This window comes from Pleurodeles waltl, chromosome 3_1 (assembly GCF_031143425.1).
Source record: "Pleurodeles waltl isolate 20211129_DDA chromosome 3_1, aPleWal1.hap1.20221129, whole genome shotgun sequence".
Lineage (NCBI taxonomy): Eukaryota > Metazoa > Chordata > Amphibia > Caudata > Salamandridae > Pleurodeles > Pleurodeles waltl.
Window position 1 is genome coordinate 1,676,954,294 of NC_090440.1, and position 1,153,433 is coordinate 1,678,107,726.

General features: G+C 43.7%; 4 protein-coding genes and 1 long non-coding RNA gene across 7 annotated transcripts; 2 read left to right on the forward strand and 3 right to left on the reverse strand.

Moving 5' to 3' along the window:
* The first annotated feature begins 1,025 nt into the window (after nt 1-1,025).
* On the forward strand, nt 1,026-567,830 carry OSBPL6 (oxysterol binding protein like 6). Of its 2 annotated transcripts, XM_069225425.1 has the most exons (23): nt 1,204-1,345; nt 155,819-156,090; nt 174,336-174,458; nt 229,522-229,575; nt 253,345-253,458; nt 253,551-253,721; nt 284,884-285,016; nt 292,007-292,110; nt 313,812-313,904; nt 337,832-337,997; nt 370,221-370,351; nt 390,000-390,107; nt 392,696-392,833; nt 398,366-398,453; nt 405,203-405,456; nt 408,112-408,249; nt 426,083-426,146; nt 458,703-458,781; nt 461,611-461,755; nt 480,977-481,121; nt 492,190-492,316; nt 520,700-520,822; nt 563,751-567,830. In XM_069225425.1, the coding sequence occupies exons 2-23, from the start codon at nt 155,986-155,988 to the stop codon at nt 563,857-563,859; spliced, it is 2,712 nt and encodes a 903-aa protein (XP_069081526.1). In that variant the 5' UTR covers nt 1,204-1,345; nt 155,819-155,985; the 3' UTR covers nt 563,860-567,830. The 2 variants fall into 2 exon arrangements, with proteins under 2 accessions (XP_069081528.1, XP_069081526.1); XM_069225427.1 differs by lacking the exon at nt 313,812-313,904 and having other exon boundaries at nt 1,026-1,345.
* Nucleotides 567,831-611,021: 43,191 nt separating this feature from the next.
* On the reverse strand, nt 611,022-775,633 carry PRKRA (protein activator of interferon induced protein kinase EIF2AK2). Its single transcript, XM_069225428.1, has 8 exons — nt 775,449-775,633; nt 758,367-758,536; nt 751,550-751,631; nt 735,535-735,613; nt 701,211-701,328; nt 663,720-663,817; nt 633,412-633,586; nt 611,022-611,776 (listed from the first exon to the last, which is right to left on the reverse strand). Exons 1-8 carry the CDS (start codon nt 775,511-775,513, stop codon nt 611,619-611,621), a joined length of 945 nt encoding a protein of 314 aa, XP_069081529.1. The 5' UTR covers nt 775,514-775,633; the 3' UTR covers nt 611,022-611,618.
* LOC138285474 (uncharacterized) lies at nt 723,626-730,379 on the reverse strand. Its single transcript, XR_011201598.1, has 2 exons — nt 730,305-730,379; nt 723,626-723,721 (listed from the first exon to the last, which is right to left on the reverse strand). It is a non-coding gene; the product is annotated as an uncharacterized lncRNA (long non-coding RNA).
* Nucleotides 775,634-798,399: 22,766 nt separating the features above from the next.
* Nucleotides 798,400-922,519, forward strand: PJVK (pejvakin). 2 transcript variants are annotated; one of them, XM_069221368.1, is made up of 6 exons: nt 798,400-798,684; nt 812,193-812,388; nt 838,782-838,923; nt 885,211-885,328; nt 901,981-902,046; nt 921,947-922,519. In XM_069221368.1, exons 1-6 carry the CDS (start codon nt 798,474-798,476, stop codon nt 922,285-922,287), a joined length of 1,074 nt encoding a protein of 357 aa, XP_069077469.1. In that variant the 5' UTR covers nt 798,400-798,473; the 3' UTR covers nt 922,288-922,519. The 2 variants fall into 2 exon arrangements, with proteins under 2 accessions (XP_069077469.1, XP_069077470.1); XM_069221369.1 differs by lacking the exon at nt 901,981-902,046 and having other exon boundaries at nt 921,986-922,519.
* A 97,149-nt stretch (nt 922,520-1,019,668) lies between these two features.
* On the reverse strand, nt 1,019,669-1,132,938 carry FKBP7 (FKBP prolyl isomerase 7). Its single transcript, XM_069225429.1, has 4 exons — nt 1,132,629-1,132,938; nt 1,081,422-1,081,573; nt 1,021,886-1,022,013; nt 1,019,669-1,019,952 (listed from the first exon to the last, which is right to left on the reverse strand). The coding sequence occupies exons 1-4, from the start codon at nt 1,132,844-1,132,846 to the stop codon at nt 1,019,791-1,019,793; spliced, it is 660 nt and encodes a 219-aa protein (XP_069081530.1). The 5' UTR covers nt 1,132,847-1,132,938; the 3' UTR covers nt 1,019,669-1,019,790.
* Nucleotides 1,132,939-1,153,433: the final 20,495 nt, after the last annotated feature.

Genomic DNA, 1,153,433 nt, shown 5'->3' on the forward strand with positions numbered 1-1,153,433 from the left:
CCCAATTAATGGATGGGAAATTTAGAAGAACAAACTGGATTGTAATGATCAATGTGTACCTGTCTGATTTCTCCTGTACGGAATGTATGTTAATATTGCAGTGGGCGGCTATTGCTCTTTAGATATTCTGCTCTGCAGGGACTGTTGTTCTACTTTTATATATTTGATATGATAAAATCAATAAAAAATAAAATAAAAAAAAATTGGCGTGGGTAGCTTATGTGAACAAAAAGTTATGAGGGCCTAAGCGCGAACTGCACCAAATAGCCAAAAAAAGGCTCGGCACAGGAGGGGGAAAAGGCCTGTCAGCGAAGGGGTTAAAGTAATGTTATAGTTTGGTGTTGAGATAAGATCTCATTTTTAAAAACAAAAAACACTGAAATTTGCCAGTTATAGTTTTGTAAACTAATTGTAACTTGTGCCCCCTGTCAAGCACTTCTCATGATATCACATATTACATCATTTATGACGTCATGGATGACAACTCAAATGACTTAGTTGATCTCGTCACTGGCTGGAGGCCAGCCCCTGCTCCCAACTCCCTGTGGACAGGCAATGCCCCCTTCCCCCAACCCCACCCCCCCAATAATCGCTTAAGATTCTGCATGTGAGGACATACTGATCTATATGCTGGCTTGTCACCTTTACATTTAAACCAAGTCTCCCGGTGTAGGAAAGAGACTTACTGTTTCTGTTGGCAAAAAAAAATGTATTTTACCTTTTCTCATTTTCAGCTGCCCTGCCCTAGGCCAAGCAAGTTAGTGGGGGAAAGAAATCCCACGATTTATCTTTCTTGCTCTCCTTCGCTGGTTCTGAATGTACTGAAGTACAACATGTGGGTCCTGGGTAATGGAAAGGCTGCTTGGTTTAACGGGAGCGAACTGAAACAGGAGGTCCCTGTTTAAAAGTAGCTCTGTTTTGCTTCGACCGTCCCTGCTGAGACGCAGCTCACCAGTAGGGGCGGGGCAGGGATAGATCTCTCTACGACTAACCAGCGCACAAAGCCAATAGTGCGTGACGAGGGTGGAGTTCCGAAGAGAGCCAGTGAACGGGGGATACATACATTCGGTAGGCTACCAAATATTATACAATACCGGCCTCTAGCGGATTGTACAGGCTTCTTTTTGCTCACTGCGAGAAAGGGGGACCGAAGCCTGTGAGGCGCGCTGTGGCAAAGCCTGCAGAGGGAACCCCGAGACCTTCGTTGCTCGAGGAAATCCCTCCAGAGAAGGAGCGGCGCTTGCCTTCTACCGGGAGGCCGAAGCCGACATCAGCGCCGGAGGAGAGGGCTGCGGGGATCTCAACACAACCTTCTGGCGCATCGTTCGCCTGGCTGTTAATTCTGGTAGGTGCGCACCCCCTCTCTGCATTACAGCAGCCGCACTGCACATGTCCCCGCAGTCCACCTTTTCCACACCAGGATATATAAACTGTGCGCACCACTGGAGGGGGTGGGGAGCTTTCACTGCAGTATTCTTGCCTCCCCCCTCCTTCCATTCTGTTGCACCACAAGCTGTTTCAGTAAAAATGGAACTTGATAGCTTAAGCGACCTTCTGAATTGACAGCATGTTTTCATGGCCAGCCTTAAGTTCTGGGCCTTATAGGGATCCGTGTCACGCTCCATCACATGTACACATCGGTGTAGCTAGCATATGTCCCAGAGTATATCATGCATTTCATGCACACGGCTTTGCTGTTCCTTGTTTGCGTGTGCGCAATGCGTTGCGCGTGCAGGACCGTGCTTGCATTCCAAAGGGCCACATGCAGCATTTCTGTTACCGGTGGCTGCACATGCTGCATTTAATTTACATGACCTGTACCAATCCATGATTTGATGAATTTCATGGCCAGGGCTGTGCTCGGTTCCACGGCACTGTATATTTCACGTTCAGGGCTGGCCGTGCATAGCCCAGAGCACGGTGCGGCATCCCATGTGTTAAAATGTGGATTGTACTGGCCTAGGGCAATGTGCTTTCAACGTACAAGGCATTGAACGAGTGAAGTGCCTCTTCAAATAGCCTCCCTCCGGGGGAAAATGGCATTCCGATTTTTATTAAGGATTCGTTTTTTGCATTTAGAAAATGCAGTTTTCAGTTAAATTTACACATGTAGTTGAAGGTTGTGCCGTATGAGCCATGCCCTTCTTTCTAGGTTTTTGACGTAAGTACCCTAGGGGTCAGCAGTTTGCTGAAGATGTGTGCAGGGTGGGAGCCCGTGACATTGCACCGTCTATACTGCAGTCAGACACTAGCGTGTTTCCAGCTGCCTGCCAGCCCACCACACTGTCACGGTGCCCGAGCTCCAGGGCGACCAGCAGCGGGGCACGAAGGACCTAACCCACAACTAACAACGAGATACGTAAGAAGGGGAAAACATGTTAATTTGTCGTTTCCCTGTTGTAAATCTGCCAACATTTATAGTTGGTCGGATTGCGCTAAACCTTTAGACGGTGGCAAACGGAGAGTTTACATTTGAATAGGTTCTTGAGAGGGAGCGTACTTCCAGAACTGGTAGAGTTGGCGCGTGAGCTAGGGACAGGGGCACGGCTGTGCTGGCCTGGGCGCCCTGGTGTCTGTCTAGGAAGCCACCAGCTGATGCGCCAGCATCCCAGAGCAGTGGCCATGCTGACGTCACCTGCTGAGCGATGAGAAGACCCAGACCTCGGTGCGGCTCGTTCACGTGTAGCAGCCGGGAGTGACATTAACTCAAGTAAGAAGGGCAATGTGAATTTACTGACTGCACGCGCATGCCAGATCTTGTCTGAACAATAACCCACCTCCCACTGCCCCTCCAACCTAATTATCATATTCATTTTCTGAGCTGCATTTAGATTTTGAGTTTGCAACTTTTTAGATTGTGCCTCGCGTGGGTGTTGCTGTGGCGGAGTGCAGCAATGCAGACACGCTCTTTTTCAGCCCCAGGCAGGAGAAACAATGCTCCCAAGGTCGAACAGAAATCTGCAGTGAGAAAGGACAATGAGATGACCCTTAAATGATGTCCAAGAGACACAATGCAGGGAACGGAAAGTCATAATGTACAGCTTGCATTTTCATCTGGCAAATTACACCGAAATGGAACCAGTACTGAGTAGTGTGCATTTTTATCTAAGCCTCCCAATCGATGGAATCGATTTAACATTCAAGACCATGACACACAATAACTTTAGCTTTTTTCATTCAAAGTTTTTTAAAAACATTATTTTATTGTAGAATAACAACATACTACAATACACTTAAGCAAAATTCTCAACATATTAAATGTTCAGGTCTGTAATAACGTAGAAAGCATGGCCTGTGATGTAATTGGGTGCTGCACTAGCATATCAATATTTAAGTACAATGTTTTTCTTCTCACTTGATTACGTTTGGTCTGCACTGCTTAGCAACCATTTCATTGTTATACGTCTTATAATTATATGTGAGTAAATCACAGCTACACGTTATTGTTCAATTACTGCACTTTTATTAGTCAAACATGCTTATTTGGTTGCACGTTTCTTCAACCAGAGAGGTCACACCCGCATGAATTTGAACGTTTTTGGCAAAATATTAGCAATTCGTGATGCTAAGTCCTTCCAATTAGATTAATGCTTTATTGGGGCGTCCCCGGGATGCTGAAATAGCAGTGCATGTATGGTTTTATTGGGATTCATAGCAGCATTGACTTTCATCATGCAAAGGTTTGGGTGAGTAGAGGCGCAGTAGACTGCTGCCTTGCAGTAGACTTTTTTCGGGTCTTAAGTATCTTGTAATGAGTTTTGAATTTGTTTTGGCCTTTGACGTAAGCCAGCAGGTTAGTTGGTTTCCATGGATCAGTTGAGGCGATCCTTATGAGCCCTGATCTCGTGCCTAACCCATGGAACAGAGTCGTTTTCTTGATCGCTTGCACTTTTCAAAACTTGTCCTTGTTCACTCCTCAGCAGATCTTCTGTTACATCATGATTGAGGATGCGATCGTTGACAACCACCATGTGCACCAGCCTCTCTCTCTCACTGTAGAGGAAGAGGCTCACGTTTTAAACGTACAAAACAATAGAAATTCAGCTATTATAGTTAGTTATTTCAAACAACTATAACTCGTGCCCCAAGGAACTACAACTCGCACCCTCATTATGCTCAGTTATTTAATCAACAATTGTACTACAAATGCTACAGTAACATTATCAATGGTGTTCTAAAAGATACCAGGAGTGCAGTAATATATGGGGTAATTAGCAGTTCATGGCGAGAGTTATAGTTACCTTAGGGCACGAGTTACACTTACTTGAAATAACTATGACAGGTGTATTTCTATGGTTTTCTTAGTTTAAAATGTAAGTCTAACTATAACGTCCCTGTAACCTTTGTTTTTTCACCGAATTTTTATGTTTTAATGTAAAGTATTTTTCAATTACTATATGTTAATCCAGCTACCTCCCATACCCACACTAAAACACTTTACCACCCAAAAACCCATACTCACCATAAACCCCAAAAACTCATACGCTCTGTAAACCATAAAAATTCCCTTGCCATCCAAAATCCTATACCCACTCTAAACCCTAAACATTCCCTTGCCTCCCTAAACCTGCACCCATCTTATAAATTCCATTCTCAACCAAAATACATACCCACCCTAAACTTTAAAATTGCTCTTTCTACCCACCCTAAACCCTAAAAATTCCCTTGCATCCAGAAATCCATACGCACCCTAAAACCTACATGTGTCCTTACAAACCAAAAACCCATGCCCACCATAAACACTTATATTGCACTTGCCGCTCAAAAATCCATATCCACCCTAAACCCAAAGTTACCCTTGCCACCCAAAAACCCATACCCACCCTAAACCCTAAAATTACCCTTGCCATCCAAAAACCCATACCCACCGTAAACCCTAAAAATTCCCTTGCCACCCAGAAACCGATACCCACCTTAAAATTACCCTTACCTTCCATAAACCTATACCCACCCTAAACCTTAATAGTTCCTTGCTGACTAAAAAAACCATATCCACCCTAAACCCTAAAATTACCCTTGCCACCCAAGAACCTATACCCACCCTAAACACTAAAAAGCCACTTACCACGCTGACACCCATGACCCCCCCCCCCAAGGTAACCATACCTTGCACCTTCACCATGCACAGCTAATTACTCCACATATTATATCCTTGGTGACATCTTCTTTGGCATTTTTGATATCATCACTGCAACATTTGCAATAACATCATTGATAATAAAACAGTGCATGGTGTAGGGCTCTAGTTATAGTTACTTGAAATAACTCTATAACTGCTACATTTTTATGGTTTTGTATGAGTAAATTGAGAACCCAACCTTAACGTCCCCTGTAACCTTTGTTTTTTTCAGTGTGTGTATATGTGTGTATATATATATATATATATACATATATATATGTTACACAAACATAATACTTACCTGTAAAACCTTTACAATGAATATGTTCTTACTATTCATTCCTTTACAACGAACTTCGTTGTAATGTTATTCACTGTAAAGGCATGCTTGGTAATGGCATGCATGGTTAAGCCTGTGTGGTAATGGCATGCAGGGTTCAACCTTTGTTGTAAAGGCTGTTTCCCCTACAGCACTGACCATAATTTCTATGCCAAATAAACCCCTAATTTTGTTCCTTCCTAAATTAAATGTTTTAAGTTTGACCAGTTTGACTTAGTCAAGATGGCTTCAGGTGTGCCATACTTTTGTCATAAGGTAGACTGTTAGCACTCTAGTAGTTCTTTAGAACACTCTGTGAGGCTGCAGTAGTACAAGGCAATCAACTGACAGTCTGCTCCTGTTGGAAGTGTCAGACTTCATTCTCATATGACTGAGAAAGATAGTGTGGATTTACAGAAAAAATGCACTCATTTTAGCTTCCGGAGCACCTTCCATAACCTCTAGGAAAATCATGAGAAAACAGTTTTCTCTCAAATATAATGCATGAAATTACAGCAGAGTAAAATCACCTTAGAACACACCACAATTACAACAAATGATTTATATTGTAAGTAACATTTGTTATCACCCTTTATACGTTTTCCTTTTTATGACTTTCAAACCCTGCCATTCATTACAATGCATTTCAATGGAGTGCCATCATGTATATTGGTCCCAAGATGGCTGTCAGCAATTTAACCATGAGAAATCAGTGCTTAGGCTATACAAATTTGGATTTCCTTTAATTTCTCCTAACCTACTAAACAGATTTACACTAAATAAAAAAGCACAGTCTTTGGTACAAAATTTCTGTCCAGCAGTCCAGGCTGTAGTCCTGTTCAAAAGTCCTGTGTGAACTAACATGGGCTATTTTAACCCCCCTTGTTTTTCTCGGCCCGCTTGACAAATCGCCCCAAAACTTTCCATGCCCAACAACAATCACTAGCACTTTTGTGGATACATTTTGTGAAGCTTCATCAAACGATTCCCAAGATATAGGCAAATCTTTTCCTATGGAATCATGGTCCTAACTATAACTACCTACTGGCATCCACCAGTGATTAACATTTGTAGTAAGGCATAAGGCAATACTTACCTGCGTGGTAACGGCATCATTGTGAAGGCTGTTTCCCTTGTACACTTGATTGGCTTTTCTGTGTGGCAGAACCTGTGTACCACTTCCTACACTGTCTTCTATTGTTTCTCCTTAATTCCAGCATGAATAAATTCCCCAGTTGCCATGGTGATCAAGCCTGTCATTTTGGAACAGTCCTCCCTTAGTCTGCCCTTCTCTAGAGCTGCTAAGGCTGATGGGAGATTTTGTGTGCTACAATTTCAGGTGGGGCTGCATTCATCAACCACTCTTTAAGGAATGGTCCCAGTGAACAATGTTTCGTCCTTCATGATTTCATATGGAGGTTTTCTTCCTAGGATCATTCCATGCCGTCTGCATACGTGATTCTACATGAGCATGGCTTTGCGTCTCTGACTCAAGGCATACGAAATGGATAAAGTGCACTCCTGGGCTCACTAGGTTCACTCTCCACATACAATGACGAGTTGCACAGCCCACAAAGGTATAAGGGCAGGTTCTAAACTAGACTACCAAGTTACTGATGGACCAAAAGCATATATACAGTTGCATTCCTATGGGGTTCCTGTTAACTTCTCCATTCTGAGATGGAGAGATGCTAAGGTTTTTGTCAGCGCTTTTAGAGATAGCTTACAAAACCATTCATTCTTGAGGACTTCGTTCTTTAGTGGGCTATTATTATGTAGAATGTGGGAACACCTGATTTCACTATTAATCACACTGGCCTCGTCACCTCTGACTCCTGGGCAGCCAAAATGACAAGGTTTTCTTCCAGCATCTTTTGGAGGGATATGACACCTAAACCACACGCATATTCAACAGAGTACACTGAAATATGAGAAGAAGGCAGATATATACACATAGTGACGCTTCTGCACACTCCACTGCCCCTTAAGCTTGTTCACTAAAGTAAAAAAAAAATGGAGCAGTGTTGATTGGAGCTTACTGGGGCAACATCTCAGCAATCCTTTGGAATCGTTGGACTTTATCTGTAAATAGAGAAGGAAGAAGTTCATGGATCGGGAGCCTGAGCTGTGGTACATGCATCACCGTCGCAGCCCTGCCTCCTCCACTACAGTAGTTGTCATAACCTTTATCCAACATGAAATATATTTGTCTAATACCAAGCTGGCTAATGGTTGCCACTTCCTTGGCCCAAAATGTGGGCAGTGGGCTGATGTTTGAGCTCTAGTAGATACTGTCAGTATGATCCACATTTAATTCATGTGAATATGCATGTTGCTGCACCATTTGTGTACTGGAAGACTTTGTTTAGGACTTTAGTGCAACTCTGCTTAACGTTGCTGTTGTGACACACTTTTGTGCTTTATCCATACTGTGTGGTTTATGTTGGCACCTAAAAACGACTTCTTTCGGAACGCACCCCGTCACCTGATGCCTTTGCATTTTTTAAGTCAGTTTCAGTAGCACTTTACACTCTCGGAGTCACACAGCCCCGAGCTGCCTTTGTGTACTCCCCACCTCTGCCTCGTCATTTTAGGACTGCGGTATTTGATTGGCTGGAATCAGATAGATATAATAAGGCCACAGTATAGTTACATGCAGATTTCTCCGCTTATTCCAGCCCATTCAGACACAAATACATTTACCACAGGGACTACAGCTACTCTTCATCTGCTAGTCAAGATAACGTTCAACAATAACAATTTCAATTGTATATTATTTTCCTTATTTCCTGTTTTTACTTTCTTACAATGGAATGTGGGGTTTGCAATGGAATTCGCACATTGTTTTATGGTTGTAGACAAAACGCATTGATAGCAGTTAACTTTTCAACACTGTCAGTACTTCTCTAAATTTATCTAAGTGTGGTAGACTTCTAGAGTCAAACAGTGTGCCATAAATCCATTCGATTTCCATTGCTCACCGATGGACTGCACATTCTCTGTGTAGGGTACACACTTGAAGGCGGAAATGTTTGTCAGCTCACAATTCCTTTTGCTTGCAGAGACTGATCACACTGATGACAAAGCGCAGAATGGCTATTTCTTTTAGCTATAATAAGGATGTATGGGCAGATGTGAGAGTTCAGACAGTAAACATATACTCAGTACCAAGCAGAACTCTCAGTTGTCTCGTCTTGTAAACATATTACATTTCCATGTCTGACTATACTTCTGTGGACGACGGGCATGTTGCAAGCAATCCTTTCATGTCTGCTTCCCACATTTACTTTATCTAAAATGAACTCCAAAAATGGACACAAGAAAATTAAACACTTTATGTTTTTTTCCCTTGAAAAATATATTTATCTTTTTCACAAACAAGTAAATGCATACTGAAAGAAAGTATATTGGTGCTCAAACATTATAATAAATTTGTAATGGTGCATGATTAAATACACTACATGCTCTCTCTAAATATTTACATACTTTAGGTCTTGGTGCCAAGCACATGAGACAGGGCATTGGTGAATGTGGAGGTGAGTGATTGTACTGGCCCATTGTGAACCTTTGGAGCAGTGTGATCCATTATGCACTATAAGATATGGTTAGTAGTGAGAGATCTTCGTTGCCATTGGAAGTCTTCCAGTGGTACTTATGCTAGTGATACGCAACATGCTTTACAGACCCATAGTAGGTGCAAGGGGTGCAGCCAGGCACCATCTTTTGCAAAGCCATACTCCACCGACACACTCTTTGCAAGGTGCAACACAATATAGCCTAAGCTGGGTAGTAGGTCCATACCTCAGTTCCTGTGCAGTGGCTCACAGTGATATTCAAGCAAGCTTCAGAGACACGCAACATGCCAGTGACATTGCCACATGTTTTTCTAGCAGAGTCAGATCCTCCTTTGCACAGTCTGATTCAGTCTTAGCATCCATTGGTGTATTATTTGTCCATCCACACAATTACTTAAGAAAGCCAACATCTCCCATGCTGATGTAGGGTTAGAGGGTCTCTGTCCTTGTAGGATCTTGTATGCAGTAAGAAAAATGTAGCATTCAAAACAGTGTAGCAGGCTTTTTCCCCACCGACCAATAAAACTTACTAGCACCATTTGTTATCTCTAAAATTATTTAAACCACGGAGCTATCGTGAAAATATACAGTAATTTATTTTATATTTCCTCAGTGGGGGAATACTCATAAGTCTCAAATAAAAAATGAAGGCATTAGTAACAATGTGTGACTTTCCCTGAGCCGAGTGCAGACACACCACCAATCTAATAGATACTCCTCCTGTGCAAGTGATGCATCTTGACACATTCATGGCATGGCTTGAAGCATTCTGTGCATGTTTGTAGCATTTGCTGTCCAGCTGAAGAGCTGGCCAGGTCTTCCCTGCTTTGAGTCAAGAGCAGTTTTGCAGGCAAGTGGTACTGATCTTAAGAGTTTGTGGCTTTGAAATGGTAGTAAAACCACTTTATTTCTTACTTCACTCAACTGTTACTACTTTTTTACTAATACCAACATTTTAAAACACCAAATACCATCAATCTTTGAAAAAATGTTTTTCTCTAATACTGACTAAAATTAGTGCAAAGCGTAGCCACAGTAAACCATCAAAATCCAATCCTCCTAAAGTCTGTAAGCCATTCTGGACTTTTATAGAAAGTCATATAAAACTGAAGACATTTAAACTGATATTATCTTTATGAGACACCCTAATTGTTTGAAAGCTCAGAAAATACACTTAAACAAATACTAACTGGAAGAGTTATCCTGTCACCCAGTAGGGGAGAGTGCTAACGTTTTTGTACTTCCATGTCGGCTAAATAACTACTTTTAGTGAGGTGCTAGGGGTGTGAAGTAAGGAGAAACACTTCAGAAAGCAGTATTTTAAAAGGTTAAACAACGCACAGTCCAACGCAAGTTCAGGAAATGTAAACGAAAAAAACCGTTACCTAACTACTAAAAATGTTAACAAAGATTGATATAAGGAATAGGTAGATATCTATAGAAACCATTGTGTGATATGGCTTAGGGGTTTTCCCCAGCTAACAAAATAGACCAACCCCGCCAATGATGAATGTATCTGAACTGTTTCTGAAAAAAGCTCCAAAAAACAGATATGATGTGCAGTAACATCTGATGTAAAGGGCTTGCGAAGAAGAAGAACGCTTCCATGGCAATAAAACACTATGAAGGAAGAGGAGATTGTTTTACTTCCGCAATAGAGCTGTAACTTTATCTTCATATTCTGAGTGGTCTTCTGACAATTGTCTAATTTCCTGTGCAAAAAGGTTGTACCACTGGCAGAAATGTTTAGGCGACTGCCGTCTGACAAGCCCCCTGCACAATAGTTGGTCAGTCTTTGCCAATATATCTCTCACCTAGTCTAACCTACTCTTTTTCTAAAATGACATAGCTATCTCTTTGCTACACTTTGGATTGTTTACAATTTCTCAGAATTTGGTTTGAGGCTGGTATTTAAATTTCAGTTACATGACACAGGATATGTACTTCTAAACCCTGCACCAAATGCAGTAGGGGTACATGAAGGACAATAAATACCTCTCCCCAAACTTACATTGAGTAGCACTGTGTTTTACAGTTTCATCAACCCACATGCCCAAGGAACACTTTTATTGAAGCCATTATCTCCTTGCATTTTCGAGCAGGCATTAAGGGGGGCACTGTAAGTGAGAAGTGGATGTAAGTGACACCTTTTGTGAGCCATGGGCAATGTGACACTGACTATAGTTGCACCATTTGTAAGCAGGCAGAGGCCTCAAAGAGGCCATTGACAGGGTGGGTGTAAGGAATTGGGTTAGCTGAAAGGGGTAAGAACCCATCTCAAATATTAATCACAGTTCTTGCCAGGGAGAACCGCTAAAGTCAATAAGTAAACCTGAAGTCAACCCTCTGGTAGCATTGGCACCATACAGGCAGGCTTAACTTGGTGGCAATGTGTACAATATTTATGCAGTATTAAAACAATAATAAAGCTGAAATGCAAACAATTTCCCAAAATGATTTAGATAAATAGAACAAAATTTTGTAAACAAAATGGCACCACAATGGCAAAAATCTAACGAGGGGATATGATTTTTTAAAGCCCACAAACACTAGATGCCAATTATAGTCAATGTTCACTGGAGAACAGGGCCTACGTGTAATTTGACACTGACCGTGATGGAACATGGATTGGATACACTAACTTGGTTTGTCCTGGTCAAAGATTTTACCAATGCACCACAGGACCTCAGGAGAGGAATTTAGGGACTCCCAGTGTGTCAGACAGAGGCCAGTAGGAGGTTACAGCACAGGTCAGTTTGCCACTCGTCAGTTGGGCACTTGCAAGAAAAGCCCACTTGTAGCTTGTTGTGTCTCCATAGTTTTAACAAGAGGCCAGCCTTATGACCCTTGAAATCCATGTCCTTGCCCTGAGTACAAGAGAGAAAGCACATCCAATCTTCTAGGCTTGTCTCAGACAGCAGGTTCAGTCCTTTCTGAGGCATATTTTTAGAACTGCTGTGAAGTGGTTTCCTGGAGATGCCATATTTATGCTTGGCACAAGCTAGTGGGTGGAAGTGCCCATTGGGGACAACCTAACCAATGAGGTAAAGGTTTCCGGAGACAACCCTACCCACTTTGGGCATTTTTGTGAAGGCAGAACTCTTCAGTCACAGTAAACCTGGGCTCTTGGTGCTGGGGGGTATGCTTAGGGAATGTACTATGGTAATCCTAGTGTCCTTCCACATCTAATGCCAAAATCCAGTTTGATGCTGTCCCTGTACCCACAACAGCCCCAGAGACACAAATCTGCTAGAAAAAAACATAGTTTTCAGCAATTAGACATGGGATACACAAGAACTGTTTTGACCTTTGGCCTTTGCCTTTGAAGTGCACCCCAAATGTTATATGTAAACCAGCAGGACAGTTAAACAGGCCGTGGCACTGTAATTTCAAAAAGAGGCCTACTGTATTTTGGGCAAAACTAGCTAGGGGTGAGGGGCCAAACGAAGGCCCCGGCTCAAGTGTCAGCTAATATTTGCCTGTGACAGAGGAGGCCTCTGAAGTACACCCCAAATGTCAAAACAGCAGCAGACCTGTCAAGCAGGATGTGACAGTCAAACTGAACTTGACACTTCCATGTCAAAAAAGATCCTCCCAGCCCCCTTCATATTCTGTCAGGTAAGATGGGTAATTTCTGCCCATTCAGTTCAGCCTTTTTGCTCCTGGGAACAAGTTTCCACCTTCTTCACGCTCATTTAAATGCTAATTACTGGCTGGCCAAAGGGGGCAAGCAAAATGTAGATTTAGCTTCTAGTGCCTTTAGGTGGGACAAAGTTAGGGTGACCAGATTTTGAGGAGCAAAAACCGGGAGAGGTCAGACATAAAAGAAGGACTAACGACTTTACACTCACTTTTATATCTGGCCTGTCTCGTTTTTTTTGCATAGCTTTGTGAATTTGTGTCTATACATGCATGTGTTTATATATATATATATATATATATAATTCAACAAAAGTATTCACTGCACTCCATGAAGTTCCAATAGTGCCTATTTATTAATGCCAATATAACAACCACCTACGCGTTTCAACTCCACCAGGAGTCTTGTTCACAGTGAATGAGTCCCTTTTCCCTTTTGCTATTTATACCCCATAGTGCTTCCTTATTTACAATGCATTCTGGAAGGTGTAGTTTTCAAATAAAAAAAAAACACATTTATATACTTTTCCTAATCTTGAATACATTTACTAAAATACAAAAAGAATAATATAAAAATACACATAAACATAAAAATTGATGCTGATGAAAAATAACCTTCCTCATAATATAACATAATACTTATAGCAAATTCTCTCCTCTAATGTGTCATCTCATACAATTTCTAATTCATAACATAATAACATACTTACATATGTGTGCCACTGTTCTTTTGCTATATTGTATTGCGCAAGCGAGCTATATATAAATGACACAAATTTCCTTAGAATAATTCTACAATTTTCTCATATATATGTTCAAATATAGTGTCGCTCTAGCGTGCAACCACTTCTAGCTGAGACATATTACTAAATTATTGATAACCTAGAGAGATATCAAAATGTATCTATTGTCTATTGAATTTCTTTCTCTCTCATACTCGTAAGTGGACAGATGTCTATTTACTCTAATATGACATCTGTCATTATTAAACTATGATATTTATGTCTCATGATACTTTGTCAGTGGCTAGTCCATATGGATGCCATTATTGTCATCTGTTTGGACCATATTAGCAGAATCACAGATGTACATGTAATTCTTCATCCATATTCAAATCGTAAGGCATCTTTGTACGAAGCTGGATAATGAATTTACTCTCCATTTGTCTAAGTTTTCGGATTCTGTCTCCTCCTTTCTCATTTCTTTTCATTTGTGCTATTCCTATGAATTGTAATGATCTCCAATCATTAGTGTGTGAATTTGCAAAGTGTTTAGCCATTGTGTAGCTCATGTCTTTGTTGGTGATAGCTCTAGTGTGTTCTAAGATCTTTTTCTTTAATGGACAGATTGTACTGCCAATATATCTCAAACCACATTCGCATTCCAGCATATAGACTACATATTGGCTATCACAGGTGATTCTTTGTGAAATGTTCGTAGTCTTACCATTGTAGTCCGTATAGGTTTTGGTGTTTCTTGCAATTTGACACACTTTGCATTTATTACATTTGTAAAAGCCCATTGTCTCATTTTTCAGCCAGTTTCTTGTGAATGGTAAGACTACGAATCTGTCCATTAAAGAAAAGGATCTTAGAACACACTAGAGCTATCACCAACAAAGACATGAGCTACACAATGGCTAAACACTTTGCAAATTCACACACTAATGATTGGAGATCATTACAATTCATAGGAATAGCACAAATGAAAAGAAATGAGAGAGGAGGAGACAGAATCCGAAAACTTAGACAAATGGATAGTAAATTCATTATCCAGCTTCGTACAAAGATGCCTTATGGATTGAATATGGACGAAGAATTACATGTACATCTGTGATTCTGCTAACATGGTCCAAACAGATGACAATAATGGCATCCATATGGACTAGCCACTGACAAAATATCATGAGACATAAATATCATAGTTTAATAATGACAGATATCATATTAGAGTAAATAGACATCTGTCCACTTACGAGTATGAGAGAGAAAGAAATTCAATAGACAATAGATACATTTTGATATCTCTCTAGGTTATCAATAATTTAGTAATATGTCTCAGCTAGAAGTGGTTGCACGCTAGAGCGACACTATATTTGAACATATATATGAGAAAATTGTAGAATTATTCTAAGGAAATTTGTGTCATTTATATATAGCTCGCTTGCGCAATACAATATAGCAAAAGAACAGTGGCACACATATGTAAGTATGTTATTATGTTATGAATTAGAAATTGTATGAGATGACACATTAGAGGAGAGAATTTGCTATAAGTATTATGTTATATTATGAGGAAGGTTATTTTTCATCAGCATCAATTTTTTATGTTTATGTGTATTTTTATATTATTCTTTTTGTATTTTAGTAAATGTATTGAAGATTAGGAAAAGTATATAAATGTTTTTTTTTTTTAATTTGAAAACTACACCTTCCAGAATGCATTGTAAATAAGGAAGCACTATGGGGTATAAATAGCAAAAGGGAAAAGGGACTCATTCACTGTGAACAAGACTCCTGGTGGAGTTGAAACGCGTAGGTGGTTGTTATATTGGCATTAATAAATAGGCACTATTGGAACTTCATGGAGTGCAGTGAATACTTTTGTTGAATTATATTCCTCGAGATTGGTCCTCTCCGTCACTGGCACCGGCAGTGGAGTGCGCCACCCAGCAACCTTTAGACCATTTTTGTTTTGAAGAATATATATATATATGTATATATACATACACACACACACACACACACACACATTTACAAGACTATACATATAAAATTAGCTATGACTTGACTTCCCACCCTGCAACCACAGCCCGTCCCCCACCCACCTCTCTCTGCCCCCCACTCCATCTCTGCTGGGAGCAGACAGGGGACCGTGTTGCCTGACAGTAACAGATAAATTACTTAATGATTGCATACTTTGTAGGCGTCTGTTAAAGGAGAGCATACCTTTAATTTATGCTTCCCGGGATAATCTGACCTTTGTCCCAAAAACCGGGAAATTTATGTAATAATTTGACCTTTGTCCCAAAAACCAGGACATTTGTTTAAAATTTAGAGAAGCGTCGGGACACCGGGACAGTCCCCTAAAAACCGGGGCTGTCCGGGGAAATCCGGGACATCTGGTCACCCTAGACAAAGTCAACTTCCTAAAAATTACCTTTCCGTGTTATTTAGCCATTTGTCAATATTGGGGGTGAAGGCACTGGCCTCCACACCATGGGTTTGCAAGATGAAGGATAATCCACACAGATCATGGGTTTTTCAGGATACAAGGAGAGCACTGGGAGCAAACGGGACATATGCAGTGCTAGCTGCAACTGGGATTGGAAGTGTATGCAAATTGAGATAGAACTAAGACTATAGGATACCATACTTTTTAAGTGGTGACAGGATTAAGGCAAGTTATAATCTTCTTTAAAAATGAACCTGAAATGTAAGCATCAGCAGGGCTGGTATAGTGTCCTACGTTTAGAGTCCTTGGACCAATGTAGCGGCAGAGAGGGTAATGAAAAAATGATAGGATTGTGCTTAAAAGAAGCCAAAATTCAGACACCCCAAAGTTATCTAAGCTCCCTCTTTATGATGTATAGTCTGTGTATCCTAATACTGACACAGAGCCTACACTGCTTGAAGTGCCATACAGAAATATAACTACCTTAACTATGATCCTCTAAGAGGATTGGTGTGACCCCACCCAGGCGTTTCTCATATGGAAGGAAACAGTGCTTGGCCACAAGTTGTGATAGAGATCACACACACATGGCTACAGGGCCTCCTGTTTTTTCAGACTTTGTGGTGAGTCACACTGCATAATTATGATAGGAGATTGTTGAGCTTGGAGTCTGGGTGCCCAGTCATTTTTCATGACTAATTTGATTGCTTTTCCCTTTGTTCCTAATTGATGTGTGCTTGTTGTTGTGACCATCATTAAGATACGTTTTGTAGAAGGACACTATTGATAATGGTACTTAATATTGTATCCAGCGTAGAAGTGGCTTGCATCTTACCTTTCCCAGTCCTGTAGATTGCAAGTTAGCTTGCTGCGCTAGGCTATCAGGAGCATCCTCTCGAACATGCCGCGTAAGTTTAGTAAGGTGCTCTCTAGACTTTTGCAAACCTATTTGTTTGCTCAGCACCCTACAGCTGAGACTGTGAAATTCTCATACTTTGAGCTGTCCCAGCCTGTTTTTTCACAAACTCGCATTGACTCTTTCCCCACCTACATACTCTGAAATGTTCCGTTTTTTTTCCTAAAAATTATTTTTTTTGTAGGATGTTATCGCTGATTTTCTTTTTAACCTTTAAGTATAGTAAAGTTGACTGACTGAAACAATGAAATTGTCGATGGCCTAACCATTAACATATCCTGCCTTCATGAGATTCTTAAACGGGGAACAAACAGTATATCCTTGTTAAGCAATGTTGTTAGCAGAGAACAGTAGAACAAAGGAGAATTGCAACATATATGCGTCTTTCCCCATAGGATGTCTGAGGCAATGCGCCCTTGTACGACGAAGAGCGTTGGTAAAAGCGGTGACTGTTCCTGTTTTGCACCCTGGTTAACTGTGGAGGGTGAACGGCACCAGTGTTAAGTAAGATCTTGCGCCTGTTGAGAAGGACTTGAGAACCCAAGCATGCTAAACCTGGCATCTGGCCGGAAGTAGTAACCTCAAAGTAGCCGCAGTGTTCCCCTCAAAAGCTCCAGCTTCTGGAAAAGGATTGAAATATGCGTGTGAAAGATGAGACGCTTAATCCCCCGTCTCGGCACTAGTTTCTGATGTGAGACATGGAATCGCAGAATGGGCGTGTCAGTTGCCCTAGCCATTGACTCCGAGTGCACCGTCACTCAGTCGTGCGTACTGCAGCAGCAATTCCCCCCCCTTGCCATCAGCACACTGACATTCACTGTGAACAGGGTAATACAAACATTTGTGCGCCTACACTTAACATTCCCAACTATTTCAGCGCTTGGAGAGGGGAAGTCGAGAGGGCATCTCGCCCCCCTTCCCTGAATCCACCTGCTTCATTGCCTTCGACACTGTGAATTTTGAACAATGCATGTTTAGAAACTCTTAGGGCAGTGTAAAGTCTAAACAGTAATAGATCTTAACGTCTTTCCCCTCAGTCCACTCACTAACTTCTACGAAGGAATATCACCAATCTGTATTTAGGGTGGGACACATGCCACCTAAGGCTGAGTAACATTGGGATTGTGGACGATGTAGGGTCCAAGTGGGGCTGCCCCGGTTCAGTCACAACTTCCTACACCATAATTGAAATATATAAGTATGCAAATTGTACATCCCCGTGAATTGCATGGTCCTGGGACCCTCTCTACAAATAGATTAAAAGCAGGGATCCGTGTGGCAGTGGGTCTTTATTGTTGCAAATGCTTCCCTGAGGTGGAGGGCGGTAACAGAGGACATCTCGCTGGCTATAACGGGTGAATTAATCGGCAGTTTCTATAAATGAAACAATGCTATTACTATTTTGGTCAACGATCAGCCACTCAGGGGACTCGTTCTCCCCTCACATTTTCATCTGCCCCCAACATCTTTACTTCATCTCATAATAGAAGTGTTTAATCAATGTGATATATAGTCTAAGAGTCAAGTACAGGGGCACCCTTTCTCTCCCACGCAGACTCCTGTGGTATCTCTCTTCCGCTCACCTTAGTGGTGCAAAAGCCGGTGACTGAGTAGGTGCAAAGACGTGACCCTTCTTTTTTCCCCTGAAGAACCACACGTTTTTTTGTGAAATGACTGTTCTGCAATGTGTGGATCAGGCCTTTTCCCGCCAAGGGCTATGAATCTATTCAAGTCCTATAATGCACTGGTTGGTAGGAGTAATAGTGACATGATCTGCGCCTTTCACTTACTGCTGTATCAGGATTCATTTTAGTTCCTCTCCAGTCGTCATCTCTTGCCTCCAGTGGCTCTGGACTAGTCTAGTACTGACAAGTCCACCCTTTCGGCGCCCGAGGATCCCGTCACACGCAAAGTCCAAAATTTCACTTGAACATTAAGTACACACAAACAAAACCATGGTGGCGCAAACCTGATCTGGTGCCCACAGACTCAGTGGACTCCAAACATGCGATCTTCCTGCAGTACACGCATATTGTACTCCACTTGTGACATAGGAACCCCAAAAGTAGTCTCATGGTTTGTAAGCCTGGTAAGGCAAACATAATATAATATAGTAGAGAAGTCTTATTTAACAAAAGTTTTGAACGCGGCTTGTAAAGCGTCACTGATCAGGAACGTAATGAATAATTTGATTGTCCAAAATAAGATGTGTATTTTTTTTTGGTGAGAACACTAGGTAGATCGTGAGTATGATGTGGCATTTCAAATACTTGTTTGTATTTGTAAAGTATTTATTGATCATTTTGTGAGTGTATTTTGTAGTGTAAAAGGTGTTATTGTAAACTGACCGAAAATGTTTGACTCAAGATGTATTGCAGGCTCTTAAACACTGACAACGTGTTATACAAATGTGCTTCGTAGTCCAAGCAAAGGCTGATGTGTTTAGTTGTGACATGCTTTATGCTTAAACTACATTCAGCAACTGGGTAAACTGCGAAAATGTATCAGAATATGTCAAGGCTGGCACGATTGCTGGTGAAGTGCCCCAGAGATATTAGTGTCTGTGGTGCAGCTTAAATATTCACGTGGTAGGACAGAGCCACACACATAGTTTCACCACATTTCCCTCTTCAACAAAATAGTGTTGTGGTTTTTGAAGCATATTAATCACAGCAGTTGAGATCCGAAAGAATAGAGTAATGAAAGGCCTGCAATCCTGTGGGTCACCAAAGGATGGGATGGGGGTCAGTTACAAATTGCCATATCAATTAAACATATGTTAGAATTGTTGTTCCTAATGTTGGGAGTGGCGTCATACAACTGGGAGTCCTTGGTTGCTAAAAGAAACTAGAGGTATATCAGTAAACACATGTTCTCATGCCAATACACAGGCCCTGGCTGGTAGGTTTACAGGCACAGACTATTCATTTACCTGGGAATCATTTTTGATGTTAATCTTGCCTTTTCTGACCAGATCAGCAAGCTCATCTCCTGCTTCCTTTTATTAAAATCATTGAGAAAGATTGTCCAGTGTATTCCTTTTTAACTGCAGAAGCTGGTAACCATTACTCTGGTGATATCCAGACTTGATTACTGTATTTGCACTTTTTATGTGTGCCTGTCTTATCCAGGTGGATGGTTGACACCTGTTCGGTATAAGCCAATAAGGACGCTCAATGAAGGACCACACGCCAATAATAAATACAATTTAGCTTTACTAGAATTGCAGGTAAATGTAGGCATTTAGCACATTAACAATAGTAGAATAAGAATAGCAATGAAAAGCATCTATTTATTTATATATAAGTACACTACAAAGAGCATCTATGCATATATATATATATATATATATATATATATATATATATATATATATAGAGATATATATATATATATATATAGAGATATATATATATATACACGTATATATAAGCAAAGAGTTCATTGACAGATATAAGTTTTGATTAACTGTATACCAAAATGCATCACACTACGATGTTCAGGAAGCAGAATATAAATGAGTTGAATACTTCAGATAAGCTTTGATTTACTGCACACCAAAATGCATGTTTCAATTACTGCAGCAGGCTCTCACTACGATGTTCAGGAAGCAGAATATAAATGAGTTGAATACTTCAGATAAGCTTTGATTTACTGCACACCAAAATGCATGTTTCAATTACTGCAGCAGGCTCTCACTACGATGTTCAGGAGGCAAAATATAAACAAACTGAATACTTCAGATAAGCTTTGATTTACTGCACACCAAAATGCATGATTCAGTTACTGTAGCAGGTTCATACTACGAGGTTTAGAAAGCAAAATATAAATGAGCTGAATACTTCAGGTTATAAACACAGTGCAAGCATAAATAATCAGTCATAATAATAGAGCAGAGAAACAAAGGCCTTTCATCCCTGTGTGGAACTTAACTTAGTCCACAAAATGCTGGGAAGCCCTCTACCGCCTGCTTGGACCTCTCTCCCCCTCAAGCATCACGGTCAGCACAACAGGGAGGCAGCGCTGGGCCATGGCAGCTTTCACAACTCCATCTGCGAGCTTCAAATCCCTCACCCACACTCCAGTGCTTAAATAACTCGAAGCTTGGATTCTATCTCATTCTGGCATTTTCTAGCTATGTTATCAGTACTTGGCTGCTCTGCCCTTCTCCAGCCGTTGTTTTCATTCCATCTTCTCCCTGTACTCTCGTTCTCAAGGTTGAGACAGAGTCTTCTACACAAACAAGCTTGAAAATAATATCATGAGCTTTTCCACGTTATTAGGGGGGGGGGGATTTCAACAGGCATCACACTCATCTACACTGCTCAAGCTAATTAACCCTTCGCGTCACAATGTCTTCCGCACCTTTCCCTATACTGATCAGTGCCCAACAACAGATTTTGGATAAATTGCAGATTCTCCAAAATGCAGCTGTCTGGCTTTTAATGAAACTCCCGAAGTTTAAATGAGCCTCAGAAGCCCTGTTGCAGCTGCATTGGCTTCCCATAAGGAATCAAATTGTCTTTAAGGCACTGAGCCCTGCTCATAATTCACTCTATAACATAGGCCCTGAGTACCTTAAAACTAAATTCAAATGGTACAGCCCCAGTCGAGCCCTCTGTTCAGCTTCATCAAGAACAGTTGTAATCCCCCACTGTAATAAAGTATCTTGGGGTGGTCAAAGGTTTAATATTACCACCGGTAAACTCTGGAATAAAATGCCCTGGCATCTCAGAAATCAAACTAATCTCTGCTTCAGAAAAAAACTCAACACCTGGTTTTATACATCTCCACTAGTCAACTAGCTGAACATTTGATGACCATCTGGCAGACTTTAGTGCCAAGACACCTGTAGGCAATTGTGAGCTCTATAAATATTATCAATATCAATATCCGAGTTGCGGAAACCTTTCTCTCTCGCTTGCCACTGAATCTTGTCCGGTACTCCTGCTTGATGTCAGAGGTATTTTTCCATGTCTGCCCTAGATCTCTTGCCTCTGGTATTTAATATGTATCTCCACCTTGCTTCTGACCCCATGCCAACAAAAACAGGGCAAACGTGGCAATTCTCAGTAAGAGTTCACAGGGACATGAAAAGAACAGCGAGCAGCTCATGCTACATGCAAGGCATAAGCTAATGCAATAGGTTATCACAAAACACTCCTATTAAGAGAGCAAAGCAGTTGACATATAAGGGACAAAAATGACATGCCATGGGAGGCCTGTTGTGACAGTCCCCCACATGAATCCACAGCCAGACATATAGATATATAGTTCATTAGAAATCCGCACCATGAAAAATTAGATGTCAAAGTTTTAATTTAGAAAAATAGAATTCACTGAGATATGCTTGACCTATAGAAATTGAACTACAATTACTTACTTGATAGCTATCCTTAAACCGTAAAAGAAAGACAAATATACTATGTCAGGCTCCTAGAATAAACTTTCGTTATTTGAAATATGGACTGGGTTCACAAGCCTCCCTACAGGAACTCTCACCATTAATAGCAACAAACTAAAAGGTGAATGGAAACCAAAGACTATGACATCTGTTTTAAAGTGAAAATGGAAACGTGGACCATGGTTGGACTTACCACTTTGCCACTGATGTGCTGCAGCTGACTTTTGGGCATGTTTCCAAGTTTTTTTTGTTTAAAGAGTTAGAGCCCAAAGGCTGAAAAGTTTTTTTTAAAGCGTTTTTACTGGGAATCTTCACTATTAGTTATTTACGGTTGATGGGGCCCACATATTATGCCCGATTTCCCTGCGTGTCTCAGTGCTGTAGATTTGACAAGGGTCTCCAACTCTGTCTTTGCACTTGTATGTTGTGGGTCTCATTATAAAATTTTGCGACCATTGAAATTAGAAAATCTGTTTAATAACACACATTCTTCTGTTCATTGTATGTTGTACACACATTTGTATGGGTTGTTACTTGCAGTTTGTACACAATCATAATCCTACTCAAACAGAACAGTTCGTGTATAGACCATCATTCAGTGACATAGCAAGGTTGCCGCTTACCTTAATGCAAGCAAGGAAAATGTACTCCTCAGATGATTTCTCAACCACACAGACTTCCCTTCCCTATCATTCCTTACCCTAATACAACATCAGTACCAGGGGCGGCTCCTCCACAGTGGCAAAGGGGCCCCAACTGAGCCAGCAGATGAAAAATAAAGCGATAGCTTGCGATCATTTTATTTTTCATAATTTTTCATCTGCTGGCTCAGTCAGCAGAGTGTACAGGGAGGGGCGGGGCTGGGCCACGGGAGTTGGGAGGGGTTGGGGGATAGGGTGCACCTAAGTGCACATGTGTTAGGTTTGCTGTCTGAGGCCGGCCAAACACACGTGCACTTAGGTTTCTCCAACCCAGCTGCATTAACAGCGGGACTGGAGAAACAGCACAGACCCCAGGCTTGTGTCTGAGTGGCACGCCGAGCCGCACAGCCCAATCCTGATGCTGCTTATATGCTATGTTTAGCATGTAAGCAGCGCCAGGATTGCTGGGAAGCCTGTGCTGGTGTCCCAGTAAAAGCTGGGACACCACAAGTGCAAAGAGGCAGCTGGAGGCGCTGGGAGATGGGCGGTGCAAGGTAAATGACTGGTGTTTTCTTTAAAAAAAATAAAAAATGTTGTTTTCCCTGTTGACCTCCCGCCCTCCCTTGACACATGCGGCGGCCGCCGCTGATCAGTACCAGCTATCTGATCAACCATCACCACTCAAAACCACAGACTATATTGCGTTTTCCCCTCACTGCAGTGCAGTTGTAAAAGAGTAACACTTCATAGAAGAGAAATGGAGGTCAAGACACAACCCATCTGTTAACATTATACATATAGGAACCAATCCGTGTATCACAGTATTATCTTCATGAACATTGGTTCTGATGATCAAAGTCCTTGTTGATGGCCAGGTACACTATGTGTCCAGCTTCTACACTTGCTAACAGTTTGCACGAAGTTAACTGAACAACTAGTTGTATTAGTTCCATTTTTTATCAGCAGCATTAACCTGTGTGTGGAAACACATCCTCAGCCAAACTCTCTGTCCCCCGTTAAAAGTGAATTTTAGCCTAATTCAGTTTAATCGAAAAATAAAGCTGGAGGTAGATGGGAGTAAATTTGTGAGAATGAGTATACTGCTTTTTTAAACTATAAACTGTGGCAATATATTTGCCTAGCCTTTTTACACTACCAAAAAAGTAAAAATATTTTTTCTGTTCTCGTACTTCTTATCAGCCATTTTTGTGGATATTAATCTTTTTGGTTGTAACTTAAAAAGACACTGAAGCACCCCAGCAGTTGGCTCAAGTTCTTGCCACTGACAGCCCTGACAATCTTCAAGCCACATGGTGAAAATCCAGAAGAGAATATAAATTACCCTGTGATGTTTTGCATATATCTTCATATTTTTGCATTGAATAGTGCCCATTCAGTTATTAATCTGTGCCTCTTGTGTGTACTAACTCAAGACCTGGGCGTCACACACATGACAATGAATTGCTATTAAAGTGTCTTATATAACTAGATAATTTGCGTTGTTTTCCACTGGCAGCAGCACAGATGAGAGGAGGGGAGTCATTAACTTACATGGCTTTTTAGGTCTGACTTGAGTGCAACTGCCACCTGACCTTTTAACCACATTAATATTTTCCTACAGTTTTTAGATTCCACACAAGTACATATCCATTCCCATGCTATGTTCTTGTAATTCTTCACATTACAACATTCTAATAAAGCCTGACGTATTTGCATTGCCAATGGTTGTTTTAAAGTGCTACCCACATTCATGTTGCCGCACTGTCTGCCTGCTATCTTCTACAGTCTCACGGACAGTTCCCTATCATTGTCCTTTGATATCCATCAACTCTCGGTAATGAGCCTGTTCTGAAAAAAATATAGAAAGCTAGTTATATTTGCTTTGTCCTTTGGGTGCCTGTTAATTTTTATAGTTCACAGGGGATTCTAAGAGCACTCCTGGGGATCTGCAAAGGCCTCAGCTTTCCAAATTATGTCTGGAAAACTTGAATACATTGCTGTTTACGTTTATGTGTATACAGCAGCTGCGTGTCAACAACTTTTTCTTCTAAAGGAAAAGGATTTCTCGCTGCGAAACCTCCACAACCTTAGGGGTGTCTATTCCCACCATGTAAATGCCCATTGACAGGAATAAACCTAACGTTTTGGAAGATGGGAATTGACCAAGAAAATAACTGTGTATATTGAGAAACAAGAATGTTTGTTTATGCTGTCCAGCATTCTGGACATTCCCACCCTGTAACACCTCCTCCCTACCTGTGGTGGTAGAGTAAATTGTTTTTCTCTTTATTTATTTGATTAATAACATGTCAGCGTGTCACCAAGGCCACCTCGTTACTCATGCAGGGATTGGGAGAAACACATGGATGTCATCAGGCTTTAAGATGGTACAAGATTTTAGGTTCATTGTTTTCATTCAATATAGTCATGTTTAGAATCTTAAGTGTGAGCGGAGATGGACCCCATTCCAAAAAAAAGGTGAGGCATGTGCCAGTCCTGACACAATCATCTTTTGATTTATAGATTTCTTTGTCTTAATTGTTTTTTTGAATAACAGTTTAGGAAAGTGGATTATTATTTGGGCTGTACAGGTGTCAACCTCAAAAGATAAGGCCACCACCACCTAGATGTCACACAAATTTAATAAAATAAATCTGTGCCCAATCCCTGGTAACGGGGCGCAAAGCAGCAGTCAGTCTTAAATCAAAAGTGTTAAGTATTTAAACAGTGCATAAAAATGCATACACTGTAGAAAAAGTTACACAACAACAATACACTTTAACAACCAATTTTTAAAATAAAGAGGTGCGGGGGCAGGAGGGGACAACTAGAAAGTCCTATGAAGCAATGCAGAGGCCACAAGAAAAGTCCGATCCAAGTTCCAGCAATTGCCCCTAGTCAGCTGGGATTTGTAGAGAAAAGGTCTTTCACAGGTTTTTGTGTTCCTGTAGGCACAAATGAGGTCTGCCAGTGGACCACTGGAGTCCGCTTCTTTGTCTTGAATAAGAGGAACAGGTTCAGTCCTTCAAAGCTCCTTGCATGTCACAGAAAGCAGGTCCAGTCCTCTCCTGTTCTTTCGTAGGTCCAGAAAATGTTCTTAAAAAGGCACCTGGGGATGCCAAGTTTGTGTCTGTTCTTAGCTATTGGATGCCAGTGACTCCTGGGTATTTCCTGAGCATTGCAGAACATTTCCCTGGGGCTTCCTTATCCACTTTTTTCCATAGTTCTTATTTGTGTACTGAAAACATGCCCAAAATGCAATGTGCCAGGGCATTTTCAAGATGATAAAAGTCATCAGGCGCACTGAACTTGGGCTCTGAGGGTTCCGCATGTGTAGGGAGTGCACTATGGTAATTACCATTGTCCTCCCACATCTGACACCAAACTCCTGTATGAACTAGGCCTTGTGCCCTCCGCAAACTAGAAGACAAATGTCTAGTAGGGCAAAGGCAGGGTCTTAACACACCCAGACTGGGGATACCCATGAGTTGCAAATATAAAGTGGTACACTGTTCCGAATAAGAGGAAAGAAAAGGAGTCCTGAAATTCAGGAGCAATGGTCCTCACACACCTTAGTTGGTGTCATGCTTCATCATCGGACAGCTCCTCGTCAGACCGGCGCTGCAATGTCTGACGGGCACCCCCCGAAGGGGGGCTCTTTGCCGGAGATCTTTTTATATATTCGATGATGCCGTGGGACCTAATATGGATCTGAGAAAAGGACAAATCCACAAGAGAGAGAAAGATAAGGATAAAATTGGCTCAAATCCCTCACTCAATGATTTATTGCTTGCTATTGGGAGATGGTCAAGATTAAAAAAATTTAGGGAGTGGAAACAGAGGTAATGCTCGGACACTCACACAAAACATTTAAGAAAAGAGGATGGTGGAAATAATCCACTCCTCATTAGTATGCGGTCGACATGTTTCGCGTCTATGATGGTCCCACAGGATCCAGTGACGCTTCTTCAGGACCTACTAAATCAAGAAATCACTCTCAAAATATCAATATACCTATACTCCTGCTGACTATCATACACAGTCAAGGCGTCATCAGTCACTTACTGAGGTCAAACCGGACTGGCTTCTCTTTCCTACTACTCACCCTAAATCAGGGGAAAAAAAGGGGCTCAAATTAGCTTTGTAAAAAATCACTCCATCAGTACTAGAGAGTGATAGATTTGTGATGAAGAAAACAAATTGTGACAAACTGTGCAACACTCAGTGACCAGGTGGGCGCAAAGCAAGCCATGCTAATAACACATAGGGAGGCTTACCCTCTTTACTGAAAGAACAGGTTCCATGGGATCACGCTGGCCTCTTGCCTGGCTTACAGAAAATCTGATTGGTAAGAAAACATATACCGAATGGGGGACCACATGTTATAGTCCAACATTAGTCTAAGGGATATTCCGCAAAGTAGCTGGGTATCAGTAAACCATAGCGTGGAAACAAAATTCAAAAGTAATACTTCACAACTGTGTGTAAGTATCTCATAAACACACACAAATAACAATATCCACACAGCAGAAAAAGATAATGCATAGTTTATTACTGGTACGTCACCCTTAGAAACGAATATGAAGTAGGGTGTTCAGTACAACCATATTTAGGTAGAAAAAAATGATCGTTTACTCTAATAGGTAATGCGATGTGGCACACATCACAAAGTAATTCGCCCATGCGAGGAAAATGAAGTTACGGCACCGATACATCTAAGAATGGTATACACATTCTGAAATTCACCTCTTGAAAGTAAGGCGTCTCATTTGGCCAAAAATAGAGTACATAACAGAACCGGGTACGAGGAAAACAAATTGCTCTTTTTTATATATCACTCGCCCAGAAAGAAAACGTCCCATAGACTTGTGGATACAGGCACCGTCTATCAAGATTGAGTACGTCTTCAAAGACACTCGAAAGAATCTATCAAGAGAGGCTGGGTCAGGGCACTTACTTTTCAAGTAGCCGAGGTCCTCCGTAACACCTACCCTGGGGTTCGCGGTCCCGGATGTGATCGTAGCCCAGGGACCGGCGAGTTTAAATATAACGCGTGATAGGCGCGTATGTCTTAATTAGGGGAATCGGTATCCTAGCAACCTCCTAGTGAGTTGCAACCATATCTGAAAATAGACGATGGACTATAAAAACGAGGTGGTGAGAACCCCTCGTTCGTGTCGGCCATCTTAAAATGGTAAATGGCCACAAATAGTGAGCCTAGTCTGCAGTGATTGACCAGACATAGGACAGGTCATTTAGAAATGCCAATGATATCGATCGTGGCATTCATCAAATCACACAGTCTGATAATTTTGTACATCGTATGGTGAAAAACGGGGGTGACAAAGTTGAAGACTGACATGAAAGGTGTCGTCATAGGGAATCTATCCAAACAAAAAAGGGTATATATAGGGGGGTTACGTAGTCAGAATGAACATACTGTCTATTTGGATAGGTGGAACCAAGGGATGTCATCATTGAGTCCCTGACGGTGGGTATTCAAACGATACACCCAGCGTTGTTCCAATTCAAAAAGTGAATGTGTGCCTGTCGAGTTACAAGTCTGTAGCACCACCCACCACATGTCATCTGGTGTATGTTTAAGTTCAATGAAATGGATGCTGAGTTTGGTAGTGGCGCGTCCACATCGGATATTACTCCGATGTTCATTTATCCTGATTTTCACAGGTCGTGTAGTCATCCCTACGTATCGTAGCTCACACGGGCAAGTAATCAAATACACACAATTCCGAGTGTTGCAGTTAGTGTGTTTCCTCAATTGCCAAGTGAGGAAGGGTTCAAGGTCTAGTGTGTCTGTACGTTTGGTGAGTGAACAGATGTTGCAATTTCCACACGGAAAATGCCCACGACTGGGGGAAGGTCCCATAAAGTCCTCTGTCTAGGAGGGGTGATGGTAGGTTTTGGTCGAGTATGTACCAACATGTCTTTAATGTTGGTGGTCCTCTTAAACGCAAACACAGGTTTGGGAATGTCTTCACCACCACTGCAGAGGACTGACCATCTCTTATTGATTATCTTCTTCACCGTATTTGAGAAGGGGGTGAACGTTGATACACAGGTGAGTTTATGGTCCTTCTCAAATACGGTGAAGAAGATAATCGGCCCAGTCGTGGGCCATTTTCCGTGTGGAAATTGCAACATCTGTTCACTCACCAAACGTACAGACACACTAGACCTTGAACCCTTCCTCACTTGGCAATTGAGGAAACACACTAACTGCAACACTCGGAATTGTGTGTATTTGATTACTTGCCCGTGTGAGCTACGATACGTAGGGATGACTACACGACCTGTGAAAATCAGGATAAATGAACATCGGAGTAATATCCGATGTGGACGCGCCACTACCAAACTCAGCATCCATTTCATTGAACTTAAACATACACCAGATGACACCAGATGACATGTGGTGGGTGGTGCTACAGACTTGTAACTCGACAGGCACACATTCACTTTTTGAATTGGAACAACGCTGAGTGTATCGTTTGAATACCCACCGTCAGGGACTCAATGATGACATCCCTTGGTTCCACCTATCCAAATAGACAGTATGTTCATTCTGACTACGTAACCCCCCTATATATACCCTTTTTTGTTTGGATAGATTCCCTATGACGACACCTTTCATGTCAGTCTTCAACTTTGTCACCCCCGTTTTTCACCATACGATGTACAAAATTATCAGACTGTGAGATTTGATGAATGCCACGATCGATATCATTGGCATTTCTAAATGACCTGTCCTATGTCTGGTCAATCACTGCAGACTAGGCTCACTATTTGTGGCCATTTACCATTTTAAGATGGCCGACACGAACGAGGGGTTCTCACCACCTCGTTTTGATAGTCCATCGTCTATTTTCAGATATGGTTGCAACTCACTAGGAGGTTGCTAGGATACCGATTCCCCTAATTAAGACATACGCTCCTATCACGCATTATATTTAAACTCGCCGGTCCCTGGGCTACGATCACATCCGGGACCGCGAACCCCAGGGTAGGTGTTACGGAGGACCTCGGCTACTTGAAAAGTAAGTGCCCTGACCCAGCCTCTCTTGATAGATTCTTTCGAGTGTCTTTGAAGACGTACTCAATCTTGATAGACAGTGCCTGTATCCACAAGTCTATGGGACGTTTTCTTTCTGGGCGAGTGATATATAAAAAAGAGCAATTTGTTTTCCTCGTACCCGGTTCTGTTATGTACTCTATTTTTGGCCAAATGAGACGCCTTACTTTCAAGAGGTGAATTTCAGAATGTGTATACCATTCTTAGATGTATCGGTGCCGTAACTTCATTTTCCTCGCATGGGCGAATTACTTTGTGATGTGTGCCACATCGCATTACCTATTAGAGTAAACGATCATTTTTTTCTACCTAAATATGGTTGTACTGAACACCCTACTTCATATTCGTTTCTAAGGGTGACGTACCAGTAATAAACTATGCATTATCTTTTTCTGCTGTGTGGATATTGTTATTTGTGTGTGTTTATGAGATACTTACACACAGTTGTGAAGTTTTACTTTTGAATTTTGTTTCCACGCTATGGTTTACTGATACCCAGCTACTTTGCGGAATATCCCTTAGACTAATGTTGGACTATAATATGTGGTCCCCCATTCGGTATATGTTTTCTTACCAATCAGATTTTCGGTAAGCCAGGCAAGAGGCCAGCGTGATCCCATGGAACCTGTTCTTTCAGTAAAGAGGGTAAGCCTCCCTATGTGTTATTAGCATGGCTTGCTTTGCACCCACCTGGTCACTGAGTGTTGCACAGTTTGTCACAATTTGTTTTCTTCATCACAAATCTATCACTCTCTAGTACTGATGGAGTGATTTTTTACAGAGCTAATTTGAGCCCCTTTTTTTCCCCTGATTTAGGGTGACTAGTAGGAAAGAGAAGCCAGTCCGGTTTGACCTCAGTAAGTGACTGATGACGCCTTGACTGTGTATGATAGTCAGCAGGAGTATAGGTATATTGATATTTTGAGAGTGATTTCTTGATTTAGTAGGTCCTGAAGAAGCGTCACTGGATCCTGTGGGACCATCATAGACGCGAAACATGTCGACCGCATACTAATGAGGAGTGGATTATTTCCACCATCCTCTTTTCTTAAATGTTTTGTGTGAGTGTCCGAGCATTACCTCTGTTTCCACTCCCTACATTTTTTTAATCTTGACCATCTCCCAATAGCAAGCAATAAATCATTGAGTGAGGGATTTGAGCCAATTTTATCCTTATCTTTCTCTCTCTTGTGGATTTGTCCTTTTCTCAGATCCATATTAGGTCCCACGGCATCATCGAATATATAAAAAGATCTCCGGCAAAGAGCCCCCCTTCGGGGGGTGCCCGTCAGACATTGCAGCGCCGGTCTGACGAGGAGCTGTCCGATGATGAAGCATGACACCAACTAAGGTGTGTGAGGACCATTGCTCCTGAATTTCAGGACTCCTTTTCTTTCCTCTTATTCGGAACAGTGTACCACTTTATATTTGCATATTATTGGGAGAACGTACACTGGACCGCCCAATTCTCCTTTCCCCCCCCTTGTGTTTTGAAGGAGATACCCATGAGTTGTCTTGCCATCCTGTTCTGTCCTTTTCAAGTGCACCAAAGTACTACTTGTGGATTAAACAGACCTACCAGCTGGGGTTTGAAACTGTGGTGTCAAAAGGCTGCCCACATCCCCCAACCTCCATATTCTGCTGAACTCTGCCCATTTAGGTCAGTCTACTATGTAGTTTTTGGTTGGAATCTAACACCTCTTTCACATATCATTTAAACCAAGTAATAGGCTGAGCAGCTTCTGCAGCACTAATACAAATTAGCCATGAATATATTTAGATAGGGAAAAGGCAGGTTTCTAAAAGTTGCATTTCCCATATATTCAATAAAAATCTGTCTATAACATTCGATTGGCTTTTTATTAAATATGTAAATACATCTTTGAATAGAGTCTGTAGCTGGTACATGTCACAAGTTATAGACTGAAGTATATACTCTATACTTTGATACTCCTGTGTACCAGCTACAGCCTTACCAGTGACATTATCGTTTTGGGCCTAGTCACTGGGGCAACATACCATGTCTAGTGTCACACATGTTCCACTCTTAAATATTATGCTTCCTATCTTGTGGAAAACAAGGTGTGCTTAGTGGTGACTTGTTTGTTATTTAAAATCAGGATTCTACTTTGAAAAAGGTGATTTTGTCAGGTCTAGGCAGTAAGTTCAATCTGCAGCCTTCAAGACTTTTCACTGCTGCTGTAGTGGATGACACAGTAGTCAACAAATGGCATGTCCACTTTCCATGCCTTATGTGTATTTCTGCCCCATATACGATGACCTTGTGAGGATATTAAATGTGCCAATCAGGTATTGAGACAATTTCAACATATTTTAAGGTCAGGGTACATACCCTAGGCAGTAGACAGCAGTGTCCTTGTGTTAAAGTTCGAGATTACTGGCAGGTGCATCAAAAAACTGAAAACCTGGGGGGACCACCCATAATGGGGTCACTTTGCAACAATGGCATTTTAGGAAGGGCTGTCTGGATAAGGACCTAAGAATGCCAAAGAAGTGTTCCACGAGTGTCCTCATGCTTCTTTCTCCAGTATTTGAGAATGATGATCAGAAAAGATCTATTAGATCTGATGTTGCATATCGTAACTTGGCAGGGAGAGGAATATAAATTCATGGATTCAGACAGGATCATCTCTTTGAAGGATTTAGTGCAGTACACAACACTTCAAATTTAATTATCTGTTCACCTGGGAGCCATTGATGTTCTTTAAAGGCAGAAGATGTGTTGTTGTATGTCTTTAGATTTATACATAATCTCGTTATTTGATTCCAGATCATCAGGGCTATATGAATGGCCTACTTTGTTATACTGATGTAGACCATTAAACAGTAGTTCAGGCTCCACAATATTAGGGCTCTTGTGAGCTTGATCTTCTGATTCCAATGAAGGGAGTACCAATCACAGCCTATAAATGTGGGTGTTAGTATAGTATTCTCAACAACAGAAGTAATGTGTTGTCTGAAATATATTACAGTTTCAAATCGAATACACTTAATTTTTGCTCTTTGTATTGATTCAGGCTCTATACCCAGGTCCAGAGGCCTGTCAGATGAAATTGTAGATTTTTCGGGGTTGATTCTGACATCTGTTTTGAAACCATTTAGAACCACATTTTATGAATTCAAAGTGGGTTTACAGCCGTAAAAAGTGGTATTTACATGTACAAGTTATACTTAGCTGTGAGTAGGTTTGAAAATGGGGTCTCTAGTACCTGATATCAATTTTATTTTAATGATATAGGCTTTGGCAGAGCAGAGTGTAGTTCTAGAAACTCTTGAGTGCTTCTTGCATCTATATTATTGGTGGCCGAACTGGAAATGCTGGGCCACTGTAAGAAAAGAGATCCTCAGTATCTAGTTACTAGGTAAAGTGAACATGGGGATTGTCTTTGCTTTCAACCTACGGTATAAACCTAAAAGGAAAACTTCTCAAGTGTATAGGCCTTGATGTTCGGTGCACTCAGACGGTGAGGATGTCACCATGCCAATAGGTTTGTAACCGTGGACACTGCAGCTTTGGGAGCAAGTCTGTGTCTATATGTTGACAGTGGGGCAGGCAGCGTCTGTCCAGTGGAAATAAGGATTAACTTTGGCCAGGGTGAGGTACACCTTATGTATGAAATAGAACAATATCAATTTAAAACAGGCATTATGGGATACATGCGTCAGGCCCTCTATCAGTGCAGCCCATTCCTTATCTGAGCATGGCCTGGTTAGATTAGTTTCCCATCCTTGACGTAGAGTTACTAGTGGCGGGGCAGTCTGTATACACAGTGAGTCCACAAGCCAGCGTATGAGATGATGACCTACACCCATCACGTGCATGTATTGAATTAGGAGATGTGTTGTGGGTTCAGTCCTCATGCCACACCAGTGTTCACTCATTGAAGTTGTTAATGAGTTATGTAGTAGGAATTGCCCAGGGGGGAGTCCATCTTTTGTCACAAGTGATGCAAATCAGGGTAAGTACACCGTCGTGGTACAGGCCGCCTAGGGTTTGAATCCCAGCAGCATGCCACGTGGTTAGTTCTGCTGTGGTTATTGAGGTGGCTCCCCTGGGGGTACCAAGGAGAGTCAATGCTGGTGCATAAGGGTTTAATGGTCACATGATTTAAGGGCATCAACAGTAGCAGCAGTCAGCAAAAGAGGGTCAGGGGCCTTTCACTTTACTGCACAGGTGGAATAGGTGGAGGAGGGCCGCCCTTTTCCATGCTGGGAGGGTTGTGGCTGTATTTGTCAATTGACGATTATCAAACCATCTGGCCACCCTCTGGATTTGGGAGGCGCGGTAATAATGTTCCAGGTGTGGAAATGCAAGCCCACCCTGGCTAATGGGAGCATACAGGTTCTTCTTCTTTAGTAGAGGTATGCCAAATAACCTCCCCTGTGTACTGTTCAGAGGAGCATAAAAATGATACCGGAGTATATATGGGTAAGTTAACAAAGTAGTATAGAAAGCGAGGTAATGCTACCATTTTCAGGAGTGCTTCATGCACCGATATTGTTAATGGTAGCGTGCGCCAAAAGGTATTTTGAGATCGCAGGGATGTGACAACCTGTGTAATGTTACCATCAAACAGGTCGGTCAGAGAGTGATATACTTGTATACCTAAGTATCCGAACGTCGTGGTTCGCCAAGGGATATTAGCGTTACCATGGATAAGATGTGGATCAGGTGAGTCCGGTGTGAAGGAAGCAGGCATGACTTTGACGTATTAACCTGTAGCCCTGAGAGGGACGCAAAGTGTTCTAGGGTTGGCACTAAGGTGGCAGGGATGGCATGTGTATCACGCATATGTCATCAGCATAGAGTGAAATGATGTGGTTGCCATCCCCTTGAGGTATGCCCCAGTGTTTACCTGGGTTCCAGAGCTTCACCGCAAGTGGTTCAATGGCCAGAGAGAACAGAAGAGGGGACAGTGGGCAGCCTTGCACAGTGCCTTGATAGATCGTGATGGGGTCTGATATCAGTGAACCCATCATGATGCGTAGCGGCAGCTGGGCATATAACAATTGTATTAAACGTAGGAAACATCCTTAATGCCGTAGTGCTTGAGTGTATAAAACAAGAAGAGTCACTCCAGTGAGTCAAAAGCCTTTTCGAGGTCTAAGACCAGACAGCCAGCATGAGGCCATCACGGTCGTGAGTAAGTCATGATGCGAAAGAAGCGTTGCAGATGTAACAAGGTGCTTCGGGCAAGAACAAAACTGTTCTGGTTGAATGCACAAAGGACAGGACCAGAAGGGCCAGGTGATCAGCAAGTATTTTGGGCAGTATTTTATAGTCTGTATTGAGAAGTGCAAGTGGTCTATAGGATCCCATTAATGTGCCGTCTTTATCAGGTTTCGGAAGCAAAATGAGAAGTGCTTCACTTTGGGAGGTGGCTGGCAGATAGTGCCTCTGTGTATAATTTTAGTAGCCATGAGGTCAAGAGAGGTGCATAAGCTTTCTAAAATTCAGTGGGGAGTCCATCTAGACCAGACTGGAAACAAGTGCCCATATTGCTTCCTGAATTTCATATTGTGTGATAGGGCCGTCACATTCGGCACATTATTCTGGCGTAATGTGGGGTAATGTAATCTTGGAGAAGTAGTGATGGAAGTCAAAGGGATCCGGGGTAGAGTATGAGTGGTATAAATGTCTATAGTAAGCAGTCAACTCTTTGTGTCTTTCAAGCTGGGTGTGAACTAGCAGATCGTAGCACCGCTATTGGGAGAAGGGGTGCATCTTGCCTAATTAGTTATGCAAATAAGTGGCCAGACGTGTCTACAGTTGCATGTCTGTGGGCCAAGTGTGCAGCGTAGTTTAAGCAGCGCACCCAGTCTAGTAGGAAGGAGTGTTCTCGTCTACACAGGGGTGACTTATGGACTGGTGCTCAAGAGGCATAAGTGTGTACTCAAGTTTCAATATGTATCTTTGGATTTCTTAGGGCATGAACCATTGTGTACCCAGGCAGTGTCCCCTTATTGTTACTTTAAAGGCATCCCATTCTATTGATGCAGTGGTTGCAGTATCAGTATCTGTGTTAGTGTCAAAGTAGGTGGAAATTGCTGTTTGAAGTGAGGCTTTAAATTGCCAGGTACCCAGTAATGAGGATTGTAGGTGCCATTGGGGGATATGAGAAGGGTATACATCCAAGGTTAAATGCAAGAGTTGGGGGTTATGGTCTGAATGGGTGTCTTATCCAGGTGACTGGTTGACACCTGTTCGGTATAAGTCAATAAGGACGCTCAATGAAGGACCACACGCCAATTATTAATACAATTTAGCTTTACTAGAATTTCAGGTAAATGCAGGCATTTAGCACATTAACAATAGTGGAATAAGAATAGCAATGAAAAGCATCTATTCATATATAAGTACACTACAAAGAGCATCTATGTATACGTATGAGCAAAGAGTTCATTGACAGAATAAGAATAGCAATGAAAAAGCATCTATTTATATATAAGTACACTACAAAAAGCATCTATGTATACATCTGAGCAAAGAGTTCATTGACAGATATAAACTTGGAATAACTGTATACCAAAATGTGATACACTACGATGTTCAGGAAGCATAATATAAACGAGTTGAATACTTCAGATAAGCTTTGATTTACTGCACACTAAAATGCATGTTTCAATTACTGCAGCAGGCTCACACTACGATGTTCAGTAAGAAAAAAATATAAACCAGCTGAATTCTTCAGATTATAAACACAGTGCAAGTATAATAATCAATCATAATAATAGAGCAGAGAAACAAAAGCCTTTCATCCCTGGGTGGAACTTAACTTAGTCCACGAAATGGTGGGAGGCCCTCTACTGCCCGCTTGGACCTCTCTCCCCCTCGAGAGTCACGGTCTTTGAACAGCACAGCAGGGAGGCAGCTCTGGGTCTGAAGATGAGTTTTCACAACTCCATCTGCGAGCTTCAATTCCCTCACCCGCCTTTCAGTGTTTAAGTAACCTGAAGCTTGGATTCTATCCCCTTCCAGTATTTTCTAGCTATGTTATCAGTACATGTCTCTTGGCTGCCTTGCCATTCCCTGGCCATTGTTTTCATTCCATCTTTTACTGTGGTCTCTTTCTCAAGGTTGAGACTGAATCTCCTTCACAGCCTGTTTCTCACACATGCAGCTGCGAATAAGTTTATCTACGGAGTGTCAAAAGAAAACAAGCTTGAAAGCGAACATTGTGAATTTCTTACACGTTGCTCTGGCTTCGGCAGGCATCACGCTCATCTACACTGTTCAAGCTAATTAACCCTTTGCGTCACAATGTCTTCTGCACATTTCCCTATACTGATCACTCCACCCCTTAGATGAGCGCGATGCTTGCGAAACAAGAATTATTTATTGTAACACTTCGCTAGCTAGATTGCTACGAATACTTGTTAGCATTATTCTAAGCGCCTGCATTTTAGTATAAAGCTGGTTTGTGCGTACATATAGTCTACATAGTATAATCATTAGCGTGACCCAGACAATCAATAACCAGATTAGCGGATGTAATACTATATTTAGCGTCTTCGTAGCTCCTGGTGCCCAACCTAAGAAGATGTCATACCAATGGTGCTCAGTTACTTGATGGATGTGTGAAGCAGTGTGCATAAGCTGTTTGGCGTCTGTGGTCATCTGTATGGCGGTATCCTTGGTATATTTAGCCGCCATGTCGAATTTAGCAAATGTGATTTGTGCGTAGCGCCTGATTGCCTCTAGCCTAGGTGGCTTCACAACAAGCGGGATGTTCCATTCTAACTGTGCTTGCATTTGCGTCTGTAATGTGGTTGTGGTGAACTTAGTCGGTCGGTATAGGATGTGAGTACTTATGTCAATAATGCTGGTAATATTGCACATACACATTACCTGCTCTCCAGTGGTTTGTACAAATCCGTTAATAAGTAAGGGATGATTAGGAGCGTAACATATACTCTCTGTTCCTACCTGATATAAGTCTGTGCCATTAATAGCATAAGGTAACCATTTACATTCTCCTGGTATTGGGTGAAGGCATTGATCTAGCACCCGTCCACTGTGGGTACATACCCACCCCTTAGACCAATCTGCACATCTAGTGGGATCTACGGTGTGATTTGTTTGATCAATCCATTTTTTGTCAGTGTGAGGTATCCACCATTCTTCACCTATTACTACAGGGAGCAATATAAAGGGGCACCATATTTCAAGAGGAAGATCACTTCTAGCTATATCAAAATGAGCATAACACATCTCTCCCTCACAATTAAATTGTATGGGCTTTACCCATATTTCCTCAGGCAAATGCAATTGTTGTCTCCAATATTCACCTTGAAGCTGTCCCCATTCCGCTTTGAAGTCTACCTACTGTTGATTAACAATGCTTTGCCATAGTATGCACTGAATTCCTTTGGGCACTGTTTGTGTGCTTTGAAAGCTTTTTCCAAATTGTTCATAAGTGAAATTATGCCATTGCCAATCACTATACAACCCACGCAGAACCTTCCATACTTCCTGTGAGTGTGTGGGCCCCCATTGTGAAATTACTTTTATGGCCTCCCCTGTACTATAGCCTGCAAAAGATAGCTTATTCCTGATGGCTTCAATATCAAAAGCGTTCAGGGCCCCTACCCCAATTCCGGTGGCCCCGGCTATCATGGATCCTAGATCTCTTCTGATGCGTAACTTCGGCAAGGGCCATAACTGTAGTGTCCATGGTGTGCATAATGGATCATACTTAGAAACATTCCCCTTGGCAATAGTTATCTGTAACACAATATGGGTAACTATGCTTGCATGCAAAGCTTGCTTACATCCTATTCTATATCGAACTATGGAAACGTTGCCTAAATTGCTGACCATCTGTCTTTCGGCTACATAAAACATAAAGGCGGGCGGTTTGGAGTATCGAACTTCTTTGGTTCTATTAATCATTGTAACAATCACCATATGTCCTGGTAAAATATCTCATTTGTGAGAACAATCATAAGACTGGTGTAAAACGTACAATGGTATCACAATATTTACATATCATGTTTAGCGTATAATTCAAAGCCTGTACTGTTGCTGGCATTCCCTGTAACTCGTTCAGTCCGTTGGCATGTCGGATTTGCTGTCCAGTTACCTTCCAGGTTACAGCTTTGGCAGCCATCCACTTGCCTCCAGGTACCTTCACGTTGCAAAGTGAAACATTTCCCTGGTCATCAGTTACATTAGCGGCTTGAGGTGCACAAGTGACATGAAGGTCCGTAATGACATTCTCTGCTATATTCGGTCAGACCCATATACTTTCTCCGGTTATAATCATGACCGCAAACAGGAACCACCTCATCGATGCAGATGTCATCATTTACGACCGTGGGGTAAGTCTCACTGCAGGTACAAATACAGGTACATTAGAATTCTTTAAAAGTACAATATACGTACTCCCCACCCCTGGACTCAATATCTCTCCTGCCTCTGGCTTTTTCCCTGGATGATGCACCCATACTCTTCTTCCTGTGCTTCCAAATCCTGCTTCACCTCTCTGGGTGTTATCGGTGGGGCAGATCTTTCTTCAATGTGGGGGTTATACGCTTGTTCACAAATCAATCGAGCAAGTCTGTCATGTGCTTGATACGATACAGTAGCATCTCCTTGGTTCAGTAATACTACTTTAACCTCTCCTCTAAAATCTGGGTCTATGACTCCCCCTAGCACCGACACTCCCTTGATGGCTAGACTGGATCGAGGGGCATTTCTACCATATGTTTTCACCTGTCCTACGGGTATTTCTCCATCCTCTGGAGCAAACTGGTCCAGTCCTATACTGCCAGAAGTAGCCTGTAAAGGTAATCGAGCTCGAGGGTCTGTTTTCCAGACAATCATTGTGTGGGTGATTTCTTTATCATGCCCTGTCATCCGAATGAAAGGAGTCTGCTACCCAACTGGTCTATTGTTCAGTTCGAACAAGGCTTTGTCTAAATTACTACTCCATCCTTTTAGAGTCTGATGTGCTGATAACTTTTTTTAGCTGTTCTTTCAACAGTCCGTTATATCTCTCAATCATGCCTGCAGCTTGTGGATAATAACTAAGGTGTAAAATCCACCGAATTCCCTGTTCCTGCGCCCAATCCTGCACTGTTTTCCCTGAAAAGTGTGTGCCCCTATCTGTTTGGATTTCATCAGGTACCCCATAATGTTTTATCAGGTAGTTTAGCCCTCGCAAGGTGGACTTTTGGTCTGCAGACTTACAGGGCATACCCAACATAAGGCCAGAGTAGGTGTCCACCATGGTCAATACGTAGCTTTTTCCTCCTTCCTTTGGTAGCGGCCCGATATAGTCCAGTTGCCACACTGCAGCAGCTGCGGTTCCTCTTCTGATATGGTCGCTAGGCTTCTTTTGCAGGGGTATTTGTCTTATCTGGTTGCATGTGGGGCACTTTTTTACTGTTTGTTGCACCTGCTCTTTAGTAACTGGAATCTGTCGTTGCTGTGTCCATGCATAAGTGCCATTCTCTCCTAGATGTCCAGATGTTGCATGGGCCCAGTTTGCTAGAGCAGCTTCAGCCTCCTCATTGATGACCACTGTTCGTGTTTTGGCCATCTGATCTGCGGTGTTGTTGAATAGAGATGCAAGTGAGGTGTCCGATGGGCAATGGATTGACATTTTTGCCCTTTCTCCCACATCTCTTCCCATAGCTGCTCGCCTCCCCAAATGGGGGTGCCTTTGATTTTCCATCCATCCTTGCGCCAAGTCGGGCCCAGCTTACTGGTCCTTGGTAGGTGGCCCAGCTGTCAGTGTACACAAACGTTTTCTCTCCGATGGGTGCCTGTTCGATCACTGCTGCTACCCCCTGCAGTTCTGCAAGCTGGCTTGATCCATTATTTCCTCCTCGCAGCAACAGCGTTTCTGTAGCAGGCTGGAATGTGACTTTTGCCATTGTCTTTTTCCTTGATGGTGCCGGGCGGTACCATCTGTGAACCATGCATTTTGTTGTTCTTCTTCTGTGAGCTGTTCAAAAGGTGGGGCTGTTTTAAATGGTGAGGACTCCATCTCAGATAGCTCTGGCGAGAGGACCATTGCCTGTAAGTCCACTGCCCCCAGCATATCTTCTTGTAACTTCGATACTCCTGCTGGCCCCGGTTTTGCCCTCTGCTGCAGATACCATTTCCACTTTACGATGGTAGACTCCTGCGCCCTGCCTACTTTAGTGCCAACCCCTTCTTCTCTTATCCAGCCTAGTAAGGGGACCTGTGTTCTTAAGGTAACCGGCCGGTCACCAGTTATGCGCTCTGTTTCTACTAACGCCCAATATGCTCCTGCTAGTTCTTTTTCTAACGGGTTGTAATTGCTCATGGATGGAGTTAATCTCTTTGACCAGAATCCTTGTGGCACTCTCTTTTTTCTTTGCCTCTGCCATAAACTCCACATCACTACATCATCCTGTACTATCATTTCCAGCTCAAACGGGTCTTCTTCTGTGATGGGACCTGACGCAAAATAATTCTGCAATGCATCTTTTGCTCCCTCAAAGGCCTCTTGCTGTTCAGGTCCCCATTGGAAAGGGTGCTTTTTTCGTGTAACTTGATATAATGGTCTCAATATTAATCCTAAATGAGGGATATGTTGTCTCCAGAATCCCATCAAACCAATAAATCGTTGTGCTTCTGCCTTAGTGGAAGGAATCTTTAGCTGCTGTACCGTATCAATCACTTCCTGTGGTATTCTTTTTACTGGTCCTGACCAAATAGCGCCCAGGAATTTCACCTCTTGTGCCGGGCCTTGGACCTTTTTGGGTTAATAGCCCATCCCCTCTGCTGTAAGTACTCAATTAATCTTTCCAGCGTGTCTGAGACTTGCTCTTTAGTGTCCCCAGTGATCATGATGTCATCAATGTAAAGTGCAAGTCGGGTGTTTCCAGCCGAGAAGTTGGCTAAATCTCTGGCTATTAGCCCATGACACAATGTGGGACTATGGACGTACCCCTGGGCCAACTTCCTGAATGTGAATTGTCTGTCCTGCCAGCTTATTGCAAATTGGTCTTGACTAGCCTCATCAATATCAATTGAAAACAAGGCGTTTGGTAGATCAATCACGGCATGCCATTCCCCCACATCTTTACTCAACTGTTCCACCAGTGTGATGATGTCTGAGACTGTGGCTGCCAAGGGTTGAGCCACTTTATTCAGTTGTCGATAGTCGACAGTCATTCGATAGGTATCATCTGGTTTCTTCACGGGCCATATGGGAGAGTTAAATGGGCTCACAGCCGGCCTTAACACACCTGCATCTAGCAACCCCAGTATGGTTTCTGAAATCTCTTTATGACCTCCCGGTATGCGGCACTGTTTAATGCACACCGGCTCCTTTGGAGGAGGCACATGTAATGGACTCCACTTTGCATGCCCAGCCAGAACTGTCCTAGATTTCTTTATGTGTACACTCCTCACACCAAAAGTAAATGTTCCCCATTGCGTATCAATAGTTTTGCCTAGTAACAAATCCATGCCAATAATGTATTCTGTTACTTTAGCTATTAATACTCCTGCCGTGAACGGGGGTCCTTTACCGATTGACAATTTAAGCTTAACAGGTTTGGCCTCTGTCTCTGCACCCCCGTAACCATTAAGGATCACACCCTTCCCTGGCAGCCTCTTAGGGTTTCCATTTATCAAAGTTACTTCCGCACCTGTATCGAGCAGTGCCATAACATGTTGTGTTCCTTTGTGCCAATAAATGATGAGAGGTACATAAGGCAGCCTGTCCCCGGGGCTTACCTCTTGCACTGATCTGACCCCCAGGGTTTGGCCTGACCTTCATAATAAGGGGTCTGGGACTTCCCAGCCATTGCTGGACAAGTCGGGATATAGAGTTGAGACAGGCACCTTCCTATTTTTCCCTGATTCAGTTTTTTCCTTCTTTCATGGGTGGTGCTGAGGGCTGTTTCTCATCAAATGCCTCCTTCTCTTTCTGTCTACGCTGCAATGCTTTCCATTTGTTAAGCAGATAAGGGGTAGGCTTTCCATCTATCTCCTCTTTCTTCACCCCAGCATTCAACAAATCTATCCACATTTGTCATATGGTCACTTTTATTGTAGATTCACCTCCCTTATACTTATTGTCCTGCCCCACTGCTCTTACTGATTTTTGTCTGTCAAGCCCTTCTAATTGTGCCATTAATAATACCACATCCCCCACTGGTCTTCCCTAAGCGGGTCCTAGAAGGGCCAACAAGGCACCTTTCATACGTGGAGGGGCATTTCTGATTAACCGTGCCCTGATCCCTGCTGTCACAGGTTCAACATCAGGTTCTAAAAACTGTTGGGAATACACTGCGTTCTGCATCCCCATTTTTCGCAGTTGTTCATTTGCCTCTGAAATCGTATGCCAAGGGCCCCAACTCTCCTCCACATCTATAGCAGTTGGGTACAATTGCTTCACTCAACCAACCCATTAGAGAGAAAGCTTGGTGCCCCTGTGCACCTCGTAACCGTTGCCCTAACATAGCATGTGTAGTTACTGATCCCATTTTCAAAAGTTCGGTTGGCGACAAATATGTACCATCTGCTCCAGTGTCCCACAATCTCACCAACCATTTAAACTAGGGCTCTGCAGGCATCTGCCTAAACATACAAATTATCTCCAACAACTCACTCTGTGTATAATCTCTTACTAAACGTGAATTCTGTATTTGCCCACCATTCACTCCCTTTGATTTATTCTGCACGAGTGGGCGAACCTCCATTTAAACAAGGGCTCTGCAGGCATCTGCCTAAACATACAAATTATCTCCAACAACTCACTCTGTGTATAAATCTCTTACCAAACGTGAATTCTGTATTTGCCCACCATTCACTCCCTTTGATTTATTCTGCACGAGTGGGCGAACCTCCATTACACTTCCCCTTTTACCTTCAATTTCACCTACACGTCCTTCTCCACTTTCAACTCCACCTAGTTCTGCTACACGTACTTCCACCTCATCCTCCCAATTCCAGTCATCATCATTATCCGAGACTGTTCCATCCCAAAGTATAAGGATCCCAGTTTTCTTTGCGTACCAATGCCCTCACTTGCACAGCTGAGGGTATTTTAGGCTTCTGCCTACTCTTCTGTTTTGCTACTCGTACTGCTAATGCGATGCACCTTGCCTCCATTTGATCACCCCTAGTCACTGCACTTTCTATAGTTTCTTTCATAAGTAACTGCCTTTCCTGCAAGGCTGCAAACTCATCCCGCAGTTTTCTTATCTCTGCATCTTGTGTTAATGTTTTCCTGTATACCGTATGGAGCGCAGAAAGGAAAAGCCATCCCACTTGCCCTGCTGCTTTCAGCTCCAGCTTCGCCCCTCTTAGCTTCACACTCTCAACCTCATCTTCCACTAAGAGAGGAGTCACTTTCTCATCTAATGCCTCCCATAACACCGGCGCTGCCCACCAGTTCAGGAGTCCTGCCACACCAGAGAACGGGTCAGTTGCTAACCACCTGGGAATGGATCTATCTTCTGCCCAATGCTGCCTTCCGCTCTCTGCCTCACTTTTCTTACGTCCCCAAATAGGCATTATTGACTTATACCCCTCTCCTGGTACCAAAATGTCTTATCCAGGTGACTGGTTGACACCTGTTCGGTATAAGTCAATAAGGACGCTCAATGAAGGACCACACGCCAATTATGAATACAATTTAGCTTTACTAGAATTTCAGGTAAATGCAGACATTTAGCACATTAACAATAGTGGGCTAAGAATAGCAATGAAAAGCATCTATTCATATATAAGTACACTACAAAGAGCATCTATGTATACGTATGAGCAAAGAGTTCATTGACAGAATAAGAATAGCAATGAAAAAGCATCTATTTATATATAAGTACACCACAAAGAGCATCTATGTATACATCTGAGCAAAGAGTTCATTGACAGATATAAACTTGGAATAACTGTATACCAAAATGTGATACACTACAATGTTCAGGAAGCATAATATAAACGAGTTGAATACTTCAGATAAGCTTTGATTTACTGCACACTAAAATGCATGTTTCAATTACTGCAGCAGGCTCACACTACGATGTTCAGTAAGAAAAAAATATAAACCAGCTGAATTCTTCAGATTATAAACACAGTGCAAGCATAATAATCAATCATAATAATAGAGCAGAGAAACAAAAGCCTTTCATCCCTGGGTGGAACTTAACTTAGTCCACGAAATGCTGGGAAGCCCTCTACCGCCCGCTTGGACCTCTCTCCCCCTCGAGCGTCACGGTCTTTGAACAGCACAACAGGGAGGCAGCTCTGGGTCTCAAGATGACAGTTTTCACAACTCCATCTGCGAGCTTCAATTCCCTCACCCGCCTTTCAGTGTTTAAGTAACCTGAAGCTTGGATTCTATCCTCTTCAAGTATTTTCTAGCTATGTTATCAGTACATGTCTCTTGGCTGCCTTGCCATTCCCTGGCCATTGTTTTCATTCCATCTTTTACTGTGGTCTCATTCTCAAGGTTGAGACTGAATCTCCTTCACAGCCTGTTTCTCACACATGCAGCTGCGAATAAGTTTATCTACGGAATGTCAAAAGAAAACAAGCTTGAAAGCGAACATCGTGAATTTCTTCCACGTTGCTCTGGCTTCGGCAGGCATCACGCTCACCTACACTGTTCAAGCTAATTGACCCTTCGCGTCACAATGTCTTCTGCACCTTTCCCTATACTGATCAATGGGTATGGCCTAGGTATTCTACATCAGAGACAGTTGGGAGTAAGGAGTGGAAGCCAACCAATCTTATCGATCCACACATGTCGTTGATGCAGAGAAAAGTAGAGGGAATATACCTCCATGTTTGGGTTGCGATGTCACCAGATGTCAGCTAGCTGCCAATGTTGGAGCCAGTTGCGTAATGTGAATGCGTTGAAGGTGGCGGGTGTTTTTGGCAAGGGGGAAAGAGCGGTCCAGAGGGGTGTCTAGTACACTGTTGAAATCTCCTCTAATCAGTCTGGGAAGTTACCCCTACTGAGATAGTACTCCTGATAGAGTATGAATGAGAGTGGCCTGGTCAGAATTAGGGGCATATATCGAACCCAGGAGGACGTGACAGCCATCCTAGTCAGTCGCAGACAAATAGATAGTGTCCCTCCCCTGTCCGCTTCAAGGGAAGTTCCTGGCCTAACACATAGCAACACACCCCTAGCATAAGAGGAGAAGTTGGTAGCAAACACTTGGCCTCGCCATTGTCTCTGTAGTCTAGAGGTCTCAGTTTGTGACAGGTGCATTTCTTGTAATAAGGCTATGTTAACAGAATGGCGCTTGAGATACGAGTACACTAAGTAGCGTCTTGATGGGGGTATTCATGCCCCTCACGTTCCATGCAAGTATACTACCGGGTCATAGTTGCGGTGTGTAGAAGCCCTATGAGGGGCCATCACATAATGGGTAATCCAGGCACTGATGGGTAGGCTTAAGCGTGTCGGGGGTGTAGGAGTTAATGGCATATGTATCATGTGAAAGGAAGCATAGCATATCATAGACATCAAACCATGATTATCAAAATAGCATATAGACAACAGGTATCCGCCCAAACAGCCAAGCAACATATTTGGCGAAATTTGTATAGTTTATCTAAAGGAAAATTTAGGGGGGGAGAAAGCATGACAGCCAGAGGAGTCTATCCCAGAGCAGAAGGTGGATCGGGTGCAGGCTTATGTAGGAAGGGCTGCATATGCAGTTCTGTGAGGGTCTATACAGACCATGCAGTCAAGTGTGTAAGATACAGAACTGCAATGTGTAGCCCCCCACAGGGAGGGAAGCAGGTTAGTAAAGCAAGCCCATATGTTAGTATGAACAACGTCAGGACTAGTTGGTCACATTCATATGGTGTCTTCTGCTGTTTGTGGTGTCACTTCAGTGGGGGCAGTGATTCCACGCAAATGGCAAGGTGGTAGATAAATTATCGTCACTCAATGACTTGGTGGATCCCATTTCATGGTCCAAGATCTGCGCGGCCTGACTCATTTTGGCAGCTATTTGTAAGGTCCACTGTCTCTCTTGTGTGACTTGTTCTAGGTCGTGTGAAGCCTGCAGGTGTGACGATTGATTAGGGTGGGAGTGACGCACTCTGCGTCGGGACGCAAATGAGTCAGTTGGTGACTGCAGCCGGAGCCTGTGGTGTGTCAGAGATGCATGGCCATTGGACTCCAGCCATTCCCAAGCGGCTTCTGGGGAGTCAAAAAATGGGTTTTCCTATTAATGACGAGTCTCATCCGTGCTGGGAAGAGGAGGGAATAGCTGATGTCCAAGATGCAGAGATGTCACTTGACTGCCATAAAGGAATTTTGCTGTTTTTGCACTGACACAGTGTAGTCTGGAAAAAAACATAACTAGGGAGTTCTCCACCTCCGCCTCTGAGTTTCTGATTTTCGCATAAAATGGAGTCTCTGCCGCAGTAGTCCAGTAAGCAGAAGAGGAATGGGCGAGGGGAGGGCTTCCACGCCTGGATACGAGGGGCATATTCGTCCGAAAAGAACTGGGATAATGTCTCTGGTGGAATAAGTTCACATATCCACTTTTCAACAGATGTCACTGCATCTGTGCCCTTAGTCCCCTCTGGGAGGCCGACCACCTGCACATTGTTTCTTCTTGATTGGTCCGCTGCGTTTTTGGCACAGCACTCCAGGACATGAACACGGTCTGTCAGGGAGATCAGTGATACATGCAGCTCCTTTGTTTTCGGTTGCTGTTCAGAAAGATGATGCTCAGCATTCTTTTTTATTTTTTAAACTTTGAACAGTTTGTTAAACTTGAACATACGGCAATTCCTTCAACATTGCATTACAAGACCATTACATACGGGCAATGTGCGTAATCTGCTGTGGATACCATAAGCCAACATGGTCTTAAACTTTTACTACAGTATCTCGGCGACTTGCTTGGGTGTTGCCCTTAACTATTATTGCTTTGCATCCTCACATCCTATTTTGTGTCTCAGCTTTCCTCCTCTAGCCCAGCCTTGAGGGGATAGTATGCCTTCCAGGGTCCCCGAATCCTACTGAACGTTTTCGGGTATCCCCTCACACTTTATGTCACTTTCTCTGCCATCATATTTAGGTCCATACTTACCCTCCATTCTTCAGTGGTTGGTGGTTCCAGGGCCCCCCCAGTACTTGGCCACATCCTTCTTGACCACCACTAGCCCCATAAGGGCCAATAGAAGTTTAGGGCGTGGAAGGTCTACATCAGTGGGTATCCCAGCAAAATACATTTGGGGACTAGGGGAATATTTTCCCCCACTACTGCCTCTTACTCTTATTGTATCTTTATCCAGTATCTCTGTACAAAGTGGCATTCCCAGAATCTGTGTAGGAAGGTACCCGGTGTTGTCTTACATCGCAGGCAGTGAGGGATGAGGCTGTTCCAAATTTGTGCAAGCGGAACCTATCATAATATATTCGATGGAAGATTTTAAATTGAATAAGTCTCAGTCTGGTTTAATCTGGTTTAATGGCCACTTCCCTATGATGCATCAGGGCCGCTTCCCACTCAGTGTCATCCATCTCGCCCAGGTCTCCCTCCCACCTTGCCTGTCTTTTTTTTAGGGAGTCAGGTATATTGTTGTTGATTGTTCTGTACGTCCACAAGAGTGCTTTCCCCACTCTCTCAGCAGTCTACCTTTGAGTAGGGCGTATTCAGGGATGTTCGCTGGTTCTAATTTCTCTGTTTGCCAGGTATGCCGCACCCTAATGTAGTTCTATTGTTGGGTACAGTCCAACTGATATTTCCCTTGCAGGGTCTTCCAGGTCTTTAACTGGCTCCAAATCCTCTCAGCTTCTCAAATTCCCTAAGCCGAGCTCCCTCCCAGATTGGTGTGGCTCTCACGATTGTCTTGTTCCATCCTGTGTACTTCTCAGCCACTTTCCAGGCCTCTGTAGTACGTTTTGTGGCTGTCAACAGTTTCTGCACCCCTTTCCCTCTGTGTAGATAGTGGAGATTTGTTTTGGAATTGGCTTCTTTCTGATAAATATGTGGGGTTACCTCCCTGAACATGCCCCCAGTAGTTTATCGCAATGAGATGCACTATCCAATAGTACGCCCTCCATTATATTGATTGCATTGGAGTGTATGAAGTTCAATGCATGGGTGTTTAATGTTCCAAAGTAAAGTGCCCAGTTCTCCCTCTATCTTGAGGAATATGGCCTCTGGGATCTGCCCGTACATGTTTTGAAGACTGTATGTGAGCTTTGGCAGGGTGACCATCTTAAGCAAGGCTGCCCTGCCCATCAATGTTAAGGGAAGCAACCTCCATCTCTCCGCATCTTCCTGAAAGTCTCCCAACTCCCTACCAATGTTTCGGTAAGGCTATACTCCTTAGTTTGAGTTACAAAATTGCCCAGGTACTTGAACCCGTCTCTAGCTAATTGGAAGTGTTCCAGGAGTGTAAGTTGTGGCGTGTGTCCTCCCCCTAGGTATAAGCTAGATCTATTCCAGTTTATCACATAACCAGAATGTTCCCCATATTGTTCAAATGTTTGAAATACAGAAGGCAACGTGATGTGCAGCTTGGTGATGTACAACAAAATGTAATCTGCGTATAACAAGATCTTCTCGTCTTCTCCCCATGCCCCTCTCCCTGAATCCTGTAATTACCTCTTGGTTGCGCAGCATGCATGCCAGCGGCTTCAGCACCAGGCAAAAAGTAGTGGGAAAAGAGGGCAACCCTGCCTGCCCCCCCTCTCTATTTGGATGTCACTCCATTAACTTGCACGGCTGCCATGAGGCCCTGATAGAATAGCACTATCTATTGTAGGAATTTGGGTCAGAACGTCTGCAAAGCCACAAACATAGTGGGCTAATGTACAGTGTCAAATGCCGTTTCGTCATCTGAGTTAGCAGCAAGTGGGGTTCTCCCTGTCCTTTATGGCGTCCAACCAGTTGGGTAATCTACAGAGATTAGATTTTGTCAATCTCTTGGGCATAGAACCTGATTGATCATTGTGGATCAACTGGGTTACCGCTCTGATCCACCTTGTGGCCAGGATGGTGGCCAGTATTTTGGTTTCAACGTTGAGAAGGAAGATTGGGCGGTATGAACCACAATCCTCCCTGGGTTTGTCAGTTTTTGGGATTACCACTATAGTGGCCCTGCGGAGGTCTGGTGGGAGGCTTCCTTTTCCCCTGGCCTCAATGAACATGCGCAGTAGATGTGTGCCTAAAAAGTTTCTTAAATGTCTTCTTCCAGGCTGTCCCGGTCTGCTCCCCTCAGGGTGGAGACATGGATTCCCACCAGGTACTCCTCTATCTGGGGTTCAGTTGCCAGTGGCCTCTTTTTGTAGAATTCCCTCTAGCATTGAGCAAATTCCCTGGCTATATCTTGGTCTGTGTCATAGCAATCATTCTTTGGGCCCCTTATGCTATGTGCCTCCATTTCTATCTGACCCAGCACGCCAGCAGCCTACCAGCCTTATCCCCTGTTTCGTATAACTGGTGTTGCACGGCTAACGCCTGAGATTTTGGGGTATTATGAACTAGTGCCTGGTACTCCTGGCATAGAACTGCCATGGCATGCATGACGTTGGAGTCAGACGTCGCTCCTCGTTGGCTTTCCAGGTCTAGGAGTTGCTTTTCTATTTCATCTATCTCTCGGACCTCTTTTTGCCTATTGTGGGCTATTAAGTTGATGTTCAGCTTCTTGACTTTGATAGTTTTCGATGGTCAGCATGCTGCAGTGTGAGATCAGCTGTAACGTGATTTAGTTTTCTCTCCAAGGGACATACGCCTATTTAGAAATGAGGTGTCAAATTTTTCCACTGCTGCTAGTATTGAGTCTATTTTCTCTCAATAGAAATACCAGATTCTGGGTTGTCCGATGCGTCGTGGACCTCTCTTTGCTGGACACAAGAGGGGCGCGCCATGTGTTCCAGTGCAAAGGCGTCCCATCACAACGATGCGTTGCACTGATGAGTTACAACAGGCCGGTGCAATCAGCAGTATGTCAGCACTTGGGTGCAGAGAGAAGAAGGTGGCAGGCCTTGACCTAGCAGGGACATCGTAGAGCTGGTGGTCCTGGGAGGGAGAATGTTTTGAAGAATGTATGATACTTGAGTGCAACAGTGGCACAATTTAACAAGTGTCACAGTAGGTTCTGACATGGAGTCTGAGCTTATAAGAAAGGAGCCGAGCACAGTCCTATAAAGATGTAAAAGCTGCACACTTACTGCGTTGTTCTTTACTTTGTACAGAATTCAAACATACACCCACCCAGAAGTAGGAGCGTACTTGGTGAAGAGGACCACAGAAGGAAGGCCTCTTCTTGCAATGTGAGTTATGTGGGTGTGTCTCATGGGGCCCAGTTGCAGGAGAACCCAGTTCCGCTCCTCTGTTCAGGGCGTGCAGGCTTGGAGGGCTTTGTGCGCTCCCTGCGTGGCCCTTTCAGCTCCGCACAGTTCAGTGGACAGTAGGAGGGGGAGGAGAGGCTCTGTCCTGCTCAGCCTGCTGCAGGGCCGCCAGCAATCCCCAGGCGCTGATTCGCCTTCAACGCAGGCCGTAGCAGCGGGTGCGCTCCACAGGTGGCAAGGACATCGAGTCAGGCATGCTGGAGTGTCACAGTCCTCACATTGAAGTGGGCAGGCTCCCCGTGCTCAAGGTACAGTGCGGGTCTCCACAGTCGAGTGCCTCTGGGTGCGGCCTCTTGAGGTGCACGTAGTGTGTACCCGATGCACGTAGGTTACATCCAAGTAGTAGGCCACGTCAGGCCGGACCGTTCCTCTACGTTCGCCGTTTCACCATCAGGTTACAAAAACATCTGTTTTGCCGGTGCTCAGTGTGAATTGCTCGGATTGCTGCCTGGATGAGAAGGATGCCCAGTGCAGAGCAGTATAATTAACTGTTTGGCAAGGATAGGTGGTAGACCTCTTTCAGGGCGTGTCTGCCATCTTGGCTATGCAAGCCACGCCCCCAACCATGAATGTTTTGATGTTATATATAAGTAGACATGTTCCTCTACAACAGATTATGGGGAAGGTGGAAAAGGATATATAAATCTTTCAGTAACTTAAGAAACTCATTTGAGTGGCATAGAATGAGGAATGATAAATTTAGATTGACAAAATGAATCCTTAAATTAACAGGTCCACCAACAGTACATGCCACTTCACAGTGACGTGCAGTTATCTTATTCAGTGATCCATTAATTCTCAGTTTCTTCTTCTAACAGTTTAATATTCCTTGAACCTAAGCTCTTGCTGTCCCTCCTTTAACAGCATTCAGAGGTGTGACTTTATAGTATGGTATCTATATATTTTGCATTCTTCAGGTCCATTTGTGACACTCCAGCCTTGGGCTTGTACAGTGTTAGAAATTCTTCTCTCATTATTGACAATAGGTTTGTACAACAAAATCCTGCTTGGCAGACCCATAAACTGGAATTAATTTGCAAGTTTGTTGTTGGCACCCTTCCTGGTAGTCTGGGTCTTTCTGAGCAGGGGCAGTGGTCCACCTTTCACTTCTATGCCCTGATGCCATTGCATTGAATCCATCACAACTATGCCCCTCTTGTCATTGCTACAGTAAATATGTTCCATATAAAAACAAAGCTTGAACAGTTGAATCTATCAGTGATTGCTGTTATTACTTTTTTTGTAACGAAAATGGTGGGACATAGCATTTTTGGGTATATACAAACTCTTTTGAATTAACTTACTGTATTTTCTTGCACGACAAACCGGTAATCATTATTCACACTGAAGGCTGCAGGCAAAAAGCATATACTGTTTGAAAAAACATTACAGTAAACTCCCTTTTGGGTCCATCAGTCATCAAAATTGACTGAAGAGAGGTGGACTGGGCGGAGGAGCCTCCTGTCCCCCAAGCAGACATGTTAGATACATCTGGTGTGTGGCTAAATTTTTAGGCCAGCACATTGGATCCATAGGCAGTTATAAGACTAGTTTGAGTACAGTCTCAAAGAAGATGAATGGTGCAATAGGGTTCACCTCCGACCAGCTTTAGTTCACTGGTGAGTACTGATTGATAGTGCTCTCATTCTCCCTGCACCTAACACAGCATTCTAAAATGGAGCTGAATTCGGCTTAAATGGAGGAAACTTGGTCCTTCTCGTTTGGAACCCTGGTGTCACCTCACTGCCAGGTGCTCAGTTAAATGGCTAGTGCCTTTATATACTTTTATCCCATGTGAGCCAGAGTCTGTGAGTGATCTCATGATTGTTTAAGCAAGATACCACCAACAAGGCCAAGCCAACACTGCAGGATCACGAGGGGGGCTGACATGCACACTTCATTTGAATAGACCTATCAGGGAACTATATTGCACTTGAAGAAAGACGGGGATTTGGCAGACAAAGAATTGCAAATGATTTGCTCTTCTCGATTACAAACTGATATTCTTTGTAAATCTCATGTTGGTTTAGGTGGACCTAAGTCAGGAGGAACTGCACATGGTACCCTAAAGTCTGAAAAGAATTTGAGTAGCCTTAATTCTGACTCTGAGAGCTAGGCAGCACTTTGTTGATTTGAAAAGGGTAAATGTAATCCCTTTTTAAAAGCTGCATGGAAAGCTGGACCAATCATTAGAGATCAAGTTTCATGTGGTGCTGGAATCATGTAAACGAGGTTAATAAAATAGTTGGATCCAACCACACTGACCCTAAAACATCTCTATGATCCTTTGATACCTTTCTTTAGGGACTTGGCTCAGACCAGAAGCCCTTTCCTTGCCACAAGAATATCCCAAATCTTCCTACACCACTAAAGTCACTCTATGATTCTGCCTTCTCCCCGGTGGTTAGTTGCTAATTTAGTTAGAAGTGGCTTTAATGCTTTATTAAGGATTGTTGTTTTTTGTTCATACGGGGTTAAAAGTCTTCTTTGCCTGACGTTATGACCTACTACAAGCTCCTGCACGTAGACAGAGATATGTTTAGCCTTGAAGTGAATACAACTAAGAAAAATATTTGAAATATAAAAGTGATCATTCTGCTGTCTTGGCAAGCTTTCACTGTTCCATCTGTTATCACTATTATTGTGTGAATAAACACATTAGAGCAGCGCACTGCCAGTGTTTGTGTTTTATAACAATACATTTACGGTAATCTTCTTCAAAAAGACAAGTTTACATTGGGTTGTCGTTGAACTTCTGTTTTAAAGGAAAACCACATTTTGGAAACATTCTACGAGCTCCGATTTCCGGAAATAGTTGCACCACACAGTATTTCAATATTGAAGAGGCACCACAATGAACAGTGGGTTAGTAAGTTGAAACTATTTTAGTCAACTATTACCTCTTCTTGATGCACACACTTGTATTTTTAGAAGTTTGTAGAATCATTTCTTAAGACGATAAACAGCAGTGCTTGACACTCCGTCTTTCTAATAATTTGGTTGTGTTTTATAGCCTTTGTGTGCCTCCCTGCCCACCTCAAGTGCTGTGAAGGTCATTGGCCTAGGTGTAGTCTTCTGTCCCCATGACGGAGACAAGAATTGACATGAGGTGTGAAGCTGGAGTTACTGCGGTGATCGGTGACACTATACCCCGAAGGGCTGCAGTGCACAGCTTCCTATATGTACATTTTTAGTGCCTCCTCTTGGGGTGTCTCTCAGATCCAGAAATGTATAGGAATGTATGCCTGCTTCTTTGCACATGGATGTGGACTGCACTCGTATGAGCTACGCTCAATAGGAGGCATCTCTTTTGGAGGAATGAGGTATATTTACACATTTTGGAAGGGTCTAAGATTTGCATAGTAAACACTCATTTGAGGAACACCCTTACATCAGTACAGCCTTAAGAGTCTTTCCTGCACGAAGGGATTACGGTAAATGGACGCCTGCCAACAACGTTTCCCTAGATTATATATTTAATCAGGTAGCTTGTCCTAAAAAAATGCTTAAACAGGACGCTTTTTTTCACTCCCAAGGCAAAGAAGACTGCATGTTGTTTACCGATAGGTAGTTCAGTAGAACAATTCTCCCTCCTTTAATTCTTGCTGGTAAATCTTTGCATTTATTTGAAATGTTTGTGCCTCCAGCATCATAAAAAGTCTAAACAAGAACTAGCATTCTATATACACCTAGAGCACCCAGCCAAGACATGCTGAGAGCACTATCTAGATTACCATACTGGCTGTCAGTTTACTTACCTGAAAATCTATGAGCTCTGTCATCAGGCGATGCAGATCACTCACTATCCATCAGATTATCTGGGGGACAAGACCCATTTCCTACCTCCCATAATCTTGGGTGGCCTTCCTTCTGTTATCTCCTTGGGGTACGCCATTCGGAGGTTGCTTGCGGAGATGAAGAGGACCATCCTTCAAAGAATTATGCTTACTGCTGCCCTCCAGAGCCCTCACCTCACAGAACATTCAGACCCAGACAGATGTCTCTCCTCCACATACCTGTTATTCGATTGCTGCATTAACCTACTGATAATTTTTTTGTGATTTCAGAGACTAATCGAACAGCTGCATTCTGCACTAACTGCAGCTCTTCCGACCGAGGTTACCAATGTTGAACATAATCACAGTGATTTACACATTCTAGTTAAGCAGGAAAATGTCCATTGAGCCTGCTGGATATTTGGTTGTATTAAAGACAGGAGGGATGTTCATTTCCATAACAAGTAGTCAGAATACCATAACTCGTCTTTGTTGCAGGCCATCCATTCGCTGCCTGTGAGGAAAAGGATTATTTGTACAGCCATGACAATAATTCCGAAGTCTGTACCAATATTTAAAAAGTTTCATGGCTGCTAAATTTAGTTGGTACTTGTTCGTCATCCGCTCAGGTCTGCATACCATGGTGCTAACAACTTGGGCAGTAAACATGAGCAAGACCGCATTCCTGGTGGCACCAGAAAAACTCTGAAACTTCCTTCCTCAATATTCTTGTGTTGAATCCCTCATGCAAAGGTTCAGGAGAAAGCCTTGAAGGCCTCGCTATTTTCAATGTAACCCTGTGTTCACTTACTTATCATTGGCTCAACACCAAGAAGCGCAGTGTCAGTGTGCTATGGAGATAGAACTAAAGTAACAACATAACATGAGAAGACTTCCTCCTTAGAGATGTGTTACGTATACAAATATATAAGTACTGCATTTGCTGTTCCATTTCGGGAAAGTTTTCAAAGTTGTGCTTTAGTTTATTAAGTAGAAAAAAAGAACGAGACAGAAAGACCGATTCTTCAGCTAAACAAATCTTGTGAACCATACTGGAACAATGTTACATGTGCAATCTAGAATCAGCAGGGTTGAGCTTTCGCTATTATAGTGAACTCCCATAAAAAGCTCCACTAATATTGCTAGTCAGACTATTATGGTAACCTTTCGTTGTGAGATGTGAAAAACAAAACAAAAACCACAGTTGTTTTTTAACTCATGTTTGCTTGCCTGCTCTGTTTTCCAGGCTTTAGAAACAGATGGAGGTGTGTGGAGAAACTTTGCACTTAAAAATGCATCGCTTTATGGTGGTGCTGCTGTGTCACCTGGTGAGGAGGAGTCCGTGTGGAGATAGATCAGAATTTAGGTCTTCAGTGTGAGTGAAATAATATAGACAAGATGCTTCAAATCTTAGTGAGGCCTGAAATGATATAAAAGAGAGTGTGAGTTGTGCTGTGAAGACCTGAATGTAATACGCACAGTGATGTGAGTACTGTGCTATATCTTCTTTAAAGCAGTCAGTTAATTAGAAGAAACATTTATTATACAAGTGAATAAGGGTATTCAGTACTGAATGAGTTTTTTTTGGTTTGTCTGGCAATGGAGAAGAATATTCCGAAAGGATTATACTGGCTAGGTGATAAATTCAGATCTCTGACAGCTGACACTCTTATTGCATGGTATAAAGCATACATTAGAAAGATAAACCCTTTGGACGTTCCTCTGCCACTATGGTGTGCCAGATAAACCGGTAAGAATCATCAGGAACTCTTATGAGGGAAAGACGTGCAAGACAGTCAATGGAGGATAACTCACAGAAGCCTTCCTAGTGAGGACATAAGGCCGCCGGGTTTGTTTGCTCTCACCTTTACTTTTCCCGTTGGTCATAGACTTGTCCATGAAGACGTCCATAGCTGGGAGAAGAAATGGGATCCAGTGGGCATTTCAGATGTAGCTCAACGACCTGGACTTTGCAGGTGACTTGACCCTACTTTTCCATACCCATCAGCAGATGCAAGAGAAGCCTGATGATGTGGCAGCCACATCAGCACAACTTGGCTTTAACATCCACAGGGGAAACACCAAGACCTTGAAGGCTAACACAACCAGCACAGCTACAGTCACTCTTGGAGATGCACTGGAAGAGGTTGATGCCTTCACCTACCTGGGCAGTGTCATCCATGTCTTATCACTATTATTACAAATGTGAATAAACACATTAGAATGGCGCACTGCCAGTGTGACAAGCAGGACAACACAGATGCTGACGTCAAGGCAAGAATCAGCAAAGCAAGGGCTGCCTTCATTCAGTTAGAGAAGATCTGGTGCTCCAAGGACCCAACGTGACAAACCAAAATAAGGCTTTTTAGCACCAACGTAAAATTGGTCCTTCTGTATAAACCTGGAGGACAGCAGTGTCCACCACCACCAACAAAGTCCAGACCTTCATCAACAAATGTCTGTGGAAAATCCTTCAGATCCGCTTGTTAAACACCATCAGCAACAACGACCCATGGCAGCAGACTTCTCAACTCCCTGCCCATGAAGAAACACTGGATAGATGCAAGCCTGCATCAAACTCCACCTGTAAAACATTGACTTGGAACCCTTAAGGCAGAAGGAAAAGAAGAAGGCCAAGAAGCACCTGGCCTCGAGGCTGACTGGAAGGAGCCGGGCTACACCTGGAGTACATTGAAAGAAAAGCCCAGGACAGAGATGGCTGGAGAGTCCTGATTGATGGCCCATACCCCAGGAGGGGTAGTAGGAATAAGCAAGTAATAAAGCACAAAGGAATGATTATTTTTTAGGCCTTCTTCAGTGTCTATTGAAATAGAAAATAAGGACTAGTGTGACACCTAAAAAGTTAAGCATTCAGTCAGTAAAGGATTCTAAATCCCTATATCACGTTCATTTACAAGGTTCATCCCTCTTCCATTCTGTATCTTCCTGTATGCCCACTCTACCTGCAGATACCTGTTAGTATGCATGCAGGAAGCTTTGTGACTGGTGCATGTACTCTGTTCGACTGAGAATGAGGCATGGCATGTGTGACAACAGAGGCACGTGCCTTGTTTGACTGTCTGAGTAAATGTCAGAGGGCACAAAAGATTGTAACTTTATAGCACTTTTGAGAGCATGCTTACCCAGGCTAGTGTGATAATGAACAGTATCTACTATTGTGGGTGATGTCCTGGTAGTGCAGATTCTCCACCCAAGTGAAAGGACCAGAACTGAGGAGACAGTGGATGGCTAGGCACGGGATGTTTGAAATGTAACAAATCAGCAGTAGGGAATAGTAAACATGTGAGTGAGTTCAGGGCACTGGTTGGGGACCTTAATTTTCAGCAAGAAGTAACAGAACTTTTCCCAACAGACTTCAGCCCATGAGCAGAAGCCTTAAATTAACATGTATATTGCACACAGCCCAGCTTACTTGAATAATTGGCATGGGGGAAAGTAGTGGAAGGGACCCTCACACCTAAATTAGCAGTGTTTTCTAAATAAAATCTTGTACGCATTGGTTAAAATCTTCTTTGTCAAACTAAATACTTTATTTTTGTCAGTTTTTATTTTCTCTTTCTGGCCTGATTTTATACAAGTCGCTCTTTAAACAAACATTGACAAAGACAGTAGGTTTGACGCTGGCCACCAGCCATCAGCAATTCTTGTTTTGTCATGGTTTTTGCAAAACCTTATTGCTTGGTAATAGGCCGGGTCCTCATCAGTCTAAAGGAAAATCATTTGCTACAGGCAAAAAAGTTTTTGGGTCTTAAAAAAAGCACACATTACCATAGTAATTCCTGACACAGAAGAGAACAACTTTGTGTGTGGATGTGTTCCCTGAGAAAGGGTGTGATGCCATAACTCATAGTCAAGTCAACCAATGGCTGAAGTGGACTGATACAGTGCCCCTCAATGCATGCCATTGTAGGTGGAAGAAAAATGTGAATGACACCAACCACAGACTAATGGATGAAGTCTGGCTGAAACCCAAATAAGTAACTATGTTACATACATAATTTATGTAAAATCAAAAGATCTTGGCTAACACAGACCTAAAAAAGTCAATATGGCATTCGCTGCAATCCTATCGCTTTCAGAAAGAAAGAAGGCAAGAAAAAGGGAAAGAGGAAAAAAAGAAAGAAATAGGACAAGAAAGATAGCAAGAAAAACGGCCACAGACTAATGGGTGAAATCTGGCTTAAATCCCTACAAATAACTATGTGATATACAAAAATAAATAAAATCAGAAGGTCTTGGCTGACACAGACCTATAAGCATCAGTAAGTCTGGCTTTGGCAGCAAGCCTCTTGCCTTTAAGAAAGAAAGAACGCAGGCAAGAAAGAGGGAACGAGAAAGAAATAAGGCAAAAAAGGAAGGAAAGAAAGAAAAAGATGAAAAGCATGAAAGAAAGCAAGAAAGAAAAAGAAGGAAACAAGAAAGAAGGAAATAAATAAAAAGGAAAGAGAAAGCAAGAAAATAAGAGAGAAAGAAGGACAAAAAGAAAGAAAGGAAAGAAGGTCCCCAGGAACGAAGGAAGGAAAGAATCAATGTAAGAAGGAAGAATATGTAAGGAGAGATAGAAGGAAAGAAATTAGGAAAGAGAAAAGGAAAGTAAGCCAAAACAGTGCAAAGAGGATAACAGTACAGGACTGTTTCAAAGGGACACAATCTGGTATGCTGTGACATAGCAGCAGTCAGAAGAGCAAAACACCCAAAAGGGAATTTACAACAGTATTGGCAGGAGATGGGATCTGATAACGTTGGAATGTGTATCAGCAGCATCCCGCTATCACATCAGGCTCTAAACGCAAAGGCAGCACTAAAATACTTGTAAAATAAAAACAATAGACTGGCATAGAAGGGAACTAGCCGATGTTCTTCTTGTGAGAGGGCCAAATGCAGTCACTCAAAGTGAAGTTAACCAGTAGCTTAAGTAGGCTGACCCACTCCCCCTTGCTGTATGCTGTGTTAGATGTGAATGACAGAACAACAGACCAATGGATGAAAAGAAGTGGATGAATGGCCCTATGTGTATGTATATTATACATATTTTACCAAAATCAAAAGGTCTTGGGTAGCACCAGACCTAAAAATGGTGGAAGTTTTCTGAGGCTTTGGTCCTGAGAGCTATTTATCAGCTTGTTACAGTGATTGTGGTAATTACGTTCTGTGTACATTTTTTATTAATTTTGATTAATGTTAGGTATCAGTCCAGGTGTCGCTCTGCTTTGATTCAGTTTGCACAGTTCTGTGTCCAAATCTGCACTGGTCTGCTTCTTTCACCCTCTTTTGAAGATGACAAAAGACAGTGGTTCTTATGGCAGAGCCTTTGTTGACTCTCCCATCATAAACACCCATTTGTCAGCCAACAGGAGGCCAGTTGAAACGTCTGACAATCTACCAATTTCAGGGCATCCAGATCATCACCATTTCCACTCTCATTTTTTCTCTACAAGACCACTAAGGTAATGCTGACAGTCTCACACAGAAATATCAGCAAACGTCCTTGAGGCAGTAGGGGCATTTTGGGTGTAGGTTCTAGAACTGTACTTCTGTTTCGGGGGCATGTTTCCACGACCCGCATTGGTCAGGTGTTCATGGCAGGCAGAACAGAGATAGTCATGTTGCAGGTTTCTGCATTGAAGGGTTGACACCATCCTGAAGAATTGACTATTCAGTAAAGCCAAACCCTTATGTTAACCTGGTGCTGTGAAGTTAGAGGCCCATCCTGTGATCAGAGGTAAGCCATCAGCATCTCAAATTAAGAAACATTGATAGGTGTGTATCTCCACAATGCGTTGTTTGCTTGTTGGTGAGTCAGTAGGTAAGACTAAATGCTTGGGAGCATCAGTGATGGTGAGCGCTGTCATGCCAGTAAGCTGAGATGGTACACCTATCACCTCCTCCCATTATGCTTCGGCTTCAGTTCTATGTGGGTGCTCCATCGAACACCTGATAAGTACCATGGAAGTGTCCCTTTGTTGTGTGATATGATCCTGTACAGTTTCAACAAGAGAGGGAATCGCGCTATGATTGGTGACCTGAGCTCTATTGAAATGACGTGAAATATGCTTTTCATTATAATTTGAATTCAGGGATAACCACGCATGTGAACACTGGTATGCCTTCATGATATAATTGGTTTACAGATCCTGCCTCCGCTCTTGTTACGCTCTGCAATGCACATTTGAGAGGTACACATACACCCCGTCTTTAAAACATTTAGATTCACTTATAAGACCCCACTGGCCGCCTAAAAACGTAATAAATTACCCAGTGTACAAAAATAATGCTGTCTGGTATTAGAGATTCAAGAAACCTACATTGAGTCAATTTTGTTCCTTTTGAATTTATTTTTTCCTTTGTCTACAGCATTGCACATTTATTAGTATTTTTATCCACCAGCGACTTTTTTTCTCTGTATGTTAACATCTCACAGTTTAACAAGAACTCTGCCACAGCGTTCACAGTGGTGCTGGACCATTTTTCTGAGTGAGGTGCTCTCCATCGACTTAAGTGACTGGTTTGTACTTCCCATTCTGCTGATATACAGCGTTGGCGTTATTTCTAGTTTACTTTGTAAAGCAAGCATGTGTTTTTATTTATGTGCTGGAAATCCTCTGGAATACTGCCACATTTTTATCACGGTATCGGCAAGTGTGCCAATAGTCAGAATTGCTGCCGGAGAAAGGAACAGTCAACAAGCCCTCCATGTGAAAAGAATTAGAAACGCTTTGTAAAATGAAATTGCATTTCCTGTGACCATTTGTAATCGAATGCACAGTATCTGCACCAAGACGTATAAATATTATCTCCAGTATTGTTAATTCTCCACCTGAACTTTATCAAGGATATCTCGGGGTGCTGCAGCAACCCCACCCCACTTACTTCCAACACCACTAACTATCAGAATATAACAAGTGAGGCGAATTAACTAGTATATTTAAACAGATAATCCCCTAAACTCCATGAACGTCGTGTATGCTCTTAACCACTCACTACTTCTGTTGGTCATGGGGAAATTACCCCAATAACTATTTTAGTAAGAAACTGTTTTTCTAGATTACAGTGAAAAGCATCGTAAATCTGTAGATTTTTTGTACTCCTTATGTAGTTAGACAAAAGCTATAATGTTTCTGTATCTTTCATACATTCTGAGCTACTGCAGTTTTTTTAATTAAAAATACTAACTGTAGTGCATGATTTAGAACGAAACATTTCTGGCTCCCTGAGGACTATGTATCACTAGAGTGGAATGTATTGAAAGCTTGGTTTGGAATGTTGGAGTTCACAGGTACATGAAGGGGAATAAAGATGCATGATTTACAGCTGTGGGTGTGGCCTAGTCATTCAGTGGGTGCCAGGCTGGGAAGGACGTCACACTGACTTGTATTGAACTGTTTCTAATATCTGTTTGCAACAAATGTCTGACAGGTTATTGAGGTGTTTAATTTCACAATATAGGTTTTATTTTTATTCTTCATGTTTGCAAACACGCTTGCTCTTTCATATAAAAGAGCTATGTACCAAGGGTTTAAGTGGTGTGTGGGAAAGGTGATGACATAACCATGTATTATATGGGATAAAGTACCCCCTGGTGTTCATGATAAGGATATTTTAAGCCACCTCTGAGTTCCATAACCTCATAGAGGAACTCAACTTTTGGCCTCGTTCCTCTACATGGATCTGGAACTGTGCAGTGACTTGCAATATCCCTTTAATGTACGGCATGGGGTACTTAATCCCCTATATAACTGTAATGTACTTTGTCAGGGGTTGATCTTCTAAATAAACAAAAGAATATGACAGTCCCAGCATTCTTTTCATCCTGACTCCAAAACAGAGTGACAGTAGCTTTGGTACTTAGAGAGTAGAGAAACAGAATGACAGCAGCAGCACTCACTGTGCATGGTTTACAGAAACAGTGACAGCAACAGCATTGTTCCACCCGGTGAACAGACACAGGGTGATAGTAATACTAATAATCGAGAAAGCTTTGCAAAATGTGTGACAGAAGCAGTACTGGTCACACATGGCATTCAGAACCAATGTCCCTTAAGGAGTAGTACCTTTGCGTAAGTACAGTAACATTGTGACATAACCACAGCCACTTGTACTAGTCATACAGAAATATTGTGAAATCTATATTACATTAACCCCTCAGGAGCCCCTGGACGAGCTGGTCTCGCCCTCGGCACGGTTGCCGTGTGCCGTGGATGAGACCAGCTCATCCTGCACCCGGCCCACAGGTGGAGCGGTAGCCTTTCCTTTCTTTTCATGTCTCTTTGAGCATTTCTGGAGCCCAATCATGAAGCGATCGGGCTGCAAAAATGCCCACTAGACACCAGGGAGGTTTTGTTTTATTATATTTACTTATAAGGGGAGCAACCCCTTGAGCAAGGGTTGCTCCCCAGGGGGGCAATTGTTTTAAGGCCTTTTCTGCCCCCACGCCCCGGGGGCTGATTGGCATATTATAATTAGACCGATCGGCCCCCAGGGGGAGCAGAAACCTCTTTTTAGGCCCACCTTGGGGGCAGATTGGCCTATTTCTATTAGACCAATCTGCCCCTAAGGGAGGCAGAAACCACTAGACACCAGGGATCTTTTTTTCAGGTCAATTTCACACAAGGGGAGCGACCCCTTATGCAAAGGTTGCTCCCCAGGGGGCACAATTATTTTGGGCCATTTTTAGACCCTATTGGGGACAGAAACCACTAGGCACCAGGGATTTTATTTTTTTATTTTTTTACAGATCGGCCTATTTTTATTAGACCAATCTGCCCCTAAGGGAGGCAGAAACCACTAGACACCAGGGATCTTTTTTCCAGGCCAATTTCACACAAGGGGAGCGACCCCTTACGCAAAGGTTGCTCCCCGGGGGCACATTTATTTTAGGCCATTTTTAGGCCCTACTGGGGGCAGAAACCACTAGGCACCAGGGATTTTTTATTTTTATTTTTTTACAGATGGGGAGCGACCCCTTAGGGAAGAGTCGCTCCCCTGGGAAGCAAATGCACCTTGGGGGCAGATCAGCCTATTTCTATTAGGTCGATCTACCCCCAGGGGGGCAGACACCTCTTAGGCACCAGGGATTGGTGTGTGTGTGTGTTTTGTTTGGGGGGCAGCTCTTGGGCAAGAGTTGCTCCCCATGGGGGCACATTACTGTTGCCCGTTTCTGCCCCCCTTGGGGCAGATCAGCCTATTTTTGTAAGGCCCATCTGCAGAAAACCCACCAGAGACCAGGGAAGATGTTCTTTCAAAAAAAGATGCTGGCAGTATGACCATACTCCCACCCCAAGTAAATGGGGACAAAGTTGTTCTGCCCACCGGTGGACACATGGGGCAATTACCCCCAATCCACTCCCCGGGGGGGGGGGGCAGAAAGCCTACAAGATGCCAGGAAATAAAAAAAAAATAGTGGGGAGGTGGCTACCAACCAGTATGGGCATGGCTATGCCCCCACCCCAACTGAAGGGGGTAACAGTCTTTCAGCTTTAACCCTGCACACTAAAACATCTTATCCCATGGCAAGCAAGAGGACATTTGATTTTTTGGGGTTTTGGTTTTATATTTGGGCCATTAGAGCTTGTCTAACTCTCAAAGTCGTCCCACTTGGAATAGTGAGGGCTGCACTTTTTGGACTTTGGGATGCTGCCATTTGGAAAAATCTACGAGACCAAGACACATCTGAAAACTAAACATCTGGGTAAGTCCAGGGTGGTGTGCTTCACATGCACCATTTTCTTACCCATGTGCCCTGCAAACCTCCAACTTTGCTTGAAATCAGACATTTTTCCCACATTTTTCTGATGGAACTATCCAGAATCTGCAGGAATCCACAAAATTCCTACCACCCAGCATTGTTGCATCAATACCAATAAAAATTTGACCCCACTTGTCAGCCTAAAAACCTTTTTTTTTTACAAACTGCCCTTTTAGACCCACTTTGGTTCCCCCTCAGTTTGACATGTTTTTGGCTCTTCCCTGTCACTGGCACTAGGCCCACCTACACAAGTGAGGTATCATTTTTACATGGAGACTGAAGGGAATATTGGGTGGTAGGAAATTTGTGCCGGTGCAGTGATCCCACTCACAAATGTGGATTTTTTTTTTTCTTTTTTTTTAGCTAAATTTGAGGATTGCTGAGGATGTTGGGTAAGAAATAACTGGGTGAACCAAATAATTCACACCTCCCTGGACTCCCTCGGGTGTCTAGGTTTCAGAAATGCCTGGGTTTGGTAGGTTTCCCTAGATGGCTGCTGAGTCCAGGACCAAAAATGCAGGTTCCCCCCCATTCAAAAACAGGTAGTTTTGTATTTGATCATTTTGATGTGTCTACGTTGTGTTTTGGGGCATTCCCTGTCGTGGGCACTAGGCCTACCCACACAAGTGAGGTACGATTTTTATCGAGAGACTTGGGGGAATGCTGGGTAGAAAATAATTTCTGGCTCCTCTTAGATTCCAGAACTTTCTATCACCGAAATGTGAAGAAAACGTGTTTTTTGCCAAATTGTGAGGTTTGCAAATAATAATGAGTAACAGAACCTGGTGAGAGTGCCACAAGTTACCCCCATCCTGGGTTCCCCTAGGTGTCTAGTTTTCAAAAATGCAGAGGTTTGGTAGGTTTTTCCTAGGTGCCAGCTGAGCTAGAGACCAAAATCCACAGCTAAGCACTTTCCAAAAAACACGTCAGTTGTCAATGTAAAAATGTGATGTGTCCATGTTGCGGGCACTAGGCCTACCCATACAAATGAGGTATCATTGTTATCAGGAGACTTGGGGGAATGCTGGGGGAGGAAATTTGTGGCTCCTCTCATATTCCAGAACTTTCTATCACCGAAATGTGAGGAAAAGGTGTTTTTCTTTTGCCAAATTTTAAGGTTTGCAAAGGATTCTGGGTAACAGAACCTGGTGAGAGCTCCACAAGTCACCCCATCCTGGATACCATAGGTGTCTGGTTTTCAAAAAAATCCACAGGTTTGGTAGGTTTCCCTAGGTGCCGGCTGAGCTAGAGGCCAAAATCCACAGCTAGGCACTTTAGAAAAAAACAAGTCAGATTTCAATGTAAAAATGTGATGTGTTCATGTTGCGTTTCCTGTTGCGGGCATTAGGCCTACCCACGCAAGTGAGGTACCATTTTAATTGAGAGACTTGGGGGAACACAGAATAAAAGTGTTATTGTCAATTGTCTTTCTCTACATTTTTTCCTTCCAAATGTAAGACAGTGCTTAAAAAAGACATCTATTTGATAAATGCCCTGTAATTTACATGCTATTATGGGGACCCTGGAATTCAGAGATGTGCAAATAACCACTGCGTCTCAACAGCTTATCTTGTGCCCATTTTGGAAATACAAAGGTTTCCTTGAGACCTATTTTTCACTCCTAATATTTCACCAAATGAGTTGCTGTGTGCCCGGTGTACAATGAAAACCAATTGCAAGGTGCAACTCTTTTATTGGCTCTGAGTACCTAGGGTTCTTGATGAACCTACACGCACTATATATCCCTGCAACCAGAAGAGTCCAGCAGACTTAACAAAAATCTGACATCACAGGAAAAAGTTACAGAGTAAAACATGGAGAGAAATTACTTGTTTTTCACCTCAATTTCAATATTGTTTTTATTTTAGCTGTTATTGTCTGTAGGAAAACCTTGTAGGATCTACACAATGAGCCCTTGCTGAATTCAGAAGTTTGTCTACTTTTCAGAAATGTTTAGCTGTCTGAGATCCAGCATTGGTTTCACACCCATTTCTGTCACTAACTGGAAGGAGACGAGAAGCACAAAAAATAGTAAAAATGGGGTATGTCCCAGTAAAATGCCAAAATTGTGCTGAAAAATATGGATTTCTGATTCAAGTCTGCCTGTTACTGAAAACTGGGAAGATGGTGATTTTAGCACCGCAGACCCATTGTGGATGCCATTTTCAGGGGAAAAAAACCACAAGTCTTCTTCTGCAGCCCTTTTTCCCCATTTAAAAAAAGAAATTGCTGTATTTTGGCTAATTTCTTGGTCTCCTCCTGGGGAACCCACAAACTCTGGATTCCCCTCGAATTCCTAGGATTTTGGGAAAAAAGGACGCACGTTTGGTGTGGGTTGCTTATGTGGACAAAAAGTTATAATGGCCTAAGTGCGAACTGCCCCAAATAGCCAAAAGAAGGCATGGCACCTGAGTGGGAAAAGGCCTGGTAGCAAAGGGGTTAAGAGGGTTTCAAAAACAACAGCACATCGACAATGCTACCCAAACCAAGCACATGCATGCAGTGTGAAATCGGCTGTTAGCTACTAGTATCAGTTCTGCAGAAACACAGAAAGACGGTAGCAGTGCTAGCCGTACAGGGTGAATAAATACCATTTGTTAGTGTAAGTGGTACAAGAACCAGTCACAGAGAAATACCTGGACCTCAGACTGTCTAGATCATGTGTAGAGCGCAGTGGGAAAACCATACTGGTGCCTTTACTAAATGTCTGCACGAGTGGAACAGCATCATTGCAACAGCAGCAGTAAAATCGGTGCAGTGTACCTACTATTATCTACAGTACTTCATTTGTAAAAGAATAAGTGCTGGTCCCAAGGTTTTGCTCAGAAATCCCATGCCAGCGCTATCAGATATCAGGGTGCACAACACTAACTTAGTGTAGTCTTAATTCCACCTCCTGCCTTTCACCTACCAACATACACTTCCTACCTCTTTAATCACTCTTGCAGACTCTTTTTCATCTCTGCCTTCTTTGTCACTGTTTTCTTTCTTTTTCTTCATCCTTCTTTTTCCCTGAATTTGATTGCCTGTGGGTCCCATTTGCAACCACCAGCTCAAATTAGGTGCTGACTATCTACTTGCATCAGGTTTACAAAAACATTGAAAGAGTACTGGTACTTTCTTCACAAGGTATCGAGGAGCAACATGATAACTGAAGTGCTGTCTGCAAAAGTGTTCAAGTATAGTGTGGCCATAGCCCTCTTACAAGCATAAGGCATGTAGGAACAGTTTAGAAGGCAGCAGTACTGTGTGGTAACATTAGTACTAATCATATGAGGTGAATGAGAGTGTATGAATTCAGCAGCTGATTTCAAGTACATTTTGTGGTAACAATAGGTGTCCACCTCTTACTATCTATTTAAAGTTTGTGTGGAAATGTATCGTTGTCAGTGCTCATTTCCTACTTCTTAACTTATGACACTGCTTATTCCATTTACCATTATAAAATGCTGTCTTTAAAAAAAAATCTTTTTGAAACTTAAAGGATATGTTGCTTCTAATGTGTTTAAGACTCTACAGAGGCCTCAAAGTGAATGGTGAGATTGACCTGACTCTGTTAGGAACACCTTGCTGAAAAATATGTGTTGTTGACCTCAAGTTGAGAAGCAGGGTTCATTTTCCAGCTTTATAAAAATATTATCTTTCTGAACCCCGGAATGAAACCAATCATTATTAATGCAACTTTAAGGCTAGAAAAAATCTATTTTTTTTCCCACTTTTTTTCTTTATTGTTTTTGAGAATTGCTTGAACTTATTGAAAAAATAGGAACCTTTTCAATATTTTCTGTTTGATGAGCAGAGTGTCCACCCCAGATGTTTCCTTCCCATTATCTATCAGTGGCTACTCCTTCCATTTGGACTGGAAACTGTAGCGTCTTCCCCAGGATGGTTCCCGCTGAGTGACTAGGCCACAGACAGAGCTGTAAAGCACACATCTTTATTTCTCTATGTACCTGTGAACTCTAAAGTAAGCTTTCATAAATTCCGATCTAGCCCTTATGTCATACACTGATATGGAGTCCTCGGGGAGACAGAAAGGTTCTGTTCTAAGTCATGCAAGACACTACATCTAGCCCTCTGTTAAATGAAACATTGCAAATTTTTAGAACACTATGAGACAGACACAAATATCTAAATATATAAAAACACGTACAATTAAATCTCTTCAATTAATCATCTTGGCGCTTTGATCTGTCGACCCAATAAGGTTACTGGAAGTTGTAAACGGTTGTCTTCAATTTCGGAAATTGCCATTGATGGTGAGGAATCAGCAATAATTATTGAGTTTTCAAACTCAGTCTCTCTTTGACCAACTCAAGTTGAAAACCGAAGGCTTGAAGTGAGAAGTGTCTCTGGCAAAGAACTTCCCAGGTCGATGGGAAGTCACCATGTGTACTTTGGTAGACACTACTTGAAAAGGTTCAGCACTGTAAGGAGCATCAGCTTTTCTTTTCCGTAGCTGTTGAGCGATCACCAAGCCTCCTTTTCTGAATGACAGGTCTTTTGCATGTTGCCTCTTGTCTGCATACTATAGTAATTGGCTGGACACCTTAGGGTTCCGCCGATGTATCTTTATTCCATCAAGACAAACCCCTCTCACATCGAGCAACTGCCTAGGCACATTTCAAACTTCCCAAGAGCCAGTGATGCAGCAAAGGCCCCCCAACATTCTACTAGTCAACCCTTCACATAAGATACCCTGCACAGGAGTCCATGCATTATAACACATATCCCCTTCCCTTCACTAATACCAATATAAAGACAAAAACAATGACCAACGACATATGCATTACATGACCATTACAGACGTGACACCTGACAAACAAACATATATAAACTGTCAAAAAATCAGAAACTGTTCCCAAAACAGGTTAATTATCCCTATACTCCCCTATAAGAGGAAACCTTTTCACCAGTTACTTGCAAATATAATCACCCAAATAGCTAGGTATTCTTCTTGATCTGACTGCCCGTGCATTAGCCTGAACAAGGTGACCAGCCTCTCCATCCTCACTAGCAGGTTGCATGTCAATGTCATCTCTCAGAAAATCAGAGTCCTTCATCATCAACCAACCAGAACACTTGTCTGACCCTTCAACTGTTGACTTAACAATACCACCCTTTTGGTACAATGCAACTCTTCTCAAATTCTATGTCTGGCCATTCCTCAGTTTAATCAAATTACTATCAACCTCTGCCAGCTTGTATGGGCCGCGAAAACGAGGTAAACCTCCTGTCACACCACCTGGCTTGACCTTCACCCATTCACCTTTTTGAATAATGCAACGTGGTCCACTTTCTGACCCTTCCGCATCTGACCTTTTGTTATTGGATATCCTCATCCAAGAGGGCACTAATTTCTTACCCGCTTTCCTTCATCTCATCATCTCAAATGATTTTTTTACCTGTGCTGCCATAGACTGTAGTGCGGTGAACTCACAACATGCCTTTAAAAGCTCCCTGAATAGAAAAATTGCACTGTACGCCATTTCCACAGTTCCTTTGACCAACCTATTTATCCTTTTTACTAAATCATTGCTTTGTGGATTGTACGGTGATATACAAATGTGCTTAATGCCTAAACTGTCCAAAACCCCCTCATTTCGATGGAAGTAAGCTTCGTACCATTGTCAGTAAGTGAGATAGAGGGAATGCTTCCCTCCTGAAGCCTTCACCTAAGACCGCTATGGTGGATCTAGTGCATATAGATCTCATGAATACTACCTCTATCCATCTTGATTCTACCAGCACTGCAGCAAATGTCTCTTGATCATGTAAGAAAAGGAATGAACCAATAAAATCTAGAATACTTTCTCCCACACTTCTTCTGCATCGATAATATGTTATCCCTCCTTAATGGCTCCCAAGCCAACTGTCAATCGTTTTTCTGACTCCTTACACAACACGCAGTCCTGGACCCATTTCTTCACTTGTACATCCAAACACAGCCACCAAAACCTTTCCCTTATCCTCTTGAGGGTACCAGATTGCCCCACATGACCCTCATGCACCAACTGTATTAATCTGGGTCTAATTAAGTCTGGTGGCACAAGTTGACTCCTTCTTATAAGGACTCCTTCACCTTGCACAACTTTATGAAAAGGTCTGATGGCTGAAGGTTATGTACTATCCCTCTTCACAACTCCTCTAATCAGTTCCACCACTGCCTTAAGAATATTGTCCCTTTCCATAGATTCCAGCCACTTCACCTTTGAAACTCATATCCCTAATCCTTCCGTTGCATCACCCACACTGGCTACAACCTCCTCCGCATACAAATCATTGCTAGCATCGGCCCTGTCCGGCAACCTTGATAATCAGTCTGTGAGTGTGTTTTTCCATCCTGGAACATATTCCACTATGCAGTCAAATCTTGTAATTTCCCTGTCAACCTGGCCAACCTCCCAGAACAATTTCCTGTCCCTCCTGGACCAAGAAACCTTAGTAAAGGTTTGTGGTTAGTCCTTAAAATTATATGGCCTCCCCATATGAAAGTGTGAAATAGGTTGTGGCCCAAGCTGAAGCCTCCCCTTCTATTCCAGAAGAATTCCTTTCCGCAGTCGACAAAGAACGCAAGGGAAATGGCCCAGTCTTTTCCTTTCGCTCACGTATTTGGGACAATACTGCCCCTATTGCAACTGCAGTGGCGTCTACCATGATAACAGTTTTCAATCCCTGCTGGAATGGAACTTAGACTTCTGCATTTGCAATCTCTTCCTTTATCATTGTAAAAGTACTTTGCTGTTCTTCCCCCCACACAAATGTTTTTCCTTCCCTCAACAGGATTCTCAAATTCTCAGTCTTATGGGCAAAATCACATACAAACTTAGAGTAGTACTCCGCTAAACCCATAAACGATCTCAGTTTGTCTCTATCATTGGGTGCAACCGCATTTACAATAGTGCTCGCCAAGTCAACTTTCGGTTTCACCCCTTCTCTGGATAGTATCCCAAGTACTCCACTTCCAGCAAGAGAAGCTTACATTTTTACCTTCTTAATGTTAATTCAGCATTAACAAGTCTTGATAACACTTCAATCAACACTTTGTTGTGTACATCAGTAGCCTCCCAAAAAACCTAAATATCATCTTGGAAGAATACCACATTCGAAACTCCTGTCAGTATGTTCAAAATCAGTCTTTGAAAGACGCTTGCTGCAAAACATAATCCAAATGGCAGTCTTTCAAACTGAAACGTGCATTCTATTGCTATAAATGCAGTATATTGCCTGGAATCCGGATGTAGCTGATGATAAGCTCTCCTCAAGTCCAGTTTAAAGAAGTATCTACCTCCAGCCAATGACAAGATCAACTCTTTGATGTTGGGAAGAGGAAACAAATCCATCACCTCATTATTATTAATGCTTCATAAGTACACACAGAATTGCAAAGAATCATGAGTTTTCCTTGTGATGACCACTGGTGAAAGCCATTAGGTCACCTCCACTACCTCAATCACATCATCTTTGATTATCTGCTCCAGTATCCCTTTCACTTTATGCCTCACTGTAACTGGCACCTTCCTTGCTACATGCTCAACAGGTTCGTTTTCAACAGTTTCTTCTAAATGAAATGCAACTCGTCTGTTTCTTAGCAGCAGGATGAACATCTCCATTAATATGCAGTTTTACTTTCATAGTCTTTAACTTTCCTAGACCCATGAAATAGTAAAGGGAATTGACTTACTATTTCATGATGAGCATTCATGTTGTAATTCACTGAAATCAGTCCAATGAAGGCACTTGATGCTGTACCTTGAAGGGCATGAATTGGTGCTTGTACTTTTGTTTTCTTACGTTTCAATGTCGTCATAAATTAAACTTTACTCTTCATGGGTGTCAATGCAGCCCGTCGATGCAGCCCAAGTGTATATTTTGGTCTTTGATGGCGTGAGCAGTGCTAACTGAAACAGTTCATTGAACTTTTCTTCAGACGTTATATTTAACAAAGCACCACTATTGATAATGAAAGGTTTCAAATATCCATTTATTTTCAACATAATCTTTGGGCAGTGTTTGTATGATTTTGTTATTTTGACATGTCGATTTTTGTTTGACAGACTTTTTTCCTCACAGGCAACCAGTCCAATGTGTGTTTTCTGAGGTAGGCACTGACATGTCACAATCACTTTATTCACTTTCACTTATTATTGAGGCTGAAGAACTGTTTGACGATGATTTAGATGAGGATCGACTTCGTTTAGTATCTGTTTGCCTCAACTGCTTGCAGGATGCACGCCCAACGTTGCTTCTGGAACGTTCTAGTGGCCATTGTGTCTTTGCGACGTTTTTTCTTTTCAGTTTGCTCTGCACATCATCACAGAATGGTTCTCTTTACCACAGCATCTACATATCTGACCAATGACGGACAATGCCAATCCACATCAGAAACACAACTTCTTTTTGCATATAGACAAATTTGTGTCTTTCAGTCTCTTGTTTCAAATTACTTTTCACACTCATGGCTGACTGGCTCGGGCCCCTCCTCCAGCCTCCATGTCAGATGACACTCAGCACGTTCCTTAGCTCTTGCAGCCATCAACACCGCCAGTCCGCCACAGCATTGGTCCCAAAGTGCTCCGTGGACTCAACAGTCTTTCGCCTGCCGTATTTAGATGTCACAGCTGGCCCAGCGGCGGTGTTTGTGCTGGCAGGGGACCTGCACAGATAGCAGTCAGCACTTCAAGGAATATTTTTCATACCTGTTGATGCAGTTGTGTATATTTTGACTAAATAAGTCTAAAAGGTACACCTATGCATGACACGTGAAAAAAATACCTTGCTGCAGTTGCGCTTTGACTCCACATATGCAAACTGTCGACTAAGCTCATCGACGAAGGCACACATGGCCACGTGGCACACACAAGCAGTTTGCTTGGGCCATGGCAAACTCTCCAAGAGAGCACTTTCTTCTTCGGGTTACTTATCCTCTACTCGTTGCTAGATGCAGTGTCTTCCCCAGCCTGGTACCCGTTGAATGACTAAGCCACAGCCGGAGCAGTAAATCACACATCTTTATTTCTCTGTGTGTACCTGTGAACCCTAACATTCTATAGCAAGCTTTCATACATTCTGATGTAGTGATTACGCCATACACAGATACGGAGTCCTCGGAAAGCCAGAAAGGTACCATTCTAAATCTTGCAAAATATTACAAACATTACTTTTACAGCTGCTTAAAAGAGACCTTTGAGCTACATGTAACTTGATTGTATGTGAATGTCATGAGGAGCACATACCCACCAACCCACCATCCCAGCCCATAAGTGGTTTCTTTATTTTCTTTTAAAAAGTAGCCAGTTCGGGAGGGGGGGAAGGGGCACGCGCAGATGATTGATGAAAAGATGTTGATAATGGGAAGGAGCCTCTGACTTAAGAGTCACCTTAAAGTTAAAATGATCCTACTCTTAAAGTTCTTTCCCAGTCTTAACCATTCGGTAGACTAAGCAGCAATTGAGAAAAAATAAATGAAGATCTGAGCATCTTACACCTAGGCAAACAGTTTGTGGAGAAGCCCCGGGCTAATGTTTGTGTTGCTCTGGCTGGAAGTATCAGAAGCATAGCATCAGCAGAATTTGTGCAGCAAGGTTAGCCCTGGTGCAGTATGCCATGACACTGGATGGAGTTTGGGCTTCATGCAGAGTAACACATAAGGGTAACACATTTTTTATCGATCTGCACATGTGGCTTTAGCAGCACTTGGGAGGCAGAATGGTCCTCAACGTTCACACAAAGCTTGTAAAGTATACACCTATTGTTTGTTGATTAAAATTCAGAAAATGTGTAGATGTGGATAAACCACCCTTTTCAGGAGGCCAGGTGCAAGAAGCTGGCTTTTTGTGCTTCTTGTTTATGCTTTATTTCTGATGTATTTTATGTTGTACATAATTGCTGTTTTGGAAAATGTCACTTGTAGTGTTCTGCTATCTTCACTTTCTGCCTCATAGGAGAGAAATTAACTCCGGAATAGCTCAGGAATTTGTATGGATTATTTTCAGTAGGCAAAACAGAAAATGGTTGCAGCTTATTCTGTGAGGTGTCTCATTCAAACGTCCGAGTATGTATTTTTTGCTTGAGCTGTCTGTTGATCAGACCTGTGTTTTCTATTATACACACAAGGTACTTGGATCAGCACCCTTCTGATGACAGATGGCTTTGTTGAATATCTCGCTTACGTGTTCCTGAATCAATTACTTTCATCCCTATTCTTGTGTTTGTCCAGCAGACTAGCATTTCAATTTCAAATTGTACTGACTGGATGAATTTTATCCTTACACTGCATATCTGAGGTTACTGTTTTTTAATTCTGTGTGGAGCGCTCCATGTGGGTGCATGTGCTTCCTTTCTCTTTTCTCCATTTCCTTCCTTTGGCTTTACACAATGGGGGTTGGCTGCAGGGCCTGAGATGCAGCCGGGCCCTGCGCCTATCCTGTCGCGGGCAGCCAACTTCCAAGGGCAGAACCCTCGCTACTTATGGCCTTTGGCACTCCAGCTCGCTGTCATTTTTTCACTGGATCTCTTGTTCGCTCTAGCTCACTACCTCACACACCTTCATTCTTCTTATGTTTTTTAACACTCCGAAAGTGGCAAAATAAATGTTGAGTTACAAATCGTGTGCAGTTTTCTACATTTTTTGCCTGCCTGGTTACTCGAGTTTTTTATGCCCCTGCACCCACCCTATGAATTCAAAGTTGTACTCTGTAGTGCACAGTTGTGTATACAGTAGTTGAATGTAGTATTATAAAGGTTTGTACAGAAACCCAACTGTCTAAACTTACACTGTTGTGCAGCGTGCTACTAGATAACATTCCGTGAGAATTTGTGAAAGTTGTTAAATCAAACGGAATTAGGGTAGTGAATGTAATTACAGCAACATGTGGTACTTCTGTTCTCCAAAATGAGGCAACAAGTTGCTGCTAGAGTAGTGACAGAAAGCTATAAATATGCCCATGCTTCTCCAATCCTCACAAAATTCCATTGGCTAATGTTGAGTTAAAGATCAAGCTTTAAATTACAGCCTCAATACAAAGAATCATGGGTGGTAACAGTACACTATCACTTAGATTGGTCAATTTTGTGAAGATGTGTCAAACGGTGCCAAAGAAAACATAGTACTACTTGGTAATGTGTGAAGAGTTACCACAGTCTTGTCACTGGCCAGGCTCCATTTGATGCTATGCAGGGTTGATGTACATGTACCAAACTGAATCAAGGTTGGGTGGCGAAGGACAAAGATTTGGCAAGGAGTATGAAAAGGGAGAGGAGATTATGGCTAAGAGAAGAAAATTAAAAATGAGTGAGAGTGAGAGCATTGAGGTAGGTGGCAGGGTTTCCGCTACTATTCCAAATAATTGGCTGTAGTGAGGTACGGTGTCACAAATGTGGGGAATAAATCAAAGGTGGTCGGTTTGCATGTATGAGTGAAAAAGCATTATAAAATAGTTTGGAAAGAAATTACCATGTTCTGAAGCAGTGGAGGATGAATGCATGACATGAAAGGGCGATCATATATGGAGATGAAGAGAGGTAGGGTAGTCAGCATTTGGTGCCGATCAGTTAGGGTCTGTGGTTACGTTAGGAGTTAAAGGTTAAGTTGGAAGAGTAAGGGTTAGATTGAGGGAGAGAGGAAGAAAGGGTGTGTATGTGTGCAGTGTGTGCCCTTAGCATTGTTCAGAGACGAGGATTTTAAAGTGTTACGGTAATTAACATTGTGGTGTAATAGTGATGGAGTTCTATGTCCTATAGAATGAAAATGCAGGAGAGGCCTTGACAGTTGCTGCCCAATCACTGTCCCATTTGGCCATGTCCTCTTTTTCTGGAAATAGCCTTGTTAAACACGACTTGGTCCCCATCATTCTTGTAACAAGTGTGTAACCTAAATGTGTTTGCACTAATGCAAATTTGCTTGGTGATGCAAAATCTTGTAATACTGAAGGAAGTATGTAAGCAAGGCAACATCTGTGCTGCACGTCAGTATAACCTAAGCACCATGGAAAAGTAAAGGTTAAATAAAATACACACGCACTATATAAACAATTGAAACTAAACACAGCTTCAAGATTTAGGAGCATAGAAAACGATAACAAAGGAGTTTATATTCTTAGCCCCTAAAGAGCCCCCTTAAAATGTCATTTCACTCAGGGATTGCTTCTATTTTTAACCATTTTGCTTTAGGATCAAATTATTTTGCATCCCATAGATTTGAAATAAAAGACTCTGACTGAATACCTAGGTTCCGATTTTTTCCAAAGGTGAAACTGGAGCTTTATGGTAACTGCAGAGGAGAATAACTTGCCAAGCAGCTAGATATCAATCAGCGTGTAAACCAAATTACCAATCTGATCTCTCAAATCATGCAAAAAGATTAGGAGATGAATCCCCCATTTAGACTGCTAATTGTCCTGTGGCATCTGAATATAGATCTGGATAGTCTCTGTAAACCTACTTCAGCCCTTTCTTCTGCCACACTTTTAAGCAACATATCCAAAGATAGACTCACTTTCTTGTAAAGACAGTAACGAAGGAGCTGCTGGAGGTGAGGGCCATGAAACTTGTACATTTATTTCCACTCAAACAGTCTTTGGACAGCGACAGCACATAGAGGCCCAAGTTGCAACTAGGAGCATCTGGCAACAGTGAAACAGGTGCTATGTACATATACGTCAAGTACAGCAATATCGCGCACTGTGTCAGTGCAAATGATAATAACAATATAAACAACAAGAGAGTGTTAACATGGGGGAGGGGAAGTAAGGAGAAAGTAGCATATTAATTTTGAATAGGTAACAACCTGTTGTGAAATATTAAATGGTGTTTTTTAGCCTGCAAAAGTGGAATGTGGTAAAAGATAAAAGTAAACTAATATGTATTTTATGAGACCACAAATCATTATAGTAAGCCTTACTTGATTGAAAAGAGCATCATCATTCTGTTGTCTTGGTGAAGTAAACATTTGCCATGGTTCTGTAGTAATTGTTATGCAGTGACTAGAATATCACAGTTCTGCAGTTTTAGTTCCACAAGCAGAATGCTCACAGTGGCTGTCATACAGCTTTCCTTCTGGAAGTCAGAATGCCTGAATTTTCCAACGTGGGGCAAATAATCAATCACTTGGAGTACCTTTTCATCTGCTTTCCATCTTCTTAATGTAAATATGGCTTATTTTCCTATAATCCTTGCACTGATATTTGCCAGATAGTAGTAGACACATGCTTTAGTGTATTAGTTGAGATGTTTCCTTCGTTTACACCAGTGATAGTGATATATTTGGCACTTATACATTGTTGAAGCTGAATTTTTAAAATTCAATATATTGCAAAGTGTATTCATATTATTCAGAAAAGGATCAGATTAGTCAACGTAGGTTTCAAGATAGTTTCATTTTATATTTTTGTACAGAGGGCTTAGAAACAAGACATGGTCGAAGAGTTTTTCTACAGTATAACAAACAGCACATATATTTATCTGATGGCCCAAGTGGTGTGTTAACAAATCCATAGGGACTAACACTAAGTGGAATATAAGATATAATCGTTTCACATAATTACTTTTAGTTTGATCTAAATACTGCTTGAAACCCCCATGTCACTTACTTTTCGTGTATGTGTTTGCTATCTAGCTGATTTCGGCTGACATCAGCTGCCTATCCCACATTCAGCCCTTATACTTTCCTTTAATAATAGAATGGTTTGCTTTTAAGTTTTATCAAATCTGTATACAAATGGAAACATTATGAACTATAATTACCAATATATCTTGACCAGCACATTGGTACTGCCCTAGCTCTTTTGTTAATAGGTCCTACTTTAGTGCAACTCAGATTTCAGCTGGGCCGCTGAGGGATACTCTTTATCCATAAATTAAACTATTGGAGTGTCTTAGAGGTACCTTTCAACAGACTCGATAATGCTTCCTAAAATTAATTTGCCATCACTTTAAGTTTACTATCATTTTTATTCCCCATATCTTTGCTATATCCAATGCAGCAGAAATCATCTGAGCATTATAAATCTTCATGGATAACAAAATGTCTTGCAACATAGGACTGGCTAGATTTTAGGATTTCTGTTGCTATATGTTCTTGTGCCATTCACTATTGCAACTTATCATCCTCTGATAGTCACAGACTTGGTTAGTCAAACCATGGGACTTACTCTAAAAACACCCCAAGCAGCACTGTATTTCATTAAAATGTTCATGGTGTCTAGCTGCTGTAAATATGTAAGTTCACACCAATGTATGAGAATGACTCTTTATTCCTGTAAAGACCCCAGCCAAGGGTAGCAGGAGAAACTGCCTCCACACTACTCCTTCAACCCGTTCCTTTTGCCTCCCGCCTCATCCTCACATTCTCAGAATGTAGCTGAGAATATGATGATAAATGAATGCAATAGACGTAACATATCTCCGCCCTTAACAATATATAACTCCCCACCTTAACAATAAATAATTTCAAAACATATAAGAGCAATAACTGGTACACACAAAGCAACAGGATAAATATATGTCTTACAATAAATGATTTACATGCAGGACTCCATGGTACAACTAAGGTCAACCTACAACTTAATCCTTCCATTAGTGAGGAGTACGTACCAGATGACCCCCCTCTTGTGGAACAAGACATTTCTCTCCTACCCACATAAGTACTGGAACGAGAAGTCTCTTACATTTCTTCTTCAGGGGCATTTTTTTCTTCAGGTATCAATCACATACCCATCTGTGTTCTCAACAACTACATCTATCAACCGTCTTCAACGCATACCATCGTATGTTACACTGCTTCCAGTCCTCTTAATTCCAACACACTTCTGGCACTTGGCATGTTCACTAAAATGCCATACCTTTCCATCTCGCAATTTAGCTGAGTAATTAAACTGCCCCATACTTCAAAAGAACCCAAAAATTACTGCAACCTTTTCCCCTTTTCTTTGAATCCATTACTTTGATGTATTCACCAAAGTTCAGCATTACCTCCTTCAGACTATGTTATTGATCATAATACTTTTAATAATTTTACTTAGATTTGTTTATATTCTCTTTAACAAGAGCCATAGAGACTGCATGCTGCATCTACTGCCTCTCCCATTCTTCATTATCTTTGGTAAATTGATCGTTCCCTATCAGGATTCTAAAGGGCAAGTACCCTTTCACAGCAGGGGTTGTGCGATAAGCCTACACATGTTTGTTTAATTCCAGTTGCTAGCTCTCCCAACCTCTAGCTGCCATATTTATATTGCCAACCAAGACTTTTTTAAAATGTTCCACTGCACCATTGCCCACAGGATGATAATCAGAGGTTTGTTTCCATGAAATGTGGTTCCTCAGTAAGTAATCCTGGAGCACACTTCACACAAACTGAGGACCATTACCACTGAGTAAGGGCTTGGGGATGCCCTCACACTGGAACACTTCATCTGTGAACCTTACAACCTCGATGGAATCTGCTTTATCCAAAACACTCACCTCAGGTCACTTTGAAAGCTAATCAAATAACACAACTACATATTGACTAACACCTTACTGATATTCTATAGGCCCCAAGAATGTCAACAGCTAATGTTTCCCAAGGCCCATCTGGACAAGTGGAAAGCGAAAAAGGCAGTCTTAAAAGTTATTAGGCTCCTATCTGTATTCAAGCACTTTACTCACTCACGGACAAACCTTTCCATCTTCATATCAGTTCCAGGCCACCAATAATGCAGTTTTACTTTCGTCTTACACTTAATGATTTCAATATGCCCCTCATGATATATTTCTAGAATCTTGTTCCTTAGCAGTGAAGGTGGAATCACTCTAAATAGGAATCCATCATCACCCCATAACAGCTCATTTTGATCTCCCAAAATGGTCTAACATGCTACATTCATCATCTTTGTATCTGGGCATCCCTTTTTCATGTACCCTTTGGCTTTACTCAACATGGTATCAGACTCATAACATCCAACCTTTTTTCCTTAGAGATGTCATTAGTATCCAGATGATTCATGAGTGTAACACACATATCACTCCACTTGCTATTCACCCAAATGTCCTGCTAGGGTGCTCTGCTTAAATGATCAGCCAGCCTATTTTTGACCCCTGGCAAATATCTGTCTTCTATTTGTAATCTAGCAGTTTCAGAGTTCACCATTCGAGGGGTTGGCTTATTCATTAAAGTAATAGTAAAAATTATGGTTAGTGGTCTGTGCAGATCGAAAATTCTGACCCACAAACATAGGCCCTCATTCCAACCCTGGCGGTCATAGACCGCCAGGGTGGATGTCCACGGAAGCACCGCCAACAGGCTGGCGGTGCTTCATGTGGAGTTTCGCTTCGGCTGTAAAGCCGCGGTTGCCCAGCCAGGTCCGGTGGTTTCCCGCCGGATTTCCCCCGGCTGGGAGAATCCTCCATGGCGGCGCTATAGGGATTCCGACCCCCTTCCCGCTAGAAACAGGATGGCGGGAACAGGTGTCGTGGGGCCCATGGGGCCCCCTGCACTGCCCATGCCACTGGCATGGGCAGTGCAGGGGCCCCCTAACAGGGCCCCAGCATGATTTTCACTGTCTGCTATGCAGACAGTGAAAATCGCGACGGGTGCAACTGCACCCGTCGCACCCCTGCAACACCGCCGGCTCCATTCGGAGCCGGCTTCTGTGTTGCAGGGCCTTTCCCGCTGGGCCGGCGGGCGCTCCCTTGGCGGGCGCCCGCCGGCCCAGCGGGAAAGTCTGAATGGCCCGCGGTCTTTTGACCGCGGAGCGGCCAATTGGCGGGGTAAGTTTGGCGGCCGGCGACCGCCGCCCGCCAAACTTGGAATGACCCCCATAGTGCCTAAATTTACCTATACCCCACATTCATGCTAGCATCTCTGTTTCAGTCATAGAGAACTTCTCTACTGGAAAAAGTGAATGTCATGAACAAGAGATGGTGACTTCGGGAGCCCTTGCATCTATGTATGGCAACATTATTCCCAAACTTTTCTCAGTGGCATCAGTGGTAATCACAGTGTTGGCACAAGGATCAAATCAATGCAAAGGAATGGGATCGGAAATGTCATCCTTGATACGTTTAAAGCATTTTTGATTAACATTATTCCACTCAAATGTACTTGAATTCTTTAACAGTGAATTATTTAACAGTTGTCTTATTTCAAATGTCTTTGAGGCAAAGTCTTTCACAAACTTCGCATAAAACTCTGCTAAACCCAAGAAGGATCTAACAGTGTCCTTTGAATTCAGAGTTGGTTCATTCTTAATAGTTCCACCAACTCTTGTTTTGGCAAAATGCCATACTAAGAAATGTTGTGGCTCAAACATGTAAATGAACTAACTGCACATGTACATTTCTTTAACTCTGCACTGAGACCATTATCATTCAGGACTGATAACAAATTCCTTAATTATATCATGCTCATTTCGGTCTTCACCTATAATGAGGATGTCGCCCTGAAATAAAAAAACTCCTTCGAGACCTTTGAACAGTAATGAAGGCAGTTAGACTCCTAGGATGCAATACAATCTGATGATATGCCGAAGTTTTGTGTGTGACAGGGGTATGATTCTCCCTCACAATAATCCTGGAAAACGTTTAGTCCCTCAACGTTACCAGAAAAAAACATTTGGGATTTCATTGTGCTTTTGTTGGGAGAAAAATCCTCTTCATGTAAACAACTCCTGTACAGGGCTATCGGGATTCAGCATGATTCCTAAGTTCCTGTGATCTAACCACTTCAAAACTGATGGCCTTTTCTGAGCAACATACAGTTTGTTTTCATCCTCTCTACCTCTTAATTCAAACTTGACCACCCAAAACCCCACCATTAGTTTTGGTTCACCTGTAATACTCTAGAGTACACATCTTTTAGAAGTAGGTCGTCTCCTACAGAGTCCACTGACTTTTCTATCCACGCCGATGTATTTAAGATAGTAAATGATGAGCCAGAATCAACCATGATGTCAACTAACACCCCACCTAGTGCAATAGAACATATTGGTTTGGGTCGTTTATGTGCAACCAAACCTATGACATCCGAGTATAACTTTAAAACACACTGTGACTCATACTCTCCATCATTATCTGATGAAGATTCTGAAAAAAATCACTATAGTTTAATCTGTGACACACTTTTGTGAAGGGCCTAATGACTCCACAAAAATTGCATTTCTGTTTCCAAACAGGACAGCATTTATCATTTGCCAAATGCTCATTGTTGCCGCATCTATAGCATCTCTTCCATTTGGTATGGGAATTGTCTCAAGGTATGTAGGCTTTTCATGAATTCCCTTTCTCTCAGTCACACCACTAGAACAAGCATTCCCTTGTGCTTTAATTTTGCAAATGCGTTCTTTTTTCCATATTAGCTAGGGCTGCTTTGGCACAACATTTTGAAAGTTCTGCTTTCTTCGCTAGGGCATTGATCAAGGCAGTCTCTCCTTTCCTGAACATTAGAGTCGTTGTGCATTACAATCTGATCTCTTTATGAGTTCACCACGAAGACTGCCAGATTACATGGCACAGCATGTTTTTTTTAGTTAAGCTATGTAATCCTCAACTGATTCTTCTGCACATTGTTTGCACTGAAAAAATTGAAGTGATCAATAGAAATACAAACAGAGTGTAAAGTAATTATATAAATGTTCGAGAGCATTTGAAAACCATTGTTTCCATTTCAGACCATGTTTTTTTTCATCTGCTCATATATTTGTAGGTCCTCCAGGCTCAAGGTATGTACGAGAATTGTTTTTCTCTAAGTAGCTGTCAGTTCCTCCCCTAAGTCTTCCTCAATAGTAGATAAGTAATTGGGAAAGTACACCTTCCCTTGAGACCACTTTATAACAGGCTCGCCTAGGGCTGGTAAAAATGTCTGAGGTGATGTTAGTGTAAAGGTTTGGACACATGTCCAAGGCGAAGTATAACACCTTCCCAAAAGAAAATAACAGTACTCACAGATGAATGAGCAGAATAGTGGCTTATGCCAAATACTGTGGTGAAACAGTGTTGTTGAAACGATGTGCACCAATGCAGAAGATTTTGTTTAAAAAACAATATATTGATGCCAGCCGCAAGCAACAATACCTCAACAAAGATGGTGGCACGTAGGGGTCACATATCTTGACCTTGTGAAGTGTATTGCATAATGGATTCACACGTTGAAGGATTCAGATCATAGGGAAGAAGAACAGCCCCGCTGAAAGACTGAGCATATGCACATCCATAATATGTTTTGATGGTTTTTAAAAGATAGGTGCAGGCATAGTAACAGCTAATGGCTGGGGTCTGACTAACCATGCAATAAGGGTTAAAATCCCCTTACGCCACACAGGCGGCAGCTCACACTACTCACGGAAGGGCATTAATAGAGACCATTCTCTCCCAATCAATACTAGTAAAATTGTCTCTGCACGTAAAATCCAAGTACATGTAGAGGCGTGTGTGGTTCATTTTCGGCCTCAGTTTTCGGCCTCCTCGTCACCCTTCTGTGAAGATGCAGTCCACAAAAGGGCAGAAAAATGGCTCTTTAGTCTTGTAAAGACCACAGCCAAGGGCAGCAAAAGAAATGGCCTCCACGCTCCTCCTTTAACCTATTCCAACTGCCTTCCACCTCATCACATTCTCAATGTGTAGCTCAGCCCCCGGTGCAAAAACGAGGCAGGGTTCTAAGCATTATAAGTACCAGCAAGCTCATCCACAGCGCAGGGAATGTCATGCATCAAGGACCAGCCTTCAGTGGGTCTCTCCCAGCCCACTGTGTGAAAAGGAGGTGGGCCCTAGGCACTATAAGTACCATCACACTCTCCTGCAGCACTGGTAACGTCTTCCATCAAGGACCCCTTGGACCAACCTGCAGTGGGTCTCTCCCAGCCCCCTTTGTGCAGAGGAGACAGGCTCTAGGCACTACAAGTACCAGTGCACTCTCTTGCAGCACAGGACATTACCGGACAGTGTCCAGGCAAAAACAAGGCCAAGACTGGGCTGGGCAATCCCTCTCTCATCTTACTATGGATAACACTATGGTCATCAATCTGATTTAATTTGCAACTATGAGCAAGAGGTAATTGACTTCCAATGGAGCCAGTAAGGAGAGCTGCATAGTTAATTGTATATCAAACTTCTTAAATGTAGCGATGGTTGTGATTGATAATTGACGTGAATCGGTAGTAGAGAGAATTGGGTCTGTCAAAACAGCAGAGGAGGCTTGTAGCTCGCCATCAGCATTCCTGCTAAACCACACATCTGATGGGCCAGTCCACAGCAGGGTAAACATCACAAGCATAACCCCTGCTATAAAGATGGCTACAACTAATAAACCTTGTGTTGTTCACAAACCACTTAGTGACATTAGTCACTACCACCTCCCCTCCTGCAAAGAAGAAAAAAGAGAAAGGCCACACAAAGAATACAGGATCAAAGATGAAACATATGTGGTCTGTTAACAAGGACTTTGGCCATAAGACTGATGTGGTAATGCCTAATTTGGACTCTAACTTAGACATTACATTGCTAATAAATGAATTAAATAAGAAAATGGTGGACATGGGGGTCTATATAAAATCTTCAGTAGAGATGGTCCAAAATATTAGCAGCGTTATAGTCAGCTGTATCTGTGCTAACGACCACTGTGAGTGGCTTGAATAATATTCTCCCTTTGGGTAACAATGGACATTTGGGGGCGGGGGGAGGGAGTTCTCAGCTAGCTATGTAGAGGGAAGTATAATGATCTGGGAGTGTTCCAAGATTACACCCATTAGAGATGGGGAACTAATTGAGGCAAATAAGCAAGATCCGACCTGCAGTGTTATCACCAATTCAAGTTCCAGGGGCCAGCCCGGTGTAGAGAGTTGCTCTGCCACTTTAGTAAACAGAGGTATTTCACCTCCTTCTTGAGATACTAGCCCCTACTCACCCTCCAATTACCACAAGAAGCTGCACCCTGTCTTATCATCTTAAATGATGTCCTATCCCGAAACCTTGCCCAATTTGAGATATAGCAAGATTTGAAAAAAAAAAACATTGCATTGGTTCTCTCAAAGAGATGGGGACATATTACATATATATAATGGGATCCGCGCTGTTAGGAGGGAGTACTGGATTCAAATCAAGCAAATCATACAAAGGAGATTGCATGGTAGTGAACCTTAAAGGCCCAAATTTTGTGTTGTTACTTCTAAGTAGCTATACTACCATTCAAAGTTCCAAAGATAGAATTATAGCTCTGCTGCTGGGGTTTTTTATAAGTCACACTACTACAAACTAGACAAGGGGCCAAACACAAGTGATGTGAGATATACCCCAAGTGACTGTGTTTCTGAGTGTTTTTCTTTGGCCCATTTTCTCTTCACCTTGTGCATTAACGAAATTGACTATATTTTACAAGCTAAAGGATTAGACCGCCACAGAGTAGGTACCAGTCCAACTCCTGTCTTATTTTAGGAAGATAATGCAGTATGGCAAAAACAGCTTACAAACTGCAGAAACATATTGATGCATTTATAGTGTTCATGGAAACTGTAAGTTTGAAGGTCAATCCAAGCAAATCGTTCACCATGATCTGAGGATCGGATACGGCAAAAGCTCATACACAAAATAAAAGGAGTGCATAATAATAGTGTATTTAACTATTCCTACCTTGGTGTACAATCTGATTCACTTTGCAGTTGGAAAACCTTCTGATTATTAGAAGTAAGCAGCTCACTCAACTAGTGGAAGGGATTTTCAGATCTGCAACGAACAGAGGTGGGCCTCAAACCCATTAGGGAAATGTGTGTAATCTTTAAAACTGAACGCCTTGAGACACTACCGGGTGAGTAGCGTGCTTAATAAATTTGATTGATTTATTGAATGTTTGACAGCAACAATGTACAGAGCATTCATTTTTGGTTACAGAATGAATAATTCCCTTCAAAGGATGGAGAACCATTTCTCAAAGAAGGCTCTTATCAGTCCCTCAGCCCACTTTGTGCCTTTTGTAAAGCATAGAGAGTTAGGGTTATTATAGATAGAAAACATCTTGAAAATACAGCTCTTCTGGCGTTCCACCTGGGCCAAAATCAAAACTACTTTTATCAAGGCCATTATAAAAGATTGTCTTGCTTTCGAACATGCTCTAAAGATTCCCTGGATTGATTATATTAAAACAATGCTATGGCATTCTCAAAAATAGTGTTACATTGAAGAACCAGAATCAATACTATGTTTATTTGACAAATGAACTTAAGAAGGCCGTGTTGTAATGTTGTCCTTTGAATGTGGTCTCTGATGGCAGCCATTAATCCAGCAAAGATAACTAAACTAACTTATTATAGGATGGAAAGTCTTCTGCATGGTTCTGATGAAAGTGCCCTCCCCTCCTATGTTGGTTTATCTCTTCAGCCCATATGTTTGTTTGCCATAGTCAGCCCAGCAATTATGCCAGCTCACTGAGGGCTAACCTGGTAAAATGAGCTGAGAGCCTAGACCAGTGCCCTGAGAGATCTAGAGGGCAGGCAAAGTGCACCCCTCTTTAAGAGAGTGACTGTTGTCTTCTCTAACCACTCTTTATGGGAGTGGGGTAGTTGCAGCATGATCCTAACAAAGGTACGGACGTTTTTACTATCTATTGCAGTGGAAGCTGTCCTTTGTCCCTATGTAAAAGTTTCAGCCAGTCTCCATTAACCAGATCTTTCTCTTCCCTAGTTGTGAGATATGTCTTGTTCAGCAGCGGCTCCTCTGTAATGGCAGAGGAGTGACGCCCCACTGCTTAGTGCCAGCAAATGAACAATAAAATGATAATAAAACAATTTTATTTTCATTTTATTTTTCATTTCTTGACTGAGCAATGTGGTCTAGGGAGGGTTGTGGCCTGGCCATGGCAAGGAGGAGTGCGGGCACTGCAGGTGCCCATGTTGGTTTGGCCGGCTGTATTAGGACAGCCAAACTGACATGCCCATATACATTTCTCCAAGCCAGCTGAGTTGTATAGCCGGGTGGAGAAAAGGCATAGGCTCCCTGTTCCGGTGCAAGTGTTAGTTAAATCAGCCCGCTTAGGCCAATCCTGGCACTGCTCTCATGCTGGGTAATAGCACAAGCTCAGTGTCTGGATTGGCTGGAGAGTCTGGGGAGCCTGTGTTGTGTGGCTGCCGGGAGCAGAGGAGCACTGAGGTGGCTGGCAGCTCTAGAAAAGTGTTTTTTTTTTAATTATTACCTCCTCAAATGCACTGCCCCACCACTTTTTCTTTTGCAAGCAGCTGCCACTGGCCTGAGTTGAGGGTAAGGACTTTGGCCCTCATTATGACTTTGACGGTCTCTGTGCGAGACCTCCAATGCCCCGGGCGCCAGAAGCCATATAATGGGTACTGCTGGATTTCTAACACACTTTGGGTGGATATATGGCAGTAGCCATGCTGGCTGGCGGGCGGTGGTGCACTGGCGTTGCTACCTCCTGCTCTGCCAGAAGGACGCCGCCACCCGTATTAAGACCATTAATATGGCCTGGCAGTGTCCTGATGGCGGGGCGCTGCCGGCAGTAACAGCACCCCCCTTTCCTGTTCCCTGCCGAACGACCTCCTCGCTGGACAAGGTAAGTCTAGTGTCGTACAGGGGAGGGGGTGTTGTGTGTGCGTGTCTTAGTGTTTGGTGTCTGCGTGTGTGTATGCATGTGTGTGAATGCAACTGTGTGTGTTGTGGTGTATGCGTGTGAGTGAATGCGTGTATGTATGAATGTTGAAGTGAGTGTGTGTCCGCATGTCAATGTGTATGTGAGGATGCATATTTGGATGTTTGTATGGGTGCCTAAATGCGTATGAGTATGTGTAAGTGAATGTGTGTCTGGAAGTGTAGGTGAGTGGGTGTTTGTGTGGTGCATGTGAGTGTCATTGTGGATGTATGCGGGGAGGAAGGTGGGGGTTTTGACTGTAGGGAGGTAGGGGACAATGTGAATGTAGGAGGGCTTGTGGGGTGCTGTGACTGTAGGAGGGTGAAGGGGTCAGGTGCTTGCTGGGGGGGGGGGGCGTCTACCGTTGACAGGGAAGGAATTCCCTGTCACCGGTAGCCCTACCGCCATGGTTTTCATCACAGTGCTACCTCCGCGGAAACCATGGTGGTGGGCCGGCTCCTAATACAGCTGGCGGTCCTCTGTGGACCGCTGGGTCAGAGATGAACATCTCCAGCCTGGTGGTTCATACTGCCATGGCAGTATGGGTGGAGATGTGGCGGGTTGGCAGCGGCCAACCCGCCACACTCATAATGTGGAGATCCTCACCACCAGCCTGTTGGTTAGGCTGTAGAGAGTTAGTGTTGCTGTGGGTGGGGGTACTGACACTTTTCCTTTGAAGCTTGCAGCCAGGTATCTGCTGGAGGACTGCCAGCTCCGTTCCCTTTATGGCTCATTTGCGACTGAAAGAGATATGGGTGCTGTCTGGGCCCGATCACTGACAGAACATTGAGGATATTCTTCACACGCTATTTTGTCCAAACAGTATTTTGGACTGGACATTTTCTCCATATTTGCCTAGGCCCAATAACCATCTTTACCACGGTTGACTTTAATCAGCTCAGGAGAGACTACTGTTGTCCGTTGCACTGAAATTAGCTAATCATGTCCTGGCTTCGCTGCCTTTGATTGAACTCAGTCTTCAGGGTTTGAATATTGCAGACTAGCCCATTAATTGATCAGTTCAGATTGTAAGTTCTAGTGTGCCTAACCAGTCAATTATTTCAGGATTTCTCTTCAGTTCAAGGCAAAATTGCACAGCAGTATGGCAGAGAGACGTGTGCTAAATTAGCAGTAATTTGTCAGTGTATGACCTCGTTCGTCAGACTGAGTGGGTTTGGATCCTGCACCAATATATAATAGCTCCCTGTAGCGAAAAGGAGCAGTGCTGCAGTGCTCAGCTGGAGAGCTTTCTTGCCAGAGAATCAGAGCCTGGGTGAAGCGATGTGACCTCTGTGATTCGTCATTGGAATGAGTCAACTCAGGAGCACATGTTTTCCCAGACCACTTGGTTGAGGACACTGTCAACCTTTATGTACCTGCATCACCTCAAGGTCCAAGGGAAGAGACATCACCTAATGTGTCTGTTGGTGAAAACATTGCTGTACCAACATGTTTTGCGATGTGTGTGTATGTACAATGGAGAAGCCGGCAAATACATTTTGAGCTAGTTATACCAAGAGGAGTCCATTGATGGAGCTACTCAAAGTGAGTAGTTCAGGAACTTTGTCAACACCGAAGAACGGATTACATAAATTAGCAGCTGTGCTGGGTAGCTTTTGCACTGATTCACCAGTGTTAAAAAGGCAGTTGTTTCTGTTAAAAAATGAACAATTTGAGATGAGTAAAGCCCCCAAGGTCTGGGGCACTTTGGAAAGGCCATGGGAGGACTGCTAGTTGAAATCACCCTTCTTAGAAGGCTTAGAGTTTTATCCAATTAAGGCATCACCTACAGATGAGATAACATATACTGTCTGTTTACCCAGATCTGCGGTGAGGCAGGAGACTAGTTTTCTCATAGAATAGACAGATTTCAAAATATATAGCAAAATATTATATTCCCAGTCTCACAAACACATTAAGACTAGGCATAGTAATTAAACCGTCCATATACGATTGCCAACAATAATACGATGTGGTGAGTCTTCTGAAAGGTTTTCCAGGTGAATGTAAGAATGCGGACGCTATACTTTAGGTTGGCAACATATTTTTGTATATCTGCATTAAAGCTCCAGTGACTGGTAGATAATGCCAGGGAACAAATGTAAAGTAACTTTCTGTCACAGAGAGTGCTTGACAAAACAACTAAATAAAGAAGATATTTATGTAGAAGCATTTTCCATGTGGCATTTTCATACAAGCACATTGACAGTCTTGCATGAGTGATTAAAGGGTGAAGTGAGAGATGGGGTACACGCTGCTTTGTTATATATTAACCATACATACAAGTAGCACATCCTCTACCCCACTTGCTCACAGATACCCTTACATACTTGAAATAAGTAATTAGTATTACTGTGCAGGAACTAAAAATATTATATGCACAATAATAGTATTAACTTGTTCCAAGTCAGCATGTTCACTTGTCATCAAGGCAGATAGAGGCTCTGATACTGTTGTACATCTTTCCAGTTTTAGATTTATCTACATTCTGCTTTAAACAGACAACTTTAGCTGGCTATTAGCAGATATTTTGTACTTGTATCTTTAAAAATAGGTTTAGCAATCCACAAAATAAGGAGTATTTCCATTGCAATGCACAAGAGACAATTACACATGTCGAATTTGTGCTCAATAATCACATCTTCAGTTCTTTATCTTATAGATGCACTGTATGTAGAGAGCCATAATTTAGTTGTTACTTCAGTGGGTGTCAAGAGTTGAGTGCAAACATGACATTAAGGATGAATTTTTACTTTTCACACATCAGGATTGCCTGCCCCCAAAACGCCCATCTTGCCTCACTACTTTCCGGCTCCTGCTCAACCTTCCCCTCCTTGTTAAATGAGATTGCTTTTGTTCAATCGGGCTGCTGCATACACTTCCAGTGGGCCCGGCATCTCCTCTGATGCACTGTGCCCCTGCCATTATAGAAGTAAGCAAGCTGAACACTATTTGAGTATTCCTCTGTTTGGGGCCAGCGACTCCATTTTTGCTTATGCTTTCACCAGGCACTTGTGTACAGATCAGAGTGCCAGGTCTGACAGATCTTCTGCCAGTTCTGTCTGGCAGTTGCGTCTCCTTGGCAGCTCTTCTCTAACTTGTACCTATCTTGCTGCTAGTCACTCGTTTTTCTTCTCTGGCACCCCCCTCTCGCTCAGTCCTCCACCCATAACACAACCACTACCAACCTTACCATTACTACCACCACTACTACAGGCTCTACCACCAGCAGTATCATTACGACCACCACCGTTACTATCTTTAGAATGGTATCCATCACCATTAATAAAACCACCATCACTACCACGGTTAACACCACCAGAATTAACAGCACCAACATTACCAGCGCCACCATTACTCCTATTATTTCCACCACCACTATCATCGCCACAGGGTTAACAGCACCATCATTACCATCCCCAATATTACCACTATCATTGTCACCAAAGCCAATAGGTCTGACTTTAATGAGCTAACACAATCAAATATATGGATTGACAAATGCCAAAGGTTGTTTTTCTTAAGATACCAGCTTTGGCTTTCCAAGAGGAAGTAGTGCTGTCGGCTATAAATCAGTGATGTCAGCAGCGCTTGCATCATAGTCAGATGGTGTGTTATTGAGTACTTCAATTGTGCTAAATGGCCACTTAGAATTACCTAACTATGTAATGCTTTTGTTTCCCTTCTACTTTCTTAAAAACCAAAACCACATTAATTTAAATTGTTCCAGTTGCAGCAACATTAGCAAACAAACGTTCATAAATTTAGGTGTATGGTATACCCCACATGCACAAAACTCAGTGATTGATCAGACTGCCATTCAGACAAACCATTATCCAAAATAACTCTTCACAGAAACTCCAAGCAAATATTTGTGTTATGAGAGTCATTTCAGGCAAATTATCATGTTTATTAGCAATTGCCTCAACCATACTCAGGGCCGGCTTTAGGACTGGTGGCGCCCTGTGCGATAGTTTATTTTGGTGCCCCCCCCCCCCCACCCTCCCCATGACCTCCTCGGTTTCACTCACTACCACCCGGCAAATGTGCCCCCATCTCTTCATCGCTCCCCTTTCACATACGTTCATGTGTTTTAAAGCACTTGTGAAGGCTGGCTTTACTAATCCACTCACCTATTCACATAAAATATAGGGGCATATTTAAGAACCCCTGGTGCCATTCTAATGCCATACTAGAGTCATTTTTTTTAATGTGCCGTTAAAAGGCCAAAAATGCTGCACCATATTTCCAAAGTGGCGCAAAGCATGCATTGTGCCACCTTGTAACCCTTTGCACTACGTTATGCCTGCGCCAGGCACAACGGATGCAAAGGGGGAATCCCCTGTTTGGGGGGGGGGGCAAAAAAATGGCGCAAAGAAATCTGACAGATTTCTTTGAGTCAGCAGGCATTACAAGGAAGTTTCCATTAGTTACAATGGGCCTCTGGGTACATTTTATATGCTAATCCTGCAAAGCGCCGGACTAACATGAAAAATTCTGACGCTAGTCCCTTAACTACCGCCTTGGTGTGCCGTATTTTAAATATGACGCACACATGGTGGCATTATGGGGGCGCTGAGGGGTGCAAGAAAAGTGGCGCAGCCCTTGTGCAGCACTACTTTTTTAAAATATCCATTAGGGAGGCCAAAAAAATGATGCAAAGAAATCTGTCAGATTTCTTTGCATCATTTTTTTCCAGCACTTTTAACGTGTGCTCAGAGCAGGCATTAAAAGGAGGCTTCCATTGGTTACAATGGGCCTCTGGGTGCTTGGCAAGATTAGAGTCAACATTTTTCACGCTAATCCTGCAAAGCGGCGGACTACTTAAAAAAATTCTGATGCTAGTCTCCTAACTACCGCCATGGTGCGCTGGATTTTAAATATGACGCACATATGGTGGTGTTAGGGGGGCACTAAGGGTGCAAGAAAAGTGGCGCTGCATTGTGTGCAGCGCCACTTTTCTTAAATATGCCCCATAGATCTGTTTTCTGCAGCAGGCATATTAACCCTCTATGGTACTTAATGTTGAGTCAAAGCTGCCACTAGGCAAAACTCCCATCTCTCTCCCTTGCAGAAACATTAATCACAAGAAGTATCTTGAAATTTTAATTGTTTCCTCACGTCTGGACGCACAAGGAACTTTCCAGCATGTGCTTTTAAATTGCAAGTTTCGGAAGTTATTGCTAAACACAGCACCCCCCTGAGGTCAACGCCCAGAGTGGCCGCACCGCTCGTACCGTCCAAAAGCCAGCCCTGACCATACTTCTCAGTTTTGATAGTATGTTTATATTTCTTGTTAATATGTGACTTCTACAAAAAATCAAGTGTTTTGCGTTGTCACATTTCATAGGTGTAGTGCCAAAGGTGATTATAGGAGGGAGCTCACGTCTTTCCGAGTGACTGACCGCCTCTTTCCATTGTGGAGTCGCAGTCTAGATTCCAGGCAGAAAGAGTCAACTCACAGCAGACATCCTGTGCAAGTACCCCATAGACAGTTCCTTAATTGGGCAGATACTGTGCAACACTGAGTACCCAGACATCTTTAATTTGAAAGGAAGAATATCTGCACATTTCTGCCCTGATGAAGGACATTTAATGGGAGAGTACCAGCACTTCTCTGGAGCAAACAAGTGTTCCAACTAGTGAGTACCAGTACTTCTCTATTTCATTGAAGGCACTGCCCATAGAGATCTTTCACATTGCAAAATGATGTGGTATATAAACATTTTATGCTGTATTGTAGCATTTGTATATCTTCTCAACCTCCGGGGGAGGAGCCAAGATGGCGACCGGGAAGGACGCTTCGTAAAGCGCTCCGTCTCGGGCTCGCCTCCAAAACGATTGCGGGGCACCCCGGGGTCGCCAATATCCTCATACAGAGGAGTAACCCGCTCTAGGAGCCTCTCTCCCCTTGCTGACGGCCACGGGGGCGCTGGGGCGGCTGAGTGGAGGAGCCACCGAGGGACAACATCGCCTCAGGACTGCGGCCGCCATTTTGCCTCGGCGCGAGGCTCGGAGCTCCGTCCCGGAGCCCCTGAGGTGAGGTGGGGGTGCGGCGGTGGGGGGATCCCGTTGCGGGAGGGCGGCGGACCTGCCTCGGGGCTCTCCCCCCCCTCTACCGCTGGACAACCCTCTCCACTGCCGTGGTGGGGAGGGGCGGAGGGACGGTGAAGCCGTGATTGGGGACCTTGGGCGGTTCCCCCCCCCTTGGCCTGCGTTCTGGCTGCAAGGCGTGGCCCCCCCTTCGATTTAGGGGGGTCGCGCAGTAAAAGTCACAGGGCTGAACGGAGGAGCCGCCGAGGGACGACATCGCCTCAGGACTGCGGCCGCCATTTTGCCTCTGGGCGAGGCTCGGAGCTCCGTCCCGGAGCCCCTGAGGTGAGGTGGGGGTGCGGCGGTGGGGGGATCCCGCTGCGGAAGGGCAGCGGACCTGCCTCGGGGCTCTCCCCCCCCCCCCCTCTACCGCTGAACAACCCTCTCCACTGCCGTGGTGGGGAGGGGCGGAGGGGCAGTGAAGCCGCGATTGAGGACCTTTGGCGGTTCCCCCCCCCCCTTGGCCTGCGTTCCGGCTGCAAGGCGTGCCCCCCCCCTTCGACTTAGGGGGGTCGCGCAGTAAAAGTCACGGTGCGCATCTGGAGCCTTGCGGTTTGCTCTACACGCCCCCCTGGACACTCCTAGTGGCTCCTGCAATTCATGAACGTCTGCGGGCTACGAGTGGGGCCCCCCCCGAAGTATATTATGACTCCACCATTCCCCCGGTAAGAGGAGCAGAACCCTGCATGGAAGCCCAATTGGAAGGGAGTGCACATGGCAATTGACCTTGTGAGGGTGGGGGACCCACGCCCAGGCCCTGAATCGTTGGAGCCGACATGATGGGCATATTGGATTGACTTCGGAGATCATCCCGCTATCCGTCGCCCCCCCGCTGGTGCCGGGTGAGGGACCTGGAAACGGGCAACCAAGCAGGAACTCATTTCGTGGAATACTAGGCAGTTTGTAATCCAAAAAACTTAAAGCGCATGACGGTGGGGATCCGTGAGTACACTCAGCCCTCCATATCCGTCCAACCTGGGGCTCGAGGAGCTCATGTAAGCGCAGTAGAAACAGAGACCCATAAATCGAGTCAAAATGGCCGGGAGATCAAAATCAGCGAGGAATCAGGACCGGGGCACGCAGGGACCAGCGCTTGGGGACCAACAACCTACTCCTACCTTTCAATCACTGGAATCTACACTTTTGGCCCATTCTACACAATTCGAGAGAGTACTCTAAGCAATTATGGACACTAAAATTTCATTAGAAAATAGAATAGATACGGTATCGCAAGATCTAAATATTCTTAGAGCGGACCACCGCAAATTATCCGAAAAAGTGAAGTCAACGGAAGAGACGCTAAATGACATGTGCCCCAAAGTAACGGACAACCAAAAACAAATTCTCCGCCTGGACCTAGAGGTAAAAATACTGCTGAGGAGAGCAGAAGAGGCGGAGGGAAGATCACGCCGCAACAACATACGGTTTCTTGGTCTCCCGGAAAAATCAATAGAACAAAACACAGAGATTCAACTGGAACAGTGGTTAGCCAAAGAGGTCCTGAACGGAGCCCCGTCGAAATTCTTCTCAGTAGAAAGAGCACACAGGACTCCCGGGCGCCCCCCAGTACCGGGCCAGTCCCCAAGACCGCTGATAGCCAGGTTCCTGAACTTTAGAGACCGAGATGCGATACTGCAACAATTCCGCAGCAAAGGTCCATTTCAATATGAGGACTCAACTGTTCACGCTTACCCAGACTTCACTCAGGAAGTGCAAAGACAACGCAACTCCTTTGCTCAAATTAAGCAACGTCTCCGTGAACATGACATAAAGTATGCTCTGCTATTTCCCGCTAAATTAAGAGTACTAACAGATGAACGCACCCACGTGTTCACATCTCCGGAAGACGCTTGGACATGGCTACATGCCAAGGGGTTTGCCCAACCCCGAGAAGAAACCGGTATTAACGACAACTGGTCCACAGCATCCAATCGGAAACGCCCCAAAAGACGACCCGGGGGTCAATCTACGGAGAAACAGGCTGCGGAAGAGAGAGCCAGGGTCCTGAAGGAAACTCCCCTGCTGACACAAAATGCTTTTGAGACACTCAGAACCCATCCGGAGGAGGGTTCGGAATCGGATTCAATAAGCTCGGATTCCACACTGACGGGGTCGCTGAAAGGCCCGGAGATTACTCCCCGGACCGCGGACATACTCTGAACAACTGATGCTGACCCACCACCAGGGCGGGACCCGCTGCCACAGAAGGAGAACAGGATTGAATATTGTGTGTCCCGCCGACAGCGGCTGGATATATCGCTTGAAATTATGTATCCTTGTTTCTCTGCTTTCAGAGTCAACTCCTGTATTTAGCCTGCGTGTAATTGGAGGTGACGCGCGGCAGGGGAGGGTTGGTTTGCTGCGCCCCGGGGATGCCCCACACAACTTGCAGGCTGAATCTGCAGAAGGATGCGAGCCCCTATAATGAGCTGCATCCGGATAGTATTATAGCTCCCCCGCAGACATCCACACGGACACTGCCTAGGTCGCACCTCTCTGGGGTGTGCGTTTGTTTTTTTGTTGGTTCACAGTTGGGGTTGGGATCCAGTTGGGGGAGGGAGGGAGGGTAATTACCAGTTTGTACACCGCGGGTCTGCGTATAACACAAGACACATAGATGGAGGTTGGGGAACGGGCTGTAGTGGCGATGGGGAGGGGGAGGACTGCTTGGACCCCATCAGGGACCAGACTGTTAGATGCACCACTACGAAACAAACATGGCCCAGCAAACAGCCCACAACGTAAGCAAATATATCATAGTCACCTGGAATGTCAGGGGCCTAGGGAACCATAGAAAAAGGTCCAGGGTGCATGCAAGACTCAAACGCCAGGGCACACACATTGCAATTTTACAAGAAACCCACCTACTGGACCCAGACTTACAAGAACTGCGGAACAGATGGGGAGGTCAGATCGTAGGCACATCTTATTCAACCTTTGCGAGGGGGGTCCTGATATGGATGGCAGGGAGTGTTCCATTTCTTCTAACATCATACAGGATAGACCAGGGAGGTAGGTACGTGGTGGTGGAGGGTAAATTAGACGGAAAACAATTGTCACTCATAGGAATATACGCCCCGAACACTGCGTTGCCTGTGTTCCTGAACACGCTCACCCCAGCTCTATTGACTAACCCTACAGCACCTGCAATATGGGGTGGTGATTTCAATAATACGCCGGACCTGACATTGGATAGGTCAAGCCCCCCCACACATTCAGCGGCCAACAGACGCCCCGGGTACCCACTGGTGACATGGGCCAGTGACATGGGTCTCTGCGATTTGTGGCGCATGAAGCGCCCGCAGCGCAGAGAATACTCATTTTACTCAGTACCACACAAAGTATACACTAGGATAGATCTGCTATGGGGTACCCGGGACATTTGCACAGTAACCAACGGGATTGAATACTTAGCTAAGTCACTATCAGACCACTCACCGCTTAAAATAACTTTAGATTGGGGCAGGAGGCGACAAGCGATCCCAACCTGGAGATTACAAGTGGAAGCGTTGCAGGACCCTGCATTTAAAGACGCTTTGAGTACAGCGCTTAAGCAGTACTGGGAATTGAATGCTGGCACTACAAGCTTAAGAGCAGTAGAGTGGGACGCACATAAAGCAGTGACCCGCGGGCACTGCATTTCCACTACATGGGGGGTAAGACGCACACTCCATGCAGAGGTTACCAAACTGGAAAAACTAAGAGCACTAGAAAACGCAGTGGCCCGCAGCGAAACACCATATACGTCATTAAAAGATGCGCGCGCAGAATACGCAGCTGCAGACGCCACACTACGCCTACATGACTACAAATATCACTTGACCAGATTACAAGCGGAAGGCGACAGATCGGGTAGGCTGCTCGCATGGCTCCTGCGGGAGGAACGGCAATGCCCCCCAATAGGGGCAATAGTGTTAGGCGTAGGCGCAATAGCAACCACACAGGATGAAATTAATGATGCGTTCAGGAAATACTACACACAGCTATACAGCACACGCACATCATGCACCCCCCAACAACTCGAGTCCTTTTTGGTGGAATCCTCTCTGCCCCAACTCACACAAAATGACAGGGAGACATTAGAGGCCCCCATTACACTAGGAGAACTAAATAAGGCTCTTGAACAACTACCTAGAAATAAAGCTCCAGGGGCAGACGGCCTGCCATCAGAATACTACTCCACTTTTGCAACACACCTGGTCGCACATCTCCTAAAAGTCATGGAAGAAGCAGAGATCAAGGGAAGTCTCCCCCCCACAATGAGAGAGGCAATGATAGTGGTCCTCCCGAAACAGGGGCGAGACCCCACTGACGTTAGGTCCTATAGACCCCTGTCTCTACTAAATCTAGATTGCAAACTACTTGGCAAAATACTAGCCAACAGGCTAGCTCCTCATATGCACACTTTAGTACACGAAGACCAGAATGGATTTATCCCAAAACGCAACACCTTTCTCAACATTCGTAGGCTACTAAGCGTAATGGGCGATACCCCCCCGAGTGCATCTGAGGAAGCGGTGATCTCGCTAGACATCGAAAAAGCATTCGACACACTAGAATGGGACTTCCTGTTTGCCACCATGCAGCGAATGGGCATAGGCCCAAAATTTATAAGATGGGTACGCATACTGTACACCAACCCGCAGGCCAGGGTGAAGACAGGAGGAGTCATATCAGAGAGCTTCCCAATTAGCAGGGGAACAAGGCAGGGCTGTCCCCTTTCCCCCCTGGCGATGGAACCACTGGCCGCGCGTGCCCGTGCAAAAACAGAAGAATGGGGGGTGGTAAGGAACGGCACATCCCACGTCATATCATTGTATGCAGATGATGCTTTGATCTATATACGCAGTGTTGGGGAGGCACTGCCCCCGGTGATGTCATTGCTACGCGAGTTTGGAGAGATATCGGGCTTGATAGTTAATTGGGGGAAATCCTGTATATTCCCACTGGTTGGCCGGTCCCCAGCGAGACGAGAGAACACTTCACCAGGCCCATTAAAATGGTGCTTCGACACATTCAAATATCTCGGGGTTAACGTCTATCACAGTGCTGAAGACCTCAGGGATGGCAACCTGGGGAGAGCGGTGACATCTATAAAGAGCTCATTGCGTTTCTGGAATAAATTACCGCTCTCACCATTGGGAAAAGTTGCCATAGCCAACATGCTAGTGCTGCCCAGGCTGCTATATCACTTCGCTGCCCTGCCGATCATAATTCCTAAAAGTTTCTTCAACAGTTTAAATTCTGCATTGGTTCAGCTGGTATGGGGTGATGGCAGAAGGCGAGTCGCACTCAACACACTATATCACCCAGTGGCGGCGGGTGGACTGGGAGCCCCTAACTTTGAGCTCTACTCTGCGGCAGCACAGCTGCAGTGGATCTCAAATTGGATTCATAACTCGGGGTCGGCGGAAGCTGCCTGGCTGGTAACCCGACTCCGGGGAGTCCCCCTGCTTGAGTGGCTCTCGAGCAAGCAAACTAAAAGCACATGCGCAAACCCATTGATGGCAGCAGCACATGCATACTGGAAGAAGTATATTAAAAAAGATGCCAAAAAAATTCCCTACTCACCTCTCATACCACTAGAACGAATCCCTGGATGGGTGACAACTGGATCTCACCTATCCGCAACCTGGATAGAAGCGGGCATAAGCACGGTAGGAGAATGCTTCGAGGAAGGAAAACTAATGTCCTTCGAAGATATACAGGCCCTCACAGAGATCAGCCCAGGGCAATTTCTGACATACCACGCTATATGTCATGCAATTAGAGGTACATGGGGGCCCGGGGACGCTGAGCCAGACATCTCAATGAACCTACACCATATGCTGAGCTACGACACACGTGAAAAAGTAGTCTCAAATACATACAAACTACTAAATAAGCCCCCGGAGTCTAATCTGCAGAAAGCCCGAGAAAGGTGGAATGCCGTACTGCCTGACCCGATCACAGAGACAGAATGGCCAAAAGCCCTGAGCCACACACGCGAGGTCTCAAGGAACCCCAGATTCCGATACACACAATTTAATTACTTACATCAGACTTATTTAGCGCCAGCCAGAATTAAACGTATGTTCCCTGGATCGGACCCAACTTGCCCTAGATGTAAAACCCCAGCAGCACAGTTTTATCATATGGTCTGGGAGTGCCCGCAGGTAAGGGGGGAGTGGACCGCGCTGACCACTGCACTGTCGGAAATGACTGGCCTGGGCTTGGACGCGAATCCCAAATCCTGTCTACTTGGCCTCAGGACCAGAACAAAAAGGAGCAAATTTATGCACAGATTCGTAGACCTGGCTTATGCAATGTACAAAAGACTAATAGCCATGAACTGGAAGGCCTCTAAGGCCCCTGACCATGGAGCTTGGCTCGCCCTTACGCTTCGCTGGACACGTGCTGAATATCAGGTACTAACGAAACTGGCGCGAGGTGGTCCTCGACACTCGGGCTGTGAAACCTGGGGCACATTGGTCTCCAAACTAGAAACAAAGAATGACGAAAAACCTCCCTGAATAGCAGTCAGACGCGATAACATAGACAATTGTAGGTTTCACCCCGGTTGCAATACCACAGTAATCATGAGTAGCGCACACACCTGCCAATGGCGCCTAAGCACAGATATAAATACACTGCACCCCCAAATACACACTAGCCAATTAATACACACAGCCCATCGTCCCCAACTAGTAAACTCAGGGTCTTCAGAAGTTAAGTTGCCCCTTCCCCCGCCCCCCGCTCTCTCCCGTCCATCTTAGGGTTCGCCCTGAACTAGAACTCTTGCTGGCATCGAAACCTCCGCACGAAAGATAGTATCAAATGCGCGAACTAGCAATGCCTGTAAGTACAGACATAATAGCGCGGATCTAGCGGTGTACGAAAGTTATTGGTTGTTTGTTAAATCTAATAAATAAGCGCCCAGCAAACTATTGTAACTGTAAACATCCTATCACTGCTGCTAAATGGATGCATCGTAATGTTTGATTTTATTGAAAATTTAATAAAAATATGTTTAAAAAAAAAAATCTTCTCAACCTCCCGAGGAGGCATTAAAACTTTTAACACTGTTTTTTGTGCTTGGTTGTTATACTCTGGGTGCATAGGGTGCCCTGTGATGCCAGATGTTTGGTGCTGTGCATGCGATTCGAAGGGGTGCTCCAAATGTATTGTGACAAACCTGTACCTATGCATTGAGTGAATTGAGGCGATGTACGAGAGACAGTTTCACTTCTATTTATCAAGTTTTCTATGTGGTTATCTGTACATTTTGGATGGTTTGCAATGATGCATGCATACAATTATCTACATGGAAAAGATTGTCTCAGTGCTTAAGTGTATAGTAATACAGAGAGTTTTGTGGCGATCTTGAGAAGTGCTTAAACTGTGTTGCAGCATACCTGTTGCTGCACTTAAGCACAGAACAATGCAGAGAATATTCATAGAGCTCAGGTAACTAGTTGAGTGTGATTACCTTTTCCTCTTCTGTAGGTCGTTCATCAGTGGGAAGTGGATTTGTTGACTAGAGGGATGGTGTGAGGTAGGGGTTCGAGTCTAGCGTGAAGTTAGTGTACTCCAGTTGAGAGGTGCAAACCTTTAGGCATGTCAGTTGGTGGGAAGTTCCTGGATAGAAAAGCATTCCAGGACTTTGTCAGAATCAACTCAGGATGTCATTGGCCCATCTCCTTTAGCTAAACATAAATCAAAAGGGAGGTATTTAACAAGAAATCTTTGTTAGATTTGTTTGTTTCGTAGCACATTGAGGGAAAAATATGTAGATCCCCGTCTCTTAAAACACAGTTTATAGTCACTGCCACCATACATTTTAAATCACATTTCTGCTTTCCTAGCTTGCACATTTGTCTTCATGAATGCCTCTGCAATGCGTGGGCTGTTCTAATGACTGTTGCCTTTAATGTGCTTTTTAATTTTTGCTTGCGCAGTGCATGCGCTGGGCTTGCAAAATCTCTTGTAATGAAAAAGAAATCTTAAAAGGGGCTTAGAGCCTGTCCTTTACTTACCATTGGTTGGGTCTCATGTCGCTATCATTTCCTGTCTTCTGATTGGTCAGCGGCTCCTTCCAGCCTCTGACTTCCTCCTGGGCTTCGGAGTCTTGGTCCTACCATGGAGCATGTAGCAAGTACTGCTTCCTGTGGCCGATGTCCATCCACTGGCTGCAGGTACTGTTTTTTTTTTTTTTAATTTTCCACATGCACTCTCAGAGAGTGCATGCATCCGCAGTCCTCTCCTTCTACCCTGCCTGCTCCCATGGTTTCACTCGAATCCTCCCTCCTGCTCTACTCAGTTTCGACAGAGCAATTTATATGAGTACTAGTTACATTACACAAAGGCATATTCGTTGTTTGTTTTGTTTGTGTAGGCATGGGAGAGATGTGATTTGCCCAGAATCACAGTATGTTGAGTTGATGCCAAGACTCAAACCTGGTTCATCAGTTTCAGCAGCTCTGGCGTTAGGCGACAGCCTCTCCGAGGGAGAAACATCTCTTACACCCTCATATGCAAGCCAGTCGCTGGTCTTTTGTGGCAATGTTGGTGCCTTTTAGGCTGTGGATAGGAAGTGTACGTCTACCATCACCTGTTGTGTTCCTGTTAATGTCAAACATGTATGGTTCACTGTGAGCCGAGACACCCAAGGTGCTTATTGCAGCTGCACAGGAGGCTAAAGATAAGGTGTGGGGGACATTATCATGGGTTCTGAGAGGGTGCCTGCACCGAACATTTTTGTAAGCATGGGGAGGTTTCCACGATATGTCTGAATGGGTGGTGAGAGCATTATCTGCACAGTCTTTTCCCTGCACATCAAGACCGGAGTCACTGTCCATATCAAGTCAAGAACTATTCTTCTCACGTAGCACATAGAGGAGGTTTGTTCAGCCTAAAGCACTAAAAAAAGTAAAAAAGTAAAGCTGCTCTTTTCCCTGCATTCTTTCTTTATTGTTTGCTTTTTTATTGGTCACCCAAACACCTGCATATTTTGTATTCTTCAATAAAACTAAAAGAAAATGACTAGAATCTTTACCTTTACTGCCCAGTTTTGTTGTATTGTTTGTTGTGATGCAGTAATTGTTTGTGTGTGTGTACTGTAGGTTGAACAAGCATTTTCAAAGCAACTAGGTTTCCCCTCTGCCAAATCAGTTGGCTTTGTCAAGGTTTTTTTATTATATTGCACAGCCACATGGGCTGCTGTGCAACATGGCTTAAAGTAAAAAAAAAAAAAAAAGTACTTAATATGGAAGTTACTGATTGACCATTCACCCTAGTTTTGTGATGCAGCAGAAGCCTTCCTTGTGATTGATTGCTTCATTAGTCTGTAACTACTTTGTTTCCCTTACCAATCCCTTCCTGTTCTCCCCTCTCATTTCCTGTTCTTTCTTCTTTTCTCTGCCACGGCTTTGCGACAATCTTAGTCGTGGTTAAAATGCCACTTTTGAAAGATTCGTTCACCCACAAATTCTGTAATTCAGATTTGTTGTTTTTTGTCAAGGCAAAAGTGAATTCTTAAGGTCAGAATAACACTTCTAGCTTCACTTGTATTCTGTTATTCACAGAGACTGCTGGAGCTATGTGGATTCCTCATAACAGCAAGACTCTGCATACTGCTTCTTTTTTAATTGAATAGGCTGAAATCCTTCTTTTACTCAGCATTTTTTTGTGGATCTAAAGATGATTAATCACCCTTCCCTACTACCATCTGTCTGTTTTGGTCTTTGGCATGTCTGTTTTTCTCTAAGTAATGATTAAATGGGATGGCAGGATATGATGAACAAAAAGAGGGTCAGTATTAGTAAATATAAAGTTTTCATTTACGTAAACGTAATTAATGTCAATGCCTCAGCTTGTGAAAACAATACACACATCTCCCTATGAGTACTTATAATGTACAACTATCTTCAGTGTACTTTCAACTTGCTAAAGTGTAATGTTTGTGTTAAGGTGTGTAACTAGGTATACCTTTTGCCCACATATTATAATGTGGCTATATGTTGGACTTGGTATTCTCTTCAGGATCACCCCATATTTTTTACATTCACCACTCCTGTTTTCTGAATTTCGTTTTTGTTGGCATTAGGTCTCTGTGCACTTTACCACTGCTAACCAGTGCTAATGTTCTTGTGCTCACGCCCTTAAACATGGTAAAATTGGCTTACACCTAGTTGTCACATTTAATTTCCTTGTAATTTCCTTGTAAGTGGTACTACACTTACCCAGGGCCTGTAATTTAAATGATACTAGGGAGCCTGCAGCGCTCATTGTGCCACCGCCTGAAGTAGCACTTTAAAAAATGGCTCAGGCCTGTCATTGCAGACTGGTCAGCAGGTTTAAACTGCCAGTTCATCCTGGCAAATATACCTTTTGCCAGGCCTAAATCTTCCTTTTTAATACATACAACTCACCTGGAAGGTATGCTCTGAACAACCCATAGGACAAGGAGCGCTATATTTACAAAGTAGGACATGTGTTTTTAGGTTTTACCTGTCCTGATAGTGAAAAACTCCTATATTCGTTTTTTACTAATGTAAGACCTGTCTCTCGGTTTGGATAACATTGGGTTACCTTATTACATTAAGTAGGTACTAACTTTTGATTGGGAGCAGATGAGGATGTCAGGTTTGGGCTCAAATTAATTGTAATTTGAAATCTTTTTTATTGGTAAAGAAGGCTTTTAGGCAGGGCCACTAGAATTATATGATTGTGCAGCTGTGATGTTTTTTCTTATAATTATAGAATTGACTCATTTGCCACATAATCCACCATCTGCTGCATAATCTGTAGATTTTAACAAAAATAAATATTCTAGCTCCAACGGTTCAAAAGTTACTAAAAACACTGTGACAATTGCTTCAGCGCAGTGGATGGCCCTTTCCAAAGTGTGAATGATCACCTTTCTGATGTTTATTGCTACGCTTGGGTGTTAAACAGGTACTAATGAAGTGCAACCAATGCCCAGACAGTGCTGAGATGTGTGAACATGGCAAAATAATGAATTAATACTATCATAAAATGTGGAACATTATGCTTCATAACTTGCCTTTTCTTGCCACATAATTTACTCAACACTGCTGCATAATATGGCGCTCCCCTGCCACATATTTCTGGTGGCCCTGATCTTACATCACAATTCTGGAAAAGCCACTTTTAGAATGTTGGCATTTTCTTGTCCTGATTATTTGGTGCATTCTTCCTGTGTCCTGGGTCACGTGACCGTGAATGGCTCTGCCGTTGGGATTTGTGTATTCCTCACAGACATGGAGACAAAGGTGACTAGGTGTTGGCAGGTTGGTTGGGATGGAGCTATACCCTTCCACACTTACATTTCATAGGACTGCCTCCAACACACAGGTAGACAAAGGAACCTTGCACTAGGCTTTTGTCGCCCCCAGGCTTCTGGAGACTTGGTCGGGGAAGGGAAGAACTTTTCAGAACCAGATGTAGGGCTAGCTCTGTAGTACACTCTTAAACCTGTGGACATTACAGAGGAAGGACTGCCTTGTTCACCAGAGGACTGCCATTCTGCTTGAGGCCTGCCTTGTTCCTCAAAGGACTGGCCTGGTGCTACCAGAAGACTACTCTGATGCTTGAGGCATACCTTGTTCTTCAGAGGCCTGCCTTGCTGATTGAGGCCTGTCCTGCTCCTTGAGAAGGAAGACTGGATCTACTCCCTTCATCCCAGGCTAACCTGAGTGACTCCACATATCAGTTGGCTGACTTTCTGCTCTGCCCTACTGGACAAAACAAGTTCCAGAGGTATCCCTGCAACTGCCCAGCTGACCTGCTGCACTGGGCCTGCCTGAGCCCTCCTGGCCTCTGCTAGAATGAGTCCCTCATTCCCCAGAGGTGCCTCCCAGGGTCCTGGACCCTGGGCTGCCATGAGAGTGCACTCCTCTGTGAAGAAAGGAAAAATCCTGCAGTTTTGGGCTCTTTGTGACAGTGATCGGGCCCTTTCGCTCCGCGACTTACCTGCCTTTGACGACTGCCAACAAAAAGCTCCGATTTAACCTGACTCCTCTTGCTACAGTGACCGCCAATGATGATTTGCAACACAAAATCTGTGCTTCGTGATACAGCAACACAGTTCACGGTGACTACCAAAGCGAAGCTCCAGCAACAACTGTCTGCGACCCCTCACCAGATTTTTGCACTATAGCCACAACTGTTAGGAACGCCAGGCCTGCTCTTTGCGTTACAGCGATAACCAGCCGCGAAGCTCTCCCTGCTGCTCAAAGGCTCCTCCACAGCAAACGGAACTCTTTGCACCAGACTTTGGGAATGTAACTGTTTCAGCAGGACTATTCTTGTCCCTGTATCCCTCCCACTCTCTGTCGCAGTGAGCCTGAACTTCTGACTTTCCCCTAGTCTGGCACAAGCAGGTGACTGTGAGTGGTGCTTTTGGGCTCTAGACTTCCCTAAAACTTTGAAATTACATATCTCCGGTTCTGTTGATTGAGTTTTTGTATTTGTTGTTCTGGTTTCATTTTATTTGTTAAGGTGTACTCAATTTTTCCAAATTGGTGTGGGATATTTCTTGTTTGGTGTTTTCACTTTATTACTGTTTGTGTGTTGAATAAATACTTAAACACAGTGCCTCTAAGTTCAGCCTGACTGCTTTTGTGTCCAGCTACTGAAGGGTTGAGCACAAGTTAATTTAGTTACTTTTCTAATTCACCATGACAAGGATTGTGGTTGTTGGTTGGTTTGGGTTTTCACCTCCCTCGACCAATAACCCATTTCCTAACACAATATTTATATATATTGTATTGTATTGTAATCGTATTTATATAGCGCTTACTACCCCTGACGAGGCGTCGAAGCGCTTTTCGGTGAGTAGCACGCTACTCTGGAACCCAACAAGAATTAATGATGGATTAGTATTGGGAAATAATGAGTACAGTTTTAGTATTATTATGAGTTAATTTGAGCCGCAGATATGAGAGTTTGTTAGTTGGATTAACTTGAGTAATGGAGGGGTGGAGGAGGAAAGAAATCCAGAAGTGTTAATTGGGAGTATATCCTTAATTTACTCAACCCAAAGGCTTGGGATGAGTAAAGGGTGATGGAGGAGGGAAGAGTATGTGGAAGGGTTAGGGAGAGCATAGTAGCAGGGTGAGATAAATGCGGGAGAATTTAGTAGGGTTGTGTGGGAGGTCACGGTAGTAGAGTGAGGTTTGGTGAGTTAGATGTGAAAGCGGAGGGAAGAGCTTAGGCAGAGTTACTTAGGAGATGAAAGTAGTGGAAAGGATTTGGGATGAGTCAGAGTGAGAATGGAGGATAGTTTGATAGAGACATGACATATGATGATGGGTAGATAAGTGTGATAAGATGAGAGCAGGAATTCATAGATATCTAGTATAACAACCCATCCAGGACCATGCAATGACCCAGGAACATGCCAAGCACAGAAACAGTATACACACATACATACATACATACATATATATATATACATACACACACACATACAAACACATACAAACAAACATGAATACACACACATATGCACATACAATACATAATTAGAACCATGGGTAAAATATACTTAGTCAAACAGGTTTAAAGAGAGTGTGTGTATTTTATTGTTATGACATAGTAGCGATACATATTTTCCAAAGAAACTACACATAACTAGAAATATACACATAATCTGAAAAAAATATTTATCAACATAGGCATATGCAGTCCATAGTTATTTGAATATGGTGGTTATGAAGGAAAGAGACAACTCTTGAGTAGTTTTCTGAAGACAAGAAAGTTATCTGTGGCTCTTATAGTTGGGGGTAATGAATTCCATAGTTTGGCTGCTTGAACGGAGAAGGATGTACCACCTATAGTCTTTTTCTTGTATGGTGGTGTTCTAAGGCGGGGTGCCAATCTTGAGCAGAGGTTTCTTTGTTGGATGCATTTGGTTATTTTGTTTCTGATAAAAAGCAGTCCTGTTCCATGTATAGCTTTGTGGGTGATACAAAGCAGCTTGAAAGTGCATCTTCTGGTAACGGGTAACCAGTGTAGTGCTCTCAAGGCAGGGGAGATGTGGGCTTGCGGCTTTACATGTAAATAGTAGCCTGGCTGCGGAATTCTGGATACGTTGTAGTTTTTTCATAATAGATCGAAATGATCCATGGTAGAGGCCATTGGCATAATCCAGTTTGGATAGTACAAGCAAGATAGTAGCTTGCACCTTGTGTGGAAATCCGAGGTGGGGGAAGATGCGTCGTAAAGCCTTCAAGGTGATGAAGCTTGTTTGTGCTAATTTGTCCACTTGTGCATTCATAGTTAACTTGGAATCCATGGTGATTCCTAGTTTTTATTAGGATAATTGAGGAGGTGGTCCGAGATCATCAGGCCAGACGCACAGAGGGTCATAATTTTTTTCCAGTCACCACATATGAGTATTTCTGTTTTGGAGGTATTTAGTTTGAGATGGCTCCAGGTCATCCACTGATCAACGGCTTTGAGGCAACTGAAGATTTGTGAGTTTTCAGTGTTTTTGGGGCATTCTAATTTAACTAGTATTTGTGTGTCATCTGCATAGTTGTAGCATGTGAGATGGAAATCATTGATCAGTTCTGGTAAAGATATCATGTAGATGTTGAAAAGCAAAGGTGTGATGATTGATCCTTGGGGGACCCCTGCTTTTGTGAGATAGGGTTCGGACGAGAAGGGGGGCGAGTGGATGATATTAGATCTTTTTTGAAGATAGGAAGTAATCCAGTCGAGAGCAATCCCTTGTATGCCGGCTTCGTGGAGTCTTTGAATTAGGGTGACATATATATATATATATATATATATATATATATATATATATATATATATATATATATATATTATATACTTACTAGACATAAAAATCATAAATAAACAACAAATAATAACGTTTATTATATGTATATGTTTAACTTTATCCTTATATCCATATGTAAGTAGATCACTGTATCAATAACACAGGGTGATATATGTGTGCTTATTGGTTTATTTTTCTGTAATAATATATCTGTCAAAATGTGTAAATATGAATATAGGAAATGTATCTCTAAGTGCTTCACTGTTGAAATATTGGGGAACAATTGTAAACTTTGATTTATAAATATCAAAAAATGTAATGCCTGACTATGTAAATATTTATCCATGCATGCACATGAGTCTTTATATAGTACAGTTCCATACTTCTAGATTATTTTTGCAAATGTGTAATATATTAATATCTCTAACAGTGTATATCTTTTATGTGTGGATATATATCTATATATATATATATATGTTACACCTACTGCAGAGGAACTCCCCCCAAAGCACTATTGCATTACTCATGCTAAACCACTTTCAAAGTGTCCCCTACCTCAACGCTGAGTCATTCTCAAAGCTCTCAAACTACGATATACTCCCAAATAACCCTTTACAACCTATTCCTTCCTCTACCCTCTTCATCCAATGGACAGGCTCTCATGTCCACCACTCCAATAACAATTTATATTTCCCCTCTACTAATCGACCACTAATCAATCCTCCTTGGGTTTCGTGGTAGTATGAGATGCACCGAAAAGCACTTCAATGCTTCATCAGGTTAGCAAGCACCATATAAATACAATTCACAATTACAATTCCAGTGAAGTTGCAGGCACATAAAATTGTGCCATTTCCAAACGCATAATACCAACTCAGAGGCAACCTACGGACAGCAATACCTCGTTTTTAGAAGGGCAGGACTCCTGTTTTTAGCAGACTCTCTCACACACATTTCTGTGGGGCATGCTTCATCGTCAAGTCCTCACCTGGTCTCCCCCCCCACTTGGGGTCACCTGTAGTTACAGTCTATGGATCACGGTACAGCCTGTCAAGGCATCCTGCTTTCATCAGGGCCAACCGAGTCGAGTCCCACAAGACTCAATAGTATATTCTACCTAAATTACCAATACTGAAGATTGGTGTAATGCACGCACACCACATTTTCAATGGTCGCAAGCCCAATTTTGCTGGGTCATTTTCACCGGGCAACCACTATTAAAAAAAATAGACATTTTTAGTGAATGAGGAGAGCAAGAACAGAGACATTTAGCACCACTCACTCTGCCATAACTGATCCAGTCTATCAGTGTAATTTAAGTTACCCGGCCCCGCTGCCAGGTGTTATTCTTAAACGTCAAAGCAAGTGGCACCAGAAATAATTCACTTTTAAAAATCATTAGAGTAGAACAGATCATATTTTGAGCAGTGAAGACAAACCGTAGAGGAAGGCATATATAAATACTACATCGCGCCATAGCACGTTGTGGTCTTTGTTAACGTTTCTTTTTCTTTATAAGTCTGTGTTTTCGTTTGTTTTGTAAATATGGAGATGACTCATGCCCGCCAACAGAAAAGAGAAAACTGTACGTAGAAACATGTCCAGTTAAGGAAATGCAGTCTCCGGCGTGCAGTGTTAAATCCGGACTGCTGCCAAGATGGCGCTTCCGAGTGACTGGCTGGCCTCTGGCAGATGTCTGTGTTGATCCCGAGGCACCCTGATTGCGAAGAGACGCTGAATCCGCAGAATGACCTCATGTGCTGCATCCTAGCGCTCGCAGGTCATGACATGGACACAGAAAGCTAGGCAATCCATTAATTGCGGTATCAAGCGTCCTAGAAATAGAAAGCATACCTTTATTCTTAATGCTAGCATGTCTTACTGTTTTATTTTATGGAATTAAATTTGTGTTTACATTCGTTCTAAGCCTAACTAGTTACATCTGTTCTGTAATGCTATGAAGTGCGTAATACCCATAGGCTTTGAGCTGCCTTGGAACCGAGCTTGGGACTCCCGGGCTGAAGCACTTCATTAAATACTGTAACGTTGTCATTTAGCTTTCTTTACCGCAGCTTTTTGTCAAACAAATGAAGCTTTTTTTTATTTTTATTTAGAGACATTATAAATTGGTTTCCGTTTTCACTCCATACAAAGCAAAGAGAATATTGTTAGAATTTCAGCAATTTGAAATTGATTAGGGTTATGTTTTCTGCAGGCGCTATGTGCTTTTATTTACACACAGTTGCAACTGGTGATCTCTGATTTGCCTAAAAGAGAGAACTCGAATTCTGTGTTTTAACTGTTCCCCTGTTGCGAGCTTAACGCATGTATACAGTTAGTTGCAGCATTCTTTACTTCGTAATATAACAACTCAAACTAGGGGTGAAAAGTACTCCAAGTCCCACAGCACTCGAGTTAGGGTAAAATATATATGGAGTTAAGAATAGTAAGTATATACGAACCTTCCCGATGTAGTGAATGCAATACTATTGTAAATCAATATTATCAACCTCAGTGTAGGGCCATAAGCCCATACAGCAATGGTGATTGTTACATAAAAATCAGCTTGACTGACATAGGTATTTGGAAATGCAATAATTTTGTTCCGAGTTATGAGCTCTTTGTGGGAACGTGTACTTTTTTGCTGTCAAATGCATTTATTTTTCTGGAAAAAAACACAACTTGTCCTGGATTAGAAGCTTTTAATTATTCTGTATATATATATATTTAGTGCCCAAACATCAATTTGTCATTCCCATCAATTATTCACCTCTAGTACTTCCAGGCAGTAGTGCTTACATTCCCTGTCACATGTTACTGATGGTCATAAAAGGCTAAGAATTTTAATTGGTGTTGAAATTGTGATGTCATGATTGTCTATATCCAGCCAGTAATCACCACAATTATCCTGTGTCTGCATTATTTCAGGGGCAGGCACTTCATGCTACAGATGCCCACCGTATGCCACACATTATATAATATTAGATATTACACCATTATGCAAGTGCTTACTTTACTAGGGAATGCCTCCGCTTTGCCAAATCCAAAGTACCACCGTTATGACAAGGCCACCACTTTACAAGGGTGGACACCATCATGCCATGTATGTCCGCAATATGCAAATAATTGCTATCATTATGCCTAGTGCACTTGTAGAGTGATGCACTGGTAGAGCCTAGCAGATGCTCAGTACAGCCACAGCTAAGGTCGCAGTGGTGGCTTTGGCGGAATAATTCCCTTCTTGGTCAAGGCTTAGGAAAAAATGAACGGAACATTCCATCCTGAAATGGTCCATATCATTACTGTCTTTGCACCGGTGAAACTGAGAAAGAGTTGGCTGTCCACCTGGTATTCCTCAGTCTGTCCAAACTAAGACCTCTCGGGTGATCCAACCAATGAAGGCTCTTTCTTGTGAGAGGGATATGGCGCAGAGAGAAAAGTGTGATGTGTGATGGACTGTACCACATGGAAGGGACACACCACTTTCGGGAGAAAGTGTACTTGAATTCAAAGCACCAACTTGTGCCAGAAGAAGGTGGTGTACAGAGGTATGCTGGGGCTAGCCTATTACTCGGGATGGGATCATGCCATAGATGCCCACAATATTCCAGAAATTACCATTATGATGCAGGGCCAACATTTTCACAAAGGTGAGCTCCGTTATAGATAGTTTCTCATAATATACTAAGAACTACAAACATTCTGCCCGGCCAGCATTTTCACAGGGATTGGCATCATCCTGTCATGGATGGCCCCAATGTACTGAGAAAAACTGCAGTCAAACTAGGAGCTGCATTAAGAATGATGTCTACAACTCCTTAACACACTCACATTCATATGCACATATATGCACAGAGCAGCATTCAAACATTTTACTGCTGATGTTGCACTGGCCAGCTGAGCACATCCTATTAAATCTGACACAAAGCTGCCCCTTGATACTGAGCTCCTTGTTCCTATGCAATGACAGTTAATGCATGATGCATATAGTGTGATTACACCACAGGGCCTCATCAGACCCTGTGCAGTCAATCACACAAAGCAGGTCCTGCTGTTTGGTTCTATGTTTTTGCGACAGCTGTTTGGCAGAAACCTGTGTACAACAATTTTTATCTTAATCTATCCGAACACTGAATGTCAGTGCACATATGAGCATGGCACTCCAACATGATCATTTCTGAAGGCTACTTCTACCTTCAGATACCTCACTTCTAGAATTTTCTGAGGCACCATATTGAATTCAGAAACTTTTTCCAATTGCTCCCACGTGCTCATATATGGTGCTTTCAGACTCTACTATGACTTCATTTTGCCTTCAAAAGTGACAGCACAGAGGCATCATCCCTGCATGCTGATGTTGATTCCTTTTTTCTGCACACTTCTGCACTGAAAAGAAGCTCTGCTCCTGAATTTGTATCAGGTTTTTCACTGACTTCCAAAGTGATTTTTCAATTACAGTGTACTAGGAAAATCTCTTCCTAAAAAACTAAAGGTTTCATGACGTGTCACACCTGCAGGAACTAGAAGACAGTTACAGACCCACATGCTTTTGGTGTCTTGTATCCAAGCACGACTGGAAATCATGTGACAAATGCTCCCTGAAGCACCAGAAGCCCATCAGGGAGTGGGAGGCGAATTCATTTTGTCTCCAGAAATAAAAGCACAGAGGCATCACCCCTGCATGCTGATGTTGATTCCTTTCTTCTGCACTGACAGGAAGCTCTGCTTCTTCGTAATGCTCCATTTGTATCAGGTTTTCACCGACTTCCAAAATGATTTTTCAATGACAGTGTACTAGGGAAATCTGTTCCTCAAAAACTAAAGGCTTCATGATGTATTGCACCTGCAGGAACCAGATGACAGTTACAGACCCACATGCTTTTGGTGTCTTGCACCCAACCCCACCTGGAAATCACATGACAAATGCTTCCTGAAGCACTAGAAGGCCATCAGGGAGTGGGAGGCGAATTTGTAAATCATTGAGCATAAAAAATAGAACAGTCATGCTCCAAATTGAGGGCCCAGTCCAAGGCTGAGCCAAAGAGCGAATCTTGGTGCAAGCTAGGAAATGATCATGTACATTTTATGGGCCAATGTTGACACCACACGCTCTACGGGATAAGCTAAAGGCACTAATGTGACCATTTCCCTGTAATGCCTGGATGTGTGCCATGTTTCTCCAGGGACGTGCGCACATCTCTCATGAATATGCCTTTTGATGGATTTGGAACATCTTTCGTCATGCAATCACATCTGCTTATAGCATTTGTGAGCTGCAGATGCTCTCTGGGCAAACTCTGTGTACCACCTTCTTCTGGTACAAGTTGGTTCTTTAAATTCAAGTAAGCTTTCTTCCAAAAGCAGTGTCTTCCTTCCATGTGGGACAGTCCATCACACATCACACTTTCCTCTCTGCGCCATATCACTGTCATGAGAAAGAGAGCCTTCTGTGGTTGGATCCCCTGAGAGGTCTTAGTTTTTATATGGCCGGACTAAGGAATACCAGGTGGACAGCTAACTCTTTCCCAGTTTCACTGGTGCACAGAAGGCAAAGGCAGTGCTGATACGATCATTTCAAGATGGAATGTTCTGTTAAATTTTCCTAAGGCTGGACCAAGAAGGACCTCCTCAGAGCCTTCAGGAATCATTCCGCCAAAGCCACCACTGCGGCCTTAGCTATGGCTGTACTGGGCATCTGCTAGGCTGCTACCAGTGCATCACTCTACATGTGCACTAGGCACTACTGTATAGCCTTTCAGATCTATAGGGAGGGTCATTTTGCCTGGCCAGTCTTGATAGTCTTCAGTGTGTAAACTCCACTCCTCAAATCCACCACCTTGGAGAGAACTGCATTGGTATCTATTCTTAAGGTCAGAAATCTACAGTTAGAAGTATCCATCAGAAGAAAAATTACTAACCTGTGGTAATGCTCTTTCTGGTGGATTCTCTAACTACAGATACCTTAACTTTTAAATTCCCCCAAGGGCCAGACTAGATCCGGAAATATTTTAGCAGTTATTCCCATGTGCTGATAGGTGGCGGCTTCTGACTGGGAACCAAGATTGGTAGGTGCCTGTGTTGTTAAGTGTGAAGCAGACCTGCCGCCGATCCCGAGCCTTCATTGACAGATCCTAGTTACAACACATTTTGGCATAGTTTCTAATGCTCTTCATATAAAAAGGAAATAAAAACACCAACTTATTTTCAGTTTTGGAAAGAGGAAGCTTTTGCTCTTCCCTATAGATTCTGGTTCACAAAAAGTAGAGTTTTTAAAAAGCAGTTGCAAAGCTTTTTTGTGTGCTTCTTGTTGAGAAATGTATCTTGTAGGTTCATTGAATGGTGCCCTGTTTCCTAATGATCATTTGTTGTGTGTACATTCCATTGGCAAAATAATGCAGTAAGCTGAGGGATAGTGACTCCTTTGAGGAGCAGTAGGACATGAGCTGGATTCTGGGATGATTGTTAGCATAGCTGAAGATTAGAGGCACAGTTTACAAGCCATATGGAGTAGACCTAGAATATTAAACCTCAGTCTGTCTGGTGCTGCCGATTATCCTCACTATTCTTGCAGGCCTCAACTTATATATTTAGGAATTGGTTTGCCCCACAGTAAGGTGACCCAATATACTTGTGTTTCGTGGCTTGCTGTGATTCAGTCATGGCACCCAAGTGACTCCATTCACGATGTCAGGATACATATTTACCTACATTTTTACACTGATAAGGTTGGTGGGATTAAGCTGCCATGAGTTTCCTGAAACCTGGTAATATTGTTTTTATTGGTAACTAAAAATAGCATGCTTATTGGGTCATGTCCGAGAAAATACAAGATGTGCTTATAGAGAACTTACAATATTTACTTATTGTAGAAGGGTCAAATGTCCTTCTTGGTCACTGGACGGTAAACCTACTAGTGAGTGACATTGATGAGCTTAATTGGAAATGGCAATAATGTGCCTGTTGGATTATGGCAATGGCTTGGTTGTTGATAACTGCCACTACTGAACTAACTGGAAAATGTCATTAATGTGCTTTCTGTAAAAAAGGCAATATTGCAATTGTTAGGAACTAGCAGTGATGTGCTTATTGGAAAAACACGAAGTTATGCTTACTGAAATTGACAGTAATGATTTTGCTTGAATCTGTCAGTAATGCATGCTCCATAAATTGGCAGTCATTTGCTTAGCTGTAAAATTCAATGGTGTTCTTATTATGGACCGATAATACGGTGTGCTTAGTGGGAAATGGTAATAATATTATTTAGTAAAGGGCAATTATCTGTTTACTTGAAAATTATGTTATGGTCTCATTTGGGACTAACAGCAGTACATGTCTATTCATAATCTTTCAGTAGAACAATTAGTTGGAACTGGATGATGTTCTACAATGGAAATAACAAGATGTGCTTACTGGAAAATGACAATAGTGAACCTAATGGTAAACTGTGTTTACATGCTTATGTGTTTTCTAGAAAATGAGAATGATGTGCTGAAGTATTCGCAAGTGGGTTCCTGGAGATGCCACATATCCAGGAGATCTAACCAATGTGGTAAAAGTTTCCATAGCCAACCCTACCTAATTAGAGCATTTTAAAGATGCCAAAAGCTCAAAGGCCTAGAGGTGTATATGGGGAGTCTACTAGTCTTCTCCTATACCTAACACTAAAATTCAAGTTGAGGCAACCACTGTACCTACAATAAACCCAGAAACAGAAGCCTGGTAGAACAAAAGCAAAGTCTTTTAGCAACCAGACAGCAGATCCAGGAGAATTGTCTTGGGATCCTGTTCTGTTCAAATGCCCCCCAAGTGTTGTATATGAATCCAGCAGACCTGTCAAACAGGATTTGGCACTCAAGCAGCTTTTGGTACTGTAGCGTCAAATATGATACCCACAGCCCACTCTGCATATTCTGTGGTATTGTAGATTATCTCTGCCCATTTAGGTCAGTGTGTTGGTTGCTCCAGGGAGAAATTTCACACCTATTCAACAAAGGGCGTAGCTTGGTCTGTAAGACAAGGGGGGGGGGGTGAGCTTCACATTTCTCAACAATTACGCTGGCCTCTAATGTTTAAATACATTATACGACAAGCTGGCGCACAAGAGGGGCTTAGGGGTAGCGGAAAGGGCAAAGAATGCAGATTGGTAGGGGCAGTAAGTGAGAGACAGCACATTATTTCGTGAAATAGTCAACATTTTTGAAGTATTCCAAAACAGATTGAGGGAGAGATTATGTATGCGTTTTTGTTTGTGTTTAAAATTCCTGGTGAAATCCAACATGACAACTCACCAGACCCGACTAAAAGTCCCTATTCCCAACTAGTTAACACAAGATACATTTGTTAGGGGGGTGTAACACCCTTCACACACCCCCGAAACTACACCCCTGCTATTCAAGGCTAATTACTAATTATGAGAAGCTGGAGATCCAATACAAATTTGCCCATAGGCACTTCAGGCACAGAAAATATAACTCTCTAAAGGTTACTTTTCATTAATATTTATGAAAAATACGATTTCACTATCACTAGATACAGTATTAGTATTTTAATCTGTGCACTGGTTTTCCACACAGGGCAGCCTAGCCTGTCACAGTAAAAAATAGCTTTAGGGTGCTGGTCACTGTTATCATTACATTTCAACAAGTCCTACTTTTAAAAGCCATGCCCCCGGCCTTGTAGGCTACAAGGCCTACATAGATGTGACTTACTAATATTTAAAAGGGAAGGGACTTTTTACCTGTTAAGAGTGTTTATTTTGACAGTCTGTTTTGCATTTGTAACACTGCTACAGTAAGGCAACAGTGGTAGGTTTGAAACCATGTTTGCACTCCCTCTGTAGTGGATGGTGCAGTACATGCTCAAGTCAACTAGTGACATTTAAGTTCCAGGCACTGGGCACAATTTGTGCCACATACTAGTGACGTATACTTAGGCATGTTAAATAAGGACTATGCCAATTCAACCCTTTTAAAAGGGGGAGCACAAGCACTTTACTTCTCGATAGTAGGGGTACAAAGCATACAGGGAGTGCAGAATTATTAGGCAAATGAGTATTTTGACCACATCATCCTCTTTATGCATGTTGTCTTACTCCAAGCTGTATAGGCTCGAAAGCCTACTACCAATTAAGCATATTAGGTGATGTGCATCTCTGTAATGAGAAGGGGTGTGGTCTAATGACATCAACACCCTATATCAGGTGTGCATAATTATTAGGCAACTTCCTTTCCTTTGGCAAAATGGGTCAAAAGAAGGACTTGACAGGCTCAGAAAAGTCAAAAATAGTGAGATATCTTGCAGAGGGATGCAGCACTCTTAAAATTGCAAAGCTTCTGAAGCGTGATCATCGAACAATCAAGCGTTTCATTCAAAATAGTCAACAGGGTCGCAAGAAGCGTGTGGAAAAACCAAGGCGCAAAATAACTGCCCATGAACTGAGAAAAGTCAAGCGTGCAGCTGCCACGATGCCACTTGCCACCAGTTTGGCCATATTTCAGAGCTGCAACATCACTGGAGTGCCCAAAAGCACAAGGTGTGCAATACTCAGAGACATGGCCAAGGTAAGAAAGGCTGAAAGACGACCACCACTGAACAAGACACACAAGCTGAAACGTCAAGACTGGGCCAAGAAATATCTCACGACTGATTTTTCTAAGGTTTTATGGACTGATGAAATGAGAGTGAGTCTTGATGGGCCAGATGGATGGGCCCGTGGCTGGATTGGTAAAGGGCAGAGAGCTCCAGTCCGACTCAGACGCCAGCAAGGTGGAGGTGGAGTACTGGTTTGGGCTGGTATCATCAAAGATGAGCTTGTGGGGCCTTTTCGGGTTGAGGATGGAGTCAAGCTCAAGTCCCAGTCCTACTGCCAGTTCCTGTAAGACACCTTCTTCAAGCAGTGGTACAGGAAGAAGTCTGCATCCTTCAAGAAAAACATGGTTTTCATGCAGGACAATGCTCCATCACACGCGTCCAAGTACTCCACAGCGTGGCTGGCAAGAAAGGGTATAAAAGAAGGAAATCTAATGACATGGCCTCCTTGTTCACCTGATCTGAACCCCATTGAGAACCTGTGGTCCATCATCAAATGTGAGATTTACAAGGAGGGAAAACAGTACACCTCTCTGAACAGTGTCTGGGAGGCTGTGGTTGCTGCTGCACGCAATGTTGATGGTGAACAGATCAAAACACTGACAGAATCCATGGATGGCAGGCTTTTGAGTGTCCTTGCAAAGAAAGGTGGCTATATTGGTCACTGATTTGTTTTTGTTTTGTTTTTGAATGTCAGAAATGTATATTTGTGAATGTTGAGATGTTATATTGGTTTCACTGGTAATAATAAATAATTGAAATGGGTATATATTTTTTTTTGTTAAGTTGCCTAATAATTATGCACAGTAATAGTCACCTGCACACACAGATATCCCCCTAACATAGCTAAAACTAAAAACAAACTAAAAACTACTTCCAAAAATATTCAGCTTTGATATTAATGAGTTTTTTGGGTTCATTGAGAACATGGTTGTTGTTCAATAATAAAATTAATCCTCAAAAATACAACTTGCCTAATAATTCTGCACTCCCTGTAGAGTTCTATACCAGCAAAAAAAATAGGGTCCAGTAAAAGGCAAAACATCAGGGATGACAATGCAGAAAAGTCTAATTTCCCACAGTCATCATCTTTCTTTATTTATGAATGGAATACTGAATTATGGTTCACCAAATTCTTGAATGTTCAAGTCCATTTTGTTCCTTGTTTGTTCCTTATTCATTTAAAAACTGAGATTCTAATTACCTAGTATTATATTGTTACATCCTTCTACATAAACCTACCCATGACAAAAAGGCATTCAACAATATTTCTTTCTAAAGATGGCAGTTGATTGATATAGAAGAAAAGCTTACTTGTATTAACGAAGGCACCCAAATATGGTCAAAAGGAGTCAAAATATTTTTTTCAAAAGAACTTACTCATGTCTCAGTTGTTTGCCCTATTTCTCACAGTCACATATAATATGCCTCAGACCACCCCCCTTATTTCCACCATGCAACATTTATAAAATTCCAGCTGCCCAGTTTTATGCATTTGTAAATTTATCTCTAAAATAAGACTTGAGACTAGATTATACCAAGGAAGCTTTCCATGACTTAATGTATATGACTTTTTGGACCTTTTTAAGCAAATCTTAAGTAAATGTTTCCGGACCCCGCCACTCAATCCTACATTGTCTCAGTAAACATAAGAAAGAGTTCACCATTATATGTATGGTCTACCTGAATAGTGGGAGCATTAAAATTGTTGCTACCAAAAACTAATCTAGCTTAGAGGCCTGCTGTGCCCCAGGTGCTTGCAAATCCTAGTTCTTGCATGAACTGAACTATACTGTTTTTAGTCCTCTACATCTTCTATTATGTTTAATAATAACGGTATCAAGGCTCAGGCATATCATACAAATGAAGTCACCAGAAACGATTAGTGGCTTGGTCCATGTTGACAATTCTACTTTTCATCTCTAAATAAAAACATGAAACTCAAAATGTAGTAGTCGGTCCCTAAACAGAATGCGAAGAACTGGAAGGTATTCTGCAGCCTCTTCGAGACCAATGGAAATACTGTGAAAATAAAAAACAAATCACTCAAGCGGGTACTACTACTAAAAGACATTACAATACTAAAGAAAATAGCAAGCCATCAGTTGAGAAAAATAAAAGTCGACAAACCTGTAATTGAAGAACAACTTAATCAAGGAGTAGTAGAAAAAAACAATCCTGCACAAATCTCTTCAAGTTCATGTCAAAACGAAAAATACACAGAAACGTAAGCACTAGTAACAGAATACTGACGTCCTTAATGATTAATATAGGACCAGAAAATATACAAGATACATCAACGCAGTTTACAGAAAAGAAACCTGACATACCTACCTCATATATTTGGAAAGAGATCACTTGGAACAAAATAGGCAAAGAACTTCTAGACTGTTTCAAATTGACAAGTGTATAGAGATCAACCGAAGAGAGAGTCAGGATACGCTCCCTGTGAGTTGTGCACTGTACAAATACAAATAACATAACAAACACTAAAATACTAAAAGGATATGTAGCAATACTTAAGGAATAAAGGCCTGATTTAGATCTTGGTGGTGTTCTCGCCAGCTGCTCTGGTGGTTGGCCCAAGAAGATCATCAAGGCAGTGGTGTTCCGCCCACTATATTTAGATGTTATAGTCCTGTAGATGATGTGCTGGTGGCGGTTCTCTGACGGCGGGAGATGGTGGCGGGACTCAATTGAGTTCATACAATGGCAGCGGCTATGGAAGGGAGGTAAGTGATTCACGCACAAGACCCCTTAGCCACAGCTACAGCCACGCCCCTTTCCCCCCAATCTGACAACTAAGGCGTGGAAATCGGACCGCCACTTTTTCCTTAGTAGTAAGGCACATCTAAATCTGCACAGCAGAAAGGCTGGCTGTTGTCCTGCCTGTATCTCCTTTTCTCTCTTCCGCCGTCAATGCGGCCATTGCTTCTTGTAGATGGCGGTTTGAATGCATTCTTTCATCTATGAGACTGCCAACATCTAAATAAGGTGGGCTGACCGTCACAGCGGCAGGCGGGTTTACAGCTGAAAAGTTGAGGGCGGGACCGTTATCACCAACGTCTAAATCAGGCCTAAGTCAATGGAATAAGGACAACTGAGGGAGGTGGATGCAAGATGGCAGTCGCTTGAGGGCGCTGAGTGGTTCTCCCCCTGATCAAGCCTAAAAGTTAAAAGATCCCTGGCTCCCACTACCACTCCCCTGATTGGAATGAGGATGCTGACATTAGTAGCTAGCAGGCCACTAGCTGCCTGTCTGCATGCCGGCGGAGGAGAATGAGGAGGTTCCCCCGGGGTGTGTGTCTAAGTGCAAGTCCAGGCATTGGGGCTCATGGGTGATTGGACGGCTTAAGGGCTGACTTTCCTGTGGAATCTGAGACACAGCGATAGCCATGGACCTCACAGCACACTGACGATGGCTCAAAAGGTGGTGAATGGCTCCAAAACACGTACTGGCAGCTTGCGGTTAGTTGGGAAAGAGCCTGGGCCGCAGAATCCAGACGTGCCAACGTGAAGGAAACCTGGGTTCAGGCGGGGTCCTGAGACTGTCTGTAGCGCCCCATGATCAGCTGTATCTGGGGGATGAGTGACGGGGTCGGAAGCAGCTTAGAAGAGGCTGAAGTCAGAACTGTTTCAGCATCGATCAATGACAGGCCCTGGTGGAGTGGCTACTGTTGTGGCAGATACCATGGCTTCTACAGGTACCTCAGCTGTTAGAATTGTTTCAGCTGCTACAATTGCTACAGTTACCCTGGTGGAATTGGCAGCTGCTGCTATAGTTGCTACATGTACTGTTTCTGCTTCAACTGAGGGTGTGCAGCATGTAAAGGGCATGTTGGGCTCTGAAGAGCCTGCAAGTATAATGTGCATGAATGAGCTTGTTGATGTTACTCTAAAAGATACTGCGACTGGGGCAGTAACGCCAAGAAAGGAGCCTTCAGATGTCATGATGAGGGGGTCAATAGTAAACGCCGTACAGGGGTCGGGAGAGGAGGCTTTTCATGGCTTTATAGGGCCTGGATGGTAAATCAGAAGCAAAATTGTTATATGTAAAGACCCCCGCAGTTTCACATATAAAGCTAGTTATGGAAATGGACCCAGGAGAGCACTTTTTCTCCCTCTCAAATCAATTGGAGTGGCATGATGAGGATGTAAAGTCACCTGGTAGGTGCCATAGAGAGAATTCGATAGGCAGCACTTACAGTGATCTGAGTAGTACGGAGGAGAGTTGTGCTTTCTCACCCCCTGAGACACACTCGGATGTAATGGCACGGTGAAAGAGAGGAGCTTCTTCGCAACAGAGCAGAAAAGAGGCTGTACAAACTATGGGACTACTCAGTACCACCCCGCCTAGGGCAAGATGTTTTGGGAGGGGTTTGGGGAGGCCCTTCAACCTACAGTTATCCAGATTCAGTTTCATTGCATGCAATCTACCAAAGCATATGGCTCACTGAGAAGAGACACGGGCTGATAGTTGGAAAACACAATCTGCCTATCGGAAACTGCATTGTGCTATACACTTGGTGGTTAGGACTTGCTCAGAGTTTTCTGAGAGGATGTTGGTGGTGTAGAGTCAGATTGTAACCCTTGAGAGTGACAGACACTCAAAGAATAACGGCAGAGTCACTCAAAACTCAAATGCTGGATACTCAGTGGAAGCGTGAAGATTTCGAGAACAGACTTTAACGTAAAAATCTCAGAGTCCTGGATATACCTGACGGGATGGAAGGAGGGAACACTCGCAGGTACATTGTTTTACTCTTTAAGGGGGCTTTTCTGGAGCTGTCTGAGTAGAACTGGGATGAAGCGGTTTAGCAAGCCCACAGGTTCCCTTTTGAGCAGAATTTCCCAATTGTGCAGGATGGAGGGAAATGAAGCAGAGGGCAGGTTTAATATATCTTGGTAACCTTTTGCTGCATCACGTGCTTTTCGACCTTGTTCACCCGGATTGGAAGCGAACATTTGAAGGTTGTACTTTTTTCGTCAGTCCTGACTTCTGCCACTTCACTGTTAAAAGAAAGTGTTGTCTTAGACAAATGATCCAACCAATTCATGAGAAGGAAGCTCAAGCTTGCTTAGTGAACCCTGATAAATTGAAAGTTATTTTTAATGATTGAACCTATTTTTCAGAAGTTAAGGCAAAAGAGCTGCTCGACAGCTTGGGTCCCGGCCCTGGATCTGGCTAGCTTGTGAATGGTCAATTTATTGTTATTATATCTTGCTGACCCTTTAATTGATGTTAATGTTTCAAGAGGGTTTTATTGAGTTTGCTTGATATGTTTGTTGGGGGAGGTTGAGGGCTCACAACGACACTAGCCTGCCCTGGGTTTAGTGTTGCTGATGGGTGATATATTTATCAGCTGTAAGTGCAGGCTGGCAAGCCTTGTGTATTAAGTAGACTGAATTTTTGAGAGGCTGGATGAATCCTATTAGGAAAGAGATGGATTGATTGGAGTATGATAAAAAAGGTCTACGGTCAACATGTTTTATTATGTAATTTGTATAATATGGTAGGGGATGGAGCAGTAAGATCTAAGTGTGCGTTTCTATAGGTTCTATGTAGGGAGCAATATGGTCTGTTTCTGGTTTTCTTAGGTTGGCTCGGATGGGGGGTGGGGGCAGTCCCCATCAACGCACCTGGGTGGTCCAACTGCTTCTAGTCAGTGGTGGGGGGGGGCAAGGAAAGGTGGGGTCATGTGGGTAAGATGGAGGGGTGGGTGAGGAAGGGTTGGGGGGCGGAGGGGTTAGGAAGGTAGGGGTTAGGGAGGCAGGGGTAAAATGGTGCAGGTTCATTGGTATATGCCACAGCAGATGCGTACAGTTGATTAGGATGGGAGGTAAAAAAAAGGGAAAGTCGGGCTAGGGGAGAGCGGCGGGCATAAGCTTGCAGGTTTCTGGATTGGCAGGGGCAGACCTACTTGGTATATTTCTTTCTTTGGCCTCTAATTCTTTTTTTTTAGGTGGTATGTTTCTTCTTTAGATTTTTCAAGGGTGGGTGAAGGCTTGCTGGTGAAGGTGGGGGAAATAACTTTCTCTATGTGGCAAGATGGCAGGGCATAAGCTGTAAGCTGAATATCTGTGGTCTCAATGATAAAACTGAGAGGGGAAGGGTTGCATTGAGATTAAGGGTCATGAGGCCAGATATTGTGTGCATGTAGGAGACCCACATCCCTTGGAATAAACAGGAATGTTTGCAAGCAGCAAAGCTTCACTTCTAGGGGAGTGATGATTCTTGCTAATAAGTCTATATGTTTAACCAAGCGTACAGCTGCGGACAAGATGGGTCGATGGGCTATTGTAGAGTACTGTGTGGGAGACGCACGGTTTACGCTATGTTCGGTATATGCTCCTAATATGGATGAGGCTGATGTTTTCGATCTGTTGAATGTGTATTGGCCTTATGGCCCTCCCCCCTTATTCTCTGTGGAGACTTAAATGTTCGTCTTGGTGTTAAAAGTGACCAAGCTGTGAGTCAGGAGTACTTAGGGCGGAAGCTGGGGGTATATAAGGCTTTGCAATGTTTGGTGAAGGCTCACGGCCTTACAGATGGATAAGATAAGTGCAAGGCTCTGGACCCAGGTTTCACATTTTATACTGCACCTCATGGCAAGTTGGTCCGGTTAGACTATTTTTTTGTTTGTAGCACTTTGGTCAACCAAGCTAACTTTGAAATATTTCCTAGGGTTTTTTCAGATCATAGTCCACTGGCCCTTGTGGTCCCAGTGATGGGTATTTTGAGACCACAGACATCTTGGACATTTGACAGGAAGCTGTTACTAAATGTGCTATATGTGGACCATATGTGTGATTAAATAAGGCGATTTTTGGAAAACAGTGGGGAGACTGCCTCGATTGGCCATGCCTGGGAAGCCTTAAAGGCAGGGATTAAGGGGGAGACCTTTACATCAGCAGAAGTTAAGACAGACTGAGATACATGGGCTATATTTAAGGAGCTTTCTTTAGCGGAGTAGAAACTAATATTGAGGTGGTTAACTAAGTAGTTGGCTCTCCAAGAGACCCAGCAGGAAATAGCCATTTTAAAGTTGAAGATTAACCAGTACTTTAGTAAGCAGATGGCTTCAAAATGTCATCAGTGGAGAGTAGTATAGCAGCTACATCTGATCAATACAGGTTAATTTTTAATCTCCGTCTGATATCATTAGGGTTTTTAGGGATTTTTATCAAGCCCTGTACACGGAGGCACCTGAAAGCTTAGCCGGTGGCCGTGAGGACTTTCTGAGGGGTATGCACACGGCTAGATTAGGTGAAGAAGATCAAAGGATGTTAGATGCCCCAATAACACTAGATGAGAGCTCTGCAGCGATAAATTCCTGAGCCGCAGAGAAAGCTACAGGACCTCCCACTAAAATTCTACAAAACATTTTTGGAGACCTCTGACAGGATGTGCTCCAGATCTTTTTGCAGGCGCAGACTGGACCACCTTTATGGGACCAGACGAATATAATATATATATATATATATATATATATATATATATATATATATATATATATATATATATATATATGTGTATTTTTAAAGTAAGCCGCCTTTCATCCCCAGATCATGTAGGCCAATCTCCTTAACTATATATATATATATATATATATATATATATATATATATATATATATATATATATATATATATATATATATATATAATATGTATATGTGTGTATTTTTAAAGTAAGCCACCTTTCCTCCCCAGATCATGTAGGCCAATCTCCTTAAAAAATGCTGATGGGAAGATTTATGCTAAGGTGCTGGCAAATCAGTTAGGCAGGATCATCTCGACAATAGTATCACTCAGACAGCACAGCTTTATTACTGGGTGGGGCACAGTAGATCACGTATTTTGATATGGCTGAAGAACTAAAGGCACCATTGGGGCTAGTTTTCCTGGATGACAAAAAGGCTTTTGACTGGGCGTCTTGGAAGTTTCTATGGGCATTGGAATGGAAGGGGTTCAGTAGAAGCTTTATCAAGATTCTTAAGGCTTTGTATAAGGCCCCAATAGTTGTAATATGAATAACTGGGATAGAATAGGATCGTATCCAGATTTTTAGGGGTACTTGGCAAGGCTGTCCATGTTTGCCTTTATTATTTGCTTTATTTATAGACCCCTTTATAGTAAAGCTGGAGAACAACCCATGTATCAAACTGGTTATAGTCAGTCAAGTTGAGCATAAAGCTTTGCTTATGCAGATGATATTGCAGTAGTCACCACAGATCCTTCTGTGGCGCTACCTAAAATAGAAGTTCAAGCTAGGCAGTTCGGGGCATTCTGAGCATATAGACTGAATGAGGGTAAGACCCAGGTGTTATGCACTGAAATCACCAGCATCAGGGGTCAAATTATTGTGACAGATGCATATACCTAGGAGTTAGAGTTACTCCAGGGTGTGGCACTTTATTACATAACATCAAACAAGATCTTGAGAGAACTGACCATCTTCACCTTTCTTTAGTCGAGAGATGTAATGTATTGAAGATGACTATTCTCCCAAAGGTGTTGTATTTTTTTCAAGACAATTCTGCTTGAAATCAGGAAATTTTGGCTGGCCAAACTGGAGAGTGCTTGTCTCAGCTGCTTTTGGGGGTATCGGAAACACAGGAGGGTGGCTAAATATATGACCTTGCCGTGGGGGTTGTGGTCGTCAGTCTCAAACTTTACTTCTTATTATTGGGCATGTATGCTGCAATAAATGGGAATTCTGATTGTGGATGGGCCAACTTTTATGAATGTAGCAGAGTCTTCATCTATGTATGAGCAGATTTTTGGAGCTGAAGCTAAGGCAAGCTTGATTACCTATAGAGAACCAAGTTATTACAAGAAGACTAGGTTTCAGATCTTAAGAGCAGGGTAAAAGGTCTGGAACCAGATCAGGCGGCAAGTAGGTATTTTTAAGGTCAATTTTTATATACCTTTATCTTTGTCATCAATTTTTCCACCTGTTTTTCAGGGTCTGATTAAGGGTAGATGGACATGAAAAGGGCTCACAGCTCTAGGAGATTTATCCTACAATGGCCAACACTATTCTTTTACAAAACTACAGGAGGGCTTTGGTTTGGCTAGGAATGATTTCTTTAAATTTCTTCAGTTTCAGGACTTTATTCTCAAAAGGAAAATAGAATTAAACTCAGTGGTGAGGATCCCCCTGATTGAGGCACTAGGGCGGCGGGATAGGATCGGCTCAGTTTATGAATTACTGGTACAGAGTCATCAAGATGATGTGGAAATGCAAAATTCTAGGCGGGAGGGGGAAGTTTAGGTCAGAGGTGGGCTATATCTTCAGGAATCACTGGAGCTGGTATTATTAATGGCTGGTCTGAGAATCCAACATTGTAAGGCATTATATAACCTTCACCACATGCCTGCCAGGGTAGCTAAGTGGGGCGGGAGATTGGTGGCATGAGAAATAGATTTAATAGATGCGGTTTAGAGCAGGCTGACATAATTCATATGGTTTATTCATGCCCCAACTAGAAACATTGAAACAGGATATTGAGAAGTTTTGGGGTTTGATTATTGGCAGGCAGGTTTGGATTTCTCCGGCTATGATGCTTCTGTGTGTGATCGACAGATCATAAGACTGTGAGGCTTCAAGGAGGGAGACATATTATGAGAGGTTGCCTGCTTGTGTATTGCATCAGAATGGATAAATGCTGATTCCCCAACCTTGGCAATGTGGAGATCAAGACTATTAATGGTGTACCTCATGGAAATTAACCTGTATAAATGTAAGGGGCAAAATAAGCAGAATTGGTGGGGGGGCAGAATTTGGGCTGCAGTTACTAACTTGGTACAAGGGCTGTTGCCCCAGGAATAGCTCGGGGGATGGTAATGAAGATTGTAAACTATGTTAGCTACAGTATGGGTAGCTTTCTCCTTTTTCAGGTAGTCATCTGAATGATTATGCATTTGCACTTTATGGACTAAGGGGAGCAATGGGGGTTCAATATGCCTCTGTTTTGGAAATATCTTAATTGTTATTATTTTGCTGAAATCCCCGCCTTATGTGCTTTTTTTTGAGGGGCAAAGCCTGCTAGCTTCAGTGTATATATTGGTTTGTTTGATTGCGGTATCTCTCCTTTACCTTTTTGTTTTTGCTTATATTAACAAACAATTCTCTGTCTTTATTTGGAGGGATCACTTTGTCTGCTGTGCATAATAATGTAACAGCTGGGTAAATGTATTAAAAATATTTAAAAAATATTAAGCAATCACTTGATTTTTCAAAATGTCACTGTAAATAAATCAAGATTATGTCTACGGTCCAGTGCCAAGATTCCCAACTAAAGGTCAACAAGGCTTCTCACATTCTGTCCTTCTCCACTTGAACACATTGTGTAATTCTTAAACAGATCACTTTGTCTCACTGTGCCTCAGTTCCCTTGTTTGCCTTAAATGTGAGCATATGCCAAGTCTTAGATTCATAACTCGTTTTCATTTTACAACTAAATGAACACTGCAAGGTCTTCTCAGAATACAATTGTTATAAGCCCCATTTCACGATGATATTTATACATGAAGGTGTGACTTACATGTGCAAAAGTTGGTTTTGTACTCATAAAAAGGATTTAATCTCATGAAGACTTTTGTGGATACAAATTTACTCACAAAGCATGGAAATGCGTGGGAAGTGGTAGTTCCAGGGCTGAAATGGCCTGGGAGTATGTGCACGCTCACAAGCCTACAGGTTTAAAAGTTTACATCAGCTCATCAACAACCCATCCACATCCTAAAAAAGTCGGAAATTGTACTCCTGTCAAAGGCACAAGTAAAACGTTTTTCGGGGTGGGAAGAGACCACCCATCCCAAAAATTAGGTGGAGGTGTAGGGGAAGGAGTATCTCCAACAGGGAAAATATTTTCCTGCTGGAGAAAAAAAAAGTTTTAGCAAGTACATTTTCACACACACACAGTGGCACGTACCAAAATGAAATTCACAAAAGTGAGCTAGGGGTACGACTGTCATGCCTCTTTTAAATTCCTGCAAGGCATGAATGTGCACCAGGAAAGGAAATAGAATTGCGTGTGCACGTTTGTGACTTTCATTAATAATGATGCCCCTAATCGTTTTGTTTCACGCTTTCACACTCATTTTTTTTAATTACGGCATGCATTAAACCTGTTAAATGAATGGATACCTTAGAGAAATGGTATTTAAAGTTGTCCTTTTGAAATTGCACTATGGTTTAGTAAACTCAACTCAAGTGATAGGAATGTCTCATCCCAGTAGGAAGCAGCAATAATTATGTAAACAGTTTTCCAATGTATTGTCCATCACAAATGTGGAAAAACAGCATTTTACAGGGCAAGACTGAACACACAGAGTACCAAATTGGATGTAACCTTCAGCATTAAAGATTGGAAGACAAGGGAGTGCATAAGTAGCTTAAGGTATAGCAGCCATACTCAAAACTTAGAGAAAAAAATTATGCCAAGAATATTACAGGAGTAAAACTAATGCTGAGGTGTTATTACCAGTGCATTACAAAATACAAGCCATACATTATCTATATATTTCTGTCTCTATATTACTTCAACTCACAGACTATTGGAAAGGTCTGGAGGTCCATAAATTGCTTCCAGCCCTAATTAACAACATCAGAAAATCCAAATGCTTCTAAATCCACATTGCTATTTGAGAAATGGAGGATTAACCCTACTTCCATCTTCCGATTTCCACATGTATCCTGTAAAATGAGAATCATAACAGCCACTCTTTCATTTCTACAAGAAACAGAGATTGTGGTGTTCCAAACATTGGACCAATAGAAAATAAAATCAACACACAAAGTGGAAAATACTAGGAAATTATAGAGTAGTTCCATGATGAATAGGAGCGGACAGAGGAAGTGGTCTACAACATATCCAGATTAGGAACACCACTGGATAGTGCCAAGAAAGTGACCTCTTGGTGGAATGGGCCCTGATGCCCTCAGGCATATTATTTTCTGAGGGTGTATTTGTTTCTTTTTTATGCACACCTCTATAATAGTTGAAGGTTTACTTTCAGAATCGCCTTGTCATTCCTGGAACCAGCACAGGCGATTAAAAGTGGATCATCATTCTATTAAGGGCCCTTTCAGTACAAAAACTGAGGGCCTTGCGAGGTTCCAAGGCAGTGCAGTCTATTCTTCTGTTGGCTGCGGTGAAGAAATGAGTACAATGTTGGCCGAGTGATGCTCTGACTTGTATCCCATTATGTCACAAACTTCAGCAAGAAAAGGCCTTAAACCTAAGTACCAGTTTGTTTAAAAAAAATGTTTTTGTGAAAGTGAGTGAACATACACAGCTTGCAGCTTGCAGCTTGCTAACAGACATGCTGCGGTAATGGTGAACAGAACACAGTCCTTATCTCAAGCACTCACGAAAGCAACTGTGCATAGGCTCAAAGGGTGAACCCATCAAGAATATGAGTACTAAATTAAGATCCCACTGAGGCTTAAAAAAGCGAGAAGACGGAAACAAATTGATCCCCCCCCTTCAGAAACCATATACCTACTACAGACTTGAACAGTGATATCTGAGCTCCTTAACAAAAGAAAACTGAAAGGTCCAAAGCATAGCCTTTCCTGGCCAATGGAAGCACAAATGGCAAAACATGGGTTAACCTCCGCCTCAGTGCATCAAGAGACTAAACAGGACCCAGAATAAATATACTTGGTGGAGGTGACAAGCTGACAAAATCACGTCCACCACCTCAGGAGGCAGGTTTTATATAATAACTTTGTGCCATTCTTATCATTATTACTATTCCTATGTTTTAGTTACGCCCAGATGTCTCCTCATTGCCTTTCCTGATGATGAGCCTACCAGATTGTATATGATGGAAAAGTTGTTGACATAAGAACAAGTAGACTGTTTTTATTTTTTAGACAAATACATTTATTTGTGCCTTCATATTTGTGTTTTTGGATATAATGCTTCTTCTGCCACTTGTATATAATTCTATGTGTTGACATGTTTTGCTCACTGTACTGCGCAAACACCTTTTGGATCACTGTGCTGATTTCCCATGGTCCTTCTTTGCCATTGCATACTTTATTTTTTATAATTCAGTACAAATATGAGAATTATTTGAACTGAACTGTGAATGGTGCAATGTGTGGGTGTTTTAAATAAGTCAATCATCAGTTTTTAAAAAGTTGTACAGGGATACTAAAGTGAAATTGGTTGTAACTTTTCTTTTTTGAGCAATTATCAGATTGGTTTAACCAGTTTTTTGATGGATAATGCGCTTTGTCCGAAATGACCAAAGTAGTATCTAGGGTAGAGTGTTTAGAAGATTGCTGGGTGGAACGTGGAAGTGGAGTGCTTAGAAGGTTGCAGATTGGAATGTGAAAATTAGAATCCATAAAGGTTCTATGAAAGGTGGTTGGATGAGAGAGAGCTGCTGAGGAGCCAGAGCAGTTAGGTGGCTGAGGCGTTCTATATCATGAACCTGAATAAATGTGTTGAAGACATTTGGATTTTCAGACACTTTTTCATATTGGCAACGGTCAATGGTTGATAGATTTTATTTCATTGGTTGATTTTACAGGTTGTCGACGTGGTTGATTTCTTCACCTCTTCAGTATTAGAGGAAAAGCCTTTGTGAAAACAATTTCTTTAGTCTTTTGGAGTTAGAGAAAAAACCTAAGGGAACAGTCAGGGCTTTTCAGTTGATCTAACCCAAAATTCTGTAAATTTGCAAGGAACACATGATAACTCGGGCGCCAACTCGGGTGCCAGGTCAGGTACCGGTGTGGGATTGTGACTGGTGCTCACTAAACTCTATCCTTGATTAGTGCATTCTATAGTGTAATCCTTAAGTCTTAGGATGCAGAATATAGCTCTCCTTCCATTTTTTTTTTGTCAAAAGGGGAACCTGTGTTGAAGTGAGTCAAATGGAATAAGTGTTTTCACATTATGCTAGAGTATGTGGGACAACATTGAGCGAGGAAAGAAAGACCTTCCTGCTTCTTCATTGTTTGGGTCTGGATAGGGAAGAAGTAATTGAGCTTCTTCTGTAGTTAAGCGATGGGGATTAACTGCATTTGAGGTGTGCATAAAAAGTTTGCCAAAAGTCAGCACAATATTAGATTATGGGGGTCATTATGACCCTGGCGGTATTTTGACGCCAGGGCCAAAACGACGGTAGCACCGCCAACGGGGCCGGCGGTATACCGCCATTTTAGCCCCTGCGGTGATAATCCGCCAGGGCAGCGCTGCAAGCAGCGCTGCCCTGGGGATTATGACTCCCCTACCACCAGCCTGTTTCTGGCGGTTTGCACCGCCAGGAAGAGGCTGGTGGTAAGGGGACTCAGGGGGCCCCTGGGGGCCCCTGCACTGCCCATGCACTTGGCATGGGCAGTGCAGGGGCCCCAGGCAGAGCCCCGTCGCGCATTTCACTGCCCGAATTTCGGTCAGTGAAATGCGCGAAGGGTGCTACTGCACCCGCTGCACATCAGCATTGTCGCCGGCTCTGTTACCGTCCGCTGGCCCAGCGGAAATGTCAAAATAGGGAGCCAGCCATACCACCAGCAATGGCAGTATTCTGGCGCCGCAACCTCAGCGGTCAGACCGCCGAGGTTGTAATGACCCCCTATATCTTTTTGGGAGGAGGGTTAATCATGCCGAAGAGTCATTGGAGAATTATGTCGCACATTTGCAGAAGTTAGCGTTATTGTGCAAATTTGGAGGAAGAGTGGAGGAGCAAATTAGGGACCAATTTATTGCCCTCATTATGTGTTTGGCGGTATTCGGGCAAGACCGCCGTGCAAAATGGCGGCACCTTACCGGCAGCTGTGGTGAAATAGCGACCGTCGGATTACAAGTCACAAAACACAAACTGCCAAAATACAGACACAAAACCAACACCGCCAGGCCAACCCACGGCAAATGAGTGACTGATGAACTGCCGGCCCGCCACGCCGAGACCATTCTGACCATCATATTATGGATCAAACTCCAGTTCAGCGGAACATGCACGGCGGACACGGTAGGCGGTTTGCCTCGTGGCGAAACAAATAGGCACGACGGAAGGAAACTATCACCACTTTGGCTAGTTCAAATATCCCACATCTGATAACCATACACACACCACGCATACCTGACCACGCCACCATATAACCCCCCCAACAAGCTGTTGTGACAAATACGAGCAGCCACAGCCACACCGAGTCTAAGCACATACTAAACACAGCAAACAAAGATCACACAGCACACATTGCACAAAGCAACACCGCAGCTCACCAGCGCACACAGCCAAACACCCCACATCACCACACACCCCGTACGCCACCTGAGACGCACAACACATTCCCACCCCACAACATGTAACGCCAGAAGCACCCATGGTTCACCAACAATGAGTTGCAAGTCATGGTGGACAAGATCATCAGAGTCGAGCCTGAGCTCATGGGTGTCCAGGTACAACAAACATCAATAGCCAGAAAGACAGAGGATCGTTGGCAGGGTCAATGCAGTTGGCACATACCCACGCACAAGGCAGGACATCAGAAAGAGGTGGAACGACCTCAGGGGGAAGGTCCATTCCATGGCGTCCAGGCAGAGGATAGCCAGTATTAAGACCGGCAGTGGTCCCCCACCACATCCCCTCGAGCTGACAACCTGGGAGGAGAAGGTCCTGGACATCATGTATCCCTAGGGTCCGACTGGCATTAGCGGTGGACTCGACACTGGTAAGTCAACAATACCCCCAAGCACCAACCACCCATGCCCAGCATGCCACCCCACCACTCTCCAACCCACTGCAACCCACCCCACTGACCCTGTCCCAAACACGTCCCTCCTCTGCATGCCACACCACCACTCCCACCATCCCTATTCACACACCCCGAATGCACGGATGTCAACCCTTAATGTGAAGAACCACAGCTCCCACAGTCCAATCCAAACCAATGTCTGCAGTGCAGCAGCTGTCATTGCTATCACTGGGAAACAAGTCGAGCCACTGCATGCTTTCACAACAGGGACACAACAACAACAGTCACACAACTAACATCTCCCGTATTCATCCACAGGTACCCCTGCCACCGACACCCTGCAGAGGATTCCAGGATGAAGGCCCCACTGGATGTCTGGACAATCTGGGGCCACTGGGCAATCCACCAAAGGCACACCTACCCTGGACACACCGTAGACCCTATCCATGAGGAAACAACACCACAGCCAGACCCAGAACCCCAAGCCTGTGCCCCAAGGACTCATCAATCAGAGTTGTGCCCCATAGTACAGCAGCCAGAGTCGTGGGCACCCACCCCAGACAATGATGGCCCTGCTGCTACTGGGAGTGGGCACACTGTGCCAGGGGCACAGGGAGCCAGGGGTAGTGGGAGGGTATCCATGATCCAAGAGTCAGGACAGCCACACCAACTGACTGCCCAGGAGGGCCTCAACCAAGTCCTGGGTGTGTACCAGCACACCCAGGACACAGTGACCAAGATCCTCGCCACCGTGCAGGAGACACAGTGACTGCAGGTGCAGTACCATCAGGAGGCCATGCAACAGTGACAGGCCCGCAATGCCAACATGGCCTTCATTGTAGGGGTGCTCAATGACCTGACCACTGTCATGTGTGAGTCCACCACCCACCAGCACGCCCCTACCACTGACCACATCCCATCACAGCCATCCACGTCAGCGGCAGCCAGTGGCATAGAGGCCCCGCCACAGGTCTTGCAGGACACCAGCACCTCTAACCCTGTAGCTGAGGAACCCCCAGGCAAGCGAGGACGTCCAAGTAGACATCCAGCCGGACATGATGCCCAGACCACGACTACCGCCAAGAAGTGACCCTCTCCTGAACATTCTCCCTTGTGTGTGACACCCTGTCGACTGTCCACTCCCATACCTCCATCTACCCATGGCCAGCAGACTGGACCTGGACTACCTACAGCTGGCCTTAACACTCTGATGATCTCCGCTGCCATGACCCCAGCCATCACCCCTCACACTTTACATTACATTAAAACTACTTCCGAGCACAGTCCATGTCTACGTGTTTATTTGCCATGAGTATGTATGGAACTGCCAATAAGTGTACAAGTGGCAACCCATCGCCCAGCACATTCATGGGAGGGTGACAGCGGGGGGAGTAGGGAGGTCCATCGTGTAGCAGACAGTGGCTGGACATATGTGTCAATGGAGGCTGCAGCCGAGGCAGGGAGAACAGAACACCACAACATTTCCTGAAAGGAGAGCAAGACAGGGACAATAATCACTGTAGGAGTCAATGCACTGGAGGAACAGGTATCCAGAGCAGATATGCCAGGCAGGTCCACAACCATATGACCAGTACCAACACACACATACAACAGATACCAACCCAATGGTCCCACCCTCACATCGCCCAGCACCACACCTGGCCTCATACCCACTGCCACTAACAACAATGTTGCACTGCCACTCAATGTCGACTCCCAGGATGGATGCTGCACAGATGTAACAACCCTGTGTGGCACACACATAGCACCTGCAGTGGCAACTCAGGCAACATTCCACATACACATTGATGACACTAGTGCACTAGCACAACACCTGCCTGACCATAGGCCTGACCTGTACACTGTGACTACCTCAGTCATGGGCACATATGACACCCCACCCAGGCTCAGGTCTGCAACCATTACCGTCAATGGTCATAAACAATAGGTGGCATCAGGGACAAGGAAAACAGTTGTAGAGGACACGTACCACACAGTTTGCACATACTTGCATCTCAGCCGAAGTAATGTTGAATCAGCTCCGCCCTGGAGTCAGCTGCATCCTCATCATCCTCCTCTTGATCACTCCCCTTGTCCCCTTCATAAGCCACTGGCACAGCTGCCCCCTCCTTTGCATCCAGCAATTGGATATGACGCCTCAGGGGCAGATTGTGCAGCATGCAGCAGGCCACAATGATCTGGCACACCTTCTGTGGGGTGTAGAGCAGGGCACCCCCGTAGATATACAAACACAGGAACCTGGCCTTCAGCAGACCAAAGCATCTCTCCATGACCCATCTGGTACGACCGTGGGCCTCATTGTAACGGTCCTCTGCAGCTGAGGTTGGATGCCTCACAGGTGTCAGGAGCCAGGGCAGGTTGGGATAGCCAGAGTCACCTGTGTGCATAGAGGGAAGAGACATATCAGGACCGGGAGGGCAATATGACAAGGACACAAGGGTTCAGTGAGCTGAGGGGCACACATATGCAGGGGTACATACCGATGAGCCAGGCCCGGTCCCTCTGGATTGGTGCCATCATGTGTGGGACGCTGCTGTTCCGCAGGATGTAGTCATGCACAGGGCATGGGTACTTTGCCGTAACCTTGGAGATGTACTGGTCCGCGAGACAAACCACCTGCACATTGACCGTATGTACGTTTTTGCGGTTACTGTACACCTGTTAATTCCTCCTGGGTGGCACCAGGGGAATGTGGGTGCCGTCAGCGGCACCTATGACATGTGGGATGTGTGCCACAGCATAGAACGAAGCCTTGACAGTGGGCAAATCTGCACTTCGGGGAACCAAATGTAGCTGGCCATATGTTTAATCAGGACACCCAGTACATCCCTCAGGAAGTTGCTGAACATGGGCTGCGACATCCCACTTGCGAGGCCCACTGTGACCTGAAAGGAGCCTAAGGCAAGGTAGTGGAGGGATGACAACACCTGCACTGTGGGAGGGATGGCATTGAGATTGCAGATGGCAGGCAACAGATCTGGCTCCAACTGGGCCACACGGTTCAGGCGATAGGTCTGGATGATGTGACGCTCTTCCAGTGTGGCAAGGTCTACTAGGGGCCTGTACACCGGTGCAACCCTCATCCTCAACCGTGCGTAGTACCTGGGAACAGGGGAGAGATGTTAACATGTCGTGCAGCATAGGCATATGATGCACTAAATTTCACACACGTCACACATTCTAAATTTGAAATGGTTGCTGCCTGTCTGCATGCATGGGACAGGTGGAAGTGAGACCATCCCGCCGACGTAACACGTCATGGCGGTAGGCGGTCACGACCGCCGTGCTACTCACCATTAGCTCACACTGTTGCCAATGGGAGGCAGGAGCCAATTGTGATCGCTGCCGGCGGTGACGATGATGTTGCGGTGGCCGTGACCGCCATTTCATGTGCTCATGCTCACTTGACTCCTGAACCTCGTGCACTGAAGACCTCCACTGCATGTGCTGCTGTGTACTGACTCTGGTAGCCAAGATGCAGCGTCCAGCAGGAGACAGAGCCCCAGCCTTCACCCAGGAGGAGTTGGAAAGGCTTGTGGACGGGGTCCTGCCCCTGTATGGACAATTGTATGGGGCACCAGAGCAGCAGGTGAGTCCATTGACATTGTCCTGTATGTGAGTTGTGCACATGGGGATCGGGGCCTTAATAGGTGGCAGTGTAAATGGAGCATGGACATGGGTGAGGGGCTGAGGGCTACGTTAGCCAATGGCACATACACGTACACACCTCACAACCATACCCACTCCCTCCACTCCCAAACGTCTTTCCAGTGACCTCCTATGTGTTCCCAAAAACGATTCCTACAAGAGTTTTCCCTGTTGCCCACCACTGACCCAATCCTTGTTCCGCCAAGTGCCCTGCTACCCTTCCTCTGCCCCAGCCTTCCAATCTGCCACTGCTCCTGCCCCTCCACCACCTGCCACTTCTGCCCCTGTCACGTCCACTGCTGCTGCTGCCTCTTCCCAGGCCAAGCCCATACCCATCCCCCTTGCTAAGCCACCCAGCCAATGGCAAGCCCAACCCGTGCTAAACCCCTGCATCCAAGGGCAAGCCCAGGGACCTCCATCTGAGGGCAGCCCTTAGGAGCCCCCCTCCTGGCCCAGACAGAAGGACCCCCCCATACAAGCCCAAGGTGTGTGTGTGTTGGTATGGGTGTTTGTTTGAGTGTGTGTGTGGGCATGGCTTCCTGTGTCATGTGTGTGTTGTGTGTGTGTATGAACGTCGTTCCCTCCAGTGTGTTCTAGGCTGGTGTACTTACGGTTGGTGTCGTGGTCGCTGCCGCTGGTCCAGGAGTTGCAGGGCCAGGTAGAGGTTTGGAACGAGTTTCAATTTGGTGCCATGGCGCCTACGGACCTGCCTGTGTTCATAAAGGTGGGTGTTGCCTTTATATTGTTCGTTTCCGCCAGGCTTTTGGTGGCAGTGGTTCCGCCCCGGAAATCCCGGCTGTGTGCAACCTCGTAATATGGTTGTGGGGTGCTGCCTGACCGCCAGGCTGGAGGTGGCTGCTGCCTGGTGCTCCAGCACTTCCGCTGTGGCGGGCCAATGGTGACTTGACTGTATTCTGCAGGTACCTCTCCTGGACTTGTAATATGGCAGTCTTCATCGCCAGGTCTGCGGTGGTGCAGCTTCCAACTCCACAGTGGCAGTACGCTGACTGCCAAACCCAAAATGAGAGCCTATGTTTGGATGCGACACCGAGAGAGTAAGGAATTAAATATGGCAAAAAAATATCCCAAATTATAAGAGGTACTTTGGATAGCCAAAAGTATAGCTCATTCACTAGCATGTCTGGAAGTAATTAAGAAGGAGAACCACAAAGGGAATGGGCACTCTGGAAGAGGACAGGTGCCCAGTGTATGGGTGGCTAAGAGTGACAGCAGTCAAAAGAAGTTCACAGGAAAGGTGCTTTAGATGGGGTGTGGTGGGCCATGTGGCAAATGATAAAAAATAATCTGCCTAGGTAGTTGTCTGTAAGTCTTGCAGAGCTAAAGACCACTATGCCAAGTGTTGCAAATCGAAGAATATGAGCAACAGAGTGAAAAAAATGTTAATTGCTGGAAAAGATACAGATTAATGTGTTTATAATGATTTGCAGGTGAGGGATTCTGTCCTTTAGGTGTGCGGACAAGAAAATGGGCATAAACCTGGAGGACAGAGTACAAGTAAACTAACCTAGTGTGAAAATGTAGTTTGACTCGGGAGCGAAAAATAACTTTAGTACCCAAAGAATTTTACAGTGAAAAACTGTCTGGGAGCATGAAGTTATTCAAGCCAGGTATTAGGCCATAAACTTATGGAGGTCAAGCCATCAAATTGATGTGCTACTTTGTTGAACTTGAATACAAAGGACAGCTTACAGCAGGTAAAAGTATGTGTCTTGCAGGCGAGACAGTATAATTAGCCAGAATCAGCAGGCTGACTTGGAGGTGATACTGGACCCAAATTCTTCACCTCCAATTCTTCTAAGAAGTAAAGAGGTTGGAGAAAATATGGCCAGATGGAAGGTTGGTAAGGGTTCTGAACTGTATGCATTGGGGTTGACATCAGAGTGTGCTCAGTGTGAACCAAGGAGTAGTTGGCAAAAATAATTCCTTTAAGTATTCTTTGATTGTTATGGCTGTCTTACTGAGTATACACATGAGATTATTTTTAAAAAATGCTGTACCAGTTACCGGTAAATTACTGGGTGTTCCTCTTAGCATGAGACAGCCTATGAAAGATGAATTGAAAAAATTAAGACAAGAAGGAATAATCGAAGAGGTGGAGGTGTCTGAGTGGGTGTCGCTGGAAGTGTTGGCTCCAAAAGCTTCTGATTATATTAGATTGTATGTGGACCTGAGAGGGTTGGACAGGGACTAGATGTATTTTCCTTACCAGATATCACGGATATGCTCATGCAGTTGGATGGTGAAGAACTATTTTCCACCTTCAAACAGCATACCATGAGATTATATTGGCAGGTAGCTGCCTTCACCACACTCTTTGGGGGTTTAGATTCATATGAATGCTCTCTGGGTTGATTTCTGCTGCCTCGTCATTTCAAGGGACAATGGAGAGTGTGTTGGAAAGACTTGTTGGGATAAAGGTCTGCCAAGATGATGCACTTGTCTATGGTAGAATGCAGGGAGAGCATGACCTTCGGTTGAGAGACTCTTGAGAGGTTTTATCACCGGGGTTTCTCTTTGAAAGAGAGTAAGTGCAGACTTGGATGCAAGAAAATAGTATCTTGGACGTAAAGTGACAGAAGGGTGTGTGTTCCCTAACAAAGAATTGGTGGACACCATCAAGAAATTGGCTATCCCTGAGAACAAGGAAGACTTAGTCAAGATCCTGGGTATGGCTGAATATTATCATAAGTTAATTCCACATTTTGTGGCAAGAGCCTACAGTATGAGAAAAGTTATTAAGGTGAAGCATGAGATATGAATGGTCAGCATGGTGTGATGAGAAGTTTAATGATCTCAAAGAGGCATTGTCAAAAGTGCCTTCATTAGGTAGTTTCAAAACTCAAGATATGTCTGTGTGTTGATTACAGAAGCCAGTGCCAAGGGCCTGGGTGCGGTGTTAAAGCAAGGAGAGGAGTTTGATGAATGCACCACTATGTTTATATCAAGAAGCTTGCGGGGTCCTGAGAATCCATATTCAGTGATTGAAAAAGGGACCCTGTGCAGAAGTTGAACAATGGCTTATGGGGAAATGAGTTCATTGTAAGGACAGACTGCAAACCTCTTAGAGAAATATTTTGAAAAAAAGTTTTAGATACAGTTTCAAGCAGGATCTGTAAGTGGGTGATTTCACTGTAAGTCTTTAATTTCAAGGTGGAAAACATTCTGGGGTGGTCAAGAACAAAGTAGCCAACTGTCTGTCAGGTTTGGTAAAGACAAAGATAGAAGCATCGGATGAATTACTTAGAGGAACAACATAGGGAAATGGATGAGTTTATGCTATGTGAAATCAAAGATTGAATCTTGAGTAAGAAGGGGGGGGAAGTTCAGGTGACAAAGGATGAGGAATTAATGCAAGTGAGCAAGCTCATCAAGGAGGGATGGGGTGTATGTAAGAGTGTAGCTCCATCCTTCCTGGGGTACTGGAGGTGGGAAATGAGTTGTCTGAGTGCCATGCCTTGTAGTGTAGAGGTTGAAAATGTATTCCTTCTGTTAAGCTGAGGAGTAGGTTGATTGAACTGGCTCAACAAGCACATTTGGCTATTAGTAAAACAAAAGAAAGAATAAGGCTACACTTTTGGTGGCCAGGCTTAGATACCAAGGGGGAACGTGTTGTTAGAGAATGTATAGATTGCCATAACAGTCACAAAGTCTGCAAGGCAAGATGCAGCCCATGACAGTAAGAGAACAACTGATTAAGCCACGGGAACAGATAGCCTTGGATGTTTCAGATCCAGTCGCCAACAAAACAGGACTTATACTCCAGGTGGCCCGAAATTAAGAAATGTCTCAAAGACACATTTGCCAGGGAAGGGATCCCAGAACCCATCTTGACATATAATGGAGTACAGTTTGTTTCATAGGAAATGGAAATGTTTGTTTCACAAAGAGGTATTCAGCACAAGAAGTGTGCTCTCTATCACCAAATCTAATCTTGTGGTGGATAGATTCAATAAAGTACTTAAAGAGGCCATGTAGATAGCTAAGCAAGAGGCAAGAGACTGGATGGAGGACATTCAAAGAAGAGTTGAAGTATATCGACTTACACAATACATGGTCACCTGGGAGGGTTCCTTTTCAACTATTTAGAAAGCGGGAACCCAATTCACTGATGTGTTTGGATCAGTCACTTTAAACAAATGTTGCAGATGGGGAGGAAGGACTGGAGAGATAAACAGCAGGAAAAGTTACTTCAAAGAAAAGAATGGGGTGATGTCAAACATTCAGTAAGGGGAACAAAAGTCTCAGTGGGGGCTTGGTTCAGAGTGAAACTACCCTAGGGTTGGTCAAATTCTCAGCATTTGGAAATCCTCAAAGAGTGGTCAAATTATTTAAAAATGCTGTTAGACTGGATGGTAATCGAATCTCGAACTGAAGTAGAGTGGTGTTGGTACCTTAACTGGGGTTGCAAAAGCAAGAAAAATGTGACAGCAAGTTAACTGGAGAGGGGTCATGATGTAGCAGCAGGAGGTTAAGCCTGCCGACAAATTTTAAAGGTTATGTGATGTGGTAGTCTTTTAAGCATTTTTTTTTAACATTTGGAATTTGCTTTTTGTCATTCTCCCATTGTGTATTATACTTTTAGCCCCTTGAACCTGTAATTCTTTTACCATATCTATTAATTTGAACTAGCTTTCTCATGACCGTATTTCTCAGTTATTTGAATCGTTTAACTATATATATATCTATCTATCTATCTCTCTCTCTCTCCATATATATATATATATATATATATACATATATATATATATATATATATATATATATATATATATATATAACTTTCTCTCTCCTCTTTCTCTCTCTCTCTGTGTATGTATATATATATATATATATATATATATTTTTATTTTTTTATTTTTTTAGAGAACACTTCAATATATTTAGACCATTTCTTATGCCCATGTGTATTCAGTCTGGCCTCTTATTGTAGAAATACTATGGATTTCATAAATAAGATACAAGACATCCCATGGAAATCCCATTACGTCATGGTGACCGTAGATGTAGTGTCACTGCATACATGCATCCCACATGACTTAGGCATCCGGGCATGCAAACATTTCTTTAGGGACAAACCTATTAGATTATATGAACACTCTGAATTGCTTCTAAAAATGTTAAGGTTTTGTCTGGAAAATACGTTTTTCTTATTTGAGGATCAATGGTACAGGCAAACGACAATGACTGCAATGGGAAATTCCTTCACTTCAAGTTATGCCTGCCTCTTCATGGGGTGGTGGGAAACACAGCATGTAATGGTGGATGACAATGAGAAATGGTCCAAACATATCATCTTTTGGACGAGGTATATCAATGACATTTTTGCAATTTGGGATGGTCCTGAGGCAGTGTTACTTGATTTTTTTGACTGGTTCCCGATTAATGATTTTAACTTGAAATTCACACATAAAATACATGGACACATTATGGAATTCCTGGATGTTGAGGTTACAGTTGAAGCAGATACCCTCCAGACTAAACTTTTTAGGAAAAGTACGGCGGGGAATAGTATTTTACATGCTCAGAGTCATCACCCGGAGTATACCTTATGGGGAATTACTCAGAGCAAAAAGGAACTGTAGTACTTCTCAGAGTTTTCAAAATTAACAAGCAAATATGATTGTGAGGTTCAAATTGAGGGGCTATCCGATGAAAGTAATTAAGAACGCATGTCAAAAGATAGCGAAAGTTCAAAGAGATGGTTTGTTAATTCCAGAAAATAGGAAAGAAAATACAAATACCCTGAAATTTATAACTACCTTTAATGCCTACTCTTCTGAAGTGAGGAGAATTATGATCAAGTATTGGCATTTGATAAAAGCGGATAAGGTGATTGGCCAGAAAGTCAGCCCCCAGCTAATAAATAACTTATAGAAAAAGTAGCTCCTTACAGGATATGTTAGTACATAGTTATCAGTTCAGAAGGAGGGATACCTTCTTAGACAAGCAACAAGGCTTCTATAAATGTGCGAAATGTAAGTCCTGTAGAAATAGTGTGAATCGCAATGGGTTTTTGCTACCAACAGGAAGAAAAAATCAAAAATTCCTTAACTGTAACTCAGATTTTGCTATCTATGTTATTACTTGTCCATGTGGACTACAATATGCTGGAAGTACAATTTTTCCGATGAAAAAATGGATTTTAGAACATTGATGTGCCATCAAGAATAATGATGTGACATATCCGGTGGCCCGTCATTGTAATTTGGTGCATGCAGGTAGGGTTGACAAAATGTCATTCTTTGGAATAGACAGGGTGTTACCAACCCCAAGGTGGGGCGACAGGGAGTGGAGACTCAGAAAGTTGGAATCTGAATATATAATCCGCCTAAATAGTCGACACCGCTGGGGTTTAAATAAGGATGAGGAACTTTTTGTACACATTGGATAAATTACGTTGTATGGTTTAAATTATAATTGAAGACTGAGCCGTTTGGGATTTGCTAAATTGACTTGCCTTGCATTATTGGCCCACTCTCCAGAAAGCTTATATAGGTATGATGTTAGTTAGATTAAATTAGAGCAGGAAATGTGGACTTATTATCTGATAGTCATTACCTGGTGGGACAGTTTGATTATAGTGTATGGAATTTAATATTTCTTTGTTCCTTTCTAGGAAGATAAATTTAAATATATACCAATTGGTATAAGTTACTGTGGTCCCACATGTGTTTTTTGATTTATTTATATTTTGATATAGGATTTATTTAGGATTTTTTCTATGTCCATGATGATTAATGGTATAAATTTTGTGGGGAGGAGGGGCCTCTGTAATGACTTGGGCTAATAAAGAAGACCGTAATGGTTGAAACGCATTGCTATGCTACTGCAAGTTGTTTTTGTAAAGGATCTTATGGTTTGAAATAAACATCACAGTTGTGAATGCCTATTGTGCAGAGTTTATACTGTTTATTGTATTTGAAAGAGGGTAGATATGTAGTATCTGGGTACAGTGCTTAGAAGGTTGTATAGTGGAATGTGGAAGTAGCGTGCTTAGAATGTGAGGGCCAGATCAGTTGGGTGGCTGAGGCGTTCCATATCATGAACCTAAATAAACATGTTTGAAGCCATTTGTATTTCCAGATACTTTTTCACACCAAACAGATAGAATCAATAAATGAATTGCAAGTATTATTATAATTTGAATTAGACTGTTTACTGATGAGGTCTCCCCATAGGGAAGAACCTCACTGCCAAACTTGTTATTCCAAAAGTTGCTTCTACTTTCGGATGAATACAAATCACTTTAAAAATTCTTAGGGCCTAATTTAGATGTCGGCAGAGGGAATACTTTGTTATAAACGTGACGGATATCTCACCTGGCGTATTATGATCCCAATAGGATAGAATGGGATCGTAATACAGTGGACGTTATTTCTGTCATGTTTGTGACAAAGTGCTCCCCTCCGCCAACATCTAAATCAGGCTCTTAGTCCACAGATCTTTCTAAGCAAAAAGTATTGTTTTGTAGTAGAGGCTACCATTCTTGAACTACAAACTATTTTTACCATTACAAAGCCAAATCGGTTTCCAAACATAGAGTTTCCCACTTTTATGAAATAATTCATTTCCTGACAAAGAACTTAATGCAGTTGTACTGCAAGAAAAAGTTTTTTTTTTTTTTTTTTTGCACTGTCTTTTCGTATATCAGTTTTTTTCTGTTCTGGCTTTTCTGCTTAACTATTTACCTGATTCTGCTTACCTTCTGTGCATTATCCTGTCATGGAAACACATCTGTGCTAGGATTTGTTTCAAATTTTATCTACTACTTTCTTTCAATGTATAGCCCATTTTCTACATAATGCATACAGGCAACCTTTATATAGTAGCTTTTGATATGCCACCAACATGTACTTGTCAGACATAAAAAGAAATTAGATTTTTTTCATTTTTTGTCATTATACCGCAAAGTCTTTTTGAATTAATCACACAAAGTGTAATTTTGTCCTGAGTATTCATTGTGAATATTGAAAGATATTTATGTTTTCATATAGTATGTGTTCTTCACAGGTGCAAGTGTAATATATGCACGTTAGAGAACAGTATGGCAAACTAACTGGTTGTAGTGCATTGGTCATTGAGAGAAATAACCCTATTTGACGTCCAAATCTATCTGTATTTTGATTTTGCACGAGCTAAGACATTTACAAAATGAAGCTGCTCGCTGAATGGCGTCAAAAGTAAGTATACTGTAATTGTGTGATAGGAGAGGTAGCTTGGTTCTGGGGTATCTATGAAAGTCTTGATCTCATGCAAGCATGCAAAACGGACATAGTTTGTAGATATCTCTACCCCAAGATCTCATGATAGCGGGGATAGCATATATTTGTTGGATTAAAATATAATTGGTGTGTCCAGAGATACTAAATCAGGAGGAGCACATGACTTACAACATTTTGGGTAATTTCACCTTCTGTATGTATAATTGTTTATGGAGGTCAGGGCTGGTATATTTAAAAAAAATAGCTCATACCCCACACACAATCACAAACATACACATATTTCTTTTCACTTGCCACTTGTTGCCACATGGGTGGCCGTGACACAATGGTCCAGATTCTCAAAGGTTTAGCCTAGGTTTAGGGTTACAAAAATAATGCTAAACACACTTTTTTTTTAGATTCACAAACCAACGCATACTGGTATTTGCATTGGTTTGTATGGCAAAGTAACGCAAAGCAGAGTGAAACGCTGCTCTGCATTACTTTGCATCAAGGGGTCGTTACATGGGTGGTAGGTACGCAGGCGTAACTCTGCTACCACCCATGCTTTTTGATGGTAAACCTTATTCTCAAACAACAGTAGAAAGAGTTTAGCACCAAAAATTAATGTAGCTGAAAAGCAGGCGTTAAATGGAGAAATGTTTCATTTCTCCATGCTTTTCAGAATTTGCATGTGTGCTTCACTGTACAACACACCATTTCCACTTGTCTAGGCTTAGTATTTGTACAGGAATGATGCCCTTCATGTACAAAACCTGTGCTAGAATCACGCACACAGCCTGGCACTATGGCACTAAGGTGTGTGCGTGGTGCACAGCAGCTGAAATCGGCGCCGGTGCTAGGGAGAGGGGAGTAGAGTGCCATTTCTATGTGAATATGGTGCTCTTATGCTCCCTCCCTGTCATGCAATGCAGCAGAGCACATTTGGATGCTTCTCTGCGTTGCCTGTCGCCTACCAGAATCTGGGCCAATGTATTTCTCCAATGGAAGGCATGCCATTGCATGTATGTTTGGAAGAGAAGAAGTTAGTAGGTGAGGCATCTTTGTAAGAGGTGTTCCATATATTCCGGAGTAGGATCCAGTTGTATTTTGTAGAAGTTATAGTGTGGCAGCTGCATTTGGGCAATAAAAGGTATGCAGCATCCGTTTGTGTTGTGGCACACGGCCTCTATTGCAGTTATGAAGCAGGTGATCTGTGTGTGTGTGTATGTAAAGTAATGATTGGTGAGCTACATGTGCATGTAGGTGACTGCAGCAGTAGCCTATCTGTGAGTCTTGTCTACAGTGTTTAGAGAAGCGCCAGAGTTTTTAGATAATACCGGGAGGTAAAATCATACATGCTAATCATTACTGCAAGTCTTCTTGATTATAAAAATATTTCCAGACACAGATCATTTTTTGTAAAATGGGTGACACTTATTGTGCACCTTCCGCTTTTATCACATCCTCTCATGGAAATGTTAGTATGCTCTGGAGGGGGTGTATCATTACACTATTTAAAATACAGATTGCAGTGTTGATGTCAGATTTTGCTGAGCTCCCGAATAATAAAAAAAATCCTAACAAGCTGGCAGGTTTCTGTGGGGAAGCCCTACCTTAACTTTGGAAGTTTGGACATGCACCAGGATCTTCCTCAGAGAATGTTACACATGAAAAATAACTTAACTGTCAAGAAACAAAAAGGTTAAAGTTCCCAAACCAACCAATTTACTGAAAAGAGTATAGTTGGTTCATGAAAATGACACCAAAGTGATGAATAACTTATAAAAGAACCAGAAGATATTGAAAAAAACAAACAATAGTACATAGGAAAGAATAGGAACAAACATTCTATCCAGTCTGGTTGTGTTTAGTTGAGTGGTTGCTGGGTAGCCTCCATTGTCAACCTGTTGTGGAGCTAGATCAGATACAGGCTGTGGGTTCACGATGGTCAGATTCTATGGAGTACTGGTACTTCAGCATCCTCTGTGGCTTACTGGTGATGGAGTTATATCAAGCAAGAATTTGTAGTTTATCCCCGCCAAAACATTTAGCGATGGGAAATCTTCAGTGGGGCAAGGATGGAAGCTGTTGCCCAGCAGGTCTCCATTAGGTTGGTTACTTTTGTTTTCACAGTCCTGTGATACCCTTGTACTTGTTCTGTATCTTCTTCGAGGTGTTTCAAAAGCTCCCAAACTTTCAGTAAAGTTTTCATTAACAGTAGGCCACAGGTTCAAGTTGTGAAAAGGCTTTCCACAACTTCCGGTCAGGTGTACAGCCAAGTACTCAGTCACCACTAGTTTGCTGGTTTTTTTCTTGAAGGATGCAGCTCGACCTCAATAGTTTCTCTGTTCTGCTGCACTCAGGAGAAGAGGGTCCTGTGGAAGATATGTGCCCAAGGTCATGGTCTGGACTACCTTGTCACTGTGGGTCGGCGGGCGGCTAGCTTCCCTATACCACTAGAGCAGCTTCCAGTTGCAGAGATTTAGGTTAAAGCTGGAGACATATTATTAGTCTGTCACAAGGCATATAAGAATTATTTGGGCAACTTTAGGACATCGTTTCACTTTCAGCTAATCTTCTCTTCTGTACTGTTCATCACTCACCTCAAAATGAGACTGCAACAGGTTTAAAGTTTGAACTCGGGTGTGATGGCAGAATTCTCTGCCTAACCTTTACTGTATTGTGTCCTGGCTCCAGTACCACAAAACAACCCACAGTGCCTTGAGATGCAGTTTTACAAAACTAAACATCAGCTTTTTTCCTTCCTTTTTTTACTCTTTCTCTCTGTCTCTCCCAACACCTCATAAAACAAATCCACTCTAGCATAAAAGGATCAGAGAAAATGTTCACCTCTTATTGACACAGCTGCCTGCATCCTAAGGACATTACAACTCTTCGAGTCCGGCAATAACCTTTTTTCAATGGAAATATGTTATAAGGACTGATCACAAGAAGGTATGAGTGGGCTGCCTTAAAAGGGAGATTTTGTTCCGAAAAGGCTTTGAAGTCAGCCCCCAGTTCTATATATGAGGTGTGAAAAGCAGCATTTATCTCTGCACCACAAACGTTTTAACACAAAGTAAATGATTAAACACAATTGAAACTGGTCAAACTTTTTGGCAGGTAATACGGTAACCATGAAGTAGTTACTGTGCCACAAAGCTATCACAAATTCGGTGTGCCTAATAATTCAATTTTCCCAAGTCATCACTGACATGTAGATCGGAATATTGCTGTGGGAATGACATAGAACCCACCTATCTCCTTACCAGTCAGTAGAGCAAAAATATCCAAGACTGCACTCGGTACTAATGGTGAACAGGGGTCAGGAGAGGTATGGATATGAGAGAAAGCACACAAGAGTCGTCATCTGTTTGTAGTCGCACTGCTCATCTCGTCAGACGGAGGTTCCTCTCTGATTTTCTGCAGTTTAACTATTAAAGGCTTTCTTTTAATAAACAGAACATAAGACCACTGCTAGACTACTGGTACTCTATGCTCTTAGATCGAAGTGAAATACATATTGTTTGTTTATCCTTGCTTCTTTTTTATTTATATGAATGGTAACATTCTACAGGAAATGATACATACACAAGATTTACTCTGAAACTGATGCTCTCAGGTGAACATATCAGTGACACATCATCTTTATCTCGCTAGAGCCAAAATAATCTTCATGAGACTGATCTTGTTCCGATGTCCTTTAGCAGTTGTTAATGCTCCACACCTTGAGACACCAATCAGAAACAAAGGTTCACATAAAGCACCTACATATAACACTGCAGAGGCCCAAGAAACAGTTGCTACAATACAACGTTGCTGACATGACTGAATCCAAGTACTTAGGTGCAAATGACAATACAGGGGCCCAAGAGGAGTCCCATATTACACACACATAATATCTAATGGTGAATAATCGCAAGGAGAGTCTTTCACGTGAAACTGCGGACGGAATTTCGAGGGGCACCACAAACAGAAAACCTCTGAGATGTTCTCGACATCTGGCTTAAAGATCACCTCGACTGGGAAGCTAGGAACACATTCAGAGTCCAAGCAGAGGCTTCCTCTCATCAGCAGGAAGGCAAGCCAAGTCCCTAGCTAGGTCCTGGGTGTGGCTTTCATGGATTGTTGGATCCTTGAATTCTCCAGTCGATCCTCAAATCCAGGAATAATCGAATCCTATATTAGATTCTCGAATCATTCTGTAACCTTCCACTCAGATGAGGCATACGGTCAAGTTTCTTTAGGGTGCCTGCTTGGTGGGGGGTGCTGGTAATAGGAGGTGGTGGGGTGTAAGAAATTGGGATGTTGGTGGGCTGGGGTGTGAGCCCTGGTCAAGCAGCGACCACAATCCTTGTCGGGGTAAGGCACATGCCAACCCTAAATTAACCTATGCTCAACCCCCTCGTGGCTTGGCACAAAGCAGTTAGCCTTAACCTGGAGGAAATGCGTAAAGTATTTGTGCAACACTTCAAAGAGTAATAAAGTGAAAAACACAATACAAAAAGGATCTAGAAAGATAGAGTACTTATTAATAAATGAAGCAAGGCCAAACAACAAAAAAATTAAGTCGGTAGAACCAGAGATATGTAATTTTAAAGGTTTTAGTAAAAATATCGCCAAAAGGCATAAAGCGCCAACTGTGGATATCTGGTCTGCCAGACCAAGACAAAGTCACAAGTTCAGACTGACCGCAATGGAGTGCAAGCTGGCCACAGGGACCCAGTTAGGACTGCTGAACAGAGTACCTTAAATCCTGGGTTGCGCAGTTGTGAGAATCAAAGCGATAAGTTAATTCCAAGATGTGGCGAGGCTGTGATGCGAAGTCCTGCGTCGTTGTCAGGGATTCTGTTGACTGGGCTTGCGATTTGAAGGCCAGCATTGAGGAAGCAGTGTACAGTCAGGCAGTGATTCAGTTCTGAGGAGCTGCAAAGCTACGATGTGGAATTCAATGTTGAGGCCGCCATTCACAAGGGACGCGATTGCCTACAACAAGGATGCAACGCGCAGCAGCGGTTTCGATGGAGCTGAAAAGGTGATGCGGGTCTTTGCAGTGGGTCCAATCCACACAGCAATGGTGATGCATTGGTTCTGCTCTTGTTTGGGCCTTGCAACAGAAGAAATGCGTCTGTTCTGCTGGATCCACAGCGTTTGGATCATTTGATTTACAGGCCCTGGGCATTGGTAGTGCCACTTTACTAGGGATTTACAAGTAAGTTAAATATGCTAATTAGGTATAAGCCAATCTTACCATGTTTTAAGAAGAGAGCACAACCACTTTAGCACTGGTTATCAATGTTAAAGTGTGCAGAGTCTTAAAGTCAGCAAAAGCGAAGTCAGCAAAACAGGAGGATTGAAGGCACAAGGTTAGGAGGGAAACTAAACCAAGGATACCACGTTTAACAGGAGTTAATCAGCTTGACAGCACACATGTGACAGCCATAATCCTGAGCAACATGACTCCTGTTACACTAGCGTGGGTAACATCCTGACTTGTACTGCCCCCAGCATGTGGTGGCCCGGGTGACCAATAATGTCAAGGACCAAAGGTGAATGAGAATGGAGGTGAGCACCTATTACATGTACTGTTTTTATGGCTATTTCCTAATATAGAATGAAAAAAATAGATTTCATGGTCAAAATATTACATTGACATTCCTTTTTACACCAACATGACTCCAAGCCCAGATCAGCTTTTAGGTTGCACCTAGGATAAACATTTTGGGGTATATTTACAAGTCCCTACCACTGCCTTGTATCTCCCTAACACAGTGGTCTCCAAACTTTTTAATTCTGCGCCCCCCCAGTTGAAAAATAAAAATCATTGCCCCCCCTCAGAATTTTTCACAATCATTTTATAAAGATGGCAATGTTTAAATATGTCTAGACGTATTTGAACATTGCAGTTAAGTAATTTACCTTTTTAAAAGTGCAATTACAGGTTTCTGCTTAAAATAGAACACTGTTATCTGTGTAATGCTTCCTTTGGCCTGAGCCTGGCACCCCCCCTGGGACCCTTCAGGCCCCACTAGGGGGGCCCGCCCCCCAGTTTGAAGACCCCTGCCCTAACATAATTTTTTTATGCTAAGGCAGTGTTTAGGAGTCCATTCCTGCGTGCCATATTTACACAGTGGGGCAAAGCATGCATTGCGCCACTTTGGAACCGCTTGCGTCACATTAGGACTGCGCTAGGCATAATACATGCAAGGAGGGGCCGCTCCTCCACAGGGAGGCCTGAAAAAATGGCACTGCGCCATTTTTCCGTCATTTTTAACACCTGTCAGTGTTTCTTGACAGAGACGGTAGTTCGAATGCGGGTTTTCGCCTATTGGACCACCAACATCTAAATGCAACGGGCGGACCATCATGGCGGCAGGCGGGTTTTCAGTCAAAAACTTGATGGCGGTCCGTTTCCACCAAGTTCAAAATCAGGCCCTTAGCATGCTTTCTCAGTGGGGACAGTGCTAATGAGTGAAGAAGAACTAGGGCCATGGGCTAAGGGGCCATAAGAGGTTCTTCCTCTCCATTGACAAAATAACACTTAAGAAGCAAAAACAGTTTGAACCAACTTTGTATTGAAAAAACAAGTGAATGGAAACAAGAAACAGAGAACATATTTTTAAAATTACTGCAGAAAGAACACACTCATCCTTGCTGCACCTAGGGTTACCTTAAGGTGGTATTTTAGATTTTAGCCCTTCCTAGGACAAAAGGAGAAAGAAGAAATGGTGTGGAGGACAGAGATAGAAAGAAAAAGGGAGGAGGGAGAGGGGGTGTGAAGGGAAGAGAGAGAGACAAAATAAGAAGATGGAAAGATGAAAAAATGGGTGAGAGGGGGAGAAGAGAAAGATAGAGGGAGAATTAAATGACTACTAAAGATGAAGAGAGCGAGAGAAGGGAAAGAGATTGATTGTACTAGAGTTAAAGGAGAAGACGGTGTGAGTGGGGAGGGGTAAAAAAAGAGACTGCTAAAAGGAGAGAGGAACAGTGGGCAGGGTAAGGAAAAGTGGAGATGAGAGAGCCAACCAGCAAGAAAAAGAGTGAATGATTAAGAAAATGATGGAGGAAAAAGAGGAAGCAGAGATGTTTCCTGCTATTTAAGAACATAGAAAGAAAGGATAGTGCCTCACATGCTCTCCATAGTTTCCTTGAGGTCTAGCAGTGTAAGGGGCCTGATTTAGTGACAGGTGATATTAGAGAATCCTGCAATTTTCTGAATGAAGTGCTAGATCAGGAGAAGAATCCATAAATGGAATTCCTTTTGCAATAGAAAAACTGTGATGTAAGAAATACCACCACTGGACTCTCATCTGCTTTTAGTGCTTCCTCCACAAGTAGAACTTAACGTTACTTCCCAAAGCCAAATAGGGCTATTGATCTACCACTGCCAGTACAGCAGACATAACAAGGCACCTTCACTTTCGTGGCCCAACTTTGATGATGCAAAACAATAACTGGGACATCATGGAATATAACATTAGGTATAGATACATTTTGCAGCAGATAATGGGTTATGTGCAAATCTATAATTATGAAGAAAACGCTGCAGACACAGAATCGCATAAGTATGGAACACTTAGTATTTCAAGGGGTGAAGGGAAGTAAATGGGACTGATATAAGAAAACTGTATTGGAGAAATTTGGAGACTTTACAAAACAGAACTGAAATAAAACTCTTATAAGACACCGAAAATGAGAGACCAGGGGAGAAACAGAATGTGAAAAACAAAAAGTCCACAGAGTGTTGGAGATTGCTTGGACAGCTTCATGTTTTCCACACAATGTTAAAAAAAGAATTGTGCCTCATTGTTATGGATATGGCTGCAGTATTATGGCTCAGTTCGCACACACTGAATCGTACGAACCTTAGGTATTTCTGAAAGCTAGAAACCCCCTGAATCCATAGTGGCATGGCTTGCAGGGATACATCGTCTCATTCTGAATGCACTATGAACATAAACACTATACCGAAAAGACCCAAACACTGTGAATTGGTGTTGGCTGCAGCATTCAGTCTGGTGTCAGCCAGCACTAGGAGCCACAGCAACCCTCCCTTTTCGGGAAAAGAAAATAGAGACTCCGGAGAGATAATGGTGTTGTTGTTTACTTAGATCTTAGCACCTTTTTATACCCCCAAAAACTGTACAAACATGACAACTATACCTAACCCAATCCCCCAATTTCCATGGTGGTTGGCTGTAGTATTCGGGGTCATTGTCTACTGACAGCGTAGGAACCTTACCTGCCTTGGGAGTGGACAACTAGAGACTCAGTGGCACTCCGGGTTGTGTGGCTTTCTTGGATACCGTTTTTTATTTAGAATGTCCTGTAAATCCAAAAACTATGCTTAAAATCATTAAGTTTCTCACTTTTGTGGGGGATTCCAGATCGGAGTGAGCTGACACCCATGGAACTCTAACAGCCCTGGGTGTTTTTGACAACTAGGGTCCAAAGAGAACCCAGGGTGGTGTGCCTTGATTGGATCTAGACATGTTATCTCCATGACGAATTTGGAACTTTCCCTCATATCTGTGAGGAAAATGTGTGGTTTCACCCAGTGTTTGACATTTGTAGGATATTTTGGATGAGAAAACCTGCTGGAATCCATGCAGACCATGGCACCCTGGTCTCCCCTACATGTCAGGTTTTCATTAATATCTGTGGTTGGTATGTTTCCCTGGATGGGGCCAACATGGGGAGCAAATACCGCACCTACCCACATCCCAAGAATCAAAATACATTCAAAGCAAAATTGTGTTATGTTGTGTTATTTTATGTCCCAGGTGGTAGGCCCACACACACACACACAAGTGGGGTTTTTACCTAGAGAAGTGTGTGAATGCTAGATGATTTCATATTTGGGATTCCCTGCAGATTCTACAGCTTTCCCTCACAGAAATCTGAGGAAATTCTGTGATTCCACCCAAAATTTGATGTTTGCAAAAAGAAAAAAAAGGCAAACTAGGAACTATGGACAACCATTTACAAAACTGGACAAAACAGCAGGTAAAAAACAATACTTTTTTAACACTGTGCCTGTTTCTGAAATTTGTTAAATTTTTTTGCCTATTTTGTCTATTTACTCATGTCCCTCAAATATAAAGCACTAACTTTGGCCAAATTTACAATCCACACCATGGATAACAAATGTTGAAAGATTGTCTTAGACATCTGTTGTATGAAAAAGTTAGGCAGTATTAATTGTAAAAAATGTCAAAACAATGGAGGCCGAAAACTGTGAACACCTAAAGGGTTAATTTTAAGGTGTTTTTGTAAATCCACACTATATATCATATATCATCTAGCTTCTGCAGGTTTTACATTTATTGCACCTTTTAATTTTGCACTGTTGTCTTTTCCTCGCAGGTGTAACTGTGAATGCTTCCCATCAAGCTTCCATTTTCGAGTGAAGGATGCAAAGTCTGAAGTGGAATAATGTTTAAATTTAAATATTCGACTTTCTTTGTGTGAAGCCTTGAAATATTTGCTATGGTCTTAAAAGAGTGCTGTGACCAGTAGAATCTCCAGGAGTCATGACTTCAGAAGAGAAATGTGTTACTTCTCCAACCCATAAACTATCCACTCCAACTCATAAAAATGGCTCTTTCTCATCATCTTCTCAAAGGGATAGCAGGCAGGTACGTTGACCTTCGTTTGGAAAACAGTTGATGTTTTCATGCATGTCTGTGCTTAAATTTTCCTCTTACCGGAATTGGGAATACAGTAATATTTACGTGAATTTAATTTCTGAATATGATCCTAAGTAATTTAAGGCCAGATGTAGCAAAATACCAAATTGCGACTTGCAATTTGCGAGTCCCTGCGACTCGCAAATTGCAAGTCGCAATTTGGTATGCAGAAAGGTGTCTCAGACACCTTCTGCAACTCGCAATGGGGTCGTAAAAGACCCACCTCATTAATATTAATGAGGTGGGTCTTTGCGACCCCATTGCGAGCATGGGCACTCACGGGGATGGTGGCCTGCTGGAGACAGCAGACCACCATGTCCGTGACTGCTTTTGAATAAAGCAGTTTTTTTTTTCCAAAGTGCAGCTCGTTTTACTTAAAGGAAAACGAGCTGCACTTTGAAAAAAAAACAGAAACCTTTTGTTTCGGATTTTTTCAGGGCAGGTAGTGGTCCATTGGACCACTGCCTGCTCTGAAAAAATATTTTTTATTCCAGTCACAAAGGGGAAGGGGTCCCATAGGGACCCCTTCCCGTTTGCGTCTGGGTTACCATCCACTTCAAGTGGATGGTAACTGCGATTCCATTTGCGACCGCTTTCGCGGTGGCAAATGGAATTGAATCGCATTGCGAGTCGCAAATAGGAAGGGAACACCCCTTCCTATTTGCGAGTCGGAAATGCATTTTGCGAGTCGGATCCGACTCGCAAAATGCATTTCTGCATACCGGTGAGGCTTTTGCGCCTCGTAAACGGTGTTTTTTGCCGTTTGCGACTCGCAAACGCTTTGCTACATCTGGCCCTTAATCCCTAATGTTGACATCCTGGCCATATGAGAACATTTTTGATGAACTTACATTGCCGGTAATAGAAATATCAATAAATCTTTTTTTAATGTGGTTTTGTGCCGAGAACCATATCATTGTGTGATTTGGAAGAGTTGGAGTTATATCTGTTCCATCACGCGCTGACTGTGCTATTCAATATGAAACCCTTTTTGGGGAGTCAGGGGTAGCGTTTATTGATCAGCCTTTCTAATTGAGAAGCATTGTAAACAAATTAAATATTTTCCTATAAATCCAGTGAGGTCGTGTGTTGTTTTTGATGTCATAAAACAAGAATGTGCCTTTAGAGTTCCACATGTTTAGAAGAAATTCTTAACATATATTATTGACAATTGCATGGGAGGCCTGTAAGCTTTCCTCTTCATTGCCACAAAATAAGTTTCAAAATTAAATTCACTGCCACCTGCTGACTGTTGTCCTCTGTGGAGGGAACTCGAAAAACTAAAAGCAGAATGCTAATGACCGAAATGGAACACTAAGCAGCCAAATGGTGCAAATGACAGTATTAAAAGGTGCACGTTTTAAAGAAAATCCCCAACAGTTTAGGCCAGGAAGATACACTGTGCATGCATTTTACGAAAAAAGGAAAAATATAGCCGGATGTGGGCTTAGCTATCTGGAGTAACAAGCAATGGGCCTACACAATTGGTGGCTTCATCTTGTCTCTTGCAAACGCAGATAGCTGCCAGGTTAAAGGACCCGTTCTCAGATTTGTGCTGCAGAGAGATTACAGAAACTGCTTCTTTGACTCTCCTATGATGCTGGTGCCGGGTGGCTCGCGGGTCCCCTAGTGAGTGGAGGCTCGTGCTGGTGGCAACGGGGAGCGCGGACACAGGCAGCGCGGTCCTGCTGCAAAAGCGTGCTAGGCATGGGAGGTGTGCACGGATCCTGCACGGGTCCTCTGCGGCGCCGTGAAAAGTGTACCTCTCCATGGCGGCGCTTGGAGGTGCCGTGTTGAGCTGACCCTGCTACTGCGGCTTGCCCTGCTGGCCCACTGTGCTCTGTGCTCCTGTGCTGTCCCTGCTGGCTTGAGGGGGGGCCCGGCTGCTCCTTGCTGTTCCTTGCTGCCCTCCCCATTCCCCTCCCCCATTTTAGCTGTTGCCATTCCCTGGGAGGGTACCTTGCCAAACCAGGCACGCCCTCAAGGTGGGGAGTGGAGAGGAGAGGAGAGGAGTGAAGTCGCCAGACGCCAAACAGACGCAAGTAAGCGAGTAAGCAACTCGACGATCTGCTTTGACTGCTGTGACTGCTTGATAATAACCCTTAACGACCTGTAATAACCCATTGACAATCGAGCTGCGAGTGAGCAGCTGCTAAGGGGAGAAGAGAGGAGACAGATAAGGACATATGAGGAGAGGAGAGGAGTGGAGTAGACGCTACCGACGCCTGAGGGACAGTTATATCACACATACTAACCGCTGGAAGACTGTGTTAGAAGGCAATAGCCCAACAATAACAACAAACAGAACAACAAAAAGTCACTTAAGGATCTTAAAGCTTTAGTAAGTAACTAAAAGCGAAGTCACGTACCTCCAGGATGTTTGGAACAAGGGGAAAAACAAAGAGGGCTAAGGAGACCAACGAAGGACCAGCCCGCCCAACGAAGCTCCCAAATTTAAGGCAGGAGCTCAACCATCCACAAGATCCCGGGCCAGATCAGGACCTCAGAACCTCTCAACCAACTCAAGGGAAACGCGCAAGGCAAGCAGAGGCCTCAGCTGGGGGTGCTCAACAAGGCCCTGGCGATGAAAATGAATCAGAAGAGAGGACGGGTGGGGTGCCTGATCTGGGCTTAGAACTTTGCGCTGGCCCTGACGATATGGAGGATAAGAGACCCAGTGGGGGGGGGGGCAGCTGGAGCCTGACCCACGACATCGGGTATGTAAAATCGAAAGTAGGAGAAACTGAGAGAGGCCCCACAAGTCCCCCAAACAGGAAACAACAGAACATATCGACGCACATGGGATTAGCTGGGAACAAGTGGACAAGTAGAGCCAAATCAAAGGCAGACACCATAACCAACTATTACAACTATCTTAACTCGACAACTGACTGGCTGCAGATGCAAAGCTCCATGATTAGTGACTCCATAGTACAGCCACTGGGGGAAAAAGATGACGCCAAGGTGAGGGGAGTTGAACTGGAGCAATTGGAGATTTGGCAGCCGGATACTCCTTTACCTTTGCTGCGATCATCAAAATCAATGAACGACTCCCCGAAGGGTGATGAAGCAGAAGTAAATAATCTACCATAGCGGGGCCATTCCTTAGGGAAGCAAAGAACAACCAAGGAATTACACAGGAATGATTCATGCGCCCAAACAGGGTTATCCAACCCTGGGAGCACCTCACAAACAATCCCCGTAGAATGCGTTCAAGCGGAGCCAATAGTACATCAGAATATAAATGGGCCTGAAATGGAACAACCATCAACAAAGCAGATCCATAAGCTTTCAATTCCGCAGTACTATTGTGGAAGCCAAGTAGGAAAAATCAATTCAACACTACATAGACACAAAATTAGTTAATTTAGTCTAGAGCTCTCCTCACTCGACACCTCTGTAATTGGCAATATAGAGCCCCAATTAAACAGCATAACATCGAAGACCTAAACCTCCTGGATGGCGATCTAGTAAAAGGCCTTGGGGACAAGGATGACAAGATCTCAGAAGGTCAAACAACTAATAAGCATAGCGGGCAAGCTTGTTAAAAGAGAGATGATTTCTCACTAGATCAACCAATTCTTAGTACTATGAAAGTTATATATACAACCTTGGACTCAATTGCAACAATGATCATGGCCCAGTCCCTTAAACTCGACCATCAACTGAAGCTGACCAAACAATTTACAGCCTCAATAAAGACCATAGATTATAGGATGGCCCTGGCAGAGGGCGCTGTTAGGGAAAATCTGCGACATCAGGCCATGGTTGACAAGGTGGATAGGCAAGCCTGTGGACCACTGCTGGAAAAATTACTGGAAGTCCCAATGGTAATAAAAAACATAATTAAAGATTGGAAATACAGCCTCAAAAGCTCCTATTTGTGCAACCGCGAGCCCACTGAAAAAGAGTCTACAACTCCAGGAATGCCAACAGACAGAGAAGGGCTGTCAATCCTAGGTCGAGAAGACTGCCCAGACGGGAACATTGGCATAGACAAGTCAGAGGGAAATAACGGAAATCCTTTTATCAGGAACTGAAGCTTCAAATATAGCAGGAAAGAGGGCCCAGAGCAAAAGGCCTCAACAAAGAGGGAAATGGAAAAACAAATGGAAAAAAGTAGGAGGGATTAAAAAAAGTTACAACAAAAAAGGCATCAAATCTGTTGTGGCAGTCAAGCCCAGCAGGGGAAATCAGAAAAAACGTCCGTCAGCCCGCCCAACAAAAGCACATAGATCAAAATATCAAGACAGAGAGCCCTCGGAACGCAACGGATAAAGATAGTAACTTCACAAATAAAAACCCAGGGTTATTGTGCGACAAAAGTTGCACTTACCATTCTCACATAAATCGCATACCCACAGGACTTAGGGGAAGCCAAGCACTTACCCGTGGGACAGGCAACATAAAGAGGCCGGAAGTAGATCTAGTAGCAAATCCAGGGTTAAGTGAGGTAAGTGGCGCCTTAGCCAATGGAACACACAAATGGAGTCCAGAGATATTAAAATCAAAGTCAAGCAACAGTAAAGACAAGAATCCCAGAGTTACAAAATCAGAACATCTAGTCCAAGTACATTATCCAAATGTAGTGGGGAATCATAATGGAAACTGCCAGCGATTCTTAAACTCCGCTATCGAGGGGACACAACAAGCAAATAATAAAAGCGAAATCAGGAGGGCAAAGAGCCCTGAGCCAACAGGAAGCAAACCAGGTACAAGAATAATTACATGTGTGGAACCCAATAACCATTCATTAGTTCCGGCCCCTGTACCTCGGACAAAAACAACTTATTGTTCTCAGGTCAGTCTAGAAAATCACAGTAGCCAGCTTGGGCGGGTCACCGCCCTGCCAGCCTTTTCGCACCCAGCACTTGACCTGGAAAATAAAGTAAAAATGGAAAATTGGCAGTCAAAAAGGGAAATACACGAAGGATGTAAAGATACAGAGATGTATCATGGAAGGATAAAAGATCAGGAAGAGCCAGCACCTACAGGATCAGTAGCTAATATCAATAGCAATGAAATGGAAGATAATCGATCACAAGGAAGTTGGTCGCAGAGAGGTGGTGAGTACACCGAGAGCCACACTGAAAGAAGTTAAGGGCACGAAGACGCGATCATGTTTACCTCCGAATATTCTTCAAGAGGGAGCCAAGACATTCTAAACAGGTGTAATATTCTACAACTGGTTAATTCCCTGCCAGCCTTGCAGAATGTAAGAACTAAAGACCTGCTTTCAGTAAGATTCATACAAAGAAAAGGGTTAGAAAGTGGGGAATCAACAGAAACAGTCTGGGCTTCGTCATGGATAGTAAAGCAGATCCTAAAATGCTCCAGTCTGCTGAAGAGCTGGGTAATATCCACTGTCGTCCCGCAAAAGGAACTGTATCCATCAATATTTCTCGAAAAAGTTCAAAAGCAAAACGTACCAAGCAGGTACGAGGCAAAAGGCAACTCTGGCTCGATATTGCAGGGAGCAATGAGCTACAAACAACAATTACCCGAGCGAACAAACCTGAGCAACATGAGGTTCCGCTTGTTGGTTAATTCATCAAGAAACATCATGGGTAACACCTTACTGCCACAGACATATGACGAACAGTCACTTAGAAGCCTGTAGCAAAAACTGGATTGCCCGAGTACAAAAGATAGAACTAGTCAACCACTAAAAATTCAAAGTTGGAATATTGTAGGCCTAAAAGCAAAAATGGAGGGCAAGGACTGGGTAGAATGCATTAAAGAACAAGATATCAGTTGGTTCCAGGAAACCTGGTCTATTAACGCCATCGATCTAGATGGGTTCTCCACCCTTCATCTACCCGCAACTAAACATAAAAAAGGAAGAGCAACAGGAGGCTTGATTATCTGGATTAGAACTTCACTGCTGGAAAATTCCGCAGTAACTCATGTTGTATTAAGCAAGGAAATTCATACGCTAACAGTAAAATACAAGGAGTGGTCACTCGAAATAGTGAATGTGTATTTCCCTCCTATCAACTGGGTTCAAGTCAAGCCAGGAGTGCGGCTGCTCAAGGAATACATCTTTAATAAAAGATCTAAAGGCCAGTGGAATCCAGCATTTCGCTATATGCATGACCACCCCCTCAGTTCTGGAAAGGCATCCTACTAATATGTGGCGATTTTAACACCAGACCCCATTCTGTTCCCCGGGATGAACAAGTAATAGAGGAAGATCATGCATAGAACATTCCGATCCCCCCTACCCAACGTTGCCAAGACTCCAAGAAAGGAGAACTAATCTTTGAAGCGCTAATAGAAGGAGGGATCCATATATATTAAACGGCAGAACAAACTCAGACAGAGCTTTCAAATCTACTTTCCGTATTGGGAAAAGGCAAAGTATTATTGACTACATGGCAATAAACATCGAAGCATGGCATTATGTTATTGACATGGAAATAAGGGACAGGATAGAGAGTGACCACGACCCGTTGCTAATGGAGATGGCCCACCCGGATATGAGACCTGGGAAATCTGAACCCCCATATAAAAGAAATAGTCTAGCAATAGCTCTGAGACCAAACAGGAAAAACATTGTAAGGACAGATGTGGTTGAATCTTTTATGGGTGCACCTAATCAGACCCGGTTGTCATCACTCTCCACGTTCCTTAACCTACCAGATAATGAGGCCTCATTCCTTTTGCATAACTTTAACAATTTGCTATTACAAACATCAAAGGAAGGAACTAGGCATTTCAAAACCAACCCAAAAATGACTGAGGGCTGGTTCGACGGCAATTGTTTAAAATTAAAAAATATACTATCACAAGCACTAAAGAACCGGCACCGGAATAATTTAAATGAGCAATATTTTTTCGAGTGCAGGCAACAATATAGGAAATTAGTTCGATTTAAGAAGAAGACTTTTCTACACAAGCTTTGGAAAGACCTCTTGCATGCAATCTCGCCTGGAAACTCTAAAAATGTCTGGGGGATTATTAGGTGGGGATGTGAAGGCCCCCCCAAAAATCTAGAGTTGAACATCAACCCACAACCCTGGGTAAACCACTTTACCGTCCTGTATCAGGAAGAGGACAAGACGGTACCTGGGAGCATCAATAATCCATGTATTCTCAGTCAAGGGTCAGATGGCAGTAACCACAAATCAAGCAAGGCATTGCCATTCCAAGAAACCTATGTGGTATCATCAAAGCGGCCCATTGTATTAGAATACGAAACACAGGACGAATCAGTCCTCAGCAGTTTCTCCGGTGCAAACCCTATGCAAAAAACTCATGCTGTTCCAGGCGGCATGGAACGAGCATTTAAATTCAGTGAGAAAGAAATAAAACATGTTATCCATCTTCAAAAGCCATATAAGGCTGCAGGTCCAGATGGCATTCCCTTAGACGTCAATCGTAACCAACTAACGTTATGGTTACCTACTCTAGCTCGCCTTTTTAACAGCGTTTGGTACTTTGAGGTAATTCCGTCTTCATGGAGGAAATCAATAATTGTTCAAATCCACAAAAAAGGGCCAAGGGACATGGTGTGTAACTACAGGCCAATCTCATTGCTTGACAGTGTTGGGAAAATTTTCACCAAATTGATCCAGTCGCGCCTAGACCAGTGGTTGGAGCATGGAGATTTATGATTGTTACATCAAGCTGGTTTCAGGAGGGGCCAAATCACAACAGATCAACTCTTCAAGCTGAACATGATTTGTGCAAAGTATGTCGCCCTAAAGGACTCCCCATTATACCTGGTCTTTGTGGATCTTCAAACAGCATTTGATAGTGTGAATCGCCAAACATTATGGCAGCTACTGTCAAAAATGGGAATACCAGGAAAAATCTTAAGGCTGTTAATCTCACTGCATACAGGAAATACTGCCAGGGTCAGATACAGTGTGAGAAACGACTATACAGCAGAGATTCCAATCCAGCGAGGTGTTAAGCAAGGCTGTGTCTTGGCCCCAGCCCTATTTAATTGCTATGTAAATGAATTAGGTCAAAACCTGAGGAACTTAACCTTGGACTTGTCAAAATTAGCTAACAAAAGCATACCTATCCTGCTCTTCTCAGATGACGCGGTACTATTGACAAGAGCAGAGATAGCAATGCACTGTCTACTGAAGGGCTTTGAATCATTTTGTGCCTCGAGGAACATGGCGATCAATGAGGGCAAAACTACGTTTATGATTCTCAATCAAAAAGAGAAGATGCGAGTGACCTTCAGGGTAAATAAAAAGCCCCTGACCCAAGTGGCGACCTATGATTACCTGGGCTGCATGCTGGATGATAAATTGACATGGAAACCGCAAGTCTATAAAAGTAACATCTCCCTGGCCCAACAAGCTGGAGCCGTACTTAGGTTTGCAAAAGCCACAGGTAATCACTCCGTAAGTTCTGCACTGCTTGCATACAAAACAAAAGCAATGGCCGCAGTACTATATGGCGCAGAGATTTGGGGATTCACAAAGACCACACCAATACAAGTAACTGAAAATAAATTCATACGTCGATTACTCTGTCTAGGCAATGCCACACCGATTAATGCAATAAGAATAGATCTAAAACAAAGGAAAATTGAGGATTATATTGCATTGGCCCCAATAAGATACTGGACTCGCATTTGGGCAAAAGAGTAACTTAAATCATATAAAGCTGTATTGATCGACATCATGAATCTACAAAACCATCAGAAACTTCCTTGGTTTAAACACATCTCAACCACCCTGGCTTCAATAGGCCTGGAAGAATTCTGGCTTCATCCAGAAAAAATCAGAAGGCCCAGTTTACTTGCTATAAAAAAGGCATTTTGGGACCAAAAGACACGGAACATGTGTGAGACACTTAGGGCCAGATGTATCAAAGCTTTTTGCATTCGCAAACGGTGCGAATGCCCATTCGCGAATGCAAAAAGCCCTTTCAGAATGTATCAAAGGCATTCTGAATGCAATTTTAAGGAATCGCTAAAATAACAATTCCTTAAAATTGCGACCCTGTTTCGAGAGTCGCTAATTGCGACTCTCTAAATAAGAAATCGCAAATAAGGAACCCTTATTTGCAATTTCTAAAGCACATGTATGAAGCAATTCCTTAATGCGAATTGGGCATTAAGGAATCACTATTACCACCAGGTTCAATTTGGTGGTAACAATGTGCAAATTTTTAAAATGCATTTAAAATGCATTTTTAAAATTTACATGTAAAGCACACATGCCCTTTTAGCATGTGTGCACCTTACTGTTAAAAAATGTTTTGGGGTGCAGCAGAGGGGGCCTTAGGCCCCCAGCACCCTGGACTTTGCATTTCCCAAAATTGCGAATTCCAGTAAGGAATTTGCAATTTGGGACATGCAAAATAATCGCAAATATTGGCCGACAGGCCCATAGATGCGAATGGGGGCTGTATCGCAATTTGCGATTCGGTAATAGCATTTGCGTTTTTTTAGAAATCGCTATTACCGAATCGCAAATTTGATACATTGCATTTTGCGACTCAGAAATAGCGATTTCTTAAAAATCGCTATTTCCGATTCGCAACATGCATTCTTGATACATCTGGCCCTTAGACCTTTATTTAAGCGCTACATTTTATTTAATCAAGAACTCAAACCTGCTGTTTTCATAGAAAGTATCTACCCAGAGGAAAAAAGAGCTCTTTATTTGAAATTTCGTATGGGCACACTACCAGTGACCTTGGTGACCAATAAATGGCAGCCTGTCCCCCCGGGTAGATCAGACTGCTGCCCATGCCTTCATGGCAGCCAAGAAACATTATCCCATTTCCTTTTATTATGCCACTTTAAGCTCAAACTTCATAAACTGTACTTACGTCCACTCTTCAGAATGCACGGAGTCAGGAAGTGAAAAGAAGCGGAAGTGCTATGTATGCAATCAGACGAAAAACACATTGTGATGATGGTTTTGACATACATCCTGGAGGCATGGAAGCTACGTTCATCAATGTACCTGCAGCTGGCACAAGACTAACTGCTTGCGGCATCGCGCTGGTGTCACCAGCCTGGGGAAATTGGGGCAGGATGAGGAAAAACAGGGATAATTCTTGGGACGTCATCAAACTGGAGGTTTGTTCTGAAAGGTCCCAAATGACAAACGGCAAGTTAAATTATTGAATCTTTAGATCCATAACGCCGTTACAGAACAGTCTAGTCTGTTATGTAAATAAACTATGGCGCGATTGGTTAGCCGCAGTTAAAAATAATTTACATGATAATGATGGGTACATTAGGCGCAGTATTGTGGCGCATGTCCAACACCAATGTTAAGTGTAGCTTTTACTGACATGTTTTTATTTTACATGATTTTTAAAATGTTATGTTGGATTGATATTTGTAAATGTGTAATTGTTATGGCCAGATAGGCTGACAACAATAAATGGTAGATGGTGATGTTAAATGGATAGCCCCCAGGAACCCATGGTAGTGAGCAATTTTGCCATCATGTCAGGAGTGTGGGGCATTTTAATATTAAAACCTCCCTTTGTTGTTCTTAATTTGGGTAGGTTTTCTACCCTTCTGAGTTAGGAGGTAAATAGGGGGGGGACAGGGCACTGCACTGCCATTCTACTCAATGCAATATTTCAGGTAATTGTCCCTCAGGGCAATAAGCAGGCGGTTTTACTACCTGGTCAAATGGGATAGTTATTTATTTCTGTAATCTTACCACCTGAGTGGGCTGATATTTTTTCTGTCATGCGGCCACGTGTGTTTCAGTAGACGTATGCTCACAGAAATTAAGCAATTGAGACGAGAGATAATGTTTCATCCTACTGCGACTGGCTACTCTTCTCAGTGTGTCAGTTGGAGGATGCATCGGCTACAGAGAGCTTTTAGTCTTATTCACTGGCCACTAATCCGATTGGGCATTGGCTGTCATTTTTTAGTTGAAGTCGACCTTGAGACCTTTGACTTTGGGGGTGATTGCGTACACAAGGTGGTCGAATAGTGGGTAAATTGCCTGTGGCTTGGAGAACTGTGAGCCACCTGCTTGCCAAAGGTGTGTGCCAGAAACAAACATGTTACTAAGTACCTTTTTTGAATTGCCGAGAAAGCACGCATCTCTTAAGATTCTGACTTGAACCAGTGGAAGATGCTACAACGTAGACCATTGTAAGGCCAACGCCATCAATATGCTTGCAGCCTTGTGTACTTAATCCTTAGAACAGTGGTTTGTTTTAGCTATTCACTGAACGTTGAAATACATTTACCTTTAGGTACATAAGTGCACAATCTTTTGTATGTGTCTATCGTTCTGAATGATGAAAATGACTTAATCACACACTGAATAGGTACACTGTTCCATAAATCTAGGGGAACATTAATGTTCAGGAGCAAGAGCCCTCACACACCCAAATGAATGTCATGCTTCATCATTGGGTTGCTCCTCGTCAGACTGGCAGTGCAATATCTGACGGGCTCCCGTTCGAGGGCCCGTTGCCGGAGATCTTTCTATCAGTGGCTGCCGTAATAATCATGAAGGTCAGACACTAACTGCGGCAGGAGAGTGAAAAGATTAAAATTGGTTCTCAACCCCACAAGAGTCTGCTCTATTTAATTTGTCAATTAGCGAGGCTGAGACCAAGATTAAAAACACAGAGAAAGTCACTTTATAACAGAGCCTAGAGGTTGGGGAAATTATCACCTGACCCCTAAAGTATGGTCAACATGTTTCGCGTATGGTGGTCTATACAGATCCTATAACGCTTCTTCCGGACCAATAATCAGATAAACTTCTCCTGACTCATAATAAGTTAAGGGAAAAATGAAATACAAAACTACTTAGTATATATATGAAAAAATACAGTCACTTACATTTTGGTAAACTGTTTGTCAAAAATGGAAACAAAAAAGTCGCCCTAGAAAACAATATGTACAATATATATAATCAGTATACACGGTTCGATAAACAAAACACCTGTGGTAAACCAGTGTAAAAAAAAAAGAGGTGGTAGCCCCTAGTGTGGAAAACAAGTTGAATCAATTGCTTACCCTCCCTCATCATTAGGGGGGCTTCTTGGGAAATAGCCTGCCAACAAACTGTCACTACTGGTAAAAATTGAATCATAACATTTTGCATCAAATGACTTCATCAGTATTTGTTATCATCCAACCAGTACAGTACAATATAACAATCTGCCATGCTACATTTCATTGTATGTTGATATGCCCATATGTCTGGAATGCTCACTCAGGTTAGAAAGGGTTAAGCATTCCCTAAAGGTAGGAATCGTGAAGTATCAATATCTAAAATGCCTTATATGCTGTGTGGCATATACTTAGATACAGCTTAAAAAGCAGTAGACAAGATAGTCAGAAATAAAAATAAAAACAAAAATGAAAATTGGGGCCCCCATTCACAGGGAGGTCTTTAATTAACACCAGGTGTGCCCGCCGTCCCATCTCGTAAAGAAAGGCAGTAATTTACTTGAAAGGGATTCCCAGAATGTGGGGAGTCCTAAAGCCGTGAGGATCGCACAATAGTGCAAAAACCAAAGTAATGCCGAGGAGGCAAGCGAGCCACTTACTTGTATAGTTGAGGTCACGGTCCGTTTAACCTACCCTCGGTGTGCTCTCCCGAAATAATATTATTCGGGAGTGCACGGTTTGTATTTAAAGTCAACGCGACGCAGAGACAACGTTCTTCCGCGTCACGTGATACTTTTTGGTGTAGACATAAACGACGGACTGACCCTAATTGTGGTCAGTCATAGAAATTGATAAAGGGCATCCAGGTAGACATTTATAGCGGCCATATTGGAGTGTGTAACTCGGTTCTCACCTGTTGGTACTGAGAAAATGTTAAAAAAGAAAGAAAGAAAACAACCGACTGGTAGTCGGGAAGAGGAAGATACTGACCATAACTAATGGTCAGTAGTCTGTCGCTGTGATAAGACTGATCGAGGAGGATAAAGAGAGGGAAAAAGATAGCAATCAGATAAGAATAACTTAATTATTGCTAGTACAATCAATAAATAGCCCTGTAAGTAGTAGGCTGGAGAGATCCATAGAGAACTCTAAATACCTCTATAACAATGGGGCCCATTGTGTAATAGGTCTACAAAGGCCTAGAACTTCAGGATGGTGACATATGCCCCTAAAAATCACGGGACTCAGTATAACTAGTCAGATGGTAAAAACAGTAATTAGTGTGGAGTTAAATGAATTCAGTTCACGTGAGAAATATTCACAAGGCCCATCCTCTATGTCACGGAGGAACTAGCGGGACAGTGTGACCCATGGTATGTCATCGTTCAAACCATTGGTATTGGTATGCACTTTGAATACCCAGCTTTGTTCGAGTCTAAACAGCGAGTATGAGGAGTCATTGATGAATCTGGGGGATTCCAAGACCACCCACCGTAAATCGTCAGGACTGTGAGGTGTCTCTAGGAAATGGGCACATAATTTTGTGGTGACACGTCCGCACCTAATGTTGCTCCTATGTTCGTTGATCCGTATTTTAACGGGTCTGGAAGTCATCCCAACATATCGTAGACCACAAGGACATGTAATCATGTACACACAATTCTTTGTGTTGCAATTAGTGTGTTTGGTCAGGTGCCATTGGCCTATTGGTTCCAATTCAAGGGTCTTAATGTGACTGGTCAGAGGAAAAACATTACAGTGTCCACAAGGATAATGGCCCGTCACAGGGGGGAGATTCCAAAGAGTCGACTGTGATTGTACAGTGCCCTTAGGACGGGTATTGATTATCAAGTCCTTAATATTTCGTGATCGTTTAAATGCAAATACAGGTCTGGGAATAGAATTACCCCCACTTGTGAGAATCGGCCATCTCTTATTGATCAGTTTTTTTATCTGATTTGATATGGGGGTAAATGTGGACACACAATTCAACACCCTATTAGGGTCCCTAGTGCTAGGTTGGAGTGAGGCTTCTTAATTGTTGTTTCTAGCTCTCTTGCGAGCATGGTTGACAAAATACTGGGGGTAGTGACATGATAATAGTTTGGTTTGTAGGTCATCAGCTTGAGTGTTGTACACCTGTGCTGTGCTGCAGTTGCGTCGTAATCTTAAAAATTGCCCTAACGGCAGGTTATCACGTAAAGATTTTGGGTGATGGCTGTCATATGCCAAAAGACTGTTACGATCGGTTGGTTTATGGTATGTACAGGTCGATAACTTGCACTTGTGGATTGTGATCAGTAAATCCAGGAAATTAATTTCCTTGGTTGACACCGTGGATGTAAATTTAAAAAAGGGGTTGAGTGTATTAACCCAATATGTGAAAGCATCAGCTGTAGTTAAAGAACCATGCCACACTACCAAGATGTCGTCGATAAAACGATGCCATAGTTTTATATTGGCAGAACAAGGATTGGTGGCAGGTAGAATAAAGTGTTTTTCGAAGTTATACATGTAGAGACAAGCCAAGCTTGGAGCGAAAGTGCTTCCCATACAAGTGCCCCTAATCTGATGGTAAAATTGGTCTTCAAATTGGAAGAAATTCTCTGTCATTGCCAATGTAGCACACTGCATTATAAATTGAACAGGTGACGTGAAGTTGTCAATACCATCCTGTAGTGTTGACTCTACTACCTGTAGTGTCGCGTCCTGTGGTATGTTTGTATACAGAGCCTCGACATCCAGGGTAATCAGACCATGGACAAAAACTGTGTCGTTAATAGACTCAATCAAATTCAATACATCCTTGGTATCTTGTAAGTAAGTGGAAGATTCCTTTACAAGTGGCTGCAAGAAGTGGTCGCAGAAAATAGACAATGGTTCTAGGATAGAACCAATTCCAGATACAATAGGGCGTCCCGGAGGCGGTAATATGCCTTTATGAATCTTAGGAAGGCAATAAAAGTAAGGGACTTTGGGGTTGGTTGTGTCCAGAAAAGCCGTCTCTTCAAGGGAGATCCAAGCGTTGTTAGATGCTTCTGCGATCATAGCCCTAATCTGAGATTGTAATCTCGGTGTAGGGTCATACGTGATTTTAGCGTAATAGGTGCTGTCACTCATCAAACGTAAGCATTCTTGCCGATAGTCCTCAGTGTTCATTAAAACAATTGCCCCACCCTTATCTGCCTGCTTAATAACAATGGAGGTGTTGTTAGCAAGAATCCCTAAGGCTCTCCTTTCAATTGTCGGGATGTTGGTAAAGGGGCGTTTGGGGTGTATTGCAGCAAGGTCAGTCAGGACCGCTTTCTCAAATGCTAGAACTTTGCACGGGATAGCTGTTGAAGGGGGAACGAAAGTATACTTAAGTCTCAGTCCAGAATCAGACTGTGTATTGTCAGATGGTTTGTCTTGAAAATAGAATTGTAACCAAATTTGTCCGAAAAATTGTGAAAGTTCGCAATTAAGTCTAAAGAAATCCTCGGTAGGTGTGGGAACAAATCCAAGTCCTCGATTGAGCACTGTGGTTTCAGTCTCAGTGAGGTGTCTTGTAGACAAATTTACCACTAGGTTCTCGGAGGTTGGTTCTTGCCCTGACTCCTGGTGATCATATGTGGTTCCTCCCTGGCCCATTGCATGCGTCTGCCTCTGCCTCTCCTTCTGCCTCTTCCTCTGCCCCTGCCTCGGCATAAAAAAGGCATGAAGGGCATCATAGGGCGGGGTTGGTAAAAGGGGTTTGGTGGCTGCCAGGGCATTTGGTGGCTGACGGGAAATTGGGGGTAGTTGTAAAACGGTTGCGTAGGCTCTCATTATCCTGATGAGACTACAGGATTTTTTGGGCAGCAAGATCGTTCACAGTGTGGGGGACTAAGTCTAACCCACGATGAAGGACCCTTGTCACCTCAAATCCGGGTTATGCTCCGGCTAACTAGCAGTGCCTCATCTCTCCCAAAGGGAAGAGACAATTGGGCAGACGAGCGCATGACATCTTAGTACTTCCCAGGGAAGTCGTGGTCACTCAGGTCCCAACTAGTCCTCTCATACAAACTGCGGTCTCATATATAAATGACAAAGGCAGTTTGAGTTTTAAAGATTAGTTTAATAAAACGACTGCATTTTAGATAACAAGGCGTGAGCCGCAATAACCAGAACCATACAACACAGTAAGATGGAAATAGTAACGAGGAGAGTGAAACAAAAAAATAAGGCTATCATATTGTAACTAAATTATGCTCTCTCTAAGTTATATTTCGAGCACAGCATGTGAAGCTCTAAACCTGCCTTTCTGTGTTCCCCGGGAGGACATCAACTCTCATACCTGAGCAAAGGCCTGTAATCTGGATCAGCATCTGCAACAGGGCAGTCAGAATCTAGTTGTGGGTTCCTGGTCGGAATCTCCCTCTTACGTGTACTGGGACTAGAAAGTGTTTTTATACTATTGATGTGAACTAACACCCCGATGTTCCTGCGTAAGAATGTGTACTGTCTACGAACCATAAAGACTAAACTTCTACCACATCTATTGGCATTGTACCAGACTGTATCCTTGACTGAAGCACAGAGTGAGCAAGAATGTATTGTTTGCGAACACAGCACTGAAGTAAGCTAAACAGTGTGATAGAAGGAAATAAAACAAGACTGTGAAACTGGTTATTGTAAAATAACAGTGCGAGGCTAAAATAAAATGCATCTAGGGCAAAGTGCACAGAGGCCTAATACGTTAAGCTAACGTGCATAAAGCTACAATAAAAATGGCCACACTACATTATCATCCGTGCTCCATCCATCTGAGGATGAGCTGTTGCTATTATTCCGAGATTTCTTAAAAGAGGACTGCGACTCATCTGACGAACGGGAATGTACATCTGGCTCGAATTCTTCTTGGATATATGGATATACCTTTTCTCTACTAAATCTGATAATATCCTTCTGAAGTTTCGAGATTTTCTGTTTGGTGAGGAAGTCTTTGGTTTCATTTAATTCAGAGTTAATCTCTGCCAACCGAGTTTTAAACACAGCCAAGGTAACTGGTTTTCAAGGTACCCTCTAAAAGATTGATTTGGACAGTAATGGAATCTGCCAGACATCTGGAGGTGTTAATAATCAGGACTAGCCAGTTTCTGGTACACTTCCACGCGATCTGGGCCCAGTCTTTCCTGAATGCTAGATCATGTAGGAAAATCCTGGGCATATTCGAGACTAGTAGGCCATTGGGAGCGATGTTTGCTCTTAGGTATTCAGTCATTATGGTACTGTGCATAATAGTTTTGATAAGGTCGCGTTTCAGGGTGGACAGTTTGTCCCAGTCTTCTTTAAGACTGCCCGCTGGAGCTGACCCATCGTTGCTCAAAATTGACGGTGTTTGCAGAATTGCTGCTACCATATCGTCATCATAACTCAAACCTTGGAAAGTTTCCATGGACATATTGTTTTCTAGGGCGACTTTTTTGTTTCCATTTTTGACAGTTTACCAAAATGTAAGTGACTGTATTTTTTCATATATATACTAAGTAGTTTTGTATTTCATTTTTCCCTTAACTTATTATGAGTCAGGAGAAGTTTATCTGATTATTGGTCCTGAAGAAGCGTTATAGGATCTGTATAGACCACAATACGCGAAACATGTTGACCATACTTTAGGGGTCAGGTGATAATTTCCCCAACCTCTAGGCTCTGTTATAAAGTGGTTGAGCATGAATCCTCGTTTTCCACTTTCTCTGTGTTTTTAATCTTGGTCTCAGCCTCGCTCATTGACACATTAAATAGAGCAGACTCTTGTGGGGTTGAGAACCAATTTTAATCTTTTCACTCTCCTGCCGCAGTTAGTGTCTGACCTTCACGATTATTACAGCAGCCACTGATAAAAAGGTCTCCGGCAAAGAGCCCCGAACGGGGAGCCCGTCAGATATTGCACTGCCAGTCTGACGAGGAGCAACCCGATGATGAAGCATGACATCCATTTGAGTGTGTGAGGGCTCTTGCTCCTGAACATTAATGTTCCCCTAGATTTATGGAACAGTGTACCTATTCAGTGTGTGATTAGTCAATTTGGGAGACCGTACACTGGACCAACAAACTCCCCATCCCTCCCTTTGTTGATATGAAAACGACTTAATGCCAGTACTCCTACAGAATTATTCACAGTCATTATTAATTCTGCTGCATTCAATGCCAATGTCACAAATATACGGTTGTGTTGGATTTTCTTTTAGGGATAATCCCAGAGGAGGTAAAGCAACTCATTCTGATATTCAATGATGTGTAGCATACTGTGTTTATTGAGTTATAAAACATGATGTATTCAAAACGTTTCCATTTATAATCTCGAATGCTCTTTTTGTAGGAAGCAGACAGCTGGGAAATTATAGAAGGGTTGAAAATAGGACAAACTAATGTCCAGAAGCCAGACAAATATGAAGGATTTATGCTGAAAAAAAGGAAATGGCCTTTAAAAGGCTGGCACAAGGTACGTTTAACTATGATGAAGGGCAGAGAACACTGTATGTCAATTCCTGTAGGATGCTTATTACAATTCGTTCTGTTTGGGTGATAGTCCAATAGCACAGTGGCGGCAGCCACAAATCTCAAGAGGAGGGGTGGGGGTGGGGGAGCGGAGACGGAGTGGGGATACAAAAAAAAATTAAAAAGCTTACCTTACCCCCGTCTCCTGCCGCCTTGCGCTCCTCTTCTCTCCATGTGGTGTCCCAGCATTCACTGGAACACCAGCACAGGCTCCCCAGCAATCCTGGCGCTGCCTTCATGCTACACATAGCATGAAAGCAGTGTCAGGATTGGTCTGAGCGGTAGTGACTGCCGCTCAGATACAGCCCTGTGGCCTGTGCAGTTTCTCCACCCCCATCGGCCAAACACACATGCGTACTTACGTGCACTCACTCCTCATCCCACCACCTGTGGCCCAGCCCTGCCCCTCCCTGTACTGCTGGCTGCACCAGCAGATATAAAATGGAACGATAGTGGAACTATCATTTCATTTTTCATCTCCTGGCTCTTGGCCAAGGGGGCGATGGAGAAGGAGCCGCCCTTACAATAGCAAAAGTGTATTTTCAGATTGAGAACTGAGAGCGTTGTCTATGAAAACAACTAAGGAGCTCTGCTCCCAATGTAGATGCGTTTCAGTACTACATGGATGTGCAGCCTTGCTTCCTTATGGCACAGTCAAACTTGCCCTATGACAGGGTGTAAATTATCCATACCTCTTAAAAATCGATCTGAACAACATAATCAGCCAAGCTTCCAAAATAAAAACTCGAAGAAGCATTATGTAGTGCACAGTTTATACACGTCTTCCACATCCAAGTGCAAATGACTTATCTTAGCCCGCTACGCGATACAGCTGTCTGCTACAGCTAGGACCCAATACCACAACCCAATATCGAATTTTGATTATTCTTCCAGAATATCATGACAAAAACTAACATAAAACTATTGTAATAACATGAAAGTAAGTTTTTATAGGTAAGTAAATAATTACTATACATAACTTCACATATGTACCTTGTTTCTATACGTATCTTCAAAGTAAGGTGATTTTGAGATAACAGTAGTATATCTATACTTATCTTCAAGTTGTTATGCAATTCGATATTTAGGTCAACCTGTTCTGACAAAACAATATTTTGTCACTCAATACTGTCACATACACACAATTTAATGTTTGAAATTACACTATCTGGTAAAGAACTGAAGGCTTGCTATTTTTAAACTTTTTTGCCAAAGTGACCGGTGTCTGAGCACGACTGCCCTTTCCTATGTGCGTCCCAGTGGGTATCACTGCTTTACCTACATTTATATCACATTAGCATGCCTATTTCTCCTTAAATTTCCAGTCATATTTTCTCATTGTCTTGTTTTTTTTGGTCTCATTTCAAATGAGTGGCCTCTGGTGCCTGGTATTCGTGCCAGTTTTTCAAGAGTGCATCAGATGTGAACATCAATTTGGTGTTCCTAACTCTTACCATGGTTTCCTTTATTTGTAAAAACATGACGTTCTCAAGACAATACTCGTAATACTTTGGAGGGACATATCTATCCAAGACCTTGCAAATACTGTGGGTAAACAGATTCCTGACAATGCCTAAGACAGAATGACTCCCTTCTTCCTCTTTAACCTCTTCGCTGCCAGGCCTTTTCCCCCTCAGGTGCCAGTCCTTTTTTTGGCTATTTGGGACAGTTCGCACTTAGACCCTCATAACTTTTTGCCCACATAAGCTACCCACAAGAAATTTGCGTCCTTTTTTCCAACATCCTAGGGATTCTAGAAGTATCCAGAGTTTGTGAGTTCCCCTGAAGGAGACCAGGAAATTTGCCAAAATACAGCGAAAAGGGAAAAAGGACTGCAGAATAAGGCTTGTGTTTTTTCCCCTGAAAATGGCATCAACAAAGGGTTTGCAGTGCTAAAATCACCAGCTTTCAGGAACAGGCAGACTTGAATCAGAAAACCCAATTTTTCAACACAATTTTGGCATTTTACTGGGACATACCCCATTTATACGATTTTTTGTGCTTTCAGCCTCCTTCCAGTTAGTGACAGAAATGGGTGTGAAACCAATGCTGGATCTCAGACAGCTAAACATTTCTGAAAAGTAGACAAAATTCTGAATTCAGCAAAGGGTAATTCGTGTAGACCCTACAAGTGTTTCTTACAGAAAATAACAGCTGAAATAAAAGCATATTGAAATTGAGGTGAAAAGGGCAGCCATTTTTCTCCAAGTTTTACTCTGTAACTTTTTCCTGCGATGTCAGATTTTTGAAAGCAATATACTGTTACGTCTGCTGGACTCTTCTGGTTGCGGGGATATATAGGGCTTGTAGGTTCATCAAGAACCCTAGGTACTGAGAGCCAATAAATGAGCTGCACCTTGCAATGGGTTTTAATTCTCTACCGGATATACAGCAATTCATTTTCTGAAATATAAAGAGTGAAAAATAGGTATCAAGAAAACCTTTGTATTTCCAAAATGGGCACAAGATAAGGTGTTGAGAAGCAGTGGTTATTTGCACATCTCTGAATTCCGGGGTGCCCATACTAGCATGTGAATTACAGGGCATTTCTCAAATAGATGACTTTTTTACACACTATCTTACATTTTAAGGAAAAATGTAGAGAAAGACAAGGGGCAATAACACTTGTTTTGCTATTCTGTGTTCTCCCAAGTCTCCCGATAAAAATGGTACTTCACTTGTGTGGGTAGGCCTAATGCTTATGACAGGAAACACAACATGGACACATCACATTTTCCCAAAGAAAGCAGAGGTGTTTTTGCGAAGTGCCTACCTGTGGATTTTGGCCTCTAGCTCAGCCGGCACCTAGGGAAACCTACCAAACCTGTGGATTTTTTTAAAACTAGACACCTAGGGGAATCCAAGATGGGGTGACTTGTGGGGCTTTCACCAGGTTCTGTTGCCCAGAATCCTTTGCAAACCTCAAAATTTGGCTAAAAAAAAATTTTTCCTTACATTTCGGTGACAGAAAGTTCTGGAATCTGAGAGGAGCCACAAATGTCCTTCCACCCAGCGTTCCCCCAAGTCTCCCGATAAAAATGATACCCCACTTGTGTGGGTAGGCCTAGTGTCCGCAACAGGAAATGCCCCAAAACACAACGTGGACACATCACATTTTCCCAAAGAAAACAGAGGTGTTTTTGCAAAGTGCCTACCTGTGGATTTTGGCCTCCAGCTCAGCCGGCACCTAGGGAAAGCTACCAAACCTGTGCATTTTGTAAAACTAGACACCTAGGGGAATCCAAGATAAGGGTGACTTGTGGGGCTCTCACCTGGTTCTGTTTCCCAGAATCCTTTGCAAACCTCAAAATTTGGTAAAAAAAAACACTTTTTCCTCACATTTCGGTGGCAGAAAGTCCTGGAATCTGAGAGGAGCCACAAATTTCCTTCCACCCAGCGTTTCCCAAAGTCTCCTGATAAAAATGGTACGTCACTTGTGTGGAGAGGCCTAGTGCACGCAATAGGAAATGCCCCAAAACACTATCTGGACACATCGTAATTATCAAATACAAAACTAACTGTTTTTGCGGCGGGTGGGGAGCACCTGTGTTTTTGGTCCTGGGCTCAGCAGCCATCTAGGGAAACCTACCAAACCCAGACATTTCTGAAAACTAGACGCCCGAAGGAGTCCAGGGAGGTGTGACTTACGTGGATCCCCCAATGTTTTCTTACCCAGAATCCTCAGCAAACCTCAAATTTAGCTGAAAAATCAAAAATTTCCAACATTTCTGTGCGGGATCACCGCACCGGGACAAATTTCCTACCACCGAACGTTCCCCTCCATCTCCTGGTAAAAATGATACCTCACTTGTGTAGGTGGGCCATGTGCTTGTGACAGGGAAGAGCCAAAAACATGTCGAAATTAAGGGGGCACCAAAGCGGGTCCAGAAGGGCAGTTTGAAAAAAAAACATTTTTAGGCTGAAAAGTGAAGCAGAATTTTTATCGGTATAGATGAGACAATGCTGGGTGGTAGGAAATTTGTGGATTCCTGCAGATTCCGGAAGGTTCCATCACAAAGATGTGGGAAAAATGTGTGATTTCCAGCAAAGTTGGAGGTTTGCAGGGCATTGTGGGTAAGGAAATAGTGCAGGGTGCATGTGAAGCACACCACCCTAGAATCAACCAGATGTTTATTTTTCAGATGTGTGTAGGTCTTCTGGATTTTTCTACATGGCAGCATTCCAAAGTAAAAAAAAAGTGCAGCCCTCACCATTCCAAGTGGGACGATTTTGAGAGTTAACGTGCTACCATACATAAAAACATAAAGTAAATAAATATATATATATAGCCCTGGTGTCCAGAGGTTTCTGCCCCCCCTGGGGGCAGATACGCCTAATTACATTCGCTGCCCTTCTGCGTTAGTATAAAAAAATACAAATTCCCTGGTGTCTTGTGTTTTCTGCCCCCCCCCCCCATAATTATATTAGGCCAATCTACCCCCAGGGTGGGCACAAGTGACCTAAAACATAATTTGGCTCGCTGGGAGCGACCCTTGCCTAAGGGGTCGCTCCCCACACATAAAAAAATAAAAATTAACAAAAAAAAATTACCCCTGGTGTCTAGTGGTTTTGTGGCCTAAAAATAATTTGGCCCCCTGGGGAGCGGCCCTTGCCCAAGGGGCTGCTCCCCTTATGCGCAAGTATGAATAAAAATAAATAATCCCTGGTGTCTAGTGGTTTCTGTCCCCGAGGGGCAAAAAAGGCCTACAATTTGGCCCCCCGGGAGTGGCCCTTGCCTAAGGGTTCGCTACCCACACATACAAAAAATAAAAATAAACAAAAAACATTTATCCCTGGTGTCTAGTGGTTTTCTGGCCCCCACCCCCACGGGGCAGATCGGCCTAATTATATTATATTAAATAATTTGGGCCCCTGGGGAGTGGCCCTTGCCCAAGGGGCCACTCCCCTTATGCGCAAGCATGAATAAAAATAAATAATCCCTGGTGTCTAGTGGGCAGTTCTGCTGTGAGAGACAAGAAAGGAAAGGAAAGGTCTCTCCCGCTCCACCTCCCGGTTGGAAGAGAAATGCAAAAGCACGCTTCCAGCGCGATCAGAGGTGACCTCTGATGAGGTCAGCGCATGATTTGCGCGCTTATGTCATCAGACATCACTGGGGGTGTTGGGGGTGTCGGGGATGGAGGGGAATCTCTTCCCCTTCCACCCCAACACCCCCAACACCCCCAGTGATGTCTGGGGTGTGTGGGCCGGGTGCAGGACAAGCTGGTTTCGTCCCAGGCACCTTGGGGGTTAAAAAAAATGCAGTAAGAAAAGGTAACTATGAGACAAAAGATGGACTTTGCAAGACCAGACCTTGTGTCTCTTGCCCAAATGTTACCCAGCTCTCACTGTGTCTGGCTGAATGACCAAGCATTTATTGGTCTTCTACTGTCTTCAGAGTTCAAAGGCTAGGCACTCCTTCTTCAGAACCAGTCGCCGTTAGCTTAGGGACTCACAGCGGCTGATTTTGAGAGTTTTCAATCTCTCCTTTACTTTCATCTCACTGCTGTAGTGCTCCTTTACATTTCTTCTGTGATTGCCTGTCACATATTTTTCAGTTTTTGGCTATTGCTTCTTCAGATCTAAAATATCCTTGATTTTGTCCTTCAGATCTTACTTTGTTGCCAACTCTTATTCAAGCTCTTTTTCTGAGCCTTGGGTACATCTAATGCTATATTTAAAGCAGTGGCTTCCACATCTACCCTTTCTCCTACAGTCTAGGATTGCTTTCCTTGTCTTTGTTGTTGGTCATAGCTGCTTGATTTAAGTGTTCCATTGAAGAATTATCAGAGCAACTCGGATGGTCAAGAGAAGGAATCATTTGGCATACTACTCAGATTACGACAGCCCGCCATTTCTGCTTCTGAGAGTACTACATCTCCTACATCAGGAGTCTCTGTTTTTCCTGCAGTACCATTACAACCACCCAAGTATTGTTTTTTTTAGATGGTCAAGGCTTTGACTGAGACTGGGCCAGAAAATACACTGAAAGTTATGTTATTAATGGCAGCATTTTTCTGGCACATTAGGTCCAGGCCGATGAAACTTAGCTGCTGATGGATACTTCTAATCACAGGTTCCTCACCTTTAGAATGTACAGAGGCATCAGACAGGGCCATGAATCTTTGCTCCCACGCACTGGTAGGTGGCGTCTTGTTGTGCCACATTGACTTTGTAACACTCTGGAAGTGACAAATTGAGCTGCATATAAGCGTCACCCCCACACATCATTGTCAGTTCCTTTCTTTTGGTGCTTTTGAATCCAGAGGTCCAATCCTACCCTTTTCTCCTTTGTCTTCTTATAAACATTTTTTAACTAAAACTAACTAGAGTGCAAGGGAACTATGTCCTCTGCAAAAATGTTTTGGTTTAAAACATGTAGGATCTGTTGCATACAGTTATCTATGACGCACGCCACCGGGGTACACCTTTCATGTTTAGGTTTGGAGCACAACTTCAAGTCATGCAAAGTATTTGCTCTTTTGAACCGAAAAGCGATCTGGGATCATGAAGTGAAGATGTAAGTCGACAAACATTGGAAGATGAAACTGTGGAAGTCCCACTGAAAGTTGAGGCCACAGACCAGTCCTGCTCTCGAAGAGCACAAGAAGGCCAAGCAGAACTCATTCCCATCCCACCAATCTCCATCAGAGACGATGTGAGAGCACTCTGTCTTGCTCCAAAACTCCTTGTGAGGGGCCAATACCGCACTTGACCCTGCTGCACCATGAGTTCCACGAGTCACCAGAGATGTTGCAACAGTGAGGCTGTGTTACTAATTTTTGGCACTCTTCCAGCTCCCTTTGGCATGTCTTCAGATCCAAAGGATCCACAGAGGACTCCACTTGAATTACCGCTGTAACCATCCTCTGACACTGGGATGCAAGTCAGCTTCAAAGCCCAGACAGTGCAAAGTTCACTCTGGTTCCTTAGATATAAATGCAGGTCCCAGCGCCACTGGCGCTGGAGGAGGCTTCGCTCCTGATTTGGGTGACTGACTCTAAGGCAAACTCATCTCGACCGAAGTCGCTTCTCGAATTTTCGGTGATGCACCCAGTTCCTTTACACTGAGATTCAGACATAACACTGCCTTAACAAGGGAGCAACCTGCAGTGCTCCACCACTTTTTTTGGCTCTGACTGATTCAAGTTAGACACCTTCAAAGATCACTGTGGGGATGACTTTCCCCAATATTATGATGGCAACAATTTAGATATGGATTAACAAGAGGCCGGTGGGTTGGACTCTTTCCCTGATACTGGGTTATCTTCTCACCCGGGCCAGCAATAGAAGACACAGTTTCTTTTTCAATGGTGATAAGACATGCAGCAGAGGTGTTAGACTTACAACTCTCTTCAGTGGACATTAAGACAGATGTGCTAACAGAGGTATTGCAGCCCAGGCAGGCTTCCTCTAAGCTTTTACTGCCACCTCATCTAAGCCTTGTTCTTGCCCACAGGTGAACAGGTAGGTAACTAGGCGCTACAGCCTGGCACCAGGTGCCTCTCATTTTTTGACACAACATCCTAAACCAGAAAGGCAGCTAGTATGTGCTTTCACCAGTAAGATGAACCTTAATTCATTACCTACGACCCCCTGTACCCAGACAGAGAGTAAAATAGACTAGAGGCATTCCGAAAACAGATATTCTCGGTCAATGCCAGCTGTCTGCCTGGGCGATATACAAAAGTACTTGCACTTTGAGACATGGTCAGCAAAATGTTGCTGGAAGTCCTTGAAGAACTTTGATCCACCTTGCTTAAACCATTGCAAATGGTCAGGATTCAGCAAAATATATCATTTGATACAATTGATTTCTTGGGCCGACAAGTTGGCACTAGCGTGGTGCTTCACCACCACACATTAATGAGATCCATAGGATTTTTGGGGATGTTCAGAAGTAGGACATCGCACATTCCTTGGTCATCCCAACCCCCGCTGGTTCCTCTGCAGGTTTGTCCCTTTTAGTGACTTGATGTACAGACAATACCAGTGCACCCTGTCTTAGCAGCAGTCATCCTAGTAATTTTGAGGCTGAGCACAAGGATATAACATCTGACAGATGAATCCTCTTCAGATTAATAAATGGGTCTATGCTCTGCCATTGCTTACCAAACCACTGCATGTTCCTCCCACATCATAGCGGCTTTCAAAGGAGCACTTGGCTATCTTGTTGCAAGAAGTGCAGGCTCGCTTGACCAACGGGCAATAGAGAGGGTATTAGGGACTTGTTGTTACTCCTGCTATTTCCTTGTGCCCACAAAAAGTTTGGAGTCCTTCGTCCTAGTTAGATCGTCCCCCACTGAACGCCTTTCTGTGAAAGGACAGATTCAAGATGTTCACAGTGCCCCATGTTCTATCTGCCTTGGATTCAGGTGACAGTTTTAACAAATTCCATCCAGTCAGGAGAGCTTTCAGTACAGTTGTTGCAACTATCAATATAAAAGTCAAGAGCTGAAGAAGTAGAGACCTACATGCTTAAAAACAACCTGAGGAACAGTTACAGCTGTTGCCATCATCTAGTCTCTTTATTCCCTGCTCTGCTTACATTCTCCTCTTTAGTTTGTATTAGCAATTCTAGAAATCCTTCCATGCAGTTGCACGTGCAAGAGAATTTCTCAAGAAAAATATTTGCTCATGCCTAAACATGCACAGCTTCCATTTTGTCCACAAACTGTTAAGCACATAAAAAATATGTAACTAACTAAAATGCGTATGAAGATATAAGAAAGAAGGTGTACTGTTTTGCATGACACAAAAATTATGAGTTTACTTTTGAAATGATAATACATTTTACAAAACAAGTATACACAGAAAATGTTGCAGTAACAATATGAGGTGGTCTACCACTTTCAAGCACATGAGATTAAAAATGCCAGTAAACTGAGTTCATTGTTTTTGGACAGATTAATTTTGTTCCAGCAGTGCTGTGGGGCACAGATTGAGTCTGAAATTGCCAAACAATGTAACACCTTGAAATAAAGTTGGCACAGCAAAAATAATTTAGAGTATTGGCAAACCGTTGAACCAAAATGCAAAGGAAAATATGTACCACAAAGCAGGCCTTGACGAGTGGAGTGAAGTACCCGCTTTATGGTAAGAAATTAGAGTTAATTTTCTCACTAGTCTAGTTCTTCTGCAGAAAATCTATTGGTGCTCACAGTGCTGAGGTCCCTGAATAGATCAGAAGGCAGGAAAAAGTATTACAGTGCTCAGGAACCAGGGCCTTTTCACACAGGATTAGTTTATGAAAAACCCTCAGGTTTGCAATGTAAACAGTGGTATAACAGTTGGTTCTCTGGAAAACTACTGATTACGGGATCACTTGATGCTAGTTATGCCTTGCATGCCATAAGAGCATTAGTGGTGTTATGGTTATCTTCCGGGCAAATGTTGCTAATGGGCAAATAGAGCAGTCACAAAACTATGGGGTGTGGATCCTGTTTGGTCTTCACTGTTCAGTTCATGAATTCAGCGCAGGAAATAAATTATTCCAGGGTGGTGTTGTCTTACTAGGCTTGGACTGACCATTCTGGCATTACTTCCCCATCTGGCTTCCTCCTTCCAGTCCTGACTGGTATGAGGCGGTAAGCCTCCTAGAGGCATGCTCTCCTAGCCAACAAAATTGGAAGATTAAACTTTTTTTCCCATTCCTCCTTTCCCACTAAAAGACCCCGAGTTTGCCTTCCACATATCTTTTAGGATGTCTCCAACAGAGACATGTTTTTTTAACGTAAAATCTGTTTTTGTGCATTTAAACAATATATATTTTAATTTACTTTAGAAGCCTTTCTGCCTAAGCAAGTTGAAGCAAGACTCAATGTGACAAAAACAGGTATTCTCACCAGTCTCCCTCAGAGCCGCTGCAACCGCGGTTGGCTTGTGGTAATGTGAGGACAGTGGTGCCGCCTCATGGAGTCACATGTTAATGCTTCCTGCATTCCCACCTATTGCAGGAAAGGTCACAAGTTTGTAGACCTGTTACTTGGAGGTGGGGGCTTCATATAAGAATGAAGGTAAGCACCTTAAGCCTTTTGTACTCACAGATATCTCCATTACCTGGAGTTCAACGGGTAGGAGTTTGCTGAGCAGCCCTTTTATCCACTAGTAGAAATAAAATAAAATTTTAAAAAACAGTGAAATTCACTTAATAATACACAGGCTACAGGGATGTTATAGTTAGGCTCACATTTTACCATACAAAACCATAGAAATTTACCTGTTATAGTTAGTTATCTCAAGTAACTAGAACTCATGCCCTAAGGTAACTATACCACGCGTCCCTGCAATGCACTTTTTTACATGACAAAATTTTACTGCAAATATTACATTATCAATGATGTTATCAAAGATGTCATGAGTGCTATAATTAGCAGGGCATGGTGAGGGTGTGAGTTATAGTTACCTTTGAAAGTTACTTTACCTTTAAATAAAATGCTTTTTAGGGGACCTGTGCACCAAGGCTGGTGGGGTGTGGTAAAGGCACCCTACCCCCTTTTCCTATTTTTTTTTACATTTATTTTTGAGACTTGTGTGATGCTGAGTCTCGAAATGACTGCCAACACTTCCTTATTGAAGTGTTGGCAGCCAGTCAAACCTCAGCATGAGATTGTCAGTATTCAAAAAGTTGTCGCAACCCTAGATATCTAAATTAGCATTTCCTTTAATTTCTCCTAATCTACTGAACAGATTTACACCAAATAAGACAAAGGCTATTCTGCAGACCAAGAGCCAAATTTGGTGTAATTCCGTCCAGCGGTTCAGGGCTGCAGGCATGTCTAAAGAGTCTATAGGAAATAACATGGGAAACGCACATTTTTTGCCCCCCCATTTTCTTGGCCCCCACTTGACGGATCACCCTGAAACCTTCCATGCACAACAAGATTTCAGGGAGCACTTTATTTGGAAAACTTTGTGAAGATTTGTCAAGCGGTGCCAAAGATATAAGAAAGTCAAAAAAACGCTTTATCAGTGGAAACTAGGTCCTAACTATAACTACCTACTGGTGACCATCAGTAGGTAATATGTATATATGTGGTTATATGTATATATATGTGTATATATATTTATGTGAAAAAACCAAAGGTTACACTGAGGTTATAGTGAGGTTCACGTTTATCCCACACAAAACCATACAAGTTCAGCAGTTATAGTTACACTTATATTTATACTATATAGTTAAGAAACTATAACTGATAGCCTAAAGCAGTGGTCTCCAAACTTTTTAATGCCGCACCACCCCAGTTTAAAAATAAAAATCATTGGTCGCTGTAACCTTTGTTTTTTTCAATTAATTTCTATGTTTTTTTAAACATAAATTAATATAGAAATACTGCACATTATTACAACTATAGCTGCACACGGACTCTGGCAGTGCGTGGCGGGGGTTGGCTTCAGGCCCTACTGCCAACCCGCTCCACATGCACCCAACTCCACACTGTGCACACCTTGAAACTTTGCAGACATCAGCAAAACAAAAACCGCTTTGTCTATGGGAAAGTTGGTCCTAGCTATAACTAGTAAAAAAATGCTATAACTAGAAAAAAACATATATATAGAAATATATATAGATAGTTATAGTTAGGACCACGTTTCCATTAAAATAAGCATTTTTGACTTACCTATATCTTTGGCACCGTTTGACGAATCTTCACAAAATTTCCCCAAAAAAGTGATGCGTTGATTCTTGTTGCGCACAGAAAGTTACATGGTGATCCAGTAAGCGGGGGCTGAGAAAAAGGGAGCTCATAAACCGTTGCGCTTCCCATGTTAATTGCCATAGGATTCTTTAGACACTTCTACAGCTCAAACCACTCAACAGAATTGCACCAAATTTGGCAGAAACCTAGCAGTCGGTATGCAGATTACGTTTTCATTTATTTGGAGTAAATCCATTCAGTAGTTTTTGAGAAATTTAGGGAAATTCAAATTTGTATATCTCTGGGCACAAAGTATTCGCGAACAGAGGTTAGCTCATGCAAGGAAATGCACAGCTCTGATTGGCTCCCAACACTTCAAACCAGGAACATTTTTTTAACATTTTTTGCCGCAAATTCACAAGATTCACAAATTTGCAGCAATTTTTTTTTCAAAAACAAGCGGGCCACCCCTCTTTTTATTTTTTATAGGCCCCCCAGGTGGGCCAGGTACCAGGGGCATTAAAAATCCCAGGGACAACCACCCCCCGGGGCTTCTTTTAAACTATATGCGGGGGCGCGGCCTCCCACGACCCAGCTACCACCACCCCCAAGACTTCGTTTAAAATATATGCAACGAGAAAAAAGAGTGAAGAGGGTCGGTTTTGGACCACTGTTAGTCCCTGGGACCACCAACCCCCAGGGCTATGTAAATGTTGGAGGGGGAACGGCCAACCGCCCTCAAGGAGCCTCTAATGGCCTGGGCCGGGTCCTGCTACGTCCTGGGGTGCCCAACCCTGTACATAACTGTTTGTTGTGGCTTGGCTGCAGTGCTTCAGCTGCAGCCAAGCCACAGCAAACACTTCAGGTTTGGACAGCAGGACCTTTAAAGCAGGTCCCACTGTCAGAACCCGAAGTTTCATCTCTATCCCCTGCACACGTGCAGGGGAAAGAGATGAAATGCTTCAGCAAGGACGGAGCTGCTGTCAAAGCAGCTCCGTCCTTGCTGAAGCATTGGCACTGCGAGGGAAGCCTTAAGGCTACCCCGCAGTGCCAGGTAGTCCATAGAGGACTTTTTGTAAAAAAAATAAATATATATATTAAAAATAAACAAATAAACAAAAAAATAAATAGGGACGGTGGGGGAGCCCTTGCGGTCCCAGATAGCCCATAAAGGGCTAAAAAAATGTTTAAAAATTAAAACACCATAGCTCAGTGTGAAGGTTGCTCTGTCTCTCTTTCAATCAATTCTCCCACTCACACACCCACTCATGCACTTACATCCCCACTCACAGTCCCACTCAGACACTAATGCACCCACTCACAGACCCACTCAAGTCACTCACGCACCCCGTCACAGACCCACTCAGACCCTCATGCACTCACTCACAGCCCCAGTCAGACCCTCACGCACCCACTTACAGAGTTACGCATCCACTCATACATCCACTCAGACCATCACACACCCACTCACAGACCCACTGATGCCTTGATCCAGCCACTCACAGACCTGCACACATACTGACATACCCACTAAAACAATGATGTACTCACTCTCACACCCAAACAGACACTGACAGCCACTCTTACCCCCAGATACAGCCTTTCACACCTATTCTCACACCTAGAGAGGCTGCGGTCAACTTCTGTTGTGCATGCGCAAGGGCCGTGCACAGCATTGAGTTGGTTGGTTACGGGGGTAGGCTGAGGGACTGGCTGTGGGACTGGCTACAGTTCAGCCCTTGCAGGCAACCCCTACTGCGCACGGGATAAGGCCGTGCATGGTGCAAGGTTGGGTGCTTATAGGGGGTTGACCTCAGGGCTTGTGGCTAACCGGCACTCTGTACGGCCAAAGGCCGTGCACGGTGGTGGTTGGATCCATGTATAGCAAAGAAAATTACTATACTTTAAAAAAAACATAGAAATTCACTGAAAAAACCATAGGTTACAGGGACGCTATACTTAGGTTTCTGAATTTACTCGTACGAAACCATAGAAATTCAGCAGTTATAGTTAGAGTTCTTTCAAGTGACTATAGGTAACTATAACTAGCGCGTTCGCCATGCACAACTAATTACTCCGCATAGTATATCATTGATGCCATATTCTATGCCATCTTTCATATTGTCACTGCAACATTTGCAATAAAATTATTGATGAAACAGCTGTGCATGGCGAGGGCGAGAGTTTTCATTACTTGAAAGAACTCTGACTATAACTGCTGTATTTCTAGGGTTTTGTACAAGTAAATTCAGAACCTAACTATTATATGTATTCGAGTTACAGGAGCCCTTATGAGCAGGGTAGAGTGTAAATGTTTTTTCTCTGCAAAAGCAGGAATGGCGAATATTACCCAACATAATCTTGAACAGATGCCCAGAAAAACAGGGTAAGGGATTTCCAAAGGCACATAAACAGTACAAATGAAAATAATACCAGCAAAGTACCCGTACAACTGTTGAGCCCAAAGAGTGTCTGCAATTAAGATTAAGGGTCTGATTTAGATTTCAGCGGATGGGTTACTCCATCACAATGGTGATGGGTATCCCGTCTGCCAAAATATAAATCCCATTATTTCCTACAGGTTTTATATTTCGGCGGACGGAATATCCGTAACTGTTTTAACTGAGTAACCCATCCGCCAAAATCTAAATCAGGCTCCAAGTCTTTTGGAGTCTTTGGATGGATCTTATATCATGGAATTTCCCTCAGGTGCAAACCATATAAAGAGGTAGTAGCACTTGCAGTACAGGTTTTGACCATTGAAAAAAAGATAGTGTTTCAAAGAAAAAGCATTATATGGAGCAGGATGATGAAGAGATTACGTCCCTTCCGTAAGTCAGTTTACAGTCCAAGATTGCAGAGGCCGTATATTCAGCTCTGAAGAGTACATATCCTCCTGACGGAAGTATTCCAAAATCCCACTGCTGCAGTTGTGTAAGATGATTAAGATCCCTTACCTAAACAGAAGTGTGCCTAGAATACCAGGTACAAGAACCTTTTTAACACATCAGAGAGCTACTGGGGTTCCAAAAGCCAGCTTTGGTGTCCACTGCTCATTTTCATGCCCATTATGAAACTGTGACGACAGATTCTCCCGCTTCACAGATTTATCAAGGGAATTCTGTTAGAAGAATGGAAAGATGTGGATAAATCAAGGATCCCAATACTTCTGCAAAGAGCTACAAGATTACTGAATTTGAAGAAGAATTTCCACACACTCCAAGGATAAATTCTCTTTTAGTGAGTATGCCCTTTTCACCTTCCTTGGCATTGGAAGAAGCTTCATTGCCCAAATCATTGGACAAAAAATGTGAATACACATTAAAGAGATCATGCGCTACATCAAACTGTTCAGTCAGAGCGGGCTCAGATGCAGCATATGCAGCTCAGTGAAAGACTTTCAAATGTTGTTGCAAGTAATACAGAAAGGTGAACCCCTAATAGGTTACTGGACTAGACTGAACTGATGAACTGGTTTATATTGTATATAACATTTGAACTCTTATGAGCGTCAGCAACCGCTGCTGTAGAATGTGCAGTAAACAAATGTGGCTCAAATTATGGAAGTTGGAAGGAGGACATTGGTCTGTTGTGAATTATTAACCATGTTGGGGCAAAACCTATTTGGGCCTGAACTTAAAAATCGAATCCAAAAGGTGGTAGGTGAAAGAAAGATATTAGCTCTTTCTAGGTCTTTTCAAAGTAAAAAAAGATCACTCATTCATAGAAACTTCCAGATGAGGGTCATAAATTTGAATTTCCCTTTTGTGGTCAGGTTTAGATCACAGGACTGCACAACCAGGAAAATCATGGCCTTCTTCACAGTAAAATGCACAGACCTAAAAGTCCTGACTATTCAAGTGCTTCAACAGTAGGTGGAAGGATTCAGCTCTTTCACATAATGTTGACACAGATCATAATGGACAAATGGGTTCTAGACATAGTGAAAGATGGATCAACAGAGTTTTGAAACCCTACGAAAGTTCCACAGTAGAGAAATACACCTATTCCAACAGATCAGGCAAAGTCACAAGCATGCTACAAAGTATTTAGGCTCTTCTAATCAAACTGACAATAGTCCAAGTACCTCATAATCAGAGAAGTGAGGATTTAACTCAGTGCTGTTTCTCATTCCCCAGCAAGTTGGTTCCTTTTGACCTATTCTAGATCTCAGTTGACTGAACAAGTACATAAAAAAAATATAATTCAAACTAATGTCACTTCATACTGTGATCCAGTATGTATACTCAGGAGATCTCTTAACAGTTGATCTCCTGGGTGCATACTTTCATATTCCCATATGCCCACAATATTGATGGTTCTTGAAATTCTCAGTAAGGGAGGATCATTACAAGTTCTGGTTCTACTGTTTGGTCTGTCATCTACTCTGAGCATCTTCACAAAGGTACTACCTCCCGTGATTGTGTCTTTACATCTGGAAGTTATACATATTTTTCCATATCTGGATAATGGTTAATATTTGCTTCCTCTATTTCAAAGGCAGAATTCGATTCTTGGAGGGTGTGCTCCAGACTACAGGAACTGGAGTTTATTCTGAATATCAAGAAGGCAGTTCTAGAGCCATCGAAGGAAAGGCAATTTTTTGGGGCCCAGTTTAGACCTAAGTGGACTACATTTTTCTTACTGAGGACAGACGTTTATATTTTCAGGGACAGCTAACACATGTAATAGCATGTCCGTGTGCCATAGCAAAGTAGTTGTTACAAATACAAGGTTTAATGCAGCCACCACTGTTGTAGTACCTTGGACCAGATTCCATCTGAAACAGTTTGTAACTCATCTGGTACATCAGTGGACCTCTGTGTCATAGGATTAAGAGACACTTATCCCAGGAACTCCAGAGATATGCAGAGCTCTGAATTGATGGTTAGTTTCAGAGAACCTCCAGAAGGGCAGTTCTCTTGCTCCCCAATCCCAAATATTCTAACGGCAGATGCCAGCAGGATGGGGAGGGGCCCTTTTTTCCTAGACAAGGAAGTACTGTGGAAATGGTATCAGTCTCAGTTAATGAGATAATCTAATTGGAGGGAATTATCAACATTTATTTTTCCTCTAAAAGACGTTGCTCCCATGTTAATAGGAAAGAAGGTTCTTTTGATAAGACACGTGGTGTAGGCATATATAAACCGTCAAGGAAGCACAAAATGAGAAAGCTTAGTTCAGACAAGACAATTTGTGCCTGGGCAGACTCAAGTGGATTCCCAGCAGCCAGCATATGTTCCAGTTGTGGAGGACAACTCTCCAGATCATGTTAGCAGAATCTTTCCTTCGTCACTATCCTTCCACTTATAACAGAAGACGTTGAAGATGATAGAGTTGACTGTAGGTCATACATGGTTAGACCTCTTTGTAACCAAAGCACCCACTCTGCTTCTCCAATTTCCTTGAGAGAGATGGTGCATAGGAAACCTGAGGAGAGGATGCACTGCCTTTCCAGTGGTCCAACATTCTCCTTTATGCTTTCCTTCCAATTCTCCCCCCCACCCACTGAGTGTGCAAGGGAATATTCAGAAGAAGAAGGCAATTATAATATTAAATGCATATTATTGGCCACAGTGTCATTGGTTCCCCTACCTTCCGCAGATGGCAGATCGACCTTGATTTCATTTATCCCTTGATACATCTCCTCTACAGTATCCTCATCTGTCTCAACTGGCATTTGCCTGTCTTCACCTCACAGCCTGGAAGCTTAAAGGGTAGATTTTAAAAGCAAGGGTGTTCAAAAAAGGTAGCAGTAGGCATTCAAAGTTTCAAAGCAATCAACTATTATTAGTTATTTTGAACACTGGAACCATTTTGAATCATAGTCTACTGAGAAAGTATACAGAATTCAAAATTGTGCACTCTTTTCTCAATTTAGGATTTTCTTAGAGATGGTTTTCAGTTAGGATTGGCTGCATCCATTCTAGAAGCTCAGTGGGCAGCTATAAGAGGTTTTAGAGGGTCTCTAAGTGAGATAAGGAACTAGTTTCTAGTTTTAGGTGTTTTAAAAACAAAGGAACAATTATCCATTCTCCTTTAGAACCTTGGAATTTTCACACAGTTTATGGGGATCACAGAAACATCCCTTTAACCCTTACTCATCCGTTGATTTGCAGTGTCTAACAGTGATGTTGCCTTTCTTGTAGCAGTCACTTCCACGTGCAGTTCTTAGACCAGGCTCAGGTCTTCTTCCAAAGATTCAATTCCATGTAGATTAGGAATTGATTCTTCCAGAAGTTTGGCCAGAGGAATGACCTGTAGATCAAAACCTCCTAGATGAGGGTTCTTAAGAGAGATATTTCAATATATTCAGAATGAAGAACAAACTTCCGTTTATCAGAATCCTTGTTTATTACATTTGCAGGTCTTTTGAAGAGTAATCAGCCCAAAATAGCTATAATTAGTAAATTGGTAGCGTTAACCCTCTCCCAAACTTATACATATATGGGTAAACTAATTCCAAAAGTAACCCAGGAAAATCAACAAGACGTGTAGCTTCATCAGGGTTAGAAGCAAAAGGGGTTCCTTTGGAAGACTTTTGTAGAGCTGCAACATGGGCTACTTCAAAAACGTTTTTTGAACCATTGTCACCTAAATGTATCCCACACCTGAGAAAATGTATTTTGTTCTACAGTTCTGGAAACAGGTTCTGTTTAAATTCTTGTTAAAGTAAATAAAAGAGAGGTACTTCTGTTTAAGCATCCCGTGTTGTAAGTTTTCTACTGTAAGCTTAGGTTCATCCTCATAACCGTCAACACTGGGATGAGGAAGATGGACAGAGAGATAATTCCTAGATTCCTTTTTTTGCAACGTATTTTATTGATATTTAAGGCACATTCAGGGTACAAAGCTGGAATAAGCTAATAAGTAACATATTCTGCCCTCTCACCCAGAAAGGAGGGGTACACTTATCATATAAACCACTATAGTGAGTGAATATACCCATCAACACATTCAGTAGAACAACCAAATACCATAATCTACCAACGCCCAACCCAATCACCCCCCCTCGACAATGCTAGGTCTGTGTGGAAGAATCCCATGAGTGCTCATGGAGTATGGGGTGTGGTTCCCCACGTGTTCGGCCCCTTCAGAGGCAGTGTAAACAAAAAATGGGAGTCTGAGGAAGAGGCCGGCGTGGTGTTTTTGTCATCCACCCTTTGGGTGTTTGGAACAGAAGCTGCTTTCGAGACCCTCAGTGTCAGCGTGCAGCTCCTTCACTGGTACAGCCCATGGATGGGCCACCTCTGTGGAGCATTGCCCTCACTCACCTTTCGGAACAGGCTCGCCTCCTCATAGTCAGCCCATTTTTGCAGTTCCTGCTTCCACCTAGATATTTGTAGACCATTTGTGTGTTTCCAGTTAATAGTAATCTGTTGTTCCGCCAGTATAAGCGCCAGTTCCATGAACTTTGTTGTGACCTTATACTTAGGGGGCATTGGGAACAATCCCAGGAGAGACTGCTGGTTTTGTGGGCAATGTGCATTCTGTGACTTCCAAGATCAGTTTCGCCACTCCCCTCCAAAAAAACCCTAAATGAGGACAGCTCCAGACCATATGAAACATATCCATGTCCCAGCCTGCACCTAGGACACAAGGAATCAGCCCCTGGATAGTACTTATTAATCCTGGCAGGTGTAAGGTATGCCCTGTGCAAATAGTAACAGTTAGTCAGTTTAAACCTCGCATTGTGTGAAACCCAGGTTGTTCCTACAAGTATCCTACCCCAGTTTGTGTTCGTCATAGAAGTGCCCATTTCTGTAGCCCATATGTCCTTGGGGGCAGTGTATCCACTCGGAATGCCTTACAGAGGGTTGTGATCGCTTTGTGTGTACCTGAAGTTATGCACAGCATCTGTCGCCCTAGAGAGTTGCAGGTTCCTCCCGTCCCTGTCACCGTCTCATGAGCGCAGTAGTTGTGCCGTGTAGTAGACAATGGCCCTGGTAGGTCACATGTCAGCTGTAGGACCTCAAAGGGGGAGCAGATTTCCTGAATTGTATAAATCCCAGATTATCAGTAGGCTTTGGTCTGCCCAGGTCCCCACTCACTGATCCGCGCCTTATGGCAGATAGCATGCCATCCAGCCAATGGGTGTCGTAGAGGCATATGGAGCAGTCACCCCGTACTGTGCAGGTATCGCATTGGCAATGTCTAGCCACCATCTGCGGGGTGCCAGATGCTGGCTTGAGTCCCTGAGGCTCCAGCAGGAGCTGCTTCAACCAGGGCAGTGGGGGCTCGGCCCCTTCCGCAGAAGAGCCACCAGGCAGCACAGTATCCAACCATCTGGTCACCCACTGCAACTGGGCTGCTATATAGTAAGTCTCAACATCAGGGCTGCCAATCCACTATCCCGCAACCCTGCAGCAGCCCGCTTCCCAGATGAGATCCACAAACAAGGAGTGTATTTCCTTGAACTCAGAACAAGGGATCTCCACGGGCAGCCTGGCAAAGTAGTACAAAAGGAGAGACAGAGCGAGCATCTTTGTGATTGTGATACGTCCCGTTACCGAGATGGGAAGAGTGTTCCAGAACCTAACCATTCCCTGAAGCTCTGATATACCCTTGCCCAGATTGCCCATCAGCAGTGCGGCATCAGTTCAATACAGGTGTACCCCAAGTATCTGAATGTGTCGTTTTCCCATGCAGGTCTCCCTCCAACAGGGGCTCTACAAGAGTCACCCACAAGGGATACAAACTGTTTTTTAGCTAGTTTACACAGAGGCCCAACAAGTCCCTGAACTCCTCGTGACACTGGGGACATCCTTCTCGTAGTCTCAAAGGAAAAACAGCATATCATCTACGAATAGCACTATGTGATGCAGCATGCCCTGGTGTGATATCCCACAATAATATTCCCCGTTCTTACTGTACTTGCCAGTGGTTGCACTACAATGGCAAACAATAGAGAGGTGAATGGCAGCCCTGATGGCTATCCCGCTCCTCAGCATATGAGTAAGATGCCATGGGTGCTGCTTACAGTCATCGCACCAATGCCAGGAACCCCCCTCCCAAGCCCATGCAGTCCAACACTGCATTAAGATAGTCCTAGCCGCAGCTATCAAATGCGTTCTCAGTGTCCACCGTCAGGACTGCTGCTTGAGCTGTGTATCTTTCCGGGATGAACCCCATCTGGTTGGCATGGATGAGGTTTGTCATGTGAGGTAAGAGGCGTGTCTCTAGTACCTGGGTTAGAACCTTGTAATCCACAGTGAGCATGGAGAGGGGCTGGTATGAAGTCAGGTCCTGTGTGGACTGGCCATGTTTGAGCAGGGGAACGATTAAGGCCTCCCTCGTGGGGGCAACGTCTGGGCACAGCGCACTGCCTTGCATACCTTGGCCAGCCTTGGGGCAAGCTGCAGTGAATAGGCAGCAGAAAACTCAATTGGAAAGCCATCCAAGCCAAGCACTTTACCTCTCACCATGGCCCAAATTGCAGCTGTGATCTCCGTTGAGATATCTATGCAAAATTCCTCCCTCATTCTAGGCTCCACCACTGATAGCGGTAACTGACTCAGGTATGAGTCAGGAGGCTTTGGAGGGGGCCAGTGTACAGTGTTGTGTAATACCTGCAGAATATATTCTTAATGCAGACTGGATCAAAGATCTGTAGCTCCTCATCAGATATTATATCGGGTAGGTGTGAGCCCAGCTTATGGGGGTTGGCCAACCAGGTGAGCAATGCTTCAACCTTGTCTTGCTTGGAGTGGGCCCAGACCATACATTCCTTATAGTCAAAGCAACAATGCATTTGTGTGTGCACACTCAGGGAACAGAGAAACATATCCAGTCAAACATGCAGGTCGTGCACGGGGAATAAAAAGAGTAGTCCTGTTCCCCAGGGTGCCTCCCACACCTGGTATCCACCAGTCCCCACTTTTGTACTCAATCCACTAGTTTATGCACAGTCTGCTTAGTTGGTGAGTCCCTCGGGGGCAGGTGTGACCTGTCTAGAAAAGGGCCTGTTATGCAATTAAAATCACCCCCTATGAGTATGTAGTTAGTGCTCTATGGTGCCAGCACACTCGACAACCCATCTTTGAATTTTGGTTGGTCAGTGTTAGGTGCATAGATAATGTGCACGTTTATGTATGTACCCCGCATGTGTCCCCAAGCACCACATAGTGCCTCTCTTTGTCCACCTTTTCCTCCAGGACCTGGAATGATACACCCATATGAGCACACAACTCGTACAAAAGCCGAATATGTGGTGTATGTTAGGTGGCCCCGCCCCTCCACACCCATTAGGTGCATCTCTTGCAGGAGTGCAACGGGAACACCCTTCCGTTTAAGGTAAGTCTGCACCTTGTATCTCTTGGTCATGATGTTAATCCCCCGAACATTCTCAGATGATTTCCTTGCAATCAGCCAGTGTATCAGCCACAGTGTACTGCAGACGCAGGCAACATGCCCCAAACACAGGGCCTCACACAGCTACCTATCTCACACTCAGTTTACACTGAACCAACCCAGGCACAAAAGAACCCCCCTCCAACACAGGACAGCCAGGAAACACTCCTACCAGCCAACCTCCAACAGCCCGAAAAATAGAGCAAATTATACCAAAGCTGTGTGCTAATCACACAGCAAAAAGGTGTGGGGTTGTGGCGGTCTTTGATGCTCAGTAGCTCCTCGGTCCACCAACGCCAGCCCAGCCATGAAAGGATAGTCTTTGCCCATCAAAAAAACAAGAGTTTCATCAAGCCCAAATCTACCATGCAGTGTTTCTCAGTGATGAGGAAAGAAACAGTACTTAGAATAAAGCAAGGCCAAGGAACAACTACCTACCTCTCCCCTACACAACAACAATCCTCAAGGTCTGTATTGCCATTGAGGACTCTAACCCAGCTCATCTGCCTCTTATGGGGTACTTCTCGGCAGATCGATGTCAGAGACCGGGTGTGTCATGGAAGAGGAAAGTGCCTCAAAGTCCAACCACTGTTTTCCCGCTCCATCATCCATGGAGCTCAAGTCAGAGCTGAGCCTCCAAAGATTTGCCACTGTTGCCACTGCTTTCAAACGACCCTCTAGAACCTGCTTCTGGGTCTGGCCGCTGGGAGGTTTCAGGCTTTGCCGGGAACATCTCAGTCTATCTTCCGTCCTGTCCAGATGGCTCAGGCACTGTCTAGTGTTTTCGGTGCGCTTCAAACCATAACCAGGCCTTCTTGTGATCTGAGAAAAAGTGCACTCCATCGCCCCACAGGATCTTTAGCTTGGCGGGGAACAGCATTGAATAATTGACCCCCAACTGCTGGAGTCTGGCCTTAGCAGACAGAAATGAAGAGCACTGCTACTGAACTGACAATGCGAAGTCCAGGAACACCATCACCCTATGGTTGTCCATGAATATGTTCCCGTTGCTATTTTGAGGATATTATCACGATCCCTGTAATGTAAAAGTTGGGAAACTGTTTTTGTTTTCGGGGAACTGCAGGAGGTAGCATGGATGGCACCCTATGCACACGTTCAAGTACAAAAAAGGGGGAGAGGCCGTCCAGCGGCAATTCTGAGCGGAGCCAGTCTTCCAGGAAGGAGACCATATCCTGTACTTCAATGCCCTCTGGGAGCCCTATGAGTCTTATATTTTTGCAGGGTTTTCTACCCTCCGCAGCTTCAGTTCTGTGTTCCAAAACATGGATCCTCTCTAGTACATCTGACATCTTCTTCGTGAGGCCCTGCACTTCAGGTGGGACAGCCACCACAGCCTGCGCAGTAGTGGTTAGGTGCTTTGACAACTTGTGATGGTTATCTCTAAGTATTTCCATACCTTTGACCACTGTGTCCAACTTCAGCTCCAGTGCGTCTCTGGAGTCCTTAATGGCAGTCAGAATGGAATCCAACATGGTCGCAAAGTTCTGTGATTCATTGGCCAGTGTGTTATTATCTCTGATGGTCGTGGAGGAGCTCATTGAAGGTCCACTCAGCCCCTCTCGACTCTTTTGTTTGGTAGTGCGGCTCATGTTGTGCTCAGGACAATGCAGGAACCAAGAGATGATCCTTTACAACCAGCAGCAGGGGACAGGGGACAGGGCAATAGGTGGGGCCTGATGTATCCCACCTGCTCACACATCAGGAGTTTGCCTTCAGGGCGTCTTGTAGAGAAAGGGCCAGGGGGGCTCTGGGGGTGGCTGCAGTTACCAGAGTTATCAGACAGTAGCCTAAGCAACCCACTGCACTAACCAGCTGATAACAGATGCTCAGTTAAGATAGTCCACTTGTCCCAGTCCAGCATGTGGGAGCCAAGCATGGATGGTCAATTCCTGCAGTTTCTGCCCCACCTCTGCTGGTAGTTCCCCTCAGCACCCTTCTCTCCTCATGATCAGTGCTTCCTCATGCTGGGGGCTCATGAGTCATGCCCGGTGACCATGTTCCAATGGCCACTGCCATCTTGTGTTGCAGTCTCAGCCTGTGGAGGTCAACATGTGCCCTGCAGGCCATGGGGGGTGGGGGGGGGGGGGGGTGCGGGGGTTTTGGGGAAGAGGTGCCACGGAGTTGCTGCTCCTCTGTCCCTGGGAGCACCATGCTTCCCTACATTCGTGGCAACTTGGTCCCCGCACTCGCCCCCATCGCAGCGGCAATCACTGCTCTTAACATGTGATCGGGCCACGTGCGGTAAAGTGCAGATGACGTGCACCAGCCAGCACTCCGACGAGAGCAAGACAGTGTCAGGGGAGTGAGTCTGCATCATCAGGGCCTCCCTTGTCCATTGGGTCGGCACTTTGAGCCTCTGTTCTTGCGGAGCATACCTCAAGCAAACGCAGCTGATGCCGCCATCTTAGATCACTGATCAGTCGCAACAGTTACCTCCTCTTCAGGTGGTGCTGTATGCTTTCTGCCTTGCCTCTCCTGTGTCCTCGTGCCTGGTGGCGGTGTGCTGGGGTCCCTCACTCATTTGAGGGGTCCCCTCGGGCCGCTAATATGGCAGATGAAGCCTGATAGTAGCACGGCATTGGGAGCTCACTAATGGTGCATTCTACGCTATCAGCTCCCAGGCCATGCCCTCTAATTCTAGGATTCCTTAACAGTAATCTTCGTCATTACGCTACCAAAGTTCCTTGTCTCAGTCTACTTCCCTCCCTCCCAAACACTAAAGCTGTTATGCTTATTCCGAGATCTAGAAAAGGATGTGTAGAAGACAAAAGGTGGGGATTTTAGAGGGAAGAGAAGAGCGGAAGGGAGACTAAAAGTTTAGTGTTTCTTTAAATGTTGGCTTGGAAAAGTCTCCTTGCCTGATAACATTTAGGGCCAGAATGAGGAAGACTTGGGCGAAGACAAATTAGGATTACTGGTAAGTGATTGAGGCATTACTGTGGCAGGATCCAGGGCTGCTTTCTGAAATAAATGGGCTGCTGTGACCCAGGCATGGCCCTGTGGCCCCATTCTAGTTGCAGCTTCTTGAGGTTTTGGACAGGTTAAAGGAGTTTTGCCAGGGCTGAATTTTTTGGGGGATTTAGGAACTTCCACAGAACCTCAGCCCTGGAATAGGAAAGTGCAAGCTTCCACATGATTGATTTAAAATTCTTTGCGGATTAAGGACATGAAAGCAGTAATTAGCTTCGCATGGGGCAAATGATGTATTTCTCCAGGGTAGACTTCAACATGTACAACAGCAAGGCCCAGCTGTGTATTAACTTACACTCGTCTGTAAGAGAAAGGAGGGTATCTGGATTTTATGTTTAGAATGTTGAATTTGCGCTTGCACGCAGATAAATAAAGGCATGTAAGACCAAGTTCCATGTGTAACGTGTTAATTAAAGAGTACCCAGGCTGGGGAGGATGCTACAACATACAAGATAGGGGATACGTAACCCGAAGAACCGACAGTGCCCTCCCAGAGAGTTTGCCCTGGTCAACTGCTTATGCATGTCACATGCGCCTCAGTCAAAGTGAAGAGCGGCGCTTGCCATATGTGGAGTCAAAGCACCTCTCCAGCCAATGCCGAGCTTTCGAAGAAGACAAAGGCCTCACAGAAAAATGTGTGTGTTACTGACGAGGAACCTGCTGGTGAGCCTGTGAAAGAGGTGCTGCGGCACAATGCAACACAGAGCTATAAGATATAGGGAACAATAAAGCTAAAGGCAGCAATCACCAGGTACAGAGAAACGCTAGAGGCAAAGAAACGATAAAGGCAGTAACAAACATATGGAAAACATAATAAGCAGCAAAAGTTAGGTGCATGAGAACGTTGTGAGAGGAAGCAGATAAATGCAGAGAAATATTGGATGTGGTGATAAGCAGAGACATAGAAAATATGATTACGGTTACTAGAACCTGAGTAAAGAGAGCCATCTGAACTCAGCACCAGGTAGTGCAACCCAGGTAAAAACACAGGGGTTTGCTTACAGAGCGGTTGATCCATCGAGAGACAATACCAAACTTGCTGGGTGGGGCTCAGCAGAACTCAAAAAGTCTCCAATGGCCGCTAAGAAAGAGCCCACCAGATTTCAGATTGTCAGCGATGACACTGATACTAGCACATTGCAGGGCCTTGCTGATGGTATGAATAAAACACGTCTTGTTGGACAGCAGGTGATGCTGGAAAGAACTCAGCTATAAACATAATTAAGGTCCACAAATGTTTATAATGCTGCTTCTTTCTTAAAACCACCACTTCCATTTGATACTGCCACAAAGCAAAATATTGGTGATAGATGGACTGCTGATTCCATTGATGCACTGGAAGAAACAGATGACAAAAGGATTATTAAATATCTTAAGAACCTTGCAGGTGAAGGAGTATAAGAAGTATTAAAGAAAATACACCAGGGTGATGAAGCCTCAAACTATCAAATCAAAGAAGCGCTGAATATCAAATTCTATCCAATGCTGAATATTGATTATGAAAGATATATTTTCAGTCAGGAAAGACAAAGAGCTGGTGAAATAATTGTCAAAATTATTGAGAGACCTGACACGCTTATCAAACGCTGTAAGTTCAGTTAATTCAATGATGAAGAAGCCATACATCTCAGAGTTATAGATAGATGTTTGTCAGATTAATTCAGACGATGGATGCTGACAGAAACAATCTATCTGAGTACTCATGACTGCCAAAACTGAGGAACATGCAGTATACAAAGTATACAAGCTGATGACATGGGGACCGGGGGTACCCAAAGTGAGTCATCATGAACATGAAAAGTAACCAAAAGCAGAAGGCTGAAGGATACAAGGTGGTGTCTCCAAAGAAAAAGAAGCTATGATACTGATATTTATTTCTTTTTCCACATGAAGGTAAATGTCCTGCAATTAGACAAATATGCAAGGGATGTGGGAAAGAGAACCGTTTTTTAACAGTTTTGTAACCAATTTGTAACAGTTTGCAAGGCATAGGAAAAACTGTGTGTGTGTATCATGCATAGAAAACAAAATGGACGTCTGAACATTCCATAAACAATGTTCCATGCTCTCCCACAAGGCCAAGCGGCAACATCAGCTGAGGTCGATCGTTACCTAAATCTTCCTCCACGAGTACTTCAGTTTCAATGTCAAGTTCAGTGTAGAAGATCGGTGTGCAATGTTGATGTCTACTTCAGAAAAACGCATGCAGATCAGGCTGGCCACATGCAAAGAAAAATACGAGTGAAAGAAAAGTCGCCGAGGAAAATCACAAAGGTCATTCAAAAATTGTCCAAAAATCACACGAAAGATAAATGGCTTTTCCATGCCTTTTAATATTGACGGTGGTGCTTCGATAAACATTATCGGGGTCATTACGACCCTGGCGGTCGGGGGAGAAGCGGCGGTCTTACCGCCAACAGGCTGGCGGTAAAAAATTTGAAATTATGACCATGGCGGTTACCGCCATGGTCATCCGGCACTTCTCCGTTCCGCCCGCCAGGGCGGAGACGACCGCTGGGCTGGAGACCTGGGTCTCCAGCCCGGCGGTCGTCACAATACCGCCGGTGGTATTATGACCCGGCTGACCGCCATGGATTTCATGGGGTTTGGAACCGCCATGAAATCCATGGCGGTAAGCACTATCAGTGCCAGGGAATTCCTTCCCTGGCACTGATAGGGGTCTCCCCCACCCGAGTCCTTCCCCTACACCCCCCACCACCCCTGCCACCCCCCAAAGGTGGCAGGACCATCCTCCCACCCCACCGCCAACATTACCTTACACATACACACCCGACAAGCACGCAGGCACCACGAACACACATACCCGCACACACATCAACATACATGCCAACAGCCACACACACAGTCATACACGCACACCCACATTCAGACATATACGCACACAGACATACAAACAGACATACGCGCACTCATTTCCAAACACACATCCCCGCATGCATACACGCACTCACACACCCCCTCTACATACACACACACACACCCCCATGCACCCACACATCACACAACACCCCCCCACCCCCCTCCCCTAACGGACGATCAACTTACCTGGTCCGTTGATCCTCCGGGAGGGGACGGGATCCATGGGGCCTGCTCCGCCGCCACCACACCGTCAACAGAACACTGCCACGCCGAATCACAGGAAGTGATTCGGTGGGCGGTGTTCTGTTGGCGTGGCGGTGGAGCAACCTCCACTTCCCCGCCGCCCGCCAGTATGGCTGCTGGCGGCTCTGCGTCCGAAAAAGGACGGAGGGCTGCCAGCAGTCATAATACGCCGAGCGGAAAACCGCCACCACTGCCGGTCTTCAGCACGGCGGTCCCTCTGGGGTCTTGTCAAAAGACCGCTGAGGTCAAAATGACCCCCTATGTCTGAGGAGAAATACAATAAACTGTCTCTAATGCCCCATCGAAAACTAAAGTGCCTGCATTCATGCCATTAAAGAGTCATTGGTAGCAACACTGAAACTCAAAAAGACAAATGTACAAGCACCCATTCATATACTTCAAGATACTGCATTTAGTGCCTGTGTGCTCAGTTTCAGTACTGCTGCCGACATGGGACTGATATCGGGGAATTACAACATGAATGCTGATCATGAAATAGTAAGTCAGTTCCCCTTGTTGTTTCATGGATTAGTAAAACTGAAGACTATGAAAGAGAAACTTTATATAAATGACAACATGTGCCCTGTTACTCAAAAACATACACAAATTGCATTTCATTTACAAGAAGCTGTTGAGTAAAAGCTTGAGACATTACTAAAGCATGGTATCTTTGAGTGATCTACTGGTCCACCTTGTGGGTTTCGCCCATAGGGGTAGCACCCAACAAAGACTGTGAAGAAGCTGTACACATCTGGCATGTGTCATGTGTCAAGCTAACAAAGCAATTGAAAGCTAATGGTTTCCTGGTCCACACATTACCAACATGATCACACAATTAAATGGTGCCAAAGTCTTCTCTCACCTTGATTTGAGCAAAATATATCATCATTTGGAACTTGAACAAAATTGCAGGTACATTATTGGTTTGTTCCAATATAAATTATAAAGTTTTGGTGTATCATCAGCTTCAGAACTGTTTCAAGACGTCATCCAATGTATAATACAGCCTATCACAAAGGCTTTCAATTACAGTGACGACATATTGGTTTTTGGGGCCACACGAAAGGAACATGATAAAGTTCTTTCACAAGTTTGTCGACTGCTTGCTGACACAGGCTTAACCTTGAATGCAGAGAAGTGTGAGTTCTACAAAACTAAACTAAAATTCTTTGGCCCCATCTTTTCTGATGGGTGTATGATGCCAGATGCAGCTAAATTGCAAGCTTTGTCAGCCACCAATCTCCCACAAGATGTTACCATGTTATGTTCATTCCTTGGCATGGCCTGTTACTGTTCTCGATACATATGTGATTTTGTCACGGTAAGTGCTCCCTTGAAAGACTTAACAAAAAAGAATGTTCCATTTTACTGGTCACATGAATGTGAACAGAACTTTAAAAAAATCAAGCATGCTATTCAAAACCCACTGAAATGGCCTACTTTGGTACAAAGCTGCATACAGAGGTTGTTGTTGACGCAAGCCCAGTCGGTTTGGGAGCAAACCTTGGCCAACACAATGGACACCCAAATGCTCGTTGGTATATTGTGGCATCTGTAAGCAGATCTGAAACTGAACTTGCCTATTCACAACACGAGAAAGAAAGTTTAGTAGTAGTATGAACTTGTGAATATTGTCACATATTCTTATATGTAAAACCTTTCACTCTTGTAACTGATCATCAAGCATTGCTTACAATCTCTGGACAATCCAAAAGCAACCTCCCAAAATTGAATGTTGGGATTTGTAACTACAGGAATATGACTACAATATTGCGCATCCACCAGGGAAGGGTCAGAACCCTGCTGTCTACTTTTCATGAGTGCTGTTACAGTGTCATGGTACCCCTTCCAAAGCAGCTGGTGCCCACATTAACTTCATTGTAAAGTCAAATACCCCTACCGATATTTCTCTAGATCAAATTTATTACTTGACGTGTTGAAACTAAAGCACGTCAATCCTGGATACAGCACACTCGAACTGTCATGCATGACAGAAAATATGAGAAGTTCAAAAATGTAAAAGATGAACTCTCAGTTACTCCAGAAGGTATTGTTTTATGAGGCCTCAAAAATTGTCATACCAGAGAGTCTGCAACAACAAGTAATTGTAGTGGCTCATGAAGGACCTTGTGGAATTGTTGCTACTAAAGAGCTCTTCGAGACCAAGTTTGGTTTTCCCATCTTGATGAGAGAGTCGAGCAAGAATTTAAAGCCTTTGCTTTGTTTGCAATTGCTTATCTCCCAAATTCACTCCACATCCCTTGAATATGTCAGACTTGCTGAAAAACGTATGGGAGAAAATTGCTGTGGACTTCTTTGGTCCTCTTGACGATGGACATCACCTGATGGTGATTATTGATGAATATGCTCATTTTCCACTTGTTGGAAGATCTTTTTTATTGATCATTCAAGGTCATTGAAAGATTAGATGGAATCTTTCCATTCTGGGGTGTTCCCTCAATTTTAAAGTCTAAGAATGGTCCACCTTTCAATAGTCTAGAATTCAAAGACTTTCTTAATCAACTCAGTGTGAAACACCTAAAAATCACATCTCATTGGCCACAAGCAAATGGCTTTGTGGAACACTTTCTGAGCTCTCTTAAAAAAGACTGGACAGCATGCAAAATTGGATCAGCTTCATCTGAAATCAGCTCTCCATACTACTCTCAGAGCTTACCAATTGACTCCTTATTAGACTTCAGGTGAAAGTCCTGCCACACTGATGTTTGGGAGAGCCATGACAACCGAGTTACCACAGTGGGCTAACAGGAGATCTACTACAGATGGTGAACTTCGTCAGAAAGACTTGTGTCATAAACATACTATGAAAGTGCGTGCTGACAAGTGTGGATGCGCCAAGAACATCACTTACCTTGAAGACAATTGAGTACTGGTGCTAAACCATTTAACGTTTCGACTAGGAAGTGACACATGATGACTGCTCACCATCCTGGGAAGTCCATCACGTGAGATTCTTTGCACTTCAGACATCTGCCTCAACATTCGCCAGATCCTAATGTCAGAAATAAAATTGGTTTGAGTGAGACTGCAGAGCAACCCCTGATTGCATCTGTCTATGCATCACCCGTGTCAGTCTTCGTTGCTTCTTGTCTCTCCTCCCAGTTTCAGCGGACACAGTCTGGGCATTTGGTCAAAGCTCCAAGGAGACTTATTAAGGAGTTGTGACATTTGTTTATATGTCTGTAAAGATTGTATTTTTTGCTTAACAAGGGTGGAGATGTAGTGTCATGTGAGTAGCTGTGACAGAACTTTTTGGTTTCTGATGGACTGTAGAACTGTGATGTAAGTGTTTGGGTGTGATGACTGGATTTCAGGTTTCGAATGTTGAGTTTGCACTTGCACGCAGAAGAAAAAACACATGTAAGACCAAGCTCTTTGCGTGGCGTGTTTATTAAAGAGTAGCCAGGCTGGGAGGATACTACGCTCAATGGCTACATCATCCTGCCTTGCCCTGCTGGAGGAGTCCCACACCCAGGAAAAACAGACTTACATCTCAAGGCAAAACTATTGACTGGTGTTACCTGCAAGGTTTACCTGTCCCCTGCTTCAGAACACCCTGCTTGAAATCACACCTATGTCTGGGTGTACTGTCCACACTGACTTTCTGTGGCACTGTGCCATTCTTTGGAGCTTTTTGCCATAAAACTTTTAAAAGTCCATTTCTTCTTTTAATCTTTTCTCACTATATTTTTTACTCCATTTTTGGATCTGGCGTTAGCTAAGACCTTTAAATTTGAGCAAAATTATATGTGTAATATACTTGCTTATAGTGTTTGTTTTCAAGCTTCACATCTTGCTCAGTTGTCTTTCACATTTTCTTCTGCCCCTAAAATATAAAGCATATGGAAGTGAGTGAGCCCACTTAAGCCATTGTCCAATCTTCACTGTGAGTGATGCACATTCACAAGGAGCACTTCCACACACAAAGTAGCTCTTTTTATTGCCAGGGAATACAAATACAGTGGAAAAAAAGTGACTGACAAAAAGTTGTCAAAAATATCATCTACAAAAAAATAGAATGAAACAAATTATCTAAAAATATGCTTTATATGGCAAATGTAGTCTACAGTTTAAAAGTCAGTGTTATTTCATACTACCCTTTTTGAAGAAAACAATTTTTTTTTAGTTAATATTGGTGATTGCCTGGCAGCTTCCCCAACAAAGTTCAACAAAGACAATGACAAAGCAACCCAGCATTGACAAAAATATGTAGCTGGCAACTAGTGCCATACCTATTGGCTTTGCAAATGCTTGGTCTGAATTAGTTTAGGAATTTTATTGTGTTGAGCTCTTAGCTTAGATGCTGTTTGGTACTGCTTGAACCCATCATGCATTGTGGTAAAGGAAGATTGGAGGCAATTTCTTAGTGGTATACCCTTGCCCCTCCCCAATACACTCTAAAAGGTTAGTACTCTTGTTGGAAACAATGAATGTTCAAATTGGGGATGGCCACAATCCTCAGGTGTTTTTGAAGATTTCTGCCAGATATATTGCCCTGATGTGGTTTTTGTTTTAACACAAAAATGTGAAATCTACAATAAAGAATTAGTTCAAACAACAGAAACATTTAAAGTTTAGAAAGATCATAAATAATGACTTAATTGCCAAACGTTCCGGTGTTCCATTGGTTGAAGCTCCCCATATTTTGAACCCCTATTTGCTCAGGTGACGTGTATAATGATATACACGCGTACTGAAATGTGTCTCAGGAAACCTGTATTTTGCAGTGAGAGAGGCTTGTATATAACTTCACTAAATTAACCTCAGCCTTGGGCATTAGTGTATTTTGATAATGGGACACATGTTTTAATGCTGGAATGCACAGGGGTTATACAAATAAAGAAAATGAAACAGCAGTGAGGAGCAAGACTGCTAAACAGAAATAAATGATACTACAGTGAAATAAACGATGATTGTCTTCCCAGCTTTCTCTTTAACAGGTCTTTCAGACTTGCTGTATGAGAGGTTTTTCTTTATGTTGTAGAGTTTTTTTAACTTTCCGTGGCTTGCTACTTCCTGGGTTTCTGTGGCAAGACCATTGATGTATCTTCGCTTGTGTGCTCCTAAGCTTCGATTTGCTTCCTTGTTGGTGTTGGTGTACTCACCCTGAGCTTTCGTTTTTTTTTTTTTTTGCTCCTGAGCCTGGCTGTGAAAAGAGGACCTCAGCATTTAAAAAAAATACTACATACAGGAGCATTTACCAAAAGACATCCCAGCTGCTGGGAGAGAGGAATCTCCTTCAATGAGATCTATGATACCTTATGGTGAAAGTCTGAAATCCCTGGAAGCCACAAAGCTGATCCATCTGACCTTGACCAAGACCTTCCCCATTGGGGCATGGAACGTGAGGACCCTGTACAAGTCAAGCTGGACAGCCCAAATGGCATTGGAGATAAAATAATACAACCATACCTTTCTTGGTATCAGCAAGACCAGATGGACAAAGTCCAGACAGAAACTGCTGGCTCCGAGAAGAATGCTGCTATATTTTAGACAAGAGGAAGGAAACGCCCCCCACACTCAGGGAGGAGCACGGATGTTAACACCAGCAGCCAACAGAGCTCTGATTGGATGGGAAGCCCACGGTCTCAGAATCATCACAGTGACCTTATGCACAAAGAAAAAAAGGGATCAACATGAATGTTTTCCAGTGCTGCGCAGCTACAAATGACAGTGATAAAGTGGAAAAAGAACAGTTTTACAACAGACACCAGTACATACTGGAGAAATGCCCAGAGAGAGACATCACCATACTGATGTAGGACCCCAGTGCCGAGAAATGAAGCAACAACACTTGGTACAAAGATGTCATGGGCAACTATGGCCTTAGCAACATGAATGAGAATGGGGAAATGCTCGCAGATCTCTGTACTCTGAGATGTTTGGTGATAGGTAGCAGTATATTCCCACACAAAAGAATACACAAGGCAACATGAGTGTCACCAGACCATTTAACAAAGAATCATATCAGTCATGTCTGCATTGCCAAGAAATTCCAGAGCTCCCTGCAGGAATGTGAGATATATGAGAGGAGTGGATGTGACAAAAATATCATAAATATGTAAATTAAAGTGATTTTAAAAAAATCAACCATACAAACCTTACACACCACCCAGCAATAATAAACTAATACATATTAACTAATTATTATGTATAATTCCCATTCCAAACTACACTATATTGGGGAAGATGTGGGAGATTAAAGGGATTACATTTAATCTCCCCCTCCAATCTAAACTATATTAGGATAATGCAAGGGGTAGATTCACCTTTCCCATTACAATCTAAGCTACTTTGGGGAAAGTGACACATTAAATGGACTAGATTTACTATTACCACTCCAGTGTATGATATGTAAGATGTTGGAGATAAAAGGGGTTACATTTACTGTTCCTACGTCAGTGTAAATTAAACTGGGGACGGTGCTGGCCATTCAAGGGTTTAGGTTTATATTCCCACATCAATCTAAGCTACGTTGGAGAAGGTGATGAATATTAAAGGGTTACTTATGCTATTCCCACTCAAATCTAAATTTGAATATGTAAAACTTTCAATATTAAATTACATTTCATACCGAGGCCAATGTAACTACATGTATAACAACATAACACTTTAATAGTTCTGTTGCATATGAACTAATTATTAAAAGAAATACAATATGAAAATGATTAATATAGATACATTTTTGTTAATATTTACATTTTTAATTTTCTACATTTCCCCATAAATATAGCTTAAAATGCAATAAAATATTGCAATTACATAAATTAAACAATTACAAATAACTGCTTACTGATATCTACATTTCCTGAGTGTAGAAAATAAAAAATAATCTTATCCAAAATATTTTATTTTTTATTTTTAACCAATAATAAATTTAAACATACAACTTTACTTTACTAAATCTAAAAAATATATTTAACAAAATTAAATTGTAAAACAAAAAGAAAACATACCACAAACATACATTACACAAAAAAACAACACAACATATTACAAAATACAAATGAAAGAAACACTTTTTTTATAAATTGCACTAAACAGTAGTACATTAATTTCAGTTTTTTATGTTCAAAATCCATTTTATTCTATTTTACCAAACTATCCACAGTTATCTAAATAAAAAATACATTAATTAAATCAGCGACAAACATACAAAAATAATTAAAACACAATTAATTGATAAGTATAAAAAATGAACCACAAATTATTTTACCAATTAAAAAGAATTTTATGTACATAACTAGTTTCAATAAATCTTTCACATTTCCATATAAAACAATAAAATATGTTTAACACTTGTACCACAACAGTAATATCGACAAAATGTTATAACATGCTACAGTATTTTTAACACCAATGTTTTTAACAATGAGAATAAAAACAGTTGTAAGAACTATATTTTTATCTGCGATATTCCCGATGGTGACATTTTTGATAGGACCATATTATTGTGATATTACGGTACGTTAATATTTTTAACTCAATATTATGGTCAAACAGACGTACTAGACCAAGTTATTCAGTGAAGTAGGGATGTATGATTGAAAATGCTTTGCGTTTTTTTAATGTTCATTTTGTTGTATTTAATGTTTCCTGTGATTGCCTTTTATAACTTGCCTACAAGTCCCTAGAATTCGGTGTAGTACACATACCCAAGGCCTGGCAGTTAAATTCCACCTGTGTGCGGAAGCAACTAATTTACCATCCACAGTGTGAGCCTGGAAAATATGACTTCAGACAAACCGTGTGTAGCCTGACTGCAGCAGCCTAAATCCTTGCTGTAAAACCTGTCAAAATAGCACTCTGTGACATAGAGAAACCATTCCTTTAAATGTTAATGCCACCCCTAAGTCCGGACGCGCAGCACAGGATCTTCTTGCTGTACTATAAAACCTCTTCTATCCTAGTGTATGAAATGTGACAGTGAAATGCATTTGCAGATTTGATGTGGGGCAAGCACCAGTTATAATTGGTATCTATAATGTTCTCTGGTTCGTATAAGATTATGTTTGATGACTCACATGGTCCTACTATTGATTCATGCTTCTAATTTGTGCTCTAGAGGATGTATGTAGATTGCTTAGGAAACCGAATTGATCACATAGTCCCCTTATCTTGTCTCGAGGGAAAAAAATGTAGGGAATTTCTTAATATGATTTATTGCACATTACTCTATTTGGTCCTGAAGAAGCGGCATAATATGCTGTGAAACACGTTAGCTGAAAATTATCAAGCAATTTGTTTGAATACAATGATGTTTAGTTGGTTCTTTGCTTTATATCAACGTGATCGCATGGAAATATTCAAGACTATCGCTGGATTGTATATGTGAAAATATTTGCACTATGATATGTTAGAAATAAAAGGAAAAATTTAAATAAAAAATGTTTGACTTTATTGTTTATGCGCCCAACTAATTTAGTCTTTCACCCCTAAAAACAACTTGCTGCCCATAAGGTAGGGTACCTAATAATTAAAATTGGAACATGTGAAAATAATTATGACTTGGTCCTCCAGTGACTAGTCCCCAACAGCTATTTTCACTGGTAAGGCTGTGGCTGGATGCTTGAAAATATCTAAGCACATACTGTAAACTTCATTGTGTAACCTTTGACAGGAAACTCTTTCAAGAACTATTTTTCAGAGTTATGAAAGTCCATTTTATTAGTGAAGTTAGAGTTTTAATAAATATTTCTGAAAAGCAACTTTTAGAACTTTCCACGTCCCTGTCTGAAATTCCTGAAGGTAAGTTTCTTGACTGACAGTTGGTATACCACTGCTGCATTGCCATAGGACCATCTAGACAATGACAGTTTATTTAAAATCCAGCTTATTATGGAGAATTTAGCAGCCAGGGCTCCAGACAATAATATACTTCTGGAAAGGATATAGCCATTGAGGAGTCCTTGATCTTGTACTAGGGGTGGCTGCTGTTCAGAAAGTAAATACCAAGCAAAATAGTTTATGACATGATGATAGACATGCTATATGAGAGCACTACTTGAGAGTGTATGCAGTTAAGGACCCCACTGCAAATCTTACGCACAAGGAATCATGGCAAAGATTTATAGAAGCTTTTCCAATCATTTCTTTGTAAAGGTCATAACCTTTAGTTAGGTAAATTCTATACGGAGTAGAGATATTCAGTGAATTATATAAAGTGGCACTGGGGCATGCAGTACAGTTCAGTCTCACCACAAAGTATTCTCGCAGGAGCTTGTTTGTAAACAAAACACACTCCAGAAATACCAGAGCACTGCGTTGTATTCCATTGAACAGCTTAAGTTCAAATGCTGTAATAGTTGAGATGTGTATATGCACACTACAAGCCATGATGAGAACTCTTCCCCAGTCACCGTTGAGGCCAGTTGGCTCCTTTTCGCAAGCCCATCTGTATACTTGATTACAAGTACATAGGCAGAGTGTATAAGAATTACCAGGAACCAAAACTTGCACATGGTAAAGAAACTGTTTACTCACCTGATCCAGATGGCAACATTCAGGGCGTTATTACAACCCTGGCGGTCATGACACCGCCAGGGCCACGGTGGAGGTCAGAACCCCGTCAATGCAGGGGTCCGGACCCCACATTTTGACCATGGCGAAAGCGCCACGGTCTGACCACCATCACTGCCAGGTTGCCGCCGGTCGACAGCTTGGCGGTCCAGCAGTTTTAACCTGGGGATTATGACCCCCGTGTCCGGCAAACTTTGCATGGCGGTTCCACCGCCATGCAAAGGCTGGTGGAGACGGGGTGCCGGGGGCCCCTGCACTGCCCATGCGCTTGGCATGGGCAGTGCATGGAGCCCCATGGACAGCCCTATCGTGCTTTTCACTACCTGCAAAGCTTTTGCACCCGACGCACCTCAGCATTGCCGCCGGCTCGATTATGAGCCGATGTCAATGTTGCAGTGAGTTTCCCACTGGGACAGCGGGCGGTCTTACGCCCTAAGGAGTTTGGCGGGCAGCCAGGCCAATGTTTTCCAACTTCCTTTATGTTTTGTCATACAAAAGAGAATTATTTGGGAAATTGACTGAGGTGGAGCTTCCCTAGCATACTTTTGAGTAGTTGTGTTTGGATACATACCTTCCTTGGGTCACTGCTTCACCAAGCAAGCAGCCTTTCAAATTGTTCCTAGATGAGAAAATCTTCAACTGGCTTATGTCCTTCTTGACACCTTTATTTGTCTTTAGCATTTGGTAGATGCTCTGTCTTTCAGATAATGGTGGATTGGACAGCTGCCATTTTGCCATATAGTACCCTGTGAGGAAACAATTAACATCCTTAGTAGTTTTGGATGTGCTCTTTAGGGAACTTAGGGCAATCTTCCCAAACATTTTTACCTTAGTTTCAGAGGTAGATATGCTGACTCAATTCGAGGAATGTAGGGAGAGAGGCATCCTTGGAAAACCTCCCAAAATTACATCCACAAAATAGAAGGATTTAGCACATCAAGGCGGTCATTCTGACCTTGGCGTACGGCGGAGGCCGTCCGCCAAGGTACCACCGTCAGAACACCGCACCGCGGTCGAAAGACCGCGGCGGTGATTCTGACATTTGCCCTGGGCTGGCGGGCGGCCGCCAAAAGGCCGCCCGCCAGCCCAGGGCAAATCAACCTTCCCACTAGGATGCCGGCTCAGAATTGAGCCGGCGGAGTGGGAAGGTGCGACGGGTGCAGTTGCACCCGTCGCGTTTTTCAGTGTCTGCTGGGCAGACACTGAAATACTTTTTGGGGCCCTCTTACGGGGGCCCCTGCCGTGCCCATGTCATTGGCATGGGCACGGCAGAGGCCCCCAGGGGCCCCGCGGCACCCCCTACCGCCATCCTGTTCATGGCGGGAGAGCCGCCATGAACAGGATGGCGGTAGGGGGTGTCTGAATCCCCCCGCCGCCATGGAGGATTCAGACGGGCAGCGGAAAGTCGGCAGTAGCCCGCCGGCTTTCCGCTTCTGGCCGTGGCTGTACCGCCGCGGTCAGAATGCCCGGCGGAGCACCGCCAGCCTGTTGGCGGTGCTATCGCCGACCTCCGCCCTGGCGGTAATTACCGCCAGGGTGAGAATGAGGCCCCAAGTCTGCTAAGTACATGAAAAACCTTTTTCTTGCACCTCCTGTCACTGTCATGTGATCCGGTAGTAAAGGTTCACCTGGTACATGTTCGGTATCATCAGAACATCAAGGGAGGTAGATTCTTAATAGGTATTAAACACTTAACCAATGTTTTGTTTCATTTGTGGTGATGTATAGCTTGCTGAGGCACCAAATCAGCAACATGTCTAGCCATATATGTGTGAGGTTTTCTTGTGGTGTGTTTGCATGCAAGTTAGTCAACGACTGCGTGAGAGGTGGTGTGATTGTTGATTTCGTCCTGTGGTGTAAGAATGTGGTAGGCCTTTGAATGGTGGCTGCATGTTGATGTGAGTGCTCTTCTATTTTGGATCATGCCCATGGATGGCGTTATGAAAACCACTGTGTGCGGTGTGTGAAAGGTGTGTAAATGGCCCTTAAAGTGGTCGGTACCTTGATGTGGATTTACGACTCACCTTCAGTGGTCATGGTTTCAAAATTCTGATACTGTTATTAGCATTTGTTCTTTGAAGCTAGATCTTTTGGAAGGGTCAAACCCAATTGGTGTAAGTCTGTATTTCGGTAGCAGATGAACTTCGAAGGAACAGTAACAACCCTTCACATTATTGAGAAGTGAACCCCCACAGGTGTCCTGGATGGTGTAACTTGTATTGATCCCAATCATTTTCCCACAATTCCACGAAAACTTCAAGCTTTGCATAAATGGCTAAGATCACACATTCTGTGAAGAAAATATCTAGTAACAATGGTGATTCAGAAATTTACAACCTCTCAACAATCCCAAATGTCTCCTCATAAACATGGAACCCAATTTGTGTGGGTGGGCCTAGTGCCTGCGTTGGGAAAGGACATAAAACACACTTTGGACACCATTTGTTTTATAGTGTGGGTACCTGTGTATTTTGAGCCAATGACTTTGTGGGTGAGGATAATTCATGGTATCCATACAAGGCAAACCACCCTGGAATCCTGTGGGTATCTAGGTTTCAAAAACATCAGTGGTTGGAATGTTTACATTGGTGGCATCTGAGCTGGACCCCGGGTGCCACAGCTACACCTATTGCTGATCTTTCCACATCGCGTTTTAGGGCCTTTTGTGTCACAGTCTGAGGAAGATGTGTGGGTACAGCCGTAGATTGAGGTTTATTTGCTTCTGGGTAAGAAAGAAAGAAATGCAAGCCATTCCACCCTGGATTGCCTTGATTATCTAGTTTTCTGAAATCGGTTGGTTTGGTAGGTTTCTTTGAGTGGCAGCTGAGACAAATCCCAAATCTACAGCCAACCACATTGCGCAAAAAGGATTGGTTTCTGTGGAAAATGTGATCTGTCCATGTTGTGATTTCTGCCCTTTTCTTTCAAAGCTGCAAGGCTTGCACACAAAAGTGAGGCATAATTTTTATCAGAAGATGTGGAAGAATGTTGGGGGGTAGGAAACATTGGGGTTCCCTGCAAATTTTAGAACTGACCCTCAAAAAAGGTTAGGAAATGTATATTTTTAGCAAAAACTTTCGCAGGGCAGGTGCCTAGTTTTCAGAAACGGCTGGGTTTGGTAGGTTTCCCCAAGTGGCAACCCAGCCTGGGCCCAAATACCATAGCTATCCACATTCCCAAGTCAGATAATATTTTTGACAGGAAATGTTAATGTCTACTTGTTGTGTTTTGATCCTTTCGCTCACCCACACAAGTGAGGTAATTATTTTATCAGAAGACTTGGATAAACGCTGGGTGGTAGGAAATGAATGTCTCTCCGCTGATTCCACAACTTTCTCTCACAAAAATGTGAGGATAAAATTTGTTGTTAGCCATAGTTTGAGGTTTGCAGGACATTGCAGGAAAGAATATGTCATGAGATCAATTTGAGGAACATCACCCTGGACTCCCCAGGGTGTCTAGTTTTCAGATGCATGTGGTTTTGTCAATATCCCTGGATGTCGAATGAGTCTTGGCCTAAATTCCACAGCCACCAACATTGCAAAAAAGGATGGGTTTTTCAGTGGAACATTTTGATCTATCCATGTTGCGTTTTGGACCGTACGCTGTTGCGGGCGCAAGGCCCACTCACAGAAGTGAGATACAGTTTTTATCTGGATATCTGGGGGAATGCTGGTTGGTAGGAAATTTTTGGCTCTCCACAGATTCCAGAACTATCCCTTAAAGAAATGTGTGAAAAAATTTTTTTAGGTATTGTTTGAGGTTTGCAAGGGCTTCTGGGTACGAAAACCTTGTTAGAACCACACAAGCCACACCACCTTGACACCCCCGGGTGCCTAGTTGTCCGAAATGCCTGATTATGGTATGTTTTCCTGTGTAGGGAAGGAAATCCCCAGCTTCCCATATTTAAAAAAAAAAAAGAATTTTTCTGCTCTGTGAAGTAGCATGTCACCAGGTCACATTTTGGCGTGTTTTGTGTCATAAATGCTAGGGCAAGCCACACAGGTGGGGGTACTATTTTTATCAGATGGCGTGTGTAGAACATTTGCTATTACATATTCAGTTTCTCTGCATGGTGTATTTCAAATGTGAGCTAGAGTGCAAACTACCCTCTAAATCACATGCTTGTATGTGTACCCACAAATTCAGAGATGTACAAATACCCACTGCTCCTTAACTCAGTGTACATTTCAGAAATAGATAGGTTTTGTTATACCCGTTTTTCACTCTTTATATTTGACAATGTGCATTTCTCTATAATCTGTACACAATGAAAAATAATTGTATGGTGCCGCTCAGTTGTTGGCTCTGGGTACCTCAGGTTCTAACAGAACCCTATACATCTTCCTGACCAGAAAGGTCTAGCTAATGTAACAGTACATTGCTTTTGTAAATTGTCTTTAGTGTTACGAAGTTACAGACAACCATTTTGTCATGGATAGCAGTTTTTTCCTGCTCATTTAGAGTTAGTCTTTTGGGAAAACCATGAGGGATCTACACAAATCACCCCTTGCTGAATTCAGACTTTTGCCTACTTTTCATAAATGTATAGGTTTCTGGCATCACCCATGGGTTTCACACTTGTTTCCACCACAAACTGTAGGTATGTAGATAGAACATCATTTGGGAAAAATGTGCTACCTCTTAGAGAAATGCCAAAACTGTGGTAAAAAATGTTTTGATAAACCTCTGTTTTTTTTAGAAAGCTGGGGAGATGGTGATTTTAGCACACCAAACCTTTTTTTGAAGTAGGAATACATGTTAGCTTTTTCCTCAATCTCCTCACTGGGAATTCACAAAACCTGAGCACCTTTAGAATTGCCATGATGTAGGGAAAAAGGGTACATATTTGGAGTGGATAATGTTCATGGAAAAAGTTATGAAGGTGCAAGTGCAGAGTACCCAAAACAGAAAAAAAGACTCAGCACTAGGATAAAAAACTCTCTCCAGTTCAGGAAATTATTACGAAAAAATGTTTTCATTATGTAGTAGATAATTTTTTTTTTAATTTATTCATTGTGAGTGTTGGTTTTGTAGGTATATAATTAAATTTGTAAATTATTTAATTAGTTTTCAGAATTCTATTTTATATTAATTATTTCTATTATGTTTTAGTTTTTTCACTAGATAATTAATGTTCTAGTTTTATTTTTTATTTTTCAAAATAATGTGTATTGTTTTTGATGAATTTCATTTGTTTTTGTGATGGTTGGAATTTTGCACTTGTAATTTTTTTTTTATCAAAAAAAGGTTAACGTATTTTTGTGATTTAATTTTAAAAGTTACTTTAACATATTTATTGTGTCTTGGAGTAAAATTTTATTAAACTATGTTTATTTAACTATTTCATTCTATTTTTTTATAACTAGCATCTCAGGTGTGTAATTACAATTAATTATGACTATTTTATATTTTCTTTGTGTTTATTTAATAGTTTAACTTATTTAAATATTTTGTCATTTCTTTGCGTGTGCTTTACAGTATATATTTTTATTGTGTTATAATTTATTATATTGATTATTGTATGTATTTTTTAATGTAATATTGGTTTTAAAGTTAATACAATATTAAATAGCTAAAATCAATATACTTGCCTGTGTTATGATGATGTTGTTTTCTATAATGTTATACTCAATACTTGTGTAGTTTAGGGGGGCGCGGCTTGGCGCTGGAAAAAATCGCCGCAACATAAGCCTGCTCCAACACCATGACTGGAATCATCTCTCATCCGCTGCAATATCCATGTCTAGTAGCACTGACAGGCGGCTCCTGATATCAGTGGGCCTTAAAGGTACTTTGGGGGTCCTTCGAGCCCAAGTGATCCTGACAAGTCAGGTGCGGCCTGTTCGGCCCCGAGACACGCACAGCTGTGTGCTGGCACTGGTACAGCAGAAACCAACGTTAGTGGGCCTGAGATGACCCTAGAGTGGTGCTGCCAGACAGAGGCGAGGCCGGGAATTCTGAAACGGGCAAGCAGCACTTGCGAAACAGTTATTTCTCTGGGGCAGCTGGGGCAAAGCCAGTTCTGGCTGCTCCCCGCGGCTTCAAGCTCCAAGTTGGCCTAGTAGAAGGGCCCTCCACCTATGGTCTTGTCTCTCCTTCGGCAATCCGCTTCACCTGCATGGCGAAGGGGGGCTGGGGCCCTGAAGTTCTCCATGAATCCAGGCCTAGGGGTGGTGAAAAGCTAGGCCCACAACAGAGGCCTATGGACGGGGTCCTGAAGATATGAAAGGGCAGCGTTTGCCCTGGGGCCCAGGCCACATGAAGGCCGCGCCACTGCACACTGTTGGAGGAGGGGAAAGATGGCAATGTACATGTGAGTGCAATTGTGAATCCTGTGTGATGCAGCCTCAGGAGGTTCTGAGGAGGAAGAGACATGCATACCAGATAAGTTAGTGGTGGGCCTTGGGAACTGTAAATACTGGTGACTGAGACAAGCTTTATACATTTGGGGCAGGGGCTGCCACTACCTGACACCCAAACCATTATAAGACTGACCCGGTGGAGGGAAAAGCTCTCCTAGAGAAAACTGAAGGGTTGTTATTGTGGACGTAACTGGGGTTCCAGGAATGGGCACATCTGGCCTGACTACAACTAGATGATTTTTGGCTGCCTTGGGCGCAGGATTGACTTTCTGGAGGCTAGTGATCCCTAGGCCACTGACAGACCATTGCGGTGGTGTAAGGTGGCTTGAAGCAGTATTGCACCAGATTGCACTACTTGCACTGAAAGTAGTGAGGAGAGGCATCTGTGCACAGCTCCTTCTGTCATGGTGGGGGGCCATTATACACATCCTATGCAACTCAACAAAATGACGAAATTTACTCTGGCGCTCCCTGCCCCATCAACTGAGGTGGGAGTGGGATGGACCATGGATAGTCTGCAGGAGAAAAGGGAGGCACCCGCCAGCGAGCCCTTTTTGAGAGAAAGAATGGCTGCTATAAAGGGCTTGAAAGGTACAATAGAACTAAAACTTGACCCTGTCACAATAGACGTTGCTCTCCTCCAGGCGGACTGTCAGGAATTGTCTGAGAAAGTGTTGACAGCAGAAACAAACATTGCCTCCCTATAGGTAGTCACAAAGGGGTTTATTTACAAGTGCCCGTGGCGCAGGGCGGCGCAGCAAGTGTCTTGCTACGCTACCTTTCACCACCGGGAAAGGGCAGAAATGCGCTGTATCTACAAGATACGGCAAATTTCTGTCCTCTCCCCCGGTGCTAAAATTAGCTGCCTATTGCCAATGCAGGCACGCATGCACCTTACTGCAAGGGGGCCTGTGTTGCAAGGAATGATTGTTTATGTGCAGGAAGGTGTTCCTTCCTCCACATAAAAAACTGATAACGGCAATTTGTTACTTCTATGTGTGTTGCAGAATGCAGCACACATAGATGTAGCAAATCATCATTATTTAATGATTGTTTATATGCGGGAAGGGACACCTTCCTGCACATAAACAATCATTAAAGGCGTTTTGCTCTTTCTATGTGTGCTGCAGAATGCAGCATGCATGGGAAAAGCAAAAAAGAGGAGAAATAAATGTATTTCTCCTCGTTGCGCCACTCTAACTCCACCCCTTGGGTTGGGATTTTGGCAGTGCCTCCGGTTTACGATTTCTCGTAAACCTGGGGCAGTGTAAAAGTGGGTGTTGCATGGAAACGCCCATAGCAACACCCATTGCATGCCCCTCTACCGCAAAAAAACACTTCGGAGGGGCCCATATTTACAAGGCGGCATTAAGCCATGCAAAGTAGCTTAGTGCTGCCTTGTAAATGTGGAAACGAGCACAGCGCCACCGCTCCCGTGGCACTAGGGGCTTGTAAGAGGGGCCAATGCCTGGAGAAAGAACATGGACCGATGGCAGCCAAGTTGGAGGATCAGGACTGGAGGGCCAGATGCAATAACATCGCAGTGGTGGAGGTACTGGAGAAAGCGAAGGGACCAAGCGTTGAGCTGTTTTTGGAGGAGCTTATAACCAAACAAATCAAACTGAAGAGGCTCTCCCACTTCTTTTCAGTAGAACGAGCACATAGCTCAACCGTACCCCCCCAACACCCTGGCAAAAGCTGGGCGAACCACTAACAGCCATCATCGCAAGGGTTTTTAACCACAAGGATCGCAATTCAATTCTGCAGGCAGGTTCAATGGAGATGTACTGTTTGAAAATGCAACAGTCTGTTTTTTCCTGGATTTTATGCTGCAGTTGCAGTGGCACTGACACAGTTTCATGAAAGTCAAGAAAGCCCTTCTCGAAGCATGGGTGAAGTACATGAGGCTTTTCCCAGCCAGACTCCGAGTCATTGCTAATGACATGGCCTGGCACTTTGGGACGCCGGAGGAGTCATAGGACTGGATGGAGGGCTGGCACGCCTCGAAGAACCAGAATCAGGGCACCACAAAAGAGAAAAGACACTTAGATGGCCAGTGCTCCTTACGGGTGGACCACCATGTGGGAGATGCTGGCTTTGAGTAACTGTGAGGTGGTGGGCTCTGAGTAACGTATGGTACGCCCGGTCTGCGGGATGGGACCGTAGAACAGTCACAATATTTGATTTCAAGTGATGACATACAATTACTCTCTGCTGCTGCGTGGCAATGACACTATTTGTTTCAGCGGCATGATGATACAGAACTGGAGTAGTGCTCAATGTGAGATCCAGCTATGGGGTCCAAACACTGGACTTTACTTCTTATGGGGTAGATACAGCATGTAGGGACTGTCCACCTGATACCCCTTTAACGACTCATCGCCCCAAAACACTTCAAAGGTGATAACCTGGAATGTAAATGGACTGGGGAGTAAGATTAAGAGAACCATGGTACTACAATGTTTGAAAAGACATTCCTTGGACATAGTATTGTTGCAAGAGACACATCTGAAGGGCAACTGATACCAAGCATTGGGGTTTACCCTAACAGCACATGCGGGCTTTAGGATCACCTCCAGAGAGGTGAGGATATTGGTCAGAAAATCGCTCCCATATATTCCACAACACATGTGGTACAACCACTCCGGGAGGTTTGGGACACAGACCGGTACTTGGCAGGGGTATACCTTAAACCTTTGTTCCACCTGCATCCTGCCGAGGATGCACGCACTGACTTTACCTGACCTGAGCTCCACAACAGAGGGAATGCCACCAGGCGTCCTCATTTATAGGGGGTGACATGAACGCAGTAATGATCCCAAAAACTGACAAGTGGGGGGATGGTAGAGCCTCCCCTCTGCTGGCATTCATAGACCCATTCAGCCAGATTGACCTGTGGCGGGTGCGCAACCCTATTCGGCACCAGTATACTTTCTACTCAGCGGCACACTCCAGTAACTCCCGACTAGATTATCTCTTCACACAACACATGCATGCACATAGATTTAGACAGACCCATCACATTGCCTGGGGCATCTCCGACCACTCCCTGTTGAGGTTACATTTAGTGGTCATATGCCTAGACAAGCTGCAATGCCACAAATTGATTCTGGTATTTCAAAGACAGGGCCAAGATGGTACAACTCAATGGGTTGTCACCCCATTATTTCTGGGACAATGTGGGAACGGTCAATTCCTCCAGCGATCTGTGGGGGGCATTTAAGACAGTTGTACAGGGACAGGTGATATCTATGATTGTGGGAATAAGGAAGGATCAACGGGCTGACTTAGATGATTTGGAAAGGAAGAGCTAAGAACTAGAACGCAGAATCCTTGAACAGGCTGATGGGCAGATGGGCCACAGGCTTCGTCTCGAGCAAAGCAAGCTCTATGCAGTCTCGGAGGGGGTGGCTAGAACGCATGCCCTGGCTACCCAGCGTTGGCTACATGAAGTTGGAAATAAGGCTGGCAGACTGCTGGTGTGGCTGGAGAAGAGGGATCAGGGTAGGAGCTGGGTGCTTAAAATATGAGATAGTGCAGGTGAACTCCAGGTCAGCATCCGAGATTGCAGAAACCTTCGCTTCTTTTTATGAGGCAATCTATACACCCATCAATGGGGTAATGCAAGAGAACTGCGTTGATTTCCTCAAGGACATTAAGATCCAACCATGTTCCAGCTCCTTTCGGATTAAAACAGAAGGTTCTAGAGGAAGATATTACAGAGAGTGAGCTCCTAAGTACCCTGAAGACTTTACACTCCGGGAAGGCAGTGGGTCGAATTGCCCTCCCAGTCGAGTTATACAAATAGATGGCCACTAAAGTATCAAAATATATGTTGGCAATGTTTCAAGAGGTGATGAGGGAGGGGGAACTGCCACGTGGTCAGCGCATGGCAACTATAGTATTACTCCCCAAGAAACACAAATCCCTGACTGAGTGCTTGACATATCGACCCATATCTTTAATAAATGTTGAGGCTATGTTTCTGGCCAAGGTGCTGGCACTCAGGCTTCGCAAAGTAATTACCATGATAATCAACCTGTAACAGTCCGGTTTTATGCCCCATAGAGGAACGTGGGTCAATCTGAGTCTGCCTCTATGGCGCGTTGCATATGACGTGGGAATCCCATACAGATTTGGTCGTGCTACTCTTCCTTGACGCGAGAATGGCGTTTAATAGTATTGAGTGAAGCTACCTTTTTGCTATTCTACACTACCTAAGTTTTGGCCTTAAATTCTGTGCCTGGGTCTGACTTCTTTGTACGAAATCAGTGGTGAGGGTCAGAGTCAATGGTGTGATGTCACGGGCATTCAGCCTGGGCTAAGATACCAGGTAGAAGTGTCCACTATTCCCAATTATTTTTGCGTGCGCACTGGAGCCACTGGCTGCCTAGGCTTGTGGTGACCAGCTCATTTAGGGAATTAGCGGTACGGGTGATTGGGAGGAATGTATATCTCTTTATGCAGACAATGTCCTACTACACCTCACCAATCCACGCATTTCATTTGATAGAGTGCTACAGGTGTTTCATATTTTTGGAGACCACTCCAGATACCGTATCAGTTGAGACAAATCACGCCTGGTGGGTAGGGTGCCAGACTTATCATGGGGGACCAGGATACCGATGGAGCTAGACAGATTCACCTATTTAGGCATCTATGTTACGTGAGATGCCATAGAGTTTTTGAGAAGAAATTCATATGAACTGGCAGATGCTGCTCTTTCCCTGATGGGTAAGGCGGTTCTTTTTAAAATGATGGCCCTACCTCTGTTTTTATATGTCCTGTAAAATACACCTTTCCCTGAACCTCAGGAAATCTGCCTTCTTCCTTGGGATGTGCCAGAAGAGCTCTGCACAAGCTCCATAGGGGAGTGTATGACAGTGGCCTGGCTGTTCCAGACATCCTTAAATATCATTGGGCCTCTCAACTAATGGTCATAAAAGAGTGGGTGTATGCCGACCGTCAGGAGATGGAGAGGCAATGAGCCCCAGGAACTACCCTGCGCTATTTTGTAAGAAATATGTACCATACGGCTCACACTATATTCAGAACAAATGATGTCCTATGGTAATTACACGGAATGGCATGGCCACAGATGCCCAGGGTAGACCCCATACACATCACAAATACCTCCTGCCCATGACCCAGGCCTGGAAAGGTGAACAGACACTGGCATTCCTTACATGAAATGTACGTGGTCTGGACAATCCCAGTAAGAAACAGCAGGTACTGGCATATTTGCAGCAACAGCTAGTGGATGTTGTCTTTCTGCAACAGACCCATCTACTGAGTTAGAAAGATACACAGCTATACACTCAGTGGTCTGGACAAAGGTACATGACCTCATACTTAGCTTGTGCTAAGGGTTTGGCAATACTTACTAGACGACGCATCACATTTCAAATGTTACCCTCATTCGCAGATGTAGATGGCCGCTGCCTCTTCCAGGCTACTCTATGGGAAGCATGTTTATGTACGGTCCCAACAAATATCATCCCGATTTCTTCAATGAACTGTGGTCTGAAATATAGGAGCTAGGACCCAAGGTTATCCTATGGGGGTTATTTCAACACCCCTGGACTCCTATTTTGACTGATCACACGCGAGGACTAGAGGGTACTCGCATTCCCAAAGAACACTAAACAGTATAATTGAAGATAGCGATCGAGTGGACAGTTCGGCATCCAACTCACTGGTAAGGAGCATACTACTCAGCACACAGTAACATGTGGTCTTGGCTAGATTACTGGCTTACCACATGGGAAGATAGGTCGCGGACTGACCAGGTCATCCACCCGGTGCGTGCACTGTCTGACCATGCTCCATGTTGCTAATGTCTGGAATCCCGGACACCTGGGTGACGCAAGGGCTATGGCGGCTATCCCTCAGTGCTCTCCTACGCAACATGTTTCGAGAAGAAATAAAAGCGGACATAGCTCTGTATTTTGAAGGCCAATCCGGGGGTCAGTGGAGACACATGCCATCATATGGGAGGCATTCAAGGTAATGGCATGTGGTCACTGTATTGCCAGGTAATTCAGTATCCTAAAAGCTGTGCGTGATCATTTCCGAAGGTTGAAAAGGGAAATCAAACAACATGAAGCTGAGTTCATTGGGGGTGGGGGGGTGACTACACGAGAGAGCTCAGAAGGCAGAAGAGATCAGAATACAACACTGCCGGGAGAGAAACCAAATTTCATACAAAGAAGGGGAAAGGCCAGGGAAAAAGCTAGCCACTATGGTTAAGAAAGCAAGGCAGGCATGTGGAATCACTTCTTTACTACAAAGAGGAGCTGATCATGAATGATGGTCAGGAGATCACCAAAGCATTTACGCAATACTACAGGGAGCTATACAGTTCTCACTGCTGCACCACCTAAGCTGACACGCATAGGTATCTAGAGAACACTGTCATTACCTGGTTAGGAAATGCACAGTGAGAATCTCTGGCACAGCCCATGACCCTAGGAGAGACCTACAAAATGCGAAGGCCTAGCCCAGAATGCCTTCCACCAGACTTCTATAATGCATGTATTGATCTACTGGCTGTATTACAAGATCTCTGCCCCCCCCCCCCCCCCAATGCAAGAGGCCCTCACAATAACTATATTGAAACCCTCTAAGCCCACAAATATCTGTGATTCATACTGTCACTTATTAATTGCCACACAAAGATCTTAGCCAAGGACATTGCAATCCTGCTCCTACCTGTCATGCCAATGCTGGTATTGCCCGGCCAGGGTGGATTAATTCTAGGAAATTCTAAGGCCCACAATCTACAGGCACTTTTGGCAGAAGTACACTAGATAGACTATGGCCAAAGCGGCGGCGGTGTTTCTAGATACTAAAAAAGCATTTTATTTGCTTGAGGGTCCAAATATGTTTACAATCATGTCCAAGATGGGCGTCACCACTTCCTTTCTAGCCTGGATATGACAGTTCTGTGGTGGACCGAAAGCAAAACTGCATATTAACAGGCATCTCTCAGACACTGTCCCTATTGCCCGCGGTTCAAGACCAGGATCCCCCCTCTCACCATTGTTATTTGTGATAGAGCCCCTCTTGGCCAGAGTCAGGCAAGATTATGCCGAGCATGCCCTAGCATTTCGAGACAGGCCCTTGCTCATGTTGCTGTACACTGATGATATCATGATCTACAGCAAGGATCCACAAACTAGCCTCAACCCATCCTAAGGTAGTTTATAAAATTTCAGGGCCTGTCCAGCATTGTAATACACTGGACCAAATTGTCAATATTCCCACTGACCGGGTGAAAACCTAGCATGAACCTTGACATCCCTCTGGAGTGGTGTGTGGGCCCCATTAAATACCTGGGGGTATGGGTAGATGCTAATGTGGAGGAAGTCATTAAGCTCAACTACTGCAGTGTCATCATTCAATTTGAAGACCAGATTAATCACTGGGTCAAACTGCCCCTCACCATGGGGGGAAAGATAGGGCTTATTAAAATGGTAATCTTGCCCATATTTCTGTACAACTATGTTAAAACCCCCCATTTCTCATTGCCAGAGCTCCTGTCAGCTGCTCCATTTGCTCTGCACCAGACTTATATGAGGAGGGAAATGACCTAGGATTTTGTTGGATATCATGACACAAACCTACAAGCGAGGCAGATATGCAGTTCCTCATATGGAACTGTACTTCCTATGCACTTAAGCACACTTTGTGCTGTACTGGCTTGACCAATGGAAATATATTGCCCACCTCACGGTTGAGCAGGATGTTATGCAGCCTGCACTGGTAGAAGCAGCACTACTGATGAGACAACCCCGGATCATTTCTCAGATTAACACAGTGTAATGCACTGCAGAACCCTCTGACAGGCTTCAGATGATGACTGGGACCCCACTCATATACTCATCAGACATGCCCCTGACCATGCACATGCAATTTCCCATGATATAGGAGTCTACGGTGGCTTTCCATCTGCGAAAGCTGGGCATCATGAGATGAGGGATCTATACAACAATGGTCAATACTTAACCCTAGTTATGTTGGCAAAGAGAGCACACTGGACTTCCTTCAGAAGCCTGCACTATTTACATCATTGCAGACACTCATAGAGTCCCCCCCCCCCCAAACAGCTCTTAACTAAACTGTACCGGGAGGAACAGGCGCCGAGTCCCTTATGTGTGGCCCAGCTATAGAGGTATGGGAAGGAGATTTTGGAGCTCAGTTTTCAGATGTGATATGGGAATACTGCTGCGCAGAAACGGGGAAGCTGTTACCTAGCAGTCGCCTTAACCTAATCCATTACAGATTAATGCACCGGGTAAACAATACACCAGCGCTACAGTGCAAGTGGGAACTCAGGGCACGGATCAGTGCGAATGGTGCCGAACACCTGCAGCAGGGTTTCCACTTAGCATGGGAATGTGTTGCGTTCAGAGGTTTTGGGCTGATGTAACAATTACACTTCAGCTAATTCTAGCTATGTCCATAGATAAAGCAATTGCAAATTGCATCGATGGGATGGGACGAAGACATAGCGGCAGCTAGCACAAAATGTGTGGCACTGGCACCAGTCGCGGCAATTCCTGGGGGTGGGGCGGCGCACGGTGGTTGGTGGGTGTGTTTATGGGGGGAATTAATAACATTTAAAAATAAAAAAAAATAGAAAAAACGTACCTCCCCTCCTGTGCAGCTCCTCTCTCCCTCGTCATGTCAGCGGCAGGCACAGGCTCCCAGTCTGCCCTGCGGCCAATGCTGACGCTGCTCAAAGCAGCATCATGATTGGATGGGAGCACCCAGCCAGGGTGCTCCCAGGCAGACTGGGAGCCCGTGTAGGCTCTCTCCAGCCCAGCAACTGTGTTGCTGGGCTGGAGAGAGCCCTGTGCGCATGTGTGTTTGGCCGGCCCGAGACGGCCGGCCAAACACACATGCGCTCTAAGGAGTGCTTGTCACCCCCAATGCGTCCCTTTGAGAAGGATTTGCAGCAGTTGCTGCTGGCGAGGGGCCCCTTATGGGGGAGCCGCCCCCAGCTGGCACTACTGCTGGCCAAGAGACTCATGGCAAAGCAGTGGGGAAAAGGACACATCCAAAGGAAACTTACTGAATCACTGAACTGACCTATTGCTATGAACAATTGGAACTATATGCTGAGCTCCTACTTCCCACCACACAAATTCAAGATATATGGGCACCCTTCCGGAACTTCTTACTGATAGAGGATGTGGGTGGGCTGAGCCCGGAGAACCGTGAACTGCCCACATCACCTGACTTCGTACACAAGGATGGGGGGAGTTGATCATTGAGTGGGAATAATTGTGCTGGATGTGCAAGATGAGAACGGATGGGGCACGATGTTTCTTTGTTTATTTTTGCCACCACCATGGTGGAAAATTGGAAGAAATAAAGCAAAAACAAAATCTTCAGTTAGTTTAAATACATTAAATTTAACAAAAACAAATTTTCTAAACTTAAGAAATGATTTCCTACCTAAGGTAATTTTTATTATGCCTTAATAAGTATGGTGGAGTGTAGAATTAATTACAATTAATGTAAAGGTTATTAAAATATTTTATAATGAATAAATATATACTAATTTTAGATTTAGTTTTCAAATAGAATTATGTTTTTTTTTTATATATTTTAACTATTTTAAGTAATGTAATTTAACTCTTTATTTCCTATTGGGTTTTATTTATTTTTTCTACTGGTATTGTTTTCTTTGTAGAGTGCTGCAATATCAGTGGTTGGTCATGTGCGATGCTAGTCTTACTGGTGTTTCTTTTTTGACAGTTGTAACTTACAATTACTTTTGGCTCCACCCCCTTCTTCAGGAGGCATAGACTTGTAACTCTACACTTTTGAGTAACTTTACTGTTAGATTTTGTGACTAGCCAAAAGTATTAAAGTGTCTCAAAGTGTTCAGAGTTATTTACACATGTAAATTAATCACAAGTATAATTTACCTGTGTAGATAGCCCCGTAAGTGCAAAGTCAGCAGCTATGGCTATTTTGGCCACATCTCTTCTGATCTTTAAACAGCGCTTCATAGTGTGCTTACGCTGTTTCGAAGGGCTTTTGAAAAGAGTTTTCTGCTACCCAATGTAATGGTACTCAATTTAGCGACCTTGGAGGGATTAAAGACTGGTTGTGCCCTACTGCGATCAAATTTGCCCGCATGTTACGTCGTATTCTATTGACAAGTGCACGGCTATCCTGCTGCACAAAAAAAAAATGTTCCCCATTTTAAATAATACTTTAACCCGGGGGTTCATCAGAACACCAGTTTCCTTTCACTGGAGCAATTTTCACATTTCCACACTGAAAAGATGCACTCACATTTATGGGTCTCTGGTGTGCTTTAAGTGTGCGCAGTGGAGTTTAAAGGATAGCTTATAGCAACATTTCGGTGTGAAAAATTCCACTATCCCAAAATTATTTCTAAGAAACAAATAAGCATAAACATAGCATGATACTGTAATTCTCTGTGCCTCTCCACGCCTTTCCTTAAGAACAGTTTTGGGGACGCATAAAAAGACGCGTAGGCACCAACAGACGGGATGTAGCAGTATTTCTAGCTTCGCCTCCACTTCCGGGAGCCATGAACAGACGGTGGCGTTTATACGCTTATAACACTAGCTTTGTCTTGTCCGCTCTTAGCTACTGGAGAACCTTTAGATGCCTGAACGAGTACACAAGAGTGGTTTGGGCGTTTTGTTTTACGCTGGCGCCACCTTATTGAACGGTGCTAAAAACTGAAGTGGAAAAGTACTCAGTAAAGGGAAAAAACTTAAAAGATCCGACAGAGGGTCAAAGGAGCTGGATGTGGTTAAGGAAAACGGCATCGCCATGATCACACCGAGTTATTAAAAACACTCAGCAGCTGCCAGTTACCTCGCTTTCATCGCAAAAAAGCTCGAGCATATTTGGTTTATTTGTCATGCACGTAGAAAACCCTGTAAATAACATGGTGAAAGCGCTTTAATTCTTCTTTTTCCCCTAATGACTAATACATCTGTTCCTTTTACAGCGTTTTTTCGTTCTGGATAATGGGATCTTGAAGTACTCAAAGTCTCCGATTGATGTAAGTACAACGTGACCAGTGTTAGTCAGAAAATCGAACAAGCCTGGGCTGCGTGATTCACGCGCGTGGCCGCACTCACCCCACCTCGGCAGCGGCTCTCAAGGCTTCTCTTCCCCCACAGCTCGCGTGGGCTTTTCAGAGGCGCCCCCCGCCTTCAGAGGGAATTACTGAAACTGTGATTGATGGGCTGAAATGTTTGTGAATTGGGTGAGGCAGTGGCCAGATTTACAGTGAAGAGTAATTTGTTTACAGGCTTAGAATATTAAAGTCAGTGGGATTGCAAGTATGTCATCTGTTTAATGCTTTTTGGTGTACTTAATCATGCACGTAATAATGACGTGATATCAATAAATACTTCATTTATGGTTTTTAATATGTTACTTCCACCACGACGGAAAATACTAATGGCAATTACCTCCTCTTCTCCCGAGTCCTTATCCTGTGAGTGCGACAGATGTTTACTACCCCAGTAAAATACCCACCTTTGAAGAAGAACATAGGCCCTCATTACGAATTTGGCGGGCGGCCTCTCGTACTGCCATCAGGCCGCCTGTGCGGCCAGAACACCGCTGGCCCTGCAGTGAACAGGGCCTTAACATTGACGCCGGCTCGTAAACGAGCCGGGTGTCAATGTGGCGGTGCGGCAGGTGCAGCAGCACCCATCGTCCTTTCCACTGCCCGTAATTTGGGCAGTGGAAAGCGCAACGGGGCTGTCCATAAGGGCCCCTGACACCCCCTTTCTGCCAGCCTTTGCATGGCGGGGCTACCGCCATGCAAAGGCTGGTGGAAAGGGGACTCATAATACCCAGTGCAGCGCTGCCCTCGCGGATTTCAACCGCCAGCCTCTCGACTGGCGGCAACCTGGCGGTGCCGGCAGTCTGACCTTGGTGCTTTCACCACAGTCGTAATGTCGTGGTCGGACCACCACTTTGGCAGTGGTCTGACAGTGACCCTGGCGGTCTGGTGGCTGCCAGGGTCATAATGAGGCCCATAATTTGTGTAAGGTGCCTAGAAAATGACTCCAGCCCTTGTCCAACTGAATAAAAAATGGTTGTTCAAAACTCCTTTCTGTTCTTTCTTCTCTTGTGTCTGACAGGTTTGTGGCCTACCCGGCAAGCGACTTTTATAAGAATATCTTTTATTAATTATTATGCTCTAACGGTCTCATTTGCTCAATCTACAGCATTTTTGCTCGGGCAACCACATTATAGGCGGCCCCTGATAAGACTACTAGTGCATAGCAAGAGGACTAGGTCCGGTTCCCCTTTCAGAGGTCCTGGCTCCTGATACCATGTTATAATCCTAGTATTCGGGCCAGCTGAACCTCGCTAAGTGGAGGTAATAATGCTGAAGGAGTGTGAGTTCATGTGCCACTAAAGTTTATTAATTTTGCTTGACTATTATGACAGTGCTGCTGCGGAGTCATCTATAACTGGTTGCTTTACAAGTAACCTGAAAAGAGGACATTGCTTATATATCCACAAGGAGTCAGCACCCTGCTGTACAAGTGGTACCCAAAAGTGCATGAGTGATTCAAATCCTGCAGGATTCTCTTTATATCCACTTTAGAAGAGATGATCAACAAGGCAATTGCTGCACCACTGCAGACAAGAAAAGCTGTTCCTTCCTGAGCCTCATAGGCATGTCAGTGAAAAATAGCAAGATTTAATTTTTCCTTTCCAGAGACGGTTTCTCAGGATATGGAAGAGGGTTTATTCCAACAATATCAGTGCAAAGAACAACACTGTTTGGAAATTGTTTCCAGAAAGTGGGGGAGCTGGAAACGCCAAGCTTTATATTTTACAAGGCTTCATTGAGGCGTTCCCCCTGTCATCACAGTGGATTCTTTGATGGCTGGCGTGTCTTCAGAGGCCCCTGTAATTTTGGAGAAAACTCCACCTTCAGATTTGATCAATAAGAAGCAGTAAAAATGTCTTATGCTGCTTCCAACTTTTCTGTTCGGTCCGACATCTACCACCACATGTTTTGCTTTTGCTGCTAAGAGATTTTCAGACTATTCTCAGAATCTGTGTAGCGGGTTGAAGATTGTATATCCGTTCTTTTTTGGAGCAGCAGATAAGGTTCTTGACAGATACAGCCTTTGACTCATTGTGCACGTCACCGCCATTTTCTGCGGTATCTGCCTGTAGACATTTGTAGATCCATTTGTGTAGGGCAAACGCTTCACAAAAACCAAACAAATGTGTCTTCCCTTCCAAGGCACCAAATATTGTGGAGTACAGTTGGAAGAGATTGTTTAGAGATCAACAGAGGACCAAAAACAAATGACCCTTGTGGACACTTCTTCTGAAGCGGCTTTTGTTCCATAGGGTTTTTGGTTCTTTCACATTTGCTTTAACTCAGAACCAACCTTTTACAGGGAGGGGTCGAGGCCAGAGTCCTCCTTGGAAAAAAGACCAGTCTTTAGTCTGCCCCTACTCCCACTTCCTTTTTCAGAATTTTGACTATCTGCCTTTAGAGTGGTCAGAAGAAGATCTGGTGGGCGGCTGGCTTTCTCAGCCTGGAACAAGACAGTGTAAGATGTATGAGCTCTTTAAGTGGTTGCTCAAGAGTGCAAGATTACATTCTCAGAGCATCTTCCTGATGTAGTTCAAAGGATTCCTCTTTCACTTTGTACCAATGGCAAATTCAGAAATTGGAATGGGTTGTTATTTTATGCTACTTTTATTTCAAAAACAGTAATACAACTTTAGACCCATTCTAGATTTGAATTATGTCAATCTTTTCATCCTCATCTCACTTTCAAAATTACTACTGTTCAGATCATTCTTCTGATGATCAATTCAAGAGATTGTCTAGCTTCTTTGGATTTAAGTATGCCTATTTGATTATTCCGATGCACCCAAAGTTCCAGAGGTATAAACGGTTTTGCATAATTGGCTAGCATTTCCAAATTGATGCACTAGGTTTGGTTAAGCGTCAACTCCAAGAGTATTTACAAAGGTGTTAGCCCCAGTTATGGGACTTTTACATCCTAAGTGAATTAATATCTTTCCATATCTCGTTGATCAATTACTCATTGTATCCTCTTTTTTAAAGGGTCTCCAGGATGTCCAGGAGGTTTGCCAGCCAGATAGTCCACTCATTGGGATGGATAATCAACTGGGAAAAATCTTAGTTTCTCATAGTTTAAAATCTCCAGTTCCTCAACATGCCCTTCCAAACAGACCTGGGTGTTGTGTTGCTTCCCCAGAAGAAAAGGGAGAAATTAACTGCCTGGTTGAGGCGTCTTCTATCCAAGGACCAGGCTTCTACCAGGAAATAGCTAGTAGAATGGAGGGTGTTGACAGGATCACTGGTGGTGGTCCTCATTGTCAGTGTCTCCTCCTGTCGTTACTATGGTACCACCTATCACATTAGCCTCCTGCTTTTGGCCAACTAGAAGACTCTTGTACCTGTATTTCCTTACATTTGTCAGGAGTTGAGCTAGTAACTCGTCTAGAAAGTCTGAGTAGAGGCATATTTCTATCACTTCCACATCCTATGATCATGATGAAAGATGCTTGTCTCCATGGTTGGGGAGGAACTCCAGAGAAACACTGCACGTGGACTTTGGTTTCCAAGAGAGGGGGAAACAATGTTCCAATCGGAAGGAACTGTCTGCCATTCCATTGTCCCTTCTTCACTTTCAGGGCCAGATTCAAGGAAGGTCTGTTTGTGTTCAAACAGAAAATCAAGTTGAATGTTGTTATATCAATTGGCAGGACTGCCATAGATCCCCAGTTTTAGCTTCCAAGACTCAGGACGAATTTCAGGGTGGAGAGCCCAGTGTTCACCTCACAACTGTTTATCTCTTAAGGAGGGATAATGGGTCTGCCGACCACTAGAGTCAGGTGTTTCCAAATTCTTTGTCATTGAACCGTAGTCCAAGAGTATTTTAAGACATCCTGAGACAATTTGGCTAGCCATGACTAGATCTATTTGCCATGGAGTCCATTGTTCACTGTGCAAAATGTTGTTCTCTGGTTCTGTCTCAGAAGGTGTGGGGAGGACCATGTCTCTAGTTTGCCCCCCCCTGTTCTGCTTTAAACCTTTCCTCCATTTCCATTAGGCCAAAGGGTCCAGCGAAAGATCCTAGATGAACAGAGTTAATGTTTTACTGGTGGTACTTATCGGACCAGGTGTCCTTGGTTTCTCTTTTAAGTTAGTATAGCAGTCAAGAATCCACAGATCTTCCCCTTAGATTCCTCTCCTCATCAATCCCCACCAATACCCTAAATGTTCCCTCAAGAGTTGAAGTTATGGTCTAGGAATTGAGAGGTAGGGCACGGAAGAGTTGGGTTGTCCTAAGCTTGTGACAGTAGGTATTCAACATTCCTGCAGACCCAAGACATTGAACATCCATATTAGACATTGCAGGAATATTATGGCATGGTGTTCTTCCAAAGATTTTACGAAGTCCTCATGTAATCCAATACAATATTGGATTTTCTTATTGATGGCTTCCTACTAGGACTAGCAGTCTCTACCTTAAGAATCCAATAGCTGGCAGGTACACCTTTCAGAGGTGAAAAAGTTTATTTTATCTCTGACCTCGCCACTAGGCTTCTTAAGAGCTTTTCGTAATGCGACCGGTTGTTTATTCATCAGTTTCTTCTTGATATCTGGTTATAGTTCTCTAGTCCCTACAGAATCTTTCTTTTGAGCCCTGGGAGTATGTTGACTTAAAACTCTTATCAGCCACAGTGCTATTTCTTGTGGCAATTTCTCCATATTAGAGTTTTGGTGAACTGCAGCATTACATTTTACATAATTTCTTCTTAGGTTTTTCCAGATAAATTGGTTGTTCATCCTTCTCTAATTTTCTTCCATAAATTCCTTTTTCATTTTATTGTCTACAGGACATTTTTCTTCCTGTTTTGTTTCCCATAATCAGATGACGGCTTTTACATCTTCTTAATGCCTCTACAGCCTTATCCATCTATTTTGACCTTTTCCTTTCAAAAGACTACATTTTTGTCACCTTTGAATTATTGGGCCAGGGCAAGTGTCCCTCTTCTTATGAACAAATAGATTTCTTTGAGTAGTTCCACAGGTTACGAAAACTCTGGGGCTCCCTTTGCCAGAGACAGTGGAAAGTCATTCAACAAGAGGAACCTCAACTTCTTCTTAGGATTCTTTTAAGCTTGCTTCATTTGGGAAAATCTTTTGTACTGCCACTTGGTCTTCTGCACACACTTGTGTTTCATTATCATTTACAGTTGGGAGCCATTTTTCGATTGACTTTACTTCACATGTGGTGAATGTTGACTCATAATGCTCATCTTTTAATGCACATTTTGTTTTATCAAACATTTTGGTGTAAGTCACTGTAAGAAGCTACTTTTATGAACCTTAAGTGTATCTTTATTGGGTAAGGAGTGGGAGGAGGAAGATGGACGAGGAGGTAATGATCAAGTTACACATTGGTAATCTTAATTACTTCAAGTTTACAACTTTTTCTTCAAAGTTCTAAAGTTTTCCTTCATCCTCTCCTGCTGTAAGTGTGTCTTAGGCCACATAATGTCTTAGGCCACATAATGTATTTGGAAGAACAGGAAGGAATTTTGAATGATGTTTCTTTTATTCCAGTGGGAAATGGGTGGGGACAGGGTCATTGTTAGGCACCTTAAACAAATGTTTATTTTATTTGATTTTGAGTGTGCATTTTACTAGGTTAGGTAAATATCTGTGTCCGAGGGTGGGACTCCATTGGGTTAGGTCTATGCCTAGGAAGGCTTGCAGTCAGAGTGATCAAGAGTACTGGCAAGTAACCAAGTCATTTGTTAAGTATTATTCCAGCAAATAGGAAAATGATTTTATAATGGACTCTTTTGACTGTGTGATTTTATATGTAAAACTGATGTCTATTTTGGCATACTGGGTCACTCTTCTGTACTGACCCCTGTGATTGATTTCAACTGTATTGCAATGCCTGTGCTCTTTGTAAGCCCTCTCTGTGAATTTCAAGTCTCCGAACTGTCTCATCTAACAGAAGCCACAGAATCACAGCATCGCTTTTCTAAAAGGTAAAATTCCTGCTGTAAGAGTAGCATGCATGCTGTGCCGTTGAATGCACACACTATTCTGTTACTCTTTTCTGATGGCTATAAAGCATTTTAAAACACTTTCTATGTTCTCTGAGGGATTTGGGAGTAAAACATATTCTCTTTCTCCTTCTGATAAGATTTCAGTTCACTCTAAAGTTGTTGAAATAGAGCACCGTGAAGGCACCCTCTTTTCTTGAATGTTTATATTCTCTTGGATTGGTCAAGTTTTGGGGCTTTTGTACTGGTATGGTGGCTGAGGAACAGGACTGTCAGAAGGATAGAGCAGCCAGAGATCCTTGCCCCAGGCCTCAAACGTAATAGGAGCCCCTCGTTTTTAGGTCTTGCCTGTGTCAGAACAAGTACTAGCATATGCGCTCTCGCTTGCAAATTAAATTGTGTTCTTCAAGGGAACTGGAGCCTGCCCATTGCTTACCATTTGTGAGCTTCATTGCCACTCTCATTCTCTGCCTAGCACCACCTGGCTTCACTTCCTCTTTTTTCAGCTGAAGTATGGACCCATTACTGGTTACTTCATATGGGTTATAGTTCTTCCACTGCTGGTGCTGTGATTAAGGTACTATTTTTTATTTTCTTGCTTCTTCCCCTCCCACCCTTCTGTCCTTGTTCCTTCATCCCCTTCCAAAACCTGTCAGTCAGTGTAGCCTCTTCCCCTCCCACCCTGGTCCGTTCTGCTTCTCCTCATTCCACTACCATCTGTTTTGCCTTTTTCCCTTCTACCACCTATCCTTGTGGCTTCTTCCCCCAACCCTGTGGCTTCTTCCGCTCCAACCCCAGTCCGTGTGGCATCTTTCTTTCCCATCCCCCATCTATATGGCTTCTTCTCCTTCTACCCCGCCTGTTTTTCTCCATTTGTGTTGCTTCTTCTCCTCCCGCCCCCATCCATAATGCTTATTCCCTCCACCCTGTCATTGTTTCTGTTGTTTATTCCCACCCCTCCCCCAACTGCTATAAGGAAGCAAAAGAACTCACATGGCCATCTCTGGCCGCTTCATAGCACTTTAAGAAAAATAAAATACCGTCCTGGTGACTGTTGTGTGAGATCTATTGATGTTTGCCAGTGGTTGTTTTGTTATAACACCTATCTACTTAATATAAAACAGGTCTAACCTGTTCCTTTGTGAAGCATCCAACACAACAGCGTGAGTAGGTGGCACCAAATACTGTGTTTTCTATTTCCCCAGAAAACTTGTTTCCTTAATTAAGAGCAGCAAATTATGGGAAACCAGTTAGGGCCTTTAAGGTCTTGTTGGTCCCCCAGTTCCACAGCTTCTGCTATGGTTGTTTCTTGTTATATGTGCCACAGGCCATTGCAACCTAAGTCATTACAACACAAATAATTTGGGAGTCACTACTTCAGATGTACTTTTACGTAGCAACATCACATGTTGAAGTAGGACCACATTTCCACAGGAAAAGCATTTTTTGGTTTGTTATAACTTTGGCACCATTTGACAAATCTGGACAAAACTTTCCAAAAAAAGTCTCATCCACCTCAGTACCTTCCTGGAAAATTTCAGGTGATCCAGCAAGAAAAAGGGGTAAGTCTCAAGACGTGTTTTTCCAATTCATTTTTCCATAGGAAAATTAGACACAGCTACAGTCTAAACAGCTGGACAGAATTGCACTAAATTAGGCAGAAAGTTAGCTCTTGCTCCAGAAAGTGTTCTTTTTGTGATTTGGTGTATATCTAGTCAGTAGTTCTGGAGAAATTGAGGCTTAAAATCATTGTATATTTCACACTGCGGAGGATCAGCAGAGCCAAAAGATCTCAAGCTTATTATTATTATTATTAGTTCACTTGTAAAGCGCAGTCTATTACCTATAAAGACACCTTGGTGCTCTCTACCACAGACCAAACTGACATAAATCAAGATTTAAAGGTTATAGAACCAAGTTTTCCAAGATTTCTTGAAAGCACAAAATATGTCAGTAGAGCGAAGTACAGAAGGCAAGCTGTTCCAGAGACCAGCCGCCTGCACAGAAAATACTCTGCCGCCAGATTGAGCTTTTTCAAAATTTGGGGACCTTCAGAAGATTGCCATTGGCAGAGTGCAGCAATCTGAATGGTGTATAATGTTGAAGATTGTGACCAAGCAGTGCTGGGACACTGAACTGAAAGACTCTATTCATAGTAATTTAAATTTAATTAGCTTGGCTACTGGAAGCCAATGAAGAGAATCCAACACCCAACAAGTAGAAGAATATTGAGGCAGAGAAAGTGCAAGTTTTGCTGCAGCAGTCTGTATGCGATCCAGAAGGAGAAGAAGATATGTTGGTGACCCCAAAAACAGAGCATTGCCATAATCAATTCTACTCAAAATGGTTCTCTGCAGTATACATTGGCGAAGGTGCGGGGGTAGTGTGGTAATATTGTAGAAGTGCTTTATTGGTCTGAAGAAGGTGGAAGATAATTCATTGACATGGGTAGAAAGAAATAAACCATTGTCCAAATAAACTCCCAAGTTTCTAACAGATGTTGCAGTTATAGGAGTTGAATTATCCTCTGAGGCCAAAAATCCTTCAGCAAAGATCGCAGAGAAGAACATGAAAAAAAGCTTATTACCTCTGTCTTGTCTCTGCTGAATTTGAGAGAGGTAGCTTGAAGCCACTTAGAAATGTCTCTCATACAGTCATGAAAAAGTTTTATGCCATGTGATCTGATAAGTTAATCTGTCTCAAATGTATGTTAAACACTGTAGGGCTGAGCCTTAAGGTACTCTGTGCACCATTGCTTTGAAAGAGGATCAAAAAGGTAGCAAACTGATCCCTTGCGATCTTCCTTCTAAATATGAAACCAGCCAACACAGAGCTCCTCCCATCATCCCCAGCTCAGCCAACCTGGTAATCAGAATATCAGGATTAACAGTGTCATGTGTAGTGGACAAGTCAAGTAGTAAAAGAACTACTTCATGCCCCTTGTCTGCTCTCATATGAATATCATCCAGTGCAGTGACCAGTGGCCCTTCCGTTCCATGATGAGGGCAAAACCAAATTGAACTATTTAGTGAGTGTTAAAAACGGACTGTTGGTTGACTGGGGTATATGAGCCCTGGTCAGGCAACAGCCATAATCCCTTGCTGGGTGAACCACAAAAAATCACTAAATTAAATTGTGTTTAACTCTGGGTAGCTTGCAACAAAAAGCAGTAAGGCTTAACTCAGAGGCAATGTGTAAAGTATTTATGCAGCACACAAACAGTAATAAAGTGAATATACAACACAAGAAAAACCCCAAACCAATTTAGAAAAATAGAGTAAATTGTAATAAATTATTTGACACCAAAACAAATAAAATCCAGTCAGTAGAATGGAGTTATTAATTTTTGAAGTTTTTAGTGAAAACTAGTACCTAAAAGATCAAAGCGCCAACGTGGACATATAGGCCCTCATTACAACCCTGGCGGTCAAAGACCACCAGGGCTGTTTTGACGGAAGCACCGCCAACAGGCTGGCGGTGCTGGTCGCACCACCGGGACCAGCGGTTTCCCTTCACATTGGTCCTGGCGGTTGTAATCCCCCAGAGCAGCGCTGCTTGCAGCGCTGCCCAGGGGATTATGAGTCCCCCTCCTGCCAGCCTTTTCATGGCGGTCGGTACCGCCATGAAAAGGCTGGCGGATAGGGGAGTCGCTGGGTCCCCTGCCACGGCCCCATGGAGCTTTTCACTGTCTGCATGGCAGACAGTGAAAAGCGTGACGGTGCAACTGCACCCGTCACACCGCCGCAACACCGCTCGCTCCATTTGGAGCCGGCTCCCATGTTGCAGCCGAGATCCCCGCTGGGCCAGTGGGCGGAAACTCCAAATGGCCACCGCGGGAGTTTCAACTGGGGCGGATTCAACTGAAATGAGGGCCATAGTCTCACGAGACTGGGTCAAAGTTCAAAATTATGTTTGTCCACGATGGAGCGCGGTTCAGATACAAGAAGTGGATTGGGCCTGGTCAGTGCATACCTTCGACTTAAAAAAATTATTGAGAAATATGTTCTGAGAAGGTAAAGTTCTGTGGTACAAGGTGGGAGCAGGTGTCCGAAGAGGGAGCATCGTTGCTGGATAGCCTCGGGTTGAAGCTGCAGTGAAGATTTCTACGTTTGCACTTAGGCCCTCATTATGACTTTGGTGGTCTTTTTGAAAGACCGCCAAAGCCGTGGGCGCCAGAAGACCTCCAGTGTTGGTGGTCTTCCGCCCACCTTATTACGTGTACTGCAGGATTTCCGCCACATTTTGGGCACAAATCCTGCAGTAGTACCGTGCTGGTGGGCAGAGGCGCATGGGTGGTTCCACCACCGGCCCGCCCCACCAGAAGGACTCCACCAGCAGTATTAGGACCTGTAATACGGCCTGGCGGTGTCCTGATGGCAGAGCGCTGCTGGAGGTAGAAGTCCCTGCCAGACAATCTTTTTGCCGGATAAGGTAAGTTGTGTGTCTGACAGGGGAGGAGGGTGGGGGTGTTGTGTGTGCGTATGTGAGTGGGTGTTTCTCTGCGTGTGTGTATGCGTGTGTGCATGCGTGTTTGTCTCCACGTGTGTCTGCATGTGTGCATGCGTGGTTGAATGTGAGTATGAATGTTGAAGTGAATGTATGAGTGCTGAAGTGAATGCGTGTATGAGTGTTGCAGTGAATGCGTGTATAGATGCATGTGAGTGAATGCATGTATGTCAGTGCTGGTGAATGAGTGTATGGGTTGTGCATGTGGGTGTCTATGTGCATGTATACGGGGAGGGGGCGCTGTACCTGAAAGGGGTGGAGGGGCACTGTACCTGAAGAGGGGATTTTTCTTTTGGTATGGATGGGGTTTGTGGGGGGTATTGTGAGGGGGGTAAGAAATTACCTGCCACTGGTAGCCTTCCCGCCAGGGTTTTCGTGGCAGTGCTACCGCCGTAAAAACCCTGGTGGAAAGCCGGCTCAGAATACCACCAGCAGTCTTCATTGGCCTGCCAAGTCAGAGATGCTCATCTCCCGCCCGGCGGGTCCAACCACCCTGGCGGTCACACTCATAATGAGACTGTCAGTAGACCACCAGGGTCATATGAGGGCCTTAATTGGAAGTCTAAAATCTCCAGCCGGACCTGGCAAAGGACTGAAGCTGAAGACATTTCTACAAGGTCAAATACCCCTTTGGCAAACAACTGCTAAAACAGATTTGCTACTGTGGAGAAGAACATAGTCACAAAAGACGCAAAGTAAATCTGACTAGTGATGCACTTCAGGCAGATAGGCGAGCAGTGTGGTCCCAGTCGCTTCCTGGTTCTCGGAGCAGTTTTTAGCCAGTCTCCAATTTTTGGAGTTTGTTTTTCTGGGCACATTTAACACCATTTCCAAGGGTTCAGAACTGGACGGGCACCACTTGAAGGGTCAGGACTCACTCAGGCTGGGTCCTGGTGCAGGTTCAAAATGGAGGAAACCCTTTGTGTCCCTGTGGTTCTGACGGAGGCCAGGAAAATAGCCCTTGTGAGTCACTCTGGAGGTCCTGGGAAGCCCTGGAACAGTTGAATATCTATTCCTTGTTCCCTGGCAGAAGGTAGCAAAGTAGCAGGACAAACAGGGCAGCAATTCAGCAGGACAACAGTCCTCCAGAGTGGCAGTCCATCAGAGTACCACTCCTTCCAACAGCACAGCAGTCCTTCCTGGCAGAGTCTCCTCAGGTCCAAAAGTGTTCTAAAGAGCTGGTGTCTGAGGTCCTCTTTTAAAAAAAAAGTAAATTAAATATTGCAATTGGGTATAAGCCAATGTACCCATGTTTTGGGGAGATAGCTCAAGTACTTTGGCACGGTTTAGCAGTGGTAAAGTACATAGGGCCTGATTCTAACTTTGGAGGACTTTGTTAAACCGTCCCAAAAGTGGCGGATATACCACCTACCGTATTACGAGTTCCATAGGATATAATGGACTCGTAATACGGTAGGTGGTATATCCGCCACTTTTGGGACGGTTTAACACCGTCCTCCAAAGTTAGAATCAGGCCCATAGAGTCCTAAGGCCAACAAAAACGAATTTAGCAAAAAGTAGACGGAAAAAAACAAAACGATTGTGGGTGACCCTGCAGAGAGGGCCACGTCCAACAGTGAGTTTTTTATTAACAAAATTGTACACGATTTTGCTAGGGAATGGCAAAAGATAGATAGTTTTGAAATTGCTAGGCACTGACAGTTCTGCTTAAGACTTCTTTAAAACAGGCAGCGCCAACGCCTTTTTTCCACTCATGGGGCACAGTGGCTGTCTCCAGTGACTTGCTACAAGGGTAGGTCGCTCCCCCTGCCGCTGCAGCTCCTCCAAGTTCCCGAGTTCCTGTGTTCCTGAGACCCACCTAACTGTAAGTACCCCCCTCCTCCCAGCCCCTCGCCCTGCCCCGCGCCACTCACCTTCTCTCCTGCTCCTGCTTCTTTTCCTCCTCTCTGTCTCTTCCTCCTCGCTCCCCCTCTGCAATCTTCTTCTGTGTTCTTCTGTTCTTCCCTTCTGTTCTTCTGTTCTTCCCTTCTGTTCTTCTGTGTTCTTCCGGTCTTCTGTGTTCTTCTTCTCTGTTCTTCTCTGTGCTTCTGTGTTCTTCTTCTCGGTTCTTCTGTGTTCTTCTGTGTTCTTCTGTGTTCTTCTCTGTTCTTCTCTGTTCTTCTGCTCTTCCGATCTTCTGTTCTTCTGTCTTCTGCTCTTCCGGTCTTCTGCTCTTCCGGTCTTCTGTTCTTCTGTCTTCTGTTCTTCTGTCTTCTGTTCTTCTGTCTTCTGTTCTTCTGTCTTCTGTTCTCCTGTCTTCGGCTCTTCTACCTCCTCCGTCTTCTTCCCCCGAGCCTGCCCTCCTGCTCCTTCCTCATCCCCCTCCCTCACTCGCCTCCCCCTCTCTCACCCCTAGCTAACCCGTTCGCTATCTACCTCCCTCACTCCTCCTATCTTCCTATCTCTCTAGCTCCCTATCTCACTATCTAACTCCCCCACTCTCCACCTCCTCCTACCTACCTATCTGTCTATCTATCTATTTCCCTATCTATCGACTTCTCTATCTATTTTCTCTATCTATTTCTCTATCTCTCCCCCCCTCCCGCCACCCCCTCTACTACCTATCTCCCTATCCTCTCACTCTACCTCTCTCCCTCACCCACCTCTACAACCCCCCCTCCCCTATCTTCACAACCCTACTCCTATCTCTCTCCCTAATCTCCAAACCTCCTAACACTCACCCTCCTCCACCCTAAACCCCCTCCCCCAGCTCCTCTCACTCTACCTGTCCCCCCCCCTCCCTCGCGCTTTCCCGCCGCGACCTCCTGCACGCCCCCGCCCCCCAGCTCCCATTCGCCCCCAGCTGACCCCTCCCCCCCCCTCCTACCTCTTATGGCGGCCGCTGCGCGACAGTGGTAGCGACCCTTGACCCAAGGGTAGGTCGCTCCCCCTGCCGCTGCAGCTCCTCCAAGTTCCCGAGTTCCTGTGTTCCTGAGACCCACCTAACTGTAAGTACCCACCTCCTCCCAGCCCCTCGCCCTGCCCCGCGCCACTCACCTTCTCTCCTGCTCCTGCTTCTTTTCCTCCTCTCTGTCTCTTCCTCCTCGCTCCCCCTCTGCAATCTTCTTCTGTGTTCTTCTGTTCTTCCCTTCTGTTCTTCTGTTCTTCCCTTCTGTTCTTCTGTGTTCTTCCGGTCTTCTGTGTTCTTCTTCTCTGTTCTTCTCTGTGCTTCTGTGTTCTTCTTCTCGGTTCTTCTGTGTTCTTCTGTGTTCTTCTGTGTTCTTCTGTGTTCTTCTCTGTTCTTCTCTGTTCTTCTGCTCTTCCGATCTTCTGTTCTTCTGTCTTCTGCTCTTCCGGTCTTCTGCTCTTCCGGTCTTCTGTTCTTCTGTCTTCTGTTCTTCTGTCTTCTGTTCTTCTGTCTTCTGTTCTTCTGTCTTCTGTTCTCCTGTCTTCGGCTCTTCTACCTCCTCCGTCTTCTTCCCCCGAGCCTGCCCTCCTGCTCCTTCCTCATCCCCCTCCCTCACTCGCCTCCCCCTCTCTCACCCCTAGCTAACCCGTTCGCTATCTACCTCCCTCACTCCTCCTATCTTCCTATCTCTCTAGCTCCCTATCTCACTATCTAACTCCCCCACTCTCCACCTCCTCCTACCTACCTATCTGTCTATCTATCTATTTCCCTATCTATCGACTTCTCTATCTATTTTCTCTATCTATTTCTCTATCTCTCCCCCCCTCCCGCCACCCCCTCTACTACCTATCTCCCTATCCTCTCACTCTACCTCTCTCCCTCACCCACCTCTACAACCCCCCCTCCCCTATCTTCACAACCCTACTCCTATCTCTCTCCCTAATCTCCAAACCTCCTAACACTCACCCTCCTCCACCCTAAACCCCCTCCCCCAGCTCCTCTCACTCTACCTGTCCCCCCCCTCCCTCGCGCTTTCCCGCCGCGACCTCCTGCACGCCCCCGCCCCCCAGCTCCCATTCGCCCCCAGCTGACCCCTTCCCCCCCCTCCTACCTCTTATGGCGGCCGCTGCGCGACAGTGGTAGCGACCCTTGACCCAAGGGTAGGTCGCTCCCCCTGCCGCTGCAGCTCCTCCAAGTTCCCGAGTTCCTGTGTTCCTGAGACCCACCTAACTGTAAGTACCCCCCTCCTCCCAGCCCCTCGCCCTGCCCCGCGCCACTCACCTTCTCTCCTGCTCCTGCTTCTTTTCCTCCTCTCTGTCTCTTCCTCCTCGCTCCCCCTCTGCAATCTTCTTCTGTGTTCTTCTGTTCTTCCCTTCTGTTCTTCTGTTCTTCCCTTCTGTTCTTCTGTGTTCTTCCGGTCTTCTGTGTTCTTCTTCTCTGTTCTTCTCTGTGCTTCTGTGTTCTTCTTCTCGGTTCTTCTGTGTTCTTCTGTGTTCTTCTGTGTTCTTCTGTGTTCTTCTCTGTTCTTCTCTGTTCTTCTGCTCTTCCGATCTTCTGTTCTTCTGTCTTCTGCTCTTCCGGTCTTCTGCTCTTCCGGTCTTCTGTTCTTCTGTCTTCTGTTCTTCTGTCTTCTGTTCTTCTGTCTTCTGTTCTTCTGTCTTCTGTTCTCCTGTCTTCGGCTCTTCTACCTCCTCCGTCTTCTTCCCCCGAGCCTGCCCTCCTGCTCCTTCCTCATCCCCCTCCCTCACTCGCCTCCCCCTCTCTCACCCCTAGCTAACCCGTTCGCTATCTACCTCCCTCACTCCTCCTATCTTCCTATCTCTCTAGCTCCCTATCTCACTATCTAACTCCCCCACTCTCCACCTCCTCCTACCTACCTATCTGTCTATCTATCTATTTCCCTATCTATCGACTTCTCTATCTATTTTCTCTATCTATTTCTCTATCTCTCCCCCCCTCCCGCCACCCCCTCTACTACCTATCTCCCTATCCTCTCACTCTACCTCTCTCCCTCACCCACCTCTACAACCCCCCTCCCCTATCTTCACAACCCTACTCCTATCTCTCTCCCTAATCTCCAAACCTCCTAACACTCACCCTCCTCCACCCTAAACCCCCTCCCCCAGCTCCTCTCACTCTACCTGTCCCCCCCCTCCCTCGCGCTTTCCCGCCGCGACCTCCTGCACGACCCCTGGTCCCCAGCTCCCCCAAGCCCCGCTGATCCGCTACGACCCCACCACCCTCCACGCCCTCAACCCAGGGCGCTCCAAAACCTGCTTCCTAGCTCACCCCAAACGCACCCATGGACCCTTCGCCTGCAACTCCTGCAAACGCATCTTCCACCACGCAACTACCACGACCACAAGCCCACGCGCCATCAACCACCTCAAGTGCATCCTGGTCAATGCTCGTTCCGTCCACAAGCACGCCGTTGAACTTTGGGACCTCCTGGACTCCACAGCCCCGGACGTCGCCTTCATCACGGAGACATGGATGAACGCCTCCTCTGCTCCAGACATCGCTACCCGCCATCCCCGAAGGCTACAAGATCTCCAGAAAAGACCGCACCAACCAAGTAGGAGGAGGTGTCGCCATCATCTTCAAAGACTCCATCAGCGTCACCACCTCCACCGAAGACCCCCCCCTCGCCGCTGAACACCTGCATTTTCAGATTCGCACCGACCCAAGGACCACCCTCAGAGGATCCCTCGTCTACCGTCCTCCCGGACCTCGCGCCTCTTTCAGCGACGCCATCGCCGACTTCATCTCCCCGCACGCCCTCGCCTCACCGGACTACATCCTCCTAGGCGACCTCAACTTCCATCTGGAACAAAACAACGACCCCAACACCACCACCCTGCTCGACAACCTCGCCAACCTCGGCCTCAAACAACTGGTGAACACCGCCACCCACATCGCCGGACACACGCTCGACCCTATCTTCTCCGCCAGCAAACACGTCTTCTTCAGCCACACCTCTGCCCTACACTGGACCGACCACAGCTGCGTCCACTTCACATTCCGACGCGAGACCTCCCACCTCCGCACTCAACCCATCCCTCGTCGACAGTGGAACAAGATCCCTGAAGAGCAACTCTTCTCCGCTCTCGCCGCCAACCAACCCACCCTCACCACCGACCCCAACGACGCAGCTCTCAACCTCACAAACTGGATCTCCAACTGCGCTGACAACCTTGCTCCCCTCAAACGCACGCATCGACAGACCAACACCAAAAAACCTCTCTGGTTCTCTGACACCCTCAAAGAATCAAAGAAAACTTGTCGTGCCCTTGAGAAGGCCTGGCGCAAGGACCACACCGCTGACAACATGACCGCCCTCAAGAACGCTACACGCGAACACCACCACCTGATCCGCACTGCCAAAAGGAACTTTTTCACCGACAGACTAGACAAAAACAGCCACAACAGCAGAGAACTCTTCAGCATCGTCAAAGAGTTCTCCAACCCCAGCGCCAGCGCCAACGCCGTCACGCCCTCACAGGATTTGTGCGAATCCCTCGCCACTTTCTTCCATCGCAAGATCAGCGACCTCCACGACAGCTTCGGACACCAGACCCAACCATACACCACTGAACCCGCTTCCCCGGACATCACCCTCAACAACTGGACCCACATCAACACGGAAGAAACCAAATCCATCATGAACTCTATCCACTCCGGCGCCCCTTCGGACCCCTGCCCGCACTTCATCTTTAACAAAGCCGACGACATCATCGCCCCGCACCTCCAGACCGTCATCAACTCTTCTTTTTCTTCTGCTACCTTCCCCGAATGCTGGAAGCACGCTGAAGTCAACGCCCTACTAAAGAAACCTACGGCTGACCCAAGCGACCTGAAAAACTTCCGCCCCATCTCTCTTCTACCTTTCCCAGCCAAGGTAATAGAAAAGACCGTCAACAAACAGCTGACCACCTTCCTGGAAGACAACAACCTGCTCGACCCTTCACAAACCGGATTCCGAACCAACCACAGCACGGAAACCGCCCTCATCTCAGTCACAGACGACATCAGAACCCTGATGGACAACGGTGAAACAGTCGCCCTCATTCTCCTCGACCTCTCGGCTGCCTTTGACACCGTCTGTCACCGAACCCTAATCACCCGCCTACGCTCCACCGGGATCCAAGGCCAGGCCCTGGACTGGATCGCCTCCTTCCTCGCTAACCGCTCCCAAAGAGTTTACCTCCCTCCGTTTCGCTCAGAACCCACCAAGATCATCTGCGGCGTACCTCAAGGCTCATCGCTCAGCCCGACACTCTTCAATGTCTACATGAGCCCCCTCGCCAACATTGTACGCAAGCACGACATCATCATCACCTCCTACGCCGACGACACCCAACTTGTACTCTCCCTCACCAAGGACCCCGCCAGCGCCAAGACCAACCTACAAGAGGGTATGAAGGAAGTCGCAGATTGGATGAGGCTCAGCCGCCTAAAGCTGAACTCTGAAAAAACGGAAGTCCTCATCCTCGGCAACACCCCGTCCGCCTGGGACGACTCCTGGTGGCCCACGGCCCTCGGCACCGCACCGACCCCCGCAGACCACGCCCGCAACCTCGGCTTCATCTTGGACCCTCTTCTCACCATGACCAAGCAAGTCAACGCCGTGTCCTCCGCCTGCTTCCTCACTCTCCGCATGCTCCGCAAGATCTTCCGCTGGATCCCCGCCGACACCAGAAAAACCGTGACCCACGCCCTTGTCACGAGTCGCCTGGACTACGGCAATACCCTCTACGCCGGGACCACCGCCAAACTCCAAAACCGCCTGCAACGCATCCAAAACGCCTCGGCCCGCCTCATCCTCGACGTACCCCGCAACAGCCACATCTCCGCACACCTGAGACACCTGCATTGGCTCCCAGTCAGCAAAAGGATCACCTTCCGTCTTCTCACCCACGCACACAAAGCCCTCCACAACAAGGGACCGGAATACCTCAACAGACGCCTCAGCTTCTACGTCCCCACCCGCCCCCTCCGCTCCGCTGGCCTCGCACTTGCTGCCGTCCCTCGCACCCGCCGCTCCACGGCGGGTGGGAGATCTTTCTCCTTCCTGGCGGCCAAGACCTGGAACTCCCTCCCCACCAGCCTCAGGACCACCCAGGACCACTCCGCTTTCCGGAGACTCCTAAAGACTTGGCTGTTCGAGCAGCGATAACCCCCCCTTTCCCCCCTAGCGCCTTGAGACCCGCACGGGTGAGTAGCGCGCTTTATAAATGTTAATGATTTGATTTGATTTGACATATAGCTGTTAAAGGACCAGCATGATGTTCAGACAGCCACTTCCAGACTATAGAGAGTAAATGATCTAACAGCTGTAATAGAATTTGCAATATCAGTAAATTCACTTCCTGATAGAAGACCAAAGTCATTCAACATTATTAAGGAAGAGCCTATAATTGAAGAGGCCAGTCCTGTATCCAATAGTGGGAAAGAAATAGTTAAACCATTAGGATCGAAAGTGAGAGATGTAAGAATATCATTGATTCTTTTTTCTTTAAAAAAAACTGCCTGCTTATCAAAAAAGTAATTAAGTAGGGGTAACCAAAAGAAATGTGGCAGCTGCCATCTTAGTACTCTGGGGCTTATGATCGGATTTTGAATTTGGCAGGCAGGTTACTCTGCCACAATTGCTGTGGATATTCCTTCTGCTGTATTACATGTTCCATAGGATATAAGGGAACTGCAATATGGCAAACGGGATATCTGTCAAGATTCTGACAGAGTAATCTCGTTGGGCCCCACTCCCCCAACCATACACTAGCTCCAGGGACCTCATCACCTGGAGCTTGGTCCAGGACTATCCCAGGGACCCCATCCCCCCGGACACTGCAGTTCCTTGTCCTGAAGAGTGCAAACATACCCTGCCCACACTATCCCTGGCAGGGAACAAAACTTTGCTTTCGCCCAGGCGGGGGTGAAAAAAGCTGCTCTCACCAGAACAAGAGCAAAGTAATGGAGTCAGCTCCCGCCAGCACCCATTGTGGTGCTGGCCAGTGAGCTGGCAGGGGCCATGGGTCTTGAGTCTTCCTCATATCCCCAAATGAAAGTGGCATTGTTAGAGCCCTAGGTGGGCACCCACTTCACTTAAAAAAATTAAAAAGCTAGCTCCCTCACGTAGATGGCTGGGGAGCTGGAAGGGGCTGTGGGGCAGTCAAAGTGCAGTGGTATTAAATCCCATGTTGTATAGGTACCTGTAAAATGAAGAACATATTTCACATCTTTGTGCATTATTACAAAGTGTCACCAGTCCCTGTGAAATATGGGTTTCATCATCCTAATGACAGCCCAAACCACTCTGTACTGCTTTACCACTGTCCACTGTTTAATTACCATTCTATTCATAAATGGTAAATAAAACCTGAACATCTTATTATAATCAGTGTTCGTTGGTAGCTGCTCCTTGTGTAGAGCAGCTTCAACATTCTTGACCTTGTACAGACAAAAAGGGTTATTTGTGTAATATGTTCCTATATACCCATCTCAGGGTTCTGGTGGCATTTACAAACCACTCAACCTTCTGACTGCATTTTCAATGTTTTGAAAGTGAGGTCTTAGAGCAGCGAGACAGACGGTGTGGTTGTAAATTGATCTTATTGAGTGATGCATTGGAAGGGATGTTACCAGTTGGGAGAAACGAAATTTTGGGAGCGCACTAGCTAGGTTGATAATATCAAAATCTGAAAATCAGATGAGTTACGAGTGTGGACTGGGTTATGTACCACGAAAAACCATCACCCTTTTGTACCAAGTGGAAGAGGAATGTGGGAAACTATAATTGGAAGGTGGGTGTGGGTCATTCCACCCTGGAGGGTGGGTACTTCGAAACTGCTCCTTGGTGGAAAATTAACTGTCTGTCACATCTGTGGATGTGCAACAAATGTAAACAGTTTATTGAATGCACATTGAGAAGTTATCCTAGTATTTTGAGGACAGCACCAAGAAGTAACTTTGAAACCTAGGCTGATTGCTTATTGATTCCACACTTCATTAAAATATGCTGATTAGATATATCCTTGCTTTACACATTTTACAAGCTGCAGGTGCAGGGATACAAATGCACGAGATGCTTCTGATGAAGCAGAAGAAGGGCAGAGTGCAGGCATGCAGTGTGGAAATATACTTTCATTTTGACACTTTGGTTTATGTGTTAGCAAGATTAAAGACTGATTTAGCATAAGTAGAGAGTGCTGGTCAGAGTTCAGAAAAAGTGAAGCCTCACAGCACTGTTTTGATCTCCAGCATCATCCATCTTTGTACCAAAACCACAGACAAGTTTACCTAACGATCATCAATAGAGTTAAACTGTTTCCGGCGTTAGGAAAATACGTGTATGCTCTCACACCCGCAGTGCACACCCTCAAGCCATGGAGGGTGCTTCCAAACCTCCAAGTGCTTGGGGAATCTGCACCTCTTTCAGGCATGCAGAGCATTCTCACCCCTATTCACCAGCTGAATACTTGTACACTCTTGAAACCAATTAGGTAATAGGGCAATCTGTTTAAGTTATGAGATTAAAAAGTCTTCTCTGAGTGGATAAAAGTATATTTCAGTTTGAGGTTCCTTATCTGGTGTTTAACCTGACAGCCTTAGGGTGGTCACCCTCCCAAATGTCTTCCCTGCTTTGCCTCATTTGTTGCTGATCTGTTTTTATTGGTGTTAGAACTCTGGGCACTTTGCCACTGCTAACCAGTGCTAAAGTGCATATGCTTATTGCTCTAAAACATGGTAAGATTGGTGTATTTAATTGACTTGTAAATCCCTAGTGAAGTGCACTATATGTGGACAGGACCTGTAAATTAAATGCAACCAGTGGGCCTGCAGCACTGATTGTGCCATCCACTTAAGTAACTCTTTAAACATATCTCAGGCCTGCCACTGCAGACCCTGCGTGTGCAGTTGCACTGCCATGTTGACTTGACATTTCAAACCGATTGCCAAGCCTTAAACTCTCCTTGAAGTCCTGGAAGTGAAAAACTCCCACATTTATTTTACACTACTGTGAGACCAACCCCTCTCATAGGAGAGCATTGGGGATTCCTTAATACCTGATTGAGAAAGGAGTAGGACAGTCATGTTTGGTATCTATGGCCTTGTAATAATAAATCCTCTTTAATGGTAAAGTTGGAGTTATGATTACAACTTTAAAAATGCCACTTTTGTGTGCCTGCTGCCTACAATACACGTCTGGTTTGGGTGACAGCTGGGCTTTATGTGTTTCCTCTAGACAGTCACACACAGAACTGAGGTGTGCCATTAACATCCTGATGGCCCATCACCAGGCTGATGGGCCTTTCTGAGCTAGATGGAAGGGAGGAGCTGACACTTGCACCTGAATAAGGCTGTGCCTGTCCCCACACAGAGAGCTGCATACCCCCCTGTAGTGTGCCTGGAGCCAGGGCAGGGAAGGGTGTGCACTTCAAAGCTCTTCTTTGAAGTCACCCCCACTTCAAAGGCACCACTATGTATAGGAACTGCACTTCTGACCCTACAAAATCAGTACATTTCTGGACCTTAGGATACTCTGCCAGGAAGAAGGACTGTTGTGCAGCTGAAAAGACTACTATGCTGCAACACTGCTGGACTTTGCTGGGCTCCTGCTTTGCTGTGCCTGCCCTGCTGCCCTCCTTTTTTGGGAGTGAGGAGGACTGCACCTCTCCATCCCCAGAACCAAGTGACTCCAAGGGCTTGCTTTCCTACTGTTGTGGAAGTCTCAGGGCCATCAAAGACTTCCCTCAACTCTGCTTCAGCTGCTGGACTCTGCACACTTTGTCCTGCTCTGCCAAGAGGTGTCAGTCCTGTCCTGGACCTTGAGATTGGGCTCCACAGCTATTTTTCTCCAGAAATTGACACATCGAGGCCGTTGCGCCGCTCGGAACCGATGCAGTGCCCTTCGACGCAGTGCCTGACTGCAAGTTTCGATGATGATGCAGCGCTGACCTAAAGTCATCCCTGGGCGGATTGATGATGCCCCATTGTCTGCATAAAAAGGGTTTTGATGCCAACGCGGGCCAGACTGCGGAGCTCGACAATGACGCATCTACTTGACTTCACGAATGTGAATAGATCTGAATAAATGCATTGACTCTTCGACTCTGGTGCTTGCTCCATCCAACTTACTTTTTCAGCAGGCCCTGCGTGGGTCCTGTAGCTGGCCTCCCCTCCATTGTGGTTGGCATGAACTTTGGATTTATCTGGGTGTAGCTCAATGTAGTGCAACATCAAGTAACCTTTTAACGCTATTGTCTTTTAAGCACTACATTGCAATTTATTCTTTAAAAGTTCATATCTAGAGTTCTACTTATGTCGACTTTTGTCATTTTGGTCTAATTTTACTCAGATAAGTATCATCTATTTTTCTGTGGAGTCGTTTTGTGGTGTCTTTCACTGTGTTACTGTAATTTAAGTGCTGCACAAATACTTTACACATTGCCACTTAAGTTATTCCTGACTGCTCTTTCCCGAGCTAAGGGGTGAGCACAGGTTAGTTTAAGGAGTGTAACTGATTTTAAAGAAACATAATGCTGAAGGACACAACATTTAAATATCTTTGTTACCATCCTAATTGAAGTCCTTTTATGTATCTATTAATACACCACAGTCAGTGCTACATTTGAGTTATTGTAATAGTACCTCTACAGGCATTCCTGTATGTGGTATATATCCCTTTACTAGAACCCAAAAATACAGGAAAATTTCACACCATATACTTATTATGAATTCCATTATTTGTCCGTATTCGGATTATAAATACAATTATTTGATGAATGTGTTGATGTTGCTTTTTAAAATATAAACACAGTTATTTTGGTGAAAGTACATAGATGTGTGGTAGATGAGCCCTCCTGAAAAGGCTCAGCCAACACATGTTTCTTCCTTAAGAGGACTTCCTCAAGACTGATCCTTTTGAGATATTCTCCAAGATAAAATCAATGTATGTTTAGAGACAATAGGATCACACTTTTCTTCGGTGAATGGGATAGGTCTTATATTGTGTTTCCCACGATTTTTTTAGTTCAACACGATATATTTTTACTTCTTTGGACATTTATAAATAAAGTATGTATCTTAATGTTTTGTATATATATATATATATATTAGTTTTCTTATGTATTATTGTGATCAGCCTTGAGGAAGTCCTTCTGCTTGTGTGCGTGTTGTATGAGAAGATTAGGCCTATTGGCTCGGGCAGTGTTTGTTTATTTAAAGCAGCTTTCACATTTCACTGCAGACAATTTTATAATCTCCAAATACCGGCAATGTGCAAAGGAAATGTTCGATAATAACAAATAAATAAAAACTCCCTCGTTATCTGGCATTATACATGATTTGCATTTTCTTTTATTACAGACTCAAAAAGGTAAAGTACACGGGAGTATTGACGTTGGTTTGTCGGTTATGTCAGTTAAAAAGAAAATGCGCAGAATAGACCTTGATACGGAAGAACACATCTACCATCTGAAGGTGACTTAGTTAAATTAAGAGAGTCCCCCATACCCAACCTGTTAAAATGCTTTCCCCAATGAACTCATGCTGCACAACTGTTTGTCTTTCAGGTGAAGTCTCAGGACACTTTTGACGCATGGGTTGCAAAATTGCGCCATCATAGGTTGTACCGACAGAATGAGATCGTAAGATCACCCAGGGATGCCAGCAGCCATGTGTTTCCTTCAGCCTCAACTACAGAATCGTCACCACCTGCTAATGCCGCGGCATTTGATGGAAAGGTAAAGAGAAGTGACCTTCTCCAAGCCTTATTATTAAAAAAAAAAAGAGACATGGCTTAAACTGAACTTGCCAGCAGTGATAGAAACTCAAGAAATTTGCTTTGGGATCCAAAAAATTGGGAGTCACGAAGTGGTAGCAAAAAAGGGTGGAGTCATGGAAGGGGGGGGGGTCATGAATAACGAAGTCTGTCAGTCAACCTAAACATTTATTTGTAAAAATGGCCGCAGAGATACTGGCAACGAGGAGAAATGTGATAGTAAATGTGTATGGGCTTACTCCAGACTCCATTTTAAAATAGTTTCTGGGTTGACGGACCTGCTGCAGAGATCTGTGTGTACCCCAGTATTTCCACTGTATAATAACAGTAAGATAACTGGTGGCTAACGCACTTGCTTGAGAATTCCGCGTGCAGTTCAGTCCCAGATTTAACTCGTCATGAAATAGCATAAAGGGTTAATGTGCCTGCAGAAAGCACAGTGTGAAACACGCAGGCCGCATATTTGTGTTTTTTGTAAGCTCAAAGGAATTCGACTTTTGATGCAGAGACACTTGTATTAATGTGCTATATACACATGGCTATTCATATAATTACTCACATAGAAATAGCGGACTTTCTTACAATGGATGCATATCTATTACATTTTGAGCTTGGGAAGCTCAAAAACGTGCCTCCAACCCGTAACTCAACTTCAGAACTTGTGAAGTGACGAGCAGAAATATTTGTTTCTTCGATGTCATCGACATTAAGCTGTTAAAACTTCAGTAAGCCCTGCCAAGACGACAAGAAAACAAAAAGAGTGCTGATGCCCCCTGAGGTGAGGCATTTATGTTGAGGACAATTGCAGCTGAAAATTAAAGACATTTAGCCCCCTGCAGGTTGCTTCTCTGAACACAGAACAGGTACATACATTGTGTACACCCCTGATTTAGCACATTCCCAGAATAGCAGAACCGCCACAATAATTGTTTGTAGGTCCAGCATTCCAGGTGGATCCCGCCCATTTCCAGCGTTGCTTGTGATAGAAGCATTACAACTGTGTTACGATGTTCTATGCTACATACAGTTGATTGTCCAACAGTATCAATTGACAACCCTTCAAGCATATAAAGTCAGGGCTGTGTTTGGTTTGACTGTGGCCATGACAAGGACTTGCCTAAACAGGAAGTTCTGGAGCCTGTTTATCAAGGCGTTCAGTTAATGATATCCGCTTTCTAAACTCCAATTGTACTTTTAGAAACATGACAAACTTTGAAAATAAATGATATCACAATTAACATTACTTTCTACCACGTCTTTTGTTTTATAAAAGAGACCTTTTCCCGTGTAAATATGTAGTGTAAATTAGCCATATGGTACAATTAATTTGATTTAAAATGTTAACTTTTTCTTTTATTAATTAAATGTGGCAATATGTAGATTTTAAGACTAGAAAATTACATAACCTTATTTGATTGTTTTTTCAAACTAAAGTGACACCACCCGTAGAAATTAACTTTGTTTTCTTTATGTCGATGATTAGAACCTCAGTGTTGAAAATACCTAATTGTGGAAGGTGAACCCATTCACAGTTTTCTGTTATGAAAGCTCTTCATTTAACGTACACCTTTCCCCTTACTGGGATGCCCATACAGGCTAGAAGTGCAGAGGGTATGTTTGCAGAACGTGACAAACCCGAAAAAAACGAATAATGCCTCTTGTATCTTTGAAATCTTTATACTCTCCACTAGTACGCGTGTGCTTCTAAACCGATAACTGTGCAGGGAACCCTGCTATCTGCTGCACCACAGCCCCTCCTGCCATCACCCCAATAAAGCAAACAGATAAAGACATAACCAGTGGTGCCGGAAGGGCGCCATGTGCTCCAGTTCAATCAGGGATCAGCAGTCCCTTGCTTTTTGTTGGGTAACAAAAGATGGCAACATTGGAATGCAAAGGGCCACTCTCATCCCTGGGCCCCAGTGCCACTGCACCTGCTGTACTGTTGATAACATACCTCTGACCACACCTCGATTCCGGCCAGCCTCACTCACCTTTAGGCAAACCATGAAAAGGCATGTGGCCTACCCAACCGGTGTAGATAATTTGGTGCCCCAGTGTGTGCAGTCATCTCCTAAGCCAATCATTCATTATGAATTATGCATTCTGATTTATGAGCATGGAGTATGATTCATTGTGGACAAAGCAATGACTGCACTCGGTCCCTTAAAAATAGTTACCTATAGATAGCAACCGGATTTTACTTTACTGATTATATAAACAAATCTAACATCATATCAATTCCAAACCGGCAATCAATCGTTTATTTACAACACTACAAAGAATCAATGTTAAGACAGATCTTCACTGCTTAACAAAGCTATAAAGAAGCGATCAATAATAGCCACCCCACAAAACTACCCTACAGGGCTGCTTGTCTGAGCTGCCAGATAAATCAATTTCATCAACATAACAAATGCCAATGCAGAACAGCCACAAATCTGATGGCTCAATGAATTAAGAGAATGATAGCACAGCACACAATTGCAAAATGCAAATGTAGCCTTGTGAGAATATCAATGTAACTCAACAGTGCTACGGCATCAAAACTAAATGTTATTTCAAAGTCACATCCCAACAAAATGATGGAGGAGAAAATCAGCAACATGTAAATGAAACTCCAACACTGCAGCTGAATATGGAAAGTATCCAAATTAAACCTCTTCATTACCCTTAAGCCGGTAAAATACTCGTTGTTCGTTCAGTGAATTGTAATCCAACAAAACGGCAGATGCCAGAACAGCGTTTACACACAGGGCAGAAACGTATTTATTTATTGAATGGTTTTATATAGCGCTGCAACATCAAAATGCCTGAGAGCGCTTTTCACTGTAACCATTACAGAACAACTTCTATATTTATATAAATAAATGAAGATTGCCAGATATGGAAATATTTATTAATACTACCACGAAACACAGCTTTGCTCTATTCTAGTAGCTTTTTATGTCAATTTGATAACTTGAAGTAAGACGATTTTGTTAGCCTAAAATGAAAAATCATTTCCAGCATATGTTCGTCATGTCGTAAGATAATTGTTTGTTCTAGAAGAAAACGCAAACGTTAGATCTTGCTTGGCGTGCTGTGAAATGGGTGAAAACATTGGGCCAGATGTACCAAAGGATTTTACCCATTCTGTGTCTATGGGAAAAAGCTTTCGTACATATGGCCCATTGTGTTTTTAAATTAAAATATTGTATTTGGGATGTAAAGGAATAAAGGTTAGATTCATCTATATAATAGTCAGTTCCTAAGGACATTTAGCAAATTATTTTAAAGTGAGTCTGCTGCAGCTGAGCTAATAGTACCAATTCGGTGAAGTTTGTCCCATTTATTTAATCGTGATTTTGCCAGATAATTATGCTATTCCGTTGATCAAGTGGAGGTTTGGGAACTTATTTTTATACTTCATCAGGTATGGCCCATGCGCCTCATTCTTTAGCTCAGTTGGATCCATTTGTTTATTAGTTGTTCAGACTTTGATCCCAAATCCCAGTCTGCTCCCCAGAAGATTGAACTCCTCTTCCCAGGTTTGGAGCAGTATTGTGCATCATCAACCACTCGAGGGCTCTTCCTGCTTTTAACGAATCAGCTCCAAGCACTCCACCGTTATTACATTAAGAGATATTGATATCTCTTTACAACTAATTGACGTGTTTTTCATAATAGAGCTCTTGGTAGAGTAAATGTGGAACTTTTTCAGGAGTCCCAGGCAATGAGGAGTTGGTGGGCGTAGATTCGAATGCTTTCCATAACAGAGGGCTTTCATGAAGGCTGCTAACGAGAACAGTAACCGCTGTAATCTGAGGGCAGTCTTTTGAGGTAACTTGCATTCCTCTTTGGCGCTAAATAGGGTTCTAAGTAGTACTAGTGGGACTAGTTCTGGCAGGTTTGCTCTCTCTCTCTTTCAGTCTAAGATCTGAGCCTTCCCAAATAGATGTAAACCTATTCCCACCCATTTCAGTGCATTGTCTTTGACCCTTCCTGTCATTGGTGTAGAGTTTAAGTACTTATGAGCAGGCTGCCTCTGCAAGCATCAGCGGGAATATACCCCCACCCAGTAATATGGGCACACCCCTCTGTTTAGGGATATTGTTGTCTGTATTCTGGCCTTGCCAATGGAGGTTGTGCTTCACACTACATGCACTGTTGTCCGTAAATTGCAGCTTTGTCTATACCAGTTGAAAGGAGAATCTGCCTGGATTGCAGTGCCCAAGGCCTTGGAGTTTTTGAGTTTGGGTGTCCCTCACACTCAATCGCGTAACCCTCCAACCAGACAAACTAGGTGTCCACGCTGGGTCATGGCAGTGAACATACTCTGCAGGTGCAATCTTTTTCAGTAGTGCCAATTGTCTGGAACACTTGTTTCTTCACAGTTTGATGGTCAGTTGTCCTCCCGCATTTTGGACACTTTTTCTCCTCCTTCGCCATCAGGTGTCTAATAGTGAGTACCCTTGACAACTGAACACCAAATTTGCCGAAAGATCTCGGGGAGTACCACCTACCGTCTCTAAGGACTGGCTTCTCTAATTTGTGGACACTTTCTCAAGATCTGGTGAAGTACATATTTTCGATTCTTCCTGTGGGGTTAGGAATATAATGATACAGTCTCCATATTTTTAGGCTCTGTTAGAGATAAAATACCCAGAGGTATCTTGTTAATGTCGTCCAGGACCCTAATACTCCACATTTCCGCTGTACATAGTCCTAGTGTTGTGTTCTCCCAATCAAAGAAGTAATCAGTCCTAGGAAATGCATGTAGTAGGTGTAGTGTTTACATTAATGCATTATGTATGACGTGGGTTTTTCTTTGCTGTTCTCATTTGACAGATAGGACACATCCTAGACTGGGTAGCCTGCTTCAGATGTGCTGATCTTTTTACTGCAGCCAACTAGAGTATATCGCTGCATTTTCCAGATAGAGAGTTTCATAAGAGACCGAAGGTAATTTTCTTAGAGAGGTAAACTGTCTTCATAGCGTTTAGGGATCCTTTTAACTGAACATTTTCTCAGCATTAAGGGGGACGATTGCCTAGAGGATCATCCATCTCTCGGCTTGGCCTATGAGGTGTACAGTGTTTCTCACATTGGCTTCTACTTTTCTAGTTTGTGTATACCTCCTTAATTGACATCAATAGAGCCAGGCAGCATGTACTCCAAAAATGCGTTTGAGGACCGTAGTATATCACTTTGCACACATTAGTTATGCCTAAACCCCTGTTTGAAGCACATTTAAGTTTTAGCTTGTTGCTGCTGTTTCAATATTAGGGACTGTGATCTCTCTTTTTGAGACTGGCAATAAACTAAAACAAAAAATAAAATAAAGAGGTGTGTGGGAGCACCATTAGAGTTAGATACATTTACCATTAGAAGATATGGACTAACCCTACCATGGTCTAGGACCTTATTTAGTTTGAGCGATCCTACTGCTGTAGGTCTTCTTCAGATCAAATTGGAGAAGCAAGCTCCTGCCTAGGTTGTTTAGTCTGGGATGACTCCGCTTAACGGTTTACCTTTTCTTGAGGCTAGCTCCTGATACAACTTCTGTGACACAGCTGTGTTTGCTTTTTAATTTACTAGGGCTTCATTACCTCATCCACCTTATTTCACAGATGTTAGTTTCTGCGGTTCTGGCCCACAATGCAAATTCAGATACGTATAGTTTATTATTAATTTTCCCATAGTAGAGTTATTTCAACTTCAATAAAGAATATTCAGCTATAAGCTGCAGAAGGACAATTTTATGGCTACATATTATGCTGTCTCTCTAGCCTATAATAAATGTTACGGGCTCACTTTGTTTGTGAAGGGCATTTGGGTTTGAGAGCTCAGCTGACTCCATTAGATGGTTAGCTAATCAGCAGCCAAAATAATTTGTCCTTATGCTAATGAATACATTGTAAGTGGCTTTTCTTATTTGCTCTGGTTTATTGCTATGTTAAAAGTCTGCGATTCTTCCTTTCAACTAAAAACCTTTACAGCGTCCTTAGGTATAGAATTATAAGTCTCCACACGCTCAGTCATTGTGCTTTGGAAGATTTAATACACAAAAGTGTAGTACTGTAGATTTGAGAATTTGACCTTTTGATAGTGTCAATTTCTAAAGAACAAAGAAGTAATTAATCATAGGACATACAAAAAGTGGGTGAAGTCTTTGCTTCCCACATTTAGATCTTGTAAAATGTTCACAGAACAAGTTTTCAGGAGCCGGTGGCAATGACGTGGTATAACTGTGGGAGCTAGCTTTATCACTTTCCAGTGCAAAATTCAATGAACCGTAAAACAAACTCTTTTGGAAATGCTACTAGCAGCAGGCAGAATTTTGAAAGCCATTACATCCCATGTTTGAGTGTAGACAGACTGTTTTGAAATAGCCGCACCTCTCTACCACCCGAACATCATAAATAAGCCATGCTTATCAGTGAGTTGGTCGGCAGATAGAAGTAAGAAATGCTTGTGTTGCAGAATAGCTATCTCCTTTTTCTCTTCTTTTCTTGAGTAGTATCTCTGTGGTTAATTCTAGAGGACATCCGTTTCTGATCTTCATGAGATATTCTGCCTCCCTTATGCAGACTTTCCAAATATGTTAGTGCTCTAATTGCTTTTGTCCCCGACTCTCTAGTTTGGGAAATTGAGAACTTGATAAACTTTTGGTTGATTAATCATGGCCCCATAGTTAGTTTCCTTATGTGTGCCCATCAAACAACTCACAAACAATATCAACATAAAATTGTGGAAAGCCAAATCCCCTTTCCTCTTCTTTTCAAAGCTCCATTTCAGAGGATAGTTTTTACAGAAACATCTTAATCCCTGGGGCATGTCTTAGTGTTTCAAGCCCAGTTCAACTGAACCAACAAATGGATATCCTGATGAACAGATCCTTTCGCTGCAGCCCTGCTAGAATAATGCGCTTTAGTTCTGACACTGAGAGTTTCTTAAAGAATAAAGTTCCATTTCTTAGAGATCGAGGCACCTTATGTTCCAAATCAGGGTCTTTTTTAAATTCATCTAGCTCCTGGGTACTCACAAACACTTGCTCGGTGGCCAAACGTACAGTTTGGGATATGACAAAGGGCTTCATTGATGGTCGGGCTGGGGCGGTGGGATCATTTCCCAAAAGAAGAATAACATAATGCAATAAACACACAAAACTGGCTCCAGGGCATACAGATTATGAGTTATAAGTGCATAGCTCCTTCATTGACCTTTTTTCAAAGGGACTATAAAATGCAGCATTTTGTAAAAAGAAATATGTGAATACTGTTGAACTTCAACCACATGTGGGGATTTTCGGGGTGTCCTCAATAAAAGTTCCTAATTAATTCATGGAAAATAGCACATTTGAAGTACAAATCATGCATCACAGTTCTAGAAATTCCAGTGATCTAAGGAAGATAGGCTTGGTTAATTGTGTCAAAGTGAAGAAGCATTTTAAGAACACGTGTGACAAATAACTCAGGTGGTAAACTAAATTAGTGTTAGATGTAATGGCGTCCATCTGATAGGCACACATTTGAGGTATCTCTATACAGAGCCGGTGGCTTAGATTCTGCAACTGCATATGCCTCTGCAGGCAGATTATACAGTGCAGGTTTATTGTTGTACTTATAGTTATATTCTTTCCCATTCTTTATGCAAACCTATAAGCACCAGGAAGCAAAATAAATCCCAAGTCTGGATACTTACTTGATAGGGCCCTCCTTGAAAGAGCATCTTTCTCTCCCCTCAGCATTTTTCTGTCCACATCTCTGCTCACCAGGCAATGAGGCTACTGTACAATCCCACTGGGAAGTTCTTGCTCGATCCCATACTCCTTCCAGTAGATCAGTAAAGTAGTTTCATTATCTCTTACTATCCTTATGTAGCGCAGATAGCAGAGGGTTTTGGGCGCTCTTGAAAATTAAAATTTGAGATATAAGAAGGGGAAATAAAAGGAATTAAGACACCTTACATAGGGCTGCCACATGGCTAGTATGTTACTGATACAACTGAAATGAACATTGGGAAAGTAGACGCTAGAAGGTTTTCCCTTTGATAATGTAAATATAAAACTTCTCGTACAAGAAGATAAGTCACTTGGAAGTTATTTTAAAGGCTTTTAAGCTACTCTTAAATAATTGCTAAAGCAAACACAATCAATTTTGCAAAGTTAGAGAGCAAAGGATTTTGCACAAGCCATACTCAAGTACCAGTTGCGACCCTCTCACAATCTCATAAAATGAACAAATGGCTAGTGTTTTGTTTTTTAAAAAAAGATAACAAATGTGACCCTGGCAGTTGGCTTAAATGTGACATTTCCATGTTTGCATCACACAACTGTGTGACATTTCCAGGTCTTGGATGTGACAGTTTATCATAAGCATAGTCACCAACCTAAGCAGAGACATTTTTTTTCCAGCAACCGCAGGAATTTCTTCCAGGTGGTACAATCAGTGAAATATAGTAGAGTAATTGCCCTAAAAGCACTGGAAATCCCCAGCAGCACAAATCACCCACATTGTTTTCTTTGACTAGATCACAATTAATATTTTCGCAATAATTCCCTGAAGGTTACTCAGCACCATCACCAGCTTAATTAAACTGTGTGCATGTTACCACCTATCCCGTAAACCCCAGAAAACGCCAAGGCCCTGCATGCTTTGATGCCACTGGCAGCATCATCGGAGTTCGGAGGAACTCTATTTTGGAACTGCAAACAATTATTTCTGTGTATTCATATTTTGGGAAAACTACTAATATGAAAATAAAAATATACCTAATGGATGCATTGAAGAAGGATCATGTGCCCCTTATGTGTACAATAAAATCATTCATTACACCTTTAGTTAGACCTTACATTCTTCTGTGTGAGTCTTGCCATTCTTTAACTGTTGCATTATGGAACTTGTAGTTGTGCATCTGCAACAGAAATAGCAAACATACAAGCACCAGACAAAAACAGGACTCACATCTGTCATGAGACAGCTAGAGGTTGCTGCATTACAATACAAAGATTATAATTTAGGTACATACATGTTCAGTTCGCTGAAGCGTGATCTGTGAAGCAGAACCAAATTCGTTTTTTACTTAATTTACTGGTGGAAAAAAGTGTAAAGGTTCCAATTAGTTACGCTAAATTGCTCACAGGGCCACATTTGCTACTGCAGTTGATTTCTTTGAGTGCTTGGCTCATATTTCTAGTGCTAAGAAGGTCAGAGCAGGACAATTATTAAATCATTGAGAACTTTGCACCGTGTGACTATGCTCAGCATCTACAAAGCAGCTTAACGTGTGCCAATTTGTGTTAGTTCGGTGATGTGGGGAAAAATAAGTGATCTTCATAGATCACAAATGTTGGAATGATGCCGGAACTCCAAGCTAGTCTGGTTCCCCTGCTCCAAGTCAGCGGTTCTGGTTATTAGGCCACATCTCTCCTTCCCTAGGAAATATAACAACATTATACGGGAGGAGGTGTTTGTGAGCAGATATGGAGGTCGAAATAAGTCTGATGTGAAAGGATTCCCAGACAACTCGTGCCTGAAGTCTTGTGTTTTTAACTGTAAAACGTGTATTTTCGTATTGCTGTGACTGTAAGGTTTTCACTTTATTATTTCTTAGTGATAGCATGTTCTGTTGAGATACGCTTGTTCTACAGTCATTGCTGCTTCTTTTATGAACAGGAACAGTTCTTCCCATCAAACAAGCTGAACTGACTAGAGGAAATTGTGAGAAAGAAAACCATGTGCCTTTGACGCTTAAGTAAAAACGGTACACCGACAGCAATACAAAACATAACTTTAAAATTTTTAAACAAATACAGATTCCTTATAAAGAGGAGACTGGGCATCGTTGCCTTCTTGCCTGCAGACTTCTTCAGTGCCATTTATGAAAGTAAAGCTGCCTTGGACGAAGCACGCCTGGGGCCGGATGAGCACAGGACCTGCTGCGCTGTAGAAATTAAGATGCACAAAGCGCAGCGGCTAGCTTCTAAAGACAGTTTCCTACCTTCTAACTCAAGGTAAGTCACTGTAAGAGTGGCCAGCAGCAGTAAGTTTGCCACAACTTTGGGGCAGATTTACAAGAAAGTGACGCATCGGTCCAGATACACCACTTTTCTTGAATCCCCCACCGCCACCTAATGACATCATTGTTGCACCGTATTTACAATACGCGCACCATGGCAGTCGTTAGCACAATAGCGTCAAAACGTTTTATACTATAATGGCGCTTTGCTGCACTAACGACAAATATTTTGACGTTAGTGCAGCTAAGCCCATGGAGGCCCATAGCCTAATATGAGTGTGTCATTTTTATGCCTGCTCTAAGCAGTTGTTAAAATTGACGGAAAAAATGACGCAGTGAAATGTAAAATTTGCTGCATCATTTTTTTCGGGCCTCTGTACGTTGGAACACCCCTCTTGCATACGTTATGCCTGGCGTAGGCATATTGTGGCGCAAGCCACTTTGTAAATATGGCACAGGAAAATGGCCTGCTTAACGCCACATCAGCGTAAGAAAAATTATGCAAGTGTAGCGCAAGGAGGTGGCCTTGTAGATATGCCCTAACTCCTTTACATATGCTCATCTAGCACTTACCTATTCCACTGCAGCTCGGATGCGTACGTGGCCCCGGGGCAAACAGCAGTGCACGTAGATCTCTGAGCCAAGTGCAGGTTTTTACCAGGAGGGCTGCAAGAAATGGCCTGGCGGGCCCAAGATGCCTGCTGGCCGTACGAAGAGTACCAGCGATCAAGAACCTGCTCAGGACAGACATAGGAACATAAGATGACATATGTCACAAAGATTGCCCTCTGAAAGTTAGGACCAAATCTAGATTTCAGATTGGTCTCATTTAATACGACACAATCTACTTTGTTGAAGCAGCAGGTTAGTGGCAAGTAAGACTACAACTGAGAGACTCTTTCCTCTAACTTCATCTCTCAATCCTTCTCATATTCTCTACCACTAGTCTTTCTCCCAGGTTGCATACAGAAGCGGAATACAGTGCAAAGAATTTGAGACTAGGAGTTCAGGAGCACTAGTTCCTACCACATCACAAACCTGCAGCAACCTCATATTCCTTCTTTACCAGCAGCCCTGCCTACTGCTGTGTGCTGACATCCCTACCAAGTCAAAGTCCCAGTGACTCGGCTCTGCCTTCATGGTATGGAACCCTACTCTGCAGCACAAAAGCCATGCAGCCATGCTCCCCTTGTCCTTCACAGGACAGCCCTCGACCCCACCGTGGCGAGACACAACCACTTGGTTGGAGACTAAAGTCATGAAATCATACTCTTTTCCTTTTGTCGGTGGATGGTCTGTCTCCAGGTACCACCAAAGCATTGTTGTCTCTTCTCATTTCAAGTTGCACATGTGAGGAGAATGGTTTTATAGATGCATATATGGTACATTTTACTTTGATAATCATTTCTTGGTGATATTGACGGCTGCAATACAGCTCCAGTCCTGTACATCTGCTTTTACATAGTGGCCCACGTGTGCTTGTATTCAGCAGACTTCCCCTGGTCCAACTTTATTGGTTCAGCAGGTGGGCCACTAGGCTACACCTGGGCTTGTCACGTCTCATTTCCTGGGCTGATCCTGATTCTTCTCTTCTTGGCTGTGTGGTCATCTTCTTTACTGGACCACAAAGAACTCAGAGGCTTTACGCAAAATGCAAAATTACACATCCTCAAGGATGTAAAGCACATATGCATATTGTAACTATGCCACAATTGCTGCAGTCCACACTTTACAGATTGGCATCTAATTCTTGCCATCTTTGAACACAAAAACTCCAGATGGGACAAATCCTGGTGGCCCTCAGAACTTGTACGTACCCCTACTTCCAGTGACAATGCTAGGAACCTAGGCATCATTCTGGATGACAAGCTAACCACACCGACTCAAGTAAACTCTTTCTCCTCCTCCTGCTTCTTTATCCTCCTCATACTTCATAAAATATTCAAATGGCTACCCCAAAGCTCAAGACGCACCATCAGCCTGGCCCTCATCTCCAGGTGACTGGACTACGGCAACGCTCTCTATGCAGGGATTGCAGCTCGCCTCTATTGAAAACTACAGACCATACAGAATGCCGCAACCAGGCTCGACCTGGATCTCCCTAGACAAACCCACATTATACTCCCTACCTCAGGGAACTCCACTGGATCCCTGTACAAAAAAGGATGCCAGTTCAAGCTCCTGACCCAGGCATAACTGCGGACCCACCTTCTTGAAACACCGCCTGAACTTACATCAGCCTACCAGACACCTTCGCTCCAATTCCCTTTCTCTAACCCTCACACCCTGAGTCCGAAATAGCAGATGCTGAGGTCGCTCATTGCAGTGAAGACATGTAACAAGCTACCCTTTCATCTCTGGACCTCCCCATCTCCAGAGTTTTGAAAGTCCCTGAAGACCTGGCTATTCGGCTAATCAACAGAACCCTACCAGTGCCTGGAAACCCTCCCGAGTGACAAGAAGCGCTCTACAAATCCAATGATTGATTGAATTTGTTACCTCAATACTTTATGCATTTTAATACACTTGCTGTACAGTGTACAGCTGCAGGCATACAGATTTTGATGTCTACTGAACTTCTTGGGAAAATCCAAATTATATCAGTTCCATTTCGACACTTGTTTTTAGTGTCATTTGTTTTTGTTGGAGACTTGTGGTGAGTATTGGTATCAGTTAATTTTTTTAATTTATTGCACAGAATCTGACTTGTTGTTCCCTGTGTGGACGTGTATAGGTTAATGTCCATATGCCATTTGGCACAAGTTACAATACATAGTATACCCAGCCTGTCTGTCTGTATCCATTCTTTACTCACTGATTGTACGTGGTCTCGAGAGTTACCCTTTTTCCAGTTCAGTTCCTCCCATGTATCCTCGAGCCATCCTGGGTCCCCTTTTCGTTCGTGTTCAGTGTATCAGATCGTACGTGGTCTTGAGCTTCACCCTTCCTCGCTCAATAACAGGTCCCAAAGGCAGTACCTCTATGCAAAAGAGGATGGGCTAGAAACGAGAAGGCAGGCAAAGAGGTGATAAGGTGGTAAAGGGAGACTAAGGGAGAGGAAAAGAGAGAGACCGGAACATATCGAACAAAGGAGACAATGGAAGGAGGACAAAGGATGAGAAAGAGAGAGGAAGGGAAGATGGCTAAAGACTCGCACATGATGGGAAGGAATTCGTAAAGAAAGTCAGGAACAATGAAAGGAGATGGGCAGAGAGTACGGAGGGTGAAAGGAAGAAGTGAGCCATTTGACATTACCATTGCTTTGCTCCTGGGATCCGATGCAGGATTATGGGATGCACATGGAGTATTCAGCAACACTCGTTGACAGATGCCTTTGGAAAATTGGTTCACAGAACTGAGCAGGTGCATGACGTGCTGTTACGGTGACTGACCGCCGGCGCGATGGAGCGGTGGGTGAATGCTGAAACGTGCAGGTGAGAGGTGTTTCTACCTATCATGTTTGCTTGTGATAGTGGGATTGCCAGTTCCAGGAAGTTGTTCAGAAAGTACATAAAGACGCGGGTGTGATGTTTTATGCACGAGGGATCATTCTCTTGCACCGACCAGCACCTCTTGGTAGCCGGAGCTCCGAAAGAGGATCCAGTGCATGGTTTCTGTATAGGTAGCTTCTCTTAAAAGGGACAGGCAAAACAGAATGGGAAATATAAAGCATTTCTTTCCTCTGATTTGGATTTTGAGCATGCATCCTCTGAGAATGTAGCTGAACATAATGAACAGTAGCTACCAAATGACAAGGTGATGGCAGCAGTGACTGGTGAACTTCTAGTACTCACCTCTAATCGCGCTTTTGGCAGTGAGCAAGCCCAACTTACTTTTAGGGAGCCTGGACTGGTTGATACTTTCATGAGAATTTTTTTTCTTTTATAAGTTGGAGTCAAGTGCTGCATTTAACAGCACAATTTCCACATAAATTGACGAGCTGTCCAGTGGCTCTGAAAGGACACCTAGAACATTCAAATTATTTTATGAAATACAAGGCAAAACTTTCTTATTGGCACACACACTAAACATTTCATGACTAATAGGAGCAAAACAATTTGCTTAGGAACGGACTAAATAGCTGTAGGTATTGCATGCAACTGAAAGTGAGACTGGTTATGAAATGTCACAGTCTGTAATGTTGCAAATATTTTTTATCATCTTTCTTGCCTCCGGTTTTCCATCTCGAGCACCCTAGTAGACCCTCTGTCATATGTTATGACAAAGGATCCATTTGGAAGGGGTACAGGGAAAACTCTAGAGTTACACGAATTTCACATTTACAGGCCTTCTACAGCATCACCGCTGCAAGTCAATTTATAGACAACTCACAAGGTCAGACAGCATTTGGGTTAAACGTGGCTTACATATTCTCACCACAGATCGCAGTAGTGCTAATATGATAAAAAGCTTTACCAATATGAATGATGAAATGTCTCTGCAACTATTCATGATGTACAAGCCTAGGAAAAGTGCCCTCTGATCAAAAGGAATCACAATCAGGAAAAAAATCTTCTGATCTAATCATCCGTTATGCAATTACTACAGTTGTGTGACAAATGCCCACAGTATGTCAATGATGGTCATCATTAAACAAAGTATAGTAAAACTTTTGTAATGGATGCCCGCATTATGGAAAGGATGTGCCACTCTTACTCCTGGTTTTGCCTGGATTTTGCCAAGAGTGGCCACAATCTGTCAAGGATGGATTCAATTAGGCCTGGATGAACTCCACTTCACAAAAACGCAAGGGCTCATAGACATGTGCCCACCATTCACTCACTGAGACATGTATACAAGTATTCACAACATGTACAGGCATGCAGACTGACGGAAATTCTTCACCTGCCTCCCCACTTTTAGCTTGTCTTCCGATGACTAGTGGTGTAGCAGGTGGTCCTTCTCTGCTCTAGGCATGCGCTCTGGATAAGTAATAAGGGCATGTCAGCAAAGACAGATGCGAGCTGTTAAAATTGACATTGTCTACTTGTCCCACCCAGTTTCCTCCGTCCTCTGCTTGTGACTTGAGATTGACAGGCAGCCACAGCCAATAAGCAGAGAAGGGTGGGGTCTTCTGATGGTCTCTCTCTGCCTGTGCAAGTTCTGTTTTTTCACTGGCCTTCAGACCTATGGCTTACTGACTGTCTGCATGAGTGATTGTCTGAAACCTATGGCCTCCCAATCTACACACTCTGAGTGAAGACAGTATGCATTAAAATACAGGAATAATACTAATTTACAGTTCCTTAACCAGACCTACTGGAAGTTGTTTGATAGCTACAAATAGCTTGCCACTTTACAGCGATGTATAGTTGGTTTATCTGTAGAACAATATAAAGGGAGAGAAACGATACAGAGACTAATATGCTATTAAGATTCATATCAGATAGGTAAAACTGGATCGAATGCTTCCTCCTTTTAAATGAACGGTGTCTGTTACAGAAAAGGATGCTACTGAATAAAAGGTTGCTAAGACACAGAAGAGGGCTTGCAGAGAGGGAATATTAATGTTGCAAATAAACCGTTGCTTACCAAAGGATGTCCACTCATTTATGCATCAATAAATGAGGGGCAGAGTATTTAGAATAATCAGCATTAGTGAAGCAGTCGTTCAGACTGGTCTCCTATCTAGACTTTGACTCAATAACCCGGCACAACATAAGGGCCTGAGAATGGCATATGTCATGGCATGTGTCATTGTCAAGGGTATACTTTTGTTCCTCATCTTGAAGTCATACTTATATGTCATTTTATAAACACACACACACCACACACACATGCCTCCCCCCTATTTCCATTGGAAAAGCATTTTTTGACTTGGCTATGTCTTTGGCACTGGTTCACGAATCTTCATGAAATTTTCTGAAAAAAGTGTCCTGTACAGTCTTGTTGTATATGGAACGTTTTGTGGTGATCCGTCAAACAAGGGCATAGAAAAAGGGGGGTAAAAATAGTGTGTTTCCCATGTTAATTCCCGCAGGGTCTTTAGACACGCTTACAGCCCGAACCACCGAATGGAGTTACTTGGCGGGAAGCTAGATATTGGTGCACAGACCGTGCTTTTTCTGATTTGGTGTAATTCTGTTCAGTAGTTTTAGAGATATTTAAGGAAAAATAAATATAGATGTCTAGGGACACGGATGCTCTGCGGATCCAACAGTCCCTGTGCTGATATCTGATTGGCTGCCAGCACTTAAACCAGTCAAGTCTCAATCAAAAATGCAAAAAAATACGTACGAATACCCTAACCCCCTAACTTTGGTTCTGGGGTCCCCCGGGTAGCCTGCCATGGCAAAAAAAAATGAAAAAAATTAATTTGGTAAAATCTGCAGAGGATCTGTGGATTTTGCAGATTTTTTTTTTTAAATGCTGTCTCTCGCACTTCGTATTAATTTTGCCCTTGGGAGGGCCAGGTCCCAGGGTCGTGACCAATATAATATACTAGAAGGTGGGCACATGAGGCCCACCACCTAGGGCTTTTAGAAACCCCAGGGACCACCACCTCCCCGATGCTACATTTAATAAATATATAGGGGCTGTGAGGACTGCCCTGAGGACCACCACCTCCCCAGGGCTACATAGAAAAAATTGTTAGGGGAGGGCAGCACGAATCCCCTGGGTTCTGCCGACTACTGCATCCCCAGGGCTACAGTGTCCATTAAAAAGGGCCCCCATCCGGACCATATACGGTTCTGGGGACCACCACCTCATCGGGGCCAGGCCTTGCAGAACAAAGTAGGGGTCCTACTCCTGGAGCTATTTATGGCCCTGCGGGACACCACCCCCCAGGACCAGTTCCTGCTATCTCCAGATGTGCCCAGCCTCTGGAGATAGCTGTTTGCTTTTTCTCGGTGGGAGCTGTGATAGCCCCCAGGAAGCAAAAGCAAACACTCCACTGCCAGCAATGAGGAGCTGTCTAAATGCTCCTGCTTGCTGGAAACAGAGTTTTAATCTCTTTCCTTGCCCTCACACATGTGGGCAGGAAAAGAGATGAAAGTATTGCTCCCACATGCAGGGAGCTGCTTTTCCAGCAGCTCCCTGCGTGCAGAAGCAATGCCGCTCGCTCATACAGGAGGTAGGGAGCCTACAGGGACCATGGGAGCCTTGAGGCTTCCCTCCACAGTCCCTGACAACAAGGAAAGGTAACTTTTTAAGTGCAACTGCAGAGAAAACACACTTCGGTGTTTTCTCTGCTGTTGCACCTCAAAAAGTTATCTGAGCAAGACGCTTGAGGAACAATCACATTGCCAACGTTACAGACACACAAGGTCACTGGAGACCTTGTCATGGCATCCTTTAGCTGCTGTAGTGTAGGAGATGCTCTATACATATTACCAACGAGGTAGCACTTACTAATTAGCCAGTAGAAAGTACTCCAGTTGGGTAGACATTCTGCACAAAACAGTGGCCTCTTCTTGGATAAATATGCAGGGCAGGATTCATTCTGGCATGATGCTTATTTCACAGAAATCAAACCTCAAAAGGAAGCACTTACAGATATAAACAAAGCAGGTACACAAGTTAAAATTCCACTTCTGTAAAGTACTAATCATACTAATTTCTTGTGCATTGTCAAGGCAAAGCAAGTGTTTTTCTCTGCATTTTCATCTTGATAAGCTATCTGTAATCCTTGATGTAGGTGTTTGCATCCTTGCTTTTTTCGAGCGCAATATTTGTTGTGTCTGTGACGACTGGGTTTTTTCTTGTCATCTGCTGCTGAGACCAGAGATAGTGTTCTCCCTTTTAAAAACTACAAGTATGAAAAATGGACTAGAAGCCCCACCCTTTAGGCCACACCCAATATACATTAGTGATATGCAACAGCTTATTAAAAAGACCCCTTGAGCTTCTTTCCCTCTGATTTAAGAGATGCTTTCTAGATGCACAGGAACATGATCACATCTCCACCAAACAAAGAAGCACTTCATGAGTGGCATAGGGTTGAGTGGGTATAGGGATAAGCCGAAGGAGCCTGACGGCAAGTCCTGGCCCTGTGGCCAACCCCCGCTGCTCACAGGCTTTGGCCGTGTGTGGCGTGGGGTTGCGTGGTTATAGGGGGTTGGTTACAGGGCCTGGCCGCAAGACAGGCCCCTGCAGCCAATTGTTGCTGCACACGGCCAGAGGTCGTGCACGGCGGTGGTTGCATTAACATAAAGTAATTCAAATTACTTTATGTTAAAAAAACCCTAGTACTTCACTGAAAAAAAAAATGTTACAGGGACATTATGGTTAGTTAATAGAATTGAAAAACATAGAAATTCACTTAAAAAAACCAAGGTTACAGGAACGTTATAGTTCGGTTCTGAATTTACTTGCACAAAACCATAGAAATTCAACAGTTATAGTCAGGGTTATCTCAAGTAACCATAACTCATGCCCGAAGGTAACTATAACTTGTGTCCTCGCCGTGCACTGCTAATTACCCCAGATATTACAGCAATCATGACATCTTTTATAACATGATTAAAAATAGCACTGTAATATTAGCAGTCATATTGTTGAAGAGAAAGCTGTGCATGGTGGGAGCGCGAGTTATAGTTACCTTAGGGCGCAACCTATCCAGGGTAGGCAGACTTGCGTGGGGGTCACCAGTTTGTTTTACCCAAATTCCCTTCGAAACCTCAAACTTTGACTTTAAAACACATTTTCCACACATTTGTGTGATGGAAAGTTATGGAATCTGTGCAGAACAGCAAACTTCCATCCACCCAGCATTTCCCCAAATCTCCTAATAAAAATGGTACGTCACTTATGTGAGTAGGACTAGAGCCCATGACAGGAACTGATCAAACCAAGGACAATGGGAGTCCCCTGGTGAGGGCTCCCATTGACCTTGGTTTGAGCCATTCCTGTAGCAGGCACTAGGCCCAACCACACCAGTGGGGCAGCATTACTATCAACACAAGTGGGGTAATGCAGAGTGGTAGGAATTTTGTGGATTCCTGCAGGTTCTGAAAGTTTCCATCTCAGAAATGGAGGGGCAATGTGTGATTTCAGTCAAAATTTGAGGTTTGTAGAGTATTGTAGGTAAATAAACCTTGTGAGATCCACACAAGGCACACCGCCCCTTGGTGACAACCCGTAGTTGTCTAGTTTTCAAAAATATCTGTGATTTGTAGGTTTACATAGGTGGCGCCACAGCATGGCCCCAAACACCGCACCTACCCCTATTGCTTCTCTCTCAACATAGTGATTTAGTGACTTTTGTGTTGTTGTTTTCTCTTGGGCCATCCACACAGTGGAGTACCGTTCTTATTGGGAGATGTGTGGAAACTCTGGCTGGCAGGAAACCTTGGCTCAATGCAGATTCTCTGTCTTTCCGTCACAGAAATGTGTTGAAAATGTATGTTTCTTACCAAAGTTTGACGTTTGCAAGGGCTTCTGGGTAACATTACCTGTGAGAGCCAAGCAAGTCATGCACCCCTGGACCCCCTGGCTGTCTTAGTTTTAAAAAATGTGCAGGTTTGTCTAGGTGCTGGCTGAGCCAAAATACACAGCTACCCATAATGAGATAAATAAACAAGGAGTTCTTAGTAAGTTCCATCTTACCGCCACAGATATAGATCTGGTACTTTTTAAAAGTTAATCCACCACTTATACTGGTTGGTTTTAACACCTCTAGAAATGTTGGCTTCAAAGCACAAATACTTATCAAAATATTTGAATATTGAAACAAAGACTTCTGAAGGTGATCCATAAAGCCACGTCAAGGTACCAACTGCTTTATGGTCCATTCACATGCCATTCATACACCCCACACAAGACTTTCATACCACCAGCCACTGACATACCATTGCCATCACATGCCACAGGACGGAATCAGTTTGACTACATTTTACCACTGCTTCCTTCTTTCTGAACATTACTGAATGCATGCTAGTGAACCTTTACTAATCGCTCCCATGACAGCCACATGAGGCTCAGGAAGACATGTCTTACATGCATTTTTAGCGCTTTTACTGTGCTTAATCCAACTCCTTCTAGTTTACGGATGCAAGTTGCGGGTGTCTGAGTAAGCCTTCCAAGGCCTCATTTCTCAAACTGAGCGAGCATATCTACACTTAAAACTAAGGCAAACATAATGGGGATACTGATTAAGTTCCCTAAAGTAATAAGCCAAACAAATGTCCCGCAGGACTAGTTCACCAACATTTATACTTTTCTTTAAAAGTGTGAAAACTCAGTCACTAGCTTGTTTCATGCCCAATGTTATTGAAAAACAGTACAGGACAAAGGACCAGATGTATCAAGCTCCCGGTTTGCATTTCTTAAATAGCGAATTTTAAGAAATCGCTATTTTAGAAATGCAAAATGGGATGTATCAAAATAGCGAGTCGGTATTTGCGATTTCTTAAAATTCGCTAACGCAATTTGCGATTAGCAAATACTGAATCGCAAATCATATGCGATTCGGTATCTGAAAATCGCAAATTGCAAAAACGGCAAACCGGAACAGCCTGATGACATCACAACTATGAAGTGAGTCAGCCCAAGCTGTTTCCAGGAGCCACACCCACAGGAGCAGGCAGGGAGACACAGCCCAGCACCAGGGAGCCAGCTTTGTGATCCAGCCATGACCAAATTGCAACATGGCCACTGATGGGAAGGTGAGAGGACAAGGGAGACAGGAAGCGCAAGCTCAAATTCAGTGAGCAGGAATTGGAGGTGCTCACTGAGGAGGTGGTCAGGAACCATGACAAACTCTTTGGGAACAACTCACTACAGGTCCCTGAAAGTGAGAAAAGGAAACTCTTGTTGGAAATCCAGACAAAAATCTGTGCAGTGGGTGTTGCTCAGCACTCTGTGGAGGAAATTCGCAAGAGATGATATGACCTACGTTCCCGTGCCAAAGAAAGGGTAGCCACCAGGCTAAAGGAGGCAAGGAGCACCGGAGGAGGACCACCCACCCAGACACCATCCACACCAATGGAAGACATGGTGGAGTCCACACTTCTTCCTGAAGCTGTCAATGGTGTCACTGACATTGACACCTCAGGGACACCCAGCAAAGGTAAAAGCCAGCAATGATGCGCATCCCCATATCTGCAAGTACAAATGTCCCCTAGAAATAGCTATTAGCTTGATGCAGCGTGATATGTAGTCCATGCCACATCTTACATACAACACAACAATGCCTTAAGGGAGTGATAGGCCACAATCATAAGGTCAATAAACTACATTAAAACAACGTGGTGTTAAGCCACATAGAGAAGCAACACACACAAGTCAAGTGATACAATGACAGGGTAGAAAATTTACTTTTGTGCTAATTATTGTGAGATATAAATAAATGACATGCTGCACATTGTCGTTGCAGATGTCCCGGGCCCTGCTGCAGCAGGAAGTGGAAATGTGGGGGATGTTGAAAAACAGCCACAGTCCGACTCCAACACAAGTGAGTCTGTCAGTATTGCACCAACCAGACGCAGGGCAAGGGTGTTACCTCTCCTAGAGAACTCTGAACTCCCCCCACCAGCCCCAGAGAATAGATCCACAGGAACACAGCAGTCCCTGCCCCAGCATCAGTCAACTCCCCTCAGGAGGCGTCACGATGCAGGCAAACAGTGCACAGAGGAAAGAGAGGGCCCATCAATCTTTGGCGGACTTGAAGCTTCCATGCTGAAAGTGCAGTGCCTGCAATGCAAACACATGAGGTCAGTGCACAGGCGATTGGTGTCATTCAATCAGAACATGGGCACAATGAACAAGCATTTGGGGTAACTGCATGAGGTACAGCAAACAGCAGCCGAAAAAACAAAAATCTTGACAAATGCCATTAGGGACCTCTGCACTGAGATTCAGCAGGAGCGTGTCAGCCACCATAGGCGCCATCACCAACTTATGAGAAGGTTTGATGGGTTCTGCAGATCGGTCAATCAGCTTGCTAGCTCAACTGCCATGATGTCCCAATGTGCTGTGGGGATAAAGATAGAGATGGCACACTGCGATCGGGACGTTGCACAGGGCTTGGTGCAAATAACCAATGTCCTTGATGCAATGCAGACAGCACGCAGTCCTACAAACAGCGAACTGGGTGGTGGAGATAGTGAGGAGTTCTCTAGCCTCCGCAGTCTTATAGCCCCTGTGATGGAACCTAGGTGTTGCAGTACCCAACACAGTACTGCCAGTGAGGCCACTGAGCACGCACGTGGAGTGCGTGGATGTAGGAAATAATGTTAAGGCCTACAGGGGACTACCGTAACATGTAGCTGTACAGTTATACTATGATACTAATAGTGTCACACTGTTATTTGCACTTGTTAGCCTCTGGTTCATGGCTATGTCCTATTGACACATACATTACCTGAAGTCAAGGTAATAAAGTTGCTAACTACAGAAAGACATAAAATTGCAGTGGTGTTGTCATTACTTACATTAGAAATGGTTGTGCGCGATGTTAGCAGGTCTTTACCTACCTCTGCTGCACTGGTCCTGTCTCCTGGGTGATGGGGTGATAATGGTTCACCATCTTCATCTGATTCAGGCTCCATTGGTTCAACAGGTATGCCCCTTCTCGTTGCTATGTTGTGCAACATTGCACATGCGGTCACAATTTTACATGTCGTCTCTGGGCTGTACTGTAGTCCCCCTCCACTCTTATGGATGCACCTGAAGCGGCTCGTCAGGAGACCAAAAGTCCGCTCCACCACACTGTGTGTTTCCCTGTGTGTAGCATTGTACCTCCTCTCTGCAGGTGTTGCAGGGTTCAGGTAGGGAGTCAGTATGTAGGTGCGCAGTCACTGCGTAGGCACTGTCCCCTGGAATGAACAGAGGGTTAAATGAGTACTGTTGGAATCTGCAGTCACTATTACTTCAATGCAACATAGTCATATATTACTTTATCCAGTAGGTATCCTTCGCCAAACTCACAAACAAACTATCTGTCTTGTGTGAATACTGCTGTGGCGAAAAATGTACGAGTCATGTGTGCTACCTGGGTGTCTGGCCACCAGATCGGTGATGATGTTAGAGGCATTGCTTATCACCTGTATGTTCATGGAATGGTGTTTTTTACAGTTGCAATACACATACTCGGTGGCCGATGGTGGACAGATAGCTACATGTGTCCCATCAATGGCACCTATGACATGTGGGAATTGTGCATTCTGATAAAAATTGATTTTTGTTTGCTGTAATTCCTGTGGGTTGTTGGGACACCTTATGTGCTCCTGTATTTTCCTCAGCATGGCTTTTAGAAATGCTTTGAAGAATCGTGAGAGAGCACTCTGTGTGACCCCTCATGCTGCTGATATGACCCCTTGATAGCTCCCTGAGGCTAATAGGTGCAGGGAGCATAATACCGGCACATGGGTGGGTATGCTGTTGGTCCTGTGTGTAGTGCGCTGCAGTAGGGGTTGTAGATATGCTATCAGGTCAAGTATCATGGCTGAGCTTAACCTGTACTTCTCATAGATTTCCTCCTCTGTCTGGTCAAAAAGGGTTATGCGCCCTCTGAAAATGCGCTCCTGTCTCCTCCTCCCTCTCCTCAAACCTGCCAAGATCCTCATCCTCCTCACCATCACATAGAGTGCAGCCATTGTGGAAGAGCGGCTGAGGTATTCTAGGCCTCTTTATGTAGGTTGCACCCGGTTACCACCTGATTTCAATTTGTTGTAAATTGCATGTACAAACGGCCATTCTGCGAATTTTCGCAATTTGTGAATTTTTGATGCATCCCATTGCAACATGGTTTTGCGTGTCGCAATCAGCGTTTCGCAAATAGCGCCATGATTTTGCAGATCGGTATCTGCGATTCGCTAAACTGTGTCGCAGTTTGCACCTCGCAAATAGCGATTCGGTATTTCATGTCGCTATTTGCGATACGCTGATTGCAATATACAAAACCATGTCATATTCGCAAAAATGTGCAATTTTTGCGAATCCGTATTTTCACACTGCAAATGCCTTTCATACATCGCAGGGACCAATTTTGCAGTCGCAAACGGACGATTTTTGCGATTCGCACCGTTTGCGAATGCAAAAAAAGCTTTATACATCTGGCCTAAAATATGTTGTATGATGTTTGTTTTCACCTCTTTAAAATAAGGACAATATACATTTCCTTATATATCCAAATTAGTGCAGACGATGTAGTGCTCAGACAGTGAACAAGCAACCTAGAACAAGACACAGATCACAAGGTTGCATGTTATTAAAATATATATATGTATATGTATATACATATATATATATATATATATATACATATATATATATATATATATATATATGTATACACATATACTTATATATGTCACAAAATATGGTAAATAGAACGCCGGCACTCCAGACAACCCCAGTAGTTCTTTAATAGCTTTTTAGTAACAATGTATCAGCTTCTTACATCGACGGCTACGTGTTTCAACCATTACGGTCTTCTTCCTAGCCCAAGAAATTGACGGGTCCTGCACCCGTAGCTGTGCACTGATTCCGTTTGGTGAGGCCAGGAAGAAAGGCAGGAACTGGTCGTGGTAATATATATATATATATATATATATATATTTGTTCACTGTCTGAGCACTGTTTCATCTTCACTACCACAAGGGCTTACCCGCCATAAAGTGCTATTTTGCTGCTTGTGCAAGCTGGATTTTTTTTCTTCAGAGACAAGCAGATTTGCCCAAGACAAGCGTGTCCAAGAGCGCAAGTGCCCCCCAGGCAGCAGTTTTTTTTAACAGTTATTTGTTAATTTTTCTCCTTTTCGTTTTTAAGGAGATGCTGCTAGTGTTTTCTTCACACCTCAAGTTGTATATTTTTGTTCTACCCTTTAAAATTAAATACTAAAAAATATTAAATAAAATGTTTGTAAAGACAAAGAAAGTTTATAGTTCTTGAAAACGTTTAACAAAAACAGCTCTTTTTAGAGCCACCATATAGTTTTGTGATCTATACTGTTTGTACTGATTCCTTTTTTTCCTTCTCCTAAACTCTCACAAGAATGGGAGCACCTAAACTCTTGCTCTCACCTATATATTTTGCCAGCTCTCACAAGAGTCTTTCAAGATTGTAACTATTTTTTTAATAAAAACTAACCATCTACTCATCACAGTACTTATCTCTTACACACTTTCTCTCAAAAACAAGCACCACAATATCCTTTCTTACTAATAGAATGTATGGTAAACTAATCTTGTTATTTTTAATATTCACAATCCAGTGAGAGTCCCACGATATTGTAAAATTTAGTTAAAACAATATACATTTATAACCTTTACAGTAGCTATTCCTCAGACACCTCCTTTCTATATCTAGGGGGACAGCATGCCCCTCTCCTGCTCCTTAAATAGCTTTTTTGCTTCATTTCCACAACACCTCTAATTTTTCACAGTAAACAGTAATGGTGGCCATTTCTTTTTTAACAGTCTTTGTAGTCTTGTTCGCCTCTCTATAGGAGGATTCCTCATATCACAGAATTCTGGCGAAAGACATGCAAGAGGCACTCACATTGCCAAATGCACACTAGGTCGCTGGAGACATTTTCTTGTGGTCCATTACGCATCTGTAGTGTATAAAACACACTGGACATTTACCCTACTTACACACCCACTTACTCACCTATACAGCCACTCACACACCCACTAACCCATACAGCCTCTCTCCACAGCCACTCACTCACCCATACAAGTGCTCACACACTCCCTCACACATCCACACAACTACTTACATACCCATTCTCATCATCCATGCAAGCACTCACACTGTCCTTTTCAGACAAACGGGCAGATGCGGTTCCTTTGTGGCCGAGTCACTCACACAGCTACTGACACACCCACATCAGTGATGTCATCAGTGGTGTCACTGACATCAGTGGTGTCACTGACCATGTCATGAGTGATGTAGAGTGTTTGCTGTGACTTGGCAGGAGCTGTCAAAGCTCCTGCCAAGTCAGAGCAAACAGCTATGTCCCGGGGTGGGCACCCTGAGACATAGCAGGAGCCGGCCCTGGGGGTGGCATCCACAGAGTCATTATTCCATGAGGTGGCCACATGGCCCCCCTGCAGCATTTGACTTAGCCCTGGGGAGGTGGTGATCTCGGGGGTCCGGGACGTGCCCTCTTTATTAATTTATTTAGTAGCCCCGTGGAGGTGGCAGCAGTCCCCGGGGCCCACGGGGTTTCTACAGGACCCCAACTTTTATAATTTTACTATTTTGCCCCAGGTAGGTGGTGGTTCCCAGGGTGTGGGGGGCCACTGGTGTCCCAGCATTCTATTATGTTTAAGCCCCAGGGAGTTGTGGGTCACAGGGGTCTGCAGGGCCCCCCTGATACAATTAACATTTTCCTCCCAGGGGAGGTGGTGGTGGTCTCTGGGGTACGGGGGGGACAGAGAAAATACTATTTAGAGGTGCCAGTCCCCGTGGCATAAATAAGCCCTTGGAAAAGGGGCCCTGTGCACTTCTCCATTTTTTTCTAAAAAAAAGCCCTGTCCCACCAGGTGGGTAGTTAGAAATAAGCATTGGAATTTTGCAAATTTGCACAAAAATTTAAAAAATGCTTTTTTGTTCAGCCGGGTTCTCTCTGGTAACCCAACAGCAAGGCTTAGGGGTGAGGGCACTCCTACCCTGCCCCTTTTTCTTTTGTTTTTTCACAATTGTTTGTGGGACTCGGCTGAAGTTGAGTCCCAAGATGCCTGCCATCACTTCCTGGTTGTAGTGTTGGCAGCCAGTCAGAGCTCTGCATTTAAATACAAGAGTTAGACAGGATGTCGCTGGTAAAACAGAGTTATCGCTAACAGCTAGTGACCGCACTATTCAAACTCCAAGAAACATGTGGGTGGATATAGTTAAGGGAAAGCAGACAAGAATTGCCTAATGAGAGAGTGGCGATTCCTGTCCCACCACACAAGGGTGGGTTGGATTTTAACTTCATAATCTTTATGCTTTAAAAAGTTTTAGAGGGTGTAGCTTAGTTATAGACTTGAAGTGCCTCAAAAGTAGGCACTGGTCTTCCATTTCAAAATGGACACTCTGCAGAGCTTCATTCCCTCCAGGAGGTAAAGGGCTTTCAAAATGCACACCCTCCAAAGCATAACTCCCCTGTTTAAGATACTGCACCTCTAGGATACATTTCTTCACAATCCAATGAATGCAGGTCACAAGGGATTCTCTAATCCCCTTTTTTTTATTTTTGCACGCAGTCCTATGCACTCACGACGTCTGAGTCCTTGGGATTTGTTGCGAGTCCTCGACGTCATAGATATATGTCAAACAACTGTGGCCTACCCTTCTTGCAGAGTTCAGGGTAACTAATGTTGTTCACATGACACTCGGGTTAGCTAGGGAAGGGCAAAAAGTCTGCGGCCACATTGAGCTTGTGGCTACTGATCTCTTAGACATAGGGGCATATTTATACTCCGTTTGCGCCGAATTTGCGTCGTTTTTTTCGACGCAAATTCGGCGCAAAACTAACGCCATATTTATACTTTGGCGTTAGACTCGTCTAGCGCCAAACTATGAGTAAAGAGCGTCATTTTTTTGCGTGAACGCCTTCCTTGCGTTAATGAGATGCAAGGTAGGCGTTCCCGTCTAAAAAAATTACTGCGCCGCAAATGCGTCGTATTTATACTCCCGGGCAAAAATGACGCCCGGGAGTGGGCGGGGCAAAAAAACCCGCATTTGCGCCGGATTTTAGCGCCTGGGTCAGGGCAGGCGTTAAGGGACCTGTGGGCTCAAAATGAGCCCACAGCTGCCCTCCCATGCCCCCAGGGACCCCCCCTGCCACCCTTGCCCACCCCAGGAGGACACCCAAGGCTGGAGGGACCCACCCCAGGGACATTCAGGTAAGTTCAGGTAAGTATAATTTTTTTTTTTTAATATTTTTTTTGGCATAGGGGGGCCTGATTTGTGCCCCCCTACATGCCACAATGCCCAATGACCATGCCCAGGGGACATAAGTCCCCTGGGCATGGCCATTGGGCAAGGGGGCATGACTCCTGTCTTTACTAAGACAGGAGTCATGTAAATGGCGTCTGGGCGTCGTTAAAAATGGCGCAAATCGGGTGGAGGCGATTTTTTGCGTCAACCTGACTTGCACCATTTTTAAGACGCCCTAGCGCCATTTTTCCCAACGCCGGCGCTGCCTGGTGTACGTGGTTTTTTTCCACGCACACCAGGCAGCGCCGGTCTGCTTGCGCCGGCTAACGCCATTCAATAAATACGGCGCCCGCATGGCGCTTCAGAATGGCGTTAGCCGGCGCAAAAAATGTTTACGCTAAACTGCGTTAGCGCAGTTTAGCGTCAAAAAGTATAAATACGGGCCATAGACTCTAGTTGGACTCAAACTCCCTCCTCCAGCATTATCTGCAAGGGGGGCGGCGGCATCCTGGGCAGCTGACGCTGGTGTTCCTTTGGTTCCAGGGCGAGAGCGTGGGCCACCCTTTTGCAACCGAGCACGTATTTTCAGTGCTTAATTTGTGCTTGTTGTTTCCATTGCTGAGCACCGGCACTTATATTTGAGGGCCGGTGCTTATTCTTCTGCCTCAATTATTTGCTGCGAGCAAAAGACACATGGGAAAGACGGAGGAAGAGAAATACGAAAAAGCGTCACAAAGGGAGAATGTAGAAAGCTGCTAGGGTGAGCGGTAGGGTACAGGGAGTGGCTGTAAAGGGATTGAAGGGGCCCGAGATGGTTTCAGGATTACGCTGCCTCCGTATTCAGTGTTCACACATTTAATTGCAGCAGCCGCGTGTTTAAGAGGAGGGCTTTGGGCACCGGCACCTTTTTATTTACAAATTAGGCACTGTCAACGTCACCCCCCCCCCCCCCACACACTTCACCTGTTTGGGCAGGCGGGACTGGGGCTGCGGGCTGGATCGCTCACTGAACTATCTGGTAGTTCAGTCACTCCTACTAAGGCTGTTCACAGATCCATGCACCTTCCTTTGGTTAGACTCGAAGCGTTCCCTTTTCGAATTACTGCAGCCCCCTCCCTAACTGATCCCCTACATGCAAATGTGTCCATCCACGTGTGGGCGATTAGGTATCAACGTTTCTTTTTTTTTATCCCTGCACCTGAACAAAAACACGGGGGTGCAATGTGATACTCCACCTACACGAAGTGTTAGCTTCGTCAATTTGGAATTAAAAGATGGTGAGATGGCAGGAACTATCTGTGAGAATTTTCCCTTCTCAAGAAAAAGTAAAGAAAAGTACGAATTAAATTATAACGTAAGTTTTAGGCACTGATATAGGTCTTGGCAGAGGGAAATACTCTGTATGTATGAGGGAATACAAACTTGAGGGAATCCCGACTGCCATATTACGATCCCACTATCTCCAATGGGGATCGTAATATGGGTTATCCCTCTTGTTTGTGACGGAGTGTTTCCTTCCCAACAAGACCTAAATCGGCCGTTAGTTGTGTTTTCTTTTTTTTTCCTAGAGCAGGAAGGTCTTTCAGATCCTGCAACAACCTGTGAGCTGAAGCATTCAATAAACAGTGTTATCAGTCACTGTACCTAATGCACGCGATCAGCAGTTCAATATATGTAGGTATAAATGTGTAATTTGGGTATACCTGCCAGTGCTGCACACTCTCCTGGGATTTGTGTACAAGCAGCAGGGCACGATTCGAAGTCCTGCAGGGGCATCTCAGCCTCTCATGATTCACAAAATTGGCATTGCTAAGCTAACTGTGGGGGCACGTATAAAGTACTTTGCTGCAAAATCTAAAGAAAGAAAGTTATTATGTATTTATTGAACGAAAAAACAAAGGTGGAAATGAAAGTTTGAGTTACAGTGGATAGAGACTGAAACACAAAACAGAAAAAGTCTAAAAAATATTAAAACACATTAGATGAGATGTATTAAAAAAGGATAGCGCTGTAGAAATATTTTAAGATTTCCAGAACAGTAAATGCAATCACGTGGAGTGTTGAGTAATATTGGTGACCATCCTGACTAAGTTAAGGGTCTTGCATTATTCTTTAATGCAGTGTTTAATTTGTGCTTGATGTTACCGGTGCGGAACACCGTCATTTATTTTTGCGGGCCGGCACTTACTATTCTGCCTCAAGCATTTACTGCGAGCAAAAAACACATATGGGAAAGACGGAGGAATAGAAAAACGAAAAAGCGTCACAATGGGAGAAAGCAGAAAGCTGCAGGAGTGACCTGAAGGGGCAGGGAGTGGCTTTAAATGGATTGAAAAGGCCTGAGATGGCTTCGGGATTACGCTGCCTCAGTATTCCGTGTTTGCACATTAATTCCAGCAGCACCGTATTTAAGAGGAGGGCTTTGGGCACCGGCACGTCTCTGTTTACAAATTAAGCACTGCGTATTTTTCACAACGTGCTGTACATTAAAGTCGAAAGCTGTATGTATACGGCAACCACTGCTACTGCAAGTAAAGCACCTCACTCCGTACTCCGTTAGGCGCTTTTCCGTGCTTTCCTATTACAATTTTGAAAAGAAAGGCGAGTAACGTGCAGTGTATGCGAAAAGTAACCCACACGGTGACGTAAAGGGGCTAGGAGAAATAACTTGTATATTCTTTGCAGAGCCACAACAAAGGAGCGTAACCCATTATTCTGAATTTACCCAGCATTTGAGACGTTTTTCCTTTCCAGCTTTCATTTAAAATAATTATGATGACAGAGTATTTGCTGATATACTGAACTAAACCATTAAGCCTCCCTAGCCTTTATTTCAAAATGGACTGTTGAGCACCTTTGAGCCCAGCATTGTATATTTCCCATTAGGTGCCTCACAGGTTTTACTAGACGGTGATCCTTCATGAGTGGTAAATGAGATCTGGCATGCTGTAAATTGTTCCGCAGCAGACCACTGCGCGAGCGGTAGTTACCCTATAAAATGAAATGAGCTAAAGAGCTTTGACATAATATGAGATTTAAATGCCCTAAAACATTTCTTTTTGCCCAAGATGTGAATGCACTAGTCATGTAGGATGAAGTCAAGATGAAGTATTACATGTGCAGTTGTCTTGTTATCAACTTTCCTTTAGCTATGGCATTAACTTGGTGTAGTCTTTGTTTTTTTATTAAAAGTGTACATTCTTCTGTATTGATGCTCAACGGTGCAGTATTTCGAGTGGTGTGGCTCGTTATCATAGGCAATTGTCCACCAGCATCGAGTGTGGGTGTTAATGTATCGTGTGTTTGTTTAGGTTCAACTAAGTAGCCGCTCGTGGCATTCGAGCGTGCCAAGCAGCAGCACGCCCCCCGCAACCTGCACATCTGGACAGAGTAAAGTGGCAGCGTGGTTGCAGGGCTCCGAGGAAATGGACAAATGTGCCGAGGGTCAGTATTCACAGTTATACTTCATTTTCCTTAAGCGTTTGTAATAAACATATTGTTTTTAGGTCTGAGCAATGAAGTTGGGAACAACCTCTTGGATTGTTTATTTGCAGATCTCTCGTTTCCAATGAAATGAACACTTTGATCTTTTGAGGCAACTACATAAAGGGCAGGCGGCCACATTAGGAGTTAGCTCTACGTGGGTGCAGTCTGTTCCATATCACCGAACGGTGCAGGGGCACACAGTGGGATATGTCAAGTGGCAGGACCCCAGAGGACCTCACTGTCTGGCGCAAATGTAGGCAGATTAATGACTTGGAACCATTCCGGCTTCTTGTTGAGTGGTAACAAGGTTTAAAACTGACAAGGGCTTCACCATGAGCTCTACTAGAATAGGGCACACTGGAGGCCCTTTTTACGCGCCTCTAAGCTAATGGCGACCCAGTGCATATTCCCCTCCTTCAACTTTTGTAGTCAACTTAGTAAAGGAAACTGTGACAACCAGTACTTGGGAAATAAAGCACAGTTACCTTCATAAAACGTTTTTTTCGTCAATTGGCGGGAGTTGTTAAAAAGGCCGTGATGCTTGGGAAGATGTAAATAACACACAGGAAAAACCACAAAACTAGTAGAGGACCTCCGAACACAGACGCGAGGGACGAGAAGTGGGATTGTGGGAAACAGTTACAGCGTCAGGCTTTAGTGGGAGCAGGAGGTTCCTAGACACGAGTTTGAAAGCAAGGTTTGGAATATGTCTATCCAAAGTCTTACTCTGAATATGTAGTTTCTGCCTAGAAGACTTTCTGTCATAGAAGAGGAACAGTGACCGGACTCTAAACTGCTCCACATCTTAAATGTGAATCCATACCCCTCTTGTATGTCCTTTGGGCACCAAGAACTACACTAACGCTCCATGCTATGTTGAAATGTTTCATCCTCACAACGCAACCTGTCATTCACCACACAAATAGAGGCAGTAATAAAAGGAATTCAATTTTTTGAGTCAGTAGTGCAGCCCATCCCAGACCATTCGATTAAAACAACCATCATTTCAGTGAGCACAGACTTGAGAATTTATAAGTGAAAGACTCACTCCGAGGTCTCCAGAGATGACACATGTTCATACTTGCTACAAGATCAAAAGCAGAATTACTTTACAAAGTCCTCTCTATCTTTATTTATTTATATATTTATTTATTTATTTATGTATGTATGATTAATCACGTCTGGATGCACTGAATTGCTCTTCATTGCAGCAAAATAAGGAGCGCATTGAAACACAGTACGTCTGCATACATGGTGAATGGTCTAACAGCAATCCTCTTTTACAGAGCCTTTCATAAAACCAGTACACCATACCTGCCCTACCTTTGAGATCATCAGACTCAGTCAGTGTGCCCCAAGCTACAGTCCCAACAATCAAACATTTCAAATTTGGCACACTAAATGGAGGTGACCTTTTAACTAATGTGTACCATGGCCTCAGAAAATTTAACACCACACCATATTCGTGAAAAAAAAACTTTAAAAGCTCCTTTTTGGAAAATATAATACCTGATAAATAGCAACCCTATTTCAGCATCACATAACAGTAATCTATATGTCTAGTTATTTGTTAATGTTTTTACTTATTTTTGTACATGGATTTCCTCTCTTCCTCCCCCATTACTTGTACTTCTTGCATTCTGTGCCACATGATATTAGCAGTTAGTGCTCTACAAATAAAGAAACATATATATACTAAAAATTCCAATGCTACTACCACTATTCAAAGGAAAACATGTTGTTTGGACTAATCTCTCCTGGCATTGTGATGAAGGAACTCAGCAAGTTCTGAAAGATGGCTTGAGATAGGGTAAACATTTGTAGTGAACAACACTAGATTGGCATTTGGCCAGTGGAACACGACTAATAGAAGAGGGGGGCATAACTTCGTGTATATAATTGTTTCATGTTTCAGTGTACAATTTGTATACATACAATGTTTGTACTTGAAAAGTCAGTGTTGCTTGGTTGAAGTTAATTTTATTTCAGAATATGTACTCGTGCTAGCTAAAGCATGTTTTGTTAATACTGTGACTGTAACAGCTCAAATGTGCTAACATCAAATTTGGCCTGTTAGCAGATGTTTAGGAATTGGGATATTCTGAGGACCTGCCAAATGTCCTGCTCAAGTGTATTTTAGATTTTTATTGTATTCACTCCATCTCATATTTAACAGGCGTTCGTTACCATGGATGTCAGGAGGCAATTGGCTTTAGTGCACAAGACAAATATTTGATAGAAAAGGCGATCTCAAATCAAGATATTGGTAGCTTGATTCTTCTGAGAATCCCGTTCTCATGCGATATCTAATCAACCTCTTCTGTTCCATTCTAAAGTTAATACCAGAAGAAATTCTCCAGCGTAAACTTCCAGTATCTTTACTTGGAGATCAGTCTGTACCTTCTGTAACCATTACTGATTTCACACTGATGCCATAGCTTTTCTCATTTAAGCCCTGCAACTCTCCTCTTTCCCTGTATTATATGAATTACGCAGCTAATGCAGTGAATCTACATGTGAACAATATTTCATTGAAACATTTTTACAGTGCAGAGTATGGTGATCGATCTCTAGACAATCCTCCTCGATTTTTTGCCTACAAGTGAAGTGAAAGTAACATGACGAGATGAAACTTTATTGACGGTTGACATTCTGAAGGTGCACTACTTAGGCATATTTTGTTGGGAAACCCAAGACCTAAGCTTTACTGTTATGCAAGATTAGCATCAGGTGCCTCTAGATTACAGTTTGAAAGAAGCCAGTACACTGACAATTTTACCTTCATCACAACCTGAACTTGCAGGAAATGCAGTGTGTGAATTGATCCTATGGTTAATTTGGGCCTTTTCCAGATTGTCATTTATGATACAGATGCAATGACTTAAATTTAACTTGGACTTCCATGAGCGAGTAATGAGAGACTAATGCACTTTACAATAAGCCTTTGTATGATAGTATTTCAAAGGCAGAACCGGCAGACTGACAATCTTCCACATTTTGTTTTTTTTGTAATTTGGCCTGGTGTGTTTTTGCTGTTTCCAGTAACAGGATATTTGTGTAATCATTGAAAGCATTGACAGGTGACTAGATAATGATCAGTTGTAACTTTATAGGGACAGCACCTTAATCTGAGAAGTTAAAAAATACATTTGTACCCACAAAGTCTGTTTGGGGTCCCATAATGGGACCATTGTTAGAAATTACCTCCTTGTTTATAACTCTGTAGGCCATGGTCACTTTGTGGTTAAAATGGGGAAGATGTTCCCCATTGTTCACTCGTGAGGTCATGAAAAAGACCCCCTAGACTTTATAGACATTCAAATGAATCCACCAGTTCAACATCCAGTTTAAAAAAAAATAAACACCTTTGCTTGCATAGCTAAACCCAAACTCTTACCCAAGGCTTCTCCTTCATGAACGTTTTCTCTTTGAACTTCAGCAACACTAAAGGATGATGGATGGAGTGCTGAAACTTTTCAAAAACTCACCCCCAGTCAAAGATCTTGGTTAAATCCATAGTTCTTTTGCTCACCATGGCACCCCAGTGTGGACCCGGCCATATGCAAATCAGTCTTGACCCTGTTCCCCGTGGGTGCAGTCCAGCCCGAACTGCCAGGCCAGGTCCTCCATGGACCGCAAACAAGAATCCTGGGACCAGTTTCAAGGTATCACCCCTCATCAGCCAGGCTAGCTTGAATCCTGTGGCACAGTGAGCAAGGGACCCACGTCTGGGCATAACCTGGCCACTAAGGGTGACTTTAGCAATACAAAAGGATGATGGCTGGAGTGCTGAAACTTTTGAAACACTCAACCCCAGTCACCGATCTGAGTTAAATCCATTGTTCTTTTTTTGCCCGCCATGCCAATCCAGTTTGGACCCATCCATATACATATCAGTATTGACCCTACTCCCCATGGAAACAGTACAGCCCGAACTGCCAGGCCAGGTCCTCCCTGTACCGGAAATAAGCATTCTGGGACTGGTTTCGGGGTATCACCCCTTATAAGAATTTCACCTCTCTCCTTTCAGGTTGGTTAAGTCACTAATATCTCAATACTCTGACACACTGTTTTTTTAAACCTAGAAATGCATGTTTCCTCTGTAGGTACATTCAGAAGCTTTGCGACTCTGGAGCCCTAATATTCACCCCGAAAGCCATCCAACAGAGCGGTCACCATATCTATATGCAAACACAGCTTTATGAGCTCTCAAAACAATGCACCGAGTTGAAATACTTATCAGTGCCCCGGTCACTTTCATCACTATCTGAGTCTTATCTGCACAAGATTCAAAATAGCAGTTGCGATGCCATTAGAGCATTAGCTGAAGCAGTGTTTGTCACATTTAAACTTTGGAAATGCATTGCGATAACCGTGACCCTCAAGGCACCATGCAGGACAGTGCAGTGAGTGAAGTATTTTGTCTTGGTTTAAAAGTGAGAGTTGTATGAAACCAGAATGATCAGAACCAGTTTCTGGTTGTTTCGAGAGCTTCTGCAGTTTGGTCCGAATGTTGTATCAAGGTTGGTCGGTTCACCATGCAAAAGCCTTAATGTTTTCCAACAGCATCAGCCTGTGTAAGATATACCCAGAAGTGTAGCAAGAATGTCCCCCACGTGGGATATCAGCATGATGCTGAGGTCAAACTGCTGACTGAGGAAGATGCTCGTATTATGTTTATTCATACGGTAGTAGACAGGCGATCCTGCAACAAGTCGACTATTGCTCAGCAATTTGTGGTTGAGGTTTGCCACTGTTCATTAGGAGGGTAACAGTAGATATCTAAAGATCCAAAGGGATTGAGCCTTCTTTGGGGATGCATTGACTATGGCAGAAATAATGGGGCAAATAATTTGAAAAAAAAGACAAAGTTCAGTGGTAGCTGACCATTATGCAGATTTGTCCTTGGACAGCAATTTCTCTGTGTCTTTGAAACAGGAGGAAATGTATGACCCACAGTGTGGCGTTGTGGAGGGCCAGGAGCCAAGGAAAGTGACAGTTCATTTTCTTTAGCATCTTGCTTGCCATTTGACGTAACACAATCCGTTACCATTGGTAGTTAGTTGCAAGTACAGGTGGTAGACTGCTCAGTCCTGAAATAGTTCACATTACTTTTCATCAAGATCATTTTGAGTCCGCATTTAGTTTTTACTTTCGTTGCTGCCTGAGATATCCGTTGAGCAGCTTTTTATATTTATTTTTGTCTGCCATCAGCTTTTGATTGTGCCACTAAGAATTTGCTCTTCTGTGTGTATATATATATATATATATATATATATATATATATATATATATATATATATAAACATATATATATTTATATCTTTATATTAAGCATTTTAGCTCTGCCAATTACAGTGTATTGTTAGGTTTATGATCCAATGCTTTCTTCTTGTTGCTTGTATATTTTATGGGTTGGAAACCAGGGGCTCATAGTGACTTCAGGAGGGATCTCGTGTAATGGTATCTGAGTTTATGATTGAGTGGGCCAAGACCTCCAGTTGTATTTTGCTGGAAAACATATTCGTTTTCAGTGGAGGAACAATGCTCACTATAGTGCTCAATTTGTTGGTATGGGAAGCCAAAGTCACTGGAATGTCAAACTAAACCTCGAATTTAGTTATTTTTTAAAGATAAGGTCATGCAAGTGTGTTTATAGATCGTATATGGAAATAACTTTTGACAAAAATATCTTGTGCTAAATGTTGTCTACAAATAAGTCCCCATGGTGTGTAGGTTTTCTGTTACTAATTCCAATGGAGCTATATTTTTGTGGTCTGTGTTTAGGGCATAATATTTGTCAGGCAATATTTTTGTATGCTTTATTCTGGTACCACACTATGAGGTGCATGACGAGGACTGTGAATGCAGCAGTAATGAGCTAACAAATGAGTGGCTATGTCTGATACGCGGGTGGGGGGTTCAGATGGAGATTAAAATCACTAAAGCACACTGGACTTCTAATGCCAGGTATTTCAAATCATCAAATGTAATGTAATTGGACAAAGTGTCATGATGTGGAGGATTGTAAGCAGTCACCAGTTTCCTATCTGAGTCTGGGCAAATTTGCCATTTTAGGCAGAATGTTAATAATGTGTTATGTTACTTTTATTGCTCGATTAATAAAAAGCATTGCAATACAATACAAAAAAAATAAATAAAAATTTCGGACAATGCTGTGGATGTAACAGTAGTCAGTTTAGCAATGCATAGAGTTGATTTCTCTTTACATCTACCATACCGCCACTACATAATCTATACACCCTCTGGGTGTCATATTGAAATGGCACTAAAGTGTCTAGTAGGTTGATTCTCTCTGATGACCACTAGGTCTCTGTGATAAATAGCAAATGGGGCATCAGATCCATAGTGCATTCAAGGATGTATTTACATACAGATTTGCATATCTCATGGTAATTAGTGTAGAGGAAAAACTCGAAAACGGTGCTAAGTGATAATATTCCCCAGTTGATATATTCCATAGAGAATCACGCCTCTGACATTCTACACAATCTTTGACCTACGTGAGAAAGCAAGAAGCATCATGAGAAAAGGCAGGTGCTTTATCTTCTGTGACGTCATGGGGCAATTAAGAAATTGGTCTCCAGGGGACTACTAGAGTCCTTTAGAGAGTAAATAGGCACTGTCCATCCTCAGGTGAATGCGGGGTAATTGTTACTTTCTCTATAAAAGGTAGCTAGATGTGAAGAACCATATGCAGTAATTGGGCATATAGAAGAACCATTTTAAATACATGTTTTTTTCTGTAGGGAATTTGTCCCCAAGAATGATATAAATGTTTCTTTTCCATTGATCTCTTTTGTCTTTTCTGCCCATTGGTAACCTACAATTTTTGCAATTTATAACAGAATATGTAATTGTAACAATTTATTATTTAAATTAAATTAAATTCTCATTTAATTTGATTATTTGTTTTGTTTATATCAGACCTTTTACACTGCCAGTCAAGTTTAACTGAACTCAGCAAGCTTCTTAAAAATTTAGAAATACTGCAGAGAACTCAGTCAGCTCCAAATTTCACCGATATGCAGGTACCGATATTTTTTTCAACTTACTGTATGTATCAAGATATGCATGTCACAAAATTAACATTCTAAAGATTCATATTATGTGCTCAAATATAGAACGTTTGTTTTATCGTATGTGACAGAAAGCTGATAACTATACTTTTTTAATCAAACTATATTTAGCTTACTTTGAGTACAGTCATTTCTTTAATGATACTTTCGGTAGGGCATGTGCCTTCACTACCTCGTTTTCTTAAAACATTGTTTTCCTGGGATTAAAATGAAGCTCAGCAAGAGGAAGCTGCTCAAAACATGTCAGAGCAAATTGTTATCATTCAAGGGTTTCTCTGACTCTCTCTCTCGCTTTGAAATACAACTAGTTCATGGGTCCGAAAGGTTATATTTCATATCATCAGTCTTGCAGGGCACACATCCCCTTCTCAAATATGTCGGGTAATTGCAATAGAACAACACTAAAATGGTTTAGCAATATTAACTCCATGTTTTCTTGGACAGCAATCCAGTTGTCTTCATATAATCTTTATAGTAAATTTCATAAAGTAGTTCCCTTGGTATTCCATGTTTTATTCCACACTGACGTTTGGAATAACACTTGGATATTTTCGTTTTATGGGAAATCACGAGGGCTAGTTGCATAATCCAAGTTTAATTTTTATGATTCTGCAAGGCAACAGCAGGTATAGTTAATTAGTATCTCTCCTATCAAGCGCATGCTGTGGACATGCACTGCACTTTAGAAGATGACTACCATACAATAAAATCATAACCATGTGCCTTTTGCATTGCAGACAGCACCATATTTAAGCCTTTCTAGAAAGGCAAAGAAATATGATGAAGACTCTACTGGGCAAATTTATGAAAAGCGGCGGATCATGTCATGATGCACCACTTTTCCTGCGCCCCATTGCACCCTCCCCTAACGCCACCATGTGTGCGCCATATTAATGATACTGCGCACTATGGCGCACGTTAGGGAACTAGCGTCAAAAAGGTTGACGCTTGCTTGGCGCTTTGCAGGAGTAGCGCCAAAAATATTGACGCTAATCCTGCAAAGTGAAAGGAGGCCCATTGAAAACAATGGGAGCCTCATTTTAACAATGGTGCAGTGGAATCTCATAGATTCCACTGTGCCCTTTTTTCTGGGCCTCCTAACGCCGGCACGTCCTCCTTGCATGCATTATGCCTGGCGCAGGCATAACGTGACGCAAGGGTTTACGAAGTGGCACAATGGTTCCAATGCGCCACTTTGTAATTGTGGTGTGGCGTTTTGCCATCCAAATTCCGCATTAGTGTAAAAAAATGATGCTAATGTTGTGCAAGGTGGAGCTAGGGCCTTCTTAAATCTGGCCCTATGTTTGATATAGAAGAGCCAGGCAATGTTACTTTGCACCATGCATTTCACTGATCGATCCTCATCATATTTAGTTGTTTGTTGAAAGTAAGACACCCTTTCATATAAAATCTATCTACAAGTTTCCCATAGAAAATCAATTTTCTTAAAGAGCACTCTGAAGATAATTATATCCTGAATTCCCCACCCAGGGTTTCCTAGTGGTAGCTAAACCACCCGACTGTACTACTTTGCTATATGAATTATTGCAATAAAACTATAGGATTGTTGCAGAAAAATCCTAGTTTAGATGCTTCCTGCTGTTCACTCGTTTTTCTGGTGTGCTAGGATATATTCAGTATTAGTAAGGATGCAAAGTAGATTCCTGTTCTCCTTCATATGAAAGTACCATATACAGCCTGGCTTAGTCAGATCAATGACAACTGCCTGCCAGTTAGATATTTCCACCTAGGATTTCTATGCCTTTGTCTGCCGTTTGTCTTCCTTTGCTGGTCTACTCAAGGATTCCGTGCCCTGCTCCTCCTGCCTGAAATCCAAATCTAACTAACTCTACTACAGCACACTTTCCCCTGGGCAGCCATCATACATTTGGCTTCAAGATTTGCTTCAAGATTGGATTCTGTTTTCTGTTATTTCGACTTGCAATAAAGCAGCCTTATTCTCCTTAACTCTGCAATACTTTGCTGATGTTGGCCGCCTACTGATTCTGCAGAGCATGCTGCTGAGTTAAAGATGTTAAGACTCAAGAAGATCTAGATAAGTAGTGTGAATTGATCCTCATTGGGAGTAACTTTATATTTGTAACTTAAATTCATGCCTCTGCAGACCTAGGTATGCATGATGCATTTAACAAACTTTATTTAATACCATTATTATCCTTTTATGACTTTGTGTTGAATAAACGTGTCTTTTTGTGTGACAGTACCTAAAACATGTAGACGGAGGTATTTTTAAGTAGATTAAGTGGTAGGTACTATTTCCTACATCAGCAAACCTGTAACTAAATAATGAACTATTTATTATTAATATTAAATGTTGAAATTAAATTGTATTTCAAGAAGCATATTCAACTTCTTCCTAGTAATATGTTTCAGTTTCTTTACATTCTCCTGACCAGTTTCTTCCCTCTAGTACTCAGCTGTTATAATCGGCGGGAGTCAACTTGTCAAAGGAGTGCCTTTTCTCTGTTTCTGTGAACATCTCTGATGATTGCATGCACTAGAGTTTCGTTGCTGTTTCAAAAATGTATCTGTCAAAATTTGGTACAGTGCACATTAGTTAACATTTTGAGAGAGAAAGTGGTAAAATTCCATTTCCAATTACAAGTCTGAATGGACCCTGGATTAAAATTTAGGACCCACATGACTTCCATGAAAAAATAATATAATAGTTAGGCATGGTGTCTGGCTGAATCCTTCAATCTTTATGCCAATAAATTCCGAAAGCAAAGGCGTGGTTTGACTTAGAAGCATGCTAAATTGCTCTGACAGATTACATTCACACATTGTATACCGGCTGTCTTTGGGCAGTAACTTAAAGTGTAACTATAAGTCCCTCACATCACTCAAGAAGACTGTTAAGGAAAACTACTCTGCCTGCAGTAACCAGTTATAAAATAGATTGCCGGCTCTACAGCTAAAAATTACATTTCTAAACAAGTTTCAGTCTATGGAAGTCATCCATTGTTTCCACCCCCTTTCTGCTTCTTTTAATCAGGCTCTTTGTATCCAGAAATGTAATATGAGACCAGAGTGTATGACAATTGATAGGATTTTCCATCAAAATTAACTTCACGATTCTGAAGTTCAGGATTCTGAAACTACTTTCTTTGAATTTTGCTATTTTCAATTTGTAAGATTATCAAGGAAATATCAATGCTATATTGCCCTAATTCTTTCACTTTAAGACTTGATTAGCTCTCAAGAATATAGCAATCCTTTGACTAAAGGTAAAAACCTTCATCTGTGCATGCTCTTCCCAAGCGGATTTGTCTGTCCATGTTTCAGTTACATTGACAAAGAAAGACAGAAGTACTCACTGTATGGTTTGTAGTAAACCATATAGTGAGTACTTTTCTCTATGTTTGGGTTTGCCACACAATTCTCAATTCTGGAACCTGTGGTAAACTAGCAAACATGGAACATTGTCCCTGACCTGCAACAGAGCTCTGTATTTCAATGTTCATGAGACTTAGTATAAGTTGCCATATTTTGTGATTTTCTTGGAGTCTACACCTCTCTGATCCCTTATTTTACAGCTCCCTGGCCACAAACGTTTGTAGTAAATCGAACTAAATAAAGCATGAAACACGTCCTTGCATGCCAGCCATTTGAATGTAGCTAGTACTCATTTCCTTTCTTCCTTCCCTCACCTCAATTAGGGTCAGGCAAGAATTTTGATGGTAGAAGATGCTATCTGTGTCGTAGTTGGGCCACCTCAAGAAGATCTCTTTCATTCCTCTGGCTGGATTGTTCATTTTCTTCTGAGGCTAAAACCTAAGTGATTGCATTCCTATATGGTGATCCAATGGGGCGTAAAAGGTCCAAAAAGGAGGAAAGGTTGGTGCAATAGCAGGAGTAGCAGAAGACCAATGTACTCACTTGGGGAACTTCAAGGTCCAAAGTCTCTGATTCGAGTAAGAACCTGCAGAATTTGAGGAATGTACAGACCCTACAATATAGGGTGCAAAAGGAGGACACACAAGCGCAAACATTGGGAGCCAAAAGAGAGCAAGATACTGGTCAGGGGACTTCATGAGCTGTTGACCCCGACTCGAGTAAGCCCCTGTACCACAGGGATTTAAGGAATCTGTGCCAAGGAAAGGCCCATCCGTGTCCAGGCTAGGCCCCTCCATTTTGGTTTCTAAACTTGGATTACTTGCAACTAGGAAACAATAGGGGCGCACTGTGAAGAGACCCTGCCTCAGTTTAGATGAACTGGGTGGGTGAGTCATCACCTCCTACGTGTCCCCCGTCACTCCTTTTTTCTCTCCTCCATTCCTTCTTTCCCTTTCTCACTCTGGCCTTCCTCCTTTTAATCACCCGGTCACTCTCCCCTCGCCTCCGTGTCTAGCTTCACACATATCTTATTGATTTATTTATATGGAATGATAGTTTTCATAATCGTATTTTTCTATCAGACTTTTCTGACCAATTTATTGGAAATAATTGTTATTGCTGTTCTTTTGAGGGACTGACTCTCACTGTGATATTTGCCCTTCCTGTACTCCCCCCCCCCCCACCACCGTTTCCCTTCAAGGTCATGGGCAAACGGAAAAGTGATGGCGCTGAAAGCAACAATAATAAAAGACAATACTGAAGCCCCAATATACACGTAACTAAATTGACTAGCATAGCAAACAGCAGAGTCCCTATTGGAGGATGTCACGCCAGAAGTACTTTACAGTGGCCCAGATACTGGTGAATGATAATATTTACATATATAACAGATTGCCCAGAAGGGTGTCTACAGAGTGACAGAAAATGAAAACACCGGTAGCATGGGAGTAAATAGGCACGTCTTGATGTTTTTGCAGAAGGAAAAATATATTGGTTCTTAACTCCTAAGTAAAGGAAGCTGTTACAGGACTTTGATGGGAATTAGGAAAAGGAATGTTCGTCTAGGCAGCCTTTATGTGCTCTGGGAATAGAGATGAAACAACCTGAATTCAAACGAAGAGTCTGAGATGGACGAAAAGGAATGATATATGTCCGGACAGTGAGGGCTTTTGCCCGACAGAGAACAGAGGGCCCAAATGTGTCCAGAAATAGATTTGCAGAAAAGGATTCAGAGAAGAGGCCTTGCACCACTGTTGTATATTAAATGAAATCAAGTGAGAATTTATAGAATACCTAGATGCAGTAAATTGTAGTAGTCCAGGTAGCAGAATATTACTGCCTGAGATAACAATTTTCAGTGTTCGTGAGGAAGCAAAGTTAAAACTGTGCATAGCAAAAGCAGGTGGGCAAAACATAGAGTGGTCTGTTTGTTGATCTGCGTAATAAAGGAAAGATTGCAATTGAATATGGAGCTGTGATTTTTTTGTGGGATTATATGGCATGGAAAGCTGACCCAGCTCTTCTGGCCACCAACAGGATGACCAAATGGAAGGAGGTCCTCCGAAAGTAAAGACCTCGGTTTTGTTTTTCCATTCAGTTTTGAAGAACTAACTGCATCCATCAGACAACTTTCGACATAGAAGATCTTATGTTGTCCATGGTTGCCTGAACATCCTCTCTGAAAGAGATGATTATCTTTGTATCATCTTTATATGATACAAGTTGAAATACGAAAGAGTGGACAAGGTTGGCCAAAGCGTAAAGATAAAGGTTAAAGAGATGAGAAACATCTGACTCCCACCGTCTCAACATTGTCTTGTTTGTTTAGTGACCACACTGCCCTGCTAGAAGATGGAGGCTGAGGAGGAAGGGCAACTCAGCCACTCAGCTCAGTGGGCTACATAGCACATGCTTTCTTCCTGTGGTACAGGACGTACCTGTCAGTCCCCGCTCACACCCAACTGTGACAAGACCAGACCATCCCTATTGGCTTTGTACCCATGTGTAATGGGTATAAATAATGACTTGAAACACCCTTGTCATAGCTTCCTCCACTATGTCCTTCCTTACTTCAGTCAGGGTCTAGCATGCCTATAGGGAAATCAGGCGGTGTCTGATGGGCAGTGCTGACAGGTCAGATTGCTTTTTTGCAGTTTGTGAGCCTGTTTTATGGCCAAATGGAACAGTTTAAACTTTTAGTTTCCATGGTATTACCACAAGTGTTGCCTGCAGCAAACACAAGCGCATGCAGTCTCCCAAACCTTGCAAAATACCCACACACTGTGCCTTTACAAGCTCAATATTGGCCTGATTTGCAAATGTGGGCCACTCTTTTCATATACATGATTGCTAAATGGGGGACCCTTTTATTTTGCTGCTTGGGCCTATTTCTTTTCCTAGTACGACCCCGACTTTATTTTTTGGGACCGATTCTGAGGAACTCATGTCAGTGGAGAAGAAATTAGGCATAAGTACTCAGGACAGTGGATTAGTGGGGGCGATAGACGTTGTCTCAAGTAGTCCAGCACTGCAAACTATAGGGGGTCCTAACTTCATCTCCATTCCTAACCCTAAGTTGGGAGGTAACCTACACACTACAGAGGCAATGGTTCGTCAGTCTGTTGCTGGGGGTTCTGTTGATGTTCCCACACCAGCGAAGAAGAGGAGAAATATAGACTGTGCAATAATGGGGTTAGCAAAGTTGACTGAAGGAAGGTCAAGGGTTTCAAGGCAGGTTAATATGACACTGGACTCCTTATTTGATTATAAGAGACTTGAAAAACTTGTGGTTAATTCTTTTGAGTTGTGTAATCAGAAATGTACCAATATCAAACCACTATTAATGGTTTGCCGGAGTCTACCAAGCTATCAGATATTGCAGCTCGAGCTATCTCAGTTTTACCGGTTAACAACACAAGGTCAGGTCTCATGCGATCAGCGGCCGTTACCAGGTTCCTCCCCATCATCAAACCTTATGGGACAGGCTGGTTATAGAATGGGCAGTTCTAAGAGAGAAAGTGTTTCACAGAGTGATTGTGTTAAAGATAAACCCATAACCTAAGGACCCACTAATACAAGGATACAAATTATTAGTGGATAGCCCGTGCCTCCTTCAGTTCATCACAGGTTTAATAAGGAAGGTGGTGTTGTATCCTGAGGAATTGAGCAAAGCTTCAGATTGGCTAAAGTTACTTTTATCTTGAATAATCCACCTGAAGCCACTCCATTTGTTTTAGTTGTGGCTAATGTTCCACCACTACAGGGAGTGTCCTCTGAAAATTTCTCACAGTTGAGATATGAGGTTGTCCATTGCTTAGATAAGAGACTGTGCAGAGGCTCACCTTTGTTTCGCCACATTAATATGGTTTGAAGGGTGCCATGGATGGGACTGGACCCCAAAGTTTTTGAAGAAGACTGTATTGTGCCAACTTTTATGAGGCCTTCTCGACCAGTCATTTGCTGTCAGAGCTCTTCCTCTTGCAGAATATTTCTGCAGGTATACGGCATGGACGTTATTTAGGGGTCACCAAGGGTCGCAGCTGTTACCTCCAGATTTCCCTTTGCGACCCATGGCACTGCCTCTGCGAACCCTGGCCTCAGAGGTGGCAAAATCAGTGCTAAGAACAGGGGCTTCTCTTCCTTGTTTCCAGTCAGTTTTACACTTTTAAGTGTATGTTATGTGCATGCTTGCGGGTGAGAGTGTGCTTATGTAAAAGAGAGTGTATGAATAAGTGAATGTGTGTTTGTGTAATCATATGTGTGAATGAAAGTAATGATGAAATGACACGTGATGTCACTCCCGCTACCCCTGGAATTTTGAGAAATTGACGTCCCTGGTAAATAGGCCTTGCCACTTGGATATTTTTACGCCCTATGCTTTGTACAGATCCAATCAGCCATTTATGCCCTTTTCTGATCCAGGTATAACAAATTCTGTAATTTGTGATGTTTTCACTTCAAATGTATTTGAATCATTATGTACCTTGGATAATGATGATTGGCCGTCACCTTCTGCTAAGGTGCATGAAGGCTGTTCTTGAAATGTTAACATATGCGATTTTTAAAATATCCTTAATTCCCTTGTTATTTTGAGCTGAAACATAGCCGGCATTGCAAGTAAAAGTTTTATGTACGCTGGTTAGCATTTGTTTTAAGAAATTTAGGGTTAGCTGATTTCAATAGACCGGGGATGTTAGAAATCTGTTTTTTAGATGGTTATAGTCGATTTTCTGTTCCTGCCATACCTACGGACCTTCGGAGAGCCATAGGTGGCCCGCCTATTTTGAAAGCTCTTTGCTTGAACTGTAAATCGGAGATAACAGATACGGGCTCACCTAATTTGGCTAAAATGGTGTTATTATTTTCTAATTTCCAAAGATTGTTAATTATTTATTTGTAAATCCAGTTATTCGCAACAGAATCATGATTATGTTCGTTTCTTGAGATATTTTTTGGAGCGTTCAGTAGTCGAAATCATGTGTTCGATGGCATATGTTGCTGCAGATACACATGTTTCGCACAGTCCGCTGCCTGGTGTTGGGCTCGGAGTATTACAAGTTGTTTTTCTTCGAAGAAGTCTTTTTTGGTCACGCGACCGAAGGACTCCTCCCTCTTCGGCTCCATTGCGCATGGGCGTCGACTCCATCTTAGATTGTTTTTTTCCGCTGTCGGGTTCGGACGTATTCCTTTTCGCTCCGTGTTTCGGTTCGGAAAGTTAGTCAGAATCTCGGAAGAAAGCGTTGGTATTGTTCCGTTCGGTATCGGGATAGTTAGGTACATCGACACCGATCATCGGAAGAATTTGGGGTAGCTTCGATCCCCCGTCGGGGCCTGGTCGGCCCGACCGCGTGCGACAACGAAGCCGATGGAACGGACCCCGTTTCGTTTCTGCCCAAAATGTCACAGTAAGTATCCTTATACAGATCAGCACTTGGTCTGTAACTTGTGCTTGTCCCCCGAGCACAAGGAGGATACCTGTGAGGCCTGTCGAGCCTTCCGGTCCAGAAAAACACTCCGGGACCGAAGAGCCAGGCGTCTACAAATGGCGTCCACGCCGACAAAACAACGTTTCGACGACGAAGAGGAAACATTCTCGGTTCCGGAATCAGAATCCGGAGACTCCGACGTCGAACAACAGCAACAAACAGTGAGTAAGACGTCGAAAATTAAGACCATCGAGAAGACAAAAGCCCAGGGGACGCCACTGCCAACAGGCCATGGCTCGACCCATAAAACCGGCGAGCCGTCGAAGGCGCCGAAAAAGGGCACGCCCATAGCGAAGACACCCGACTCCGGTCGAGGGACCGCCATGGAGCAACCTCGGAGCCGAGATAGCGGCTCCGAGAGGCAAAAACAAGATGCCGGCACCGAAAAACATCGGCACCGAGACACACTGCCGAAAGCCACAAAAAATCTGTCGGTGCCGAAGCCGAAAAAAGATTCTCTCTCGGCGCCGAAAAGTTCCACACCTCCATCCTACACAGAGGAACAAGGAATAAGTGGCCAGATGCACAGATTTGGACAAGAGCTCCAAAGTGTAGAATCAGACTACACACAAAAGAGACTGTACATCCAGCAAGACACAGGGAAGATATCAACCCTTCCCCCAATAATGAGAAAAAGAAGGATCGGACTTCTCAAGGATGACGCACAACCACAAGCCAAAGTGGTTAAAAAAGTCACGCCTCCGCCCTCTCCACCACAACAGGCATCGCCGGCACAAACACCGCCACAAATGCACTCACCAGCGCAAACTACCATAAGTCAAGATAATCAGGATCAAGACGCTTGGGACCTATATGACACCCCAGTGCCAGACAATGATCCCGATTCATACCCCACAAAGCCGTCACCGCCAGAGGACAGTACCTCATACTCGCAACTGGTGGCTAGGGCAGCAGAATTCCACAATGTCCAACTGCATTCCGATCCTATCGAGGATGATTTTTTATTTAACACCCTCTCGGCTACACATAGCCAATATCAATGTCTCCCAATGCTACCAGGGATGTTACGGCACGCAAAACAAATTTTTGAAGAGCCCGTAAAATCAAGAGCCATCACCCCAAGGGTGGATAAGAAATACAAACCACCACCCACAGACCCAGTGTTTATTACTTCGCAGTTACCACCTGACTCCGTAGTAGTAGGGGCAGCTCGCAAAAGAGCAAATTCCCATACATCTGGCGACGCCCCACCTCCGGACAAAGAAAGCAGAAAATTTGATGCGGCAGGAAAAAGAGTAGCATCACAGGCAGCCAACCAGTGGCGCATCGCAAATTCTCAAGCGCTGCTGGCCAGATATGACCGCGCACACTGGGATGAGATGCAACTTCTCATAGACCATCTTCCACAGGAATACCAAAAAAGGGCGCAGCAAATAGTTGAAGAGGGACAAACGATCTCAAACAATCAAATCCGCTCTTCAATGGACGCAGCCGATACTGCAGCGAGAACAGTCAACACTGCTGTCACCATAAGGAGACACGCTTGGCTCAAACCTGAAATCCAGCAGGCTGTCCTTAATATGCCCTTCAACGAGAAACAACTTTTTGGCCCTGAAGTGGACACAGCTATTGAAAAACTTAAAAAGGACACAGACACGGCCAAAGCCATGGGCGCACTCTACTCCCCACAGAGCAGAGGCTCTTTTAGAAAAACTCCATTTAGAGGGGGGTTTCGTGGCCAACCCACAGACACCACCAGCCAACAAACAAGAACCACACCATATCAGGGTTCATTCCAAAGAGGAGGTTTCAGGGGATATAGAGGTGGTCAATTCCCAAGGAGTAGGGGAAGATTCCAGACTCCAAAAACACCTCCACCTAAACAGTGACTTTCAAGTCACACAACCCCTTCACTCAACACCAGTGGGGGGAAGACTAAGCCAATTCTACCAATCTTGGCAGCAGATTACAACAGACAATTGGGTATTAGCAATAATCCAACATGGCTATTGCATAGAATTCCACAAATTCCCACCAAACATCCCTCCAAAAACACGCAAAATGTCACCACAACATTTAGAACTTTTAGGACTAGAAGTTCAAGCACTACTGCAAAAGGATGCAATAGAGTTAGTACCAGTACAACAAAAAAACACAGGAGTTTACTCCCTGTACTTTCTAATTCCAAAAAAAGACAAAACATTAAGACCAATATTAGATCTCAGGACACTAAATACCTACATCATATCGGACCACTTTCACATGGTCACACTACAAGACATCATTCCACTGGTCAAACAGCAAGATTACATGACCACATTAGACCTAAAAGATGCGTACTTTCATATACCGATACACCCTTCTCACAGAAAGTACCTAAGGTTCGTATTCAAAGGAATACATTACCAATTCAAAGTGTTGCCATTCGGAATAACAACTGCACCAAGAGTATTCACAAAATGTCTAGCAGTAGTAGCAGCACATATCAGGAGACAACAGATACATGTGTTTCCTTGACCTAGACGATTGGCTAATCAAGACCAACACAGTAAAAAAGTGCACAAACGACACCACATATGTCATACAAACCCTTCACAAACTGGGTTTCTCCATCAACTATACAAAGTCACACCTCGAACCGTGTCAGACACAACAATATCTAGGGGCAACCATCAACACATCAAAAGGAATTGCCACTCCAAGTCCACAAAGAGTGCAAGCATTCCACAAGGTAATAAGTGCTATGTTTCCAAACCAAAAGATACAAGCAAAATTTGTGCTAAAACTTCTAGGCATGATGTCATCATGCATAGCCATTGTCCCAAACGCAAGACTACACATGCGACCCTTACAACAGTGCCTAGCATCACAATGGTCACAGGCACAGGGTCAACTTCAAGATCTGGTGTTGGTAGACCGCCAAACATACCTCTCGCTTCTATGGTGGAACAGCAACAATTTAAACAAAGGGCGGACATTTCAGGACCCAGTGCCTCAATACGTTATAACAACAGATGCTTCCATGACAGGGTGGGGAGCACACCTCAATCACCACAGCATTCAAGGACAATGGGATGTACACCAAACAAAATTTCATATCAATTACCTAGAACTGTTAGCAGTATTTCTAGCGTTAAAAGCCTTTCAACCCATAATAACACACAAATACATTCTTGTCAAAACAGACAACATGACAACAATGTATTATTTAAACAAACAAGGAGGAACACACTCAACACAATTGTGTCTCCTAACACAAAAAATATGGCAGTGGGCGACTCACAACAACATTCGCCTAATAGCACAATTTATTCCAGGGATCCAAAACCAACTAGCAGACAACCTTTCGCGAGACCACCAACAAGTCCACGAATGGGAAATTCACCCCCAAGTTCTGAACAAGTACTTTCAAATTTGGGGAACACCCCAGATAGATTTGTTCGCAACAAAAGAAAACGCAAAATGCCAAAACTTCGCATCCAGGTACCCACACCGCGAATCACAAGGCAATGCTCTATGGAGGAGTTGGTCATGGATATTTGCATACGCTTTTCCCCCTCTCCCTCTCCTTCCATATCTAGTAAACAAGTTGAGTCAAAACCAACTCAAACTCATACTGATAGCACCCACATGGGCAAGACAACCTTGGTATACAACTCTACTAGACCTTTCACTAGTACCGCATGTCAAACTACCCAACAGACCAGATCTGTTAACACAACACAAACAACAGATCAGGCATCCAAACCCAGCATCATTGAATCTGGCAATTTGGCTCCTGAAATCCTAGAATTCGGACACTTAGACCTCACACAAGAATGTATGGAGGTCATAAAACAAGCTAGAAAAGCTTCCACTAGACACTGCTATGCATCTAAGTGGAAAAGATTTGTTTGCTACTGCCATACCAATCAAATCCAACCATTGCATGCCTCTACAAAGGACATAGTGGGATACTTACTACATTTGCAAAAAGCGAATCTCGCTTTTTCATCTATAAAAATACACTTTGCAGCAATATCTGCTTACCTACAAACTACTCATTCATCGTCTCTATTTAGAATACCAGTTATTAAAGCATTCATGGAAGGGCTAAAAAGAATTATACCACCAAGAACACCACCAGTTCCTTCATGGAACCTTAGCATCGTCTTAACAAGACTCATGGGTCCACCTTTCGAACCCATGCATTCCTGTGAAATGCAATATCTAACCTGGAAAGTCGCATTTCTCATTGCAATCACATCCCTCAGAAGAGTAAGTGAAATACAGGCATTTACCATACAAGAACCATTTATTCAAATACACAAAAATAAAATAGTTCTAAGAACAAATCCAAAATTTCTACCAAAAGTAATCTCACCATTCCATTTAAATCAAACAGTAGAATTGCCAGTGTTCTTCCCACAACCAGATTCCGTGGCTGAAAGGGCACTACATACATTAGACATCAAAAGAGCACTAATGTACTACATTGACAGAACAAAGCTAATCAGGAAAACAAAACAACTGTTCATAGCTTTTCAAAAACCACACATAGGAAATCCAATCTCTAAACAAGGCATTGCTAGATGGATAGTCAGATGTATTCAAACATGCTATCTTAAAGCCAAAAGAGAATTGCCTATTACACCAAAGGCACACTCAACCAGAAAGAAAGGCGCTACAATGGCCTTTCTAGGAAACATTCCTATGAGCGAAATATGTAAGGCTGCAACCTGGTCTACGCCTCATACATTTACTAAACACTACTGTGTAGACGTACTAAATGCACAACAAGCTACAGTGGGCCAAGCTGTACTAAGAACATTATTCCAAACTACTTCAACTCCTACAGGCTAAACCACCGCTTTTAGGGGAGGTAACTGCTTTATAGTCTATGCGAAACATGTGTATCTGCAGCAACATATGCCATCGAACTGAAAATGTCAGTGTACATCTGTTCGTGGCATTAGTCGCTGCAGATTCACATGTGCCCTCCCGCCTCCCCGGGAAGCCTGTAGCCGTTTAGAAGTAGATCTTAAATCTTAAACATTTGTACATTTGTAAATAATTATTATAAACTTTTTATGTACATACGTATTAACTCCATTGCATGGGCACTATTTATAGCAAACAACTCCATCCTCACCCTCTGCGGGGAAAACAATCTAAGATGGAGTCGACGCCCATGCGCAATGGAGCCGAAGAGGGAGGAGTCCTTCGGTCCCGTGACCAAAAAAGACTTCTTCGAAGAAAAACAACTTGTAATACTCCGAGCCCAACACCAGGCAGCGGACTGTGCGAAACATGTGAATCTGCAGCGACTAATGCCACGAACAGATGTACACTGGGTAAGTGACATTTTCATTACACCCCATTAATTTTGATTTTAATCTTCATCTTTGCACAAAATATTTTTTTGTGTTAGGATAGTTATGCTGGTCATGTTCTACCTTTGTTGTGCTGTGAAGTTCTTTATTAAACTTTCTACTGCACAAAAGACAAAATAATTGACATTGCCAATGCTTCTTTGATTGCATGATGTGAATGAAAGTGTGATCTATCGCAAAATAGTCCATCTCACTAAAAGAGTTTGTCTTGTGTTACGAGTGAAACAAGCTGTTTTTTGTTTTTAATGGACTAGATGACTGTTAAAATGTAAAACGTAGCTTACACGTGGCTTAATGTCATTTACAGCACCTTTGGCCAATTCTGGCATTGTAGTCAACAGCACTTACCATACTGTGGATTTGACACCATAATGTCAAAATTCATAGCAAAACTACAAGTGCCACAATGCACCATGTTTTTTGGCTGAAAACCCAGGAATGGCAGACCGTATTACATGCAGGGTCACTATAAGTACACAGCAGTGTAGGACAAAATAAGCGACAGTTGTGAAAAAATAATGTAGCCAGGAAAGGCAGATTATGTGACATAATGCTGCGCAATCTGTAGCAACATTATTTATTTATTTTGTAATGTTAGCAACTAGTAAGTTCGTGGTCAATGCTGAACCACATTAGTACCAGTTCAACATCCAAATACAGCAATCAGCAACTGAAAGGTGGCCAGTTAAACTTTGTAAAGGATCTGCCACTTCCAGAATTAAATGTAGTGCTTTTTGGTTAATAACTTTTGATCCGTTTCAGCTAGAAACAAAATGTCTTTTTTTAACAAAATCTTGTAATTATTTTGCCAGTGGTGCATTATGTGGCAAATGAGGAAAGTTTGTACTTGTACAGAAAACGCTGCACCTGCCTGCAGAAACGCATAATACCTGTGGCCCAATTATATGTGATAGTGCCAATGGTAAGACTTCTGAAATGCAAAATAAAATGTAGTTCCTTACTTTTTTTCCTGTGGGCAATCAAGAGTTAAATAGCCTAGTGGGCGAGAGATCACAGAGGGCCTTTGGAATGCAGATACAAGAATCTTACCGCTAATGGGTTAAATAAATGGGCGTATTAAAAAAATATTTACTAGAACAGTGTGAACTGCAGCAACTAAAGAGTCTGAAGAGACATAGTGAAAAGGAAAAACAGTGTGGTGTTGCTGCCCTATTCCTGAGTCCATCCTCGGCCTCTAAGTTCATGTGAATTAGATAAAGCACTTGAAACGGTGCTAGCCTTGAACAAATGCAGCACATGCTGCAGGTGCTGCCCACTGAAGCCACCAGTAAATTCACTGGTATTCGTTCTTTAGTCTCCTAGATCTAGTAGATCATGAACCAATTACTTAATAGTAATCTTCATTACCCTTAGGATAGTCCTGCTAATCATAGTCCCAATTTGTGAGGCCCTCCTGTCTCCAGACAGAATCCGTTTTACTAAGCTTTCTACTATTTCTTTAAAATAAAAAAGATAGTGTAAGTCACATAAAATCACTCCCCTTCAGTCATAATATAGCCTTACAGCCCGCAGTAGCAGGCTATATCGGCCATTAAAGGCCCGCTCCAGCGTTTAAGGCATGAGTTGAAGGTTACAAGGGAGTGGGACTTCAGTGCCATTATAGCTATGGAGGGCTATAAAGCTATTAGAACATTCTGCCACTAGAGGGAAGAATGTTCTAATAAATAAACAAAAGGCCTCACGGAGCCCGAGGGGATTAAAATCCCATTGGGCTCCATGAGGCCTTTGTTGACAGCAAGAACTGTGAACGAAAACATGGGAATGTTGGAGCTCCGGGCTTCTATCAGCCATTAGAAGCCCAGAGAACTTCATTGTTTTCAATAAAGCTCCCAACATTCCAATGTTGTAGTTCCTGCTATGTCCAGGGCAATATAATTGTGTTTCAGGAAGCAGAGTGCGAGGTCTTACTATGTCAAGAAGGACTGTCCTAAGAACACTGAAGATTACTTGTAAGTAATTGGTTCATCACCCTTGTATCTATCCTCCTCTTCAAAGACCTATCTTTTGAGGCTGTACGCAAGCATTTAAGAATGAATCAGACACAATTATATGCTGTGTATTATGACAGTATTTACAACAAATAATTCATTGCTGTTTTTAGTACAGATACACCCAAATTGTCCTGAAATCAAATCCACTTTCTATGCTCTCACAGCCACTTTGTCCTGAAAAATGTTCAAGTACGGGTAAGAAATTAATAAAGAGGTTAGCTTGCCTATTCTTCTTGCTAAAGTTATGGTTACGAGGAAAGCAACCTTTGATGAGACCGATGATATGTTGGCATGATCTAAAAGGGTCAAATGGATCTTTCTGTAAGCCGTCCAAATCAACAGATGAATCCCAAGAAGGAATTGGTGTTGAGAAGAGAGATTTTTTTTACCTAAAACTTTTAAGAGGATTTTTTGCTAAAGGCGGCTACATTTCCCCTGGACTGCATCCAAACTCTGATTATTGACCATTGTGAGGAAATTGTTGAAGGAGCTAAACCTTTAGAGATTCCATCTAAAAAAAGTCTGCAATCTTGACGGGCTCACCAGACACTGGATCGTAGTTAAATTGTGAACAACAGAAACAGGAGTTTTTCCAGTGTTTACAATATACTCAAAGAGTAGCTGCTTGAATGTCACACGCTATCACTCTGGAACATTCCAAATGTTACAACCCAACCCTCTCATCTTCCACTATGTCAGTCTCAGCTGATGTATTTGTCTGGATGTTAGAGATGGAAACTGAAGAGAACTGGGACTGACTGGGAGAGGTAGATGTAACTCTGTTGCAAGATGGGTTACCAACGGAAACCAAGGCCTCCTTGGCCACAAGGGTGAAGTGACAGTCACAGTGACTTCCTTCCTCCGAATCCTCCGAGGTAACTTTGAGAAGGGAGAATCAAAGGGAAAGCACATAGCAGTTCCGGAGGCCATGGTAATGTTCATTCATCCACACTCCAAGCTTCCTGTCATACCATCTCTTCACAAACACCAGGGCATCTGTTGCTGACGCAAAAAGGTTGGAAGTGGGGTGACCATAATGATTTGTGATTATTTGAAACACCTGGACACTTGGGTGAAATTGTATTGAAGATGAAACATTGGAAATTGACTTCCGTCCCGGAATGTACATGGCTCAAATCAACAACAGGTTGGACTCTGTCAAAGAGAAAATGTTGTCTGCTAATGTGGCCAGGGACTGAGATTTTGTTCTTTTTTGCCTGTTTATATATGATTTCGCAATGTGATTGTCTTTACCATCACAGGTTTCTTGATCAGAGATGGGGTAACGCTCCGAAGAGCACATTGATTGCTGCCAATACCTACCAATGACAAGAGTTCAGGGACTCCTGATGAGCCCAATTTCCCTGAGTCTCCTGTACACCCAAGATGGCTCCCGCAGCCCCAATGACTTGCTTGCACTGTCAAGACCTGCAGAACAGATTCCACCATCTGAACTCCTTTCTGAAGATTCTGGGGACAAAGCTATCATTGGAAGTCCTGAACTATTTTTTGGTATACCGTAATTTGAAGATTGTAGTTTAGGATTCCTGGGGACCAATGTGCTAGAATATGTTTTGCTAACTGATTTAGATGCATTCTGAAGGCTTATTCTTCCTCGCACCACAGGTTATTAATTCACATTTTTTTTGTTGTTGTTGCTGCTGTTGGACCTGTGGTTGCTGTGATCAGGATTTTCCAACCTAAACAGTTTTCCGACCTTGAGCCCGGCCTCAAAAGAGATGTCCATTCTGGAGACCTTGATTGTAACGCTTTTGGATAAATGACCTCTTATAATTAAATGGTCTGAAAGGCTAAAGTAACTTTTTTGACTAAGCTGATTTTTTAATTAGGTCATCCAATTGCGATGAAAAGAGTTTCTCTCCAGAAAACAGAAGCCGGAAAATGAAAGATGTTTGAGCTTGATTAAGCTTCCTCATTTTTAACCAAAGCAAATGCCTAGCAGCAGTTGTAGCCCTTGCCAAAATGGCTGATGACCAGAGGAAATGAAATAACAGGTCAAAAAGAAACTATTCTAATGGTTACATATTTGCCAATATTTCTGGTCTTGAAGACAAGAAGGATATAGAAATATTTAATGAGGGTCTGAGAAGATATGCTGCATATGTTGCTGCACGCAGAGCAAAATTGAAGGTTTCATATGTCCTTTTCAAAGAACCCTCCATCTTTTTATCTGTAGGATCAGATAAAGATGCCTCCTCTGATGCCATATAAGTAGCCAAAGTCATTCTGGCCAGAAAACTTACAGAAAAGCAGAAGCAGAAATATTATGTGGCCAGAGTACTGTGTCAAAAATATCATGGACCAAATATCAAGAAAGTAAGTGCAAATAGGTAAATATAGATTTACTATTCTTAACTACACATCTACGTACGTTGAAGATAAATATATCGGGATGGTACATATATTTGGAGTTCTATACGGTAAAACCTTGCTTACCTATAGAAACTTACCTTCACAATATTTTTGTCCTTGATATTCCTGACATAATATTTTGTCCACACAATATTTTTTCTCTGATATTTTGTCTACACACCATACTGACCATTATAAGGTTGACCTTAGGTACCTGTGGGAACTTGTCCTCATAGGATTTCAAAGCGTACCTTTTAAACAGGAATTGAGTAAAAATGTATTTGTCTATTTCCTTCTATTCGTTATTTATCTTAGCCACAATAACCTCATGCTAGGAAAGGTCATCTGCAAAAGGAGTCTTCTATGGAGAGAAGAACTCATCCTTTGGAGTCTATTTTGGCTGAAACCCAACATCACCCAATATCTCCCTAACATGTTTCAATAATTCTTGGAAATGGACTACTTGTACATATTTGTCTTTTGTTCTTATGTCAGGCTCCTGTTTATCATCAGGAAGAACCCCTTTCTCTTTTTGTGATGCTTAAAATGTTCACTGCTTCATCTATCATTAATTTGAGGTCTGACGAGACATCAGCAGAACCTCCTCTTCAGCAAAATTAGCCACGGCCATTGTGATTGCTAAAGACCCCATGGCATGAAAGTCACACTAGATGAGCAAATTCTGCTTATGCAGGTTGCTTAGCAACTAAAATATAATTTCACACAAGATGATAGCTGGAAAGTAAACCCTGTGCACGCCTACTGAACACACGTGCTCTTGTGAGCACTGCGCAAACAACGAGCAAACAGCCAAATGAATGGCTGTCTGCACAACTCTACCTGCTTTACTGCTTTCCACCCCAGCTAAGGCACCTGAGCGGGTGGCGCACTTAGAATTGCAAGCACTCTTTACAATCTGTACAGCTGATCACGGTAAGTATAACTTACCTTACCTTCCAGTCGACTAGACAAGAACGCCGTGAAGCTGGTCTGGGGACAGAAACAGGAACCAGAAAGTGTGATTGGAGAGGAGGGATTCTATGCATCTTACACTCTCTCTCTCTTTTTTTTAAAAGAAATAGTAGATACCTTAGTAAAGCAGTTCCTATCTGGGGACAGGGCGGCCTCACAAGTTAGGACTATGTCCAGGCTGAAGATGAATTCTGTAAAGATTTTCAAAACTGAGATTCTGGGCCTCTCATTCCTAAAAAGTAAGGGACTAAGGATGTGATTTAGAGTTTGGCAAATGTGTACTTTGTCACAAACATAACGGATATCCTGTCTTTCATATTACAAGTGGGAAAGGATTTAATGCACTTCTAACATGGCAGATAGAATATTTGTTGTGTGCTGGAGTAATACGTCTGCCACACTATATCAGGCCCTAAGTATGAGAGAGCATAGCCATGTGCAGACAGGTCCATAAACGATTTTACCTTTAGTCAAATGATTCTGTATTCCTCCAAGTGGAGAGGTGTCCTCAGATCAGTTTATTGTGTGAAGAGACAAGTACACGAAAAGGACCAACATTACAAGTAAGAAGCTTGTTCTTTGCTTTTCCATAGTTTGTTTTTTATATGTTGCTGGTTTTATTCTAGTATAAAATGGTCTCGGGCACGTTATGTTTCCTTTTTATTTTCTGGCTGTTGCCAGACAGTTAAGTGAAAATCACTCAAATACAATGGCTTTGACTCAGCCCTCATGTTCGGAGCCAGGACTGCATGTTTTGATTAGGCAGAAGTGGTGTGCTGCCACAAAAAAGTACTCGTCCTCCACAAAGCTGTGATAGTTTTGTTCATTTACCCAGCTGCCTGGGCTTGAACATTCAGGGGCAGGCACATGGCATTGTAAAGCTATTACAGTGTCAAAGATAACAAGATAATTTATTGTATTTATCTCTGGCAGTAGCACAGATGGGAGGAGGGCAGCCATTAACTTACATTACATTTTAGGTCTGACTTATAGCGCAACTGTGCCTTGTCTTTTTAACCTACACCACTATTTTTCTGCAGTTATTTTGCTTCCACACAAATACATTTCCATTCCCATGCTATCTACTTTTAATGCTCCACTTTACCATACAGCATTCTTTTAAAACCAGGCCTGTTAGCATTGCCAATGCTTATTGGCATCTTGTATCAATAAAACCAATCATAATTACAGCTTAGAACTAATATGCACACATTTTTTTCTTGAACCTTTGTAGGCAGCTGTGGCCTTTCAAAGCCCAGAGATTGTTTCCCCTTACAAACAAGCTTTGTGTTACATTAAGGAGGAGGTAAACAATTCTTAAAAATGGGAAAAAGACAGGCCCTTTTAAAATATTGACCACTTCCCTGCACCAGGTCGGTGCTAAATTGCAGGAATTCCCTGTATGCATAATGTTCTGGTAAAAAACTATACAAAGGGTATTGTGCAAAATACATGCTGACAAATGTAGCCCAGAAAAAAACAGATCTGCATGAAAATAAATCAAATGCAATTGTGACCAAATCTGCGTGCAAATTCGTTTGGTAGGAGTTTATCATACAAATGAGGTTGTACAGGACAAAAATGTAACTGATTAAAAACTGGGATAAACTCAAGTTTTGTACATACACAAATATTAACCATGCCCTAGAGTACATTTTCTCATCAGCTGTACTAAAGCAGTGGGCTGAAACCCCCCAACATGAGCTCTGCTGCTCCCTTTGTGCATGTGCAGAAGCATGGTCCTTGTAAGTCTGCTTGACTAACTGGATAAACATTGAAGGACAACTACCAAAAATAAAGTTCTAGAACAACAACGACTCTCATTTATCTAAAAATAACCAGACGTTTTCTTTGTAGAACATTTGTGATTATGCAACAGCTCAGAAGGCATTTTTTTGGGAACTTTAGTGTGCTCTTCTTCAGATATGCTTGTCACAGTGCCAATGTCTTTTAATTGTGTTCTTCATTTCTGTTGTTAGTTTGCAGCAGAATCCTGCTTCTCCCTGTGGCTGTCATGGTGCAATTAATCGTTGACTCACCCGCATGTACTGTCTGTCTCTGTGCTTGCTTGTCTCAAACTTACTAGCGCTTTATTGCTTTTAACTATTTGTGTGATGTAGGCTAACTGTGTAGATATTTCAAAGAAAGACAAGCGAGCCTCGAGGCGGTGGAGGACAAAAAGTGTCAGCAAAGACGCAAAAATACAGCTTCAGGTACAGAGCTATTTTATCCTAATTCTTTCGTAGGATCATTTTTTCAGAGGCCATTGTGTGTGTTGGTTACTTATAAAGAGACTGAGAATAAACTGTGCTTTGACTGTTTTGTAGCTGATAACTAACATTTAAGACTGACAGTGTTGGTCAAATTGAAGCTACTGTACGATCTAGAAAGTTCCATTGCCCAGACTGGCTTGTCAGAAGATGGTTATCTGAAAAGAAGAAACATAAACTAGGTTTATTCTTCAGCAAATGCCCACTATCCTCCGAAGTCTTTAAAATGTGTTTGCTACTTGGAAGAAATGTTGGTTTGAGAGTTCTTTCACATGTTCACTTCCCAGATAGTTTAAGCAATTTAAGAAGAACAAAATACGACTGGAATAAATAATTGGGTGAAAATTCTTACTTTCTGTCTACGTGTCATGTATCGATGAGAAGGTATTTACTTATTTTTCGTGGTGACTCGAGATATTTTAAGCTCTGTAGATGTTGCCTTGATAATGTCCATTCCTTGTTAAATTAAAAGGCTAAAACCAACATTTTTCATAATTATTTATATTTGCTGACAAAGGCAGACGAATAAAGCTTGACTCTATTGAAATTAAATCAATATATTTTTACAAAATTCTGTTTATTTGTGGGATTCCAAAATCAGTACTGTTTGTGTTCTGTTTCAGTGGCACATGATGTGGGTCTGAGATTAGCTGACTGGTTAGGGTATCTGTATAGAAAAGGAAGAAATGTACCCACCGAGAGCCAGCATCGGGTACCAATGCTGACAACAATGTCTTTATAGAGGGTGGGCATAGCTCAGGTGGGCTTAGACATGCAGAAAATCATATATCGACCCTGTTATAGGTGTGTGTATAGTTCAGAGCCGGATTAATCTACACTGTAGGCCCTCCGCCAATTGAAATAGTTGTGTGTTAGGAAACATTTCTTTCTGTTATTCTGTATCTGTGATTTTGTAATGTTCAGTCAGACTGCCTGACCCGTGCAATGTATGTATCTCAAAACGTTCCAATTAAGATGTTTTTCTCACAATTCCGGTACTGTATGTCTTAATTTAGTTCTTAATACACAGAGGTAAAAAAAAACTGTATGGTCTGAAAACAAACAACTAAATTAACGATACGATAATTTTTTATTGCGGCGCACACGGCCATGAAAGTACAAAATAAAAAAAATATATACACTGCCGTAATTCACATGCGGCTATACATTTGTGAAAACAAATCAGATTTTAGGTCAATCATTAATTAAAAAAATAATAATATGCATCTACCAACCAAATTAACAAGTATTAGTGATAGGGAAGCGAACACGTTATTAATTACACAGTGTACTTCACGAGCCTTAGCATCATATTGACAACTTCCTTTTACATAGCACTTACTATTGCAGATTTGTTAGGTTTACCCAGCCTGGCAGGGTTCAATTTTTCAAAGTGGGAAGATCAAAGCAGTGTGCCGGTACTGACAGAGCCATCTTATGTTGGCCTTTGCCCATCAAGTGCTGCCCTGTGGACATCTCACCATCCAGCGCTCTGCCTATTTGCTAAGGCAAACTGGTAACAGCTTTTGAAAGTCAATCATGAGGTAGAAAGAGCGCTTTTAAATGTGGAACTTCAACGGGGGATGTTTTTTGTCTACAGGACAAAATATTAATGGTTTGTATATTAGTTACATTGGATGTAAATACAGAGGCAGACGTTATTTCCAGAGACAGAACACTAACTAGAAGCCTGTATCTACTCAATAGCACCACATGGTGACTTTTAGCTTCAAGGCACGCCACTTGTGCGCATGTATCTAGTTAATGATAAAGTGTAGTTAAATTGATTCTGTGCACCTATGATGCTATGTTGGTGGTGATGTGTATCTAAAATGGCAAAATTAGAAAAAGGCTATATTCTGTGCCAGTTAGTGTGTGGGGCCCTGGGCTTCCCTCCTTACTATTGTACCTGCCTCCTGGCTCCCATCTTCATCTTCTCTGTGATATAGTTGTGTGACAGTACTAGGGAAGGTAGCGATTTTCAGAAAGTTAGGGTAATGTGAGTGTGTGCTGCTGTTTGGCCACAGGATTCGCTTCCAACTCTGTGTCTTATTCGCAGAGGCAGGAGCCCACGAAACAGCAAATCAACCTGTTCACGTGGGGGAGGGCCATGCATGTTGATGCCGCACCTCACCTAGAAGAGAGGCTGTGCTAGCTATCCAAACTTGATCTGCCTTTCTGATAGGAGAGACCACGCAGGTTGGCCTATCTGCCTCCGACACACTGGTGCTAGAAGGGGAATCATCGCCCACTGTTTATATGGAATAAGAGACCCCCCACATCTTGGCCCATAATAGGGATATTTGGCCTTGTGGCTCTATATGGTAATGGGATTCATATATCAACCCTTCCTGTGAGCCCTGCTCCAGAGCTCACAGTGGTTTTATATTCCCTGGACCTCACTTATTGAATCCATCCTATCGTGATTTGCTGTATTTTTGATATGTTGGTTTGTACCTTAGCTTGGGGCACATTGCCTCATGAAATTGAGGTTTAACATTGTCCCGAGGCCCACCGTGGACGTGCTGTTGAGGTGACTTTTGGGGTGTAAACTTTTGTGGGTGAGAAGGTACTTCTAAAATTCAAAAGGTACAAGTTGTACTAACGTTGTTTCTAAGGCAATGGTTTCATATCATTGTGCACATGTAAAATCGAGTATAGAATCACATTCTTCACGTTGTTAATTATGCACAAATAATATAGAATATACAAAAAGTTCTACAAACTATTCGTTTTTTTCAACCAAATGTCATTGTTTTCTTTTTAAAAGAGGATAAAAAAATAAAAAAAGACAATTAGTATAATTGGATCTCAGAGTTAACACGTTAACACACAATTGATACCACAATATATTACATATTCAGTCATCACGTACATGGAGAAAAGGAAGGTACATATTGTGTATCTCGTATTGGTAGCACCTTAACCAAACAACACACAGTCGTAGGGCGAGGGGACCTGTAGTTGTGTAACACAGTAATAATGCCTGGCTAATATTAAAGAAGACCATCACTCCCATATAATTTAGTACATTACAGTCTCAGTATTCAAAACCAGGGGAGGTAGTAAAAATAACATAAAATCCGGGGGGGTGGGAGAGAACACAAAGGAGGGCAGGCCAACAGGAAAATATCAAAGTGTCCAGAGCTACTATTTGAGGGTGGGGTGGTCATCATTGGAAAAGAAAATGTTATGTTCATGTACTAGCTCATCCCATAGGGCAGCAGTCGGGGTGCTTCGCAGTCCATGCTTCTCTGCGCTGGGAGATGACCTCACCTTATGCCAAGCCAATAATAGAAGGGAGTATCAGAGACTTCCAGCTCCTGGTGAGCAGGAGGGCAAGGTCTAGGAATCTGTTTGTTAATTTAGCCTCCTTACAAATTATATGTACGTTATAGTTACTAATACCGTAGGGCATATAAGTGCTGGTCATCCTCCCAAAGCCCAGCCTAAATCACTATAGACAAACATGATTGCGGCTAAGTTAGAACAAGCAGCTCTAAGGTGTGTTTTAAATTGCTTAAAGGTTTTTACTACATGAAGGTTCAAGGGGAGCCTACTCCTAGCTGTACCTGCTAGGTCAGAGAAACGCCTTACAACTAGCAGCACCTCGAAATAAGTCCTCGAAGAAGGTGCAGGTCGTTATAGAGGGAGCGTAGTAGTGCGCACTCTCTCAATATTCTTTCTACCGGAATATGTAGAAAGCCTTTTGCATCCATGAAGAAAACCATGCAGCATTCTGTTTTTTTAAACGTTGGAAGGATTTTAGGGGGAGTCCTCTCTTTTCATCCTGGTGGCGAATGTTGTTTATATATAGTATTTGTATTGCCAGTAAGTCATGTTATATATATATGTTTACCATGACAAAACTACCCTTTTTGATGATAATATGCAGCGACTTTGCCTGCAGAAAACTCAGTCTACTTGTGGAAGATGTTAAACATCATTTTGTCACTAATTGTTCATTTCCAACGAGTTAAAATTTACATCTGGCACGCAGAAATCCCCATTAAACACCTTTATGGCGACCAGGAGTGCATGTACACTTCTGTTAGTTGTGTACTTCCAATTGTGCTGTTTCTTCACATCGCACCTTTTTTTGCCTTATTTAACTTTGTCTTCAGACCCTCCTGAAATGATAGAATCTTCAAGTATGAAAGGTTGCTTTCTACTCAGGTTCATGAGAACTCCGGAACATAGTCAATTTTGTGTATAGGTTTTTATTGCCATGTATGCAATATTAAGATGCAGTAGTGACAAATCAACATGACAGTGTGACAATGATATCATGTGGTATTGCAATCATCATCAGTGTACCTTCTTCCTCATACAAGTTTCTGGCCCTAGCATGTTTATAACCGAGCACCAGTCATTTAATTAACATGTATTAACAGTGTACTCCCCCCAGCCTCCACAGATGTGGGGCGCTATCCTTCCTAAACCTCCCTCAGCTCGTGGGGAATCCAACCCCCTACTGTACACAAATCACTGTGGACGTGCATCGGGGGGGTGGTCTAATAAGTCTGTAAGCATTGCACCCCAAGCCTGAAAATCATCCAACAGCTTGTTATCCCTACAGGATTTACGCATTTGGCATTCCTCTGCATTCGCTCTTTCACACATCTTTTTTCCAGTCAGTATGTTTGGGAGCATTTGGGGACAGCCAGTGAATGGCTATTCTATGCTTAGCTACTGTAAGCCCCAGAAGTAGGAATTACCTATTTAACTTATTTTCTTCTTGATAGGAACCCATTCCAGTAGGCATTGCCCTATATCCTGAGGGGTGTCCCAGCCCATGGCCGCTTTCAGAGAGCTAAGTACCCCTTCCCAGTATCCGCCTAAACTAATGCAATCTTGGATCATGTGTATGAAATCCGGATCTATATGGATGCATCTGGGATATACGGAGGACCTGTCAGGATAAATGGTCTGTAACGTTGTCGGGGTCAAATACATTTGGTGGATGACGTTAACATGGGTCAACTTGAATCGAGCAGTAGAGGACACAGTCCGGGCTCCCTCGTGTTTGGCCACACAGTTGTTAGCTTGTAGGGGTGTTCCCAGTATGGCATGCCATTTGGTGTGCACTGGGAGATCGGTGTAAGACAGGTCCTCCCTGAAAGCACTACACAGATGTGAAATTAATCTATGGCCACCCCCTAAATTTAGTATGGCCACCAGAGTACGAGATTCAGAGGGAGACTTGGGGCAAGATGGCCAGTTGCCAAGGGCTGTTGCCGCTATTTTGGAGTATTGAAGAAACTGCTCCGCTCCCAGTCCAAAGTAAGACATAGAGTCAGCAATTGTAATGAGACAGTCATCTGGATACAAATCCCTCAGGGTCTCACAGCCCCCCTTGCACCAGTCCTTCATAGACATTGATCTTGAAATCATCAAAAAGGGATGAAGATTCCACACCGGCATGTCAAGGGCAAATGGGACCTTCTGTAAAACCATTTTGACCACTCGCTTCAAGGACCTGCACACCTGCCTCACTATAAACAGCACAGTGGGCAAGACCCTAGTGCCCATCATCAGTAAGTCCAGGAGGACATGACCTCAGCATGTGTCCCGCAACAACCAGGTTTCCCAGTTCCCACCACTGGCCATCCAGTGCACTGTATGTTGTCGCTGGGCCACAAGATAGTATAATTCCATGTGAGGCAGTTTGAGACCTCTCCTGCCACAAGCATGGACAGGCTCACACGTTTCCTCCCCGAGGCCTATAACAATTTAACAATTAAATTGACAAGTTCCTGAAACACTTGTTTGGGGATCTCATACAAGGTACCCTGAAAAACATAAAGGCAGGTGGGCAATATAATCGTTTTGACTATTGCCAGCTTCCCCATCAAGGACAAGTGTTCCAAAACTTTATGGATGGTTTCAGTGTCTCCAGCACTCTCCCCATGTTGGCAGCCACAATCTCAGTCACATCGTGAGCTAGCCTTGTCCCGAGTAGCTGACGCTTTCTGTCTCCTAGATCAGATCGGTCAGGGGAATGGCCTCTGTGATTTTATCAGCCAATCCTCCCATTGGAAACAATTTAGATTTGGTATTGTTAACCAACAACCCACATAATTCACTGAACTTGATGAGGAGTTCAAACATAATGGGAACCAAGTACTCAGGCTGATGTAAATTAAGTTGGTCATCATCAGCATATGGGGAGATCGCATGTGTGGCCCTCCCATTTGTACACTCCACCCTCACATGGCATCCTGCATCAGACACGCTATTGGCTCCATTGCTATTGTAAACAATATAGGAGATAGGTGACAGTCCTTTCTGGTCCCGTGATGCAAAGGAAACTGGTGGAACAGAATTCCTCCAACCCTCACCCTCGTTCTTGCGTACAATATCTGGACCCATTTCAGGAAGCTATCTCCAATGCCCACCCTCAGCAGTACCTCCCACGAATAATCCCAAGAGAGAGAAAATCAAAAGCTTGCTCGATGTAAAGGAGGGCCATCACATATGGACCCTTCTCAGAAGCCAGAGCATGCCAGACCCTCAATAGCTGCCATAAATTTTTGAGAATGTTCCTCCTCTGTATAAAACCGCTGTGAATCAATTAGGGCATAAATGGCAAGAGCTGCGTCACGAGAACCTTGCTCAAGATCTCTGCATCCATGTTTAACATAGACAGAGGACGTTATGAAATAACCTCCACAAAGTCCTTGTTCGTTCGGCTTGGCTTAGGTAACATAACTATGAGGGCTTCTCTCAAAGATGCAGGGAGTATCACCTTTCCATAGGCTTCAGTATAGAATTCAAGGAGTCTCTTGGATATTGTACACACACTGTGTTGGTAAAATTCCACTGGCAAGCCATCACCACCAGGAGCCTTTGCTGTACCCTGTGCTCTTATTGCCAATATTATCTCTTCCTTAGAGAGGCATCCAAACTATCTCTCTCTTCCCTGTTGAGGGATGGCATCTCGAGGCTTCCCTAGTATTCGTGCTTATCCATGGCTGAGCAGTGTAGAGGGGGATACATGTAAACCTTGTAAATTGGATGCAGAAATCTCAAGGATGCCCTGTTGAGTACGTACCATTCCAATCATTTTATTGTGGATTTCTGCTAGGGTTAGGATGCTTGTCTTGTTATGAAGGAGAGTGGCAAATAGCCTACTTGTCTTGTCTCTCCCATATAAAGGCGTTGCCGCTAGTTGGCTTGGGCACATTTATCTAAACAACCCCATGTTTCCAATAACTCTTGCTTACAATCTCTCCATTCTGTATGCCCCTGGAACCGTTCCAGCAGAAGGCCTCAAGAATGCCCAGCCTTTGTTCCAGGATATCTAACAAAATGGAGAGTGGTTGCCTCACCCCAAAGGTTGTTTTTAGACATTCCCCATGTAGCACCACCTTCATGGCACCCCACTCTATTGCTTTCTACGGCGCACTACCCCAGTTGTCTGCGAAGTATTGGCCAACTACCTCCTTCAGTGTCTCATTGAATTCCGGGTTAGTCAGGGCTTCCACCCACATCCTCCATAACAATACCCCTGGAGGATTTCTAGACATCCTAAAGGATACTAAGAGAAGGGAGTGAGCTGATATGTAGCATGCTAGATGGGAAGCAGCCTCCACACATTGGAGCAATGTACCAGATAAAACACAATAATTCAAGCGACTATATGTACCTGTAGCGGGACAAAAGCAGGAATATGCCTTAATATTGGGGTTTCTCACACTCTAAACATCCAACAATCATATACCTGCCATAACTTCCTGTAGGGCACTTATCATTGCAGGCTTAGTGTCTGTTTTAGGGGGAAGACGATCCATTTCCCCATCCAACACACAGTTCAGGTCCTACAGCCACAAGGACGTCAGAGCCAAGGTACTCCGTGGCTGCATCATTACTGTACCGAAAAAGGCCTCATCATCAGCATTCGGTGCATATACATTTATCAAGCAGATATCTCCTGCGGCCAGCACACCTGTTGTGATCACATACCTCCCATGGGGATCTAAAGTAACTCCCTAAGCCACAAAGGGGAACCAGGAGGCCACCAAAATAAGCACTAGAATAAGAAGTCGCAAAAATTAACCCCTCCATATGCGCTGTAGACTCGTAGTATAGTCCCCCAAGGTATGGGACTCCTGTAAGAATGCCACTGCCACACCATAATGCCACAGGTAAATGTACACCTGCCTTCTCTTGTCTGGCCGCCCCAGAGCCCACACATTCTAGGTCATAAACTTCCAATTGGAGGCCATAGGTTGCAGCTTTCATATTTATCATCCATTCTCTCATCATGTCGCAAATCCTGCAAATTAAGCTTATAGTCTCCCATTATACAGTGCAGTGCATTAACAAACACACAAACATCTTGATGCAAATACCTTCATAGCATTTGAACCATAATGCCCATCAAAAACAGGAAACAGTAACCCCTCCCAAAGGCAGTGAGTCCAAGCAACTTGGGTCTTCAGACATCAGGCCAACTACGAAGTCCCACCACCTCAATCCTCCCATCTAAGGCCAGAGCCTCAACTGTAACTGTAGCGTTTTGCTGTGAGCCTTGCATCCTCCCGAATGGTGAGGCCAGAGGCCCTCCAAACATTCGCAGGGAGATCGCCGCCAACCATGACCTCCCCACGAGCAACCAGCCGGTCGGACCCCAGTTCAACATTATTATATAAGAACCTTCTCGGAGAACAAGCAGCTTTCAGGTGTGTTTTAAATTGCTTAAAGGCCTCCGTGGGGTGCAGTCCTGGAAAGCGGAAACCTCAGGATGCCAGTCTTAGGGGGTAGTTAGACAAAGATTAGAGGTGGATTATGATGAGGCTGGTTGGGACCTCTGGGGAAACGTTACCAGGCAGCCATCTTGCCAAGCCACTCAGCTCCAACAAAGTAATTTTTTGTCAAAGCTTTTTCGGTATGAATCAGCCGTTAGCTGTTTCTGCCAAAGGTGTGACCTCACCATAACATTTCCGAAACCCTGATTATTCAGTTAAATTTTAGTGAACATCATCTCCAAATTCAGCTTTTTTTAATGCACAGGCTCAAATCACATTAAAAAGTATCACAACCTGAATACTTGTGCAGCTACAGACCAAATAAAAGACAACCCCCAAAGATACATTAAAAATTAATGTTTATAACCTCCCCTAAATGTATCCTAGTTGTTAATCTCTCTCATTCTGGAACCCAAGGTAGCCCTTAATCTCAGATCACAAAGCCATCCAGGCCTTATGTGCCATTAGTAAGGCATAGAATGCCACATGGCTAGTGCCTGGAAGCCACTGAATCCTACACAAGGTGGGTGGGACAGATTTGCCCCAGTTTTAGTCCAGTATCATTTTGGATTTTTGAAGGCCCCCCACAATATTTTTGCATACACTTACAACAATGCTTCAGTAGGTATACTCTGGATTCTACTATATGCCCTGAAAATCATGGCTCTTTTGTCCTGAGACAGAAGTAGTTTGGCCAATAGAGTTCATTAATATTATGTTTTATTAAGCTGATCAGCCTGTAACCAGGCAAGGTTATGTGGTTACAAGGAACATCTCTGAGGCCCCATTGTACCATTTAATATCAATGTCTTATAGAACATAGTAATGGCAATCCGGTCTTGCTTGCACTGAGTGCTAACCATCTTACACTCGTCCAGCCATGGATTTCATTCACTAAGGTCCCCTGGTATCAGTTTTATAATCCCCACTATGCTTCAGCGCCTGTTTGGTATCAGTTGGCTATCATCTGCATGAATATGAAACCTACCTCAGTGTCCTTAGAGCAGAGAGAAAAGCTTGGGCACTTTACAAGATGTCACTGCATAGTCAGTGATCCGGTAGCTGTCCCCAGGCATAAATCTCCTCAAAAGCAATCCGTGGCTACTCGAGGACATTTAATATCAATACGTACTAATCACGTACGCCCTTTCCTATGCACTGCGGACCATGAAAAACAGGAGGAAGTTGCTACATATACACCATCTTGCCAAATACTTAAAGAAATAAATTAACAAAATGTCTCTGTAAGACTTACTATGAACCCCCTTGGAAAACAGACTGCAAGGTGAAATATTGCCATCCATTCTTAACGCCAAACCCCACTAACCTAAAACTGAACAAACTAAACTGATTTACCAAAACTCTCTAACGCATTTAGCATAGCTAAAGATCAGCAGCCGTGAGATAAATATTCTTTATTACCATATCTAGGAAGTTGTTGACTCTTCATGTGGGCCTGCTTTCTGTTTTAGGTAAGAAACAGCTATTTTGAGTGGAGTTAATTAGACATGTGCAGCAAAGTTTGTTTATAAAATTTGGATTCAATCAGCTCTCAGCGGTGTAATGGGATTCTGCTTTTGAAAAGCAACATTTTGGCTGGTGTGGTACAGGCAGAACCTGAGTTGTACATTTGCATAATCTATCCACTCTAAAATACACATGGTTAGACAATACAGCTGTAACGGAATTAAGAAACTCAAAAATATTCGATGGAAATTAACAAAGGCATATTTTAATGACCCTGTCTAGTCAGAAGATAGACTAAAAGGGCACTATATCTAGTCGCCCAGGGAGCTCTGTGACCACGCTCTTTAAAAGCACCACCACAGCGCGGACGCACCTGAATAGACATGTAATTGCCATACTTCTGTGTAGTAGAAATTATTGAAAAAGCTGCTTTTATGTTCTTTTAAACAACTTTTAAAAAGGCTGAATTTGAACTAATGGTGGATGTGCATTTAATCTGTCAATTTCTAGATATGTACAGGTGCATTGTGTAAAAGTGAATCTGTGTGGTTATTCCTACTTTTTATCATGAATTCTTGTTTTGGTTTGGCGGCATTGCGTCATTTCTGAACCTGTGGATTGACACTCTGTTGGGAGTTGTTGACAAGCATTGGGTGGGGCTAGAGGGGGGCAAAAGCAGAGCGGCCATTAGTATTCCTTCTGGCCGATTAGAGGGGCTATTTTGGGTAGGCTGCACTCTAGTCATCCAGGGAGCTCTTTGACCACACGCTTTAAAAGCGGGGCCACGGCGGAGCGGATGTGTAGCGGACACACACAGTGGGTGTGGCGCTGGCACACCAAAAGCAAACCTGTCTGCATCCCGAATGCAGCCAGCAACCAGCCGCGCTGTCTGTTTAGCAGCATTGAAGGATCATCAGCATTATTATTCGGTCATTGGATCACATTCCAGATAAGGTGTAAATGCTCGCCGCTAACTGAATTGTACGCGACCTGTAGCGTGATGTGCCATCGAAGCAGTTCTGTCTTATGAATATATGACCCTAGCTAGGAGGGAAGAGGTAAACAGCAGCCCTACTCTCCCGGGAAAGGCAAACCATATTAAAGCAGTGTTAATTATCATTCAGTCTCTTCATAAACATGCCTGGCACATTCGCAGCTGCCTGGAGTGTAACCAGCTAATCAGACTTTGTGCATCCATTGCACGCCCTTAGGCCAAAAGAGAGCATTAGTGAAAGTAATTGATAGGCTGCCTCTATCCACCGCGTCACAGGCACGATGTCTAGTGCAGGAACACCCCATTCCTCATCCTCTGCTTCGGTAAGGGAGAAACCATTATTGTCGAGTGGTTCAACAGTGGTATTAAAATCACCCATAATTATTAAAGTGTCATGTATGTCAGATTATTCCCTGTGGGCCATAAGTGATTTCAGAGCAGGGATTACAGCTCCCCCTCTGATTCCATGGTTATGTACAAATAGAACATGTGTCTATCCATTCCTTCAATAATTAAACCTTGAATGTCAGGTGAGGAGATGGAAAGGGTTACAGTTTGACATTTAATGAGATTTGTACCCAAATTAGGAGACCGGCAAAAGGGCGGCCCTTCCCGTTATAACTAGCAGGAATAAAAAAATTGACATAGCCAGGCCTAAGGTGTACAGGATCAAGACTCCATTTTCTGAGAGCGGACATATTTCAAACTGGTCTATGAAGGAAACCAATACAGGGTCACCAAGCTTGGATCTCCCACCTGCCACATTCCAGGACAGGATATTTATGATATCTGAGTTGTTCAGTTGGTGGTGCATTGGTGAGATCGGGGTTTCCACTGATCAAGGTGCACAGTGCGAAGCCCTACCCCCTGGGTGAATATCAAACTGTGTTACCTTATTAAAGTCAGAGGTCTCACTTCTCCCTGGGGATGTGTGGTCACTGCTGCTATCAAGTCAGTCCACCATGGAAGTTCCTAGGTCATTTATGGAGGGTGGCAGTTGAGAATTGAGTGAGAGGGTAGGGGGGCTCAGTGGATTAAGTTTGAACCGAGTTAGGGAGTCTGTTGGAGGATGTGTTCGCAATTCAAGGCCCACAAGCTTTTTTACCACGTGGGTATGCTTTACTCTTAACTAAATATAATCAAAAGCCCCCTCTTGCACAGATGGCTCATGAAACCTTTTAGCAAATAAAATGTCTGAACGAATTAAGGAATAGCAGTAATGCACAGACCTTATGTAGTGAATACATTTATTTATTAATGAGTCCCTATCCTCTCTAGTCCCTGGAATCAACTTTGGAATCTTTATCATAAACACACAGATTGCTTTCGATAACTGGCCCTCATACTGCCTCACTGTGATGTCCCTTATGTTTGATCTCTGGAAAAAGGAACTTGTTATGGCGTGCTCTGTGTTGTTCTTAACTGGCTCCTCAGGCTCATTTGGTATGGCCCATGACCTACTGGAGGCAGAAGAAGGCACCCTTTGCTGTTTTTTTGGAAGGGAGTTGATTCTATTCTAAGATAGATGAGTGCACACACTGTGATCCAAGGGCATTTACTTTACCAGACTTGTCATTGATTTTTTTCTGCCTGTTTTGGTTATCTGTTTAAGTGGCATATGTACTTGTGGGTAAGTGGGTGGGGATCCTACGGTCTTAGGGAACTTTCGGATTGCTAAAGCTTCCCCACTTCATCTGACAGGACTATAGCCTGCAGTCTTAGATCAGTTACCTCACTTTGCAATCTCTTAACCAACATGATGATTCAGACAATGTCAAAATCACCGTTGGGCCCTAAGCTAGTGTCCGCATCAGAGTGGCCTATCATTTTGTGATCCTCCAGTGGCCGCTCAGACCCCTGTCCTTCTCCCAGGTCTGTACACAGTTGGTGGTCCGCAAGGACAGAGTACGTATTTAAGCATGGGATAGAAAGTCCTACTGTCGCAGTTACAGTTTCCTTAGGATTGATATCAGCAGCATTGTCACTAGTAATCTTCAGGGACACATTAGACAATGAAACCTCTGTGACAGCTGGGCCCTCGCTGAATCTAGATGGTTTACTTGCAAATATGGGAGCGATTTTACCATCCGCTTTCTTATGGTTCGGGCCTTTGCCTTTATCTCCCCCCAACCTCCTCCCACCCCCAAAAGCACTTCAACCTCCTCTGTTAGACTTACATTGTCCTCTAGCGTTGTATTTGCTAGGTGACCATTCACTGGATCACTAGTATTGAGTTAAGAGCTTTTCTTTCTCTTCCCTAATAGGGTTTCAGTCACTTTGTGCTTGCCCATTAGGGAAATTCACTGGCTCAATTCAAAGCAAGTTAGAATTATTTTGATGAACAAGAGTAAATTGTCAGGCTCGCTCACTTCCTAAGGACGAGACGAGTTAGGAGACCCCAACCTAACCCAGGGTGGAACTAAGGAAGAAGTACGGAAATAGTACAGGAGGGGTGCTAGAATGCAGCCACAAGTAACAAAAGTCAAGAGATGCCTACACACCTTCCAGGATTTGTGTTGGTATCTAGGCAGAAAATATACGAGTGAACTAGAAGAAGGTTTATCTACAAACAGTCACACGCTACATAAAACCTCAGCAGTCCTTCTTTTAGATGCAAACAATCCTGAGGCAATTGCTGCACCTCAGGCTAAAGCCATCAGACTAAAGGGGAAGCTTAAGTAAGGCGAAAGACAGCAATTAAAGATGTGCCTGGGCTGCTTAACAAATCTTAATAGCGATGCAGGTGGGTTTCAAGGTGCAGAAAAAAGGGGGGTGGCCTTGCCTCGTCTCGCTGACTGGTGCACGATAGGTCTGCTCTTGGTCCAGGCTTTGCCCAGGCACGTCCATCACAGTGGTTCAGTGTAGTGCACTGTCCAGGGCCAGAATCAAGTGAGGGTGATATAGGGTGCCCCCTCCTGGCCCAACAGAGTCCTGGGACTTATAGTCCCGCCATCGGCACTGCTGGAATCCTCCCGTGGAGCAGGTCAGCATAGAGCATAGCACCAGAATCAGGTGAGGGTGATGTAGGGGGCCGAGTTCTGGGACTTGTAGTCCCGCTGTCTGCACTCCCAGAATGCTTCATTGCAGTGGGTCAGCGTACTGCGCTATATAGCTCCAGAATCAGGTGAGGGTGATATAGGGGGTCGAGTCCTGGGATTCGTAGTCCCGCCGTCAGCACTTCCAGAATGCTCCTGTGCAGCGGGTCAGTGTAGTGTGCTATATAGCACTAGGGTCAGGTGAGGGCAATGTAGGGGGCTGCCTCTTGGCCCAGCAGAGTCCAGGGACTTAGTCCCGCCATTGGCACTCTGAAATGCCCCCCAGCTAGTTGTTCTATATATGACTGAAATCCTGAGGGGGGGGGGGAGATTCGGCACCAAATAGTCAGTTAGCCTTTCCAGACAAATTTGTCTGCATTTATGTGGACAGGAAGGCAGAAGAGGAGGGTGGCTAGCAGTTGCTTATAAATTGAACTATAAATGCTCTACTTTCACTCTACAGAATTTTAACAGAAGCATTAGGTTTCTGTATTTCAATTGCATTGCAGTCCTCCTTCTCAAGAGCCTTTATTGGCCACTAGGATATGCTGGGTAGTTCCTTAAATCACTGGTTGAAGAGTTGGCACCTACAATCTTACAATATGCCAGTTTTATGTTATTGGGAGACTTCAACCTGAACGTTGATGATTTCAATGATCCCTTAGCTGTATCACTGATTGAGATTTTGGCTTCATTCACTCTCTCCTTAGTCATATCAGACCCGACCCATTCTGCTGGCCATATTGTTGATTTATTTTTTCAAACAGTGATTTGGTGATTGAGAACCCCCTTGTGGTCATATGGTTGAATCACCATTCGTTTAATTTTTTCCTGTTGCAAAAGGATTGAATTTGGACAGTAGTACCACGATGTACCCACCACTTTCAGGGCTTTGAATAAAAGGTAAAACCTCAGAGTTAACTGATGTTATTTCTTCCTTCTTGCCTTGTTTAGTGGGTGGTGTCAATAAAGATGCCAATTGTTGGCTGCAGGCAGTGGTTAATCAGTTGGCTGTACTGAAAACTCTAATCAAACATAAGCCAGACCCTTCTGTGCTATAGTTATCTTGTTTGCTTGCAGAGGCGAAAAAGCACTGTAAAGAATTGGAAAGGATTTGGCTAACAAACTGTTTACCTGTAGTTAAAATCAGCTCTAAAAGGACATAAAGAAATGTCACACAGCCATAAGGTTAGCTCAAAGAATGTATTTTACTAAGAAAGTTTAAAAGGTGGAAATTTTATGAAATTGCCAACCTAAGCCTCTGAACCCCCAATTAAAGCCTGTTCCCAGGTGTGTACTAAATCAGCATTAGTGGCAGGGATGGACACTACTATAGGACAGTCTGTACCTGCAGACTGTAAACTAAATCAGTTCAAGCTATCCAACCATGAGGATTTAAAAAAAAATCAAAGAATTGTGAGCTGTAGATCAGGCTCTCAGCCTTGTCCACCTTCTGTTATAGCGCATGCAGTGGCTATTATGAATTCTATCAATTTTGGACATTTTTTATATTTCTCACCAGACAGGCCAGGTTCCATCTATTTGAAAACTGACAAATGTGATCCTGCTTTTAAAAAAGCTGTCAGCCACTAGGTCTGCGTTGTCTACTTCCAGATCAATTTCTTTGCTTCCTGCGGCGTCAACAATACTGAAAAAATCATTAACACCCAGCTTTCTGAGTACTTGGAGAAGCACAGTCAGTTGCATCCTTCTCAGTCAGGCTTCCATCCCTGGCATAGCACAGTAATTTCTCTACTGGAAATTAAATCCAACCCAGATCGGGGACATAATAACATTGGATCTTTCTGTGGCATTCAATACTGTGTCCCACGCCATTCTCTTGCAGTGCCTGTCTGATATACGGATGAGAGGATCAGCATGGGAGTGGATCCATTCTATTCTGGATCGTAGGGACAGTCTGTTTGAATGGCCTCTTACTCATCTGACACCAAGTTCCTCAATCAGGGATAGTTTCTGTTGTTTGGATGCCCTAGTCCCACCCTCCGCCCCACAGACTCAAGCACTTGTTGGAGGCAGTGGGAGGAGCCCCTAACCCCCAGTGGCCATATCAGCTTACTGCTATGTAGGAACCAACATTTTCTTTGTACTTCCTCCCACACTTCTTCCAGCGGAATGCTATGGTCCTTCCTGCGCAAGGTTCGTGGGCGGGATTTAAGAGCAGGGTGCACCAACGCCCCCAAATGCTGGCCTATGGGGAGGGCGGGTGAGCACCCCATAGACCCTTCTCTTCCTCCTCGCAGGGGGAGGGAAGGGGCACACACACCTTCTCCCCATCGTAATTAAATAAATAAAGATGTGCTGAACCCCTGGGCCCTGGCTCTCCCCAGGGGATTTGGGATAAATCATAGCGGAGTGTTATGCACCTCTAGTTCTTGTTTTTTCTTGATAGGCATATTTCTGGCCCTGCAGGGCCGATTTTCATTATCCATAGCTTGTTTTTATTTTTTCGTTCCTAGTGACAAGCCCTAGCCACCAGGAGACTTTCCTTCAGCATACATAGCCTCTAAATGGGCACTTTAAGTGGGGAGCTGGATTTTCTGGCTCCCTGCACCAGACCTATCTTCTGCTTGGCTCCTGGTGCTAACTTCTGCTGGTGGGCACATTTGGCACGGTCCTTCTGCAACCAGACAGCAAAACACCCTCCCTGACATACTCCCCCACCCCTAGTGTCTCCTGTTTTCTTGAAGGGCACCGGTGTGCCAATGGAGTGTTGGACATGTCCACAGAAGTCCTTGAGCAATCATCCAGGGTTGCCCAGCAGGCCCATCCCCCCAGTTGTTCCCATTTCTGCAGGGCAGGGCATCAGGTTGCTTATCCTGTCAGCTGAGCATCCTTTCATCATTGTCACTCCCAGCTCAATGGTATTCCCAACTGTCTCTCCCGGAAGAAGGGGTTGTTTAGCAGAGTGGTGGTAAAATCTAGAGGCCTGACACCCGGCCCCATAAACCCTTCACTCCTGCCCCATCTCACCTCCACAGCATTTTCTGGGACAAACCAATATGGCAACTTCAAATGGCCTGTGTAAAGAGGTTCCCAGAGGGCCTTGGTTCTGGCCCTTGATTAACCTGTTGCCTGATCCCTCCCTTTTGAATCATCCCCTTGATACGTTAAATAAGTTTAGTTCCGTTCTTGTAGAATTTTGTGATTTGGAATGATTTGTTTACCATGCTTCATTTATTTCTGGTTCTACAAAAGGCTGTTTTTCATATACAGCAATATCAAATGCGACTCGTTCTTCACGCGAAGGTTGATTTGTTTCAAGTTCAGAAACAGTTGGCAAAGGTAAATTTTATTTTCAGTTCTTTGTTTGGAAAAGGGAATGCTGCTCCTACGGACCCACATTCATTTAAATTTGACTTCATGTAGTCAAGCTTTATCCTATTTTATTTCTTCAAGGCCATGCATATTCCTGTTTTAGCTAACATGATTTGTTTCCTTCATGTTATGAAGGATAAATAACTTAACGTTTCTTTGTATGTGCATTATTGTGGTTGGCACTGGGTATGGAAATATTAAAAAACTGACCACCTATTTCCTGGTGTTATTTCCTTTTGTAGTAAAACATAACTCATTTAAAGATCTGCAATACATTTTATCAATTACGTTGCTGTTTTTCTAAATTATACATCATTCCCATTTCTTTCATCTATTACATATTTTAATTTAGACCGTTTACTTTTTCCTAAGACCTTCTTTATTTAGGCCTTGCCACTGCCCTGAACCAGCAGAAGAAGTTAACAAGATATGTATCTTCTGCAGTGTTATTGTAAGTTCTTTGGGGGCCCTTCATTACCCAGTTTAAATCAAAATATGTATCAAACGTACATATATACCCAGCGGATTCCAAATCTGTATTCACTTTATTTTTAAAAATTCTCCTTCTTGTCTTTGTTTTCCACACTGCCAATGGGTGTCAGTCTCCACTAATTAGTTAAAAAAAAGCATCACTTGTGGCTTTTGCTTTGGCACCTTTCAAATAAACAAAGTGGATCCTTGACACCTTCTAAGCACTTTCTGAGGTGCCTTTACTTAGTATCTTATAACACATTATTGGCTTGGTTGGCTATCTAGTTCGGGTGGGAGGCCTAGCTTCACCTTAATCACACACCAGGTTTTGTCATATGAAGTTTGAATGCATGCTTTCAACTTATTTGCTGTACGTGTCTTTTTTGTAATGGCCCCCAAGGACCAAAGCACGCCATCCAGTGGTGACAAGACTTCAGTTCCACTCGCCAGCTCGCAGGGTTGCATCGTCCATTCACTCAGCTTCGGCAGAGCCCAGCTCCACATCCGCACTGACTGCGGAATAGATACCGGCGGCTCTGATGTGCCCCCTCAGTGCACACCCAACATATCCTATCTATGTGAGATAGAAAAAGTTGTAATCATACGCGCCATCAAGCAACCACTGCAGTTCGCTCCTCAGAATACTACCATCAGTGGCAGTCAACATAAATTCAAATTGGTGGGTGGGTAGAGGGGGCACTTGGGAAGCGCAGGGGAGTGCAGCGGGTTAATAAAAAAAAACACTTACCTGGTGCTGCCGGCCGCCTTGCACTCCTCTGCTTCCTGGTCCCAGCATCAGTCCCCTATTACCTAGAATGAGAACAGCACAGGGATTGGGCTGAGCGGGCTGGTTTGCAGCTCACTCAGGTACAGGGAGTCTACTGTTTCTTCAACCCAGTTGTCAAATACCACTGGCTTGGAGAAACCAAATTGCACATGACTGTTTGGCCGGCCTAGAACGACTGGCCAAACAGACATGCGCAGTTAAGGGCTCACTTCACTTCTCTCTCCTCCCTCCCCTAGCCCGACTCCGCCCTTCCCTCTACAGGCTGGCTCAGCCAGCAGCAGAAAAATAAAACAATAGTGAAATATCGTTTTATTTTTCTGCTACTAGCTCTGAGCCAGCGGGGCGACTCTCCTCTGCCATTGCAGAGGAGGTGCCGTTTACCACCAGTGCCAGATCGAAGACATGACATACCTGAAATCGTCTGCCTGGGTCATCAAACGGGCTTCAAAGACAGCACCGTATCAGACAATGCTAGGAAATCCAGGCAGTCCCCAGAAAAGAATTCGGAGACCTGCTGCGCACCATGCTGTCCAGTCTCACCTCCACCGCTTGACAGACAAGAACAATGCACAAACTTGCCAGAGTCACACTCTCTTGTAGCGCCATACAAAGCAAGCGTTACTGATTTTGCAACCTGGCCCAAATTAAACTAACAAAGATATGCCTGTAAGTAGCTAGAAGCAAACTCTCCTCAACACGTGGCTCCTTTAGCGAGGATAGTTACCTAGAGCTATGAGCTGGCTCAGAAACTGAGAAGTGTCTCACCCCACCAAAAGGATGTTTACAATATGATCTCATTCCTGTAAGCCCGCGTCACAGCCTGGTTTCTGACTCAAAGTAATTGGCAGCTGAATAAGCACAATGAAGCCGACCCTCCCTCTCTATGTCGAATTGCCATTATGATTGTTGTTCCAGTCTCCCCAGGTCCTCCCATCTACCCTTCAGTGCCCTCCAAACACATGCCCCCCCCCCACCAAACCCATTGCACCTTCTTACATTAGCACTGCCTGTTCCCAAGCAATCCCTCCTGTCCAATATGCTATCCATCCCAGGGTCATACCACTCCCTTAGCCCTCCCCCACCCAAACCCCTCACCTCACACCATGCCGCCACAGCACTTCTCAGCAGGGGTACTTCTTTCCTCTGCCGCATCTCCAGGAGGGCCCCTTGCCAGAATTGTGCAGTTAAATACCCCCACCCCCAAGGCCACATTCCTATGGTTAGATTTATGACTGGGCTGAACCCAGTATCCCACTCCCCTGCCCAGTCACTTTCTTGTCTTAATTTTATCCCTCCCTTAACCCTGTCTAGTCTGTGTTCTGCACCCTGGGGGTGGCCTCCGCTAAGGCCCAGGTATCAGCCATATCCCCCCCTTCGGTAAATTGGGGGGCTGAGCCAGGGGGCATTCTCTTTGCTAGGTCCCTCTGGAGATTTCAGGGTGTGCAAGTGACACAGTGAAAGAGCAGCTCCAGCATCACAGACTGCTGTCCACAGATCTAGACGTGAAATCAAAGGAAACATTGGCACAATCTTTATTGAAGATGTATATAGCTCTATCTCTCCTAAAACATTCCCAGCTATTCCGATATGACTCCTGGCTGCTTAATAGAGGCATCTGACATCTCTTCTATGGTTTGGTGGAATTCCCAAGTAGTGATTATTTTTAATATAACATTACCACTGGGCTACCCATGCCCTGTTCCCTAGCTTTTGGTGTTTGCCAGGCAGAATTCTTATTATTAATGCTTAGAAATGTACATACAGTGGGTTTCAAAAGAAGATGATGCTCTTGTCACAAACTGTTGGTTGTTTGATTAATCGTTCCACCTTCTATAGAATGTTTCCATTGTAATGCATGACAGACTATTTTACAACACAAAACTAAAGGGAATCATTGCCCTTTCTGTCACGTTCACTCCTTTATGTCACCATAGGTTACTAAAAAAACATTTTATTAATTGAAGCAGATGAAACAAATGTGTTTTGGTTATGCTTTGTGAGGACTTCATTGCGAGCCTGACCTTGATATGACTGCCTAGTTGCTCACACATCAGGGTTACCCTGACACCAAAATGAGCATTCTGACAACTCACAAAATGCTGGTCCCTCCTCTGTTGTGGCCTGAGCCATACTGTAGCTACTGACAGTCCAGCTTCTGCTGCACCTGCCCAACTTATGACCATGTCACTGGGGTTCAGGGATCCTGACTCTTCTACCTCACCATCCTTGTTACCATGGCTCATAACAGAGCAGGCTTCTGCTCTGCCATTCCCTGTATGTGAGCACTCCCCCGTGGATCACAACAGCCTCAGCCTCTACTCTGCCCCACCCAAAGTCTCCTGTACCATGTTTGCCAGACCACTCATTTCTTTTCATTGCTGAGTGGGCAGCAGCTCCTCTGGTATACTTAGTTGCCAATCAATTAGTGTTCACATAGCTCACAAACCATCATGGTGATGTTTACCAAAATGTTATGCAGTGCCAATATATAATTTTTTTAGAGCTACCCAATGTAGTGGCACACAGCTGCACCACCACTATAACCACTAACAATAGTACCAACAACATTACCACCACCTACGACCACCGTTAGCACCATCATAACCACCATCATCGTTTCCCTTACCATTTCCACACCACACATTTTACTACAACTACTACAAATCACCACCACCAAAACAGTGGACTTGTGTGCTTGTATTTGTAGGGGCATAATATGCTTGACAGTTGGGCATGAATATGTGCTATCAGTAATAAAACAATCGTTGACAAAGTCAAAAGGTCATGCTTTAATTTGGTAAAAGCATGGAAACTTAATCTGTGCATGCCTTTGCTTACTCGTGTTACCACATTAAAGTCAGACATATTAGCTTAGCCAATACTTGCTACTCTTCATTAGTAGCCACATTAGGGACCTTTGTGTTTGTAAAGAATTTCAGCTCTTTTAAGTCAGACTGCGAGTTGTTCTTCATGGCTGTGTTTTGACTACTGTTATTTTAAAATGCAGTGGCCAAACCGACAGCCAGGTCCATTTGATGTCAACATTTTAAACGTATTCTATATGTACTTAATTGATTACTAGTTTTGCTCAGTGTGTACTTGAAAGAGTTCACTGATGCCCAAGCAGTTATAAATGGCTTGACATTTTTGGCTTCAATATTTCTATTATGAACTTGAAATAAATATCAGTGTTCACAATTATAATTGTACCCACAAAGTTTCGTAAAGTGACAAATATCAACTTTCAATGTTTATCTTTGTGTACAACATGCCTGACACACTTTTTAGACTATCTAGCCGCTGGGTGACCGACCTAGGGGATTGGAAGATAGCATTGATGTTCCCACGAGAAGTAGCTATTAGGTCCTGACTGAGACTGATTCAATTCAAGATCCTTTGTAGGATATATTAAAATATACAACGCTTACATGTTATGAGGAAGGCACAATACCCAAACTGTTTAGGATGTCGTGGGAACATCGGCTCCTTCCTACATTCAATCTGGGGGGGCACAATGCTTCAGGAATACTGGGCAAGGATTGTGAGGGAACTTCGTGGGGTGGTGTTATTGGAACAGATTCCACTTGACCCCAAATTAATTCTCCTGGGAATCCCTAATGAAATTGACTTACCCTGTGCTAAGCTCCTGTTTTGTGTCCTTGGATTGGTGGTGGCCAAGAGGGAACTTGCCCATTTATGGGGCTCTGAGATATGTAAAAACCTGGAAACTTGGAGAAGAGGAATGTGTGTATTTATGATGGTGGAGAAGATAACTTACACCATTAGAGGCTGTCCCCGGAAATGTAAAAAAGTCTGGTGGGGTTGGATGGCATATTACTCCTTGGATATGAGGTTCAGTGTGGAACTATAGACTAATAGGCCATGCTGATGAAAGCAAAAGGAGAGGCACTGAGAAACATATGGTTTGGGGTGTTTGTAGATAGGGAGAGGCAATGCTTTTCACAGTACTCACTTTTATGATTCAATGTCTGTGGGCTGTTATGGGGATGAGGGTTCTGTTGTTTATTTCTTTCTACTTTTGGTGCTATCCATATACTGATTTACCAACATGTGATGTTTCTATATCACACTATGAGCCTCTTGAAACACAAATAAAAAGATTTGACAAAAAAACAATGCAGCACACACAGAAAGAGGAAGTAACAAGGAGAAATGAAAATGTTTCACCTTGTTATGCCTCTCTTGGGTAGGCACACCATTTTGATTCAAGTTGCAGTTTACTGCCTTTAGTGAATCTGGGTTTGCATCAAAATACATGGGTTGATGCTTGGAAACGCCCATGCTCCACCCATGTAAAACATCCAAGGTGCTGCATTGTGTTGCTTCTTTTACAGAGCCGCACAAGACGACACAAATCGGCCATTGTGTGGCTTTCTAAATCTTGGCTAGCATCTTGGCTGTGGCAAAAAAGTGCCTTAAACACGAGCCAAAATGTCAGTAAACCTGCGCCTTAGTACATTTGGCCCAGGGCCTTCAACTCACAACTTTGTTGGTTTAGTCGGGGTCAAATGTTAGGCCTTAAGAGAGAGCTTTTATTTAATGATTGGTGGCAGCACTGGAATGGAATTTATTTATTTGTGATCTGACATCCAGCAAGGCTCACTGTGAAGCTGCTCAATTTTAAATACGCTTTCACCTCAGTCTCTAGACTCCCTCAGCTATTGAGTCATTTTCAACTTGACCCTCAGTTTGCTTTCATTGATTTTAGAATTTAACAATTTTATAATATCTGATGTTTGTTATTTTTAGAAGTCAGTTGGCATTCCATCCTGTTGTTTTATACTAAGCATCAATTTCAATTGTAAAGCTGGCTGGCCTTTTTCCTATTGAGGCGCCTATCAGGGCATCAATGTGCCCAGTCCAGTTGCAATCCTCCAATCCCACCCTTAGTGAGGACATAACATCTGATGTTTGTTTCTTTCTTATGATGTATGCTGTCATTACATCTTGTTGTCTTAAACTAAATATCCGTTTCAGTTGTAAAGCTGATTGGCCTTTTTCCTGTTCAGGTGCCTATCAGTGCATCAATGTGTCCAGTCCGGTTGCACTCCTCCAACCCCAACCTTAGTGAGGACATCGAATTTCAGCCTCCCCCTGTCCCCTTTGTGGATAACATGGAATACGCTGCAGATTACACCAAACTGCAAGAAGAGTTTTGCCTTACTGCACAAAAAGGTACGTTGATATGCAGATAGCACATTTAATTGAATTAAACTTGCAATCGAGTGAATTGGAAGGACGCTCCATGATACCATACAAATAGCAGAAATGTGCTTTGCAAACTCCTGTAATATAACATCATTCTTTATAAACAAGCAGTGATTGCCAAATGTTTTATTTCAACACAATTAAAAAGAGTATTGATTGTCAGTAATGGATGCATCTTGAAACCTTTTAGTTTACAGGTATGTCCAAAGTCAGGATAAACTGGATGTTAAAAGCATCCCTGGAAAATGTTTTCATTTTAAGCCTTTTATGCATTCAGCAATTTTAACTCTTTTTTCAGAAAGGTTTAGGCGTGTTATCACAAAAATAATTAAAAAGTACTACCACCAACCAATTTTTGTTATAGCACAATTTTCAAACTATCTGGACTAAACCCCACAGTTTTATGAATAGATGAGAAACACATGAACATTTCGAGTACCTCAGTGTCTGAAGTGGTCTTTCTTTATAGCAAAAAATCATGACTGCGCCTTTAAAAAAAAAAAAATGGGTTATGGGCCTCAGGGTTGCATTCAGTGCTTGGGAAAGCCCCGTCAGCCCTGAAAGCAGCCCCCTAAAAGCAGTTTCCTAACCCCTGCCTACCTGAGGCTGTATTAAAACACAAACTGCACCTATCCGCAACCAGTTTTATGTTTGCTTTTTGTACTCCTAGCACATTTTAGTATCATAGATGGATTAGCAGGTACTTGTTCGTGATCATTCTCAGTTTGTTTAACCATCCTTATTGAAGTTTTATACTATCTCTGGCAGTTTGCATGCCATGATACACAAATATGTAAATACAGTTACATCATCACGTTATAGCAATGCAATTTAAATAATTTAGTAAAGGATCATGATGATGTGATCATTTCAAACAAATTAAACACAACTTGAACCATGAGCCTGTAATCTCATCTCCCTAATAGTGAACACAAGTAAATACTTGCAGTGCACCCGAAGGTGGGGGAGGGACATGCTTCCAACAGGGGTCAGTGGATGAGGCTCGAGTAACTCACTTGCCTGCCTGCGGGATTATGACACGTCAACCACTCCAACCGCCATGTTTTTGTGGCCACAAAAACCATGGCAGTAAGCACTATCAGTGACAGGGAATCCTTTCCCTGTCACTGATAGGAGTCTTCTCCGCCCCCTCCCCCTCCAGAACCTCCCCTCTTCATACACGCACCTTTCATTCACACACACATGCATTCACACACTCATTCCCACATTCATTCACGCATGCAGACATCCATTCACACACACACACACATACAAGCACACACGCATTCACACAACATACACGTACTAACACATCCATACATGCCCACACATACAACACGCAACACACACCCACGTTCACGCACAGACATACACACACACACAACACCCCTCACCCCCCTGTCCGAGCACCCGACTTACCGGTTGTGAGGGGGTCCTCCGGCAGGAGACAGGATGCTGCTGCCAGCAGCAGCGTCCGCCAGCAGAACACCACCAGGCCGTATCATGGTCATGATATGGTCTGCAGCGGTCTACTGGCGTGGCGCTGCTGCTGGCAGCAGCGCCACCTTTCTGGCATTCACCGGCATGGCCACAGCTGGATTTCCGCCATCCTTCTGGCGGAAATCCAGCTGTGGTTATAATTGGGCGGATGGCTTGGTGCCCGTCGCTACGGCGGTAGGCGTTTTTTATTGCCAGGGTCAAAATGACCCCCTTAATGTCCAAAATGTGCCTCAGGGTATAGGGATTGGGACATTTTTGAAGAAGGTAAGAAGCGTTGATTTAGTCGTGAATGGAGGGGGGAGACAGAGCATCCCTCCTTGGCAGGGAGTCCCCAGACATGCTGATAACATAGTGCGTTGAGAGGCTCAGTTAAAACATTTAAAGAAATGCCCCAACTCCCAGTCCAGGGAGGCAGAGCAACATCTGACTGCCCATACAGTTAATGTAGTGCTGTACATTCAGGGTCCTACAATGCGGCTGGCCAATAGTCACAGGATACCCAAAGCAGGAGGGGCGTGAGCATTGTTCAGTACTTGCCACAGGCGATCCAGGTGGTGGCAGAGAGGGCTCATCTTTAGCTTTAAGGTGGTGGGAGTCTGGCACATATGCTGCAGCAACTGCCAACAGTCGAGCACTAGTGAGGCTTGCAGTTAGAGCAAGTCACTGGCTGTCTGTGGTGTGACATAGGGGAGCAGGGGAGCCCACACACTTAGCTCGGAGTTTGCAGAATCTGTATGAGAGGTGCCATTCTCCAAGTCCTCTGTGGTGCCAGCTGTGTTAGGGTCCCGAAGATGAGCCTCCACTGCGAGGACCAAAATCCTCTCATGGTGCATATGTGCAGGCGAAGGAGCCCTAGAGACACCAGAAACAATTTCACGTGATCTGCCCCAGCACCATTACTGTCTCGGCCAGAGTGGTCCTAAGGTGGGCCCCTGTGGTGTTCCAATACTAGCTCCGGGTGAGGCTTGTCTCCACTGTTTGCCCCTGTCCCAGGCATCTCACTGCTCCTTGAAGACATATGATTCTCAATTTCACATCATTTGGCAGGACACACACCTGTAAAGGATGCTCTCCAACACTGAACTGCCATAGAGTAATCCAGAAAAAGGAGGATCTGCACATTATTGAGTGTGCAGCGACCTAGCTGCCAGGTGGCTTGCAGTGCTGTGTCCCAGTCCCTGAAGTTCAGTAACTTGGCCACTCTAGGCCAGTAAGGGGAATTTGGGGTGGGGCTTTGCGGGGGGAGTTCCAGGAGGGGGAGGCCCTGCAGGCAACCGGTGTGTGTGCTCATGTGCTGAGCTGTAAAGTGTTAGCCCCACAGACATGATTACTGTAGAAAACCAAGTTTTAAACAGTACAGTAGGGATCGCTGTTCTCTGCTCCCTCTAGGAAATTGATGATCTGGACTATTGCGCATGGACCAGCCCTCCAGGTCATCCAATGTCCCCTCCAATTGCTTGACCCTACTAGAAGGGTTATCGACCTGCTTGGTAGGAGATTGAGTTTATGGTTGTAGGTCAGAAATGGCTCTGCACTCTACATCCTGACGGAAAGCTTCCTTTGGTTCTCATGCATAAGTCCTAGCTCCATTCCCACAGAATCAACACTGACCAATGGGTCCAGCCAGGTCACTGTGATGGTGTTGAGGATTATGCCGAACTTCGCGGCCATGAGGTCTGCATCCGATTGTGAGTGCTCTCCTGTGTCAGCAGGAAGTGCCATGGTTTCCATGATTTGGTCTTCAGCAATAGGTGCAACATGGGGGGGGTCTTTCCTGTCCTTTGCAGCACCATTTTCATCTGATTGTAGTCTCTTTTCTTCAGGTGATGAGGGTGTTAGCTGAACAGCAGGGGCGTGAAACACAGTACAGGCCCACCATCCCCAGTGCTGCACGTACAGCCAGCCGCTACTCCTCCACGACTGTCCCTCTCCTGGGAGGCCTACCTCGTGGATCCAGGCACTTAGCAACTCAGCTTAAATGCATAGAAGAGGGTTCTGGGAAATAGGTGCCAGGTTCAGCCCCCGTAAGGTCCAGTCTATGTCTGTGCTGAGGGCCGGGGTAAGAACCCAGGCAAGAGATTCAAAAGGAAACAAGGAGGCCAATCCAAAGAATCAGTCCTCAGGCCCACTCCACAGCCAGTACCATTGGTGCTCACATCCAGGCGCCGCCCTCCACCAGCCAGTTCTCAGGCTCTCTCCTTCCCCCAAGCTGTCTCCTGTGCCACAGGATCTAAGGCACTAGTGGGGGAGGAGTTGGATGGGGTGGAAGAGCATTGTATTCGCCTTGCAGCAATAGACTGCTCCTGGTAGAGGTCCCTGTCTGGATCAACTGTCTCGAAAGCCTCATGACCTCCTCTTTACCACCGCGACCTCTGGTACTGCTGCCAATACGGCAGCAGCAGCCCCTAGGAACCCTCCGTCCGCCATCTTGCTGCCCTCCTGCATGACCTTTATCTAATATGGATCACACTTGTGTAAAATGTGTGCCAGTGCTATCTGAGAGTAACTTTCCTCATTTGCGTGGGGCATGACCCGAAATACTTGAAGGTATGCCTTTGCCCTGCTACCCATGTCATTCCACAGACATGGGCACAAGGGCAATGAAGCTCTGAGGAGGCAGACTGATTGTGTGCTACGTGTGAGGACACCCACTTTGTCTTTATAAAAGACTAAGGGGGTCATTCCGACCGCCAGGGCCGGGGACCACGGAAGCACCGCCAACAGGCTGGCGGTGCTTCCAGGGCCATTCTGACCGCGGCGGTAAAGCCTCAGTCAGAAAAGGGGAACCAGCGGTTTCCCGCCGGTTTTCCGCTGGCCCAGGAAATCCTCCATGGCGGCGCTGCTTGCAGCGCCGCCATGGGGATTCCGACCCCCTTCCCGCCACCCTGTTTCTGGTGGTTTTCACCGCCAGAAACAGGATGGCGGGAACAGGTGTCGTGGGGCCCATGCACTGCCCATGCCACTGGCATGGGCAGTGCAGGGGCCCCCTAACAGGGCCCCATTAAGATTTTCACTGTCTGCTTTGCAGACAGTGAAAATCGCGACGGGTGCCACTGCACCCTTCGCACCCTTGCAACTCCGCCGGCTCCATTCGGAGCCGGCTTCCTTGTTGCAGGGTCTTTCCCGCTGGGCCGGCGGGCGCCCTTTTGGCGGTCGCCTGCCGGCCCAGCGGGAAAGTCGGAATGACCCAAGCGGTCTTCCGACGGGGTTACTTTGGCGGGCGGCCTCCGCCGCCCGCCAAAGTCGGAATGACCCCCTAAGACAAGAAGACAGTTTGTACTTCCTAAACAAAAAGCCATAAATCAGCAAGGAAAATGTTATCATTCCTGCAAAGTAAATATGACAAAGAGCTCACTCTGGATCTCATTTCCAAGATATGCCTCATGTTGAATCTGCAGTCTGACAAAAAGGCTATTTTTGAATAATCTCACTGTAGAGACAGCTGCCTAACCCTTAAGCAAAGCACTTCATGTCTCACACATGTACATGCCATAACTACAAGTTTGAGACAAACAGAAACAGAGACTCTAGTTTGTAACATGAATTCTTGAGAAGAATCCTGTTGGTGACCCACCCTGTAGACAAATACTCAAATTGGAGCTCTAATGACGTCCCATGTGAGGACGAAACCCGTTGGCTGGGCTGACATTATCTTTTCTAAAAGAAGAATGAAGAATAACAATTGACTATATTTTTTATATTCAATAGCTTTTGAGTCTTCTTATTGGATTGCATACGATTAATAACATTGGTGGTCATTCTGACCCTGGCGGTCTTTGACCGCCAGGGCGGAGGACCGCGGGAGCACCGCCGACAGGCCGGCGGTGCTCCAATGGGGATTCCGACCGCGGCGGTAAAGCCGCGGTCGGACCGGCACCACTGGCGGGGTCCCGCCAGTGTACCGCGGCCCCATTGAATCCTCCGCGGCGGCGCAGCTTGCTGCACCGCCGCGGGGATTCCGACCCCCCCTACCGCCATCCAGATCCCGGCGGTCGGACCGCCGAGATCCGGATGGCGGTAGGGGGGGTCGCGGGGCCCCTGGGGGCCCCTGCAGTGCCCATGCCACTGGCATGGGCATTGCAGGGGCCCCCGTAAGAGGGCCCCTACATGTATTTCACTGTCTGCTGCGCAGACAGTGAAATACGCGACGGGTGCAACTGCACCCGTCGCACAGCTTCCACTCCGCCAGCTCGATTCCGAGCCCGCTTCATCGTGGAAGCCTCTTTCCCGCTGGGCTGGCTGGCGGTCTGAAGGCGACCGCCCGCCAGCCCAGCGGGAAAGTCAGAATTACCGCCGCGGTCTTTCGACCGCGGAACGGTAACCTGACGGCGGGACTTTGGCGGGCGGCCTCCGCCGCCCGCCAAGGTCAGAATGAGGGCCATTATCTCTGCATCATGAACTTTTGGAATCTTGTCTATTTGAATATATGAACATTGAATTAAGGGCTGAACTGCTTCCCTGTCTTGTAATTATTTTATGTAACTGGGAATGTGACAGTTCAACCGTAGGGTTGAAGCACCAAACGGAATATACTATCATACTATATACTTGTGTGGGAGGGTATAACCATTTGTGCCAAAGGTGTTGAGGTTTGAAATAACACAACAAACATAACTTGATGCCCCAGCAACAAAAATCTATTGGGAACACAAATGGGACAATGCATGTAATGGCATGGTTTGATAGACAGCACATCCATGCAAAGACAAACCATAAAACACATGAAAGACAATGATTCAATTAGGATGACATAAAACACCCACTCCAACTCTGTTTTTTTTCATCTTCTACTTTTTTTTACAAAGAATTGATGACATGAGTTCAGTCATCCAGCTAAAGTGGCTAGACATAAAAATTATATTTTTGTTTGGTGTACGGTTTGATTATATTGTGAGATTGTGCTTATGTGATATTGTGCACCCATACAATTGAACAATTTACAATAATCATCCACTTTACTATAAAGGGTACAATGAATGGGACCAGGAAAGAAAAAAATGATGTTTATCTTAATCCTCCTGAACTTATAGGAGTATTCATGGTGCTTCAAAATACAGACTTATGCTCAACACCAGTGACCCATTCAGTCTGGACTAGGTGACAGCTATGCTTTGTGGATTCCCTCTAGACAGCCACAAACACAGGAAGGGTGGATGTGATAAAGGAGTCATCGGCATTCAGCTTCATTCTGATGTGCCTTCCTGGGCAGGAAGGGTAGAGGGGAGCTGACACACTTGAATAGGGAAGCACCTGTCCCCTTACAGAGGGCTGATTACCCTCTACTGATAGTCTGGAGCCTGGTCTGGGATGCATGTGCACTTTGAGGAGTTGCTCTGAAGTCACCCCACTTCAAATGCACTGTTGGGTATAAATACCCGGGCTCTGGACTGGGAAACAGAGCACTACTGGACCTGGGAAGAACTCTGCTGCAGTAAAGACTGCTGTGCTGTAAGGATTGCCACTCTGCCTAGATTGATTGTTCTGAGGAACTACTTCTCTACTTTGCTGAGCTGCCCTGCTGCCTATTGATCTTTGTCCTTCTGAAGACAAGGACTGGACTCATCTCACTTGAACACAGTGACTGAACACAGAGTGACACACAAATTAGCTTGCCCCCTGTTCTTCTGCAGTCTCAGGAAAATCAAAGACTGCTTGCAACTCTCCTGGTGCTGCTGAACTCTGCCATTTGTGAGTTTTACCCTTGCCTGAGGTGCCCCTTCTAGTCCTGTGTGTCATAGGTGAGTTTTGCAACTGCTTTCTGCTAAAAACTGACGCATCATCACCACTGCATCAGTCCGAACCAACACTTTGCCCCCTTCAACACCGGGGCAGAGGTTGTTCGAAGACAGAAGATCCACAGCCTGCGCAACCCCATGACGACATTCTGTGCAGTTTGACGGCGACACATTGCATTCAATTCAAAGCAGTTCGACGCTTATGCAGGACCAGACTGCGAGGCTTGATAACAGCGCAGTGACCCGACTGAGTGGAAGATATTGAAGCATCACCTAAGCATTTGTTCCTAGATGCTTGCTCCAACTAAGGTACTTTTTCAGCAGACCTTGTGTGGGTTCTGTAGCCAGCCTACACTCCATCGCGGTTGGCCTGAACTTTGTATTTGCACCTGTCTCTCACAACCCCAAGTAGCCTTTTGACCACTAGTTACTTCTAAGCACTATTTTGAGTTTATTCTTTCTAGATTAATATCTTGACTTCTACTGATTGGATTTTTGTTGTTTTGGTCTTGGTGTACTCAGATAAATATTCCGTTTTTCTACACCCGTTTGGAGTCTTTTTGTGGTGTTTTCATTGTGTTACTGTGAGTGCATGTTTCACAAACACTTTACACATTGGCGCTTAAGTTAAACTTGCCTGCTGTGTGCCAAGATACCAGAGGGGGAGCACAGGTTAATTTAATGTGTGTATCTGACTTACCCTGACTAGAATTATGGTCCCTTCTTGGACTGGGTGCATAGCTCTGCCAACTAGAGACCCAGTTTCTTACACCCTGCTACCGGCGCATCACTGGCTTGTAATTCTTCGCGAAGATAATTTTAAAAAGTAGTCTGTGTTCAACTCTCAGGCCATATGAATGTTAACCATCTCCTGCAGACTACCAGGCTGGCTTTTGATCATGCTGCAGCACGAAGAAAGAAACATCGCACATCGTACACAATGCCCTTTTGACCACAGATGAATTTGACCTGTGACTCTTGATACTGCTGGCCCTCTTATCTGCCTTCAACACAGCTGACCATCCCACCTTCATGTGCACCCTTGGGTCTCAGATTCTTGAATGGGATTCACAGACAATGTCCTTAACTGGTTCTCTTCCCACGTTGCACATCATTCAGAACGGTGCTATCTAAAGCGCATCCCAACCAAGACAGGATTGCTGTTCTTTGCAAGAGTAATAAACAAGATACAGTACAAACTTGACTCAATGACAGGAACCTTGATAGTTTCGAACCCTAACTTCCACAGAATGCTAATTCAGTTGGGTACTTGGGATCACTTTGGACTCCAAATTCACCCCAAATGAACACAATACCAACAAAACAAAGATGCCCTGGTACCAGCTCTCTCTTCTAAAGAAAGTCAAACCATTTCTTCCATAAGTGACTTCAGTAGATCTGTGCAACTAAGCCCTTGCACTCTTGCATCTGGGAGGTACTAGCGCCCAACTGCACCTAGAATCTTGAACAACATACCCATATCCATCATGGCTCCCCAACGCTGCTTCATTTTAGGACAAAGTTGAAGACTCGCCTCTGTAAAGAACTCTACATCACAGTGCAATACCCATCTACAGCCCAGCTTCCTCTCCTCTTACCCACTGATTTCATGCTTGTCTTTGACCATGTACAGGGTTCTGCAGCCTTTTGACTAGGCTTCCATTATAGAAATACCATATACATACAGAGCAGCATTGGAATGCTCTGAGGGCTAGATGGAAAAGCAAAAGAAGGTTGTTTTGCCTCAGAATTTCTCCCAGTCAAGCTTTGCTCCGGCCATATTGTGCAGAGCTTAATCAGAAAGTGATTTCACAGTCTGTGCTCTGTGCTTATATCGTGAGAGTCATTCTTCAAAACCACAAATGTACAGTCTTTTATATAAGCCAAGCAGACCTGGGATTGGTAGCTAATCTTGCCAACCCCAAGGCAAATCACCTCAGGTGCTCTTATGCCCCCACCACTCTGGAGCAAGGTGTCTAATATAGACTGTGTGCAGATCAGACTTAGCACCATGGAATTGTATGCCATTTGCCAACAAGATTCTCGTCAGATTTTACCTCCCAAATTCTAATGAACAAATAGCAGGGGGTAATCAGTTTGAACTTAACTAAAAAGTATGTCATAAGCAGTTAGCTTATGGGAAAATTCTGCGTGACTTGGAATGGTTTTTCAGGTACTTACAGAAGTTAACACCAAAACGTATTATCCTTATGATTATTATGAGGGACACTTTGGTTTCTCAGTTTTTGCATTTTAATTAAAAGTATATATTTTCCACTTTAAGTTCTTACTAGAAGTTTTTCCTCTTTGTTTTTAACTTTCAACATAGATTCGCAAAATAGGCATTGTGACATCTGTCCCTAAGAAGAACAGAGGTCAAATGGATTCCCATTCAGAATTGATAGCGGGGAAGGTGTCTGGTTTCCCATACAAGCCTCAGCTATTCATTGATTACTGATGTGCCCGTGATGCACCCATTTATAATATGCATTATGTATATTGATGAGGCGATGTCATTAGAGAAAATATTATTGCTGTACAATAATATCAAATGATGTTCTACAGATTAGGTCCTATATAGTGAACCCCAAACCCTAGGGTTTCAATCCACAAAGTAAGATAAAATCACGATTAAGCTGAAAACCATGAGCCTCTCTTTGCAGTGTTTGTGTTTTTTTGTGTGGAGGACCTTGGATATGTTACAGCACCTTATCTCGCACTTATTACACTTGCTATGTTGTAGATACCACTTGCATTTTCTTCTAATGCATGCATAAATATAGTGCACATCATCATAAAAGGCAGTAGCTCTTTTTCACCCCCTCCAGGACAAGCCACTTAAGTGCCATCAAATTATTATTAATCTATTTCGACACAGTGCATTCTAATAGGAAGGCATTATTCCTCGCCTTTGCAGAGGTCCCTATTTTGACTTATTTGTGTACATATGAATAATCCAGTCTCACATTGGAAAGTATATTGTTTTACTGCACAGTAAAAATGCTTAGCAAAACCTCATTAAAGAAAATTATTATACAGTGCTACAAATGCAGTCAACTTTAGTCTTCACCTGAAGCAACTCACTGACTATGCCGATGATGCAGGCAACCTATGTCACCGTATTCCATTCTATGACATCACACTTTACAGGGATCCAGAACATAGAGCAGAACATACAACCCCCATCCCACATCCCACATCCCTAGAGCAATATTCATGGACACCCACAAAATCTAACTTACCGTTCATATATTGTTAATTTTCTTTATAGTCTAAAGTATTGTTAGTAAATCAATCTCATCACAGAGTGCAAGGAATTTGGTGTAGGTTGACACATACTGGTTTGTGAGCTTTACTTTTGTAATTTTAGCCCCATGTCTCTAAACCAGTCTTATCCAACAAATAGCTCGAGAGCTATCGGTAGCTTTCCAGGTACGTATAAGTATCTCTTATGTGTGCAACCCAGTCTTCTAAACTGAAAAGGGAGGCTTCTCCGAAGGGGTGGCAAAGCATCGCCCCCGCCAGCAGCAGAAGCTGCAAAACCTTTCACAACCAAAGGATAATAAACTGTTTATGATTCTCTGGTTATGAAAGGGACGAGCATTGGGGGTGACAAGCAGTGAGGGGAGTGCACGGTGCAGTCCCTCACAGAGCGCATGTGTGTTTGTCTGGCCGTCTCGGGCACAGGCTCCCAGTCTGCCTAGGAGTGTCCTGGCTGTGCGCTGCCAGACAGTCCTGACGCTGCTGTGAGCAGAGGAACGGAACGGCGGGCCGCGGCGGCGGAGAAGGTAAGTATTTTTTTAAAATGACTTAACTTAATGTTTATTTCCACTCCTCCACGCGCTGCCCCGTCCCTTCTGAGTTGAATTATTATAGGAATCCCAACAAGTGACTGTGGACACGCAAAAGTGCGTATGAGCTTATGTCTTGGAAAAACAAATAGTTGAATTTCCAACGTATATTTAAAGCTGATATTTGAGTGATAAGTCAAAATTGATTTGGGCAACTTCTTACCAAGAGTAGTAACTTGGTACCAGAGGCACTGCAGTTATGGCCACCATGTGTATACGGTGTTAAGGAATTCAACCCTGTCTGGTGATCTCGCATCTACTTTGTCTGACGTGATCACTGTTATCACACTCATAATATTAGTAGTTCTGCTTGATGTTTATTGACCATAAGTAGCTTTTAATGCAGAAAAGCTTGGAGATCCCTGTTCTAAATATTCTTTCCATATTTCCACAATACTCTTATTTTATGACCTGTCTTACTAAAGGTGTGATGGTATTTCTGTTAGTGGAGTAGCATTGACAGACTTTATTAGCATTGCAGTCTTGGCAGCTCATTTACTGTCACATTATAATGTCAGAAATGTATGAGAATCAGATTGGTACTCATTTCTGCCATCAATGCAGATTCTGAGGTACGCTGCAATATTCACCAACTATAATAGTAGCAAAGCCAGCCCATTAATCACCCGGGATCTGGGATAGTATTGATAGAAATACAGTGGTTCCACACAATACAGGTAGTGTAATCAAACAATAGAAAATTAATGTTCAAGTGTATAATCATAGGCCATACAAATAGGCAAAACAATAACAATGAATGATGTGTTTAATTTCACTGTCCACATAAGAGCAAACAAGAAGAAAGTGGTCAGTGCAAATCAAGAAGAACAGGTACTGTGAATGCACAAAGTCTCACAATGGGCCATATAAACTATAGAGTAACAAAGCACATACTTTTACTTTTTTATGTATTATTGCTATATGCTATCAGGCACATTTGATCATAGACCTTTATTGCACTTTTGCTGGACATTTTTCAGCATATCTCACTGATCTCGGGGGTCTTCTGAAATTTTCATCTTTCCATTATCGCGTTAAATAGCGTTTAGACTTCTTACCTGCAGCATATTTGGTCCTGCATCATTTATATTTTTCTTTAATTGGAATAATGTGCTCATGGCAAACGTTTCATATCTGTGTTTAGCAGGGTTAAATTCTATGCACTGGACTTTGCTGTCATAGCACAGCGTGAGCAAGAAATATAAATCCGTTTCTTCAGCAGAGACTAGCCAGAAGTTATATCTCTGTATGTAATATAAATGGGGAAACATGTATATTCAACGTAGTGCTATAGCGCTGGGTTTCTTTAGACTCGGAATGTGCCTATCAGTGAAGATGCTAACTGCAGTGGCACAGTAAGACCTTATGGCGTGTGAGAAGAAATTGTTTTACAGTTAGTTCTGAGCTGCCGGTGCTTGTGTTAGTCACAGCTGTCAAAGACTTTCAGCGAGTTTGTCTAGTGATTGAGGACAATGAAATAACTTGGAAAATCTCTTTCAACACAAAGTCCACAACAAAAAGAAAAATAAATCGTTTGTTTCTCTGAGTTATTTTATGTTTTTATTCTGTAAGAGTGGTGGTGTCGCTAGGGAGGCCCGGTGGGACCTGATGCCGAAGCCACATCTCTAAATGTCCTGCCCTACTACCGGTGACAGCCCCAACCAGAAAAAAGCAGACCCTGTCCTTTCAGCCTCTGAACAGCTTTGTGGTTCCTTTTTACATCTGAAGTTTTACTTACTCTTGCATACCATAAGAAAATGTCTTTTTTACAGGCTGGTGTGGTTCTGTGTTGAGCTTTTTTTCATTCCACATAAGAGTCGTTTCTACATGTCTGTGAGAGTTCAGGTTGTGAGTGGGCATTTATAATGGACCACGATTGAGAGCTGTGGAGTTCAGAGTGAAGGCAGTGCACACTGCTCAGTGGTTTTCAATAGATCATAAAGGGTCTCAGAACCAATTCTTGGTAAATATTCATTTAAGAAAGTTCAGGTGACATTATAGTTAGGGACTGTAGTTATATCTTATTTGGCATTAATAAACACATCTTAGAAACTCACTGAAAAATACAAACATATATCAAATGTTCTAGTTAGGTAAAAATGTCAGTTAAAGCATACCATTTTAAACTAACAAAACCACATTCACCAGTTAGTTATCGCAAGTAATTATAACTTGTTCCCTAAAATAACGATACTGCGCCCTCGCCATGTACAGTGTTGTCACCAGTGATATAATTTCAGGTGTTGCAGTGATGTTATCAGTGATATCATAGAATAAGTCATTAGTGATGTATATGGGAGGTAATTAGTAGTGGAGTGAGGCCAGAAGCATACAAGTCTTCCCTGCTTGGGCTTTTGCAGGTAGTGAAACAGTATCCTGGTTATGAGTTCCCCAGGGCCTTTGGATGCTCAGGAGGGGGGTTGGGGGAATGCACTCCCACCCCTTTTAAAATAGCAGCCCGAGGATGGGGTCTTCCTAGGTGTGGGCAGGGGGGATGTGCGCCCCCTACCCTTTTAGAAATATGGAAGGTCCTGGGGAGCGGGGACCCCGCGGCTGTAATTGGCTGGAGGAGAGGGGCTCCAATGCCGTCCCCATTTCCATATTTATATCAAATAAATATGGTTTGACCCCTCAGGTCCTGGCTCACCAGGATGGTCATTTTTTGTGTTACTTAGGTCGAGCGTAAGTGTACAACCTCAAGTCTACTTTAGTATACATCTCTGTAGGCCTAAATCCATCCCTCTGATTCTCATTTGCTTGTTTCGGTGTCCTTTAAAAATCCTTGCCTGCTAGTGGTCAGTCGTGCCTCTTTGTCCCTCCTTTTCTGTTTCGTTCAACCAACGGAGAAGGGACTAAGTACAGTATATTTATGCTGTGGTTCTTTAGCTCTTGGTTTCAGGGACTACTTTATTAATTCTTGCCTGCTCGTGCTTCACCCTGCGTACTTCAGGCCAGAGCTGATCGAATCTTATTGCAGCATTTGTCCCTTCCACCTACTCCTCCCAAGCCAGACAAGATCAGCTGTTGTGGTCTGATCGGAGGTGCTGTGACAGGGGTGCTCTTCAGCTCAGTGAGTGCAGGCAGGCGCTCTCCTTAAAGAGAGATGAAAACATGCTCAGCTGGACAGATAAGGTCTTATCAGATCAGAAGATGGGTGCTTATCTTTAAAATATAGATTCTGATGAGAGGGAGTACTCACAACCCCCCTCCCTGCCTTCACTTTTATTCATAAAGAATAGGTAGACAACTCCCTCATGGGATCCTGGATCACATTGCCTCGAGCCCAGAGCAGCACTAACACCAGCGCCTCGGGCAGCATTACTGTGCGCAGAGATTTCGTTCATCTGTTAATTGCGCTGGACCAAGCCTGAAATCTCACACTAATTACCCCCTGTGCAGGAAACAGCTGAAACCCACACACTGAGCCTCTATCTATTGATTTCTACTCAGCCTCCCGACATGGGGGGGCTGTCTGGTTGTGCAGCTGCTCCCCTTGCTACTCCCAACCCTGTCCCACCACAGACTGGCAGGATAACAACCTTCCCATTGTGCTTAAATTACAATTGGGGAGAGTCAGCCAGGTTAGATATTTTGTCTTGCCAGACTTGGGTAATGGTCTTATTTTACGTTTATGCACTGAATTCAAGCAACTAGTTGTTGTGCAAGGGGTGCACAATGTCTGCTTGCAATTTAATGCTTACTTTTTCGTTCTGATTGATAGTAAACATGATTACTTACCCACCCAGTAACCTGCTACAACTAGCTTCAAACAGGCATCTTTGCTTGACATGTGAAAGTTGACTAACTAGTCCTCCAGAGGCACGGCCCTGTCTGACTCCATATTTTCAGTTCACCCCCACCCCTTGCATGTCACCACCATACACCAATGTACCTAAAATGAAAATAAACTCAACAATAAATGCGGGATGCGAACTGCTGGGGTCAGAATGAATGATAATTATATGTTGATGCCATAGTTAGGCTCGCATTACTCCTAGCAGCCTAACTGTAACATCACATTATAATTATCGTTTCCAGCTCATAAAAAAGCTCTTGCACTTTAAGGTCTAAGGGCCATATGTACGAACACTTTTTCCTATAGGGACAGAATGGGTAAAAACCTTTGCTACATCTGGCCCTAAGAACCTTCAACTTTTGCATGTACACAGCTATTTCCACTGCAAGGGAGTGGGAGGCTGCATATCACATGCCTGTCACAGAACATCTGTGCACCAGCCAGAGTCTGGACCCCCTCCTCCACGCACAGCTGCTGCCCAGTTTGCAGTTTATAACCGCCCTCATAAATCAGCTTTCTGGGAATAGAACGTGAGAGCTAAGAGGCAGAATAACCTCGGCAACCCAGCTCTGTGTTCTGAACAAGCGTTATTTTTGGATGCACTTTGTGATAGGCATATATTCATGTTACAAGATCCCAACAGTCCAAATTTTTCTTTGAACATTTTTGAACTTTTAAATTGAAAGATATTAGGCCTTAGAATCTTATAATCACAATTTTTATGAAGCTTTATGTTCAAGGCTTTTTGAAGAAAAAACCTGCGTGCAGTTTTTCTCTTAAACGACCATAAAACCAATGCCATACCTCATCAGAACATTAGAATATTAGGCAGAGTCTGCGCTTAGGCTTTAGCAAAGATAATCTTTCAGGAAGTTAGGGGACACCTTTTTTGACAGTGATAACACGAGTTGAGGGCACCACAGAATTCCACATCATGCTACAAAGGTCAACAACACACCACATAACTCCACTACACTACATGCCACTCCACAACACACTCCACATAATTACACTTCAGAACACACAATCCCACTCCACATTATTCCACTACATTCAGCGCCACATAATTACTAGCCACATAATTACAATGCACATAACTCCACTCAACACCACACAATTCCACGCCACACAAGTCCACAGCAAATAATAACACTTCAACCCACGTAATTCCACTCTTCACTACGTACATCCACTGCACTCCATAATACAGAACTAAAAGACAATAACATTGACAAAGCCAATAATCAAGTGACCCAGATCGGAAAATCATGTTACTGCTAACTAAAAACATTTAAAGACATTGCCAAAGCCAATAGCTCTGGCCAAACACTTATAATGTCCCAAAAGCGAGACCTATTGGCTATGTAAATGCGTGTTTTTACTGCGATCCCACAGGCAAACAGCGGGATCACGGCAAAAAAACTTAAATAAAAAACAGAAATTGGCCCCTGTGGGGTCCCCTGCACACACCTTATATATTTAAAAAAAAAAAAAAAACGTTTTCAGGTCATAGTACTAAGTCCTTGAGTCCTGTAATGACCATTGCAACATCATGTTGCAGCCAGCCAGTCAGAGCGCTCCCTCTGAGAAAGCTCCCTCAGCCAATTGTAAGTGGTCAGCACTATAAGTTCAAATTGTAACCCTTCAGTTTCACCCAAACCCCTTGGGTCTTCGCCAAGTATCTAGTGGTGGTAGCCACCCGCCTCAGAAGAGGGGACTCACATCTTCTTACCTAGATGACTGACTTATCAAGAGTGCAAGTAGACAAGACTGCCTAGCCCACACCCAAGTTTCTATCTCTCTGCTCCACAGATGGGGGTTTACAGTTAACGCCACTAAGTCCCACCTCAAGCTGCTTCAATTTCAACCCTTCTTAGGGTCGGTCTTAAATGCAGTCTCTGGCAAAAGCCTACCGAAGTGATCAAAAGATGACTATGTACTAGCAGCTACTGCATCTTTTTCAGCTCCTCCATCCTTTCACAGTTCAGACAGTAATGTGCCTACTAGGTATGATGGTCTCATGCATAACCATAGCCCCTCACTCAAGGCTCCACATGTATCGTCTCCAAAAGTGCCTCTTGGCATAATGGTCACAAGCAGAGAGTCACTGGGAAGATCTAGTTTTGATAAGGGCCATCACCCATTGCTCTGAGCAGTGGTGGGAAAGCAACAACCTGTTGCAGACCCAGTTCCACAGGTGATCTTTACCATGGACGCATCACTCGCCTGATGGAGGGCGCACCTGAATGACAAAACAGTTCAGGATCTGTGGCCACCTCATCAACAGGGTCTCCACATCAACCATCTGGCACTTTTAGCCATACACCTTGCCGTCAAGACATTGAGAGCAAGGTGGTTTTTGTGTGAATGGCCAACATTGCCAGCATTTTTTACCTGCAAAACCTAGGTGGTACACTCACTCCTCAACTACAGCACTAACACTAGCACAGAGAATTCAGCTTTGGATGATTCACCACCAAGTGTATCTCACAGCGGAATGCCTCCCAGGGGTGGACTTGACTTTGCATACCTGCTCAGTAGGATACATCAACAAGTCAACAAGTGGGGACTGCACCTACAAGTCCTACTCCCTTACTTTTGTCAGTGGGTGGGGTCCCAGATATAGACCTTTTTACCAGATGCAAAATGAAAAGTATTCAGACTTAAACTCTAGGTTTCTACACTCCCAGTTCCTGGGCAGCGCTCGGTGGATGAACTGGTCAGCAATCTTGACAACGCTTTTCCTCCTCTACCAATTTTACCTTACATGGTGAAAAAACTACAGCAAACATTCCTCAGCCTCATCTCGGTGTCTCCTGCATGGGCCAGACAACTGTGGTTCTCAACCCTTCTAGGGTTATTAATTGTCCCACACAAGAAGCTCCCTAACAGGCTGGACCTTCATATACAGGACCAAGGCAGCAGAGTCAGACACCCGGACTCCAGACAACTCAACCTAGCGATTTGTCCCCTGAGGTCCTAGAGTTTCGTTATATCAAGAGTGCATGGACAGGCACAAGGAAGCTCATAGGCGCATCACACACACTTGCTTTGCTGCTAAGTGGAGAAGTGTTGTTTATCGCTTTACCCAGAGCAGTCTAAACCCCTTTACTACTACAGTACAAAACATCATTTGCTACCTCCTACATTTGCAAAAGTCAGGGCCAGCTAACACCTCAATTTGGCTACACTTAGCTGCTATTGCGAAGTATATGCAGGACAGGGAACACTCCTCATTCGTCAAGATCCCTGTTATTAAAGCTTTCACAGAGGGCCTTAAGGTTCTTATCCCACCAAGAGTGCCCCATTCCCCAGTCTGGAACCTTAACATTATCCTCACCAGACCTCCTTTCGAGCCACTACACTCTTACCCTTTGCAGTTTCTTTTCCAGAAGGTCACCTTCTTCGTAAACATAATGTCCGTTATGCGTTTTAGCAAGCTACATGCCTTCACACTACAATAGCCTTTTTACTCAAGTCCGCAGTGACATGGTTGTGCTTAGAACCAATTCCTGCCTAAAGTTGTCTCTCCTTTCTACCTTAATCAGATTATTGTGCTGCCAATCTTATTCTCCCACGGCCTGACTCACTATCAAAGAGAGTACTTCACGCACTTGAAGTAAAGCGTGCTCTTATGTGTTACATAGACAGGACCAAGTCCTTCCGTAAAACACTATTTTTTTTCCCCCTGTTCACATCCTCATCAAGGTCATCCCATATCTAAGGCAGTTTTTTGCCGGGTGGATTGTTAAATATATTAATACTTGTTAACTTTATAGACAAAAGAACCCTACCTGCCCTCCCCATACCTCACTCCAACCGCAAACAGGGCACTACTGTGGGCTGAGGTTTATTAAAGATGCAAAGTTCACAGAGGGTAAAATCATCAAGTTGGTATCAATCAATAATCAGTATATGAATGTGTCAATTAATATGAAGTTCACATCAATTCAAAGTCATAAAGGATAGAGGACAAACTAGCATAGAGTAACCTCAAAGGTAAATGTTTAGAAAGTCGATTCTCCCATAAAGACAATACTGTAGTTCTCCTACTCTCCTCTGAACTGCATCTGGAAACAGACAAAGCATTTCTGAAACAAAGTATACTTTGCACATGCGTAAATCACACAATTTAAACATTTGCTATACCTACACGTTTCGCTCATGAAATGATCCAATCAGGTTAAAGTGAAATGATACAACTGCGGACTTATTAGCTTTCCAGTATCACTCACAGTACATCTTTTCTCAGCATCCTCAACATTACATTATATGCAACAACACTAAATAATTGGTTCAGCCAGTTAGTTCTCTTTAGGCACACTAAGACTTGACTATGAAACCAGTTGTAACAGTCCATGATTATCATGGTGAAAAGAAAACCAAAACATAGTATTCAATAATTAGGACTCCAGCTTTTTTTTAGAAATAAAACAACATGTCACAAAGCAAGATGACATTAGCCATTTTGAATAGAGACCTACATTAGCTATGGACAATCTGAATGTGAATAATACACAGTTAATATTGTTTGCCTATATATGTGTTAATGTTGATTAAATGCAAAATATTTAATATAGAAAAAAACCTTCTAATTCTTCTAGTAGATCTAGGATTCACCACACATCACACTTTCATTAATTGTAATTTCCCAGTACAATGATTTTGTCGAGTTTTTATTTGCATTAAACCCTTTTTTGAATGTCTTCAAGCTCAAGGTCTTTGTTCTTACTTTTTGTATCTCTGAATCCAGACTGATACTTCTCTCCCTTGTAATTTGACCCAGCCTTTGCCAAAATCATTTTTATTCCTCTCCAAAAATAAATAAGCAGATTGCACAAATCATAATTATTAGTATTGATGTTAGAATTGTTCTCAAACTTCCACAGCTAATATCCCTAAACCATTCACCTATCTTCAGAATCCTTTCTCTATTGCTCCTCATGCACATGTCTTCTCTAAATCCTTCATCTCACGAGAAAAATCAGAGATATTGGTAATGAACTTGTTAACTAAATTTCTTCTGTAGCCTTGCTGAACAGAAAGCATGCAGCAGACTCCACGCACTTTGGCCCGTGAGACATCTAAAGCTAGCCTCTTCTGCAAAACCATTGTTCATAGTGCCATAAGCTCAATATTTATTGTGGTTAAAGCACCACCGATTTTAGTAGCCAAACGATCTACCAAGGTTGACAGCTTTCTAATCATCATATTATTTAAAACTGTACTTACAGAGGTTATCATAGCACCAAGTATATTGCCTGCTACTTGTGAAGCACTATGCTTAGCCCTCTCATTAGTCACTATTCCCTTATCAACCATGTCATCTATATGATACACTTTAGGAAACAGGAGAAGGAAATAACAACTACTGATTCAGTTCGTTGGATGCTGAAAATAATCATTTTTCCCACACACGTATTAGACTCCTGTAATCACAGGTTTTTTTCACTTAAAAGTTTGATTACCCATAGCTTTGAAACTGTGTATGCAATCACTCCAACCCACCATCTCTGGTTGTAGCACTATCTCTTTCTTACTCACCACACAATATTTTCCCTTCTACTGTCAATCCATTGTAAGTTTTGGCTATATCCCTAACTCTTTAATTATTTCTTCCTCTCTCTCTCAACCAATCTTTTCTCCTTTCTTTACCCTCCTCCCCATCTCTTCCTTGCATACACTTTTTCCATAATATCCTTCTCAACCCTACTCAGTATATATGAAGCTTTATAGTTAAGCAAGTTAGTAACATTAATTGGTGTGGTAAGCTTTCAGTGATAACCCACCTTCTCCACAAACTGCTCCAGCATTCGGAGTTAAAATCTTAAACATATGCACATCATCTAAAAGCAGTTGAACATTTCAGAAATAATATTCAATGTGATGTTGACAATAGAACATACTTATAATTAGACTACAAGTTAAAGAGGGGTAAGTTACATCAGCTGCCAAAGAATTGTCAAACATAACAATTCTTTGTGTTCATGAATTTGGAATATTCATATAGAAACCTATAGTAAACATTGTCAGAGAAGTTTCTTTCAGAACCATCTTTGTGTAATACCTTCATGTTAAACCTAAATTGCTCATGCAGATAGGTCGGGTTTAGTTTCATTTGAAGCCTAGAGTTAAGACTCACTAGTGAGCTAGTCATTAGTGTAACTGTGGCAAATATCACAACTATAGAACTCCACAACTATTGATGTGTTTGACATCATGCTTTTTCTCAAGTCAGATCAAATAGAAAAAGGAAAATCAAAAATCTGCATGTTGATTCTGCTGTGCAAATAGGCAAAAGTTCAGTTTGTTTTCAGTATAAACTTGTTAGTTCAGTCAGATTTAGGATTAGGAACCTACTATCTTCGCTAGATATCTAAAGGGGTAAAACTCCTATTCTTCTACTGGAACCTATGTACACCTAATATCTTTAACTGGATCTTTAATGTACAAATCATGAAATGTCAACGTCTGGACGTATATTACTTGAGTTTAGTAGTCAAAAATATAATGTAATCTTTAATTGTGGTGCCACTGTTCATGAGGCTTTTCAACAATTATTTGATGGTTCTAGGTTTCATGAGCTCTCAGATCAGGTTAACTTTCAACAAAGTAGGTCCACTCAGAAGCTGATTACATTCAATTTGTCACTCTTTTTCTCTTGGTTCTTCTTACTTGCTGTTCACTGTCACAGGCACTCTGTTCGATTGGCTCTATTTCTTTTCTGATCATTTCTGAGATGTGTTCTTCTTACACAACTGCTATCAGTCTCATCACATTTCGGCTATTGCTCTTTTCACTGTACTCTATCAGCTGAAATGCTGCTTGGCGTACTGTGGTTGCTCTTGGCTCATTCACCACAGATTGTGCTCTTGTCACAACTTGACTTTGGGACCCCAGTGTGCGGTCTTCTCCTCCTTCTGAACATTTTTTATGTTCTTTCATTTGACTCTCCAAATTAGTGGTTGTTGTCATCACTTCTTCACCAGCTTGTCTCACTTTCTTGCTCTGGGAGGCATGAATCCAGTTCTGTAGACCCCCGCGCTTCATCACAAGAATGACCTGGAAAGGTCCTTGACAACAGGGCTGGAGGTAAGACTTTCTCACATGTTTCTTCACTGGAACTCATTCTCTGTGACTTAAGTCATGGCAAATTTCTTGTCTTGCAGGAGGGGTCACTTAGTCAACCTTATAGGAGACAGAGCATACCTTGTCAGCCAGTCCTTTGCAGTAGTCAAGAACCATGCGTTAGAAATTGGGTTTCTGATTGGCAAAGGTATTGTACCCTGTCCAAGCAGGAACCACAATCCTAGTCAGGGTAAGTCACAAACACACCCTAGGTTAACCTGTGCTCACTCTCTGGTATCTTGGCACAGAGCAATCAGGCTTATCTTAAGAGGGAATGTGCAAATTATTTGTGCAACACTACAATTGGTAACAGCATGAAAAACATCACAAAAGACTCCACACTAGAAAAATAGAGCTAACGTTTATGAATAAAACAAGACCAAAATAACAAAAATCCAATAAGTAGAAGTCTAGATATGATTTTTTGAAGAATGTAAAATAGCTCTTAGAAGCAATACATGCTTTATCTGGTTGCCCTAGCACAGGGCAAAGTCAAAAGGTCAGGTCATATGCTGGATACAGGGTCCTATCTGGACCTGCTGAACCAAAGTGCCTCAATCTGCGATGTGTCATTGCAGGCGAAGATGCAAGGTGCAGCGGTAGCGATGCGTCAGTGTCAAGTCACACAGTGAACGAGATGCATCGATTTTCTCCACGCAGCTGTGGCGATTTGTCATTCCAAATTTCCAAATGCAATGCTTCTGCTGTCGCAGTAGGTAATGCGTCAATCCCGAAGGCGATGTTCTGGTTCCGAAGGCGATGTGCCGGGTCTGCACCATGCAACAACAAGGATTGGCTGGTTCTGATTCATGCAAAGGTGAAGATGCACCTGTTCCAATGAGGATGTGTGCGTTCCGGTTGGAGCAGCACTTTATACCCACTTCCAAGGGTCCAGAACACCCAGCTGTGCCTTTGAAGTGGGGGAACTTCAGAAAAACATCTTTGAAGTGCTCAGAGGCTGTCCCTTCCTGCCCTAGCTCCAGACTCACTGTAGGGGGGTAGCAGTTCTTTTTGTGGGGACAGGACACTGCCTATTCAGGTGTGTCAGCCCATTCGTCCCATCCTGCCCAGGATGGCCCATCAGGCACACCTAAGCTCCCTTTGTGTGTGGCTGTCTTGAGGGAATGCAAAAGCTCAGCTGTCACCCACGCCATACATTAATTCAGAGACAGTCATTAGGCACTGAAAGTAAGAAAATACCAACTTTATAAAAGTGGAATTTTCAGAACTGCAATTTAAAATCAGATTTCACCCTAAATTGTTATTTTAAATTGTGTAAACTAGACAAACCAGGACATGTAAAACTTGAAAGTACATGTCCTGTCTTTTAAATATATTGCATCTTGACCTCTGGGTTGTCCAGGGCCTACCTTATGGGTGACATATGTATAAAAAGGGGAGATTTGGGGCTGGCAAAAGGGTTATTTTGCCAGGTCGACATGGCAGTGCTCAAATGCACACACAGGTTCTGCAATGGCAGGCCTGAGACATGGTTAGAGGACTATGTAGGTGGGTGGCACAATCAGTATTGCAGGCCTACATGTAGAATTTAATTCAAATGCCCGGGGCACATGTAGTGCAGTTTACTAGGGACAAAGAAGTACATTAAATATGCTAATTGGAGTTAAGCCAATGTTACAATGATTTAGGGGAGAGAGAGCACAAGCACTTTAGCACTGGTTAGCAGTGGTAAAGTGCACAGAGCCCTAAAGTCAACAAAAATGAGGTCAGAAAAAATGGAGGAGGTAGGCAAAAGGTTTGGAGGAAGACCACTCTAAGGCTGTCAGTTCTAACACATATCATCTGTTATATTCACAAGAGCACCTGCAGGTAAGTCTCATGGCTCTACCCATCAGGATTTCTGGGGGGGAGGAGGGGAAGGAGGGGAAGAGTCCAGTTCTTCGATTTGGAGTGCTTCGATTGCTCATCAAAACAAGGAGAATGGTGTCAGGCCATTTCAAAGCGCTAGATGTGCATACCTAGCCAGTCTGGATTTCAGAGTGCCAAAAAGTTGCCACACAATACCAGAAGCCTCTGGCCTGTAAATGCAGTGAAATCTTGGATAGATGTGTAGTGCTACACACAATAGCTTCATCACTTTGTTTTCAAAGTATGTCCTTTGATCTGTCTCCAGAGAAAATGGTAGGCCAAACTGGGGAATCAATTCCCTCAGCAGTAATTTTGCCTTAGTAAGGCTGTCACACCTTCTGGTCGGGTATGCTTCAACGCACTGGGAGAGAAGACTGACTACCACCAGAATATGCTGGAGACAATTGCAGATGGGTATCTCTATGAAATCCAACTGCATTCAATTAAAGAGGCCATCTGACCTCCCCCAGAGACTCATGGTCACAACTGTTCTCCTGGCTGCATTTAACTGCCAGCAAGGAACACACCTGTGACACAAACTCTCAGCAATGACAAATGAATGGGAAATAGAGCAGTAATTCCTGAATGTGCAGATTAGAGTGTAACTTCTTGTGTTGGTGTTAGAAATGGGGTCTCTAGTTTGCAGTCAGTTTACATCCTGTCTAAGTAGGTACCCTCACTCAGGGTAAGAGAGTCAAACACCAAAGATAACCCCTGCTCACCCCCTTGGTAGCTTGGCTCATACACTCAAGCTTATCTCAGAGGCAATGTGTAAAGTGTTTGTGCACACACACACACAGTAACACATTGAAAACACCACAAAAGCACTCACCACAAGTTAAGAAAGTAGCCAAGTTAGGCAAGACCAAAATAACAAAAATCCAACATACACAAGAAGAGATATCACATTTTAAGGTTTAAAAGAGCCTTAATCCTGAAGAATCAATGGTTGTGCCCTTATAACACACAGTACCGTTGATGCCTCAAAAACAAAGACGATGCGGGCCGCAAAGGAGTTGATGCATTGAAAAAGCAAGCAATGCGTTGATTATTTTCCCGCTGGAACGGCGATGCGTTGATTCTTTTCCTGTCGTGTTGGCAATGCCTTGATTCTTTTTCTTACAGGAAAGGTGATGCGTGGAATCCTTACTGGGGTTCAGCATCAGTGAAGAAAATGATGCCCAGGGGTGAGGCGTGGAAAAACCAGACACACAGCAAAGATGATTCTATGCTGAAGCAGGAGAAGCGTTGAATCCGGAGCCGCAAGACAGACGCTGCATCAATTATTCAGCCGCAGTAGAGGCACTGCATCAATTTTTCTCCACTTGCCAAGTCAGGACTCTCAGCAGAAGAGCCAAGGCACTGGCAGATGAAGTCCCTGAGACTTCTTAATCGGAGGAAAGCTCAGTTCAAACCCTTGGAGAACCTTGGAAAGCAGGATGTAGAAATCAGAGTCAAGTCCTCTCACTCCCAGGGCAGAAACAGCAAGCAGCAGGCCAGCACCTCAAAGCAACAGGCAGATTGGCAGTTCCTTCTACAGCATCCAGCACTTCTCCCTGGCAGAATGTCACCAGTCCAGAAGTGTTCTAAAGTTATGGTCTCAGAAGTCCAGTACTTATCCTCATTTCTGTCTTTGAAGTAGGCAAACTTCAAAGGAAAGTGTTTGTAGTGCACAGGACCCTGCCTTTCTCGCCCTAGCCCCAGAGACACTCCGGGGGGGGGGGGGGGGTTGGAGACTGTTCTGTATAAGGACAGTCACAGCTCTATTCAGGTGTCAGCTCCTCCCACCACTTTAGCCCAGGAAGACCCATCATGATTTGCAGGGCACACCTCAGCCCCCTTTCTGTGACTGTCTAGAGTGAATTCACAAACAGCCCAACTGTCATCCAGCTCCAGACATGCATTCCACAGCCAGCAGAGGCACAGAATGGTTAAGAATGAAAATGCCCACTTTTAAAAGTGGCATTTTCAAACTTACAATTTGAAAACCAACTTCACCAAAAAATGTATTTTTAAATTGTGAGTTTAGTGACCCCAAACTCCATATCTCTATCTGCTCCCCATGAGGAATTACACTTAAAAGATATTTCAACGCAATCCCCATGTTAACCTATGGGAGAGATAGGCCTTGCAGTTGTGAAAACTGAATTTAGCAGTATTTCACTATCAGGACATGTAAAACACACCAGTAAATGTCATGCATTGCACCCTACCCATGAGGCTACCTTGGGCCTAACTTAGGGGTGACTTACATGTGGGAAAAGGGAAGGTTTGCCCCTGGAAAGTGGGTACACTTGCCCGTTCGAGCTGGCCGTTCCGAACTGCCTACGCAGACACTGCATTGGCAGGTCTGAGACATGTTTACAGGGCTACTCACATGTGTGGCATGATCAGTTCTACAGGCCCACTAGTAGTTATTGTTTTACAGGCCCTGGGCATCTCCAGTGCACTTTACTAGGGACTTACTAGTAAATCAGATATGCCAATCAAGGATAAACCAATTGCCAATCCAATTTAGACTGAGAGCACTTGCACTTTAGCACTGGTCAGGAGTGGTAAAATGCCCAGAGTCCTAAAACCAGCAAAAACAGATAAGAGAAAAATAGTAGGAAGAAGGCAAAATGTTTGGGGATAGCCCTATAAAAAAGGCCATTTCCAACAGTGGGTAAAACCATGGAGATGCCTGGCCATCGGTGGAATCATAGTATCAGGAAAAACAGGCTTCCCATCTTTTGAAACCCAATCGTCACACTGATTCTTTACACATCCGGACCACACCCACCTTTCCTCCTCTGTTGATGAAGCTTCATACTATAATTCTTTGAATTCCTCTCAAGTATTTATTGCACTCAATATCTTGTTTGAAACCGAACCATCAGATTCACATAGTTCTTCTTGATTAAATGTACAGGACTCAAGCACAGTACCTGCCATTTCATCTGCAGTTCCAACAGTTACAAATCCAATCCGTTCCTGTGTGCTGCACGTTTTACAACTGATACCTCTAGACATATTTTACATTTCTTAAAGGGGAACCAGATGAGATCAAGAAACCCCTCCGTGACCACAGCTGTCTGAAATCATGCACCACAGTAACTGTTGGTTTATATGTTGACACTCAGCAGAGCATGTTGCATTTCAAACAGCCTAAGAGCACTCAGTGTGACCACGACATCATCTAGGGTGCACACAGCATATGCTGCTCAGAATTCGTAGTCTATCTCTTAAACAAGAGCTGTCTACAGATTTGGAAAATCAGGCCTTTCCAAGAGGACATCTTGAATGTCACGTATCAGAATCGTGCGTAATTCGAGACAATCATGGTCAACCCTATCATCATCTGAGTCTATCTCCGGAAGAGAGTAGAAGGGTTTAAAACATTACATTTCCTAAGCAAAGCATTTTTAGCTGCTGAAGTCACATGTTCATATTTAGTAATCCTGCTGTGCATCGTGTGCTTTGTTAGACCTGGCATCCTTGGCATCATTCCCCCTGACTTTCTGCCTTCTGATCATCTGTTGCTGACTTAATTTTTGCTGGCTTAAGGATCCTGTGCACTTTACCACTGCTAACCAATGATAAAGTACATGTGCTCTGTACTCTAAACATGGTGACATTGTTTTATGCACAACTGGCATATTTTATTTTACTTGTAAGTCCTCAGTAAAGTGCACTATAGGTGCAAAGGGCCTGTAAATTAAATGCTACTAGTGGGCCTGCAGCACTGATTGTGCCACTCTCTGCAGTAGCCTTTCAAACATGTCTCAGGCCTGCCACTGCACAGCCTGTGGGTGTAGTTTTTACATTGCTGTTTCGACCTTGAAAGTGCCCCCACTTGCAAGGCCCAAACCTCTTTTTTCAGTAAATGTAAGTCACCCCTAAGGTCAGCTCTAGCTAGCCCCAAGGGCATTGTGCAGTGTACTTAAGAAGTTGGACATATACTTTTGAGTTTAACATGTCCTGTTAGTGAAAAACTACTAAATTCATTTTTCACTACTGCAAGACCGATCTCTCCCATAGTTTAACATTGGGTTTACCTTGATACAGTTTTGAAGTGTCATTTCCATTTGGGAAGAGATGGAAAGTTGGAGTTTGAGGTCTCTGGACTCATAATTTAAAATCACAACTTTTGGTGAAGTCGGATTTTACTTCACCATAAGTTTTGCTTCCCCGTGGGTCTGAGTCAAAACGGACAACAGGCGTCCTCCACACATATGACAGTGCAATATAAAATCTTTGTCATAATCGGGCATTCCTAGTGCTGATGAAAGCTCTGGCTCTAGAAAGGCTCCCCATGCATTTATTGTCCCAGGGTAGCAGATTGGACATGTCATTATGTATTAGTCTCTTTAAAGGCTTAAACCACTAGAGAAAAGTTGGGAGTCCACTGCAGACAGTAGCCCACCATTTGGAAGAACATCCTGGCTTCCCTTTGTGTTGTAGGCAGGTTTATTCTCAAGATTGGAGTGATGAGCTCCTGAGAAATCTTCCTAGCTCCTTTCTCAATGTGATGTCCCAAATATAGAACCTCCCTCTGTCAGTACTGTAAGTTTGTAGGGGACACTTTATGTCTGTTCTCTGCCAGGTGATTCAGCAGTACAATTGTGTCTCGTTTTTTGTGTGTTATTGACACCACCAATAGGTCATCAATGTTCTTTACCAAAATGGAATTACAAGGCAATTGTAGGGCCTCGGGTGTTTTTCTCAGTATGTGACTAAAGATTAAGGGACTCTGTATACGACTCAGCACCACACCAGATTTTACCCTAAAAATCAGAAAGCAAAAATAAATCGACTATCCTCTTGTAAGGGAATGGAAAAGAATGCTAGACAGAGATAAATGACTGAGAACATTTGGCATCACATGGAATTTGAAAGACTATTGCGGCAGAACTCAGTACCACTGGGCAACATGGGAGTACAGTTTGATTAATCTTTCTCGGGTCTTGAACGATCCACCATTTCCTATTCAGTTTATGCAAACCCATCGCAGGTGAGTTGCAGGAACTGCCTTACAATTCTTTTAAGACGCTTTGTTCTAACATGGATTCAGTGACAGGCGTTGTTCCTGTACCACTTCTGCTGTGGGGTTATATTGGGGCATTTTGGGATAGTCTGCATTAGCTTTCACTGTGATTCTGATTGGTTCGACATTGTTAATCAGTCTGATGTCTTTGACTGTAAAGTCCCAGACTTCCTCTTTCACTATACATCCTACGTTGGGAGGCAAGTCTTCTTTTGTTAAAAATGGGAACAACCTAACTGCTGCTAATTGTGATTTCACTTTAAAGTCTGCATCCTCATTATGTGCCTGCTGTTCCACTCAATCTGGTGTGCAGTGGGTCACACTATTTAATCTGCAGAGTAAATCCCTCCACAACAGATTGACAGGAATTGAGTATTTCAAATACATGGTCCTCTTGGACCTTTGCGTTTGAATTCAAATTACATCTTCATTTTACCATGTTTTGTCAGATCAGGGCAGCATTTTGGCATTATATGGACTTTGAAATTGTATATTCTCCATGGGCACCACATTCATATTTGGCATATGAACATCATTCTGAATTTGATTTGGATTCAATCTATGTTCTCGTTGCCAGTGGCCCATCTTATTACAAATATGACATGTAGTGGTCTTTTTTTAACATATATATGTCCATCCTTAAGCAATGTAATATGTGAGGTATTAAGCAGTGCATGGAAGGGGGATGAGTTATAGGTAGCATAATAAACTGTAGGTGGTGAATTTCAGTGTTTTTTTGTTTTAGAAGACAATTATATTATTATAAGGCCTAACTATAATGTCACTTTAACCTTTGTTTTTCCAGTGAATTTCTGTTTTTTTAACGTAAAGTGCGATATCATTATCATGCCTAAATATAATGTCACTTTAACCTGTGTTTAAGACACACGTGCACAATCTTCATGATTGCCTGTTATAAGAAGCCCAACCATTTTATTAGTGGCTTCCCTTCTAAACGTCATGTCTAGAGATGCCACTGTGCAACAGGCTATTCAGTTAAGAAAGAAAAATACAAAACTGTAGATCACGTTTAAAAAATGATGATGAAAAAAAACCCTGTGGACAGAGAGCGCTTTCCTGTCACAACTCAGTGTAAAAAATAAATATGCACAAGTTACTTCAAGAAAGATAAAGCACTCATTCACTCATTACTGTGTGGCGTACATCCCTGGGAAGAATAATCTGCCTTTAAAACCATCAGAGCTAGGACTAAGTAGAATAATCTAATGCCAAGTGCCATTGAACACTAAGTTAGAATATGTTTTAACATGTTTGAGAGGAACTGCTGCATTGCATTATTGCTCTCAGGACATGACTGCAGGAAGAATGAAAAGAGGACTGTGGCATTAAACATAAGTGAAGAAAATGATTTCTGAAGCACTCTGGGAACAATGAAACCAGACCCCTGCAGCTTGCAGAGGTCTGAAGGCTGTCACTCTTTGGGTACCAATTGTCTTTGATTCTGGCAGTTTTATTACAAAGGAGAGGTATGTATTGCCATCCTGCCACGCTGTCCTTTGTTTTGCTACTGATTTCCCCTTTGGGGCAGGAGCCAGGCTCATGGTGGTGGCACTTGGGTCCTGCAGGTGCAGTGGGGTCTGCAACATCTGGAGCAGCTATGCAAGCTCTGCATGAAGCCCCCACAGCCCTGCTGTAAATAAAATAAACTCACGGCTAGTGCTCTGGCAGCAGTAGGATGCTGACCTTCTAGCCTAATCTGTGCCCTCTCCCTATCCCCGTGATACTTGTGCAGGCAGATGGAAAGTGGCACAGCACGTTAGAGAGAATGGACAACACTTCGTTTGAGTGTACAATAGTCCTCTGTCACTGAAGCACTAGAAAGAAAACAAAAAGTAGCTGGGATGGGGGAAGGACAGAGCAACATGGAAAATGTGTGGTAGAGGTGCGCGGGGTGGAGGAAGGGAGCACAAAACACTTGCACTTTCTTGCAGTGCTGTAAGCAAAAGGAAAAATAGGTTCCTGAAAGTGAGCAGTGGAAGGATACAAGTGAGTCAGTCAAAATGATGTTAAAGAGGCTTTGTTCTACGGAAAGGACAAAAACAAGAAGAGGAAGGTAACCCTTTGAATTATAAGCTTTCGATAAGAAACATGCAAATGGTAAGCAAATGGCGGGCTCTAAGCCACACAATACATTTTTGCAGGTCTTTTGCAACCAGACAGCTTACTTTTCCCTGGTAGACAAGGTCTTCAACTGATGTCAGTAGCACTTCCCTGCAGGACAGTCCTACAGGGGCAGTACCGTGGAAGAAAATCCCTGCAGCACTTCATAACGAGGGCTTGTGTTCACTTTCCCCCAATGGTTTAATAACAGGATGCACAGGGTTCCAAAGTGTTATGTACACATTTTTGTTGATTAACAAATTGCAACACAGTTAACATGATAGATAAGGTTTGCTTGATCACATAATTTCTTTACATAAAGGATCAACCACTAGTTTTTCACACAAAGGCAGTTAATCCCAGGGCTTTTTCAAGGCAGAAACATTTGTTCATATTAGAGAATAGCAATGGTCCATTCTCAGAGTAGTGGAAACCTGAAATTTTAGCTGACGGTTAAAACACTGTCGGCTGGCAGATGACGTGGTTTGTGGTCAGCGGAGATACCCTGTGGTTAAATCTGCAGATCAGCAGAAGATTAAAGATAATGCACTTGGTGATTAGTAGAGGACGTGCAGGCTGGGGCTGGAACATCAAAAAAGATTTGCTACAGCCATGCCCTCTGAAGACCGTCCCTTCTCTGAAAAACTGAAACAAACAAGCATAGACAAATCCAATGTCTGGATGTTTTTAAGTGTATGCATTGTGTAAAATATAGACGGGTTGATGAATTTGTGATTTAGAGTATGTTTGGATTTTTGATTTCTTTATGGGCTTGAGACTTTGGTGTACAATTAATATGCACACAGATATCATAGAACGTAGAAAGGCACAAAAGCATCCAAGACCGCTCTCCACAAGTACACATATTCACATTAAAAAGCAAACATATTGGCCTTGGTGATGTATATTTTATCTGCTTTTCATTAGATGATTGGTAGGTAACACTTTTAAGACAACTTCTTTTCTTTTAAATCGCCATGGTGTGTGTTACATTTTATTGAAGGATTGCAAACGTCCATTTTTTAGGTGATCATGTGCCATAGGTAAGTGTATGACTGTTGCTGAAATCTATAGCACACTTTAAAAATGGTTTCAGTAAGTTGCCACAATTTCTACATAGAGATAGCAAGTGTGTGACACTAAAACATTTGTTTTGTTTTATAGTGAATTCTCTTTTAAAGTCTGCATTTAATACCATCGCGATTGAGAAGGAGAAGCTGAAGCAGGTGGTCTCCGAGCATGATTATTCTGGCCACAATTTACAAGTTGTTCGTCTCCGACAGTCACTTTCTCAGGTATTTTTTTCTGCATTATGCCATTTCACCCCAACTACATAATAAAGCGTTTGCCAAATGTTGTGTTTTGAAAATACCTAGAGTGCACAGTAATGAGTGTAATTCGTATTACATGTCTTGAGTTATAAAACTGTGATTTTTAGGTTGAGTGTTCAAGCGATCTGACGTGTTGTAGTCTAACTGTGGACTTTGAAGCACGCCCACCGCACGCCCATCACTATCACTCATTCATGGGCTTGCCTTTCAAAAATCCTTTGTTATCATTGGTAAATGCTTTACGTTTGTCCCTCCTTGGGGCAGTTTTGTTACCGCCTTGTCGTTCGACCCTATTACATGGATAATTGCACGTTTGCTGATACGTTTAACTGTGAGCGAACTTCTTTTTCCTTTAGTATCTTTCCTTCGCGCTCATGCTCATCGCGGCTGTGGTGCTTTGAATTGGCTTGCTTATGTCAACTGTTTTACTTTTCATTTTCAATTTATGTGGCAAGAAGTCCATTTATAGGAATTTACAAAGCTAATAGCTCAAACATGAGCAAATGCGAGACTCATTGCATTGCAAATGCTTGTTTTCACAGCTAGCTTTGCAGCAAGAATTTTACAATCTGCGTTGGCATGTACAATGTTTTTACATTTTCCTACTTTAGGGCCATAAGTTCTTGAATTACATGAACAGTTATGACAGCCTGACTTGCATTTTAATTTATGCTTGACTCTTTTGTTTTTTTTACCAACGTGAACACAACATCTTTAAGCCAGTGAATGGTGCTCCCTGTATCTTTAGTTTGCTCAACAACCAAGTGAAGGCGATAGAAACTGCACTTAGCACATTTGTGTTAATTCGTTCACTTTGCAGGTTGTTGCGGCGTGAGTGTTTTTCACTGTTATCAAGTGTTTCTCATTACCGTTGCTCATGGGCAGCTGCTCTCATTGACGTTCATGTGTTCATAAACTTGCTCACCCATCGATGCTTCAACATATTTAATTATTGTTTTTTGTACTACGTTTTGCAGAGATTGGTCTAATTTCTGGACAGACTTGGCAAAGCCACGACAAAGCGCTCTGATGTCTTTCTTAATGTCTTGCTATGTAGATAGCTAGTGCAGTTAGTGGAGCTTGTATTAGAGAAGACAACCCATCCCCAGACAGGGACTACTGGTTGCATTAGCCCAGGGAAAAAAAGCAAATGACCAACTTTAAAGGCAGAAGTATTGGCCTGTTCAGTGTCTTCAATAAAATTAACTACTTACCTCTATTCTGTTGCAATGAGCAAGGTTATCACATTCCTTCATGAAATAATAGGGTGGCCCTGAACTTCTTGTGCCACCTTGACCTTCTGCCCTCACAACCTAATAATATCCCTCTCGTCTGGAGGTCAGACTACCAGACCAGCTCCAGACCTCATGCATGAGCCCAGTTCCTACAGATGACAATCTCACAGATGAGAGAGGCAAAACTACCCCACCTGCCATATTCTCAAATGTCCAAGATTGCCTACAGCAGTACAGGGCTGACCCACATCACCTCTCGGAATACCAGCAGTTATCTGTAGACCCCACCTCCCTCATTGTTGTGTCACCTTTCTTGTAACTTAATGATACTTGAGTTGAGAACTGGGCCTGTTCATCTGGCTCCATTAGCAGTGCAACCAGCTAACACACCCAAGTTTGCACCAAGTCAAGCCATTTCTACTTCCTGAATATGTTACAGGTATTTTCACCAATTCATAACCTCATATTTGCTTAAGACTCAAATGGGAATCCTCAGTGAAAGCTCAGCAGAGATGTGTGTTTGAGTTTCCATCCTGGCCACAACCTAGACATTTGTCAGTAATCCATGTTTGTGCTTAATTTTGTCATCCTTTTCAGTGCCTCCAGTTTGTTCCCTGGTTAAGTCTGAATGCCGAAACATATTTCCATTGTCATGTGTGGCTGGATGTTTCGGGTGCAGTTCCAGTGGCAGTCATCAATGTTCATCTCTGAATTTTTTCATTGGCAGTCTCATATGGCTGTATTTCGTCTTAGTTTTGCCCCAGTAGCTGTGGTGCTCTTGTTCACAAAATATCATGTTGTTCTACCTAGGTGTCAAGAGGTTGTTTCGTATGTGCTGGGTTGCTTTTTCCTCTTTTTTTGCATTGTCAAGCGACCATCATTGATTCAATCAGTTGCTTATCACTGCTGATAAAACTGGTGTTGCGGTGATTGCAGTGTCTTCCTGTTACATTCATGTTGTGTGGTGGGAAAAAGGCAGATACTTCTGTGTGGAGAGGTCACGAGGTCTCATGCTGGGTTCTGATCTCATGTGAGATTTAGCAGTTCCTTTGCCCCTCGAGATCTTTGCATATTTTTTGGATTGGTCAATTTGGAATCTTTAGCCAGATTCTCTCTGGCTAGCTGAGTTTTTATGAGCAGGAAAGTAGGTATTTTTTATGATTTTGTGATGGTGGCCCTCAGGTGTAAGCTGTTCTGTCTGTGTCTGTCTGGTGTTGGATTTGTGTTTGTCGGAATGGACGTTTATTGCTGTACAAAGTCTAGTATTTTTAATCTGATTAGTTTGTGAAGTTCTACTTTGGAGTTAAGGTGATTGTTTCAAAGCTAATAATCTGACATTGGGTAAAAGACTGATGTTTGTCATATGAATCATGCATGTTCAGCATTTTGACTAATTGTTTACTACATTTCACTCAAACAGAGGAATGCCCAGAATAGAAACAACAAAACATTCATCTCAGGAAGTATAAGAAAGATACATTCAAGGTATATATTTTATAAATAAGATGAAATGCTATATGTACAATGATAAATGAAGGAAGCTAGACATTCACACTGATTTTCTAATTTTTGCAAAACCAGTAGGTCTCGCTTATGAGAGTTATAGACTTTGGCTAACTTTTGTAGCCATGCTGTACAGCTGTGGATGCTTTGCAGTGTGGCTAAAATGAATGTAAAAATGTGCTACGATGCGGGCAGTGCTAATGTGCTTTTTTTAAAAGAGCATTTTCAGTGGATGACTCATAGTCCTTTTTTTTATTATAATTTTTACCCATGCTGCATATCAGCTGCACTGCTTTACAGCATTACTACAAATCATTGGCAAATATGGCAATGCACATGCAGTACAGCATGAGCAAAAGACAATGGCAGAGCCCGTAGTCTCAAAGGCAAAATCTATTGGCTTTGCCAATGATTGTTAGGTCTGGGCACCACCTGTGATTCTGAGCAAATCAATTCATCTCCCCATGCGTGAAAAAAAATTACATTTGGCAAAAAATCCTATCACATCAAGAAAGCAATTGTGCCCATGTATATGTCTTAGTGAAAATACATTTAATATGTTTGAAAGCAGATAATATCTGTTGTCACAGTAAAAGCTGATAACATCTGTTGTCACAATAAACATCCATTCAAAGGAGAAAAGAGCTTCTTTGAAGTGTGTGTGGCATAGTAAAATAGAGCTACAAATGTCAAGAGGTTCAACAAGGATGACATTGTAGAAGAAAATATAAAAGTAGTGCCTCAGCCACAATCCGATCAGTGGAAGGACAGCACTCAAGCTGAAGTAATCAGTACTTGGTCCATGCTCCAACTGAAAGAAGAGGAAGCGAAGCAAGCATGCACTGGCAAATGAGAAAGCAGCAAATAAGAGTGAAAATGAGGCCAACAAATGCTAGGCACTAGGTGGGCTGCAAGCACCTTGTTGTATAAAATATCTCTCACAAACAAGATTGCATGCGCTACAGCAGGCGAGGCCTAAAAATTCGAATTGCACAACCCTTAGCAGGGTAGTTGAAAATCTACCAAACAGACTCAAAAACAGTGAGCTGAAGAATAAAGGAATCAGTGCAAATATGGCATTAAAAGCAGTTAGTAAGCCAGACAATGTTTTTAAAAACTGCAGTGATGCCTGTTGTGTTTGCTGAATGAAAATAGTATGCAACAGATCACCAAAATGTGTTGGAAAGTGCATCTGTAGGAGTCTTTGAATTTCAAAGGCAGTACAGTCTCTTTGCAAAGCAAATGTTTCCGCTGCAGAGGTTGAAGACACCTCTTTCTGCACTAATATATCAACAAGATTATTTAGCTTATCATACTTGTCATGTCATGCCAGGTGTTTTTTAAAGTAGTCAAACCAGAATGAGTTAAACACAACTGGCACAATTTACCCACACTACTTATGGTTGCTATGAGAGGAGAATAAATCCATATCATACATATCAGGGTTATGGTCTTTTTGCTAAGGGACCTTTAGAAAGAAAAGCAAAATACAAACGCTGTGGGATAGCGTAACTGGATGGACGGAATGCGGAACCAATCAAACATTCACATTCAGATCTGTGACTGGGGGTGAATGTTTGACAATGTTCAGCATTCCGTCCATCACTTGTTGTTTTTGCATTTGTCGCCCTAAGTGGGAAGGGTATGCCCAGACGTGGGTCCCGTGCTTCCCATGCCACTGGATTCAAGCTAGCCTGGCTGATGAGGGGTGAAACCCCGAAACCGGTCCCAGGATGCTTGTTTCCAGTCCAGGAAAGACCTGGCCAAGCAGTTCGGGCTGGACTGTTCCCATGGGGAACAGGGTCAAGACTGATTTGCATATGGCTGGGTCCAAACTGGAATGGCATGGGCAGCAAAAAAACGATGGATTAAACCCAGATCTGTGACTGGGGGTGAATGTTTGACAATGTTCAGCATTCCGTCCATCACTTGTTGTTTTTGCATTTGTCGCCCTAAGTGGGAAGGGTATGCCCAGACGTGGGTCCCGTGCTTCCCATGCCACTGGATTCAAGCTAGCCTGGCTGATGAGGGGTGAAACCCCGAAACCGGTCCCAGGATGCTTGTTTACAGTCCAGGAAAGACCTGGCCAAGCAGTTCGGGCTGGACTGTTCCCATGGGGAACAGGGTCAAGACTGATTTGCATATGGCTGGGTCCAAACTGGAATGGCATGGGCAGCAAAAAAACGATGGATTAAACCCAGATCTGTGACTGGGGGTGAATGTTTGACAATGTTCAGCATTCCGTCCATCACTTGTTGTTTTTGCATTTGTCGCCCTAAGTGGGAAGGGTATGCCCAGACGTGGGTCCCGTGCTTCCCATGCCACTGGATTCAAGCTAGCCTGGCTGATGAGGGGTGAAACCCCGAAACCGGTCCCAGGATGCTTGTTTCCAGTCCAGGAAAGACCTGGCCAAGCAGTTCGGGCTGGACTGTTCCCATGGGGAACAGGGTCAAGACTGATTTGCATATGGCTGGGTCCAAACTGGAATGGCATGGGCAGCAAAAGAACGACGGATTAAACCCAGATCTGTGACTGGGGGTGAATGTTTGACAATGTTCAGCATTCCGTCCATCACTTGTTGTTTTTGCATTTGTCGCCCTAAGTGGGAAGGGTATGCCCAGACGTGGGTCCCGTGCTTCCCATGCCACTGGATTCAAGCTAGCCTGGCTGATGAGGGGTGAAACCCCGAAACCGGTCCCAGGATGCTTGTTTCCAGTCCAGGAAAGACCTGGCCAAGCAGTTCGGGCTGGACTGTTCCCATGGGGAACAGGGTCAAGACTGATTTGCATATGGCTGGGTCCAAACTGGAATGGCATGGGCAGCAAAAAAACGATGGATTAAACCCAGATCTGTGACTGGGGGTGAATGTTTGACAATGTTCAGCATTCCGTCCATCACTTGTTGTTTTTGCATTTGTCGCCCTAAGTGGGAAGGGTATGCCCAGACGTGGGTCCCGTGCTTCCCATGCCACTGGATTCAAGCTAGCCTGGCTGATGAGGGGTGAAACCCCGAAACCGGTCCCAGGATGCTTGTTTCCAGTCCAGGAAAGACCTGGCCAAGCAGTTCGGGCTGGACTGTTCCCATGGGGAACAGGGTCAAGACTGATTTGCATATGGCTGGGTCCAAACTGGAATGGCATGGGCAGCAAAAAAACGATGGATTAAACCCAGATCTGTGACTGGGGGTTAATGTTTGACAATGTTCAGCATTCCGTCCATCACTTGTTGTTTTTGCATTTGTCGCCCTAAGTGGGAAGGGTATGCCCAGACGTGGGTCCCGTGCTTCCCATGCCACTGGATTCAAGCTAGCCTGGCTGATGAGGGGTGAAACCCCGAAACCGGTCCCAGGATGCTTGTTTCCAGTCCAGGAAAGACCTGGCCAAGCAGTTCGGGCTGGACTGTTCCCATGGGGAACAGGGTCAAGACTGATTTGCATATGGCTGGGTCCAAACTGGAATGGCATGGGCAGCAAAAAAACGATGGATTAAACCCAGATCTGTGACTGGGGGTGAATGTTTGACAATGTTCAGCATTCTGTCCATCACTTGTTGTTTTTGCATTTGTCGCCCTAAGTGGGAAGGGTATGCCCAGACGTGGGTCCCGTGCTTCCCATGCCACTGGATTCAAGCTAGCCTGGCTGATGAGGGGTGAAACCCCGAAACCGGTCCCAGGATGCTTGTTTCCAGTCCAGGAAAGACCTGGCCAAGCAGTTCGGGCTGGACTGTTCCCATGGGGAACAGGGTCAAGACTGATTTGCATATGGCTGGGTCCAAACTGGAATGGCATGGGCAGCAAAAAAACGATGGATTAAACCCAGATCTGTGACTGGGGGTGAATGTTTGACAATGTTCAGCATTCCGTCCATCACTTGTTGTTTTTGCATTTGTCGCCCTAAGTGGGAAGGGTATGCCCAGACGTGGGTCCCGTGCTTCCCATGCCACTGGATTCAAGCTAGCCTGGCTGATGAGGGGTGAAACCCCGAAACCGGTCCCAGGATGCTTGTTTCCAGTCCAGGAAAGACCTGGCCAAGCAGTTCGGGCTGGACTGTTCCCATGGGGAACAGGGTCAAGACTGATTTGCATATGGCTGGGTCCAAACTGGAATGGCATGGGCAGCAAAAAAACGATGGATTAAACCCAGATCTGTGACTGGGGGTGAATGTTTGACAATGTTCAGCATTCCGTCCATCACTTGTTGTTTTTGCATTTGTCGCCCTAAGTGGGAAGGGTATGCCCAGACGTGGGTCCCGTGCTTCCCATGCCACTGGATTCAAGCTAGCCTGGCTGATGAGGGGTGAAACCCCGAAACCGGTCCCAGGATGCTTGTTTCCAGTCCAGGAAAGACCTGGCCAAGCAGTTCGGGCTGGACTGTTCCCATGGGGAACAGGGTCAAGACTGATTTGCATATGGCTGGGTCCAAACTGGAATGGCATAGGCAGCAAAAAAACGATGGATTAAACCCAGATCTGTGACTGAGGGTGAATGTTTGACAATGTTCAGCATTCCGTCCATCACTTGTTGTTTTTGCATTTGTCGCCCTAAGTGGGAAGGGTATGCCCAGACGTGGGTCCCGTGCTTCCCATGCCACTGGATTCAAGCTAGCCTGGCTGATGAGGGGTGAAACCCCGAAACCGGTCCCAGGATGCTTGTTTCCAGTCCAGGAAAGACCTGGCCAAGCAGTTCGGGCTGGACTGTTCCCATGGGGAACAGGGTCAAGACTGATTTGCATATGGCTGGGTCCAAACTGGAATGGCATGGGCAGCAAAAAAACGATGGATTAAACCCAGATCTGTGACTGGGGGTGAATGTTTGACAATGTTCAGCATTCCGTCCATCACTTGTTGTTTTTGCATTTGTCGCCCTAAGTGGGAAGGGTATGCCCAGACGTGGGTCCCGTGCTTCCCATGCCACTGGATTCAAGCTAGCCTGGCTGATGAGGGGTGAAACCCCGAAACCGGTCCCAGGATGCTTGTTTCCAGTCCAGGAAAGACCTGGCCAAGCAGTTCGGGCTGGACTGTTCCCATGGGGAACAGGGTCAAGACTGATTTGCATATGGCTGGGTCCAAACTGGAATGGCATGGGCAGCAAAAAAACGATGGATTAAACCCAGATCTGTGACTGGGGGTGAATGTTTGACAATGTTCAGCATTCCGTCCATCACTTGTTGTTTTTGCATTTGTCGCCCTAAGTGGGAAGGGTATGCCCAGACGTGGGTCCCGTGCTTCCCATGCCACTGGATTCAAGCTAGCCTGGCTGATGAGGGGTGAAACCCCGAAACCGGTCCCAGGATGCTTGTTTCCAGTCCAGGAAAGACCTGGCCAAGCAGTTCGGGCTGGACTGTTCCCATGGGGAACAGGGTCAAGACTGATTTGCATATGGCTGGGTCCAAACTGGAATGGCATGGGCAGCAAAAAAACGATGGATTAAACCCAGATCTGTGACTGGGGGTGAATGTTTGACAATGTTCAGCATTCCGTCCATCACTTGTTGTTTTTGCATTTGTCGCCCTAAGTGGGAAGGGTATGCCCAGACGTGGGTCCCGTGCTTCCCATGCCACTGGATTCAAGCTAGCCTGGCTGATGAGGGGTGAAACCCCGAAACCGGTCCCAGGATGCTTGTTTCCAGTCCAGGAAAGATGGCTGGGTCCAAACTGGAATGGCATGGGCAGCAAAAAAACGATGGATTAAACCCAGATCTGTGACTGGGGGTGAATGTTTGACAATGTTCAGCATTCCGTCCATCACTTGTTGTTTTTGCATTTGTCGCCCTAAGTGGGAAGGGTATGCCCAGACGTGGGTCCCGTGCTTCCCATGCCACTGGATTCAAGCTAGCCTGGCTGATGAGGGGTGAAACCCCGAAACCGGTCCCAGGATGCTTGTTTACAGTCCAGGAAAGACCTGGCCAAGCAGTTCGGGCTGGACTGTTCCCATGGGGAACAGGGTCAAGACTGATTTGCATATGGCTGGGTCCAAACTGGAATGGCATGGGCAGCAAAAAAACGATGGATTAAACCCAGATCTGTGACTGGGGGTGAATGTTTGACAATGTTCAGCATTCCGTCCATCACTTGTTGTTTTTGCATTTGTCGCCCTAAGTGGGAAGGGTATGCCCAGACGTGGGTCCCGTGCTTCCCATGCCACTGGATTCAAGCTAGCCTGGCTGATGAGGGGTGAAACCCCGAAACCGGTCCCAGGATGCTTGTTTCCAGTCCAGGAAAGACCTGGCCAAGCAGTTCGGGCTGGACTGTTCCCATGGGGAACAGGGTCAAGACTGATTTGCATATGGCTGGGTCCAAACTGGAATGGCATGGGCAGCAAAAAAACGACGGATTAAACCCAGATCTGTGACTGGGGGTGAATGTTTGACAATGTTCAGCATTCCGTCCATCACTTGTTGTTTTTGCATTTGTCGCCCTAAGTGGGAAGGGTATGCCCAGACGTGGGTCCCGTGCTTCCCATGCCACTGGATTCAAGCTAGCCTGGCTGATGAGGGGTGAAACCCCGAAACCGGTCCCAGGATGCTTGTTTCCAGTCCAGGAAAGACCTGGCCAAGCAGTTCGGGCTGGACTGTTCCCATGGGGAACAGGGTCAAGACTGATTTGCATATGGCTGGGTCCAAACTGGAATGGCATGGGCAGCAAAAAAACGATGGATTAAACCCAGATCTGTGACTGGGGGTGAATGTTTGACAATGTTCAGCATTCCGTCCATCACTTGTTGTTTTTGCATTTGTCGCCCTAAGTGGGAAGGGTATGCCCAGACGTGGGTCCCGTGCTTCCCATGCCACTGGATTCAAGCTAGCCTGGCTGATGAGGGGTGAAACCCCGAAACCGGTCCCAGGATGCTTGTTTCCAGTCCAGGAAAGACCTGGCCAAGCAGTTCGGGCTGGACTGTTCCCATGGGGAACAGGGTCAAGACTGATTTGCATATGGCTGGGTCCAAACTGGAATGGCATGGGCAGCAAAAAAACGATGGATTAAACCCAGATCTGTGACTGGGGGTGAATGTTTGACAATGTTCAGCATTCCGTCCATCACTTGTTGTTTTTGCATTTGTCGCCCTAAGTGGGAAGGGTATGCCCAGACGTGGGTCCCGTGCTTCCCATGCCACTGGATTCAAGCTAGCCTGGCTGATGAGGGGTGAAACCCCGAAACCGGTCCCAGGATGCTTGTTTCCAGTCCAGGAAAGACCTGGCCAAGCAGTTCGGGCTGGACTGTTCCCATGGGGAACAGGGTCAAGACTGATTTGCATATGGCTGGGTCCAAACTGGAATGGCATGGGCAGCAAAAAAACGATGGATTAAACCCAGATCTGTGACTGGGGGTGAATGTTTGACAATGTTCAGCATTCCGTCCATCACTTGTTGTTTTTGCATTTGTCGCCCTAAGTGGGAAGGGTATGCCCAGACGTGGGTCCCGTGCTTCCCATGCCACTGGATTCAAGCTAGCCTGGCTGATGAGGGGTGAAACCCCGAAACCGGTCCCAGGATGCTTGTTTCCAGTCCAGGAAAGATGGCTGGGTCCAAACTGGAATGGCATGGGCAGCAAAAAAACGATGGATTAAACCCAGATCTGTGACTGGGGGTGAATGTTTGACAATGTTCAGCATTCCGTCCATCACTTGTTGTTTTTGCATTTGTCGCCCTAAGTGGGAAGGGTATGCCCAGACGTGGGTCCCGTGCTTCCCATGCCACTGGATTCAAGCTAGCCTGGCTGATGAGGGGTGAAACCCCGAAACCGGTCCCAGGATGCTTGTTTACAGTCCAGGAAAGACCTGGCCAAGCAGTTCGGGCTGGACTGTTCCCATGGGGAACAGGGTCAAGACTGATTTGCATATGGCTGGGTCCAAACTGGAATGGCATGGGCAGCAAAAAAACGATGGATTAAACCCAGATCTGTGACTGGGGGTGAATGTTTGACAATGTTCAGCATTCCGTCCATCACTTGTTGTTTTTGCATTTGTCGCCCTAAGTGGGAAGGGTATGCCCAGACGTGGGTCCCGTGCTTCCCATGCCACTGGATTCAAGCTAGCCTGGCTGATGAGGGGTGAAACCCCGAAACCGGTCCCAGGATGCTTGTTTCCAGTCCAGGAAAGACCTGGCCAAGCAGTTCGGGCTGGACTGTTCCCATGGGGAACAGGGTCAAGACTGATTTGCATATGGCTGGGTCCAAACTGGAATGGCATGGGCAGCAAAAAAACGACGGATTAAACCCAGATCTGTGACTGGGGGTGAATGTTTGACAATGTTCAGCATTCCGTCCATCACTTGTTGTTTTTGCATTTGTCGCCCTAAGTGGGAAGGGTATGCCCAGACGTGGGTCCCGTGCTTCCCATGCCACTGGATTCAAGCTAGCCTGGCTGATGAGGGGTGAAACCCCGAAACCGGTCCCAGGATGCTTGTTTCCAGTCCAGGAAAGACCTGGCCAAGCAGTTCGGGCTGGACTGTTCCCATGGGGAACAGGGTCAAGACTGATTTGCATATGGCTGGGTCCAAACTGGAATGGCATGGGCAGCAAAAAAATGATGGATTAAACCCAGATCTGTGACTGGGGGTGAATGTTTGACAATGTTCAGCATTCCGTCCATCACTTGTTGTTTTTGCATTTGTCGCCCTAAGTGGGAAGGGTATGCCCAGACGTGGGTCCCGTGCTTCCCATGCCACTGGATTCAAGCTAGCCTGGCTGATGAGGGGTGAAACCCCGAAACCGGTCCCAGGATGCTTGTTTCCAGTCCAGGAAAGACCTGGCCAAGCAGTTCGGGCTGGACTGTTCCCATGGGGAACAGGGTCAAGACTGATTTGCATATGGCTGGGTCCAAACTGGAATGGCATGGGCAGCAAAAAAACGATGGATTTACCCAGATCTGTGACTGGGGGTGAATGTTTGACAATGTTCAGCATTCCGTCCATCACTTGTTGTTTTTGCATTTGTCGCCCTAAGTGGGAAGGGTATGCCCAGACGTGGGTCCCGTGCTTCCCATGCCACTGGATTCAAGCTAGCCTGGCTGATGAGGGGTGAAACCCCGAAACAGGTCCCAGGATGCTTGTTTCCAGTCCAGGAAAGACCTGGCCAAGCAGTTCGGGCTGGACTGTTCCCATGGGGAACAGGGTCAAGACTGATTTGCATATGGCTGGGTCCAAACTGGAATGGCATGGGCAGCAAAAAAACGATGGATTAAACCCAGATCTGTGACTGGGGGTGAATGTTTGACAATGTTCAGCATTCCGTCCATCACTTGTTGTTTTTGCATTTGTTGCCCTAAGTGGGAAGGGTATGCCCAGACGTGGGTCCCGTGCTTCCCATGCCACTGGATTCAAGCTAGCCTGGCTGATGAGGGGTGAAACCCCGAAACCGGTCCCAGGATGCTTGTTTCCAGTCCAGGAAAGACCTGGCCAAGCAGTTCGGGCTGGACTGTTCCCATGGGGAACAGGGTCAAGACTGATTTGCATATGGCTGGGTCCAAACTGGAATGGCATGGGCAGCAAAAAAACGATGGATTAAACCCAGATGTGTGACTGGGGGTGAATGTTTGACAATGTTCAGCATTCCGTCCATCACTTGTTGTTTTTGCATTTGTCGCCCTAAGTGGGAAGGGTATGCCCAGACGTGGGTCCCGTGCTTCCCATGCCACTGGATTCAAGCTAGCCTGGCTGATGAGGGGTGAAACCCCGAAACCGGTCCCAGGATGCTTGTTTCCAGTCCAGGAAAGACCTGGCCAAGCAGTTCGGGCTGGACTGTTCCCATGGGGAACAGGGTCAAGACTGATTTGCATATGGCTGGGTCCAAACTGGAATGGCATGGGCAGCAAAAAAACGATGGATTAAACCCAGATCTGTGACTGGGGGTGAATGTTTGACAATGTTCAGCATTCCGTCCATCACTTGTTGTTTTTGCATTTGTCGCCCTAAGTGGGAAGGGTATGCCCAGACGTGGGTCCCGTGCTTCCCATGCCACTGGATTCAAGCTAGCCTGGCTGATGAGGGGTGAAACCCCGAAACCGGTCCCAGGATGCTTGTTTCCAGGAAAGACCTGGCCAAGCAGTTCGGGCTGGACTGTTCCCATGGGGAACAGGGTCAAGACTGATTTGCATATGGCTGGGTCCAAACTGGAATGGCATGGGCAGCAAAAAAACGATGGATTAAACCCAGATCTGTGACTGGGGGTGAATGTTTGACAATGTTCAGCATTCCGTCCATCACTTGTTGTTTTTGCATTTGTCGCCCTAAGTGGGAAGGGTATGCCCAGACGTGGGTCCCGTGCTTCCCATGCCACTGGATTCAAGCTAGCCTGGCTGATGAGGGGTGAAACCCCGAAACCGGTCCCAGGATGCTTGTTTCCAGTCCAGGAAAGACCTGGCCAAGCAGTTCGGGCTGGACTGTTCCCATGGGGAACAGGGTCAAGACTGATTTGCATATGGCTGGGTCCAAACTGGAATGGCATGGGCAGCAAAAAAACGATGGATTAAACCCAGATCTGTGACTGGGGGTAAATGTTTGACAATGTTCAGCATTCCGTCCATCACTTGTTGTTTTTGCATTTGTCGCCCTAAGTGGGAAGGGTATGCCCAGACGTGGGTCCCGTGCTTCCCATGCCACTGGATTCAAGCTAGCCTGGCTGATGAGGGGTGAAACCCCGAAACCGGTCCCAGGATGCTTGTTTCCAGTCCAGGAAAGACCTGGCCAAGCAGTTCGGGCTGGACTGTTCCCATGGGGAACAGGGTCAAGACTGATTTGCATATGGCTGGGTCCAAACTGGAATGGCATGGGCAGCAAAAAAACGATGGATTAAACCCAGATCTGTGACTGGGGGTGAATGTTTGACAATGTTCAGCATTCCGTCCATCACTTGTTGTTTTTGCATTTGTCGCCCTAAGTGGGAAGGGTATGCCCAGACGTGGGTCCCGTGCTTCCCATGCCACTGGATTCAAGCTTGCCTGGCTGATGAGGGGTGAAACCCCAAAACCGGTCCCAGGATGCTTGTTTCCAGTCCAGGAAAGACCTGGCCAAGCAGTTCGGGCTGGACTGTTCCCATGGGGAACAGGGTCAAGACTGATTTGCATATGGCTGGGTCCAAACTGGAATGGCATGGGCAGCAAAAAAACGATGGATTAAACCCAGATCTGTGACTGGGGGTGAATGTTTGACAATGTTCAGCATTCCGTCCATCACTTGTTGTTTTTGCATTTGTCGCCCTAAGTGGGAAGGGTATGCCCAGACGTGGGTCCCGTGCTTCCCATGCCACTGGATTCAAGCTAGCCTGGCTGATGAGGGGTGAAACCCCGAAACCGGTCCCAGGATGCTTGTTTCCAGTCCAGGAAAGACCTGGCCAAGCAGTTCGGGCTGGACTGTTCCCATGGGGAACAGGGTCAAGACTGATTTGCATATGGCTGGGTCCAAACTGGAATGGCATGGGCAGCAAAAAAACGATGGATTAAACCCAGATCTGTGATTGGGGGTGAATGTTTGACAATGTTCAGCATTCCGTCCATCACTTGTTGTTTTTGCATTTGTCGCCCTAAGTGGGAAGGGTATGCCCAGACGTGGGTCCCGTGCTTCCCATGCCACTGGATTCAAGCTAGCCTGGCTGATGAGGGGTGAAACCCCGAAACCGGTCCCAGGATGCTTGTTTCCAGTCCAGGAAAGACATGGCCAAGCAGTTCGGGCTGGACTGTTCCCATGGGGAACAGGGTCAAGACTGATTTGCATATGGCTGGGTCCAAACTGGAATGGCATGGGCAGCAAAAAAACGATGGATTAAACCCAGATCTGTGACTGGGGGTGAATGTTTGACAATGTTCAGCATTCCGTCCATCACTTGTTGTTTTTGCATTTGTCGCCCTAAGTGGGAAGGGTATGCCCAGACGTGGGTCCCGTGCTTCCCATGCCACTGGATTCAAGCTAGCCTGGCTGATGAGGGGTGAAACCCCGAAACCGGTCCCAGGATGCTTGTTTCCAGTCCAGGAAAGATGGCTGGGTCCAAACTGAAATGGCATGGGCAGCAAAAAAACGATGGATTAAACCCAGATCTGTGACTGGGGGTGAATGTTTGACAATGTTCAGCATTCCGTCCATCACTTGTTGTTTTTGCATTTGTCGCCCTAAGTGGGAAGGGTATGCCCAGACGTGGGTCCCGTGCTTCCCATGCCACTGGATTCAAGCTAGCCTGGCTGATGAGGGGTGAAACCCCGAAACCGGTCCCAGGATGCTTGTTTACAGTCCAGGAAAGACCTGGCCAAGCAGTTCAGGCTGGACTGTTCCCATGGGGAACAGGGTCAAGACTGATTTGCATATGGCTGGGTCCAAACTGGAATGGCATGGGCAGCAAAAAAACGATGGATTAAACCCAGATCTGTGACTGGGGGTGAATGTTTGACAATGTTCAGCATTCCGTCCATCACTTGTTGTTTTTGCATTTGTCGCCCTAAGTGGGAAGGGTATGCCCAGACGTGGGTCCCGTGCTTCCCATGCCACTGGATTCAAGCTAGCCTGGCTGATGAGGGGTGAATCCCCGAAACCGGTCCCAGGATGCTTGTTTCCAGTCCAGGAAAGACCTGGCCAAGCAGTTCGGGCTGGACTGTTCCCATGGGGAACAGGGTCAAGACTGATTTGCATATGGCTGGGTCCAAACTGGAATGGCATGGGCAGCAAAAAAACGATGGATTAAACCCAGATCTGTGACTGGGGGTGAATGTTTGACAATGTTCAACATTCCGTCCATCACTTGTTGTTTTTGCATTTGTCGCCCTAAGTGGGAAGGGTATGCCCAGACGTGGGTCCCGTGCTTCCCATGCCACTGGATTCAAGCTAGCCTGGCTGATGAGGGGTGAAACCCCGAAACCGGTCCCAGGATGCTTGTTTCCAGTCCAGGAAAGACCTGGCCAAGCAGTTCGGGCTGGACTGTTCCCATGGGGAACAGGGTCAAGACTGATTTGCATATGGCTGGGTCCAAACTGGAATGGCATGGGCAGCAAAAAAACGATGGATTAAACCCAGATCTGTGACTGGGGGTGAATGTTTGACAATGTTCAGCATTCCGTCCATCACTTGTTGTTTTTGCATTTGTCGCCCTAAGTGGGAAGGGTATGCCCAGACGTGGGTCCCGTGCTTCCCATGCCACTGGATTCAAGCTAGCCTGGCTGATGAGGGGTGAAACCCCGAAACCGGTCCCAGGATGCTTGTTTCCAGTCCAGGAAAGACCTGGCCAAGCAGTTGGGGCTGGACTGTTCCCATGGGGAACAGGGTCAAGACTGATTTGCATATGGCTGGGTCCAAACTGGAATGGCATGGGCAGCAAAAAAACGATGGATTAAACCCAGATCTGTGACTGGGGGTGAATGTTTGACAATGTTCAGCATTCCGTCCATCACTTGTTGTTTTTGCATTTGTCGCCCTAAGTGGGAAGGGTATGCCCAGACGTGGGTCCCGTGCTTCCCATGCCACTGGATTCAAGCTAGCCTGGCTGATGAGGGGTGAAACCCCGAAACCGGTCCCAGGATGCTTGTTTCCAGTCCAGGAAAGACCTGGCCAAGCAGTTCGGGCTGGACTGTTCCCATGGGGAACAGGGTCAAGACTGATTTGCATATGGCTGGGTCCAAACTGGAATGGCATGGGCAGCAAAAAAACGATGGATTAAACCCAGATCTGTGACTGGGGGTGAATGTTTGACAATGTTCAGCATTCCGTCCATCACTTGTTGTTTTTGCATTTGTCGCCCTAAGTGGGAAGGGTATGCCCAGACGTGGGTCCCGTGCTTCCCATGCCACTGGATTCAAGCTAGCCTGGCTGATGAGGGGTGAAACCCCGAAACCGGTCCCAGGATGCTTGTTTCCAGTCCAGGAAAGACCTGGCCAAGCAGTTCGGGCTGGACTGTTCCCATGGGGAACAGGGTCAAGACTGATTTGCATATGGCTGGGTCCAAACTGGAATGGCATGGGCAGCAAAAAAACGATGGATTAAACCCAGATCTGTGACTGGGGGTGAATGTTTGACAATGTTCAGCATTCCGTCCATCACTTGTTGTTTTTGCATTTGTCGCCCTAAGTGGGAAGGGTATGCCCAGACGTGGGTCCCGTGCTTCCCATGCCACTGGATTCAAGCTAGCCTGGCTGATGAGGGGTGAAACCCCGAAACCGGTCCCAGGATGCTTGTTTCCAGTCCAGGAAAGACCTGGCCAAGCAGTTCGGGCTGGACTGTTCCCATGGGGAACAGGGTCAAGACTGATTTGCATATGGCTGGGTCCAAACTGGAATGGCATGGGCAGCAAAAAAACGATGGATTAAACCCAGATCTGTGACTGGGGGTGAATGTTTGACAATGTTCAGCATTCCGTCCATCACTTGTTGTTTTTGCATTTGTCGCCCTAAGTGGGAAGGGTATGCCCAGACGTGGGTCCCGTGCTTCCCATGCCACTGGATTCAAGCTTGCCTGGCTGATGAGGGGTGAAACCCGAAAACCGGTCCCAGGATGCTTGTTTCCAGTCCAGGAAAGACCTGGCCAAGCAGTTCGGGCTGGACTGTTCCCATGGGGAACAGGGTCAAGACTGATTTGCATATGGCTGGGTCCAAACTGGAATGGCATGGGCAGCAAAAAAACGATGGATTAAACCCAGATCTGTGACTGGGGGTGAATGTTTGACAATGTTCAGCATTCCGTCCATCACTTGTTGTTTTTGCATTTGTCGCCCTAAGTGGGAAGGGTATGCCCAGACGTGGGTCCCGTGCTTCCCATGCCACTGGATTCAAGCTAGCCTGGCTGATGAGGGGTGAAACCCCGAAACCGGTCCCAGGATGCTTGTTTCCAGTCCAGGAAAGACCTGGCCAAGCAGTTGGGGCTGGACTGTTCCCATGGGGAACAGGGTCAAGACTGATTTGCATATGGCTGGGTCCAAACTGGAATGGCATGGGCAGCAAAAAAACGATGGATTAAACCCAGATCTGTGACTGGGGGTGAATGTTTGACAATGTTCAGCATTCCGTCCATCACTTGTTGTTTTTACCTTTAGAAAGAAGCCTGTTCATGCACACATGAGTATCTGCGGGCCATGGGGCAATCGATCTGTTCCAAATTAAGACAGTTTATCAGTACCATTTTGATTCATAGCATTCAATTCAGGATCATTCATGTTTGCTTCCCACTGCCAACCCGGAGTTGTGTAAAATTAACTTTTGCAATGGACTGTGTTTTCTCATCTCTAGATGACGCTTATCCCATGCATGTTGTCTGCCGAGCTGTTTTATTTAGGAGTACATTTTCTCTGGGCATTTGGGTTATACTCATATTTTACATCAGTATCATTTAAAAAAGAGGCCCACTGCACCTAATGCAGGTGTAGAGCCCGAGCATTAGGAATGCTCGCTATTGTTGTTGCTTCTGGCGTAGGTATGGAAGAGACTATAACAATTTGCTGTCACCACCACGGGCTTCTCTAGCTAACAATCTCCGCTTCTGCTGTGCTATACTGTCCAGAGGCACCTCCTTTGGCTTTGCTGGGTGGGAGAGCTGCAGGTGTCTTAGCTCTCAATGCAAGCATGTCTCAGAAGAGCCTTGCATGCGGAAAATCTAGCTGTGGCTTTGGGTATCTGTGCAAAACGATTTTGTCTCAGTCTAACGTGCTAAGATGACTCATTTCCCCCTTACTGGTGCAGTGGGGAAATTGGGGCTGGACATCTCAGATACAGGGAGGAGCTTTTGTATTTTAAGTAATTATGCTGTGTCCTACTCAGTGGCCTTCTGCAGAATCACTCTGGTGGTGATTGGCCAAAAGCTGCATCTATAGAGCTGCGTTGTACGTTTTTTTTCCTCCACAATACGTCCATCTCTTTTGCTGCTTGCTTCTTCAACTGTGTAGCACGGCTCCTACCTCTACTTCACCTATGGCAACTGACTTTGGAAAGCCCATCTGTTGATTTTTTTTCTTGAAATGTGAATTTTTTTAAACTCCTTCTAGATTAACACCAGACTGGTGCTAATCTCACTTTAAGAGGGCAGTGTGTAGGCAGAACACATAGACAGCTAAGCTAGGCGTCAGTGAATGTTTATGAAGGTCATTTTAGGGTATGCATTATGTAGAGTATAAGATATGCTGTCCACCAATAAGGAATTTTTTAATTTTCTTTTATCATTCAGGCAAGCGTTTAGTGAAATTGTCAAAGGGCATGTTTTGATAAATCCAGGGTGCTACCTAAAAGCCTTGAACTCCCCTTGGTAACTGTGTTCTGCTTGTGCGGACTGTCTGTAACAGAGGGTAACATTTGAACTAAATGTTATGCCATATGTTTCATGACAGGAGAGGGCAAATATATTGAGTGTAGGGGTGTATGACCAGCTTTGCACCTATTATGGTTGATGTTCCTTAGAGTGCCTGAAGAGACCCTCCATCAGCCCCTGGTTAGTGTGTTTTGTTTATATGAGGGAATGAGAGTTCTGAGGAGTCTGAGTCTGGTGAATGGCTGAATCCCTAGTGTGTGGCAGGGGGTTGTGTATGTATGTAGAGGTGAAATCATTCCCCTTGGAAGCAGCCATTCCTCCTGACTGTAGCACACAAGAACTGACCTTTTAACGGGAGACTTTTGCTGACTATGACTGAGGTTCTTTAGGCACCAGTGCTTTGCAGTCAACGTGGCATGAAGTGACCATGATGCTGCTGGTGCCCCCCAAAGAAGGGATAACGAAGGAAAGCCTATACTGCTTCCATGTTCTAGAATATAAAAATTTCTTCTTTTAACATATCTTTGATTTACATTTTTTCCTTGACTTTTAAAGTTTCGCTCATATTTAGGCTATCTGCGTACCTAGCAATGTTTTCCTGGATCGGGAACTTTGGAAGCAAATCTTTAGTAACATGGTTTGTAATCGGGATTATTTATTCTTACGTTTTAAGGCACTCAACCATAATGCTGAACTGCGGAGTCGTTTAACCAGAATACATTCGGAATCAGTCCTTTCTGACCAGGTTGTCAGTGTAAACATTGTCTCAAGTCCAGATGAGGTAAGAACTTAGTATTTATTCCTTGTGCACCATTTGAATGGCAGCACATCCATAGCTCGGGTCTGTATATCCTTCTGACGTGGCAGTGAAGTGCCTTGGGTTCGGACAGTCATTCAGCTATTGCGCATGATGAGCAGTAAAAACATGGCACAAGCATCAGCATTATTTGAGCCTTTAAATAAATAAACTACAAGAGCAATGGAAAAACAGTTGTGAGTACATCTACATGGTCCACAACAGTTCTGCATGATTCACAACAGTGATTGTGTTAACCGCTTGAAGTGCCTGCCATGCATGTCTATTTTTTATAACTGATATATGATATTTTATTATGTATTTCTTGGAATGTACATAGGTTGTAATTTTTCTGTCCATTAAGGTTGCTCAATTTCTAAAGTGGAACCAGTATCACCTTGAGAGACGATCTCTAAAATTCCCCAAAGTAACTACAAAGTACGATGCCCCTTGTTTTGCCCCAACACAGAACTAACGTTCTGGAGATGCTATTTGCAGATCACTTCTTAAATGCTGCTGCCAGGTCAAGCCACAGATCCTTAAACTTTTAATAATAAAAAAACGCAAATACCTTAAAGATCAAAACATTACTATCAGACATCAATGGTCCAGTGCACCCTAACATCTACTCTTTATATTCTCCATTTTATTACAGATATACATTTTCAGAGCTAATCTGTTGCATATAGGAGCTCTTCTATCACCTAATTCCCAATGAATCAATCTTATTGGCTTCAAGTCTGGGTCCCGGCCACAGCTGTAAGAATACATTAGTCTTCGGTTAAGGAAGTAAGGTTCCTTGTTCCTCAGCTGAAACAGGCTCACAAAACAGTGCCTAGAGAGCTGGTTATTGTTTTCTAATCTCATATCTCCCATTCTGTGGTATAAAGAATTTCTCCTTAGATGTCCTCTCCGTTGAAGTTGTCTCAGTGAGTTCTGTCATTAGATATTTCACAAAAATATGAGGTAATTTTGAAGCCATTTGTGAAACGTGTGTTCTTCCTACACTACGTTTCTCTTACATCCATAGAAAATGACATTTTGGTCTTGATTCCAAATCCTATTGTCCACTCCACTATCAATGGATTTTATGAATGGGAATTCCTCCTGTGGAAAAGTCCTCCTGCATAGTGGACTATTCTGCGTAAGTACATCTGTGTTAGACAGGGAGAAGGAGGGGAGAGAGGTGATGTACAAGTATGGATGAGAGGGTGATGGCCAGGGAATCTCCATCTAATAACTACAAACCAGAATGGAAGGGTGACGTCCCTGGAAATTCCAATAAATAGCCACAACGTTATAGCCTTGTGGATACTCACAAATATTTTCCATGGTATTTTTTGGCCTGGAAGCACAATGAAATCTACACAGTTGTAGAAGGTGTAGTTCCACGGTGAGAATGAGGACGGAAGGTCACGCTATTTAAAGGGGTGTTGAAGAAGCTTGAGTCAATCTTAAGAAGATATTATATCTGGAAAGCCAAGGGTTTTACATAAAAGTGCAAAACGGAAAGTCAACTCCTTCCTGAAACTGATTAGGGTTAGCAGCCTGAGGGGTTACACCAGTTTTTAAAACAATTTTTGGGACATTACCAAATATAACCCTCTGAATTTCTGTAAATTCCCCAAAAATAGTGATTGACGGAATATGTTTACTGATTTAGATTTGCACTGTTTTTTCAGTGAATGATCCAGAATAGAATTAACATTCCTATCTAGAATCGATGCACAGTTGTTACAATTTGAAGATGTGAAACTTAGGGCATGGCATTCCCTGCTCTGTTTGCCAAAGAAGTGTAAGGACTTCATAAAGTAGAATAAAATGCAGGCATTGTAAATTAGAGGGACTGCTTCTATATCAAAAATGCATAAGCAGCTTTCCCTTTAGTTTCAGCTCTTCTCTCAGGAGTTGTGTTCCCTTTGTGATAATGTGGAAGCCTACTGAAAGTCATGCATGAAGTTTACTATACAAATCGGGGAACTGAAAGCTGTGTTTAATAGAACACAACTGCATTCTGAGGGCATTGTTCTTTATGAAAAACATGTGAGCTATACAATTGTTAATGTGGCCCTGCATTTGCCAGGAATTTGAATATGTGATTTACAGCGATGAACTCAAGTCTTAAACGGGGCACTGGAATCAACACCATGTGGTCGTAGGAGGCACCATGGGATTTGTGGTCCAGTCACATATTTCAAACCGTTATTAAGAGTGCAAAGAACGTGCTCATGGGTAAATCTGTCCCCTTTCCTGTGCTATTTGCAAACGAGATCAAAGGAAATTATGAAACAGTAGCTGTATTCTTGAGATCCTTCCACAAGAACATTTCCAAAACTTTCACCACAGTTCTTTTCGACAGGTTTGAAACGTATGGATCATAATTGGCTCCCACCTCCCATTCTTCCTTGGTGCCCCACTAAAAATATGTATTGTTTTCAGTAATCTAAATAATATTACACTTACAAATGTTCTTTGAATTGGGAATCGAGCAACAAGATTACATAAACATAGCTTTTTGTACTGGACTCCCTCATCTCACTATGATCACACCTACACATGTTTTATTCTTGCAGCCTGTTGAGCAGATCCACGTTGGCCTTGCTTTGTCCCAGCAAGGTGTTAATGATGGCCGCCTCTCTATGTCTGAATCAATCTCTGAATTCTTTGATGCCCAGGAAGTGCTTTTATCAGCCAGCTCATCAGAGAACGAGGTAGGCATTGGTGTCACACCTGCACTTTGCATCCATGAGCTAATGGTTAACAGTTATGACCCACAAAGCAGAGACATGCCTTTCACTTACCGAATCAGTGCACTTTCTAGACATAAGCTAGTGGTATTTCTGCTGTTGTCACCGTCACAAGCCTCCTTGCAAAGTCAGTAGTCTTACCGCCAGACTCTCCCTCACAGTGTAACATTCAACCATACTCTAAAGCTCTTTTTTGGGGGTATGGAACACAGTATATAAATACTCCTATAGTAGAATATCACGTTGTAACTTTATGTTTCTTCTTTGCTATTTGAGAGCTGGCGTACTGCATGACTTTCTGCATTTCTTTTGCAATGAATGTGTGTATGTTTGTCAATTCTATAGTCTGAACCTAGTTACAGGAGTGCTTTACAAGATTTGGGGATTGTAGTAAAAAAATCTAATTCCACGGATATTAATCTGATTGAACAATAGCATCAACACAGTCGAATACTACAGATGCAAAATCTGATACTCCTTGTGTGAGAGAGGTTCCTGACCTGCTTAAACCTCCCTAGATGTTTTTCATTTGCTGCCACCTAGTTTTTGAACTGCTGCTGTGAAGGAGTCACACCAGTTAAGTTCATGCACTCTAAACTTCTGTAAAATGGCTTTGATAGCTAACGTCTAGTTTCCACCCTTGAAATATGGAGGTTTGCTGCTCAGCTGGGGTAAGAGACTGTGCTGGTTACACATGAACACATGCAAATGCTGGCTAACTCAGCCCGGTATCTGTGCACAGGTAGCCTGTCACAAGTGGGGCCTTGAGTAAATTGGCATAGGCCTCTGCATGCCTTATAACTTAAATAAACATTGAAAAAGAAATAGGGTGAAAGTTGTACCAAAAATATTAACTTTTGCATTGGCTCAACACGGAGTGTCCTTTCCGATGTCAAAAAAGGTCAGAAGTGGAAATATAATATTAACATTAGCATATTTTCACTACTTCGTATACATTAGATTTGTCAGTATTTTCCTGCTTTATCCCTTAACGAGATTTAGACTTTGCACTGCACTGCTTGGCCAATTCAATTACCCTCTGGGACAGCAGGTAAATCAATCATGGTGATAAATTCAGGTAGATTGTCTCCCCGGGAAATAGGACCATTTCCAGGAGATTAAGGTTCTTCGGGAAGAATAGTGTAGGAATCTGCCTGGTCTGATTAACTTCACATACTGACAAGCTTGTACATGCCCTTTCTCACAGAGACAAAGGGGGCAACCAGACCTCTGAGACCTCTGCCACGACCCACACCAGGGGTTTATTGTTGAAGATTTTGGAAGGGAGGAATTCACAATTTTTCCAAAAATCCCTGAACCATGGGTGAAGGATGATGTGACATCCTTGTATTCGACAGAGACACCAATCTTCTAGAAATATCCAGCACCACTTTTAAACTCATGCACAAGGGAAAACGCTGAACAGAGCTCAGCAATACAGAGGGTGGATAATGTTTACAGCTTGCTGAAGAATCCCTGTCTGGCGAGGACTCCATGACTGTACTTCTAGGGACTGTTGTCCTTATGGCCAGTGGTCCTGGTGTTCCCACTTCCTTTGGGTGACAGGAGAGGTGCAGTTTGCTTGGAACCTCGGAATAGAGGGTTCCCTTTGAACCTCTACTGACTGGTCCTGTGGTGGGTACCCATGGAGGTAGACCCTTGCATAAGAAACACAGACACCATGCAAAAGGCCCAGGGGAAGTGGGACCGGGGGTGTACATGCAGGCAGTGTAACTAGCCTTAAGGGCCAATGATTGCTGCTGGAGGAAGAGTCCAGAACAAAGAGCAGGTTCTAGGCTCTGTTCAGCTCCCTACTGCTGGAAGGAGCTAGGTGTGTGTGGAAGTTGCAAAAGAGCCTTGCACGTGTGAGTTGACCTCGCAATGAAAGCTTTAGCTCCTATGTGGCATAAAGAAAACAAAAACCTCCACTCCCTCACTCATGAGGTAGGGGCCTCCTATTTTTCTTTAAGACATGTAAAGAATAAAAAAGAAAAGCTGAGTGGCCACATCAAATAGAGAGCGTACTCGCGACGTGAGAGACGAATAACGACTTGGAATCGGGACCAGGGAGAACAAATTGCCCGCACGAACCGATAAAAAGTAATGCGTATACATTCATATGGATGGGATATACGATGGCAAAATAGAACTGGAGTAGATTACAAGGAGGTCCTGAGGAAGTCAAGGGGTACACCCCGGATGAAACACGTGTTGACCTGTGATCTATTTGATCTGTGACCTTTGACCTGTGATCTATTTGATCTGTGATCTATTTGGATGATTACGCAATCTACAGAAGACTAACCAGTAACCTACATGGACAATTATGTGATTTTTTTATTTTTTTTTGATGATTTTCAGAATAAAGACTACTAATGAAGATCTGTACTTATTGTGTGGATCAAATGGAGGATTAGAGACGGGGATAAATAAGAGGAATCTACAAAATCTGGGATCAGATATTCTGAACAAACTGTGGGTTCTGGATGAATGAAAGTTCGATATATACATAATACTCCCAAGGATTTGCCTTGGGAATGTTTGATTAATATTACAATTGCTACTTTTCATTACAAACTGTTGTAAGAGAATTTCACGTGTGCCATAACTTAATGTACATGTTTTAGATAACACAAATACTTTTGTTATCGAGTGAGGTTTTTGTTGGGGGTGGAACCTTTGTTCTGAGCACCGTGTATAATAGAATTTTTGCTGTGGTACATATATAGATAGGGAAGTAAGAGCGCCAGTTCACTCTCAAAATTCACCCCTTTAAGACTCCACATCAAATAGAGTACCGGAGCTGGCACTCAACCTGCACGATCACTCCTTAAGGCAAAGGGACCATTAAATGTCTATATTTTTCCATCGGTGCCCCAGGAGGGCAAGGGCAATACTTTATTCATTAGTTTGCTTGGGAGGCCTCCCAGGAGCAGAGGTGGGCCCTAACATCATCCCTGAAGTGGTCCTGGAAATCATTCTAACTTGCCTGTTTAGTTCCAGTATTCCAAGTACTCCTGGACTTAAGACATCTGTCAAAAAGCTTTGGGATACATGGGCCTTTATTTTGGGGTCATGTGCAGCGAGTGTCAAGATCAAAGAAAGACTCTTACGCTGCATTTCTATAGAATTTCAAAATATTTGACATGTACAATGTTGACAGTAAATCACTGCATATATTGTCTTAATTCCTTGAAAGGTGGTACTTCCTTGAGAGGGTCCGAATATTTATTTGCACTGTGTGCACTCTGTATTTTGACTTTAATTGTTGTGGTGACACCCTAATAAAGCCAGTGTACCTGATGTTTAAAGAGAGCACCCCTCAATTTGTGTTAGGCTCATGGGGGGAGGGGAGGGGAGGTTGCTGTCTTTAGGGTTCAGGACTTGCTGGTGTACAGACCGTTAAGGTACATTCAGTGTGGGGGTTGGGGTCTAAGGTACCTTGAGGGGATTACCTGGCCTTTAGTGTGCTCGGCCCTTTGGTTATGAGGCCTTTTTTTAGAGAGTGCTATCAATGGTATTTCCACCCTCCACTTGTGTTCGTATTTGTACATGTATGTGCAGTGTGTTGTAGTGTGGCTAGTTAAGGACTTTTCCATTTTATAAAAAAAAGCACTGGCTGGACAGCAAATTAGTATATGTTGTTGACTGCGTTGCTGCTTCCCGAGACTGTAGCAGCAGCTCCCTTGAGTAAGCCTTGGGCTTTTCTGTCTCAGTACCATGAGAGCCAAATGCTAAAAAGGGGTACTTTCTGGGGTGCCTGCATTACGGGGACACCAGTATCAAAAGAGCCCAGTTGTTAGAATTTTAACCCAGTACCCCTGTCTGCCCTGGGACCATCTGATTCAGAATTCATACAGAACCCAGAACCTCATGGACTTGCATCCTAAAAACAAGGTTCTTTAAAATTTGGAATAGATGCTCAGTGTTCAGTATGTGATGCACATTTGAGCAATCTCATGTAAGAAACTTTACTTATGTAATAATCAGACCTTTTTATAATCAAAATGTTCATTGGGGGCATAGACAATTGACAAAGAAAATATCATGCCACTGAACTGTTCGCTCTGCTGCGGTACCTGGTTATGTTTATAGTGTCCTACTGCCTAGATTTTACTCCAGGGGCAGAGGAGTGTTTTACATTGTCTGCTGTGCAAATTGTTCTTTTATTGCAGCAACAGCAACTCATCTATGAGATGCTGTATACTGAACTGTATTTGGCTGCGTGCGTGTTAGTGTTAAATCCAGATTACTAAAGTGTCAGTTGAGGGGAACAACTTTATTGCAGTTAAATACTAGCATAACAATCTGTTTCCTGGACATGGTTTACACTAATACTGTAAAACACTGTGATCAGAAAAAGGGATGAAACATGGGTCAAATTGCTAACTTCCCCTCAAAAGTATAGAATCCCAGTTGAGAAGTGTCCATACTAGTCCCAGAAGATTCCATCTGTAGTGGCAGACCATTGAAAGGTTCAGAAACCTGACAGGTGCTGTTAACTGATTTGCAATGGGAAAGCTAATGGACCTCATTTAGGGGTCGCGAAGGGTCCAGCTGCGACCCCTGGATTGCCCTTTGCGACTGCCTTTGCGACCCCTGTCTCAGGTGGCAAATTCAGTGGCAGAAACAGTGGCAGCTAGTCCTTATGACCGTCAATTGAGGCTCAATTTTCTTTGTTTTCTTTCATTTGTTTTATGCCACTAATAGTAAAAAATAGCATTTTATTAACTATTATTGTATTAAAAATGCAGTACAATTAGCTGGAATATACCCTTCCATGGCAGTTGAGGTAAGTAAAAAATGCTTTTAAAAGGATGTTGTGTGTGTGCTTGCGGGTGGAAGTGTATTTATGTGAGAGACAGTGTGCGTAAGTGTGCATTTGTTTGTATGTCAAAGTATGTGTGTGAGTGGAAGTGGAGGTCAAAGGGCATGTGATGTCCCTTCCGTTACCCCTGACATTTCGGTGAATTGACGTTCATGGGGAAGCTGTTCCCTGGGGAGAACTTCCCCCTTGGAAATCACGAAAGATAGCTACAGGGGAGATGGCAGTTGTCTAGATGAGCACTGCATACCACCCCCGCAGTATTAATTAGACAAGTCCATACGCAACCCCTGTGAATGTGCAATTTGTGATGCCGCCTATTATTACATACGTCACTTCCGAAACTGAGGACCCTGGTTGGCTTATGCGTCTTTGGGCCCCAGCCTCTGGCTCTTTTTATCGCCTTTATTCAGTTGGTCTATCAGTGGTACAACTAGCTCCGACTTTCTGCTAGTTCTTTGGCGTTTATTGGTACTTAATTTCCAGACTACTTAATTTACCATTTCTTCTCTTGCCACTTTGGTATTGCGTGGCGACGTTGCTGTCACAATGCAATGAAAGGCAAATTAAGGAAAGAACTGTCATCAATGTATTTCTGTTTGAAATTAATACCTTGTTCTATTAGCATTTTCCCCCAAGGTTCACTTTTGCATTTGTTCTGCTTTTTTAAGGCTTCAGATGATGAATCATACGTCAGTGATGTGAGCGATAATATTTCTGAGGACAACACCTGTGTCGCAGAAAATGTTTCTGGTCAAAGTAGAGTATACTTTTATTCTTTTTATGCACACACGTGTCATAATTCATGCATTTTTCAAACTTCATTGTTGACTTTCATATTAAATGTCTGTTTTCTACCTTCAGTGGATAAATAGAATGTAGAAGAAAAATGTAGTGCAGTGTATAAAGGAATTCTTGGAAAGATAACATCAGATTATTACAGTATTCTTGCTGTCAAATTCAAAGGCATATACAGTCTCACAAAGTTGATCTAACATTACAACTAAAAATAGCCCATGTCTTAATTCTGTATTCACTAGACTTCTGCAGCAAATATCCCTCCCGATTTTCTACTTACATTTTCTGTTGAATTTTCAGTCATTAATAAAACCATATCCAGTCATGGTATATGAGCGGTACACTTTTGGGTAGCTAGTTCACCAATTTTGTTGCTCAACTTTATCTCAAAACACTATGAAGGAAGGACAGAATATCTTTTGTTTTGTTATCAGAATGTCTGCTAATGTTAGTGCAGCTAGAACAAAAAGTGATGGAATTCTTAGGGGCATATTTATACTTGGGGGCATATTTATACTTGGTTTGCGCTGAATTAGCGTATTTTTTTTTGCACGCTAAATCAGCACAAACCTAACTCCGTATTTATAGTTTGGTGCTAGACACTGTTAGAAATGGGGTTTTTGGTTGGCAGTCAGGTTACCCCCTGTCCAAGCAAAAACCCTCACTCTTGTCAGGGTAAGTCACACACAATCCAAGATTATCCTGTGCCCACCCTCTGGTAGCTTGGCACGAGCAGTCAGGCTTAACTTAGAAGGCAATGTGTAAAGTATTTGTGCAATAAATCATACAATACCACCATATAGCACCACAAAAATACACCACCCAGTGTTTAGAAAAATATATAATATTCATCAGCATAATTGTAGGTCAAAACGAATAAAGTTGGACTGAAAAGTGATATAAAGTGTCTTAAGTCTTTAAAAAGCAAACAAAGTCTCTTTCAAGCACAAAGTACCTGGTTTGGAGTGGAAAATCTCCTCAGAGGGCCACAGAAGAAGAGAGACATGGAAAAATGGTGTGTGCGTCGATTTCTCCCCAGCACACATGGACTTGCGCCGTTATTTTTCACGTGGGGAAGTCGTGCGTCGTTTTCCGGCGAGCGGACAGTCTCTTTCTGTGGATCGCGGGGATTACCAGATGTCCCGGGTCTGTGCGTGGATTCTCCTGCTTGTTTTCCGGCTGCGTGTCGTTCTGCGGGGCTGCACGTCGAAGTTTCGCTCTCACAGCAGGCGTCGCATCGATTTCTCCTCTGGAGGTCGGGCGGCGTTGTCCTTGTGAGGCCGTGCGTCGAAGTTCCGGTCGTCCCGAAGGGGTCGCATTGATCAGCGTCGGTGTGCGGTGTTTTTCTCGCCGCGGAACAAGCTGTGCGTCGAAAATTTCAGCGCACGAAGCGTCCAAGTGAAAAAGAGAAGTCTTTTTGGTCATGAGACTTCAGGGAACAGGAGGCAAGCTCATCCAAGCCCTTGGAGAGCACTTTCACAGCCAGACAAGAGTTCAGCAAGGCAGCAGGCCAACAGCAAGGAAGCAGTCCTTAGTAGAAAGCAGACAGGTGAGTCCTTTGAGCAGTCAGGCAGTTCTTCTTGGCAGGATGTAGTTTCTGGTTCAGGTTTCTTCTCCAGCAAGTGTCTGATGAGGTAGGGCAGAGGCCCTGTTTTATACCCAAATGTGCCTTTGAAGTGGGGGAGACTTCAAAGAGTGGCTAAGAAGTGCCCCAGGTCCCCTTTCAGTTCAATCCTGTCTGCCAGGGTCCCAGTAGGGGGTGTGGCAGTCCTTTGTGTGAGAGCAGGCCCTCCACCCTCCCAGCCCAGGAAGACCCATTCAAAATGCAGATGTATGCAAGTGAGGCTAAGTACCCTGTGTTTGGGGTGTGTCTGAGTGAATGCACAAGGAGCTGTCAACTAAGCCCAGCCAGACGTGGATTGTAAGGCACAGAAAGATTTAAGTGCAAAGAAATGCTCACTTTCTAAAAGTGGCATTTCTAGAATAGTAATATTAAATCCAACTTCACCAGTCAGCAGGATTTTATATTACCATTCTGGCCATACTAAATATGACCTTCCTACTCCTTTCAGATCAGCAGCTACCACTTCAATACTGTATGAGGGCAGCCCCAATGTTAGCCTATGAAGGGAGCAGGCCTCACAGTAGTGCAAAAACGAATTTAGGAGTTTTACACTACCAGGACATGTAAACTACATAGGTACATGTCCTGCCTTTCACCCACACAGCACCCTGCTCTAGGGGTTACCTAGGGCACACATTAGAGGTGACTTATGTGTGTTGAAAGGGGAGGTTTAGGCTTGGCAAGTACTTTTAAATGCCAAGTCGAGGTGACAGTGAAACTGCACACACAGGCCTTGCAGTGGCAGGCCTGAGACAAGGAAAAGGGGCTACTTAAGTGGTTGGCACAACCAGTGCTGCAGGCCCACTAGTAGCATTTAATCTATAGGCCCTAGGCACAGAGAGTGCACATTACTAGGGACTTATAAGTAAATTAAATAGTCCAATCAGGTATGATTCAAGGTTACCATGTTTTAAGAGAGAGAGCATATGCACTTTAGCACTGGTTAGCAGTGGTAAAGTGCGCAGAGTCTAAAAGCCAGCAAAAACAGTGTCCAAAAAGTGGAGGGAGGCAGGCAAAAAGTTAGGGGTGACCACCCTAAGGCTGTCAGGTCTAACATACACGTTTAATGCCAAAGTAATGGAGTTAAAGTCATTTTTTGGACGTGGAAACCTACCTTGCATCAATGAGATGCAGGCTAGGCGTTCCCGGCCTAAAAATGACAATATGGCCTTAGTGCCATATTTATTCCTCCTTGCTAAAATCAAGCACGGGGGGATTGGGCGCTAAGCTTGCCTAGCACCATTATTTAACACCTGGGTATGGGCAGGCGTTAGGGGACCTGTGGGCATGTTTCCATGGTCAGAGACCATGTAAAGAGCCCACAGGTGCCCTTCCCTGGCCCCAGGGACACCCTCACCCACACCAGAGGGACACCGCAGGATGGGGGACCCATCCCAGGTAAGTCCTGGTAAGTATATATATATTTTTTAATTTTTTCGCCTTTGGGGGCCCTAATTTGGGACCCCCTGGATGACACTGGCCCCAATGGCCATGCCCGGGGACATTTGTCCCCTGGGCATGGCCATTGGGGTGGTGGGCATGACTCCTGTCTTTACTAAGACAGGAGCCATGTCCATGTGGGTTGTGTGCCATGAAATGGCATTGCTCTGCTTAGAGACATTTTTTTTACCTCTAAACAGTGTAGCGCCATAATTCGGTGCACAACCTCTGGTTCCCCCTACGACTCCCCGACCCGGTTAGCATCATTTACAATGACGCTAACCGGGCATTACAACCCAGCCGGCGTCCAGGAGTGGCGCTAGCCGGCGCTATAGTTTTACACGCAAAACTGCGCTGACGCAGTTTTACCTGTAAAAGTATAAATATGGGCCTTTAATGTATTACCTCTTTTTCTGCTGTTCATGATGACAAAAAATGAGCCAGCAGTTTCAACTAAACAGTGTGCATATAAATGTCACAGCTTAATCTGAACATGTCATTATCCTGCACAAGCCCCATTCAGGGAGGAGTAGTCACAAGTAGGAAACGTGAGTGACTACATATCATTCACCCTCTAGGAGAGAAGAAAAAGCGGTATCGGGGAGGATTGATATTAAACATGGGGAAACACACGTGCATACTAAACTGTGCACCATGAAATTATAACTAGGATTTGGCCATGGGCCGAAGATAATTTGTAACAACATAAACATATTTGCCCTTTATGTCATTATTAATAAACACTCATATATAAGAAGACCTTGCTAATGTAGAAGAAAAGATACCACTCTGAGAAAGACTAAAACGTCTAACGTGAGTTTTATGGAAAAATAGCCAGCTCCAAGCAAAACACTGCGTGACAATTGCTCTTTCAATGGACCAAGCTTCTGCCTTCAATCAGTTAGAGCACATAATGCTAAAATTAGCCACATATACATTCTATACATTCTGAGTTAATTTTTAGACTCTTTTTTTCTCAATACAAGTGAATGGGAGCAAGAGCACATGATCAAAAGCGTTACTAAAAGAAACTAAATAATGAGTAGGTGGCAGGATCACCTCAAGATACAGAATGAGAGTTGTTGTTGGAGCCTAGTTGAGGAAGACACAAACAGGCGCTGTACTACTTTCTCAAACTCACCTTTTGTGGTGCCAGTTCTCAAAACAAAGCTGTGCTTACTACACGATGCAGACAATGAGCAGTTGTGCAGCACTAAACAAAATGGTTACAGTGTAGTGGAAATACATGAACCTTATCAGATATACTACAATTAATGTGTTCTACCTATTAAAGTATAACATTGTAATTCAACAATACAGTTGATGGCAATTGATTGACAAGCGCATGTTAAGTTAAGCACGAGCAACTCCACTTTCCCACTAGTGTCATTGAACGGCTTGTGATCAGTCTGCAAAAATAACATTGCACATATACATCCATCACGTCTTTGAACAAAGTAGGCAGATCACAGCTAACCAAACTCCCAGTCAACCAGTGACTGACAAACTTTCTGGAAGCCGAATGCTCTAAAGAAGAGTAAAATAAATACAACATGAAATATTCATAAGATGCTCTAGCAGGACAGCTAGTAGAAAACTTATTGAACCCAAGTGTATTCTGCGTTTAGCCCTATCACGAACACTCCATGGCATAAAAAAGATGTGTCAATAAACAGGAAAACAGATTTGAAGGATAGCAAATAAGCAGGCTCAAAACACCTGAAATAAAAAAAAGGCATGAATATCTTCCAGAGCTACCAGAGGAAGCTGTAACTTAATAGGATTCCTAAATCTTGTAAGACACTGCCAGGGATAAGAAATTAAAACTGACAGTAAACTAAATATAGAACATGCTGTAGATGGCTAGCAGGAACACAGTTCATCATGGGGGCAAAGAGGATGAAGTTTTGGGAGCACTGATTTGATAGTCGGTGTAGTGATTTACACACCAGTTTAGTGTCTAGAATCTTTATGTAGCAGGCAGGATGGGGAGAAATCACAATAGTAATTGTCTAATGTGCGGGGATGCAACGTGTAAGAGGTGATGTTTCGTGGCTGAAGGGGACCTTAGCAAACTCCACAGACAACATCATGGCCAGTGGGTGAGCAGCTGACCTGCCATTTGTCTTAGGATATTTGCGTAACAGTGTCTGTGATAAAGGTGTGGTTTGGAGTGGCAAGTATACAAGTAGTGCAGGAGCATCAAGATGCTCTAGCTGTGTACATCTTTCTAACACGGAGGCCACATTGGTGTATCTGCTGTCTACGGGCAGACAGTCCAAAGTTGCGGCACAGAGTGGTCTGAACACAGTGCCAAGGTCAGCTTTGACTGACCACTTTCTCCCATGCTTCGCACTTCTGAGGTCAGCGTACACAGCACAACCATCCCCACTTCCAGGACCGTCTCATTCCTCAAGTAACTCAGTGGGTAGAAGCTACTGGTCATGGTGAAGATGGGCAACGTAAGAATAGCAGTAACAGTGGCACTTTAACCAGCACAGCCATCATCATCATTCTATTCAAAACACCTCTGATTAGTTGTGGAAGCCCTAAATCACTCATGACCCTTGTCTACTAGCCTTCCACAGGCACATCCGTATTATCTCGTTTCACCCTCCACTCATGTGATAGGCTGCAAACAGAAGCAATCATTCCCTGACCAGTAATTCCCTGGGCTCTGCCTGAATGTTCTCTCGTGGAGATGAACCTAGAACCAGGACAAGATTTCCACTCACTTTTGGGTTCGTGATGGAAACTCTGACGACCACTAGTTGTGATCTTTGTAAGCAGGAAGAGTCTCACGTCTGTATTTGACTGTGCTTTTCACTCGTGTTCACAGTCACAGTGTGGGATTTTTGCATATTTGAAGTGCGCGAGCTGCCATTGACAAAATACCTTAATCTGCAATTGTGAACTTGGTCTTTTGAACATGGAGACGCCTCCTTTACGTCACATGCTACTCTTCCAGTAGATTGAGCTCGCAATGTATAGTGTTCCTTTGCTTGCGTAAAAGCTACCTATTCAATAGCAAGAACTTGTTTTTTGTATCCGTGGATAAGTTCTCATTATTTAAATGTACACAACCCTTGATGGAAAATAAGAGGTAAATTAAACCTCGGCTCATTGAAAGAACACCATGCTTTTAAAATCTCTGTCTAGGAAAATATGAATAAAAACCTAAACTCTGATTTTTCATGATAGCTTCAAGTGTTGGAATAATCACAGCCAAGCCTCATTTGCTTTATTTTCGTTTTTTATTTGGCTTTGTTTTTTTTTGTTTTTACTAATGACGTTCTCACATAGGTCTCTCAGCCCATGACCAATGTTTAGAGAAGTGCACCAAGATTACCAAGAGATTGACACTATTCCTAACAAGCTCAATCCTTGGACTTCGTACACAAACTAGGCATCGCATAAATTACGTTTTTTTCCCTTTCTGCTGCTATTTATCGAGAAAGGGGACCATGCTCATTTGCCCGACCATCCACCATCACTAGTTACACATCACTAAGGGCCTTAGGGCGGAGTCTCCTTCCAATCCATCACCTTAATCTCTTTCCTGATTTGATTTTTCTCAAATTTACATTTGTTCATATGAGGTTTAAGCAATTTCGTGACCAAGTTTGTTTTTCTTTTCTCCTTATAGTTGTGAATGGTGAACTCTCTGGAGTAGAATTCCTTAATGGAAGACGAACTTATCTCCCTGCTCCTTCTCCAGATACCAGCAATATCAATTTATGGAATATTTTGAGAAATAACATTGGTAAAGATCTTTCTAAGGTCTCGATGCCAGTCGAGTTGAATGAGCCTCTTAACACTCTGCAGCATCTCTGTGAAGAAATGGAATATAGTGAACTATTAGACAAGGCTTCTGAGACCGATGACCCTTACGAACGCGTGGTACGGTAATACTGGAAGAGTCTTTCATTTGTTAAACGCATGGTTTTCGATAATGGTTATTTATACAGTGCTTCTAGCTTTATGAAGCAGGAGTGTTAGAAAGGTCCAGGACCCAGATTTATGACCGTCAGTGTTTGCGACTCTCAGTTTCCATTTTTTTGTGACTTTAAAATTGCGAGTTGCAATCACTGATGTACAACAGTGTCTGAGACACTGTTTGCGATTCCCAAATGGATCACAAGGGACCTGCCTCATCAATATTCATGAGGCAGGTCGCAATTTGCAACCCATTGGGAATGGCCGACACTGGGATGGTGGCCTGCTGGGGTCAGCAGACCACCATGTCTGTGATGTCTGTGACTGCTTTTTAAATTAAGCAGTGTTTCTTTTTTCATGCAGCCCGTTTTCCTTACAGGAAAACATGATGCAATTCAAACAAAAAAATTAAAGGTTTTCTTTAAATTTTTTAAGGGGAGGCAATGGTCTGTGGGGCCACTGCCTGCTCTTAAAAAAATGTTTTCACCCACATTCACAAAGGGGAAGAGGTCCCTTGGTGGCCACTTCCTGTTTGCGAATGGGTTACTGCCTCCTCTACGGAATCGGTGAAGAATGAATGTTTTGCGACCACATTCCAGTTGCAAAACATTCATACATGCCAGTGCTATTCGTTATTAGGAAGGGACGCCCTAAAACACGCCCCTTCTTAATACCGACTCGCAAAAGCAAAATGCAATTCGGTAACAAGTTACCGAGTCACATTTTGCCTTTTGTACATGGCAAAAAGAATTTCACAAGTCGCAAAAGATGCGATGGGCTGTTTGCGTCAGGAAAATGATTTGGACATTTGGCCCCAAAAATAGTTTTTCTTTACCATAGTTAAGTGAGCCACAGGCACCTCTATACCTCTGCAGGTGCTCAAGCTGTATGATAGAAAGGTATTTTGCTTTCAGCTCTTTGGCTGTCCTAGAGGGACTAGCAACAGATTGCTTGGTTCATGTGAATAGCATTACATGCCTACCTTGCAATCTGAAAAGTAACCCTCGTAGTAGACATATATGTGCATGTTTACTTATGTGATTATTATGTATTTTCTGAAGTCTTTAGTGGGCATAACAGTAAAAGTAAACGTTTATCTTTCCTAATTCCATCAACTATTCACAGCGTGGCATGAGTTGGTCATTTTCCCAGTGCGCTGCGCACACATAACATCATGTACAAGTTTTCTCGTGCAGAGTAAATATACACCATCAGGAGCATGTAGAGGTCAGTGGTATATGTGTTTAGTAAAGGCAGAGCTGAAAAGGTGCACATTTTAGTTTCCCCACTTTGATGAATACTTATGTCTGCACATTCCTCACCTTATGAATAACCCCAGGTGCCAGACTGGATCTGGAAAGTTTTTCCTCTGACAGTAGGTGTCTTGCGCTAGTGCCATGTGGCTTGATCCTCGACTCCGCCTGCACAGGAACTGACAACACTGGCACACAGATGGCGCTGCCCGGCGCCCCAGTGTTGGTTCCAGTTTTCATGTGCCTTATTGGTGAAGATGCGGAGCTTGTTTTTGGTATTTACTAATTTATTGATGTTTCTAATAGCAGAATATGTTAAACCTCACATCGTAAAGTATCAGGGGCCAAATCATGATGATGTTATTGAAATAAGTCCTTATCAGATCCGCATATGAGCTATAGCTAGAGCTATTCTGCCTCCCCCAGATCCTTCGACATGTGACTTCTGTACCTCAGTGCAGCTCAGGGTCATCGGGGAAAAGAAGGTTGATTTGAACAAGAGAAAGGCAGTCAGTGCTGCAAAGTAAGGATCAGAGTAGAAACGGAGGAAAGTGTGTATGTACGTATGTGCCTGTAACTCTTTTAGGTCCACAACACAGAACAAGCCGGTCTCTTCCTCTTTCTTCAAAGTCTGAGGAGGAAACGGCCTACAAGACCCAGAATGGATCAATAAGGTAAGCTTTCAGTGTAACTGAAGCAGTGTTTGCACTGTATTGCTGAGAGATCATTAGAACACAGGGCTGAAGCGAGAACTCCACAAGACCATCGGAAGCAGTGCCTGATGGCAGAATCCTGGCACATCTCTTGCATTCCAGGAATCTTTTACAAAACGTCCTTAACTTTTGTCCTTTACTTAACTTTCCGGATACCAAATCTTAAGTTCTTTCTTGATTGCATGCTCTTATAATTATTACTTATTTTTTCTTTGGTCTCTTTCGCTCCATCTTCAGTTGTCATACTTCGCTTCTCTCCTCTTTTCATTCCCCACTGTTTAACATTTGTTCTCTGTCTCCAATTGTTTTCTCAGTATTGCGTTGGAATATATTTACAATTTCGTTCTTACATAAGGATAATGTATACAGGCCTCAGTGAACATGTAGTTTTCCATATACGATTAGAGAGATAATGGGAAAAAGTATAGACACACCAGTGTACAAAGCTAACAAAAGAGAGATTGAAACCATGTTTCTTCATACTTTCCTGAGCTGTGCTAGCAATGCAGACCCGCTTGAATAGATAGGAACATCTAATCGTGATTTGTTTTTTATCACACTGTCAAGATGCAGCTCTGACGTCTCACATTGTGTTCCCTTGTACCGAACAGTCTCTGACATTGCACCCCCATGTGTATTTTGTCATTAAACAGGTACTTATTGCTGCATTTGCAGTTTCAGGATACGCTTCTACCTACTACAGAGCCGGAAGCAAGCCCTTTAATCCCATGCTTGGGGAAACATATGAATGTGTGCGAGAAGACAAAGGATTTCGTTTTTTCTCTGAGCAGGTAAATCCATTTTCTTAGTAGGAACTGTAAAAATGCTCCCCTTCTTGGAAATAAATGGATGGCCAAAGCATCAATGCTTTGTTTTGGGTGGGAGGATGGGGTGACTCCAGTCGGTAAACAATTGTGCTAGAAGCTGGAAGATGCTACAGATAGGTCAAAAAAATGACTTAATTGATGAGCACCTCTGTCCTACAATCATCATCATAAGTTTTTGAGCTCCTCACTAAAGGTGCCAAAAAGTCATATCTAAAAGAGCTCAGAAAGGTCCAACTATGTTACGGAGAGGGCACAAGACAACGAGGCCACAGACCCTGAACTCCCCTCACCCCCCAATGAGTGGGTAGAAGTAACTGCTTCTAAGCGGAATGTTAATGTGTGAGGAGTATTTGGTTTTAGTGATGATTGAATTGCTTGGTTGACTTTGTTGAAATCACTGGATTTATGTTTGCTTTTACATGGTAGCGTCTGAGATATTAAACACATAAATACATACCATTGTAGCAGCAGCATTCTGAATTTACTATGGCCATAAATAATCTGTTATGGAAGACCCAAATAGATTGAGTTGCAAAAGTCCACATAGGATTGGACTAAGGCGTTCAAAGCCACAACCCCTTGGGAAAAAGAAGGGAAACAGAAAACTCTGTATAAAGCTCTTGGGTTGAGGAACATGTTTTGGCGAGGGACACCATCTGTTTTCTTAAACTAAACTCTGAGCCAGAAATTGTACCCATATTTATTACAGACTAGACTCAAAGTGGGCACAGGCCTAGAGCCTGAGCCATAACTTTGAGTCCCATGTATTGGGGTTACAGCTTGTTATCTTTACTTCTGTTTTAGTTGCATTGCGTTTTAAAACGTTTAGTAAGTTTCACACTTGAACAGATTCTAACACAAGTGCTAGATTATTTGTTTCAGCCACGTCTGTCTAGTGCAAATCTGCTTGTCATCTGCAGGCAAATAAAACAGCTGAAATGGGTGTCAAAGACTGTCCAGAGGACCCAAGTAAAGCATAAGGACCAAAGGGAAAGGTCCCGGGGTGCACCCAGAGTATAGGCTTCAGTGGTGAAATAAAAGAAGGAAGTTCAACACATTGTAATGTATTACATAAAAGGCTCCAAGTGCCATTACCTTGATAAATAGATTAGCAGAGAAATCAGAAAGACATTCAAGTTCAATGTTGTTGAAACCAGCTGACAAATTTAATAAGAGCGGACCCTGACTCCAAAGCCGTCAGCTTTGCACCTCAATTCATCCACCACCAGATATTACCACTATCTCAGTCCTCGTCCATGGGTGAAAGGCTACCCTGGCAAGGGTCCAGTTTCTGAGAAGATTCTACAAATGAGTGTAGTTTACAAGTGGCAGCACTTTCAAATAACCAGGTCATAGAAGACAGGAAAAGTATCATCCTCCTATTTGGGGATCCCCGGTGCGGTTTTTTAACCTGTTTAAGGTCAGAAGGAACCACCATTAACTCAGAAGAGGAACAAAATAGGAACTAATGATAACAACAAAGGTGCTGTGGTCAGTTTCAGTTATTGCAGCGTGACTCAGGATTTTTAAAAAGCTAACTGGGTGTATTTTTTGATAGGCTAATTTTATTAGAATAAACATTTCTTAGTTGAGCTAGTGTAGTGATTATATTTCAGCCTTGCATTGATATGCAGTTTTAACCTCTAAAACAAACTTTGACCTCCAACATTTTGTCTAACTTTTTAATTGGACTTGTTCCGCCTTACCCATTAAACCAGTGTCAGCTGAAGTATTTTGGTTTAACTGGTTGGTTTACAGGTGGTGAGGTTGAAAACCAAAAAGGTCCATTATCCAACACCCTTGAAAGGCTTTTCAGGTAATCAGACTCAAATTCTGATTAGGTTGATGGAGAGGGGTGGGGGGAGACTGGGTTTGTTGTGAAATTTGAAGCCTATTCACTCCATGATACTATCTGTTCACTAACATGCTGTGTACCTGGTGTAACTGTGCTGTCAATAAACAACGTTTAAAAAAATGTTTAAATGTTATCAGACTCCTCTGGTACTTGCCAGACGCGAGTGCCCATTCAAACTCTGGTTAAACTCAGTGTCAGAAAAGGGTGTGTGTGTATGTTTTCGAAGGGACAGACAAGAATATTTAAACAACCATTTACAATGCAATGGGTCTTGCGTTTGCTCGAGTTAGAGCTATTAGAATTGTAAATTCCTAACTGGTCTTTTCTTGCCACATAAATTGAAAATGAATAGTAAAACAGTTGACATAAGCGAGCCAGTTCAAAGCACCACGGCCGCCATGAGCGTGGAGAAACACAAAAGGAAAAAGAAGTTCGCTTGCAGTCAAACGTATTGGCAAACGTGCAATTATCCATGTAACAGGGTCGATGGCCAAGGCAGTAACAAAATCGCCCCAAGGAGGGACAAACGTAAAGCCTTTACCAATGATGATAAAGGATTTTTGAAAGGCAAGCCCATGAACGATAGTGATGGGTTTGAGGTGGGCATGGTTAAAAGTCCACAGATCAATTACAACATGTCAGAGCGCTTGTGCGCTCAACCTGAAAATATTCTCGAAAAATGTGGAGTGCCTCAGGGAAGTGACCACGTGCAGCCAGTTGGATAATGTTACCAACTGGCGTATTTCATCCTCATTAGCACTTTCCTATACAAACAGGAAAGCTTATCTGGTATGCATGCATCTGTGATAGATGAGTGTAGTGAGATGACTCGAACTAGATTGCTACATAACTGTCCTGCTATTGTGTGTAATTGGGTTGCTACAATGCAAGAGCTTGTCCCTTATTCTCTCAACAAAACACTAGACATCAACACTTGTTCATATTTACCACATTGCCACCAGGTGAAGGCCTACCAGTGGACAATCGGTTCACTTGCTGGACAAGTGGCAGGGATGAGCTGCCTAAAATTCACGAGGTGAAGAAAGGTGAAATGAAAAAGGAATAATAGTAGAGTTTAATTATACTCCTGATGTCATTGATAAATAATGATTTCCACAGCAAGTCTAGAGTCCCTTGTGTAGTTCTTCAAAAACACACTAATGATGTGAGCCTGGAGAGGAACTGCAAAGGTCTGTCTGTCCCCTGAGGCAGTGTAGTGAGGCTTTTAATGCATCAGCCTAATAAATACATGCCATATTTTGAAAACATGCACAGGCATATTTTAAAGCAAGAGTATGTTCATTCAGACTCCCAGCAACTCACTCTGTCTTGCAACCTCAATATTCACCTGCACAACTCTGGTGCATGTATGTACGTGTGAGAACCATCACATCCATGCTCCCAGGTATGCAGCACCTGTATCATGCTGCCACAAACCAACAATAATATCAAGGAGGAAAAGAAGGGTCGCTTTAAGCAAAACTGACACAGGTGCTCATTAAAGTGCTGTTGCTATAGCGGACTTCGGGAAAGGTATCCTGCTACATAGAGTGCATAGTCTGCAAGTCAGCTATCAAATCACTGGTACAATTGTCAGAGAAGGAACCAGCCCCCTTCCGTAAGACTGTAACAATATTGGAGATGTAGGAACATGGTAGGTTACCTGCTGTGCCTGCAGTTCGTTACTACAGACTCCACCTGCAGAGCACATATAATGGAGGGGGGAAAGGGCATCCCACAGAAGGGAATTCGCCCAACCACTGAAGCATCAAAGCTCAGCTGCGCCATCTTGGAAATATGAAAAAACCAAGATGGACACCAACACTACACTGAAAGAGCTAGACCTCTCAAGCTCTAGGAACTATCTTGAGAGTATGGTTAAAGTCAACATGACTGCCTGCTGTATTACTACCCTCTCAATTCGTAACAAGAAATCCTTCCCAGACGACTAATGAGCGGCAGGGGAGGGAAAGGGGGAGACCCACAGGTGCAGGATAGAGGGGGGAATGGTTTACACATGGTCCATTATAATCAAGTTCTCTGTTTAGAATATCTTTAAATACTTTAGATTGTCGACCAGCTGACTCATAATCTATGTGTTTGCCTTTCAAATGTAAGGCATTCTCCAAGCATTTAGTACTGTTCTTGGGACTATCCTCTTGCCAATTGCAAGGAAAGTACTTTGATGGATTTTTTATTATTACACTTGCCTTCACCCTAGACAGCATAAGTATAAAAAACAACAAGAAGATAATTAGATCAAGGGTTGGCTAAAGAAGGGCCCCTTGTCAAAACTCAAGCAGAGGAAAAAATACAATCACGCGTGTGACCAGCAGAGTGTGTTTGAGATCAACCCACATTAAGGTAAATTAAAAGTAATTATAATATGGCAATAAAGCCCACTGCCAAGGGCTATACTGGTTGTTAACACCCTCTCCGCGAAGTGTAGGCCAAAGCTGGAGGCAAGGGTCTATAAGGGTAGAGAGGATATTGAACAACTGTATAGCCAAAAAGGGGTTTTTGTGGGGTTGCTGCACCCTCCAAAAAAGAAAAACAAGCATTGGCAGAGCTAGTAGTTGTACCTTGTGAATGCACTGTCAAGCCAAACTTAAAAATCCATGTACGTTAAAACTGCCTCCTGATATTTGTGCTACTGCTAGAGAAAAACACCATAAATTATCTAGTTATGTCTGACACATTAGTAGCATTACAATGGCCTGTGTGTGCACCCCTGAAAGTTCAAGCTCAGTTGCGAAATGATCACCGCTGTGTGAAGGGCATGCATTTATTTGTGGAAGCACACAACTTCTGTACAATCAAAACATGTACTCCTAGCTCCCAGCATGTAGGCGGAGATAAAGTCCCTCTCCTGATGGTTCTCACATAATTTTCTGGCAACAGCTGTACTGTCAAACCAGACCACAAGGTACCAGTAGGTAGTAATAGCTAGGACCTAGTTTCCATAGAAAAAGTATTTTTTGGTTTGCTTATAACTTTAGTGTTCTTTGACAAATCTTCAGGAAACTTAAGAAAAGAAGGGCCCTCCTGTGTCTTGTGCATGGAACGTTTCAGGGTGATTCATCAAGCAGGGACTGAGATAAAGGTGGGGGGTTAAAAAAGTGTGTTTCCAGTGTTAACTCCCATAGAAGTTTTAGACAGGACTACAGCGTGAACTGCTGAACGGAGTTACACCAAATTTGGCAGACAGCTAGATCGTGGCCCAGAAAGATCTCTTTTGTGATTTGGTGCAAATCTGTTCAGTAGCTTTTGAAATTATAAAGGAAATAGAAATATAGATATCTAGGGATGTGGAGGGTCAGGGAATCCTACAGATCTCATGGTGAGATCTGATTGGCTGCCAGCACTTCAGCCAGGAAGTGTTGACGGCCATTTTTGGGACTCAGACTCAGCCAGCGCCATAACATTTAAAAAAAAAAAAATCATCACGATATTCGCAGGGGATCCGCGGTGCAGGCCATTGTATAATAGGTGGAAGGGTAGCCCCCTCCAAAGTCTGCCCTCTACCGCCACCTCCCTGTTGCTGCCGACCCCCCCTCCTGGGCCCTTTTCGGCCCCAGGGACCACCACCTCTCGTGGGCTGGCTGATGTTAAGAAGAGGCGGAGGACAACGGACCACGACCCTCTACCGCACCTTCTCAGGGGTGTGGACCCTCCTCCAGGGCCATTTTTGGCCCCAGGGACCACCACTTAAGCGGGCCCAGGCCATAAAGATACAATGGAACGGGGCTGTGCTCCCCCGCCTGGAGACATTAATGGTCCTGGAGACCACCACCACCCCGGGCCGGCTCCTTATGTCCCGACATGCCCACTCTCTGGACATAGTTGTTTGCTTTCGATTGGAGGGAGCTTTGACTGCTCCTGCCAAGCAAGAGGAAACAGTAAAATTGCTCCCAGCGGGCGGGAGCAGGGAAGCTACTTAAAGCTTTAGTTACCTTAGGGCATGACTTTTTATGGTTTTGTGTCTGTAAATTCTGAACTTAACTATAAGGTCCCTGTAACCTTTGTTTTTTTTTATAGAATTTCTAAGGTTTTTAAAATCCTTTCTCCAAACTATAACTTCCCTGTAATCTTCAGTTTTTTCAATTACTTTCTTTGTTTTTTTTAATGTGGTGGGGTGTTGGCCATAGGGCCTGGCCTGTGGCCTACCTGCCCGCATTTAGACAACCACAAGCCATGCACGGCCTTTGGCTCTGTGTGGCAGGGGGTTGGCTGCAGGGGTCCGCCAATATCGGCCCCGGGGGCCCCATACCACAACCTTTTTAATTAATAATTGGGATGGGGGTGGTTCAGGGAACCCTTTCTTCCAGGTCCTGGCAAGCAACCCTCCTCCCCAGCCAATATTGGCCCTCGCACGCCCCATTCCCCCGGGGCCGGCCAGTAAATGGTAGGTGCCATGGAGCCCACCCAGGGCACCCACTACATATAAAAAAGGGGTAGGGGGCATGCAGCCCCTTTCCTAGGGCCAGTATTGGCCCCTGGGATCCCAACTCCTGGAGCCCCACCTTACTATGAAAGGGAGGGGACATGCAGCCCCCCTCCCCGGGCCAGCATTGGCCTCAGAGACCCTACTCAATGCATGTTTGTTGGGGGCTGTATGGTGTGCCACAACAAGCCCCAGGAGCCGGCATTACTGGCAATTTTGTCATCTTTTCCTGCATGCTTCACAGCGGACAGGGAAACAGATGAAAAGTCTGCATTCATAATTCTCGCGCCAGTTGGAGCAGGCTTAGTGAATGCACTCGCTTGGCAGGAGCCTTAAAATTGCTGCTGTCAAGCGAGAGGAAACCGCTATGTCCTGTGGGTGGGCACCCTGGGACATAGCTGGAGACGGCCCTGGGGAATGGGTTCCACATGGCCATTAATGGCTCCACTTTTCTGTGCACGGCTGGGCCCTGGGAGTTGTGGTCCCCAAAGCCAAAATCCACCCAGGGAGGTGAGCCACGTGGCCCCCACCCACATTGTTGCATATGGGGGGGGGGGGAGGGGAGTCAGTGCCCAGGGCCTAAATAAGCCCAGGAGGTTGGCCCTGCAGCCCCCTAATTGTTGTGATATGTGGCCGGGCCCCAGGGTGACGGAGTCCCCAGGGCCATAATCGTCCTGGGGAGGGGAGCCACGCACGCCCCCTTCCCCTTAATATATATATATATATACATATACACACACACACATATATGTGTGTATATATATAAATATTTTCTAGTGCATCCTTCGCGAATTCGCTGGGAAATTTAAAAAGAAACGTTTTTGGCGGGGTGGGGGGGTTGGGGGAGGGTGTCCCTGTGGGAACCTACCACCAGCCCTAGCGGGTCAGGGTATTCCTACTTTGCTCCCTTCTCTTTTTATTTTTTTTATTTTTATTTTTTTACTTTTTTTCAAACTTGGCTGAGTCCCTGTCCCAAGATGGCTGCCACTACTTCCTGGTTGGAGTGGTGGCAGCCAATCAGATCTTATTTTGAGATCTCTGGGGTCCGCGGACCATCCGCATCCCTATATATATTCATAAATCCTTTTTCTATAATACCTCAAAAACTTCTGAATGAATGAATTGGTTGTACTTCCATTCAGGATATATATATATATATATATATATATATATATATATATATATATATATATGGGATTATTTGCTGTTTAGCGAAGATTTTGTGGTCAAGACTGTTTCTTTTGGAGAGACCGGGAAAAGTGGAACACCAAGTAGAAGCAATACTGAATAGGATGTAAGGGAGTTGTTACCCTATGTGACCTGCCACACACACTATATATATATATATATATATATATATATAATTATATATATATATATACATATTATGAATTATGATTACCCCCACTCATGCGAATCCACATCCTAAAATGTTGGAGGAGTGGTCCACATTAATGGCAGAGACTTGCAGAAGAATGTTGGAACTTTTGTCAAAATACGCAGCATTAGAATTAACGCAAACCAGTGAAAAAATTGGGAAATTAAGGGTGCTTTTGGAGAACCATGAGGCGCAAGATGAAACAAAATATTTTTACAAGGATATGGAAGAGCGCCTTAAGAAATATGAGGATGATATTAAGTCAAGGAAAAGAAGCAAGTTTCTGCGCGATAAGAATGATTATGCAACGGGCCGCATACTCACATTTGGCTAAAGGTTTGATCAGGCAAGAAGAGATTTTCGTCAGAATGAGGCCCTGAGGCGACAGGAAGTTTCCTCCTCAGAATCAATTGGGGAGAATGTCTCTGACATTGAAGAGTCACCGGGAACAAGTATCCCAATTGGACAAGCGTTTACAATGTTGGAAGAATACCGTTTTTTGCAGTTAAATCAGAGACCACAAAGGAAACCGCCAAAGAGCAAAGGAGACGGCGCAGCAGATGCAGAAGGAAAAAGATCAGGAGGGGTGGAATGGCAGCAAGAAAGCGAGAAATTTGGAGGCAGGAATCTTCGTCAGAACAGGAGAAAGAAGTGACAGATGAGAACAAACGAACTGTAATCAATATATCATCCCATACTTTATCTCAGGATGAACAAACAGTTCTAGAATTAGGACTTTCTTTCTGCCCCACAGCAAATTTTGATTACACCCAGACTCGGATTGACGTTTTCAATTTGTTAGAAAATTGAAGCTAATGAAAATCTTTGCTCAACAACAAGACCGATTGCCTTTGCAGGAAGGAAAAATACATGGTGGAATTGTTGACCAATCATCTGAGTTAACCTTAGGAGACATTGTTGGCCTAGCTACATTGAGAGAATTAGAAATTGGAGAAAAATTGTGGGAGACGGATAAGCAACTTTTACATGAATTGGGCTTGTGGACTGGTGATATGAGTGAGAGTAAGTTTAGACCCAAGTCGAGGTGTAATCCCACCACCCCACATGATAACATTGACGCTTTTCATGATGCTGTTAATTTTGAGTTACTCTCACTTTGCAAGAACACCCGGAACTCATTTGCAAATAATCTGACACCAGGCCAACGGGAAGCCTTATTTTCTTTGAACAGGCAACGTAATTTGTAATCAAACCAGCCGATAACGGTGGCAATGTAGTTTTATGGGACATACAAAAATACCACAAGGAAGCACAGAAACAACTGTTATATTAAAAAATTTACGAGAGATCCACTATAACAGCGTATCGGTCATATAACATCATTTCATGACTTGCTTAGAGAAAGATGGGATTGTGGTCTCCTTTCTGATGACGAGTTTAAATTTCTCATGATACAAAAACCATTAGCACCTTGCTTTTATTTGTTGCCAAAGATTCATAAAGATCCGCTGAATCCTCCTGGCAGACCCATTGTATCAGCGAGAGGTAGCCTTCTGGAAAATGCATCAATATATCTAGATCATTTCCTTGGCCCATATGTATCGGGGTTGGCCTCGTACTGTAGAGATACATCAGATTTCTTGAGTAAAATACAACATATTCCATGGAAATCAAATTATGTTATGGTGACAATTGATGTAGTAGCACTTTCTACTTGCATCCCACATGGTCTAGGTATTCGTGCCTGTAAGCACTTTTTCAGGGATAAACCCATCAGGCTGTATGAGCATTCTGAATTACTTTTAAAGGCTATTACAGTTTTGTCTTGAGAATAATTTTTTTTTGTTAGACAGATGTCTGTGACCTCGATGGGAAGCTGCTTTGCCCCCAGTTATGCCTGCCTTTATATGGGATGGTGGGAGACTCAGCATGTCTGGGTTGATGAGAACGAAAAATGGTCTGAGCATATTGTTTTTTGGACCAGATATATAGATGATATTTTTCTAATTTGGGATGGTCCCGAACCATTATTGCATGATTTTTTGAACTGGTTACCCTTAAACGATTTGAATCTGAAATTTACACATAAGATAGACAAACAAAGCATTGATTTTCTTGATGTAGATGTTCGGGTGGAGGATGGTACTCTTCAGACAAAGTTGTATAGAAAAAGCACATCTGGTAACAGCATTTTACATACATCAAGCCATCACCCGCCAAACTTAAAATGGAGTATACCTTATGGTGAACTTCTCAGCGCTAAAAGGAACTGTAGTACAGCTCAGGGTTTCATGAATGAACAAGGGAAGATGATTCACAGATTGAGATCGCGGGGCTATCCTAAAAGAGTTCTATCCAAGGCATGCCAGCAAGTAGCAATGTCCCAGCGCGATGGTCTCCTCCATCCGAGAGATAGGGGAGATAACACTAATACTCTACGTTTTATAACAACATTCAATGTAGAATCCCTCGCAGTAAGAAAAATTCTGATTAAATATTGGCATCTAATCAGAGCTGACAAGGTGGTTGGCCAGTTAGTAAGCCCCCAGCCTAGTGTGACATACAGAAGAAGTGGCTCCCTGCGGGACATGTTAGTACATAGCTACTCCAAGCGAAATAGGGAGACTTTCCTGGACAAACAACAAGGTTTCTATAGATGCAGTAAATGTAAGGCCTGTAAAAACAGCATAAATCACAAGGATTATTTTTTACCAACTGGAAAAACAGAGAGGATCACGAAATTCCTTAGTTGTAATTCGGGTTTTGCAATTTATGTTATTCTGTGCCCATGTGGATTACAATATGTAGGAAGTACCATTTTTCCCTTAAAAAAACGGATTTTAGAACATTGGCGGGCTATCAAGAATAATGATCTCACTTATCCTGTAGCCCGCCACTGCAACGCAAATCATGCAGGTTTGAGCGAGAGTTTGTCATTTTTTGGAATAGACAGGGTACTTCCCACACCGCGAGGTGGGGACAGAGAAAAAAGACTCAGGAAACTAGAATCCGAATACATCATTTGCCTCAATAGTCGCCATCCTTGGGGTGTTAATAAGGAACTTTTTGTTCACATTGGCTGATATCCACCATAAATTTGCATGAAATACATTATAATTAGATGTAGAAAACAATGAGTGGTGAATGTCATGTAAAAACTATATATAGAAATATATAATAATATATATTATTTTTTTCTTTTGGGCCCGTAGATCAGAATCGTAGAAGTATGATACATAATTTTATGTTTACTAGGGTAATAGATGAATAATTGCTTGATGATATTAATGCTGATAAGGATTGTTAAGTGGCCCATGCGTTTGTATACAATGATAATTCAACACTGTAGGCGTATCAGTGATTAACCATGTGGGGAAGTAACATTGTTAGTTATATGTGTTTAGAAATGCAAATTGGTTTCATGAAATTTTCATAGTATTTCTTTTATGTTGATGCACTAGGTTATAAAGGTTGAGGGGAGGGGAGATTGTTATAATGACTTTGGCTGTTGACAAAGACCGTTATGGTCGAAACGTGTCCAGGCTTGACAAGCCTTGTAGAATGGCTTTGTAAATAAATCTCGTCATTATTCAGCAACTGTTGGGAGTGCCGTTTTTCTACAATTCAAATTGAGATATTTAAATATGGGTCCTGCGCCCATAATGGTGCACCAACTCCGTAATGGCCAGTGTTGGAAGAACAGCAGGAGCAGTTGAAATTCAATATATATATATATACATAAAATTATATATATATGTTCGATGGCATGTGTAGCTGCAGATGCACATGCTGTGCACATCCCACCATCTGGTGTTGGGCTCGGAGTGTTACAAGTTGTTTTTCTTCAAAAAAGTCTTTTCGAGTCACGAGACCGAGGGACTCCTCCCCTTTCGATTCCATTGCGCATGGGCGTCGACTCCATCTTAGATTGTTTTTTTTCCGCCATCGGGTTCGGACGTGTTCCTTTTCGCTCCGTGTTTCGGGTCGGAAAGTTAGTTAGAATCTCGGAAAAATCGTCGGTATTGTTTGCGTTCGGTATCGGGTTAGTTACAACAGATCGACACCGACTTGAGAAGAGCTCCGGTGGCCCTTCGGGGTTTTTTCGATTCCCGTCGGGGCCTGGTCGGCCCGGCCACGTGTCTCTTCAAGGCTGATGGAACGGACCCCATTCCGCTTCTGTCCAAAATGCCATAGCAAGTATCCATATACAGATCAACACCTGGTCTGTAACTTGTGTTTGTCACCGGAACACAGGGAGGATACTTGTGAGGCCTGTCGATTGTTCGGTCGAGGAAGACACTCAGGGACCGAAGAACAAGAAGACTGCAAATGGCGTCAGCGCCGACAGGACAAGGGTGTTTCGAGGAGGAAGAAGAAACATTCTCCATCCACGAATCGGACTCCGAGGAGGTCAATCCCGAAGAAACGCCGAAAACCGTGAGTAGGACGTCGAAACAAAAAACTCACGAAAAGACTGCCAAAGCCCAGGGGACGCCACCGCCAACAGGCCATGGCTTAACCCGAAAAGTAGGTGACCGTCCATCGGCACCGAAAAAGGGCGAGCTGGTGTCGAAGTCATCCGACTCCGGTCGAGATACAGGCACGCAGCAATCTGGGGCCCGAGAGAGTGGCTCCGAAAAGATTCAGCACCGAGACAGCGGCACCGAAGTTGGTCGGCACCGAGAGGGCACGACGCCGAAACGAAAAAAGATTTTGTCGGAGCCGAAGAAAGCAGCAGAAAAGGTTTTGGTGCCGAAACATCCAGCATCCGAACCGAAAATTAGTTCCTATTCAGAGGAACAAGGCCTGTCCTCTCAAATGAAGACACACAGATTTGAAGAGGAATTGCAAACAATAGAGCCAGATCACACGCAAAGGCAGCTCTTTATTCAAAAAGATACAGGGAAGATCAGCACTCTTCCCCCAATCAGAATGAAACGAAAACTTACCTTCCAAAACAAGGACAAGGACAAACAGCTACAAGCAAAAGTGGCTAAACAAATAACACCACCACCATCCCCACATCACTCTCCACAACTATCACCGGTAGCCACTCCACCAATGATGCAATCCCCTACACATACGGGGATGAGTCAAGATGACCCTGACGCATGGGACCTTTACGACGCACCAGTGTCAGACAATAGTCCTCAGTGCTATCCAGCAAGACCCTCGCCACCTGAGGATAGTACAGGCTACATTCAAGTGGTATCAAGGGCAGCAGCATTTCACAATGTCAGCCTTCATTCAGAACCCATTGAAGATGACTTCCTTTTTAATACACTGTCGTCTACGCACCGTCAATATCAAAGTCTGCCAATGTTGCCCGGAATGCTAAAACACTCCAAACAGGTGTTTGAAGAGCCTGTCAAAGGGAGAGCCATTACTCCAAGAGTAGATAAAAAATATAAACCGCCACCAACAGACCCAGTCTACATCACACAACAGCTATCACCAGACTCTGTTGTAGTTGGAGCAGCGCGCAAAAGAGCCAACTCTCATACCTCAGGAGACGCGCCACCTCCAGATAAAGAGAGTAGAAAATTCGACGCGGCAGGCAAAAGGGTGACGGCACAGGCAGCAAACCAGTGGCGTATTGCAAATTCGCAAGCTTTGTTAGCCAGATATGATAGGGCCCATTGGGACAAGATGCAACACCTTATTGAACACTTGCCAAAGGAGTTTCAAAAAAGAGCGCAGCAAGTGGTCGAAGAGGGACAAAATATCTCCAATAATCAAATTCGATCAGCAATGGATGCTGCAGACACAGCTGCTAGAACTGTCAACACAGCAGTAACCATAAGGAGGCATGCATGGCTGCGTACATCAGGATTCAAACTAGAGATACAGCAAGCTGTGCTGAATATGCCATTCAACGGACAGCAGTTGTTTGGGCCGGAAGTGGACACTGCAATTGAAAAACTTAAAAAAGACACTGACACGGCCAAAGCCATGGGCGCCCTCTACTCCCCGCAGAGCAGAGGCACATTTCGAAAAACACAATTTCGAGGGGGGTTTCGAGGGCAAACCACAGAAGCCACAACCTCACAAACAAAGCCCACTTACCAAAGCCAGTATCAGCGGGGAGGTTTTCGGGGACAATATAGAGGAGGACAGTTTCAAAGAAACAGAGGAAAGTTCCAAAGTCCCAAAACTCCTCAAAACAAACAGTGACTTCAAGGTCACAAATCCCCAACACATAACACCTGTGGGGGGGAGACTAAACAAGTTTTACACACATTGGGAGGAAATAACAACAGACACTTTGGTCTTAGCAATTATCCAGCATGGTTATTGCATAGAATTTCTCAAATTCCCTCCAAACGTCCCACCGAAAACACACAATATGTCAAAACAACATATAGATCTTCTAGGACTAGAAGTTCAGGCATTGCTACAGAAAGAAGCAATAGAATTAGTACCAAAAGATCAATTAAACACAGGAGTTTACTCACTGTACTTCCTGATACCCAAAAAGGACAAAAGCCTGAGACCGATACTAGATCTCAGAACATTAAATACCTACATCAAATCAGACCATTTTCATATGGTTACTCTACAAGACGTAATCCCACTGCTCAAACAACAAGACTACATGACAACACTAGACCTAAAGGATGCATATTTCCATATACCAATACATCCTTCACACAGAAAGTACCTAAGGTTTGTATTCCAAGGGATACATTACCAATTCAAAGTGTTGCCATTCGGAATAACAACTGCGCCAAGGGTTTTTACAAAATGCCTGGCAGTAGTAGCTGCACATATCAGAAGGCAGCAAATACATGTGTTCCCATACCTAGACGATTGGTTAATCAAAACCAATACGCAAAAACGGTGTTCACAACACACAAAATATGTCATAGAAACCCTACACAAACTAGGTTTCTCAATCAACTACGCAAAGTCACACCTGCAGCCGTGCCAAACACAGCAATACTTGGGAGCAACAATCAACACAGCAAAAGGGATTGCTACTCCAAGTCCACAAAGAGTACAAACATTTCACAATGTAATACAAGCCTTGTATCCAAAACAAAAAGTACAAGTCAAAATAATACTGAAACTACTAGGCATGATGTCCTCATGCATAGCCATTGTCCCAAATGCAAGGTTACACATGCAGCCCTTACAACAGTGCCTAGCATCACAATGGACACAAGCACAGGGTCAGCTTTTAGATCTGGTGTTGATAGACCGCCAAACATACATCTCGCTTCAATGGTGGAACAGTATAAATTTAAACCAAGGGCGGCCTTTCCAAGACCCAGTGCCACAATACGTGATAACAACAGATGCTTCCATGACAGGGTGGGGAGCACACCTCAATCATCACAGCATCCAAGGACAATGGAACATACAGCAAAAACAGTTACACATAAATCACCTAGAACTGTTAGCGGTATTTCTAGCGCTGGAAGCATTGCAACCCATGATAACCAACAAATACATTCTTGTCAAAACAAACAACATGACAACAATGTACTACCTAAACAAACAAGGAGGGACACACTCAACACAGTTGTGTCTCCTAACACAGAAAATATGGCATTGGGCGATTCACAACCACATTCGCCTAATAGCACAATTTATTCCAGGAATTCAGAATCAGTTAGCAGACAATCTCTCACGGGATCAAATACTGAACACTTACTTCCAAATTTGGGGAACACCACAAATAGATCTATTTGCAACAAAGGAAAACTCAAAATGCCAAAACTTCGCATCCAGGTACCCACAACATCAGTCTCAGGGCAATGCGCTATGGATGAATTGGTCAGGGATATTTGCTTACGCTTTTCCCCCTCTCCCACTCCTTCCATATCTAGTAAACAAGTTGAGTCAAAACAAACTCAAACTCATACTAATAGCACCAACACGGGCAAAGCAACCTTGGTACACCACACTACTAGACCTGTCAGTAGTACCTCATGTCAAACTACCAAACAGACCAGATCTGTTAACACAACACAAACAACAGATCAGGCATCCAAATCCAGCATCACTGAATCTAGCAATTTGGCTCCTGAAATCCTAGAATTCGGACACTTACACCTCACACAAGAATGTATGGAGGTCCTAAAACAGGCTAGAAAGCCTACCACTAGACACTGTTATGCAAATAAATGGAAAAGATTTGTCTATTACTGCCATAATAATCAAATTCAACCCTTACACGCATCTACAAAAGATATAGTAGGATACTTACTACATCTGCAAAAAGCAAAACTAGCTTTCTCTTCCATAAAAATACATCTTGCTGCAATTTCAGCTTACCTGCAAATTACGCACTCAACTTCATTATTTAGGATACCAGTCATAAAAGCGTTTATGGAAGGCCTAAAGAGAATTATACCACCAAGAACGCCACCAGTTCCTTCATGGAACCTCAACATTGTCTTAACACGACTCATGGGCCCACCTTTTGAGCCCATGCACTCTTGTGAAATGCAATACTTAACGTGGAAAGTTGCATTTTTAATTGCCATCACATCTCTAAGAAGAGTGAGTGAAATTCAAGCGTTTACCATTCAAGAACCATTTATTCAAATACACAAAAATAAAGTTGTTCTACGAACAAATCCCAAATTTTTACCAAAAGTAATCTCACCTTTCCACTTGAATCAAACGGTAGAATTACCAGTGTTCTTCCCACAGCCAGATTCTGTAGCTGAAAGAGCACTACATACATTAGACATCAAGAGAGCACTAATGTACTACATTGACAGAACAAAACTAATTCGAAAGACAAAACAACTATTTATTGCCTTTCAAAAACCTCATACAGGAAATCCAATTTCAAAACAAGGCATTGCTAGATGGATAGTTAGGTGCATTCAAACCTGCTATCTTAAAGCCAAAAGAGAACTGCCTATTACACCAAAGGCACACTCAACCAGAAAGAAAGGTGCTACCATGGCCTTTCTAGGAAATATTCCAATGAACGAAATATGTAAGGCAGCGACATGGTCTACGCCTCATACATTTACCAAGCACTACTGTGTAGATGTGTTAACTGCACAACAAGCAACAGTAGGTCAAGCTGTACTAAGAACATTATTCCAAACTACTTCAACTCCTACAGGCTGAGCCACCGCTTTTGGGGAGATAACTGCTTACTAGTCTATGCACAGCATGTGTATCTGCAGCTACACATGCCATCGAACGGAAAATGTCACTTACCCAGTGTACATCTGTTCGTGGCATTAGTCGCTGCAGATTCACATGCGCCCACCCGCCTCCCCGGGAGCCTGTAGCCGTTTAGAAGTAGATCTTAAACATTTGTACATTTGTAAATAGATTACTTGAAACTTTATTATGTACATACGCATTCACTCCATTGCATGGGCACTATTACTAGCATACACAACTCCTACCTCACCCTCTGCGGGGAAAACAATCTAAGATGGAATCGACGCCCATGCGCAATGGAATCGAAAGGGGAGGAGTCCCTCGGTCTCGTGACTCGAAAAGACTTCTTCGAAGAAAAACAACTTGTAACACTCCGAGCCCAACACCAGATGGCGGGATGTGCACAGCATGTGAATCTGCAGCGACTAATGCCACGAACAGATGTACACTGGGTAAGTGACATTTTCCATACATATAATTATCTATATATATATATATATACATATTATTATATATATATATATATATACACACACACACATATATATATATATGTATATATATATATGTAATAATGATCTAGTAGTATCTTCTTGACTTGATACCATGGTCTCATTCTCAGTCAGTCATCTGTGTTTGTGTTTTAAAAAGGAAAGAACACAGATTGCTTAATACATCATTAATTGCTTGGTAATTGTATGAAAGGGCAATGGTATGATTTTTCATTCTAGACATGGTTCTGCCCCTTGACAAATGTCTATATGCATTCATTTGGAACACTTTTCTCAACTTTCCCTAAACACTTTTTTTAATAAGAAAGGGAGCATACTCAGAGTTTTAGCTACTATTGTTTATTACAAACGTAAGCCTTTCTTGATTGTGGGTGAGTTGAATGATGTTGAATATTCTTTCAAGCACTTTTCTCTTTTCTTTTGTTTTTTTAATTTTTAAAGAACCGTGTTTATTAAACCATGTTTCAAAGAACTGTAATATCAGTGACCTCGTTTTTTTTTTAATTTTGCAGGTCAGCCACCACCCTCCCATTTCTGCCTGTCACTGTGATTCGAAGAATTTTGTGTTCTGGCAAGGTATTTATGTTGATTCGGAATAATACTAGTTGAGTAATTTGATATTTCTGTACATTTAAGTCTAAATTTTAATGTGTTCATTCTAGTCTCTCTAAGACACATGCTCCACCTATGATCTGTTGGTATTGGGTTTGTTGTGTTGTATACCTATAGGTTAAATGTTTGCACTCCTTATTGGAGCTTCATAGGGCATAAATACTTAAAATCTTTCTGAATATCTACGATCGTATACCAGTAGGATGCACTTGTGTATTCTAGTATTAATGATAAGATCAAGAGAGAGTACCATAAAATGCAACATAATAGCGATGAGGAAGTCTCATACAATACTATCAGCATTGCTTGTGATTCAAATCGATGATATACATGAGCCCGCAGCTTACCTTTTAAAAGTGATCTCTACTGTGTCATTACATAGTCCACTGTCATATTTCTGTCTTCAATTCTGAACCAGTGAAAACATTTACAACCTTGTCAGGGTATATGAAGGAGATTGTCGTAGGACTCTTGTTATTGTCACAAGACTGCTGGATTCAGTGCCACACTGTCTTGGCAGATGTCGACCCAACCCTTTCAGCTAGCTCACAGCACCTCACCCAAACCTGAGGAAATAAAAGTGATCTGTGGCAGCCTGCATGACACTTGATGATCTCTCAGAGAAGTCATGATCAACAAATCTCACCCCTTTCTCTCACCAGTATAGGTCTCATACACAGACACAGGCCAAAGAAAAGATGCAGGATGGTTTTCAATACATTTATTGAAAAGCCTGCAATCTACGATAAAATATATAAGCTCCAATTATTAGGGCAATGAGACATAACAATATTAGTATTGTTGCATTCAGGGAGAAGAAAATAAACAACCAAAGCATATAGGAATAAACATGCAGATAGGAATCCTACCTAACCCCTAACGTCCCGCAAGAGCATAGCAATGTTAACCCATTCTGCCCATATATAGTCCATGGAAGAAGCACTCACCCCCATTATCTGAAAACAGGGGCCTGCCCGCCGTCTCTTTGGTTGGTTGCAGAGACAAGGCTGAGGTCAGCAGTGAAATGGCATACAGTGTGGATGGGGATCCTGGATGACATCCCTCCTTTTACTTGGTCTGTACAATGTTTTTTATAAGAAACATGTTTTTGTTCTGTGAAATAGGCCTGATGTGGGCTTGTGCCTAAGTTTTGGACTGTTTACATATTCTTGTGGCGACAGTACTAGATGGATTACCAAGTGCTGTTCTTATCAGCCTTGGGCAGAAGTACATGGTGAAAGGCTGTGCAACAAAATAACGCAGAATCACAGAGTTGCAGCTGATTTGAAAAATAAAACATCGCTCCTGAAAAGAAGGCTGAGCTCAAATGAATAAATGAAGTTAGAGCATATATATGGGTAAAAGAGCACAGGCCGCAGGACTAAGCTAAGCTAAAATATATGTGCCCAAGCAAGGTGGAAAAACGAACCCACATCACCCCACGCCCCCATTGTTGGGACAAGAGTGCAAGTTCACAACTGAAACTATAATGCTCTAAAACTAAAAGCATATTAAAATATACATAACAGAGATAAAAATGTCTAAGTTGACAAGCACGGCAGGCCAACAGACTGACCAATTCAAAGGACAATTTAGTGTCCGGAACATTAATGCCAATGATCAAATTTCAGCAATAATCATGGTCCTGCATGAAATTTCCACTGTCATAAATGGTGAAAGAAGCAGAAAGGACTCCACTTCGGCAGCGATAAGTTGAACAACACATTAGTTGAAGGATCCATGGAGCATGCATGTGCAGATGCCTCAGCCGTAGGACAAGCTGATGTGGCCACATTCCTCACAGTGCCAGATGTAGAATGAGTCAGGAGATCCACAAGTAGAGGCTCAGGATGCCTCGCATATCAACTGTAGTCTCAATGGGCATGTCCGTGAATTAACCGTCATCGAGAACATTAACAGATCCTTGTCCAAAGAAGGCACAACCTGCACAGCAAGACACACCTTTGGTGGAAAATTGGCTGCACACAGGTCAGTATTGGTTGAAATGACCAATTCAGTTCAAGCTCCTCCAGCAGTGAAGCTCAGAAGTACTGCATAATGCGATCACAACACAGATAGGCTGACTGGAACTCCATCACTCTGCTTTGCTGAGATTGGACAGCCATTGTGTGTCAAAAGTAGGAACAGCAAGATACCTTCAATTAAAGCCAAATTAAAGTGATTGGGAATCCACCAAAGGCACTCGAGAAGATTTGATTGGATGGCTCTAGGTATCACTCCAAATACGGTCTGGAAGGTTCTAACAAATACAGAGCCGACAAACTTAAACAAAAGTGGAAAGTCCCCACAGCATAAGATGCGTTGAAAATCCTGCTCACCAAATCTCCAAAATGTTTTGGGAAGTTTGTATTAATAAGGATTGTATCACTGCTGAAGACCTTTCTAGCTGGAGGTCTTAGGTCTCTCTGGCTGATGTCAGAGCCACATGATTTTGAACCAGTACCGCCTTTATTCTGCTCAACTTGTCAAAATATACATTTGAAGTAGCAGTGTGCAGCCACATTTCTGGTACTTTTATCTCTTGTGTGGGGAGAATAACACATGGCCTCAGCAAGTTAGAATTTGGGAAAACGAAATCACGTAGGCAATTCAAGGCTTCATTCCGCAACAGCCTTCCTCATTCAGCATCACATAACTTCCATTTGAAGGTTTCTAAAATACTAGGCTAATCAAAGTCACGGGATTACCCTTCAGATAGCAAGCCATGCTAGCTATTGCTGCAATACAAGTGCCATACAAGGACACCTGCTTAAAAATCATAGGATAAAGAATCAAAGAAATAGTGGAGCACACCATAATTGCCTATGTACCGTATATACTGTATTTATCGGCGTATAACACGCACTTTTTCTCCCTGAAAATAGGGGGCAAATGATGTGTGCGTGTTATACGCCGATATAATGTTAAGGACCCATAGTACATACCGCATAGCGGCGCGAATAGATGTCATCGGCGCACATTGCAGTCCCCAGCAGCCTTCCTCTGCTACACTGGAATGTGTCACATAATGTAAGCAAGTGGAATTCTTCTTGAATGGCGCAGCATTACAGACCTCCAGTGCAGCCTTCCTCCTTTCTGCTACAGGGGATACGTCACACCATTAAATCTCGCGGCCGTAGGAGCGTAACCACGGCAACGGCTCTGCATTGCTCGCGAGAGTTACTCAGCGAGAGTTTCACTGAGGTACAGGCATTTAGGGAATGGCATTTACGGTAAGGAATTTCAAGAATGTGACAAGTACGATATTGCACACAAAGATTAGATACTGCCTGACAGAGCAAGGGGGAGCAAGAAACTACTACATACACTAGCTGACCCCCCTCCCTGCAGTGTGCATTGATTTTAAAGGGCACCAGAGTATCAAAAGAAGTCCGCCGGGGGGGGGGAGCAAAGAAACACTGCTGATGGCTAGTGTCTGTCTCCCTACCAGGCAGTGCTTCTTTGCTCCCCCCTGGCAGACTTCTTTTGATAATCCGGTTCACTTTAAAATCAGTGCACACTGCTGCCTTTGGGGGGGCTGTCAGCTAGTGTGTGTCTCTTAGCTCCCATCCCCTGACAGGCCCCCCTCCCTGCAAAGGCATCAGTGTGCATGGACCTTAAGTGCCGGTTCACACTTGTGCGATGCAGGAACGCTGCGAATATGCAGCTTGTTCCTGCATCGCATCCGCACCTCTGGCAGTTCACACTGCCATATGTGATACGCAGGGGATGTTACCGTAATTAAAAGTTAACGACACCCCCAGTTGAGATCGCATATCGCAGTGCGATCTGCAAGTTCGCACAGAATTGGATCGCACTAGTGTAAACCACTATGCAATCCGATTCTGCTGCAGGTTAAAAAAAGGGTCATGTGCGTGTTCAGTGCGGATGCGGTGCAAATTCAGCCATACAAACTGTATGGCTGAAATTTGCACCGCACATGAGATCGCATGTACGGTAATTTTAGGAGCAGTGCGATCCGAATTACATGCGATCGCTGTACTCTCACTAATGTGAACCGGCACTTAAGGGGACCAGAATGGCAAAAGAAATCTGCCCGAAGGGGGGGGAGTAAAGAAACACTACCTGACGGGGAATGGGAGCTAAGAGACACACAGGACCCCATCCCTGTCTTTTTACCCCACTCCCCCTTTCAGGCGATGGGCGTGTTTGCATTGAGCCCGCCAGGAAGCCGACACTGCACCCTATCAATCATAGGTAGTGTGTGTATGTGAAGCTGACGTTTGGGAAATGCCTCACTACCTATGATTGGCTTCCTGGGGGCTCAATCTGAATACGTCCGAGCCCATCCTTAATTTTACTATACCATACAAACACATGCTAACAAAGCCATCCTACAATACACACTACACATAGCCATCCTACAACACACAGATATAACAAGAGTACCGGTAAATTTACACACCCCTGATACTACCTTACTCTTTTTTAATTTAAACTTAGGTAAAAAGTATACCACTGCAGTGTGACTCATCCTGACATTCCGACGCTGAACTCTGCACTATCATACGTGCATTCATTACTTACGGTATTTCCCTACTACGGTATCCCTAATGGAATCAAAGCAAAAGCGTGCAGCATATACAGCTGGTTTCAAGTTAAAGGTTGTGGAATATGCCAAACAACATGGAAATAGGGCTGCAGAAAGGCATTTTGGAGAGTCACCAACAGAATGCACAATACGAGAGTGGCGAAAAATGGAAGAAAAACTCAAGACATTATCAAAAACAAAATGCAATTTTCGCAGCGGTATTGCTAAATGGCCAAAATTAGAAGAACGGGTGAAGGAATTTGTACTCAATCATAGAAAAGCGGGCATTGCATTATCAACAAAAATGATCATCATTCAAGCAGTGAAAATCAGCAAAGAGTTGCAAATACAAGATTTCAAAGGGACAGCATCATGGTGCCAAAGATTTATGAAGAGGCATGAGCTTCGGATGCGAACAAGAACCAGGATTGCCCAGCGTATGTCAGAAGATTATGAAGAGAAGATAATACATTTTCATAAATTTATTATCAAACAAAGGAAGAGACAAAATTTTGAAATTGGTCAAATCGGCAACATGGACGAAGTACCACTCACTTTTGATGTTCCTTCAAATAAAACTGTTGAAGCAAAAGGTGCCAAGACAGTAACAATTAAAACTTCAGGGCATGAAAAAAATCGTTATACTGTGGTCCTTGCTGTCACTGCAGACGGAAACAAGCTGCCACCATTGGTCATTTTTAAAAGGAAAACATTTCCTAAGGAGAAGATTCCAAGTGGCATACAGGTGCATGTTCATCCCAAAGGTTGGATGGACGAAGAAGGCATGAGGCTTTGGATCAGAAATGTGTGGGAGAAGCGCCCAGGTGCTTTGTTAAAGAAACCATCCTTGTTAGTACTGGACTCATTCAGATCTCATCTTACAGAACCAACAAAGAAAGAATTTCAAATGTGCAAAACAGAAGTAGCAGTCATTCCAGGAGGACTTACATCACAATTGCAGCCATTGGATGTTTCCATTAACAAGCCCTTCAAAGCCTTCATGCGTGAAGAATGGAATAAATACATGTGTGATGAAAGCCAACATGAAAGTACAAGTTCTGGGAGAATAAAAAGACCTGGCATTTCAAAAGTGTGTCAGTGGATAAAGACTTTGTGGGACTCAGTTAAAGAAGATATTATTATCAAATCTTTTAAGAAATGTGGCATAAGCAATGCTTTGGATGGTGAAGAAGACAAGCTGATTTATGAAGACAGTAGCAGTGAAAGCAGCAGTGTTCAGTTCGAAGATATTGAAGATAGCAGTGAAGATGATGAGTTTCTTGGTTTCCCAGATAGCAGCGATTTCTGAGTAAACTTTTGTAAAAAACATATAATATCCAAGTTTCTTTGTTAAAACAGTTGCTTTTACTGTCATTTTACGTTATTTACCTTATAAGTGTTAATATTATTAATAAAAAAAAGTTCTGAGCTACCCTTATTTTGCTTCAAAGTTCTTTATTTGAAATGTAAGTTTTTTTTCCCTGAAATTTCCTTCTTAAAATGAGGTGCGTGTTATACGCTGGTGCGTGTTATACGCCGATAAATACGGTCGTTCAAAACAATCAAAACCTATGGGAAAAGTAATAGATCCCCTTTTTTTTGTTAAAAACTATTAATATGGGTGTTCATTCTCCTTTCCAAATATAAATCGCAACAGTTATATACAAAACTTAATTTATTCATAAATATATACACAAGCTAAATGTACAACCCAATATAAACATGTAACAAAAAAGAAAATTAACAAACAATACATATACACAAAGACAATGCATTCAAATTACATAAACCAACAAAACACTGTATGTAACAATATTCTCAGATGATCCGACTTAGAGAAGAATGGGCCAAAAGATGTACACTTCAGCCCATACGCTAAGGCTTCAGCCGACACGTGTTTTGTCCTAACAGACTTTTTCAAGCCTGATAAATTATAATACAAAACATCATATTACTTAATTACTTTCATGATTCATGATATATCTCTAAACTAAATACATATTTAAAAATCAACGAAGACACATTAAATTAAACAGAGACACACTAATGGTCTTAACCATACAAAGAGAAAACTACCAATATTCACTATAGCATCATACCTACATGATGTATATGAAGTGAATTAAAACCTAAAATGTGTTAAAACACCCATGCACCCACAGTGCGAAGAAAGAGTAAACTTAGGAAAGCAAACCATGCACAAGATGTGAGTTAACCATATTCAGAAATTGAGAGAGTAAGTCTTTCGCAGTGTATTGACCAGTATATCCCCAATAATCACAAGAGTATCTGTGACAAAGATCCCATACACATAAGTACCTTATACACAAATATTGTCATCAGTTCAAAAATCGGAGACTAAAAAGAAACAGAGAAAATATTAAGTCTGACACGTAAAAATCTTATATAATTGCCCCTAAGTGTAACCAATGAGCACTCTCCTACCAACCTTATAAAGTATATCCACTACTATTATATCGGAGTATTCACAACTGGCCAAATCAAGCTTCAAAAGTCCTTATAATCGAATCTTCCAAATCTTGACGAAAGAACTGGCATATAATAATGTCAGCGTCGACCTTGTGGACAGAAACAGCAACAAAGGAACCCCTTCTACATCTAAAAACGAAATTGCTCTAACTCTTAATATTGTGAAACGTAACTCACAATTAAACTGCCAATATTTTCTTGAACATTGCTTGTTCCTTTTTAGTTGTATCAAGTCTAAATCTTACTATGCAAGACAATAAGATTTCACTGTTTTTATAATTTATATTACCATGCCATCCCTTACATACTCCCTATATCGGAATATATGTCTACATTAGTCATTATTTGCCTAGTAATGCACATATGCGATTAAAACATGTATCTAATGAGACCATAAGCTCATTTTGGTCAAGAAAACCTGGTATATACCCAGTAGATTTATATATAGCAGTTAGAAAAGCAAACGAATCATCAAATTTATAAATATGCTATACCTGTATATTGCGGCCTCCCTCTGAGATCCAAAGTCGTAAGTTATCGTACACCTTTGCAAACCCGGGTGACGTGCGACAAACGCATTTAAATAGAGTCATGCTCTATTGGTACAACCTCAGCCCGTCCAATGGTGCAGCCCTATATTGTTGATCGTAAAAAACGGCGGCCATATTGATATTTAAAAAGAAAGAGAAACGATGCCACCAACAACCATCAAGAGTAAACTGCTAGTTTACACGAACGTAAATGCGGCGGGCATCTTGATGATACCGGAACAGACTGAACTTGCATTTGTAAACTCAATTCCCTAATGTTAACCAGTATCGCCACATACAATTCATCCATTAGAATCAAATAATTCTAATGAATATAATATAGAGCTTTCCAATGTGTCTAAGATAATTTGATTATCACTTTGCACAAAAGCAGCATGGAAGCGGCGGCCAAGCTAGTACATCTGCCGATCAGCCGTACCTTCAAACTGCCTAATCAACTTCTCACAAAAAACGTCAAATTTTACAAAGCTAGAAAGGTACTCAGACCTATCTAGTAAACATATTATAGAAATGGCACAAACCGAAAAAAAACTGATGTAGAGTTAACCTATCTTAGACCATGATTTATATTGCATTAGTTGTACATTTGAACCATTTCTAATTACAAACGCGGGGACCATATCAATATTTACAGCAATTCAGGTAGAGATTGATTTTGTTTACCTTATACCAGCTGCATGACTCCAACCCTAAATTATATCTACACCAGTTAAAATATACTTATTCCAATATGCCCACATTCAAGAACAGTATGTCCAATAAAAGTACAATTACCATATTCAATAAGGCAAAAAATCCTCGTAGATTGTGCCAGCCCTATACAGCCCACATTTCTCTTAAGGCATATTTCAGACAATGAACTCTCTAATGTGTGAATTTCAGTCACTTAAGAAGAGAAATAGAAAAAGTGTGAATTAAGTCTTGCATCCACTCATTTATGAGAATATGCAAGAGTTATAAATTGATGTCTATTATATTCTGAACATACGTAAACATACACATGCAATTAGCAATGTCATTAGATGACAGTTGTAAGTACCACACCAATAGAAAAACATGCAAACACCTTACCAATACTAGTATAGAACATTTTCTCAATACATGAAATACTCATGTATTTACAAAAATTGATAAATTTCATCATCCAAGTTCATCCCAAGTTCTATGGTTCTTAGTCTGATTATCCATTTACCTTCATTTCTTCTCAGTTCCAAAGTCCTATTCCCAACCCTGGGATTAGCTGGAGTCTGACTAATACCCATGAACTTTATTACTGGGAACTCTGAGATAAGATGCATTTTGCCAATGTGTCGTACCACCGGAGATGTCGCATCATTGTTTCTTAGTGAGCGTATATGCTCCTGAATGCGCTCTTTAAGAGGCCTGATGGTACTACCTACATATATTTGACCACATTTGCATTCCAATATGTATACAGTGTATTTTGTATTGCAGTTAATGAAGGTTCCAATTTTGTATGTGTTACTCCCATTAAAGCTGAATTCAAGCGTCTTATGTAGTGCTATATTGCACACGTTGCAGTGACCGCATTCATAAAAACTATTGATTTTTTCTGAGAGCCACGTGAATCTACTTTCCTTAATAGGGGTTAGAAAACTTCTACAGACCAAAATACTAATGTTTTTCTCCTCATGTGGATCATTTTAGGTTTCAAAGGTATTATCTCTGAAAGGGTACAGTCAATCTGCAAGATTTTCCAATGTTTACATAAAATACAATATATGTTTTCACTATTTTGGCTATAGGAAGTACAAAAACACACAGCTTTATAAGATGATTTGACTTTAGATTTGCTATGTTTCCTGAGCAAGGATACTCTAGATGTTTGATTGATCTTTTTTCTTGCTTCCCCTACAATAGGCTTTGGATATCCTCTTTGTAAAAATCTATTTTCCAAACAGTCTAATTCAGTCTCACATGTATCCAATTCATTACAGTTCATTTTCAGTCTAATCATCTCGCCAAAAGGGATGGCTGATATGTGATTCCTAGGATGAGCACTTTCGGCATGTAGTAATGTATTACATGCTGTTGGTTTACGATAGACTTTTGTATGAACTTTACTACCTTTGGTAAATATTTCTAGATCCGAGAAGCATACACTGGTCTGACTGTACTCGTATGTCATTTGTATGTTGAAATTGTTTATATTGATGTAATTATAAAATTCCAACAATAGCTGTTCAGAATCCGTCCAAACCATCAATATACCTCCTCCAAAAAAAAGATGTGTTCAGTCAAATGGTGGGGACCTTTTTGCCAAATGTGGGTTGCCTCAAAAAGACCCATATATAGGTTTGCATAGGATGGCGAGAATCGCGAACCCATCACTACTCCTTGTGCTTGTTGAAACCACTCTCCCTCATGTGTGAATACATTATTCTCCAGTGTGAAATCGATCATTTGTAGTAGCATCCCTGTGTGTTCCAAATGAGATGCCAATTTACTAGAGAGAAAATAACGTACAGCTTCCAAACCTTTGTCTTTGGGTATGCAGGTATATAAGGAAGAGACATCCATTGTAACCCAAGTAATTTCTGGTACCCATACTATGTCCTCCAATTTCATGAGGACATCTTTTGTGTCTTGTAAATAAGAGGGTATATTCTTAACAATAGGTTGTAAGTAACTGTCAATGAATTCAGAAAGCCTTTCAATAGGTGCCCCAATCCCGGATATAATAGGTCTGCCAGGTGACGATGTCCTACTCTTGTGTAGTTTGGGAAATGCATGTATACACAGGGCTGTATCTAAATTCCAAATCTGAGATCAAACCTTGATCCTGCCATAGCAGTAGCAAAGTTTCCAAATTATCAACAATCTTATTAATTGGATTTTCTTTCAATTTTATATATGACGTACAATCAGTCAGTTACCTATCAATTTCCTTGATGTAGTAAGATCTGTTCAAGATTACTATATTGCCTCCCTTGTCCGCCTCCTTAACAACTATATTCTGGTTCTCACAAAGTTCTTTTAAAGACAATTTCTGTTTCAAAGTAATATTGTGTGACATACGAAATCCACCCTTCCTGATCTTTGTTTCCAACTTATTGAGTTCCTCCTTAACTAGTCTCCCAAAGGTGTCTATAACATTGTTACCCAGTAGACTAGGAATAAATAGAGATTTAGGTTTAAATCCATTATCTAGGGTTAGGTCTTGAATGACTTTTAGGTCATCCAACAACTGTTGTCTGTCAAAAACACTCTTGTCCATATCCTCCAAAGTAAGTAAAAGTTGAATATCCAAAATATATCTTATTGTATAGGTGCTTGATACTGTTTTTAATGTTTGTATATGTTGTGTATTCTCCTTCTCTGAAAAGTATTTTTTAAGTTTCAATTGTCGCAAGAATTTGGACAAATCTATGTGTACTTGTGTCATATTGCAGTAGCTAGAAACACAAAATCCTAGCCCTTTACCCAATAAGTTTATTTGTTTATCTGTAAATACAACATTAGACAAAATGACAATGGAAATATTGTTATTTTGCTGCAAATCATCAGTAACATTTCCATTTTGCAGACATATAGCTGTTAGTTGTTCTAAATCCTGTCCTGGCAGCCCTGGGGGGTTATTGCAACTTTGGAGAAGGTGTTAATCCGTCCCTAAAGTGACGGATATACCACCAGCTGTATTACGAGTCCATTATATCCTATGGAACTCGTAATACGGCTGGTGGTATATCTGTCACATTTGGGATGGATTAACACCTCCTCCAAAGTTGTAATAACCTCCCTGGTTTGTACCCATGTGTCTGACTGTCCCTCAACATCTCCTTCTCCTTTTGCCCCTGAATATTCTTTTCTTTGGTTTGGGACTGGCTGCTTGTATAAATGTCTCTTGTTTCCTAATCTGTACCTTTTGGCCTCCCGTAAAAAACTTGTTAAGGCCACATGATCTCCGTTGGAAACTATACTTCCATTGTCACTTAATGCACTAGTCCCCTCTGATTCTTCTGATGTAATAGAATGCTCTAATTCATTAACCACAGTTTCTCTAACTAATTGGGGCAATTATGTATGATTTTTACGTGTCGGACTTAATATTTTCTGTTTCTTTTTAGTCTTCGATTTTTGAACTGATGACAATATTTGTGAATAAGGTACTTATGTGTATGGGATCTTTGTCACAGATACTCTTGTGATTCTTGGGGATATACTGGTCAATACACTGCGAAAGACTTGCTCTCTCAATTTCTGAATATGGTTAATTCACATCTTGTGCATGGTTTGCTTTCCTAAGTTCACTTTTTCTTCGTACTATGGGTGTTTTAACACATTTTAGGTTTTAATTCACTTCATATACATCATGTAGGTATGATGATGTAGTGAATATTGGTAGTTTTCTCTTTGTATGGTTAAGACCATTAGTGTGTCTTTTTTAATTTAATGTGTCTTTGTTGATTTTTAAATATGTATATAGTTTAGAGATATATCATGAATCATGGAAGTAATTAAGTAATATGATGTTTTGTATTGTATCAGCCTTGAAAAAGTCTGTGTTAGGACAAAACACATGTCGGCTGAAGCCCTAGCATATGGGCCGAAGTGTATATCTTTTGGCCCATTCTTCTCTAAGTCGGATCATCTGAGAATATTGTTACATACAGTGTTTTGTTGGTTTATGTAATTTGAATGCATTGTCTTTGTGTATATGTAGTGTTTGGCAATTTTCTTTTTTGTTACATGTTTATATTGGGTTGTACATTTAGTTTGTGTATATATTTATGAATAAATTAAGTTTTGTATATAACTGTAGCGATATATATTTGGAAAGGAGAATGAACACCCATATCACCCATGTTAATTGTTTTTAACAAAAAAAAGGGATCTATTACTTTTCCCATAGGTTTTGATTGTTTTGAACTATATATGTTACATAGGCAATTATGGTGTGCTCCACTATTTCTTTGATTCTTTAGACCTACTGTTTTTTCTGTGGAGATTCCAGCATGTACATTTTGGCAACAGTGTACTTTAGTGTATGAGCACCAGGATTGTATATTACATGCATGAAAAACGAGAGGAATGTGCATTCACTTGTTAGTCAGTGTTGCCGTCTTTGTTGTTCTTTACAAATCATAGAATGACTAACAGTAGTCTCAAATTCACTTCCCCTAGGAAAGACCTCTGTTTCGCCGTTTAGACATTTGTAATGAAAACGTAACTCCCACAGCTCGTGGATGTAGCTGTCCCCTAACCGCTCAGATCTGCCAACTGCAAAATGTTTTAAACACTTGGTAAACTGGAATGTTGAAATGGGCAGATTATTTTCCCCGTGTATTAGCCATACTGCAGATGGAATTTCTGCTACAGTAAAAAGGCAACAATATCATCCATTTGTGTTGAATTGGAATAGTAGAGATCTATGTTTTGGATGTTTGTTGTTGGTGAAGTGGTGACAGGAAGTAACGAAAGTTTATTCTCCGCCCTCCCTAAGATTGGAGAGAATTGTAGCATTCGTACTTGCAGAAGCATTGTTTAGTGCTTGTAGAGGTATATCCTGTTGGGTAGTGAGGGAGGCTAGGGAATTAGCCAGGAATTCTTGTGCTCTACTGTGCAGGATCAGTCACATGGTGCAATTTGACGTTGTCAATTGAAACAAAGCGATTTTCTTTAGAACGAGTCTACGGTGGTAAAATGACAATTATGGTACAGTGTATTCCCAGGACTGGAACCGGTGCTCTATATGATGGCCCAGACTCCCTTTTCACAGCAATCTTTTCTTGTACTAGATCCCCAACTTTGGGAATCCATTCGGTAGCTGTTGTTGGCAAATCCCTCATTCCCAAGGTGGCAGCATATGCAGATGAATTTTCATTGCGGAATTGTTGTATTTCCTGTAAAACAGCGATACGTTCATTAATGTGAAAATGTGTTTCTTCTGCCACTACGCCAGGGCCATCAAGATCTGGGATATACATAGGTATCCCAAATAGGGCCTTATAAGGGGTACGTCTTCCCAAGGTCTTTCTGGGCAGATTATTTAGTGCTGTTTGGATCCCATGTAGGTGATGAAGCCAGCTACAACCAGAACCTAATACCCACGCAGTTAAGGATTGCTTTAAGTCTTGGTTATTTCTCTCCACAACCGAATTTCCCTCAGGATGATATGGTGAGGAGTAATGAATTTGAACAACCATCATTCCCAGGATGTCCCTGAATGCCCGTCAGTCAAAGGCAGGTTCCTGGTCCGAGTGGAATGTTCTAACTGCATATGTCTTGATGAAGACGTGCAAATCTTTAATAACAGTTCGGGCATCAGCCGATCATTTTAGCCATACCCACAAAAATCTGAAGCATGAATCTACAGAAACTAAGATGTATTTGTATGCACCGTAAAGTTGTAAAGGACTGTAATGACCAAGATAGACACATTGTAACGGTTTGCTGGACTCTAGGAGGGGTGTCTGCGGTGGACATTTGATCTCATTAAATATGGCATATAAAAACATTTTGAGCATGGCTTTCTAGGACCTTACAAGAAATCTTGTAAGTCGGCATCTTCTGAAAGGAGATTTAAGGTGTTCTTCGACCACTGCTAATGTGGAAGAACGTAACCACTGTTGCCACAGTTTACCCACAGTATATGGTTTAATGATACATGAGTGTTGAGCTGTGTTCTAATAAGATCTGGTCAGCTTGCTCTGAAACCCCATGTGGATTTAACAAAATGTTGACAGATGTCACAACAAAGGAGATACTGTTTAGTTGGTTTGTACAGATCTGGCCACCAAAAGTTTTTTTGCAATAGGGAGATGGTAGCCGATACACCAGCATGAGCAGAAGCAACACGTGCTGCTTTAATGAGATGTGATTTCTGATCATCGTTGGGGATCACACAGTCCCCTACCCCAGAGATGGGTGCAACTGCAATATTTTGGACACTGAGGTGGTAGGAATATTTTGCAGGGTATGCCTTTGGTAAAGGCTTGCCATCAGCTGAAGCTTTCACAGCAGCCAATGTCTCACTATCCAGTCTCATGTGAGAATGAGTAATTGCAGCAACAGACGCCATAGCTACTGCAGATTTGGCAGCTTCGTCTGCCAAAAGGTTCCCTATAACATGTTCTCCTACGAGTTGATGGCCCAATGTGTGAACTACATGAGCTTTTGATAGTCTGTCCTTAAGATCTGCAACTCTCCCGATAGGTTTTTGTGTTTGATTGTGTTCCCTTTTGAGTCTCTAACCTGTTTAGGCACCAATGATGTAAATAATCATCATAGTACTGGACACAGTAGTACGAACCACACACAATCAGTGTAGACTGTTCAGGATCCGTATGTTCCAGTGCCAGAATTTGAGCCTTGACCTCTGTAAGTTGTGCTGTGCAGTCCCATAGAGTCTGCATGTAGCAATGCTGACAGTGGAATATACCATGCCTCATTACCCCACTGATAGCTGCGCAAGCGGCCGAGTATTGGTGTTTAGTACCTACAGCTGGTTGTGCTGAACCAACTGTGTAAACGATTATCCGGTCTTGATCGAGGGGCAAGATGTTAGACAGCATGGGGTACTCAAGTTCATATTGAAGGAATTCTTGGGTCTGCAATTTAGGGTCAAAAACATAATCAACATCAGTAGCAGTGAGATAGGTTGCCCGTTGAATCCAACATGAATGAAAGGCCTTAACATTTGGATTGCTGGCTTTGGTGACAGCCTCGAGGGCAGGCACTAGGATAACAACAATAATGTGTTTTACTTGGTCAAGTCTCTGCTCCTTAATGGCAACCATCTGTACAGCAGTCAGTATCTTTTTCTGTTGTTGCAAAATGTTGTTCTGCATTACAGTACAAATGTGATTTGTATGCTATGGGCACCGTGTCACCCTAACTAAATGTGATGTAGGTGAACCCAGTGGCACCAGAAATTATTCTGATGCCCAAATTTGTTTTGTTATGACGTGTGTGTTAATGTTGGTTTTTTAGCATATCTTGTTGTACTGCTCTAAGAATGTGTGTGTGTTCTGGTGTCCAACGTTTGCTTGAAAAGTCTGGATGAATTTGATCATAAAGAGGTTTTATGTGTTGTGCATAGTCAGGAATGTATGTTCTGCCAAAATTGAAGAAACCCAGTAACAATTGTAGTTTCTTGATGGTGTTTGGAGATTGAAGCTGAGCTCATTTTTCTAGAAGGAGCAAGGCTAAGCTCTTGCTCTCATGAGAAAATTTGTATCCTAGGAATAGTACACTAAGAAAAGCAATTTTGGTTTTTTGAAATTGAATTTATAGACTTGGGAAGCGAATCCTAAAACAATGTGGTCTGCCTGGGTTACATGTACATTGAGGTTGTCATCTGTGAGATAGATGTCATCCATATAAGACAACTCCTGACATCAATATTATTATGTAATATTGATGTTACATGAGCAGAGAACAACCCAGGTCTGTTCTTATACCCTTGAGGCAAATGACAAAACCTTTTTTCTGAGCAAAAAGCGCTCAAGGCACTTAAGTCCTGACTTTCAGGCACTAAATTCTGGCAGAAGAAACTGCTGGAATTAATAAAGGTTGTTTTATATTTTTTACACACTACATTGCTAATAAGTGCTGAGCTGTGTGTGTTTTGTATTGCAAACGTGCGTGTGTAACTTAAAATGTCTGTAATCTAAAACTATTCTATATGAATGGTCAGGTTTTGCTACCAGTAATAACGGGTTATTCATTGCAGAGATGCAGGGTTCGACTACTCCCTGGTACTCAAGTTGTGTGAGGATTTTTCTCACTGGTGCTTTAGCTTCATTTTTAATTGGGTATTGAGGCTGAATCTGTGGTGTTGATCTAATTGGTATACCATGGTGGGGGGAATCTTTATCCCAGCCTACATGGTTGCAATAAAGTTCAGGAGCCTGTGTTAATGCCCAATCTGCGGCATAGGCTTTCTTTTCCATGTCTGGAACTAGGACCGAGAAAGGAGGCAAAATTACATCTTCCCCTTGTCGGAGCGCATGGGCAAATTTGCATGGCCAATATTATTCTGCCAATAAAATGTCATAATTTTGTGTTAATCTTCTCCAGAAGATAACTTTAATAGTGCGCTCTATGTCTCCTTCAATCTGAATATTTAATTTGGAAACCCTATTGGATGGAGAGACGTACCTGTCCGTCATTCTGACTTCAAGGAAGTCATTAGTTGGTGTCATATCCAGAAGATCTATAAGACTGTGGCGATATATTGTCACCTCTACCACGCTAAGTCACTGCCCATATCGATATTGCTGCCACCTTTTTCTCTTTAAATTGAGAATTGTGCTGTGGTAGTTTCTCTTTTTTGTGAAAGTTTCTGAAGAACATTGTGGGTCCCTTTTCTGCTTCACGTAGTCGCTTTGGTGTTCTAACCGCCCTCCTCTTTCACTCCGTTTATCCAATGTGTCCTGGAAGGCATGAGATGGGCGATTGTCAGTAAGTTGGTATCTATCAGGAGTTTTCAAAGTTTCCCTATTTTTAAGATCGTATTGTTTCTCTGAGGACTCTGGTGGTGGAGATTCTCGCCTTTGGCTTTGTTTATCTTTATTTTGATTTTGTTTATCCCAGCATTTTTTAGAACTCTAATGTGCTTGCTTAGTACCCTCGTTGGTGGAAGTTCTCTGTATTGAGGTTTAGTTGGTCTGGCCCCCAAACTATCCTGACCTACTCTAGTATACTTTTCCAAATAATCTTTGGTAGCTGGCGCTCCCGATCCAGTTGAGGAACCTCCCTGAGCCACTGATGAATTGTCAGTGCTGCTGCTTCCCCTCAATATTACTTAAAATTATTGAGGATACTGTGTCAAAACTGCAAATCTGTTTCATCCACAAATCCAGGGCCGGTGCCGCCCATTGTTCATTCTGAATTTGTTTTAACACTTCTGGTAAATTTGTAAGTGTCAGTGTACCATGCGTAGCGGTATATATTGTGGCAAACACTGTGACACAATCCTCTATTGAGGGAACCATTCCAAATGACAAGGACATTGTGAGGATTCTATGTTTATCTTGGAGTCCCATATGGGAGAAACACTGCTTCCAGCTTATTTGTTTTTTTTGCGCCTCCCAGAACGGATTTTTCTCTCACTCAGTGGGTGCTTTTCCATTATTAAATGGACTGTTTGTGGATTTATCCCTGTAACGGCCAGTTTGTTGATAGCTAGAGCAGCCCTTGATGAGGCGGTGTTTAAGGTACCCATTACAAATCATATTAAGCGTTTATATATTGCTACTAGCTCATTATATAATGTGCGTACTTCAGTGACTTGCATAGCCTGCACGTTGGGATGTGGTGTATATGTGGCCAATGTTGTCCACGTTGGTCTGTCATTACTTAAAGGACCTAATCTAACAGGTTGTATTAAATGTGGGAGGGCGCCATTGAACCATTCTTGGTGTTCTTGACAATATAAAGATATTTCTAAATATTGGTATGTTCTGTATTGTTGTGGTACGTTTTGCTATCCTGTATGTGTGAAATGTATTTGAGCCTGCATTTATTGCTGGAAAGGTGATCCAGGTGTAAAAAGTCTCTGTGCTGTACATGTCATGAGCTTCCATGAGGAATGTAAGATCCCTGTCCTCATTTGTTAGTCCATTAGCTAAAACAAACTGCGTGACAGGTTGTCTACAGTTTTCTGGGATATTTACTGGTTGTGCTGTATCAAAAGATAGGGATCAGAGTTTGGAACACCAATGAAGGCATCTTTTAAGGTTCAAGCTTGAACAACCTACAGCCTAGATAGGTGTTCCCTATTCAGCTGAGGAGGATTTTCCCTAAGACCATGGATGCCTCTGTATATTGGTACTTAGGGTGCCTTTAGCCTGTCTGAGACAGAGATACTCAGGGGACCTGTATAATTAGTGTCTTACCAACGTTGGCTGTGCCATGTTGTCTGTCACTTGTTATTGGAACAAGACTGCTGGAGTTGGGGCGACAGCACTACCCCTTGTGGGTAACTGAGTCAGTCTCACACCATCTTGGCAGCTGTTGGCCCAACTCTTTTGGCTAGCTAGCAGCACCTCTCTCAAACCTAAGGAAGTAAAGGTGATTTGTGGCAGCCTCATGCATGACACTCGATGACCTCTCAGGGAAGTCGTAGTCGACAAATCTCATCCCTTTATCTCATTAGCATAGGTCTCATACACACATGGGCCAAAGAAAAGATGCAGGATGGTTTTCAGTACCTTTATTGGAAAGACTGCAACCTACGATAAAATATACGAGCTGCAATTATTAGGGCAACGAAACATAACAAGATTAGGATTGTTGCGATCAGTTAAAAGGAAATAAACAACCCAAGCATATTGGAATAAACATGTGTATAGGAATCCTACATAATCCCTAACTTCCCACAAAAACATAGGAGTGATATCCCAATCTGCCTTTACTTAGTCCATGTGAGGAGCACCCACCCAAATACCTGAAAACAGGGGTCAGCCCGCTGTCTCCTTGGTTGGTTGCAGAGACAAGGCTGAAGTGCGCAGTGAAATGGCATACAGCGCGGATGGGTATCCTGGCCGGAATGACCTCCCTCCTTTCCCTTAGCTGATGCATTGTTTTTATAAGAAACATGTTTCTTTTTAAAACCATAATTTTTACTCTACGAATTCCAGCAGCTGACCCTCACTGATACTCTGAAGCCAGAGTCAGCTACTAGCATCTGATTAGCATTTCCTTAAAGGGGCATTTCTTGTAGCTGAGAAAGACTACAGAAGCTACTTTCTTGACAGGAATTTACTGGTGAAAGTTTCAAGTGCCTTTGCTCATTATCCTGAGTTTGAGATGATGTCACTTTTGAGTAACAGGTAGTAAACACATCCAATGCTTCTGATCTGCTGGTTTGGGATGTGCACTACTCATAGAGCCAAGTTGCATATTAACGTTTCTGGTCATTGTTATATTCTTCATTGAATAACCAAATGATGTACCATGGTTCAGGTAAAAACAACATCCAAAGCCTCCCTCCCATTTTGTTTGAGCAGAATCCCTTTCCTGCAAGCTTCTTCTACCCTAATCAAGCCCTCGGGACCTCTGATCAGCTTTACCTTTGGGCAACTGCCTCTAGAAATACATTAGCATTACAGTTGCTAATGAGACAACTGGGATAGGTCACCACAGTGATCTGACTACACCGGCACAATAATTCTTCAAGCAGATCCAGAGTTATGTTTCTCTGAGACTAATGCTCATACTTAATTTATTTCACCTTTAATGGTTGTGGTTTTGCCAGGGAGCACACATATTATAATTAAAGTCCAGCAGGAACAGTGCATTCTTCCAATCCAGCAGGAACAGTGCATTCTTCCGTGTCTCACCACCTCTACCAGTGTCTTCATAAGAATATGTGGGCCAGTAAAAGAAACTGGGAAAAGGGGCTGATATAACACAAAAGCAACGGGGAAAAGGGGCTGATATAACACAAAAACCAAAGACACTTGAACCCACAACTATGACTCGTCACTTCTCCCAGGCACTGGGTTCTACAAGATGAAGTGTATTGTCTAAAGGCAATAACTACCTCAAGCTTCCTCACCATGGACTTTCTTGTGAAGGATAAGTTATCATTTGGACTTCACTTGTGTGTCACTGCTACATAATTGGCAAGCATTAATATTCTGTGATTTCTAACTTGGCTACTCTTAGCAATACTAATAGAACTCTAAATAACTTATGCATAGTTATAAATAAATAACTTGCAACATATTTCTGACGTTGTGTCCGTCCTAAGGTAATCTGAGTGCAAACAACATTGCTACAGACTTTAGAAAATACTTTTTTGTATTTCAAATGTCTTTCAGAACAACTCCAAAGGAAGCAGCCATTCTTTCCACAGAAACCCTAGACCTGCGTAGCAACATCCCTGCCCCTGCAGTAGTATCATCATTGCCTAACAAAGAATCCGAGGGCAATGAGGAAAGGTATACCCTGTGTTGGACTTGGTCCTCTCTGCTGGGTCACTCCCAAACATTTTGCCTTCACCCCTCGTGTTTTGCTGAATTTGGTTTGTGAACGTACGACTTTGTGCACTCTGCCACTCTTAACCAGCGCTAAAGTGCTTATGCTCGCTCCTTTAAACATGACAAAATTGTCTTGCACTCAGTTGGAACATTTCATTTACTTATAAGTCCCTAACAGCATGTAAATTAAAATCTACTAATGGGCCTGCAGGACGTATTAGGCCACCCACCTAAGTAGCCTTTTTAAATATCTCAGGCTTGCCATTATAGTTTGTAGGCACTGTTAAACTCCTAATTGGACTTAGTAAAATAAACCCCTTGCCAGACCTAAAACTCTTTTTTATTACATACAAGATACACATATCGTAGGTCTTAGACATTCCATATGGCTGAGTACAATGTATTTAAAAAGTTTGACATATACTTTTACGTTTTACATGTCCTGGTAGTGAAAAATGCGTTTTTCACTACTGTGAGGCCTACCTCTCCCATAGGATAACATTAGGTTATCTTATTCCTTTTAATAAGTGGATCACTTATTAGGTAGCAGATGAAAATGTCATGTTTGGTGTCAAGGAATCGTAATTTTAAATCATCTTTTATGCTAAAGTCAGATTTTAAGCCACAATTCTGAAAATGTCACTTTTAGAAATTTGGTATTTTCTTGTCCTAACCATTTGGCGCCTGCGGCCTGTTTCAGGACAGAAAAAGCTCCAACAATCTTGATTCCGTACCTGGACCCAGCCTGAAGGAGTCCTCATCTTCCAAGTTGTGCCCCACTAGTCCTGGACCCTTGAAAATGGTGCTAATGGTGCCCAGATAGTCCAAATCCAAACCTTGCAACTTAAAACATTTTCTGCCAAAAATGCTCTGAGAACAGAGAGGATACCAGGAACTACCTGCTCACCAATCTGCCCAATGTGCTTCGCTGGTTGGTCTGACTTTGAGTCAGCTCATCGTACGTTCTTCTCTGCAGCAGCAAATCCAGTTCAGCTGCCCTCTGCAGAAGGGTTATCCACCCTTGTGGAGCCCTCTTCGACTACAGCCTGCAGATTTGTCCCACTGGAGATTTTTGACTTACAGGAAAGAGACTAAGGGCCTTATTGAGAGTTTGGTGAATGGGGTTACTCCCTCACAAATGTGACAGATTTACCGTCCGCTGTATTACAATTCCATTGTATCCTATGGAAATCGTAATACTCTAAATCAGGCCCCACGTCCAAATGTAGAAATCTTCACAACCACTTCATCTGACACCTCTCAAATGATGACACCTCCTCCTCCTCAGACACCGCCGGCTGCCTTGACCTGCTGAACTTTACCTTCTCAGACATGTTTCTTTAAAAATTCTTCTAACCCCAAAGGTAAGTGGAGTTGCCAAGTATTAAACACTACACCATCTCATCTGGTATGCTGGCTGACAGTTAAGGTTTATTTCTCATGTCTAAGAAATTTAGATATTCCTTTACCTCTGCCACCAACTCAGCATGAGAGAACTTTTCGTCTGAAAGGTGTGATGTTGAAGATCTCAGGCACACTGGAAAAGAGTGTATATATATATGTTCGGTGGCATGTGTAGCTGCAGATACACATGCTGTGCATTATCCTGCTATCTAGTGTTGGGCTCGGAGTGTTACAAGTTGTTTTTCTTCGAAGAAGTCTTTTCGAGTCACGAGACCGAGTGACTCCTCCCTTTCGGCTCCATTACGCATGGGCGTCGACTCCATCTTAGATTGTTTTCTTTCTGCCATTGGGTTCGGACGTGTTCCTCTTCGCTCCGTATTTCGAATCGGGAAAGTTAGCTAAATATCGAAAATTCGACTATATTTTTCTCGTTCGGTACCGGGTTAGTGTTATTGTATCGGCACCGACAACAAGAGCGTTCCTGCGGCCCTTCGGGGCTTCCGTTCTTCACCAGGGCCTGGTCGGCCCGACCACATCCATCGTCGAAGACTATTGGACCGGACCCCCTTCCGCTTCTGTCCGAAGTGCCATTCGAAGTATCCCTATACAGACCAGCACCTGGTCTGTAATCTGTGTTTATCACCGGAACACAGGGAGGATACTTGCGAGGCTTGTCGAGCGTTTCGATCTAAAAAGACCCTACAAGATCAACGAGCGAGAAGACTGCAGATGGTGTCGACACCGAGAGAGCAACCCGACATCGGAGAGGAGGAAAGAATTTCCATCCAGGGATCGGACTCGGACGAATCCGAAAGTGACCGAACCTCGGCGGTGCAGCAAACAGTGTGTAAACCTCCCAAGTCCAAAACTCACACAAAGATCTTTAAGGCCAAGAGGACGCCACCGCCAACAGGCCATGGCTTAACCCATCGAAAAGAAGGTGACCAAACATCGGCACCGAAAAAGGCCAGGGATTTGCCTAAGACTTCCGTCTCCGGTCGAGATTCCGGCACCGAACGATCTCGACACCGAGAGTTCGACTCACCCAAAGTGAGAAAAATAACATCGGAACCGAAAAAGACATTTTCTGAAACATCAGTACCGAAAAAAGCGGCTTCGGAGACGAAAAGAAGCTCTTACACAGAAGAGCAAGGACTTTCCAGCCAATTGAAGGAAAGGCATAGGCTTGAACAGGAGTTAAGTATGGACAAACCGGACCATACACAAAGGAGGTTGCAGAGACTGGAAAAATACAAACTCTCCCTCCAATCAAGTCTAAAAGAAAATTGGCATTTCAGAAGACAGAAATGCAGCCTAAGGCAAAGATGGCTAGAGAAAAATCCCCACCACCAAGGTTTTCACCACAACCGTCCCCACCACACTCACCACAACTGTCTCCAGTGGGAACACCTCTAATGCAGTCACCCACACATACAGGGATGACACAGGATGATGCTGATGCATGGGACTTAAATGATGCACCAGTATCAGATAACAGTCCAGATTGTTATCCAACAAAGCCATCACCTCCAGAGGACAGTACTGCATATACGCAGTTACAATCCAGGGCAGCTACGTTCCACAACGTAGCAATGCATTCAGAGCCAATAGAGGATGATTTCCTGTTCAACACCTTGGCATCCACCCACGCTTCCTACCAGAGTCTGCCAATGCTCCCGGGTATGCTCAAACATGCAAAACAAGTATTCCAGGAGCCAGTTAAAGGAAGGGCTATCACGCCTAGGGTGGAGAAGAAGTACAAGCCTCCCCCAACGGATCCTGTGTTCATAACACAACAACTTACACCGGATTCAGTGGTTGTAGGAGCAGCAAGAAAGAGAGCAAACTCTCAATCGTCAGGAGACGCTCCACCGCCTGACAAAGAGAGCAGAAAGTTTGACGCAGCGGGTAAACGAGTGGCAGCATAAGCAGACAATCAATGGCGGATCGCTAATTCACAAGCCCTACTTGCTACGACAGGGCACACTGGGACGAGATGCAACACATTATACAACACTTGCCCAAAGAACACCAGAAACGTGCCCAGCAGGTTGTGGAAGAAGGACAGGCCATATCCAACAACCAAATAAGGTCCGCACTAGATTCGGCAGACACGGCAGCACGAACAGTCAACACGGCGGTAACCATTCGCAGGCATGCATGGTTAAGAATCTCTGGATTCAAGCCAGAAATCCAACAAGCGGTGTTGAACATGCCATTTAACCAAGAACCATTGTTTGGGCCGGAAGTGGACACAGCAATTGAATAGTTAAAAAAAGACACAGACACGGCCAAAGCCCTGGGCGCGCTCTACTCCCCACAAGCCAGAGGCACATTTAGAAGACCACAATTCAGAGGAGGTTTTCGACAGCAAACACCAGAGCCTTCCACCTCTCAAACCAGGCCCACCTATCAGGCACAATATCAAAGGGGTGGGTTTTGTGGTTCCTACAGAGGACAACTCCCAAGAGGAAGGGGAAAGTTCCAGGCACCCAAAACAAGCCAGACCAAACAGTGACTTCAATGTCACAAAACCCCAGCACTTATCACAAGTGGGGGGGGGACTAACCGCATATTATCAAAACTGGACACATATTACCACAGACGCATAGGTCCTATCAATTATCCAACATGGTTATTGCATAGAATTCACGAATTTCCCGTCAGATGTGCCACCAAGGGCACACAATCTGTCCAAACAACACTTACACCTATTACAAATAGAAGTCCAAGCACTATTACAAAAACAAGCAATAGAGCTAGTACCCAACCATCAGAAAGGAACAGGCGTCTACTCACTATATTTCCTAATTCCAAAAAAGGACAAAACGTTAAGACCTATCTTAGATCTCAGAACACTGAATCTCTTCATCAAATCAGACCACTTCCACATGGTAACACTTCAAGACGTGGTTCCCTTACTAAAAAAGGAGGACTACATGTCAACATTGGATCTCAAGGATGCGTATTTCCACATACCAATCCATCCTTCTCACAGAAAATACTTAAGATTTGTAATGCACGGCGTACACTATCAATTCAAAGTGCTACCGTTCGGGATAACAACAGCCCCAAGGGTATTCACAAAATGCCTAGCAGTAGTAGCCGCTCACATAAGGAGACAGCACATGCACGTATTCCCATAATTAGACGACTGGCTAATAAAAACCAACACTCAACAACAGTGTCTTCTTCACACGCAATATGTCATAGAAACTCTACACAAACTAGGGTTCTCTATAAATTACCAGAAATCACACCTGCAACCATCCCAAATACAACAATACTTGGGAGCAACACTCAACACACAAAAGGCAATTGCCACTCCAAGCCCACAAAGGGTCCAAGCGTTCCAAAATATAACATCAAGCATACAGTCAAACCAACACTACCCAGTAAGGTTTGTAATGAAACTTCTAGGCATGATGTCTTCATGCATAGCCATTGTCCCAAATGCAAGATTACACATGCGGCCCTTACAACAGTGCCTAGCAAAACAATGGACACAAGCACAGGGTCAACTTCAAGATCTAGTGATGATAGACCACCAAACACACGCTTCAATGGTGGAACCCTATAAATTTAAACAAAGGGCGGCCATTCCAAGACCCAGTGCCTCAAGCTGTTATCACAACAGATGCTTCCATGATGGGATGGGGAGCACACCTCAACAAGCACAGCATACAGGGTCAATGGGACAATCAACAAAAACAACTTCAGATAAATAATTTGGAACTGCTACCAGTGTTTCTAGCATTAAAAGCATTTCAACCACTGGTAGCCCACAAACGCATTCTTGTCAAAACCGACAACATGACAACAATGTATTATCTCAACAAACAAGGGGGGACACACTCGTCACAACTGTGTCTCTTAGCACAAAAGATTTGGCATTGGGCAATTCACAATTACATTCACCTGATAGCACAATACATACCAGGCATTCAGAACCAGTTAGCCGACAATCTCAGTCGAGATCACCAGCAAACTCACGAATGGGAAATTCATCCCCAGATCCTACAGGATCACTTCCTCCGCTGGGGAACACCAAACATAGACCTATTCGCAGCAAAAGAAAATGCAAAATGCCAAAACTTCGCGTCCAGGTACCCACACCCTCAATCCAAGGGCAATGCACTATGGATCAGTTGGTCAGGGATATTTGCTTACGCTTTTCCCCCTCTCCCACTCATTCCTTATCTGGTCAACAAACTAAGTCAAAACAAACTCAAACTAATACTCATAGCACCAACATGGGCTCGCCAACCGTGGTACACAACACTGTTGGACTTATCAGTAGTACCTCACATCAAATTACCAAACATACCAGATCTGTTAACACAACACAAACAACAGATCAGACACCCGAATCCAGCATCGCTCAATCTAGCAATCTGGCTCCTGAAGTCTTAGAATTCGGACATTTAAACCTTACACAAGAATGTGTGGAGGTCATTAAACAAGCTAGAAAACCTACAACAAGACATTGTTACGCAAACAAATGGAAAAGATTTGTTTGCTACTGCCATACTAATCAGATTCAACCACTACATTCCTCCACAAAGGACATTGTAAGCTACTTATTACACTTACAAAAGTCTAATCTAGCCTTCTCTTCCATTAAAATACATCTCACTGCAATATCTGCCTATCTGCAGATTACACATACAACATCTTTTTTAGAATCCCAGTCATTAAAGCATTTATGGAGGGACTAAAAAGAATCATACCCCCAAGGACACCACCAGTGCCTTTGTGGAACCTTAATATTGTATTAACACAACTCATGGGCCCACCATTCGAACCCATGCATTCTTGTGAAATGCAAAACCTAACTTGGAAAGTAGCCTTTCTAATAGCTATCACATTACTTAGAAGAGTAAGTGAGATACAAGCATTTACTATTCAAGAACCCTTTATACAAATACATAAACATAAAGTGGTTCTTCGTACAAATACGAAATTCTTACCAAAGGTCATATCACCATTCCACCTAAACCAAACCGTGGAACTCCCAGTCTTCTTTCCGCAACCAGACTCAGTAGCCGAAAGAGCCTTACATACATTAGACATAAAAAGAGCGCTAATGTATTACATTGACAGAACAAAACAATTTCGTAAAACAAAACAATTGTTTGTAGCCTTCCAAAAACCTCATGCAGGTAATCCTGTATCCAAACAAGGCATCGCCAGATGGATAGTTAAATGCATTCAAACTTGCTATATTAAAGCAAAAAGAGATTTACCTATTACACCAAGAGCACATTCCACTAGAAAGAAAGGCGCCACAATGGCTTTTCTTGGGAATATACCTATGATAGAAATTTGTAAGGCAGCCACCTGGTCTACGCCTCATACATTCACTAAGCATTACTGTGTAGATGTGTTAGCAATGCAACAAGCCAAAGTAGGACAGGCTGTATTAAGAACATTAGTTCAGACAACTTCAACTCCTACAGGCTAAACCACCACTTTTTGGGGAGATTACTGCTTGTCAGTCTATGCACAGCATGTGTATCTGCAGCTACACATGCCGCCGAACGGAAAATGTCACTTACCCAGTGTACATCTGTTCGTGGCATGAGGCGCGGCAGATTGACATGCGCCCTCCCACCTCCCCGGTAGCCTGTAGCAGTTCTTAGTTGAATGAAAATTGTAAATTTGTAAATAAATATTCTTTTGATACACATTAAGTACATACATACCTACTCCATTGCATGGGCACATCTAGTATACTCACAACTCCTACCTCACCCTCTGCCGGGAAAACAATCTAAGATGGAGTCGACGCCCATGCGCAATGGAGCCGAAAGGGAGGAGTCACTCGGTCTCGTGACTCGAAAAGACTTCTTCGAAGAAAAACAACTTGTAACACTCCGAGCCCAGCACTAGATGGCAGAATAATGCACAGCATGTGAATCTGCAGCGTCTCATGCCACGAACAGATGTACACAGGGTAAGTGACATTTTCTATATATATATATATATACATATATCACCAAAAGCGCGGGAATCCCGAGGCTCACTTATATATATATGTATATATACACTTTTCCAGTGGAATTCATTTTATGGTGAGTGAATACTAATTTAGTCTAGGATATATGTAAAGTTAACTTTTTTATTTTTTATTATTTGTTATGACAGCTAATTGAAAAACATGTGAGAATTATTTATATTCTGTTTTTTTATTGTTACAAAGAATCATTTGCAGCACCAATCTTGATACATAAAACACAGTTATTAACAGACATATGTAGGTAGTGTAGCAAACTAATTTCCTAAATGATTTTAGAATGGAAAGCAAAAACAGAAAAGAAATAAGAAAAGTACAACCTGTCTACTATTAGAACATAAAGCTTTCAAACAGTCTAACTGTTCAATTAAAAGTGTATACCATATTTTCCTAAGGCAACTGCGCACTTTCGCCCTTTCTGTCTTAATTATCTCTGATTCCAGTTCATAATTCTGTCTAAACCTGGACCACCATTCTAAAACAATAGGGGGGATAGGCTTGATTCAAGCTGTAGCAGTGCACAACTGATCAGTAGTGATTGCTGTTGCAGCCACAGCCAAGTCTCTAGAGTTAGTGATACATTTATATGCCATCATTTTATCTTTCTTGGTAAGCTGCACATTGTACCCCAGATGGGACGAAAGATGTTTAGAGACTGCAGGCCAAATATTTGACCAAATGTTTTTAAGCAATGAGCAGTCAGCAAACATATGAACAATGTTAGCAGAGTAAGTACCACATCTGGATCAGCTTATCTTGTCAATAGATGTAGCCCCGGCCTATCTGCATATCTTTTCTGGAGTATAGTAGAGCAGTGGTTCCCAACCTGTGGTCAGGGGTCCCATGGGGGTCCGCAAAGCCTTCTCATCTGCGACTGCTTAGAAAAGTAAATAAGATTAACAGATTAGATCCCCAGTTTTCAGTACTGACTCAGTGGGGGGACCCCGGATTCCAATAATGATTCTGTGGGGGTCCCGGGATCCAGTAATGATAACATGAGGGTCCACAGAAGTGAAAAGGTTGGGAACCACTGAAGTAGAGCATGCATAGAGTTTTGGAGAATTATTTATATTCTGGACCCAATATTCATAATTTCATAAATGATTTACAACACTTAGGGCCAGATGTAGGAAGCCTTTTGCACGTCGCAAACTGCAAAAAACGCAGTTTGCGACGTGCAAAAGGCCTTACGCGATGCAGAGTCACATTTTGCGAGTTGGTACAGACTCGCAAAATGTGATTCCGACTCGCAAATAGGAAGGGGTGTTCCCTTCCTATTTGCGACCGCATCGCGATGTTGAGTTGCTTTGTGACCGCGAAAGCGGTCGCAAACCAACTCGCAGTTACCATCCACTTGAAGTGGATGGTAATTCATTCGCAAAAGGGAAGGGGTCCCCAGGGGACCCCTTCCCCTTTGTGAATGCCACAAAAAAGTATTTTTCAGAGCAGGCAGTGGTCCTATGGACTACTGCCTACTCTGAAAAAACCGAAACTAAATGGTTTCGGTATTATTTCTTTTTGCAGCTCGTTTTCCTTTAGGGAAAACGGGCTGCAAAAAGAAAAAAAAACTGCTTTATTTAAAAGCAGTCACAGACATGGTGGTCTGCTGTCTCCAGCAGGCCACCATCCCTGTCAGTGCCTAGACTCGCTATGGGGTCGCAAACTGCGACCCACCTCATTAATATTCATGAGGTGGGTCTTTGGACCCTATAGCGAGTCGCAGAAGGTGTCTGAGACACCTTTCTGCATTTCATTTTGCGAGTTGCAAATTGCGCGTCGCTAGTACTCGCAATTTGCAACTCGCAAAATGAAACCTACCTACATCTGGCCCTTATTTCCCCCAAATGTTGATCTTCCTTTGATTAGCAGGTTACATTGGTTGTTACTTAAAATGTTGGTTTTCTAGTTTTGGAATGACAGTGAGATCAAGACATTGCAACTGACTTAATGTTGTTGTTCAGCCAGGAGAGGTTAGCCTCAAGGTAGATCTGTTTCTTTTTATGGTAGTCTCCGAGCTTTACCTAAACTAGATTGACCATATGCCAATATTATTTCTTAGGTATCAAACACTTTAAGTGAAAAAGTGATAAGCCATTTGCACGTGAACAATGTTGTTGCTGTTTATGTAGAAAAGGGTTAGGCGCTACATTGTGGAAGCACTTTTGCAGTCGCAAACAACCCGATTTTTGATATGTACAAAGCCCAAATTGTGATTCGGTACTTTGTTACTGAATCGCAGTTTGGGCTTTGCGATTTGCTATTTGGAAGGTGCATATTGAGATCTAGGGCCAGATGCAGGAAAATGCCAATTTGCGACTTGCAAATTGCGAGTCCCTGCGACTCGCAATTTGCAAGTCGCAAATTGGTATGCAGAACGGTGTCTCAGACACCGTCTGCAACTCGCTATGGGGTCGCAATGACCCACCTCATTAATATTCATGAGGTGGGTCTCAAATTGCGGCCCCATAGCGAGTCTAGGCACTCGCAAACATGGAGGCCTGCTGTTGTCAGCAGACCTCCATGTTCGTGACTGCTTTATCAATAAAGCAGTTTTTTTTTTTAAGTGTAGCCCGTTTTCCTTAAAGGAAAACGAGCTGCACTTAAAAAAAAAAACGAAACCTTTAGTTTCGGTATTTTTTCAGGGCAGGCAGTGGTCCCTTGGACCACTACCTGCCCTGAAAAAAATGTTTTGGGTCCATTCACAAACTGGAAGGGGTCCCATGGGGACCCCTTCCAATTTGCGAGTGGGTTACCATCCACTTGAAGTGGATGGTAACTGCGATACCCTTTGCGACCGCATATGCGGTCGCAAATGGTATTGCATTCCACTCCGAATCGCAAATAGGAAGGGAACACCCCTTCCTATTTGCGATTCTGAAATGTATATTGCGAGTCGGTCCCGACTCGCAATATGCATTTCTGCTTAGCAAAGAGGCATTTTCGCCGTTTGCGACGCGCAAATCCTTTGCTACATCTGGCCCTTAGGGCCTGATTCTAACTTTGGAGGACGGTGTTAAACCGTCCCAAAAGTGGCGGATATACCACCTACCGTATTACGAGTTCCATAGGATATAATGGACTCGTAATACGGTAGGTGGTATATCCGCCACTTTTGGGACGGTTTAACACCGTCCTCCAAAGTTAGAATCAGGCCCTTAGTCTCTTTTATCCTTTCTATACAGCATCAGCAAGCCAGGGAAGAGTAACTGTCGATATCATCAGTTTATTTTAAAACAAGCATTGGCAAAGCCAGTAAGCCTGGCATTGTCTGCCAGCCTTTTGAATTTGTCAATGCTTGCTTTGTTTTGTCTTTGTTTTTGTAAACTTTGTTGTTGGGGAAGCTGTCGAATTACTGCCAATATTTTTTTTAAAAAAAGCTAAAAGCAAAACTTTTTTGAGGTCAGCTGCAAAATGTTACAACAGACCCATACATCCTTTGACCCCCATTGAGCGTGTTTCCTCTATTCCTTATGGCTACATTTTCACACCCCTTTGCCTTGTTTAAGACAGTCGAAAATCTGGTTCACCTAGCTTACTTTCTTTAGCTGTAAATTCCATCTGCAACTGTAAATGTCCACACATCCTGAGGATCAGTGTCTTATTCAGCTAAATATTGACGTCAGTGCTGCAAATCGGAATGCATCCCTTTCAAAATAACCCTGTAAGAGTATTTTTTGTTTCAAAACACCGATGTTGAACCAAAATAAAGGTGCACACCTTTAAATCCTACATTGCTATCATTGTAAAATAGGACTGCAGTCCTGGCCTTTCATGTAACAAACCAGTGGCTTCTGGGGCTTGTGTACTTCATCAACAGAATTTGTTTAAAGGCATCACATTTAATAAGCTCAGTGTCAAAGGGGAGATAACCACAATTCTAGTACTTGATTTTGATTTAACAATACCATACATTCTAGGAGCTATAGTCTTTGCATGCTACATTCAAAACCATTTGATGAATTATGGAGGTTGTAGTCATTTATCACCTTGAATTAGGTGGGCTACACACCAGGTTACTATGTAAACTGCCACTTAACTGCTAAGATGTACACTCATATTGCTTCTCAATGCTGGCATAACCTCAAGTAAGTGGTGGTTTATCTTCAGCGTTAGTGCATGGCTGCGGCTGTGGGGAAAAGTGCTGCACCCATTAAGACTTAAAGGAAGTGCACGGTGTAGGAAGCTGGCTCTTTATATATTGGTCCAAGATGAGGTACACTGTGCAAAGAGTTGAAGCAAACACAAAAGATATCACAGGGGCACAAATGACACCCCAAAGAGTCAAAGCAAACCCCAGAGGTATGACAGAGGCACAAATGACACCCCAAATGCTCTCTTATTATTATTAAGTATTATGGCATATGAAGTCGGGCTTCAGAAATTCAGATATGAAAATTGGTGAACAGCATTGTTGTTCTTATACTTAATAAGCAAATATAAAATAGAATGTAAACGTGTAGTATCCTAGCATAATTGTATCATTAGTTCATGCTACTAGTGCAATGTGATATAACTATGTCTTTACAATGTCTTTTCTAAACCTTAAATCATATTTAGATATTAGATGGAAAAATAAGTTCTGGGGCAAGTCAATGGAAATACTACCATTCGGAACAGTGAATGTAACACTTCCAAAGTAAGTTGCTGCCAATTTTTCTGTGATTACTTAGCTCAGTGTTTAATTTTTTTATTTCAGTGTTGAATCCAGCCGTGCCTAAACAATGTGAATTTGTTTCAGTCACCATGAATAGAGTTGCATTTCTAGATGTACTTTGGTTTATTTGTATGTACTGCACTGCAAACGAGAAATCAGTGCTCATTTACTGATTTGATTATAATAGGTGGCTATGACGCTCACTGGTGGTAAGCACTATATAAGTACTCATAGCATCTTACAATCACAGATAAGATTGATACCCTTAAGTTTACCTCCCACTCTAAGGGTACACAGCACTGCATACATGAAGAGGAGGAAAACCACTGCCAAAGTATGCACTCGTTGACTTAATTTTTTCCCATGATACCAAATTGTCATTCACAGGATTTATTTATTGAACAAGTCTTAGCTCCACCAAGCAGGTTCATTTAGTGGAGGATTTTGGATTACCAATGTCTCTCGTAGCATCAAAGAGAGACAGTAAATTGTCCATAATGTGTATGTAGATCGGGATCCAGAGATTACTAGCAAGTGTAGCTTATGCCTTCCTGCCACTTCCATTTTTATAGTGTCAATACATTATTTAGTCCTCCTCTTGAGTGAGACCTGATAATGCATTTAGGCCTATAGCAGGGAAATACAAAATAGGGCAGTTCAAAAGTCAACAGTGTTGTAACATAATAGCCATCTTTGGGCCTGTAGTTACTGGACCTACAACTGAGCGTAGGATCAAACATCTCCACCACAGTGTCCCTCGTTTGGAGCACAGTGTTAAAACATTGGACCTAATTGTGATGGTATTTCCCAGACTTTAGAAGTGAGGCACAGACAAATATAGTGTAACTTGTCCTATCTGACTACCAGTGCCACAACCAAAAACCCTTACTGTGTAATCATGGAGGTTTGTTCTTAAAGGACAATATTAATAATACTAAGCTCTTAATTAGTTCCTTTGATTCCTTCTTCTCATGGTTGTAATACTTAGTACCAATTATATGTTTTAATAATGTGGGATCAATCAATAACATTTTCCAGTTTTTCCTTGAGATGCTATGAACTTTGTGAATTTGGTCAATATGTTGTCAGGAATCTGACTTCCCTCTGATCTGCTGTTATAGTGAGACATTCATTCTGTTAATTTCTTTTATCAATCAATATTTCTTGACTATCCTTGAAGTCAGAATTTTCTAGCTTCATTTAAGGCCTTCCCTAGGTATTCTTTTCTAGCAAAGCATGCAAGCATGTCATCAGCAGCTTTGTGATGATCAATGTCTAATGTGCAATTGCTGTACTTCGCACAACAAATATGCTGTAAGGTATTGCCTTAATCTTACTACTTGGATGACAGGTATGGCTTCATACCAAAGTAGATGCTCTCCCTTTATGAAAATAAATACATATGAAAACTGTTGTTTTTAACATTGATTTTAGGGTAGAAGACTCCAAAACTATCTTGACGATGGAACATGTAAAATTAAGGCTGCAAGGATTATTATTCACCATTATATTATGCTAACGTAGTCTATCTTGATCTGAGCTTCCAACCAAGAATAAGCTAACAATGTACCTAAGCCATGTAGGTGAATCCTTGGAGTAGTTCTCTAGGTCTGAACCCCAGGAGGAAGTTTATAAAAAAAAAACATTAAATTCTAGTTTGAGGGTATATATTTATTGTAATTTGCTTGCTGCCATACTCTTGTGTTTCGTACCACTGTACCAAGTGTTACTGTTAATGCCTGCTCAGTGATAGACTTAGGCTTGATAAGACATGAAAGAGTTAGATACATAAGAAAATTATTTAAATATAATTAGTTGTAATGTATGGTGAAGGCAAACTTGATGCAAAATCAACACAATACAAAGTCTTTATATCAAACAATGCTTTTATTTGTTTTAATAGTATTTTTTTCATTATCATGTGGTGAATGAACGTTCAGGGTTTCTGTACGAAAATGTAAATGCTAATAGTGAATGCCGTGAGTATCACTGAGCAGGCATTAACAGTAACACTTGGTACAGTAGCACAAAACCGCAAGAGTATGGCAGCAAGCAACTTACGATGCATACACACCCTCCAAGGAGAATTTGATGCTTTTTTGACCAAGCTTCCTCTTGGGGTTCAGACCGAGAGAACTACTCCAAAGATTCACCTATCTGGTTCAGGTACAATGTTAGCTTATTTTTGGTTGAAAGCTCAAATCAAGATAGACTACGTTAGCCTAAAATGATGATGAATAATAATCCTTGCAGCCTTAATTTTACATGTTCCATCTTCAATATATTTTTTAATTCTTGTGCCCCAAAATCACTGTTAAAAACAACAGTTTTCATATGTCTTTTTTTTCATAAAGGGACAACATCTACTTTGGTATGGAGCCATACCGTAGTGCTAGTACAGATTAACAACACTACAGGAAGATATTTGTGCACAGACAACATGCACATAGGGAACATATCATCACAGATGCTCTGGCACATGTGTGCTACCTTATGGCTTGTTGTTGTAACATGGATGATTAAGTGTTGCTTATTGTACCAGAAATATATTTTAAAAGCCACATTCTATTGAATATACAATTTAAATATTTAATTTGTTTTAAATGTAAAGCTATATTTCTGAATTTTCAAAAATACCATAAAACATAATAAATGTTTAAGATCTAAGTTTTCAAGATGTCTTCTGTGTTTCTACGTAAAAATACTATGATAATATGGTACATAATAATAATATACAAATCTCCTCTTAACAATATTAACTCTTCTTTTACGTAATTAATAATAACTATATTTGCTGATGATAATTTTTAGATATGGAGACTCTTATGTTTGGAACAAAGTTACAACGTGTATACATAATATTCTAAGTGGAAGGCGATGGATTGAGCATTATGGAGAAATAACAATTAGAAACACAAAAAACTCTACTTGTGTGTGTAAAATTACATTTAATCAGGTAAGAACACCAAAAGTCCTATCTCAAGGATAGTGTTTCGTCTGTGAGGTTGACCTAGTCTCATTGAGCCTATAGATATATTACAAGACTTTAAATCATTGTTACAATCTTCCACAATGGGATCTTCTTACATTCTGCTTTTCTTTCTTTGTGTAAGGATCCCAGAACATTTTTCTATGCTGCCAGGTTGACCCCAGCTCTTGCTAAAACACGAAGCATGTTTCTTTTACCTTGATAATCTTTAGCAAATTCATTGACATCTTGAGAGTAGGACAGATAAATAGATCGTCCAGAATGCATCCTGTGTGCACAGGATTGTTTTAGAATCTGTGCGACAACACTCCTCATTTCTAGTTCAGGCATTGAGGAGTAACTGCTGAAAGCAATGATGGAAATGAAGGGGACCGAAACATGTTGTGACAGCGATGAGAAATAAATGTGCTGATACTCTACTTACTCTGGAGACAGTTAATAATTCTAATCATTGTCCTTTACCACAGCAGTTTTATTCTGAATTCTTATGTATAACTGACACAGGAAAACACCTTTCTGTAATAATTGAGAATGCTCACACTAAGGTTCTCATTCTGCATGTCCTGTTTATGCAAATAAGGCCAGTAACCAGAGTTACCAGTCCCTTTGAAATTATAAGCTGTGGCTAAGATCTCTGGTTGAAATGCTGGGGTAAACATACATGCAGTCTCACATACAGGAATATTTCTGCCCACGGGGATGCTTATGCTGCCTGTAACTTTAAGGGTTGAGAGCATACCGGGCCATATTCCGAAACACAACGGAGCCATTTGTGTTTTAGTGAGATGGATATCAGCAGTGCTACAGATCTCACTCAAACTCAAGAAAAGGCCATTCACCCAGGTGATCCCACCACACCCCATTGTGTTTCAGTGGGGACATTCTCATTGAACTGAGTGAAGAGCTATGATCTGGATATTTATTTGATGTTTCCTTTGAGAAAAACCGGGGTAGCTATTCAGCTATCACTACCCATATTGAAATCGGCACCGCCAAAACACAAAGCAAATAAATAGTGAAATTGTGAGAAAAGATTATTAAATTAGCTCAGTAACTTTAAAAAAGAGCCTAATGCAGAAATGGTTTGGGACATTTCTTTGAGCCTTTGATTTATGCACTCAGGGTCTTAAGTCCTGTGCCACCCAGCTTGACTAAACCTGCAGTAACTTTGGCAATTCTAGTCATCAAACTTTTATTATTATTCTTTTTTTTTAGATTTGCAAACAAAACATTTTGATACAAGGTAAGCATACACAAGGCAATGTTTCGACAAATTACAGCTCTGCCAACTGTACATCGTTCTTGCATAACGGGGGGAGAACAGGGGATCAGGAGAGGAAGCCACTCAGCAAGGTGAAGAAATATCAGCCGCCGTAGGGATGTCCATGCGCTGCGCAACTAGGCACATCTTTGTTATCATACCACACGCACCCCCTACTTAGCAGCATAAAGGGGCATATTTATACTCCGTTTGCGCAGAATTTGCGTCGTTTTTTTCGACGCAAATTCGACGCAAAACTAACTCCATATTTATACTTTGGCGTTAGACGCATCTAGCGCCAAAGTACATGGAGTTAGCGTCATTTTTTTGCGTGAACACCTTCCTTGCGTTAATGATATGCAAGGTAGGCGTTCCCGTCTAAAAAAATGACTCAGATGCTATTGCGTCGTATTTATACTCCCGGGCAAAAATGACGCCCGGGAGTGGGCGGGACTAAAAAACCCGCATTTGCGCCGGATTTTAGCGCCTGGGTCAGGGCAGGCGTTAAGGGACCTGTGGGCTCAGAATGAGCCCAGAGGTGCCCTCCCCTGCCCCCAGGGACACCCCCTGCCACCCTTGCCCACCCCAGGAGGACACCCAAGGATGGAGGGACCCACCCCAGGGAAGAAAAGGTAAGTTGTGGTAAGTATTTTTTTTTTTTTTAATTTTTGGCATAGGGGGGCCTGATTTGTGCCCCCCTACATGCCACTATGCCCAATGACCATGCCCAGGGGACAGAAGTCCCCTGGGCATGGCCATTGGGCAAGGGGGCATGACTCCTGTCTTTGCTAAGACAGGAGTCATGTTAATGGCGTCTGGGCGGCAAAAATAAATGGTGCAAATCGGGTTAAGACGTTTTTTTTGCCTCAGCCTGACTTGCCCCATTTTTGGACGCCCAAACGCCATTTTTCCCTACGCCGGCGCTGCCTGGTGTACATGGCTTTTTTTCACGCACACCAGGCAGCGCCGGTCGGCTAACGCCGGCTAACGCCATTCAATAAATGCGGCGCCCGCATGGCGCTTCAGAATGGCGTTAGCCGGCGCTAATTTTTTTGGCGCAAAACTGCGTTAGCGCAGTTTTGCGTCAAAAAGTATAAATATGGGCCAAAGTGTGTAAACCGCACTGTGGGTGGGTGCTTTCTGGTCATTTTCCACCCAGCCCGTGAGGAAGTCAGCATCTTCTGACTCATTCAAAGCACCCAAAAATGACTCTAATGGGTACCAAATATCCTTAAGGTGGGACCAAAGGGGCATCAACTTCCAATAAGCAATTGGTTGTTCCTGGCAGTAGGCTGCATCCCAGAGCCACCCATCTCTTCTAGGAGTTGGGCGCCGACCCCAGTTCATCACAACCTGCCGCCTATCTAGCAAAAGCACGATTGCTGTCAATTTCCACATTTCTGATGAGGCTTCTTTAACACATCTTAGAAGCGCTACCCACGGCAAACGCTCAAGGTTATGACTAGTGATTTTATCAGTACATCACAATAGATCCACAGCAAGTGCAGAAAATCAGGACATGGTACTGTGCAGTGCACACATCGCGTGTCTACAATTAGGCCCATTCTATGCATCCATTTTAGAGTGCAGTAGAGCCTGTGCAGGTACTTAAATTGCACTAAGTGTAGCCTGTAGTTGGGGGATAGAGCCATTGGCTGAGAACAGCAATACTTCCACTGCTTTTCATTGAGGGGGATCACTATAGGCCTGGCCCCTTGATATACCTCCATAAACAATTGTTGTCCAGAGATTTTCATTTTGGATTTGTGTTTTTTATCATTAGAGAAATAATTTAGCTAGGGTAGATATTGCTAATCCGAGCCGATTTGTTTCTGGACATTTTTAAAAATGGCAGATCTGTTCCAGTGATGATGTAATGTTTCAGGGACCATGAGACCTATATACTTCATTTTAGTGTCAAAACATTGGTTTTGGGGGTCAAGTAGTCTTATAGAGACAGAAAATAACTCCTCAGAGCAACCCTTCCACCATTTTCCAAAATGGTGGCTCTGTAATGATGTGTTTTAGCAATCATATTGGTAATTTATTTTAATATTGTTTTTATTTAAGGTTTTTTGTTTATTAAAATTTGTAAACTAAACCTAAGCAAAGCAGGTGGTAGCAGAGGAACTTTACCTCCTGACAGAGTGTTGCTAACTACAAAATCTGAGGACTCCTTCAACAAAGAAAAATGTGTCATGCCAAACTAATCTTAAAGAAAAGCTAACATCACCTGCGACTGGACAGAAGAGAATTTGATATGCTGCAGATATATGGCAGGATGAAGTTCACAAAAGATTGAAAATGATGGGTGAAGAGGATCAAATATTTTATCATTGTTACAAGTGCTACAAGTCGTATACAATGGAAAAAAGCCTGTAAAGCAATCGTCAAAAAATAGCAGAAACCAGTGAATTACAACAAGAATCTGAGTCTTCAGAGAAGGCGACAACAACCAAAACGATTGCCCATCCACTTAGAAGATTGATGGCCACCCCTTGTGCACCTCCAACAACTGCTCAGAAAGCTGAGGATTTTCAATGTATTATCTCTGGGTTAGCCAGAACAAGTGCCAAAGGTATTGATGAAAGAATAAAGTACAGAGTATGTGAGTCTCAAAGGGCAAACATGTTTTTATCTGCAGCTCGTTTCTTTGAAGATGAAGTATTCAGTCAAATAGCTGATCTAAACAGTGAGGTGAATGTATTTGTAGTGGATTTGTATGCCCACTCAAACTGCATGCATGCGTACATTCGAAAATATGAATGTACAATGACCTCCCAACAGCAACGTGACCGCCAGCCTTCAGTTAAGTTTGCACTCTTTGCAAAAAGCAAATGAAGTTTTAAAGCCACTCTTGAGTGGTGGCTATGGGGTCACACTCAGTGAGATCAGAGAAATAATGGTCAACATTGATGAAACTGTATTGATACATAATAATCAAATTAGATTTTTTCTGGTGAGAATGTACAATGACGGAATTCGTTTTTGTCAGTCTAACAAAAAGAATGACCCATTTGTGGTGTTCTCAGCTGATTTGACTCCTGAAGTTTGTGCTGCCAAAATAAGATCACTGGATGCAGTAAAATCAGCAGGAACCATTTTAAGAAACATCCTGAAAGATTTAGCATTTGGGCTTAATCACAAATAATGTAATGCCCCCCAGGTTTGAAAATCATTGGAGTCAACAAGAATGCCTGATGTTGTCTTGACAGTTTTTACACCATTGTTTAGTATCAAAAATTAAAACTGTTACAAATTAAAGTTCTTGACAACAAATCCCAGTCAACCAGGAAGTTTAAAAAGTGCCTGAGGACACAAATCTTCTTCTACCGGATGCTGCGGTTTGCAAAGCTGATTTAACTGAATTTATCATATTGCTTATTTGGTGCGGACTGAAGGATGAATAAAGCCAGTTCTTCCATGGGCTGGAATTCATGCTCTGATCGTCAAGAATACCGTTGCATTGAAGAAGGTTGGGTTTTTACCAGTAATACCATCTCCAGTCTCAAACTACGCAACAGTATACATAGCTCTTAAAAAATTCAGAAATCTAAAATTTCTAAAATGTACATGCTCAGCTTGAAGACCAGCTTATCCTGCCAATTTTCTGCGATGAAGGTGTTTTCTGTATTGTAGCTAACAGTTTTATGAGTAATCCAGTGCAATATAATGATCTTTATCCAATGATGGGTGTTTTTTCACATTACAAAAGTTGTGTGGCGATGTGCAGGAAGTTATCTCAGTAGATGTGGCATAGATGATGCACGTATTGAGGCTGAAATCTTTGGAAGCAAAACTGTTCAGTCAGTATTGAGTGGAACTCATTATGTTAATTTGTTACAAGGTATGCTCATCATATCTGAGGCTATAGAAACATTGGGTTTGAATCCTTTCTGGAACAAGAATGACAAATGAGGTTGTATATATTTTCACAGAAGTAAACACTTCATTCAAAACACATAATGCAAAGCCAGGCAATGTTCAATATACTCAGTTAAAAATCAGAATACCTAAAAACAAAGTTGGTAAAGTTTGTCAAAGAATGTGAAGAAAATTCAGAACTGTGCAAATACTGAGAAAATGTTTTACTCATGACAGCTCTAGTAAAAAACTGGGTACATGTTGATCGGGAAGGTGTGAATGGGAGCTGCACATGAACACTGGGAGTTACTGATTACTGTGTTTCATGAATTTGATTGCATAAACTACCTGAGATATAGGTCCTTGTGTTCGGAAAGAGTAAAGAAGCTAGATGTGAAAAGATCATACCACTACAGAAAAGTAATCCAAAGACATTTTGTGGTAAAAGACAAAGAGGGAAGGTTCAACGTTGTGACTACAGATTTTAAACTGAACACACGATCCAGAGGTTACAGAAAAGGTCATTTCTGACCAGCCACGTAAAAGTGAGCATGTTTCTCAATGGCAGCTAATTTACCAGGAAGTCTTTTCTGTTTGCAATGCGTTCAGAGAGCTATGACAAATGCAAAATGAATGGGTCATCATGTCCCTCACCACGGACTTGTGGGAAAGAGAGGGGAATGTTTTAATAAACACATAATAAACTCACAATAGCGCCTTCTTCATTCTATGCAGCAGCAAGGAAACACATCTACCAGATGTCCTGGAACATGTATCAAAACTGTATGCAAAACTGAAGTAGGAGAAATTTGTATTGGAAGAGAAAAATCTGTTTGACATAATCACTAAAGCTACATTTTCTTGCTTTAATTGCCTTAATAAGAGTTTCGTCCAACTAGCCACTACAAATCAAGTTACAAAAAAACAACTGTCGCTAGCACATAGAGCAATGGATGTAGCAAAAGAAAGGGGTACATTTATCAAGGACATTCTGTCGCATGATCTTCCAACAAATGCATTATTTGATGGCGTTGCTGCAACCAAACCAGTGAAGCACAAACTCGTACAAGAGCTCGAAAAAAACCTTTCCTTTGAAGATTGAAGAGGTGTCATCATTGAAAACTGCTGTTGTGGACTATATGGCACGGTTGTGAATGGTCAAGATTTCATCCATGCAAAACTTCAGAGAGGTGGTTCACATTGTTTGATAGATATCAAAGTCAGTGTGCACCTTGCAAGAACTGCACATTGTCTTTGACAGTTATCTTGAACTATCTGTCAAAGAATGTGAGAGAATCAGACAGATGTCTACAAGTGGAACAATTGACCTTGCATGCGTCAAACATTTGACACCTATACATGTGCAAATTGATAAATTCCGGTCATCAGCATCGAACAAGATGAACTTGGAGATGTTAACTCACCAAAACATTGCTGATGCTTCAGAGAACACTGAATTTCCAATAATTGCAATGGAATGATTTTCAATGAGGAGTTGGTACCTGCAGAGATATATTCAAAAGGTGCAGGTCATGTTGTTCAAGAACCTAACAGCAAATTGGAAGAAGCTGACCATCGTGTTGTGCTACACATTGAGTGGGCTGTTCAAAATGGTTCCAATCGAGTCATTGTGCTGTCAAATGACACAGATATTCACACACAACAACACAGTTTTATTCGGTTACTAGACCATCAAAGCATAAATACAGTCCAAATGTAGTAAGAGCATAAAAAAAGGAATAATATAAAAATACAAGAATATAAGCATATAAATAAAAATTTGAAATACTATACACATAATACTAATTCATGAAAATCTACCATTTAGAAAACTCTTCTTGTGTGCCATACGGGCACAAGGATGCGCTGATATAAAGTATAAAATATAATATGTTAATAGAAAGTTAAAATATTATACAAAAGGTAGAAATTCATAAAAGCTACTGTTTAAGAAAACTCTTTCTTATATGCCATGCGGCCACAAGGAACTTGCTAACTGCAACAACCAAGGGTTTCGATGTAATGTTCCTTAAAATTCTCATCGCCACCCTATATTGGGTCACCCCCTAGAGCACGACAAGTGGTGCAAATCCATTTGGATCGAGGAGCAAAATAGACTAGACAAAAAAACAAAAAGTGCTCCACGGTTTCTGGACTACCAGAACAAACGGGGCACAGATCAGACAAGAGAACAGACCCCCATTTACTGGTCAGGGATAACAAACAGTGGAAGACTCCCAAATCGGAAACGAGCATACAACCCCTTCCCCCACAAGTCAGAAATAAGGTCCAAATAAGGTTCAAAGTGAGGGATCGATTTAAAGTCCAAGAATGAGACAATCAAACGGCCATCTAAATTACTACGAGTTAATTCATTCCTTACGTAGGACCAATAAGATGTTTTCACAATGGAACTGTGTGACTTCTCCAGACGTGGAGGATTTTCCCCAAAACTTTTCAAACCCAAAATGTGAAACCATTTGGACACGTGTTTGACCCATGGAATGGAAGTCACATTTGGTCTCTTCAGAAGGTCACGGAAGGAATCTCTATAAATGACAAGTTCTGGTACCGTCCAAATTCTCACCCATTATAGTAGCGGTTTTAGAATAATCAGACCCATTATACGTTTAAAACCCAAATCTAGAAACAAGGGTTTTAGTGGGGTGCTCTTTGGGCAAGCAACTAGAGCTCTGGCAAAATTATTTTCGCCAACCGATATTTTGCTGCAATCTGAAAATCCCCGTATTTCCGCATCGTAAGCAGGTGCTCCCTGTGCTTTGGCCAAATAGATTTTGATAGCAGGAGAAACAGCTTTGGACACAGAGCTTTTATAAAAGCTCAGGATAGCAGCTGCTCGGTTTTGGAGGAGCCCCACACTCTTCCCAGTCTGTTCCTCCCAAAGCATATTACTAGAGATCCTTACTCCTAGATAATCAATAGAATTAACCCTGGTCAATGCAGACCCATCTAAACCAATTGTACATCTGCCCTGGAGTCCTAAACCAAGACTATAAGCCTAGTTTTGTCAACATTCAGTTCTAATCCATAATCCATACAAAAGGATTTAAAGTGGTCAACTAGCGTTGGGAGTCCTATCGGGGTCTTAGAAATAAGAAGAGAATCATCAGCAAAAAGTAGGATGGGTATCTTTTGGGAATTCAGTATTGGAGCATCGTTCTGGCAAGCAAGCAATTTGGGAACTACCTCGTTGATAAAAAGAGAGAACAACAGTGGGGCCAGGACACATCCTTGGCGTACTCCCCTGTAGATGGGAATTTTATCTGTCAGTTCACCTTGGTCTCCCCACCTCACCTGTGCGTAGGTGTTTGCATGAAGTCGCCTCAGAAGTTCAACTATTTCGTAAGGAATTCTCTGCCTCAATAGTACTTCCCATAACTCCTTCTTAGGACCAAATCAAAAGCTGTTCGCAAATCCGCAAACACAACATATAAGGGTTGTTTATCAAGGACTACATACTTCCAATGCAGGAGCACCAATCTAAATACCTGGTCTATTGTGCTTATTTTTGGGCAAAAACCCGCCTACAAAGGCGAGAGGACCTGATTGTCATATACCCATTCCATCAGTCTATCCAATAGTTGTTTGGCAAATACTTTTTGTATATTGTCGATCAAACTAATTGGTCTGTAATTGGCAGGTAGATTGGCATTCCCCTTTTTATATATTGGAATAATTTCCACACCTTTCCAGGTGCCCGGGATTGCACCCCCTGCAGCAATTTTATTGGAAAGCAAATTTATATACTAGGACCATATCGTCAACTCTGATTTATATAGATCCCCTGGGATCTTATCAGGTCCTGGAGCCTTGCCGGATTTTAAAGATTGTATTGCTTTTGTAGTCTCCTCCAGGGAAAAGTTGATAATATCCGCAGATGCTTGAGGGTCCTGACTAATTCGCTTAAAGCTATCACTAGAAGTAGCTGATATTACTATTGTGCTACTTGGAATTATTGCAGTGGCCATAAGTCAAGGATTGTCAGAGTTATGGATACATTATGTAACAGGCAAGAAAATACACTTTATCCTGCTTCATATTTTGTACAAGAAATTTGACCCAGAGATGCCCAGTGTTCTTATAAAGGCACATATTTGTATGGGTGATGACACTATTAGCAAAATTGGGCCAAAGCTTTTTAACGGCTGAACCTGTGAAGTTTCTAGAAGAATTTGCTGAGACAGAAAAAGAATGTGACTTTCGAGATGTAGAAAAATACCTTGTGCATGTGTGGAGAACGTGTTCTGACTGTCACACATTTGACAATCTTTGGTACTGTGAGTTGAAGAGATCAGTCCCGCTAAGTGACCTCTCACTGATCTCCTATTCTGTGCGTGGACACATTAACAGAGCGTTCTACTTGATTAGAAGATTTGTAAATGTTTTGGATCATGCATATGTAGAGAAAGATCTGTGTGGCTTTGGTTGTGAAGATATTGATGGGGTGCCAAAACCTACAAAATCTCTAAAGCCTCTACCCACAGAACTTACACATACATGTACTTGCAAAACAAGTGCTACAAAAAGATGTTTCTGTTGATATGTTCTTCTCAAATGTTCAAAAATTCTTGAAATGTACCACAAGCGATTACCGAAACAAATAAATGAACCATAAAAATGTGTCTAAAACAGTGCTAAACATTATTTTTTTCATTTCAGATCATAAACATTGTTTGGTGTATTATAAAAGGATTGAAAATTATTACTATTTTGTTTCATTTCTATGTGTGTCTCTTCATTGCTCTATTATAGCTACTATTTTGGAAAATGGCAGAAGGGTTGCTCTGAGGAGTTACCTTTTGTCTCTGTAGGACTATTTGATTCCAGAAGTTATATTTTGACACCAAAATGAAGTACTTAGTTTTCATGGTTCCTGAAATTATACATCATCATTGCAACACATCTGCCATTTTAAAAAATGTCGTCCAGAAAAAATAGGCCCAGATCAGCAATGTCTACCCAAGCTAAATTACTTCTCTAATGATCCAAAAACGTAAATCAAAAATGAAAATCTCTGGACAACAACTTTTTTACCTAGGCATATCAGGGAGCCAGGATTACTAGGTCTGCAGCCCATGCGTGCTGGGCTCTAGGCACCTGCACAGGCGTTGTTTCCTGCCTTCCAGTGTAAAGCCATGTGACCAACTTGCGTGGGGCTGAGCATATTAGAATCGCTTCCAGCACCTGAAACGTGAGGGGGGCCACAGGGAAGGAGCCGTGAACCATCCAACTGGTGGCTCGCATCTGATGGTAGGTAAATGTGTACAGTAGTGTAGCTTCAAGACCCTGCAGGGTCTGCTGTGGGGCAACAAAGGTGCCATCCCGGTAAACAGATCCCATGGTTGTCAGCTGCAGCCGATTACGGGTGCCGATGTCAAGAGTAATGGTAAGGGATTGGTGGCTGAAGATCAGTACCAAAGGCACAAATAGGAATTTCAGCCGTGCTCCTGGCAGTAGCTTATTACACGCTCTTATTTTACAGTGTTGATCCTTGCCCTTGAGTGCTTGAGGGCCAAGAAAACTGCCATCTGGAGGGGACATGGCACAGTGTAGTGATGCTTAGGTTCCATATGTGCTTGAAACTGTGTAGAATAAAGCTAATAGTGTACAAATTGTGCCTGGGCACAAAGATAATATAAATCCATATCTGGTGCTCCCAGTCCTCCCTGCTTGAAGGGAAGTGTCTCCCAAGCAATATGGGGCTTTCTGCCAACCCATGTGAGAGTCACTAGATGCGATCTGAACTGCCTATGAAAGAATGTCAGGGGGAGCAACATGTTAATGAAACGATAAAGGAATTTGTGGGGAACCACCATCCTAGCAATGGCTAACCTCGCAGTTAGTGACAACACGAGTTTCAGCTAACTCTTCACCTGCTTCCCCAGCCAGGTCATCAGCAGTCCATAATTAGCCTTCCACAGTTTGTCTAGTTTGAGGCTTATCGAGATTCCCAAGTATTGCACCGGCTCTTGCACCCACTGCATCAGGAATTCTGAAGTGAATTCCCTGGTCACAGCCGTCAGCGGTAATATAAGCGATTTGGCCTAATTGATATTAATGCCATTTATGCTACCAAATCAGGTGACCACTGCAGGACCTTCACATATAGAGAATAACGTAATCTGCATACATGGACACTAGGACACTAGGACTCAACGGAGCTTAAGAACCAGGCTTCGTTGTGAGTGCTGTTGTCTCAGTCAAGCTGCCAGTGGGTCCCAGGCTATGGAGAATAATATGGACGATAAGTGGCCCCTCTGTCAGGTAACTCTCGATATTGAGAACGGGGTAGTAATTGCTCCATTGATCCTTAGTCTAGCAGCTGGCTGACTAAGGCCATTTAGTCTGTTGAACTTGGGGTTCACTCCAAGTTGCAATAGCAGTGCAAAGAGGTAGGGCCATTCGAGCAAATCAAACGCCTTGGTGGCAACCAAGAAGACTGCAGCCGCACTAAGGTCTGGATCAATAGAGTGCACTAGGGCAAAGAATGTGCACAGGTTATGGGCCATTGACAGACCGGGTACAAATCCTCATTGCTCAGGTCGTGCTATAAGCGGTAAGATTGGGAGCAGTTGCAAGGCTATCAGTTTTGCTAGGATTTTATTTTCCATGTCAATCATGGATAACGGTCTGTATGACTCGCAGCGCTAGGGGTCCTTGTCCGGTTTTAATATAGTCACAGTCAATGCTTTTCACAGGGAGTGAAGGTGAGTATTCCATTAGCTAAGGATTCCTCCTTCATGGCAAGGAGTTGTGGGGCTAGGATCTGGGTGTACCCCTTATAGAAGGCAGGGGTGTGACGTGGCACTGGCCAGGGGCCTTGTCACCAGGCATCGCAATGATTACCTGAGTCACCTCTTCTATCGTGAAGGGCTCTTCTAGCTTCTAGGAATTTCCAGTAGTCCTCCTGGAGCACTTGCACTAAATAGATGTGGAGGTGAGGTCTGGCGCGGGCATGGCCTGCGTGGACATACATAGGGCAGAAAAAAAGGCAGGCATCTCTCTTTGTATTGCCTTTACTCCAAAATGCATGTTGAGTTGGTCATCTGTCAATCTGACTATGTAATCGCTTGCCCAAGGCTGGTGTAACAGGTTAGCCAAGGTCTTGCCTGCCCTATCATCCTCACCATATTGCCTAGCAAGGACTTCTTTCCCCAGGTAGTGGGTTTCTCTGTATGCCACTTGGTGATACTCTGTGAATTTGCAGTGTATAGCTGCCAGCATGGATTCACTGCATGTCGCAAAATATTGGAGCGCCAGAGTGCGGATCTCCCCTTCTAGTCGTGCAAGCTCTCTTTACTGTACCAGTATCACTCCTGCCTGCTTTGCTATGCATACCCCCATATCACGGCCTCCCACAGGGTACACCAAGACAATACCTTGTGTGCATTGTGCTCAAAGTATTCTACAATTGCAGATCTAACCTCACTGTTAAACACATGTGCCCTCATTTCAACTTTGGCGGTCTTTTGTCAAGACCGCCTTCAAAGCGGGCGCCAAAAGACTGTTGGTGTTGGCGGTCTGAAGACCGCCGTATGATGAGGCACCTACAGATTACCACCCATAAACAGGTGGAAATCCGACACCGTCGGCCTGACACATGGCGGTTGAGAGGCGGTTCCACCTCCAGCACCACCATGCCGGAAGGACTCTGCCTGCCATATTACGAGCAGTAATATGGCACGGCGGTCTTTGCACGGTGGTGCGTCATTGGCGGTGGAACTGCCGACATCCACCTCTGACGGGCTGCTGTGTGGCCCAGAAAAGTAGGTGGACCGACTGGAAGGGGAGTGTGTGTGTGGTAGATGCATGCATTTTGTATGTGCGAGTACGTGTGCGAGCATGTGTGTGTGTTGGAATGGGTGTGCGTTCGTGTGTGTGACTGTATATGTACATGGTGGTGTGTGACTTTGTGCATGGTGGTGGTGTGTGTGTGACTGTATGTGTGCATGGTGGTGTGTGTGTGCATGAATGTGGGGGTTTTGTGTGCATGAATGCAGAGGGTGTGTGTCTGTGTATGAATGCAGAGGGTGTTTGTGTGTGCATGAATGCGGAGGGGGGTGTATGCGTGTGAGCGAGTGGGGGTGCATGTCTGTTCGGTTGGCTGAGGGTGCGTGTCTGCGTGCGGTTAGGTGGGGTGTGTGTCAGGAAGTGCGTGGGCGAGTGGGGGTGTGTGTCAGGTAGTGCGTGGGTGAGTGGTGAGGACGTCTGCAAGTGTGTGGACGTGTGGGGGTACGTGTCTGCAAGTGTGTGAATGTGTGGGGGTGCATGTACCGGCGACAGGAATGCTGATTCCTGTCACCCAGTGCGTTACAGCTAGAGTTTTCGTGTGAATTTGGCTGTTTGACAAACGCAAAGAACCATGTACAAATGTGTGTTTTACACATTTTGCGAGTCCCAGTATGTTGCAAATAGACCTACCTCATCAATAATATTGAGGTAGGTCTCAATTTGTGACCCATTGAGAATTGCAAAAATTATAAGGATGGTGCCCAGGGGTGTGGAATTTATTAAAATATCTACTTGTCCAGGGGACAGGTTGCTTCTCAAATCTACTTGTCCTGTAAAAAGATCTACTTGTCCCTTTGGTGCCATGTAGTGTGGCGACAAATTATGGCAGCAATCTCATTATGTAAGAGCTCTGATAATAGCCTCTCTGATTCTGCCAGGGCTACTACCATAGTAGGGCTTGAATACTTGCGTTTCAATCCCTACTGTAGCAATTTCCTTATTTTGCCACCTTTCTGCAGATCTGCATACTGGGGCTGGAGGAAGCAGTAAGCAATAGTTCCAGGGCTGGAATGCCTTTGAGTCTGCAAACCTGCTAACCTGCATGTTTTAAAGATTTTCACCAGCTTCTCTCTAATATTTTCCCATAATAAGAAAGGTTGGACATTTACTCCTGACAATGGCAGAATTAGAACTTCTTCTAGGGTTGGGAAGAAAGTGGCTGGAGGGAAAATGAACTTGCAAATGCTCAATAGATTTTCACATGAGCAAATCTACACATGCGTATTTACCCATGCTAAAATACAGTTCACCAATATTTGATAGGGGTACGACATATACCATGGGTGCACTTTTGTGACTTTAAGAATTTGGGGCCACATGTAGGTAGGTTCAGATTTGCGACCCACAAATTGCGAGTCAGAGCGACTCGCAATTTGAGATTTGCAAATCCGAATGTAGGATGGTGTCCCTGACACCATCTGTGATTCGCAAGGGCTTCGCAAATGCCCACCTAATGAATAATCATGAGGTTGGGTCGCATTTTTCAACCCCCTTGTGAATGGCGGCCCTCAAAGGGATAGTGGCCTGCTGGAGACAGCAGACCACCATGTCTGTGACTGCTTTTCAAAAAAACAGTTTTTTGTTGTTGTTTTTTTTGTAATGCAGCCCGTTTTCCTTAAAGGAAAACGAGATGCATTACGAAAACGAAAAATGAAACGTTTTCGTTTCATTTGCCTACTCCGAATTTTTTTTACAGTGACATTCACAATGGGGAAGGGGTCCCATTGGGACTCCTTCCCTTTTGCGAAAGTGTTAGCACCCATTTGAAATGGGTGCAAACTGCGATTGGTTTGCGCCCGCGTTCGCGGTCACAAAACAATCCTACATTGCACTGCGAGTCGCAATTAGGAAGGGAACACCCCTTCCAAATTGCGAGTCGCAAGCCCGTTTTGCGATTCGGTAACCAGGTTACCGAACCACAAAACTGGGTTTGTGCATCGCAATGTGCTTTTTGCACATCACAAACAGCGAAAGTCGCTGTTTGCGACATGCAAAAAGCTACCTACATGTGGGTCTTGGTCCCTAATTAGGTCTGGTGTTAACTAAGACATTTTGTTTTTATTAAACTTCTATTTCTCTCTCTTTCGGCTGGCTTTACTATGAGTGATCGCATTCTGCTCTTCCACAAGGAGCATATTGGCACACAAAGTAGTTTTGTTCAGTGTCAGGAACTACAGTGGCAATCAGCGACGTAACGAAACTGGAGGGTGCCCCTTTGCAAATAACATGGAGGAGCCCCCTCTCCAGACTCACTCAGGGCAGGTGCTGTGCTGAAGGGGCCCCCTGGAGGGCGGCTGTGGGCCGTTGTTATGCCACTGGTGGCAAATTGTGCTTTCAGATTTCAAAAACTTTTTGGGGTTTTTTTTTGCCAGTGTTTGTTACAATGTTGAGGGCCTGGTCGCTCCCACAACAATAAAGTGTTACAAAAGCCATGTCAAAACAAGACACGCATTGATGAAACTAAAAGACTTATAAAAATATGTGAGATCAGTTGGCTTTGTCAGTGTTTGTTTATTTTCATGCTTCCCATAATCGTGTTGAAAATGGTTACACTGATTTTCCATTAGAAATATTTTTGGGAAATACTAGCATGCATCAACACATTTTACTAAATGACATTTCATTTGCATATAATCAGAGAGCATTCTGGGAGCATTATACTTAGCCTCATAGCCTAAACTTTTCAAACATGTGTATACACGTTTTTTTTTTTTTAGTACTGGAACCAACGTCAGTAGTGAAGTGTGACCTTAAAACATTTACTTACAGCACTCACCCTAATAATGAAGGTTTTCAAATAATGAACCATAAATACAAGTTCGAACAGCATTATCTTTTGGTAACACATTACCTCAACTGCAGAGAGTTCCACTCTCTGTAAACAGGCAGCCAAAGGGTTGGGCCTACTTGTCCCAAGGACAAAGTACACATAAAAACTTGTTGCCCTTGACCCCAAACAAGATGTGTCGGGCGATAAGAATTCCACATCCCTGGGTGCCTTGCTGGTGTCCGCAGACCAGCATGTCTATGATTGCTTTTCAATAAAGCAATTTTTTTATTTTCTTTGAAATGCAACGCATTTTCCTTAAAAACTACTTGAAGTAGGTTGTCAAAGGTGAATGTTTCGCAACCTCATTTCAGTTAGAAAAACATTCTTACATACCAGTGTGATTTGGTATTAGGAAGGGACGCCCTAAACACTCCCCTTCCCAATATTGAATCCTAAACCCAATTTGCGATTCAGTAACATTTCAAAAAGCATTTTTGCATTCGCAGGTGAGCCGATTCTGAGAATCAGCCCGTTTGCAAACACAAAAATGCTTTGTACATGTGGCCCTAGGTTTCAAGTTGATTTTTAGTGCCACCTCTGAAACCCACAATGCACCAAGGCACAGACGCCATCCATAATTGTTTTTCCCCACCACCAGGCTCTGATGTGCTTTGACCATTTTGTCACAGTTGCAGCAGAGAATGTGAAAAATGTTGATGCTGGACAACTGCGCCCATACATCGGGAAATTACTGACTAACCAGGTTTAAAAAAAGTTTAATCAAGAGTATTACATTCCAGCTCAAAACCATGGAACTGCTCCCCTCCAAAAAGCATACTTGTACTGCTGTTAAAGCCAAAAGCAGATTATTCTGTAGGAGAGTCCCAGTCCACTGCAGATTTGGATCATACATGACATGTAAAAGAATATGGTAAACTTAAAAAGTGCCTCAACACAGAAATCAGTGCTACAAAGTGGCTACCTGTCATAAACAGCACATTGCCTACCTGTCATAAACAGCACATTGCCTGATTAATAATTGCATTCTGTTTATGTTTAGCCTTATTTACCAAAAACATTGAAGGTGTTGAACTTTATTTATTCCTCTTGCATTGACTGAGTCAAGTGTTCCCATCCAAAACAATTTACTGTGATAATCCTACCTCGGTCTACTCTACTCTGGGGCAGATAAAGATTTGTCGCTACTGGTGACTTTACATTTTTTGTTACTCTATCGCTTTTGTGGTGTGACCATCTGACTTTTGCTGTTATCAAGCTTTGCCCACATGGCATAGGCTGCAAGGACATTTTATTTTGTAAATGCATTTTTAGTGTTGAAACTTGCATAATGCCTTAGATTAATCTCCATTGCGTTATATGAATGTTCACTTCTACATGCTCTTCTTTCTCAATTTCCCTGCCAACTCTATCTGTCTCATTACCACTTCCATCCACATTTACCTTAGACTGTCAGATTTAGATTTCTCTCATATCAATCCCATACAGTCTTCACCACTATCTTTGACAATTAACTATCATTGTCTCTTTAGTTTACTCCCAAATCGCTAACATTCTCACCTATATATCACACTCACCATGTCATCAGCCACATTTTTACCTGGATCATTCTTTGACATGAGTTTTCCAGATTCTATCTTCCTCTGTTTTAACTAATTTTAATCTCATTGTAATATTGTTCCTTTTTTTCCTTGCTATTCTCCTTTTTATTTTGAAGCTTAGCACCTAAATCTGCATCTTTGTCATGCCACCTCGCCACTCAGGGTACTACATTTTGGTTCATCTTTCCTTGTTCATCCTGCACTGGATAGGTCCACTCCGTTTTTTGTTTCTGCTGCCCATGGTTTCTCTCTCTCTTATTTCTACCTTGCTCTTAATCGGTTCTTTCTGTTCCCCTCTTTCCATTGGCTCTTGCTCAGCTAAGTTATTTACTACCAAACCATGAAAACGCTTACAGTCCGCAAAAGGTACCGCGGTCTAGAGATCATCAAGATAACTCCTGTGTTGGACACAACCCGCTGTAGTACCTGGGTCTGTTGCACTCTGTGATCTCCCCCATACCACTCAAAGGACAGTCACAGGCCCAGAGCTATATGACGAGTGTTCCCTCTTCCTCCACAAAACATCCCGGGACATAGGTATCTCGGTGGGATTGGAATTACTGGGCAATACTGAGTACAAACACAGGGTACCTAGGAATAAGGAATTACCATTGAAATCAGGAGTAACTCACTCGATTCCTATGCTAATTCCACATTTCTCCACAAAGTCTCACCCAGGCCTTTCAGCTTTCTTCTGTAGCCGAAGTGTCTGAGTGGAATGTACCAGTTCGGCGAAGTTACCACAGATCCTGTACATGTGATTAGGCTGCTAACTGCTGTTATTGGGCTCATCGGGAGTGTCATGGGGCTTGTAAAGAGCTCCTCGGATACTTTTCTTGCTGAAAATGATTTTCGTCACCAGGTCAGAAATAATAAGCACAGGAGCAGAGAAATTTAAACAGACTCTGCTGCCGGATTACAGTCCAAAAATGCACTATCCGTACTGGTGAGTTATTGGCCCTGTCTCATGACTCTACACCTTCCTTGTAAGTTCGTACTCAGCAGCGTGGAAGTCTACACTGCCCTTCCTGCCTCCGTCAGAGGACTCCTCTAAAGCAACTGAGTCTTGCTTCATTTAAAGTTGTCCCTTGCTTTTGCAGCAGTAAGAACACCAATGAATAGTGGAACCCTCCATCCCTGGTGGCAGATGCAGAGATGTTTTGTACAGCAACATTTTAATTAGTGCAATGTTCTTCCGAATGTTTTGCAAATGGAATAAACAGTGCAGTCGACAGACAGTCTAATAAGTTAAAAGGATCAGGTTCGCCCGGAGCAACAGAAAAAAACAGCGATGATAGAGCCCTGTTTTATTTAAGTTCCTGGCAGTGCCTTCACATCTCGGGTCGCATGGGCAGTGCCTGGGGGAACAAGTTAGGGTAAGAGCTGCTACTCCTGGCGACGCTTAAGTGGCGCCAATGAAATGTCTTCTTGGCCTTATGGCAGTCTCCCAAGAGGTCACATATCTTTGGATGCTGATTTGGACTCTCAGTGAGGTGCTTCAGATGTGTTCAGATCTCAGCAGAGTTAAACGTCGTGTATCAGGATAAGAGAGACGTACAGCTAGAGGGAGTGTCATTACCCGTTTGCATCGCTGGCTAAAATAAATCCTCCTGTTTTTATAATTTGTGTGATTCTGTTAGCATATGTCATTGGTTAATAACGGCAAGAACGGCACACACAGTTTTACACTTTATAATTAGCTATATTAACCAACCACCAAAGTCTGCATATAGGTTTCCAAATTGGGAACTTTGATCCTGATTGAGGGGTGGTAAGAAGTGCATGTTTACTAGTTTCTATTTTGGTGCTTAAAATGTACAGTATGGAATGCTGCTATAGTCATAAATTAATAAATGTTTTAGGGAAATTATTTTAGTTCTAACATCAATGAAGTTCACGGAGCTGTCATGGACCAGGAAGGAAAAGTGGTGCATCGACTTTTTGGAAAGTGGCATGAAGGACTTTATTGTGGGGTTCCCCCCTCAGCCAAATGTGTATGGCGACCAGGTGAGTGTATTTTAGTTAACCCCACACTGTAAGAGCTTATTTATGTTATATTGAGACTTGGGCAGGCTTAAGTAGTTCCAGCTCATCAGGTTTCCTGAAGCTCTTTGTGATTTCAATTCCTGAATTGAAGCTTGCACTGCAGATAAAGCCTTGAATTGCTGCTGGTTGTATTTATAACTTTCTAATGTGTTTTTCATAACATAAAAAATAATACATGTAATTTCTGAAATTGAATATAATTTTTAAATTACTATTGTCTGTTATTTAAAATGTTACCTGAATATTTTCAGTATCTATTTCTCTAATTTTCTGAAGAGCTTCTTCTGCAGTTTTATGCATCTTAGCCATTACAGTTTTTAGATAGATTTTTATTAAGGTTTTCAACATGTGCAAGTTAACAGGTCACATCAATGAATACATGAAATGCCTTCGGCCTCGTTCCCTCGTTGAACAACAGGGGCCACCCCTGCCCCAGATGTGTTATGCAGGATCCATTGGGCTGGGGGCGGGGCATGATCTCCAAGGCATGGAGGAGCTGCTGGCGGCCTCTGCTTACAATGTGTAATCTATGGGCATAGTGGGGAGGGGGGAAGATGGGAAACTGTATCCCAGCAGGTAACGCAAGAGAACTAGCAACGCGGGGTTCAGGGGGAGAGGCTAGCCCTTGTGTTTTCCGTTCTGGACGAGGGATAGTGAGGGGGGGCAAGTAGAGGCAGTGTATCAATCATGGGGTGCAGATAGATTCTTCAGGAACCTGTCCCATAAGGCCCCTCGCCTTTACCTTATGCTGGGTCACCGTTTCAGCATCTGCCCAATGTATCAAAGCCCTCTATCACTGATCAGGGGGGCAATCTTAGCCATCATAGTTAATGCACTCAAGTGAGGTTTCGTTCTTCTTCATTACTTTGGACCTTTAAGTTAAACATAAACATTCCCATTTTCATCCTTTGTATTCATGTGCTGTTCTACCACATCTAATGAGAAATCATTAACCTGCCCCTAGCAAAATTTACCTTCTCTATAAGTGCCAATATGGACTTTTCTGAACACTCTGTTTGCTGGTGACCTTGCTACACGTTTAGCAGTTGTTTTATAACATTTGTTTGCAGATTACAAACACATTTTCCAGAGTCAGGAGATACATTCCTAACCAAGTCATTAGCAATTAATGTTTGTATTGTATTATTACCTTGTTCTCTTTCCCTTTTTCAGTTTTAAAAACGAGAATAATTATACCTAAGTATTGAAGGCATCAATAATTCATTAATATAAGCAAAAGCTGAATGTTATTTTTTGAACACTATCATTCATAAGACATAGCCTGAATCACTCCAACAGAAGACTCCTCTGTTAGTTTTTAGAGATACTGTGGACAATAGCATGCAGGAAGGTACCCTCCTATTGCTTTAATTTGTTAACTTTCTTTTCCACATTCATATGTTGCGGTTGTGGTTTTATTCAATGTCATAAAAGAGCTCTGACATGGCCAGGGAGGAGACCCAACAAGACATATCTCCCCTGAGCTCTGCTTAGTAATCCTCCTGTTCCCCCCTTTTTCCACCTCAGAACACACTTCAGTATGCCTCCATTGGGGGGTCGGGCAGGAAGTCTATGGTGCAGGGATTGCCCCGACGGGCTGATGTGGACCCTGAGTGACTTTTAATTGCGGTGCTGCCTCCTCCACAGAGGAGGACCCGGTCGCGGCAGCCATCTTGAGGCCACACAAGTGAAGATTCATCCTGGGTGGTTGGTGGCACTGGCGGGGGGGCATCAAAGTCACTGGAGCCCTCTTGCTGAGAGCGGCACGGACATTGTCGGAGCCCCCTGAAGGGGAGCGGGGCTGACAGGCGCTCCGGACAGCTCTTGCCTTCAGCGCCATCTCAGTGGTTGTGGCCCCGGTCACGGCGGCCATCTTGGGGCTGCCCGAATGAAGACTCTTTCTGGCTAGCGGCGCCTGGGGGACATCAATGTCACCAAAGCCCTGTTGCTGTGTGGGGGTGGACATTGCTTGAGCCCCCCTGCAGGAGGACGATGGGAGGGGAAGAGGTCACGAGAAGCCTAACGTCGCAACCAGGATTCCTGGAGCAACCCCCTGTGTGAGGGCCCTCTGGCGCTGGGATCAGCAATTGATGGGTGTGCCTTCCCTGGTGCGGCCCGCGAGGTGTGGTTTGCCTGCGATCTAACTTGGATGGTGTTTACTCTGGCTGGCACGTTGGAGGAAGGATAAACCTTGCTGGGCCTGAGCCGCCCTGTGGGCCCATTTCTGGAAATAAATCCCTGTAATCTGAAGTCATCTGTATGAGGGCCTAGCCTTGGTATCCTACACATGTGAAGGAACCTCTGTGGACTGCAAGTTTGGAGGGACATTACAAGTAGTACCCAGATACACTGGGGAATGTTGAGGGATCCCAGACCGCATCGCTTTAACCACAGAGAAAAAGCCAGATTTGATCCCTATGAGGGAGTGGTGCTCTTTCGGGCTGCAATGGCAACGAATCGGGCTAAGATCCTTTGCCCACCACCATCAATGATGTGCTCCAAAAGCCCGGTCTCTCCTGAATACAGGGGGATGGTCCCATAACATCGACTCAGGCCTCCGGCACATGCCCGGATGCTCAGACATTGGTGACAAAAGAAGATATACAACTGCTGCTGCTGGAAATCCTGGTGGAGGATATTGCATCACTCCACCAGGATTTCACCCGAACTCTCTCCTACCTGGATGAGTCCGTGAGTCAAACAGACTCTTGTTTGACTGTTGTGCTACAACCGGCAGCTACGGATCACATGATGGAAAACATGGACCGAAGGACACACATGGAAAGATTGGAGAAGAGCCATGAACTGCTTCAAGATAAACTGGACAATCTAGAAATTCGCTCAAGGCAAAATGACATCCATATTAGGGGTATTACTGCAACTATTACACCACTGGAACTTGAAACATATGTTCAGACTCTCTTTGCCCTCCTGCTAGGCCTTCTGGATGACCAACCTGTGTGCTCATAGGGTTTACTCGGTGTACCAACAACAAAAGAATTTGCCACCGGACACCCTCCCCAGAGTTCACTCCTTCCATGTAAAGGAAAAATTGATGCAAGCGGCCAGACAGCAAGAACCGATAACCTTTAAGGGGGACACCATGTCATCTACCAGGATATCTCTGCCCATACATTGGCCTACCACAAAGAATTTAAAAATGTTACCCATCACCTTCAGGAACGGAAGATCCCCTACCGATGGAGCTTTCCTTTGCATCTCAACTTCAGTTACTCAAGGTGGCTCTAGGGATTCCACAGCCGCCATACTCTGAGGCCCCTCAGGACTCGACAGCCCTGTCATTGCTAGACCAGGGAGGAGGCTGGCGATTTCAAATGACTAAGTAGACGAAGAAGAAAGTGCACAAACAGAAACATCGCACTGTGAAGGAACTTAGACAGGCCTCCTCTGACGACGACACTGCAGCCTGATCTCACAAGCCTGTGGTGGGTCTTGGGTCTAAATCTACTCGCTGGAGATGAGGAGACACACACAAGCTTCCACAAACTTTGTTCCACCATGATTGACTTAGAAAATGTGTAAGAGTACGGGGGAAGGGGAGAGCCAGGTTCTGTTTAGTGGCTCGCCCCTTCAACTCTTGTATCCATGAGAGATACATTTTGTTCTGTAACATGCTATTTCTTTTAGGGGTGGTTTACCCAGTCCCCTCCTTTGGGGGGGGGGGGGGGCATTTGGGATTTCCCTTCCTAATCATTTTTTTTTCTTTAGTTTGGTTATTTGTTGTTGATTCTAATGTTTATTTCACACTGTTCAATGCAATACCAGTACATTCTAAATGAAGACGGGAGTGGGAGGGTGCCTGTTCTTGACCTCTTCCTTGGGGTAGGCGATAACCTGTGTACATATCTTTGATGGCTCTCCATGTCACTATGTTAAATGTCCAGGGTCTCAATTCTCCAATAAATCGTAGGGCATTGAAAAACTGGTAGCACAGATGGGAGGTAGATGTCGCTCTTTTACAGGAGATACATCTGCTTCGAGAAGATACCCAGTGCTTACGCTCCTGTTGCTAGCCCATGCAATATCATTCTTCATACACTAGAAAAACACTGGGGAGTTGGCGATACTGCTCCACCACGGTCTTCTATTTAAGCTTGACAAGCATGCACAGAGCTAGAGAGGGCCAATTGGTGGGCATTAGGGGAGCCTTAGGCCTCTCACTTACAACAGTTGTCTCTGTCTATGGGCCTAACAGTGATTGTGAGGCATTTTATGCAGACCTCTTTCATTGAGTCTCCTCCTTTGTGATGGGCAACTTACTCTTATGTGGGGATCTTAACATCTCCCTTGGTCCCAGCATTGCTCGCTCTCCTTCCCGGCAGTGAGACCCCTCTCTGCCCCCAGCCCTGACTCAAGGGATTTTAGACCTCTCCTTAATTGATGCTTGGCACCACCTGCACCCCTGCGAACAAGATTACACGTTCTACTTCAGTGTACAGACCTAATCCTGCATCGGTTATTTCCTAATCTCTCAATCACTGCTACCCTGACTGATTGATTCCACTATCGAGGTTAAGGTCCTCTCTGACCATGCCCCTGTAAGCCTCGAGGAGCGGCCCGGTGCCCTTCAACCCCCATTTCTGAAACTGTGGGTCCTGTGAAGTAGCCTTCTGTGACCAAGCCCTTCACAAATGCATAAAGGACACACTAGAACACGATTTCACAGAGAATGACACTGGCGATGTGACCCTGACGACCTTATGGGACGTGGCGAAAGCAGTCATGGGGGCAGCTATTATCACACATAGGAACATTCAAAAGCTCCATAGGCAGGAGCACCAAGCTCAACTTACGCAAGCTGAATCCTGACATAAAGAGGGGGCACACAGCAGACTTTAAGGGATCTACATTAGAAGGGAGCTGGAACATCTCTTGATGAAAGAGGTAGCAGAGACACTCCTCTGTGTGGGTCAAACATACTTGAACAGGGTGACAAGGCTGACAGGTTATTGACCCATAAAATATGCATACATTCCAGGCGCAGCCCCATTCATAAAATTTAGGGAGGGACAGACTTAGACTGCAACACCGGACATAGTGCTGGTCTTCTCTGGCTAAATTAGGGCCCTATATCCAGCCCAAGCCCTAGATGAATGGCACCAAGATGACTGGGAGATTATGCCCCTACCAATTGTTCTTCATACCGTCCTATAGCACTTCTAAATTGTGACATTAAAATCTTCACATCTATCTTCCTAGAGCGTCTTCAGCATATCTGGCTAACAATTATAGCGCCTCAGCAATCAGGCTTTCTTTTCAATGGGCAGGCTAATGAAAATACTTGTCTTGCTGTAACCCTTATGGAAGCAGCAGAACGTAACCACCAACCCCTAGCTTTCCTCTTTCTAGATGCTGAAAAAGTGTTTGATAGGGTGGACTGGCAATACCTATCAAAGATCCTGACTAAAATCCACATGAGCTGAAAGATGAAAACTTACATACAAGCCAAGCATTCAGAAGCCTGCTGCCAAGCTGAAGATTAATGTTACTTTTTAACCTAATATTACCCTTTCGAGGGGGACTCGTCAGGGGTGCTCCCTATCCTCCTCAATTTTTGCCCTGTCTATGGAGCCCCTAGTAACAAAAATCCAAGGCAATCCTGAGATTCAAGGACTAGGTATTGGCAGGAAGGATCACAAGCTTGCTCTCTTCGCGGATGGTATACTATGTTTCATTACTAGTCTGGCTATTTCACCCCGGTGCTGATGAAGGATCTAGATCTGTTTTCGAGACCTTCTGGTTTTAAGTAAACCTCATTAAATCTTGGGGTGTAAGGGTGGCTGATCCACAGGGAAGTCTCAAGAAACCCATTTGAAGGGCTGGATTCCAATGAACCAACTCAATGATAACTTATCTTGCTATTCACTTCCTGTCATGCACTAAGGACTTATACCAAAGCAGCATTCCCCTATTGCTCACTGCCCTGTTCAAAGACCTCTACCGATGGGGAAAGCTAGAAATCTCCTGGCTGGGCTGCCTTAATTGTCTCACGATGAACGTTATGCCACACTTGCCCAATGTTCTTCAGGCTCTCCCTTGTCGATATCTAAAATGATGCAAATGCAAATTTGTACCAAAATGCTTAGTCCCCGCGGGTGATCAGGCGACTCTATATCCTACCATGGCTGGAGGAGGCCTGGGGATTCCTGATGTGTCCACCTATATCCTGGTGGCACAGCTTCGGCCTTCCCTAGATTAGAATTATGACCCCCTACAACAAATCATGGGTACAGGTGGAATAAGCTTTCTCCCTGACTCCCCTGGATGGCCTCCGGTGGCTTCCTCCATCGAGGAGCACCGCGGGTCCTCCACTACTCCTGCTAACACCCACACTGCTAGCTTATTGGCATGAGGTCTGTGAAAGGCGACTATTCCCCTCTTATCCCTTTCCCCTTAGTCCTTTAGCAGCTAATAGTGATTTCTCACCTGGAATGCTCCACCAAGACTCTTTCAGCTGGGACCAGGGTCGAGCCTCTAGATTGACAGCCTTCTATCACAAGGGCAAGCTGCGCACTAATGAATCTTTGAGGGAGAGATTTACCCTGCCCCAAATAGCCACGTATTGAGTGGGGAAAGCCTTACATTTGGCTTGGCGCTTGCTTAGCTATGGAGAATGAGGAATTGCCCATAGAATCAAAGTATCTCTCAAACATTAGATGCAAAGGCATCTCATGGTTCTACTGCTACTTACTCAACGTCACCCCACCAAAGAAACATGCATAAATGACACAACGGGAAAGATAATTAGAAAATGATATCTCAGAGGACACATGGGGGGCAATTTGGCAACGGGTGTCTAAATCATCAATCCAGGCGCAGAGAGAACCCTCTCCTCATCAACTCTATGGGGGCAATTCCTTTCCCACCTTCTCTTAGCCGCATGATTATACATAGCACAAATGTGGAAACAACCTCAGGCACCTACTCTGAATCTGTGGTGGGGAAAGCTGTGGAATCTTTATGCAATGGAAAGGCTGACTGCCATTCTCCGGGCCAAAGTGGCTATGCTTGAGGTAACATGGTGCCCCTTTGTAACACATCTTTGGCATCAAAACAGAGTAAGGGGCACACTATGTCTAAGATGTTGAAAACTTTGGACTTTTGGGTTTTCTCTTCCTCGGACTCCACAAACGACTCACCTTGACCTGTCCGCTCCTTGGGTCCAATTTATTGCTTTGTAACATTATCTTGGGGAGGGAGGCATCCACTGTTATGTGTGACTATTGCTATCTCCACAAATGTCTGAATATGTGTATTGCTGGAGGCGAGAGATGAGGCAGGGCCTTATGAGTAATTTTGAAGCATTGTTGTATTTCTCTCTTATGGCATGCTAATGTACCCTAGGGGCGTGTTGGGGGCTGGTTTTTCTTTCTTATCACCGATGATATGCTTGATGATGCTGAAAAGTGTGTCTTGTTCTCTCTATTAAAATGCTAAATAAAGTTGTAAAAAAACAGCTCTCCCTATAATAATAATTAAAAAAAATAATGAGCACAAGGGGTAAGATTTGTTGGTTTGGATTATAAAAATAAGTTTCGGCATTACTCTGATTTCCTACTGGAGACTTTAAAAAGGGGGGTTGCCTCAATTACAGGCTTACACCCCACAATTGGATCTGGGCAATGGGCCCTCAGTTACTATTGAAATATTGAAGTATTTTGGGTATGTAGGTACCAATCTGCCTCCCAGTTGTAACAGAAGATCTACTTCTGATTTGCAAGAGTAAGATGAGGGTGTTATTCATGGAAGCATGTGTTTGTAACTCAGTTTGTAAACTGAACGTTGAAAGTTTGCATATGATTTACTTTCGAATTTTAAATATGATGCAGCTAGCAAAGTTGCATTCAGCAGTCGTGTCAGTGCTTACCACTTGTTGATCTGTGCTTTGAACTGAGTATTCTTTGGATTCACGTGGCATATCCGACTAGCACTTATTCTGCCACAGGGTTGTCGAGGCCACAGTCAGCAATGTTCTGTTGTACAGAATAGGCTACACGACACAGCTTTATCATATCCACAGATACCAATCACATTCTTTTTCTCTGGGTAACGATGGGAGGATCAACATTCAGGTTCCTTTCATCCCCAGCACTGGCACAAAATCGTAATATGGCCATAAGCACTGGAAAGTGATAGAGGAGACAGTGGTATAACGAAACTTGAGGGGGGCCCCCTGCAAAGTACAGGGAAGGCCCCCTCGCCGACCCAGTCAGGAGCTCTCAGGCCAAGTGCTCAGCGCCCGTGCACAGTGTGTTGTGCTGAGGGGGCCCCCATGGAGCTTGCACCTCCCCTCCCCCCGCACCACGGGGGCCTTTGTTACTCCAGTGAGAGCAGGGGGAACACCCCGAAAATAACCATGCTGCAGGTCAAGAGGTGAATGAGTAATAAAGATGCTCTTTAAGTGTGTTTATCTTGTCACATATGCTGTGCTTCAAAGACAAATGTAAAATGGTCAGCTATGTTTTCTGACTATTTGCTGCTAATTATTTTAACATGTATCTTCGTGTTAAGTTTTCGTTCTCTGACTGTAAAGTGAGAGGATTTTGTAAAGTGAGCTGTGTGAAAATCTTGCTGGGTTACAGGGTGCTTGAAAAGAGAGACTGTAGGATGTAATTATTTCTAATACACAACAATATTTAAATAAATGCTAATTAATTGTACAAATATTTCAAAATAAATCAGTATGAAAATACAAATGAAGCACATTTTGTATTGTAATTTTGAAATATGATTGGAAACAAGATTTGACTAGGATCAAACTGAATCTTGGTGACGCACAATGATCACTGTTGTATTGCAGCATTTGTTTATAGCTTACTACACCTATGTGGGCCACTGAAGCGCTTATCCTCACTGGCAGCAAGCTACACCTTATAGGGTGTGTGGATGCAAGGCTGTTTAGTTTTTGATTTTTTGATCTTTTTTAGCCATGCCGTGATGCATGCTTGATGACACTAGTTTGTAAAGTTAAGTTTCAATTCTGTTTAGCTGTCACCATTGTTGCTGCCCTAAAATGTTTAAAACACACTGTTCGCCACTAATTTCCATAAAAAATGTCTTAAATGGATATTTTAGAGGCTCTTTGTAAAGTTTTTTTTTAATTAGTGGCAAGTTAAATCAAAATGTTATTTACGAAGTTGTGAGAAAGTAGGAAATCAAAGCAGATGAGGTTTCCTAACTTTACTTTAGCTACAGCCTGTGAGGCCTTCCTGGTGTGATGATTTCCTGATCCAGAATGTCGAAGGTAGCATATCCTAGAGCAAACAAATGCTGACTGTGGAAGCTGGACATCCACTACCTCAGTGAGAAGTCTGAGAAGGAGTGAGGACTCCGAACGGAGGCCTGTTTAGTGTTTTTGAAAAATAACTTCATAAACTTCGCATTTCACAAAGCTTGTACACTTTAGAAAATACCCAGAGTTGCAAGTCAGCCAACTTTATATGCCTCTACTTTAACCCTGTGTTATTGTTAGGATTTAAAGTTGGATTGTGGAAAGCTGACTGAGTTTGTTTTAATATGTACCTTGAAAAATCTGTGTATTCCTTCACATAGAACCACACGCTGGACACCCTCAATATGAAAACCAGATTGTCTATGGCACAGAATATCAAGAACAGAATATCAAATCCAAAATATCGACATCAATATATATTCCTGCTTGTTAGATATAGATAGTTTCAAGTTACGAAGATATGTGGAGTTAAGAAAAGTAATTCTGTACTTCCTTCTATGCACTTACTTTTCAGTATTCTGACTTGATATTCTTGTACCAAGATATTCTGGGGGTCGTCGATGTTTAGTAATACAACCAATCACACCAATAATTTTAAAAAGCACCAAAAAGCAGTGCATGCTTTAAAACCTTGCAGACTGTACCCTTTTCCCTAAATGTATTTGGGAAAGAATCCACATGTAGTGCAGAGCTTTAATGTTTGGTCTTAGCTGAGGGCCATGCTCCCCTAAACCTACACTTCTGGCTATGGCTCTGCACGTTTTGAGTGCTGAAGTCAAGTTTTTGATCTCTGTTTCACCCCTTATGATAAAGCAATATGACAGGGAAAGATCTACCATTTAACCACGATGGAGAGTTAATTGTGTGACTGTATTCATGTGTTAAGCTAAGAACACATAAAAAAAATAAACATCAGTATATCTTGATGAACCAATATGTATTGCGTCATTTAGAAAAAAGTGTGGTAAAGGGACATCCAGTGAAAATTGGTGGATATCATGTCTTCTCTCAGTTCTCACATGCCACTTAAAGTGTATGTGGACATGGTTTTCCCAATAGCTAATCAGCTACCAACTCCAGCCTCAGAAAAAAAGACTTTCAGTGACCCCAGTGTGTGTGTGGGAGTGGCATCTTTTCTGTCTGTCTGCCATGGAGTACTGATCAGAAAATGCCCACATTAGTTGTTATTTCTGAAGATGGACCCCCGTTTTTGGGGTCTGTCTTTGCAAATAGCATCCTTGATGACAGGTAAACTATGCGTGCATGGTATGGAGGCTGATAACCTACTTCCTCTCCTCCCCTGTAGCAGCTACACCTTGAGGTCTCCCTGCTTTAGGGAAAAATGTCCACCAGTATGGCGGGCAACTTGAGGGTCATCAGGTTCATGGCTCATACCGGAAGGCTGCTGGTTTGTCAGCTGATCTCACTCTTTTAAGAAAACATTAGAAAAAGCTTTCATTCTCGTCACTCATTGATGCTTTTCCCACGAGATAGGGACAGAACCAGGTTTACTGGTAAGTAACTTTCCCTATATTTTGTATCCATCAATGTGCAGTAAAAATGCATGCTTTAGAAGTTCTGAATTTGTTTGTATACTCAAGTTTGTGTGCAATGTAACTGGTGCTCATGTAAAGTGCTTCAACACCTTCGGGTCGAGTTTGTGTTACAAAAACTGCAACATCAAAAAAAGAAAAAAGTTGACCATCTACATATGTTCGCATTGGGTTAATTTCGTTATTCTATTCTATAATAAAATGTCTTCTGTTTTTAAATCAGGTTCCATGCCAACAAACTACGAACTTTATTATGGTTTTACAAGGTTTGCCATTGAGCTGAACGAGCTTGATCCTGTACAGAGAGAACTTCTTCCATCAACGGATGCGCGGTTTAGACCAGATCAGAGGTAGAGTAACTTCTGTTTACATAGAGGATATGACAGGTAACTGTGTATTATGGTCCGAAAGCGCCATTTTGGGACTTCGGTTGTGACTGCTTATGAATGTCACCATGAATTCTAAATTTCCTTATCGGTCCATAATAAGTGGTACACCTATGGATTCTTCGAATTTCATGTTTAGTTTGGTGTATTTGCCATGCACGGTTTACGTTTTAAAGCCAAAAAATGCCTATTGAAAATATTTGCATACTGTATTGAATTATCGGGCTCTCTGCAGTAACAGTAAAGCATGTTAGTGGGGGTAAATTGTGAAGATATTTTTTTATTACTTAAAAACATATTTTATGTAGCGAGCACAGTGGGGTTGTTAACCCTTTAAAGTGTAAAGTTAGCAGTTGACCTGTGGTTGTCAGGATTGTTCAAGTGTTGCTTACCTTTCGTGGAATCAATGCTATGCGAACAAATGGAAAATTATTAAGACTGACAACTTGTCTGGCCACCCTTGGAGTCCAACTTACAGTTTGGCGGACAGGGTGCTCTGTTGCAATAGCGACAGAGTTCCGTGACCGCTAAACTCTCTGTCCACCCGCCTACATTTGAGTGTGGCGGTCCACCAGACTAAAATTTACTCTGTAAGTATTAACCTGCCTCTCACTCCTGAGAGTACGCGCTCTTAAAAGTAAGCCATCTGACCGTCTGCCCTATTTAGTGTGAATAGTGGGATGGCTTTTTTTCTTTTTTACTGACCATTGGTAGAAATATCATGGCAATGAGGAGAGGTAAAAACAAAAAAGTACCCCTACACCATAGGAGAAAACCTCCATGGTGTTGGGCCATTCGTCTTTACTTTTCTAAAAACAAGCTCCTATTGTGGGAGTTTGTTTTTGGAAAAGTAAAAAAATGTAAAAGTTTGGTGTAAGCGCTCATCCACAATAACAGATACACACCAAACTTTCAAATGACTTTGTATAAACCGCTGCCAGGGGGGTTTAGACAAATCCATGGAACCGGCAGTGAACTCTGCATGTAGCGGGCAGAGTAAAGGCAGGGTGGCAAACATACAGTCCTCTGCTGCCCTGACTGCCTTGATGCCTTCCACCAATCGCTGAATCGCGCTCTTGTGGACCAAACAGCTGCTGAGAAAGAAATCAGGCAGAGGAGGAACTCATTCGAGTTTTTCCTCGGGTTAAAATCTTAAATTGATGTAATTCCCATTAATTTTCAAAAAGTTACCTAGGGACATTCAGTGGAGTAAGGCAAAATGATGGGGCCCCCTGCAAGATGTGATGAGGGGCAAGTGAGCCTTCCATATACTGTAGAAATTCATCGGTTTTGGTCTCGGTCGGCCCTCCTGAAGGTTTGGGGGGCCCTTAAGGGTTGGGGTCTCCCCTACAGCAAAAGGCCTGCAGGAGCCTGTTATGCTCCTGGGGACACTATTCATATGATTTGTGTGCTCAAAACTGCAGCTGTTTGTACAATGACAATAACAATGTAAATCGCTATAAGAGGAATGTCCAATCAAAAGCTTCATATTTTAGTTAGCCATTTGTCTCATTGTGGGCTCGTTTCAGATGTAAGTACTTCACCATGTGCTGTGTTACTTGGCAAACATTGCCAGTAAAATTGGGAAAACGTAAATGATCTTCCAATAAGTGTTTGTAAACACATAAGCTAACTTCTTAGATTAACTGCCAGATGACATATGGGGTTTGCATCTTTACACAATATCACTGTCCATCCGGACCGCCTAATATAAGCCTACAGTAAGAAATAGCCTGTCTGGCTATAAATCAATTTGTTTGGTACTTTCTAGAAAAATACATTTTTCTGGAGGTATTGCAAGTTTATTGAGCACGCTATTCAAAATAAATAAGGCCCCTAGATGTCTAGGACCCTAAAATTTGAATCAAGGATCTGCTGTGATCACTGTTGTTACTTGAAGCATATTTCTCGCGTTTGATCTCTCTCCAATCTATATATTTTTATCTATATATATATTATGCATGCTTTATTTGTGCAAACGTAGCCAAAGGGGAGGTGAGCACTGTACAAGACCACAAGTTCACTTGCAACTTGAGGAAACAGTTAAAACTTGTTTGTGTCCTTTCTAAGCCCCTTTAATAAGATTTACATTACAGTCTTCTATTTTTGTTTTATTTTTGATTTACCTCATTTTTACTGTAGCAAATTGCTCAGTGAGGAGACTATTGCCGTTTGTGGAGACGGCAAACCCCACAAACCACTGTCTCAGAACCACATGCAACAGCAGGAGGAGTGTGTCGCCATTAGCAGTATAATGCTCCACTGAGTCTCCCACTGCGTGATCTCATTCACACCAGTTAGAGACCAAAGAAGGCTGAACTGGGCCACCCCTTTTGGTCTGTCTTTTTTGCACCATGGCAGAGAGGAAAGCTTCTATGATACTGAAGTGTAAGGCTATCATCCCTTCCTCTTCTATTGCTAATTTTCTTAACAGTGCTATGGGTGCCTTAAATCAGGAAATTACCCCAGTGGAAGAACGGTTGGCTATTGTTAAAAACATCACAGTGGATACATCTGACCCTAATGACTTAGCTCAAGGGCACCTGCCATCCAAACCTTTCATTAGTTAATGGTACTTAAGGGAATTTCATTTGTACTTAGCACCTCCTTTTCAACTGACCCTCTTCTGGATTTGTCATCTCTCAGCCCTTCCCTACACAATAAACAGAAGGACACTGTGAGAAGAAATCCTTATACACGGCCTACTAGGTCAGCTACTGTCCATTCACTGCAGCCATCCTCCAGGACAGTAAAAGACTGTCAAGAGTCCTTCGGCATTTATTTTTAACTCTATACTTCAACCAAGTTAGAATTGTTTTAAACTGTATATTCAAGGCTGTGTGTTATAGAACAATCTGTGGGGAACCTTACTAAATTGGTAGGGTGGAATGGAAATAAGGAGGGAGGGGGAAGTCCGAATCGGGCTATGGAAGATGATATCCAGGGCAATGGTGGTTTAAGGATAGCCAGGGAGAAAGGGGCTTAAAGGTAGCAAGGACAACAAGAATGGATGGTGCCCATTACTCTTCCGCTATATTAAGTCAATTGAGCGGACCAGGCTGAGTTAGTGAGAGTATGGTGAGGGATATGAACAAGCTGTTGTTAATTCACTCTGTAGGGGCAGCCTCAGTTTCCGAGAGGCTGGTCCCTTATTCACTGTCCATCATGTGCTGCAGTTACCACCTGAAGCTACACCTTTTGTCATAGTACTTGCTCTCCATTACGATAAGGCCAGAGGGATGAATGGCCAGATCTTAAAAACAAGGCTTTCCATCAACTAAAAGAAAAGGGTAATTACTCAGTTTACAAATTTGATGATATCATTATGGCCAGAAGAGATGTCTGGGCAGGCTATGGCCATAAAGTACTGGCTGGGGAATGGGGACTGTATTGTAGTAAACTTTAGGAACTCATTAGTGGCTCATACAGCCCCCTGCAAAGTTTCTCCAGTCTCCTGTGAAAACCAAGCTGTTATAAAGTTTTACCTTTAGGGTACTTTTATAAATGCGCAGTTGTTAAGCCTCTTAACAGTTCTCCTATAATTTCTCGTCAGTATAACCATTCTGGTGTGACTTATAATTTCCCTAATGTGTCCCTTTACAGTTACTCGAAGAGAACAATTGACAACATCATTTGAATTGGGAGGATGAGGTTGTTCAAAAGGTGCATCTTTACAGGAACCGCCTACATGAGAGGAAGAAAATACTAGTATGCAAAAGTATTTTGCTGTTAGTGTCATAGCTGTTAGCAGATACTGACTGTTTTTTTTCTTTTCATTAAGCAGTTGGAATGTATCTATCTTCAAGAAAAATGGGCAAGGGAATCTTTTTTTGTATTGCTTTTTTATTGATGGTTAGATGACTTTTAGCGTTACAGCCTCTCCCTTTAGCAATGGATGGGTTAAGGGTGAGCCATCTCGTTACAAGCTGTAATTTGTCAAGTTTGATGTCTGTTATTTATACAGATTCACCATACTGTTAGTTGGTTTGTGCGGCGGACTTGGGCTTAAATACATTTCTGCGGGTCAACTATTATGTAAATAAGTTCAGTTATACAGATCCGTGTTTAATTTATGCGTTAGGTGAATACCTGTTGCAATTCTGTTAAGATTGTAAGGACAACACTGATATATATCTCATTAATAAGTGATGGGTTAATCCAGAATAATGCGAAACATTGAAAAACAGTCCTGAAGTGATGAAAAAATCATAGTGAATTTATTAATGTGCAAGGGGATCCAATGACATTCCAAAGATTTGAAATCCCCTAAACATCAACAGCCAACACGTGTTTCACGCCCTTCATGGTACGGAAACCTGGGGCTTTCTCAAGGCTGAAAATACAATCCAACAACATAAATTCCAAAATACAAAATAAGGAACCGGGACGGAAAGGCCCGGATTGGGCAAGTACAAGCATTGAGAGAAAGAGTAATCCATCCACAGAGAAATGAACGAGGACAAGGAAGAGAGAAACAACGAGGAAGATACACCAGTAGTCTCATAGTGGAAGCAGGAAAAGAAGAGAACAATAAAATAGATATAAAGGAAGGGTGGTCAAAAACAGTGGACAGCACAATGCAATTGGATGTTATATTCAAAGAGTGCATAGTAATTCTCTTAACTTTTTATGTTATCACAGCATGTAAGCCACGCCTCCAGCGGTACACCTCCTGTCTGCTGGCATAATGTGTGCGCTACAATTGCTTATTTTATCGTTGTTTTTCCTCATGAATATCATCTCCATACAACATTGTTTTACTATGCGGACTATTATGGGCTTACCTCGCACCAATATTCATATTTATGGCTCACCCCTTTGTCTACTAAATAATGCCTGTTGGGCGCTGTGTACTTTGCTAACTTTGTACATTACTTAGATACTGACTATGGGCCCAATGGGTCAATTTCCTATAGTAATTGTAATATTTATGGATTGTTGATTTCTCTCTATACCTATTTTGTGTTTGCTGTGTCTTTTGACCTTTTTGTCTTTTTGACTCATTTGCTATGCTTATGTATGTGGGATTTACATATTGATATGTTGTAACCTCATATTTAATACACTATATATTTTTGTTTCCATTTGAGTATTTCCTGTGCCTAGCTGGGCACTTGGGTTATGCTGCATTCGTCAATATGAACTGGATGTTTTTAAAAGATGCATTACTATGCGCTCTTTGAATACAACATCCAATTCCATTGTGCTGTTCACTGTTTTTGACCCCTCCTTTATATCTATTTCATTTTTCTCTTATTTTCCTGCTTCCACTATTTGACTACTGGCGTATCTTCCTCACTGTTTCTCTCTTCCTTGTCCTCGTTCATTTCTCTGTGGACAGATTTTTACTCTTTCTCTCTCTATGCTTGTACTTGCCCAATCTGAGAATTTCCCGCCCGGTTTCCTTATTTTGTATTTTGGAATTTATGTTGTTAGATTGTATTTTCAACCTTGAGAAAGCCCCAGGTTTATGTACCAAGAAGGTGGTGAAACACATGTTGGCTGTTGATGTTTAGGGGATTCCAGATCTTTGGAATGTCGTTGGATCCCCTTGAAAATTAATAAATTCACTATGATTTTTGCATCACGACAGGGTGTTTTTCAATGCTTTGCATTACTCTGGATTAACCCATCATTTATTAACAAGACATATATCAGTGCTGTCCTTACAATCTTAATCTATTATGTTTTAATGGGTTGGGGTTCTCCCATTTTTAAGGACAAACTGAATAACAGACCTTACCCTATTCAATTGGAATGGCAACGCCTGAAACTACAACCCTCTCTCCTTCCCTGGCAACTGTGTCAGTTCTGTGCCAGGCCCAAGGTGACTGGTCGTTACTCTGCTTAGGGGATTTTAACGCTTGTTTCTGTACACTTCAGTCACCTAGAGTATACTGTTTCACCAATTACGAAGGCAATGACAATGCTCATTGGGTGATGCTTGAAATAGCAATTTTATTACAAGACCGGAGGCTCATATTATGCAGTCTTTTCTTGCTTTAATTTTAACAGCAGCCAAGAAGAAAAACTACATTTCCCAACAAAAACTACAAAGTGACATCATAAGGTAACCATCCAATAGGACGTCGTAATGCACTACTAGTATCCTGACTGCGAACAACAAGTCCTCTTTTCTTGCTGCTCGCAGTCAAGATAAGTACCAATATTTTGTTCTCCATGAAAATATTCAATGTTATATTAATAAGGTGTTTTCTTAGTCTGTTTAAATTGTATAGAAACGTATTTCCTTGACGCGCTCTCTGTTTCTCTCAGCGCGTCCTACAACGGTCGTCTTTCACCGTTGTTGACGCGCGCGTGTGCGCGCACGCAGCCGGCCTGTCAGCCATTTCCTGACAGCCGGCTGCATACCGACATTCCTCAAATTCCTCTGCTCGCGTCTTGACGCGTTGCCTGGGTTTTATTTACACACGTCTGTTAGCGGTTTCCTTTTACCGTTACAGACGCGCGTCTGGTCCATTTTTTTTTTTTCGTCTACCCGACGTATTTATTTATTTATTTATTTTATTAGTTATTACCGGTCACAGCGCGCTGTGGTCGTCGGTAGCATAATTTAATTCCCCTTTTTAACTAGTGGGCTCCTAAGAGTATTACTCAATTTTGTTTTAATATAGTTTATATATTTAAAATCTTTATATAATTTAATAGTTCCTCGTTATGGCTGACGAGGAAGAATCCCATTTTATTCAGGAATCTCTGAAGTCCTTCATTACAGACTCTGTCCAGAAGGCAGTTTCTGTTTCTATGTTGGACGTATCCAAGAACCTTGAAGCCTCTCTCTCCAAGATTATTTCGGCTTCCCATTTGCCTTCTACGAAAGGCAAGAAACGTGCAGTTTCCCTTCTGGGACCTTCAAAAGGCGTTTCTGCTGGACCTTCCACCCGAGAGGTATCCAAATCGGGACCCCCTCATTCTCCACTCCATATTACTCACGTAAAAGACACCGATGATGACGATGATGACTCTCCCAGTCATACAGATGATATGGATGGATCTTCTGATCCTTATTATTACGGGCCTCCGGAGAAAAGGCGTAGAATTTCTCCTAATGACGGTGGTGACGTTCACCCGGTGACACAGGCTTTGGTGGACCATTCAGGTGAACCTTTGTTTGATCCTTCCCTGATGGTTCATCCAAACTCTAAAGAGTGGTATCCTGCTGACCACGTTGCAGATTACGTTTCCTTTTTCCTACGCCATTCCTTAGACAAGTTGCTCGTAACAAACTCAAATCCGAATGTCCCCGTCCCTCCTTGCCCGATAATATTACTGCTACACCCACCATTGATCCCAACATCCTTATGTTTTTCACCAAATTTGGTAAAGACCCTAAAAAAGGAGTCGATAGAGCTTGGTCAGGCTGCCAAGACAAACTTTTGGATTTAGTGGGTCCCCTCACCAGAATTTTTGATATGGCTGAGGAAGCCAAGATGGACAATACATCAATTGATCCCGTAGTCCTTTCTAACTGGGCGCAGCGCGCCATCTGTATGCTGGGTAATGCAAACTCCCAGTTGTCCATTGAACGACGAAAGAGTCTCCTGCTCAAGATTGACCCTAAATTGACCTCATTAGCCACTAAGGATGAGGGTCCTTCAGCTAACGGCCTTTTATTTGGAGACTCCTTTATCAAGGAGTTGGGCAAGTACGTCTCCACCTTTGCCTCCCTAGACAAGGCTCAGGTTTCTATCAAGAAGATTTTTTCTTCTCTGGTTTTTGGCAGGGCTGGCGAAGGCAGGAGTCGCTTTGCCGGCCGTTCCATCAGAGGTCATTATGCCAACCGAGACTCCTACAATCAACAAACCCAGCTTGACACCTACTCAGGATACAAGCCGCGTTTCTACCCCCGCCGCTCAAGAGGCTATCGTCAGAGGGGATATATCAATAAAGGAGAACAAGTCTCCGGTAAGTGCTTCCAATTTTGGCCTTCCTCCAGTAGGAGGCAGACTAGCTCTTTTTCTAGACTCATGGCGTTTTCTCACCTCAGACCCCTGGGTAATTCAATCTATTCAATGTTACCTCTTAGAGTTTTATCAACCACCAACTCAGTCCCTTTTCCCTCTTCCTCTAGTGTTTTCTCAAGAACAAAATCAACTGCTCCACGAAGAGATTCAATCTCTCCTCGCCAAACAAGCCATAGAGTCAGTGCTTTTCGACACTTCGGGTTTTCTCAGCACCATTTTCCTGGTGCAGAAGAAAAATCAGAAGTTTCGACTAGTTCTAAACCTAAAGAATTTCAACAACTTTGTGGTTTATCGACACTTCAAGATGAAGACCATTCTTCATCTCAGGGATATTTTACTTCAAGGCGACTGGTTGGTCAGACTAGACCTTCAGGATGCTTACCTCACGGTCCCAATTCACCCCTCACACAGAAAATTTCTGCAATTTCAATGGCACAACTCGTTCTACCAATTCAAAGTTCTTCCTTTCGGGCTTTCCTCCGCTCCTTGGTGTTTCACCAAGATTCTCAAACCTGTGGCGGCTTTTCTCCGCTCCCACGGTATTCGCCTGATTCTTTATCTAGACGATTTTCTCTTGATGGCACAAGACAAACGACTTCTCCTAATTCACCTACAGTTCTGTCAAGATCTTCTTCTCAAATTGGGTTTCCTTATCAATTTTCAAAAATCAGCCTTGCTTCCAACTCAAAAGCTAGAATTCCTTGGTTTTCTCATAGACACTACTCATTCAATTCTTCAACTTCCTCAACACAAGGTCTCCTTAATCAAAAAAGAGATTCGTCAATCCCTCTCTCTTTCTCACATCTCCCTCAGAACTCTGGCTCGCCTTGTAGGTCTCCTCGCCTCCTCTATCCAAGCCATTTTTCCGGGTCCGTTGCATTACCGCGCCCTTCAACGGTTGAAGATCCGTCATCTTCACAAGGGTCTGGCCTATTCCGATCCTTTAGTCCTAGACTCCGAGTCCAGGGAAGAGCTTCTCTGGTGGTTGACTCACCTAGACACCTGGAACGGAAGAACCATTTTCTCTGCCGCCCCAGATCTTGTATTAGAATCCGATGCAAGTCGGACGGGTTGGGGCGCAAGATGTGGTCAGTTCTCGACTGGAGGCGCATGGTCTCTGAAGGAGTCGTTCTTGCACATCAACAGTTTAGAGATGCTTGCAGGTTCCTTTGCCATCCGCTCATTTACAAAAGACAAGGTAAGCTGCACTATTCTTCTCAGAATGGACAACCTAACAGCCGTCAGATATATCAATCATTTAGGGGGCACCAGGTCCAAGATCCTCTCTACCCTGGCAAAACATCTTTGGGAATATTGTCTCTCTCGACAAATCTCTGTCAGAGCAATTTACCTACCAGGCGCTCTGAATACAGTTGCGGATTGGTATTCCAGACATCTTCACGATTCCAGCGACTGGCGTTTGCACCCTTCCATATTCAATCAGCTTACTTCCCTCTTTGGCACAATGTCCATAGACCTCTTCGCCTCTCGCCTCAATTCTCACCTTCCTTCCTTTTTCAGTTGGAGACCAGACCCCCAGGCTCTCGCCACAGACGCTCTCCTTCAGTTCTGGCCATCGTCCCTTCTTTACGCTTTCCCTCCCTTCCTTCTCATTCCTCGGGTTCTGGCACAGGTTCGAAGACAACGATCCATACTTGTCCTGATAACCCCATTTTGGCAAGCTCAACCTTGGTATCCAACTCTATTAGAGTTAACAACCGATCATCCTGTATGGCTTCCTCATTTCCCCGATCTTCTCTTGGATCCCCAAGGTCGACAACACCACCTAGTTCTCAACAACTCTCTGTTTCTCATTGCCTGGAAGATTTCGGGTCGTCCTGGAGAACCCCAGGAATTTCGGAGGATGCTCTCAGACTCCTCCATCAGGCCAGGGCCCCTGGTACCTCGAAGGCTTACAAATTTGCATGGGCCATTTGGTCCAGCTGGTGTCTGGACAGGAATTCAGATCCCTTTTCAGCTGATGTAGTGTTGGTTGTGAATTTCTTGGCTTCTTTAGCCTCCCAAGGTAAGGCTTATCGTACTATCAATACCTACAGATCTGCCATTTCCGCTGAGCATCATAGAGTTAACAGCAGACCAATTGGTGAACACCCTCTCATCTGTCAACTCTTAAAGGGAGTAAGATCTGTTTTTCCTCCAGCTCCTAAATATAATGTTATGTGGGATGTCAATCTAGTGTTGAAATTTATTACAGCTTGGCCAGATAATTAATTTCTTTCCCTCAAGCAACTGTCTGCAAAATTAACTATGCTTTTGTGTCTAATCTCACTTAAACGTGTTTCGGATATTAAAGCCCTAGATATTACCTCCTTTTTCTTTTCTCTGCTTGGTGTTTCTTTTCAAGTCAGACGACGTACTAAGACTAATTTGGCATCGGTTAACTACCCATTTTTTCCCTCTCAACCCAGGTTGTGTGTTGGCAACTGTCTTAAAGCCTATGTGACCCGTACTGCAGAATTGAGGTCATCCTCTTCCTCCCAATTACTTATTTCCTTCCAGAAACCCCAGAAACCTGTCTCTGCTCCTACCCTAGCTCGTTGGGTTAAATGGATCATGTCTCTAGCTGGGATTGATATAAACTGTTTTGGAGCCCATTCTGCCAGAGGCGCTATGGCTTCTCGGGCTTTTTGGGCGGGATCCTCATTACAGGATATCCTCAAATCTGCAGACTGGTCTAATGAAAGTACCTTTGGAACCTTTTACTGTAAACCAATTTTGCATGTTTCAGATTCTGTTATTGCTATGCTTTAAACATGCATAATATGAGCCTCCGGTCTTGTAATAAAATTGAGATTTTCCTAGCCTTGGTGTCTGAAAGGCTAGATTTTATTAAAGACACGGAGGCGAGTATTATCCCACCACTGGTTTAACCCTCCATGTTCCTTTATTTCAGTGCCAACTCCTGCTCCCAACGTTGGCTCTTCATGATTTGCGCAACGACCTTCGTTCAACACTGGACTCCGTCATCGTTGGACATCCTTCTTGGTTTCCTCTCTCCACTCGCCATCTTCAAGATTGCCTTACAGACTTGGTGACTTTGGTTTCTGTTCTTTATATCATTTTGCTGGTTTCTTCTCCTCTTTAGTGGTTTGCATCAAGAAAAGAGGACTTGTTGTTCGCAGTCAGGATACTAGTAGTGCATTACGACGTCCTATTGTATGGTTACCTTATGATGTCACTTTGTAGTTTTTGTTGGGAAATGTAGTTTTTCTTCTTGGCTGTTGTTAAAATTAAAGCAAGAAAAGACTGCATAATACTCGCCTCCGTGTCTTTAATAAAATCTAGCCTTTCAGACACCAAGGCTAGGAAAATCTCAATTGTATGAGATATTATCTTTTGTTTGCTTTAGTTTGGGCAACACTTCGGTACCGGGTGTTCCTACTTTTACTGGCAAAGCATGTGCTTCCTGTATAGAATTTAATCTCTTCTTAGGCAATTTTTGCCACGTTGGTAATTTTAAGTACTCCCTCGTTGTGCAAGTGGCCACAATCTATTGATTCTCTCCCTCAGATAGATGGACAGGAATCAAAACAGGTCACTCATTTGCAGTATGTGATCCTGGAAAAGAATAAGGGTGTTTTAATTAAGGGCTAAATTTAGATTCTTTAGAAATTACTGTTGAATTAATACAGGGTAGCGTGGACGATTTCCTGACTTGTTTGAAGGACAGTTGTGAGCCTCGATCTATTTTACATTTGTTTGGTGCGATTTGTCAGAAGCATAGCAATCTGATGGTTCTCTCGGCTATTATTAGCAATAAAGCTAGGGGTGACAAAAAGTGCTTGGATGCACACAGTACCCTCAAGTCTGCCTTAACAAACAAACCTTGTATTCCCAGTGATATTCGATTATGCAGGCTTGTGTATAAAACTGCTCTGGCCTAGAGAAAAGCTACTATTAGGGAAGGGGTTTGGTGTCTTTGCTACAAGCTAACAATTTCAAGTTAAGAGGGAATTCCGACGGTTAGCGGTGTTTAAAGCCCCCTATTTTAGCGATCATATCAGGGGTGGTTTCTCCATAAGGGCAAGGGGGAGTTGACCCGCTGCCTGCCAGCAATTGTATTGCACATATTATGCCAGCAGACAGGAGGTGTACTGCTGGAGGCATGGTTTACATGCTCTGTCCAGCTGGTGCTGTGTATCTGAACTGCACATTTCAGGTTGGCTAGTGTTTTGCTTGTGGCCAGCATGATATGCACAGTTCAGGCTTTCTCAGTCACCTGTGTCTGTGAGGTGGGGAACCATTCACACAGCCCGATCGGTCTAGGTTGGAGCTCTGTGTTTGTCTACCCCAGCCAATCCTTGCAGTGCTCTTGTGCTGTTAACTTTTATAAACATCATGAGAGCAGTGCTTTCATTGGCTGTGTGTGGTTCTAATTTCCCCATGCACAACATGCAGAGCTCCTCAGTGCAGCAGACAGACAACACAGTGGCTTTAAAAGAGTCAGTCCGCAGCGTGGAAAAAAGATAAGGTAAGTTTTTTTTTAAATAGTTTGACTCCTGCATAATATAAATGTAACTAGTGCTCAAGTTAAGCACTCCCATACTTTGAGAGATCGAGTTTGCACTATGTAAATACCAGGGGGAAACAAAAGACAAGTGTAGCAGGTGCATGCTTCTTATGGCATTGCAACATCAAAAATGTTGCATCTTTGACGTCATAAGGCCTTTAGAAGTATTATGCAGCTACTACACGTCTACTGTTTTTCCTTGAGGGTATTTTAAGGCTTAGGGGGAAAGAAATTCCCCAGATAGTCTCCCGAGCAGCCCTGTTTTACTGTATGTGGTCCTATTGGCCCTCACGTTTAGTTGGTTGCAAATATTGCAAAACCCATTTGCTATGTTTTGAAGGACCTTGATTTAAAAATCAGTTTATCTAAATCTTGCTCCATGGTTTGTGGTCCTAGGTCCACTAAAAGCAAGGTGCATTAAATTGATTCTATACCTATGCATAATGATAAAAGTTTCAGTACTTGAGAGTCCCGTATGATTCCACATTTCACAGGGCCCATCTAAGGAGATTACAAATTTACAATTTGACTGATCCCTAAAAGCTGTCTTTGGACTTTCTGCCAAACCATGTTTCAGAGCAGTTAGAGATTTGCTGGCTGTGTATAAAGCCTAATGCTTACCGGTTTCAACCAATGGGGTGGAAATATGTACATATACTTCTCTAAAGTAATTCCAAATGACAGAAAATTATATGTTCGATGGCATATGTTGCTGCAGATACACATGTTTGGCACAGTCCGCTGCCTGGTGTTGGGCTCGGAGTATTACAAGTTGTTTTTCTTCGAAGAAGTCTTTTTTGGTCACGGGACCGAAGGACTCCTCCCTCTTCGGCTCCATTGCGCATGGGCGTCGACTCCATCTTAGATTGTTTTTTTCCGCTGTCGGGTTCGGACGTATTCCTTTTCGCTCCGTGTTTCGGTTCGGAAAGTTAGTCAGAATCTCGGAAGAAAGCGTCGGTATTGTTCCGTTCGGTATCGGGATAGTTAGGTACATCGACACCGATCATCGGAAGACTTTGGGGTAGCTTCGATTCCCCCATCAGGGCCTGGTCGGCCCGACCGCGTGCGACATCGAAGCCGATGGAACGGACCCCGTTCCGTTTCTGCCCAAAATGTCACAGTAAGTATCCTTATACAGATCAGCACTTGGTCTGTAACTTGTGCTTGTCCCCCGAGCACAAGGAGGATACCTGTGAGGCCTGTCGAGCCTTCCGGTCCAGAAAAACACTCCGGGACCGAAGAGCCAGGCGTCTACAAATGGCGTCCACGCCGACAAAACAACGTTTCGACGACGAAGAGGAAACATTCTCGGTTCCGGACTCAGAATCCGGAGACTCCGACGTCGAACAACAGCAACAAACTGTGAGTAAGACGTCGAAAAGTAAAACCATCGACAAAACGAAAGCCCAGGGGACGCCACTGCCAACAGGCCATGGCTCGACCCATAAAACAGGCGACCCGTCGAAGGCGCCGAAAAAGGGCACGCCCATAGCGAAGACACCCGACTCCGGTCGAGGGACCGCCATGGAGCAACCTCGGAGCCGAGAAAGCGGCTCCGAGAGACAAAAACAAGATACCGGCACCGAAAAACATCGGCACCGAGAATCCATGCCGAAAGGAACAAAAATTCTGTCGGTGCCGAAACCGAAAAAAGATTCTCTCTCGGCGCCGAAAAATACCACACCTTCATCCTACTCAGAGGAACAAGGAATAAGTGGCCAGATGCACAGATTTGGACAAGAGCTCCAAAGTGTAGAATCAGACTACACACAAAAGAGACTGTACATCCAGCAAGACACAGGGAAGATATCAACCCTTCCCCCAATAATGAGGAAAAGAAGGATCAGTCTCCTCAAGGATGACGCACAACCACAAGCCAAAGTGGTTAAAAAAGTCACGCCTCCGCCCTCTCCACTACAACAGGCATCGCCGGCACAAACACCGCCACAAATGCACTCACCAGCGCAAACTACCATAAGTCAAGATAATCAGGATCAAGACGCTTGGGACCTATACGACACCCCAGTGCCGGACAATGATCCAGATTCATACCCTACAAAGCCGTCACCGCCAGAGGACAGTACCTCATACTCACAACTGGTGGCTAGGGCTGCAGAATTCCACAATGTCCAACTGCATTCCGATCCTATAGAGGATGATTTTTTATTTAACACCCTCTCGGCTACACATAGCCAATATCAATGTCTCCCAATGCTACCGGGGATGTTACGGCACGCAAAACAAATTTTTGAAGAGCCCGTAAAATCAAGAGCCATCACCCCAAGGGTGGATAAAAAATACAAACCACCACCCACAGATCCAGTGTTTATTACTTCGCAGTTACCACCTGACTCCGTAGTAGTAGGGGCAGCTCGCAAAAGAGCAAATTCCCATACATCTGGCGACGCCCCACCTCCGGACAAAGAAAGCAGAAAATTTGATGCGGCAGGAAAAAGAGTAGCATCACAGGCAGCCAACCAGTGGCGCATCGCAAATTCTCAAGCGCTGCTGGGCAGATATGACCGCGCTCACTGGGATGAGATGCAACTTCTCGTAGACCATCTTCCCCAAGAATACCAAAAAAGGGCGCAGCAAATAGTTGAAGAGGGACAAACGATCTCAAACAATCAAATCCGCTCTTCACTGGACGCAGCAGATACTGCAGCGAGAACAGTCAACACTGCTGTCACCATAAGGAGACACGCTTGGCTCCGCACTTCAGGCTTCAAACCTGAAATCCAGCAGGCTGTCCTTAATATGCCCTTCAAGGAAAAAAAACTTTTTGGCCCTGAAGTGGACACAGCCATTGAAAAACTTAAAAAGGACACAGACACGGCCAAGGCCATGGGCGCACTCTACTCCCCGCAGAGCAGAGGCTCTTTTAGAAAAACTCCATTTAGAGGGGGGTTTCGTGGCCAACCCACAGACACCACCAGCCAACAAACAAGAACCACACCATATCAGGGTTCCTTCCAAAGGGGAGGTTTCAGGGGATATAGAGGGGGTCAATTCCCAAGGAGTAGGGGAAGATTCCAGACTCCAAAAACACCTCCACCTAAACAGTGACTTTCAAGTCACGCAACCCCTTCACTCAACACCAGTGGGGGGAAGACTAAGCCAATTCTACCAATCTTGGCAACAGATTACAACAGACAATTGGGTATTAGCAATAATACAACATGGCTATTGCATAGAATTCCACAAATTCCCACCAAACATCCCTCCCAAAACACGCAAAATGTCACCACAACATTTAGAACTTTTAGGACTAGAAGTTCAAGCACTACTGCAAAAGGATGCAATAGAGTTAGTACCAGTACAACAAAAAAACACAGGAGTTTACTCCCTGTACTTTCTAATTCCAAAAAAAGACAAAACATTAAGACCAATATTAGATCTCAGGACACTAAATACCTACATCATATCGGACCATTTTCACATGGTCACACTACAAGACATCATTCCACTGCTCAAACAGCAAGATTACATGACCACATTAGACCTAAAGGATGCGTACTTTCATATACCAATACACCCTTCTCACAGAAAGTACCTACGGTTCGTATTCAAAGGAATACATTACCAATTCAAAGTGTTGCCATTCGGAATAACAACTGCACCAAGAGTGTTCACAAAATGTCTAGCAGTAGTAGCAGCACACATCAGGAGACAACAGATACATGTGTTCCCTTACCTAGACGATTGGCTAATCAAGACCAACACAGTAAAAAAATGCGCAAACGACACCACATGTGTCATACAAACCCTTCACAAACTGGGGTTTTCCATCAACTATACAAAATCACACCTAGAACCGTGTCAGACACAACAATATCTAGGAGCAACCATCAACACATCAAAAGGAATTGCCACTCCAAGTCCACAAAGAGTGCAGGCATTCCACAAGGTAATAAGTGCTATGTTTCCAAACCAAAAGATACAAGCAAAATTTGTGCTAAAACTTCTAGGCATGATGTCATCATGCATAGCCATTGTCCCAAACGCAAGACTACACATGCGACCCTTACAACAGTGTCTAGCATCACAATGGTCACAGGCACAGGGTCAACTTCAAGATCTGGTGTTGGTAGACCGCCAAACATACCTCTCGCTTCTATGGTGGAACAGCAAAAATTTAAACAAAGGGCGGACATTTCAGGACCCAGTGCCTCAATACGTTATAACAACAGATGCTTCCATGACAGGGTGGGGAGCACACCTCAATCACCACAGCATTCAAGGACAATGGGATATACACCAAACAAAATTTCATATCAATTACCTAGAACTGTTAGCAGTATTTCTAGCGTTAAAAGCCTTCCAACCCATAATAACACACTAATACATTCTTGTCAAAACAGACAACATGACAACAATGTATTATTTAAACAAACAAGGAGGAACACACTCAACACAATTGTGCCTCCTAACACAAAAAATTTGGCAGTGGGCGATTCACAACAACATTCGCCTAATAGCACAATTTATTCCAGGAATACAAAACCAACTAGCAGACAACCTTTCGCGAGACCACCAACAAGTCCACAAATGGGAAATTCACCCCCAAGTTCTGAACAAGTACTTTCAAATTTGGGGAACACCCCAGATAGATTTGTTCGCAACAAAAGAAAACTCAAAATGCCAAAACTTCGCATCCAGGTACCCACACCGCGAATCACAAGGCAATGCTCTATGGATGAGTTGGTCAGGGATATTTGCATACGCTTTTCCCCCTCTCCCTCTCCTTCCATATCTAGTAAACAAGTTGAGTCAAAACCAACTCAAACTCATACTGATAGCACCCACATGGGCAAGACAACCTTGGTATACAACTCTACTAGACCTTTCACTAGTACCGCATGTCAAACTACCCAACAGACCAGATCTGTTAACACAACACAAACAACAGATCAGGCATCCAAACCCAGCATCATTGAATCTGGCAATTTGGCTCCTGAAATCCTAGAATTCGGACACTTAGACCTCACACAAGAATGCATGGAGGTCATAAAACAAGCTAGAAAATCTTCCACTAGACACTGCTATGCATCTAAGTGGAAAAGATTTGTTTACTACTGCCATGCCAATCAAATACAACCATTACATGCCTCTACGAAAGACATAGTAGGATACTTACTACATTTGCAAAAAGCAAATCTCGCTTTTTCATCTATAAAAATACACCTCGCAGCAATATCTGCTTACCTACAAACTACTCATTCATCGTCTCTATTTAGAATACCAGTTATTAAAGCATTCATGGAAGGGCTAAAAAGAATTATACCACCAAGAACACCACCAGTTCCTTCATGGAATCTTAACATCGTCTTAACAAGACTCATGGGTCCACCTTTCGAACCCATGCATTCCTGTGAAATGCAATATCTAACCTGGAAAGTCGCATTTCTCATTGCAATCACATCCCTCAGAAGAGTAAGTGAAATACAGGCATTTACCATACAAGAACCATTTATTCAAATACACAACAATAAAATAGTTCTAAGAACAAATCCAAAATTTCTGCCAAAAGTAATCTCACCATTCCATTTAAATCAAACAGTAGAATTGCCAGTGTTCTTCCCACAACCAGATTCCGTGGCTGAAAGGGCACTACATACATTAGACATCAAAAGAGCACTAATGTACTACATTGACAGAACAAAGCTAATCAGGAAAACAAAACAACTGTTCATAGCTTTTCAAAAACCACACATAGGAAATCCAATCTCTAAACAAGGCATTGCTAGATGGATAGTCAGATGTATTCAAACATGCTATCTTAAAGCCAAAAGAGAATTGCCTATTACACCAAAGGCACACTCAACCAGAAAGAAAGGTGCTACAATGGCCTTTCTAGGAAACATTCCTATGAGCGAAATATGTAAGGCTGCAACCTGGTCTACGCCTCATACGTTTACTAAACACTACTGTGTAGACGTACTAAATGCACAACAAGCTACAGTGGGCCAAGCTGTACTAAGAACATTATTCCAAACTACTTCAACTCCTACAGGCTAAACCACCGCTTTTAGGGGAGGTAACTGCTTTATAGTCTGTGCCAAACATGTGTATCTGCAGCAACATATGCCATCGAACTGAAAATGTCACTTACCCAGTGTACATCTGTTCGTGGCATTAGTCGCTGCAGATTCACATGTACCCTCCCACCTCCCCGGGAAGCCTGTAGCCGTTTAGAAGTAGATCATAAATCTTAAACTTCTGTACATTTGTAAATAATTATTATAAACTCTTAACGTACATACATATTCACTCCATTGCATGGGCACTATTTATAGCAAACAACTCCATCCTCACCCTCTGCGGGGAAAACAATCTAAGATGGAGTCGACGCCCATGCGCAATGGAGCCGAAGAGGGAGGAGTCCTTCGGTCCCGTGACCAAAAAAGACTTCTTCGAAGAAAAACAACTTGTAATACTCCGAGCCCAACACCAGGCAGCGGACTGTGCCAAACATGTGAATCTGCAGCGACTAATGCCACGAACAGATGTACACTGGGTAAGTGACATTTTCATTACACTACTCACTTTCAGTCCCAAAGAGGACCTCATCTTTCATATGTCATGAAAGGTATTATGGAGGATTATATGAGGTTCTAACCCTTTGGTCCTGGTTGTCAGTTTGGTCAAAACAAGAATCTTCATTCAGTTATCTGACTGTGCTTGACTGTCTGCTGACTGGATCCCCTGGTTTAAATATGTGAAGGAGGGGTTCAAGTGGATTGGCAAGCCTGATATTTTTTAATTCACTAAGTGTAAATTCCTGTACAAAATACGAGCTGAAAAGGTTGTTTTACGGGAATATGATGATGTTAGGTTTTCGGATGAGTCATCAAAAGCAAAAGTGATTTCTTATATTCCCATTTCCACATTCAATTCTGTTGAATCATATCTTGTTTTTATAGTAGATCTCAATCATAGATTCCTTTTAACTAGTTTTAGATTGAATTTAGTTCATGTACTAGTCACTTTTCCCTCTGCAAGAATCTGCTGTGTTGTCCTTGTGACAGCATCTCAGAGCAATCTTCCCTGCATTTTACTTTAGTCATGTTCCAAGGGCCTTTGGATGTCCTGAATGGCAGCATGAATTGTTGCTAGCCCATGCTCATTGACTGTAGCTGTATTAGTGTGGCTCTCATTTATCCTATTATCAAAATGTAGGATTTTCTCCTGATGACATGGGACCCTTATCTTTAGGGGTTGTAGCCTTATCAAGTTGACTGTACTGAACTGAACGTAATCATAACTGACCTGGGATAATCCTCCCATTGATTCATGCATAGACATTTCAACCGTAGAGGGGACCTTCCATGACCCACAATAGGAGGGACAATTAAGTAAAGGGAAGAGGTAGGCAGTATCCCATTGTGCAGTTGCCCAAACACTAGTCTATTGTATTGTACCTGTTGTCATTATCTATGTGGTATTCCAGTTTAGGTGTGTATTTAAGTACTTTCTTTTCTGAGTAAAGCACTGGGTTGTACAATCAGTTATTGCACTGCTGGGTGGTTGTTGAGTTCTGAGCTTGGGCACTGTCCATTCCCCTGCTATTCCCGTGGTGCAGATCTCTCATTCATTTCTAAAGCCCTGCTTTTGAGTAGTGAGGAAATCCCTGTTTGTACGGAAACTATAGTTTGTGCACAAATCGAAATTTTGAGTTTTGGGGTGATTACTGCACACCTGCAGGTTCATTCCAGGCCTTTAGTGCAAGCTCTATTTACAGTGACAGTCTGCGCCTGGGGTATCTGAGTTTGCAGACTTCTTTAGTGCAGAAAGTTGTTCTTGTTGGAGTTGTTGCAGTTGGAGGATTCACTCTATCACAGGTCTAGTAGAGAACACAAGGCAGGATGTTGACCAAGAGCAACACCAATTAATGAGTTAGGCTTTGCCATGAAAAGACAACATATCGACCTCTCAATGTAAGGTTCCAAATAGCTGTTTTGTCCTCCCACTAATAAGCCCAACAATCAAAATTTACTATCTATCAATCTGTCTTCTGTCTTTCACTGCTAATTCATGTGACGTCAGCTGGAGTCTCAACAATCCCCAGTCCCTCTCTGACACGTCAGCTCCCTGTCCGTCAAATTTCATTCAAATTGATATTTTCTCTCAAGAATCTGAGCTATTTCTTCACTGGAAATGTTGAGGTTGTTGTTTAGGGCATCTATTTTGTCACTGATCCTCTTTATTACCTTCAGCTGACAACCTTCAAATGTCTGAAACAGAATGTATTGGCTGATCACTGAACCGACATGAGACATGATCCCCAGTGATGCAGTGGAGGTGCCCAGCTTGTCCAGTGATGATTTTGCAAAGCAGGTCATGATCATCTGCATGGAGATAGAGTGGCCACTAGAGTGCCTCTTTGTGGGATGTTTGTCCCTGTTTGTTCAGAAAATGTGGCACAGCAGTGGCATGATATTGAATTATCTGTGTAGGCCAGCACCTGATTGATAGAGACCTGTCACATTGGGAGTGTGGGAGGCAGGGCCTCAGCTCCTTCTCTGCGTAGAGCAAGATCGTTGAGAATAACAGTTGGTGTAGGCCCAGCTATAGAGCAGAATGCCTAGGCTAGTATGTTGCTCAGCTTTAGGGTTTCTTTTTGCTGCACACTAGATCAACTCAGAGAGAGGCTCCACAGTCCATATATTGTGTGGATTTCATGCGGAACTCAGATCAGTCAAGAGAGAGGGTGAATTCACGCCCAAAACAGGCACGGAAGATCTCCCTGAGGATTTGCAACCTGGTGAAAAATATTTCTTCAGTTTGGAAGAGTTCTATGCTAGGTGCATAGTGCAATTGTTCATATCTTTTACTTGATCAGCATCAAGACCACACCATCTCCACAACACTCATTAAACAATCTTAACACGAGTCTACTAAGAAAACTGATGATAAGACTGTTTTTATAATTTTGGTTATCTGAAAGTGGAATAACTGGTTCAAAGCACCATGTATTGACACCTCCATTGCCACTACATACAGTGACCTGTGGGATGCAATCAATGCCCTAAAAAATGCCAAAGAACTTTTAAGGGCACAATCATAAGAATTTTTTTTCTTTTATATAATTCAGTGGCACATTGAAGCCTCATACATTTGAGCACCTAGGTGCACTTGATCTTACTAATTGAAGGATTCAAATCTCTGTAACTGCTGGATGTCTCACTAAAAAGTTCATCAACCTAGAGCAATTTGTGGTCCTGTTAGAACATCCCTCTTTAAAATTAAAATAACATAATCTATTAACTTCTGTAGAGGTGCCTGAAAGTAACTTAAATCCTGTTCTCTGCAACTCTGTCCCATTTGTAATATATTGAATCATATGCCTTCACATGTGCTGAAGTTCAAGTCTTCCTAACGAATCAATAGTCAAAAATCAGGGAGCTACCAGGATCCATGGGAATGTTCCACTTTCATTTGTGACACCCCTAGCTTACAAAACGGACAACATGAAATCTTTTGATTACAGACATGATTAAAGCTGCATGTTATGATGAGTGGTTCTGCATAAAGCAGAAGGCAAAAATGATGCAACATATGGATACACTTTTTGGGACAAAATGGGGAAGTTAACATTCAAATGAAGAGCTTTTTTCTAAAGATCCAGTGGCTGAATTGCCATTTGTGATGAATGTTAGTCTAACACGAGTTATTTTGGACTACAGGTCCAGTGGCAAGAGTGCGCTTAGCGAGGTTATGTTTTGGCTGCCTTAGTATAAGTTTGTGACAGGAATGGGTGAAGGGGCAAGAATGTCCCTACAATCTATAGAGATGATGGTCCTCAGTACAGCAGAGAAATGCATATTATGAGGCTCTAGGGGTACATTCATTTGAGTTCACCTGTCTTAGAATGGTGATGGACCAGCACATATAGGAAATCTTGTTTACAGTAATTTTAAGATAATAGACTTTAAATGTATTATTTGTATGCATATCACACATTAGGTTTCCTGTAAAATAAATTTGGGCATTTCCCCTACATGTCAAAGATGCAGAGCTGGAGCCCAAGATTATAACCTTATTTGGTAAGCGTAAGAAAGTGAATTTTTCATTGGGTGGATGGTAACCCACCACAAGTAGTAAAGGGCCACAAGTACAAACATCAGGTTTTGTGACTCAGAAATTGCAAGATTTAGCTGTTCACAATGTGCGAGTTACAAAACCTGATGTACAACATTGCCTCAGACACTGTTTTTGATTTGCAAATGAGTCGTAAGCGACCTGCCTCATTAATATTCACAAGGCAGGTCACAATTTGCAAACCATTTGGGAATGGTTGCACTTACAGGGATGGTGTCCATCTGGGGTCAGCAGACCATCATGTCTGTGACTTCTTTTTAATAAAGCATTTTTTTTTTTTTTAGTACATGCCATTTATCTTAGAGTAAAACGGGATGAATTATTTAAAAAAGTCCTTTTCAGAGTGGTCTGTGGTCCGTGGGACCACTGTCTGCTATGAAAAAATGTTGGCACCCCCATTAACAGACGGGAGAGTGTCCCTTGGGGACCCCTTCCCGTTTGCGAATGGGTTACCACCAATTAGGAATTGGTGGTATCTGCGATTTTAAAACAATCATGCATCCCCCTGCTAGTCTCTATTAGGGAGGGATGTCCTTGGCATGCCCCCCTTCCTAATAGCGAGTCGCAAACCCATTTTGCGATTCAGTAATAGGTTACTGAATTGCAAAATAGGGTTTTGTACATGGGGCCATTTGTGACCAAAAAGAAAAGCTATGTACATGTGATCCATAGTCACTAAACTGTTTGGTCCAGTGAAAGGTTTTAGTAATTTAAACCTAAGCTCACCTCGTAGCTGTAGCACAGAACAAATAGGCATAACATACAGAAAATATGTAAAGCACTGAGAAGTACCAAAACAGTTAAAAAGTCATCAACACAACACAATATAAATACCACCCCAATTTATAAAACTAGAGAAAAGTTTAATTAGTAAAATGACGCCAAAACAACAAATATATGAGGGGGAATTGGAAATATGACTTTTTAGAGATTTCAGAGTGGAAAAAGCACCGGAAAATGCAGCACATTAATAGTAATCAAGGTTTAAGTAGGCAGGGATCGCAGTTCGATTTGAGGCCAACCACAATGAAGCCTGAGTCAGATTGGTCCTGATGTAAGTCTGGAAGTCAAAAGTTAAAAAAAAGTTTGTTAGTCCCAAGAGACTTTGGGGGTCATTCTGACTTTGGCGGGCGGCGGAGGCCGCCCGCCAAAGTACCGCCGTCAGAATACCGCTGCGCGGTCAAAAGACCGCCGCGGTAATTCTGAGTTTCCAGCTGGGCTGGCGGGCGACCGCCAGAAGGCCGCCCGCCAGCCCAGCGGGAAACCCCCTTCCATGAGGATGCCGGCTCCGAATGGAGCTGGCGGAGTGGAAGGGGTGCGACGGGTGCAGTTGCACCCGTCGCGATTTTCAGTGTCTGCTTGGCAGACACTGAAAATCTTGGTGGGGCCCTGTTAGGGGGCCCCTGCAGTGGCCCTGCGACACCCGTTACCGCCAGCCAGGTTCTGGCGGTCAAAACCGCCAGAGCCAGGCTGGCGGTAAGGGGGTCGGAATCCCCATGGCGGCGCTGCCTGCAGCGCCGCCATGGAGGATTCCCCAGGGCAGCGGGAAACTGGCGGGACACCGCCGGTTTTCCGTTTCTGACCGCCGCGGTACCGCCGCGGTCAGAATGCCCATGGATGCACCGCCAGCCTGTTGGCGGAGCATCCGCGGTCGTTGGCCTGGCGGCAGTCTACCGCCAGGGTCAGAACGACCCCCTTTGTCACTTGTTTTTTGAAGTACCAATATAGAATGGGACTAGATCACTTTTAAACAAGAACAATCTCTGCTTAAATTGTAGAGGCTGCCTTGGAAGCAGGTTGGTCCCATTGGCACTCTAAAGCTTTGGAGAGTTCTCACTGAAAATGTTCTAAGTCCCAGTGCTTTTTTTTTTTTCTCCAGAGGTGAGGGGATCTCAGAGTGGGATGAAGTTAAAATCCCATCCGACATTGCAGAGCTGACGAACAGAGAGATACTTATACATGCTTACGGTGTCAGGCAGAGATCAACAGCTAAGTCTAGTCAAGGTCAAGTTTCTGCTGATCAGCTGAGCAATTTAGTGAAAACGCCTCTTGCATCTTGTTGTGTCCCTGTAGTCACCCAGGCGGTCAGCCATCTGACCCTTGGAGATCACTTCATTATCCTGGGCACATGTCAGAGCAGGTCAAGTCCTTCAGGTCTCTTCACAGGTCTGAAACAGCAGGTGCTGTCCTTCTTCTACTTGTTGGGGGTGACTCTTGGCTCCTTACCTAATCAGTGGGGTAAAAGTTCCCAGGGCCAGCCCTATCCACTTTTGCATCAATTCCTTTTGCCCTACTACAAACAATCCCACGGAGCACCTTTTCCCAAAATCCAAGATGGGGAAACCCTTCGTCTCTGGTTAATAAGCTGTTCCCTCCTCTGTGGTCCCTTAAAACCGGTTCTATTGGAAGCTTTCCTCCCCTTGGGTTAGGTGCGAGCCTCACACTGGAGACAAAGGCTTGGCCTTTCCTGGTGTCCACATTACTTGACATAAGACAGGTGCCTTTGAAGTTAATTAAGTTCCTGGACCCACCCAATCTGATATTCCTGCCGGTGAAAGAAAACACCTCCCCACTCCCAGGCCATTGTCCATACTCCGGTAGCAGTTATCACACCTCATTAATGTCAAGCACTTGATTGACAGGTGCTAAGGAGTTAATGTAAAGTAGCCCCAAGCAGCTGTGAGTAGGGAAAAGGTAACTTTCTAAAAGTTACTTTCCTAAATAATATTAAAAATCCAACTTCACCATTGAATTGGGCTTTTAATAAATACTACAAAGGAGTGATTGGAATGTTTTTAAGCTGGTGCCAATCTTGAGATATAGAATTAATATTTTAATGTGTACTCTATTTTTCATTATAGAACAGTTTGATCGTTCCACAGTGAAAATAGCTTTTCAGGCCTTGTCACTGCAGGCACAGGGTAACATTACATTTCTAAATGTCTAATTGTAGATATTATGCACCCTACCTTGTGGGCTACAAGGCCTATCTAGGGATGACTTAATAATATTTAAAAGGAAGACTTTTCCTCTGTCATAAAGAATATTTTGACAGGTCTGGCTATAGGTTTAAACTGCTGCAGTCTGAATACAATGTTAGGTCTGAAGTCATGTTTTCTTGTGTCATACTAGTTGGTGGCATAATAATGCAGTCCACAGGTGACATTTAACTTTCTATGTCATAGGTGTTTTGCTGTACAGTATACTAGGGCTTTAAAAGAAAGTTAAATAAGACAGTCAAGGATTAGCTAATTTCTACATGTTGTAGGGATCACAATACATACACTGGGCACTGGGCATCGCAGTCTTAAAACCAGCAATAAAATTCAGTAAAAAAAATAAGGGTGACCACATAAATAGAGGTATTTTCTCACAGTAGAGTAGTGTAGAAATGAACAGCTGTTATAAGCAAGTTAAGTATCTGGGATAGTTTACTTGGTCGTTTATTTACACTTCAAGAGAGGCTCTGCCTGCTTGGCCTTTTGCCGAGGAAAAAGAGTAGTTCAAGCAACATTAGGTTCTTGGTTTTGGGGCTGGTTTTGAAAACAACAGGGTGTCATTACTGGATAAAATGGCACTGCATGTCTCATTCAAGAAGTCCTGATTAAGAGACCTGAGTGAATACTCTGTGACTGATTGGGACATAAGTTATGCAGAAGTTCCAAAGGGTAAAGAGAGTCGTACCTACATAATGTCATGAGATTTGATGCCACCATGAATATTTATACCTGGGTATTTACAGGCGGTAAAGGAGATGCACACTGTAATGAGAGGGGGGAGAATTGAACATTTTAAGTTTTGAAAATGTCTTGTAATGGCTTTAATATGGGCTAGGAAGAGGAATTATTGTTGATGCGATGAAGGTTACTCCTATATTGTTCTGGTATTCTACTTATTGTGAGGATGCTCTGTAATTGTCAGTGTTTATTCTTTCACAGCCTTGCATTTTGTGATGGTAATGAAGCAATTATGAAAAGTAAAAAAGTAAATTGTAAACGACAATATTTTCCAAATTGCTCAGCTTTGTCTTAGAGAACCACCTCCAATTTATATCTCATTCCCCACCCACTGTTCAGAGTTTCAGGTTAGGATCCTGTTTCAGCTGTATATGTTTACAAAGGCTCTGACTAAGGGGGTTCCCATTATTCAAGTAGAATTTAAATTCTGTTTTTATTTATCTGAAACACTCTTAGGCAGTGGTGGTATACTCATAAATTGCATATCAAAGACCCTGCAACTCTCCAATATTTAAAACCGGGAGACCTTGCAGAATAAACCCATAGGCCATTAGTGTCAACACCAGATGTTCCTAGTCTGGTTTCTGGATGTGCAAATGGACAGACCTTTTTATGACCATTGCCATTTTGGTTTCTTACTCTTACGTTATTTATAGAATACAGATCTAGCTCTGAAAGGGAGCAAAGTTCTTTATATGTAAGTGTTGGATACAGGGGGCTGAGACAAGTGGGTTAAAGCCCCATAGGTGGAAGTTTACAAACTTAGGGGGTGATTCTAAGTCTGGCGGGCGGCGGAGGCCGCCCGCCAGACTTCCCCCTCCAAAATACCGCTCCGCGGTCGAAAGACCGCTGAGGGTATTTTGGGTTTTGCACTGGGCTGGTGGGCGACCGCCAAAAGGCCGCCCGCCAGCCCAGTGCAAAACACCCTTCCCACGAGGACGCCGGCTCAGAATTGAGCCGGCGGAGTGGGAAGGTGCGACGGGTGCAGTTGCACCCGTCGCAAATTTCAGTGTCTGCAAAGCAGACACTGAAATTCTTTTTGGGGCCCTCTTACGGGGGCCCCTGCAGTGCCCATGCCATTGGCATGGCCACTGCAGGGGCCCCCAGGGGCCCCGCGACACCCCATACCGCCATCCTGTTCCTGGCGGGAGAACCGCCAGGAACAAGATGGCGGTATGGGGTGTCAGAATCCTCCATGGCGGATTCATTTGGGCAGCGGAAAACCGGCGGGAGACCGCCGGTTTTCCACTTCTGACCGCGGCCGAACCGCCGCGGTCAGAATGCCCAGCGGGGCACCGCCAGCCTGTTGGCGCTGCCCCCGTCATTTTAGCCCTGGCGGTCTTGGACCGCCAGGGTTAGAATGACCCCCTTAGGGTCTAATTCACAAAAGGCCCCCTTAGTCAGAGGTAGAGGCCCTGCAGTTGCAGCGGGGTCCTGCACTCGTGGCAAGACCTCTGCAATGTAAAATTGCTATACGGAGATACTTTCACGACTGAGGGGCCTCCTCTCCGACTGCTGGGGCCTTTTGTGAATTAGGCCCTTAATTAGGTGCATGTTGCAGATGACACAGCTGAACAGTACATATACACAGATGTAATAACCACAGTGAAGACAAAAAGATATACCAGAAATAAGTGGGGTTCTGGAATAGAGTCAGAAGAGATAAACGGAGAAAAGGAGGTTCTTGAGCTCCTGAGGGTCAAAAGTGATGTCTGAAGATGCGTATAGCTAAATATACATCACAAAAAGGTCCAGTTTCCAGTCTTCCCCCTCAAGAAAGCAGGTTGAGTGTTGCTATCAATGCAATATCGAAGTCCTGAAAGTGTTCAGAGCCTTCCAACATGAGAGTTTCCAGGTAGGTTACTTTTCCAGTAGTTCGAATTTGGATGAGTTCTTTTAGCAATACAATGGGGAACCACTGTAAACATAGCTTGTTTTTCCATTTTATCAATGAAAAATGCCAATCCTAAAATATAATTTGCCTTATACTTAGACTTTTGGAAGAAGGTAACATTGAAGCTGCATCTTCAGAAAAACAAAGAATAGAAGAGCTCCAAAGAAATCGAAGGAAGCACATGGAGGAGAACTTTGAGGAATATCAACCAAAATACTTCAAGTGAGTGCAAGGGTCATGGGAAATGTAATCAAAGATTCTTTGGATCATTGTTTTTTTTCATATGCTGCTAATCATAAATGAGAACGTGTAATATAGCAGAAGAAGCAGAAGTAGGACAAAAAATGCCATCATCACCACATAAAACAACTTGAGCAACAGGAAAAATCTGGACAGTGTCAAACCACCTGAGGATAGATGATTTGCGAAAGTTAGAGACATCATCATTCCCTTTATTTGCCATCTGGCATATGCAGAGATGTGATGCTGCATACATTTGGGGCCAGATGTACCAAAGGATTTTACCCATTCTGTGTCTATGGGAAAAAGCTTTCATACATATGGCCCTAGATTACACTGTGAGGCACGTGACCATTCTAATGAATATCTGTTAGTCAAGTCTTGGCTTTGTATGTCATTGTGAGCATCTCTCCATGCAGAATCAGATGTTTTCACATTGTCATCTGATCAGGTGATTGTTGTGAGACTCCAATAACCTGCTTTATGTTCACTCGACCAAGTAAAAAGTTCAAAAGGTTTGGAAGATGGTCACTCCATACACAAGATGTACTAAATTAGAATTTTCTCCAATTCTATTGCACACTACAAGATTAATTTCTTAATTTTTAAAAGTGACTAAACATCCATCTCTTCACATCAGCCCTTCTTTTGACTAAAATGGCACATAAGAGGTAACACAGACGTAGTCAGTATTTATATCTATTAAGAACTGAGCAGAGGTAGCATGTCTTTAAGGGTGGAGCCCCCAAACCCATGGTTTCCCTAACATGAGAAGTGTCTGTTAGACTCTTCAATGGGCAGCCTGATCAGGTTAGGCAGCCAGTCGCTGTAATTGCTGTAAATGTGCAGGCGCCTTGCTGCCTGAGCTAAGCATTGCTTGTCACAGTTCTTTGGGCTTGACCTCCTCAGTCCGGCAAAGCACTTGGTGATCCTCCCTCTCCTGATGACGGGGAGCCTCCCTGATAGCCACGAACCTGGGCACTTGTGTTTTAAACCCTGAAGTGCCGAGGGCCGAGGTGACACTTGTCACAGAGTGGAGTGGAGTCAGCAGTCTCATTGACCCCATCCCTCTCTGTGATGAGTAAGGGACCACTGCCTCCCATCATTGGCTGACCCATAACAAAGTGAGTCAGTGAGAGAAGTCTCACTCATTAGGAAACACCAAGGCTTCCCTCCTGCCATCCGAGATCTGCAGCCCGGTATGTTTTGTTTTGGTAATATTTGGTGCATGCGTGCATGTGCGTATGTAATAATGTATGTGTATTCAAGTGTGTGCTGTGAATTAGTGTTTGTGTGTGAGTGTGCTTGTGAATGTTCGGGAGTGAGTGAGTGAGTGAGTGTGCATGTGTGCGTATGTGGCCCACTACTCCTCCCCCTCACCCAATCACCTCCACTCGAATTACCTGTCACAAGTGGAACGGAGCACAAATTGCAAGGGTTTGTTGTATTTCCCATGCTTTTACGACTATCCTTGGGTCCTGACTGTAGTTTTGGAACAGACACTGATTACCTGGAGGAAACTTAAATTGCAGTTGTTCTTTGTTTTGCCACTATATTATTGCTCACCCTAAATAATCCAGCTTGTGGTGGATTTCACATGACCGCTCCCTCAGTCTTCCTTTTCCTGAATGTTTGAACTGTCTTCAAAGAGGCAATAGAGTTACCCTAAAAAAAGTTTTAAAGGGCTATTTATGATTTTTCATTTACCTTTCTGCACATTTGTGCTCTGAAAAAAGCAGATGCTTCAAACAAAATTAATAAGGACATTTTTATCATAAAATAATACGAACACTAAGGGCCGGATTATGAGAGGCCCACTAATTTGCGGTATTTATATCACCTGTTTGTAACCTGCCAGAATTTAAAGAGTGAAAAAATACCAGGACTTATAGATTTTGTTGTGGTAAGCACTCGTGATAGGGGATAATTGTTGCAACTGGTAAATCCAAAATACTTTAGTGCCAGATTTTATTGGATATGATAACTCGTCCATCTGACTCCGGGGCACTTATAATCAGTAAGGTCTAGTTATTTATTAACAAGGTGTGTAGACCACTGCTCACTGACTTTTGGTTACTTGATAGCAGGGCCGGCCTAGCACTAGTGGCACATGGTGCGACAGTCTGTCCCCTTTTCCCTTCTCCCCATCCCTCCCAAGACCACCTCCTCGGATTCCCTCACTACCACCCAGCAAAAATTCCCCTCATCTCTATATAGCTCCTCTCTCACATACATTGTTATGAGTTCATCTTGGCACCTTGCTTGGACACACTTTTTTTTAGCTTAAGGCCTTCTGCCTGTGCCCTTTTATCCAAATACATATTTTATTCATTTTATTATATTTTAGCATGGCTTGCTTTTAGCAGGGTTGTTTTTTATATTCTAATAAGGTGCCTTTCTGCGAAAGCATTGTCAGTTTCTTTGCTCAACATTTCATTCCGTGCCTCTGCTCAAAACTGTACATGATAGTTTACCTAGTATTGCCAGTCCAAGAGTTATGGATCCAACCTTCTAAACGTAGATGTATTATCACGTCAGTCCTGTTCTCAGAACATGGTAGCACACAACAATGTTTCAATAAGTAATATTATGCTTATTTGCAAAAACAAAATTTAAATTGAAAAAGAGACAAGAAACTCTGCATTATAAATTAGGAAAATTGTATTGTTATTCCATCAACAAGAGAAGAAAAAACAGCATCACAGATTCAACAGACAGTGCATGGATTCAAAGATGATCACATAGTACTCGTCCAGGGTGGAACGTGAACGGTGCAAAGTGAAACACTTGTTGGAAAGACACTAAACCACAAAAAAATATATACACACAGCACTGCTGCAAAATAATAATTTTATCGGTATTAGGCATGAGAAGAGAATGATCTTGAATGATCATGTCCTAAATTGGTAGCTGTGACAATCGGTTGTGTAAATGTCAATAATGTTTCGACCCTACTGAGTTGGGGTCATCATCATGACAGATGATTGCTGTCAAGAAACCAAATACGGATAATAATTATGATTGCCATACAGATAAAAAAACGTACGGTTCAATCAAGAAAAGCATTCCGCATAGTAATACCTGTAATATTTGTATATATGAATATCAGATGATAAAAGCTGACCCCGAGGAATTCCTAATCCTAAGGTGAGCAAGGAAAAGTGAGGTCCCAATGAATCATCCTAGGCGTGTGTCAGCTGGTCACACAGGAAAACAAGGAGCTAGAACATAAAGAATGAAAACGATAATTTGGAATTCCACATAGGCAAACTAAAGTGAATAATAACTGCGTTTATAATGAGGGCGGGCTCACTTAGTATAAATGTAAACTCCTAAAGGCACAATTAAAGGGGAAACAGCTCTAGAAAAGACAATACTTAGCATACATGCCCGTAAGAAGACACCCATGGGTCATCATATAACGGAATACTTGTTGCCTAGGATAGAGAAAAGTACAATGTCAAAAAAGGGACCAAAATGAAATAATGCAGTCCAAGCACCTGGGGGAGCTAACTCACTGCAGGAAAACTCAATCCAGGAAGGTTGCTGAAAATATACCGAACCCGGTACAATAATCACAGGTGTTCAAGTTGCTGCGTATGGGCAGGAAAGACGAACTAATCAATGGAAGAGCTAAAATTAAAACAGGGAAGTGCTCTTGAAGGAAAGATAAACTCACCGGGGAAGTACTGTTCCCTCTGTTTGGGGGGCACGTCTCACAAGTTTCTCTGTGGCTTTCAAAACTGTCTTTCTCCACACACTCATCGATCAACTACGCCAGATTGGAATCATAGATGATGCGCTCAGATGGATGGCATCTTTTGTCACTGGATGCACCCAGAGGGTCTGCCTCCCTCCCTTCACCTCACAACCCAAGCACACCATCTGCAGAGTACCCAGTACTCATCCCTCAGCCCTACCCTCTTCAAAATCTACATGACACCACTCACAGACATCGTCACGTCTCACAACATCAACATCATCTCCTACACAGACGACACTCAGCTCATCATCTCACTCTCAGCGAACCTCACCTTGACAAAGACCAGCTTCCACAACTGCATGAAGAATGTCGCTACATAGATGAAAGACAACTGCCTTAAACTCAACATGGACAAAACTAAAGTTCTGATCTTCTGCAGACACACCACCCTTTGGAATGGTTCCTGGTGGCCAGCAGAGCTCAGACCTACCCCCAAGCCAAAAGAGTACACCCACACCCTCAGCATCATATTGGACAGCAAACTCTCCAATGCCCTTGCATCAGCCTGTTTTCACACAATCTGCATGCTCCACAAAATCTTCAGATGGCTCCCCATCAGCATGAGGAAAACTATGATGCAAGCCCTCATCACCAGCCGGCTCTACTAGGGCAACGCATTATATGCTAGCACCACCACCAAACTCATGGAAAGACTCAAGACAATCCAGAACGCGGCAGCCAGACTGTTCTTCAACCCTCCCCAAGAGGACACACATCACCCAGCACCTGAAAGACCTCCACTGGTCCCTTGTCCAGAAGAGATGCCACTTCAAGCTCCTCACCCACACCTACAAAGCCCTCCACAGCCAAGGACCTGACTACATTAACCACTGCTTGATCTTCTCCCAGCTGACCAGAAACCTTTGCTCTGCACACCTTGCTTTCACCCAGACACCACGTCTCCTGCTGCCACTCTGGAGGATGCCCCTTCGACCACCTTGCCTGGATACCCCCATAGTGATTAGCCCCGTTATACAAATACTACCTTATTGATTGATTGAGCTCACAGCGCCTGAGACCAAGGGGAGGGTCTTAAATGCATATCAGCACATACGAATGTGGTGATATGCTGAAATACATTATGCACCCGGGGGGACTCCTGGGAGTAATCAAGATTGAGTTTGTACTCTGTGTAGGAGAAGGGCCGTACATCGGCAGGAAAATATGTTTAAAATAATTCACATATAAGAACCTGCTGTCCCAAACTGAGAAGGGGAAAGGATTTCTTGGTCAAAAAGTAGGTAAAAAGTGAGCATGTGAGGAAATTGATTAAGTCAAACAAATCCGGTAGGTCAGAAGGAAGAAATGTGATGGATCTATCAAGGGGAAGGACCATAGGGTTATGAAAAAGATTCCTATGGTGGTGATAATGAATAACAACTAGAAAATGTATATGTGTTTAGTCTCAAGATAATTATTAAAAAATCATTAAAAATTCCTGTCCCATTTTAGGGGTACCTAAAAGATTGACAAATCAACAACATCAAGATATTATTAATATTTTACAAGTTTAAAAGGGACAAATAAGATTCTTCATTAAGGACAGTCATGCCGTTAGAAACTGAAAAAACAATGAAACTGAGAGGAATGGAAAAAACAGGAATAAATCATTCATATTTTACGTCATATCAAAGAAAACAAGTACATGAATGCATTCTCCAGAAAAGGAAGCAAGGAGCAAGTATGACTCACATGTTAATCATGTTGCTCCACTCATCAAAAGTATCCAGACTCTGACAGCAGTTGTGAAAGGTCTCCTCCACGTGTGAGGAGAATGGGCTGGTCTATCACCTGGAACATGAAGTCATTTTCTGTGTGGTTAATGGATCTAAAATGGGAGACCAAAGGGGCATTCTTAGTCCTGCATCTAATGTGACTCTTGTGTTGAATATTTTTTGTCTTAACTATTTGGGTAGTGTGTCCAATGTAAAGAAGATCACATGAACGACGAATGGCATACATAACATTGGTCATGCAACAATTGCTGAATTGTCTTTGGGGAACGCTTTGGTGCCCACTTAGAAGTTTTTTGTGTTGAAAGTCAACAGGCACACAGTACAGTTTTGACATTTATAGTTCCCCACAACAATGGGGAGTCCTCAGGAGGATGTAATGGATTGATAGGTATGAGTTGTGGGTGACCATGTAATGCCATGTACTAGATGAGCCACCCATTTACGATCTTGTTTGTAGGAGAACAAGGGGGAGAGCCTTTGAAGAGAGTTTAGGTGCGTAGAATTTTCTATTGTGTTTTAATTACCTTGCTCATTTGTTTACTGGAGGGACAAAAGGTAGATACAAATGGTATACAATAGTTTTTAGTTTTCTGTTTGGGGTTGAGTAGAACTTCCCTGGGGCAGTACCAGGTGAGTTTTAAAGCACATGAGTTCAATCGACGTGGGTACCTCCTCAGGGGTAGTCTCTCTGCCATGATTGCTGCTTCACAGAAATAATCTTTTTTCCACTTGCAATTTCTCTGGATACGGAGAAATTGACCGCCACATGGATGATTGTCTGAGTACAGTAGTAGTGTATTTCTCTAAGTACGTTTTCTGTACAAGGAAGTGCTTATTTTATCATCCGCAGCTTGAAGTGCGAGGTCCAGGAAAGGTACAGTATTTTTACCAGCCTCTGAGGTAAATTTAAGGTAGGGTTGAGTGTGGAGCCAATCCACAAAGGGTTTCAGAGAATCTGTGGTACCACGCCAGAAGAGAATCATATCGTCAATGAGCATTTCCAGAAGATAATCTGGTCATGCTATGGATTGACCTGTGGAAGGATTTTAGGGCCAGATGTACGAAAGGATTTTACCCATTCTGTGTCTATGGGAAAAAGCTTTCGTACATATGGCCCTTAGTTCTTTCTAGACTGTAGACATAAAGGATGGCAAAGTTTGGGGCGAAACATGCTCCCATAGAGACTTCCTCCTTCTGTAGGTAAAAATTGTCTTTGTAAAAAAATAATTCTGTGTGAATGTAATTTCCAATATGAAATCCATAGGGATTCTCATTTGGCTGTGGGGAGTACTCAATAACGCATGGATGATTTTCATGCCTTCCTGCTGGAGCATACTGCGGTATAGAGATTCAGTATCTAGACCCACCATTAAATCACCATTAGGGTTGAAGTACTGGTCTTCAGTCTGACGTATAAGGTCCATACTGTCTTTTATGTAGGTTTCTTTCAAAGGAGCAAAATCCTTTATGGTGGTATCAATATATTTTCCTAGTGGTTCCAAAACAGAGCCACAACTCGAAACAATGGGGCATCCAGGGGAAATGGTCATGTCCTTATGTACCTTAGGTAATACATATATCACTGGGGTGCGGGAATGTGGAGCATTCAGAAAACTATACTCCTTCTCAAAGATGATCCTCAATCACAAGGCTCTGTCTGTGACTATCTTGTTGAGAGTCAGAATTTTTGGAAGAGGGTCTGAATGTAGTGTTAGAGAGTTGTCTCAAAACCTCTCTACTGTAATTAACAGAATCCATAATGCCAGTACCTCCACCCTTATGAGCTGGTCATATCACCAAATCAGGTTTGGATCTGAGAGATTCCAAAGCTTGCTTCTCAACAAGGGGTAGATTATATGGCACATATTCAAACTGTTGTTCCATCTCATGGGCCTTTTGGGATACCAGTTTTTCGAAGGTCAAACCTCCAGGGGAGTGCTGGCAGAGGATGGGAGGAAGGTTGAGGGAGGATGAAAAAGCAACCAATTGGTGTTATGATCTGTTGGTTTGTTAGCGAAAAAAAATATCGCAGTCTGATGTGTCTGAAAAATTTGAGTAAATCTTCCTGTAAATTGAAGAAGTTGCTTCTTTGGGTAGAGACAAAAGACAGGCCCCTACACAGAAGATTTCGCTCATGAAAGGATAAACTGTGATTAGAAAAATTAAAAATGGGGATGGTCTCAGTATTAGAAGTGGGTACACTGCCGGAGACAGTTACTGTGGGGGACCCCCATTGATAAAACTTATGGCGTGTTTGTCTTTCTCCTGGATACTCGTAATATGGATTTCCTCCTGCCCCTTCCCCTGCCATGGCCTCTGCCTAAAAATCGATTGCAGGGTAGTAATAGTAGCCTAGTGTGGTCTGTGCTAGTGCTGGTCCCGTCTCCTGGGTCTGAATCTTCCTGAGAAATGTTAAATGACTCAGAAAAAGTTACAGATTACTGGTTCTTAAAGCGTCCCCAATATCAGGATCTGGTGAACTGATGGGGAGTGTTGTAGAATGTGTCCCTCAAGTATGGATTTGTTGTCTCCTTACTATAATTTTGTATACCCCTCTGTGTTTTATAGATTTTTGTGTTATGGTCTATCATGTTAAATGTTGCTATGGTAGTACTTATATTCTCCAGTAAACTTTTTGTGTCATTAATGGTGTTGTTTTCAAGAATACGTTTTTCTACCTCTGCTGTTTACACCAATTCTTTTTAGCTGTTTATCTAGGGCAGTATCTTTACCCAAGACCATCCAGTGCCTGGAGTCGGTGGTAGCCAAATGGCTGAAACCAGAGCGGAATATAGGGTCTTCAGTAAGGATGGCTGGGGTGTTACATATCTGTAGACCTAGTAGAATAACCCCGACTTTAAGGTAGTCAGTTAGTATGCGGGCATGGAGACAGATATGCATTTGTTTCTTCTTTAGTTTCTCTAGTCGGTCAAGTAGTACCTGTGTGGAATCTGCTGTAGTATTTACAGAGATTGAGGAGTTGGATAATTAAGATGTGCCACTGATAATTTAATCTATGTATTCATCAGAGTAATTAGGAGCCTCCCTAGAAAACATAATGTGGAGGATAATTGCCACACCAAAGCCTAATGAATCAGCTGGATAATACAAAAATCTCTTGCAACCGAATGGTTGCTCTCCATAAAGTATACAAAAAACAAGAGAAAACCCATAAACCCAGTTGAGACCTTGGTAGACAATGTGTAGGAAGCTGGCAAGGTGTGTGGTGGGTACCTAGGGTACTTACACTTCTATACCAGGTGTAGGTATTCCCTATTAGTGTAGTGTAGGCAGTGTCTAGAAGCCAGGCTCTGTAGAGGTAGTTGTGGATGAGCAGCCAAGGCTTATCTAAGGAGACATGCAAAGCTCATGCAATACTACTGCAGCCACACAGCACTCACACACATGAAATAAAACACTCAGTGCTACAAAAATAAAGGTACTTTTTTTAGTGACACAATACCAAAAAGTACTAGAGAGGCAACCCTCTAATAGGAGGTAAGTAACACACTATATATATATATATATATATATATATATAAAAAATGGAATGAGAACACAGGACTCCCACCTAGGTAAGTAGAATGTGTAGAGGGGAGCTGGGGTACTAGGAAACCCCAAAGGTAAGTACCACAGTGCCCCATAGCGACCAGGAGAAAAGGAGTAAGTTAGTGGATTTTCCCCAAACCACCCAAGGGGAAGGAAAAGAAGAAAATGGAACACCTAGACAAGACTGCAAGAAACCAGCAGCTTATCTAGGAGACATGCCACTCAGATGCTCCCGGAGGTCCCTGCCAACCTTGGATTCATGATGGCAGAACCCAGGGACCCTCTGGAGGAGCTCTGGGCACCACCCCTGGGGTCGTGATGGACAGGGGAGTGGTCACTCCCCTTTCTAGTGTCCAGTTTTGCCCCAGAGCAGGAACTCGAGGTCCCTGAACTGGAGTTGGTTGGTTTATGCACAGAGGGCACGAAAGGGAGAGGGTGTTACCTCCTCGCTCAAAGGAAATCCTTTGTTCTGCCTTGAGCTTTTCAAGCAGCTGGAGGGCAGAAACCTGTCTGAGGGGTGGCAGCAGCTTGGGCTCCTGGAAAACCCTGCAAGACTGGTAAGAGCAATCCTGGGGGTCCTCTAAGGAGCCCCCAGAGTGCATGGAATCATACTTCCAATACTTGCAGCAGTATTGGGCTATGATTCTGAGATGTTTGATACCAAACAGGTCTAAGTTCAGAGTTACCCATATGTAGCTGGACATAGGTAGTGACCTATGTCCAGTAAACGCATAAAATGGCACTGGAGTTCGTGGTGGCACCTCTGCTAGTGCAGCGGTGCCCTCACACACAGGTATTTACACCCTGCCCACTGGTTTAGGCGGGCCTACCATAGGGGTGACTTACAGTGACCTGGTGCAGTGACCTGTAGTGAAAAAGGGTGCATGCACCCTTTCACGCAGGCTTCAACGGCAGGTCTGCAGAACACTTTGCATGGGCTCCCCATGGGTGGAATAATACATGCTGCACCATGGGGATCCCCTGGTAACCCAATGCCCTGGGTGCCCATGTACCATATACTAGGGACTTACACAGGAGCACCAGTATGCCAAATGTTTGGTGAAAATGGTACAAGTTACCAAGTTAGAAGGGAGCGAACATAATCACTGGGGTCCTGGTTAGCAGGATCCCAGAGAACACAGTCAAACACACTGATAAACAGGCAAGCTGTGGGGGTAACCATGCTAAAAAGAGGCTACTTTTCTACACAGTGGTAACACACAACGCCTCAATAGTTCTCAGAACACAACATGTTTTGTTATAAAAACACCACACAAGCTTAAGGCAGTTAGAAAGGACATTCCAGCCAGCCATCTTATACTATGTGCCACTTTGTGGCAGCTTTGCTAATCTTGGCCTTGCCTCTCTAGCCAACTGGGAGGACTGCAGGCAGACAACAGGCAGTCTCCTGTGTATTCTCCAGGTATGGGGTCTGGGGTCCCTCCATGTACTAGTACAGGTAGAAGGGCTAACACTGCTATGCTCTCATGTTAGGTGCTAGAAGTGTAGGTAGGAATTCTTAGACTTGAGGTTATGTCAGGATGCTGCAACTATTTATATGTTTTACTCTAATGGCCACAATCATTACTGTGTTACGTTTCATCTTCCTAATAATTGCAGCTTTTTTTTTTTTTTACATAAAATGCAGTTGCTTGAGTAAATACATTGAAACCTATCATGCAGTTCTTTGTTTGTTTTCACATGTGAGACTTGTGAAAATGAGAGAAAGGGGTGAGATCTGTTCCATCACGGCTTCCCTGAGGAGTCGGAGTGTCATGTGTCAGGCTGTCACAAATCACCTTTAGTTTCTAGGTTTGGGTGAGGTGCTGCTAGGTAGCAGAGAAGGTCAGGCTGACAGCTTCCAGTCAGTGTGGGACTGACTCAGTCACCCGCTCGCTGTGGTGCTGTCACCCAAAACCAAGCTGTCTTGCCCCCATGGTAAGAGTCCTATGACATGATGCCACCAACGTTGGTCAGGCACTATGATCTCCTGAGTATCTGTGTCTCACAAATGCCAAAGACACCCTAATTACTTTTTACCAAGATGTTCATGGTGTTAGGGAAACATCCGCCTCAGCTAAATAGGTAGTACCTATCTTAAGCTGTAGGTTGTTCAAGCTTGAACCTCAAAAGGATTTTCCTAAATTGGTGTTTCTATCACTGAACTTACTGTTCTAAAATATGGCAGACCTTTAATGGATTGCAATTCCAGTAAATATGAGACAACTTCCCACACATCTATTAGCTTATGGACTCACTGAGGAGGGTGGACATGTTACATTTGTGTTAAAGGCACACAATGCATACAGAACAGAAATGTTGTATTCCTGAGTCACTTTTCCAGCAACAGATGGAAACTCACACACTTTCCACAATTACACAATAGCAAACACACCTATACAATACAGACCGTATGCATATTTAGAACTACCATTATCTTATCAAGAACACCAAAAGTGGGTAAATGGTGTCCTCTCACACATTGTGCAGAACATGAGATTAGGTCCCTTAAGTAAAGAAGTACCTATATGGCCACAACTAGCCACATATGCACCACATCCTTTTTTTTATTGTATTTTATTTATTATTTGCGGGCAAGACATCATTACCAACAACAACAACAAATAAAAAAAGAGAATGAAAAATAAAAAGCAAAACAAGTCCCAAATCAAGAAAAACAAGCATATTAGATGGCAATATTGAAAGACATATCAAAAACACCGAAGCATCACCCAAACACAGTTGATACCAGCTGATACCCCAATTCACACCACAATTTCATCTGACCACTTACTCAATGCTGACCAGATCCGCTCTCCCCAATATCATTTCCTATAACCTTTGAGCCCATATAAGCTCAGCTCCAGGATCTGATAGGCCAATAATCTCACCTTCTAGTTCTCGAATGCTGAAGCCTCGACCCTTAACCAATCTGAAGCAATAAGCAGCCGCAATATTACCATGGCCATAAACAGAAAATATTTTTCTTTTTTACGCACCCATTTGTCTGTGCAGAGCCCAGCAACCTAACAATACTAGTGCAGGTGTAAGAATGACCTGCGCCCCGATAAAACCCCCAAGAAATTGCTCAGTTGCCTTTAGCAGCAGTTTTCGCTTAAGGCAGGCATAAAACATATGAACAATCTCCGCCTCTGGCTCCCCGCAGCGATTGCATGTGCCATCAGAATCAGCCCACTTGCAAACCTTAGCCCGCCATGTAGTGTTGGGTTTTTAAACTGGATGCAAGAAATGCCCTTTCTGCCATTTCCAAGTTCTACCCAGTTCCCCTTCTTCCCAAAACGTATACATTTTTTATTCTGCAGCTCCAATTATCCATCTGATTGTCTAATAGCAAATTGTAGAGAGCCCCTATCCTGCCCTTGCGCCTAACTGCTTCTATTATTGGGATCTTATCTATAAGGGGGCATGCCCTTTTATGACAATGGAAAAAGTCTCGGATTTGCAAGAACTTAAAGAAGTGGGTCCGAGGTAGATCATATTGACCCTGCAATTCTGTAAACGACTTGAGTACAGTGTTGGTGCATAAATTGTCAATCCTAGTTATTCCTTGTTGCTTCCAGATATCCACTATAGGGCCGTGAAAAATTGAGGAAGGAAGCTGGGGAGCTGACATTGGTGTATAGCTATTTATTCTTCCCATAGAGCACCACCGCTTCAATTGCAGCCATATCAGCTGAGCTGCCCGTAGTACCTTAAATCTTGTTTTCTTATAGTAACTTGGTTCTATGTGCTTCTGGAGTCAACCTTGAGCCTCCGAGCCTAGCATCATCTCATAAATAGAAGGAGATTCTGCATTCATCTGCTGCACGGCACAAACATAATAGTATAACGTGAAATGGGGGCGGACCACCCGCCCCGGAATTGTGGCAGTGTCATATACCTCAGATCCCTTCTTGATTTCGTATATCCACACATGAAATTATTTGTAATATTCTACAACTTAGTCAACCAGCTCTTAGTGCACTCCAGGGGGATAGCACGGAAAAGATACAATATTTTGGGCAGAATATTCATTTTTAATACGCTGCAACGACCCAGAAAAGACAAGTGTAGGTGATTTATCCTATCCAAATCTTTCTTGATTTTGGCCAACATCCGGGCCATGTTTTGCTCCACTAATTGACTAACTACGCCAGTTATTCTTATCTCCAAATATACAGCATCAGATACAACCCGCTTGTCTCTGATAATAGTCTGGGGAGAGCATGTAGGCTGAGTCTTGTCCTTATTTAACTTATAGCCAGAGTATATTGCAAACACCTTGGCCAGTTTTTCAATTTCCTTGACCGCTACCTCCGGGTTGGTTGTAACTATCGCCACATCATCTGCATATGCCAGCTCCTTATAGCTTTCCCTATAGCAAATGACTGGGTTAATATCTATAAACTCCTCTAGTTTACTTAAGAAGGGACCTATATGCAATGCAAATAGTAATGGACAGTCCTGTCTCATTCCTCTCAAAATAAATATTAAGTCAGATTCTAGGCCAGCCAAGCGTACCCGAGCTTTGGGGGGTTTATACAATCCTTTAATGGCTGTACCCTCCCCAATCCCCTTCCATCTCAAAACCTCTGATAAAAAGGACCATGCCACATGATCAGATGCTTTCTCGGCATCTAGCAAATTCAGGCCCAATGATGTTTGTTGTACTTCCGAGAGGTCAAGCAGGGATATAACTCTTCTAATATGGTCTACTGTCCCTCTTTCTGGAATAAACCCATGTTGTCTTCTAGATACTAATGGAGCAATAACCCTTGCCAACCTACTTGCTAAGATCTTGGCGTAAATTTTGCCATCGCAGTTCAACAGTGAGATAGGTCTATAGGACCCAGGATCATTTGAAGCTCTATCTTCTTTTTTTTTTAAACTACTATGGTGGCTAATTCCCAAGAGGGTGGGATCTGCCCTTGCTGGGCCCTTGCAACGTTAATAGCATATCCTCTCGTAATTCTTGCCAAAATACTTTAAAAAACTCTAGTGGCAAGGCATCCGGCCCTGGAGCTTTCCCTGAGGCCAAGGATTTCATGGCCTCGTACATTTCTTCCAATGAGATTGGGGCATCTAATAAGTTTTGCTCCTCCTGAGTAAGTCTGCCTGTTTGCACTCCCCTCAGGTACTTCACAGATCCCCCATAACTCCCAGCTAGTTGTTGTACGTCATCAGAATATAACTTCTCATGGAAGTCTCTGAAAACTTTCAGAATCTCTTCCGGCTTGTCTACCTTACACCCCTGAGAATCCATCATCTCTGCTATATCCCTGTCTAAGGCCTTCCTGCCTAACTCGCGGGGCTAAGATTTTACCCGTGGTTTCCCCATACTCATAGCATTCATCCCTAGACATCTGGTACTTCTCTGCTGCTGCCTTGCTAAGGTGCTGGTTGGCTTTTGCCTTAAGTATTGTTACCTTGGCTTGAGTAGAGCTGACCTCTTCCCCCTTCTCTATGCTCTGTAACAGTTTCCTCTCAGCCTACATGAGCTATTGATTTAGACTCCTAACCTCTACCTCCCTCTCTTTCTGCAGATGTAAGCCAAAACTCAGCCTCCCCTCTTATCCCAACCTTTAATGCATCCCAGATTATTCCTGGAGCCGCAGTACCTCTGTTATCGTCTAAAAACTGTTTCAGCCATACTCGCATATGGTCTAAATAGCTTGGCTCCCATAATAGTTTTTTATCAAATGTCCAAACTCAGCGCGGCCTACAAAATCCAGTCAGCGGTATAGCCAGACACAATGGGTTGTGATCCGATAAAATTATAGGGGTAAGTTCCATCTCTGCTCCGGAAATTAGTGCTAGTGAGGTAAAAAACATAATCGAGACGTATCAACTTATTGTGAGGGGAAGAGTAGTATGTATAGCCAGGGTCCGGAGATTTGAGTTTTTCCCTTACATCCACAAGTGCATGACCTCGTATCAGACCTCGCAGAACCTTATACACCTTGGGTTTGTGTCCGTGATATCTATCCGACGCTGTAAAACCTTTGTTAACTTCAAGATGAATGTTAAAGTCCTCACAGATTACCAAAGGGAGTGGCCAGGAGGCTAATTCTAGATTTAGCGCATCAAGTACTTCAACTTCATCAAAGTTAGAACCATAATGGTGCAAAGAGTAAATCTAGCTGCGCCTGCTTTGCATTCTATAATGATCCAGCGGCCGCCTTTATCTACCAGGGAGGGACCTGAGCTACATATAGAACGTCTGGACAAAACTGCCACTGACATGTTGTCACCATCTGCTGTGTGCAGGCAAAAGTGTCATTCCTAACCCTCTCAATACCTCCTTTCTCCCCCAGGGAATATGGGTCTCTTGTAGGCAGACCAGATCTGCTTTCATTCCTCTTATGGCCACAGCCACCTTCCTTCTTTTTGGGGGATTTTTCAAACCACATATGTTGACAGAGCATATTCTTAACCTATGAGCCATATTTTTTCCTCTGGGTGTCCCAAGTTTCCTAATTTAACTATAGTCCATTTTCCCTAAAAAACTTATAATCCGTTGTCTTTTGCCATCCCCTTTTGCTACAGTTCCAATAAGAACATCCTGTCTATATGCAGTCATTTGGTTATTCACCTTGCCCTTCCTTAACCCCGACTTCCCCCTAGCCTCTCTCTGTCCCTCCCCACCTGCCTCCCTTCTTTCCCTGCCCACCCCTCCCCCAGCCCTTGAGCCCCCTGAGCTCCCCTCAACCCATTAGAAGGCACAGGACCAGCCAGGATCTTCCCCTGATGAATTTGTTCTCCCCTCCCATCTCCACCGAACCACAACCCATCTCCCTTAACACTATATTATCAAAACTATACTACCACCCCTCATGTGTTGCCATCCCTCTCGTTAGGTGGCATTTAATACTAAAAAGAAAGAAAAAAAAGGGGGAGAAAGAGCCTAGTTCAGTGATAGCAGCCATACGGCCCCCCATCGTCCGATTCAGTTAAGGGTCAGAGTGAGTCCAGAAACTCCTTATCCTTCACTTCAGAAAGAAAACAATGAGTCCTGCCACCAGTGATCACTTTCAATTTGGCTTGGTTCATCAAGAAAGCCTGAGCACCCTTGTTCTGCAACGGTGAGATTAATTGTCGAAGCCTCCATCTTCTCTCCACCGTAACATGACAATAATCTGGACTGACAAAAAAATCACAACCTGAAGCAATATGTTTGGATCTGGACGAGCAAGGTCATACACAGCCTGTCTTGCTAGAAAGTTATGAAGACATATCAATATAACCCTGGGTTTCCCTCTCTCCATATCCGATTTTTTTCAATTTAAAGGGGAATCTATGGGCTCTCTGAACTTCCTTTTCCCAATCCCATTGCACTAGATCTCGGAAGGCTTTCTTGAAAGGATTCACCACAAATCTCTGTGGATCTGCCCCTTCCACCCCATCTGGAATGCTCAGGTTATTTTTCCGTGCTCTGTTCTCAAGATCTGCCAGTTTCCAATGAGTTTCCATCTGGCTTTTTAAAGATTCTCTAATTTCCCCTTGCACAGCGGCGTCCTCTTCCAGTTTAGATAAACAGGTCTCAGCCTCTCCCATGCATATTGCAAAGTCAGTGCAGGTCTTATCCACCCGTCGAATAGCTCCCTGCATTTTGCGGCAAGCTAGCTGTGTTCTGCGACTCTCAGCCTTTGTCTCCTCCTGATGCTCCATAATACTCTGGTGTATCATTTCCAAGGAAATTTGGGCTCTGTCAGTTAAAGAGTTGCCCAGGGAACCTAGGCCTCCAAGCCCAGACTCAGAAGAGTAATCCCATTATAAGGCTTTAGATGCTTTGGCTGTGAATTGACGGGCAGGTGAGCCTAAGCAAGAAGTTCTCTTCTTTATCTTTTTTTTTACTGTGGAAGCCTTGAAGCTTACAAGTTGACCTGGCCCTTTCCCCCATTCAGAGTTCTCATCTTCATCCTCACCCGATGTAGTTGTCTCAGAGCCAGCTTCGGACCAGGAAGTTTTCCAAACACATGTGCTGCCCTTGCTAGATTCAGTGGCTTCATCACTGGTCCAACTAGATTAGTCTGATAGAGAGAAAAATGTATCTCCCAACTCTGTATCCTGACCAATTTTCAGTCAGCCCCCCTTTGCCCCGGATGGGCATTGTTTGTCATTCTGCAATTTTCCATCCATATTTGCTTGTGATAAATCATGAGCCAGGGCCAGAATCAGAACCTGTGCCCCCACCTAGGCAAAAGTGTCTCTAGGAACAGAATCGTTACTTGCTTCAGTCTTCATGCCCTCATCAAATATACCACTTTAGCTGTCTCCTTCGTGGGCAAGTTTATATGTGTGGGGGTGGGGCCACTGTTTACTGCTTGTAGATGCTCTTTGTGTACACCTTCATCCTCTTGCTCAGCCAAAAAGTAACCATTCAGTGTATCTCATTTGACTCCAAAATCCCACCAGTATCTACAATATTGCCAGCACTCTCATTCTGTTTTGCTACCATATCCGAGTATGCTTTTGTTTTAAAGTATTTCCCTAAGGGTACACGCAATGATTTTGCGTTAGCCGCCGGCTTCATTCTATCCGGCTCACCTGCCATCCGTGTAGATGCTCTCCCCGTCTTAAATTCTCCTGCACCACCAGAGCCGCGGGCTCTCTCCTGCCTCGTAGTGGCTCCAGCTCGAGCCTCCAGCATTCCAGTCATACCAGGGCCCTACCTTTGCCTCCAGGGCATTATGTGTCGGTGGGGTGGAAAAAATAAGACTTAAGAGCATTCCATAACAGCTAGAGTATTAGGTTTGGGTCATAGTTGGCTACATCACCTGTATGGAATCCAGAGAGCACTAAATAACCTGCCCAGAAGGTCTTTCGGAGGACATACTCCATACCGAGTCCTGTTTGGGATACTTTTGTATGTCCCAGACTTTGATGGCCCTGGTGCGGTGGCAGGAGAAACACCTTTTGACATACATGAATGTGTCACTGACTTGCAGGAATTACAGCAGTTCTGTGCTGAAAATTCTTCTGTGCACGCCGCCACCTTGGGAATGAGGGATTTGCCACCAACATTTGCTACCACTTCATCGACAAGAAATGTACTGAATTTAGAATTGCACTCTTCAAATGCAACACAAATGGATAGAATTGTTTATTCTGAACCACCAAAGTATATATCTACCAGTTCCCTTTCACCTGCACCAGCTCCAGTATTTGCACAGACTGCTCCTAGTTACTTTGCTGACATAAATCACGTATCTCCACATTCTTCAGCATCATCTACAATACCTGTATCAAAAGCATGTAAGCTCTATATGTGGCTTAAACATAACTATTTGTTGTGTTCATGGTATTATCTGTTGATATTTCAGATTTTGCTTGCATTTCTGCTTTGGATTGGTTTTATCATGGTCATTATCCTCCCGAACGCTCTGCTGTTGAACTGGTGGATGAGATTTTAAAACCGTACCTATCATCACATAAGGTCCGAAGAGACTTGTCCCTAGTGAACCTTTCAGCTGTTCCAGTTCCTGATGGGATTGTTTTGGATAAAGTCCTATCTGATATCTTTGGCCCTTCAGAAATGATTCAAATCCCATATGCATTTAAAGTATCTATGAATTATATTATTACGCTGAGTTGTTTCTGTTGACTAGGATGTAAAAACAGTGAATTCCATGCTTTCTGAGCTTGAATATTATACTGTTTTTGAAAGTGTAGATGTTTATATGAATTATGGGGAAATGATCTGTTATCATCATTACGGACATCATTTTCTACACTGAGCTGGTATCCCAAGTGTATTTTATAATTACACACAATAGAAATATTGTCCAATGCCACCAGTGGGGAGTTCTAAATTATATGTAGAAAGGTTTTCTTGTTTTACTGGACATGATGTTGAAAATGCTGAGTCTTATTATTTCGAATTACTACCTTCAAAATCAAGGAAAGGTTTGCTAACAGACACCAAATTGATATATTCAGATTCCTTTGTATCCCAGGTAGCTATAGAAGGCTATGAGTGTTAGATTAAGTTGATTGGGTTAAAAGGTGTGTGGGGGTCAAGAGATTGGTAAATACAGGGTAGGGAAGCTTTATTTTCAGCATGCCTTATTCCATTACATATTATATTTCTCAATTACACCATCCAACAAACAGCTTGTTTAGGCTTGGTGAATATAAAATAATTTAATGCTCCCAGTATTACTTCACCAGCTAAATTTGGTAATTGGCAAATTATTTTAAATGTCACTGAAGAACAGCTCAGTGGTTGGGTCTCAGAACGGCACCTTTGATTCAACACTTTCAGGTCCCAATGGGCTGTTATTGTGGCCAGTGGACACAAATGGTTGTAATGAACATTTTATTAACTCCACATAAGGCTTTAGAACGAGCAGACCCGACCCTCGTTGCGTCACCACACAATGCTCTGATATTGTGACAACATACGGTGTGGACAAACAATGTCAACAATGGTTAAAATATTCCACATTTACAGCTTTAAAAGAACATCTTAGTCTCCTTTCAGAAGATGTAAGACTTACAAGATATCTTGTTGGGTCCCAGAAAACAACGCTCAAAAAGTTTCTTATATGCAATATATAATTAAATTTGGAAGCTTTCGAAAAAGGAAGCTGCATCCCAGTTAAGGGATATAGATAAGGAAACTCAAAAAAGGCTCTAGTCATTGTCAGTAATGGTATGAACAACTGCATTTACTCACTAAAAAACATTATGTCATCTTTAGTTGCCAAAATGACATGTCACTTTTACACCATGGACATAGTCAACTTAGGTCAATTATGCAGCTGAGTTGGACGTTACAGGTTCTTAAAAATGGTTATATGCCCTGAAAACACGTTAACTCTAAAAGTTATTTGCTCCATTTAATTTGACAAGGAAACAACAGATAATGGCTAAGAAAGAAGCTTGTTACATCATGCTTAACACTGAAAGGTTAGAAAAGTTCCTTTTACTGAGGCAGAAATTCAATTATCAGTGTGGTTAATACATGGAGTGATTAATCTACCCATTTCAACATTCCAATTCACTTTGTGTTTAAAACATTTTCCTGTAGGCATATTCGAACAGCTAGGAGACAGTTACATCTATGATGGGTGGGAGCTACCCTTTGATAACAGATGTTTCAATAACATGAAAGAGGTCTTTCTTAGCGGTAGTGAATGCAAGCCTTCTGTAAGCCATTCCTATGATTTGTAAACAGGTGTCTTTGCACGGAGCGTGCAATTGCTTCCGTCACAAATTTGGCTTATCTGAAGGGTATTCCCATGCCTTTGATTCGACTTGTGTTTGAGTTAATTAATGCTGAGTGGTCAAGACTGCGGTGGGATGAAACCAGGCATTGCTTATGTAATTTTGGTCTTTAAAATTGTGACTTGTTGCGGAAACGTACTTTTCCCCCACACACAAGGTAAGCATAGCCTCACATTGCTACTTATAACATACATTTTAACAAGCTGAGCAGACTGAAAGCTATTTTGTTTAAAAAATATGTTGCTCTTACATCAGCCAAAGAGACGTATTACCTCCAAGTGACAAGGTCGTTCGCAGAGATATAGGCCCTGATTCTGACCTTGGCGGACGGCGGAGGCCGTCCGCCAAGGTACCGCCGCCAAATGACCGCACTGCGGTCAGAAGACCGCGGCGGCCATTCAGACATTTCCTCTGGGCCGGCGGGCACTCTCCAAAAGAGCGCCCGCCGGCCCAGAGGAAATGCCCCTGCAACGAGGACGCCGGCTCAGAATTGAGCCGGCGTAGTTGCAGGGGTGCGACGGGTGCAGTTGCACCCGTCGCGTATTTCAGTGTCTGCAAGGCAGACACTGAAATACTTTGCGGGGCCCTCTTACGGGGGCCCCTGCAGTGCCCATGCCATTGGCATGGGCACTGCAGGGGCCCCCAGGGGCCCCGCGGCACCCCCTACCGCCATCCTGTTCATGGCGGGTTTCCCGCCATGAACAGGATGGCGGTAGGGGGTGTCTGAATCCCCATGGCGGCGGAGCGCGCTCCGCCGCCATGGAGGATTCCCCCGAGCAGCGGAAAGTCGGCGGGAGGCCGCCGACTTTCCGCTTCTCAGCCGCGGTCAGAATGCTCGTGGGAGCACCGCCAGCCTGTTGGCGGTGCTCCCGTGGTCGGTGGCGGCCGCCAGGGTCAGAATGACCCCCATAGTCCCTTTTAAATACCAACTTTCCTAAACATTTAGGTGAATTAATAAGTTGCATCCTTAATCCGTCTAACACTGCTGGGACTGTATGTCTTTTTTTAAGGCTGCTGGTTCTAGTTTTGTCAGCACTTTCCAGACTGTCTTTGGAGTAATAACTTCAGCCATCCACTCACTTTTTTCAAGTGTTTTTGGAGGCTTCCCAATAACTTTGGCATTAGTTGGCGGTATTCTGCTGCTGCTATTTTTGATTCTCAATGGTTGCCCCAGCTCAACAGTGAGAAATGGTGGAGCTCCCACTATCCAACCTGTGTTGTGATCCCATGATGCAGTACTTTGGAGCATCAATCCTGGAAGAAGTAGAGTTGAATTTGCCACTATCATTTGGACCAGTTCTCAGTTGTGTGCAGCCTGTCTTTTGTTGTTTGTGGTGCCCCTTTAAACATGCACCGGATGTGTGTCTTCCTTTACAGCACGTACCTGCTTTGGACGTGGATCTGATGATGTTCTTGATGAGGGTTCATTGCCAGACATGCCCACTGAGATTGTGGTTGTTGCATGATGCCTTCTTTGAGCATCCCTTAATGGGTTTGCTGGCTACTGTGTGAAATGCTGCCTCCTCAGTTGGACTTATGGCTGAAGTACTGGAACATGTATGTTCCTTCCATCTTTTATCTGATATGCTACTTATCGCCTGCCGAAGTTGTGTCTTTCCTGATTCGATCACTATTGATGACATCGGAAGCTTCCTGCTGGATCACGATTACTGTTAAAATTGACCTTTTGGCATTTTTTATTCAAATTCTAAATTGCCCTTTTAATTTGGCTAGTCTTTGGCTTGCCCAGCTTGTCATCTTGGACATTTTATCTATTTCATGTATATTTTTAGCCTGCTTTAAATTGTAGTTTTTAGCATAAGTTATTTTAGGTTGTGGACCCTGCACTCTTGTAACGATGACGGGGAGGGGGTTGTAGTTTTATCTTAGCGCCTTGCTTGGGCACACCTATTTTATCTTAAGGCCTGCGGCCTGTGCCCTTTAATCCAGATTCATATTTTATTTGTTTATTCATTTTAATATATTTTAGTATGGCTTTTTTTAGCAGGGTTGTTTTTTATATTCTATTCAACTGTCTTTCTGTGAAAGCATTGTTGTCAATTTCTTTGCACAGCATTTCATTCTGTGCCTCTGCTCAAGGCTGTACATGATAGTTTACTGTAGGAAGGTAGCCTCTTTCTAGTATTGTTACCCCCACTTTTAGCCTGTTTGTGAGCATATGTGAGGGTGTTTTTACTGTCTCACTTGGATCCTGCTAGCCAGGACCTCAGTGCTCTTAGTGAAAACCCTATTTTTCAGTGTGTTTTATATGTCTCACTGGGACCCTGCTAGCCAGGACCCCAGTGCTCATAGGTTGTGGCCTGTATGTGTATCCCTGTGTAGTGCCTAACTGTGTCACTGAGGCACTGCTAATCAGAACCTCAGTGCTTATGCTCTCGCTGCCTTTAAAATTGTCACTATAGGTTAGTGACCATTTTCACCAATTCTAATTGGCACACTGGAACACCCTTATAATCCCCTAGTATATGGTACCTAGGTACCCAGGGTATTGGGGTTCCAGGAGACCCCTAAGGGCTGCAACATTTCTTTTGCCACCCATAGGGAGCTCAGACAATTCTTACACAGGACTGCCACTGCAGCCTGAGTGAAATAACGTCCACGTTATTTAACAGCCATTTTACACTGCACTTAAGTAACTTAAAAGTCACCTACATGTCTAACCTTCACTTAGTAAAGGTTAGGTGCAAAGTTACTAAGTGTGAGGGCACCCTGCCACTAGCCAAGGTGCACCCACATAGTTCAGGGCAATTTCCCCAGACTTTGTGAGTGCGGGGACACCATTACATACGTGCGCTACATATAGGTCAATACCTCTATGTAGCTTCACAATGGTAACTCCGAATACGGCCATGTAACATGTCTAAGATCATGGAATTGTCCCCCCATGCCAAATCTGGTATTGGGGTGCCAATCCCATGCATCCCCGGGGCTCCAGCATGACCCTGGGTACTGCCAAACCAGCTCTCTGGGGTTTTCACTGCAGCTACCGCTGCTGCCAACCCACGGACAGACTTCTGCCCTCCTGGGGTCTGGGCAGCCCGGTCCCAGGAAGGTAGAACAAAGGATTTCCTCTGAAAGAGGGTGTTACACTCTCTCCTTTTGGAAATAGGTGTTAAGGGCCTGAGAGGAGTAGCCTCTCCAGACCTCTGGAAATGCTTTGAAAGGCACAGATGGTGCCCTCCTTGCATAAACCAGTCTACACTGGTTCAGGGAATCCCCAGTCCCTGCTCTGGCACGAAACTGGACAAAGAAAAGGGGAGTGACTACTCCCCTGTCCATCACCACCCCAGGGGTGGTGCCCAGAGCTCCTCCAGTGTGTCCCAGACCTCTGCCATCTTGAATCCAGAGGTGTGAGAGCACAATAGAAGCCTTTGAGTGGCCAGTGCCAGCAGGTGACGTCAGAGACCCCTCCTGATAGGTGCTTACCTGACTAGGTGGCCAATCCTCCTCTGAGGGCTATTTAGGGTCTCTCCTGTGGGCTTTTCCTCAGATAACGACATGCAAGAATTCACCAGAGTTCCTCTGCATCTCCCTCTTCGACTTCTGCCAAGGATCGACCGCTGACTGCTCTGGGATGCCTGCAAAACTGCAACAAAGTAGCAGGAAGTATAACAGCGACATTGTAGCACCTAATCGTGCTGGCTTTCTCAACTGTTTCCTGGTGGTGCATGCTCTGGGGGCTATCTGCCTTCACCTTGCACTGGATGCCAAAAAGAAATCTCCCCCAGGTTGACAGAGTCTTCCCCCTGCTAACGCAGGCACCAAACTTCAGCTTCACCGATCCTCTGGGTCCCCTCTCATCGTGACGAGCGTGGTCTCTGGAACACAGGTGGTGGATCCAAGTGACCCCAACAGTCGAGTGGTCCATCTGTCCAAATTTGGCGGAGGTAAGTCCTTGCCTCCCCTCGCCAGACAGTAAACCTGTGTACTGCGCTGAGTTGACCAACAGCTTCGTGGGACCCTCCTGTGTAGTGTTGAGATGACCGCCATGCTCAGTTTTCTTGAACCCGTGTTCAAGTACTTCTGCGGGTGCTGCCTTCTTTTGCGTGGGCTCTCTGTATTGCTGAGGGCCCCCTCTGTCTCCTCTTCCAAGTGGCGACCTCCTGGTCCTTCCTGGGCCCGGGCAGCACCCTTTTTCTTCAACTGCGAACTTTGCAGCTAGCAAGGCTTGTTTGCGGTCTTTCTCCAAAGAAACAACTCTGCATCCTCCAGCATTCCTTGGGACATCTTCTGTGCAAAGGAGAAGTTCCTGGCACCTTCAGTTGTTGCAGAATCTTCAGCTTCTTCCACCTGGAGGCAGCCATTTTGCACCTTCATCTGGGGTTTAGTGGGCTCCTGCCCCCCTGGACACTTTTGTGACTCTTGGACTTGGTCCCCTTCCTTTACAGGTCCTCAGGTCCAGGAATCCGTCTTCAGTGCTTTGCAGTCAGTTGTGGTCTTTGCAGAATCTCCTATCACGACTTTAGTGTGTTTCTGGGGAAGTAGGGTCACTTTACTCCTACTTTTCAGGGTCTCGGGGTGGGGTATTTTGGACACCCTTAGTGTTTTCTTATACTCCCAGCGACCCTCTACACACTACAATAGGCCAGGGGTTCCTAAGTGGTTCACATTCCACTTTCTTAGTATATGGTTTGTGTTGCCCCTAGGCCTATTGCATCCTATTGTATTCTACAGTGTTTTGACTACTTTTCTAACTGTTTAATTACTTGATTTTGGTTTGTGTGTATATTTTGTGTATTTTACTTACCTCCTAAGGGAGTATATCCTCTGAGATATTTTTGGCACATTGTCACTAAAATAAAGTACCTTGATTTTTAGTAACTCTGAGTATTGTGATTCTTATGATATAGTGCTATATGATATAAGTGGTATAGTAGGAGCTTTGCATGTCTCCTAGTTCAGCCTAAGCTACTCTGCTATAGCTACCTCTATCAGCCTAAGCTGCTAGAACACTACTATTCTACTAATAAGGGATAACTGGACCTGGCACAAGGTGTGAGTACCATGAGGTACTCACTATAAGCTAGGCCAGCCTCCCACATTTACCTAGTATTGCCAATACAAGAGTTATGGAGCCAACCTTCCAAACCTAGACATAGTATCATGTCAGGCCTCTTCTCAGAACACAACACATTTTGTTATAAAAATGCCACACAGGCCGAAGGAGGTTAGAAGGGACATTCCAACCAGCCATCTTACGCTGTGTGTCACTTTGTCACAGCTTTGCTAATCTTGGCCTTGTCTCTCCAGCCAACCGGGGGGACTGCCAGCAGACAACACGCAGACTCCTGTGAATTCTCCAGGTATGGAGTTGGGGGGTCCCTGCAAGGACTAGTAAGGACAGAAGGGATAACACTGCTATCCTCTCATATTAGATGCTAAAAGTGTAGGTAGGCATTCTTAGACTTGTGTCAGGATGTTGGGACTGTCTATATGTTTTACTACAACGGCCACAATCATTTCTATGTTATGTTTTATCTTCTTAATATTGCAACTTGTGCCTTTCTACATATAATACTGTTGCTTCAATAAAATACATTGAAAACTATCCTGCGTGTCTTTGCACGAGTGAGACTTGTGCAAACGAGAGAAAGGGGTAAGATCTGTTCTACCACAACATCCCTGAGGAGTCAGAGTGTCATGCTTCAGGCTGCCACAAATCACTTTTACTTTCTAGGTTTGGATGAGGTGCTGCTAGCTAGCCGGGAAGGTCAGACGAACAGTTTCCATTCAGTGTGGGACTGATTCAGTCAGCCGCACATGGTGGTGATGTGACTCAAAACCAAGCAGTCTTACCCCCATGGTAAGAGTCCTACGACAACATTTCCTTTGCTTTAAAGTGCTGGTAAAGGCTAACTTCATTAATCCACTCAGTTATCCACATAAAATACAGATATGTTCTTTGCTGCGTGCATATTAACACTGTGCACCACTTTATGGTGAGTCAAAACTGCCACGAGACAAAATTCCAATCTCTCTCTCTAGCAGGAACATTAATCACAATAGTTTTCCTGACATTTTTAGTGCTGCCTGAAAGCTGGACACACAAGGAACTGTGCAACAGGTGCTTCTAAATTGTAAGTTATTGAGTTATTGCTCAACACAGCTGCACCCCCTTGATGCCCCCCGCACTCCCCCTCCCCCAGTCAGTGCCCCCCTTCCAGGTTAGCACCAGAGTGGCTGCACTGGTTGCACCACCCTAAAGCCAGCACTGCTTCATAATACCAAATCAGAATTTTTACTGAAGGGAGTATTAGGTAAGAATTTGGAGGCCAAATAGTGATCACTGTGTTCCACTCCAATACTCTTCAGTCACCACAGGGTTTTTGGCCTTTACTGAAACACATGTAGCTTGACCTCCACATTCATGGACCCTGGGCACCAAAAGACCTGGCTATATATATGATGTGATTGAAGGCTTTCTGTGCAGTGTTTCCCTCTTAGAGTGCAGAGTGCAGTTGGGCATATTAGTTTAGTTTCACTCTGTATATGTACGTTTGGTCCATCAACAGAACAGAGTACGATGATTTGACCCTATTGTCCACAGGAAGGGAGTGTGACAATTTAAAGATGAATTTTGAATTTGAAAATGGATTTTGTGCAGTCACATCTTCTATGTTCAAGCACAATATTCCACCTTAATTTTCAAGACCTTGTAATATATCTGTGTTCTTATTTGGTATCGAGTGTGTCAGAAAGCACTAATCTTAAAGTCTGGATCCAACGGGAATGATGCATGATTCCACACTTTACCATATTGACTACCGACCCAACACCTTTGCAGTGTGCCAGCTGGCAGTACATCTGGGACAAGAGAGACAAAACAGAGACACTCATACTCATCAGTTCTGCTACGACTGGACTTCAACTGGTCATGGGAGTTATTTAAAATGGTTAAGAGTATTTGTGCCCATTAATTATATGCATCTTGTTCTAAACAATTTTCATACAGGCAGTGATATACCTTATTATTAACTCTTGTGAAGGGGAACATCTTATATTTCTGAAAACTAAAACCAGATAAAAGTGTAATGTCTTAAGTATTTGGTAGCCTGTCCTTGTGTCACTTTTAATATAACAATGGCTACCTTCAACTATAGTTATACTTTCAATTCCTGGTGCGTGTAATACAACTTTCTAGTGAGGGCTTCCGTAAACTAAAGCCTTCTTTATGAATAAGGCTTACACCCCTTTGCAAATTACGGGGATATTTACAAGGAAGTGGCGCATTGGCTCCGACGCTACCACAACAGCATAAAACTTTTTGCCACTGTTGTGGCGCTTTGCTGCCAAAAAGGTTGGCAGTGGTGCAGCAAAGCACAGGGAGGCCCATAGGCCAATACAGGAGTGTAAGACAGGCATTAAAAATGACAGAAAAAAGGTGCAGTGACATCTTGTAAATTTCACTGCACCATTTTTTCGGGCCTCCCTGCACGGATACGCCCCCCTTCCATACATTATGCCTGGCGCAGGCATAATGTGGTGCAAGGGGGTTACAGAGTTGCGCCACTTTGTAAATATGGTGCGGGCATTGGCCTCCTTAACGCTTTCTTAGTGTAAAAAAAAAATTACACTCGGGTGGTGCAAGGCAGCTGTAGGGGCTTGTAAATATGCCCCTACGTTTCTTGAATTAGCAATACCTTAAACACAATATACACATCATAAGCAATATCAATGTCTTGAACTTTAACAAACCTATCCATTAACTTCACTTAATGAGGATCCAAACGCACTCAGAAAAAGTAGTTTGGAGGGGGCGTGGCCAAGATGGCGGCCGGAGCGGACGCCTGATTCAGAGGCTCCGCTCGCGGCCCACCAAATATGGCATATATCCTGTTCCCTGCGGCACTTTTCCACCACGCCAGTGACCCATGGGGACCCCCAATGGTGGCAGGGGTGCTCCGGTGACCGGAGGGGCTCGCGCACTGCCTGGACGGGTCGCGGCTTCCCCGATCTCGGGGAGCCACGGCGGCCGGTGTTCAGGCCTGCTGGGCCTCCCTGCGCTCGGTGCGGGGGAGGCGGGAGCCGTGTGTCGCCGGATTTGGCCTGCTGCGGTCCGGGACTAGACCTACCCCTGCCGTGACGCCGAGGTGGGTCGGGCCCTACCTGTCGCGGGCACCCGGTCCGGGCCCCCGGAGGCGGGTGCCCGAGGTAAGAGACCGCGGTGGATCCCCAAGCGCGCCCGTGAGGTGGGCGCAGGGCCGGGTATGCCCAGATATAAGAGCGCTCCGACTGCGATGGAGCGACCATCCTTTGGGCCCATGCCTGGGAGGCCCCATCTATTGTGCTGAGTGGGCGCTGCGGCTGACAACTGGGCCTGTGGGGCCTCTCTGCGCTCGGGAGGCGGGAGCCGCTTGCTGCCAGACGCGGTCTCCCTGGGTCCCGGATTGGACCTTCCCTTGCTGTGTTGCGGCGGTGGGCCACCCCCCCCCTCCTGCTGCGACCACCCAGACTGGGCCCCCTGAGACTAGGGGTCCGTGGAGATTACGGCTGAACCAACAAGTGCCCGTGTGAGGCCTCAGAAAGTCACCCGGGGCCCTCAGAACTGAAACGATGATCTCTCGGTGGAGCCTAAATAATCTCGAAGATAGCAGCCTTACAAAGGATTGCTGGTTTTTAGAGGCTATAGAATCTCTTGATTGAGAAGTCTAAGCAACGCCGCGGGGGCCCAGAAATTCGTACAAGGTTCAGCAATAGTGCTTTGAGTCTGCAGAAGCTGAAACGTGGATGAGTGAACAGGAACTGTAAGACTCAAGCCTCATGCACTAACACGCAGAAGCGCTTCTGCCAACTCGGAGCAACCATCTTTCGGGCCTCGGCCCGGTCGGCCCCAGCTCCCTCGCCGCGGACACCTGGACCCGTGCCCTTGGGACTGGGCCGGTTGGGCTGGCACTGGGCCCCAGGGCGTAAAATTTGCGACGACGGCCTGCCGCCGCTTCTCCTTGATCCTGGCCCTCATGAAGGTGTTTTTCTTTTAAAAAATATCAACCCGGACGCCCCATCGTGAGCAGCCTTAAACGACTACCCTGCACCCCTTGACAACTTGATCCGAAACCAGCCTCTGTGAGCATCCCAGCGGTGACTATCGTCTTGTGTCGCAATGGTCAAGCCAAAACACCCTAAACCGGGGAGCCACATAGATAGATAGTGGCATCCCCCCTCCCGCAAGTCATTCTGATACGCAAATCACAACACTTCTTCAGGTGAGCGAAACGCTGCGCACACATTCCCTGCAATTCGATAAACTCTTGCAAGCAATAATGGACACTAAGACATCACTTGAAGGCAAAATTGATGCTGCGGTGTTAGAAGTCTCATTGCTCCGTGCAGATCATCGTAAGCTTACCGACAGGGTTAATGACACAGAATCTGCACTAAAAACTGTCCAACCAGAGGTCGCTAACATGAAAGCCAAAATTCAACAAATGGAGCTAGAACTGACGCAACTGCAGCGCAGAGCTGAGGATGCGGAGGGCCGATCCAGACGTAATAACATCAGATTCCTGGGTGTTCCGGAACGCTTGGAGACTCCCAAAGCAGAGGAATTTATAGAAAACTGGCTGAAAAATATAATGAAAATACAGGACAATACCAATGCTCCGGTAATAGAAAGAGCACACAGAATTCCAGGAAGACCCCCCCGGCCTGGCGCCCCACCTCGACCTCTGATAGTGTGGTTTCTAAATTACAGAGACAGAGATCTAGTTCTCCAACATTTCAGATCCACAGGCTTAATTAGCTTGGAAAACAGCAGCGTATCAGCTTACCCAGATTGCACAATGGAAGTACAACGTAAAAGAACATCATATTTCAAAATTAAACAAATACTGCGTGAACACAAAATTACTTATTCACTCATGTTCCCAGCTCGCCTCTGAATCATAAATGACGAAAAGACTCTTATGTTCTCTACGCCGGAGGACGCTTGGACATGGATACACGCCAAGGGCCTGGCAGTTCCATCGGTGGGCGACAAGACGGAGGAGGCATGGATCACCCCCGGAGCTAGGGGAAAGAAAAATAAAAACACAATGGTGCGCCCAACGAAGTCGCAGATAGCTGCCGATCAAGCGCAAACTCTAAAAGAAGCCAGCACATTTGCACAATCGTTCTCAACCACCACGAGTGAAGTGGATATCAACGATAGTGGCTCTCCAGACAGCAGGTCCAGTTCATCCCTATCTCAATTGTTGGTCGGGCCTGACCTCACCCCGCGGCTGGCAGACGAGATTTGAGAATCCACGGAATGTGCTTCGAGCGGGCCGTCCGGTCCTGGGTCGACGGGGAGCAGTTCCCTCTTCCCCACCGGGCATTAACACTGATAAACATGGCCACCCTGGGACAACAGCTTATCCGACGAGGACCCTATAAGCCGCGGTGTAACTCACACTGGACAACATATCTGCAATCTGAGCTACGCAGGGAAAGAAACATATTGGAGGTGGGCCAAGAAGGTGCCTACCTCAACCAATTCACGTCCCCCTCCACCTGAACGGTACCCGAATGGAACTGAACTGTTCAGACTTTAGTTTAGGCACCGGTTGTGCCACTTTGTTTCAAATAGGGCCTTGCCCAAAATATCCTTTTTTGTTGGTGTTCCTTTCTTCTCTCTTTACATCGGGGACCATTCCCCATCTCCAGGGTCGACATTGCATGGTGTGGGGGCTCGGTGTGTGGGGGGGGCAGATTGCGGGGGTGCGCGCGCAGGGGTGGCTGGGTGGTGGGTCGGAGAGCGAAACCTGACCCGCTGTGTGTTTCCCTGTGGATTTAAGCAATACCACATGATACAATGCACAAGGAACCTATTTACAACATACTAACATGGAATGTGAAAGGCATGGCGGGAACAACTAAACGCAATCGAATGTATTCACATTTAAAACACCACCACATACACATAGCTATTCTACAGGAAACACATGTCACACTAGAAGATATTACGCAGATTGAGAAAAGATGGGCGGGGCAAATATATGGCTCTGGAACATCAACATTTGCAAGAGGAGTGCTGATTTGGATAGCGCCAAGGGTCCCCTACATAGTAAAACGCAGCATCACTGATAAAGAGGGCAGGTACATACAATTAGTAGGTTCACTAGACTGTGAAACGTTAGCGATAAACGGGGTGTATGTCCCAAACATTAAATAGGGTGAATTCCTGCAAAAAACTATCTCTCACTTATCACACGAATTAACAATACCAAGTATTTGGGGCGGGGACATGAACTGTGTTCCGCAAATTATTATGGATAGATCATACCCCCCACTGGTGGCCGCCCCAGTAGCGAAAAACTCACAGATGCTACGAACATAGATAACAGACCGCGGCCTGGTGGATGTGTGGAGACATCTTCACCCCCAAAAAAGGGAATACTCCTATCATTCCCCTGTACATTTACTACATACCCGCATAGACCTCATCCTCGCCTCGCAGGACTTAATACACAGATTCACGGCGGCAGAGTACACCGCTAGGGTAATTTCGGATCACTGTCCTCTTATCGTTCACATTAAATGGGGTAGGACACGCGCTTGCATTCCAACCTGGCGTCTTCAACCCCGATTACTACAAGACCCCCCGTTCAGAAAAGAAGTAGCCACACACATTTCCTCGTATTTTACACTAAATACCGGGACTTCGAGTTCCAGGGCAAATGAATGGGATTCACACAAAGCAGTTTTGAGGGGCACATGCATATCTATGACGGTGGGGGCACGGCACACATTGTCGCAAGAGCTTCACAAATTAGAAAAGGACATCCGTATTGCAGAATGTAAACAAATAGAGGGCATTGTCACAGCCGCGGAGCTCAATAGACTATGCACACAATGGAGCGAAGCGGATAGGCGCCTAAGGCACTATGATTACCGCCACTACATGGCTCACACACATGCGGAAGGGGACAGATCAGGTAAATTACTGTCTTGGCTATTGAGAAATGAACATCGGAAACCCCCTATCGGTGCCATTCGCCTGGATACAGGGATAATTGTGAATACTCAGGTGGAAATAAATAGCGCCTTTAGAGAATATTATAGTGCATTATACAAGGCCCCCCCTCCCTCAGCAGAACAATTAAAAGAGTTCTTTTATGGCATCAAATTAAACCAACTAACTGCCACTCAGTTGGTGGACATGGAGAAACCAATTGATATAGCAGAGATACAACAAGCTCTACAACAATTAACTCATGGCAAAGCTCCAGGCAGTGACGGCATCCCCATAGAGTATTATAGCACGTTCCCAAAACAAACGTTAATACCTTACCTGGCAATGCTAAAGGAGGCTCTTGAACACAGTCAACTACCAGACACCTTACGCGAGGCATTGATAGCGGTACTGCCTAAAATAGGCCAGGACCCACTAGATGTTCGCTCATACAGGCCGCTATCGTTGTTAAACACAGACTGCAAACTGCTCGGTAAAATTCTAGCAAATCGCCTGCTCCCATGGATGCCGGCCCTGGTTCACCATGACCAATCCGGTTTCATACCGGGCCACAATACTTTCATAAACATACGGAACCTACTACGCCTTATGGCAAACTCCCCCGTGGGCGAACACAACCGGGTAGCTGTATCACTAGATATCGAAAAAGCATTTGACACGCTGGGATGGCCCTTTCTGATTGAAACTCTTAACCGCATGGGCTTTGGCAGGAAATACGTTTACTGGGTAAGGGTACTATATTCTAACCCAACAGCGAGAGTTAAAACAGGAGACATGATATCCGAAAGGTTCAGCATTGGGAGAGACAGGGCTGCCCACTGTCCCCACTGTTATTCGCCTTAGCTATAGAGCCTTTAGCTGCCCGACTCCGCACACTCCCCAGCTTGGGGCATCCCGGACGGGCACACACACCGCATAGTGTCATTATACGCAGATGACGCACTAATATTTATACGAAATCACACAGAATCCCTACCCGAGTTATTGAAATTACTGAACCAATTTGGCTCGGTATCCGGGTTAAAAGTGAACTGGTCTAAATCATGTTTATTCCCAATGCAACCGGTCCTGGAAATATATCAATTGACCTCTAATCCGGGTGGCTTGAAATGGTGTTACAACACCTTTAAATATCTAGGGATAAATGTGTATCATGATTCCCAGGACCTCAAAGATGGCAACCTGGGGAAAGTGATCCGATCCGCTAGGGGCTCTCTGCCTTTCTGGTGCTCGCTTCCGCTTTCGCCCATGGGTAGAGTAGCCATAGCAAAGATGTTAATACTATCACGTCTACTGTACTTTTTCATGGCTCTCCCGCTGTCATTGCCCTCCTCCTTTTTCAGATCACTGAATAGCATATTAACAGACTTAATTTGGGGCAATGGCCGTCGGCGTGTGGCATTATCCAAAATATATCAACCACTTACATTAGGGGGGCTGGGGGCACCAAGATTTGAATTATATCACGCATCCGCCCAATTGCAATGGATATTTAAATGGATCGGAAACCCTACGAGTGTTGAAGCACAGATAATACACTCAGATCTAGGACACACTAACATCTTGCAACACCTGATGAACCGAGATGGAACTAAACACTCACAAAATATCTTACTGAATAATGCACACTGGGCATGGGGTCGCTACGCTCTCACAGGAGACAAAAAACCGCAGTACTCCCCCAGGATTCCATTATTGGCTATCCCAAAAATTACTAAGATTGCAACCACGGTAGGCTTGAGCACATGGCCTGAGAAGGGCATACTTACTGTAGGCGATATTTACAGTAACGGGCATCTTTTGGCATATGAGGCACTGGCGAATACATACACCCTGGGTCAGGGTAGTTTTCTCACCTATGGTGCAATACGTCATCTGGTACGTTCAGTCTGGAATTGTGGAAATGGGGAGCCAAACGCAGCCCCCATATTACATGATCTGCTTGATAACATAGCCACTCCAATGAACGTATCGAGGACCTACAAAATTCTGACCACACATATCGAACATGGACAGGAGCAAGCAAAAAACAGATGGGATCAGGTTCTGCCAGAACCACTCTCACAGAACGCATGGAACAAAGCCATGAAAATGATCCATGAAGTATCACGTAACCCTCGTTTCCGCTATACCCAGTTCAATTATGTACATCAAACATATTTATCACCCCACCGGCTAGAGCGCATATTCCCCCAGACACCACAGAAGTGCCCCAGATGCGGCAACATAGAGGCCACCTTCTTCCATATGACATGGGACAGTCCTCCAATTTTGCGTGCATGGAACGACATATTAGCCATGCTAACCGAATGGACTGACATTCCGCTGTCCCTCAAACCCGAATTATGTTTACTTGGAATAGTGATTAGATCCAAAAGGCAGAAACAGACTCACAGATGCATAGCACTAGCACTAGTGATGTATAGACGCTTAATAGCCATGCATTGGAAGGCGCCTAGCGCACCAAGTATCAACCAGTGGCAATCTGAGCTGCTGTGTTGGGCCAAGGCTGAAGCACAGACATTACAATCACTCCAGGATAAAGAGATCCAGGTCAAAGGAGTGGACACATGGAATTCCTTTGTGATAATCATGGAAAGCAAGGATGATAACCGACCCCCCTAAATAAATAAACAACCAAATGTTAATGGTAGGCAATACCTAACAGCTGACAGCTCAGTCTTATATGGACACCATAGGTTAATCCGGACGACATAATTAAATGGCGCACCATCAAGAAATAACTGAATCTGTGGAGTCAGGGGAAATGTATACTACAACTACAATTAGAAACAGGCGCTGGCTGGTAATAGATCAGACCCTGGGTGAGCACACGCCTGGAGCCGTGGATTGCCTTGGATGATCCTCCTGCCGTCCCCCTCCCCATGTGGGCGGTCGTTCCCCCCTGCCCCACCCCGGGATGTGGGCGACTACTGGGTCCCTCCGGCCTGCACCAACACTTGATTATAATAAGAACACATGCCGCGGAGCTCCAGCTACCTCAAGGGGCCCTGTGTGTGCGGGGGGCCTGGGGGTGCCCTTCTCCACCTCCCCCCCATCCGCTGCGCGCACCAGCTCCAAACACGACCTCACTCTTGCTGTTTCTTACACAATTCTCTCTCTCCCGTTTTTTTTTTTGCTTTTTCTCTTTTACCTCGCTTCGTACTCAGTGTGAACATAATGTTTCCAAGAATCCTCTTCAAATTGCATAATCGTATTGATACTACCAAGTATGCATGTACAATGGAAGAGTTAGCATTAGAACACGTAAATAATAGCACAAATACGTATCACAACTGTCGTTTGATCTTTGTATCTTACTGTTGAAATAACAATAAAAATATATTTAAAAAAAAAGAAAAAGTAGTTTGGAAAATCATTTAAAATTGTAGTCCGTGTTTAATTTCTACTTTGTAGTCAGCGTTTCGTTTCTAGCCCTCAAATTCCTAGAAGGGGTAGTCATTAATATAAATATTCAAAGTAATTTCCTTAACTTGATTGCAGACGTCTTTGAACATAGGTATAAGTTCCAGAATGTGAGGCATCCGTGGAAACAACTCTGCCCAACTTTCAAATATCAAGCTCCTGATCGCAGTAATTAAATATCGTGTTTGAAGCAAAGATGCCAGGATCACCAGGAAACTTAACTCAACCACACAGTGACCGCTGCTTTTTCTAAATTACCTGAGAGTTTGAGAATAATTGGCAACGTGGTTTCTGCCCCATGCCATTCATGCTCGGTGTGTCCTCCAGAGATGTGAAGCTTTTCACCAAATGATGCTGATGTTGCTTGTCTGGCGCCAGCCTTTCTGAAGCCTTTGACTGAAGCCAACATGAGTGTACTCAAAGTATGATGCCTATAGAGCCCCAAAGTACCAAGCGGTAAGCCATGGTTCATGACCCAGTCGTTCACTCAACAAATTGAACCAGAGAAGCTGGAGGACAGTCATGGTACAAAATGATGTAAAAAGGAAAACTTTCTTCCAAATATTACACACAGGTTCCTTACTTTAAAAAAAAAGTGGATGGTGATGTTTCATGGCTGGGAGCTCGCTTAAGTGAGGGTTTGATTTATGTTACACACAATACCAGATTCTTCATTTTGGCGTTGTTCACATGTAGAAAACTCTCCTTACGCCCAAATAACATGTGAACCGAGCAGGAGGAGCTGCTCTGGATTGACCCTCTGCTTTGTGGATTTGGGTATTACTCATAAGCAACAGCTGTAAGCTGGCTCTTCTCTCTTCCCAACGGAATCTGGAGGGATGATAATGGTCCATAAAGAGTTGAAGGACAAAACTGAGTGGTTGCATCATAGTTCATGAATGTCTTTGTCTTGAATTAGTAAAGGATAATTTTTATGGTATGAAATTAAATGAGGTTCCAAGAGATGAGCCAACACGTGTTTCACCCCTTCCTGGCGCGCAGGCCTGGGGCCTTCTCGAGGCTGATATAACACACGGAAAGGTAAGAATATCATAAAGTATTTAGGCCCATATTTATGAAAAATGGCACACAACTGTGCTAGCGCAGTTGTGTGTCATTTCTTTTTTACCCGAGCTAACGCCATTCCCTAATGCCATCCGTGTGCCATATTTATAAAATGATGCATGATGGCGCTAAAGAATGGCTAGCGTCTCAAAAAAGATGCTTGCCAGTGGCGAATGGCATTCGGGGAAATGGTGCTAAAGGGTAAAAAATGACGTAGGGCTGATTGGCAGCAAAATATCTGCCGCTAGTCAGCCTAGTGTCATTTTTTGATGCACAAGCAGCCAAAAAATGACTCCTGTTAAAGTATAGATAGGAGTCATTACCGCTACCCCAATGCCTACCACAGGGACCAGTGTCCCCAGGGCAAGCCAAACATACCCAGTGCCAACCAGGGGGCCCCATGTAAGAGGCCCCCAGTGGCACACCACACACATACAAATACTCTTACCTGCAACTTACCTGGGATGGGCTCCCTCCTCCTGTAGTGTCCCCGTCGTGTGGGTGGTGGTGATGCTGGGGGTTGGGGTGGGCATCTTTGTGCCATTCCATGGTTTTTCCCCCATGGAAATGGGTCTACCTGCACATTAACGCATGATCTGACCAGGTGTTAAATAATGGCACTAGGCAGGCTTAGCGCCATTATTTAGGTCCAACTGCTACTTGCGCGTCGTTTCAGTGTCGGGAGTTAAATATGGGATGGGGGATAGCATCTTTTTTAGGAAGGGAACGCCTACCTTGCATCTCATTGACGCAAGGTGGGTTGGCGCTTCCTAGAAATGGCGCAAACTGTAATATTTTGATGCTAGACAGGTCTAACGTAAAAAAATATATGGAGTTAAGTTAGCACTGCTTTAGCGTCAAAATTATTGACACTAAGGCAACGCTAACCTTCCACAAATATGGGCCTTAGAGAGGGACACCAAAGTGTATGCATGGTCAGCCATATCAAGAGCAGGGCACCCATAGAGAAATTGAACTGAAAGAAGTATGAGTATCGACAGACCCAATCCAAAACAAAGAATTTCAATTTGTAAGTAAGGAAAGATATATTGTGAACAGCACAAGAATCAAATCTATTTTACATATATTCCAGCCATTCCCATATAGTAGTCCAGTTGCAATGTATGAGGTTACAAGGCATAATATAATAATAAAATGCCAGCATTAATCATTAATATACATGTATAATAGTTTTTATAGCTGGAGTCCAATTGATGTGCATGTCAAATCAGAGTGCAGTATAGTAGCATAATACAAGTATCAAAAAATGAATTGACGTACAGTAAAAATACATACATACATGCATACAGCAAGCATTGGTAAAGCCAATAGGTTTCGCCTCTACAGAAGCTTTTATCTTTGCCACTGTTTCAGCCTTGTTTTACATTAGCGTGTCTGCTTTTCAGTTTGGCTGAAAGTGATGTAGAGGAGAGTTGCATGGAGTGTCGTGGAGTGTCATGGAGTGACGTAGAGTCTTGTGGAGTGGGGAAGAGTAGAGTGGTGCGCACCGTCGTACAGTGGCATAAAGGCCCTGATTTATACTTTTTGGCGCAAACCTGCGTTAGCGCAGGTTTGCCTCAAAAAGTATACCGTCGGCTATCGCCATTCCTGGATGTCAGCCGGGGGTCATATTTAAGACGCTAACCGGGTGGAGGAGGCGTAGGGGAAACTGGAGGTTGTGCGTGAAAGAATGGCGCTAGTCAGGGTAGAGTCAAAAAAATGACTCTAACCTGATTAGCGTCATTATTACCACACACAACCCCCATGGACATGACTCCTGTTTAAGTAAGAAGTCATGCCCCTTAGCCCAATGGCCATGCCCAGGCGACCTAAGTCCCCTGGGCATGGCCATTGGGCATGGTGCTATGTAGGGGGGCCCAAGTTAGGCCCCCCTATGGCACTTTGCAAAACAAATAAAAATACTTCCCTGGGATGGGTCCCCCCATTCTTAGGTGTCCTCCATGTGAGGGTGCAGGTGGGTGGGGGTGTCCCTGGGGGCAGGGAATGGCACCTGTGGGCTGTTTCCATGATCTCTGACCATGGGAAAAGCCTCACAGGTCCCCTAACGCCTGCCCTGATCCAGGCAATAAATATTGGTGCTAAGCAGGCTTAGCGTCATTATTTAAGGCCCTCCTCCTCCCATGCGTGATTTTTGCAGAGGAGGATAGATAAGGCGCTAGGGGCTTTGAGTCATTGTTTGCCTGGAAACGCCTACCTTGCATCTCATTGACGTAAGGTAGTTTTCCGCAGGCAAAAATGACTTTAACTCCAATATTTTGGAGTTTGACTCTTAAAATTAGCAGTGTACATTAAAACATGAGCTTTCGTTTTATCATCTATAAGTAGTGGCAACGCTAAGTGTCATGTTTAGAATATCACAAGGAAGCAGTACCTGTAATAGACTGAACTGAGCATGTAAGATGGGGCTGTAGAAACAACTAAGAAGTTGCACGACACAATGGCAAACCAGTAAATTAGCTAGCTTTTGTGCAGCAGGTGCAGTGGCACCATAAGCTGTTGTGCTCAACAGAATACTGTGGAAGTTTGAAATTAATTGTTGGGATTTCCCCGGTGTTGCAGACTTGCAGTCAGATTTTCTTGGTAGTTTGTGCGTTCTACTTTAGCCACCAGCTGCAAAGCATTACTTACAATAACACATTATGTACTGTTGAAAACTTAGGGAAGTATTTACAAGAAAGTTGGGGCATCAGCTATGATGCACCACTTTTTTTGCACCACCCTAACATCACCCTGGTAGCACCGTAATTACAATAAGGTGCACCATGGCGCACATTAGCAGCAACATTTTTCACGCATTGGTCAACTAGTGCCAAAACTCATAGCGCTAGTCCAGCAATGCGTGGGAAGGCCCATTGGAAACTATGTGAGTGTCACTTTAACGCCTCTCTTGGGCAGGTGTTAAAAATGACGGGAAAAATGGCGCAGTGAAATCTCGTAAATTTCACTGCACCATTTTTCTGGTACTCCTAACAGGGCACGCCCCCTTTACATACATTATGCCAGTTGCAGGCATAATGTGGCACAAGGGGTTACAAAGTAGTGCAATCTGGCATGGGGGAATGGCCTCCTTGATGCCGTCTTAGCGTAAGTAGGTGCTAGGGGCTTGTAAATATGCCCCTTAGATTTACAGCAGGAATATCTCTTCTGTACAGAGAGGGAGAAAGCGGATATATTATAGGCAACAAATAAATAAATGTTATACAGCAGCAAACGTTAATGTTGAAAATACTGTATGGCAATAATAGTAAAAGATCCACAAGTACAGCTTGGTGTTGCTTTTGCCAACACCATGTCATAAAGGATGATCATGGGCCTCTGCCCAATGCATCGCCAGACGGAGCTTAGTGGTTCCTGGGAACGTGCCACCATGTGGAGTGAGAGAGTTGGGGTCACAAACATTAGAAAAAATTAAACATTAACCTGTGCAGAAGCTGTGCTTGCCGGGTCAACTTTTCACTCAGTTTACCTCACCCATGATGTGACAGAGATATTTGCAGATGATAACACTGATATTATTGATGAAATGGCTTAGTTTTGGAAAAACAGTACTACATCCTTACATCAGTGCATGGCTTTGGGCTGCTCATACACGATTAATGGAAAACACTTGTGGTTCCCGTTTTTCACGTTACAGAGGGTGAAAGGTTAAAGCCACAAACAAGACGCATTTTGCCAGTGGTCAAAAAATGCAGATAGGGCGTTGGTTGGCTGGAGTTCTCCTAGCTGTTGAATTCTATTGGTATCATTGCACAAAGAATGACTAACCCGGAAGAGCCAAGGCACAGGCGTGGAGCACGGTCTGTAGTAACCTAACACCAGACACACCGAGGTGCTCACCTCTTGTGATGGGTACCCTTTAGCAGGCTTTGTTTGAAGATAAGAAAGACGCGACAGACAAATTGCATGTTAATGTCTCCCAATATCACACTTCTGATTAGTTGTTGTGGTGTGTGGGTATGTGGTGTAGAGGCTAGAGCTGTGGATGTTAGAACCAGGTAACTATGCTCAAATCCCAGCTACGGCAGCAACATCTTGTGGTTCCAGGCAAATTGCTTAATTAACTCGTGCTTAAAAAAGTTGCATCAGGGGAGCTGATTTTCTTGTGAAACCCTGCATGGCCCTTGGGACAAGTTTACATAATAAAAATCTGCAAAAAAAACATTAGCAAAAGAAACGTGGGCGTGTGGTTCGTGCAGAGATGGGTAAAAGCAAAACAGGGCAGAGGGTGGGAGGGACCGAAGAAAGCAATAAGAAACCATATGGTGGCAAAGAATGAATTAGTGCCTGAATCACAGCGTATACTGTGGACGAGCACTAATTAAGCTTAATTAACCGGTGCTTCATCCATGCTCTGCTGGAGGAACAAACTGATGCATGGCTTTTTGATGCCCAATTTAAAGGCAGCAACGAAGAGTGAAGATTGGAACCAATGGTAAGTAACTGGTAGGCTCCAAGCTCTTTACTGTGTACAGTACCCCTCGCAGCAACAGCGCATGCGCGCTGTTATGGGAGACCTAAAAAAAGAGCACATGCACGCACAAAGTAGTTCCCTTCAGTGCAAAGGACAACTACATCAATATGGGTGCTTTTTTTAAACTAAAAAAAATATTTTTGCTTTTATCCAATGTTTTGATTTAGCAGGGCTGAGCAGCTTCCACATAAAGTTTAGCAAAACCCATGACGAAGCAAAACAAGGATTTGCAAGGCCAAACATATGGTGGTCAACACCAGTCCTATTTGCTTTGGCAATGCTTTTTTAATTTGCTAAAGCCTCTGAAGTATAGTTGATTTGTTGTATAGTGCTCAGAAATGTACAGCAGTTATGATTAGATCCTTTATGTGCTGTAAACATGGTGGAATATGCCAGTTGGTGAGAATCAGATGCCCACATGTCCTGCCTGACCAGAACTGTGGCTTCTTCACATGGGCGTATTGTAAGGTATACACACCGGGCACAATAATAGCTCCATTGACTAACTGAGAGTAGCAAGAGAGGTTATAGTATTGAAGGCAGAATTTGAGGTATTCTGCCTACTGAATGTACCTACGTGTTAAGCATATAGTATGTTGTCGTCATAAGCAATGTAGCACAGAACACAATAGCAAACACCACAGTAGAGAAGGGCCAAGAGAAAGGTCAAACTAGGTACCAACTGGAAGCAAAGATGCAGGATATACCCACTGGCTAATGGGAACATATTTTACATGCAACTAACTAGTTAACTAGAATACAATATTGTTGGTATTTGCCCACAGCTGGCATAGTTACATGATGGAATTTCAATGACATGAACCCATACAGTCCAATCCACTACTGTAGTTATGTTAGGACAAAATGGTCAATGGTCATCTGAATCTGGACAAGCTTGAAGAAGTGGAGAGAAGGGAGAAGATAGCTTTCCTTAATGGTATGCTTTCATTAAAAGTCTGTTGGCAAGTGCAGAATCTGTCAAACGTAGGCATCCATATCATAAGATAAACAAATGCATGCAGTCAAATTCCATTGTTTTGGTGACTACATATAGTGCTACTTTAAAAGTTTACTGGTGGTGGTAATTGTACATGAAAGACTATGGGCTTGTAGACAGTTTTCATATCTTATTATTAGGCTATACGTTTTTAGGTTTGAGACAAAAACATCATGGCCTGTGGTACTAAGAGGAAAGCTATAGAAGATTTTTAGGCTTAGAAGAAAAAGGCAGTGAGCACACAAATATTTTTCAAATTTATTGTATCTCAGTGACAACACCTGTTGATTTAGGTCTTATTAATAAAGGCTGCTCTTCAGGGATTAAGGAGGGAATTTCATCTAGTACTGAAATGTATTTACTGATTAGAAAGAAATATTTAAGTTGATAGTGTCACCAGTGGAGCCCATGCATTTTGCATGTGGGTGCTGTTGGGTTTCTCTTGTAGCAGTAACGTCCACCAGGAGGGTTAGTACGATTCAGCGCGTGATCATTTAATGTCAAATTGAAATTCTAGTAATACAGTTTTCTTTAGTACTGTTCTAGAGTATTTGCACAAATATGTTTCTGATAACTGGACAGACTATGTATATATATATATATATATATCTATATATATATATTTATTTATTTTTGTATACCTTGCTTGTTCTGACTTCTGTGCTTGTTTGTCTTTTTACAGGAAAGTGATTGATGTCCAGCAAAAGGAATCCTGGATTTCCAATGATAGCTACTGGGAATTAAGAAGGGACCCTGGCTTTAGTAAACTTAAAATGCCTGTACTCTGGTAAACTGAGAATGCACATTAAGAAAACATATCAGTTCCTGAACAGATGATTAACTATGCACAATTATATTTCATATAGTTATATATGCGATTTTGAAGTCAACAGAAGACTTGCTATTCGCTTTTATATTCATCTTTGTAATGAGCTCCGAACTTGCATTTCACCGTGGCCCAGATCAGCTTTTCGTTCATGATTCATTTCATCGCTAATCTAGATCTCCTGGCAATATGTCAAGTGTTGAGGAAGCAGAACAACGATAAAGTTTGAGTTATTAAGTCATCAAGAAGAGCTGCAACCACAAGATAAAGCAAGTGAACAGAAAAGAACAAGGTTTTTGAACTCACAAGAGTCATCAATTCAGTAAGACAAAGCTCCGCCCACAAGATTCGCTTCCGGTTTGAAGGTCGTTATTTAACTTAGAATATCACAAATTATTCCTTCCTGCAAATCCTGCTGCTGTGCCACTGTTCATGCCTTAACATGCAAAGCTATGTAATAAATCAAATTTAATTATATGCATTCAAAACTAAGCGCAGGAAACTATTTTAAACTAATTTTCATTTTGAGAAAGTATGTGGGAATTTGGAAAGGGACTTTGAGTGGTGGAGCATGCTTCCATATTGGGTAATGTGGCTGTGTAATCTATGTTGAGGTAGTTTTAAGTTCACATATTCGCCCTTCTTACTAAATAGGTCTTCTTTTATTTGTTAAGCTTTATGATAAAGTGTTCTTATACTCAACCCCTGCAATTGGGCATCAAGACACTTAGAACTGAGGAGCAGAAGTCCTAGATAGGTCCGTGTTATAAAATAATTCACTTCAAAATATCCATCAGCAAAACACAGAGTGAATAACTTTGAGTCCATTAAAGCCATTTTATTATTGAAACCCACAAAACATCTATTTAAATAACAAAGCAACCCAACAGTTTTTAAGTGCCAATAAATGATGGGTAAGTCATACTTATCTTATCATTTCCATGTCTTGCTGAAAATATAATGTTTGTTTGCTAAATGTAATTTTACAGGTTACCATTACCTTTCAAAAAGTTGGCACCCACCTTTACCCCTGTACAACTGATCCATCCATGTCCTGCACTCACCTCCCATGCCCGTTATATTTATAAAAAACAATTTTTTGGTAATTGTTTTCTAAATGGTTTTGTTTTTTTATCTCTTCCATTTTTCAACCCTTAGTTTGTTGAACTCAATATTTACCCTATTACCTTTCAAAGAGATATAATTTGGTCTGAATATGACCAGTCAGACTAGACCATGAATGCTTTCCAACTTATTTGTCAGATTTTTAATTTCACGAATATGCAAGTTTGAATGTCCTGATATGAACATTATACGATGGTATCTAAAATATTAATTGCATAGAAATCATCATATGTATGTTTTTGATGAACATTGCCGTCCTGATTCAATGCAGTTTACACAAGCAGTGTTTTAGATTTGCATAGATAAGCTAGAGGGTTGGATAAAGTTGAGTGCAACTACGCATACATGAAATTTGCACGTGTGTTTTTGACTCGATTACTAGGAATACTATAGTAATTGAATTGTATAAATCTGAAATTTTACTTAGATATCTGCCTTGTTCTTAGAAGTAAAAGGTCTGCACTGGAAGGAGCACTCTTCCCCTAATACCTATTATCTCAGTGAACTGTGAGGCTGAAACTAGAAACTGAAGTGGGATTTTTTGTATGATGTTGAAAATATCGCGTGTGGCCTCGGCTACAGAACAGGCTTATTCTGCTACGCTGTTGCACCCTGTTCTCCGTTTGACTGATTAATTTCTAAATGATATTAGTTTACACACTACCAATTTAGAACCTTGCTTGATTAGGAAATTCCAAGGAAAGTTAGTTGTAACTAAAAATAATTTCCTATTTACATACATATTGGCAGTTGATAAAGGCTGGCAGTCCTGTTTAGGGTACTTATGCCCCTACTTATTGTCAAACTGATGACCCTTCTTAGTGTCTTGCTCTGAAAAGAGATAGCAAAACTAATTTGGTTAGAGTTTGATTTGTGAACTTCACGTAAATGCATGTTTAGATCTCAGTTTCACAATTAGGTATTATGCTAGTGAAAGCACAGATTTAATCTGTGGCAAAAACTCTTGATACATTTCTGAAGTGAAAGGTACAAGCAGTGAAATCCGGCTGCAGTGATGTTCACAAAAAAGTTACACGTTTTGGAGATTGGCATGTGTTTTTCTTTAACAGAGTTCTGCATAAATTCCTCTCAAATAATTCATAATATTATTAGACCTTATAGTCCTGAGCACTTGAGAACTACATGAAAGAAACTCAATATCAGATAAAGGTATTTCCTCTGAGAATTTGTACCACTTCAAATTAAATTTCCAAAACAACTATTTGATTAGTGTATAAGATGCAGTACCTGATTGCCCTTCCTGAACTCTTTTTATGTTATGGCTGCAGACAGATTTAGCTATCTGACGGCAAGCTAATGAGACCCATACTGCCAGCTCATGGCATATCACAGTTATGTTCAGTGTGTGTTTGCGCACATATGTTATGGATAAAATGGCTATTTTTTCTGCTCATGATTTGGGATATGTGAAATAACACTGCCACTGCTGAAAGTATTCTAGGCACGTCAAGGGTGTAGGTATTGCCAACGCATATATACCATTAATTAGTGCCCTTAAGAATGTGAACAGGCCAATGAGACAGTATGAGTTTGTTACAGACAGTGCATGATCCGGTTTCATATTACATTTGGTATAAACAGTACATTGGTTTGACTAATCAGGCATTACAAGCACCTTTCATTCACATGACTTAAATAACCTCTTCTGCAGCAGACACTCACTAATTTACTAATCTCACAGTAGACAGTAATGTACAGACCTATTATAGGCTCATAATTAGCTAAATTGTACCTTCCTCGAAATCTACCAATACTAGCTACTCTGGAGTTAATCAAACTTTTTCCTCTTGGCCACTCCACCAGAAAGATCCAGTGATCCACAGCAGTGTGATGTTCCACATCTCAAAACACATTTACCATAAGAAATATGTGAATCAATGGTTGGCCAGAACCCAGCAGGCAGAAATATTGAAATTCAAGAAATGTCCTCCCAGCTTGCAGAAAATGAAGATCATGCATGAAAAAACTGAAATATCAGTTCAAGCACATATGCTTCTGGTGTGAAGATCCCAGCCTCTTATGTAATCTCATGACAAGGATCCCCTTTCTGTAATACAATACAGGATAAAGTACCCCTGCCATACATTCTAAGGGCATTGCAAGTCACCGAGAAGTTTCATAACCATATAGCGAAACAAGGCCGAAGGTCAGGTTCCTTTATAAAGTTATGGAACTCTGAGGTGACTTGCAGTATCCTTATCATGTGTTGTTGACCTCAGCTCTGTTGTACTAAGACACCCTAAAATACCACTGTTGGTAAATACAACTGCTGATAAATATAAACCACCAGTGGAACACACATGTTTCTGTAATTTGCATTTTTTAATCACATACGTTTTGCCTACTACATTTTTGCTGGGAATATTTTACATACAATTGCGTGGCACTATACATATTCAGCACCACAGGATGACAAGCCATTATGACGCAAGGAAGATCACTAAGAAGCATTTCCTGCCTTTAAAAATATTCAATAATATATACAGGGAGTGCAGAATTATTAGGCAAGTTGTATTTTTGAGGATTAATTTTATTATTGAACAACAACCATGTTCTCAATGAACCCAAAAAACTCATTAATATCAAAGCTGAATATTTTTGGAAGTAGTTTTTAGTTTGTTTTTAGTTTTAGCTATGTTAGGGGGATATCTGTGTGTGCAGGTGACTATTACTGTGCATAATTATTAGGCAACTTAACAAAAAAATATATATACCCATTTCAATTATTTATTATTACCAGTGAAACCAATATAACATCTCAACATTCACAAATATACATTTCTGACATTCAAAAACAAAACAAAAACAAATCAGTGACCAATATAGCCACCTTTCTTTGCAAGGACACTCAAAAGCCTGCCATCCATGGATTCTGTCAGTGTTTTGATCTGTTCACCATCAACATTGCGTGCAGCAGCAACCACAGCCTCCCAGACACTGTTCAGAGAGGTGTACTGTTTTCCCTCCTTGTAAATCTCACATTTGATGATGGACCACAGGTTCTCAATGGGGTTCAGATCAGGTAAACAAGGAGGCCATGTCATTAGATTTCCTTCTTTTATACCCTTTCTTGCCAGCCACGCTGTGGAGTACTTGGACGCATGTGATGGAGCATTGTCCTGCATGAAAATCATGTTTTTCTTGAAGGATGCAGACTTCTTCCTGTACCACTGCTTGAAGAAGGTGTCTTCCAGGAACTGGCAGTAGGACTGGGAGTTGAGCTTGACTCCATCCTCAACCCGAAAAGGCCCCACAAGCTCATCTTTGATGATACCAGCCCAAACCAGTACTCCACCTCCACCTTGCTGGCGTCTGAGTCGGACTGGAGCTCTCTGCCCTTTACCAATCCAGCCACGGGCCCATCCATCTGGCCCATCAAGACTCACTCTCATTTCATCAGTCCATAAAACCTTAGAAAAATCAGTCTTGAGATATTTCTTGGCCCAGTCTTGATGTTTCAGCTTGTGTGTCTTGTTCAGTGGTGGTCGTCTTTCAGCCTTTCTTACCTTGGCCATGTCTCTGAGTATTGCACACCTTGTGCTTTTGGGCACTCCAGTGATGTTGCAGCTCTGAAATATGGCCAAACTGGTGGCAAGTGGCATCGTGGCAGCTGCACGCTTGACTTTTCTCAGTTCATGGGCAGTTATTTTGCGCCTTGGTTTTTCCACATGCTTCTTGCGACCCTGTTGACTATTTTGAATGAAACGCTTGATTGTTCGATGATCACGCTTCAGAAGCTTTGCAATTTTAAGAGTGCTGCATCCCTCTGCAAGATATCTCACTATTTTGGACTTTTCTGAGCCTGTCAAGTCCTTCTTTTGACCCATTTTGCCAAAGGAAAGGAAGTTGCCTAATAATTATGCACACCTGATATAGGGTGTTGATGTCATTAGACCACACCCCTTCTCATTACAGAGATGCACATCACCTAATATGCTTAATTGGTAGTAGGCTTTCGAGCCTATACAGCTTGGAGTAAGACAACATGCATAAAGAGGATGATGTGGTCAAAATACTCATTTGCCTAATAATTCTGCACTCCCTGTAATATTATATCTCTAAAACGTTTTACAGTTCTTAGATATCTGATCCACACCTCAGGGCATAAAGGATAGTTCAGTCATTCATGTAGAGTATGAGAAATGTGTTTCTCTCTTCCATTAACTCCTGGAAAGCCAGCGGTGGCAGGTCCAGTAGGTCTTGATTTTATTTGCTAATTTGCGCATCATAACTACAATTAAGTCACAAAAGAAACGAAAGGTAACTGTGTTGAAAGATCCTTTGCTTTTGCTATAGTCCTGTTTTGATTCTTTTTTAAATAAAAAAGACTACAATTGCTGTGTAGCCCCTCATACAATTCAGTGGTGGCACTGATGATGGAGGCACAGGACACAGCCAGTAGCATTTGGTGAGAGATGGAAAATACACTTAACTGAGCAGATAGCGTCTCTCGCCAGAGGCTTAAAGAGGATGATGGAAGAAAGCCGATGGTTGAAAGGGGAGGCCCAGAATGTCCCTTCATGTATATTGAAAGCAAATGGTCTGTTCGGCAGCTGCTGTCAAAACCCACATCTAAAAAAGGTGTTGCTTTGGCTGTTACAAGCTAGTCCTAAATTCTGAAATGAAAAGCATGCCAATTTAAAAAAAGCAGAAACTACGGCCCATATTTGTACTTTTTTAGCGCCGCATTTGCGCCGCTTTTTGACGCAAAAATGGTGCAAACTTACAAAATACAAATGCGGCGCTAAAAACGTAAAAATATGGGCCTACGTGTGCACAATGAAGCTTCTAGTTTAAAATGTGTAACTTATTTGTGAATGTCTTGGGATTTGGTAATGGATGTGGAAACAGCAGTGCTTTCACTGAATTGATATTTAGAATAGTGTAGGTTTAAAGAATTTAGAATGTCAGAATTTTTTTATTTTTTATTATTCTTTATAATTCTTCGACCATTGAATGTGCTAACCGATTTTGCTGTTAGACTGAAGGAAAAATAAATGATGTATCTCGGTGCCTGTAACGTCAAAAAGTATCTTACCTGCTTAAAATTCACCCTTTGTGAACTTATGACTGGTCATTAAAATTATGTGTACACCCAAGTACCACGTCTGCCTGGCGCAGTTGATAGTTTTAATTCGGAGACCGTTCGATTTTCTAAGAACTCCCTAAAGGTGTATTTTCAATAAGTATAACATGCAACAATGTTGGTGCATTGAACTTTGTTCATTTTTTGTTTGCCTTCTCTTTTGACAACGAATTCCTGGCTTGGCCATATCCTTATAGAATAGCATGTTAAAGGGCATATTTAAGAAAAGTGGTGCTGCACATAGTGTAGCGCCACTTTTCTGGCGCCCTTTATCACCTCCCTACCGCCACCATGTGTGTGCTGCATTTAAAATACAGAGCACCATGGTGCAGGGTAGGGGGCATTAGCTTCTTTTTTCTTGACGCTATTGATGTAATCTGCAGGAGTAGCGCCAAAATATTGGCGCTACTCCTACAGAGTACATAGGGGCCCATTATAAATAATGGAAGCCCCCTTTTAACGCCTGCTCTGATCAGACATTAAAAGTGCTGTAAAAAATGAGGGAAGGAAAGTGCCATTTTTGCCACCCCTAACATCGTAATGCCCCCTTTGCATACATTATGCCTGGCGCAGGCACAATGTAGCGCGCAAAGGGTTACAAAGTGATGCAATGCACGCATTGCGCCACTTTGTAAGCATTGGGCAAGGATTTTGGCCTCGTTGTGCCACATTAACATCAAACAAAATTACTCTAATGTGGCACAAGGTGGCGCTAAGGGCTTATAAATATGCCCCTAAGTGTGCAAGTTTAAAAGGGAAATGTAGCTGCTTTATATTTAATATTAATTCACATGAAATCGATTTTAACGAATGTCCTTTGATACACTTGCAAATTATTATGTTACACATGGTCTTTCATATAATGTGTTATCATTAGATATTGGTGTTACATATTCAATGGTGTAATAATGTAAAATGCAAACAAAGAAAGCTCGTACAGTTACAGAATTAAGATATTTATAGTGGTTTTCCCAATGAACATCGCATTTAAGAATAGCCGTATTTAAAATGAGGCAATACAGACGTGTTTATCTGATCCTAAACCCAGTTTTTGATTGTGCAATGTTTCCATGTACAGCTCTTGTTTAAAAAGTCTTCCAAACTATTCTTAATTCACTTATAAGTGCACTCTACAGAATTAAACTGTTAGGGTATGTGTGAGAAAGGGTTCACAGTCTTGATGTGAGTTGCAACTCTGCTCCTGTAATGCCCAAAAAGACGGACCCACAGATATTAAATAATATTTCGCTAGCAGTCACATAGATAGAACAGCCTTTGGGAGAGTTTCCCAGAACAGCAAGACTGAGAAAGTGAAAGTGTTCGAAGAGGTATGACTAACAAACCAAAGATAAAATAATACAGTGAACTTCAGAAAGTTTTACAATGCCCATTCTAAGTTGAAGAAAATAAAAATGTAATAAGAAAAATAAAACAAACTTTATGAAAAAAAGTGTAAGGGAGGGGCTAGCTTAGGGCGGTGCTTCCAAGCTTGTGTTGCAACAATGTCAACCTAGCATGCGCTCCTGAAAGACCAGCCTGCATCTGGCTTTCTGGCATTTCCACTGCATGTCACACCTGCCCACTACCCTTTACTTTCACCTGAGGTGCCTGAACCATTATACCAGTGTCAGTTCCCTGAGAGTTCACAGATAAGGGAGCTGGGACCACACAGTCATCAACTCAGATGTAATCAACCCATTTACAACTATTCCCTCCTAAGATCCTTACAACCTTTTTGAATCATGTTCAACGCCGATCAAGCAAAATAGTGTGTCCTTCACTCTCTGATCCTTTTAGGGTAATTTTGTTTCTAACCCATCTTGGGAAAGTATTGAGTGCATTACCAAGTTCCTGTCTTCTTGAGGTCACATTCTAACCCATTGGGGTAAATTATAGAAGACCATTCCCCCCCCATGCTTCCTCAGGGTCACATCTGACATTACCTAGGGAACCTAGGTCCAATTTAATCCCTTACTTTCTCATCACGGTCATTTTATACACCACCAGTTTTGAGGCAGCCGTCTCCTTGGATGTCCTGATACTATGGTAATCTCAGCACAGCTTCTCTACGTTATTGGGGTTGGGATATTTGGAGTTCCAATGCATTCTTCTGTGCACTAATGTGATGCCTTTCCTCCCTTAGACAAGTCTGGAGAATGGTTATAACTTCTGACTAGTCTTTTCTAGCAGGATAAATCAAGTTGGGGATTTGTTTTACTACTCCCAGGTATTACCTCCATATGTGCAGCAGGCTTGTCATCCTTCTCTGTCTTTTTCCTCAAGGATTGTTCTACACAATAGTGGGTTGCCCAGATGTCCCTAAAGTGTAATTCTAGTTTGCCATTGGTGATTCTTCCTCACCTACTCAATAAAAGTCTCCCTGGCTCTCAACTCTTTCTTTTACTGCAGTTTCAGGTGTTTGCTATTCTGTGAGAGCGACAGGTGGGACTAGATTTCTCCCAGAGTCCCTGTGCGAAGAAAAACAAAAGGGCAGAGGCCGTATTGTTTATTTTCCTCCAGGGACTCTGGCATTGACAAAGAGAACTTTCATAACCCAATATTCCATTAATTTCCTGTTCAACTCAGTCCTCTACAAAGGTATTCACTCCCATATAAACGCAAAAGGCAAGAACCCTACAAACAGCTGAAAATACACAAAACAGAGAAATTTAGCTACTCTAAAACGAAGCAGAAGATTATAGCAGTGCGTAGTTTAGCACTGGACTGTGAACAATCCAGGGAATATACTCCCACGCATCCCACCCCTTAGCCCAATGTCCCTTTGAACACAGGAACTCAGCACAGCAACTAATATAAACTAACAAAATGTTTCTCTAAAGAAGTAAATGTCCTCACTAAGTCCATCCTGGCTGAAATATACAAACTATGTAACTCCCTTATTTACATCACTGTACCAGATAACCTGACTTTGAATTTGTGTATTCAGCCAAAGCAATATATGTACATTATTTTTGTCTCAGTCACTGCCACAGAACCTTAGTTATGAATTTAGAGTTACTTGAGATTCTTCCTTTTAGGCGATGGACCGCAGCACTTCTGTTCGTTGTTGTGGCACTCTGAACTATGCAAATAGAAATGAAACTGCACATACATTCAATTAGATGGGGGTTTCTGCAGTTCTGCAGTTACCTAGCTGTGTGGCAGTTAATAATATTTACACCTTGCACTGTCAAACCAGTGACACTATGGAAACGTTGCTTTAGGATTGAAGGAAAATGCCAGGCACACAGGGTACAGAGTTGCTGAGGCCTGACTTCAGACCACAGAATAGGTTTAGAATGTAATGGTCAAAAAAGCAAAAATAAAAACTAGAAAGCATCATATGCAGAGGTACTCTTCCATTGGCATCTGGGCCCTGATTTAAGAGGGCCTAGCGCCACTTTAGTGCCGCCTTAGCATAATTTTTGTGGCGCTAAAGTGGACTTTTCCCCACGCCATATTTACAAAGTGGTGCAATGCATGCTCAGAGCAGGCATTAAAAGGGGGCACACAAGTGTGTACAATAGGCCCCTATGTACTGTTCAGGGTTAGAGCCAAAAATTTGGCGCCAACCCTAAACAGTACATCAATAGCATAAAAAATGTTGCCGCTATTGCCCCCCTACCCTGCGCCATGGTGCGTCGTATCTTAGATACGACGCATACATGGTGGCAGTAGGGGGGCACTAAGTGGTGCAAAGAAAGTGGCGCAGCACCGGGTGCAGCGCCACTTTCCTTAAATCTGCCCCCTTGTGTTTTTCATTTTCACAAGAGTAAATGTGATTATATAACTGGCAACTTGCAGTCAAAAGATGTAGTTCTCAAGAAAGCCATTACTAATCGGCGTTCTTCACAATGCCACCACTGCTGTTTCAAAATACAAGACTTTCATCACAGGCTAAGATGGTGTCTGTTGACATAATCTTACTGATTTTTTCATAAATTCATGTGATTGATCGGTCCAAAACAATATCTTCTTTCTTGCCATAACGTGCCATTGATTCTTAGTTTCAGTGGCTTGTGCATTTGCTATGCACAGTATCACACCATATTTAAACCCTATTTGCAAAGGTTATGAACATGTATGCTGGCATTTATGTATTTCTCTCATTCTCATTGCCATGTACACAAATATACACTCACCAAGGCCCTCAATGCCTGGCCTATCCAGGTACAGAAAGGAAGAAGAAGGAATAAGGCAGACATGGGTGATATCTGACCCTTATTTGCATTTGTATACTCTTATAAGTGCCTCCACAAAACAAAGGGGGTTATTACAACTTTGGAGGAGGTGTTAATCCGTCCCAAATGTGACGGATATACCACTAGCCATATTACGAGTTCCATAGGATATAATGGACTCGTAATACGGCTGGTGGTATATCCGTCACTTTACCGTCACTTTTGGGATGGATTAACACCTCCTCCAAAGTTGTAATAACCCCCAAAATGTTTTAATTTCCACCACGCTACTCGTATTGAAAATGGAAAAATGCATCACATAGGACAGGTCTTTTAAAGCAAGTTCATCAGCAGTGCACATACATCATTCCATAGGTATATCAACAGTTCCATGTTCCTTAACCCTTTATTGGTGATGAGACCAAATGAATAACGAAAGGCCAGGTGTGTGCCTGATACATGGGTATTAAAGGAGGGTAGACAGGCACTACTTTTACTTACACTGCCCATCTCTTTCACAGCATGCAGGTCCCCTATGTTAATATTGGGACTTGTACCTAGTGTAACCTTCTCACACACTGCAATTCTACAAGACTTGGATGGGATGCAGTTAACGCAAAGGGTTGAAGGACCTACGCATGTTAAAGGCCATCGGTTGGATCCAGTATTGCGTAATTAGGCCTGCCTTAATGTAAAGTGCGTGCGACAAATGGCCTGGACGGACCATGCCTTATTACTTTTATGCTGGAAGGCCTCGAAGCTAAGAATTGGCAAAGTAAGGGCTGTGGTCTAGCCTAAACAAAGAGTCTTGGAGCTCAGTGCTGGCCAATACAAGGCTGGTATTAGACAATGACCTGGAGGTAGCCAACTTAAGAGCAAATACCTGCATACAACACTCGCTTGAAGCCACTATTCCTATCTCTGTTCTAAGAAAAGGCAGGAAAGAAAAGTCTCCTTTGTGGTTTAATGAACAATTAATGCTGCTAAAAAAGGCTGTAAAACGTTGGAGAGAATATGGAGATACCAATATGATAGTGATGTTAAGATGGCCTATCGAGCGGCCACTCGCTCCTACCATTAAGAGATCAGAAAGACACAAGCTGCCTATTATGAAGACCTCTTGGTCAAGGGTGCAAATGCCCAGAGGGAACAGTTTTGGATTGTACAGTCCCTGAATACCCTTAAAGCGGTTAACCCACCCGCTAATCCCACAGAAGAACACTGTAATAAACTTGCAGTCTACTTTCAGAATAAAGGCGATTGAATCTTTACGGAATTACTACAGGTAAGAGAGGTACCACCTACAATAGCAGGAGAGGCATCCTTGGTAGGAGATTTAGGGAGTCTTGATAGTTTCCCCCCTACCACGGAAGATAACCTTTCAGCTTCTTTGAGGACAGTAAAATCAGGCTGCCCTTTGGATGTGGCCCCTCCGCACATCATCTGGGAAGGAAGACAGGAAATGTTTCCTGTTATTTTAGATCTTTTAAATCTCTCCATCACCTCGGGCTAAGTCCTCTAGGAATGGAAGCATACGGACCGCTGCGGAAGAAAGCAGGTCTTGAGCCCAACAAACTGGAAAATTATAGGCCTATATCCTTGCTGCCATTTCTAGGTAAAGTTCTGGAGAAGCATATTAACGAGCATCTCTCTAGTCATCTAGAGAAAAATCTGCTACTTAGCCCGATTCAAAACGGCTTTCGCCCAAAAGACAGCACAGATTTGGCCATGTTGCTAGTCATGTAGGAGTTTAAACAAATCCTTGCAAAGGTGGTTTAGCTGCAATTCTTCTTCTTGACCTCAGTGCAGCATTTGATACTGTTGACCACTACATCGTAGGGCATATGTTGAGGGATACAGGGTTGGAAAAAGAGGCCTTGAAATGGCTGCACTCTTTTCTCAAAGACAGATCTTCACAGATCTGGTATCCCCATGCTTTTCTGAAGTTTTCCCCCTTAAATATGGGGTGCCGCAGGGGTCTGCTTTCAATCCCACACTTTTAAACATCTATTTTCAGCCACTGGCTGCTATGGTTAAGGAATCTGGGTATCTATTATCTCTTATGCGATGACACGCAGATGGTGGTCTCCCTATCCCCTAATTATGGCACCCAACATCAGCTGGGACCTTGTCTGGAGAAGGTCGCCAAATGGATGGCAAACTGCTCCTGAAATTGAATGGAGACAAAACAGAGTTGCTCATGGTAGGGAATAATGCTTTCCTTGGCAGTCCTTCCTTCGGTTGCATTAGATTGGCCCAAGAGCCTGAGGGCCCCTCCTGACCCTTCAAATCCCATAAAAAGACTATGAAAATGACGGATAGTTCTTTGCCAATGGAAGCACAGGTAAAAAAACGAACGTGTACATGCTTTGCCTTGCTAAGAACACTGTATAAAAATATGGACGTCCTACATCCAGAAGAATCATTGTCAAGGCATTAATATTATCCCATCTGGACTATGGGAATTCCTTGTATCTATGTTCTCCTAAATCAGTCCTTAAGAGACTTCAGGTGGCTCGAAATGCAGTGGCCCGGACCATTTTTTAATTACTTAAGCAGGCATCAGTGAAAGAGGCTTTAGCCTCTCTGCACTGGCTCCTGGTGGAGGAGAGAGTAAATTTTAAGGCACTATGGCCCATATTTATACCTTTTGAACAAAACTGTACAAACACGCCATTCCTGAGCGCAAGCCAGGCACCATATTTATGGAATGGGGCAAGCCGGCACTAAGGATCGACTAGAGTCAAAAGAAAAGATGCTAGCCACGGGGGGAGTGGCTGTAGGGGGAAATGGCGTTAGGGCGCTAGAAAGCTAGGTTTGTTAACGCCAATATATATGGCGTTAACCAGCCTAGCATCTTGTCTTGATGCAATAGCACCCAAAAACAAGCATTTTTAATGCAACCGGTGTTGCATTTGTTCGAGTTAGAGCTATTAGTGTTGTAAAGCAAAAACAAAAGCAGCGCGATCGTGCTGCGTGGAAAATAAACAGATAAAGTAGTCCGGGCTCTAGGCTGAAAACATCGAGCCTCGTATGTTTTTGGTACTTTACCGGTGCTGTGTAGGTGGGCTAAACACCGGAAAAGGCATGACGTATGCATGCCCTTCACAAATGAAAGCAAGCAGATTTTAAAAGGCAAGCCCACAAACCAATGTAAGTGACTGACGTGGCATGGGCGTGGTTTCAATCCCAAAGAGAGATTACAAAATGGACGGAGCACTTTGTGCTCGCCCATAATGACTCCTGTCTTGGTAAAGACAGGAGTCATGCCCACCACCCCAATGACCATGCCCAGAGGACCAGTGTGCCCTGGGTATGGCCATTTGACCCAGTGCCATGCAGAGGGGGGCCCATGTAAGGGGCCCCCAATGGCACAGCAATAAAAATATATATATATACACTTACCTATACTTACCCATACTTACCCAGGATGGGGTCCTCCATCCTCTGGTGTCCCTCTGGTGTGGGTGGGGGTTCTGCCGGGGCTTGAGGTGGGCATCTGTGGGCCCATGCCATGGTGTTTAGCCATGGAAATGGGTCCACAGGTACCTTAATGCCTGGTCTGACCAAGGAGTTAAGTAACAGCACTAAGGAGGGCTTAGCGCCAATATTTAGGTCTGCCTCCCACCCGTGCACCATTTTTGCACGGGGGATAAATATGGCGCTATGGGCTTAGAGTCAGTTTTTGGACAGGAATGCCAATCCTGCATCTCATTGACGCAAGGTGACTTAATGCAACCAAACAAATTACTCCATTATTTTGATGCTAGACGTATCTAGGGTTCAAATATACATATAGAGTTAAGTTTGTGCTGTTTTAGCGTAAAATAAAATGACGCTAAAACAGGGCAAACAGAGTATAAATATGCCCCTATGTATCACTCACAGAGCAATTAATCAGAGGGGGCTGAAGCTGATTAGGGATCTTCTTACCTTGTACACTCCCAAAAGGACGCCCAGGTCCTCTTTCACTGGTCTGTTGAAGGTCCCTCGGATTCAGAGGGTCAAATGGGAAGTAAGAGCTTTCTCTTATATTTCCCCTAAACTGTGGAATCCCTTGCCAAGCGAATTGAGAATGGAATCTAATGAAACTATTTTTAGGAGAGTTCCTAAGACCTGGCTCCGGCCAATTTTCTGAATTTCTTGGGGAAGCCTCTGGGTAGCCATGCGCTCTATAAATCCCTATATGATAAGAAGATAAGATCTGCAAACATTGCTATGGGTAAATGTGCCTTCATAAACAAAAGGTACACATAATTTGTTTAGTATGTGAGATGGAGTTCTGGCTAAGTTTTATAGACAATTGATGGTAAAATATCCATACATGACATTTGATCTCTCTCTATTAAAAGTATCATGTATTTGTGAGAAAAAGTTGTCACTTACATACAAACATTACAAAACTAAAAGTTCCATACTTTGGTGCAACAATAGTTTCATAATCCTATAATATCATATGTACAGTCCAGTTGCTACTGTCCCTGTACTTGATTCAACAGCTTCTTTTTCCCAAAAAAGGAGGAGTATCAGCATACAAAACAAAACCAATTCATTATACACTTTACAAATGTCATTATTACTAAACAGGTAAAACACCACACAAGGGAACATCCGCATAGCCTAAGTATGTCCAGCCAAGCTATTAATTAAATAAGGTGTTCATCAACATTGAGCCCCCCGGGCTGCAGTCTCTGTGCATATATTTACATCACAAGGTTCATGCAAGGTACTACATACAGCACAACGAAGTTTACATTTAGCTGCAGAAGCAGATTGCTTAATCAGAACCTTTCCTTCTCCATCTTTCTATTCCCTGCATCTTCCGGACCTGGAGCGAGCCAATCTTCTAAACCTAGCTTATCTTATATCCAATCAATCTTAGGGGACCAAATCCTTCTAACCTGTCTCCCGGCCCCCTTCCTTTTACAGGTATACAATGACTTCTCTAGGTCATACAAACTAAGCAGCAGACCACCCTTGTATGCGGATGGGTCAGCACGTTTCCAGGCTGTTGCTATCAGGGGACATGCTGCTGCCCTGGAAAGAAAGATGAAATACCGCTGACCATGGTCAGCAACTGGGTCCTGCTCAAGACCAAACAGCATCATAGCTGGACTTATGTGGAACTCCTGTCTAAACAGCATTTTTCAAAAGGCCTCAATCCCTGTTTTGAATGGCTCTAGTTTTCCACAGCCAGAGAACTTATGGATCATATCTGCCAGAACTTCTCCACAACGTGGGCAATTATCACCCTCCCTTTTACTCCAGCTAAACAGCTTAGCTGGTGCGCAGTAAAGGTTGAAAAGGGTTTTGTGATACTGGGTTCTCAAGCAGGCCGAAGGGAGTACCTTCATCCCCAATCCAATTGAGGCCTGTAAATCTATATCCTCCCTCCCCAAGCTTCACCGCCCACCTTACCTCCTGTAGATCTAGATCATCCGGAACCATATCCATATATATCTGTCCAATCTTACATCCCAGCAGCTGGACAATATCTATAAGGGGGATTCTTTCCATCAAAACCGTTTCCTCCCTTATTGTATTCACAAATTCCCTGACCTGTAGATATTTTAAAAACGTCCTGACCCCAACATAAAATCCTGTTGCAGCTCATCAAATGAATACAACTGTCACCACAGTTTTTTTTCAGGGTAAATTAAAGTAGCCTATTCAATTTGCAATAGAAGCTGTGAATCGGTTGTGTGATTCATGTGATTCTAAAGCTTCTCTTGTAAACTGAATAAACTATTCCAATTTCCCCTGAAACAAAAATAAGATTCAGGTGGTGAAGTTAATATGAATACTTTTCACGAGTATTTGGTATTACATTGCAGTGGCTGGTCAAAATTCATACTGTACAATCTGCCAATCTGTATCTGATGAGACAAAACTATGATCTTAGGCCCGTATTTATACTTTTTTAGCGCCGCATTTGCGTCGTTTTTTGACGCAAAATCGGCGCAAAATTCCAAAATGTTGGCCCGTATTTATACTTTTTTTAGCGCCGCATTTGCGCCGCTTTTTGACGCAAAACGGCGTAAACCTACAAAATACAAAGGTATTTTGCAAGTTTGCGCCGTTTTTGCGTCAAAAAACGACGCAAATGCTGCGCTAAAAAAGTATAAATACGGGCCGTAATGTTTATGGCCCTGATTTGCAACACCATTGGTGCATCGAAATTCAATTTACATGAGTGAATGGCATGGTTCATGAACGGATGGATGAAAAATGGTTTGGTATAGCGCAAACAGTGACCTCAATGAGGTATCCTAGTGCTATAGTGAGTGAAAATTTCCAGAACATGAATTTGCACTGTTTTTTTTATTTAATCACATGTGGTATTACACCTGTATGATGTAATGTTACATGGTAGGACATCTGCTTCTAGGAAAGAGACGTCTGCATTTCAGGATGGATGGGGATGCCCTGCAAAATAGTGAACTTGTGATTTTGTGGGTATTCCAAATAATTTCCAGACACCAGGGAATATGCCTGCCTTAGATACGATCCAAGATTTACTTCTTTCAAGAGAAGGAGAAAGTCTATGTGGAAAAAGTTAGCACTTGCAAGTGATGTTTGCTAATTATTTACACGTACGAATATACACCATGCATATTTACACATTATCCTGGAAAGCTACAACTGTTGCAGTTTCCAGGAGTACTCCCGAATCCTTTGAGAGTACAAAACATGTGTAGGCCCACCCAATAATGTGTAGTTAGAGACATAGGGCCTGATTCTAACTTTGGAGGACGGTGTTAAACCGTCCCAAAAGTGGCGGATATACCACCTACCGTATTACGAGTCCATTATATCCTATGGAACTCGTAATACGGTAGGTGGTATATCCGCCACTTTTGGGACGGTTTAACACCGTCCTCCAAAGTTAGAATCAGGCCCATAGATTCACAAATATGCTTGATAATTGAGTCAATGAGACCAATGTCACAAGTATTGATGTAAAATCAAAAACAGTGAATTCCATCGAACCATGGTAATGATCCAACAGAAAACAATAGTTCTTTGGGTAACTCTATAAACAGTAAAGCTTATTAGTCAACTGTCCGTCAGATTATATGTACTCTCAAAGGTCTAAAAGACTGAAAAGATTAATCAGTAGTATGCATTGTGGACTGACCACCCTGACCAAGAAAGGCGAGTCGACTCAGTTGCTTAGAAATATTACATTAAAGCAGTTGTTTTTCATCGAGGGCATTTGAAGGAAATCCTTCTTATGCACCCCTCACTAAAATTATACACTTATGAAAAAATGGTTCACAAATATATTGAGGGATTAGAGCAGAAACTAAATAATACACCCTTCAGGGACATTTCGAGTGCTGCACGACATGCTATTGGATCCTTTGAAAGTAATATGGAATTAGTGATCAGACCAGCAGATATGGGAGGTGTAGCTGTCATTATAGAGATTGAGTTGTACACAGGAAATACAGCCCGTCTCCTTAAATACCCTAAGAACGATACAACCTCCCAAGATACACCACTGACTCTGTCGAGTCTGAGATGAGAAATATGCTGGATGAGGCCTGTCAGAAAAAATGAATAACAGGAAGACAACCCTAGAATGCATATTTTATACTGTCCCCAAAATTCACAACAATAACATCCCTCGACCTGCAGGTCATAAGTATTGGACATTGGGTCACCTTTAGATCCCCTTTCCATTTTTAAAGATGTGGGCTTTGACATGGAGGCATGTCATCAGCCCACAATCTAGGCAAGCACAGATACTCTATTGTGCTCAGAGGGGATCCACAATGTTCCTATCATGATATCATTTATGGCAGTCACCAATAACTTGTTTCATTTTGAAGAACAACCACCACTGTCTTCAAATCAATGGAACCTCAGTGAGTTCGACATTTGCTCCCAGCATCGGAGATCAATCCTTACTGCAACAACATAAAATTATGAAGGCTGTCCATTAGTGATATTTTGATCGTTTGGCATGGTACTCGTGAGTAGGCACAGCATGTGTACAATATCTGTGATCCACATCGTTCTTTCGTGCACCAGAATAGACGTCAGGAACTGCCCTTTTAGATCTTCATATCATGGTAGTGGAGGGTATAATAAAAAATAATGACCACACAAACACGAGTGACTGAAACTCTCTATTGTGCTTCAAGAGTTTCCATCTGAGATCACTGAAGAAGAGTTTGCCCACTGGGCAATAGTTTAGATGTAGGAAGATCTGTTCTATGACTGTGGAGGACAATATAAAAAATATAAGAAACAACACAAAGTTTTAACTCTGAATATGAGAGAAATCAAAATGTTTTAGAAGGCAAGCAAACGAAAGAGCGCTGACTAATGATAAGGAAACTATAGTTGTGAAGCCAAACATGCACAATACCATTGTTAAACATGTAGCAAAACACACCACTTTCAAACCAAAGACGATCATTTTTTTAAAGTGGTATATTATCTACTGTATGTAGGCTCGACCACAACTCAGCCTTCCAGATTTGCCTTCAGACTGGGAACAAAATAAAGGACCAATTGTCCCATAAACCCAGCAGTCTAGCCCACATTTAAACTACATTTTGGGAACTGACACTTGTCCTGGGACACTACCTCTCCAGAGATTGCAAGGTATGCAGGAGTATGACAACATTAAAAACATTAGAATTGGGTCCAGCCACTCCTTGCATTCATCAGAAAATGTTAACTTTCACAAACAAAATGTAGTATATGATATGAATGCTGCAGTAATCTCTTTTAAATAGATATAACGAGTAGAAAAGTGTAACTCAAAATCAGAGTCTAGGTAGCATCACACAATGAAAATTGACCACCAAATTGGTGCAACACCTCACTGAGGAAAATCTTGGCTCTTTAGCCCTGTGGTGGTCAGTGATACAACAGGTGGGGCCATCTGACTCAACTGCACTATGCAGGTGTGAAAGGAGGTGGATCAATCTTCTCTGGAGTTTTCTACCAGGGCTCAGTCATTATGTGAATTGGCATGTTGTGGCCAGTCCCTCTTCATACTGATGGAAGAATCGCTTTGTTTCCTATATAGCGCAGCTATGGACAAAATGAGTAAATAGGTGTTCTGTCGATAAAGTGCTACATATGCCAAATAGGCAGGGGCATGTAGGACATATTTGTTAAGAATACAAAAAGTATTGGATAAGCATCCTTCCCTCAATTTGCCCCTTCCTACCTTGTATCATATGAGTAACACAATATTCACATACCACAGATGCATAGCTCTTAATTGTACTTGATGGCCACAGGGTTAAAACAGATAGGTGATGCCACAGCCACGTTCGAGCGGGCAGTATGAAAAACATTAATGCCCCAGCCATAGAAGGCCAACACAAAAACCTCTTTTCAGCTGTGATGCAGAATGCGGTGTAGAAGTAAGAGATACCACAGCTATGTTCCTGCAATGTGAGGTATGATATTATAGCACCAGAAAAGCAGCTTTCTTCAAATCTCTGCACAATATTGCTCCCAAGTCCATTCACCAGGTTCTCAGTTACAAAAAACTAGTATATTAATGTGGAAAACTCTTCCTCAACAGAGATAAGGGTATATGTATCATAAGGTAGGTCTGTATACTCCTTCCCTGATATCATTTGCAAATATTGGGGTAAGGAGGGACCTCTTTTTCCTCACAGTTAGAGGATTAACAGTCTTGAGACTACTCTTGATAGGCCTGCTTTTTCATAATAGAATGATATAGGAAGGGGGTGGGGGCTTGTAAATCTTTCTCTTCCAGGAGAAACTAATGAGTATGGCACTCATTTACCAAAACCCCCTCCTACTTAATTCTGCAAGTTTAAAAAACATTATAAATTGAGAGGACTATAATTTGCATGTATTGGGGTCCTGAAGAAGGAAGTCCCTAGTTACCATGAAACATGCTGACTTTCTAGTATTATCAGCGAATGCTGTGTTCTTTAAATCATGTGCAGGACACCACCTAGATGCTGCAGTAAACTTTATACATGGGCTGCTGGGGCTGGGCACAATATGAACACGGTGTTTTGAAGTTCCTCGGGTTGTTTCAAGGGTGGCCATCCCCAAGACTCATCTCGCCATATATGCCGCTCTGGTGCTGTTCCTGCTCTGTGCAGGACCAACATGCCTCGGGCCTCTTGCACCTATCACAAACCTCTCACTGGTATTACATGGTAATATGTGGCACATTTGTCATCTTTGCTGCACAGGGCTGACAAGCAACTAGTTGGAAGTGAGATGCAGTGGCCTACCAGGAAGGAAAGTGGCACATGAAATGGCACCTCGGTGGTTGCATCTACTCTGCTCTCCCTGAAGAAAAGTTAAGAAGTTCAAAGGTTGTAGGAACCAATTATAAAGTTGTAAGCTGAGATACCAAAGAAAGTGCAGTATTAACTAACTGAATTAATTTTTTGGAGCTGCTAGAACTGTTTGACACACAAATGTGTCCAATAAACATGCCAGTATTTGCCAGAAAAAAAATAATAAATACAAAATTGACGACAGTAGTTAAAGATGAAAAGCGTAGCATCAAGGCAATATTTGTAATGTGGTCCCAACAAATACTTTTTTTTTAATGTGGTGCACGTTTTATCACATATTTTATGATACCAGATTCTTCTTCCACCATTATAGCAAAAACAACTGCAGAATCAGTCAGGAAAAACAATATGTGCTATTTGTTTATCATCTCTTTTGAAATAGAGAGTTTGAGCTATGGATTGTGTGCCGGCAGATCCGTGCAGGTTGCAAAGATAGTGTTTCAATGGGAAACCCAATATCAGACTTTGATGGATGATTTGTTTGCAAATGTTACAAAAAACTCCCTACTTCCTGTGCCACCTTTCCGTATGTTTTGTATTTAGCAATAAAGACCATACGTTCTACCCTCCATTTTATTTTTAAACCTATCCAGTGAGTACCCATGGAGGAGTTTAATTTCAGAAGGATTTCCCTACTCATTGACATGCATCCAGAAGAGTTCCTTAACACTGTGGAGTACTAAAAAGCATACAATTTTAGAGCAATACTCGATAACTGTACAGATACATTAAAGTATATAGTCAGCCATATTGCTCTGCTCTTGTCCAAATGCTGACTGCTTTATGCCATATTTAATAATATTTTAAAACTGTACGATAGTGCTTTTTTAGAAAACAAACAGTTTGAAAAGACTTCTGTAAAAGTAGGTTGGTGGGAGAAAGTCTGCAGAAAGCCCACTGTGAACTTATGAATTCTCTCGAAGGAAGGATTTTGTATGGCAGAACCTGTTTCTTTTGGCAGTAGAATTCATTCCACTGCAGATAGATGTTCAGAGTCGGTAAAATTCGCAATGTGTGAGGTTTGCGTACTTTGCCGTCCTTTAAGAGTGAAATGTCAAAGTTCTCCCATTTTTAATTGAAAACATAGGCCCATATTTATACTTTTTTAGCACCGCATCTGCGCCGCTTTTTGACGCAAAAGCGGCGCACACTTACAAAATACAATGGTATTTTGTAAGTTTGCGCCGCTTTTGCGTCAAAAAATGACGCAAATGCGGTGCTAAAAAAGTGTAAATATGGGCCATAATTTCTTCTGTATCGAGAAGCGTATCCCTTGGCTACCTAATACAGCAATGAATGTTAAAATGTACTGGCTAGTTGATGTGCTCATGAAACCGACAGTGGAATCCACTGATACATAAAGAGAAATGTTAATACTGTAATAATCTTATCTACTGGAAATACTGTGTTTTAATCATTGACTAAATCAGTTATGTCCTCAGGCTTCCTTGAGTGAAACATGAACTAGGATATTTATCTGTTTCTTATGCTTGGCTATTGCTGAAACAAAATGCCGGCCATCATCAACAACGTCTTTTTACCTAAACATGTTGTTTGACGTAATTACTCTTTTTACAAATCAAGGATTTTTTTCTGTTGGTTGCAGTGTAAATTAATATTGCATGTACACATGACTTGTTTCGCCTGCTAATGAATGTTGCTGATGCCTTACTGAAACATGCGTTTTTGTCTTTTGTCTCATTGGAGATAAACATATTCAAGCTGAATTTGGGAAATAGTTGACAAGTGCATTTTGGAAAGAATAATATGAAGTGCAATTGACTTATTGTTAAATGCCTCCTCTGTCTCCTCATCATTGCTGCTACTAGTGCTTGTTCCAATAAAGCGATACATATTCTGTTTAAATGACATGGTCTCCTGTTTTGTCTCATAACATACAGCCCCCGTAACATGTAATGTCTGAATGGCGCCCTCCATGTTGAAATAAGAAAAAACTATTATTTAAAAACAACAACAAACACTGAAGTTCACCAGATATAGGGGATTATTTATACTTTCTTTGCACTGAATTAGCGTCATTTTTTTACGGTAATTCAGTACAAACTTAACTCCATATTTATATATTGACGCTAGACCCAAAATGTGTCAAAATATTGGAGTTAAAGTAATTTTTGGGATGCGCGAAACCACCTTGTGTCAATGAGATGCAAGGTCGGAGTCTCCGTCCAAAAAATGACTCTAAGCCCCTAGCACCTTATTTATCCTTCCATGCAAAAAAGATGCACTGGGGGAGGTAGGCCTAAATAATGATGCTAAGCCTGCTTAGCGCCATTGTTTAATGCCTGAGTAAGGGCTGGCGTTAGGGGACCTGTGGACCCATTTCCATGGTCAAACACCATGGAAAGAGCCCAAAGGTGCCCACCCCAAGCCCCAGGAACATCCCCACCCACATCAGAGGGGCACCAGAGGATGGGAGGACCCAATCCCAGGTAAGTAGGGTAAGTAGAGGTAGGTATTTTGTTAAAGTGCCCTGAAATGGGCCCGCTACATGGCACTGGGTGCAAAGCCATGCCCAGGGGACCCTTGTCCCCTGCGCTGGTCATTGGGGTGGTGGGCATGACTCCTGTCTATTATAAGATAGGAGCCATGTAGTATGGATGGTTTCGAGTCAGGAAATGATGGTAGGCTGGCTAAAAGCATTTTTTTTGCCTCTAACCAGCCTAGCGTAATTATTTGGTGCAAACCCCCCTTCCCTCATACTGCCACCCCCACCCGGCTAACGTCATTTTCCAAGACGCTAGCCCACCCTTTACGCTGGCTTGCAGGATGCCATAAATTTGGCGCTCTGGAATGATGCAAGCCAGCGATATACTTTCTGACACAAATTTTGTGTTAAAAAAGTATAAATATGGGCCATAGTTTATTGAGCTAAATATAACTTGCACCCCACTATGATGTTCTTATGACATCAAAAGAGATCACTGATGACATCACTAATTACATCATACAATCCTGGCCAATACCTGTCACGCACAGCTGAAGGACAAGCATAAAGTCAAAGAGTGATAGGAGTGGTAGTTGCTTTCTTGCTGGTTAATTTATTTTAGGTCGAGCATAGCAGCGTACAAGCGCTGCTTTTCTGCCGTGCTGGCTTGTATCTGGGCTTCTAACACACCCATTGCACGCCCATCACTATCACTCGTTTATGGGCTTATCTTAAAAAAATCCTTGGTTTTCGTTGGTAACTGCTTTACGTTTGTCCCTCTTTAGGGTGGTTTTGTTGCACTCATGGAGGCGGTTTGAATCGGCTCGCTTATGTCAACTGTTTTACTTTTTTTTAAAGTTTGTGTGGCAAGAAAAGTCCAGTTAGGAATTTATAACGCAAATAACTCTACCTTGAGCAAATGCGAGACCCATTGCATTGCAAATACTTGTTTCTTAGCCTTTAAAGAGGTGATTCTTCAACTCTTTCCTAAATTTGAGCAGTGTTATGGCAGGTCTGATGGATATGGGGATGTTGTTACAGATTGTGGGTTTATAAATGGAAAAGGTCTGCTGCCATTTTGTTTTTCTTTTTTTACCCTGCGTAGTCTGCACTTTGATGGTGCCCTACCTGTGGGTTTGTCTAGAATCACCAGAGATTATGAGCTTGTCTGCAAGATAAATGGGGGTGCTGGCTGTAACAGCTTTGTAAAGCCATCAGGTGGTTTTGACCTTGGTGTGGGCTGGCTGAGAGGAGCCATTGATGTTCTATCAGGATGGAGTGAAATGATATTTCATCAGGATTTGGATAAGACATAATGTGGCATGCCCTTAAGGGGTGCCAGTGTGAAATTTGGGAGGCCATGGAACAGGCTGTTGCCACCATCCAAATGTGGGAGTAGGATGGCTTGAACAGCAGTGCTGAAGACGTTTTCTGGAAAAAATGGTTATAGTTTCTTTTTGATAGGTGCTGTGTTTGTTTTTTAGCAATGTGTTCCTTGAGGCCCAGGCTGGTGTTAAGCGTGAATCCAATTGACTTGGCTTTGGTGAAAGTTTTGGTTCAAAACCATCAAGGTTCATGTCATTGAGCCAGGTGCGTACTGTTCCTTGTCCTGTTTGTTGTTCCTGACAACTAGCAAGAATTATGTCTTGGTTGCTTTGAAATTAAGGTAGGTACTGGACATCTGAGTCTGTATGATGTGCAGACAGTATTTGAGGTCCTGAATGCCTGAAGCAGAGGAGACTTTCACGTAGAATTGTGTATCATCAGCAAATTGGTGAGCTTTGATGCTGTTATCTGTGACTAGAGCATAAAGCGGCTCCATGTAAACATGACAGGCAATAGTATAGAACCCTGATGGACACCACATGTGATAGGGATATTTTAGGACCTGGAGATACCAGCCAACTGTCACAGGCAGCTGAGAGACCCAGCAATATCAGGAGGCAGGGTTCATCTTCAACTTTGATCAGGAGGGCATCATCTCCGATATGTAAGAAAGCAGTCTCTGTGCTGCAACATGATTTGAAGTCAGACTGGTAGCCGTGCAGGAGATTATTAGAATTCATGTGATTTTGGAACTCTCTAAAGTAAATTTACCTGGGACCTCTGATTTCATTATGCTCTAGGGCATATTTATACCTGGTTTGCACTGAATTAGCGTCATTTTGTTTACGCTAATTCAGCGCAAACCTAACTCCATATTTATACTTTGGCACTAGACACGTCTAGCGCCAAAGTTATGGAGTTAACATTGTTTTCTGGACGGGAAAACCTACCTTGCGTCAATGAGATGCAAGGTAGGCGTTCCCGTCCAGAACAGGATGAAATGGCCTTAGAGCCATATTTATCCCTCTAATGCTAAAATCCAGCACGGGACGATGGGGGCTTTAAATAATGGCGCTAAGCTTGCTTAGCGCCATTATTTAACACCTGGGTATGGGCAGGCGTTAGGGGACCTGTAGGCATATTTCCATGGTCAGAGACCATGGAAGGAGCCCACAGGTGCCCTTCCCTGGCCCCAGGGACACCCCCACCCACACCAGAGGGACACCACAGGATGGGGGACCCATCCCAGGTTAGTCCCGGTAAGTATTTATTTATTTTTTAAATGCCATGTTCAGGGGCCCTGACTTGGGGCCCCCTGGATGGCGCTGGCCCCAGTGGCCATACCCAAGGGACATGTGTCCCCTGGGCATGGCCATTGGGGTGGTGAGCATGGTCCTGTCTTTACTAAGACAGGAGCCATGTCCATGGGGGCAGTGCACCAGGAAATGGCGCTACACTGCTTAGAGGCAATTTGGCCTATAAACAGTGTTTATCCATAATTCGACACACAAGCTCCTGTTTCCCCACGTCTCCCCTACCCTGTTAGCGTCCTTGTAGGGCATTTGTGCCAGCTAGCGCCATTCTATAAATATGGCACCTGGCCAGCGTCTTGGATTAGCACTAGCCGGGGCTATACTTTTTCCCGCAAAACTGCGCTGACGCATTTTGTGTAAAAAAGTATAAATCAGGCCCTAAGTCTTGACTGTTCGTTGAGTGCTGTTCATAGAAAGGTCACCATAGACTTCTGCCTGTGTGGCATTATTCTGTTCATCTTCGCCAGATTCCAAACTACATAGAAGTTCTAAACTTTCCATTTGAACTTTCCTTTTGATCATTCAGTGCATTTTTTATTCAATGAAGTCTTGCAGTTGCTTGCAGGGACAGTGGCGGTCAGTGAAGTTGCCCACTGAATCCAACGTGGATGTCATTCTTTAGCATTAGGAACGCTTGTTTTGATGATGGCCTCTAAGGCCGGCACCGGGGGAACAACAATGATGGTTTTCCCTTGGGCAAGTGGCCTTTCCTTAATGACAGCCATTTGAACTGCAGTTAGATTTTTTTCTATGGGTGCAAAACGTTGTTCTGCATTGGAGTATAAATGTGGTTTATCTGCTATGGACACTGTGTCGCCCTCGTTAAAGGTGACTTAAGTAAACCCAATGGCACCAGCAATTATTCTGATGACCAAATTTGTTTTGTTGTCACGTGTGTGCAAGTGTTTGGCTTCTAGCATGTCCTGTGCAATTCCCGAAAGATGCATGTGTGTTCAACTGTCTAGTGTTTGCTAGAAAAATCTGAGCGTATTAAGTCATGAAGTGGCTTGATGTGTTGTGCATAATCAGGAATGTATGTTCTGCCAAAATTAAAGAAACCAAGTTACAACTGTAGTTTCTTGAGAGTGTTAGGTGGATGCAGTTGTGCACATTTCTCTAGAAAGTGTGGGGCCAGGCTCTTCCCCTTGTTTGATAACTCGTATCCTAGAAACAGTACGCTGAGAAAGGCTATTTTAGTTTTTTTTAAATTGAATTTGTATCCAAGGGCTGCAAATCTTAAAATGATCCGATCGACCATGGCAAGATGAATGTTGAGGTCGTCATCTGTGAGATAGATGTCATCCACGTCGAACAACGCCTCAGGATCAATATCATGTAATATTGATGTTACACGGGATGAGAACAGCCCTGCGCTGTTCTTATAACCTTGGGGCAAACAGCAGTTGCGTTTCTGTGAGCTAAATGAGAATGCACTCAGGTCCCGACTTTCATGTGCTAGTTTTGGCAGAAAAACCAGGTGGAAATATCTAAATTTGTTTTGTATTTTTTATGCACTATATTGTTAATCAGTGCTGTGCTATGTGAATTTTGTATAGCGTATGTACGTGTGTGACTGTTTAAGTGTCTGTAATTTAGGATTATTCTGCAGGAATGGTCTGGTTTTGCAACGGGGAATAACGGATTTTTCATTGCAGAGACACAGGGCTCAATTACTCCCTAGTACTCAAGCTGAGTGAGGATCTCCCTCACTGGAGCTTTTGCTTCGTGTTTAACAGGATATTGTGGCTGGGGTTGGGGTGTAGACCTGATAGGTATTACATGACAAGGAGAGTCCTTGTCCCAACCTACATGATTACGGTACAACGCAGGTGCCTGCGCTAAAGCCCATTTGACTGCGTAGGCTTCTTTTACTGCTTCTGGAACAAGATCAGAGAAAGAAGGCAAAATTACATCTTCCCCCTCCTACAATTTGGATATTTAAATCATAAACCCTGTTGGGTGGGAGAGCGCAGCCGTTCGCAGTCTCAACTGCATTGAAATCGCTAGTTGCTGTCGTATCCAGATGATCTTTCAGACTTTGGCTAAATATGGTGATCTCTGCTGCGCTGTCTAACAGTGTCACTGCCCACATCTTATTCTTCAGCAATGTTGTCAAGTGTACTGGCATTTTTAATTGACAGTGCTGCCACCTTTTTCTTTTTAAACTGTGGCTTTTGTTGTGGGGAACTTTCTTCTTTTTTGTCTGAAGACAGTGGTGAGTCTTTCTTTGGTTTGACGTATTCAGGACATCGTTCAGGACGGCCTCCTCTCTTGTTACGTCTATCCGGTGCGTCCTGAAAGGAACGAGAGGGACGTGAATCAGTATATCTGTCAGGAGCTTTTATACTTTCTCTATTTCTGAGAGTGTATCTCCTTTCCGAGTTCTCCGGATGTGGAGAATCTGCTCTCTGATTTCATCTACCCTTAAATTGTTTCTACTTATCCCAGCTCTTCTTAGAACCCTCCTGTGCTTCTTTAGTACTTTCTTAGGGGTGGTGCTCTTAATTCGAATTTCTTTGACTTGGCTCCCAAACTATCCCGTCCTATACTAGTATAGTTGTCAGAAATAATTTTTGACAGCTCTTTCTCCCGATCCAAATGTGGAATCTCTCGGAGATGCTGGTGTATAGCCAGTGCTACTGCTTCCCCTTTAATGTTACTGAGTATGTTCGAGGAGACCGTGTCGAAGATACGCATTAATTTCATCCCAAAGTCTAGGGCTGGTACAGCCCTGTGCTCATTCTGTAATTGTTTTAACACTTCCTGTAAACTGGCATGTGTTGGGGTACCATGTGTGGTAGTGTATATTGCAGCAAATACTGTGCCCCATGTGGCGTAGTCCTCCACCGAGGGAACCATCTCAAAGGGCAAGCACATTGTGAGAATTCTGTTTCTCCTGTGGTCTCGTATGGGGAAAAACAGCTTCCAGCTGATTTGTTTTCTGGGCTATCGAGAACGTATTTTTTCTCGTTCTGGACGCGCTGGTGTAGTGTTCATATTTCGCCTTATGAACTGAACAAGTCGTCTGTAATGTGTTACTAGTTCAAAATATAAGTCCTGCAGGTCTACTGCCTACATATTTTGCATGCCTGGGTGAGGTGTGTATGTGGCAAACATAGGCCACGTTGGTCCATCATAACCCAAGGGACCTAATTTCACAGGTTGTATTATATGTGGTAGGGCGCTATTAAACCAGTTCTGGTGTTCTTGATAAGTAATCGGAATCTCAAGATACTGGAACGATTGGTACAGTTGAGGTACGTTTGCAATTCTGTATGTGTGGATTGTAAATTATCTTTTATCTTCCTTAGGAAAGGTGACCCAAGAGCAGAATGTTTATGTTTGGTAAGCTTCACTAGCTTCTACTATGAATGTGACATTCCCGCCCATATCTGTTAAGCCATGCGCTACTAGGTGTAGTGTTAATGCTTGTATATCATTCTCAGGAATATCTATGGCGTTAGCCATATTGTGAAATGAGTAAAAAGATGGAACACCAAGTGGGGAGTAAATTCCTTTTATGAGTTCGAGCTGAAACAACCTACAGCTTAATTAGGTGCTCCCTGTTCAGCTGAGGAGGATCATCCCCAAGAGCATGGACGTCTCTGTATGATGGTACATAGGGTACCTGTTGTCTGTGAGACAGTGATAATCAGGGTATCCGTGAATTAGTGCCTAAACACCATTGTTGGTGGCACTATGTCATATTTGGACTCTTGCTCTAGGCAAGACTGCTGGTTTAAGGATGACAGTACTTATGTTTGTAGGTGACTATGCCAGTCCTACAACAAGTCGCAACTGTCGTCCCAACCTTCCTGCCTCACAAGCAGCACCTCACCAGAAACCCAAACAGTAAAAGGTGATTTGTGGCAGCCTTTACGCATTGACTCCAGAGTGTTACATCTCAGGGAGTGTCGTGGTTAAACGGAGATTACCCCTTTCTCACATTAACAACATGTCTCAATCACACACATGCAAATGAATTTCAATAGGTTTTATTTTAGCAAAACTGAAATCTGCAATAAGTTGCATGGACTGCAATGATTAGAATAATGAACAGTGCAAGAAACAGAATGGTCAAGACAAGTGTCAGTAATACAAAGACCCCCACCATCTTGCAAATACATGAAGTGTGTAATATGTCCTAATACCCTAGCATGATAGGCCTAACCTGTAACCTAAAGAGGAGCTAGGTATGTTAAACCTTAATCTGCCAATGCCTTGTCCATGAGAAGAGCCCCCAACCCTCGTTACCTTAGAATGAGGTCTCTAGCTCAGACTCCGTAGGGACATGAAGACTGGGTCAGCGTCAAGGCGACGTGCAACATCGATAACAGTGATGGCATCTGGTCGGAATCCTTCTATCTGTTTAGGTGAGTATTTATACAGATCTACTTGGACCCCTGACGTGGCTTTGTTCTCAAACAATAGATAACAAGGAGTGCTTGGGACGGTAATTAATATAAACAATTCCCTCAAAAGCATGAAGAGGGAAAGTACCTAAAGTGGACACCTACAGTTTGTTTGTCTTTGTCGCTTGATATTGACGCCTTAGCGCAGTGACACTGATAACGCAAACTAAAACATTGGCTCACTCAAAACAAGGCAGCCATCTTAAAAGATTTAATTAAATAAATGAGCTAAAACAGAGCAAGCTAGGTACGGTAAAATTCACTGGGTGACGGGGCACGAGTCTGCAAGCCACAGGCTAAGCTAACTCCTGTATCCCATTAAAACAAACTAAGATTGACAACATTGGCTGCAGGAGAGGAGCGTCGCGGTGGCTGAGAAGCAGGTAAGTGAATTTTATGAAAACTGGTTTTAATTAATTTGCCTCCCTCTTCTGCCCCCTGTCCCCCAGCCCCACCCCAACAAAGCCCCTCAAGCCACTCCTGCTTGAATGTTGTCTCTAGTCTCATTTTTTTTAGAAATCTCCAAAAGGGATTCTACTCAACCTACACAGAGAAAGGTTCTCCTAAATATGGCAATTCACACACAGAACTGACATTAGCTATCTTCACGGTTGCATCCAGCACACCTTAGGGAAGTAAGGGCCATATGTACAAACACATTTCCCCATAGACACAGAATGGGTAAAACCCTTTGCTACATCTGGCCCTAAGACTCATATTCAGGGTGTTTAGAGCATCCCAATCATCACACCATTGGCCAAGAAGGATGATGTTTTGAGGCAGTCAATTTTACTACTCTGACTGCAGCTTATCAGATAAACGTTACTGGTGTAGCCCAGAGCCTCCCGAGTTGCACTTTAAGCTTCTTTTAACAAGCTTGTAGAAAATTTCACTTTCTGCGCCCCGAGCCTGTGAGTAGGGGAAAGCAGTTGTCCCTCACTCCACTCTTAGCATTGCGTACTTCAGATTTACACAACCATGCCAAGCTTAAATCGGGGATTTACAAATATCTACAAGCACTGGAATTGTGCCGTAGAAAAATTTACATCTCTTATTGAATGTGTAGTTTTGGGATTAAGGGGCTACTGATTCACTGTTTTGATGTAGTCTTGGCTCCTGGGGTCCCGGCAAAGCTGGTCTGGAGTGAGCTGCAAAAGTCCTCAGTGGGTCTGACTGGCAAAATTCCCCCTGAAATTTTGTGTACCACTTCCATTGTGGAAACTGACATGAAATAGACTGACCTGGAAACACATTATCATTTTTAGAGAAACTGAGGACATTTCTTGGCTTCCATTGACAATTACTTTGTAACTCAATAAAGAATCCCTTAATTGATGATGATAAAGTGTGAGTGAGAAAGGATATGGTGGCACAAAAGGGTAAATCCAAAAACAAATGACTAAGAATTCATTAACCTGATATCTCAATAGTCCGATAGTGAGTGGCTCTGAATGCTCATATATGGTACATCCAGATTTGAAGCATGATGCTCCATGAAACATGTTCATCGGTAAACCTCTTTCTAGAATGAGCATGTGTAGCAGGGAGATTTAATAAATAGATGTCTGGCGCATCTTTATAAATAACTAAAACCTTCAAGATGACTACCATATCACATTTTCGCTACAGAAATAGTCACATAAAACTTAAAAAACAGGAGTATGTTGGCTAGTCTCTCCAAGATGAATCCTGACTCGAATCCAAAGTCCGGTATAAAGGTAGAAAAATATAGGCCCATATTTATACTTTTTTTGCTCTGCATTTGCGTCACTTTTTGAATCAAATACAATTATATTTTGTAAGTTTGTGCCACTTTTCCGTCCAAAAATGATGCAAATGTAGCGCAAAAAAGATATAAATATGGGTCTTAGTGTTTGCAGAGGAGAAAATATACATTCCTGACTATACATCTCTGATCAAGGAACATACTAAATCGTGTGAGATTTCGATTGATAAACTTTCTTTCAGCTTCAGCTCAAGAATAATCCAAATGATCGGTGACTATTATGTCAAAGTGTCTTCTGGACGTTAAATTAAGTTTATGTTGAACTATCTCTGTGCACATGTAAAACCTAAACATTGCTTTTTTCGTATTTCAGCTATTACTAATTTCTTTTAGCTGTAAACACACCATATTGCACTATTAGATGTCACTGTGATTCATAGTCACAGGAGACAGAATCGTATCCGTTGACTTTTCAGTGTTGGCAAAAAAAGAGCCCTAAAGGGCATACATTTTTAAAAAGTATTGCAAGTTAGATATAAGGGTGCAACGACACTACCTGGACTCGCTCCTCTGCTACATCAATTACTACAACTGTTTTAAATTGAATTTGTTTTTATCTGGAGCGTTTATAAAGCACTGCTAAACTCCTGTGGTGGCCTCAGAGCCATAGGTTGTTGTCCAATGACACTGAGATATGATATGTGTTGCCATCGTATTCATAAAGGAAAATGTCTGTTTGGGCCAGTTCAAGCCTGAGAGGAATTTAACACAATTGTGGCAAGTATTGAACCCCAGTGGAAAACATTTTGAGAATTCCATTTGAACATATTTATGTCTGGAGGATGGGCTACTTGTCTCTACATTCATGAGACACAGCGTGTGCCATTAAATGTCTGCACCACTCCTTTTTTAGAGGTTACCTACATTCTGTTGAAGATCGATTGTGGACAAGACCAATACTTACAATGGGTTTTGCGTCAGGCCACTGCTTACTATTGGTTGGATTCTCATTTGCTTGCTCCTTATTCAGTGGCTTTTCTCTTCTTGTTTGTCCTCCTATGGAGCCCATCTCCATTACCACCTATTGGTTGGAAGACATGAATCATTCCACTGGCTATATTCTGCAAACAACTTTTATCTTTAACCTTAGCAAACACTCTTTGTCGTGCTGTTTCACAGCTGAAATCCCTGCACCCGCACTCTCCTTGCTTCCCCATCTCACCATCTATTTCGCCTTACGGAAGAGGTGTATAATTAGTAAAAAGGGGCAGAAACTTGGGCATAATTCCTCTTCCAAGGAATCAGAAAAATGCCCTCTTACCAAGGTATGCCACCACTAGGCTTTCAATGCATCTGTAAAGTTGTTCTTGATGTTCAGTTTAAATTAAATTGAATACCTAATGCCCAGAGTGGGGCTTCCTTTGACAAGCAATTAATATAATGTATTAGTGGTTCATCAGAGAACTTGTTTGACTGGTTTTGAATATAGATGTTTTGCCTTTTACAGAATCTGTACCATTGTGCAAAGGAAAAGCAAGTGAGGTGTGCCTCTCTGAAGCCAGACCTCTTAGGAACAGAGAGAAAAATAAATCATACCCCCTGCAAGTGGGCAGGGTCGGACTGGCATATAAGGTAATCAGGCAGTGCCTGATGGGCTGGTCTGATAGGTCTATATGTGAGCCTTTTTAGGGTCGAGCGCACGAGCGCTCCATCCTTGTTGTAATCTCTCTTTGGGCTTTTAACCACAACCATTTGTCACCTCTGTCACTTTCATTGATCGTGGGCTGGCCTTTTAAAATCCACTTGATTTCATTAGTGAAAGCAATGCATAGGTCATGTCTTTTCCAGTGTTTTGCCCTCCTCAAGCGCACTGGCCAACTACTGAAAACATACGAGGCTTCATGTTTTCAGGCTGGTTTCCGGACTACTTTATCTTTTTATTTTCCACACAGCACGATTGTGCTGGGTTTTACATAGCACAATCACACTTGTTTTATTTCTTTAATTTATGTGGCAAAAAAACGTCCAGTTAGGAGTTTACAACACTAATAGCTCTAACTCGAGCAAATGTGAGACCCGTTGCATTGCAAATGCTTGTTTATGTTTGTGGACCTATTGATGGCCTGCTGGGCTGGTGATTACTCTTGATTCCCCTGATATTAAAACAAACATTACCTGCAGCTCAACTCCATACAGTTTTCTATACTATGCAAACACTTATACGGTGTGCCTTTACAAGCTAAAAACGGCCCCAATTTGCAAACATAGACTATTTTTTTAGCTATCTAATTCACTAATGGGAGGTACTTTATTTCCGTTCCTGGGACTATTTTCTGCCCCAGTCTGACAATGCAAGTGGAAGAGGAGAAACAGTAGTGCAAACATTTGCCAGACATAGGTTTGAAAAAGCCTTATCTGATCTTGAAGGATGATAGTAGGTAGTCTTCTTGAGAGTGGAGGTTTTGAGGATTTCTCTTTCAACGTACAATAAAAGATCTCAGCTATGGCAGGCTCTGGGGAAGTAGAGCTAAGAGTCTTTCCACCCCTCTGGCTCTAGTTTGTGTTATACAATAGAATGATGAGGCGGAGTACAGCGAATATTACATCTGTGTCATTTACTACTGTTACTATGAAGGATTCACAGCCAGACGAGGAATAAATCAAGCATGTGGATCTATAAACAATCCTGTCATCTAGAAAGGCGTCAATGGGTGTTCTATGTTTGCCTCTGTATTCTAAATTTGAAGAAAAACACTACATCAACCGTGACTGGGGCCAGGATTGATCTGTAGGTCAGCTCAGTTGGTGATCTAAAATATGGTGCAAACTTCAAGCGCCACAGCAACTCATACAGAAGATAATGATACAAAAGCTGTTAATTAGGGCTGCTACTGCGGCAGTCAACCCAGGTCAGTGGCATCACCATATTGTATAGTGAAAAGCCTTACTTTAAAAGCCTCTACTGCAAGTCAACTTGGACGCATGGACTTACAAGCATTTTGCATATTTACTGGGAGTAGGCACCAAAAGTAATCATACCTGAAAGCATGACATTACACTAAGATTCATTGTACAGCTGTATCGAGTTAAGCTCTAGATTTGCAGCCCATTGTTGATACATTTCCATATTAAGTCATCTGGGCCAGGTATCGTACAGGAATTAATATAATCTATAGCTTCCATTAATGGATAGTTGCCTCTCTAATACCAATCGTAGGCACCCTTAATTCTACTGAGAAACACCTCTATCTCATCCTCAAGAACTGAAATAAATTTTGTTTTTAATTTCATTAAATGTCTACAAAACGCTCTCTGTTGCCTATAGTAAAATCCCAACACTGAGTATGGAATCTATCTCTTACTTCTGCCCTACACACAGGGCTGGAGCTGGTTTCTGAGAGAGAAACTTAATGGATGTACCATAACAAAAATCGTTTTGGTTTTCAAAATACTCCATAAAGTCGGGAGATCATTTAATTGTTCATATGTACATTCCATGGAGACTAGAATGCCCACCCCGGAGCTAGTTTGCTCATAAACTACCTATGGAGAGGTCCCTTCTAATGATAAGACATATTACATAAACTTTAAAAGCTTTGCAAGAAGCAGCCTCCTTAACATTTGAATACGGGCTCCCCTCGAAAACTATTTATTTTAATCTGCCACATCTGGAAGAGCATCTGGTTTGAAATACCACCCCCTTTCAGCCTTGTGGTAACAGGAGAATACAGCTGGACTAAATCAACCTATGAAAAAGTCAGAGGATGAATATGACATTGCTTACTATGCCAGTGCAATTTTCTGAATTCCTAGCAACACATCTATGTGCAATGGTGAATCACCAGTTGCTAAAATGTAGGAAAACTGATTCTTGTTAATGTGGAACGACTCTTATTTCTGTGACTTGTCTGATCTATAAGTACTCTCAAAGTGTACTGCTACAGTGAATCGTTCACCATTATATATACATCCCCTAATGTATGAAGGTGGAACTGGTAAGAAATCAAATTTTTAAACCCTGGATTTCAACACTGTGGCCAAACACATTTAACACCACCAACACTTGATTGTATAATGTCTCCCTTGATTATACAAATGTACCCTGCCAGTGATCCTGTGATGACCACAATGAACAACTCTTTTCTGATGGGGAGTGTGTCTCCTGCATTATCAATATGCTGGCAGTCAACCTTCTGAAATCATCTTTATTCGTTTTTCATGGTGTTTAGGCAATGTACGTTCAGGGCAGAACTTCAGTTACCATAGCCATTACGTTTTAAATCCAGTATTTGAATAGTCACACAGTTTATGGCTAGTCCATGCTTTATGATGTTTGAAGCAACCAATAACAATGCAACCCAACTCATCTCAGCAGTTCTCCCCCAATGATGGTTACTCAAATGACCGATGCCTTATTTTGTTCTCACACTTCCAATCAACCTTAGAAATATTATGTGCAACATATAATTGTTCATGGCCTTACAGGGCCTTCATCAACTGAGGACATAAAGACCAAATCAAAAATGAATAAAGGATTTCTGAAGGCTCTGGGAATATGGTCCAAGTGTGGATGTGTCATTTAGTAGTGGAATACCTGGTTTGCTATCAAGATTGGTGAAATCAAGCAGATGTAGTCTTGTTGTTGGTGAACAGAATGGGCGCATTTGTATCTACCAGCTTGGAAGTGAGGTTGATGAACATCTATTCATAACAAAACAGGCTACACAGACGTTACTATATTCTACACTCATACATAGTGTACTACTGTTAGAATATATTTCGACCCCTAGCACTAACTAGTTGGCTGGTACAGAAAGGTATGATTTTCCGCAGAAGGAGTGTTTCTTGGTTTGCTTGGTTTGGTAACTTTGGCCCTGTTTGACGAATATTTATGAAATTTTCCCAAAAAATAGTTCATCCATCTCAGCTACTTCCTGGAATGATTCGGGGTGATCTGTCAAGCAGCGGCGGAGAAAAAAAGGGTGGGAGAGGGAGAGCGAGAAGGTTCCCAAAACATAAAATCTCCATTCATTTACCATAGATTTCTTTAAAACAGGTTTTAGCAAAAACTGCCAAACGGAATTACATCAAATTCGGTCCACAGATTGTGCTTTTTGTGTTCTGGTGTAAATCTATTCATTAGTTTTTGAAAAATTAAAGGTGAAAATAATTGTTTATTTTGTCAGTTGGGCATGTAAGCCTCCCACGAGAGCGCAAAATAAAAAATGGAGCCCTCTGATTGATCGAGTGGCTCGTTTTTCCCCGTGAGCCGTAAAATTCTAGTGGGAGCGAGAGGCTCTCCTGAGTGTTCTCATTCACTGGCTGTTGGAATCTCAGAAATGAAATGGCTGCCATTCGTATTTACGGTGAGAAATTGGAGGTGTTCTGAAAATGAAATTAAAAAAAACTATATAAGGGGGCAACAGAAATGCATGCTATCCCCCTAGATTTAGAGAGGAGGTGTCTAAAGGATAACAACATTGAAGAAAAAATGTATATTATTTTTAACTAATTTTTACGTGCTTGCAGGACTCTCGAGGGATCGTGAATAGTAAAAAGGAGTAGATGAGTTCTCCATACACTCCATTACAAGGAATCCATATTATGACCCTTGTTTGTGAGAGGAACTGTGTAAGAGATAAGTACTGTGATGAGTAGATGGGTAATTCCTTTTTTCAAAAAAAGTTATGATCTTGCGAGAGCCTTGCAGGATTGTGAAAAGTATAAAGGAATAGGTGATATTTGAATACATTGTAGTATGCACACTTGCTAGGAGTGTCACTAAAGATGCTGTTTATCAGAGTTCACTATTTATAGCCATCGGCTTCGTAAGAGTTGTGAGTAGAGTACAGTGCTGTCCCACACCCTACTATGCAAACCCCTTATCCGAGAGAGGGTTGCTAGCAGGGAGGAAAGTCCCTCTTCAGTCACTACTATGCACAATCATCATCTGAGAGAGAGATCTCAGTAGAGAGGCCAGCCTCTCTCCACACAACTTACTACACACAGCTGTCATCTGAGAGAGAGGCCTGAAAGGAGAGGCCAGTCCATGTGCACACCTTACTAGGGTAAGATGTCATCTGACACAGCCCTGACAGGAGAGGCCAGTCTATACAGGATAGCATGCCAGGGTAGGTTACCCTGTGCATTGTCGGCACTGAACAATAGTGACCGCTTCTGGCATGCTACTTTCCAAGGGGCCCCCCGTATAACAAGGGATGGGCGACCGTTTTATTTTTTGACAGACAGTGAACTTCAATGTAAGTGACTGCATGATTTGTTTGATGATCTAACTCCCGCAAACTTTTTAAGAGTCAGGAAAAGTTTTGTCAATTGTTGGTCCTGAAGAAGCGTCATTGGATCTTTATAGACCACCGTATGCGAAACATGTTGACCATATTGTAGAAAATCCGTGAAAATTTCCCATCTCCCACTCCAGGTAGAAAGTGGTTGAGCATGAACTCTCATTTTCCACTTTCCTTATGTTTTTAATCTTGGTCTCAGTCCTATCCTTTTGACATATGAATTAAATTGCCTCATTGGGAATGAGAAATCATTTTAATATGTTACTCTCCTGCCAGGAATAGTGACTGACCGTGACACTGTCTAGTGTGTGTCCACCACTACCGCAGCCACCTAAAAGATCTCCGGCAAAGAGCCCCCTAACGGGGAGCCCGTCAGACATTGCAGCGCCGGTCTGACGAGGAGCTACCCGATGATGAAGCATGACATCCTTTCAGGATGTGTGAGGGCTCTTGCTCCTGAACACTAACGTTCCCTAGTTATATCCTTCCTTGGAACAGTGCACACTTTAATTGTATTACTAGAGGCCAGTCTATGTACACACCCTAATACACACACCCATCTCCTGAGAGAGAGGTCTGACAGGAGGGGCCAATCCGTCCCCACACACTGCTAAAGACACCCAACATGTCAGGGAGAGGTCTGAAAGGACGGGCCTGTGCACACCTTTCGTTTAAGACAGCGGTCTGAAAGGAAAGGCCAGTCCATACTCACACCTGTCATCTGAGAGAAAGGTCTCAGGCCAGTCACTCTCCACACACCCATCATCCGATAGAGGGATCTGAAAGTAGATTCTAGTCCATCCATACAGCGTACACTGGTCACCCGTCATCTGAAAAAGAGATGTGGAAGGAGAGGGCTGTCACTCACCACACCTTACTACGCACACCTGTCATCTGAGAGAGAGGTCTGACAGGAGAGGCTAGTCCATGTACACACCATACTACGCACAACCATCATTTGAGATAGCGGTCTGACAGAAAAGTCCAGTTCTTGTGCAAACCCTAATACGCACACCCACCACCCGAGAGAGAGGTCTGATAGGAAAGGGTTGTCCCTCTCCACTCATTACTACATATACCTGTCATCCGAGAGAGAGGTCTCAGTAGTGAGGCCAGTGTCCCTCCACACACCCATCATCTAAAAAAGAGGCCTGGAATGAGAGGTGTGTCACTCCTGACACCTGACCATGGTAACCAGTCATCTGAGAGAGGGGTCTGACAGAAGAGGCCAGCCCATGTACAAACCCTAACATGCATACCTGACATCTGAGAGTCATCTAACAGTAGAGGCCAGCCACTCCTCACACGCTACTATGCACACCTGTCATCTGAGACAGAGGTCTGAAAGCAAAGGCTAATCCAAAAACACCCTGATACGCATACCTGTCATCCGTGATAGGGGTCCAGGTGGAGAGGCCAGTATCTCTCCATACACCCTACCACGCACACCTGTCATCTGATACAGAGGTTTGAAATCTTTGGTCACCCAACATCGGAGAAAGGGGGGTGGAAGGAGAGGGCTGTCACTCCCTATACATTACCACGCACACCCGTCATCTGAAAGAGAGGTCTGAAATGAGAGGCCTGTCCCTCCACCACGCATTACTACAAACATCTTCCAAGACTGATCACACCTCAAAAATGGATTGCTGGTAACATGTCTCAATATGAGAATTACAAGAACTAACAAAATACACAATCTCAAATGAAATATTGCTATATTACTGTTTAGTACTCACACATTTTAGAAACATTTTGCAAACGGTGAACCCCTCCCTGTTATGTTACAACAACAAATGCATTCCTTTTCAAAAAAATATCTGCACACAACATATATTATAAAGTCATTCTACCATACATACAGTCAGAAAAAAAAAATGAAAATTTTTTTTTTGTTAAACTGAAATTCATCGAGGTCATAAATGTCAGAACATGTCATGAGTGAGGTCACATGAGGTCATAAGCAGTGCATGGTGGGGTGCAAGTTATAGTTAATGCTGCTAACTATAGCTGCTGAATTTCTGTAGTTTACTTTAAAACGTTAACGTTGTAACTGAGAATTACACCTAACTATAATGTTACTTCAACCTTTGGTGTTTTCAGTGAATTTCTAAGTTTTTTTTCTTTACTAAAAATGATCTTTTTATTACATCTAACTATAATGTTACTTTAACCTCTGTTTTTTGGGGGGAACATATATGTATATATATATACGTATATATATAGATAGATAGATAGATAGATAGATAGATAGATAGATAGATAGATAGATAGATAATAAAAGTGTATATCATAATACCTACCTAACCGTGTTGTAAAGGCTCTCCCAATGTCAAAACCTGATGTAAAGGTACTCCGCCGTGTAAGGAATCCTGATCCAACGACCTACAATGAATGATATGCTCTCCACATCACTAGAGGATGATGAACAACTCCTATCAAGGCACATATGGAGTCAGTCCATAGGGTCTTTCTTGACAGCGGATCAGTGCATGGATCTGCTGCAAATTTAAACTGAACATGTTTCCATGGTTAGACCGATGTATTGGAACCAAAAGGCCGGCCTTCTGTGTGCTCTCACTCAATAATATGCCCTGCTTCCATTTAAGATCTTTCAGTCACAGGTGATTCAGTATTAGAGCAACGCACATAAAAAAAATCCACTGCAACTGACATATCATACTGCCTTTTTTTGAGATATTGCAGAATACCGCAAGACGTTATTTCTGACAACTAAAACAGTATAAATCACACTACTGTCCACTCGCTGATTCCCATACATTACTGTATCAGCCACTCTGCCTGCCTTTCACAAATGTCTTCCAGACGTTGAGGTCAGTTAAGGATAGGGTGACCAGATTTTGAGGAGCAAAAACCGGGACAGGTCAGACATAACAGAAGGACTAAAGACATTACTGTCACTTTTATATCTGACCTGTCCCGGTTTTTTGCGTAGCTTTGTGAATGTGTGCCTATACGTGTATGTGTGTATACAGTAACAGATACATTTCTTTAATTATTTCATACTTTGTAGGCCTCTTTAATTTATGCTTCCCTAGATGATCTGATCTTTGCCCCAAAAAACCGGGACATTTACTTAATAATATGACCTTTGTCCCAAAAACCGGGACATTTATTTAATAATAAGACCTCTGTCCCAAAAACTGGGACATTTATTTAAAATTAGGAGAAGCGTCGGGACACCAGGACAGTCCTCTAAAAACCGGGACTGTCCGGGAAAATCCGGGACGTCTGGTCACCCTAGTTAAGGAGCGAGTCCTGGGGTTGCTCAAATTTCCCAACTTGAAAAGGATTAGCATGGCATATCATATCATATTTAATTAGGATAGAAGTGTGTTTTATTAATGTCTCTTGCAGCCCTCTTAATGGGTTTGCGGTGCGTATTTGTCAATACTCTGGTGATTACAGGTCTGGACAACATCACCTGTACTAGTTTGTCTTCATTCCATTAAGAGCATCGTATGCCCTTATTGTCTGAGACTTCAGTGGCACTGATGTTGCTGTGCCACGAACAAACTTTCTGGTCCTCAGTTTGTGAATGGGACACATTTGGCCATGGTAAATTCAGTTACCGTGGAGTACATCTGATTTATTCCACGCTCCTGAAATTATTTTTAGCTTCTGTAATTTTGCCCTTAGTTGCCACAATGTTGTTTTGCTTAAGGCTCATTTTGATCTGTATAAGCACACAATTCTCTACAGCGCAGTGTTAACATTCGTTATTTATTTTAACAGCACACTCATTTCCGTTTTGTCAAACTGCTTGTTCCTCAGCATAATGCCGTGCAGGGTGGCATCTCGTAAAACGTATGTGTGAAATATACATTTTTCTTCAACTTATATTGAAGTATATTGGAGAGAGGCAGGAGTTCAGTTGAAACACTGCCTCTCGGCAGCTGTGCATCGTGTGGTCCCATTAGCTCTAATCTTGCAACAACCAGATGGAACTACAGAAAGACACTGATTGCCCAATTTATGGTACACTGTTGAAATAAATTCTACAGTCAGTTTTTTAGTCTCTTCACAGTATATCACATTAGTCCTCTGGGATGTGCAGTAACTTAGTAGAAGGTACTGTCAACAGTTCCAGAAGGCCCCTTTAGACTTTAACGGACTGTAAACCGTAATAGATTATTTATGACGAAGATCTCAAAATGTGTTGGAGGCTTGCTTTTTAAGTTTAGACCAAATAGTTTCAGTGCCTTTTCACTGTAATACTAGAATGTTCTAACGGCTCAGTTTTCTATGTTCACATAAGATGTGCCTTTTCTTTCATCTGTCCCTGGAGTGTATGTAATTAACATTTATGGAAAATGTCACTTACCAAGTGTAGATCTGTTTGTGGCATGTAGTGCTGCAGATTTAACATGTTTTGCATAGTCCGCCATCTAGTGTTGGGCTCGGAGTGTTACAAGTTGTTTTTCTTCAAGGAAACTTTTTTGAGTCACAAGATCGAGTGACTCCTCCTCTCAATTATAGTGCGCATGGGCATCGGGTCCTTTGTTAGATTGTTTTCCCGCAGGAGGGTGAAGTAACGAGTGAAGAATTGTATATGTACATATATATAGTACGTAGAGATGTCCATGCAATGTATATACATATTTACATAAGAAATTACCACAACGGCTAGACTTCCGGGGAGGTGGGTGCGTGCATGTGAATCTGCAGCACTACATGCCACGCACAGACGTACACTGGGTAAGTGGCATTTTCCGTTCAATGGCATGTGTAGCTGCAGATACACATGCTTGCACAGACTGAAAAGCAGTCCCGTCCTAAGTAAGTGGTGGATAGCCTGTAGGAGTTGGAGTCGTTTGAATTAGTGTTTTAAGCACTGCTTGACCAACATTTGCTTTTGGCGAGATAGCACATCCACACAGTAGTGTTTAGTAAATGTGTGTGATATGGACGATGTGCTGCTTTATATATGTCTGCTATTGGTATATTTCCTAAAAATGCCATTTCTTCCTAGTAGAATGTGCTTTAGGAGTTACTAATAGTTGCCTTCTAGCTTCAATATAGCAAGTTTGAATACACTTTACTTTACTCTGGCCAATCCTTGTTTTGAAATAGGATTACCTCTATGAGGCTGTAGAAAAGCCATAAAAAGTTGTATAGATTTTCTAAAATCTTTTGTTCTGTCTATATAATACATGAGAGCTCTTTTGAGATCAAGAGTGTGAAGAGCTCTTTCAGCAACTGAATCTGGCCGTGGAAAGAAGACTGGCAATTCCACTAACTGATGTGAAATGGTGAAACCACTTAGGTTAGAAATTTTGGATTTGTCCTAAGTACTATATTGTGTTTGTGAATTTGGAAGAAGGGTTATCCCAAAGTGAATCCTTGAATTTCACTTACTCTCCTTAAGGAAGTAATTGCTACCAGGAAAGCAACTTTCCATGAGATAAATTGAAGAGTGCAGGAATGCATGGGTTCAAATGGTGGACCCATAAGCCTTGTGAGCACAATGTAAAGATTCCAGACAGGAACTAGTGGAGCTCTAGGTGGAATAACTCTTTTAAGGCCTTCCATAAAAACTTGTATGACAGGAATTCTAAACAGAGAGGTATGCTGTCTGTTTTGGAGGTAAGCTGATATTGCTGTTAAATGAATTTTAATAGATGAATATGCAAGAATTCTTTTTGTACGTAAGGCAAATAACATACAATATCCTGTACCGATGCTTTGGGTGGATCAATGTTTTTGGGTTGACAGTAATATACAAAACGTTTCCATTTAGCTGCATAGCACTGCCTGGTTGTAGGTTTACGTGCTTCCTTTAGAACATCTATACATTCTGGTGGAAGCTGTAGATATCCAAACTCTATGACTTCAGGAGCCAAATCGCCAGGTTGAGCATACTGGGATGTCTGATTTGAGTCAATAGATCTGGTTTGTTTGGAAGCTTGTGATGTGGTACTACGGATAGATCCAATAGTGTTGTATACCAGTGTTGATGTGCCCACGTGGGAGCTATGAGTATTATAGTGAGGCGGATCTTGTTGAGTAAAAACGGAAATATTGGGAGAGGAGGAAAAGCGTAAGCAAATATCTTTGACCAATTGATCCATAGAGCATTGCCCTTGGATCGAGGGTGTGGGTACCTGGATGAGAAGTTTTGTCATCTTGCATTTTTGCTTGTTGCGAATAGGTCTACGTTTGGTGTTCCCCACATATGAAAGTACTGTTGAATTACTTGTGGGTGAATCTCCCATTCGTATATTTGTTGCTTTGTCCTGCATAAGAGGTCCGCTAGCTGGTTGTGTATCCCTGGTATATCCTCTGCTAATATGTGAATGCGATTGTGAATTGCCCACTTCTAAATTGTTTGTGCTAGAAGGGACAATTGAGATGAGTGTGTCCCCCCTTTTTCTGCAGATAATACATTGTTGTAATTTTGTCTGTCATTATTAACACTGCTTTGCTTGTGATCTGTGGCTGGAATGCTCTGAGTGCTAAGAACACTGCCAGCAATTCCAAGTGGTTTATGTGGTAAGCCTGCTGGACTGAGTCCCATTCTCCCTGTATCGTAAGATTGCTGAGATGGGCTCCCCAACCTTTCATTGATGCATCTGTGGTGATTATGGTCTGTGGCACAGGGTCCTGAAATGGCAACCCTTTTGATAAGTTGGTGTGATTCCACAATTGCAGACAGTTGTAAGTCTAGAGGTCTAACAACACTAGATCGTGAAGTTGACCCTGTGCCTGAGACCACTGTTGTGAAATACACTGTTGCAGGGGTCTCATGTTTAGACGTGCATTGGGTACTACTGCTATGCACTATGCCATCATTCCCAACAGTTTCATGATAAATCTTACTGTGTAAGTTTGATTGTACTGTAGCTGTGATATGAGCTTGTGGAAAGCTTGAATTCTTTGTGGGTTTGGGTGCGCTAATCCTGAATGAGTGTTCAGAATTGCTGCCAGATACGGTTGTATTTGAGCTGGTTGAAGATGAGATTTTTGGTTATTGATTGTGAACCCTAGACTGTGTAGGGTATTGATTGTGTATTGTGTGTGCTGATGAGAGGTCTAAATGGTGCTGGCTTTTATGTTCCGGTCGTCCAGATAGGGAAAGACATGTATCTGTTGCCGTCTGAGATATGCTGCAACCGCTGCAAGGCATTTGGTGAATACCCTTGGTGCTGTTGTTACTCCTAAAGGTAGCACTTTGAACTGGTAATGCTTACCTGCTATCACAAATCTTAGATATTTGTGATGTGCCGGATGTATGGGAAGGTAGAAGTTAGCATCTTTTCGATCTAATGCTATCATGTAATCCTGTTTTTGTAATAGGGGAATGCTATCCTGAAGAGTAACCATGTGGAAATGCTCTCAAAGGATGTACTGATTGAGAGGTCTGAGATCTAGAATTGGTCTGAGAGTACCATCCTTTTTTGGTATAAGGAAGTATAGAGAATATACTCCTTTCCCTTGTTGAGCTATAGGTACCACTTCTATTCCCCCTTTGAGTAGAAGTGATTGTACTTCTTGTTTTAATAGAATGAGATGCTCTTGATTTAATTTGTGTGAACGAGGTGGAATGTTTGGTGGAGTGGAAGTGAGTTCTAGACAGTAACCATGTTGGATAATTGACAGAATCCACTGATCTGTAGTGATGTTGTGCCATTGTTTATAGTAATTTACCAGTCTTCCTCCCATAGGGGATATGTGCTCTATGAGGATGGTGAGAAAGTCACTGTTTGTTAGATTGTGAGGAACCTCTGGATGCGGAGGGGTTTTCCTCTACCTTTACTGTTATTACTCTATAGGAGCCTCTAAATGATCCTATAGTGTAGAATTGTGAGGATTGTTTTTGATGGGTGGATGGTGTTTTTGTGGCCGGTTGGGTGTGGTATACAAAGCCCCCTTGCCCTTAGCTGTTTCAGAATCTTTTTTGCGTTTGTCTATTACTGTGCCGATTTCAGGGCCAAATAAATGCTGCTTATCAAACAACATGTTTAAAACTGCCTGAGGTTTCTCAGGTTTGAAACCTGAACATCTCAACCAGGAATGTCTCCTTATAAGCACACTGGTATTAACTGACCTAGCTGCCTATCAGCTGCATCCATAGCAGATCTAATAACATTGTTAGATATTGTTTGCCCTTCACTAACTATTGCTGTCCTCTCTTTTGGTGTTCTGGAGGAAGGTATTGCAATAGCTCTTCCATTTTGTCCCAGTGTTCTCTGTCATATCTAGCCAATAGAGCTTGCGAATTGGGTGTCCTCCAGTGATTTGCAGCTTGTGAGGCCACCCTTTTCCCAGCTGCACCTGCTTTCCTTATCAGGAGGAGGGGCATCTCTTGTGGACTGGCTGTTGGCCCTTTTTCTCCCTGCACCAACTACAATGGAATCAGGAGGAAGTTGAGCTCTTATAAACACAGGGTCTGAGGGTACTGGTTTATATTTCTTGTCCACTCTAGGAGTGATAATCCTAGCTTTAACAGGCTCTTGAAAGATATCAGAAGCATGTCTGAGTATGCCTGGGAGCATAGGAAGACATTCACATTGCTTGTGTGTTGATGCTAGTGTGTCAAACTGAAAATCCTTCTCTATGTGGTCAGTGTGCATTTGCACATTATGGTACGCTGCAGCACTAGCCACTACTTAATTATATGATGTTGTGTCCTCTGGTGGTGAGGGTCATTCAGTAATATGGGATCAGAGTCATATGTGTCCCATGGATCTGTGTCCAATTGATCATCAGTAAAATGATCCCCATGTGGTGAAATTGCGGATGTATGTGGTGATAATTGTGCCTTATATGTGGGTAATGATCCATAATAACAAGCCACATAGGATCTCCAGATCAGTAATAGTCAACAGATCAAAAAAACTGAAATAAACAAATCTTATCAAAAACAATTTATTAGAGAATGGTAACACACAATTAATAGACTAAAAAAACAAAAAACAGGTTCTCTTCTACAGTCGGCAGTTCTTTGCAATTCCTTGTGTCTAAAATACTTTTAAAAGGCCACAGTTTATAGTTAAATATAATGACAAATAAAATGGAAAAGTACACACAAAGGGCTCAAATGTATAACTGCTATTCTTTAAAGCTTTTTTTTCTACTTCAATTAAAGCCATTCTTACAGTCACAAGTATATAGTATTCCCTTCGAAAGGTTGTTGTTCTGAAAGTAGCTTCACTGATGAAGGATTTCATAAATAAGGGTCATTTCAATGCTCGAGTACTTGTTACCTGTGTACGTCATATTGAGTTCAATTAAGAGAATCATTCAATACATTAATCCCTAATGATAGTAAAAAAGATGGTCAATTTAACCGTGACATTTTGGTCATATAATTACATACGCTTTATTCTTTCTACCTAGAACATACTCAGCACATCACAAACAAACCCTCACTATTACAAAAACGTTCAACTGGGAAACATTTTGAAGGGTAGTCGTTTTTCAAGGATTCGGTTGTATCTGCTTGAAGTTCATTTTCTTAACACCATAATTTTTAAATATTGCAATGCATTATGGGCAGCACCATTGTGAGCGTTACCACAGGAGATTCCAGTTCCATGACAAATAATAACGGGTTTGGTTGACAATTCTGCTAGACACTGGTACTGGCCGTTCACGCTCAGTTCATCTGAAAAGACACAAACTACATGTCAAACCACTGAACACAATGCAAAATATGCTTTAAAAAGTCGTTTTAAACCTTAATGCGATTTTCCTTCCTTTTTAAATTTTATTGGACCACATCATATGGGGTTAATAAATCAGACGGCTTGTGTTACACTGAAAATCAGATTAGGCTGTATGTGAACTAGAGTTAGATGGCGGTGCGACCAACAAACCTCCCTACATTCACTAAAAGTGCTCAGCTCCCACTTAGTGGTCGTCAAATCAAAGGTCACAGTCCACCTCATTCACAGAAAGTCGGGACTCAGCGCTATTGTTAGCAACAGCACTCCTGACCACACCACAATAGCCCTCACTAATTTCCCTTAACCAACATCTTTACTGAAGATTCTGGTGACCTTTCCACCAAAATGATGAAAGACGCACTTCTTGAGCAAAACACAAGCACCACAATCGGGGCCAGATTTATACTTTTTTAGTGCTGCATTTGCATCATTTTTTGACGTAAAATCGGTGCAAAATTACAAACTTCAATTATATTTTGAAAGTTTGCACCACTTTAGCGTCAAAAAATGACACAAATGCCGCACAAAAAAAGTATAAATCTGGCCCTTGGTCTGGCCAATTATCGTCACATTCCTAAGTTTCATTTTACTCAAAATTGTAGAATGAGCTACATTTATTAATTTAAATGCAGCAGTAATCTGCATCTTTTAAGTTAATCGAGGTGACATTTCAGTGCTATTTTCAACACTTCTGAAGAGTGGCTTTGATGTCTGATCGTAAGGAGTTCCAGAACCCTAAAACGTGTTAAGCTAGTGGCACACATTGTTTTAGATCAAGCTAGGACATGGGTACTCGCAAACATTTTCCTAGGGGCCATTAGTTGGTACTGCGGTGTGAACGGGGGGCCACAGTGATGCCAGCAGGGTGGCAGTCAGGGAGGTGGAGAGGACGGGTAAAGGTGGGTGTAGGGAAAGCAAAGCATGTACATCTAGTGGTTCAACTGCAAAATGTTAAACCAGAAATCCCGAAATCAATCCTGGCTTTCCCACATGACCAAATTGTGTGATCCTGGTCAATTGTTTTATTTCACTTTCCCTCCACTTACTTTACTATCACATATTAGAGGACCTTGAAAAACATGACTTCAAGATACGCACTGTACAAAACCTTCTGTGCTTGATTTAATTACCTATAACGTTTTCCACGGCTTTTAGCAACCCAGGCTACCCAAAGGGTGCACATAATGATTGGCCTGGTTCTTACTTCACTATTGGCATTGCTGTCAGGGTGGGTGGAAGCATTAATGTATCCATGTTTGAAAACTCATTTTTTTAAAAATACTTCTCAATCCACTGATGTAATCTGATGAACTAAAATAAAGCGGTTCTGCATGTTAATGAAATAGACTTTTCGAATTTGAAGATAATTTATCTGTACTTTTACACGTTTTCTGCAAGATGTCTTAAAACATGAAGGTATTCCTAAAGATAAGTGCTGCACAACGCCCTTGTTAATTCCTTTTTAATCTTCAATTAAATGGTAAATACATTCCTTAAACGTTTATTTTACAATTTTTTAATGTTGGTGCTGAGTCCAGTAAACTGCACCCTGGTGCTGCTGCTGCTGAGGGGACCACATTTAAAGGTCAGGTGGGCCGCATTCGGCCCCCGGGTCATACTTTGAGTATCAGTGAACTAGAAGGATGATATTCTATTGTACAAGGTAGTAGCCCAAAAAATATATAGCCCCACTTTGACCCATATATAGCAATAAATGTGCAAGTAAAGTGACTGATCCCAACTGTTCCTATGAAGTGCCACGGGAATTGTACCCCTCAGAAAATTTGCAGAAATTGGTTGAAAATTCCGAATATTACAGAAAACTTTTAAAGGGATTTAGCCGGAACAAACCCGGATTAGGTTGACATGCATCACCTGAAGCAGGTTAAGACTCGGTCTCCCGCAGTCCAGGTGAGTCTGTGACCCAAATCCAGTAGTTTCATTAGGATAATGAGAACCTACACGACAAGAGGTTACTTGGCTCTAGCTATGTAATGTGTAGTCTTTGACTCTGGTGCCTTATGACATTTGCACCAAAACTGATCATCTAGTATGTCCTTTCTCACTTCACCCAGGGAGTAGAAAGACTAACTCAGTGAGGCAGAGTGGAGTAGAAACTCAAATCTTCATGAGGCACATAATAACAATTTGTGAATCAATGGCCACTCAATGCTATTAAGTACTTTGATTCACACACAACTAAATACTATAAATAGAATTACAAATATATAGAATGAAAAAAACCCTTAGTGAAGAGACTGATCAGCCCCACAGGATTCCATCCTTCAAGAGGGTCAGAATATCTGGCCTATAATGATACTGTTCTGTCCTTAATCATGTAGCAAAATGGGTTCAATAGCAATATAATGCCTAAGTAACTGGGAGACAAGAGGTCTCAATGTTTAAGATACTTCCCTCAAGGAGTGCTACCTTATCTGTCAATCTCCAAACCACCAGGCAAAGTTGCATTAAAGCTAGAGTTGAGAAGATGAGACCCAGGAGGGAAGCTGAACATTTTGGTAACTCCAAAGGGAAAGTGCATCATGTCTAAGAAGGGTATATCATATGTGCCTGCTGCAACAGGGAGCAGTCAGGATCACATTCTCCTTAATCTTCTGTGTTCTTGACAGTATATGTAGATGAAGACAATGACAGGGAATGCTTAAAACCCCTTCAGAGACTCAGAGTAGGGGCATCAACCCCCCACATCCCCCTCTAATCCTTGTCGTGATGAAACAAGAAGAAAAGATGAATTAAAATATCAGTCTGGGAGGAGGTAGACCCAAACTGATAGTGGCTAAATTATATGTAAACCCAGAGATGGGTGGCCTTTGCTTACCTCATACGAGGAGTTAATACCTGGCCCACCAGCTATCACAGCTTTTTCCCCCATGGAGGCGACCATCCTATGTGGACAGTGCTGGAAAGAAAGAAACTAGGTGGCTCCCAAGAATGAGATCTTATATATAATCATAAACACAAACCAGTCTGACCCAATAGTCCATGTGCTGTTAATTAACTGGAGCCAGGCTGAGATTCCGTAAACAATATGCTAGGATATGGATGAATGCAGAAATTTGTGTAGGTGGAGTAACAATATACTTGAAAGTGTTGGAGGCCCATGGCCTCATATCTAAAAACCAGCTTTTTAATGATACTAGGATAAAATCCTGACAAGATCTAAACTTAGAATCCCAATTGACTGACTGCACTGGATAGCATTATAGACTACCTACTCTTTGCTTATGAAAAATCCACTTTATAGACCAGATGGTACAGTTATCTTCATAAATAAGAGATTACCTCAAAACATGGGCAAACTACAAAGGTGTGACTTCAGGTCTTTATGGTCTACTACTTTAATAAATGTACTCCAATTTCACATGGCAGCTATTCACAATTACTGGCAGAGACAACTTGGGAAGGAGTATTCCCCAGAGGACTGGCCTTTATTACTCAAAACACATCACAAGTACATTGGAGAATCAGGTTAAATTCCTATACTTCAAAGTATTACACATACTTCGAAATATTATATGATTGTCACTGGATACCTGAGCGGTTCAACAGAACAAGACTGCTCCTGCATAGCACCTGCTGGAGATGGGACAGTGAAAGATGTGATACCCAACATACTGTCAAGCCATTCAACCATTTTGGTTCGGAATATGAAAGCAGAAAGCAAATGCATTAGGCCATACCATACATCCTCAGTTCACCTGGCTGTCTGTCATGGTATGTTAGAATTAGAAGGTCTGAACGTGCACTAGTAGCTGGCTACCACCCCATTAACAGTCGCAACCATGTGTATATTGCAGATTTGGAGATCAACATCAGTGCTGGGAAATGTGTTGGACAGTCTCTTGTGAGAAGGTCATATATATATGATAAATGATCAAATGAACGAGTTACTTACCTTCGGTAACGACTTTTCTGGTGGATACATTAGCTACCTGTGGATTCCTCACCTAATGAATACTCCCATGGCGCCAGCATTCGACAGAAATCTTCTTACTAGTCTCTGCACGTCGACGAGGACGTCACTCTAGCCCACGCGACGCCGTCTGACGTCATACAGGCAATAAGAGGTCCTCGCCGACGTGCCGACGTCAGTACCAATCATTTTTTACGTGCATAAGAACAACCAGGCAATGCAATAAAAGAGCAAGGCAACATCCCATTACATTGTAAAAATACACAACATTGCATGAATAACTGTAAATCTTTTATATATATATATAACTCTCTCTTTTTAAAAATATATATACACATCAAGTATATACACAAAGATATATACATATATACATATATATAAATATAATATATACAACATCTATTGCACCCTCAAAGACCAAGAGGAGCGTACTCAAGGATTACTTGGTAAGACCAGAAAGGCAACGGGGAGGCGGGTGGGACCGTGAGGAATCCACAGGTAGCTAATGTATCCACCAGAAAAGTCGTTACCGAAGGTAAGTAACTCGTTCTTCTGATGGATACAACTACCTGTGGATTCCTCACCTAATGAATAGAGTCCCAAAGCAGTACCACGCCCGGCGGTGGGTGCCTAAATGGTCAAACCAAGAAATCCTGCAGCACTGACCGTGCAAAATGGCCGTCCCTTCTAACCTCAGAATCCAAACAGTAATGTTTTGCAAAAGTGTGAAGGGACGACCAAGTTGCGGCCTTGCAGATGTCGACCACAGGAACACCTCTGGCCAAAGCCGAAGTGGCCGACTTAGCTCTGGTGGAATGAGCTCTAATGCCCTCAGGAGGATCCTTCTTTGCCAAAGAGTAACAGATTTTAATGCAAAGAACAACCCACCTGGATAGTGTTCTCTTGTGGACTGCCTTTCCTCTCCTCTTGCCCACGTATCCAATAAACAGCTGATCCTCCAGCCTGAAATCCTTTGTTCTATCAATAAAGAAGCTCAACGCCCTCTTTGGGTCCAGACGGTGCAGTCTTTCTTCCTCTTTGGAAGGATGAGGCGGAGGATAGAACGTGGACAAAGTAATTGCCTGAGCCAAATGGAAAGGTGAAACAACCTTCGGGAGGAAAGCAGCCTTGGTCCTCAACACCACCTTATCCCCATAAAAAGTTGTATAAGGGGGCTTTACTGATAAGGCCTGCAACTCACTCACTCTCCTTGCTGATGTTATAGCTATCAGGAAGACTGTTTTTAAAACCAAATACCTTAAGGGGCAAGAATGCATAGGTTCAAAAGGGGACCCCATAAGGAAAGTCAGGACCAAGGACAAATCCCATTGCGGCATAACGAATGGCTTTGGAGGATACTTATTTAGAAGACCTTTCAAGAATCTGATAACAATAGGGGATTTAAATAAAGATGGTTGGTCTGGAAGACATATGAAGGCTGACAAGGCCAATAACAATAACCCTTAATGGTAGCCACTGCACAACCTTTCTGCGCTAGAGACAGAGCAAAAGACAAAACGTCCGATAGATGAGCATGCAAAGGATCAATCTGCCTCTCTCCACACCACGCAACAAATTTAGACCATCTATTAGCGTAGATAGATTTAGTGGAGTGTCGCCTGGCCGCTAATATAACATCCACTACCTCAGGCGGGAGAGAGAAGGAACTCAGGTTGCCCCGTTCAATCTCCAGGCATGTAGGTGCAGACTCTGGAGGTTGGGGTGTAAAACCTGCCCCTGCGACTGCGAGAGGAGGTCTGCCCTGAAAGGGAGACGGAGCAGAGGGCACATTGAGAGTTGGAGAAGGTCGGAGTACCATACCCTCCTTGGCCAATCCGGAGCTATTAGGATGACTAGAGCCCGGTCCTGGCGAATCTTCCTCAATACTCGAGGAATCAAGGGTATGGGAGGAAACGCGTAAAGCAACTGGCCGCACCAGGTTATTTGAAACGCGTCCCCCAACGCTCCCTGCATCGGATACTGGAGGCTGCAGAATAACGGACAATGCGCGTTCTCTCGAGTGGCAAACAGATCTACCCGAGGAAACCCCCACCTCTGGAAGATTAAACGGACTTGATCTGGATGGAGACGCCACTCGTGGTCTGCCGAGAATTGGCGACTGAGACTGTCCGCACGCACGTTCAAGACTCCGGCCAGATGGTTTGCTATCAAGCAAATCTGATGGTCATCTGCCCAGGTCCATAGTCGAAGAGCTTCTCTGCAGAGAAGGTACGACCCCACTCCTCCCTGCTTGTTTATGTACCACATCGTGGTAGTATTGTCCGTCAGGACCTGTACCGACTGACCACGAAGGGAAGGGAGGAAGGCCTTGAGAGCCAGACGTACAGCCCGTAACTCTAACAGATTGATGTGAAACATCTGTTCCTCTGGAGACCAAAGGCCTTTGATCTCCAGATCCCCCAGATGAGCTCCCCACCCTAGAGTGGAAGCATCCGTTATGACTGTGGCCACTGGTGGCGACTGCTGGAACGGCTTTCCTTGTGAAAGATTGTTGCTTGCAATCCACCACTTCAAATCCACAGCAGCATCTCTGGAGATCTTGACAGTACTCTCTAGATCCCCTTTGTGTTGAGACCACTGCCTTCGGAGGCACCACTGAAGAGGCCTTATGTGCCAGCGAGCATGCGTGACCAACAGAATGCAGGAGGCAAACAGACCGAGCAGACGAAGGACCTTGAGGACTGGAACTACCGCTCCATTTCGAAACATTGGAACCAGATCCTGAATATCTTGAATCCGCTGAGGCGGAGGAAAGGCCCGACCCAATGTTGTATCCAGTACTGCCCCTATGAACAGGAGGCGCTGAGAGGGCTCTAGGTGAGATTTGGGCTCGTTCACCGAAAAACCCAGGTCGAACAACAACTGGGTTGTTGACTGCAGATGATGCGACACAAGCTCCGGGGACTTGGCTTTGATCAACCAGTCGTCCAAGTAAGGGAATACTGCTATCCCCTTCCTTCTGAGTTCTGCCGCAACCACCGACATCACCTTCGTGAAGACTCGAGGTGCTGAAGTAAGACCAAACGGAAGGACCGCAAACTGATAGTGCTGCGATCCCACCACAAACCGGAGATACTTCCTGTGTGACTTGAGTATCGGGATATGAAAGTAAGCATCCTGCAAGTCGACAGACACCATCCAGTCTTCCTTGTTCAACGCCAAAAGCACCTGTGCTAGGGTCAGCATCTTGAACTTTTCCTGCTTGAGGAACCAATTCAAGACCCTCAGGTCCAGGATTGGTCTCAAACGACCATCCTTCTTGGGAATCAGGAAATACCTTGAGTAACATCCTCGACCCCTTTCCTGCTCTGGGACCAACTCCACCGCGCCCTTTAAAAGGAGGGCTTGTACCTCCTGTTCTAGCAACAGGAGGTGTTCTTCTGAACAATAAGAAGGGCGGGGCGGGATGAGGGGCGGGAACTCCCGAAAGGGAAGGGTGTAGCCTTTTCCCACAATACTGAGAACCCAAGTGTCCGTTGTAACAGTCTTCCATTTGGTGAGAAAATGCTGTAATCTTCCCCCTACAGGAGAGGAGTGAGTGGGGAATGGTGGAAGCCTAAGGCTGCTTCCCCTGATGCACCCCGCCAGAGGATGAGGAAGAGGCAGAGTGCTGCTAAGAGGCTCCTCTGGTGCGGACCCTACCTCTCCCTCTAAAAGATCTATAGGGATGGGAAGAGGCAGGTTGCTGATATCTTCCCCGAAAGGAAGAGGAGGAAGAGCCACGCCCAAATCCACGAAACCTCCTGGAAAATCTGGAAGAGGCCGTGGAAGAAGGAGCTTGGAGCCCTAACGACTTAGCCGTGGCCCTGCTTTCCTTAAAACGTTCCAAGGCCGAATCAGCCTTGGCTCCAAACAGTTTGTCCCCATCAAACGGGAGATCCAACAATGTGGACTGTACATCCGCAGAAAAGCCCGAGTTACGGAGCCAGGCCTGCCTCCTTGCCACCACAGTTGTGCCCATTGCTCTGGCCACCGAGTCGGTCGTATCCAGTCCAGTCTGGATAATCTGGGTCGCAGCAGCCTGGGCATTTGAAACAACGTCCAAAAGACCCTGGGGAAGCTCTGTAAATGATGAGGAAATGTCATCCATCAGAGCATGAATATACCTCCCCAGGATACAGGTTGCGTTGGTGACCTTCAACGCCAGACTGCAGGACGAAAAAATCTTCTTGGACTGCGCCTCTAGTTTCTTTGAATCTCTGTCCCCAGGCACCGTCGGGAAAGAACCAGGCGCTGACTTGGATGAACAGGAGGCCTGCACCACCAAGCTCTCCGGCGTAGGGTGCCTAGACAGAAAACCAGGGTCAGTCGGAGCCGCCCGATACCTCCTGGCCACGGCTCTGTGAACTGCTGGGGAAGATGCCGGCCTCTTCCACACCTCTAACACCGGATCCAGCAGAGCGTCATTAAATGGCAAAAGAGGCTCCGCCGCAGCTGAGGCCGGATGAAGCACCTCTGTTAGAAGGTTTTGTTTAGCCTCCACCACCGGCAAAGGCAGGTCCAAAAAACTAGCTGCCTTCCGTACCACTGCGTGAAAGGAAGCAGCCTCCTCAGTATATTCTCCCGGGGACGAAAGATCCCACTCAGGGGAAGTGTCCAGCCCACTGGCCGACTCCAGACCACGCAGCCCATCACCCGAGTCCTCTAGCTCTCCTTCCTCCAGGGCTCGTTGGTACTCCTGCTCCTCTAATACACGGAGAGCACGTCTCCTCGAATGAAGCCGTTGTTCAATACGCGGAGTCGACAATGCCTCTGCCGAAGTCGAAGATCGGCGCCGATCTTCAGAAGCCACCGACGCCGCGTCCGGCGCCACAGGTAACTTCGGCGCCGACAAAAGAGCAGTCGAAGCAGATGGACCCACCGGAGTCACAGGCCGAAATCCCAACGTCGACGGGATGGAAATCCCCGGGGCCAATCCCTCTGAAGCCACCGGAGCGGCCACCGGAGCGGCCACCAGCGCCGAGCCCACGTTCCCAAAAGGGAGAAAGGGCATAAAGGGTGCCGGCCGAAGAGGCGCAGGATCACCCAATGAAAAGGCCAAAGGCCCAGCCGGAGCACCCCCTGGAGCCATCTGTTGGAAGATGGCATACATCGCATTCAAGAATGCGGAACTATCGGCTCCAGGGGTGGGAAAAGCCGGATACTGGGGTGCCTGTCTCGGAGGCGACCCCGACGCCGGCCTCGACGTCTGCAACGCCAGAGAAAACACCTGAGGCTCCAATACCTCAATCACCGACGCCTGTCCAGGTGAAGTCGGAGACGCCGGAGAGGGCAACGGCGTCGAAGGATGCGGCGTAACCGTGGGACTGATCTCCCATGTCCTTCGGCGCCGATCCGAAGACCTGGAAAGAGTCTCCTTTGAATGACGCCGAGATTCTCTACGGCGCCGGGAGTCTCGATGACGCCGATGTCTTGGCGAAGAAGACTTCTTGTGATGCTTCTCCTTCGATTTCGCCATAAACAGCTTCGCCTCACGTTCCTTGAGGGCCTTTGGATTCATGTGCTGGCATGAATCACAAGTCGAGACGTCGTGGTCGGAGCTCAAACACCAAAGGCAATCGGAATGAGGATCCGTCACTGACATCTTGCCTCCACACTCACGACAAGGCTTGAATCCAGACTTTCTCTGCGACATTATTACCACAGCGAAAGACTACGCAGCAAAAATACACTGTAACCACAAAAGTAACAGTTGCTCCCTCGAAGATAACCGTTTCGAATGCACGGAAAAAAGGGAACTGACGTCGGCACGTCGTCGAGGACCTCTTATTGCCTGTATGACGTCAGACGGCGTCGCGTGGGCTAGAGTGACGTCCTCGTCGACGTGCAGAGACTAGTAAGAAGATTTCCGTTGAATGCTGGCGCCACGGGAGTATTCATTAGGTGAGGAATCCACAGGTAGTTGTATCCATCAGAAAGATACATTTGACCTGACGAGACCTCCCTGTTTCGGAGCACCATAAATGAATCTTTTAAAGACTGAAACTTGATAATAGGAGACAATGACTGACCTGAAAAGGGGTGTGATTTCTCATTAATAACAAAACCTTAGTATATAGGAAATAGCAGACAGGTACTGATTGCACGATAATAAACGTACCAAACAATGTACACTGGGTTGCAAAACGATACTGTTATGTGACTTGCACCAATGAGAATATAAATCTTGAGAGGGGGATGTGTTAATCAGTGGAGAGTTGAAATAAGACTATTATGATGATGAATTTGCTTTTTTTCATAGTTTTTTTTCTTTTTATGTTCATTTTTATTACACAATGCCTTAATGTGCAATATAGAGAAGGCTATTTATTACGTGTAACAATCTGGTGATATACATGTTAAGTTATATGAAAATAATACAGATTTTTTTGCAAACAATATATCACTCTAGCCTACAAAAAAACTTGGTCATGACTAGCATCTCCCTTCCCGCACCGCAGACAGATTTTGTGATAGAGGAGGGAAAGCACTTTGCAGCAAATAGATGTTAAGGAAAGGCTATCCTTGGAATGTAGGATGCTGAGTAGCCACACGATCTTGTACCTCACGGGATAAAATGGTAAGGTTTGCCATTTCATTCTAATTTGAAGAACAGGATGACTGTTCCCTAGACCACAGGACCTGAGCCTCCTAAATCACATCCCTTTCCCTTGGGTCTGGAATCTGTTTTTCAAAATTAGAGGTGGTAAAGGGGTCAGAGATAATACCGCAGGCATCTCCAACAAGTAGCTCCTGAGCTACTGGTAGCTCTCCAGCTAGCTGCCAGTAGGTCTCATGTGTGCAGCAAAAGCAACTAAATTGGAAGTTTTCAATTGGTTGAACGGATACATCTATACCAATATTAGTGGGTATTGGAGACAAAAATGTGGTTATGTTCAGAACTCATAAGCTGAGTTTGTTTTCTTTAAAAGAAAAGGATGAATTACTAAAATATATTTAAAGCTGATTGCTGAGGTATAAATCATTCAACCTTGGGAAGATTTAGAGTATTACCTTGGTGCCAGCAACACTGCAGCTATGGCTATCTGATAGAGACTTCTAGTTGCAGATTCCTTACCTTAGAATTTTCCCCCAGGCGTCAGACTGGATCCGGAGATTTTCTTCGACCAATACCCTTGCGTGTCAGCCGGTGGCGTCGGTCAACTCTGCGGGCGTCGTGGACGCCGTGATGACTTCGGGAGTAATATATAGACGCCGCCCTCGGGCAGTGACGTCAGTTTCTTTTAACAACTTTCCACGCCAAAGTGCAGAGCCAAGAGCATAGAGATTGCTGCGCTAGAGCTACGGACCTGAAAGGGGGAATCCCTGTCCCTAGAAATCAGTTCGCAAGCGGGGAGGATGGGTGGGCGGTAAGGAATCTGCATCTAGAATATGTCTCTACCAGATATTTCGTTACCGAAGGTAAGTAACTTGTACATCTTACAGAGACTTCTAGTTGCAGATTCCTTACCTTAGAATAGATACCCAAGCAATGCCATCCTCGGTGGTGGGCTGCGAACCAAGATCATACTAGGAAGTCCTGCAGGACCGAACGACCAAAATAGCCGTCCCGAAGGACCTGACTGTCCAGGCAGTAGTGCTTAGCAAACGTGTGCAGGGACGCCCACGGAGCTGCCTGGCAGATATCCAGGACAGGAACTCTGCATGCTAACGCAGTGGAAGCAGCAGTTGCTCTGGTGGAATGATCACACAAGCCTTCAGGAGGTTGCTTTTTGGCTAAAGCATAGCACATTTTGATGCAAAGAAGCACCCATCGAGAGATGGTACGCTTTTGCACCGCCTTCCCTTTTTTCGCACCCACATACCAAACGAAGAGTTGATCGTCCACCCGGAAATCTTTAGTACGAATGAAGTAGAACGCCAACGCTCTTTTTGGGTCCAGATGGTGGAGTCTCTCCTCCTCATGGGAAGGATGTGGGGGTGCATAGAAAGTAGGCAGAGTGATGGACTGGCCTACATGAAAGGGTGTAACCACCTTAGGAAGGAAGGAAGCCCTAGTGCGCAACACGACTTTGTCAGGGTGCACAGACAAGTATGGATGTTTTGAGGAAAGGGCCTGAAGATCACTCATCCTGCTTGCAGAGGTTATAGCAACCAGAAAGACAGTTTTGAAGGTGAGGAGCCGCAAGGGACAATTATGCATTGGCTCAAAGGGGGTACACATCAAGTAAGTAAGTACAAAATGAAGGTCCCAATGAGGCATGATAAATGGAGTGGGAGGAAATAAATGGGGAGCCCTTTCAGGAATCCACTCACAATAGGAGATTTAAAGAGTGAGGGCTGATCAGGTAGCCTAAGAAAGGCTGAAATGACAGATTAATACCCTTTAATGGTGCCCAAAGCAGAGCCCTGCAGGGCCAAAGAAATAATGAAAAGAAGAACCTCGGACAGAGTGGAGGAAAGGGGATCTACAGATTTGTTGGTACACCATGCCACAAATTTATTCCAACGACAGGCGTATACAGTTTTGATTGATGGACGCCTGGCTGCCAAGATAACATTGCAGACTTCGGGTGGAAGGGCAAAAGCCATCAACTGTCGCCGCTCAATCTCCACGCATGAAGGCGGAGGTTGGACAGGTTCGGGTGAAGAACCGTCCCCTGTTGCTGCAACAGAAGATCCGCCCAAAGAAGCAGTTTGAGTGGAGGATCGATGGACATGCTCAATAGCTCTGGATACCATACTCTCAGTGCCCAGTCCGGAGCCACCAAGATGACTTGGGCCCGGTCGTTCCTGATTTTCTTGAGAACTCTGGGCAGAAGAGGGATAGGCGGGAAGGCGTAAAGGAGGCTGGAGTTCCACTCAAGACGAAAAGCGTCTCCGAGCGAGTGCCGCCTTGGAAACTCCAACGCACAAAAAAGCTGACATTGCGCGTTCTCTGCGGAGGCGAACAGATCTAACCAAGGCTCTCCCCACTGCTAAAGAGACCTTGCGCCAACTCCGGATGGAGACACCAGTCGTGATCGGCTGTGCATCGACGGCTGAGTTCGTCCGCTCTGGCATTGACGGAGCCTGCCAGATGTTGAACCATCAGGGTAACGCCCAGATGTTCCAGTCATGTCCAGAGGCGTAGGGCCTCCTGACAAAGAGTCCAGGACCCTACTCCGCCCTGTGTGTTGGAGTACCACATGGCGGTAGTATTGTCCGTGAACACATGCACTACTTTCCTTTTGAGAGAGGGAAAGAATGCTTTCAACGCAAGCTTGATCACCCGGAGCTCCAGCAAATTTATATGGCGCCCTGACTCCGCCGGAGACCAGAGGCCTCTGATCTCTGCCTCTACCATGTGGCCACCCCAACCCAGAAGTGACGCATCTGTCACTGTAGAGCGATCTGGTTGGGGAGGGGAGAGGAATCTGCTTTGGACCCAATTTGGATTCGAAAGCCACCAATGCAGGTCTTTCGCAGTTTCCTCTGAGATCTAGACCAGGTCGGAGAGATTCCCCGGATGCTGGGCCCACTGGAACTTCAGGTCCCACTGCAGAGCCCGCATGTGCCATCTGGCAAGTGTTACTAGCAGGATGCAGAAGGCCATGAGGCCCAGCAACCTCAGAGTCAGCCTCACCGAAAGCCACAACCGAGGCCGAAAGATCGGAATCATAGCCTGAATGTCTTGGACTCGTTTTTCGGGAGAAAAAGCCCGGAACTGCACTGTGTCCAGAACTGCTCTGATAAAAGGGAGAGACTGAAAGGGTGTCAGGTGTGACTTCGGCACGTTGATCGTGAACCCCAGCGTGTGCAGGAGGTTTGCCGTAGTCTGAAGGTGGGAGACGACTTTTGGGGGAGAGTCCATCTTCAACAGCCAGTCATCGAGGTAGGGGGAAGACTGAAACCCCTAACCTGCGCAGATGAGCTGCAACCACCGCCATCACTTTCATGAACACCCGAGGGGCGCTGGTAAGGCCGAAGGGGAGCACGGTAAACTGAAAGTGCTCGTGACCTCCCACGAATCGTAGGTAACGTCTGTGGGAAGGCAGGATGGGGATGTGGAAATAAGCGTCCTGCAAGTCCAACGCTACCATCCAGTCTCCTGGGTCCAAGGCAGACAGAACCTGAGCCAGGGTGAGCATTTTGAATTTCTCCTTCTTGAGGAAGTAGTTTAGGTCCCAAAGGTCTAGGATAGGACGTAAGCCCTTGTCCTTCTTTGGTATCAGAAATTAGCGTGAATAACAACCATGACCTACTTCTGGCACAGGGACCTTTTCTATAGCTTTCTTGGCCAAGAGAGCTGCGACTTCCTGGCGGAGAAGCGCCAAATGATCCTCTGGAAGGTGAGTGAGGGATGGTGGCATGGGTGGTGGAGCAGATTCGAAAGGGAGGGAGAAGCCCTTTCGAACGATCTGCAAAACCCACCTGTCTGTGGTGCTATGTTCCCAGTGGGGCAGGTGATGGTGAATCCTACCACCCACTGGACAGGAGTGAGGCGACGGACTAGGAGGGTTTGGAGGCTGCAGCTGGGGCCGAGGTGAACTGGACAGACCTCTGGTTCCCTGTCCCACGGCCACGTGGGATTCCACGTCCTTGGTCACGCATAGGCTGTGTGGAGGATGCAACAGGGAGCCCCTTCCGTGGCCACAAAAGAGGCAAAAAGCGTACTGTGGTGGGCGAGGGGGCGAGGGGCCGAGGAAAGACCGAGGGACCGAGCCTTAGCCTGGGAATCCCTGAATCTCCAAGGCCAAGTCCGTTTTGTCTCCGAAGAGACGGGTGCCATCAAAGGGCATGTCCATGAGTGGCTGTTGGACATCCCCTGAAAAACCAGAAGTACGTAACCAAGCGTTGCGCCGTAAGGCCACCATCGTAGCAACCGATCTGCCCAGAGAGTCGGTCGTGTCCAGCCCACAACGGATTGTGAGCGTTGCCGCATCTATCTCCCAGCTTGGGAGACAATAGCACGGGCCTCCTCCGGTATCTGCGGCAGGACTTGCGCAACCATATCCCATTGGGTATAGCAGCCCAAAAGGCATGCAGTGTTCACAGACCGCAGCGTGAGACTGGAGGAAGAAAACAACTTCTTGCCAAACTGTTCCAGCCTTTTGGATTCCCTATTCAGGGGTGCAGAAGAGAATGCGCCTGAAGAAGAGGAAGCCTGGAATAACAAAACTCTCAGGCTTGGGGTATTGGGACAGGAATTTGGGGTCGTTCAGAGCGGGCCGATGGCGGTGTGCGATAGTCCTATTCACAAAAACCCCTGTGATGGGTTTGGACCATGTACCCAAAAGGACATCGGTGAGGGCTTCATTAAAAGGCAAAAGGGGTTCTGAAGTAAAAGCCCCAGCCTGAAGCACCTCCGTCAGGAGATTAGACCTGACCTCAACAGTGGGAAGCTCGAGACCAAGGCCCTTAGCTGCCCTAGGGACCACCATACCATAAGGTGCTCCCCTCTGCCACTGCCATGGTAGGAGGAGACAGCATGCCAGAGTCAGGAGAAGTATCCAGACCACTGGGTATTGCTCGAAGAAAAATCTCCAGATCCAGTCTGACGCCTGGGGGGAAATTCTAAGGTGAGGAATCTGCAAATAGAATATGTCTCTACCAGATATTTAGTTACTGAAGGTAAGTAACTTGTATGTTATTACTGTTGACAACTACGCCTGAGGTGTCACTGCTGGTGATCTTGCATATGGTAGTCACTAATTTAATTTGTGTGATCAGCTGTCTGATAGTGATCTGTGGTCACTATTACAGCAGTAATAATATTAACGGTAGCTTGGGATGAGTTTCACTGAACATAAGTAGCTCTTATTATAGAAAAGGTTGGAGACCCCTTTACCTAATCACCACCCCAGAAAGACCTTGATATGTGGAAAGACTTTGTAATCTCCTAACCAGGGTGCTCAATGGTCAAAAACATGGCCCACTAGCATCTCGATTTGTGCTTTGGTCCAGGAACAATGGCTGTTGCTGTAATACAGCTTAGATCAGAACCCATACTCATTCCCTTGTGGAGGCACCCTGCTTCTAGAAAGGCACAGTGAGCAGGTCCTGCAGTTTGAGGATGCTGCCTGATGAAGAAAAACATTCCCCCATGTTCATGTAGATGAACAGTTCCAGGAACCCAATGTTTGGGAAGGGATGCAGTATTGTTGTCCTTGATGAGAAAGCCATGCCCCTCTAAAGTAGACTATAAAAGCACGGCCTCTATATCAGTCTTTCAAAAAGCAGGAAAAGATGATCCAGTCATCCAAATATAGAAAAACATACACTCCACGTCTGTACAACATTCTACCAAATGGAAAGTACTTTTGGAAAAACCCAAAGTGCTACCTTAGGTTAAATGAAAGCACTGCCAAGATGTAATAAAGAATGATCAATGTAAAGGGATAACAACGGCTAACCAAATTCTGCTGCGCAGTCTTAATGGTGTATCAGAGGCACATTCCTCTGAGGAATATTATGTAGATGGTAGTTCAAACAAAAAACGTTCCTACCGGCCTCGGGTCCAGAAATGGACATTAGTCCTCTTTTGGATGGCGTATACTCCCCTGACCTTTTTCCTTGCCGGGAATGGTTTGATTACAGTCTTCTGCAAGGAAGAAAAACCCCGAATCAGGAGTACCTGCTAGAATACATTCATTAAACCCACTATTTTCGGGAAGAGCTCCCTCAGATGACTTATTGGAACTCAACACAATATCATTCCTAAATAATCCTTAGAACACAGTGACGCCTTGGGGAAGGGGGTGTTATGCTTTGTCAGCGTTAAAATACCCCCGACACCGGGTCCGTGCCTGAAAGAGCCCTTGCTTGTTGAGAAATAAAGGAGGTTTAATGATGTAATCTCACCAGCGTTGACACACCTGACATTGCTTCTGAAGCAAAAAGTCTATATGAATAATATGGAAGAAAAGAGGGAAATTCTTACAAGCCCGACTGAACTGTGATACGCGCGAGCTTCCAGAACACACACACAAGTGATTATGTTGACGACCGATTGCATTATCGCCGGTTTGGCCGGACAAGATATCACCTGGTCTCTCATACAGAGGCAGGTGGAAGAAGCCACTGCTGATGCAGAGATCGCAGGTAGCAGCCAGAGCCAATCAATCCTACTCTGTTTGCTAGTCATGGTTTGGGCAACAGAGCCAGGTGGAAGAAGCCACTGCTGATGCAGAGATCGCAGGTAGCAGCCAGAGCCAATCATTCCTACTCTGTTTGCTAGCCATGGTTTTGGCAAATCTGTGCAGGGACAGCTAGCTAGTTCTAAAGCTGAGTCCATACAATAATCGTTGCTGCAGACAGTTGTTGAACAACGTGTAGATAATGCGGACAGCGGGGTAATGCCTCACGTGCTTACCTGGTAATTGCATTGCTCCGAGTCCCCTTCCCTCGCTTCTATTCATTACATCCATCCCTCCCTCCCTGGCGTGTCAGGTCATCCAAAACATTTGGTTTTTGGGTTGTGTCAGGTTATGTGGTATACACAGGAGGATTGGGGTCTTCTTTCGAAAGGGTGACAGTCACGTGGGAGGTGTCTGGTGACGCGTGATTGCCTTATGGTTGTAATGAAAGGAAGCGAGGAAAAGGACGTGGAGGTAATGCTAAATGATAGCCTCCTCCTGCAGAATGTAAGGAGGTACACCTCTGAGTCTCCCATATCTCACAGATATTCATTGATCTTGGCCAAAATGGGGCCCCTGGAGGTTTGAGAGGGCCCCTGGAGTGGTGCCCTCCCCCCTGCACCGCAGGAGCTGCAAAGGCTTGTGTTATGCTCCTGCAGCTAAACGTTACTATTGTAAACCTGTAGCAATGATGAAAAGATGTGACTTAGTAAATGACATATGCATTTTTATTTAAAAACCAACAAAGTAAAAAAATATTACAGCCTACTGCAAGACGTGTCAACAGGCTTCAGTTGGAGTTGTTAAAGTATTGTACCACTTTCTACTTCAAGATGTCCATGTACGAATATACATAGAAAACAAGGAAATACTTCCACTGTCCGCAAATAGCTGTTGGAGTAAAGCAACTGTTTGCTCTTTAGTGGCAACTGATGATATCAATGGTAAAGTGAATTATAATCTGACATCATTCGTTTCCACAAAGGCTGCTGCAATACAAGCCTTAGCAACACATGCTTACAGCCCTAACAGTCGTGGGAATGCGGAAATACAATTCTTGCTTGTAATGGATACATTTATGAATAAGGTTTTCTCTGTCAGTAAACAGATGTGGAAAACTGAAGTTTATCTTTTTCTTCTGTATGGGAGCGCACAGAGGAGAGGATTCCCTTTACCCCCCTTGGGGAGAGCAGGACTGCTACGAGCACTTTAACAGGGTGCGATGCTAAGCCAACTGTCAGTGGCTATGTCCACCTCCAACCTTATGGAAGATGTGAAAACAGGCGAGCCACTAGGCATTCTTTAGAACAAGGGAAGGAAAAGATGAACCGGAGGAATTTGCTGAAGGGGGATGCGGCTGCAGGATTGAAGGCATCCGATATTTTCTGGAATAGTTGGGGACAGAGTATCGGACGCAGAAGGTGAGTGAGTAACGTGATGTCAAGCCTTCACTGAACACGAAGAGGCACAAAGTTATTTATTGACCTCATATAATAATTTCATCCATAAGTGCTGCATAGGTATACTCCCAGGGGGTGCACATAGATAAAACAGAGACCTTATGCTGCATTCTTGTAGAAGCACACATTTTGCCAGTACAAAAAAGTAGAAAAACATTCAAACACATTTAGAAATTGTAACAACACAGATGGAAAACCCACATATAAAAAAGAATTTCAGTTACATTTTAAAAATATGCCAGTGAGGGAGGGAGATAGATATTGACAAATAGACCATTAGTAACCTTAGTAACACCAAAATGTTAAATATCTGTGAATAGGAATGTGTTCAGCAGGTATGTAGGGTGTCAGGTATTCATTCACGGGGTGTAGGAGAGAAAAGTAGAGAAAAGCAGAACACAGGTGTTTGTCCTCGGAATTCCAGAAGAAGCTGACGGAAGGATCACAGGAATTCAATGCAAAGTGGAAGGTGAGCAAAAGACACATTACATTTACAGGGGGAAGTCAGATTTTCAGGCGGGGGTGACGCAGAACTCCACCTACAAATTAGAAAGCTCTGGATGTAGGAGGGAAGTCAGTAGAAGATATTTATTGAAGAGGAGCAGAGAGGAATCTGAGGACAGGGATGGCAAATATTTATTTGAGAGCGAAAATCCAGCAAGAAAGTGAGCGATTGGCAGAACTACATTTGTGTCTAAAAGTGAGGGAACTACACGAGGAAAGTGGAAAGAAGGTCATAATGGAGGTGAGATGGTTCACAGAAAACAAGTATTTACTTAAAGCTCATGCCCCTCGAAGAAGGACCAGCGGTCAGAGGGTAGAACATAGTTCACTGTCCTCAGAGCTGGACCCAGATTAATACAACATGTGATGTATCAACAGCAGTGGTCCAAATGTCCACCGATTAAGAGTGTGTGGGGAAATACACTTCTCATGCAGTCTTAAACCCATCCCTGTTGCAGTAAGATCTCTACCTGGGGTCCTGTCATCCTGTGAACTGGGTTCTGAATGTCTTCCTCTCCTAAGGAGCATATAAAAAAATGTGGCAATATATTCAACAGGTACGGCTGCAGTACAGCAAAATGCCATAAAGGTATTCTACTTGGATGGGGTGAAGCCCTCCTAGACTCATCCTCGTCTGGAGAATGAACCCGACCCAGACCTATCCAAATAAAGGTCTGATGTGACTGCTTTACAGGCACCAACTGACGTGATTTATAGGATACAAGCAGGAAATCACCATCACCAAAAGACTATTCCTCCACCAGGCTTACAAGGTTGCCTTCACGCTAGTCTCCGTGGCTTTCCTACCTCACAGTCTCATCCGTTAGTTAGGGGACTGTCTGCGGGAGAAGCAGTGCAGACTTGTAAGTCACTTAGTCCCTTTGGCTATCTAAGAGAATTAAAAAACACATGCGTTACAGATGACTCCCAACTCAAGACACCTAGAATCTACAGGCCAGGAAATTGGATAGCACCAACACAAAGGAAGAAGGAAGGGGAGTCCTGTGGTCCAATACCCACCCACAGGAACGGTGCCCTGGTGATGACATGAACCCACTTTTTGATCTCTGTCTTTCCCTCCTTACTGGGTCATCATCCAGTTCTAGGATGAAAGGAGACAAAGTGTTCTGTAACATTTTGCAGTAAGGAACTTTACTGTCTGAGTCTGCAACTCTGCAAAAGTCATCAGGCAGGAAGGCAGTTGATGGAGTGTAAGGGACAGGACAGTGTACAGTGGTGCATGTTTCAGTGCTTGTCAAAGGTGGCGGCATAGCAGGGAAAAAAAACATGCAGGGATGAGGCAAGAGAACTCAAGAGTGTTTTGGTGGGATGAGGGCTGAGAAAGGAAGACAGCTTTCGAGGCACTACTCCACCCTACAGCCATCTGCTGAAGAAGAAACAATTTATAAAATACCCCATTTTAAAAAAATGGCAACGTTGCACTTTGCAAAGTTTAATTTTTTTAAAAAAAAACAATTTGTGAAGTTGCAAGTTGGAAGCGTACCTTTGCACACCTCTCGTTCAGTCACTTCATCAACCCTTGCATGTACTCGCTGAGCCTCTACTCAATTTATACCAAAGCAGGCTGGGCTACGGATGTGATCAATGTCCCAAAAGTACTTTTACCACATAATCCAACTTCAAAGCTTATTCTGGCAATACTGTTAAAGGTCAATGGCTGCTAATATTCAACAGAATTGTCAGAACGGGCCATTAAATGAATTGCTTTTTTTTTACCAGAGCCTGGCTCAGTGACTGCTCGGTTTGTTTAGCAAAGTGCTCCCCTCCAAACACCTTGCAGGTTAGCCACATTGGCAACCATACCATATTCAAGGAGACCATTCAAACCATCCCACCTCAACAAGAGCTTTCCAATCAGTTATTCCACCACCATTAGATCATGTGAAGCACTAAAAACTACTAATGACTGGAGTTGCTGCACTCCAAGCACTCGGGAGGAAGGCAAGAAGCCTACTGGAGCAGTAGAGCAGGAAAGCGTTTTATGATGCCAGGTAGCTAATGAATGCCAGGCAGGTGCAGTAGATGGTGGGATGGCAGCTGATACGAAGATATTTAGGGAAGCACTGTTAGACACTTTCTGTGGTATGAGTTTGCGATGAGGAGTGTTTTAAATTGCGCAAGTGCTAATGCTTTGCTAGCAGCAGCACCATGCTGGAGTACATACCACGAATCTCTCTTCATTCCCATTTCCCAGAAGAGCACAAAAAATCCCAATACACAGGCCCAGAATTAGGTTTCTCTCCATCAAAGCCAAGAACCCATCCTAAAAAACCTCCTCCAGACCAAGTACTGGCCTTGCTAGAAAGGTGGAGGTCAGTGACAGACTGGTCTAAATGGAACTAGGGCATGCGCCTTTGGTTGATGAACTTAATTGAAAAACTGGAAACATGAAAGGCGTGCATTACATTGAAAGTAACCCAACACTGCACGAGAGATATCATGAACTGTATTAGCTGGAGTTCAAAGAGAAACTCTTTTACAATGGAATTTTGCTCTACAGCTCCCAGTACATAGGCAACAGGCACACTAGTTCGCAAAGCAAACTTGCTACTTTCCAAGAAAAGATTAAATCATACCTATATCTAAATATATGACATCAAATTTCTGCTCTTCTGCTACTTCTTCCAGCATTTTGGCATATTCACAGTTAGGAATATTCAATGAACTTCTCTTCAGCAAGGACATTTTCTCTCCCGTTGAATTCTTCAAGGATTCCCATGTGCACCCCACATTATTTTCCACTCTATGTACCTGAAACATCAATACATAATTGATTTACATCTTGTAATACAATTCATTTTTATGCTGAATGTAAGTATGCAAGACAACGAAATAACAGAGAACCCGTGATGACTTTACAATCAGTTCAATAGTTCCTCATTCTCTAAGCAATTCACAGATAGTTTCCTACATTATAAATGATTTGACCTGTTAAACTACATCAGCACTATCACATTTAAAAGCAACATAGACATTCATTAAGCAAATAGGCTTCAATTTCGATGTGCACACGTAGACAAAGACAGTCAAAAGGCCCTATTTAGGGACTGACAAATGCAGGAGTATTGGAGGAAAAAAACACAGCCGATTCCCCATCTGCCAATTCCACAGTCCCCCCACTCCCTCTCACACAGAGATGAGCGATTGCTCAGTTTCACACAGAACAACCACAGCTGGTAAAATATGCACTTATCGAGTGCTCTGTCATTATGATAAGGATGAGGTGGTTTAAGTCTACTGGTTTCCCCCCGTAGTTGAAAAAACAAGTGTTGCATGGTAGGTAAGAAGCCGGCTTTGGATCAGTGGAAAGGGCAGGTAGTGGGTCCAGGTACATACTGAAACTACTACCACCTGGGCAAAAGCTGTCCGCATATGTGGTGATATTCAGGGAGTTCAAGTCTCCCAAAAATAGGCAGAGTTGAGAAGATCCACTGGGCAGGTTATGGACTATTTTGCGTACTTTGATAACTTTTGAATATTAGCACTTGCAGTGAACCCTGTTAAAAGTCAAATACAGGTGCAGAAGGCTAAGAATATCTCTCTTCCCTCATACGCAATGGTCAGAAGCTCTATTCTCACTTTAAAGAGTATGTTTTCTGATTTTGTAAACCAAACCTTATGTTGGCTGGGACAGGACGTCATTGTAGGACTTGATTATTTTTGGGAAGTGTGTACGTCTCTGCTGTTTTAGCTTGGTTATTATTGTGCCTGCTGGAAAATGAAGCATTTACCAGTGCTGCTGCCACCTATGCGACTGCCAATCTTTCACTATCAGAAGGTACAGCTGTCATAGGCACTGCGAAGGGTTCTTTGCCTTAATAGTTTACGCTTACTGACTAGTTCTTAGACAAAAAGTTGTTTGGATGATGTGTTGTGGTGTATCCATCGTTCAGCTCGATTAGTCCTGGGTATAGATTCGACATTACTCCAATAGATCTCCCTCGGCCCCTCACTGTGCAGTGGAGTGATTGATTGTGAACAATCATACACCAGTGATGCTAAAGAATACTTGTAGAATTTGCGCCTAAATATATCTGAGAAAAAATTAACAGTGTAAGACAAATCATACAATGTGGAGCTTGCTAATCGAAAAGCGAGGAATCTGAACCACATGCATCAACAAATCTGGAGCATATGCAGTTCGCCAGACTCCACAGTCTATATTAAGTGATTTCTTTGTGTAATCCATCAGTCCATATTAAGCAAAGACAAAACTGGCAGGGACTTAAAGCACGAATACTTAAGGAGACGAATAACCAAGGAGGCATTACTGTGTTCCCGGTATTGACACAGGAAGTACTACAGTTGAACAACACCGCCGCAGAAGCTGGGCACCCCCCAGACATTGCTTTGGCAAAGTTATATTTTTTTGTCGCAGGCATACTCTACAAAAAGAAAAAAATGCAGCCACCAAAACATGGTGGCTTTATGGTTACAATAAACATTTTAAATAAAAAAAATAACCCTTGCATATAATTTAAATTAAATATAATAGTATGGGTGTAAAATGTACTTAGAGGAGGTATAGAAACTGTTTTTATATTAATTGATCGTAGGAAAATATGCTGCTTATTAGCACAAACAAAAGGTATTAATTGCTTTAAATTACTGTAATCTGAAAGCATAGCTGGAACACACAAAAATGACTAAAAATGTAAGATAAAATGATAAAGAATGGACAGCACGAAGCATTGGCAAAATAACACCATGGCCTAGCAGTCCTGGTACTGAATTGCATCTTTATAGGTGAAAATGCCCTTCTTTCTTTCTTAGATTGATTTTCATTTACGTTCACTGTATGTACACTTATTTTATGGGGAGATCTGACTATGTGGCACGGGTCTGTGCCAGCTGCACCTATGAACTAATAGGGTGCATCGCAACAGTGTCTCCTGATTAATAATTATGCAGATCTCGATTGGAGCACATGAATAGGGACAGGTCAGTGACAGCAGACCTCCATCCCTTAGTTTTTTTGTTTTTTTTTAAAACAAACCTTGCCCCTTTAATGGGACAGGTTCCGCTTTTAAGAAGAAAATCTTTCCCGTTTGGGAAAACCTTATGGGAGCATGCAGTGGTCACCTGGCGACTGCTTCCTCTTTTCAAATCAGATAGCACCTCAACATAGGATTCTGCCTCTGATCAACGGTTCATTGCGAACTTAAATTAGGAAGGGACAAACCTTTCTAATTGATTAGGAATGAGGTGGCGAACCCCTTCTATTAACCAGAAAAGCACTTTTGACTCACAAAAGTAGTTTAATAACTAACAAAAAATCTTTTTGCAGTCACAAACCCTGTGATTTTACCAATTCCCTGGGTTGCGACCCCTAACTAGCTTTGAATATCAGCCCCTTACAGTCTTCTATTGATCTAAATAAATATCTGAAATGGAAAATAAAACAAAAACGATTAACGGTAGGAAACCCTAACATGAAGTACAACAAATGCTTCAAAAGTTGTTCAAATGCCGAACATTGGCAGAGTAACACGTGAAGGGATTCTCATGCTACGGCATGGGAGGTCGGTGCAATGTCTTCTAGATCAGTGAAGTTTGGAAGAGTCGCCTACACCTTCTGTACTGCAGGGCTGGCAGTGGGTACATCTACAACATGGGAAGGATTTCCACATGTGCATGCCATAAACACAACCAACTGGAGTACTTGAGGAGGAAGGCTTTGCATGTGTTCATTTTAAACCTTTATTTGTGCCCTATGAACGTTTGCCTCGGATTTGGTGATCTTACATGATACGACTTTTATGGCAACATTTCTTTTTGTTCTTATACACTTGTGATGTAAAAGCAGGAGGACAACATTACATAACCAACAACGCCTTGCTCATTTCATGACAGCTTGTCAACAGAGGAGGGCTGGCGCACCCCAGCGGTGCTGGACACTGAAAAGGTGTTAACGAAGATAGACCGAGGACGGGACTAGAAATTCCTGAGATATGGATCCCTGAAAGGGGAACGAGACGGGTGTATCCCTCCTACCCATTCTGTTTGTGCTGGAAGTTGAAACGCTTCTCTGATGTTTATGAGTGGGTTTTCAAGACTGGCGTATAACATTTGATGATATGAAGCGTGTGCTTTCCATATATGCAGAGGATATACAGGGAGTGCAGAATTATTAGGCAAGTTGTATTTTTGAGGATTAATTTTATTATTGAACAACAACCATGTTCTCAATGAACCCAAAAAACTCATTAATATCAAAGCTGAATATTTTTGGAAGTAGTTTTTAGTTTGTTTTTAGTTTTAGCTATGTTAGGGGGATATCTGTGTGTGCAGGTGACTATTACTGTGCATAATTATTAGGCAACTTAACAAAAAAATATATATACCCATTTCAATTATTTATTATTACCAGTGAAACCAATATAACATCTCAACATTCACAAATATACATTTCTGACATTCAAAAACAAAACAAAAACAAATCAGTGACCAATATAGCCACCTTTCTTTGCAAGGACACTCAAAAGCCTGCCATCCATGGATTCTGTCAGTGTTTTGATCTGTTCACCATCAACATTGCGTGCAGCAGCAACCACAGCCTCCCAGACACTGTTCAGAGAGGTGTACTGTTTTCCCTCCTTGTAAATCTCACATTTGATGATGGACCACAGGTTCTCAATGGGGTTCAGATCAGGTAAACAAGGAGGCCATGTCATTAGATTTCCTTCTTTTATACCCTTTCTTGCCAGCCACGCTGTGGAGTACTTGGACGCATGTGATGGAGCATTGTCCTGCATGAAAATCATGTTTTTCTTGAAGGATGCAGACTTCTTCCTGTACCACTGCTTGAAGAAGGTGTCTTCCAGGAACTGGCAGTAGGACTGGGAGTTGAGCTTGACTCCATCCTCAACCCGAAAAGGCCCCACAAGCTCATCTTTGATGATACCAGCCCAAACCAGTACTCCACCTCCACCTTGCTGGCGTCTGAGTCGGACTGGAGCTCTCTGCCCTTTACCAATCCAGCCACGGGCCCATCCATCTGGCCCATCAAGACTCACTCTCATTTCATCAGTCCATAAAACCTTAGAAAAATCAGTCTTGAGATATTTCTTGGCCCAGTCTTGATGTTTCAGCTTGTGTGTCTTGTTCAGTGGTGGTCGTCTTTCAGCCTTTCTTACCTTGGCCATGTCTCTGAGTATTGCACACCTTGTGCTTTTGGGCACTCCAGTGATGTTGCAGCTCTGAAATATGGCCAAACTGGTGGCAAGTGGCATCGTGGCAGCTGCACGCTTGACTTTTCTCAGTTCATGGGCAGTTATTTTGCGCCTTGGATTTTCCACATGCTTCTTGCGACCCTGTTGACTATTTTGAATGAAACGCTTGATTGTTCGATGATCACGCTTCAGAAGCTTTGCAATTTTAAGAGTGCTGCATCCCTCTGCAAGATATCTCACTATTTTGGACTTTTCTGAGCCTGTCAAGTCCTTCTTTTGACCCATTTTGCCAAAGGAAAGGAAGTTGCCTAATAATTATGCACACCTGATATAGGGTGTTGATGTCATTAGACCACACCCCTTCTCATTACAGAGATGCACATCACCTAATATGCTTAATTGGTAGTAGGCTTTCGAGCCTATACAGCTTGGAGTAAGACAACATGCATAAAGAGGATGATGTGGTCAAAATACTAATTTGCCTAATAATTCTGCACTCCCTGTATTTGAGAGACTAATGCAGTAGATACCCACTCTCCCGCATTAGCGGACTTGGTTTTAGGAAACATCAGTCTTATATAGAAATTGGCGAAACGGAGTTGTAACTGCTTACTCTGGGAGGGCTCAGATGTTTGGTAGAGTACACCAACCCAGAAGAAGGCTTTCAATGGAAGGCTACCAACTTTTTTATATTCGAGTATTCAGAATGTACACAATACTGAAGCCCACTGCTCGCTCAATATGGGTAGCGTAGTAACTGGACTGAAATGCTTGATTGAATTTTGGAACCCATTGTTGCTATTAGTAATGGGCAGTCTCTGTTACTAAATTGCTTTTTTTGCCTTGATGCTGTGCCCTCCTTCCTTTAACGTCTGCCGGAGGAATGTAATGACACAAGCTACAGGTGTCTTTGGTGTTACTGAGAAAGTGCAGCAGGATGCAGTTAGACACCTTAAAGTTGTCTCCGCTCATGCATAGGTTTGGAGCTCTCAAACACTACATTTTATTACATTGCATCCAACATGCAGCATGCAGGGCAAAGGCTTGTTGAGAAAACGAACTTAAAGACGTGGGTACTGCAAGGGACTTAAAAGAATGTTCCACTTTTTGGATGCCATCATGATGGGAGATGATGTCCAGATTGGTTTTCCATAGCGTTTCATTTGAGTGGGTAGCTGCAAGAGAGCCAGACTGGCATTCATTTGTGGGGACCAGCACTTATTTTTTAGACTTTGACAGCAGAGAGAAAAGCAAAAAAGGAGGAGAGAAAGACAGAAAAACAGGCAAAGAACTTAGAAGATTTAAATAAAGGGGCAGGGACTTCGCAGCCTTGGTATTCAGCAATTTGTAAGCACCGGCTGAAGACTTCTGAGAAAAATGAAGGTTACTGGCACTTGTTTCTTTGCAAATTAAACGCTGGGTTTCCATATATTATCAGGCAAGTAGGTTGTGTTTGGGCTAGAGGGGGGAAGACCACCACAAAGGCACCCGTCGCTTGCAGTGGAAACGCATGTATGGAGAATATGTCCCTTTAGAAAGATTGCATGGGACATATCTGTAGTAGGATGGAGGGAAGAAATGTGTGAAGTGCTAGGGGAACTCTAACCTGACAGCAGATGAGTGACATTTGTCAAGGTGTGAGATTATTTGGGAATATGGCCAGGGCAGTATTTACAAGAAGCAATTTAGGGAGGATTGCAGGAGAAATCTGGAAGAAGTTGTTGAAGCTGTTCCTGGAAGCCCAAGAGACTTCCCAAAAAATGGGAAATGTTGCAAACCTTAGTTCAAGACGGGAGATTGGTGACCAATCTATATGAAGTGCTAGGGCAGGCTAAAGGAGGGAGTAATGAGAAGACGAGACACAGATGGGTTCTGGATTGGTGGAAGCCGCTTACAGAGCAGAAATGGAATAAATATATAGTAAAGCTAAACAAGGTAGAATAAGTTTATAGTAAGGCTAAAAAGAAATCCAGTAATGCACGATTTAACCTGGTCAAATTTAATTATCTCCACAGAACCTCCCATGTCACCCTAAAACTGAATAAGGTCTATGCCAAACCAACCTCCATTGTCCTTGATGCTGGTGCTGGCTTTCTTCAAATTACATGCATTGCACTCATACGCAAAGTTATTGGGCAGATGTGGTCAGGTTGCAATCATTACCAGTGGGAATAATTGCGCTGCCACAGAAGTAGTGTAACAATGTTTGTTAGGACTAATTCCAAATAAAAAGAAAGGCAAAATAAAGTGCAGGTGCAGCACTGGGGGCGATGCTGGCTAAGTTTTGAATAGCTATACAGTGGCTCATTTTGCAGGAGCCAAAACTCCATAGTTTGGTCAGACATGATAGAATGCGAGAACGTGATGAAAGACATCAGAAAGATGACAAACGTACTTAAAATCTAGTAAAGTTATAGAAATCTCTTTTCCATTACTATTTTACACTCGCTGCATATGGTATTTTTGGGACGGTTTGTTGCGTCTATTAAAAAGAAATAAAAAAAATAACAAGAATAATAAATCATTATTTTATTCTTATTTATGGTGTTTGTTCAGCAATAGTATGTATAGGCTGATTTTGAAAATAGGATTCTCATTGTTAATATTGTGCCTTAATTGTGTACACTTCTCACATCGCATTCTTACTAACATCTTGGGAAACAAGCACTAGCTGTTCACATGTTTTTGCTTCGTGTAACTCAGTATAAATAGTCCCATGATTTAATTAGCAGTTAGATAGAAGGCCATCTATGTTGAGGAATTCCAGAAGAACAGGCTACAATAGCAAACATCTACTTACAGACTTCGGCTTGGACAGAATACAAGGGCTCTATGCACAGGGGGAGCCTAGGAAAGGTATAAGGGTTGGGTAGTTTCTCCGAACAGGGACTAAAATAGGATCCCGTTGAACAAGTTACTTACCTTTAGTATCACATTATCTAGTAAAGATTATCTAGTGGCAGATTCCTTAGCTAAGAATTATCTTCAGGCGTCAGACTGGATCCAGAAAGGTTTTTGTGAGCAGTATCCCTGCGTGCCGGTAGGTGGCGGCGTCCGGCTCTGCCTGGCATTGTCCATGACAACAGTGATGTGCGCCGTATCTATATATGTGCCACCCCAGCATGTTAACATAAGTTTCTTTTCGTGCGTTTCCATGCCAGGACCATGGAGCCACGAAGGACACTGGTGGTCAGTGTCCACTAGTGTGGAAAACTAGGGCCCTGAAAGGATAAGGCTCTGTACCTAGAAATCCTTTCACAGCAGAAAGGATAGGTGGGTCGGTAAGGAATCTGCAGCTAGATGGAGTCTCTACCAGATAAGGCGTTACCAAAGGTAAGTAACTTGTTCATCTGATAGAGACTTCTAGCCACAGACTCGTTACTTTAGAATGGATACCCAAGTAATTGAAACCCGGAGGTGGGTCTGCGGACCAATTTCATATGGGATGAATGCCCATCTCGATGGACCTGATTGTCCAGGAAGTAGTTAGTGCTTTGTGAATGGTGCAAGGAGGTCTACACTGCTGCCAGGCAGATGTCCAGGAGTGGAACTCCGTATGCTAATGCAGTTGTCGCAACTTATGCGCTGGTGGAATGAGTACCAAAACTCTCATGGGGTTGCTTTTTAGCCAATGATTCTGATACAGAGCTCGATTCAACTTGATATGGTCCGCTTCTGCACAGCCTGACTTTTCTTCGCTCCGATACACCCCCAAGAAGACATGGTCGTCCACCTGGAACTCACTTGTGTGATCAAGGCAGAATGACTATGCTATATCTGGGTCCAGATGGTGGAGTCACTCTTCTTCTTTGGAGAAATGAGGTGTAGCGTAACAAGTAGGCAGAGTGATGGATTGGTCTACGTGAAAGGGAGTGACCACTTTTGGTAGAAAGGAGGCCCTTGCACAAAGCACCAGTTTGGCTGGGTAGATGTTCAAGTAGGGAGGCTTGGATGACAAAGTCTGAAGCTCACTGACACTCTGGGCAAATGTTCCAGCCAGGAGAAAGGCTGTCTTGATGTTAAGGAGCCTGAGTGGACAATTGTACAAAGGTTAAAAGGGAGCACACATAACAAATGTGAGGACGAGACTGAGCTCCCACTGGGCATAATGAAAGGGGAAGGTGAAAATAAATGTTGCAAATCATTCAATAATCTATTTATAAAAGGGGATTTGAAGAGGGATGGCTAGTCAGGCAAACACAGAAATAGCAGAGAGTGCCAAGAGCAGAGCCCTGCTGAACAGGATGAAAAGGAGAACCTGAGAAAGGGGATCCACTTGTTTTTTTGTACACCATGCCACAGATTTTCCCTAACAGCCGGTGTATACTTTCTTGGTGGAGGGATGCCTGGCAAGATAATGCCACAGACTTTGGGAGGAAGGTCAAAAGCTGTCAACTGTCGCTGCTCAATCTCCACACAAGAAGGTGAAGAGTTGACAGAATCAGGAGGAGGACCCTTCCCTATGGCTGCGACAGAAGAGCTTCCTGAAGGGGCACCCTGAATGGAGGATCGATGGCCATGCTCAACAGCATGGGATACCAGGCTCTCCGTGCCCAATCCAGACCCACAAGGATTTGATCCCAGTTCCTGATCTTGTTGAGAAGTCTGGGCAGGATTGGTATGGATGGAAAGGCTACAGTAGGCCTAACTGCCACTCAAGACAAAAAGCATCTTTGATCGAGAGCTGCTTTGGTAACTCCAGCACGCAGAACTGCTGACATTGCACGTTTCCAGCAGTGGAAAACAGATCTAACCAAGTCTGTCCCCACTGCTGAAAGAGACCTTTCACTACCTCCGACTGGAGATGCAATTTGTGATTCCAGCCATGTTCAGAGATGTAGGGCCTCTTGAGAAAGGGTCCAGAGCCCCACCTCAACTTGTTTGCTGTAGTACCACTTGGAGGTGGAGCTGTTCCTGAACATCTGCACTAGCCTTCCCTTAATGTAGAGCTGAAAGACTTTCAATACCAGCCGAATCGGTCAGAGCTCCGACAGATTGACGTGAAGCCCCGATTCCACCGGAGACCAGAGTCTCTGATCTCTACCTCTCCCAGATGGCCCCGCCAGCCCAGGAGTGACACATCTGTCACTATTGTCAGATCTAGTTGGGAGAGAGGTCTATCGCTCACGGTTCATCTGACATCACTGCAGATCTTTTGCATTTCTCTCCGAGATCTGGACCATGTTGGAAAGATTCCTCTGAATGCTGCGCCCACTGGAACTTCAGGTCCAACTGCAGAGACCACAAATGCCAGCAGGCATGTGTCACCAGCAGGATGCAGGAGGCCAGGAGTCCCAGCAGTCTCAGAGTCAGCCTCACCGAAATCCAGGATAGAAGCTGAAACATCGTTATAATAGCCTAAATATCCTAGACTCACTGTGCAAGAGGATAAGCTCGAAACTGCACTGTGTGGAACAGCTCTGATGAAAGGGAGCTTCGGAGAGGGAGTGACATAACACTTCGGCACGTTTAAAGGTAACCCCAGCAAATGCAGGAGATCCGCTGTAGTCTGAAGGTGGGAGACAACAGCCTAGGGCAAGCCTGTCTTCAACAGCCAGCTGTCTTGGTAGGAGAAGACTGGCACCCCTCATCTCCGTAGATGAGCTGCAACCACTGCCATCAATTTGGTGAACATCCGAGGGGTGCTAGTGCGGCCAAAGGGGAGCAGGGCAAACTGAAAGTGCTTGTGGCCCACAGTGAACCGCAGGTAATGCTTGTGGGCAGGCAATATGGGAATGTTGAAGTATGTGTCCTGCAAGTTCAACGCTACCAACCAGTCTCCCGGGTCGAGGGCAGACAGGACCTGAGTTAGCGCAAGCATTTTGAACTACTTCTTGAGGAAGAAATTGAGAGGGCGCAGGTCTAGGATAGAATGAAGATATCAGTCCTTTTTGGGCACCAGAAAGTAATGGGAATAACAACCACAACCTACTTCTGTCATCGGCACCTTCTCTATGGCTCCCTTGGAAAAAAACAGCTGTCACTTCTTGGCAGAGAAAAGATAGGTGATCCTCTGTCAGCCTGTCAGAAGTTGGTGGTTGGGAGTAGGGGTAGTAACAAAGAGACTAGCCACTTCAAATGATTTTTGAGACGTGGCTGCTGAAGGTGGGGGTGGAGAGGGTATGGACTGACCTGACAGCTGGCTGTCTGACCCACAGGGTCTGCGGGCATTGTATCCTCAACCACGCAGAGGCTGGGAAGTGCGAGCAGCACAGTGGCTGGGTGGGTACAGACGCAGCTGGAAGCCCCTTCTGTGGCCATAAAAGATGGATTGGGCATGGTGAGCAGCCGTAGCCCCACTGTACTTAAAGCGCTCCAGCGCTGGATCCACCTTGTCTCCAAAGAGACTGGAGCCATCAAAGGACATGTCCATAAGCGATGCTTGGACATCTCCAGAGAAGCCAGCTTTTCATAAGCACTCTCGATGAAACTGCTCTGCCCAGTGAGTCAGTCATGTCTAGTCCACATCAAACTTCGATGCATTCCACCCGTCAGCACCAGCTGGGCATTCTCCTGGACCGGTGGCAGCATCTGCATAACTGCATCCCCCAGAGTGTGGAAATAGCAGGCCAAAAGACACTAGGTGTTCACGAACTGTAGTGCCAGGCTGGTAGAAAAAAAACATCTTCTTCCCTAAGGTTTCAGCCTCTTGGATTCCCAATCCGATGGTGTGAATGGGAATGCACCAGGATTTTCATGGGAGGTGGACACTTGGACTACCAAGCTCTCCGGGGTGGGATGTTGTTGGAGGAAGTTGGAGTCCCCTGGAGTGGGGCAGTGGCGGCAGGCAATCTTCTGCTTCACATGAGCCCCTGTGCTAGGCTTGGCCCAAGTCCCAAGCAGGACATCAGTATGTGTCTCATTCAAAGGGAGAAGCGGTTCTGATGGGGACACTCCCGGTTGAAGCACTTCTGTCAAGACATTTGTCTTGACTGCCACCGAGGGCAAACTGAGGTCCAGAACTTCGGCCACCCTCTTCAGCACCACTGCGAAGGATGCTTTCTCCTCTGTAGGCATGGTAGGGGGAGAAAGCATGTCAGTATTTGGAGAAGTGTCCAGTCCACTGGCCTCACCCAGATCCTCACACCAATCCAAGATGTCATAAGGCTGGTATTCCTCAGGGTCCATTGACTCCTCCCATTTCTCCCCGAGTCCTAGCACAAAAGTATAGGGCTCAGGCTGTGGTCCAGATGCACGGCTCCATTCAGCAACGGAATCAGGGTTGGGCAATGCCCCTCAGGTTCCATGTCAGAGTTCTGGGATAAGAATGGGAATGGTGTTGCCTGTGGGCGCCAGGATTGGCATCTTCAGGATCAGCGGCAGGGAAGGTCGAATTGGCACAACCGGCATCAGTCTGGATCCAGGAATAGGCTCAAGGGGCCTGACTGGTGGTGGGGCCAAAGCCTCTGCCTTGGAACCAGAAGGTGCCCCTGCCGAACCCTTGGGATTCAAAGGCACTCCAAAGGGGACGGGTCATCCAGATATAAGGGGCATGGCCTCATAGAACTCTTACTTGGGCAGGGGTTGCTCTGGCTCCTCAAAACTCAGGGAGGTGCGGAGACAGCCCAGGTGCTTTTTCTACTGTAAAGCCAGGCCTCAAATGAGGACACTCCCTTGTCTCGTTGGCCGACAGATGCGGTGAATTCGAAGATCTCTTCTACTTCATCATGTGCTGGTGTGACTTACCCGAGTGGCCCAACAACTGTGCGACGAGGATCTCAGGCGTCACAATTGCTCGCAGGACCTTCCTCTCGGTCGTCATGGCGTCACACGTTGAGCTGCTAGGAGCCTGTGGGATCGCTCCCTCAAGGTCTTCGATTTCATGGTGCAGCAATCAGCACAGACCTTCAGGTCATGATCTCGTTCGAGGCACCAGAGGCATACAAGGTGTGGGTCTGTCACTGACATTGATTGGTGACAGGCACCACAGGGATTGAAGCCAGACTTCTCCGATGACATCCTGCCATGCCATGGGAGGAAAAAAAAAAAAAAAAAAAAAAAAAAAAGGTTCAACAAAAGTAAAAAAAAAAAAAAAAAGAAAGAATAAGCTTATCCAAAAAATGACTATGGGGTAGCTCTTCCCGGGTGTGCACTGACGGGTGTGGAAAGAAAAGAACTGACATCAGTGCGCTGGGGTGGCACCTACATAGGCACCACACATGGCATTTCGGGCCACACAGAGCAGAACAACACCACCTATCAAGGCTCAGGGGTACTGCTCACAAAAACAAAAACAAATCCTGACCCAGTCTGATGCCTGTAGATAATTCTAAGTTCAGGGATCTGTGGCTAGCGATCTCTCCCAGATAGATGTTTTTTTCCTTTTAAGAAGATGTTGACATTTTCCTTTTAATTTTTATGTGCTGGTGCTCTCGTTATCACTATGATAACTGCTTGCCATTTTCTTTAGAATAAAGTATTATATAATAAAGACTTGTATATGTTCTCTTGTTGTGGTCATTGGCTTCTCAGAACCTGTAAGCATGCCGGCACCCATAGTTGCCTTAGTGAGCACCCGTCAATTAGTCAAGCCCACCCTCCCCTGTCCCAGAGGTCCAGACTGTGTAGCTATGTCCATGAGTCTGGGACCCACGAGAGATACACTAAGTGGGCTGAAATCTCAGCTCACATCAGGGGCACCCAACTGGGGGCTCTTATGTTAGTTTGGAGCCCTAAGAGATAAGTCAAAAACCCACACTAAAGTGCTGGGGTCTGCCTAGTTCTTCCAAGTTTCCCCTACTTTGGCCAGGAAAGGTGTCACCTCTTCTTCGAAAGTTTTGTTCAGCTTAACAGTTAAAAAGGAAGTCCTTTTGAAGCGGTTAATACCTCAATCAAAACCATAGCTGCCATAAACATACCAGTAAAGGTGCATCAGATGCTTGCCATGCACCTTACAGATGAAGGGATGAAACGTGTGCAAGGCGAATACCATAAAACCTTATTTTATAGGTAACACTCACCCCAGTTTACTCCAATACTGGGCAGGATACACCAGCTAGCCTCTGGTTCAGAATGCTTCACACTAGCACATGGAAATAATATTAGCACACGGTTCAGGAATATTTGCCATGTGTTAAAATTGATCCACTTTTTTTTACTGGGGCAAGGTTAGCTGGAAAAGCCCCCACACCCATAACGGATCATGCACAATCTCAAGGTCACCCAGGCAACGTTGGAAGAATAAACTAGGGTACGCAGGTAGCTAAGACAATATGTCCTATTGATATGCATACATACTGTGATGACAAAATATTCAAGTAGATGGAAAAAAATGCTTTCTTGAGTAGCTTGCAGAATACATAAGGTAGATGCAGTACTATCTCTCAAGAAAAGCACACAGAATTAGGACAATGTGCCTTCTCATAGTGCCAACATATACCCTCCACCCTTAGAACACTATTTATAGTGGTGTTACCGGGCATCCTGCAACAAACCCAAGAGGAGCACAGGGCTTTTCCCCTTCCTTGGTTCCAGGACTGCATTTAATCAGAATCCATGATACAGTTTCTAACATAATTCTAGAAACCATAAGAAGGCAAGCAGCCGTGTTGGCTATTTGTCAGAGGCTTAAGACTGCACAGACAGCGAAGCTCAGTTGCTAACAATAATGTAACATATCCACACATCCATACAAACAGGTACCTTAGGCACCAAACTGCAAAAACCCTGCTTAAACCAATATGAAAAGCATACAGAAGCTCTAATGAGGAAGGGTAAGAGCATAGAAAATCCCAACAAAATTCTGTGCGAAATAGAGCAGATGACCAGCTAAGAGATGTAAATCCCAATGTGAAAGAAAGTCCTCAGTGACGTTACAGATTCCGAGACCACAAAACATTAAAACCCACTAGCAAGGGATAGCCATTTTGATGAGTTCTATTCCCAGTAGTCACAGGATCAAGGTCATAGCAAATGGTGAGACAGACTCTTTGGAGATAGGAGTAAAAAGACTGTAGGGAGAAAAGAACATAACAAACAAGCTACACAGAGGGACACCAAAACATCTGGTAGAAGGAAAGAGTGGTGTTCATATCAAAAACAACATTTTAAAAATATAAAAGTTGATGTACAGGCAACTAAAAATAAAAAAAAGGCTCAGAAAAAGTGGGTTTCCTGACAGACTAGTCAGGGGTGATGGCACTGCTAGAGAGCACAGTATGAAGGACCTTTGCCCGCAAAAGTCAACTGGCCCTTGTGAAAACAAGAGCTAAATACATTCCAGTGGAAACTCTGGATGCACATGTAAATGAACCGAACAGATCAAATATATACCAAATCCATTTTTCGAAGGCAACATAGAAAGGACGAAAAAATTATATCATGGTAAAATGTGTCAATGGCATATGATATAATATATACTATATTAGTTGAGGGAGACTGGCCACAGAAATTCATAAAAGATAAGGTTATTGGGCCAGAAGTTATGAATGAAATATTTTACCCAGTTGTGCATATGGTACTACGCCATACACATGCAAGTGAATGGCCCCAGTTTTTTACAAAAATCAAGAAGGATAGATTAGAAGGGCAACTCCACACATAATTCTGATAGATGAACGCCAGGTTCAATGACAGTATTCCTTTAAAGTCAAATAAGAAGCAGTGTATTATTATTTTTTTAGTTAAGCTACAGTACCAAGGAGTGAATGTTCCTTTTCACTCTTTCATGAACACCTAGATTTTCCTGTTTCTGGGCCCTAAGATATGGGCTATTTAGTTTTGTACCTAAACAGGGTGGGTAGTTTGAGGTACACTGACTATTGGTCAAAACTTTTCACAGGAGGAGCAAACCTAGGGTCTTCAGTCAAAAATATGGTATCTTCTCTAACTCTAAATAGACCTGGGGAACTGCCAGTTTGGTGGAAGGTTCATTCACAAGTTTTTGGTAGATGTCCTGCATCTTTAATACATTTTTTGTAAAATGGTGCAGCAATCACATCTGTTAGTGCTGATAAGTTTGCAGCAATGGTTCAGGTAACAGGCCATCGAGGCCCATAAGTGCAACTTCATTTGTATGAACATTAGGAAATACTTGTTTCAATAACACAGCGACTACCATAACTATATGCAAGTCCAATCACAGCAAGCGCATTTTAACATATTAGGTATACGCATTCCTTTCACACTGTCTACCCCAAGGATTCCTAGTGACATAGTCAATCCTGACGTGAGGCATCAGAAAATATCTTAAGGTGTGTCAGCAGTATGGCCTCTCGGCACTGCGGAGATGGGGAAGTTGGGGGAGGCAGATGAGTGGTGCGGAGGTGTAGGGTGGGGGGGGGGGAGAAGGGATAGTGATTCCCTCTGATACTGGATTCAGTAGGTTTACTTGCTGTATGGCAATCAGCCCGAGGGCATGGGATTGTCTCTTGGTTCCTTGAGGGCAGTCCTCAAGTCCTCCTAGTCAAATGCAATGGGTCCTCGTACCTTTTCTCACAAGAGCACTAGATCCTCAGCTTTGCCCCACTTCAGCATTGCCGCCCACCAACATGCCACCCCCCAGCAGTACCGCAGCCTTCTAGCACCTAACTTTTAGTTTGCACACCAGCAAGAGTGCCAAATCAACGAAGCGGGTTGTGACCTCCCTAGCTTTCCTATGCCTGTAAAGGCCTAGTTTGCAGCCAGGCAAGCAGTCGAGGTCAGTAGGGCCCGTCATGGTAGTCAATACATTTGTGACTTCTGTCTAGAGGCTGCGGGCCACCGAGCAGCTCCAAAACATGTGGAGAATATCTGCCCCAGACGCCCGGCAGCATGGGCAGTCAGTGAGGCCATGAGACAGATTTTGTGGAGCCTGGCTGGAGTGAGGTATGCCCGATGCAGTATATTATGTTAGATGTATTTGAAGAAAACGTTTCAGGAAACCTTCCATGGGTATTGTACTATTCTAGCCCATTCCTTCGACGTGAGTGCTCAACAAAGGTCTCCCTCCCAGACCCCTTTAGGTGTGTCCAGGGGATCCTGTTGTGTGAAAGTTTGCGCTTTGCTCAGCCAGGTAATCAGATGGCGGCCTCCCCCGTCATGTGCATGTAGTGTTTCAATGGGTGGGGATCAGGGTCCGAATCCACTATACTCCACAGTGTGTCCATCTCTCACATCAGTCTCTAATAGGATAGGAAGTGACCCACCGGAAGGCCTAATGTGTCCACAAGCTGGTCAAAAGGGATAAGGGCCCCATCCAAAAATAAGTCTCCCAGGGCACAGACGCCTGCTGCTTTCCACTGCTTCACACCCTCTCGGTCAATCTGTTCTTAGAAGGCTCGAAGGGAGCTCAGGCAGATTTCAGGGGTATACTGGGGCATATCCGGCATGAGGCGCAGGGCTCTAATAAAACTGCTGTGGGTCACCTGTACCAGGCTATGTGTGGGGAGATGAAGGAATACATCTTGCACTACCTTCCGTGTTCCCTCACCAGTGATCTAGCCTAATTCCTGCACGTGTTTCCCTGCCAGTCATGAGGTGGACCACTGCAGTTGTACTGCCAAATAGTAGTGTTCAAAGTTTGGGCTACGGAGGCCACTGTATTCCGTCAGAAGCTGTAATTTGGACAGCTCCACCCATCACCTACCTTTGTTCCGAATGAAGCCGCCCAGCATGGCATGTAACATATGGAAGGTGTGACGGGAATGATCAGCTGGCAAGTTCACGTAGTAATATAGGAGATGCAGGAGCATCACCATTTTTTTAAGCGTCATCCTGCCCTACACCGACAGAGGGAGGAAACACCAGAAGGCAATTTGAGGGCAGAGGGATGCAATTGCCCTCATGAGGTTTCCACCTATGAGGTCTTGGGTGCATGGTACAGGTTGATGCCTAAGTTACAAATTGTACAGGACTCCCAGCATATAGTATGTGTGCCTACCATAACATGCTTTCGGGGGCAATCAGGGTGGAGCAGGAACAAGCAGGTTTTTGCCCACTTTATGCCCAACCCGAGGTCGAACTAAAGTGTCCAGAATGGGTGCATTCTCACCTATGCCTGATCTGTTGTTCCTTACGTAGATGAGAACATCATCAGCATATAAGGATAAACACCCGATTGGGCCGTTTGTGATCGCCCAAATGCATGACACATCTGGCCCTTGATTTGTTTTGATCCTATTAAAATCTTTGTTTCCTTCACACTTCACAATTACAAAAAAGTGCTTCATTTTTGCTTTCCTAACAGCTGAATGTGTAAAGTTACATTACAGGTATTTACATTTTGTGCTGTGTTACAAACAAAAATATATCTAACAGCCGTTCCATTCCCACACTCTGTACCACAGCAAGATCCTCCCATAATTCACTTTACTTTTCTTTCTCTAAATGCAAAGTGAGAGTAGTCTGTAAACACCAATCCCCATGTTAAAAAAAGAAGAAAAAAAAGAAAAGCACCAATCTGTCAGAAGACATAGCCTGACATTCTGGTCTTTGAAGTGCAGCAAACGTGACAACATATCTACAGAATTTAAAGGTGTCTTAATTTATTGCTTGGACTTTTACGGCCCACCAAAAATTGGCTTGCGATCTTTTAGTAACCTGCGACACACAGTTTGGGAAATACTGCTTTAGAGAGCATTTACAGGTTTGGGTGTAGTTAAAGTCAGTAATAATAAAAGTTATCCTAATAACCTCCTTCTCAGGCACTGATTGGAGTAGGGTGTGCAAGTAAACTTGTTTAGCATCATCTAACCGACTAAATAATACACTATAAATACCTCATGAGAGTATATTGTCTTGCAGCATTTATATAGTGCTTACTACCCCTATCTGTGAGGTTGTAAGGATGCTGTTTTTGTTTTGATCCTATGTGGGAAGTGTTTTTTCTGTCCCTCATGATGACCACCGAGGTGAAGTTTTTGTGTTATGGGATGCAATGCATAGCAGTGTGTTAGATAATGAAGAATAAGAGAAAGACATGCAGTTTTATGGTTTTGATTATGCTGTTAACTCCATATTATGACATTTCATACAATATAGTCTTCTTATCTGGTTACTGCACTGGGTTGTGCAATCTTATATTTTGTGTATAGTTATGGAACTGAGTTAGCATGGTCGGAGGGAGAGTGAAATGGAGGGCTGTAGGGTTTGGCATTTTAAATATCCCTTATCCGAGTGTCTACATGGGTTGTAAAGAAGCGGTCAGCCTGTATAGATAATTGGGACCTGCAGTGAATGGACTATATTAAAATCCTCCTAAACTGTGTTGTGTGACAGATCTCTTCACTTTATCCCTGGCTGCTCATTTGACTGTATTTGGTTTTTTGGCTCTATGGTGCAGGGAATGGACAACCCTCATAGCAGATAAGTACTATGTGACTTTAATAGGTATAAGTTACAATTTGACCCTTGCGTTTTAATGTTTTAGTACTATTATGAGACATAACAGTTACATATGGACATACATACCTATATAATGCCACAGTGAACCTGTAGTGGATCCATTTTAGTTCCCTGCCTGGGCACAGGAGATAGCTTAGCTTTTAACTTGCTGACCTGTTGCCCTTTTTTCCTGATCCCCTTTGACATATTTTCATGCTCTATTTTATTCTGTTTCATTATTTATTTCCTTTTAGCACTGTTTGCAGATGTGTGCATTTTAGAGAAATGTTTTCATTTTCCTAATAAGTGTTACTCTGAGAAAGCACTATTATCAGTGACGTAAGTGGGTAATCTCATTCCAGGTATTTGTTATGCAATTGCGAACACAAGTTTGCGTACACAATCTGATGTTTAGGTACATACTTGCGTCAGGATTCCTGCACAAACAATAACATGTGCCCTATAAAAAGACCTCAAAAGACCAAGGTCATTAGAGGGGCTTCCACCAGGATACACCATCTAGACTCTATGCTGCTTTGCAGTGAATCACAGCCTTGTGTCTCTAAGATTCATGATCCAGAGAACAAGGGGCCGATCTCATCCCAAGTTAACAGGGTGGGGGACATTTCTCATGGACACTGTACTGGCAGATTAGGCTTATCATGCCCAGCTCTCGCTTTAGGGTAGGGTGTAAGCCTTATTACTAGGAACTGCATATCTCATGTTATTGCAATATGTTGGGGTTTTCATATTTACCACATTTATCCTCACCATTCTGCTTCTGTTATTTCTCATTGTCACAATCATTGCAGCACATGCATTTTATCCTAGATGCAGTCTTTTCAATAAATATATTGAAAACTGTTCTGCATCTTCTTCATTACCTGTAGGTGTGTAAGAGACGTATTTCTAACAAGAGAAAAGGGATCCGATTTGTTAGAGCACGACTTCCCTGAGTGGTCACCAGCGTCCATGTGCTAGACTGCCAGAAATCAGGTTTTCTCCTTAGAGTTTGGGTGAGGTACTGCCAGAGAGCAGGGAGGTTTGGGCCTCTAACCAGTGTAGGCGTGACTCAGTCACAAGAGTTTTCACCCCTAACCCAGCAGTCTCGCTGAGAGGCGAGGGTCATTCACGACATGGCACCACCAACGATGGTGTTTAGGCACTAATTTACATATCACCCTGAGTATGTCTGTCTCACACACAGCAGGTACCCTAAGTACCAATTTACGGAGACGTTTGTGGTCTTAGGGACAATCTTCCTTAGTTAAATAGGGAGTACTTATCTAAACTGTAGGTTCTTCAATCTTGAACTTTAAAAAGGATTTCTTCCCATTTAGTGTTCTGTTCTCTGTTACCCATTACTAAACATTGCGAACGCCATAAGTATTCTGGAGAACTGCAGACAAGCCTTAACGCAGCATCTCCTAGCCCAGGGCTTAACAGATGAGGGCAGGGAGGTAACATCTGTTGTAGAAGCAAATAGAGCTTACCAAACAAACATTTTACTCCTGGGTCACCTTTCTTGAAACAAAGACAAATACATATGTCTTTCACACATACAGAGTAGCAAACATACCTCAGTGGTACCAAGCTTATCAACACCTAGAATGAAAATGTCACTTACCCAGTGTACATCTGTTCGTGGCATCAGTCGCAGTAGATTCGCATGTTCTGCAATAGCTCGCCATCTGGTGTTGGGCCGGAGTGTTACAAGTTGTTTTTCTTCGAAGAAGTCTTTCGAGTCACGGGACCGAGTGACTCCTCCTTTTGTCTCCATTGCGCATGGGCGTCGACTCCATCTTCGATTGTTTTTCCCCGCAGAGGGTGAGGTAGGAGTTGAATTGTAGTAATAGTGCCCATGCAATGGAGTGACTAAGTATGCACCTATTTAAGGTTGAGATGACACATATATAAATAATTGAAGGTAACTTCCAAACTGCTACAGGCTCCCGGGGAGGCGGGTGGGCACATGCGAATCTACTGCGACTGATGCCACGAACAGATGTACACTGGGTAAGTGACATTTTCAGTTCGATGGCATCTGTCGCTGTAGATACGCATGTTCTGCATAGACTAGTAAGCAGTTATTTCCCCAAAAGCGGTGGATCAGCCTGTAGGAGTGGAAGTAGTCTGAAATAATGTTCTTAATACAGCTTGACCTACTGTGGCTTGTTGTGCGGATAACACGTCTACACAGTAGTGCTTGGTGAATGTGTGAGGCGTAGACCATGTGGCTGCCTTACATATTTCTTGCATTGGGATGTTTCCTAGAAAGGCCATGGTAGCACCTTTCTTTCTGGTTGAGTGTGCCCTTGGTGTAATGGGCAGCTGTCGTTTAGCTTTAAGGTAGCAGATTTGGATGCATTTAACTATCCATCTGGCTATACCTTGTTTTGAAATTGGGTTTCCTGCATGAGGTTTTTGAAATGCAATAAAGAGTTGTTTAGTCTTTCTGATGTTTTTTGTTCTGTCAATGTAATACATCAATGCTCTTTTGACATCTAATGTATGTAGTGCCCTTTCAGCTACGGTATCTGGCTGTGGAAAGAACACTGGAAGTTCCACTGTTTGATTTAGATGGAACGGTGAAATAACCTTTGGCAAAAATTTAGGATTGGTCCTTAGGACGACTTTATTTTTGTGTAGTTGTATAAAAGGTTCCTGTATTGTAAACGCCTGAATCTCGCTTACTCTTCTTAGGGAAGTAATGGCGATGAGAAATGCCACCTTCCAGGTTAGGAACTGTATGTCGCAGGAGTGCATGGGTTCAAAAGGTGGACCCATAAGTCTAGTTAGGACAACATTTAGGTTCCATGAAGGAACAGGTAGTGTTCTTGGTGGTATAATTCTCCTAAGGCCCTCCATGAATGCTTTAATGACTGGTATCTTATATAGGGAAGTTGAATAGGTAGTCTGCAGGTATGCAGATATTGCTGCAAGGTGTATTTTAATGGAAGAGAAAGCTAGGTTAGATTTTTGTAAGTGAAGCAAGTAACCCACTACATGTTCTGGAGTTGTGTGTAATGGTTGTATTTGATTAATATGGCAGTAGCAAACAAACCTCTTCCATTTACTTGCATAACAGTGCCTGGTGGATGGCCTTCTGGCTTGTTTTATGACTTCCATACATTCTTGGGTAAGTTGTAAGTGCCCGAATTATAGGATTTCAGGAGCCAGATTGCTAGATTCAGCGATGCTGGATCTGGGTGTCTGATCTTTTGGTTGTGCTGTGTCAACAGATCTGGCCTGTTGGGCAATTTGATGCAGGGTACCACTGATAGGTCTAGCAGCGTTGTGTACCAGGGTTGCCTTGCCCAAGTTGGTGCTATCAATATGAGTTTGAGTTTGCTTTGACTGAGTTTGTTTACCAGGTAAGGAAGGAGAGGGAGAGGAGGAAAAGCGTAAGCAAATATCCCTGACCAGTTCATCCATAGGGCATTGCCTTGGGATTGTTTGTGTGGGTATCTGGATGCGAAGTTTTGGCATTTTGCGTTCTCCCTTGTCGCAAACAAGTCTATTTGAGGTGTTCCCCAGAGTTTGAAATAAGTGTTCAGAATTTGGGGGTGAATTTCCCATTCGTGGACCTGTTGATGATCTCGAGAGAGATTGTCTGCGAGTTGATTTTGGATCCCTGGTATAAACTGTGCTATTAGGCGAATTTGGTTGTGAATTGCCCAATGCCAAATTTTTTGTGCTAGCAGGCTTAACTGCGTGGAGTGCGTCCCCCCCTGCTTGTTTAGATAATACATTGTTGTCATGTTGTCTGTTTTGACGAGAATGTATTTGTGAACTATTATTGGTTGGAAAGCTTTTAGTGCTTGAAAAACTGCTCGAAGTTCTAGGTGATTGATATGCAGTTTTGTTTGATGTACGTTCCATTGACCTTGTATGCTGTGTTGATCGAGGTGTGCTCCCCACCCTGTCATGGAAGCATCTGTTGTTATTACGTATTGTGGCACTGGGTCTTGGAAAGGCCGCCCCTTGTTTAAATTTATGTTGTTCCACCACAGAAGCGAGAGGTAAGTTTGGCGGTCTATTAACACCAGATCTAGAAGGTGACCCTGTGCTTGAGACCACTGTGATGCTAGGCATTCTTGTAAGGGCCTCATGTGCAGTCTTGCGTTTGGGACAATGGCTATGCATGAAGACATCATGCCTAGGAGTTGTAATACCATCTTTGCCTGTATCTTTTGTGTTGGATACATGCGTTGTATGATGGTGTTGAAATTTAGAATTCTTAGTGGACTTGGAGTGGCTACTCCCTTTGATGTGTCTATTATGGCTCCTAGGTATTGTTGTACCTTGCGCGGCAGAATGTTGGATTTTGTAAAGTTGACGGTGAACCCGAGTTTGAAGAGGGTTTGTATGATCTGATTTGTGTGATTTGAGCACTGTATGAACGAATGGGCCTTGATTAGCCAGTCGTCCAAATATGGGAACACATGTATTTGCTGCCTTCTTATGTGTGCAGCGACTACCGCTAGACATTTGGTAAAGACTCTTGGTGCGGTTGTTAATCCGAAAGGCAGTACCTTGAATTGGTAATGTATTCCTTTGAATACAAACCTTAGGTATTTCCTGTGCGATGGGTGTATTGGTATATGGAAATAAGCATCCTTGAGGTCTAAAGTTGCCATGTAGTCGTGTAGTTTTAGCAATGGCAATACTTCTTGTAGTGTGACCATGTGGAAGTGGTCTGATTTGATGAAAGTGTTCACTACTCTGAGGTCTAGGATTGGTCTCAGTGTTTTGTCCTTCTTTGGTATCAGAAAGTACAGTGAGTAAACTCCTGTGTTTATTTGTGTGTTTGGCACTAATTCGATTGCATTCTTTTGCAATAGTGCCTGCACTTCTATCTCCAGGAGATTGGAATGGTGTGTTGTTAAATTTTGTGCTTTTGGTGGTATGTTTGGAGGGAATTGTAGAAATTCTATGCAATAACCATGTTGGATAATTGCTAGAACCCAAGTGTCTGTAGTGATTTTCTCCCATGCTTTGTAATAATGACCTATTCTTCCCCCCACTGGTGTTGTGTGGAGGGGGTGAGTGACATGTGAGTCACTGTTTAGTAGTAGGGGTTTTGGGGCTTTGAAATCTTCCTCTATTTCTAGGGAATTGCCCTCCTCTATATTGTCCCCGAAAACCTCCTCTATACTGTCCCTGGTAACTGGACGGTGTGGCTTGTGAGGTGCTGGCTTGTGTGCTTTGACCCCGAAACCCCCCTCGAAAGGGCGTTTTACGGAATGTGCTGTAATTCCCTCTGCTCTGCGGGGAGTAGAGTGCGCCCATGGCTTTGGCAGTGTCCGTATCTTTTTTGAGTTTCTCAATCGCTGTGTCCACTTCTGGACCGAACAGTTCTTTTTCATTAAAAGGCATATTGAGAACTGCTTGTTGAATCTCTGGTTTAAATCCAGACGTTCGGAGCCATGCATGCCTTCTGATAGTTACAGATGTATTAATTGTCCGTGCAGCTGTATCTGCAGCGTCCATGGAGGAGCGTATCTGGTTGTTGGAGATGGTCTGTCCCTCCTCAACCACTTGTTTTGCCCTATTTTGTAAGTCCTTGGGCAGATGTTCAATGAGATGTTGCATCTCGTCCCAGTGGGCTCTGTCATAGCGCGCAAGTAGTGCCTGGGAGTTTGCGATGCGCCACTGGTTTGCAGCTTGTGCTGCGACTCTTTTACCAGCTGCATCGAACTTGCGGCTTTCTTTATCTGGGGGTGGTGCATCTCCAGATGTGTGAGAGTTGGCCCTTTTCCTAGCTGCTCCTACAACGACAGAGTCTGGTGGCAGCTGTGTAGTGATGAAAACCGGGTCCGTAGGAGGCGGCTTATACTTTTTTTCCACACTTGGTGTGATTGCCCTACTTTTGACCGGCTCCTTAAAGATGTCTTTTGCGTGCCGGAGCATACCAGGGAGCATAGGCAGGCTTTGGTATGAGCTGTGGGTGGAGGAGAGTGTGTTGAATAAGAAATCATCCTCGACCTGCTCTGAGTGGAGGCTTACGTTGTGAAATTGTGCTGCTCTAGCCACCACTTGAGAGTACGCGGTGCTGTCTTCTGGTGGAGATGGCTTTGTAGGGTATGCCTCCGGACTGTTATCTGACACTGGGGCGTCGTATAGGTCCCATGCGTCCTGATCTTGGTCACCCTGGCTCATGGTGGTGTGAGCTGGGGAGTGTGATGGAGTTTGTGCTGGTGAAACGTTAATCACGGGCGGAGGAGAGGGTGGTGGTGTAACTCTTTTCACCACTTTTGGTTGTGGTGTTTGTTCCGTCTGGAACTCCAACCTTCTCTTTCTCCTAATGGGGGGAAGGGTGCTTATTTTTCCTGTCCCCTGCTGAATGAAGATACGCTTTTGCGTATGGTCCACATCAGTTGCTTGTAGCTCTTCCTCAAACCTATGCTTCTGCATTTGGGAGGTTAGCGAGTGCTCTTCTGTATAAGAGCCTGAAGCTGGGTCGCTTGCAGTTTGTTTCGACATCGAAACTTTGTCTGTGTGTTTTTTCGGCTCCGAGGTGACTTTTTTCCTTTTCGGGGCCGAAACCTCTCGGCGTCGATCTGTTTCGGTGCCGCTGTCTCGGCGTCGAGCCGTGTCCACACCGGCATCTCGGTGTCGAGGCTTGTCTCCAGCACTTTCTCGGTCCCGAGAAGGCTGCGTGCCGGTGTCTTGACCGGAGTCGGACGATCTCGGCACTGTTTGGGCCTTTTTCGGTGCCGACGGTCGGTCACCGAATTTATGGGTCGAGCCATGGCCTGGTGGCAGTGGCGTCCCCTGGGCCTTGTAAATGTTCCTCTGAGTGGATTTCGACGTCTTACTCACGGTTTGTGTATCGTCGAATCCTTCGGAGTCTGAGTCTTGGATCGAGAAGGTACCTTCCTCTTCCTGTTCCTCGAACTCCCGTTGGGCTGTCGGTGCGGACGCCATCTGAAGTCTTCTGGCTCGACGGTCTCGGAGTGTTTTTCGGGACCGGAACGCACGACAGGCCTCGCAGGTGTCTTCGCTGTGCTCAGGTGACAGGCACAGGTTGCAGACCAAGTGTTGGTCTGTGTAGGGGTATTTATTGTGGCATTTGGGGCAGAAACGGAACGGGGTCCGTTCCATCGGCGTTCTTCAGCACGCGGTCGGGCCGACCAGGCCCCGACGGAGGATCGAAAAACTACCCCGAAGGGCACCGGAGCTCTTCGATCTTCGATGCGGTGTGGAATCTAAGTACGCCGATCCCGAACGCAACAATACCGACGAAAATCTTCCGAAATTAGCTAATTTTCCGTTCCGAAACTCGGAGCGACAGGAACACGTCCGAACCCGATGGCGGAAAAAAAAACAATCGAAGATGGAGTCGACGCCCATGCGCAATGGAGACAAAAGGAGGAGTCACTCGGTCCCGTGACTCGAAAGACTTCTTCGAAGAAAAACAACTTGTAACACTCCGGCCCAACACCAGATGGCGAGCTATTGCAGAACATGCGTATCTACAGCGACAGATGCCATCGAACATACCACTTTCTTATTAAGATCACCGAAACTGGTTTAATGGCGCCCTACCACATGTAATACAACCTGTGAGATTAGGTCCTCTTAGTAGTGACGGACCTACATGGCCTATGTTTGCCACATACACACCACATCCTGGCATACAGGCTATGCAAGTTGCTGACGTGCGCACACTATACAATGAGCTAGTAGCAATTTACAGATGACTAGTACAGTTCGTTATGCGAGCTTTGAACACCGCCCCAGAAAGGGCTGCACCAGCTGTACACCAATTGGCCGTTACAGGCATTAATCCACAAACAGTCCACTCAATAATGGGTAAGGCACCCACGGAGCGGGAGAGAATTCCTTTCTAGATAGCACAAAAGGCAAATCAACTGGAAGCAGTGTTTACCCATACGGGACCCAAAACAAACAGAGTTCTCACAATGTGCTTGCCATTCGGAATGGTTTCCTCAGTAGAGGACTGCGCCACTTGGGGTACAGTCTTTGACACAATTTACACTACAACACATGGTACCCCAGCACTTTCTAATTTACCAGAAGTGTTGAAACAAATTTAAAATGAACATGGGGCTGCCCCAGTCCTATACCTGGGGATGAAACTGATGTGCTACTTTGACAGTCTCCTTAATTATTCTAAGTAACATTAAAGAGGAAGCAGCTGCACTGGCATTCCGCCAGTGGCTCTGGGAGGGTCCTCAATAGGAACAGGAGTGTGAGCTGGCAACAATTATTTCAGAAACCTATACAAATAAAGGACAGGATAGTCTGGGGGCCAGACCAACAAAGCGATAAATATAAAGTACCACCGCTAAGGAAGGTACTAAACAAGCACAAGAGAGTTAAAAAAAAAAACGCTGGGACAAACAAAAACAAAATAAAGACAAAAGAAGCCAGACTGCAGATTCTCAGCATCCACAGATCTCTGAAAGGAGATATACTCTCCTAAATAGAGAAACATTAAAAACAACCCGATAGATACCAATATACTGATACACATCCCTCTTGTTCCTTTCAGGACATGCCGGATAAACTGAGTGAGAGAGTGGGTTGGTCAGAGCAACGCACTGACTATGTGGAGACAAAGAAGGACTCACAGCGATCCACAGACAAGGAGGAGGACAAATTTTGTTAACAAAAGCCACTATTTAAAATAGAAAAAGGTGGCAACGATAGCTAATAAATATGCCAGCAACATTGAGAATGTTGCTGAAGAACAAGAAGTGGGCAGTGGCTCTGCTAGACAGAGTAAATACATATAAGCAAAAGAAAGGGAACGTGGGAATATGTACTGTCTATCAGTTATCGGTGAAAAACTGAATTAAACACCGTATTTCACGGTGTATCAAAGTATCACCAAAAGAATGAATCCGATTTCATTATATGAGCCCAAATCCCTGTGCTTGAAGGATGTCTTGCTCAAATATTATATAATCACAAAGACATAAAAATTCCTACCTCATTAGCACGTATATCTGACCACATATACCAAACAAGACTAAATATATGCATCTAACTACATATGCATTAACATAAAACTTCACTCCAATCTTCCACAAATTTCTGTGGCTTCAACACCATTTAAGATGATAAAGTCCACACATTTAGCCATCTTCTGCTGCATATTTCCAGTGAGCCTGGAAATAGCCAGGTTTTCAAGTGTTTTTGGAAGTGTATATGCTCCTGTGTGCTACTAATGCAAGCTGGTCGAGAATACCAGAGCCTGGCAGCTTGTACCGAGAAAGCAAGCTTGGAGATGTTGTGTTTTGTTTGGTTTGTATTGCTTGAATTTATCTTGTAAGTATAGTGGTCTTTTTCCATGGAACGCTCGGTGGACAACGCAGAATGCATTGAATAGTGCCCTTTTTGCTATAGGTAGCCATGGAGTGATTGAAAGACTGAGGTCATGCACTTTCTTGTGTGAAATTAGAGAAGAAGCTTTGTGCCAGCATTTTGGATGAGTTCTCTTTTGCGCATAATGAGTGAGTGTCTATCCAAAAGTGATGTACACTATTTACCGATATTGCATTAGATGCAATATGGAAACAGCCAATTTCTGTTATATGTAGTGGGAGTGCCCATGAGAGCTGGTTCCTGTAATGCTGCTGTTGCACAAGTGGCTGGGTTCTGGGGCTGAAGCTTTGATAAATCTAACTATGACTGTTGAGCCTACCAGTCAAAAAAGCTAGTGTTCAATCAAATGTTTAAGACTGGCTCTCAGGGGAAGCGCCATCACCTAAAAGGGTTTGATTTTCTCATTAGATATCCACAGGGTAAAAAATATTTAAAGACATGGCCACTAGCAGAACAAGCACTGGCAATGCAATAGGTCTCAGCTTGAGTTAGAGCTATTGGCGTTGTAAATGCATAACTGGACTTTTCTTGCCACATAAATTGGTGAACCATGCCGCATAATGTGGTCCTCTCTGCCACATAACTTGCATTTATCTTCTTCCTCTATCTGCAGCAAAAAATAAAAATATTGTAATTATTTATATTATTATTTTGGGGTCCCCACCAGCTGACAGTAGGGACCCAGAGATGGACAGAAAGAGCATGTCATGCTGAACATTTTGATGGTGGTCCCATTGTCCTAGGACCACCACATGGTGACTTATGGGCAAAAATGTTTTGTAAAATGAATGCCCCATAAAGCATTGCAGGAGTGCAGTGAATATTGGAGTATCGGCTTTCCCGGCATTGAGGATTTCTTTTTCTCTTTAAAAAGCGCCAGTTTGTACATTTGCTAAACTTGTACGCAAGGCGTACTCATGTAAAATGCTCCTCTGATCAAGTTTGCGCTACATAAAACTTAAAACAATCTAAATAAATAAAAGACCCCCCCACCTCCTGCTTGCAGGCTTTGGGCGCAGACACTACAAAGAAACAGCGGCATGCCCAAAAACACAGAAGAGGAAGAAACAACATACGGACACAGTGCACGAATCGGAGAGGCAAAAGAAAAAAATAGTGCACCACACTAAGGTATATGGTTGATCGTGCAATATTCCATGTAACAAGGTCAGTCTCCGAGGCAGTAACAAAACAGCCTCAAGGCGGGACAAACGTAAAGCATTTACCTACGAAATCAAGGGAATTTTGAAAGGCAGGCCAAGGAATGAATGAAAGTGATGGGCGCAATTTGGGCATGGTGAAAGACCACAGAAGTAGATGACAACATGTTGGGAGACAGCGTATGCGTGCTGCCCAGGCTCGACCTAAAAACGAGATAAGGAAATTTCACTGCAATGAACTAAGAGGTTGAACTTGACGTATGGGATGAGTTCCGGGAAGCAGGACAGGCAGAAACTAAGATAAATCATAAACTGGGTCAAATAAACCTGCATCTACAAATTAAAAAGGCGTTACAATGATAGGGAACATGCTGGCTTGGAATCTCGTGCATTGCAAACGTCAATATCCCTGATGAATATCATTTACATGTATTCTGTAATTAATTCTTGACCTGGCCACCTAGGTACTGACGGTTCTTGAACTAAATACCACAATTAAGTTGAAAGCACTGTATAAATGCAACTGCAAACCAATGCGAAAAATAACTTGTCACACTGCTCTTACATACTTTATGTTGTTCAGTATTGTGATATTGCATTGCTTAAACAAACGGTTAAATAAAGTTAAAAACGGACAAGGTCTATGCTGATGTTTGAATCCTTTCAGATACCTAAAGATTAGAAAAATATTCAATAGTCCCTCCCCCGACTAGCAAGGAATTGTTGTACATCTAAGATGAATCCTGCCAATGCCAGAGAAGTGAAATGTCATAACCTCAAACAACTGCACATTTGACTTCACACAAGCTACAGGAACACTACACCTTTCAGTATTTCTTCTAGCAGAGTGAGTGTTGGCTCTGATGTGTTGATTAAGGAAATTCAACTACTTACTTGGGGAAGATGGATGCCATCTTCAGGGACATTCTTAAGCTTTTCAAGTAATTTTCCTGCAGCGATTCGTTTTGCAATTTTTTTAGATGTTCCTGTTCCTGAATAAAAACATGACATGAAAAGTTCAGTTATTTAACCTGATAACTTACACAGCACATTTTGTTTAACTGCAAACAAGCAACATCCAAAACTTCTCCGAGAAATTAGCATGGCCACTGATTAAATATAAGGGTGAATACTTCCCTCATATAATTTAAGGCAGACTGTAAAAATTTGACACATTTGATATTTGTACAAATACACCTCCTAAGCCTCTCCTACCTCCCACAACCACCACCACAAGGTGCTTCTGTAAAGTCGGTGTAGTTCACAGGCACTAGACAAGACAGCTTTTCACATCCCATTAAGTTTTGATTACAGCTAGGCTGATAATTTAATTTCAGGAATTAATCTCAATTTGCACCTAAATGGGATTAAACGTCAGATGCAGATGTTTTACGTCCTGCTTTTCGTCAGCTAACCCTGGTGAAAGTTGGCAGGCTAAATAGCACAAAACGCTCCTCGTCATGGGTTAAAATACACATAATTTTACCACTTGGTAGCCTCCAATTGCTAATCTGATAAAATAACTATGCTCTTCATCATGGGCAATTTTACAATTTATGCACATGATTGGTCCAGCGTTAGGACCAGAGTACAAAGTAGGATTTTCTGAAATATTACACTTTTGGTAATAACACACACAATCAGAAAAACATTACTTACCTCTAGAGATTGTTTTGCAGCCTGTAATGTTGTAGATTAACATGCTATGCATGTCTCTCGACTTCAAGTCGCATTGATTATGAAAGGGGATATGTCAAGCAAGGCGCTATGGGATGAGGGAAGGGCAGATCTTCAGTGTGCGATTGTGATGTGTCACTTAGATGCTGTAGATGTTTTTCTTGGTCCTCTGTGTCAGTGCTTGATAACTCTGGTATTGTCGTTGTCCTGGGTATGTTTCATTGTGGCGACTTCAGAGGTGAGCTCACAAGCCACCTTGAAACTTCTTCAAAGAAAAACAACCCGTAGTGCTCCGAGCACAACTGCAGATAGTAAGAGTGTGTACAGCATATGATCGGCAGCTACCTATGCTGTTAACCGTCATGTAGTCCTTTACAAATCAGTATTAGTTCTGCATTTGAAAAACGGATTGGCAAAGCCACAGATCTGCCATTGTATTTTGTTCATGCTGTACAGCATTGGTCGCTACGGCATTTTGTGTTTCCAAGCATGTGTCATTAGGCATATATGTTATGCAGGTTTCATTTTTTTTATTTACCAATCTAAAATGAGTGGGTAAATAAAGAAATATGAAAATAAAAACATGGAAGTGTTCCTTATATTTCTAAAGCGGAAAAACTGTCTGTAATTTGCTGCCTAGCTCACCAAAAATATATTAAAATTAAAATTTTAAAAACAGGACGGGGAGGGGGCAACAGGGTAGCAAGTGGGGACACAAGACAAAAGAAGCACACTTGAAGGAGGGAGCAACAGGGAGGGTGGGGAAGACACATATGGTGATTTGTCAATAGCTTTGGGGTAGGCCCATGTAGATCTACTAAGGCTAGCCTATCCAGTAATAACTGGTTATATAATATATTAGTAAAATCAAGCAGAACACCGACATTTTGTATGTTAGCTGGCCTTGTGATTGTGACTATTTTCTTAGGGAGGGAGAGAACAAAATGGGGCGAAGGAAGTAGCACATGGACTAGAGCAACATGAAGCGCTTGGGGATATAAAGCACGCATGGGAACCAGCAGGAAATCGCATGCATTCTTGTTGGGTGCTAAAAGGAAAAACTAGTTTCCTAAAAGTGTGATGTGGAAGGACACAAGTAAAGAGGCTGTGCTCCAGGGGCGAGTCAAACACATTTGGGGCAAGGAAAGCAAGCAAACAAACAAGAGGGGCCATAATGCCAACCAATGGTAAATAATGGGCGGACTTGAAGTCTACCTTCAGTTCTTGGTATGCTGACAATAGGTCTTTTGTAAAGAGATAGAGTAGATCTGGTAGGCTCGACCTAAAAAGTGCAAGCATTATAGAAGCAGTTATTTCACATGCTGTGTTAAAGCACGAGTTAGGAGAGGATAGTGTGGTGTCACTGACACATGACTACAAAGGCCACATAAGTCCTGAAAATATTTCCTCTGAAGGACGAGGGTTAGGTTATCAATGGGGACAACAGTGTATAGTCGAAATCGTCTTTACATGGGCCTCACTTGAGTATAAGTATAATATGTCACCACTCTTACAGCCAGGTCATACCTTCTGAGAAATAGCCAGATATCTTACTGGTTGTGGAGCCATGGCACCAAAATATACTTTAAGTTACAGAGTCCCGACTAGTGTGGTCCAAAAGAATACATACAAAATCAGAGATGTGCCATTATACATTCATTTGAAAAAAAATAGATTATGTATCATCTTCAAATAGCACAGTGGACTGGTCAAAAATTTTTGATTTTACTCTGGCAGTTGATGATTTAAACACATATGCCAAGTGGTAACCCGATGAATACTGCACATGGTTTAACCACATTTCCTAATGTTGCAGAAGTACTTCTGTCTTTAAACATTGGCTATTTCTTTATAATATGAATTAATTCCAGACAAAGATGTAACTTATCCAACCAATCTGTGTTATTTTGGCATTTCTGAAGAAGAATCCCTTTGTCCCACAGTCAAATGACATATAGGCTCTCAAACGATCTTCTGTCTAAAACGTAGCCCCATGGTGATCCCTCCAGCCGAGATTTATGATTAAACCATAAAACGTTTAAGAGTGTGAAACACTCTGTTTAGAGGACACTATAGTATTCCTTCTCACTATACTTGTCCACAGTGTGGTTGCCATGTCAATTCTCATATTTTAAGGTGCAGTGATGACCAGCTATGGCTTCCAATGTGTTGTTTTCCTTCACATTTAGAATACCATGCTCTTGTGATAAGAGTATTTTCTAACAGATTGGACTGATGACAAAAGGTTTTATATACGTTTGGATTAAAAGAACTTTAGTTTTGTTTGCTATGTGCTTCAATGTGTGCTAATACAGCCACGTTTCTCTTATTGATGCAACATTTTGAATAAAAAATCGACTTTATTTACCTGTTCTACTTCATTTACAAATGCATCAGTCACTCTATATTGCTATTACACTTTTACCAGAGGCTCTGTAAGGGACGATGACAATCTGGGCTGTTTGATTTGCTCAGCCCTGTAGTTATCCCACACACCCCAATGTCATCTACGCTTTCAACCACTCCTTAACCTCCCTTGGCAGTATTGTGGTAATTGTATAGCCCATTAAAGATCTTAGAGGGCCTGATGCATTGAATTGATGTTCAGGTTTTTTCAGCTCTATTTTTCACACTATTGGAAGGAGAGCATATTCCAAAATGTCTTAAGGTTTTTAGCACTTTTCTGAAGTGACTGGAATATATTTTATTCTCTTCCTCATGGCCATAGGGAGGACTAGCATGTTTCAGTCAGAGCAGTAGGTGTTCCAGCATTGATAATCATCGCATTATTTTGGCCGTTCAAGTTTTCCAGTTCTGCAATAGCTGTCTCCTTCAATTTGAGAACTTTGTCTTTGTGCTAGCGTATTTTCAGTACTAGAAGTTTTTTTTTTTAGTTCAAAGAATTGTATTGCATTTAATAAAAAAGAATAAAAGCCAAAAATTTAGTGATACACGGAAAAGTTGCCATAGAGTACTTCAGTATAGTAGCATTTGAGAATAAGAGGCAACAGCCGTATACAATCTTGATATCCAGCATGTACAGGTATATGTTGAATGATGTAAACAAACCTAGTAATCGGTACTGGTACCCTGTAGGCAAAAAGGTTGTGTTAACTTATGAGTACTGAGGGCCATAATAAAAGGCAAATATAGAAGTATCTAGCTTATGTCAGTGGGTGATAGCACAAAAAACAAAAGGAACAATTAAATAATATATATATATATATATATATATATATATATGTTTTTATATATATATATATAATGTCACCTGTGCGTGCCCAAAAAGTGTATCGTCAGTGGGATAATGGAACTAGGACATAACTAACCAGGGTAATTAAGGAGAGGGGAGGGAGAATAAGTGAGTGAGATATCCAATAAGTGGTGGTAGTTTAGTTTATGATGTGGTATACCTTTCCATATACATATCTAAGGAAAGCCACACTGCACTATAAATATGTGGCAACGTTTGTATTTTAGATCGTAGTGAATGTGCTCCTCTGAGATATGAGACCCATGCCCACCAGGTGTGATAGGAAAGGGCCTTGAATGATTTCCATTCAGACAGGATAACTTTATAATGACCAGCTGCAATTGGTAAAAAAAAGATCCAGTAAGTCCATATCATTAGAGTTAAGGTTCAATGTACTTATAGCAGTATAAAGTCCAAGGGTCACCACTGTGAAATTTAGGGTTATAGGAATATATAAAATGTCAGAGAGTTTATCTTGTATTGACCTCCAGTATGATTTAAAAAAATGTGCACTCAAAGAACATATGAACGTGAGAGCTGGGCTTTAGGTTACAATTCCAGGAGACATCATTTCCAGGAGACATTTCTTACGTCTAACTTTGTAGTCTCATTGGAGTCCAATGTAATAAATGAATAGTGAAGAATTTGGACTGTGTGAAGGCAGGAGAAATTTAGCTTGAAAGTGATAATTTGCCAATCTTTTGCCAATCCTCCTTCGATATGTGGTTAAATATTTCTGTGTTGAAGTGTTTAGACCATTTTGATACCAAGACCGAGGGTTGAGTTTTTTTTTTTAGTCTACTGGACATTTATACATTTTGGAAGCAATATGCCCTGTGAACTGCCAAATCTCAAGTCGAGACTGCAAGGAGAGGTGTTTGTGTATAATGATCTTTGACAATTTCACCTTTATTTTAAGGAAATTATAAAAGTCTAGGTTAGAAAGGGCATGTATGACGGCTAGAGATGAAAAAGGGATCGAATGTTTGTCAGATAGATCTTTTATTAATCTAGCTGCTTTGGAAGCGCATTCAGCTGAAATTTGTATTGTATCTTCTAACTTAAGTTTAGAGTTATGCCAAAGAGATGACCATATGGGATTCTGGATTGACAGCGGGAGCTTTTTATCTAGAGGTTTGAGAGCATTGATAGTGTCTATAAATATTTGTTGGGAAAGAGATGGTAGGAATTTTGTCATTGTGATAAATGGTGAAAGGCTAAAGGGAGAGCAGATCTGTTCAAATTCTAGCCATCTAGGAATATTTATTGGTACTGGGAGTAGCCACACTGCACCTTGTGCAGCTAAAAAAGCAGTTTGATAAAAATCCCAATGTGGGAAGTTACAACCCACTTGAGAACATGACTTCCTAAGAGCTCTGCAGGAGATTCTTGCTCTTTTATCACTACAGAGAAATCCTGAGGTTAGTCAATTTCCTGGAAGAAAGAGGTGGATAATTTAAGTGGAAGCATGGAGGTTATGAAGTCGACTATTGGAGTAATCAAGGCATTTGGGTTGCCATTTTAAGATCACCCAACCGTGAGGGAAAGCAGAGTTTGTTTAGAGGAAAAAATGCAATTTTATCTTTATTCAGTACAAAACCAGAAACTCTAGAGAACAAGTTTATTATGTTAAAAATACATAGAATTGCAGATTCCATGTATTCTGAGAAGATAAGGATATCATCTTAGTAAGCTGTAATTTGATACACTTTCGAGCCAAATTTAAGACCTTTAATGTTGGGTGTCTTATAGATTAGTTTGAGTGGAGGGTCAATTGCTGGTTAAAAAAAAAAGAAAAAAAAAAAAAAAGCAGAGGAGAGGGTAGCCCTGCCTCATGCCTTGGTGTAATTAAAAAAATGAGGAGGTGGAGCCATTGACCCTGATAGTTGCCTTGGAATCTGCATATAAAGCCAGCACCATTTTAATGAAAGAGTTGCCAAGATTATGAGATTCAAGTACAGCGTGTAGAAAAGGTCAAGCTACTTTGTCAAATGCCTTTTTGGCATCAAGAGCAATTGCTGCTGTCGGAAGAGGGGGTCACTTGGGCCTTTTCGATTATGTAGCAAAAAGTACAAATGTTGTCCCTTGCGAGCCGGCACTTGACGAAGACTGTCTGACAGTTGTGGATAAGGTTGGGAATGTACTTTTCTAATCTATTAGCTAATACCTTGGTGAAGATTTTTGCTTCCATATTTAGGAGTGATGCAGGACGAAAAATTTTGGGATCAGAATGGTCCTTACCTTCTTTAAGAATAACTATAATTGTGGGATTAGATGCTGTGCCTGAAACTTTCCCTTGCAGGCAAAGTGTTCTATTGTGTTTTGTAAATGTTTGATGATTGAGGATGTGAAGATTTCGTAAAAATTAATGGGGAAGACATCAGGCCTGGAGCTTTCCCGGATTTAAATGATTTTATTGCTGTAAAAATGACCTCTGTTTTTATTGGTTGGTTAAGAGCTAACCTATCTACCTCCTAGACTTGTGTGTGTGGATCCTGAGATATGCCCTATGGCTCACTACTGAATTGTAGGGATATTTTAGTTTCTTGATATCACCAAGTAAAGTTTTGTTATTAGTTTGTATAAATTCTTCTTAACGTTTGATTACAGCACCTAGGAATAGCATAGATTTTTTTAATTTTGCCATTTTTAATTGAAATGCGTTTAATGATATGACCTCTGACAGTGCATTTGAATGCGTCCTATAATATCACTAGGGAATTGGCTGACTTTTTGTTTTCAGTGAAAAAGTGATCTATTTCTTTCCTGAGAAATTTAATAAGTGCTTCATTTTCCAGTATTTCAGTGTTTAGGCAGCAGTTTTATTTCTCATTGCTATCCAGACAAATATGCATGGACATTAAAATGGTTGCATGATCGGATATGAAAAATGGATGGATCCTAGCGTCTGACATTGCTTAAGTGAGGAGGGGTCTATAAGTAGGTAGTCTATGCATGAGAAACCAGAGTGCGGAGAGGAAAATAGGTGAAGTCATTACCTCTAGGATGGTGTAATCTCCATGATTCTTGGAGATGGTGTGATGAGCAAAGACTGAGCAATTGTTTATAAGATTTAGATGATCTAAAATGGGGTCCATCGGTAGATTAAAGGCCCCGCCTACTACCAATTTGGCCTCGCCAAGAATCTGTTAGTTTCTTATTAATCGTAAGCTAGACTAATGGATCGTCTATATTAGGGGCATGGATATTCATAATATAAACGCCCTGAAATCCACTATTATATCTGATAAGTAACCATCTGCCATTTGTATCATGTTCTGTAGCTATCATGGTAAGGTTAGATTTTTTTTTTAATTAGGGTAAGCACTCTGTTTTTTTCCCCATTTGCCTCCGAACAGGTTATCTCTGCGATCCAGCCTTTCCTTAAAAGAAGGCCTTATTTGAAACTGAGTTCAGTTTCTTGGAGCAGTATTATATTCCCAGCAAGATCCTTACAATAGTCTAGAATTGTTGTTCTTTTAACTGGATGATTTAACCCCTTAGTATTTAGAGAGCTAACATTTAATGAGGACAATGAGTAGAGTTCACAAGAATGGGTGAATGTACTGATGAAGAGGGCCGGGAAAAGGCAAATTTAGATCTAAAAGTACACATTGAGGTACCAGAAATCTCACTTGTGTGGGGCAATGTGGAGATATTAGGGTAAACAAAACTATAACGAGGGGCACCCAAAAAGGTTTTAGAAAAACAACCATAAGAACGAAGGCCCCTTCCCATAAAGGGATGTCTGAAGTAGACAAAGTAAGTGGAAAAACATGGTGGAGCACGGATATGGCAAGTAAGCTCAGCGTAGCGTGCCGGCCAGTTAGGTGGTGTAAACGTTGAATAATTTAAGAAGTAGAGGCATCCTGCTGTAATCTTTGAAGACAGAGGTGCATGTAGAGCCATCTTGTAGAGTAACAAGTTAAAGTAAAATTAGAGATCGAAATATGACTGATATGAAACATAAAGGAGGTGATAACTCCAATAAGAATTTAAAAACTTTGATAAATTGTAGGATTTAGAATGAGCTTCAGATCTAGAAAGGAAATATATTTATCATCTACCCTATAAATAATGTATTAATCTCCAGACTATACATCCTAATGTCATTTGTTAGACATAGAGCTTTTGCCTGAAACAGCCAAAGCATGTACATCTTTTGAGCAAATTGGTAAAGCAGATAAGTGACCAGGACTGCTCCAAGGAATGAATCAAAAATAATCACAGATTAGGTGGCAAAAAGTAACACAAAAGGGAAAGATTTTATTTGCAGCAAGTTAAAGTATGCATAGTAATCATATTATTAATAATGCAGTAAATATCAGTGTTATATGGAGGTTAATAGTCTAGTATAAATATGCTAGTCTGCACCAACAAGATCATAATTTGATCAATATGAATCATAAGTGGCCAAACATATCTATTTTGGACTTTGGAGTAATATCAATAAGTGTATTTCAAGGATTTAGAAGTATTACAGGTTCGTTGGATTTGAGTTATACTAACCTGTAACTAAATATGTGTATTGAGATAATATACCATCAGCGAGACACAAATATCAGATAATTATTACTGTAAATGACCATACAGATATCTGGCAGATATTTAGAAACGGCCAGCCGATAGATTTTACAATGAAGAAATGAATAATCCTTGGAGGTGAATGTCGACAGCCCAATAAAAGTCTATTCACTGTTAGATCGCCATGACAAGGCTGAAGTGTAGGACGAGCCGACTGTGTGGGGAGTCGAGGTGCCAGGAATAAGGTCATAATCCATATGTGACTCTGTCTTATTGTCTAGGAAAGTTTCCAAGTCCACCGGTTCCGAGAAGATCTTTGTCTGGCCTTTGAAGGTAATCTGGAATTTTGAAGGGCCTGAGAATGAGAATGGGATCTTCATTTCTATAAGGCATTTCCTCAATTTTAAGAAGCCTTTGTGCCATGCCACTGTATCTCTAGCATAGTCCTGATCTTGTGGTAATTTCATTTGATTGAGCAAACCATCTGCATATGTTCCATAATTTGCTCAGAATGTTGATGACGTAGAGGTTTACAGATCACAGGACTTGGATTGGTCATAGTTTTGTGTTTAAAGGTTGGCACCCTATGAGCTCATTCAATTTTAAAATCTTTGATGAAGAAAATTTGAAGGGCCTCAGGGGTCCATGAAATTAGGAAGTGAGCAGCAGAGTTGGCAGAATTCTCTATTCCCTCAGGTAAACCAAAAATACAAAGGTTGCTCCATCAATTATGATCTTCTTGGTCTGTTAGTTCCCTTTTTAGTAAAGAAATGAAACGTTCAACAAATTGTAGATGTTTGGCTTGCCCATTCGTGAAGCCTTCCCGCACATCTACTCTTGTTTCAGCATTAGAGATACAGATGGTTAAATCTCCAAGGTCTTTACGGATACCAGCCACCTCTACTTGTAACATATCCGTGTTTGTTTTGGTGCTCTGTGCTATCTTTTGTACACAGGTAGGTTTTTGAAGAGAGGCCACAAGGTTAGAGGCAGGCTCAGGGCTACCTTTCACAGGTGATTCAGGGACCGGACGATAATGTTTGGAGGATTTCAGGTTGCCTTTTGTCTCCCTTTCTTTTGTGTTGCCATCCCTAATGTCAGCCATGTTGACAGTTTATTGTTTGACAGATAAGATGTAAAAGTTGTCGAAAATAAGTGTTTTGCTGCAAGGGTCTGGTAGCATAGAAATGGCTTACTTAGGAAGATTGAGGATGTAGAGGTGTGATCTTTTCGCAAAAAAAGATATTAGAAGCATTGTTTGGTATGTATCTTGAAGTGCTTAATTAGGGAGACTGGACAGCCAAACCAACAGATAAAGGTACATTTTGATTAGTAGACCCTTATTTGTTAGCAGGTATCAATTATTTGGTTAAATGTCAAGAATAGTCTTCCTTATAACCATATGTGCTATTAAATATCTGAACACTTGCATAGAAATTATGACTTTCCTCCTAGAGAGAGAGAAATGACAATGTATAGACAAAGTGGCTCTGGTGCAAGAGCACCTTTAAGCAATCTGAACATGTTGTTGGTTGAGGCTTGACAATTATAGATTGCAGAGGCAAAGCAATACAATTTCAATGTGTAACTTGAAGAAACTTGGACACTGAGAACTCGCATGGGAAAAGTAATGCAATGATGAAATAAATATAGCAAGTGAACTGAGGCAAGTTGCTTTGTAAACGACAGACTGGCGCTCTTCCAAATCCTATCACCGTTCTGGGGGTAGAATATGTAGAAAAATCATATCTGTCACTCACTATGAAGGTTCTGCGGTCATTGCGTGGCATAGGCTTCTGTGGAGAGACAGGGCACCGCCATCTTGAGAGACGCGAGTCAGGCCGGATCACTCGTAAATGTTGAATAACAGCATGCCTGAAGCTCTGATGTGCGTTCCGCTGCTCTGTTCATATTCCACTTGCTTTCTGCTGCTAATATAGTTGAATTCAATCACCTATAAACATATGTGGTGGCATAAATGCTGGAGGCTCAGCGGAGCTTACAACAAAGCCACTATTTTTTCCGTGCGTCGAGACCATGCCCTAACAGTGCTAAAAGTTTTGATACAGTGACACTATTGTTTGCACCTAACTCGGAAACCCTACCAGAGGACATTTTGTTAAGCGTGTTTGGTTCTTTAGCTTGAACTGCTTGCAAGTTCAGCCTGGACTCACAATGTTTCTGAGGTAGGCCCTGGTTAAACTGACACTGAACTATCCATAGAAACTGTCTGTAACACCTGGGGCTAAAATCAAGCTGTGTTTTTTATAACCCAAAAACAGTTTAGCTTGTGGAACTCAATAAATTCATATTCACAAATTCTCATAAAGGCTGTACCTGTTGTCTGTTACTGAAGAAAAAAAAATTGCAAATTGAATTCTCCGACTCCAGTTCAAACTATTGATGAGGATCCTACACACATGTTCTCTATGAATGACCCGATGACAGGAGAATTTGAACATGGTGCTGACACACGAGGCAGTGCGCCGTACTTGTTGATGTCATGGAGGAGCCCCATGAGACACACGCACATTACTGAGACACACAATTATATTTTATTACTCGGAACAAGTACATTTTTGCTACTACTGATAAATGGAAACATATGCAAAGCCTGAGAATCAATGACGCTACATGCAGCAAAACTATAGTTTTTCTGCTTCTCTGAAGTCCCTATTTAAAAGGTCATTGGAAATTGAAGCAAGACAGCCTGACTGGCCAGTAGCATCAACTCTTGGGAACTGGGAATGCAACGTCTATTTTTTTTTTTTTTAAACAATAATGCCCAGTTGTTGGGGAACACTAAGGCAAAAAGATTGTGGATCCCACACCCTTCCTGGCGAGTGAGAAGTAATTGACTGTACTGTTAACTTAACCTTCCACTACTGACCTCTCCACAGATTTACTATTTTTACTTCCTTACTAGAAATGTCTATGCTGGAGCCACGTCGAGGTAATGGTTATGGGTGATGTAGTGGCTATGGGGTCGAAATAGTCCTGGGGTGTGTAATTATATTTAAGTAACTGAAGTGAGCTATCTTTTCGGGTGCGGCGGAGCCAACAAGAGCTTCTTCACCAGTTAGTGCCTTTGGTTAGGTACGGAGAATGACAGTACTTATACACGTTTAAACTTTAAGCGACCCATCTCACTACAGGTTGGTTCCATTTTTGCTTGAATTCAAACCGGTCTGTAAAGAGTAAAAGCCACTGAGATAAACGAAGGGGAGGAATGTTTCCGAGTTTAAACATGCCTATGCATAGTGTTTTGTCTGCCCTTATGTTACTGTCTTCTGCTCCTCACAAGCAAATCAATTCTGACCAGGCAAAAACAATTGTCAAACAACAAAATACTTGAAATCACTCTTAAAAAAAATGTCCAATTGCATTACGAGATTTCATATTTTTTTATTAGACTATAAAAGAGTCCTTATAAATATGAAACAGTTAAAATTAAAATAATTAAAAGTCAAGCAATTATACAAAATACATTTACTCAAACAAAGGTTTGACTGTGTCACACAAAATGTTTCCAACTGGCAGTGATATTAAATGATGATCCAGGAAACGTAAAAACAAAAAAAGAAAAGCTCTTTCATTAACAGTTCTCAAACTGCTTTGCTTCCTTACTGGGTGTAAGTGTAGTTTTCTTACGCACTGTACAGGGAACAAGTTAATAAAATGGTATTCACGTTAGCTCTGTAACAAAGTCATCTTTTCTTGACGGCCAATACAGCTGGCCTCTCTCTAAAACTCAATCCTAAACACAATCTCACTTTTAACAAATACTGAAATGGAGGGGTTTGTAGTAAATCAAATAAACTGCAAGATCATGGGAAGATTTTACTGAGTTTGACATTAAAGAAGAAATGTTAGAAGCCATATAGTGAATATCATAGTGAAAGGTAAAAATGTAGGCTTGTTTCTGCATCGCTTATTATCAAACGTTTGTCATACACTGCCACGTGCTCTTGTATTTCAAACTTATCAAAAAGTTGGTTTAACTTGAAAACTATCTTTAAAGTTGTTGTGGCAGAGTTGGGCAGTAATTCTTCCACACAACACCACACAAATAATTCAACCCTACTGGGGATCAGTTTAGAATAGAACTTAATTAACTGCATTTCAGAAGTAATAACTAAAGAATTCAAGCCAAGTTCCACCTAAATGCCTACTATGGAATTCATATCAAATTAAAATATTATTAGTTTCATAAGCAAGGCTAAAAACAATGCTAACAATAAATAATAATCTAATTACACATTTCTTCATCTTAATCAAATATTTATAAAATGTAACAGCAAATGCATAAGTTCTTGAAGGCGTTGATTTAAAAAAAAAAAAAAAAAAAAAAAAAAAGTCAATTAAATATGCGTCATAGTACATTTATCTTAGGATAACGTGCAAATGCTTATATTTTGTTGAGGAGCCTTATTCAGAGAGCAATTATACCATACTTGCCACTCAGAAGGAGTCTTTAGTCTAAACTCTAATAGTTAGTTACTAATCCCTTCAAACCAAATGTACAAGGAGCCTCCCCTTTACCTGAATTAAAAACAACTCAAGCAAACAACAGTCTGGGCCAAATCACTAACAGCATTAACCAGAAGCAAAAAAAAAAAGATAAATCTGAAACTGTGGACTCTCTTGCCAAGGAAAAACCTATCTTGATGAGAATGCAATATGCTCAGACAGACAGGTTGTAATTTACTTTGTTTGGATTCATTTGTCAAGCACCAAACTGCGTAGCACCTAGACCCAATTTATTCTAATAGTTTGTTTCACTGAATCTAGCGGAAGCCGCAGAGCTTTTGCATGAGGCCCTGTAGAGCTGGAAAACAAGTTTTACTTTCAAGAGCTATAAATTCCGAGTCATAAAAAACAAGCAGCACCATTTTTCCATTCATTGTAGTAATACCAGGCTGTGTATTGTATCCACAACAAAGGTGATTAAACTCCAACAGACCACTCAATAAGCTCAAAACATTTGATTTTGTCCTTTGCCAACGTGAGGTCCAAGTCAGGAATCTGGTAAAGGTATACTAGTACTCTTCTACAAGTTTCAGATTCTTTTTCTTTAACCACCAATTAAATGTGTTTTCCTTGCACATATCATAATATTAGGTTTTTCAATTGTTGGACCTGGCTTTTTGACAGGGACATCCCCAAACTTTTTTCCTCCTTCCTCCTATCTTTTCTGACCTGTTGTTGTTGGCTTTTGACCTCTGGGCACTTTACCGCTGCTAACCAGTGCTAAAGTGCATATGCTCTCTGTGTAAATTGTACTACTGATTGGTTTATCCATGATTGACTATTTAATTTACTTGTAAGTCCCTGGTAGAGTGCACTACATGTGCCTAGGGCAGGTAGATTAAATGCTACTAGTGGGCCTGCAGCACTGGTTGTGCCACCCACTTCAGTAGCCCCTTAACCCTGTCTCAGGCCTGCCATTGCAAGGCCTGTGTGTGCAGTTTCACTGCCACTTCGACTTGGCATTTAAAAGTACTTGCCAAGCCTAGAACTCCCCTTTTTCTACATATAAGTCATCCCTAATGTGTGCCCTAGGTAACCCCTAGAGCAGGGTGCTGTGTAGGTAAAAGGCAGGACATGTACCTGTGTGGTTATATGTCCTGGTAGTGTAAAACTCCTAAATTCGTTTTTACACTACTGTGAGGCCTGCTCCCTTCATAGGCTAACATTGGGGCTGCTCTCATACATTGTTGAAGTGGCAGCTGCTGATCTGAAAGGAGCAGGAAGGTCATATTTAGTATGGCCAGAATGGTAATATAAAATCCTGCTGACTGGTGAAGTCGGATTTAATATTACTATTCTAGAAATGCCACTTTTAGAAAGTGAGCATTTCTTTGCACTAAAACCTTGTTGTGCCCTCCAATCCACGTCTGGCTAGGTTTAGTTGGCAGCTCCTTGTGCATTCACTCAGACACACCCCAAACACAGGGTACTCAGCCTCACTTGCATACATCTGCATTTTGAATGGGTCTTCCTGGGCTGGGAGGGTGGAGGGCCTGCCCTCACACAAAGGACTGCCACACCCCCTACTGGGACTCTGGCAGACAGGATTGAACTGAAAGGGGGCTTGGTGCATTTCTTAGACACTCTTTGAAGTCACCCCCACTTCAAAGGCACAACTTAGTATAAAACAGGGCCTCTGCCCTACCTCATCAGACACTTGCTGGAGAAGAAACCTGAACCAGAAACTACATCCTGCCAAGAAGAACTGCCTGGCTGCTCAAAGGACTCACCTGTCTGCTTTTCTACAAAGGACTGCTGCCTTGCTGTTGGCCTGCTGCCTTGCTGAACTCTTGTCTGGCTGTAAAAGTGCTCTCCAAGGGCTTGGATAGAGCTTGCCTCCTCTTACCTGAAGTCTCAGGACCAAAAAGACTTCTCTCTTCCTCTTGGACGCTCCGTGCGCCGAACTTTTCGACACACAGCTTGTTCTGCGGCAAGAAAAACGCCGCACACCGACGCTGATCAACGCGACGTCTTCGGGACGACCGAAACTTTGACGCACGGCCTCGCAAGGACAACGCCGCCCGACTTCCCGGGAGAAATCGACGCGACGCCTGCCGTGAGATCAAAACTTTGACGCATGGCCTCGCAAGGACAACGCGCCCGACTCCGCAGGAGAAATCGACGCGACGCCTGCCGTGAGATCAAAACTTTGACGCACGGCCTCGCAAGGACAACGCCGCCCGACTCCGCCGGAGAAATCGACGCGACGCCTGCCGTGAGATCGAAACTTCGACGCACAGCCCCGCAGAACGACGCGCAGCCGGAAAACAAGCAGAAAAATCCACGCACAGACCCGGGACATCTGGTACTCCCCGCAAACCACAGTAAGAGACTGTCCGCGCGCCGGAAGACGACGCCCGACTCCCCGCGTGGAAAATAACGACGCAAGTCCGTGTGTGCTGAGGAGAAATCGACGCACACACCAGTTTTCCACGCACCTCTTCTACTGTGGCCCTCTGAGGAGATTTTCAACCAGAAACCAGGTACTTTGTGTTTGAAAGAGACTTTGTTTCCTTTCTAAAGACTTAAGACACTTTATATCACTTTTCAGTGATATCTTTACAAATTCGTATTGCAACTTTGATCGTTTTGACTTGAAGATACCCAGATAAATATTATATATTTTTCTAAACACTGTGTGGTGTATTTTTGTGGTGTTATGCTATGGTGTTGTATGATTTATTGCACAAATGCTTTACACATTGCCTTCTAAGTTAAGCCTGACTGCTCGTGCCAAGCTACCGGAGGGTGAGCACAGGCTGATTTTGGATTGTGTGTGACTTACCCTGACTAGAGTGAGGGTTCTTGCTTAGACAGAGGGCAACCTGACTGCCAACCAAAAAACCCATTTCTAACATCAATATTCATTTTCAGTTGGTTAGATAAATCAGGCTTTTCAAGGATAGTCATTGTCTGTCAGAGACCAATTAGCTTCCAATCAATTAACACCAAGTCATTAGTAAAAAGTAAACAGCCGATATATCCCTTACCAATTTTGGAGGAAACTAATTTGGCAAAAAAATGTGTCACTGACAAATCACTAAAAAACAAGAACATCTCTTATTCTAGACCATGCTTAACGAGCAACTTGTCAGTAAGACTTCCAGTTGTGGAAAGTTCAACCAGGGCCAAGCCTTCCTCCATGTAAAAGCTTGGGTACTGAAAGCAAGCCTGTCACAACATTCCAAGCCCTCAATTTTAATCACAAAATAGAACGATCCACGAAATCAAATACAGCTCAGAAGCGCATAAACAGCGATACAATTACCCTAAATTATGTACAGAACTCAGTCATTACCTGTGAAGTAAAGCAATGGTTTGAGCTGGAGTTCTCACTTTAAAAGCAGCATCTTCAATGGGAATAATATTTTCATTCGATATCTAATAACATAACCTTTTAAGTACCAATTCTGCAAATATCGTAGATGCCTACATGAAGCAGGATTAGCTCTCACACCGTTTTTATGTTCTCGCTTGACTGTGCAGCTGTCGCCTGACACCTCTGTAAGAATCACCTGGACCGTCTAAATATTGTGAGCCACGCGTCCATGTTTTGATTGGGTACAAGTATGATGCTTCCACAAAAAAGTGCTTGGCCTCCACAATTCTGTGATCATTTTGTTTATTTTTCCAGCTGCCCGAGTGAAAACTTCCAGCAGCACACACATGAAAATGTAATGCTATTAAAGTGTCTTGGGTAGCAAGATAAGTTATGCCATTTTTAGGGTTCGCCTATAAAGCTTCTGCTAGGCGTGAGAAATCTCTTGCAATTCTATTTCCTGTTAGGTTTGGGTTTCCCTTCGTGCGTTTATCTTATTAGTGGAGACTGGCAAAGCACTCCTTCCTTTCAACTTTTCATCCGCATGTTTCTTTCATGGATCTACTTTTTCCTTTGAGATACGCGTGTTTGTAGACTTGACCTTATTAGTGCCCCTGTGCTCACAATTTAAGTTATTTACAGCATCCAGCTTATGTGGTGATTGCAGATGTGTACTTGAAGGTTTGCTGTCGCACACTCTTCCAGCGCCTCCCTCCTCCCCTGTCATTAGTTGAACCATAGCTCACCCCCTACTCCTGTCTTTGTTTGGACGCAATCGATGCAGATTTTATTCGGTCTCTTTTCTACATTGAAATATCTGCTTTTTGATGGCCGGTTCTGCTCCTGTTTGAAATCAACAGCAGTCTGAAAAGTGTTTCGTAGGGCAGGATGAGGCAATGCGTCATGTGAGTAGTGTGCTACAAGGGTGATTTAAGTGTAGCTTACATCATGCTGCAGGATGTCTGAAGCACATTATATTCCGTTGCTTGTCCCGTCTATTCCATCACCTCCCTCTCTTCACTTCTGGCCTCCCTGTTGCTTTAAACCCCACTTGCCGCTTGACTCCATTCTCTGCTTCTGACAGCCGGTTGTGTGCCTCAAAAAAATATAAATAACACTTCCTTGTGTTGGAAAAAAGTTGCCTTTCAGAACAGTAGCTAAGCCAGTGTGCCATGGGGCCTAATGCTGTTTGAATTATAAAACACAGCAGTAAACAGGGTTCTGGAGCCCATAGGCCAGTGCTTAGTTTGTGCTTGTTGTTTCCGGTGCTGAGCACCGGCACTTATTGTTTAGGGCCGGCGCTCATTCTCCGCCCCCAACCATTTGCTGCGGGCAAAAGACACATATGGGAAAGACGGAGGAAGAGAAAAACGAAAAAGCGTCATAAAGGGAAAAAGTAGAACGCTGCAAGAGTGAGCTGAAATGGCTTTAAATGAAATGAAGAGGCCCGAGATGACTTCAGGATTATGGTGCCTCAGTATTCCGTGTTACCACATTTACATGCAGCAGTCGCTGTTTAAGAGAAGGCCTTAGAGCACCAGCACCTTGGTATTTACAAATTAAGCACTGCCATAGGCGTCTGGGTATTGGCGCCACTGCACCTACTGCACCTGCTGCACCAGTGGAAGCTTCGGCCATGTTTCAAAATAGTATACAGCATTCCTATTTATTGTGTATATGTCTGCAGCAGAGGCCCTTAAGGATTTAAGACACTGGGCCACATAAGGGATATAGGGGGTCATTCTGACGGGGCCAGGGTTGGCGGGAGCACCGCCAACAGGCTGGCGGTGCCCCGCAGGGCATTCTGACCGCGGCAGTTTGGCCGCGGTCAGAAGAGGAAAACCGGCGGTCTCCCGCCAGTTTTCCGCTGCCCAAAAGAATCCTCCATGGCGGCGCAGCTCGCTGCGCCGCCATGGGGATTCTGACACCCCATACCGCCATCCTGTTCCTGGCGGCAATGGCATGGGCACTGCAGGGGCCCCCGTAAGAGGGCCCCACTTTGAATTTCACTGTCTGCATTGCAGACAGTGAAATTCGCGACGGGTGCAACTGCACCCGTCGCACCTTCCCACTCCGCCGGCTCCATTCAGAGCCGGCGTCCTCGTGGGAAGGTTGTTTTCCACTGGGCTGGCGGGCGGCCTTTTGGCGGTCGCCCGCCAGCCCAGTGGAAAACCCAGAATCACCGCAGCGGTCTAACGATCGCGGTGCGGTATTCTGGAGGGGGGAACTCTGGCGGGCGGCCTCCGCCGCCCGCCAGAGTTAGAATCACCCCCATAATGTATTTGGGATCCTTTTAAACTCTTAGTATCCTCCTGAAATAAGTTGTTTTATGAACAGCGTCTGCGATGCAAGTACGACTTTTTGTGCAAAAGAATAGTTTAACATGTTCAGAATACCTGCTATTTTTAAATGTAATGCATTTGCATCTTGCTGCAGACAAAATCCAACCCTTCACCCCATTAATTGGGGATTTTTACACAGCCAGCACAAAGTTGTTACCTCAGTAAACATTTGAACATAGAAATTAGAAATCTAGCAAGTATTAGGACTCCATTGCACCCAGCTGATATTAATAACTTGTGATCTGTTCAAGATGAAATTAATTTTGTTTATTAAAATCAGCAAATTATGCTTCAAATGTTGCATTATGTGCTATGTATAGCATAGTCATTTTTATACACAAACCTGCACACCCAGAGGGACACAGAATCCTGTTTCCCAGTGGTCCTGATTTAATCATGTATCTTCCTTTTCATCTAAGCCTCCAGATGTGGCGATGAAACCTAATTTAGTGTTGGATAAGCAAAATGTAAAAACAAAAACAAAAAAAAAAAACATTGACAAAGCCAACAGATCTTACATAGGCAAAACCTATTGGCATTGCCAATGTAAGTTTCTCTAGCAGCACCACAGAAGGGAGGAGAGCAGTCATTAACCTACATGGATTTTTAAGTCTACCTTTACAGTGTAACCGTCATCTACCCTTATGTGATCAACCAAAAAGTCTTCAGAGTCCTATTGAGAGAGAGACTTAGGCTCCACTCATATGATGGTCCTCCAGCGTACAGGAGTTAGTTGGGCTGAATTTGTGTCCTTCCACTAAAATCACTACATGTATTGCACTTTTTGGCAAATATTTATACTTGATTCAGCAGGACACAGTTGGTTATGGTGGCAAGCCAATGATCATGACTATGGGCCTAATCTGTTTATTATAAAATGTTACAATAAAGGCACTAAGCCTGACATATTTGCTGTCAACATCATATGTTTAAGTCAATAGGCATTTAGTATATTGTATATTAAAGCCTACAGATGGGTAGTTTGTTATGTGGAACCTCAAAGATAACCGTAGTAGGTAGGAGTTTTGACGTTGGCCACTCACTCTGGCAAACACTGGTGGGTTTTATTGTGATGATTCTTGTTAGGCCCTATTGACCAAGCAGTATTTTTCTACATTGACATTTACAAAAGGCAGCAATGGGACAGTGCTACCAGCACTGAAACCCCCAGAAGAGTGTGGTCAATTTATAATGACAGAGAGTGCTACAATAGACAACACTTCTGCTACGAGGAAGTGTTATCATGGAAGTTGTCCAAGAACAGTGCTATACAAAGATATTTACACATGGCTGGAGCACAACATAGGCAAAATGACTATTAAAGTTATCAAAATCTGTTGTCAGTGATTGTACTATAAACACTTTTTTATTTAAATACATAAATGTACCCAGCTAATAACATACATATTATAAGTATATCTACAAGAGAAGAGAAACAAATGAGTTATTAAGTATTTAAGACACTGCATGTATATGGTAGAAGTTACAATATATCAGTCCAAACACAGCCAACACGTGTTTCATCTTATCCAAGACTTCCTCAGGGCTTATAGGATGCCAAAACCCTAAGTCATTAAGTATGATGCATATGAAACTATCCTTAATCCAACTCGCCATTTCCCTTGTGTAGAACGTAACATTGGGGACATTTACCCCTTCTCAGGGGTCTCCTGACAATATTGAACTTAACAGTGTGATTAATCCTGCACCTATCATCTTCCATTTTTTAAGAATTCCTACTTTGCTTTGTGACTATTTCATATTTCTGCTGCCATAGATCTGAACTGTTTATTATGAAACATTATGGTAAAAACATTGGTCTTGACGGAATAGTTACTTATTTTTGGTAACGCCTTATCTGGTAGTGACAATATCTAGTTGCAGATTCCTTACCTTAGAAATTCCACCCAGGTGTCAGTCTGAATCCAAAGATTCTTCTCGAGCATTACGCCTGCATTCTGTTAGGTGGCATCAATCGGATCTGCGTCTGTTGTCGGTCACGCCAGATATGACATCACGGGTCCTATAGGTGCCACCCCGGTGTGCTGACACCAGTTGCTTTTCATGACTTTCAACGTCAGAGCCACGAAGAACACTGACCACTGGTGCGTCGAAAGTCCCTGTCTCTAGAAATCAGTTTGCAGCGGTAGGATGGGTTGGTCAGTAAGGAATTTGCAACTAGATATTGTCTCTACCAGGTAAGGCAATAGTGAAGGTAAGTAACTTGTCCATCTGACAGAGACATCTAGTTGCAGATTCCTAACCTTAGAATAGATACCCAAGCAATACCATCTCTGGAGGTGGATCTTCGAACCAAGATCACACCAAAAAATCCTGCAGGACTGAACAGGCATAGTGCCCATTCCGATGGACCTAACTGTCCAGGCAGTAGTATCTGGTAAACGTGTGCAGGGATGTCCATGTTGCTGCCTGACAGATGTTCAGGACTAGAATTCTCTGTGCTAATGCAGTGGTTGCAACTTTAGCTCTGGTAGAATGAGCACACAAGCCCTCAGGGGATTGGTTTTTAGCCAATGCGTAGTACATTTTAATGCAGAGTGCGACCCATTTGGAGATAGTTCTCTTCTGCACTGCCAAACCTTTCTTTGTACCCACATAACCAACAAAGAGTTGATTATCCACCCGGAACTCTTTGGTACAATCAAGGTAGAACGTCAATGCTCTTTTTGGTTCCAAGCGGTGGAGTTTCTCCTCTTCTTTAGAAGGATGCAGGGGTGCCTAAAAAGTAGGCAAGGTGATGGATTAGCCTACATGGAAGGGTGTAACCACTTTCAGAAGAAAGGAGGCCCGTCTGTGAAGCACCACTTTGTCAGGATAGATGGAAAGGTAGGGAGGCTTTGATGACAATGCCTGCAGCTCACTCACCCTGCAGGCAGATGTAATGGCTACAAGGAAATCTGTTTTCAAAGTGAGAAGCCTCAAAGGACAATTGTGGAGACGCTGGAAAGGAGCACACATCCGGAATGTCAGAACCAATTTTATGTCCTATTGGGGCATAATGAATGGGGAAGGAGGAAACATATGAGTAAGGCCTCTAAGGCCTTGGGATGTAAACAAAGAAGGCTTATCAGGCAGCCGTAAGAATGCAGAGTTTGCAGACAAATAACCTTTGAGAGTGCCCAAAGCAGAGCCCTGCTAGGCTAACAAAAGTATAAAACATTTAATCTCAGAGAGAGGGGCAGAGAGGGGGTCAGCATACTTGTCCGTGCATCATGCCACAAATTTCTGCCAACAACAGGCGTACCAGTTTTGGTAGAGACACACCTGGCTGCCAAGATAACGCTACAGACTTTGGGCGTAAAGTCAAAAGCTGTGAACTGCCACTGTTTTATGCCCATGCAAGAAAGCAGAGACTGGACAAGTTTGGGTGGAGAATCCTCCCCTGCTGCTGCGACAGATGACCATCCCAATGAAGCAGTCTGATCGGAGGATCAATGGCCATGCCCAATAGCTCTGGATACCAGACTCTTTATGCCCAGTTCAGAGCCCCAAGGATCACTTGGACCCGGTTCTTGATCTTCTTGAGATCTCTGGGCAGAAGTTGTATGGGCAGAAAGGCATCCAGGAGGCCTGAGCTCCACTCAAGACAAAAAGCGTTGCTGAGCGAGTGCCGCCTTGGAAACTCCAACGCGCAATACTGCTGACATTGCACTTTCTCTGTGGAGGCGAACAGATCTAATGAAGACTCTCCCCACTGCTGAAAGAGACCTTGCTCCACCTCCTGATAGAGATGTCATTCATGACCGTCCAAGCATTGCCAGATGAGTTTGTTCGCTCCGACATTCAGAGAGCCCACCAGATGATGAACCATTAGGGATATTCCCTGCTGTTCCAGCCACGTCCAGAGCTGCACAGCCTCTTGACAAAGGGTCCACTACCCCACCCCACCCTGTCTGTTGGGTGTGGAAGTGGTGTTGTTCATGAACACCTGCACTACCTTCCCTTTGAGAGAGATAAGAATTGCTTACAATGCTAGTCTAATCACATTGAGCTCCAACAGACTGATGTGGAGTCCGGACTCCCCCAGAGAACAGATGCCTCTGATCTCTGCCGCTCTCAGGTGGCCACTCTATCCCAGGAGTGACTCATCTGTCACTACTGTCAGATCTCATTGGGGAAGGAAGAAGGATCTGCGTATGACCCAACTGCTGTTCTTTAGCCACCACAGCAGTTCTTCAGGAGTTCCTTTCGAGATTTGGACAGTGTCTGAGAGATTTCCCTGATCATGTGCCCACTGGAACTTAAGGTCCCAATGCAGAGCTCATATATGCCTTCTGGCATGTGTCACCAGCAGGATGTAGGAGGCCAGGAGGCCAAGCAGCCTCAGAATCATTCTCACCAAAATCCAGGATAGAGGCTGAAACACTGGTGGTATAGCCTGAATATCCTGAACTTGCTGCTCGGGAGGATAAGACAGAAATTGAACTGTGTCCAGAACAGCTTGGATGAAAGGGAGCATCTGCAAGGGAGTCAGGTATGACTTCTGCAAGTTTATAGTGAACCCCAGCGAATGCAGGAGGTCTGCCATAGTCTGGAAGTGGGAGCTGACAGCCTGGGGTGAGCCCGCCTTCAACAGCCAGTCATCAAAGTAGGGGGAAGACTGAAAGGCCTGATTTGCACATATGAACTAAGACCACCGCCATCACCTTGGTGAACGTCTGAGGGACTCTGCTAAGGCCAAACAGGAGCACAGTGAACTGAAAGTGCTCATGGCCTATCATGAACCGCAAGTAACATCTGTGGGCAGGCAGGATGGGAATATGGAAATATGCGTCTTGCAAGTCCAACACTCCCATCCAGTCTCTTCGGTCCAGAGCAGATAGAACCTGAGCCAGAGTTAGCATTCTGAACTTCTTCTTGAGGAACAGATTGAGGGACACAATGTCTAGGATAGGGTGAAGGCCCTTGTCCTTTTCTGGGCACCAGAAAGTAATAGCAACTACAACCTACTTCTGGCACAGGGACCCTCTCTATGGCTCCTTTGGCCAAGAGAGCCATAACCTCCTCGCAGAGAAGTGACACGTGATCCTCCCATTATCCGATCATAGGATGGTGGCATGGATTGAGGCGTAGTCTTGAAGGGGACTAAGTAGCCCCTTCAGACTAGCTGCAGAACCCATCAGTCTGATGTGATAGTCTGCCAGAGGAGCAGGTGATGGTGAATCCTGCCTCTGACTTGCCCCAGGTGGGGAATCGCCAGACTAAGAAAGTTTGGAGGCAGCTGCAGGAGGTTTGTAGGGGGGGGGGGGGGGGAGACTGGCCTGAATGCTGGATCCAGAACGTTCGTGGATCCCACATCCCCTGCCACGCAGAGGCTGTGCAGCAGAGGGGTGGCTGGATAAGAGCGGACGTGGATGGACACCCCTTCTGTAGCCACGAAAGGGGAAAAAAGCAGACTTGGGGGCGGGGGTGGGGGCAGCCGCGAGGCCATCAGACCTGGCCGTGGCATTAGAAACCTTGAAGCGCTTGAGCACTGTGTCTGCTTTCCCTGCGAAGAGACAGGTGCCATCAAAGGGCATGTCCATAAGGTTAGATTGGACATCCCCGAAAAGCTAAATGTCCACAATCATGCATGGCGCCTAAGGGCAACTGTTGATGCAACCGATCAGCTCAGTGAGTCAGTTCTGTCCATCCACATCGGATCTTGAACTTTGCTGCATCTCTCTCATCAGAAACTGCTGCAGAGTGTACAGCCCGGGCCTCCTCCTCGACCTGTGGCAGCACTTGTGCAACCGTATCCCACACCGTGTGCAGTGTTCATGGACAGCAATGCCAGGCTGGAGAAAGAAAACATCTACCTCCCAAGTTGGTCCAGCCTCTTGGATTCCCTATCTGGGGGTGTGGAAGGGAAGGCGCCCTCGGATGTAGAGGCTTGGATAACCAAGCTCTCAGGGGTGGGGGTGCTGCCGCAGGAATGCTGAGTCATTCAGTCCAGGCCAATGGCGGCGGGCAATAGTCCTGTTCTCATGAGCCACTGTGCTGGATTTGACATAAGGTACCCAGCAGGACATGCGTAACGGATTCATTAAAAGGCAATAGGGGTTCAGAGGATGAGGCCCCAGCCTGAAGCAACTCTGTCAGGAGGTTAGTCCTGACTGCCACAAAAGGTAACTCGAGGCCCTGGACCTTGGCCGCTCTTCGCACCACCATGGAATAGGACGCGCTCTCCTCCATAGCCACAGAAGGGGGGTAAAGTATGCCAGCCAGGGGAATTATCTAGACCACTGGCTTCACCCAGGTCAGCCCGTCAGTCCAAAAAGTCTTGTAGCCGGTATTCTAGAGGGTCTAGCGATTCCTCCCATTCCTCATTGTACCCCAAACCATAAGAAAAAGGGTCAGGATCTGACATATGGGACAAGGTCCCTGTCCAGCTCGGCAATGAGGATGGGGTTGACTCCACCCAGGGGAACGGGCGGTATCGGGAGCATCGACATTGAAACCAGCATCAGAAATGGCCAAGGTGGTACGACCGGCATCAGTTCGGGCCCAGGAACAGATCCAATGAGTACCACCTGGAGCCGAGGTCAAAGCTGCTGGTGTGGAACACGAGGGGGCCCTATCCGCCAACATACACACACACGGAGTCGGAAAGTGGTCCAGTGGAGATGGCCTTCTCAAAGATGAGGCGCATGGCCTCATAAAATTGGGTTGGGATGAATAGAGTTGGCCAGGGGTTGCTCCGACTCCCACAACCTCTGGGAGGCACACAGCTGACCCAAACACAGGCTCCAAGCATGGACGCCTAGAACAACGGCGCTCCTTTTCCCTCGTCTCATCGGCCAACGGACAGGGTGACGTAGAAGAACGCTTATTCTTCGACTTCTTCTTGTGCCTCAACGTACCCTACCCTCCCAATGACCTGGATTGGGATGATAATGAAGGGGGGCTCTGTGAGTGTTCTCAGGACTTTCCTCTCAACCAAGATTGGGAGATTTAGGGAGCGCTCCCTCAAAGCTTTCGGATTCATGGCCCGGCACTTGGAGCACGACTTTGGGTCGTGGTCCTGCTCCAGACACCACAGTCACACGGGATACAGATCCATCACGGACACTGTCTAATGACAGGATCTGCAGGGCTTGGACCCGGTCTTACGCGAAGATATCCTTGACGCACCAAGAGTGTCGTCACTCAGAAACTACCAAAAAGTAAAAAAAGATCAGTCAAAAAGCAATGAAGGGTAGCTCTTTTTGGATCAGCGCTAGGCTGGCACGGAAAGAATAGGTCTGATGTCAGCACTTCGGGTGGTGCATATATAGGACCAGTGATGTCATATTCGAGGCAGACGACACTGACGGGCGCAGAGCCAATCAACGCCACCTAACAGCAAACAGGGGAACTGCTTGCGACGCCTAGGGGAAATTCTAAGGTAAGGAATCTGCAACTAGATGTCTCTATTAGATATATTGAATATCAAAGGCACAGGTTAGAATCAAAAGCATTGAAGGGTGGATTGTTATTTCTCTGTATTAAAGCCTATGATCAGTATTTTGTTGAACAAAATGTCACATTACATATGTAGGGAATGACTTTGGTGTTGGTTACTGCCTATGACAAAACCTAGGGGGAGAATTCTTGCTAGACTATCTGCTTAGATGTCTGCGGGGGTATTCAAATCATTAAAATTCACCAACCTGAAAATGAGTGTGATTCAGTATCATGGCTGATTGGTACAGTCCTATAGTTTTGAACTGTTTCCTTTTTTATTTCCCTTTCAATTATTTGATTCTCCTCTGTTTATTTTGATGTTTCTTACGAGGACACTATGGCTCCCCATGCTCCCCGTGCTTATGGGTTGGTGTGTGCTTGCTGCTCCTTTTTATCGCAGTCACCGCGTCACACATGGCCTCCGACTCTAAACCACAAGATCATTATAGACTGCTGTTGTCCATAGTATATCATTGTTTCACAATTCCAATGCAGCCAACATGTTGGTTCTGTGCATGGCAGCCAAGCCTCAACTTTACAAAACAACAATAGACTATTTATAATACCTTTGCAAGATGGACACTTGCTGTTATGTTCAGTTTTGTTATTGTAAGCATATGCGCGCGTTGCTTAAAGGGCAGCATGTTTTCTTTATTCTACTTATATTCTTTTAATCTATATTTGCATATGTTGTTGAGTTTGTGTGTCTTTTATTGCGGTTGTGTCAGAAGATGAATGAAAGGATGAGGCAGAGAACTGATGTATGGATGCATGAATGCAAAGAAAAGTGACTGAGTGCATGTATGATGACTCACTGAGTGTCTACAGCCATCAGTGACCTCAAAAGTCACTTGTAATTGTCAATGCTTTCTAAAGAATGGTTTTGAGAGTTGCATCATTTTAAGAAGAACTAACAGTGCCCTGAGTAACAATCCATCAAAAAAGGGACAAAGCTAGGCTTCCCACCATTCAGAATATATATTGTAAATTGCTCTATAAATCCGGTCCTATGACCCAAGTAAGGGTCAAAGGTTTGATGGTATTAATTATCATTTATTCTGAGATATTGTCCCACAGCTAATCATCAATCAAATACCTTCTACTCCCATGCCCCTCTGGGAAGAAGCATCATACAATTTTAATAAACAGGCTGCTCAGATTAAATCTTCAGTCAGTCAGGCAATCTGGGATTGCAAACACCCCACTGATAACATGATGAACCAGTTTTTACAATCTCCTCCCACAATTACTTTGTGCAACTTCTCTCACTTTTTCTCTAAACCAGTCCCTTCTTCCCTAATAAATAAAGATACACTCTTTTAGTAATTTGATGCAATTTTGACTAAAAGTGCACTGGGTTCCTGCTAACCAGGTCCCAAGTGCCAGATCTCTTTCCCTAAAACTGTGCCAATTAGCAATACCTTTGGTCCCCCTGTAAGTCCCTAGTAAATGGTCTCCCTGGAATCGAGGGCCTAGGTACCAAAGACAGTCCCCAAGGGCTGCAGCATGTATGGTGCCACCCTCAGGGGCCCCCCACCTAGCACACGCAGACTGTCATTGCAGGCTGTGTCTCTTGGTGCAGCTAAAGGTAAAAACACGATGTGGCACACAACCTGTGTGCGATGTCCCCTAACACTGCATGCAATATATGTAAATCACCCCCTACAGCAGGCCTTACAGCCTTAAGACAGGATGCATTACAAAGCATGTGAGGGCATATCTGCACTAGCAGATATGCCCCTGCTATGTCTATATTGATTCGTAGACATAGTGAGCGAACAGGGAAGCCATTTTAAGTACATGTGCTGGACACTGATCAGTACGAGTTCCCTAGCTACATGATGGTTTCACTGAAAATAGTGATGTTTGGTATCAAAGAACAAGATACTTACCTTCGGTAACGCATTTTCTGGTGGATACACTAGCTACCTGTGGATTCCTCACCTTATGAATCCATCCTTGCGCCAGCATCCGACGAAAAGTCTTCTTCCTAGCTGTCCACGTCGACAAGGACGTCATAATGGCACGGCTCCATGTGACTCCGTCTGACGTCACTGTGCCAATAAGAGGTCCTCGTCGGCGTGCTGATGTCAGTTTCACCCCATTTTTTACGTGCTTTTGAGGCTAACGGGTGAGAACCGACCCATAAAAAACGTAAAGAAAAATACATATACACAAGAACACTTCCCATAATTGCATATATTCACATGAAATATAAGTATCAGAATACACTCATATATATATATACATATATATACATAAATACATATAAACTTTTGCAAGATATCTGTGCAATCAGGCAGGCAACGGGGAGGCGGGAGGGACCGTGAGGAATCCACAGGTAGCTAGTGTATCCACCAGAAAAAGCGTTACCGAAGGTAAGTAACTTGTCCTTCTGATGGATACAACTACCAGTGGATTCCTGACCTTATGAATAGAGTCCCAAAGCAGTACCGCACTCGGTGGTGGGTGCCCGCCTGATTACACCAAGAAATCCTGCAATACAGAGCGTGCAAAATGGCCGTCCCTCCTCACCTCAGAATCCAAACAGTAATGTTTTGCGGAGGTATGGAGGGACGCCCAAGTTGCCGCCTTACAAATGTCCACTAATGGAACCCCTCTAGCTAGGGCCGAAGTGGCCGACTTAGCCCTAGTGGAATGGGCCCTGATACCCTCAGGGGGAACTTTCTTCGCCAGTGAGTAACAAACTTTTATACACAGGATGACCCACCTGGAGATTGTTCGTTTCTGGACCGCTCTGTCCTTCCGCTGTCCAACATACCCCACGAACAGCTGATCATCCAAACTAAAGTCTTTTGTTCTCTCCAAGTAGAAACTAAGAGCCCTTTTAGGGTCCAATCGATGGAGCCTCTCTTCATCTTTAGAGGAGTGTGGAGGAGGGTAGAAAGAGGGAAGGGTATTAGTCTGTCCCATATGAAAAGGAGTGACAACTTTTGGCAGAAAAGTTGCCCTTGTTTTCAGCACCACTTTATCAGGGAAAAACACAGTAAATGGGGGTTTAACGGAATGGGCTTGAAGCTACCCAACTCTTCTAGCAGAGGTAATTGCAATCAAGAAAACAGTCTTTAGGACTAGGTATCTTAACGGGCATGAATGCATGGGCTCAAAAGGTGAACCCATCAGAAATGTCAAAACCAGATTTAGATCCCACTGAGGCATGTGAAAGGGCGTGGGAGGAAACTTATTAACTAATCCCTTAATTAAACTATTTACAATCAGAGATTTGAATAAAGAAGGCTGGTCCGGAAGGCAAAGAAAAGCCGACAGAGCCGCTAAATAGCCTTTAACTGTAGCCACCGCACAGCCTTTCTTTGCTAAATCTAGAGCAAACAAAAGAACATCCGAAAGGTGGGCCTTTAAGGGATCTTTTTGATTCTCTCCGCACCAAACCACAAATTTTGCCCACCTACCGGCATAAATGGATTTAGTGGAGTGTCGCCTGGATGATAGAATAACATCCACTACATCCGGTGGGAGAGAAAAGGAACTCAGGTTGCCCCGTTCAATCTCCAGGCATGAAGGTGGAGGCTCTGGAGGTGGGGGTGTAGAATCTGCCCCTGCGACTGTGAGAGGAGGTCTCCCCTGAGTGGGAGATGGAGCGGAGGGCACTGAGAGAGTTGAAGAAGGTCTGTGTACCACACCCTTCTCGGCCAGTCCGGTGCCACCAAGATGACTTGGGCCTGGTCTTGACGAACCTTCCTCAGAACCCGAGGAATCAAGAGTATGGGGGGGAAACGCGTATAGCAACTGGCCGCTCCAGGACATCTGAAACGTGTCCCCCAACGCTCCTTGCAACGGATACTGGAGGTTGCAGAACAACGGACAGTGCACGTTCTCCCGAGTGGCGAATAGATCCACCTGAGGCGAAACCCACATCCCGAAAATGTAGAGGACCAGGTCCGGATGGAGACGCCACTCGTGATCTACTGAGTAGTGACAACTGAGACCGTCCGCACGTACATTCAGAGCTCCGGCCAAATGATTTGCTATTAAGCAAATCTGATGGTCCTGAACCCAGGACCAGAGTCGCAGAGCCTCTCTGCAGATAAGGTACGACCCTACTCCTCCCTGCTTGTTTATGTACCACATCGCAGTAGTGTTGTCCGTCAAGACCTGAACCGACTGACCGCGAAGGGAAGGGAGGAAGGCCTTGAGCGCCAAACGTATTGCCCGCAACTCCAACAGATTGATGTGCAACATCTGTTCCGCTGGAGACCAAAAACCCTTGATGTCCAGGTCCCCCAGATGAGCTCCCCACCCTAGAGTGGAAGCATCCGATACCACTGTGGCCACCGGCGGTGGCAGCAAAAACGGTTTTCCTTGGGAAAGGATGCCGTCCACCGTCCGCCACTGAAGATCCGCTGCAGTGTCCCTGGAGATCCTTATCGAATCCCTAAGATCTCCTTTGTGCTGGAACCACTGCTTGCGGAGGCACCACTGAAGACCCCTCATATGCCAGCGTGTGTGAGTGACCAACAGAATGCAAGAAGCAAACAGACCTATCAGGCGTAAGACTTTGAGGACTGGAACTGCCGCCCCATTCTGAAACATTGGAATCAGCGCCTGAATGTCCCGAACCCACTGAGGCAGGGGGTTGACCCGAAACAATGTTGTGTCCAGTACTGCCCCTATGAACAGGAGGCGTTGAGAGGGCTCCAGGTGAGATTTGGGTACGTTTACCGAAAACCCCAGATTGAACAACAACTGGGTTGTCATCCGCAGATGAGACAGCACAAGCTCTGGAGACTTGGCTTTGATCAACCAATCGTCCAGGTAGGGAAATACCGCTACTCCCTTCCTTCTGAGACGTGCTGCAACCACTGCCATCACCTTCGTAAAAACTTGAGGTGCTGAAGTAAGTCCAAACGGAAGGACCGCAAACTGGTAGTGTTGCGACCCCACCACAAACCGGAGATACTTCCTGTGTGACCTGATTATCGGAATATGAAAGTACGCATCCTGCAAGTCGACAGACACCATCCAGTCTCCTTCATTCAACGCCAATAGCACCTGCGCTAGGGTCAGCATTTTTAATTTCTCCTGTTTGAGGAACAAATTCAAAATCCTCAAGTCCAGGATCGGTCTTAGACGACCGTCCACTTTGGGAATCAGGAAATATCTTGAATAACACCCCTGACCCCTTTCCTGCACCGGCACCAACTCCATTGCGCCCTTTGATAACATGGCCAGAACTTCCTGTTGTAACAACAGAAGATGGTCTTCTGAACAAAATGAAGGACGGGGGGAAGGGAGGAGGGGACTCCTGAAAGGGGAGAGCATATCCTTTTTCCACAATCCTTAACACCCAAGAGTCCGTTGTTATTGACTCCCACTTGTGGAGAAAAAGACTCAGTCTTCCCCCTACAGGAGAGGTATGAACGATAAAGTGGGGAAAACTAGGGCTGCTTCTGCTGTTGTCCACCAGAGGAAGAGGATGATGATGAAGGCTGCTGGACTGCCCCTCTAGCTCTACCTCTACCCCGCCCTCTAAAGGAACGATAGGGCGGATTGGCAGGTTGTTGGGCCAAGTACTGGGACCTCCGAAAGGCAGAACCACGTGCAAACCCCCTGAATCCGCGAAAAGGTCTATAAGATGTAGCAGTGGTAGTCTGTAAGCCCAAAGACTTAGCTGTTGCCCGACTGTCTTTAAACCTTTCAAGGGCAGAATCCGCCTTCTCTCCAAACAACATCTCACCATCGAATGGTAGATCCAACAAGGTGGTTTGAACGTCAGAGAAAAACCCAGAGGACCTCAACCAGGCGTGCCTCCTAGTAGCCACAGATGTCCCCATGGCCCTGGCTACCGAATCAGTAGTTTCCAGGCCAGACTGTATAATCTGTTGTGCAGCCGCCTGCGCATCCGAAAAAAGAGACCCAAAGGACCTCTGTACCTCCTGCGGTAGATCTCTGACCATCTCCTTAGCAGAGTCCATAAGGGCGTGGACATACCTGCCCAACACACAGGTAGAATTTGCAGCCTTGAGCGCCATGCTACAGGATGAAAAGATCTTCTTAGAAGACTGCTCCATCCTCTTGGACTCCCTATCAGTTGGAACCACAGGGAATGCTCCAGGAGCAGACTTCGCGGAGCAAGACGCCTGGACTACTAAACTTTCAGGAGTCGGATGCCGTGACAGGAAACCCGGATCCCCGGGTGCGCCTCTATGCTTCCTCGCTATTGCCCTGTTCACTGCTGGAGTCGTAACCGGCTTCCTCCACAGATCCATAATGGGCTCAGTCAACGCCTCGTTAAAGGGCAGCAAAGGATCGGCACTGGACGTAGAGGGGTGTAACACCTCAGTCAGCAGGTTGGTTTTCACCTCTGCCACAGACAAGGGCAAGACTAGAAACTCTGCTGCTTTCTTGATCACTGTATGAAAGGATGCTGCCTTCTCTGTAAACTCACCCGGAGATGCAATGTCCCACTCCGGGGAAGTATCCAGGCCGCTTGCAGACCCCAAACCTTGGTACTCATCACAAGGCCCAATCTCACCCTCTTCCAACTGCCTGTACTCTTCCTCTTCCAGGAGTCGTAATGCCTTTCTTCAAGACCTAAGGTGTGTTTCCAAAGTCGGCGTTGATAACGAATCCACCGAAGACTTCGAATCCCGTTAGGCACAGGAAGAGATGGATGACTCGTAGCATCACCCGGCGCCGGCGCCGACACTGACTCCAATGACGTCTTCTGCGGAGTCGGCTGGCAGGAAGGCGATGGGGTCGGCCGGGAAGGAGACATCATAGACGTCGAATGACGTGGCGATGGCGTCGGCTGACGAGATGATGGAGCCACAGACCCAGCTGCTGAAGATCTTCCACGAGGAGACAACCTCGGTGCCGATCCGACACCTTCAGCAGGGCAAAATGGCATTAACGGAGCCGCCTTATACGGTGCTGGAGAGCCCAAATCAAACGCCAATGGCCCCGTGGGACCCACCGGTGCACCAGCAGGAGCCATGGACTGAAAAACGGCATACATTGCATTAAAAAATGCAGCCGGATCCGCTCCTGGAGCCGGGAAAGCAGGATATTGAAGAGTAGAGGACTGTCCTTGAGCCTGCTGCACATCAGACTCCTGCGACGCCGGTGAAAACTGAGGGCTATGATGAGTCACCTCATAGACCGGCGGCGCCGGAGATATCTCCGGACTCCTGGGCTGAGGCGTCACAGTAGGGCTCATCTCCCATGTCTTTTGGCGTCGAGAAGACGGAGACCTCGACCGGCTCTGCTCCGACCGGCGCCGAGAGGCATGACGGCGTCGAGAATCATGGTGACGCCGCTTCTTATGCTTCTTTGGTGAAGCATGGGAGGAATCTCTTTTATGGCCCTTCTTCTTGGCTTTCGCCATGAAAAGCTTAGCCTCTCGCTCTTTTAGAGCCTTAGGGTTCATACTCTGGCACGACCTACATCCTTTGACGTCGTGCTCAGAGCTAAGGCACCAGATACAATCCAAATGTGGATCGGTCACTGACATCCGACCTCCACATTCCCTACAGGGCTTAAAACCGGACTTCTTTGGAGGAGACATTGTAACCACCAAAACACGCAACAGTAATCAACGAGCCAGGAAGAAAAACCGTTGGCGTCGAAGGCACGGAAAAAAGGAAAACTGACGTCAGTAGACCGACGAGGACCTCTTATTGGCACGGTGACGTCAGATGGAGTCACATGGAGCCGTGCCATTATGACGTCCTCGTTGACGTGGACAGCTAGGAAGAAGACTTTCCGTCGGATGCTGGCGCAAGGATGAATTCATAAGGTGAGGAACCCACAGGTAGTTGTATCCATCAGAACATCTTGTATTAATAAACCCTCACAGATGCCATTGATGGATTTAATAATATATGCACCCAGAGGGCACCTTAGAGGTGCCCCCTGAAAAACCTACCATTTAACTGCGTGCTGGTTGACTAGTTCTAACTGACCTGCCACCACCAGACATGACTCTGACCGCCAAGGGGTACGACCTTTGCTTTTGGATGGTCAGAAACAAAGTCTCCTCTGGGAGAAGTGTTAGTACACCACTCTCAACCGGATGACTTCCGAATCTAAATACCAACACAGGGGTCTTCAAAGCCCAATGCCCTGGATCTGGATTCACTCAAAGGAGAGATGCCACCCGTCCCTGCACCAGGGCCCATTTAGCACCTGGACAGGCAGGAAATGTAGTATTCAGAGAGGTGTGTCCACGCCTCAGGTCAGTCCCACCCCTAAGGTGAGCAGACTGATGTGGACACCACATTTAGAAATCTGCCATCTTTGGGTTGGCAGAAGTGGGAACTCTGGGATAGGGTAGTGACCCCAAGGGTAAGGAGCCTATTGCCTACTATTCTAACTCCCCTAATGCCCCATAATTCAGAATTTAGGTGAGCCCTGGCACCAGGGAATCCGATTTCTGCTGACCTATGAAGGAGGAGGACACCCAAGAGCCACACAAGCAAAGACTGAGGAAGAAGCACCTGACTTGGCCCCAACTCTGCCAGCCTGTCTGCTGTTTATGCAGATTTGTGCCAAAGTCAACTCGTCCTGCAAGCCGCTGTCCCTCCAAAAGCCTGGGAGGACTGCCTGCCTTCAACAAGGACCCAGGAACTCCTGTGGAGCTGCTTTCCTGCATCCTACAGGCACCCAAAAAGACCTGAGAGGACTCCAGGCAGCAAAAACATGTCACCAGAAATCACTGTTGCACCTGTGCCGCCTAGGTCGAGTTGAAGTGGGCCAACAGTGCCAACGCAGTACCCCAGTCCTCCAGAGACAGAGCCCACTTTGGACTTATCCACTGTGGACTCCCCGACACCACCTGCAGCCTATACCCACGGGACCCTTCAACTGCAAGTGCTCCCTAACGTTCCAGAGCATCTCAAGACTTGAACCCACCTGTTGGTTCTCCTTGATTGGACTCCCTGTCCATCCCGGCAGCCTCTTTTCAACCGGACCGATCCACATTGACTAACACTGGGTACCCAATGCCATACTACACCTCTGCACCCAGCTGTCCCATTTCCACCCGGTGTGACCTGTTGGTGTGGTCCTGACCCTTGACCAATACTTACCATAAGTCCAGGAGATTGGTCCCATAAATCGCTGTACTGTACCTGTTTGCTGTATCCGTTTTTCCTCCATAGGATAATATTGCAGCTTCCAAAAATTGCTCGACTTTTCAAAACTGTAAATATTTTTCTTGCAAAATGTACTTAACTTATCGTATTGATTCAGGTGCCTAAATATATATATAAAGATTCTTGTTATTTTTGTAGATTGGGTGGATCTCCTTATTTAGTCCTAAATACATAAATACAAAAAAGAAATGTGTTGATATTTTATACATACCAGCAAATAGGTTCATATTTGTTTAAATCTAACAATCTATTCCCCTGTCTTCAAAGTTGCTACTTTAGCCAATGCTTTAATATTGACTCTTGTCCATTGTTTTTGCAGATATTTCACAGATAAATCTAAAACAATTTGCTTGTCTACCAGGAGTCACCTTACAAAAAAACAAAACTGTTTAATAATCAGTTTCATTTCTAGGCATAGAGGGCAATTACCACAAAAATGTAATAAATGAGAAGTAACAGAATATAATAAATTGGATTTTCACAGTTCCAATTTTTTGTGTAAAAGGGGCTGGATAATCTCCACAACATGTTCCATTTAGATGAATTAATTGATGTTATATTGTAACTTCACCGAAATGAGAGGTTAATTTAGTATTTGTAAATCGAGAATATGAACCCTGAAGAATAGAAACGTCTCATGGAGATCATAATCTAATTAGCTCAATTTGCTTAAATCTAATTTTGTGTTAGAACTCCCTTCCAGCACCCAATAAGCAGAGGGAAAATTAATTAAAAAATAAAATAAAAAGAATCACACCTCTAATCTTCCAAATAATACACTGTCATTTTCTGCTTACATTGAGCTATAAATTAATAAAAACGATCACTTTTGAATCAGACAACTATCTCAGGGATTCAGTTTTAACTGCTTCTCCCCAGTGGCATGACATTTACCAGGGAACTGCTGTTCCCGTCATCTCTGTTGAGGCCAGTATAACTACACCACCTGAGAGTCTCCTCCAATGTTATCTAGAACGTTTGTTAAAACATGAACCAATTCTGTATCCAATCCTTTAGCATCCAAGTGTCTTGAAACATATTAAAATGATTGCATCTAAGAGAATGAAAAAAGGATTAATAAGATTCCAGCCACTTAAGGATGTGGACATTCCGGACCTGTAAGGGGAATTGCTTATTAGAAATAAATACTGTAGATTGTCTTTGATGGAAGAATGTGTCATACCCCCATCATTATCTCTCTAGAGGACATATGTAATCTCCAGCACACAACCCTTCTTCTCAGATCCCTCACCACCAAGCGTCAGCTGAATTAAATCCTTTTTGTGCGAAGTATGTTTTACATTTTGCTGCTATCTGCTCAGCACAGATCGTCTTAGACCCAAGTCTCTATGCTGCTGCTCATCCGCTTGCTGATTTTTAAACCAATGTTGGCGCAAAGAGGCCGATTAAAAGGGTATCATCAAATCAGCGGAGAGGGTGCAATGTGCAGTCTACAACAAGCACTCCATCTGCCACTTCACTCTGCCACTCATCATTAGGTGAAGGAAATCCCTGTAGTGCAATGTGGGCTTTGCATTGTTTAAGTGTCTATTAGTTCATCACAGGGTGCCTCAGGTCCATGCCTCACCAATCATACCTCCTGTGTAATAACATGGTCTTACTTCCAACACTCCCAATTGGATTTTGAATATTTATATTGTTTGCTCAAGTTACAAAAGGTGCACCCATATTTAAGAAAATGGGCACAACTTTTCCATTACAGAATTTCTACAAGGGAGGAAGGGGATAGGCCCACTATGTGGAATAAAAACAATCAGGGCACTTAAAACATCGCTCTTAAATCATTCATGGTGCATAGCCCAAAATGTGGAGAAGTTATGAACAATCTTAAAAGGTTTCTTGACTGGCTTTCATCAAAATCCCTTTGCCAACTATTAAGTATTTTGTTTTCTCACTATTTATAATCATCTTACTGTGTTTACAATCTAGAGAAAGATAATTAATGTAACACTGGAGGGTAATCTGCATTCTGTCTATAAGACAGTCAAACATACAATGAAGAATTGGCAGGCCCAAACCAGCATGCAGAGTGAAGTAATCCACACCTGCTAAAGTGGAGAGCAAATCAAACAAAGACAATAGCAAGAGAACAAGATTTCAAGATTTTCTGTACATAGTATGTGATAAAAATAAGCATACCTGTTTCTCTAAAGTCTTCTACTCGGCATGTCATTGTAAATACTCTCTTGTGTGGAGGTCCAGACTCCTGGGCAAGTGAATATTCAGGAAGTCGCCATCCCTTTTTGACTGCTAGCTCCTACAAATATAAACAAAATATAAATGTGTCTAGCTATGATTATATTGTAAATAAAGTGGTATTGTCCATCTTACATATAGAGGTTACTTACTGGGTGCATTTGTTTTCTTTCTTGAGTAACTTTAAATTCATAAATATTGTATCTACTCATCCACAGGCAGGATTTCCAAATCTGTTTTCAATTTAGACAAAATTCTCTTTGTTAGTTGAAAAAGGAATATGTTACTTACCCTGTAAGCATCTGTTTGTGGCATGTAGTGGTGTAGATTAACATACTTTGCATACTGCTGACATCTAGCATTAGGTCCGGTTGGGAACAAGTTGTCAAATAAGTCTTTTGAGTCAAGAGGTAGAGGAAATCCTCCTCTCGATGATAATGCACATGGGCATAGACTCCACTGTCAGATAGCTTTCATGCAGGCAGGTGAGAACTGAGTGCAGAGTAAATGTAAGTAATGAGATGTCCATGTAAATATATTTAAAAAAACCTGCAACAGCCACAGGTATCCAGAGAGAAGGGTGGGCACATATGAATCTACAGCACTACATGCCACGAAGAGATGCTAACAGGGCAAGTAACATATTCCTTTCAAAGTATGTGTGGCTGTAGATACATATGATTTACGTAGACTGTAAGGCTGTCCCCCTTAGAAGTGATGGTTAACTCGTGGGTGTTGCAGTTGTCTGAAAAACTGTACAGAGCACTGCCTGACCTACATTGGCTTGTTGGCATGCTAAAACAGCCAAACAATAATGTTTAGTGAAGGTGTGTAGTGTAGACCACGTAGCTGCTTTGCATGTGTCAGCTATTGGAACATTTCCTAGGAAACCTATGGATGCTCCTTTCTTCCTAGTAGAGTGTGCCATGGAGGTGTAGGTTGAGTTTGTTTGGCTTTAGCATAACATGTCTGAATGTATTTACCTATCCGTCTGGCTATGCTTGACTTAGATCAGCGGTTTTCAAACTGGGGGGAGGGCCCCCCTAGGGGGCCTCAGGAGATCCTGGGGTTAGTGCCAGGCTCTGGCCAAAGGAAGCATTATACAGATAACAGTGCTTTTTTTAAGCGGAAACATGGTATTGCATTTTTAAAAAGGGAACAGTACTTAACTTAATTGTCTAAACATATTTAAACATTGTCATCTTAATAAAATAATTGTGAACATTTCTGAGGGGGTGGGAGGCGGCAATGATTTTTATTTTTCAACCGGGGCGGAGGGGCTGGGTGGGTTGGGGGGGGACCCACAACATAAAAAAAAAGTTTGAAAACCACTGATTTAGATATAGGCTTACCTTTATGGGGAGGGAAAATAACAACAAATAGTTGTTTGGCTTTCCTGAAAAAGTTTTTGTTCAATGTAAAACATAAAGGCAATTTTAACATCTAATGTGTGTAGAGCCCTCTCCACAACTGAATCTGGTTAGGGAAAAAACGGTAAGTCAAATGATTATTTGAGGTGAGAATGAAAGACAACTTTAGGGTGGAATTTGTGATTGGTATGGAGAACCACCCTGTCTGTATGAAACTGGAAGAAAGGGTCTTCCAAGGTTAAAGCCTAGAGCTCACTAACACATCTAAGTGAAGTATTAGCAGTTACAAATACCACCCTCCAAGAAAGGTACTGAAGAAGGCATTTATGCAGGGGCTCAAATGGAGGGTCCATAAGTCATGTAAGAACAATGATAAGGTTCCATGAGGGTACAGGGGGGACTTGTGGTGGAATAATTATTTTGAACCCCTCCAATAAGGCTTTAATGACTGGTATTTTGAATAAAGAGAAGTGATGTCTACTCTGTAGCCAAGCAGCCATTGCAGCAAGATGTAATCTTATAGATGTGAATACCAGTCCAATTAATTTTAAAAGAAATAGGTAGCAGACAGTCTTGTACATTGGCTTTGAAAGGATCTATATGTTTTGAATGACAATAACAAACAAACCGTTTCCATTTTGCCACGTAGCATGCTCAGGTGGTAGGCCTACGAGCTTCTTTAAGAATGGTCATACACTCAGGTGGTAGATTGAGGTAACCAAACTCTAAAACCTCACAAGCCAGATCGCCAAGTTGAGAGCTTTGGGATCTGGGTGTTTGATTTCTCCATGGTTCCGAGTGTGATTGTCTGGCCTGTTGGGGAGCCTCTTGTGGGAAACTACAGAAAGGTCCAGTAAGGTTGTGAACCAGGGCTGATGGGGTCAAACAGGAGTCACTAGTATCATTGTGAGAGATATATGTCTTAGTTTCCAAACCAGAAATGGAAGGAGAGGGAGAGGAGTAAAAGCGTAGGCAAATATCCCTGACCAACTCATCCATAGTGCGTTGCCCTTGGATGGTGGTTGGGGAACCTGGAGGTGAAGTTTGGGCATTTTGTGTTTTCTGTGGTTGAGAAAAGGTCTATTTGAGGGAACCACCATCAGTAAAAGTATAAGAGGAAGACCTGTAGGTAGAGTTCCCACAAGAGGACTTGTTGCTGCATTCTGCTGAGGAGGTCTGCAAAATCATTGTCTGTGCCCAGAAGATATTCTGCTAACAGGTGAATGCTGTGATGCAGAGCCTATCTCCAAACGGTCTGCAACAGACGAGAGAACGGAGGAGAATGTGCCCCCCTTGCTTTTGCAGATAGTACATGGCTGTCATACTGTCTGTCTGGACAAGGACAACCTTTTGAATGAGGTGAGGTAGGAATGCTTTCAATGCCAGGTGAACAGCTTGAAGCTCTAGATAGCTGATGTGGAGACACCGGTGCTTGGTAACCCAAAGACCGTGTACTGAGATTTTCTTCAAATGAGTACCCCATTCCATGAGTGATATATCCGTCATGATAGTGAAGCGGGGAACAGAGTCCAGAAAAGGGTGCCCTTTCAACAGGGTGATGGTATTCCACCATTGGAGAGAGTGATGAGTATGGGGGCCTATCAACACTAGATCCTCTTGTTGAAGCCTCCTTCAGAGCAGGAACAAAACCAGAGACCATCCAGTTTTAGGGTATAAAGAAAGACAATTTAATACGTGCACAGGAACAGATGGCTTGAGAAGCCATGTACAAGCAGTCTGAATTGCAGGACTTCAATATAATCTTTTATGCATGAAGACCACAAAATTTGAAAATACATCATCCAATCAGAACAACAGAGAGGTAAACTCTTCTTCAAGTACATAGTGTGATGTTGATCAGGTGATGCATGGTGTTACACATTTATTAGGCATCTATCCAATCAGAGTAGAACAACATTTCATGATGGCAGCGTGATACAAGATGATCACAAGCGTGACCTGCACATTTCTCAGACGGTTGGGACTTTCCAAGCGTCACCAAACCAGTTTCTTCATAATCTTTCCTCAGACCTATGTGGACATTGAGATGTCTGTCTGTTGCTGGGTGAATAAAGCAATGTATGTTGCGTGAGGTGTCTCTTTGAAGCAAGCCTTGCATTACAAGCTCTATCAGGGTTAATTTAGTAAAGGTCATCCAACCTTTTGCATATGTTTTTCAGGCCTGTTCAGCATTGAGTATCAAAAGATGAAGTAAGGCCTGGGAAATAATAAAATGGATTAATTAGCCAGTTTCCACATTCCCTCCTCTGATAATCAATGATGAAATGGTGTTCCCAAACTGTCTTGTACACATCAGTTTTTAATTTTAGATATTGTGTCTGGTATGCATGCAGTTGCTATCATGGGAAATCAGTACTATTGCTGTCTTGCTTCATACTTTGTACCTCTTGTTCAAACTTCAGCGCATACCTGATATATCACTAAATGTGTTTTTTTGTGTAGGCAATGTTGCACATGGGACCTTAACATTAATTATTATCTGTTGTGTGTGTGTAATTAGGAACAAATATTTGCTTCCCCTACATGGAATCTGGGAAGCAAAGTTGGGCCACTACTTACTAATTTAGTCTGAACCTATTAACAACCCATTCCTCCTATTATGATCCCTATGTACTTTATATTATGCATTATAATCAATGACAACTCATATTTGTCAGAAAATGGAACGCTGATGCTGTTCTAGGTCTTTCACAGCTATAGTTGGTGAAGGTGATGTACAATACTACTCTGTATTTTATTATTCACTAAGCACTGCTGGAGCAGGTGTGCACAAACATCAAATTACATAATATATGTAGCTTTGCATCATACTTCACTTTCAGTTTAACATTCTTCTTTGTCCCTTAAAGCATTTTTGCTCATCTCTGTGGTATTTATTTGTATTAATTATTTGGGAATGAAGTTCAAAGTCTAAGTGTCATTTAATGCTCCTATTCTGAAGTGAGAGTGATCTGTGGGAATTCAGCAGGCAACATGAGAAGTAGCGCAAAGAAAACCACTGGTACCCATCACCGTTTCCTGGGGGCCTTGAAGAGGAGTCAGACATTGTTGCCTTATTGAATTTCAAAAGAGAACGTAAAAATTATTAATTTCCTATACCTTATATTTTGTCCCAGAGGTCACCAGTACTTGAGGCAAAAAGGTATTGTAGAAAGGAGGCCAGGTACTCTAGAACTGAAGGTTTAGTGAGATCTATCAGCCAGAACTGCAGGAGATGATGGTTGTGAAGGAATGGTTTCTTACCTGTAACTTCAGTTCTCTCGTAGGGGTATTTCTATGATAGTCATAAGCACTGAATAGTTCTGCACGCCTGCGGGGACCCCGGAGCACTGTTCTATAGTGTATTCTTAAGTGTAGATGTTTGCCTTTCTTGAAAAAAGGCCTGTTAAGTCACTTAAGAATATCAATGTGCAGCCTAGGTGAAAAGGCTACAAAGGCCAAATTGTTAATTCTTTAGGTTGGTAAGAAAGGAAGCTGTAGCACAGATATACCTTTAAAAACGTATTTATTCTAGAAATGTAGTAAAAAACATGTTCTCCAACTTTATTTACAACTTCAAATGAGGATGAAACAATGCAGGGCAGTGTAGCCCATAGGCTGCCATTATACAGAATGTAAATAGAGCTGTGCCTTTAAGAAAAAGAAAGTCTTCCTGTATCCCATCACGCACAGCAAAAGGCAGTTGCCTCAGTACATTTTGTAGGCTTGTAATATGACATGAAGAAACCTGAATATCCCTTTAATTAACAATATTGTTATTATTATTTTGGATATCCTTATGTCAACTCCACCGGGGAGGAGGGAGGGTTGCTTTTGACTATCATGGAAATACCCCTACGAGAGAACTGGAGTTACAGGTAAGAAACCATTCCTTCTCTCGTATGGGATTTCCATGTATAGCCATAAGCACTGAATAGATTAGCAAGCCCATCCCAATAACCGCGGTGGAGTAGACAGAACAATACCTAAACAATAAATTACGCAAATAGGTTCTTAAGAGAGGCCTGTCCAACCTGAGCATCTGTCCTAGCATCTGAATCAAGGCAGTAAAGCTTAGTAAAGGTGTGGACAGATTTCCAGGTAGCCGCTTTGCATATTTCTGCCAAAGGAATGTTTCTCATCAAAGCAACAGTTGCTGCCTTCCCCCTAGTAGAATGGGCTTTTGGTCTGCCATCGAGGGATTTATTTGCTAACTGATAACAGAATACGATACAAGAAACAATCCACCTGGATAAGGATTGTTTGGAGGTGGCTAAACCTGTTCTAACTGGGCCATAGTTAATAAACAGCTGCTGTGATTTGCGCAAAGATTTTGTTCTATCCAAGTAAAATTTTAAAACCCTTTTAACATCGAGAGAATGTAGGGTTCTCTCAGCAGGAGTAGACGGATTTTGGAAGAAAGTCGGTAATGAGATGGTCTGGTTTACGTGAAAGTCTGAAATGACTTTAGGTAAAACCTTTGGATGTGTTCTCATTACTACTTTTGAGGAATGAAAAACCGTATAAGGTTCTTGAGCGCAAAGGGCCTGGATCTCACTGACCCTGCGAGCTGAAGTGATTGCAACCAGAAAACCAGTTTTCCATGTAAGATGCTTTATGTATTGGTTCAAAAGGATGCAGCATCAGACGCGAGAGGACAATATTCAGCTCCCATGGAGGAGATGGACGTCTAATGGGAGGAAAGACCTTTTTCAAACCTTCTAGGAAAGCTTTTATGATTGGAATTTTAAAGAAAGAGGATTTGGAAGGGCTCTTCCTATATGCCGTTAGAGCTGCCAGGTGTACTTTTATTGATGACAACTGTAAGCCAGACTTTGCCAGGTTTAACAAATATGGAAGAATAGCTTCTTCTCGGCATGTTATTGGGTCGACGTTCTTGTCCAAGCACCACATGCAGAACCTTTTCCATTTGAAGCCATAAGCTGTTCTTGTGGAAGGGCGCTTTGCCTCCCTTAGAATCTCCATGCAGTCCTGAGGTAGACTGAGGTGACCATATTGTACTAACTCAGGAGCCAAGCTGGCAAATTCAACGATGAGAGGTTGGGATGTTGGGATGTGTCATCTGGCCTCGAAACTTCGTGAGAAGGTCGGGGCGGTAAGGTAATCTGATGTGTGGTTTGAGTGACCGGTGAAGGAGGTCTGGAAACCACCACTGGCGTGGCCATTCTGGAGCGATGAGAATCATCTTGGTGTGAGAGTTGGACAGCTTGAGGAGGACTGTCGGTATCAGGGGAAGCGGTGGAAAGGCGTAAAGAAATGCTCCTGACCAGTTTATCCACAGGGCATTCCCCAATGTTCCTGGATGATAGTACCTGGAGGCGAAGCTTTGGCCTTTTTTGTTTTCTGGGGTTTTGAATAGGTCTATAGAAGGGGTACCCCACATGGAAAAAATGGAGTGGACGTCGTGCAAAACCCACTCGTGGTTTTCGTCCATTGCTCGGCTGAGGGCATCCGCTTGGACATTATCTATGCCCGGAAGGTGAGTTGCCACAAGCGATAGGTTCCTGGCTAGAAGCCAGTGCCAAATTGTTTGGGCCTCTGTCGACAGAGTCCTGGATCAGGTACCCCCTTTTTTGTTTAAGTAATACATGGTGGCCATGTTGTCTGTCTGGAGAAGCAGAGTTTTCACCTTCAGTGCAGGGAGGAAGGCCTTGAGTGCAAGATGGACTGCGCGAAGTTCTAAAAGATTGATGTGATACAGTCGCTCTCTCTGCGACCACGTGCCTTGTATTTGGAGGTGATCCATATGCGCTCCCCATCCGAGCAGCAACGCATCCGTAACTATGGTTTGAGTTGGAGGCTGTTGGTGGAATGGCATCCCCTTCAGAAGATTGTTCGGAGAACACCACTACTTGAGAGATTGAATGGCATGGGGAGAAAGGAGGATGCTGTTCTCCCAATCGTCCACTAGTTGACACCATTGATTTTCTAGACATTCCTGTAAGGGTCTCATATGGAGGCGAGCATTGGGAATGAGGTAGATGCAAGACGCCATCGAGCCCAGGAGAGAGGATATCACTCTTGCAGTGGTCTGAGGCACTTTCTCGAGCTTCTGGCACTTTTGGAGGATTGATAACCGTCGTTCCTCCGAAGGAAACACCTTTCCTTGAGTGGTGTCTATGATGGCGCCTAAGTAATGCAACCTCTGAACAGGTGTTGCTGTCGATTTGGAGAGGTTGACCTGAAGGCCCAGTCTCTGGAGTAGCTGGTGAGTCCAATTGAAATGCTGTTGAGCCTCTAGGTATGTGGATGCTTTTATGAGCCAATCGTCTAGATAGGGGTAGACGAATATCCGATGTTTCCTTAAATGGGCTGCCACCACCGCCATGCATTTGGAAAACGTCCTCGATGCTGATTTGAGGCCGAAAGGTAGCACCGCAAATTGGTAATGACTTTTTCCGACGAGGAATCTCAAAAACTTCCGATGCTTTTTGATCACAGGAATGAGAAAGTAAGCGTCGTGGAGATCTATTGCACAGAGCCAATCGCCTTGATGAAGTTGGGGATAGATTTGGTGTAAGGATAGCATCCTGAATTTCTCTCTGCGAACCCATTTGTTGGCTACCCTTAGGTCTAGAATGGGACGGAACTCGTGTTTGTCTTTCTTTGGTACCAGAAAGTACCTCGAATAGATTCCCTTTCCCTGCTGGTTGATAGGGACAGGTTCTATCGCCTTCTTTTGTAATAGGGTTGTTACTTCCGCTTTGAGAGCGTCGAGATGGTGATTCACCGGGTTGGGTGGAACAGAAGGCGGAGGGCTTATGAACCTGAGAAAGTAGCCATTCCGCACAATATTCAACACCCAGGCGTCTGACGTTATGCGTTGCCACTCTTCCAGGTGACTTGAGATACTTCCCCCCTACTGGAGTGTGTAACGGAGGAGGGGGAAGCGAGGATTCAGGGCTTAGACGCTGATGCCTGACGAGCTGTTTGGGCAGTTTGTGGCGTAGAGCGACCCTTGTTTGCTTTCGTTGGGTCGAAAAGGTTCTCTGATGTTGTTGCTGTTGTTGAGATCTTGAAGGCATCCACTGTGGTGTTTGAAATCTTTGAGTAAAGAGTCTACAGTGGTAGGGACGGAAAAAGTGGAACCTGAAAAGGGCAAATTTTGTATCCTCTGTTGCGCCTCTGGCTTAAGTGAAGTAAGGCGAAGCCAGGCATGTCTTCTCAAAGAAATTCCATGAGAATAATTATGTGCGGATAACACAGAGGAGTCTGCAGCCGCGCTTATCACTTGATTGGAGACCATGGCACCTTCACTTACGATCTCCAAAAAATCCTTCTTTTTCTCCTTAGGGAGGTGTTCCGCAAATTGCAGCACAGAGTCCCAAAGGGCACGATCATACCTGCCTAACAGGGCAGTAGCACTAGCCGCTTTCATAGTGATGACTGAGGTGGAGCAAACTTTGCGGCCTGCGGCATCAATTTTTCTACTCTCCTTATCCGGTGGTGAAGAAGACGGAGACGTAGAATGTAATTTCTTAGCAGCCACGATTACCACCGAATCGTGCACTGGATCCGCTCTCAGAAACAAAGGGTCCTGCGCCGGAGGACAATATTTCTTTATAAGCCTGGAAGGATCAGTTTTAGTTGTGGACGGTGTTAAAAATATATCCATTGCCGGTTCAAGTATTCCTGGGACCAGCGGTAGTAGTGGTCTAGAAGAAGAACGCTGGTGTAGTGTGTGACAGAGGTTGTTGGAGTGGGTACTGCCAGAGGGATGTTCAACTTAGTAGCACCGCGAATTAGGACCTCTTGAAAGGTGTTAATATCGTCTATGGGAGAAACTCTCGGAGACAGGGAGTCAGATATAGTTGGAGAGTAATCCCTTGTGGATGAGAAGGAATGTCTATGGTGGGAACGAGGAGACCTGCGAACTGAGTCATGCCGATGATGATGTAGAGATGAAGAAGAGTGTCTCAAAGAATGTCGAGAACACCTCGTGGATTCTGCAGGAGTCAATGGGGCGGACTCTGAAAGAGGTCCCGACGGAGGAGCTGTAGATGCCAGAGGTGTCTGTGGTAGAGGCGATGGCTGAGGAGAAGGGTGAGCATCATTTAGTAAAATGTGCGGATGCATAGTAGTATTTCCAAAATGTATATCCATAATGGACTTCCTGGCACGAACAAAACTACTTTGTGCCAATATACTTCTGCAAGAGTGGAATTGTTCACTTACAATGAAACTCCTGACAACATATTGTTAACTGCTGCAAATGAATCCTCTGGTCCCTCAAGATTAAATGTGTTCAATGTAAAAGTGTTGGCAACCTTTGCATGAGTCAATTTCTTTTTTAATGTAATCCCTACATAAGAAAGTTCTTATTTGTTGAAAACTATCCACAGCTGCACAGTGCAATAGCTCCTGAGGATCTTAACCTAAAGCCACTGACAAGTAATGAAGTCAGAAGCTAGTTTCTTATCATGTGTGATGACTTAACACTTGAACTTAAATTTTCTATAGTGTGTAAGCATGTTACAGCCATCTCTTGTCTACTTGCAAAACGTTTCCATTCTTAGTCTAGTGCCAAATGTTAGTGTAGTAAGTGCAGTAGTTGTCACATATTTCGGGCTAGAGTATCACTTTCTTACAATCCTCCCACAAATCTCTTGGTACAATAATGGTAAACAATGTATCCAGATCCTTCCAAAGAAGCCCTCTCATGGCTATTATTCTGTTTAACTCTGAACATTTGTATGCATGCCAAGAGACTGTCTCTCATGATCTCCAGATGTGTGTTTGTATTGCTGAGCACCTCCTCTCACATCTTGATGTTATGGATCGTGTGATGTGCATACGTGGACATATCCCATATTGAATTGTACAATCCCTCACACCCCTTGCCTTGTCAGCTGAGTCATCATAGGAACTCTGCTGCCACTTAGATAAGCCTTGGCGCCGACAAACCCTTTTATTTAATTTGATATTTGTTCGTACTTCTGTTCATGTTTTCTAATGGCTGAGCTACTTCCCCTTTTACTTTGGCTAAGGAATAACTGGCTAATCCTTTCATAAGGGTCACCACTTCCTCTTTCATCAAGCGGCATGCTAGAGTGCGGCTTCCGTGGTCCTTTTCTGCCTGCTGCTCTGCCGCCAGCTTAGAGTGTTTGGTCCCTGTTGTGGTGCCCTCAGGCTGTAGTGTCACAAAGGCTCTCATTATTCTAATGAGACTACTGGATTTGAGCGGCAGAATTGCCTGCGGTGTGGGAGACTGTCTTAACCCCCTACAGGTGACACCTGTCGTCCCAATCCGGGTTTTGCTACAGTTAACTAGCAGTGCCTCATCTCTACCCAAGAGCAGGAATGATTGGGCAGCCGAGTGCATGACACAATTGATTCCTCAGGGAAATCGTGGTCACTAAGAGCTCATCCATTTCTCTCAGTTACATTAGTCTCACACATGATTAAAATTGTGACAAGGAGAGTAAAGCATAGACATAACGCTACCATATTGTCACTAGAGTCAATAGACTAATTCCTACCTAGACTATATTAGAGCACAGCGTGTTAAGCTCTAGTTTTGCCCTTCAGATTCCCTTGGGAAGACATCATCCCTCATACCTGAGCAAAGGCCTGAAGTCTGCATAGACAGCTGTAGCGAAGCGTTCAGCAATCAGCATACAGTCGTGGAATCTCCCTCTAACGTGTATGGGACAGGGAAGTGTTTTTATAACAAAACAGCTGATGTTCTGAGAAAATGTCCCTACGTAAGGATGTGTATGTTTCTATGAATACCAGAGACAAAACGTTACCACGTTTACCGGCAACCTATCTTACTGCAGCCTTAAGAGACGCACAGAGTGAAATAAATGTCTTGTTTAAGAACACAGTGCTGGCCTAGGCAAAGAACAGTTAAAAAGAGAAAAATAAAACAAGACAGCAAATGTGGCTATTGCTAAAATAATAAACAAAGCTGAATAAAATATATCTAGGTTAAAGTGCACAGCAGCAGGCCTAGTGTGCTAAAATAACGTGCAAGGAGCTAAAACTAAATTGGCTACACAACAGTAGTATATTTCCAATCCTGCCTATCAAAATGTGCTCAAGGAAAATCTATGTGTTTGTTCCCATGATGGTGCACTCGCCACAGGAAGAAAGTTTGGAAAGCCCCTATTATCTCTAATTGTTTCATCCTCCAGACTTCCCTGCCCTTGTCTTCCCCCACACTCTGGAGACTGTTCTTCAGTTCATACGGTTTTTTTGTGCATCTTATCCTCCACATATAGGAAAACGCCTCATTCAGGTGACATCTCATATGCTACTACAATGTAGGCAGCATTGTAAAGCACAACACATATCCACAAAGTCACAATAAAAAAAACTGTTGGTTTCCTTGCACAGTCAAAATACAAACCCGTTAAAAAGGCCCTTACCAGGATCGAACAGACATTGAAAACTAAATAGTACAACTTTCCCCTCTTATGCTACACAGACAATTCAGCTGTCCCTGCCGCTCATTCCCTAGGAGACATGAAGGAGCAGACACTTGAATCTTCAAGCAATCAGACAGTCACCTGCCAGCAGCATATGTAATTAGTGAAGTAGAGAGCGCACTTCAATTTTACCACTTTGCACTTTATTCATGTTCACCGTAAGCATACACAAGTTGTAAATAGGTAGAGGCCAAAGGTGCTCTTTTATCGGCGTCCTTACGCGGCCAGAAGGAGAGATGACAGAAAAAAAAGGAAAGAAATTCAAATTTCCCCACCCTTGTGATCCTGCCCAACAGCAGTTTGCAGCAGTATGGAATTGAAGCCTTGCCCAAATCCACAGGAGGCAGCACACAGGTGAGGCACAGGTGGTGAACCCTTCATGCACGTACAATCATACAAACATAAAACAAAAGCGGGGAGCTGTCCCTGAACCATGGCAGTGCGTCCTACCCTTTGCACTGGGGGTGCCTAACAGTTAAGTGGCCTAAACAAAAGCCATAATGTGAAGGAGATAAGAAAGCAATCCGTTATTATAATTGCAATATGAAAAAAATATATCTAATGTCATGTCAGCCTTTTCGGGTAAGCATTATATGTGGTCCTGGTAGGACAGAAGTCTAGATTGGTCACGTTCTGTGGTATAGCAATATAGCATACTTATTTGTAGAACTCACATCTACCAGAAGCCCATCCACATTCAAACCTCAGGTATGCATTTTATGCCATCCATTCCATTTAACAGATGCTCAATAATTAACACAGACCAATGGTACCAACAGAGCTCACAACACAGTATCACATACAATCAGGTGTCACGTACACTCACATGCCATCAAAATAACACACAATCCAATGGTGGCACACAAATAAACACAAATCTGTATTAAACAAACAATAATCACAAAACTTCAATGCAACTGATAAAACAAAAATTATAAATAAACCGGGCACCAACTACCACTCAACAACACCTGGGCACCTCATGCCCTTTATACTAGGGTGGAGAACTACCACCCCTTTTGGCCAGAGTATTCCTCCCTAACCTCTCTGGCTGGGGATGCCAGTGCCTTGCACCCCAACCCCTCCTGGTTGGAGGCACTGGTGTCACAGCTCCTCCGGCTGTGACCCTAGATATCTCCTCCAGCTGTCTACAACACGCAGCCCCACTGGATGGTGTTAACCGCAAAGGACGTCCGTACCAAATACAAGATCACAAAGGAAAAGGATCTAAGCACTGAAAAGGAAAGGGGGTAGGAAAGGCTCTAGTGAGAAAAAATAATAACATTAATACAGAATCAGACGAGTGGCGGATGGCCACCAACAGAAAATCCAGAGCAACCACTGGAGTGGGGGCAGAATTATTGGCATGACAATGAAGGCAAAAAAGAAACCTAGCCAGAAAGAAGAGCAGGCTCAGAGGAAAAGACACCGTCAATATCAAAAGAACCCCAAACTCCATAAAGAAATATATAAGGCACTACACACAAAAACCAAGAAATGTTCGCCAGAGAAAGGCAAAATGAGAGGCGACCGAAGAAGTGACAGATACTCACCACAGCCCTGGCTCCCCATCAAGGAGGGTGCCACTCTAACTGATTCTGTGACTGAGACCACTGTTGGGATAAACATCCCTGTACGGACACATGTGTAATCAGGCATGGGGTACTATGGAAATGCAGGAGGCCATCATCCCTAGAGACGTATGACTATCCTCACTGTGAGTTGTTGATTCACCTAAAATTGGGGTAAGAGAGTTTGAAAATTCTGGATTCCTGCAGAATTGGGATAGGCTAATCCTATGTGTGTGTTTGGAATAGCTCCTATAGATGGCTGAACCAGCACAGACTTGGTAATGGTAAATCCCAAGTGGTGGAGCAGAGCTATTATAATCTGAATGTGTTGTTGACACTGTTGGTGATATTGGCTTTGATAAGCAGCTCATCCACATATGGAAACACATGGACTTTTTGTCTGCAAAAATGGGCCGCTACCACCACTAGACACTTGATGAATACTCAGGGTGAAGTAGTCACCTAGAAAAGGGGGACTTTGAATGGGTAATGTTTGCTGGCCACCACACACTTCAGATATTTGCAATGAGCTGGGTGTATTGGTATGTGAAAATAGGCGACCTTTAGGTCTAGAGTAGCCATAAAGTCGCCCTGTTGGAAAAGTGGAATCACATCTTGGAAGGTGACTATGTGGAAGTACTCTGATAGGATGCACTTGGTTAGTGGCCCGAGATCTAGGATTGGCTGTAAAGACCCACCTTTTTTTGGGTTCAAGAAGTAGAGAGTATACACCTGATGTTGAAGAGGGACGGGTTCTATAGCTCCTTTGAGAAGAAGAGCTTGAACATCTTATTTGTGCAATGGTTGATGTTCCAGTGATAGCCTGTGAATGCGAGGTGGAATGTTAGGAGGTATAGTAATGAGCTCCAGACAATAGCCATGTTGGATAATGGCTGAAACCTACTGGTCTGATGTAACTGTTAGCCATGTGGGTGTAAAATCCTGTAATCAGCTCCCAACAGGTGTTATATGATTAGGGGCAGGAGAGGGAAGTGATTGTTTGATGGAGCATGTTGCTCCACGCAGGAAGGCATCCTTATTCTCTACCTTTAGCATTGTTGCCTCTCTAGGAACAACGGTAGTATCCCTTTGAGGAGGTACTTTTGCCCTACTAACGTTGATAGGAGATGGAGACGTCTGATAAGGTTGCCTCTGAGCTCTCACGTTAACCAGGAAGGTGAAAGGTGCCTCCAGGAGCAGGTGCCGAAGAGCACCCATTGGTTTTGCTGTCTATGTATCTCTTTTTTTAAAATATATTTTCTAATGTGGCATCTACTTGAGGCCCAAGGAGCTGTTTCTTGTCAAAGGACATATTAAGTAGATTCTATTGTACTTCTGGTTTAAAACCGGAAATTCTAAGCTATACATGGCGACTGAGCAAAATGCTCATATTAATCCCCCTAGCTGCGGTGTCAGCAGCATCTAATGCATAACATACAGTATAGAGGTGTTGGAGATAACTTTGCCCTCTGCCACAAGTTCTTGCCCACGTTTCATATGCTCACGTGGGAAATAATGGAGGAGAACCTCCATTTCATCCCAGCTGGCATGTTCGTAACACGCCAAAGGGTCCTGAGAGTTGCCAATGTGCCAATGATTGTCAGCTTGCACCCTAACTCTCTTCCTCGCAGCATCAATACCCTTGCTCTTTTTTATCTTGCTTGCGAGTTAGTGCATTTACAAGCAGTGGTAGTGACGAGGGAGTCTAGTGGTAGCTGGCCCCTAATGTATAGGTGATAAGATGGGAAGGGCTTGTATTTTTTAGCAACTCTGGACTTTATGACCCTAACCTATTACGTGTACTTAAATATATCTGATGTGTGTCGTAGCATGCCCTTTAATATAGGGAGATATTGTGTAGCCCTATGTGTGTTTGAGAGTGTATCGAAAAGGAATTTCTCCTTTTGTGGCTATTTGTGTAATTTCACACTGTGGAATACAGCAGCTTTGGCTATGACCTCCTGATAAGGGGTAGCATTGTCAGGAGGAGAGTGGGGGGCAGGATATAAGTCTGGAACTGTGTCCGCTGGGGGATGAGCATCATAGGCATCCCAGGGGTCATCTTGTGGTGTTGACCCAAAGGTATCTTGTTGCTAACCTTACTCAGCAGCATCCAATTGAAGAGACTCTTGCAGTGAGATGTCCAATGGGTCTTCATATACTGTGGTGGCAAAGGTGAAGTTGGTGGGGGGGGTAGTGAGGCTGGTGAAAGAGGCAAAGGACTGGTGGCCTTGTCCACTTTCTTCCTCTGTTTAAGAGGAACTGGAATGTCCAGATGCTCTTGAAAAGTTAGCCTCCTTTTAGATGGTGGCAGAGGTGTCAGAGCCAGAGCTTTAGTAAGGATATGGCTTGTATTGGTCTGGATGTAGATCTGCTTTTGTTTAACATCCAGCTGTTCTTGGAGTCTATGAAGAACTGGCTCTAATGATGTGTTGGAACCAGACCTAGAGCTCGGCTCCAAGCCCGGTTTTGGCTTTAGCACCAAAGCTCCACTCGGTGTCAAGGTGGTAGACATCGATGCAAACAGTCGGCTCAGAACCGATGGTCGAGTAGGCACCGGGTGTCATTTTGGGGCTGAAGTACTTGATGCAGAAAGTTTCAGATTCGTTTGGGGTTTCGGGGCCAAGCGATAGGTTGGATGTCTGGACCAGTGGCTCGGTGCTGCCCATGGTCAGAAGACAGTGGTGGACTGCGGGCCTCAGTGTGGATCCAGAGGGGCAGAGTGTCACTTGGAGGGGTCGATATGATGTAAGAGTGCATACGGATACCATACTCAAGGGTTGCTGAGCCAGTGCTACATCCTCCATTTGCAAGACAACCTCGGGGTCAGACCCAGAACTGCCCTTGACGGAAAACACCTCTTCCTCTGCAGCTAGTGATTGAGGGTGGCTGTCCTCTTCTTTGGCGTATTCCTCATTAAAGATTTCTGGAGTGTCATTGATGGTTCTCCACAACATTTCCAGGCAACATGTTCAAAGGTCCTGAAGAGTTTTCTTCAAGCGGAAGGATTTGCAGGCATCACAATCCGCTTCGCTGTGTTCAGGTGACAAACACAGGTTACAGACCAAGTGTTGGTAGGTGCAGGGACACTTCCTGTGGCAATGTGGGCAGTAACAGAAGGACATCCATTCCACTCAGAAGAGTGTAATGGTGTCCAAAGGAGGGCCCCGAAGGTAAAGGCCCTGCAGGAGCTGCGGTCAAAGCCAAGCGATGTAGATGGAACTTAATACGTAGATGGAAAACCATCCAAAACAATAAGAGACAAAGGGAATGGTTTACAAGAACCGAAAGGCGAACCGAGACGGAGTTGAAAATGGAGCAAAGGCACACGTCTGAACCTGATGGCGAAAAAATAATAATCTAATAATGGAGTCAATGCCCAGGCACATTATCACCAAGAGGAAGAGTCACTCTACCTAGTGACTCAAAAGACTTCTTTGATGAAAAACAACTTGCACACATCTGGAAAAAACACTAAACGTCAGGAGTATCTACAGCCGCACATGCCTTGAACGTATTATACTGTAGATCTTAAAGCAACATTTTCTTTTTGTTTAATAAATAATTAAAATCCATGCATGAATACATCTAACAAAACTGCCAAACTTAATAAATCTGGTTTGGAGCACAGGGTTGTGCATTGCTGATGAAATCCATTTCATGTCTTTTGGAAACATAAAAGATAAAATTGTCCCAGTAAACAGAAACTTTTTAAAAGGAAAGGAACGAAAAACACTTCCAACGATTTAATTGGATTTTCTAGTAGCGAGCAGGACCTTAAAGGCCGAGAGTGCAAAGTGACACTCATCGAATCACACTGATGAAAAGCAATATCATCCCTACTTGGTGAGTTCTAAGATGTACAGAAACATACTACCACAATGTTATAACCCACATCCATTGTACTGGAGCCCGTCACGCCCAGCAAAGAATGCACACAGCTGGCTAAATCCAATAAATGTGAGAGCCAGAGCAAAACCTAGAACCATAGAGGAAGAGAGTCAAACACAGTGGGAGGATTTTCAGTGCTATAGGCAAAACTGCATATTTCCTCTGGTGCGTTTGCTTAGGATAATAGAAGGCCATTTTCTGCCCTTTAATTGTAATTTGGCATTTCACAGCAGTGGTACCCCATGGCTGCTTCTGCTGCTGGCTTTTCACACCTCATGGAAGAGCCAACTCTGTACTGAGTACATAGCAATGGGTAATAGAAAGCAGTTTGATGTCTAGATAGAGGACCCAAGTGGCATCACAAGCTAACCTGTGGCATTAAGGCAATCACAGTAGGCCTTTCTGAAAGGATGAAATACATCACTTCCCATACAACTCTTTATAAAAATAGCAAAACAAAAAAAGTGCAATATTGATTCTTTAAAAAGCTTTAGCAACGCCAATAGCTGTGGCTTAAGTCATTACTTTATGTCCCTGTTGTGTCAGAAGCAACTGCTTGAAATTCTTAAAAAGGCTGCAGTTCTTCAAGACTTTACTAGATGTTCCTCTTGAGGCAGAAGAAATGTCTTAAAAAGTCTTTCACAAATTTGCAGTTTCTCAAGTCATTACTAGATGCCCCCCCTGAGTCAGAAGCAATAGCTTGAGGTCTTTAATAGGGCTGCAGTGTCCCAAGATGTTACTACATGGCCTACTTGAGTCAGGTCCAACTGCTTGAAGTGTTCACTTAGCTGTATCACCTCAAATTGTTACTAGATGTCTCCTTCGAATCCGATTCACCTGCTTCTCATGTCTTGCACAAAGCTGAGTGGTAGGTTCAAAACACAAATGTACATATGCAAGCGTGCTACTCTAGTGATTTGTTAATGTTTTCTGTAGGATAAATAAATATGGCAAATTTGGTTAATGATGATGAGTCAATGGAGCAACTTTGAATAAACGCCATGAATAATATGAAACACTTGTGATGGCAACCTAGAACACATTACTAACAGCAGTAACTGAAAAAATGTGTTAAGTGCCTAACCTTATTCCAATCAACCTGGTTTTCCACTGGCACTACACAAGTGTGCAACTTAATTGCAGCTGCCTATGGTAAAGCCTGCCTATAACTAAGAATTGGGCTGATCCCTGCCCTGTGCTGGGTGCTGAGGTAGAAAGAAGCAGAACATCAGTGCTGGTATAGCAAACCAATAGATAAACAAATTTGAAGGACGATCACTTCATTAACACGTATGTATTTTTAAAATTAATTTATTTTTCTTGAGACTGGCAAGACTTTTCAAATCTGCAGTTCTTTAGGTGGATTCATGATGCCCCACTCGAGTCAGATACAAAAGCATGAAGTCTTTCACAAAGCTTCAGCACTTTAAGTGGTGTCTGCCTTGAATCATATCCAACTTCCTGAACTCTTCACAAAGCTGCAACTCCTCAAGTCAAGTGGCTACTAAATGTCACTCTCAAGTCAGATATAACTGCTTCAAATGCCCAACACAAACCTGAGGGGGTGTTGCTTTAGCAAATATATTTATAGAAACACTTCAGCTTTTTGCCTTTTCTCCACTTTTCCCAGCACAAGTCATGACTTCACTTAGCCAAACTATATCTGGCTCCCCGTTGGATCCTTGCCCCCCAAAAAGTATTCAACTTGTACCTGAAATCATCTCTGCTCATCTTACGGATATCTTTTATCAAATGTTCAGCATTGGCTACTTTCCCAAAAAGTGGAAGTTAGCCTCAATCCTTCCTCTCCTTAAGAAGCCCAGTCTGGACGCCACAGACCTCCAATAATTATGTCCCATTTCACACCTCCCATTTGCTGCTAAAATCACTGAGAAAGCCATCAACTCTGAGCTGAGATCTTTTATTGGGAATCAGGATCACCCTGACCCTACTCAGTTTTGCTTCAGAAGCCATCATAGCCTAGAACTGGCTCTAATTACAGACAAACCATTGACGGAGGAGGCAATGTCACCCATTATATCCTCATTGACTGTCTTTTTTCCATTGGTATTAGGAGACGAGCACTTACTATTCTTAAATCTTTTTTCTCTGATCATGAACAATTTGTTGCTCTTGAAGAATTCAACTCAACCCCTTTCAAGCTTCCCTATGGTGTCCCCCAGGGTTCCTCCTTAGGTCCTATCCTTTTTAATGTCTGCACAACTCCACTGGCTAAACTGATGAAACTGTTTGGGTTCTCAGTGGTAGCCTACGCTGATGACACCCACCTTCATTGGCTCCCGACCAAGAAGCACATAGATTTTAAGGCACTGTGCATCACCCTCAGAGCACTCCATGGCACTGGCCCCACCTACCTTACATAAAGTTTCCACTGGTATGTCCCGCAGAGACTGCTCTTCTGCGGCCTACAATCTTATTGTCACTAAATTAAAAATAAATCCCAATGGGGTGGAAGGAGTTTTGTGGGTGGCATTTCCAGACTTTAGAACTCCCTCCCCCTCGAACTGAAAAGAAAGACTGTTCTGCTTGCCTTTAGGAGGTCCCTGAAAACCTGGCTTTTTAATTTGTACTTCCTTTTTTTCCCCCGTTGCCCTGTTGCCCCTTTACTCCAGTAGGCTACCTTTCTCTGAGCTTAGCACCTAGACACCCAAGGGTATTAGTGCACACTATTAGTCACATTTTCATTTTATCAAATGGTTTATGCTTTTCTCCGATAGGATGAATACATATGACAATGCCAGATGAGTAAACCAGTAGAGATATATATATCTCCTAGAGGCGATTGTCACTAGGTAGTTATAGTTCGGACCATTGACTAATCTTCATGAAATTTTCCAAAAAGTGTGCCAGTGATTCTTATTGCGGGGTGATCTGTCAAGTGGGATCCAAATTTGGCGGAAATCTAGCTTTTGGTAGGCAGTTTATGATTTTGCTTCTTTGGTGTAAATCCATTCAGTAGTTTTTGAGATATTAAAGGGAAAACAAATTTGTATATCTCTGGGCGTGATGACTTCACAAAGATTAAGAGCTTGCGCACAGCAAATGCAGAGCTCTGATTGGCTCCCAAAACTTCACACCAGGAAGTGCTGGCAGCCATCCTGGGACTTGGCTTCCCCAGAGTCCCTCTAAAAATGTGAAAAAAGGAAAACAGGCCAGGGAAGGGACACCCTGACCCCTTAGCTCTGGTGGTGGGTCCCAGAGGGCCCCCATCTGCCATGGCTAAAAAGCATTTTTTTTTAAATTGCAACAAATTTGCGGCAATTCTTTTTTAATTAAAAAAGCTCTAGCCCCAGTGCCTGTTTCTGTGAGCCCCCTTGGGTGGGCCAGGTCCCGGGGCATTTACAATTTAATATGGGGCGTCCCCTCCAGTACCCCCGCAGACCTGGGAACCACCACCTCCCCAGAACATTTCTTAAATTGCATGTGGGGGGAGGGCACATGCCCCCGCTGCCCCCGGGACCACCACCGGCCCAGGGCATGCCTCAAATTGCATGCTGGGAGCCGCACCCTTCTCCTCTGCAGCCACGAGGACCACCACCTCCCCAGGGCATGTCTGAAATTGTGTGTGGGGGGCATGCAGCCCCATTGCAGACCCAGGGACCACCACCTCCCTGGGGCATGTCTCAAATTGTATGCAGGGTGCTGCGTGCCCTCCCCTCCCCCCATCCCCCAGGCCCGGGAACCACAATCTGCGCAGGATGTTCCTGTTATTATGAGCACGGGGCACGGCCGTCCTGCATCTCCGGGGTCCACCACCTTCCAGAGGAAAATGTTAAAAACAGAAAAGGGGTCTGTTTCGGACCCCCGCAGCCCCAGGGACCACCACCTCCCCACGGCTATTTTAGTTCAGAGCTGCAGGGACCCCCTTGAGGAGCCACTGATGGCTCTGGGGACCGACCACCCCCCAGGACCGGCTCCTGCTATGTCCCGGGGTGCCCACCCCCAGAGACATAGCTGTTTGCTGTGAAGAAGAGCTGTTAAACAGTTCTCCCTTGTTGCAAGCAGAGGAAACAATTGCCTTCTTTGCGACAGCAATGCTGGCTCCCATAGGAGATGGGGACCCAGCTGGGACCCTGGGGGCCTTCAGGCTCCCCCTAACGTCCCCAACATTGTCATTAGGTGACCTGGGGGGGGCACCCAGGTCACATGGCTGGGCCTCAGGGGGTGGGGTGATCAGCTTGGGGAGGAGCGCACGGGGTTGTGTTGTTGTAGGCATTGGCCGCAGGGACTGGAAGCAGGTAACTATAACTCGTGTCCTCACCTTTCACTGCTAATTACCCCAGATATTACAGCAGTCATGAGAACTTCTAGAACGACCTTAAAAATATAAATGAAACATTAGCTTTGTCGGTTTACATGCTTGTTTTAGAATGTCCATACATTCTAATGGAAGCAGTAGGTATACAAATTCTATGACCTCAGGAGCCAAATCGCCAAGTTGAGCACACTAGGATTGGGATGCCTGATTTGACCCCTGTTTTGAGTTAACAAGGCTGGTCTGTTTGGAAGCTTGTGATGTGGTACTACTGACAGAAGCAACAATGTTGTGTACCAGTGTTGACGTGCCCACGTGGGAGCTATGAGTATTATATTGAGGGAAATGTGATGCATCTTGTTGACCAGAAATTGAATTAACGGGAGAGGGGGAAAAGGGTAGTCAAATATCCCTGACCAGCCAATCCATAGAGCATTGCCCTAGGATTGAGGGTGTGGGAATCTGGATGTGAAGTTTTGGCATTTTGCGTTTTCGCTTGTTGCGAAAAGGTTTATGTTTGGTGTTACCTACATTTGAAAATAATGTTGAATTACTTGTGGGTGAATCTCCCATTCGTGTATTTGGTGCTGCATCCTGCTTAGAAGATCCACTAGCTGGTTGTGTGTATCCCTGGGATGTATTCGGCTAGCAGGTGAATGTGATTGTATATAATGGAGACCTAGGCACTCGTAATACATCAAAGTCTATAGAAATCACTATTAAAGTTTATACAGAGTACAAATATATCCTTAATTATAGGTGCATTAGTATACATAGACGAACAAAGCTCCAATAGGAATCATTTAGAGTGACGAATCCATCTTTTATTGCGACACAAAAACAGCCAACACGTGTTTCGTCATGGGAGTAGATACTCCCCGTGACTTTCTCAAGGCTGAAAGAAATATCAAACATAAAATATTTACATATCTCAACAAAAAAAAACAAATATTACATTACTATCACAACTAGTAAAAGTTAACATACCCCAAATATCAATTAACAAAGCTAACATTGTTAAGCTCACATAAGCAAAATTATCATGGATGGTTAATCGTTAAGTAAATCGTAACCTTAACATGTTGACAACAAGTACTAGTGTAACCATAAATCAGTGTGAAAGGTGAGATAGGGAAACAAAGGCAAAAACCCATAGCAAGCCAGAAGAACACTATTACTAAAGAACTAAATCAAACACAAAACAAATGCCAACAAAGTCCGTGCGTTAACCGTGAAATAAAGAAAAACAAGACTAACTAATAACCCAAAGCAAAACGGTGCACCTCACATGCTATATCAATTGTGTGACCAAACCCCGCACGTTATCCATATGTTAAACCTAAAGTGAAACCGCATCATACCTCAATCGGGTACAGTGCGAACAATATCAATAATTCCATAACACTTGAAAAGTTAGTGAGATCCAATCTGTAAAGAGACCATACAAAAGCGGTAAAACACCAAAAATAAAGGAAAATTATTATAGCCATGTGCTACACCAAATTTGAACAAAAGGCACCTACCAGCTCATGGCCATCTACTATTGGCCACATGTAGAAACGAAGAAAAGTGTACTCGACACCTAGGAAACCAAGTGTGTCATTACAAAGCCGATCAGCATAACAAAATGGTCATGAGATCACATTCTATTATCTATAATCCCAACGTGTGTGGCCATAATCCCGGATCACTCACCTCGTTACAAAGTGCATGAATGCACATCGAACGGAGCCAACGCTACCGGCTCCAAGATACAAATAATCACCGAAGCGTTTCCACAAGGCTGCCCTCATTTAAACCTATCCCGTATCCGGCGCGCGTGACAAATCAACGCGCGACCGCCACATCTGAATACCCGTATTCCGGAACGGCAAAGAGCGCCATCTTTGTGGGAGATAAACCCATTAAAAATATATATACAAGCGCATTCCACAGTCATTAAACATAACTAACCCAGGTGTAAACCCTATACTGATGCTGTAACCTATACCTAAATGAAAAAATGAAAAACAGAAGAAGGGTTTGTGCCTCAGTCCCCACCCCACCAGTCACACTATGGTGGCAATATACTAGTTAAAAACAAATACACAACACTGATCCCCATCTATACAAAAAGAGTAACTATACCGAACATATGCAGATGGAGACGGCCACCAATATATCTAAATTACACATCTGAACCTAAAGTCTTGTATGAAAATCAATACAAACTTAATCAAGACATAACACTTGTGAAATAACAACGAACATGACATTTCACTGGGAAACAGAAAAAAGAAAGAGAGAAAACCCCACATATATAACAATACAATGAAATAAAATGCAAGATCAATAATGTATATTAACAAATTCAATCAATCCAAAAAATATTCCATCTCGTAATTAGAGTTGAGTCCCATTTCTACCGCTCTGAGTTTGAGAATCCATTGACATTCTCTCTTCCTCAATTGTAGCTCTCTATTTCCACCGCGTGAGTTAGCATGAACCGTCTCAAAACCAAAGAATTCAAAGGTCCATGTGTCCGTCTGACTGGGGCAATGACTCATGTGTACAACAATGGGATAACGCTCATCCCGGTGTATTAGGGCTCTATAGTGTTCACTGATTCTCACTTTTAGGGATCTTATAGTGTTGCCAATGTAATATAGACCACATTTACATATTATCATATATATGATGAAACAGCTGTCACAAGTAATGTGGGAGGTGATGGAAAATCTGTCTCCCAACAAACTGTCGAAAGTAGAAACACCAGATCTACTCCATTTGCACATCCCACAGCGACCACACTTGAAAAACCCCTTACTGAATGTGATTGTGAATTGCCCACTTCCATATTGTTTGTGCCGGAAGAGACAATTGGGATGAGTGTGTCCCCACGTTTTTTCAGATAATACATTGTTGTCATGTTGTCTGTCCTTATTAAGACTATTTTGTGAATGATCTGTGGTTGGAATGCTTTGATGGCTAAGAACACTGCTAGCAATTCCAAGTGGCTTATATGGTAAGTTTGCTGTATTGAGTCTCATTCACCTTGTATTGTCAGATTGTTGAGATGGGCTCACCAACCTGTCATTGACGCATCTGTTGAGATTGTGGTCTGTGGCCCAGGGCCCTGAAATGGCCGCCCTTTTGCTAAGTTTTTGTGATTCCACCATAGTTTCATGACAAATCTTACTGTGTATGTCCTGCAATTGGGATATGAGGGAGTGGAAGGCTTGTATCCGTTGTGGATTTGGGTAGGTTAATGCTGATTGAGTATTCAGAATTGCAACTAGATAAAGTTGAATTTGAGCTGGCTGAAGGTGAGATTTCTGGTAATTGATTGTGAACCCTAATTTCTGTAGGGTATCTATTGTGTATTGTGTGTGCTGTTGGCATTTTAGAGTGGTGCTGGATTTTATTAACCAATCGTCTAGATAAGGGAAGACATGTATGTGTTGCCTTCTGAGGTATGCTGCTACTACAGCTGGACATTTTGTGAACACTTTTGGTGCTGTTGTTACCCCAAAGGGTAGTACCTTGAGTTGATAGTGATTGCCTGTGATTAAGAACCTTAGATACTTGCGGTGAGCTGGGTTTATAGGAATGTGGAAGTAAGCGTTCTTTAGGTCTAACGCTGTCATGTAATCTTGTTTTTGTAGCAAGGGAATGACATCCTGTAGAGTGACCATCTGAAAATGATCGAACCGGATATTTCGTTTAGAGGCCTGCGACTGAGAATGGGTCTGAAAGTACCATCCTTTTTGGTATAAGGAAGTATAGGGAATATAATCCTGTTCCTTGGTGTGAGATGGGAACTACTTCTATTGCCTCCTTAAGTAGTAGGGACTGTTTAAGCAGTCTTGTTTAAGCAGAATGGTGTGTTCTGGAGAGAGTATGTGAGAATGAGGTGGAATGTTTGGTGGAGCAGAGATGAGCTTTAGGCAATAACCACTGCGGACATTTGAGAGTACCGATTGATCTGTGGTGATTTTTTCCCCAGTGAGAATGGAATTGTTGCAGTCTTCCTCCCACAGGAGACGTATGTAATTGTGGATAGTTGGGAATTCATTGTTTTGTGGATGTGAAAGCACCCTTTGAGGCTGGGAATTTACCTCTGGCCCTGAAATGTTGTCCCCTGTAAGAGCCTCTGAATGGCCCGCTTGGGGAATACTGCTGGCCTTGCTTTGCTTTGAATGGAGGTGGAAGCCTCTGTAGTTTGGGTTTTAAAACCTCTCCTAAATTGTGGTTTTCGAAAGGAACCCCAAAATGGTGTGGTATGAAGAGCTCCCATGCCTTTTGCTGTGTCAGAATCTTTTTTGAGTTTTTCTATGGTTGTGTTCACCTGTGGTCCAAAAAGCTGCTGTTTGTTAAACGGCATATTAAAGAACGCCTGCTGTATCTCTGGTTTGAAACCTGAGGACCTAAACCATGTCGTCTAATAGTGATGCTGGTATTAATTCCTCTAGCTGCAGTGTCAGCTGCATCTAGAGCAGACCTAATTTGGTTATTTGTGATGGCCTGACATTCTTCTACAATTTGTTGCGCCGGCTTTTGATGTTCTTTGGGGAGGCACTGCAAGAACTCTTGCATCTAATCCCAGTGTGCCCTGTCTTATCTTGCTAACAGGGCCTGGGAATCGGCAATACAACATTGGTTGGCTGCTGGTTTTGCCACCCTTTTTCCCACTGCATCAAATTTACAGCTTTCTTTGTCCAGGGTGAAGGGGTATCCCCAGAAGACTCACTACTGGTGCGCTTCCTGGCTGCACTGACCATAATAGAATCTGGTGTTAATTGTCGTGTGATGTAAATTGGGTCTATTGGTGCAGGCTTATATTTTTTGTCAGTCCTCGGTGTTAGAACCCTAGCTTTAACTGGTTCTTTAAATATTTCTTTTGCATGCTGAAGCATACCAGGAAGCATTGGTAAACATTGGTATTGCTTGTGAGTTGAGGATAGTGTATTAAAAAGGAAATCCTCCACAAAGGTTCTGTATGCATTTGTACTCCTTGGTATGCAGCTGTCCTGGATATAACTTGGTTATATGCTGTACTATCCTCTGGTGGAGATGGTCTGGTAGGATAGAGATCCGGATCGTTAGATGGGATAGGATCTGAATCATACATGTCCCATGGGTGTACAGTGTAACTGGAATCACATGCCTCATTTAAGCCGAAAGCCCTGTCTCCTCTGTCTACGAGGCTTTTTTCGGCTCCGAAGTTGGACCGAGATGTTTCGGGTCTGAAGCCGTTAGCCGAGGTTTCGGATCCGATAATGATGGGTATCGGTTCGGAGGTTGAGGCTTGTGTTTTTCGGCTCGACCCCCGACACTGAAACAGGCGTGGTAACCTGTTGGAGTGTTTTGGCCTTTTCCGGCACCGAACCCAAGGGTTGGTCAGCAATTAATTGTTTTCAGGTGGAACCATGGCTTGACAGCAGTGATGCACCCAAGGCATTGCCTGATTTCTTAAAAGCAGGCACTGGGGCAGGAGTACTCGCGTTCTGCGCCACTGCTATTGGCTGGCTGTCGCCGTCCGAACCCTGCTCGTAGTCGTAGTCCTGGATTGAAACTGCTGTTTGTGCCTGCTCCTCTTCGAGGGTGTCGGTGGTGGACTCGGTGAGTTTGGATGCCATCTCCAGTCTTCTTGCCCCGATCGACAAGACCGACACGCCTCACAGGTTTCTTCCCGATGTTCCGGAGAAAGACAGCGATTACAGACCAAGTGCTGGTCGGTGTATGGAAATTTGCTGTGGCACTGAGGACAGAATCGGAATGGAGTCCTATCCATTAGTCTATGATGCTGGAGAGCAAACCAGGCACAAAGAGGACGCAAGCACCCGAAAGGGCGTTTCCTTGATCCTGACGGTACTATCGAATCGAGTGCGGAAAGAAACTGCATTTGAAACAATACCGACGGTGTGAAAAAAGTTTGAGAGATTAAAGCATTTCCGAACCGAAAGTCCGGGAACGAGAGGGAATACGTCCGAACCCGATGGCGGAAAGAAAACAATCTAACAAAAGAGTTGATGCCCATGCACACTATAACCAAGAGGAGGAGTCACTTGATTCCGTGACTCAAAAAAAGACTTCTTCGAAGAAAAACAACTTGTAACACTCCGAGCCCAACACTAGATGGCGATCTATGCACAGCATGTGTATCTGCAGCTACACATGCCATCGAATATGTGTGTATATATATTTATTATATATATATATCTATATATCTATATGTATATATATATAGATATATATATATCACACACACACATATATATACATTCTTCAGATATAGTATTTTAATGATTTGGGCTTGTTTTCTACTGCATAAATAAATATGCCAACGCTGGTTTATGATGATGAGTCAATATTGCAGCTGCCAATGCATTTTTTGATTGCTATCGAAGTGATGACAATTTTCTACAGACGGGTAAAAGTAGTCACTAGTAAATGCAAGTGCATTCACACTTCTAACCTTTAAGGACTATTATATTTAGATGTATGTGCACATGTGGACAAGCAAAATGCAGTGACTCACAAGTGAAGTCATTTAGTGGCTCAATTGGACGGATTAATTGTGGGAGGAAGTGTTATTTAATAGACATCTGAGAAGTTGAATGGATAAAGAGGGTTGGCTAGAAGCTCTCCATATGTATTTGCACATTTTTTTATAAGTTGTTTGGGAAGCCTGAGTTTGGCAAAACAACTAAGATGGCCTTTAGGCCGGACCTAAAACGATGATCTTTGTTTGGGTCCCAATGCAATCTTATAATATTCTCATGTTTGAAGGATGCATCTCATTTACATACCTTTAAAAAGAATCTCATTGGACATTGGCCATGAGACAATAATTTATCTGACATTTGTCCGGTCTTGCCAAATTTGCTGGCCCTTAGCAAGACCGTCTGACCGCAGAAGTTGCTGAACACACTTGTGCCCTCTCACTGCAGCGACGCTCTTCCTCTCCCTTCACCTGCTCTTTTCTGTACTCTGGAGCTCGAGGGTGACGCTCTGGCCCTTGTGTGCCTGGTGGGCTCTAACCTCCTCATCAAGAAACTGCGGGGGCAAGGACGGTGGACCAAGCGTGGAGGAGTGTGGAGAGGAAAGGCTGCGAGCCGTCTAGCTGAGAGAACATGGTGACAGCGTGACCTGTGGCTGTCGGTCGATTAGTTTTGGATGCTTTGAGGGGATTAGGCTGGTGGCACGTACGTTTCAGGGAGCAATTTCCTCGAGGTCCCCTGCAGGCCAAGACACTGTGCCTGCCAACGAATGACAGCAGAGCCAAAAGATTTATTGCACCATAGGCAGGTCTGGAACAGAGTTTGAGCATTTGTGAGTATTTTAAAACAATTCTCCCACTTCATTAATTACATGTGAAACGGAAGACACCATTGGTTAATACCCTAGAAAACCCAGATAGGCCCTTAAACAATATTCGACCCCAATCAAAACCTAGTCTTTCCAGTCGCAGCAGGAAATCTAGAAACTTAAGTTACCTCAGTTCATCTTTGACTTCTGACTGATCTGAGAAAGACTTTCTACCTTCCTGCTACTTCTAGCTGACCCTGAAACGAAGAGATACAAGTTGCATAACAATAATAACAGCAACTTAGGAAAATGATATCAAGTCGCTAAAATACAACTTCTGCCCCTCTGGTTAAATACAGAAGGAAAAAGAGTGAAAAAACACAGCATATCTGGAGTATTGGAACTATATAATTAGATTCCCGGGCCTTAAATGGCGACCCACTCCTTCAGCCTCTTTAACACTACTAAACTCAATGGATATAAACAGCTTCAACCTGATCTCACGTCACCGCAGAACAATCACAACACAACAGAAGCCTGTGACCTATGACCAATTACTGCAGCAACAAACAGTAGTTTACAATTATCAGGAGCTGCAGACAATGCTGATTGGCCTCCTGCTCGATCATTGCTACTTAGTACACTTGACGCCACAGTAAAAGAAGAAACTCGGATAAAAGAAAGAAGTGAAACTTGTAAGGATTGAAGCAGAAAAACTATGGACAAAAAAATCACACTCATCTCAAGATTAAAAAAACCTACGAGACGTTCTCCTAATCCAATCTAGATTAATTCAACATACTAAATAAAGGCACCATTCTGTAATTACTTGCATCAGTAAAATATTGTCACATCTGAAATCAAAACGCCTAACCACAAGTGATTTACAACCACCAGTATACCCATAACTAAAGTAAACACTAGTTACATGGTCTACAGTAGCAATATTGAATTAAGTTTACAGTATAAAACATTTCTTCAAAACTGGGTCATTACATAACAGGGGAGCTAAACCCAACTATCCTGAAATCTCAATGTCTCTGGGTCACATGGCTGGGTGTAGTTAGCAGATGGACTTTGTGTATTCCACCTAGACAGCCAAACACAATAGGGAGCATGGATAGGCCTTCACTAGCAGGATGGGAGGGAGGAGTTTGGCACAATCCCACTCACACTTGATTAGGTTGTGAGAAGAAGGCAATTAGCAAAGAGAATTCAAACACACCAAGACTCATTTCTACCATTCACAAAATCACAGTACGCCGATATTATTTTACTGAGCAAAACTCAGATCGGCTAAACACCTATTTGTCAGGAAAATTTTACATTTAAGTTTTTATTTTATCGTATGGGTGGGTGCCTACTATAGATCTAACTCCTAAATGGGAAACTTGCAGACTCTGTTGCAAAGGAGATTACGCAATACTACATATTCTATGTACTTGCTGAGAGTTATTATACCTGAGAAAAAAGCTGCTACAACCATACTCAAAAACACGGGAGATAACACACTTTCAGACAAGAACTAATTAAGTGTCTAAAAGGGCAACACATAGTTGAACAGCAAGAAGGCAGGATTCATGAGCATAGCCGTCACTAGGTGTGGACCAATTGCCTAATAAACCAATCTGATGGTGGGCCATCAAAAGACAATTGTGTGACTACAAATAAGTTTGAAAAACAAAGGAACAACACTATACGTCTTTGACAGTGACTGTTTTTTCTCTTCCCTTATTTTTTGTGATGACTCATTTGTTTTTTCTAGCTTGTATACTTTATTGGGTTTTTATCATGGTGTGAATTTTGTAATGATTCTGATTAATTAAAGAATACCATTCCATCTATAATAATTTCCCAGGCAGAATAAGACTGCTTGATAATAGAACTCCTTCTTAACACATTCCTTATATGCTTCTTTCATAATGGCCTTGTCCAAGGAAGGGAAGCAGTTGGATGAACTCTCAATATAACTATTTACCGTCCCAAAAACATTTTAACATGAGTAAACCAAGCAAGGTTTGCAACTTCTTAAAAAGTGGCAACTTCCGGTAATTCCTAAACATAAAAAACTGTGGAGTTCATCCACAGACAAAACCAAAAGGGTGTTTGTAGGCTACATGATATAAACCGAACAGAAAGCCACCCTTTTTAAATCTTGCCATTTGAATACCTTATCCTGAAGTTAACAATCTGCAAGAAAACAGATTTTCAGCTGATCTAATGGATTTATGATTACCACTGTCCTAAATGTCTTACCTGCACCAATTTAATTGATACATTTCTAGGAGACCGAAAACACTGAAAAATTACCAGCTTCTTTCAAAATGAGTGTTCTAGATTTCCTTCCTGGATAGACCAAGAACAGACTAGTCATAATGCATTCTTGAATTTCTAGTTTGACCTGAAAGTAACCCTGACATGCAGGAAGAAACCTGCAACTATATCAGGTGGAACTGCTGTCCCTCAGCTTTTACCCCCAAAGTCAGCAGCTGGCACCATGGTGCCAGTTGCCACTTCAAAGCAACCTCAATGCAAAAAAAGAAAAGTTCAAAACAAAAACAAAAAAAAACCACAGCGGCTGGAACTAGGAAGCGGAAAGCTTGCTTGCCTGCTCTGCTAGAACAACTCCTACTTGTCTGACAAAAGAGAACAGGAACAGCTACTCCTACCTCTGTCAGAGGTTTTGCTGCTGGGACATTTTTCAAGACCTGACAGAAGCACTCTCCTGATTTGGCTCACAGTCTAATTTAGAACAGCCTTGCTGGGGACAACTTCCTTCCTACTAGGAAACCTGTCTCTGAACAGTCTAACTCTAGGAAATTAAAGAAGGTCACAAACCAGAAAAGGCTGGTTAACAATTTCAAATGATCACTGCAAGATGGAAAAGTTCCCTTGCTTGGCTCTGGAGAGCATTTGCACCCCACTTTTCCAATAGCAAGTTTATGTTGGTTTTTGGACATTTTGGTCACTGCACAAATGACAATCATGTTTGTGCACTGCGACATGGAATGTGACCTAAAGTACTGCTCTGCGGTCTAGAGGGCACACATTTAACACCCTAGCCCCAGTCCCTAATTTCAAATCCAACAGCATGTACCTGTGAGCATGACAGTTGAATTATCAAGTTCTAGTTATACCACCACTGAAATTTTGTGATTTGTTTACTTTTTTATTTCCGTCAACTTTTAATGCCTAACCTTCTGAATTGTTTACAGTGGGATATTTTATTTCTGTGCACAGTCTTTGAACCTATTGACAAATATGTTCCTTTGGAATTTTTTTTTGCTCATATTTTTCACTTTTTCTTTAACCCTATCATTTAAGTGTATTGCTTTTTTGTTGGCTTGCTAAATGTAACAAACCTCACATATATTCTCTGAGGATTGTTTTGCCGATCTTCATCTAAGGTGAGCCAGGAGTTCCCTCCTTGAAATCTGTTTACCATAGTGGGATCCTTATTTTGGGCAGCGTGGAAGCCCAGCCAAATATCCTGTGTAGACCAAGGTCCCTTACTCTCTCTCTTCCTTGCCTGCCTCAAGATTTTCTCAACTTCAGTGGTGTAGGCAAATAGCTGATAAAGCAAAATTAATGCCCGCCCTCTCCAAGTGATTTCTCCAGTACTGATCCATGTGTAAGTTCTTTGATAATGTCAATATGGTTCTTCCCAAGCTGAAATGCAGTACTCCTGTAAAGGCGAGAACTATGATCACAACTGACTTATGACCATATCCGGTCTATGTAAGCTTAGCTGTCTAAGGGGCAGTATTAGGGAAAAAAAGGTGCCATAGATGGAGCAGGATGGGGCTGTACAGGACCTCGGATTTCAAGAATCCTACATGCAACGCCTTTGAGACGCATGGAAACAAAATAAAGCAATCCCTCTGAAGCTAGTGAAAAGACAGAAGGTAAAATGAAAGGTCTATACTTTCCTTACCTACATCTGCTTCCTGGTCCTAGAAAGTAGTAGCCAAGAATCCTGCAGAAATAGAACTAGGGATCCTAATTCTGTACACATGTCTAGATGACTACTTTATACGTAGGGTATAGAGGTCGGCCCTCCAGGGCATCCACTCTTAACTTGAGAAGAAAAGTGAAGATGTTCATGAGCCGTGGCAAAACAGGTAGCCCTCCTGAAAGAGAACTCTGAAGATCCTATCAGAGGTGCTGTGGTGCTGTGGTTAAGCTTCATGGCGCAGGAAGAAGCATCTGCATTTTATCAGGTTTCTCCATGGCTTAAAAATCTGCTTCTACCCACCAAACATCCCAACAGGCGTGCATGGCTCTCTTAGCAAGTGTGTGGTACTGGAAGCTTCTTGGTTGGCATATAGTACTGGTTCAGAAGTGCTAGAAGCCCTGGACGTACTCTATTGCATTTTCAATAACTGTGCATTATTGGAAGACCTTGCAGCAACAGAGCAGAACACTCAACACCCCCCGCCCCCATGAGATTTTTATTGTCTTGCGTGACAGTTTTTGGGGGCCTATTGTGACTGGATGCTCTATAAGTAGAACAAGCCAAAAGGGATCAAATAATGTCTTACATTTGGTTTGAAGACCAAGGGCCTCATTACGAATGAGGTGGTCCGAGGACCACCACACTCATGTTGACGGTCAGACCACCACACTCCGGGCAGTCCGACCGCCCAGTTACGACCCTGGCGGGCAGACCCACCTGGGGACTGCCATCCCTGATGGGAACATTGTTCCCAATGGAGTGATGGCTGTCTTGGTTGTAGTCAGCCAGAGTGGCGCTGAACTCGGGGCCGCCTGGCTGATTACAACCCTGTTCTCCACCAGCCTTTTCATAGCGGTTTCCCCACCATGAAAAGGCTGTCAGAGAACAATTAAAGCAGGCCCCCTCTGCCCAGCACCCTCGGAATGCGCACTCTTTGCAGAGAGTGTGCATTGCGAGGGTGATGGTCACCCCCCTCTGTGCTACGAGATAACCGGCTCCTTTATGGGAGCCGAATGCTACATTGTAGCACAGTTCCCACCGGACTGACTGGCAGGAACGCGTATTACAATGTTCCCACCAGTAAGCCTGGCAGGAACATTGTAATATGCTCCGGGAGAACACCACAACCATGGCAGTGGCGTCCTCCCTGCTAGTTTGGCGGTCCCGCGGTGGGACCTCCAAACTCGTAATGAGGGGCTAAGTTCTGGAACCCCATCTAGGATCTCTACGTCTGCCATGAGAAGTGCAGGTCATTTTCCTAAGAGCCCTCCTAGACAGGGCTTGGTCAAAAAACAGCAGCAAGCACGCAAATGTTCACCTACACGTGGAGAATGGACAATACAAAATATTAACATTGTTTTTGCTTGTCCTTGAATGCTGAGGCTTATTACATCAGTCAGATGCCGTTACCGAATTAGACGTTGAAAGCACACCACTAAACACATGATATGAATGATCCTTACCTGTAATGTACCAATAGGATTAGGTTGATTTGGTTGTTGCTTGGGGAGCTCAAGAATTGCTGGGTCGGGCACTGACAAGCTGTGTAGTAAAGTTTTCAAAAGAAAAAATAAAACAATGTGATAATATAAATATGATAGGTTTAATTTAAAAGAAATATATATATTTTTTTCAGTAAAATATAGAGCATTATTATACAAAACAAGAAAAGCGTAATTTCCTCATCACTATAGTTGAAGCATTAGAGTGCATTATTACCGAACAATCATTCAACTGTATTGTTACATTTACCTACAAAAAGTGCATTATACAGTTCTCAATGGAGGGAGAGCACGATGATAGTACATAAGGTGGCCACTTAAGGGCTGAACCAAGTAGTGCCCGACCCTGCAACCTAGGCAGTTTTGCAGCAGAGCTTGGGGAAGAACATCACATTTTCGTACATTACGGGCCATCCAAGTATATGGAGAGTCTCAATGTTCTGTTCCCTCCACTGGGTGCATTCACAGGTCCACTTCAGACTGGCAGCTGAAATTTTTAGAAACCAGGCACAGTGGCACTCCCCAATTACTTCAGGGGAGAGACTGAGGAGGTGCTACCAGGAACACTCTGATGCCACAAACACATGCTGAAGCACCTGATGTCGCTGCCCTTGGTCTGCTGGTGTCTCTGCCAGTGGAAGATGTGGATGCTGATTGCGAAGAACACTTCATTATTAATTTTGCAATATTTCTGGTGGTGGCAGAAAATCGGAATTGTAGTGGTAAGTGGATCCACGTATATATGCGATGTTGGCTGAGAATTGCTTTTGTTCCTTTTTATGTCGAAGCCTACAGACAGCACAGCTGTCTGGTTGGCAAAGATGTCTTCATGACATTCTGCCCTTTGCTTACCATTGGCTTTGTGGTTTGTAACTCGCATGTGTGGTTTCTATTTGCTGGCTTTATTTGTTTTAGGCTGTCCTACATGTCTATGTTTCTCTCACTGACCATAGCCTGTTCACCAATGCTCCTTGTGTTCTTCCGTGAGTACTCGCTTTCTGTAAACAGGTCTTTAAAGTTTGTTCATATCTTGTCACATTTGCTCTGCATTCAAAGACAGAGGTCAAATGTCAGACTATGTCTTCTGAGGGAGCTTGGTATTTACTTTTCTTTCTCCGACAAATTTATGTGACAATCATGCTGGGTGCCCAGGTGAGGGAGAGGCTATAGGATGTTATTTTTTCTAGCACACAACAATCTTTAATCATTTTTAAATGAAAAATGCCAAATATTTCAGGAAACGTCAGAATTAGGAAAGCACAAACGAAGGGCATTAATTTGTTAAAGTGTGGTGGAAACAAATATTTTAATATGATCAAAACAAATCAGAACACTTGGTGATGCCATTATTGCTTGTGGGCTGTATAGTTTTATCAGTAAAACTGTATGTCTGTGCAAAATTAGTTGTTATTTCAACTAAAAATGTGTTGTCTATAATGGCAGTGCACTATCACACCATGCATATTCCACTATACTCCACCACACACTAAGGTACTTTACTCCCCTCTATCCTATTCCACTCCACTCCAGATCAGTCCTCTTCACTGTACTTTACTCTATGCCACTGTACTCCACAACAGCCTATGCCAATTCACTCCAGGCCACTCTACAACATACTCCACTCTATGACACTGTACTCCATTCCACGCCAATATATGCCACTCTACTCTATGCCACTGCACTTTGACATTTTACTGCACTTTATGCCCCTCCACCCCACACAACTCTACTCTGCCTCGACAGATACTGTGCCCCTCCACTCTACAACACTCTACATCCCTCTCAGCTCTACTCTACATACCTCCACTCTATGACACTCTATGCCATTCACCGCCACTCTGGCACGACACATCACTCTGCCCTACCCTACATCATGCTACACCACTCTACTGCCCACCACTCTACAAAACTCTACTCCACTCTAAACCCTCTACTATACTGTATGTCACAACACTTTATGCCCCCCTATGCCCCTCTACCCCTCCTCTCAATACCACTCCACTCTACTCTACTCTACTCTACTCTACGACACTCCACTCCACTCCACTCTCCTCCATGCTAAAAAAACTTTTAGTCATGCTGGTGGACAACATGGCTAAGACACACTGACAAAGCTAATAGCTCTTGCCTAAGCCAATGCTGGCTTTGTTACCATCGTCCCCTATACACTGCCTGCTTTGGCTCATTCATACATTTTTACCCCTGAAAGCACCGACTCTCCAAATAACTCTAGTAGTGATCTTTCCCAAGAACAAGCCGCCCTGCATGCAGAGTATCACACTCTTCAGGCCCAGCCTGCCACAAGACATCAAAGGATGCCATCACTAGAGCTCACAAAAGAGACCGGTCTTCATTTTTGGCCAAAACGATAGTGACGAGGTGGGTCATGAATTCTCTAGCAGAAGTAATGCAGAAATAATGCTTGAGGTTCAGAGCATAATAACTGACTCTATTCCCACCATTCTTGCCATATCATCAGCTTCACTGCCAGCACTACTTGGTGACAGTAGAGAGACACCACTAGATCATCTGGACATGAATTTTCAAGCACGCCAGTCTCAAAAACAGAATAATTCACACAAGCTGTGGGGCAGGTAATCATCAGTAACCTTATCTTAATGAATATCCAGGTGGGGGATTAATCAGGCTGGAAGATAAAGTGAAGGGTTTGGAAAGACCCCAAATCAATACTACCTTTGCATAGCCAGATACCAGTCCAAATAACATGCATCAAAGGAACACACGGCCTGAGCTGACAGCCAGAGAACATAGCATTCTAACACAGTGCACAAGAATAACAGTGGATACAGACGTCACCCCAAAGTGTACCCCATATCATCAAGCTACCTGGGTAAACTCAGGACAGCTATTCATGTAGGACAGGAGCAAGCCTCAGGACCTGCAAAAAGCTACAATAACATTATGGCTTACCATCCAAAACAGACATTACCTAAAGGTCCACTCAATTATTAAATGGCCACATAAACATGGCTGGACACACTTTCAACAAAACACAAGAAAGCCAAACCTCTCTTTCCCAGTCACTTCAATGCGGCCAACCCACAGAGTTGGAGAAACAAACCAATATTACAAATCTGCTGACAGTGGTTAAAGGGGTGAACTTCAAAGCCAAAAGCAAAATGAATTAAAGAGTCATATTCAAGTTTGTGTTGGCTGCTTTGTGCAGTCATGGTTGGGACTCTGAAAATTTGAAATCGTACTTGAATGGTAGATATTCAATTGTTCAAGTAAGGAAAGTAAGCCTACTGTTGACAGCATGCACTATCTATGCCTTTAAATGTAGATACTCTACGTTTTCAGTAATTTGTCAGTAGTATTGTCTAGCTGGAGGGGCTTCTTGTGGTGAGTATAAACTAACTGCATTCTGGATAACACTTGACACAGCCAATCTTTCAGACATCAGTAGAACAAAGAAGGCAACGGTGAGCGATAATGAGCTGATAAAGTATAATTTATTTTCCATTTTGCATCAGCAAGAGTCATTTGTATTGTGGTTACTAGTCCCAATATAATGACTAGATATCTGCAGTACTATTTGTTACATGGTACATTCATATTCTGTTGCTGCGGCTACAAAGATTAACTTTATAGATAACCTCCAGCAGTCAGTTTGTGGGCATTTTCCTGGCAGCTAGTCATTAGGGAAGATTCTGTCAGTTATCTCTGGGATCAGGTCAGGGTTTATAGTGGTGAATCAGGGATCAGACCCACCTAGTATCATGTGAGGCACTCTGAAAGCTAATGTTTGGGCATCACCAGAGACGTCTCATGTAAATTACAGAGGGTAAGAGAATAGAATTGCTGAGTACGCCGTTACAGAGCTTAACATCTGAACATTCCACTTATATTCAATCCAGCTCTTCTCGATCTAATGTGGTCCTTCAGCTGATCCAGAATTAAGGGTTCAAATCGGGACTTTAAATCTCAACACAATTGCTTAATGCTCCTTGGCATGAATGTGTAATGGCATAAAAATCTTGTGTATCTGAGCTTGGGGAGACATATCCTTGCACTTATTTTATGGATCCAGACAACTGGAGGTTTATCCTTGCTGTTAAGCTGAGCTAAAAATAGTCTGAAAAAACACAAGCTATGCATGATGTTTTCCATACAGTATTATGGTCAGGTATGTTCAGGGGACTGTTGTGATGTCTTACCAGAAAATACTTAGAGAGCTGTGTTCCGTCTGAGGTCTACAGTTATCTGAAAAATGTGATTTTGATGTCAAAGAAACAACAGATTACAAAATACTAGCTATTGAAACAGCACCTCATTTTTTAAACATGATTAAGGAAATATTTTCTGGTTTGAAGAGACGCAACCATGCCAGTATTGTTGAAAAAAACAGAAAGACCCTCTTGATTGTCGGTCAAAAGAATAGCAGAGCTTAGATTGCGTGAAACAAGATTTTTCATTTCATGTCTTTAGCTGCTAATTTGAACTCTTCTTTCTTGAAGCTCTGTCAGTTACTTTGAATGAAGAGTTATTCTATTCATGGCATTACACCGTATTTAAGCATGAAATATTGATTCAATATCTTTGGTGCCATCATTTTTTAACTGGGTGAACCATAATAAAAAACAACAGTAAATTAGATATGTGAATATGTAAGTAACAACTGGGATGCGTCGTTTGATTTTGTTTTTTTAACCTTTTAGGAAAATGTATAAAGTTAATCAGGATATCACTGAGTTTACCACCACCGTTCCAAGCAAAAAAGAAAACAAATAGGTTTGGTGATTCAACAATGATACCTCATTTCATCTTCAATCAATTCAATTTAGATTACACTTGTTTACAAAAATTGTGATCTAGTGAGTTTTACTTATAGCACACACTGTAACTAATTCCATCAATGAGTTTATGAGATCTGAGGCTTGATGTCTGTAAAAGGACCTGAAGGAGTGAGCGATAGGGCCAGGAATTTGTCATGGAAAATGTCTGCCAGCCTAGGTTCGCCATATGTCTTACACTCACTGTGCTCTGCTTCCCTGGCCTGTTAAAGGAATCTAGGATCCAGAAACAACAGCAATGAGATGTGTGGAACATGAGGTGGAGGGCAGGGTCTCATTTCAGTTATTACACCAATCTTGTGAAATTCCCAGGAAGTAGATTTGCAATGTACAATCAACTATCGTTTGTTATGCACATAACAAATCCTAGAAGACTTGGCATTTCTCTTGTTTCAGTATCACTTAAATGTCCACTCTGTCATATTCCCTCTTTGGCATTATACAGCAGCATGACATTAGATAGAGGAGTTACAAAAGGTAGACAAACAGACAGATAGCAGCATCTGTGATTAGAATTCCAGCTATGGATAATCAATGAGAGCTATCCCTCTAACCAAAGGGACAGGGACAAGGCATGTGAACCAAATGTATAGAAATGCTAGGTGAAAATCTGTCCTAACCACGTTCATTCACATCACATATGAACACTGTGAAAAAACATACTGAAACATATTGACAACGTATACAAAAAATAATATATATTTAGAACTGTTATAATCAAAATCCTCTGTTTTGTGATCTACATATATGTTATACACTACAAAAAACATACAACACAAAGACAAGAAAGAATTTAAAGCCAGGCCGAAATTATTTGCCGTAAAACCGATACATATCTACCATCTGGTGTCATTCTACAATCATGAATTGATTTTTCATGTGCAATGATTCAGTACTGGCAGATTAGGTTATTAATTCTTCATGGGCAGGTTTCGAAGGAAAAACAAATCTTGCTATCATTCTTCAGAACATTTGTACATACATTCTTGAATTTTAAATCACATCCTCAGCAAGATCAGTTATGAAAAATCAAAATTTCTTGTAGTACCAGTCTTCTCTCATGCTTGCCATATTCATATTTTATTCATAATTCATCAAGCTTACTAAATTATTTGACTCTGGCCTAGGCAATCAAAAACATCTATGAAATTCATAATCCAATCCAATAAAACATTGGGTGCTCCTTTGCTGTATGAATAGTTAAGATGATATATTTTTATCCAGTGGCTTATATTAAACAAGCATTGGCAAAACCAATAGGTCTGTCATTGGCCTCCAGCCATCCGTCAATTTGTGTTTTTGTTTGTCATGGTTTTGCAAAACGTCAACAATCTAAAAAACAAATCATTTGCTATAGGCAAAAAACGTTTTTGGACTCTTAGAAAAAAAACAAAAAAACACAAGACTTTACCATAGTACTCCCTGGCACTAAAGGGAACTACTTTCTGTGTGGATGTGTGCCTTGTGAAATGGTATCTTGCCATAACTCGTACTGACGTCAGCCCATGGCTGAAGTGGGCTAATATATTACCTCTTAATGCATGCTGGGGTGGATGGAAGAAAAATATGAATGACACCATCCAACCACAGCATAATGGATGAAATTTGGATGAAACCCCTATAAGTAATTAATCATCATCAAAATCAAAATATCAAAATAGGTATTTATGTATAAAAATCATAAAAGCATACAGTACATAATAAGAAATCATATATTAAAAAATTGAGCATCCATAAATATAGAAATAAAATAGCAAAATCTCAATACAAAAATGCAATATAATATTCTAATATAATCTGGGTGGTCCATAGTAAGGATAGTCCAATAGATAAAAAAATAGTCAGCAAGGCTTAATAGGGGAGAATAAAATTATGCAGAGATTAATTCCTACAATGCACATACTAATATGACTCTTGCTCAAGTGGTTCTTCGTTGTCATCATATAAACATATACTGTTGTATGCAAATACAATAACGAGATAAAATCAAAACCACCCCATTTCCCCACTGCTCGCCTAAGGCGAAACACTACAGGAATATACTTATAAACCATCAAGCAAATATACTCTGTAAAACCTGCAGAAAAATGGCTGGTTTACATTGCCGATTATTTAAAAACTTCTGCAAAGGCAATAAAAAAACGTTTCCTCAGCATGACGTGAAGTAAACAGAAAAACATAAAATGTAACAAGTACTGATCAGACATTAAATCACATGTACAAGTGTCTAAACTGGAATCATGAAAGGGACGGCTAGGATAAACTGCCAGGAAATGCACAATTCCAAATCTGAACTAGATTAAATAAAAACGCTGGGCATTGGATAAAGGAAACAAAACGAAAGGCTCTATAGTATGTGTAGCGACAAAAGGGCGATAGCTCGCCACTCTCTGTTTTCCTATTTCAATTATGCGTGTGGACCATTCTCTCAGGGCAAAGAAGTCATCCTGAGTTGTTCTTTTGTGATACTGCTCAATAACAGAGGATTGGGATAACAATCCTCTGTCCCTAAAAAGGAAAGCTGCTCCTTCTCATGGCTCAACCATTTAAAACTAGAGGCCAGGTCAGAAGACATGGCATCATTAATTATAGGTTGGTTGAGCCGAGTTTCCTCCTTGACCCAGATTGCTCTCCATTCCAGCAGAGGCGCCAATTTAATATGATCCACGAGCGGAACCAGCCCCAATTCAGAGTGGCATGTTGTAATAAGGAGGCTCTTTGGGACTGTGAAAAGCTTCCTTAAAAACACTTTTCAGTCAATTACAAGAAGTTAACGTCACAATAACCCCAGACCCCTGCACCAAATGTGGTCAATGACAACACTTTGCTCGATAAATGTTCACATTACACCCAGTGGTTTTCAGCACAATCTCTGAGCAAACCCAAAAAGGGCTGTGATAGCTTGTTCAGCTTCAAGTCTTCTGCACCTGAAGAATTATTGCAATCAAGCAGGATACCTAAATACGTGAAGGTGCTTGAATTGCATAATTTTTCCCCATACAAAATCTGATTTTTAGGCACTTTAGATGAAGACCCAATAACCATCAAGTTGATTTGGAACTATTTGTTTTTAAACCCAAACTATTCCTAAACAGAAAGAACCTGTCTAATAGTTTTTGTAGCCCAACACCTGTTCTAAACATGAATACACAATCATCCGCAGGGAGCTTCCCAAGACCAACTTTTGGACAATCTGCCTCCAATGCAAAGAGATGCTTATCTTAGTCATTTATATAAAGGAAGATTGAGAACGGGGCAAGAACGCAGCATTGCCTAACATCATGTTTGATATTAAACACATCAGTAATCTCACAATTTTTCCTGTAACTTACTTACTCTTGCCATTACCCCATCGAGCATCTGAGCCAAAAAATAAACGAGGCCGGATAAAAACCAGGGTCGAGCATGTTGACCATAGTTTCCCTCTATCCACCAAATCAAAGGCTGCTGAGAGATCCATACCCCCCCCCCCAAACAAAAGAAACAAAGACAGAAGAAAAAAAACAAAAGAAACAAAGAAAAAACAAAAGAAAGACAAGGCATAAAAGAAAGACAAGGCAAGAAAGAAGGTGAGAGAAAGAAAGCAAGGAAAAACAGGAAAGAAGGCAACAAAGAAAGAAGACAAGCAAGAAAGCAGAAAAGGCAAGCAGGAAAGTAGGAAAGATAAAGATGAAATGAAAGAAAGAGAACAAGAAAAAAGTAAAAACAGGATAATGTAATACAAAAGCGTTTTAAATGGACATAATCTGGTATGTTGTGAAATAACAGCAACTAGAAAAGCAAAGCTATTAGAAATTGGGTCTGTAGTTGACAGAGGTATGCATCCTGTCCAGGTATGGACCACAATATTTGTCAGGATAAGTCATTTACACTCCCTAAATTAACCTGTGCGACCCTCTGACAGCTTGGCACAGAGAAGTCAGGCTTAACTTGAGATGTAATGTGTAAAGTATTTGCTCAACACTTAAATTACAGTAACATAGTGAAAACACCCCAAAAGACTCCAGCTTAGAAAAATAAAGAATATTTTTATGAGTAAAACTAGACCAAAACAAAACTACAACAAGTAGAACTTGAAATATGATTTTTTAAGAATAAACTGCAAGAGTGCTTAAAAATCGATAGTGCCAAAAGGTTATTTGAGGTCGCGAAGAAAAGGGTGAATCCAAACTTCAAGCCATCAGCGATGAAGGGCAGGCAGGCTACAGGACCCACACAGAACCCGCTGAAAAGTACCTTGGACAGAGGGCCACGTCCAAAAGTTTATGCATCTGTTCTAATCTGCACTGTACGGGGGATGTGTCATCAAGCAGCGCAGCCGGTGATGCGATGTCTTCGAGGTGCGGTGTCGAACTCTTGCGATGAAGGCGATGTGTCGACCCCGAGCTGTGCAGCCAGCGATGCAAAGGCGCTGACCCGGGGCTGGTGATGATGCATCACTCCCGAGCCATGCAATCAGCGATGCAAAGTCCTCGACCCCAGTGCCAGAGATGATGTGTTAGCGTAGAGGGAGGATGCAGTAGTTCTGATCCGGCACAACGGCATTGATGCATCGATTTTTGCAGGAAAATAGCTGTAGAGTCCCCTTTCAAGGTCCAGGACCTGATTGTCACCACTTGGCAGGACAGGACTCACAGTTGGCAGAGTCCAGCAGCTGAGCACGGTTTAAGAAGTCTTTGACAGTCCTGAGACTTCAGAACAGAAGGCAAGCCAACAAGCCCTTGGAGCCACTTAAGTTCTTTAGAGGATGTAGAGAGGCAAGTCCGGCACTTCTCACTCCCAAGCAAGAAGCAGCAGGCCAACAGAGCAAAGCAGTTCAGCAGAGTGTCAGCCTATCCTTTCAGCACAGCAGTCTTTCTCCCGAGCAGAATGTCCTCAGATTCAGATGTGTACTGATTTGGTGGGGATTGGGGTCAAGTACTTATACCCAGTTGAGCCTTTGAAGTGGAGGAGACTTCAAAGTGAGGCTTCTGAAAAGCACAAGGTCCCTGCCCTTCCATCCCTGGCTCCAGACACTCTAGAGGGGGTTATGCAGCCCTTTGTGTGTGTGTGGGGGGGGGGGGGGGGGGGAGGAGGCACAGCCATATTCAGGTGTGTCAGCTCCTCTCTCCCATCTAGCCCAGGAAGGCCCATCAATCTGTTGATGGGCCATCAAGATGTAAATGTCACAGCCCAGCTTCCTTTGTGTGTGACTGTCTAGAGGGAATGCACAAAGTCCAGCTGTCACCCACCCCAGACATATATTCAGAGACAGACAGAGGCACAGAATAGTTAAAGTAAAAAAATGTCAACTTTCCAAGAGTGCCATTTTCGGACTTACAATTTAAAATCCAACTTCACCATAAGTTGCGAATTTAAATTTTGAATCCAGAGACACCAAACATTTCTATCTATTCCCAATTGAAAAATACACTTAGACTGTTTTAAGGTAATCCCAATCTTATGAGAGACATAGGCCTTGAGGTAGTGAAAAACAAATGTAATAGTTTTTCACTACCAGGACATGTTAAACTTAAATGTACATGTCCACTTTTTAAATACACTGCACCCTGCCCATGGGGCTAGCTAGGGCCTACCTTACGGATGATTTTTATGTAATAAAACTGAAGGTTTGGGCCCTGGAAGTGGGTGCACTTGCGAGGTCGAAATGGCAGTTTATAATTGCACACACAGGCTCTGCAGTGGCAGGCATGAGACATGTTTAATTGGCTACTATAGTGGGTGGCACAATGAGTGCTGCAGGCCCACTCGTAGCATTTAATTGCACTTTGCTAGGGATTTACAAGTAAATTAAATATGCTAATTGTGGATTAGCCAATATCACCAGGTTTAGAGTACAGAGCACTAGCAGCGGTAAAGTGCACAGAATCCTAAAATCATCAAAAATAAAGTTTGAAAAACAGGAGGTCAGAAGGCAAAATGTCTGGGGAAACCACGCCTAAGACGCCAGGTCTAACAAAAAATACAACAACATTGAGAGGAGATAGGATCTGATAAAGATGGAATGGGAACTGGAAACATCCTGCTATGACATCAGGCTCTAAACACAAAGGCAACAAAAGCAGAGCAAAGTGAAGTTAACCAGTGGCTTAAGTAGGCACACCCAGTGCCCCATGCTATGTGCTGCAGAGGGCGGAAACAAAATCTAAATGCCACAACAACAGACCAATGGATGAAGAGAGTTGGCTGAGAGCCCCTATAGGAAAATATATTATACATATTTTAATACAACCAAAAGGTTTTGGCTAACACCATACCTAATCATCACCTGCAAACCTGAAGTATTGCAAACCGCCCCCAAATATACAACATGATCACATACCTAAGGCATCTGGGGCCAGATGTAGCAAACGTTTGCGACTCGCAAACGGGCCGATTCGCAATTTGCGACAGTGCAAAATCGGAAATGGGATGCAAAAAGCCCCTTTTCGACTCGCAAAAAGCGATGGGACCCGTTTGCGAGTCGCATCCGTTGCGACCCCCTTTTGAAACCCGCAATGTCCGAGTCGCAAATTGCGAGTCGCAACCCATATGCAATTGCAACTCGCAAATTGCGACTAGTCGCAAAAAACCCAGTTTGCAAGTCGCATTTACCACTAACTCAGAGCAGGTGGTAACCTAACCAAAGTATAAAAGGAGACCCAGAAGGCATCTGGGTTACTCAAGATGGCAGAGATATACCTGATAGCAGTGAGAAGGAGAGTCTACGCAGCCCAGCAGAGGAAGAGGAGGGGCCACAGACAGGAGAAGATATATAGAACAAGGCAGACCCTTTTCCAGCAAACTGAAGAGGAGATCTATGATAAATACCGCCTTAGCAGCGCTGCCATCCTAGAATTAATAGAATTACTTAAACCACAGCTAGAACACAAAACTCTGCGTGGCTGCGCCATCCCTACGCATGTGCAAGTACTATGCGCACTGCACCTCTTGGCCTCAGGGAGCTATCAGGGGGTCATTGCCGTGGCAGGTGGGGTATCCCAAAGTGCAGTGTCAAGGTTCCTCAGGGCATTCCTAGATGCCTTAGTAGCGCACAGGTCTCAGTTCATATACTTACCAAGGAATGAGGCAGAAATTAACAGCACAAAGCTGGACTTTTACCGCATTGCCCACTTCCCCCATGTCATTGGATGTGTAGATGGGACACACATTCAAATATGCCCCAGCTAATCTGGAACATATTTTCCGCAATAGAAAGTGTACCCACTCACTCAACATACAGGTTGTTTGTGATGCCCATTACGTCATCACGGACATCGTAGCTAAGTTTCCAGGCAGTACCCATGACTCATACATTTTTTATGCATAGTGGGATACATCAACGCCTGGAACGTGGGGAGTTTGGAGACGGATACCTCCTAGGTAGAGCTGCATACACCTTGTAGACATACACACAGGTCACTGTGCACGACTATCTGGACTTACTAACAGTGTACTTTTTGTGCCCAACAGGTGACAGTGCATATGCTCTAAGGCCATGGATCATGACTCCATTTTTAACACCCAGCAATGATTCAGAGAGGCAATACAACAGTGCGCATAAGAGGACCAGGAACCTGATAGAGCGCACCTTCGGACTCCTGAAGGCAAGATTCCGATGCCTCCACCGCAGCGGAGGCGCCCTCCAATACACCCCCATTACCGCCTTCAAAATTGTGGTCGCATGCGCCATCCTCCACAACATAGCCACCCGACGTGGGCTACCTCTCACCCCTGCAGACCCAGATCCTGATGAGGAAGAGCAAGAACAACCACACCGCCATCATGGGGATAGGAGTCTAGCTAATCAAGGCAGACTGAGACGGGAACACATTGCAACGCAATATTTCGGACGGTACGTGTAAACTCCCACCATACTCACCCATTAACCAAACACTAATTTTGTTAAGTTGAAGAAAAATAACCGTTTTAATAATGTAATGAATGAACTATACACAAGATTAAATTGTCCATGGGCAGGGAAATGCCAACCACTCATGTGGCACATTAACGCCATGTGCCACATTTGTTTGTCCGGGCTGTTGACTAACTTCTCCTGCCCCTCCTGCCAGCCTGGCTGGTCCCTGCCGCATCTATGGTGCCCTGCCTCCCACTCCTTAGCACCCTACTGTCAGTGGCAGATATACTGCTCACTGTGGAGCCCTCTTCACTATCTTGGGGTGTTTCCCCGGTGGCCCTCGACATCTCACGTGTCTCCAAAATGTTCTATGATATGTGTGAGACGTCCCAGGCCACTGGCAACATCCCCAGCAAAATGGCCCATCTCAATTTGCAGGCCAACTGTCCTCCTCGACAGGCCTGTTGTGTTGATGGCTAGCCTGCCGATTGATGTGGCCATCCTGTCCAGTCTTAACATAATCTGGCGATCCCTGCGCCGCCCAGCCTCTGCCTGGCCCAGCAGTCCGGCCGCCAGTTCCCTGATGGCAGTGGCAATGTCCCCAGTGTTCTGGCACATCAGGTCCAGCCGCCTGTTGAGGTGCTGCATGCTTGCATGGTTGTGTCTTTCAATGCGGTGCAGCACCCCACTGATCCTGCCCAATATTGTGTTCTGCAGGCGCTGACCCTGCAGCAGATGTGCCTCACTGCTGGTTGGAGGATGAATCCGGGATCCAGACGCTCTTGCCCTGCGACGCCTGCGCAGTGGTGGCTGCCCTGTCCTCGCACCTGTATCCTCCCTGGCTGTTGCAGCTCCTGGCGTTGTTGGTGCAGCAGGCGTTACAACTGCAGGAATGCTGCTGACTGTGCATGTGGGGGTGCTGGAGGGTCCTGGGGTGTCCTCCTGGGCCTGGGTGCTTGGGGTGTAGGGGGTGTCTTGCTGGTGACCTGTGGGACATGGGGAACACACTGTCAGTGTCTAGTATCTTTTGCACAATTCCTAATAAACATTTGCCTATGCACTGCCTATTGGACTACATTTCCCATAATGCATCATTCTGGCTTTTTCTACCCTGAAATGGAGCTATTTTGGTTGTGCATGCACCTGTGTACATGGTGGGTGGGGTATGACATTGATAGGGGTACAGGCTTATCACATGGTACTCACCGGTTGATGTGCTGGGCTCTGAGGTGTCCAGGTCCCCAAATCCACACACTGCCTCCGGCTCAAAGGTTTCCTCAATCCTGTCTTCAAGGGGTGTGGGTGGTGGCACAGATGATGGTCCCCCTCCAGTGCCTCTCATCTCCCAGAGCCTTTCTGCCACCCTCTCCTTGGTCCGTGAGCGGAGGTCATACCACCTCTTCCTTATGTCCTCAAGTGTCCTGTGGCTCACCCCCAGGGCATTGATTTTCTCTTGCATTTCCAGCCAGATTTTCTTTTTGGTGGCCTCAGGAACAGTGAGGGCTGCTCTCCCAAAGAGCTCATCATGGTGCTGACAACATTCTTCGGTCAGCACCTCAAGCTCCCTCTCAGAGAATTTCTTTTTCCTTTTTTGGGGGGTTCCCTTCATGGCTGCTGCAGCTTGCTCAGTGTGGAGACTGGCAGTTGTAAAAGGGTGTGGTCCAGCCTCCTCCCAGGTGTATTTGTTAACTTCCTGGCTGTGATGTCATCATCATGTGCCAGGAAGTGTTTCCAGAGTGTTTTGGTGTGCTTTCTGGAGTGTTCTGCTGCACCTGCAAGCAATTTTGAGGGAACTCGCAATTTGCGACAACCACTCGCTAATTGCGAGTTCGTTTTTTGCACACTCGCAAACAGCGACCTCGCAATCTGCGGACTCGCACACAGCGTTGCGAGTCCGGATGCGAGTCGCTAAATCGGACAGGTTTATTTCCTGGCATACCAAATTGCGAGTCGCATTTTGCAAGTCGCATTGACTCGCAAAATGCGACTCGCAATTTTTATTTTTCCTACATCTGGCCCCTAGTCCTGTGTAAAATCTTAACCACGCCCCAAAATGTGAGTCATATGAATATTTTTGATTGTGATTCAACATTCATGCCACCAAACTAAGAGGAACAAGTTACTGTCATTGCGCCATACAACAAGAGCTCCTCACGCCGCAATGAGTGATACTAATCAAATCAATCGTTAAAGCATACTTGTGCAAATGTAATGTGTTCCATATTGAGAAATTGCCTACTTTAGATGTAGCAAGTGAAGTAGTATGCTATGTACTATGTTCCAAAATGAAACCTGTGCTCTGCCAGCGCAAAGAGCACTACCCATAAAAGTTCAGAAGTCTACAACAGGTGGGTTCAAGCTGGTTCATGAGGGCTGGATGCATGACAGATTTTCAGGATAGCTACAGTTTTATAAATGATTCTGCCTTTGATCCTTATCTACGATGGAGACCCCTGTGCTAAAACATGAAACCAGATCCCTAGTAGAAGAATGCATCTTCCAACAGCCCCGCCAATGCCACAATTTACAAATTCTCAGGAAGTTGATGAAACTGCTGAGACAATCGTAAGAATGAGAACCTACAAGCTCAAACACAATGACAAAGTTGGATTTCTTCTATGTGCAATAAATATACACTGTGCCCACTTACTACCCATATTGCACTCCCTGTCCACACTAACAATCTTTGATGCTCAACATTGGTACAAATCCTGCCAAAAATATTTTTGGTCACAACTCTTTTAGCCCAACAGCTACGTGCAGCCACTCAACTATATCAACTACCACTTTACAAGACTGTGGGCACAGTGCTCCAGAGTGAACCAAACGCGTCATCATGGCACCATCTAAAACAGTCAAATAAATATTGTCAAACAGTACATTTATTTTCTGAAAAAAGTAATGAGTAAACACAACCTATACTGCTTACAAACAACATAATCTTAAGCATGGCATTCCCTCATGAATCAAATATTGCAATTTACAAACTGCAAAACGAACACGAACAGGCCTAATGACTACGCATGGTATGCTCTTGATGGCAGTATTGCCAGAAGTACTGAAAAGAAAAGCTGCAGGACTTTGGAGCTTCGGCTTTTGTAGTTTAGAGATGAAACTTATAGGGAATAAATACAGTTGCTTAGTTTGATCTTGGAAATATTACGAGTGATGCAGCATTATTAGCTATTTGTGAGACAAATGCTGCTTTGTCACAAGATCAGACAGCGTTTCTGGATTGAGAGACAAATGGAATCTGGAAAAATGTTAAATTGCTTCGAATTTTAAAAAATAAGAGTTGTTTTAGAATATCAAACAGTACATTTACCTAATATTGCAATCTCCTTTTAAGATTTTCAAGGCAGCTTCTGCTGCTTTATGTCTTGCAATCTTCTTACTGGGACCTTGTCCTGTATTCACACAAAAACAAACACCATAATACTATATTTATGCACAGGTAAAAAATAGCATTTATCATCAGTGGCTCAAAATTAGCAATCGTTCTGTATCCCAAGTTTCCATGTTTAATAAATGTGCTCCCTGCTCTGCCTCTGCAAGTAGCCAGGCTGCCTCCTTACATTTCCTGTTTGTTAGGCTAGATAAGAGTGTCGAGCAGCTTTTAACCTCTGGTTGCACATAGCATGGACTGAGCATGCTACAGGGTGGAATGTGAGTGGGGGGAGGCAGCCCAAACATGTCAAAGAGTGGGTTAAACATGAGAGAGGGTAGCCCAAATGAGGTAAAGGGTGGGATGAGTGTGACAAAGGGTGGCACCACAGTAGTCCAAGGGAGAAGGAATAGTTTCTTACCTGAAACTACAGTTCTCTTGTGGGGGAATCTCCATTGAAGTCATAAGCATTTGAATAGTTCCACCCACGTGAGGTATCCCGGAGTACTTCTTTACATAGTCTCTTCTTAAGTGTAAGCATTCGCCTTGCTTCAGGAAGGCCTGCAAAGACACTTAAGAAACAACATAAAATGCAGTCTAGGCAAACAAGGTACAGTGGTGTAATTCTTCTGATTATACTTAGGAAAGGGTTAAAAACACCCTATAAATGTATAATTTGAGGTAAATGTTTACACCATAATGCAAATCTACTTCACAAACCCTTTTCTGACAAAGTAAGAGATGAAGAATAGAAAGGCAGTGCAGCCTCATAGGTTGCTATTATGTGAGTGGAAAACCGACTGTGCCTTTAAGGCTGCAGAGACCACCAGCATCCCATCAAGCTCAGGAGGTGGCAGTTGCCTCAGTTCTTTTTGACGATAAGTACCAATAATAGGTAAGTGCAATATTATTCTCTGTCCCGTCCACCTTTATAGGTCCACCAATAATAGGTAAGTGCAATATTATTCTCTGTTCCGTCCACCGGGGAGGATGGAGAGCTGCTTATGACTTTAATGGAGATTCCCCCATGAGAGAACTGGAGTTACATGTTAAGAAACTATTCCTTCTCTCATAGGGGATCTCCGTTGATGGTCATAAGCATTTGAATAGAATAGCATGCCCATCCCTATAAAAGAGGTGGAAAGAACAGAGGAGAGAAGATCAGACTAGGCAAATAAATTCCTGAGAGAGACTTGTCCTACTTGTGCATCTGCCCTAGCATTGGAGTACAAACAGAAGTGTTTTGAGAATGTGTGAGCAGATCTCCATCTAGCTGCCTTACAAATTTCAGCAATGGGGACATTTGTCATCTAAGCGGTTGTAGCTGCTTTACCTCTTGTAGAATGGTCTTTAGGATTCACCAACAAAGGCTTGTTGGCCTTTCGGCAACAGAAAAGTATACAGGATACTAACCAGTGTGAGATGGACTGTTTGCAAGTGGCCAAACCTGTGTGGACTGGCCCATAGTTCACAAAGAGCTGGTCTGATTTGTGCAGGTCACGCATCTTGTCTAGGTAAAACGTCAAGACCCTCCTTACATTCAGGGAGTGAAGGGTTTCCTCTGCTGGAGTAGGTTTCTGAAAAATGGTGGGTAAAGAAATTGTTTGATTGACAGGAAAATCCGAAATAACTTTGAGAAGCAATTTCAGATGGGCTCTGAGAACTACTCTATTAGAGTAGAAAACTGTATACGGTTCATTAGAACACAATGCTTGGATTTCACTAACTCTACGATCTGATGTTATAGCTAACATTGAAACTGCTTTCCAAGATAGATGCCGATGGATAGGTACCAAAGGATCTTGCATTAAACATGAAAGGACTATGTTAAGTTCCCAGGGAGGCGAAGGGTGTCTGATGGGAAGAAAACCCTTTTTTAACCCCTCACAGAAATCTTTAATTACTGGGATCATGAAAAAAAGAGGTTTGTGAAGGATATCTGCAGTAAGCAGTAAGAACTTTCAAATGCACTTTAATTGATGATAATTGTAAGCCAGATTTTGCCAGACAGAGGATATAGGGAAGGATGGATTCTTCCTGACAAGATGTAGTGTCTATGTTCTTGGAAGAACACCAAATGCAGAATCTCTTGCACTTGAAGGCGTAAGCTGTATGGGTTGATGTTCGTTTAGCTTCGTTAAGAATGTTCATGCAGTCTTGTGGCAGCTTTAAGTGTCCATACTGCACTAGCTCAGGAACCATGCTGGCATATTCAAAGAGAAGAGATTAGGGTGGACCATCTACCCTCCGAACTTCGTTAGTAGGTCTGGACGGCATGGCAGCTTGAGGTGTGGACGCTGCGAGTGGTGAAGGAGGTCCGTGAACCACCACTGACATGGCCACTCCAGGGCTATAAGGATGAGCCCGGCTCTCAAGATGGACAGCTTGAGGAGGACTGCCGGGACCAGAGGGATTGGGGAAAGGCACAGAGAAATTTGCCTGACACGTCAATCCATAGGGCATTACCTAGAGTCCCTGGTTGGAAGCACCTTGAGAAGAAGTCTTGGCATTTTTTGTTTTCTGTGGGCAAGTCGATGGGCGGTGAGCTCCATAGCCTGAAGATGTTGTCGACATCGTCGTGAAGGACCCATTCATGGTCTTCTTCCAGAGCCCTGCTGAGGGTGTCTGCCTGTACGTTTTGCACACCTAGGAGGTGAGTTGCTGTGAACCGCAGGTTTCTGGCTATGAGCCATCTCCAAATTGCTTGGGCTTCGTAGGACAACGGTCTGGACCTCGTTCCCCCTTGCTTTTTGAGGCAGTACATGGTGGTTGTGTTGTATGTCTGAACAAGTACAGATTGAGTTTTAACTGATGGTTAAAACGCTTTGAGCGCTAGGTGGACTTCCCTGAGCTCGAGGAGGTTAATGTGATTATATCACTTCTTTCTGAGACCGTTTGCATTGTATTTGGAGATGGCCCATGTGGGCTCACCCATCCTTGTAGTGATGCATCCGTTATTATGGTTTGAGACGGGGTCTGTTGCATGAGGCAATGGAGTCAAGAAGAGTGGACACTGACCTCACGGTGATATGAGAGGCTGTCATTAGAGAATGACATTTTGGACGGACCAATGATAATCTCTCCTCCGAAGGAGACACTTTTGTATGTATGGTGTCGAGAGTGGCTCCTGAGTACTGCAGAGACTGTAGCGGATTGGAGACTGACTTGCTGTAGTTGATGTGTAGGCTCAAGTGTTGAAGGACTTTGCATGCCCAGTTGTAATGTTGCTGGGCCACTTGTGAAGTTGAAGCTTTGATCAGCCAATCGTCTAGATAGGGATAGACAAATATTTGCGGTCTCTTGAGATGTGCAGCCACTATCGCCATACACTTGGAGTAGGTTCTGGGAGCTGACTTGAGGCCAAATGGAAAAACCTGGTATTGATAGTGGTTCTGCCCCAATACAAACCTCAAGAATTTACGGTATTTCTTTGTGATGGGTATCTGAAAATACGCATGTTGGAGATCTACAGAGCATATCCAATCTCCCTGGCATAGCTGAGGGTAGATCTGATGAAATGCCAGCATCCAAAACTTTGTGTATCCAAATGTTGGCTGTCTTTTAGTTGGGAATGGGTCTGAATTCATTCTTGTCTTTTTTCTTCACCAGAAAGTATCTGAAATAGATACCTTTGCCCCATTGTTTGTGGGGGGACGACCTCCATCGCTTTCTTTTGAAGCAAGATGCAGACTTCTTTTTGACTGGAGGGTTTTGGTGGTATGGTTGGGGGAGAACTGGTGAACCTGAGACAATATCCATTCTGAACAATATTGAGGCCCCTGGCGTCTTTTGTGTTTTTTTGCCACTCTGCCAGACAATGTCGGATGCTTCCCCCCACTGGAATGGATAACGGACATGCTCTCTCATATCATCCAAGGTGGGCAGTGGCACTTGCGGCTTTCATGGTGGTTGCAGCTGTGCTACAGACCTTGTAACCCACCAAGTCTAATTTCCTATTCTCCTTGTCAGGAGGAACTGAAGAAGCCGGAGTGGTGGCATGATATTTCTTAGCAGCCAGAATGTGTACTGAGTCAGATGGTGGGCCCGTTCTAAGGAAAGAGGATCTTGTTCTGGATGTCTTTATTTCTTTTTAAGTCTTTGAGGAGCTGATTTGGTGGCTGCTGGAACAAGGAAGAGCTCGATGGCAGGCTCCAACCATCCCACCCTAATGGAAGCAGGGGCCTTGATGACGATCTTTGTTGAAGTGTTTCTAAAATAACGGATGTCGTAGGTGTAGGAACTGGCATCTGTATGTTCAATTTTGCCACTCTTACTAAAACCTCCTGGAAGGTGAATATGTCATCAGTCGGAGAGATGCGAGGAGGTGGAAATTGGGTAAGGGTCGGTGAGTAGTGTCTTCATGATGAAGAGGAGGATGTTGTGGGTCTGAATCTATGTCTAGGTGGTGTCCTTGTCTTCAAACAATGCTACAATGGTGAGAGCGTTTATTAGACAAGGAACGCCTGGAATGGGGTCTGTGGTGTGATCTACAGCGAATTGTAGAGCGTGATCTGGGCTGTGTAGGTGTCGTAGGAGGTATTGGTGCTGGATTTGCAGGAGTCGATACAGTATGAAGAGGCAGTGTTTGAGGTGGCGGAGGTAGTAGCGAAATTGTAGGTGGTGAATCTGGTAGTACTACTGGCGATGAAGGAGAATAAGCCCTTGAGTATTCCAAGTCAGAAGATGAATAGATCTGTCTCTTTTTTCTCTTCAACTCTGAGATGGACTTCGACGTCGCCCTCTGAGGATGCGTCAGCGGCGACCCATGTTGACAGTGCCTCGACGTTGATCTTCTCAACATTGTACAGTTTCCTGGTGTCGAGGGATCGGGTCCCCTTGATGTTAATAAGCTCCTGGACATCGATCTGATGGTGCATGTCAACAGCGTATGCCTCGTACCTTATTTCGACGGCGATCTACCATTTCCTCAACCACGATCCAATCCTCGACGGCGAGCAAGTTGGTGCCGTACTTGGTCTCAACATAAATCGGGAAGGATGGCGCTTTCAGGCTGGCACTCTCTTTCTGGACCTTCCTCGTCCCTTAGATGCAAAAGTAAGAGCCCTGGTAGAGGAGTGACCCCTCTCCTTGCTCTGAGGTCTCACTGTGAGACTGGATTTGCTGTCTACACCCTTCTTATGCTCCATGGAGTCCAATCTTTTCCTTCTCTCTCTCAGTGTATGTCGTGAAACCTTTTTACAATGATGACATTGATCTGGAAGATGAGAAGAGGTAAGGCAGAGAAAACAGACATCATTAGGGTCTGATTTAGCCTTTTTCCTCCCATTTGAAGGACAGATGTCAAATAAAGAAGGCATAATGCTGGAGAAAATGCCTCAAACATCTGTCAGAAAAGGGTTAATAATGTGAGAGAAAGCTGAAAAACATTGAGTGAAGTAGTTAGAATGACATTTTGCAACTGAATTTTGAAGAAAGAAAGCATGAAAGGCCGAGTTCAGTGCTCCAGGATCCTGTCACCAGGTACCGGAAAAAAGAACGGAGGCAACTGCCACCTGCTGAGCATGATGTGATACTGGTGGCCCCTACAGCCTTAAAGGCACAGTCACTGTTTTTCACTCACATAATAGCAGCTTATGAGGCTACACTGCTTTTCTATTCTTCATCTCTCACTTTGTCAGAAAAGGGATTGTGAAGGAGATTTGAGGTCTGGTGTACACATGTACCTCAAATTATACATTTATAAAGGTGTTTTTAACCTTTTTCTAAGTACAATCTGCAGAAATACACCACTGTAGCCTGTTTTTTTAGGCTGCATATTATGTTCTTTTGAGTGTCTTTGCAGGCCTTCCTGAAGCAAGGTGAATGTCTACTTTTGAGAAGAGACTATGTAAAAAAGTGCTCCGGGACAATGCACACAGACATAACTATACAAATGCTTATGACTATCAATGGAGATAGCCTACAAGAGAAATGCGGTTACTTAAAGATAGTCCAAGGAAAAGCAAAGCAAGGCTGAAAAGAGGGTTCCCTCAAGGTGACATTATGAGGGCCTTCTCTCAGCGTTTCAAAAAGGTTAACTAAAACTTAGTTCCTGAGTTAAATTTCTGTACAACAAGTTGACAGATTTATAATAAATCTAGATTTCAAGATAAGTACATAACGTGGAGATGGACTACAAACTGTCAAATACACTGTACTTACTAAGCTGCCAGCACAGTTTTCCTGTAAAACATAAACATTACTAATGGCATTGTTTATTATCTGGCAAAACCTGTAGGTAATTTCGAAAATACTACGAGTGGAATTCATGATTTCCTAATGGGTGCAATATACAGATTAAACAAAATGACCTCTCCGATTCAGTGTCCTCGTATATCCTTATCCTCAGGCACATATATGCTTAGGTGTCCAAGTCCTTGCCTTATGGTTCTGGGTAAAACCACAAAGGTATCAGCAAGACGTGCTTGAAATGGAGTACATATTTGGGTTAATCTGAGTCTTTAAATTCCACTGTTGCCCTCCTAACATATAAATAATCGAGGGACTCCTAACTAAATGCCTATAAAAACAGATATTAAAAGCTAATAAGGAAGCCGGTAATGGTTCATGTATGCCACGAGTAAGTATCACACATGATCTGCAAAATAATGACAAAGGTACTGCATTTCCTACCCCTTCTTTCCCCACTGAAGTGAGAAATCTAAATGTGTGAACTGGACCTTGAATTAAATAAATAAATTAATAAATTAATTAATAAATAAAAAAATGAGTGCAGTTTGTGAATGGAATTACAGACCTGTGCATACTATTTCATCCACAGTCACTTTATATGTAAAGCTTGGAAGGTGTGCTTGTCCCTCTGCCTTCTCCAAGTCGTACACAGGAGGTTTACCAGTCTTGATCCCATATTCCTGCAGCAGCTGAATTGGTGTTTTTCCTGGATGAGCTGCAATCATCTCCTCCAGGCTGGAGAATAAAGAAAAATAAATACTTCACCACCTGTGAATACAATTTCTTCAGAAACTACTTTGGCAATATTGTTTACATACTTAAAGAAAAATGCCACCATAAATACAAAATTGCAGCCATGTTTTGCCCTAGCTATTCAATTAAACGTCTCCAACATTGAAAAGGATCCGAAAACTCTCAAAGCCTGTCTCGAACTAGAATGAGTCAAGATACTCAAAGTATTTTCAGATGCTTGTTGCGTAAACAAATTGGTTCTTGGCATTTCAGAAACCCTTGCTTTGAAAACGGAAATAAAACGGGTATAATTACTTTATTGAATATCACCTGCGAGAAAGAGTACAAAAGCGCATCTGACAGATACAATGGTCCCTTGTCAGGCTTGTGCTTTCAGAACATAAGCGGTATTACAGCGGTTTAGTTAAACTGGTTAAGCACCACAAGGACTATTTCGGGTAATCTAATCAGAGAAGCAATATTCTTGCAAATCTCTGAATTAATCGACGAAAATAACTTCCTCTTCGACCAAAAGAAACATTTCTGGCCTGCTATATAGAGGAACTGAATCAGCTTTAATCACAATCTGGGATCACCCAAAGAGGACACAAACTAATGATGATTTACTGCGTGGACCTCCTGTCCATGAATGCTATTTACAAATCTACACAAAATGTCATTGTAATCTACAGACAACGTGTCTATGTAATATGAGCTGTCTAGTCAAAATAACCTTAAAATATGTATGATCTCCTTGCAGAAGGCGAGGTCGGTGTGTTGCCCTTATAGAGTGGTATACATAACTGCAAATGATAGTAAGACTTAAAAAGGCTGCACAAAGAATGCATAACTGAAGAACTGTATGTGGCTTAATTAAAATATTAAGCATCTTGAGCGATGCACATCTTGTCACTGGTATAGCCTCGCTGTGGCCTTTCGGTTCGGTACCGCCGTCCCAGAGTCTTTTTGTGAGGTGCAGTAAGTAGTAAGCAGAGTGTGGGTGTTTGCTGTTGATAATTAGATATGTCATGAAGTGATTTGTACATTGCCAGGCGAGTTTGCTTGAGTGATAACTACTGGAGGATCTATCCACATGGTGGTGTGTCTGGAATGTGTTGGGTAGGTCTTGTGGATTCTGTTCGACTTCTTCTGTGCTATAATAGTATAATGGTATACATTCTAGTGATGTGTTGGGAGCATGAACTTGTGGGTACACTGATATCCACTTAAGTAGTACTGGTGCACTGTGTTTGGATGTATGAAAGGTGTTTTGTTTAATGTGTTGTGTTGAGAGTTTGGGTGCGTTAGTCAGTGTTCTGTGTGCCTGCATGTGGGCACCCAACTACACGCGATGTCTGTTGTGTGTTGCATCCATGCACATAGGAACGCCTGGCGTGTTGTGCAGGCAGCTGTGTTCACTTTAAATGTTACTGGGGGCCCTGCCAGCCTTTAAGACACTTAAGAGTTGTAATGGGATCCGTGTGATGTTCTGTTCTTGTCTTTTGTTGGGCTAACAGATCGGGCATCACAAGAGGAGATCTAGGACACAGGGCGATAACACTTCAGAAGCTAGATATCGGGTTTAGTTGAACTTTGACAAGGCCCAATTATCCCTAGAATGAGCTAATGCTGGCTTGCATAGAAATGTTTCTATTCTCTTCTATATTTTGGTAACGGGCAAATATAGATTTCAACATTACAGCTAAGAAATCATTGTAATAGGTGGAGGTCAAAAGCATGGCAATCTCTACAGCCAAGCTTCACAATGTGCTTTTCTTTATAAAAGAAAGGAGAATGACTGGCAAGCTTGATGAAACAGTTGTAGAGGTTCAACCGTAGACAGATAATCACAATTGCCAATAAATTACTCAAATTGGATTGGAAACCTTAGGCCAAATCTTGAATTTCTGCCTCAAAGTCATCCAATGGAGAAGCCACTCACCAAAGACTGGATTCCTGGGTTATGGGTTCTAGAGGTTATGGTTACTTAATCACATCATCCCTAGTTGTAGCACAGGCTCTGAATGATATATGAGGATTGTGCAACAATTACAAGGCCACCGAGTTATAAAGATGGTAACTGCTTTCAACTGAAAGCACAAGTGCCTGCCTATCCTATTTGTTCTCACTAAACTAACCTTTATAATTTGTGTTGGAATGCAAACATTTGAGTGTGCCTCAAACAAAAGGATATTTCGCACATCATGTTGGGTGGCATTACACAAAGTGGCAACCAAAGTGAATGATGTAAAGTTCTACCTTCTCAAGACAGTATCTCCCATCTTGGCTCTACTGAAAGCAACTTATGCAGAAGAATGAGGCTACAGGAGGGACTAGATCCAAGCCTTAGATAAGGCCTTAAAACAATACTGTGCAAGAGCTTGGTCGATAGGTTTGCTTTTAAGCATCATGTTGGCACAGAACAATAAATCAAAATGCATCTTGTGTTTGGAAATTAACATTAATCTAAAAGGGGCCTTTGAAGAACAGAGGATTTAACCACAATGGTCAATCAATTACCTTTCAAGTTGACATATAGCCATCATGTCAACCCACAGTATCAATTATGCAACCAGTACATTATCCATGTGCATGAAGCCATTTTTACCTGAATGGATGACTAGATCTCCAGATGAATGTGGTGCAATAACAACCCTAGGCCCTAGTCACAATCAGGCCAGAAATCCCAACTCAGGCACAAATGCAAGTTTTAAATCTATTCTGTGGACCAAGAAATACGATAATTACTGTGCACTGGGGGGTGTTCTGGATGACTTATGCAAAAGAAATTAGGATGCAAAACCCTGTAACAGGTTTTGCACTATAGAACAAGGGGAAACGTGCAGTATAATCAATCCATTCTGAGGCAGCCTGCAATTGGACAGAACTCATGAGCCATACGGTGCTGCCAGTGCTTGCGGCCAGCTCTTCTTTCTTAAACTGAGAACCTAGAAAGAATTATTTAAGTTGTCTGTGTGAGTGGAACCCTATGTGGATCTTAGAGAAGGGATCTTCGTAGTGTTGTAAGTAATGTCAGTGCAGGTCCATGCTGAAGTCAGAGTGGGCCTTTGGATGATCCTGGAGAGAGGGCGTAGGTGTTTGTGAAAATGCAGGAGCCAGTGAGTACTGAGGGCTGTATGAGTGAACAATGGGGGACACTGCTAGTGCAGATACCAGGTCATGTGTTTCAGTAAAGTGTGTTTGCTGGTTAGTACTTGTGTGGGTGAAGAGAGTGCAGTTGCATGCTGCCACAGATACAGTGTATCTGTAGGTGTGGGAGATAATCTATGCAGATGGCAGCACAGATTCCCTATCAGTAGGTTGCTTAGGGGACGGTGCAAATGCTAATGCAGGAGCTTGTTCTTTAGGGGGTTGAAATGAGCTTACCACAGGTGAACAAGTCACTGACGTTATAAGTCAGGTTCGAGCCAGATGTCTTACTCTGGCTCGGCTTGATGTCCTCCAGGACTCTCAAGCCCAAAACAAGCCAAGCCTTCTGTACTCACACCACATTCACAAAGCACCCACCCATCACTGTCCCTCTCTGTTAAGGTGCCAGCCAGCAGTGCATTTTTTGTTAAGTCTTGAGCGGGGAGGCCCTCACTTCGGCTCATCAGAAGATGCTACAGATGGATTTAAATAGGCTAAACTCCAATGCCTATTCATGATCAGCCCTTCAAACCATGACCCAATCCCAGCAGGTAATCAAGAGTGTAAAAAGCCAGTCAGCTCATCTGAACCACAGTCATTGTGCAGCTGAGTTCAGCACTTCACCTCAGTCTGAAACCTTTATTTGGCTAGTACCTACAACTGCTGTCACTGATGAGCTGAACCTCTCTGTTAAATATAGGAAGCCAGTGATAACAAAAAAATAAATAAATAAATTACCTGATTTCCCTTAACTTAGTTTAGAAAGACTTCTTAGCGCAGCAAACTTTATCATACAACTTGTATCTAACACTTTGTACCGATTTAGCTCCTGAGAGAAACACAAATCATCGTCTATTGGTGATAAATACAAGACAGAAGGCAATACCCATGCAGTGGCTGAACTGCACATTGTGTAAATAGGAATCTTGGCTTTAACTCCCAGTTTGACCAAACTGTGTAATCCGACGCATATCCATTTATTTTTTACTATGCCTCATTTTATTTGATAGACAAGGCTGACACCACCTTAATGAAATTAAGTTCAGGATATGAGCTGTAAAAATACTCACTTACATAAGGTTTTATAGAAAATAATGTTCCTCCATACGCACTAATATTGGCCATATATACAGTGTATAAAACATATTTAGATGCCCACGAATACTCATGGTAGTGTCGTCAAGGCACCGTAGGTTTGGAAAAGCTAATATTTACAAACTATTATTTTTAACTGTTGTCAACGCAGTGAGGTCATGTACTAGAATAAAACACTGGTGTTCAAGAAATAACATTTTAATTAGAGAGAGTATTTTTTTACTTGACATTTGAGCATTACTTAAGTGGCGAATCTTTTGATGACTTGGGTCGTTCCCTGGCTCCTACAGTCAACCCAGATGCCTTACCCTGCCAAATTCCTGGCTCGCCCACCTATAGGATTTACCGTTCCAATCCCAACCACTACCGCAAAAATGTAAATCTTTGCTCGGGGTTCAAAATCAACAGGCGATCTTGAGCCCTAAAAACCTTAATCACAGCTTAAACCCTCTCCTAGGTATTTTGCATATATCCCAGTAGTCCCATTAGTTAGCTCAGTAGGCGAGCAGAGTTCTTAGTCTGCGCTCCTGTTACCGTTTACATATCCTTTCTGTTTGCATGGGAAATGGGATGATCTATAAAATGTGGCAAACTGCAAGAAACTACCAATATACAGCAGCTGGGAGCAGCAAAGTATTGGACAAAGGTATCCCTTGCAACTTCTCAGTCCATTGCACCCGTGGGATTTCCTCCCCATCTCCAACATTTGTGATCTATTTTTATTAAACAACACTCCATAGCAGAAGTCAGGGGGGAGGTGTACAGCTCTCATCAAGGGAAAGGTTAAGTATCTCAAAGTGAATAATGTGAATGCTGGAGAAAAGGGTGACTGGTTCAGTGTGTTCTCAGTACAATGATGTTAAAATGCTTATGTTCGGTCCCAAAATCATAGGTGCATGGACCCGTTCGATATATGGGTAAAAAGATCTTTTAACACAGTGACTCTATAAACAAAGACAAATATATTTATCTTTTAGAGAATTACGAACAGTTGAGTTAGACTTTTCTGAGTTGTGCAGAAATGTAATTTTAAGGTCTTCAAACTTTATAAACAATTTCTTAAAACTTATAGCTCCTTAACTTTAACTGGACTTAAAGATGCTTTGTGAAAATGGCAAGAAAGGTCCGGTCGATATACAATAGAAAAGTAACCCAACACTGACTTCCAGATTGTTAAGAACCTACAATGGTCACAGCCTTATGCCTTTCCCTTATGGGGTCTGAACAGGTCACACATTGTTACTGCTTACAAGGTGAAGGCAATGTAAAGACACTGCCGTACACACGGAGGTTGCTTTAGAGAGCCTTTGTGCAGCCACACTGAAGGGAAAAGCCAAGAAATATTATTTTTAGCAGGAACGCTTGAACCGTACTATGATATGCAGCATTGGCTACGTCCAGCTTGTCACATACAACATTGGACTGACAGCATTCAGTTTCACACTTTGTAACAACTTTGCGCTATAAGTGCAAGTCACTCATACAACCAGAGGTGCGTGGAACAAAATATCTTTGCACACAGCTTTGGCTGGATTCCTCTTCTAAACTAGTTATCATCGTTATATTATAGGTTTACTTCTTAGACTTCTGTGGCATACTTCTAGTTGGCCGGTCTCACTTGGACCTACCAGGTATACGTCCTAAGTGATATGAGATTTTTTTAAGAACAAGCTTATGCAGGAAGACCTGATCAAATGATCTGTGTCAATAAGCTTTTTTTTTTCAGATAAACAGCCGAGATAAATCCTTTCCTATAACTCATAAACCCAACTTTTCTGCAGAACCTGATAATGTGTTTTAAGTGGTGTCTAGTACCAAGATGATGGTGCGATTTACAAATAAACCAAATATAAATCAAAATCAATTGTTGCCAGTTTTTCTATCAATGGTGTCAGATTAGAAGTCTGTGCACAAAGTGATAATGCTTCAGGATTGCCTTTGTGTGAACAGGAGTGCATGGAAACACAGCCACCTCTCATAAGCAACTAAGATGCTCCCAGCCCAAACGGATGGGTGGCCTGCTTACTACACGCAAGTTGGAGATGACTTGCAAACAATATAAAGATGTCTAAACACGGTTACCACGTCCTGGTTTTATGTGAAGAAGTTGGAGAACTACCAGAAGTTAAGTCTCCTAAATCTGAGTTTTTCTTTCAAACTTAAGCCTCAATTACGTTTCCCCCGGAGGTGTAGGTACTGATTAATACATCTGTTAAAAATAAACAATACAAGAGGATTTGAATTTTAACCTGTGTGATAAATATCACCAATTATAAGTTTAGTTCTCTAAAATGAGGCACAACTGTGGAGGTTTGTGCTTTCTGCACCAAACCCATCTCCTGATAATTACTAGTCCTTTTCCTACATTAAATTTCAGCTGCTTCGACCTCAATTATATATAGAGCGAATAAGGGGAAATATCTGCATCTTAGAAAACTGAAAGTACCTTCAGACTATGTGCAATGATTTCTGGAAATGTTCCCCAATGATAACAGCTTTTACGCCAGTATTTTTGTTTAGTAATCGCATAATAGCGTGGTCATATAACCATATAGTAGTGCCCTGATTCTTAATCAGCCAATAGAGCTTTTCACCACCCCATATTCACTGTCAGAGCACTGAGTGGAAGAGACTCATTCAGGTTGGAATAGTCACAGAGGATAAGCTGCGGCACTGCCAAATATGCTACTTTCATCCATTCTCTCCAAGAGAATTAGATTATTTAGCAAATTTAACTGCGCAAAGTAAAGCAACTACTGGTCGCATCTAGAATCCCAGTAGTCAAACACTTGAAAGTAAAATCTCGACTGCTGTCTTCTTCATGTTGATTCCAACAAGTGCTTTTGATTTGTTTTTGTCAGTACAATATGGCTTTCAAGGGATAGAATACAGTCTTCTCACAGGAGACCCGAAAAATGCAGATAAGCCACAGTGTATTAAAAAATAAAAGTTTCAGCACCAGACATAAATGTTTTTTTAAATCAGTCGTCCATTGCAGAATTGGCAATTGAATTGCCTCATGAAGTCTAATTCTAAAAGATTGGATGTTTTGTTCTACTCTTGTTTCTATAAAGGCATTGCACTCTTCATATCAGGACCCTTCTCTTAATCACAGAAAACAATACCCCCGACTAGAATAAGCAAAGTTTTGGCACTTAAACCATCAGTTATAAATAGTGGTTGATTATATTTTCCTGTTTAAGGATCAGGTACAGCTTCAAAGGCACACAGAAGAAAAACTGGCTTCACCGTTGTTTGGTTTTAATGCCTAGTACACACATTCCCCGTGTAGATGTTTTTGCTGCATCAAACATGCCACTTTGTTTCTTCAACTCAATCTTATATAAACTAGCTGACATCCAGCCCGGCTTTGCAGAAAGTCTATTAATCAGCTTAGATCCACATCTTACTCTAAAATCACAGGCAGACAGTACAGTGAAATCCATGACTAATATGTTCAGAATTTCATGAAGGATATTCCCTTAGTTAGGCTTTCTTACAAAGTAAAAACCAACACTTTAGCTTTCTTGAATGGATTAAGCAACCGTTGAAGGCTTTCGTAAACAAATTACAACTAAAGTTCAGGGGCGAGGCTTTTCCAACATTTGAACCTCTCAAATCACATCAAACCCCCCTCATTATCTTGCACAGGCTTCTAGTGTCTGACTGAGTTACATTCAAATCATTGTGCGTAACACTCCAATCATGGAATGGAATAGACAACATTCCGTCAACAAAAACACACCAGCTCTAGATGAGAACTCCAATACATAACATTCCTACAACTTTGTCATGTTTTAAAATGTTCTGACTCAGAGCTTGTTCTTACTCATATGCGGTGAGCAAATTCCCTTCCCCATCCAGATAACAAAATTACAAATCCATGTCACTTTTCAGAAGAATGTAAACAGTTGACTCTTCAAATTTTCAGACCCTTAGGTAAGCTTTCAAACAATCGACAAGTCAACACCTATTGACCATAGAACTAGTATCCACATCAGAAAGAATGAAATACTACACCCACTGGGAGGAACTGGCTCGGGGTTAAATTCAGGTGTGTTCTAGTAAGGATGCATGGAGCACAAATTATCACTTTTCACTTAAACTATAAACATGAGCATGTATACCAGCTGACTCATGTTTGTCACAATACGAACAGACAAACTTAAAACCTCGGGAACCCCACCCAACCCTTCATATAAAGGAAATACTAAAGCTTCACAACCATCCAACCAAACATACAGGTCCCACTGTAATCACTCCCAACACTTAGTTCTAGGATACTCAATTAGTGGAAGTTGCACTCTATGAATGTCTGATAACTTAAGACATCCAAAATTGAACAAGTAAGGAAGACTGTGGTTTAAAAGACGTGGTGGCTAGAGCAGATGCTGACTTCACTTTATCAGGTCTCTCTGAGAGCTGGACTCAAGTGTTCGAAGTCACTCATGAAGCAAATCCCCAACTATCCAACCTCAATGCTTTGTAAAGTGGTACAGTTCAATTTAAACACCACAAGATTTTTTTAAAAAAAAACACATGTGCCCTACTAATTCAAAACAGTTGAACTATTACAAATTATGGTCAGAAATTTCACAAATAAGTTATTCATTAGGGAAAATAAGTTATGATGAGTCTTGGAATATATCTGCATGGGCTACATTACCCTATTGGAAGTTATTTTGACACCAAAAAGACCTCTCAAGCAGGATATAATTGGGCTAAATGTAGGACGTTAGGTTTCATGGGTTAAAACTGAACATTTATTCCACAAGCTAGTGTACAGCAGCTGAAAACTGTTCCTCAAAAGGCAAATTTTACCTGGAATTATTTATTGGTGCAGGAATATAGGCCTGAGCCAGGAATCAAGTGAGACCGACCAGAAAACAGAACAATTTAGCCTAATGGAAAATCTTTTCATTACAATTAGACATTCTTACCAAGTGAATGAAATTCTTTTATGCAGGAGTGGACAACAGGACAAGTCTGATGATCAATATATTATCATATTAGGTGGTGCTTAGTATAGTGTAAATGGTCTGGGAAGGAGCAATTCCTGCCAGAATCCAAAGAGGGATAAAAATAAATCATTGAATTTTCTCCCAGTCGTTAGTTTTTTCAGCACAAAGTTCTCAGAGTGGTTGGAGCCACAGGGGATGTTAGGCAATGACTACTGATTTCCCCATAATGCGCAATAAGTTCAAAGACGGTTTCTAACAATTCTGAGTGAATACATTTTTTTCCATTTCTCTTTTAAGGCTTGACAGATTTACAAGACATTGAAGCAAAGAGTCTTAATTATGATATAGTCTCATACTTTTATAATATAATGAGACAGGAACATTTCCTCAAGATACATAATACTGTGTTCATCAGTAGTGTAGTGGTGTTCATCACTGTTGTTCACCTGGAAGCCAAATGAAACACTCTTGCCAAAATCGTTACATTTCTGGCCATAGTTTGCCCTACCAGCCACAATGGTTGCTTGCCATCTCCACGTCCTTCAAATACTTAAAGACTCTAGGCACACAGAGCTCTGAGAATTCTCGATAACCTAACAAGGGTCCATTTATTTCTGTTTTCAAAATCCTCATACCCTTTAATCAAGAGCAGCTGTAGTCCTGAGCAGACAAGAGGGATTTCTTCCAAAGGGTGAAAATGGCACTTCAACAAAAGACAACAAATCGCACTCCAGGGCTACATGTAGGTCATAATGTGCCAGTTGACCACTTCTGGAGAAAAGCTTGTTTCTACAGCAAGGTGGTGAAGGCCTCAAGGCACATGCTTGTAATCACAGAACAATGCATGCCAGAAACGGGAATGTAGCTGGCGACCATGTCAAGTGAATAAAATGGCCATATCTGGAATTAGATGCTTGACCGAATCCTTCCCACCAATGGCTTTGCAATGGATATCTTACCTCTTAGTGGCTTAGAAGACGCCAATGCCTGTCTGTTGGCTCTATTCACTATGAGAAAAACTGAAAAACCCTAGATTCATATTTAGTGCACAGCACTCCTCCCATCAAATCTATCCAGTGAATATAGGAACTAATCTACACTGCTTCAACTTCGAATAATTGTTACCAATAGTCAAAACGAACCAGCATTTGGAGTTAACAAGTGTCTCACTATAGCACAATGAGACTGATGCAGCATGATCGACATTGCAATTTCAAAACTTTCATGGGCAGACTGCGTTGCGACTGAATAATGCAGCCAGACTGACCTAGCTGCAAGCTGAAAAATGAGACTTAATCAAGCAAATATCTAACGCACTCCCATGGGAGCTGGTATGCAGTGAAGATGTAATGCAGAACTGGTCCTACACCTACATCAGACAACTAACAGCTGACATCCCCAAACTTCTCCATCGCGTTCCTCCCCTCACAAAAACATTAGTCCGACTTAATTATTCACACTCTTAACACCACACGACTGGGCTCCGGCCCTCACTTTTGAATAGTATATATTTCAAAAGCATGTGCAATGGATATTTGTTCTTCCAGACAACTTCTGCTGGTGTTCTCTGTCACATCGTTGCTTATGACCTAGATGAAGGATTCACAAATTTTCACTGGCTGGCTCGAAAAGAAGCTTTATTACTATGGTGTTGCTGGTTCTTATGTGTGGAATTTGTGAGCGGTATTGTTCGGTGTTCAATTTATTAGGAATGGGCAAGATGAGCGCACACAGCCTCTATGCGTCATTAGTTGGGAGAACAATCTCTGGGATTCATCATTATCTTATTTTTCATGGCATGCATTTATTTGACCACTGTCATTGATCACTGGAAGTGCATCTACCATCAAGTAATGAGCCCGCAAATTTCAAAGTAGAGTTCAACCCCTTTCCTGGGAGCATACTAAGTGCACAGAAAAGACATTCGACTTTCAAATTTATTTTTCAGGTCTCGCACACAGACAGCTTTGTCTGTCTTTTGGTGAAGACTGACTGGCTGTAATAAGTTAAAGTATGTACATGTAGTGAGTGAGCTTCGGGCCAGCCAACTACTTATAGTTTGTTAGCTCGCCTGCCAATCTCATTTGCTTACTTCTTATTCATGTCTTTCATTCCTCGTCTTGTGTTTGACCCTTCCCTGGAGCACAGCTTTTTTACCATACTATTCATTAGATGACTTGTCTTCTTCCACTACTTACATTTCAGGGAACCTCTTTTTCTTTTGACTTGAGCACTTCATGGGAGTGAATGTCTTTTTTCAGCTCTCTCCCTCGTGTGCTGCTTCACCCTCAAAGGTGATTTTTCTCCCTCAGCTATTCCGTTGCTTTGTCTGCCTCCTCCAGCTTCTTCTTTTTTTAAATGATAAACTTCACTTCTTTGCTGATCACCACTAGTGCTCCTGCTGCTATGCAGATCTCATTTGCTACTCTGGTGCTCTTTTTTTTATGTTTTTCAATGTTGCTGGTGCTGGGCAGCACCAGCAATAACGACCTTTTCATTATTTTGCATGTTGCCTGCATGTTTTAACCGAACATTATTGTGCATCGATTTCGGAAAGCTTACTTTACAAAGCCACTAGTGAGCTTTTTGTCTCCACTTGGCAGGGTGGTAGACATCTGACAGAAAAGTTGCCACGTTTACTAGCCAACATGCAAACTTTTGGTACAAGACAAAACACGTGTCAAGCCTGAAGTGATCAAAAGTCACTGGTAAACACATGGTTTCCAGGTGGTGGTAGGGTTTTCTCAGCAAGTCTGTTGCGTTTTACAGTCAAAATGCAAGCTCCTCGACATAACACGTGCCTGCCGCGAGCATTGTGCTGGCTAACTGCCTGTCTAGAGTGTTTCCAATGGATTCTGGTGGGGGTAGTAAAGTGTAAGAGTTGGAGTGTGAAGCAAGGTGGTAAAATGGATGTGTGGGAGTATGAAAAAGCTCTTTCCAGTTAATGAAAAGGTTTATAGAGGGGGACTGGATAAGGGGATGTAAAGGAAGATTTAGTTCTTAAAACTAACCAGGAAACTGGTTTATAAAGGGTAGCCGAATCATACATGCTTGCAGAAACATATCCAAGCACTGTATAACGTATGTAGGTAGTTTACTAGTTGCGACAAAATGTTATCTCCTGCGGAATATTCACGAACTTGAATGACATGAGTCAAACTGATCCCTTGTGACCATCTGCTGCTAAGCGCAGTGTGCATGAAAATTTCTACCAGTCAGGGAATGATGCTGAGAAAGTCAGAACACCTAACGTCCTATGGATTGATCATTACAAGTGGACAGTGAACACAACTTATAAACACATCCTGGTGACAAGCATGGAAGGCAAACAGCCCACTTCTGCTCCACACAACCGGTTCCATTGCTCACGACTACCTCTATGAACCAATAAAGACAGTCTGTCACAGAAGTATAGAAGCCCTGCCAAGTTTACCCAAGTCCATGCGTGATGTGTCAATCCAGTCTAGGTTTTTTCTTTGGATTCGGAGACTTGCAATATTTTTTGTTCCATTATAAATCAAGATTTAAGGAAGGCATTAAAAAAAAAAAAAAAAACTGGAACGGAGCAGTACATCACGCATGGACCTAGAAGACAGCAACGGCAAAAATGTTTATTCTCTAAACAAATAAGAGTTTTTCAATGATAATTACTAAAATATTAAAGTAGGCCAATGGATTATAAAACAAACTTTTACTGTACCAATAATTTCAAATTCAAAAGGACCTTGTTCCAACTTTAACAAGCCTAACTTGCTGGCGGAGTGGGCCCCACTTGTTTATTTTATATTACGCTGGCTTGTCAACTCACAGCTTCTTTGCTGCATTACTGTAGTGGGGGCTAACCCTCCAGTTAAAGAGAAAGGAGATGCAAGTAGTCAGTCATGTCAACTAAGGATGTAGCCAGTAAGATAATGTTAATGAACAGGTTGTTAAAGGGATCTGCGGGTTTATTTAAAGAATGACGTACTGCCCACCCCCCTTTGTTTTTCGGCCAATTCATAACTCCAAATTTAAGGTTGAAGTTTCGTTGATATGTGCAAGGAAGGTGCATGATCAGAGTGAGAGATGGTCAGGATAAGATCTTGCATTGCATGTTTTTCTAAACGGCAGTTAACATGCATCTACAATCGCTGACACTTCTCTTTTTAACAAACGAGTGCCAGGTCCTGTTAAAAAATAGTTACACCTCTGAGTGATAAAAGACAACGTTGGTTTTGTAAACCAAACATTCAACTTAATCTATTGGATTTCGGTGTAATAATACCTTATAAAGGGAAGCAGCATGCAAGACAGACAGCAACATGGAACTTGCAGTAGAGAGGCATATAAGAGAGGGCGCTGGAGAACACTTGCACTCTCTTGGAGTACCTAACGAAAAATACAAAAGTACTTCTATAAAAGAGAGCGGTGGAAAAATCAAAGCTAGCAAATCAAAAGGATGATAAAGAGAATCTGCTCCGGGGAAGACAAACAAAAAACAAGAACAGGAAGGAAAGTCACTGAATAAGAAGGAAGACAGGCATATGCAATGCGATAGGTCTCACATTTGCTTGAGTTAGAGCTACTGGCATTGTAAATTCAGAACTGGACTTTTCTTGCCACATAAATTGGTCGACCCTGCCTCATAATTTCATTGTTTCCTACCATATAATTGCAGTGGCCCTGCATGTAACTAAAGCACTTCCATTTACCTTCCTCCTCTAGCTGCAGCAAATAATGAAAATGTTGCAATTTAGCATCCTGATTTAAATCTGCCATGCCAATTCCAATAGAATACCACTTTCACAACCCCACCATCAGAGTTGCTGACTGGCTAACACAATGCCCTAAAGAAAGGAAAAAAAACACAAAATAGACACAGAGGAGAAATAAACTACAAGGGTTCACCCAAGCACATCAAGAGTGTTCAAACAGTCATAGTGTAGTAATGTTAATTTGGCCTGAACCATGATCCTAATTGTAATAAGGAGAGATTATTAAAACATATACAATCATCATATAAACCTTTATCAGAAAGAAACTTTTGGCAATAGACTTTAATGCTCAAAACAGCCCCTACAGGGCACCATAACAAAAATATCAATTGTAAGAAACATTTTCATGTAACCATATTGTTAGCCCCTAGAGGGCATAACCCCAAGAAAAAAACAGGAGAAAGTAATGCAGTATAACTATACCCTTAGCCCCTAGAGGGGGTTTTAGGGCTAGCATGCCTACAAGAATGGTATTACAAACAAGGCCTTTAAAAGAAAACTTCTCCCAGCTGTAATACAAAAGGTCTAGCCATGAGACGGCTTAAAAGAGACTGAACGGTGGGAGGAGTTATTATTTTGGGGTCCTCGCTAACCTAACTTAGAGATGATGTATACAGAGCCTTCTGAAGGTGATCCCCTTGTCCTAGGACCACCACAGGCTGAGTTATGAGCAAAAATGTTTTGTGAAAGTGATGCCCTGCAAAGCATTAATTTGTTCCGCAAATATCATAGTATGTTGGCTAAAATGCTCAGAACAGTTCCTAGAGAACACTACAACAAAAATAGCATTTGTAAGAAACGTGGTCGTGTAACCATACAAATATCACTAAGAAAGCATAACCATGTGAAAAAAAGAATAGGAGAAAGTAATGCAGTGTAACCATATATTTAGCCCCTAGTGGACATAATGCATTACGCATTTTCAAGGGTAGCAGCCCTATTGCAAATATATTACAAACAAGGCCCATAAAACATAACTCCTCCCAGCTGTAAAACAAAAGTTCCAGCCTTGAGACAACTTAAAAAGATAATGAGTGGTGGTAGGGTCTATTATTTTGGAGTCCCACTAACATAGTATGGGACCCAGAGATGTAAAGCATTACAGGGCAAATTTCCTGAGTGCAGTGAATATTGTAGTATCGGCTCTCCCGCTATGTCAGGACAGCTCCTTTTGCTTTGAGGATTTCTGTTTTATGTAAAGCATTTACCAATGTCAAGTGTTTTAAGAGGAAAACCACAAGAAATGACTCTGATTAGGTAACTGAATAATGTGACCAGCGCTCCTATAACGCCCATCAAGTTCACGCTGTTGTGCCTGGTCACGCTGTGAGCGCCATTCAGCACGAAGGTGAGAGACAAAAGAAAAAAAAAATTGTTCGCCCATAGTTAAGTAGATCGGTAATCGTCCAATAATCCATGTAACAGGGGCAGTCAGCAAGGTGTGACAAAAACAGCCTTAAGGCAGGACAAAGGTAAAGCATTTACCAATGACATCAAGTGATTTTTGAAAGGCAAGCACAGGAATGAATGAAAGAGATGGGTGTGGTCAAAAGCCCACTATACTTATAACAGGTCAAAAGCTCTACCTAAAAATGAGTGACATCAAAGCCAACCAGTGGAACTGGTGGGCAAGCTCTATGCCCACTTCAAGTTTCTGGAATACCCCACAAAAGATCTTTCGCACCACCAACAAGCATTTGAAGTTTGGTCTACCAGGGACAGTGGTCGAAGTGGGCATGATCAGAGGGGCACGATGTGCCCATACTTTTATGAATTAATAAACACCATATCCCTACTTTTTGAAACAAGCAACCGTCCCGGGACGGTTAATTCCGACACTTTAAGTGCCTCAGCTGAAGTGCCATTCAGTGAGTCTCTTGTGCGGTGAAACCAAATCTAGGCAAACAGCTAAACAGGCCTTCCTGCCAGGGCACCTGCTTGCTTGAAGGAAATGCAAAACTGCACTACCAGTTAATCTGCAAATGTAAAGGATGCTTTGGAGCCAGTACTGGCTTTAATTGACCTAATCACGCACCGCTTTTAAAAGACAAAGATTTGTTATTTTTGAGTGGTTGTGCAAGGAGTTAACAACTGGGCTGTGAAGTGTGTGCGTTTAATTGTAATTACATATTCACAGTGCTTTCTGTCACTGGCTGTGACCATGTAGCACTGAAAGTACAGGTCACTTTCTCCACTGCACCAAGACTTAATTATGTGGTTCTCTGTTTCCACACAGACCTCAGCACTGCATTAACTAGTAGAAGGTTTTATAATGTACTATAGTGCATTTCCCAATTAGTAATAACCATTAAATGTATTTTTCATTAAAGCTGTGTGTTATTTGATATGTAGCTAGCTGACGGTGACAGGGCAAAAAAACAAAAACTTACAGAATATTTTATTTGTTTATCCACATCTTTGACCCCGCCCCCACTCTCACTGCCCCCCGCCACCACTTCATACAGCGTCACAGTTTCCATACTGTTTTTTTTTAACATACTTCAGCCACTGATCAGGGATGCCTATTAACCCTCAAGTGTTAAAATGGCACCGATAAAAAATGAAACATCACAAGTTCCAAAATGAAAACTTGGCATTTATGGATGTTTAACTGTAGAAAATAGCGATGGAAACTAAAGAAACACTTTGTAAAGAGTAAAGCAGTTGTCACACTGCGTTCGCTGTTCCTTTCAGTGATACTAAAAGCAGCAGAAGCTCTCCCTGTAAAGGCAGCTTGCATGTCTTGCCTGCAGCTTCTCGTATACTGGCATCTTAGCACGCTACTGCACCACAGCTGTGTGCTAAGGACTCGTCATATTTCGCAGGGGTAAACCACAGCTAACTTCACGGGGTAGTCTGAGATGTGTGCTACAAACGATGTACGTAGGCTGCCATCCCTCCCCAACATGTCCTGCGCGCTCGGCTTTATTTTGGTCGTCTCTCTGTTGTACGAACCTGACGGGCTTGTGGATTTTTTCAGAGCGCCTTTTAGACGCGGCTTCAAACCCCTCCTGGGACATGGTGGTTTGGTGGGTGCTGATGAAGGACTGAATGAAGCCGCGCAGAAAAGGCTCTCTATCCGCTCTCGCCCGACTCCGAGATGGACCGACCTCTCTTCTTTCGCGGCTCGGTGTTGTGGTTCCGGGGCAACTATTTCTTAACATCCATAATGCTGTCATTTTACCCGGAAGTAGAATCTGCGTGTCTTAGTGTTGCGAAAAATGATTCTCTAAACACCAGGACGTACTGAGCCTTAGCTATTCATTATTTGTAAGCTTTTAACTTGCATTTGAAATGAACAGATATTGCTCTTTTGAACTGAAATGAATACAGTTGATATATGTTTAAAAGTTGTTTTGTAGATTTGTACTCAGTGATGTTTTTGTAACTTCTAAACAATTGTATCTCTTTGCATCCCCATGCACGGGTTTCAAGGAATATTTTACGATTTATATGTATCTATTAGGTGGTGCAAATGCACACAAACAGTTTGACAAGTCAATCTTAGGGCTGACACCTTTCTTCGAAAAAATGCCGTCCCTTTGCTTAAGTTTTGGTATTCTGGAACCGCCAAGAGCTGGTCGGAGAAAAATAATTCGTTTAGAATTGTCACGATCCTTTTGTAACACGCCAATTACCCCCCTGTTTTCTTTATTAACCATTCCGAAATGATTAAGGCAGCTCTTGTCCCTTTTCATCTGATTTCAATGTTTGTTTGTGGTTTCAATTTTATATTTCAGCAGTAAAAAAAAATACAGGTTTTTCCCTATATTTTGCTGGTGGGGACTCTGACACTTCTCCTTGTTTCTATTACATTCCACAGCCTGTTCATATCATTTGCAGACAAAGACTTGCACAGTCCACTGCACCCCAACATTAAGATATCCTCATTCCGGGAACAGAACAACGGGAGCTGCTTTGCAACAAGAAGCTATACATGTCAGTGTCCCTCAAGTATTCTGCTCTCCAGATCTAAAGTTGTGCGAGCCACTGAGAGATCGAGCCAGGCTCGAGCCACATATCTGGCTCTCCCTCAGCTCGAGGTGGTCTTGAGCCCTCGAGGTCAATGCGAGCTGACCTTTTATGTGGTTTTTGCCTGCTACCACGCTCTCAACCCGTGCACCGAGAACTGAAGACAAAGCATTAATGGTTTAAAGAAAATGGGAGACAGAAAACGTTTCCCATCTAGGTGCTGAATTGCACAGTGCGCAGCAGGAAAAACAGTGATCAGTCTCAATTGTCATGCTCACACATTTTGTGATCCTAGGCGAATATTTTATTGCATCGACTCTCCTTTTTCTTTACCCCAAGAGCACCTTCTGGAACGTGAGTTCTGGATGTGAGCTGTTCAAAAAAAGCTTTGTGTTTGATTTAACAGACCAGAATTTTGATCCATTCATAATGGGAAAGTGCCATTACCACACAGTGGGGACAACGCAGTGCCTTTAGAAAGCAGTCTCACACCAAATGCGTCTTTACCACGCAAGTCTTTACAATGATTTGGTTTAGAGAACGCGTTGTTGGACTGGTACTGGATTTTAAGTCCAACACATTCTCTACTGTTGCGCAGACTCGAGTTGAAATAGTAAATCATACTATTCCAAAGTCCAGAGCTTCCCTTAAGCACGTCGTTGAAACGACTTGCATGGCAAAAGAAAGCGTGGTAACGACACGTTCGTTGTTTATACCGCATTCTAAAGGCATGCTTGATAAATGCATGCGCAGTTTTGTCATACAACCGTTCATAATAAAAAAATCTAGGCCACTTTTATGGTATGCATGACTTGCCTCTCAGTTTAATATTGTCTTTGTAGCTGAGAGAAAGTGTCGGGGAGGGGACTGGGCAGGAATGTTTTCAAGTTCACATTTAAAAAAAAAATCTTCTCAATGTAGTGATATAATCTGATGTACTATGATGAAAAGCTTATGCGTGCCAAATAAAAATACATTTTTGATATTTTAAGAGACCTTATCATATTTTACATGAAGTTCGTGGCATGATGTAGTTGTCAAACATTTCCACGGCTCGGCTCAGGCATGAGCTCTTAGATCCAAGCCAGACCCTTGATTGGCTCTGGCTCGACTCTTCCTGTTATTTTGTTGGCTCGCTCATCTCTATCCTATCTATAAACCAGAGTCCAGATAACACGTTGATAAAAGAGTGCAACGACCCCTCATCAAAACAAACATCAGTGGTGGAGAACCCAAAATAGAATTGTGATTCCCTGAAACAGGCACTATTATCTTCAAGCCTGTTTATGAAGCTTGAAGACATAGTAAGTTTAAACCTTCTCATGGCCCACATTCTTCTCATGGCCCAGAAAAATGTGGACTGCAAATAGTTCATTTTCCATGCTCTGTAACTAATTACAGGAAGACCATCAATGATTTGGTCCAATACCTGAAAACATGGATGAAAGCTACATTTTTAAGTGCTTAAATAGGGATGCACTGAAGTTTCATGTAATTTCAGGATATAAACTTTACTTTTTGTTTACGAAGTGCTGCAAAAACTGAGGGAACTAGGAAGCATGGCCCACGCAGCACACACCTAAATGCTGACATCCTAGACACCAATATACAGATTTCTTTGGACTATTTTGCCGATATCGGGGTTAAGATCATACTTAAGCAATTGCCTGACAAGGAATGCTACCGATATTCATCTATCCACATCTGGCTATTGCCCCACAATTAAGACAAAATAGCCTGCTATACAATTAGAACACCACTTTAAAAGCGTTTGCCTTCCTCAAAAGTGCTCAGGTACAACTAAGCAACTCTCCATGCAGGTTCAATTGTTCAGGCTTTCTACAGCTAAACTCAAATCATCATATTATGATAATACACCAGACTAGGAAACTGGAGATCAAAAATAGCTCATCAATTTGAGAACAGTCAGGAGGTGTAGCCTACCAAGCTGGCCGACAGGATGTGAAGCTTCGAAATTCGCCTTCCCTCGCAGATATCCTGTTCCATCGGCAGCAGGAAATACCAGAGGTCCGATATGGAGGTTTGACTGTGCCTGGAGTAATAAGGGGATCGGCTATGGTCTACATTGGCCGTCTAGTTGAGCGCAACTGCGATCGCTTGGACAACTGGCTGTGCAGATGCCAAAACTGAGCCTGTCTTGGACAGGCTGGTGGCAGATGGGAGAACCGTGCTGTAACCAACTGCTATGGTGGGCTCCAGGGCTTCTTGTCTTGGGAACCTGGACCTGCCATGAGGTGGCCAAGGACTGCAGTGTAAGGTTCGGAGCTGCGAAGGCCCACTGAAAGTGGGCGGAAGATGTTGGATCAGTGTGAAGGCCTACCCTAGAGGACCTGAGCGCTGACGCTCGGCTCAGCAGGATCGGGCATTGGGGGTGGACCTGGCTCGCTTGACTGGCCTGCCCTTTTTGAAACATGGCTATGTGGTGAACGCAGACAATGACTGGCCTTGCAGCATGAGCTGCAGATGGCCATTGGTCCCGGGGCTGCCTGGATTGAAGACAGTCAGTCAGGATGGAGGTGGCCTGTTGCAAGACTGGTGCAGCCTGGGGGTCCCCCACATGCTGTGAACTAAGGAGAGGTGGGCAGGGGCAGCCCGGGAGGGGCCATGGCATGCTGTGCAGTAGGATGATGATTTGTTGAGGCTGTGGAGGCCATGCATATTGGGACCCAGCCCCCACGGGCCACAATTGCGGTGCACAGGCTGGTAGGCTGCCTGGAGAGACTCAGAGAAATCTGCCTCATTGTACACCAGAAGAGACCCAATTAGTAGGGGGTGGATTTGAGACAACGCCGTGCCATCTCTGGAGACTGCATTACCCACTGACACTACCATGGGGCAGTTGAGAGGGACCAAAAGCATTGGTAGCGACATTCACTCGGGGGCAGACAGCACTGCCTAACATATGAAAGACATGATGGATAGACCAGGAAGGACTTGGGGGGGAGACCACTGAGGTGGAAACTGAAGTATCCCTGGGTCAAGAGAAGTCTTGGAAAGCAAAATAGATAAGGTGCCACTGGACCTGGGTGTCTTGTGGGGTGATCACTGCAAGCTGGTGGCCAGAGTGACCTAAACTGAGAACCAGATGGGGGAAGTTCAGCCAGTGGTGACAGCTCTTCAGGGTCAGATCAGGGATCCTCCACAAAAGGTGGACATAATAGACAGACAGGAAGAAGACGCTGAAGGACACTGTCATCAGAATAATATAAGAGTGGTGGGCCTGCCATAGAAAGTGGAAGGGAACAACATGGTGGCATTTTTAGAGAGGTGGCTGGCCAAAAAGGTGGCTCCCCATAAACTGTCCTCCGTCTGTGCAGTGGAGCGAGTTCAGTGGGTCCCAATGAGGCTGTCACTGCCGGGTGCCCCTACTATTTGTGGTAGCATGACTGCTCTACTACAGAGACAGATGTGATATTGCAACAGGTACGTACTGTGGGACCATTGTGAGTTGAGAATGCCACATTAGCTATATTTCAGGACTATGCCCTAGAGGTAAAACACAGCTGAGCATCCTTTCTAACAGCTAAACAAGCATTTTGAGATGCTGGATCACAGTATGCTCTTGTATTTCCATCCCAGCTGAAAATCGTGTTGGATGGTACCTCCTCATTCTTTGAGACTCTCGAAGTAGTTTGCGAATGGTTGCAGAGATGCCTGGCTGGCCGGGTTGCCACTGGCTGGACTAACGATCCATTGTCAAAGTGGGGGAAACAACACCGCCGAGAGGGGGCTGCCAGCCAGGGGTCCTTGAAAGAACAGGTTGTTAGGGAATAGATGGAAGCACTGGCCACAGTGAACTCCTTTGCATTTTTATCTCAGGGAACATCTACTGGAGCTTTTTTAGAGCCCGGTTCCAGTGGCTCAGACTCAGAACAGACATTAACAGACACACCAACTCCCCCAGAAGTAACACTTCACTTGGTGGATGATATGAGAGCCTCCTTGGTGGCACAACTAGATTGCTGGACATTTTGGCCAGTGGCATTTGTCAGGAGACAACAATTTGGCCTCCACACAATCCCCATGACCGAATTTGGACACTGGTAGCAGGCGTAACTTTGTATCAGGGACCTTCAGTACTGATGTGAGAGAAGGATCTGCAGGGACTAAGAAAGTTTGTTTGGAACTCGTCCAGCACAGTTTCATTGGCTTCTAGCCATGGCAGTTGTTGAAAGTATTCCTTGTTTATTGATAGTTTTCTTTTTCTGGTTGTATTGGCATAGGATGGATAGCCGTTGCAACTCCGACCTGTGATGGGTGTTGGGAATGTTAATAGCTTCATGTCTGCTTCCCGCACAACATACTGTTGAAGTTGTATGCTACATTCACGCTGGATGCAGGTGGGCACCGTGCACTGACTGGGAAGGTGTGAAACGGCACCAAGAACATGCAGTGGGCCTTGCTTCTTACACACTTCCCACATGGAATGTAAGGCGTAAGGGCTCCTTGGGTAAACAGCATACAATATTTACTAATCAGAAAAGGAGAGGGGTGGATATTGCATTAGTGCATGAGAAACACCTGGGGGTGAGAGATCTGCGTGTGCTGCACAAGCTACAGAGGGAACTGATACACACCTCCGAGTATTCATCATATGCCAGGGGGACACTTATATGGGTCAGACTTGGCATTCCCTTAGAACCAATAGTGATGCCTTTGGACAGAAAAGGGAGCTATGCTGTGCTTCAGGTTTAAATAGATGGACTAGAATTGCTACTGGGTTGCATCTACGCACCAAATGTGAGTCAGATGTCGTATCTGGAATTAGAGATCTTGGTGCTGGCTTTGGGGGGTAGGACTCCCCTTGATTCTGTGGGGGAGACTGTAGTTGTACTGAGAAAGTGAGCATGAGTAGGTCACATCCCCCACTTGTGGACGCACCTTAGATGCGCAAGAGTTCGGAGTCTGGATGGGATGATGGGGATTGATAGATGTCTGGAGGCTGAGAAACAACAATGATTGTGAATACTCATTCTATTCCCCGGTGCATGACCTACATGTTAGACCAAACCACTTCATGTGTATTGGCAATATTGGAGAGGAAGTCACACACACTGAATAGTTTAGCGGCACAGTGCCAGATCACAACCTGTTGATTAAGAAGGTCACCTGGGGACACCAGAGGATGGCCATCCCCATTTGGAGGCTTCAGCCCTTCAAATTGGAGAAGGAGATGTTCTATACTTCTCTGGGGAAGCAATTGCTGAATACTTCCAGCTCAACAGCAGAAAGGCTCAGCACAAGGTTATGGAATGGGATGCGTTTAAAGTAGTGGTAAGGGGGCAGTGATTTGGCTAATCAGTTGGAGTTAGGAGGTCTTTGGAGACTGAACTTATAGCGCTTGAGAATACCATCCATGCCATTGAAAAAGATCTGACAATTAAAACTTTGACTCAACCCCAGTGGGTGTCATAAAAAGAAAAATACGGGAGATCCAAGGTAGATTAAAAGTCCTGATGAACCGCAAATACTTATCCAAAACCCATGTAGAGGAAGGCAGGGTGGAAATGCTACTGTAGTGGTTGGTGAGGCTGGAGAAATGGAGTCTCCTTACTACTGGCATTACCAACAGAGAGGCATACAGTGGTCCTTCAACAGCATGAAATACCTGAAGTCTTTGTACAGCACTACAGAGAGGTGTATGCGAAGCAGCCGCTGGTGCTTGAGGCTGACATAAAGGCATATCTAGACAGGGCAAACTTGTCTCAGTTCAACATGCAGTCCAGTGAGGAGATAGGGGGACAAAAAAAACAGGACATTAAGAGGCGATTAAAGGGTTGGCATGAGGCAGGACATAAGGGACAGATGGCTTGCCAGCTGAATTCTATCAGATGTATACCGACCAATTAGTCCGGAAATTAGCGGCCATGTACATGGGTGCATTGAAAAGAGGTAGACTCCCTAACTCCACCAGAGAGGCTTTTATTGTGCCTATTCCAAAACCCAGGTGAGATGCACTAGACTCTGCAGCCTACAGGCCCAGGCCCATGCTCAACCTGGGTTATAAAATTCTTAGGAGATTGTTGGTTGATCGCCTCTGACTGCACTTGGTGATGCTGGTATGTCATGACCGGTGTGGCTTTATTCCCCAGCATAGCACCTCCACCAGTATACAGAGATTATTTTGAGTCTTGGAAAAAAAAACAGCACAGTATTGGGGTACGGCGATTTCACTTTCCATGGATATACGCAATGAGTTTGACACTTAGCTGGGAGTATCTTCGAGTGATCATGAAACATATGAAGTTGGGGAGATGATGGGACTACTTGGTTGCTTTTGTGTATGCGGGAGCCGGGGTGCAGACAGTAAGCTGTGTTTCTGAAACTTTTGAAGTGCACAGGGCCACGCAACAGGGGTGCCTACTGTTGCCAAAGCTGTTTGATTTGGTGGTGGTACCATTTGCCAGTATAGCGAGATTGGCGGGGACAGGGAGGTGCAATCCCCTGGGGGATGTGGAACACATCATCTCACTATATGGGGATAAAATGCTTTTGTATCTTCTGTGGGCAGAACCTGGGATCCCATGAAGAGTGGTACTTCTTTGGGACCTGGGGAGATTCTTGAGTCTTCACACGAACTGGAACAAGACCTGCGCCTTTACTATTACCCCGGATGGACAGGCCCAACCATGGTCAGAAGAGCAAATGGTTATCAGGTGGGTGCCTCAGATGCTACTATACTTGGGGATTTAAATTTATCATGAAACAGTTGATGTTAGCAAAGGGAATTGAGGAAATGCACCGAGAGATCTGAAAGGTACTGTTCAATTCTGGCATACACTCAAGCTACTGATTATGGCCCTTGTGGCCCTGTCAAAAATGGTAATGCTATAAAGTGTTCTTTATTATTTTGCAAATTTGACAGTCTGGATCCCCCAAGCGTGGTTTAAAGACCTGAACTACCTGCTTTGGGATTTTATATGGGATGGTGGCTGAAACTGGACCTCCTTGCAGATACTGCAATGCCCAACGACATTGGGTGCTTGGGAGCCCCAAACTATGAGCTGCACTACCTGTTGGCCAAGCTCCAATGGCTGGCCCAGTAGATGGCAGGCTACAACATGGAAGAACTGGGGAGGTGGGATACCCTCAGAATCAAGGGGCTATGGTAGCACTGATGCTGGGAGGACAGCTGAAAACGGTACAACAGACTACTCAGCGTAGGTTTGCACTCCTCTGCTGGAAAACAGCAATAAAGAAGACCTGTAGGCACAAGCTTTATGCTCCGGCTATCCCGTTGGTAGGACTGCCCATTTCACGTGGAGGCTTCTTCACAGAATGAAAAATGGAGGGCTGGACAAGGGTGGTCATAGAAACAATCAGGGGCTGCTATGAGGTGGGGAGGCTACACATGATGGAGGCCTTGGTTGAAGAAGACGGTCTGCCCAAGACAGTTTCTGGCAAATGTGGGGTTACAACATGTGCAGACTAAATTGTGGGGGCATCTGTTCTCAAGGGTGGGGACTCATACTCTCCTCCAGACACTGCTTACGTTTGGAGGGGGATATAAGTTAATATCCTGGCTCTAGAATAGTGTTTCCCAAGCCATGAGTCGCGACCCACTGGTGGGTCCTTAGCCAGTATTTGGTGAGTCACAAAAATCCAAGCAATAAATAAAGATGCCTTTAAATTCCTCATTTTTCTTTTCACTTTTGCTGCGCTTCAAAGACAGAGGTCAAATGTCAGGCTATGTCTTCTGATAAATTGTTGCTTATGTTTTGTAAACATGGAGATTAGGGTTTACAAACTCCTCTCACTTTGCAGTCAGAGAAAGAAAAGTAAAGCGAATTATGTCACAGTCTTGCTGTGGTACATGAGTGTGAAAGAAAAAGCTGTATGCCGTAATTTTTCACGTAACACACAACATATTGTAAATACCTGTAAATTACCTGTACTCATTCAGCAGTTAGGAAAGCGAAAATGAAACACTTTTTTGTAATTATAATTTATGATGGAAAGAAAGGTTTTAATAGGATTGGAACAAATCAAGACACTTTATTTGGTGATGCACAAATCATAAATCCTCACTGAAAACTGATTTCCACATATTATCATTTGTGCATAATATAGTTTAGATCAGTCAAACTATATGTCTGTGAAAATGTAGTCTCCATTTCTGTAAATTACAGTGCACTGCCACACAATGCTTTAGTTACATTAAAAAAAAAACACTCACCTCATGTTCTTTAAAGCTAAGTGGGTCGCAAAAGTTTGTTGTTTTAAAAAGTGGATCATAGTTTAAAAAAGTTTGGGAAACACTGCTCTAGAAAATGGCCTGGCATATGATGACACCTGACCTCGCTACCCTTCAAGACAAGTGGGAATGGAATGTTACATAGAGAGTTCCAGGGAAAGGGATGGGAAAGGACACTGGAGCATGTACACAAAAGTTCCTGGAACACACAATATAAATACATGCAATTCAATTACCTACATATGACATAGCTCACCCCTCACAAAGTTATTATCATGAAACACACAGCTACTATGTGCTGTCCCCGGTGTGGGGAAAAAGAAGCTACCTTCCTAGACATGATATGGAGCTGCCTGGAGGTGGCGCTATTTTGGGCTAGAGCGGCATTAGATAAGAAGTGCACTCTTAATAGACAGGGAAGGCTGACACCAGAAATTTGTCTGCTTGGTTTTCCTCGCAGGCCAGAAAAGAGGTAGGCAACACATTTCTAGAGAAGACCCTGGCAGTGGCACTTAGGGTCATACCACTACATTGGCCAATCACCAGATGGCCAGTCACATCCTTCGTGGAAAATGAATGTGGAGGACAGGGCCATCACAGGAGAGCCGGCCCCCCGAAAGGAGAAACATAGGGGGATTCGCCGGAACCCCAAAATGGAACACTGGCTAGAAGTGGTAACGGCCTTCACTACTGAAGAGGATAGAGTGGGTCTCTAACTGTGACAATATCCCGAAAAGATGGGCGAGGGGTGGTGGCTGGAACACTATCCCCGATTAACTGCCCCATACCTATAATACACAAAAGAAGCAGAATGTGTTGTTACACCCTAGGATGCCTAGTCCACACTTAGGGGTATGGGCACGGATGGGGAGTGACTAAGTGTGGTGACATATGGGGGACGCATGGAAGCGGGTTGAAGCAGAAGGTTATATGTTCAACGTTTTCTAGCGGTAGCAATGTTTTATGCAACTTGTACTGACCATGTATGAGTGTATGTATAACTCAGCTGTTATACAACCATTTGTATATACTACAGATAAAACTGTGAATAAAAATATATTTTAAAAAATTGAGAGCAGTCGACAACAATCAAGAAAGTATCCATTAGGTATGTATTTTATGTTAAAAATAGTACCACACAAAAAGACGACTATCACAAAACTGATCTTGAATTTGCAGATAATGGTTGTGTGTTATTACTATTCAGTGAAACTTAAGCTACAGTCAATATGAAGTTGGAGGAACAATTCACAAGACTGATAAGAGTACATCAAACATTCAAATCTACGTATATATGACCTGAGTGTCCCATTTTTTTTTGGGAAAGGCCACTTTCTAGCAACCGTGGCGTAAAAATAATCAAGTAGACTTTGATTTGTTTTTCGTCAAGACTCAAACTGTCATTGGATACTCACAGTTTCTGCTCCACTGTTAAACTGAGGCACCCTCATGTCATAGGCACATGCTTTCCCAGGGGAGTATAGAAAATCTATATCTGAATTTATTCCTGGGTCCAGGGTCTTAAAAAGCCGTGAGGAACTTAAATACAACTATACAACTTACATGTACACAGCTTCTGACTTAAGACCTTTACCGTTTGGTTTTGGTAGGATTTTTTATATAATTTCTTAATGCCATGTAGGTTTGGGACATGTTTCATAACCCTGGATAGTTTTTATAAATTGTTATAAATGCTTTGGTTAACATTAATATGAGCAAGCCAGATGGGAAATGGAAATATTATTGTTAGCTCGGTGCTTTAGGCATATACAGCCCCCTGGTCTTATTTTCAATAACATCTTATGATATGTAAAGCACACATTTTAGCTTGCACATTAAAAGGGAGAATCACTTTGTGGGGGTAGATTCTAAGAGATGAGCACTGGACTCCTTTACACTTAGACGTAAACGTCAAATAAGGAGGGAAGCATGGAGTTGGTATTTTGAGCAAGGTACCGTTCCACACAGAGACAGAGAAGTAGACAGGAATCTGTTATACTCTGTCTGGGATACGTCAAGTAGGGAGAAAATCAAAAGCAGCCACAGGAAAAGACACAAGGCATAATTTGTTTTCACATCTCGACCTGAACAAACTCTGCCATGAGAACTGAAAGAATCGTCATGGTCTACGGCGACTTTTGCACCACACCTATGACTTTCACTGCACGAAGTTAAGCGTCATCATTTGATAGACCTCATAAGTCTTTCAGGAAGAAATTCTAAAGGTCATCCACCGCATACCCAGAACATATGATACAAATGGAGCAGTTGTGGCTCTATTTAACTGCACAGGTCTATCACTTACTGTGAGAATTGGGTGCACACTCCCAGAGGTCTGACTGCCTCCAGACCTCCTACAACATAATGATACTTAAACAATGAAAGGAAGACACCCAAATAATTAGTTATTACATATATTGTTTAAAATATCAGACAGTCAATCACTAAAGTTCCATTGCGATGGTCAGGTGTGTTTCCGTACAGTTCATCGCAGGAAAGGAACATCTAAATCTATTCGTTGTCAGGACCAGAGGCTCCGATTTTGCTTCTCTTTCTTCACTGTTTAGATTGGCAGCAGCCAATGAAAAACATTAAACTGAAAACCACATTTGCCATAAACATATTGTAATATAGTCACATGTACCTACCATAGAGCATCTAGCCCCCATATAACAGCAAAACACCATTTGACATCCTCTTTCTTTGCTGCTGTGCAGCCAGTGCCTTTGACATTTGTCATTACGTGTTTATCTTGATTTTTTTTTTAAATATGCGGTATTATTATGGTTCATTTGGGCGCTTTGCACCCCTCTTCCATTGATTACCTTTCTGCCTTCATGAAGCTTAACTATGTGTGCCCCCTGTGCGTTATTCCGTGAGGTTTGTTTTTCATTCCTTTTTTTCTGATCCTATTTAAGGGAGTGCTCTGGCCTCCTGACTTGGCAGCGCTTGCCATGGGAGTCCTGCTCTGTGGAGTGGGAGTGAGGAGCAGTACGCGCCGGTCTTCATGGCCATGTAGTCCTTTTTTTGTTGCCACAGGATCCAGTGCGCATGCACACATATTAATATGCCGGCTTCGACAAGCGCGGCTTCAAAAGAACGCATAAATGGCATGTTAACTCTTCTGCTATTCCTCTCTGGCCATGTGCTCCCCTTTGATGTCCTGAGCCTTAATTATTCCCAGGGTTGAAAGAATATTTGTAGGCTTCTGCCTAGAGTGCTTCAGGCTGCTCCCTCCACTCTCTACTAGCATTTGCCTCTTGGTTTGGGTTTTTTACTTTGCACTCCCCCTTGAGCTTGCTTCTTTAAAGCCGTTTGACTCCTGTCTGAGTTACTATTGGTAACTATCATCATGGCTCTATATGGCGATTTTGAGGTGGAAATAGACCAATACCAGGATGATCTTGAGGGCTCCCTTGAGCAGTAGTTGGTTGAAGCACTAGACTCCAGTGTCCAGCAGTTGGTGAACAAGACCATAGTTAGGGCTCTGGACTCTATTATTACACAACACCTCCGAGGCTAAGCCTGTCAGCAAGAGTGGATTCCGACAACCCTCATTATGACTCAAGAGGAGGTCTTCCCAGCGCCAGGCAAAGTCAAGTCAGTGAAGAGCCCTCATAGTGAGGCCTTTGGAAAGCTGGACGATTTCTTCTCGGGGGACCATGACTATAGTGCTCCTCCACTTAATGTTTCCTCTTCATCCCCACGGTATAAAACTGGGGACTCAGACTCTTATGGTTCCAGTAGTTCTAACCTGGAGGCTGCGCCATGGCCCAGTAAAAAGAGAGGTCAGGGTCCCCGCACTGAGTCCCTCAAACATCCCAAGGTTCTACTTTGAGTCAGGTGACATCATCCACCCTTGCTCAGCCAGCTGGCTCCCACCACAAGAGGTACCACACTATGTCCAAACACATATACGCCACAGCTTTGACAAGGAGGTTAGGGTTTGCCTCCGATCAGAATGTCCCAGGCCAGACCTTCCTGGTAAAGTGACTGAAACTCCTGAGGTCATGTTTCTTAAAAAGTATTCCAAAGATCCCAGGAAGGGACTAGATAGAGCCTGGCACAGCTGCCAGGATAAATTGTTAGATGCCACTGGCCCTGTTACCAAAATACTTGAAATGGCCTTCAGGACAACAATTCGGTGATCCCCATTGATCACGATGTCTGCATATGATAGGCCTAACGTGCCATGTGGCAACTGGGGAACACAGATACTCCATCCTCATGAGGATAGACCCCAAATTAAACAAGCTGGCGTCTTCTGAGGCAGGTCCTATAGCCCAAGGTCTCCTCTTTGGTACCCCCTTTGTTGAAGATCTGGCAAAGTTTGTGTCAACTTATAGCACACTCAACAAGGGTCAACTTTCCCTCAAGAAGGTTTCCCCTCCAATCTCTTTTTGGTAGGGCCGGGCGCTTCAGGGGGCGTTCGTCTGGCCAAATATTCTATCAAGGCCCGCAACCTGACTTCTCTCAGCAAAGTCAGGTCAGTTGGCAGGAGTCCAAATATGGCAACACTTCTATGGTTCAAGGTCCCATGTTGGAAGGAAAAGCTTCAGAAGAGGGCAACACAGAAGCTCACAAGAATCCTCCCAGGACTCCAGATTTACAGGTGAGACTGATCCCTTTTTGGGAGGTAACTTCAGTGGACAGAACCAGTCTTTTTCTGAACAATGGGCAGATGTTGTCTCAGGATCCATGGGTTCTGGAGTCGGTGTAGGGGTTAAAATAGGAGTTTTACAACACCCCCCATCATGTTCCCCCCTCCCCAAGACATGTATTTTTCCCAACAAGAGCATGATTTAATCTTGTTAAAAGTCCAAACCCTCTTGGAGAAAGGGGCTATATGTTGGGTTACTCCTCACTCCCACACTTTCCGCAGACCCTTCTTCTTGGTTCAAAAGAAAAGGGGTGGGTCGCGGCTAGTACGGAACTTGAAAGATTTCAATGCCTAGATAATTTACTGGCATGTCAAGATGGAAAGTATCCATCTGCTGTGTGACATCCTCTGGGAGTAAACTTTGATGGTGCGCTTAGATCTAAAGGACGCATATTTGATTGTCTTGATTTTTTCTCCTCATTGATGTTTCCTTCTGTTCCTGTGGTTGGGGCAACGTTACAAAGTCAAGGTTCTCCCTTTTGGGCTCTCTTCTGCACCTTGGTGCTTCACAGAAATCATGAGACCTCTTGTAGAATCCCTTCAAGGAAGGGGTGTGTGGTTGATTGTTTACCTGGATAATCTCTTTCTCATGGTATAGGACCCTCAGACAATCCTCATACTTCTGGAATGGACAATCTGGCTCCTTGAGGATCTGGGGTTTATTGTCAATGTCCAAAAGTTGCTTCTTCTTCCAGCCCATCACAAGCAATTTCGCCATTTCAGATTAGGTCTTAGTGCAATTAATCCTTCCTCCGCACAACATCAGGAATATCAAGAAGGAAATGAGGTCTGCATTGTGAAGTCAGACAATATCATTGAGATCAGTAGCCTGGATTGTGGGGCTTCTGGCCTCATCAATTAAGGCCATTTTCCAGGTCCCTCTCATTGCAGGGCTCTCCAGTGTCTCAAAATCCAACACCTCTGGAAAGGCCTCAAATACTCAGATGAGGTCAGTTGTCAGGAGAGGCTATGATGGAGATGACTTGGTGGTTAGACTACATGGAAGCCTGAAATGGCAAGGCCATCTATGGCTCTTCTCCGGATATGATTATCGAGTCAGTTGTTAGTTGTGACACGTGGTTCAATCTTCATTGGTCACAATCAGAACTCAATCTCCACATCAACTGTCCTGACCTCCTAGCGGGCTTTTTCATGATACGGAGCCTCTCCCTGGGGAGGATGGACTGTTGCATCCTTCTGCAGATGGACAACATATCTGAAGTTCGGTATGTCAACAAATTGGGCACAACCAAATCATGCCTACTGGCGGAGATTGCCAAGTACTTTTTGCACTTTGGGATTACAGCGATTGGAGACTTGTGCTGAAAATCTTCAATGCTGTCTAACGCCGCTGGGGTCCGTGAACAATAGATTTGTTAGTCTCTTGCCTCAACCGTCAGATCCCAGATCCCGGTTGGCCCAAGCAACAGTTGCACTTCTCCAGGACTGGTCCCCCTTTCTGAGTTATATGTGCCCTCCTTTTGTGATGATTCCCAGAGTTCTTTTCCAGGTGTGGCGTCAGAAGCAGAGATAGTTCTAGTGACCCTGTCTGAGATGCTCAGCCCTAGTTCCCAGTTCTTCTTGATTTAGCTTGTGTTTGTCATTATTTGAACCCGTTCCGTTGGAACCTGTTTCTGGACTTAGTGGGACAGCCTCATCCCCTGCTTCTCTCAGGACACCTCTTGCTGTTGACATGGAGGATTTCCGGGAGAGTTGAAGTTTGCCACCAGTTTTGCAGAACACTGCTTCCTACATCTGCCAGGCATGGTCCGCTAGTACCCAATAGCGCTATGCCTCAGCATGGAGAGGTTGATGTGATTGGTGCAGTGAAAGGGGTGCAGATCCCGTTGGGGCTGATTGTTGTCTAGTTATCAATTTTCTATCTTCTTTGGGATCGGCTGGCATGGCTTACAGGTTAGTTAATAATTTTAGATCTGCTTTTTCTGCTGGACATCTTCAATTGGAAGGTAAACCTGTGAGCAAACACCCAGTGGTGTTCAAGTTTATGAGAGGCATTTGTATGTCCAGGCCTCCACAATCCACGTATTCAGTTTTGTGGGAAATAAATGTAGTCCTTAAGTTCTTAGAGAATTGGTCAAATAATAAATACTTATCCCATAAACAGTTATCAATGAAGCTTACGCTGCTGTTGTGTTTGATATCTTGCAAAGGATTTCTGACGTGAAAGCCCTTGATCGCCCTGGTATGGTTTTTCTCTCCAGATAATGCCTCTTTTGTTATTACCAGGAGAACAAAATCCAGTTCTGCGATGGCGTCTTATTCAGCATTTCCTGGTAATAGTAAGATTTGCATAGTGTTATGCTTGAAGACTTACGAGGTGAGTACTAGTGAATTTCGTTCTGACATGGGGGGGTCAGTTTTTAATTCCTTTACAGAAGCCCCATAAGCCAGTGGCAGCTGCCACTTTGGCGAGATCAATGCCTTTCAGCCAGAGGGGCCATGGCATCGATTTCTGCTTATTGATGTTTGATTTTTTGATCTGTAAGATTTATATGTATGTAAGGTTTGGGCATCAGAAAGGAGTGCATGGTCCTCATAGTGATCAATGCTTTAAATCAGGGTTTTCTCTTATGTTGTGAAATCTAATGGGAAATTAGCTAGAGAGCACACAGAAGTTTACTTAACCTTGCACCCTGCAGCATTGCCATCACCAAGCACCTGTCATGCACAGAGCGGGAAAGAAAACACTGAAGTTTGAAATCAAGCCAAAAGTACAACTCTGTGACCTTAACCTTCTACATTCCCTCCTGGCAGTTTCTCTTCTTGACACACGCCTTTCGTCCCCAACTGTGTACCCAATCACACACCTGCAATAGCCACCCTCCTCCTGGAGCGTGGCTGGGACTGTCAGCCTGCCGGGGGGTTCCTCTCCTGCTGTAGCTGCAGGATCTCTGTGTTGCCAACGGTTCATCCCGCTTTGCCTCCAGATTGCAAGGTCTCCGCCTCACGGTCTTCCGTGATGTCGGCTACCTTCCCGGTCTCTGCAGATGCCGGTCCCATGGGTTTGTTGGCGTCTTCCAGCTTCTTAGTGTTGTCTGTCCGCAACTCTTCCTCCAGCCACGATGACACAACACCTTGGTTCCCCAGCATTCTTTTATTGTTGGTTCTGGGTCCTAAACTATGCCTCTAGTCCCACCTTCTCTGTTTCTGGAGTGTCCTCCTTAAAGGGTTCCTTCCTAAGATTTTCCTGGTTGGGGAAAAGAGGATAATGAGATAAAAAAATCAGAGTTGCCCTGAACCATGCCCTTACAATGCCGCATCTCAAAATGAAAAGGATGTAGAGATAGCCAGATAAAAGGGACATGATCCATATAAAGAACAAAGGGCTAAATGTACGAAAGAATTGATTTGCGACTAGCAAATTGCGAGTCAGAGTGACTCGCAATTTGCGAGTCGCAAAATCTTATGTTGAACAGTGTCAATGACACTGTTTACGATTCGCAAGGGGGTCGCAAATGCCCTACCTCATGAATAGTCATGAGGTAGGTTGCAATTTGCGACCACCTTGGGAATGGCCGCCCTCACAGGGATGGTGGCCTGCTGGAGACAGCAGACCACCATATCTGTGACTGCTTTTAAATAAAGCAGTTTTCTTTTAAAATGCAGCCCGTTTTCCTTAAAGGAAAACGAGATGCATTTCAAAAACAAAAAATGAAACGTTTTCCTTTAATTTTTTCAGAGCAGGCAGTGGTCCACAGGACCACTGCCTGCTCTGAAAAAATATATTTACTGCCATTCTCAAGGGGAAAGGGGTCCCCTGGGGACCCCTTCCCGTTTGCGAATGGGTTAGCACCAGTGTGACACTGGTGCTAACTGCGATTGTTTTACGACCGCATTCGCGGTCACAAAAAAATCATACATGGGACTGCGACTCGCAATTAGGAAGGGAACAACCCTTCCTAATTGCGACTCGCAATCCCTTTTTGCGATTCGGTAAATAGTTTACTGAATCACAAAAATGGGTTTGAACATACCAAAGTGCATTATGCATGTTGCAAATGGCCCGATTCGCTGTTTGTGATGTGCAAAATGCTACGTACATGTGGCCCAAAGTGTCTTCCTTCTAGATAATAAGGGATATTCTCAATGGCCCATTTAAGAACAAGACACTCCTTGCCATAGTGGGGTATCTTTGTTCACAGGGGAACAACATTCTGCTGATATACAATATGGGTCGTTCAATCCCAACATCATCTGTCTGTGAGAGTACAGCTCCAATACCCACATCAGATGCACCAGTTCGTACTATAAATGTCTTCTCAACGTTAGGGGATACCAATATGGGGCTGGTAGTAAGGGCGGTTTTCAATTTGTCAAAAGCTTTGCGGACAGTCGCTGAGGGTTGTAAGAAAGATTTAGAGTGGACCAATATCTTTAGGAGGGCTGTTAAGGGGGCAGACTTCCGAATATTGTGGTATGAAGTGGTGATAATAGCCCAGTATGTCTAAAAAAGCTCTCAACTGTCTTTTTGTTTAAGGGAAAGGGGTATTGTTTGTGGTCTTCTAGTTGGAGTTCAATAACTCCTTCACCTAAGCGATATCCCAGATATTTTAATTTGCTGTATGCAAACCTGGATTTTTTTGCGTTAGTATGGAGTTGTGCATTTTGTAACTCTGTGAGTCAACTGGAGATGGTGAAGATGTTTCCCCAGGTTTTGCTGAGTATAACAATGTCATCCAGGTAAACTGATGAGCAACCCTGGTGTTGTTGTAGCCCGGTGTTCATGAGCCTTTGGAAGTGGCAGGGGCCTCATGAAGACCAAATGGGAGTGAGGTAAAGTGATAGAGACCATCAGTGGTAGCAAAGGCGTTTTTCTCCTGATCACAAGGCTGTAATGGGACCTGCCAGTAGCCTTTTGTTAAATCAGTGGTGGTGATGTCCTGGGCCTCCCCCAGCTTCTCATTCAATTTGTCAACCCTTAGCAAGGGGTACACGTGTAGCTTATAGATCTTCTTGGCGGCCCTGAAATCAATGCAAAAATGCAAATTCCCATCTGGTTTCAGCACTAGAAGGGTTGGAGAGCACCAGTTACTAGTGGAAGGTACAATGACTCCCATTTTCAGCATGTTCTCGACCTTCACCTGGGTGCGCTGCGACAGGCCTCCTGTATCCGGTAAGGTTGCAGTTTGATGATAACTCCTTCAGAGGTAAGGATGAAATGTTCAGCTAGTTTTGTTCTAGCTGGTAACTCTGAAAATATGTCAGAAAAAGAGTTAAGGACTCCAAGCAAGGCCTTTTTCTCACTGTTGGTAAGAGCGTCTTTAATGTCTGGGTACCTAAATGTATGAGCCGGTGGTAAGGGATGTACATCTTTAGGGGATGAGCCTAACCATTTATTTAGGAGGTTTATGTGATAGAGTTCGGTTTAATTTGGAGACATCTGCAACTGATAAGTGGCTCACCCAATTCTTTTCAGTACCTTGAAAGGGCCTTGTAACTCACCTCTAATTTTAGTGCCGGAAGAGGGTAAGAGGACTAAGACCCAATCCCCTACAGTGTACTCTCGTCATAGAAAAACATTTGCTTTCGCTGGATTTTCTCTAGGTTCTCATGAGCCAGAACCCGTAGCTTCCCTAGATGGACTTCAGCTGGTTGGTATATTCTAGAAGGGAATCTGTCTCATCATCAGTATCTACTTCCATACTTCTTTAGTAATTTCAAGAAGACCATGTGATTGCCTACTGAAAATCAGTTCAAATGGAGAGAAACCCAGACTGCTTTTTACTTGGCTACTGAGTTTTTATGTCCCCTGACAACATCTTTTTAAGGTCAGTTTTAGACTACTGTTATATCTGTTTGGGGATGACATACAGATGTTCTTAAATGTTTAATATCGAACTGTCTACATACTTGTTTCAACAGGTTTGCTACAAAAGGGGTACCTCGATCAGTGAGGATTTTCGGCTGGAACCCCATGCAAAATACCTCTATCATGTGTTGTGCTATAGCTTTTGTGGTAGTAGCCTTTAAAGGTATGGCTTCGGGGTAACGGGTTGCATAATCAACTAGGACTAGCACATGTTGATACCCCCTGATGTACGAGAAAGTGGTCCAATAAGATCAATGCCAACTCTTTCAAATGGTTTTCCTATAATAGGTGGGTTTGTAGGGGCACCCAGGGAGGTTGATACGGATTTTTCCTTTGACACGTCACATTCCTGGCAGATGTGTTTGATTTGGGCATAGATGCCAGGCCAATAGAAGTGCTTAGGATACCATGACCGGTTTTATCTAATACTCTATGACCCGCTAGCAAGTGGAATGAGCAAAGGTCATCAACTGGTCTATAAAGTCTAACAGTACAAGGAGCTGGGGTTCCTCGCTTGGGCCTGCCACCCTACTTAACAAACCCTTCCATATTGGAAAATGAGGAAATGCTAAATTTACCATCCTCTGAATGTTTTTTGCAGCCTGCTATGCATTCTGTAGAGAGGTGTCATTTAATTGGGCTATCCTGAACCATATATCTAAGGACCAGGGCTCAGGTTTTATGAATGCTGCTTATTTCAGTTCTCCTATAGGCAATTTTGTTCTCACAGTATTCAGGTTATGCTCTAGCAGATCAAAAAAATAGGGGTTATCGGTCACAAGGATTATTGGTTCTGGGTCGGTGGGTGGAATCCCTACCTCAACTGACTACTCTGTCCTGTTTGATTTGTGAGGATGAGGCGAGCTACAGGGTCGGGTTTTGTATCCCCATGCACACAATGAATGACCACAGATTTATGAGGGAGTATTTGAGATAGGGAGACAAACTCTTATTATGTTTGTCTTCTTTCAGAGGCAATCACACTGTGTTTCCTGTTCTTAACTTGAATGACCGGTTCGTTTGAGCCTTTTTTGCTTGCTATTTGTTCCTGCCCTGCATCAAGTTCTTGCTTTAAGTTCTCCCTAGGCAGTTGCTGGACTAGTGACATGGTTAGCACTGGCAATTTGTGAATCCACGCCTCCCTGATGGGTTTGTTTGGGGACTTGCAATGCCGGTTCTCATGTTTCACATCGCCTTCTCCGATGGGCTTACAACGTGGATGGCTAGGAGTGGATGTGAGCCTCAATTAATGGATGTGGATCCCCAAGCTTAGCAGGACTGAGTGTGAACCTTCCCCCCATGTGCTAGCTGCTGCGATTGGGACTAGGTGGAAATGATCACTAGAAAACAGGTGAGTAATCATCCCTTTCATTCTGGGCTGTGTTTTGAACTTGGGCTTTCGACTGCATTCTCTGTTGGGGTTGGGGTTTATAGGATGTTCCCTGACTCATTGGCTCAGGTTGGCTTTGTGTGCCTTCACCTCCATGCTTTGCTTGTTCAGGTTGATAGTTTGTATATTTCTGATTGTTCTTTCTTCCTTAGTTATGAAGAATGGTGTACTTAACTCAACCTCCTTATTTTAGCTGCTAAATGTTACTGCATTTATCAATTTCTCAGAATCTCATGGATCCGATTTAAGCACAATTCTTTACCACATGTAAAAGTTTCAGCAATGCTTAACTAACAGGGAGGGTGCACATCTACAACACTATTTTATGTTAGAGTGATGCTACAAGGCCTGAAGTTAGTGCACCTTATGGTACCTTTGAAGATGACAGTAGTAAAGGTTCTCTTGTTTGTAACTTCATCACAAGGCAGCAGTACACCATCTTAGCACCCAGTGGCGCTACCGCAAATATCAAAGGAAGGGGCGGTGGATGACAGGGACGGGGAATAAATTAAATTTTTTTTTAAATGTACCGCTCGTCGCTGCCGCAGTCCTCTCCTGCCGTCTTGCTCGTCCTCCTTTCCTGTTCTTGTGTCCCAGCATTTGCTGGGACACCAGAAGAGCCTCCCCGGCAATCCTGGTGCTGCTTACATGCTAAACTTAGCATGTAAGCAGCGTCAGGATTTGTCTGCGCGGCAGGGACTGCTGCTCAGACACAACACTGGAGCCTGTGAAGTTTCTCCAGTCCAGCTGTGTACTCAGCTGGGCTGGAGAAACCTGAGTACTCATATGTATTTGGACGGCTGTCTTAAGCAATCCAAACACACATGCGCACTTAGTACACACAATTCCTCATACCATCTCCTGTGGCCCAGCCCTGCCCCTCCTGTACCTGCTGGCTCTTAGCCAGTGGGGCGATTCTAATCTGCCTTTGCGGAGTAGCCGCCTCTGAATTTGTGGCAAACAAGCTTGCAGTTAATGCGCACATTAACAACAGTAGGAAAATACTCAAAATACTCGAAAATGGCTGCTAAATTCTAGTCCTTTGGAATTGTAACACCTATAGTGCCACGATAGGTGATCCAGAGACCTTGTGTCCTCAAATATCGCAGATATGTTTGAAAACTAATTTTGTTGCCCCCCTTTGACTTGCTGATTTAGCACGAGGTGGTAATGGTAAATCATTCTTGCAAGCCAGCTATAGAAATATTTAATTTTGTAAGGATTAGCATTTGGACATTGTTGCGAGTTGAATGAAAAAATAAATATTCCAATTTAGGAGCACAAGTGTACAGCTGCATTAGAGTCAACTGCAGCTATATGTCATATGATATAGTTATTATGTCACAGTGTAAGTCTGATCTCCATGTATTACTACTTTTTTGCAGTTGTCACTTTGTGTTAAGTAGTTCTGAGAAGCCACATGTGTTCACAGTTGTTTTTCCTGTGTTTTTGACTTGTTTTCTTGTCGACTTTTTTCAGCTTTCTTGCGGCGATTCTTTATTTTTGAGAAAATAAATTTGCATTTTTTAAAAACGAAAATACGTTAATAATATACAGTGTTTGTCATGTTAAAAGTTTTACTTACTTTAATTGCCTCGTCAAATGATGCATGCATGACACAAGGAAACTCTTACAACTAACTGGTCCCTCCCAACACCATATCATTTTACACTCACAATATATAATTCATTGCTACGGATCACCCAGCTAGCAGAAGGAACGCGATCAGCATTGTCTAATACACGCCAGAACACAGACAACTACTTTTGAAAGCAAACTGAATTAACAAGAACATACATTTATTGAGGCTTTTACGCTGTCCACCAATTTTGGAAATAGTGGAAGGGTTTGGAGTTTTCCATCGTGTGAACTGCAAAAGGCAACCGAGGGCTTTGTAGGGTTCTCAAAGTGAAATGTTTGCTGCTGCTACGAAAAACTTTGTTAAACAGGTTGGCGATGGAGGAAAATTAATCCCCGTTCCCTGCCTCAGTGAAGCCGACAAATACCAACCTCTTAGCCTGGTGATAAAAAAAAAGAGACGCTTTCTTTCCAAAAAATCAAAATTTATCTCCACTCCGTTTACACTTAAGGATATCCTGCAAGGGGAAAAAGAAATTTCTGCTGGTAAGTTCGACTTTTTATTCTATTAATAACGGGTTAAATACGTTTGGGGTACGAGCGAAATCACGTTGAGTGAAGAAGTTTACTTTATTATGATGTAGATAAAGTTTGTATTTTCGCATTTACACTATTTGTTTATTAGTGTGGTCTTGTCAAGCGCCAACTAGGCTTCAACTACCGTTTGAGCGCTGCACTGAGATGGGATACGGACTGCCAAAAGGGACAATTAAACATTCCAAATAGAAAAGTATGTTTTCAGTGGGGTAGTAAGGACCAGAAATTATGCGATTCTGCAGGAGTGGCATTTTTCATATAATTATGGATGATGCCGCATTTGCCACATAATGCACCACCTGCTGCATACTCTGCAGATAGTACCAAATTTGTTTCTAACGCAAATAGATCAAAAGTTACTAAAATCGAGTTATGTTACATACAGAGCAAGGAAGACCGTTTACAAAGGTTGCCTGGTCATCTTTCAGTTGCTTATTACTATATTTGGATGTTAAACTGGTTCTAATAAGGTGAAACCTCTGCCAAGACAGTGTTGACATGTAACAAAATGGCAGAGTTATGAAGTAGTGAGATGTCCCGCATTAGGGCGCATAATTTGCCTTTTCTTTCTCATAATATAGCCAACCCTGCAGTATAATTTGGTCCTGTCCTGCTGCATAACTCCAGTGGCCCTCGTTACATGCCTATGGATATGCATATTTTTCATTATTGTGTAATGCTCTTAGTACTTTACGATGTTGACTGAGCATCTTTCTTATTTGACCCGGATTTTAAAACTCTCTTATCATCAGGAAAAGGAAAACTATGTCAACCCTCGGTATTCATACTAAAGCTGTTTTGCTTAAAGCTTCAAAATGTGCATGTGGCTACCAAAAAGGTTGACTGGCAGGATGCTTTCGAGGAACAAGTCAGGCTATTCCTCCTCTTACTGAGACCATTTGCATGATTACATTTTGCTAAAGGAAAAAAGGCACACATGTCCTTGAAAAGGATATTCACACTGTTCGTAGATCATCTCTTCCTGTTATATGTTGATATTCAATTGTGACAGCATTCTCCGTCCAATGAGCTCACTAAATCTTGATGGCCCACTGCACAGATATTCAGTTGACAGATGCTATGCACATCCTCCACCATCTGCGAGAGCATCCAAGCCTTCATCGACCTTCATTGTGTTTTGCATGTTCCATAGCTATGTGTTTGTGCTCTGGCTGATCAGTCCACCGGCACCATGGTGATATGAAGATGCTGTGAATGATTGACCTCCTACTGCTGACTTCCACAAGATCTTGTAGACTATCCTTAGCTGACCACTGGAAGACCTTTTCCCCTTGCTAAATCTGCCACCCCTCCCTTACACAAAAGGTCCGCTGCCTCACAACCACATTTTCCTGGTTTACTCCTGATCACGACCACTTTCACACCTCACACACCATTAAAGTTTGACTTTTATCATCTTACACCACAGACTGTGTTGCGATTCTCTTAATGTCTTGAGCTGTCTTGCAGAGAGCTCTGTCCATTTGTTTAATGCCTCACGCCTAAGCCCCAGGCCTATGCTTCTACCCACCCTCTGCTGTCCTTGCCTCCCTTTGACACACAATATTGCCATGCCACTGGTGAGTCGTCACCATTTGCCTACATGCCACACCAGTCCAAGAGCCTATTGTCTGACATTTCTAGAACTAGGCTATTCTTTGTTCTCACCACTTAGGTTTCCTGCATAGTCCTTCAGAAACACATTCCGACTGCCACCTGAAGTCGCTATATGTTCACAATCACTCAGCCAAAGCTGTAGCACCCTGAAGGCCCAAGCTACTTTCTTTTTTTCCCTGCAGCCTTACCTCTACTGCTCCTTGATCCTCTTTAGGTTAGCACTGAAAAAGCATTTTCTACTGCAAGGGGTTCGCTATCCTCCTGCTTGACAACTGAAATAAAAACCAGGCTTAATCTGCCAACTATAAAGCATGAACCCCGACAGTGAACAAAATGTTGACTTTGAGCCAATTTGGCAGATAATATTTTCTCTTATTGGGGTTCTCTGTCCAACTTCTTTACAAATGAAACAAAAACTTCAGATGCCATCTTTAACAGGAAAACCAGAAAGGGAGCACCCTGCCTCACACTCCACCATGCAGTCAGCCCCAATGCATCATGGTAAATGCAGTCAAAGTTTGTTTTATATCCATAAGGTAAACTAAAGTTTTTCACCTCAGTAGGTGCAGCAAGTGCTGTAAATCTCTGGGCACGTGTTTCTGGGTAAGCCCTTCATCAGCAGAGAGCAGCTTTGCCTGTGGGGTTGCTGGAAATGCTGCCATCTTTAGAAAGTTATACCAAACAGCTCAAACAGCTTGAGGTTTAGACCTGTCCTAAGTATCAGCCATTTTCAAGTGGCACACTTCAGCCTGTACATAGGCCTATGTTCATGAATTCGAGGGATTTGGGGCAGACTCCTTAGCCCTCACTATAAATCTATATTCATTCTGTCTTCTACTGTTTTAAGAGCATACCTGTCATTAGAACGTCATTTTCACACTTGTAGGCTATTATGTTATTAACAGACTTCTGGAGATCAAAGATTAACCTACTTCATTGAAAGCTATTACACATAAGTGGTAAACGGTGGGATAGGAAGGTGCAAAAACCCTATTGCAAACATAGAAAATAGTGTCCCATGTCCCCATTTAGGTGGTGCAATACAGCCACGGTTTGTGTGCTGAGGGCCACTCAAGCCCAAAGGCTCATGTGCCATTGCACCTGCAGCACTATTGATAGGTACGCCCATGAGGGAAAATAAAATCTCTTAGTTGAATGCATACAGCAACAAGATAACAATATTTAATGATGCTGAAGAAATTCAACTAATACATAATATTTCTCCCTAAAGCAGGGGCAGCTACTACCAATCAAAGGTTAAAAATAATTTTAAAAAACATTACCTTTCTGACGCTCCTGCTGCTGTCTGCCTCTGTGATGATCCTCTCTTCCCAGGGAGTCAGTGACATTTCTCCAACCCAGCCATGGCCCCGCTGCACCCTAAACTCCCATGGCTCAGTCAGGCAGTGACAAATTTGTCACTCCCTGACTCAGCAGGGGGGCGACACTCCTCCGCTATTAAGGAGGAGCCGCCCCTGCCGTGAACTCTTTGCTCGGATAAAAGACATTATGGTGACCGAAAAGCATTCTGAGTTTTATGAATCACACTTGATACTTTAAAATAGGCTGAATTTGAATGCCCAAAGCCTTTCACTAGACTTAAAAAATGACCACTACATCCTAAAACTCTGCTCCCAAAACAGCTAGTCATTCATGAGGAAAGGAGGTGCAGGGCTGAGTGGAAGTGTTCAGCTCACCTCAAGTGGAGCTTTTATCAGCCATGTTTTGAATTACATATTATTTACTCCTTATTCAAAAGTTTTCACCCTGTAAACAAACACATTGTTATATTACTACAAGAGAAAAGGATAAAGAATACAGATGTATGCAAAATTTGTAAGTGACATTCCACACTTTGAAAAAATCGGATTTGCCTAGTCTCGTAAACAGAAACACACAGCAATATTATTAATTTTGAAGGCTAATCAATACATTTCAGTAGCTCAACGCCTCAAGGCACTAATAAATACAGGGAAATGTGCTGAATAGGAGATACGCTGTGCTTACTTTACAGATACACGGTTCAAACTCTTGAACAATGTAATCAGCCACCCTCGTCTTGACTGAGATTTATTTGGCAAAAACTATATGAGAGAACAGGCCTACCTTTACTTGGTCACAGACACAGCACCCTAACTGTCCATTTTTCACACAGAAGCACTTTCAAGTTCCTAGGGGAGAAACTCTCCTTATCAATGTTGGGAAGAGCAAGCCCTCTCTCGTGTTATTGCCCTACCTTGGTCTGCAGAGATTAATATAGCCCAGTGGTAAGAAATACAGGCCTGATTGCCCACATAGCCAAGCCCTGCACTGTAGACCCGCTTTCTCCCCTTTATCCAGCTAGTCTTGAGGGTCTCTGCTCGTGTTGGAGGGAAGCCTCACACTCACATCTTGAAACTCTATTCCCTCGGTTCCTCAATAGACCAATTTATTTATTAGAGAGAGAACCTCTCTTACTTTTCCTTCTTCACACCTAGCCATGTGTTCTTGGCCATGTATGCAAGCAGGTGCTCAACGCCCATAGTGCAATTTCTGTGGGCTGGGCTGGCTGAGGCTTCTGGGCTGCCAGCCTGGTCTACAGGTCGGACACTTTAAAGTGTTCCTTTTGGCTCTCATGCACGTTTGAGGTGCAACAAGCCCGTCTTCCTTAATCTCAGGTGCCCCCTGACACCTGCACAGCCCCGCATAATAATTTCCCTATCATGGAAGATGACGAGGTGTCAAGATGACAGCACAGACAAAAGCTGCTATTATTAAAGCCCATCCAATCAGCATATTTACTGCAGGGTATCCTGCTATGAGCCCACTGCAGTAACAGTGCAGCAATGAATCACCAAAACAGAGCATTTTAGACAGTGACATGGCTCATGGCCATTTTACTTAAAAGGTGAAAACCTTCAAAGTAGAAATACTGGGCACACGAAAACATTATTGTTAGAATCAGTTCGTTTGGTTTTGATAGAACCATCAAACTCTTTGCAATGTGCAGTGCCACTATATAATCCTTAGATCCCGACATAAGGGGTAAGAAGCGCTATATAAATGTCATTGGAAAACATGCAGAAATAGGCTTCTCTCTATAGATAGGTCTATGTCCGATCTGTAGGGCTTTAAAGTATTTCACCCATCTGGTATTGATACAATGTGTAACACTACAGAACATTTGTAGCCTTATATAACTTTGTAGAATATACATTATATATTTGTTAAATCAAAAGGACAGATTAAGAAAAGGTAAAGTTAAAGTTATATGGAGTTGCATAATACAACACCCTGAAAAGATGCACAGAGCTATGTCATGTGTTGCGAAGTAATGATAGTCATGGAGCGTTGGCTTCATTTCAAAAGATGCGCAAGATGTATTGTTTAACTATTGTAGTCTACTCTATTGTACCTTTAACTCTTGTTTAAAACTTAACAGTAAGTGAGTATCAGTGACTATGGCCCTGATCACTACTAGCCTGGGTATCCTGCCACAATTTACCAGGGGGCAAAAAGGTCCAGTAAATACCAGGATGTGGTTTGGTGTGGAAAGTACAAAAAAGCAAGTTAGGCCCCATTTGAGGACAAAATAATGATTGGTGCTGTTTATCACACCCCATAAATTTAGATCCTTTGATTGCATTTTATCAGGTGTTATAAATACCACACTGTCCTGCGAGTACATATCCTTTTGAATGTTTGCTTAGGGGAGAATCTGGGTATGCAATGTTTTTTTCAGAATGCCCTTCACTTCTTTTATGTTCTACTTTATGTATCTGTTTATTTGTCTCAAGTAAATGTGATGCACATTTACAAATGCAAATTTTAGCCTGTAAATGTACGTTCCCTGACCTAAATGTATATTTGTTGGTGAAATTGTACATTCATAGGTGCATACATCCATACATACCTAGTGGGTTCCAATGTGTATTGCTTGTAATGGATGTACATGTGCTTTTTCCATTGCACATTCACTAGAGTAAATTCACATTTGACTAAGCTCAAGTTGACATGTAATACATAGATTGTATTGGAGTGTGGTTGCTTTCTTATATAGCCTTATGCCCATCAGGAAGCCCCAGAGCACTTCTTGGTTAATGGATAGTTAGCTATTCTATAGGTTGTGCTTCCCTGAATAAGTGTTCGTTTATAGTGTGAGCTGGATGGAAAGAGTATTGGTGTCAGCCCTGAGGCCCTCTAGGGTGCACCACTTGGGGATCAGGAGCTCACTTCAGCAAAGGCCAGCTGGGCTCAGGCAAGTCCAGGTTCAGTTCCAGTGCAGTAGGTCAGCTGGCACATAGAGGCCTCTGGAGCTTATTGTCTCCCTGTAGCTCAGACAGGACAGTCAGCTGACTTTGGAGTCACTTTAGCCTGGGGTGAAGGGTGCATGTCCAGTCTTCCTTTTGGGCTAGCAGGGCAGGCCTCAAGCAGCAGAGCAGCTGGGCATCCTTTGGTAATGTCCACAGGTCCAGGAGTGTACCATTTTAATACCTGATACCTCCTTTGGAATGGGAGAAGATTGTGGAGGCTTCTCCTCACAGAAGTGTTTAGAATTTCCTGCCTCTTTGCTCTGCTTCCAGTTTGTCTGGGGGCACAATAGGGTAGTGTGAATTCCTTTGTGTGTGAGTTGAGCCAGTGCCAACACCCACCCCCCCATTTGTGCATCTGTCTGGGAGGAATATCCAAAGACCAACTGCCACTCACACCTAGTCAGGTGACCGAGGAACAGGATGCAGGCACCAAATGGTTAGGACAAGACAATGCCAATTTTCTAACAAGAGTATTTTCAGAACTGTGACTCCAAATCTGACTTTACATTTAAAGAGTTTAAATTACAATTCCTCAGAAAAACAACCATGACTTTCCTACCTGCTCCCACTCAAAAGTTACCACTTATTAAATGTGATAAGGTAACCCAATGTTATCCTATGGGAGAGGTAGACTCTCAGTAGTGAACAAAATATTTGTGAGTTTTTCACTACCTGGGCAAGTAAAACATAAAAAATATATGTCCAACCTTTTAAGTACAGTGCATCCTGTCCTGTGGGCTGTCTAGGGCCTACTTCAAGGGTTCCTCACACGTAATAAAAAAGAGAGTTTGAAGCTTGCCAGGTGGTTAATTAGCCAAGTTGAACTGGCAGTTTAAAACTGCATACAGGCTCTAATGGTAGACCCGGGACATATTTTAAGGGTCTATTTCAGTATTTTTGTGGATTGCACAATAAGTGCTGCAGGCTCACTAGTAGCATTCAATTGACCAGTTATGGGTATATGGTATACTACTTTACAAAGGACTTACAAGTAAATCATATAAGCCAATAAGTTGTAAGCAAATTTAACTATGTTTAAGGGAGTGAGCATGAGCAGTTTAGCACTGGTTAGCAGTCTTAAGGCCAACAAAAACAAATTAAAAAAATAGGAGGAGTGACGGCAAAATGTTTGGGGGAAGGCCACCCTAAGGCTGACAGGGCTAACAAAAAGCAACAATATTTTAATGGGTTTGACAGTTCAGATGTTGGGGCTTCAGAATAGAATTGAAAGCATGGTTATTATTTTTTATAATACCTTTTATTGGCATTTAACATTAATATAGTGCAGAAAGAACAAACCAACAGGGTGTCATTCCCAAGTAGCAGATCCAGACTAAAGAGAGCATATCATATAGCACACATTACTAAAGAACTGTTTAGCACCATCCTCCTCTATGCCCCACATATCCGCCCCTGCCCACCCAGTCCATCAAGTCCTGAAGGTGCACACCTTGTCTATAGACCAGAATCAAATCATGTTCAGCAAGGCTCAAGTTAAATCCTTCTGCACTGAGCCCAATTACGTCAGAGATTGCCATGTATATAAGAAACCTGTATTGAGAAATATGGGTTTTTGCAGGGTTGTACACCTTTCCAGCGCCCTCTTCCATTTCACAAATATTGGAGCCTCTAATTGTTTCCATTCTTTGGCAATACCATTTTTGGCCACCACCGATCCAATCCACAGTAGGCCTCTCTTGTACCTGCTGCCTTCTGCGTTGCTAGTGACGTGCAAAAGGTCTAATTTGGGATCACTCGGGAGAGACAAGCCCAGAACCTCTCCATCTGCCAAGTCATGTTCAAACCTCCTGAGTACTTGGTAGCCCAAACTGTGTGGAGAAAGTCTCCCTGATGGTTAGAGCAGCGCAGACAAAGTGGTGAAATGATCACATCCATTTTCCACAACCTGGACCTCGTGAGATAGACCCAGTTTAGCTATTTCAACAGTGTAAAGCAAATCAGGGCCGTAACAGCAGCTACTCATGAGGAGCAAAAGGCTCTCTGCCACTTATCGTCTGTCAGTTGACAAAGTTGTGGGCCCAAGCTGTGCACAGTTTAAGGAAGGATTCGGGGTATGTGTGATGAGATTTGTAGATGTATGAAGGTTTGTGTCATATGGGATCACAAAGTAATATCTGTATCTCCAGTGGACTGAACTCTGGAAGCTTTTACCAAACCAGGAAGAAAGGGTAGTAGTGCATGTTGGGAGTTGTAAATATCAATGTAATTAGTTGCTGTGGAGGTCATACTCTGTTTATAACTTAGTTATTATTACATCTGCTATTAAGAGCCTCAATTTTTGATTCTTTTGTTTCAGTATTTTTGCAGGTTATTGTTCACCAGCCACACATTCTATAGGTTATTGGGCCTGAAGGGTACTTTCACCATTTGTATGAAATAACATAATTTATTGCACAGTTATTTCACGGCAACCACATTTTCTGTCAGTTCAAATAGGCCTGGTGGATTTGTGCATGAATGTAGCTTAGTCATTTCATATAAAAACTGCTCAATGTCGTGTGCTAACTTCAACTATTTTTTTTTTTTGGGATAGTGCAGATTCCTAGCAGACAAGTTTACAGGTGGTAAGATTGTCAAATGGTTTTCACTCACTTATTCAAACTCAGAAGCAAATAAAATGCATTAAGAATCAAACTTGTGACTTGCCAGTCACACATCCCGAAATCAGGGATATTAACCCGCTAAGCTCAATATTCTGACACCTCTCCCTGTGAGCGGCTTCAAACAAGTATGTATTCCACGTCCCTATGAGCAGACAGAACAATTTTCTTTGAGCAACAGCCAGGCAGGGGCTGATTCCCAAAGATGGAATTAAAAATATGTCACAAGCTCACTGTCATTTCACAGAAGGAATTGGTAAAAGAGTTGTCGCCTTGAAATTGCTTTGTGAAAACTGGTTTTAAAGGTCTTCATATTAAAAGCAGCAAAGCTCTTTTTTAGTTGTGAAATCTCTCATCCCCTAGTTAAAGAACTTTGGCCCTGATTTATATTCAGGTGGATGGCCCGTTGCTCTGCTATTACAGCAGAGTAATTACTTTGTTACCCTGATGGAGGTACCATCAGCCAAATTTAGAAATGGCTGTCAAGCTGGCAGTCATTTTCATTTCTAAAGCATTGCTAGGAACCGCTGTCATAATGGTTACTGTCAATGCTTTTTGCAGTTTGGTGCAGGGCTCCATCATGTTGGCGGACCCATGCACCAAACTGCGAAAAGCATTGACAAGACCCAAATTGTTTTTTGATTTCAGAAAGAAAATCCAGAAGAGGAATTTTCTTTTTGAAACTAAAATGCCCCCACGCCATGTTTTTTACTGTCCTTTGCTGCCAAGGTTTGCCTGGTGGCAGACAGTGAAAAAACGGTATGTGTCCCCCCATCCTAATTGAGCAGATGGCAAACAGCCAGCTCTCCAAGTCCCTTACTTCATCAGGCCATCAGATAAGTTTGGTTACAGTGATGATGGAGTAGTCACCTCCTTAGCCAAACCTATGGTCTGCCCGCATTTAAATCGAGTGGATGTGGACCACTGTGTTGGCAGAGAGGGAACTCCATCACCAGTGGGACGGAGTTCCTTCTGCACAGCATAATAATCAGGGCATCTATCAGTAGCCTATAGATATTGTAAAATGTATTATAACGTTTGTTGTAATTGTATTCGGGTTGACAAGCATGTTTAAAATACACATTTTATCACTCTAGTTTCTAGTATTGGCTCTAAGGATAGCTGTGCCCCATTGTTTGAAGTGTTATCCCCCCTTTATTGGTTGACAGGTTAGCTCCCCCCATCCAAAGTTCGGGTCCTGTTGCACCCTTGTATGCAAGGCCCACTTTAGCACTAAAAGTTGTCCCTGTCCCATAGTTGCTATTTGATGATTAAGGGCCAGATGTAGCAAAGGTGTTTTCCTATTCTGTGTCAATGGGAAAATGTGTTCGTACATATGGCCCTGAATTACTTGTGCATGGCAAGCAAGTTGAGAAGCACAAAACAACAAAAATCGATACCTATCATACACTTACATATGTAGAATATATCATAACCAACAATAAAACTTTATCATCATAATAACACACTAACCAAACCACAGTCTTTAAGTGTTTCCACAATAGCATACATTTACAAAAAATACAAAATGTGCCACCAAAAAAGAAAGATTAAAAAAGCCCTAAATATTTTCGGCCCCACAGCAGATATTTAATCACACAAATAAACTTTTGCACACTCATGCACATACTCACTCAGACTTTACAAGACCTTGTTCAGGGAGCCACAGGGCAGGAAGGGCAAACTGGCAAACTATGGTGTTTGGAGTAGCTTGCCTCTGGTGTCCGATGGTCTGTTCCAATATGGCCTCTGCAAACTGTGCCAAATGTACCACTTCTGCATTTGATGCTCAGGCTGGTGAGGGCAAGCAGTCAGAGGTTTCTCCAGTAGGTAGTGTGGTAGGGCAGAGAATCAACCCTTCAGCAATAGACATAATAACCTACTGTCCAGTCTGTGTATGTCCTATTAAAAGAAGCACTTTAATAGCACAGCAAAATAAACAGCTGCAAACAGTAATGGGTGTTCAGTGATGGGCCTTTACAAGGGTCTAACCAATTCCTATAGTTCCCACACCAATCACAGTTACTTAGCACAATTGCTTCCATTCCCTGCCGACTACAGTGTTCTAACATGGTGGCTGCAGTTCAAACACTACTACAATGATCTAGCAATAATTGATAATGAATGAGTGAGAATGGGAGCAGGTGTAAGTTCCCTTACTGTTGTATGCGAGCAATGTTAGGGATCCCTAGGTCAAGTCTGTATTTTGCAAAGATAGTTAACAGTCATTACTCCTTTTAATAAGCGGCTCTATCTCTTTAGTGCACGACTTAAGCCCTCATTACAACCCTGGCGGTCAAAGACCACCAGGGCTCTTTTGGAGGTTGTACCGCCAACAGGCTGGCGGTACAAACTCTCGGATTACGACCGCGTTGTAATGAGGCCCTTAGTCTTTGAATATGACCTCATGTTTACCTGTCTGTGGGAACCTGGCTCAGTGCTGCAGTTGTTGTAGTCCACCATTCACAAACGCATGAACAATATGCACCTGGCTGTCAGCAGCCAGGTGCATATTCCTACAGTCCACCAAAGGGAAGTGGTCAAGAAGGACTAATCAGCAATGACATGCCAGAATTCCCTTATAGAATTTCTATGGGCCGCCTTGTCTCCATCCTCTCACTCTTCAGTGTCTGAACATCCTCCCTCATGCTCCAGGGATTCAGGTAATGCTCTTTTCACCCTCCATCTTGAGCCATGTTCAACCAAGGGTATTCCTAAGTTGATCTTGCTGATTCCAGCAACCATACTGTCACCACAACATGGAGGTATTCCAACATCCGTTCCTCACATACACACACTAAACAACATCCATACCTCACATACACACACTCAACAACAATAGTGGACAAAAATCATATTAGTGTATTAAAGTGTTGAAAAGAATAATATCGACTTTGTTTCACTAAATATTGTAATCCTCCATGCATTTTCGGGTATGTGGTACGCTGAGGCAAGTGTAACTTAAACAACAGAACACCAAATCAGAGTGGAATAAGTGTAGCTAAATGTGATTGCTTAGTACTGAAAACCTAATAACAGATTCAAATATATATGATTGCATAAACTGTGTATGAAGCTCAGTTAATATTCCAGCTATATGCTGTATAATAGTTTAATTTAAATGATTATTTTGGCATGGCAGGCGTTTAGGGTACACGTTTTCATTTTTGGAATTTGCAGGCCTGGTTCCAGCTGTCTCATGGTACCTGGGGCATAGGAGAATATGTGGTATGAAGTGAAAGTCCAGGGCATCATAAAAGGTTTAAGGTTCATCATTGTAGGCCTCTGAGCTTTTAAATTCAGAAGTATTTGTGAAAGCTTCCTGCACAAGGCATAGGATGAACAATGAAGATAAATGGTATTTATGTTTTTCGTTCAGGGACTTAGGGCCAGATGACAACCTTGGCGGATGGGATAGTCCATCATAAACGTGATGGATACCCCGTCCGCCGTAAGTTCCATTATATCGTATGGTACTTGTAAAATGGTGGGCGGGATATCTGTTGCCTTTGTGATGGAGTATCCCATCTGCCAAGGTCGTAATCAGGCCCATAGTGTCAGCTGGCATCATGAGGGTAGTTTGGAGATGTTTGTTTCCCAAGCGACGAGGGCTGAGTGAGGTAAGGGAAGACTTGGAAAGGTTTGGATTAAGGAGAGAGTTGTAGGGGAAGTTAGTGTTTTGAGGTAGAGCAATGGGGAATGGAGATTGGTTGGACAGAAGGTATTATGTAGGTTTCATGATTTTATTGTGTTACTGATGAGCCCAAGATGTTTCTTGGGACGTATGCAAGGGAGGTTGAGGCATGTTGTCTAGGCTGTTTTACATCAAAAAAGAACATTTAAGTATGACGCCATGTAGACAGTTGTTCTGGAAGAAGAGACAGAGAACATGGTTTGGTCAGTTGAAAAATGAGTATGTAGAAGGAGAGAGTGTTGGTTGGGAGTTTGAGAGAATTATTAATAAGGGGCAGAGGACAGCTTGGTAAGGAAAAGGGAGTTAAGATGGTGGGCGAACTAAGAGAAAATGAGAGAATTTTGATAATGTCGGGAGTAGAGTTAAGACTGAAATAATTAGGAGAATCAAAAAAGAGTATGCGTGATGTGGATGCAAGTCTACTAGACAGGCTGTTTCAGGGTGAGGTTACCTAACAGTTCTGAATTTGGCAGGCCATACTCAGCTCCTCAACACTGAAGGGGCAATATCGCGCCCATTTTTCAGTGAATTGCTATGCTTAATTTTAATGATATCCTCCTTCCAAATGTCCGAAATTTCAGTGTCGCAGGCGGTCTGCCCCACAGCTATCCCATTACGGCATCCAATGAAACACAGACCCAGACAGCTTATCTAACTCAGAGGGCCTCGGATGCCCCCTCCGCATTGATTGTTCGTGCTAGCTGTGCTATGTGTGCCTATAAACAACAATTGATTTGTAGTTTCTTTTAAATAGACATCTTCGTGTTAAGTGGTAAAAACTCTATTTTTTAGAATTATCAAAGAGCCGCACATTATGATGTTTTGCCCACGTTTTTAGCAGAAAGCAGGTAGCCAGCGTCTAATTTATCAGACTTATCTCTGGTTTAGGGATGCTATAGTTTTCTCCACTTCACTGTTTTTCTGCTTTACTAACAATGCTGTTTAGATAATGACAAATGACCGGTAGAGGTGACATTTTCATATTATCAGGTATCAAATTTCTTGACCCATCCACTGCAGAGAAATCAGGCGTTATGATTAGACTGTGACAAGGTAAAAGTACATGTACATTTAATTATCCACAATTATATTGTTTCCCGATTGGAGTTTTTGAAAATTATGCATTCGGTATTGCATTTGTTAAAAAAACACTAGTCCTTGTTCTAGTATATGCACAATCCTGGAGCTTTTCTTTAAATTAAAGTCACTTAATCTTCCTTTATGTGCATGCAGGTGTTTCCTCTTACCAGTTGCTAAATTATGAAGATAAATCGGACGTTTCAATAAATGGTAGGCGTGGAAACCAAATTATGAATGACGTCGGCGTTAATATTTCTGGATCGGATTCACTTGCAGTTAAAGCTTCATTTGGTATTGTGACTAAACACGAGGTAGAAGTTCCAACACTGCTGAAAGAAGTTATTTCCAGGTAAGAAGCGCCTTTGCTTAAAACTGTTGACTGTATTCAATGTGTTATGCAGTTCTCATTTTTATATTCTTATATTTAGTTTGTACGCAGATGAGCGAGTGTAAAATGCTGATTTTTTCTGTTTACTAACCAATGACAGCATGAAATTTGTGTATGTTTTTTGCATGAGGTTAGATAGATCTACTGTCAGGACTTGGTGCGGACTAAATGAAGGTCAGATCTATCCTGACATGTAAAACAATGAAATCTCTCTCTCTCTCTCTCTCTCTCTCTCTCTCTATATATATATATATATACACACACACACCCACACACACACACAACATTATGATTCATCACTTTCACACGCTGGGATTAAAAAAAAAAACACAGACAATGGAAGACACTGCAATAAGCACCTGCCCCCAGGACCCAGATGATAAAGACCTAAGGATGTGGTAAATACATGGTTGCCGACAGCGAGTTTGGCTCAGGGCTTGTCCACAGGGAGTTGGCCATTGGCAAAAGGTTGGACACACTGGGGGTTGGCTGATGACAGGAGGTTGGGCAAAAGAACCTCCACCCAACCTCTGTGTACGCCAAAGGCTGTATGAACCAGGGTTTTGACTGCTGGCAGACCCTGTGGCCAACCCCTGCTCCACAAGTCCTAAGACCCTGTGCAGCACAGGCTAACTTCCTGTGTCGGTCAAGGTATAAGGGCTGGCCGTAGGCTAGCCTCTGCTGCCAGATGTTTGGGCACACGACTGAAGGCTGTGGGCAGTGAGAGTTGGAAGTTAAGTACATCATGAAACAAGCATTGACAATGCCAATAGGTTTCGCCTCTACGAAATCTATTGGGTGTGTCAATGTTTTTCACACATCAGTGCTAGTTTTTAAAAAAACTTAAAGACATGCTGCACCGCACCTAGCACTGCTGTGTGACATGTCTAAAAAACATTGACAAAACCAATATATTTCGTAGAGGTGAAACCTATTGGCTTTGCCCATGCTTGCAGTATTAAACTTTAATTTAACTGCTTCCATTGAAGTGAACCGCGCCTACCAATCCCAGAATGCATTCTGCTGTTAAATGCATGCCCAGAACTGGAACATAGTGTCCTTGATGGCATTGAGTTAATCTGGTGGTCTTGACTAACATTTTCAAGGCTACCGTGCTGCCACATCTAATGTCATTATTCTGTTTATGGGCGGGAGAGGGAGTGGAAAGAAAGGCGAAAAATATCCTGGGACATAATGAAATAATCTTAAATTGCTCTTGCCAGTTCTCTTAGTTCTGGCATTTTCTTTGTAGTCTAGAACTAATTTGTTTGTGTTTTATATATAAACGATTAAATATCAAGACAGCCACTAGAATGGAGACAGCTACCTCAGCACTTTGCATTGGACAGTTTGAGATTTCCGAAAACGCTGTTTATCTCATGTGGAAATTGAATAACAATGCAGTTCAACTTCCGATTTCCAGGTGATTCTTTTGAAAACCTGGAGCCCAAGGGACTGCTACCCAGAGCAGATAAAAACGTGGTGTGACAAGCTGGTGGCGGCTTTATCCATTCACAGTTTCAAGCAGGGGAGATCATCATTTTCATGAAAGCAGTGCCTCTCGGGGTACGGCACAAATCAGGAAGTAAACATTCCTCAGGGGGCACAGGGTCGCCGTGCACTCAGACGTCACACACTCTGGCATAGCATGGAATGTGGGTAAAAGGGATGACGTATTTCAGAAGACAGTTACTAAAATCTGCACATCACATCAACCTTTGGTTTGATGCCTGTTTCACAGCTTTGTAACATCCAGTTTGTGGTAGAAATCCTTCTCTTATTATGTTTTAAAGGTGGTCAGCTGACTCTTTTTAAACCCGCTTTGCATTCTGGTACTTGTACTTCCCTGTTCCATTATAACTGAAAAACTACAATGAGGCAAACGTCCATTAATTCGAAGGGAGGACTGCTTTCACATCTCACATATCTCATGGGCATGTCAAAAACTCAACAAGCTCTAATTGTGTACTTTACAATGTCTAGCTGTGATACATTCTAAACTGAGGCTGGGTACAACCACATGCTCATGTTGATTCATAGCTAACATGATTACAGTGTATTACTTGCATGGTATATACCACTACCGAAAGTCTAGTCTGCAAGGATGCAATGCCCAACATATTCCCAGGTGCAGAATGCAATAGTGATATCTGTTGTCCAGGGAGATACTGAGGTGATGCTTGGGATACAGCTTCAGTCCAGTTTGGGGTGGAGGTTATATGGGTGGAGAAACAGAAGAAAGGACTGTGTGCAAACTCCTTTACCAAAGGTTGCAGACAATCATGCTGCATATAAGACAGTGAACATGCCATTCTGTGTTAAAGATTTGAGAGCCCGGATCCAAATGCCAAGTGGGGAAAGTGGCTTATTGAATCCTCTTCTTAAAGTGGGGGTCACCAGCTGAATACTGCCTAGTCATATGTAAACAGATTTATCTTCTGTAGATCATTCATGATAGATACTTTTCAAGTCAAAATTCTCTTATTGATCCATAGGTCTCAATAAGAGACCTGGGGATTGCTAGATTCCTAATCTCACTTTCTAATTCAAGCAATTGGCCAGTTCTTTCTGTGCTTCATTAGCAGTTGGAATCGCTGCTCTTCTGCCTGGCATCATTCCAAATCACATGGTTTGTGACCACAAAGGACTTTATACACCAGCCCCAAAGTTCCTTCTCCTCACTTCTAAACTTATATTGAAATTCAACATTTCTTGATTGGACATATGAAATGGGAACACTTCTCACATTCACTCTCTCCTAAATAATAAGGAGCTAATCTCCCCAGACCACCTGAAAATAGCAATTCCAGCCTTTTTATCTCCAGGCTGAAAGGAATGAACGTGGTGTTTTTGTAGTAGGTGCATGCACCTACCCTACTCAACATTTCCGGGTCAGGTACCGAGCTGCAAGATGTGGTAGAAGACGGGTTGCTATCTACACAGCACACACATAAAACAGGCACATTTTTGTGAGAAATACATATTCAATGCATGTGCTCTGTTTGATGATTTCCTTCTTTTGTTGTAACTATTACTAAAAATCAGTAAACAGCCAGGCATCCTGCTGTTTTCTGAAGAAGGGCTGACGAAAGAACCATATTCGGTGCTGTAGCCAGTGCGTACTTGCTTGCAAACTTGAGCTGCTGCTGCTTGGAAAATAACTATCATGAACAAAACAATGACTGGAAAGATGTGGATACAGCCTTATGGTCTCTCTTCAACTGCATTAGCACGTTTCCAGTATTAAATCCCGGTGTACTTAATCTTCCATTTAATTCCCAAACAACTTCATACATGGAAAGTAGTTTTAAATGTGTCAGCTGCCATCCATCATTCTATTATGATGTTAGCCAGATGGTTTCTGAAACATCAACATTCCAATGTGTAGTTCAATCCCAAACCCTGTATTCCAGGTGCCTACACCAATTGGCGAGCCTGTGGGACAAATGGATGCTTAGTCCTTTTTAAGACCTGTCAACCAAAGATTCTTGTTGCAAATGTCTAAATTCAAGATATGGCCACTAGAAGTTTGGTAGACTGGGAGGATATAGAGTGAGTGCTAGCCCAAGTCCAGCATCAGTAGTTAGCCTGTGATGAACTTTGACACCAGTTTGAACCTCTATTGTTCTTTCACTTATCTGAGTCCCGTTGTCTATACTCACTACTGGACCTCTGATAACCCCATTAAATGGACACCTCGGAGGTTATTTAGAGTTTTGCAGGCAGCACAACTGACAGTCTGCCCGCTCTATTTAGGGTCAGGTGAACAGTCATGTTTTGCCAGTGGCGAGTTTGGTGATCCTGCCGTTGGAAAACTTACTACCTCCGACTGGTCTATTTAGCGTAGATGTTCTTATGTCCTTTTTTCTGGTTCAGGGCCACTATGAAAAGCCTGGCAGTCCTCAACAGGAAAAAAAAATAAAACTGACTTCTACACCCTAGGAGAAAACTCCCAGGTGTGTCAGGGCCATTCGTTTTTTGTTTTCCAAAAACAAACTCCTGCTTTGAGAGTTTGTTCTTGAAAACGAAAAAAGTTTGCTAAGTGGTCGTGTGAAAAATATGGCAGCCATTCACCAAACTTACACGAGCTGCAGTCCGAGGGCCTTCTCTGAAGGCATAGACATCTTTCTTTGCCAGGCAGGTAGAGAGCTCTTAGTATGGCAGACTTTATTCCAGCAGGGCAGAGGTGTACGTGCCTGAGCTGCCTTAGGAGAATGGAGTACAGGCTGCCAAACTGTAAATAACCTTCTGAGTCTTTGTAAACTACGCTAGAAGGGTTTGAACTATTCACATTGAATATTGGGTGGCACACAGGAAGACTGGTCTGTCAGTCATCTGGAGGCGAAATGAGTTGTACCACAAAATGTCTCATTACAAAATGTTTCATTGGAAAGGCGAACTTCCTGTCTCTGTGATAAGTCTATGCTCGAACATTTGTGAGACTGCAGTCTCATTGCATGCTTTTCTGTAGCTGGTGTCACCTTATCATTCTGATTCCTGACATAAACAATTCCCATTCAAAAGTTCATGAAGATTGCCAAGCATACCCTTTCCCATGGACTCTGAGTTACTTGTAGTTTAGCACATTCTTGCGTACCTGGTAAGAGGTGTACCTCATGCTAGGGACGGTATCTCAGCACCAGTATGTGCCAGGACATTCTGATTTTTTTGATCTGATCTTCATTTTAACTATCCTACGTTCTTATCTGTAACTATAACAGTTATTATTTTTCAGAGATGTAGTTCAGCCTAGACATTGAGTTTACTGAGTGTAATTAATCGTGATGTAGTACCGAAATTCCTCACTATGTACTGCTTCCTGGACTGCTTGCCCTCATTACTCTCGAGAGTCCAGTCCGCAAACAGAGATATTCCAGTGACCCACGTGGGAAGCAATTCTCTTAAAAACTGTGGGATATAGAACCAACCACCGAATGCCTGGGACGCTGGAAAAATGCAGATGTTGTGGAATACATTTAGATGTTTGGGAACATAACTACAGAATTACAACCAAAAACACCCTGCACATTAACATTAGACGGCCAGTTAAAAAGTGGTTGGCATCTGGCAAGTTGAAGAGTCTGTGCTTCAGTCTCTATGAGTCATTGAGGTTGTGTAAAGCTAAGGGCTTGTCATATACAAACATGTTGAATGTATGGTGAGCTTGTAGAGAAACCCATGCTTTGGTAGCCACATGCCTGCAGAACTTGCAGGGTCTGATGATAGCCAGAATCCATCCATCACACAATCCCTCAAAGGACCTCTCCACCTGCCAATATTGCTGCTCCTAGTCCCGAGCTACAGAGTTGCTAGAAGTTATGGCTCTTGATCAGGAGATGCATAGATAAATGGGCAAGGAAGAAGATATGGCTCAAGTGTCTGAGCTGAAGAGGAACTTCATTATGATCATAAAGAACAGGAGGAGACGACATACTTAGGAGTAGAGAAGCAGAGAGACATGTCACTAGAATAGGAAAGGCTTGCTACTGCTATTAAGTTAAAAGGGTTGTCCACAGCTCCTATTGCAGCTACAACTCAACTAACCCTTCACAGTTACGCATGGTGTAATTTCTTTAGAGACAAACTGTCTCCAAAGAAATGTTGGCTTTGGAGAAATGGTTTTATCATGGTTGGCAGACTTTGATTTAGTTTGCAACATGCAAAAATTGAGTGGAAACAAGAAAGCTCTACTGGCTCTACTGAGTCATGTTCCCTCAGATTAGACTAAACAAGTGAAGTATGGCTGCATAAAAGGTGCCTTAATTAGGTGGTATGGCTTTACCTAAAGTATACATTACAAGAACTTTTTAAATTCAGGAACAGCCAAAGAGTTTTGATGTGAATGCATACAGCAAAGAGAATCTTAGATTGTGGATAATCAATTAGACATTGTATGGACAACTTACTGTTTATACAAGATGTTTTGGAAAATGGTCTTGTTGAGATGAGGCACTGTTTGACTGATTCTCAGAGGTCAGATTCCATGTAGCTGGAGTCTAGTCTTATGGCTAGGAGAGCTACCTTTCTATTAACCTCATAGGGTAAAGTGGGTTCCAGGAGGACCTACAACTGTGGACCACCTTTTTTCCAAAACTGGGAGGAAGAAAAGGTGCCAAGAAACATAGCTGTGGTGTCTTAGAGAACACCAGCTAGTATGTTAAGAATGGATTTTTTTGTGGTCAAGAGGAAAGAGTGGACAACTTTTTCCCAATTGAGGTCCATCATCTTGGGCCTGATTACAACTTCGGCGAAGGGGATTACTCCATCCCAAATGTGACGGATATCCCGCCTGCCATATTATGAGTTCCATTATATCCTATGGAACTCATAATATGGCAGGCGGGATATCCTTCACATATGGGATGGAGTAATCCCCTCCGCCAAAGTCGTAATCAGGCCCCTTGTGCCTAAGGGGATGAGTCACTCAAAATAACACAAGTGGTAAAATAGTAGGGACAGATACACAAAATAACTTGCTTACAATGAACTTCTCAATTGGTCATTGGTAATGTATTTTAATTACAGCAAACATTTTACATTTGTCGAGGACAAAAAAAATCCTAAGTGATGCACAAACTTGAAAATTTGCTACATGAATTTACATGCAAGTATTTACAACAACCTATGTACACATATACACACTTTTTTGTCTTCATTGGTCTCCAATATTATTTAGAAATGTGGTTAAAAATATATTGAAACTGTAAACCACATAAAGAAGATGGTTGCCAATATGATCACATCCGATAGTCCTGCTTTCCTTAAGCACTTATTACTAGAGGGATGTGAACTATAATCCAAGTCCACATGTTATTAATTTTTCTTACATAGCAACCTCCATATGTCAAGGTCGACACGTTTCGGCCCGTATGAGTATGGGCCTCTTCAGGACTCATGGAGAGATAAAGACCTAATTATAGTCATATCTCAGACTTTAGTTCGTATTGCAATGTCAGGATTTCCCGTATGCAGCCTCATAACATTTTTCTTATCAAGGGCAATCTGTCTAGCGTCCTGCAAGCCGTATTTTCATCCCGCTACCTACAATGACCCCTGGTCTATCCAGTGATCCTCAGCAACTGACTTACTTACAGCCTCTTAGAACCCAGATGGCGGTATTCCATAAGTGGAAGCATCAGGATTGACATCACTGCACCAGGAACATAAAATAAAATCATAAAACTATGTAACTCATCCCCCTTCCTTACTAAAATGTTCCTCCACAAGATATAAATAAAAATAATGTAACAATACAAGGTTCAGTCACATATGTAATCTTTCAGTTGTCTAGGTTATACTATTACACATGTGCTATGTTTCCTCTCAATCAGTCCAACTCTTTCCTCACGTTTGTCAATTCCACCTGAATATTTCTCTCCATTTACTGTTTTCAACTATTGCAAATGTTCCACCTCACTGCATAAAATCACCCTCCTTAGATTCCACCACCTGCCATCCGACAACCTTAGGTTGTTGCCTTTTACTTCTACGACTCTCTTTGGTTCAGATAACTTGGGGCTACCCTTTTTGCTGCAGCATTTCCTATACACGCCCCCCCAAACTTTCCTTCCTACAATTTCCTTCTGTTTCTTATTATTCTCGAATTGTGTCTTTGTTTGTATGAAGATTGGTATAGTTGCACTTTTTCTCTCAATTTCTCGTAGTCATCTTTCTGTTGACCAGACCTATCCATCCATGATGGCACTGCCACAGTGCACAGTATCCTTCCTTTCATCAGGCAAAATGGTGTTTCCCCCGTTACCGAGTGCAAAGTGATTCTGTAGTCCCATAATATGTCTCTGATTTGAACTCTCCAACATGTATTGCTTGGTAAGGCCAATTGTATGCTTTCCCCCAAAACACAGTGTTCAATTAAACCGTTTCCCCTTGGATAATACATTAGAGTACTACAATGCTTGATTTCTCAAATCTTCAGGAAAACACTGAATTCCTCAGATACGAAATCTGGACCATTAATAGTTAAAATCTCTGCTGGACATCCCACTCTGTGCAAAATGACCTCGCAGAAAGTTATCACATTTTTTGCTTTCACTTCTTTCATGAATGCCACCTCAGGCCATTTTGAGAAATAGTCCATCATTAGCACAGCATATCTCTCCCTCACTCCCAAGTACTCAAAACAACCACAAATGTCCATGGCAACTTTTCCCCAAGCACTCATTGGTAACACTACCAGGCATATCATTGATTCTTATAAAACATGTGACTTGTCACTACACGTGCAAGGAGTACACTCTCGGATGAATCTCTCAATTTGTTCACCCATACTCAGCCACCAGAAGTCTACTCTTGCCTTCTTTTTCATTGCTGACATCCCTCCATGTCCTTCATGTAACAATTTCAGAAGTCTTCCTCGCAAACCTTCTGGCACTACTAACCTATCTGCTATAGACAAATCTTCCACACATTTTAGAGTATTTTGAATTTTACTTCTAAATTCCAACTCTGGGCATGTGGTAATATTTACATCAATTTTCCAAATTTAGCATCTACCTTTACCGCCTCTTTCAGCTCATCTTCTCCAATGGCATCACATACATCCAATACCTCAGCCACCATCCATTCTTCGTCTGCATCCACAGTCTAACGGTAATCTTGATAAACAATCCACATTAATGTTTTTTACTCCTGGCACATATTTTACTGTCAAGGTATAATTCTGGAGATGATATAACCACTTTACTATCAGGTGTGGCTTTTCCAGCCCCTTCCCTTGTAGAATAATTCCACCAACGGTCTATGATACATGCAAAGTTCGAATGCCACCCCCCCCCAACACAAAGGTCCTAAAAGTTGAACCCCCCCACCTGCATGGTAGGGCCTCCTTTTCCAATGTAGAGTAGGTTTGTTCCCGTTAAGGTGCTTGACAAGAATGCCATCACCCTCTCCCTTCCTTCATGCACTTGCAACAGCACTGCCCTAAGACCACAACTACTAGCATCAGTAAGAATTATTATTTTGTCATCAAGGTCAAAAGGTTTCAGGGCTATGACTTGCACAATAGACTTCTTGACTATATCAAATGCTTTTTGACAATCCACCAGCTATTGAAATCTCACCCCCTTTTTCATCAATACACGTTACACATGAACTTTATTAGCAAAATCGTACACAAATTTAGCATATTATTCTGTGAAGCCCAGAAATGACACTAGCTGGTCTTTATCACGTGGAGGTGGTGCCTTCTCTACCGCTTCCACCAGATTAATTTTGTGTTTAACTCCCTCATGACTCAGGACGTGCCCTAAGTGCTCCACTTCCTCTAAGCAAAATTTGCACTTATCAAGTCCAGTATTAAGTCCTGTCTCCTCTAGCCCCCTTAATACCTTTTTCAAAAGTTTATTGTGTTGCTATTTGTTCTCTTCCCAGACTAACACATCATCCTGGAACACTAGTACATTTGAAATACCATTCAATACTCTTTGCATCACTGTTTGAAATATGGAAGAAGCCTGGTCAAAAGGAATGCAAACAACCCTCTTCGCGCCCTCAGGAGTAATGAACAAAGTAAAATGCCTGGACCCCTTCTGTGACCGTTCCTGATGATATGCATTGAATATATCCAAAGTAGTAAAACATTTTCCACCCTTCACACTCGCCAGCATCTCATTAATTTGGGGAAGAGGGGTGGCGATCAACCCCGATGCACCCATCTAGGTCTCTTAAGTCTACACACATTCAAAATTTCCTTTTAGATTTCTTTGCAATAACAATAGGTCTCAACCATTCTGTGGCCTTGATTGCTTCAATTACACCTTCTTTATATAATCTTTGCAGTTCTTCTTTAAGCATTCCTCTTGAAGAAATCAGAACATTTAGGCCCATATTTATACTTTTTTAGCGCTGCATTTGCGTTATTTTGTGACGCAAAAACGGCGCAAACTTGCAAAATACAACTGTATTTTGTAAGTTTGCGCCGTTTTTGCGTCAAAAATCGGCGCAAATGCGGCGCTAAAAAAGTATAAATATGGGCCTTAGTACTTTGTGCACCTTAGGTTTAGCACCTTCTTTAAGAACAATCAGATGTTCAAATTTCATTAGACATACCAACTCATTCCTGAATAAATTTGGATACAACGTGACTCACTCACTAGTGTCCAGAAACTCTGTCAATAACACTTTCTTGGGATGATTTGGGTTTAAAATTATATCTAAGGCACGTTGCCCCTTCCACCCCAATAAGGACCTACCCTTGTAAACCACATAAATCTTCCCTTTTACTTTCCTTCCTTGATATTCCAGCTCAGCATTGAAATATCCCATGACAGGTAACCTGCTTCCACAGTATCTCTCTGGTACTGGGAAACAGCGTTTGTAACGAAAGCCGAACAACAGGAGGCCTTTACAACAAAAGCCTTATAACGAAAATGCCTTTACAATGAAAGGCTTTTATAACAAAATTATTTACAATGAGCATATATATATATATATATTTAGGTTTTAGGATAAATATATATATATATATAGTATATTTTGTTTTTAGGGTAGGTTTTAAGTTTTTGGGTGGTAAGGGAAATTTTAAGGTTAAGGGTGGGTTTGCATTTTTGTGCGGTAAGGGAACTCTTAAGGTTTAGGGTGGGTATAGGTAGTTTTACATTTTAGCGTTGGTATGGGTTTTTGGGTGGCAAGACAACTCCTAGTGTTTAGGGTGGGTATGGGTTTTTGGTTGGTAAGGGGATTTTTAGGTTTTAGGGTGGGTGTGGGTTTTTGGGTGTAGAGGACATTTTTAGGGTTTAGGATGGGTATGAGACTTTGAGCAGTAAGGGAGTTTTTAGTATTTAGGGTGGGCCTGGGTATTTGGGTAGTAAGGGAATTTTTAGGGTTTAGGGTGGGTTTTTTGGGTGGTAAGGGAAATTTTGGGGGTTAGGGTGGATATGGGTTTTTGGGTGGTAAGGGAATTTTGGGGTGAGAAGGATTTTTTCAGGATTCAGGGGTTGTTGATTAAAAGTATATATACACGCACATAAATATAAATGTATATATATATACATACATATATATAAATTAATATATGTATTTATATCCTTGAAATATATACCTGTACCACAGATGCCTTTCCACACAAAAGTATTTTACAGGTAAAGATAAACCCATTCTCTGTGTGTTAAAAGGGTCTATTCTTACTTGTTAAAAAGGTACATTTCCGTGGTAAAGGCTTTTGTCGTAAAGGCAGAATCGTTGTAATAAATTTTGTTGAAGAGGCCTTTCATTGGAAAGGCATTTTCGTTATAACCCTTGTGTTATAAAGCCATTCGTTGTAATGGCATACAGTATTCCATCATACATCCCCCAGGTCCACATCTGTGGGATACAACTCTCCTTTCTTTAAAATATACCAAATGGACTTATCAATAAGGGTAAATGGTGAACATGAATCCACCCACACATGTACATCGGTTCGTTCATTCTAAATACACATTTAGGGGGGGTGATAAGTATTGCTCCCCATACTTGACTCAAGTTTATTAAGTTCACTGTTTTCTTAGTTTTATCAATGTCCAACATCTTAAACATCCCGAAAAATGCCCTAACATTTTACATTTGAAATACTTGCACTTGGTTTCAGGGCAATTACTTGCTTCAGCTGTGCGCCTTAAACTACCACATCTGAAGCACATTTTATTACTCTTCAGGTCCTGTATTTTCACATTCTTCTTCTCACTTTGGCAAACTTTTTTCATGCCCTTTTTAACACTATTTACTTCTTTCACCTTTTGTGATTCCTCATTACATTTGGATCCCGCACCTCTGAACTCTTTGATGTAACAAGAAGTATTCTCCATGTGCCTGGCTACTTCAATAGTTCTGTCCAATGTGGGGCCTTTCAGTCACAGCAATTTCTCTTGAACCTTCATATTGTTTAATCTGTTAATTATTTGATCTCTTATAATTTCATCTCTAAGATATCTGAATTTGCATGTTAATGCTCACCTTCTCAACACTGTAATATATTGCTCTATGATTTCTCCTTTTGTTTGGGTACGAGAAAAGAATTGTGCCTCTCAACAATAACGCTAATTTTTTGTCCATAGTTTTCTACCAAAGTTTTTAAAGCTTGTTCATACACATCTTCCTAATCTGTGTCTGACCCTGCATCAATTACTCTGCCTTCCACATCAGATCTAGGAAGCTTTTTTAAAACCTTCCTTCCCTTTAATCCAAAACGATGTTTCAGACTTGCCAACCTCCTTTTTGCGTCATATACATCTCCCCCAGTGGCTTTCAAGTAGGTTTCAAATTTGTCCTTCCAGTCTTCCCATGCCATACAACGTTTAACTGGTTCCTGTAAAAATTGTGGGCGAAAATGTGGAAGGAGTGGGTGTTGATTGTGACAACATGTCTGACTCCGACTCCCACTCACCCAAGTCAGCCATACGCATAAGTGAATGTAAGCTAGTAGAAACATTTACAGAGGCACACAAAAAGATCTAAAAAGGTGGCTATTGTTATCCTCTTGCCATGCCGGTCAGTGTATATTTTTTTTAATAATTATACCAATGTTGTGTAATAACTGTGCACATCAGCGGTATATTATTATTATTATTATTATTTTAATGTGCACTGTATTGTCTCCCTCTAAAACACTAATATCTTTCACTGGTTGTGCGCATCAGCGAGGCCCCATTAAATTTATGCCAACGGCCTGAACCTCCTCAATGTACTGAACAATAAATTTGACTGTGAGCACCTTCCTGGAAGCTGTGTGCATCAGTGGCTTTCCATTTCTTCCATCCTGACTTGGTTGTTGACCTCATAGCAGCGCGCCACCACAATATGGCGTTGTGCACAGCATCAACAGCATATTCTGGTCATTACGGCAACTGACACCAGCAACGCCGCAGGAACTTGATGACGGCTGTGTCAACACGCATGCATGTATGCGCCTTTATGACAGTGAAAGTTTACTGCCAACATTGATGTGAGACGTCCTCGTTGTTCTCGCGTAGCCCTTCCCATTACCATGGGAACAATCTTGTGTGCCAATCAGCCGCAGCTGGCGACAGGGCAAAGTGGCGGGAGGGTGGGGGTTGGGGAAACAGGACAAAAATAAAAAATATATACCTTCAGCGCACTGCCTCTCTCTGCCGCACTGCAGGCACAGCCTCCCAGTCTGCCCTGCGGCCAATCATGACGCTGCTCAGAGCAGCATTATTATTTTAATTTTTTTTTAACATGTTTTTATTGATTTTTCAAGAGATCCATACATTACATTGCGTACAAATGTTATCAATGACAGGATGTTGTTGGTTACAGTAAATCGTTAGGTTCTCACAGATTAAAGTTAGCAAACAACTAAGAACTTTCGTACACTTCCAGGTCTGCGTAATCCGTTCAATATTTTTGGGTTTTGCCGACGCAGGTGTTTAGGGCGCTCTGTTGCGGGAGAGCTCCAATAACGCTTAAGGTGGGGCTCCAGCCGCCGCTCGGGGAGGGGTAGGGGAGAGGAGAGACAGGGGGGTGGGGGGGTGGCGCGGCACACCTTGGCGCTAGTGTCTATTGACTGGGCGTGGTGGCCTGCAGGTACTGCTTGACATGTATGCGGTTGGGGGTTTGGTGTGTTGTCAGTAGGGGCGAGGCGTTGTTGACAAGTGTATATGCATCCCCTGATGTGGTGCTGCATTACAGCCGGGTCCAAGCCCGCGGCCGTCTAGGTAATCGCAGCTGTCTACAATTCAAGGGGGTCTTTCATCGTTTTTTGCCTCTAGCCTAGAGACTAAAGTGCCCCAGGTTTCGCAGCCCACCTGTCGCAGTCCCCCATGCGCCAGGTTCGTTAGCACCTGGTGCTCGGCACGGGTCCAACGTAGCGTGAGGGTGAGCTAAGCTTTCAGGTCAGGTGCGTTGGGGGCCTTCCAGTTCATAGCTATCAGTCTTTTGTACATTACATAAGCTAGATCTACAAACCTGTGCGAGTGCTTGTTTCTTTTCGTCCTTGTCCTGAGACCAAGTAGGCAGGACTTGGGATTCGCGTCCAGGTTGAGACCTGTCATTTCTGTTAATGCTTTAACCACCTCAGCCCATTCCCCCCGTATCCGCGGGCACTCCCAGACCATGTGGTAAAACTGTGCTGCTGGTGTTTTGCATCTGGGGCAGGCCGGGTCCGTCCCGGGGAACATACGTTTGATCCTGGCTGGCTCTAAATATGTCTGATGTATGTAATTAAACTGTGTATATCGGAATCTGGGATTTCTTGAGACCTCACATGTGTGACTCAGGGCTTTTGGCCTTTCTGCCCTTGAGATCGGGGTAGGCAGTACGGCGTTCCACCTCTCCCAAGCTTTTTGCAGGTTGGGTTTCGGGGATGTGTTCAGAAGTTTATGAGTTTGAAACTGCTTTTGCTTGGGTGTCACAGCTCAGCATATGGTGCAGGGTAACTGAGGTGTTTGGTTCTAGATCTCCAGACGCCCATATTTTTCTGCGGCATATAGCGTGGTATGCTAGGAACTGCCCCGGACTGATCTCCGTGAGGGCCTGTATGGCCTCAAAGGACATTAATTTTCCTTCCTCTAAGCAATCTCCCACTGTGTTTATGCCCGCATCTATCCAGATTGTGGGCGAATGTGATCCGGCTTCCACCCACCCGGGGAGCCGTTCTAGTGGGAGAAGCGGTGAGTACGGAATTTTTTTTGCGTCTTTTTGAATATACCTCTTCCAGCATGCGTGTGCCACTGCCATCAGTGGGTTTTCGTGTGTGCTTTTCGTTTGCTTACCCGTAAGCCATACGAGCAGAGGGATTCCCTGAAGTCGGGATTCCAGCCAAATAGTTTCCGCTGAGCTGGGTCTATGGATCCAATTCAAGATCCACTGCAGCTGTGCGGCCGTGGAGTAGAGCTCAAAGTTTGGGGCGCCCAATCCACCCGCAGCCACCGGATAATGTAGAGTAGTGAGTGCGACCCGCCTTCTGCCCTCTCCCCACACAAGTTGTAGTAGGGTAGAGTTCAAACTGTTGAAAAAGCTTTTGGGAATAATGATTGGCAGGGCCGCGAAGTAATACAACAGTCTAGGTAATATCAGCATATTTGCTAAGGCGACCTTGCCCAATGGTGAGAGTGGTAGTTCATTCCAGAAACGCATTGAGCCCCTCACAGAGGCCACTGCTCTCCCCAGATTGCCATCCCTAAGATCTTCTGCTCTGTGATAGATGTTGACCCCTAGGTATTTAAATGTGTCAAAGCACCATTTTAGGTGGCCTGACGGGGCATTCTCTTGTTTCGCTGGGGGCCAGCTGGCTAGTGGGAATATACAGGATTTTCCCCAGTTGACTATTAGGCCGGAGATCCCTCCAAACTCAGACAGCAGCGACATCACCGGGGCAACACCTCCTCCCCTCTGCGCATGTATATCAAGGCATCGTCTGCGTATAGTGATATGGCGTGGAGGGTGCCGCTCCTTACCACCCCCCATTCTTCTTTTTTTGCGCGAATGCGTGTGGCCAGTGGTTCCATCGCTAGGGCGAACAAAAGGGGGGATATGGGGCATCCCTGTCTTGTACCCCTGCTGATCGAGAAGCTCTCTGATATGACTCCACCTGTTTTCACCCTAGCCTGTGGGTCAGTGTACAGTATGCGTACCCAGCATGTAAACTTTGGGCCAATACCCATTAACTGCATGGTGGCAAACAGAAAATCCCATTCTAATGTATCGAACGCTTTTTCGATGTCAAGTGAGATCACCACTTCCTCAGATGCGTTTGAGGGAGTGTCGCCCATTACGCTCAGTAGCCTCCGAATGTTGAGGAAGGTGTCGCGTTTTGGGATAATTCCGTTCTGATCCTCGTGTACCAGAGTGTGCATGTGGGGGGCTAACCTGTTGGCCAAGATTTTACCAAGTATTTTGCAGTCTAGGTTTAGCAGTGAGGGAGGTCCGTAGGACTTATTATCAGTGGGGTCACGCCCCTGCTTCAGGAGGACCACTATCATTACTTCCCTCATTGTGGTGGGTAGGATCCCATTGGTCCCTGCTTCTTCAAACACTTTCAGGAGGTGTGGGTTAAGGTGTGTCACAAAGGTGGAATAATATTCTGATGGCAGGCCGTCTGCCCCTGGGGCTTTATTCCTAGGTAGTTGTTCAAGGGCCTTATTGAGTTCTCCTAATGTGATGGGGGCCTCTAGCATCTCTCTGTCAGTATGTGTGAGTTGGGGCAGGGAGGAGTCTGCCAAGAAGGACCTGAGTTGTTGGGGAGTGCATGATGTGCGTTTAGCGTATAATTGTGTGTAATATTCCCTGAACGCATTGTTTATTTTGTCCTGTGTGGTTGCCAGTGCGCCTGCACCTATCCCTATTGCCCCGATTGGGGGGCGCTGCCGGTCCTCACGCAGGAGCCATGCGAGTAGCCTACCCGATCTGTCGCCTTCCGCTTGTAGTCTGGTCAAGTGGTATTTGTAATCATGAAGGCGTAGTGTGGCGTCGGCGGTAGCGTATTCTGCATGCGCGTCTTTTAATGTCGTGTATGGTGTTTCGCTGCGGGCTACAGCATTTTCTAATGCTCTTAATTTCTTCTCCAGCTTGCTGACCTCTGCATGGAGTGTACGTCTCATCCCCCATGTAGTAGAGATACAATGTCCACGGATCACTACTTTTTGTGCGTCCCACTCCCCTGCTCTTAAATTTGTGGTGCGGGTGTTTAATTCCCAATACTGTTTTAGCGCTGTTCTCAGTGTATCTGTGAATGCTGGGTCGTGTAAGGCTTCCACTTGTAGCCTCCATGTTGGGATCACTTGGCGCTTCCTACCCCAGTCCAGGGTTATTTTAAGCGGTGAGTGGTCCGATAGCGTCTTAGCTAGGTATTCAATCCCGCTGGCTGTTGTGCAGATTTCCTGAGTGCCCCACAATAAATCTATCCTGGTGTGAACCTTATGTGGTATTGAGTAGAATGAATATTCCCTGTGTTGTGGGTGCTTCATACGCCATATATCATAAAGGCCCATGTCGCTGGCCCATGATGGCAATGGGCGTCTGGGGTATCTATTAGCTGTCATGTGTGCGGGGGGGTTAGACCTGTCCAATGCCGGGTCCGGCGTACAGTTAAAGTCTCCACCCCATATGGCGGGTGATTCGGGGCTCACTAATAATGCTGGGGTGAGCGTGCTCAGGAACTCGGGCAGCGCGTTATTAGGAGCATATACCCCTATAAGTGATAATTGTTTGCCGTCTAGTCTACCCTCCACTACCACATACCTGCCTTCCTCAACAGACGCCTCAGCTTCTACGTCCCCACCCGCCCCCTCCGCTCCGCTGGCCTCGCACTTGCTGCCGTCCCTCGCACCCGCCGCTCCACGGCGGGTGGGAGATCTTTCTCCTTCCTGGCGGCCAAGACCTGGAACTCCCTCCCCACCAGCCTCAGGACCACCCAGGACCACTCCGCTTTCCGGAGACTCCTAAAGACTTGGCTGTTCGAGCAGCGATAACCCCCCATTTCCCCCCTAGCGCCTTGAGACCCGCACGGGTGAGTAGCGCGCTTTATAAATGTTAATGATTTGATTTGATTTGATTCCTGGTCTATCCTGTGTGATGCTTGGAGGAAGGGGACACTCCCTGCTATCCATATAAGGACCCCCCTCGCATAAGTTGAGTAAGATGTGCCTATAATCCGTCCTCCCCATTTACTCTGCAGTTCCTGCAGGTCTGGGTCCCGCAGGTGGGTCTCTTGTAGGATTGCGATATGTGTGCCCTGGCGTTTAAGTCGTGCATGCACCCTGGACCTTTTGCTCGGAGTCCCGAGTCCCCTGACATTCCAGGTGACTATGTCATATTTGTGTGAACTATAGGCTGTGGGCTGAGCCATGTTTCGTTCTGTGAGGGTGTGTCCGGCACTCTGCCCACCGGTAGGACCCGGTCAGTTCCCCCCCACCCCGTCGCCCCAGCGGTCGGGCCCCCCGATCCTGGCCATGTTCCTGTATTATAAGCAGACCTGTAGTGTACAAACTAGTAAATACCCTCTTTCCCTCCCCAACTGGATCCCGTCCCCAACTGTGAACTTGTAACAAACTACGCACCCCGTTGGGGTGCGAACAGAACTGTGTCCATGTGGATATCTGCGGGGGAGCAATAATACTGTCCGGGTGCAGCTCGTTGTGGGGGCTCGCATCCTTCTGCAGACACAGTCTGCGGGTGGTTTGGGGGCGCTCCAGGGGTGGGGTGATCCATCCCCCCGCCGCGTGCCGCCGCCAATTACGCGCAGTATAAACATAGGAGCTATCTCCAAGAATAGAGAAATGATGAGAGAAAGAAAGGATACATAAGTTCAGATGATATAACCACCCACTTCCAGTGGGGCACGCAGAGTTCAGTTCTACTCTCCAACTGTGGCGGCCGGTCCCAGCGGGGGGGTGGGACGGTGACACTCGTTCAAAGTGTATCTGCGGTCCTGGGGGTGAGCTCCGGGCCCCTCAGTGCCTCCGTTAATGTGGAATCCGAACTGATCGAGTCCGACTCCGAGCCTTCCTCCGGATGTGTCCTGAGAGTCTCGAAGGAGTTCTGTGTCAGCAGGGGAGTTTCCTTCAGGACCCTGGCTCTCTCTTCTGCAGCCTGTTTCTCCGTGGGTTGTCCCCTGGGGCGCCTCTTGGAGCGTTTCCGTGACGATGTCGTTAACCAGTTCTCGTCGGCGCCGGTTGCTTCACGGGGGTGGGCCAGCCCCTTAGCATGCATTCACGTCCAAGCGTCCTCCGGTGAGGTGAACACGTGGGTGCGATCATCTGTTAGTACTCTTAATTTGGCGGGGAATAGTAGTGCGTACTTTATATCATGTTCACGGAGGCGTTGCTTTATTTGGGCATAGGAGTTGTGCTGTTTTTGCACTTCCTGAGTGAAGGCTGTATAAGCGTGAACAATTGAGTCCTCGTACTTGAATGGGCCTTTGTTGCGGAACTGTTGTAGTATCGCATCACGGTCTCTGAAATTCAGGAACTTGGCTATCAACGGTCTTGGGGGTTGGCCCGGTGCTGGGGGACGTCCGGGAATCCTGTGTGCTCTTTCCACTGAAAAGAATTTTGATGGGGCTCCATTCAGGACCTCTTTAATTAACCAGTGTTCCAGCAGAAGCTCTGAGTTTTGATCCAGTGATTTTTCAGGGAATCCAAGAAATCGTATGTTGTTGCGGCGGGATCTGCCCTCCGCCTCCTCTGCTCTTCTCAGCAGTGTCTTTACTTCTGCATCCAGGCGGAAAATTTGTTTTTGGTTATCCGCTACTGTGGGGGCCAGTTTGCTTAGCGCCTCTTCCGTTGACTTCACTTTTTCTGATAATTTGCGATGGTCTACTCTGAGAATGTTCAGATCTTGCGACACTGTGTCTATCCTGCTCTCCAGGGAGGATTTGGTGTCCATGATTGCCTGTAGTACTTTCTCGAATTGTGAGGAATGGGCCAGGAGATTCCAGCGACTGCAGGGTGGGCATATGTTGTTGATCACCAGGTGCCGGCCCATGTGTGTTCCGGTACTGGCTTTTTGCTGATTTGGACTTCCCGGCCATTTTGTCTTGTCTGTAGTTGTCCTTTAATAGGTGTACTACCCCACCAGGTACATCCAAACGGCTGGGTTCGTTAATAGCACGCCCGTGCTTTTTTCACGTGTGTCCTCCTTCCTCCTGCACCCACGCGGTCACCCACGTTCCCAGGGCTGTTCGAGCAGGGGGGGGAGCTATATGTCCTCACAGGTCAACACCGATGTGCGCTTCAGTTTGTGGGATTTCGGCCCTCCCACTGATCTTCAAGATGGATTCTTGTTCGGGTGGGCAGGGACTCCCCGTCGCTGTGCCCATCAACCAGCGTGGGCAGGAGAGAGGAGGAGGGCGGGGGGGCTAGGCCCACGCGCTCCCACTGATTCTCCGGCTGACGACTAATTCCGAGCCCCGGATCCTCTGACAACACGGGGGGGAAGAGTACCGCTCCCGTATGAGCGCGCCGAGCTAGCTCTGGGCGCACTCAAATTCTTTATAGCAATCCAGCGCCTGCCCCATATATCGTGGCCTCGAACTCTTCCTGCGGCCCGCCACTCTGCCGGGTATGAGGGAGGGGGGCACCTTCAGGGGTCCCTGGCAACTGGTGGTCCTTCACTGTCCTCCACCCCCCCCACGTAGGTGGAGGGGAATCTTTGATGAGGGAGGGGGGGGAAGGGCAGCCCAGGGCCCAGGTGTGGGCACACTGCCCTCCGGATATACGCCTCCCCCGCCGCCAAGCACCCACCTCGTTGTCCGGTCCTCCGGTTCAGATCTCTGCGTCGGAAGAAGATGGCGACCGCGGCTTCTTGAAGAGGGCAAATCCACAGTGGTCAGGCCCTCGGCCGCCCGGCAGTTTCTGGGGCCGCCTACGGCAGGAGGAAGGTGCATGGAGCGGATCCCTCCTCCGCCCCGAGTTGTCAGGGCTCCGGGAGCGCCCCGCTAAGTTCTTCTTGCGGCCCCCCAGGACCTCTCTAGGGGGGCACGCCTCTTCTCTTGACTGTGTACAAGGGGGGGCATTCCCAGGGGTCCCTGGTTGTCAGTCCCTCGCTGCCCACTACCCCCCACATAAGCAGGGGGGGGAATCTCCGATGATAGAGGGGGGGAGAGCCAAGGGCAGCGCAGGGCCCAGATGTGGACTTACTGCTCTCCCAGAGTAGGCCCCTCCCGCCGCCGCACACCCACCTCGCTGTCCGGGCCTCGGGACGGAGTTCCGATCCCACCTCGCGTCGCCCGACCACTTCCGCCAGCATAGGGAGAGAGGCTCCCGGAGCGGATCCCTCCTCCGCATCAAGGTGTTAGCGCCCCAGGAGCGCCCCGCAAATATATAGTGGCGAGCCCGAGACGGAGCGCTTAGTTAAGCGTCCCTCCCGGTCGCCATCTTGGCTCCTCCATCTGCTCAGAGCAGCATTATGATTGGCAGGAGCGCCCTGGCTGGGGGCTCCACGGCAGAGTGGGAGCCTGGGCCTGCCCTCTCCATCCTGGCAACACAGTGCTGGGTTGGAGAAAGCCCTGTGCGCAATGAGGGGAGTGCTCTTATTTTTAAAGGTGCGGGCCCCCATGGCCCCACCCTTTAAAAAAAAAATTATAATGAACATTGTTTATTATTGTTTTATTTTCAAAGGTTTGCAGCTGCTGCTGGCGGGGGGGGGGTGTGGACGCTCCTCCGCCATAGCGGAGGGACCGCCCCTGGCACCAATGTGGATATTTCAAAAGTACACAGCCTTTAACAGCGATGAACTAATAGTTTTCATGTACTCCCCAAGGCCTGCTCCTTGCCCCCAAGCACCTTCACTGCTCTATGGATAACTGTTGATCCTGACTACTTGTACATAGGCTGAACTAGCGCTTAATTCTTCAGCATACCAGCCTCCAGCAACTCAAATGTATTGCTTATGTCTTTCAGCTCCAACTCGCATTTGGACTTTGCGCTGTGCTTTAAATGCCCAATGCGCTTTGACACCCTTACCTGCAGTACATGTTCACCAGGTCACAATAAGCATTCAGGATCACTTCAAAGAGCAGAATAAACCAAAGGTCACAATGGCTGTCCACAAACTTGTCCCTGGTGACATATTTTCCTCACATGCCAGGAGCAGTCCTCTTCCTTACAGTGTCCTCCTCTTCAACATCCCATCCTCGTCGCCACTTTTGGGATGACAGGACACAGTAGTTTGCTGTCAAAAAATCCTTTATACAGCGACCCCTGGTCTCTCCAGTGATCCTCAGCAGGTGACTTCCTTATAGCCTCCTAGAACCCACCTAGAGGGATTCCAGAAGTGAGTGGATCAGTTGCTAGGGAATGACATCACTGCACCAGGAGCAAAAAATACAAATCATAACACAATATAACAAGTGGCTTAGCAATACTCAGTGCCCAAAGCCAGGCACACTAGTGAGGCTAGTTAGAGTTTGAAAAGTGTACGGCTCAATGCAGAGCCATAGGATGAAATATAGAACGGAAATAGGGGACTTGACCATTAATTGCATGCCCTGTAGACAAGCGGAGAGGCAATCAAATGCAGCGCCTTTCATTCCTACCCCCCTGAGTCAGGCGAGGAAGGAAACGGGCATGGAAGACAGTATCAAATTCTGCAGAGAGGTCAAAGAGAACCAGCACACCTGAAAGAAGCAAGCGAAACTGATTTAATTATTTGGCTAAATCTGAAGCCTGCCTGTGCTGCATTACTTTCCAAAACAGAGTAAAGTTATTCATTCACAGTCGCTTCCATTATTGTCGAGATGTTGCACTGCTGTGCACACACCACATGCACATTCTCTGTAGACGGATTTGGTTTTCTGCCAAGCTCTCGAGGCGGGGAAGCTCTGAATTTCTCAAGTAAACTACGGTTTACGCTAGAATATTGGTGCGTGGTTCCTTTTAAGGTGCACAGCAGCAAGAATAGGGAGTCCCTTTGGCACCCTCGGATGGTACATTGTCTCATACATAGTATTTTATCATAGAACTTGTGAGCAGGAGTGTGATTTCATTCCTGACTTGGCATGGGTGAAGAGAATGGATTACACTATGCAAATGAAAGGCACTTTGATATAAATGTGTAAAGACATTTTTGAAAATATGATCTGTGCTAACGAGATTTAATAGAGATAACGGGTAAATAAAACATTAGAAGTGTGTATGCTTATCCATAATTTGTACATTCTAATGATTCCACCAATAAAACATTTCTATAAAAAAGTTTTTTAAAGCAGTGCAGCATACTTAAAAAAAAGGTTCCGTGAATTTCAGAAGACCTTAAGCATTTCTGTTTTACCTGCAGTGAAAAGCAGAGGATTCTGTGAGATTATTTGGGCCCCCCAAACACCTAACCATCTAAGTCCCGATAGGAATTACGCCATCCTTGCTGAATGCAAAATTGAACACACATTTACGCAGAGATGTGTATATTCAATTGCAAACATATGAAATAACTTATTTTGTATGATATAATATATTATAAAATGATATCTTAATTTATAAAATTCACACAAGTCCTATTGAAGAGCTGGCCGTTAAATTCTGATATGTGCATTAACTCCTATTGCCGTGCAGTTATCGGAGTTGGATGTAACTTGTGAAATATATATCGCACCGGTTACCACCCAACTCATAGTGAGAGCCTTCCTGTGCACTTTCTAGCACAGCATCGTCTCCTTTGTTTATACCTAGCATACTTGCCGACAGAGCCAACTGGCCATATATCTCATTAGGCGTTTGGAGGGCAAGAGCCATGAGAGGTTGGTTTTCAAGACCCAGACTGAGAGCGAGAAAGAAAGAAGGCGAGAGAGAGAAATAGAAGAGAGAGAGAGTGAATTGATGAATGGAAAGAGAGAGAGGGAAGAAGAGGGCAGGGAGGAAGAAGGACTGTTTTGAACATTTTTGTTAGTGCTATTTTGGCGCTCAGTCCGGCCTTGCTTGCCTGTTTTTTAAAGTTAAGAAAATCGCCTAGGCCTAATATTGCTTGTATATAAAATTGCCTTTGCTGTAGATTAGTGTTCTCGGCTCGTGAAACGAAACTTCTGATTTTTTTACACTGAAATATTCCTATTTAAAATTATCTGTTTTCATATTTAAATGGAGGAGAGACCTTAGAGTCGAACTTTGATGGCCTGGATGCTAGCTTGCAAGATGTTTTTAAGAGGGGAAATATGCTACATACCAAACAATGGGAGCATATCTTAAATTCACAATCTTATGAAAGCCCGTTATAGACAAACTGTCTTCGTGAGTTCTCCCCTGACTTTGAGAAGTTATACCAAGTCTGTAGTATTTGACTATAAACTGTTTACGTTTTTCAGATTAAATTTAATGTCAGACTATTTCCTCCACGGAAACGCCTTGTCTCAATATGGCAACTTTTCCCAAAACAAACTTACAAAAATGTTAATTCTTTCAATAAGTCCTGCATATTAATTATCTGCACATTGAAGGTGAAGGGGATAAACGTTTGCCTCCTACATTTGCTTTATTGTGTCAGTTTAAAGCACCCTTATTGACTGACAGCTCTGTGGCATTCTGTTTAACAAGGATTTTCAATGATAATGTTGATTCAAAATTTAATAGCATATAAAAATAAAATATTACGTTTTTTGGGACCAGGTGTACTACAATGCGATTTGCAAAAAGTGGTCGCAATTTGCCTACTGACTTTTTCGTGAATCCTTGTGAATCCCATGGACCACTGCCTACTTCAAAAATGTTCTCCCACCATTCACAAAGGAGAAAGAGTCCCTCAGTATTTGGCAAACTATTAATGTTGTGCAACCGGGTTTTGATTGGAAAACACCAATAGAAAACCTGCTATTGCTGCATCCCCCAGTTAAAGTCAGGTCTAGAGAATGCTTGGTCATTTCCCGACTTCAAATAATTTTTCTTCATTGCAGTCATTACTCATATTGACTCATGTCCAAATCATAAGGTGGGCATTGGAACAAAGTTCACCACATTATTGATGCGGTCTAGCCAAGGTCAGAGGAGCAACCCCTTAGAGATGAAATGCTGAGCATGGCCGGTGGGATGCTCTGCCTCCTCTCCACAATGGTCCAAGGAAAACACCCAGAAATAACTCCCCACCGCAGACTGAAGAACACGTCCTAAAGTGTAGGTGGAGTGTAACACAGACAATAATGACCCTTCGCAACAGGGACAGCTTTCACCATACCATACCCTTCTTAGCAGACATAGCTGAGTTACCAAGGTTTGCAGTGCATATTATGTATGCATGTAAGTATATAATTTACAATCTTTTATTTTCATATACAAACCACATGTTCATGTCTATTCACCTATCACTGCAATGCAATAAATAAGTTAATCCGTGAGCCCCATTTAATGACTAATACATGGATCGATACATTTTCAGTCATACCTGCCAGACATTAAAATACAAACTATAGATTGCAAATGGGGTTTAGAAATCAATGCCCTGCTGTCCTCCTTTACATTTTCAACTTATCAGTATCAGTGATGACTTGTTTTGCGAAATGTGCATACATGTAACACATCCTAGAAAGTGAGCCATGGGGAACCTGTGGAGTTGTACCTGTGGTCTACATCAACGGATCTTAAAGGTCTATGGTGTTATTAATGTTCCAAAGCGGCATCGTGACTGTGTTAGCATTGTACAAAAACAACAGTAAAGTAGATTTTAGCACACATGTAACTTCAAATGCATCTTTTCCCATATCAATGGGAGGCTAACATTAAAACTGACCATAATGACAACCTTGGGCTCATTACTTAAGTTATTGGTGGGACTAGGCCCCTCAAGCCCATTTAACTTGGTGCCTCTGGAAACATGTACCCTGCCAACTACCTAGAAACTAAGAAGAACATGTTTCAAGGTCCCTAGTAGCGGGCTCCTCCCTAGGGAGTGACCATAAAGCCATTCTGTTCCCACAGCCTGTCTGCACAACTACTACAGCTCTCCAAAATTGTGCTCACGGCAGCCACTAGGAAAGAGCGAAGAATATGGAAGTGGGGAGAATCAGAGATGGTACCTGCAGCAAAGCAAAAAACAGGCATGGATTCAATGCCGATGAAGCCTGGTCCCCTACAACCCAATGTCAATGGGTTACGAAGCCAAGAATACAGACAAGGCCATCACACAAGCTCCGTGGCCAACAGTCTCATGAATTTATATGGCTCTTCCACCTGACCTCTGTAGCCCAAAAAATTTAACATAGAATACGTACACACAAATCAACCGTTTGTCAATCCAGGCCCACAGGTAGGTGTGTTCTGGATATAGGAACCTGAGAATGTACCACTAGGATTGCTGCACAGGAAGCACAAGTAAGAAAACATAACATTGCCTGCACCACTGAGTAGCACCTAAAGGCGCCCTTTAGTGAAGATGCCCATAGGTGGGTACTAACAACTGCTGTGAACATTGCCCGCCTCTGCCCACACGCCGCCTGTTCTGTGCAGTGTACGTAGTGATGTTGTCATACGCTTCTCTCATTGGATACTCAATGCTGTTCGAAAAACTGGTTGTCTTTTTATAAAATATTGCTAAGTAACATTTCTTTTAAGGCTAGTTAACCGCTTCTCTGTTCTAGAAAGTGAAAAGTTTTGGCGCAGGTTAAATTATAGGTATTCCTGTGAAATGAATGCATTTTATAAATGATAATGAAAAATATCTTCTCATCCACTTATAAATCAGTGACCTTTGTTTGGCTGTAGCATTTACGACACTAATACAAATGGTGGTTCTACATTAGTGTTTTTAAAGGAGCAGGCGCGAGTTAATGACAACAAATATTATAGGCAATTATTAGTAATATTCTTCTATGTTTGTGAGTCTATAACGAAGTACAAATTCAAACTTACTTTTGGCAATGCTTTCATGTGCTCCTGTATGTGCAAAAATGTTTTACATGTTGATACTGGTCTTCATTCTAGAAAAGTTGACTTGGATCACTGCTTAATTCGTCAATCAAGAGAAAGTGATAAGGAAGTTTTATGTGTGGTCATGGAAAGTATAAGGACGACAAGGCAATGCTCATTAACCGTGCATGCTGGTATGCGTGGAGAAACAATGAGGGTAAGTGATGAATCAGGATCAGGAATGTGGATTACTGTGCTTGTGACATTGTTCAGAAAGCTGTACAGTCTTCAGTGTATTGAAGGTTACGCTATGTTATAGTATGCGGTCTTTGTACAGCAAAGCATTCACCAGTTCCTTACCTCAATATTCAGATTGTACTCTGCAGATTGTGGCTTTTCCCACAGCAGCTCCCATGAGAGCGCAAGTTGGAGGCTTAAAATTATCCAAATGGAAGGCACCTCATGGGAATCTTGCGCCATCCCCCCGAAATTGTGCGGGTGTGTCATCAAATTTCGGGGACTGTGATGGCCACATAAGACTATAATTCTGATGCATTGATACATCTATTCTGATCTGGTGAGTTTGTGGCACAATGTTGTTGGGGCACATATTCAGTGTTCTGTTATGTTCTTCCTTCTGTATTGTATCATGATTGCATTTATACAGCGCTTACTGCCCCCGACAAGGAGTTAAAGTACTTTATAGCAAGTAACACTCTACTCTGGAACCCAAGGTTAGAGGTTAATCCAGTGTTTCTTAGTTAATATTGGTGATTGGGATTTGTCTTGTGCTCTTTTGAAACTGGTCTACCCATTTCCTCCATTTCTTTGTGGTAGACTAGGTTAGTAGGTTGATAGTCCAGGTGTAGTGCATAAAAACACTTTCCTTTTCTCTTTAAGTGTCCTCAAGTCGATATTGACTGCAACCATTTAGATATATTAACCCTAGAATACCCTATCTTCTGTTTGGATCTTCGTGCTTCTAACTGGTGTTTTCATTGCTGTCATGAGTGAGCCCATGCACCTTCCTGCTTGTCGCCCTCTTCATCCTTTCCCTTTGACTGTTCCAAGCATCACCGACTTTTCCAGGAAAATTGAGCCTTCACATAATGTATCTAAAGTATAAGAGCTTCAAACTACTGACCTGAGCATTGAGTAAGAGTTCTGGCTTGATTTGATCAATGATACATCTGTGTGGTTTTATGACTGTCCATGGTATTCTTAGCAATCTCTTCCAGTACCAAAGTTTTAAGGTATCTACGCTTTTCCTGTAATGTACCTTCACTGTTCAACTTTTGCATCTACATAGTGTCATGGGGAATACTATTATCTGTACAATTCTGACCTCTGTTGTTGTAGATACATCATTACATTTGAAAGGTTTTTTCTAGCCTTTTCTCGCTCTGTTCAGTACTAATCTGCAGAATATGTAATCTATGCTTGTTGTTTCCGGCGCGGAGCACCAGCACTTATTTTTGAGAACCGGAATTTATTTTTCTGCCTCAAGTAGTTACTGTGAGCAAAAGACACTCATGGGAAAGACGGAAGAAGAGAAAAACGAAAAAGTGTCACAATGGGAGAAAGCAGAAAGCTGCAAGAGTGAGCTGAAGAGGCAGGGAGTGGCTGTAAATGGATTGAAGAGGCCCACAATGGCTTCAGGATTACACTGCGTCAGTGTTTGCACATTTATTTGCAGCAGCCATGCGTTTAAAAGGAGGGCTTTGGGAACCGGCACGTTTTTATTTACAAATTAAGCACTGGTCTTGACTACTGCATCCTTGATTATTAACCGTTGATCATAGAAGAAGCATCTAGTTTTTGACCATCAATTTTAAAGTTTGCTGCTGCACCCGTTGTCATCACTTTAGTCTTTTTTACATTTAGCAATACTCTCATTCTTTCGCAATGCTTTTATTATGAGGGTACTCAGCTCTTTTTGACTTTCAGCTACAAGAGTAATTTTATCAGCATAATGATGGTTCTAGATGTTTCTTCTGACAGTTGTGAATCTACGCACATCTTCCAGACCAACTTTTTACATTATGTATTGTGCCTACAAGTAAAATTATTAGGGTGAACAAACGAAGACGTATCTAACTCATAGCAATCTGGAACCAGACTATTTCACCATGTTTTGTTTTGAATGTGGTTCATGTTCCGGCCCAGGATAGTGCTTCTGGAAAAGAGGTGTTTTCCTGGTGGACTGTCAGGGTGGGGGTTGGTTTCACTGATAATGGGGGCCAGTTTTGTTTCTCGGGCGGTTGGGCCACAAAAACAAACAATGCAAACAAATGGTTTTAAAGTATGCCAAGTTACTCTCACTTCAAAACCATATGTATTTACATTTGGCTATCTCCTGAATCCAGGAGTGCTAAACTTTGGGGTTTTAGGGGAAAGGAGAGAGCGATCCTCTGTTTCTAGGATCAAAGTCCAGTACATAGATGATTAAGGCTTTTCAAATTTCAAAACAATGTATTTCTTTATAATGTGACCACGACAATCCATTTTAGTTTAGTACATCATTGCATTGAGTGGCAACTCTTAGAAGGGATAGATTCTAATTATGAACTGAGAAGCATTCATACCCCCACCATCACTGCCCTGACGGCGATTCTGTTAGTGTATCAAGAGGAAAGACAGCTGTCTTTTGCCCTCTATATGTGGTCTAGAGTGTTACTATAGATGGAGTAACTTTATATTATTTCGGTTTTGTGCAGCACACACCCCGAACTAATGTATTTTAAAGTGCTGTCATCTGAAGCAAAACGATGAACTGTGAACAAAGCAATTGCCTGGATTCACACAATGTGGTCAGGTGGAAGCCAGGACAGATGCAGTTTCCTGGTTTCACATTGTGCAATTCAGCCACTAGATGTTTATCTTATTCTCTATCCCATTTTAGATGAAAGCGTAATGGTTTATGTTTAATCCATTTATGCCCTAAATCAGTGAACTGAGTTAAATACAATCCTACACAATTCATTAGGATTGGTGGTGGTAATGTTTGGAGAAGGTGATGTTTTAGTTGCAGAAGCTAAAATGAAACCAGAGTACCCGTCCTTGTTCAGTGTATTGAGCCTATTTGCTTCATGTAGCTAAGAGTTTGTATTCATTGTCATCCATTTTTTATTTAATGAATTCATCTACTCACTCCTCACCATCCAACTCTTCATTCATGCAGCCATCTCCAACAGTCAATCAATCAAGCAAAAGATTTGTAGAATGCTACTTGTCACCCATGAGGGTATCCAGGCACTGGCAGGGTCCAGCTGATCAGCTGAATCGCCAGGTCTTCAGGGATTTTCAGAAGTCTAGAAGAGATGGGGAGGTCCATAGATGAAAGTTTAGCTCATTCCATGCCTTCGCTGCGATCTACATCTCCGCATCTCCGCATCTGCTATATCAGATGTGAGGGTGAGGACTGGGAAAGGGATGCAGAGTAGAAGTGTCTGGTGAGCTGATGGAAGTTCAGGCAGTGGTTCAAGTAGGTGGGTCTGCAGTTGTGTATGGCCTTGTATGCATAGGTTAAGAGCTTGAAATTGCATCTTTTCTGTACCGGTAGCCAGTCGAGTTCCCTGAGACAGAAGATGCATTCTGTATGGTCTGTAGTCAAAGGAGGAGGTGCACTGCAATCCCTGCGTAGAGAGCATTGCCATAGTCCAGTCAACTGGAGGTAAGGGCCTGGGTGATGGTGCATCTGGAGCTTTGGGGTAGCCATCTGAATATCTTACGAAACATATGGAGGATGAAGATACAGGAGGAGGAGGAGACAGAGTTGACTTGAGTCATGATGGTTAGCTTGTTGTCCAGAATGATGCCTGGGTACCTAGTGTGGTCAGTGTGGTAGGAGAAGGTTCAAGTTCTGAGGGCCACCAGGATGCGTCCCAAGGGGTAGCTTTTGTTTCTGAAAATCATACCTCTGCCTTCTCCATGTTGAGCTTCAGGCAGTTGTCGTTCATCCAGTTGGTGACGTCTGTCATGCAGTTGTGGAATTTAGTCTTGGTGTTTGTGGTGTCTTGGGAGAGGATGAGTTGTGTGTTGTCTTCACCGGACATGATGTTGCATCTGTGGGTTTTGGCGTTACTGGCCAGAGGTGTCATGTAAGTGTTGAAGAGGGTGAGGCTGAGCAAGGATCCTTTGGGTACTCCACAAATGATTTCCTTGGGTTCAGAGGTGAAGGAGGTTGGTGGATTTTTTGCATTCTTTCAGTGAGGAAAGAGGTGAGCCATCAGAGGGCAGCTCCTTGGATGCCTATGTTGTGCTGCCTTGTGATGAGTGTCTGGTAGGAGACAGTATCAATGGTTGCCAAGAGGTCTAGGAGGATCAGTGCTGCAGTCTCTCCTATGTCGAGTAGGGCTCGAATATCATTGGTAGATACAATGAGAACTGTCTCTGTGCTGTGGTTGCGGAATCTGGATTGGGAGGAGTCGAGTAGGAGTTTCTGTTCAAGATGTGAGGAGAGTTGTTGGTTGATGGCTTTTTAAAAAGGTTTGGCCAGGAATGAAAGCAGGGAGATTGGTTGGTAGTTGTTGAGTTCCCTGGGGTCTGCCGATGGTTTCTTTAGTAGGATGTTGACGTCTGCGTGTTTCCAGTCCGTGGGGAAGGTGGCCATGGCAATTGAGGTGTTGAACAACGTGGTGAATATGTGGCTGATTCTGGCTTTGCCCAGGTAGAAGATGTGGTGATTCTGGCTTTGCCTAGGTAGAAATGTGGTGAGGGCATGGGTTGGTTTAGGCTCCTGTGTAGACCAAGTTCATGATGGAGCTGGTGTCCTGTGGGGTGAGCTGGCTCCATTCGGTTTGTTGAATGTGGTGATTGCAGTGTTGTTGTGTTGCTTGAAGAAGTAAGTAGACTTGGGCTAGGGTTTGAAGTTACTGTAGATATTGGTGATCTTGTTGGAGAAGTTGTTAGCAAGGTTGTCGCAGAGGGGGTAATATTGTTTGTTGTGGTTGAGGGGTTGGAGAATTCTTTGACAATGCTGAAGAGTTCTTTGCTGTTATTGGAGCTTGATTCAATGCATGAGGCTAAGGCCTTTTTCTTCCATTTGCACAACTAAAAGTGGTAGAAGTTAAGGGCTGTCTTGAAGATGGTCTTATCAGTCGTGTCCTTACTGGTAGGCCATCTCCTTTTCAGGTGTTTACAGAGTCAGTCAGTGGTTCTGAGGTCTTCAGTGTACCAGCTAGCCTGTTTGGTGGACCTCCTGTTGGTGTTGTTGCCAATAGGAGGGATGCTGTCGGGCAGTTGGTGTTCCAATTGTTGAAGTATCTGACATTCTGTTCCAGGTTGTTGGAGGAAATGGCGTAAGTGGTGTTGAAGGGTGTTGGTCCATGTGTCCTTTGGGACTTTGCTCCAGCTGCAGTAAGGGGTGTTGGACTGGTGTTGGAAGTCCGTGAGCTGATGCTGAAGTGGATGATGGAATGGTCAGTCCAAGTGAGTTCCTTGATGTGGTTGTACCTGATGCAGTCGCTAGGGGTAAAGATGGGGTCTAGAGTGTGGCCTGCAGTATGTATGGGGTCGTGGATGAGTTGGGTGAATTCAATGGTGTTCATGCTGTTGAGGACATTGTCGTCGTCAAGATGGAAGTTGAGGTCACCGATGAAGATGTAGTTGTTGGAGACTCTGGCGAGTGGGGCGATGAAGTTGGCAATGTAGTTGCAGAAGGCTGGACGTGGTCCTGGAGGACCGTAGGCGAGGGTGCCCCAATGGTGGTTTTGCTGTCTGTTTGGAGTCAGACGTTGAGGTGTTCCATGGCTGTGGTAATGTTGTCATGTGTGGTGTGCATTAGATAGATTCTTTGTGTCAGGATTGTTGATGCAGTTGCAGTGAGTGATCTTTTATCCTTCTGGTAGTGAGGTGGCGATGTCAGGCACGGTAGTGGGGTTGAGCCAGATCTCAGTGAGGAAGAGGACGTTGGATGTGAGGGTGGAGGTGCAATCCCAAATCTCAGTGGTGAGTTTTCATAGTGAGTATGTGTTGAGAAGAGCGTCTGTGAGTTGATGTTTTGTTCAGGTGGTGTCTGTGGTGTGTTTGGGGGGGTGGGACTGGTCAGTGGGCAGGTGTGAGTGCTGTGGCAGGTGAAGGGGCAGTGTTTGTTGCAACGTCCAAGGTTGAGGGTGTAGAGAGCGGCGATGAGTATTTCGGGGAGCAGGAGTGCCAGGGGTTGTGGTTTTGGGCAGGATCCTGGAACAGACGGGCATGCTTTTGGTGCACCTTCTGTGCCCCAACAGTGCACCTACTGCATGTTTGTGCTGTGGCCTGCATTAAGTAGGGGTTGGAGTGGGCTGGGATTCTGTTGATTGGAAGAATGGTGAGTGGGAAAATCCAAGCCGTGGCGGTGTCAGTGGATCAGTTTGGAACAAGCAGGAACTTGAGGCCACAGGCAAGTGACAGGCTAGGTGTCCAGGTGCCTACAATCTCCAATCTCCATCAATCTATTCAGTGATTGGACAAGGGTCCATAATGAAAGATTTGTTGTACAATGCACCATATTTGCAATCTTTTACATTTTTTTGGGAGGGAACGTCCCTTCCCCCAACACACCCCAACCCCTCTTGCATTGATCAGGTACACTGCACTCGCTTTCTACAAGGGGTCTGAGGACAGGTCAGACAAAATGTGCCAGGACTGCTTTTGTTTCCCATTCTGCCCCTGTTCATGTCCAGTGTATAGGTTATGTTTGAGAACAATGAGATGTTCTGGGCCATACATTTTCCTAAGAACGTTCCACAATTTAACATGGTCATCACCATTGTTGGGAATAGAACACCTTTCATTACAGCTGTAATACAAATGTGCAGTAGTATTTGGAATCAAACACCTTCAGTTATAACTCTAAAACAAAGGTACAATAATATTTACAACTTATATTCTTATGTTAATTATAAAACAGCAACTTCGTTTTAGCTCAAACCACAATAGTCTCTCAAATTTCTTATTCTGAAATCAGCACTGAAAATTTACTATATTCCTCTCTTTCTAATCTAGTTGAAGCTCACTCTACCCAAAATACTATCAAATTCAGCCTCTGTAATTGGTGACTGTCGATAGGTCCTGCTAAAATTGTATTCCAAAATATGAGTTGAGTAAAAGCTATTTTTCTAATAAACCAGGTTGCTTTTGTTCACTAGCTTAATAATGTTGCTTCAAAACAGAGACAGTGAAAGGGGCAAGTTAGATTATTTAGAATATGTTACAAATGTTATTTTGCAAACCCTCCTAATTTGCCTTTAAGTGAATGCAATTTTTTGTCTCCAGTACTTTTAGCAGAAAATGATCTGCTTACTCATGGACATCAGCCTTAGAATACGTCCACAAAAAGAACTATTCCAGACTGAGAATCTAAATACTATATAAACATTAGATCGTTAATGCAAGATATTTCAACTGTCCACCAATATGGAGAGGATACAGGGAAGGGAGTTGGCCAAAGTTACCATATGGACTGCTGCCCAGGTTTCAATACAAGACAGTACCATACAGGCCATACACCGTTGCCAAAACTCCTCAGATGCAAATGTCTGAATTAAACTAACCAAAGTCTTTGATTATCTAAAATTGAGCTTTTCTACCTACTAATGCCACATGGATTGGTTGGCCATTCTCCAAATAGCAGTGAAAGTTAAATTTGTAAACCAGGCATTAGATTTATCCAAATTTGTCAAAAAGAAAAGGAAATATTTATTTCAGTAACCCAGTTATCCATTCCTATAATTGATATCTTGATTATCTGAAGCCCTATTTTTATTTAAGACGATGACCATCCCCTTGTACTGGAGATGTTACAGCTGACTACCCACATTCTAGTCCATAGTTTCCAAAAGTACAGTAGCTGTTTACAAATCAAACGTGGAACTCGGAAAGCATCACCACACATGTATGTTCAAAAAGATCTCTAAGAACTGAAGCTTTTTGTTACTTTTATTAGCAAATGCATATTCTGTGATATTGCTTTGTAATTAATAATTAGACCAAGAATAAATACAAATATTGTCAAGAATGTTGTTGAGTGTTGAAAAATATTATGCCCCTAGCTTGTGCATAATGATTTCTCTCATATTTTAAAACATTTTACACTTTTAAACCATCGTTTTTATGCTGCTTGCCCCTTAACCTAATGAGCTCTGCACAGATGCTCTCCTACCACCTTGGTGGATCCTACCCTATCTACATAGCTTAAACACACCACCATTCACAGCCTTCGGAGTCCTGAGTCTTCAAGCACTGTTAGTATCCCTCATCATCCCACACCCAGTGTTGTGATAGGTGAAATGACAATGAGAAGTTAGAATACACATCTTCCCTCAGTGCCACACTAGGCATCCTTACCCTTCTTTAGGAGGCTCCATCGCCCATCAGCAGATTTAATAAAATGGGGTTGACCATTAAAAATATCTTTTAGTCTACTTACTCCCAAGTTATGGACTCGAGGATAACAGTTTTTTTCAAGTCCCATCAGGAAGTAGGAGCTTCTCAATTTATATCACATCTAGTAAAAGAGTACAGGAGTCATGCACTTTTTCGGAATAGGGAGGGTGTAATCCTTTCAACTTTTAGAATAGAATGACTAAAGAAAAACTGGACAGATGTAGAGTTACTGACTTGGAAGTTGTTTTGGAAGGGGAACAATGGGCTTGTTTTACCAAACGTCTACTTCAGAAAAGAGTTTCTAAACCTCTTGGATGACGAAAATAATTTAAGCTACAAATACATGAATGATTATCATGTCATATGCTGTAGCCTTTAAAGAAGATGAGCGACCATTACGAATCAGGAGGAGCTGATCCTGGCTAACAAAGTCCTTTTCCACTTGACTCACCTTCTGCTTTACAACTGCAACTCTGTTGCCCGTTTTGACAAGCTGTTGTTCAGCCCATTAAAAGGTGATTACGTTTTAGCAAAGTTTGGGTGGTTGAGTGAGCATTCTTGCTTGCTTCAACTTGAAATGTAGATACTAAAGCAAAAATGTCACTGTAAATCTATATGAACACAACTGCCATTTCTGGGTGGTGACACCATATTTTGTGCCTTTTACTGGACTCTTAATTTTTCTGGTGGTAGAGCTTTGTGAACTTTACCTCTTTTAACCAGTAGAAAATATTGCCTGTGCTCCCCCTTTTAAACATGGTCAAATTGGCATACTCCAATATTTTACTTGTCTATAATTCCCTAAAATGTACCCAGGGACTGTAAGTTCAACGTCATTAGTAGACTGCAGCTCCTCTTGTGCCATCCACTACAGTGACAGTGTAAAACAAGGCGTCTGGCCTACCATTGTAGCCTGACAATGGCAGTTTAAACACTGCAATTTGACCTGTCAAAATACCCCTTTTGACAGGTCAAAACCTCCCTTTTAAATTTTATTGATTCACTCATATATAGGCCTTATTGACCATGAGGCACAGTGCATCGTACTTTAAAGTAGAACATGTAGAAACTTAACTTTTACACTTCCTTACAGTGACTAGCACCCAAAACCTATTTGCACTCTGGCAGGTCTAACTGTCATATGTAGAAAAGCAGAGCACAGATTAAAAATGCTAATACTGTATCTCGAGAATGGGACTAGCTAGAAAAATAATGAAACCACTGTTTTTAAAATTATTAAAAGTCCAATTTAATGGTGCAGTTGGATTTTTTATAAATATTATGGAAAAGTAAATCTTTAAAAGTTGCCTTTTCCCTGTCTGAAGTTCCTGGAGGCTAAATTTGCATTTGCTCTTCCACATCTGCCAGGCAGTCATTAGCATTTTAATAAGTGTGAAAATAGGTTTGAAGTGCCACTCAGCAGCAAACAATAGGCTAACCTGAATGGGCAGATATGACGTCTGTGAACCTGACAGAAAATGCATGGCAGGGCTGTGACCATCCTTTTGATATTACAGTGTCAAGTCCTGCTTGAATGTCAAATCCTGCTTGATGGGTCGGCTGTATGTTTACGTATAACACTGGGGATGCACTTGAAAGGAAGGGAAACAGTATGCCAAAACAAGTCTTGTGTCCACTGTCTGGTTGGCTGGAAAACCCTGCTTTGTTCCACCAGACTTCTGTCTCTGGGTTTATTGAGGGTACAGTGATTGCTGTAAACTGGATTTTAGTGTTACGTGTGGGAGGACACTAGGATCAACATAGTATACTCCTCACACACAGCCCTAGCCATCAGAGTGCATGTTAGTGTGGCCAAAGACTTCTGCCACCTTAAATATACCCAAAGTGGTAGGGTAAATGCTCAGGAAACGTTTACCTCGTTAGGATGTGTCAAAATGTCATTACCACCCACTAGCTGGTGTCACCTCAAGACACCCACTTTAGAACATCCCTTGACTTGAGGAAGATCAGAAGTGTACCGAGCTTTCTGTCTGTGACCTGAGAAGAGCCATGAAGGACTGGACCTGCTCTCTGTTGTCTATCAGATGGTGGATGTATATTTTTATACCTTGTGAACTGTCCAGCAGTTGATTCCATTAGTTCACATTGTACTCAGGAACAAAGGGCCAGATGTAGAAAGTAATTTTGAATTTCTTAACGGTTCAAATCACTATTTTGGGCCGTTAAGGAATGCTAAATGGGCAGAGGTTTGGGCGTAAAGGCCTCTTAAGTCTTAACTTAGAGGTCACTTAATGTACTACTATGAAATGCTTACAGAGGTGTCTTAAAAAGTTACCTTTTAGAAACAGACATTAAGTGGTTAAGCCGCCTCCTATAATTATTACCAACCTAGACTAGATATGGCTGTATTCCACTACAATCATTGTTATGAATGGCCTGTTCAAATCCTCTTTATTTCCTTGTCTCAGAATTACCGTTACAGAGCGTTGTGGTGATTTAAGGAGTGGGCAGTAACAGTAGTTATACGTTTTTTGGATCACTTTTGGGGATCAGTGATTCTGTGCCGATTCCTTCATGTTTTCTCCTGGAGTTTCACACTGGAATTTCACCTACCCTTAAGCAGCCGAAAACTCGCTGTGAAACAAATCCTATCATGGGGTCAACTGGTATATATGTGCTAATCAGGAAGAGGGCCTAGCTCTCTTAAGAGAATACTAACAATTTCTAGAACTTTTCTGTAATTCAGTTCCATTTCTTTCTGAAAACCTTCAAGGTAGAAACATCTGGATAACTGTTTATTGTGATTGATTACTATTTTAGAAGGGGTCACAAAAAATCAAGGATGCCAGTTGGTAATCAGGCATCTGTAATATGTTTAAACTAGGGAATTCTAGACCAGTTATTAGGAGTTAAGACACTCACTTAGGGCCAGATTTACAAGGTCCTAGCACCACCACAGTGTCACTTTTTGTGACGCTCCGGTGGTGCAGTGCAGTGCACCACATTTACAAGGTAGTGCTAAGCCACTTTGTGTGGCTAACGCCGCCTTGTATATAGGGCTCCCAAATGCAGTTTCCTGCTTCAGAGGGGCGTGCAATGGGTGTTGCTGTGGGCGTTCCACTGCAACACCCATTCCTTTTGATGCTGCCACAGATTTATAAGGAGTAAACCTGTGGCAGCGCCAAAAACTAACGCTACCCCAGGGGTGGCAGTAGCATGGCACCACGAGGAGTCAACTTCCTGCTGTCCATATATCCAACCATATATACTGTTGGTGACAGCTTGGGGCCAAATCTTGTTTGGGTCACAAAGCTTTAGTCTTATTTGTGACATTTTAGGAGGCCCGAATCTCAATTCAAGGGATATAATTCTTCCACCAAAAACATGGACCTTAGTTTCAGCCCTATTGTGTCATGATGTCTATTAATGTTGCTAAGACACCTTGCATAGAAGATATCTTCTCTTATGACAGACCTGCAACCTCTAGAGTGTCTTAGCTAATGAATTGCTTTGTTAATAAGCGCTTCTTGTGATTCCCTCCCGTCAAATTTGGGAACATTGACCATGTAAATATCATGTTGATCTTTATGTTCATTATGCCCCCCTCATTCTTCTATCAGCTGTGTAGATTTTTCCAAATGTAGTTTTCTCTGATCATACTGCAAGTTACTCTGTCTCTGTTCCCTATGTGTGTTACCCTGGCCCATCAATGTGTTTTCCCCTACGTTCCTGGGTTTCCTCAAAACATCTTTGGCTACATCGCTGCAATCAGTGGGAATGGTCATATTCTCCTTCTGATATATTATTAATAGGTGTGAGTTGATTTATGGATATTGGTCCTGGCCTATCACTTGACTGTTCCCTTGTCGTATTTATTTTCATGACCAATGTAGATCATTTATCCAATTTCCCATTTAGATTGTCAGCCAGCCGACCTATGCAAGCTCATAGCAGCATAATTTCACCCTTTAGAGATTGTATCTGTTCAGTAAGGGGAATACTTTCTCCATTAAAGAATGGCCTGGGTACAGCAGTGTCTGCTTCATTTGACTCCAAGGTATTGAATACCACGTATCTATTGGAGCATTCCACAATATTAGTTATAGGTGTTAAAGTTGTTGATTGCTCAGACACACAATCAGAGGATATTTCGAGGGTGGGTCGGGCGGGACAGTGGAGGGGGCACATTCCTAATTAAAAGGGCCTTGCTGTTGGTGTTTGGGTTCCCCACCTTTTTGATTTGTTTGAAAAAGGACCTAATGCCCTTATGGGCTGGCTCATTTAATTTGCCCTTAGAGGCAGTCTCTTTAACCAGCTTCACATGATGTTTATCTTTATGGTCAAGTAGCCCCCCCACCTCCTCGATTAACTTTGAACAACTGCACTCTATGTACAAAATATGACGTACATAAATAAAATACAGTTAAACTCCTGGTCCTACCCGTATAGGCTTATGCAATAATATTCTAAAAACATTGCAAGCTAAGAAGCAAAACACCAAACCAGTATATTAGCTTGTTTCAATTCCACTGGACATTCCATTCCAACTATGCGTCCTTTAAGTCATGCGTCAAGCTGGGCAAGTACTTGAGATAGGGCAAGGACAAAGCCCAAGTTTTGGGTTGCGTAAAAAGCAAAGGTGAGCACAGGCACTCATTGTCATAAAACTCCAAGTGCTACCTGCGGTCAATGAGACTGGGGGACCTAACGACCAGGTGGGGGTGGTCTCCTGGTGTTGACGGGTGCAGGACAGGCCTGCCCTTGGCTCGGGATTTGCTCGAGCATGACCCGCGCGTGTCCCGCGCAGCTGGGAAAGAGAACGCACTTTATAGCACCAACCAACATCGCAGGTGAAACTGATCCTGGGGCCGCCTCCTGGGACCCAAGGATTCTGGTACCTGAAGTCCCCCTGCTGCCTCCTGTTATCACAATGTCCCGTGCAGCGGGGAAAAAGAATTCGCTTTATAGCGCCAACTAACACTGCAGGTGAAAATGATCCTCGGGCCACCTCCTGGGACCCAAGGATGCTGGTACTTGAAGTCCCATTGCTGCCTCCTGTTATCACTATGTCCCATGTAGCACGGAAGGAGAACGCACTTTATAGCGCCAACCAACGTCGCAGGTGAAACTGATTCTGGGGCCGCCTCCTGGGACCCAAGAATGCTGGTACTTGAAGTCCCCCCCACCTCCTGTTGCCACGATGTCCCACGCAGTGGGGAAAAAAATTTGCTTTATAGCACCATCCAACATCACAGGTGAAACTGATCCTGGGGCCGCCTCCTGGGACCCAAGGATGCTGGTTCTTGAAGTCTCCCTACTGTCTCCTGTTATTGTGATGAATTGATTGCCCAGCTGGCCACTGGTCACACAAACCTATTGGCACTCTGCTCATTTGGCTCCAGGCGATTGAATACTGATGCTTGCAGATGTCTTCAAACATTTTGTAAGTTGCAATGCTTGCTTCTGTGCTCCCCTTGTAACGTAGCCAGGGTCTCTCTCTCCGAGGCAGCAAAAGCCAGAAGTGCAGCGAGAATCAGTGGCAGGAGGGCTGCACAGACCTCTCCGAGCAGGTGCCAGGCTGAGAGTGCACCGGATGCTCCTGGGGCCCTCAGCGTCCAAGATGTGCTTCAGGAGCAGCGAGGGCCAGTGCGCACCCTCCACCTTATCACGCGCAGCCTCGAGCGGGACGCCTGTGTTGTATAAACACAGTGTTTCAGGATTAGCAATATTTGAGGTTCATTTATTTGTGTACTTTTCTAACATTATTTTATCTTTCCTCAATTTTCCATATCAAAATGCTTGCTGATAAAATAGTTAGGATAACATTTGCTCATTGCGATAGCTAAAATGAAAGCAGGGATACATAAGTATCTAATCTAACAACTTCTCTAGGAACTATGCAATGACCTATGAACATGTTAAGAATTTAATAATATACGCATGTATATGTATACATACACAAATACACATACATTGTATACATACTTGAATGTACATATATGCCCACACATATATATACACACCCACACATACACACATACACACACACATATACATTCAACTGTGATTAAATATGCATTTGTTAAATAGGCTTAAAGAAGAGTATGTACATATTTTATTATTATGAAATAATAATTACACATATTTCTTAAAGAAATACACATATCTAGATAAATATTCACATACTCAGATTATAAATGTTTACCAACACAAGCATATGCAGTCCATTGCTGTTTGAATATGGTGGTTATGAAGGAAAGAGCTGGCTCTTGAGTAGTCTTCTGAAGACAAGATAGTTATCTGTGGTTCTTATATTTGGGGATAATTAATTCCATAGTTTAGCCACTTGAACAGAGAAGAATGTACCACCTCTTGTCTTTTTCTTGTATGGTGGTGTTTTGAGGCCGGATGTCACTCTTGAGCAGAGGTTTCTTTGTTGAATATATATTTTTTTATTCCTGATGAAAAGCAATCCTGTTCCATGTATTGCTTTGTGGGTGATACAAAGCAGCTTGAAGGTGGATCCTCTGGCAAGTGGTAACCAAGGTAGTGCCTTCAAGGCTGGGGAGATGTGGGCTTATGGCTTTACATGTAGTAGTAGTCTGGCAGCAGGTTCTGAATGTGTTGTAGTTTTTTCATAGTAGATAGAGATGATCCATCGTAGAGGCCATTAGCGTAATCTAGTTTAGACAGTACAAGGGAGATAGTAGTCTGAACCTTGTGTGGAAATCTGAGGTGGGGGGGAACGTGTCACAGAGTTTTCAAGGTGATGAAGCTAGAGTGTGTTAAATTGTCCACTTGGGCATTCATTGTTAACTTGGAAAACCATGGTAATTCCAAGGTTTTGGACTTCTTTAGTTACTTGAGAAGGTGGTCCCAGATCGTCAGGCCAGGCACACAGTGGACCATCATTTTTCCAGTCACCACATGTGAGTATTTTCATTTTGGAAGCATTTAGTTTGAGATGGCTCCAAGTAATCCACTGTACAACAACTATGAGGCAACTGAAGATTCATGAGTTTCTAATATCTTTGGGCCATTCCAATTTAAGGAGTATTTGTATGTTATCTGCATATTTGTAGCATGTGAGTTAAAATTCATTGATCAATTCTGGTAATTACATCATGTAGATGTTTCAAAGCATAGGTGAGATGATGATCCTTGAGGGGCCCCTGCTTTGTGAAGTAGGGTTTGGAGGAGAAACGGAGAGAATAGATGACATTTGTTCTGTTTTGAAGGTAGGATGTGATCCAGACAAGAGCAGTTCCTTCTTTGCCGGCTTTGTGGAGTCTTTGAATTAGGATGTCATGGTCAACTGTGTCAAAAGCAGCTGAGAGGTCCAAGAGAAGTAGTGCAGCAACTCCATTGCAGTCGACTTTGTTTTTAAGATCATCCCAGATTGCGATGAGTGCAGATTCAGTGCCTCTTTCTGGGCGGAATCCAGTTTGGTAGTCTGAAGTATGGAGTTATATTCAGTGAATTGTGACATCTAGGTGAATGCTGCTCTTTCTATCAGTTTGCGCTGGAAAAATCAATTTGCAATCGGTCTGTAGTTGTTGTGGTCCTGTGGGTCCAGGTTTGTTTTCTTTAATAACAGGTGCAAGTATGCCTTCAGCCATAATTTAAGAATTATTGATGACTCATCTTACAGGTGTGGCAGCAGAAAAAGATAAAAGAATGTTCTCAAAGATGTGTGCTCTGTAAGAGTCGGAAGGGCTGCCGGAAGGCCTGCTTGCTTTGACCAAATCCATAAATTCCCTTTGTGATATTAGTTTGAAGGAGGGCAGATGCTAGGTTGGCTTACTCTTGGAGGGGATTTTAGGACACGGTTTGGTGCTGGTGGTTTTCCTTTGTTTTAAATAGGAGTCCAATGTGTCTGCCTTAGTCGTGTAATGATTTGCCAGTTTGTCTGTGAATTCCTAAGTAATGGGATAAGTTCCTTCCATGCCTTTAGGTTTTCAAAATGTATTGAGAATGTTATAACAATCTTTTTTAGCAGATTTACCATTTTGAATTCTGACTGAGTAGTACCTTTTTTGGCTTTTTTAATGATGATTTGTATATTCTGTTATGCTTGTATAGGTGAAGTTTGTCTTGAATGTTGTTTGCTTTGAGCCATGTTTGTTGCAAGCTTCTGATTTGTTGTTTTATCTTTTTTAGTTTTGTATATCTCCAAGGTGTTGGTCTTCTTTTGTCCTGTTTAGGTTTTTTGAGTAGTATTATAATATCAAAAGCTTCCTGGAGACACTCATAAAGTTTTGGAACTGAATGTATTGTGTATAGAACTGTGTTTTCTGTCAGTTGTGTTTCTAAGACTTCAAAATTGAGTTTGTTCCATGGTCAATAGATGTATGTATGTAAAGTGGTCTTGGTGGGTTGATTTGTGTTGTTTTATGTTGGAAAGTTACCAAATGGTCATCTGATCATGTGACTGGCATGATGCTTTGAACTGTAGCTCATTCTGGGTTTTCAAAAATGACATCTAGGATGTGTCCAGCGATGTGTGTGGGATAGTGTACAATCTAATGTAGGTTCAGTGTGACTAGGCCAGTGGTGACAGTTTTTGGATGTGGCATATTGGGTTTCTCAAACCAAATGTTTAGGTCCCCAAGAATGCAGATGTTGGAGTATAATGTTATAAAGTTTGAAACTGTGTCTAGAAATGTGCCTCGGAATGTTGAATTGTTAGGCGGAGATCTTTAAAGAAGGAGAAAGTTACAATAGGAAGTTGGTGTTGGATTGCATCTGGTGAGGAGGACCTCACAACCTTGTATTGAAATGTTTTCTGTTCTGCTGAGATTTATTGCTTGTTTGAACAAATAGCTAATTCACCTCCTCTTTTGCCTATATGGTTTTGTGTGATGGTTTGATAGCCTGGAGGAATGGCTTCATACAACACTGGGGCCATGTCATCTCCCAACCATGATTCTGTTATGAATAGTAAGTTAGGTTGTGTGTCAGTCAGCAGGTCATAGATGTGATGGTTGTTTTTTGAGAGGGATCGAGCATTTACGAGTAGGCAGTTAGGAAAATGTTCTTTGGTGGTGGTGTCATTTTGTTTAGGAGAAGTGTGAGTAGTATATTTTGATCTTGTAGCAGGTGTGTTATTAGTTGTGATAACTGTATGAGTGTCACAATAGTGTTATTTTTCTATATTGTGTTCCTCATCCAGCAGACGTAGGAGGTATTTTTTTGGGTCTGTGTGTGTTGGTGGTGGGCTTGGTGGCTGAGAGTGACATTATGAGTTTAGTTATTTTTGTAGAGTAGCCTTGTTGTGCAAAGTTCTTAAGAGTGGCATGTTGTTTTTTGTTTGTGTCTGTTTAGGGTGGAAGGAGTGTGAGTTAGGGGTGGTGGAGGAGCATGTGTATCTTAATCTAAGGCTCCAAATTGTGCCATGGATGAGGGTGGGTGAATGAATGTTGTTGTGTTGGGGTGTATGTGGTAGATGTTTGTGAAGAGTGAGAATTTTGGAGTAAAGATTGGTCAGGATTTGTATTATTTGTGTAGTCATGACGGTGCGAATGGGTGTGACGGAAAGTATTAAGAAAGTTTGTGTTATTTTGATGTGGTGATGTGTGTGGTTTGTTTAGTTTTTGTGGAGTATTGAGAGCAGGTATTGATGTAGTGGTTTCCTGTGAATTATTTGCATGTGAGTTACTGCTGGTGAGTGGTGTTTGAATAGTACAGGGGGTTGTGATGTGTTTTTGAGAAGAGTGTATGAGGTGTGTAGAAGGGTATAGACAAGAGTTAGGAGTGTTTGTGTTATATTTGATAGCTGAAGGGGTAATATTACTGGTGGAGTGTAAGGATTGTATGGTTGTGTGTAATTGGTAAAAAGATGAGGAGGGTGTTGGTGGATGTTGTGATGGAAGGCTGAGTTAACGTGTTGTCATGATAAATACGTGGGTCTGGTAGGAGCAAATAGAGGATAGTGCTGGTGTTTTGTATGAACAGGAAGTTTGTGTCTGGATGGATGAAAGTTATGTAGAATGTGGCTTTGTGCTGTGTGGGCGATGTGGATGTGTTAGTGGTAACAGATAGGGTTATGTTTGGTGTGAGAATGAAGTAGTTGTGGTGGATATGTTTATAGGTGTGGTATGTGGGGTTTTGTGGTGTTCTTGAGACATTGAAATCTGTTTGAGGTTTGTTTGTGGTGCATGTGTTTGCTGATATTGTGTTTGGATGTTGGAGGATGTGGAGGGATTAAGGTATTTTCAGAAAGATGGAAAGGTGTCTCTTCATGCCCATAAACAATCATTCAAAAATGATGATTTGGTACTTCTATGTGTGCTGCATTCTGCAACACACATAGAAGTGCCAAATCACCATTGTAGATTGAAGGGACACCTTCCTGCACATAAAAAATCAATTCCCTCAATGCAGACACCCTTTCACTATGGTACAAGGCTGCCTGGGTTGGCGCTGGCAGCTAGATTTAGCGCCGGCGCAGGGGGAAACACAGGGGTGCACAGTATTTTAGTTAATACAGCTCATCCCAGCATTTCTAAAGTGACACAGCGCAACACTGCAAATTTTGGCGCACTGCGCCACTTTTTAGTAAATCTGGCCCTTAGTATTTCCCTGTCCAGAGTAGCTGCTTGATTACAACATGTATATCCCTTAACAGCAAAAGCCCTGGCTTGAATCTTTCTGAGAGACAACCAAGGAGAACAAAATAAAGTGTAGAAATGGAAAGGAGTGACTACAAACAGCTAAACTGTAGGAGGAATTCATGCAACCCTGAAAATGGTTGACTGGCATGGAACTGCACATGAGTTTCCTATTTGTGCTACCACTACCTAAAGTGGCCTAGAAATCGCTCTCACAGCGTGGAATATACACAGTGGTTAGTGCACTAGCCTATGGTGTGTCCCTTAATAATGGCCATCTACCAGTTCACCAAAGCATTTAAACCTGACCTATTCTTCCATTATACAGATACAGGCTTCCATTGAAACAAACATTCCATGTGCACATGTATGTATGCATGTGGTATTTGTACAGCGCAAATATGGCCAAAACACTGTGGAGGTAAGCACACAGTCAATTAGTGAGAGGAAAGGGAACTGGTTTTAGGGAGCAGAAGTGTACTGTTACTGCACAGCGTTGAAGTGTTCTTTAACAAGATGTCTTCAACTCCTTCCTAAATTGGAACAGTGTTGGTGTGGGTCTAATGGATAAGGGGGTGTTGTTCCAGATCCCATGTGTATAGATGGTAAAGGCATATTGCCTTATTTTTCCTTTTCTTTTTTTTACACTTCTTAGCCTCCAGTTTGATGGTGTTCTGGCTGCAGGTGTGCCAAGAGCCACCACAGAACTTAGACTTGTCTGCAAGATCAGCGAGGGTGTTATCTGTGTAGCCTTTGTAAATGATGCAGCTGCCTTATGAAGATGGTGTTTCCAGCAAGGGGTACCAATGGAGGTTCACCATGATGGGGGGTGATTCGAACATAATTCTTCAGACCCTCGAAGAGATGTGCTGCAACATGTATATTGGTCTTCCAGGCTGCAAATATGTGTCAAAAGACTGCGGCGGTCATTCTGGCTTTCCCGCTGGGCCTGCGGGCGACCGCCAAAAGGCCGCCCACCGGCCCAGCGGGAAAGACCCAGCAACGATGAAGCCGGCTCCGAATGGAGCCGGCAGAGTTGCTGGGGTGCGACGGGTGCAGTGGCACCCGTCGCGATTTTCAGTGTCTGCAAAGCAGACACTGAAAATCTTTGTGGGGCCCTGTTAGGGGGCCCCTGCACTGCCCATGCCAGTGGCATGGGCAGTGCAGGGGCCCCCAGGGGCCCCAGGACACCCGTTCCCGCCATCCTGTTCCTGGCGGTAAAAACCGCCAGGACCAGGATGGCGGGAAGGGGGTCGGAATCCCCATGGCGGCGCTGCAAGCAGCGCCGCCATGGAGGATTCCCTGGGCCAGGGGTAAACCGGCGGGAAAGCGCCGGTTCCCCTTTTCTGACCGCGGCTTTACCGCCGCGGTCAGAATGGCGCAGGAAGCACCGCCAGCCTGTTGGCGGTCCTTCCGCGGTCGTTGGCCCTGGCGGTCGGTGACCGCCTTGGTCAGAATGACCCCCTTAGTGAAGAACATCCAATAAATATAATGCTTACTAGTAAAATGGAATCCTGCAAGCCAGCAGTCAAGGAGCAGAGGAGAGTTGAGAGGTGAACAGTTGAACAGTTGAAACCTCAACAGTAGACAATACATAAGGAGATGTATTGGATGAGAACACACAAATTCAAAGCCAAGAAGCAACTTTTGCCAAAAGAAGCAGTGCGACTAGTAGGTCAAAAGTGAATATGTCAATGACTTCAAACTTGTCACTTCTGGTGAAGTCAATAAAAGACTTTGGGGGTCATTATGACATCGGTAGTCTTTGCAAAAGACCTCCGATGCCACGGGTGCCACAATACGGACAATGCTGGCGATATGTGTGCCACACGATTATGACCTTTCCGCTGGGCCAGCGGACGGAAATAGCGTTTCCGCCCGCTGGCCCAGCGGAAAAGTCACAACAATATTGAAGCCGGCTCGTAATCGAGCGGCGGCAGTGTTGATGTGCAGCAGGTGCAGCAGCACCCGTCGCGCATTTCACTGCCTGTAATTCGGGCAGTGAAATGCACGATGGGGCTGTGCCTGGTGGCCCATGCACTGCCCATGCCAAGTGCATGGGCAGAGCAGGGGCCCCCAGGAGCACCCTGAGTCCCCCTTACCGCCAGCCTTTCTATGGCGGTGTTTACCTTGGCGTACAGGCGGTATGACCGTGGCAAATGCGCCACGGTAATAATATTGCAGTTCGCACCGCCAGCCTGTTGGCGGTACTACCGCCACCGCCGGAGGGGCGGTCCGCGACCGCCAGGGTCATAATGACCCTATTTGTGGGGAACGTCTTTGAAAGTGAAAGTAGCAAACTCACGTTGAACAGAGATAATGACGTAATTCAAATAAGTGTTGTAACAAATAATAATAATACTACATCTATACCCAGATTTGTCACAGTCCAGTGTCTGTTAGATGTAATGAATATATTGAATATAGAGGTGAATTTTCTCGAACTCAGACTTTCCTTCTCTCGACAGTTCATGATTTCCCTACCAGGAGAAGAGGCAGCAGATGCTGTGGGAGGAACCAATATGAATGTTGAGCAAGCCATCTATTTATTGCTCAAAATGCATCTTTTCTTTGTTTTTTGTGAATGAATGTTTCAAAATTTCAATAAAAATGTATATATAATATATATATATATATATATATGCACTTGTCTCCACTCGATTTCAAAGGAGAGGCGGCACTCCAAGAGCAATGGTTATAACAGACTTTTATTGGCGAAATGCGGGACGAGGAATGAGGTTGATGAAGGCAGAGAACGCCGAAACGCGTCCCGCATTTCGCCAATAAAAGTCTGTTATAACCATCGCTCTTGGAGTGCCGCCTCTCCTTTGGAATCAAGTGGAGACGAGTGAATATTTCAGACGTGGTGGCGCGCGTCCAGGCTGGCACCCTCGACGTTTAGGAGCACCAGGGCACGCCGATCCAGTGTTTATATATATATAAAACTGTTATTACAAAATGTCAATAGTATACCTGCAATGGCTAAAGAGGTTCCAGGAGCTTAAACCTTCAATCACTTTTTAATCTAAAGACATCAGATTTCTCCTTGTCCTCTGCGCTGGATGTCATGTTGCTGATGCAGAAAATATTACAAGGAATATTTGAAGTAATAGTATTAAACATTGACGTACTAAAGACATAAAAGGACATAAAAAGTTAATTAAGTAAAAACTGTAGCAGAACTAAAACAAAAACAAATACATTTGTTATTCTTTCCTTGGAAGGACCAAATGAAGGAAGTAAATAAGGTGCATTGCTAGAAAGGGAAGTGGCAGGTGATCCATCTATTGTCTATGGAAATGAGTCCCTGACGCATATGTTTCAAGAAGGTCCATGTTGGTTAAAAAATGGGAGTCTCACTCCTATGAAGAGATAAATGAAGAGATTCTATAGCAGAGCAAATTGAAGTTTAAAGAGGCATAAAGAATGTAAGTGAACTACTTTCCAAAATAAAGCCTAACAAAAAGACTATCAGATTTAAACATAAAAAGGAAAGCTTTAATAAAGAACTCGCAGCCAATATAGATTGAAACCTCAAACATTAAATCAATTAAATTCTGTCAGAGGTTTCCCAAAAACAATTTAGTTCCATGTGCAGGGAAGTATATTCCAAAAAAGTGCCCCTCAAAAATGGAAAATAGTGAGAGGATACTAAGTATACTATATTCAGCCCATCATGACCCTAAAGCAAATGAATGCTGTGAGAGAAGGAAGCTAAATGCAATTTACTCACATATTGGAGATTTAGCCTACAAGAATCTGTAGATTTATGATGAGTCAGTTAGAAGTGGTAAAAGAAAGATAAAGTCATTAAATCAGTCATGATTGCTCCAGGCTTTATCTAAATGCCCAACTTTAACAGCTCTCTCCACAAACAATTCAAAACAGCGGGGTTTCCCAAAACTAAATCGGGAGAGAAATTACAAAAATCTTGCTTTTCTCCAGGATAGTAAAGGAAAATCTCCCAGTTGCTGAGGAGGAGATTCTGACCGGAGGAATTACATCTATACCAGAGGATGGAATTGTCCTACAAGGACCCATTGTTAACCCATTTTGTGACATTTTTCGGGATGTGAGAATAAATCTAGTTCATATATTTTCACCTGTGCAGCAAAAGAAACTGATCATGACAAAAGGTTGATAATGTAAATGAGGTATAGTAAGGGTGGCTATACCAAAAGATAAGTATAAATAGTGGAATACCAGTTTTGCATATGAGAATCGATTCACCTATTTGCAACCTGTTAGTAAATCAAAGGGAGAACATAGCATTTTAAGTGAATTAGACTAGGACTTAATACACAGACTATTAATACTCTCATAACAATTGGGCCTTGAAATTGTCAGTTTTATCAGTCTTAATTATGAGATTTCATGTTTCCAGGAGACTTGGCTGTGCGAAGACATCCCCTTATTAGATTGGCTTCTACAAGTACATCAGAATGTTTCTAACAGTTCACGTCGACCATGAAATGGTTTGATGACCTTGATTTCAACTTAGGGGGCTGATAATCACTGATAAATTCTGAATATAATTGGATTTTGGCAAATCTGATGAATTTGCACAAAAATGTTTTAAATGTTTTTTTAATGATAATAAATATATATATAAGTATATCTCATTCACATGAAAACCAAGTCCATCAGGGACTCTCCTATGAAGATATCACTAGGATCTTCTCTGATTATCCACCCAGTATTGTGTTAAAGCTGAGGGACTTCAATCATCGGTTAGATCCGCAAAAGTGTGAGCCTCAGTACGAGGACATATTATAAGCTGATAGTATTAAACAGGCAATTTGTGCAAATGGAGGATTGAGTGACCATTGTATGCTTCATCTATCCTTAAAGATAGGGACTCCAGATCCAATAAAAAGGTCTTCCCTACAAAATCAAGAAATAATTCAAGGTTTGGAGTTCCATCTAATTTTCTAAATTGGTACAGAGATATAGTTAGACAGGTGGTGAAATGCTTAGAAGTAGAATTGAAGATTGTTATGAGCGTCAAATTAATTAATAGGAGCACCTGGTTCAATGGAGAGTGTAGACATTTAAAAAAGTCAAGCAAAGAAATAAAGAACACTAACAAAGAACTCAAAGGATGAAAAGGCAGAATCTCTCCTCAAAACTCTAAAAACATATTATAAAGTGATAAATAACAATATAATATATAGTATTATGACACCTGCTGGAATAGTATAGTTAACATAATTGCGTCAAAAAACTTTACAAAATGTTAACTAGTATAGCAAGGTATGGAAAGTCAAGCAGGATGCTGTGTAGGGACGAAAGGTTGGTAAAATACCTAGAAAAGATACACTCAAATACATACTTAAATGATTGCATCAAGATTTCGCTGGAAAGTTTTATGGTAAAGGATTAGATTGTTCTCCCTGATAACATTAAAGGAAACACTTGCTTTCTTAAATATCACAAAAGCTGCTGCCCCAGATAATCTATTTCCAATCATAATTTAAAAAAACATGGATTAATGTGCCAGGTTTTACTTTTTGGTTTTCCAAATAATATTAAATACAAATATTTTAATAGAAAGTTGGAAGGGGTGATTATAAATCCAATTTTTTAAAAGGATGATGCGCTTGACCCCCAATATTATGACTGATAAATTAGTTAGATGTGGGAGTAAAATTATTTTCAAAAAATTATTTTGACATCATTGAAGAATTGACTGAGACCAGGAATATAATTCAAGTGTAATGGTGATTTTAAGGAGGGTCATTCCATCCTGGACTACTGTTTTACTCTGTGATCCACAGTGTGGAAGCCTGCAGAGCAAAGGGTTAATTAATTCTTCTTTATAGACTTCTGCCTGCCTTTGATTTGGTCAACCGGGCGCTATTGTGGGAAATATTAATAAAATTACAATCCCAAGGAGCTTACTTTTGATCCTAAAAGAGGGAATTGGATGAGGGTTGAAATTGACATGGAGGGAATATTTGTATGATAGATATCAATTAAAAATGATTTGAGGCAGAGATGCATGCTGACATTGTTATTGTTCACTATTTCTTAAGTGGATCTTACATTAGTGGCAAGCTAAAACAAATAGTTTTAGTCCTAGAATGGATGGACTGCATTTCTTAGGTCTTTGTTTGTGCAGACGATCTTGGCATCATGTATATAACACAAATAGGTGTCCAGGAGCAATTAGTCGACTTTCAAGGGTTATTGTAATAGGAAAAGTATTATAATAAATATGAACAAAACTTAAGTTATACTGCTTAGGCAAGGAAAGTGTAATTTCTCATGGTACTTTGGGGTTGCTAAAGTAGGAGAAGTTAGTAAGTATAATTATCTAGGGATGTGGTTAAGTAAGAACTTGAGTGGAATAATCAAATTGAGATTTTAAAGGAAAGAACACTCTCCTGAGAGTGGGAGCTCAAAATATATGATGGTCCATTGTTGAATCCAGTTTTAACGGTCTATTCTGCAATGATATGTCCATACTTTCAATGTGGAGCAAATTAAATATGCGTTAGTGGTAGATATGGATGGGACTTTTTTGGCAAGAGAATGATTAGAAAATAAGGTGTGGTTTAAAAAAACCTCAATTAATCTGGCTGTAATAATGGAAATAGACTTAACAGCAAGGACCTAGTTAAATTGCTTCAACTTGGTACGATTCTGGGCAAGGATGGAAAATCATTTAAACCATAAAATTGTCATTCTTTGCACAAAGGAGATTGTAAGTGGTGATTAAAAATATATATGTAGTAGGTTGTCCATAAAGCTGATAAGTAAAAATATCAATGATGCTCCTGAAGATTGAGTACTACGATTATCAGCCACATTGTATTCCATGGAAAACAATATGATATAGCTGTGTACTAAAACATACACCCAGTTCTTTAGGGTAACATGGCAGAGCAGTGAGGACTTTTATTCTTTCACTATAGCTATATATATATATATATATATATATATATATAGTTTCACTGAAAAAAACAAAGGTTACAGGGATGTCACAGTTAGGTTCATGTTTAACCCACACAAAACCATAGAAATTCAGCAGTTATATTATACTTATAGCTATACTTATTTTAAAAAACTATAACTCATGGCCTACAGTTACCTAATGGCACAAGTTTTAATTTCTTCAGACAAGTATAACTATGACTATCACTGCTGAATTTCTATAAATGTTTTTAATGTCAATATATATAATTACCGTACATTTATACATCCACTGCAGAGCCTTCAGCTGTGTGTGAGGGAAGTTGGATGCAGGGCCTGCCCACCACATGGACCCAACCCTACACTGCGGGGTATGGTGTGTGAGTCTTTATTTGCTCCATTGAGCTTCAGATCCACATATCCATCAAGGATTTACACTGTGGGTTGTGCTGGGCACCGCAGTGGATCAGCAGATTGGCCAATAAAAAATAAAAAAAATTAAACCCCTCCATGTGTCCTATGGGTTCAGGATACCTTTATCCTGCCCCCCATGTGTGTTTTTATTTATGTTTTCTCCCGGGTCCCAGGCAAGAAACACAATGGTGGTCACAACTTTCCTTTCAGGTTGTGGCCAGCCAATCAGGACCTTGCTTTTCACCTGGATCTGCAGGTACCCGCAGATTGCCTGCTGGTACCCGCAGATCCGCAGTCCCTAGATAGTTATATTTTTATTTCTTTAATGACTCCAAAACTACTGAACAGATTTACACAAAATAACAAAGAGATCTTTCTGGACCAAGATTTAGCCTTCTTATTCATTCAAAAAACCAAAGGTTACAGGGATGTTAAAATAATTAGGGTCTGAATTTACACTCACAAAACCATAGAAAATCAGCAGTTATGGTTGTCTCAACTAACTATAACTCGTGCCCTAAGGTAACAATAACTCGTGCCCCCGTCATGCACACTAATCTCATCAATAATTTGACTGTGTTAGACTTGTCAGCTCTTGATGTCGTTTCACCTATCTTTTTTGCTTCTGACCTCCTGGTTTTGATCCTGTGCTGGATTTAGTCTTTTGCTGGCTTTAGGACTCTGGGCACTTTACCACTGCTGAAGAGTGCTAAAGTGCAAGTGCCCCCTGTCTAGATTCTACTGGTGATTGGTCTATCCATGACTGGAATATTTGATTTACTAGGAAGACATTCTGCTAGGAAGAAGAGCTGGATGCTGTATGAGGGACTGCCACTCTGCCTGTTGCTTTGTTGTGCTGTTCTGCTGCTTGCTCCTTCTGTCCTGGGAGTGAAGGGAGTAGACTTGCTTTCAACATGCTGCTTTCTAAGGTTCAGTAGTATATAGAGGTACACAGTTCTGGGAGTAGTGAGATCCTAATGGGAGCCCTAGGTTAGACACAGGTCAATCCAGGGACTTCTATAAATAGATGCAAGGGCCCTCACACACCCAATTGGGTGTCATGCTTCATCCTTGGGCCTGCTCCGCGTTGGAACGGCGCTGCAATGTCCGACGGGCCCGACAGGGGGGCTCTCTGTCAGAGATCTTTATAAACAATGCCGTCTGGTAAAGCAAAAGGATATATTGACCCTATAGATGAAAAGATGTGAAGGACTGGGAAGTGAATATTGAAATTGACTATAGGCCCTCAAACCTTTGTGTTTATTCAATCTCCACAAGGTCTTTGTCAAGGTTAAAACCAAAAATAGGAGTGTTGATGGAAATATTGTCCCTACAGACACTATAAACAAAGTGAAGTGAAAAAAAAGGGGCGGGGGTTGACTCGGAAAGGAGAATTTATTCTATCTCTGTATGAAGGTCGACATGTTTCATGCCTTTGATATTCTATACAGATCAAGTGGTCAACCTAGGTTGACTAGATCAACCTAGTCCTCACTGAAGAGATCCTGAGTGAGTATACGCTGTACACATTTTTTTTTTAAAAAGAGAGAAACTTACTTATGAACCTAGATACCCTAATTTAGGGTGCATCCTCCCTGAATAAGGAATGGGTCCTTTTGGGATAAGCAAACCGTTGGACTGCTGCCAAGTTGCAGCTTATTAATTGGGAACCACCGGGTAGGTTCCCAGGCACGGCTCGATAAGCTGAAACTTGGCAGCAGTCCAGTGGTTTGCTTGTGTACCTCTATATACTATTGACATTCACTAGGGGACAGTACACTGGAACGATAAAATCCCTGTTTACCCCTCTTTGTTTGAAGTGCTTTCCAAGGTTCTCCAAGGGCTTGAACTGAGTCTCAGGGCCACCAAAGACTTCACCTGCCAGCACCTGGTCTCTCTTGCTGAGAGTCCTGACTTGCCAAGTGGTGCCAAACCCAGTTCCTTGGGCCTTGAAGGTAAGCTCTGCTACAACCAAGAAGAAACAAAGCACATCGACTCCAGAGCAACATTGGAACCGACGTCACTCTCCGACTCTGCACCGCTGCCTGCACCGGAGCCATGGTCTCCGCTGAGTGCAACGACTGCAACCTACAATACAGGCATGACGCCGCCGCAGTGGGTCCGAAGTCCTGCCACAGCGTGAGTCCCGAGTGCTGTATCACCAGTGTCCATGACACCCAACTCCACCCGCAGCACCTGTGGTGTAATTGCGACACCCCCATGTTGACGCCTCGCATCTTGAATGCTTGATTCATCGAGCCTGCCTTGTCGTGAGGAACCGATGCTGCATCACCTCCCCTGCAACTGTAAGGAACTGACACCTTACCTCCCCCTCCTAGCAGTAAGGAACAGATGCTTCACTTCCCGGCAGCAGTAAGGAACCGATGCCGCACCGGCTGTAATGATGCCTCAACTCCCCAACTCAGTGCAACGTCTTTGTTTCCTCATCGTTTTCCAAGGTACTGTACCTAGGGACCATGCAACTCCGCAACTGGCCTGCACTCCCTTGCGAGTGGCATCAGACTGTTGGAAGCGATGCAGTCAATATGCTCTGATAGGCCGAGTTGGAGCTATTGTGTTTCTAAGTGTTATACTACACTTAATCTTTGAAAATGTGTATCTTTACTTGTGTATGTTGGATTTTGTTGTTTTGGTCTTGTTTTAGTCAGATAAATATTGGCTATTTGTCTAAACTGGTCTGGAGGACGTTTGTGGTGTGTGTATAAATGTTTTACACATTGCCTTTTAGGTAAGCCTAACTGCTTGAGTCAAGCTACCAAGGGGGTGAGCAGGGGTTATATTAGCTGTGTAACTCCCTGATCCTGACTAGAGTGAGAGTTCCTACTTGGACAGGTTGCTAATCACTGCCAACTAGAGACCCCATTTCTAATATTGGTGGTCAGTGGTGAGGATAGGACTTGTATTTGTACTTTACATGCGATTTGTATACACTAATTCCATATCTCAGGCCATTACACCACAACGTACTGTTTTTCCCTTTGTTTTTTTTGCCTTCTTGAAACTATGCAACTTTTGAGTCTTCATCCACAATCATGTCTCATTCTGGGAAACCATCAGCAGTTATTGCAGATTTGGTGTTTGAGCAGGAGAGAGTGGAGAACTATTCAGCGCCTCAGCAAAAAAGGTTTGGCAAGTAGATCAAATATCCTACTAAAGGCCACACTAGAAAAGAGGAGCGGCAAAAGGCACTGAGGGCGTCGTTGGCAGTGAAGGAGGCTGGTGAGCACACACAGAAGAAGAATGTTATTGTGGAGAGAGAGGAGAAGAGCCTGCATGGTGATTTTGTGAATAATCAGGATCTGCTTGGGAGGAAGGCAGCTTCCAGGGCAAGCAGCAGTGTTTCCTCAAGAGGTCTGACCCCAGAGGAGTTGGAGGACAGGTGGGAGGCTAGGAGGCTGTGAGTGGAGCTGGATAAGTTCCAGCTGGAGCATGAAAGAGAGCTCCAATTGGAACTAGCCAGGCTCAAAAGAGAGGCAGAGAAGAAGCAAACTTGCCATGCAGGATAAGAAAATGCTTCTTGCTCAAGAGCTGAGCTTGATTAAGCTGGATCAAAAAAGCAGGTCCAGTAGAGATGGTGGCAGCAGTTCTACAGTGCGGTCTGAGGGAAAGGTACATATACCCAAGGATGTAGTGAAGAATGTTGTTGTGATGGATGACACAGAGCTGTGGTTCATGGGGTATGAGGTGGCACTGAGAATGAACAGGTTCCCTGAGAGAGATTGGGAGACAGGCCTCTAGAAGAATTTCTCAGTGGAGAGGAGGGACACCTTGTTAGCATTAGATTCAGAAGATCGAATGAGGTATACTGCTATGAAAGAAGCCCTAACCAGGAGGGATGGTCTCACCCCAGAAAGTTATCAGGTAAAGTTTAGGGAAAGTACTAAACTTGGTTCTCAAACATGGGTGGAGTATGTGGATTTCTTTTACAGAGCACTGGATGGTTGGGTGAAGGGCAGATAAGTAACAGACTGCCAGGGGCTGTACAATTTGATTGTATGGGATCACTTGTTTATTTGTTTTCCAGAGTTGTGCCAGCACTTGATTGACAGCAAGGTTACTGAACCCAAGAAGCTTGCCAAGGAGGTGGACTGCTAGCTCAGCACCAGGGTCTCAAAGAGGTTGTATGTGGGAGAGTCAGCTAAGGGTGGGCATGGTCCCCAGCAGAAGAAGGGGTGGGGGAGCAAAGATAAAAGTAAGGAGTTCTCAAAATGGCTCCAAACTAATTCCCAGGATAAGGATTCCCAAGCCCCTGTTGAGAAGAAGAGTCGGCTCCCTTCAGGAAAGCCTGCAGGAAAGGGACCACAAAAGTGTTTTGCCTATAATCAGGAAGGGCATTTCAGGGGGAGTACCGAATGTCCCAAGCAGGCACAGCCCCCCACCAGTGGGCAGACACTAGGGGTAATCAGGGTAGCGCTTGTGGGGGTGTTGGCCCTAGCTAATGGTAGGGAGCCTGTGGAGTTAACGCTAGTCTCCCTGGGTGAGGGCGAGGTGGTCTAGAGAACCCTCATGCCTGACAACACTAAGAAGTTGGGGGCGTGGCCAACATGGCGACCGGAGCGGCAGGATAATTCTGCAGCTCCGTGCCAGGCCCACAATATCATCCTGTGTGCGGCGTCCATCGCCCTCCCGGAGGACGGTGCCGCCGCCTAACATCTCTGCATCATCGCCCGATGCAGCGACCCTCTTGGTGACGCAGGGGTCACATCGAATTCTGAAGAGGAGCTGGCGGCCCTCCGGGCCGACGCCCGCGGCCGGTGTGCTTACTGCCCGGGGCCATGCGCCTGCTCCGCCCCCCGGACTTCTGGCTCCCGGCGCGGCTCTGGTGGGACCCGCGGGGACCCGGGTACTGCTGGTGGGCCGTGGGGCTTGTGCCCCGGAGATCGCGCCGAATCGGAACGCCTGCGCGTGGCCCTTCAACTTGGACGGGGTTGCTGATGCGGCGCTGGAGCTCTCAGAGCGCCCGGCGCCGCGCGACCTGAAGTACAACGACGGCGCTGGGAATCCTCGGCCTGCGGCCTGCGGGGCTCCCTCCCCCAACGGGCCATATCCCTCAACGCTCTGACTGGATCGCAAAAGAAAGTAACTGTGGCCCCCCATGGCGCTGGAACACGACTTCTTCTATAAACACGGCCCGATGGATCTGAGGCCCTTGAAGGTACAATCACCTTAAAAAGCAGTGGACGCCCTGGGTGCTGTGGTGTCGGGGGGGGCGTCACGCTTGCGCTTTCTGGGGCGGCCGCTCAGGGGATCCCCTGAAGGGACCCTGGGCGCCCAGGCCTGTTGGTTGGACGGGGGGCTGCACCCCATTCGGTGACATAGATCGGGTCTTATAGGACTGCTCATGCGAAGTGGGCAACGATGAAGTGGGAGGGCTGGAAACTCCACCCATGACTTTCCTGCACGGGCAGAGGCACGGCGTTGCCCCGCGCCCTCGTCGACGCTCTCACCCTCGGCCGGCACTGGCGCCGCGAACCTACGGCGTTCATGGCTCACTGAAAAACTGAACGGGCGCGCCAACTGCCCTACCTACACAGTGCACGCTTCACATCCTGCTCACGTCGGCATTTTGGCATTGAGCTGGGCGTCTGGGCTCTACTGACGGGGAGGCCGGAGACGGGACAGCGGATCTCTGGCGGAACGAGTGCCCCATCCGGGCTGCATTGCGCAGGCAGACGCCGACCATCACCGGACATCTGACGTCACTATTGGCACTGTCACTGCTTTTGACCTGGAATCCTCGGGAGCACTGGGTATTGTGCTGCCCCCTCTGGCGGGAAGTACCACGCATGGCATTGGGCCCATCCGGGTCCTGCTGGCTATCTGAAGCGGCGGGAGCCACTTGACGTGGATCAGGTAGACACCAACTGGGGCCAAAACAACAAAGTCGGAGTGGGTAAACGGTGAAACTAAACTGACGCCAATATCAGAAAAGGACACGCAACCCCCTCCTGAACCACAGTCCAAGAGAACTAAGAGACGTGCTGAAGGAAACTCGAAGACGTGGGCGGTAGCTCCCGGCAAACTACTGACCGGTAAAGTAGGGGTGACACACTATTGTAGAATAACTCGGAAATCAAGGTCAAACCAAAACACCCCAAGACGGGGTCCACTAGAGAAGGTGACCCTCCCCACCCGTCCAGCCATATGGACGCGCAATCGCTCACACAGCTACAGTTGAATGAAACATTACGCACGCACTCCCTTCAATTTGAGAAAATTATGCAAGCAATAATGGATACTAAATCCTCGTTAGAGGGGAAAATTGACACTGCAGTACAGGAAGTTTCATTGTTGCGAGCTGACCACCGCAAATTATCTGGTAGGGTCCACGACACTGAAACGTCACTGAAAACTATTCAGCCCGAAGTAGAAGAAATGAGAACCAGAATGCAAAAAATGGAACTAGACATAACTCAACTACAACGTAGGGCTGAGGAATCTGAAGGTCGCTCCAGACAGAATAATATCAGATTCCTCGGAATTCCTGAGAGAATCGAACATCCTAAGGCAGAGGTGTTCTTAGAGGCCTGGCTGAGGAATACACTTAAAGAGCAGTACCCCTCCACAACACCGGTGATCGAAAGAGCACACAGAATACCGGGCAGACCACCGATGCCGGGAGCACCTCCCCGACCACTAATAGCTCACTTCTTGAATTATAGGGATAGAGACTTGGTCCTTCAACACTTTAGAACGTCTGACCAGATCATGATGGAGAACAGCAGGGTAACAGCCTACCCTGATTACACAATGGAGGTACAAAGCAGGAGAATTGCGTATAGCAAGATCAAGCAGCTCCTGCGTGAGAAAGGCTTCACTTATTCCCTCATGTTCCCAGCGCGTCTGCGCATCGTTATGGACGAGAAAACCTTAATGTTCCCCACTCCTGAAGATGCATGGACTTGGATCCACGCTAAAGGATTGGTCGACCCAGCCAAGGATGTCGCGGTGTCCGATGAATGGTCCATTGCTAACTCCAGAAAGAAGAAAAAAAGCACTAAAACATCCTCCCGTCCAACAAAAGCGCAAATGGCATTGGACCGTGCGCAAATATTAAAAGACACAAATTCATTCGCTCGTGGGATGCTGGACTCAAGGAGTGAAACGGATACCAATGACACTACCTCACATGGGGGAGATACAAGCCCATCCCCCTCCCCGTTGCTGGTGGGCCCGGACCTCACGCCGCGATTGGCAGACGAACTTTAAAGGGGTGGAGTTGCCATTTGTGGCCCCTCGCAGACGGCGTCAGCAACTAAGGTGCTGCATAACACCGACGTCGGGGCCCTCACCCCGAGATCCACAGCGAATAATAGCCATTAATATGAATAACTACAACTGAATCCTTGTAAACTGCACTTGGGCGAATGGGTCTGCAGAAGAGTGAAATATCCTGCATGTGGGCCTCCCAAGGGCTAGACATCAAGTAATCCACGACCCCTCACACCTGTACGGTATCCGAAAGGAACTGACTTCTCTGGAAGCCATCTTAGGCACCGGTTGTGCCACTTTATTTAACGGACGCATACAGTCCGTAATATCCTTTTGGTTGTTATATCTATCTCTTTCTTGTCTATCTTTAGCCCACTATGGGCTTACTCCTCTCTCTCTGGTGCTGGGGGGCTGGGGCGGGGGGGCTGGGGGCCGGTGGGGGGTGGCTGGGATGGGGCCGGGGGAGTGGGTGTGGGTGGGCGGGATAGGTACAGATCAGATAGCTCCCTGTGCCTAAGCATAACACAATGAATAAAACACCTAGTTATAACCTCATAACTTGGAATGTGAAGGGCATGGCCGGGACTAGCAAACGCCACAGAATACATGCGTACCTAAAACGCCACCACATACATATAGCAATACTACAGGAAACACACATTACACCCACAGAGGCTGCTCAGTTAAAAAAGTGCTGGCTGGGCTCAATATATAGCCAGAGGGGTGCTGGTTTGGATAGCGCCAGGTGTCCCTTATACAGTACAACACAGCACAAAAGATAAGGAGGGCAGGTTTATACAACTAAGGGGTTTACTGGATGGGGAGGAACTCGTGATAAATGGGCTATATGTACCGAACATCAAACAAGGTGAATTCTTACAAACCAAGACCTCTCAATTAACCAATGATCTAACTTCATCATGCATATGGGGGGGGGACATGAACTGTGTCCCACATATTGATAAGGACAGATCACATCCCCCGCTAGTGGCCACCCCAATAATAAAAAACTCCCAAATGCTGGGCACACGGATGGAAGAACGTCGACTGGTCGACATATGGAGACACATGCATCCACATGAAAAAGTGTACTCCTATTATTCCCCAGTACATTTATTACATACCCGTATAGACCTCATCCTCACCTCACAGAATCTAACGCATAAAATAACAAAAGCGGAGTATTCCGCTAGGGTAATCTCAGACCACTGCCCACTCATAGTACAAATAAGATGGGGAAGACCTCGCTCATGCATCCCTACCTGGCGGCTGCAAACGCAATTATTACAAGACCCCCCTTTTAGGAAGGACATTGCTGCACACATCTCAGCATATTTCACATCGAATTAAGGGACGGCCACCTCAAGAGCCATCGAATGGGATGCACATAAGACAGTCATAAGAAGGGTATGCATATCAACCACAGTGGGAGTCCGGCAAACGCTAATGCGTGAACTCCGAGCATTAGAACAAGAAATTCAATTAGCTGAGGGCGAGTTCGCTTAAGATGCCATAACAGCGACCATGCTCACTAACTTGCGCACTAAATGGTCCGAGACAGACAGTCGCCTCGGACACTTCGACTATCGATATCACATGGCCCGCACGCATGCGGAGGGCGACAGATCCGGTAAATTATTAGCGTGGCTCATAAAGAGTGAACACCGGAACGCCCCTATAGGCGCTATCCGCCTGGAGTCAGGTCGGATAGTCAATACTCAGGTTGAGATAAATAATGCTTTCAAAGAGTATTATAGCTTGCTGTACCAGGCACGGCCTCCACCCACTGAGACCCATTTAGAAGAATTCTTCAGCGATATAACTTTGGGCAGCCTAACAGCTGCTCAAACTATAGAACTGGACAGCCCGATTGAGATAGCTGAAATCCAACGTGCACTGCTACAGCTGACACATGGCAAAGCACCCGGCAGCGATGGCATTCCCATAGAATACTACAGCACGTTCCAATCTCAGATTCTAGCCCCATATCTAGCAATGCTGAAGGAAGCGCTTGAACGGGGCCAGCTCCCTGAAACATGCCGTGAGGCTTTGATAGCAGTTTTACCAAAGGCAGGCCGTGATCCCTTGGATGTTCGCTCATACAGACCATTATCACTACTAAACACCGATTGCAAATTACTTGGAAAAATACTAGCTAATCGCCTGCTTCCCTGTGTGTAAGAGCTGGTACACCAGGATCAGGCAGGCTTCATCCCCGGCCGCAACACATTCAGCAATATCAGGAATTTACTGCGTCTAATGAGAAACTCCCCGGTAGAAGGCAGTCACCAGGTGGCAGTATCATTGGACATAGAAAAAGCATTTGACACGTTGGGATGGCCTTTCTTAACAGAAACACTCAAGCGGATGGGGTTTGGGAAGGTGCACATTGGTTGGGTGAGAACATTGTACACTGACCCAACAGCTAGGGTTAAGACGGGCGATACGATCTCCGAAAAATTTAACATTGGTAGGGGCACCAGACAGGGATGCCCGCTTTCACCACTACTATTCGCATTAGCCATTGAACCTCTGGCCGCCCGCCTTCGCATAATGGCCCCCACGTGGGGTGTCTTGGATGGCCAGAAGCACCAGATAGTATCCTTATATGCGGATGATGCGCTGATCTTCCTACGAGATTACGTGGTAGCCCTGCCGGGTCTGCTGGAACTCCTAGAAAAATTTAGTTCGGTGGCGGGATTAACAGTGAACTGGACAAAATCCTGCATATTCCCTATGCGCCCGGTACCTGAGGTACTGAGAACTCCGGCGGGTCCGGGAGGCTTGAAATGGTGCTATACAACATTTAAATATTTAGTTGTAAACATATACCATGACAGTCAAGATCTCAGGGATGGTAACCTCGGCCAGGTGGTCAGATCAACGAGGGGCTCCCTGCCCTTCTGGTGCTCACTCCCACTGTCTCCCATGGGCAGAGTAGCTATCGCAAAGATGATAGTATTACCCCGACTACTCTATTATTTTATGGCGCTGCCCTTAACACCATGACTTTCCTGCACGGGCAGAGGCACGGCGTTGCCCCGCGCCCTCTTCGACGCTCTCACCCTTGGCCGGCACTGGCGCCGCGGACCTACGGCGTTCATGGCTCACTGAAAAACTGAACGGGCGCGCCAACTGCCCTACCTACACAGTGCACGCTTCACATCCTGCTCACGTCGGCATTTTGGCATTGAGCTGGGCGTCTGGGCTCTACTGACGGGGAGGCCGGAGACGGGACAGCGGATCTCTGGCGGAACGAGTGCCCCATCCGGGCTGCATTGCGCAGGCAGACGCCGACCATCACCGGACATCTGACGTCACTATTGGCACTGTCACTGCTTTTGACCTGGAATCCTCGGGAGCACTGGGTATTGTGCTGCCCCCTCTGGCGGGAAGTACCACGCATGGCATTGGGCCCATCCGGGTCCTGCTGGCTATCTGAAGCGGCGGGAGCCACTTGACGTGGATCAGGTAGACACCAACTGGGGCCAAAACAACAAAGTCGGAGTGGGTAAACGGTGAAACTAAACTGACGCCAATATCAGAAAAGGACACGCAACCCCCTCCTGAACCACAGTCCAAAAGAACTAAGAGACGTGCTGAAGGAAACTCGAAGACGTGGGCGGTAGCTCCCGGCAAACTACTGACCGGTAAAGTAGGGGTGACACACTATTGTAGAATAACTCGGAAATCAAGGTCAAACCAAAACACCCCAAGACGGGGTCCACTAGAGAAGGTGACCCTCCCCACCCGTCCAGCCATATGGACGCGCAATCGCTCACACAGCTACAGTTGAATGAAACATTACGCACGCACTCCCTTCAATTTGAGAAAATTATGCAAGCAATAATGGACACTAAATCCTCGTTAGAGGGGAAAATTGACACTGCAGTACAGGAAGTCTCATTGTTGCGAGCTGACCACCGCAAATTATCTGGTAGGGTCCACGACACTGAAACGTCACTGAAAACTATTCAGCCCGAAGTAGAAGAAATGAGAACCAGAATGCAAAAAATTGAACTAGACATAACTCAACTACAACGTAGGGCTGAGGAATCTGAAGGTCGCTCCAGACAGAATAATATCAGATTCCTCGGAATTCCTGAGAGAATCGAACATCCTAAGGCAGAGGTGTTCTTAGAGGCCTGGCTGAGGAATACACTTAAAGAGCAGTACCCCTCCACAACACCGGTGATCGAAAGAGCACACAGACTACCGGGCAGACCACCGATGCCGGGAGCACCTCCCCGACCACTAATAGCTCACTTCTTGAATTATAGGGATAGAGACTTGGTCCTTCAACACTTTAGAACGTCTGACCAGATCATGATGGAGAACAGCAGGGTAACAGCCTACCCTGATTACACAATGGAGGTACAAAGCAGGAGAATTGCGTATAGCAAGATCAAGCAGCTCCTGCGTGAGAAAGGCTTCACTTATTCCCTCATGTTCCCAGCGCGTCTGCGCATCGTTATGGACGAGAAAACCTTAATGTTCCCCACTCCTGAAGATGCATGGACTTGGATCCACGCTAAAGGATTGGTCGACCCAGCCAAGGATGTCGCGGTGTCCGATGAATGGTCCATTGCTAACTCCAGAAAGAAGAAAAAAAGCACTAAAACATCCTCCCGTCCAACAAAAGCGCAAATGGCATTGGACCGTGCGCAAATATTAAAAGACACAAATTCATTCGCTCGTGGGATGCTGGACTCAAGGAGTGAAACGGATACCAATGACACTACCTCACATGGGGGAGATACAAGCCCATCCCCCTCCCCGTTGCTGGTGGGCCCGGACCTCACGCCGCGATTGGCAGACGAACTTTAAAGGGGTGGAGTTGCCATTTGTGGCCCCTCGCAGACGGCGTCAGCAACTAAGGTGCTGCATAACACCGACGTCGGGGCCCTCACCCCGAGATCCACAGCGAATAATAGCCATTAATATGAATAACTACAACTGAATCCTTGTAAACTGCACTTGGGCGAATGGGTCTGCAGAAGAGTGAAATATCCTGCATGTGGGCCTCCCAAGGGCTAGACATCAAGTAATCCACGACCCCTCACACCTGTACGGTATCCGAATGGAACTGACTTCTCTGGAAGCCATCTTAGGCACCGGTTGTGCCACTTTATTTAACGGACGCATACAGTCCGTAATATCCTTTTGTTTGTTATATCTATCTCTTTCTTGTCTATCTTTAGCCCACTATGGGCTTACTCCTCTCTCTCTGGTGCTGGGGGGCTGGGGCGGGGGGGGCTGGGGGCCGGTGGGGGGTGGCTGGGATGGGGCCGGGGGAGTGGGTGTGGGTGGGCGGGATAGGTACAGATCAGATAGCTCCCTGTGCCTAATCATAACACAATGAATAAAACACCTAGTTATAACCTCATAACTTGGAATGTGAAGGGCATGGCCGGGACTAGCAAACGCCACAGAATACATGCGTACCTAAAACGCCACCACATACATATAGCAATACTACAGGAAACACACATTACACCCACAGAGGCTGCTCGGTTAAAAAAGTGCTGGCTGGGCTCAATATATAGCCAGAGGGGTGCTGGTTTGGATAGCGCCAGGTGTCCCTTATACAGTACAACACAGCACAAAAGATAAGGAGGGCAGGTTTATACAACTAAGGGGTTTACTGGATGGGGAGGAACTCGTGATAAATGGGCTATATGTACCGAACATCAAACAAGGTGAATTCTTACAAACCAAGACCTCTCAATTAACCAATGATCTAACTTCATCATGCATATGGGGGGGGGACATGAACTGTGTCCCACATATTGATAAGGACAGATCACATCCCCCGCTAGTGGCCACCCCAATAATAAAAAACTCCCAAATGCTGGGCACATGGATGGAAGAACGTCGACTGGTCGACATATGGAGACACATGCATCCACATGAAAAAGTGTACTCCTATTATTCCCCAGTACATTTATTACATACCCGTATAGACCTCATCCTCACCTCACAGAATCTAACGCATAAAATAACAAAAGCGGAGTATTCCGCTAGGGTAATCTCAGACCACTGCCCACTCATAGTACAAATAAGATGGGGAAGACCTCGCTCATGCATCCCTACCTGGCGGCTGCAAACGCAATTATTACAAGACCCCCCTTTTAGGAAGGACATTGCTGCACACATCTCAGCATATTTCACATCAAATGAAGGGACGGCCACCTCAAGAGCCATCGAATGGGATGCACATAAGACAGTCATAAGAAGGGTATGCATATCAACCACAGTGGGAGTCCGGCAAACGCTAATGCGTGAACTCCGAGCATTAGAACAAGAAATTCAATTAGCTGAGGGCGAGTTCGCTAAAGATGCCATAACAGCGACCATGCTCACTAACTTGCGCACTAAATGGTCCGAGACAGACAGTCGCCTCGGACACTTCGACTATCGATATCACATGGCCCGCACGCATGCGGAGGGCGACAGATCCGGTAAATTATTAGCGTGGCTCATAAAGAGTGAACACCGGAACGCCCCTATAGGCGCTATCCGCCTGGAGTCAGGTCGGATAGTCAATACTCAGGTTGAGATAAATAATGCTTTCAAAGAGTATTATAGCTTGCTGTACCAGGCACGGCCTCCACCCACTGAGACCCATTTAGAAGAATTCTTCAGCGATATAACTTTGGGCAGCCTAACAGCTGCTCAAACTATAGAACTGGACAGCCCGATTGAGATAGCTGAAATCCAACGTGCACTGCTACAGCTGACACATGGCAAAGCACCCGGCAGCGATGGCATTCCCATAGAATACTACAGCACGTTCCAATCTCAGATTCTAGCCCCATATCTAGCAATGCTGAAGGAAGCGCTTGGACGGGGCCAGCTCCCTGAAACATGCCGTGAGGCATTGATAGCAGTTTTACCAAAGGCAGGCCGTGATCCCTTGGATGTTCGCTCATACAGACCATTATCACTACTAAACACCGATTGAAAATTACTTGGAAAAATACTAGCTAATCGCCTGCTTCCCTGTGTGTAAGAGCTGGTACACCAGGATCAGGCAGGCTTCATCCCCGGCCGCAACACATTCAGCAATATCAGGAATTTACTGCGTCTAATGAGAAACTCCCCGGTAGAAGGCAGTCACCAGGTGGCAGTATCATTGGACATAGAAAAAGCATTTGACACGTTGGGATGGCCTTTCTTAACAGAAACACTCAAGCGGATGGGGTTTGGGAAGGTGTACATTGGTTGGGTGAGAACATTGTACACTGACCCAACAGCTAGGGTTAAGACGGGCGATACGATCTCCGAAAAATTTAACATTGGTAGGGGCACCAGACAGGGATGCCCGCTTTCACCACTACTATTCGCATTAGCCATTGAACCTCTGGCCGCCCGCCTTCGCATAATGGCCCCCACGTGGGGTGTCTTGGATGGCCAGAAGCACCAGATAGTATCCTTATATGCGGATGATGCGCTGATCTTCCTACGAGATTACGTGGTAGCCCTGCCGGGTCTGCTGGAACTCCTAGAAAAATTTAGTTCGGTGGCGGGATTAACAGTGAACTGGACAAAATCCTGCATATTCCCTATGCGCCCGGTACCTGAGGTACTGAGAACTCCGGCGGGTCCGGGAGGCTTGAAATGGTGCTATACAACATTTAAATATTTACTTGTAAACATATACCATGACAGTCAAGATCTCAGGGATGGTAACCTCGGCCAGGTGGTCAGATCAACGAGGGGCTCCCTGCCCTTCTGGTGCTCACTCCCACTGTCTCCCATGGGCAGAGTAGCTATCGCAAAGATGATAGTATTACCCCGACTACTCTATTATTTTATGGCACTGCCCTTAACACTTCCGAGCTCCTTCTTCAAACTACTGAATACCTTACTAACGGACTTAATATGGGGCAATGGCCGCAGACGCGTCGCATGAACAAAGATCCTCCTACCGCTCAGGTTGGGGGGACTGGGCGCCCCCAGATTTGAAGCGTACTACGCAGCTGCCCAAGTATATTGGATATCCACATGGGTTGGCAATCCAACCGGGCCCGAGACGCGGAGGGTGTTGCGGGATCTCGAAGGCACAGAGATAGTACAATACCTCATGAATCGCACCGATCAAATGAACACTAGCAGTGTGCTGCTGCACACTGCACACTGGGCTTGGGGCCGATATGCGTTGCAAAACGCTAAAGTCCCGCGGTACTCGCCGAGGATCCCACTGCTGGCCCAACCGACATTAGCAAAAATAGCAGCCAAAGTGGGCCTGAATACATGGGTTAGCAGGGGCATACTTACACTAGGTGACATCTACCAGGACGGGCAACTTCAAACTTATGAAGCGATGGCCGATACGTATGCGCTCGGACGGGGAGGTTTCATAGCTTATGGTGCAATTCGGAAGGTAATGAGAGAGTGCTGGAGTAAAGGCAACTCGGAACATGAAATATCTCCCCTCTGCTGCACGAACTGTTGGGAGACATAAACACCCCATCAAGCATTTCAAATATATACAATACCCTCGCCGTCCAGGCTGAACACAAACAAGATCAGGCAAAAAGTAAATGGGACTGTGTGCTGCCGGAATCACTATCCCCTAGCTCATGGGACCAAGCAATGAAAATGACTCGCGAGGTTTCACGCAACCCTCGCTTCCGATACACACAGTTTAATTATGTGCATCAGACTTACCTATCACCTCACCGCATAACACGTATGTTTCCCCGGTCACCGCAAACATGCCCCAGATGCGACACAGAAGAAGCCACATTCTACCACATGACATGGGAATGCCTCCCAGTCCGGAACACATGGATAGAGATAATAACGTTGCTAGCGGAATGGACAAATACCACATTATCCCCTACTCCTGAGGTGTGCCTATTGGGCATAACACCTCACCCCAAGAAACGCAAATGTACATATAAATGCATTGCCCTGGCACTGGTGCTGTATAGACGCCTGATCGCCATGAAGTGGAAAGCCCCCGGCGCCCCCAGTGTGGCCCAGTGGCGCAAAGAGGTAATACGTTGGACCAAAGCAGAAACGCAGACATTGCAGAATCTACTGGATAAAGGTATACTAGTTAAAGGCCTGGAGGTTTGGAATTTGTTTTTGACAACTGCTGAAAATAAAGACGATGTGCGACCTCCCTGAATAAATGTTAGGAGAGATTTGACATCTTCGCGGTTGCCATAGTGTAACATTAATGTGTGGGGCGCACAGGGCGTGCGGGGGAGTGGAGAGGGGGAAAGAAAAAGGAACAATATAAAGAAAATTTAAAAAAAAAAAAAAAAAGTGGACCAGTATAAAACTGCGACGCCTTCTGCGCGACCCCCTGGGCGCACCGCTGTAGCCTTGTGGTGCGCTGGGAGATATGTGGGCTGGGGGCCCTTGGACCCATCTGGCTCCCTCCTGCTGTGCCCCGTCCCCCGTGCTTGGCGCTCCCCGTCCAGCGGTGGGCTGGTCCCCTGTGGTCGCGGGTGGCCTGGCTATGTGCTGATGGGGCGTAGCCGCGTGGAGGCTCGCACAAATATCATGCATGCCTCAGTTGGATTGCCTCCTGACCCTCCCGGGGACTGGTTCTTCACCCCCTTGGGCCCTTCCCCTCCTCCACTGTCGATCCCCCCCACCCCCCTACCGTTGTATGTCCGCCGGAGCCACCTCAGCGTCTATCTTATTCTCTTCTCTCTATGCTTCTTGCTTCTTGAACAACTTCGCAAATGTTGAATACACCTCGAATGTAAACGTGCAACTTGCTGAGCCACACCAGGGCGTTGTTACACGCACACGAGGCTCGCGTTTTGTTCATACGTAATAACTATATGTACATGCAAGTTGAAACATAATGTAACATTCTGTATTCTATTTAAAATGTGGCCACTTGGCCGATAAAATAATAATAAAAATATATTTAAAAAAAAAAAACACTAAGAAGTACAGGAAGTGGGTGACCCTCAATGGGAGGCGGGTGGAGGCTCTGAGGGACACGGGAGCCAGTATGGCAACTGTCCGCTGACACCTGAGCAGGTAATCCTTAATGTGGTCCACGAGGTTACAGCAGTAGACAACAGTGAGCGCCAATGCTTGGTAGCTCAGGTTCCCTTAGAAAGGGGGGATTCTCAGGCTTCTTGAGGGTAGCTGTGAGTCTATCTATGCCTGTTGACTGTCTGCTAGGGAACTACCTGAAGCATACCACCTGGAAGGAGGTGGAGCTCAGGTTACACTTAGAAATTTTAGGATTGCCAGAGTGGTTCTGCATGTCCAAATGGTCCCACCTGCCAGAGAGGGTGATCAGAAGGACCTGGAGCCTGAAACAGTGGCCCATGTGCCTATCAGGAGAAGGAGGGACAATAGGCATTGGAAACCCGCCCCTGAGAGTCCCACAGTCCTGGAGGAGGCTGAACCTGAGGGGTACGCCCTGGAACCTACAGAGGAAGAAATGGCCAAACTAGGGGACATATCTGAGATGACCCATTTGAAGTGGGAAGGGTGTCCCACCAGGGAGAGGTTCTGCACAGTGCAGAAAGAGTGCCCCGCTCTTGAGGATCTTCAGAAACAGGCTGAAGCCTAGGCAGCTGGTGATGCTTCTGGATCTTACCTGATCTACTGAGAGAATGATCTGCTTTATAGTGGGCCTAAGGTTGCTGAACCTGGGGCAGACAGTGTGCTGGTGATACCACAGTGTTATGGAGCCTTCTTACAGGGTCTGGCCCATGATGTGCCACTGGCAGGTCGTTTGGGACAGGACAAGACCTTTGACAGGCTTGTCACCCACTTCCATTGGCCCCAAGTGAGGAAGACCTCAGCTGCTTTCTGCAGGACCTGTTAAACCTGCCAGGCGAGTGGCAAATCTGGGAAAAGGTGCAAGGCTCATCTTCAACCATTTCCTGTTGTGAGCACCCCTTTTGAGTGGGTGGGCAGTGACATTGTGGGGCCCCTGGATCCCAAGACAGCTATGAGCAACAGGTTTATCCTGGTGTTGGTGGACTATGCCAGACTGTATCCAGAAGCTATCCACCGTGGCCAGGGCACTTATGGGGATCTTTCCACTTGTGGGTTTCCCCAAGTGATGTTACTTACAAGTTCACCACACCTTACCACCCCCAAAGCAATGGGTTGGTTGAGAGGTTCATGGTTATGGGTTTCTCAGAAGCCATAAGGTGTAAGTGGGGCATCCTGTTACCATGCCTGTTGTTTGCCTATATGGAGTTACCGCAGAAGAGGGGTTGGCTTCAGCTCTTTTGAACTTCTATATGGGCCCCTGTGAGAGAGCCTCTCGGCCTGGTGAAGAAGGGCTGGCAGCAAGCTCCTAAGAAGCCACCCCCGGATGTATTCTGTTACATGCTGGCCTTCAGAAGCCAGACAGCCCACATTTGTAAACTCACCCAGGAGAATCTGGAAGCTAGCCAGGTGACATGAAACACTGTTATGACCAGAATGCCTCTCTGGTTGAGTTTCAGCCTGACCAGAAAGTGTGGGTGATGGCCCTGGTAGAGCCCCATGCTCTCCAAGACTGTTGGTCTGGGCCATTTGAGGTGAAACAGCACAAGCGTAAAGTCTTTCCAGGTTCTTCCACCTTAGTAATGAGGTTAGGTAGTTCCCCCCACTTTTAGCTGGTGGGGACACATGTTAGACCTGTCAGCTATTGACATGGTTTCCCCTGTCTTTTTGCTTCTGACCTCTTGGTTTTGATCCTGTGTTGAACAGTGCTAAAGTACAAGTGCTCCTTGTCTAAATTGTTTTGGTGATTGGTCTAGACATGATTGGCATATTTGATTTACTAGTAAGTCCCTAGTAAACTGCACTATGTGTGCCCAGGGCCTGTATATCAAATGCTACTAGTGGGAATGCAGCACTGATTGTGCTACCCACATGAGTAGCCATGTAAACATGTCTCTGGCCTGCCATTGCAGTCCCTCTGTGTGCAGTTTTAAACTGCCCTGTCGACCTGGCAAGTGCACCCATTTGCCAGACCCAAACCTTCCCTTTTGCTACATGTAAGTCACCACTAAATTAAGCCCAAGGCAGCCCCATGGGCAGGGTGCAGTGTATTTAAAAGGTAGGACATGTACTGGTGTGTTTTACATGCCCTGATAGTGAACTACTGCTATATTTGCGTTCACTATTGCAAGGCTGGTCTCTCCCATAGAGTAACATAGGTATTGCCTTGGAATATCTTTTAAATGTAATTTCCCATTGGGAGCAGATAGACATTTGGAGTTTGGGGTCTCTGAACTCACAATAAAGAAAAAATCTTTTGATGAGGTTGTTTTTTTTATATGTATGTTTGAAAATGGCACTTTTAGAAAGTGGGCATTTTCTTGCTTAACCATTCTGTGTCTCTGCCTGTCTGTGGAATACCCGCCTGGGTCAGGATGACAGTTGGGCTGTTTGTGCATTCACTTTAGACAGTCACACAAAGGGAGCTGTGGTGTACCCTGCTTATCCTGATGGCCTATCACCAGGCTGATGAGTCTTCCTGAACTAAGTTGGTGAGAGAAGCTGACACTTGCACCTGAATAGGGCTGTGCTATATATATATATATATACATATATATATATATATATATAGAGAGAGAGAGAGAGAGAGAGAGAGATAGATAGATAGATAGATAGATAGATAGATAGATAGATAGATAGATAGATAGATAGATAGATAGATATGCCCCCAACCTCACAGGAAGAGAGCGAAACAGCAGCCAAGGGAGGGAACTTGGTGAAAATCTCTCTCTCTCACACACACACACACACACACACACGTTAAAACTTAGAATGAGGTTGAAGCCCTTTTTTTCATGCCCAAAGATAATGAAAACAAACTTAAGTAATAATAGAAAATGTATATGTGGTCTGGATGTAAAGTGGCACACATGTATATTTTGTTATTTTGTTATACCTTTGTCCTATCCTGGAAAAATTGTAAATTTTGAGAATGTGTTAAATGTCCTTGTCCTGGTATGTTCTATTGCAGAGGCATCTAACATTGTTTCCTAACCCATTTTCATTGTTTGTTTAAATCTCAGTTTCACATAATTGATGACAAAAATCATAAGGGACGAGACAAGGCTATTGTTTTTCCTGCACACACAACAATAGCATTTAGCGTATTTGCACTATTTATTCATCTGGATGGTCACTTTGGTAAGTACCTTCTTTATTTAGCTGCAGTTTCTGATATAAGGTTTCAAGTGTTTATTACTTTTCTATATATTTATATCTTATATTATATTATCTTACTTGTAGGTTGTATACCACATTCATAATGTGCATTTTAATGTATACAGTAGAAAATGCTGCTTATTCTCATTGGAGGCTCTATCAACCATGAGAGGAGATCCCTTGAGAGGGTCATGATGCCTGATTGCACTCAAGCAGATCTGCTTATGTGGTCTATTACATGCTGTTTTCACATGTGTAGAAGTCATAAACAACAGTATCCAAGCAGACACTGAGCACATGGGGTTAACTTCATGAAGCATGATAAAAACTTCCTTAAATAAGGTTTAGGCCCATTTGTTCACCTCTATAAAATGACAGAAGCGATGGTGGGGACATGGTGTCCCCCCGATGAGGTCTGTGTTTTGGCCTCCCTAGAGAAGCTTACAGAAGCATTGGAGACCCATACCTGCACCCCAGTGAAGAGCACCTGACCCTCTGGAGAAGTGGTGAGCTGCCTGGGCGAGCTGGGGGCAGGGGTGCTGGTGATTGAGGAGGCTGTGGAAGCTGCAGCGATGACTGGGAGGTTACAGGAGCTAAGGAGCACATAGGCCACCCCTCAAGTGATGCTCTACCATGGGCAGAAGAGGGGCTGTTGGCAGTAGGCAGATGAAAGGAGTCAAGGGCTTGGATGGGTTATTTCGCCTGCAAGTAACCCATCCCTGAAGCAACCTGAGATATTCCCAATGCTCAGTGGAATATATGGGGGTCACACTGGTTGAGGGAGTAGCCATGAACTCAAAGAAAGAAGAGGAGGGACTCCAACTACAAAGGAAGAGCTACAGGCATGGCTCAGTGATCTGTACGACAAAATCTCAAATATGGTGACTACCCAGCTGCAGACCCTGAAATCCAACCTAGTGGCAGGTCTCTCTCAAGTAACAAAAGAATTTCAAGCCCTGGGGGAATGAGTAGCCACTAACGAAGATCACACAATCGCTATGAGTGAGGACATTGAGAAGCTACAGGATGCTAGCACTAAAGTGAAGGACAAGGTGTGACAGCTGTGTAAGAAATGCACCAATCTAGAGGATAGGTCAAGTTGTGATGCAGCCGCAATGTTTGAGAAACTGAGGAGAGGGATCACGTGGCCTAGTTTGCAGAAATCTCTTCAGATATGTCCTCAAAGAATGCTCAGTGTTTGACATACTGATTGTCCATGCTCACACAGTGGAAGCCCGTAGACCACCACCAGGTGGTGACATTGTTGCAAAATTGGTCTCCTCGCAGGTGAAAGACAGAATAATGCAGGAGGCCAGGAAATTAGATCAACTTACTTATCACGACCAAAACATAGCCTTGTACCAGGATCTCTCACAGGCTACGCCAAATAAGAGGCGTGTTCTGGCCCGAGTGAAAGCGTATATGGCAGACAACAAATACAATACTGATGGACATTTCAGTTTTCCCCTCTGGTTTCGGATGGATTTGAAAACCCATGTGATGCGCAACCTGGAGGAACACTACAAAATCTTGGACTTATCCAAAAGACCAACCACACTCTCTGGCAAAAGAGGAGCAGACCTCTTATGGGCCCTGTGCACTTTCCTGGACACTCTTTCCCGATTTCCTACCCAAATTAATTGGTTGAAAGCCTGCTGCAAATTCTGGGTATCATTTTTGAGTAACTTGACAGGGAGGGTCTGAAACATATAAAGTGCTTTTTAGGCGGGAGGTTTGAGATGTATAACTAGCTGTATTGTGATGTGATGTACATATATATATTCCCAGATATTTCAGATTTTTGCTGGCCACACATCAGACAGAAGACATTGCCAAGAGTGTTTGTTTGATTTCAGGTCCAAACCTATTCCAAGCATATAGAACTTGTCGTAGTTAACCTTGAATCCTGAGACTCTCTGTAAGAGTTTGTGGGGGCTGGTTTTCCTTGACATTAAAAACTATTACCAGGCGGCTCAGTTTTGGATACTATTTGAATGCTCAATCATTGAGACTGAATACCACTAGATTCACATGGATGCGGCAGTGCAGGGCCTGGCTCCATGGGTGATACCCTGGCTCCCTAAACACGCAAAACCCATGGTTTTCTACTATTTGGACATAATTAAGGTGACCATAGACATCTGGGACTCCCTAACGAGGCGTTCCCATTTCGCCACATTCACCTCTCCCCTTGCACCATTGTTTGGCAACTCAGAATTCACACTGGGCACAGTGGGGCAAGCCTTTGCAAATTGGGTGGATAAAGGGTGCAGAATGTTAGGTGACCTTTTTCAGGGAGTAATATTAAGGATTTTACCCAGTGGAAGCTAGAATATCAACTATACGAAAAAGATTGCATGCAGTACTTTCAATTGAGGCATTGGGGTCCCTTGCCTTTGAATAAAGTGTTTGCCACTAAACCCTTAAAGTAAGAGAAGCTATTTGCGACATATGACACCCCTATAGGGCTAAGTTCCAATATTTACAGAAAACTGTCAGAGGTTGAGCCAAATACAAAATGGCAATACATGAAGACATGGGCCCGGCCCCTGGGGATCCCCATGCCCCACTCCTATTGGTGGAAAACATAAATTGACATCACAACATTGATTAAGAGTGTGCAAAACAGGGAGCTGATGTACAAGATAATTTACTGACACATTTTGTCATCCACTTGTAACAGATGTATGGAACTGCAGAGGCAATGTGTTGGACGGGATGTGGTCAAGGAGGAGATACCATACATATATGGTGGTCCTGTCCAAAGCTAACAATATTTTGGAAGGAGATCCTCTGCCATGTCTGAGGGTTCATTGGATACCTGCTGAGGCTGAACCCAGCAGTGCTCATCCTTGACATAAGTCCTCCAGGACTCCCACATGGCAAAAGGAGACCGGAGACATATAATTAGTATGCTATTGGCAGCTAAACAATTGATAGTGATGAAATAGAAATTTCCAAACCTTCCTATGATACAGGACTCATCAGAAAAGCTTTCAACACTGTTGGCCGTGGGTGGAGAAGCTGACATGGTCACTAATCGAGATGGATCACAAATTTGATGGCCAATGGCAACCGCTGGTAGACTACCAGTGGACAAAGGGATATTGCTTAGTTGTCCCAGATCCCTGAGATCTCTATGTCTGGTTCCCTGAGGTGTAGGACATGCAACTTGTAACTTGCCACTTAACTCACATACCAGGCTTGACTGCTGTAAGACTAATTAGATATGTGTCACCTGCACACATAGTTGATTATTCGCGGGGTGAACAGTGGGAGGGAGGGGCGATTCTTTTGAACTGTCGTGAATTACTGTGCAAATTGCTGAGATTTCTCAATGAGGTCTTAACTCCTGTTTGTAAGTTAAAAAAATTAAATTTAGATGGATGAAAAAATGACAGAAGCATGCAATTTGCAACGCAATAAGCAGCAATTTATATATGTTAGTTATACTGTACTTTGGTAATAACATATAATTTGACTTTTTCACCACGGTAATCAGTGCTAGAACATACACTTGATCCAAATAATGTGTTTTATTGTGCCACATTCATTTTCACTGGCATGGCACATAAATGTGTCTAACTTTGGTGTTAGGCAGGGGCATACCTTATGCTATCTGTCTACATATAAAGCCCCTGATCTGGCATACTATGTATACTATACTTGTAACCCTTTGCCCGTTATTAAAAAAACCAAGAGTATCAGACAAGATACATTTTGGTTCATCAATGAGTTCCCATTGTTATCTTTAGCTACAGTGAACAACGGTGACTACTACACTGTAAAAGTAGGACACACCTCACATAAGCTACCAGGGTGGCAACACTGGATACTCATTCCAGACTTCTCATCAGACTCCTATGCAGGTGGGGGACTGTCGATCTGATCTCCAATCAGCCCAGCTAAGTCGCTAATGAATACTACTGGGAATCATCAGTGTTGTACCCACAAGGTAATCTTAAGAAGTAGGGGGTCATTAATGATATTATAGTGTAAGGAATTATAAAAGGACCAGCCCCATGGGAAAATACACCCTAAACCATTAACCATATACAAAAATTGAGTAGAGCAAGAGAAAGCAGCATCCTAGTTTCGGGGCGTGTCAAAAGGGGCATGAATACAGGGAATGTTATTAATGGGTCCCATTTAGTTATTCCTTAAAGATTATGCACAGCATGGATGTTATACTTCCGGAGTGCTGGAGCAATTTTTTGTGACGAGGTGAGATACAGTACGGTATTAAGAATAGATAACAATACTCAACAGAATGGCATCAGTTCAGGTGTGTCTCTTCTTAAGAATTGCGCAAGTTGAAGTAGAGGGGAGTTAGTTTAGAAAAGTGTAAAAAACATTATTTATAGTAGCTCTTACATTGATAATAGACCATGTACACACACCAGAGCCAGGGTGGTATAGTGTTCAAGAGCACTAGGGCAGTGTGAGGATGGTTCCTTGTCTCCTCAATTTGGAGCAAGGGATTCTACACATATTTGCATTTTGTGCCCTGGGTGGTTCTTAGTAAGAGTAGCTCAAGCATATTTTCAGTTAGGTTGGGTCCTTTCTACAGACAACTTCTGAGTAATATGCCAATGAGGATGTAGTTGAGGTCTGGATGGACTTCAGTAGAGGACTTGTACAAGTAAGAGTAAGTTATCAAATTAGCATGACTTCACAATCTGCCTACTTAGGAATTGTTGTTGTTCTAGGTGGCTTGCAGTAGGGTTAGGCTCGTCTTGGGGATGCTTTAGATCGTGTTCCCGTTATATTTATGTTGAAAGGCATGTAACCGAACAGCTAGTCTAAAGTCAATGTGCAGGCAGCATTTATGTAGGAGGGACGTCTGGGTCAAGGCCATTCTATCTGGGACTTGTGTTAGATGGCATGAGATGCAATGGTGACATTCACTTGACTTTCTCTCAGCTCAAAGATTAAAACAGGCTCGCTATTATTCATCCCATTTGACATGTCAGATTTGGGATAAGGCGAGATACTACTACGTACTTCATCTTAGTCAAGTTATGGAAATGCATAATTTGGTGGCTAGGCCTCAACCAGCACTATCCCACATGTGCCAGTAGGTTATTCCTACCTATCTAAATTATACAAAATACCAGGAGCTCAAATGAGGGCGTAAGAGCCACCACACACAACGCATGGAAGTAATATACCTCCAATATGTAAACAGTGGTCCCCCCGAGCTACCCCTTCCAGAATCATATATAAATTCAGTCCGAGATCTTAGTACTCCAAAGTAATATGTATCAGTAGTCCAAGTATTCCATAAGACTTTATTTGTCATCTTCAAATTCGATTCAAAGGCATCTAAATGTGACAATCAGGTCCATATAGGTCATGTGCTCCATAACGTCAGCCAGAAGTCAAGGCAATACCTCTTTAACATTAGTAAAATATGTCAGAATCCAAAACCATAAACTGATTCCGAGTTCGGCTTCGAAAATCACAGCGTTCCAAATTTAGAGATATTCCGACTCTATCCAGTGTGGTAAACACATGTCTCCATGGAACTGAGGTTCACAAATTTGCACGACACCCAACTTAACCTGAAAGTCTTGACAACCAAGGACATTAATTGCCTCAAAAATTACAGTTACATTATCCATGCATTGGATATCAAGAGTCCTCTAAACTGATCCTGACCAAGATAGTTGTCAAGCTGATTTTAAACAACACCAGAAAATCACAAATCCAGGACACCTTTTCAACTTCGAACTGGATTGATTGAAATCATAACTCACCATGAGGGCAAAATTATGCAGATCCTTCATGGGCTGTATCTTGTCATTCAAAATCCACGTTGGCAAGGAAAAAATTGCCACCTTTGGAGATAACCCGCCTTTGGAGAATTAACTGCCGTTCCAACATACATAATTCAACCATATCTGTACTAAAGAGCATTATTCATGTTGCTGCATGTCTCATCAAAGTAAACTAAACTATAAAAATACAAATCTATCTTTCCTGCCCGGATCTATCTATACTGGTTGCATGAGCTTCAGGAATTGGTGCATAAGTCACGAACAGTGTCCTCCCTCGCTTACAAGAGAAAGCGAATATGTCGGGGGCAATCCAAAACAAGGAGCCAATATGAAATGTTACCATACTGGAAATCAAGAAATGCAAAAAAAAAACAATTAAAAAAACCCTGAGGCAAGCCTTTTCAAACTTTTTGCACAGAACCTGGAATGCTATCCCTCCACACAGCAGGCTTGCAACTTCCTTCCTGCAGTTCTAAAGGAGCACAAAACACATCTTTTGAAGGCGCTTTTTATCTGTGAATGATAAGATAAACAGTTTCCACTGACCAACCCCGCCGAACAGGGAAGAGTTCCCCCGTACACCACAGCCAATGAACTGTCTCCCAAATTCTAGTTCACACACAGGGGGTCATTCCGACCCTGGCGGTCCATGACCGCCAGGGCCGGGGACCACGGAAGCACCGCCAACAGGCTGGCGGTGCTTCCAGGGCCATTCTGACCGCGGCGGTAAAGCCGCGGTCAGAAAAGGGGATCCGGCGGTTTCACGCCGGATTTCCCCATGGGGATTCCGACCCCCTTCCCGCCAGCCTGTTTCTGGCGGTTTACACCGCCAGAAAGAGGATGGCGGGAATGGGTGTCGTGGGGCCCCCTAACAGGGCCCCAGCAGGATTTTCACTGTCTGCTTAGCAGACAGTGAAAATCGCGACGGGTGCAACTGCACCCGTCGCACCCCTGCAACTCCGCCGGCTCCATTCGGAGCCGGCTTCCTCGTTGCAGGGCCTTTCCCGCTGGGCCGGCGGGCGCTCCTTTGGCGGGCGCCCGCCGGCCCAGCGGGAAACCCAGAATGGCCTCCGCGGTCTTTTGACCGCGGAACGGCCAAGTGGCGGTGCCCGCCGCCCGCCAATATCGGAATGAGGCCCACAGTGTCTCTTTGCTTCCCAGACAGGTCTGCAGTACTAAATGCCAACTCATACATCGATAAGCTCATGTGTCCATTTTAAAAACACCAAGACAAAACATCACATCAGAGACTGCCACTAGCTCAAAGACACAGTACTTTCTTACCTACACCCACATCTTGAACTAGAAGTGAGTATTAAACCTGTAGGTGGTTGGTTACAGTTGAAGTGCTGCTAAACCTTAAAGAATGGCAGCAAACCACCTTATTGCCATGCAAATTACGCTGGTTAAAAGTAGAGGTCATAATGAAAATGTTCCAAAGACCTGAAGCTAGCACATCAGAAAAAAAGTAAATTTTGGCTGATTGCTCTCTAGACAATCTCAGCAGTCAGACTCAGTGGGTATAGTCTTTCATGGGCACATTAGAAAGTCAATTCCCTTCACTTGTCTGACCATTTTAAGAACATTTGGTATATTAGAAAGAAATACAAAATTGTACAGCAGAGTAATACTGCTGACAGATCTATACATTAAAAGGAAAATCTGCTGCTCTCACAGAGTATGCACAAACGTGATTCCATCTTTCGTGAGCCAGCTGTGGTGTGCATGTGTGATGGAGTGGACCCTTAATGTACAAGCAGTAGCCAAGTGCATCACTGAATGATTTTGATAGCCCAAGCAGGAACAGGTCTTCATAAAGAAAGCTGGTTTCCATTTTCCAAGTGCTAATATAAACGATAAATCATCATTTGTATATGTTAATTGCTCAAACAATGAAGTAGGTTTGGCGATTGTAAGTATGCAAACATCCTCAGCCACGCATTGGTACTTTTTGCGTTATTCTTGACTAAGGAGGTTTCCAGGCACAAAGCCCGTCCAGGTGATATATTACTGTATCCCCATCCAATGTATTGTCTCACCACTAAATTGCAACTACCACAATGTCCAGTCATTCTTTACATTGTTCCATTACATTGCTTACCCCTATATTAACTTTAATTTTCACATGTTTACATCATCTTTTTCATGTTATTTAAATTACAATTATAATCTTATATTATTAACCCGTTATTTGAACCATAAATACAATGCATTAATTTCTAATGTATTTAATGTAGTAATTAGTAATGTACTAAAATGTATTTATAATTAATGTTTATTCTTTTTTATGAAGATGTAACTATCCATTAAACAAACCTTTGTGTTTATAGTTTTAGTTTTTTTGTATTGATGCCCCCCTTAACCTACTTTGTTTAGCAATATTTTAAGTTTCTTTATTAATTCACTAACCTAATCCTATAATCGTATATAATATATATACATATGTTTGTGTGGATATTCTTAAATATAAAAACAGCCCTCTTTTACATTATTTGCATAATTCAATACTACTTATATATATATATATATATATATAAGTATATAACCTACTGCCAGTTGCTAGGTAGTTATAGTTAGGACCATGTTTCCATAGAAAAAACATTTTTTGACTTGCCTATAGCTTTGGCGTCGTTTGATGAATCTTCATGAAATTTCCCCAAAAAAAGTGTGCCAGTGATTCTTGTTTCACACGGAAGGTTTCGGGGTGATCCATCAAGCAGGGGCCGAGAAAAAGGGGGGTAAAAAAACTTGCATTTCTCATGTTAATTCTAATAGGGGTTTTGAACATGACTATAGCCTGAACCTCTGGATGGAATTACACCAAATTTGGCAGAAAGGTAGCTTTCGGTACACAGATTATGCTTTCAGTTATTTGGTGTAAATCCGTTCAGTAGTTATTGAGAAATTAAGGAAATCCAAATTTGTATGTATCTGGCCACAACGACTTTGCGAATAATGACATGTTCCTGCAGGGAAAGACGGAGCTCTGATTGGCTGCCAACACATCAACCAGGAAGGGTTGGCAGTCATCTTGCGACTCAGCTTCAGCCAGGTCGCTAAAAAGAAAAAGTGAAAAAAAAGAAATGGGGCCACTTAGCTCTGGTGCTAGGTTCCCAGAAGGATCCTGCCAGGGCAACAAAGCACTTTAAAAAAAAAATATTAATGCAAATTTGCGATGACATCGCAAATTTGTGGTAAAAATTAGTAAGAAAAACAAGCTTGATCTCCAACTCTTGTTTAATTAAAGCACCCAGGTTGGCCAGGTGCAGGGGGCATGTTTAAAATAAAGGAGGGGGGCGCATGGGGCCTCTCTCCTAAGCTCATTTCTGCTCCAGGAACCGCCACCTCCCCGGGGTTTTATTTTCATGATATCGGGGGGCCGCATGGCCCCCGTGCCCCGGGGACCACCACCTCCATGCGGCAAAATATATATACTGTACTAGGGGTGTCTTGTGGACCCCCAACCCTGGGGACCTCCTGCTTCCTGGGACTAACAGAATTATGCGGAGGGGCCACACGACCCCCCCGCAGCCCTGGGGACTTCCACCTTCCCGGGGTTTAAGTAATGATGAAAGTGGGGGGGCCGCCCAGCCCCACGCAGCCCCGTGGACCACCACTTCCCCAGGACCCCCCTGCAGCCCTGAATGAAGGGGGTCCATAATGGGTTCCCGGGACCATCACCTCCTCGGGGCTAGTTACATGTTGGAGGGGGGCCTGCAGCTCCCCTCAACGAGCCATCAATGGCCCTAGGAACCACAGCCCCCCAGGACCGGCTTCTGCTATGTCCTGGGGTGCCCACCCCGGGACATAGCTGTTTACTGTGACTTGGCGGAAACTTTCACAGTTCCCGCCAAGTCACAGAAAACAGCTTGCAGCAAGTGAGAGCTGTCAAACAGCTCTCACTTGCTGCAAGCGGTGGTTTCTTCTGATGTGGGCAGGGGAACAGAGAAAACAATTGCTTTTGCAGACAGAGTGCTGCATCTTTAGCAGCTCCCTGTCTGCAAAAGCAATGCCAGCTCCCACAGGAGGCGGGGAGAGGCTGGGACCACGGAGGCCTTCTGGCTCCCCCCGTGGTCCATAACACACAGTGGGTTCCCTACAGGGCACCCAGTATTGTTGGCTGGGCCACAGGGGATGGGGTCCCTGGTCCAAAATCGGCTGGGTGGGGGGCCACCTGGCCCCTCCCACAAAATACAAATAAATAATAAAAGACCGAGCCCCAGGGGGATGGAATACCTGGGGCCGAAATCAACCAGGGGAGGTGGCTGCACAGTACCCCGCATCCCCCACTTCCTAACAAAAGTAGATGGTGAAGCTAGGCCCCGGGGATGGGGTCCCCGGGACCAAGACAGGCCGGCGGAGGGGGCTGCGCGGCTCCCCTCCTAAAAAAAAAACGAATAATAAAAGGCCAGGCCCCAGGGATGGGATTCCCAGGGGCAAATCGGAAGGGGCAGGGGGGCGGCTCAGCCCTCCTCCTCACCCAAAAAAAAAAATATATTAAAAGGTTAGAATGTTCTGGCCCAGATGCTCATTTCACAGAAATTAAACCTCCACAGAAAGCACTTACAAATATACACGTAGCAGGTGCCCCAGTAGAAGTTCCACTTTTGGAAAGGACAAAGGCCATGTGCAGCATGGGTTGGGTGGTTAGGGTGGTTGGCCACAGGGACTGACCATGCACAGTGTGGGGTTGGGTGGTTTTACGAAGGCCATCTGCTGCGGTGGTTGGATTAATGTATAGTAATGCAAATTATTATACGTAAAAAAATCCATAGAAATTCACTGAAAAAACAAGGTTACAGGGACGTTACAGTTAGGAAATGGAATTAAAAAAGCTATAGAAATTCACTTAAAAAAAACAAAGGTTACAGGGACATTATAATTAGGTTCCGAATTTACTCGCACAAAACCATTGAAATTCAGCAGTTATAGTTAGAGTTACTTCACGTAACCAAAACTCGAGGCCTAAGGTAACTAGAACTCATGCACTCGCCATGCACTGTGAATTACCCCAGATATTACAGCACTCATGATAACTCTCATAACGTCAATAAAAATATCATTGTAACACTAGAAGACAAATTATTGAAATAAAAACTGTATGGTGGGGGTACAAGTTATAGTTACCTTAGGCTGTGAGTTATTGTTACTTGAAATAACTCTAACTATATAAATTCTTATTTTCTATGGTTTTGTGCTAGTAAATTCAGAACTTAACTATAACATCCCTGTAACCTTTTTTTTTTTAAAGTATGTATGTATATATGTTCATCTGCCATGGCCATTTGTTTTAACATGAATTTCTGATACAAACCTCCCCATAAGTTAATCTTCCTCCCTTTCTTCAGCATCATATCACTGTTATGCTTTGTGGCTCAACATAAGAGTTAAATCTGACTACATGGCTTGCTGTCCCATTTCCTTTCCCTACTCTTCCTCTTCTCTCAAAGATAAACAGAATAATTATATACCACGTCATCCATGCCCTGCTATCCCTTTTCTTCTCTAAATAGCACAGCTCAGTTGCCATCGTGTTGCTCTTTTGTGCAGTCGAATCCCAGCCGCCCAAAAATCCAGTAGTTGCCATGATCACTCTCACGAGTCACTAAATAGAACACAAAGGTTGTGTGGCTCCTTAACCGGTTCTGTGCCGCGGACGTAATGGTTACGTCCTGCGGCACAGTGCTGCTGTGCCGAGGACGTAACCATTACGTCCTTGGCACACAGCTCAGAGGGAGCTCTCTCGCTCCCTCTGTGTGCTTCCCCCCACCCCCCCCAAAGGCATTGATGGAAGGGGAAGCCCTTCCCCTTCCACCCTGACCCCCCATCCCCCCTGTGACATCAGCGCACTGTTTGTCACAGAGCCTTCCCCATAGCGCTGGAAGCTCAGCTTCCAGCGCGATCGGAAGAGAAATGCTTTGCATTTCTCTTCCGATCACGTGGGGGAGGCCGAAAGAGGCTTCAAAGGGAAGGAAATGTATTTCCCTCCCTTTGAAGTCTCTCTCTGCGTTTTGGCAGCCGGATTGAAAGCAATCCGGCTGTCAAAACGCCCACTAGACACCAGGGATATTTTTTTTAAAATGAAATTGTCATAAGGGAGCGACCCCTGGGGGCGGATCGGCCTATTATTATGAGGCCAATCTGCCCCCAAGGGGGGCAGAAACCACTAGACACCAGGGAGTTTTTTTTTTTTTGTTGTTTTACAGATGGGGAGCGACCGCTTAGGCAAGGGTCGCTCCCCTGGAGGGGCAAATTGTATTTCGATTTTAGGTCGAAACCACTAGGCACCAGGGATCTTTGTTTTTGCGCCGTCAGGCAAGGGGAGCGACCCCGTAGGCAAGGCTCGCTCCCTGGGGGGGTGAGGGGGCACATATATTTTAGGCCATTTCTGCGCCCCCGGGGGCAGATCAGCCTATTGTTATTAGGCTGATCTGCCCCCGGGGAGGCAGAAACCTCTAGGTGCCAGGGCTAATTTTTTTGTGTGTTTTTTTTTTTTTGTTTGTTTGTTTTTTTAGAGATGGGGAGCGACCCCTTAGGCAAGGGTCGCTCGCCTGGAGGGGCAAATTGCATTTAGGCCATTTCTGCCCGCTTTGGGGGCAGATCGGCCAATTTTAGGTCAATCTGCCCCCAAGGGGGACAGAAACCACTAGGCACCAGTGATCTTTTTTTTTTGCGCCATCACGCAAGGGGAGCGACCTTGTAGGCAAGGGGAGCGACCCAGCGGGTGTGGGGGGGCAAATTTATTTTAGGCCATTTCTGCCCCCCCTGGGGGCAGATCGGCCTATTGGTATTAGGCAGAAACCTCTAGGCACCAGGGCAAATTGTTTTTTTTTGTTTTTTTGTTTGTTTGTTTTTTTAGAGATGGGGAGCGACCCCTTAGGCAAGGGTCGCTCCCCTGGGGGGGCAAATTGTATTTAGGCCATTTCTGCCTGCTTTGGGGGCAGATCGGCCGATTTTAGGTCAATCTGCCCCCAAGGGGGGCAGAAACTACTAGGCACCAGGGATCTTTTTTTTTGCGCCGTCACGCAATGGGAGCGACCTTGCAGGCAAGGGTCGCTCCCCGGGGTGGTGGGTGGGCAAATTTATTTTAGGCCATTTCTGCCCCCCCTGGGGCCGGCTGAGCTAGAGGCCAAAATCCACAGGTAGGCACTTTGCAAAAAACACCTCTGTTTTCTGTGAAAAAATGTGATGTGTCCACGTTGTGTTTTGGGCCATTTCCTTTCGTGGGCGCTAGGCCTACCCACACAAGTGAGGTACCATTTTTATCGGAAGACTTGGGGGAACGCTGGGTGGAAGGAAATTTTTGGCTCCTCTCAGATTCCAGAACTTTCTGTCACCGAAATGTGAGGAAAATGTGTTTTTTTAGCCACATTTTGAGGTTTGCAAAGGATTCTGGGTAACAGAACCTGGTCAGAGCCCCACAAGTCACCCCATCTTGTATTCCCCTAGGTCTCTAGTTTTCAAAAATGTGCTGGTTTGGTAGGTTTCCCTAGGTGCTGGCTGAGCTAGGGGCCAAAATCTACAGGTAGGCACTTTGCAAAAAACACCTCTGTTTTCTGTGAAAAAATGTGATGTGTCCACGTTGTGTTTTGGGCCATTTCCTTTCGTGGGCGCTAGGCCCACCCACACAAGTGAGGTACCATTTTTATCAGGAGACTTAGGGGAACGCTGGATGGAAGGACATTTGTGGCTCCTCTCAGATTCCAGAACTTTCTGTCACCGAAATGAGAGGAAAAGTGTTTTTTGGGCCAAATTTTGAGGTTTGCAAAGGATTCTGGGTAACAGAACCTGGTCAGAGCCCCACAAGTCACCCCATCTTGGATTCCTCTAGGTGTTTAGTTTTCAGAAATGTGCTGGTTTGGTAGGTTTCCCCAGGTGCCGGCTGAGCTAGAGGCCAAAATCTACAGGTAGACACTGTTTTCTGTGAAAAAATGTGATATGTCCATGTTGTGTTTTGGGCCATTTCCTTTTGTGGGCGCTAGGCCTACCCACACAAGTGAGGTACCATTTTTATCGGAAGACTTGGGGGAACGCTGGGTGGAAGGAAATTTGTGGCTCCTCTCAGATTCCAGAACTTTCTGTCACCGAAATGTGAGGAAAATGTGTTTTTTTAGCCACATTTTGAGGTTTGCAAAGGATTCTGGGTAACAGAACCTGGTCAGAGCCCCACAAGTCACCCCATCTTGTATTCCCCTAGGTCTCTAGTTTTCAAAAATGTGCTGGTTTGGTAGGTTTCCCTAGGTGCCGGCTGAGCTAGGGGCCAAAATCTACAGGTAGGCACTTTGCAAAAAACACCTCTGTTTTCTGTAAAAAAATGGGATGTGTCCACGTTGTGTTTTGGGCCATTTCCTTTCGTGGGCGCTAGCCCTACCCACACAAGTGAGGTACCATCTTTATCGGGAGACTTGGGGGAACGCTGGGTAGAAGGAAATTTGTGGCTCCTCTCAGATTCCAGAACTTTCTGTCACCGAAATGTGAGGAAAATGTGTTTTTTTAGCCAAATTTTGAGGTTTGCAAAGGATTCTGGGTAACAGAACCTGGTCAGAGCCCCACAAGTCACCCCATCTTGTATTCCCCTAGGTCTCTAGTTTTCAAAAATGTGCTGGTTTGGTAGGTTTCCCTAGGTGCTGGCTGAGCTAGGGGCCAAAATCTACAGGTAGGCACTTTGCAAAAAACACCTCTGTTTTCTGTAAAAAAATGGGATGTGTCCACGTTGTGTTTTGGGGCATTTCCTGTCGCGAGCGCTAGGCCTACCCACACAAGTGAGGTATCATTTTTATCGGGAGACTTGGGAGAACATAGAATAGCAAAACAAGTGTTATTGCCCCTTGTCTTTCTCTACATTTTTTCCTTCCAAATATAAGAGAGTGTGTAAAAAAGACGTCTATTTGAGAAATGCCCTGTAGTTCACATGCTAGTATGGGCACCCCGGAATTCAGAGATGTGCAAATAGCCACTGCCTCAACACCTTATCTTGTGCCCATTTTGGAAATACAAAGGTTTTCTTGATAGCAATTTTTTACTCTTTATATTTCAGCAAATGAATTGCTGTATACCCGGTATAGAATGAAAACCCAAGGCAGGGTGCAGGTCATTTATTGGCTCTGGGTACCCAGAGTTCTTGATGAACCTACAAGCCCTATATATCCCCGCAACCAGACGAGTCCAGCAGACGTAACAGTATATTGCTTGAAAAAATCTGACATTGCAGGAAAAAGTTACAGAGTAAAACGTAGAGAAAAATTGCTGATTTTTTCACCTCAATTTCAATATTTTTTTTTCAGTTGTTACTTTCTGTAGGAAACCCTTGTAGGATCTACACAAATTACCCCTTGCTGAATTCAGAATTTTGTCTACTTTTCAGAAATGTTTCGGTTTCTGGGATCCAGCATTGGTTTCAAGCCCATTTCCGTCACTGACTGGAAGAGGCTGAAAGCACAAAAAATCGTAAAAATGGGGTATGTCCCAGTAAAATGGCAGAATTGTGTTGAAAAATTGGGTTTTCTGATTCAAGTCTGCCTGTTCCTGAAAGCTGGGAAGCTGGTGATTTTAGCACCGCAAACCCTTTGTTGATGCCATTTTCAGGGGAAAAACCACAAGCCTTCTTCTGCAGCCCTTTTTTCCCATTTTGTTGAAAAAAACGAAATTTTCACTGTATTTTGGCTAATTTCTTGGCCTCCTTCTGGGGAACCCACAAAGTCTGGGTACCTCTAGAATCCCTAGGATGTTGGAAAAAAAGGACGCAAATTTGGCGTGGGTAGCTTATGTGAACAAAAAGTTATGAGGGCCTAAGCGCGAACTGCCCCAAATAGCCAAAAAAAGGCTCGGCACAGGAGGGGGAAAAGGCCTGGCAGCGAAGGGGTTAAAAAGAAAACTACAACAATGTTCTGTACATAAACATTTTGAAGACCTTCATTAACTGAGAAAGATGTTGTACTGCGAGCGGTGACTTTAGAGATAATGCTAGTGTTAGTCTGAACCATCCTTAGCTTTTCTGTTCTGTGTAGTTCCGTGAATAATGTCACATAGGTCTCAAATCCAAAGTACACCTCATCAAATAAAGGCACGTTGTCTATTCCAGGTGGTTGTTTGCCTTGCAGGGCTGCGTAGAGAGGACTCATATTTATCTCTATTTATGGGTCCGTTAAGGGAAGCCATTGATCTGGAAACGTGGAATATTAACCAACAACCACAAAAAGCAGGAATGTGACAATTAACAACATACCACCTTATATGTTGTGCTTTTGTATCTGTCCATCTCCTTTTGCCCTGTCTCCGTTTGGTCCATCAAAGTGTGGAAACTAATTTCTGATATTCTCTACCAGCATCTCAATGCTAAGCATGTTTTTACTATCTCTTTTCAGTATTTGTTTTTGTAGAGTCCCTTCATTTGAAATGTTAATTTAATTTAAAGTTTTGATAAAAGCATGATACACCAAACAACATCACATTCCCATGCATGATACATGTTAATTCTACAAAGAACTTCTGTTAAGAGTGCAACATTTTGATGTTCTTGAAAAATATATGAATGATTTAAACAATTCAAATGGAAACTGGGAAAAGATCTTGTCTTTGATACTGCCCAATGCACCACGAAGCGGATTAATGTTTCATGTTGGAAAAAAAGTTTGCGTGCTCTTTAGTTTGGTCCCAAAAAATGCAACAATGGTAAAGTAGACAATTTTATATGCCTTCACCGTCGTATTGTTCTGGTGTAAGTTTTTCAGATTTTGGATCTATCTATCTATCCATCTATTTATCTGTCTATCTATAATACACTGTTTGATAAAAATTTGCCTTGTAAAATTTGAAATAGTTCTGTTTGTGACATATGTTTGCACCTTTTGGCAGAGCTTTGCGTTTCAACAGCATCAAAAGGAGGATTTGAAAAAGAGCCAACGTCATCATTTTCATTCAGCACGCTCCGGCATCACCTTTTCCACTCACGGATATTATTTCATGGTAAAAATTTGTGAAAATGTGGTTAATCTGAAATACGAATTGCCTTGTATTATCAGCTGACTAGATTAAATTGAAGTCAAATTAAGACAGTCATATTTATTAAGATATTTCTATTAAACATTCGAGCAACAAATTAAAATGTTGCAGTAAATTAAAAGTAATTAATTACAATAAAAAAAAACAAAAGAAAAACTGTTAACCATTGATAGAGCGTTCCGTACTAATAAATTACCTGTATTTGGACGCTCTTGGGTCGATGAATCTTTTGACCAAGTGGGGCTCTCTTCACCCGAGATTAGTCAATTAATCAAATCAATAATCAATAACGAACATAAGCAATGCCCTGATCAACATAACACTTCACAATTAATCCAGAAAACATTTCGGCGAACCATGACCTTCCGGCCATGAATAACCACACCAGTTTATTCAAAGTTAGTGAATTTATTTCCCTATATTAACAAAGCTAGCACAATATAAATGTGTCTCAACACCAAATTATATATGTAAATGAACATTAATAGCTGTCCATAACGGCGGAAAAGATACAATCTATGCAGCATTTGAATAACAATGCATTCGATAATAGCAACGCAAACCACTAAAACTATAATCTGTAATGGGCTAATTGCATACATTAGTCAGCATAACAAGGTCTCAAATTGCATCGTGCAACAAATGAATCCTCATCTAACCTCAAATTAGCATCTGCATGTGGGATTTCATGCAAAAACAATTTAGCAACATTGATTTGGAAAACTCCTAACTAGGGCTCTTATCAAAAATCAGCAGTTGGTTACCTAAAAAGAAACACAATGCAATTGTACATTTTCCTTTCATATTTACCAAATTCAATCAGCATTCAAGGAAGTCTTCGTCTCACAGGTACCGGTTTCGATCAGCATGGGACGGGGGCAAAGGGGCAGGGTGGACGGGGCAATTGCCTCACAGCGGCAAGATAAAAGGACAAAACTACTTTATGCAAAGGGGCAAATCGAAGTTAAAGTCTCTAGGGCGAGAATTACTTAAAGTCTCTTTCTCTCGATTAGAGAAAGCATCAAAGTCTCATTCAAAATGGCGTCGAACATCAATTGGCATCGTAGAAGATGGCAAAATGACGAGGTCGGCAAGATGGGCCATAATGGCTGCAATGTCCTGCAAATGGCGGGTAATGGCCAATGGCTAATGGCGTGCTTTCTTCTTGTGCACCAGGTTTAAATAAACAACAGTTCAAATCCAGTAGGGTCTTCCATTGGAGGGTTCATAGGTTGGCTTCAAATTGTCCAATCAAAACAACAATTCACAAGCTTCTACCTAGGCATACATTATCCTTGGAGTCGGGAACGTAAGTTGCAACATATTTTACCAATTAACTCACTTTCAGAGCTTCCATTGTCTGCACCTGCAGATTGACCTTGGAGCAAAGAAGAAGATGCCAGGCTGGCACGAAACCTTAAAGATAAGCATGTGAACCGATCTCACTGGAAAAGTACAGCTTCAAGCAAGAATACGCGTTTTATTAGCACATTAGAAAAACACGAGCATCTAAACCGTGAGACAAGGCAACTAGGCCGAAGCCTCCACTAAAGTTATGCTAAGTTAAAACATTTCAAACAAGAAAATCATGGCACACGTTTACGGTTATGTCAGATTAGTACAATTCTAATACATCACGTTATATAAAGCACGCTTATAAATGTTGGCGAACTACTCTGAGGGCACATTTGTCCCCGTACAATCTTTATTAGTTCGGTTAAAGTCACACTTGATTATTGCGGCACTACGTTTATGCGCTAATAAATGTAAAACCTTCGTTTCTGCGTCATCAATCCCTCCTCTGATGACTATTTGTCATCACACAAAACTATTCCCACAAATTTTATTCCATTAAAATTCTGTCAGTTCTCTTTGCCTTTTAGTTCCCCTTGTTCTTGCCTTGTATTCTTCTGCCATTCTTTTCATCATTTTCTCTTCCTTCCTTCTCTTAATTCTTGCCATGATCATTAGTATTCCCCTCTTTATTCCCCAAATCCCAAAGATGCAAATTAGTACTATTAGTATTCCCTGTATTATTTTTAGTAATATTCCATTCCAAATGCCACCAAGCCAATTTCCCACTGAAGCAACTCCCTTTCCAACCTTCTCCCAAACTCCTGGTTCTTTCAATTCCTTCAAGTCTGCACTCTCTTTTGTTAGATTTGCAAGCATTGTTTTAATTTTCACACTGTTGTCTGGTATATACGTGCAACAGTGACGCGCACCAAGCATTTTGCAAACGCCGCCATACTTTGCTAAAAGAATGTCTAGGGCAAGCCTGTTTTGAAGAGTCATAGCTCTTTCTGCTGCAAGTTCAGCATCCATCAGGATTATAGCACCTGAAAACTTTGTCAACATGTTATCCACTATAGTAGACAACTTTCTTATTTTGATGGAATTCAACACAACTCCCAATGAAGGAATCATGGCTCCAAATATATCTCCTACCACAGCAGCTGCGGTCTCTCTTTTCTGGATACGATGAGATCCAGGCGTCTTTGGAATCACCGATAGGTCATCCAGTTGATAAACCTTTGGGAACACTATACCCAAATAACATCTCCCCCACCATCCCTTTGGAAGACGATAATAGGCATTATGCCCACAAATGTAATATACACCAGGTATGACAGGGTCAAGTCCGTTCAGCATGAATGTCCATTTGGCCTTAAAGATAAACGTATGTTTACATTCACTCGCTCCCACGAAAATGTTATCATAATAAGATTCACCACGATATATACAAAATTTCCCTACATGCCAAGCGTCTAAAGCTATTTTCCCTTGTGTTTTTATTGCGGCAAAAGCATAATTATCTACTGAAGTCCTCTTACTTAGCTCTTTTTATAATTTCGCATTCATTTGTGCCCTTCTATCATCTGTGCGATCTAAAAAGCTTATTTCTACTGCAGAGAGCGAGCAGGTAAGGTTTTCCCTATGAGCGTGAGCTGTTTCAAAAGGTTGCATTGGCTCGAAAAATTCCCTCATTATTTTAGCATCCCAATCTTTAGCAATCTGGCTTAGTTGCGTTATTATAGGAACATATGCAAAGGTAACATCATAATTTGAGTAAAAATACTGTATGTTAGTTTGACCATAAAATCTAGAAGTTACTAAACTACATGTAATCCCATATGTAAGAGGCATGTGGTGATAAGTCACCCCTTCCGTTACCGATGTCGGTATCTGTGTACACACATAACAATCTTTCGCATCCATAGTCTCAACATATTCTGTTAGTAGGCGATAGAAAACATTATACGAAAGTTCCTTCTTATCATGCAAGTGTCTCTCATCTAATTCTAGTCTTTTCAATGCGGTTAGTTCAGTGACAGTAACAGGAGCAGAAGTAGAAGCATCAATTTTCTCATTCTCACCCTTACCACGCGTTGCAAGCACTATTGCCATTATTATTAGTACACATGCAGTTATCAAGCCTTTACACGCATATTTACAATATTTCACTCTACTGTTTTGTGTCATGATCTGTATAGAATCAGAGAGCTAGAAGCACTTATAAAGAAACGATTTAGCAATTAGTTACAAAGCTGAACGAGCGCAATGTTCACACAGTTTTCTTCAGGAGCCCAGTCACTTATCGGTTAGCAGCATTTGTCTCAATTCGGCATTAACTCAGTCTTTTATCGGTTAGCAACGTTGTCTCAAATCGGGTTTAAGAGTCAATCAGGTTATCAAAGTCTTATCAAGTTAGCAAATGTCTCATCCGGTTTAGCAATGTCTCAGCTGGTTGTATCACGTTAGATTATAGCAAGCAATGTCATTTATCAGTTTTTCAGTCAATAGTGTCCATAAAACTTTTCTTTTCTATTGGTATCTCTTCTTCTTCGTTCTCGAGGCTAAGAGATACAAATTCGTCGGTCCAATCGTCATTGACTACATATGCCCATTCTGGACCGGAATATCTCCTGTTTGGTATCCTTTTCCTTTTCAATTTTGCATCTCTCTTTGATTCTGCCTCACTGGTACTTTCCTCTTTGGCCAAGTCTTTTCCTTCACTTGATGTTGGTATCACGACAGACACTTCCTTTCTTTTCTCTTTCACTCTTGGCCCTTCACTGTCGTTCAACGTTTCTCTAGTCTTTACTTTTACTGGTGATATACTTGGTCTTCTCTTTGCACTGTGTCCACTTGATGGACCTGCGATCTCTTCTGAGGAAGTTTGAACAGTTTCGTTCTGTTCTGCCTTGTCCCCTCCTTCTGGGGAGTCAATCAGGTTTTCCTTTTCTTTTTCTGTACCGTCTGCTTCTGGGAAAGCCCTCCTCTGATCAGGCTCTCCTGCTTCTTCACCTCTTTCGAGCCTTTTGTCACCGTTACTTTCTTCAGGCTCTTTGTCACTTTCAGCTGCTTCAGGCTCTTTGTTACCTTCAGCTGCTTCGTCGCTGTCTGAGGTTTCTCCTTGGTCTTCCCCAAGTGAATCGGTTGTTTCGTCCTCAGAGAATATTTCTCTCTCCTCTATTTCTGCCTGTTCGCTTCTAGTTCTGTTTTGCTCTGTCTCAGCGCTTGGCACTTTGTTATCAGGTACTGGCAGTTTCAGCGCTTCAACTTCCTCATCTGTGGGACACAACACCTTCTTTGTATGACTGGCGTGAATCCAGTTGGGAACTCCCGCACACTTCACAGCGGTAGTGGTCGTCAGGATCACTTGGAAAGGGCCTTTCCAACGGGGTTCCAGACACGACTTCCTCACGTGCTTCTTTATCACGACCCAGTCACCTGCTTTCAGTGTGTGTCCTGGACCTTGGATCGGTGACAAGGTGGTTGCTTCCACCTGGTGAGAGAAAGAGCGAACCACGTCAGCCAGACCTTTGCAGTAGTCTAACACCATATCATCTGTAATATTCAAAAGCGCGTTTGCGGGAACTGCAGGAAGTCTCATGGCCCTGCCCATGAGAATTTCGTGCGGGGACAATCCAGTCTTTCTGTCAGGGGTGTTTCTCATTGACATTAACACCAAAGGCAATGCGTCAGGCCATTTCAAATTTGTCGATGCACATATTTTCGCCATTCTTGATTTCAGTGTACCATTCATCTGTTCCACCAGTCCTGAGGCTTCAGGGCGATAGCTACAATGCAGTTTTTGCTCAATGTTCAACGCTGCGCAAAGTAACTTTATCACCTCGTTATTGAAGTGACTTCCTCTATCTGATTCTAAAGAGATCGGGAATCCGAAACGTGGTATCAACTCCCTCAACAATAGTTTTGCAACTGTAAGGCTGTCATTTCTACGTGTGGGGTATGCTTCAATCCAGTGACTAAAAATGCACACAATCACCAACACATACTTCAGACCTCCATGCACAGGCATCTCAATAAAGTCCATCTACATTCTGCTGAACGGGCCACCCGCCCTGCCAATGTGGCTCACGTTCACAACCGTTCCCTTTCCTGGGTTCATCTGTTGACAAATGACACAACGATGGCAAACTGCTTCTGCAACTTGACGGAATCTGGGGTTAAACCAATCAGTTTTGAACAATCTTATCATGGCATCTCTCCCTAGGTGAGCCTGCCCATGATAGAACCGCGCTAGCTGCGATAAGAGACTATTTGGTAAAACAAATTTTCCTTCATTTGAAACCCATAACTCATCTGGTCTCTTTGTACATTGTGACTTAATCCAGGAAACTCTTTCATCCTCCCTGACGCTATTCTGTAATGCTTTTAGTTCATCCATTGTATCCACGACCTTCAAGGCAAATGCTTCAGCTGGTTCGAGTTCTGGTTCACTTATCAAATTCCATTCATCCCTGAGCAATATACAGTTCAAGGCACAAAATCTTGCGACCTGATCCGCATATGCATTTCCCAGGGAAACATAGTCCTGTCCTTTTGTATGAGCACTACACTTTACCACTGCAATTTCGGCTGGCATCTGAATGGCGTGTAACAATTCCCTTATTCTCTCCCCGTTTTTCACTGGGGACCCTGAAGAGGTCAGGAAACCTCTCTGTGACCATAGTTGCCCAAAGTCGTGCACAATTCCAAACCCGTGCTGACTGTCAGTGTAAATGGTAACCTTCATCAATGTAGACAGTTGGCATGCTCTTGTAAGGGCTACAAGCTCTGCTACTTGTGCGGAATAGACTCCTTGGAGCCAGGACGCTTCCAAGACACCTGTTACAGTACATACAGCATATCCTGCTTTCAATATTCCCAATGCATCTCTTAAACATGACCCATCAACAAAAACAATTTGGTCATTTTCATCAAGCTTAGTATCCTTAATGTCAGGTCGGGGTTTTGTGCAAAATTCAGTCACCTGAAGGCAGTCGTGCTCGACGTCTTCAGCGTTCTCAATTTCAGCATTTTCACCGGGAAGCAAGGTTGCTGGATTCAACGTAGTGCACCTTTTCAGCTGCACATTCGGTGAGCCCAGAATTATTGTTTCATACCTTGTGAGTCTTGCTCCAGTCATGTGTTGCGTTCGGGAGCGGGTCAAAAGTATCTCAACTGAGTGAGGGACCATGACTGTTAATGGGTGTCCCATCACTATTCCTTCACTCTGAGTGAGGCTGATACCAACTGCTGCTACGGCGCGCAAACACCCGGGCAGTGCTGCTGCGACCGGATCCAAAGTAGCTGAAAAATACGCTACTGGTCTGTTTATGCCACCATGGGCTTGGTTCAAGACAGACAAAGAACATGCATCACGTTCATGACGAAACAATGTGAAAGGCTTTGTGTAATCAGGCATACCTAAAGCTGGAGCCCTGCACATGCATTCTTTCAATTCAATAAAAGCATCCATCTCATCTCCTTTCAGCTCAATTTCATCCAAGGCATCCTTCTGGGTCAGTTTCAGTAAAGGCTTTGCTAGAGTTGAGAAGTTGGGAATCCACTGGCGACAGTAGCTCACCATCCCCAAAAACTTCCTCACCTCCCTCCTCGTCTTTGGTGGACTCATTTGAAGTACACTTGTTATTCTTTCCTTCATTATTCTCCGTGACCCTTTCTCTATTTGATGACCCAAGTATTTTACTTTCTTCTGACAGAACTGCAACTTTGAAGGAGACACCTTGTGTCCACTCCTTCCCAAATGGTTCAGCAGAGCAATGGTGTCGGCTGTGCAGCCACTTTCTGTCTTAGATGCAATCAGTAAGTCATCGATGTACTGTACTAGGGTTGACTCGAATGGCAATTCTAACGCTTCCAAGTCTTTCTTTAGAATCTGATTGAAAATTGACGGTGACTCAGAAAACCCTTGAGGAATTCGACACCAACTGTAAACTCTGTCTAAGAATTTGAAACAAAAGAGAAATTGGCTGTCCTCATGAAGAGGCACCGAAAAGAACGCTTGTGACAAGTCGATGACTGAGAACCACTCGGCATCGCAAGGGACTTGAAACATTATCACAGCTGGATTCGGTACTACAGGGCAACATTTAATTATGATGTCATTTATTTTCCTCAAGTCCTGCACAATTCGGACCTTTCCACTCGGCTTTATTAGTCCCATGATTGGTGAATTACATGGACTGCTTAACACTCCTTTCAGTACTCCCTGTTTTACAAACTCGTCAATGAGTTGGGCGACTTTCATGAGGGTGTCTTGTGCCATGTGGTATTGTGGGGTCTGGGGAAAGGTTACATTGGGTTTTACGGTCACTTTCACTGGTTTCACTCCTTTCACCAATCCCACCTCTTTTCCTGTCATATCCCACACTTCCTCTCCGACTGTTTCCCGTAATTCAGCTGGAATATCTTCTTCAGTTATCATCGGAAAAAGGTTAATCAGAGGATATTCTTCATCGACAGTTTCCATCTCATCCCCTTCTACACTGTCCTCTTCTTCCCCATCACTGCTCGTCTGAATTCTAATTCCATCGTTCGAACACATAATCGAACATCCCAATTTGCACAATAGGTCTCTCCCTAACAGTGCTATCGGGCTTGAGTCACATACCACAAAATTATGTAACCCTTGATAGTTACCAATTCTGACTTGTACTGGATCTGTGATTGGGTTCGTCAGGTGCCTGTTTGCTACTCCCACTACTTGAACTGTTCTCCCTGAAAGTGGCAAATGTGGTACTTCAATGCTCCTAACAGTTGAACGTGTGGCTCCTGTGTCAACCAAGAATGAAACACGATGACCCATAACTCTTCCCTCCACATATGGACCCTTTTGATCAACTTCCAAGGATGCTGCAAGCACACAATTTCCCTCCTCATCTGAACTTTCACTCTCCCATACATTGTTTATTCCATTCTCACTGTGTAATGGGAACTGTTGTACTGTGCCATTTGTATTCATCACCTGACCCGAGACCTGTGGAGGAACCATCACTTGCTGCTGACTCACTGGTGCCAAAGGTATTTGCATTTGCTGATTAGGTACCATGGGAAACTGCTGTTGCATTGGCTGCATTTGCGTCATCTGCATACGGGGCATCTGCATCTGCTGCGGCTGCATGGGCTGTAATCCCTGCAGCTGATTTATGGTCTGAAAATTTGGGTTTGGACCTCTCATTTTCGGTCCCCTCATTGTCTGGAATGCATTGACATCATTGTTTTGCTGACCAACACCTGCACCTTCCTGCACCACCATCGGGCACTCGCGTTTCCAATGTCCGACGATTCCGCACACGTGACACGGCATCACCCTTTTCATTGCCTGCACACCATTCGGAATCGCAACAGTGTTCAAATCCGGACCATTACTCCCAAAGCCTCCTCTGCCTCTGCCTCTCGCCTGTGGCTGAAACACCATATTTCCCTGCGGCTGCGGCTGCGGTATCTGCTGTTGGAACCCTTGCAACCCTTGCAGACCTGTCTGAGCTGCTTTAAGTTGCATCACCATCACTTTCTCTTTCAACCTTTTCTGTTTCACTTCAATTTCGTCGCTACAGTATTTCGCATAATTCAACACCTCATCAATAGGTTTCGACTGCCAACAAATCAAATGCGTCTTTATCATCTGACTTATCTCTGGTCTTAGCCCTTCCACAAATCTAAACACAAAATGAAGCATGTCCCTCGCCTCTATTGTTTCCGTGCCACTGTAGTTCTTGAACGCCTTCAACAACCTCTCATAGTAACCATGAATCGACTCTTTAGCCTCTTGGGCAGTTCGTTCAATGTTCTGCCAATCCACATTTTTCGCGGCAACCTTCGTCTTCAAATGCTCAATCACCTTATAGTACAAGCTCATTACCATAGGTGATGGTGCACCCGTATCCCTGTCCCTCTCTGGTTCACTTGTCGGCCAACCTACAGCCCTTTTGCAGTCTTCCCACAAATCTGCCGGAACCACAATCTCAAAGAGGGTGTTCAGGTCTTCCCAAAGACATTTTGCAAGCTTCACAAACCTATCAGTCTGTTGATACCATTCAATCGGCTTCTCTCTCAGTTTGGGAAAATCATCCGTAAAAGACTGAATGTCGCTTCTGTGCCACGGTACATGTATTAATTTTCCCCCTGCTGTCTCCCTCATTGGTAACATGGTTATTGCATCACTACTCTGTGATCTTTTCTCGTTGTGCTCTGGGACACTGTCTTTCCTCTTTTCCTTTTTCTTTGCCCACCTGCTTTCCCATTTGTCTAAGCACCTCCACACTTGTGCACTCTGCAGCAATTCACTAAGGTGCGTTTTCATGCCTGCTGACCTCATGTGTTCAAAGTCTGTGGTCTTGAAATCCAATCTATAGCTCCTGCTCAAGTGTTTTGTCTTGTCTATCTCAACCCCGTTTTTGTCAGCTATTTCTTGCAACCTTCTATGTACCTTGTTCACTTCTCTCGTAATCCTGGGACATAGATACCTCAGCTCTTCTTCCGAGTAGGACTCTAACCTATTCAAACCCATAGTCCCTTCCACCAATTCTTCTGCTTCCATGTTCAACCTGACCCTATTCAGATAGTCTTCTCCCTTCCCACTGGCTGAGCTTTGTGTGGAATTCAGACTGTTGAACCACTGTGTCAGCTGTTGCGCATTCAACCCCATCAGTGTAGCATTCACATCGACTGCCATTGATGGTTGCGGCAGCTTTTCAGTGTTCGATGATAGCGGTATCATCAGTGGGGGACTCGACCTCACCACTGTTGACTGAGCACATATGGGACTAAACTCCATCAAGGACCCAGATCCAGTTGGCTGAGCCGCTATCGGAGTTGTCTCTGGAGTGTTTTCTATGCACCTCCTTTCTGTCCCACTCTGCACCACTGATCCTTGACCGCTCATACCTGAGTTAGGCTGAATGTACAAAGGTACCGGTGGACCTACAGTAATGGGTAGGGATATCGCATCTGGGTTCTGTCCATTCCCCAGGTTCTGAGGCATGTTCATTCCCACACTATGGGTCATCATTGCCGGCATGCCCGTCTGACTAACCCCTCATCTGAGCATGTGCGGTTCCCCCCTGCATCTGCTTTTGAGGCATCAAAAACTGGGTTGATTCAGCTTGTGCCAATGTTGGGTTGCGACCATTCTGTACTCCCATTACGGTTGGATCTAGAATCATTCCCGTACTGTTGTCACTGCTGTAGTACCTTGGGACCTGCGGCTGATAATTTTCTGCTGTTTTCAATATAGGCACATCTGGATATATTCTAACCTGCGGTATCTGCGGGGTGAACAGTAAACTCGGGTCCTTAGATCCCGATGGCGTTTCTGAATTCGGAGTTTCATTATTCTGTACCGGTGCCGGAGGGGCAGAACTGGTACTTGGACCTTGTTCACTCTCTACATAAGGTTGTGGACGGTCGTTCAGCAATTGCATGATAAACTCCTCATCCTCTGACTCGTCTTCTCTCCTCAACTTTTCCTCGTACTCTCTATCTTTGGAACACCTCCTGTTTGTCTTACAGGTAGCTGTCTTGCCTGTCGCCTCTTCTTCCTTAGCAATTGCGGGAAACAGTTTTATCCCCTGCAATATATCTGACCTCCACACCTTCTGTGCATTATCCCACCTAGCGTCCGCTAGTGTCTTTTCTGCCTTTCTTATCCTGGTCTCGAACTTCTTTTGCTGTTGCTGTCTAGCCATTAGTTCCCAAACCGCTAGAGCCTCAAACTGTGCTGGCCTTGGAGGTACCTTCATGTCGTACATCGCGAATCTCAAATTCTCTAGGATCCTTATATTGAATGTCCCATGGATCGGGAACCCTACGCTCCCATGTCTCTCTGTCAGCTTGTGCCATTGCTTTAGCCAAAGGCACGGAGCTACCCCCCTTTCCTCCATTACAATGTAAGCTGGTGTACCTTCGGGTGGCGTCTCCTCTCCTACGCTCGCTTTAATGTAAGACTCCCCCTTCATCGCACTCTTTAATGCTTTAAAAAATTTCATTTTCTCGTCTTTTATTTCACAAAATTTGTAATCAATAAGTGACTTTAATTCCCGGAATACTCTTCGCTTGCCTTTCCCCTTCCAATCGAGCCCCACGGACTGCGTCCAATCCGTGCGCGACCCTTCTCTGCAACCAACCTATCCCAGCGCGGCTCCTAGTGACGTCACACTCACACACACACTGCGGCTGACAAAGCCTCGCGGCTTGTCCTCCTTCACTCAGCTCCTCTCGTAACAACTTCTGGCATGTATTGCGAGCAACCAAATAATAATAAAACAGATCTGTCTGTTTACTACAGGAAGGGTAACACAATCGCTTCAGGACCTTAGGGATTTTTCACTAGCCTCGGCAGTTATTCCATCTTTCTCGGTCCCCACTTTCGCAAGCAAAATCTGACCCGCAGATTCTGCTCTCAACTTGTCAGTGATCTATTCTAGTGCACTTAGAATTTGTCAAAGCCCGAAGTCGAAGTTTTCTTTCACTCCCTTAACACACGTACCGACTCGTTGACCACGCCCGGTCAACCTATTAAACCGACCAGACCACAACATAAAACAAGTGTCTCATACACTTTTCAACATACTCCGGAGTCTCTTGACCTCGCAGGGCCCGTCTCAACAACAACAACCACGTGGACCTTTTTCCTGCACAAAGCGCCACATGCACCTGAAGTTCGACGACTTCCCTACTCTCACACTCGGAGTCGCACCTCCGCTATTCTCTAAAATCCTCGCAACCTTTTCAAACAATCTGCGGCAATAAGCTGTGCAAGCGCAAAACCCTGACTTCACTCATACCGTCACTAGTACCGCCAACGCCGATTTCACACCTCCATTCTCTCCATTCGCAAGCTCCGAGATCCCGGGAAAGTCGCGGGGGACTTAGGGCATCATCATTCTCTCAATCTGTTTTACCCAAGAAAAATCTAATTCAACACCATATACTTCTCGAGTGGGGTCTCAAAGGGCGAAACCGTCAATTCAACACCATATACCTCTCGAGTGGAGTCCCAAAGGGCGTAACCGTCCTCTGCTACCATCTACTGTTAGAGCGTTCCGTACTAATAAATTACCTGTATTTGGACGCTCTTGGGTCGATGAATCTTTTGACCAAGTGGGGCTCTCTTCACCCGAGATTAGTCAATTAATCAAATCAATAATCAATAACGAACATAAGCAATGCCCTGATCAACATAACACTTCACAATTAATCCAGAAAACATTTCGGCGAACCATGACCTTCCGGCCATGAATAACCACACCAGTTTATTCAAAGTTAGTGAATTTATTTCCCTATATTAACAAAGCTAGCACGATATAAATGTGTCTCAACACCAAATGATATATGTAAATGAACATTAATAGCTGTCCATAACGGCGGAAAAGATACAATCTATGCAGCATTTGAATAACAATGCATTCGATAATAGCAACGCAAACCACTAAAACTATAATCTGTAATGGGCTAATTGCATACATTAGTCAGCATAACAAGGTCTCAAATTGCATCGTGCAACAAATGAATCCTCATCTAACCTCAAATTAGCATCTGCATGTGGGATTTCATGCAAAAACAATTTAGCAACATTGATTTGGAAAACTCCTAACTAGGGCTCTTATCAAAAATCAGCAGTTGGTTACCTAAAAAGAAACACAATGCAATTGTACATTTTCCTTTCATATTTACCAAATTCAATCAGCATTCAAGGAAGTCTTCGTCTCACAGGTACCGGTTTCGATCAGCATGGGACGGGGGCAAAGGGGCAGGGTGGACGGGGCAATTGCCTCACAGCGGCAAGATAAAAGGACAAAACTACTTTATGCAAAGGGGCAAATCGAAGTTAAAGTCTCTAGGGCGAGAATTACTTAAAGTCTCTTTCTCTCGATTAGAGAAAGCATCAAAGTCTCATTCAAAATGGCGTCGAACATCAATTGGCATCGTAGAAGATGGCAAAATGACTGCAGATTGACCTTGGAGCAAAGAAGAAGATGCCAGGCTGGCACGAAACCTTAAAGATAAGCATGTGAACCGATCTCACTGGAAAAGTACAGCTTCAAGCAAGAATACGCGTTTTATTAGCACATTAGAAAAACACGAGCATCTAAACCGTGAGACAAGGCAACTAGGCCGAAGCCTCCACTAAAGTTATGCTAAGTTAAAACATTTCAAACAAGCAAATCATGGCACACGTTTACGGTTATGTCAGATTAGTACAATTCTAATACATCACGTTATATAAAGCACGCTTATAAATGTTGGCGAACTACTCTGAGGGCACATTTGTCCCCGTACAATCTTTATTAGTTCGGTTAAAGTCACACTTGATTATTGCGGCACTACGTTTATGCGCTAATAAATGTAAAACCTTCGTTTCTGCGTCATCACCATAAAGTATATCCATTGATATAAAAATAACTGAACTTCAAGAAAATTACCAGTTTGGCCATGGTAACTTCCTTTCACTGAGAGAAGAATGGGCAGGGTTTGTGAAGCAGGAATAATCCCTGAAGCAGGGAAACATCAGAACACTGAGAAAGTCATGTAATCTTGCTGCCAGATGTACGACGTGATTTTGCGGTCGCAAAAGGCAAAATCACTGTTTGCAAAAGGCGAAATCGCCATTTGCAACCACAAAAGTGCCTTGTACAATGTGCCAGCCCAATTTTGCCAGTCAGTAGCCAGTTACCGATTCGCAAAATAGGGATTGCGACCGCAAGTAGGAAGGAGTATCCCGAGGACATCCCTTCCTAATTGCGACTCGCAGGGGGATGTATGATTGTCTTGTGACTGTGAATGCGGTTGCTAAACAATAGCAGTTAACAGCAATTTCAAATTGATGTTAACACATTTGCAAACACGAAAGGGTCCCCATAGCACCCCTTCCACTTTGTGAATGGTAGCGAAAAAATGAATATAAAACTTTTCATTTTTATGTTTGAAATGTATCCTGTTTTCCTTTAAGGAAAACGAGCTGCATTTAAAAAACAAATACTTTATTCAAAAGCAGTCACAGACATGGTGATCTGCTGACCTCAGCAGGCCACCATCTCTGTGAGTGTACCATTCCCAAATGGGTCTCAAATTGCGTCCTGCCTCATAAATATTCATGAAGCAGGTCCCTTGCGACCCATTTGGGAATCGCAAAAAGTGTGGTTAACACTATTCTACATTTTGTTTTGTGACTCACAATTTGCAATTCGCCAACTGATTGCAAATTGTGAGCCCCAAAACAAAAGGTCGTACATCTGGCTCTTGGTCACGAGAAGGGGCAGGATCTGGAGATTTGTAGGAAACAAAGCTACAATGAAAAGAGGAATAATAGTAGAGGTGAAAGGACGGGAAAAACTTTGCTGGAAAGTTCCTACACCAATCAGAATGTAAGGTAAGAGAGATAGAAAGGAAGGGGTGGGGCCTGTGGCAACAATATTCAGGTTTCTAGATTTGGGGACTGGCTACGAGGCAACACCCTTCCTCACCTTAAGTTCTTTTTCTTTCCAGGCAAGTACAAGGGACGAGGGGAGGCTGGCTACAGGGCCCACCCTTCCTTACCTTAGGTCCTTCTTTCCACCAGAATTAAATAAATACCTAGAGTGTGAAGCCAGGCGTAAGAGCCTCCAAGAGGAGTGGCACCCCATTCCTCAACAGGGTAAAAGCTAACCTCTATGAAGCGTTAGCTCAGCATATGACAGACATGAACTGGGAGTCATAAGCAAGGCACTAATGATAGCCCCAACTGTGAAAAATAATAGTGCAAAGAAAAGACTACTGAACAGAGGATAAGCCATGAAGGGGAGTTAATCTGTGGATGAACATTAATAAACCTACTGATCAAATCACAGAGCCTGTCTCCAGATATGTCATTGGCCATTCAACAGTAAGTCAGCAAGAAGCTGATTCATCAGAGGAATGTGTGGGGGAGAAGGGGAGAAGAAACCAATTGTTCTACTGTCACACAAAATAAAGAGGAAGGAAATGCTAGAATATTCATCCTTTGTTGGTCTTCTGAAGATGGCTTGTTATCTGGTGACTATTGCTCCGTAAACAGGAACACATACCTTATATGCATGTTTTGACATGTTGAATATCCCTGGCTATCCTTAATATAGTGTAGTCATTCTTGACATATTTGGGTTATCTTCAGCAAAGTGGTGCTGAAAATTATTGCCATATAATGGACATCTGTGGTATTTTATTGTGATATACATATTTTGAAAGGTTTGAATGAAGTTAGTGTCATATAAACAGTTCCACAAGACTGCATTGTTGCTCAGCTTTTCTGTAGGCTTGGAATCCATCCCTTCTGCTACAGGAAGTGTCATGAGTACCTATGATCATTTAGACCTCCATGGAATTCTGAGGCCTGCTGTTTATTGCACTCTCTTAATCCTGAATATTGAACACATACAGACCGATTCTGACTGCTAGTGTACTCTGTCCTGCATCTCCATCATACTGGATCCTGCTGGATGCAAACTGTAAGTCTATTTCAATAAAAAAATTTACCTTTATAAAATCTGAAAAAAAACGTACACATGCAGCATGTGAAAACGTACCGTACCCTCCTACCGACCTATGAAAAGTGTTGCCTAAAGCTTTAGGCTCAGTAGCCCTGAACCTAAATTGTGACAACATCAGACATCCCCTTTGTTGCTCCAAGAACAGCTTCAGTCCTGTAGGATTTTCAAATGAAGAATTATCGGGCAGGTCACTTTCCAATAGTCTCTTGACATGTAGTCTAGGAGGGGATCATATGAGAAGGAGAAAAAAACGGTAGGTCCCGAATGGCACAAGAGTTTTTCTTCATTGTCAAAGCGTATCAGATTCTATTATGCCAATTCTGAATGTTAGATCTCCCAATTGACTTGGAGAACCTGTTTTGGCAGTTAGTAACAGATTAAGCAGCTTTTTATCTCTTTTCTGCTTCCCCTAGGTAAAGTTAGGCATCCAACCTAGTGAAACACTTCCGGTTCTTAGAAACCGAAGCCAGAGATCTTTTTCATAGCTCTTAGCTCATCCTGCCAGAATGTTTATTCTTCAGTACCACCCTAGAGTATATGCTTCAACGTTCCCTCTTGCCCACACCCCTTTAAAACAACGAAAAGCAGTTCCCATCCATTGTGAGTAGACACTGAGGAATCCAGAGCAAAGCAAACCCTTACTTGCTTACTAAATGCCTAGGGCATGATGAATACCTCTAAGGCATTATGAAGCACTGTGTACCACTGAGTCTCTGATATGTACAATCCTGATTCTTCTTTCCTTCTGGACTGCAGCTTCTTGGTAAGGAAACTGTCTCCCTCAAGGAGTGTCTTCTATATTGTGGAGGATATTAAATCATTTTCATTGCATACCAACTTAAGCTGTTTCTTTAACTGGGTCAAGGGGTGTATTTCTGCTGCCCAAATTGATGGTTCAGGATGCAATATCTTACCTGTGCATACCTCAGCATTTTAGATTTCCCCAACTCATGGTCTGTTTTCAGTTGTTCAAAAGGTTTTGGCGATTACTTGACAAATGGGTCCCTTAATTTACATATCTCAAATCTTTAAGGCCTCCCGATTCAGCCCTGGCTTAAACTCGGAATTGCCCAGCAGCAATGTAGGGGAAATGTCATTAGTTCAAACTCACTCACCCCTACCTTATCCCAAACCTTCAGGGATGCTGCAGTGACAGGAAACTTCATCATGAAAAAAAAACTGTCCCTTGCTGGAAATCAGAGGATCAGCACAGGGTCTTCCTGACAATGGAGCATCAATGGCTTTCAGTTTCTGCCTTCAACCATTCTAACAAATATCTGAAGTGTGTTGCTTACTAGTTTAACATAATAATCGGAAGCCCTAGCCTTACCTTTATAAGGCTTAGTTGGATCAGACATGGACACCAGCAAGTTGTCTGTGAAAATCGCTAATTTAAATATTTCTATCCATAGTTTAACCATTTGATGTTCCCATTATTCCTCACCTTCTGCACCAGTTACTCTTTGTTAAGTGCAAACATTAAGGGGGAGAAGTTCCCCTTTTCTGGCTACACTTCCTGTCACGACCCTCAGGGAGTCTCTACCATTGACACTAATCTTTACATATGATGATGTATACTCTGCTAGGAACATATTTAAGTAGAGGGGTCCAAAATCTCAAGACCTCTGTTTTTTCAGCATTTGGTGAAAGCAACAATAGAAGCATGTATTGTTTGTTCACAATGTCTATTAGGTGCATCACTGTCACATCAAATTGTTAATGTGAAGGGTCAATATATTTGTGATGATCTTGTGTCTACATTCAACAGTGAAACTGGGCGGTACTATCTGCAGTCCTTAGGGTCTTTGCGATATTTTAGTACTACTGACACCCTTGTTTTTGCTATTCAAGGTGTCATCCTTTCCATTAATGCAATCTCTCTATAGTTTAGACATAATTCCTAAAAGATCTGGCTAGAGTGTTTTGTTAAATGAGGGGGAGAAAACAATTGGATCCGGAGTTTTGTTGAGTTGCACATTTTTGTCATGATAATTTCAGACTATCTAGTTCCACCCTGTCATATTCCTTCACTGCACCACTGTCCATTGGGTCACTGGTATACAGCCGCTGGTAGTATTCATGGAAAGCATCTATTTTATCATGCTCTTTTTTTTGTGCCAGTATGAAACTGGACCTGCCCTTTCCGAAGCTATGTGACTAGCAAATGGCCTCACTTGTTGTTCCTTTGATAATATTTTTGGTTAATCTAAGCGAGGATGTGTTCAGCGCAATTAATCTCCATGAGTCATGCCTGACCTCTAAAGGCAGACACTTTGCGCCAGACTTTCGGAAACTGCATCTTTTTGTGCAGAAGCAATGTTCGGTGTTGAGATCCCAGAGAAGCCCCTCCAGAAGGTTTTTGAGTCTTGCCACCTGAGTAATACAGACCATGGTCTTCAGGAAATCCCACACTTCGAGAAAACTACTTTCTCTTGTATTGTTATATAAGCGATATGCCTTAATTGAGTCTGAATCAAGCATCTCAACACATAGGCCCTCATTCTGACCCTGGCGGTCCTAAACCGCCAGGGCCGCGGGCAACCGAAGCACCGCCAACAGGCTGGCGGTGCTTCATTGCCCATTCTGACCGCGGCGGTAAAGCCGCGGTCAGAAAAGGGGATCCGGCGGTTTCCCGCCGGAATACCCCTGGCAGGGCTGAACCTCCATGGCGGCGCTTCCGACCCCCTTCCCGCCAGCCTGTTTCTGGCGGTTTTGACCGCCAGGAACAGGATGGCGGGAACGGGTGTCGTTGGGCCTCTGGGGGCCCCTGCACTGCCCATGCCAGTCTAACAGGGCCCCAGCATGATTTTCACTGTCTGCATAGCAGACAGTGAAAATTGCGACCGGTGCAACTGCACCCGTCGCACCCCTGCAACACCGCCGGCTCCATTCGGAGCCGGCCTCTGTGTTGCAGGGCCTTTCCCGCTGGGCCGGCGGGCGCTCCTTTGGCGGGCACCCGCCGGCCCAGCGGGAAAGCCAGAATGGCCTCCGCAGTCTTTTGACCGCGGAGCGGCCAAATGGCGGTGACCGCATGGCGGGCGGCTACCGCCGCCCGCCACGGTCAGAATGACCACCATAGTCTTTGAATAAGCAGTCGTTAACTTGCGAACAGGGGTCCTTCACTGGCTCTTTCATGTCTCATGTTAGGGTGGAAAAGACAGGGCATGACCTGACAGCGACAGAATCTCAAGATGCGCCTCATCTCTACAGTGGCAAAGAGTTTGATACTTAAAGATAATGTCTAACATAGCATAGTATTTGTGTGAATAATCATTCAGCTCTGGAGGTGTCCATCTTCAAGTGTCCATCAACTTCACTAGTGACTTCCATCCTTCTGCGGGTAGAACCACTGTGCCTCCATATTTCTGACGCAATATATCCCTAGACCCATCCAGCTCCTGATTTCCACCCACAATCAGTAATGGCTCAATAGCATTGTCTTTTAGTTTCTGGATAGTCTGTTTCATAAAGGAGTCATATTTCTGATTTAGAGAATAGACTGCTGCTGCTAGAAAGATCGAGCAACTCCTGAGAATCCTACTCAACAATTGCCATCAACCCTCTCTTCTGCTCTGTCACCCCCTTCAGAAAATGTCCCCAGTCTCCATCTGCAACACTCCTCATCACCTCTCTCTTCCTTCCACAAAGCGCACCTTGCCTGACACTCACCCCGACACCCCACACCACTTGCCACAACTTCCATCAGAGACTGATGAAGTGTGGGCTGAGGAAAAGCGAGCAACTCCATATTCCCTGTCCTTGAACAATCATTTCTGTCTTCTGACAAACCCTGGTCACCCGTAAACCCTACCCACGTGGACAGTGCTCCAAACCTTTAAGCTGGTTAAGGACAGATTTGGATTTACCTGTTGTGATGCAGCGTTTTTCAGTATGTGGCAGTTGTACTCTGTTCCTCAAGTATACAATATATGTAACTCTTGGAAGACCTATTTATTCATTCTTTACTTTAATGTATCTATCGCACTGAAAGATATATCTAGTTATGTATATACATGATGTTTGCCTGTGTTTTGTTTCAGGTAAAAGAACAATGGATGCCACCTCAAACTCAGATCTATACATGGACGACCTCTACACAGATTATTTTGAGAAAGCTGCGAGCATGACAGACATTTCCACAAACTATCTTCAAGACGGATCTCATACACGAGTGAACTTACTTAATAACAATATTCCAAAGGGCCCTTGTGCCCTCTGTGGAATGGGTCATTCAAAGCGGGAAACAGTTTATGGATGCTTTGAGTGCTCGTTCAATGGACACAAGTACGTCAGATTGCACGCTGTGCCCTGCTTTGACCTCTGGCACAAAAGACTGAAATGAACAGCAGATATGTAAGAGCGCCTAGAGGTGGAACTTCAGGTATCATCGTGCCACTACAATTCCCAAAGCTTGCAGGACGGACCATTGCGCTCAGAAGTCACCCATTAATGGAAGGCATATGTTTCTATTCTAACATCATGAATTCAGTTGCACAGGTTGGGTGTGTAGTCGAGCCTTTTTCTGCTCTTGCAAATGTCTTACACTTGAGTTTGGGATTTTTTCTATTATTTGTGTGTACAGAGAAGGGGTATCTGGAAGCGTCCACTCACCTGTATTGATCAAATCTATTAGTAAATTCACTTTTGGATGAAAATCCGCTGTATTCTTGTTACTGTCTTTTTATTTCTGCATCTACTAAAGCACAGTGTTTTCTTCTTGTAACCAAGGTTTGTGGCAAGATCAAGAATATCCGAGTTTTCATTAATCCACTCTCGGGCCTGAGTGAGGAGTTCAATTTGTGCTGAATTGTAAATTCCATTTGCTTTGGAAATGTCCTGGTATGTGAGGCCTAAGCCACCCAACCCCTGTTTCATTGATACCAATGAGTATGTCAATCCATTATTGCTAAGTTTTACAATGACCCAGTGAGACACAGACTCAGGCTTGATGAAAACCTTGCAGGTAGCCATGCCCTTGAAAACAGAACAACAATTATACTATTCAACTTCCTAAGGTCAGTAGGAGAAGTCAATTTCGTGGTCCTATTCTGCTGGATATGTCAGTGGTGGTCAATAGCTGTCACGCTCCATCACACTTCCAAAACACTGCTCTGGCTAGCTTGCATGGGGATACTGTTGTACGGTTCCTACAAATATAGCAGGTATGTGTTTTAGACCAACATGAACTTCATGACATAGAAAGCTAGTCCACATACATCCTCAGTAATTGTTGGCGTGTTTTGGCTGGCTTATAGTGCCACATCAAAACCCTAAACCGCCAATTATAAAGATGTTGGCAACCTCAAACATGACAGGCACTCTGATGTCCAGGGAATATGTGGAAACAGATCTAACTCTTTTGTCTGGTCACAACTGCATGCCGAAGCTAAACACAAGAAAGACATGAAAATGCCTTTTCAACATGTTTATTAAAATGATCGTATTCTTTCATAAAAAGCATGAGCTGCGATTATTAGAAAGATGAGACATACAACTGTAATCAGCATTGTTAGAATTATAAACAATATGAACAATTCAACCATGCTAATTGTTGGTAATGTTTGCTTACTCCTATCTGTATCTAATACTATACTAAAGATAGCATATCAGGGGTACCTTTCTGCTGGATCAGTTAGGAAAGCCTAACCCCCATACCTTGGTGTCAAATGTCAGGAAGTCTGTAAAGGTTCAGCAGGGCTGCATCTCAGACACAGCTGGCTGGGTTTCGTGATAATCTCAGCACAGAAGCAATCCTCCCACTGAGCTCTAGCATGGAAGCTGTTTATATAATAAAGTACAGTTCTTATCACACTATGACAGAGGCTCATTTGATTTTGTCTAGCTAAAATGAAGTGTCTCCTACCAAGCATGGCAAGAAAACAAAACAATGTCATTGTGCTCTGAATGTACGACAATGGAACTAACTGTACAGGCTACAGGACGTCAATGCCTATCAGAGATGCACATACTGCACATTCACATGCTAGCCGTAAAGTGTGGAAAGAGTCACCACAAGAAAGAGATGTCAACCTAAAGAACTGAGTCTGAAATAGAGAGTAAAATGCGGGCCACGCAACACTACTACGGGCTGTCCCTTTTAAGCAGAAATGCTAATTTTATCTGAAAAGCGCATTTTCTTCAAGTTTCTCTTTAAAGTTTCTCCTTTCTGTCGCTGTTGTTTCCACATTGCAGGCCAACTGGCCACATACTTTTTTACTAGTATTTGGAAACTTTTTGATAGCAGTTTGTTGATATTTCTGTATATTTTGGCCCCTCAAGCTTACAGCACTGTGCCAGCTGGTATTTACTGGTTGTAGATTTAAGTTCAGACCTTTTGAGGAGAATTATGTGACTTGGGAAGAATGATGTTTGCCTGTTTGGGGAGCACAGTTGTCCTACTTTAATTTCAGTGAAATTTGTCTGCCAAATCTCACACCTCTTATTTCTTATGAAATCTTGTGAAAAATTCTGATTTCTTGGAATAGCAAGCGGGTCGTCACAAGGGTATGTGGCGGGGTTGTGGGAGTAAAGTGTCCCATGTCCAGTGGTCTCCAGGACCCCGCTGCCCTTCAGCAAAGATGTATTCATAGATTCTTAATTGCAAGCAAGCCTGAAGTCTTCATTAATAACGAGGCAGCTTACTTGGCCAGATCAGTAGAAGGCGTCAGTCACCGTCATTTTGCTTCCCTGATGTACATTTGTTTTAGTGCTTATGGCACCTGACACAAATGTTAAGAAGCAGCCACAGGACCCCACATTACGTTTTAGCCCCAGGAATCGCATCACATTCCAACAACTCTACAAAGCAAGCACAAATTCCAGAATCTGTACAACTCCCTTGAAATATTGGATTCACTACAGGAGTTCATTAACAGAACAACCATAACTTATACATCTTAGTTTTAGTTTGTGTAACCCTTTCACCTTCAGAGTCAGATATAATAGTTACATGAAAGACTGCCCTGAGAATGTTGAACTTAGACAGCACAGAACGACTCAACCTGTCCCGGCCCTCTTACTTGATTCATCAGACAAATTGTCCATTTGATTTATATGTTGTCGCTTTTCTCTTTGGGATTTTTTCCTTACCAATAGATGGTCCAGTCTGTTTGTTAACCAGTTGCTTGACGCCCTTTCCTATTCTGTTCCACTTTCTCCTCCTCCCGCATACATATGTTATACTCATCCTTTGCCTTTTTGAGCTGTATTGGGACCGAACTGCCTATGTAGGGGGAAAATGCCAGTTTACTAATATTTCTTGTGTGATTTTACATTTCCTGTTTCCAACCTGGTTAGGTCACTTTTAGCATTGTTAAAATCTCTGCTTGAGGTGAGGAAAACGAGGCGCGCCAAGTTTCTTACATTAATAATTATCCATGTCCGAATTCACTGTTGTTTACAACTCACGGCTGTACAATGGATTGCTGAGTTTTCTTCATATGCTCATGCCTGGCAATTTGTTTTTGTTTTTCAATAGAGGCTGTCTGACTTTATCTTTGTTATGCACATACAGATGGTCATTTCTTTTTTCTAAAGTATCTTGATGAGATCATGGTTGCTGAATGGAAATCATGGCTGGCATACACCTAAAAGAGGAAGAGGAAGCAGGATGTGGCAGCGGATTTGAGAGCTGGCATTACCTTTAACCTGGTAGCAGTACAGCACTGAGGCAATGTTGCCTTTCCTACAGGGGTTTGTGTAGAGATGGCCAATGATCACACAGGAAAGCGATGACAGTGTAATGATAAGTTTAATAATACAACGCCCCAGCCACCTCACATCACAGTCCTTGTCACCCTCAGATCTCCTCCAACAGTCTCAGCTCTCCTCCTGGAATCCTGGTGGGAGAGCCCATTATGATAAGGGTCAGAGGGGACACCTGGGCCAGGGATGAACCAACACAGGAAATACAAGATACCACACATCCCCCTTTCATTACAGAAACAAGTTAGTTACCGATGATCACAGAGTAGGGAAAAGGGGTGAACAGGGGAAAGAACTAGAACTTAATTAAATCTAAAAGGAACATGTGACGCTTTTTAACCATATGTGTAATACATCAAATAACCACGGCTGTTAACATATAATGAGGAATGAAGGAAAACATACAATAGACACCCTGCACAAATCAGAGAATAATCTGAGGTTCTTTTTAGTTACAGACATAGGCCCTCATTCCAATTCCGCCGCCCGCCAGAATTCCCCCCTCCAAAATACCGCGCCGCGGTCAAAAGACCGCGGCGGGTATTCTGAGTTTTCCCCTGGGCTGGCGGGCGGCCGCCAAAAGGCCGCCCGCCAGCCCAGGGGAAAACGACCTTCCCACGAGGATGCCGGCTCGTAATCGAGCCGGCGGAGTGGGAAGGTGCGACGGGTGCAGTTGCACCCGTCGCGTATTTCACTGTCTGCCAAGCAGACAGTGAAATACTTTTAGGGGCCCTCTTACGGGGGCCCCTGCAGTGCCCATGCCATTGGCATGGGCACTGCAGGGGCCCCCAGGGGCCCCACGACAATCCCTACCGCCATCCTGTTCCTGGCAGGCGAGCTGCCAGGAACAGGATGGCGGTAGGGATTGTCAGAATCCCCTCGGCGGCGCAGCGAGCTGCGCCGCCTTGGAGGATTCTAAGGGGCAGTGGAAAACCGGCGGGAGACCGCCGGTTTTCCCTTTCTGACCGCGGCCAAAGCGCCGCGGTCAGAATGCCCCGCGGGGCACCGCCAGGCTGTCGGCGGTGCTCCCGCCTACAGCGGCCCTGGCGGTGTTACACCGCCAGGGTCGTAATGAGGGCCATAGTCCATTAAATATTTCGGTGGTCGAACGGGTCGTGTTCGTACTCTACAGGGATATCTCCATGAGGTGTCTTCACTTTCACGCAGTGTTGACGAGGATTCCACAATTCCATGTGGTTTGTTTTTGTTTGATCCTCCTCTACAGGCATTGTGGGTTGTAGATCCAATTGAGGAAGGCTTGATTATAGCTATCCTCCCTAGGTTCCATATTCTGCCATCATCAGTTTTAACAGCATTGCGGAACAATTTGACCACTCTCATTGCTCTTGTAAATTTCGAGTCCTTAGCGCTTCCCGTGGGAGCCTTGACCTTTACCCAGTCACCTACCGAAACCTTATTGTCTTTTGTGTGATTATCTCTGTCATATTTCTCCTTTCTCCTCTACTGTTGTCGGATTTCCTGCTGTCTCCATGGCTGTTTCGTGTTTATCGTGACCCATCCTTTTCCCCATTTCATCCATGACGGAAGTAGTTGTGAATGGGGCTTTCTCCCTTTAAGTAGTTCAAAAGGTGTTTTCCGAGTGCTTTGGTGTGGAGTCAGGCGATATTCAATAATTCTTTTGGCTATTTCCATCTTCCAGTTTAGGGAATTTATTTTAGCAAGCTGAATGATCTCTTTTAAAGTTTTGTTAAATCGTTCAACGGCTCCATTGGTCTCTGGGTGGTATAAAGCTGAACGACAATGTGTTATTCCATTCTCTTTCATGTATGTTTGCATTTCATTTGAGCAGAATTGAACACCATTGTCCGTTTGTATTGATGATGGTAATCCTTCTCTTGCAAATAGTTCACTTAAAAATGTTATGACACTACTGGAGCTGATGTTGGCTGTGATTTTTATTTCAAGCCACCTAGAGTACAAATCGATTACAACTATGATATATGGTGTGGCCTGTTCTCCTTGTAGGGGCCCTATAATGTCCAGTGCCAGTTCATCCCAGGGGTGTTTTGGGAGTTTACCCAACTGCATTGGTGGTTTTCTTGTAATTAGAATTTTGTCACTCTCATTGCAGGGTACACACTCCCTTATGCATCTTTCAATTTGGATATCCATACCAGGCCACCAAAAGTCCATTCGTATTCTCTCTTTGGTTTTGGACACACCAAAATGACCCTCGTGAGCTCTGTTTATAAGTTTCAGTCTTAGATTACTTGGGGGTATCAGTTTTGTACCTCTAAACACGCAGTCATCATGTTCTGCTAATTCATTCCTCACACACCAAAATGCCTTCAGTTTGTCTTTGATTTGGGTTTTAGACGGCCATTTGCTGTTCAAGTACTGCCTGACCAAATTCAGATCCTCATCTTCTCTGAGGTTTGTTTTCCATTCTGCTTCTGTTATCACCCCTTCAGGTATTACGCAGACATTCGAGAGCACAACATCTTCCTCCTCTGAAAGTTGTTTGTCATCCACAACACTATCTGTGCTGGGAGGTAATCTGGATAGGCAGTCTGCTGCTTTGTTTTTTACACCTGGGATGTAGTCAACTGTGAATGTGTACTCCTGCAGATTGATTATCCACTTCCTAATGCGATTTGATATAGCATCTAGACCTTTCTTCTCAAATATCTCCTTTAGCGGTTTGTGATCAGTTCTGACCTTGAATTCAGTACCCCAAATGAAATTTTTAAATTTTTGGAGGGCCCAATATACAGCCAATGCCTCTCTTTCTATCACCGAGTAGTTGGCTTCTTCTCCTCTCAATGATCTTGAGGTAAACGCTATGGTGACTTCTCCTTTACTATTAACTTGGGATAGGACAGCTCCCAGACCTTTTGTGCTGGCGTCTGTGGTCACTATCACTTTCCTCCCTGGTATAAAGGCACTGAGGTTGGGTGCATTCCTGAGGCACTGTTTCACATCCTGGAATTCTTTATCACACAAGGAGTCCCACATAAATTCTGTTTTGAATTTCAAAAGTGATCTCATGTGGAATGTTCTTTCAGAGAAGTTAGAAATGAACTTACTGTAAAATTCCACCATCCCAAGAAATGATCAAAGTTCATCTTTGTTTGATGGAGTTGATAAATCTATTATTGATTTTACAAGATCTCCCTTCGGTTCGATCCCTTTGCCTGAAATTTTGTGTCCTAGGTAGGATATCTCTGGACATGCGAATTGACATTTGTCAGCTCTCACTGTGAGGCCAAATTTCTTAAATCGTTTGAGGACTTGTTCACCCCTAGCTTGATGTTCCATGTTGGTTGCTCCACAAACTAGCACATCATCTTGGTAGTAGAAAACGCCTGGAATACCTTTTAGGATTTCCGTCATAGCTCTTTGGAAGACCGAGGATGCTGAAATTAATCCAAAAGGCATACGTTTGAATTTATATGCACCCATAGGTGTGATAAAAGAGGTTAGGTCTTGGGAATCTGGGTGTAATCTGACTTGGTAATATGCTGAGGCCAGATCTAGGGTTGAAAAGACCTTTGCTCCTTTTAGGGCGGTGAACATTTCTGCAATAGTAGGTAGGGGAAATCTGTCTACTACCACTTCCTTGTTTAGTGCACGCAAGTCCACACATAATCTCACTTTATTATCCGCTTTGCGAGCCACTACAATCGGAGCAAGCCACTCCGTTGCTTCAACAGGTTCAATGACATTTTGCTTACAAAGTTTCTCTAACTCATCCCTCACAGCATCTAGGATACTTATTGGTAGTCGTCGGACTTTAGAAACAACTGGGATTGCATTCTGCTTCAGTTTTATTTTGTGAATGTATGTTTTGAGGCATCCCAGTTTCTCAGATGAGACTGCCTTAATGTTCCAGTGCGAGAGTGCTGGCTAAAATGACAGATGGTCACTTGTGTCGTTACGCAAGCTTTCATATCCGATGACTTTACCTCTACACTGCAGGGTTACATTTAAATTTCACCATCCCTCGTGAAAAGTAAAAGACACTAACTCACCGGAATCTGTCTCAGGACCACAGCGCTCAATTAATCCTTCTTCACAGTTCGTATGTGCTGTTCACAACTTGCCGTGTTGGGGCGTGTTCTCTTTTGCATCACAGGATCCCATCTTCGTCGCCAGTGTAGAGATGGCCAATGATCACACAGGAAAGCGATGACAGTGTAATGATAAGTTTAATAATACAACGCCCCAGCCACCTCACATCACAGTCCTTGTCACCCTCAGATCTCCTCCAACAGTCTCAGCTCTCCTCCTGGAATCCTGGTGGGAGAGCACATTATGATAAGGGTCAGAGGGGACACCTGGGCCAGGGATGAACCAACACAGGAAATACAAGATACCACAGTTTGCTAGGTTTCTCGCCCTTGAGGTTTATTGGTATTTGTTGGACTTTTTTGCCTATGCAGGGTCATCCCCAATCTTTTTACCTCCCGCCTACTATTTTTTCTGACCCGTTGCTGTTGGCTTTTGAACTCTGAGCACTTTACCACTGCTAATCAGTGCTAAAGTGCATATGCTCTCTGTGTAAATTATATGTAATTGGTTTATCCATGATTGGCATATTTGATTTACTAGTAAGTCCCTAGTACAGTGCTCTAGAGGTGCCCAGTGCCTGTAAATCAAATGGTACTAGTGGGCTTGCAGCACTGGTTGTGCCACCCACATAAGTAGCTCTGTAATCATGTCTCAGACCTGCCACTGCAGTGTCTGTGTGTGCAGTTTTAACTTTAAATTCGACTTGGCAGGTGTACCCACTTGCCAGGCCTAAACCTTCCCTTTTCTTACATGTAAGACACCCCTAAGGTAGGCCCTAGGTAGCCCCAAGGGCAGGGTGCAGTTTATGGTTAAGGTAGAACATATAGGGGGTCATTACGACATTGGTGGGCGGCTACCGCCGCCCGCCAAGCGGTAACCGCCGTGCGGCCGCACTCCTACGGCCCCCATTACGACATTCCCGCTGGGCCGGCGGGCGCAAACCAAGTTTGCGCCCGCCGGTCCAGCGGGGATGAGGCCGCAACATAGGAGCCGGCTCCTAATGGAGCCGGCGGTGTTGCGGCCGTGCGACAGGTGCAGTTGCACTCGTCGCGAAGTTGGCCGGGGCCCTGTTAGGGGGCCCCTGCACTGCCCATGCCAGTGGCATGGGCAGTGCAGGGGCCCCCAGGGGCCCCAGGACACTCCTTACCACCAGCCTCTTCCTGGCGGTGCAAACCGCCAGAAACAGGCTGGCGGTAGGGGTGTCATAATCCCCAGGGCAGCGGTGCTTGCAGCGCTGCCCTGGCGGATTATCACCGCCGGGGCTAAAACGGCGGGAAACCGCCGGCCCCGGCGGTGCGACCGCGGCGCTACCGCCGCGGTCGTAATAAGGGCCTCCGTACTGCCAGCCTGTTGGCGGTACGGACGCTACAAGACCCCCATAGTAATGTGTTTTATATGTCCTGACAGTGAAATATTGCTAAATTTGTTTTTCACTGTTGCAAGGCCTGTCCCTCTCATAGGTTAACATGGGGGCTACCTTTAAATCTGATAAAAGTATAGATTCCCTTTGGGAGCGGATGGACATGTGGAGTTTGGGATCTCTGAGCTCACAATTTAAAGATACATCTTTTAGTAAAGTTGATTTTAAGATTGTGTGTTTGAAAATGCCACTTTTAGAAAGTGGCCATTTTCTTGCTTATACCATTTCTGTGACTCTGCCTGTTTGTGGATTCCCTGTCTGGGTCAGTTTGACAGTTGGGCTGGTTGCACCTCACACTAGACATTGACACAAAGGGAGCTGGGGTGCAGCCTGCATATCCTGATGAGCCATCTGTGCTAGGAGGGAGGGAAGGAGTGGTCACTCACACCTTAAAGGGCTGTGTCTGCCCTCACACAATGCAGTCTCCAACCCCCTGGTGAGTGTCTGGGGCCTGGCCTGGGCAAGGCAGGATTTCACATTCAAAAGAGACTTTACTTTGAAGTAGGCCTACTTCAAAGGAGAAATTGGGTAGAAGAAGAGCACCCAAAACCACAGACTTTAGAAACACTTCTGGAACCAAGAGGAACCTCTGCCTGGAGAAGAGCTGAATAGCTAAGGAAGAAGAGTTGCCCTGCCTGTGACTGTGCTTTGTGGAGCTATCCTGAAGTTGCTGCTTCTGCCAGAGTAAGAGGGTAAAGACTGGACTTTGTGTGCCTTCCATCTTGAGAAGAAATCTCCAAGGGCTTGATCCAGAGCTTGCCTCCTGTTGTTTGAAGTCTCAGGGACAGCAAAGACTTCTCTCTGACAGCACCTGAAGTCTCTGGAGAGACTCCTACTCTGCCCTGTGGTGCCCATCAAGTTCGTGGGACCCTGAAAGGAGAAGCTGGCAGCCTAAAGACAAGAAAATCAACGCACAGAGCATGTGCGGGAAAAGATTGACGCAACTCCGATCTGCGGCTGAAAAAACAACGCGCCGCCGGCTCAGCAGCTGAGAAAACGACGCTTGCAGGAAATGCGACCGAAGAATCGACACATGGAGCAGGAGAAACGACACGCAGCTTAGACGACGGAGGCTGGGAGATCACAACCTGCGCTGCGGGGATTTCGGATCATCGTGCGGCTGGATTTCCGACTCACGTACCGCCGTGCGGAGTTATTTTTGACGCACACCCGCCCCGTGGGGTTAGTTTTGACGCGCACCAGGTACATTTTCACGCTAGCAGCGTTAGTATGTGTTTAAAACTACTTAAAGACTCTTTTTGCATTTTATTGATAACTTGACTTGTGTATTGTGGATTTTTGTCATTTTGGTCTTGTTTTCTTTTAATAAATATTTCCTATTTTTCTAAACTGGTGTTGTGTCATTGTGTAGTGTTTTCATTAAGTTACTGTGTGTTGGTACAAATACTTTACACCTAGCACTCTGAACTTAAACCTACTGCTCTGCCAAGCTACCAAGGGGGTAAGCAGAGGTTAGCTGAGAGTGATTCTCTTTTACCTTGACTAGAGTGAGGGTCCTTGCTTGAACAGGGGGTAACCTGACTGTCAACCAAAGACCCCATTTCTAACAGTATTGGACCATTCAGTATCACAGCGTATGCTCTCCTTCCATATAAACACAAGGTAAAATTGATTTCGCTCAATAGGTTTATCCAACTATCTAGTAAGGTCTTATTAAACTGGCAGAGGAAATGCACCAGTTGTGTAGATATTCAATATCATATGTGGGCTGCAGTTTACATTTACACAGTGATTCGTATGACTAGACATTTTTAGCTTCAGAGAGTAGCAGAAAAATCGACTTTTCTATACTAGTTAAGGCAACTCTAAATTTGCACGGGTTACTTGACTAATAGCGCAACAACTTAAATATTAAAAAAGTTTGTCAGTAGAGGGAGCAGCTCAATCACTCAATCAGGGATTTGTAAACCGCGGCTACTCATCCGTGAGGGTCTCAAGGCACTGGAGGAGGGGGTGCTGAGGATCAGTCGAAGAGCCAGGTCTTGAATTCCTTCCTGAACTGTGACAGGGTGGGGGACTGCCTGATGTAGATGGTGAGGGTGTTCCAGGTATTGGTGGCGATGTGGTAGAAGGATCTTCCTCCAGGTGTGGTTTTCTGGATGCGGGGGATGTTGGTGAGGGCCTGGTCAGCGGAGCGGAGGTGTCTGGCGGGAGTGTAGAAGGAGAGTCTGTGGTTGAGGTAGGCTCGTCTGGCGAAGGGCCTTGTAGGCGTGGGTCAGGAGCTTGAAGGTGATTCTCTTGTCGATATGCAGCCAGTGTAGGTCTCTCAGAAGGGCAGAGGTGTGGCTGTGTCATGGGGCGTTCTTGATGAGACGGGCAGAGGCGCTCTGGATGCGTTATAGTCTTTTCCAGGTCTTGGCGGTGGTTCCGGCATAGAGTGCATTGCCGTAGTGGAGGCGGCTGCTGATGAGAGCCTGGGAGACTGTCCTTCTGCCTTCGGTAGGGATCCACTTGTAGATTTTTCGAACCATGCGCAGGGTGTGGAAGCAGCCCAATGAGACTGCGCTCACTTGTCGGTCCATTGACAGCACTGAGTCTAAGATGACGCTGAGGTTGCGGGCGTGGTCGGTGGGGGCGTTTCCAAGGGCGGTGGGCCACCAGGAATCGTTCCAGGTGGAGGGTGTGGAGCCGAGGATAAGGACTTCTGTTTTGTCCGAGTTCAGTTTGACGCAACTGTCTTTCATCCAGGGGTGACTGCTTTCATTCCTTTGTGGAAATTGTTCTTGGCAGTTGCTGGGTTGTGGGTGAGGGAGACTATCAGTTGGGTGTCGTCGACATAGGAGACGATGTTGCGTGCGTGGCTTCTGACGATGGCGGCCAGTGGGGTTATGTAGAGGTTGAAGAGGGTTGGACTCAGCGAAGATCCTTGGGGGACGCCGCAGATGATCTTGGTGGCTTCCTAGAGAAAGGGGGAGAGTCGTACCTTCTGTCTTCTGCTGGTGAGAAACGAGGAGAGCCATCACAGTGCTGAGACTGGTGCGTAGCGTGTCGTGTGAGACTGTGTCGAAGGTGGCAGAAAGGCAAAGGAGGATGAGGGCGACGGTCTCGCCTCGGTCGAGGAGGGTGCGGATGTCATCTGTGGCGGCGAGGAGGGCGGTCTCGGTGCTATGGTTGCTTCTGAATCCTGGCTGAGAGGGGTCCAGGATGTTGTTGGCTTCCAGGAACGTGGTGAGTTGTTTGTTGACTGCCTTCTCAATGACTTTGGCCGGAAAGGGGAGCAGGGAGATGGGCCGGTAGTTCTTGAGGTCTGACAGGTCGGCGGTGTTGGAGTGTAACTCTTATAATCAATATTAACATGAAAAGCTTGCAAAATAATGTATAATGATGCAGCATAGAAAATGTGTTAATACAGTACTAATGCACGTGTTTGAAATGTGCCCACGGGGAGTGCCCACCAATGTATACGATGATTAATGAAACTGACTAATGATGAATTAAAATTGTACTAATGTGTGACTTTATATTAGCAACATGAGTTATGTATTACAGTTTTGCCAAATTAATCACTAGGCCTTAGTTAGCAAGGGTCTGGGCCTAGCTGCCTGGTCTCATATTAAATGTGTTTTTCTAACGTGCAATGTGCTGTCCTCCTGAGGGACGTGAAGTTGTACTTTTCCAGAAGCTAGAGAGAGATGTGTGTAGCTGTAGTAAATTCTTTCTCATGAGACCTGACTTGCTCAAGGAGACATTCTTGCTGAATGCAACAGTGTAATTCACAACAGGTGCAAGGTCGCCTAGCCTAGGAGAAGACAATGGAGCTACTGACTGGAGCGACAAGTGTAACGTTTCTTACCTGACATTCTACCCGAATGAAGACGTCAATCTCAAGAGCCAATAAACTACGTGAGAACTGTCTCAGGTGGAAAATTCTAGTAAGGTGTGTGATGGATCATTGGACAGAGATAACGATGCACCAAATATTGCCCAATTGGAAATTAGAGACTTGTTCGACAAGTTTAATATAACGGTGTGACACAAGGAGAAATCAGCCATTCTTAGCCATCCTTCCCGCCACTTTGATGTTGTTACTTGCCCTTACTGTTGATACTCTGAGAGACTTTGAGGGTCATTCTGACCCTGGCGGCCGGTGGCCGCCAGGGCCACCGACCACGGGAGCACCGCCGACAGGCTGGCGGTGCTCCAATGAGCATTCTGACCGCGGCGGTTCAGCCGCGGTCAGAAGCGGAAAGTCAGCGGTCTCCCGCTGACTTTCCGCTGCTCATTGGAATCCTCCATGGCTGCGGAGCGCGCTCCGCAGCCATGAGGATTCTGACCCCCCCTACCGCCATCCAGTTCATGGCGGGAAAGCCGCCATGAACAGGATGGCGGTAGGGGGGGTCGCGGGGCCCCTGGGGGCCCCTGCCGTGCCCATGCCAATGGCATGGGCACGGCAGGGGCCCCCGTAAGAGGGCCCCAAAATGTATTTCACTGTCTGCCTTGCAGACAGTGAAATACGCGACGGGTGCAGTAGCACCCGTCGCACCTTCCCACTCCGCCGGCTCGATTACGAGCCGGCATCCTCGTGGGAAGGTCGTTTTCCCCTGGGCTGGCGGGCGGTTTAACTGGAACCGCCCGCCAGCCCAGGGGAAAACTCGTAATACCCGCCGCGGTCTTTTGACCGCGGCGCGGTAATTTGGAGGGCGGGATCCTGGCGGGCGGCCTCCGCCGCCCGCCAGGGTCATAATGAGGCCCTTTGTCTTTAGCTGTTTGATACTTTGAACCATCCTCACCTTCTTCCTTGCCCGATACTTACTTCTCCTCCTTATGAGGGAAGAGTTCTTTCTTGCTATACCTTGCTGAGACTTAGCTGTTCTATCCTGGCTGATGGCGAATCAACTGATGTCCTGAGGACGAAGACTGACGCTGTATGCTGATCCATTCGGAGGGGTAACTATATGATGATATATTGTAATTGTCTGTTTGCCTTTTCTTTCTAGGTACCAACTGGTCTTTTGATAGAGGCCTTAGTTAGATGTTTTCCAAATTCGTGTTGCTAAATTGTTTTGCATGAAGCCCAACATGCTGATGCTAATTCGAGGTTAGTTGAGGAGTTCACTAAAATCGGATGCAAATAGACAAATGACTAAATTCTTGCTTTGTTGAATAACGTGTTGATGATACTCTGCTAAAGTTGATTCATGTTAACGTCGTGTTTTGTGTTAATGTTCATGATCTATGCTCTGCTAAAATCGTATTCAAGTTGCCATATTGTAATGGTTTTGATGTGCTTACTGATATTGAGACTAATAAATATGCTATTAGATTGTAGCTAATAGGGAATAAATATCTTAACTCTTACTAGATTTGTGTGGTTATTCATGTGTGAAGGGTCATGGTGTGTTTGATTCTTATTAAATGTTATTGATTAGTTTGATCGATTGGTTATTGTGAATATTGATGAGGTTATTGATCTATTAAGTGAGATGTTAAACAGATATCTCGTCCCGAGGAGTCTCCAATCAGGGTCAAAAGGTTAATTGGCCTAAAACGAGTCCCTGAGTAAGTTAAATTATTAGGTTGGGACGCGTTATCAGTTCTGGTAGCAGAGGACGGTTTAGGCCCTTTGGGGCCCTAGGACGAGGGACCATTGTTTGAAAATTGTTTTTGAAATAATGAAAATTGGAGAGATGATGTGCCCATAAGTCCCAAATGACTTTCCCGGAATCTCGGAGCTTGCCGAAGTGAGTTGGGTATGTTCTCAGCATTCTAGTGATAGTATGAGTGATGTAGGGTTTGCGCTTGCACAGCTTATGCATACCGCAGGTGAATTGTGAGGTTTGTGAGAATTTTAGGCCAGGTGATGTTTTAGTAGGAGTGTGCGTACTCCGCAGTATGAGAGTAGGGAAGTCGGTGAACTTCAGGTGAGTGTGGCGCTTTGTGCTAAAAAAAAATTGTCCACGTGATTGTCGGTGATGTACGGACCCTGCGTGGTCTAAGACTCCGGAGTATATTGATAAGTGTATGAGACACTTGGTTTATGTTGTAATGTGTGCGGTTTAATAGGTCAATCGGGCGTGGTTGATGGGTCGAGTTTGAGTCAATGTGAGTGAATGAAAACTTCGATGGAGATTTTGTGAGTTCTAAAGTGCACTAGGACAAACCATAGACAAGTCGAGAGTAGAATTTGCGGGTCAAATTTTGCTTGCGAGTGCCGGATCTAAGAAGGTGAGAGTAGCGGCCAAGGCTTAAAGTGAAATCTATGTAAAGTTCTGAAGCGATTGTGTTACTCTTTCCTGTAGTAAACCGGCAAATTTGAGCTTTTGTTAGTGCTCACAATATATTGCATTAGTTTTGTGTGGATCGAGAGTGGGGAAGACAAGCCGCAAGACTTTGTCAGCCGCAGTGTGTGTGAGTGTGACGTCATTGGAGCCACGCTGGGATAGGTCGGTTAGTGAGGAGGGTCGGACACGGATTGGCAGCCGTCTGTGAGAGGCAAATTGGTTAAGAAGGTGGGCGAAGAGAATTCTGGGAATTAAAGTCACTTCCTGATTCGATCACAAACAAAATAAAAGACGTAAAGATGACGTTTTTCAAGGCTTTAAAAAGCGCTTTGAGGGGAGATGTGTACATTACCGCGAGTGTGAAGGAGCCTACACCGCCTGAGGATACACCGGCTTATGCCGTAATGGAGGAGAGGGAAGTTGCGCCATGTCTTTGGTTAAAGTAGTGGTGCAAAATGACAGAGAAAGATGGGTGTTTAGGTTTTCCGGAGCACGGATCGTTCAATATAATGATTTTAGAGAATTCGCGGAAGGCGTTATATGAGCAAAAGCCACCTCCGAGGCCAGCACAGTTTGAGGCATTAGCAATTTGAGAACTGATGGCCATAAGACAACGGCAACAAAAGTTAGAGAGGAGGATGAGAAAAGCAGAAAAGACACTAGCGGAGGCTAGGTGGGATAGTGAGCACAGGATGTGGAGAAGGGAAATAATAGACGGAGTTCGGATGTTTCTAGCAATAACTCAAGAAGGTGAAGCGCAAGGGGGTAAAGCCACCTGTAAGATGGATAAGGGCTCTAGAAAAGCAAAGGACACTAAGAAATCCTGGGCAGACGCAGAAGACTCAGATGATGATGAATTCCTCAATCAGTTGTTACCTGATCGAACACCACCATATGCCATAGATGACAATAGGCCAAGTACTAGTGCAAGTCATGTAAATTCGATGCAAAAACCAGGGAACAACAAACCAGGTACAGGTAAACACTGTTGCAACACCAGCTCCGATACAGAATAGTATCAGTGTGTCTACCGCTCCAGAAATGCAGACACAGTTGCAACCACCACCGGTTCAGAGGTTCTACCCTGATGTTCCAGTACTAGAAACCACTTTGAGTCTGATGGTGCCGTCTGATCCGGCATATACGAGACCAAAGCTGATACCAATTGAGCCAACTCCACTTTTACTGCCTCAGGCACAGCAACAATTGTTGCCGAATTGCACTTCGGTCACAGGACCGCAGTCAGTCACAGCACCCGTAATGAATCAGAATATGGGAGTTAATGCTCCACAGGGTTTGGGGAGCAGGCAGGCCCCAGCCGCCATATCCTTACCTATTACAGTTGGTCCGCCAGTACCGTTGTATGCACAGGCAAAGCCTAGCGCATGTGATCAGGGAATAATGACCCAAGAGATGACACGAGGAGGGTTCGTATAGAGCTCTCAAGGGATGACTCCATTGGAACAAATGAAATCTAGGTCCCTGTTAGACTTCAGTCCGATTGGGGTTCCTCCAGATACCATGAGACAAGCAGGTTTAGGACTGCTGACTCCGCAGATTCCAAGTGCGAATGTGCCACAAACACCAATGATGCATCCTGGAAATATCTAGTTGCAAGGGTTCACTGCGCAACAATTGAATGAATGGCTAGATAAGTTAAACTCACCACAGACTACTCCTGTGACAGCAGAGCGGTCAGAAAGAGAAGAGTACCTGAATTTTGTGAGATTGGGTATGGAGGCAGCTGAGCTAGTTGAAGGGAGCATGGGAGTGAACAGGCTAGAATCATATACTGAAGCAGAATTGAGGTATCTGTGTCCAAAGATAACCAAAGAGGTGAGCAAGGTGCACAAGAGGTTAGCGAACCTGGCAGAAAAATACGACATAGACTTAGACAACACAAAACCTCTGAAGAGGAGTTGCAGGTTAGACTTTGAGCCTAAGAATTTTGATCACATGAGGTCTACTGGGATGAAGGCACACCTTAAAGAAATACTGCAGAGTGCGCAAGTTTGGGGAGCCTTAGAAAAGTGGGAAGGCAGATGGGCCAAGGAAAGAGATAAACGGAAAAGTGACTGCTTGGAACAGCAGCAGGCGAAAGCCGTGCCAGATACGGGTACAATAAAGATGTTGCCAATGAGAGAGACAGCTGGAGGGGTTCTTGTCCATGTACCATGTTCTAGAGGTGACATTTTGTCTTTCACAAATGACTTTCCCAGGCTGAGGGAGAAGCCGATAGAGTAGTATCAGCAGACAGACAGGTTTGTGAAGCTTGCGAAGTGTCTTTGGGAAGACTTGAACACGTTGTTTGAGATTATAGTTCCAGCTGATTTGTGGCTCGAGTGCAAGAGGAGTGTGGATTGGCCAACAGCAGAACCGGCAAGGGACAGAGCCACAGGAGCACCGTCTCCTGAGGTGATGAGCTATTACTATAGGGTGATTGAGTTCTTGAAGCAGAAGGTTTCGCCGCAAAATATTGATTGGCAAAAGATTGATTGAACGGCGCAGGATGCCAAAGAGTCGATACATGCCTACTATGAGAGGTTGTTAAAGGCATTCAAGCACTACAGCGGTACGGAGGTCATAGAGCTGAAGGACATGAATCTCCTATTGTTCAGGTTTGTTGAATGGCTGAGGCCTGAGATTAGTCAGATGATTAAGAATCATTTGATCTGTTGGCAAGCGAAGCCGATTGATGAGGTGTTGCAGTATGCGAAATACTGTAGTGACAAAATTGAAGGAGAAAGTTGAAGGAGAAAGTGATGGTGATGCAAATTAAGGCAGCACAAGCAGGGATGCAGGGAAATGGTTTACAGCAGATGGTGCAACATCCGCAAGGAAATGGAATGTTGCAGGCGCAAGTGAGAGGCAGAGGTCGAGGAGGTTTTGTGAACCGTGGTCCAGATTTCAATACTGTAGTAGTTCAAAATGATGTGCAAGGGATGAAGAAGGTGTTACCCTGTCATGCATGGGGGGGCGTTGGACACTGGAAGCGGGAATGCCCGATGATGGTGCAGGAGGGTGTTGTTCAACAAAGCAATGATGTCAATGCAATCCAAAATGTTAAAGGACCAAGAATAAGGGGTCCAAATCCGAACTTCCAAAATAACATGGTTCAGATGCAGGGTCTTCAACCCATGCAACAAGTGCAGATGCCACGTGTACAACCAGTACAGATGCAGCAAGTGCAATAGCAGATTCCCGTGGTAGCTAGACAGCAAATGCAGTTGCCCTTAGCACCAATGGGACAGCAACAGGTGATGCTTCCTCAACAGGCCACAGGTCAAGGAATGAGTCAAAATAATGCAGTGCAACAGTTCCCAGTGCATGGTGAAAATGGAATAAATGATGAATGGTCGGATGAGAGCTCAGATAGCAAGGAGTGCAGGCTTGCAGCGTCCTTAGAAGTAGATCAGAGAGGACCCTACGTGCAAGGGAAAGTGATGGGTCACAAGGTCTCATTCTTGGTTGACACAGGAGCTACACGCTCTACAGTCAGAAGTGCAGAGGTTCCGAAGTTGCCTCTTTCGGGCGTACAATAAAGGTAGTAGGAGTGGCAAACAAACGCCAGGCTAACCCGATCACAGATCCGGTCCAGGTTGAGATTGGTACCTTCCAGGGATTACACAGATTTGTAGTCTGTGATTCAAGTCCTGTGTCCCTACTGGGAAGAGACTTAGGGGGTCATTCAGACCCCGGCGGGCGGCTGGAGCCACCCGCCTGGAGGGAACCGCCATATGGCCGCTCCACGGTCGAAAGACCGCGGAGGCCATTCTGGCTTTCCCGCTGGGCTGGCGGGCGACCGCCAGCAGGCCGCCCGCCAGCCCAGCGGGAAACCCCTTCCCACGAGGAAGCCGGCTCCGAATGGAGCCGGCGGAGTGGGAAGGTGCGACGGATTTCAGTGTCTGCACAGCAAATCCTTTGTGGGGCCCTCTTCCCGGGGCCCCTGCAGTGCCCATGCCATTGGCATGGGCACTGCAGGGGCCCCCAGGGGCCCCACGACACCCCTCACCGCCATCCTGTTCCTGGCGGTCGGAACCGCCAGGAACAGGATGGCGGTGAGGGGGTCAGAATCCCCCATGGGGGATTCCCAGGGCAGCGGAAAACCGGCGGGAGACCGCCGGTTTTCCTGGTCTGACCGCGGCCAAACTGCCACGGTCAGAATGCCCTGCGGGGCACCGCCAGCCTGTTGGCGGTGCTCCCGCATCCCCGGCCCCGGCGGTCCATGACCGCCGGGGTCGGAATGACCCCCTTACTGTGCAAGACGAGGTGTTCTATCACCTGTTCAAATGATGGACTTGAGGTACAGACAAACAGTGACGATGAAGGGGATGACGGACAGATCTCAGAGCCAGAGACGAAGACAACAGATGAGGAGTACCCCTTGATAAGCTTTTTCCCAATGTTCACAGTGACTGATCTGTCAGCAGATTTGCAGGGGACAGTCAAAGAGAAAGTGTGGGACTTGACAGGAAAGGAAGTGGGTCTGATAAAAGGAGTAGATCCAGTTAAGGTCAGTGTGAAGCTTAATCCTGTGTTTTCCCAGGTGCCGCAGTACCATATGGCGCAAGATGTCCTTATACAGGTAACACAGATAATTGCAGACTTTATGAAGCAAGGGGTCCTGAAGGAAGTGATGAGCAGTCCATGTAATTCACCTATAATGAACTGAGAAAGCCTTGTGGGAAGGTTCGAATTGTCCAAGACTTGAGAAAGATCAATGACATAGTGGTGAAATGTTGCCCAGTGGTGCCAAATCCAGCTGTGATTGTATTCCAGGTCCCATGTGACGCAGAATGGTTCACATTTGTGGATTTGTCTCAAGCATTCTTTTCTGTACCCCTTCATGAGGACAGCCAATTTCTCTTTAGTTTAAAATTCTTGGACAAGGTCTACAGTTGATGTCAAATTCCTCAAGGGTTTTCGGAATCACCTGCCATCTTCAATCAGATATTGAAGAAAGATTTCGAGTCATTGGAATTGCCTTTTAATTTGACTCTAATGCAGTACATTGATGATTTGTTGATTACATCCAAAACGAGAGATGACTGCAAATATGGTACGATTGCCTTACTGAACCACTTGGGAAAGAATGGGCATAAAGTGCCTCCAAAAAAGCTGCAAAATTGTCAGAAAGAGGTGAAATACTTAGGTCATCTAATTGAGAAGGGGTCGAGGAAAATATCCAAGGAAAGAGTGACCGCCATCTTGCAGATGGATCCCCCGACATCTCGGAGAGACGTTAGAATGATTCTGGGAATGGTGGGTTACTGTCGTCAGTGGATCCTGAATTTCTCAGTTATCTCCAAGCTATTGGTGAGACAGACTGTTAAGGATGTTAAAGATGGGCCAGATGTCCTAACTTTGTCCGAGAAAGAAATAAAGGCATTCATTGAGCTGAGAGAGTGTATGTGTAGGGCTCCAGCTTTAGGTATGCCTGATTACACGAAGCCTTTTGTCCTATTTTGTCATGAACGTGATGCTTGTTCCTTGTCTGTCCTGACACAGGTCCATGGAGGTGCAAACCGACCTGTAGCATATTTTTCAGCTATTTTGGACCCAGTAGCAGCAGCCTTACTGGGTTGTCTGCGTGCAGTAGCAGCAGTTGGTCAAAGCCTTACACAATGTGAAGGCATAGTGATGGGACATCATTTAACAGTAATGGTCCCACACTCAGTTGAGATTTTGTTAACCCGTACCAAGACGCAGCACATGACAAATGGAAGACTGACGAAATATGAAACGATTATATTGGGGTCACCAAATGTAATTTTGAAAAGATGTACAGTGCTGAACCCGGCAACTTTGCTTCCAAATGAGAATACAGAAGTTGCAGATGCTGATGAGGTAGAACATGATTGTCTTGAGGTAACAGAATTGTGCACCAAACCAAAGACCTGATATTAAAGATACCCAATTGGAAGAAAGTGACTACATTATCTTTGTTGATGTCTCATGTTTGAGAGACTCAGTAGAAGTACTGAGAGCCGGATACGCTGTGTGTACAATCACTAATATCCTAGAAGCGTCATGGCTTGAAAGAGTATACTCTGCTCATGTGGCTGAATTGGTTGCTCTTACCAGGGCATGCCATGCCGCTGACAAACTGAAGGTAACTATCTATACTGACAGCAGGTACGGATTTGGAATTGTCCATGATTTTGGCCAGCTATGGTCACAGAGGGGTTTTCTGACCTCTTCTGGTTCTCCAGTGAAAAATGGTGAAAGAATTAAGGAGTTGTTGCATGTGATTCAGTTACCTCATGAAATTGCCGTGGTAAAATGCAGCTCTCATGTGAAATCACAAGACTTTGTTTCAATGGGAAATGGCTATGCGGATCAAGTCGCAAGGTTTTGCGCATTGAACTGTATATCGTTTAAGGATCAGTGGGAATTGTTACCAGAAACAGAAAACAAGACATGCACAGGTTACGCTTTGAGGGTGGTTAACACGTTGGAAGAATTGAAATTGTTACAGGGACGTGCCAGCAGAGATGAGGAACGCTCTTGGCTTAAGATGCAATGTGTACAAAGACCAGATGATTTGTGGGTGTCAGACGAGGGGGAAATGATTTTGCCGAACAGTCTTCTGTCACAGTTTGCAAGGTTTTACCATGGGCAAGCACATATTGGGAGAGATGCCAGGATTAGTTTGTTCAAAATTGACTGGTTTACCCGAAATTCAGACACGGTGCAGAGGTGATCTGTCACAGGTGCATCATCTGTCAACAGATGAATGCGGGGAAAGGGACAGTGGTAAAATTGAGCCACATTGGGAGAGCAGGAGGTCCATTTAGCAGAATGCATTTGGATTTTATTGAGATGCCTATGTGTGGTGGTTTGAGATACGTGTTGGTGATTGTGTGTATCTTTAGTCACTGGATTGAAGCATACCCCACACGTAGGAATGACAGCCTCACAGTAGCAAAGCTGTTGCTTAGGGAATTGATACCACGTTTCGGGTTTCCGATCTCTTTAGAATCAGATAGAGGAAGTCACTTCAACAATGAGGTGGTTAAGCTATTGTGCACAGTCTTAAACATTGAACAGAAGCTGCACTGTAGTTACTGCCCTGAAGCCCCATGATTAGTGGAGCAGACGAATGGTACCCTGAAGTCGAGAATGGCAAAAATGTGTGCTGCTACATATTTGAAATGGCCTGATGCATTGCCTTCGGTGCTAATGTCAATGAGAAATACGCCCAACAAGAAAACAGGACTGTCTCCTCATGAAATTCTCATGGGTCGAACCATGAGACTGCCCGCAGTGCCTGCAAATGCTCTTGTGAATATCACGGATGATATGGTGTTGGACTACTGCAAGGGTCTGGCTGACGTGGTCCGCTCTTTCTCTCACCAGGTGGAAGCAACCACACTGCCACCGAGAAATGATCCAGGTCACAACCTGAAAGCTGGTGACTGGGTTGTTGTCAAGAAACACGTGAGGAAGTCGTGTTTGGAGCCACACTGGAAGGGGCCATATCAAGTAATACTGACGACTACTACTGCTGTGAAGTGTGCGGGAATTCCAAACTGGATCCATGCCAGTCACACAAAGAAGTTGACGTGTCCAACTGATGAGGAAATTGAGTTGTCGAAAGTAACAACAACAGAAAAGGAAGACTCAGGGCCGGAGAGTAATCAAAGGGGAACTGAGACAGAAGGAGACCCCGTTGAGGACGGCTTGGTCACTCCAGTAGCAAACGAGACCCAGAGGGGTGACGGTGAGCCTATCTCAACTGAGGCACCAGGAGGTCCTACCCAGAGAGAGGTCCTCCCAGAAGCAGACGGGTGCGGTATTGAAGTTGAGCCCCTGACAGACCCAGAAGGCGAAGGAGTTAAGACGGAAGAGAGTCAGAGTGTCCAGACTCCTCCTGAGCAAATTGCAGGTCCATCAAGAGAAAACACCATAGAGACAGAGGAGGGCAACGAATTGCCACAAGGAAGGTCAAAGTCTAGAGGAACACTGGGAGGAGATAAGTGGCCAGAATCGCAAGTGACAAAAGGAAAGGTGGTTGTTGACGATACAATAGAGGAAGAAGTTGATACCACAAGGAAAGAAGACCTGAGTGAAGGGGAATTGCAAGGTGACCGCAAGTTGAAAAGAGAGTGAGTAGCAAATAGAAGATACGCAGGTCCTGAATGGGCATATGCAACATCAGCTGAGTGGCAACAAGAGTTCTTGGTGTTCTGTTTTGATCGAGAAGTCCCAGGTCAGTACTTTGGCACCTGAATCTTGCCAGAGGAAGAGACTGTGCTGGTGTGAAAATTGAATTAAAGAAAGTTGAGAAAAGAGGCTGATTACCGGATGTGACACTGTTAACCTGAATTGACTTTTGAGAACTGGTCTTGACAAGCTGCTAACCTGAATTGACAAGGATCCTGGGAGTGAATAAGAAAGCTGTAAATACTTGCTAAAGAAAGACTTTGCTTAGCTTTGCTGAAAAGAAATATCATAATAAGTTTCAACCATCCTCTGTTAGTTGTTGTTTGGACTAATAATACTTCACTTTCTGATTCTGTACAGATCATGGCTAACACTAGAGATGATAATAGGGGAAGTAGGCGTTGTAAATGTTTGGGTGTTGCTTTAGGTGTTGTATGTGTGATATTCATCATAGTTGTGATTGTGGGAATGCCATTGGTGGATAAGAGTGAGACTAACAATGCTACAATTCCTGAGACCGCTGCTACACTGACAGATTGGGAGAGGTTTGAGCAAGATACGAAATATTTGCATGAGGGAACTAACACAAAAGGGGAACTATCTACTAATGTTTTCTATTGCTTGCTGAGTGAGTATGTTGATACTATGGATGCGAAAGCTTGTTATGTGTGTATGCAGATTCCTGTTTCGGTACAAGAGGGAGTTACCTATCATAGTTTGCCTCTAACCTATGGGATAAGCTGTAGTCTGTTACTAACACGTTTCTATAACCAGGAAGAGATTCAGTACTTTTACTCTAACCACGACCTTGTGTTTTCTTATGTGCCTATCATAGAGGATTTGAATAGTGTAGCTAAATACTATAGCATAAAACTAGTTAAGGGGTTCTTTGAAGCAACACTAACAATTAGTACATCATATGCACACCGCAATAACTTGACATGTTTGCTTACACCTGTAGAGTAAAACTTTCTAGATCACACGGAAGACAGAAGAAGGGCTTTGAAAGGGAAATTGGAGAAGGGCTTGCAGCAACGATCTTTTATTAGTAGTGAGAGTTATAGTGCAGTTAGGGAACAGGGGAAATTAGCTTTAGATGCACTACACGTAGGTAAGCTTTGCATAACGCTACCAAAGTCATATTATGACAATGTGTTTGTGGGAACGAGTGAATGTAAGCATGTGTTTTTGTTTCAGAGTAAGTGGACGTTCATGTTAAATGGACAGGATCCAGCGATCCCTGGGATCTGTTATATATGTGGACTTAATGCTTATTACCGTCTTCCAAAGGGATGGTATGGGACATGTTATTTGGGGATAGTTTTCCCAAAAATATATCAGTTAGAGGACTTCAAGAAATTTCCGAAATTCTCTGAATTACATCGTACTAGACAAAGGAGAGAGACTGCTGCTGGTGTGGTAGGAGACATATTTGGGGCAATAATTCCTTCAGTGGGAGTTATCTTGAACTCCAGAAAGATTTGAAAGTTGTCTACTATTGTGGATAACATGCTGACAAACTTCACAGGAGCTATACTCCTGATGGATACTGAACTTGCTGCGGAGAGGGCTATGACTCTTCAAAACAGGCTTGCTTTAGACATTCTTTTAGCGAACAGTGGCGGAGTCTGTAAGATGCTTAATGAGCGGCATTGTTGCGCTTACATACCTGACAATAGTAATGAGATTAGAAGTATGCTTACTAACCTAACAAGAGATAGTGCAGATTTGAAGGAACTGAAAGAACCAGGTGTTTGGGAAAAGGTTGGGAAGGGACTTGCTAAAGTGGGAAGCTGGTTTAGAAATATTTGGCATGGGATATTAGCAAAAATAATACAGGGAATATTGATTGTTCTAACTTGTTTATTTGGACTATGGTTGTCATGCAAAATTAGTAAAGGAATTAAATTGAAAAGGGCAAAAAATAATCAGAGGAGGGAAGAAAAGAAAAGGGAGAAATTGTTCAGAGAAAAATTAGACGCAACAAAAATGGGGGAAGAAATCGAGATGAGGGAATTCAGAAGATGAATAAGTTGTGAAGGAAAGATTTGTGTGACGACAAGAGTCATCAGAGGAGGGATTGTTGGAGTGTAACTTTTATAATCAATATTAACATGAAAAGCTTGCAAAATAATGTATAATGAAGCCGCATAGAAAATGTGTTAATACAGTACTAATGCACGCGTTTGAAATGTGCCCACGAGGAGTGGCCACCAATGTATACGATGATTAATGAAACTGACTAATGATGAATTAAAATTGTACTAATGTGTGACTTTATATTAGCAATATGAGTTATGTATTACGGTTTTGCCAAATTAATCACTAGGCCTTAGTTAGCAAGGGTCTGGGCCTAGCTGCCTGGTCTCATAGTAAATGTGTTTTTCTAACATGCAATGTGCTGTCCTCCTGAAGGACGTGAAGCTGTACTTTTCCAGAAGCTAGAGAGAGATGTGTGTAGCTGTAGTAAATTATTTCTCATGAGACCCAACTTGCTCAAGGAGACGTTCTTGCTGAATGCAACAGTGTAATACGCAATTGGTGCAAGGTCGCCTAGCCTAGGAGAAGACAATGGAGCCACTGACTGGAGCGACAAGTGTAACTTTTCTTACCTGACATTCTACCCGATGAATAGGTCAATCACAGGAGCCAATGAACTACATGAGAACTGTCTTAGGTGGAAAATTCTAGTAAGGTATGTGATGGATCATTGGACAGAGATAACGATGCACCAAATATTGCCCAATTGGAAATTAGAGACTTGTTCGACAAGTTTAATATAACGGCGTGACACAAGGAGAAATCAGCCATTCTTAGCCATCCTTCCCGCCACTTTGATGTCGTTACTTGCCCTTACTCTTGATACTCTGAGAGATTTTGTATTTAGCTGTTTGATACTTTGAACCATCCTCACCTTCTTCCTTGCCCGATATTTACTTCTCCTCCTTATGAGCGAAGAGTTCTTTCTTGCTATACCTTGCTGAGACTTAGTTGTTCTATCCTTGCTGATGGCGAATCGACTGATGTCCTGTGGACGAAGACTGACACTGTCTGCTGACCCATTCGGACGGGTAACTATATGATGATATATTGTAATTGTCTGTTTGCCTTTTCTTTCTAGGTACCAACTGCTCTTTTGGTAGAGGCCTTAGTTAGATATTTTCCAAATTCGTGTTGCTAAATTGTTTTGCATGAAGCCCAACATGCTGATGCTAATTCGAGGTTAGTTGAGAAGTTCCATAAAATCGCATGCAAATAGACAAATTACTGAATTCTTGCTTTGTTGAATAACGTGTTGATGATACTCTGCTAAAGTTGATTCATGTTAACGTTGTGTTTTGTGTTAATGTTCATGATTTATGCTCTGCTACAATCTTATTCAAGGTGCCATATTGTAGTGGTTTTGATGTGCTTACTGATATTGAGACTAATAAATATGCTATTAGATTGTAACTAATAGGGAATAAATACCTTAACTCTTACTAGAATTGTGTGGTTATTCATGGCTGTAGGGTCATGGTGTGTTTGATACTTATTCAATGTTATTGATTAGGTTGATCGATTGGTTATTGTGAATATTGATTGATGAGGTTATTGATCTATTAAGTGAGATGTTAAATAGATATCTCGTCCTGAGGAGTCTCCAATCAGGGTCAAAAGGTTAATTGGCCTAAAACGAGTCCCTGAGTAAGTTAAATTATTAGGTTGGGACGCGTTATCAGCGGTGGGTTTCTTCAGTAGAGGGTTGATCTCAGGGTGTTTCCAACTTTCTTGGAAGGTGGCGGTTTCGAAGGAGAGGTTGGCGGTATGCCGGAGTTTGGGTGTGATTATGTCGCTGGCGTTGTTGAAGCTGTGGTGAGGGCAGGGGTCGGTGAATGCTCCTGATTGGATGGTTGCTATGATGTTGCGGGTCACATTGTCAGTGAGAAAAGCAGCTAGCTTTTCCCACAAGAGGGCCTGATTGTGACTAAAGATTTATTTGTACAATTATGCCTGGGAAAATGTTTGCAACTTACTTGAAAGTCCTTTGATCTAATTTACCAAAAATCTAGGTCGGTGATAAAAGTAAATTTTTGGCATCTGTAATGGAGAAGTAACTTTTACAAAACAACTTTGTGCTGCCTGGAAGCAAACCTGTGTTGAAGCAGCTCTGGCCCTTTGTTCCTCCCCTGGCAGTAATTATCGTTGCAGTTGGGCATTAAATGATGCTGCCACGAAATAATACATCAACTTCGAGAGGCAGCAAGGTTGTTTTGGGGAAAATCTGAACGGCTTAGGTGGAATGTGCCATTTGCGGGTAGGCAGAAATACATACCGTCACAAAGGACTAAAGCAACAGCATTCATTTTCACATGAAGGTGCCGTACAAGCACCATGGTAGATTGTTATATTTCGTGAGTGCTTGTTTAACCTATATCGTGTTTTTTTTAACTTCAATGCTGTTTGAAACTATCATCCATTTCCTTAGGGAAACGCCTACTGATTCTGCCAGAGCTACAAGGGTTTGAGCAGCATTTTACAGTGAATATGTTGTAACCTAACAAAATTGTGTCGTATTTAAGTGGTAGGTTTATCCCCACTACAAAATTATTAACCCACTTTCAAACGTGAGTCTCACATCATGAATAGTCCCCAATATGTGAGGATAATCTTTTGGCACGTCAGCAGGCTCAGGCAACGTTCAAGGCACAGAAACAATATGTATCAAAGTCTTGAGGGGTGCACAGTGGCATTATTCCAGGACATATTCATATGTTTTAAAGAATAAACAGATTGCTCTGAGAGTTTCTGGTGTGGCTTTGAAGTTTTCATCACTGTGGGAAACACAATGGTTTGATAATCCCTCTTCACAACATACATGGTATCTAAATATCCAGAATTCAAACCACAGTGATAGATAGGTCGCAGACACTGTGCCAATTGTTGGGTAAGTGTTCTGGCTAATTGTGAATCCAGATCTGAACATGCCAAGATATGTATTATCCTGGATGCAGTGCTTTAAATGGGCCGGTACTGTCCGGTACTGAGTACCGGCACTTTTTTATTTTGAGAGGGAGAGTACCGGCACATCTCAAGAAAAACGTAATACTTTTAATTGGAGAGTACCGGCACTTCTCGGAAACAAGCAGGTACCCTGTCACAGAGTACCTGCACTTTAATTTTTCCATTTCAAGCACTGCCTGGATGTGCATTGCTAATTGTGAGGCAGTGCATTTCTCAGTGATTGTACAGCAGGAACAATATTTGGGCTAGTTCTTCATCAGACGAAAGCAAGATGGGACTCACAGATTATGCAGAGGGCTTGTTGTCTGAAACAACAGTGAGACAGTCATCATCACAAATTATAGAAATGGAATTCCATTTAGTGATGTGCAGGAGCCTTTACAGTTGTCTAGCTTTTGCCATTTTTCTAATTTGATTTTAAAGTTAGGGAGTTCTTCACTGATTTGAATTATTTTGTTGGAAACAAAAGAAGCAAAATCAAGTCATGTATATTTCCGTCGGTTAGCAGAGGAGGACTTATTAATATGTAAATTCGTGATCATAAAATTATTTTGTTCTGTTTTAGCTTAGTTCATTTGGACGTTTACAGAAGGCGTTTGTGCAGAAAGAATAGATTATTTGTATATGTTTAATTTTGAGCTCATTTGGGAAAAGAAGGGTTTTGTGAGTCTCGAAATTATTTCGGCTTTATGGACAGGATGCCTTTTGAGAGGGAGCCACAAATATTTTCTTTAAAAAGGTTTGTTTTTGTTTAGAGTCTTCTAGGTCTGAGGGTGCAATAGTCAATGGTGGCTTTGAGACAAAAGTTAAAGTTTCGAAAGAGAAGACTGGTTTCAAGTAATGTCCGAAGGTTAGTTAAGAGTGGAGATGATTAAAGTACTCATGCTTTCTTAGTCTGTGTTTCTGAGAGCTACAGCTCAATTGTATTCTCGTTTGCTTAGAAAATAACAATTAGCTGTCTGCATGGAGATTTAGATCGGAAACAGGATATGGTCAGACCAGTCCAACGTGATGGAATCAGAGATTTTAATAAAGGTTTGCATGGCAGTAATACGGATAACTCAAGAGCCATTACCATGGTGGGTTTAAGACAATGCTGTGTTAGGTTTTTGGTTATGAGGTAAGATGCGAGTTGTGAAATGGGTGTTGTCCCACCCAATTTAGATGCCTATTAGGAAGATAGTGTCGAAGCTGAGAAGGAGGTGTGAGAAAATTAGTTCAATAACTTAAGTAGCAAATGCTGTGCTATTTATTGCTTGCGGTGTGCTAAATAATGGCGAATCTCATTATGGTCATAGTGGGGAAGAATACTTTGGCCTGGAGACGTTCAAATGATGAGAAAGGTAAAGAAGAAGCGATGGAGAATAATTGCTGTTTTGAGGATGATGATAATCACCCTCCTGATTTACAAAGTTGGCTCTGTCCAATGATTGAGCATATAGATGGAACAAGAATGTGGATGAGTGGGTGGAATAAATATTTTGTCTAAGTCATGGTTAAGAAGGGAACGTCTAGGTCCCTCGCCAGGATTGTAGCCTAGATGTTGACACAAATAGAGACAGCAGAGTAGCAGTGTGGACTTCCACATCCTAAAGTGGGAAAGGTATTCCAGTCTGGGGATGTGTCTGAGAGAAAGTCCACCTCAACATAATTGGAATGGCATCTTTATCATTTGAAGAGGTGGCGTTTTCATGGATGAATACAGAAGGCATGAATAGCAGTGTGATAGGAATTTAAGTGTAATTGGTGGTGATAGTAAGAATGGAGTTCAAAGGGGTGACCATAGGGCTTTTGAGTGCGACATCTCGGTCATAGAGCTCAGGTGACTAGCTGTGTACTATTAAATAGTTATGGACATGAGTATGGTTGGTACAGATGGTTGTCAGATTGCTTCAGTGGTTAGCAATCTTACCTTTATCACCAAGTAGTTTTCATATAGGGTAATCCCGTTTTGATATAGCTTGAGGCTTGCACCTGTTCATTTTTCAATACATTTCAATATATGTACTGTAGAGTCCATAAATAACCATGTTTACTTGAGGCTGCAAACCTCATATAACACTGAGAACCAATTGCAACTCTTCCACTTCAAGATGGATTTGTGTGTCATGGTCTGTAATGGTTTGCATATATTGTGCTTAAAAATGAAAAATGATCAGCAAGTCCATGAAAGCTCAGGTTTAGACAGCTTATTTGTGTGCATTCCTTTTTAATAGTCCAATAGGTAATAGCCTTCTGTTTAAGCTTGGCAAAATAATTCAGTCACAGTCAAACATATAACTCATTAAAATCAATCCTAACGTCACTAACATGTCACAGAGGGATGCATGCAAATGTCGGACATAATAGGCAACAAAGAAGGGGCACCCCACGTTATTACAGTCACTCTTGTCATGTCTTCTTCCTAACTTACCCTGATTAAGCATGTGTATGCATTGACACTGTATCACTGTATCTTTGCTGATCTAACAGGATCTGAAGTCTGGCCAGCACTGCACACTAGCTTAACCACTCCAAGATGTTAAGGGTTACTTTCAGCAGAGTTGTTTTCATAACATGAAGAGGTTGGTGCCAACTAGAATGAATCAACAATACTATTCGAGTTATAATACAATATAGTTAGTATGATATAAACCACTGTGCAAAAATCTTTGCATTCAAGCTGCACTCTGTTTATCACATTAAACTAAACAATAGACAGCAAACACTTCAAATACTATTCTTTGACCAGCCTTCAAATGAACAGGAAACATGTCATATTACATTGAAAATGTTAACACATCTGGTTTAAAGGAACTATCACACAAGTCATACAAATCATAACATTGCTGATCATCCAAAGCCAATAAATGGGGGTAGTTACAAGGAAAATCAGGAAGACAAACAATGTCACTGAAATATATATATTCGAAACAAACAGCTAACAAATACTGCACTACTGCACTCCAGGAGGATTTTTCTTTTTTCTTTTTCCTTTATTGCAGTCAAAAAAATCACCATCCCTCACCAATGACGCATTTCGACCAACTGGTCTTGATCACAGTAATTTGGTCTCATTTCAGTGTCTCTTATTTATAGTATATCTCCTATTCACCCTACTAGTGCATTATGGAACATGTAGTCTCGTTAAAAATAAAGTAAATTAATAAAATTGCAAAACTCTGCAAAACACTTAAACAAGGATCCATCCACCATAGAACTACCAAATTATACAAAATTAATTTACAGTGTGTGCAGGAAATGTTGATCCCATTTGTTTCTAAACCAATTACATGGGGAATCTATTTGTGCCATCAAATTGTTACTCTCATTATTATACTCCTACTTCTAAGTCAACGTATGTGTGTATTTGCAGTTCCCTTTCTATAAATTATGTTGTCACATAGATCTACCTTATTATTCTATAGATTTTTCATTAGTACAACATTGCAAATATACTAAACGCTCACTTAATATTCCTATATAAAGGATATTATGACAGGCATCATTACTTCATAGATGATAATGTAATTCTTCATCCCCATTGAGGCCCCTCGGACTTTTTGTTTTGAGCTGTATTATAAATCGTGACTCCAATAGTCTCAGTTGTAACTCTCTGTTACCTCCTCTTTCATTACTATCCACGCTTGCAATCCCAAAAAATCTCATGTCTGTCCATTTAGCTCCATCATGAGTCATTAGGTGTTTCGCAATGGCATAGGTTTGGTCCTTATTTTGAATAGCTCAGATATGTTCTAGAATGCGTTTTTTTAAAGGACAGATTGTGCTACCCACATAACGCAAGCCACATATGCATTGGATTATATATACCACATAGTTGGAATTACACATAATTCTTTTGTTGATAGTCACCTTATTACCATCACAATCCTCAAAGTCCTTCATATTCATCCCTATGCAGCATGCTTTACATTTGTTGCAACACACAAAGCTAGTTGTTTGGGTTGAGAGCCAATTTGGTTGTGTTTTTATACTGAAAGTGACTGTTGACCAAGAGATCTTGTAGAGATGGTACTTTCTTGTAGGTAATCATTGGTTTATCACCCACCAGCTTGCCCACATCAGGGTCCTTCCTTATAATGTCCCAATATTTGTTCAAAATTTTCAAAATTAAATGACTCTCCTTGCTGTATGTCATTGCGAATCTTATAGTTGAGTCCTCCTGAGGTCTCGCCTTCATAGATTTATTCAATATATCCTCTCTAGTTCGGGCTCTTGCTTTTAATTCCACAGATCTGATGTCCTTATACTTATATTTTCTCTGAAGAAATCGCTGTCTCGTCTCAGTGAATTTCTGTTTCATTTCTCGCTCCGTAGAGCAGTTCCGTTTCATCCTAATGAATTCTCCATAGGGTATACTCCTTTTTAGTGGTATTGGATGAAAACTGTCACCATACAAAATGCTGTTGGTAGATGTTTCCTTCCGAAAAGGTGTTGTCTCAATTCGATTGTTCTCTGTGTATATCATCACATCTAAAAATTTAACACACACATCACTTATGGTATACGTGAATTGGAGGCTCATATCATTTTGATTAAGATTTTCAAAGTATTGCATGAATTCTTTCTCCGTTCCATTCCAAATAATGAAAAGATTGTCTATATATCTTAACCAAATGACAGCTTTCTCTGCTAGTTCTTCATTGCTCTCCCCCAAGCTATGTGTTTTTCCCACCAACTCATAGTAAGGTTGGCATAGCTCGGTGAGAAGGAAACACCCATTGCTGTGCCGCAGATCTGGGCAAAAATGTGATGATTGAATAGGAATATATTGTTGTTTAAACACAAATCTATCATTTTATTAATTTACTTTATTTTTAATGAGACTACATGTTCCATAATGCACTGGTAGGGTGAATAGGAGATATACTATAAATAAGAGATACTGGAATGAGTCCAAATTACTGTGATCAAGACCAGTTGGTCGAAACGCGTCAGTGGTGATGGATGGTGATTTTTTGACTGCAATAAAGGAAAAAGGGGTGGGGAAAAGAGAGTGGACAAAAAAGGAAGAAGAAGATGCAAGGCAGAAAAGAATTGGGAAAGTGGAGCGAGAAGGAGAAAGGAAAAAAAGGGAAAAACATACCCCAAAAATACTTAACATTTACATAGGGTGTAGAAAATGAACTGTGATTTGAAAATGAGAACCTTCTTAATGGGCTTGCCTTGTAGTTTAGCTGGATCCTGAAAACACACAAAAGGATGCAGCGACTGACGAGGAAACAAGAATAGGAATGTTTTGAAAGAGATTTTAAAACCTTTTTTTTCTTGCAAAACATTTCTGTCAAAAGAATGTTATATATTGCTCATCACATGATTTGTTGGGAGTGCTGTGGCTGTCTTTCATATGATGTAGCAAATAAAGCTTAAAATTTAGAGACAGTGAGGATGGGTGGTTACCAAAATGTTATGAAGGCTGCTACACATATTTTCTTAATAATTTTAGTGGTTGGAATAAATGTATTAAGCAGCACAGAATTAATTAAGGAATTAATTTGGATGTGAATTTGAAAATACATTTACACTGCTTCTCATGATATAGACACCTGAATAGTTTATAATTTAGAACATGCTAAAATGAAAATTAATTGTAAGGCAAAAAAACAGTGATATAGCTTATTACATTTATAGATTAATGCATTTTTCATTATGTCAGACCATAAAGAAAGAACAAAGGAAATAATGAAAACACTAAATGAAAATGTAATTGAAGAAGAAGAAACATTTAAATTATATTTACAATATAAAATGCTGGATGACAGTGTAGATAAGGGCTGCGATTTCACAGATTTATTCAAACGATGTGACATTAATTTGGTGTTAAAGATCCAGAAGTTGTCTCTGAGAGTAACTACAACACTACCTTTTCTAGGGGGGATTTTGATTTCTGATGCATTTTTTTATTGTGTTAGACGGACAAGTAATGGTCAAAAAGTGGTATGTTTTCAGTTTTTCTTTGTATTTTTGATCTATCTTGGGAAATACATTTGCCTATTTCTTGGGCAGGTTTTCAAATGTAGTGTAGACTAAACAGGTGCCAAAAACAATGCATAACTTTATTGGTAGCACAGTTTGTATGCATTCTAATAGTCAATTTTATGCTGTCATGTCAAAAAACCTTGGTGTTGAACATAAAATGGCATGCAGAGACAGACTACCGTAGTTCAAAGCACCCAAACCAGTTCTCAGACCCATTCATATGTTAGGACTCAAAAAGAGCCTCTCTATTTGAAAACAATACACTTTTACTCATTTGTTTGCCAAGCTTAGTGGAGTACCCTTTATCAACCCATTAGTTGAACACTTTGGCCTTGATTACAAATGCTCCAGTGGGTATTGCGGTATTTATTGCACCCAATAAAGGTCCAACACTGCAGTGTTTTAAATTTATCAGATGCAATAAATATCACGTATCCAGAGTTTTACTCAAATGGGGTATACCATACGGATTGTGGTGCCTGCTGCACCAAAATCAATCTGCATTTCCTAATACTTAAAGGGGCTTTTCCCCTATAAATAGTAATTGCAATTCTTGTGAAATGGTGCAAGGATTGTGATATCCTGGAGCCTTCACACTTGAACCTTTAACCTTTTGATCAAGAAAACACTCTATGTATCTTACCCACATTATTGCTGTCAACCCATAAAGAAGGTGTTGTAAATTACCCTTTCTACAGGGTTATCCCCAAGCGTTTTGCCTTTCCCCTCCTTTTTTCTGACCATCTTTTTGTTGGCTTTATGACTCTGGGCACTTTACCACTGCTAATCATTGCTAAAGTGCATCTGTGCTATCTCCCCTAAAAAGTGGTATGATTGGCTTACACCAGTTTGGCATATTTAATTTATTTATAAACCCCTTGTAAAGTGGTATATCAATACAGAGGGCCTGTAAATTTAATGCTGCTAGTGGGCCTGCAGCACAGATTTTACCACCCATAGAAGTAGCCTTTCAAACTTGTCTCAGGCCTGCCACTGCAGTGCCAGTGTGTTCAGTTTACTGCCACACTGACTTGGCATGTCAAACTAATTGCCAAGGCCTAAAGTCCCTATGTGCTACACCTAAGCCACATCTAAGGTAGGCCCTAGATAGCCCTATTGGCAGGGTGCTGTGTATGTAAAAGGTAGGACATGTACTTATAGGTTTTACATGTCGTAATAGTGACAGTCTACTTCGTTTTCACTACTGTGAGGGCTGCTCCTCTCATATGTCTCATATGTTAGCATTGGGAATTCCCTTATATGTGTCTAAGTGGTCATTTCTGATCTGTGAGGAGAAGCGTGGCATGTTTGGTATGTTTAGAATGGTAGTGAGAAATCCTGCTTATTTTTGTAGTTGGATCTTACATTACTATTTTAGAAATGCCTCTTTTAGAAATTGGGAATTTCCCTGTGTTTATAACTCTAGTGTTTTGCAGCCTGACTCCAATCCATGTCTAGGGCAGAGTGACAGCTACACTTTGTGCATAATTTTAGACAGCCACAACACTGGAGGGGCTGGGTGTGACAGAAGAGGCATTTGCATACTGATACTCATTCTGGGCTGGGGAGAGGGAGGGTCGTTTACATATTAAATATCAAGGTGCTGTGTTCTGCCCTCACACAATGGGCTGATTATCCCCTCCTGATGTCTGGAGACAGGGCTGGGTTGGAAGGGGTTTGTGTTTCACTTGCTTGAAAGGGTTCCTTTGAAGTCACCCCTTGAACAAATACGTTTTTGCTTCTAAGTGCAGTGGCTCCGACCCCATGATTTTGTTAGCACTTTTGGAACTTGGGCTGAACCCCTGTCTGAAGGACTGTTGTGCTGCACAAAAGGACTCACCTGGACTGCTCTTCTGCTGTTGCCCGGCTGCCTGCTATTAGTTGGGTGGTGTAAAGGACTCACCCCATTGCTTTTCTGTGTGTGGCCATGCTGCCAGCTGCTCCCTGATTCTGGTTTGCCAGAGGACTGCTGCCAAGAGAAACTGCCATTGGACTGGCTTGCCCTGATGTGCTGGCCTGCTGCCTGCCCTCTACTCTTGTGCTTCCTGTGCTCTCCAGGGACACATGGACTGCTCCCCTCCCTGCACTTGTGAGGGGGGATCTTAGGGTTAAAAAGGAAGCCCCGGAGGCATCCCTACGACGGCCGGGGTCTTTGAGTCCGGTCAACTAAGTCATCTTTTTTTACCATTTCACCTAGAGCGTAGTGAGCACTTTATTGTTCCCCTGCCAGTGGTGAGCACAGTGTATACTCTGGCCAAGGGGAAAGTGTGTGCTGAGCGCCTCTCATTCCCCTTGGGATGCTATTTTAGAAAGAAGAAATCCCTTCTTTGTCTACGCCATTCTTTGCCGCCTCTCCCTTGGGTGTGAGATGAAACCCCAGGACAGAGCAGAAGAGATCCGAGGGTGGAACTGGATTACCATGCAAGGGAACCTGTCAATGCGTTGCCTGGGGCAATGTCAATTACACCAGTGATGCCTGCACAGAGCATGGAGTGTTTCTTAATTGCTATCACCAGAAAAGAGTGGCGCAACTCGTCACCCAAGGTGAGCACCCTCCTGTGAGGGCCATCTTTCCACAAGTCGCTGCGCCGAGGAGAGATGACTTGCTGAAGAGTCGTGACAGCAGTTCTCTCCACAGCGCAGCCTGTCTCCGATCACTGCAGAGGAATCACTGAGGCCTACCAGGTTCAGGTACCATGCGGCTCCAACTATGGACGTCCTGAGATAAGTGGAGGGGAGTCGAGTAATGCTGGGCCTGTTGAAAGGGGAGACTGTCACAGCACCACCCACTCCCGGACTCAATGTGCAGAAACAGGTACTGTGACTCTCAAGCTGGTGCGGCCCTGGAGAAGGATCAGACGGGTCCGCTTTTTGAAAACCTTGTCATATCTTACTACATTTGGTCTCTGGAAACCCGTGGTGACCATAGGAGAGTTCGAAGTTTCCCCCGCAACTAGGTGATCATGCTTAGAGAAACTACAGTGTCTGGGAAAATAATGATGAGTCACATATAAAGTAATCTCTATTTCTATCCCTGCATTGAAGGTGCTAGTCTAATCCTATATCATTTTTACAGTATTTACCAATGTATGTTGTGTGTTCCCCCTGCATTGCTCAGGACAGCAAATTATATATAAGGGATGGATAGCTATCTTAGTCTTGCCAAGTGTAGGATAATGACTCTTACCTCAGACCTGGAATAATCTGCACAATAATTCTGATTTATGTTATGATGCCATGTGGTGATTCATGTGTTTTATTGATGCACTTCAGAACCTCAGCCTTTCTTGACCACAGGATACAGATAGTGTTGGTCTTTGCATTGTCATCCTACTGAATTCCATGGCAGTGATTGGTTCATATGCACAATATTTATAACCTATAACATTTGGGTCTTGTTTTATGTACAATATAGTTTATTTTTACATATTTCTGTGTAGAGTCTCTTTTGTGGTGTATTTATTGTGTCACTGGTGTTAGTGTGTTGCACAAACGCTTATCACACGACCACTGTGCCAAGCTACCAGGGGGTGAGCGCAGGTTATCTTTGGTATGTAACTTACTCGCCCTGCCTGGGGTGGTGGGTTTCTGCTAGGCTTAGTGCATACCCTAGCCAACCAGAAATCCCATTTCTAACAAAAGGCCTATTAGAAATAATACAACATCTAGTGTTGAAGAGGAAGACACACCATAAAAGCTTTTTCAGAAACTGAGATGTAGGATCACAGAGGCAACATATGTTACTATCCTGCAGATTCATTCAAACCATGTCTCTCTGAAGGGGTTTTAAAGATCCAGTGGTTGTCTCTGACAGTAAATACAACTCTACTATCCCTATGGGATATTTTGTTTCAGATGTATATGAGGAGTGTTTTCAGTTCTGTCTTGCACTTTTTGGAAGGTGAACTTTCCTGCTTTGAGAAAGTGGCATTTTTTATTTATGACATACTACATGTAAATGTTATAAATAAATGTTATGACTAAGATTAACATTTGTCATAGCATCCAAAATCTAGTCCTTGTATCTAAAAGTCATCAAAGCACAAAAAACGCCTCTCTATTGGCACATCAAATTCTCTTGCTCATTAGTGCAACAAGTTTGATGGAGTAGCCTTTATTACTTTGCTTTTGCCATTTTATGCTACATTTTTGCCAAATGTTTTGGAACAATTTCACCTTGTCTTAAAATGTTCCGATATGATTGTTTGTCTTTAGTGTCTTCAGGTGCTGCATTTTATAATCTTCTGCATGGATTTTCTATATAGAGTTGTGTACAGAAAGTAAATTGTTAAAATTAGTTTAATATCAAACAAAGATGTGTGCATAGACACACTCCATGGTGAATGTTAGATCAATACATCTTACTGGTAACTCGTTGATCAAGAAAACACTGTCTGTATAGCTTGCCCACATTATAACATAATCACTGAATGGATAATTATTTTATGTGCAGCTATATATAAGACCAGCATTAAAAGGATTTGCAAGGTTGGGTGCAATGATCTGGTGATAATTGTTTTCTAAAAAAGGAGGATATAATACTAACTTCCCGCACATAACAATAAAATCAGGAGGTACCAGCTCAGATCAAGAAATGTTTGTGTAAAAAAAAATGCATATTTAGTTATGCAATTTAAAAAATTATTAGGTGATCAGTTTGTGTCGCCACTTTTTCACAGCTAAGTTTTCAGTTTTCTGTCAATGAGGTGTCTATTGAATTGTGCAGTTCACCTTCTGTTTGTCTGTATTATGATGGGAGCTTTGCTTGGTAGGTGACCCCAATGCTTCAATCATAAATAATCTGTGATCCATACATGGTAGTTTGCAAATATTGTATACTGTACCAAAACACTTTGTGGGTTGAAAAAGATTTTTGAATCCCTTTTTAACTTGTGTTGCTACTCCTCTTTGCGCCACTAACTTGTTGCCACAATGTCTTATGTGTTTTCATGCTCCAGTGACACATAAGAAATACTCATTAAGCCTATTCTTTTGCCTTTTTCTTACTGTTCATGTAACTGTTTTTTTCACATGCTTCAATAAATTAGGATACTGGTTGGGTATTCTGCTTCCAGTGCCCCCACCCCCTTCAAAACATGTAATTTTTGTAGAGACCATTAACTATGAACTACATCAATGAAACTACCAATGAATTCAATTTACTGCTTCAACAACATCAAATCAGCTTCCCACAGGCAACCATATTCTAGTTTTCATACACTGACTTCTCTCTAGTAGACCCTCTAACAATTCAATTTTCCTTGCTCAACAGGTTTAAATGAGAACAAACATGCAAACAAATTATGAATGACACTGTGCCTCACTGTTACCCCACTCAGATCCTTGTAGTTCAATTCTTACTTATTTATTATGTAATATCTTTCCCTTTTCATTTTTATTCATTTGTTCTCTGATTCTCTCAATATGCTGTTTTTTCCTTTGTTGACACCTTTCAAACTTCCCCTTTGCTCTTTCCACACAATATACATTATTCCACATATGCAGTGGTCTGATTCCCTGAAATTAAAGGTACAAGGAATTTTGCACCTAATCAGAATGTTGTATGTGGTCTTAAAACAATTTTCTTTCAAAGAGACATAGGTGGTCATCATGAACATGGTGGTAAACACCACACCGCCGGCGGTGGCGGTAACGTCCGCCAACAGGCTGGCGGTCTGGACTGCCAAATAATGAAGCCAATGAGAAACAAATAGCGGTCCATCCTCACACCCCCATTTTTGTAGTCCCGACGACAATGGAGGAGGCCGCCCTCAGGCTGGCAGAAAGGCCCTACCCACCCACCAAATAATGAAACACCACACCGCCATCAGTTCCGGGGTGAGAACCACCACCAGGAAAAACATGGCGGAAATGAACAATATAAAAGGAAACACTCACCGGAGGTACACAGAACACGCCAAGGCAGACATGGAACGAGAGTTGGAAATAATGCCAGTGCTTCTCCTTGCCTCCACGAACATGACCGATGACAAAGACGACGATGGTAAGTAACGCATCCTAGTCCACATGGGAAGAAAGAGCACAGTTACACAGCCATCCCACACACCCCTCAATGCACTCCCAACCCCTCCCACCATCCCAAGCCATACATACCATAACAAAATGTACTTACCAGACACAAGCCAACAAATATCTGCACCAAAGCACACCCCTGTGCACACCACCCACCCACAGTGAAACGCTGCACAACGTCTCTAGATTGTGCCATCAGCACTGCTGGGCACTCATATTTTATTGTAAGTAACAAAAGGGATGTCCAAATAAGGCCACTGGCCAGTCCATGATAAAGTTCCTGAAGGGCAAATATAGCCCAAACTTGACCCCTGCATGTGTAAAGGAAACTCCACTGGTAAGGGGCATCAACGGGGCAGCCAGGCACCTCAGGGAACATGGGCAGAGGGTGCTGGGGGTGGGGACTCAGGTCTTGAAGAGGGGGTCTTGGGCTTAGGTTTAGGAGGTGGAGGGGGTTTGGGCTTGCCCTTGAAAAGAGGGAGAGTGGGCCTGAACCAGGGGGTTGCAGAGGGACCTGGGGCAACACGGGGCTTCTTCCATCCTGGGGAAGGGGAACAGGAATAAGAAGGGCGGACTGGGGCGCACTTAGACAAGGAAGGAGTGGACTGGGCAAGGGCATGGGAATGTTTAGGGACAAGATGGGGTGGGCCAGTGGGTTCAAACAGGTCAACAAGGGATAGGAAAAGCTTCTTAGGTGCAGTTGGAGGGGATCTGGAGCCAGGTCTGGGAGTGGAGGTTGAGGGAGTGGTCGTACCAGGTGTTGTTGTGCCGGATGTAGATGCATGTGCCTGTTTAGTATGCTTATGTATGGTGGATGTGTGTGGTGTGGATGTGTGTGAACGTTTGAGTGTTTTGAGAGGAGAGGGGTGGACACAGTGGGAGAAGACAGGTTGCCATTGTAGATGGATGTTGTGTGGGTGTCTGCAGGTCTGGTGAGTGTGCTGCAAGTGTATGTGAATGTAGTCATTGTGAGTGCAGGTGTGGTGTCTGGGGTGCATGTCTAGATGTTGGGTGTTGTGGTGACTGCATGGATGGGGCAGCAGCAGTGACCGAGGGTGCAGTGCATGTGGGTGTGCATGTTGAGGTGACAGACAGGTTGGCGGGGGAGGTTGACACACTGGGGGAGGTAGATGTTGTTGTGTGTGCTTTGGTATGTTGGGTGTGTGCTTGCCTGTGGTGGGAAGTGTGGTGCTTGTGTTTCTCTGTGTGCTTCTTGTGTGTTGATCTGTGTGCATGGCTGTCTGTATGTGTGCTTGGGATGGGTGAAGGGAGTGGGGTGCTGGAAGAGGTAGAGGTGGTGGGAGTGGGGATGGAAAGACCAGGGACACTGGCTGCCATGTAAGAGGAGGCCAGAGTCTGAAAAGATCTCTGTAGGCCATACATGACAACCACCTCCGCGGTGAACGCCGGGGCCTGTTCCCCTGTCACATGCGCCATCTCAGGGACCAGAGTCAGGACATAGCAGCACATGCAGTGGAGTTCTACCCTTCACGTGATGCAAGGGTCTGTCAAAATGGAGGAAGATACTGCAGTGGTGTGCACTGTCACCACCGCTGCAGATCATGAGTGGCCCAAGTTCCCCATTGATAACCATGTAATCCAATGATCAGGTGCACGGCTGTGAACACCGCCTACCGCCATGATGACTAATGCCAGCAGAATGAAGTCACTTCCACACTACCATACCTGGATGGCAGGTGGCTGCCATTTTGCTTTCACCACTTCTCCATAGGCTGGCCTATCCATGGCTCCATTCTCTCTCCCCTTCGTCGATTGGAAGTGTGCCTACAATGTGATGCCATTATGACAGAGAAACCTCAGCACGCATGGCCCCATTCTCTCTCCCCTTCGTCGATTGGAAGTGTGTCTACAATGTGATACCATTATGACAGAGAAACCTCAGCACACATTAGCCTGACGGTGTACCTCATTCTTTCTGTTTGTGTGTGTTACCTATGTGTCTCATTTTAGAAAAGTATAGTGACATCATGTGATGCAAGTATATGTCGAAACTCAAAATGTGTTCTTTCATCACCCATAGGTACAGACCCATGTGGCGAGGGAGGGCCCCATCTGTTTACAGATCCCTGGTAGATCTGGCCACTATGGAGGAACGTCACATCATTATTATCTACTGACTTAATCGAGCTACAATCCTTGACCTTTGTGCAGTAATGGATCCCGTTCTGAAGCCGGCCAATCGGAATCATCATGCCACACCTACAACTGTGCAAGTGATATCTGTGCTCTATGTTTTGGCAATGGGCTCATTTCAGGTGACAGTAGGCATGGCTGCAGGGCTATCACAGCCATTGTTGAACCACATCCTGTCCAATTTCCTCGATGCATTCATTCAACACTTGCAAACCTATGTCCAGTTTCCCCAAAGGGGTGAACTCACCGCCAACAAATCTGGATTCTATGCATTTGCTAATATCCCCGGTGTGATTGGTGCCAATGATAGAACCCACATAGCCCTCATACCCACAAGAGTGAATGAACAGGTATATAGGAATCGTAAGAACTATCACTCCATGAATGTCCAATTGGTGTGTACTGCTGATCAATACATTTCACATGTCAATGCAAGGTTCCCAGGATCAGTCCATGATTCGTATGTCCTGAGAAACAGCAGTGTGCAACACATGATGGGACAACTACAGGGGGACATAGCTTGGCTCATAGGTGAGTGTGTATGACACTGGATAAGTTACATAGCTGACAGGCAAGCTGTATGCAAGTAAAATGTGTGTGTTCATGTCCTATTTCACCCACTTTTGCAGGTGATTCTGGCTACCTAAACATGCAATGGCACTTGACACCTGTGAGGAATCCCCGGACAGGTGCAGAGAGGAATTATAATAGGCCCATAGTCATACTAGGAGGGTGATAGAGGGCAACATAGGACTCCTGAATGCAAGATTTAGTTGCCTGCATCTCTCTGGAGGATCCCTGTGCTATGTCCCTAACAAGGCAAGGTGTGTAAGATAGTGGTGGCCTGCTGCATGCTGCACAACTTGGCTGTGAGGAAAGCTATCCCACTTCTGGAAGAGGAGGGTGCTGTTCAACCAGCCCTGCGACCTCAGAGGACGAATGAGAATGATGTGAGGAAGAAGAGGGGGTAGATATCAACTCCAGGACCCAGCTAATCCGCCTATACTTCAGTGACTCTTAGGTACTGTTTAATGATGCTAATGTCTTCACTGCATTGTTTCAGTCTGACTCATGTAATAAGTACTGTGGTGTCTTTTGTCAGTGACAATGCAAAATCATGACTGATGTGGCAGATGCCAGGGAATGTAATTGTATGTACGGTGTGACATACTTCAGACACTACAGTGTGTTGGATACCCTTCTGCAATAAAAGTGGCATTATGAAGGTAACTGGCTAATGTATTCACATTCACAATTGATCTCTCATATTGATTAAGGACATATATGTTGAGTGCACAGGTGTATTTATTCAATGTCAATATATACATGAGTATTGGGACATTGAAAGGGAGTGGGCACATGGTGAAGAACATACTCAGGTACATATGCTCAGGTGTTGGTTGCACAGGGGTATAGTCCATGGGGCCATTGGAAGATGGTGAGATGGCAGTGGCATGTCAACGAGGTAGCTCAGTGGCACACAAGGGAGACAGTTCAGGACAGGGTCACTTCCTGGTGCTGGTCTTGGCTGGTGTTTCAGTGGCATATCTAGGTCTTAGGGCACGTTTGCGAAGGTGCAGCTGGGATGCATGGGTAGGGGTGATGATGTCCTGTGAGTCCTCTGGCAGTGCCACCAGTCCAGTGGATGCTGCAGATGTAGATGGCAGGGCAGTGTCCTGGCTAGTGGTAGGGGCCTGCAGGTGGGCGAAGGACTCAGGCTGGCTGTGGTACTGGCACTGCAGCACCCCTGCAATGGAGGCCATGGTGGCACTGAGCTGTTTCCATTGCGCCATGGCCTCCTTTGGTGTGCAATCTGCAGCCTCTGATTCTGCTCCAAGGAGGCCAGGATTTGGCCCATCTTGTCTGTCCTCAGAATGCTGGTATGCTCCCACGACCTCAGATATCACCTCCAGGGCTGTTGCATTAATCCTTTGGCCACCCTCCTGGGCTACTGATGCCCTGCCACTGGCTCTAGCCTCCTGTGTCTGTGTACCCTGCACAGGTCTGGCAGTCCCACTTGCAGTTGGCCCTTCATCATCCTGCCTGTTGGTGGGTGGGGCTCTGGCCTCTCTACATGTGGGCAGGTAGTCCGTGGCCTAGTGACACTGGTGTGGGGTCATTTGGCCAGAGCTGATGATGGTGGCTGAGTGGTATGGGTGTCAGTGGTGTCCTGAGTGGGGCTTCTGGAGGGTGACTGTCCAGGGGTGTGGAATGGGCCAGGGATTTCCTCTGTGTCCAGACATCCCTCTGCACTCTCATGAGTGGGGCTTCCGTCTACAGGTGGAGGACTGGCACTCCTTGACGTGTCCGTCCAGGTGGCAGGGGTGGTGGTGCTTGTGTGTGTGAGAATAGAGATGTGGGTGCCCTTTACATATTTGTCAATTGCAGCACTGGTCAGCACCAATTGATGATTACATTCCCATGTAGTGTTATGCAAAGTCCCTTCGTGTACATTTAGGTGCATTTTCTGTGGGTCGTGGAGATGTATTGTGGGTGCTGTGGTGCCACTGGGATTCCATGCAGGGGTAGGTGACTGTGCACAGGGGGCTGGATGGTGATTTGTTTGGGGGATTGTGGGCATGCAGGGGTCTTGGATGTGGGTGTGTGGGTGTTGTGGACTGGGTAGGGGATGAGGTCCTGGTGGTAGTGAGGGGATGGGGTGATACATGCATTACAGGTATGGTGACTGTTAAGGTATTGTAGTTGACTTACACGAGTCCAGTCCTCAAGTGAGTCCAGTGAAGCCCTCCGGGTGCAGAATAGCTAGGACTTTCTCCTCCCAGTCTGTGTATTCGGGGGGGAGGAGGTGGGGGACCACCACCAGTCTTCTGTACGTCAATGTTGTGCCTGGATGCAATGGACCGAACCTTCCCGTTTAGGTCATTCCATCTCTTCCTGATGTCCTCCCTTATGCGTGGATGGTTTCCCACTGCGTTAACTCTGTTGACAATCATCTGCCATAGCTCCATCTTCCTGGCCACTGGTGTCTGCTGTACCTGTGCCCCAAATAGGTGTCCCTGAGAATTTCGTCCACCATGGTCCTTAACTCTCTGTCGGTGAAGCGGAGGAGCTTAGGGGGTGCCATGGTGTGTGTTGTGGGTGGTGGGTTGTAGGTGTATTGTGAGGTTGCTGTTGTGTGGTTGGGTGTGTGGCTTGTGATGGTGGTTGAGCAATGTATAAGTTTTTGTGGTGTTTTTGTGTGTGTGAGTTGTGTGATGGTTAGTTCAGAGTATGCGTGTTGTGTTGTCAATATCTGTCGACCTATTGGTGTTGCAAAGGATTGTGGGGTGTGTGTTTTATAGTGTTGTGGATGAGTGTCAAGTGTGTGTGTTTTAAACTTGCCAATGTGTGCATTTGTTGTTAGTGGGTCCCATTGCTGGCCGTGGCGGTTCATACCGCCAATGGTTGTTCGACATTCACTGTCCGCCAAGCTGATTTGTGCATCATTATTTGGTGGGCAGGAGATTTGTCTGCATGGCGGTGGCGGGGTGAGGTGTACTGCCTTTCAGCAGTCGTTGGCCCTGGCGGTTGGTGGAGGTTGCAGGATTTTTGGAGGTTTGACTTTTTGGCATCATTATTCGGCGGTCTTTTGTTCATCGATAGCACGGTGGTCAGCGGTGATTGCCGCCAAGTTCATAATGAGGGCCATAGTTTGTCTTTTAGTCTTTTTTCTATAAATACTTGTTTATAAACATGTGGGTAATTAAACAAAACTGAATTGTTGTGATCATGCTCAATTATGCATCATTTCTTCAAAATCAAGTGTGTGCTGTGTTCTGTGAGCCGTTATATGGCACCTATACTAGTGAAAGCACACAAAAGAATAATTTTGGGAGCCACAACATGCATTGGCATTCAAATGCACCTCAGACCATGGATTGTACCAATAATAAGTTTCACCTCCATTTTTTAGTGTGCTGTGGTTAATAGACTGTAAGGAGCACTTGTCCCTGTCTCACTAAAACCCCTTAAAAAGCTACCATTCACATAGGAGAACCACCTGCCTTTTTCTGTGCCTCAGTCTTTTTACTTTCATATACCCATTTAAGGATTTATCTCTGTGAAGCTTTTAGCACATTTTTATTTCCATTGTAAAGGAAAAATGTGCCTACACACAGCCTGCACTGGTAACATGGGAGCTGTCTTTTACATAAAAGATGGATTCATTGGGATTTTTTTAATAGTGAAATGTTTAAGTAGACTATACAATTTATAGCATAATTTCAGTACGCTATATATTTCAAATATGCTGTTGTCTGGCATATGTTCTTATCACAGCTGTTCCTATTCCTGTGTGATTTCAAGGTCTGGCATTCCTTATGTCTATTCTGAACTAAAGCAAATCTGTTTAAAGATGGAAGATTCCATTCAGGAGGACATATTATCCACATGCCCACACAAAAACTGGTGTATATTCTATTGCTGTGTAGGTCTCACCTTGACACCTGTGTGTTAACTCTCCCACTGTTCTTCTGACAGGAATTACTAATTCTAATTCTGAATAATGTTTATTCACAGTGCTCTCCAAGCCGCCACATGTCATGATGGGGAATTTAGATTTGAGATATGAATTTACAATAAGGCGATTTTTAAAACACTAAAATTAACATTGATTGTTATAATTGTTGATAGATAGCTCAAAATAACGGTGATTCCCATAAATATGATAGGGCTTCAACTTCCACTCATCAAACTAAGGAATTTCACACCTCGCTGACTTTTCCACCACCTCACTAAATGGCTTATGCTCAAGACAACTCACCAGCTAAGGCACTTTTTGCTTGCTAAGAGTCTCTCTGATCCTGAAGATTGCTGTCAGTGTAGTAATCATCACTTTGAACAGTAAACAGCCCTAATCCTTTCCTTGAATTGTAGGAACAGTTTTTGGAGCTCAAGTGCCTGCATTCGCTGAAGAGCATTGTTTTGCATCTTGCCAACTACACTAACAAGAGAGGGTGGAGATACATCACAAACAACATTGATGGTCGGAAATGTAGAAGAGCTTCTGAGAGTCCTGAAATGTGCACTCAAAATACAATGCAAGGTTGGAGATGGCAGCAAACAATTTGATGTGGGAGAGATTGCCATCTGGTTGTAAAGAGAAAGAATAAACCAAGCACATTTGGGTCACCTCTAAACGACAGAAACTATTTCAAACATAGCTGTGCAGTAGTGACTTGAAATGCAAACATGCTTTCAAAACTCATCTTTTCCCAAAATCTTTTCAGAGGGGTTTTGTCTAGCCCATCTGTGACCAATAAGTGCACTAGAAAACTGTGGGCCTGGTTTAGACTTTGGCAACTGTGGAAGATATCCTGTCTCCTTTATTACAAATGCCTTGGATATAATGTAATTGTAATACGGGGAACAGGATATCATCACGTTTGTGATAGAGTATCCCATATTTCAAAGTATAAAGCAGGCCCATTGTCTTGGAGAACTACTATCAAGAGAACCAACCACTTAAAACCCACATCATGGATCTAGCAGCTACACATTCTGCTTTGGGCTCCTGAAGCACCTTCCCCCAACCTGGGCTTTTTAGGTCTTGGTTATAGAAAGTTTAGCTGTGTGTTGGCCCGACCTATAGTTTCCAATATACCTAGCATAGGCTTTTGGTCAGCCGCTTGCTCGTGTGTTGGTGGCTTTATTGTCTCTCTCGGTTGTCAGAGGTTGATTCAAAGGCTTTCATCCCTATTCTTTTTTTTAAAGTCTTTTTATTTGATTTTTAACAGGTGCATAATGTATCCAAGTAGACATTACATACCAGTATCTCTGCAAAGGACCAAAACTAAGGAAATATATCAAACAAACACTTCCCTCCCCCCCAAACCGCCCCTAGACACAGAAACCCTTTGGCACTTCGAGCAATCCCCAATTCTATATTTCTTCTACCACCAGTGTGTCCCGGGGGCCTGCCAGCATTCGATATCATATGGCCCTCCCATTAGCCAATGAGTCAATACTCGACAAGCGACTGCACATCCAAAGAGTAGTATATCATCCAGTCTCCCCATATCTTCTTACATTTCCATGGGCAGCCCCTGTTTATATATGTCACCTTCTCTCCCATCATGAACCCATCCATTCCTCTCCTCCACATATCTACTGAGGGGCATATCACAGAGCCCCAGAGGCGGGCGATATCTCTTTGCCACCATCAGTCCAAGTCCACAAAGCATAAGCTTTCTTCGGGGCAAATCGATATCGTTGGGTATTCCCTGTAGGATAAATTTAGGGTCTGGTGGGATCTTCGTCCATATCACCCCCTCCATCTCTCCTATTATTATATTCCAGTACTCCTGGATCACAGGGCATTCCCAGAGTGTATGTAAGAAGGATCCAATATTCTCTCGGCATCTAATACATTGTGGCTGCTGCGCTCTTCCCATCGTATGTAAACATTGTCTATCATAATATACCCGGAGATGAATTTTGAATTCAATTAGTCTATGTCGTCACCGGATAGCCACCTCCCTGTGGAACATCAGCACCGCCTCGTTCTATATCCTCTAGTTCCCCTAACTCCGCTTCCTACTGCCTGCGCAGTTTTATAAGCGTGTTTGGCATATTATTATTGATAGTCTTATATGTCAGGGACGTTGCTTTAATGACTAGGCCTTCCATTTATAATCTGCCTTCTAGAGGGGCATAGTTAGGTAGTTCTTCACCCGACCAAGTGCGCTGCCCAATAGTACGCCTCTAGATCTGGAAGGGACAAGCCCCCCCGCATAGTGATTGCGCTGTAGCGTCTTAAGGGCTATTCTCTGGTGTTTCCCCTCCCACAAAAAGAGCCGCACGTCTCTATCTATGACCCTGAAAAAGTCCGGGGGGATCTGGTAGTATGTGTTTTGTAAAGCATAGAGGAACCTTGGTATAGGAATCATCTTAACCATGGCGACCATCCCCTTCAACGTGAGAGGCAGCGTTCTCCATCTTTCCAAATCCGCCCAGCATTCTCTCATTACCCTCCCATAGTTATTAGCATGACAACTTTACGCCTTATGTGTCATATAGATACCAAGGTATTTGAATCCTTTGCAGGTGTACTGGGAGGTGGGGAAGTACTACGTCTCCCTGCGGAGCATATAATATTGTTTTATCGCAGTAAATTCGATAACCTGAGTGTTTCACATAGTCTTCAAGCAAATGAAAGAGTATCGGTAGGGATATCTCTGGACGCGTGACATATAAGAGAATGTCGTCCGCATACAGAGAAATACGTTCCTCCTTGCTTTCCTCCTCCCTTAGCCTGAACCATGTATTCCCGGACAGACAAGGATCTTACACGATAAGGACTCTAGAGTGAGGGCAAACAATAGGGGGGAGAGGGGACATCCCTGCCTAGTACCCCATGCAATGGGGAATTCGGAAGAAAGGGCCCCATTTACTCTGACTGCCATCACTGGGTTACAGTAGAGCAGTCGCACCCATTCCCTGCATCGAGGACCAAATCCGAATCGTTCCAGTGTGGCTTCTAGAAAAGGCTAATGCACGCATCAAATGCTTTCTCAGCATCTAGGGCTAAGAATACATGTGGGTCCAAGCGATCCAATATGGTAGGCAGCCAAACAAGCGTTCGCCTCAGATTATGTCTTGTGGAGCGTCCTGGCATAAAGCCAGTCTGGTCCATATGAACCAGCAGGGAAATAACTCCATTAAGGCGGGTCACCAATATCGTGGCCAGGACTTTCACCACCACATTCAGGAGGGAGATTGGTCTGTAGGATGCACAGGCCCACTTGGGTCTTCCTTCCTTATGTATAATGGCTATCTCAGCATTTCTTAAATGGGGGGGGGAGGCTCTATTTCCTTGGGCTTCCAGAAACATACTTAGAAGATAGGGGGCCAGGATATTGCGTAAGCTCTTGAATAGCTCTGCCAGAAACCCATTAGGACCTGGGAACTTGCCCGGTCTGAGTCTTGTCAGGGCAGCTGTAACCTCTTCTAAAGTCTTCCTGAGTCTCCACCTCCCGTATCCACCTCGCTTCCTTTTCCTTTCTCCCCAGCTAAGCAAGGAGTTTCCCGGTCTTGTCTTCTGTCTCATAAAGCCTATGTTGGACGGCCTGCAACTGACTCTTAGCTTCCTTCTGTGCATTTTCCAGGTATTCAGCTCTCGCTAATTCCAGCTGACGTAGTGCTGAGAGTGTCAGCGTTTGTCCTAATGTTTCCTCCAATGCTAGGAGCTGATGTTCCAATTTCTTCAGGTTATCATTCTCTCTCCTTCGCTTCTGAGGTACCAAATTTTGAGCACTATTGCAAAGTACCGCTTTATATGCCTCCCATAGCACCACTGCAGATTCAACTGACCCCGTATGCTCTCTGAAGCATAGTTCAGTGTCTATCCGAAGCCCACATGCCACTTCACAATCCTGTAGGTCCCAAGCACCCAATCTCCACCTCCTGCAACCCCCATCTGACTTTCTAGTCACGCCATCAAAGGAGAGTGATCCGACAACCCTCTCCCCATGTAATCGGCCTGTGGTATAGTGCCCACCTCTCCAGCCGGGGTGAAAATAATAATAATGGAAAACACCCTATGAGCCCCTGAAAAGTAGGAATATTTCCTATCTGAGGGATGGACCCTCCTTCACAGGTCTGACAACCCCAATGCTGTAGCAAACTCATAGAGTGGGGTAGTGGGGCATAAATATTTTGTCATCCTGGATCGATCCATTTCCACCTCCATCACATCATTAAAATCTCCTCCCAGAACATGGAGTGGGGAATTTACCTCTAACAGGATCTTTGCCAATTTCTCTAGCAGGGGGGCCTGGAGCCTCGGCGGAGCCTACGCACTCAACAACAAGACCTCCTTTTGTCCCCAGAACCCCTTCACTCCTACATATCTGCCATCAGGGTCTGACCATTGAAGGGTGACGCGGAAGGGGGGGAACCTATGAATCAAGATTGCCACGCCTCTGGATCCAGACGTATAGCCAGCGTGTGCCAGCGTGACATAAGGCCCTCTACCCAGAAAAGTGCACTTTGTGCCCTTAAGATGTGTCTCCTGAAGGAGTACTATATCTGGTCTCTGCCTTTTTATATATTGGGACACTAAGCCGCGTTCAACCTTGTCTCCCAGTCCGTTCACATTCCAGGAGAGGACAGTAAGGCTCTGCTCAGCCCCCCGGGGTGCCACCGTGCTATTACTCATGGGGGCCATTTAAAACTGCAGGCAATAACTAAGCGGTCCCTCACCTGCCAGGACCCCCAGTATCGTAATGGAGGAGCTCAAGAACCAACTTCCCCATGGATAAACTGGCCAACTCTCTGTGTTTGTGGGTTAACTTTGTGAAGCTTTAACCAAAAAGGAACGAACCTTCCTTGAATAAAACCCCATCACACCCCCCTCCCCACCTCCTGCTGGCCCCTGTGAGTATGCTTCCCCTTACACCAACTCACCAGAAGTCAAGAGGTCTGTAACGCCCTCATCCCTCCTTCCCCTCTCAACAATTCAAACTAAGAAACTCAGTTAGGGGGGCCTCCCACTAAGAAGAGTGGAGACCCCACAGTTCAGCACACTGTACACAAAGATCTTGCTGCCCTCTTAGATAAACCCCAATAGTCATATGTGGGGTCTCTATCAACTGGGGGAAGCCAAGAAGTCCGTCCACATTCCTCCTGCCTCTGCTCATGATATTGCCTCTCCGGACGTAGGGGCCCCCGGGGCCTCTTTTTCAGTGTCTAAATTGTCAATGGCCTTTAGCAGCCGATAAGGAGACTCCCTGTCAATCAATCAATCAATCAATTAAATAATTTCTTAAGCGCACTACTCACCCGGTAGGGTCTCAAGGCGCTGAGAGGGAGATGGGGGGGGGGGGATGTCCGGTTACTGCTCGAAAAGCCATGTTTTTAGGTGCTTTCTGAAGGTCAGGAGGTCCTGGGTCTTGCGTAGGTTGGTGGGGAGGGAGTTCCAGGTCTTGGCGGCGAGGTGGGAGAAGGATCTGCTGCCGGAGGTGGTGCGTTTCATGCGGGGGACTGTAGTGAGGGCGAGGCCGAGGTCTGCGGAGCGGAGCTGTCGAGTTGGCATGTGGAAGTTGACTCATTTGTTGAGGTAGGCTGGTCCATTGTCGTGGAGGGCTTTGTGAGCCTGGACAAGGATTTTGAAAATTATCCTTTTGTTGATGGGCAGCCCGTGTAGGGATCTGAGGTGGGTGGATATGTGTTTGTGGCGAGGGAGGTTGAGGATGAGACGTGCGGCTGCGTTCTGGATTCGCTGGAGTTTTCTTTGAAGCTTGGTGGTGGTCCCTGCATAGAGGGTATTGCCGTAGTCCAGTCTGCTGCTTATGAGGGCGTGGGTGACTGTTCTTCTTGTTTCTAAAGGGATCTGTAGAAGCAGGAGGATGATATGCGTTGATTTGCTGGGACATGGAGAGAGACGAGTCCAGTATGATGCCAAGGTTGCGTGAATGGGTGGTCTGTTTTGGGGGTGGTCCGAGGGTGGTGGGCCACCAAGAGTCGTTCCATGCTGCCTTGTTGGGGCCGAAGATGATGATCTCTGTTTTGTCTGAGTTCAATTTGAGGTGGCTTGCTGACATCCAGTTGGCAATGTCGAGGAGTCCGGCGTGCAGGTTAATCTTGGCGGTGGTTGGGTTCCTAGTGAGGGAGATGATGAGCTGGGTGTTGTCAGCGTATGAAATGATGGTGATGCCGTGTGGGCAGAGGATGTTGGCGAGAGGAGCCATGTAGATGTTGAAGAGGGTAGGGCTGAGGGAGGATACTTGGGGGACCCCACAGATGATCTTGGTGGCTGTAGACTGGAAAGGAGGGAGGCAAACTCTTTGGGTTCTTTGGAGAGGAAGGAGGTGAGCCAGTCCAGGGCTTTGTGGCGAATTCTGGCGTCGAAAAGGTGTGCGCAGAGGGTTTGGTGGCATACAGTGTGAAAAGCTGCAGAGAGGTCTAGGAGGAGGAGGGCGACGGTCTCGCCCTTGTCCAATCTCGTCCTGATGTCGTCTGTGCAGGCGATGAGGGCGGTCTCAGTGCTGTGGTTCTTGCGGAATCCAGAATGGGAGACGTCAAGTATGTTGTTTTCTTCAAGGAAGTGAGACAGTTGTGGGGAAGGGGCGAAGAGAGATGGGTCGGTAGTTTGTGAGGTCTCTAGGGTCTGCTTTGGGTTTTTTGAGAAGAGCGTTGACTTTGGCGTGCTTCCAAATATCTGGGAAGGTTGCGGTGTTGAAGGAACTGTTGATGATGGCCCGGAGCTGGGGAGCGATGATTTGGCAGGACTTATTGAAGATGTGGTGGGGGCAAGGGTCTGTTGGGGAGCCTGAGTGGATGGAGCTCATGGTTTTGCTGATTTCTTCGTCATTGGTGGGGGTCCAGGTGTTCAGTAGGTGGGTGCGGCAGGGTATTGTGGTGTTGGTTGTGTTGGTGGTGGTGATGGTGGGTGCTGATGATGTGAAGCTGTCGTGTGTGTCTGCGATTTTGAGGTGGAAGTAGTTGGAGAGGGAGTTGCAGAGGTCTTGGGAGTGTTGGGGGTCGATGGTGCAGGATTTGGGTTTGGTGAGTTCTTTGATGATGGCAAAAAGTTCCTTGCTGTTGTGTGTTTTGTTGTCTATGCGTTTTTTGTAGAAGGACCGTTTGGTGGTCCGGATGAGTTGGTGGTGTTTGCGCATGGCTCTTTTGAGGGCAGACAAGTTGCTCATTGAGGGTTCTTGGCGCCAGGCTTTCTCAATTTTTCGGCATTCTCGTTTGGAAGACTGAAGTTCTGTGGTGAACCAGGGGGTGGTCTTGATGGTGCGGGTGTTGTTGTTTGTTTTCAAAGGGGCGAGGGAGTCTGCACAAGTTTCTAGCCATTGTGTGAGGTTGAGGGTGGCAGAGTTGGGGTCGTTGGTGATGGGAGGTGGAGCATATGCGAGGTTGGAGATCAGGTGTTCTTTGCAGATCTTGTTCCACTTGCGGTAGGGTGTAGTGTGTTGTTGGTGGTGGGTTTCATGAAGGAGAAGTGGACGTAGTGGTGGTCAGTCCAGTGGAGTTCGGTGGTTTGAGTGAAGGTGATGTTGCTGCAGGAGGTGAAGATGGCTTCTAGCATGTGTCCTGCTGAGTGGGTGGGTGAGGTAACCAGTTTCTTGAGGCCGAGGTCGCGAGGTTGTCCAGCAGGGCCGTGGAGTTGCAGTCGCGGGTGCTTTCCAGGTGAAAGTTAAAGTCACCAAGGAGTATGTAGCCTGTGGAGGTGAGGGCATGGGAGCTGATAGTATCGGCAATGGTGTCACAGAAAGGGGGGCGGGTCCTGGTGGTCTGTAGATGAGGGTTCCTCTAAGGGTGGTGTTGTCGTTGATGTGTACTTGAAAGTGTAGGTGTTCTGTGTTGTCTAGGGTGTCGTTGGTGTTGGTGGAAATTTTGATGGAGTTTTTGTGTATTATGGCGATACCACCTCCTGGTTTGTTGGTGCGGTCTCTGACGGTGATTTTGTAACCTTCTGGGATGGCTATGGCGATGTCGGGTTCTGATGAGGAGTTCATCCATGTTTCAGTGAGGAAGGCGATGTCAGGAGAGTTTGTGGTGACCAGGCCCCAAAGCTCGATGGCGTGCTTGTGGAGGGAGCGGGTGATAAGGAGGATGCAGGTGAGGTGATTGTGGGGTTTGTCGTTGTTGCAGTGCTTGTTTGTGTTGCTGGTGCTGCTGGTGTTGGTGTGAGTGCAGGAGAAATGGCATGAGTGGCATGTGAAAGGTCCATGTGTGTGTTTGGGGTTGGCCTGGGTGCAGGCGGGGTGCTGGCCTGGGTTGAGAGCGAGGAGTTCTCTGGAGGAGCAGCGGCACTAGGGGGGGGCCGGAGGACCGCGGACCAGGGGGACGGGCGCTGGGCACAGTCCAGGCGCGGACGGGCTTCCCTCTGGTGCGCCTCTGGCGCGCCAGCTGCGCAGCGCCCGCCATTAAGAAGGGGAGGTGGGAGGGAGGAGCAGCTGGGAGGTGGGAGGCAGGAGGGAGTGTCCAATGGGGGAGCGAAGGGGGCGGGGCCACAGGGGACGCAGCGGCTAGGACATAGAGACCGGCGAGAACTGGAAAAAAAGAGCGGGCACAATTAGAGAGCGCAAATGCAAAGCGGAGCAGTAAATGGGCACAGATTAAAGGTGAAAACAGTTTGGAAAAACAAAAAAACAAATACAATAACCGAAATACGAGCAATGGAAACAAAACGAAATGATATACAAGGAGTACTAGACACGCCTACCACTAGGCACCAGGGATGAGGTGCAGGCGGGTGCCTGAGGGTGGTGGAGGGCCTCGAACTTCTCTAGCAGCAAACTGCGGGGTCGGGGGCACAGAGGTAGGCTGGTGGAGCCGAAGTGTACTCCTGGCCCAAATCAGGTCAGGGGGTCACACTAGGCGCTGCGCAGTGGCCGCCATTAAGAAGGGGAGGTGGGAGGCAGGAGCAGATGGGAGGTGGGAGGCGGGAGGGAGTGTCCAATGGGGGTGCGAGAGGGGCGGGCCACAGGGGACACAGCGGCTCGGACACAGAGACCGGCGAGAGCCGGAAAAAAGAGCGGGCACAATTAGAGAGCGCAAATGCAAAGTGGAGCAGTAAATGGTCACAAAGTAAAGGTTAAAACAGTTTGGAAAAATGAAAAAACAAATACAATAAACTAAATACGAGCAATGGAAACGAAACGAAATGATATACAAGGAGTACTAGACACGCCTACCACTAGGCACCAGGGATGAGGCACAGGCGGGTGCCTGCGGGTGGTGGAGGGCCTCGAACTTCTCTAGCAGCAAACAGCGGGGTCGGGGGCACAGAGACAGGCTGGTGGAGCACTGTCCATTTCCAAGTGGCTCTCTGGTGTGATAGAATCTCTATCTGCTCTCCTGTCTCTCTTTCGGACACTCTTGCTGCGGTCCCCTTCCAAATCAGTTGAGTCTGCTCCCCTCCCGCTCCATAGGGGGAGCCGCCATGGCATGTCTCCTCCACCTGTTTGCCTTCGCCAGCCCCTGCGTCTAGGGAGAGATCACTCCTTTGGCCTTGCTTCCTCCTTCTCCTGGGGCCCTTCGTCAGTCCCTCCGTTCCCCTTCCCTGAGAGCCGAGGGCGTTCCTCCAGCCATCCCCAGGCCTCCTCCGGAGATTGAAAAAAGAAAGCTTTCCCCTGGAACAGGACCTTCAATTTGGCAGGGAAAAGGAGCATGTACTGGAGCTGGAGACCGCGGAGCTTGGCTATTACCGAGTCAAAAGTGAGGCTTTGTTTCTGAATTTCCCTGGCATAGTCTGGGAAGACCAGGATCCTAGAGTTTTCATGCCGGACCTCACCCATTCAACGTACTTCCGTTAGGATCATGTCACGATCCTGGTAGTTTAAGAAATGGGCAATCCCTGCCCCTGGAAGAGGCTTCCCTCCCAGCGATCAATGGACTCGCTCAATCACTGAACAAGTAGAAAACTTTTCAGGTGGGATGACTCTCCGTAGCCATGTGTCCAAAAACTGGTTCATGTCTGTCCCTTCGAGGCCCTCCACAAAGCCTACAAATCGTAGATTGTTTTGCCGTACTCGATTTTCCGCATCCTCCAGCCTCCACACAATATCCTTATTAAGGACTCTAGTCTCTGACACCTCTTTTCGCAGGTCTCTAACGGTGTCTTCAAGGTCCGAGATTCACGTCTCTGCAGTCGTAACTCGCTCCACCACATTCCGCAGATCCTGTTGCAGCAGGGAGACCTTGGAGCGTACCTCGCCCATTCGCCCCTCCAGGGCCTCCCTGGAAGCCTGTATTGCTAAAAGAAGCGCAGCATTGTCAAGGGTGCCGGGGGGTCCAATGTCGGCGGGGGGGGTCACTACTTTTGTATATTGATCCATTTTGCCCTGTCCAGGCAGCTTGGGTTCTTTATCTTTCACCATTTGAAGACTCCGACAGACTCTCCAGCCCTGTCCGACCACCTCTTCTCAAGCAAAATACTGTGATGCCCGACAGGAAAGTGAGGCACAGGTCGGGCACTCCAATCCCTTCTGCCCCTTCCGGATATTATTGTCTGCCCCAGGGATCTTAATTTGCGAGTCCCATGGCAGGGATCTCTATCTCACTCCTCTTTGATGGGGGATCCACTCCAGCTTCAGTGACCCCTCTTGCCTCTCTCCACTCCCCGGGCGATATCTTCCCTCCAATGACTTCCTGGACCCCCCCACGTCTACCGGCTCGACCCTGCCAGTGAAAACGAGGTCTCACCTTCAGTGCCTTGCGTCTCCTTCATGCAGGTTCTGGGTGAGTCCAGGTAGTCTCTGGCACCCGCCCTGGCACCTCATCCAGCCAGGAAATAAGGAGGGTGGGCCCTCTGTGGTGGGGTCCCTATCCACCCCTTAATGCGTGGTATCTTGGTGCTTGCCCCTTATGGGACTGGCTCATGTGTTCAGCTGTCCCCCTCCACTTCACTGCGAAACACTCCGGACATGCTCCAGTTGTGGGTCTATCTCCTTGGGTCCCGCGCCGCAGGTTCTCCCTACCTCCATCCACTTTTCACAGAGGCCGACTCCAAGGCGTCCCGCCTCCGTCCACTCCTCCACAGTGGCAAACTCCGAGGCGTCCCAGGCCAGGCCGCGCAGATCTCGCAGCCGCCCGGGAGCGCTCCGATCACTCCGCGATTGCTGCCTCTGCCTCAATCGGCCGCTCCCCCAGCGGGGAGTCACTCCAGGGATCACTTTCTCTTCCCAGAGGGGGATACGGAGAGATTCAGGATGTGCATACAGGATTTTGGGCGGGGGCCGTTCGGAGCTCTTCAAAGAGCGTCCGTCTCTAGCGCTATCTTGGTTCCCGAGTCCCTTTCATCCCTATTCTTGAGTTTGTGTTTCCCAGACCCATTTCAGTCTCAGTGTTCAGATTTGATGAGCTCTATATTTGCACTGCTGTCTTGATGGGACTGCCTTTTAGTTCTGGTATTAACCAACTACTCTTGATAGTCCAGGCAGCATTTAGGCTATTACTGATGTGCCACTCATGCAGAATTAAGAGTCTCAAATGCTTGACAGCCTACACTCCACTACTCATCCCTTCTCAAGTCCTGGTAGCCTACTTGCCCCTACATATTCTGTGCAGAGCTCAGCACCAGAGACACTACATACTACTTTACAAAACAGACCATGCAATTGCATGTTTTTAACGTAAAACAGGAGTCAGAGTATTCACCACTAAAACTGGCAAATACAGTGCAAGTGCATGTTGTCACTAAGAATAGGAAAAATATATAGCTTTGAAAAGGTAGAGAAGCATATTGTTTAACATGAACACTAGAAACACAGCAAAGCAGAGTGAAAGGCAAGTCCACTTTTCATTGTAAAATGCATTTAAGGCTTGCCCTTGTAGAATAAATTATTCTGGTTATCTAGATATGGGTCACAGGACTGCGGGTGTGAAGGCAGTCCACTCACCTATGTTTGCTACTCTGTGGGGACTGATGTGAAAAGGCTTCAGTTCCACTTACAGTTGAAAGTGGGCACCACAATTAATTGAATGGATATTGATGCAATTACTTTAAACACAGAAATGATGATTAAACTGTGGGCAGTCTAGCAGGGCACATGTCACACCGCTGTCCCTCTAACCCCTCAGATGGCCCTAAGTCAGAGCAAGAGATTTACCCATTTTTCAGTTCTTTTTTTATACAACAGATCCTGTGATAGTTTGTGTTTTTTGTCTGAAACTTGTGTGCAGTTGAGATATGTTCAATTTTCATCTTTCACAAAAAAACACTTACATTAGCTAAAATACATTTTACTTACATCTCTTCATCAAAGGTGCCCTCTCCCCTTGCAGTCCTTGCATGTCTTTGTTGCTGTTATTGCCCGATCCATTGACTACTGCGTAGACCCACAAGAGGGTGTAGATCATCTTGCGACAGGCCAAGTTTGATGTCTCCTTCTCCGCTACTGCCAGGCAGTTTCTGGAAATAGCAGCACAGAAGCCTCCAAAAAGTCTGGGTGTGTGTGTACCTTGGAACAACTCATACATTACCGATGCGATCAGACTTGTTGTGGCTTACAGGGACCCAAGCTCCATGCTGAGGTGCCTCAGCAAATGCTAGGGATTGGTGCAAACCCAGAAGTTGGTTGTCTCACCTGTGGTGCATCATCTCAGGCAGGACCTGAATTAGTTGAGTCCTCTTGCATGCATGCATGATGGCTCTCATTGGCAGGCTGCCTTGAACTGCCACCCAGGTGATGTATTTGTGCTTGTTGGTCAGATGTCTACAGGTGATGTTCTCCCACACATGGTCTGCTGTTGCCGAGTGGAAGGTGCTGATCTGTTCACTGGCGTCCTTTGTTCTGATTATTCTTTGGATGAGTCAAGTAGTTCAGGGCAGCTGCTTCCAGTCCAAAGTCCTATACAAACTTCCACGTAGAAGCATGGAGTGGCCCAGTTGTGGGGAACGGTGCTCATTCACACTGCCAATCCAAGGCGCCTCTACATTGGCAGTAGGAAGAAGCATGCCATTAGGAAGCTGACAAGGCTGATCCCTAGAGCATCCTAGTTTCCTAGGTTACAGAGGCACAGGCCTCTGCTGTACATTACCCTGATAAACTATAGGTATAGAGATAAAATTGTTACTATTTGGGGTGTAAAAAAGAATTATATGATATACAGACGTAGTACAAGAAAAATCTACTTTAATTGGACAAGGGGTGAAAAATGGAGCCACCCTCCTGTAACCTGGGAAAATAGAATGCTATAGGGATTTAGAATGGATGGAAGTATAGCGGTTCAAATGGCAATGTTTTAGTAATTTGTGTTTCTCTGTCTCCCAAAACACTCTGGGGGTCATTTTGACCTTGGCGGACGGCGGAGGCCGTCCGCCAAGGTACCGCCGCTGAATGACCGCACCGCGGTCAAAAGACCGCGGCGGCCATTCAGACATTTCCTCTGGGCCGGCGGGCGCTCTCCAAAAGAGCGCCCGCCGGCCCAGAGGAAATGCCCCTGCAACGAGGACGCCGGCTCAGAATTGAGCCGGCGTAGTTACAGGGGTGCGACGGGTGCAGTTGCACCCGTCGCGTATTTCAGTGTCTGCTTAGCAGACACTGAAATACTTTGCGGGGCCCTCTTACGGGGGCCCCTGCAGTGCCCATGCCATGGGCATGGGCACTGCAGGGGCCCCCAGGGGCCCCGCGGCACCCCCTACCGCCATCCTGTTCCTGGTGGGAGACCCGCCAGGAACAGGATGGCGGTAGGGGGTGTCAGAATCCCCATGGCTGCGGAGCGCGCTCCGCAGCCATGGAGGATTCACAAGGGCAGTGGTAAACCGGCGGGAGACCGCCGGTTTACCCTTTCTGGCCGCGGCTGAACCGCCGCGGTCAGAATGCCCTCGGGAGCACCGCCAGCCTGTTGGCGGTGCTCCCGTGGTCGGTGACCCTGGCGGTCACCGGCCGCCAGGGTCAGAATGACCCCCTCTGTGCTTTGTATACATAAGTCCTGATGAAGGTGGTGTAAACCAACCTGAAAACCACCAAAACACAGTGTCAACAGATTTCTTGATTTTAATATATATATTTTTTAATTTGTAGTTGTTTGAAGACTGATACATGGAAAAACACTGTACCGTAATTGTACTGTGTACATTGTACTATAAGAAATGTTAATGAATAACAAGTTTTTAATAGTGAGGCATGTATTTTAAATGTGGTACTGAACACATTACTTTTTGATATAAGAATAAATGAATATTTTCAATAAGAATACAGTGAGACAGCTTTTTTGGATGAATTGTTATCAAATTTTTGACTATTGCCTTGTTTAATTAAGACTGTTTATGCCCTAGCGTAAACAGCATATTGTGTTTTCAGGGTTACTGGAGACTGGGGTGGCATGACATATACATACAAAAGGGAATCTCGTTTGTTGTTCTTCCTGGCCCTTCCATGTCAGCTTCAGCCTACTGTTTTGGTTTAGGCTCCTTCTGGGCTTCCCCATGTGGTTGTGCTCCTTTGAGGTTCCTTCCTCGGTTGCTCCATTCTGCTGCAACTGTCGCCTCTGGTGGGATGGCTGGTTCTGTTAGTGTGTCCCATCCTGCAGCAGGTGCCTTTGTTTCTTCTTTTGCTTTTTGGATAAAAGCTTGTGACTGCGATGTCTCTTTAGGGGCTGCTCTTCATGGGATGCCCATATTGTCTGGCTTCTTCTGCTTCCCTATGTCTTCCTTTGAAGCCTTCAGGATGGCATGCAGCCTTGCATTGGCTCCTGGGTCCAGCAGGGAACCGGTTTTTCTTGTGAGTTGCTGCTGCATAGGTATTCTTTCCTGTTGACTCGGGCATTTGCCTCAGTGCCGCAGAGGTTGCACATCTTCTTGCCAGTGCACCTTCCCACTTCACTTCTGGTTGCTTGTCAGATCCTGCAGACCGTCTCCGGGCAGTCCTTGGCTTTGTGTCCTGTGGCATTGCATTTTCTGCAGGAGAAAGGTTGTTCCATGTTCCTTCGAAAAACAGAAATAAGACATACCTATAGAAAGTAAGAGTAGCTTTTTTTTAACATGAACACTAGCTATACTGCACGTCTCATTTAAACGCAGGTGATATTTACGTTTTGTATTACATTTAATGCTTCTAATTGTAATAGTAAATAGTGGTGTCTCTAGATTCAGTTTTAGCAGGCATACAAAGAGCCACAGATGAAACTGGCAGAGCCACCTCACCTACAATGGGCGATCACAAGCAGACTGTGAATTAAAGTTTTCTTTGGAATGTTTCAATCATTCCTTACTCTTCACACCACTCTCTTCCACAGTCTCTTTGTTAGATATTTACACTCTTTGTCCCCATGTATCTTTCTGAAACAGTCTATGTGCATATCTCACAGTTCATTTCTTTCCTCTTTTGCACCCTCTTTCACTTTCTCTTCCACATACATCCTTGCATCTTCTTCACTTCAATCATCTTACACACATGCGCCCAGTCACAGCATTTTTTTAAACTTTCATTAGACATATGGGTTTCCAAATATCGACAAGAGAAATGGTGCTACAGTGTAAGCAACTCAGAATAATAGTGTATTGGATAAGACATAAAGTACACCCTGCCAGACATTATAAGGGTATTGAAAGTCACTGAGCACTTTCATAACCATATGGAGCTAAGAGGGAATAGAAGCACTTGGGCAAGAAAAAATCACAGGCGGTAAGTATGCCAGGGCAAGTGTATCACAAAGCGGGGCGTAGGAGAAGCACAGGGCTGAGAGAGCAGCCCAGAGAGGGGAAGAGAGGCACATGGGGAAGACAGTTGGAAAACACATGCACTCTTGAAGAATGCTTAAACAAAAAAAACAATTAGTGCCTGATAAAGCGAGAAGTGTAAGGACACAGTAAATGCATCCATGCCCCAGGGGAGGGAACAAGAAGAAGGAGGAAAGCCCACACATGCTAACAAATAGGAAGCAAGGAAGTGAGAGTGACAATAAATCCAAATAATGGTAAAAAATGGGCGGGCTCTCAGCCTTTCCCTGTAAGCTAACAATATGTCTCACAACAGACAGCGCATGTGCCTTCTAACAAGCAATAAAAAAGCTGCTTTCTGTATACAATACATCTATGAGATGATGGTTTTAATGTGTGAAGATTCCGACTACATTTGAATGGTAAAATAGTCTGTCATGGAACACAGCCCTTTATAAGAGGTAAAATGATATACCAGCCAACAGCATGAATTGGAAGAGAGTTCCCCTCCTCCTGATGGAGGCAAAGCCTACACTGTGTACGTTTTAAAAAAATAGTCACACTAGGTGAAGCAGACACCTGCGCTGTCAAGCCATCAAGCCATACTTAAAGTCTACTCTGGACAGCGATATGTTGTCAATTTTTAAAGCATTAATACACCTACTTCAAACATCAACATAAATTGTGCAGATGTAATGCTTGTCTTATCTCTATTTAAAATATAAAAAACATTCCTAAATGCAACCGGTCACAGAAAAAAATGTTTATATTCTGTATGTTGACAGTGATGGAAAGCTGCCATAATGACTTAACATTTATAGACTTGACCTAAGGATAAATACTCAAAACAAACTATTATATAAACAACACTAGGCAACTATGTGGAATATAACAGAAGACATAAGTGAAATCATTATTAACTCTCCTTGCATGTGAAACTTTAAACTCTGGATGCTCCTAAACGTGATACTTCAATTTAACATTAATAAGTGAATCAATTATTAACACCTCGTATATTGTTTCACCACGAGTTGCTACGATAGTGTAAACAGCGTCAACAGGTTGAAAGGTCTTTATTTAACATTTTGTCCTCACTAATTGAAACATAAAACAAATATGCGTGTTTTATAATTGGTTGGGAAATGGTAAAACTGGAAAAGAGGGAAGGGGCAACTTTAAAAGAGTGGAACATCAATTTATTATGCCCTGAAATATGGTAAAAATAAAGCTATAAAACGTTGGGTTTATATATAGCGACTAAGGGTGTGTTTCACAATATTCTGTAGAATGGTTGTGTCTTATTTGTACCATAGGGGTGAATAGCTCATAAACTTTGGGTCCGATTTATGAACCTTTTTTTCGATGAGTTACTCAGTCAAAAGTAAGTCACGCCCAAGTATTATGACACAACCACTAACAGAAAATGTTTTGCCAAGCAGGTCTGAGAGTTCTGGAGTAATTTGTACCAATGGCACAATTAAAAGTTGCTGCTCACAAAACAAGCATTGGCAAAGCCAATAGATCTCGCCTATGCAAGTGCCATTTGCTTCGCCAATATGTTTAGCCATGTTGTACACCAGCAAGGCTGCTGTTCAGCGTGGCTAAATGTTAGTGGGGTAAAGGTGTCATGGAGTGTAGTGTAGTAAAGTGGAGTTGAATGGAGTGTTATGGAGTGCTTTGGAGTGGCTTAGAGTGGTGTAGTGAAGAGTGAAGTGGTGTGGGATGGAGTGAAGTGGAGTGTCATGGAGTGGTGTAGAGTGTTATGGAGGGTCATGGACAGAGTAGAGTCTCACAGAGTAGGAGGGTGTAGAGTGGAATAGAGTTGAGTTGCATAGAGTGGAGTTGAGTGTCATAGATTGGAGTTCCATAGAGTGTCAAGGAGTGGTGTAGAGCAGAGTGGAGTGGCATAGAGGGTAATTCCTATAGTGGAGTGGAGTGTTGTAGATTATGGTGGCATAGAGGAGAGTAGATTGTCATAGAATAGACTGGCATAGAGTGTAATAGTGTAGGAGAGTGTAATGGCATAGCCTGGAGTAGAGTGTTGTACAATTAAGTGGGTTAGAGTACAGTGGAGTGACATAGAGTGTTATAGAGTGGAGTGGCATAGAGTGGAGTGCAATGGTGTGGAGAAGGGGGGAGTAATGCATCATAGAATAGTGGAGTAAAATGGCATGGAGAGGCATAGCGAGAGTTGCATAGAGCATCATAGAATGCAGTAGTGTTGTGGAGTGGCATAAAATGGAGTAGAGTGTTGTAGAGTGGAGTGGAATAGAGTGGAACAGAGTGGAGTAGACTTTAATGGAGTAAAGCATCATAGAATGGAATATCATAGAGTGGTGTGGAGTAGAATGGTGCAGAGTGCAGTGCTGTAGAGTGTATTGGTTTTAAGAAAAGTGGTGTAGAGTGTATTGGCATAGAGTGGTGCAGAAAGCAGGGGCGTAAAGTACAGTAGTGCAGAGTAGACTAGAGTAGTTTGGCATGCAGTGACGTTCAGTGCAGTGACATACAGGGTTGCAGAGTAAAGTGGTGTAGAGTGCAGTGGTTTTGAGTAGAGTGGTGTTTAGTGTATTGGCATAGAGTGCAGTGGTTTAGAGTAGAGTGGTATGAAGGGCAGTGGTGTAGAGTAGAGTGGTGTAGAGTAGAGTAAAGTTTCGCAGAGTGGCTGAGCGTACCATGCAGTAAGAAAAGGTAAGTAGCTAGCAAAGGAATCATTTGTAAAAAAAAAAGTATTTTGCAGTATTTAACCAAATTGTCTGTCCCAAACCGAAACAGTAGGAAACAAATCACACCTATGTCAAATGATGTTATGAAGAAATTAATTATTAAGAAAAAGGCATACACAACCAATATAAAATAAATCCTTATATTAAGCCTATATGATTAGAGGGTACAAATCAAAAAATTCCATGAGAACTTGTTGTTAGGTCAGTTACAATGCCTGTGTGAGAGAATCCAAGATTAATGTTTGCAAAGTCCTCTCTAATCAAAATTTTATATCTTTACACTATGAAGATCAAGCAACAGAATGGCGAAGATCCAGAAGATTCACATTAGAAGAGATAGACTTATTGTCGACATTTCAGTCTCTGATGTCACTAGTCCACAAGACCATCCTCAGGACCACCATAGAAAATTGGAATTAAAACAATGACCCCCTTATACATTGCATGCAATACTTAAGACTAACCATCAAAATAAATGAAATGATAGATTCTGAAACTGGATTAAATCATAACTGCGATTGTCATCAGATATTTGCTTTGGGGAAACAATAAGAAATGAGAGTAAATCAGAGCCTGGAACATTTTACAGATGTAATTTCTGGTGCAGTGTGCAGTGGCATAGAGTTCAGGGGCAGGGAATGCAGTGAGCAGAGCAGACTGTTGCAGACTGAAGTGGTGTATAGTAGAGTAGTGTAGAATGCATTGGCATGGAGTGCGATGGTGTAGAGCGGTTCAGAAAAGAGTGGCCCAGAGAGCAGTGGCTTAGAGTACAGTGCTGCAGAATAGAGTGACGTAGAGTGCAGTGATGTAGAGTACAATGGCATTGAGTGTAGTGGCGTAAAGTGTTACAGAGTAGGTTATAGTGGCATAGAGAGCAGGTGTGCATTGTAGATTGGCATAGAGTGAAGTGGCATAGAGTGTATTGATTTAAGTAAAGCAGTGTAGAGCGCATTGGCACAGAGTGCAGCGATGCAGAGTAGACTGAAGTGGTGCAGAGCGGAGTGGAGTGAAGTGGCACAGAGTGAAATGACACTGAGTCAGTTGCGTACAGTAGATTGTTTCAGAGTACAGTGCAGTGGTGAACAGTAGCGTACAGTGGCATATAGCACAGTGCTGTAAAATGCAAAGTAGATTAGAGTGGTGTATAGTGGATTGGCATAGAGTGCACTAGTGTAGAGTGGAGAGGTACATAGCAGAGTGCTCTGGTGTAGAGTGCTCTGGAGAGTAGAGTGACAGAGTGGAGCAGAGTGGAATGGTGTAGAGTGCAGTAGTGAAGAGTGCAGTGATGGCTACTAGAATAGTGTGGGGTACAGTGCATTGGCATAGAGTAGTGTGGACTAGAGCGGCATTGAGTGAAATGGCGTAAAGTGGAGTGGTGCAGAGTAGAGTGCAGTGACAGTGTGGAGTGGCATGGAGTGGAGCAGCATAGTGTGAAGTGGTGCAGAGTAGAGTGGAGTGGTGTAGAGTGGAATATGCATGCTATGGTAGCATACTGCCATGGCAGACAACACATTTTCAATTGAAATTAACATTACATTTGCACAGACATAGAGTTTCACAGATGAAAGTATACAGAGCACAAACGATAATGTGTGGAAATGTCATCACCTAGTGTGCTGATTTGTTTTAATCTTGTTAGAATATTTGTTTCCAGCACACTTCAGAATTATCAAAATATGCTTTAGTTGTCCTTTTCTAATTATGATATATTATAAAATATCTGCACAGTTAATTTACAGACATTTAGGGCCTCATTACGACCCTGGCGGCCGGCGGTAAGCTGGCGGTAACACCGCCAACAGGCTGGTGGTGTTCCACCAGCTATTATGACCGTGGCGCAATAGCCACGGCCATACTGCCGGCCCCTCCATTATACTGCCAGGCTTTCCCCTGGCGGTGCAAACACCGCTGCCCTGGGGATTATGAGTCCCTGACCGCCAGCCTGGCCACGGCGGTTAACACCGCCATGGAAAGGTTGGCAGTAAGGGGGACTTGGGGTGCCCCTGGGGGCCCCTGCACTGCCCATGCACGTGGCATGGGCAGTGCAGGGGACCCCAGGCATAACCCCATCGCGCATTTCACTGCCCGAATTTCGGGCAGTGAAATGCGTGACGGGTGCTACTGCACCCACTGCACATCAGCATGTCACCGGCTCTATTACGAGCCGGCAGCAATGTTGATTTGACTTTTCTGCTGGGCCAGCAGATGGTAACATTGTTACCGTCCGCTGGCCCAGCGGAAAAGTCGAAATAGAGAGCCAGAAATACCGCCGGCAATGGCGCTATTCTGGCACCCGCTGCCTCGAGGTTTAAATGAGGGCCTTAATTTTTGTTGTGTGCTGGAAAAAAAGCTAACATCATACAGCCTTCCTCCAACACTCACCCAGGTGCCAGGATGATTGTAACATAAATCCTCTTAATTTAAAGTCAGACAAAGAAAAGTAACACCAAGCTTCCTGAAAGACAGACCCTGACATTTGACCCATGTCTTTGTATACACAGCAAATGTGACAAGGTAAAAACAAGATTTAAAAGCCTGAAATCCAGTACTGGTGGGAGAATACTGTAGACAGGGTTTGGGAAAGGGAAGGGCCAATCTCAAGCTGGATAGCCTAAAACAAATAGAAAGCAAGCAAATGTGAGTTACAAACCATAAAGCCAATGCTATGTAATGGGCCGAATGCATTTCCAGGGAAACTTTGTGAATGTCTCCAAGATGTCATTAGCAAACCCAGCTGCTATGCTGTCTGTAGGCTTCAACCTAAACGTCTTTGTGAATCATGACATAGAGTATGACTCAAAGGCATCTTTTAAGCAGGTTTATTAAAAGCACATGCTCAGCGTTTGTTTGCTCACCACTTGTTTTTTCATGATGTTATTAATCCTGCACAACTTTCTTTATCTTTATTTTTAAAGGTCTGAGCTGAGTGTGTCCATCCTCAGATGAGTGGGACACCTCTCCCTCCATTACTACTGCTTCTTACACCAGGGTTTTTGTTTCCCCACTCGTAAGCCTGCTTACTATAACACCACTAAATTTGGGCTAGAGCTACAAGTATGTGCACTTTGACATTCTACACCCAACCACGGTTCAGGAAAACAGGTTCAAGCTTGTTCTGCTTGTTGACTGCCTCTGTTCATTCTATTTATTCTCTCTCCTGTCCTGTGTAACATTTCCTCAGTTCCTCCGTCTCCATCTATCACTGTCTTCCAGTAAAGCCGTATCAGGTTTGGGTTCCCAGGATCCAATATTGTTCCTTGCCAACTTCAAAATGTATCATGCTTGGTGGACTCCTTCCAACAATTTGGAACTTCCCTTTCCTGGATAGGATGGAGTACCACTGAGCAAGAAGCACAGAGGGTTCATGATCAACTATATCTGTTTCCAAGTAAAATTATGCACATACGAGATTGTCAAACTGTCTACCCAGAACACTTCTGTGGTGCTGGATAAAATGACCAAGGAAGAACTTCCAGTGCTACACTTTACAATTTCCCAAATGTATGGCATCATTGCTGATAGTTTAGCTCTGACTTCTTTTCAGTTATATTGTTTCCCTATGCAAGGATGTCCCTTGTCCTCTATGTCACTTTACTGCTAATAGAGCTCTTGAAAATGTAGGTATGGTCCACTCTTTCAAGGAACAGATGTTGGTGATATTGAGATTAAAGCCACTGCAGTCAAGTACAAAGCGGACTTTCTGAAGTACCTTTCCACATGGTATCAAGCTGAGATTTGCTACTGATTACAAGTTTTGCAACGTGCAATACGGAATCATCTGTGAACAATGTATGGCAACATTTTGCATTTGTTTTTTTTCACACTATATTTTGCATGCTATACTGTTTTGTGCATGCAATTTCCTCCTTTCAATATCTGGGGGTGTTGGACTTGGCCCTTTCTCCAGGGTCAACCCCAAACTGTTTTCCTTAACCCTCCGCTCTTTCACTGACTATGTTTTTGTTGGCCTTAGGACTCTGTACACTTTACCACTGCTAACCAGTGCTAAAGTGCTTCTGCTCTCTCCTCTCAACATGGTAGAATTTGCTTACAACCGATTGGCTTATTTAATTTATGTGTAAGTCCCTATTAAAGTGGCACTACATGTTCCAGTGGCCTGTAGTTTAAATGCTACTAGTAAGCATGGAGCAACCATTTTGCCACCTATTTATGTAGCCCTTTAACTATTTCCCAGGCCTGCCATTGGAGTCTGTTTGTGAAGTTTTAAGCTGCCATTTCGACCTGCGAGGCCCAAACTTTCCTTTTTAATACATATGTCACCCCCTATGTAAGCCCTAAACAGCCTACAGGGTAGGCTGCAATTTTTATAAAACATAGGATATGTAATTTTAAGTTTTACATGTCCTGGTAGGGAAAAACTTTTACATTCGTATTTCACTACATCAAGGCCTACCTCTGCTATAGGATAGCATTGGAGTTACCTTATTACATTTAATAAGTGGTAATTTCCAAATGGGAACATGCAATCAGTTCATGGATGGTGTCTTTGGAATTGTAATGAAAATCCTAATTTATGGTGAAGTTAGATTTCAAATTACAATTTTGAAAATGACACTTTTAGAAAGTTGGCATTTTCCTGCCTTAGCCATATGGTACCTGCAGCTTTTCTCTGGGTTATGTGAGTGGGTGTAGTTGAGCTTTGTGCATTCCTCCTAGACAGCCCCACACAAAAGAGAGTTTAGGCGTGCATGGATGGGCTATCACTGGCAGGATGAGAGTGAGAAACTGGGCACAGCCCTAATTACACTTGAATATGTTGTGTCCTGCCTCCACATAATGGGCTGCATACCCCTCTGTAGTCAGACTGGAGTGAGGACAGGGAAGGCAGGATGCCACGGGACTTCCAAGGAAATCTCTAGAAGCTTCTCCCACTGTCCAGAGGGAAGGCACCAGGTATCACTATTGGACCTCAGACACCAACTCTTCAGTTCACTTCTTTACCTCTGGATACTCTGCCAGGAAAGGGGACTGCTGTGCTGCTGAAAGAGCTGCCACTCTGCTAGACTGCTGTTCTAAAGTACTTCTGCCCTTCTGTGCTGACCTGCTGCCTGCTACCCTTTTGCCTGAGTGAGAAGAACCGGACTTGCTTCCCTTGAGCCCAGATCCCTAGTCTTGAACCCTTAGAAGTAGGCTTAAAGTGCTTTGCCAGCCTCAGTGGATCTAGCAGAACCGACGCTTCTCCTCTGCTATGTGGGGAAACCCGAGCAGAACCAATGTGTCACCACTACTGCATGGATTGGACCTGTTGCAAAGACCTGCATCGCATCGCAGCCCATCAGAACCGCCACTGCACGATGCATCTTTGGCATAGCCCTCATTGACTGCAGCCCTGACAACAATGCCAGACTCCACATCACAAATTCACAGCTCCCCAGAACTGAAGCATGCTTGTAATGCATCCACAACGCTGTATTTCCCATCGCAAGTCCTCGACAAATGAATCCTTGACGATGATGGAGGACCTGGCACTGCAGGCTCAATTCATCTCGGAACCGACAAATCACTTTGGCTGCACAACACATCTTCGACATAGGTTCACGCAATGCTCTGCAAAACAGGACTATCAGTACTTCATTCAGTCGGCTTAGCTGGGTTAGTAGCCGGCCTGCGCTCTATCATGGTCAGTATGAACTTATGACTTTGTCCCAGTGTAGCATGACCAGATATCCACAGTTGGTGCTTTGTGCTTTTTTATGCTATTTTCACTCAAATCTTTTAAATGTCATATCTCCGGTTCTACTGATTAGATTTTTGTTGTTTTAGTCTTGTTTTATTTATTAAACATTAGTCTATTTTCCCAATTCTGTGTAGGGTCCTTTATGTATGGTGTTGTCACTTTATTACTGTTTGAAGAGTTGCACAAATACTTCACACACTGCCCCTAAGTTAAGCCTGACTGCCCTGCGCCAAGCTACCAGGGGGTTGAGCCAGTTAATTTGGGGTTTGCTTGTGCCTTATTCTGACAAGGATTGTGGTTGCTGCTTGACAAGGGCTCACACCGCTTCAACCAGCAACCTAATTTCTTACATGGGGAACATGCATGTGCAAGAATTCAGGACTGAGAGCAATTTACCTGAAACGTGTGATGTGTGCTTGGTGTAAAAGAGGCCATTAATTGCTGGGTATAATTCAATCTACGTTTATAAGAACTATTAGAGAGCATGGAAGTGATGGTCCACCGTGTTGTTTAATTTCATAAAGCCACGATCCGCCTACTATTTCCTGCATGTTTCTTCAAGAAAGTGTTTAACAATAATTTTATTCTCTGTGGAAAAATACAAATAATCAATATACGAAAATAAATTCTATGGGGGCGTCAATGCTGAAATGTACAATAAGTATCACAAGTCTTTCTCCTGAAACTGACAAAAAAGTGATAGGATACAAAGGGAAATGAAAAAACGTGATGGACTTAGTTGAGAAACAGACGATTGTATATATTCTTTTGATTATTTTTCTATCTATGAACGTTTTGGGGTTAAAAAGAAAGATATTATGATGCCTGGTCTGTATAGATGTTGATAATAATGTAGATATGTGGTCAAGTGCATCAGGGAATAACTGCAGAGAATCAATCTGGCTGAACAAAAATCTAATTTCCAAGAAAGTGGGCCCGAACTCATTGTCTTGGAAAATAAATTTCCTCCTTTTTGATCAAATAATCATAAAAAAACATTCGTAGATCATTCAGAAAACTGTTTAGAATATAACAAATCTAACCAGTTGATTCTAGTCAAGGACAGCCTAAAATAATAGTATCATATGTTTACATATTATGTGCATTGGTGCTCACCATCAACCTGCTCATCAATGGTCCGTGGCCAAACGCCTATGATTGTTCATTGCTAATGCTGATTGCTTTTATTGCATGTGCTGATAACTGTAGAACAGTCTGTTGCTTGTGTTTCATGTATTATGGAAGTATGCTTTAAAGTTCAAACCTTCATATAAAGTACAGCCCATTAGCTTTGGCCTAGTTTCTTCTAAATGGACATTCAAGTGAAGGTGTATAAATATTCCCATGTGATTCTGCACACACTGCATCAGAAATCAAACGGATACTTTACCATAATAGACCTGTGGGACAGTACAAGTAGGTTGTCTTTAATTCTGTGACAGTGAGAGGCGAAACACTTGCTATCCAAGGGAGCTCATTTCTCCATCAAGGGCACTGGCTGATGACAAGCTGAGCTCTCACTGGCAGACCCTGACCTTGCGAGCAGAGTCCATCAGCCATGTTAAATGTGCTGCATATCTTTTTAATGCAGACCGTTAAAGGCTAATTCTAATGAGCAGAGTCTTCAGATGAAGGCGAATCCTCATAGCATGTTACTTATTTCATATTAGTTAATTTCTGTTTATCCCTTGTTGCCACAATAATAGTGACATTTACTACTATAGTTTTGAATGTGTTCTGCAGTAGTTTTGGTTCTAAAGAAAGCCTCTAATAGTATTGGTCTAGGGGTATTGTGTGTGTACTCATGCTGGGGAAAGGGTGAGGAAACACCAATAAATACCGGCTGGGTTTTGCAGGAGTTTGTTCCTAAGATAGACCCTTTCCAAGTTAAGTTTAGGGGAGGTCACTAACACCTGTTTTCCCCGCTTCAGATGATCCGTTGTTACATCAGCACTGCCTAGAGGCCGAGGAAGTCTATCAGGTGTGCCTAAGATTAGATTAGCAACCCAATAGGATATGTTTTTGATGGGAGAGTTAAGAGCCTACAAAACAAGTGCCAATTAAGTGAGTGAACTAGAGTGTGAAGATGATACTGGCTCGTCATTTGAACCTTTGTTTGGTGCAACGTTCGGTTAGATATAATAAATTATCTATTAATACAAGTGCAACATAAATGTTTTTCTTCCTCCTGAAAATGTCATAGTGGTGCCCAAACTCGTGTAGCTATTGTAATGAAGATAGATGGATTCTGAATGCGAGTGTGGAAAATCATCACCAGGCTCACTGGTATCTGGCTGCTCGTGTCATAAAAAATCATAGGTTTGCGGGTGGATATGTGGTAGCAGCTAGAATGCCTAAATCAGCAATTCCTTTGTAAACTGATGATTGGGATTTGGGCTTGAAGTACTCGAAAAAACTGCACGTGCCCTCTTGTGCAACAATGTAGGCCTAACTCATAAAACAGAAAGACAAGGTGAACAGAATGAGGTTCGTTCAAATGGAATCTAGCAACAATCTGTGCTACCCTGTTGGCTCTCTCTCTGTTGGGACTCACCATCAGTCCCAGGACCTGCAGGTGTCTTATCGGCAAGTCGGTGACCATGAAACCTCATTAGTGGTGACCACTTAGTGGAGGTTCTTTCTAGGGCTGTGGTTTACCTTAACAGGATTCTTGGTTTGTTAAAAGTATCTGTAGCTCAATATTTCACTTGCCATGTGCCATTGCAAATTAAATGCCTTGCTTTTCGGGCTGCAAGGGTCTGGTGGTGTGGAAGCATATATTTATAATTTTAGAGGTGTACATGTATCCTTCAGTGATTTCAAGCCTACAGATGCAATTAATCCATACCACAACTGTTTCTCTTTCGGCTTAATGTTAACCACCTTACACACAGTGTCCTATGTACTGCATGGCTGCATTGTAAAACATTTATGATGGAATTGGTATTGGTGCTATATGAAAGACAAATAATATAAAAATACTTGTAGTGTGTGCCATAGTATACCTCAGGCTCAGTGAATTGTTCCTCTGGAATCTGTGGATCTTTCAGTTGTTTGGTCCCGCTCAAATGGCCAGTTGATAACCCACGTCAATTTTAAGTGCCCCCAAATGTGAGCTTGGATGAGCATTGGCAAATAATTTCCAAGACATATTGCTTTCTTCTTCTCCAATCACGTACAAGAAGTAAGGACACATTGCCTGTCATTTAAGCGTAGGTACTTGATTTTTTTAACAACAAAATGTCTGCGAACAACTTTTAAAGTCATTGACTATCCATATTGAGATTTAAACTAAGCTATTTCACAAGTAGATCACTTAAATTTTTTAATGCACTTTGGACAATGATATAATCATGTTTTCACTTTCATTTTGAATCTTTTTAAAATAAGTATTCAAGTTAAGTTGCATAAATTCAACGCAAGTGTAACTCTGTGTAGAACACTTCCCTTGTGGGAACATATCCCATAAACTAAAGAAATAAAAAACAGTATTTTCAAGGTCTTGTGCATCTAAATTCTACTTTCCTCTAAGCATCTCGATATTTCATTGAAAAAACACTGGGTGACTTCAATCATCTCATTGTGAAAATAACTTTTTCTAGTGCCTATGACAAAAGGAAAGCTGCAAATTAGGATCTTGCCGTGCATAAAGAATGTGTGGCGAACATGCAAAGAGCAAGACAATAAACGGATACTGATATTTAATAAACAGAAAGTTGCTATGATGTCTTTGCATTTCACACCAGACATAACTCTCTCACCCAGCTTGTTAAAGTTACAATCCTATTATCTTACTACAGAACTCTAGAATAGACGGGTTATTACAGTCCCTACCGACGTCTGGGCTTTTAGCACCATGGTAAATTTGTGTAAAAAAGTTAATTCCTCCAAGTGTTTCTTCTGGATTTAAAATTCTTACATCGATTAGCCAGAAACAGTTTATGTTCAACAATTTCTGGGTGGGCATTGTAGATTTTATGGATTGCATTAGATTCCAAACTCCATTCGTTCTCCCTTGCCTCTTTCGTGTTTGGAATTCTGTTTGATATCAGGATGTCCCAGATCACTTTGGGGCCAATGTATAGGACGTGTGTAGTGGTATTCACTGGTGGGGCACAGGTCCGTCCATTTATGACTGGCTTAGTGTTTCTGCACGTGGGTATCTTGGATGCCGGAATATCAGCCCCATATTTACCTTCCTAGAATTCTGGCTGGTGAAATTGCAATAAACTCGGACTACAAGTGCAGCCCAGCCTTGGTTCCCAGCCCACGCTTGACCATCTCTCAGTTGGCTGCCTGCTTGGCACTTCACACTCCTGGCTAAGTTAATGAGACACTGGCCAGCCAACAAACCCATCTGCAGTTCTAACATTACACAGTGCAGCTGCAGCAAAAGCAACAGCATGGCCGTGAGGGTATTCAGCATAGTTTGTTTACACCAATGGAGGCTTGTTAGGAGCACAGTATGACTGTGACATCACTGGCATTCAGTGCCAGTGATGTCACAGTCATACTGTGCTCCTAAGAACGTTATCTGTCACTGACACCAAGAGGGACTTCCAATCCAAAAACCTCCTCCACAGGCCACAATGCTGCTGTTATCCCAAAGAGAAAGGAAGCTTCTTGTTTTTCGGATTGAGTCCACCAAGCGTTTTTAACCTCAAAGACAAAAAGGAAGGGGTGGCTATGCATACAGGTTCGCACTTCCTAGGTGTAAGTATACTATATTGGAGAAAACAATGTCCATATGTCGCAGATAGTGCTGCAGAAGGTGCCAAACTGGAAGGCACCCAACCACCTCGGGTTCAGTTTTGTCGGTTGAAGGAACAATCAACACGTAGAAGCCAAAAATTGTTGTACCAAGGCACTCATCAATAGCCATATAGGTCCATTCCTTGTTGTGTTGTGGCAATCACAGTTCAGACCACACGTCAGTATATATAAAGATTTTATTCATCTAATGCATCATGAATCCAGAGATAAAACAGCCAACACATGTTTCGTCAACAAGACTTTCTCAAGGCCTAAGGATAAGTATAGTCCGAGGTTCAAAAAATGTTGGTGGTTCACCCGTTAGAAAACCAACATAAGTCTTTGGTCGTAGATGCTAAATCCTGTGATGTTAAGTGAAACAGCTGGTGGCAACGGCCATGGTAAGCCATATGTCGATCGCACCGCGTACCGTGCCGAATGCAGTTTAAAGTGTTTTTCACCTGTTTGGAATACCAGGAGGCTGACCAGAGGAAGACAAATAAAATATTGACAATAATAAGAGTAAGGAGCAGGCAAAAGAGAGTGACAGGAAAGCCAACCAATGGTGAGCAATGGGTGGGCTCTCGGCCCCTGAATGTTCTTTGTAAGTCCACAATATGTCTCATGACAAGGAATGCATTGTCAGGTAGGCTGAACCTAAAAATGAGTGGCCATCATCACTGGCAGCCCTCAACATTTTGAACAGCTGCAGCACTGAGTCTGAGATTTCACAGCACCCGGTGAGCTCCCCTTGAAAAACTCTTTCAAAAACAGGGGGTTGGGATAGTTTCAGAGGCTGCTGCTTTGATGGTTCACATAACAATGGTCTACATCTCAGAACTTGGAAAACCAAAGTATAAACACAAACTCCAGAAATTTTTAAATGGCTCCAAACGTTCATTTTTCTCCAATTTCCCAACTAAAAATCCACGTTTCAGCTTGAAATCATCACTGCGATTATTTAAGTCTACAGTCATGCATATGACGTCCTATGCATGACGTCCTATACAGAGTTCATCAGCTGGGCCTCTAAGTCGGTATAGCCAAGCTGTGGAGCACAGCTTCGTTTTCACCAGCATTAGTGTTGAAAAATTATCAATGAACAATTGGACTGCTGTTAGGGACCATAAAACACGTATATCTTGGAGCGTTTGTATCAATGTATGACAGAGAGCGAAAACGTGAAAATCCTTGTGAGAAATAGGAGCGGAGAATGAGAATGAGAATAATATGAGCAAGGGACGGCTCAGTGTAAAGGAGGCAGCGTGTGAGAAGGGCAAATAAGTGTGGTTTGCAAACAAAAGGAAGATTTGAAATAGGTACTGCAGTGTGCGTGTGTTTGTGAGAGGACCATTTCACTGTGAGGAGTGGATGTGAGTGAAAATCGGAGGGTGTGGGACAGGAAAGGGGGTTCTTTGAGAGAACGAAGCGAGCAGAAGCTGGAACTAGAAGAGATATGAAAGGAAGCTGTCAGAAAGGAGTGTACGAGATAAAACAGTGACATGACTGTCAGGAAGAGCAGTGTGTGGTGAGCCTGAAGGAAGTGAGGAAGATAGTGAGAGTAGGTTGTCAGACGACGGACAAATATAGGTGTTTGAATGAAAGTGTGAGGGAGGAGAGTATATAAGACAGGGAAATGGAGGGTGAATGGCTGAGAAGAGAAAATGCAAGGCTCGTGTGTTCACACAAAGGAAGGAAGTGAATGAAAAAATAATTCTAGAGTAAATTAGAAGAAAACACAGTCTAAGGCACAGGAGGGGAGGGACAATTGGAGACTCCTCAGGACGAGATATCTATTTAACATCTCAATTTATGGATCAATAATCTAATCACTTTTCACAATAACAAATCAATAAAACTAATCAATAACATTTCATAAGAATGAAACACACCATGACCTCTCAGCCATGAATAACCACACTAATCTAGTAAGATTTTTGGATATTTATTCCCTATTAGCTATAATCAACTAGCATATTCATTAGTCTCAATATCAATAAGCACATCAACAAAACTACAAATTTGCAACTTGAATAAGACTTTATCAAAGCAAAGATCATGAACATTAGGACAAAGCACGATGTCAACATGAATCAACTTTAGCAGAGTATCATTAGTACATTATTCAACAAAGCAAAGACTCAGTCATTTGTCTATTTGCACCTGATTTTAGTGAACTCCTTAACTAACCTCTAATTAGCATCGGCATGTTGGGCTTCATACAAAACAATTTAGCAATACAAATTTGGAAAACATCTAACTATGGTCTCTGTCAAAAGAGCAGTTGGTGCCTAGAAAGAAAAGGCAAACAGACAATTACATTTTATCATCAGATAGTTACCCATCCAAAAGGGGCAGCATACAGTGTCAGCCTTCGTCCTCAGGACATCAGTTGATTCGCCATCAGCCAGGATAAGCAGGTAAGTCTCAGCAGGGTATAGCAAAGGCTATTCCCTCATAAGGAGGAGAAGTGCATCTCAGGCAAGGGGGGTAAGGTGAGGATAGTTTAAGAGTAAAAGACAAAGGCCCTCATTACAACTTGCCAAGTTGTAACCGTTGCACGTCCGCCATTGCACTCCCGCGGTGGCCATTTCGACATCCCCGCTGGCCCAGCGGGGATGACGGCCGCAACATGGGAGCCAGCTCCAAATGGAGCCGGAGGTGTTGCGGCGGTGCGACGGGTGCAGTTGCACCTGTCGCGCTTCTCACTGTCTGCTATGCAGACAGTGAAAAGCTGCATGGGGCTGAGCAAGGGGGCCCCTGCACCTCCCATGCTTGAGGCATGGGCAGTGCAGGGGCCCCCAGGGGCCCGCGACTCCCCTTTCCGCCAGCCTTTTCATGGCGGTTCCCACTGCCATGAAAAGGCTGACGGGAGGGGGACTCGTAATCCCCTCGGCAGTGCTGCAAGCAGCGCTGCCCTGGAGGATTGAATCCGCCGGGACCAACGTGCAAGAAAACCGCTGGTCCCGACGGTGCGACCGCGATTCCCAAGATTGCTCCACCAGCCTGTTGGCGGTGCAATCGACAAAACAGCCCTGGCGGTCTTTGACCGCCAGCGTTGTAATGAGGCCCAAAGTCTCTCACAAAGGCAAATGGTGATGAAGAATGTCTCGAAAAGGGCAGGATAATGGCTAAGAACGGCAAGGTAATGGCTGGTTTCTCCTTGTGTCATGCTGTTATATTAAAGTTGTCGAATAAGTCTCTAATTTCCCATTGGGCAACATTTGGTGCATCGTTATCTCTGTCCAATAATCCGTCGCACACCTTACTAGAATTTTCACCTAAGACAGTTCTCATGCAGTTTATTGGCTCCTGTGATTGACGTCTTCAACAGGTAGAATGTCAGATAAGAAAAGTTACACTTGTCGCTCCAGGCAGTAGTTCCATTGTCTTTTACCAGTTTAGGCGACCTTGCACCTGTTGCGAATTACACTGTTGCATTCAACAAGAATGTCTCCTTGAGCAAGTTGAGTCCCATGAGAAAGAATTTACTACAGTTACACACATTCTCTAGCTTCTGGAAAAGTACAGCGTTGTGTCCTTCAGGGAAGCAGCACATTACACGTTACAAAAAAAACCAGTTAATATGAGACCGGGCAGCTGTGCCCAGACCCCTGCTAACTAAGGCCTAGTGCGTAATTTTAGCAAAACCTTAATACATAACTCTTAGTGCTAATACAAAATCATACATGAATACATTATTAATTCATTTCAGTCTGTTTCATTAGTCATCGTATACATTGGTGGCCACAACGCGTGCATTAGTATTTATGCGATTTCATTAGACATTACATTGCAAGCTTTTCATTGTTAATATTGATTATAAATGTCACACTCCAAAAATCCCTCCTCTGATGACTCTTATCATCATACAAACCTTCCTTCACAATTCATTCATCTTCTGATTTCCTTCATCTCAATTTCTTCTCCCATTTTTGTTGCGTCTAATTTTTCTCTGAACAATTTCTCCCTTTTCTTTTCTTCCCTCCTCTGATTCTTTTTCGCCCTTTTCAATTTAATTCTTTTACTAATTTTCCAAGATAACCATAATCCAAATAAGGAAGCCAGAATAATCAATATTCCCTGTATTATGTTTGCTAATATCCCATGCCAAATGTTACTAAACCGCTTCCCACTTTAGCAAATCCCTTTCCAACCGTTTCCAAAACACCTGGTTCTTTCAGTTCCTTCAAATCTGCACTATCTCTTGTTAGGTTAGTAAGCATACATCTAATCTCATTACTATTGTCAGGTATATACGCACAACAATGTCGCTCATTAAGCATCTTACAGACTCCACCATTTCTCGCTAAAAGAATGTCTAAAGCAAGCCTGAGTTATAGCCCTCTCCAAAGCATGTTCAGGATCCAACAGGAGTATAGCTCCTGTAAAATTTGTCAGCATGTTATCCACAATAGTAGACAACTTTTGAATCTTTATGGAGTTCAGGATAACTCCCACTGAAGGAATTATTGCTCCAAATATGTCTCCTACTACACCAGCAGCAGTCTCCCTCCTTTGTCTAGTACGATGTAATTCAGACAATTTCAGGAACTTTTTCAAATCCTCCAACTGATATATCTTTGGGAAACCTATCCCCAAATAACAGGTCCCATAGCATCCCTTTGGAAGACGGTAATAAGCATTAAGTCCACAGATATAATAGATCCCAGGGATCGCTGGATCCTGTCCATTTAACATGAACGTCCACTTATTCTGAAACAAAAACACATGCTTACATTCACTCGTTCCCACAAACACACTATCATAATATGACTTAGGTCGTGTTATGCAAATCTTTCCCACGTGTAGTGTGCCTAAAGCTAATTTCCCTTGTTCCCTAACTGCACTATAACTCTCACTACTAATATAAGATCGCTGCTGCAAGCCTTTCTCCAATTTCCCCTTCAAGGCCCTTCTTCTATCTTCCGTGTGATCTAGAATGCTTTTCTCTACGGGTGTAAGCAAACATGTCAGATTATTGTGGTGTGCATAAGATGTACTAATAGCTAATGTCGCCTCAAAGAACCCTTTAACTAACTTTATGTTATAGTATTTCGCTACAATATTCAGATCCTCTATGATAGGCACATAAGAAAACACAAGATCATTATTAGAATACAAGTACTGGATCTCTTCTTGATTATAGAATCAGGTTAGTAGCAAACTACAGCTTATCCCATAAGTTAGAGGCAAACTATGGTAGGTAACTCCCTCTTGCACTGAACAGGAATTTGTGTACACACATGACAGTCTTTCGCATCCATTGTGTCAACATACTCACTCAGCAAGCAATAGAAAACATTAGTAGATAGTTCCCCTCTTACGTTAGTTCCCTCATGCCAATATTTTGTATCCTGCTCGAACCTCTCCCAAGGTGTTAGTGTAGTGGTCTCAGGAATTGTAGCATTGTTAGTTTTACTCTTATCCACCAAAGGCATTCCCAAAATCAGAACTAATATGAATATCACGCATACAACACCCAAAGCAACACCCAAACATTTACAACGCCTACTTCCCCTATTATCATCTCTAGAGCAAGGCATGGTCTGTAAAGAATCAGAAAGCAAAGTGCTATAAGTGTAAACAACACCAACTGAGGATGGTTAAAGCCTCTTTTTTTTTCTTTTTCTTTCAGCAAGTTAAGCAAGCGAAAGTCTTCCTGCAGCAATTATTTACAGCTTCCACATTCAGTCCCAGGATCCTTGTCAATTCCGGTTAGCAGCTTGTCAAAATCTGTTTTCAAAAGTCAATTCAGGATAACAGTGTCACATCCGGTAATGTATCAGTCTCTTTTATCAGTTTTCTTTAGCTCAATTTTCACATCAACACAGTCTCTTTCTCTGAACAGAATCAGGTACCATAGCATTGACCTGGAACTTCTCGATCAAAACAGAACGCCAAGAACACTTGCTGCCATCCAGCTGATGTTACGTATGCCCATTCAGGACCTGCGTATCTTCTGTTTGCTACTCTCTTTCTTTTTAACTAGCGATCACCTTGCAACTCTCCTTCACTCAGATCTTCCTTCCTTGTTGTATCAACTTCTTCCTCTATTGTATCATCAACAACCACTTTTCCTTTTGTCACTCGCGATTCTGGCCTCTTATCCCCTTTCAGCGTCTCTCTGATTTTAGATATTCCTTGTGGCAGCCTGTCGCCCTCCTCTGATTCTATGGTGTTTTCTCTTGATGGACCTGCAATTTGCTCAGGAGGAGTCTGAACACTTTGACTCTCTTCTGCCTCAACTCCTTCACCTTCTGGGTCTGTTAGGGGCTCTACTTCAATACCACACCCGTCTGCTTCTGGGAGAACCTCTCTCTGGGTCGGTTCTCCTGGTGCCTCAGTTGAGATAGGCTCACTGTCACCCCTCTGGGTATCGTCTCTTACTGGAGTGACCAAGCCGTCCTCAACGGGCTCTCTTTCTGTCTCAGTTCCCCTTTGATTACTCTCCGGCCCTGAGACTTCCTTTTCTGTAGCTGTTATTTTCGACAATTCAATTTTTCTCACTGTTTGGACACGTCACCTTTTTCGTGTGACTGGCATGGATCCAGTTTGGGATTCCTGCACACTTCACAGCAGTAGTAGTCATTACTATTACTTGATATGGCCCCTTTCAACGTGGCTTCAAACACAACTTCCTCACGTGCTTCTTGATGACATCCCAGTCACCAGCTTTCACTGGATCATTTATCAGTGGCAGTGTGGTAGCTTCCACCTGGTGAGAGAAAGAGCGGACCACGTCAGCCAGACCATTGCAGTAGTCCAACACCATATCATCCGTGATATTCACAAGAGCATTTGCAGGCACTGGGCAGTCTCATAGCTCTGCCCATGAGAATTTCATGAGGAGACAGTCCTGTTTTCTTGTTGGGTGTATTTCTCATTGATATTAGCACTAAGGGCAATGCATCAGGCCATTTCAAATTTGTAGCTGCACACATTTTTGCCACTCTCGACTTCAGGGTACCATTCATCTGCTCCACTAATCCTGATGTTTCAGGGCGGTAACTACAATGCAACTTCTGTTCAATGTTCAATGCTGCACACAAGAGCTTAACCACCTCGTTGTTGAAGTGACTTCCCCTATCCGATTCTAAAGAGATCGGAAACCCGAAACGTAGAATCAATTCCCTAAGCAGCAGCTTCGCTACTGTGAGACTGTCATTTCTGCGTGTAGGATAAGCTTCAATCCAGTGACTAAAGATACACACAATCACCAACACGTATCTCAGACCTCCACACACAGGCATCTCAATAAAGTCCAATTGCATTCTGCTAAATGGATCTCCTGCTCTCCCAATGTGGCTCAAAATCACCACTGTCCCTTTCCCCGCATTCATCTGCTGACAGGTGATGCACCTGTGGCAAATCACTTCTGTGGCTTGTCTGAACTTTGGGTTAAACCAATCAATCATGAACAACCTGATCATGGCATCTCTCCCAATATGTGCTTGCCCATGGTAAAACCTTGCAAACTGTGACAGTAAGCTGTTCAGCAAAACCATCTTCCCCTCATCTGAAACCCACAAATCATCTGGTCCCTGTACACATTGCATCTTTAGCCAATTGCGTTTCTCATCTCTGCTGGCACGTCCCTGCAACAATTTCAGTTCCTCCAATGTATCAACCACCCTTAGGGCGTAACCTGTGCATGTCTCATTTTCTGTTTCAGGTAACAATTCACACTGATCCTTGAACGATATACAGTTCAATGCGCAAAACCTTGGGACTTGATCCGCATATCCATTTCCCATTGAAACAAAGTCTTGTGACTTCACATGAGCGCTGCATTTTACCACGGCAATTTCATGAGGTAACTGAATCACGTGCAACAACTCCTTAATTCTTTCACCATTTTTCACTGGAGAACCAGAAGAGGTCAGAAAACCCCTCTGTGACCACAACTGGCCAAAATCATGAACAATTCCAAATCCGTATCTGCTATCAGTATAGATAGTCACTTTCAATTGGGCAGCAGCATGGCAAGCTCTAGTAAGAGCAACCAACTCCGCCACTTGAGCAGAATATACTCTCTCAAGCCAGGAAGCTTCCAGGATACCAGTGATCGTACACACAGTGTATCCGGCTCTCAGCACTCCTACTGAGTCTCTCAAGCATGAGCCATCAACAGAGATAATGTGGTCATTTTCTTCCAATTGGTTATCTTTAATAGCAGGTCTCGGTTTGGTGCACAGTTCTGTTACCTCAAGACAATCATGTTCTACCTCATCAGCACCCTCAGCCTCTGGATTTTCATTTGGAAACAACGTTGCCGGGTTCAGCACTGTACATCTTTTCAAAGTTACATTTGGCGACCCCAATATTATTGTTTCATATTTTGCCAGTCTTGCATTTGTCATGTGCTGCGTTTTGGTACTGGTTAACAAAATCTCAACTGAGTGTGGGGCCATAACTGTTAAAGGATGTCCCATCACTATGCCTTCACATTATGTGAGGCTTTGACCATCTGCTGCTACTGCACGCAGACAGCCTGGTAAGGCTGCTGCAACTGCATCCAAATAAATAAAAAAATGCTACTGGTTGGTTTGCACCTCCATGGACCTGTGCCAGGACAGACAAAAAACATGCATCACGTTCATGACAAAACAGAACAAAAGGTTTTGTGTTGTCAGGCATACCTAAAGCTGGAGCTCTGCACATACACTCCCTTAGCTCAACGAACACCCTCATCCCTTTCTCGGACATAGTTCTGACATCCGGCCCATCTTTAACCTCCTTAACCGTCAGTCTTACCAATGGCTTGGAGATGACTGAGAAATTCGGGATCCACTGGCGACAGTAGCCCACCATTCCCAGAAACATCCTAACATCTCTCCGTGTCGTCGGTGGATTCATCTGCAATAGGGCGGTTACTCTTTCCTTGGATATTTTCCTTGACCCTTTCTCAATTAGGTGACCTAAGTATTTCACCTCCTTCTGACAATATTGCAGCTTCTTTGGAGACACCTTATGCCCATTCTTTCCCAAGTGATTTAGTAAGGCAATGGTATCGTACTTGCAATCATCTTTTGTTTTGGATGCAATCAACAAATCGTCAATGTACTGCACCAGAGTCGATTGAAAAGGCAATTCCAATGACTCCAAATCTTTCTTCAATATCTGATTGAAGACGGAAGATCATTCCGAAAACCCTTGAGGAATTCGACACCAACTGTAGACCTTGTCCAAGAATTTGAAACTGAAGAGAAATTGTCTGTCCTCATGAAGAGGCACAGAAAAGAATGCTTGGGACAAATCAACGACTGAGAACTATTCTGCATCACATGGAACCTGGAACATGATCACAGCTGGATTTTGCACTACTGGGCAACATTTCACCACTATGTCATTGATATTCCTTAAGTCTTGTACAATTCGAACTTTCCCACAAGGCTTTCTCAGTCCCATTATAGGTGAATTACATGGACTGCTCATCACTTCTTTCAGGACTCCTTGCTTTACAAAGTCTGCAATTATCAGTGTACCTGTATAAGGACATCTTGCACCATGTGGTACTGCGGTACCTGGGGGAACACAGCATTTGGCTTCACACTGACCTTAACTGGTTCTACTCCTTTTATCAGTCCCACTTCCTTTCCTGTCAAGTTCCACACCTTTTCCTTTACTGTCCCCTGCAACTCTGCTGGCAGATCAGTCACTGTGAACATTGGGAAGAAGCTTATCAAGGGGTACTCCTCATCTGTGGTCTCTGTCTCAGGCTCTGAGATCTGTCCGTCATCCACTTCATCGTCACTGTTTGTCTGCACCTCAATCCCTTCATTGGAACAGGTGATAGAACATCTCATCTTGCACAGTAAGTCTCTTCCCAGTAGGGACACGGGACTTGAGTCACAAACCACAAATCTGTGAAATCCCTGAAAAGTGCCAATCTCAACCTGAACCGGATCTGTGATCGGGTTAGTCAAGAGCTGGTTCGCTACTCCTACCACCTTTATTGTACATCCCGAAAGTGGCAACTTCGGAACCTCTGCACTTCTGACTGTAGAGCGTGTAGCTCCTGTATCAACCAAGAATGAAACTTTGTGTCTCATCACTTTCCCTTGCACATAGGGCCCTCTCTGATCTACTTCTGGGGATGCTGCAAGTCTACACTCCTCGCCATCTGAACTGTCATCCGACCATTCATCGTTTATTCCATTCTCATCACGCAATGGGAACTGTTGTACTGCGTTATTTTGATTCCTTCCTTGACCTGTGACCTGTTGAGGAAGCATCACTTGTTGCTGTCTCATTGGTGCTAAGGGCAACTGCATTTGCTGTCTAGGTTCCAGGGGAATCTGCTGTTGCACTTGCTGCATCTGCACTGCTTGTACACGTGGCATCTGCACTTGTTGCATGGGTTGGACCCCTCATTCTTGATCCTTTAACGTTTTGGAATACATTGACATCATTGCTTTGTTGAACAACACCCTCCTGCACCATTATCGAGCACTCCCGCTTCCAGTGTCCGCTTGCCAACAGATCAAATGATTCTTAATCATCTGGCTAATCTCTGGTCTCAATCCCTCAACAAACCTGAACACAAGGTGATTCATGTACTTTGCTTCTATGACCTCTGTACCACTGTAGTGCTTGAACGCTTTCAACAACCTTTCATAGTAGGTATGTATCAACTCTTTGGCTTCTTGTGCCGTTCGATCAATCTTCTGCCAATCAATATTTTGCGGCGACACCTTCTGCTTCAAAAACTCAATCACCTTAAAGTAGTACCTCTTATATCAGGAGACGGGGCTCCCGTAGCCCTGTCCCTTGCCGGTTCTGCCGTTGGCCAATCAACACTTCTCTTGCATTCAATCCACAAATCAGCTGGAACTATAATCTCAAATAGGGTATTCAAGTCTTCCCAAAGACACTTTGCAAGCTTCACAAACCTGTCTGTCTGCTGATACCACTCTTTTGGCTTCTCCCTCAACCTGGGGAAGTCATTCGTGAATGACAGAATGTCACCTCAAGACCATGGTACATGAACAAGAACCCCTCCAGCTGTCTCTCTCATGGGTAGCATTTTTATGGTACCGGTATCCGACACTGATTTTGCTTGCTACTGCTCCGAGCAGTCACTTTTCCTTTTATCTCTTTTCTTTGCCCATCTGCCTTCCCACTTCTCTAAGGCTCCCCAGACTTGTGTGCTCTGCAGAATTTCTTCAAGGTGTGCCTTTATCCCAGTAGACCTCATGTGATCAAAATCCTTAGGTTCAAAGTCTAACCTGTAACTCCTCTTCAAATGTTTAGTATTGTCTAGGTCTATATCGTATTTATCTGCTAAGTTCGCCAACCTCTGGTGCACTTTGCTCACTTCTTTAGTTATCTTCAGGCACAGATACCTCAACTCCACTTCAGTGTATAACTCTAGTCTGTTCACTCCCATACTCCCTTCAACTAATTCCGCTGCTTCCATACCCAACCTCACAAAATTCAGGTACTCTTTTCTTTCCGACCGCTCTGCTGTCGCAGGGGTAGTCTGTGGTGAATTTAAATTGTCCAGCCACTCATTCAATTGTTGCGCGGTCAAACCTTGCAATGATATATTACCAGCCTGCATCATCGGTGTCTGTGGTACATTTGCACTTGAGATCTGCGGAGTCAGCAGTCCCAAACCTGGGTGTCTCATGGTATCTGGAGGAACCCCTATCGGACTGAAGTCTAACAGGGATCTAGATCTGTCTATTGGCTGTTCCGCTGGAGTTATTCCTTGAGGGCTCCCTGTGGACCCTCCTCTTGTCACCTCTTGGGTCATTATTCCCTGATCGCATACACTAGACTTCACCTGTGCGTACAATGGTACTGGTGGACCAAGTATAATAGGTAAAGATATGGCGGCTGGTGACTGCCTGCTTCCCAAACCCTGTGGAGCATTAGCCCCCATATTCTGGTTCATTGTGGATGCTGTGGCTAACTGCGGTCCTGTGACTGAAGTATAATTTGGAACCATCTGTTGCTGTGCCTGAGGCAGTAAAAGTGGAGTTGGCTCAATCTGCACTAACTTTGGTCTCATATATGCCGGATCAGACGGCACCATCAAGCTCGTAGTTGTCTCTAATATTGGAACATCAGGGTAGAGCCTCTGAACTGGTGGCGGCTGCAACTGTGTCGGCATCTCTGGAGCAGTAGACACACTGACACTATTCTGTATCGGAGCTGGTGTTGCAATAGTATTAACATGTGCTGTATTTGTTGTTCCCTGGTTCTGTGTTGAATTTACAGGACCTGCACTAGTACTTGGTCTATTATCATCTAGAGCATATGGCGGTGGTCGATCATGTAGCAGCTGATTAAGAAACTCATCATCATATGAGTCCTCTGCCTCTGCCCAGGACTTTTTAGTCTCCTTTTCTTTGCTAGACCCTTTATCCGTCTTACAAGTGGCTTTTCTTCCTTGCGTTCCGGGCTTCCTGAGTTAATGCCGGAAACATCCTAACTCCATCTATTATCTCCCTTCTCTACATCCTGTGCTCACTATCCCACCTAGCCCCCGCTAGAGTCTTTTCTGCCTTCCTCATTCTCCTCTCAAATTTTTGTTGCCGTTGTCGTATGGCCATCAGTTCCCAAATTGCTAACGCCTCAAACTGCGCTGGCCTCGGAAGTGGCTTTTGCTCATTTAACGCCTTCCGCAAATTCTTCAAAATCATTATATTGAACCATCAGTGTTCCGGAAATGTAAAACACCCATCTTTCTCTGTTAATTTGCACCATTGCTTTAGCCAAAGACATGGTGTGACTCCCCTCTCCTCCATTACGGCATAAGCCGGAGTATCCTCTGGCGGTGTAGGCTCCCCCCACTTGTGGTAATGTACACATCTCCCCTCAAAGCGCTCCTTAGAGCCTTGAAAAACGTAATTTTCGCGTCTTTTATTTTGTTTACAATCGAATCAGGAAGTGACTTTAATTCCCAGAACTCTCTTCGCCCACCTTCTCAACAAATTGCCTCTCATGGACGGCTGCCAATCCTTGCGCGACCCTTCTCACTGACTGACCTATCCCAGTGCGGCTCCAATGACGTCACACTCACACGCACCGAGGCTGACAAAGTCTTGCGGCTTGTCTTCCTCACTTTCGATTCGCACAAAACTAATGCAATATATTGCAAGCACTAACAAAACTCAAATTTGCCGGTTTACTACAGGAAGGGTAACACAATCGCTTCAGAACTTTACAGAGATTTTGCTTTAAGCCTCGGCCGTTACTCTCTCCTACTTAGCTACCGCACTCGCAAGCAAAATTTGACCCGCAAATTCTACTCTCGACTTGTCAATGGTCCATCCTAGTGCACTTTAGAACTCACCAAATCTCCATCGAAGTTTTAATTCACTCACTATGACTTAAACTCGATTCGTCAACCACGCCCAATTGACCTATTAAACCGTGCAAGTTACAACATAAACCATCAATATACTCCGGAGTCTTAGACCACGCAGGGTCCGTACATCACCAACAACCACGTGGACAATTTTTAGCACAAAGTGCCACACTCACATGAAGTTCGCCGATTCCCCTACTCTCATACTGCGGAGTACGCACACTCCTACGAAAACATCACCTGACTTAAAATTCTCACAACCCTCACAATTCACCTGCGGTAGGCATAAGCTGTGCAAGCGCAAACCCTACGTTACTCACACTATCACTAGAATGCCGAGAACATATCCTACTCACTTCGACAGGCTCCGAGATTCCGGGAAAGTCATTTGGGATTTAGGGGCACATCATCTTTCCAATTTGCATTATCTCAAAACCAATTTTCGAACAATGGTCCCTCGTCCTAGGGCCCCAAAGGGCCTGAACCGTCCTCTGCTACCAGAACTGATAATGCGTCCCACCTTTGATAATTTACTTACAAGGCGACTCGTTTTATGCCAATGAACCTTTTGACCCTGATTGGAGATGCCTCAGGACGAGATATCTATTTAACATCTCAATTGATAGATCAATAATCTAATCGCTTTTCACTAATCAATAAAACTAATCAATAACATTTAATAAGAATGAAACACACCATGACCTCTCAGCCATGAATAACCACACCAATCTAGTAAGATTTTGAATATTTATTCCCTATTAGTTATAATCTACTAGCATATTCATTAGTCTCAATATCAATAGGCACATCAACAAAACTACAATGTGGCAACTCGAATAAGACTTTATCAAAGCAAAGATCATGAACATAAGGAGAAAGCACGACGTCAACATGAATCAACTTTATCATTAGTACATTATTCAACAAATCAAAGACTCAGTAATTTGTCTATTTGCACCCGATTTTAGTGAACTCCTTAACTAACTTCTAATTAGCATCGGCTTGTTGGGCTTCATGCAAAACAATTTAGCAACACGAATTTGGAAAACATCTAACTATGGTCTCTGTCAAAAGAGCAGTTGGTACCTAGAAAGAAAAGGCAAACAGACAATTACATTTTATCATCAGATAGTTACCCATCCAAATGGGGTAGCATACAGTGTCAGCCTTCGTCCTCATGACATCAGTTGATTTGTCATCAGCCAGGATAAGCAGGTAAGTCTCAGCAGGGTATAGCAAAGGCTCTTCCTTCATAAGGAGGAGAAGTGCATCTAAGGCAAGGGGGGTAAGGCGAGGATAGTTTGAGAGTGAAAGACAAAGTCTCTCAGAAAGGCAAAGGGTGATGAAGAATGTCTTGATAAGGGCAGGATAATGGCTAAGAACAGCAAAGTAATGGCTGGTTTCTCCTTGTGTCACACTGTTATATTAAAGTTGTCAAAGAAGTCTCTAATTTCCCATTGGGCAACATTTGGTGCATCGTTATCTCTGTCCAATAATCGTTGCACACCTTACTAGAATTTTCACCTAAGACAGTTCTGATGCAGTTTATTGGGTCCTGTGATTGACGTCTTCAATGGGTAGAATATCAGGTAAGAAAAGTTACACGTGTCGCTCCAGTCAGTAGTTCCATTGACTTTTACCAGTTTAGGCGACCTTGCACCTGTTGCGAAATACACTGTTGCATTCGATTAGAATGTCTCCTTGAGCAAGTTGAGTCCCATGAGAAAGAATTTACTACGGTTACACACATTTCTCTAGCTTCTGGAAAAGTACAACGTCGTGTCCTTCAGGGAAACAGTACATTACACGTTAGAAAACACAGTTAATATGAGACTGGGAAGCTAGGCCCAGACCCTTGCTAACTAAGGCCTAGTGCATAATTTTAGCAAAACCTTAATACATAACTCTTAGTGCTAATACAAAATCATACATGAATACATTATTAATTCATTTCAGTCTGTTTCATTAGTCATCGTATACATTGGTGGCCACACCCCGTGGGCACATTTCAAACGTGTGCATTAGTATTTATGCGGTTTCATTAGACATTACATTGCAAGCTTTTCATTGTTAATATTGATTATAAAAGTCACACTCCAACACCTCTATCCCCTTTCACACCACAGGCAGGGATGATCTCTGCAGTGGTAAGGCTAGCGCAAAGTCTTTGCCAACTGGGCATGGGAATGGCAAGGCAGAAGTTGAATTTAAATTAAGTGAAAGCAGCAGGACTGCAGGATGTGACACCAAGAGTTACAACAGCAACAGTAGTTTGAGTGACAGCGGCAGAGCTTTAAAGATGCTGATGTGAAGTATTACCTTAGTGAGAATGGTGTCAGGTCTCACATACTAACTCGCTCATCCACTTATACATTCCCCTCAATAAGATAAACACTCCTCCAGAGACCTGTCTATGGTCTACATGTCACTCATACCTTAAATGTGCATGTTCTGGTAGTGATGAAAGCTTGTACTAGTCTGCCCTGCTGGATATATTCTGCGGGGAATGGAAGATTGCACTGACTGCTTTCTGCGAGAGGGAAGCTTACTTTGCTAATGCCATGCTACACTTGTTCTACGAGGAAGCAAGTTTTGCACCACTCCTGATTTGTTTGTGTTCTGTGATGGGAAAATCGTAAATGGCTGACACTATAGCTATACCTGTCCTCTGTTGGGAAGAAGCGTATATTACTCAAGATGTGCATGTTCTATGAAGAAGGGTTCTTTGAACTGCTGTTACGTCATCCTATGAAAAGAAATGATATATATATTGAATGCTCTTGCTTAACATGCTATATGAAACAGGTACCTGATCCTGTAAACACCTGACTTGTAGGGGCAATATTTAAGCAACGAAACATGACTGAAAAGAAAAGTAGCATCCGTTGTTTGGTGCTCCTGTTGTGAATATGTAGTAGGGAGACACCAGTAAAAAACATATGAGCTTTTCCACACACAATTTTAATATAGTGCTGAGTTCATCAAAGGGAGGCCATAAATGTCGATTTGAGGGACAGAACCTCATCCAAGTTAGGGAACCCAAACTAGGAAACTGTACAACCAGTGAAAAGTAATACTTTCTGATGCTTCCCAGTAGGTAGCTGAGGGTTCATCGTCATATGTGAGTACATGACTGTAGGAAAGCGCCCCTGTTGGCATGATTACTCCCCACACTTTTTGACTAATATTGATGCCAACTTTGATTGAAAGTGTGCTGTGACCCTGCTAACCCGACCTCAGAACCAGTGTTCTTTCCCAAAATCTGTACCAGCTTCCGCAATTTAAACACCCATGGCCCACAGTTAAGTCCCTAGTAAAAGGTATCCATGGTACCAAGGGCCCTGAGGCCAGGGTAAGTCCCCAAGGGCTGCAGCATGTATTATGCCACCTTGGGAGACCCCTCAAAAAGCACATGCACACTGCCCTTTCAGCTTGTGTGTCCTGGTGGGGAGAAAAAGGCAAATTCAACATGGCACCACAAACCACTGCCTGTGGCATAGGTAGGTTACCCCTCTACAGCCCTAAGGTAGGATGCACTATACCACAGGTGAGGGCATAAATGCATGAGCAATATGCCCCTACAGTGTCTAAGTCCATTCTTAGACATTGTAAGTGCAGTGTAGCCATATTGAGTGTATGGTCGGGGAGTTTGTCATTATGATCTCCACAGCTCCATAATGGCTTCACTGAATACTGGAAAGTTTGGTATCAAACATCTCAGCACCCAGAGGGCATCATGGAGATGCCCCCTGTATGTTAGCCACACTGCTAGTGCAGGACTGACCAGTCTGTGCCAGCCTGTCACCTTCAGACAATTTTCTGACCACATGGGATGAGAGACTTTGTGCTCTCTGTGGCCAGAAACAAAGCCTGTCCTGGGTGGAGGTGCTTCACACCTCCCCCCTGCAGGAACTGTAATACCTGGTGGTGAGGCTCAAAGACTCAAGCCTTAATTTACAGTGCCTCAGGGAACTCCAGCTAGTGGGGTTGCCCGCCCCACCTGGACAATGCCCCACTTTTGGCGGCAAGTCCAGCAGGAAAATTAGGGGAAGAGTGACTACCTCGGCCAGGTCCACCTCTAAGGTGTCCAGCGCTGAGGTGACCCCCTCCCTGCAGAATCCTTTATCTTGGTTTAGAGTACAGGGACCAATAAGGGTAGGTTTGTGACCCCTTCCCCAAAGGGAGTGGACACAAAAAGGGTGTAGCCACCCTCAGGGACAGTAACCATTGGCTACTGCCCTCTGACCCCTGTAACGCCCCTAAATCTCAGATTTATGGGCTCCCCTGAATCTAAGTTGTTAAATTCCTGGCTGCCTAACAGAAGAAAAAGGACTGCACAGCTGAAACCCCCAAAGAGAAGGACATACAAACTAACTTGGCCCCAGCCCTTCTAGCCTGTCTCCCACTTCAGAGAACCTGCACAAAGAAAGCAACGCATGCAGAGAGACCAGTGACCTTTGCCAAACTTCAGAGGACTGCACTGCACCACAGAGGACCGAGAACTCCAGAGGACAGCAGCCCTGTCCACAAAGAATCAGCAACCAAGAGAATCCCGAGCCCTCCTCCCAGATCCGTGAGTCCTGACCACCCTGCATCCGATGCCTTTGGCCAGTGACCAGGTAGCCCAACCAGCTAGAGAGAGTCCCCAGGCGATTCGGAGCAAGTGCCCACCCTGGGTTGACCGCTCCACCCCTCCACGACGACGCCTGCAGAGGGAATCCTGAGGACCCCCTGACCACGAAAGCTCTGGACGAAGATACCTGCATCCGCAGCCCCCAGACCTTGGAGGACCTGACCTCCAGTGCAGCTACATTCAGCAGGTGGTCCTCCTCCCTGTCCAGCCTGTGGTTTGTCCAAGCCCCAGTGCTGCTGAGGGTGTGTGTTTGGTGCCTACTTGTGCCCCCCCACTGCTCCTCTAAACACCCCAGGTCTACCCTCCGAAGCCACGGGTACTTACCTGCAGGCAGGCCTAATTCTGAGTGTCCACAATCTCCATAGGAGTGCATGTTAAATTTGCTTCAACTTTGACCTCTGCACCCAGCCAGCCCCGTGTTGCTGGTAGTGGGTATTTGGGGTTAACTTGAACCCCAACCTGTGGACTTTCTGACCCCGGAGATTTAAACTGTAGGTCAAATACTTACCTGCAAATAGTACTAACTTTTCTCCCCCCCCGAACTGTTTCTGAAAATTGCAGTGTAACAAATAATTGCCAATATTTCAAAAACTGTATAACTTACCAATTTCAAATACAGTATTATTATTGATGTATGTGTGAAATATGAATCTATTGAAGTACTTACCTGCAACTTGAATCTTGTGGTTCTAAAAATAAATTAAGAAAATATATTTTTGCTATATAAAAACCATTGGTCTGGAGTTAATTCATAGAATGTGTGCTTTTTCTATTGTGTGTGTGTGTACAACAAATGCTTTGCACTACCTTCTGATAAGCCTAACTGCTCAACCACACTGCCACAAAAGAGAGCATTAGTATTATCTACTTTAGCCTCTGGGGAACCCCTGGACTCTGTGCACACTATGGGCCAGATGTATCAAAGGGTTTTACCCATTGTGTGTCTATGGGAAAATGTGTTCGCACATATGGCCCTATATCTCATTTTGATGCAGTGCATACAGAGCTAAGGAGCTATGGCTGATTCATCCAGAATTGCTCTACTTCTTGTATGTTTGTGCACAGGGTGGGTATGGCAGTACTTTAAATCCTGTTATGCCCTCTTTGTTGTGTTAGAGACCTGTCTTAATTATTCTGTGTGTTGGGAATGGATGCATTGCTGCTGCCCATGTGGTACCCTTGTTGAGAAGTAAGCTCAGTATTAAACCTAGGAGTACACAAAATGCATTTTCATGTAGGATGTGAATTAAAGAGTGAACCCTCACAAAATATGACTTTGGAAAAAATGTAAAACATAGCTGACATGTGGCTTAATGTCATGCATAACACCTTAGACCAATTCTGGCATAGTAACCATTGGCACTTTGCACGTTGGGATTTTGAGCACTTAATAGTGGCATTCAAACAAAAACTATAAGCCCACAAAGAACATGCTGGTATTATATGCAGGACCACTGGAATTATGCAGCAGCGGAGGTGCAATTTATGCGACAGTGTTGACAAAATTATGCAGCTAGGAAAGGCAATGTTTTTAATCCTATGGACCACTGCCTGCTCTGAAAAAATTAAACAAAAGCGTTTCATTTTTTTGTTTTGTAATGCAGCTCGTTTTCCTTTAAGGAAAACGAGCTGCATTACAAAAAAAAACTGCTTTCTTTAAAAGCAGTCACAGACATGGTGGTCTGCTGTCTCCAGCAGGCTACCATGAGTGCAGCGAGTCTCAAGGGGGTCGCAAATTGCGACCCACCTCATAAATATTCATGAGGTGGGCATTTGCAACCCCCTTCCGAGTCACAAACAGTGTCAGGGACACTGTTGTGCATAGGGTTTTGCAACTCGCAATTTGCGATTCGCAAAACCCAACTTACCTACATCTGGCCCACAGTGCCCTGGGGGTGCAACAGGCACGTGAGCCAGCTTTTTGCACCCTTGGGTCACTGTAGTATTATAGAAGGGGCTTGGCAAAGCCTGTGCTGCCCTTCGTTAATACTGGCACATGAAGCACCAGCACTGTCTTCAGAGAACATGGGCCCCCATGCAAATTAGCATATCATGTTGCCTCTTCACCTGTGCCCTATTACGGACATGGGCGCAGAGGCAAGCAGGTCCAAAGACTGATTGTGTGCCACAAAGTAGTGGCACAATATCAATGGGACACCTGTGGCCAGACCTTTAGCAGAGGTAAAAGAGGTTCCATGGACTCCACAGAAATCCCCCTGCAAGAGGTGCAGTCACTTACTGCACCCGTCAGCGGTTGGATCTCTGTCCCCTCTTTAAAGTGCATGCTGTTGACGCCTGCACTGAGAAACAGAGTGGATTGTAAGCAGACGCTCTGTCTTTCACTGAATGGACTGCCCCAGGGCAGGCACAAGTTAGTGGCTGCCCGGGGCAGTGCATTCATTTATAATAGGGTGCACTATCCTGGTCTTCACCAGGCTTACCATTTTAAAAGGTGCACCGTGGCACACAGTGGGACTATGCATCCGATTTGTAATGCGGGCCCTGTGGCAGCATCATGATGACCGGGCAGAGCCAAGTACCTGCTTTTTTGTATGTGAGTTTTCTAAAGTTTAAATATATAACTAAGAATTTGTCCGATTCAATGCACAAAAGTTAAACAGAACAAGTCAGAAACTGTGACCAGGGATTGCCTCTGAACTGTTCTGTTTTAAGTTCACGCATTAGCTAGGAGAAATTTCTAATATATATGTTTGAAATGTAGACACTGTAAGCTCCAAAAAATTTACAGACCAGATTTAGTTCCTAACTTTCTGCCTTTGCAATCAAGTGTTAAACAGCTCGGTGAGCGAGAGGGCAGAGCGCCAGAATATCACTGCGAATGGGCTATGATTAACACTCTTTGGTTAAATAAATGATAAACGGGCATGTTAAAAAGATATTTCCATTAACAGTTGGAGCAGCAGCAGCTAAAATGTCTGAAGAAACACTGAGAAAAAGCTTGTGGCACTCCTCTTTCTGATCCAATCATCTGCCTACAGGTTGGTGTGATATAGGTGGAGCTCAGGAAACAGCCCCCGCCTAGAACAAGAGCAGCATGTGCTGCAGGGGCTGCCCCTCGATGGCCGCCAGGACACTGAGGAACAGTCTTGGACCACCATTAGCAAGCAGTGCTTAGATACATATACTCCATGTTTAGCAGTGGTCCCCTGGTAAGTGGTCAGGCGTGCAAGCACACCATTTGTTTGTCTACCTCTTTGCAATATGAAATATAGCCTCGGGAATTAGATGGGAACTTTCTACCAATGTATGACTGTAAACAATTATTTTCTGGGTACTTGACCAAGTCTACAGGGGAGGAGGATGTTTTACATCCAATTAGAATGATTTTGTGTCATCTCAGAAAATGTATGGTTTGTAAGATGAGACCACTGGAAACTAAACTGCAGCCAGGGGAGATCATAGGTGAAGGATAAGTATAGGGATATAAGAAAATGGAATTGTAGGTCAACTAAAGTTGTAATACAACTAATGTACTTTACAAAAGACTCCAGGTTTAAAGTCTACTTAAAGAGCTGCAAATACCAATAATCACACAAATCCTCATATCTTTTCACTGTATAATATTCTAGACAGACGTGAGCGTGCTTGCCTACGTGTCAGTGTTAAATTGTACACACAAAATAATAGAAGAATTAAGTGTTCTCAAAATGCTCTTTGTGAACTTCAATTGCTTAAATGGTCTAAATAAAAGTAAAAAAGAAATAAAAATAGAAATTCAGACGGTATGTTTTTAACTAGTTTATATAAATAAAAAGTGTCACAAAATACAACAAATCACATAGCGAGTCTCGTCGTCTTTAAATCAAGTACGCAGAGTAGTACAACATTGCTAAGAGGGCTTCCTTTATTATAATTCATCGTGCTGATAGACGTTGTATTCCTTGGCGGAAATGAAGCCATCTTCGTCAAGGTCATTCTTCTGGAATATATCTTGTAGTATCTGGTCATGGACCGATCGGTCACGTGGTTTGCCGTCTCTCAGAAATTCTTCTGTCAGGTAGTGATTTAACTGCAAAGAGGAATATCAAAGATCATTCGATTAGACCTGAAATGAGGGAATTCTTCCCAGAATAGAAATAAGATGCAGATTGTTTTATTGAGCATCAATGTGTACAATGATGTACCACCTCCTGAAGCAATTAAAATAAAATGGCTTTACTAGGAGGTGAGCAGCATTGGGACATCCAACAAAAACAGAGGATGTCCCAATCATCTTACTCTGCCTTCTCTGCCTCATTCAGATTGTGGTAAAGTTGGTGCTCTTGGTGTTGGAGCTGCTGCAGGCTCCACCATTGGAAACACCATGTTGGTAGACCTGGCATCACTGGAAATGGTGTCCTTGCTGTTTGACAACACATTGCACACCATGTCAATCTCCGTCAGAAAAATGTTCTTTATAATAGGTGTACCAGGGAAGCCCATTTCAATACACTCCTGCTACGAGAGTTAGATAATCTTTGATGTCTCTTTTGGTATATGGGCAAGCTTGAAAGTATGGATGTTAGAGGATGGGTTTTGGTTGATTTAACAGAACATCCGGCCTCTCAATGCAATTTTGTGGAGGTGACAGAAGGCATTAGACAATGGATATTTATCTTAAGATGCCGTTAATATGACGTAGGGTAGGATAGTCATGTGTCTATTTTCAAAGAGCATCGGTATCGAATATATGTGAAAAACAGGTCAAATCTATAAAAGGCAAAACACTGAAATTAAAATAGTATATATTTGCATAATAATAAGCCAATTTACTCCTTCAATAAAACATCATAAATAAGAATAACGTCTACCTTTTCTGACAGATTCACAGGAAGTAGAACAAACAGAAAATAATCAAAATTATTAACTAAAGCTGTCGCTGGAATTAGAGGCTATAATATATGTATGCCCTTATGAATGTGTTCCAACTCATGTTCACACATAAACGTTATTATCAGTGGAAGAGAAGGTATCCATTTGGGACTCCAGCCAGTCATGCTTCCACCTTTCTGAACGAATAGAGAGGCATTATAAAAGAATACGTGCACTATGGCGCTTAATAGGCAGTCCCTGCTACCTATTTTGTTTTATTTTCTCCAAAACCTAACAACCATTACTAATGAACAGCACACTTATTTTTCAGCATCTGACATTTCCGGAGAACTGACGGAACAGCACACAAAAGGGAAAGTTGGAGGAAGGGAATGACGTAGAACCGTCACACAGTAAGAAAGCAGGAACCCGAAGGAGTGAGACAACGCGGCATGGAGTGGCTGGTAGTGGATTAAAGAGGCTTGGGGTGGATTCAAGACCAGACTCGGCGCCGGAAACATTTCATTGCTCCGGCCGTGGGCTTCTCAACAGAGCTTTGAGCTCTGCACTTATTCTTTTACAAATGAAGCACTGCTTAGATTCACTCTAAAAGGTCAACAAAGAATGGAGCATTAAATGTAGACCAATAACTGGTCCACACTGTACGTTTTAACAGATGGTACAAGTTCTCAAGCAAGTGAATACCAAGACATTTTAAAATGAAAGTGCAAGGTTTGATGGAGAGCGAGCCAATGCTATTGAGCTGAACAGTGCAAACTCGAAGAAACATTTGATTTGAACCAGAGATGTATTTAAAGAAAGAAAGCCTCCTGTTTCCCAAGAGAATAGTTTTGGACTGTATTGGTTTACTTCTTGTGAGTCAAATTACATCATTATTTCTTAAGAATAGGAAGTTACTTCTCAAATGTTTACATATCACAGATATTAACTCATAATAATACTAAAACTGTACTCATCATGTAACGATACTAATCCATCACTAATTCTTGTTGGGTTCCGGAATAGCGTGCTACTCATCGAAAAGCGCTTCAACGCCTCGTCAGGGGTAGTAAGCGCTATATAAATACGATTACAATTACAATTACAATTTAAATAAAATTAAGCATTCGACTTTTTTAGTACAATTTTACCTCATCTCGTGAAAGTTTTCGGTCGTTGTCCAAGTCTATGTTTTTAAATGCTTCAACACTTCGTGGTCCTTTGGTGACAGCAAAAAGTTCAATCTCAAAAATCAATGTAGCATTTGGTGGAATTTTGCCTACAAAGAGGTGCACAAAAAATGAATAAAAATAAAGGGCTCATAAAACATGTGTTCAGGGTTAAAACTATTATAAAGACGAACTTTGGTGACCTTCTTTCTGACAGATGATATAGCTCATGCACATCTCTTGTATGAACCTGAACATTATTCTACAGTACCATTTCAGGGTGCTTGGATACGCTGCACAGCATTGTTTCAAGAGCCAAAGAGACCGGAAGTGACTGACTCATATAAGAGGCGGCGCTTAAGCCAGTAACATCAGTTCGGCCCAATTTCTTTGCCACCCATCAAAGGCTAAAGCGGCAAGGGCAGAACGAATAAAAGTACATAATGAAGCACGACTCTCAGGAGTAGGGAGTGCAACGAGGAATCTGCAGGAGCTATCATATCCATCAGAAAGAATGTTTGCAAAATAGCAAAAACAATGAACTTGTTCTTCTAAAGGATATTCACTCCTACAGATTCTTTGCATAAGCCATTCTCACAGCACTTGTGAAAGTAGGGGGTTGAATTACAGCAGGAATCTGTGATTTACAGTCTTACTGCCTGTTTGACAAATTGACTAAACTGATCCACCACACAACAACCCAACATCGTCTTGAGAACACAGCTTTTGAAGGAGGCTGTTTGCTGCACAAAACAACACCACCTCAAAGACACATCAAAGGCCTGCATGCAAACTGCATGGAACATATTAGAAAGTTATGTTTTTTTCTCCAGTCTTGCATTTTCCTTAAGCTGCTAAAAAAAGGTTTGCTTGCATAGAAATACATTCTCATTCTTAAAGTCCATGCTAACCACTGTGTTATGTTCTAAATCCTGAGTTTGTTCTTCTCCAGACCAAGCACTCTTAGAAAATGCCAACAAGTGTGGATGGTGGATGACATGTGAATCCTACAGCTTGTAGTTCCCTGTAAAGTGGTCCAACACCCTACACTGGTATGAGAGGTGCTATAAAACAAATTAAATACATGTGACAGAGAGGCTATCGAGAGATGAGGTTCTTTGGCTTTACTTCCTTTCCCCACTACATATTTATGTAAAAAAGCTTTCTCGGATCTTATGTACCTAAAAAAAGTAAAGACAGGAATCGCTTGGGAAATGTAGAATCTGACCTGAGGATTCAGCTTTCCTAAATAAAACCAAACATTGAAAAGTTAGCCACTGAGATGCAGCACCAACCCGCCCATTAAAAGTTTTTGATTTTGGCATATTTTTTCAATATAAAATAATTATATCTTTAGTAATAGTAATTCGAGTATTTGCTTGGTGTGTACTTGGTGTATTTTTTGCAAATTACATTTTTAATGTTTGAAATTTAAATTGTACAAATTGTTGGGGGACCCCGGCTTCCAGTAGTGATTCAGTGGGGATCCTCAGGAGTCAAAAGGGTGGGAACCACTGTTCTAAAGGATCCAGTGCAGTGAGCATTTCTTGTTGCTAGAGGCCCCAAATAGGTCTATCCTATATGTGGAATATTGTTTCCACCACATTTTGCTGAAGCCCACACTCATGATTTATAGAGGACAATTTGCTCTCTCAGTTGACTTCCACATTCTGACTCCACGGGTAAGCTGCTAACAATCCAATTCTGCTGTACAGATGCCAGGCTCAAGCATGCATTATTTTATCACACAGTACCTTTGTAGCAACACCTTTGTTTGTTGTTGACATAAAGCATCATGTGGTGTTGTCTTTCGCGACTTGTATTTATTGGTCTATTACTCTTGGAAGAAAGGCTTCCATGACCCGACAAATATCTCTAAGTTCTAGCAGATTAATGTGCTGATGCAATGTATGGATCCCTGTGTCCCCTATGCGAGCATCATAATTAAAACAAGACATTTCAGTGGCCACTAAAATCTGAGGCCACAGCTTTGAGAAAGGCTCCTCCATGTAAATGTTGATTCGAGAGGCCCACCAATTTATTGTCTGAATATAACTTGAGGGAAATGTATGGCACGTCCAAGGCTCCCTGAAATCGGTTCTATTGCTGCCCCATAATTGACTGAAGATGTTGCATCATGAGCTGGTTTTGAGCCACTAGAAAAAAGCATGAGCCCATTATCCCAGCACTTGTAAAAAAGACCTCCTACTGTGGTTGGAATGTTTGTAAAGTGTGTCACCATCTGTTGTAAGTTCAAGAATCTCTAATGAAGTGGGAATACACTCAGGGGTTGGGTGTTCAGAAACTTCTCTGTAAAGAGTAGTCTCTTGGACTGTGCCAAGAATGTCTTCTCTAAGTTAACTGAGAAACTAAATTCCTGCAAAAGGTAGTTTGTAAACTTTAGGTGTTGTCACACCAGATCCAGAGCAGATAATTTCATCACCCAGTCAACCACGTAAGAGTACACATGGATGCCAGAGCAATGAAAATGTTTCAATACTACTACTGTGACCTTCCTGAACACCTTGGGTGATGATCAGAGGCCAAACAGCAAACACCTAGTTCTCCTCCCATGAACCTCTGAAATTGCCAATGCTCTCTGAGTCAGGTCTTAATCTTGAAGAGGTTGTAAAAAGTGGGAAAGAGTCATCATTTTAAGTTTCTCTTTTGTAAAGCACTTTTTTGAGCCTTTAGATCCAGGATCAGTTGTACACCGTCCCCCTTCTTGGGGACAATAAAGTGCCAGGAATAACAACTCTGGCCCTTCATGTGTATGAGAACATTTTGTATCATGCTCGTTGACAGTAAAGAGGAACCCTCCTGCATCAAGTTGTTTGTATTGTAGGGTTGTGATGTGACAGAGGACGGCTCCTCAGAAAGGCTTGAAGACGACCCGCTCCTACGTTCTTTGAGACCCAGCAGACTGTTCTCTCTTGCCATGTCCAATGAAAGAGTGCTACCAGTTTCTCAACTTGCTGCTAAAATTACCTTGAATAAGAAGTGCTGGGATCAGTACTGAGGACTAAAGGGAGCCGAGGAGGAAGATTGGGCCTGTATTTCCCTGCCTGGAACATTGCCCCTGTGAGTATGAAAAACTGTTGTTGCTGAATAGCTGGAAGAAGTGGTGATATGTGCTGGCAAGATGACTCGGCTCTTGGAACTTCTGGCATTTCTAGTAAAGCTTCACTGAGAAGGAAGTCAGTCCCACAGCCATGGATGTGGATCTGCTCTGCTTAAATCATTTCAGAGAGTTGGTTCTTAGCTGAAAAGATATTGCCAATTGAACAGCATATGTTTGAAAATATGTGCACAGATGCAAGCTGGAGCCACAGGCCGACCCTAAAGGTCAGTGGTGTCCAAGCCCACCTCAATGAACACTTTTGCTGTATCTTTCTCAAGCCTGTACCAGTATTTTTCCATCTCCCAGAGAGCATGGCAACATCAGATGACTAATCAACTGTTAATAGTTGCCTTCATCGTAAAGATAACAGAGGCAAAACAATTTTGCCCATCATATGAAGTCTTTGGGCCTTCCTGTTTTGATTGGGAGGGGCGGTATAGAAAATCATTTGAGTTTAGGTTCACATAGAATGCCTGACTTATCAGACTTTCTGGTGAGGGATCGGAATATGGCAGTTGAAACTTTTTTGAGCCTGCCTTTAATATAACTGGGTCAATTTGGATTTGCCCCAAGGCTCCTGCAGATTTTTTAAAAGAGCCTTATTACAAGATAGTAGAGGTTTCCGAAGATTATTTGCTTGCAAGTATCTCTCTGAAGAGGATTGTAACAAGAGTGATCACTACAGTCTCCATAGCATTGCAAATGATGATGATATAGTGTGAATATATTACAGTCAAGAGGCTAATGTCAGAGGAAACTCTATTTTCTGGGAAGGTTTTTAGCTGGGGCGTGCCTGTCAAATTCATTAGCAGGACAACACTGATCTGCTTTGGTGGAAGGAGTTTATCAGCCTCACTATCATCATCTCCATCCCTTGGAGGGGGCATTCGAAAAGCCAGTATATAGCTTGGATTCCCTCACATGGAAAATGTTACTTACCAGTAGACAATTGTTTGTGGTGCTGTAGATTCACATGCTATGCATAAGCTCACCATCTAGTGTTGGGTTCGAAGTAGTAAAACTTGTTTTTCTTCAAAGAGGCTTTTCGAGTCACCGGATCGAGTAAGTCCTCCTCTCAATAATACTGGGCATGGGCATCGAGTCCTTTGTTAGATTGTTTCTCCGCAGGCGGGAGAGTGAAGTAGTGTAGAGCGAGTAAGGGAGGAAAGATGGCCATGCAATGTATTTACATATGTACAATATTTATACATTAGAAAATTGCAACAGCCACATGATTTTGGGTAGGAGGAAGGGTGCATGTGAATCTACAGCACTACATGCCACAAACAGATGTCCAATGGTAAGTACCATTTTCAGATCTATGGCATGTGTGGCTGTAGATACACATGCTATGCATTGACTGTAAAGCAGTCCCGCCATAAACCAGTCGCTAGTGTGTGGGAGTTGCAATTGTCTGAAAGACTGCTTGCCCAACATTTGCTTGTTGACGTGCAAGTACATCTATACAATAATGTTTTGTAAAGGTATGTGATGTAGACGATGTAGCTGCTTTACAAATGTAGACTATAAGTATGTTACCTATAAATGCCATTGATGCACCTTTTTTCTAGTGGAGTGCGCTCTAGGTGTCACAGGTAAATGTTGTTTTGCTTTAGCATAGGAAGTTTGAATACACTCGACTATCCATCTAGCTATACTTGCTTTTGATATAGGTTCTCCTTTGTGGGGCATGGAAAAGGCCACAAAAAGTTGTTTTGTTTTTCTAAACTCTTTGGTTATGACTATATAGTACATAAGAGCTCTTTTAACATCAAGAGTCGGTAGAGCTCTTTCTGCTACAGAATCGGGCTGGCAAAAGAAAACTGATAATTCTATTGACTGATTGATATGAACGTGTGAAAAGACCTTTGGAAGGAATTTTGGATTCGTTTGAAGTACTACATTTTCCCTGTGAATTTGGAAGAAAGGTTCTTCTAAGGTTAAAACCTGGAGGTCACTCACGCGTCTAAGGGAAGTGATAGCTACTAAAAAAGCTACTTTCCGTGATAGGCATTGTAAGGAAAATGCATGTAGTGGTTCAAAGGGAGGACCTTTAAGCCTTCTGAGAACAATGTTAAGATTCCAGGATGGTGTTGGAGGGACTCTTGGTGAAATGACTTTTAATTCCTTCCATAAATGCTTTAATAACTGGAATTCTAAACAAAGAAGTATGCTGTCTGTTTTGAAGATATGCAGCTATGGCTGCTAAATGAAGATGAATGGCTGTGTAAGCAAGATTGGCTTTTTGTAAATGCAGTAAATAACAGACAATCTCTTGAACAGTTGGCTTAAGAGGTTCAATGTTTTGGTTGGCAATAACAAACAAAGCGTTTCCACTTTGCTGCGTTATCATTGTCTAGTTGTGCATTTACCCGCTTCTTTAAGAATATCCATACATTCTTCTGGTAGATTTAAATACCCAAATTCTATGACTTCAGGAGCCACATCGCTAGGTTGAGCGACTTGGGGTCTCTGTGTCTTATTTGCCCTTGATTAAGTGTTAGAAGAGCCGGTCTGTTGGGAAGCCTTTTGTGTGGAACTACTGAGAGATCTAACAGTGTTGCGAACCATGGTTGACGTGCCTGTGTAGGAGCTACCAGGATCATGGTGAAGGAAGATTGTCTGAGTTTCTGAACTAGAAAAGGAACAAGTGGGATAGGGTGAAAAGTGTAAGCAAATATCCCTGACCAACTCTTCCACAGAGCATTGCCTTTGGACTGAGGGTGAGGGTACCTGGATGCAAAGTTTGGGGATTTTGTGTTTTGAGGTGTGGTACATCTGTCTATTTGAGGTGTTCCCCACTTTAGGAAGTACTGTTGAAGGACTTGCGGGTAGAGTTCCCATTTGTGGACTTGTTGCTGCATCCTGATGAGCAGGTCTGCAAACCAGTTGTCTGTTCCGGGGAGATAATGTGCCACTATCTGAATATGGTGATGAATTTCCCATTTCCATATTTTTTGTGCAGGATGGTATAGTTAAGAGGATTGTTCCCCTCCCCCCCATTTTTTAAGCTGGTGTATGGCAGTCATGTTGTCTGTACGCACCAGCACCACTTTGCGTTGCAAGTGTGGAAGAAACACCTTCATTGCTAGGAAGACTTCTTGCAGTTCTAGGTGACTGTTGTGTAAGGACTTTTGAGTGGTGTTCCATAAGCCTTGGACTGTGAGGTTGTGGAGATGAGCTCCCCAAGCGGTATGTGATGCATATGTAGTAAGGGTGATCCGAGGGTCCAAAATGTTCCGCTCTTTCATAAGTTTTGTGGTGTTCCACCATTGAACAGAGCGATTAATCTGGCGGTCCAACAGCAATAGATCTTCCAATTGACCCTGTGCCTGAGACCATTGACAAGATAGGCATTGTTGCAGAGGACGCATGTGAAGTCTGGCATGAGGTACAATGGCAATGCAGGATGCCATCATCCCTAGCAGGAGCATAAAAGACCTCACTGTGTATGAATGGTTTTGTGTTAACAGAGCAATCAATGTTTGAAAGGCTTGAGCAAGGGCTGAGCTGGGAAACACTAGCCCTAATTGTGTATTGAGAACCGCTCCTACATAAAGTTGTATCTGAAAAGTTTGAAGATAGGATTTGAGGTAATTGATTGTGAATCCTAGAGTGTGTAGGTGATCGATCGTGAGTTGAGTGTGATGTTGACATTGTTGGAAGGTATGGGCTTTGATAAGCCAATCATGCAAGAAAGAGAAGATATGAATGTGTTGTCTTCTTCTGAGGTGTGCAGCAACTGCTGCAAGACATTTTGTGAATACTCTAGGAGCGGTCGTGACTCCAAAAGGTAAGACTTTGAATTGGTAATGTTTTCCTGCAGCCACAAATCTGAGGTATTTGTGGTGTGCTGGATGGATAGGTGTCTTTTAGATCTAAGACTGACATAAAGTCGCCTATTGGAGAAGGGGAATGACATCTTGAAGTGTGACCATTTGGAAATATTCTGACAGGATGCAATGGTTTAGGGGTCTGAGATCTAGCATTGGTCTGAGAGGCCTGTCTTTTTTTGGGATTAGAAAATATAGAGTATACTCCGGTACCCTGATGTGTTAATGGAACCGGCTCTATGGCCCCTTTGAGAAGAAGGGACTGTACTTCCTCTTTGAGAAGAGTGAGGTATTCTATGAAAAGCCTTTGAGTACAAGTTGAGATGCTTGGCAGAGTGGAGATGTGCTCCAAACAATAACCATCTTGGATAATTGAAAGAACCCTTTTGTGGGTGGTAATTTGACAATGGTCGGTGTGTAAAAATGTTGGTATCTGTCCCCTACAGGAGTGGTGTGTGGTGGTGGTAGGTGGAGGCAGTCATTGTTTTGTAGTGAATGGGGAACCTCCAAAAGTAGATGGTTTTCTTCTGCCTTTGGTATTGTTTCCTCTATAGGAACCTCTATAATAGCCTCTGGAATATGATTGAGAGCTGGACTTTGTGTGGAGGACTGGTCTGTAAAGGATGACAAAAATCCTCTTGTAAACCCCGGGCAACGAAAAGTCCCTCGTTGTGTCTTGGCTTGGAGTACCCCCATAGCTTGGGCAGTCTGAATATCTTTGTTGAGCTTTTCAAGCGTGGAGTCAACTTGTGGGCCAAAAAGGTGCTCTTTAGCAAAGGGCATGTCCAAGACTGCCTGTTGTACTTCCGGCTTAAAGCGTGAAGTACCTGAGCCAGGCATGTCTCCTTATAATGATGCTGGTATTAATACTGTGTGCTGCATTATCAGCAGCATCCAGCGCACATAGAATAGAATTATTAATGATAATTTGCCCTTCAGTCACAATTTTAGAACTCCTCCTATGATGCTTCTCATGGAGACATTGAAGGAACTCTTCCTTGGCATCCTAATGTGCCCTGTCATAACGTGCTAGCAGTGCTTGTGTGTTAGCAATACACCAGTGATTGGCTCTTGAGCTGCAACCCTTTTACCTGCTGTGTCTAGCTTTTTACTTTCCTTCTCAGGACGGAGATGTCTTCTGTAGATTGACTATTGGTCCTTTTGCGAGCAGTTGACGCAACAATGGAGTCTGGAGGAATCTGAGCCTTTATGAATAACGGATCTGTGGGTGCAGCTTTATTTTTTTATTTACTCTAGGAGTGATAATGCGTGCTCTCACTGGCTCTTTAAAGATTTCATCGGCGTGCTGGAGCATGCCTGGGAGCATTGGAAGAAACTGACTTTCTTTACGTGTTGTGCCAAGGGTATCAAATAGAAAGTCTTCCTCAATAGGTTCAGTATACATGTATACGTTATGGAATGCTGCTGACCTAGGTATGACGTTGTTATGAGGTGGACTCCTCAGGTGGTGATGGTCTAGCTGGGTAGAGATCCATATCATTGGGTGTAATAGGATCTGGATCATTTGTGTCCTATTGATCCGGGTCATCCAATGTGTCTCCAAAGTTGTGAGCCCCATTTGGGGGTGAATTTGGTGGTGTAAACCCCAAAGGATGGGGAGATGCTAGTAGAGGAGAAGGAGGTGGAAAAGGAGAGTATTGAGGAGAAGCCTGTGGAAGAGATGGAGCCTTGTCCTTGATGGACTTCTTTGGCTGCGGAGAAGAATCAAACGCCTCTTGAAAGGTCTATTTCCTCTTTAAAGGAACAGGGGGTGAAGATATAAAACATCCTGTTCCATCCTGAATGTGAAGTTGGTGCTGTGGAGTGTCCAAGACTTCCAAATTAACGCCACTGGTGAAGGGGTGAAGGGGTGGTCAAAGACTGTCCAGAATCCACTAACGTCTGTTTCAAAGTTTTCAGTTTCGAAGTCTTTGTCATGTGAGATAGTTTTGGCACCAAAGAACGAGTTACTTACCTACGGTAACGACTTTTCTGGTGGATACATTAGCTACCTGTGGATTCCTCACCTACTCCCATGGCGCCAGCATTCGACGGAAATCTTCTTCCTAGTCTCTGCACGTCAACAAGGATGTCACTCTAGCCCACGCGACTCCGTCTGACGTCATACAGGCAATAAGAGGTCCTCGCCGACGTGCCGACGTCAGTACCAACATTTTTTACGTGCATGAGAATAACAACCCAATGCAATGAAAGAGCAAGGCAACATCCCATAACATTGTAAAATACACAACATTGCAATAAAATGGCTGTAGATTTAATATAACTCTCTTTTTTTTTTTTAACAAATATATGCAAATCATGTATATACACAAAGATATATACATATATATACATATAAATATATACAAGTATCCATAATTACAACATCTATTGCAACCTTGAAGACCAAGAGGAGCGCACTCAAGGATTACTTGGTAAGACCATAAAGGCAACGGGGAGGCGGGTGGGACCATGAGGAATCCACAGGTAGCTAATGTATCCACCAGAAAAGTCGTTACCGAAGGTAAGTAACTCGTTCTTCTGATGGATACAACTACCTGTGGATTCCTCACCTAAAGAATAGAGTCCCAAAGCAGTACCACTCCCGGTGGTTGGTGCCGAAATGGTCAAACCAAGAAATCCTGCAGCACTGACCGTGCAAAATGGCCGTCCCTTCTGACCTCAGAGTCCAAACAGTAATGTTTCGCAAAAGTGTGAAGGAACGACCAAGTTGCGGCCTTGCAGATGTCGACCACAGGAACACCCCTGGCCAAGGCCGAAGTGGCCGACTTAGCTCTGGTGGAATGAGCTCTAATGCCATCAGGAGGATCCTTCTTTGCCAAAGAGTAACAGATTTTAATGCAAAGAACAACCCACCTGGAGAGTGTTCTCTTGTGGACTGCCTTTCCTCTCCTCTTGCCCACGTATCCGATGAACAGCTGATCCTCCAGCCTGAAGTCCTTCGTTCTATCAATGTAGAAGCTTAACGCCCTCTTTGGGTCCAAGCGATGTAGTCTCTCTTCCTCCTTTGAAGGATGAGGCGGAGGATAGAACGTGGATAAAGTAATTGTCTGGGCCAAATGGAAGGGTGAAACAACCTTCGGGAGGAAAGCAGCCTTGGTCCTCAACACCACCTTATCCCCATAAAAAGTTGTATAAGGGGGTTTTACCGATAAGGCTTGCAACTCACTCACTCTCCTTGCAGATGTTATAGCCACCAGGAAGACTGTTTTAATAACCAAATACCTTAAGGGGCAAGAATGCATAGGCTCAAAAGGGGACCCCATAAGGAAAGTGAGGACCAAGGACAAATCCCATTGAGGCATAACGAATGGTTTTGGAGGATATTTATTTAGAAGACCTTTCAAGAATCTGAGAACAATAGAGGATTTAAATAACGATGGTTGGTCTGGAAGACAAATGAAGGCTGACAAAGCCGACAAATAACCCTTAATGGTAGCCACTGCACAACCTTTCTGCGCTAGAGACAGAGCAAAAGACAAAACGTCCGACAGATGAGCATGTAAGGGATCAATCTGTCTCTCTCCACACCACATAACAAATTTAGACCACCTATTAGCGTAGATAGATTTAGTGGAGTGTCGCCTGGCCGCTAATTATAACATCCACTACATCAGGCGGGAGAGAGAAGGAACTCAGGTTGCCCCGTTCAATCTCCAGGCATGTAGGTGTAGACTCTGGAGGTTGGGGTGTAAAACCTGCCCCTACGACTGCGAGAGGAGGTCTGCCCTGAGAGGGAGACGGAGCGGAGGGCACAGCGAGAGTTGGAGAAGGTCGGCGTACCACACCCTCCTTGGCCAATCCGGAGCTATTAAGATGACTTGGGCCCGGTCTTGGCGAATCTTCCTCAACACTCGAGGAATCAAGGGTATGGGGGGAAACGCGTAAAGCAACTGGTCGCACCAGGTTATCAGAAACGCGTCCCCCAATGCTCCCTGCACCGGATACTGGAGGCTGCAGAATAACGGACAATGCGCGTTCTCCCGAGTGGCAAACAGATCTATCCGAGGAAACCCCCCCATCTGAAAGATTAAACGGACTTGATCTGGATGGAGACGCCACTCGTGGTGGCCGAGAATTGGCGACTGAGACTGTCCGCACGTACATTCAAGACCCCGGCCAAATGATTTGCTACCAAGCAAATCTGATGGTCCTTTGCCCAGGACCATAGTCGAAGAGCTTCTCTGCAGAGAAGGTACGACCCTACTCCTCCCTGTTTGTTTATGTACCACATCGTGGTAGTATTGTCCGTCAGGACCTGTACCGACTGACCACGAAGGGAAGGGAGGAAGGCCTTGAGAGCCAGACGTACAGCCCGTAACTCTAACAGATTGATATGAAACATCTGTTCCTCTGGAGACAAAAGTCCTTTGATCTCCAGATCCCCCAGATGAGCTCCCCACCCTAGAGTGGAAGCATCCGTTATGACCGTGGCCACTGGTGGCGACTGCGCGAACGGCTTTCCTTGTGAAAGATTGTTGCTCGCAATCCACCACTTCAAGTCCACAGCAGCATCTCTGGAGATCTTGACCACACCTTTTAGATCTCCCTTGTGTTGAGACCACTGCCTTCGGAGGCACCACTGAAGAGCCCTCATGTGCCAGCGAGCATGCGTGACCAACAGTATGCAGGAGGCAAACAGACCGAGCAGACGAAGGACCTTGAGGACTGGAACTACCGCTCCATTTCGAAACATTGGAACCAATTCCTGAATATCTTGAACCTGCTGAGGCGGAGGAAAGGCTCGATTCAATGTTGTATCCAGTACTGCCCCTATGAACAGGAGGCGCTGAGAGGGCTCCAGGTGAGATTTGGGCACGTTCACCGAAAAGCCCAGGTCGAACAACAACTGGGTTGTTGACTGCAGATGATACGACACAAGCTCCGGGGACTTGGCTTTGATCAACCAGTCGTCCAAGTAAGGGAATACTGCTATCCCCTTCCTTCTGAGCTCTGCCGCAACCACTGACATCACCTTCGTGAAGACTTGAGGTGCTGAAGTAAGACCAAACGAAAGGACCGCAAACTGATAGTGCTGCGACCCTACCACAAACCGGAGATACTTCCTGTGTGACTTGAGTATCGGAATATGAAAATAAGCATCCTGCAAGTCGACAGACACCATCCAATCTTCTTTGTTCAACGCCAAAAGCACCTGTGCTAGGGTCAGCATCTTGAACTTTTCCTGATTGAGGAACCAATTCAAGATCCTCAGATCCAGGATCGGTCTCAACCGACCATCCTTCTTGGGAATCAGGAAGTACCTTGAGTAACAACCTCGACCCCTTTCCTGCTCTGGGACCAACTCCACCGCGCCCTTTGAAAGGAGGACCTGAACCTCCTGTTCTAGCAACAGGAGGTGTTCTTCTGAACAATAAGATGGGCGGGCGGGAGGGGGGGCGGAAACTCCCGAAAGGGAAGGGTGTAGCCTTTTTCCACAATACTGATAACCCAAGTGTCCGTTGTAATAGTCCCCCACTTGTGGAGAAAATGCCGTAATCTTCCCCCTACAGGAGAGGAGTGAGTGGGAAATGGTGGAAGCCTAAGGCTGCTTTCCCTGCTGCACCCCTCCAGACGACGAGGAAGAGGCAGAGTGCTGTTGAGAGGCTCCTCTGGTGCGGGCCCTACCTCTCCCTCTAAATGATCTATAGGGGTGGGAAGAGGCGGGTTGCTGGAACCTCCCCCGAAAGGAAGAGGAGGAAGAGCCACGCCCAAATCCACGAAACCTCCTAAAAAACCTGGAAGAGGCAGAGGAAGAAGGAGCTTGCAGCCCTAACGATTTGGCTGTGGCCCTGCTCTCTTTAAATCGCTCCAAGGCCAAATCTGCCTTTGCTCCAAACAGTTTGTCCCCATCAAACGGGAGGTCTAATAGGGTCGACTGCACGTCCACAGAAAACCCTGAATTACAGAGCTAGGCCTGTCTCCTCGCCACCGCAGCCGTGCCCATCGCCCTAGCCACCGAGTCGGTCGTGTCCAGCCCAGACTGGATAATCTGGGTTGCGGCAGCCTGGGCGTCCGAGACAACATCCAAGAGTCCCTGGGGAAGCTCCGTAAAAGAAGATGAAATATCATCCATAAGAGCATGGATATATCTCCCCAGAATGCAAGTTGCGTTGGTGGCCTTCAACGCCAAACTGCAAGATGACAATATTTTCTTGGATTGCGCATCCAGTTTTTTGGAGTCCCTGTCTCCAGGTACCGTCGGGAAAGATCCAGGCGCTGATTTCGATGAACAGGAGGCTTGCACCACCAAGCTCTCCGGCGTAGGGTGTCTTGAAAGAAAGCCAGGGTCAGATGGTGCAGCCCGATATCTTCTGGCCACAGCCCTATGAACTGCAGAGGAAGATACAGGCTTCTTCCACACCTCCAACACCGGATCAAGCAAAGCTTCATTAAACGGCAAGAGAGGCTCCGCTGCAGCAGGGGCCGGATGCAGCACCTCCGTCAATAAATTCTGCTTCGCCTCTGCCACCGGCAAAGGCAGGTCTAGAAAGTTAGCTGCCTTCCTCACCACCGCGTGAAAGGTAGCAGCCTCCTCCGTATACTCCCCTGGAGATGAAAGGTCCCACTCAGGGGAAGTATCCAGCCCACTGGCCGTATCCAGACCATGAGGTCCATCACCCGAGTCCTCAACCTCTCCTTCCTCCAGGACTCGCTGGTACTCCTGCTCTTCCAAAAGACGGAGAGCATGCCTCCTCGAATGTAGTCTCTGCTCAATACGCGGAGTCGACATGGCCTCTGCCGAAGTCGAAGATCGGCGCCGATCTCCAGAAGCATCCGACGCCACAGGCAGCTTCGGAGCCGATGAAGGAGCAGGACGAAGAGATCTTGGAGCCGATGGACCCACCGGAGTCACAGGACGAAATCCCGACGTCGACGGGATGGAAACCTCCGGAGCCAATCCCTCTGAAGCCACGGGAGCGGCCACGGGAGCGGCCACCGGCGCCGACACCGGCGCCGAGCCCGCATTCCCAAAAGGGAGAAAGGGCATAAAGGGTGCCGGCCGAAGAGGCGCAGGATCACCCAATGAAAATGCCAAAGGCCCCGAAGGACCAGCCGGAGCACCTCCTGGAGCCATCTGCTGAAAAATGGTATACATCGCATTCAGAAATGCGTACTATCGGCTCCAGGGGCGGGAAAAGCCGGATACTAAGGTGCCTGAATCGAAGGCGAGCCCGACGCCGGCCTCGACGTCCGCGACGCCGGAGACATCACAAGAGGCTGCATCACCTCAACCACAGACGCTTGTCCAGGCGAAGTCGGTGACGCCGGAGAGGGAAACGGCGTCGATGGATGCGGTGTGACCGTGGGACTGACCTCCCAAGTCCTCCGACGCCGAGCCGAAGGCAACCTCGAACGAGTCTCCTTGCTGGAATGACGCCGTGAATCTCTACGGCGCCGGGAGTCTCGATGACGCCGATGAGACCTTGGCGAGGAAGACTTTTTGTGATGTTTTTCCTTTCTCTTCGACTTCGCCAGGAATAGTTTAGCCTCACGTTCTTTGAGGGCCTTCGGATTCATGTGCTGACATGAATCGCAAGTCACGACGTCGTGGTCGGAGCTCAAACACCAGAGACAGTCGGAGTGAGGATCTGTAACGGACATCTTGCCCCCACACTCTCGACAGGGCTTGAAACCCGACTTTCTCTGAGACATTGTTACCGCAGAGAAGAACTACGCAGCAGAAAATACACTGTAACTATTAAAGTAACAGTAGCTCCCTCGAAGATAACCGTTTCGAATGCACGGAAAAAAGGGAACTGACGTCGGCACGTCGGCGAGGACCTCTTATTGCCTGTATGACGTCAGACGCCGTCGCGTGGCCTAGAGTGACGTCCTCGTCGACGTGCAGAGACTCGGAAGAAGATTTCCGTCGAATGCTGGCGCCATGGGAGTATTCATTAGGTGAGGAATCCACAGGTAGTTGTATCCATCAGAAACAGAGGATACATTTTTTTTAGTCAGTGCCGAAATGGTCGGTTCCGAAGCACTGTGTGCACTCGGTCAGGTCGGCGCCGAGGTGGAGCTACCAGTGCCTGAGGTCGATGCTGAAGATTTTACTTTGGCTTTTTTCAGTGCTGAGCCAGAGGAGGGGGCATCCGAAGCAATTTCTTGGCTCTGATCATGGTCCGAAGGCAGTGGCGGACTGGTGACCTCTTTGAATATAGACTTCTTCAGGGCTGAAGGGGTCTTTTTACTCACGTTCTGTACTGACTGCAAAGGTTGGCTTTTGATGTCAGACTGCACATCCGAGTCGGATTCTTCAATGGAAAAGGCCTGTTCTTGCTCCTGCTCTTCTTGTGCGTGCTCGTCACTGAAGATGTCTGGTGTGTCATCTGGAGTCCAAGACGCCATTTCCATCTGAAGAACTCTTCTGTCTCAGAGTGTTTTCTTCAACAGAAATTATTGACAAGTCGCAGGTTTGCTTGAAGTGGTCCGGGGAAAGACACAAATTACACACCTGGTGGTGATCACTGTGTGGACAAAAGTGAAATGGAGTCCATTCCATCAGGTCTGCATAGTCGATGCCACACGGTAGGATACAGGCCTGAAGAGGGCAGTGGATGCCCCAAAGGGCAGACAGTAGACTTCGGGTTGAGAGTTGGAACCGAAGACCAATTGTAAGAAAGAAAATGCTATTGAGACAATACCAACAAGGAAAGAGAGACAGAGAGAAGATTGTTTTAGACTGCATCAAGCTGAGAACTTGGAACGAGAGGAACACATGTCCGAACCCGACAGCGGACAGAAACAATCTAACAAGGACTCAATGCCCATGCGCAGTATTACCAAGAAGAGGAGTCACTCGATCCTGTGACTTGAAAAGCTTCTTGGAAGAAAAACAAACAACAAGCCTATCTCTCCTATAGAATAAGATTGGAGTTGCCTTACTACATTTTAAAAGTGTAATTTCCAAATTGGAGTAGATAAGCAGTTTACGTTTAGTGTCTCTGGAATCACAATTTAAAATCCTAACTGATGGTGAAGTCGGATTTTAAATTGTTATTCTGAAAATGACACTTTTAGAAAGTTGGCATTTTCTTGCCTTAGCCATTTAATGCCTGTAGCCTGTTTTTGGTCACATGACTGGGTATAGCTGCCAGCTGGGCATTGCATATTCCTACTAGACAGCCACGCACAACAGGGAACTCAAGTATGCCTAGATGAGTCCTCACTGACAGGATGGGAGGGAGGAATTGGGCACAACTCCACTTGCACCTTAACAGGCTGTGTCTTGTCTCCACACATAGAGTTGCATCCCCAATGTAGTTAGTCTGGAGCTAGGACCGGGAAGGCAGGATGCCTGAGGACTTTAAAGGGAAACCCCTAGAAGCTTCTCCCCCACTTCAAAGCTACAACTGAGTATAAATACTGGACCTCAAGACACCAACTCTTCAGTGCACTTCTGGACCAGTGGATGCTCTTCCAGGAAAAAGGACTGCTGTGCTACTACAAGGGCTGCCACTCTGCTGGACTGCTGCGCTAAAGGAACTGCTGCCCTACTGTGCTGACCTGCTGCCAGCTGTCCTCTTGCATGGGGAGGAAGGACTGAACCTGCAACTTAATCTTAATCCCAGAACCCCAGAGTGATTTTAAGAGCTATCCTGCTGGCCTTCTGATTTGCGCTCCAGGAACAAAAGAGGCTTCTGAAACAGATCCTGGACCCAGCTGTGGCAAGTTCCTGACCCCCAAGTGGTGCCTCTCAGGTTCTGGGCCCCTTGGTATGGCTCACAGGATCTTAAATCAAGCTTTTGGGCTCTTTGTGGCTGTGAACGGGCCAGTTTGCACCACGACTGCACCGCTCGCTCCAAAAATCTGCCTGTCTCTTCACCCCGCATAATGGACTGCCTGTGAGGGACTGCCAATGCAAAGCACTAAGCTGCCTGTCCGCAACACCCGGCCTGCTCTTCGCGCCATGCCAACACCCTCCCCAATGCTCTCCTTGCTCCTCGCTGCCCTTTCCAACGCTAGCGGGACTGTTGGCACAAAACTTGCGAAGGTAAACCTTTCGCAGGACTAATCTGGGACTCTATCTGACCTGTGCTCCATGGCAGTCGACCTAAACTTGCGACTTTGACCCAAACCAGCATTACCAGATAGCTGCTGTTGGCACTTTATGCTTTTAGGGGCTATTTTACTCATTTTTCTTTAAAAATTATTAATGCTGGTCCTACTGGTTAGATGTTTGGCATTTTGGTCTTGATTTATGTATTAAGTTTTGCTCTATTTTCTAACTTGGTGTGAGATCTTTTGTGTGGGGTTTTCACTGTTTTACTGTTTGAAGTCTTGCACAAATACTTTGCACATTTCCTCTATGTTAAAGTTGATTGCTATGTGCCAAGTTACAAGGGGATTGAGCACAGGTTATTTTGGAGTGCGCTTGTGCCTTACCGTGACAAGGATTGTGCTTTGCTGCTTAACCAGGGCTCACACCAAGTCATCCAGTAACCCGTTTTCTTACAATGACCAATGCAAGTTTCACATTGTGCGTGTGGGTGACCCTAGGATGCATCAAGTCACAAAGTTCACAGGGCACAGTTTAAGATGAGTATCACAGGCACTTTTCACAAATCAACTCCCTACTACTCCACCACATAAAACCATATGAAGCTCTGTGCCTGACATTTGTGTGCGATATATCTTGCAGTTCTTCAAGCCCAAAGACTTCAGTAGTGACATGGCATAAAGGAAAGAATAAAACACTAAGAAATCATGAAGGGAAAAACTAAGGTGAACCTTGGGAACTTTGTGACCTGTAGCTGATGAAGATAGGAAAAAAGAAACTGACGTCACTTGCCCCAGCAGCAACCTACATAGGACCCTAGTGTCACTCCAAACTCAACAACAGATGCTGTCCAGCTTTAACTGGCTTCCGGAAAGTAGTGCTACTGAAGACTTTCCCAAATCCAGTCTGGCACCTGGAAATAAGGTTCATACAAAGAATCTGCAGAAATGAAAACAGTTAGAATCTGTGATTCATAATAGATCTCTCCGTACCAAATGCACAAAACATGTTTCAAGCCTCTGTTGTAGGTATTAAAATTTCTGAATCATGAGTCCTGGAGTAAACCTGCCCCAGATGAACCTAAATCAGATATATTATAATTAGACTTCATCCTCACTTCATTTGTTGCTAGCACATTGGTACAGTAAAAATGTTCACAGAACTAAACTTCAAGTAAAGTACATCATCAAAGAATTAGAGTATACAACTGAGAAAGTACAATTTGAAGAATCAAGTAAGTTGTAGTTGATGAGTTATAAATTATCTCTACTATGGTGGTATTTGGCTACAAATCGGTTTCTGGACAGCTCATAAACTAGTGCTAGCTGAATACAGATGCATGTTCATATTGTTTATTTTGATATGGTGGGTCTTGGCAGTTTTTATCGTTTTATTTAACCAGTAGAATTTCCTCTGTTTCATTATCCTAAGGACACATTTTGTGTCCCAGGCAAAGTGGTCTTGTAGAGAAAGCAGTGGATATGATGCAGCCAGTGATGGCCTAAAGACAGGCAGATTGCGCGAAAATCCTATGGGAGCTCTTGTGGATTAGGACAAAGGACAGAGAGGAGACAGCAGTGGGCTCTATGTGCTGATGGTGTCACTGCAAGTATGAGAAGAAGGTGAGATAATACTAAAGGTCTAACAAGCTACCTATGCCCTTATTGGCAAACTGACTTCAACCCAGGATTAGAAAGGTCAGGCAATAAGAACTAGGAAGATAACAGGTTCTTGAATCGGGGGGACTTGTTCAAAAAGAAGAAAGTAAAACCCTTGAAGAGAATAAACAATTTCATTCTTTACAGTCAAAACAATGGGCGCTCGATATTTTGATCAAGCCATGGCCGGGGAGAGAACTGATGAACTTTTTAAAACGAATGCATTAATTGGATAAGGAAGCCCACATGACTGCGAAACTGTGCAACATACGCTGACCTTTAGTAATCTACTGAAATGGATCTTTCATGCTGGCTGGGAGATGAAGCTGAGGTTCACACTGAAAGAATGGAAGGATGTAATGAGATGCATAAACAGGTGTGCTTGCAGTGTAAGCAGGTTCAGGGTCGGACCGGCCTATAGGGCAATCAGGCAGTGTCCGACATACTGGTCTGACAGGTCAGTGTGTGAGTACATTTTTTGGCTATTTGTGGGCCAATTTTATTGTCTGCTGGTGTGGTTTTTACTGTTAATTTCCCTGACATTTAAACAAACTTTGCGTAGCGCAAATCCATGCAATCTTCCTTACATTGGAAAACACATATACAGCTTTTCCTTACAGGTTGAAAACTACTCCAATTTGCAAACATGGGACACTTTTTAGCCATCAAATTTAATAATGTGGAAGACTTATTTTGGTACCTGAGCCTATTTTCAGTCCCAGTCCAACCCTAAACAGGACTGAGGCCATCTTGCAAATACAGCCTATATACATGGCTCTATACCTTTATCAAGGCTAACATACATTTGTCACACACTGTTGGACTTTTGCTTATGCAGGGTCATCCCCAGTCTTTTTCGCCTCCTACCTCCTATTTTTTCTGACATGTTGCTGTTGGCTTTTCAACTCTGAGCACTTTACCACTGCTAACCAGTGCTAAAGTGCATATGCTCTCCTGTTTAAATTGTATGTAAGTGGTTTATCCATGATTGGCATATTTGATTTACTAGTAAGTCCCTAGTAAGGTGCACTAGAGGTGCCAGGGCCTGTAAATCAAATGCTACTAGTGGGCCTGCAGCACTGGTTGTGCCACCCACATAAGTAGCTCTGTAATCATGTCTCAGACCTGCCACTGCAGTGTCTGTGTGTGTATTTTTACACTGTAAATTCGACTTGGCAAGTGTACCCACTTGCCAGGCCTAAACCTTCCCTTTCCTTACATGTAAGGCACCCCTAAGGTAGGCCCTAGGTAGCCCCAAGGGCAGGGTGCAGTGTATGGATAAGGTAGGACATATAGTAATGTGGTTTATATGTCCTGACAGTGAAATACTGCCAATTTCGTTTTCACTGTTGCAAGGTCTGTCTCTCTCATAGGATAATATGGGGGCTACCTTTAAATATGATTAAAGTGTAGATTCCCCTAGAGAGTAGATGGACATGTGGAGTTTGGGACCCCTGAACTCACAATTTAAAAATACATCTTTTAGTAAAGTTGATTTTGAGATTGTGCGTTTGGAAATGCCACTTTTAGAAAGTGAGCATTTTCTTGCTTAAACCATTCTGTGACTCTGCCTTGTTTGTGGATTCCCTGTCTGGGTCAGTTTGACAGTTGGGTTGTTTTTCACCTCACACCAGACAGTGACACAAAGGGAGCTGGGGTGTGATCTGCATTTCCTGATTAGCCATCTCTGCTAGGAGGGAGGGGTGGAGTGGTCACTCTCATCTGAAAGGACTGTGCCTGCCTCTGACAATGCTGTCTCCAGCCCCCTGGTGTGTGTCTGAGGCCTTGCCTGGGCAAGGCAGGATTTCACAAGAAGGTGTGAGTCCCCTTTGAAGGAAGGTGACTTCAAAGACTAAAATGGGTATAAGAAGGGCACCCAAACTTACAAACTTTAGAAACACTTCTGGAATCAAGAGGAACCTCTGCCTGGAGAAGAGCTGATCGCTGAGGAACAAGTGCTGCCCTGCCTGTGACTGTGCTTTGTGGAGCTTTCCTGCAGTGCTGCTTCTGCCAGAGTAAGAGGGCAAAGACTGGACTTTGTGTGCCTTCCATCTTGAAGAAGAAATCTCCAAGGGCTTGATGTAGAGCTTGCCTCCTGTTATTGAAGTCTCAGGGATAGCAAAGACTTCTTCCTGCCAGCACCTGGAGTCTCTGGAGAGACCCCTACTCTGCTCTGTGGTGCCCTTCCAGTTCCTGGGACCCTGAAAGGAGAGGCTGGCAGCCTAAGGACAAAAATACACGCACCGAGCACCGTGCGGAGAAAAGATCGACGCGAATCCGATCGCGGCTGAGAAAACGACGCAACGCCGGGTCCGCAGCTGAGAAACGACGCCGCAGGAAACGCGACCGAAAAACCGACGCCCGGAGCAGGAGAAACGACGCGCAGCATCGCTGACGGAGGCTGAGAGATCGCACCCTGCGCCGCGGGACTTTCGGATCGTCGTGTGGCTGGCTTTTTCAACGCGCACCGCCGTGCCGAGTTGTTTTCGACGCACACAGCCGTGCAGGGTTACTTTCGACGCACACCGCCCGTGCGGGGTTATTTTTGACGCAAACCAGGTACATTTTCACGCTAGCAGCGCTAGTGTGGTGTTACAACTACCTAAAGACTCTTTTTATTTTAAACCTTTAAAAAATCATAACTTGACTTGTGTATGTTGGATTTTTGTCGTTTTGGTCTTGTTTTGTCTAGATAAATATTTCCTATTTTTCTAAACTGGTGTTGTGTCATTTTGTAGTGTTTTCATTAAGTTGCTGTGTGTGTTGGTACAAATACTTTTCCCCTAGCACTCTGAGGTTAAGCCTACTGCTCTGCCAAGCTACCAAGGGGGTAAGCAGGGGTTAGCTGAGGGTGATTCTCTTTTATCCTAACTAGAGTGAGGGTCCTTGCTTGAACAGGGGGTAACCTGACTGTCAACCAGAGACCCCATTTCTAACATTGGTGGCAGCGGTGGGATTGGACTTGTATTTGTACTTAACATACAGTAATTAAGTGTACACTACTGTTTTGATCTCAGACCACTACGTGACCACATACTACTTGTTTGGTGATCTTTTGATTTTTCTCTTAAGGACTCTTTTTATTCTACTTCCATGATTTTGCTGATCCCTTGACTGATTCTTTTTACTTCATTGGGAAATTATTTTTTTCTGCCTTTTGGAACTTTGCACTTGTGACCATCATGTCTCAATCTGGAGATGCAACAGCTGGAGCTGTGTTTGAAATGGAGAAACTGAAGGAGTACTCAGTTGCTCAATTGAAACAGTTCCTTAAAGATCTTGACTGTCCCACTGAGAGCTCCACCAGGGAGGGGGAGCTGCAACAGGCACAGAGGGCCTGGGTGACAATCAAGAAGGCTGGAAGGCACACAGAGGAGGAGAATATGGGTGGGAAAGTGCAGAGGATACACAGTGGTGTAGTGGAGGAACCTGTTACGCCTGGGGGGAGGGTCCCCAGGAGGGATGGCAGGGTGTCACCCAAGGGTCTGACTCCTGAAGAGTTACAGGACAGACAGGCAGAGAGGGAGTTCCAATGGGAGATGAAAAAGCTCAATTGGGAGTTGGAAGAAAGGAGGAGGAACTTAGAGATTAAAAAAATGATTTATGCTTACGAGCTTAAATTGAAAGAGCTGGAAGTCATGAGGGCTGAGTCCAGCTGGAATGGTGGCAGCAACAATTGTATATCCAGTGATGCTGCAGAAGTGCACATGCCCAGAGAGGTGGTGCCCTACTTGAAGGAGGGAGTTAACACACGCCAGGAGGTTCAGGGGTATGAGGTAGCTCCAGTGATGCACAGGGTCTCTGAGGTGGATTGGGGAACTGGCATGGGGAGTCATATTCCTACTGGTGGGAGGGACACTCTACTGACTCTAGTTGAGAGTGACAGGGAGAGGGGTTCCCCCCAGGTAGAAGTCCTGGTTATGGAGTGTGAAGACATCCCAGAAGAGTGTGGGTTGAGTGTCAGGGACAGTCAGGTACTGTCTCACCAGTCTCAGGAGGGTGATGTGGGGTGCTTTGTCAAAGCAGAGTCACTGGATGGTTGGGTGAAGGGTACTTTGGTTAATTCATGTGAGGGGCTGAGTGATGTAATTGCTGGAGAGCATATGTCTAGTCCTTATTTTCCAGAGCTATGCCAACACCAGGTGGAGTGTGAGTTCTCTGACCCCAGGGAGCTTACAATGGAGGCAGACTTCTGGGTGAGTACCAGAGAGTCTGAAGAGGCATTTGGGGGTGCTCCTGAGAGGAGTGGTCTAGGTAGTTCCCAACCAGGTGAGGTAGGGAAGGATTGTAGTGTCCCAGGTAGGTCCCAGTGTAGTGGGATGGGTGAGGGACCCCATGTCCAGTCTCAGAGGAGAGGGAATGGGGATGGGTTGAGGCCCAAGGTGCCCGAGATCCGGTCCCAGGTCCTGGAGGGTTCCCTGCGGGAACACCAGGAGGGGAGCCTAGCCTGTACCATAGGGCCATCTGTTGAGGGAGACCCCACAGTGTCAGGAGAACTTGGGGGGGCGGCTGTAGCCAGCGTCCCACCAGTTCTGGTGTCTGGCAGTACCACTCCTAGTGAGGGGGTGCAGAAGTCCAGACAGAGGGTTGAGAGGGGGTTGCGGACCCCAGTGGAGAACCTGGAGGGTCAGGGGTCAGCTCTGAGAGCAGAGCCCCCCATGAATGACCTTGGTAAGGCCATTTCTGGGTTGGGGGGAATCCAGACTCTGTCAGATGGGCAGAGGTCAGGAGACCTGCGCCAGCCAGACTCTTGTGTGGCCCTTCGGGACAGTGTGTCCCTTGAGGGGGGTAAGTGTGCCCCCCTGGAAGTCCTGGTGTGCCAGGCAATGGTTCAACCGCAGGGTGGTGACTCTGGGTTGAATGATCAGGTTCAGGGGGTAAACTCTGACCTGATGGGGGGTAAGTGTGCTCCCAAGGAAGTCCTGGTGTGCCAAGCAGTGGTTCAACCGCAGGGTGGTGACCCTGGGTTGGATGACCAGGTTCAGAGGGTAAACTCTGACCTGGTAGGGGGTAGGTATGCCCCCCAGGAAGTCCTGGTTTACCAGGCAGTGATCCAGTCTGTGGGTACAGACCCTGGATTGGGAGGCCAGGTTAAGGGTGTCCCCCCTGACCTGGAGGAAGGGGCTACTGCTAACAGTGCCCCTACCATGTTGTCTTCTGGGGGGGCCACTCCTAGTTGGGTGGTCCAGGACCCCCGAGGAGAGGGCAGGGGGAGGGAAGCCTCACCCCTGGCCCTGGTCCAACCTGAAGGTACAGACCCCAGGTTGGAGGATCAGTTGCAGGTTAACATCCCTGCACTGGTGGAAGAATTGTGCAGGACTGCTTCTACAAGCACCCTGACAGTTTTTGACTCTGGGGGTGCCGCGTCTGCCGGGAGGTTACAGAGCCCCAGAGGGGAGGACCAGGGTCAGGTTGTCATCCCTGACCTGGTGGAAGAGAGAGTGGTCAAAGGGTGCCAGGCACCTGGGGCTACCACCCCCCACTCTCCACAGTCACAGTGGTTAGAGAGGCCTGAGGTCGGGCTCTCATCCCTGACAGTTGTCTGGGGCCACTGTGGCTTGCTGTCCTGGTGGACAGAGTTGCCCCTGGGGGGGGGAGGACGAGAGTCACACCCCGGGGGTGGAGTGGGCAACACCACTGTGTTGGCCCTGGTGGTACTATCTGCCCATTGCAATACATCTGTGAGCAAAGTAAAGTTAGGTGTTGCACAGATGGTGTCTGTAGATGTGGAGAAGGGTTCCCCATGGGTTAGCTTAGTGGGCCCTGAGAGTATGGACAGAGGGATCCAACTGGAGTCAGGAAGGCGTAGAACTGGAACATGCCCCTGCTGTTGTGGGCCTGGGTCCCTGTTCTATCGCCCCAATCAGGGAAGTACATCAAGGTATTGATTGTTCTCCCCTGGCTTTAGGCTGGTAGGGGGTCGTGTTGGACTTTTGCTTATGCAGGGTCATCCCCAGTCTTTTTCGCCTCCTACCTCCTATTTTTTCTGACATGTTGCTGTTGGCTTTTCAACTCTGAGCACTTTACCACTGCTAACCAGTGCTAAAGTGCATATGCTCTCCTGTTTAAATTGTATGTAAGTGGTTTATCCATGATTGGCATATTTGATTTACTAGTAAGTCCCTAGTAAGGTGCACTAGAGGTGCCAGGGCCTGTAAATCAAATGCTACTAGTGGGCCTGCAGCACTGGTTGTGCCACCCACATAAGTAGCTCTGTAATCATGTCTCAGACCTGCCACTGCAGTGTCTGTGTGTGTATTTTTACACTGTAAATTCGACTTGGCAAGTGTACCCACTTGCCAGGCCTAAACCTTCCCTTTCCTTACATGTAAGGCACCCCTAAGGTAGGCCCTAGGTAGCCCCAAGGGCAGGGTGCAGTGTATGGATAAGGTAGGACATATAGTAATGTGGTTTATATGTCCTGACAGTGAAATACTGCCAATTTCGTTTTCACTGTTGCAAGGTCTGTCTCTCTCATAGGATAATATGGGGGCTACCTTTAAATATGATTAAAGTGTAGATTCCCCTAGAGAGTAGATGGACATGTGGAGTTTGGGACCCCTGAACTCACAATTTAAAAATACATCTTTTAGTAAAGTTGATTTTGAGATTGTGCGTTTGGAAATGCCACTTTTAGAAAGTGAGCATTTTCTTGCTTAAACCATTCTGTGACTCTGCCTTGTTTGTGGATTCCCTGTCTGGGTCAGTTTGACAGTTGGGTTGTTTTTCACCTCACACCAGACAGTGACACAAAGGGAGCTGGGGTGTGATCTGCATTTCCTGATTAGCCATCTCTGCTAGGAGGGAGGGGTGGAGTGGTCACTCTCATCTGAAAGGACTGTGCCTGCCTCTGACAATGCTGTCTCCAGCCCCCTGGTGTGTGTCTGAGGCCTTGCCTGGGCAAGGCAGGATTTCACAAGAAGGTGTGAGTCCCCTTTGAAGGAAGGTGACTTCAAAGACTAAAATGGGTATAAGAAGGGCACCCAAACTTACAAACTTTAGAAACACTTCTGGAATCAAGAGGAACCTCTGCCTGGAGAAGAGCTGATCGCTGAGGAACAAGTGCTGCCCTGCCTGTGACTGTGCTTTGTGGAGCTTTCCTGCAGTGCTGCTTCTGCCAGAGTAAGAGGGCAAAGACTGGACTTTGTGTGCCTTCCATCTTGAAGAAGAAATCTCCAAGGGCTTGATGTAGAGCTTGCCTCCTGTTATTGAAGTCTCAGGGATAGCAAAAACTTCTTCCTGCCAGCACCTGGAGTCTCTGGAGAGACCCCTACTCTGCTCTGTGGTGCCCTTCCAGTTCCTGGGACCCTGAAAGGAGAGGCTGGCAGCCTAAGGACAAAAATACACGCACCGAGCACCGTGCGGAGAAAAGATCGACGCGAATCCGATCGCGGCTGAGAAAACGACGCAACGCCGGGTCCGCAGCTGAGAAACGACGCCGCAGGAAACGCGACCGAAAAACCGACGCCCGGAGCAGGAGAAACGACGCGCAGCATCGCTGACGGAGGCTGAGAGATCGCACCCTGCGCCGCGGGACTTTCGGATCGTCGTGTGGCTGGCTTTTTCAACGCGCACCGCCGTGCCGAGTTGTTTTCGACGCACACAGCCGTGCAGGGTTACTTTCGACGCACACCGCCCGTGCGGGGTTATTTTTGACGCAAACCAGGTACATTTTCACGCTAGCAGCGCTAGTGTGGTGTTACAACTACCTAAAGACTCTTTTTATTTTAAACCTTTAAAAAATCATAACTTGACTTGTGTATGTTGGATTTTTGTCGTTTTGGTCTTGTTTTGTCTAGATAAATATTTCCTATTTTTCTAAACTGGTGTTGTGTCATTTTGTAGTGTTTTCATTAAGTTGCTGTGTGTGTTGGTACAAATACTTTTCCCCTAGCACTCTGAGGTTAAGCCTACTGCTCTGCCAAGCTACCAAAGGGGTAAGCAGGGGTTAGCTGAGGGTGATTCTCTTTTATCCTAACTAGAGTGAGGGTCCTTGCTTGAACAGGGGGTAACCTGACTGTCAACCAGAGACCCCATTTCTAACACACACCATCCTGGCTTAATGGAGAGAATGCAGTGAGAAAGAGACACCGCCTCACATACTACTGCATTATCTACAGAGAGTGGGGTATTGGAAGGCCATACCAGACAAAATCCACTGGATTACATGAGTAAATTTCCCAGCGCACTTCGAGAACATACTCTAGGAGTGGACACCAAACATGTATTTGGATACACAAAGAGGTATGGAGAAACCTACATGCTCGTACTGTTGAAAGATAAACAAACACTGGTAACACTTTGGAATCAGGCTAATTCCATTAAGATAGTAGACTAGTACTAACAACTATGTAGGTGCTGTGGATGGAAAATATTGTACATGATAGAGCAGGGAGTGTTGAAGAGTTCTCTGGTACATGGATACCACTACTAAACCTTCCCGTGAGAGATGCCAGGCAGCTAACTTGTCCACAGTCACTAAGAGCTCTGCAGATACTGTCATAGAAGGAAAGCACTTTAGAGGTGTTTTAGGAGCGGCCGATTCAAAATGGATACTACCAGTTGGCTAGGTGAAGCGGCACTGAGTCTAGCCAGTGTAATATTTATTTGCTCAACACAGCATCACTCTGTGCAGGGAGGGTTGAGAATGGATCGGGGGTGCTATTATATACACTGCTGAAGTTACATTCCATTGTACGTTCTCTTTCTACAAAAAACAAATAAAAATATTGAATCATAAAGACACATAAACCATGTTTAATCTTTCTTTCTTTGTACCAAAGTGGTGATGAAGAGCAACTAAGGCCGGAGACAGAGAGAAACACAAATGAGCCAAGGATTGATTGGTATTTGAGAAGCCGAATGATTGCCCTGGGCTGTTTTACTATATCCCCAATAAGACTTTCTGGGCAAGCTGATGATTGGGTGTTCTCAATGTTTCCCCCATATGAGTCTGGAAGACCCTAAGGGTCTGATTATGAGTTCAGCGGATAGTTTTACCCATCCGCCGAATTTCCAATGGGGAAGTTGAAGCCATAGTGGCTACCTCCCCGCCGGGTCCATTATGAGTTCTCCTCTAGGTCGGCGGGCTGAAACCTACTGCATTGTTGTAGAACGTGAAGCAGACTGTGAACGTTGCAATGGTGCTGGCCAGGGGGGCCCCCTGCACCCATTCTCCGTCAGCATTTTCATGGCAGTGTTACTGCCATGAAATCGCTGGCGGAGAACAAAGTCGTAATCCCCAGGGCAGTGCTGCTCTGGCGGATCAGGACCGCCACAACCGCCAGACTGCCAGGACAACTAATCCTGGTGGTGCTGCCGGTCTGACTGTGGCACGACTGGGGTGGTCATAATGTGGCACTCGGAGTGCCTCATTGGCTGCAGTCTGACTGCCACTGCGAGTCTTGACTCATAATGAGGCTCTAAGTCTACAAGGCATCGGTCAAACTTCAATTTTACAAAGAACTCCAAAGCGGACATCTTGGCCACAAGGAATGTTTGAGGTGTAGGGCTTCAGGAACAATATGGAGGCTGAATACAGGTCTAGGTTGAAACAGTCACAAATAAATATCGAAATAAAACAGGTTTGTCATAAGAAGGAAGGGACTGCTGAACGATGTAGTACATCCCTCCATAACAGCAAGACTAGATAATGTGCATGGTATAACAGAAACTACAGATACTGTAACTAAATCAAGCACATCTAATAAAATGAGAGGCCAGCTTAGCAAAACTAGCAGGCCATTTTTCCCATTTCATCATTAATGCAATACATTCTTTAACTACCACTTCATGGATACAGTGGAATACTTGCCCTTGGTTCTGATTGAGCAGCACTGCCAGATAGTCTAGCAGAGGTTTGATCCTGAAATCTGCCTAGTCCTTCTCTATTTGTCAATATTTTTCAGGAGTTCACTTTAGTCTCTGATGTGCCAGCCCCTCCTTTGTTATTAGAAAAACAAACTTGTAGAGAAAAGCCTCACTAGGAAGTTCCCTTCACTTCCTATCAGGGGTTTTACCCTTAACCGCTCTCTACCATTTTGCTTTCATACACACCTGAGCAAACCATTCTCTATCTTTGTGTCCTTTTTACTTCCTCTTCCTGTTTTGTCTCTGCCTCTCCACCTCTATCCCTCAGTCCTTCCTCGCTGTCCTCACTCTCAGCTGCTCCCTGCAAAACCAATTGTCCTCCATCTGTTTCCACTTTTGTATTTATCTCTTGCCCTTCTTCTGTTTCCTTAATCCCTTCTTTCTTTTCTTTTGTAGGTTCTACAGACAGAAGGGGAGTTCAGGTAAGTCTTCCATTTCCTCCCCAGGCCTCCATTGTGACATACTCCCTCCCTATGGTTTTCCCAGTTGGGGAAAAGTGGATATCTGGAAAGGAAATCTACATTGACCCGTTGTTTCTGTTTTCAATGTTGAACCTCGATCTGAAAAGGTGGGAGGGATAGAAACCATATAAGAACCCTAGTATTGGTACCCTTATTACTATTTATGACGTAAGGGGAGCATGATTAGTAAATAGAATGAAAGGTCTGCCTTCCATATAATATCTTAACTACTCAGTAGCTCTTTGATGGCTAAGCACTCTTGTTCGATTACGGGAGATGATATTTTTTGGGGGAACAATTTGCAGATGATGAAGAGAATAGGCTTCTCTTCCCCTGTTTCTGTTTCTTGAGACAATACAGCCCCAATACTCAGGTCAGAAGCAGCGGTCTGAAGAAAAAATGGTTTAGAGAAATCGGGAGACAGTAGTATTGGTTTTGATGCAATTATTTGTTTTAGTCGCTTGAAAGCCTCAAGGGCCCTGGAGGAGGGATATTTAGACTCTTTATTAGTTGCATTCTTTTTAAGAAATCTTTAGAGGGGTGGATATCTGTGAATATTGTGGAATAAATGTCTTATAATAGCCTAAAAGGCCTAAAATGCTCTCAAACCCGGCTATTCACAGGAAATGGCGGTTTCAGTGATGGCTTTCAATTTCTCTGTATGTGGCTTAATTAATCCCCCTCCTAGCAAAAAGCCTAGATACTTTACTTTGCTATTGGTTAATTTAGAGTTTTTAGTATTAACATGAAGCCCTGCAGTCTGCAATTCTGTGATAACTACCACCAGATGTTTTAGATGGGTTCCCAGTCATTACTATATAATACAATGTCATCTAAATACGTGGAGGCATATTGTCAATGGGTTGTTAGAAGGAGGTTCATTAAACGCTGGAAGAGGGTTGGAGTTCCATGTAGCCCAAAAGGAGCACAGTAAATTGGAAATGACCATAGGGTTGATAATGCTGTTTTTTCCTTATCTTCTGGCCTCGGAGGAACCTTCCAATTTCCTTTAGTAAGGTCTATAGTAGAGATATATCTGGACTCCCCGAGTTGTTCAATTAACTCCTCTATTCGGGGTAAAGGGTAGCTGTCAAATTAAGATATATCATTTATGGCTCGGAAATCAATACAAAAATGTATGAATCTGCCCAATTTAGGAACTAGTACGATGAGAGAGCACCAGTAATTAGACTCAACATCTCTATCTCTGCCTGTTTTATTTACTTTTGGCTTCGGAAATTCTACAGGGATGTTGTTTCCCTTGTATGAATGGCATGGAAAACCAAAAGGGTTCTCCCAGGAAAATCTGAGAATATTTGAGCAAAATTTAATTAACTCTGAAAGAGTTTGTCCTCATGTTGGGCAATAAGTTTATCATTTAGAGAGTCCTTGTTAAGAGTACTCCCCATGGGTGGGAGGCATATAGCAGACTGTACCGAGACTGGGGGTGGCAAAGGCCATTTTTTAAGTAGATTTATATGATATATTTGCTTACGTCCTCCTGCCAGCTGAAGTTTATCTGTAAACTGACCAATTCTCTCTATGATTTTATAAAGTCCTTGCCATTCAGCTTTCATCTTATTATCTACATTGGGCAGCAATGTTGACACCCAATTCCCTACTTTTAACCCCCTCCATGTTTTCCCTTTATTGTAGAACTGCCTCTGTTTCTGTTGTGATTTTTCTAAATTCCCATGAGCCAAATACCCGAGTTTCTCTAACCGAGCCCTTAACTGGGAAGTGTAATCTGACAGATTTTCTGCTTCTCCTGGTTCATCTCTCGCCCATGTCTCTTTAGTTATTTCTAACACAGTATGGCGTTTTCACCCAAAGAGCAGCTTGAATTGGGAGCAGCCCACACTACTTTGAATTTGACTCCTGATCACAAACAGGGCTAGGGGGAGTAATTGATCCCAATTTTTTCCCTCTCCAGTCAACATTTATTAAAGTGAGTTCATTTGTCCCATTGTATCTCTCCATTAATACATCCTTTTGAGAGTGGTACACAGATGCTCTCAGGTGATGAATCATCATTTGTCAACAGATTTGTTTAATCAAATGAGACACAAAATGAGTAGCCTGATCCATTCAAATCACTTTTGGAAACCCGACTCTTGAAAAGATTTTTATCAAGACTTGGGCTATCATTCTGGTGCTGGGCTTACGAAGAAGAACAGCCTCAGGATATTGGGTGTTTGTCTCGGGTCCAAAATGTCCTGCCTTTAAATGAAAGTGGACGTAAAATAAAATATGTTCCCGGAAAATGTTAGGGATTAATAATTGAGGGGAGTCATTTTATTTTTCCACTCTATACAATAGACCCTTTTGTACCCGAAAGAAGGGAAACACCAGTTTTTGTTTTCCTTTATCTTGTCTCACTCTCTGAATTCTCACTATGTAGGGTATGATCATTTAATTGAGTTGCTCAGATGTTGCGATCTATGGTCCAGGGATCTTCTACCACCAAGTATCACTAGGGGATCCTAGGGATTTAGCTCCTCTTAACGTGCTCCTTAAAAGGGTTAAGAACTGGGTGTTGTCAGTCCCCAAAATTACATCTTCCAGTAGATTCCTAAGGACACCTCTAGCAATGTTGATTGTGCCTCTATCATTTTCACCTTTACTTTGGCTATTGGATAACTTTTCATAACTCGATGTACGCACCTAATGCAAACTTGTTTGTTAGGAGTACTCTATTGGGATAAGACTAGGTCATCCTTGATCACAGACTGTCAGCACTCTGAGTCTAATAAAGTAGTCACCCATTTCTGATTTATTTGTAAACTCATGTAATAACTAGGTCCCATTTCTAGTGTGAAGTAAATGGAACAAGGGGCATAATTGTCCTTCATGGGTTCCTATTTGTACACATTTGTGCAATAGGACCCTATTCTCCATATTTGTAGTACTGTGGTCCCAAATTGAGAGTCTGTTTGCCTCTTTGAGGTCACATCTTATTTGGCTTTATTGGTATCCGAACAAGTTTCTTGCTATTTTTCCCAGATGCCACAGGTGGTAGCGATCTAGTACCTTTCTCAGTTTCACAGAGAATGGTCTGGTACTGCGCTCTCAAGTAGGTAATGGCCATTTCTACTGCTTGGTTGAGTGTTAACGCAGAATGATGTCGCAACCACTGCTGGGTGGGTACATGTGAAGCTTCCAAGCATTGTTTCAGATAGATCTTGGTCATTATCTCTTCTTTAGTCGGTTCTCTGGGTTTGAACTACTGATCTGCCACATCCTTCAACTTAACAAAAAGGATTCTAGATGTATCACCTGGTAGCCCTATTTCTTTTCTAAAACATACCTGGTGGGTTTCCTCACCGACCCCATACCAGTCAAGTATGCTCTTCTTAATTTCCACATTCAGGGTGGTTACTGTGGTATAAGCAGTCTGATATGCGGCTTGGGCTTCTCCTGTTAGAAGAGGAGCAAAATAATGGGGTCACCTATCTAGAGGACATAAACTTGCTCTGGTGGCTCTTTCAAAGTTAAGAAGAAAAGCCTCTGGATCCTCACCAGGTTGGAATTTCTATGAGGATATGGCAGGTCCTGCAGGTGCCGGTCCTTTACTTTGTACAATTCCTGTTGTGAGTTGTATTTGATTTTCAGAGACCTTTTGTAGTTGTTCTGCTTGGGCCTTCAGGGTATTTTGGAAGATCCCACGTTCAGTTTCTGCAATGGTCATGTACTTCTCGAAAGCCCACTCCAGGTTTCTCTGTCCTTCTGCCAATTGTTGGAGGATGTTCTCCATTTTGTATCAGATAGAAATGATCCCACTTCTGATACCACATCTTCTGTCGGGTTTTGGAACAACAGATGGCGACTTTTCAAGGGTTAACAAATGTGTTTTTATTTAGGTTATATAACTACACTTATAACATTCAGTCCCAGCTTAAGCAGTCTCCTTTATTTTATGTTGCCGGATTTGTAAGAAAGGAGTCGTTAGTTGACAATATCTCTTTTCCTTCTTTTTTCTCCAACAGGTGACCTTCCTGTCCGGAACCCTTGGTAAAGAAGGAAATACCGGTAAGTGTTCTTATTCCGTAACCTTAATCCTTCTTAACCCTTTCTTCTGTCTGTTGTACTTCTATCTTTCTCTCTCTCTCCCTTTCTATCTCTCTCTTCTTGTTGTTCCTCTCTTCTATCGTTTGGCTTCTCTCTATTTTGTGTCTTATCTGAACTTTTTGTTATTGAGTAGACATCAATATCAATAGTCCCCGTCTCACATACTCCTCTGTTAGCGTTTATCTTCCTATACTCATAATTTAACTTAATCTGAGTAAAGTAATCGAGGGTGTGGGTGCAGAGAGAAGGGGAAAAATCACTTATTCCAACGGGAAACATTAATAACTACTAAATGTGCATTGTTTTGCTTATATGAGTCCTCCTCAATTAATCTATATTTCTCAGGAGTTCACTCTAATCTCTTATGTGCTCCACTTTCTTATAAGAAAACCAAACTCGTAAAGAAAAGCCTCACTAGGAAGTTCCCTTCACTTTCTATCCTGGGTTTTGCCTGTAGCCCCACTATATTCTTTCATTTCTGAACGCATCTGAGCAAGCAATGCTCTTCCTGGAGCGTGGCAGGACTGAAAGCTGATCAGGCGGTGGTCCTCCAGGGGATGGCCTTTTTTGTGTTCTTCACCTGGACTGTCCTTCTCCCTTAATTTTCTGCAGCATCTCGTGAATCTCCTTGCACCGGTCCTTTTGGCATCCTTGTGTGTTCTCTGTCTTTGGAGTTCTTTTTACTTCCTATTCCAGTCTCGACACCGACACTCCTCCTCTATCCCACGGTTCTTCCTTGCTGTCCTCACTCTCAACTGCTATCCTACAAAACCAATAGCCCTCTCTCTGTTTCCACTTTTGAATTCCTCTTTTGCCCCTCTTCTGTTTGCTTAATCCCTTCTTTCTGTTCTTTCGTAGTTCCCGCGGACGGAAGGGACCAACATGTGAGATCAGGTAGGTCTTCGACTTCCTCCTCCATTGTGACATGCAGTTTGTGAAACATTTGTGTACATGGCAACGCCTTTAATGGTAACGTAAACTTGACAGTTGTGTTAAGCAACTTCATAGGTGGAATGTTGCTGTTGGCCTCAGGTTAACCTATCAGGAGTTCTATGAAAAAAGGATATATAAGAATATAGAACATGGATAGATAATATGATATGAATCTAAACGGAGATCTTTAACATAGTGACTAATTATCCTGATAATCTCCTGGTTATCCTGACAATCTTGCATGCTTCTGGACCAGCGTTAAACCACTGTCATACACAGAGAAGGAGGGATTACCCTGCCTTGTTACGTGTAGATCCGCAATTACTCTGTAATATATATGTATCTACTGCTACCCTGGCAGTAGACACATATGTGATGCAATACACAAACAATAAAATCTAAACCAACTCCGACCCAGTTAGGAACATTTATGACCTTCAGTTGAACGTTTCTTCAGCTTCTGACAAAATGACTGGTCAAAGATGTGATGTTTCTAGCCAGTCGATCAGGGCTTCGGAAGAACTGTTGTGGGATGTGGTCATGGTGGTGTCTATCAGGAATAATCTTGTGTTTCAAGTACAAAACTATTCTTTTGTATGTAACTTGTTTCATTATATTTTTACGGAAAAAACAATAAAACAATATTCAGGCACACAGGCACATACATTTCCGTAAGGCAATTAGCAATAGCATGAGATACCAGGAGAGATAAAGAAAACACTAAGAGGACAAGGTTCACTATTAGACCTTAGGAGGGCTTGGAAAGCTTGCACCATGGACCCAAAACACACACTTACTTGTCAGCACACCCTCTACTTTTATAGACCATTTATTCAGCTTTAGCATAGTAATCCATCTCCCAAGTCCATTTGCAGAGTGGGGAGTCCACAACTCCAGGGGCACAAAGTATTGCTAGTGCAATCATAAAAACCTACCTCCAGTACGGTACGAGCAGATCTGGAATAACCCCAGTTATCTATCACTCACAGCAAGGCAATGTTAGGATCTAGGGGCATGAGTCTCCCAAGAATTCTGCTCATTATTGCATATATTTGCTGCCAGCATTTATGAATCTTTAGGCAATATCTCTCAGTTTGCTAAAATGTTGCAAGACCTATGTTGCATCTTAAACAATTTGGATTTAGAGCTTTGCTCTGCATCTCAGAAACAATTGAACAGAGTGAGTCTGAGGCTAGACGAGCTGGCCAGTTAACGTGCTTGCCATCTGCCATCCTCAAGTTTCCTCAGGTCCTGTTCCCAGTTGCACATCATTTTACATAGTGGATCAGGAGCATTAACCCCTTCTGTGCCTTGGACGAGATGATCTCGTCCAAGGCTACAGTTCCCCTGTGCCTTGGACGAGATCATCTCGTCCTAGGCACAGGGGAACTTGGGGGCGCGCTAGCGCACCCCTCTTCCCCCCGCAAGTCGGGATGGAAGGGGAAGACCTTCCCCTTCCACCCCCGACCCCCCCACCCCCTCCTGTGACGTCAGCGCGCGAGCGCGCGCTGATTTGTCACAGGGGCCTCCCTAGTCGCGCTGGAAGCTCTGCTTCCAGCGCGATTGAAAAAGAAATGCAAAAGCATTTCTTTTTCAATCACTTGGGAGGCCCGGAGGGGCTTCAAAGGGAAGGAAAAGTATTTCCTTCCCTTTGAAGTCCCTCCGAGGGTTTCAAAAGCCGGATTGCTTGCAATCCGGCTTTTGAAACCCCACTAGACACCAGGGATTTTTTTTTTTTTTATTGAAACAGACAAAAGGGAGTGACCCCTTGGGCAAGGGTCACTCCCAGGGGGGGCATTTTTTTGAGAAGGCCTTTTCTGCCCCCCGTGGGGGGGCAGAAACCTCTAGGCACCAGGGACCATTTTTTTTTTTTTTAATTTCTTTTTTTTGGGGGGGGGAGCGTCCCCTTAGGCAAGGGTCGCTCCCCTTGGGGGAAAATTATATTTTGGCCATTTCTGCCCCCCTTGGGGGCAGATTGGCCTATTTTGATGAGGCCAATCTGCCCCCAAGGGGGGTAGAAACCACTAGACACCAGGGAATTTTTTCTTTGCATGAATTTCACGCAAAGGGAGCGACCCCTTAGGCAAGGGTCGCTCCCTGGGGGGGAGGGCAATTTATTTTAGGCCATTTCTGCCCCCAGGGGGGGCAGAAACCTCTAGGCGCCAGGGCAAATTTTTTTTTTGTGGGTTTTTTTTTTGTTGTTTCTTTTTTTAGAGATGGGGAGCGACCCATCAGGCAAGGGTCGCTCCCCTGGGGGGGCAAATTGTATTTAGGCCATTTCTGCCCCCCTTGGGGCAGATTGGCCGATTTTAGGTCAATCTGCCACCAAGGGGGCAGAAACCACTAGGTACCGGGGATTTGTTTTGTGGCGCCAATGTCACGCAGGGGGAGCGACCCCGTAGGCAAGGGTCGCTCCCGGGTGGGGTGGGGGTTGGGGGGGGCAGAACCCTCAGGGCACCAGGGCAAATTTTTTTGTTGTGTTTTTTTTTTTTTTTGTTTGTTTTTTTCGAGATGGGGAGCGACCCATCAGGCAAGGGTCGCTCCCCTGGGGGGCAAATTGTATTTAGGCCATTTCTGCCCCCCTTGGGGGCAGATTGGCAGATTTTAGGTCAATCTGCCCCCAAGGGGGCAGAAACCACTAGGCACCTGGGATTTGATTTTTGGCGCCAATGTCACGCAGGGGGAGCGACCCCGTAGGCAAGGGTCGCTCCCGGGGGGGGGGGGGGCTGGGGGCTGGGGGGGGGGGGAAATTTATTTTAGGCCATTTCTGCTCCCAGGGGGGGGCAGAACCCTCAGGGCACCAGGGCAAATTTTGTTGTTGTGTTTTTTTTTTTGTTTGTTTGTTTTTTTCGAGATGGGGAGCGACCCATCAGGCAAGGGTCGCTCCCCTGGGGGCGAAATTGTATTTAGGCCATTTCTGCCCCCCTTGGGGGCAGATTGGCAGATTTTAGGTCAATCTGCCCCCAAGGGGGCAGAAACCACTAGGCACCTGGGATTTGTTTTTTGGCGCCAATGTCACGCAGGGGGAGCGACCCCTTAGGCAAGGGTCGCTCCCGGGGGGGGGAATTTATTTTAGGGCATTTCTGCCCCCCCCCTCCCGGGGCCGGCTGAGCTAGAGGCCAAACTCCACAGGTAGGCACTTTGCAAAAAACACCTCTGTTTTCTGTGAAAAAATATGTTCTGTCCACGTTGTGTTTTGGGCCATTTCCTTTCGTGGGCGCTAGGCCTACCCACAGAAGTGAGGTACCATTTTTATTGAGAGACTTAGGGGAACGCTGGGTGGAAGGAAATTTGTGGCTCCTCTCAGATTCCAGAACTTTCTGCCACAGAAATGTGAGGAACATGTGTTTTTTTAGCCACATTTTGAGGTTTGCAAAGGATTCTGGTTAACAGAACCTGGTCCGAGCCCCGCAAGTCACCCCATCTTGGATTCCCCTAGGTCTCGAGTTTTCAGAAATGCACAGGTTTGGTAGGTTTCCCTAGGTGCCGGGTGAGCTACAGGCCAAAATCCACAGGTAGGCACTGTTTTCTTTAAAAAAATCGGATGTGTCCACGTTGCGTTTTGGGGCGTTTCCTGTTGCGGGCGCTAGGCCTACCCACGTAAGTGAGGTATCATTTTTATCGGGAGACTTGGGGGAACGCTGGGTGGAAGGAAATTTGTAGCTCCTCTCAGATTCCAGAACTTTCTGCCACAAAAATGTGAGGAGCATGTGTTTTTTTAACCAAATTTTGAGGTTTGCAAAGGATTCTGGGTAACAGGACCTGGTCCGAGCCCCGCAAGTCACCCCTCCTTGGATTCCCCTAGGTCTCTAGTTTTCAGAAATGCACAGGTTTGGTAGGTTTCCCTAGGTGCCGGCTGAGCTAGAGGCCAAAATCTACAGGTAGGCACTTCGCAAAAAACACCTCTGTTTTCTCCCAAAATTTAGGATGTGTCCACGTTGCACTTTGGGGTGTTTCCTGTCGCCGGCGCTAGGCCTACCCACGCAAGTGAGGTATCATTTTTATCGGGAGACTTGGGGGAACGCTGGGTGGAAGGAAATTTGTAGCTCCTCTCAGATTCCAGAACTTTCTGCCACAGAAATGTGAGGAACATGTGTTTTTTTAGCCAAATTTTGAGGTTTGCAAAGGATTCTGGGTAACAGAACCTGGTCCGAGCCCCGCAAGTCACCCCTCCTTGGATTCCCCTAGGTCTCTAGTTTTCAGAAATGCACAGGTTTGGTAGGTTTCCCTAGGTGCCAGCTGAGCTAGAGGCCAAAATCTACCGGTAGGCACTTCGCAAAAAACACCTCTGTTTTCTCCCAAAATTTAGGATGTGTCCATGTTGCGCTTTGGGGTGTTTCCTGTCGCCGGCGCTAGGCCTACCCACGCAAGTGAGGTATCATTTTTATCGGGAGACTTGGGGGAACGCTGGGTGGAAGGAAATTTGTAGCTCCTCTCAGATTCCAGAACTTTCTGCCACAGAAATGTGAGGAACATGTGTTTTTTTTAGCCAAATTTTGAGGTTTGCAAAGGATTCTGGGTAACAGAACCTGGTCCGAGCCCCGCAAGTCACCCCTCCTTGGATTCCCCTAGGTCTCTAGTTTTCAGAAATGCACAGGTTTGGTAGGTTTCCCTAGGTGCCAGCTGAGCTAGAGGCCAAAATCTACCGGTAGGCACTTCGCAAAAAACACCTCTGTTTTCTCCCAAAATTTAGGATGTGTCCACGTTGCGCTTTGGGGTGTTTCCTGTCGCCGGCGCTAGGCCTACCCACGCAAGTGAGGTATCATTTTTATCGGGAGACTTGGGGGAACGCTGGGTGGAAGGAAATTTGTAGCTCCTCTCAGATTCCAGAACTTTCTGCCACAGAAATGTGAGGAACATGTGTTTTTTTTAGCCAAATTTTGAGGTTTGCAAAGGATTCTGGGTAACAGAACCTGGTCCGAGCCCCGCAAGTTACCCCTCCTTGGATTCCCCTAGGTCTCTAGTTTTCAGAAATGCACAGGTTTGGTAGGTTTCCCTAGGTGCCGGCTGAGCTAGAGGCCAAAATCTACAGGTAGGCACTTCGCAAAAAACACCTCTGTTTTTTTCCAAAATTTAGGATGTGTCCACGTTGCGCTTTGGGGTGTTTCCTGTCGCCGGCGCTAGGCCTACCCACGCAAGTGAGGTATCATTTTTATCGGGAGACTTGGGGGAACGCTGGGTGGAAGGAAATTTGTAACTCCTCTCAGATTCCAGAACTTTCTGCCACAGAAATGTGAGGAACATGTGTTTTTTTAGCCAAATTTTGAGGCTTGCAAAGGATTCTGGGTAACAGAACCTGGTCCGAGCCCCGCAAGTCACCCCTCCTTGGATTCCCCTAGGTCTCTAGTTTTCAGAAATGCACAGGTTTGGTAGGTTTCCCTAGGTGCCGGCTGAGCTAGAGGCCAAAATCTACAGGTAGGCACTTCGCAAAAAACACCTCTGTTTTCTCCCAAAATTTTGGATGTGTCCACGTTGCACTTTGGGGCGTTTCCTGTCGCGGGCGCTAGGCCTACCCACACAAGTGAGGTATCATTTTTATCGGGAGACTTGGGGGAACATAGATTAGCAAAACAAGTGCTATTGCCCCTTGTCTTTCTCTACATTTTTTCCTTCCAAATATAGGAGAGTGTGTAAAAAAGACATCTATTTGAGAAATTCCCTATAATTCACATGCTTGTATGGTCGCCCCGGAATTCAGAGATGTGCAAATAACCACTGCTCCTCAGCACCTTATCTTGTGCCCTTTTTGGAAATGCAAAGGTTTTCTTGATAGCAATTTTTTACTCTTTATATTTCAGCAAATGAATTGCTGTATACCCGGTATAGAATGAAAACGCACTGCAGGGTGCAGCTCATTTATTGGCTCTGGGTTCCTCGGGTTCTTGATGAACCTACAATCCCTATATATCCCCGCAACCCGAGGAGTCCAGCAGACGTAACAGTATATTGCTTTCCATAATTTGACATTGCAGGGAAACGTTACAGAGTAAAACGTAGAGAAAAATTGATGTTTTTTTCACCTCAATTTCAATATTTTTCTTTTTCAGCTGTTATTTACTGTAGGAAACCCTTGTAGGATCTACACAAATGACCCCTTGCTGAATTCAGAATTTTGTCTACTTTTCAGAAATGGTTAGGTTTCTGGGATCCAGCATTGGTTTCATGCCCATTCCTGTCACTGACTGGAAGGAGGCTGAAAGCACAAAAAATTGCAAAAATGGGGTATGCCCCAGTAAAATGCCAAAATTGTGTTGAAAAATTGGGTTTTCTGATTCAAGTCTGCCTGTTCCTGAAAGCCAGGAAGCTGCTGAGTTTAGCACTGCAAACCCTTTGTTGATGTCATTTTCAGGGGGAAATCCACAAGCCTTCTTCTGCAGCCACTTTTTCCAATTTTTTTGAAAAAAACGAAATTTTCACTGTATTTTGCCCAATTTCTTGGCCTCCTTCAAGGGAACCCACAAAGTCTGGGTAGCTCTAGAATCCCTAGGATGTTGGAAAAAAAGGACGCAAATTTGGCTTGGTTAGCTTATGTGGACAAAAAGTTATGAGGGCCTAAGCGCGAACTGCCCCAAATAGGCAAAAAAAGGCCTGGCACAGGAGGGGGAAAAGGCCTGGCAGCGAAGGGGTTAAGGAACACAGGCCTATCTATCCTGTAGATTCCTGTTGGTTCTATAGTTATTTTGGGTTTCAGTGGGGTGAACTCCATGAACTCTGTCAGGGCCCCTTCATGTGCTTATATGTAATGGAGTAACTGCAAGTATCTGAGGAGCTGTTTATGATGCAGCTCAAACTCAAATGATAACTGCTTGAAGGACTTAACGTGATTGCTTGCTTATCCCCTAATTTTCTTTTCCCACTTAGGTCCCAAGCCCTAAATCCCAGAAGTTTTGCCACATGTTTCAGCCATGTTCCCTGCCACACAGAGGTCTCTTTGGTCAATTTACCAATCCATCTCTTTGCCTAAATGCTTTTTATCAGCACAGTGGGGGCAATTTAGTAATCAGTGTTATTCGAGAAGCCTGTCTTCCCCAATTCCTTAGTTCTAGTGTCACCAGATTCTCCGGTAAACTAAGCTCCATCAATAACACTGGATCCTGTCTGTCGCGAAACAGCCAATTATTTATGGGAAGTATCTGGGAGACTAGATAGTATAGGTGGATGTCCTCACTATCCAGCCACCCCTCATATGGAGCTTAGATGCATTTTGTGAAAGAAGTTGTAGGTAGCTTACTCATCCATAAACATTTAGAAACCACGGATAGAACTTTCATAAATAAATAGAAGTGAATAATTTGCAGGTGATTTTTGTAGTCTGCAGTGTGTGAAGAAATTGGGGAAGGACACCTTTTTATAAAGGGGTGATCTAACCATTAGTGAGATGGTGAAAGAGGACCACCCCCTCCAGTTCCCGCTTTGTACAGTGTATTTGGGGAGCTTTGTTCAAATACCAACTTCTCTGCTGGTCTAAAGTTATGTTGATGCCAAAATATTTGAAATGATCCGCCTCTAACTATAGTTGAGTGTGAATCAAGCAGTGTGGAGACATGACCTTGACTTGCTCATATCTAGATGCTTGCCAGTTCACCCGTAAACCAATTGTGTTTTGAAAAATCTGCAATACCTAAGTCAATCAAGGCAGAGTATATTCTGGCAACTGGACAAAAAGCAACATGTCATTGGCATATAATACAATTTTGAATTAACCACATCTCACCACTTCAAACCTGTGCATCTGTCATGACTGACTATGCCAACGGCATCTACTTGCATAGCAGGTACTACGAGCAGAAAGATCTTCTGTAGGAGTGCAGCAACACCTCTAGAGCCTCAAATAAAGACTGCATGAAATACTCTAGTGTACCTATGCCTGCCTGGAAAGACAAAGTGCGTACCCAATAAATGCGTCTCTGGTAGGATAAGGACATCAGGAATGTGTTTCTTCACAATTTGCATTATGGCATATCTTAATTTTACTGTGGTGGTCACTGACATTCATGTCAGAAATTAGTAATGACCCTGTGACCTGTTCTGTGCCATCATTTACATTGTGAATGAATATTACTTGCATTCCTGTATCAGCATCTAACAACATGTTATCTATAGTTAACATCCTTGTGACAGGTAAGTGTTAATGGAGACCAGAAGGCGTAGTAGGTTGTGATATGTGATCTTTTTATTTTTATTTTCTATAGACTTTCTTCCTAGAACGTATGTCTCTGTTTGTCTCTTCGTTCTCAGGTTTTCTTTTTTTTCTTCATTGCTGGGTAGTCTTGGTAGGGCTTCTTCAGGGTCTTCTTAACGGGGCTTCTTTCCTTCAGGCACCCATCACGGACTCCGAGCAACGACGACACCCGAAGGGAGAGAAATAAGAAGCCATATTTCAGAAGGTAAGTAAGTAACTTACAGACTTATTCGCCTGTCTTGTTTTCTTTTCCTCTTCTACCATCTAACTCCTCCTTACTTTCCCTTTTTGCTTTCCCCTTGTTGTTAGTGACGTTCTTTTTCTTTTCTCTCTCTCTTAAGCGACTCTTTGTCTTTTCCTTTTTATCTCTTAGTTCAATACTCTCCTTGTATGATATATATAAGTTTGTATTTTTTGGAGGTTAGTATGTGCTGCTCCTTCAATTGTGTCTTTCTGGGTTTTATTTGTGCGTCTTTTCTTTTGGTTCTTTCTTTCCTTTTCTCCCCCCTCTTTTTCCCTACTCAGGGTTTATAAGTGAGTTCCCACTTCTTTCCTCCCCATTTCCCAGTATACACCCTGTACCTGCTCTGACCACGTTCTTCCTAGAACGTGGCCGTTCTTCCTAGAACGTGGCCGGCTCCAGCACTTCCTCTCCCTCTGTCGTTTTCTGATCGGCATGGCTGCCTCTCATCGCGACCCCAAAGTAACTGTTTTTTTCGAGCCAGCGGCTCCGCGTCTCTTGGGGATGCCGCTTCCGCTTGCCTTCATTGTCCTTGCTGCGAGTCCCTCCCTCGATCTCTGCCGCCTCCTTCCTTTTCGTTCCCGAACTCCTCCGTTGTGCTGACACTCCCTGTTTCACGGCATGGGACACTTGAAAAACGCCCAGCTCCTCTTCTTCAGCCGCCGGCCATCGCGTAGTACCCCCGGGGTACTCCTTTCCCGGATCAGGCCCTGGCGCCCTATCACAATCCTCCTCACCCAATACTTCTTGCATAGAAGCATCTGTCTCCTTAAAACTAACGCTTAAATCTAAGTAAACCAAATAGCTTTGTACATCATACATAGTCTATGAACTGTCACAGCAAAACCCAAGTCCATTTTACTGTTGCCTTGCATAGTTAAGGCCTTGGGTCAGAGTCTGCACCACTACCCACTTGGTACACAGCTCCATCGAAGTGACCATGGAGTGTGCCAAAAACGTGTCCCCTTCTATCTCCCACCCCAAAGATCGATTCAATTTCTTCTCAGGGACTGACTCTAAGGAAGGGTCCCGTGCCTTCTGAGGCAGAGTCTAGTGTCTTAATATTCCTGCTTCATAGTGTTGTTGTGCTCTCAGAGACAGATATCTCATTCATTATGAAATACATCTCTGCCACTGCCATTCCCCTTGTCTCACGTTTTGCTGTAGAGACATCCCCTCCTGCTTTGCTTGCATCTCAGTTCCCTAGGGATCCTAACAATGAGCAGGTGATGCACATCTGATGTTGGAGATTGTAATTAAGATACTTCCATTTGTTGTAAACCTTGTCACACCATTCAAACATGAATAATAAAAATCTTAAATAAAAAATCTCTGTTCCATAGGTCTCATTGATTTCTGATTTGGGCATGAACAAGCTCTGGGTGTGCTGTTCTTGTTAGTTAGTCCAAGGGGGCGCTCCATGGGCCAGGCCCACACCTATTCGGGCTGTTCAAAGAACAATGTCTTGTTCTGAAAATGTATCTTTAACTTTACTGGGTACAGCAGCATATATTTCAAGTTCATCGCTCTAGATTTTTGCTTCACCTGGTCATAGGATTTGCACTGTTTCTGTATAAGCCTAATATACTCAGGAAAAATTAAGATTTCGAGTGATCCATACATCACTTCCCTTTTTTTCTCATGCAGTTCATAGTACCAAATTTCTGCCTCCATAATTTAGGAAACAGGCAATCAATGGTTGAAGAAAAGTCGCCGAAGTTGCCCTTTCAGCAAGGGAGCAATATGCCTGTTGCATGCTGAAGCATGGAGAAATCTTGTTTTTAGGTTAACAACTCTTGAGACATAGCTCAAGAACGTTCTCAAGGTGTATTCCTTCTGCCACTTTATGTAGGGCCACGAACCTCAAGTTGTTACAGTGCAAGCAGCACTCCACATCTTCAGCTGGCGCCTTCAGATCGCCAGTGGCTCACTGCAGCTGCTAAACTGTGACATTGAGGTCTTTCACAGTGGTTCTGTGTTCCAAAATGAGACATTCAGGCTCAGTCATATGTTCCATAGCACTGTGCAGGTCTTGTCTCAGTAAAATCATGTCTGCACCCACCTCTTTTATCTTCTTCTCAAGGATCAGTCTGGATGCCTGGATTATCTGCAGAATCTGATCCATGAAGGCAGAAGTATTTCACGTGTGGTTCCCCAGTAGCAATGTCCACTGGGCCAGCTCCTCCACAGCTCCCAATGGAGGCTGAGGGAATGTATGATGGAACAACACACGTGGGAACCACGCATGTCTTAACAACACGGTCCGAACAACGACGGCGTTGTTACCATGCATGCCTTTGACACGCATGCCTTTACAACTATTTTTTATTGTAAAAGCATCCCTATGAAAGGTGTGTGTGGGAACGGCATGTGTGGTTCTATCATGCCACCCCCTACCCGCCTTAAGGCCCAAAGGTACCCCACCCTTAATGCTTAAACTACCCCAACCCCCCAATCACCCTAAAAACAAAACTACCCCAATCCCCCCAACCCCACCCCTAAAAACAAAACTACCTTGACCCCCCACCCGCCCTAAGGCCCAAAAGTACCCCACCCCTAATACTTAAACTACCCCGACCCCCCACCCACCCTAAAAACAAAACTACGCCGACCACCCCACCATGCCCCTAATAACAAAACTACCCTGATCCCCCACACCCACCCTTAAAAACTGAACTACCCCGACACCCCCACCCACCCTGAGCCTTAAAACCTTCCCCGATCCCCCCACCCACCCTATAAACAACCAACCCTCCACCGCACCTGAAAACAAAGCTACCCCGACCCCCCACCCCTAAAAACAAAACTATCCCAACACCCCCCACCCATCTTCAGCCCTAAAACCTTTCCCAACCCACCCTAAAAACAACTGACCCCCCCACACGGCCTAAAAACAAAACTACCCCAACTCCCCCCCACCCGCTCCTAAAAATAAAACTACCCGACTCCCCACCCCTGCCCCTAAAAACAAAACTACCCCGACATCCCCATCCAATCCCTAAAAACTGCACTACCCCGACACCCCCCACCTACCATGAGCCCTAAAACTTTCCCCAACCCCCACCCACCCTAATAACAAAAGTACCCTGATCCCCCACACCCACCCCTAAAAACTGAACTACCCTGGCACCCCCCACCCACCCTGAGCCCTAAAACCTTCCCCGATCCCCCCACCCACCCTATAAACAACCAACCCCCTACCCGCACCTAAAAACAAAGCTACCCGACCCCCCACCCTACCCCTAAAAACCAAACCACACCAACACCCCCACCCATCTTGAGCCCTAATACCTTTCACCGACCCACCCTAAAAAACAACCGACACCCCCACCTGGCCTAAAAACAAAACTACTCTGACTCCCCCCACCCGCTCCTAAAAATAAAACTACCCGATCCCCCACCCCTGCCCCTAAAAACAAAACTACCGTGACATCCCCACCCCATTACTAAAAACTGCACTACCCGACACCCCCCACCCACCATGAGCCCTAAAACTTTCCCTGACCCCCCATCCACCCTAAAACAAAACTACTCTGACCCCTCCATCCCGCCCCTAAAAACAAAACTACTCTGACCCCCAACTCCCACCCCTAAAACAAAACTACCCCAACCCCCCCACCTGCCCGAAAAATAAAATTACCCGACCTCCTCACCCCTAAAACATAATAGCCCAACCCCCCCACCCCAAGCCCTTAATCCACCCCACCCCTAAAAACTACCCCCAACCCTGCCCCAGCCCAACTTACTTAACCACGTCCTAAAAAAATACCTCAACCCTTGCTCTAAAAAAATTAATTGCTCAATCGCCCCTCCCCCCAGGCCCTTTATCCACCCCACCCCTAAAAACTACCCCCAATCATGCGCCACCCCCCCACCCTAAGCCCTACCCTTAAAAAATATCCCAAACACCCCCACCTTAAAAATAAAATAGCCCAAGCCCCCCACCCCCACCCCAAGCCCTTTATCCACCCCACCCCTAAAAACTACCCCTCAACCCTTCCCAAAACCCACTTACCTGACTGCGTCCTCTCCCGATCCACAACTGACTTTTTCTCTGCCTTAACCACGCATATGCGTAGTTCAGCACATGCGTGGTTAAGGCAGAGAGAACGTCAGTCGTTGTTCTGGTAAGCGTGGTTACGCTTGCGTGGGAAATGTCTGCATGGTTCCAACGCGTTGTTCAGGACGTTTCCCAGCCTGAGGATTTTTGCTTGCCCATTGTCATATGTTTGAGGACTGTCTGGTCCTTGGCCAAATGTAGATAAGCATACTCTTGGTCTGGTGTCCAGTTTAACTCTGGAGATGCTCTGAACCCCCAAAGAGACAAAGGCCGAGAGTGCCAGCTGTATGCACCGTACTATGCCTGGAGCCTCCGCTCGTGTCTAAAAAGTTGAGGAGCCCCCAAAGTTCTCTGTGTGGCCGCCAGCCGGTGTTGCTACTGTTCATGGTGTTGCTGTACTCCGGAGACTCCCAGCCTGCCAGCCCTGCAGACTGTGGGTAGCATGTATAGAGGGATGGCCTTCCTCAGCCAGGTGTTGAGAGTCTGACCATGCCAACACAGCAGGGCTCACAGGTAGCCTGACCCTTTGCCTAAGTAGTGTCTGTGCCAGCAGCCCAATGCAGTACCAGCTCCTTTCAGTGAGAGCCAGTATGTAGCCAGGACAGTGTGCCTGCAGACAATGAATCACTCATGCGTGACACTCTTTACAAGTGATATAGGGCTACCGGATAGTCATCCCCAGTCGTAAGGGGTAGGCAGAAAGCCATAGACCGGGGCAAGCAGCAACACATCCAAAAAGTGTCAGGCCTCACCAGGGTTCTGTGGCCTGATACCTGATGACTCCACTGCACATCAGCAACAGGTGAGTTGTAGAAATGTTGCACATCAGCACATTTAACGTGGGAACACCCTTGCAGCAGCAGGTATCTCCACCCCCTCGGTGGAGGCAAGCTGTGGAAACCGGCATAACCCTGTAAGGGCCTTGCATACTGAAGGGTGACTGGGGCACCTAATAGCTAGCAGCCCAGCACCATGCACCAAAGCCCAGGCGGTTGTCCACAACTTTAAGAGTGGTGCAGCAGACCATGATCACTTTGTTTGAAGCTGAACTGTGCTGTTAATGGCTCTGGTGCTCGGATGTCGGCTTGTTCACCTCCAGACAAATGGCCACTCAGTAGTTATTTCTTCTGTGGGTTTCAGGCCATCAGGGTGGCCATGACTGCATTGCCGAAGTCGCCACCAGGCTGACTGTTTGGCTGCCATGTTTGCAACAGAAGCACCTGTGTCCGTATCTTTCAGCACTCACTCAAAGACGCCTCAGAGCAATATCATGGGTCCACCACTGTATTAGCGGTGCTGCTAAATCTCAGGTTGTCACTTCATCTTGCACTGATGGGCTTAGCAAGACAGGATGTGTGTGGATGTTTGGGTCTCATGTGGAAGTATAAGAATGTGACCACCATCTTGTGATGCAGACCATGCCCTACCTCATTGGGATAATATTCTGTTAATGTTAATGACCAGTGAAAAGTATGTTAGCAATTTTTCTATATTTCAGTGTTCATATTTAAAAACCCGCATACGGCAGTAGGAGGTGCAATTACAGGGAAGATTAATCTTCTAAAAAAGACATTCCAAATCCACAAAGGAGGATGCCATGACACCAACAAGACTTTGGAATTAAAATCAGAGCAAGCATTGGAAAAGCCAATATGTAGTGCCTTTCAAATGCTGGAGCAAAACAACTGGTTTTACCAATTGCTTGTTTGCTTTAACATACTTTACGGTCAAAGCAATTAAAAAATGACAACCACACTTTGCAGCACTGGCGGTCAAATTTGTAACATTGTTTTTAAACCTTTGCAAATAACATTCCAATATGGCTAACGGGCATGCCTTTGCACGCACGGTGACCATCTTACATATGCTTTTTATTTTATTTATTTTTTATTTTGCTTTAAAAAACATTAAAACACATGGTCAGCAAACATAAAATACTCTAAAAATCACTTTAGGATGGTTGCCCACAATATAGTGCCAGATGGAGTGCAAAAAGAAGCTGGCACTGGGGGAGAGCCAAGATAAGATAATTTCAATAAATAGAGGGGCAGAAAGAGGAAGGGATAGCAGGGACAAGAATGAAGTGATGAAAGGGAGAGAAAGTGGTCCCTAATGCACCACAATGAATGTCCCTGATGTTAGCAGTAGAAACTACACCTCATGTAATTAAAACACAGTGACACAGAAGTGCTCCTGTAGTGGGAAAACACAACAATAGAGAGAAAAGTCATTGACTCATGAAAAGGGAACTGAGATAGACAAGAAACCATGGAACCATGAGCTAGGAGTGGACTCAAAGCCCACTCTAAATCAATTTTGGATGCAACAGTTCTGCTTGCCAGCATACAGCAAAGGTGAGACCTAAAAATAGAAGTCCCTTCAAAAGTTCAATCGTAAGTCAATCGATACCTGTCGCTTTACAAAATGCTTCTTTATAAAAGCAGCTTCTTCTAAGAAAAGTGACACTGATTTGCAGTGAATACTTATATCCAATCCCATGTTACCATTTGCTTAGGAAAAGTTCAAAGATGACTGGAAAATGTATTATCATATGCCAAATAACAGCTATGTTACCAGGGGCCATGAACAATTTAATGCACAAGAACTGAAAATGAAGAAGGGAGAAAAACATATAACCCTTGCATGAGAGATTTTCAGCACGGCTACTGTCTGAAGTATAATGATAAAGACCCAGCACATACGATTTTTGTAATGTCTTTTAATAGTATCTACTTTAGGGTCAGTATGGTTTTTGCAGTTCACTGAAGAACAGGAGACCATTCCATGTGCACAGATCAATAAAAAAAAATGCTGAAGAAAATATGGGTAATTAGAGTTAGCCCTGCCAGACTGAGAAAAAAGTGAAAGAGGTTGCAGCTACACTGACATGATGCAGTAACCTCGGGAGTTGGTCTAGTACTTGAGCAATACAAAAACAATTATTGATTCTTATTCCTACTAGAGATCTCTGCAGCTTTCCAACCCCAAACAATTCAGCATTGATCTACACTCTGAAAACGTGCAAGGACTTCAATGGCACAATCCTACAACGGTTCACAGATCCTACCTCACTAACTGACAGCAACGCATTCAGGTGGAACTCATTCAGATAGGAACCCAGGCTCTTCCCATCCATCACTTTGTGAGCCAACCAGGACTCCATCCTTTTACCCATTATTGCCTGACTTTGCATGGAACCCTTTGGAAACATCCTTCCAGATGGCAACATCAAGATCCACTAGTATGCTGAGGACACACAACTGTATCACACAAATCTCCTCAACCAACTACACACAAAGACTCAAAGTCTGCCTCGAACGCATCCAAACATAGGTGGCAACTGACTACTTAATGCAAAACCATATCAAGATCAAATGCCTCCTGCTTGCCAACAATGCCAGATATTCACTGATTCAGTCATGGCTCTCCAACATAAACCTAACAGACCTGATGCCCAACTAACAGGACAGGCAAAATCCCTCAGATATACAGTTGACTTAAGCCTCTCACTCAAAAGGACACATTGCCAAGGAGACCAAATGACATGGTTCCAACTCTCTTCTGAAAAAAAGTGAAACCTTTTCTTCCAGTAGAAGACATCTGCACAACAGTCCTTGCCCAATTCCTCTCCCACCTGAATGCAGGCAATGCCCTGCTCAACAGCATCCCAAAGATCACCCTTGCTCCCCTGAAAAAGCATCGTTCACACAACATCACAGGTTATGAAGGGGCTGAAGAAATCCAACCATGTCACCCTTGTTCTAAATGATCTACACTGGCCCCCCCTACAAGTGCAAGATCAAGATGCTCAAGATCAGCTGCCTCACAAGGCCATCCACACCATCACCCCTGTTTACCTAGCTAATAAACTATCAACAATTTACTTTGCTAATAAATTAACACCTTGGGGTCAAAGCTAGACAAGGAACTCTGGCATCGCCAGGTTATAGACTAAATGCTACAGGAAGGATAAAAGTAGAAAACAAGTCTTTTCAGGCGATACGCCCAGTACCTGGAACAACTTCTTCTGCAACATTAGAACAGAATCAACTGTCCTTAAATTCAGAAAGAACGTGAAAACTCATCTCTTTAAGGTACACTAGCTCAGACAAGAGGAGATCTCACCCCTTCCACTAGATCAAACTAATTCCCTAATTTCTTCCTCCCATGTTCCTCACACTGTTGATTCTCCCTTATACAGTGCTTCATTGCTAGCTATCAAGGGTTGCATTTTAGAAAGACCAAAACATACATACATACTATTATAAGTCTGAAAATGACAATTGCAAAGCTATATATGGAAACCTTCTGAGAAGTAATGATAATGTGGACGATGATAGTGCACCACAGAGTTCTGAATATTTTCAGACTAGGTTGGGCATATTAGTTGTGATTTTTTTAAATACCAAATTGTATTCAGCTATGTTTTGAGGCCACTTCGAAGTCTAGGTAAAAGCTTCCATGTTAATAGACATAGAAACTATTCTAGGTCAAATTATTGAAAAATAAAATACAACCATGCCCTTTTTGTTTACCCAACTACCCTTGGAACAGTGCACCTCTAGGTCCCCCACATTAACAAAAGTCCCTTTCTGAGCATTCAGGTATGCTTTAGTGAAGAAGTCTGCAATATATTTTCTAGGATCACTGCCCCCATGTCCCTCCCTTGATTCCAACAAACTGGAGAGTCTGTTGTCTCTTCAGAGCCTCACCCACCACACTTGAACTAACAAAGATGATATGTTTGTAGATAAAGTTAATTACAAAGTTATTTTTTTTAGGTTTTTGGACTTTTTTAGCATTCCTTTGAGACTCTGAAGAAGGGCTGTGCTAGCTCAGAAATACATGCTGGCAGAAAACACTTTGGTAACATGTATTTGCTGTTGTGAATTCATTCTTTTAATGTTGCATTACTTTATATAAAGATGAACATTTAAAATAACTTTTGCATCGTGCGTATCGTCTACAGCCATTCAAGTGTGGAGTGTTCGTTTTAGACTGTGAAACATCAGCTTTTGGAGTTATTGGGCTTTGGGTGGTTACCAACACCTACTGTCTCACACGTGAGCACCACAGATTTATAAACGTATTCAATGCATTAAAAAACTGAAAGGCAGAAAGTGTTGCTACAGTGCTTTTGGATGCACTTCATTAAAATCTATCTGAAGCAGCTGAGATTTGATTAGCTCCAGAACCAAGGATTCTGCTTTAACTCTTATGCTGTTAAGACAAGTTTATTTGCAAGTCAATGGACCCTATGTGAGTTGTATCAAAGTGCCTGAGGGCCAGAATCTACTATCAGTGTGTAAGGGAGTTGGTGGTCTGATACTGAATGATCTAAGGCCAACATTACAAATTGGCTGGATTCGAAGTGTGGAGATATTGCGGCCAGATTTAATGATTCTAGATAGTTTTTCTCCAACTATATTTGGCCATCATGAGTTTAAGTCTCCAGAACAGTGATTAACCTATGGGAGCAGGAACCAACTTATTCTTTTGTTGAAGATCTTTTTCACATTCCAAGCAATCAATCAATCAGAGATTTGTAAAGCGCGGTTAGTCACCCTTAGGGTTCCAAGGACCTTTTGTGCCAGATTTACCACCTTCACTGAGCAGCTGCTAAATGAGAGTGGTGGGGAACAGTGGACTACTCTGCGGGTGGTGGGGAGTGGGCCAAGTTTTCAGACCACCTTTGGAGTTGCTGGGGGAGTGTCACTACTCTGCATTGTTTGATGGGTTGGATGGCGTCGACTTCAATCGCTTTTAGTTTTGGGTCTGATTGGCCTGTAAGTTTGTCACAACTGGTAAAATTGAGCTTATTGAGTATTGTCTCAGATGCTAATCTGGGATGCCAGAACAACAATCCTCTCAGAATTGGCCAACCTGTAATAAGGGACTAAAGGTTTTTGTTGTTGGCTCTCCCACTTGCTTACCAATCCATATGATCTACCTCGACCAGGTGCAATTGAAGATTTATTTAGACAAAAGCATATGTATGTCCAGTGCTTCCAATAGTGCACTCGATCCAGGCAGCACTCCAATTGACCCTCTCTTTTTTGAAAGTTTTTCATTTGAACCAAAAACCTCTGAGCAGTCTTTTATTTCAAGGTTTTAAAAATGTGATTCATCTCGTTATTTATTGTTCTTTGTGCAAAGTGTCACTATCCTCGTTTACTGATAATAATGAAAAGTGCTATTACATTGTATCCAACAATGAAGATTATTATTCTACATATTGTATGTCAGGACTCTGGGTTACTTTGTGAGACCATTGACTTGGTGGTAGGAATGGCAGGACTGGTTTATCTGGTAGTAAGACACTGGCTTATCTAGTGGTGGAATACTGGTGCATCTATTGGCAGGACACTGGTGTATCTTGGAGACCAGTTAATCTAGTGGTGTCACACTGGTTAATAAAGCAGTGCGTCATTGGTTTATGTAGTGGTAGGAGAGTGAGTAATCTCGTAATGAAACTGTAGAATATCTTGTGGTGAGACGCAAGTATGTCTTGTGGTGGAACACTGGTTTATCTTGTGGTGGGATACTGGTATATCTTCGAGTGTGACATTGATTTATCTTGTGGTGGGGAGGGTGGATCTTGTGGTGGGACACTGGAACGTCTTGTGGTTAGACAATGATATATCTTGTAGGGGGACACTGGTATATATTGTGGAAGGACACTGGTGTATCTTATGGTGAGACACTGGTATTTCTTGTGCGGGGACACTGGCTTATCTTGCGCTGGGACAATATCTTGTGGTGGGACATCAGTATAATAATAAGGCTCCTACTGCTTATAAAGTCATGTATTTTCTGACCAAAACAATTTTATGACACGACCCAGAGGCTAACATTATGCAACATCCTTTAATGCCACTACTCACAGCAACTCTTTTAAGGGACATAAAACTTAGAATTCCAACATAATAAAAACAGAGAACCCCCTACCCTCAGCCTTCTTATTTGCTGCTGTAACTGCAGTTAAGTACTTTGTGTAATGAGAGAATGATATTTGGTTTGAGTGCTACATATATGCTACATATATGCTAGAGTGCTAGATAGTGCGTACTCCCTTAAATGATAAAGGGAAGTTTCTGGGCATAATTATAAAGGAAGGACTAGGTTTGAGTGAAGTCTATTGTGACTGGCTGCATGACGTTTATTATTATTATGTTGAAGGACTGGGAAAGACTATGGGCCTGATTTAGAATTTGACGGATGGAATACTCTGTCACAAACATGATGGATATCCTGACTGCCGTATTACGATCCCCATAGGATATAACGGGATCATAATATGTCAGACGGGCTACCCGTTACATTTGTGACAGAGTATTCTCTTCCACCAAGTTCTGAATCAGGCCCTAGGTTATTTTATAAGATTAATTGATTCCTGATTGATGGTTACTGATGTCAGTTACTACTGAGGCAACACTTGTTTGTTAGTCAGATGTATAACTGTCAGTTGGTGATCTGGTGTCTTGAGTTGAGTTTCCAATTTGGTTTATTGCTGGCTTTTAGAAGGTTATTTTTGGGATTGCTTCCTGATATTGGTAGTACGTTTTTGAGATTTACAGTATAATTCTATTTTGCTGTCATCATTTCTTGTAGGGAATGTGATAAATTGGAAAAAAGAGTGAAGACATATTTCATGGAGGTGATGAGACTATGTTGGAGGGGAGGCTGAAGGTGGCTTTAAATAAAATCTCTTCTGAGCTGAGCTTTAAGATCGAAAAGAGGTTTGAGGCTATGATGGCCTGTTATATGAGGAGGAGAAATTTGGGTCTGAGAACGAGGCCTCCCAAAGCCTTAAACAAGGTAAAGTGAGTGTCAAAGAAGAGAAAACACTTTTCTAAAAACTTTTCACAGGCCAAAAGAAGAAAGTCTGCAGTGGAGTATCATGGGGGCTGTGGGTGCATGAGCCAAGGAACTGTTGCGCAAACGCCTGGCGAGTAGTACAAAGGCCCAGATAAAGAAATAAAAAGTATTAAAAGAGAACGTAAGCATTCTGTGGTTCATTGGGATGAGTCTTTGGGTAGTGCTGAAGTGGAAATAAGTTGCTTTTCAGAGTTTGAGTTTGTTGAGTCATATAGTGATTGTGTGGTTAAAATAAAGGAGCCAAAGGAGAAGGCGAAATAACAATGTTTTATTGGATCCATTGGGGGATTCAATGTTTGTTCCTCTGCTGATAACACATCCTCGTAAACCAGAATGGACGCCTTTGGTAATTATGTTCATTCCTGGATGAGGAAACAGATTCATAAGGAGGTCAGGGTCAAATTGAGGTCTGAGTGCCCTAGACCTTTCTTAGAGGATAATGTTTTAGCAATGCCTGGATTACTTCCTAAGATACTGGCTTTTATTGGCAAAGAAGGATGAGATCTCGTAGGGGCTAGACAAAGGTTTGCAAATTTGCCAGGACTGCCTTTTAGATGTTATTGGACCACTGACCTTGATTAAGCGGAAGAAGCGCATGTGAATAAGCAGGTGCGGATGTTGTGGATCTTTGACAATGGGTCCAACGGGTGGTTTGTCTTTTAGGAAACACAAACACTGCAATATCAGGAAAGTGAAGTAAGAGTATATTTGTTATCATAGATACTAAATTGGTAGATTTGGCAAACAATGAGGCAGGTTGTTCAGTGAAGGGTCTTTTGTTTGGAGATGATTTTATTAGATCAATGTCAAAATTTGTGGGGGCATACTCATCTATCCAAAAGTCCCAGAGAAATATTATAAGGGTCTTCAAGGACCATATTTTTGGTGGGGCTGGAAAAACAAGGGGTCATTTTTTCCTGCTGGGGACTGGTAATTATGAGAGCATCGGTTTCCCGTTGCTATGGCCCCTAAGTAAGGTGCTTGGAAATCTTCCTTTTACTCCCAACGTCAGAGTCTAAGGGAACGTGAAGGGTGCAGCGATCATTGATACTGATGATCAGGTAAGGTTAGACCTTACTGCTACCCCTGTAAAGTTGGGCTGCAAGCGTGCCCAATTTTATAAAAATTGGTTTCAAGTGACAGGAGACCCATCAATTTCTTAGACGAACTGGTGTAGAGTTGGGTTCATTGTAGAGTTCAGTCCAGGTCAGGCAAACTTGGTAGACAAGGAAGTTCTGAAATTCAGAGAGGAAGGAGCATTTGTAGAAGTATCCCAAGAACAAGGAGATTTTGTAAGCAATGTTTGCTTGGTAGAAAAGAAGGACACAGGGATGAGACCAGTTATAAACTTGAGAAGTCTAAATGATTGGGTAGTGTATCACCATTTCAAAATGGAAGGGATGCACAAGTTGAGGGACATTTTGCAAATAGGAGATTGGTTGACACGGCTGGATCTGATGAAGGCTTATCTGACAGTTCCTATTTGGGAGCCCCATCAGACGTATCTAATATTCAGATGGGGTGGTAAGACTTGGAAGTTTGTTTGCCTTCCATTTGGTCTTTATTTGACCCATGGTGTTTTCTGAAAACTTTGCGTTGTGAGACGTCTTATCTGAGGGAGAGAGGTGTCCAGTTGATCATTTACCTGGACAGTATATTAATCATGGATTAGAGCAAGGCGAGGGTGAGGGACCATACGCAGATGGCTGTCAATTTACTGGAATTGTTAAGTTTTGTGGTCAACAGGAAGAAGTCTTGTTTAGTTCCAAAACAAAAAACTCAGTTTTTCAGATTTATGTGAGTACGAAGGAGGGGTCTTGAAACTCTCGAAATAGAAATTCGATGAGTATTACAGCAGGGTAGGATCTCTTAGAGGATGCTAGCTCACTTTGTTGGCCTTTTGTCTTCTACAACTCAGGCTATTTTTCCTGGACCATTGAATTGTCAAACTTTACAGAGAATGAATGCAGTGCATTTAAGAGTGGTTTGAAATACTCAGAAGAACTTGTTCTTTCAGAGGAGACAAGGGAGGAGCTCAGATGGTGGTTGAGGAATACGGAGACACGGAATGGGAGAGCTATTTTGGGGGGAAAACAGGAGTTAATAATAGAATCAGATGCAAGTTTAGATGGCTGGGGTCATTGTTGTGGTTCACTGTCAGCAGGAGGTCACTGGAAAGAAGAAGGGAAGAACATGCATGTAAAATGTCTAGAATGACATGCAGGTTCTTTTGCAATAAAATGCTTCCCTCAAGGCAAGGTGAAGTGTTCGGTGCTTCTTCGGATTGCCAATAAATCAGCAGTTCAGTATATGCACAAGCTAGTGGGTCCGAAATCAAAGGATTTAACAGGAATAGCAAAGGTGTTTTAGGATTATTGTCTAAAGAAAGGAGTTTGTGTGCAGGCGGAACACATCCTAGGGTTGAACAATGTGGTGGCGGATTAGTTTTCTCGAAATTTCAAGGAATCCAGTGATTGGATGTTGGACTGGACGATTTACTTACAAGTGGAAGATGTTTGGGGTCCCTTTGGTATGGATGTCTTTGCCAGCAGGTTGAGTGCACAAGTGAGCAAGTTTTTCAGCTCATGTTTGGATCTGGAGTCAGCAGGGGTTTAATGCCTTCTGCCAGAGTTGAAGGGGTCTCAGTCCTTATACATTTTCTCCATTTTCAGTGATTGCTCGAGTGACTTTGATGGTACGCAGGTGGAAGGAGACAATTGTGGTGGTAACTCCTCTTTAGAGGGCTCAGGTACAGTACCCTATTTAGCTGGAGCTGTCAATGGACTTTCTCATTCTGTAGCCATAGTTCCGGCAGGGGAGTTTCATGACCTAGTAATCTCAAATCAATTGAGGTTGGTAGCATGGAAAATTTCAGGAGAGTCTGGGAAGTACCAGGCCTTTCATAACAGGCTTCAACACTTATTAAGGAATCCTGGGCGTCAGGTGCAAGAAAGATGTATAGATTGGCGTGGCAAAAATGGGTTTGCTGGTGCATGGAGAGGAACCTTAATCCTGTTTCCGTGTCTTCAGTGGAGGTAGTGAATTATTTGATGGAAATGTTTGAGGATGGATAGTCTTATAAAACAGTGAATGTGTATAGATCAGCGATTGCTGCAGGACATCAGTTAGTGAACAGATCTTCTATTGAACAGGATGTGTTGGTGCGTAGGTTGATGAGAAGCATAAGATTAGCAAAGCCCCCAGTTTCTAGGTATAATTCAGTGTGGGATGTGTATCAAGTATTAGAATTCTTTGCTGGTTGGGTGTCAAATGAATTGTTGTCTCAAAGAGACTTGTTTATGAAATTGATAATTTTGTTGTGTTTGATTTAGTTTACGAGGGTATCGGATGTGAGAATGCTTAAAATTACAAGCACAATTCATTCACCCAAAAGTGTGCAATTCTATTTAACTAAAAGAACAAAAACAAATTCATATTCCATATTTTATCTATTTTTTGAAGACAGAGACAATTTGTGTGTGGTTGAGTGTGTGAAGGAGACTGAGCAGAGAACAGCACTGGTCAGACTTCTTTTAATAAACTGTTTAAAGTGGTGTATTCTCCAATGCTTGCAAAATGGGTAAACAAGATAATGAGCAGAGCTGATGTGAACGCTGGTGTGCTTGGTGCTCACTCAGTGAGAGGAGTGGCTGCTTCTAAGGTGTTCATGATGGGAGGTTCTTTGCAAGACATTCTGCGTTGTGCTGATTGGTTCAAATATGTCAATTTACATAAAGCTAGCCTCTGGGTCTTGTCATAAATGTAGATTTTCCAAAGACTGGTGGGCAGAAGTTCTGGATTTTATTAAAGACGCAGAGGCTATTATTATCCCTCTTGTAACCCACCCCTGATTTAATTATTATTTTGTCTGAATTATAGCACAAGGACACCCTAAAAGGACATTGTGGGCTTGAATTTAATCTTCAAGAAATTATGAGGCATTTGTTTGGTTGGAAGGAAATTGTGTTTCAAAGACTGTTTTAAGAAACTGTCCAAGGTTGTTTACAGCCGCAGTTGCTAAAAACAAGGCTCAGGGTTGGGGGTTCTCTGTTTTAATTACGTTGAAATTCTTTAAAGGAGCTACTGTGAGTAGTGACATTAAAAGATGTTGCATAATATTAGCCTTTGTGTCTTTGATAAAATCCTGATGTTCTGCTCATCAGGCTGTGGAAATCTACATTATCCTCTATTTCTTGCAGAGGTACAACTTTAAGCCTTAGAACTACGTTAAAAAAAAAAAATTAAACTTGCAAAGCAGGGTAAATCGCAAGTACGTTTCAGAAGATTAATCCTGAAATATCCAAGGAAATGTTTCACCAGTGAACAATGGAAAATCCATATTTTTTGCACGGATTCATTTATTAAAAGTAATCTGGGGCCAGATGTAGTAAGATATGATTTTGCGATTTGGAAATTGCGAGTCGGTCCCAGACACCTTCTGCGAATCGCAAGGGGGTCGCAAAGACCCACCTCATTAATATTAATGAGATGGGTCGCAATTTACGACCCCCTTGCGATTCCCTGCACTCACAGGGATGGTGGCCTGCTGGAGACAGCAGACCTCCATGTCTGTGACTGCTTTTTTAATAAAGCAGTTTATTTTTTTTTGTATTGCAGCCCGTTTTCCTTAAAGGAAAACGAGTTGCAATACAAAAGAAAAAATGAAACCATTTGGTTTCGTTTTTTCAGAGTAGACAGTGGTCCATTGGACCACTGCCTGCTCTGAAAAGATATTTATTGCAACATTCACAAAGGGGAAGGGGTCCCACAGGGACCCCTTCCCTTTTGCAAATGAGTTAGCACCCACTTGACATGGGTGCTAACTGCGAATTGCTTTGCGACAGCATTCGCAGTCACAAAGCAATTCTGCATTGCGGTGCGAATCGCAAATAGGAAGGGAACACCCCTTCCTATTTGCGAGGTGCATTCCCATTTTGAGAGTCGGAACCGACTCGCAAAATGGGATTGTGCATCGTGATGCGCATTTTGCATGGCGCAAACTGCGAATTTCGCAGTTTGCGCCATGCAAAACGCTTCGTACATCTGGCCCCAAGATCCTTGTGTCACAGGCATAGGAGGCTAAAGCAGTAGAGGCCCTTCAACTAAATAAAATGTAGTCAGAGCAGCATAGTAAACATTTGGGGTAAACTGATACTCTTGCATAATAATGTAAATATATATTTTACCTGACCCATGTATTCCGTATGCTAACGTAGGTGGAATTGTCACTTTTCTTTTCTCGCCGGGGCACATATCCATCATTGAAATGTCTAGTCCTTTGATTACTTGTCCAACACCGAGAACAAACCACTTTGGATGCCCATCCTGTTCAGACCGACTAAAAAAAGAAACATTTGCAAGATGTGATAAGGAAGGAATATTCAAACAGCCTTCAAATAAATCACCTAAAGTCGTACAAAAGATGTGTAAAACTTTTTTTAACAAACACACCTGACAATTGCAAAATATACCTATGTGGACAATAGGCTAGAGGGTTCACATGTGAGTCAATAACAGCTGGAGAAAACGCCAAATATAAAGAAATACTTATCGGAAATGAAAGCACCAAATAAATGTCCATATTTAGAGGTCCTGCCAGAAGTCTCACTGCCATGGTCCCCCTATAGGACCCAACCAACATGAAAAGGGACTGACATTCAGCATTATTGTGTCTCACCAGGCGACAATGAGGTCGAGGTCCACCAGGCAATAGGATCACTGTTATGTTAGAATTTTTTTAACCTACCCTGAGACATACATTTATGAAGGCTTGGTGGCAAAAGTTGTGGTAGTCATCCTTTGTGGTGTAGGGGCAGCCCATCTCCTGGGTGTGTTCCTGGGCACTGACACAACTAGGATTTACTACCCACCACTATCCCTTACCAAGTATTATGGGAAAAGTAGGGTGTCTCTGGGTTGGCCAATAGCTTTTAGAGCTTCACCAATCATCCTACCGGCACCCACTCAGTGACTCTGTGAAGGATGCTTAACATGTACACAGTCAGACAGTGGGGTAGCCATGGGTAGAGTACCAGTTACCCCTCTCCTGAGACTCCTGACTTGAACAATAAATACTAGACATTTTCTGTACTCCCTATTTACCTCTTCTGAATGCATCTGCTATAGGGTGCCATATGATGCAATTCAGAGACAACTTCAATGCTTCGAGGGCAGAAGTAAGCTGGGAACTGCCTCACCCGGCTCTGAAGGACCCAGCCTTAACAGCGGGTCCCATGCAGCTTGGGAGGCATGACTTGAATATCAAGATGCAAGTCTCCCAATCAAAAATAGGTAGACTTACTTCCTGTAGAAAAGGGACATCCCACGTCCCCAGAACAGAGAGGCAGGGCTGTCAGTGTAAAAACAGACAGCACCCAGGAAGTAGAGGCTAACCAAATGGTTACAAGTATTTTGAAACTGTCAAAGATTGAGGTCAAGCCTTTGCAGGTGTTATGAAATTGAAGTAATTGGGTTATGTAGGATATCCATTGTTACTGTTTTTTGATTTCATGTTTATCTTTGGGAAACCTGATTTTAAAGATTCCTCTGAACCTCTGAACCATGTTTTGTTTCCAGAGGTTGGGAACTGAGTGTTTATGGAAAATCAATATTCACTCAGCTACTGTCCTCTTTAGTTTCAGCTTCTGCCAGTGGCTCATATTGCAATGAACTTTTATTCCTGCCAATGTGTTCCATGCAATAAACAATGTCATCTTTGGCGTGAGATACCCATCAACACTTTCAGAGGTTACTGCACCGTAAAAAACACGGCATACTGAAGGAGGTCTTATGGTAACCAAGTAAAGTGGGATAGATAATGCTTGTTCTATGAAAGGAACTGTTTGCCTCTTTATCCATTTGAGTTAAAAAAGGAGAGCATAATCAATTGGTACCCTCAAGGACTTATGAACTTGTACTTCCTATTATTATATTTATACACAAGGTTGTTGAGTACAGTGATGAGGTTATTGATTTGTAATATTATTTGTGTGATAATATATTAAATTAACCTGGACGTAAACACGGACCTCAATGCACTCTATTATATGTGCTCATAACTATGTATTTAAATTCACAAATGCAAGAAATGTGAAATATGGATTAAATCCTGGGAAATTACACATCAGAGGCAATGCCACATCTCACATCAAAGTGGATACATTTATCCCTTGGAGAGTGTTTTGAGCTAGACTCAAAAATTCCCTGAAAGGTCACTGTGACGTCGCAGACACCATCCATTCTAGGGCACAAATGGAGGCCCAAGGCCCACTAGTGTAGGCTGCTGGAAGGGCTACTCAATTAATTTAGTCCTGTGTTCATGTCTAACTTTTAAAAGAATAACTGCAGTGTATCAGAGAGAGCCCAGGCTTGGTGTCAATATGTTACACAAGTCAGATGTTGTTGGTGGAATCACACTGACAATCCACGGAGAAGGAATCCAGTCTGTATTCACTCTACGAACTAACGTTTAAATGTGATGCGCATATGCCAGTAGTTTGTATGTTTTGAGTATCCTGAATGGTATCTGAAATAGTTGCAACAGTTAAAGCTAAAGCTGGAATAACCCTAACAATTAGCAACTGCTGCTGAGGAGAAGAAAGCCAGCTGAAACAAAACCATACGTGACTGAAGAATCTAGGTATATTCCTTATTAGCTGGAGAAAACGTATTACCAGAATGTTTAGGTCGTTGAGGAAAAAACTTACTAACATATGGCATTCAGAATTTCACTCTATGTAAAAACCTAGACTAAACCTCAAATGTTTTAAAGTTTATCCCTGAAATCTAGGTTGTTTTGCTGATAACATGTACCTGGTACACATTTTTCCCCTGTGTTGTTTTGCGGCCTCTTTCTCTAATTTCCCCAAGAGCACTATTGATGACGTTAACCCAACTGTGTTTCCCAGGTAAATGAAGGAAACACGTTCAACACACTCTCCAGGACCAATATTTCCAAAGTTCCTCTGGGGCTACATGGTAACTGAAGTAAGCATGTCCTTCCTGACACGTTCAACCCTATTCCTAATAGAGTGCCTGATGCTTTGCCCAGATGAATCAAACTCAGAAAATGTATCATTGAGACGTCAGTTTTAACCCTGGGCCTGATCTGCATGACATCCTAACATAGATTTTCATTGAAAAAAGTATTGAGAACAATTAAAAAAAAAGATTGTTCATATCAACAGACATGAACAAGCCTTTCCAACAAAAGAAAAAAAGCCACCACATTACTCGAGGTAATGTGCGGAACGTATTTTGTTGATGGCTGATGGCATCCAATCAGATAAGGAAACCTATTTTGAATCACGTAAATATTGCAAATGGCCAGTCTATTACTCTTGATATGCTTGGTCACCTATAAACTAAACATGAATAACAGTGGAGGAGTCAGCATGTAACCGTGCCTACATGCAATGCACACAAGTGTACAAAGAATGAATCTAGTGACTTTTCATCCCATGACTTAATGGTAGGATGGGATGCTCAACTGGTAATAGACCTGTGTTTTCGAATATTACCAGATAGCTGTGGTCGGCAGTTATCCGAAATGTGTACAACAATAATAGAAACAACTCGATTGGGCCTACCAATCAGCAATTGCTGCAGATAAGACAGCCTCGTAGAAACAGGCCATACAGGACCTGCAAGGGAAGGCCAAAGCCATGTTATCTAAAGACCGAGTATTATTATGAAGCTTATGTGGTAGAGGAGAACAAATTTGTTAACCGGTGAGAATTAGAACCAAACATTGTGGAAAGCTAGGAAACCAATGTACTCGAGCATAAAACCAAAAACACAGATAATGCTATATAGGATCACAGAAAAAAGCACGAGGGTAACACACCAACATCACAAAAACAGATGCTTTTATTGGAAAAATGAAAAACAATTCACTCAAATAAAACTGTATCTTATGTCAGATTTTCACATTATCTACTTGCTAAGTCACACTACAAAAAGGTGGGACTTTCAAGTTATAAGGGTCTCTTCCGTTTTATTTTATTTTTTTCAATTCTTTATTAAACTTTTATAAGTGAACAAATAATTATAGATTGTACAAAAAGATAAAGAAAGAACTTAGATTCACATTAAAGAGATTCCAGTGTACAGTGAGATGTTTAGATATTTTTTATAAATAAAACAGAGAAATAATAAGCAAATATATATAATGTCAAAATGATAAAATATATTATTACACAGTTACACTTATCTACAACCTAACTAGAGAAAAAGAAAAAAATAATAATGGCATGAGATATTATTTATGAATTATTGAACATTTAAAGAAATACACAAGAGAAGTGAAATTATTAGCTAGTCAAGAATACATTCCATATTTGGTCAAATTGTTGTAAGTTATCGTTTAATTTATATAGCATTCTTTCAAACTGGGCAATATCAAACATATCCTTTAACCACATTTGAGTAGATGGTAAAACATTAGATTTCCAAAAACGCAATATATTAACTTTGGCTACACTAATTGCAGTAGAAAGCCATCTATATAGATGTGAGGAAAGTGTGCCTAGACCTTGGGTATCATGTAGTAAAAATAGGCGAGGTGATTGTGGGAGATATTGGGCAATACTTTCCTTAAGTATTGTGATATTTGTATCCAGAATGGTTGGAGTGCAGTACAGTCCCATAGGATGTGAACGATATCACAATTGGTTTGGTCACATCTCCAGCAATTGGAATCATTACTAAGTTTAGCTGAGTAGAGTTTCAAAGGTGACCAATGCTGTCACGGTTTTCAATGGGCTTACCGTCGAAGCTGAGAGGTGTAGGGGAACGGCCCCGGTTCCGGCAGGTTCTGCTCTGGCCGAGGTAGGGGCGACCCCTTCCGGTAGCCACGGTGCTGTTTGGTAAGAGCAAACCACTACAGTCCGTGCCCTCCAGAAGGAGTCCCAGAGGAAAAACCCCAGTAGGGTAAAAAACCTCCACAGGAACTCCCTGAAACAAAAGGAGGACACCAAGGCGTTAGGACTGAAGATCAGGAAGACTGGAGAACAAAGACAGGTCAGGAAACACTGGATTCGCAGGAAGAAATCAATCAGAGCGTGACTACCACCAAGGAGTGTTGCAACGCAATGAGAAAGAAGCTAAAGTCCCCTTATATATCCATAGACAGGAAGCAGGAAACAGGAAGTAGAAACACCACCATCTTGGATTGGGAAAAAGGACATCGTAGTGAATAAAGTACACGTGTTCAAACAAATAGAAATAATGCATGCTGGGAAGAAAGGAAGTGGACAGCATGCTGGGAAGGAAAAAGGCAGGCATAAAAACACCACATGTGCCAATGTTCGGCTTTTGCCTCTAAATCTAGGTAAGTGGTGAGTAGATTAAATCTTATGTGGGCTGAAATGTAAAGCGCACTAATTGCGCTAAGCGCGGTCAGACCTGAAACCCACTCGGGGTCTCAAGGCCTGCTGCGTCTGCCTTTGCGGCAGAACAGAAAGAAGGGGGCGCAGCGAGTGCCGCGACCCCTGATTTGACCTAGGGCGGTTTCCGCGGTTTGAGCACAGACCGCGGCTTTCCCCGCGGCTTCCCCCGCGGCGTGTGTGCAAGCCGCGTCTTCTTCCGCGGCCCTCACACACGCCGTGGCGCGACAGTATGTCCCCCCCCGAGGCCCCAGGTTTGTGAGGGAAGAGTCGAAAAAAGCGACGGACCAAAATAGGAGCATGAACTGAAGGGGCATCCTCCCAGGAGCACTCACTCATAGGGTAACCTTTCCAATGAATAAGATATTGGAGGCGCCCATGAAAAAATCGGGAGTCACAGATTTCCTGAACCTCGTACTCGGGCACGTTATCAACCAACAGAGGAGGGGGACAAGAAAATTGTCTGTGAAAAGGATCGGGACGATAAGGACGATAAGGTTTCAATTGAGAGACATGAAATACAGGGTGGATCTTCCACGTCCGGGGCAGGCGAAGACGCACAGACACTGGGTTGATCTTTTTGAGAATTAGGAAGGGGCCATAAAAGCGAGGTTTGAATTTGTTCTGAGTGAGTCGGAGAGGTAGGAATCTAGAGGAGAGCCAGACCTTTTCATGAACCTGATATTGAGGAGCTGCACAACGTCTCCTATCTGCTATCTTTTTCATGCGTAACTTAGTGGCCACAAGGTTGGAATGGATAACTCGCTGTATACCCCGTAGCTGTCGAACATAAGAGGAGATGGCAGGAAGATTGGAGTTATCTCTCAGGGGAGTCGGAAAAGCCTTGGGATGGAAACCGTAGGAGCCATAGAACGGAGAGACCTTCGAGGCACTGTGGAGGGAGTTGTTATAGGAGAATTCTGCAAGCGGTAAAAAGGTAGCCCAATTACTTTGTGTAGCATTGCAGAAACTACGTAAATACTGTTCGAGACCCTGATTGAGTCGTTCCGTTTGTCCGTTGGTTTGAGGGTGGAACCCGGATGACAAGGCCACTTTGATTCCTAAGGTCTTACAAAATTGATTCCAGAATCGGGAGATATATTGAGGACCCCTATCCGATATAATGACCTGAGGTAACCCATGAAGCCGAAAGATTTCTTGAGTAAAGATTTGACCCAATTCCTTAGCCGTTGGTAACTTTCTTAAGGCCGTGAAGTAACCATCTTGGTGAAGGAGTCCACGGTTACCATTATTACGTGGTTTCCCATTGAGGAAGGTAATGCGCACATAAAATCCGTGGAGATGGTATGCCATGGGCTGGGGGGAACTGGTAATGGACGGAGTAATCCCACTGGTCTGGTACGGGGTGTCTTGGCTTGAGCGAATATAGGACAAGAAGATACATATGTCTCAGTATCAGCTTTGAGAGTTGGCCACCAGAAGGAGCGCAGCAAAAGTTCTTGGGTAGCTTTCATTCCTCGATGACCTGCGATAGGGGAATCATGGCACATATGTAAAGCTTCAGTTTGTACTACTTTAGTGGGTAAAAACAGGGCCTTGTCATGATAATAATAGCCATGATCTGTATGCAGTTGCGGACGCAACTTTCTCAGCTCTGCTTCGTCTAGGCGGGCATATTCGGACTTGACTTGGTCTAAAAAAGTCTGTGCTACCCCAATGATCTTGTTGTTGTCAAATAAGTTCTGAACAGTAGAATCGCTGCACTCAGGATAATGTCGGGACAAGGCATCCGCCAGGATGTTCTGAGAACCAGGGATGTAAGTGATATAGAAGTCATATTGGCTGAAAAAGAAAGCCCATCGAGCCTGCCGGCTATTTTGTCACTGAAAGTTTCTTAGGCACTGTAGATTTCTGTGATCTGTCTGGGCTTCAAAAGGTTCCTTTGACCCCATCAAAAAGTGTCTCCATTCTGTGCACGCGGTTTTTAAAGCGAGTAATTCACGTTCTAACACGGAATAGTTCCGCTCGGAATCAGATAAAATGTGTGATAGGTAAAATACAGGGTGTTCTAAATCATCATCGTCTTGTCTTTGCAATAAGGCAGCTCCAATGGCCCTTTCTGAGGCGTCTGCGACAACAATGAATTGCCTGCTGGTGTCTGGGTGTCTCAGAACAGAAAGAAGGGGGTGCGGCGAGTGCCGCGACCCCTGATTTGACCTAGGGCGGTTTCTGCGGTTTGAGCACAGACCGCAGCTTTCCCCGCGGCCTGAGCGCAAACCACGGCTTCCCCCGCGGCGTGTGTGCAAGCCGCGGCTTCTTCCGCGGCCCTCACACACGCCGCGGCATGTAAAGCATGCCACACCGCGGCACCCCGAGCCTGCGGCCGGGGCCGCGGCAGTCGCGGCGCGACAAATGCCATCTATGTAAAATTTGGAAGTAATTAAATTTCATCCTTGCATCACGAATCCCTTTATTATAATTCTCTAAAAGTTTAGCCCAATCTTTATCTGTATAGGTAATGTTAAGTCGTGTAGACCACCAAGATTGTAGATCTTTGGATGTATTATCTGAAAAAGATTTATCAATTAGTAAAGAATACAGGCCAGATACCGTGCCTTTAAAATTTCTCCATATATAAATATGGCGTGCAATGGATGAGTGAATCAAAAGGTCTGAATTCAAGGATGTTATAGTGTTTAAAATCGATGTTAGTAGTATATAGTTATGAAGTTGTGAGGTCGGGAGTCGATGTGTTTCTTGTAGTTGTGTAAATGATTTCAAAGAATTGTTTTGATTATATAAGTCTGATATGTTGTTGACTTTACATTTTTTCCAGATAAACCAATTTAGCTCTTTTCCTTTATGTATAATCGCTGAGTTATCCATAACGGAGCATTTAAATGTATATGGACATTACAGTTTATAATTTTATGTGCTTTTTGCCATGCTAATTGGCATGAATAAATGATTGGATTGGAGGATGGGGAGAATTTAGGACATTTAGTATAATAAATCACCAAAGAAGTGGTAGTTTTCAATAAATGTTGTTCCAATTTGACCCATATAGGTATCTTATCTTTCTCAGATATCATGGAGGTCGAGTGAGATAATTGTTGTGCTATCCAGTAAGTTTCCAGGTGTGGGAGTCTAAGGCCACCTTTTAGGGAGGATGAGTGTAATTTCGCACCACTTATCCGGGGGGTTTTCCCTCCCCAAATGAAACGGCTTATTAGAGAGGTTGTATTCTTAAAAAAAATCGAAGTAAGGGGGAGTGATAGCATGTTAAAAACATAATTAAATTTCGGAATTGTGTTCATTTTAATAATCTGCACTCTTCCCCATAGTGACAGATTCAGTTGAGACCATCTAACAAAGTCTCTTTTAAGTTTGTCTATAATGGGGTTCAAATTATCCATCGCAATATTTTTTAGTCCCGTATTGAGAAGGATCCCAAGATATTTCAATTGAGATGATTTCCAATTGAAAGGTAGATCCCCTAAAGTTGTTGAAGTGGTACAGGTGTTCATTGGCAAAGCTTCACATTTAGACCAGTTGATCTTATATCCAGAGAATGCCGAGAAGTGAGTTAATAAATCAATCAGAGTGTTAATTGAGGTATTTGGGTTGGATAATGTGAGTAGAATATCATCAGCATAATAAAAAGCTTTTATCTCACCGGATAAAGTAGCGATACCGTTTATATTGATATTTTGCCTGATTGCAATAGCTAAGGGTTCTAATGCTATGAGGAATAACAAGGGAGAGAGAGGACATCCTTGACGGGTTCCACGTGAGATTTTAAAGTAGGGGGAAGTGAAGCCATTACAAGTAATCGCAGCTGTAGGGGAGTTATACATTCCTTTAGCAAGCGTAATAAAATCTGGACCTATACCCATTCTATCCATGGTACGGAATAAATATCCCCATTCTACTCTATCAAATGCCTTTTCAGCGTCTAAGGATAAAAGGATATTTTTGTCTAGTTTATTACGTTGTTGCCATAACAGGTGCAGAATGGTTCGTAGATGGTTAGAGGAGGAACGCAATGGAACAAATCCTACTTGTGAGGGATGTATGAGAGACGTGATGACTGAATTTAATCTTGCCGCTAATATTTTGGCCAAGATTTTAATATCAGAATTTATTAAAGATATGGGTCTATAGCTGGAGCATTCCAAAGGGTCTTTATCGGGTTTAAGAAGTACAGTAATGAGCGCTCTTAGAAATTCAGGTGGGAAGTGGCCTTTGATTAGAGATTCATTAAAAAAGGAGTGTAGAATTGGAATAATTTGAGTTTTTGTGATTTTATAGAATTCTATGGGGAAGCCATCTTCTCCTGGGGCTTTATTTGTAGCTAGACATTCAATAGCTTTAGCTATCTCTTCTATTGATATATGTCCTTCTAATCTTTGTTTCTGTTCTTGAGACAATCTTGGGATTTTTAATTTTTTTAAGAATTCATCTTCCATTAATGTATCTTCACAGTTCAAGGAGGTATAGAGTGTTTCATAGTATTGTTGAAATTGGGTTATTATATCCGTAGGTAGGGTAAGTAAGTAATTTGAAGAGTTCCTAATAGCAGAAATCGTTCTAGACGATTCTTGTTGGCGTAATTGATAGGCTAAGAGACGTCCTGCTTTCTCCCCCCTTTCATAATGACGTTGTCGTATTAGGAATAAGCATTTTTCAGCTTGAGAGGTATATAAATTATTAAGTCTAAACTTAACTGATAATAATTTTTTTAGAAGGATAGGTGATTCTGATTTATTATAATCTTTCGTAAGCGATTGAGCTTCTTGTTCCAATGAGATCCTCTCTGCGTTCAATTTTTTTTTAAGTAGATAAGAATCCCTCATAATCATTCCTCTAATGACAGCCTTGCCTGCACCCCATAATACGCTTGCATCTGTGACGGAATCTTTGTTCTCATCCAGAAACTGATCCACATGTTGACATAGATCTAGTTTAGCTTGTGGTGTTTTATACATTGAAGTATTAAATCTCCAATGAGTTCTAGGAGATTGAGTAAGTCCAATATTGATGTGCAGATCTATTAAATCATGATCAGATATACTACAAGGAGTAATTCCTGCATGTGAAATTGACTGTATCAATGTTGGTGATGTTAAAAAATAATCTATTCTAGAACGAATGGAGTGTGCACTGGATGTGAAAGTATAGTCTCTATCATGTGGATGCAGTAAACGCCAAGGTTCTTGTAGAGCAAAGTCATCCATAAGATCTTTCAGGATATATCTGTTGGTGGAATGATGGGTATCTGGTTTACCAGATTTGTCAATAAATGGGTCTATTGTAACATTCCAATCTCCACCAATCAGTACTTTGGTGGGTCCAAAAGATGAAAGTAATCTAGTAATTTTTGAAATAAATATTGTTTTGGAATCAGTAGGTGCATATATTGACCCTATAATCATATGGCAGTTTCTGACACGTATTTTAACGAATGCATATCTGCCTTCATCATCTGTCCAGGTTTGTAAGATTTTATATGGTAGGTTTTTATTGAAAAGGATAGCCACTCCACATTTCCGGATGGGTGTGGCGGTATCCATAGGATTTTTATGAGTTATATTGGCGTGTATTACTTGACCTATCCATTCTCTCTGCAGTTTCTCACTTTCTGATTCAGTAAGATGTGTTTCTTGTAATAAAGCAATATCTGGTTTTTGTTGGCCAAGGTAACTAATTATTTTTTTTCTCTTAATAAAGTGCGTCAAACCGTTAACATTTAAAGATACAACATTCAGAGGTTTTAACTTGTTAGAAGACATATTATAGCGATATCAAAAAATATTTAAAAAAACAAAAATAGAAATATATAATGCCAATCTATGAAAGTGGATAAAAGAAGTAGAAAACTTGAGAGAAAAGAATATGAGGAGAGAATAATTTTTTTTTTTTAGAATATTAGGATTATAGTTATGTAATTATATGAGATTTGAATCTTTAACCCAATATGGATTCGTTGAAAATGTAGTAACAGGAAAGTATCACTTATCAGAAGAGCTGTTTATTACTGAACTGTCCAACTTAATAGATAAGACAGTATGTACACTGAGTGATTGAACTTTAATCAGGGGATAGAAGCCTGGAAGCTGTGAAAGGAAGATAGAGAAGAGGAAAAAAGGAGAGGGAACACTATTGTTAGGACACAGAGTATATTTTCCTACGTCATAGATATAGCAAATCACCCCTCTAGGATTAATATACTGAACTTTACTCATGGTTTGATGGGAGATCTGGATTTGTCTCTTGGGTGATTTTTTTTCCATGCCTTAAATCTACCACCATGTGTCCACTGTCGCTGCACAGGTATCCATTCACCTTGATCTGTATCCTCTGCAGAGATAGAAGGTGTGGGTTCTATAATGTCTGTATTTGAGGTAGATTTGTGTTCCATTTCAGTGTCTTTATCATCAAGGTCATTCAAAAAGGATTCTAGATCGTGAGGGTCAAATATTTCTTTAGTTTTCCCTTGAAAAGTCACAATCATGGTGGCAGGTTCCAAAAGGCCATATTTGATCTCTCTTTTCTTTAACCTAGTACGTAAATTTAGAAATTGTTTCCTTTTGAAATTTGTAGGTGCAGAAAAATCTGCTGTAATTATTATCTGGGATGAGTCATATTCATAAGGACCATGTTTTTTGGCGGCCATTATGATTTGACGAGCCTGTTGATGATGTAAACAGCATGCCAAAACATGTCTAGGTCTCGTAGATGATGTGATTCCACGTGAACGTACACAGTGGGCTCTTTGAAAATCAAGTGGCTGTGAAAGGGTAATTTTCGTTAAGGTCGGAAGAAAAGTGGTCAAGAAGTCCAAAATATTGTCCTTTTCTATTTGTTCCGGAAGGCCAATGATACGTAGATTATTCCTTCTGCTTCGGTCTTCTAACTCTATCACTTTTTGTTGCAGGTATCCAATATCTTGACTATTGTCAGGTATCTTGTCGATGAGGTTTTCAACAGCCGAGAGGCGAGCATCCGTTGATTGCATATTAATCTGGAATTTTACAACTTCATTCCTCAGTCCTTGGACTTCCGTGGTATTAGTGGATACTGTGTGTTCTAAAGAGGAAATGGACGATCTTATGGCTAGAAGTTCTTTCAAGATAGTATCCATATTCATTGTAGATGCAGCAGCGGATTCAGTCATTATGTGCTGTGAGTTTGCAATCTCTCGTACAGTTTGTAAGGCTGCACTATATGATAGTTGACGCACAACTTTAGGATCTGACATGTATGGTATCTATTACGTTCCAGAAACTTATTTATGATTGGTATCAAAGTTGCCTTGAAAAGGTAAAGCCCACTGTGTAGTGTCTTCAATGAGAAAAGAGAGCAAGATTTTTCCAGATTTAGTTTGTAAATTCAATATGAGTTGTACTTTTGATGTGTAGCCCCATATATTTGACGGAGCATTACTGCTGTGAAGAGAGAAAAAAAAAAGAAAAAAATACGAGGTTGCTTGGGCAACACTTTGTGTCACGTTTGAATAAAGAACCAATATATCATTTGTTGATAACGAGTCTGGAGTGGATTTTATTTTTGCAAAGTTTAATCGTCATGTAGATTTTATGATTTACTACACTACAGTAGTATTGTTTAAGTTGTAGAAACTGAACAAGCAACTTTGTTGATTATTAATGCAATCTTAGTACGCCTTTTCTCTGGAGAAGAGATCAATGAAGGAAAAAAAGAAAAAAAAAAAATGGGAAAAACTGAATCCTTTATTCAATCACCCATGTAGATGCCGACTGCAGATGTTGAAATTAAGAAGAGCACTTATATTCAATGTCCAAACATTTTAGTAACCTTCCAGGGTGAGAGAGAAAGTCTCAGGCATATAAGTCCACATTATTCGTTTCGTTTTTATAAGCTTTAAATTATATCTTTTCCCCTTGTTCCTTCGTTTCTATCCTCTTCTCTCCTTGTTTTTTTTTTTTTCCTTTTTAAAAAAAAAATGGGAAGCAGTATTGTCATACAAACAAACAAGTTCAGAGTGTGTGCTTCTTAATTATTTAACAATATCTGGTGCATCGTGGTTGCATTATCCAAAAGTTATGGCTCGGAAAATTACATTGCATGTTTGAATTTCCTTTCGTGACTTTCGATTTGAAGGAAGCGTCGTTCAAGTCCACATTTCCCCCTATTGTACACTGTGCACTGTATATTTTAAGATTTTTTGCATTATGGGGTTAGCGTGGAGTGCATGACCGATGATATCTAGATGGCAAGCATTATTTGTTATCGAAGAATGCAAAGAAAGAAATACCGTTTTGTCTTGGTGCTCCGATTTCCTTATCTTTGTTTCCAAGGGAGCGTCAATAAACTCCACAGCAGTAAAGGCTGTTCATGCAGACTTCGATCAAAGTGAAGATAAGGCGAGTCTTATTTAAATTTTCCAGTTTCAGTAGTTTCCTGTGGGGTTCAGATGATCTATTTTTGGCTTTTTTATGTGGTTTGATGGGGAAAAAGCATGCTTAGTCCCCTTCCTTCTCCCCGTTCCATCCGGCTCTAGAATTGAGCCGCCATCTTCCTCAGCACTTGGCTCCGCCCCTCCTCTTCCGGTTATTGCTTCACTGAATGCTCCTCTTGCCCACTCCATATTTCCCCTCTGAGGCCTCTCTTACACTTTTTCCTGTGTTGACTAGTCCCAGGTCTCCGCCTCATCAACATTTATTCTCAGATCGTCTGTAGCCATAACATACACAGTGCCACAGGAGCGCCAACTTTTCACATCTAGTCCCAGGCACCCAGGTACCTAGGTATTTCAGAAGACGCAACAGACGACTGGGGCTAAATGTGTGCTAGTGCGATCCATGGGGGGGAAGCTCTCATTTGCATGAGGAAGTGGTCTCAGGCAAATGAGGAAATCCTGTGCGCCCCACCACTTTACAGACACAGGTCCAGAGGCGAAGAGGGCATCAGGAAGGGCACTGACTGTGCCACATTGACGTGACACACAGTCAGTGCACCCCTTGAGGACATTCTGATACCATCTAGTGCATGCGGTATGCAATGCATGGGCGGCTCCTCTGCTAAGGTGGAGGATCGTCACCCTGCTGCTTTCAGAAAAATAAAAATAAAATAATAATAAAGGATTATTATTATCATTTTATTTTTAGCTGAGGCAGCAGGATAGGGTTTTTGCGGGGCTGGAGGGGGGAGTGGTTTGTGCACCTTAAGTGGGCATGTATGTTTGGCCGGCTCTGTTGAGCCAGCCAAACAGACCTGCATACTTTGCATTTCTCCACCCGTCTGTATTGAACAGCCGGGAGGAGAAAGTACACAGGGCCCCATTCCCTGAGTGAGCCCTCTGCGATCACCAAAGCAGAGCACTCACCCCAATCACGGGGCTGCTGTCATGCTGGTGACAGCAGCATCGTGATTGGCTGAGGGGAGTCTGGGAGCCTCTGAGACGAACCGGTGGACAAGGTAAGTGTTTTTTTAAAATATATATATATATTTTTTTTCATCACCGCCCGCCACCCTTATACACTGGCAGCCGTCACTGTTGCAATCACTCATTGATCTTGCCTGCGGGGGATCTCTGGCCACCTCTTGAAATGCAGGAAAGGTAGCCCCGTGCAGAGAAAGGTGGAAAAGTGGATTCAAACAGCTGGTCCGCCATTCACTAAAGCACTGTTTAGAATGCAAGTGTAAATTTGTGTCTGCACTTTAAAGAGTGCATTGATACAATAGGGAACATGCACTGTCCTGCACCCTACACACGGTGTGCTGCAGCACAAAATAGGACAAGGTGTCCTATCTATAACCCTGTCTGTAGTGTTGACAACTTAATTACCTTTGTCACTCACGTCCCATGAAAAGGTTTCACTAGAATCACTGTAAAGGATTCTTTCTGAAGAAAACCACTATAATGTTCAACACATTTCTGTTGGCATTTTTAAATGTAAACAGAAAAAATACATAAACAAATAAGCCACCCCCCCTCCCCAATGAATCAATCCCTCCCAACCGTTCTGCAGTGTTGTAGCAACAGAGGTGGACTGATCTACTGACGCTCATCCAAAAGAGAACAGTCACTTTCTCTGCTCAGATGATTTACTCTCATATTTGTAGAGCCCTTAGCATTGTTGGGCAGGTCATTTTTCTGCAGTCTTTCGTAAAATATTCCAAGAGTGGGGAGCAGATCTCTTTAAAGAACTGCTCTGTTCCCCTAGTAGAATATGTGATTTTAACCATTTCCCAGATTGTCCAAAACTTAGGGTACCTCTTATGCAGGCACTGCTGTCTTACACCATTTTGCTAAAATGACTTGTTTGAAGGACAGTAGCATGAAATTTGAATTTCAATTGAAAAAATTATTGGGTGGTTAATAAAAACGATTGCACTGGGCAAAAAGCAACAGTAAGTTGTAATAATTTGCATATTAAAATAAGCAATTCATCTTCATTTAATATCTGGTCTTTTAAAATCAACAGCTCTCATGGATATCCACGTATAAGCTTCAACGTGGTGAGTACTAACTAGACATAACCAATTTGCTTGTATTTCGTGAGTCTCACGATTTGCTGTGCCCCTTACTCAAGGCCTGAGTGTACATTACCAGCGTATATAATAAGAAAAAGAAGAAAGTTGATTCCATATGTAAATTAAATCATTGAGTACTGTTTTTTAGCAGAGCTGCAGCCCTCTTTCGTGAACCCTTTGTACTGCGGAAACCATCCCAGAAGTGTGCCGCCAGGGTTTTCAGGAATCTGGATTTGCATCTATTCTTCTACAGCTGCCAGGATTCTCTTCTAATATTCTCTTAGTTAATTACAGTCCCTGATTATATGAGTGATTGTGGCTACACTTTTAAAACTCTCCAGGATTTGTCTGATAAATCCCTGCACATTTCATGAAGGTGTGTCGGCTGAGATGCCATCTAAGTAGGTGTTTTCCATCTGATACCTTTGCAGAATGCCCCTTTTGGTGCAAACTTCATGTCCAACCTGTGTGTAGTTAACTCTTTTTAATGAATGGTCCTTTTCCTGAACATGTCTCCCACCTTACGAAGCGTCAATTGCGAAAGGCCTCTCCAGTAAGGCCGGGAGTGAATGCCAGGCAAGGCCTGAGCTATCAGTGGTGCAGAGGTGCTGTGACACCAGGGCTCAGTGGGAGGAGGGAATCCCTCCTCAGCATTTTGAATTGCTCACTTGTGGAGCGGCCTGGTCCTGTTTGGGAATGAGTATATAATACAGTGCACTTTCCCAGGGGTGCTGCTCGTGCAAACATTTTCTATTTATAGCGAAGGTAGCCGAATGCCAACTGATTGATGCCTGAGTAACGGATCCACTTCTGGCAGGTAAAGCAAAGAGCCTGGACTTGATAAAATACTCACACTCTGACCTGGAAAACCCAATAGCTCTGCCTTTTGCATGCTATGTAAAACAAAGCGTGACACATGCTTTCTTTTTGCCCAGCACTTACTAAGTAGCCTGTGGCGTCAAACCACATCCTCTAAAGAGGATGAGAAGGGTCCAAGAGAGGTTGCGTGTGGGAAAGAAACAGTGTTAACAAGAGAGAATGATGCGGAAAGAGGCACTATTGGAACATGAAAAGGGAGGGGTCGAAAGAAGGCTTAACCTGTGGAATAGAGTGAGTGCTCAGAAGAACGTGTAAACAAGGTACTTAAAGACTTACATGTTATGGAACAAAGCAGAGGAGAAGGGAAATGAAAACAGGCATGTGAAAGAAAGGGAGTGTGTTTGCGAAGAATGCAGAGAGAGAAATAGAGGGATGTACGGCAAGAAACACAGAGACCACGCAGCCTGTGTAAGTGGAAATGCACGAGTGACATTGGAGGAGAATATCGAGGAAGGCAGACAAAGGTCTATAAAAACAAAATGGATGAAAAATGGCAACAAAGAAACCCAGAGATGGAGGAAGAAAAGGTATTGGAAACCTGAGATTGCGTGAGACACAAAGAGAAAGAATGGTAGCAAAACACAAACCCAGACAAAAAGAAACTGCGAAAGCGACAGAAAATATAAATATAAGTGGTTCATGTAAATTGATAGGCTACACCAGGGGTCCTCAAACTTTTTAAATAGGGGGCCAGTTCGCTGCCCCTTAGTCACTGTTGGGGGCCGGACTATAGTTTCAAAAAAATATGAACAAACTCCTATGCACACTGCAAATATTTTATTTGTAGTGCACAAAAAGCAGGAGAAACAATGCAATGAAGAACGATTTTAATCAATATAAACGTATTTCAATGGGAAGTATGGGCCTGCTTTTTGCTAATGAGATGGTCAATATCCGGGTCCATATTTGTCACTGCTAGCAAGTGATGCAAGTGTTCATCAGTTAGTCTGGATCTGTTTGGAGATTTCAGATGTTTCATTCGGGAAAAAGTCTGTTCACAGATATAGGTGCTGCCAAAGATGGTGCAATTTTGAGTGCATGGTTCCTGAGATTAAGATATTTCTTAGAGGGGAGAGATGCATAGAAATTAGCATGGGCGCTTGATTTTAATGTTTCTTTCAGAGAGTCATAATTCTGTAGTTCGGCCAATTCCATTTGGTAAATCGGATCAACAACTTCAATGTCAACAGAAAATGGGTTCCGGAAAAGCTGTATGTCCTGTTCATGGAGATGAAGCTCTTTAAATCTAATTTTAAACTCCTTTTGCAACATTTCTAGTAAATCCAATCAATCAATCAATCAATCACAATATTTATAGAGCGCACTACGTACCCGTTAGGGTTTCAAGGCGCTGGGGGGGGGGGGGGGGCTGCTGCTACTGGTCGAAGAGCCAGGTCTTGAGGAGTCTCCTGAAGGTGAGAAGGTCCTGGGTCTGTCGCAGGGCGGTCGGGAGGGCGTTCCAGGTCTTGGCGGCAAGATAGGAGAAGGATCTGCCGCCGGAGGTCTTGCGTTGGAAGCAGGGAACAATGGCGAGGGCGAGGTTGGCGGAGCGGAGTTGGTGGGAGGGGACGTAGAAGTTGAGTCTGTAGTTCAGGTAGGCTGGTCCGGCGTTGTGGAGTGCCTTGTGAGCGTGGGTGAGGAGCTTGAAGGTGATCCTCTTGTCCACGGGGAGCCAGTAGAGGTCCTTCAGGTGGTGGGAGATGTGGCAACGGCGGGGTACGTCGAGGACCAGTCGGGCAGAGGCGTTTTGGATGCGTTGGAGGCGACGGATGTCTTTAGCTGGGATGCCTGTGTAGAGTGCATTGCCGTAGTCCAGTCTACTGCTGACGAGGGCCTGGGTCACCGTTTTTCTGGTTTCCGTCGGGATCCATTTGTGGATTCTACGTAGCATGCAGAGGGTGTTGTAGCAGGAGGAGGAAACTGCGTTGTCCTGCTTGGACATGGTGAGGGCGGAGTCGAGGACGAAGCCCAGGTGCGTGCGTGGTTGGTTGGCGTTGGAGGAGGTCCCAGTGCGGTGGGCCACCAGGAGTCGTCCCAGGCCAAGGGGGTGCGTCCGAGGATGAGGACCTCCATCTTGTCGGAGTTCAATTTCAGGCGGCTATTTCTCATCCATTTGGCGATGGACTTCATTCCTTCATGGAGGTTGGCTTTGGCGGTGTGTGGGTCTTTGGTGAGGGAGAAGATGAGCTGGGTGTCGTCGGCGTAGGAAAGAATGTTGAGGTTGTGCTGACAGACCAGTTGTGCGAGGGGGGCCATGTAGACGTTGAACAGCGTCGCGCTTAGGGAGGAGCCTTTGGGTACGCCGCAGATGATGTTGGTGGCTTCGGAGCGGAAGGGAGGGAGTCAGACTCTCTGGGTTCTGCCGGAGAGGAAGGAGGAAATCCAGTTGAGGGCTTTTTCTTGTATTCCGGCTTCGTGGAGGCATGTTAGTAGGGTGTGGTGGCAGACCGTGTCGAAGGCTGCGGAGAGGTCCAGGAGGATGAGGGCTGATGTTTCGCCGTTGTCCATGTGCTGTCTGATGTCGTCTGTGGTGGCGAGGAGGGCAGTTTCGGTGCTGTGGTTGCATCTGAAACCGGACTGGGAGGGGTCCAGGATGGAGTAGTCCTCGAGGTGGTCGGTGAGCTCAGCGTTGACGATCTTCTCGATGACCTTCGCCGGGAAGGGGAGAAGGGAGATCGGGCGGAAGTTTTTGAGGTCTTTAGGGTCTGCCTTGGGTTTCTTGAGGAGGGCGTGGATTTCGGCGTGCTTCCAGCTTTCCGGGAAGGTTGCGGCTTCGAAGGATAAGTTGATGATCTTTCGAAGTTGGGGGGCGATGGTAGAGTCAGCTTTGTTGTAGATGTGGTGGGGACATGGGTCTGAGGGGGATCCTGAGTGGATGGAGTTCATGATCTTGCAGGTTTCCGAGTCGTCTATGTGGGTCCAGGCGGTCAGGTGGTTGGTGTAGGTGGAGCTGTCGGAGGTGGGGTCTGGCGGAGGCGTGGTGTTGAGGCTATCGTGGATGTCGGTGATCTTCTGATAGAAGAAGGTGGACAGGGCGTCGCAGAGTTCTTGGGAGGGTGGGATGTCGTTGGCGTTGGCGCTGGGGTTGGATAGCTCTTTTACGATGCAGAAGAGTTCCTTGCTGTCGTGTGCGTTGTTGTTCAGGCGTTCTGTGAAGTGGGAGTGTTTGGCAAACGGATTAGCTGGTGGTGCTTTCGGGTGGCTTCTTTGTGGGCTGTCAGGCTGTCCACACATGTTTTGTTTGGGAATGCAACTGCTGGTTTTTCCACCAACAGGTTTTGAGTGGTGGGGCGATGGCAGACGTTTTCCTCCTTCACTTGTTTAATGAGGAGGTCTAATTTTACTTGAAATACATATCACAGATGAGCTTCCCCTTTCCTTGAAGTTGAAAATTTAAACTGTTGAGTAGCTCTGTTATATCTGTCAGAAAGGCAAGGTGCCATTTCCATTCTGCATCTTTGAGCTCTGGGACTGCTTTGTTTTTTGAAAGCATAAAATCAGAAACCTGTGGAAGTAAGCCATAAAAACGTTTCAAAACTCTCCCTCGACTAAGCCAACGGACCTCTGTGTGGTACAGAATATCTCCATAGGCAACATTTAGCTCAGACAGAAATTCCTGAAATTGTCTGTGGTTTAGTGCATGAGCTCTAATGAAGTTAACACAAGATACCACAATTTTCATGACAGAGTCCAACTTCAGTGATTTACAACACAGTGCTTGTTGGTGGATGAGGCAGTGTATGGCTATTGGATGTGAATGGTTGTGTTTGTCCATCTCTTTCTTAATGCGTGCAACCACTCCTTTCATAGACCCCACCATGCTAGGAGCACCATCAGTTGTCACACTGGCTAGTTTAGCCCAGTCCAGCTCCAAATCATTCACAGTTTGAGAAACTTTTTCATAGATATTCTCTCCTGTTGTTGTTCCTTTGATGCTTTTCAGTACAGCAAGCTACTCTGTGACTTCGAAATAATCATTTGTCCCACAAATGATAATTAGAAGTTGTGCAGAATCATGCTTTCGTCGAGTGCCAATGAAAAATAGCAAAGTTCTTCTCTGGACATATCTCTTTGGTAACAGAAAGAAGGCATTCTTTAACAAATTCTCCCTCTACGAATGGTCTGCCAGTGCGCGCTATGAGCTTGGCAACTTGAAAACTTGCTCGCAATGATGATATATTTAGCTGCTTTTGCTTCACAAACGTATGTTGCTGAGTTGTCAATCCATTTTTCAGTTTTAATAATTTATCTTTTCTCACTTGTCCGACCAAACAATCATATTGATCTTTATGTTGAGTTTCATAGTGTCGACGCAGATTGTATTCCTTGAACACAGACACTAAATTCTGGCATATTAGGCAAACAGTTCTTTCTTTGTACTGCGTGAAAAAGTAATCGTAAGTCCACTGTTCTTTGAATACCCTGCACTCAGAGTCAATTTTTCTTTTTGTTGACATAATGATTTCCTAGGGATTAAAAATTGCTATCAGTAAAACACCAAAAAATACACAGCTACAAAAGCAATATACCAGCAATAATGACTGAACAAAAATAGAAAATGTCAGCGCTCAGCAGTAACACAAATGGTCAGCGCTCAGCAGTAACGCACAAGCTCACTCACTAGCAGGCACACACACACAAGCTCACTCACTAGCAGACACAAACACACACACACAAACTCATTCACTAGCAGGCACTCACACACACACACACAAGCTCATTCACTAGCAGACACACACACACACAAGCTCTCTCACTAGCAGGCACTTATCACAATAATTTGTAACGAATGACCCCACACCCCCTCCCGGGTGTCATGCTTCATCACTGTTCTAGCTTGCTTGCCAAAGAAGCCTCTAATAGTGGACAAGCTTCCTACGTTCACAGGAAGCACTTATGGATGGAGGGTGGGCAGTGGGATCAAATGAATGCAAAATACATCAAACATACAGTAAACATCAAAATTTGTGTTATGTCCAATTATTGGGAACACACTTGTGGCAATTGATTTTGCTGGATGCAATTAATATTGACAAACAGACATACACATACACATACTGACATACATACATACACATACCCATACATACTGACATACATACACACAGACACACATACTGACATACATACACATACATACATACACACAGACAGACATATACATACTGACATACAGGCATACATACAGATACAGACATACATACTGGCATACACACATATACATACATACTAACATACATGCATATGCACACAGCTAATTTTTCTTACGGCATTTGAGGCAAGCAATTGATTTTGACCTGCAGAGTGCAACGATCATATGATAAACTCCTTTTCAGGAAAAACAGTGAGGGAGAAGGTCAAACACTGTTCGCCCCTGCTTAGCATTGGACAACCGAAAAAGAAACAAGGCTGTGGAAGTTCCTGCCAAGGGGGTACAGGTGAAGAGAAAAGGAGCTGCAGAAGGAATTGTTGGGTTGTGACTCTTTTTCATAAAATGTTAGCTTTAAGAATGTTTTGGCATCATTTTCGCTAGGCTTTCCTACAGTGACAACTTGTTGGTGTGCACAGCACAGCCACAATTACATGATCAAATCTGAAAGTGTGCCTGAGGTCAAACTCCCCTGTTCGCAGTCTTGCTCTACAAGGAATCCAAAGGGTGTCACAGGACACAGGATGATGGCTAAGCTTGTGCAAAGTCCAGTGCTCACTATATGAGGTGTAGGCACAAGCGCAGAGGACCAGCGACGGGTGGGCCACACTGCAGTGCCATGCTTCACCAGCTGAGTGATGCCATTCCTACGCTCTGTCACCATACAAACACATACATACAGACATACATACAGAAACAGAAATACATACTGGCATACATACATATACTAACATACATGCATATGCACACAGCTAATTTTTCTTACCTTTTTTTTTTTTGCAGGACCGTGGCTGTGGCTCATGGAGGTTGGCGTGGCTCTCCTGTCCTCGTGGCTTGCCTCTACCCTTCCACCCGGAGGGAGCTGGGAGGAAGTGACCGCCCGTCACTTCCTCCCATTACCTTCCTTGGGCTTGCATTTTTTTAATGTGCCCGGTCGTACTATGCAGCAGCGCTGACCGGGCCCCTAGACAAGCATAGGCTTGTCTCTTCCCTCCTGCGTGGTGGGAGCTGAGAGGAAGTGACCGGCCATCACTTCCTCCCAATGATGGGCCTGCATTTTGTTCATGGACCCGGTCGCGCTATGCAGTAGCGTTGACCAGGCCCCTCCCGCGCGGAGGGAGAGGGGAGGAAGTGACCGGACATCACTTCCTCCCAATCAATTGGGCCTGTATTTTTTTCATGGGCCCGGTCGCGCTATGCATCAGCGCTGACCGGGCCCCTCCCGCGTGGAGGGAGCTGGGAGAAAGTGACCGGCCGTCACTTCCTCCCAATCCCTTGGGCCTGTATTTCTTTCATGGGCCCGGTTGCGCTATGCATCAGCGCTGACCGGGCCCCTCCCGTGCGGAAGGAGCTGGGAGGAAGTGACCGGCTGTCACTTCCTCCCATTACCTTGCTTGGCTGCAATTTTTTTAAGGGGCCGGGCCCCTCCCGCGCAGAGGGAGCTGGGAGGAAGTGACCGGCCGTCACTTCCTCCCATTACCATGCAGCTGCAATTTATTATAGGGGCCCAGTTGCGCTGACAAGGCCCCTGGGGTTCAGGACCCTGGCGGGCCAGATCCAGGACCCCGGCGGGCCTGATGCAGCCCACGGGCCGTAGTTTGAGGACCCCTGGGCTACACAAAGAGAGCGAGAGATACCAGCCTGTTATTGAAATCAGTTATTGGATTTTTTTTGACTGCGTGAAGGGAGCCCCAGAGTTTGTGAGGTTTTTGTACTACATAACTCCTCTAAAGACATAGTGGAGCAACAACCCAAAATGCAACTTAGTGAACTGGAGCCAAGAAACATGTTCTTTTAGAACTTCCCACTCTTGAACACACCGTGTGATCTTGGCATATAATATTGGTTCTGTGTACCTCACTCCCCTTAGCCGCCATACTTGACAACACCTGAAAATAGATTAATCCCGAATGTTAACAGATTCATTATTTTTAAGGTAGATTGTTTTTACATAGATATAAACATGTTTAGGTATCAGACACTCTCCGCTCCCAGCTTCATTATATACAATATATTCCAGGTATTTCATTCTGTCAGGCTTAAATCAGGGTGAAATACACCTGCGATTGTTAAACATCTCTGAGGCATGTGTGAAGCCCCCTTAAAATGGGTTTAGGGACTAGCTGCTGGGTAAGTGTAATGCACAGGTCACTGTGCCTAGATGTGTGTTGTTCTGATTGCTTGGGTGGTTCTTTGCTTACCAGTGTCTGTGTGCCTGCCTGTGAGTTACTATGCTTATTTTTGTAAACCGGTGTGCTCCTCCATTTGAACATGGTTTTGTGGGTGTAGAGAGTGGGAAATATGTGACTTACCACTTCACTCAAACACTGGGCAAAAAAGTGTTTTACAGTTTGCCAGTGGATTGTGTAAACAAGGCAGACGTGTACATAGCAATAGGAATGTAGAAACATGGCAAATATATGTTTTTGTAGGGCACTGTGTTCAGAAGGTGAAATTATGTTTTAATGAAGAGACAAGTATTTATTAAGGTTTGTACTAACTGAAGCCATCATAAATACTAAAAGCATAGGAGATCTGATGCGCTGACAGTGACAACTGTTATATGTCACCTTGAGCAAAGTTATGTCACCGCTATCACCTCCTGTAACAGAGATGTCTGTGTAGAAAATACAAAAGAAGGTTAAAGAGCGGCAGGGGTGGCTGAAGAATCAGGGCAGTTTTCTGGAGAGGTGGGGCACATTTGACTTGTTTGCATTGGTGCCTGTGGTTACCATGTTACATCATTAATGTTGGATTACCCAAGATTGGTGTATTTAGATTGGGGGTAAGCCGTTACTACCCCAATCATGACTCCCGCCTTGTAACATACCTTGACAATTGCGCTTATGACGGAGGTGTTGGGTATATTTACTGGTCTGGCCTTTGGGCAGAGCCAGAGCATTTCCCGCAGGTAACAACCCACAGGAATGGGATCTTAGAACATACAATGTTTATTAGTTTTGGCCTTTGACCATTCCAAAAAGTATCTACGGTGTGATGCCTGGTGCTACCACAGAAGGTTAGGTATACAAAGCCACCCCACATAGCAGGGTGGAAGCCCCTATCTGATGGAACTCTTGATTTCTTTCCACTCTCAATGAAGTCAATGCCTAACCTTTGGCATTGCTTTATCAGATATCAGATGACTGTCAGGGTAGGGGACTGGAAAAGAAACAGAGGTCTGGACAACACTTCCGTCTGATGAAGGCTATTGGCCCGAGCAACAGTAGGGCAAAACTTTGTCATCTGTATGGCCACTCAGTTAGCAGCAAAGAAGCGGTTAGCCAAATCCCCTGATAGTTATCAAAGAAGAGGCTTCATTCAAACAGCACTGTACAGTTTCTTCCAGTATATTGCTATTTAGGGATTCAGACTTCCACTTACTAATCTTAAATCTTGAGACGGCGCCAAACTCATGCAGTTTTCTCAGGAGTGTAGGCTCGACTCCTTGACGTCGGTCAAAGAGACTAATACATAAATAGGGAACAATAACAATGTAAATTCATCAGTGCAGAATTTCACTCCCTCTATCTGCGGTGTATCATGTGCCTGAGGTTCAAGGTTGAGTGAACAACAAAAGAGACATCATGCAGCACTGTCTCATGTTCTGTTCTTCATATATATATTCGGGGAGTCCGGATCATGTGCGCGCAGAGTAATTGAGCTCTTGTTATTGCCGTGCTGAACCCCTGGGCCTATGGTAACTCTCCAGGGAACTTCCAAGTAGCTCTGTCAAACACCTTCTTGTTGTCTAATGACAAAGGTAGTGCAGCCTTTTTATATTTGTTCATCAAGTCTATCAGATGAAGGTTTTTGTTAGATATTGTCCCCCACCTGTCATCCCGCTATGAACTCCAGTTGATCTGGGCGGACCAGCTAAGGCATCAGGTCATCCAGGACTCCAATGAATAACTTAACATCTATGTTTATTAGGGAAATAGTGCAGTATATGTTGCATTTCTTTGTGTATTTGCCGGGTTTCGGGATCACCAATGTTCTAGATTCCATTATAATCAACATTACAATGCCTGGAAATATAAAGTCATTAAAGACTTTTGTTGACAACTCATGAGCTCAGGCCAGTATGTTTTGTAGGAGGTGGGAATGAAGCTGACTGGACTAAGTGTGAGTCCCTGTTTTAGAGATCTGACACGCTTAATCATTTCATTTAGTGCGCTTGGCCATACTCACCTGTTCAGGTGTCTATTAGTGCTTCCTCAATATACTGTGCCACTTACTATACTGGGTCTTTAGAAAATAGGTCCTGACCGAACTGCAGAAAAGTCTTAATTTTTTCTGCCTCTTGTTTCAACAGGATGTCTCCAACCCTCCACACCCCTACCTCCAGAGGTTGTCACAAATGATGGAGTCCCTGTGCATTTTAGCTTGGCTACCAGCATCCTCCCTGCCTTGTTGTTGACCTCCATATTTTTTGTTTCACTCTAGTGAAAAAATAATTCAACTTTATTACATTCTAGTGCCCTAAATGACCCCTCATTGCCAATATTTGGGACAATTCATTTGTTCTGTTTTTCTGGGTTGCCCAAGTTCCTCTATAGGACCAGTTGAGTGCTTACTTTCATGCCTGATTACCTCTGCCATGTAGGTCCCTGGCACTGCTGCCTTCAGCAAGTACCATACAGCCTGTTGCTCACGTATCCCGATATCATTTAAAAAGGGAATTCTTTGATTTGTGATCTAACACATGCTTGGTTACTGAGTCTTTGACTAGGTCGTCTTCGAGACAGCCCTTTTTAGAACACTTCATAGTTCGGATGGTGAGATATCCTATGCCTGGTGAACAACAAAGATCCACACTCCTCCATGGCCACTTTACAGAACACTGCAACGCAAAGTAGTAAGAGTCCACTTTCACGTTCAGACATCAGCTGCTCCTCTATTCAGTCATTGACTGTACCTCTACCTTATGTAGCCGTCCACTTTCACATAGGTTCATGCTACACAACTATCACGTAAGTACAGATATACATGAGGAATGTTTGCTTTTGAAAGGACAGAAAATCTTCAAACAACATCAACATGCTACCTCTCGTCTTCCTGTAGTAACCACGCTGTTCTTGGAACTTGTAGTCAAGTTCTGGATCCTTCCAATGACTTGTTTCAGGGATTACTGGAGGTTTGGGTACGGCTGTTGAGTCTCTGTAAGCACCTGCCAAAACCCTATATAATGTTCCCCTCCTCTTGAAAACCAAGGAAACTGAAGCAGCAGGGACTCTGCTGCAGCTGCCTGGGCATGGGTTGGGATTTGGATGTATACTGCTACTTTTCTCAACAAGTGGACCTTCCGTATTAATGAGCTCAAGAGACCTGAAAAGGCCATAAATCACAATTCTGGTGTTAGTGCTATGGAAAAACAAAGGTATGCAAAAAACAAAAGGCTCTGCTATATGGAAACCTTAGCTAGCAGCTCAGTATTAAAGCTGTTCCCCCAAAGACAAGTAGAGTTGTTTTTCGGTGAGCAGGCGTACTCTAGAAACCAAGTAAACCATGACAAGCTTTTGGGCTCCTGTCCATCCACGAGGATGCCTTAATTATGGAGCAAGTTACTCATTCATACACTCTGATTCCTAATAAGGCAATATTCATTTTTGTTCCCTTACAGAGGATCTACCAGGGTCACCTATTATTCAGCCAACTATAAAAGGAATGGTTTTACCCTTATTAACAAATCTCTTCAGAGCTCTATGACCCCACTCCATTTCTCTTTCCATTGCAAGGGTGTGGAATTTAATAAAATATCTATTTGTCAGTGGGTCATGTTCCTGCTTAAATCTACTTGTACTGTAAAAAAATATACTTGTCCCTTTGGTGCCATGTAGTGTGGCGACAAATTATGGCAGCAATCTAATTATGTAAGAGTTCTGATAATAGCCTCTCTGATTATGCCAGGCTACTAATGTAGTAGGATTTGAATACTTGTAATTTCAACCCCTACTGTAGCAATTTCCTTATTTTGCCACTTTTCCACAGTTCTACATACTGGGGCTGGAAGAAGCAGTAAGGAATAGTTCCAGGGCTGGAATGCCTTTGAGTCTGCAAACCTACTAACTTGCATGTTTTAAGGATTTTCACCAGCTCTTCCCTAATTTTTTACCATAATGAGAAAGGTTGGAAATTTACTCCTAACAAGGGCAGAAGTAGAAGTTCATCCAGGGTTGGGAAAAAAAAGTGTTTGGAGGGAAAGTAAAGTTGTAAACGCTCAACAGATTTTCACATGAGCAAATCTACACATGCAAATTTGCTTTTGCTAAAATGCAGTTCACAAATATTTTCTAGGAGTACGATTTTCTGTTCTGCTTCTGTAAGTTCTTGTGAATACATGAAAGCCACTAATTCAAACACATATACCATAGGTGCACTTTTGTGACTTTCTTTAAGAATTGGGTCCCTAATTAGGTCTGGCGTTAACAAAGACATTTTGTTTTTATTAAACTTCCATTTCTCTATCAGCTGGCTTTACTGCAAGTGATCACATTCTGCTCTTCCACAAGGAGCATATTGGCACACAAGGTAGTTTTGTTCAGTGCCAAGAACTACTGTGGCAATCAGTGGTGTAACAAAACTGGAGGGGGCTTCCCTGCAAAGAACATGGAGTCCCCCCTCTCCAGACTCACTCAGGGCAGGTGCTGAGGGGGCCCCCTGGAGGAGGGCTGCAGTGCCTTTGTTATGTCACTGGTGGCAATGTGTGCTTTTTGAGACCAAAAACGTTTTTTATTTTTTGCCACTGTTTGTTACAAGGGTGAGGGCCCAGCAGCTGCCACAACAATAACATATTACAAAAGCCATGTCAAAACAGGACACGCAGTGATGGAACCAAAAGACTCACAAATAATGTTGGATCGGTTGGCTTTGCCAGTGCTTGTTTACTCTCCTGCTTCCCATAATCTTTTTAAAAATGGTTAAACTGATTTTCCATTAGGAATATTTTTTGGCAATACTAGGACGCATCAACACATTTTACTAATTGACGCTTCAGAGAAATAGCACCTAAAATTTCATAGTAGCGAAACTTTTTTTTCCTACTTGCATTTTTTTCTGAACATTTTATTTTGAAAGCAAAGAATCAACACTCTTGCTTACAAGTTTCTGCAAACATTTGAATCTAATCAGAAAGCATTCTGGGAGCATTATACTTAGCCTCATATTGTTAAACTTTTCAAATGTGTGTACATGTAATTTGTTTACTCAAACCACTGTGGGTAGGGCAGTGTGACCTTTAAACTTTTAGTTACAGCATTAACCCTAATAATGAAGGCTTTTCATTAATGAACCATAAACACAAGTTTGAACAGCACTTACAAATGGACACATGTATTATCTCAACTGCAGACAGTTCGCTTCTCTGTAATAAAGCAACAAAGGGTTTGTGCTGCAGGGGGTTGGGCCTGCTTGTTCCAAGAACAAAACAAACATGAAAACTTGTTGCACTTGACCCCAGACAATATGTCCTGGGCAATAGGAATCCCACATCCCTGCCAGGGGTGGCAGTGCTTCCCTCTGAACTCTCCATAGTCAAGAACCACCATTAACTAGGCTACCTCAAGGTACCGTCCCTCCATCTCCTCACCCCTTCCCAAATATTTCAGAGTGCATGCTGCCATTCAATCAGCTACCTTCAAGTCAATCCCCGTGTTCTAATGGAAGTTCTCCTCAGCCATACTTCCTTTGTGGTCTCTTGGCATTGGCTTATATCAAATAAATGTCTAATTATGCATACTAACCCCCATGAAAGTAATATGCGTACCATGACAAGGGAATCCTTGGTGCCCCTTATTCAAATCACTTGTACTAAAGATACAGCAACACAATTGATTTATGAATTTCACTTAAAAAAACTGTATTTGGCTGAAGTATTTTCTTCTAGAGATAGGAGATGACAAGTGCAAAAGGCAAATAAAATGCTCCAAGTTTGTAGGGGGCTCTTCTCTACAAGTGTGGGTTAGCCTGATCTGAGCACCAAACTCATGGTCCTGCCTGCCTGTGCGAGTGTGATAATTTTGAAAGATCACCATAGGGCTCTATAGTTAGTGTGAATATGGAGGAAAGGATACAGCTATTGCTTTGTGGCAGCAAATATGATGTGCATATGAGGAGCTTCATGTGTCTGACACTGGACTAGAATTAGAGAAGTAGTTTCCATTCAACAGAGGTTTCAACAGACAGTGTTGCTGGATCAGCATTGAAGTTGTAAGGAGCAACAGAACTATTTGGAAAATGTGAGTATAGGGCCAACAAGGTCACAGTGCATAATGAAAGGAATCTGCTGTTAAGATTCCTAGCTCGCTTATCATGGTTAAAAAGCTCCATTGAATAATACATTATAAAAGAAGGCCTGGTGACAAGGCACCAAATCAAAACTTGATGATCCGCTCTATACAACAAAAGCCAAGTAACCTACTACATTGAGACTATCAATGCAGCTACAAGTAGGAGCTCTTTAACGCCATAAAGTAGTGTGCCAATTCCACCTTGGACAGTCCACACCATCATTCTACGGACAGCTGCAATGTGTTCAACCTCTTTTTCAAAGGGAAATGAGACAAGACTTCAAAAATAATCAAGGACACCAAGAGATCAAGATTCAGCCCTGCTATGCACATTCCTGGACACATTTACCACCCCTTACCCCTGAAGAGTTGCAAGACTTATCAACTACCTCAAGATAAAATGCTACAAAGATATAATCCCCTATTTAACAATGAACACAGTCTTTGGTGAAGCAGTCAAGCCACCACCATGTTTGTGTGGCCCCTGACATATGAGACGTCTTCTCTGATACTCTCCAAACCAAACAGGTCTGCATTATAGTTAATCAAAGCCCTCCTGACCCGAAAGAATCTTCAATTTCTGTTCCACAACCCACCTTCCCTTTGTTAATTATATAGAGAATGCAGCAGCAGAGCTGCTAAATAATCAAACTAAGACCAATAACCCCGACCAGTCAGGATTCAGACCAACGTGCAGCACAGCGACAGCCATCATCCAGCTGAAGGACAGCTCCATTCTCATCACCAATATTGGTGATTCATGCCGTAATATGGTCTTGGACCTCTCTGCACCATTCAGTTCATTTGATCACTTAGCCCTTTACAACACCCAGAGGAGCTCGATGGCACTATAATCAAATTGTTCTCATGCTACCTGGCTAAAGTATACAAGCACCTACATAAACACTTCTCAAGATCAGAACACATCCAGCATACACCAAAGTTCTATTCCATCATTTGTAAATTTCAGTCTGGGCCTGAAGCCTCTCAGCATACTCCTGGCTCACAAGAGCCTCAATTTTTAACAGTACTGAAGACAGTTAGCTGTATTTGAGGCAACATCAGACACTTAAATAAGTTCCTTTCCAAAACCTGAACTGGTTCCTGCAGGCCTGTGTGATGAGTGACCCTCTGAAAACACAGATCATCTTCATTGCCAACATCAATACACAATGTCACATAAAATAATGGTTCAGTTGTAACAAACCCTGAACTTTGACAGATATACGACCATCAAAAGTGCCAAATCCCTCAAACTTATGGAAAAAGTGGTATCTGTTTCAAGAAACAGGCTGTTAAGAAGTCACAGAAATCCTGGCACCAGCTCTCACTTCTGTTGAAAATTAAAGCTTAGCCCCCAGAGAACGGACAGCAGCAACTGTCTGCCTCCTAGTATCCCATACCCTATGTAGCCTAATCAATAAACAGCACCCGCCATCGTTCAGCAGAAAGACCCATCAATAAATTCACAAAGTAAGACACAATTACTCTCATACTCCTGGGACTATATTACCTCATCTGCAAGTTCTAGCCCTTTCAAGACATGCTGCTTCAAAGACAGCACAGACAACTAGGACACTGCTAAGCTTGAAACAAAGAAATTCAAGAAAGAATTAATTACCAAAATATTGCATTAAATGCCATCCAGTGTCAATCGAGAAGCCCTTCCTACCTGCTCCTTTTGTCTACATTTTGAATTGCTTATCTGCTGGCACCAAAAAAACGTATGGCAACAAAAATTAATTGGAAGCCAACTAGCTTTAGGCTTTACTATGTTACCAAACTGTGTTTAGTCAGACAAACGAAAAAACGTTCATATTTCAGAGAGTAAGTAAAGGAGGAACTCTATCTAACCTTGAATGCTGTAACATGGGGACATGTTAGAGAGTAAAAACAATTTCTATATTAATGTTGTAGTACATTTAGCCTGTGGAAAATATTTGCCCATCTCCCAAGACACCTTAAAGGCATAGGAGTGATGACAAGTTATATGTTCATATTAAGGCAGCCTATATATTGTCCTGAGGGAACTGACTCAGCCATTGCTCCAAAATTTGCAGCCGACTCAGATAAAGAAATTCCATACTTGAGGCAAGACAAGATAGTGGCATTAACTGAAGCCTTCTGGGAATCTGTCAGATGGAAAGAAAGAATCTTTCTAAAAAAACAAAAGAGAAAGCACCAATGCTGCATGACTTGAGATGTAGCAGAAACGTTAGTGCTGTCCCTCATGTCACAGACATCATCTATATGTGACAGTTTATATATTAATTTAATCAAAGTACTAATGGTTTGAATGTAAATGATGCACTGAGAGGACATTTTAAATATGCATTTGTTTGGACTGATGTTAGAAACCCTGGTGGCATTGTGCCTAAAGTGAATGTATGAAAGTCTAAAATGATAGTATGTTATAATGTTGACTCTAGACTAATCTAATGTATTGTATGTGTGCAAGAATAGAGAAATGTAGTTCCAGGTTATACTGATCAAAATGTATTAAGAGAGTTTTTTTTGTTTAAAGTTGCTGCAACAAGAATATTACTGAAGAATAACAGACTGCACATTAAAATTAGTTTTATTTGATATATTAATGTGCTGTGTTAATTCACTTGCATTAACCTAAGTGAGGCCTGTTAGGCTCTGTTTTCCATGGCTGAGCAGATTATGCTGATTTATTTCATTACCATGAACTTTCTTTCAGACTTTGTTACCATGAAGGACTAGCTTTGGTAATAGACCCCTATTGTTTCAGACTTAGAAAGAAGACATAACATGTCCTTGAATATAGAACATTCTGCACCATGGACTGGCAGTGTACACAATTGTTTCAAACTTGTGTGGAGCTACATGGATAGATGATGTTCCCTTGATAGGCCAGGGAAGAAATATCGATGTTTCAAATTGGAGTCGTGTGATCAATTTCTTTTTGATAATGCTCAACATAATATTAACTGTCACTTAAAGCGAATCAGATTGCCGTGTAACCTTTGATATGTCTTTGACCAGTTGGACATTGGTCTGTTTCCCACTCAGAATCCAGGCAGTTGGTTCGCAGATGACCCCTGGGAGAGGTATCTTCCTCTCTGCTTTGTCCTGTGAGATGCTGTGCTGAGGCTTAAAGATTATTTTCTTAACCTATGCAGAAGACTCTTGGTCGAGCTTCTGACATGCTGATGCGTTTCCTTTTTACCTATCTCTTGTCCACCTTAGCTAGTAGCTTATTGTCTGAGATGACCTTTTTTCAAATTCCTTTTGTCCTTTTTTATTTTGTGCCCAAATGTGTTCCACTCCACACATGTTCTTCCCTGATTTGGCTGATTGTAGGATTTCCTTGAGCCCAGCTAAATTACAACACTACTGATTTTAAATTGTGACTTGATGGTGGTCAAGCCTGAACAAAGCTTAATTTATGTATATCCAATAATCATGTTAGTGTTTTGTATTCTTCTTATTGAATATTTAGTTTTATTAATGTTAATTTGCCTAAACTTATTTCATCGCCTTGGACAACTTTTAGTGATTCTATTTCTTTATAACTTTCTCTTTCGAGTTATCTACATGACTGAGTGAAAGTTTGTAATACAACTCCTAAACTTTGTTTTTGACTGGAGTCTTCTTTGTATGGCCACATTAGTCATACAGTGTAGCTTAACTGGGGTTGTATTGAAATTTTGTAAATGGTTCTACCACATCCTATGCAGGATGCAGAGATCTGTTGACCTCGATGAGCATTGATTCCTGCGAAGGATGAAAAACTTCAGCACTTGTAATAAAGGTACTGAAGATCATACATCTTAAAGATGAGCAACTAAGCCATGTTTACCAGAAAATCCAACCAATTAACTATCCATAATATATTTTGGATTTTGCCTGATGTATTATGCTATCCTGCCTGCATCATAGTCTGCCTCCCTTCTAACTAGATCTAATTGTATGAATGTTTGTGCGGCGCTAGGATTTACAAAGTGTTGTACTGACATTCTCACACTGAACCACTTTAAACCAAGAAGAAACAAACTTATTGGCCTCTCTACACTTCTCAATTGGAAGTATCTGCTGATAAACAAAACGGGGTAGACAAGAACCCTCTGGTTGTAGAACAGATTGTTCCTACTTTATTTCCAAATACCCAACATCAGTGTGGTCAAAACAAACAGTTTAATTTAGCTGCTAAAACAATCCATCCCACAAGGTTAATTACCTAGTACAACTCCTGTTGAATATGGAACCCAAGTTGGTTTAAATGTAACCATTATTTGTGAGCCTTTAGCATGTTAACTGACATGCATTACCATAATCACAAGATTTGAATACATTTCTCTTCACTCTTACCTCCCCTTTCTTAAACTCCTCTTTTTGACCCACCAGCTCCCTACCCCGAGCCAAAATATAAGAGATCATGGGCTATATTCATATCTCATTTCTGCCCACTCAGGCAACAGAACTCTATCATGATGCCACAACTGTCTCCGGAGTGCTCTCATTGTAATTGGTGGCACAACTTCACCATTCCGCATCTCTTTTAGAGTTTGATGATGCTCTATTAATAAGCCTTTATCGCTTGCCACCTCATGCTGTATGTTTACCTTTGCATTCTTCCATTATCTGGTTTCACCACCCAAGCCCATGCCTGTTTATGAGTTTTAAAAAAATATGTTTTGTTCTAGAAAATTACATTTATCTTGGTGGGGAATAACAACATATACTTTAGACCCATGGCTCTCAGATTTTGGTTCACCCTGACTAAATGATTTCCGCTCATTATGGACTAGTCTAACATAGTCTGGGAACACTTGAATCATTTGTGATTCAAAATGCACATCCCCTTTATCCCTTGTCATTCTTTAAGTAAGGTCAGGATATCTTTAGATTAGGAATCTTGCAATAAAAGTCTGAGCAGTGCTTGCTGGAGGGCAGTTAGAGGTTGGGCGAACAGTGTGCCCGATCAACTAGAAAACAAGGGAAAAGCATGTAACTGTGCAACAAGCTCTTAAGCCATGTCTGAAAAAATGCCCCTGGGCTGGGGAATTCTATTCCTTTTAGGAAGCCCATGGTTCTTAAGTTGTTGCGGGGAAAGTGTCCCAGTGCACCTTCTATTTGTCCCAACAGTTCACTGAAAAACACTTTTAATTGTTGGACTGTAGTTTTGAGCTCTCCGTGTTTTACAACTCAGAAATGCTGCCATCTGCCTCTATTTCTCAGCCAACTGCGTTTCACAGATCCAGGCACAGAAGTGAGGCATCAGGAGAGCATTTCAGAGGGTGCTCCTAAAGGGCAACAGGGAAGCCCTTAATCTACAAAGTGGGAAATATGACCAGAGAAGAAAACAAAAAACAAAGACAGACAGCATGATATGGAAAACGGCATGAGGCAGGGATGATGTTCTTTACTGAAAGCACTACAGAATGCTCAACTTTCAAACTGTGGGAAGCACTTTGGCTTGTGCCTTAAATGTTGTAGTCTATCATACTTTGCTGCTCATGTCTTAGCAGTATCTATGATTCTTCAAAAAGGCTATAATTGATAAAGAGGAGGACTGGTAAACTAAATTGTAAATAGTGATTTTATATACTACCCTAGCTTGATAAAATCAATCATTAACATTTTAGCCCTAACACTACCTGCATCTATCTGAATACTATACTTAAAAACAATAAAAATGATACTACACGTCAAGAGATAGTTGGTAATGTTCTGTTGTACTAATAAAATGCTTTAAAAAAATTGTGGTGTAAATGCACACAGATAAATGTTTATATTTCTTGTTAAACTAAAACGTCATTTTTGTCAGACAGTACATATATATATATATATATATGTGTATATATATATATATGGAAAATGTCACTTACCCAGTGTACATCTGTTCGTGGCATGAGACGCTGCAGATTCACATGCTGTGCATTATCCTGCCATCTAGTGTTCGGCTCGGAGTGTTACAAGTTGTTTTTCTTCGAAGAAGTCTTTTCGAGTCACGAGACCGAGGGACTCCTCCCTTTCAGCTTCATTGCGCATCAGCGTCGACTCCATCTTAGATTGTTTTCCCCGCAGAGGGTGAGGTAGGAGTTGTGTATATAGTAAAAATGCCCATGCAATGGAGTGAGTATGTATGTACATAATGTGTATAAAAAAGTATATATTTACAAATTTACAAATGTACAAGTTTCATCAACTTATAACGGCTACAGGCTCCCGGGGAGGCGGGAGGGCGCATGTGAATCTGCAGCGTCTCATGCCACGAACAGATGTACACTGGGTAAGTGACATTTTCCGTTCGATGGCATGTGTAGCTGTAGATACACATGCTGTGCATAGACTAGTAAGCAGTTATCTCCACAAAAGCGGTGGCTTATCCTGTAGGAGTTGAAGTTGTTTGAAATAATGTTCGTAATACAGCCTGTCCTACTGTGGCTTGTTGTGTTATTAACACATCTACACAGTAATGTTTTGTGAATGTATGAGGCGTAGACCATGTGGCTGCCTTACAGATTTCTATCATAGGTATATTTCCTAGAAAGGCCATTGTGGCGCCTTTCTTCCTAGTGGAGTGCGCCTTTGGCGTAATAGGCAAATCTCTTTTTGCTTTAATGTGGCAGATCTGAATACATTTCACTATCCATCTGGCAATGCCTTGTTTGGATATTGGATTTCCTGCATGAGGTTTTTGGAAGGCTACAAACAATTGTTTTGTCTTGCGAAATTGTTTTGTTCTATCAATGTAATACATTAGTGCTCTTTTGATGTCTAATGTATGTAAGGCTCTTTCGGCTACTGAGTCTGGTTGTGGAAAAAAGAACGGGAGTGCCACTGTTTGGTTTAGGTGGAACGGTGATTTAACTTTTGGTAAGAACATTGGATTTGTACGGAGAACCACTTTATGTTTATGTATTTGTATAAAGGGTTCTTGTATAGTGAATGCTTGTATTTCGCTTACTCTTCTAAGAGATGTGATGGCTATTAGGAAGGCTACTTTCCAGGTTAAGTATTGCATGTCACAAGAGTGCATGGGTTCAAATGGTGGACCTATGAGTCGTGTTAATACAATATTGAGGTTCCACGAGGGAACTGGTGGTGTTCTTGGGGGTATGATTCTTTTTAAACCCTCCATAAATGCTTTGATGACTGGGATTCTAAAGAGTGATGTTGAATGTGTAATCTGCAGATAGGCAGATATTGCTGTGAGATGTATTTTGATAGAAGAAAATGCTAGATTTGATTTTTGTAAGTGTAATAAATAGCTTACAATGTTTTTTGCAGAAGCATGTAGTGGTTGAATTTGATTATTATGGCAGTAACAAACAAACCTTTTCCATTTGTTTGCATAACAATGTCTTGTAGTAGGTTTCCTAGCTTGCTTAATGACCTCCATACATTCTTGTGTAAGGTCTAAATGTCCAAACTCTAGGACTTCAGGAGCCAGATTGCTAGATTGAGCGATGCTGGATTCGGGTGTCTGATCTGTTGCTTGTGTTGAGTTAACAGATCTGGTCTGTTTGGTAGTTTGATATGAGGTACTACTGACAGGTCTAGTAGTGTTGTGTACCATAGTTGACGAGCCCAGGTTGGTGCTATCAGTATTAGTTTGAGTCTGTTTTGACTCAATTTGTTTCCAAGATAAGGAAGGAGTGGGAGAGGGGGAAAAGCGTAGGCAAATATCACTGACCAACTCATCCGTAATGCATTGCACTTGGACTGAGGGTGTGGATACTTGGACGCGAAGTTTTGGCATTTCGCGTTTTCTTTTGTTGCGAATAGGTCTATTTCTGGTATTCCCCAGTGTCGAAATTAAGTTTGTAGTATCTGGGGATGAATTTCCCATTTGTGTGTTTGTTGGTGCTCTCGACTGAGATTGTCGGCTAACTGGTTTTGAATCCCTGGGATGTACTGTGCTATTAGGCGAATGTGATTGTGAATCGCCCAACGCCAAATCTTTTGTGCTAAGAGACACAGTTGTGATGAGTGTGTCCCTCCCTGTTTGTTTAGGTAATACATTGTTGTCATGTTGTCTGTTTTGACAAGAATGTCTTTGTGGACTATTAGCGGTTGAAATGCTTTCAATGCTATAACACTGCTAACAGCTCTAGATGATTTATATGCAGTTGCCTTTGTTGAACGTCCCATTGTCCCTGTATACTGTGCTGGTTGTGGTGTGCTCCCCACCCTATCTTGGAAGCATCTGTCGTGATCACGTATTGAGGCACTGGGTCTTGCAATGGCCGCCCTTGGTTTAAATTTATTGGATTCCACCATTGAAGCGAGGAGTGTGTTTGGCGGTCTATCAACACTAGATCTTGAAGTTGACCCTGTGCTTGTGTCTATTGTGTCCATTGTGTTGCTAGACATTGTTGTAAGGGACGCATGTGTAGTCTTGCGTTTGGGACAATGGCTATGCATGAAGACATCATGCCTAGGAGTTTCATCACAAACCTCACTTAATAGTGTTGGTTTAGGTGCATGTTTAGTATTACATTTTGGAAGGCTTGTACCCTTTGTGGACTTGGAGTGGCAATCCCTTTTTGTGTGTTGATTGTTGCTCCTAAGTACTGTTGTATTTGACACGGTTGTAGATACGATTTTTGGTAGTTTATAGAGAACCCTAGTTTGTGAAGGGTTTCTATAGTGTATCTTGTGTGTAGAAGACACTGTTGCTGAGTGCTGGTTTTTATTAACCAATCATCTAAGTAAGGGAATACGTGCATGTGCTGCCTCCTGATGTGAGCAGCTAGTACTGCAAGGCATTTTGTGAATACTCTTGGGGCTGTTGTTATGCCGAACGGTAAGACTTTGAATTGGTAATGCACGCCTTGGATTACAAACCTTAAGAATTTCCTGTGGGACGGATGTATGGATATGTGGAAATAAGCATCCTTGAGATCTAATGTTGACATGTAGTCCTGTTGTTTGAGTAAGGGGATCACGTCTTGAAGTGTCACCATGTGAAAGTGATCTGATTTGATGTAAAGATTTAGGGGGTCATTCCGACCCTGGCGGTAAAAACCGCCAGGGCCGGGGACCGCCAAACGGAAAACCGGCAGTGTACCGCCGGTTTTCCGCTGCCCTGGGGAATCCTCCATGGCGGCGCAGCTTGCTGCGCCGCCATGGGGATTCCGACCCCCATACCGCCATCCTGTTCCTGGCGGTTTTGGCCGCCAGGCACAGGATGGCGGTATGGGGTGTCGTGTGGCCCCTGGGGGCCCCTGCAGTGCCCATGCCAATGGCATGGGCACTGCAGGGGCCCCCGTAACAGGGCCCCACCATGATTTTCAGTGTCTGCCATGCAGACACTGAAAATCGCGACGGGTGCAACTGCACCCGTCGCACCCCTTCCACTCCGCCGGCTCCATTCGGAGCCGGCATCCTCATGGAAGGGTGTTTCCCGCTGGGCTGGCGGGCGGCCTTCTGGCGGTCGCCCGCCAGCCCAGCGGGAAACCCAGAATACCCGCGGCGGTCTTTTGACCGCGCAGCGGTATTCTGGCGGTTCCAGCCAGGCCGGCGGCGGAAGCCGCCGGCAAGGGTCAGAATGACCCCCTTAGTGTTCTGAGGTCTAATATGGGTCTCAGTGTTTTGTCCTTTTTTGGAATTAGGAAATACAGGGAGTAAACACCTGTTCCTTTTTGATGGTTGGGTACTAGTTCTATTGCTTCTTTTTGTAACAATGCTTGGACTTCTAGTTGTAACAGATCCAAGTGTTGTTTTGCCATGTTGTGTGCTCTTGGAGGCACATCTGGTGGCAAATGTAGGAATTCTATGCAATAACCATGTTGGATAATGGCTAGAACCCACACGTCCGTAGTTATGCGTTCCCAATTGCGGTAATAATCTGTGAGTCTCCCCCCCACTGGTGTTGTGTGGTGGGGGTTTGTGACGTTGAAGTCACTGTTTCCTTTGTGGGGTTTTTGGGCTCTGGAATTTCCCTCTTGTTTTAGGGAACTGCCCACCCCTATATTGTCCTCGAAAACCTCCTCTCTGATATTGGCCCTGATATGTGGGTCTGACTTGTGAGGTGGAAGGCTCTGTGGTCTGGGCCCGAAACCCCCCTCTAAAGTGGGGCTTCCTAAAAGTGCCTCTGCTCTGTGGGGAGTAGAGCGCGCCCATGGCTTTGGCCGTGTCAGTGTCCTTTTTCAGTTTGTCTATCGCTGTATCCACCTCCGGCCCAAATAGATGTTGTTCATTGAATGGCATATTTAGCACTGCTTGCTGAATTTCGGGCTTGAATCCGGAGGTTCGTAGCCATGCGTGTCTTCGAATGGTTAGCGCCGTGTTTATTGTTCTGGCCGCTGTGTCTGCTGAGTCCATGGCCAACCTTATTTGGTTGTTAGAGATACTTTGGCCCTCCTCGACAACCTGTTGGGCACGTTTCTGGAACTCTTTGGGAAGGTGTTGGATGAGATGTTGCATTTCATCCCAATGTGCCCTGTCGTATCTTGCTAGATGTGCCTGTGAATTGGCAATTCGTCATTGATTGGCTGCCTGTGCTGCCACCCTTTTGCCTGCTGCATCGAATTTCCGACTTTCTTTGTCGGGCGATGGTGCGTCTCCAGAAGTTTGTGAGTTCGCCCTTTTTTGGGCTGTTCCTACCACCACTGAGTCTAGAGTTAACTGTTGTGTGATGTACACAGGGTCAGTAGGGGGTGGTTTATATTTCTTCTCCACCCTAGGCGTGATGGCTCTGCCTTTGACTGGGTCTTGAAACACCTGTTTAGCGTGTTTTAACATGCTTGGCAGCATTGGCAAGCTTTGGTATTGGCTGTGCGTAGATGACAAGGTGTTGAACAAGAAGTCATCTTCTATGGGCTCTGCATGCAATGCCACATTATGAAATGTAGCTGCCCTGGAAACCACTTGCATGTAAGCAGTACTGTCTTCAGGTGGTGAAGGTCTTGCCGGGTAGCAATCGTGACTATTGTCAGAGATCGGTGCATCATACAAATCCCATGCATCCGGGTCATCTTGACTCATCCCTGTGTGCATTGGTGACTGCATCATTGGGGGTGTTGCTACCGGAGACAGATGTGGCGAATGTGTTGGTGATTGTTGTGGCGAAACCTGTGGTGGAGTTTTGTCTTTTGCCACTTTTGCTTTAGGCTGCATTTCCACCTCTTGAAATGCGAGCTTCCACTTCATTTTGACTGGAGGAACAGTTCTGATTTTCCCCGTGTCCTTTTGGATATGGAGCCTTCTTTGGGTATGGTCCGGTTCTCCCATGCCCAGCGCTTGTTCAAATCGATGGCCTTGTAATTGTGTGGAAAGGCCTTGTTCTTCTGTATAGGAGCTTTGTTTCGGCTCCGACGAAGAATGTTTCGGTACCGAAATTTTCTCGACAGTCTTTTTCGGCTCCGAGGAAACCTTTTTGACTTGCGGTGTACTGAGCTCTCGGTGCGGAGTCCTTTCGGACCCGGAATCTTGATGCCGAGTTTTTTCAGAGCCAGTATCTCAACCGGAGTCGGATGTCTTCGGCTGCTGGGAGGCCTTTTTCGGTGCCGATGTTTGGTCACCGTGTTTTCGGGTAAAGCCATGGCCTGTTGGCGGTGGCGTCCCCTGGGCCTTCAATATCTTCGAGTGGGCTTTTGCCGGGGCTGGTTTACTCACGGTTTGCTGAGTCTTCGGCTGCTCACTCTCGGACTCGTCCGAGTCCGAATCTGGAATGGAGAATGTCTCCTCTTCCTCGACGTTGGTGTGTCCTGACGTTGTCGACGCCATCTGGAGTCTTCGAGCTCTTCGATCCCGCAGTGTCTTCTTGGATCGAAATGCCCGACAGGCCTCCCAAGTATCCTCTTTGTGTTCGGGGGACAAACACAGATTACAGACCAAGTGTTGGTCTGTATAAGGATACTTTGCGTGGGAGTTGGGGCAGAAGCAGAAGGGGGTCCGGTCCATGAGCGTTGAAGATGGATGCGGTCGGGCCGACTAGGCCCCGCCAAGGCGTGGAAACCCCGAAGGGCTGCCGGAATTTTTCTTTCTTCGGTGTCGATGTGCTAGCACTAACCCGGTACCGAGCGCAAACAATACCGTCGAATTTTCCGATGTATAACTATCTTTTCTGAACCGAAACACGAAGCGTAGAGGAACATGTCCGAACCCGATGGCGGAAAGAAAACAATCTAAGATGGAGTCGACACCCATGCGCAATGGAGCCGAAAGGGAGGAGCCCCTCGGTCTTGTGACTCGAAAAGACTTCTTCGAAGAAAAACAACTTGTAACACTCTGAGCCCAACACTAGATGGCAGGATAATGCACAGCATGTGTATCTGCAGCTACACATGCCATCGAACATATATATATATATATATATATATATATATATATATATATATATATATATATATATATGTAGATAGAGAGAGAGAGAGAGAGAGAGAGAGATGACGAGAAACAGGGTTTCGTGGTAACCTGAAACAACTCTATTACACTGCCTGATGTGTTCACTGTAAGAAAGCGCATCTAGGCATTTTGTTTTTCAAAATAATCACTGGTTGATATTTGCAATCTTTGTAGCTGCATTGTATATCATGGCTGACATATCAAAACACTGTGCGTTAGTCAGGAGTTGCTGTGCAGTTTGTTTCCAGCTGCTGTCATTAATCTATATGCAGTCGTCTGCTGGTCTCAAATTTATAACCAAAAGTAGTTGGCATGGTGTATGGTGCATCTTATAAAGTGCATAAATGTGTTTCAGACTTAATCTTAATGTCTGTCATCTGTTTTTGTTTAGGGTTTATAAGCAAAAGTGATAGATGATGTTGATGTTTTAAGAGTAGTATACATGTGTTCTCAGGTAATGTCTAAGGGCCTGATGGAGTACTCCGTCACAAACGGAAACCAGTCTGCCATATTACAAGTGCATTACATCTTATGGCACTTGTAATACAGCAGGTGGGATATCCATCACATTTGTGATTGAGTATACTCTCAGGCAAACTATAAAGCAGACTGTAAGTTAATAATTTAGCTATGCAAGTCTTTTACATGCTTTTCTGAAACCGCCATACTTTTTTCCTTACTCCACTGCTGAAAATGGTACCCCTCATTTCAAATTTCTACACATTTTACAAAGTACTACAGCACTTCAGGTCTAATACTGTACCAGTACAATACAACATGACACAACACAATACCTGATCATACCTTTGCACTTCTGTTCACACCAGCCAGGCATGTTTGGAATATAAAATATTTAAACACATTGAGGGGGTCATTCTGACCCTGGCGGTCAACGACCGCGGGAGCACCGCCAACAGGCTGGCGGTGCTCCCATGGGCATTCTGACCGCGGCGGTTTGGCCGCGGTCAGAAGCGGAAAACCGGCGGTCTCCCGCCGGTTTGCCGCTGCCCATGGGGATTCCGACCCCGTCACCGCCATCCTGTTCCTGGTGGGTTTGCCCGCCAGGAACAGGATGGCGGTGAGGGGTGTCGTGGGGCCCCTGGGGGCCCCTGCAGTGCCCATGCCCAATGGCATGGGCACTGCAGGGGCCCCCGTAAGAGGGCCCCTAAAAGATTTTCAGTGTCTGCCATACAGACACTGAAAATCGCGACGGGTGCTACTGCACCCGTCGCACCCTTCCCACTCCGCCGGCTCCATTCGGAGCCGGCTTCCTCGTGGGAAGGTGTTTCCCGCTGGGCTGGCGGGTGGCCTTCTGGCGGTCGCCCGCCAGCCCAGCGGGAAACCCAGAATAACCGTGGCGGTCTTTTGACCGTGCAGCGGTATTCTGGCGGTCCCCACCAGGCCGGCGGCTTCCGCTGCCGGCCGGGGTCAGAATGACCCCCTGAGTCTTTGCATGCCAGCCGGTATGTAAGATCTCCACCTTTTTCAGAGACATTACTGCACATTTGTCCACGTTTTTAGATTCTGGAAAAGTCAGGAGCTAGCTCTGGAATATATATGTGACCTGCAAACCTTGATATTTAAAAATAGTATTGGCAAAACCAATGGGTCTCACCTGAGTAAAAGCTGTTGGCTTTGCCAATATCTTTTAACCAATATCTTTTAACCACGTTGTGCAGCAGCATGGCTAAAAGTTAGCAGTGCAGCATACAGGAGGGTGGCGTAGAGGAGAGTGGTATACAGTAAAGTGGCACAGAGTAGAGAGGCTTACAAGAGAGTGAAGTGGAATGGCAAAGAAGAGAGCAGAGTGGTGATGAGTGGAGCAGTATAGAGTAGAGTGGAGTAGGGTGGAGTAGCATAGAGTAGCATGGAGAGGAGTAGAGACAATTGGAGTAGAGTGGTGTAGAGTAGATTGGCACCGAGTAGCGAGGCGTGGAGTACAGTGGTGTGGTGTAGAGTGGAATGGCACAGAGTACTGTGTGGTACAGTAGAGTTGTGTAGAGTGGTGTAAAGCAGAGTCATGTAGAGTGACACGAAGGAGAGTGGAGCAGAGTTACATAGAGTGAAATGGAGTGGCGTTGAGTAGAGTGGAGTGGTGTACCGAGGAGTAGAGTGGATGGTGCAGAGTGGAGTGGCATAGATTGCCATGGAGTGGATTGGCGTAGAGTGGAGTGGCTTGGAATGGAGTAGAGTGCATACAATGTCCTGGAGTGGGGTACAGTGGTATAGAGTAGAGTGGCATGGAGTAGATTGGAGTTGGGTAGAGTGGAGTGGCATACAATGGAGAGGCATAGAGTAGAGTGGCATAGAGTAGAACGGAATGGAGTGGAGTGGATAGAGTACAGTGATGTACAGTAGACTGACACGGAGTAAGGAGAGTGCAGTAAAGCGGTATGGTGTGGAGTGGAGTAGAGTGGTATGAAGTGAAGTGACATGGAGTGACGTGGAGTGGTGTAAATGGGAGTGGCACAGAGTGGAGTGGATTACAGTGGAGTGGCATATAGGGGAGTGGTGTAGAGTGGCACAGAGTGGAGTGGCGATGAATGGTGTAGCTTAAAGTGGAGTGGCATTGAATAGTACAGTTGTGGGTGTAAGTAACTAATGTGTTGTTAAAGAGGGAAGATAGGGTGAGAGCAAAATAAATAAGAAGCTGTAACACATCCAAGATGTGCAAATACATGCAGTGTCATTAATTGATTCACTATAAAGAAAACCCAATGTAACATACATTTGTCACCCTTGTTTAGGAAGATCAAGGACGAGGAAGAACAGATGTACTTAGTCCATGTTGAGAGGAGCTAACAAAAGAAAAGAAAGGAAGCTTACGGGAGCTAAGCAATCGAATGGTTGCAAATGAGAGTTACAAAGAAAATAACTAATGGTATGCTGTGGGCTGATTGTAAGCCCAATGAAAAGCAAACAATACATCTCACAGCACATCTCATTCACTATGTAGGCGAAATCTGAAAAATGAAGGTCTGCCTTGCTTTCCTTAATTTTAATTTGGGAATGATTTGGAGCGCTCCAAATTACTTTTGAAGTGATTCCTTCTTGTTTTTGCTGTATAAGTGTATACTTCAATGAGGACGAATGCCAGCTTGTATTGATTTTTCAAAATGTCCTGGCTTTGACACACAAACACTGTTCCTACAAAAATCCTACTGCGTACAAACTATTGTTGCAGGAAATATGTAGGATCTCCTGCCAGCCTGCACTGCCACTAATCTGTCCGCAGTCACATTCTCATAACCATCATCATCTTAATATTTTTCAGTACAGCGAAATACTTTAGTCAACAATACTCTGGATTCTGGGCAAAGAACCAGCAACTATTAACTGATTAACTGAGGGCCTTGACAATAATTCACACTTCAGTATGAGGCTACTGGTGTAGTGGTGAATAACTGTCTGGAAGAACAAGTATTTAACATAAAAGAATACATAGAAAACAAAAGAGAAATATTTATGCAATTTGCCGTGGAAGTAATCTGGAACACAGCACCAACACAAGAAAGAAGTTAGGGTAAGTGTGAAAAGAAATCGCACATCAATATTATATTACTACATCACTTCAGTCACCTTAAACATAAACCCAAGCAACATCCCACAAAGGGTAGCCTTTTGGGGACGTTGCCAGGGAGTTCCTGGCATGATACATCCTCAACTATAAGAAAATAGGCAAGTGGGCGTTCATATGCTTTTCTACACTGTGGAGTTGACCTATAAATTCCAACATAATAGTTCCATCTGTGTTGGTGGTCATCTCTCTCTCTTGTTTGCCACAAGCCCTGCCCAGGAGTAGCAGGGAAGCCTATTTCATCAGGCAGCCATAATGTGCACGCTGACCAACGGTCCCCCTTATCAAGATTAGCCTTACCTTCCTGAATGTCTACTCCACAACTAGGGATAAGGGATTTATTTAGAGAGGATTTATGAAAGGCCCTAATCCAGGCAAGATGGCCTCTAACCTCCACTCCGCCTGGGAGCAAATGGAAACACGTGCAAAATAATAGAGAAGTGATTCATAAAAAAAGGTTGGCATGAGAGCTTAGAGATGCTGTTTCAGATCCTGAGTTACTGGATTGTTGTATGAGTTCCGGCACTTCCTGCTGAACCTCCTCTAAAAGCTATTTCCTTTAAGCCAATATAGTTAAAATATTAATATTCAAAATGTACCTTTTAGCCCATTTATTTACCAAATAAAAGGGAGGTGTTGCATCTGGATCACTATTATGATAGGTAGCACACTTGTAATAATTATTGTGTTTTCTCTTTTCCACACATCCCCATTTAAAATTATATCTAATAGTCATTTACGCATAAGCGTCAAATACAGAATGTATTTTGTTTAATGCCACTTTTCTGTGTATGTGATAGTCAAGGCGCCTCAAATACATTAACATTATTAAATCTGAGCTGTTGTCGCTGTTTTAAAATTGCTGTTGTGTTGTGAATATGATTTCATGAAAAGTGATGTAATTTCTCATTTAATATTTTTGTTCAAGGAGCACAGGTTCGCAAGATAAAACAAGTGAAATCGTATCAGGTCATTTTCTGCTAACTGTTGATTCTAAAAATTTCAAGCATGGCTAGATAATGTTATATAAGATAGGAGCAAAGTGTGATCAGATAGAGAAGACCTTTGTACCAGAAGCCAGAGATGAGACAGGTCATGTAGAATCACTTCATCTACTTTTGCTGAAGGCTACAGGGAGGAGCATTCAGCATTAACTTGCGGTGTATTTATCAGCCTTCTTCTAAACACAGACGAGAATAGCAGCCCATGTTATTATACTGAACAATAACCTATTTATTCAAATCAGGTATAACAGTGTAAACCATCTTTGAACTCAAATTAGGCTTTTTGGTGCGGAGTTTAGCTTAGTAAACCAAAGACATGAGGGTGTGGTTCATCCAAAGTTATAAAGCTAAACAGCCAACATGCTGGAATATTTTCTGCTGTTCACTAGACAAGCAAATATTGCAGCTACTATTCGGTTTATTTTTATTATATTTACAATTCATATTGTCTGCACTAGGATAGGATTTAAATTTTTAAAAATGCATCTTTAAAGTTTATCCATCGTTCCTAGTGTTCTTGAGTGTGTCTTTCTATTATGTAAGAGGGATTGAGTTCCACTAATAGTCTCTGTTATATTGCACAAGACTGATCATTACTTGAAATGCATCTCACACAAGTACTGCTCAATGGGTTGTGGGATGGTTACAGTGTAATTAGATTTCTGTCTTCAGTTGGCACACTGACAAAGTTCTTAGTGCCTGGGTGTCTAGAAGCCTAATCCTGGGTCGTGTTCTAAAGAATTTAGAAAATGTATCACACTCAGACTTTTGTTGTATCTCAGTGGCGAATGCAGCTCAGCAAAAGGTGCACAGAAAGAGTGCAATGCCACACAGCAAGGAGAATCATTAGAGGAAACACAGATCACATCCATTCCATTTCACCTATTTTGGCTTGTGAAGCATGCTGCGATCCTTTAATGGATTGAAATATTACTGCAGCTGAGGAGGGGGTAGCAGCTTGGACCTCTGCTGTGCCCGCGGTGTTCACGCTAGCAGCTCCTGGCACCTATGCAGAGGGGGCCAAGCACTTTCAGTATATTTGTCCATTTTACCTGCTTGTGAGCACCACAGACTGAGGCCCTGATTACGACCTTGGCGGATGGGATTCTCTGTCACAAATGTGACGGATATCCCGTCCACCATATTACAAGTTCCATTATATCCTATGGAACGTGTAAAATGGCGGGCGGGATATCCGTCACATTTGTGACGGAGTATCCCATCCTCCAAGGTCGTAATCAGGCCCCCGATCTTTGGCCATGAGAGGATAGCCAGCATCCTTCTTTCCTTTGTAGAGCAGGCAATCTAAGGGGCACTTACAAGTATCTCAGTCCAGGAGTCACATAGCCCACAGCACTTCTTCTGGTGATATTTTGGCTAGCTGTAATATAACACAATGTGCACAACTTATTTATCGTATATTTGTATGGACCCACCAGCCCCGTTTCCTAAGTAGGCATGTGCAGTCCGGAAATCAAGCTGATTTAATCTGGGCTACATCATAATGTGCATGGAATTCCTCACCATTTCTAATGTTGCTTGATCTGAATATGCATCTGGTATGGGCTTTATCATGATTCTTTTGCCACACACTGCTTCAATTCATTGTGTGCCTTTTGGCAGACCTGGGTGCCTTGAATGCTTTGTTTAAGCCCTCTTCCTCAAAGCTTTGTGATTTTAAAGGATTTGAAATCTTGGCACATCGGTTCATGACGTCAATCAGAAAATTGTCACAATCCATCACGCTCTTTCTTTGTTGTTCATGGACATTTATCTGATCACTGCCTGATGATTAGACCCAATTTTACCTGCTCCAGCCCATTCAATCTTCAATAGGGCCGCTCTTCCTTCTGATGCGAATTGACCTGACCTTTAGCGTGTACAGGGACGGTCTTCTCTTGAAGCCATCAGAGCCCCTCATCTGCTCTCAACAGTCTTCACAAGGTTGCACATCCAGCAATTAGTCTCCCATCACCTGATTGCCGGCTGCTGAGCCCATGCGGTATTGCCTTCAATCCAGCGCCACTGCCTCCTTCAGTAGCCCGCCAGACCTCCCCTCCTAGTTGAGACCCCACTGGGTTAAGAACAGTGCAGATCACTTCACCGACACCTCCCCCGCAAAGCTGCTCTGCACCATTATTTTAATCTGTCAGTCCCAATCCCAGACACCACCCAGATTTTAATTTTGGCACCTTCCATGTGTTATTTCTCTCAGTAGTATCACTGGGTGCTCTTCCGGAGTAAAAGGTGCATCCTCAGAGTATCACATTAGTGGGGTGAGGCATGAGCTGTCGGATTTTGGGGGGGGGGAACAAAAGGGCTAACAAGAAGCATCCATCATTTTGCGCTGTTAACCACACCTCTAATAAATATAACATTTGAGTTTAAGGAATACTCTGTTAGATTACATCTGGTAACTCTCAAATATAACCTGGCAACAATATAACAAAGGTTCAAACACCACCGGGGACTTTCACATTAATTGGTGCAATTAAGTCCAGCACTGAAGTAAACCCACCTCACATGTGCTTTCCTCCAGTGATCGTTGCCTTATATCTATGGTCTCCCTTACAATAAACAGAACTCGTGTGATGTTACCTTGTAATCAAAATTACACTTCTCGGTCTCATTCTGAAGCTCTGCGCATCTCTCATCTAACCGACTAAACATTAAAAAACTACTTCCACTCGCTCAACCATGACTGATCCAATATTTTATACTTGCCTTGTAACAAAAGGAGCAGCCAGAAAATTAAAATTCCCCCACTTAAACCATACCTCTACTCATACCGACCACAAGGCAAGCAGATCGTACCCACTTTCAACCTTTAATCATCCATCCCTCTATATATTCATTCTCCTTCCAAGCAATCACTCATCAATATGTTGGCATATCCATCCACCCATCCTTTCACTTTGCCCCATCTTCCCAATCCTCGTGCTCTCACTAATTCGTCCAATAACCTATCAATTCTTCTGCTCCTTCGTCCATCTTCCCACCCTTCCATCTTTTTTATACTTCCAGCTTACATTTCACATTTTCTTCCTTATTTCTTTTACTTCTCTTTTTCTTTCGCTTCCCATTCTTTATTCCCTTCTTCTATTTGCCCATCTTGTCTTTCATCATTACCTTTTCCTTCTCATCTTTCTCTAATGCTTTCGTTTCGTATTTGCCCCCTCGGGTTTACCTTACTTTCATTATTTCATTTTTTTGTTTTCCTCTTGTCTTTGTTGTGGACACCTGCCCACATCCTACACCCCTCTGTCACGTATTGCCTAAGACTATTATTTATGAGTAATTTGTCGACCTATCTGGAGACAGAGGAAGCCTATAAACTACTTCATGTTCTAGTGGCACCCATTTTACCCGCTTTTAGAACACAGTAGCAGCTCCCGCTTTAGATGATTAAGTGTGGAGCGTGGGGGTCCCCTACGCCCCTACCTGTAACAATTTGAGTTCTCTCCATTTGGCATATGTGCTGGTTTACTATTCGCTGTACGTGTCTGATAAGAAAGATATTTAACCAGGCTCATTGTAAGGTATACTCTGTCTTCTGAGCAAGTACAAAGCAAGAGAGTATTCTTGGCTTTCAGACAAATACCACGCACAGCTGCTCCCAGTGCGTTACCTGCCCAGGCAGGTTCACTCAGTGTGGTCTGTCTGTCACATCTGAAGGAGCGCTGAAAACAGCAAACTGTTTCTGATACTTCTTTGGCGCATTAACTGGTTTATTCTTCTTACTTTGCACCCTTTTCCTATCGGACTTGTTTACATTAGCTAGTAAGTGCGCTGAGCCCATGTGCAAACATGACGCATCCAGTTCTTTAAGATAACTTTCAAGTCGCTATGTAATTTTTGGGGACACTTTGCAAATGTAGTGGTTCTGTCCCATAGTGGTCTCTGTAAACAACGTTTTTTCTGCGTCATCAATCGCTAGTCCACTAGCGGTCCATTCAAAGCAGTGAGGATTGGGAGGTTTGTCTCCTCTCGGCATCCTTAGCAGTACTGTCATTCTTTCCTCGCATTACTACCCCGTTCTCTTTCCTACCTTATTTAGCGCGAGACATCTCGTAAAATAATCTGGTCCTCGCTTGGTATATGTTGGCGTAGCAAACGTTAACAAATAAGGTGAAAAAGTCGCACAACCTCTTCGATATGCATTGCAGAAAAAAAAATATTTGTCGCAGTTTTTCCATCGTGTGGGCAGTTCACTTTTCTGTCTTCCCAGTTAGACTGCGTTTCAAATGCTGACATGAATATTTTTCAATGTAGAAATATATCAACAGAAACACGATGCAGTCGACTTACCTGCAATAGAATTTAGTATTATCTTCCGCTAGGTATCCATCGTAATGGGCGTTCACAAGATCGCCTTTCTTGCTTTTCTGGCTGCACTCGCTTGGAAGTTCTATAACTTCGATTTTCACTCCTTCCTTAAACACAACTTCGTTCGTCTGCCCGGAGACGCGAACCGACAGAAGGCTAAAGCACTGCAGGAAGAAAAGTGGTTTGAAAAGCGCAAACATGGTTACCAGAGAACCGATTTACCGATGCTCCGACCAGTGTAGCTCTCAGGATTCCACGCAGCGTTTGACTTTCAGATCTCTTGAACACGTGGCACGTAGAAAAAAAATCCTATATAATTTACTTCAGGCTGCTTCGAGCACTCTTCACCCGCCTGCCCTCCCCTTTTTCATTCGCCCCCTCAAGCTACATTCTGACAGACCGAAGCAATTTGAATTCCCCTCCTTGTACCATTTTGTCTTGCATAAATAATGGAAACACCAACATTCAAACTATAATCTCATTATTATTATCATTTCACCGTTATTGCCAAATTCCCGAATAGAAAATAGTACACATGCTATAAATACTGTACGGTAAATTTTGTCGATATTTATTCCGATCTGCAGCCGTGGTAACTTGCTGTCTGCACACATCTGCACAGAGCATGCCATTGAATTTGTTACCTCTGTTGCACTGCATTAGAAAGGTGCGCAAATTACGACTATACTTTGAAGCAACTGTTATATTTTGCACATTAAATGTCTGCGGTTCCTTTTCCAGGCTGAAGTTAGAAAAATCTCACTTCAGCATTAAAATCATAATTTTTATTTAGTAACGCGAGTTGTGACTAATGGGACAGCAGAACTGTTTACTTCAGATTTAAATAACAATTTCAAAGAAGTTTACTGTGTCCAAAGATCTTGGGGAATGGGGAGATGTCTTTGCTCCTGAGTTATGCTGTCTTTATGTTAAGACATGATCATTTGTCCCATGCTGCATGCTACAATGCGGATTCGTTGCTCTTCCAATGGATTGATTCGCTCTGTTCAAAGATAATGCAGTCATGCGGCTTCTTGTAAATTGTTGCTATTATCCAAGTTCTCCATTTTGCATCAGCTTGCAGCCGACCAGTTATATGTATGCTGCTTCGGAATGAAAGCGTGTTCTAATGACTTGTCTCTCTGTCTTGCTGTTCGCAGAGCACTGGCAACAAGGCAGCCATTCTCAAGACACGCTCTCAGCCTACTTATGCTATCAGAGTGCTTGCCCAAGATGTTGTAGTTCAATGATCAGAGTAAGCATGCGTGTGCTGCTTTCGCCAGCTGGCAGACTGCTGCTCCGTGATCTGCTACTGCTGCTCCATTGTAAATGGATCAAGTACTCAGCTGCCATTTGAACTTAAAGGCCCCAGTAACTTTGGCCCAAGCTGGTGCAGATGGATTAGACTTTGACAACTCACTATTGCCTAACACACTCGATTCCATTTAATTTAATTCAATTCAAAAGATCGTTATTCAGCCAAGTTTGGCCATAAAGGAGAGAGACATGATAAAAACATCCAATTAATACAAGTGAATGCTAAAAACCATTTAAAATCGTTGTCTTCAAACTTTTTAATGCCACACCCCGCTTCAGTGAATAAGAAACCCACAGGGACCCCCCTGCATTCTTCCAATTTTTCTATTTAATTGGGAAGGTTTAAATACAACTAGCCTTGTTTAAACATTGCATTTAACTTCAGGCACCTATTTTGTACAATCGCATGCATGATTGCCAACCATACTATTCTGGTTAACTAGACCTTTCTAATGTGTAAAAATATACACAATGTGATTCTCAGAAATGGGAGCGGGGACTTTTGAAGACTATTTGGAGTGTCTTCCCTTTTTGACACATAATTCCAGCCAGATTTAAATGACAAAAGATGTTAGTGATGGCCCATTAGAGAGTGGATAACTGCTGCTCATTTTTGTCTGCTTAAAACAAAGCACTAATACGTCTTTTAGCCAGAGCTTGGCACCCACCCCGCCCCCTGGGTCAGTTAAGGAACCCCTGTTGGGGCCCCACAGTTTCAAGACCTCTGATATATTAATCAATAAAGTGCATTTATTTGTATGGCAGCCTCTATTAATGAATTGGAATACAAGTAGGGATTCGCTAGCACAATAGAAGTAGTTTCCTTAATTGTAATGTCAAGAGAGGTTGAGCCGCACCAGAAAACTAACCTTCCATGTTTTTTCTGCTTCTTACTGCAACTTTAAGGAATGAGCTAAGTCTCAGGCATATATCTTGGCTGCTCAGAAGTTGCAGAAGTAATAGTGCTTCTCTACATTTCCGATGACCCAAGTTGTTTAATAATTGTTTCAGAAAGTGTCGAAAAAGAGGGTTAAAAAATTAGCAAAAGAACATAAAGTGCAGCAAGGTTTGCTCTGTTAAGCCATTACGTGGGGAGGACAAAGCAAGACCCCACCCCCTAAAGTGCTGTAGTCCTCCCAAAAACACAGGAGCCACCAGACTGTTCCTGCTCTAAAATGGAAGAGAAGGGATGTCTCCAAACCCGTAAGGTTTAAGGTTAGGTACAGGACTGGTTCCGCAGACACCAAAAATCTATAAAAATCCGTCACATAACTCAAAATAAAAATCACATGAGGGGTCTGTTACTATACTGTGGAGCCGACACAATAAAAGATATATCTTAATATGAAAAAAATATCTCAGAAATGCTGGTCTCGAAAGATGCCTAATGACCTAATTTATGCCCACAGAAAAATGTTGATTATGAACGCTATGTATTTTACTGAACTCCTCAGCACCTGGGCCAATCCACTGCCTCCTTTGTCATACACCAAGAGTACATTTTTTAAACAGTGTGAGCTCGAGCACTACAACAGCAAGGAAGTATTAAACTCTCAGATCATTGCCATGTGTGAGTTTTCATCATTCAGAAAAAAAACTCCTACAGAGGACTTGTAAGCTAGAAGACATTCTGGACATGTTAAGGGTCGCTGATGCGGCAATATTTCAGGCAGAAGTTATGGCTTGTAATGGAGAGGAGCAGTTTTTAGATAGCACAATGATCTACACTTAGGAGATGTGTGTGACACAGGGTTATGATAGCCTCCCTCTGGCTTGTGCTGTCCTGTCAATAGTAAGTGCCATGGATGTGGGAAGGTTGGCCTAGCTGAAATATGTGCAAGAAAGAGTGATCAAACAAAGCCGTTTGTCTTCACAAAGTGAGACACAAAGGACCAATAACAAGGTCATACAAGTCAGTCAAGACACAATGCAGAAGAAAGCAGCCAGGTCTGCTCACCAGAAAGATCAGCTTCTGAATATGTTATGACTATCACAAACAGTGATTTCTTGATGAGAGGAAGTCTCCAGTCTGACAATGAAGCTGATGAAAATTAACTAATTCAGCTAATGCTGGGCACTGATGTTAACAAAGTAAAAATATCCTTGTTAATGGGCACTGGTTTCTCCATCAGTCAAGACTAATGCAGCATTCCATCACCTACAAGGGTGTCTTCAACTGCAATCTACCAAACAGATGAATGCATGTCAATCCAAGGCATATTAATCCTGCATGAATTCCTCAAGTCAAGTGACACAAGAAGGCCATCTCACAACACTTGATGTGAAGGCTAGTGAAGCAACTGCTGACACAGGCTGTTTAGTGAGCTTCAGATTGATACTTCATGTAGAAGTACTGCATGTCTTTCGTCATTCAATTGCCAAGAAGGTATTGTTAAAAGAGAACAACCAAACTCATTAGGCCATGCAGATGCAGAGAAACCTCGCTACCCGCATTAAGGGCATGAATCATAAGCTAAATGGAGCACAATTTTTCTCCAAGCTGGATTTTAACAAAGGCCAGCTCAAGCAGGAAGAATCATCATGTTACATCACCACTTAGACACACACATGGGGCCTTTAAGGGATAAACTGCTCTGTATTGAGGTCATCTGCCGCAGTTGTTTGCCAGGAAGAAATATGAGCAATTATTAAAGGCACTGTGAATTGCTTGATTACACTAGTATTTGGGAATACCAAAAAATAACATAAAACCGTCCTTGTCAAATCAGAGCAGTGTTGGTCTAGCCTGTCAGGCACCAGCTACAAAGGGCCAGTGTGTAGGCCTTTTATTTTGGTCCTGGTGTGGCCCACTGGACAAATAAAAAAAATGGCTCACACACTGGTCCCTTCAAGTTGGCCCATCTGGATATGCCAGATTCTCCAACATTCCAGTTGTTGAATTGTGTACTCCAAAAAGCACTAGAGTGCTTTAGAATGATTTCTCCAACTGTTTATTACAACGAGATGCAGGGTAGAAAGACAATCAAACAAACAGCAGGGAAACCAGGTCTCAAAATTCCACAAGGCTTCATGCAATCCTCACTGAAACAGCAGTCTATTTACACAGCATGGGTCTAAAAGTCTAATTACCAAACAGATGAACTAAAAATAAGAAAATAATAACATCAAAGAAAAGACTTTGTTACCCACGAGAGAATTGTAATACTAATATTTTATCAGTTTGCAACCCATGGAGTTACCATAGGTTTGTAGGATGTGGTCTTTCCACCACATAGGCATTCTACAACCCCTCTCCACACAACCACTTTTCACAACTGAAAATGCAGTACACAAGACAAAGGGTTTCACATCTGCATTGCACAAAACTCTTGAATTTGCTCTGACAATGCACAACCTACACCAAACATCCATTAGTGTCCAAAACCACCACTCCTTTGTACCTCTTTTATTTTGAAATGTCCTGCAAATTTAGACATCCCATTTTAACCAAATCATGTTTCCTTACCAAAATCATGTCTCTTATCATCCATCCATCCATCCAGTTTTACACAAGTCTTTCTACAGTATTGTATCTAGCGTTATAGCTCTTCTGATATTTTTGTCTTCTGGGCACAATGGGCCAGATGTATCATCACGGACCTTTGCGAGTCGGAAATAGCGATTTTTAAGAAATCGCTATTTCCGACTCGCAAAGTGCCATGTATCACATTTGCGATTCGGTAATAGCGATTTCTTAAAAATCGCAAATGCTATTACCGAATCGCAAATTGCGTTACCGGCCCCATTCGCAGCTATGGGCCTGTTGGCCCATATCTGCAAATTTTTTGCATTTCCAAAATTGCAATTTCTGAACCAGAAATCGCAATTTTGGAAATGCAAAAGCCCAGGGTGCTGGGGGCCTAAGGCCCCCTCTGCTGCACCCCAAAAATGTTTTGGGGGACATGTAAGGTGCACACATGCCAAAAGGGCACGTGTGCTTTACATGTTCAATTTAAAAATGCATTTTAAATGCATTTTTAAATTTTGCAGCAGGTTACCACCTGATTTCTTTTCATGGTATTTTGCATGTGCAAAATGCCATTCTGCGAAAAATCGCAATTTGTGATTTTTTGCAGCATCTCCTTGCGATGTGGATTTTGCAAATCGGAAATTGCGACTCACAAAACCAGGTCGCAACGCAAGAAATCGCAATTTTTGCGATTTCTTATTTGTGTTCTGCGAATGCCTTTCATGCAGCGCAGACCACTTTTTTGCACTCGCAAACGGCCGAATTTTGCGATTCGCACCGTTTGCGAGTGCAAAAAATTTTCATACATCTGGCCCAATGTTCCCATCATCGAACACCTAGTTCTCTTGTTTCTTTTCAAAACCAATTCTCAACCATGCAGAATTTAACTTAGAACATGGAATCCTCAGTTTTAGCATTAAGGAGACTGTAAAGTTATAGAGTTACAAGCACTGCAATGTGCTCACTTGGTCTCCCTCAATACCTCCTTTAGTGAGGTCCCCGTATCAACAGCTCCCTGTGCACGCGACTTGACAGTTCTGTTCATGGGCTCTGCAAGACCATGTTCTTGTGGTGAACAAAGAGCCATTCTCTGATGTTCAATCGAGAGATTCTTAAGAAATTATTTCATTTCAACTGAGACAAACTGCACCCTATTGTCGGTTACTAAGCGTCTAGGGATCAATCACACACAAATTTGTATCTCAGGAAGCCAATGACAATATGGGTGTTAACCATGTTCACACATCTGGTCACCACCATCTTGGTCATATAGTCAACTAACAATAACACATAACAGTCCTTTAGTTGTAAAAACTAAATCTAGCCCCAGGTTCACCCAGGGTTCATTTGGGGCAGCAGTAGAGATCAGTTGTGCTGCACCAGCCACACGAGAACCAGACTTAGCTGTAGCGTTTACGAATAACTAGAGGCACAGAAAGTATAAAGGCCTACCATACCTTGAAGCAGGCTGTCTGACCCAACAACGGTTGTTAGGGCTACTTTGCTTAACCTTGAGCTTGCAGTCAGCCTACTCATTCCTTCATCTTTGTTGTTTTTCTCCCTTCTCAGTTCTCTTGGTTAATCAACCTTCATTAGAACATTGGAACGTTGGCAGCTCCATTGAAAACAATGGAGTGCTGCAGGCTTTTACTGGCCACTTTAACAGCAACAGCTGTGAACAAAGCCTCACGGAGCCCAAAAGGGATTTCAATCCCCTCGGGCTCCGGGAGCAATTTGTTTTATTTAAAAGAACATTCTGCCCTGAGTGGCAGAATGTTCTAATAGCCTTACAACCCGCCGTAGCGGGCTCTACCGGCTATTAAAGGCCCTTTCCCTTGTTAAATGCCCTGAACATTGGAATGTTGGGAGCTCCATTGAAAACAATTGAGTGCTCTAGGCTTCTAATGGCCATTAGGAGCCTGGAGCTTCAACATTCCAATGTTTTTGTTGCTGTGAACACAGGCGTCACGGAGCCAGAGGAGATTTTTATCCCCTCAGGCTCCATGAGACCTTTTTATTTATTAGAACATTCTGCCTTCTATTGGCAGAATGTTCCAATAGCCTTATAGCGCTCCATAGCTGGGCTGTACCGGCATTAAAGTCCCTCTCCTTTGTCAAAGGCCCTTGCCTTCGGCAACCATATAGCTTGTTACCTACATAAAAAATATCAATAATTGCCAAATGTCAACAAAGGGATCAGTTGTGCTGCACCAGCCACACGAGAACCAGACTTAGCTGTAGCGTTTACGAATAACTAGAGGCACAGAAAGTATAAAGGCCTACCATACCTTGAAGCAGGCTGTCTGACCCAACAACGGTTGTTAGGGCTACTTTGCTTAACCTTGAGCTTGCAGTCAGCCTACTCATTCCTTCATCTTTGTTGTTTTTCAAAGTAAGGGTAGTGTAAAGGAGGCAATGTTAGTGACATGTCTGCAACTAATCATGAAGCCTCTATATATATATTTTTAAGTGATCACTGAGTCTGAAACACAAGAACACAGGGGGAACAATTTAGCAATTATTAATACTTAGTATATAGGTAACAATTTATACGGTACCCCTATTGACTTACCTTTCACTTAAGAGATCTAGTCAAGTTGTGTGTTCTCTCTTTGGTTAACATGTCTCTTGCCCTCTGGCTGTACAACTTTGGTTTATTCTCTGCAAACTACTTCTTTACTTTTTTGGAATTTCTCTACTTTTCATCAGCAGACGTTGTACACACTTTTGGTTACTACTGTAACTTTTGTAGTATATTTTTTGTTTTTGGGTTACTGTACAACGATGACACAAATGGGCTGTTTGGTGTGTTGAGTAGGTTTTATTGCCTTTTATGAATATGTTTGTTATACACTGTATCTTAGCAGCCTTGAAAAGGTCATCATAGACGAAAAATGTGTCGGCTGCCTGCTTTTTTGTGGAATAAACTCCTCAACTTTTTCAATGGACTAACATGGTCTTGTGTACTAACTGGACTTATTATATGGTCTTGTATTTGTTCTGGAACTATCTGTTCTGCTCTGGGCCCTGTATTTTTTCATACCTCTGAGGACGTATTAAATAAGTCACCCTTAATTAGTCATTGTAGCCCACAAGGCACCTAGAATACAAAAGTGGTACTTTCAATAATTTAATGATGGTATGTACCTACAGTGACTAGTCCACAAAAGCTATTATCAATGTAAAGATCTGCAGCTGTGCTATGAGAAGAAACAGAGTTCAGAATAAAACCATAAATCTCTTTGGTTTGGGACAAGCTACTGGAAGAATTCAAACACTATTTTTAATGCTTAAAACTCTAATTCAGTGGTAAAGTCATAGTTTCAATAAATATTAAGTAAAAGTGACTTTTAAAAAGTCGCATTTTACCTGCCTAAGTCTGCTGTGAGACTGCCAGTTCGTCCCCTTAGTGAGTTGTGGAAACTGCTCACAGGCAGGAACACTGGCTTAGCCCTTTTCACATAAAGACCTGGGAGGGAGGTGACTGACACACATCAGCTCAGGAAGGACACCTGGGGAGCATCCTGGACCTTCATTACCTTGAAAGAGTCAAACGTGAGGCCTGCCCAATGATGGTAAGGGCAAGAGGAGACTGGAGAAGGGGAAGGCTGTGTTCTTTAGTCCCTTAGTAGCCTGTTGGGCACCAGCCAGCTGGGAAGGGGAGCTGGTCCCAGACCCAGTTTGGTGTAGCTGATGAGGCGGGGACTGTTCATTTCCCTAACCACACCACACCACTGGCAGGCATACAGGCTACCTTTAGGGGCAGAAGGTCAGTTGCATCTTGTATTTTCCTTAGAATGGTGGAATGTGGGATATTTTGCATTAAGGCAAACAGGGTGTGCTACAAAAGTGGGAAATGCTACCCCCAGGATCTTTTTCCTCATTGGTCTATGAGTCACCCCAACCACTGGCTAGTACATCTTACAGAAGTGGCACCTCACCATAGTTCAGCAGAACACTTTCTAAACCTGTGGAAGAACAAAAGAGGACTGAAGCAGCTGTGTGAAGCTTAGGAGAAGACCTAAAGCCTGGACTTGTTGCCACTTGTACCCAGACCAAGAACATGGACTCCTGGGGTCAGTTAGCTGTCCTTCTGTATGGCTACAGGGACATAAAAAGCTACAAGAGGCCAGTTTTCCTGGAAGGAACAGCCACCAGTCACAACTGAAAGAGGACTGGACCCTGCTGGTGACCTCTGCTGGAGTGAGTCCTGACTCCCAAAAGCGGTACTGTGAGGTCCTGGAAGTCTTAGTGGTGTCAGAAGGACTCATTCTCAAAAATGTGGACATAGAAAAATGTTGAGCTTTCAGACTTCTGAGGGACCAGGACCAACCATCATAGTCAATCTGCCCAAGGGGTGACCTTGCTGGGCAAGAAAATCCGTTGGTCTTGCATGGAGTTCTTTGTCGCCTGAAAATCCAGTTCAGTGGACTCTTGCAGTAAGTCTCTCAGACTTTGCTGCAACTTTCCTGGCTGTAGCCTGATGCCTTGCCCTGCAGGAGAAATCAAGCTATGTGAGGAAAGTGGTTTAATATATGGTGTGGTTATGCGACCTCACTGTGTAATAAGGGCACAATTCCATATCAGGTCCAGTCAAATTTGTTGGTAAAATCTTAGCTTAGTCTTGGGTAGATGTGGCTCAGCAAAGTCAGTCTTTATCAAAGGAACAAGTGTAAAACAATAAGAAGTACCAAAACAATTAAAGAAGAAGAAAATGCAACATAATAAAAAGTAAACGCCAATTTATAAAAATAGTTTGTAGTTTTATCTTTAAATAGACATCACAATCATAAAAATCCACCAAAGGGTTTCGTAGATATGCTTTTTAAAGAACAATAAATCACAGCTTTTCACTTAACACAATAAATCATTGTAATCTACCCCGACTCATGGTTTAGCGTTAGCCATAACAATTAACTTGAAAACGGATAAAAAGGCATTTGTGGGGGCCACTTCTGACATGGAGCCAGTCACAGGGACCAGTAAAGGTCCACATAAACAGTTACCTTGCAGTCGAATCAGTCTCCAGTCCAGATCCATGGTGTATGGGTGAACCATCATAGGAATCAATGGAGTGGCCCTGAGGCAAGGGATGCAGAATGTCTGCAGTAAAACAAACTCCTTTATTTGATTTAATAGGCTAAACTTTTGCTCAAAGTATAATAAGAATCTAGCCCACATATAGGGTACACATGACCCCTGACTTGTTCCTTAATTCACTAATAGCATTGTCATCAGGGTGGGGCCAGGAATGTTTCTCAGTTCATGTTTAGAAACTCTCACTTTTACATTTTATTGGGTTTTACAAACTAAACCATCATCACACAGTTATTGGTATAGCAAACATTGTGTTCTTCAGGTATTCTCTTGTATGATTCCATAACAATGTCAGCCATTTATCCTCCCTTCCCACCCTTTTCCTGTCAAGCACCTTGTGCAACTCTGATGGGTCTCATGGGTCATTGATGCAGTGTTGCTGACCACAGTGTCATCTTCTCAGAAATGCAGAAAATAGTGAGAGAGGGATACTTGTCTTATGTTAATGTGTGAATGATAAGGGATCTTCTGTGGCATTACTAAAGCATGATGTGGCAGTGCACTGACATTTAAAGACAGCATATTTTCCACAAGTATTCCTACTAATATGCAGTTTTACTGATAAAACGATGCAGTGTAAAACAATAATGTGTGGAAAGTGGGTGTCAACAAAAATATTTATCATTTGCACATCACCAAGTAAAGTTTCTGATTTGTTTTGATCCTATTAAAATCTTTATTTGTTTCCATCAAACAGAATTACAAACATTTGCTTTCTTAACTTCCAAAATATACATTGAAATATTTGTACAGTTCCTTACAAGCTATATAAATGTGTTAGAAATAAAATTGTGACATCATACAGCCTTTCATTTCACACTTGTTCTACAGCATGACTGTTGGAAATGGCCCTTTTTGCAGGGTTATCCCCAAACTTTTTGCCTTCTTCCTCCTATTTTTTTAGGTCTGTTTGTGCTGGTTTATTGGTTTATTGTCTCTTCTCACTTTACCACTGCTAATCAGTGCTAAAGTGCAAGTTCTCCCCATATAAATTGTACTGTGGATTGGTTTATCCATAATTGGCATATTTGATTTACTAATAAGTCCCTAGTAATGTGCCCTAGAGGTGCCCAGGGCCTGCAAATCAAATGCTACTAGCGGGTCTGCAGCACTGATTGTGCCACCCACATTAGTAGCCCTGTAAACATGACTCAGACCTGCCATTGCAGTGTCTGCAGTTTTAAACTATCAATTCGACTTGGCAAGTGTACCCACTTGCCAGACCTCAACCTTCCCTTTTACTACATGTAAGGCACCCCTAAGTTAGGCCCTAGGTAGCCCCAGGGGCAGGGTGCAGTGTATGTTTAAGGTAGGCCATATCCTAGTGTGTTTTATATGTCCTAACAGTGAAATACTGCCAAATTCGGTTTTCACCGCACAAGGCCTATCTCTCTCATAGGTTAACATGGGGGCTGCCTTTAAATATCCTTAAAGCGCAGATTCTCTTTGAGAGCAGATGTGGAGTTTAGGGCCTCTGAGCTCACAATTTAAAAATACATCTTTTAGTGAAGTTAGTTTTTAGATTGTTAGTTTGAAAATGCCACTTTTAGAAAGTAGGCATTTTCTTGCTTAATCCATTCTGTGACTCTGCCTGTTTGTGGATTCCCCTTCTGGGTCAGTTTGACAGTTAGGATGTTCACACCTCTCTTCTAGACAGTGACACAAAGGGGGCTGGGGTGTAGCCTGCATATCTTGATTAGCCATCTGTGCTGGAGGGGAGGGGAGGAGTGGTCACTCACACCTGAAAGGACTGGGCCTGCCCTCACACAATGCCGTCTCCGACTCCCTGGTGAGTGTCTGGGGCCTGGCCTGGACAAGGAAGGATCTTGCAAACACTTGAGACTTTGCTTTGAAGTTTGCCAACTTCAAATGCAGAACTGGGTATAAGAAGAAGACCCCAAACCCCAGACTGGTAGAATCTTTCTGGAATCAAGAGGAACCTCTCCCCAGGAGAAGAGCTGAAGGAGGAGTACTGTCCCTTTGCTGTTTTGCTTTTCTGGACTGGCCTGCAGTTGCTGCTTCTGACTGAAATGAGTGCAAAGGGTGAACCTTGCTGTGTGTCCTGCTTGAGAAAATTCTCCAAGGGCTTGGAGTAGAGCTTGCCTCCTGTTGGAAGTTTCAGGGACACCAAAGACTTCAGTTTCCGCGACCTCCAGCACTGGGAACTGTGTGTTTTGTGCTGTTCAGGAGGCGTAACCACAGCGATGCTGCTCGCCTGCACCGTGACCTGCCGACGCCATACGGAGTCGCTTTGCCCCGCTTTGCACCGCGACCCTGGTCTCACCGACGCCGGCACCGAGCCGCTGCTCGCACCGCGACCTGTGGGCCTTGCACTCCGGCATCGCCTGCTCACACCGCAGCCTGGGCATCCCCGACGACGACGCTCCTGCTGACACTGGCGCCGCTGCCTGCGCCGTGGCCTGTGGACACTGCTCGTGAGGTACACGAAGCACCGTCCCGTCCCGCGCCACAGCCCCGGTCCACCGATGCCAGCACCATCGACTCCTGTGTTGTCACCAGGCATCCTGCCTGCACCGTGGCCTGTGGACACCGCTCGTGAGGTTCACGAAGCACCGTCCTGTCCCGCACCGCTGGCTTAAGCCTACGGACGACAGCACTTCCGCAACGACAACGCCGCTGCCTGCACCGTGACCAGTGGACACCGCACATTGCACCGCCCTGCTTCACACCGCAGCCCTGGTATCACTGATGCCGCTGGACGCCGTCACTGAGCCGCTGCCTGCACTGTGACCTGTGGGCACCGCACGTCGCATCGTCCCACTTCGCACCGCAGCCCCGACGCCATCCACGCCGGCGCACCTGACTTCATCAGCCTAGAGTTCGATCTGCAACGCGTGTGACCTCAAGGGCCCGATGACTCCTGCACCGACTCCGGACCGACACCGCAACGTCAGTGACGCCGCCCTCCGGAGCTCACCGCGAGGATCACGACGCCCTGCAAATCCAAGGTACTGCTTGCGGGTCTTCCCGACAACGTAGCTGGCCCGCAACGCCGCGGCTGGCCTGAACTGTTGGTTTTGTTGATCATGACGCCGTGATAGCCCCAGGTGGAACTATCGACTTCAAGGAACTGTAGTTTTGAGTAAATCTTGCATAATTCATCTTTTTCTTACTGTATGTTGGATTCTTATCGTATTTGGTCTTGTTTTATATAGATAAATATTGGCTATTTTTCTAAAACTGGTGTGGTGTCCTTGTGTAGTGTTTCCACTTATTACTGTGTGTTATGTGCAAATGCTTTACACATTGCTTCTGAGATAAGCCTGTCTGCTCGTGCCAAGCTACCAAGGGGGTGAGCAGGGGTTATCTGAGCGGGTATCTCCCTTATCCTGACTAGAGTGAGGGTCCCCACTTGGACAGGGTGCAAACCGACTGCCAACTAGAGACCCCATTTCTAACAATGACCGTCAGACAGTTCACATTACAAAATCCTCTTACTCAGGGAAAGAAAAGTAAACACCAACCTCCAAGATAAAATAGGCAGCAAATTGTAAGAAGGCATAAGCTGATATTTGACCTTTGTCTTTGAACTCAAAGCAAATGTGACAAGATAGAAATAAGATTTAAAGGCATCTTTATTGCTCATTCACTTTCTGAGTGAACAGAACACTTATTCTTTGTCAGCTCGCCAAAAGGGACCACTAGGTCCAAAAAATAGATACAATCTGACACGGCATACAGAGTGACAAGTAGATTTCTTGAGGCCTGATGGAGGCCACACGTCAACAGAAAAATGGTTTGACAATGGTTTCTCCCTCTCTGTCCGAGATGCCAGCCTGTCTGCTAAAACAAAAGGGTAGCCCCTCTTGTCTGTGGGTACCATTTGCCCTTCCTCTGTGAAGCTCGCCTTTTGGGCTCACACCCAAACTGGCCATCGAGCTAGGAGAAAGTCAGACCTCTACTATCAGCACAGTCTTTGTGTTCCTTCCTGAGAGTCATTCACATCTCTACCCAGGAGGGCAGAAGGTTGCCTCAAAGACAGCAGCTTGTTTGAAATCACAGACAGCTACTGGAAACTTTGGGCAAAAAAGTGGCATATTTTTAAAGTTGTCATTTGTGCAAAAAGTACATTAAATTTGACTTGAGCAAAGAGTCAAGTTTAATGCAACAATTCTTTTGATTCTTTGAAGTATCAGATTTAGTAGTCCCATTTAGAAGTTGGCACTGATGAGTTGTCAGTGGGTAACTCCATGCTCGCCATTAGGGATACTAGCCTTCTCACCATGAAAATGACAATACAGTGTTTTTTCTGTCAGGACACAAAAAATTAGTAAAACACATGTCCACCTTTTAAATATTGTGCACCCTGCCTTTAGAGCTTAGTAGACCTCCCTTACAGATGGCTTATAAATGGTAAAACGGAAGATTTGGGCTTTGCTATTGGTTAAAACTGCAAATTTGAGTTAGCAGTTTGAACGCTGCTCTACCAGCCGTCAGCCAACGCGACCTTCCCCAAAGACCTTGGACTTCACTGCCTAGAGCTCTTTGCATCAACAACAACCGTGCTGCGACTCCCACCAACGCGAAGTTCAGATCGTCCACCAGCTCTTTGCACTGACGACAACTGCACTGCCAACATGAGGTTCCGGCTAGAGCCTGAGACTACAGCAACCCACTGTCAATTAGCCCCTTTCTGGATGCAGCATGACTACTGATGACCTTGCAGAGTGCTTTTCCCGTGAAAACTGGACTAAGCTAGAAGTCAAACTTTCCACTGGGAAAGGGTTTGTTTTGACCTGTATAAATATATTAAAGTTTGTGAAGTGAACCCATAAGGGGAATATGGGGTTAGGAGAGGAAGAAAGAGAGAAATTCTCCTGCAGGTTGAATGAGAGAGTCTTACAGGTGAAGTTATATTGCTGACTGCTCACAGACAGTCATTATTTGATTTTAAAATTAGAAGAGTTTATGAAAAACTGCATGTCACTAAATGAGAACCATTAGTCTTAGTCATTAGGCTGGGTTGGCCAATGCTCTCCTCACATAATTCTAATCTAAATAGAAAGGAAGAAATCCTAGTAGCAAGCGATAATGTGGATACTAGAAAACATATGAATTGTTTCAAGGATTCTCATGTATGATAGTAAAGTTAGAAGGGTTTTTTATCAAATCATAATGAAGGAAAATAAAAAAAGCAGGGATGTTACTTATAAGGAATGAGGTGACAAGAGCTGACAAAGGTATATAGATTCCTGGGATCTTAGAATGTATTGAATCATCTGAACGGCTGCTTCCATGGTTTGGTATCAAGACATGAGAATATTTGTCTAGATTTTATTGGGCCGTTGGATTAATTGAGGGATGATGAGCGATCTGATTGTGGATGTGCAATTATGTTAGCTGGAGTAGAGATTGTAAGGAACATAAATACTGAAAAACTGCCATCAAAATGTTGCAGAAAACATTTTGAAGAGAGAGATACCTGGCATACAGTGTCATAGGCAGTGATATACATCAAACATTTCTTGGAGATTGTGAGATTACCTATGTAAAAATTCAGTATGTAACCTACAGGGATGGTGAAGCGCGCCAATCAATTGATCAAGGAAACAATTTAAATGGCCATAAGTAGCATGCAAAGGCTGAGAAGAGCAGATGATGAACTCATCTCGTCATATTGCACATTTGTAATATTTTGAAAGGGGAGATTCGTTACATAAGAATAATGGGTAGACAGGGAAGAACCAATATGATTCCGCAATGGATGGGTATGATGAAACACAAAGGCATGAAATTGAGACTGGACAGAAATAGCAAGTGAATGCAAGATGGTGATTGAGTGAAGGGGACATTTGGCAATGGGAGAGATGGCATAGTCATATTTTCTGAACCACTAGAGACGGAGAGCATAAGTGGCTGGTATGTGGTGCTGAAGAATGGACAGAAGTGGAGCATGAGAGGAGAGTGTTGAGCAAGGGTATAGTGGATTTATGTTAATGGATGTTTGAGAGATAGTGGTTCAGGGTCACAGCAACTGAGAATGAGGTAGGAATAAAGGGACAGGGATGTCAGAGACACTTTGAGATTGGTCAACACCTGTTGGCACCTGGTCTCACAATGTATGAAGGTCCCATAATGAAATATTTACCTATACAATTGGTGGATTGTGTGTTTGCCTTATTATGTTTATGTTATTCGTTCTTGCTCTAAGGAAAGATAACCTGTTATGCCTGTGCACTTGAAACTCTGTCTTGGCTGTGGTCAACCTTGAATTGACTTGTAAAAACTAGATAATGTGTTTCCTTTAACCACTCACAGAAGTGTGGTGTGATACAGGACTTTACAATTTATTGGAGTTCCTACACCTAAATGCATGTAAGATATATTTGCTAATGTTTAAGGACCACCTTAAAAAAATTTAAAAAGAAATAAGAATATCATCAGTTAACATACAGCACTGAGAGTGTTTTTAAATTTTGCAAACACTCGAATTATACAGCCAGTTAGGGTAACACTTATTTTCTGTTGTTATAAATACCAGGTAATATAAATATCACCAAATGACTGCACTTTGTTGAAGATGTCTTTAACACACAGGGAAGGCTGGAGTTTCCTGCTTTACAGCAAGAGATAACAAAAAAAAACATAACTTGCTCCAATGCTATAATAATGTTGAAACAAGTATTAACATTTGGTAATTTTATTTCTTTAAATGTACACATGAGTTAGGGTGCTATATATATTCTTTTGAGTACTCAAATAATATAATGCGACGTGTTAATCACAGACAGATAATGTTATTAATTAAATGTTCACATCATTTTGGATGATATACATTCTTCTGAGTAATCAAATATTATGAAACTTGTTAATCACAAATTACTGTTGCAATTATGAATCTGGAGTTCTGACTTAACGATACAATGGATATCAGAAGACAGAAGACCTGGCTATTGGTGACTGCTCCCACTAATACCTTCCTTTATGTTCAATACTGTTGCAAGCATAATATTTCTGTCTATCATAAAGACCTTGTAACACAGAAACTTGCTAATATTTATCCAGAATCAAAACAGGGCTGTGCTGGCTGTAAAGACCACAGTGTTGGGTGAACATATATACATTTCTTATGCCCAAACCTGGACTATTTTTATTGACAGAGATTGAGGAATTGCTATGAACTATTAAACAAGTGGAGTGGGGGGTGGGATTGGCTCTCTTTGGGGGCTACTGAAGTCGCTGACTATAGGTTTGGAAACTGCCGTAGCACGATTATTAATAGCTAAGCATGTGAAGAATGCTGCAGCACCGATAGTCTATGGAAAGCCCGTGTGTGACATGTTTCAACAATGGACATGTAGTGGCAAAAAACATGGTGATATGAAAAAGACTGAATTGTAGATTCATATAAAATCCATTTTAGACACTTCAAATTAAGCAAGGTTGGTCGCAGGAAAGGTAAAATGAAATGTTTATGTTCTTATTCGCGTTCATGGTGGAAACCTTGCTGAATTTATCATCACTAATGCACATGTAGGTTTTGAATTCTACTATGTTATTTTGTTGGATTGTGGTATGTGTGGTTTTATTTTGTCTATCCAGATTTAAGAACAGAAGGGTGTCTTCTCTGATAGAAGTGTTAGGATTAGGCTAACAACTATGAGGTTGAGGTTTTGTAAGTAAATGAGGGCGAGTCACCAAAAATGGTTTTGGAAAAAGCTTAGTAAAGACTTAAAAACAGGATACTGTCATCAACTCAGAGGATGGTATTAAAAGATTATTAAAGACGATGAGTTTGATATAGAGCTTATTTATGAAAATATAGTGTTTCCTGGAGGGAGCTAGCTACTAACAAGTTTAATTCTGATGTTGGTGATAATGGGCAGTTAAAATGGGAGAAGTGACTTCCACACACAACTTCCCCTTATGCCTCATATGCCTGTATTGTCTTTCTTTCAGAGGCTGTATGAGAGAAACATTAATGTCCTGTGCTGCTTTTATATACTGCATTTTATGATAATTCTACTGCAGCCTTAGGTCGAGGAACTGCTCATACCTAAAGCACTGTAGAACTAATGAAAAGTGTGAATTCACACTCACTTCCCAATTCCCATCTAAGTAAACCCACGTTATTACTTTCTATGTGCACCATAGTCCCCCAACAGTGCTGAAATCCTCAAGTATAATTGTCCCTGCTCATTGTCACAGATAGCACCTTAATCTTTGAACCAGACGTGGGTGGGCCACTGAAGATTCAAACCAGATACTTGGCTCTGGCTCAACTGCAAGTCCTCTTGGACACTTGAGCCCAAAACAGCTTTCACGTGCCTCCCACCCATACTCTAACCTCATGCGAAATTAAAGCCAAAACATTAACCTGTGATGTGAAATATGAGACAGAAAGAACCATCTAGTGGTTGAAAAACACAATTAGAGTCTTGAAATAAGAAAAACAGGTATCCGTATCTCCTTTATTAAACTGTGTGATCCTGGGCCAATACTTATTTCACCAATCCTCCTTTTAGTACACAATTATATATGAGAGCACCTTTAGCTATGTGAATTAAGGATGTGCGCTGTACCAAAACCTATTATGTGTAATTTAATAGGCTAAAATGTTTCTCCGTGATTTAATGTATAAAAGGAAACTATCAAGAAAACACAACAAGTGCTGGGCCTGGAGATAAAAGGCCCAGTTGTGAAGGATATTTATCGTATTCCAATTAGGATCCTGAAGGACTAGCTATCCAGAGTACCGATTATATTGGAATAGGAAGCTTCACCCACTATTTGTGGCATGCTTAGCGGGTGAGACCTCCTCTTCCAACATAATTGGTACTCTGGATAGCTGTTCCTTCTGCACCCTAATTTCAATACCCTCGATACACACCAAAACTGGGCATTATATCTCCAGCCATCGCACTTGTTGTTCTTTCTTGATTATTGATTGTGGAGGGAGTGCTGTCGTGTACTTCCATCTCTCCTGTTGTGTTACAAGGTAAACATAATCTATGCCACCTATAGGATGTAAATGACAAGAAAATTAGTTACTTACCTGTAACTGCAGTTCTCCAGTATTGGTATCTTTCATAGATTCACATGCTTGAATCATCCCCGTCATCGAGGTGGGAGCCTCACGGTAAATTTAAATATATAAAAAGCAGTAAGTCAGTAAAAATAAAACCAGTAGGCCCAAGTAGGCCTCATAAGGTATTTTACAGTCTATCCACTTTGTTTTGTGAAAAGACCCAAACTTGAGTATCAACCAATCAGGATTCAGCCCCTCCCAAACACTCCCAACAGAGGCTGAATTCCCTCAGATTTTCTTATTAGGAGTGTGAAGTTTAATATCTGTATAATAGGGGAGCCTCTGAGGGGAGGAGGGTGGGTCGCATGTGAATCTATGAAAGATACCAATACTGGAGAACTGCAGTTACAGGTAAGTAACTAATTTTCTTCTCCAGCATTGGATCTTTCATAGATTCACATGCTTGAATCCGAGTAACGAGCAGTAATGTTTTCTTACTTACTGAATTACATTGACTGTAATTCCATCGTAATTCTATACGTGATGTGATTCACATTAGTTCAGTTTTAAATATGCACTTACATATAATTATATTTATATTCACAAACATACGAATATAAAAGCAATAAAATGTGTGTGGCAAGAAATCCTGACACAGTCTATGCTATTATTATGGAGAATACGACATGTTAAACAGTAGAAGAAAATGAACCATTAATGACCATACCTCGAGTGTGGTGGTGGGATGTGTAAGAGGCTCACCTTAACGAAATAGATGCCTCAGCACTGCTTGTCCCACTGCTGTATCGACCTGGTTTGTCTCCTCTAAACAGTAATGTCTTGTAAATGTGTGTTGGCTGGACCATGTTGCTGCTCTACAGATGCTATGTAGTGGTACACCTGCAAAGAGTGCCGCTGAAGTGGCTACCGATCTTGTAGAGTGGGCTCTCACCTTGGTGTGGAGCGGCTTTCCTGCTTTTGAATGGCAGAATTGAATCGCCAGGCCAATCCATCTTGCTAAAGTTTGTTTGGACACCGCGTGTCCCTTCTTTGTTCCGCCGAACGCTACAAATAATTGATCCGACTGGCGGATGGTGTGAGTTTTCTGTAGATAAAACTTTAAACATCTTTTAATATCGAGAGAATGTAATGTTCTTTCCGCCACTGTTTGCGGATTTGGAAAAAAGGTTTTTAAGATGACTGGTTCATTTAAATGAAATGTTGAGGGAACTTTCGGAATGAATTTAGGATTTGTCCGCAGGATGACACCTGAGTTTGTAAACTGGAGGAACGGCTGTTTGATGGTGAAAGCCTGAATGTCACTGACTCTCTTTGACGAAGTAAGAGCTAACAGTAACGCTGTTTTCCATGCCAGGAATTTTAGGTCAGCCTTGTGGATCGGCTCAAAAGGAGCTTTCATGAGTTGCATCAACACAACGTTCAATGACCATAGAGGCGGGGGTTTCCTAATTGGCGGGAAGACCCGAAAAAGGCCCTTCATAAATTGTTTGACAATTCTTGTGGAACACAAAGAGAGTCTATCTGGTGATCTGCGGTATCTGGAGATTGCTGCCAGATGTACCCGTATGGAAGAATATGCAAGTCCTGATTTTGCCAGGAGCAGGAGATATGGAAGTATCTGTTCAGGAGTAGAAGATAAAGGATGTATATTTTCCGCTGCACACCAAACACAAAACCGTTTCCATTTAAGTCTATAGGTTTTGTTGGTAGTGTCAGCTCTAGCTTTTGCTAAGATGTCTCTACACTCTGGGGAGATTTTGAGATTTAAGTATTCATTGTGTTCAGGAGCCAAGCCGACAAATGAAGAGACGACGGATGTGGGTGTGTGACTTGTCCCTGGTGCATCGTTAAAAGAGTCGGACTCTGTCTGAGTGGTAGATGTGGTCGTTCGGAG

Bases quoted from the DNA above. Each gene is read 5' to 3' on its own strand.
- PJVK (XM_069221368.1), top strand. From the start codon at position 798,474: ATGTTTGCTGCTGCTACGAAAAACTTTGTTAAACAGGTTGGCGATGGA. The intron at 812,389-838,781 runs GTAAGAAGCGCC...TCTTCATTCTAG, and splicing joins CTGAAAGAAGTTATTTCCAG to AAAAGTTGACTTGGATCACT. The intron at 902,047-921,946 runs GCACGCTCCGGC...AGATATATCTAG, and splicing joins AACGTCATCATTTTCATTCA to TTATGTATATACATGATGTT.
- OSBPL6 (XM_069225425.1), top strand. From the start codon at position 155,986: ATGACTTCAGAAGAGAAATGTGTTACTTCTCCAACCCATAAACTATCC. The intron at 285,017-292,006 runs GTCAGTATTCAC...TGTTTATATCAG, and splicing joins AATGGACAAATGTGCCGAGG to ACCTTTTACACTGCCAGTCA. The intron at 398,454-405,202 runs GTAGAGTATACT...TTCTCCTTATAG, and splicing joins AGAAAATGTTTCTGGTCAAA to TTGTGAATGGTGAACTCTCT.
- FKBP7 (XM_069225429.1), bottom strand. From the start codon at position 1,132,846: ATGTTTGCGCTTTTCAAACCACTTTTCTTCCTGCAGTGCTTTAGCCTT. The intron at 1,081,574-1,132,628 runs GTAAGTCGACTG...TTCTTTTTTTAG, and splicing joins AATACTAAATTCTATTGCAG to TCGGTCTGAACAGGATGGGC. The intron at 1,019,953-1,021,885 runs GTAAAATTGTAC...TCCTCTTTGCAG, and splicing joins GAAAACTTTCACGAGATGAG to TTAAATCACTACCTGACAGA.
- PRKRA (XM_069225428.1), bottom strand. From the start codon at position 775,513: ATGTCCCAGGAGGGGTTTGAAGCCGCGTCTAAAAGGCGCTCTGAAAAA. The intron at 751,632-758,366 runs GTCTGTAATTCC...GTGTGAATACAG, and splicing joins GGATGAAATAGTATGCACAG to GACAAGGTCCCAGTAAGAAG. The intron at 735,614-751,549 runs GTAAATGTACTG...TTTACTACACAG, and splicing joins AAAGGAGATTGCAATATTAG to CTTGTCAGTGCCCGACCCAG.